We start from the raw sequence: 1,153,433 nt of genomic DNA, 5'->3' as shown, positions 1-1,153,433 counted from the left end.
CATTTACATTTTGGCTTAAATCAATACATTAATAAATGAGCTATAACTTTAGAAAAAAAGAGGTATTTGCTCCTTTGAAGCTAACTGCCAAGATTTGTTGACTCTTACACAAATACTAGGTTTTGCCCCAACTGACCTTATTTCAGACCCTAACCAGTTGGATGCTGAGTGGATGCAATCTTGGTAACAGCTCTACCTGACTTGCATTATCCCTTTGTTTCTAAAGTTTTGCTGAACCTCTTCTTTACTATATATTTCTTTGAAGCCAGGAAATATAGACCAAAGCTATAGAGAAGTGTCTAATTTACTACCTAGGATCCTAGTCCCAAGTAACACAGGGACCTAGACAGAGATACTCTCCTCCTCCTGACCCATGTCTGGCATGGAGTTCACCAGACCACTCACGGAGGGGGAACTGAGTGCACCCATACTCAGCCTTTCCCCGTTGTCAGCTAGTTCTGGCGCCCCAGCTGTGACCCAGAAGTATGAACAGAACACAGTTAGATCTTCATCTCTGCGTTTCCCCCTCCACTTGCTGATGCTTAAAAAAATTGCCAGAATACAGTCATTAATGGTTTTACATAATCATGTGTGTTACTATATTAAGCTTAGCCAATAGGGAGGGAGAAGAAATAAAAGCGTGTGCTAATTAACACACTCTGCACAATAGCCTTGGCAACTAATTGCCTAGAACACTGCCCTGATTTGTTGATTATACTGATTCATTCTCTCAAAGAGGTTTCTCTTAATGCAGGGGGCAGGTTGAGTCCAAATCCTCCATATTTCGACTCTGCAGCCTCCCAGCATCCATGTCTCCTCATTGTCTCAGGCTGTGTACAATAATATCTTTCATCTAAAACCAAGTTGTCTCTGCCAACTTGTCACTTTCCACCTCTCGTTGGTGAGCCAGGCCCCCCACCCCCACCCCCAACAGCCATGATGTGTGCTTAGAGAACCAACATGCTGTCTCCTTCATAGCCTCCAGGGCAGCAGGTGAGCCACTGGGACTGTTAGTAACCAGATATCTTCATCATTTATTTGGAGATGTCCTCTCACTCTGCTCAGTAACATGGAGAGGCAGAGAGAATACGTTGATAATTAAGTTTTATTTTTAGCATTTGTCTATACTATCAGATTGTCCTTCCATGAGCAACACAACTACTGAACAGGAACAATAGAGGAAAAAAAATCTAAGTAGTTTTAGATGAAAATATTTTAAATTATTTCAAGACAAGATACAGTTGATGAGGTGGGCAGAGGCACCAAATCTTTTGGGCAAAAGCTGCAGCTAGAACAACACACACACACACACACACACAGAAGAGTGTTGTGACGGCCTGGCAAATGCTTCTAGGAAAACTCAAGAGTCTGCTGTGTGTGTGGGTGACACACACAGGAGTGCTGAGACAGAAGTGTAGCATAAAAGTTAATACTCTCAGGATCTGACCCAATAAGCACAACCAAGGACACAGTTTCAGGACTGGCTTTTATCCCCAGTCCCACACTGATCTGCAGCTCCCTGCATCTAGCTTGATCATTATCAACCTCCTACCACTCACCTTTCAAGGCCCAGAATGGATCTAGTTTCTAATTTCTTTCCTCAATGTACCCAGACTTCAGTTACCACCAACTCATCTGAGGTCCCAGAGAGTCCATCATTCTTAACTGCACATTTGGTTCTTCTCTGTGTCTGGTGTTCCTCATGTGTGTCCGTGCACACACGTGTGTGCACGCACACATGAGAGCACATGCTTACACCTGTACATTTCCTATCCATGCATTTATTTCACCTGCAAATATTTTTAATATCTATCATGTGCAATGCAGAACACACAATAGAAAATAAGAAGGGCTTGGCCTTGATAGGAGAAGCATAAAAGGAAATACATGCTTTCAATACAGTATTATAAACTATCTGACAAGATACAGACAACATTCTGTGACAAACACAAGTCAAAGATCTAGTGCCTCTCTGGCTTAGTCAGAGAAGCATGTGACTCTTGATCTCGGGGATTGTGAGTTCCAACCTCATGCTCAGTGTAGAGATTACTCTTAAAAAAAAAAAAAAAAAAGATCTACTCTAAAAGGATAAGACTGTTTTCTGGGAAAAGTGAAATTTATGCTGAAATGTGCATTATCCAAAGGAAAAAAAAATTCTCCATACTGAACTGATATGTGATTTTGACTTACTGTGGACTCTCTGACCAATGAAAGAATAAGCATCTTTTTTAGATTCAGCTATTCCTTTCCTGAGCCCAGCCATCAGCATACGGTGAAAAGTTTCTATATAAGTGATAGGTTTTTGCTAGGAAACCCTCAAACTAGCACATTTAATTCTCCTCCATCAGTTTGTTACATTAAATAGTTTATAGCCATAAAACTAACTTTCTGTGTGTTCAGCATGTTTTAAAATTACGTAGTTTTGCTTCTGTCCATATGTATTAAGATGAAAACTCTGGCTATACCTCCATTTATTTGCTTCCTATGGTTTTAAAATAAAGATTTGGATACATAAAATGTGAAGCCCAATCAATAGGCTCTTGGATCCCTTCCAGTAAAAAAGCTTTCAACAGTTCCTCCCACTCTATGGGCTCATGTTCAAAGTAAAGCGAGATCACCAGAATCTTTAGTTTTGTTTCCAGTTCATAAATTTGGAATTGAACCCCAACACAGCATCTCCCAATTTTTAAAATGCTTTCCAAAATTTGATCTTTGAATAAAATCCTGATACAAATATACAGTGAATCAAAATGGATTAATCAAGAACACATTTATGTTTTACTCCCCTAGATAAAGTACATATGGGCTATAGTTAAACCCAAGCGGGGTTTGCCTCGTGGTAGGCCCATGTTCAAATTCTCTAGCACATATATGCTACTTCATACGTAGACTGATTCTTCCTCTAGGAATGGATTCTGAGAATCAATAGTAACTTTAAAAGGACAACAGGGTAATACAACATGCACAAATCCATCTGATTATAAGTGTCTAAAAAAGGCCATACACTGGATAGTGTAATTAGTATACATGAATGAATCTACATATCAGCATTCTGGTCTAAACATCAGAAAACCACAATGTAAACAGGGTGGTCCTGCTCAGCAGCTTTGTGACCTAGCCAAATTACTGCACTGTGCTAAGCCTCAGATTATTTGCCTGTAGGAAGCCACTGGAATGAGAGAGCTGACTCTGACTACTTAATTTTAAAGCTTTGGACAAAAACGAAGCTACTGTGTTATGGCCTTTTTCTCTGATTTACTGACCATGTTAGCTCTACTCCATGTCTTCCATGGTAAGAGAAACAAACAAACAAATTACATGAAGAGATCAATGATTTTGAAATTTATTTTTTAAAGATTTATTTTATTTTATTTATTTTAGAGAGTGTGTGTGAATGATGGAAGGGGCAAAGGAAGAGGGAGAGAGAGAGAGAATCTTGAGCAGACTCCATGCTGAGTGCAGAGCCCAACTTGGGGCTCAATCCCATGACCCTGAGATCATAACTTGAACCACAATCAAGAGTCAGATGCTTAACCTACTGAGCCACTCAGATGCCCCAATGATTTTGAAATTTAACAGAAATATCATCCCATGAGTTATTTGCTGTCTGGCCTTTTGCTTTGAGTGAAGAAATGTGGTCAAATGTCATAGTCTTTCAGGCTACAACAGGCTCAGGAAGAGGTGAAGGGATTTGACCTCAAGACTTTTATTCAGCAAATATTTATAGCCACAGGTGTTCTGTGTACCAGGCACTCTTCTGGAAGAGAACAAAACAAACCCAAAACTCTCCTCTCATGAAGCTGACCATCTGATAGAGGAGGAATTGACAAGTAAGAAAAATAAATTAGAGGTTAGATAGTAGTAAGTGATAAAGCCAACCACGTGATGGATCCAATACGAAAGACAAAGGAAGGAAGGAATAAAAGATGATCCATCCCTTTGTTTGCCTGACTTGTATGTATGTATGTTTTGGGCTTGAGTGAGTGGTGAGATGATAGCTACTGAGTGAGAGAAAAAGAAGTGGGGGCAGAGGGAGTACAAAGTAGTGGAGGGCAGAATTCATTTTTCTGTTTGTGGAATACTGAGTTTGAAATACCTATTGAACATCCACATGTTGATATCAAGTAAGCAGTTGAACATGAGTCTGGAGTTTTGGGGGAGAAGTGAGGAATTGGGAATCATTGCCCTCCAAGTGGTTTTTAAGGCACTAAATCTGGAGAGAGAGAAGGTATAAGCAGCCTAGAGGACTGGGGATTGAACTGTGAGGCTACCCACCATTTAGAAGTTAGGTGGAGGAGATAGAGTCAGCACAGAAGACTAAGAATCATCAGCCAAAATTGTAGGAAGAGAATTAAGAAAATGTGGTGATTCGAAGCCAACCAAAAAGAGTTCCTCAAAAAGAAGCAAATATTGGCATGTGTAAAATACTACTGAAGAGGGTGGGTAGATAAGGACAGGTAAGTGTCCCCTGGATTTGGCACCAGGAGAATCACGGGAGACTTCCCAAACACAGCGTTAGCTGAATGGTGGGAAGAGAAACCAGATTGGAATGAGCTGAAAGAATGAGTAGAGGGTAATGAAACAGAGACAGTCTCGTCTACTTAAAGGAGTTTTGTTGAGGTCAGCAGGAAAAATGACTCAGTAGATGACAAAGTAAGTGAGGCCAAGGCAGACAGTGGATGGTATTCATGTACTAAAAGGGCAATCCAGCAGAAGGACTGGTTGCATAGAGAAACTTAAAACTCATGATCAAAGACTCTTCAGAGATCACAGAGCATAAAAGTGGAGAAATCTTCCACAGTAAGGTTATGGGAGAGAAAGGCATGTACACACCTGGATATTCTGCATACTTGGAGGGGTGGAAAGATAGTTGTAATGTCTTTTGTCTTATTAGTGAAGCAGAAAGCAAATTGTCAACAGGGAGTTGGGGCAGGAGTGGAAGAGAAGGGATGCGGGAGGTGTGAGGTGAGATTATCAGTTATGAGAACACATCTCTGGAGATGAGAGAGGGAACTACCAAGGGCAACAGCAGGACGCAGGACACAGCTGCTCGAGTGCTCAAGCTTGGGCTGCATCTTCACACCAGCAGCAGCTCTTGACTCAGTGCGCTAGAAGAAGTGCTCATCAGAGCAGGCACCTGGCATTGAGCACACACCCAGTGATGACCACTGAGTAAAGGAACGGATGCTCGGTCTGGAATGGAGCCAATCCAGAGCCTGACAAACTGAAGTCATCTAATGTGGGGGTCCACCTCACCACAATGGTGGAGGACATGGGTATGGAGAGGGCCTTGAAGCAGAAGGCCAGGAAATCAGAAGGCCACAGTGATAAGTGGTAGGTTCATGGGGCCCTTGGATACTGAGGGTTTTGGAAGAGGGGGAAGATTATACACGGGTATGAGGTATAAAAAGCAAAATGGCCTCCAGTTGAGAAAGCAGCAGGTAAAGGGGAGTCATAGAGGCTATCTCATGCAAGGAGTTTGAGGGAATGTTCTGGTCACACAGCTGGACATGGTGGCTGCAGGCCCCGAGTTCAGGTCTTTTTACTGAATTCTGTTTGCTATTGGTAAATAGATGTACTCTCTCTTTTTGGCCTTTAGATTTCATGTTTTTGCGATATTCCTGGAGATAAGTGGGAAATTATTAAGGTTGGTTCTGAAAAATTTCTAAGGTATATATGAGATTTAGATTTTAATTGCTTTCTGATAATATATACATTTATGTTCTTTTATTAGCACTATAAGTAGAAATAAGTCTAAATTGGATAGTTAATTTCATTTTGACTAATCTAATTTTGATTTAATGAAAAGTGTCTGGAAGGTCAAATATTTGTACCTTCCCCTCTATTTCTTTTCATCTTTTAATCAGGTTAACCCTCTACTTAGTCACTGATAGTGAATCCTTCTGACATCATCAGCAGTTCTGGGTCATTTTACCTATCCTAACATCATCATTTTTCTTAAGTCCATATCTTAATCCTTTTTAGAACATCTGGAACAAATTCTCCCAATATGATACAGTGTTAAGGGTTTAACAGGCTAAAGTATTGGAAATATACGTTCACACACACAGACTCCCACATTTGCCACTTACTGGCGGTGTGACCGTGGCCTGATTTCTTACCTGCTCAACTGTTTCGTAAAATGAAGACAACAAAAGTTCCCAAACCATAGGATAGTTGTGGGAACTAATTAGGAAAATGCATATGTAGAGGTTAGCACACAGTTTGAGTCACGGTAAGAACTCAGGAAATGCTATTTCTGATGTGTACTACATATGTACTGCCCAGTAAGTTCATGCGTGCATATACACCTAAGAAGGATAAACTTCTCTGGAATTACAGATGTATAGGTGAATGTTCTTTCTGAGAACCTCTCTGTCTTCCTTCAAAATGCTCTTCACAGGGCATCTGGGTGGCTCAGCTGGTGAAGCGTCTGCTGTCTTCTGCTCAGGTCATGATCCCAGGGTCCTGGAATCCAGCCCTATGTTGGGCTCTCTGCTCAACGGGGAGTCTGCTTTTCCCTCTCCCTCTGCTGCTCCCTCTGCTCCATCTCTCTCTCTCTCTCTCTCTCTCTCTCTCTCAGTCAAATAAACAGAATCTTCAAAAAATAGTGGTTTCCTACATTCAGAATATCAGCTCTTTGATGTCTCATCTTTTCTCAGATTTTATCAAACCTCTTTTTCTTTCTTTCCTCTAGTCCCTAGGATTCTTGTCCTTTGACTTTTAACCATTTCAAAACTGAAATAAAATACTGTTGGAACTAACATGATCCCAAAAAGCAGTGTTTAACACTAATATTGTTTCTTTTAAATGAACCACTTAATGCCTCAGCTGAGGTTGACAATCAGTTTCTCTGTTTTCCCCGACACTCCTTGGTGACAACGGTCACCTAATTAAGTGTCTTTCTTTGTCATGTGTCTTACACAGCAGCTCAGACAGGAAATGAATGATTCTGGGGAAAAGAAAGCTGGACTCTAAGATCCTCTCAAAGGCGATGTGACCACATGAGAGATCCCCTCACCAGAATGTGCCAACCTGAGATTAAACTTCAAACTCGCTGTTCTGACATTTCCTTCTATGAGAACATCATCTTACCTGGATCCTGTCAATGGTGAGCAGATAAAAGTATTCCCTTAAATTATGGGCATTTGCAAGTAATTGGAAAAGGAAAGGCGGAGTGAAGAGAACTTACTTAGGACATGACACTGAGCTCTATTTTCAGCTGGTAAAAGTAAGGTGACTCCAAGTATTGCTATTTCAGAAGGAATTGGGATTCTTTTCACTTTAGCCTCTGCTGAGGGTCCCTTGCCACAGTCAGCAAAAGTCTGTACATGAAGAATTCCTGTGCTGTGAGCTGTCAGGTAGGAAGGGTACTGGACTAGGGACAGACTTCTGATTTAGATGAGGTGAAGTAAAGCAGAGGGGAAGGAAAGGCCCACTGTTTGGCCTCCTAGATTTTTCCCCCCTAAATCCAAATCAGATTAAAAGGAATTTGATTATTCAAATTCAAAATAATTTAGATGATTCAAATGCAAAATTCCTTTTGATTCAAAATCAAAAGGAAAATGATTATTTCTGTTTTGGCATCTATTTATAATGCTAAAAAGAAAGAGAAGGAGCGAGTGAGCATAAGTATCTATTTTATCAAAAAGCAGTTAAGATACTATTAACTTTATGAGGAAAGGAATGTTATGGAGATCCAGTGTTATTTTCTATAACATTAGTAGGGAGAACTAGATATCATGAAAAATCCTAAAATTGCCCTTCTTTATGAAAAATTGGGATAATAAGACCTGCCTTGACAATAGAATCAGTGGAATAATGTGTGTGAAGACAAAACTGGAAACTATTGGTCAAATGTGAATTCCTCTTATTATTCTCACTGTACCACAGTGAGGTTAAGTGAAGGTTAAGTGAATTGTCTTAGATAACACCACTAGTACAAGGTATTTCCCAAAAAGAGCTTAACTCATAATAGAAACTAAGAATATATTTAATGTATAAATGCATGAGCTGGGGTTCAAACCCCAGCTGTCTGGCCCAGGACCTGGGAGCTTAATGACTACACTCTGCTGTGCTGCATTTGCAACCAAAGATAAATTCAAAGTTAACTGTGGAGAAGAGATGGAGATTTTCCGTGAGATTAGTACTAATTAAATCTAGAATAAGGGAAACAGAGAGCATTCTGCTAAGTAAGCTGTGAGGAGCTATCCTACTGGAGAAATGTTTGGAATGATATAATTTTCATGTGTTGAATACTTTTGAGAAGCTGGATAATTCCAAAATTTTCCCATGCTTCACATATTGTGGTACAGCGAATGCTCCTCCTTGCCCTAGAAAAGGGAGCGAGGGGGACCAAATCAAACTACAGTTATTTTCTACAAATACAGTAACCTATCCCTGAGGGGGTAATACATTTACAAGATGGAAAACAATGCCAGGGGCTGTGCCCAGACAGGAGAGACCAAGGTAATGGCATAGACGATAAAGAACAATTAAAGGAAGTTTCATTTCATCTGACTCCCAAAGCTCATACCAAACTTGCTGAAAAGACCAATATGATCTTTCTTCTCCCTCCACAGTGCTTACACACACAGTCTGTTCCCATGCCAGGGGCATAAGATCCTGAAAGCTGACCTCTCCCCAGGGAATCAGCCAATTGCTTTGAACCCAGTCCAAATTAAACCCTTTCTGGCCTCAGGTTCTTCTGAGAATAAAAACGTCTAACAGCTTAACTTTCTGTTAGCCTGTTAACTATACTTTGCTAAACATTTATTTTTAAAACAACAGGTCTTTTGCTTACTGCCAAAGTAAAGTACTGCAGAACATTTGGAAACTATTGAAAAGTAAGTATAATGTCATTACTTGAAATCAACTACCATGGTGTATTTCTTTCACATGTGTATCTATGTGTATAATACCAATTTTATATTTAATATATGTCTATCATGTCTATATCATTTGTTTCATAAATTTAAAAAACAAGGAATGTGTAAGTGGCTCAGTCACTTGAGCTTCCAACCCGTAATTTGGCTCAGGTTATGATCTCATGGGTCATGAGATCAGGCCCCATGGCTGGGTTTTGCACTCAGCAGGGAGTCTGTTAGAGATTCTCTCCCTCTGCCCCCCCCATTCACACTCATGCTCTCTCTCTCTCTAATATAAATAAATCTTTAAAAAAATTTTAAATTTCTGTTTAATATAATATCTTCTAAATTTAGTATGATACTGGAAGTACATTCCTATGTGATGAAATAGCTTAAAACATGGATTTCTTCAGGCTAATGGAATAGACCATATCAAATCAACCTTTATCAGAAAGCAATTATAGAAACTGGATAAAATATCAGAAATACATCTAGACAGAGCATTGGAGAAGGACCTAGAGGGACCGGAATCCTAGAGAGAAGGGAACTGCATTGTTGTAAGATCAATGTTTCCCCTGTGTTCCCCCTTAAAGTGTCTATCTCTATTCCTAAGCACTTCAGGAGACATAGGCCAAACAGACAAGGGGTTGAGGGGTGGCAAAAATGACTATGCTCCAGAATTCAAAGGGTCAAGAAAAAAGAAAGATGAGAAAAGAAAAATGTACTCTGCATTTTGGCCTCTGAGTGAGAGGCCAAAGGGTCAATATGGAGGTAGCTGATAAAAACACCCAAGCTAAGAACACTTGGGTTTCCAATATTGTTAGGAGAAATAAAAAGAAAGAGTTCAGAAACCCCTAAGGAGGATTCCCAGTAAACACACGAGCCTCCATTGAGACAAAGGAATAGCTTCATCTCAAGGGAAAAAAGCAAACCAGTAAAAGATCAGCCATCACCAAAACTACAAGCCAGTCTCAAACCATCCAAATGTCCGATATTGCCAAGGTCTTCTGGCCTTACTCAGACTGCTTACCAGGAGAAAATTAATTTCTACACCAAGAAGAAGGTAGCCAGAATCTCTGAAATTGTGTTATGATTGTGTTAAAATATGTTACAACCTTGAAAAATTACCAGTTTACCAGATTGGACTAAATAGATAAAAATGATGAAAAGTGACAACCATGGAATTATCAGAAACAGACTTTAAAATAATTTTAATGAATATGTTTGACAAATTAGATGACAAGAAATGAAGTTTTGGAAGATAATTAGAAACTATAAAAAAGGATTCAGTGGAAATTCTATATCAGAAAAGCATAACATTGTAATTAGGAACACAACAAATACATTTAAAAGTAACTAGACACAGTGGGAAGGAGGATTAGTTATCTGGAAAATAGCACAGAGAAGAGCAAGATGGAAAGTACAGAGAATAGCATACCAGGAACATGAGACAATAGGAAAAGATAATATGCATGAAACTAGAGTCCTGAAATGTGAGTAGGAGAATGGGTGAAGCAACATTCTAAGAGAAAATGGCCAGAAATTCTTATAAATGGATGAAATACATCAGATTTAGGAAGTGTTACAAAAACTGAATAGTATACATAAAAAGAAAACTAGACCAGGGCACTTTTTACTAACACTGCTGAAACTAAAGAAAAGAAAAAAATTTTAAGCCAGCCAGAAAAAAACCCACATAATTTTACAAAGAACAATAATATTGAAGCTGAATTCTCAAAACAAAATTATGGAATCAAAGAAAACTGAGTAATATCTTTAAAATCCCAGAAGAAAGACATTGCCTTCCTGGAATTTAATATCCAGAGGAAATATCCTGGATAAATTAAAGTAAAATAATGACATTTAAGACAGACAAAAACTGGGACACCTTGGTGGCTCAGTGGTTGGCATCTGCCTTTGGCTCAGGGCGCGATACCAGGGTCTTGGGATCAAATCCCACATCAGGCTCCCTGCTGAGAGCCTGCTTCTCCCTCTGCCTATGTCTCTGCCTCTCTCTGTGTCTCTCATGAATACATAAATAAAATATTTTAAAAAATTCTCTTTGTCTTTAAAAAAAACAAAAACTGAAAAAAAGATGTGTTGTGAGTGAACGTATATTTGAAGAGATACTAAAGAGAAGTTTTTGGGAAGACGTAAAAATTGATCCTTTAAACACAAAAATTCAGAAGGGAATAAAAATCAAAGATGTAAAATGTGAGTAAGTATGGATTAACAATGACTGTAAAAAGGATTAATAATGCTTTGTAGGATTCTAAATGTATATATAATTTAAATGATGACAAAAATAGTGAAAAAAGAAAAAGGAGGATAAATAAAATTATAAGGTTTTCCATTGGAAAATGGTAAAAATGCTAATTGACAGTGGATTAAATTAAGAGGAAGCTACATGTTTTAATATTTAGGATTACCACTAAAACAAAATGCAATGATAATTTTAAAAATTATTAACACCAAGTAATTTTTAAAAAGAAAGGAGTAAAAGGGAAAGCACAACAGATCAGGCAAGTAGAAAACAAATAGTGATTTGTTAGCTATAAATACAACTACGTAAGGAATTGCATAAAATATTAAATGTTCTACCTATGGTAAGTAAAAAACCATCAGACTGAATCAAAGCAAAGCAAAGTCTGTGCTGCTTATAAGAGATACATCTTAAACGTAAGACACATAGAAGTTAAAAGTAAAGGAATAGAAAAAATATACCACACAAACACTAACCAAAAGAAAATTGGGGTATAGCTATATTAATATTGAGCAAAGAAGACTTTGGACAAGAGCATTATAGGAAATAATAGGAGCATTTTGCAATGATAAAAAGTTAATTACACCAATAGTAACATATAATGATTCTATATTTTATGCATCTAATAACATTGCCTCAAAATACATAAATGAAACCCCCCCTAGTAAAAGGAGAATTAAACAAATCCACAGAGAGATTTTATAAGAGATTTATCTTGTTAATAGATCAGAAGACTCAATATTATTAAGATGTCATTTCTTTTCACATTGATTTATAGATTCAATACAATCCTAGGCAAAATCCCAGTGAGGCTTTTTGGGTGGAACTGAGAAGCAATGTTAAACTGAATAGGAAAAATCAAAACAGTGGAAATACCCAAAAACAACTTTGGAAAAATAAAAATCCAAAAAAGAAGTTTAGAAAGATTGCTTTAGTTTAATTAAAGACTTTCTGTAATCTAAGTAAATACGACAATAGATATTGCCTAAAGATAGACATAAACAATCAATGGAACACAACAGAGACCCCAGAAATGAGCCCCACCCCATTTCCTCATACCATATATAAAAATAAACTTGAAATCAATTGTAGACCTAACTATAAAATTTCTAAGTATAAAATATCTACTGGAAATCACTGGATAAAATCTTTGTGACCTCAAGTTAGGCAAAGATCTCTTAGGAAAGACAGAAAGCACAGTTCATAAAAGGGAAGTATCTTTGAAAAATACTATTAAGGGGGTGCCTGGTGGCTCAGTGTGTTAAGTGTCTGTCTTTGGCTCAGTCATGATCCCAGATTCCCAGGATTGAGCCCCACATCAGGCTCCCCACTCAGCAGGGAGTCTGCTTCTCCCTCTGACCCTACCCCGACACACACTCTCTCTCTCCCTCAAATAAATAAATCAAATCTTTAAAAAAAAAGAAAAGAAATAAAGATACTATTAAGAAAATAAAAAGGCAAGCCACAGATCAAGTCCCACCTCAGGCACCCACAGGGAGCCTGCTTCTCCTGCTTATGTCTCTGCCTCTCTCTGTGTGTCTCTCATGAATAAATAAATAAAATATTTAAGAAAAAGATATGTATTGAAAATAAAGAAATCTTACATTAATTAGTCAAACAACAGTAAAAATAGTTCAAAATACCAAATAGGCACTACAATAAAGAAGGCAGGCAGGTAACAAAGCATACTAAGATGCATACGTATTTATTAGTTATGAAAGACATACGAAGCAAATCCACTGTGAGATGCTAAAAGCTGTCTAGAACAAGCATGTTTTACCCCTGTATGAATAAGAAAATCCATAAAATAAATAGGAACAAACTACTGATACTTGGAGTAATATGAATCAATCCCCAAAAGCATTATGCTTAGTGTAAAAAGTAATACACAAAAGGTCACACATTGTATGATCCCATTTACATAACATACTGAAAAGGCAAAAAATACACAAAGATGAGTGGTTGAGAAGTGTTGGATGGGAGACAAGCTACAGAGGGCAGGAAGGAACTTTCTGGGGTGATGGAAATATTTTACACATTGGTTTTGGTGGTGGTTAGGGTAGTTACATAACTGTATATATTTGTCAAAACTCATCAAATGGCACACATAAAGTGTGAATTTTACTGCATGTAAATTATTATACACTTTTCTTTTAAAAAAAAAAGTAGCTTATGGGATACAGATATAGACAAAATTGTGCCTAGAGGGATATTTATAGTTTGAGATCCACATATTAGAGGAGAAATTAAGTTCTAGAAACTTCTCTCAAGAAACTAGAAAAAGTGAGCAGATTAAATCCCAAGATGTAGAAGGAAGGACAGTGTAACATAACATTGAGTACAGTGCTAGACAATGGGCCCTGGTAGAGCTCAGAGTCCAGAAACGGCCCCCAAACCGAAGAGTGCCTGAGACAGGCCATGGTAAAGAAAGTATCTTCTATTTGATTGTTGGTGTCTGGTCAGCTGGATAAACAGAAATTTTTTCAATGATTTTTGGTCTCTATCTCACACTATTTACAAATATTATGGGAAGATTATAGATCCATAGAAGATTCAAGATAAAACAAAGTCTCTAGAAAATGAGAGAATATCTTCATGACCTTGGAGTGGGCAAATATTAAACAGGAAAAGTATGCTCACTATAAAAATATTGAGAAATTGGACTTTATTAAAATTAAAAACTTGGATTTATCAAGACACACAATTAAGACAGTGAAAAGGAAGCCCACAAAATTGGAGGAAACACTTGCTACACACACACAGACACACACACACACACACACGATAGAATAATCATTTCCAGGATGTGCACAGAACTCTTACAATTCAATAAGAGAAAGAGAAACAACCTAATAAAGATGGCAAGAGACCTGGACAGGAGATTTAGTGAAAAATGCTAAAATGGTCAATAAATATAAGGAAATTGCTTAACCTCAATAGTCATCCAGAAATACAAAATAAAACCACAGGGGACACCACCATTATGCACCAGAATTTCTATAATTAAAAAGGCTGACAATACCAATTGTTGACAAGAATATAATATAACTGAAATTACAGTACACTGCTTAAGGACGCCTACCTTTAGATAATTTGACACTAGCAGCTAAAGCTTAACACAGACATACCCTACAGCTAAACAATTTTACTCCTAGGTATACACCAGCAGATATAAATACATACAGGCACCAAAGACACATAGGGGAATATCCATAGCATTGTTTGCAATAATTTACAAACTGGAAACAATCCAAATGTCCATCAATGATATAATGGATAGATAAATTGGGACATATTTATATCAGGGGATGAACAGCAGCTATGAACTGTTGTAATATTGCTACAACATGGAAAAAGCTCATGAATACAGTTTCTTTGAGCAAGAGAAGACATACAATAGAGTACATACCAGATAATTCCATATATGCAAAGTTTAAGAATATGCAAAACTAATCTATGATGACAGGAGGCAGAGGAGAGGTCACCTTTGGAGAGGTAATGACCAAGTGGGCACATGAGATAGACTTCTAGGATGCTGATACTGTTCTATTTTTTGATCTGCGTGGTGGTTACATGGTGTTCACTTTGTAAAAATTCATGGAACAGTACACTTCTGATTTATGCACTTTTCTCATCTCATAATGTTATATTTCTATTTTTAAAATTTTACTTAAAAACATGGTTTTTTAGGACTATAGTCATTTGAACATATCAATATTCCTTGTTTGTGTAACCCACTCCCTCTGGTGATTCTTTTTAGATGTTTGTTATATACTTACTTATTATAAAAAATACTTTTTTTTTTACAATAATCATGCTTTACTTTTCTTATTCAGATCTTTGACTCCTTTCTAAAGATAAAGTCCTAGAAGTAGAAGAGCTGGGTCAATGGATACATCCTTTTAATGACACTGAATACATATTGCCAAATTGCCCTTAAGAAGATCTCACTATCAAAACATTGAAGGTCAGTCTTACCAAGATAGATTTAAATGTTCCTAGCCTTGATCCTGCTTGACCTTTACAACATTAGACACTATCTATCAGCTCTTCTGTAAAATTCTATTTTGCTTTGGCTTTCTTGGCACCACTCTGCCTGTTCCATTCTCCTCTTCCTTCTGCTTGACTTTGCATGTACCCCTGGCTCAGTTTTTGTCCTTTTTCTCTCTCCTCTCTTCTAGAAGAATGTGTCTCTTACATGTTTACTTTTCCCTATATGTTTATGGTTTCCTATTTTCAACCTCTTATCTTGTTCTGTGGTTCCAACAGCCAAGCATTGGCTATTTTCCTTTTGCTGTCACTATCTTAAATGGAATTAAGTAATGTGACCAATGGCTAATGAACTAATAAATATTTGAAAAGACAGAAAGAATGAATGGTATTATTCTGATGATCAAAGATCCCAGGACTTGCAGGACGTGCCTCCAACCAGCATTCCCTCTGGCTCCCGACTCCGCTCTCTTGCCCCTCCTTCTTCTCCACCTCTCCCTGCCTTCCTCAAGCCTCTTCCTCTCTTGTGCTCACACCATCTTCACGTTTTCCTTTTTGTTCTATTTTATCTTCTCTCCATTCTAAATTATACAAAATACGTCTGACTAGCTTTCCATTTAATTTACATTTTGAATAAAGTTTCATGATCCTGTTTTTACAATTAGAGCCATTAAAATTAAAAACAGATGAGCTAAATGTCTTGTTTTCTAAGAGAAAATGCTTCATTTGCTGTTTTGAATGTGGCCTATCCTTAATTGGAAAAAAAGTGTTCATTGATTACTTTGCATTACTTAAAGTATAGCACTAATGCTATTAGTTATTGCAGGTTTACTACCTATGTGATTGCCATATAATTTGCTTATTCTTTAGAATATTGCTTTGACATGGATTTATATTTTCTCCAGTGAGAAACTGAGGCATAGGCAGGGCATTTGTCCAGGTCACATATCTGGCAGGCTGCAGAGCTGGGATTCGAACCCATGTTTTTGTGACTCCTGAGTCTGCACTTGGAACCTCTCTACTGGGAGCTTAGTGAATGCTGTTAACTTAAGCAGTAATAATCTCTCTGGAGGAAAGAACAGACAGGCACCACTCAGAATGATCTTTATGATGCCTGTCACCTGGCCCCTCCCCCACTATAATCTACTTTGAACATGATAAGAGAGATTAATAAAATTAATAGTCCTATTTTACACATGGGGCAGGTACAGGATCACGAGCATGAGGCCTTGTGGTGTGTCCAAGAGCTCTGCTCAGAGTGGAAGGTGGCATGGAGGTCGTGGCTAGGACACTTTGAAGCAAACCGACAATATCCTTTGCAATACTCTATCTACGATTGATTTCTCATCTTCACTTCTAAATCCATGAGGTAAAGAAGAGAGAAACACCTTCCAATTCCTTCTTGTTTATAAACTGCAAGAATTAAAGTGCATAACAGGAAGCGACCAGCTGAAATCATGTTTTTTATTATGTAAGCCAGGGCCATCTGATTTGTCATTGGTGCTTGGACCACTGTGAGTTCCTGTCGTCTGTATGTCTGGCTCCCTGTAATTTTAGAGCTTTGTTAGCCTGATGTTTAGAAGCTCCCACAAGACCCTTCTTGAAACTCTTCCTCTCCTTTATTTGTTTGTTTTATTTTGCTATAAAGATAACAGGTCATCAATTTTGTTTGCCTAAATTCTACACTGGATAATAGAACACCCACATTAATTTACTGACACCTGTTCTCACAGAATGCAGAATTGCTTCTTTTCTTTTCTTTCTTTCTTTCTTTCTTTCTTTCTTTCTTTCTTTCTCTTTCTTTCTTTCTCTTTCTCTTTCTCTTTCTCTTTCTTTCTTTCTTTCTTTCTTTCTTTCTCTTTCTTTCTTTTTAAAGATTTTATTTATTTATTCATGATAGACATAGAGAGAGAGAGGCAGAGACACAGGCAGAGGGAGAAGCAGGCTCCATGCTGGGACCCCGAGGCGGGACTTGATCCCGGGACTCCAGGATCGCGCCAGGGGCCAAAGGTAGGCACCAAACCGCTGAGCCACCCAGGGATCTCCTGTTTCTTTTCTTTAACACACACACACACACACACACACACACACACAACCTTTATCACATCTCCATTCCCAGAGTACCACTCAAGAAATGCTGTGAAATGACACAGTAATGAGGCATTCGTAGGAGAGAAAGCTTTATTTGCAGCTGAGAAGCCAGGGTATGAAGGACTGCTGGTCCGAACCACCAGGTCTGCAGAAAGAGTGGCGATGCGTCGCTGTGTGAAGAATGGGGTCTGTGCTTCTCAGGCACAGCATTTGACATTTGCAAAGCTCTTATTGCTTCTTCAAGACTCAGATCAGTTGTTATTCTGTGTGAAGCCTTCGTGATCTGTGAGAGGAGTGAATCACGCTCTTTCCTTTCCTGGTACGCACATTTGAATCCAAGTGAACAACAGGCCCACACTTTCTGAAGGCCTGGGTATCAGCTGGCTTCCAAACCACAGAAAATGTGGCAGGGCTTGTTGGCCTACAGCCAGGAGGAGGATTTGTTGGAGACTCTGAAGAGAGAAGGAGCACTTTGGGGGTACATGTAGTATGGAACTGGAGAAACAGGGAACGTGATGAGCTAATACCCCCACCCCCAGATCACCAATACTTAGAGAGGACCATCTAACTCCAGATCATAGGATAGCCATCACTGCATTTAAGTGGTATTTTAATTAATGGGTTACATTTCTGTGTCTCATTCTAACAAGTGATGGCCCTAAAGGCAGGAACTTTGTCTTTGCCCTGTCACCCTAAAGACAGCTGGAACAAAACAGATGCTGATGACTGCAGAACAAATATGTATGTAGAAAATGACAGTCCAGCCAGTTAAAAATACTGATTGACAGACAATGAGGCAAGCCAAGCACATTGGCACTTGCCCTACAGAAATGGTGACCATTAGCTATTCATGGATGTCTCCACACTCTTTCCAATCAGGGTTTCTTTTACCCCATTTGGAGAGTTTGCAACATTGCACAAAGTTCCCTGGGCAGTCCCGTTACTATACATCCCAGCCAGGACCCCGTGGATTGTAGCATGTGCCTGGCAAGCCATTAGCACTGTGAAAACCCTCAAGGATCTAATCCCCAGAGGAAGATTATATATATATATATATATATATATATATATATATATATATCTCAAATCCAGATCACATTTTTGTTAGCAGCTCTCAAACCTAAACACTTTGAGATTATTGGGAAATTTCTTTCAAATCTTATAGTAGACCAAAGCAAAGCTGAAAGCAAAGCCACTATTCACCTGTCTGGGCCATGAAGCTGAACTGGAGCCAACACCCTCAGCTGGCTGGGGCCCCTCATATCCTGCTATTGATCACAAATGCTTCTCATAGGGAAGGCAAAAGGAGACTGGGCAGGAACATTTACACATAATTCTCTTAAGAGTGCTCTTTCATAATCAAAGACTATAATTGCTTTGCTCTGAAGCTACTGTTCCTGCAGAGAAGTTTCCCTTCTTGCTTATTTTTTACATTTCAAGCTAAAAAGCAGTTTCTGGACTGAAGGGAAAGTAGCGAGGACATGGGCAGGGGAATCTGCAAGACTCTGGGCAATCATGGAACTGCAGACACAAAAGTCACACACTTGAGAGCATCATGAAGCCAAAGGCAGGGTCCTGGGTCTGTGGCCTGGCCCACTCCTCCAGGTGAAGAGCAGTAGAACCAGTACTGATCCTTTCATCCCAATAGACACAACCGGAAGCTGTTAATTCCTGAGCAGACTTAACACTTCTTATGGAGCAAAACTGGAGCCCAATAGTGGGACAATAGAGTGGTTAAAAATGTAAAAGGATGTCAGAACACAGGGAGGATCTATGCCAGTGCTGAAAGCTGGTGAAGCCACAACCATCCTTTATGCCTACAACGTTCCTTTCTCCCCACACACCCCACCGCACCCCACCAATGTCCTAGCCACTTCCCTTGCAGAGCAAACTTAACCCAGAGCCTTTCCTCTGCAGGGGTCAATTACTTTGGAAACCCTCAATCTAACTGCAATTATGACTGATCTCTTAATAAAGGGATGTAAAGTGTCAGGGAGCCAGTGAGGGAGATTCCTATGGTGCCACCTTCCCCCGGCCACGGTAGGTAATGTTCATTCCTATTCTGCTAGCTCTGCCATGGGACTGTCTTCATGGGACAACTTCACCTTTTCTCTTTGTCTAATCTGATACGTCTGGCAGGATGAGCTCTTCCACAGAATCACAGGAAAGTACCTTCCAAAGATTCTTATGATTTAAAAACAATGTATACGAGGTCAGATACTCTGAATTTTCTGTGACTTTTTTGACTATGAGTTATTCACCAAACTCTATGTGGAAATGTTTCATTTATGGATTACTAAGTGTTTTCTGAGGACATGAACTGTATGCTGGGTACGGGGTAGATGCTGGAAACAAATACTTGCCATCACTCAGAGATTTTGTTACTTCACTTTTGAGTAGACTACAAAAAGTATAATATAAATGAAGTATAGTTTTGTCTGGTTTGCTCTTATACTGTCATATTGCTTTATTTATTCATTCAGATACTTATGTTCCAGCTGTTATTAAACCTCAGGTGTCTCATCTTTAAATTGGGCATCATAAAGGCATTTGTTTCATAGGGCTGTAGTAAGAATGTAATGGGAAAATCCAATAGAATTCTTGGCACACGAGAAGCATTCAATAAACATGAGCTACTTGGCTGGATATAAGAAATGATGTTGGTAGTCACTCAGAAGAACTCTGGAGTTCAGTTTATAGAACAGATCTAAAAAGATACATCTCAGGATGAATATAGCCATCAGAGGCCCATGCACCTAGAGAAATGAAAGTCAACTCCAGTGAGTGTAGTGGACTCTATACTATCGGGCATGATGAGTCCTCAAGGGAACTAAGCAACAGCACCAGTGACACTGCACCTGAAAGTGATGATTACCACCTGTGCTACCATGACCTCCATCACCACCTGAACTTGCACCATCTCAACACCACCAGTACCACTTGTACTACTCCCAAACAATAGCGTCACCTCGACTGCCAGCACCAGCAAGACCAAGGCCACCATTCCTACCTCTATATGCAACCAATACCTTCATCTCCACCACCATCATCACTGCTACCATCTGCCATTACCACTTCCACTAATCTCAAGATAGCTCCATCACCACCACCACCACCTATATCATCCCAATGATATAATAATTATTAACATGCATGCCATTGTTTCCCAAAGAATAGCCCATTGCTACCTGATTCAGAATCCTCTGGGCATTGTATTAAAATTAAATTTAAATTTAAAATAACTTGAAACATACTGAATCTAAATCTGTGGATATTCTCTAGAAAACACATTTTAACAAGCTCCCAGGTGATTCATTTGTAAGGAGCTATAATAGGAAAATCACTGAATTTGAGGACGTGTGTATCCATCCACAAACTAGGATTCCTTATATTTCTTTTTTAAAAAAAAGGTTTATTTATTTTTAAGTAGAGAGAGAGAGCCAGTAAGCAGGGGGAGGGGCAGAGGAAGAGAGAAAGAGAGAATCTCAAATAGACTCCGTGCAGAGCACAGAGCCCAGTGTGGGGGCTCAATCCCAGGACCTGAGGCGAAACCAAGAGTCTGCACACTTTACTGGCTGAGTCACCTGGGTGCCCCCCCTTATCTTTCTATTGAAGCCTCTACTGGGTGTTTACTTGATTAGGGCCCATGGGGTGTTAGAGAGTAGAGTTTACAAGCATCAATGTGTGATGAAAATTAGGATAAAATTAAATGTATGAATAAAGGCTAAGTTGTGCCCAGACCAAGCATTTACATGTTCTAGGCAGATACAGCTGAACTCATCTCACTGGTCCTGGGATCTCTAATCTATAAAATGAAGACATGCCTGAAGTCACATGGTTACTAATAGCAGAGCCAGGACAAAACAAACATGTCTTTTGACTCTCAGTCTGGTTTGGTTGGTTTTCCAAGGAGCTGGTCCAGGAGAGGGAGGCAGAGGAAAACACCAACAAGAGCAGACTGACTGGGAGCCAGCTCTGACTCAGCCCACAGACGAGATGAGTGTGTAACATTATGGGAGATGATGATGTGTAGCCAGAGACCAGGCCTGGATAGAGAAATATGAGAGAGGAGAGACTGGTCTTTGGACACTTTGATTTCTTCCCATCATTTCTGCTTTTCCTTGTAAAACAACCTTCTCTTCACCCCTCTATCTATTGCCAACTGGCAGGTGGCCTCAGGGTCCATGCTCCTGTGCAGATCTGCTGATGCATTTTCCTTCATGATCTCCTGTCTACATCTGTCCTTTGTCCGCAGCTACTCTTTCTAGGACCTCTCCAAACCGGCCACACTGGACTCATCACCACATCGCTGCATTGCACCCAGAGCCCCTCCCACCCTGGGGCCCTGGCTCTCCCCATCCTTCTGCTCAGGCTATAGCTGGTCTCATCCCCTTTCAGCCCTTGTTTAAGTGCTCCCTTATTAAAAAGCTCTTCCCTGATAGCCCCGTGCAAAGGAGGCATGGCTCACCCCACCCCTCTGTCCTGACTTCTTTCTCACTATCTGACACATGAGATAAATATTTCTTAGTCTGTGTGTCTCTCTCCTCTAACCAGAATGGAAGTTCTTGAGAGAGGGAATATATGTCTGTTTTATTCAAACAGTGCCTGATACATACAGGCTCTCAATAGATCATTCAAACAAATGAATCACCTATGAACAAACCGATGAATCTCCCACTCTGTTGCAAAGCTAAGCTCTGCTAGCACAAGTAATGGTTAATATCTTACCCTTTTCCAGATGACACATTTACATCTGACAAGGACGTTCAAGAGAAAATGTTCTAGTTCCCAGAATTGCCCCGACGGCATAGATATGGCATGTGTGTCAGGCCCCTGAAGCTGACATTGTGAAGCACCCGCTCAGCCACCCCATGGTTACCCAACAATCACCATCTACCACTGAAAATCCGGCACCCCGTGCAGGGCCTGGCAATGATGGCGTGGGAGGCTCTATTTTGCCCACATGGATGGCCTGCTCTGCGTATAATCATTTCATCAACATTTCCATGAGGCTTTCAATTCATTGCTATCACCACCTTTGCTTATAAAACTGTAACTTCACAGCCAGCCTGATAGCCAGACACAAATTCAGGTCTTGCTAATCGTTTTGCTGATGACCCTGTGATCTCTTGTGGTTTTGCTACACGTGATGAACAGAAAACATAAGGTGGTCACACAAGAAAGCCAGACTTTCTTCAGAAGGTAAATGATTGCTGAAGTTTATGAGCAATTAAGAAGTTTGAGATCCTGGGAGCGCCTGGGTAGCTCAGTTGATTAAGCATCCAACTCTTGATTTCAGCTCAGATCCTAATCTCAGAGTCATGAGATGGAGCCCCACATCGGGCTCTGTGCTCAGCAGGGAGTCTGCTTGAGATTCTCTCTCCTTCTCTCCCTCCCTTTGCCCCTCCCCCCACTCATGCTCTAAAATAATTAATTAATTAATTAATTTAAAAAACCTTTAAAAAGAAAAAAAGAAGCTTGAGATCTGATTGTATGTTTTGCATCAGGCTTCCCTAGGAAGTCACTTTCCTAAGTGGGGAAGAAAATAGTTGTGTGAAGTGATCTCACCGTTTGAGGATTCAGTTTTTAATCAGTGCTAAATTAATCAGAGTTTGCCTGGATTTGCAATAAAACAGCTGCTAAACAAACTGTGAAGGAACATAATGTGTCAATATTCTGCTAAAACCAGCAACGAAATCATTCCTAATCAAATCCTGCAGCTACTATCAAAACTAGCAAACCCTGAATGACTACCACTGGCAAACGAGATGCCACATATGACAGCTTCCACAAAACACCCTGAACACATGTGCATGAGCAACCTTTCCTCTAAAAAATTCCCATGCTTGGGACACCTGGGTGGCTCAGTGATTTAGAGCCTGCCTTCAGCCCAGGGCCTAATTCTGGAGTCCTGGGATCGAGTCCCACATGGGGCTCTCTGTGTGGAGCCTTCTTCTCCCTCTGCCTGTGTCTCTGACTCTCTCTCTCTTTTTTCTCTCTCTTTCTGTCTCTCATGAATAAATAAATAAAATCTTTAAAAAAATTGGGGCACCTGGGTGGCTCAGTTGGTGAAGTGTCTGCTTTTGGCTCAGGTCATGATCTCAGCATCCTGGAATCAAATCCCACGTTGGGCTCCCTACTCAGTGGAGAATCTGCTTCTCACTCTCCTGTTCCCCTTGCTCATGCTCTCTGGCTCTATGTCAAATAAATGAAGATCTTAAAAAAAAAAAAAAAGAAGAACTTTCATGCTTTGGACAAACATGCTGACACAGGAAATCCATGTTTAAATGCATCTTAAGTCATTTTAATGGTTACCTTACGACTGCCTGTACATATTTTACCCACTAAAAGATCTTGATTTCAAGGTATTGTTCATTTTACCATTTGCCCCATTTCATAAATATAATTTGATGACTTCTTAAATAGTATCTTTCTTAATTCTACCCGAGGTCGGTATTTTTTTCAAATTCAGATAAAATATTGTGGTTCTTACTTTATTTTTTAAATACTTATTTATTTATTTTAAAGAGAGAGTGCAAAGGGGAGGGGCAGGGGGAAAGGGAGAGAGAATCTCAAGCAGACCCTGCCCTGAGCACAGAGCCTGACATGAGGCTTGATCTCACTACCTGAGCTGAAACCAAGAGTCCAATGCGTAAACACCTGTGCCCCTGTAGTTCTCACTTTAATGGGGAACTCCGCTGGCCCCATTTATATGTTTAACCCCTCCCCCATGCTCTCTATTATCCTTTCCTCTTCAGAGCACTTACCACTCACATACTACTTCTTGCTTACTTATCCACTGACTGTATCCCATCCACCAACTCCCCCCAGCTAAAGGGTCAGCTCCACAGGGGCAGGGGTTTTATCTGTTTTGCTTACAGACAGCATGCCTGACCTATAGAGGGTGCTCAATAAAGAACTGCTGAGCATAGGAATCAAAGAACAATGGTTAAGAATGTTGGCCTCAGAGTCAGACTCTCCAGAGTTAAATCCAGGCTCTGCCACTTGGGGAAGATGTTTAGACATTTTAAGCCTCGGTTTCTCTTCTGCAGAATGGGAATGATAATACTGATAATTGCAGCTAATAATAATAATACACGTCACGGTGTTACAAATAGCAAAGGAATGCTGTACGTAAAAAGTTAGTAACATTTGTACACAGAGCAGTCCCTTGGTGTAGAGGTGGGCACTGTTTATGCCTTTGTGCTCCACTGAACGTCCCAGAAGCTCTCAAGAGCCAAGGACGTGTGCTTGGAGGCGTTGGGGGCTGGGATCCAAGCTCCACTCAGAAATCCCTTCAACCAGAATAGCACCTCGGCTTGCTTAAAATTCTTATTTCTTTTTAATTTGTCTACCATATAGGTAAGGTTTCATTTGAGAAAAAAAAAAGTGTTCTACATTTTTAAATGGTCAGAGGTTCACTATCATTAGAAGAGAAACATTAAGGTCTGCTCTTCCAAGACTGGGCATTTGTGCTCTAGATTACAGCTTTGCACCTGTCGCATGGATACTATTGTCCCTTCCAGTCGAGGGCACAAAGGGCCTGGCAAGTAGACTGCTACAGAAAGAAGAGACCAGAGTGAGTCAGGTTACGTTGTTCACCAAGTACAACTCCTAGGACACAGCAGGTCCTTGGGGAACAGCAGATCCCACATCTTTCCTCGTGGGGGCCTAAGGCAGCCAATAGCCACATCCCAAAGAGCAGCAAGTTTCAGTGCTCATGACATGAGGATCACCAGTCATTTGGGATCAGGTACAGCATAGACCCCATGCATAGTTGGAGCTAAGAAGGCACTGTGAATTCTTGAAAAGGTTTCAGGAACTTAAGCCTAGTCTATTTCTACTTGCTTTTTCTGCAGAGAAACCACTGCTCATCTGCCAGCCTCACAGCCAGAGCCACTTCAGCTACCATCCCAGAAAAGCCCACCTATCAGGATTCTGGACATTTTCCTCAGAGACCCTTGGGCTTCCTTTCTAAATAAATGGTTCATTCACCACAAAGAAAAACCACAAGGATGTGCATGCTTGCTACAGAGGGTCCCTCTCCTGGAATCAACAGCCCCAGCCACATGTTCACTGGCGCGACTACACTCGGCCACCTATGGACACTGTTTCCAGGCCCCCAGGCTGAACGCCCTCCCTGCCTGCCTCCTCACTGATATATTTTGAGATTCTAGTGACAGGCCTCTGACAAAAGACAGGAGGCAGCTTGAGGACTAGAAGCAGGGTTTGGAGAGACTGACCCCCACTTGGCTTTGGGAAAATGAGTCCTATGTCTGATTGACAAAGAATGTGATTTGGGAAATAACTCCGTACTCCTTCCCACCACTGGTCCTAAATCAGGCTTGGCTTGGCAAGACAGGGACATGGACAGGGAGCCTTCAGATGGGAGGGAAGGAAGGGATGGGGGGGGAGGGAGCCGAGCCAGAGGGCTGTGTGATCTCTGGGATGAGGTACAGTCAGAGGCAATAAGGCAAGGGGGCACCCAGGTGGCTCAGTTGGTTAAGCATCTCCCTTTGGCTCAGGTCATGACCCCAGGGTCCTGGGATCGAGCCTCAGGTCAGGCTCCCTGCTCAGCAGGGGTGTGCTTCTCCCTCTCCCTCTGCTCCTTCCCCCTACTCCTGTGCTCTCTCTCTCTCTCTCTCTCTCGCTTTCATTCTCTTGCTCTGCTCTCTCTCAAAGAAATAAATAAAATCTAAAAAAATAAATAAATAAACCAAGGCAGAACATGAGTCCTGAAACCCAACCACCTGTTTTGCCTTCCTCAAGGCCTCTGCCACATTTGAGCCTCTGGACCCCAAGCCCGGCCTGACCAACCTTGACTTCACCCTCAGAGCTCACTGTGAACACTGGTTAGCCTATCTGTATCCACCGGCCCCCATCATGAACACCACCACCACCAGTCTCCATACTTGGTCTTGGAGTCATGCTTACCTGGGCTGGGCTTACGGGCAAAAGTTCTGGTTCTGAGCCCTGCTGACAGCCTGCCCGCCCTCCTCTGGCCTCCGTCATGTGGCTGAGGTGGCGAACACACCGAGTTGGCAAGAGCCCCAAAGGCTGGCCTCTTGTGGAAAGCACACAGTTGGGTGTGAGGAGAGCTCAGAGCCACCGAGAGGGAGGAGCTCTACCCCCGGATCCCTGGGAGAACCTGCACAGAGTTTTAAGTGGATTGAATCTACGTTTTAAGAAACTCCATGTAGAAAAGAAAACACATTCCCTGGCCACCTACAATTTGGAGGCCCGATTATTCAGTCTGCAGTAGGTTTTTAATAGCAGGGGAGAGAAAAAAAGAACTGGAACTACACACAGTAGTGAAATGTCAGCTTCTCTTTCCTTCACAGTCAGGTTCCTGGAACAGAAAGAATTTCAAAGCAGGAGTCCTCTCAGAATCCCCCTGAGAGAGCTGAGGGCGGATGGAAACTGACCGAGTCCAGGTCACCTGGCTAAGTGACACCCAGGAGGCATCAAAGAGCAGGCGTTTTCATTTCTAAATGTGTCACTTCGGATTTGTGTTGTGATGTGGTAGTCACTGGATCCTGTGGCCATTTATATTTAAAGTTAACGTAAATTAATTTTTAAATAATCAGTTCCATGGTCATACCAGCCACATTTCAAGAGCTGCACAGCCATATGTATGGTAGTGATTAGCGTGGTGGACATTTGTACTGCCACAGAAAGTTCTATAGGACAGTGTGGCTTTCGACTGGACACTATGCTCAATCATGTGTAAGGTCATTCTTCATATCTCACTCTTGCATATTCTGAAAGAAATTTGTGACAACAGAGCCATTCTTGGAGAGTAGCATAGCCTCTGCTTCACCCCAAACTGCTTCTAGTTATTTCTTTTTTTTTTTTTTTTTTTAATTAATTTTTATTGGTGTTCAATTTACCAACATACAGAAAAACACCCAGTGCTCATCCCGTCAAGTGTCCACCTCAGTGCCCGTCACCCATTCCCCTCCAACACCCGCCCTCCTCCCCCCTTCCACCACCCTTAGTTCGTTTCCCCGAGTTAGGAGTCTTTATGTTCTGTCTCCCTTCCTGATATTTCCCAACATTTCTTCTCCCTTCCTTTATTCCCTTTCACTATTATTTATATTCCCCAAATGAATGAGAACATACACTGCTTGTCCTTCTCCGATTGACTTATTTCACTCAGCATAATACCCTCCAGTTCCATCCACGTTGAAGCAAATGGTGGGTATTTGTCGTTTCTAATCGCTGAGTAATATTCCATTGTATACATAAACCACATCTTCTTTATCCATTCATCTTTCGATGGACACCGAGGCTCCTTCCACAGTTTGGCTATTGTGGCCATTGCTGATAGAAACATCGGGGTGCAGGTGTCCCGACGTTTCATTGCATCTGAATCTTTGGGGTAAATCCCCAACAGTGCAATTGCTGGGTCGTAGGGCAGGTCTATTTTTAACTCTTTGAGGAACCTCCACACAGTTTTCCAGAGTGGCTGCACCAGTTCACATTCCCACCAACAGTGTAAGAGGGTTCCCTTTTCTCCGCATCCTCTCCAACATTTGTTGTTTCCTACCTTGTTAATTTTCCCCATTCTCACTGGTGTGAGGTGGTATCTCATTGTGGTTTTGATTTGTATTTCCCTGATGGCAAGTGATGCAGAGCATTTTCTCATGTGCATGTTGGCCATGTCCATGTCTTCCTCTGTGAGATTTCTCTTCATGTCTTTTGCCCATTTCATGATTGGATTGTTTGTTTCTTTGGTGTTGAGTTTAATAAGTTCTTTATAGATTTTGGAAACTAGCCCTTTATCTGATATGTCGTTTGCAAATATCCTCTCCCATTCTGTAGGTTGTCTTTTAGTTTTTTTGACTGTATCCTTTGCTGTGCAAAAGCTTCTTATCTTGATGAAGTCCCAATAGTTCATTTTTGCTTTTGTTTCTTTTGCCTTTGTGGATGTATCTTGCAAGAAGTTACTGTGGCCGAGTTCAAAAAGGGTGTTGCCTGTGTTCTCCTCTAGGATTTTGATGGAATCTTGTCTCACATTTAGATCTCTCATCCATTTTGAGTTTATCTTTGTGTATGGTGAAAGAGAGTGGTCCAGTTTCATTCTTCTGCATGTGGATGTCCAATTTTCCCAACACCATTTATTGAAGAGACTGTCTTTCTTCCAATGGATAGTCTTTCCTCCTTTATCGAATATTAGATGACCATACATTTCAGGGTCCACTTCTGGGTTCTCTATTCTGTTCCATTGATCTATGTGTCTATTTTTGTGCCAGTACCACACTAGTTATTTCTGATGATCTTTTGTTTAAGCCCAGGCCGGAGAGTGGGCCCCGCTCAAGGCTGGTTCATTCTCTGTCTCTATCTCTCATGCTCACACCACAAATACACACATTCACAAACACACAAATAATCTTTGTCTTTTAACTTGAAAAATTTTCCCTGTGGAAAAAAATATATGCTCAGTTATAACCCAGGCCATATTAGTAGGATTATTATTATTTCCCCTCCCCAACAATTAGTACAGGTAAAATCAAATTATCATGACAATTCAGGGCAACTTTGATCAAGTGGACTTTCAGAGATTAAACACCAGAAACAATAATTGTCACAAAGACATGTTACAGATGACTAGAATCCCACAAGGAGCCAAAAGGAGCAGAGGGCTGCTTCGTTTTTTTTTTTTTCTTTTTTTTTTTTTAATTTTTATTTATTTATGATAGTCACACAAAGCGAGAGAGAGAGAGAGGCAGAGACACAGGCAGAAGGAGAAGCAGGCTCCATGCACCGGGAGCCCGATGTGGGACTTGATCCCGGGTCTCCAGGATCACGCCCTGGGCCAAAGGGAGGTGCTAAACCGCTGCGCCACCCAGGGATCCCCAGAGGGCTGCTTCTAATTACCCTTTGCATGCCTATAATTAGCAGGCTCTCCTCAAAGCTTGCTCAGAGGCTGGCCTGACACAGGTCAGCGGGGAAGGCTCATGAGCCCCCAGAGAGCCTCCCACCCCGCAGCTAGCATGGTGCTTTTCTCAGGGAGTAGCACAACATTTCAGATTTTGTGAAATCCTACAAATTTATTAGTTTTGGAGGGACTATTTCCTATGATTATTAGAAGCAGGAAATACGTCATGAAGGCTGCAAGAGAAGAAAAAGTTTACAACCTTAATGCTATAGCTACGGTTCTGAGCTACATGCGCAATAGGATCTCCACAATAGCTTTCACCTAAGGGGTGAAGCGAGATTGCACTGTGTTTCTGGGCACTTCTGGGTAGAAGGCTAGAAGCCTTGATTGTGCTTTCTGTTCATGAGCAGAACTGCGGGCCGACACGCAGTAAGTGGGTTTGCCTCCAGAGCGCATTTCAGGTGCACAAAGCCCTTCAGGGCGCTCTGGTAACTTCATTCTGCCCAGCAACTGTCCCAGGGCCATCTAACGAGGTTATGGAGATTGCCTGCTGGCGGCTGTGGGTGCTTTACGGGCCTCTGCAGAACAGGAGAACCCACTCCTGCCAGCCTTAGTCACTGCTCCTAAAACAAACAAACAAAACCCTTTGGTGTTGAAGGGCAGGACCCTGAGGAGAACCAACACTACTTGTGTTTCCTCAGCAAAGGGAGGTTGGGACATCATCTGTCCTCACTGTGGATGGGGTCTCACTGTGTTCATGGTCTGGTTTCTCATTACCATCTCCTTGCTCTGTGCAAGCTGTGTACATCTCTTCAAAGTACATACAAGTTTTGGTCATTTCCAAGACATGAGAATGATTTTTACTTTGTCCAGTTACTGTTTCAAGGAAGTAAATAAGACCGACGCATTATTTATCTTCTGGATGGACAGACAGGAGGCCAAAGGACACACTGGTGCTGTGGCTTCAGCCCACCGCTGGGGAAGGATGGGAAAGCCCAGGAGGGAGTCCAAGGCTTCCTTCCATCCCTGGTCCTCCTCCCCAGAACTGACTGCAGCCAGGCTTGATTTCAGTTTTCCACAGACCTTTACCTTCTGGACTTCCTTTGCAGATGGAAAATTGAAGCAACAAAAGCAAAAGCATTTAACTGCTTCCCAGAACTTTTGAGCTCACTGTTGATGTCTGCATGAAAGTACGTGAAATATTTCCCACTCATTGAAACGGTCAGGAAGACTGGCATGCTGTTGAGGGAGCAATATTTAATGCAACAGTTTTCAGGCTCTTATGTGTCCATCTGCTGCTGGTCTACAGAGGCACAGATCTAAAGCAACTTCCATTTCACGGTGACCCGAGGTCTCCCTGGACTCCCCACAATTTAAATCCCTGCACTGAAGGGAGAAAATCAATCACATCCGTTCTAACAGAGCCAATTAGCTTTGTGTAAACATAAGGGGCTCACTGTTCTGCAAAAACAGTGTAGTCAGAGGGTCAGAGAAGCTGAACTTCCAAAAGGCAAGAAGAGATGCTTCACTGCTTGCCTTGCCCATCGAACCTTGTGATGTAATCAAGCAGGCTGTTCAGACCCTCCATAAGGTGAGGGGCAGTGCGGGTGGGGGAGCTGCTCCAGTGGGGAGAACGGGAGGGGGTTGGGGAGCAGTCATGCTCCTGCCCACTCCACTTCTGCGTTCAGCAAAAATCAGTCTTTCAGGTGCTCGATGGGAATCAATCACTACACTGATCTGAAACTGTAATGGTGCAGGACTTCCAATCATTCCTTCCCCTCATCTTTTTAAGCATGAGAACTCTCTTTCCAAACAATTCACGCAGCTTCTTTTTTCAGCACTCACTCCACGATTTAGTATAGGTGGCTGCTGGAGAATTTCAGTCTGCCTCCGGTTTGCTCTTCTAGGCTCAGTCCTCAGCCACACGATAGTTTTCTCCCCTAAAAGCTTCACCTAAGGAGCCCAGGGTACAGAGGCACTGGAGACAGAGGTACTTCTGAGCTGTGTGTTCTATGGAAGAGCCCTAAAAAGACAACAGATTTACAAGAAAGAAAGGAGAGAGAAAGGAAGGAAGGAAGTAGAAAAGAAAGAAAGAAAGAAAGAAAGAAAGAAAGAAAGAAAGAAAGAAAAAGCAAGCAGTCGTTTGGTCTACAGACTCTTGATTTCAGCTCAGGTCATGATCTCAGGGTCATCAGTTCAAGCACTGCGTTAGGCTTCATGCTCAGTGCAGAGTCTGCCTGGGATTCTTTCCCTGTCTCTTTCCCCTAAAATAAACAAACAAACAAACAAATAAATAAAACCTTTAGAAAGAGAAAGAAAAGAAGAAAAAGGATACCAAAGGGATATACTTATACTAAAAATTACTCATCGTTTATCTTAAATCCAAATTTAGCTGGCATCCTATATTTTACCTGGAAATTGTAAACTTAAATCTCCTTTCTCTCTGCCCTCACACTGAAGCAGCCCTACCACTATCCATTTCATAAATTAAGGTTCTACATAAAATTGCTTTAAAAAGAGGTTCTGATGCTTTAAAATATTAAAATGTGCAAATAGTTGAAAATCACCACTACACTGTACAAAGAGGCTGTAGAAAGAGGTCTGGGTATATTGAATGAGAAAAGGGTGTACACAAGCTATAACTTCAAGGTAAGAAAATTTAGAATTTATTCTATTATAATTTGATGTACTCCAAAAAAAAAATCTCCATTGCGGGCAGATTGAATTCCTAGCTCTACTTCTTCACCCTTTCCTTATTCACACCTGTTGCCTTGTGTTTTTATAGTCCCTCCTACTAGAGGCAGAATGTATTTGCCTGTCCCTCGGCTTTGGGCTGAGCAGAATGTCTGCGTTAGCCAACAAGGTATTATCTGATGCACCTGCATAGTCTCATCCTCTTGCCCTCTGCCATCACCTGGAGAAGAACATGCTTTGGGGGTTAGTCCACTTATCCTGGAGAAATGAGATTCTTGGAGCAGACTTAAATTAAACCCATGGCCTGGAGTCAAACCCAGCTGAGCCCAGAGAAGTTGACTCACATATTCATAAGCTAGAATGATAGATGTTTTCTTGTACTTTGGAGTGGTCTGTTATGCAGCATTTCTGTGGCAAAAACTGACTGATGCACTCTACCTCGTCATTCTCAGGGTATCTGTCTAGGTTGCCAGTTTCTTCAGCAGCCCAGATTCACAATAGCATGCATGACACAGACTTTTCTATATAGATAAGAAATTTTTGAGCAGAAAGTTTAGGGGCAATGAATTCTCAGGATTTCCCGAGATTCATAGAGAAGTCACCCACTAAAGAAAAGTTACTATCCAGATCACTAATAAGATTATCTTGTATCTTCTGAATTTAAAACCTCAATGTTCATTGCAGGATTTTTAAAATGTACTTTAAAGATAGAAATTAGGACCAGATGCCATGAGAAATTATAACCGAACATCTGCGCAGGCAACTCATTTGTTAGAGTGGGCATTTACCTGGGCAGAAGTTGGTAACTGGTATTCCCTCTTCAATGTATTTTACATTCAGGATTTTATGTTTCAGGAGAAATGCAGTGTGCAGCAGATGGAAAAGCTATAGAATGAGTTTTTATTTTAGTCAGCATGTTCTCCAGAGATGCCTGCCACCAAACCTTCTCCCTTTAGCCCTTTCTTTAAAAAGCACATCAAAACTTCACTTTAATTTTTATGCTATTTGCTGCCCACAACAACACCTTTCAGTGTGATAAAGCCAAATATTTGGACTAATATTTCTAAACATTGCTAGAGGGGTGTTTAGAGACTCTTCAAAAATCACACTATAAACTGTGTTATGCAACAGTTTATAAATGAAAATAAAGATAAAATGTGTCCAAAAAAATTCCTGCATTAAAAGTCTAGACAATCTTTTCAAACAAAGGAGAAGGGTGGAAATCAAGGGACATGAAAATATGCCAGTACTTAATGGGTGAAAGACAAAGATGCTAATTTTTTCATATAATTTTTGAGCTATAATTCACAAACATAAAAGTCACCCTTTCAAAGTGTACAATTCCAGTGGTTATCTTTTCCCCACTATCTTTTTCCAGATTATTTTCATCATTCTCTAAAGAAACCCATATCCATTAGCAGCCACTCTCTATACCTTCCTCCCACAGTCCCTGGAAACCATTAATGTAGTTTCTGTCTCTATGAATTTCCTATCCTGTACATTTCATCTGAATGGAATCATACAATATGTGACCTCTTTGGTCTGGCTGCTTTCACTTAGCCTTATGTTTTCAAAGTTCATCCATGTTACAGCATGTATTAGTACTCCATCCCTTTTTATGGCTGAATAATATTGCATTGTATGGATATACCACTTTTTGCTAACCTATTCATCAATTAATTGACATCTGAGTTTTCCCCACTTTTTGACTACTATTAAACTATGAACATTTGCATACAAATTTTTATATGGACATGTTTTCAGTTCTCTTGGGTATATAACTAGGCATGGAATTGCTAATTATTTTCAGCTTTATGAAAAAACTGCCAGTTTCCCATAGTGGCTGAACCACTTCAAAATTCCCAATGACAATGTGTAAGTGTTACAATTTCTCCACATCCTTGTTAACACTTACTGTCTTTTTGATGATAGCCATCCTAGTGGGTGTGAGATGTATCTCCCTGTGGTTCTGATTTGCATTTCCCCAATGGCTAATGATATTGAACATTCTTTTATGTGCTTATTGGTTATTCGTATATATTCCTTAAAGAAATATCTATTCAAATCCTTTGTCCATTTTAAAATTGGGTTTTCATTTTATAGTTGAGTTGTTCTTCATATCCTCTCAATACTAAGTCCTTATCAGATTTGATTTGCAAATATTTTCTCCCAGTCTGTGCATCGCATATTGTCTTCACTTTCTTGATGATGTCCTTTGAAGTATAAAAGTTTAAAATTTTGGTGAAGTCCAGTTTATCTATTTTTTCTTTTGTGTGTGTGTGTGTGTGTGTGTGTGTGTGTGTGCCTGTAGTAAAATACCTAAAAGACAGTTGCCTGATCCAAGATGTCAAAGATTTATATATCTTTTCTTTTAAGATTTATTAGTTTTAGCTCTTATTTAGATTTTTATCCAAATTGAGTTAGTTTTTAAACATAGTATGAAGAGGCCCCAAACCATTCTTTTATATTAAAGATTCAATTGTTCCAGTATAATTTATTTAAAAACTATTGCTTCCTCAATTATCTTGGCACCCTTGTTGAAGATCAATTAACCATAGATGTATGGGTTTATTTTTGAACTCTCCATACTATGCCACTGAACTCAATGTCTACCCTTACACCAGTGACACACAGCCTTGATCACTGGAGCTTTGCAGGAAATTATGGTATCAGGAAGTGTGAGTTTTTCAACTTTGTTCTTTCCCAAGATTTCTTTTGGCAGTTTTGAATTCCTTGCATTTTCACATAACTCTTAGAATCAGCTTGTCAATTCTCTAAGTCACAGCTGAGATTCTGATAGACCTTATGTTGAATCTACAAGTCATTTGGGGGCATATTACAATCTTAACAATATTCATAAACAAAATCCATAAACATGAGACGTCTTTCCATTCATTGAGGTCCCTTGCAATTTCTTTCAAAGATGTCTTACAGTTTCTTGTTCAAATACTTTTACTTTCATTAAATTTATTCTTACATATTTTATTATTTTGATACTATCGCATGTTGAATTATTTTTTAATTTTTAGATTGTTCTTTTCTTATGTATAGAAACACGACTTATCTTTGTGTATTGATCTTGTATCCTGCAACCTTGCTGAACATGTTTATGTGCTGTAATAGCTTTTAGTGGTTCTCTTATGATTTTCTATATACATGATTATGTCTTCTGCAAACAGATATTTTCTCCTTTCAGATATGGAGGCCTTTCTCTTCCTCCTGCCCTATTTTATTGCCAAGATGTGCATGCTAGTACCTCCATTAAAATGTTGAATAGAAATGGCAACAATGTATATCCTTGTCTTGTTCCTGATGTTAGAGGGAAAGCTTTAGGTCTTTCACCATTAAGTATGATGTTAGCTATGGGTTTTTCTTAGATACTTTTTATCAGGTGAGAAAGTTCTCCTCTATTTTTAGTATTTTGAGTGTTTTTGTCATAAAAGGGTGTTGGACTTTGTCAAATGCTTTTTTTATGTCTATTAAGATGAGTATGTGGCTTTCATCCTTTTTTTCTGTTAATATTGTGTATTATAGTGATTGATTTCAGAAGTTGAAACAATGTTATATCACTAGTTAAATTCTACCTGGTCATTATATATATAATTCTTTTTATGTATTGTTGGACTTAGTTTGCTAGTATTCTGTTGAGGATCTTTGCATGTATAGTCATAAGGAATATTGGTCTCTAGCTTTCTTGCAATGTCTTTGTCTTGTTTCAGTATCAGGGTAATGCTAGAATGAGTAATATTCTTTGTAAATAATTAATGTATAATAATGAATGAATAATACTCATAAGATGAGATGGGATTTGTTCTCACCTATTTTTCTGAAAGAATAAAAATTAATTTCAAAAGTTAGCTGATGTGTTTTTCTATATTCCTTCTGCTAAGTACAACTGGAAGCCTTAGATATTATATATAAATCCAAACATAAGAAGATTCTGAGACAGACTGGTTAGAGACTTCACTATCCAAGGAATGGCACAGTGGTGGGTTCCCTGGATTTTCTTTTTGCCTCAAACATCCCATTTTGGAGCTGAAAAAAACCTGAAAAACTGGATATACTAATGGACACAGACAATACAGCCCCAATGAAAGCCTGCTTTCTCTAGCTAAAAGATGAGAAAAGGTACAATCTATCAAGACAAAAACTTTATTTTTTTAAAGATTGTATTTATTCTTGAGAGAGAGAGAGAGAGAGAGGCAGAGACACAGGCAGAGGGAGGAGCAGACTACATGCAGGGAGCCTGACGTGGGACTTGATCCCGGGACTCCAGGATCATGCCCTGGGCCAAAGGCAGGCGCTAAGCCACTGAGCCACCAGGGCTGCCCAAGACAAAAGCTTTAGACAGTAAATTCTCCTTTCCAGCCAAAAGACACAAAAACTATGCCCCATCCTCACCCATGCCAGTAAAGGCAAGGTGAGAAACCTAGACTTCTACTTTCATGAGGCTGTAACAAGACCTCCTCTAGGGTAGTGTCAGAGAAGGACAATTATGGATTTAGAACTTTCATCCTCTCTAAGGAGTAACAAATCCCTCCACCATGATGGCAATGGAGAACAAGTGAGGAAGCTGAACTTCCATGCCCATCTTCCTATAATGAGGTGACCTTGTCCCTCCCTGCTGGAGTGGTGTTGAAAAAGACCTGGTTGGAAGGTGGAAGTCCCAGCCCATAAGAAACATCACCCTGAGGACATCCATGAAGACTGAGTGGAACCTGAGATCATGACCCGAGCTGAGTCAGTCACTCAACTGACTACACCCCCTAGGCACATCTTTGTGACAAGGATTTTAAGGCAGCCATCATAAAAATGCCTTAGCAAGCAATTACAGAAATTCCTGAAACAAATGCGAAAAATTAAAAATCTCAACTTTTATAACAATATAAGATATAAAGAAGAATCAAAAGGCTATTTTAAAAAATGGTGGAATGCCATAACCAAAATAAAAAGCCCAGTGCTTGGCTTCAATAGTAGAATGGAAGGGAGAAAGGATAGAGTCAGAGAACTTGAAGATAGAACTATAGACATTACCCAATTAGAATTAAAGAGTGGAAAAAAAGAGAAAGAAAAAAAAAAGAATAGAGCCTTAGAAACCCATGGGAATATAACAAAAGATATAATATTTGTGTTAGCAGTGTCTCAGAAAGAGAGAAGAAAGGAGAGCAGGACTTGGAAAAGTGCTCAAAGAAATAATGACTATATACTTCCCAAAATGTACCAAAACAACAACAATAACAAAAAGCATAAATCCACTGAGATCCCAGCAAAATGTTTTGTAGCTAAAACAAGATTATTCTAAAACTTATATGGAAAGGCAGGGCAATTAGAATGGCTATAATCATTTTTGAAAAATGAGAAGAATAGAAGAAAGTGGAAAGAAGGAATGTACACAATTTCAAGACATTATGTAGCTAACTTCATTAAGACTGGTGGTGTTGGCAGGGGTATGGACACATATATCAATGGAACTGAATGCTGAATCCAGAGATACAGACTTTTAGTGGAAGGAGAGAATGTTTTCAGCAAATGGTGCTGGAGCAAGTGAATATCCATTAGGGGGAGAAAAAGAACTTTAATCTAAACCCCCCAACCTAAACAAAAGGTATCTCAAAGATTATGAACTCAAACGAAAAACAACCTTTAGAAAAACAAACCTTTAGAAAAATCAATGAGAAAACTTCAGGATCTAGGTCTACAGAAAGAGTTCTTAGACTTGATGTCAAAAGCATGATCCACAAAAGGAAAAGTTGAGAACTCTTACTTCAGGAAAACTTTTGTTCTGCAGAGGATCCTGTTAAAATGATAAAAGAATAACTATACATAGGAGAAAATATTTTCAAACCACATATCTGATAGATGGCTAATATTTAAGATGCATAAAGACCTCTTAAAATAGGAGTAAAAAGAGAAACAATCCAATGAGGAAACGGGCAAAATAGAAGGTTCTTAGTAATTCTGAAATGATTAATTAAAAAAACAAGTAAGTACCCAGAAGACTATATGAAGCATAAAAACCTTTTTATAATTTTTACAACCAATTAAAACCAATAATGTACTTTAGATATGTATATGTATTTTTTTTAAAGCAGAGAATCAACACAAAGTTCAGGTTGTTGAGGAAGAAGCAAAGCAATGAAAGAAAAGGCAGATGTATGTCATTATTAATGTTCTAGTTCTTGGGTTGGGTGGTGAGTTTACAGGTATTCATCATATTATTATAAAATATTTTAAAATAAATAATACAAAGGTGCTTTATGAATAAATTAAAGATGATAGTATGACATGAAACTGGCTTATGATTCACCTGTATTATACTCCGGAGGTTCATTTAGAAAAAATAAATTCTGACAAACACTTCTGGTTGACTAAGCCAGCTTACATCTGTGCAAACAGCAAGCTAACTTTCAAAGACATTTCTGGTTTCCTGACAAATTTATTTTAAAAAGATGAGAGTTCTAAGCAATCGTTTTTGTAGAAAAGTCAAATTTTAGGTCCCCCACTCTCATTGAACACACTATGAAAGTGACATATTTTCTGAGGTGAGGTGTCTTGGTAAAAAAATCTAGTGGATGCTGGTCTTTTCCTGGGTGTACTAACAGCCTTGGTTGGAGACATTCCTCATTTCAGCTCTGCTTTTGCAGATTTAGCTCCATCCGTGCACATGGCCATGCATTTTTTTCTATAATTGATAGAGTGCCTGCTAAATTCCTCATACATCTTGTTGAGAAGGTCTTCTCCAGTGATTTTTGCCAAAACTCCTTTTTAAGTTGATACCTTCATAGACAACATCATTATAAATGTGGTAACCAATGCCAATAAAACAAGCATTTTACTTCTGCTCATACTGTCAGCCATCTGCAATGAAAAGAACCAGATCAACCCTAGTGTCTCAGCCAGTTGTTTAAATAGTCTGTTGAGCACATCATATAATGGTGTCACTTAATAATTGCCTCCTTTAAGCTCGGGAGGCATTTTCCACTCAAAGAGATTCAAGGTTTCATCCAACGATCTCCTTTTGGGTGAGTAGAACCTAGAGAGAAATACTGCAACAGATTTTATCGGAGGCTTCAATACACTTTTAAAAAATGATTTATTTAAGGGTACTTCTCATCGTGTGCTCTAATCAAGATCTGTCTCTTTTAGTTAGAGTATTTTATTCTAAATTAACATTACTAATTTTTAAATTATGGGTTTCGTGCTGTTAGTACAGTAAGCTCTGACATGGCTTAATATTCTTTGCATTTCCACTGAAATTACACAGTTTTGATCAACTCACCAGGATCCTTGATTCTCTAGGAGTGGGAGAGTGTCACTCTCACCTGCACTGTCAAGTGAACCTCTACTGCTTTCTGACCTAGTATGATCTTGAGTATTTCCTCTGGGTTCAAGCAAAGATCTCTAACTTCCTTGGTTTTTTTGCCATAGTTTTATGTCCCCATCTGAAAATAAAATTTTGAAAATCATTACTCTTTTAGAAGATAAAAATTTACACTGATTTATGAAAAAATAAAATTTGGGGAGAGGCAACCTGACGGTATTAGCAAAATCAGTGAATAGGAAGTAGATTGAAGTACAGTTGCAAGCTTGTCAACTAATGCCTTTTTGCAATGAAGACAAGAAAGTTGGATTGATTTATGGTAGCTAATGGCTTTTTGGTCTAATTATATGCTTTTAAAAAATCACTTGATTATATGGTAAAAAGTGCATTAAACAAACAACCAACCTCAAACCAAACCCTACTTTGCCAGCCTCCAATGTGTCTGGAACACTGCTATCACAGCACCTCCTCTCTGGCATGTCTCAGCAGCCTGTCTTAGCCAGACTCATTTGTCCGCATAGTTCTTTTATTACCAGCAGGGCTGGAGAGCAGATTTCCTAGGAATTCAGAACAACCAAATTTCCCATTTACTGGCTCCTCATGAATTGTGTAATATGTTTAAGTTGCAATCTGCTGAGTTTACTTGCACATTGATATTATAAAACATTTTAATGTCATAAGAATTCAAAAATTATTTCTCCAGGATTCTATACCACAACCACTTTGGTGTCTTTAATTACCTTTGACTGAACCAGTGTGAGATATGCCAGATTAACAAACCAGGCTTATGGATCTAGACACCCTTTCTAGAAAGAACCTTGAAAAGACGAATAAAATAGAAATTACAAAAAAAAAAAAAAAACCTTTATACTTTTAAAACCTCTACAAGTGCTAGCATTTTGACCTTAAGGCTAGTATACCTCATCTTATGCTATTCTGATAAACTTTGACTTTAATTTTGATAAATAAAAAATCAAACCAATCACAACACATTCTTATTGTCTCAGTTATGTACCTCTGGGTAACAATATTGCCACAAATCTGGCATCTTAAAACAACACAATTTCTTATTTCAGAGTTTCTGTGGGTCTGGATACTGGGCATCCTTTAGCTGGGTCTCCTGCTGCCAGGTTCCACAAGGCTGCCACCAAGAGTCACCAGGGCCTCTGTGTCATCAGAAAGATGGACAGTGGCAGGTCATTTAGTTATGTGTACCTGGAATAAACAGCTGAGATTGAACTTTTCACCACCCCCTTCAATAAACTACTCTTTTTACATCTTCTGTTACAGTTAACGGCAACTGGATTCTTCCAATTACTCAGATCAAGAAATGCTGGAGTCGTTCTTGACTCTTTCCTTTCTCTTTTACCCCTCATCAAATCTGTCAGCAAATCCTGATATCTCCATCTTCAAAATGGACCCAGCATCTGACCACTTCTCACCACCTCCCCTGCTGCTGCCTGTGTCCAAGCCATTGGCATCTCTCAGAACACTTACTGCAAGTCTTCTAACCTTGGACCCTTCAGTTTCTTCTTAATATAGAGGTCCCACAGTGATCCTCTTAAAATGTTAGTCATTTGGGGGCATCTGGGCGGCTCAGTTGGTTAAGCATCTGACTCTTGGTTTCAGCTCAAGTCATGATCTCAGGATTGTGAGATCGAGCCTCACATGGGACTCCACACTTAGTGGGGAGTCTGCTTGAGATTCTCTCCCTCTTCCTCTGCTTCTTCCCACCACTATCTCTCTAAAATAAATAAATCTTTTAAAAATATTAGTTATTTCTGCTCAAAACCTTCTAATATTTTCCCATCTCACTCAGACCAAAAGCCAGTGTTCTCAATATGACCAATAAGGTGCCACATTTTCTATCTCCCACTCCTCCTTTGCTTGGTTAGCACTCTGACTTCTCTCCTACAACTGCCCTCTTCTTGGAGAACACCAGTCTCCTAGCCATTTCTTGACCCCCTCACAAGCCCATTCCCACATCAGAACCCTCTCATTGAATGTCCCTCTGTCTAGAGCTCTCTTTCCCTCACACAACCCCATGGCTCTCCCCTTTCCTTGTTTGGGTCTTTTCCAGATGTTACCTTCCACCTTCTCAGGGAGGGCCTCGTCTACCACAGCACCACTATATTCCTGAAATCTCTTCCCCTCTCCCCCCGACTTTTATTTTTTTCCAGAGCACATATCATTATCTGATAGCCCATATAGCTAATTTTGTTAATTTTTTATTACCTATCTTCTCTATTAGAATGTCAGCCTCACAAGGGAAAGATTTTAATTTTGTTCTGTAATATTCTCTCAATACCTGAAATAGTATCTGGCTCATAGATACTCAATACATTTTCAAAAATGACAAGTAAATGCAGAACCATACAGAACATGGTAAAGTGTTTGTATTCTTAACTCATTGAAAGAGTAAGCTAACAATGGATTTTAACTAAGCAGGGCATTGACAGTGTTAGGTTTGTGCTTTTTAGCAAGGTTGCAGTGAGTGCTTTGTGGAGAATGACTTGAAGGGCTCATATCTAGAGGAAACAGGTCAGTTGTTGGGTATGAAGAAAAGAATGGCTTCAAAGATAACCCCTAGATTTTTGGCAAGGAAACTAATGAGGAACAATCTGTGGCAGATGGAAAACTAGAAAACTGTAGAGTCTAGAGAAGAAGATACTTTAGAGAAGATTAGTGTGATCAACAGTTAAAGCCAAATCAAATTAGATGCTGAGTAAGGGGAAGCACAGAGATTTGGCACTGGGATCTGTTAGATGGAACCTACCAGGACCTCATTAAATGATGTTTCAGTGAAATGGTGACTGGGATTGACAGCTCTGTTAGAATAGAACAAGACCGGACCATGAAAAAGACAAGATAGCTGTCAGTCAGATCTTACAGGAAGTTTTGCTATAAGATGAGCAGAAAATGGGTAGGAAGTAGAGAGAAAAAATGGGATCAAAGAAGTCTTTTATAAATAGAAGATATGAAAGCATGTTTTTCCACTGATAGAAATGATCAGGGAGAGAAAAACATAATTATGCAGAAAGGAGACGGGGGAAAATTGTAGAAATGCAATTCTTGAGGAATAGAGGGTAAATGGGGTGCAAAGTATAAGGGGAGGGTCTGGCTTTGGACAGAAACAGGACACATCTGTCAGCATAGCCAGTGTGGAAGCAAGGCATGAGGGTGCAGATGAAGGTGGGCTGTTGCACTTTTCAGTGGCAGGGTGAAGGATTGTCTATGTGAATGCTTCATTTTGAGACTTAAGGAAGAAGCTTAGAGACTTACAGTGAGGACAAAAGGGTGTGAAATAGGAAAGTGGGGAAGGGATGCTAGAATTTTTTTAAGAGCACCAAATATCTGTGTGAAATGTATCATAACTTAAAATTTGACCAGACGGCTTAGTTTGTGGTTTCCTTCTGAAATATTTAGCTGGTTCAAGTACAGGCAGGATAGGAAGATGGTTAGACAAAAACCGAATTAGAATTTTCTAAGAAAGTTGCATGGAGGGAGAGAGAGAGAGAGAGAGGAAGGAATAGAGAAGAGAGGTCAGGAATTGATGTTGCTGAGTCTTGGTAGCTAGTAAGGTTAGAAGCAAAGACATGAGCAGAGAGAGGGATGGGGCAAAAGCACTGGGGCCAGTGGATCCGATAGATCTCTGTGCTTGAAAGATGTCTGGGGAAGAGATTCTAGAGGATGGGAGTAGAGTGGTTAAGAAGGAGCTGTCAAAAAACAGGATGCTTGATTTAAAAATAACTCACCCAGAGAGTCCATTAAAAATACAAATTCTTGGGCCATTCATTCCTTAGAGAATCTGATTCTGTAGATCTCAAATGTGACCTGATGAGCTGCAGTTGTCCTAAGTGACCAAGGTGATTCTGACACAGTCTGTCCAAAGAAAAACCTCTGGGGGGCACCTGAATAACTAAGTCAGTTGAGCCTCTGACTCTTGATTTTGGCTCAGGTCATGATCTCAGGATTGTGAGACTGAGCTCTGCATCAGGCTCTGCACTCAGCACAGAATCTGCTTCTCCCGCCCCCCACCCCAAATAAATAAATAAAATATTTTTTAAAAAAGAACATTTGGAAACCATTGGGAGGAAGTGAATATGAGGGTGCCCATAGAATAGGACCATTTAGAGCTCAGGTTGTGAAAAGGCATTCCAAGAACAGGGTGACCAGAAAACACTGGCAAACTTGTTGACCAGCTCATTTATTTCACAGCAAACTCCAGTTTCTCTGGAAATGGGATTTTTTAAAAAGATTTTATTTATTTTTTCATGAGAGAGACACAGAGAGAGAGAGAGAGAAAGAGAGGCAGAGACACAGACAGAGGGAGAAGCAGCCTCCACGCAGGGACCCCGATATGGGACTCAATCCCGGGTCTCCAGGATCACGCCCTGGGCCAAAGGCAGTCACTAAACTGCTGAGCCACCCAGGGATCCCCTTGGAAATAAGATCTATGATTATTGGGGCACACAAACTTCTCCGGGGCTAGAGAAAAAATATTGAGAACAATACCTAGAAAGGCTAAGAAAGATGACCAAATTTCTATAAATGAGAAAATATTAAATCATTCACCCAGACACCTTGACAGAGAGGAAAAGCACCACTGCAAAATTACTTAAAAGATATTAATCAGGAACCCAAATGTCTCAGGTGGGCACTGGAATTTTGTCTAGCCTGAGATTTTGCTGAGAGTTAAAGACAAATGCTTTCCTCTTCATAAAGCAATTTCTTCCCTCCATATTCAAATGTCATGAAATCGTTACCAGGCCTGTGCCTCTCCTGCCTTACACTGGGCTTATTGTTGGCAGTGAATGCCATTGAGAAAAAAGAAGATAAGCAGCTTTTCACTCTCTGCCGGTTGAAATTGGGAAATATTTTTTTCTGACTCTAAGTATACACTTAAAAAAACTGCCAGGTTTATCAGAAGGGCCAGGTCAATTTGAGAAAATTGTTTGGTGCAGAGTGCTGACTTAATAGTGTCTAAAAGGGGAAAGCAGCATGCCAGCAAGACTGGAAAGAAAGAAACAGGTGTTGTCACCGCAGGAATGCATTAACCCTGGAGTTATCAATATTGGCCACTTCGGGCTATTATGAACGAGTGTGAAAAATTCTAGAGGGGTTAGATCATAGGAAAGACACACTAAAGAGTGAATAATTCATTTGGAGATGGGTCTACACCTAAATCGTCAGTAGCTGTGTCTAGTACACAAATTTCTCCAATGATCATAAGGGCAGGTTATAACACGGGAGGGAGTAGAATGTGCTGAACTCACTTTCTGAGTTCATTTCAGATTCTGTCACTTACTAGTTTTATGGCTTTGGTCAAATTACCTGACCACTGTATGTCTCATTTTCCTCATCTAAGGAAGGTTAATAGTAATAGTTTCTAGCTCACACAATTGTTTTCAGAATGAAATGATGTGAGAAAAGTAAAGAAATGTAGACAAATATTTAATCTAAGGCTCTTGAAGAAAAACATTCAGGGGCACCTGGGTGGTGTAATAGGTTAACCCTTGATTTTGGTTCAGGTCATGATCTCAGGGTTGTGAGATCAAGTCCCATATTGGGCTCATGCTCAGTGCAGAGTCTGCTTGAGATTCTCTCTCTCTCTCTCTCTCTCTCTCTGTCTCTCAAATAAATAAATCTTAAGAAAAAGGAAAAACATCTGGGCTGGAAGACTGAGCTAGGAAGGTAAACAACATGCAGTAAAGGAAAGAGAAGAATTTTTTAATAAGATGAAGTGAGAACAAAATATCCTTCAGACTTTTTTGATTCAGCAAATGTCCATATCATGAACTATATCTTGGTGACTCAGAGTTCTCACAAAACAGTTGCCCATCTTATCTTCTAATTGAATTGAATTTAGGATGGGTGTTCCTCCTGAGCTATTGCATCAAAAATTGCAGAGAACAGCCCAACAAAGAGGGAGATGTGGATATGAACAGAAGAGTGCAACAGAATGTAGTGGTCAAGAGCATGTGTGGTAGGTTCTAGATATACTAGAACTGGACAACTGCTCCTCTCTAAGTCTGTTTCTTCATCTACAAAATGGAGGTAATAATATTTATCTCTGTATAATTGTTACAATGATTAAATGAATGATAAATAAAATGCATTTGCTACAGTGGTGGTCATAATTGTTAATAATAATCAATGCCCACTCCCAGCCCACCTGTTAGGGTGAATGTAGCTGGAGGATTAATGATACAGAGAGCCAGCACACAGCTGGCTACATCATTAAGTCATCCAACAAACATTACTGTGCCAGGAGCTAATGATGTGGTGGTAAATGAAAAAGGTCCTGACGTAGCCTAAAGACTAGGGAGGAAGACATATAGGAAAATGAGACAAACAATGTAATGGGGCTGGCATGGGGTACTTAGGGAGCATTTGGGAGGAGTCCCTAACCAGATATTAAGTAAGTCTAAATAAGGATCAAATTAAAGCTGGAAGGCAGGAGAAAGAGAAGGTACCCACTAGAGTCTGAAAGACTACAATTAAAGCTTTAAAACAAGAAAAAGCTTTTACATAACTATGGGAAGTTAACGGACAATCAACAATCACTACTAATGAAACATTTTAATAAATTGGTCATATGATGATATCATCTCCTGATTAAACAATATCAATATCCAAACATGAGGTAACACCACAATTAACAGTGTGAGACCAAAGGAGTGCCTATTAAAATGAGGAAGCAAGCAAAAATGTCCACCATCATATTCCTCTAGAAGGTTCTTCCCCCCCCCCCCCCCCAGAAGGTTCTGTCTGGGCAGGAAACAGAAGAGAGAAAGTGATCAACTGATTATTTGCAGAGTTGATAGTGGTATGCATTTGGGAAATCCAGAAAGAGCACAGAACAGTTAACTGAATCTGATAAGATTAATAAAGAGAGGCCTGTTACCTCACCCACAGAAATCCACTTTCTCCATGATGACCAGTTTATATACTTGCCTTCCTCCTCAGACTTGTCTGAGAGCACAGGGACAGCCTTATGTTCTCACTCTCATGAGAACGCAGTGATGAACTCATGTTCATCACTCTCAACAGGCCCAGCAGGCCACCCTCTATGGCCCATACTCTGCTCCTGTCCCAAGCTGCAGATGCCTGGCCCTGCCCAGGCCAATTCCCTCCATGTGTACTGCACACGCACCTCCAGATGCCCAGGATTCTGCTCTTACAAACCTCCCTCTCTTTGCCTGCACCCTTGGTTTCTTCTTGTCCACTGGGTCAATCTCACTAGATGTGAACTGCCTGCATATTGCCCATCTTCAAAAAAAAGAAGCCCTCTGTGGACCCCACAGGCTCCCCTGGCTTCCACTCCATTTGTCTGCACTCTCTCAGGGGAAAACCCCTAGACATCCTTGTCTATGCTTGTGCTCCTTATCTCCCATTCTCTCCCCAACTCAGTCCAATTCTCTGATTGAACTTTCACAGCCCCCTTTTGTCCCACTGCTCCCCAGATTGAAACAGCATTCCTGAGTTGCCCCAAGCTCCATCTGAACGAAGTCCCTGGTCAGTCAGGCTTCCGGGGGCAGCTCACTGCACTTGGTCCAAACAGGCATGACTGATGACTCCCTCCTCATTGAACACTGTCTTCTCCAGCCTCCAGGACTTCATTCTCCCTGTTTTCTTCCTGGCTCACTGGCTGTTCCTTCACCTTCTCCTTTGCTGGGTATTTTCTTCCTGGGTTCTCTGTCCTCATTCCTTTCTTGATGACTCATTCAAACCCATGCAGTGGAGTCCCGAAGGGTCCAGGACTGGTGTGAGGCAAGTGAGTTTGCTTTTCAAGGCTCAAGCTTAAATATAAGGGTATCAAAAACTCATCACTAGTATACCATATTTTAATGCAAAATTTCTAAAAATTAATGCCCCCAAATGCATCAGGAATGGAATAGCAACATGTTACAGAAAGATCAGTATTACTTATTTTTCCTCTTGCCTCAGGACCCAGTATGGCTCAGCACAGCACTGTGCTCTGACCTCAGTTCTGAGCTACAGAATTGCATAGCAACTGTCTTAGACCACCCAGGCTGCTAGAACAATGACCATAGACTGGGCTTATGAACAACAGAAATTTATTCTCATGGCTCTGGAAGCTGGGAAACCAAAATCAAGGTATCAGTGTGGTTGTTTTCTTTAGGAGGTCCTCCTCCTGATTTATAGCCCACACCATCACCACTCCTTCCCCAACCCCACCCCCATACATGTAACTTCTAGACTTCCAGTCATTTTCTATCTCACCATCACTCATACTCTAACTACACCCAGAATCCCCCTTGGCTCCCCCTCTCCTTCACATCCCACATCAGTCTTCCAGCAAGTTCTGCCAACACCAATTCCAAAATTTATCTTGAATTGACTGCTCACAGCTCCATTCCCACATATTCAACCCCAGCCACTGTCATGTCTGCTCTCAGCCCTCTGTGATGACATCCTAATTGAATCCCCACTCCCACTCTGACCCCTCATGCAGAAGCCAGAATGAGGTGGTCAGAGGTCAACCCACACATGGAATACAAATGGCTTCTCACCATGATAAGACATAAAACCCAACCCTGGTTGCATCTTCTACCACTCTCCCCATTCCCGAAAGTCCACAAAACTGGTCTTTCTTCTGTGCCTTAACCAGGAAGGAGCACTGAGCAGCCTACTGTTCCATGGCAGGTGTACCCACTGTTCCTTCTACCTGGAATGCTTATCCCTACATATCCCCACGGCTCACTCCCTGCTCATTGAGATCTCTGTCTGAATATCGTGTCCCAGGAGAGGCCTTCTTTCCTCCTTCTTTTAAAATAGCATCTTCTTCTCTCCACCTCACTTTGTTCGCTCATTTTCTTTCACAGCACTTGTCACTTCCTGATATGTTATATATTTTACTGGTATTTTTGGCAATTTTATATCTCCTCTATTAACTGTCTGAGGGTAGAGACATTGCTGTTTTCACTGTTGTAGCTCCAGGGCATATAATAGTGACTGTCATATACATGAATACCAAAAATGGAATAAAAGCAACATTTTTATTAAAGCTGTAACAAAAAATTGGAAACAAGTTAAACAAAAGTTTGGTTCAATATCAGGCTTTGTCTAGGTGGGATAGATATTAAAAAATATAAACTAGTATATACATCTATATACTATTTAAGTATTTTTAAAGACTTGAAGTAAATTAAAAACCAGTGTCAACGGTGGCTATCCCTGAAGAAGAGAATTGAAGACCACCACTTTCTTTTCTTTCCATTTCCATGTATTTTCCATTTCTCTTTATTACTTTTAGATTTTCTTTAGTAAATAATTTATCACTTTAAGGCTTTAGAATAGAAAAATGTTTCTGATAATGAGCAATGTTAGTAAAGCTTTGAGAGCAGAGTCACTTATGCATAACTGAGTAGAAGTAGCTAGGTAATTATGAAACAGATCTATAATTTATAGTCACTAGTCACTCGTGGTATGTAGTTTTAATCAATCAAAACAGTAGAGTAAATTAAGCTAGTGACTGAAAAGAGTGACAGTGTAATAACATGCACAGACTTTGCTTAATGCCAACATTTTTAGACTCTCAGGGAAAAGGGGGCAGGGACTAATCTGGAGCAGTGGATCAGTATCAGGAACCATAGGTTTCTCCCAAGCAAATCCCATGTCGACTTGTCAGACAATATACAAGCTGACCAGATAAATTTAAATTTCAAATAAAAAATAAGTAATTCTTTATTAGATATGTGCCCCCAAAATTTTATGGAACATACTTTAAAAATTTTCTGTGGTCTATCCAAAATTCAAATTTAATAGGTTTTCTATATTTTTGTTTATTTAATCTGGCAACTCTATCACCAAGCTGATTTTGGAAGGAAAAAAAAAGCATGTCACATTAGAAGAGTAGTTGCAGAGGGAGAATATAACTCCAGAATCCAGGGCTTCCCCTTTCCCCAAATCCTTCATATTGGGATCAGAGAGAGATATAGCAAAGATTTATTCATTAAAAAATTGAGGACCTGCTCTAAGTGCAGCATGTATGGATAACACGGAGAATATGAAGAATATGGCCCTGCCCTTAAGGAGCTAATAACCTAAGCAAGAAAAAGCAAGAAAAAAGGCTCTGGAGTTCAATCGCGAATTCAGATTTGCACTGCACCACTTCCTGTCCATGGGATCATAGCTAAATTATGTAACTGCTCTGTATGAGTTTCCTCATATATGAAGAATAATAATAAGTTGAACATAGCTCATTTGTGTAGAATAAAAACATAATTCACAACAAACATTTAGAATAGTACTAAATAAAACTTTGTGAGAAATGCTAAATTAGAAATGCATAGGTTGCTGAAATAGACATTGGTGGTGGAGGGAGTTACATATAACATAAACCCGCAGACATTTTTAAATGGAATTTAAAAAAAATCACTATCAATTCAAATGAGAGCAAAAAACATCGAATAGAAAAAGCTTAACTAATAGAAAACAAAAGGCAGGATGATGAACATAAAGCCAAAATAACATCATTAAAATAATTGTAAATGGATAACAAAACCCAGAAAAATCATGTCTAAAAGTGTCAACCCTAAAACATAATAATATACAAGAAATAAAATAGGAAAATACATATCAGAACAAAGCATACAAAAGCAGGAGTTGAAATCTTTCACAAGGATGCAATTATCAAAATCTATTATATGGGAAAGTCTACTGGACAAATGCAATTTTCAATAAATAAACTGCATGAAAAGAAGATGTAAGTTGAGAGTAAACATGAATAGGTTAAAAGAGATATGAGAAACATATTAACCTATTGCAATGTGAGGATCTTATCTGGATCTGAGTTTGAAATAAGAATTTAACAAATGAGACAAACAGAAGTATTTAAGCAATGACTGGATATTTGATGACATTAAGGAAATAAAGTTAAATTTTTAAGTATAGTAATAATAGTGTTATTATTTCCTTAAAAGTATCCATATTTTTAAAGAATACACATTGAATATTTATAAAAGAAATGACAAGATGTCTGAGATTTGCTTCAAAATAGTCTAGGGGAAGGGAGACAGGGAAGGAGTGGATGGTGTTTTAGATGAAACAATACGGTCATAACTGGACAGCCATTGAGGCTGGCTGAAAGAGAGCTAGGATATACATTCAAACGTATACGTGTAATATACATTAAAAATGAAAGAAAGGAATACCAAGCCAAAGAGAAGGAGATAGCTATGTTAATTTCAAATAAGATAAATTTTAAGGCAGAAGTCATTAGTATGGATAGAGATTCATGTGACAGAAGGATTAATTCTTCAGGAAAATATAACTATCCTACAATACTATGCAATTAATAATATGGTTCCAAAACATATAAAACAAAAATTGACAGAATAAGAGAAACCAACAAATTCACCATCGAAGTGGATAATTTTAACACAACTCTAGATATTTGATAGGTTAAGCAAAGAAAAAAAATTGATGAGTAAGTGAAAATATATTACTGAATTAATAAATATATATAGAATCCTGACTCAAAGACATGAATAATACACTTCCTTCAAGTGTACATGTAACATTCATGAACATTAATTGTATACCAAGCTTTTATAAAAGATTCCCGGGCAGCCCAGGTGGCTCAGCGGTTTAGCCCCGCCTTCAGCCCAGGGCCTGATCCTGGAGACCCGATAGAGTCCCACGTCAGGCTCCCTGCATGGAGCCTGCTTCTCCCTCTGCTTGTGTCTCTGCCTCTGTGTGTGTGTGTGTGTGTGTGTGTGTGTGTGTGTGTGTGTGTCTCATGAATAAATAAATAAAATCTTTAAAATAAATAAATAAAAAATAAAAGATTCTCAAGATATTTCTTAAAGTTGGCATAATATAGACTAATTTGTGAAGATACAGAAAAACTGAATTGTCCTATAACCCAAAATTAATCGAATTGATAATTTAAAGCATTCCCACAATGAAAATATTAGGTTTACAATAATTTTATGGGAGAATCCTATCAATTGGTTGGCAAAGAGAATATTCCAATATTTCATAAACTCTATCTGATGATAGAAAAAGGAGTAAGCCCCAACTAATTTAATGAGACTAGCAAAACTTTCACCAAAACAAACACACACACTATGTACACACAAAACACACAGGGTTCTGCACATGTCCAAGGAATGCTAAGGAGTCACCTGCTCTAACCACAGGGAGTATAATATAATCCCTCACCGTAGTGTGACATAGAAATATTCCATTTTCTTTAAGTACTGGGATGACAGCTGCAAAAATCAAAATGGATAAATCTCACAAACACAGTGTTGAATGAAAAAAGTGAGGGATGCCTGGGTGGCTCAGGGGTTGAGCGGCTGGCTGCCTCCGGCTCAGGGCGTGATCCTGGGATCAAGTCCCACATCGGGCTCCCTGCTTCTCCCTCTGCCTATGTCTCTGCTTGTCTCTCATGAATAAATATATAAAATCTTAAAAAGAGAGAGAGAGAAAGAAAAAAAGAAAAAGTGAGTTGCTGAAGGGAAGAAACAGTTCAGTGTCATTTACATAAAGTTCAAAACCCGGCAAAATGAATGATGTCCCTTGGTAGAATTGCATGCTAGTATCACAGAGAAATGAAAGTGAGAATAAACATAACATCCAGGAGATAGATACCTGTGGAAAGGCAGAGAAAGGGGCACATTCATGCAGAAGGAAGGGGCCTTCCACAGCATTAATAAGGTGCTATATCAAGTTGGGTGATGGGAAATAGAATTTTGTGTTTATCATGATTTACAATTGAAATAGTTATTATATTCTAATTTGTTAGATATGATTTACATATAGTGAAGTATATAAACCTCAAATCCTAAGTGTACAGACTGGTAAATTTTAATGTGTGTTCATATCCACATCACATTCCCTTTGTCTCAGATATGTCATAACACAATGAAAAGAAAATTGATTCTTAAGTTTACTTGTGATTTGGGCTTTTTTTTTTTACTGTGTTCATTAACAATAAACCACTGCTATTTTAATATTTGCTCTAAGGATGTAGCTACTCTAAAAAGAAATCCAATATTTATGATAAAATTCCAATGTTGCCTGAGGGTTATGAGCTCAAGAGGGATTTTCTCAGAAAGGAAAACTTTTTCACCCTAAAATAAAATTTGTTTACAAAATACATCTTTATCAAATGTTCTCATTCCGAGGCTGGCATGGGAGGGCTATTCAGCAGTGGGCATGAGGAAAAGAGCTGGAACAGCAGAGCCCAGTGGTTCTCCAAGGACTGTTGAGTTCCAGCTTCCTCCCACGTGCAGCACACACCCTCCCTGGATGGGTAGGCAGGCTCTTCAAGTCTCACATGCTTTTTTTTTTTTTTTTAAGATTTATTTATTTTGAGAAAGAGAGAGTGGGGGGGGGGAGAGAATCCCAAGTCGACTCCCTGCTCACCCTGAGCCTGATGCAGGGCTCAATCTCAGGACCCTCATATCATGACCTGAGCCAAAATCAAAAGTCAGACCCTAATCAACTGCACCACCCAGGCATCCCTCACATGCACTGTTAATCAAATAACTGTTTTTTTTAATTACCTACCTATTTAAAATATGCTGAATTTAGCATTACCTTATTTCTTAATATTATAATCTATTTGTTTCCTGAAGAAAAGTTTACTAAACTTTACCCCAAATCTTCCATCCATATTAAAGTCATATTACATAATTATCACAATTTTACCAGCTCACTAGAAAAACAGACCATAACTTAAGTAATGTTATCACCAGCCAGACTTGGAAGGAAGGCATGGAATGCCCTCTGCAGAGGTACTTGGTAGCTACTGGAAGCCATATGAAGTACAGACGCAGGAGGAAAAATGACTGTGTAATTCATTTTTCCAGTAAAATTGTCCCATATACCAATTGATTCTACATATACATAAGCCTACCCAACCTTGGAAATTTTTATCATGGAGGATATTTTTGTCTAAATGCAGAAGAATAAAGCATATCTCATTTACCTTGCCACAATGGGACAAAGCCCTGGAGCTTTAAGACCTTGTGCTGTTCATCCCTTTAATTTAGAGAATTTTTATATATAGCATCATCCTGTGCAACTGAACAGTTTCATACATGTACATAGTAATGTGCAAATACCTTGAGTTCAAGCTCATGTTTCCTGTAACCCCCACATCATACAGAAAATGGCTTTTTCTGTCATGTGTGCTTAATGCATATTTTGTTAATCCACTGGAAGTAGCAGTTTTAAAAGGTGCATGCTGAGGAATAAAATGCTGATTCCACTTAGTCTCAAGGAAAAAGGATAGGACAAAAGTGTTCAGATGAGCTCAGTCAGGAACAGGCACTGTTATCAGACAGTCATATTCCCGGCAATTAATTCACACAAATGCAATACAGAGTGGGAATTAGCCCATTTGCTGTCATTGCTGTGATGCTTGTTCTTGCTCTTGATGAGGACACAGACATTCAGGAAGATTAAGTTAATTATCCAAGGCCACATAACTACTAAACTAACAGAATTTAAATCATGGATTTCTGGCTCCAAACCTCATGGCTTTGTTTTGTTTTGTTTTTCCCATTAAAATGTTGACTATTTGTTGTCTAATGATATCAAAGAGTCTGCACCTGACAATTAAAATCAATTCCTATTCCATGGTTTCACTTAGATAGGTTAAGGGTAGGAGATGGTATAGTTCTATTGTCGGGCTTTATAATTACCGTATTATAATAAGGCCCTCCATAACCAACTGTAAATAAGGACTTCATACAACTCCAACTAGGCAGGACTCAGAGAATTGATTCCAAAGCCCATTCTGTCTGGGAGAGCACCTAGTTTTTGGATGGCATTCAGATCCTAGACAATGGATTTTGCTTTTGGATGGGTTTCAACTCCTGGATGATGGATTTCACCAAGATAATAAGAACAGCTATTAAGACAGAGGATTCATTTTATCTGCCTCTTTGCCAGGGTTGAAGATATTTGTTGATCATTCAAACATGAGTCAAAAGCAGGGAAAGACATTGACCTGGGATCACAAAATCTTATCCATGACAGTTGATCTGCTTAGTAATACATCTGGCTTATGTGAACTCTTCAGAAATGTCAGAAAAGTCCTTGGAAGCAGTGGATGGTCTAATAAATTTGCTCAAAGACTAAGCTACATGTTATTAGATCCAAAGAGCAGAGCCAGCCTGAGGCAGGTCAAATAGTCTTACTTAGAAAGAAAAGATTGCTGGGAGCCCTACCCTGCCCTTCCTATCCCATGTATGAAATTACAGCATTAGAGTTTCATTTGTGTTGGAGTCTATCTTTTCCTATTAAGTCTATTTTAAAATATAATTATCTTTGGAGAGACTGTACAGTAAGTTCCTTATAACATAATAAGCATGAGTTTGTCAAGACCTTTTCCCTGATTGGAGGGACAGTTCTCAATCCTGGGTTATAAAGTGAAGAAAGTAACTGAAGAAGCAATGCCTGCAGGTAAAATAACTAATTTCCCTGACTTTGCAATTTCATTTAGGGTAGGACCAAGTAATAGGTCCTTGGTGGTTGTTTTTGTTGCCAATGAAGTAAACAGCCTATCAGAGCCCTCCCCGATGTAGTGCGTGATACCTGTGGAGTATAGATTCTCCTGGGGTAGGGCTGAGAAGAAATGCTTCCAGTCAAAGAGGCATTTTAGCGGGGTCCCCATCACCCTGGGAGCCAGATCTTGTGGACTTCAAAGGACCTTTCTGCTGCCAAGTGGCAGATTTGTATCTAGGTCCCATTAGTGAGGATAAAAATGGCCACACTAGGCTCCTATCTCCTATACCTTTGTGACTGCTGCTTTTCTCCAGAAAGTGGTGTATTCTATTATGTTGCTTGGAAAATCTAAAGATCATTCAAGGTCACCCTAAATTAAATTAACCTTGGATACATTTTATGGAAATTGCATTTTTTCAATAACAAAATTGCATAATTTTAGAGCAGAAAAGAACCTCCAAGATTACTTGGTCCAATTGTTCTCATTTTGCAAATGAGGTAACCAGCAAAGTATTTTAGATCTGTAACAAGTTCCTGACCTTTCAACAAACACACACAAGTTTTTTCATCCTGTTTCAAATTTCTTACAGAGAAAACAGACAGGAAAGGTAAAAGTTCTGCATATTCTAAGAAAAAATTAATTAAAAAAAAAAGGCATTGTGCCTCTCACCAGCATTTATTTTTAAAGGGAAATCTTAATAAAAAAGGACTATCCACACTTATAGAATCCATGGCATAGAGATTGAGATTTCTGGATTAACATGGTAGCAAATAAGTTTGCTCACAACTTCCTATTTATACACCAAAGATGATCAAGTTAAGTAGCAAAAGTGAATATGAAACTGTATGAAAAGGATGGGTCTAATTATGTCATAAAACAAAATTACGTGTGTGGCCATCAAAGCTGCAGTCAAGTCATGATGATACATTATATATGATAAAAAAAAATAACTTCAAAATCCCATTGGTTTCACACAGGAAAGATTTATTTCTTGCTCACAGAAGAAATATGTAGATTGCCCAGTCTGCTTTTGTGGCTATACCACCTGGGACACACAGCCTCCAAGATTTCAGTAGTGAAGGAAGAAAACAGAAATCAACACACAACTGTAAACTGCCTTAGCCCAAAACCTGTGTCACTCACACATTGATCATTAGTTAGAATCAGTCAGGACAGAATCTGCTGCAAGAAGACTCAAAAGTGAGGGGAACACATGGATATATGGTGAGCTTACCATAACTGTCACTAACCTTTTAACCACAAACCTGGAAGCCCAGAGATTATGATTCACCCCATTGACTATCCCATATTCTGTATTCATGAGCACCACTGACCAACAAAACATGTAGTTATTTTGTGATTCATCTTGTTATTTGTTGCTTATAAACTTAATTATAAAGTAAATCATCACAACATAATCTGCATTTAAACCATGGGGGAATAATATAGGAAAGAATAATAAAACTAGCTAAAGGTCTAGAATATATACATGACACAGAAAGAGATAAATATACATAAATGTTATATTTCTATCTCTGCAGCTATTCACAAGGCTATAGTTGGTTTAATGATTTTCCTTCTTTAAGTTCCCATTGCCCTCAGCCAGCATCAATGAAAGCTAGGGTTCTCTACCTGGTAGGGAGACCCAACACTTCATTCCCAGAATTTCTGAGACTCTTGGTAGTCCTGTCAGTATGTTGTTATAGACTTCAATTAACTTTTCCTCTGGACATGACAACACCAAGAATGGCTCCAGAGAATCACTCCTCCTGACATGTTCTCCTTGTTCCTATTGTGTAGGAACAACCCTATTTTCCCTTGATAACTGAGATGAATCAATGCAATCAGTATGATAACCCTCTCTGTTCCATATTCATGCTATGGCTTAAGGAGCTCTGAATGGATGGGCAGCAGTTTGCAATACTGAACTTAATGGAATTTTTGTGATAACCAATAGTGATACTATTTATCCATTATAAACTAAGATCTAAACCAGCAGAACACCAGATTGCAGAGAAAAAGGAAATGACCTTTCAACAATTCCTTTCAGGAATACTATGAGGTGCCTCATAATTTTCATCCCTTGGTTGAATAACCCTTCTATTTTGACTTTGGAAGAAATCAGACACTATATTGACCACTGAAACTGAGCATACTACATAGAACCTGCAGGATATTTCCCTAACCTTAAAGAGAGTCTCTTGTCCATCATTGCTTACTGATATTTCAATAATATTTTCACTAAGAACAGTTGCTTCTAAGAAACAGGTACATGGTAAGATGCACAAAAACTGTGTGCTCATTGCATTACTTATTTTTCTGCAAAATTGTTCCATAAATTAGAGGATTTATGAGTTCTGGTTGGGGTGTAAAGAATTGGAAAGAATGTTGCTTCTATGCTTACAACAAAAACAAAACAAAAAACCTGGCAAACTATAATTTCATGACTTTTCTTTAATCCATCAGGAACCTGAGATTGCATGGTGATCAAGGGGCTGAACTCTAGAGACAGGTGACCCCATGGAGACAGATGAAACAAAGGAAAGAATTACAACAGAACTTATCTGAAACCATGAGACATGGAGTAGCATTATTAAAGTGATAAAAGGAAAAATAAAACTATCAACCCAAAATTCAGTATGTAGGGAGAATACCTTTCAAAAAAATAAAGGAGAAATAGGTATTTTTTCCCCCAGGCCAATAATGGAGAGAATCTACTGCTGTCAGACATATACTACAAAAAAATCTTTAAAAGAAGTTTTTTTATGTGGATGCTACCAGATAGAAACTTATATTTATGGAAATAAATAAAGAGTATCAGAAATAAAATGAAGATAAAATTTATTTTTCATACTTTTAATTGCTTCAAAAAATAACTGACTATCTAAAGCAATAATAGTAGCAATAGATTGTATTTTTATAAAGGTAGTACTAGTAGTACTATCTAAAGGTAGATTTATATTAACTAAAGATGTAGGTTGCAAACACTAAAAATATTTTAAAATATTTTAAAAATATTTAAAATAAATTTATTTTAAATGTAATCTTAAATGTATTTATGATTTTAAATGTAATCTTAAAGAATGCTTAATTAACTGAAGAAAAAACTGAAAAGGATAAAGCATAAAATAATAGATGGAACAAATAAAGATTTTAATCCAGCCATATAAATAATTACATTAAATGTAAACAGTCTAAACACAGCAAACTTAGAAACACCAATTAAAAGATTGTCGAATTGATTTTTTAAAAAAAGGATGGCTCAACTGATGGCTGTCTATAAGAAACTCACTTGAAATATATGCATCAACAGGTTAAAAGTAAAAAGAGAGAAAAAATAATGCTAAAGAAATTGTAATCAAATAAAGTTGGAGTAACTATCTTAATATTTTTATATTTATATTAATAAAAAGTAAGCTTCAGGGCAAGAAATATTACCAGGGATAAAGAACTTCATTACATAATAGTAAAGAGGTCAATCCTCTAAGAATATGCATCAATCCTCAATGTATATACACCTAATGACAGAGCATCAAAATACATAGAAAGAAAACTAATTGGACTGAAAGTGGAAATAGATTCACACTTATACTTGGAGAGTTCATATACTTTTCTCAGTAACTGACAGAATAAACAGACATAAAATCAGTAAGGACAAAGAAGACTAGCACAGTATTATCAACTAGCTTGACCTAATTGACATTTATAGAACTTCTACCCAAGAAGAGTAGAATACGTATTTTAAACCTTAGCAAATTAAAGGTATTGAAATTATTCAAGGTATGATCTCAAAGGGCACCTGGGTGGTTCAGTCATTAAACATCTGTCTTCAGTTCAGGTCATGATTTCAGGGTCCTGGGATCAAGCCCCACATCAGGCTCCCTGCTCAGCAGGGATCTGTTTCTCCTCCTCCTGTGTGCCCTCTCTCTCTCTCTCTCTCTCTCCCTCTCATTCTCTCTCTCTCTCTCTCTCTCTCTCAAGTAAATAAATAAAATTTTAACACCCCCCCAAAAAATATGATATCGGGCTAGAACAAAATTAAACTAGAAATTAATAGGAGAAAGATATCTGGAAAATCCCCCAAATATTTGCAATGGAAAAGAGAATACTGCTACAGACCCCACTGACATTTAAAGGAAAGTGCTACTAACAAATATGCTCATAAATTCAACAATTTAAATGATATGGATCAATTCTTTGAAAGACAAAAACTGCTGAAATTCACTCAAAAAGAAATAAATGACTTTAAGAGTTCTAAATCTATTTTTACAATGAATTTGTGACTTAAAATCTACTAACAAAATTCCAGGTTCAATCAGTTTCACTGGTAAATTCTACAAACATTTAAGGAAAAAAATATATATACCCATTATAAATAGTCTCTTTCAGAAATTAGACATAGGAATGCCCCAACTCATTTCATGAGGTCAGCATTACCTTAATACTAAGTCAGACAAAGATATTGTGTCTTTGATGGCTACAGAATAACATTTATAACCAATGTAGAGAAAAATTTCTAACAGGGATGCCTGGGTCGTTCAGTGGTTGAGCATCTGCCTTCGACTGGGGTGTGATCCCAGGGTCCTGAGATCGGGCCCCACATGGGGCTCCCTGCATAGAGCCTGCTTCTCCCTCTTCCTGTGTCTCTGCCTCTCTTTCTGTGACTCTCATGAATAAATAAAATCTTTTAAGAAATAATAAAAAAATAATAAAAGTAAATATTCCCAACAAAATTTTAGGAAATCAAATTCAATAACATATAAAAAGATAACACATCACAACCAAATGGGTTTACCCCAGAAACACAAAGTTGGCTTTATACTTAAAATTAGTCAATGTTATCCACTATTTTAACTAACGTTTTTACAAGAAAAAAAAACCATTATAGGGCAATTGCAAAAGAAATAGAGAAGCATTTGACAAAATTCAACATCCGTTAATAATAAAAACTATCCACAATCCAGAAATAGAAGAGGATGTTTTTAACCTGATAAAAGACATTTAAAAACCCTACAGCTAATATCATTGTTAATGGTAAAAGATTGAATGCTTTCACTGCTAGATCAGGAGCAAGGCAAAAATATCCTTTCTCACCACTCCTATTCACCATCATAGTGGAAATGCAATAAGGCAAGACAAATAAATAAAACACACAGATTGGAAAGGAAGAAACAAAAATGTCTGAATTCATAAACAAATTGGCTAGTAGAACAACCCAAGTCATGTATAAAATTATCTCAGAGTCAGTACTGAGCTCATTAGGTAAGTTCACTAATGTTACAGGATGCAAGAGCAATACAAAAAGTCAACAATATTCCTATTTACCAAAAATTAATGATAAGAGTCTGAAAAAAATTAAGTACCATTTTCAATAGCACCAAAAGGAAGGAAAAAGAGAAGTTGGTGAGGAGGAAAAAGAGGAGAAGGAGGAACATGAAGAGGAAGAAAGGAGGAGGAGGAGAACCACCACCACTACCAATACCACCATCACTATCACCACCTCCAACTTAGGAAGCAATGAAGACCCAGATAAATGGACACAAATATCACATAAACAATTGGAAGATTCACTTTCTCCCCACATTTCTCCCTGCAGATATTATGCAAATTCAATAAAAATCCCAGAAGGATTTATCATAGATATCAACAAGCTGATTCTAAAATTTGTATGGGGAGACAAAAGACCTAGAATTCCTAGGAATTTTGTATTTGACAAACATATATAAGCAAATTCCCGAAGCATCTCATTATCCTACAAGGTTAGGAATGAGACTGCGCTTCTAAAAAAGACTGAAGCAATTTACATCTTAGAACAGCAGGTCCCAAGGTGTGGTCCATGCCCATCTGGTGATCCCCACCATCCTTCAGGAGGTCTCTGGCTTTGAAACTATTTTCATAGGATGCCTGGGTGGCCCAGTGGTTGAGCGTCTGCCTTTGACTCAGGGCATGATCCTGGAGTCCCAGGATCGAGTCCCACATTGGGCTTCCTGCATGGAGCCTGCTTCTTCCTCTGCCTATGTCACTGCCTCTCTCTGTGTGTGTCTTTCATGAATAAATAAATAAAATATTAAAAAAGAAACTATTTTCATAGTAATACTAAAACACTATTTGCTTTTTTGCATCGGGTTGAGATTTGCATTGCTGGTGTCTTTGCAGGAACCTAGGCAGGGCACCAGACTTTATTAGTAATCACTGTATTCTTCACTACCACACACTCACAGAAAGAGGAAGGTCAGTTTCCCTTAAATAGATCCACAGAGAAGCAATAAAAACTGTTCACCGTACAAATTCATGAGAACACGTCTTTTTAGTACCCTTTGTAGGAACTACATCCTAGGGTCTTCTACGACACACTTAAGTGCCTCACAGAAAAGCACTAGTGCAACTGTTCACGTTGTAAGCTGATCTACCCACTTTCCACAGGGAATACTGTTTACTTGAATGAAAAACTGATGACAACTAGGAAACTGTGGTTGTTCAGACTTGAATACTTGACAGACATCTTCTTGAAAATAAATGAGCCAGAGACTTCTAAGAAAACAACTGATAGTGATTATTGCCAATGATCAAATATTCATGTTCTCAGGCTATAGCACCGTCATTGGTCATTCTCTATTTTGCCATGGATACAGATCTGTATGTTAAAGAGCTAAGAGGGAGCATCAAGATGACAATACCTTTACCTCTGAAAAAGTAAAAATCCAATATATGATTTTTGTTGTTAAAACTTGAAGACTGTGGAAAAGCCACTTGAAGGCATTTAATACTAAGAGTCTTAAAGATCTTGAAGGTCACTTCCAGGGCCTGAGCATGCCCTAGAGAAAGATTTTAAGCAGAAAAATTCAAGGTAAGTTATTTTCTCTCAAATATGGCAGTAAAACCATCAGCAAATGAAGAATGTTGGTATTTTGGTTGGCTTCCCACTTAATTTCAATTCTTTTTCTACTGCCTTTCCTTGGCTGAGACAATGATTTTGTGCAAGCGGACTATGGAGGTTTGCTGATAATGAAAAGTGTCAACTGGCAGCTCCAGCGTATTTCCTGACAGAGGCGTTTCCTTGGCCCTGGGCTCATGAGTAAGAGAGAGAATTGTGGAGAACCCTGGTCCTGGGTATCATCCAAATTTGCAAAGTGGCAGCAAGCATCACAGGCCTCCAACTGTGTGAAGAACTGGTACAAGGTGTTATTTCTTAGATCTTCTATTAGTTCAACTTCAGTGGGATTTTGGCAGGGCAAGATTAGCTAGGATGGAAGAAATTCAGTTTGTCAAAAGTAATTACAGTTGGTCCTTGAACAATGTGGGGCTTAGAGGTGTCAAGCCCAAACAATTGAAAATCACATCTACCTTTTGACTCCTTGAAACTTAACTACTAGTAGCCTACCATTGACCAGAAGCCTTGCCAATAACATAAGCAGTGCATTAACACATATTTTCTATGTTATATGTATTAAATATTACAATATCACAGTATATTGAGCTAGAAAAAAGAAAGTGTTATTAGGAAAATTATATGGTAGAGAAAATACATTTACAGTACTGGGCTATAAAAATTGCATATAGGCGGTGTGCCCAATCCCCCAGATCTACCTCTTGCTTTCAGCAGTGTTTGGCTGGAACAGACTCACAGATGTCCCTTCTAACATTTGATGTCTGATTTTCTGACAGAAGGTAATCACAGGAAGGTAAGGACATTGTCTTATTTACTACTGAATTCAAATATCTTGCATATAATGTCAAAAATATTTAGTAGAATCTTGAATGTGAATCCAACCTCTTAGTGAAATTAAATACTGTGCATAAAACATTTAGCCCACAGACTGAAATATAGTGAATCCTTAAAAAATGTTTACTTACTGCATCTTTGAGCCTTACATCAACCCTGAGAAGGTAGAGAAGATATATCATAAGATTCTGAATTTTCAAATAAGGAAATATACTCAGAGGGCATGTGACTTACCCAAGATACATTACTTGTAACAACTGGGGGCAAATGGAGATTGATCCCTGGCCCATGTTCTTTCAAATGAACCAAGCTCTAAAGAAACTATACCTGGGATTTGGAAGAAGCCCATGCTTCTGGGACATCTACTAAATGGAGAAAATCCATCCCAAGTGTCCTCAGTGTCTCATCCAAAAACAACTTATTGATGCAACTTCATTTCTTCATCATTATAACAGAGGCTGCTATTTCTCCCCTACCATCCAATCTCCTGTCTTCAAGATAGGTCTACAATTTTTATTCAGACATCAATACACTCCTATAGAACATATATTTATCTCAGTCCCCTTGCACCAAGATGAAGCTATTAAGCTCTGATAATGAGATATAGATGTAAATGATCTGTGTGATTTCCAGGAAGGCTACTTATAGAGAGCTTCTTACTAAGGAAGACTGCTCTTTTGTCCCAAGGTGCAAGCACGATGACCAGTGCCCCCACAGCCTTTTTGAACAGTGAGGTGACTTTGAGGTTGGAGATGATGTGCTGAAGGTGATGACTGTTGATGAGTCATCCCTGACTTTGGAGCCACAATACCAGACTGAACTTGAATTACCTGCAGCAGGATTTCTTTTGCATATGAGACAAATACACTTGTAGCTTATTTAAATTTCTATTATATTTTATGCAGCCAAATATAATCTTAAGTGATACAATTTATAAATTGTAGGAAAAATTGGAGGAAAAAGTGGATATTGTACTCATTGCTATATTTTGATCCTCCAAGCAAGAACCAGAGAAAATGCATATTTTATGAAATGTATTTGTCTCAGCTTTACTGAGGTATAACCAACAACTCATAAGATATTTAAGATATTTAAGGTATACATCATGATGATCTGAGATGTATATATATGTATATATTATGAAAGGATCCCCCATCTAGTAATTATGATATCTATTACCTTATATATTTCTTTGTTTTTTATTTTTTTGAGGGGGGAGAATATTTAAATTCTACTCTTTTGGTAAATTTCAATTATACAATATAGTGTTATCAACCACTGTCACCATGTTATACATTAGATCCTCAGATTTTATTCTTCTTATAACTGAAAATTTGTGCACTTTTACCAACTTTGCCCTGTTTACTTAATCCCCAACCCTGTGCAACCACTTTGTTATTCTTTTTTCTATGAGCTTGGTGTATATATCCTTTTAGATTCCACATATAAGTGATACTATAATTATTTGCCTTTCTCTGTCTGGCTTGTTTCAGTTAACATAATGCCCTTTTTTTTTTTAAAGCTTTTATTCACTTATTCATGAGAGACACGGAGAGAGAGGCAGAGACACAGGCAGAGGGAGAAGCAAGCTCCATGCAGGGAGCCCTATGTGGGACTCGATCCTAGAACTCCAGGATCACAACCTGAGCCCTAGAACTCCAGGATCACAACCTGAGCTGCAGGCAGACGCTCAACCACTGAGCCACCCAGGCGTCCCAACATAATGCCCTTAAAGGGGCATGCATATTGTCACACATAGAAGGATCTTCTTTCTCATAGCTGAAAAATATTCATTTGTGTCTGCACATGTGTGTGTGCATGTGTGTATAAAATATTTTTAACCATACATACACTGATACCCCCTTCGGTTGTTTCCATATCTTGGTTGTAAATAATGGGGCAGTGAACATGGGAAGGCAGATATCTCTTCAATACCCTGTTTTCATTTCCTTTGGATATATACCCAGAGGTGGGATTGCTGAATCATAGGGTAGTTCTATTTTTAATGTTCTGAGAAACCTCCCTACTGTTTTCCAGAGTGCCTGCACCAATTTACATTCCCACCTAGAGTGCACAAGTATTCCCTTTTCTCTACATCCCTGCTAACACTTGTTATTTCATATGTTTTTGATGACAGCCATTCTAATGTGTGTGAGGTAATATCTCATTGTGGTTTTCATTTTCATTTCCCTGATGATGAGCAATGCTGAACACCTTTTTTTATATTTGTTAGCCATCTGTGTGTCTTCTCTGGAAAAATCTCTACTCAGATCCTCTCCCATTATCCTATTTTGTTCAGTCTGGGTTTTGTGTGTGTGTGTGTGTGTGTGTGTGTGTCCTGTTTTGTTTTGCTATTGAGTTGTATGAGTTCTTTATATATTTTGGATATTAATCCTTTATCAGATCTATGATTTGTAAATATTCCATCCCACTCAAAAGGTTGCCTTTTCATTTTGTTAGTAGTTTTATTAGTTGCACAGAAATATTTTAGTTTGATACAGCCCTGCTTGTTCATTTTTGGCTTTTGATGCTTTTGCTTTTGATATCAAATCCAAAAAATCACTGCCAAGATGGATGTCAAAAAGCTTAACATCTATGTTTTCTTCTAAGAGTTTTATAGTTTCAGACTCTAGATTCAAGTTGTTAATATATTTTGAGTTAGTTTGTGAGTGTGATATATGAGAGTGGTCTAGTTTCATTCTCTTGCATATGTAGCTTCTGGTTTTCCCAGCACCATTTATTAGACTATCCCCATTTTATATTTTTGGCTCCTTTGTCACAAATTGACCCTGAAGGCTCTGGGCTCTCTATTATGTTCCATCGATCTATGTGTCTCTTTTAATGCAAATACCACTGATTACCATAGTTTTGTGCTATAGTTTGAAATCAGGAAGTGCAATGTCTCCAACTTTGTTCTTTCTCAAGATTGCCTTGGCTATTCAGGGTCTCTTTTGGCTCCATTTAAATATGAGAATTATCTTTTTTATTTCTGTGAAAAATAGCACTGAAATTTTGATAGGGATTAGTTGTTTGAGTCCTCTCTCTTTTTTTCTTGGTAAGTCTAGCTACAGTTTGTATATTTTATTTATAATTTCAAAAATCAGCCTAGTTTATTAAAAAATATTTTTATTTATTTATGAGAGACAGAGAGAGCAGAGTGAGGGTGAGAGCACGAGTGGTGGGGAGGGGCAGAGGGAGAAGAAGAAGCAGGCTCCTGTCAAGAATGAGTTTGATCGGGGTTTGATCTCAGGACTCTGAGACCATGACCTGAGCCAAAGGCAGAGACTTAACCTACTGAGTTACCGAGTACCCCTAGCTTTTAATTTCATTGATCTTTTCCATTGTCCCTTTAGTCTCTATTTCATTTATTTCTGCTCTGAGCTTTGTTATTTCATTTCTTTGCTAACTTTGGGCTTAGTTTGTTCTTGTTTTTCTAGTTCCTTGCGGTGTAAATTTCGGTTGTCTATTTGATATCTTTCATTTTTCTTACTGTAGGCCTTCTCACTATAAATTGATTCTTTTTTTCACAGGATCTAGTTTGCTGTTAAACCCCTCTATTGAATTTTTCAGTGCAATTATTGTATTTTTCAGCTCTATGGTTTCTGTTTGCTACTTTCTGGTATATTCTCTTTGTTAAAATCCACATTTGTTCATGCATTGTTCTCCTGACCTTGGTGAGCATCTTTATGATCATTAGTTTGAACTCTTTATCAGATATATTACTTATCTCTGTTTCATTGAGATATGTTTCTGAAGTTCTACCTTTTTCTTTTAAAAAAAATTACTTTATTTTAGAGCTAGAGAGAGCACAGATGTGAGAAGCAGAGGGAAAAGGAGAGAGAATCTCAAGCAGATTCTGTGCCAATCATGGAGCCTGATGCAGGGCTCAGTCCCACAAAAACTGAGATCACAACCTGAGCCGAAACCAAGAGTTGGAAGCCCAACTGACTGCAACACCCAGATGCCCCTCTATCTTGTTCTTTTGTTTGAAACATATTTCTCTACTTCTTCATTTTCCTTGCCTCTCTGTGTTGATTTCTGTGCGCTAGATAAAACAGGCACCTCTCCCAATCTTTCATGTAGGGGATGAGCCTTACTCACCAACCTTGCCCAAGCTCTTGTTTGGCTCTTAAACCTTTGTGATTGTTTAAGATGCCTCCTTTGTTCTCAGTCATTCCCAATTATTAAGGGTGTACCAAGACCTGCCAGTGTCGCAAAGGGAAGGATCACAGTCAGAACCTAGGTGCAGAATGATCAGAAGCCAGACCCTCAGGCAACAGCTAGGAGAGTATGAGTTAGAGTCCTTTTAGGGAGAAACTGGAGATGGGTATTTTTACCTGCTTCCTCCATACTAGATATAGTTGTATAGCCACGGGGTGGGGGTGGGGGGTGTTCCTGTACTTGTTTAGAACTGATTCTGTGTTTGCTGCAGTCCTTTGAGACTTGTGAACACAAGTGCTGTTTGCTCTCAGAACCAGGAGATACAGAGACCCATTCCTTTAGTGGCAGCTACAAAAGTTGAGGTGCCAAATATGTGTACAAGCTCCTTCTAGGGCAGCCCCGGTGGCGCAGCGGTTTAGCGCCGCCTGCAGCCCAGGGCGTGATCCTGGAGAACCTGGATCGAGGCCCACGTCAGGCTCTCTGCATGAAGCCTGCTTCTCCCTCTGCCTGTGTCTCTGCCTCTCATTCTCTCTCTGTGTCTCTATGAATAAATAAATAAAATCTTTAAAAAAAAAAAAAAGCTCCTTCTAGAGAGACATTATTGCAATTTGCAGTGGGCTAGAGGAAGAAGGCTGAACTGATATCTGTTGGCTTTCCCTTTCTCTGAGGAAGATTACAGTCAACCCCTAGATGTGTGCTAAATTAGAAATTTGACTCAGGTGGTACCTTTCAAAGTTTGTCAAATGGTATCTTTCAAGGAAAGACTGAGAGATTGCTGTTTTTTGCCTCCCCCTTCTATGTTGAGTCCTGGGGCATGGCCATAGCATGATCTCATAAGCCAGTTAAAAACTAGTTTTGTTTATTTGTTTGCTATAGTTTTGTGGGTCTTATGAATGCACTCCCTGCTGTATTTCAGTGCTAGATGTTTGGGGTCCATCCCTTAGGTGGGAGTTTGGATGCTATATGTGCATTTCCAAATCTTTGCTCATAAGGGAGAAACTGGGAGTGGGAGTTCCCTCCTGATTCTATGGCATTCTGTGGGATGGGATTTATGATGAAGGTATGTCCCAGTATTTTCTAAGTTTTTCTATGTGGATATTTTTTCATTTGCCTGATGTGTAGGAGCCAATGTGTAGTTTCTGAATTTCTTTCACAGGAAATCACTCTCTGGGTAGTTGTAGATTCAGTGTGTCCACGGGAGCAGGGGAGTTAAAGAGTTTCTAATGTCACCATCTTGGACTGGAACCATAAGATGTATTTAAATCAATATCTTGATATTTTGAATTGCAAATATTTCAACATGTCAGCATCACTAAGTCTGTGTGAAGTATGCTATTTCAGAACTCATTATAGTAAGATTTATGAGATAATTTGGGGTCATATTTGTCTGTTTCAAGCTTTTAATCAGCTGCATTTTTAGAAAAGATTCTTTAGCAGAACAGTAAGGATTTTGAAGCAGTGTCTTCATCTCTAAAAGTTACGAATATAGAATTTGAAAACAAGTAGGTGCCTTAGAAATCATGTAGTTCATCTTTATTTTACAGATTAAAAAACTGGGGAATAATTATTATAAAGAACTTTCTACTACTTTCTCCCTGCTTTACTTTGCCCTCCTCCCAACCTACAGATTCACATAGAAGGAAAAGCTGCTAATTTAGCTGATCAAGAATCCAAGTCATTGATATGGCCTCTTCACTAGAGGCTGATATCACTGGCATTAATTGGCCACTGTGAACTCTGACCCAGTGGGGCATGTCAAGTGGCTATATCTTCCGTTATCTTCTTTGAACTTCTTTTTCCAGTGAGGCTGTCTGTTACTAAACGTGGAACCTGCTCTTAACTTTTGGGTGGTATGGTCTGCGTGCATTCTGACTGGTGGTTGTGTGATGTCTTTCTCTTCCATGGGAACTTGAAGGTAGTAAGATCCCAAAATTTCCATTCAGGCTTAGGGTAATCAGATAGTGCCCACATAGGCTAGAGCTTAAACTTTATCCTCTAACCCACCTTTTATCAGTCAGCATCAGAAGTTTGGGCATCAGTTTATCACCTTGACTCTCATTTGGCTGCTGTTCCTGGGCGGTAGCTCCAAAGGTAGAGAGTTGCAGCTGAGGAGGATCAGATGGCACAGGGATAGGGTCATGTAGTAAAAATTACTAGCTGGCCAATGTTTGGGCCTTTCAGGGTTTCTAATCACAATATCATGAACATTTTCAACACTCTAACAACCTCCAGAATTATGGTCAACTCATCTGACTGCATGATGTTGATCATATGAACATGTCAGTCTAAACCAATATGACTGAAATAGTCATCTTCCTAAACATTGCATATTTTCTTCTTTCTGCTCTACCCCTTTTTCACCAATGATGCAGATCTGAGTTAGAAAACTTAGCCAGTCTCAGTGACTCCCTTCAATATTCACCTCTTTTCTCCCTCATCTCACACTTGTCTCCCATTTGCTTTTCTTTCTCCTGATCTTTTTCCTCCCTGTTCATGCTCTAAGCCTTCCATAGCACTCCAGCTAAAGTCTTCAGAGCTAATCTCATTGCTGGGCCTCAACAGACACTCAAGAAGCTTCAGAACTGACTACCTATGGTCCCTGCCTTGCCACCTTCCTGGTCCCTTCTCTGAATCAAGCACCTGAGTCCTGACTGCCATGTTGCTGTCATCCCCATCACAGTGACTCAGAACACAGTTAAGCTGTTACAGAGATGGGCAGGGATCAAATGGTCATCCAGGGCACCCTTCCTCTTAGCCTTCCACATGCAGAAGGTAGTTCTAAGTCATCTTCATCAGAGTTCAGCAAACTTTCATTTATAAAGAACCAGACAGTAAATATTTCAGGCTCTGCATGCCATTCAGTCTCTCACATTCTCAACTCTGGCATTTTAACAAGAGAGCAGCTGTAGACAATATGTAAATGGTTGAATATGGCTGTGTTCCAACAAAACTTTGTTTATAGACACTGAAGTTTGACTTTCATATAATTTACACAAATGATATAGAATGTTCTTCTTTTGTTTGTTTGGGTTTCTTTTTTAATTTAAAACCATTAAAAAATATCAAAACGTTTCTTACCTTGCCTGCTATAATAAACAAGGCCAGACTCAGCACATGGGCCATAGTTTGCCAACCTGAAATATGTGATCTCTTCTAGTAGTCTCTTTGAATGCATTTTTCCTTTTTTTTTGCTTTTAAGCATACTTTTAAAAAGTCACCCATATTGTTGCTACCTTTTTACTAGAACTGTATTATCAAATCATTAAATAGCCTTATAAGTCAGCTCAAATCAATTCTAAAATAAAAGGGAGTATAAATAAAATAATACATAGATTGATTTTGTAAAGAAGAGTTACTACATTTAAAGTTTCCTTCATGTAAATTTTGGGCACAAATATTTATCTTGAGATTTCCACCAACAGAACCGAGGCACACATTGGTCAAAGCACTCTACTGGCTTGCTCCCTTCTAATGCTAATCCAGGTATTATTCTTTTTGTTTCCTATTAAAATGCTATTTGATTTTTGACATGTCAAAATGTTTATAGGCTTCAATATATATCTCCCTTTCACCTTCTTCCTAGCAATAAGGAAATACTAAAGCAATGTTTGGAGCTTTTTGGGAAAAATGCCCTTGAAAACATCATATGGTAACCATTGGTATTCGTTAGGAATATTTCTCAAGGTCTTCAAATATCCCAAGTACATAAATACCACTAGAGCATACATTTTCCCATAAAATTTAATAACAAATAGCTTAAATATCTGACTGCTTTCAGTTCTTTATAAATAATAAATACAGGACCAAAGTCATTTATTCAACTATTTACTCCTTTCAGGAGAGTTACTGTGAACATAAAAAGGAGAAAAAAATAAAAAAGTGAATGCTGACTCTCTAGATGGGTCACTTGCCAGCCAAGTGACTCAATTCTACAGACCAGCCTAGCAGAAAACATTACTCAAGTAAATGTCCTAACAAAATTATGAGTTAGGTCATTTCATGAAACTTTGAAGATTGTGGTGAAATTGCTGATGTTAAATCTGTGAATGCTAAGGTTCTTCTTTATTTGAGTAACCAGAAAAGAAGCAGTTCCTGTAATTGGTTAAGTTATAGAGCTGTACATAGGATGTCAAATCAATATAAAGTTATTATGAGGTCATACAAAGATGAAATAGGCTGCCAAGAGGAGCATGTGAGCTCCTCCTCATGGCAATGACCACCTGATGGAAGGATGGAGGGAGGATCCAGGAACCAGAGGGTTTGGGTTAGACCAAGAGCTTCTCAAATATTCTTAGGACAGCAAAACCCTGCACCTAAAACCTTCTCAGTGAAATCCTAGGCATAGACCAGGGTTTATAAAATAACAGACTAGGTGGCCTATAAAAGCCTTTCCAAATCTAAGATTTTATGACATATTATTTAGCTGTAAGTAGAAGAACTATAGTAGGTGAATTCAAATAGTTCTGGAGATGCTTGGGCTGCTCCTAATTTTCCCACTTATTTCTAGACTTTGGTGTAAGATATAGATATTAAAAATAGTCAAAGCATGGTTGATCCTTGGCAAAACTTTGAAATAGGCTTAGTAAAGCTCAGAAGTTAACTCCTGGGGATATTGTCCTTTATTTCTAAGAAAAATGTGGCTTAAAGCCAGCATTCCCTCCAGTATCTATGAGATTTGGGGAAGATAGAAGACTAAGTGGGTGATGTTGCTCACATATACCTCTATATACCACAGAACACCAAAAAGAAGAGTAAACATCACCAAGAATTTTACATCCTCTTCTGGGGAAAGGGAAAGTGCATTTTCAGTTAAATGTAGAATTGTTGTATCATGTTAAGGGGAAGTATGGCCTTGCTATCATCTTTGTTTGGAGACTAAGTATGATGTAAGGAGATATGGATGCCAAGTTGACAAGGGGTAGACTAATGATGGTTAATTTTATGACAAGTTGGCTAGACCATGGTACTCAATGGTTGGCCAGACACTAATCTAGGTGTTTCTATGGAAGTATGTTTTAGGTGAGATTAACATTTAAATCAGACTTTGAGTAAAGCAGATTATCCTCCATGGTGTGGGTGGGTCTCATTCAGCCAACTGAAGGTCTTAAGAGAAAAAATTCTGAAGTCCCTTGAAGAAAAGGGAATTCTGCCTCCAGATGGCCCTTGGACTTGAGCTGCAATATGAACTCTTCCATGAGTCCCCAGCCTGCCAACATGCCCTGCAGATTTCAGACTTACCAGCCCCCCACATCTATGTGAGTCAACTTCTTAAAACAAATCTTTCTGTGAATGTACACATCATATTGGTTCTGTTTCTCTGGAGAACCCTGGTTGATATACCACCCTCCCCACTCTCTCTACCTGCTTTATGCCTCCTCATAGAGTGCCTCCTACATGTACAGTTTCTCTTCTGTACTGCATGGATATACCACCACAGACTATTGCCCCCATCACTTCATGTCATCAAATCTGTGTGTGTGTGTGTGTGTGTGTGTAGTTCACTCTACAGAAGACTTGAGTTAATGGGCTGAGGCAGGGGTGAGCACAATTGCACAGCCCAGCAAATACATAAACAAAAAAACAAACAACAAAAATCTTAATGTTAGACATACCTTTCATCAAAGTCCTTCAGCCATAATGACTGTGGTTATGTTTTGGCTGCCCCTGTTGTGTTATTTGGTTACTCTTTTTACCCCAATATACATATCTCAATAAATTTTCAAAAAGTAGAAAGAGCATAGGCCAGATTCTCTGACTGCTGTACAATAACACTCAGATTCAATAATAGAAAAAAAAACTTCAGGGGAAAAAAACCTATTCACTTAGAAGTTTTAAAATGCTGCCTAAATAAAATAAGAAATAAAAATATAAATTATGAACTATTTAGAAAAATCCTATGAAAAGCAGCCAAAGAAGTATTCATAGAAATAATTAATGACCATAAAACGAATTTTTTTCATAAAATGAATTTTTTTTTAGGAAATGTGATAAAAATGAATAAATTGGCATTCAACTAAAGAAGCTAGGAAGTGAACAACAAAATAACATGTAAGGAAGTAGGAGGGGGGTCAGTGAAGATAACAGAAGAGATAAATTAATTCATTTAATTAAAAAATACAGGACAAAAGCAAGAGCAGATGTTTTTAAATCCAATAAGTTAAAAAGCTCATGACAGATCTGTTTAGAAAGATAAGGAAGAAATCAATAAGCAGGATTAAGAATAGGTAAAATGCCTAAACCACAAGAAGAAAGCACTGTTTTAAGTATGAGAAAATATTAGATACAAATTTGCAACACTATATATTTTGATAGTCTATATGAAATGAACAATTTTCTATGAAAGTATAACTAGTCACAGGTGGTCTGGGTGGCTCAGCGGTATAGATCCTGCCTTCCGCCCAGGGCCTGATCCTGGAGACCCTGGATGGAGTCCCACATTGGGGTCCCTACATGGGGCCTGTTTCTCCCTCTACCTGTGTCTCTGCCAATCTCTCTCTGTGTCTCTCCTGAATAAATAAATAAAATCTTAAAAAAAAAAGATTCACATTAATAAAAAAAGTATAACTAGTCAGAACTTAAGAAAGAAAACCTAAAAATACCATTATTCATGGTATAATTATAATACTATAATTATATATTCATGGTATCATTAACTAATGATAATCATATGCCAGATCTAGGAAAATTCTATCAAGCTAGAAAAAAGTTTTCTATTAATTAATTTTTTTCAAAATATACCCCCAAAAGGATAGAAAACTTCAAACAGCCCAAAAAAATAAAATGGATTCAACCCCAGAGATTCAAATGTATATGCACAATATGGATTATTTTTAAAATTGGGAGTCCAATCCAGCATGTATTATGGTTATCAGTATTTTTCCTGATTACCACATCTATTTCTTATCATGAACCACTAATCTTTTGGTAACAGTGCCACTTCTCTAAGGAGTTACTCTGCCCCCATTCCAAAAGAGCACACACTATTCCTTCTCGACAGTGGAGTGGACATGTGCCCTAAGCCTGAGCAATCAGATTCTCTCTGCTTAAAATCTGCTTCTTGAAGTGTCACAAAGCAACAAAAACAGTTAGGGTCAATTATACAATAGTTCCATAGTAGCAAAATGGTCCACTGGTTTCCGCCACTCTGCTCCTTGGAGCAATCCTGATTCCTGTCTTTCTTCAGCTGTAATCATTCAGGTTTTACTTTGCTTCTGCAAAATACCTACACTATATTTCTAATGCACTTTTTCTTCATTGTTATTCAAGGATTATTGTTCATTGTTAGCCACCAGAGAAATTCAACCAGAACAGTTAGAGTATCTAGAAATATAGTTTAGTTACATAAAGCTTTCAATAGAAGCACCCTCTCCAAAAGCACTTACTAAAATACAATGCTTATAGGTATTTACCCCCAAAATACAAAAATGCTAATTCAAAGGGATACATGCACCCCTACATTTATGGCATTTATACATGTGTATATGTGTGTGTATGTATATTTGTGTATATATATATGTATATATACATACACACACTGGAATATTAATCAGTCATAAAAACAAATGAAATCTTGCCATTTGCAAAAACAGGAACAGCATGGATGAATCTAAAGAGTATAATGCTAAGTGAAATAAATTAGTCAAAGAAAGACAAATACTTCATGATTTCCCTGGATGTGGAATTTAAGAAACAAAATAAATGATCAAAGAAAAAGAGAGACAAATAGAAAAATAGACTCTTAACTATAGAAAACACACTGATGGTCACCAGAGGGGAGGTAGTTGGAGGGATGGGTGAAATAGGTAATGGGGATTAAGAGTCTACTTACCATGATGAGTGCTAAGTAATGTATAGAAATGTTGAATCATTATATTGTACACCTGGAACTAATATAACACTGTATGTTAATTATACTGGGACTAAAAAAATAAAATCCAGTGCTTATTCCTAATTTTTAAAAAAAATTCATAGTCAACTAAAAATAGAAGGGCATTTTCTCAACTTAAGCATATCTGCCAGAAGACGTCATAACATGATTGTGAAATATTAAAAGTAACATCATAAAAGTCAGGTTTAGGTATCTCTTCTATCAATCCTATCACTCTACATTGTCCTAGAGCCCCTTCTTGGTGCACTAAGAAGAATACAAACAAAATGATTTGCAATTATTATGATGACCTTAAAATAGGGCAATATTTGAAAATCATTTAGAACATATTTGTGTGCCTAATTGGTGAAGGGCAAGTAGAGATAGAGATTATAATTTCATCTTACAAAATGAAAGAATCCAGTAATATTTGGCTTCTAACATGCAAGTAGGATTTGTGTTCTTTGGAGCAGAAAAGATAACCATGTCTTCCTATGATTGCCAAGCCATGACAGAAAAAGAAAAGTAGTAAAAGTAGTAGAGGGCAAATTTCAAAGAAATCTTTTCTTTTTCTGGGCTGGGAAAGGAAAGGGATTCAAGAGAGAAAAGCAGGCCAACTGTCCCAGTGTTCGTCTCTGGACAAGGAAAGAAAGATGTGAAAGATAGATCAGATGAAACAGAGGGCAGGCGGGTTCTCTTGTCTCTGCTCCCCGCCTGGGACTCAGGGACTCCACCTCATAGGTTGTCCCCGTACTATGAAGGGACTCGAATCAACGCGGAGAGAAGTTTGATGTGCAGCTTTCACAGGCTACCACCTTCAGTTCCCATCTCTGTGGAGAGCCTGGAGGCTTGTGCCATGGGAGCAGAGGCTGGGAGGGACCCTCAAGCCAGAGGGCCGGAGAGGAAGAGGCAGAGACTCAGGGATGCAGCAGCAAGAACTGGGGGAAGTCTATATAATAGTGTGGGGGCTTAGGGAGGAGGGCCAGTAAGAGTATAATCACTGCATCCAGGAGCATTGGTGAAGTAAAACAGAGTGAACTGTAAATCACAGCCACAAATTACAATACTGAGCCCAGGAGAGCAGAAAAAGAGGTGATGGAGAAGACAGAACAAGAAAATTGCATGCAGTGGAATCCTCCCTCCCAGTGCCACCCTGAAGACAGATCGGGTTTCTTCCTATATCCAGACCCCATCCTGGGGAAATGAAGGGCAAAGGGGCAGATCACCAAACGACCGTGCTTTTTCCTGGAGAGACTGGCAATGCTCTATAGAGAATACAGTTAAATTACTAGATTGGACTAAATTAGAACTTTAAGTTAAATGTTCTTGCTGTTAACTAACAAGTAGGAAGACCAAGGCAACTATGGGCAAAGGAAAGAAACTACGTTTTCTCTTAAACGTAAGTTGTAGGGGGCGCCTGGGTGGCTCAGACAGTTGAGTGTCTGACTCTTGGTTTTGGCTTGGGTCATGATCTCAGGGTCCTGGGATGGATCACTGGGTCGGGCTCTGCACTCAGCACTGAGTCAGCTTGTCCCTCGCCCTCTGCATCTCTTCTCTATCTCTGGAATAAATAAAATCTTTAAAAAAAAAAATGTAAGTTGCAGGATGACATAAATTTTGTAACTCCATGCCAGTCTACCAAAAAACTGTAAGATAATCAACTGGAAAATTATTAGAATAAAGAAGAGAGTCAAGTAAAGTGGCCAGATAGAAGATCTACATATAAAAATTAAAAGGTGGGCTATATGCTAATAATAACTAGCTACAAGTATAATTTTTAGAAAGATCTCATTTATAATAAAACAAAAACTCTCCTTAGGAGATGAGCCAGATTAGCATAAAGAAAACTATAAAATTTCACTTGAAAGCACGAAGTAAATAAAGAGACAGAGCATGATCATACATATGAAGAGTCCATTTTTAATGTCAAACAAATTTCCACAGTGATATTTTTGTTGAAATTGACAATATCTAGGTTGCTGGACTAAAAAGAATTTAGTACAATCACTTAAGTTCAGTATCTAGTGAGATCTCTGACAAATAGCAGGTACTAAATAAACAGATACAGCAGCTATAAGAATTATTACTGCTATTCTCTTTGCTACCACTCTTAGTTGGCCAATATTGTTAAATCTTGCAATAGAGAGGGAATTAACTAAGAATGAGGCCAAAAGTAGAATCCATAAAAGACAAAATTTGTAGATTTAATTATAAAAAATTAAAAACTTTCTATGCAGCAGAGAGCACCATAAACAAGATTAATACTCAAATAGAAAAACATCCATAACATACACAAAATATAAAGGTTACTATCTTTCATATATATTTTTAAACTCTTGCAAATCAACAGAAAAAAAAACTAAAAGAAGAGAGAAATTAGTTAACTGGAAATTCGCAATAAAATAATGGGGAAAGGAAAAGAAAAGAAAAAAAAAAATATCACATCTTTATCCATTCGTCTGTTGATGGAATCTGGGTTCTTTCCATATTTTGGCTATTGTGAGCATTGCTGCTATAAACATTGGTGTGCATGTGCCCCTTTGAATCACCTGGTGAGGATGCAGAGAAAGAGGAACCCCCTTGCAATGTTGGTAGGCATGCAAAATGGTGCAGCCACTCTGGAAAATAGTATGGATCTTCCTCAAAAAGTTAAAAATGGGGCTACCCTATGACATAGCAATTGCACTACTAGGTATTATCCAAAGGATACAAAGGATAAAAGCAAATAGTGGTTCAATTTGCTTTTGGTAAAAAATATTTATGTACTTTGCAGTTCACTTTCATGTACAGGTAGGTTTTCTTGCTAAACCTTATTTGATGTTGTTACTTCCCAGGGATACTCCTAAAGTGCTTGGGACAACTCACCCACATCTTGCCAAGAATAGCTTGATACCTAGTCACTGAGTGTCACCAATTTAGAGCGTGTAGGGGCAGTTATCGAACAAGAGAACTGAAAGTCCCTGAAATCTCACTGCTCATATATGAAAGTAATTTTGTATGATTTTTCCAAATTTGACAATAACTCTAAAAAATTAGCAAGACATTGCCAGCAGCAAGTTGTGAAGCTGAAAGAAAATTTTATAAACTACAAATGTGATTTAAATTTTTTTTTTTTTACTTAGACATCCAAGAGGAAAGACTGGTCTATCTATTCTCTGGTGAAAGCAATACTATAAGATTGTCCTATAAAGAGGTGATCATAGATAATGCAGATTTAAAATATAGGAAAGCTTCTTGGTATATCAGTCATTCACTGATCATGTTTATCAAATATTTGAAGCATCTCTGAATACTAGAACAGGAAAATGCAGAGTGGGGTGTTCAAAAAATGCTACTTTGGGCAAGGATTTCTAGTCTTCTTTTCTCAAACCTTACTCATTTTTCTGCACAGTGTGCTAACATTTGGATCTCCATGACTAGTATATGGTTCCGTGAAAAGTGAGCCAAGAACTTAGATTCCTTGAGTTGGTTTTAAATCACAGGAGTAAAGGGAGCCCCAGACCTCATCATCCTAGGAGACCACCAATGATGCAGAGCCAAATACCTAACAAAGTGGATAAAGTATATTTCCTTGGACTGTCACTGGCGTTGGTCCCTTAGAATTCAGAAAATCTGATCGTGCTGTTCCTCTGTGCATCTCAACATATTTAGTAGTCTTAAAAGCAATTTCTCAAGGATAAGAAATAGAAATTCAGCTCCTATTTTCTGTTTAGCCAAGTTACTTTGGTAGCCATGACAGTTTGTCAATGGGGATGCAGGAAATCAAAGAGAGCTCACTTCCACACATCAGAGTGAAAATGCTATTTGCTGCCCAACTGCCAGCAGGTGAGGGGCATTCAGGACTTTAACAGAACAGGATGAGAAGCTTGCCACATACAATTTATCTTTGCCAATTGTCTTTATTGCATTGCCCCACAGTTGAGAGAATTGTACCTACCCTCTTCAAGCCCTTGTAGCTCAATGAATAACATATAAACCACAAAGGCAGAGAATGCATTTCATTCCCAGATTACCTGGGGATGCCTGTATTCTTGTGTTTTTACAAGTATGGTAGGTAGCAGAGGATATAATTTTGAAACTTTTTCTTCAGAAATATTTACAGACTCAGAGGACATTGCAAAAAAAAAAGTTCATGGCATCCACATCTTCAACCAGTTTCCTGTAATGGTGACATTGAAAATAATTGCAGTCCAACTAGGATTGCCAGATAAAATACAGGATATTCAGTTAAATTTGAATTTCAGATAAAAACAATTTTTTTGTAGAAGGATGTCCCCATAAAGTTTGTTGTTTATCTGAAATTAAAATTCAACTCAATGTCCTATATTTTTATTTGTAAAATTTAGCAACCCTCAGTATAGTGTCAAAACCAGGAAATCAATGCTGGTACAATATAGAAAATTTTACTCCAGACCATATTCAGTTTTTACCATTTTTATATGCAATCATTTGTATGTGTAGATATAGTTTGCTTTTTATTTTTTAGCAATAGAAACAAGAACCAGAAACATCTGGCAACTGAGTAGAGTCCTTCCACGACTGGTGTAGAGCCTACCCCAGCTGCCCCTGATCACCTCCTGGTATGCCATGGAACTGGTACATTCTCCTCCCCCGGCACCTGGCTAAATTCACAGGCTGTGGGCATCAGGTCTGGTGGAAAGCAGTAGGTTTGCTCTCATCTAGAAGACTCAATTAGCTTTCCACCTGTCTCAGGAAGGTCTTCATTTGAATTTCCTTTGTTTTTGTTTCCCCTAGACCATGATTTCCTGAGTGAATAACCACTTTCATGCTTTATAACAAGAGGAAAGGCCAAATTCCTTCTCTTGGGCTATAATTTATATTCTGCAACCAGCAATTCAATATTCAATCTTCTGGACAATTTTCTTTATTTTCTTTGTGAACAGTGATGCTAAAAATAAGAAAGAGAAGTAAGGTGGAGAAAATAAATCAAACATCACACTGCCTAATCCATGCAGATCTGGTGGTTCTCCTTGAGGACGGCTGGTCACAGATCCTGGGCGTGGGCACCCAGAACCACAGAATGAAACAAAGAAAGCATTTGCTCCACTCAGGACACCTCATGAAGGACCTCACCTGGCTATTTACATACATCCTCATGTCTCAGAAACAGCATGCTTTAAATGCAAGGGTGTCACTTGCCTTTTTGAAGAGTTAAATAGAGATTTTTATGAAAGTCATTATAGCAAAATGGTATCCTGAGATACAGGAAAAGAAATATGCAGGAACTGTAACTCATACATAGCTGGAGAGCCCAGGAGTTATTCTGGGGGATCCCCAACTAGACCCTTCTCTCTGCGTAGAGGCTATAGTTATTCCCAGACTGCTACAAGCCAATGATGACATTTTCACAGTTCCCATTTAAAAAAATGAAGAAAATGAAAAGTCATTAATGTGTTCTTCATAGAGTTAAATACTTTAGTTTGAAGGAAAATCCTTTATTCTAAATTTTGTTCTTTCCTTCCAGGTTTCAGTAATAAGATGTTGTTTAATATGAAATGATGGTAATTATAATGAGAACTTTTGCCCTTTGCTATTCTTGCTTGGCAAATCAAATAAAATGTTGAGTAGGTCTATCAGTTATAGCCACAACAATTCTATATAACACCCAGAGCTCAATGGCATATAAGAATAAACATTTATTTCTTGGTCACTCTTATGGATTGGTGGCACAGCTTTATTTCTTGGGCCTCTCCCTCTGGGCCACTAGGACAGCTGGGACACGTTATTCCCATGACAATGGCAGAGAAGCAAGAGAGAAAACCCAAACATTCCACAGGGCAAACTGAATCCCACAGCCGAGCCCAAAGTCAAGAGTGAAGTACTTTCCATTCTCTGTGGGGTCAAGGTTGTAAAGGTAGAAACACACTACAGGGAGACGGGAATGTGACTACTGGTTCACTCTACCACATGGTGGCAATTACATCAACCCCCATTTTGTCCTGACATTTGCTAACCTTAGGAACACAACAGATTGAGAACCTCAGCTTCAAAGGGCACCTTTGACCGGGGCGGGGGGGGGGGGGGGGTTGCAAAAAACAAAAAAACAACCTAACACACAATAAATAGTTCAGAAAAACCGGAAGTGGGAGTTCTGTGATTTGAACCAGGACCATGGGTCCTCACTAGGCCTTAACTGTCACAACTGCCACCACTCTTACCCATTTTATGAAACACGATCCAAATCTAGGGCAATTTACAGTGACTATACTATTGCCTGGCACATTTGTGAGGCATCTTTGACAGAGCACTTAGGGGTTTTATTTTGCTATGACTACTGGAAAGAAATATACTAATCAGAATTCTGTGTGAAATCCTAAGTAACTGATTAATTCTCCTCATCCAGCTTTCCCTGTGCACATGCAATGGACCCAATTTCTGTCCTAGGAACTTAATATCATTATTCCATTATTAATTCATCATCCAAATCTTCCCTTCATGAAAGATTATACTCTAACTTTCCAGCCTATGCAGGCTCAGCTTTACCAACAAAATGTTCAGTGTCTTTTTAACATTTTTATGTTTTAATTTTAAAAATATTCTGGGAATCCATCACCATGGCCTCAGGTCAGAAAGTTTAATCAACAAACATTGAAAATTCCAAGAAATGGTTAGAGCATTTTGAAAATTATCTGCACTCTTCCCATAATCTCCCGGGAAAAATTAGAGTCTCTGGAGGAGTCAGCTAAGGCACACAGCCTGAACTCTGTACCAGCACCCACCTCTGATGTGGAGTTGCAGTGAATATGTTTGGCATCTCTATTCCTCTGGTTCCATAGCTACAAAGTGGGTGTTGGGTGGGATTTAAATGTGTTTTTGTGTTGCAAAGCTCCTTGGGAGAAAAATGATACAGATCTGGAAATCATGTTATAGTCCAAGGCAGGATCAGGCTAGACTACCCTTGACACAAGGTCAGGGATAACCGCCTTCCTCCTAGCAGGGACCTAAATATGGCACGTCTGCCCTCTCAGAAGGAAGCACCGAACATACACAGCCACCTGTTTCCAGTTAGAATGCCAGGTGCAATCATTCAGGCAGGAGACAAAGGCCTTTGTTTTCTGACCAGCTGCATCCACCCACAGGTCTGCTGGAGAGTTCTACGAAGCAGTGGGTGTCTCGCAGCTTCTTGCTGCACAGCTGGGCTCTCAAATTAAGAGTCCATGAGCTTTGAGAAAAGCTCACAGACATAATTACGTTCTCCACCAATAGCCAGGCTCAATCCAGAGAGGTGTTGGCTCAGTTTGCATCAGGTAAGACTCCTTCGTGGGGCCAGGAAGGAGGTGGAGGAGGGAAGGTGGACAAAAAGGGGGTGGGGGCCCTGGGCCTGGCCCGCCTCTGGGACACAAGCTGTCTTTTGTTCTGTGTGTCATCATAGACGGGTGAGTTGAATTCCTCTAAATGTGGTGGCATCTCACATACGTGCCAGGTAGCTCAGGGGCCAGCCAGGAAGGCTAGTGAAGCCTCAGCCTGAAGGCCTCCTCTTTGAGGGAAGCTGAAACAGCTTTTCTCCGAGAAAGCCTGGTAGTGGGAGCTCTAAGTCTCTAGTCCCACAGCAAGATGTAGAAAAGAAGTGAGTGCCCTTAAACTCTGGAAGCAAGAAAGTAAATAGATCAAGAGACGATCTCCAAGACCTGAAGAAGGACTGCTTTAAACAAATTCAAAATCAGCATCACAGGCAAAATGTTTGTTAAATGATGACTTAGAAGTCACAAGAAAGCTGAATTCTAGCCTGAAGGGCCTCAAGCCAAGAAGCCAAAGGTTTACTTCCTCAACTCCACGGAGTCCCTGAGGATGTCTAGAGTGTGGGGATAGAGGTGCTAAAATGAGGGGACTGAGCCCAGTCTCTCTGCAAAAATCTAGAACCACGTACATGCCCCCCAAATCTGGTTAGCTAGCCCAGTGCCCCTATCTGAACCCAGAAAGAGGACTTGAACATTTATTCTCCAATAGTGTGAACTGAAAGTCTCTGGGCTTATAGACACGCAGGTGTGGTGTAAGTCAGGGGGTGCCCACCCCCAAAACCAGAGGGCTTGTATAAAACAGTTGTATACTCTAGTCTGAAAACCTCCCTCAACACTATCCCTTCCCCCAGGTCTTGCCTTACCTTTTCTAAAAGCCAGCAGCTCCATGATATCCTCTGCAGGATAGGAGAAGACTCTTCTTGGGGGAATCTGCCCCTTGAGCTGAAGAGACTTTGAGGCACTAACCAGCAGATACCCCACCAGGGGCCTATGAGCAGGAGGTCCTCCTGCACAAACAGAGCTTCCAGTCAGCTTGTCCGTGTGACCGTTGTAAAGCGTACAAACACACAGTTAGGGACTCACCAGACATTTGAGTAAAAACTTTGAATGAGAAAGACAGAAGCCAAAACATACTAAGAACAAAAAGGCAACCTGGAGAAAACAATGATGCGAGGAGGATACTAGCAATTATTTTTTTACGAATTGATGGGGAAAGTTAAACTGTGTAGCAGACTGTGTTGGGAAAATTGATTTACCATTTGGAGAATTTAAAGCTGGATCACTACCTAATGCTGCAAACAAGGGTAGATGCTGGATGGCTTAATGGCCTAACATTATAAATTTAATATAATAAAACGTAAGAGAAGATCTCCATGACCTGGAAGAGGACTGCTTTAAACAAAATTCAAAATCAGCATCACAGGCAATATGTTTGTTAAATTGATAACATCAAAAATAGGAATGTCTATTCAATGAAGAATGATGCTAAGGAGAGTTGACAGACCAGGAAAAGGCACCTTCAATATCTAAAACCAATACTGGGTTTATATGTAGACTATAAAAGGAACTCCATCAATGGACAGGTGGCGGGCTGCACCCTGCAAACTGTCTCTCCTACTCAAGGATGAGCCTGCAGAATGCTCACCCTGCCCCCCTGCACCACCAATGCGGCCCCCCAGTTGAGCATTCCCAGCAGCATACAGCCCTTCATTATTATTGTTATTCAATTTTTTAAAACACCCTCTCCTTACTCCACTTAACCCAGTTTCTCTGCTCCTCTTTGCAGAAGCACTCCTCAAAACAATTGTCTAGAATCCCTGTTTCCAATTCCTCTCATTCTGTTTTAATATTTTTGTCATGTAATATCCGATTGATACAACAGAATATATGTAAGTTATGAAACATAATGAAATCAACACCAGTGAATATTCTCATCCACTTAAAACATGGAACATCACCAGTTTCATGGCATCAACTTATGGTTCCTTCCCAATGCCAACACTCTGCCCTTTCTTCCCCCAGTGGAGAAGCTACTACCTTAAATTTTGTGATTGTCACTCCCTTCTATTTTACAAACTTTTATCACACATGTCTGTCTTCCTGGACAATACATATTAAAGTCCGAGGGAGTAAACACTTTGTCTTCCCTCCACACTTTGAAACATTCCAAATCTAATGGTTCAGACAGAAACTCCCAACCTGTCCCCTGAACTGTCCACAGGCTCCCAATTTCCAGTGTCACCCTGCTAGGTGCTCAGATGACTATTTTCATAATTTATGTTGCTTTTTCATATCCAGTCTATCAGTAAGTCCCGTTGGTTCTACCTTCAGAATCTCCTCTAAATCCAATAGCTGTTTACCTCTGCTCTTTTTTCCCAGGTTCAAGCATCTCCATTCCATATCTCAATGACTGCAAGATGTCCATCTCTGACTCCTTGCTTTCACCTTATCCCCACCCACACCCTGTTCTCCACACAGCACCCAAAGTGATTATTTAAAATCCACATCAGGTCACAGTACCCTTTAGCTTAATGCTCTGCAGTGGCTTCTATCTCTGGCAAAGTGAGAATCCACAAGGCACTATGTGCTCTGGATAGCCCCAACTCGCACACCGTCTTGGAGACTTCTCTCCTAGGCTCATTTTCTTCCATCCATCTGCTTCCATGAATGAGCCAGAATCCTTTTGTCCTAGGGCCCTTCCTCATGCTATTTGTCCTCTATCTGAAAGGCTCTTGCCTGTGAGTATCCCCTCTTCCCAACTGACTTGGTCTCCATCCTCTCCTTCACTCCTTAAATGTCATCTTAGCAGCAAGACCTTGCCCTGTGGTCTATTTAAAATAGCCTCTGGATCCCCATCAGCACATCTTCCTTCCCTGCTTTATTTTTCTCCACAACAATTATCACATTCTGACATGCTAGATCTTTTGCTTGCTTATTTGTTTATTATCTGGCCTCCTTCACTACAGTATAAGCTCCGTGAAGACAGGAGTTTCGGTCTATAGCGTTCACTGCTCTCTTCCCAGCAGTGTGTACTATGTGTCAACAAATATTTATTGAATGAATGTCTGGCTGGATGAATAAATGAATTAATGAATATAAATAATCTTCTCGTTTCCACCGCTTTTACCAACTACCAAAATCCCATGTCCAGCTCAATGTGCCACATTACCCACCCCAACCAAACGTCAGGCCAGATCAAAATGGTGGTTAGCCCCTAACCCAGTGACTTCCAGATAGTAATGACAGGTTCTCTCTCTGCCTCCTTGCAGAGCCTCAGGAGATGTGCCTCACAATTTTTACTTCCTCCTTTTGCATCTTTACAGGCTGTGTCATGGCACCACAGATTTAAATTGTGTTCTTCCACAACAGAAGGTAAGTCAAAAGCTATTTCTCGAGAAGTCATTATCCATTTGTCTTCTATCACTGACATAAGCCCATTGTCAATTTTGAGGATATTAAAGCATAAGCCTGGTTGGCTCTGAGCAAAACATCCCATATTTTAGTTCTAAGAGTCTGTGTGGCATCTTCGGGTTTACTATGACACTCAGAAAAATAAAAAGAAGAAGAGAAGATTCTTATTTACTCTGTATCCTTCCTCTTTCTTGGAAAATCTTACATCAGATCAGAAAAACCTAAATTACATGAAGTTTACAAAATTAGTTGCCTCATGAATAAATGGATTTATTATTCAAGATGCTGGGAAGCACATTTTATTATTCCATATCCTTGGAACAAAGTATTTGAAATGTGGGATGAAATATTTTCAAGCTGCTTCACTAAAGTCAGACAGACCAAAAAGAACATTTGCACATTAACATAAAACATTCATCAGGAGGTCTGCTGGCAATGCAGAGGGAAATGGTTGCATTTTTTATTGCTAATCATTCCCATTAAATGTGTGGTTTGTGACCATTTTTCCTGTACCGTATTCTGGAACTTACCTCAGATAATGGAGGTTATATCCACAGATCTCATAAACGATCCACTACAAAGAACTAAACCTTTCAGAAGTGTTCTTAATGATTAAAAAGATATGAATGACCAAACAGCCTAAAAATCGATTGGTTTCATTACATGTTTTGCTCAAAAACTGAAGTTCAATCTTTCTATAACCCACAAGCTTGTAACAAATACAGCAAGCGAGGAGGAAAACTGTTCTCAATTTTTAATTATCTTGCTCAATTCAAATTTCCTGACTTATCTCTGAGCTCTCCTCACCTCCTCCCTCTGGGTCTGTTTATGATGCACTGTTTCAAGGTCAAATTCCAAAGCCAAGTCCTCTGCCTCAGCACACGGCTCATCACGTTCTCAATAAATGTTGGACCCTTAGGGTCCTAAAGGCCATGCACAATATATTTTTCTAGGTTTACTTTAGAGAAAAATTTTAGCAGTTTCATGTATCATTGGTTTTAGAACCAAGTATGATAAAGCGGGGGTGGGGGTGGGGGGTAGGGGGCGGGGAGCTTAGAATAATGGAATCTTTAAACAGGGAAGAAACTTTTGATTTTCTAGTTAACCCCTTCCTTCTACAAGTAAACTCAGCGGGGGAAGTGGTTGTCCTGGTGTCCATCACCAATTCACTGCAGCACTGATAGAGCCAAGGTCCCTACTGCCAGCCGGTGTTTATCACCATGGTGTGAAGTCCTGATCTGCTTTAACTCACCAGGCTTCCTCATGTCTGTATCCAGCCAGGGCCCCCAATCCCAGCCTTCAGCTCTGGAAACATCTATTTTCTTGCCTCTCTCCACCCCATCCCTGTTGTTACTCACTTGATCCAGCCTCTCACTGTGCCCTGCTGGGGCTGCAGGCTCCTTCTGTACAAGTCCTGCCACGGGACTCGCCTGACATCAGCTCATTCTCTGTGAGGCTGCAAAGCTACCCTGTCCAAAATAACCACTCAGGTCATACTGAGTCCTGCTTTACAACTTCACTGATGTCTTGTCTCTAATATCTCCCCGCATGGGTACGAAGTTGTGTGCAATTGTCTGGAGCCCCAGCTCCTCCATTCTTGGTGCCAGAGACCATTCCATGTCACTTTTCTCTACCCCAGAAGACTTGTGACATTCCTTATCCACCATGCACTGAATCTTGCACGCTTGATTACTGGGAACCCTTAGTTATCCTCCAGCAGCAATTCAAATGTCATTTCCTCTCAGTGAAAGCTTGGAACCCACCTTGATCTTCAGGTCTCCAGTTTGCCCCAGGGCAGAGCCACTCTGTCTATCTTGGAGATTCCAGGTGTGGCCCACTCCTCTCCTCCTGCTTCTGCCCTTCTCCAACACTTGGACCTTTTGATTTCTGGATTCCCACAACTGTCTTTTCTTTCTAGCATAGGTTCTTCACAGACTAATGAATCGCATTATGACCTGTCCCTTATTTTCCTCTCTGGCCACCTGTACCTTGCAGGGACTTCTCACCCCAGATTTCTGCCCTAAAAGGCAGCTCACAGAAGGACGACTCAGTCTCCTCAGGGGACCAAACAGTGGAAAGATTTGTGTAGAAATGCTCACACTGCCATGACAGGAAGAGTTTACATCCTTGAATACCTCTTCAGATTGTGAATAAAGTCATATGAGGAACTGTGACTTTTTTATCTTTAGTTGTCATTACCTGATATATAGCTCTCATTCACTAAATGTATGAGTGAGTGCAAGCAGTCCTAATAGCAATAGAGTCCAAAGCATTGAGCAGACAATTGGATTGGGGAGTCATTACACTCATAGATCCCTTTCAGTCTGAAGAATAAAGGGTTTGTGGGACATTAGAAATTAAATTCAAGTATTTATTTCTTTATTTTTTTAAAGATTTTATTTATTTGAAAGAGAGAGAGAGAGAGAGAGAGAGAGAATGAGCAGGGGGGAGGAGACAGAGAGGGAGAAGCAGACTCCCCGCTGAGCAGGGAGCCTGAAATGGGGCTTGATCTCAGGATTCTGGGATCATGACCTGAGTTGAAGGCAGATGCTTAACCAACTGAGGCAAACCTATTCACTTGAGCCAGTAACATGGTTGTGCCTGACTTCAAAGAGACATGGAGGGACCATCCTAATGGAAAGCTGGAAGGAGAGGGAACTGCAGATCCATGGAGGTGGTGATATCTGCCACATTCCACTCCTCTGGTTACATAATCATTTCCTCTTTGTCCCTCATGCAGAATACATGCACCTGCCATGGCCCTGTCCCAGCTCTGTAATTGTGCCGTGGAGAAAAGGGAGAGCAAAACCCTATCTTTTTAGATCATGGGTTTTATTTTATTTTTTTTTTATAATTTTTTTAAATTTGTATTTATTTATGATAGTCACACAGAGAGAGAGAGAGAGAGGCAGAGACACAGGCAGAGGGAGAAGCAGGCTCCATGCACCGGGAGCCCGACGTGGGATTCGATCCCGGGTCTCCAGGATCGCGCCCTGGGCCAAAGGCAGGCGCCAAACCGCTGCGCCACCCAGGGATCCCTAGATCATGGGTTTTAAATTCAAGAGGAATTATGCTGGACCTAACATAGAGACAAATGTTTATGATCTAGCTGTATTAGTTTGCTGGGGCTGCCCTAACAGAATACCACACACTGAGTGGCTCAGAACAACCAAAATTTACTGTCTCACAGTTGGATACTAGATGTCTGAAATCAGGATGGCAGAAAGTCATGCTCCCACTGAAACCCATAAGGGGGAATCCTTCCTTGTCTCCTTCTAGCTTCTGGTGGTTTGCCAATAATCCAGAACATTCCTTGGCTGGCAGCAGCAGCACTTTAAGCTCCACTTCTGTTGTCACAAGACCTTCTCTTCTCTCATCTCTTCTTTTGTTACAAGGACACCAGTCATACTGGATTAGAGCCCTCCCCCCTCCCTTAATCCAGCATGACCTCACCTTAAATTCATTATATCTGCACAGATTTCAATTCCAAATAAGTTCACATTCACAGGTACCAGCTTGTAATAGGACTTCAACCTATTTTTTAAGGGTGACAATTCAATCATAAATCTTACCTCTGAAAACTCTCATTTAAGCACTGTTGCCCATCACCCAAAGGTCATGAACTTTGAGCTCAATGCCATGACTGGATAGGGCTATCTGTACTGACACCCCTGAGAAAGGTGTTTATATGTTCTGCATTGGTGAAAAGAATAAACCAAATATTTGGGGTCCAGAACGGTAGACTATGGCAGTTGTTAGAGGTCCTGACCAATATTCCTAGTTGTCTTTCATCCAGTGGGAAAGATAGTACCTTACCTGCTCCCATGAAACCGGGTGTGACCATGTAACCTGCTTGAAGCCAATGAAATAAATGTGAGCAGAAGTGATATGTATTATTTTTTATATGTATTATTTTTAAATAGTAGAATTTAAGAGGCAAAGCATAATTTTCCACCTTTCTTCTATGTTCCAGGTTGTCTGTAAATTCCCACTGGGTAAAAGTTCTGGAATAAAGACAACATATTCATATGTAGTTGACCTGTAGCTTGAGTCAGCTACATCTCATTTAGACATTAAGACACTAGGGTGAATGTATGCATATTCTAGGACACAGCAATTTCACTTATATCAGAAAAATTCAAAAAAAAGAGAAAGAAAAAATTTTGCACATATTCATCAGGGAAACATATACAAGTATTTTTAGGGGAATTATTTGCAGCAAAAAAAAATGGGAATCAATCCAAATTGTAGGTTGAAGCAAATAAATAACTTCTACTACATCTCTGAACTGAATAATATATAACAACAAAAATGATTTACAGCTCCAAAAATCCATATGGATAAAATTTTTAAAATAATTTTAAGCAGTCATAGAAGAATGTATAGATATGATTCCAATTCCATAATACACTCAGAATTAATCAGTATATTATGTAAGGATATAAAAATGTCTAGTAACAACAGTGAAGAAAAACCAAGGATTCAGCTAAGTGATTACTTTTGGCAGATATATTGTGTAATGTGATTGGAAAAGTCACACAGAAAACTTCCAGGTTATGATAATTCATTTTCTGGCATGGTTGTTGGCACATGCTGCTCATTTTATTATTGGTCTTTAAACTCTACATATATATTCTTTATGTACTCTCTTTACAATCTATATTTTACAACTATTTTTAAAAAATAGATCTAGGGTAAAAATACATGAAGGGCATGTGTTGTAGAAATAATTCTATGGGTTTTTTTAATATAAAATGAAGAACAATTTCTTGTATAAATAATGATTCTCCACCTGTAACTCTCTACATCTATTGGTTTTTTTGGTTTGTTTGTTTGTTTTGAGAGAAAGAGAGAAAGAGAACACATGTACGCATGAGCAGCAGGAAGGTGTAGAGAGGGGCAGAGGCAGAGAGGAAGAATCTTAAGCAGACTCCATGCTCAGTTCAGAGTCCAACACAGAGCTTGATGTCATGACCTTGAAATCATGACCTGAGCCTAAATCAAGAGTCAGATGTTTAACTGACTGAGCCACCCAGGTGCCTTTCTTTTGGCTTTATTAAAGAAGAACTGGTCTTTCATTTTTAAAATTTATCTCCCTTTATCTTTGTGTGATTAGATAGGAGAAAATAGTAAATCACAAGTATATAAAGGGTATTTTGGGAGAAGGGGAATTTTCTTCCTGTGCTAGTGAAACAGCAACTCTATCACTATATTTCCATTTCCTCCCGCTGTTTGTTTTTGCTATTTTAATGGTTTTCTTTAAAAAATTTTTTACCGTACTTTCCTTAACAAAACAAAAATTAATATCTCACACCTTCATAACAATGACTTTAGAATGACTTTAGAATTTCTTAATTTTCATACCCTCCCTGCTCTTTTTCAGAAGTATTTTGGTTTCAGTAAACTCAGCACATCTTTCCTTTTTTGAAAATGTCTTTATTTTAACCCCAAAGAGATTCTTCTGGGCATACAATTCTAGATTGATAGTTATCTTCCCTTGGTGTGAACGAGATGTGATTCTGCTCTCCTCAGGACCCCATGTTGCTGTACACGACTCTGCGGTCATCTACATGCCCTTGTATTTAGGTCATATCTATCCTTCTCCCTGTCTGCTTCTATGCTCTTCTCTTTGCTGTTCCACTACAAATTATGGTTTCTTTTATTTGTTCTTCTGAGAAAACGTGGTTGTGGAAATTGGTCAGCTGTTACCTCCTCAGATATGTTCTCCATCATTCTCATCATTTCCTTCTCTGGGTCATTAATTAGCCCTTTCTTAGATACTCCCACTCTGTCTTCCATAGCTCTTGCCCCTATTTTATATTTTTTATTTCTTTTTTCACTCCCTGTTACATTCTGGGCAAGTTCCTCAGAGCTGCCTTTCATTCCACAATTTTCTTCAGCTGTATCTAATCTAATATTGAACTTATTTCAATACCTATATTTTCATTTTGTTATTTTTTTCCAGTCTGCCTGTTCATTTTGTAAAGGCATTTGTTTCTTATTTTTATAATCCTATATTTTATCTCTTTAAACATTGTATACATAATTATTTTGTATTCCCTATTTGTTAGTTCTAGTATCCCCCAAAATCTTTGGGATCTAAATGTTTTGCATTCTGCTTACTCTGTTTCCTTGTATATTTGTCAATGAATGATTGTGAGCTACTATATTTGATTAATTTCTATCCACAGGCATCTTAGAAGTCTTTTCTCCAGAAGGATTTGTGTTTTCTTCTGCACAGGATCCAGGGAGACACAACTGACCTATAGACTATTTCAAGCCCCTGTAGGGGTCCAAGATTATGTAGGACTCTGGACAAGTTCTCTCATTTTGCTGCTGGCCCAAAGATTAGGGCTACTACTGAACAAATCACAGGGCTAATATTGAAATTTGACCCTCAAAAACTCTGTCATTTATATTATGTTGTACAATTGGAATTAATGGACCGTTGAATGTCAACTATTGGATTTTTTACCTATTTAATACCTGTCCTTTGACCTCAGGGATATCTGTGTGCTACACACTTCTCTTAGGGGCACAACATTGGCAGCAACCTGAGATCCACTGATGTCAGATAAATATAATAATGTGGTTTAAAATAATAGCTATTTTTAACATCATGACTACCTGTTTTTCTGTAACAACCTATGGATATTCAGGCCTAAACAATAAAACAGTTTAAAACTTTTCTTGCCTGCCCTTCCTGCTATAATTTTTCTGTCCAATATCACCTTGACAAACCCAAGTTATAACTACAAAGCAAGATTTTAGATATGCAGATAACAAAGAAATAAAACTGAAATTATTTACAGATCAGATGATTTATGGCAAAAACCCAAAATCAACAACGAAATCAATAGTTAATGATAGAATTTAGTCAGAGGTTGGGATAAAGATGAATATAAAAAATGTATTGCAGTTCTATGTCACATTAATAATCACTTAGAAAATGTAATTTTTTAGGAGCATCTCAGTGGCTCAGTCAGTTAAGCATCTGCCTTTGCTCAGATCGTGATCTCAGGGTCCAGGGATCGAGCCCTGCATTGGGCTTCCTGCCCAGCAGAAAGTCTGCTTCTCCCTCTGTGCTTTCTCTCTCTCTCTCTCTCTCAAGTAAACAAATAAAATCTTAAAAAAGAAATGCAATTTTTAGCATACTATCTGGCAACATAAAAGTAATTTAGGGTAAACCCTACCAAATATGGGTAAAACATCTATTGAAAACATTTTAAACTTTATAATATTATTAATTCATTCTTTACATACACATTTTAAAGATTCTTCAATGAAATAGTTCACAATACAAAAAATTAAAAACTATGTTTTGAAATTATTATAAAATTACCATGAGTAAAACTTTCTATTGTAAACTCACCAAAACATACAAGTGAGAAAATGTTATTTGGAAATAAGCCTATTCATTTAAAAATGTGTCTGTGTAAATTGTATCCATGTGTACATAGAAAAAAGTCTGGAATGATATAAGCAAAAAATTGTAACAGTTGTTTTTCTGACTATCTCATTTATTTAACAAAATATGTCATTCACTATGTGGCAGACACTATTTGATAAGTACTTTTTAAATATTAATTCCTATAATCTTCATAAAAACCCTCTGAAAGATGCAGCATGACCTTCATTTTACAGATGATGCCGTTGAGGCATGAGTGGAGTAAGTGATTTGCATAAGGTCACACGCAGTGATGATAGAATGCAGATTTGAACACAGGCAGTTTGATACCAGTCTAGGCTCTCAGGGACTACATTAGGCTAGGGGTTTATGTACTCATTTTAATTTTTTCTTTATATTTTTTGAACTGCATGTTCTACAATGAACACATTTTACAATAAAATCCAATATTAAGTCAATCTATTTTGGAAAGCAGAGTAATGTATTTTTAGCCTTGATGTGGGATATGAAATTCACATAAACATAAGGGGAAGAATAAAGAGTTTTTAAGAAGACAACATACACTCACTCTGCCTCATATAATTTACACTTTAGTATTAGGTTCTGTGTGTTTAAAAGTCTCAAATAATGCTGCTTCCTCAGGAGAAAAATGTGGGCTGATATTAGCTCTTAACTCCTTTTTTCTTTTTTTTCATAATTCCACCTTGGTTCTTCCTGAGAAAACAGTTGGGACAAGGAACCTGTTTAAACTTTTTACTGTGCATAATCTTTTATTCTACTCACGTGGGTGACTTTCCAACAATACTGTCATATTTCTTTCCAAAGTACAAGTAAATTAAATACAACAACAATTGGCTTTCAGTTTGTTCAATTCTTCTAAATTTCCCTTAATGCCAAGTGGAGGTTTTGGTAATTTCAAGTCCTAACTAAACAGCTCTACAGATGAGTCTGTCTCAAGAGTCGGACCTTAAGCCAATGCATGTGAGAGACATAGATGCCTCCTGTTGCCCCATTTTAACTCACTTTGTGCCTTTAATATGTTTTAATGAGTATCTACCAGGGGCTGGAGCCTGACTGTGTCAGACACCAAGAGCCTGGCAGCAAATGGCCATCATCCCTGTCCCCAACACAAGGAGGTGATTTTATCCTCCAATTCCAATATCCTAAGCTCAAGTGCCTGGAGGCATGCAGATGGCACAAGAAGGGCACTGGGGGAGGAGAGGCTGGAGAGAGAAAGCCAGCAGGTGGTTGTCATTATTCATCTCCAGCAAACTGTGTTTCTGTTAAAGGGTGATATTAGTGTTTGTATCTCTACTTTTTCAAAGGAAGCCAAATACTCATTTTATAAGTAATAGCCCCATTCTTATATGATGGCAAGCTAGTCAAAGCTTATTTTTTAACTCAATAAAATACATCTTCGAAGTAGCTAGACCCGACTGGTGATCAATTTGTAACCTTTGTCCTACTTAGTTCTGTGGTTTTTGATCAAAGAATTTTCTGTGTTTCCCTGTGTTCAAATATGAAAGACCTCTCCAAAATAAGTTGGGTTAAACTACCAGGATTCTGGGCCACCAGGCTGAGATTCTGATAGCTTCATGCTACCACCTCTTCCTTATACCAAAGTGCAAAGTACACACACACACACGCATGCGCACACACACAGAATCCCTCACCTGTTGATAAGATCCTGTGTGATCCAGCCATCCCACTGGCCTTGACTTCTGACATCTTCCCTATTCATGCTTTGCCTTGAAGCCAAAGACTCCCTGCTCCTTCTCGTCTCAGAGCCTCTGCATAAAACAATTTTCTCTCTGGACAATTTCCTTTCCCTTGAACCTGATTAATTCCTCCCCATTCCTCAAACTTCAGCTTAAGTGTCCACTCTTTAAGAAAGCCTTTCTTGCTCCCCAGCTCCCTCAGCAGGACAGCAGGGAGTCTCTGGGTCAGTGGACAGTAGCAGCTTAGGGCTCTATCTTACTAATGGCCAGCAGATGCTGGATGAGGTTTCATAGGGTATGCAAAGCAGGCAGACTCTAAACAGCTAAAAATCTACTCATTTGGGTTATTTTTTAAAAACTGGATATGTAAAAATTTGAGTGTGGCACCAGCAAGCTTGTCAGCTAACAGGTCTCCTCTACCTGCCATGAAGAAATAACAACCTAGGGACAAGAGAGCCATCATTGTCTCACTGATTTCATGTGAGGCAGGGGCCTCCATATACTGATGCTCCCAGTAGTGCTAGTTGTGGTTAAAGAATTTGAATACCAAAAAAAAAAAAAGAATTTGAATACCTTTCTTTGTATGTGATACATGAAGAGTTCAGATCCTGATCTCCGTGGAGTCATTTTCCTGAAGGCAGGCAGATGGGTATAGTCCCAAAAAAACCATGAGACTCTAAAGCCAAAGGCCATTCAGGAATTTAGCCATGGTGACCATTTCTGTTAAAGGTAAAAACAGTTTTACCTCATCTAGTCCTGACTCTTATTTTACAGCTCTTCCAGACAGATATTTAGAGAAAATCCTATTAAAAGCAGAAAGTTGCTACAAAGACAAGGGCCACACTTCTGTTTGTCACAGATGGCTATTCCAAGGAGACCAGGGAAAAGACTAGTGCTCTGCTTAGATTGTAGAATGAAACACACTAGAAAAGTTCTAGCGCTAAGATTGGAGAGTGAAAAGTGAAGAGAATCTGAAGACACTTTGGCTGCTTGAAAAAACAAAACTAACCTGAACAGTTGACGTACACATATACATACCAAAGACTTGTATTCTCCTTTTGCTTTGGCCCACTTTGTCATTTACTGTCTCCGCCAGCTCGGGCTGTTACAACAAAACACACAGAGTGTGGGGCTGGAACAACAGAAATTTATTTCTCACAGTTCTGGAGGCTGTGATGTCTAAGATCAGGGTGCCAACGTGACTGGGTTCTGGGAGAGCTCACTTCCTGTTTCCAGATGACTGCTTTCATTGTGTCCTCATATGGTAGAGAGGGAGTTCATTTCTCTCCTGGTTCTTCCTATAAAAGCACTAATCTCATCATGAGGGCTCCATCCTCAGGACCTAATGACCTCCAAAGGCCATACATCCAAATATCATCATATTGAGAATTAGGACTTCAACATATAAATTTTGGCGGAATACAAATATGTACTTTATAGCATTTACTAAATCTTAGCTTCAGGTATACACACCTGGGGCAATCTAAGAAAAAACAACACAGACTCACCAGGATGCAGAGAGTAGAACTCAGGGCCTGTAGAAGGAGTAGCTAATACCCACAAGTTTCAAACATGCTAGGGGTAGATGGCCATCTCTTCTGGACCATTCATAATCTCTGACAACTTGCTTTTTCACTGAAGCTACAGTTCTCAAAATATAATGTGCACCAAGTATCATACAGGGAGCTTGTAAGATTTGTCACTTCCAAGGCTCATGAACTCTGAGGCAGGAGGTTTGAGAACCCAGCTTGTGAAGCACTATCAAATCATAATTTGGTCAACCCTTCTCCTTCAAGGTTGACATGATCAGACTCAGGATCCAGTGTGGGATCATCTCTAAAGGAAGAGCCTATAGGATGAGAAACCAAGGTAGATCACAACCTTAAGTGCAACTGTGAGAGCAAAATGTTGCACCAAATGTAAAAGCTTGTGTGATAGCAGGTGCAAATATCTATCTTTTACTTTGTGTCAGTAGAGTGCCACTGACTGAGCTCCACTCAGTAATAATGTGAGCTCATGAATCCCAGCTGATCTCAAAGAGTCTAAACTATCTCTTCCATGATATGATCATAAGGGTTAGAGAGGTAATTTTACTTGTTCCCTATTAAAACTTGCTTTTGAATTCTTTAAAATAAAGAAAAAGGAGGAACACCTGAGTGGTATAGTCAGTTAAGTGTCCAAATCTTGGTTTCAGCTTAGGCCAGGACCCCAGGGTCCTGAAATCAAGCCCCGCATTGGGCTCCATGCTCAGCATGGAGTTTTCTTCATAGTCTCTCTTCTTCTCCCTCTTGCTCATGCTCTCTCTCTCTTTCAAATAAATAAATCTTTTTAAAAATTAAGAGTGAAAAATAATTTAGTAAACAGATAAGTCAAAAGACCATGGTCACACTTTGCCCATATAGCTTACATATTATGCAAGTATTGATCATTTCCTATCCTGTTACACTCTATATTGAGCAAGATCATTTTGATGGCAATAAAAATAATAATACATTATCAATTGGCAAATGATGTGTTTCATTCATCAAACTAAATCATTCACTCACTTCATTTCCTATAGACTTCTAACATAAACAATGAGGAAGAAGCTACTTTTTTAGGCAGGTCAGGCACGGCTCAATTCATAGCACTATTTCTTGACTTTTTTGTTTTCTTCTGCCCTGAGCTAGGTCTTTAGGCATGTATCCTCAAAATGCTGAATCATTAATTTTAAAACTATATTTGAGGGCACCTGGGTGCCTCAGTGGTTGAGCATCTGCGTTCAGCTCAAGTCGTGATCCTGGGGTCCTTGGATGGTGTCCCACATCAGGCTTCTTGCAGGGATCCTGCTTCTCCCTCTGCCTATGTCTCTGCTGCTTTCTCTGTATCTCTCATAAATAAATAAATAAATAAATAAATAAATAAATAAACAAACAAACAAATAAATAAATAAAATCTGTAAAAAAACAAGCTGTAAATCTGATATTCTTCTTTCTACTTCATCAAAAGAAGTGAGGAGACATAAACATTAAAAATGGTAATATAAATAATAACAAATGCTTGCTTTCTTTGTTATTATTTTATTCACTCAGACTGAGAGGAAAAATTAAATGGAGTTGAGCACAAGCAAAATGAGGTGGACACATAGCAAACCTGCTATGGGACCCATTAGGTACAGGAAAAATAAGCCTGTACTTGGAGCTCGTTAGCAAAATCTTAAGAGGAAAAATAAGAATAAATCAGTTCTCTAATCACCTAATGTTTTTTCAATTTCACTACAGGTTTTCATTCAACGCCTTTTTTCTAAGGTACAGTTCACTAAAGAATGTGATATGAATGCCACACAAGTGATAGACCAGAGAGTGTGTTTCCATTCCCTCTACATCAAACAAGTCCTAGCTCCTGTGGGCAACTACAACATATCATTAGCTTCATCATCTTAGCAAATCAGTTCTGGTTGATAGTTGAAAATTGGTTAAATGGGATGTTCTATGACATGCAGCCCTGGGAGTGATGGGAAGATAATGGGTCTCTCTTTAGGCAAAAGAATAATTAGCAATAAGGAGTTGACCAAGTTCAATTATTTAATGATTTGCCAATGCAGTGAGTGTCACATTAGAACAGAGAGAGTCTAGTTCAAGATTTATCTAAATCAAAATGAATAAGCAAACTCAAACAAAAGGATACCCATTAGCTGTCCCTTCTTCCTCTTTAGTGCAACCTCAAGGAATTTATTAATCAAAAAACTGACCTTCGGGGATCCCTGGGTGGCGCAGCAGTTTAGCGCCTGCCTTTGGCCCAGGGTGCAATCCTGGAGACCCGGGATCAAATCCCACGTCAGGCTCCCGGTGCATGGAGCCTGCTTCTCCCTCTGCCTATGTCTCTGCCTCTCTCTCTCTCTCTCTCTCTCTGTGTGTGACTATCATAAATAAATAAATAAATAAATATTTTAAAAAATAATAAAAAAATAATTTAAAAAAAACTGACCTTCTTTAGAGAACAATCATGAAACATTTCTTCTGTTTAAAGAGGTAAGTCTTGAGACAACACCTCAGGACCTGGCAGAGTTTGCAGATTTTGTAGATATATTACTAATCCCCAAAATATTGTATCAATATAGTCCACCCTATAAATACTGGATCAAGAGGCATTCTAACTAATCTAGACAGTTAAAGAATTTTAGACGTGGGTTAACTGGTAAATAGGCTGATTCCCCTCAACATATCCCAGTTAAGGATATTCATTTCACCAAGATCATGAGAGCTAACCTCCTGGAATGTAAGACCAGAGACACCTGATCACACTCCAACTGAGCAGCCAACTCTGTATACATGTAGATATGGTGACTTTATTTTCTACAGGATAGAGAAGTTGGCAAAATAAACTGCTCTGAAGATTAAGATTGACAGAATGTATGCCAACTATTGGAGGTTTTTTTTTAAAAAAAAATGTTAAATTTGAGTATAGTTGGTGCACAATGTTACGTTAATTTCAGATATACAACATAGTGATTCAACAGTCCTACATGTTACCCTGTGCTCACCACAAGTATAGTTGTCATCCGTCAGCCGTCATACTCTATTATAGTATCCTTGACTACACTCCCTGTGCTGTGCCTTCTATTCCCATGACTGATTCATTACATAATTGGAAGCCTGGACCTCCCACTCCCCTTCACCCATTTTGCCTATCCCCCTACCCATACCTTTCCGAAAGCCAGTAGTATGTTGTCTGTACTTATAAGTCTGATTCTTATGCTAACTGTTTGAACTTCCCAGAAGAAAATGCTGTAGGCCCTTCTTCCCTATGGTTGGTTCATTGTTAGAAGCACCTGGGAAGCTTCATACAAATAAATTCCGCATCCCAGTGTTATCAAACTTCAAAGTGCATAATAATTCCCAGGGTTTGGGTTGAAGCCTCAGATTCTGCACTTCCCACAAGCTCCCATGTGACAATGATGATGCGGGTCCATGGCTGGGGAATTATTACTCGAAGCTCCGTTTTTAAATGGGGTAATTTTCTTGTGAACGTGCTTTGTAAATGACGAAGCATCTCTACATTGAAATATTATGATAAACAGAGATTGTGTTATTAAAATAACCATGTCACAGTCCATTTTAGATGTAATATGGGCCTCAAACTGTTTACTTTGATTTTATAATTACTGAGTACTTCTAAATCCAATCTATTAGCTAATGCTGTCAGGACTGGTGGGACCTGCTCCTTTCCTTCAACATCAACTTTGTAAGATTCATTTGCATCATATGTAGCTACAGCTCATTAGGGGAAAATTGTATTTCAATATAAAAACATGAATTCAAGTCTCCAAATATTATACCCTACTCAAAAATAAACTGTAGGTTGATTTTTAAAAACTAATGGAAAATGACTATTAGTGGAAGACACAGCAGGATGTATTTATTACTCCATAATATGGAAAGGTTTCTTAAACAAGAAGAAGAATCACAAATCACAAAGATAAATACTTGATTGAATTGATAATATAACAACTTAAATGGTCAACTATGATTAAAAAACTAGGGGTGGCTGGCTGGCTCAGCCAGGAGGGTATGACTCTTGATCTCTGGATCATGAGTTCAAGCTCCACATTGGGCATAGAGCCTACTTTTAAAAAAAATGTTTTAAAAAAAGTGGATACATGACAATAGATACAGCCTATATGGTAAAAAATTAATATAGGAAGTCATAAAGAACTCTCACAAAATTCATAAGAAAATGACAAATGATACAACAGAAAAATGGTTTAAGAAGGAGCAATTGACACAGCAAAAAAACCTAAATGGCTAATAAACAGCCAAAGGAGTTCAAGCACAATTGAGTAACCAAGGAACATAAATTAATACATTAAGTTACCATAGTCATCAGGCTGGCAAAAATTTAAAGTCTGATGACACAAAATGTTGGTGAGAATAACACTATTCATGGTGTGGCTCTAAATTATTAATACCATTTTGGAGAGCAATCTCCCAATTTCTAGTAAAGCTATTGTTCCCTTCTGTCTTACATCTAGATAAAAAAACAGGGAAATGATTGTTTATTGAAGTACTGTTTATATAAAGGATAATGACCATTGTAGTGAGTAATACAGAGTTTGTTTGCTTGTCTGGAAAGAGAAGACATGCAAGTCAAGTAATTCACTGAGTAGTCCTATAATGGGGAGGGTAGGGGAGGTGGCCCATGGAAACCACATTAATTATAGACTGGAGCTTGCATTTGGGATAGAGTTAAATATTTTATATACTCTAGAGCCATGCACAGTTGATTAAAAAATATCAACAGTAAATGTTGAAAAAGAAAAATATCACACAATGTCTGAAACCAAGAGCCCAAACTTACTGCCTGCTTAAGAGAGGGGGGGGTTATGCTGGTCAGGTATACAGTCATTTAGCAAATCAAGCCGCTCGTTAGGTTCTTCAGAATCTTACTTTGGGCAGTGATGATTACAGATGCAGAAGTAGGTTGGCCTTAGTTTCAGAAGCATGGATTGTGTTACCTACAGAGCATGTTTTGGGTTAGTTATGCAGTGGGAGTGACTTGTCATCAGTCTTAGAAGCTTAACTGGAGTGAGTCTGATGCTGATTGGCTGCCTTTCAAAGCATGAGGTTCTCATTGACTGGTTGGCTATGATTTAACAAAGGATTTAAAAAGCCAATTTTGGGGGCCCCTGGGTGGCTCAGTGGTTGAGCATCTGCCTTTGGCTCAGGTCATGATCCTGGGGTCCTGGGATCGAGTCTGGCATTGGGCTCCCTGCTGGGAGCCTGCTTCTTCCTCTGCCTATGTCTCTGCATCTGTCTCTGTGTCTCTCATGGATAAATAAATAAAATCTTAAAAAAAAAAAAAAGCCAATTCTGATGTTTACTCGTTATCGTGACTACTGGCCTATCATTGATTAAATAAATACACTTAAAACCAGTTCTAATATTCATTTATTACTTCTAAGACTAAAGGTTCTATTGTTTTTCTTATTATCAAGAAAGAGATTTAGGTCACTGAGGATCGCTCAAAGCATCTAGTTGCCAATCAGTTTCTGTTAGAACCAGTTGTACTGAAACACAACTCTTGGTTTGATTAGCGTTTAAGCAAGCACTGCTGCAAGTGTCAAGTTCTTGCTTTACATTTGCGTTAGGAAAAAATTGGAGATCACATATATTCCATAAATAGAAGAATAGGCAAGTTATGGTATATCCGTATTGCAAAATACAATTGTAACGATCAACCTGATGCACATATGTCAACAGAATCAGTATCTAAAACAATGTTGGGTACAGAAAAAAAAGCTTGCAGAATATTACATATAGTATACTACGTGTGTAATTACAAAAATAATAATATATGTTGTGTATATTAAAATTTAAAAATACATGGACTGGAGAAACACTAAATTCATAATTATACCTAACTCTGGGAAGGATGAGAATATATAGAATTGGGGAAGGAAACTCAAAGAACTTTGAAAAAATGTTAATATTTGTTTATTTGGGGATTTATTTTGTATGTTTATGCATATTGCACATTTTAAAAATAAAACATGAAGCTACAGTGTTATGGCACAAACAATAATCTAAAGAAAAGTTTTCTAAAACAACAACTTGTTCTGCTTATATTATAAACAATACTGGGGTTAAATTTGCACCACAATCTAAAACCACAGATACAGTAAGATCTAAGTAGAAGGATAACCTCCTCTTCTAGTACTACATTCTAGCTCAAATTCTGACTGGTGCCATTCTCCTCAGCTTTTGTGACTTTTAATTTAAGGCAGAGAAATAGTCTTCTTTGCAAATTTCTTGAAGAAAAGTAGAAGTCGCTAGAGGAAAAATATAAGGGATAGAAATAAGCCCTCCCTCCTTTTGTTGACAGTTTTATTGACATAATTAGAATATAGAATAGATTTTCATGCAGTCAAACAAAATAATACGTAGAGATCCCATAGACACATTTACCAGTTTCCCCCACTGGTAATATTTTGCAAAACTATAGGATAACATCACAACTATGATATTGACATTGACAATCCATTGATCTTACTCAAATTTCCCTAGTTTTACTTGTGCTCATGAATCTCTCTGTGTGTGTGTGTGTGTGTGTGTGTGTGTGTGTGTGAGTATGTATTAGGTATCATCCACTTTTTTTAATTCTTTTTTTTATAAATTTATTTTTTATTGGTGTTCAATTTGCCAACATATAGAATAACACCCAGTGCGCATCCCATCAAGTGCCCCCCTCAGTGTCCATCACCCAGTCACCCCCACCTCCCGCCCACCTCCCCTTCCACCACCCCTAGTTCATTTCCCAGAGTTAGGAGTCTCTCATGTTCTGTCTCCCTTTCTGATATTTCCCACTCATTTTTTCTCCTTTCCCCTTTATTCTCTTTCACTATTTTTTATATTCCCCAAATGAATGAGACCATATAATGTTTGTCCTTCTCTGATTGACTTACTTCACTCAGCATAATACCCTCCAGTTCCATCCACGTCGAAGCAAATGGTGGGTATTTGTCGTTTCTGATGGCTGAGTAATATTCCATTGTATACATAAACCACATCTTCTTTATCCATTCATCTTTCGATGGACACCGAGGCTCCTTCCACAGTTTGGCTATTGTGGACATGGCTGCTATAAACATCGGGGTGCAGATGTCCCGGCGTTTCACTGCATCTGTATCTTTGGGGTAAATCCCCAACAGTGCAATTGCTGGGTCTTAGGGTAGCTCTATTTTTAACTCTTTGAGGAACCTCCACACAGTTTTCCAGAGTGGCTGCACCAGTTCACATTCCTACCAACAGTGCAGGGGGGTTCCCCTTTCTCCACATCCTCTCCAACATTTGTGGTTTCCTGCCTTGTTAATTTTCCCCATTCTCATGGTGTGAGGTGGTGTCTCATTGTGGTTTTGACTTGTATTTCTGGTATCATCCACTTTTATCACGTGTGTCGATTCATGTGTTCACCATCATATAGTCAAGATACTGAACAGTTCTCACCCCAAAGCATCCCTTGTGTTGATCCTTTATGACCAAATCCAACTCCTTCTAAGCACCCCTCCCATCCATAACTCCTGGAAACTACTAATCTGTTCTCCATTTCTAATGTTCTCATTTTTTAAATGTCATGCAAATGGAATCATACAGCATGTAACCTTGCAGAATTGGCTTTTTTCACTCAGCATAACTGTAGATTCATTCAAGTTGATAGAGTATGTCAGTAGTGTGTTCCTGTCTGTTGCTAAGTTATTCCAAGGATCACACAACAGTTTGTATAGCCATTTTTCCCATTGAAGGACCTCTGAGCTATTTCCCGGTTTGGGCTTATTATGCATAAAGCTGTTATGAACATTTGTGTAAAAGTTTTGATGTGAGCAAAAATGTTTATTTCTCTGGGATAGATGCACACGTGTTCTATTGCTGGGTCATAGAATAATTGCATTTATAATTGCTGCCAAAATTGCCATTATAAGAAGCTGCCAAAACATTTTCCAGAGTGGTGGTACCATTTGGCATTTCCACCAGAAATGCAAGAGCTCCTTTCTCTGTATCCTTATCAGGTGTTATCACTATTCTTACATTAGCCTTTCTAATAGGTGTAGCTAAACATAGCTCATTGTGGTTTTAATTTGCATTTCCATGATGGCTAATGATATTAAACTTTTCCTGTGCTAATTTTCTTAAGTAAGCTCTACACCCAATGTGGGGTGCAAACTCACAACCCCAAGATCAAGAGTCCCATGCTGTACTGCCTGAGCCAGCCAAGAGCTCTGTTGTATGCTATTTTCTATCTGGCCAATTTATATTTTTTGTCCATTTTTAAACTGGATTCTTTAGTTTTTTAATGTTGATGTTTCCTTATGTATTTTAGATACTAATCGTTTAATAAATATAGGGTTTGGAAATACAGGCATACCTTGGTGATATTTTGGGTTCAGTTCCAGACCACTGCAGTAAAGAGGATACTATATATAAAGCAAATCAAATGGGAACACTTGAGTTGCTCAGTCAGTTAAGCATCAGACTCTTGATTTCAGCTCAGGCCATGATTTCAGGGTTGTGAGATGAAGCCACTCACCTCATTGGGCTCTGCAGTCAGTGTAGAGTCTGCTTGGGATGTTCTCTCTCCTCTAAACTGCCCTCCCCACCCCTGCTTGCACATACACTCTCTCTCTCAAACAAATAAATAAATAAAAATCTTTTTAAAAAAGCAAGTCAAGTGATTTTTTTAGTTTCCAGTTCAAATAAAATTTATGTTTATACTATACTGTAGTCTATTACGTATGCAACAGCATTATATCTAAAACAACAACATACATACTTTAATTTAAAAAGACTTTGTTGAGGGATCCCTGGGTGGCTCAGCAGTTTAGCACCTGCCTTTGGCCCAGGGCACGATCCTGGAGTCCCGGGATTGAGTCCCACGTCAGGCTCCTGGCATGGAGCCTGCTTCTCCCTCCTCCTGTGTCTCTGCCTCTCTCTCTCTCTCTGTCTATGATAAATAAATAAATAAATCTTTTTAAAAAATTAAAAAAAAACAAAAAGACTTTGTTCCTGGGGCACCTGGGTGGCTTAGTTGATTAAGTGTCCAACTCTTGATTTCAGCTCAGGTCATGATCTCAGGGTCATGAGTTTGAGCCCACATAAGGCTCTATGTTCAGTGAAGAGTCTGCTTGGGATTCTCTTTCCCTCTTTCTCTGACCTTCCCCCCTATCCTCTCTCTCTCAAATAAATAAATAAATAAATAAGTAAATATTTTTAAAAAACACGAAGACTTTACTGCTAAAAAATGCTAACCATAATCTGAGCTTTCAATGGCTCATAATCACTGATCACAGATGACCATCAGAAATATAGTAATAGGGATCCCTGGGTGGTGCAGTGGTTTGGCGCCTGCCTTTGGCCCAGGGCGCGATCCTGGAGACCCAGGATCGAATCCCACGTCGGGCTCCTGGTGCATGGAGTCTGCTTCTCCCTCTGCCTGTGTCTCTGCCTCTCTCTCTCTCTGTGTGTGACTATCATAAATAAATAAATAAAAAATTTAAAAAAAAAAGAAATATAGTAATAACGAAAAAGTTTGAAATGTGAAAATTACCAAAATGTGACACAAAGACACAAACCCAGCAAATGCTGTTGGACAAATGGCACAGAAAGACCTGCTCCAGATAGCTTGGCCACAAACCTTCAACTTGTAAAAAATCATATCTGTGAAGTGAAGAGCAATAAAATGAGATGTGCCTGTATTTTCCCCTCGTCTGTAGCTTGTCCTTCCATTTTCCTCACATGGGCTTTCACAGATAACAAGCTTTCATTTTAATGAGGTCAAATTTATCTATTCTTTCCTTTTAGGAAGCCTGTTTTTGCCTATAACTCAGTCAAAGGAGCAAGGAATCCAACAGTTATTTTTCATTATTTACATAAAACTACCAAATTACGACTGGCATTTTTCACTTTCCCTTTAGTTAGTCTTGACATCTTGTAAACACTGCCATGAGGAAAACAGGAAACCTAATAGCAGCATCTTCACCTTCAATTTTCATTTCATACTGAATTAGGTGGTCGTACCCTTTCCCAAATGCCCTCAGGGTTTCCAGTGGTCATTTATTCCTTCCAGAGGAATGTCCTGGAGAGTCCCTCTGGCTGGCCTGTGGTACAGGACAAGCAGAGGACAGACAGGGTGCCCATGTGATTGAAACACAGTGGGCTGTCTGATAGGAGTGAGAGTAAATGCTGAGAGATCCCCAAGAAGGGCATGCCCAGTTCTGCAATGGGGAGCAGAAGTTTTCCAAGAGAGTGACCTTTCAGCTGAGACTTGAAAGCGTGAATGTGTATGCATTGCTGAGAGAAAAAAAAAAAAACAAAAATAGAGAAAATAGATGGCATGGCTGTTTGAAGACTGAAAGATGGTGAGCCAATGGCATTTTAGAGGATGTGGGTGGGAAGGATTATCAACAGAGGTAGATTGGGACAGATGTTGCTGGGTCTCTTCCTGTCTGTCTCTCCCTCATGAATCAACAAAAAGCTAGTCTCACTTTTTAAAAGTTACCTCACTTTTTAAAAGTTATATTCAAGAACTTGTTTAGGTTAAGAAAGAAACACACACAGGAGGAAGGCTAACTCTAGACTGTAATTGTATTTGCCAGGAGTGCCATATTGGAAGGTGGGACACCAGAGCTATCCTCCCAGCTTCACTACTAACCTGAGGAAAATACCATGAGCTCACAGCCTCAGGACAGACAAGTAGTTGTTTACAATTGGAGTTAAAATACCTCTAAGATGTGAATCTTCATTCATCATTAACCAGGGAATGAAAGGAATGAATGGAAGCTTCTGGTTGCTCAGTTACCAAGAATAAATATAAAGCCAATTTCAACAATATGACAATTAAATGAATATTGATTTTACCCTGAAATGGATATACTGAATATTTAAAGTAGTATTTCATTTATTTTTTTAAATATTTATTAATTTATTTTAAAGACAGATAGGTGGGGGGGGGGGCAGGCTGGATGGACAGACAGAGAGGGAGAGAGAATCCATAAGCAGAATCCCTGCTGAGGACAGAGCTAGATGTGGAGCTTGATCCCATGACCCTGAGATCATGACCTGAGTCGAAATCCGGAGCTGGCACTTAACTGATTGAACCACCCAGGTGCCTCTATTTCATTTATTTTTTTTAATCAATGAACACATGTGATTTTGGATGTGTAGCTCAGCCCATGAAACAGTGGGCCCCAAGCTTTGGTTGCTGGTCACTCCAGGGTACAACTTCTCTAATGACTGGTTTTATCATTGTTACTAAATAATAATAAAGTTTGTTTATCTTTAACTTATTATGTTAGTGCCCTTTCGAGTTAATTAGTTGATTCTATATGAAGCAAACAAAGTTGCTTCTAACTCTACAGAAGAAATCATGTAAAAAAAAAAAAGAAAAAAAGAAAAGAAATCATGTAGAAATGTTATTTGAGGCCCTCTGGAAGGTTTTATCTCTCACAAATCTGTCCCCAGGCCTTTGTTTTATCCAATACAGCCTCTATCTTCACCTTGCCCCAGCATGAAAACACTGGATCCCAGGGCAATGTCCTTCCAACGATCCCTAGATCAATATACACCTGATTTAAGCCAGTGTGAGCACATTAAAATATACTGGTGTTCATTAAATCTGAAGAAATTAGTCTCATATATTTTGAGAGGGTTGAGACATTGTATGGAAAATTGGAGCCCTAAAAAACTCCAAAATATATTTTCTTGCTCCAGATTGGGTCTAGAACCAAGCCTCAGGGTCAATTCAGCTTAGAAATGTTTATTAAGCAATAACACCTGCCAGGTAAACACTACTACTTTACAGGTGGCTAGGACATAGGCTCTGCCCTCCACAGAAACCTGGATTCAAACCTCCACTCTGTCACTTGGTTGTATATGCAAATAACTTTACCTCTTGGTATACTTTCCGTATCAGTACAATAAGGAGAGTAGTAGGACCTGCCGCATGGAACTTTGATGAAGATTATATGTGATATTTTAAGTAGAGTTTCTGACACAAAATAGAGTATCAGTATGTGCTCAGATACCAAATGGAAGAATCAAGGGAGATGCCCCAGAGAAAGTAATGCCTGGATTGAGCCTTGGGCTTTGCCACAGATTATGCCCATGAATGGCAGAGGGGATGGTGACAGGCACAGGGAATAGCATAAACTAAGCCTCAGGAGAGAGAGAAACATGGGGAAAATGCAATGTGGGAGGGAAACAGGGAGGGGAAATTGCTCAAGGTGGAGATGCTGAGGGACAAATGACGGGAGATGACAACATGAGTAGCTCATCTCTGGTAGGACTGAGAAATTTGAACTTGGTCCTTAAGGCTTTGTGGGGAGTCACCCAAGGATTTTAAGTAAAGGAGGGAAATAATAAAGCTTGCTTTTAGAATTATTACCTAAGAAGCAGTGTACAAAATGAATGAGAGAGAGGTGTTAATTAATTAGGGGACAGATGGAGTGCTCTGGTGACAGTCCTGCCCCAGCTAAGGTGCTAAATCCATAAGACAGAGACCAATCGAATGTAGCAAGGCAGGTGAAAGCATTAAGGAAAAATCCGGAATGTTGGTTTGGGTAACTGAGGGGGTGGTAGTATGATCAACTGAAACTAGAAACACAAGACAAGCTTGGGGGCAGGGAAAGGGAAAACCAGATCAAATTCAGCTCTCTGTCCCAACCCTGGTATGGACAAGTGCACTTGGCATCTGGTATCTCAATACCTCAAGGTTTAAGATTTATAGATGTCCGTGTTCCTGTCCCAAGAGCACCCTGCTTTATCCATCAAAATCTGGTGGCAGATTAACACAGGGTGAATGATCTATATAGCAAACAGAATCTGAGCTACGAAACAGAAGCAAAAGCAGGGAATAAATTGCCAAATTAGGAAAAGTGTTCAGATGATCTAATATGCTATTCAATACAGCACTGTTGAGAAAAAGGTCTCATTGTTGGTTCATCTTTCTTCTTGTTTTTGAGACACAATACCATGCCTATTGCATATATATGCCTATCACAGATCACTATATTCAAGCAGAAATTTTAGACAAAGCAACAATTTTACGTGTTTCATCCTGACTTCTAAAGTAGTTTTGATCTACTTCCCTGTACGTGAACATATCAGAGTCCATCATTTCCACCATAAAGCTACATATGTTTTTTCGCTCAATTTCAGATGACCTTTTCCAAGTAGTAGTGAGAATTAGAATTAATTCATTTCAAGTCAACAAGTAATTAAAAGTCTGCTACATGACAGCAATGTGCCATATATTCCTGAGACAAAGAAAAAGAAAAACACTGCAGATCACCAGTGTCCTCCACTTTTTTAAGAGATTTTATTTATTTATTCATGAGAGACACAGAGAGAGAGAGGCAGAGACATAGGTAGAGGAAGAAGCAGGCTCCCTGACTCCCTGAGGTGAGTCTGATGTAAGACTTGATCCCAGGGGGATCCCTGGGTGGCTCAGTGGTTTAGTGCCTGCCTTCAGTCCAGGAGGTGATCCTGGAGACCGGGATCAAATCCCATGTCGGGCTTCTGCTTCTCCCTCTGCCTGTGTCTCTCCCTTTCTCTCTCTCTCTCTCTCTGTCTCTCATGAATAAGTAAATAAAATCTTAAAAAAAAAAAAAAAAAGAGAGACTTGATCCCAGGATTCCAGGATCATGCTCTGAGCCAAAGGCAGATGCTCAACCATCGAGCCACCCAGGTGCCCCAGTGTCCCCTTTTCTGAACCATGATGTAAAGACTGGAAGTCCCCATGCAAGGGCCAAAGGGGGGCTGGGGAATTTGGGAATGAGAACAATGCTGAGGAAAATAATCCCCACCAGGGTGCCCTGAGTATGCACTGATCCCAGTCAGATGTGCTGTTGTCTGACTTGGAAAGTTCCATTTCTCTGGGTCAGGGGAAGCAACTCGGTGCCTGAAAAGCCTGGATTCTGTGATTAAATGTAACCCCCTATACATACACTCCCATAAATTTTGTCTGGGGCTTTGTATGGGGATGAGCCTGACAGGCCCTCAGACATTATGAACCTATATTCATAAACCCATATACAATGTTTAGTGAATCATGGTATATGTTCCATGAACTGTGATTTTAATTGCTCAGTTTTCAGAACAATAACTCAAGAAAGCCAATCACTGGAAGACAATAATAAAATCAGTTTTGAACTTGGCACACATGGGCAGGTAATTGTGGGACACCAGGAGGAGATGTCTATTAAGCAGTAGGAAGTCTGTGTCAGGGCAAGGTCTTAACTAGAAGTACTAATTTGGGAATTACCAACTTAGTTGAACACATGGACATGGACAAGAAGAGAAGAGAGCTGAGGTGGAATCCTGGGGGCAATCTGAGGGCAGAGAAGTAAGAGGAGCCCCATTGATGAAGGAACAGAAGGCAGGTTGAGGGCAAAGCACAAGCTGACACCCCACAAACCCCCCACCCTACCCTGCCCCAGGTGGGATATATGTGACATTCCTCAGGCACTTTAGGCTGCCCTAGAATGAAGGAAAGAGAAAAATAAATGGTTAACTGCTAGAGATCACAGTCATGTAGGACATGTATCAGTTTGCAACTGTCTTAATGATTTACAAGAAGAAAACAATCTCTGGAAACCCATAGACTCAATTTCCCGGAGCCCTAACATCACCTTCTCCTCTAGAGGATAGAAAATCTTATATAATCAATCACTCCTCACAACTCTGGTGCAGCTATTTCTGCCTATGGGTCCTGCCCCCGGGCTTTAATAAAAATACCCTTTTTGTGCCAAAGACATATCAAGAATTCTTTCTTGGCCATTGGCTCCAGACCCCACCACTCCAAACCACATCACCATGAAAAAGAATAGAAAGTAGGAAGCAGCAATTCAAATGTGGGAAAATCATGAGAGATTTCTAGTTTGGAAATATGGTGGAGTAGATCATCCAAAAAGCTTGCTTCTACTCAGATAGTCAGATAAGTTGTTTAATACATAACAAAAAGATCTCTCTCTCTCTCTCTCTCTCTCTCTTTTTTTTTTTTTTTTTTTTTTGAGAGAGAGAGAGAATGCAAGCGAGGGGTTGGAAAGGGACAGGGGAGAGGGAGATAGAATCTCAAGCAGACTCCTCCCTGAACATGGAGCCTGCTGTGGGGCTCAATCCCACAACCCTGAGATCATGACCTGAGCCAAAACCAAGAGTCAGGCACTTAACCAACCGCACCACCCAAGAGGCCCCCAAAATATTTCTAAGGCATAGCTGAGTTTCTAATAAATTAAGAAAACCTTAAATATGCAAATGAAGAGGACAATGAACCTCGGAAGGGTGAGCATATTTTATGAAGATATTTTGCTGACCCCAGGGACAAGCAGCTTGGATGGTAGCTGCCCCATGGAGACTGGGTGGAAGGCTGTGGGCATCTTCAAGACTGGGAACTGAGGGGATCCCTGGGTGGCTCAGTGGTTTGGCACCTGCCTTTGGTGCAGAATGTGATCCTGGAGCCCCAGGATTGAGTCCTGCATCGGGCTGCCTGCAGCAAGCCTGCTTCTCCATCTGCTTCTCCCTCTGCCTGTGTCTCTGCCTCTCTCTCTGTCTCTTATGAATAAATAAATAAAATCTTTTTTAAAAAAAGACATGGAATTGAAATTGAGACTCTTATATGAAGCATTAATATTTAATTTCTTTTCTGCGTGTTTAAAATTCTCCACTAAACTAAAAAAAAATTTTTTAAATGGTCACCAGTGATCCCTAATGTAAGCCACAGACTTGGAGTGATAATGTGCCCTATATATGGCTCTCGTGGGTGGCAGTGTCAATAGTGGGGGAAGCAGGAGTGAGGAGGGGCATATAGAAATTTCTGCCCAGTTTTTCTGTGAACGTAAAACTGCTCTAAAAAATAAGATCTGTTAACAGAAGAGACATGGGGTTCTGGGTTTCCTGGCAGAAGTAGATTTAAGATCTCTCTGGAGGACAGATATAGGCAGTAGAGAATTCCCACAGTTCTGTGTTCACGATCACATAGATATAGATATGAAAAGAAAAGCCCACATGAGAATCACCAGGTGCCACTGCAAGTGAGATCAGAGCCTCAGAACTTCAAAAAATAAAACGACTTACTATAGTATAAGGAATAAACAAGCTTCATATTATTCAAAAGTAAAATAAGAAATCAGAGCATAAGAAATTTATTTGCTTTTTAAGGGGAAAAATGTCTTTTAAGAGGAATGAAACTTCCAGAAATAAAACCTCAGTGAGAAAAAATAAAAATCCCATTAACTTAAAAAGTAAATTATACACAGCCAAAAAAAGACAGTTTTTACACCTGAGGAAAGATCTATAGAAATTATCCAGAAAATAGCACAGGGAAATAAAAGATACAGAAATGTCAAAAGGGGGCACCTGGGTGGCTCTGTGATTGGGTGGCTGCCTTTGGTTCAGGTCGTGATCCTGGGATCTGGGATCAAGTCCCGCATCCAGCTCCTGAGAAGAGCCTGCTTCTGCCTCTGCCTGTGTCTCTGCCTCTCTCTGTGGGTCTGTCATGAATAAATAAATAGGCCTTTAAAAAAAAAAAAAAGAAAATGTCAAAAGGGAGAATACTGACAAAAATTCTTATATATTGTTGAAGAGAACAAAACTTTGTACAACCAATTTGAAATACAATTTGGCAAAATCTAGTTAAATTGAAGATGCACACATTCTAACCTAAAATTTTCCTCTTAAAATACTCCTGTGGATGCTGGGTGTAATTATCGGATCCTGCCCCTTAAGACTCAGGCACTAACTTCTTCTCAGGAAAATGCTCTTACTGAAGGGAGCTACCTCACCCAACGATGAGTAGATGCCCTGCTGGGGGCAGCCTATATCCAACACGAGGATGGAGACCAAGCCTCAGCCCAATTTCAAACAGCTTGAATGACCACATCAGTTGCAGACCTGAGGCTTCTTTTGTAAGTACATCTCAGTTTAAATTTTTTCTCTACCCAGTGTTGTTTCAAAGAGCACTGAACAGTAGCATCTTGTATATGTAAACATCAGAGTCTTCTCTAAATCTAGATGATGACCTAGAGTGAAATCCATCCGAAGTGCACCAAGGTTTATTTACATGTTCATTGCAGCAATGCTAGAAACATGGGAACAGGGCACTTGGGTGGTACAGTCAGTTGAGCAACCAACTCTTGGTTTCAATTTAGATCCTGATCTCAGGACCGTGAGATAGATTCCCATGCCTGGCTCCACACTCAGTGCAGAGTCTACTTGGGTTTCTCTCTCCCTCTCCCCCTGCCCCTCCACCCCATGTTCACTCACTCTGTCTCAATAAATAAATAAATCTTTAAAAAAAAAAGAAACATGAGAACAACAAATAGGTCATCCACAAAAAAATAGATAAATGAAAGATATATTTATGAAATGTTATAGTGTAAAGTGTCATCAAGCACCTACTAGGTGTTAACTTATAGGTATGCATCAGTGAACAAAACAAAATTCCCTGTGTTAACAGAACTTAGTTCTTGTCAGGGAGAGGAAAAACTATGGATAGATGGGTGATAGATACATAACTAGTTAGCTAGATAAAATGTTAAAAGTTTCTAAGTGCTTGTGAGAAAAAAAAAGATAATAGTGGGGGGGTCTTGTTTTTATTTTTTAAAGTTTTATTTATTTATTATGGTTTTTTTATTTTTTAAGGGGGCAGAGGGGTAGAGGTAGGAGAGTGAGAATCTCAAGCAGACTTTCCGCTGAACACAGAGTCCATCTCACAACCCCAAGATCATGACCTCAGCCAAAATAAAGAGTCATATGGTTAACTGATTAAGCCACCCAGGTGCCCCTATTTATTTATTTTTTAAATAATCTCTCTATGTGCAGGGTGAGGGGAGCAGCTTGAACTCGTAAGTACAAGATCAAGAGTCACATGTTCTTCAAACTGAGCCAGCCAGGAGCTCCATTTTTAAAATTTGTTTGGGGAGGGGGTATATCTTTTAAAAGTGTAATCAGAGTAGGCCTCACTAAGAAGATGGTATTTGAGTAAAACTTGACAAAAGTAAAACATTTGTTATAAGGCTATACATGGAGAAAGCATTCTGGGCAGAGGGAATATCATGTGCAAAGGTCCTGAGGAAGGACTCTTGCTGGCTTGTTAGAGGAACAGTAAGGAAGCCAGAGTGGCTAGAAAGTAGTAAGAGGGGTAACTGGAAGACAGGAGAGGATTAAATCATGTGAGGATTTCTTTGACTCTGAGTGAGGTGCCATTTTGCTGAAAATGGACTGCAAGGGACAGTGGGAATCGGGGGCAACAATCCGGAAGCTATCACAACAACCTAGGCAGCAGATGATGGTGGTTTGGACCAAGCCAGTAGCAGTGGAAGTGTTGAGAAGTGGCTGGTTCTGTATGTACATTGAAGGTGGAACCATGGGATTCACTGGTTGCCTGATGTGAGATGTGAGTTCAGGAATGACATCGAGGTGGTCATCCTGATCAACTAGAAGTATGGGCTGCCATGAACAGAAGTGGCAACTACCATGGGAGACACAGACTTATAAGATAAAGAATCAGAAGTTTGACTTTAACATGGTAAATTTGAGATACCTATTGACAGAGGGTCTCGATGCCCAATGGTCAAGAAAGAGGTCTTGAGACAGCTTTGGTGCAAAAAGGGTGAGTTTATTAAAGCATGAGGATAGGACCTGTAGGCAGAAAGAGCTGCATTATAAGTGTGAGGAATGACTGATTATAAAGAGTTATTCATCCTATGGAAGGGGAAGGCGACATTAGGGCTCCAGAAAATCGAGGGTATAGGTTTCTGAAGCTCTGACTATTCTCAAGATTGTGTTTTTCTTGCAAATCATTAAGACAGTTACAAACTGATGGTGACTTGTGTCCTTTGTGCGTGTGATCCTTTGCAGTAAACCATTTGCTTTTTCCTTCCTTTGTTCTTGGGCTGTCATGAGCATCTGAGAAATGTCACATCTATCCCACTCCCACTGTGGGGAGGGGTGTAGCATATGGAGCATCAGTTTGTCTTTTGCCTTCAGCTTGCCTTTTGTTCTCCCATTACCTGGTACACACCCAAAGAGATGTGTCTAACATGCAAGTAGATATATGAGTCTAGAGTTCAGGGAGGAATCTGAGCAAAAGATACAAAAGGAAGCTTCATCAGTATGTGGATGGCATTTAATGTCATGAGACTGGATGAGCTCATGCAGGTAATTAGTTTAGATAGAGAATAGCAAGCAAGTACAAGGGCTGAACCTAGACACAAATATATATATTTGTCACTGTCAGCAAGTAACTGTCTTTCCATAATTACTCTCATTGCCTTGAATGTTGAGGGCCTTTTAAGTAGGTACTCAATAAATATTTAGCCATGAATAAATGGAATGAACAAACAAATGAATAAATAGTGGGTTTCTGCATAAATCTATATTTGAAGAAAATGCTTTATTTCTTTTATAGTTTAAAAATCACTGGACTTAAGAATTATATGTCAAGGGGAACTTGTTTCATTTGAAACATTGACTTAATACAATTTTACTTATGTATTAATTAGAACTAATTAGAACTGAAAATATATTGAAAAGAAAATGGCCATGAGACTATAGAACCAGATCAAAATAAGGAATGAGTAACATTGCCAAATATCACAGAGTTCAAAAGGACTGAAAAATGTTCCCTTGATTAGATAACTGAAAGGTCAGTGATAATGTCAGCAAGAAATGTTTCCAATTTAAATAAATGAGAACACTTGGGAGAAAGTAAAATTGGGAGAATGGTGCCTGTGAGTGGAAAGAGAAGGATCAGTTGATGGCTAGATTTGGAAGATAAGATCACAGTCCCTGTGCTGATGGGAATGAATTAGGAGATAGGAGGCAGCTAGTGCCAAAGGAGGGGGAGTCACTGATATAATTACTGCTTGTTGATGAGGGAGGGATAGAGCCAGGTGAAATTTGCTTTAGCTCAGAAAAAGAAAGAATAACTTAAATGCTCAGGTTATTTTTTTTAATATTTTATTTATTTATTCATGAGAGACACAGAGAGAGGCAGATACATAGGCAGAGGGAGAAGCAGGCTCCCTGTGGGGAACCCGATTCAGAACTCGATCTCAGGACCCTGGGATCATGCCCTGAGCTGAAGGCAGAAGCTCAACCACTGAGCCACTCAGGCATCCCTGAGCAGGTTCTTTAAAGAATTGATCTGGAACTCACAGCATATTTTCTTTACGAAGGAGGAGGTGTGTGACACAAGTCAGAAGGAGGAAGTAGAAGAGATTTGAAAAGAACAGTGAATATTTTGAACAGATTACATAAGGAATTGTCTAGAAACTCCCCTGAGGGTTGCAAGGCATTGTCAGGGGTGTACCTGTGTTCAGAAACAATGACATCACAATAGCAGAAATGTGCTTAATTTTTGACGTTCCTCAGAAATCCTTAGCAACATGGACAGAGGAGCAGAAACAACAAATGGTTGGATTGGTCCTCAGAATTGGAGCTTAGACTGAGGGTAGTGGAAGCTCATGGGGTTAACAGAGTGGTTCAACTGACAAGCCACTGGTCTCAGAAAATGTGAAGACTTAATGTTTACTAACTGGAAGTAAAATGAGGCATCAAAGAACTACAATTTATATTAGATTGAAGAGCAGATAGGATGGGAAATGAGATTTGGAGAACTGGAAATGTGAGAGATTGTCATCTTAAATGTGATATTGCAGATCAGATCTTCGACAATGGAATAGTTCTGTGCAATGATGGAATGAGGGAGTCCTCAGGTGGGCTGGCATGGATTCAAGATGGAGGATAATGATGTCAAAGGTGTCACAAGGATATTTGATGAGGCATTTAGTTCCAACACCCATACCCACATGGGCAGTGGCAGAACATTGTTCCTAGAGAGGGCAATGTTCTCAGAAGGATGAGTCAGGGATCAGGAACCTTCAAGCTCTTTGGGAATGCCTACACAGGAAGGGTGGTTTGCATTGTCCAATGGAGGTGGGAATATAAGCCTATCGGATTAATTGGCCTCAAAGATTAGAAAGGAATCTGATGTCAGGTTTTCAGTATTAGCACATGCTGAGGTCCACACTTCTATCAGAGGCCTACTGCTATCTTCCCAAGCTTCCAAGAGGAAGTTGTCAAAAGAGCTCTTGTGTCCTTGGTAGAGGTCCAACAGCTGGTAGGGCAGCATAGGAGAAAGCAAGTCAAAGCACCTACTACAAACCAAACACTGTGCAGAACACTTTATATAGACTATCTCATTTAATCCAAGCAGTATTGCTTTTTAAAAACATTTTATTTTTATTTATTTGGCAGAGAGAGAAAGAGAGCACAAGCAGGGGCAGCAGCAGGCAGAGGGAGAGGGAGAAGCAGACTTTCCACTGAGCAGGGAGCCCAACGAGGGGCTTGATCCCAGGACCCTGGAATCATGGCCTGAGCCGAAGGCAGATGCTTAACTGACTGAGCCACCCAGATGTCTGCAAGCAGTCTTGCTATAAGATAACTATTATTCTTATCTCCAAGGAACCAAAATGGAAGCTGAAGTTAGTAGACCTGAAACCATTCACAAAGATCATGCAGTTATTAACTGATGGAGCTGAACTTTGAACCAAAGTCTTTGTACTCCATTTCCACTGTACACTTAAGAGTCATGTGACTTAGGGGCACTTAGATGGCCCAGTCAGTTAACTCTTGGTTTCAGCTAAGGCAGTGATCTCAGGATTATGGGATTAGGCCCCGCATCTCTCTCTGCTTTTTTTCAACCTTGTGCACATGCACACACGCTCTTGCTCTCTCTCAAATAAATATATATATATTTTTAAAAAAAGAGTCATGGTATTTAGGGGGTATTGAACAAGCCCATATCCATGAATGGGCCCTAACTAGCTTAGAGTCCTTTCACCTCAACCAAAGTGATTGGCTCAGGAATTGGCATATGATCCAAGGAAGGCCAATCAAGACCATTTAGATTCATGGCCATGATTCAGCTTATACCCCGCTGGACTCCATAAAGAAAGATTATAGCCTAAGATGCCAGGACTGCAGGAGAGTGGATACCTGGAGCCCAGAGAGCACATCAGCAAGTGGCACTGAGAAATGGAGGGAGGAAAAGGAGGTCTTGGCCCATATTTTTTAAGCCATAAATTAAGTCCTGTTTTTGAAATCTACATCTTTTCAGTTTCGTGAGCCAATAAATTCTCTTTTTTGCCTAAGCCAGTTTTAGTAAGGGTTCATAACTGACTCCATACCAAAGTATAAAATATAAGCATTTGCAAGCAAACCAACATCTTAAGAAAATATGTGAAGAACAAACTTAGCTTTGAGGACAGACCTACTTCACTGTCAGTAACTCATTCTTGGTTTCCCATCCCTCTACTCTGAGAACATCTAAAAACTCTATAGACAGTGCTATTCATTCTTCCAAGAAGAGAGAAATCTAAAACCAAGCAGCACCCCTGTCTTCCTCTCCATCTAGACCCTCCTCTCTAGACACTCCTGAAGGTCTCAGAGTCAAACACAGCATGAATTCACAAGGAATTTCTCCTTGGCCCTTTGCTGACTTCCTGGCAACAGACTCATAGCTCTCTGAAAATGTGAATGTATCACACAGGCTTGTTGAAGAGGGCTTATTTAGAATAGGATGGAGCAATAATAAAGCCAATATGTGGGATGGAGGGGGAGGTGCAAATGTTAGCTTCATTTGGTTCAATGTGCCCTTAAATGTACTTTGTTAGTTTTAGATTTAAAGGGGGGAGAGGGAGGAAGGAAAAGGCATGGGCAGGAGAGCCCATTTCTCCTGGAGAGCCCGGAGAAAAAATGTTCTTAATTTTGGACAGTATTTATCTTTTAAATAGATAAAGTTTTCAGATATTCTAACTATATTATCACTTTTGAAAATGTCTATATAGAAATATACAAAATTTGGATTTTCCAAGACGAAAAGATCACAAAGCTGGGTCTGTGTTTGTTAATGATTCTTGTATTACTTGTCAGGCAATCAGTACCTGTGAGTTGTGCCCTGGTTATTTAGTTCATAGGTTAAGAGAGAGCCCTTCTCCTAAACCTGCTTGTGTTATAATGGAGTCATTCCCTAAATGACATAGAACCTTGAGAAATGCAAGAACTATGAAAAGAGAATTTATAGTGGGTCAGAAGTGGTTTGGCAGATGGGAAGCAGGGATAATTTAATTTCAGGGAGGTAAAACTTAAGCGAATACATGAAGGGCAGAGATGCAGCATGTCAAACAAGGCAGATGAGCCATCTGTCACCTTGAGGGTCAATCCAGTAGGTCCTGGAGGTCCTGGAGCAGGAGGCAGAACTAGGGCTCATTACTTTTCCTTTGCAATGTATCTCATACTTAGTGCTCATGTGGCTTCTTCTCCCACTGCCCTGGCCTAGAACATCATTGTCTAAGGCCAGGGTGAGCATCCTGAACTCTGCCTCGACCCTCCTGGCCATGTAATCCATTCCAGCATGCTCATAGGCAGTGCAGCAGCATCACAAAGGTTACAGATTGTCAAGAGCCCAGAGACTCTGACACTTAGTAATATAAATATTTATGCAGCTAATAAGGACCAAGATGTACTGATTTGGATAACGAGGTGCCAGGAGGGAACGTGAGGACCAGTGTTCAAAAATGGGATTCCCGAGGGTCCCTCAAAGCCAGAGATGCACTCAGGCACCTGACAACAGCCTGCAGGATGAGGACACTGGGTATGGAAAGCCTGCTGTTGACATCACCCCATGTCCTTCTCAGGGGGCGATGGTTGGATATTGGTGAGAGTCCTCACTGAGGCAGGTCAACCATACCCCCACTCACAGTTCTGAAACAGACCCTCTGCTACACATCCATTCAGGATGCATTTCATCTGGATTCTGTCATCAGGTGTGTGCTTTGGTTCTTCATTTCTTACAGGCTCAGATCTGGAGTGAGAAGGCCAGGTTTGGTTCCTGGCTCCTCTCCTCTAAAAGATTATAAAAAGAGCTGCTTGTTCCATTTCTCCCTCAATGTGTATCTCACTCAAAAGAGCATCCACAGATCTATAGAAGAGGAGCACACTTCTCTCTTATTACATATATATTTTTTCACTAACTTAAATATTTCTAAATTATATTTATAAATTAAATATATACATATAAATAGACAATATAAATAGATCTAAGTCCAATAAAACATTATTAAACTCTGGCTATGGTCTTTCATGTTCTTGCCTAGAATATATGCTATATGTTTTGAACTTTAATGGAAATTTGGTTAAATTCACAATTAAAGTATTTCTTAAAAGATTTTATTTATTTGAGAGAGAGCACGAATAGGGGGAGGGGCAGAGAGAGAGGAAGAAGCAGACTCCCCATGGAGCAGTAAGCCTCATCCAGAACTCCATCCCAGGATTATGGGATCATAAACTGAGCCCAAGGCCAACCTTAACCTACTAAGCCACGCAACAGCCCCCAATTAAAGTATTTTTTAAGTATACTGATATTTCTTTGTCTTAAAGCTGATTACATGTTTCTTGAGATGCCTATAACCCCCAGAAGATTAGGAAAAATCAACTACTTTTATTTAAATATTTCTTGAACACTTATCATCTTCATAAAATGCATTCAAATCATTCTAAAAGCATTTCAAATACGAGGATTTTATCCTCTTTTTACAGAGAGGATGCCTGTACACAGAGTAGTTGAGATAGGCTGGCTTAGCTTCTATGCCAATTCCTTGACCAAAATCTTCAGGGAGAAAGAAAAAACCCAAACAGATGGAGTTACAGACTCTGTCTATAGAAAATAGATAGTCCTAGCGTCATAGGTAAAGTCTCAGCCTTTAAAAATATCAAGATTTCTCTTTAAATTTTCTGTTTAAAAATGCCAAGAGAACACTTTTGCTTTCTGTGTTTAGGTACAACTGATGTAATTAACATTCATAAAAGTACAAGATGGATCCAGATAGGTAGATAGAGCTGGGAAAATAGATGAGTTTTAGATATAGACATGTATGCACAGAAAAAGGAAAAAATGCAGATGTAGAAAATATCAATCTCTGCATTTGACCAGGGTATCTTTGATTGTTATGATCAGTTTGGGTGTTCCACCTTTGCTTTTTCTGATTTTACATGTTTTCAGCAAATTCTTTTATAATTAAATTTTTTAAAGTGCTTCTTTTTCTTCCCTTCTCAGCCTGTCCAGAACAACCCAGTCCTCAAGCTGTTTGTGAAGGCAGAGCAGGATAGGCTGGTAGGGATGGATGAGCCACTGTGCCTCAAAGCAGAGCATCAGAACCCATGTGGGCAGAGGGCATTACATAGGAGGCATGCCTAGTGTAGGGTGCTGGAGCCCAAGCAAAGAGAGGGTGTTGTCCCGAGGTGGGTGGTGTGATATAAGGAGTCAGAGTCCCAGCAAAGGCAGAAGGGCACTTCCGTAGAAGGCAGCCTCGTATTGGGCATCAGAGCCCAAGGCGGGGGTGAGGGGATGTCCACACTGGGAGGCCAGACCTGTACAGATCAGGAAACCAAGCAGCATCAGTAGGGCATCCTCACAAAGTGGCAGCCTGGTGGGAAGTGTTAGAGTCTGGGCAGAGTGAGAAGGGCATTCATGCCTGGATGCCTCCTGGCATTGTATATGAAGACCAAGGAGGTGAGAAGGGTGTCCACGTGGGTAGGGATTGAGGGTGGGAGAGTTGGCAGCATAAAAACTGGGCATCTGAAAGCAAGTGGGGTGAGGAGGGCTCAATGTAAGTTGTTCTATTGCCCCTAAATCATATAATATCTTGACAATGTTAATATCTTAGCATCTAGATTTTATCTCCCCCAAAAGAGGGAAGGGACATCTGGGTTAGTGTCAGAATGACATTGACACCATTGAAAAAAAGAAAATCTGCCACAAACGTCATATTATGTCATATAATTGTTTTAAGTTGTTTGAAAAACAGGCTGTCATTTTTCATCTGGGTTTATTGGTCACAGGTTCTCGCTCACCTCCCTAGGCTTGGAGCACAAACTTCTCAGCTATGTCTGTGTGAGAAGGGCTGTGAACTCGGTTGTATTACTCTTGGCATTCACACTCAGGCAGAACAGAGGCAATTTTGACGCCTGATTCACCCCCACAGCACTCTGCAATGGGAGTCAGGTCTTAGCAAATGTCAGCAAACACCTGACAAGCACGCTATATCCCGTCTTGATTCTTGTGTCTACCACAGATACTAGTAATTGGGCAAATACTCTTCCCCACCAGGAGCCAATGCCTCAGAATCTTTTACAACACAGGACTCCAATTTTCCATTACCAATCGATAAGAGGTTGACACAAGAGATGAAATTTATTTGCTAACCTTGGTATAACAATAATTGAAGTTCTTGCTTAACATGAGATGTGTCTTATATTTAGGAAAAGAAAGTGCAGCAAGATATCAAAATTTGCTGGAGATCTGGGGGGAAGAGCAACATGGGGACTAACCAGTGTGAAAACATTTAAAACCCTAGAATTTTGGCATATGCCTCTTCCCAAAGTAAGCGTTAACCCTACCCAGGCCTGCAAAAGTTTAAATGACAACTCAGCTTCACTGGAATACAATGATCAGGGGAATCAGAACCATCTGAAAGCTTCATATCATGTCAAGGGTAAAGCCCATACAATTTTCCAAGGAGCACTTTGGCCTTGTAGGGAGGCACAGCAGTATGCAGGAGGTTGGGAGAAAGAAAACATGTAAAATTACATGATGATTCTCTTTGTGAAATACAAGAGTGTGCATATAAATAACATGAATAACATATAAGTCAACTCAATGGCATGTTGAGTACTTATGGTAATTTCTAACATTTATGGAGATCTTCTAATGGTCTGGGTACTCTGCGAAGTACTTTGAGTATTATTTAATACACAAACAACTCTTTGAGGTAGGTAGGTTTTACATTGGAAGCCCAGGTCCTTAACCTTATATAAAATTGCTCCCCCTACACACCACATACAAAAATGCAATGAAGAGCAGGGATACTTCAGAGAAGCAAATGCAGATGACATTCAGGATATTAAAACTCCACTGCTCCCAAAATTGGCTATTGCTCTGGCACGCTTTTATTTGTCATTGAAAATTAAATATTAATTCATGTGAGCCTCTCAGTTGGCAAAAGAAAATGATAAACACTGTCTTCAAGAAGGAAAACATTCTCATGGGGGAAATGGGAAGCATTTGTAGCTAACCGGATCTTCATCAGAAAGGTAAGGAAATGAAGCTAGATTCAGGATTCATAGCAATGTTCTATTGATTCTCTGTCAGCACTGCATAAGCAGAACTCCCCAGAGCCAACACTCACTCTTCAACTGGCTTATAACTAGTCCTGGGAATCAAACAGACAGAGAAGTATGAGGATAAAACTGTGTGTTGAGCAGAACAAAGGAATAAATAGCACAACAAGCCCAATTCAAGTCTTGAAGGATGCAAACCAGGTGCCCAGTCATACTGTGTGACCCGTGACTCCAGTAGAAGTAGAGTTTGAGCCAGATTATGTTACAGGACAGACCGGGATGAGGGTCTCAGAGCAGAAAAGACAAGGATCAGGAGAGGAGTGAGCAAGGCCATGAAGGAGGGAACTGGCCCCCTGGGGGAAGACATCAGTGGTCCAAGATGCACTCTGGAGGGGACTGGGAGAGATAACACTGAAGAATAATGAGGAGGAGATTGAAGACAAGAAGGGACAGGGCTGCTCTGGCTTTGATGCAGCCACAAATTAAGAGAAGCCTGGCAGACTGAAGATGGCAGAGGACCTTTGTGGCAGCACAGCGTCACTTGAAGAATCCCAAGCTACTGGCACCTGGGTGACTCAGTTAAGTGACTAATTCTTGATTTCAGCTCAGATCATGATCTTGGGCTCAGGAGATGGAGCCTCAGCACTCAGCAGGGTGTCTGCTTCCTCCTCCCTCTCCCTCTGCTCCTCCCTGCCCTCTGTCTCTTAAATAAATAAAAACAAAATACATCTTTAAAAAATAATAATCCCAAGACACTGTAAATTCTGCACTTCTTTCAAGAGGTGTTGGAAGTACTTTGCCAATATTAACTTATCTAATACCCACAATAATTCAATGTCATGAATTAGGAAGTATCATTCATTCACACAGGTTGAACACACAGGTGGTGGTGGTAGAGCTGAGAGGCCGTATGGGCACAGGAACCAGAATAACAGTGCTTTTAGCCACACTCCCCAGTTGCCATTCTGCTTTGTGACACATTGGAAGTAGGAATAATCATTTGGTCCCAGGGCGTGACATTTCCAGGTACTACATCATGGGAGGTTTTTTTGTTATTATTTAAAGCCATCCATCAAAATCAAAAAGAATCTGTTGTGGGCTGAAGTGTGTCTCCCCACTCCCAAATTCTTATATTGAAATTTTAACCCCAGTACCACAAAATGTGACTGTACCACAAAATGTGAGATAGAGTCTTTAAAGACCTAATCCCTGGAATTTGTAAATGTTACCATATTTGGAGAAATGGTCTTTGCAGATGCAATTAAGTTAAGGATCCTGAGATAAGATCATCCCTACATGTCATCACAAGTTATGCCATTATGAAAAACAAAGAGCGATAACACAAACAGAAGGTGGGTAGAGACTGGAGGGATGTGGCCACAAGCCAAGAAATGCCAACAGCCACCAGAAAATTGAAGAGCCAAGCATCAGATTCTTCCCAAGAACCTCCAAAGAAGGTGAGAACCTGCCCACACCTTGATTTCAGACTTCAAGCTTCCGGAACTGTGAGTTAACAAATTTCTATTATTTTAAGCCACAAAGTTTGTGGCAATTTTTATGATAACTACAGGAAATTGTTAGAGAAAGTAAAGAATAAACTGCTTTTTCTTGCAAATGATATTATTTTACATGGAAAAATCCAAAAGAATCTACAGCAAAACATACTAGAATGAATAAGTGAACTTAGCAAAGTTGCTAGAAGCAAATTTATTAGATAGTATCTGAATTTTTAGGGGCACCTGGGGGGGATTCAGTTGTTTCAGTTTTTGATTCTTGATTTCAGTTCAGTTCATGATCTCAGGGTCATGAGACAGAGCCCCATGTCAGGCTCTGTGCTTGGCAGGGAGTCTGCTTGGGATTCTCTCTTTCCCTCTGTCCCTCCCCCCACTCTTTCTTTCTCTCCCTAAAATAAACAAGTCTTTTAAGAAAATAAATCATTTGGATTTTTATATATTTTATACACTAGAAAAAAGTAATTGGAAAATTGAATTTTAAAACAGTACTATTTATAATAGAATAAAAATTTATTAAAGTTCTAGAAATAAATCTAAGAAAATATGTGAAAGACCTCTGCACTGAAAACTAAAAACTATGGTTAAGAGAAATTGGAGAAATCTAAAGAGATATACCATCTCTTTATAGATTGGAAGGCTCACTTTCTTTAAGATATTAATCTCCTAAAAAAAAAAGATATTAATCTCCTCACAACTGATTTATACATTCAATGAAGTCTCAATCGAACTTTCAACAGTTTTACTTTTCATTAAAATTGACAAGCTGACTATAAAATCCACTTGGAAATGCAAAAAAAAAAAAAAAAAAAAAAAAAAATCCAGAAAAGCTAAGACCGTATAGAAAAGGATGATCAAATTTGGAAAATTTAAAGGCCAGATTTTAGAACAGACTCTAGAGCTTTAGTAAATAAAGCAATAGAATATTGTTTCAAGATACAAAAACAGAAAAGTGGAGCAGGATAAGAAATATCAACAATAGATCCATATTTAATAACATAATTTGATTTAAAACAAAGGTGTCACTTCAATTCAGTGAAAAAGAATAGTCAATAAGAAAAATCAGTGATGCTAGAGCAATTGGATATCTACCTGGAAGAATAATTTTTTACTCCACCTCACTTTATACAAAAAAATTAAATTGGGAAGGATCATAGACATAAATGTGAAAGCTAAATGAACAAAACTTTTAAAAGAAAACAAAGGAGCATATTTTCATGACCTTGGGTTAAGCAAAGGTTCCTTAAGACACAAAAGCCCTAACCATCACGGGAAATTTTTTGACAAATTGAACTTGGATGAAATAAAGCAAATCTACATATTAAAGACATGATTAAGAAAGCAAATAGGTAAGCCATAGGCTGAGAAACACATGTGTGTATAAAATGAGGATATACATATATATCTACATATATATTTTCATATTATGTCACATTATCTATACCCTTATAGATGGATTATATATATTCTCATACTATATATCTATATTTTTTACACACACAAAGGAGCTTATATCCAGAACGCCTACAACTTAATAAGAAAAAGCCCAATTTTTAAAAATAGGCGATAGGTGCCTGGGTGGCTCAGTTGGCTAAGCATCTGCCTTCAGCTCAGGTCATGATCTTGGGGTCTTGGGATCGAGCTCCACATTGGGCTCTCTGCTTGGTGGGGAGTCTGCTTCTCCCTCTGTCCCTCCCCCACTCGTGCACATGCGCTTGCGCTCTCTCTCTCTCTCTCTCTCAAATAAATAAAAATCTTTTTAAAAATTTTTTAAAAAATAAAAATAGGTGAAAGACTTACCCACTTTACAAAAGAGAATATCCAAATGGTAAATAGGTATAGGAAAATTCCCTAAAATCAGTCCTTATTGGGGAAACGCAAATCAAAATCAAAATGGCATACTACCACCTTCCCATCAGAAGAGCTAAAATGAAAAAGAAAATATCAAATTTGGGAAGAATGTGAAACTGGCAGTCTCTCAAATGTTTCTGTGGTCCACGGAAATTGGTTCAACCACTCTGGAAAATTCTTTGCATTACCTCTATGCTAAACATTTGACTCAGCAGTTGCATTTCTAGATATATACCTGAGAAGATGGTGGATATATCCATGTTCATAAAAACTTAATTCATATGACCAAAAGACTTGAAACAACTGAAAATTGTCCTGAATTGAGATAAGAGGACCAAATATATGTACCCAACATCCACCAACCTTCGGATGGATGTTGACCCATTAGAAGGGTTGTGACCATGGCAAGGAGGCTCTCTTCAGCCATGGGCAAGTCCCTGAGGGAGACAGCCTAGAGCAGTCAACTGCCAAACATCCTATCACCCAGGGAAATAGAGCTTCTGACCTGAAGGGGGAATCTGGGCAGTGGACCACAGCTCTCACTCTTCCCTACCAGGTCAGTATTTATCCAAATGCAGTTCTTTGACTACAGGCTATTCCCAGAAATCGCTGGTAATCCTTCAAGCTGTTTACAGGTGGTTTAGCCATTTGGGAGCAAAAAACTACAAAATAAGTTTCCTTACATTAGAAACATAAAAATTAGTTCTTTAACAAAAATATTCTGTATTTTTGATAATGCTTATATTCTTAAACCATCTGTTTACACTAAAGGAGATGAATGAGGGCAGCCGGGTGGCTCAGCGGTTTAGCACCTTAAGCCCAGGGCCTGATCCTGGAGACCAGGGATGGAGTCCCATGTCGGGCTCCCTGCATAGAGTCTGCTTCTCCCTCTGCCTGTGTCTCTGCCTCTGTGTGTGTGTGTGTGTGTGTGTGTGTGTATGTGTGTGTCTCATGAATAAATAAATAAAATCTTTTTAAAAAAAATTAATTAAATAAAATAAATAAATAAATAAATAAAATGAAGAATTATATTATCTTGATTAACATTCCAAGGTCCAGGACATCTGGGCTAATGTATTTTCATGTCAGTGGCATGTAATATTTTATGTTGTTTAAATTCTACTTTTTCTCATTATTATTTTGATGAATAATATCTCCAAAGTGACAAAAAGGGATGGCTGACTCCAAAACACTGCACTGATGCATGAAAGTAGTGATGAAAATAGAACCTAAACACAGCAATTCAGAATAACACAATAAACATGAAGAGGAATAGGAATTCCAGCACCATGCACTCTCTGAGACAGGTGAGGATTTTGCAGCAGCTGATAAGGACACAAGTGAACAGGAACATAATAATGAAAACACAAAGACTAGCTAGCTGTTACTACTTGCTTCTAGGGCTTCTAGTGTGCTCTGTTGTGATACTTGGTCAAATGTTGTTTGGGAGTCACTGAAGAATGTTTCATCATTTGCAAAGATAGGACCCTAACTTGTAAGCCCCTTAAATTAAAAGAATGCTTTTTAGTACAAAATTAATGATCTTAGTCACAAAAAGCAAAGGAGAAATCAAAATCACAAAGTCATCATTCAAAGTTGTATTCTTTATAGCAAAAATGGGGCAAGCTACAGGATTGCCAAAAGTCTTATAAAACAGGAGGAAAAAAATAAATAAAACAGGAGGAAGGTTTATGAAATGATGCTCAGAGAGAATGCAGAATGTGCTATTAGCACAAGTCCTTTCTGAAATGGAACTCTGAGCAAAGCGATGGCATTTGATGTAGAGGAATAGCCAGCATCACATATGTGTAAGAGAAAATAGTTTGCTTTGGGGATGAACAATACCACTGTTGTACAAAGCATGAATAAGCACTTGGAAAATGTATAGTATGTATAACAGAGGGACTTTTATCTGTTTGGCATTGAAAGTCAATGCCATTAAAAGTAGGAACAATTGTTTATTGGTCTGATTTTTTAAAAAGATTTTATTTATTTATTTGAGGGAGAGAGAGTGCATGTGCATGTGAGCCAGGGGAAACATAGAGAGAGAAGAGAGAATCTCACGCAGACTCTATGCTGAGTGGAGCCTGGTGTGGAGCTTGATCTCACAACCCTGAGATCATAATCTGAGCCAAAATCAAGAGTTAGACGCTTAACTGACTTAGCAGGCACCCCTTGGTCTGATTTTTATATTGAAAAAAATGTGTGTTGGCATGTTTCCTAGCAGGGTACCAGTCCTTAGCTTTATGAATAGAAGTTGTCTCTAAATCCCAATTCAGAAACTTACTGCTTTATTATTAACAGACAGTAGTTGGTGATCAGTAATGAGCCTCTTGATTCAGTGTTGAAGAAAATAATGAAAACAGTTTTTTCCTTAGTGTACATCTTCATACATGCTGGGGAAAGAAATGAACGATAAGGACAAGACCTTGCTAACTATTAAGGGCAAAATGCTCATGTCCATTTCTGAAATGAGGGGAGAAATAAGAAAACATTTTTTTCATGACATGGCAATTGTAGTAAAGATCATTTCTACCACCTCGAGTGGCTCAGCCAAAGAAATTAACTCAACAATGTATGTGGGGGTCATAAGTAACCTGCACAGATTATACTGGGATTTTAATCGGGATTTATAAGAAGTTTAAGCAATGAACTGAATAAGTCAATTGCTAAGAATTCAACTCTGTCCCAATATTTTGATACTTTATGTCACTCATTAGAGGGTGAAATTAATCACCGACTATGAAAAAATGTAAAACCACATCTAATATCTGAACAAAATATCATTTTAATTTCCAGAACAGCATGCAATCAGTGAATTCATTAGTAATCTATTTTCTCCTATCTCCCTAATTATACTTTTGAATTTTCTAGTGTTTCATTGTGACCAGTTCTCAGCACTGACAGCCACCAAATATTTGCAACCTTTCTAAAGGACCTAAAATTGTGAATTTGGCATTTCCAATTTAGTAGAAATAAAAGGTATGAATAAAAAGTAGACATGGAATCTGATCTATGGCTCAAGTTACTTGCCCTCAAGCTCAATAGAGTTACTTTGATGAAAGTTGAAATAATCATCTCACTCACTAATGTGAAATCATAGTTACCATTATTTTAAATAATTTACATATATTTCAAATTCATAATGAATATTTTTTTTAAAGTATATGTTTACCTAAATTGATGTTCGTGTTTTCCTTAAATTGGTTCATGGACACCAAATACTTGAGAGTCACCACTGGGGTTAACTCTGAAACAAAGACCAGCCCTGGCCAAGAATAAAAGCCAGAACTCTGAGTTCCTTCTCTCCCATGTGACTTCAACTCTATAAATTCTTAGGCTAGTGCCTGGTACATAGTAGATGGTAAGAAGAAAATCTGTGTCTATTTCCTCTCATCCCTGGCACCAACTATTTATCTGATTTTATTAGAAGTGAAATAGAGAATACTTTGTTCCTTATTCTAAAGAGATACTTTGCATGATCTATCAAAGTCGGGAAACATGTCACTTCAATAAGGAGATTAGAGACTCTATAGTTGATGAAATATCCAATTTTCATTTCCTTTCTAGTTATACGGAGACTATACCTCCCAGTTCTGATGAAGTTACACAGAGCTGGTTACTGAGATGGGAGCAGAAGTATAAAGTATCAAAGGCCCTGCCTGCATCAATCTCTCATCTTTTTTGTTTTCTTGTGTTTTCTCTCCTCCTGATTACAAAGGCTGTCTGTTGAGATCTCAGTGTATCCATCAGCCTGGGTCCATGAGTCACAAACAAGAAATTACCTTTTGCTCTGTCAAGAAACTGAGATTTCTATGACAACATTGATAGACTTTGAGAGTATTATGCTAAGTGAAGTAACTCAGACAGAGAAAGACAAATACAGGTGATCTTTAAACAACTGGGAGGTTAGGGGAACCAACCCTCGTACAATCAAAAATTCACCATATAAAAAAAAATCCACCGTATATTTTTGACTCTCCAGAAATTTAACTACTAATAGCCTACTGTTGACTGGAAGCTTTACCACATATTTCGTATGTTATATGTATTATATAATGTATTCTTACAATTAAGTAAATTACAGAAAAGAAAATGTTATTAAGAAAATCATGGGGTACCTGGATGGCTCATTTGGTTAAGCATGGGACTCTTGATTTTGGCTTAGATCATGATCTCAGGGTCATGGGTAGAGCCTCATGTCAGGCTCTGTGTTCTGGGAAGTCTGCTTCTTGCTCTCCTTCTGCCCCTCCCCTACTTCTCACACACTCTCTCTAAATAAATTAATATATATATATATATATTAAATACCCTCATATAGGTGGACCTCTACAGTTCAAACCAGTATTGTTCAGGGTCATCTGTACTGTATGATTTCACTTCTATGTGGAGTCATAAAAAAAAAAAAAGTGAACTCATAGATAGAACAGATAAGTGGTTGCCAGAAGTGGGGGGGGGGTTGGCAAATGGGTGAAGGGGGTCAAGAAGTACAGACTCTCAGCAATAAATAAGTCCTGGGGGCTAATTTATGCATGGTGACGTTAGTTCACTATATTTGGAATATTTCAAATATTTCAACTCAGATATTTGAAAGTTGCAAAGAGCGTAGCTCTTCAAAGTTCTTGTCACAAGAAAAAAATGTGTAGATGTGATGGTAGACATTAACTAAACTTCCTGTGGTAATCATATGCCATATCATTACTGTGGTGCACAACATAATGCATAATGCACTATATATACACACACACACACATATATATACACATATATATACATATATATATACACACACATAATGCACTATATATATACCAAACCATTACAGTGTACACCCAAAAGTAATACAGTGTTATATATCAATTACATTTCAATCTTTTTACAAAAGATAATAAATAAATAAATAAATATTTATTTAATAGATAAAGGGTTTTTTGGAAAAGAAAGTGAAATTGGAGTTTATTTTGTTACTAGAGCATAATCTTGCTTATTCCATTTGTTTGTTTGTCTGTTTGAGAGAGAGTGAGCACAAACCAGGGGTGGGGGTGAGGCAGGAGCAGAGGAAGAGGGACAAGCAGATTCCCTGCTGAGTTTGAAGCCCTACAAAAGGCCCAATCCTACCACCCTGAGATCATGACCTGAGCTGAAATCCAGAGTCAGATATTTAACCAACTGAGCCACCCAGGTGCCCCAATCTTGCCTATTCTGACTTTTATGTGACTAGTTGCTATCACTTAGGGAGAAGATTTATAAGCATACCGAACAAAAAATAAAACAAAAACAAAACTTCTAATAACAGTCTTCCAACCTCCTTTTGATCCCAACATTAAAATCAGACTCCAGGGCTCTGATGTGTAAGCTTAGAGACAAACTTTGTTTCTTCTGGAAAAAAAAGATTGATTCATACTAACTTATAACTAATAAATCTACAGATCTGACAAAAGCCTGTCTTTCCCAAATCATCTGTTTTAATCTGCCATGAAATCGGTCTTTTCTCCTGCTTATGCTTGAAATTTGATGAATTTTAGTTTCCTCATCTATAATAAAGAGATAGAAATATTATATGATTACTATCTGAAGCAGCCTGACAGAGAAAAGAGCTTGACTCTTGGCATCAGACAGACTGCTTTTAATACCTGTTCCTAAGTTCACTCATGTTTATTTAACCACTATTCCCTTTCAGAATGTGCCAGGTTCAAGGTTAGACTCTGGATTGGAAGACATGAGGCAAAATGGCATGGTCCTTACTGCTTTCCAGATGTTCATAGACTGAGATCTCAGTCTTTTTACCTCCATCCTCTTATTCTACTTTTGAAGACCCATCTCTATTTGTGCCTCAAGTCTCAGCCCAGCCTTATTTCCAGAAAGAACCTTTATGTGATCTCTTAAGACAGAACAGATGGCTGTCTTATGTGCTTCCTCAGAAGAGTAGTGGGAACTCCCATTAATTTACCCACAAAGTCTGGCCACTTGACCCACTTCCATCACCAGCACTCTGATCCACAAGTGTCATCTCTGGCCTGGCCTTCTGCAGGCCTACCTCTTCTCCTCAAGTCTACGTTGACTACACTACAGCCAGAAAGATCTTTCCAAAAAATCAAATCTGATCAAATTCCTGTTATTCAATATTCCACAATACACTCACCCATACAACCTTTCAGTGTGTTCCTACTGCTCTTAGGATAGAGATCCAAAGCCTTCACATTACCCCCTCCGAGTCTGCATCAGACACTTGGACTTTTCTTTCCTCAACAGGCCTTGCTCCCTCATGCAAGAGACTGACTCATCCACTTTCTACCTCTCTACCTGGGTTAATCCACACCTTTCAATCATCACTTTCTGGAGGAATCTTTCCCCAGTAGGATTAGTTCCTCTGATAAAAGTTTTTATAGCCCATGCACCTCTCCTTAGCATGTATCACTACAATCATTTTACCTTTATAAAAAGTTATATAATTTTTTTGGTTAATAGTTTTCCTCCCCCACCCCACACCCCTTCCAGGCTAAGCTTGATAAGGGAAAAAACTATGTCTTTGCCTATATTTGTGTCAGAGCAAGAAGAGATGAAAGGAGGTCAGTCAGGAGGTTATTACCACCCTGCAAGTGAGAGGTCATGATGGCTTGTTGGGGTGTGGCCGTCCTGAGGGGAGCATGGATTTATAGATATTTATAGATATTCCAAAATGATAGCACTTGGAAATGGCTTGGCTACAAGAGAGCAAGGGAGGGAGACATCAAGGATGACTCTTAGGACTCAGAGCAATTCAGTGGATGAGATGTTGATCATTAAGGCAGAAAAGCTTAGAAGAGGTCCAATGTGGAGATATTTGTTTTTTAGGAAGAGGACCTAGAGCAGGCTGCTTGGGTCTGAATGTGCTGGAGGACTCTGAGAGATGGGCTTGGCATTGTGCCAGCCATGATCTTTGAGCCCCAGCCTAAGGAAGCTAAAAATTCTTTGTGAGGTAACCTATTGAGGTGGGTAACCTATTGGTTGCAAACTCCTGATTACTTGCAAAACTGCCAAGAATCTTAGAAAACAATGCAAATAAGTCTCCAGTTTATTACAAGGCAGCAGCTACTGCCTTAACTACATTTGCATGGAAATTGGCAATTAGAAACCTATTAATCTTGCACCAACTTATTTGAACTGCTTGTTGTCAAGGTCTGTTTTGCCAACTCATTCCCCAATTTAAGAGTATATACTAGATAATTAAGAAGTCCCTGACCCTCCTATTCCCTTGACTTTTTGGCAATAATAATAATAATAATAATAAATCTACTTCTGAAAAGAATAAGTTAAGATGACCTTATTTATAGTACAAACCTTATAGTACGAACCCACTATGAGCCAGCTCTTTTTTTCTAAAAAGCCTTGATTCCTTGATTTTCTCATTGATTCTCTCACTTCTGAATTTTAGAGACCAAAAAGAACCCCAGTATATGATGTTTTGTTGATACAAGGAAGAATTTATGAGATATGTGCCCTGTATCCCCTAAGTAAGAATTTGTAATTAAGGCTGCCAGCAAAGTGAAGCAAATGAACAATCACCCCAATGAATGAGATTATCTAGAGGTGAAAATAGTCCTGGAGATGAGCTGTCAAAGTACAATTGACAAGGTCTGGGCTTGTCAGAGCTATTCTATAGAATAGCTATACTAGAGCTATTCTAGTGGAGCTATTCTATAGAATAGCTATACAAGAGCTATTCTAGTGGAACCCTGAAAATTCCAATCTCAGTGGCCTGGAAGCTCAGAGCTGAAATGTGGGCTTCCATAGATTTCTATGGCTGTCATAACAAAGGGCCACCAACTGGGTTGTTTAAAAGCAGAAACTTACCGTCTCACTGTTCTGGAGCTAGAAGTCTGAGATCAGATCAGTGTTAGCAGATCTGTTCCAGGCCTCTTGCCTAGCTTCTGGTAGTTTGCCGGCAATCTCTGCCTTGCAGATGCATCATCTTCACATAAACGTTCTCTCCGTATGCATGTCTGTCCCTGGGTCCAAATGTCCTCCCCTTTTAAAAGGACACAGTCATACTGCATCGGGAGGATCATCTAACCTCCAATCTGCCAATGCCCTATTTCTAAGAAAGGTCACATTCCAGGGGCACCAGGAATTAGGACTTTTGTGGTAATACAATTCAATCCATAGCAGGAAGTAAAGTTTAATAAATCAAAATGTAATTGGTTGTATCCTCAGTGGCTGTCTAGAGAAGAGTTCTGTAAACACAACAGGATTCAGCCTGGAGCATCTATGAAAGACCAGCCAGAGAGTAAACATGTCAGTATGTCAGGGAGGAGTGGTGGGTCAGTGGATAACACAGAGGATTTTCTAACTTTGTGAATAATAGAACCATTTTTTTTCCCTAATGAAATTTTAAACAAAACCCCAATGAATAAAGCAAATATAAATAGAGCTATTCTAGTGGAACCTTGAGTGAAAGGCTGTGTTCCATCCAGTGAGCCTTCCCCTCACCCATCAAGAGTATCTTGTCCCTAAGAAATATTTTGGGAAAATGATACCAAATTAAAGTTGTGGCTATATACAAGTCAACAAGTGCCTCTAGAGAGAAAGAGGGTCATTATATAATGATCAAAGAGTCAATTCAACAGGAAGATATAAAAATTATAAATATATACATACCCATCATCAAACACCTACATATATAAAGCAAATGTCGGCAGATCTGAAGGGAGAAATTCACAGCAATACATTGATGGTAGGAAACTTTAATACTCCACTTTCAATAATGAAAGAACATCCAGACAGGAAATCAATAAAGAAAGAACTATCTTGAGCAACACTCTAGACCAAATGAACCAAATAGATGAATTTAGAACTTTCCACGCAACAGCAGCAGAATACACATTCTTCTCAAGCACACACAGAATATTCTCCAGAATATATCACATGTTGGGTCACAAGACAAGTCTTAAATTTTTTAATAAGACTTAAATTATCACAGGTATCTTTTTAGACCACAATGGGATGAAACTAGAAATCAACACTGAGAAAATGAGAAAATTCACCAATACATAGAAGCCAAAAACACACTCTTGAATAACCATGACTCAAGTAATCAAGAGAATTTTCAAAATATTTTGAGACAAATAAAAATAAAAATATGACATGCCAAAACTTATGAGATATAGCAAAAGCAGTATGAGTAAGGAAGTTTATAGCAATAAATGCTTATACTGAAAAAAGGGGGGTGTGCCTGGGTGGCTTAGTGACATAAGCAACTTACTCTTGGTTTTGGCTCAGGTTATGGTCTTAGGGTCATGGGATTGAGCCCGCCCCACTTAGGGCTCTCCACTTAGTGTTGAGACTGCTTGAGATTCTTTCTCTCTCTTCCTCAGCCCCTCTCCCTGCTTGTACTCTCCCTCTCTAAAATAAATAAATGAAATCTTAAAAAAAAAAAAAAGAAGAAGAAGATCTCAAATAAAGAATTTAACTTTACACCTCAAGGAATCAGAAAGAGGAATAAAGCCTAAAGTTAGCAGAAGAAAAGAAATAATAAAGATCAGAGCAGAAATAAATAAGAGAATAGAAAAACAAAACCACAACCAAACTAATTAAAAAGGAGAGAAGACTCAAATAAATAAAATCAGAAATGAAAGGAAATATTGTAAGGAATGCATTAGAAATAAAAAGAATAATAAGGAACTTTCATGAACAATTATATACCAACAAATTGGATAACCTAAAAGATATGGATAAATTCCTGGAAGCATATAATGTAACCAAAATGGAACCAAGGAAGATTAGAAAGCCTTAACAGACCACTAAAAATTAAGAGACTGAAGTAGTAATTAAAAACCTCCCAAGACAGGGTGCCTGGCTGGCTCGCTTGCTAGAGCAAGTGACTCTCAAACTGGGATTTGGCAGTTCGAGCCCCACAGTGGGCATAGAGATTAAAAACCTCCCAAGAAAGAAAAGCCCAGGACCAGATGGCTTTACAGGAGAATTCTAACAAATATTCAAAGAAGAATTAATGCCAATCCTTGTTAAACTCTTCCAGAAACAGAAGAGGGAATGCTTCTGAATTCATTATATGAGGTCGGTATAACCCTAATACCAAAACCAGAGATGCTAAAAGAAAAGAAAGCTATAAGACCAATATCTCTGATGAATCTAGATGCAAAAATACTCAATAAAATCCTAGAAAACTGAATTCAACAATGCATCAAAAAGATTACACACCATGACCAAGTGGGATTCATCTCTGGGATGCAATATTGGTTCAACTTACCCCAATCAATCAATGTGATATAGTACATTAACATAATAAAAAATTAAAACCACATGGTAATCTCAATAAACATAGAAAAAGTATTTAACAAGTTCAGCTTTCATTTATGATAAAAAATCTCAACAAAACCAATAAAAAGGAACTTACCATAATCAGGCCGTTTATGAAAATCCCACAACTAACATAATTTTGGGAGAAAAACAGAGCTTTAAACTCTTTAAAAAAATAAAAAATAAACCCTTACCACTTCTATTCAACATAATATTGGAATTCCTAGAGCAACTAGATAAGGTAAAGAAACGAAAGGCATCAAAATCAGAAAGAAAGAAGTAAAATTATTTCTATTTGCAGATGACATGATCCTATATGTAGAAAGCTCCAGAAAGGTTCCATTAAAAAGAAAACTGTTGAAACTAATAAATGAATTCAGTTAAGTTGCAGGTCATGAAGTTAACATTAAAAAACCAGTAGTATTTCTTTATATCAACAAGGAATTCTCCAAAAAGGAAATCAAGAGAACAGTCCCATTTATGATAATATCACAAAGAATGAAATACTTGGGAATAAATTTAACCAAGGAGGTAAAAGATCTGGATACTGAAAACTAAAAAATATTGAGGAGAGAAACTGAAGATGACACAGATACTCTTCAACAGGGTACAAAGAACACATGATGGGGAAAAGACAGTCTCTTCAATGATGATGCTGGAAAAGCTAGATAATCACATACAAAAAAATTAAATTTGACCCTTACACAATACACAAAAACAACTCCAAATGGTTTAAAGACTTAAACAGAAGACCCAAGACCACAAAACTCCCAGAATACATTACAGGGAAAATTATACATATACAAATTATGCCTAAAATTACACATATATGAAAAGGTTCTCAACATCACTAACTGTCAAGGACAGGCGAATCAAAGCATAGTGAAGGGGGTGTGGTAAGTGGGTTGAACATCGGGTTCTTGATTTCAGCTCAGGTCATGATCTCAGGGTCCTGGGATGGAGCCCCACGTCAGGCTCTATGCTCGGTGGAGAGTATGCTTACAGTTCTTTCCCTCTGCCTCTCCCCTCACTTCCACTTTCTCTCTCTCTCTCTCTCTCTCTCAGTCTCTCTCATAGATAAATAAGTCTTTAAAAAATAAAACAAAACCACAACACAATGTCATATCACACCTGTTAGAATGGCTACTATCAAAAGGGTGAGAACAAGATAAGTGCTGGAAAGGGTGCAGACAGAAGAAAAGAGAGAAGAGAACAGAACAGAACAGTAGAGAAAAGTAAAGGGCTCCTGGCCAGCTCAGTTGGTGGAGCATGTGACTCTTGATTTCAGGGTTGTGAGTTTGAGCCCCATGTTGGTTGTAGAGATTACTTAAAAATAAAATCTTAAAAAAAGAAAAGAAGGAAATCCTCCCATTAGTGATGACATGGATGAACCTGGAGGACATGATATCAAGTGAAATAAGCCAGACATGGAAAGAAAAATAGCCTATGATGTCACTTTTATGTAGAATCCAAAAAACTCAAATCCATAGAAGCAGAGAGCAGAATGGGGCTACCAGGGGTGGGGTCGGAGGGTATGAAACTTCAGTTATGTATAATGAGTAAGTTCAGGAGATCTAATGCACCTCATAGTGGCTATAGTTAATGCTGTACCATAGGCTTGAAATCTAATAGAGTAGATCTTAAGTTCCTCTCTCGCCCACATACACAAGTGGTAGCCTTGTGAAATGTTGGATATGTTCAATATCTTGATTGTAGTGATCTAATCCATCTGCAATGTGTGTGTATGACAAAACATCACATTGTACACCTTATACACATATAATTTTTTAACTTTTTTTAAATAGAAAATTATGGATAAAAAAGTATCTTGCCCATTTAACAAGTGCGTTAACAGTGGTCTCGGAGACAAAAAGCTCTCATAGGATATGTCACTGGTCCAGCCAACTCCCCTTTCTCCGAGTGTATGTTTACCAAGAAATCTTCTGCTTCTATGTTTGTCCCTATAAATTTCCCTGCAGGGAGAGATTATCCTGATAAGATGATTCAAGTGTCTGTTCACAAATTATATTTCTAGTTATATGGTAGTATATTGACTGGGTTTATACATCAATTTCACATGAGTTTGTCAACAGTGGAGTCAGTGCCCCATAGCACTTTGACCTTACAGTGTCTGGCCACATAAGGGAATCAGGCTCTGCAAACAGAAAAACAGACTGAAGCCTTCCTAGGAAGAATCCTTAACATGCCCTGTCTCCACCGCTCCCCATAGCTCACCTCAATTATTAAGACGTTTATGATTGAGGCCACCCAATATCTGTTCCTGAATGCTCTCATTTGAAACCCTTGCTATTGTTCTAAATCAGGTTTCTCAACCTTAGTACTATTGACATTTTGAATGAGATAATTCTTTACAGAGTCTATTCATTGTAGGGTGTCTAGCAACATCCTTGACTTCTCTGCCCTAGATACCAGTAGCATCTCCTAAACTTTCACAACCAAAGCTGTCTCCAGACATTGCTCAAGGCAGGGAGTCATCTGCCATCGAAAGCCACCAATCTAAGTGAGGACTCTAGAACCAAGTCAATTCTTCCTTGTACACTATCCAAGGGAGGTGGTAGGCTGGAAGGAGAATTGACAATTTCTGCCACAGATTACTCCATAGCTAGACATTTCTCACATGTAGCTTTAATCCTGTGAGAAGTTTCATCACATTTACTAAAGGGTAAATAATCCCTGAGAAGTGTCATGACATTTATGAGAACTAATCCTTACTGGAATTAGAAGACTATTCTGGGGTTGGGGTTGGGTTTCTTTTAGAGGTTTAATTTACATGAACTTTATACTAATACTTCAGGTGTACAACATAATTATTTGATATCTGCATACATTGCAAAAGGTTCACCACAAAAAATCTAGTTACCATCTGTCACCAAACATAATTGCAAAAATTTTTTTCTTCTTCTTTTTCTTGTGAAACAACTTTTAAGATACACTCTCTTAGCAACTTTCAAATAGTACAGTATTATTAACTATAGTCACCATGTTGTACATTATCTCCCCATGATTTATTTTATAACTGCAAGTATGTGTCTTTCAACCTGTTCGAACCATTTTACCCTCACCTCTGCCCCCACCTGTCTAACAACCACCAATCTGTTCTCTAATCTAGGAGTTTAATTTTTTGTGTTTTGTTGGTTTCATTTTTTAGATTTCACATATAAGTGAGATCATATGGTATTTGTCTTTCTCTATCTAACTTATTCACTCTGTATAATGCCCTCAAGTTCTATCCATGTTGTCCCAAATGGCAAGATTCCATTCCTTTTTGCTGAACACAATTCCACTGTATGTATGTATGTGTGTGTGTGTGTGTGTGTGTGTGTATACACATACCATATCTTTTTCCATCCATCCATTGGTGGACACTCAGGTTTCCATATCTTGGCTACTGTAAATAATGCTGCACTGAACATAAGGGTATGGATATCTTTTTGAATTAGTGTTTTTGTTTTCTTAAAATAAATACCCAGAAGCAAAACTGCTAGATCATATGATAGTAATATTTTAAATTTTTTGAGGAACCTCCATGCTATTTTCCATAGTGGCTATTCTAACTTAGATTCCCTCCATTAGTGCACAAGAGTTTTCTTCACAGCATCTCCAACATTTGTTATTTCTTGTCTTTTTGATAATAGTCATTCTGATAGGTATGAGGTGATGCCTTTCTATGGTTTTTTTAAACTCCAATAGAGTTAAAAATATATAGTGTTATATGAGTTTCAAATGTACAATATAGTGATTCAACACTTTATACATCATTGGTATAAAGATAAGTTCACTCCTTAATTCCCGTCATCTGTTTCTCCTCATCCCCCTGCCCACCGCCCCTCTGGTAACAGCATTTTATTCTCTATAGTTCAGAGTCTGTTTCTCGGCTTATCACTTTGATTTAGTATTTTTGTATTTGGGGGGCAAATACCCAATAGTGTGATTACTGGATTATAAGGTAGCTCTATTTTTAACTTTTGAGAAATTTCCACTCTATTTTTCAGAGTGGTTATATCAGCTTGTATTCCTACCAACAGTGCATAAGGATTCTTTTTTCTCAGCATTATCGCCAACACCTTTTGTTTCTTGTGTTTTTGATTTTGGACATTGTGACAGGTATAAGATGATATCTCATTGTGATTTGGATTTACATTTCCTTGATGATGAGTGATGTTGAACAACCTTTCATGTGTCTGTTGGCCATCTGGATATCTTCTTTGGAGAAATCTCTGTTCAGGGGCACCTGGGAGGTTCAGTCAGTTAAGCATCTGACTCTTGATTTCAGCTCAGGCCATGATCTGAGGGTTGTGAGATTGAGCCCCATGTCAGGCTCCACACTGGGCATAGAGTCTGCTTAAGATTGTCTCTTCCCTAGGGACGCCTGGATGGCTCAGTGGTTGAGCTCCTGCCTTTGGCTCAGGGTGTGCTCCCAGAGTCCCGGGATTGACTTCCGCATTGGGATTCCGGCATGGAGCCTGCTTCTCCCTCTGCCTATCTCTCTCTCTCTCTCTCTCCCTCTCCCTCTATCTCTATCTCTCATGAACAAATAAATAAAATCTCAGAAAAAAAAAAAAAAGATTCTCTCTTCCCTCTCCCCCTCACTCTCCCTTCCTCTCTCCTTCTATCTCTCCTCTTAAAAAAAAAAAAAAAAGTCTCTTCATGTCTTCTGTTCATTTTTCAATCAGATTTTTGGGTTTTTTTGTGATTGAACTGCATGAGTACTTTATATATTTTAGACATTAAACCCTTATCTGGTATATGACTTGCAAATATTTTCTCCCATTCACCAGGTTGTCTTTTCCTTTAGGTTTTGTTTATTTGTTTGCTGTGCAGAAGCATTTTTTGACGTAGTTCCACTTGTTTATTTTTTATTTTGGTGCCTTTGCTTTTGGAGTCAGATCCAAAAAATCATTACCCAACAAATGTCAAGGGGCTTACTGCCTATGTTTTCTTCTAGGAGTATTATAGTTCCAGGTTTTTGGGTCAAGACTTTGATCTCTTTTTAGTAAGTGTTTGTGTATAGTCTAAGATACCAGTCTAGTTTAATTCTTTTGCATATGGCTGTCCAGTTATCCCAACACATTTACTGTCCTTTCCCCCACTGTATATTCTTTTAAAAAAAAAAAGACTTATTTATTTATGATAGAGAGAGAGAGAGGCAGAGACACAGGAGGAGGAAGAAGCAGGCTCCATGCCAGGAGCCCCAGGCAGGACTTGATCCCAGGACTCCAGGATCGCGCCCAGGGCCAAAGGCTGGTGCTAAACCACTGAGCCACTCAGGGATCCTCCCCCATTTTATATTCTCATCTCCTTTGTGGTAGATTGATTATATATGTGTATATATTCTCCACAGTGTCCCCAACATTTGTTATTTCTTATCTTTTTGATAATAGTCATTCTGATAGGTATGAGGTGATGCCTTTTTGTGGTTTTTTTAAATTTCAATAGAGTTAAAATATAGTGTTATATGAGTTTCAAATGTACAACATGGAAGAAAGAAGAGGTTACAAATGAGAAGCTATTATTGATGCTGTGACTGTAAATACCAACCCATCTCCATAGATGAGATTTGTCCCACTATTATTATTGCTTCTATTCCTTGGTACTCAGAAGGAAACATTTTTAATAGCTTTATTAATGCTGACTAAGTTTTCTCCCCTAATCCAACTGTCCTTGCTGCTTATTAAAAGTATTCAAAAGTACTTATTGTGATCCTGGATTGGTATAAAAGAATCTCATTACCTTTTTGCAATAAAAATCTTGGGGAAAATTAGTTTTCCCCTGCAGTTCTAATAAGACAGAAAAAAAAAATAGCTGGTTTCTGCAATAAAGTTTGCTTCGGAAGCTGGCAATGAAAATGGGACCTCAGATACTGGCTATGACATAGGCTGTGTGCCAGGAGTCCTGCACATGCACTGTCTTGTCATAAACTCCCTGTTCGGAGCTGGAAAGAACTGGGGCTCTTCCCCAGACTGTAGCTCCAGAGCACACATCAGAAACAATAGCTAATAATCCCAGAGACTGGTGTGGTGATCCAGTGATGGCTTTTCCCTCTATGCTGGTGGCCCTGTGCTGCCCAGCACCCAGGGAGCAGGATTTGACTCCATAGACTTGGGTGCCAGTTCACAAAGCTGAGCTCCAATGCCATCCTTGAGGCCACTGTGAATCTACATGAGAGGCACCCACCTTAATATTCAGGATGGAGAAGAAAAAGCAGGGAAGATGTCTGGGAACCAGACCAGTTATGAAATTTATCTTTTCTTGCCCTATTGCATATCAGAAAGATGAGTGGGAGCTTGAAGGACAAATTTATTCAGGCATTCAGGGCTTTTGAGCACATCATTCTTGTGAACTATATATGCATATTCTTGATTTTTCTGGCCCAGCACTTTTCTAGGAGCAGAAAGAGCCCAAATGCTGTAGTTTGACACTCCAAAGCAATTACTCTCTTTAACTTTATATCTGAGCTTAATAAAAACTTTATGGACTCCGTATCTTTCATAAAATAACTAATGTTTAATTTAGTAGAATCTTTTAAAAGAAAACATAAAACCCAAGGTTTGGTATTATTTAATGAAAACCTTAGAAGAAAAGTGATGTTGGCTCAACATCTTTTGATGATGCAGCAATGAAGCAGTCATAACTTTTTCTCTCCAGGCTAAGAAATAAGATTAGAGAGTTCATGCTCATAGAGAACTCAAATGTGTAGAAGCTCTGCATGAGCAGCAGAGAGAAGCCCAATCACAGCTGTAAGATATGATCTCTGTCCAGGTTGAGGCATAAAGCTATGTTGTACATAACCAGCACCAGCACACTGATTTAAATCAAACATGGAAAGTGTCCAGTAGATTGTTGCATTCCTTGCAAACAAGGTAACTAGCTCACCGAATTTTTCATATTAGCTAGTAGCACATACAGTGTGCTATACTTTGCTCCTTGGTGAATTTGTTAATGATCATGATGTCACCTAGTTTACTTTCTTTTATGCCCTTTGGAATCTTCTTTAATGATAAAGACTTTTCCAACATTCAGCGCCTGACAGATTGTTCTCAGGTTTCAAATTCAGGACACAACACATCCTGCTTTGAATCCCACTGTGCATCCAAATGCAATCCAAATGTAAATCCAATTCAATGTAAATCCAATTCAGCACCTCTCTTCCACTAAAAATTTAACCAATCCAGATGCTCTAGAGTATTTTGGCTAATTAAATGTTCTGATTCACTCTGGATTAAACAGAGAATTCCTTTTGTTTCTATCTGTGATGTTAAAAAAAAACATTGCTAAACTGTGTTAGTTCACATTCTTGCTTAAATACCAAGACTCGTAAAATCTCTACCCCAAAAAGAGAAGAACTCTTCTTTTCCATATTCCAGAAAGTTCCAATTCAGGTTTCACAAAGGATCACTCCCTTTCTAAAGTCTATGTTGAGTAGGAGTGCTGTCTGGTGCTGAAATTTTGAAAGCTGTCACCCAAGACTACGTCCGGTTTTAAATATAAACTTAGAATTTATTAATTCAATCTCCCCACCACTATGCTAAAATTATACTCTGGTCACCTTTTTGTTCTTGTCTTTTCTGGATTTTTTTTTAAGATTTCATTTATTCATTCGTGAGAAACAGAGTGAGACAGGCAGAGGGAGAAGCAGGCTCCATGTGGGGAGCCAGACATAGGACTAGGACTGGATCCCGTGTCTCCAGGATCATGCCCTGGGCTGAAGGTGGCACTAAACCACTGAGCCACCCAGGCTGCACCTTTTCTGGATGTATTTTTGTAGTGAAATTGCCTGAGACAAGGAAAGATCAAGTCAGAAAAATATAGCCTTTTGAGTTTTTGCCTTTTATCCTGTCCATAAGCCCAAGCTTAGATTTATCAGGCCATGTGTAAAAAAGGAAGTAGATTTTGCTGAAGTTCATGTGGAGACAGATTATCCCATTTTAATTAGGCTGTCAGGTAAAAGAGTTAATTTCTTGTCCCAGCTACTTCTTAGTTTTGAGATTTGGGACAAGTTATTTACCCTTGATCTGTAAGTTTCCTGACTTATAAAAACGAAGATGTTTATGATTATTTTCAAGGTTCTTTTTTGCTCTACTCTTATAAACCCATGAAGTTCTTCAGCAGTGTTCAGCGGAGTGGAAAAATATTGATTGCTGATTAAGACAATTTTCCAGGAATGATTTCAATCATTTCAAACCAGCGTCTTATCTGACATATAGAACACATTGTGATTTGTATTTTTCTCTTCTAAACTTACATCAGCCAATGGCATCTTGTCAACAAACCTTTATGGGAAGCCATTCCATAAATTCTAGTGATCAGAGATAATTTTTTCTATAAAGTAAAAGTTGGATCATTTCATCATTCATGTATGAAACATTCTATAAATTTGACAGAAGCATAATTGCATTTGAAAGGAGCCTATTTGGCAGATTCCACTGAGTGCTGAACTGAGAATCTGGAATCATTTATACCCCTATCTGCCACTGGAATCTGGAAGAACCTATAGACAAATGGAAGCTCCATTTTTAAGCTCCTGATAAGCAAAGATTATTAGAAATTACCCTGGAGCAAAGATATGAAGTTGTTATATTTTAGTCCATCCCACAAGTTTAGAAAAATCATAAATCAGAAGAAAATAAGAAATAACATAATTGTACACTCACTGCACATAATGAATGATTCACTTCCATTATCATTTCATTGCTTGGAAGCATAATTTTTAGTTACTTTCATCTCCTATATTCTTGGATCTGATTCTAAATTTGTGATTTGTTATTGGTTCATAGTAATCATAAAGACATCAAGAGAATATCTTTATTATACAGAGCAAAATGACTAAATGTTAGAAAGTCCACATCTTTGAGATCACCATGGTTTTTCTGGTTAGCATCTTCGGTGTTTTTGGCTTTCATCCACAATTTAATAATGCTTTGGGGTGTGGTTATGTTCACAATCGCATACAATGATTTGTTGGCCAGAATTTAACATCATACTTTTCTGAAGGCTATTAACATTTTTTCAAAGAAGATTCCTAAAAATAAAATCTCACTCCAATCCTCAGTCACTCACACACAAACACACACACATACACACACACACACAAATTGAATCACTCTTGTAGCTACCCTTCTACATCTGAGTAAAGATGACTTTTACTTCAGTGAAAATATTACTGGACCATGATTTCAACTCACTCTAGCAAGGAGAAACAAGGACAAAAAAAACACGCAATGTCTTTCCGCTGACTTTCGTTTATATTCAGCTTTCTTCTTATAACACTACACATCCTCTCATTGTGTTTTTGCAATTCCCTTAATATATTTGGAAAGAAGCAGCTCAGATCTCCTTTTTCCATTAATAGATATTTCTTCATTTAGATATCTGTTTCTTTCTTTACCCTCAAACATGATCTTTTATATAAAAGTGGGTCACAGAAAATTGTTAATGTCAAACCATTCAAGATCTATTAATCCACCTTCCAGGGCTTAGGAAGCAATAGCTGACATTACCAGGAAGCAATTTCAGGTGAGGTCTACTAGCATTTCTAGTATTCTTCCCTAAGGAAATTTTGTCTTTAACAGAAGAAAATGGGTAATTTTAAATATTGCACTTGGTTTCAATGGCTTAAAAGTCCCAAAGCTTTAGTCTCAGAAGATGAAACAGAAATCAAGCTATATTATATTACATGTTATCTGATTAACAATTTTGCAAACTACTTTTTAAAATTTCTTCAGTCCAAGGGCAACATGAGGAAACACAATGAACACTGGGCTTGGGGTCAGAAAATCTAGGTGTGATACTTGATCTGCCACCAACAAGCTGTGGCAGATTGCACACTCTCTATTGTCTGCACTTCTTTCTCTGCAAAATGTGGATTTAAATTAGAAGAACTTTGAGGTCCTATATGACTCTATGACATTTCTACAACTCTCCCCAGTTCATGTAGTCCTTACATATTTGTTTAATCGAGCTTGTGCCAGGTTCTTAGAGGGGGTAGACTTGGGACTGGGTAAGGCTAAGGGCTATGGACAATGCAGCCGAGAGAGAGCCAGAGATGGTCTCTATAGGCAGAGTCATAGCAAGCAAGACTCCATAATACAGCACTTGTGAAACATTAATACAGAAGTACTGGGCAGGGGAACATAAATCTTGAAGCCAGGGGAAGGGCCAGTAATAGGGAGCTTTAACACAGAGTGAACATGTGCAAAATGGAGTTTGAGTGTGGCACTCAGCATATTTCTGGGGGCACCTAGACGGCTTGGTCAGTTGAGTGCCTCTTGATTTTGGCTGGAGTCATGATCTTGGGGTTGTGAGATCAAGCCTGGTGTCAGGCTCCACATTCAGTGGGAAGTATGCTTGAGATTCTCTCTCCCTCTCCCTTTGCCCCTCCTGCCCTGCTCAAGCCGTGTGTGTGTGCCCCCACGCTCTCTCTCTAAATAAATCTTCTAAAGAAAAAGATATTTTTGAAGACACTAGAATGTTTTTCTAGAAAGCTATAAAGAGGGCCAAGTCCAGAGAGAAAGACAGGAAGGAGAGACAAAATCAGGGAGGAAGGACAGATTGGCCCCAAACTTATGAGAACGTCTTGAAAATGAGTTAGAAAAAAATTTAATGGCCTTGAGCTCTTTTGAAGGAGATGAAAAATATCAGCAAAGTCTTCCTTTTAGCCATCAGTTGATTCAGTGCCCAAATTGTATTGCCTTCTAATGAAAAGTGCAAGAGAAACATTTGCTTTGGTCTTATTTCTAACCAGTGCTAGATCTTTACCTTCCATGTGTGTCCCCAGATGATATAGACAAGATGGTGACATAGAGTTTAGAGATTAACAGAACTAAATTAGTAAAATGGCATTTTCTTAGCAACATCTAATATCTCAGCAGCTAAGTCCAGCCTTTCTGGGGCTGGACCCTTTTTCTGTTCCCCAAGACTGCCCCCTTAGGCCCTGGTACCATGCTCATTAGATGTCATGGCCAGTGCTGTTTCATCTGAATTTGCGCCTAGAAAATGTTTTCTGAGGACAGGGATCTTTCTGTCTGACCTAGTGAATCCCCTGTGCCATCTAGAATTGGAGACATTGCAGGTTCCTTCATATATATTTGTTGAATAAATTAATGAAAGGATCAATTAATTGATTCAGCTCATTTTATAGATCAACCACCCAGATTTGAAAATACTCCTTTTCTTTGATCTATAAAAAATAATGGCCCAAATTTCTCCAAAAGCAGGCCTTGTTCTGAATTTGCTTTGCCTAGATTAAGTACAAGTCCAGGAAAAGGGCATTTGCTTACTCAAAGCTCTCTGGGGGGATGCCTGGGTGACTAGGTTGGTTAAGTGTCCCACTCTTGGTTTTGGCTCAGGCTATGATCTCAGGGTTGTGGGATCAAGCCCCATGTTGAGCTCTGCCCATTGCATGAAGTCAGCTTGAGATTCTTACTCTCTCTGCTCTCCCACCCCTCATGCTCATTCTCTCTCTCTCTCAAATAAATAAAATCTTAAAAAAAAAAAAAAAAAAAAAGCTCTTTGGGGCTAGAAACACATGTCCAGTTTGAGGGCCTTTCAGTGTGAACCAGATGCTTTCTTTGCTAGACAATAATTTCTTTTTTTCCTGCCCTCCATAAGCACTCTGCTTCTCAAATCATTTTCTATTCACAGTCCTTTACATCTTAGAATGCAGATTTATAAAGGTGAAAAAGATAAGGAAACAGAGGTCTAGAAAGATTAGGATTCAGCACTTCTGCCCTAGATTTTAACTGCTCAGATAGAAACACACACTTCTACAGAGAAGTGTTAAGCTAACCTACAGAGCAGGTTAAACTCTGCTTAGAAATTTCAGCTCATTAAGTCCCTTAAAAACAAAGGGACCCTAAAGGAAATGATGTAAAATAGGCCTGGGGAAATGAGTTATACAGGAAATGAATGTTTTCTCTGAATGATGTCCCTTGGAGATAGACTTGGTTATTTTCTAATGTAATTTAGAAAGATTCCAATAAAAATGTTTTTAAATTATTTTATGGTTTGGTAGTGTACAGTGTCAAATTCTCAGCCATCCTGGAAAACCCACCATTCAGAACAACCTAATCCTCAGGGGTTGCAGACAGTAAGCATGCCACCTAATTCTATCCGTTCCTCCTCTTCCTTTCACAAGAATACTGACGTGAGCCACACCAAGAGAGAATTACAGAAGGGAAGAAACACAGCCTTCATTACACAGATATTATGTAGCCCTAGTAAGTTAGAAGCAGAGTTCCCAGAGCTCTAGTGCAGTGCTCATGGAGGCAGAGGAGCCAGAAAGTAGGTTCCCTGGCATGCGGAGATAGGAGGCATAGAAAGCCATGTAACCAGCAATGCCATAGATTAGGCAGTAGTGATTCCACTGGTGCTTCAGTTTTCCCCCAACATGATCTGTCCTGTTGGACATAGCATCTTTCCTGACAATCTCTGGGGGAAATCCAAAGTTATCAAGGTCCCATGTGAGAGTGGAGGTCTGTAGAGGGCAGATGATGAGGGGGTTCCTGGTTTGGGGCCATTTCCTCAGTTTCCAAATGCATAGCAATGTGAAGGATGGACACGTTTTGCATACAGTACAATCCTCATTTTAGCTCCTTAATCTGTGAAGTGAGAGCCATCATTAAGAAAAGCTAAGAAGAAGCCCTTGAAACTGGTCCTCCCACTCTCCCACCAAGATCGCAAGCAAAAAGTAACAATATCTCTTGCATGGAATGGCACAGATTAGTGTCACTCTCAAAGACTTCAAGCTTGCAGAAGTGGGGAACCTCATCATACCCCCGCTTAATTCTACAGTCTGGCCACTGAAGTAAACAGATGGGTCATAATGGTTGATGGTAGACTACCACAAACCAAGATGTGGCCTAATTGTAGTTTCTGGGCAATTTTATCCTTATTAGAGCAGATCAACACAGCATCTTATACAGAATGTGACTGTAGATCTGATAATTTCATTCTTGTCAATAACCCATCAGGGAAGAGGGTGAGAAGTAGTTCACATTAAATGGGGATGGACAACAACATAAATTCAATCTTTTCCCAGGGCCGTTAACACTTCTGTTCTCTTTATAATTTTCTCTAAAGAGAACTTTATTGTTTAGGCATTCCACAGAGTAGCATCCTGGCCCATAATGTTGATGACATTGTGTTAATTGGACCTGACTGGCAGGAAGAGGCAGGTCTCCTGGTTGTCCTGATGAGACACATCAGAGTGTGTCCAGAGAGTGGTAGAAAACCCCTACAAAGATTCATAGACCTACCACATTGGTGAATTTTGGGGAGTCTAGAGATCTAGGATATGCTAGGATCTCTCTTCCAAGTTAAAAAATAAGTATCACATCTTGCAGCTTCTGTCACTAAGAAATACTGCTCTGAATAGACCTCTTCAGACTATAAGGTAGCATGCACCAAACTTAAGAACACTGCTCAACTCATAGATCAGTAGGCTCAGAAGTCTGGCAGTTTTGAATGAATCCTACAGATCCCATGGGCCAGCAGATCCCATGGTGCTAATGTTATTTGTAGTAGATAGACAGAAATTGGGTATCTGGAAAGCTCCAACAGGAGACTTTCAGGGCAAGCTCCTAGGATTCTGGAGTAAGACGATTTGAAAGCATCTTGTAGTAGAGTACTGTGCCCTCCTAGAGACTGAGCTCTGACCATAGATTAAGTGACCATGAAACTGGAGCTTCCCATCACAAGCTGGGTGCTATCAGACCAACCAAGTCATAAAGTCATCTGAGTACAGCAATAACCCATTATACAGTGGAAGAGGTACATCGTAGACTGGGCACAAGCAGGATCATCAGGCACAATTAAGGCACATGAACCAGTAGCCAGGCTCCAGCATTCCCCACCTTGTTGCCCTAATGTCTGTCCTTTGCCTCACATCTCTGGCCTCCTACTGCAAGTCTCTACACCAAGCTGGAAGAGGTGGAAAAATCCTGGGGCTGGTTTCCAGAGGGGTCAGCTCAATATGGTGGTATGAGCTGAAACAAAGATTGCTGCTGGACTACAGATTCATTCAAACATGAGCCTGAAACACGATAAAAGCAAGCCCTCCCAGTGGGCGAGGCTTCAGGAGATACATCTGGCCATCCAGTTCATTGAGAGAAAGAAGGGGTATGCACACATTCGTGCCTTTGGGGAAGTGCTTTGATGATTTGTCATAGGGTTGTACTGAGCAAAACAGCAACATCAAAGATAAGGGGTCTGCAGAAGAGGCATATGGAAGAAGCATGTGGGAGTGGGCACCAAGTGAGCAATTCTTTGTGCTAAACATTAGTGTTCACCAGACAGTATCCACTGCAGGACAGGCACTAAACAACCAGTGGACAGAATGAGTCATCCACTAAATGTTGGCAAGCCTCAGTCTTTGGCAATCCTAGTGCTTGCAAAATGGGCCAGTGCAGAGTATAGTCACAGTATAATAGATGAAGGCCATGCGTGGGCCTCAAACCAAAAGCTCTCTCTCATCAAAGCCAATGTAGCCACTGCCACCGCTGCATATCCAACCTGTGGTGGCACCAGTCAACAGTAATTGGGTATTACAATGTCCAATGACCAGAATAGGATCTCATGTAATATTGCCCTGGACCAAGAGACCTGCTTGTCAGCAAAGGACATGCAAATGATCGTTGCCTATGACCACTAGTCAGTGGTCCTATGCCATGCTGTACTGCACCACACAGAAGCTGCCAGCCTGGAAGATGGGGAAAGTCACTTGAAGGTGCAGCTGAGGCACAAGCCTGGAGATGACACCCTTCTATGTTGATGCACTGTCCTTCAGAATGCAGTACATACCCTGAGCCAGTGGTCCTTATATGGTTCTGTGTTCTACATGTGTAGAATATGAAAGTCTAGCAACCAAGGGATGGAAATAGAAGTGGTTCCACTCACCATCACTGCTAATGTCCCACTAGAGACAAACAGGTACTGAAGGTCTAGGGTACCTTGTTCCCAGAAAAGGAACACGTCTAACAATGTAAAGTTCCTCCATACCTAAAGTCACAGCACCTGTCTGGTGATTTTAGGTTATGCTTGTAGACCAGCAGGCAAAGAAATTTTATCAGCAGGGATAATAGAACAGTGGTAGAGCTGTTGCTACATAATAGGGGTGGAGAGGAATATATTTAAAACACGGTTACCCGCCAGGAAATACCTTGGTGTTTTCATGCCCATGTTTTAATTGTGAAGAGATCATTAAAATGACCATGGCTTGACAAGGACTCTGATCCTTCAGGGATGAAAATCTGGGCCAGGTAACCAGACAAGCTGTCTAGACTGGCACAAGTGTTAGCCGTGGAGCATGGAATCTGGAATGCATGGTAGATCAGTCCTGCACTGTGAACAACCTTACCAGATGAATTGTGGTAGCTTGTCCCCTACTATGTCTTTATGTGCCCCCTCCCCTCCTGCTTTGTTTCCACCACTCACACCCTTAGCAGTCCTTGGAGGACTGCCCTCATCACTCTGCTTACACTTGCAGAGAACTGGAGACTTTCTCCTCCAGCCCCACACCTTGTGGTTTACAGCATGGTTACTCGGGACTACAGGCAAACTCTATGCCTATGGTACAAAACAGGGAGACTCTGGGACAGAAGCTTCTGTCCACACATTGAAACCATCGAACTCTGGTCCCCTTAACACTGATTATCCACCTAAATATGTTAGCAGTCCAAGAAAGGGAAGTGCAAGTTATATCCTTAAAAATTACATGCCTAAAAAAGCAGAAGCTTTCACCACAGAAGTTATTTATCAATACAACTCTAATTTCTGCCAAAAGGGATAATTAGCCCCAAAATATCCTTTCTTCAGAGACTTTTTAAGAGATAATGAAGTGAATGCAGAGTATACACAAACAGATCTTTTGCTCAACTGCTTTAAAAAAAACAGGGCAAGAAAAAAAATAAAAAATCAAAATAAATTTAAAAACAGGGCAGGACATGGGTACCCTTTGTGTCAGATGGACCTGGCAGTTCTTCGTTGCAGCGACCACTCTGGCAGAGGCTGTGTGTTTTAAAATTTCTTTCTTGGTGCTAAGAGCCTGTGTGCTCTCTGTAAAACTGGATTTCATTCTGTGGAAGGCCCAGCAGTTATCTACAACTTGGTCACATCAAAACCTTTCCACTTACTTATCTTTAAACTATGATGGCTATATTCTATTTTGGAGGTAGGAAGAGAAAAGATGGGTTATCTTTATTTACTTAAAGACATATAGACTGTGTACTTCCAGAAGGACCTGGGGCCAGCTCATGGTTTTGACATGTAGCTCACAGGCACAGTAGACATTGAAACATAGAGCAAAAAGGAGCCCACAGAAAGGGAAAGAGCTCAGGCTAGTAGATGCCACAGCTGAATAAACTTCTACTCATGGAAAATTATTGTGGACCTCACCTTCCCAGCCACTGAAGGAAAAAGAGAAACATATTGTGGTTACTTGGCTTTGGTTTCATAAATTTATCTTCAGAAATGCAATTATTCTTAAAACAACAGAATGGAAACTACCTCTGGAAACAAGTTACAATGACACAGAGGGCCCAAGATTTTTAAAGTCATTTCTTTAGAGCTAAAGAGGGGATGTCAGTGGTTTTACCTGCCCTCTGTTTACTGACCTGGAAGAGTCCAGTCACCCAGGAACAGAGGAATAAAACCCAGCACTTCACATGTGTGGCCACCAGATCATGGGGAAGTGATGTCCCTAGGCTTCAAAAGAGCCAAGAGGACTATGGCCCAGCACCCCAAAAACCAAGAAAGGAAGAGAGTGGCAGAGCTATGATAGAGAAGAAACAACAAAAGGCCTCACCTTCCTATATTTTTTCAACTCTGCTAACAAAGTTTCTAACAGCCAAGTGTGTCTTTGAAACTCACCTCATTCATTGATTTATTACAAAAGCAATAAATATTTCTTGAAATAGATGCCACAATGACTTCCCCTCCTGTGGGAGCAGCCCCTTCTCAGCTAAGGGACTCCTAGGGTCTCCCTCTGTATCCCCTAATGAAGCAGACAGAGGCTGTTCGATCATATAAGAAGTCTGGAATGGAACATTGTAATGGTGGAAGCGGTGCTGATAGCAGTACTTGGCCAGGGAAGGAGACCTCTGAACTCTTGCTCTTAGATGCTTTAGAGCTCCCATGGGATTGCTCCTTCCCTGGATCCAGATAAATCATGTTTTTCTTGGATTCTGTGGGCTCTACCATCGTCTTTCAATTTTCCTCTCCTTCTCTTCCCTCTAGTTGCCCAGAATTTATTTTTATTTCTTAACTTTTAAAACAAATGAATCCTTCTATAAGAGTCTTACAAATGACACTAAGAGACATGGGGGGAGACAGCCAATGGTTATTATGAGTAAGAAATACAATCATATACGATAATATTAGAAAGCACGTAACAAAAATGGAGGACAGGTGGTGAATGGAATCAGCCAGTGTCATGGCTCCAAACGGAAAGAAATAAGGTGCTGTTACGGGCTGAGTTATCTAGAAGCAAATGCTGAGAAGGTTGGGGTACAAAATGTTTATAGAGGATGAACATCTGTGAACAGAAGGGACAGGATCCAGGACTGTGCGGAGAGTGAAGTCAAATCGTGAAGCCCATCCAGAAAATCCTCTCAGCCAGGAGCCCTGGAGCACCAACACTGAGGCAGACCGTGAAACGGATGGACAACTAGAGGCTGACTTCTGGTCACCCCACAGTTAAGCAGCAAATCCTCCCCTGCAGGGAGACATAGGTAGTGCATCTCTGTGTCCATTTGGATTCACTTCTTCCTATATACTCAGGGATCGTCCCCTCCTAGTTTCCTGTGGACTTTTCCTCAGGAGAAACTTAGAAGACAGTGGCTAGTTAGGGGGAAGATTTGTTCCTCCTCCACTGTAGTTGACCTCAGGGCTGCAATGGATACTCCTTGTCTCCCTCCTGTACTATCCATTCTCAATTACCCTCATCATTTGCTCCATCTCTGTTGGTCTCATCGGCTTACTTGGGCCACAAACCAGACCATCACCTCTGAAACATGTCTTTCACAGGGGAAAGTTGCTGTCTCTGTCCATTTGCAATCACAGTTGTGAAAGACAGTCCCAAGAAGCATCCAAGTGGATCATCTTGGTTTCCTACATATCCCTCCCTACCCCATAGCACAATAACAGCCCTGCCTCTTCTGGAAGCTCAGGGCCAATGACCCATGCTGTGACAATGACACCTCTTCTTGTCTGTCCTTGACACGAGTTGCCTAAACTGCTCAGGTGGCAGCCATCCTTCAAAATTCACTGGGAACTTCACTGTGGCCTTTGGCAATAGTATGTCCCCTCTGGGGACCAGCATCTCCCACCTCACAGAATCCAGATTGCAGAGATAGAAAGCAGTCATTCTGTGGATTTCTGGGAGTAATGTAAATTTTCATTCCAAACAATGGCCAAAACCCCAGCACTGAGCAGAGAAGCAGCAGCACCCAGGCCTGGGGAACCTGTTAGGAACCAGGCACCTGTGCGTGAGTTATTCTATCTGATGCTCAAGACACCTAATGACATGAGTCCCCTCATTATCTCCAAGCTGCACAGGAGGGCAGTGAGGCTTACAAATGGGAAATTACTTGCTCAGGGTTGTGCAGCTAATACAGGTGAAGCTGGGACACCTTTGCTCTTACGATTTTGTGGCATCATATAAAATAATTAAAATTTAGCTACAAGACCTAAAATAAGCGAACAAATGCAAGTTGATATAAGAAATAACTTCATAGTGCTTTGTACATGCTTGCTCCTTGATAAGTGAAGAACCAGTTTGGCTTTATCCTTTCCATTATCAGTTAATTATTCTTCCTACTTTCATGTCTCAGAATGGCCCTGCATCTCTTCTTGTTATCATTATTCAATTAGAACTATGCCCCAGTTTCTATCCTGCAGTAAATCCTGGAGTGGTGTCTGTTGAGTATAAGTGTAAGCGAATGATAAGACAGTCTCTTATTCTAAAAATACAGTGAAGCAGGAGAAATAGGCTGTACGTTAATTTTTTTTTCCCAAAGAAGCTCAAAATGGTATCTCTCTCAGCTCATTAATTCTAGAAGCATCCCTGTGAAGATGGCTACCAAAGGAGTCTTCTTATGTTTCAGAATGAAGGGCAGGTAGTAAGTGGATGGAAAGGAGAACTCAAAACTCTAGATAGAGCCATTTTATTAGAAACTAAGTGTCTACAGGTGAAGGAGCTAAAATCAGATTGAATTCAAAGCCGTAGTCAGAAGACAACTTCTCTCTTTTGGGAGCAGGTAGGAAAGGGTACAGGTAAAGTGTTTTTAGAGATAACTTTTTAATCTAGGAAGAAGAATTTGTGGATAAGGAGTATTAATTACATTACTATTCCTACATCTCTGTTTTTTTTTTTTTCAAGCTTTTTAATACAAAAATCTTTTTAAAGAAATCTGAAAAGGAGAGAAAGATAAAGAAGACAAGATTTATTTTTCCACACACAGATATCTCTTCTTCCTAAAAGGAAAAAATACCTTTCAGAATCAATTTATGAAAATAACCACCCTAGCTTTTCTTCCTCTCCTACCCTCCAAATTTAAAAACAAACATGAAAGCAGCACCTGGGTGGTTCAGTCAGTTAAGCGGCTGCCTTTGGGTCAGGTCATGATCTCAGGGACCTGGGTTTGAGCCCTGCATCCAGCAGGGAACCTGCTTCTCCCTCTCCCTCTGCCACTCCCCCTGCCCCCTTCCTCTCAAAGAAATAAAATCATTTTTTTAAAAAAAGAATTTTTCAGGTTTAATTTCTAATATGGTAAGAATCAGTAGCTATAATCCATATAAACAAAAACTCTTCAAGGTCCACAATTAATTTTGAAGGTGTAAGAGATCCTGATACCAGAAAAATTAAGAATCACTTCCTTAGCCCTAGAAGTCCAGAAACCTCAAGTTTTCTCTGCCGAGATGGTTCCACCTCTAGGGGAGCCTCTGTTACAGGATGTGAAATGAAGTCATGCTAACTTGCATGACTACCTCCAGTCCATTACTACAACTTTTCCTCAAGCAATCAACCATGTGGGTCACACTCACCCAGCTTCTCTTCTGCAGCCATAGAGGAGCCAGCCTGCCTCAGTTTGGGCCTGTTTCACCTCCTCGGGGTAAGTTGGAAGCTCACAATCCCTCAGACTGCCTGGGACGTACATCAGGCTCAGAGCTTGAAGGAGAGAGCATCTGCAAACTTCCCCACAGGTGAGTGGTGGTGACTTAATCCAACAGTGCTCCCCACCAATTCTCTCCCCTCCAAGCCTTCAGGCCCACAAGGTGGGTAAAGGTTTCAGAGTACTGCAAATTCCGAATTTTAAAATCTGCCTCTTCTGAACCCCTATAATATTCCTCTTGAGGTTTTGAAAGTTGCTTAACAGTTGTTGGCAGTCAAGTACACACCAACTGGACCAACCAGAATGTAAGCTACTTGAGTCTCATTTATTCATTATTTAATCCTTAACACTTACAAGAGTAACGCTGATCATGTATAGGTGGAATTCACAGTGGCCAACTCTGACCTCCTGAGAGATCATCAGAAGAGAGGACTGCTCTTAGACTGAATTCTTGCCTATCTTTCTAGCATCTGTTCTTCTAGATCTCGTCCACGTTATTGGTAAGAAAAACTACATCAGGGATGGCCTGGATGGAAGCTTAGTCTTTATGGACTCTTTGGGGCTCTTCAGTGAGGCAGTGTAGAGTTCGAAACATGAGCCGGTTCTCAGAAGAGGTGGCCTCAAGCTCGAGGTGCACTATTGATTGTAACATTGATGCCATCCTTCAAAGCACCCCGCAGCAGGACACCATTTTCTCTCTCCTTGCGTGCAGATGTAGGCAGTTGGTAGAACCATGAGCATCTGTGCAAATAAGAACTTCAGACATATTCTTGCCCACCCACTCATCTGCAAACAATCATGTGTGTTGCTCACATCACTGGGCTGACCGACAGTGGAGCTCTCATCAGGTACGACCCTGTCAACTCCACTGATTCTGAGTGTATGTGGCTGTACTACAGTCACCTAGCATGACAGAAACAGGGACCAGTCTGACTAGGAAGGGACACTCCAAAGGAAGATTTGTGGAGGGAGGAAGAGAAACAAAGAAAGGAGGGAAGTAAGAAATACAGGCATGATGTAAAATCATAGCTAAAGCTATGATTACTGCTTTAAAAGAAACAAAACAAAACAAAACAAACTGCCCCCCGACCACCATAACTTCCCCTTTGTTCTTCTACTCAAACACTGTGGATTTCATTTTCTATTTCTATACTGCAAATTACCACAAACAGCAGCTTGGGACAATTCTCATTGATTCTCTCTGTTCTGTAGGTCAGAAGTCCCAGCAGGGCTTGGCCAGCCTCTCAGCTCAGGTGTCACAGGGCCTTAATCTTGTGTCTATTTGTCATTTGGATTGTGTTCTGAATTGGAATTCAGGGTCCTTTACCACACTCACTCAGACCGTTGGTAGAATTCAGTTCACTGTGTTGTGGAATTCATAGAAGCTTGTCTCTTCAAAGCCTGCAAGAAAAATATCTATACTGCTTTGACTCTTTCTGGCTTCAAGAAATGCCCAGTACCACCCTTTCTAAGGATTCACCTGGTTAGGCCAGGCCCACCCAGAATGTTTTGAAATTAATCCAGCCAAGTGGCCAGGAACCTAATCATGTGAATAATATCCCATTATATTCACTAGCTCCACCTATCCTCACTCAAGGAGAGAGGACTACACAGGCTGCACATGCCAGGAGGCAGGAATTTGAGAGGCCACAGTAAAATCCTGCGTACCATAGTCTGCCCTCTAGCCCAAGTACTTTTCTTTCTATCAAGTACAAAATATATGCACCTGCTCCAAAGCTTTCTGAGACTCTCATCCCACTATCGTACCTGTTTAAAGCCTAATATCTAGCCTTATTTTTCCACTTAGTTATTTTCAAAAAATGAAAGTGACAGTTCTAACCACCTATAAGTTAAACAAAAGTAGATTTGTTACTTTTTCAAAAGATTTTATTTATTTATTCTAGAGGGAGAAAGAGAGAGCACAGGGGGTGGAGCAGAGGGATAAGGACAAGCAGACTTCATGCTGAGCATGGAGCCCAAGGTGGGGCTCAATCTCAGGACCCGGAGACCATGATCTGAGCTGAAACCAGGAGTCGGACACTTAATCAACTGTGGCACCCAGGAGCCCTGATTTGTTACTTTTAATAAGAAGATATTTGTGACATGGGAATAACATGCCTGTCCTCAAAGATTGCTTCTGGTTTACACACCAGAAGTGCTTTATTAATTCTTCACAGTCATTAGAGACTTGGATTCCCCAGAGTCCCAAAACAATAGGGACTTCACAATAGGCTGTTGTCTGAGTGGCACACACATCCAGTCTCTGGCTGCATGATTTCACCAGCTGCTTCAGGTCACTACAAATGGTCTCTGCCCCTTATTCACTGTTAAAAATAACTTCCTCCAGTTCCTATTATGTAGGGAAGTGAGCTGGCCAACAGACACACCTGAGGCAGCAGAGAGAGGCTGGACAAGCTGCTGCCATTTGCAACCAGTATTTAGATTCAAAGCAGGCATGGGAGGGAATGCTGAGTTAATGATAAAATACCTCCTGGTCTTTATGTTTTCCAGACACCTATCCCTTATATGTGTCTGCACTTCACCAGTACTCTTTTCTTTTTAAAAAATCTTTAGTAGTATACTTGACATAGGACATCATATTAGTTCCAGGTGGGCAACAGAATGTTTCAGTATTTGTACATGTTGCCAAATGATCATCACAATAAATCTAGTTATCATCTGCCACTGCACACAGTTACAAAGTTCTTTTCTTTAATGAGAACTTTAAAGATTTCCTCTCTTAGCAACTTTCAAATATGCAAGACTATTAATACCTATAGTCACCATGCTGTACATTACATCTCCATGACTTACTTATTTTATGACTGGAAGTTTGTACTATTTGACACCTTGACCCGTTTTGCCCACCCTGCACCTCTGGCAACCACCCTTCTGTTCTCTGCATGTTCTGTTGTCTATGAGCATGGATTTTTTTCATTTGCTTGTTTTGTTTAGGATCCACATATAAGTGAAGTCATATGATACTTCTTTCTCTGTCTTATTTCACTTAACATAATACCTTCTAGGTCCATCCATGTTGTGGCAAATAGCAATATTACATTTTTTAATGGTAGTTTAAAGTTCCATTATCTATCATCTATCTATCTATCTATCTATCTATCTATCTATCTATCTATCTATTATCTATCACCTCACATCTTCTTTATCTAGTTACCCATTGATGGGCACTTGACTTGTTTCTATATCTTGATTATTGTAGCTAATGCTTCAATGAATATGGGGGTGTGGATATTTTTGTTTTCTTTAAATAAATACCCAGTAGTGGAATTGTTGGATTGTATGATAGTTTTATTTGTAACTTTTTGAGGAATCTCCATACTGTCATCCACAGTGGCTGTGCCAATTTGTACTCCCCATCAACAGTGCACATGAGTTCCCTTTTCTCCACATCCTTGCCAACACTTGTATTTCTTGTCTTTTTTTAAAAAGTTTTATTAACTATTTAAGAAAGAGAGAGCATGAGTGGGGACGAAGGTAGAGAGAGAAGGAGAGAGAATTTCAAGCAGATTCCCCACTGAGCACAGAGTGCAACACTTGGCTCCATACCCAGGTCCCTGAGATCATGACCTGAGCAGAAGTCAGATGCTTATCCATGAGCCACCCAGGTACCCATCTTGTCTTTTTGATATTAGCCATTCTCAAATCTTCATGACCATTACTCTAAACTCTTTGTTAGGTAAATTACTTAAGTCTGTCTCATTAAAGGTTTTTTTCCTGAGGTTTCATCTTGTTCTTTTGTTTGGAACATATTCCTCTTTTTATTCACTTTGCTTGCCTGTGTGTATGTTTCCATGTGCGAGGTGAAAGAGCTACCACTCCCAGTCTTGACAGAGTGACCTCACATAGATGAACCTTATGGCTCAACCTTGCCGTAGCTCTTGGTTGTCTCTAGAACTTTTGTGATTATCTAAATAGCCTGATTTATTTTTATTAGCTCCAGTTGTTGAGGGTATGCCAAGACACACCAGTGTTCCCAAGGGAAGGATCTCAGCACCTAGATTCAGGCTGACTGGAAACCACACACTCAGGTAGCAGCTTCTAAATTATACAAATATATACAGTGGGCTACAAATGTAAATGTTGCTGGCCTCCAGAATAGGAGATCTGGAGGTGTCCCCTGTGCAACAGATGCAAAGATCCAGGCTCAAGACATGTAGAATCTCCTTTCTGAGAGATACTGGTGAGCTGAAGTGAGGCAGAGGGGTGGCACAAAGATGGCATCCCCTGGCCTATGTTCCCTGAGAGCACCTCTGTAGCCCTTGGTTATGGGGCAGATCTTCAACCTGCCTCTTAGCCTGAAGGTCCAGGACAAGAAAGAATGACTCCTTCACAGAAAGCCTGGGGATGTGTTTCAGTCTGCTCTCTGTGCAATGTCCTGGGGGTGGGAGCCTACCAAAGACTGTCTCTCCAACCATTACAATTTCACAGGACCCAGAAGCATGAGCCACCCCCCTATCCTGACCCTGGTCACCAGAGCCAGATGTTCAAAACTGGAGCACCAGATATGAGTAAAAGCCCCCCACCATCAGACACAAGCACTTTGGGGCATGACAGAGAAAGGGCACAAGGACAGTAGCCCCAGGCCTTCTTGAGAGTCAAGCTTCAGATGGTGAGGCCCTCCTGACTGTGTGTTAGGTGACTGGAGTGGGGTTTTTGGTGATACTGTGTCTCAGCCTCTTGGAGGCTGGATGTGGGCTTCTTATTTGAGGTGAAGCAGCTGCTTGGCTGGTTTTCAGATCTTTTTCAAACAATATTGTTCCATATGTAGACTGAGTGTGTCCATGGAGGGCATGAATCAGGATCTCCCTATGCCACATCTTGGACTGCTCTCCCAGTGCTTCCTTCTTAAATGTACAGCACCAAGGAAGTTATGGAAGTCTCAACCTAATTTATTTTCAAGCAGTAACATTCTGATATTTTGGTTGTTTTAATTTTCATGGCTGCTATTATATATTTATTCTTCAAGATGAATGTTACAACCACTTTTTTAAGAGTGTCAAAAGAAATACTATTAGAGTTGACATCAAGATTGAAGGAGTTTATCAAGATTTATTAGATTCATTTGTGGAGAATAGGCACCATGAAAATATTGAGTTCATCTCTTCAAATAGAAGATGTGTCTATTTATTGAAATCTTTGTTTAAATTCCTGGAAGGAGTTTGTTTTCTTCATATAGATATCATTTCTTATTTAAGTTTATTCACAGATATTTTTTATTTAGTTATTATTTCAAATGAAGTCATTTCTTAAATTTCTAACTAGTTATTGTTGCTGGAAACTGGAAACACTGACTTCTTTGTATGCATTTTTAACCAATTACATTATCAACCTCCCCTATAGTTGATACTAAAATTCTAGTTGGCTCCCTGAGTTCTTCCTGGTATCTAGTCATACCATCTGGCAAATAACAATACTAAAATTCATTTACAATATGTGTTTCTTTTATCTAACTATAGTAGCCAATACTTCCAGAATCAGTGAAAAAAATAGCTAAAAAAGAGTCATATGGTGACAGGTCTTGTCTCATTAATAATCTGAGATGTTCATTTTTAACTGAGTTGAGAAAATACTTTCTTAATATATCTTGAAATTATAAATTATCAAATATTATTTTGCTATTGGAGTAATACAGGTTTTCCTTCCATTGAACTATTAATAGTGACATATAGTGATTCATTTCTTTTTTTTTAAGATTTTATTTATTTATTCACGAGAGACACACAGAGAGAGGCAGAGACATAGGCAGAGGGAGAAGCAGGCTCCCCACAGGGGCCAAACGCAGGACTCAATCCCAGGACCCCAGGATCACAACCTGAGCCAAAGGCAGACGCTCAACCACTGAGCCACCCTGATGTCCCTAGTGATTCATTTCTTTAAGTTGGATGCTTAACTGACTGTGCCACTCAGGTGCCCTGTGATTCCTTTCTAACTACTGAACCATACTTGGATTCCTGGAATGAATTCCATGTGTCACAGTGTATTAATCTTTTAGTGCACCGTAAGATTCTACTGATTGACATTTTGTTTAGGGTTTTTGCATCAATATCAAAGGTGTGATTCATTTGTAGTTTTCTGTGCTATCATTTGTTTTTGATAGTATGTTTCCATGTTGAAATTATACAAATAAGGGGATCCTTGGGTGGCTCAGCAGTTTAGTGCCTGCCTTCAGCCCAGGGTGTGATCCTGGAGTCCCGGGATTGAGTCCCATGTCGGGCTCCCTGCATGGAGCCTGCTTCTCCCTCTGCCTGTGTCTCTGCCTCTCTCTCTCTCTCTCTCTGTGTCTATCATGAATAAATTAATTAATTAATTTTAAAAAGAAATTATACAAATAATAACAAGGAATTTTTTTCTTCCTATAAACTCTGGAAAGGGTTGAATCACACTGCAATTATCTGTTCTTTTAAAGTTTGAAGGAATTTAGGGCAACTCAGGGGCTAAGTGGGCTAAGCCTCTGACTCCTGATTATAGCTCAAGTCATGATCTCAGAGTTGTTGGATCAAGTTCCATGTCAGGATCTGTGCTCAGCACAGAGTCTGCTTGTCCCTTCCTACCCTCCCCTTGCTCGCTCTCTCTCTCTCTTTCTCTCTCTCATTCTCGAACATAAATAAATAAAATATTTTTAAAAATAAAGTAAGTCTGAAGGAATTTAATTATGAAGCTATAGAAGTCTCATGCTTTCTAGAATGTTAGATTTTTTTTTAAGATTTTATTTATTTCTTTGAAAGAGAAAGAAGAGGGAGGAGCAGAAGGAAAGAGACAGACTACACACTGAGCAGAGAGCCTGATTCAGGGCTGGATCTCATGACTCTGAAATCATGATCTGAGCCAAAATCAAGAGTCAGACACTCCACCCACTGAGCCACCCAGGTGCCCCCTGGCATGGTAGATCTTGACAATTTTGAAATGTTTTTTACAATAACTGGTTTATTTGTGTGCAGTAAAGAATGTACTCATTCCAATGGTCTTCAAGCCAATGCTAGACCAGCTCCTGGGACATAACCTCTAAGCCCTTTGAATATCCTGGGCTTGAATATCCTCCGTAAAAAGAGTACGTCTGGACACCTGAGGCCTCAGGCTATGCCAGAGAGTCTATGCTAGCAATGCAATTTAAGGTGAATGCCTATTTTTGTTCATGTGGGGTCCTGGACCATGCTGTGTCAGTTTGACCCCCAAAGGGGCTAGAACCTATGTATGAAAGTCACTCCCAGGAGTACTTCAGGCCTACATGACCGAGTCTCCATGAAAACCAGAGTTTTCAAGTAAATATCTCTAGTTGGCAACACTCTGCCTTTGTGGTCCCACACAGCTGCTGTCCATGGGAGTCCCCGGGAGAGGACAAGCTTGCAGATGCTTTCTCCTAGACTCCATCCTATTCACCTCCTTCCTGTGATTTTAATCTGTGTCTTTTCACTGCAATAAACAGTGTTTCTGAGTTCTGTGAGTTCTTCCACACATCATCAGTCTGAAGCTGGTCTTACAGACACCTGACACATTTGGTTTTGAATTTCTTCAGTCAGTTTTGCTTATTTCTCATTTCCTTAAACATCTTCCTTCTCATTCAGTTACAAACTTAAGAGCGGAGCATTTCTTATAATTATTGTAATTTCTTTTGTGATGACTACAATATTTCTTCCCTTAATCCTACTTGTATATATTTGTGTTTTCTGTTTTATTTTTAAGATTAGGATAGGTAGTATTTTAACTACTTTTATGGTTGCTTTATATTGTTCTTGAGATTACTTCTTAAAACTGTAGGCTTGTTTATTTTGTAATTCATTAATTTCTACGTTTATCTACATTATTTTCTTACTTCTACTCTACTAATGATTGTTAGTCTTTTTCTTAATTTGTGAATTCAGAGCTTAATAAACTACTTTTACTTCTTTTTTACAAACAGGCTTCAAGGCTTTCTATCCATAGGTTTTGATATTCAACATTCTAATTATTTTTTAGCTCTTTGGGAATTGCAATTTTTATGTCTTCTTTGATTCATGAGTTATTTAGGAAATGGTATTTAAATTTGTGTTGGGGTTGGGATGCCTGTGTGGCTTAGCAGTTGAGTGTCTGCCTTCAGCTCAGGGTGTGATCCCAGAGTCCTGAGATCGATTCCCACATCGGGCTCCCTCTGGCAGTGTCTCTGTGTGTGTGTGTGTGTATGTGTGTGTGTGTGTGTGTGTGTCTTTCATGAATAAATAAATAAAATCTTTAAAAAATGATAAAATAAAATAAATTTATGATGGAGCATGTAAACTCTACTTTTACTGTTTGTTTCTAATTCCAGTTAATTCAGTTCAGAGTGTGTAGCCTGTACTGTTTTACTCTGAGGAACTTACTTGTTTTATGTCATATATGATCAGTGTTTATAAACATTTCATCAGTAGTAGAAAAGAATTTGTATTTTCTGTTTGCAACACATAAGGTTTGATGTATAGCTTTAAAGGTGGCATCAAGACTAGTACCATTCATATACTGTTATTTTCCTTTGTCTGCATGCTTTACCAAGGCCTGGGATAGGGGCTGTTAAGAGCCTGGTGCTGCTAGCAGTTTTCACTTACATTTCCAAAGATATTTGCTCTTTATATTTCAAAACTCTTTTTTTTTTCTAGAATTGCATAATTTTAATAGCTTCATTGAGGACTGAAACCTCATTGTTGATGACCCTCCAAATATTTAATATTTTCATATTTTTCTGGCAAACTTTTGTTCACTGTTTTCCTTCTAAAGTTTCTGAATCACTTCATTTTACCTATGTCTCTTTTAGACAACAGATTGCTGGATAATTGTTTTTAAGTTCATTCTCAGAGCCTTTGTCTTTCAAGTTCTTTCAAATTTCTTTCAAGAGCTAAGTTGCCTCCTTCACTGTTAAAACAAGTTAAGTAAAAAAAAAAAAAAAAATATATATATATATATATATATATATATAAACAGGTTAAGTTTAGTTTTATTATTCATTTCATTTTATATCATATTTTATATCTCTTTTATACCTTTCCTCTCTATTGTTTTTTTTTCTTTATATTCCATTTTGTTTTTATTATTTAATGTTTTCTTTGATTTCCTCTTGAGATTTTTGAAAGTTATCTAGTCTGGGTTGGGTTCTACATGGGTTTAGCTTTAAGTTATATGCCTGAAGCTATGTTACTACATACCTCAACTATTTTTTTAAGATTTATTTATATATTTGAAAGAGAGAAAGAGAATGTGGGAGCAGTGGGAGGGGCAGAGGGAGAGAATCTCAAATAGAGCCCCTGTCCTGACCCTGAGATCATGACCTGAGTTGGAATCAAGAGTTGGAAGAACTCACAGATGCAAATGATGGATACTTGTTCAAGATTCTGTGTTGAGTGGTGGATTCCAGGCATTCATTGTATTCTTATGCTTTGTAGCTTACATATATATCATTTATATTGTCATGCACATACCAACTGTTATTTAAAACCTAAATGTCTAATTACCAAAAAAAAAATTTGCAATGACTTCCTCTACTCTCTTCCCTGGTAGTTCCATCAGTTCTGCCTCTCCCCAAATTCTTAGCAAACCATTTTCTATTGTTATCCTCTTGATTTCTTATCCTATTTCTTTTAGGAAAACTTTTTGAGACTATATAACTTATAGTTAAAAAATACCAACAAAGTGGCACCTATACAATGATTACAACATGACTAAAAGAAATACTTATAAATTATATAAACAAATTCTAAAGGATAAAACACAAAAATGAGACAATTTTATGTTAGTGTTGTGGGATTAGGTAAAACAATTTTCCCCTGAAATTGTTTTTTGCTACCTCATCATTTGACTTAAAATGTCAAAAAGAAACAATAGATGTAAGTATAGTCTTCTTACAAAAGCAGTGATGAAGTATCATACTACAAAATATTTTTTACATTTTTGTATATTGTATTATACTCAGCAGTTTTCAATTTCAGAAGAAAATAATAAACAGTCCCTTTACATGAATGGCTCTAGTAGATTACAAAAGTCTAAAATTGTTGGCAAACCTGAACCTACAGAAGTAATTTGATGCTAATTAGTTATTTAAATATGCAAAAGATAGGTGAAGTGAGAGAAAGGTACAGAAGACAAAGTCAGAGCTGTACAAGTAGTAACAACTTACAAGAATGCAGATACTTCAGAGCTGCAGGGTTAAAATATCTCCTAACAGAACAAAGGGGAAAAATCACTTTGAAGTCTTTGTTCTTAGAAGTATGGAAAACCCATATGTGAAAGAGCCTATCTAGCAAAAAATTGCATTTTTAAAAATGTAGTTCACGTTTTACCAATCAACTTCAAATTAGCATCAGAGTGTTCCTACCTAGAGTGGAAATAATTCCAGTCTAGAGTAAAAACATTTGACATTTTAGTTGGCCTGAGTGGCCTGCCATGGGTAAACATGTAAGTTCCTTTGGGATTACTGAGGTATGAAAAACAGACCTGGACTCTGGAGTCCCAGGTTGGAACCACAGCTGACAGAGGACTTTGCAAATCAAACTTCTATCAGCAACAGCAAATGTTACACAGACCCAGACCACCGGGAGAGCTGAGTGCATGTGGCTGGCGTTATTTTTACCTGAACCTACTGTCCAAATACCAATGGGTCCCTGAGGGTTGCCAAAATAACCTAAAGGCTCCTTATAGAAAAAGCTTAGGTCATTCTGTCAATGTGTTCAATGTAAGAAAGGTAAAAGTCTCCGTCTGCTGGGCTTCTTCACCTTCCTTGAGACTCAGTCACATTCTTTTTCTTCCCAAAATAACTGTTCCAGAACAGGGCAGAAGAGAGCAGGACATCAGTTCAGTTTGGCTCTTTATTGCATCTCTCTTTGCCTCCCAAAGGGCAAGAATACATCAAAGCCCTGAAGTTTCTAATGCAGCTTTTGACTTGGCATCTGGTCTTCCATGCCTCAGTTGTGAAAATGCTGCCACGTTCTGATATCTCTCATACTTCTGCACCCCCTTGGGCCCAGCTGTCTGTCCTCTGCTGAGTATCTCCTGGTGCTCTCCATGGCATTCTACAACACTGATTCTTGGAGCACCTATCAGACACAAGGCAGGTGCTGGGCACAGACAAGGGGTTTTAAGGTGCACAATAAACAAAGTCAAATCACCTCAACATAAAGTAGATAACAAGGAGAGGACTGAAGACAGTGCTTTGAGGCTTTACAGAAGCAAGAAGAGATTACTCTTTGGGAATATGGTGAAGCTCCACATAGCGACCTGTATTCTTGACTGGGAAGAACTCAGCCAAATTGGACAGTAATGGATATTTTCCAAGGAGAGGCAACCAAAGAGGGGATTTAAAAGCACAGAGATGCTCAAGAGATGACTAGGAAAGAATGAGTAGTCCAACTGAGCTAAAGCATAGTGAGCTCAATGGGAAAAATTGAAGAGGGACGTAGCATTGAGTTTGTAGGGCCTATGTTTTCTGGATCTTCCAAGGAATACATGTAGGGAGTTTGTCCCATGGAAATTCAAAGCTGCTTTCCCCTGTCATCTAGACTGCCACCTCTCTAGGGTCCAATTTTGGTTGTCCCCTCCAAAAGAAACAACTGTGGAAATGACTGGTCAGCTTATAGGGGTACTGCATGTCTCTCTCTCTCAAAGGACTTCACCTAATCTGACTTAGTACTCTTTCCTCTGGTCTTTCTCCAGCTCTGATGGCTTACATAGACCTCTTTAGTGCAATATGAAGGGCTATACTCCAGAATTATTATATTATGAATATTATATTATTCACAGTAAAAATCAGAAGACAGCTCAGTCATAAGGAAGGGCAATGGTGCAAGTCGATCTGTGGAAACATTCAACAAATACAAGAACAGAATGTCATTCGATGTGATAGAAATTTGGGTCCTGGAAGAACCACCAGTTTGGCATTGACCTAAGGCTTCCCTCAGTGAAAGAAAAAATAACTTCTGTTCTGGGGTCTACACTTGGTGACAGGAGTCTGGGAAGGAGATATGAATGGGAAACAATAAAAGTAGATGCTTAAGCAATGACAGGAAGGGAGGAATAGTTGAATAAGAGTCATGTGAATGGGCACAAGTGTACAAGCATCCAAGTGAGAGAAAAAAAAATGGTTTGTGTTTATTGTCCTAAAGAAATCAAAGAAGAGGAGCTCCTGGTTGGCGCAATTGGTTAAGCATCTGACTCTTGATTTTGGCTCACATCATGATCTCAGGGTCATAAGATCAAGCCTTGCATCAGGCTCCATGCTCAGTGGGGAGTCTGCTTGAGATTCTCTCTTCTTCTCCCTCTGCCCCTCCCCCTACTCATGCTCTCTCTCTCTTTCTCTCTCTCTCTTTATCTCAAAAAGAAAAATCAAAGAATAAATTTTTTACATAAAAAATTCTTTCAATATTTTTTTATAAAAAAGTATTGAAAAAATCTATTCATAGAACATTAATCCCATTTCTTTCTCCTGAAAGATACAGAAACTAGCCAGACTCTTCCCATATATCCTTCTATTGGATAAAGTATTACTAATAGAGTAATTTTTTTTTTATTTTCTCTAAAGAACGATAAGAAGGATGCTGACAGCCTTCTAAAAACACTTTCCTACATAAGGATGGTGGGGAATCATTCACTTATCCATTCCACGAGGATTTATAGGGCCTACATTTTGCTAGGCATTAAATACATAAAATCAAATAAAAATGTCCCTTCCCTACTATACGGTGGGAAAGCACTTTCACAGACAGAAGGTTGTATGAGGCAGAGAGCTAAGTGGTGTGATGAAAGCATGTACAAAATGCTCTGGGAGTATGAAAAATACTTTATCTGTGCTGGAGAGAAAATGGTGTGATGAGGCTCCCAGATGAAGTATGTCTTAGGCCAAGGGTTAAGTGGTGAGTGGAAATGATCCAAGTAAAGAGCAAAAGAAAGTACTTTTTGGGCAAATGGTTACAAAATATGCCCACAACACTGTCATGAAATGCCAGTGGCTGAGTGAGCCTGAAAAACTGGGGCAAAGACAGAGGGGAGTGGTAGGCTGGAGGCCCCTGTGCCAACAGGCCTTATAGGTCAAGGCCAGGAGTCTGGATTGGCTAAAAGCAAGGAGGAACCAACAAACAACTTCAAAAAGTGAACCTCTTGTTCATAATTGCCTCTGATCAGTCAAACTTGTGAAACATGGAAAGCATATCAGGGAAAGGCAAAAAGCATGCTTGGAAAAACATGGTTGGAAGCAAATTGTAATCCTAACAAGAACTGGTGAACTAAAGTCATGAGGATAGAGAGGAAGATACATTCGAGAACTGGGGGGAGCACAGCTGGAGGTTTTAGTTTGAATATGGAGAGTAAAGGTTTTGGGACTGGGGAAATCGATGACAGTGACGTGACTTGTTACATGAAAGGATCCTCCATACGATTATTGGTGGGTTTCTCAGTAGAGTCTTTCAGCCCAAAGGCAGTGAGGATGATCCACTTAAAAGGCCAAAGAAAAGAACTGTCATGCAAGAACTCCATATCTGCAAAGCCATCTTTTAAAATAAGAATGGAATTGAGACATTCTCACTCAAACAAAAGCTGAGGGAATCTGTTATCATGAAACCAGGCCTACAAGAAAGGCTATTAGAGACCTTCAGGTTGGGGCAAATGGCAAGTTATTATTTAGTGAATACAGTTTCTATTTCAGATGATGAACAAGTTCTGGAAATGGACAGTGGTGATGATTGCACAACTGTATCTGTACTCAATGCCACTAACTTGTACATTTAAAGACGGTTACACAGCAAGTTTAGTATGTATATTTTACCACAATAAAATGAAGTAAAGGGAAAAAGCATAGAATGGTGCTTACTTTTAAAAAGGTTTATTTATTTATCTTAGAGAGAGAGTGAGGGGGATGGAAAGAGAGAGAGAAAGAATCTCCAGAAGACTCCCCACTGAGCAAAGAACCCAACATGGTGCTTGAGCCCAGAACTCCAAAATTATGACATGAGCTGAAATCAAGAGTCAGTTGCTTAACTGACTGAGCCACTCAGGTGCCTCTAGATCAGTACTTATTACCTGCACCAAAACCATGACTGATATACAAGTCAAACAGTAGATTTTCTTAATTCAATCAAATAAGCCATCATTTTATTTTTTAAAAAATTTATCAATGGACTGATAATCAACTAAGTCAAAATACCCCATCCAGTATTTCTGTGTGCACAAAGCCTGCAGGTGGCAATAACATGCCACCAATATCAAGGAACAAAAGTCTTCAAATAAGACTACACTCAAGAATCCATAGCTCTGCAGGATTTATATCTCCAAATCAGCCACATCCTACTTTTAATCAGTTTCTACAGCACCACTGACAAATGACAGCCCACTGTGAGAGCTACAAATGTCAGTTCTTGTGATGTGACTTTCGGAGTCTTCCATAGGGCTGTTCCTCCTGTTCACCTCATTTTCAATACTTGTGAGGTAATGTGAAGTCATGGGCATCTTTAGTTCCTTTAAGGCCTCATGCTCCCTCCATGGATATAGCTTGTTTTATGAAGTCATAGTTATCAACTATCACATGGCACCAAGTAGGCATCTAAGGACTCAAGCAAGTAAAATGTGTTTCCCAGGGCAAGGAGCAGGAACCCCACTGGAGGGCCCACTGGGAAAGGCATTGGTGAAAAAGGACATGAAAACTAGCTATTACGAACTGCCTGAGATACCAGACACGTAACCAGGACTATAGATGCTGGTTCTTACACCTACTGCTCTGAACATGAGAACATCTTCAAATTTGGGATAAAAATAACCCTAAAGGTCACACTCATTCACCCTCAACTTCACTGCAGATGGGTCCTCCCAGCACTCCCGACAGGAATGAACCTGTTCTCAAACATTGGGTGCCTACTGAAACCACGCACTGGTCCAGGGGCTGAGGATTCAATGATGATCAAAAGAAAGTTCCTGTTGGTGCAGCTTATAGTCTAGGGGAGACCAAGGAAACTAGCAAATAAATACATAACATGTCAGGTGGTGATGAGCACAGGGAGATAAAGAAGGATAAAGTACCAGAGGATGATAGGAAGAGGTAAGAAGAGCAGACAGGAAAATGCATGGAGCCACACAGATACACTGGAATGGTTACTGAGGAGGTAACTGTTTAGAAGAAGGTACACTTCTAAATTCTCTACACAGGTTAACTCTTTTAATCCTCATCAAAATCATATGCTAGGGGTGCTATGATTAGCCTCCTTTTGCAGATGGGGAAACTGCAAACACGCAAGAGATAAATGACTTGCAAGTGGCAGGGGTGAGATTTGAACCCAGGCACACTGGCCTGAGTCGGTGTATCTACCCCCCATATCACATCCACCTGAGGCTGGAGGGTCTCAGGTGGAGGACAATTCAGGCAAAGGCCCAATGATAAGGAGAGGACTTACCCTGTCTAAGGAGCAGCCACAAAGAGAGATGGAAAAGACTTATGAGCAAAGGTCCAAGAGGTAGCAGAGTTCAATTTTGTAGGGTCTTGAGGACAGTTGTGGGACTTGGGAGCACTCACAGCAAGTTGGACACAGTAGAGGTCCACAGCAGAAAAGAAACATGATCTGTCCAAAGTTCTCAAAAGTTCCCTCTGGCTATTGGGTGGAGAGTAATCCTTAAAGTGAGCAGATTAGTTTCCCATTGCTGCTATAACAAATTACCAACAATTTAGTGGCTTTAAGAAAAAATGATTTTATTTATTTTTTCCTGAGAAACCCAGAGAGAGACACACACAAGTAGAGGGAGAAGCAGGCTTCTTTCACAAAGCCTGATGCAGGACTCAATCCCTGGACCCCCAGATCACGACCTGAGCCAAAGGCAGATGCTCAACCACTGAGCCACCCAGGTGCTCAATTCAAATTTATTGTCTTACAGTTCTATAGGTTAAAAGCTTGACACTGGTCTTGCTGGGCTAAAATCAGGGTGTGCACAGTTCTGTATTCCTTATGAAAAGCTCTAGGGGGCAATAAATTTTCTTGCCTCTTCTGGCTTCTAGGGGCCACTTGGATTTCTGAGCTACTGATGCTCTTCTTCCATCTTCAAATATAGCAATGGTGGGTGCAGTCCCCACATCTCATTATTCCCACCCTTCTTCTGTCTCCCTCTTCCACCATTTTTTTAGAGAGAGAGTGCACGTGTGTGAGCAGGTGGGGAGGGCAGAAGGAGAGAGAGAATCCCAAGCAGGCTCTTCACCCAACATGGAACCTGATCGGTGGCTCAATCTCACACCCTGAGATCATGACCTGAGCTGATATCAAGAGTCAGACGCTCAACCAACTGAGCTACCAAGGTGCTCCTCCCTCTTCCATTTTTAAGGACCCATGTGACTACACTGGACCCACCCAAAAAGTCTAGGATGATCTTCCCATCTCAAGGCCCCCAACTTAATCACATCTGCAAGATCTCTTTGGTCACATAGGGTAATGTATCCACAAGTTCTAGGGATTGCAAGCTATCGAAATAGTACCAGTAATTATGCCTGAATAATTATCTTGGACATTCATTCTTAAACAGTGCACATTCTGCATTTTACATTTATTATTTCACTGAAATCTTATAACAACAGTCCAAGTAGATATTGTCATCATCCCTGCTTTACAGCTAAAGAAATCAAGAGTTACACCTTGTCTTAAAAACACAAGACTCATATTGGAGAAAGCAGAACTCTGCATACAGGCCTGCTTCATGCTTCATCCCCATGCCTTCCCTACTGCACTATTCCACTGCACTAACAGAAGCAAGGACAAAATAACACTATAAACAATCATTTTTAAAAGTTTTTGAAACCTGTTATGAGAGAGGAAGAAGGAAGGTATGCATAGAGGGAAAAGCAGGACGCCAAAAGTCTTCACGAGGAGTCGTTTTCTAAAAAGGCAAGAATTTGAAGGGCAACCTAAGGATTCCCACAAGGAGACACCAGCCTGGGTCCCAGCACACTATATTTCTAAACTATTTTGCCATGTTGAAACCACGATATAAAGATATCGTTACTTGTGTTAATGCTCTAATGGTAATAGACCACAGAACAAAAGATTTCTGGACAGCAACTTGGACACAAAGGATAGAGAGAGTGTGAATATATAAATATATTTTTTCCCTTGGCCTATTTCTAACAAGCCATTCATCAGTTATTTCAATAGAAAACTCATTAAGGATTTTCTTCCCCAATAGACCTTTTACACTTCTTTCTCTCTGCCTACCCTGCCCGGTGCTCTAATTCATAGCTGTTTAATGTGTTCTGGCTTCAGACTGTAGTGATGTGCAAATCAGATCCAATAATGCCTCAATCACTCATTTTTGAAGACTTCCTAATTAGGACACTTATCTCCTCTCCACAGAAATGCACCATTAGGGCTCCTGGAAGCAACACAGGAGTGTTTGTGCCCTAGAGCCCCTGCAGCCATGGCCCCCTGGGTGCATGGCCAAGCAACTGTGTGTGCACATGCATGTGTGTATGTGTGTATATGTGTGTACTATTGCAGAGGAGGACTGGGGGGCCGGGGTCAGAGGCATTTTGCTTGGAGCAGGGAGTGTCACAACTCAGTGTCCTCCCTTGTGTTCTCTTGGGAGGACTCCTTGTAAAGTCTTTGGGTCACAGCCAGAGAGAGAACAAAGTGCTCCCAGAGCTAGCACCCAGCTAGCACCCTGGGCAGCCTCCTTCCTCCGAAGCTCAGGGTGGGTGGGAATGTGGAAACTCACTCCCTTCTCCCCACGGTAATCTCATAATCTCAACGTTGGGAGCAAGTTCCCTCTTCCAAGGCTGGCTCAAACCAAAGTATAAACAAACCTTCCAAAAGATGTCTGCTTTCAGATCTAAGAAAATCAAACTACAACTCACAGAAAGCTGAGAGCTGTGCAGCTCATCTGTGCGTCTTCAGAGAAGCCTGAGCTCCTGCCCTTCCCTCATTGGGATACAAGGGACTGGGCTGGTGTTCTCTTGTTGGCTGGCCTGGAAGGGTGAAAAGAAGTGATCACTTCACCAGACAAGCCTGTGCTTGAAAGGACAGAGCTTTGTCACTAGGATGGCAGGAGCCAGCCGCAGGCTACATCCATTAACATAATTCAGTTAAGGGAGATCCTTCCCTAAAGCAGAGCCAGCAGAAAGGTGTTTTAACTTTTCATTGTTAATACTTCCCCAGTTTCCATGGAGACCAAGGTAAAGCTCCAGCACAGATTTTCCTTGTGAAAGGCAGAGTGACATCATCCTGCCTGAGGAGACACTGGAGCCTCTGGGGGCCCCCTTGCTGCGCTGCCCTTCCTGCCTTTCGTAGGGAACGTGGCTATGCTGGAAGCTCCACAGAGAAAGCTCTATCCTCCCTCCATGGTCCCTCTCACCTTGCAAGTGAAGGCTGCTCCAAGGAAAGCAAAATTAAAATTTTACATTAATAGGATAACTTTTACCACTTACCTTTATGTTGTTCATTTTCAGAACGCCCCCTTTGAAATGCAAACATAAGGAACACCAGTAAGAAAGGAAAAGATAGGGTTCCTTGGTCACATGGGTTTCTTAAATGACATTTCCTTCCTGTATTGGAAGTAAATTGTGGTTCGAGGGGGAAGCATGTCCTTTTGGGCTCTCAGTGCCCAGTTCACTCAGCCTTTGGGCCTCACACCATATACGCCCCTGGAGTCTCCCAAACTGCTGTGTACCTGCCACATGGGACCCCTCGGTTCTGCAGGGAGTGTGGGGCCAGTGAATTTGTGTGCATGCTTCATTGCCCCACCAGCCTTCACTCACAAAACACACATTCACAGATAAAATTACTCCAAATTTCAAAATGATGACAACAGAACATTAAACCCCGCAGGTAGAGCCCTTTAATGTGCAGGGGTGCAGGAGGGCACAAGCCCATGAAACCAGCCCTGAGTTGGCCATCTGGGCTCTCCCTCCGATGCTCCATGTGGGCAAGGCAAGTTCCCAGGGAAGCTTCTGCTTCCTCCTCCATAAATTGAGCATCAGCTCCAAGGTGGCTTCCAATATACAGACTGGTGCTTCTAGCCTTAGGTCTAAGCCTGGCCCTGAATGCTGGTGTGGATGACCCAGAGCAGAGGATTTGAAGCAGGGGCTGCCCACAAATAACCTTGAGTCATTTTACCATCCCACTGCAGCTTGGCTTGACTGACTTGCCTGCCTTAAGACCCCCTGGAATATTTGTTTAAAATGAGATCCTGAGTCCTCCTCCAACACATATGGTACAAAAGAAGGCAGCTCAGTGAAGCATAGGCACAGTGGTGGGAACTGAGGGAAGCCTGTCAGCGGGACAGTAAGGAGACTGCCTGCCCAAGGAAGAGGTCACAGTGACCTCACCGTGGGTCATGAAGAAAACAACAAACCACTTAGTCACCTAGACAAGCCTGAAGCAACCTCAGAGTCTCAAAGGTGTTTTACTTTCAATTAAAACAAAACCCAGGGGATGCCTGGGTGGCTCAGTGATTGAGCGTCTGCTTTGGCTCAGGATGATCCGGGGGTCCTGGTTTTGAGACCTGCATCAGGCTCCCCAAAGGGGGCCTCCTTCTCCTTCCTCCTATGTCTCTGCTTCTCTCTGTATCTCTCATGAATACATAAATAAAATCTTTAAAAAAAGACACAAAAAACGCAGGTAAAGTTTCTTCCAGGTAAACCTGCTACTTGATCTAATCGCTCAATTTCTTTTCTCCCCCGTTGTTTTGTAACGTAGGCAAAAGGTGCTCAGTCTTAAATGGACTAGTCAATCTGGGCAAAATTTTCCTTCTTCAGTGGAGCAAAGTCAGTAAGATGGGTCATTTGTTTCCTTCATCTAAAGATAAAGGCTGATTGACCGAATGTGTCGCTTTGAAACCAATCATAGAGACTCATGTAGACACAGCTTAAGACTGTTCTTTGCTAATGTCCCTTCTCAACTGGTAATGCCTCCAGAGGACTGACTGGAACCTATTTCCAAGAAATCAATACCAAAAAATGAAAGAACAGAAATAGAGCAGAACGCACCCTCCTGCCCCTGCATAGCTCCGCCATCAAGTACAGAGGGACATGATTCCATCCAGCGCCTGTCCCAGGATCCGCAGCACCCTGCTTCCCCAAATAATGACTCTTTCTGAACTCGTGTGGCAGAAACCACTGTCAGAAAACACTTCATACCAATTTGGCAACAGAGATTGTGTTTGTTCCTTAAATTGAAAAAGAGCTCTGCAGTTCTTCCCAAGTATGTATTATAGGAGTTAAAGAAGGCGTCAGTGAGTTGTAGAAATTTTGTGGGTAGGGGAAAAAAGCAAATCCGCACATCAACTTCTTTGTAAGCATTTTGATGACAAAATTCTTATGGAAAACTGAAGATAAAATTCATCCATGAAACCTTATTTATATTATTATTAGCACAAATTTCCCTTTTGCATGGAATGGTAACTCTCTATGCACCTCTATACTTTCTCTTGGAGGAGAGAAAATCAGAAGTCAGCTGTCAAGATTACAGCTATAATTTTGCTCATTCACGTACTTGGACCTTCAGTCACCTACTTACTGACTTAGAGCTGAAATTTATTGGAAACAGAAACTCACAATAAAAGAGAAGCTTGTTTTTATAGCTCAATTTTATCATATTCCCCAAAGAATGAAAGTTATTATCTCAGTAAATTTCTGCTCTTTGGTTTCAGTATTAAATATTAAATAAAAATTGTGAATTTACAAATACTGACTTTGGCAGAAACCTCCACAGCCTCATACTTAGCATATATTCAAATCTGCTAACTTTGCTATGAATTGGTTCTTTTGGAGAATAATGTTACATAACTGCATTTACTCTGTGTCTGGGCTTATAGTAGCAGCTTAAGTCCTTAAAATAATTCAGGTTTAAGATACCTTGCCAACAGCTGTTGGATTACTTCACCCCAAATCCTAACCCAGTTTCTTATTCTTACATTGCTTCCTAAGTAATAAAGAGGAGCCATTCGTTCAACAAATAAATATTGAGCACTTACTATGTGACAGGTGTTATTTTAAGCATTGTAGGATATATAGGGATGAACAGATTAAAGTCTGTTCCATTCTAGTGAGAAGAGGTGAAATAAGTAAATGAAGTTGTTAATTTCAGATAGTCATAAGTGTTTTGAAGAAAATAATACAGGGTGATTCCAGCTTTGATTCTCAAATATGTTTTCATGATGATATCATAAAACTGGATATCATCATAGGAAAAGAGCATCCCAGCCAATGGAAACAGCCCATATCAAAGCCCTGAGGCCAAAAAGCATTGGCAAGTTTAGGAAACAAAGACCAAAGAGCTGGGGGTTGGTGAGCAAGAGAAAGAATGGAAGGCCAAGGCCAGAGAAGTAGCCAGAGGTCAGCTCACCCAGGAGCCTATAAGCCATTCCAAGGGCTTTAGACTGAGGGGTTGCAATGGGGAGCTGCTGGAGGGTTTCCAGCAAGAGAGTGACATGCTTTGACCCACACTTTCAAAGATCACTCTTGCTGCTGTGTGGAAACCAGGCTATGGAAGGACAAAAAGGAAACTGGGAGACCAGCTAGCGAACAAGAATAATACTCCAGTGACAGTATGAGGATTTTAATGCCATCTCCTCTATAAAACTTGCCCAAGACTACCAGGTGTGTGTTTTACAATCTATAAAATGGAGATGCAACAATAAACATATATCTGCAAGAGGTATTGTGAGAATCAAGTAAAATCTTGTAAATAAGAGGACTTTGAAAAGTATAAAGCATTTCATGCACTTAAGGATTAAACCACCCAGTTCTAGTCTCCACAAACTCCCTGAAACACCACACTGGATGCTACTTTTTATAGTATAAAGTATCGTGCTAGAAATACATAACCATGGAACGCAGTCTCAATTTGCATTGCTTGAAAAATATGTCTTTATCTGGAAGCTTAGTGTATTTTGGCTCACCACACAGAAACTGCTTGGATGACACCAAAACACCAGTCTCCACCATAAAATATGGGAAACACACATACATCCCATACATACACCCACTATATGTGCATAAATTTCTTAAAGATCCAGAAAAGTAAGCATTTCAAATGAGAACTCAGATGACTGCTGTCTTATCAGCCAAAATTCTAAGTGTGTAAAAAGAAACAATTCAACAATCAGAAAAAAATTCACAATGACTTGTCTTAATTCTGTCCTTCAGTCAAGCTCAAGGCTCACTCATCCATATGTTTATTTATGCCACCAACACATACTTTGGTGCCCGTTTCCTGCACTATGTTCTCTCTTTTAACTTGTACATAACCCTGTGTTATGACATGATGGCCACTTTTCCAATTTATTGATGACAACACTAAAGCTTTGAAGAGACAAACGGCTTACCAAAAGTGTCCTACTAGTTAGTATACCACTGGTTAATGGTAATGTGAGATTCAGTCTCAGGTACCCAAAACCCAGCTCCAGTGTTTGATCCTCTCTGTGGTCTGGACCATTACACCTGCTGCTTCAAACTGCTGCTGAGCCAGGAAAGGAGCCAATGGAAAGAAATTCAAAAATCAATTGCAAAACAAAGGAAGACTCCAGACCAGAGGAAAGCTAAGAAAAAAAGACATAATCTTTGAAAAACTATGGCATCTATTTCTCTTGCAATGTGCAGAGGTAACTGTAAGAATATGAAAACAAGTCCAACATACTCAGCTATGAAGGAAATGTAATTTGCTTCATATTTCCTGCTTTCTCCTTTCCAAGTGAGTGGACACAGGAATAAATAGCTGAGTGAACCAATCCTCACGCTTTCAGTTCAAATTGTGGGTGGATATTAACAAAGCCTCAGAGGACAGAGGAGACGCCAACACAACCCACACCTCTTGCCCACTGCTCACATCAACCCTGCCTCATCTTCTTCCAATATCCAAGGTGAGAAGCCCGCAGGCACAGAGCCAAATCAGGAAGTACCCTTCAACTTCCACACCGATGCTGTCGTTGCAGTCACCTGTGCATCCCTCCCCTGGGGTGCAGTGGGATGTAGCAGGAGAGGGCTGGACATTCATTCAAAAGAAACTTCAGTGATGCATTAATGCTGCAAACAGGAGGCCTCAGTAAAGCTCCTTTCTTAAGGTCTTCTGCTGTCTCAGGAATTGTAATCTCAAGGCAATATCCTGCTTGGCCAGTGAAAAAGAGAAAGGTTGCTGGACTTGGCTGAATGCTGACAAGAGCCTGGAATGGGTGTTAGGTGGCTGCTCCTGACAGCACCACAGTTCTTCCCCTTTCCATGGGGGATGCACTCCAAGACCCCCAGTGGATGCCTGAAACGCTGGATAAGGGAGGGACTGCTGTACTCCATAAACCAGTCCTGCTGGAGACGCCCATCTGGGGAGGCAGTGCCAGGACTCCTAACACCTGCCTCCACCTGCCTGGATACTTCTCTCCCTGGTCCTGTGGGGAAACTGAGAACCGCACCTCCCTTCCCTTCTCTGTTGTCACTTCACTTTCTTGCATTCTCTCTCCCCCTCCCCTTCTCCCCCTTCCTCCCTATAAAATCGGAGACACTAGATGTGTTTCAAGACCCTCGGTCTATCTTTCTCCAAGTCTGAGACAACTAATTTAATTTCTCCAAAGAAGAGGAGAAACAGCCATCCCCACCTGGCTTCCCTGCCCCTAGATCACACACAGACTCTTCCCTCCTGCGTGCCCTGGCGGACAGCAGGCATCACTCCGGGCCTGAGAGGTTATTTCGGCCTCTCAGAAGGCTAGGTCAAAGCTCTCATCCAAAACTCGCTGCACTAAGTTCTCATTTCTGACTTACCCTTTCACACTAGCACTTAAAAAGGCAATAAAAGTAAAAATAACTCCAAAGACTCTAGAGATTGATAGCTTGGCTATTTTCTGGCAAACACTTTGGACTGGAACTAAATGTCTGTGTTTCCTGTCCAGGTCTCTTAGAGAGGTGCATCTTTCAGTGAGATAATTATGTGAGGGCAGTTGGTCCCGAGTATGTGTGCCACTCCTGTGACACGCGTGTCTGGATAATGGATATGAAGCCTAGTATCCCTTCCTGCCCTCTTGAATTCTTCTATTCCAGCATAAAATAAGGTCATGTCCAACACATCCACAGAAGAACTCTTGGGTGTAATGTGCTTTTAAGTTGCTTTCACTCACTTTCATTGGCACATAACAGCCATTTGCTTGTAGGTGCTTTCCCCTCTCCTCTCAATTCAAAGACACCATTTTTTAAGATGAAGTTTTAACCAGAACAATATACCCATATTGTTGGACCCTGTTGCTTCCAGCCCTCCAATGACCTACACCTTCCACCCTCCGCTCAGCTAACGCTTCCATTCATTAGCCAGTTGTTCCAAGAAGCATATCCTGAGAACCTAATGTGCGGTAGGAGACACTGGATGGTCCCTGGGTCATGAGGATGAATCATCTCTGCCCACCCAAACTCAGAGCCCTGCTGGGGAAACAGGTATGAATCTGTCCAAATAAAGCAATACCATCTGAAAGGGGGAGGAATGATGGGATGCCATGTGAACACAAAGGAGAAATCAGCTCGGCTGGGTGAGTCAAGGAAGACCCCCTCAGACAAGGAGGTAAAAGAAGATGATATTTACTCTGGGCCTGAGGAAAGTGTAGATGTTAACCTGGAGGGGATATGGAGGGGAAAGGGAGCCAACACTGATTAGTAGCCGTAAGACTCACTCTCACCCCTTCCATCCTGGCATCAGACCAAGCTCCAGGTGGTCCTTGCCAAGAGTCTACACCTGGCTTAGTCTCTGTACCCTGAGAATCATGGATCTGCCCTTGCAGGAGTACCCACCCCACCCCGAATCACCACCAATTTATACAGGAAAGCACCTCACCTGGAAGCCCACCAGCACACTTAGGTTTTGTTCTCTCCCATTCCACCTCAAAATAAAACGCTTTCTGGGAGCATCCTGATTCTTCACTTTAAAGTTTCCTTGCTAAAAGCAAAAGCACTCAAATATCAAAGATTTGTCAGAAACAAGAGAAATATCATCTTGCCAGTAATGTGTGCCAGTCACTGCTGGCTCCCATAGCTCTAATCACACAGGCAAAGGCAGAAGTAAGTAAAAGTTAAATGTAATAAATCTGTTGCTTTTGGTTATTCAGAATCATGAGGACATCTTTAGTAGCCAACGAATTATCATTTAGAAGACCACACATAGAAACCTGATGATTTACAAAACTATTGTCTGAGTCATGGGGGGTAGCTTGGAGAGACCTACTTTATAAATCATCAAGAATCCTTTACAGAGGGGTGCCTGGGTGGCTCAGTCGGTTAAGGGTCTGATCCTGGAGTCCTGATCCAGGTCCTGATCCTGGAGTCCTAGGATTGAGCTCTGCATCAGGCTTCCTGCTCAGTGGGGAGTCTGCTTCTCCCTCCTACCCTCCCTGCTCTCATGCTCGCGTGTGTTCTCTCTCTCTCAAATAAATAAATAAAATCCTTTAGAAAAAGAATACTTTATAGAAAAGGGAAAACATAAATTAGCAGCAAAGCTTTAGGCTGTATTTTGGGTTTGGGGGACATGAGCCGGTAGGTTGCTGTTTCTAGCAGTTGTTTACTTCAAACATCTTGGAAGGAAATGGTTCGCTAATGAAATGACCAGCACAGTGGAGCCTGTTTGTGGGGAAGAGTTACTGACTTCAGGTTCATCTGTTAATGTAGAGTGTGCCCATAGGGAAACTACGCCAGGAAGCTGGACAGACAGGCTGCAGCTTGAGAAAGATTAGGGCCAGCTATAGACTGGAGCAATATCTGTGTGCAGCTTGGATAGGCTGCTGCTTGTAACCCACAGTCCGCCCCTCAAATGTCTTCGAAGGCTGCCTGTGATAGTTAGGAAAGGTGCTTGGAGTTTCCATCTGATGTGCTCTGGGAAACCCAGGAAGCTCACTGCGTCTGTAGATTCCCAAGCATGGTAGGTGCACATACCATCTTGACTACAACTTTTCCTTTCATTGAATTTTCTAAGATCCTCCTAATTGGTTCATTTTGACTCCTCAAAGCACCCCTAACACGGTGTTCCACACCTCTGCATATGGCAATAGGGAGGAAAATAAAGCCAAGCCCAGAACTAGCTTCACCTTGAAAGCTGGACCTCCCACTCTCCCACACAGCAGAGCATTTCTCCCCCAGGGATTGCTCTCATGGGCTCAGCTGGCTCCTGGTTCACTGTACCTGAACCCCCACTCCCACCCCGCTAGCCACATCTCCACCCTCACCCCCACCACCACTTCCATACCACCCCCACCCTGCTGGCCACATCTCTACCCCCAACTCCCAGGGTTGTTCCAATCCTGCTGGTTTTTCACTCCTCCTTTCTGGATTGCCTTCAAATCACAAAATTCTTCTCCTTTTACTGTGCCAGTGAATTCATTTCCATCTCGTACTTAATGTTGTCCAACAGGCTGTATCGAGGGGGCTTTGCTTTTCCACCCACACGAGGCCCCTCAGACTCCACCAAGGTGTGTTCTTAACTGCTGGGAAAACCCACCCCTGAGACAAATGGCGCTCCTTCTGTAGCGACAAAAGGAGCATCAGACAGCAGATATCCCTAGAAAGACATGCTGACTTCTTCCTACCAGAGAAAGCAGAGAAGGCTGGAATTGTTTAAGGATTATTTTAGCCAGCATTCTAGAGCCCATTCCACAGGCTGAGCTAAGAATTGTGATGTATCTTATATGCATTGCACTGATTGAATCTCACAACACTCCCACTTTACAGATGAGGAGACTAACACTCAGGCATCTCACCTCAGGTGACCAGCCATTGACAGAACTCAGAATGAGCTACATCATTCTTCTGCTGCTCTATCTACCCCACCTCACTGTACTCAGCGGTATGCTGGTCAATGTTAACAAGAGGCCTCATAGAAGAACAATCCCTGCTTTGTTCTGTTTGCTAATTTGCATGGTGGAAACACTCCCACCAAGGCCTATTTCAAGCTGCCAAAATGACATCACTGAACACAGAGTGGGGAAGAAATGGACAGTAAGTACCATTATATCATAATCCCACCAATGGACCAGTAACCCCAAGAGCATACATAATAGCAAAATGTAGTAAAATAATTAGTAATACATTTTACATATTTATTACCTTTTTAAATGTTACTTAAGTAATTTTTTTAAAGATTTTATTTATTTATTTATTTGCTAGAGAGGAGGAGCACGAGCTGTGGGGAGGGGCAGAGGGAGAGGGAGAAGCAGACTCCCAGCTGAGCAGGGAGCCCCATGTGGGGCTACACCCCAGGACCCTGAGATCATGACCTGAGCTAAAGGCAGATGCTTCACCACCTGAGCCACCCAGGTGCTGCGAAGCTTAAGTAATTTTAAGTTTTAATAATGGCTGAGGTGAATGATCAGCTTGCAAAATTCCTGAAAATTTACCAATTGTCTCTAGCAAGCCAATATGAGCTCCCTCTAGAACATACAACTGCTTCTTCAGTGTACCTTAAATATAATCCAGACTTAGAGGAATTAGGGAAGGATATAACATGAAGATGGAAAGAAAACCAGGAATGTGTTCTATAATGAAAGTAGAAAATTTCAGGAAGCTAGACTGGAATTGGGGAGGCCAGACATTGGCTGCTAAATGATATGAAAATGCTTGGAGTTAGGACATATTTGCCATGAGTTTCAGAATTTGTTTCAGTAGATAAAATGATTGGGGGAACCATGTGGTTGCTTGTTTATTGATCACAGTGAAGTTACAAACAAATTATGATCCTGTTGACTACTCATAAAGGAAAGAAAATATAAATGATGATAAATGTCATCACTGTGGATGTAGGAAGTATTTGGCTTGGTTTGAGAAAATAAAATGATATCAAATCAACTCTAAATATCTATTAATTCATTATCAATTTTGAAATATTTTCATATGGAAACATTCACACAAGGATCTTATAGCAACTAAAGACAATAATTCTCCAAAACTTCTCACATCCGTTCCTGCCGCATATGGAACTCCTGCTGTCCCAGCTGGAGAAACCGACCTCAGGTTCACACAGACAAGCTCAGAGGCCGGAGCCCAGGGCCAGCCTCTGCTTTTCCACTCATTGGCTTTTTAACTTTGGGACAGGTAACTTGACTTTTTCCTGCCTCATTTTACATGTCTCCAAGATACTTATAATCCTATCTGCTCTATCCTGCTACTCCTTTGTATGTAGTGATTACAATGGTAATAGAAGCCAAAGTCCTTGGAATCCTTCCCCTTGGGAAAGATCAATTGGGCATACAACTTTCTGCCAGGCCGTGGGAGTACAATAATGAGCAAGCCAGACAAGGTCCCTGTCCATGAGGAGCATTCAGTCTACTGGTAAAGCAAAGAGTGTCTAGAGAAGGAAAATTTATAAGCAGTATTCTACATTCCTATTGTCATTTTTTGTTTAAGAACATACATTGGCAAGGTTGAGAATTTTATTTTTTTTTTAAGATTTTATTTATTTATTCATGAGAGACAGAGAGAGACAGAGACATAGGCAGAGGGAGAGGCAGGCTCCATACAGGGAGCCCGACGTGGGACTGGATCCCAGGACCCCAGGATCATGCCCTGCGCCGAAGGTAAATGCTCAACCGCTGAGCCACCCAGGCATCCCAAGGTTGAGAATTTTAAAAAGAATCACCAACACCCAGAACTTGCAGAATGTTCTACACAGCTTCCTGAAATCCATTCAGTGTAAACCAGCAGGTTGGATGGGTTGTGTTGGTGTAATTAAAAGAAAGGGACCATGGTTCTTGTAATAAGAAGACCCACCATCAGTACCAGCTCCAAAACCAAGATAAGTTCTATTTCTTGACAATGGTTTTCAAAAAAGTCCTTTCATTTTAAGAAAGTCCTTTCATTACAGATAGAAAGCATTTAGAAGATAAGCATGCGGTGAAAACAAGTCAGGATAAATGCCTAAAAAAGCCTTTTCCCTAAGCAAAGCCAGTGTTGGTGACAAGGTTAGTTTTAAGCTGGAATCAAGGTATTTGACCTTGAAAGGCTGGTTTTTCATTTGCACAACAATAAGTTCTGGCTCTTGTGCAGTCTGTCCAAATATCTAAAAATCTATTACTACTTGGCTTAATGGCCTGTGTAACCTAATTTAAAATGGAAGGGTGAACCTCAGGTTGTCTCTCGTCAGTTTGCTGTGAAGTCAGTATTAACATATTACTGTGTTCTTGTGGTTATTTATCCCAGATGGTTCCTTCCAGTAGGAAGAACCTGCCACATCATGGTTTTGGCTCAAAGGTAGGTGGTTACACCTGCCCAGACTGGCACAGGGGTGGGAATGGAGGCAGGTAAGGTAACATAGTAGACAGTACATGAAGAGATTGTAGTCTTTAAAAGGCATAGAAATTTACATTTTATTTTTTTAGAGAGCAGGATGGGCAGAGAGAGAGAATCTTAAGCAGGCCCCATGCTCAGTGCAGAGCGCCACATGAACCTGACATCATGACCTGAGTTGAAATCAAGAGTCTGGACACTAAACCAATTGAGCCACCCCGGGGCCCCAGAAATTTACATTTTAATCTAAGTTCTACATCTCACTGATGACAATGGGCCCTTGAGAATGTAATATGCCCTATCTGAATTTTAGTTGCCTCCTCTGTACAGTGGGAATAGTGACTCGGCAAACAGCTTCTGGGAGAGCTGCCATCTCTGCAAACAGTGCTGTGAGTCCCCAGAGCCATGTCTGTACCAAACCATCTTTCCACCTGTGCCTCTACTGATTCATCCAAGGTGACACCTGACTCAATATAAGGCAACTCACTTCTCTTTTCTGGAAGTTTATGTTTGCACAAAGACAGACACATGAAGTCTCTGGTGCTAACAAAAACAACAGCAATAATAATTAAAAAAAATAAAAATAAAGCAAACACGGAGAGCATTTCCTGGGTGCCAGACACCATTCTAAGCTCTATGACTGTTTACATCTTCAGAACCAATTCACGTAGATGTACCATTACCTTTGTCATCTCCATTTAACAGATAAGGAAACAGACCCAGCTATGGGTCTGTTGGTGGAAGATGCAAGAAGTACTGCCTCTCAGACTCCTAGAGATGCTTAGCTCTGACCTCCTCCATGTCTTCACGGTCCAACAATTTGGAATTCATGGGGAATGTCCATGCACCTTCCTCTTTTTGCTACACTTGCCCAGAAAGCAGTTGTTTGCAAACAAAAAAACTAAAATCTTGATGAATGCAATATTTTCCATAGGATTGTTAGAAATAGCTTAACTAGAGCAGCTAACAAAGAGTCTAGCACAATTATGAGAGAGATTCTAGGAGAATTTACCACTGAAGCATCTCAACTATCCAAGGCCCTCTAGCCCTCAGGATATAGCTACAATACTACTACTACTGATAATGGTTGTTGAAAGATTATTCTGTGGCTGGCACTGTGCCATGGGCTTTGCTTGCATTATTGCTATTTAAATTTGAGGAGTTGCCTGTGAGGCAAGTCCTTTCACTGCTTCTCTTTGGCCTGTGGAAAAACGTAGCTCTGGTCCTTTTCATCCCTCCCCCTTCCTCCCTTTCCTCCAGTGGGTGGAAAGAAGGTCTGACTTAGTATAAATAGAGACTCTGTGCTTGTCATGTCTCTGAGGATTTGACCAACATCAGTGAGAAACAAGTTGGCTTGTTTTACAGATGCTATAATTTACAGAATGTGAAAGCCATAAGGCCACTCACACCTAGAATAACCTGAGGCCAGAAATGCTGCTCTCTCAGAGACTGGGGGCACCTACCAGATGGGCTGGGACACAGAGAAGATAGGACATGAGAGGCAGAGCCAGGGAAAGAAGAGGCTCCCCAACACTGCCCACACCCAGCCCTGAGGCCTGATGAGGAAAGAAGGGCCATAATCTGGGTGCTAGAGTACCCACCATCTGTCAAAGCCATGATGGCATCCTAGCTGGTCATGAACAGCAAGACCCACACAACACTGTGAGCAATGCTGAGAGTTACCATAGAAATGAGTATATTTCCATAGTAATGAGGTATCCATATAGTATGGATTCTGCTTGGCCTGGAGCTGGGTAGGCATGTCCAGTCTCCCTAGCTAACTGTGGTTCTCAGGTGCAGAGGTATTTAATATGTCTTAGGCTTTCTCCCACACCAGTCCAATGCACACACCATACCGCCACCACCGGGACATTGCCTTGCAGTTGGCATACAAGAAATACATATTATAAATAAGTCCTGGGAGCTAATGTACAACAAGGAGAGATTGTAGGTAACATACCATATTGTGTACTTGAAATTTGCTAAATGTAAATGTTAAGTGTGCTCACCACAAAAAAAAAACAAAACAGGAAATGATGACTGTGTGGGTGATGGATGTGTTAATTGACTTGACTATGGTAATCATTTCACAAAATATATGCAGATCAAATCATCTTATTGTACACCTGAAATGCACACAATTTTTATTTTATTTAAAATTATTTTATTTTATACCTCAATAAAGCTGAGGTGAAAAAGCAATACAATTTGAAGGAGGCAAGCATTCAGAGGACTCAAACAACACACATATCACAGCCTCAGAGAAAATGCCAGAAGTGAGCCTGTGCTCCAGCTCCATCCATCAGGCTGGAAGGGCAGCTTGAATCCCCTGAATCAACCAGTTGCAGGAAGCTTCTTCTGAGGACAAGGATATAGCATCTTATGAATAAGTCATCTGCTGACTCACTACATAAGAATAGAATAATTTGTTATCTAATTTAAGTGCACAAAAAAGAAACCTGGGGGCACCTGGGTGGCTCAATTGGTTAAGCAACTGCTTTTGGTTCAGGTCATGATCCCAGGGTTGGTCCTGGGTTAGAGCCTCCCATTGGCCTCCCTGCTCCAAGGGGAGCCTGATTCTCCCTCTCCCTCTGTCTGCCACCACCTGTTCTGCTCTCTCTGTCAAATAAATAAATAAAATTTTTTTTAAATCACCCCAAAGCCCAGAAACGGACTTCCACCTCCCTGAAAGAGCATTTTTTATAGCCCACTTCCAGCATCATCCAGAAACCATCACCCAAACACAGGATTGGCTGTTTGCCACAATCCTAAGTAATCACTCTAATATACAAGTATAACTGCATTGCATATCTACCTCACCTCTAGTCCTCTGGGAAGGAGAAAGAAGGCAAACCAAATGCAAGTTCAAGCCAGCCACAAGGAAGCACTGGTCACAGGCTCCGGGACCTGCAGAACTCAGACAAAAAAGGGACACATGGACAGCAAACTGAACTTGAGCTAGAACTAGAACAGAGAGGCTGGGGGAAGACCATTCTAGAAGAGAGGAAAGCATCAAGATGGGAACAAGCCCAGTGAGCTTGTGAGGCTATGAGGAACAGCTCAAGGAGAGCTGAGATGAATGTCTCTTTGTCCTAGGAACAGGTTCTAAAAAAGAAGCAAGAGCTCAGAGGTCTTGACAGGCTCTTGAGAGCATGCAAGGGTGATTTCAAATTGCCATGGAGGCTCTTCCAAGATTCCTCACCTCTCCATCCAAGGGGGCCAGCTCCTTTTTACATTTTTAGATGTATTTTTCACTTAAGTACGTGACCCCTCACTAGAGCTTCCACAAACATTTGGTGAGTGTTGGCTGTGCCAGGTCATCATGGATCAAAGTCCTGGTCTCGTGGAGAGGGTACCACCCAGTCACAAGCAGTGGTTATCATGCTTGTTTCCACCTCAGGGCTTCTTTGTACTTACTATTCTCTCTGTTGGAAAGGCTATTTTCTCAGGTCTTCTGTTACCTCCTGAGAAAGACCTTCCTGGACTACCAATCTAGAAGAGCCATTCAGCCACTTACCATCACGCCACTTTGTTTGAATTCTGTGGGGATCACAGCCTTGATCATTATTTGATATCTTTCATGTGCACTTATTTGTTTCCTTTGTGTCTTACTCAACAAGAATGTAAGATCTGTGATACCAGGGCCTTATTTTCTTGCTTACCACTTTATCTCAGGGCCTATAACAAGGCTGTATTAGCTGGGGTTTTCCAGAGAAACAGAACCAATAGGAACTATACTCTTATCTCTTCTGGGTCAGAACTTCTCAGCTTCTGGAATGGTGTGAGCTGATTCCTTATAATGAACACATCCCATTGGTTCTGTTTCTCTGGAGAAACTGAGAAGGAGGAGAGCTGATGATGTAAATTCTACTCCAAGTCCAAGTCCAAAAGCAAGAGAAGACCAATGTCTCAACTTGAAAACAATCAGGCAAAGAGAATTCTCTCTACCTTGCCTTTTATTCTATTCTGGACTTTAGGGGACAAGGCCACATTAGGGAGGCCAATCTGCTTTACCCAGTCTACCTACCCAAATGCTCATCACATCCAGAAATGAGACTCACTCAGAAACAAAGCTCAACCAATCCATAGCCCCGTCAGGTTGACACATAAAATTAACCATCTCAATGCCTGACATTGTTCAACAAATATTTGTTAAAGGAGCAAATAAAGAAATTATCTGACCTTAACAGAGTCAGACACTGTTCAGATGTATTTGAAAGTGAGTAGAGACAGTCCCTTTGTGTTCCCCCAACCCTACCCACTGACAGGATGCTTCTACCCAGTTTTCCCCACTGCTTACAAAATTTGTTCTAGCCCTCTGCTCAGTATCAGTGTAAGACTGCTCTTCTTCCAGGCTCATAGCCTCTGCCTTGGCACTGCCAGCAGGGTAAGCTCTTGAGAACCTGCCCTAGAGCCTGCCAGTTTCAATTTAGTGATTCCCCTGCCCATGCTTGGCACAGCCCACAGCTCTAGAGAACATATGGTAAGAGAGTTTGGTACCTCTGTGTTTCAGAGGGAGCCTTCTGGAGGGATGGAAGGAAAGTTTCTGAACATGGCAGATTTAGAATGGCTGAAAATACTGCCTTCATGCTACTCTGGACTACAGTGTGACCTTGGTAAGCCCACCCCCATGGCCCTTCCCAAAACTGCTACCAAATGATCTCCCCTCCAGAATCGATGGGTAAGAGTACTTCAAGAGAAGCCTCTGATTGATGGAGCAACTCTCAATCATAGTGCTTTCCAACTGATGTGCCACAATATCAGTGCCTTTCTTCCAGCATCTGTTTACAGAACTCTAATTCCTAAGGCTGTGTGACCACTGATCAAAGCAGTGCTGTTTCAGGTACTACTGGGGAGGAAATAAAACATCCCCTCCAGCTGCAAGATCAAAACTCTTCTGTTTGCAGGATATAATCCATCACTAATGCAGTGGTGGACTATGCTCCTAGTATTTAACTTAGCTCACTGTTGCTGGGTTGGGGAGGATGGAAGATCTGTAGTAGGGCCAGGACCCTTTGCATATGACTAAGTGCATGTAAGAGACATGTATCTAAATAATCCTGAAATCTGAGTCTTTAAGGTAGCCCTTTATGATGAAGCTAGTGTTGTAGCATTACATTCTATGCTGTAGAAATATTCTTCCCTAATGACCCAGGCATTCCTGCATGGCCATTTCCTGCAGAAAATACCAGTCCTTTAAGTCCAGGAAAAAGGGTTGCAGGGAAGCACCTCCTTTGTGCTTTACTTTTTTAAAAAAAAATATTTTACTTATTTATTCATGAGAGACACAGAGAGGCAGAGACATTGGGAGAAGGAGAAGCAGGCTCCCTACAGGGAGCCCAACGAGGGACTTGATCCCAGGACCCCAGGATCACGACCTGAGCCAAAGGAAGACGCTCAACGACTGAGCCACTCAGGTGCCCCTCCTTTGTGATTTTTACCTTTAATAGACCTTCATTCCCACCCTAATACAGCATTTACTCCAGGATTTTATGACAGGTTGTCTATTTCTTTGCCTCCCTCGCTAGACTACGAGCTCCTAAGGACACAGGCTGTGCTTACTCATTGTAATATCCCAAATAAATGTTTAAGATTTCATTAATAATCAATTGCGACAGTGAACCCAGGCAAAAACTGTAATAAAACCAAGTATAATAAAATTTTGGGCAGTCTATAAATAAAATAATATACATAAGCAGCTATTAAGCAGCCTTAGCGGTCACTACTTGGCACAGAATGGAAAATTGTAACAGTATCTGTAAAAACAGTCCACTTTATTACAATTGCTTTAGAACATAAAAGAAGTGCTGGTGGTTGTGGGAATGGAAACAAACTGGGGTAGTCATGATCACAGTGAGGTTTTGCTTTGTGGTTTCAGCCTCCCCACACACAGACACACTTGAACCACAGTAAACAGCCACGCATTTGGAAGGCCACCAATCATTTCATTACCACTTCCTCCCTTCTCCCATGTCCCAACGCACACACTAATTAGAAGGGCTACCCCTTGCCTTGCCAACACAACATAGCACCAGTCACTTCATGATGATGGTGTTGCTGCCATTGCACTGATGCTGAAGAGATACCTGTGCACCTCTCCCAGACAACCCTAATTCACAGCACCCCGTGTTCAGTTGCCAGAAAGGCAAAGTGCTTTTTATTTTTAAAATTTAAGAGCCCTCTTCTTTCAGAATCTTCACATTTCACAGCGAAATTAAGGATGACCATTCAAAAAGAATGACCCGGCACCTTATTTCCTACAGCATCTACTTGTTCAGATCAGAGGACTCCGTGTCTTTCATGAGTTAGATGCATAGCCAACCGAGCTCCAAATTGAAGTCAGACTTCTCAGTCTAGAATCCTATTAGCGCTTTTCTTTATCCACAGACGAAAAACATAGAAGTCGTGGATACTTTTCACAAAATTCTGGCCCCTGTTTCAAGTCACAGCCCCCGGCACTGCTTCACCTGAGTATTACTGAGGGAGATTTGCTCTTCTTTCTCTTTCCCTTACCCTGTATCTCATCATGCCAACTAGTTGAAAAAATAACCAAAAGGTGGGCTGGTAGAAGAAAATGAAGGAAAAAAAGAGTTCAAATGAAAGAAACTAGTTCCTTGACCCTCTAAAGAGTTACTCCCTTGATGTGTGTAAATACCAATGGTCTGACTCATTTGCAGACTGCACCTTATCCAGCATCTCCCCTCCGAGAACTCACGTTTCAAACAGTGATACCCCATCTGTGCAGGATTCCTGATGTTGCCCCTTTTCAGAGAAAGATGCCAAGATGGAACGATTTCAACATAAGTAGAGAGATGGCAGGTCAGAAAATCATCTTTAATCAAGTGAACCATCTAAAGTTAGCCAAGGCTGTGCTGGTGTGGATTTCAACTCTGAAATGTTCTCCAGCTCACAGGACAACAGGCAGGGGAGCCAGGGAGAAGTCTCTATTTCTGTGAGATTAAAGCACAGACCTCTGACTCCCCGGCAGGAGTTCGTTTGCAGAGAAAGATATACTTACTTTGGCAGAAGGGTGAGGAAGGTTCTCTTTGCAGCACTTGTAATTTAAAGGCTAACATGGAGCTGGATACACAGAGGACAATCATTCAGTAAGTGCTATTGACTGGCAAATAACTTGAAAAGCGGTCTGAATGCTCCTGGAATTGGTGATTTCTTAATCCCTGTCATCCCTATCTTCAGATTGGCATTTAAAACATGCCCTTTGGGGCCTCTGTTTTAAAGCTTTGGATCATTGTGAATTCTTTTAGATCCTTAAGATGAGAAAGTGAATGTTAGGATCAAGCCTTCTAAAATTTAAAACCATTTTACTTCAAATTGGGTTGACAGTCACTGAACACACAGAAAACTAAACCCCCTTTCTCTGCTTCCAGCTGATGTTCTGGCTGCCTTGGTAAGAAGATTCCAGAAAGTACAGAGTGGGACCAACTTCCTCCTGCCACAACTCTTAACCTATCACCTCTAATTTTTAGATGTGTTGGGCAATGTGACCAGAAAAGTAGCACTGTAGCTTCTTCCCTACTTTTGCCTCCTGGAGGGCGCTCTGCCTTCGGGACCTTCTTGGGAAGGTCCTAGGGATCTGGTAACGGGTGAGAGGGAGATTAAAAGTCATCAAAATGAACTGGATTGGTTTACACTGGAAATGACAGGTAATCATCGACCAGTGAATATAGACTACACGTAGAGGATGGAATGGGAGAAAGAAGAAAAGCCTCAAGGGCAGAATTGGAATGAGTTTGAGGGAGAGGAAGGGGTGAAAGATAAGGGAGGGGAAGCTTCTTTGGGTAGCTGTCAGGTCAGGAGTTGCTGAGAAACAGAGGGAAATGTCAGAGAGATGTTAATAAGCTTGCTCAGTGTTAAGAATGGCTTGGAGGGGCACCTGGGTGGGTCATTTGGTTAAGCATCTGCCTCTGGCTCAGGTCATGATGCCAAGGGCCCTGGGATTGAGCCCCGTGCCAGGCTCTGTGCTCAAGGGGAGTCTGCTTCTCCCTCTGCCTCTGCCCCTCCCCGTGCTCACTCGTGCTCGGTCTCTCTTTCTCTGTTTTTTTTTTTTTTTTCAAGAGATGGGGGTTTATTGCAAACAGGCACACATGCTCACTCTGTCTCTCAAATAAATAAAATCTTAAAGAAAAAAAATAATGGTTTGGAATTATTCATAACATTGAAATTGCTTTTCAAATACTCTTGCTGGCCATCAGCAGGGCGCTCCTGCCAATGCCACACTGCACTGAGCCTGGGCCCCCAGGGAGCTCAAGTTAGCAGTTAAGTAGGCTGTCCCTCTTGGGTCCAAGTCTATGGTGCCCCTTGGAAATGTCTTGAAATACATCATGTTGTTTTACTTATCTCAACATTGGCGAAGAAGAAGCTCCTCCTCAAAATTTATTCTATGGAGTCTGAATGTTGGGCAGGAAACCTAATCCAACCCAAAGATTAATATTTTTTTAATGTAGAAGAAACCAAGATCCCTGGGTGGCTCAGCGGTTTGGTGCCTGCCTTCAACCCAGGGTGTGATCCTGGAGTCCTGGGATCGAGTCCTGCATTGGGCTCCCTGCATGGAGCCTGCCTCCCCTCTGCCTGTGTCTCTGCCTCTCTCTCTGTGTGTCTCTCATGAATAAATAAATAAAATCCTTTAAAAAAATTAAAATAAAATAATGTAGAAGAAACCTGTGATTTCTAAAGGTTTTGCTGATTAATTTTAGAACTTGGGTATATAGTTTATGTATTTATTTCTTTATATAATAGGCTCTAATCAAAACTCTCAACTTATTAACTGATTCTTTTTTTTTTTTTTGATAACAGCTTTATAGAGATACAATGCACTTACCATATAGTCCATAGCCATTTAGAGGGTACAGTTAAATGGTTTTTATTTATTTTTATTTTTTTAAAGATTTTATTCATTTATGCATGAGAACATAGAGAGACAGAGACAGAGAGGCAGAGACACAGGCAGAGGGAGAAGCAGGCTCCATGCAGGGAGCCTGACGTGGGACTCGATCCCTGGTCTCCAGGATCACACCCTGGGCGGAAAGCAGTGATAAACCAGGCTGCCCCTAAATGGTTTTGGTGTATTCACAGAGTTGTGCAAATATCACCACAATCAACTTTAGAACATTTTTATCACTCCAGAAAAAAAACCTGTACCTCTTAGCTATCACTCCAAATCAAGCCCCAAACCCCCACATCATGCCAATCCACAGGCAATGACTATCTACTTATGGTCTCTCATAGATTTGCCTATTCTAGACATTTCTTATAAATAGAATCATCATTTGTGGTTCTGATGACTGACATCTTTCACTTAGCATATGTTTCATGTTGTAACATCAGTAATTGTTATGAAATTTTCTTAGCAAAATAATATCTATTGTATGAATATACTACATTTTGTCTATTCCTTTGTCAGCTGATGGACATTTGGGTTGTTCTCACTTTTGGTTATTTCAGCTATTATGGGTAATGATGCTATGAACATTCATGTATGTGTTTCTATGTAGATACATGTTTCATTTCTCATGAGTATATACCTAGAACTAGAATTGCAGGGTCATATGGTAACTCTAGGTTTAACGTTTTAAGGAACTATACTAATGTTTTCCAAAGTGCTGCAGCATTTCACATTCCTAACAGCAGTGTATGAGAGTTTCAATTTGTCCACATCCTCACCAACACTTGTTTTTACCTGACTTTTTGGTTAGAGCTACCCTTGTTAGTATGAAAGTGCTATTTCATTGTAATTTTGATTTGTATCTCCAGGATAACCAATGGTGTCAAGCATTTTTTCATGTTCTATTAGATATTTGTATGTCTTCTTTGGAGAAATGTCTATACAAATTCTTTGCCCATCTTTTAATTGGGATGTTTGTTTTCTTACTCTTGAGTTATAAGAAGTTATTTTTTAACATATTCTAGATTCATATTTAGATATTTAGACATGATATTCATAGACACTTAGACATCTAGATTATGATTTGCAAAAATTTTTTCCCATTTTATGGATTTTATTTTCAGTTTCTTGATAGAATTCTTTGGAACACAAAGGTTTTTAATTTCAATGAAGTTAAATTTGTCTATTTTTTTCCTTGGTTATTTGTGCTTTTAATCTATCTAAGAAACTATTGCCAAATCCAAGACTATGAAGATTTTCCTCTGTTTTTTTTTTTTCAAAGAGTTTTATACATTTAGCTCTTACATTTAGGTTGATCCATTTTGAATTAATTTATATATGGTGTGAGGTAGAGGTCCAACTTCATTTTTTGACATGTGGATATCTAATAGTCCCACCACCATGTGTTGAGGATTATTCACTTAAATGGTCTTGATACCCTTGTTGAAAATCGACTGACCATAGATGCATGGGTTTGTTTCTGGACACTCGGTCTATTTCATCAATCCATATGCCCATAATTATGCCACATATCCTTGGTAACCATTAGTTTGTAATAAGTTCTGAAATTAAAAGGTATGAATTCTACTTTGTTGTTTTCAAGACTATTTTGGATAGTCCCTTGCAATTTCATATGAAGGCTTAAATCAGCTTGTCTGTTTCTACCAAGAAACCAGTGAGGACACTAATAAGGATTGCAATGAATCTGTAGATCAATTTGCCATCTTAGTAATATTTCAATTCATGAAAATGTACTTTCGGTTTATTAATATCATCTTTCTTTCTTTCAAAGATATTTTGCAGTTTTCAGAACATAAGCTTTGCACTTTTTTGTTTTTTTCTAAGTGTTTTATTCTATTGTAAATATAATTGTTTTCATTTTCTTTCATTTTCAGATTGTTCATTGCAAATATGTAAGAATATAATTAATATTTACACATTGATCTTATATTCTGAAACATTGCTGGATTCATTTGTTAGTTCTACTAGTTTTTTAGTGGATTCCTTTAAATTTTCTGCATACTAAATCAGATTGTCTGTTAATACAGATAGTTTTACTTCTTTTCCAATCAGAATGCCCTTTTTTTTTTTTCAGTTTCTTGCCAAATTGTCATTAGCTAGAACCTCCAGTACAATGTTAAATAGAAATGGTGAGAATAGATAACCTTGACATTTTTTCCTAGAGGAAACTCACCCAGTCTTTCATTATTAGATATGATGTAGGTTTTTTATAGATGCCTTTTATTAGGTTGAGGAAGTTTCCTTTATCCCTTGTTTGTTGAGTGCTTTTATCATGGAAGAGTAATGGTTTCTCTACTGAGATGATCATATACATTCTGATTTTTTTTCTATTGATATAGTATATTACATTAATCAATTTCAAATTTTAAGGCAGCTCTGTATTCCCAAGGTAAATACTACTTCTTCATGGCATATCCTCCTTTGTATATGTTACTAGATTTGATTCACAAGTACTTTGTTGAGGATTCTTGCATCTATACTCATAAGAGATATTGGTCTATAGTCTTCTTAGGATGTCCATGGTTTGGCATCAGAATGATACTAGCCTCACAAAATGTGTTGGGAAATGTTCCCCCTACCCCCATTTTGTTTTATGGAAGAGTTTGTAAGGAGTTAGTTTTTAATTCTTCTGAAATGTTGGGTGGTGTTCAATTCATATTTTTACTTTCGAATATTTGTTCAGGGACCACTGGGTTCAAGGCACTGTCCTAGGCACTGGGGATACCATGATAAATACCTGCCAATTTTTTGTTTAGCTAACCAAAATGTGAATATTCAGTTTATTTGTGCTCTTCTTCATATTCACAAGATTTAACAACAAAAAAAGTATGAAGTAAGAACATAATTAAATTTAGTGTTCCAATTTCTGTGGTTTCCATTTAGCATTTAACATAGAGTGACCTCTGTCTCCCTCTCTCTCTCTCTCTCTCTCACACACACACACACACACACTCCTTTTCTTCTTCCTGCTCTTCCTTTCTCTCCTCCTTTCCCTCTCTTAATACTAAGCTCTGTCCCTAATCCCTACCCTACTTCCCTATTGACATCTACTCTTGCAATCTAATACAGGATTCTAAAAAATTTGAGTACATTACCTACAATAATTTGAAAACTAGCAAATGTGTCATCTTAAACTTCTCATTCTTTGAGAAGTGTGCTCTGTGGTACAAGAGAGGTAGACTAGGCTGTGTGGGGATTGTCAACAGCTTTCTTCATCACTCTATTCACAGCATTTCAGCAGTTTCTACTACAAACATGGCTTGTTCTGGCCTTGGCTGTAAAGATTTCCCCCAGAGGTTGCAGGATCTTATTTATATGCAAAGCCAGACAGCTGGGTCCCTGCCACAGATTCTGAGGATGGCCAAGACTACCCAAAACCACCGAGGCAGTGAGGGACCTTTCCAACTGCATCCCCAGTGAAAGAACAGGACTTGTCCCCCATCCAAGAAAGAGAAGGGATTTCAACCCCAAGCAGCCACATGACCCCTTTGGCAGATTGATTTACTTAATGATCTAAGTTGATACCCTTCTGGATAATATCATTATCAGTGGCCAAAAAGAGCACCAGCAAATTAATCTTTAGACATTGACCCAGGGCAGGAAGCAAATCTCTACAAAGTTGACCATTCACTGCTCTAGTGATCACAGCCATGGAATCAGTGATGTATTCTTTTTCTGCAATCCACAAACATGTTGGCCACTTACTATGTGCCAAGGACTGTGCTAAATAATTATGAAGATAACTAAGAAGAGATTCTGTGCTCCCAGTATCTAGACTTAGTGAGGAACTCCAGTTCCAGTGGAACTCCAGTCCAGGACAGAGTACACTTCATGCCACCAGAGGATCTAGACAAGACCTTATGATAGCCTGAAGTAATGAGATGCATTTAACGCAATGTAGCCAGCATAAAGATATAAACAGAAACATTTCCAGGAAGCAACTACATGCCCTAAAATCCCATAATAATGTAAATAAATATCTGTGAGTGCCTCTATGTTCCAGGCACTGTGCCGAGTGTTGGAACGCAAAGTTGAATAAGACAATCCTTTTCCTTAGAATGGACTAAATGTAATTTAGCAACTCAAAAAAGACAGCAACTCTGTCAAAAGTGATGAATTTCTAAAAAAGCCAAAGAAAACTATGACCCAAATCATTTACTGTTACAAAACATGCTAAACCCCATGCCAGGTACAACTTGCATATTAACAGTGTTCTATAAAGACTAATGGTCTTGGGCAGCTTCGGTGGCACAGTGGTTTAGCGCCGCCTGCAGCCCGGGGCCTGATCCTGGAGACCCATGTCAGGCTCTCTGCGTGGAGCCTGCTTCTCCCTCTGCCTTTGTCTCTGCCTCTCTCTCTCTCTCTCTGCATCTCTATGAATAAATAAATAAAATCTTAAAAAAAAAAAAAAGACTAATGGTCTCTGTCATTCCTCCAACCAAGTGTCACATTACTTCCTTAATTGATCTGTTTCTTTTTAATTCTTTTTTTTAAAGGTTTTATTTATTTATTTATTAATGAGAGACACACAGAGAGAAAGAGACAGGCAGAGACAGGGGCAGAGGAGAAGCAGGCTCCATGCAGGGAGCCCGACAGGGGACTTGATCCCAGGTCTCCAGGATCACACCTGGGGCTGAAGGCAGCACTAAACCGCTGAGCCACCCGGGCTGCCCAATCTGTTTCTTTTTAAACCAAAAACATGACTGGAAAGACATCTTCCCCAGATCCCTGTAGCACAAGCCATTCCATATCTCATAATAAAGCAGAAAATATGGTAAAATAAAGCCCCTCAAATTCAAAATATGTGCTAAACATACTTGAGTTGTGTGTTTTTTTGAGGGGGTTGTTAAACTAAGACCATTTGTCCCAACTGCTTGCCTTATGCCCACTCTGGCGGTACAGCAGGGCTGAGTGCTTGAAAAGAGCGAGAGAAACTGGTGATGACATCTCAGTTTGGAGGGAATTTCTGTGTCAGGTGTGCAGAATGATTCAGTCCTGGATCCTGCCCCAGGAAGGTTGCAATCTGGGATGAGAGTGAAGGTATAGCCATGAATATTATTTCAGGTAGAAAGCAAGTCCTGGTTAAACTCTGTTAGGGCAGTGAATAAAAGCTGTAGTCAAACCATAAAATTGAATTTTTTATTGTTGTAAATGGACTCTTATTGGTTGAGAATCCCATCTCATATATGTGAAAGCTACACACACACACACACACACACACGCACACGCGCACACACACACGCACACGCGCACACACACACACACAAGATACTAGAACATACAAGAGTAGCTACTCAGGGATATACACACGAACTCCTAGGGCAGCTGGAAGATGGCACCACTTTTGAGCTTGAGCCAGGCACAAGCTTGACAGGAGATGGAGTCAGAAAAGACTCCTGGACCAGAAAATATACCCTCTAACAAAGAATAGGTACAATTCTTAGAGAATACCCAAGGGAGAAAAAAAGTGTACAATGCTAGTGATAATTTCAAATGTATAAACCCTCATGGCTCACCACCAGCCTTGAGCAATCCTACACTTTCCCAATCCCCCAGCCACGTGGGCCTTCTGGTTCCTGGATGTGACCAGCTTCCACCACACATATTAGTCCCTTTGGTGGAATATTCTTTTCCCTTCTCTCCCTCTGGCTAATGGGTTCTCTCTTCAAACGTCACCTTTCTAAACTCCTTTCTCAGAGTCTTATTCTAAACAGGATGCCTTTGTTGGTCTTTCTCAGATATTACATATTTGCTTCCTCACATTTATCACAGTCTTTGGCTACATATTTGTAAAGATATATCATATATATATTTGTATATCATCTATCCTCACAACCAGACTACCTAAGTGAGGGCAGGAATTCACCGCTATCTACCACTACCCACTCTACTGCAGGGAGCCAAATAATAAGTGAATGTACAAAAGAGATTTATTTTCATAGGTCAGGGTCCCTGGGTGGCTCAGACGGGTAAGCATCTGCCTTTGGCTCAGGTTGTGATCTCCAGGTCCTGGGATCCAGCCCTGCATTGGGATCCCCCATCAGTAAGGAGTGCCTTCCTCCTTCTCCTTTTGTCACTACCCCTGCTTATGTTCACATGCTCTCTCTCTCTTTCAAATAAATAAATAAAATATTTTTATAAGTTATTTTGATAGTCAGAGTAAAGACTAATAGAAAGGAGATTGTCCCAAGACTATAAATAAAAACTTTTTGGGACGCCTGAGTGGCTCAGTGGTTGAGCATCTGCCTTCGGCTGGGTCATGGTCCTGGAGTCCCAGGATCAAGCCCCACATCAGGCTCCCCGCAGGGAGCCTGCTTCTCCCTCTGCCTATGTCTCTGCCTCTCTCTCTCTGTGTCTCTCATGAATGGATAAATAAAATCTATTTAAAAAAAATTTAAATTTAAATCCTTTTTCTTTCTTATAATTTGAACCGATATTGTACTCATAATGTAAGTTAATTATAATGTGCTAAATTATATGCCCGAATCATTATGCTAAGTAGGGATATGCTATGTCAATAAGTTATGAGCTGTCAGTCACCAAAAGCAAGGTGATCACCTTGCTTGTGAAAACAAAGTTTGTTGCACATCCCTTATGTGCCAGGCACTTCATTAAATATTGAGGATGGGGCAGCCCCATTAGTGCAGCGATTTAGCGCCGCCTGCAGCCCAGGGTGTGATCCTGGAGACCCAGGATCAAGTCCCACATGGGGCTTCCTGCATGGAGCCTGCTTCTCCCTCTGCCTATCTCTGCCTCTCTCTCACTCTAAATAAATAAATAAATAAATAAATAAATAAATAAATAAATAAATCTTTATAAATAAATAAATTAAAAGCTACTTTTTGAAAAAGATATTGAAGACCCAGAATAAATAATATTCCTGATTTCAAGGAATACCTAGTTGAGGAGAGCTCTTGGAGAAGGCATTTAGACTAGAAGGCCATAATAATCCAGATGGGAATTGGTTGATCAGCTCCTGGTTCACCTAGCAGACTCCAGTGGGACCAGCCTAGAGAGAGGTCAACCAAGAGGGTGCTGTGGGAAACTTGAAACAGCATCTTCTCTGCCACCCCAAACAGGCAACAGCCTCTGTTACATGGGTGGGAGTCGACAGATGATCTCAGAATTGAATCAAAGACATCTATCTAGATCTTGGAGTCCTGCCGGGTAGAGATGGCCTCCAAGGAGGGAGTTCTGCTGGTGAGACCTGGAGGATAGAGAGAGCCAGATGCCCCTGGCTGGGGAAGCTGAAGAGCATATGTTAGTTTGCTAGGGCTGCTGTAATGAAGTATTGCATGCTGGGTGGCTTAAGCAACAGAAATTTATTTTCTCATGATTCTGGAGTCTAAAACTCCAAGACCAAGATTTTGGCTAGTTTTGTTTCTCCCAAAGCCTCTCTCCTTGCCTTGTGGATGGCCACTTTCTCTCTGTGTCCTCAATTGGCTTTCTCTTTGAATGTGTGCATGTCCTAATATCCTCTTTTTATTAGAACACCAGTGAGATTGAGTTAAGACCCAACCTAATGACCTCATTTTACCTCTTTAAAGACCCTATCCCCGCATATAGTCATATGCTGAGGTGCTGGGTGTTAGGACTTCAACATACAAATTGGGGGTGGGAGGAATGGGGGGAGAAAGACAGCTCAGCCCATAACACAGAGAATGTAGAATATTGGATACAAACCCAATTTTCACTTTAAAATCAACATTGTTCTTACCCTTAGCCCTATCCATATCAAAATGGTGCCACTGCCCAGAAAAAAGCACAGAAATCAGCAGTACTGAGCCCACACTCACATTCATTAGGCAGGTGGAACATGTCGGCCCAGTACTTCCCAACACCTAGCTCACCAACAGAATATAATTGGGTAGGTTGTTGGATTTTTAAAAATCCAGATAATTAGGACCCATCCTAAATCAATGATTTAAGAATATCTACAAGTTTTAAGGAATCTATGCTTTTAAATCTCCCCAGCTGTTTCGGGTGATTAGTTAAGTCTGAGAACCAATGCTTTTGACCTTCTGGCAAAACTACAGCTTATTTTCATAGAAAAAGGGTGCATGTTGGATACCTGGGTGGCTCAGTTGGTTAAGTGGCCAGCTCTTGATTTTGGTTCAGGACATGATCTCAGGGCCCTGCGATTGAGCCCTACATCAGGCTCCTGCTCAGCAGGGAGTCTACTTGTCCTCTCCTTCCCCTCTGCCCCTCCCTCTGCTTGTGTGCTCTGTGTCTCTCTCAAATAAATGAATAAATCTTTAAAAAAAAAAAAAAAGAAAGAAAGCAAGAAAGAAAGAAAGACAGTAAAAGGGTATCGTGACTTTCCCATTTTATGCCTCATTTTTGCCTTTACTCTCAAGGAAACCTTACAGATAAGTATATATAAGATAATGATGTGGATTGAACTTTATCATTAAGCTTGCAAATTACCTTGACAGTAAATCTTAAGGAATTTGAATTCATTTATCCCATCATTTATTTTAGTCATTAGATATATATTAATTATATATATATATAGTCATTAGATATAGATATTTTAGTCATTAGATATATATATATATATATATCTGCCTTTGGCTCAGGTTGTGATCTCCAGGTCCTGGGATCCAGCCCTGCATTGGGATCCCCCATCAGTGAGGAGTGCCTTCCTCCTTCTCCTTCTGCCACTACCCCTGCTATGTTCACATGCTCTCTCTCTCTTTCAAATAAATAAATAAAATATTTTTATAAGTTATTTTGATAGGTCAGAGTAAAGACTAATAGAAAGGAGATTGTCCCAAGACTATAAATAAAAACTTTTTGGGACGCCTGAGTGGCTCCCAATACATACATACATACATACATATGTATTATATATATATCAATTTATTGATAAATAAATTATTGTGGAGTGTTTGCTATACACCAGGTTTGATGCTGGGGATGGAGTAGTAAACACATTGTGATCCTTGCTTTCCATCCTGGCCCCTGTATATTTCTGTGAACAGAGTATCATCGGCTGAGAAAAGGCACTGGAACTTTTTAGCTTCTGGCCACTACCTGACATTAAAACTGGTTTTAGAACCCTTAAGGCAAAGAATGTATTTGTTGCCAGGGTGGAGTGGGGATTTCTCAAGGTTACAGCCCAGCTGAAAAGCCAGCCACAAATCATGCTCAGGTTGATAGCACTGTTAAGAAATAAATTATATCCCAATCTTATTGGGTGGATGGGTTTGTCAAAAGGGCATTAATTCTATCCTTCCTTTAATTACATACCAGGACTATAGACAAATCAATTAGAACAATAAAGGTAACTATGCAGCTGGATATACCAAATTGTCTTAATGACAGCTTTTCTGGGATTTTTCCAATGCTCATTGGCATCTATGAATCCATGTCCAACTCAGTTCTCAGGGTGACCACCAGGCCAGATCTGCTGGCCACAGGTCGGTAGCAGTGGCGTGGCATCTCACCCAATGCCATTCCCCCAGCAGGTTTCTGCCTCCAGAGCCCACATTACAGCTCTCCTTGCTCCTTCCCAAATGATTGGCAGGTTAAGTACAGTCCTGTCAACAGCCAAGGTCTCTAAGATATTTTAGATCTTTAGAGACACCAAGCAAAGAGTTGCCTGCGTAGCACAGTAGGTTAAACATCCAACTCTTGATTTCAGCTCAGGTCATGCCCCATATTGGGCTCAGCACAGAGTCTACTGGAGATCCTCTCTCCCCCTGCTCTTGAGTGCACTCTCTCTCAGTAAATAAATAAATAAATATTTAAAAAGAAATAAAGACACACAACAATTACTGAAAGAATGGATGAAAAGGAAAGTAGCCTCATCTGGGATATTGCTTTTTAGGCAAGCCTTTGTATTAAGGAGTTGAGTGAGTACAGATTGCCTCATGGTTTGAGACTTGTTATCCTAGTCTCACTGGTGCCCACAAATGAGGAGAATCTTCAGCACTAAACAAATAGGAGTCCCTCTTATCTGGGCCCCATGTTTAACACACAGCTTTTCCTTTGCCTTTGAAGTAGATCCTATTTTTCTAGGACTGTATCCCAAACTGCCTCTGCTTCAGAACTTGCTAGGAGTGTACTCTTTCCCCCTCCACTCTTTGCAACATTGACTTTTTTTTTTTTTTGACTTTTTTTTTTTTTAATCTCTCTCTCCCTCTTTCTCTAACATATATATCCCTTCCATTGTATGACTGGACAACCAAACAAAAACAAAGAACAAAACAAAACAAACCTATTTAACTTTAACCCAATGACTCTACAGGATCAGAAATGAACACCAGCAAGCTAAATAAGCTATGTCCTTGCCTTGGCCAAGAACTCTTTTATTTTGGGACCCTCCATGGGCTGGAGTAAAATGGATTTCCATTGGAGCCTGGAAGAATATGAATATGACTATAGTTCATCAGCGATTTGGTCTCACTGCTTTGTCAACGATGGGTTCGGTCTCTCTCTGACCCTAATTTGATTCAAATACTTTCATACTCTAGTTCAGATTGAATGCATGCTAGTTCCCAACACCTGGAGAGAGCATTGGATCCTTGAGAGAAGCTGAGACATTCACTCTCTACTTGTCCCCATGAGCTCTGACAATGGTAACCATCAGATGGAAACCACTTCAAAGTCCCACTTACACTCTGAAGATCCTGACTCTCAACAGTGAATTATAAGAATAAAGATCTGTCCTTTTAAGATATAAGATGTGAGACCAATAACACATCCAGAGCACAATTACTAGTTAAATGCATTTATTTCTAATCTCAATGCTTCTCTCATTATCAGTGTTTGAGCTCAGGAGAATAATGAGATCAAAGAGGTAAGAATACATGGGGCTGAGATTATATAATACCATTCTAATAAGGTAATAAACCACTGTAATAAACTCCCTGGCCTTTAATATTTGGAAGGACAACTAGCAATCTCCAAGATTTAAAATTTAGAAATTTCACTTGGCGATGATGAGCACACCTGTGGATTTGGGTACCCATTTGCATTTCATTATGATGTAGGAAGGTTTGCTTACAAATTGAAAAAATAAACTATATCCATGTGGGCCAGCTGCAGGGTACATTGGGAAAATAAGCTCACTTATATTTGCTTTTTTGAGTGGGATAGAATCTTTCAGTAGAGTGGCTGATTCATTCAGAGTTTTGTTTTGTTTGTGCTTCTTTGTTTCATCTCGAAGAGAAAGGGAAAGAAAGGCAAAGAAGCAAAGCCTACTGCTCCTTGACAGATCACAGACCCTCAGGACCATCTTTTTCTTGGACATATCCATTTTTATACAACTAAGCATGCCTGGGTTTGGACTTTACTAGGAAATGTGTCCGACAACCTACTTCACTAGCCAGAAAGCACAGACTGACCCATATATTTTAAAGGTGTTTTTAAAAGAGTCTCTTTAAAGATACTCAGTTCTCATGGCGATTCAGCTGTGAAGGCAATGGTCTGATTCAACCGTCTACTATCTTTTTTGCATGAACCATGTCTCAGCAGCAGTCGGGGGGCGGGGGGGCAAGGGTAGCATCAACAGTGTTAAAGGAGCCCAACAGGAATTCCTCTCTGGCTTAGGATATAAAATCATGAGAGAACGTCATTCTCACCCCAGCAAGACACAGTCTACAAAAGAATAACATTTTTCAGCCTCTTGGAGAGCAGACATTGTACCAAGGAGAGAGAACCATACATACAACTCTTTCACTTCCACTAGCAGGCCAGCAATGGACACAATAGTCAAAGAACCAGGACAGAAGTAACATTGATACGTTTAGTCAACATTTCTAAACTTCCCATCAAGCTAATACACCTTTTTAAAAGTCCATTGCTTATGTGACAGTTGTGCATTGATAATAGTGGCTAGTGTTCAGCATGTTATGTGTCAAACTTTGCATACTGTGCACCTTTCAGTTCTTGAATCAACCACTGCAGTGGGTAAAACTGTTTTATAGCTAAGGAAGGCAAAGCTTAGTAAAGGGAAATGATTTCCTCAGAGGAATCTGGGTCTACGAGTCCACAAAGCCTTTAGTCTTGGATCATATCACTCATTCCTTCCTGCTGCTTTTAAGACCTTGAAAATCAAGGAGTTGCTTATATTGCTACAATATTCTGAATACCTGGGGCAGATTTTCTTCCTTCTTTTCTTTCTCTTTTTCTTCTTTCTTTCTTTTTCTTTCTTTCTTTCTTCCTTTCTTTCTTTCTTTCTTTCCTTTTCTTTCTCTTTCTTTCTTTCTTTCTTTCTTTCTTTCTTCTTTCTTTCTTCCTTCCTTCCTTTCTTTCTTTCCTCTTCTTTCTCTTTCTTTCTTTCTTTCTTTCTTTCTTTCTTTCTTTCTTTCTTTCTTTTTCTTTCTTTTTTTACAGAGATTGTGGGTGGGGAGGGACAGAAGGAAAGGGATAGTCTCAAGCAGACTACATGCTGAGTAGGGAGCCCAATGCTCGGCTCTATTCCAGGACCCTGAGATCATGACCTGAGCCAAAATCAAGAGTTTGATACTCAACCAACTGAGTCAGCCAGCTGTCACATCCTTCTTTTTTAGAGAAGATTTTCCTTTAAATTCTAAGAAATTGCTGTGTCAATTCCAGGGGAATGAAAAACACAATTCTTTTAAACATGTGCATGCATTAACTTTCCAAAAGCAACTGAAATGAGTATTTGAATTCTTGAAGAGATTGTGCAGGGAATTTGAGGCACACGAAGACCACGTGCACCTTGAAAGAAATACCAGGATGCCTAAGCCCCTCAATGCAACATCACTTTTGATTGTTTTTCCTGAGATGATATATCTCTGAAATCATGATGAAAGTTATTATTAAAGGTAGTAGAATTCAAAATGTGAATATTCACTCCACATATGCCTTTTTCAGGAGTGTTACAAACATTTAAAGCAAGAATAATCTACATTAGCAATGATGTAACATGCCACTGACCAACTTTATATTTCAAATTTAACCCAATTTCTACATCAATAAGTTGGTGTAGGATGATATTGTCTGCCCTCCTCAACCAGACAATGAAGACTGCTCAAAAAGAGAACATATATTTCATAATGTTGGTACAACAGTAAGTATTTTGCACCTTTTAAAAATGATCGTGTTTGCTTGGCAGGTACATGTTTCCATTGCTTTCATAACTGCTGCCCATTCTTTGTCAGGGCACAGGGCTCAGGGGACCTTGCCTAGCTACCCAGCCACTGATGAGCCAGCAAGATGGTGTTGATGGGATGATGATGATGATGGATCGTTGCGATCATTGCAAAGCCAGTGCTGATCTGATCATATCAGATCATCTGATTTAATCATCACAATGGCTTTATGAAGAAGATATTATTATTATTCCAATTCAGAGCAGCATCTGTATTCCATTGTATCTCGGAGCCTCTGGAGAACACTATGATGAAGACAGTCTCTGGAACTCCTGGATGAAACTTGTTAAATCAGATCTTAAGCCTACTATCTTAAGACTGTAGGATCCTAGCAAGCCCCACCCATGGAAATCAGGGGTGTGGATAAGCTAAATGCATTGCAGTTAGGATGCTTGCTCCTCTGGCTAAACCACCAAGTCAGTGCATTGATTAGCAGGTGTTTATTTCAGGATGGCAGCTGGAGCCAGGTACTGGGTAGTGCTCCTAGGTCAGGTCTTTAGCATCTGCTTAGAAATAATCATTTTACAACTGCTCTGTAAATTATAAATTACTTGGAGACACTTTCTGAAGCCAGCTCATCCTATCAAAACAGCAACCAGGCACTCGGGTCTCCAATATTAGAAAAGAATTTTTTTTAAGATTTATTTATTCAATTTAGAGCACAAGTGAGTGGAAGGAGAGAGAGGGAGAAGGAGAGAGAATCTCAACCAGATTCCCTGCCGAGTATGGAACCCAAGGTGGGGCTCTATCCCATGGCCCATGAGATTATGATCTGAGCCAAAAAAAATGCTTGAACAATTTCAACTGCTGTCGGTTCACGAAACCACCTATTACAAGCTACTCCACTCTGGATCATTTTGAAGCAAACCTCAGATACCAAGTCAGTCATTTGTTAACGTTTAAGCAGGTAATAAAGGAGTCAGGAAAAAACAACAACAACAACGCAGAACTGAATCTCATTAATATCATTAATCTCATTAATCATGAATCCTAATACAATTAAAAATTAATAATAGCTCATTAATATCATCAAATATTCAATCAGCATTCAAATTGCTCTGATTGTCTCCTACTTATTCTTATAGTTTGTCTGAATATGATGTTCTTTTTTTACCTTCTTTATAGGTACTATAGGTCATCAAAATGTCTTCCCTGAGATGTTAACTGAAGTTTATGCAATTTAAAAATAAATCTCAGGGCGCCTAGATGGCGCTCAGTCAGTTAAGCATCTGTCTTTGGCTCAGATCATGATCCCAGAGTCCTGGGATCAAGTCCTACAGTGGGCTCCCTGCTCATAAGGGAGTCTGCTTCTCCCTCTTCCTCTGCCTTTTCCTCTGCTTGTGCTCTCTCACTCACTCTCTCTCTCTCATGAATAATCAAAATCTTTAAAAAATAAAAATAAATCTCATAGGGCAATAAATTTAGCAAACGCTGAATTAACGTTAAACAGATTTCTTTACTGAGGGGTTTTCCTAAAACTTCAATATGTTAATCTGCATTGAAACTCTCTGAGAAAGGGATCTGGTGTACAGTTTTACCAAATCTGTGGGAACACAGTTTTTTCTCTGATATAAGCCCAAACCTTGGGATCCCTGGGTGGCGCAGCAGTTTGGCACCTGCCTTTGGCCCAGGGCGCGATCCTGGAGACCCGGGATCGAATCCCACATCGGGCTCCCGGTGCATGGAGCCTGCTTCTCCCTCTGCCTATGTCTCTGCCTCTCTCTCTCTCTCTCTCTCTCTCTGTGACTATCATAAATAAATAAAAAAATTTAAAAAAAAAAAAAAAGCCCAAACCTTAAGAAATACTACCAGAGGTAAGTCACTTATTGTATCAGTTTTCTTTCCCCTGTGTAAAACGTAATGGGATTGGTTTTGTCTAGAAGTCTTCATGATGATCAATATGGTCTCTGCATTCTGTTATTAACTGAATTCAAGGAGTGTAGTTACTAATAAAGGTAACATGTGGGCAGACCAATGACCACCATGTGTCTGTAAACAAAAGTTTAATATATGTAAGATCAATACAGTGCCTGGATACATGGCTACAGAGGGGCAGAATGTTGAAATCAGTGCTGCCCTTGGAGCTCAGAGCACAAGGTCAGATTTCCTGTGCAGATGAAGCTGTCATCTATCAGGGAAACAATCTACAGTGTTTCAACATCCATGGTGACCATAATTCCCCAAAACCAATAAGACTCAATGTACTAAAAAATGAATTTTGTATCACAAGGGTTGGAGATAAGTCATCTGAGAAATATAGATTCAATTTCAAAACAAAAGTATATCCAGGACATCTTATCAGTTTATAGGAATAACAAGGTGGAACATTTGAAATTAGAAATCTCCAAAAGATTTGCAATGTACTATTTTTGAATGAAGAATGGCCACGTAGACCTATTGAGTTCAAGCACTTACTTTTCCATTTCTCTTGAGGTCCATGTTGTATTTCTAACATTCACTCATAATCCTAAAAGTAGTACTGTAGGAAAAAGTGATACAACTTGTGTTTTTAAAATGAAGGAAAATGCATTCTTTTCTACCACCTGGCAGTGGAAGTCAGGGAAAGAATGGAAGACTGACAATAATATTAGCTTAGATAGTTCTTATTTGGTCCAGGTGACCCTGATGTTTTTATAAAATTCCCAAGAACCCATCCTCCGCCAAGGCTGCTTGTGGAAATGACCCCATGCAATGGAATAGTGCATATCTGCCAAGAATCTTTCCAAAAATCTCTATATTTTAGGACTAATAGAGTCCAGAACCCCAGGGGTTATATTTTATTTCAAGATCTTACTTTGCTGACTAGCTTCACCTAAAAGCAGTAATCAAAATGAGTGATGCTAATTGGGATGCTCGTTGATTTCTGTTTTCTTTTGCGTTCACTGCTCTGGGAGCAAAGTTAGAAAAGTTTGTTTTTGCTGGCAGGCATTGAGAAACAGGACTCCAATTACCACCTACTCATCTTCCAATCTAGGGCTATAAAAAGTGAAGGATGTCAGTGTCTCCTTTCACTCCAATGACACTTGGAATTGCTAGTCTGTTAACCTTTTTCTCTTGCCTCCTGGTTAATGACTAGACATCTGTATTGAGGCATGATGGCTGGAGACATTTGAAGTGTTGGGCACTGGGCTTGTTACAGCGGCTATAATAGGTAGGTACAAAGCAGGCCCCAGACCTCCAGGGTTTGCAGTCTAATTGAGAGATAAAGCTAAAAAATCATGGCACTTGTAATCTTCTTTCTTTCCAACTTTTTGTTATGAAAAATGTTAGTCTCAAAAGCTAGAGGATAGTGTATACTATGCACTCGTGTTCATCACCTCTATTAAAGATCTAACATCTGCTGATACTTGCTTTATCACTGTGTGTGTGTGTGTGTGTGAGAGAGAGAGAGAGAGAGAGAGAGAGAGAGAAAGAGAGAGAGAGAAAGGAGAGAGAGAGAGATTGAGATTGCTGAACAATTTGAAAATAAGCTGCAGGGACACCTGGGTGGCTCAGCGGTTGAGTGCCTGCCTTCCACCCAGAGCCTGATCCTGGAGTCCCAGGATCTAGTCCCATATCGGGGATCCCTGTGTGGAGCCTGCTTCTCCCTCTGCCTGTGTCTCTGCCTCTCTGTGTGTGTATCTCTCATGAATAAATAAATAAAATCTTTAAAAAAAAATGAAGAAGCTGCAGATATCACAACACTAGAAGCCCCTAAATAATTCAGCTACCTCTCTTAGAAGAACATTCTCCTCCCATTTAACCACAATATTACTGTCATATTTAAGATATTTTATAATAATTTCATAATACCATCTAAAATCCAGTGTATATCCAAATATCCCAACCGGTCCCAAAATATGAGTTTTTTTGGAACTGTTTTGTTTTGTTCTCACCAGGATCCAATTGAAATTGACATATTAGAGTCAGTTGTTACTTTTTTGAGGGAGGATCTTCTAACCATCACCCCTCTTTTCTTCAGGACATTGACCTATTGACTTTTTTTAAAAAAAAAAAATATTTATTTATTTATTTGACAGAGAGAGAGAGAGCATAAGCAGGGGAAGCAGCAGGCAGAGGGAGAGGGAGAAGCAGGCTTCCTGCTGAGTAGGGAGCCCAATGCAGGACTCTGTCCAAGGACCCTGGGATCATGATCTGAGCCAAAGGCAGAGACTTACCTGACTGAGTCACCCAGGTGCCCCCTTATTGACTCCTTAAAGAAGCCAGTTATAGATTATATCATTTTTTGATTATCTGATTTTTCTGATTGCTTCCTCAGTGCCCGTTAAATGTTTTCCTGTTAATGTTTCCCATAATCTGAAAGTTAGGCCTAATGTCTTGATTAAACATGTTTGCCAAGAAAACTTTCATACATTGCTAATGGGAATGAAGAATGATACAGACACTTTGGAAAACAGTCTGGCAATTCCTCAAAATATTAAAAATATTGGGAATGAGGCAAGGATGTTCCCTCTCACCACTTCTTTCAACATTAGGCAGGAAGTACTAGCCATTGCAGTAAGACAAGAAAAGGAAATAAAGATTCATATTGAGAAGAAAAAAAGTTAAACTGTCTTTGTTTGCAGATGACATGATCATCTATATAGAAAAATCCAAAAGAATCAATAAAAACTCCTCAAACTAATAACCAAGGTTGTGGAACACAAAGAAGTAAGTCTCTTTCCTATATACCAGCAGTGAACAAGTGGAATTTGAAATCTGAAACACAATACCAAAAAAGTCTGGGTGGCTCAATTGGTTAAGCATCTGCCTTCAGCTCAGGTCATGATGTCAGGGTCCTGGGATCAAGCTCCACATCAGGCTTCCCGCTCAGTGCAGAGTCTGCTTCTCCTCCCTCTGCCCTTCCCCCTACTTGTACTGGCTCGTTCTCTCTCTGTGTGTGTGTGTGTCTCTCAAATAAATAAAATCTTAAAAAAAAAAGAAAAGAAAGAAAGAAAGCACAAGGCCATTCACATTAGTACCCTCTCCCCAAAAGAAATACTCAGGTAAAAATTTAACAAAATATGAAGAAAATTACAAAACTATATGAGGAAAACTACAAAACTCTAATAAACACAATCAAAGAAGAACTAAATAATGGAGAGATGTTCCATGTTCATGGATAGGAAGATTCAATATTGTCAAGATGTCAGTTCTTCCTAACTTGATCTATAGATTCAATGCAATCTCAATCAAAATCTCAGCAAGTTATTTTGTGGATATCAATAAATTGATTCTAAAATTTATATGGAGAGGCAAAAGACCCAGAATAGCTACCATAATATTGAGAAAGAAGAACAGATTTTGAGGACTAATGCTACTGAACTTCAAGACCCACTATAAATCTACAATAACCAAGGCATTGTGGTGTTGGTGAAAGAATAGTCAATTAGATCAATGGAACAGAATAGAGATTCCAGAAATAGGCCCACATAAATCTTGTCAATTGATCCTCAACAAAGGAGCAAAGGCAACACAATGGAGAAAAGACAAATTTTCAACAAGTCGTACTAGGACAACTGGACATCCACATGCCAAATCATCATCATCATCACCATCATCATCATCATCTAAACACAGACCTTACATCCTTCACAAAAATGAACTCAAAATGGATCACAGATCTAAATGTAAAATGCAAAACCATAAAACTCCTGGCAGATAACATAGGAGAATACCTACATCACCTTAGGTCAGATGGTAATAACACTGAAGGCATAACGCATGAAAGAAATAATTGATAAACTAAATTTCATTAGAACTTAAGACTTCTCTATAAAACAAAACAAAACAACAACAATAAAAAAAACCCAGAAGAATGAGAAGACAAGCCAAAAACTGGAAGAAAATATTTCCAAAAGACATATTGGATAAAGGACTGTTGTCCAAAATATATAAAGAACTTCTATGACTCAACAATAAGAAAACAGCCCAATTTAAAAATAAGCCAAAGACCTTAACAGACACCTTACCAAAGAAGAGATACAGATGACAAATAAGCATATGAAAAGATACTCCACATCATATTATCACCAGGGAAATGCTAATTAAAATAATGAGATACTACTGTACACCTATTAAAATGACCACAACCCAGAACACTGACAACACCAAAGGTGGTTGAAGATGTGGAACAACAGGGGGAATATATAATTGTACAGCTACTTCTGGGAAACAGCTTGGTGGGGTTTTTTATTTTTGTTTTTACAAAAGTAAACATATTCTTAATATATATTTGAGCAATTATGCTTTTTGGTATTTACCCAAAGAAATAGAAAACTTATATCCACACAAAAACCTGCAAACAGATGTTTATGAGTGATTTATTCCTAACTGCCAATCTTAGACACAACCAAAATGTTCTTTAGTAGGTGAATTGATAACTGTGGTCCATCCAGACAATGGAATGTTATTCAGCACTAAAAAGAAATGAGCTATGAAGTCACAAAAAGACATAGAGGAACTTTAACTCACATTACTAAGTGAAAAAAGCCAATCTGAAAGGGGCATATGCTATATGATTACAATTATAGGACATTCTGGAAAAAGCAAAACCACGAAGACAGTAAAATGATCAGTGGTTTAAGGGGTTGGAGTGAGAGGGAAGGATGAATAGGATAAGCACAGAGGATTTTTAGGGCAGTGAACCTGAGTGGCTGAGTGGGTTAAGCACCTGACTCTTGATTTCATCTCAGGGTTCAGAGATTGAGCCCTGAGTCAGCTCCATGCTGAACATGGAGCCTGCTTGAGATTCTCTCTCTCTCTCTCTCCCTCTGCCCTCCTGCCTCATCCTTCCTCCACTTGCTTGGGGCATGCATGCACACACTCACAATTTCTCTCTAAAAAAAACGGGGTGGGGGAAGCTCTGTATGCTACTATAATGATGCATACATACCATTATATAACACCAAGAGTAAACCCTAATTAAATGACAAGCTTGAATGATTATGATGTGTCAATGTAGGTTTAGCAATTGTAACAAATGTACCACTCTGGTGGGGATGGGGGGGTGGCGCAGAGGATATATGGAAAAATCTCTGAACTTTGCACTCAATTTTGCTGTAAACCCAAAAGTACTATTAAAAAAAAGGCTTAAGTAAACATTGTAAGAATACACAATATTAACAGAGAAAAGGAAGAAAAATTTTTGATTTTATTCAAAATAAAAAATATACATATTAAACATAGAGTTAGCATATGATCCAGCATATCTGCTTTAAGGAATATACCCAAGAGAGAAATGGAACAACATATCTGCACAAAAACCTGTACATGAGTATTAAGCATGGCATTATTCATAATAGCTACAAAGTAGAAAAAAACAAGTGTTCATCAACTGAGGACTGAATAAAATGTGGTACATTCCATTCCATACAGTTGGATATTATTAGGCTATAATAATATCAAATTCTTCAATAATTCTTCAAAAAAGAATGAAGCACTGACAAGCAGATAAACCTTGAAAACACACTAGGTAAAATTAGCCAGTCATACAAGACTGCATATTACATGACTTCATTGATATGAAGTATCCAGAAAATGTAAATCTATAGAAACACAAAGCAGATTAGCAGTTACCCAGAGCTGCTGGGCAGTGGGAGGGGGCGATGGGAGTGACAGCTAATGGGTCTGGAGCTTCTTTTTGGGGTGGTGAAAATACTCTGAAATTAGATTCTGGCAATGGTTATACAACTCCATGAATATAAAAAGCCACCAAATTGGGGCACCTGGGTGGCTCAGTCTGTTAAGCACTTGACTCTTGATTTCAGTTCAGGTCCTGATCTCAGGTGGTAGATAGAACCCCACATGTGGTTCTGCATTCAGCAGGGAGTCTGCATAGGATTCTCTCTCCCTCTGCCCCCCTCTCAGTGTACTCGTGCTCTCTCTCTACAGTAAATAAATAAATTTTTTTAAATTTTAATTTTCATTTTTTTAAGATTTTATTTATATATTTATTCATGAGAAACACACAGAGAGAGAGGCAGAGGGAGAAGCATGCTCCATGCAGGAAGCCCAATGGGGGCCTCGATCCCGGGACTCCGGGATCACTACCTGAGCCAAAGGCAGACGTTCAACTGCTGAGCCACCCAGGCATCCCTAAAAAAAATTTTTAAACCACTGAATTATACACGTTTTAAGTGGGTGAATTGTACGGTGTGTGAATTGTACCTCTGTAAAGCTGTCAGAGATGGTGCGGTGCATTCTCTCTATTACATCACATCTAAGGACCCATAATTTCAGGTTGTCCCTCCACTAATGATGCTCATTTGACTGCCTGGGTAAAATGGTGACCCCAGATCTCTCCAGAGTAGAGGCATGCTTTCCCTTTGCAAATAGTGAGTAATGTGTGGCATGATGGATTAAAAACACACAAACACCTGCTCCCCGACACCTGCTTTCCTAATGTTCTAACGTATACTGATGAGCCTTGCCTGTCTCAACCATTTCACTGAGCACTGCAGAATAACCAGCACCACTTCTGCAGATTCAAAATCTCAGATGGCTTGACGGGGTTTCCAGGGTCACTACACATTGCTGGCACAATGGAAACTCATACCCTGGCCTTCTTGTTCTAGGACCCTGCTTGTGCCATTGTCTTATCTACAGCTGTCATTTATCTGTGTAGAAAGATAGCTTCTGCTACAGTGCAGGCCAGAAAAGTGTTGCAAGGATCCAGGAGCAAAGTTACTGCCTGACAACCAGGAAAGAATCCAGGAAGGCTTCTCAAAAGAGGCCAGACCTGTGGGTTGTAAAGGAGCAAATTAGGAGTACACAGGAGGACTCCAGCAAAGCACAAAGACCACCCCCACCTAGGAACAGAATAGCACTGAGAGGAAAGCATTGTTGGTTAAAAGAATTACCATTAGTATCAGCCTGGTCCAAACAGGCATGAGCTCTAGAGCCAGATTGCTCAGATTTGAACACCAGCTCTGCTACTTACCACCTATGCGACCTTGAGCAAGTTACATAACTTCTCTGTGCCTGGATTCCCTGGCTGTAAAAAGAGGATCGAAGTAATAACTTCATTGGGGTAAAATTAAATGAATTTGGGAACAGTTCCTGGCAAAAGAGTCCTCAAAAACATTGGCTATCATCACATTTTACAAAATATTTGGATAACAATTTGCAAAGAGTAGGATGCACAGAGGCCAACAGCCACCTGCCTTTCCCTCTGAAAACATAGCATTGCCCCTGCTCGTGGACATCCACAGGGACTGCTCCCGCAAGAGGCAGAGTAGGCTCCAGAGAGAGAAGTCAGGATCGGACCCAGGAAATCTGGATTGTCATCTCACATCTGCCACCAACCACCACATGATCCAAAGTGATCTGTAAGCCTCAGTCTCTATAATGATAAGTGGAGAAGTTGAACTAGTTTATGTCCCAGGGCGCTTTCCACCTCTGCCTGTGTGATTCTAGGAGTCGAGTGGGGGCCCCAGCCAGTGCATTCTGCTCCACGCTGTGAGGGTGTAGAGGGCAGGATGGAGAGCTGCCTCTTCTAATGGTAAGGCATGGCTTCTCTGAAGTCAGAGCTGGCACAGGTCAGAGCACCCAAGGTTACTAACGTAACCTCCATTTACTCATTTATCAGAAGAAAAGCTGCAAAGGGAGCTGTGTGAGTTAATTGATCTCACAGGTGAGTATGTAATTGTTTAGGTACTTATTATCATTATTATGAGCCATTTATGGCTCACTGTGATGATATCACAAAAGTTATGGTAATTTTGTTTGGTTTGTTTTCTACTTCTTACTCTGTCTGCAACTTACCAGCAAGAACATTTGGCCAGAAAACAGAATTTGTGGGGAAAAACTGTCAATCTTTGGTTGTATTAAGGTCTCTTTGATGTTCATCAGTACATAATATGAAGCATATCTAAATATGTATGCTATATTTATGATTGAGAAACTCCAGGCAGAAAACAAAAATTTGGTGTGTATTCAACTAGACTTTCCATATATAATATGTTCCTTCTTTGCACTGTCCAAGACATGGTAGGCACTCAGTCACCAAAGACCACTGGTAGACTGAGGTATTACAGCATACCATGGGGAAAAGTGGTGGAAAAAATATCTCCAAGCTGATTCGTTGACATTGATTACTAAAGTTTATGAGCAATATGCTGTTTAAATATTCATTATTTCCTTTACTCCCAGATCTTCAGCTCCTTGACTGGTGCCTGGTACAAAGAAGGTAATATATCAATATTGGAGGTTTTAAATGCACCCACAAATTCTCTGACGCTCTTTCTTGAAAGAAGTGGGATTTAATTCCTCTCCCTTTCTTTTCTTTTTTTTAAAAGATATTTATTTATTTATTTATTTATTTATTTATTTATTTAAGAGAGAGAGTGCATGTGTGCAAGCGCATGAGCAGGGGGAGGGGCAGAAGCAGAGGGAGAAGCAGACACCCTGCTGAGCAGGAAGCCTGATGCAGGGGCTCAATCCCAGGACCTGGGACTGTGACCTGAGCTGAAAGCAGATGCTTAACCGACTGAGCCACCCAGGTGCCCTAATTCCTCTCCCTTTGAGTGTGGGCTGGCTTTAGTGACTCACTTCTAATGAAAAGAAAAAAGCAGACAGGGTGATGTATGGTTTGGGGGGCTAGATCACAAAAGGCACTGTGGCCTCACTCACTCATCCTCTCTGAAATTGCTCACTCCGGGTGGGGTGAACTGACGTGTAATGAGTGGCCTTATGATACGGCCCACCTAATGGAAAACTGAGTAATGAAGAATGGAGGCCTCCAGCCAACAGCCAAAACCAGTGAGCCATCTGGAATGGACTTGTCCAGTCCCCTACAACTCCATGAGACACCCTGACCCAGAATCATCTAGTAAGCTGTCCCCAGATTCTTGACCTTCAGAAACTTTGTGAGTTAATGAATGACATATTGTAAGCCACCAAGTTGTAGAATTACTTTGTCAGCAGTAGGTAACTAAAACAGATGCACAAACGAATAAACAGAAAACACGTTGCCTATCTCAGTACCAGAGGAATGTCAATAACCAGACATCTTTCTTTTTTTCTTATGAATTCTCTAATTTATTCCTTACTTGATTGTGTCCTTATTAAACTTATTTCTTATTTGATTGAAGCCCATGGACCATTTTGTGGCAGACCTGTCAAAAGTAATAACAAAACTATAATGAAATATGACACAATCTGATTAAGTTGAAGTTAAAGATATGGAAGGCCTGGCTGGTTAACTGGAGGGAAAGCCCAGAAAAATCTCACTGACAAGAAGCAAAATACCCTTCATTCTTTGTCTTTTCCACACTCATACATGAGCTGCCAAGCCTCTTCCCTTCCCTTTATAGGGAGTAATGTTGCTTTCTGCTCCTTCCTTTTGGCTTAGAAAAAAAAAAGCAAGCAAGCTGTAGATTTTTAGCAGCAGCAACCAGCAATAGAGTAAGCCATGTTATCTATGAGAAACAGGAACATTTCAATCAGGGCTAAGATGATTTCTTTAGGGATAAGGGCCCAAATACATCTCAAATAGAATTTTCCAGGACGAGAGCATGTTGTGAGTCCAGCTCCCATTGGCTCATTATCTCGTAGACTAAGAAGCCAGGATTACCGCTGCGTCTCTTTCCGACTGGCTTAGCTAGTCTGGCTGGTTTCAACACTGTGTAAATCAATTTCAGCTTCAGGTTTACTAAGTGCAGTAGTGGTGGTGACCCTAGGTGCTCCAACAACAACAAATTAACCCCACAAGTGTAAGGATTTAAACAGAAGAGAAGTTTATTTCTCACATCCACAAAGTCTGAGACACATGTTCCTGGTCAGCAGGAGGCTCTCTCTTCTAAGCCAGGGACCTGGTCCCTTCCTTCCATCTTGTGGCTCCACCTTCTGCAGCCTGTGACTTCCAGTCACCGTCCTTGTCTGCATCCAGCCTGTAGTTGGAGAGAACATACAAAGAATCACAGGTTAGGTAATTTGCAGGCCCTGCCTAGAAGCCTTCATGGCTTCTGCTCACATTTTATTGGCTACAATGCTGTCATGTGGCCTCCCGAGCACGAGGGATGCTGTCATGCCCAGCAAGAAGGGGAGACAGAGTTCTGAACAACTAGCCAGTGTCTGTCATGGTAATGGCACCACTTACCTCCCTATGGCTGCAGATGACCTCTGCACCTGGCACCTCCTTCCCCTGTGTTCTAGACAGCCAAACATCTGTCCCCACTCTACTATCACCCAGTTTGTTGATCCATCCTTCCACTTCTCCATGAGCATCTGGGGAGCAGATAGTAGTTTTCTGTGTGTACATCCACAGTATGTGGCTAAGAGGAGGGACTCATTTTGAGCAACAAATGGATGAACTGAAGGATGACCAAGATGTTACAGTAAGGCCAGGTATGAGAAAACCTGGTGGTCAGGTGTGGTGAGCACAGGGAATACAGGAGCTAGCTCAGTCAGGCCATGGGAGAAAGGGCAGCTTTTCTGGCTCTGAACCTATCTGTGGACTACTTACAAGTGCCAAGAAAAAGACGACAATTTGAGTATTTCTTAAAGTCCAATAATGGACAGTGTGAAATCAAACTTTGACACTCACATTTTAAAAGGATCCAGTATTTCTTGCCAGGGCCCATGACAAGAGGAATGCTGAACCCATAGGGAGACTATTACACAGAGGCCGGCTTTGACACAATGTAAGGAAAGGACACTGGAGTGGGTCAGGAGCTCATGTCTTACATTCTAAGATTCCTTGAATGAGCTACTCTGGGAGGTAGTTAGCTTTCCATTCCTGAGGGCATTTGAGCAAAGATGAGATGGCCTTCATTGACCACAGTGGGCACATTTACTGAATGCTCACTCTGTTCCTGGTCGCATGCTGATGACTTCTCTGCATATTTCCTCATAAGGACAGTGAGAGGTAGGGGGTACCTGCTGGCTCAGTTAGTTGAGTGTGCAACTCTTGATCTCCAGGTTGTGAGTTTGAGCTCCATGTCGGTCTAGAGATTAGTTTAAAAAGCAATCTTTAAAAAAAGAACAGTGAGAGGTAGTTACTAATATTATCCTTATTTTTTAGATGAGGAAACCGATGCTTATGGAAGTGAAATCACTTCCTGGAAGTCCTCCTGCTGCCCAGTGGTGGTGCCAGGAATGGGCCAGGTGCACACTCTTGCTCCATGAACTGAATTAGAAATCTTCCTTGGGTCAGAAATCTGTGTAGACAGCCTTGGGGTAATGCTTCCTCCTTGAATATTTTCTATCTTATCACTGTGTTTCAGTTATCAGGAAGGGCTATGATGGGCCTAGGAAAGCTTTCTCAGCTGGAAAGAGTTGACCACAGTAAACCACAAGGGCTTTGGAAAGTTCTCTGCTCAACAACAGTGTGTGGAGCAACCAAGACTCTGTGTAACTGATGGGAAAGACTTGATGGCTCGATTTCAGTGGTTTGTTTGTTTTTTAATGAATGAAATTGCCTTTTGAGGGTGCTATGGAAAGGTGACATAGCAACATAACCCATGAAGCATCCTTGGTCCTGTGCCTCCAAAGGTCCCAGGCACAGATAAGCAACTGCTCCAGAGAGAGGCAGTGGCAGCCTTCCTGGCACAGAGCCCAGGTTCAGGTACTCTGCTGCACTCATCTTGACCCTGTGCTTGGGGACAACGACCCCACCCTCTCAATAGCTCACTCCATTAACTGCAAAGCACAAAAAGTGACAGGCTCAGTCTCGAGGGAGTTGCCAGGAGGACAGTAAGAGGGAAAACATTCCAGGTGCCAACCATATGGTTGGTACACAATGGATACTAACACAGCCATTCCCTTCAGTTTCAAGTTGGCAACGGCTATCTTATTTTTTCACAATTTGGGACCAAGGATTTGGGAAAAAAGAGTCATCTCAAAGTCATAAAACAGTGGTAGAAGTGGACAGGCAAGAACTAACTCAGCAGCCAGGACCACTCCAGAGTAACCAGAGCTGGGTTTCACAGGTACCACCAACCTGGCCAATCCATCCCTGATCATCACGCCCTCATACCACAGAGGCCCTTCCAAACAGCCTCTACCTCATGAAACAGTTTACCGTTCAGCAGAAAGAGTTTTGTTTTGTTTTGTTTTGTTTTGTTTGAGATATGTCCGGATGGATATATAGGATCACCGTTGAAACTGTTTTCATCACCTTATGGAACTTAAGAAAGCATGAGGGGTGCATTAATAAATTCGGTGTTGATAGGCACATAACTATAAAGCAATGTCAGGCATCATTTCTATATGTTAATGGAAGCTGGATTCCAGGGACGGGAGAACATTCCCAGAGGGAACTGACCCACTTTATTATTTTTATGTAGGTTCAGAAGTGATTTATTTCACAGGTATGATATGGAATGATGCTTTATTCCATCAACCATAATGCAGACACCCACAGTCATCCCATTTCCCAAAGCAATACAAGCAAATAAACCTGTAGGCAACAAATGGAAATATGTCCTCTCTTCCCTCGCAGACTTCTTTCATGGAGCAGAATCAGTAGATCTTCCTGAGAGGAGGCTCTGCTCTCCCAGACCACATCGTCAGTCCCCAAGGGGTCAAATATCCCCCCAGATATTTCAAAGTCAGAGGACTTGGAATTCATTAAGATTATATAAGAAAACTCAGCAAAGGCTGTGCTGATGACCTCAAACGCGAAGACTGAGTGCAAATGACTATTTTGCATGATGGAAGTCAAACATCTTGGTGGCTGAGTTAATTACTTCGATGTCAATCTCTATGTGTACTTTTGATGCTCTAAGCCACTTACACTCCAGCGGAAGCACTCCTCATTTCTGAGCTCTTGGAACAAGCAAGGTTCCTGGGGGTAGCCTGCACATTTTGTACCTCAGTTGAGAGGACACACCAGCAACTACCTGACACTTATGGAAATGTTCTTGGGTTCTGGCCTCGTTGGAATTCATTCAGTTTGTTTTATAAAATCCATTTGATCCTATTGATTAAAAACAAAGCCTTACAATGAGTTCAAGGAAACAAATTCTTTCCCAAACAGGCAGTGTTGGTCAGGACTGAGAGTAAACACGAATGTCAAGCTCTTGCTCATCTTGTCGTCCAACCAAAAGTAAAAACAAGCAGAAACCAACCCTGACAGCTGCGTCATGCACTGTGCTCATACAAGGATGCAAAGTTTAGCCTATGCTCCTTATGTGTGCTTTTTGCACTGGAGCAGACATTCGGATGTCTGAGTCTGATAGGCATCCTCTGCTAATGCACTTGACGTGATTGAATCAATACTTTGATGTGCTGCTTTCTGTAAGATGCCAAGACACTCCTGGAAACACTATTTTAAAAATCTTATTTCTGTACCTCAGATGTGGCCCTTTTGCTCACAACCGACATTAGTTCTCTGGCAAGAAGACCAAAGGCAGCCCCGTAGGATACTGAGGATGTTCTAATATGTTTCAACAGCTTTAGACCTGTCAGTATGAAGCAAATCTGTGGCCCTGCACCCAAGACCTGGACGCTATGAAGGGCCACTGTCGGTCGTCCCTTGGGCACCATGTGAGATCAACCCCAATGTGGGATCGAGGGAGGCTAGCCAGAACCACGGTCCTCTATCCTCACCCCTCCTCTCTCCATGCTTCTGGCTCTGCTGAATTGGGCCTTCAAATGGGGCTGGTTTCTCCCACACAAAGAAAACCGGTAAATTCCCAGAATCCAGAGCTGAAAGAACACTCTTCCACTGTTCTGCTGTCATTCTAGAAATCCCTGGGCAAGCTCTGCTGGATGTTGAGAGATTCCCCCCATCTGGAGTGAAGGTAGAACAGCAGTCAACCACTGGTGATAATCCCTTTGGATCTTAAAGTGTAGCAGAAACATCCATATTTTGTCCTCTTCCTGTCATTCTAGCACATGGGTTACGTGAAACAATCCAATTTCAGGCATCCACAGACCTTCTTCCTTGGACACATGGAAAGCAAATTCCAGAGTGCAGACTCCACAGCTGTTGAACGTAAGGAGGTTCTAGAACAGCCATGGAGTCTGTGGTGCTGATGAGGAACTGGAGGGCTAGCTGAGGTCAAATCACAGTTGATATTCCACAACCCCACCCCTGCCCAGGGTGGGATCTATGTGACATTTCTTAGGAAACTTCCAATTGTCTTAATGTTAATGTCTTGCTAGATGGAAAACAATCTTTAACTTGACAATGACAAGGCCTCCTCCTTAGCATATGAAAATCATTAGAAACCTCCCTTTTCCTTAACCTCCCCCAACTCCACCGGTATATAATCAGCCACCCATCCCAACCCCTGGGCAGCAGCTCTCTCTGCCCACGGGTCCTGTCTGCAGGCTTTAATAAAACCACCATTTTGCACCAAAGACCTCTCAAGAATTCTTTCTTGGTTGTCGGCCCTGGACCTCACCTATATTCCAAAACTGCATCAGTGCAGCTCCCACTCCTGGCACAAGCTCCACCTAGACCCCACAGGGAAGACCCGGCAGGACCACTGCAGCCCTGACTCCTGGTGGTTCACCTGTATGAATTGGATCATTAGTCAGGGCTTGGCATCTAATTAGGGTTTCAGAGTTTTTTGTTTTTTGGGGTATTTTGGTTTTGGGGGTTTTGTTTTGTTTTGTTTTGTTTTTTGTTTTTTGGTTTTGTTTTTGGCATCTAGTCTCATTACATTTGCCCTGTTGGGAATATCCATCCTCATCCATGCTCTCCGTGGACATTCATCTCAGCGCAAAGGTGAGAGAAGGTGAGCAGCTAATCTCTCATATGCTGAAAGGCAGACAATATGACTCCTGCTGGAATCCCCTCCTGAACCCAGAGCACTGGCTGCTGGGTCTGTTCCAGCTCCAGCGTGTGGCCCAGAGAACAAAGGCAGTCAGTCCCTGGCCAAGGCTCCTTCTTTGCTCACTCCTTTTCATTAAGTCTAACCAGCAGGGTGGGGAGCGGACTCCCAACCCCGGCTTCTCCCCCGGGGACAAAATGCAGTCTCTTATCTTGCAATCAACTCAGGCCCACCAGCCATTCCCTTTGAGTGCAGCCTGGTGGGGGGTGAATTATCCTGAGCTTTTAAGAGTTTGAGTGAAATCACCTCTGATGGAAGGAAAGGCTTTTAATAAAAGAGGTTTCTTCACCCTTCGTTTTGTCTGAATGCAGCTGCTCATCTACCACTCTGGATCTCAAAAGAAATTTGTTGTGCTTCTGGGTCTGGATATGGGTAATATAGTGAACCTTTCGACTACCTAGTTGGAGGACGCTGAGCCTATTGAAAAAGCTGGACACTCAGGGGGCTTGACACTCAGAGGGCAGGGCGGATATGGCCTGAGTGGGACCACAGGAGCTGGGTGCCCATCCCAGGCAGGAGCTGACCCACAGGGTCACAACCTAACACAAAGCCCTCCTGGCCTCAGTCACAACAGTCTTGAAGAGTCCAGACAGCCTTCACAAAAGAGATAAATGGACATTCACTCCCTGGAATCACTTAACACTCACATACTCTACTTTTGGGAAAAACCCGCAACTTTCATCCGGGAATGCGCTACAAACACCTTAGTCTGTATGCTTATAAAAATTGATCACCACCACACTCTGATAAATCGGAAGTACTCGTCCTTCTGAGCTCTGTGACAGGCTCAGGGATGCACAGGTAACCCCATCAAAGCCAGAGTCTATAAGACTTTGATGGGAATTCTGGACTTGAATTTTCTACCAGACTAGAATCTGAGAAGGTATGAGATCTGAAGCCCCTGCAGCCATTCTGTTGCCACAGAGTCCATGTTTTTGAAGAATGGAGCCAACACAGTAAGTGAAGAGGCAGAGGAAGACTGCCTCCTAATAATAGAGTGTGTGCCTAGATCAAGCCATGCCTGAAAGCAGTATATTCCTGAACTTTTACAATAAATTCTCTTTTTGCTTAAATCATTTGGGACTGGGTTCTGTTCATCTGTAAGTAAAAGTGTACTAATAATACAAGGGAGTGCATGATAAATATTTAAGACCTAGAAATGAACAGGGTCCAGCAAGTGAGTCCAGGTCAGCTAGGGAAGCAAAGAGGCAGACAGCATCTGAGAGGCCTATGCTCTGTATTCAAGCCCTGGATTGGTGGTGATCAAACTTCATATGCAGGAGAACCCACGGAGAATGTAATGACAGCACAGATTCCCAGCAACCCCAGACCAACGCTCCGGTTTCCAGTCCCGAGGTAGAGCAGGGGGAAGAGCCACATAAGAGAGAAGAACCCTAGGCCAGAGCTTAGCACAGTACTGCAGGGAGACAAGTGTGGCCATAGCAGCTCAGCTGGTAACTTGTGTGCATGGTGAGCCTGCAGGTCATGAGCAACGATTCTAGAGTTGAAACACCACAAAGTAGTTCAGAGAAGCAGAAAACAAGGTCTGGTCAGAAATGCCATGTGAAGGGGTGCCTTCCACTCAGGTCATGATCCTCATGTCCTGGGCTGGAGCTTCACATTGGGCTCCCGCTCAGGGTGGAGTCTGCTTCTCCCTCTCCTGCCCACCCCCTACTCGTGTGTTCTCTCTCTCTCTCTCTCTCTGTCTGTCTCTTTGTCTCTCAAATAAATAAAATCTTTTTTTAAAAAAAGTTCTCAATCTGAGCTATTCTAATCGACTGACGAGTTTGGCAACTAGAGATTAGGAAACCAAAACCTGGAGCATGTCCATCATCAGGCCACACAGCTAACTGGTCAGCCTAGACCTGGGCCCTGGTCTGCATTATGCTTAACTCCACACCTTGTAATCATTTCGAATTCAGCAGAGGGCAGACCTCCTCCAGCTCCATGAGAAAGAGAAGGGGTGCAGAGGATGGTGATCAGTGAGAGGACCCAGTTCTGGCAGGACTCAGCTGGCAAGGGGCTGCTCCACCTGACCACACCAGAAGGCAGGATGTGCTCGTGGTGGGTTTCAGCAAGTCGTTTTGTTCAAAAAATCCTGGTCCAGCTGAAAATGGAAAGTTCAGTGGGCCAAATGGCCAGCCATTGGGAGAAACGGAGATAATCCTTTTATCTCTCTGATTCAGCCCCTGGCGCCAGGAGGAGCCCCATTTCTGCTCTGGTCTCTTCCCCTGGCACAAGAGAAATGGATGGCGCTCTCAGGAAGATTGCAAGCCACCTCGGCCCTCAACAACACTGGCACTTCTAATAGACTTACCTAAATTTTCTTTTTAAATGAAAACTATGTTTAAAAGTAATACAGAGTCAACATAAGAAAAAAATTATATTTTCCAAAATTTCATCACCTGCAATTAACTACTGTCACTGTTTTGGTGCAAGTCTTTTAGGTGTCTTTAGAAATAAGTGCAGGGGAGCCCAGGTGGCTCAGTCAGTTAAGCCTCTGACTCTTAATTTTTGGGTTAGGTCATGATCTCAGGGTCATGACATCCAGCCCCGAGTCTGGCTTCACCTGCTCAAGATTCTCTCTCTCTTCCTCTCCCTCTGCCTCTCACTTCCACTTGCATGCTTGGTCTCTGTCTCTCTCTAAAAATAAATACATAAATAAAATAAAAATAAGGGCAAACATATTATACATATCATTTTTATGCACTGCCTTTTATACAATTTACTATAAGTCTCTTTCCATGTGAAATATTTAAATGCAAAAGAATGCTAATGTTTGAATAATACCTTATTTATCATTAGACAATCCTTTATTGTTACAAATTTAGATTGTTTCCAATTTTGTACTACTATAATCTTAGTTCATGTCCTTAATTAAATCCTTAAGAGAAATCCCTAGAAATGTTATCTTGGGGTCAAAGAGCCTGGATATTTTTTACACATCTTATATACATTGGGAAATTGCCTTTCAGGAAGGTTATGACAATTTACTCAGTCCCAGCAGCGGCAGACCTGGAAAGTACATAGTATCTAATATTTAACTCTGATAGATGTGACTTTCTGACTTCTGTTTCACTCAAAATATTTCTCCCACTCCCTTATCAGTGTCACACTGATAAGACAGGTGGCAAATGCTAACACTTCACAGTTTGCAAAGCACTTTTACACACTTTTAATCCTTGTAACAACTGTGAAAGGATTTACCATTATTATCTCCCTCAGCACATGAGGCTCAGCATGATTTCTCTAAGGTCCTGTGGCCAAGAGAAGAAAAACCAAGGTCACTTATATTCCAAGCCCACTGTTTCTTGTACAACGATGGTTCTCCACCCAGGCTGCCCAAGAGAATATACTACCCCCAGCAGTTCTGATTTAATTCTTCTGGTGTGGATGTCTGATGGGTGAACACCCTTTTGAGAATCCAATGAAAATACATGCATGCACAAAAATTGTAAGGACAGTTTCAGGAGCAAATCAAAAAGACCAGTACCCATAAACAGTCCCAGAATCCATCTCCTCAGAGACAGAGACCTGGAACGGGGACACTTCAGAGCATTTTCAGGAAATGGCAATTAGACCCAACCTGCAGAAGCCCAAGGTGGGTGAGTGGAAATAAGATGACAAAGGGAGGCACCTGGGAAACTCAGTGGTTGAGCATCTGCCTTTGGCTCAAGTCGTGATCCCAGAGTCCTGAGATCGAGTTCCACATCACAAAAAGAAGGAGGAGAAGGAGAAGGAGAAAGAGAAAGAGAAGAAGACCAGAAAGGTAGGGAAAGATTGAATTGGAGAGGAGTTTGGAGTTGAGTGAAGGCTCTGAACAACACTCTATGCAGTGGGAAGTCACGGAAGACTCTCTGCTGGAGTAGTTTTTGCAGAGGTGGGATTGAGGATGATTGCAGCTAAGAGGGTAGGAGAGGCCATTCCAGAATCAAAGCATGTTGGGACAGACCAACACATGAACAGCCTTCTTGTTGGTTTGTCCTTATGGTCTTATTTGCCTGAGGAAGTGGGACATGCTGAGTAAGGCAGCTGTGTGGAGCTGTGCTCCTTCCCCACCTAACTCCCACTATCACATCCATGTTCACCCATCCATAGTACGATCCCTAGAAGAAACATGCTGTCTGACCCTAACCCACTCCAGGGGTCAGGGCATGGCCTGGTGCTTCCTTCCTCTGCCTGAGGGAGCCATGCCCTAGTCAGCACTCTTGAACTACTACACTTCAGCACTACTGGGTCTCATGAAGAGCCCCACACTGTCCCACCACCATCAGCCCTAGGAGAAACATCCCACTCCCCAACACAACTTGTGTGCCACCCTCTGTCCTCCCCTTTCTCTCCATCCCCAGGGCACCCTTCTTGGCTAAACGGGAAGAGCCCTTCTCAGGGTTCAACAGCTGATTTACTCTTCACAATGGCTCAGTGAGCGCTGGGTTCAGCCATAGCACACGTGGTAACTTTCTAAAGCGTTACCATGTCTTGGGCGGCTCCATGTGTCTGATGCCAAACCATCAATAACCATCAGAGTCAACAGATGGAGGGAAGGCTTTGCCCATCAGACGGAGAGTTTGCAACTAACATGGGTCAGTTCCAGAGCTGAGAGAACCAATGCAACTGGATTTAAGGTTGGAAGTTAGTTCTTTGAAATGGAAATTTGGTGCAAAAGCTCTACTCTGTTCACTCTAAGGGCTACCCATTTACAGAGCCAGAGTGAAATTTGTGCTGGTCTCCCCTCTGCTCTAGGGATGGCATAGACGCCTCCGTGCCATGCACACCGGTAATGCCCCTTCCAGTTGGGTGCCCTGGGGGTTTTTACCTAACCTCTGTGCCTCAATTTCCTCTGTAAAATGGGAATAAGGGCTTGGCTCAGAACACGGCTGCCTCATGCTATGCCACATGAGTTCTCTATCCACTGAGAACACCATGCTATTTGCCCGTCCTGCGTGAGGCTTGTGTTCACTGTACAGAAACAAAGGCACACACACCTTGTGCACTCGTGACCCCTTGGGCTGTGTTTTCCTCTGTGTTCGTGGGCTTGTGAGACCACCTCACTTTCATGATCCTCAGGACAGTGGTTCTCCAAACTTGTCTGAGCTTTAGAATCCTGTTTAAAATTACTGATCCCTGGCCCCATGACATTCTGAGTTCATTGGTCTGGGATGCAGCCTGGTCATCTGTGTTTTTTAGATCTCTCCTGGTGATTCCAATGTGCAGGCAAGTTTGAGAATACACAGAGCCAGGGCTAGCAGTGCTGCCAGGGGCTATGCGCCCCGTGGTAACTGGCCTCATTGAATCGGTGACCATGGCCTCATCAGCATCTACTGTGAGGGCCCCACCAACCCCACGCAAGGAAGAAGAGCTGAGTTAGGTGACATCACTGGGGACCTGAGGCCATGAGGAAAGAGGACCCTAAGCCCAAGGCTGTCCGCACACAGCCTTCCACCCGAATGCACCACCCTTGGGTTAGCAATCCCTGGCCTCTCCACCTTCACACTCGGAATCAGGAGGAATTCCTGGAAGCAATTAAAATACAAAGTTGCTATTTAGAGGACCCAGTAATGTAACAATAAACCAAAAAAAAAAAAATTTTTTTTTAAGTCAACAACCTTAAAGAAGAAAAAAAAAAAAAAAGCAGTGCTTTCCTGGCACAGCCTCCAAAGTGTCTGTGTTCCAAAAGTTTCTGGAAACCTATCTTTTCTGAGATGTTATGGTCTCTCTGTTGTTTATGGTGATGCATTGCAACCGGAAGTCCTGTGAACAGGTGCAGCAGCTCTGCAGAGCGGGCTAATTATTCAGGTTTGACGCCTGTTTTAATCACTGTCATGCTCTCTCCGCTGAGATCCTGACTTAATAGAAATGCTTTCTTAGCATGAATTTTAACTCAGCTACTGATCATGCTAGGATTGCTCCCGACCCCTCAGAGGGGGTGAAACTTTCGAGAATCTGCAGTTGCTACTCTGAGGCTGCTCGGTGAGGGAGGAGCAGGCAGGTGAGCGTGACTCTGCCCCCGAGGGATCTGCTGCCCGCCACCTCCCTCCACACAGCCCACACCCCGGCTTCCAAACGGGTGCTTCAGCCTTTGGCTGCCCGCAGCCCGCTGCTTCGCTGAGACTGCTTCTCTCTACCAAAGGCCCCCACACAAGGAGACTGCAGGTGTTTCTCTGAAGTGCTCCCGATTCTCCGGGCCACAGTATAAGCTCCACGCAAGGGTGGGGGATGTAGCATGGGATAAAAGCACTGTTGATGGCAGAAAACAAAGAAATGTGCCATCACAGGAGATTTTATATTATTATTATTGTTATTATTATTATTATTATTATTATTATTATTATTATTATTTTCTGTGTTGTAAACTCCCTGAGAGCAAGGACTTTGTTTCCCACTGTCTCCCAAGAGCCTAGCACAGTGCCGGGCACCTGGTAGGTCCTCAGGAATGTTAGGGAAGGAGGGAGAGAGGGAATAAGAAGAGGAGAGGCAGGGGTGAGCACATGGACTGTGGAATTAGATCAACTTAGGTTTAAGTCCTTTCTATAAAATTCTAACTGTGCAAAAACATGGGTGTGTCACTGACTTTCTTCAAGTCCTCTGGTCCTTCATATCACCAATTGCCAGGGCCATGGTGAAGATCAGCAGTACTGTACATAAAGCTGCTAGCGCTAGTAGGCAATCAAAACATAGGAGCTCTTAACTGTAGAGCAAACTGCTGGTCACCAGAGGGGAGGTGAGAGGTGTGGAAGTGAAAGAGGTGATGGGGATTAAGAAGTGCACTTGTCATGGGGCATCTGCGTGACTCAGTGGGTTGGGCATCCAACTCTTGATTTTTGGCTCAGACCATGATCTCAGGGTGATGAGATCAAGCCTTACCAGGGGCTCTGCCCTGGGCATAGAGATTCTCTCCCTTTCCCTCTGCCCCTCCCACAGATGCACAAGAGCGCTCACTCTGTCTCTCTCTCTCAAAAAAAAAAAAAAAAGGGGAGTGCACTTATGATGAGCACCAGGTGTTGTATGAAAGTGCTGAATCACTCTATCTTACACCTGAAGCTAGTATTATACTGTATGTTAACTAACTAGAATTTTTTTTTAAGATTTTATTTATTCATGAGAGACACTGAGAGAGAGGCAGAGACATAGAGGGAGAAGCAGGCTCCATGCAGGGAGCCCGATGAGGGACTCAATCCCGGGTCCCCAGGATAGTGCCCTGGGGGGAAGGCAGGCGCTAAACTCCTGAACCACCCAGGCTGTTCAACTAACCAGAATTTAAATAAAAAGTTTTTTAAAAGCTGAAGCAAATTATAGACTTAGAGTACATGTAAAATTATTACTACTAGAAGTAAAGTTCTGAACACTAGTAAAGATAGGAGTATTGGCACCTAGTCAGAGCTTTCCAGACAAGGGATATTCCCAGTTTGTCTCTGCTCATTGTGTGAAGGTTTTCTGTTTATCCAGCAATACATTTGTCTGTTTTCCCAATTTAATGAGAAGCTTAATCTCTTGTCTTCACTATCATCCTTCCTGCTTTGTCCTACTATGGGCCCTATTTTTCCTCACCATGTGGGTATCCCGGCCATAGAGCTCACCTCACTCCCAATCTGACCCCAGACCAGGATACTCAGATCTGGGAATAAACCTCAAGTCAACCAGGATAAAGAATAACCTGGCTCTGCCCTGTTACTTCTAACCAGGTAGCTGGTCTAACAAGTCTCAAAAGATTTTCCCCAGCCTATTTGGTTGAGTCGTCCAAGTATAATTTTCAAAAAAAATTAAACATATTATTATATAAGCACATAGTAAATGTGTATCAAAGACTTATTTCATAAACTAGAGAATCAGAAAATGGTAAAGCTATTTTCATGTAGAATTTGGAGGCCAAAGACTTAGATTGACTGTTAGGAATGGCATGTTGAAATAAATGTGATAATTTGGGGCCAAAATTGGTTGATAAGCCAATCAAATCTTTACACAGGAAAGAAATCATTTGCACCTCTACCAGACAAAAAAAAAAAAAAACGAAACGTAACTTTGCAGAGTCTGGGCTCCCATTATAGTAAATCATGCAGGAGAGGAAAAAGTTTTCCCTCTACCCTTCTAGGTTCCTGACTGAGACCTCCCTCCCCCCACCCCCCAATAATGAAAGACAGGTTAACAGGAGAAAAACAAAACAAAAAAAAAGTCAAATAACATGTATACTTCCAGTTTACAAGGGAGAGACCAAAGAAAACTGAGTAACTCCCTCAAGTGGCCCAAACCACCACTTTAAAAACCATTTTCAGCTAAAGACAAATGTTGGGGAAGAGGGGGAGCTGGTTATGGAAGGTTTCTAGGCAAAGTACAGTGAGAGAGTCAGCTTTTTATGTAGATTTAGGCCTTTGCTTTCTCCATTGATAAGAGTTTCTAGAAATGTAGTTATCATTCCCTTCCTGGTATAGAGAGGGAGATATCCTTTCAAATAGTGATTTGCCTTAAAAATTGTGTCTCAAAATCCCTCTAGCCTGCACCAGATGGCTAAAATTACTGCCTTCCATATTTCTATGTGTTATATGTATCTTTTAAAAAATATTCATTTTTTTTTATTTTTTAAAATAGTCATTATTTAAGGTAACCTTAAAGACACTTTTTCTTACAGCCAGTGGAGCCTCGGTCACATGAAGAGTGGCTCCTAATCCAGAAGCCATGTGGCCTAGATTCATACACACGTGACTATTTTTGAGGACACTATTCATTTGAGTTTGGGGATCAAACCAGAGCAGAACCCAATGTCTCATTCAGAGACCATTCAAAAACCAAAAACCCACTCAAAGCAGCTCAAGGAAAGATCTGTAGAATGGGTACAGAGCTCTTATAGAACGTGTTTAGAATCCAAGGTGTCACCACGCAGCTTCTCCCTCCATCTCACCACCTGGGTCTTTAAATCTCTTATCTCTGCAACTTTCTGTGCTTCATATTCATTCTTTTCTTTCTTTTTTTCTTAAGTTTTTATTTAAATTTCAGTGAGTTAATATACAATGTTATATTCGTTTCAGGTGTACAATACAGTGATTCAATACTTCCCTACATCACCTGCCCCTCATCACAATAGGTGTACTCCTTAATCCCCATCATCTATTTGACCCATCCCCCCCCACCTCCCCTCTGCTCTCAGTTTGTTCTCTAGGGTTAAGAGTGTTCTTGGTTTGTTTCTCTTTTTCCTCTTTGCTCATTTGTTCTGTTTCTTAAATTCCACAAATGAGTGAAATCATAGCATTTGTCTTTCTTTAGCTTAGCATAATACTCTAGTTCCATCTATATCATTACAAATGGCAAGATTTCATTTTTTAAAATTTATTCATGAGAGACACAGAGAGGCAGATACATAGGTGGAGGGAAAAGCAGGCTCCCAGTGGGGAGCCTGATGTGGAACTTGATCCCAGGACCCCAGGATCATGACCTGAGCCAAAGGAAGACAGATGTTCAACCACTGAGCCACCCAGATGTCCTGCAAGATTTCATTCCAATCATACCATTTGTCTTTCTCTGAATTAGCATAATACTCTAGCTCCATGCAAGTCATCACAAATGGCTATATTTCATCCTTATTTATGGCTGAGTAATATTCCATTGTGTGTATCTGTGTGTATGTGTGTGTGTGTATGTAACATCTTCTTTATCCCTTCATCATACTTGGGATTTCCATAATTTGACTATTAGAGACAATGCTGCTATAACCATCAGGGTACCTGTATTCCTCGATATTTTTGTATTCTTTGGGTAGATACCTAGTAGTTCCATTGTTGGTTCATAGGGTAGTTCTATTTTTAACTTTTTGAGAAGAACCCCTACTGCTCTCTGGAGCGGCTGCACCAGTTTGCATTCCCACCAACAGTGCAAGAGGATTCCCCTTTATCCACAACCTTTCCAAAATCTGTTGTTTCTGGTGTGACTGATTTTAGCCATTCTGACAGGTGTGAGATGATATCTCATTATAGTTTTGATTTGCATTTCCCTGATGACCAGGGATGTTGAACATCTTTTCATGTGTCAGTTGGCCATCTGTATGTCTTCTTTGGGAAAAATGTCTATTCATGTCCTCTGCCCATTTCTTTTTTTTATTTTTTATTTTTTTGTTTATTTAGTTTTTGTTTTGTTTTGTTTTGTTTTGTTTTCCTCTGCCCATTTCTTAATTGGATTATTCATTCTTGGGGTGTTGAGTTTTATAAGTTCTTCATGTATTTTGGATACTAATCCTTTATCCAATATGCCATCTGCAAATATCTTCTACTTTATAGGTTGTTTTTTAGTTTTATTGATTGTTTCCTTTGCTATGCAGAAGTTTTTTTTATTTTGATGCAGTCCCAACTGTTTATTTTTGCTTTGGTTTCCCTTGCTTCAGGAGACATATCTAGAAAGAAGTTGCTATGGTTGATGCCAAAGAGGTTACTCTTTTGTTCTCTTCTGGGATTTACATGGTTTCAGGTCTTACATTTAGCTCTTTAATCCATTTTTTATTTATTTTTGTGTATGGTATAAGAAAGTGATCCAGTTTCATTCTTTTGCATGTGACTGTCCAGTTTTCCCAACACTATTTGTTGAAGGGACTATTTCCCATTGGATATCCTTTTCTGCTTTGTCGAAGACTAGTTGACTATATAATTGTGGGTTCATTTCTGGGTTTTCTATTCTGTTCCATTGATATATATGTCTATTTTTGTGCAAGTACTATACTGTTTTGATTCCTGGAACTTTGTCATATAATTGAAGTCCAGAAGTGTGATGCCTCCAGCTTTGCTTTTCTTTCTCAAGGTTGCTTTGTCTATTCAGAGTCTTTCATGGTTCCATATAAATGTTAGAATTGTTTGTTCTAGCTCTGTGAAAAATACTGTTGGTATTTTGATAAGAATTGCATTAAATGTGAGATTGCTTTGAATAGTATGGATATTTTAATGATATTTGTTCTTCCATCCCATAAGCATGGAATATCTTTCCATTTCTTTGTATAGTCTTCGATCTCTTTCATCAATATTTCATAGTTTTCAGAGTATAGGTTTTTCACCTGCTTGGTTAGGTTTTTTCCTAGGTATCTTATTGGTTTTTTTTATTTTTATTTATTATTTATGATAGTCACAGAGAGAGAGAGAGAGAGAGAAAGAGGCAGAGACACAGGCAGAGGGAGAAGCAGGCTCCATGCACCGGGAGCCCGACGTGGGATTCGATCCCGGGTCCCCAGGATCACGCCCTGGGCCAAAGGCAGGCACTAAACCGCTGCACCACCCAGGGATCCCCTATCTTATTGTTTTTGATGCAGTTGTAAATGGGATTGATTCCTTAATTTCTCTCTCTGCTCCTTCATTATTGATGTATAGAAATGCAACAGATTTCTGTACATCAATTCTGTATCTTGCAAATTTACTGAATTTGCTTGTCAGTTCTAGCAGCTTTTTGGTGGAGTCTTGCAGGTTTTCTTTTTCCTTCTTTTTTCAAAAGATTTTATTTATTTATTTGAGAGAGAGTGTGTGTGTATGAGTGGGAGGGAAGGGCAGAGGGAGAAGGAAAGGAGACTCCCCACTGAGCAGGGAACCTGATGCAGGGCTCAATCTTAGGGCCCTGGGATCATGACCTGAGCCAAAGGCAGATTCTTAACCAACTCAGCTACCCAGGTGCCCTCAGGTTTTCTATATAGAGTATCATGTCATCTACGAATTGAAAGTTTTATTTCTTACTTGTCAATTTGGATGCCTTTTATTTATTAGTGTTGTCTGACTGCTGTGGCTAGAACTTCCAGTACTATGTTGAATAAAAGTAGTGAGAGTGGACATCTTTGTCTTATTCCCAACCATAGAGGAAAAGTTCTCAGTTTTTCCCCATTGAGGATGATGTTAGCTGTGGGCCTTTCATATGTAGCCTTTATTATATTGAGACATGTTCCCTCTAAACCTATTTGTTCAGGGTTTTTACCATGAATGGATGCTATACTTTGTCAAATGTTTTTTCTTCATCTATTGAAAGGATCATATGGTTCTTATCTTTTATTGATTGGCTGTGTCATGTTGATTGAATTATGAATATTAAACCAACCTTGCAACCCAGGAGTAAATCCCATTTGACTATGGTGAATGACTTTTTTAATGTATTATTTCATTTGTTTTGCTAGTATTTTGTTGAGGATTTTTGCATCTGTGTTCATCATAGATACTGTAGTTCTTTTATTGTGTTGTCTTTATATGGTTTTAGTATCAAGGTAATGCTGGCTTCATAGAATGAATTTGGAAGTTCTCCTTCTTTTTCTATTTTTTGTAATAGTTTGCAAAGAATAGGCATTAGCTCTTCTTTAAATTTTGGTAGAATTCACCTTGGAAGCCATCTGGTCCAGGACTCTGGTGTGTTGGGAATTTTTTTTTTCTACTTGTAGCAAGAATTACTATCAAACTCCACTCATTGGGCCAGAGGAAATTTTTTTATTACTGATTCAACTTCTTTGCTGGGTATTGGTCTGTTCAAGTTGTCAGCCCTGCAAGTATAGTGGTCATGAACTTCTTTAGTTTTTGTTGACTGGGAAGCTCTTCATCTCTTTCTATTCTGAATTTTAGCCTTTCTGAATAGAGTATTCTCAGCTGCAGATTTTCCCATTCAGCACTTTGGATATATCATGCCACCCTCTTCTGGCTTGCCAAGTTTCTGTTAAAAAGTCTCCTACCAGCCTTATGTGGTTTGCCCTGTACATTACTGACTTCTTTTGTCTTGCTGGGTTTTTTTGTTTATTTGTTTGTTTGTTTTTGTTTTTAACTGCTGGGGAAAAGTTTAAAAACATGAGAACTTATATCAACTTTTTTTACATTACACTTCCATTTAAAATCTTTAATCAAATTTTATCAGATTACTAGCCATATTACATGCTTTCTATAAACATGATTAGCTTTCTATAAACATCTTTACTTTCTATGTACAAATCAGTGTCAATGTAATAAAAAATAAAACTGTATACTAGGCAAAGAACTTCATTAACCTTGTTTCAAACTTTATTCCCAGCCTTCTTCAGCTTAATTAGCTGCAAAGAATGAATTGTGTCTAAGCAAAAGAATTGCACTGAAAAGAATTGCAATGACCAAGGAGCTTGGGCTTTAAAATATTAGAGATCTAGCTTTTATCAGATCCATGAACAAAATTTTTAAAAGCAACCACTATAAAATAGCAACTCCCAGTAACTTCCCTTCAAGTTTTATCTTCTTTAGTTGACTCGATTCAGTTTACTTCATTCTTGGAAGCTTCATCAAAATTTTCCACAAGATATGGAACTTCATCATCATTATCCTCTCTGGTAGCAAAAGGGTGCTCTTCCATCCACAGGTTGTGTGGACAGAGCTTCAGCCAGGCTTCTAGAACTAGTATGACTATCTGTACCACATTACTTTAAGATACTGGGTAGCATTTCTGTTGGCTTCTTTTCTCAGTGTGGCCTAGAATGGTGAAAGTGTTTGATGCCAGAGATGTCTGAACTTTAAGGCTGTTAAAGCGGATCATGGATATTTGTGAACATATTCACCTCTTCAATACCAAGGATATTGCTTACCCCTAACTCCTTTAAGGAGAACTGAAGGGTTTTTTTCGTTTTGTTTTGTTTTGTTTGTTTTTTATCATATGCTGTAGCCATTCTATGAACTGTCTTCTTCTTTTGGTGAGCAGTTCCTTTCCCACCAATGTGCACCTGTGCTTACAGTTTAGCAAGTTTCTCCTGGTTCATAATGGTTTCTTTAATCTTGTCAGTGCAGAAATATGACTGTGCAAGGGACTGGGTCGGTGCTCAGAGAGTCTCAGGTGAACCACCTGAGATTGTCTTACTGCTTTTAAGATTTTTTTCTTATTACTGTATTTTGCAAATTTGATTACAATATATTTTGCTGTTGGCCTGTTTTTGTTTATTTTGATGGGAGTTCTTTGTGTCTCCTGGATCTGGATATCTGTTTCCTTCCCCAGATTAGGGAAGTTTTCAGTTGTTATTTCTTTAAATAGATTTTCTGCCCCCTTTCTCTCTTCCTCTTCTTCTGGGATTCCTATAATACAAATGTTATTACATCTAATGGAGTCACTAAATTCCCTAAATCTATTCTCATTTTGCATAATTCTTCTTTCTCTCTTTTGTTCAGCTTAATTGCTTCCCATTACTTTGTCTCCTAGGTCGTTAATTCATTCCTTTGCTTCTTCCAGCCTGCTGTTCATTCCATCAGAGGTGTTTCTAATCTCGTCTTTCTGCACTCCTCATCTATAATTGATTCTTTTTTAAGCTTTTTATCTTTGTGGTGCCTCACTGATGTCTTCCAACCTTTTCTCAAGTATAGTGAGAATCCTTATGATCATTGCTTTAAATTCTCCATCAGGCATGTTACTTATATCTGGTTTTCTTAGATCTCTGGTCATAGCCTTATCTTGTTCTTTCATTTGGGATAAATTCCTCTGTCTTCTCATTTTGTTTAGGTCTCTGCCTTCTTCTCTATGTTAGGAAAGCCAGTTATGTCTCCTGCTCCTGAAAGTAATGGCCTTGAGTAATGGCCTCAAGAAGAGGTCTAGTAGTTCCCGGGGCCTCATGCTTCAGGGAGAGTCTCCAATGTGTGCTGCATATGCTCTGCTATTATGTTCTAATTACTCTCTCCTTTAGATGAGCCATGTTCCAAAGTTCTCCTTGTCTGCTGTGGGCAGTGCTTCATCCCTGGCATGAATGTGGTGATTTTTAACAAGGTGTGCTCTGATATGCTTGTGAGATGAGATCTGTCACCACTTCCACTGGAACTGAGGCCCTGCAAAACCCTCTGGTTAGGAGACTTGATGTGGGCAGGGGTTTGTGCTGGTCTTCTGGAGGAGGGACCTGCCACACTGGAACTGAGGCAAACATGACTGAAAAGGGCAGTTCCACCAGAGTGCACAGGGGTGGGCTTAGTGTAAGTAAATTAGGCAACAGTGTGGGCATTGGGCTACTTCCCAAGTTGGCTCTATATTTATGCTGTGGGACAGGGGAGGGAAATAGTTCTGGTCAGCTCCTTTGTTCCCAAAGAGATGTCTCCATGAACACTGCCTCTCAGGGACAGGCTCCAAGAAGAGCAAATAATCTCCCCACTCTGTGCACCAGGCACTTGTCAGGTCACTGCTTCCATCCCATTTGCTCCCACCCCCACCCCAAGGTTATTTGTCTGCCTTCTTTCCAAGAGTACAGCTCAGTATCCTCAGGGCGCTATCCCAGCCAAACCCTATGACCTTTAAAATTCCAGGCTTTAGGGCAGACTGGGTGGCTCAGTGGTTTAGTGCTGCCTTCAGCCCAGGGTATGATCCTGGGGACCTGGGATCAAGTCCCATGTTGAACTCCCTGTGTGGAGCCTGCTTCTCCCTCTGCCTGTGTCTCTGCCTCTCTCTCTCTCTCTCTCTCTCTCTCTCTCTCTGTGTGTGTGTGTGTGTGTGTGTGTCATGAATAAATAAACAAAAAATCTTTCTAAAAAAATGAAAAAAATAAATAATTAAAATAAAATAAAATAAAATTCCAGGCTTTAGAGATGCCTGGGTGGCTCAGTCAGTTAAGCAACTACCTTCAGCTCAGGTCATGATCCCAGGGTCATAGGATCAAGCCTCACATTGTGCTCTCTGCTCAGCCGAGAACTTGTTTCTCCCTCTACCTCTGCCCTTCCCCCCATTTGTGCTTGCTCTCTAACACTCTGTCACAAATAAATAAATAAATAAATAATCTTTAATTTTAAAAAATTTCCAAAAAAAATCCAGGCTTTAAGTACTACTCTCTCATTGCAAGAACTCATGAAATTCAGCCCCTCTTGTTTTCCAAGCCAGTGGCTATGGGGAAATGTTCTTGTGTATTCTCCTGTGTGCTCTTTTCTCTCTCATCCTTCTCAACAACCATAGCTCCTTTCCCTCTGCAGCAGCTGGGATTTGTTTCTCCCTTAAACCATGTCTCCACATTTCTTACCTTTTTCAAGGTGTCTTCCTCTCCCCCCTTTCATTGTGAAGTTTGTTCTTTAAAAAAAAAGATTTTATTTATTTATTCATGAGAGATACAGATAGAGGCAGAGACATAGACAGAGGAAGAAGCAAGCTCTCACAGGGAGCCCAATGTGGTACTCAATCCCCAGACTGGGATCACACCGTCAGCCAAAGGCAGACACTCAACCACTGAGCCACCCAGGTGTCCCTATGGAGTTTGTTCTATCAGCCTTAGGGTCAATTTCTAAGTATTTAGGATTATTTGTTAGTTATTTAGTTGTATTCATGGGACAAGGCAGGCCTAGAGTCCTCTTACTCTGCCACCCACCGTCTTGCTCTATCCTTTTCTTTCTGCAGATTAATTTCTCTCTTCACTCATCCATTTCTGGGCCTGTCAAAGTTCCTACAAAATGGCAGTCTAATCATTAAAGTCAGCAAAACCTTCCAGCTCAATCCCCACCATCTCCCAATCCCCACTTGCCAGACAAGGGCATCTACCCCAGGTGTCCATCCCTGGTCCCATCAGCTGTGCCCAGGCACACATTCTTTGCTGTTACTAGAACAGTTTCTCCAAGAAGGGGAATATGCTGGAATAGGAGAGTGCAATGAAGGGGTAAATAAACTACAATTGAAAGAGAACCAGGCACTCCAATCTCCAAGGGCAGGAAAAGATAGATGTCCCAGCTCAAGAAGAAAGAGAAAATTTGCTCTTCCTTCATCTTTTTGTTCAGTTGAGGCCCTCAGCGGTGCCCACCCACATTGATTAGGGTGGATCTCTTTACTCAACCTACTAAATCAAATGCTAATATTTTCCAGAAATATTACAGACACACCCAGAAATGATGTATGACCTGAGCATCCCTTAGTCCAGTTGAGTTGACACATAAAACTATCACAAGACTTAGGATTTGGAGTCTGACAAACCTGAGCTCAAATTCTACCATATTACTGGTTTGGGGGGAAAAAAAATCTCTTGATTACTTTGAATCTCACCTTTCCTTATTCATAAAAAAGTGTCTTTGTCGTGGTGTTATCATGTAGATTCAAAAAAATTAAACAACATAATATATCCAAAAGACTTAGCAAGAGCCCAATGGGTAATAAACAGTCAATAAATGCTAGTAAGCACTACAACCAGACTCCAAGAGGAAAGCAAGTGTTCATTCCCAAGAAAAATTTTGCAGAAAGGTCCCTTTTTAGTCTACCCTCTTCCCAAATTTGGAATCATGATCTGAGAGAAGGAGAATATAAGTGACAAGAAAAAGGAAGGAGAGTGAGCACAAAATACTATAGACACACTAATAATAAAGTCTCTGAGTCTGTGTTTGCCCATATCAAAAGTTGAGACTTGAAGACTTGAACCATCACTCTGAACATGCCATTTGCAGCATTCATTGGATGCACTGTGTTTATTGCCATGCATCTATTTCATCCTAATAGCCTGAGAACCCCCAGAGTACAGAGACAGAGTTTTATTCATCTTAACTCTCTAGCTCCTTGCTTAGTATCTAATAATACTTACTGTTGGATAATAAGTTTCTGTTGAATAAATGGATGAAGAAAGATAGGAAATGTATGAAAGAGATGTGGTTCAGACCAGTAGCAATCTTGGCCACTCTGCTTGGGCCCCAAGTCATCACTCTGAGGTCAGACCCACCATTGCATAAACTCAGTCTCCTACAGAGGGCCAGGCTTCCTTCGGGCTCTGCAGACCAGACACAATAGAAGGCTGGACAGCTTCTCTGGACTCTCCAGGAGCCAGCCCCAGGCAAAGCAGGATTGAGTTCTGAGTGAGCAGGCCCAGGAGCTGCTGGCTCAGCTGCCAGAGCCCCCTTACTTCCAAAAGTGGTTGGCTTCTGCCCCAAAATTACCATTTAATTTTCAGACATGAGTTGCTAGAACTATTCCAAAGAGGCCTAAGTGCCCCTGAGGGGCAGTGCAGGTTGGGATCATATTCCTCCTGCCAACACACCTTGCCTCTTCAGGGCCAGCGCCTTCTACATCCTGCATCACAAATTCTGGTCATTCACCTCTGATTTCATTGGGAAAAGAGTGCTGATATTTTCATTGTATATTGAACTATTGCACTAGAGGAATGTCACCTCACATTCTCTCCAGGAGACAGGACACAGCCACAGGGATGCACTGAATGACAACAGAACCACTAACAGCACTCTCTGTCCCTCTGTTCTCATCACCCTCTGAGGCAGACATAAATACTGCCCCCCACCAAAAAAATTTTCAAGTGAGAAAGCCAAGGCTAAAATTTCAGACTCAGTGGTGCTTCAGAGAGATTGTGGCCCATGGAGCGAGCATTTGAACCCAGGTCTGGAACAAATAGAATGAGGGGGAGAGGCAAGAGGAACAGAAATTCTCAAAGAGTAATGATTTTTTGCAGCTGGCACTTATTTAAAATCTTTTGTGCCTACTGACATAATCTTTGAATTCACTTTGTTTCTCAGTGAATGAATTGGAAGCCATTTCATAAAGGAAGACCTCAGATGAATACAAGGAGGTGATCTTTGACTAACTGTGCATGTACTTTCTGGGCCAAATGGATTTGCAAATAAGAACATTAGAGAGACTTCAGCTTGAGAAGAGTGATAGGCATTCGAACCTCACTTGCTGGCTGATGACCTCTATGCAATTTCAACAATGGTTTCCAATATTTCACTTAAAATCAGTGTGGCTTAGGTATGAAATTGCTTCTGCCTAAAGCAACCCTGAGGTCTAAACAGTAACTGTGACCATAACCATGACAGGGAGGCTCTTGAATTTAAAATATATTGACCGTTCACAGCACACCTTACAAATTCATCTCAGGATTTCTCAGCTATGGAAGTGCACTTAATCTTATATTCCCTTCACTCCTGACCCCCCAGATGGGACTCTGAGCCACCCTGCTGGCTGGATATGGATCATTCAAAATGGCCATTTCCCTTCAGTCCCACAACCTGACCTAAAGTCTGTGAGCAATGAGATTATCTTCTTGGATAGGACTTGATTGCTTAATATAATAAGATGCCAGATATTTCCCCTGAAGCAGAACTTAGTCCTTTTCTTTTCTCAGCAGTATTTCTCAAAATTCTTTCCATGGAACATGAGTTCTATTAAGGTCTCCACTAAAAGCAGAGTCTGGGATGTGCAGGTAAATAAGGAACACTCGTCTGAGATAGTTGGCAAGCTCTGAAGGGGAAGCTTCACACATGATGACTTGGCGCAGCTGGTAACCAGCCAGAAGAAGGGAGACAGAGCTCTTTGCACAAGGGAGGGTACTTTTCACATAGGACTTTCTGCATTTAAGAGAAGGAAGGAAGATCCCTTGCAGCCCCAGCAACAATGTACTAATCACCATTTGCAGCCAATGAGAGACCACCACAACCTTACATTCTCCTTCTCAGGTAAACTCCTGTCCAGATCAACCCTCCCCAGGCTCCTCCTAAAACCAAATAAAAGCTTGTCTTCCCTTTGTCTCTTTAGACTCTTTGCCTGTAGCTCATCATAGCTTGCTTGTCTCAAAGTGCCATTCTTCTGCTATTCCTAAATAAACTCTTTTTTTTTTTAACTTAAATAAAGTTGCTCTTTGCTCTTTTGGAAGTTAACCATGATCTAATGAATTTAGTAAGTTGGGAAATACTGCTTTTGATATTTGTAGCAGCCATGGCTTCTACCAAATACGCAACATTTGTGTTCTACAATATTTGCCTACTTTTGAGTGATACCTATTACCATCCCTCTGATGAATATTCCATGGGATGCACTTTGGAAATCCTGTTGTTTAAGAAAATTCTGGACTATGGGGGTGCTTGGGTGGTGCAGTCAGTTGAGCTTCTGACCCCTGGTTTTAGCACAAGTCTGGATCTCAGATTGGGCCCCATGTGGGGTCTGTGCTCAGCACTGATTCTGCTGTAGATTCTCTCTCCCTCCCTCTACTGCTCATGCTCTCTCTCTCTCAAATAAATAAATCAATCTTTTTTAAAAAAGAGAGAAAGAAAACATTGGAGCATGAAAATTATTTACAATAAGCCTACTCACAAAATCCCATAAATATCTGAAATCATACCAAAAATCTCCTGGAAAAAGGTCGAGTTGCCCATTTCAGAAATAAGGTGATTCTTTTTGTAATAATGACTACTATTTAAAGCATCGGTTGTCTCATTGAATCCAAAGAATTACCTCACAAAATAAGTATAGTTCTTAAACTGATAAGAAAAAAGGTTCAGAGAAGCTAAGCAACAAATAGTACTGGGAAGAGACAGGACCTGAGTTTTTCAGTTAAGTTCAAAACACAAGTCCTTAAAGACTCTATTATTGTTGAACTTTCTGTGTTGGGGCAGAGAATGTCCCCTCCTCAGACATCCCGGTGTCTTGTACACACCAAATGTACACACCAGACTGCAGCCCTCATGGGTGCCCAGGCTGAGCAGAGCCTACAGGAACTACAGCCTCCCTCCCTCAGCCAAGACCAGCTCAGCAGCTTCCCAGTAAGAAGCCAGTGATGAAAGCTTCAAGCCAGTCCCCATGGCATGATGGAGATCAAATCAGCAACCCAAGGAATTTATTCTCAGCTTAGGATTGGGGCCTCGAGACCCCACAACCCAAGCTGGCTCAGGGCTCTGCTCTGAGGGACTAAATTCTCTTATGGGCACCATATTTATGCTCAAGCATAAGCGAGGCCCAGCTCAGCACCTTTCATCACACACAAGATATTTAATGAGCCCCTACTATGTGTCAGTCAGTATGATAGAATAGACTCTGGAGCTCCAAGAGCACATGGCAGGAGAAATCCCTTTCCTCACCGAGCCTCTTTTCAAATAGGGGGATGGTTAGTATAATATGATGGTAGGTAACAATAAGGACTTTAAGGAAAAAGAAAGCAGGGTGTGAGGGTGGCAGTTGCCATAAAAAGCTCAGGGCAGGACTCCATAAGAAGGCTCCTTGCTTGGGCAGAGACCTGAAGAGAGGGAGGGAAGGTCTGGGGGAAGACCAACCCCTCTGGCCCTGGCCTGTGCTGCCTGCCCAGGAGGTGTGACTGGGGGCAGCCCTGTGGGGGCTGGCAGAGCCTGCTACCCAATCTGGGGAGGGGGCCAGCCTGGAGGGCAGAGGGGAGGGCCCAGTTGGGACTGCTTCCTAATCTGCTCTAATTTGTTTGGGAGCGAGGCCAGAATGTGGGAGGGAATCTTGCAGTGGAATTCAGTAGCTGAGGCTGAGCTCCACTTGGCCCTTTGCAGTTTCCCACAGGGTTGCCAATACCCACACTCTCTGGTGGGATGGTGTGGGAACCAGCTGCACTGATCCCCAGCTTGGCAACCTTGAGCGAGTTAGTTACCCTCTCTGTACCTCACAATCTCTCATTCGTAGGACAAAAGGGAATAGAAATAGCATACACTTAACGGGGTTTTGAGGATTAAATACGTTAATATATGTGAAATATTTAGAAAAGCAGTGCCTCCTACATAAGAAGTTCTCAACACGTAGTAGGTATATCACTATTGTTTGTGTCTGCATCAGAGTGGTGTGTGTGGGGGTGGGTGGGGGTGTCAGAGAGTGTGAGTCGGAGGGAGGACAGGTGAACAATCTCTAAGGTCTCTTCTGGCACTAAAAAAGAAATTGATACATATCTGTAAAATATATAATAATATAATTAACATTGCATAAAATATTACACATTTTGTCTGATATCTCATGTTAGTAGCTGTCGCAGAGGCTATCAACAAGACCTGTTAGCAACTCTTACCTCCATTTCCCTATCCAATCTCATAGGAGAGAAACTGAGGCAAAGTGTGAACTTGTACTCAGGAAATTAATAATGAGGTTGGTAATTGCACAATCGTTGGGACAACAGCATCAGGACAAATCTAAAGTCATTTGATGTATAGAAGAGCGATTTCCCACAGTAAAACGAAGCTCTCTTTATTTGCTTCTGCTAATTAAAAAATCAGAGCTAAAGATATTTAAACACTACAGTTAAAATGGCATGGCTCTGTATCGGCTTAATGAATTCCCTCATGAAATCAACTCTAAAATGTTACCTCTTCTACGTAAATCACCAAATGCAAGCTTGTTCACTTACAAGCTTTATGGTTAATTTTTATACTCAGTGTTTACACTTTTTTCTATAGGTTACACAATAACCTTTGGCCAGAAGAAGTAAATTTCTGGCTTTCTGACTTAACACAGGCACTTCTTTTAACCAGAAAGAAAAATAATTTTTTATTTAAAATTGACGATTACTGGTGGTTTTGATCTTACTGTGAGTTCACCATGGATCTCATTAGAAGCAAGACTCTATATGAAGCTCATCATCATTCTCTGGTGGAATGCCTCCTCCACGAACAGTGCTTACAAACACTAAACTCATCACCTGTCCTTCCCAGCATCCTCCCCTGATGAGGGGCCTCCACCTGGGGTGGCACCACCCTCCACTCAGCTTACTCCGCCAATCAACCAGTCCCATCAATTTCCCACTTTCAATACCTCTCAAATCTTCAAATCTGCTTTGTTTTCTCCAACACCTGCCCCACTCCTCAGCCTACATCAATTCTTAAATAGATTGTAATAGCTTCCCAGTGGCCTTCCTGCCTCCAGCCTCTGTACCTGCTAATTCATTCTCTGTATGGATGGGTTTACAACAGTGATGTTCTAAAAGGAAAATCTGGGGGTGCCTGGGGGGCTCAGTGTGGTAAGCATCCTCCCCTCAAGTCATGATCTCTGGGTCTGGGGAATCTGAGCTCAGTGGGGAGCCTGCTTGGGATTCTCTCTCCCTCTCCCTCTGCCCCTCCCCCTGCTTGTATTCTCTCTCTCAAATAAACAAATAAATATTTTTTAAAAATACATAAACAAAGTAAAAAATCTGACCATCTTACTCTCTTGCCTAAACCTTTCTACGGCTGCTTTTTAGGTCTGAACTCCTGGTTGTGGGACAAAAGGCCTTGTGTTCTGGCCACTGCTTATTTACCTGACCTGCAATCAGTGCCACTCCCACAACGGTACCATGAACAGAATTTGGTGCTTCCATCTCTGAAAGGCATTGGGCTTCTCAATTATCTATTGCTGTGTAATCACCATCCCCAAACTAACCACATGATTTATTGTTTGCCTGTGCTCCTTCATTTGACTGTGTTCGGTGGAAAGGTCTAGGGGCTGGCAGGTCGAAGATGGTTTCATTCACATGACTGGCAGTTGACTGAGAGCCTTCATGCTCTTCTACTGACCTCTCATCCTCTGGTGGGCTAGGCCATCTTATTTACAGTACTCTCAGGGCAGCATTTGAAGACAGTAAGTAAATGCAGAAAATCCAAAGCCTTTTACAGCCTAGCCTTGAAAGTCACATAACATTGCTTCCTCTATATTTTACTGGCAAAACAATTTCCAAGGCCTGCCCAGAGTCCATAAATAGTCTCCTTCTCTTGATGGGAAGAGTGACAAAGTCACATGTGCACACCCATGCAAAGGGACATGTGGACCAAGTTAGGAATATGTGATTGCATTTTGCAATCTGTGACACTAGCATAAACTAAATGCTTTCTGAAGGTTATGGGGAGAAACCAAGGGACATGACCAGTCTGTTGGCCCTGATGATATCTGGGAAGCTAAGGAGTGTGGCTAGTCTGAGGCAGAGAGAAGATCTGACACTAGGTAAGATGGACTGAATGGTCCTCTTAAAGAAGGCACCACGATTTTCTTTTATAATCACCATTTTCAACTTGCTGTGAGCCAGGGCAGCCACTAGGAGGGATAGAAAGGAGGCAACCAGGATACCTTTTTACGCTCTAAACCTATTGATCACACAGAACACTTTGTGTTTAAAATTTCTAGGGAGAGGGATGCCTGGGTGGCTCAGCAGTTAAGTGTCTGACTTTGGCTCAGGGTGTGATCCCAGAGTCCAGGGATCAAGTCCCACATCAGGCTCCCTGCATGGAGCCTGCTTCTCCTTCTGCCTATGTCTCTGCTTCTCTCTCTCTCTCTGTAGCTCTCATGAATAAAAAAATAAAATCTTTTTAAAAAGAGCTTTAAAAAATTTCTAAGGAGAAGAAATAGGGACACTTACCAGAGTAAATACCAGTTACATTGCCTGGAATGTCCATCCTGGATGTCTGTCTATCAGAAACAACAGGGGTGCCTGGGTGGCTCAGTTGGTTAAGCATCAGACTCTCAGGGTTGTTAGATCAAGCCCCACATCAGGCTCTGCACTCAGTTCAGAGTCTACTTAAGAGTCTCTCCCCCCACCCCTTTCCCTTCACTGACCCCCGCAGGTGTGCTCTCTCTTTCTCTTTCTCTAAAAAGAAAGAGAGAGAGAGAAAGAGAACAACAGCACCATGACAATGGTGAACAGACAATTTCTGAACAGCATCATGTATTTTACTGATGCGCAGAAAATGCAGGCAAATCTAAGGAAAAAAAGTAAATGTCTCCCATAATCCCACAGCCCAGAGTTAACCATTATAAAGAGTTGGGCATGATTTTAACCAGTAGTCCAAAAGATGCATTCACTTAGAGGTTCCCTCCTTCCTGAGTCCCAAAGCAAAACGTCAGCATCTCAGGTTTTGCCAGGTTTGCAGATTTCTTGGGCCTCTAGCATCTGCTCTAACTCAGGGTCAGAGTCAACTTGGGAGGCAAAGCCAGGAGTCAGAACACCCAAGCCACACTGGACACGAGAGAGCAATTCCATCCAAGGACATTCAAGGACAAACCAAGCAAATGAATTCAGGAGAGACATGAACACCAGTCACAGTTCTGACAGGTGGCTCAATGTGACAGAGAAAAGCAGTAGGATATCATCCATATGGCTGGAGGGCCTCCCCCCCAGAACTTGAGAACTTCCCCCTGCTCAAAAGCTGGTGGGAGAGACAGCTGGAATTAGCCACACCTCCTGGCTGCATTGTGAGGCCCCTCAGTCTTGGGCAGATAACAGGCAGCTTCACAAATAAGCCTACATCAAACCAGGAAGTTTGATAAATACTAGAAGATTTTAAACCCCAGAAAAATGCAAACTGTCAACGAGGGGAAAAAAAAACCCTCACAACGATCTTATCTTTTGAATGAATCCTTTGCTGCCTGTAAGTTGAGATTTCCTGGGGGATGATATGGACACTGGCTTGATGAAGGGCAAAGGTAGGTGGCCTCTGAAGGCAAGCCTCTGCACACCCCGAGACAGGACATGAGGCAGGTGTCTATGTGCGCTGGCAGGTGGATGCTAGACTTCAAAATGTTCCCATTTTGTCCTCATTAGGTAACAATGAACGTGTAATTTCTCTGGTCACTTAGAGTATGAGAAATCTACAAAGGCAATTTCTCAATACCCTTTGCAGGAGAGTGGGAGAGACAGGAGGTACAACTGCAGTGAGTTATAAAAAAAAACTGCTTTTCCGTTTGAGCCATAAATTAGTTCGGGCAGACATCCTGAAGGGCAGATAGGGACTCTCCACTTCAGAGCTGCAGCCAACACTTTTTGTCGCCACTGGGCTGAGAATAACTCACCAAAGCCTCTAGTAGTCACCACTCCAGGCTCAGAGCATACGCTTCAAAAGATTAGCACTAAACTTCCTCAGGAGTAAATGAGCTTGTTTTATTGGTTACTTCTTTTATTAGTTTTTAACGTGACAGGGACAGTTACAGGATTCATCAGGCTAAGTGGATAAAATGAGTTTGGGGTTTCTTTCAGTCTCCCTAAAGAGAAAGTCGTTTGGAAGACTAATTCCTAATATAAGCAAAGTTGCCCAAATGAATGAAATTGCATGAGTTGTGTGTGTGTGTGTGTGTGTGTGTGTGTGTGTGTGTGTGTGTTTATGTGCGTGTGCCCATGTGCATGTGTGTTTCAGGACCAGGTGGTAGGATAATGGGAAATGAAGAATAGGGATGTTCAGTCCAAGGGCTTCCATGTAACAGATGATAAGCTATAAGAAATACTAGTGCCATCTTGAGCCAAAACTATATTTTAGCCCAAGGTTATACTTTTTTTTAAGATTGGTTGACTTATTTGAGAGACAGAGAGGGCACACAATCATGCCCACGCATGTGTGTGTGGTAGGGAGGGAGGGGTCAGAGGGAGAGGGCGAGAGAGTATTTAAAAAATTTTTTTTATTTATGGAAAACAGAGAAAGAGAGAGAGAGAGAGAGAGGCAGAGACATAGGCAGAGGGAGAAGCAGGCTCCATGCAGGGAGCCCGACGTGGGACTTGATCCCAGGTTTCCAGGATCATGCCCCAGGCCCAAGGTGGCACTAAACCGCTGAGCCACCAGGGCTGCCCAGGGTGAGAGAGTCTTAAACAGACTCAGCACTGAGCACAGAGTCCAATGTGGGGCTTGATCTCACAACCCAAGATCACAACCTGAGCTGAAACCAAGAGTCAGGCAATTAACCAACTGCACCACCCAGGTGCTCCCCAGAGGCTATACTTTCATAATCAAACCCTGTGCTTGTTGTTTTGTCACTTTTTAGGTACTTCTAGACAACCTGACAACCTACAAGAGCTATACACATGTTGCAGTTTTCAGTAATAATGCTACCAGCAAATTCTGTTTTCTGAAGGAACAAAGGCTACGCTTATGTGATACTTGAAGTATTTATTACACTTTAATATGGCAATATAGCAAAAATCAGACCAATTCTGGTTTAGTGATGGCTATCAACTTGTTCTCCCTATTTTGCAAATTATGTAATACGTAGTTAAAATGAATTGTATTGATATCACAGTTGTTTTTGTCTCAATTACTTAAAAGGCCATTTAAAGTTTTCCATTGGTCTATGTTATTAAAATTTGAACCTCATTTTGGGCAGCCCCGATGGCACAGCGGTTTGGCGCCGCCTGCAGCCCAGGGTGTGATCCTGGAGACCCAGGATCGAGTCCCATGTCAGGGACTCGCCCCTCTCTCTCTCTCTCTCTCTGTCACTCATAAATAAATAAATAAAATCTTTAAAAATAATAATAATAAAATAAAATACAATTTGAACCTCATTTCTCAATATTTCAACTTATTGAGGAGATTGGGCCCATCAGTAAGAACTCCACAAGTCCACCATGCCAGAGTTGCAAAATAGACATTTTAAAGGAAATTTAAAATTATTTCTTCCCATTAAGAATTTCCTTCCTAATTGAGCATGTAGAAAATTTGCACAACCAAAACACAGTAAATTCTGTAAGAAGGGCTATAAACATGTACTGCAGTGGTGATTGGGAACATGTTAGGAATGCACTTCCATACCATTCTTGACGTTTGGTAGGGCCACATGATTTGTTTGGTCAATGCAATGTGAACAAAAGTGATGTGTCATTTCTAGTAGAAGCTTTAAGAGCTAGAGAGTGATTCACACATTTTCCACCTACTGTAGCCTGACACCCAGCAGCCTGGGTCCCAAGTGACCATGAGGAGTAGAGCTCCCTATGGGGGATATTTGTTAACACAGCATAACCTAGTCTATCCTGACTTATTCAGTACAAAAATGTGTAATAAATAAGTCAATGAATGCTGAGAGAAGGCACATTTAGTCAAGGTCCTAGGTTGAAAGTCTCAAAATCTGTTCTGAGTGTTCTGGATAGATTTAAAAATAAGGGATTGAGGGGCACCCTAGCTGGCTCAGTAGGTAAAGCATGAGACTCTTGGTTTCAGGGTCATGAGGTCGAGCCCCACATTGTGCATAGAAATTACTTAAATAAATCTTTTAAAAAATAAATAAAAATAAAGGATTTATTTGAAAGTATGGGTGAGAGACTCACAGAAGTGATGAAGAACAAGGCTTGAAGAACAGGTCAGAACAAAGGGATTCCCCCACTGGGCTGAGTAGCAGAAAATACAGGCTGCCAGGGGAACATTTGAATCCATTTGTCTCTGTGTGGCAAGATTGCCCTCTCACTCATTCACTGTTCAAAATCCCATTGAGAATGTCCCAGCAGCCAAAGCTAAGTCACCTGTCCTCACCCACACCAACAAAACCACCCAGAGTGCAGAATTCCTGATGAAAGGAGATCACTGTGCTAACAGGAAATGTGTGGACGTTTCAGGGCCAAACAGTGGCAGATATCCTTTACAGTGGCAGAAGTAGAAATCCTTGAAATAAGGTTCTTCATTTGCACTAAAGCTGAGGCAAGAAGTTAGGGAGCTAAACCTCAGTATTCCCTCAGTATTCCCAATCTCCTACCATCCCTAATGCAATAGAAGCGTCTCCTGAGCTGCTTTTTAAACCAGGGGTTTCCCACAGAACCCTGAGCTGCCAGATGGCTTCTTGGAGAGACCACACTTGCTTTCTCCTTCTGCTATTGCTGCTGACTCATTCCAGCTTTTAAAATACCTCATTATCCAAGAATTTCCTTTCTATAAAGGTCATACAAGTAGTCTCAGGAGGCTACCTGTATTCCTCTAGCCACATCAGGAGACCAACTGCAATGGAGAAAAGTAGCCTCAGAATTATGACATGGCAGGTTAGGATACTGAGGTGAAGGTCTTTGTAAATGCGATTTTCTGTTGGTATTCACTTCTCCTCTAGTGGCATTTAGTAAATATCATTGACTGAAATTGACTAAACATAGCCATTTGACTTCATAAAGAAAGAGTCTCCTTAAAACTAAGGAGTGCCCTTTTCCTGGCATTTAATATGTAAGAAAAATGCCTTAAAAAGAAAGCAGAGCCGCTTTAATTACTATTAGCATAGGAGAAATGCATTGATGGGCCTTCTTAGTAATGGGTTTCTTTTTTTAAAAAAAAGTCAAATATAAATGATTTTCGGTATATTCATGTGTGTGTGACACATAAGAACAAAGCCTATTGTACTATATTCAGGAAAAATGCTCCCAGGGCCCAAACAAATGAGTGTGTCACTGTGACAATCTTTGTAGCCTCAGGATTGCCCTTATAGCCCATTGTGGACACAATATCATTTAGTCCTTGGGAGTAATCTGGGCAGAGTCTGGGAAATAGTGACAAATATTCAACCAATGTTCTCAGTTAAGAATAGCAAAAACAAATTCATGAATTTCTTGCTTACTTGTCTTTAGTCAAATATAAACACTTGTTAAAAGATATTTTTCTTTAAAATTTTTCTCCCAGGAAATAAACAGGTGTTTGATATCCACATTGTTGTTTGACCCTCATACCATTTCATCATGCCAGGCACCCAGATTCAGTTACAGGGTTTCATGTGATAGTGAGTGTTGGTAATAAGTCCATGTGATTTTGAAGGGGGGGGGGGTGGTAGACTGTCATGGGGCTCTCCTTCTGATCACATATGGTCCATGATTTTATTGGAAAGTGTACGGTGATGTCAAAGTGCCCCCAAAAGGGAGCCATTTGGCAGATCACCATCACAGGCAATGTCTTGGAGAATTCATAAAGTTTTAAGCTCTGATTCTAACCTCGTAGGTGCAAAGCTGATTTATCCACATCTAAGAAAGGATGAGTATTTCTGGAAGTGAAATCATCACACTAACTAAGAACATAGAGAATATTGTATAAAATTAAGATGCCAAGTTATCAAATTATACTGTGATTCTTATAGTACAGGGGCTGAAATGTTAGCATTGTCAAGCCTAGTACATTCTCTCCCTGTACATGGAGTTATAGGAGTTGCTGAATTATAATCAGAATAGTGTTTGGTGAGCAAAGAATCACAACAAGGGAAGTTATTGGATAAATTTTTAGAAATGTGCCTTGGTCAAAATAGCTTAAGGCGGTCCCAGGGGTATATTAATCTTGCCTAGGGGGTATATTAATTGAAGATACTAGGAATGGCCTCTTGACTTTGGACAGTTTCTGGGCTGGAACAGTCTATTGGCGGTTTTATAAGTCTTATGCAAGACCAGAAATAAATGTGTCATCCCAAGGGGACTCTCCATATCTGTTCTTTAACTCTGTGATTCAGTGTTCAAGACATTGAAGTAGGGTAACCGAAATGTTTCCTGGAGCAGGGAGCTGTCCCTGGTTCTGAACAACTATCAGCAACCCTGATATCTGGCTGAATCTTAACTAAATTTCTCCCTAGAACTTAAAACCTATGCTGTTAACAACACTCAGCCAGATTTAAGGGAGGGAGGTGGGCAAAAATGCCATTTAAAGATGAAATCCAAATATTATGCGCAAAAGTTATATGCATGATTTTTTATGTATACAAGTTTTGTAAAGATGAAACTTAGAATGCAAGAGATACAGAAAGAAAAATATCAATTAGTGAGGCTTTTTTGCTCACTCTCTAATTTCATGATAGTCAAGAAAGGCAACAAAGAAAATATACAGGGGCCTTAATACACATATATAATATTATAGAGCAAAACTTGTAATGAGAAAACAGAAACACTGAATTTATATATATATACATAACATATTTATAAAATTGAACATATTAGACATTCCCCCCACCGAAAAAAAAAACTGAGCAAAGTAGAGAAGGTAGAATTGCTTCAGATGACATTATTTGATCATAATGCAATAAAGCTAGAAATTACAACATGAGAATTTATAAGCTCTCTCAATTCTTATGTCAAAAAGAAATCAAAATAAAATTTGCAAAATATCTATCTAGAAAATTGTGGCAATAAAATATTACATATGAAAATAGTTATAATATAATGAAAATAAATAATTATCAAATTTAAAAATTAGGAAAAGATTAGTACTCCTAGGAAAGCAGAAATAATGCATTAATATACATGAAAGTAGAGATCAATACATAAAGAACAAAAACATAGAATTAGTTAATAAATTAAAGTATTCTATCTTGGCAGGAGGGAGGAAAAATTTGAATTAGGGGAGGGAAGGGATGATTGGGGCAGAGAAGAAAGTAGACAGCTCAATGAATAAACACAGCTGGAGAAGAAAGCCAGAGGTATATATATATATATATATATATATATATATATATATATATATATATATGTATATATATATATATATTCGAATTACCATCTTTTCAAATGACTGCAGTGCCCTATAAAATTATTTTGCTCTCCATGGAAGCTTGAGGGGAGTTCACTTTTCTACTCCCCTTCCCTCACACACACACACACTCAGACTCATACACTCACACATACACACACACACACACAGGCAGAGAGAGAGAGGGAGAATTCATACCCCTCTCATTCTATATTTACATCTCAAATGGTATTCTTATTTCCTTTATTTCTTTTTTAGGATAGCTCACATTTCTCTCCTGTATACAAAACTACAAATTACCAGATGCTTATCATGGGCCAAGTGGGACGTTACAGCTTTTCAGATATTTTTGCTAGCTAAACTTACACCAAAATTTTCAGACATTACGATTATCTTATAGATGAAGAAATTGAAACTCATAAAGTGTAAGTAATTTTTCCAAAGTCACATAGTAATTCAAACCTAACTCGATCTACTCCAAAGTCAATTTTTCGTGATGATACTATACTGCCTCTCCATGGATAGAGGTAGAGATCACATATCACATACTAATGAAATTTGTACGCGGTTAGAAAATTGTTGAGAAGGGAGGTTAAGAGGATCAATAAAATCAGTATCTAAATGATCTCAGCAATCTGAAATGATTGACACTAACATGAAAGGCTCTCACAGCTAGGTTCAAAGTACTATATTTGGGGAGTTAAAAAATAGTTTTACACATACAGAATCAGGAAGACCTGATCTGGTGCTATTCATTTGAAAAATTCCTCAGCATTTTAGTGCCTGTATGCTCCTTATACCCAGTGCATGTCCCAGCAGGAAATGGTACTGTCAAAGAGTTTAACTAAAAAGTTTAATGGAAGGAGTGTCATGGCAGTTAACTAGTAATGGTGAATCACCCAGGGACTGGCACCTAGACTTCCCAACAGGAGCTAAGGTCATAGGTAGATGGACGACCTCCTCCCCACTCCCCTTTTTTAATAGTTCAATACTTTTTTGCTCTTACCTTCAGAATTTGTGCTGGAGCCTCCCACTGGCCAACCCAAACCAAAGCTAGAGAGCAAGGCAACCCAAGTGAGAAATACGTTCCTTAGAGATTAGGCTCCTAATCTTTTAGGGAGGGCAAAGCTGGGGAACCTATCTGGCAGGGAAAGCAAACAGAAAATAATCAGCACATTGATTCTCATCCAACAGAATTACTCAGATACTAAAAATAAACAAAGCTAATCCAGTCTCAGGTCTATTGATATATATTCTAGGTCTTGATCATCAAAGATCTCAGTCCTACGGTCCTCTGCACAGAATGTACCTGGAACTCATACTCAATCTGAGCGCTTCACAGAGAAAGAAATGTACACAAGAAGTGCATCCCAAGAAAGCCACCTGGTATGTCAACCCTTACAAAACCTAGGGCATTTACTCTAGCATAGAAAGGCTCCAGAATGACAAATATAAAGGCTTGTGCAGAAAGAGACTAACTTACGGTGGTCCAGAAAGCAGATGTTAGACACACGCAAGAGAGTTATCGGGAGGCAGAAATTAGTTCAACATAAGCAATTACATCTTTACTTTTTAGATCTATCAGTGATGTGGATTGCAATCAGAAGAGTAACCCTCCCTCCCCCATCACCTATGGAACTCAATCATAGGCTAGGCTGCCACCTGCTGTCAGGGCTACTGCAAAAGATATTCCTGTTCTTGGCAGAATATTTCCCTCACACCTCTAAGACTCACTCAGACTCAGCAATCTGATGCTGGTACTGAACCCACTACGCAGTCTTACTTAAACAAATGATTGTCCTTCCCACAAAGGATCACATAGGCAAGACCCAAGATCCTGAATTTCTTCGGATCTTTCCTGTTACTGATGTAGGCATTAAAATATTAATCCTTCCACAAGCCATCTGAGTTTTGCCACTTCCAAAAAGAGCCTAATGGGTGGTGGCCAAATAGCCTGAAGCTCAGAATGCTTCTACATCCTGTCTAAACAATAAAATATTCATCAAAAAAGAGTAGTTCTGCACTTAATTTTAGGCCTCATCTTATACCTCCTTTCTTGGCCATAACTACAGCCAGAATAGCTCTTTCTAACAGACAGAATGCGAGCCTGTTGAAAGTATGGGGTCTCTAGATAGAGGAGCAAATGCTTGATTCTGGAAAACCTTCAAGAAAAAGTCTGTCATAATAACATAAACAACTGTTCATAATCTATTCAGTGAGAAAAGATTGTGAAACAGTATATATATATATATATACATATATGTATATATGTATAAATATATTAATGTATACACACACACACACACACACACACACACACACACTGTGCATATACGGTCTAGAGAGTTAAAAGTATACATACACCCAAAGAAATTATAGTTATCTCTAAGTAGTGGAATTAGAGTTGCCTTCTGTTTTCTTCTTTCTGCTTACTATATTCTCTAATAAGCATGGATTTTTAGCTAGGAAAAAGTATTTAGTTGTGTGATATTTTTTCTTTCAGAGAGAGAAGGTCTACAAAACTAGGTAGCTAGGTAGATTTTTCGAAAGCTTGACTACTTTGGAAGGTTGACATACCTGTATTCCTTCCATAGTCTGAATTCTGACCTAGAGGGGACATAAAAATCTGCTTTGAACCCTGGTTTGGGTGTGCCATTTCAGTGTGAAAGCAATTTTATGGATCATGAACCACAAAAGTGACTTCAACAATACAGAGCCCAAAAACCAGAAAGTACAAGTGATCCAAACAGATGACAGAAAACAAAGAGTCCGTCAGGAAAAGCAATGGCCTTTAAAAAGCTCCCAAATAATTAACATTTGAGATTAAGCTGAATTTCATGCTGCCCCCCCCCCAAACTCCCTCATGTAATTGTAACTTAAAATGACTTGTTTCATGAAGCCCAAAGGTCCTCAGTGATGTACCAAGGGCAGGGTAGAGGGAATGGTCAGCTCCCATGGAAGCAAATAGGCATTGTCTGTAGAGAATTTAAAAACAGTAATAAAATTGGGTAAAAATGTGTCTGCTTTTTAAAAATCACTATGCACCAGCAATGCCAACCTGTCCTTGGCATGTTGCTGAGGACTTTGTAAGTGCTCCAGTGAAGGATTCACTGATGGGAGGGGGACTTTCTTCCCCTGCCTTGAAGAAAGTAAGGGAGGTATGCACTTCCCTTCCCCTCTTGCTTCCTTTCTTGACTTCTTTTCTTTCTTTTTGTTTTGGCAGGGGATGGGGGCACAGAGAGGATGGGGGGAAGAGTTGGGAAAATACGTATTCCTTTAAATAGAAATAGTGTCAATGAGTCACCTGTGTCCCAAAATGCTGACAAGGGACAGATGTCAAGATTGGATGATTTCCATTGATTTTCTACTAAGAACAACATTCCATCTTTTTTTAAAAAGATTTTATTTATTTGTTTGTTTGTTTGTTTGAGAGAGAGAGAGAGAGAGCAGGAGCAAGAGTAGGTGGAAAGGGAGAAGCAGGCTCCCTGCTGAGGAGGGGAGGAAAAGAGTGGGCTGCTCTTCAGCACCCACCTGCTGTGCCCATTAACTCGGGCATCAGGCAGCACTTTTATCCACTCCCTCTTCCCCTTTGACCTTTCTCACCCCGAAATATAGATTCTAAGCAGCTACTGTAATGTATGAAATTAAAAGAAGACATCGTCAGTGAACAGAAAAGGACAAATCCTATTCTCCAAAGGATGAATGACCAAGGTGGTTGTAGAAGATTGAATTGAATGGCACGTCTCAGGTTTCCACCATACAGAATCAATGGGGTTATGGGATAACAGTGCCTTCTGTTGTACAGGAATTATCTGAAAAAAATTTTTGGAGTGTATTGTAATTTTTTTAAAGCATAGAACATATTTCTAGATATAATGTAAACCTTGGCTATATGTTGACTTATTCTGCATTTTACCATGTGAATTTACTATTAGGCAGTTAGCTACAAGTCACTCTGGTTTCAAAAACATCCCCTAGCTGCTCCCCTAGCTCCTCCTGCTGCAGGGAGCTGGCTTCAGAAAAAAAAAAGTCTTGGGCTTGATCTCAGGTCCCCAGGATCCTGACCTGAGCCAAAGGTAGACGTTCCACCAACTGAGCCACCCAGGTGCCCCTAGAACAACGTTCCATCATAACTAGATTGTAGGGTCGTATTGTCTTTTCTCTGTTTAGTGGCAACATTTACTCCCAAATTTCCTCAGTTCTTTGAAGAACTAATTTTCTTTTCTTCTTTTATTCACTCCTATAGTTATATACAGCTTTTCTGCAAGTGTTAGGGCTTGTTCTGCCAATGACATCTTTTAGATGAATTTTATTTCTTTTTTTAAATATTTTATTTATTTATTCATGAGAGACACAGAGAGAGAGAGAGGCAGAGACACAGGCAGAGGGAGAAACAGAAGCAGGCTCCACACAGGGAGCCCGATGTGGGACTCAGTCCCAGGACCCCAGGATCACCCCTGGGCAGAAGGCAGGCGCTAAACCTCTGAGTCACCCAGGGATCCCCTAGATGAATTTTATTTTCTTATATGCTGTATATTATTTTCAAGGTGTGTTATAATATTCTTATGCCATGTGCTATTAGAATTACTACCTTAGTCTTTGCAATACCAAGCATTTTCTGTATTATATCTCCAATTGTGTGAGGTTAACATACTTAAAATCCACGGGGATTGAAATACCTTTAAAAAATGTACTCTCCATTTTTATTCATATGATATTTTTAGTCTTGAAATTCCTTTCAGGTAAGGTCAAATCCCAAGTACTGAGGAAACACCCAAAAGAGCAATTCTATTCTTATAATCTTATTGTTCTAGTTCAACTGGATTTATCTCATTCTAACCACAATGCAATTGAGACAGAGAAGAATAATTTTGATTTATAGGCTTGTATCAACTCCAGAATTCTGACAATATATACAAATAGCAGTGGGAAAGACCAAGACATTGGAAAATGCTGGAACATGAGGTCTATTTTCACCTGGTTTTAACTTACTTTAAAAATAAACTTTTATAGCATCATTTTTCCCAGTATTCCTTGTAGATAATAAACTAGGGTCTCCCCAGGATCCATGTATAATAGGGTAGTCAAGGAAAGTACTGCAGGGAGGTATAGTCATGTCAACTCCAAGGGCTCTGCTACGCCTCTTCCAAATGAGCTGATTTAATAACACCAGTAGTACAGTGGGGCCTTATGTTTTCAACAAAGTTATTTAGTGCACTTTTAATTTTTGTGAATTTTTATCAGAGTACTAAAGCACAATGTATATAACCAAAACCACAAAGTTATCACAGAAACTAAGAGAGCTTCAAAAATAATCTCCCTTTTGGGATCCCTGGGTGGCGCAGCGGTTTGGCGCCTGCCTTTGGCCCAGGGCGCGATCCTGGAGACCCGGGATCGAATCCCACATCAGGCTCCCAGTGCATGGAGCCTGCTTCTCCCTCCGCCTGTGTCTCTGCCTCTCTCTCTCTCTCTGTGACTATCATAAATTAAAAATAATAATAATAATAATAATAATCTCCCTTTTGACACTACTCTATTCCTTTACATACACATCTACCATCTAATAATAAAAATATTGTTATTATAAATTAACCAATACCATTTATTGGGCACATATTATGTGCTAAGTAGTGTATTGAACACATTTTATATGCTGTCATATTTATTTGTGACAGCACAATAATAATTCTGGGAGATAAGCATTATTGAGCCATTTAATGAATAAGGAAAATGAGCTATTTTTATCCATGGGAATATAGTTCAATAATGACAGGCCTTCTTTTATTCACTTTCTACACTTAATAATACCTCCTTATAAAAGCATACTTTCATTATCAATAAAGAGACAACCATGCAGACATTTCAAGTGACATTTCAAGTGACTTTCCCAAATGTTACAAAGTAGCATCTCTTCTGTGACATCCCTGCCAACAGTGTAGTCTGTGAGTCTAATGATGAGGGAACATTAGACAAATCCAAACAGAAGGACAGGCTACAAAATAATGCCTATAATATACAAAACTGTCAAAGTCGTGAAATCCAAGAACAAAATGGAATAGACAGAAAGTGGCCCTAGACTAAAAGAGAGTAAAAGGACATGGAATTTAAATGCATGATTCCTCACCTTTCTTTATGGAGGACATCACTGGGACTGTTGATAAAACCTGAACAGAATCTGAAGATTAGATGGTAAATAATAAGCTAAAGCTCTTTCCCTGCTGTTAATGGTTACACTATGGTTTTGCAGAATGTTCTTTATGTGGGTGATGTATACTAAACTATTCAAGGGTTATAGGACATCATGTCAGCTACCCCAAATAGTTCCAAAAAAAGTTCTTTGTATTGTAAATTGAGACTGTTTCTCAAAAAAGTGAATTTTCAAAGTAAATGAAAGATATCATGCCACAGACTCAAAAAGGTGCTATAATACTCAAGCATGGTGAGGACATAAAAAACTATGCAGGTACATTATAGTAAAACCTAATCTCATGGTTCCTTTCTAGCTCTCAACAGCAGAGCCCACCCTCATCAGTCCCACCACAACCAACAGGAACTTCCAAACATCTTTTCACCTTGGAGGTGTAAATCCAATGACATTTCACTCTATTGAGAGGAAAAGATCCTTCCCCTTTCCTTCCAAAGCTTTCCTCCTTTGCAGCTCCAAACATGATGAACAGGACATCCATATTATTCAGAGTACTTCCAAGCCCACAGCCAAGGGGCCCAGACAACTCAATCACAAAAATGCATAGTAGATGTCCAAAGACTGGAGAGTACAGTCTGCGATATTTCTACCTTTAGAACTCCCAGTGATATAGAGCCACACCAAATCCGATTCCATTCCTCATCAAGGGTTTTATCCCTCACCTTGAGTAAAAGAATATATCAGGCTCTTACAACTCTGTTGCTATAGTTCAGCATGTTGTTGTACCCATGAGTAAATTCTGAGGTAGGACAAAGATGCACTCTCAAAGGCAAGTAATAATTTTTCAGATATAGGTAGGGCAATCATTTATCTTGGTTTGCCCAGGACAGTCCTCATTTACAGTTGTCCCAGCACCCGCTTTCAGTCTCAAAGTGGCCCCAGTTTGGACTGTAAGTTACATGGCCACTAGGGACAGTGTAGATTAAAACAAAACTTGGAGGGATAATTCTATATTTGGTAGATACTTAATATTTGAAGTTCTTTGTTTAGTTGGTTGGCTAGTTGTTGTTATCTTGATTTCCCAGGATCTAAAACCCATTCTATGTTTGGGAAACCCACCACTGTGTGGGTCTTGAAGCAAGATAGGGCATAGTGCTCATGCTCTAAGCTTGGTAAGTTACAGAGTCTTTGCCAGAACTTAGAATCAGAAGCAAGTGACAAGGCAGCATTATTAGACCTTATCCTGGTACAAGAGGGGCAACCTCCAATGACTACCATCTAGAGCAATGGGGGCAGCTTGCAGTCGCCAGGTCCTCTGGTGACCATGGCTTCTTAAGCAGAGTCTTCTTGTGTCATGACCTGTCTGTGGTGTCAACTACATAACTTTCCTTAGTTCTTAGATACTTATTTTTCAACCCTGATTCTCCAACTTTTCCATTAATTCCATGAGCTAGTTACTTGAGCTAGCTAGCTTCTATTTCCTTTTCTCCTGATGCTCACAATGTTACACATACTTGGCTTCTACTATTTGTAACCACAGACGTGAATACATTCAGCTTATAATGCTAAACAGAATTCATACCTTTTTTAAGGAAATCTGTCTCAAAAGTGAATCAAATTCCCTGTTTTGGCTCAGAACACTGATAGAAACTTTTAAATGGCAGTCATCTGGATTTTTGTTTTTTAAATGGGGAGTGGGGGACGAAGGGAGAGAGAGAATCTTAAGCAGACTCCATGCACAGCCTGGAGTCCAACTCAGGACTTGATCTCATAACCTTGAGATCATGACATGAGACGAAATCAAGAGTCAGAATTTAACCGACTGAGCCAAGTGCCCCTGCAATCACCTGGATTTTTAAAAATATCTCATTCTCAGTGAAGCACCTGATTTCACAAATAACATTCTGAATATTGCTAGTGGTTGCAATGTATCAGCCACAGAGAGGTTGTCTACATCAGGATACATACATCAACTTGCTTTGTTATTTGATTTCATAAATTTGCATGCTTGAGTTTTCCAAAAACATCCATAGAAAGAAGGAGCAAATCTTTCACTTTAAGGGGATAAAAAAGCACAATCCTCTTCCCCAACCCACATACATATGCACATACACACACATGCATGTGCACAGGAAATTTTTTAAAAGATATTTTGGCTTAAGTACAGTTAGTTCATTTGCTCAGGCAGATTTTGATATTTCTTTGAGCTAAAGTTATTTTCCAAGGCAACTGTACACTGTCCCCACGGAACATCGAAGTGTCAAAAGTGCAAAGGACTTTGCCTCAAAACAAAAATTGACACCACTCTACCAAGAAATTCTCTCTGAGTCCAGGAAAAGGCATTCTTTATGACCTCACACTGCTTTCCTGCCAAAGACTTAACCCGATAACTCTTTCTAAATTAATGTTCTAAGACCAATTGGCCGGCCTAGCTCACTTGATTAATCAAATTCCTCTCACCATTTGCATTTGTTCTGGACCTACTGAAGATACTCTGAGCATTTTCTCACTTGCCAATTACTGAGGAAATCTCAATTCACTTTGAAATAAGGAACCCTGCCATGTTTGGATGTTGCTGACATTCCAGGAACTCTGAAGACCATACCATTTCTCCACATTTTATTTAGGTTTATCTTCCTGCCTGTCCCCAGGTCTTCCCCATTGGCAGTGCATTAAGGCCCATTTGCAGGCCTTTGTCTCACCATCCTTCAAACAGCCCAGTGGGGTTACACTGTCTCCTGCCTATCACATTAATTGAGGATGGAATTTCTTCTTAGATCTGGATCCCAGAATACATATGGAACATTTTCTTCCTCCCTTCCACTGTTCTATCACCTCCAGTCTAATCAAAAGATATCAAACTGAGGGTTGAGGACAAAGGAATGTAATTCATACCCTTCAGACTTTACTAGATGTCAGATTTCTTATGGCCATTATGACCATATATAACAATATTACATTTATTTAGCAACTGGTCCATGCCAAGCACTTTGTAAAAGTGCTTTGTGGGTGCTATGAGATATAATTTAATCCTTGTAACAGTTCTGCAAAATAAATATCATTTCATAAATATCATTGCTATCATCCCCATTTTGCAAACGAGGAAATGGATAGAGAGAAGTTAAATAATTTTCACATTTTCATAAAAGGCAGTTAAGTCCCTGAAATTCTTGTTCTAACCATCCCTGGGCTCCTCAGCAGGACCACCATACCATGTGATAAGCACTATAAGTGAGTTGATACAAAGTGCCATGGAGAATTAAGGACCCTGAGATATGCAGAAAAATGCCCCCTCCCTGTCTACATCCTAATTCCCAGAACTGTGAACATGTTAGGTCACATGGTGAAAGGAAATTAAGGTGGCAGATGGATATAAGTTTGATAGCCAGCTGATCTTCAAGAAGGGAGGTGATCCCAGGTTTTCTGAGCAGGTCTCATCTAATCACAATGGTCCTCTAAAGGGGGAGAAGAGAAGCAGAAGTTCAGAGTCAGAGAAAGATTTTAAGATGTTACCTGACTGGCTTTGCAGATAAAGGAAGGGAGCCATGAGGCAAGGGATATAGGTAAGCAGCCTCTAGATGCTGACACAGTCAGGAAATAGATTCTCTCCTAGAGCCTCCAGAAGGAATACTGCCTGCCAACAACTTGCTTTTAGCTCAGTGAGACTTATTTTGACTTGTGACCTCCAGCACCATAAGATAATAAATGTGTATTGTTTCAAGCCACTAAATCTGTGATAATTTATTATGGTCGTGATAGGAAACCAATACAGATGCCTTGTTCTGGATGGTCAACAGCAGACAGGATATGGTATCTGAGCAAAGTTGGCAAGAATGTGTAGCAGCTCTCTGGGCAAGAAAGAAGTGTGGAGAAGGGGATTCTCAGTAGAGAGAAAGACAAACACCAAGGCTCAGAGCATGACAGAGCATGTGGGCAGGGGACAGGGGGTGTCCTAGTGAGACTGGCACAGGGCACAAATTCAGAAAGCAGAGAGGACTCCAGATGGACCTGATATCCCAGAATAAAGAATAAAGATTTTTTTCTTGCAGAAAAGGATGACTGTTAAAGGATTTCAAATAAAGACAAGTTTTCATTTTAAAAAAAACCACTCTGATTGCATTATTTGACAACAACACTCATCAGATATTTGATGAATATGGAGAATGGGCTCAAGGGCGGTAGCCTAGAGACTAGGAGAAAAACTTGTTATCTAAGCAGGAGATGATAAAGCCCAGAGACAGCAAGGTTGGAGGACATAACAGATTTGAAAGATACTTAGAAGGTACAATTAATAAGATCTGGTAACTTGTTTGAAGTCATCAAGCTTCATGGCTTCAGAGATTAAGAGGATGCTGCTGTTAGCCAAGACAAAAAAAGAAGAAAGGACAGCATATATTGGAAAGTGGGGAGCTATTTTGTTTTCAAACAAATAATAATGACAATTACAATTTATTACGTGCTTATTATGTGTCAGTTTTTATGTATATTATTACCCTTCTAATACACTAACACTGTTCTTATTATTTTCATTTGTCAGATGGAGAAAATGAGGCTCAGACTGGTTAGAAATAACTTTTCCATGGTCACAGAGCTGACTCTGAACCATGACTCTGCTCTGGTGTAGGAACAAAGATTTTCTTACAATAAACCAAAATTTTCTCTGTCCACTCCACTGCTCTGGTACGTGGCATGTGACATGCTATTGGGCAAACGTGCTTTATGATGATGTCCAATAAACAATTCAAAATTCAAGTCTGAAAGTGAGACTTGGACTAGGCATTTAAAGAAGTTGGCTCTCATCCGCACACAGGCTGAGCATGGCTGAAATCACTTAGATTAAGAAGAAACCAGAACTGGGGCAGGAGACTGGGAGGACACATTATTGAAGGAATGGGCCAAGGAAGGTAAGACAGCATAAGAGGCCAAAGTGTGCCAGAATCTAGGACAAAATAAAGAGTGGAATGATGTCATAGAGCCAAATGGGGGTGTCAGCTATGGCAAGCCCCCATGAGTATGTGCTGGTCAAATACAATTAAATTCAAAATCCTTCCCAGTCCAGTAATCCTCTTCTCAAGGGTAGCTGAGAAGGAGAATGGGTTTTCATTGCATAAGCACTAAGCCAGAATGTGAGGCAGTCTGCTCAGAGATTGCCAAAACAGAAAGAAATCTCACCCTCTTATACAGTCAGGCAGATACAACCTGTTGCATCATGGCTTAATAGAAGCAATAACTAGCCCCCAAGTAAGAGGATCTGAGGGCATCATTTGTCATACACAGTTCCTCCTAGCTTTACCCAATAGTTGAGGGGACCATCTGTATTAGCAAATTGGCTTTATAGGAAGGAAAACAACCTTTTCACTTTATGGCAGGAGGTAGTTTTGCAGCTTGGAGCAAGGCACCCACCACCACATGAGTTAGGCTCTTAACCCCCACAGAAACTAGAGACAGGGGCACTCTCTCCCTTGATGTTTATATTCCAAAGAGATGATTTTGTGTCCTTGAAAAGACATTCTTGGGGAAAGATCTGACAAAAGGCTTATGAAGCCTTCACAAGGATTTATAAACATGTCTCAGAGAGGAGAAAATTTACAGTTGTAAGTTTTCTGAAGTAAATGTTCTAAGAAGAAGAGAGGAGTCTCGTCTCTTATTTTCAACAGGAAGAATTAAACCTCTTATTTTTAGCTCATGTCTGTCCTTACATGTGAATGGGGGACCTCCAAGCATTCAAGTAAGATTTTGTCTGATGTGGATGAAACTTGAGGGAAATAAGTCAGTCAGAGAAAGACAAATACCATATGATTTCACTCATATGTGGAATTTAAGAAAACAGGATCATAGAGGAAGGGGGGGAAAAATAAAATAAGACAAAATCAGAAGGGAGCCAAACCGTAAGAGACTCCTAACTCGAGGAAACAAACAAGGTCACTGGAGGGGAGGGGTGAAAGAATGGGGTAACTGGGTGATGAGCATTAAGGAAGGCACATGATGTGATGAGGATTGGGTGTTATATGCAACTGATAAATCACTGAGCCCTACCTCTGAAACTAATAATACACTACATGTTAATTAATTGAATGTAAATCAAATAAAATTTTAAAAAGATATTGTCTGAAATAGGATTTTTGTTTTGTTTTGTTTCTGAAGATTTGGCAGTTAGAAATTTCAAGATTGTAAAGGGTTAAGAAGTGAGGATGGAGAGGTAATGAGGACAAAGAGCTGCAGTGCTTTGCAAGAAGTTTGGCCAGAAAGGAAAATAAAGAAATAGAGCTTCTGCTAGATGGTCAAGTTTGAGACAGAGATCCAACAGAGCTTATTTATTCAGGGCAAGGAGGCAGTACAAAGGACCAGTTTTTGGAACCAGGAGACAGAAGATATGAATGATGGTGCAGTTTTGGAACAAGTAAGTAGAGAGATGGTAAAGAAGCAGGAGGAGAGAGAGAACATAGCCTTCTTCCACATCCAGAGCATGGGAATTAGGAAAGAGAGGATGGGTAGAACATGCAAGTTTGAAGCAAAGAGCAAAGGAAGTTGTATATATTGACCCTTAGCCTTCCTTACAGTCTCTAGGAAAATGAAGACAAAAACATCCATAGTTTAACAAATTTAAGTGACGGTAGTGTGGTGCCTTTGGCTTAAGAGCCAGAGATGAGAATAGGAGTCCCAGATTGATGTCATAGAGTTGTTGTCACAGGCTCATCAGAGACAGAAACAAGATGATGCTTATTATGAATACCCAGCATAGCACCCAGTAAAGCCTAGATGGTTGGTACCTCCTAATGTTTAACATCAGCCAAGGTCAGAAAAGCAAGTGCTAGAGCCCAAACTGGAATCTGCACTCACTGCCCTGTCCTCTGCTCCATGCTACCTTTTGCCATCAAGGTGAGCTGGACTCCCTGTTAACTTTTCTGGGTCTCAGTTCATTGCAAAATGAAAGGATTGACTTTATTGATCTAAATCTCTTAATCCAGGCAGCCTGGGTGGCTCAGCAGTTTAGCACTGCTTTTGGCCCAGGGCCTGATCCTAGAGACCCGGATCGAGTCCCACGTCAGGCTCCCTGCATGGAGCCTGCTTCTCCCTCTGCCTCTCTCTCTCTCCTCTCTGTGTATTCTCATGAATAAATAAATAAAATCTTTTAAAAAAATAAATCTCTTAATCCCACTGAGTTCATTAGCACTGGGATAGGAATCCATCATCAAATCATCATCTGGGAACACTATAAGAAGGCACATGATGAGGCTCATAGTCCTGAGAACATAGTAAGGCACAAGGAGACCCTGGAACTTGGTACACATTATCTCATTCAGTTCCCGTAGGCACTTGGATTTTTATTATACTCATTTAAGATGAGACTCAGAAATTATGTGACCATCCTAAAGTCACATAGCTAGTGTGAGAGGGCCAGGATTCAAACCCAGATATGATTCCAGAATTCATGATATTTTCACCACTTCTGTTTCTTATGTGATGTGTCTCTGAGGAAGAAAAAATTCAGTCACATATAAGGTCAAGTAGGGCCAGTAGGTGACACTAAAAGGCGAGAAAACACCTGTAATAGGGTAGTGTTTATAATATATTACACGGTCAGAAGAAAAATTGAGAAAGACTTTAAATTTTTTTGGTTATCTTTAGTTTATCCATCTGGTTTATGGATAAACACTTTCATGGTATTTGACCAGGCTATCTTACAACTTTGTGGAAATGAAAATTGGCTGTAGAAAACTAAAAGTAATCAAATAATTCCTGCTATAGAAATGCAAATTTTGTCCCAAGGAAGTTCAATTCCCCCCCATTGTGGAGGAAGCCAGTTCACTTTGCTTTTAATTTGTTTAATGCAAATATATTTCTACATTCTAAAAGGCTTATAATTGTGTCTGCTTTTTGGATTCCTCCTTTGAATCATTTGTAACAACTTTCTGGTTCCCTCATTAATTAATGAGTTAAGTAAAATCTTTGATGTTTGTTCATTTTATATTTGTATGAAAGTCATGATTTATCCTCTTTTAAAACAATGTATTTTTACCTTTGGTTGTCCCCAGTTTCAAATCGCTCCATAATAAGAGATACACCCAGCCTCCCCAGGTCATCGTTCATTTCCAGCATCATGGAAAGTAGCCACTCCATGAAGACTTAGGCTGTATGTTTGAAGCTTGTGTCCCTGAGAAGAAGATGGAATACGGAAAGTAAGCCTGGCCCCTGTGGAAGGAAAAGGGAGGTGGATTGAGCCTAATGTGGTGATTGGACGGAGGAGGAAGTGAAGTAGGTATGAAAACACCCAAGAAAACCATTCAGGTTCCTTGGTTGCAGGTTGGAGAGAGACCACAAGCCTCTCCTGGAAACCCCATGTTCAACTTCACACAGGTGCTAGGCAATGTTACTGGGAAGGTGAGAATGGATCTATCTGTGCATATTGAACAGAGGATCTGAAAGTTCCTTTGCACCCTTGGGAAGAAATTCAGAAGTGCTGTGGGGTTGCCACATAAAATACAGGATGCCTAATTAAGCTTGAATTTCAGATAAACAATGAATAATTTTAATTTATTGTTAGTTCCATACTTATACTAAACACTATTTGTTATTTTTCTTTGAGATTTTATTTATTTATTCATGAGAGACACAGAAAGACAGAGGCAGAGACATAGGCAGAGGGAGAAGCAAGCTCCATACAAGGAGCCTGATGTGGGACTTGATCCCGGATCTTGGGATCACACCCTGGGCCAAACGCTCAACCACTGAGCCACCCAGGTGTCCCTGGTTGTTTATTTTACTTCAAGTTTAACTGGTTGTTCCATATTTTATTTGCTGAGCCTGACAACCTCAGCTGAGAGATCACACTCAATAGTCAGAAGGCCAGAGAATATAACAGAGCATCTCCTCAAGGCAGAGAACAGCAAGGGTCCAGTGGCTTTCCAGAGCCTCTAGACCCAGAGGCTCCTTCCACATGACCATCATGGATATCTAGAAACATATACCCAGACACTGGATTGGGTAGGGACAACTGGAAGCAGAAGTCTGAAAGCCAGAGTGACTGAACAAGATAATCTAAAAGGGATAAGATTTTATTACCTTCAATTACCAGGTTTAAAGTTGTTTCCATCCTTGCAGATTAGGAACTTGTAGGGGAGGAAAATTTTTTTGTTCTATATTTATAGGTTCTTTTGGTTGGTCAATTAATCAATTTGCCATAAGACAGATTAACAGGAGAAAATCAAATTTAGTTATGTTAGGGACCCCATAAAAAATATGACACCAAACAAGTTGATCAGTTGAGGCTTATGTGCCATCCTGAGCTAAGGATGGGATAGGGGCCTGGGCTTCAAAAGAGAGGGGGGCAATTCACAGGACAACAAAAAGCAGCTGTTTGGTAATTAGCTATAGGCCCTGCCATACAAATAGTTCTCTCAGATAAAAAGTCATCTCTGGTCATAGCTCTCGTTCTAGGGCAGGCCTGTGTTAAAGAACAAAAATGAATAAATTTGAAGATCTAATTGTCTTTATTAAGTAATTTAAAAATCAGGCAGCATCCTATTTAGCAAGCAGAGAGATGCTCTGAGGAGTTGTACAAAATGGAAGGTTTTTATAGGAAGGAGAGCAGGGTAAGGAAGTTATTAGCAAAAGAAAAGATTGTTTCAGGCAAGGTCACCTGCCAAGGTCACTCTTGGGGGAAAAGCATGGACTCTTATCATGTAGATGAACTCATCTTCCTTTGGGGGATGGAAGGAGCACATGCAACAGATTACCTCATTAGTGCTGACCCAAAAATTCCTGACTGACCAGTGAAAACCACATTTCTGGGGAAAGTTGAAACTCCAATTTAATAGGTATTAAGCCTTATTGATTATGTGACCTAGCATTAAGGACTCCATTTTGGACTGGGGCTTTCTTTTTGATGCCCTGTAACTACATTCTTTAATTACAGTTAAGGAAGAGGTAAAAGTTTTCTTGAGTCTCCTGGGTCTTGATTGCCTTCAGCTCAAAATAATTCACATGCCAAAGTGACAATATTTTGGAGTCATGTATTTTGCTTCCTCTCAGATTCCTGGAAAAGATTAGTCACATTAGTTATAAAGAAATAAAGAAATGTGGGGGAGGAAAAAATAATTTTCCCTCTACCTTTCTAGGTTCTTGACCAAGACACTACCACCCCCACCCCCATACTGAAAGACAGGTTAACAGAAAAACAAGAAGCTAAATAACATGTATACCTCCTGTATACCTGAGACACCAAGGAAAACTGAGTAACTCCCTGAAATGGCCCAAGGGACCACCCAATATACTATCTCCAATTAAAAACAAAAGATGTTGGGGGTAGGAAGGGTTGTGGAGTCAGTTGTGGGAGCTTTCCAGGAAAAGCACAGTAAGAGAGGTTGTGGCTGTTATGTAGATTTAAGTCTCTGCTTTCTTCATTGATAAGAGTTTCTAAAGATTTTGAGTCATCTTTCTTTTTTTGGTAAAGACATCTTTATAAACAGAAATTCCCCTTCTAAATGTAAATGTCTCTTACAAAGTGTAACTTTTACTCTGTTTTCAGAGTTTCTCTTGTGTCTGCAGTTTCTTAAAAATAACCAGCTTAAAATAATCCTATGCCAAAGAGGCATGTTTTGGGGTGACCAATTCCACTCCCCTTTCAGAAGTTATGTTTTGCTTGGAAATACATCTATGTGTTGACTCTGCTATGCTGACTGAACTGATATTGGGCATATGAACAATTCCTAACAACAAAGGCCAAGCAGAGCACCTAGTCCCCTACTGAGAGTAGTGTTCAAAGTTCAAGTTACACCCCAAAATGAGGGGCAAATGCCTCATGCCCATCTCTACTTGTATCTGTTAGGATACCCAGAAAACATAGGTTTCTCCCACTTCCTATCATGAAATGGTGACGATTTGGTCTCTGGTTTTGTATATCCTTTGCTTTTGCATATGGCACATTCAGAGGACCACAGGGAGCTTTTACAAATGACTAATGGAGCGTTTAAGTTAAATCCAGCAGATCCTCTCTCCAGGAAGGAATTATGCTTAGTACTTCACAAAGCTTTTATGAAGATTAATAAATTGCTGTTTTCAAAGGTGTTTGAGAACTCTGGATAATAATGTCTACATTGCATGCTTTAGAAATTTATGAAGACTTGCATTAATAAGGTATTTATTTTGTACCTAAAAAAAACAATAAGAGCAGCCCTTTCCTTTGGCAGCTACCTGCCACATGTGGCTTTTTTAGCACTTAAAATGTGACCAGTATGACTGAGGAGCTGAATTTTAAATTGTATTTAATTTTAATTAATTTAAATTTAAATAGCCATATGTGGCTAACCACTTCTTATGCGAAGCAACACTAGAACAATAAAATAGGAAAATTTAAGATTTAAAGTAAACTCCTAATGGGAAGGATAATTATATAATGGCACTTTCTATTATTATAAAAATTTTTAACATCTACATCAGAACTTCCCAAATTCGTTTTGCAAATAACACTTTTCCTACAGGGAATAAAATGTTCCATTAAACAAAATGAAACAGGACTTGTTAGATCCTTTAATGTTAATAGGAAGTGGAATTGGTCACCCCAAAACATATCTCTTTGGCATAGGATTATTTATTCCTGCAGATTGTGCATATCCAGGAATAGGACATTGTATTCAGGCTTTTTCAATGTTTCTCCCAAACTTATTTCCTCCTGGAACCACTTTTGCCCACAAAGTACCTATTCACATCTGAAACTTGTGTTTGAGAAATCTCCTGGAATACAGTTAAAGAAAGCCTGGTGTGGAGAAACGGGACACAGCAAAATTACAATCTTGAATGTACACATATTGCTTTTGAAATGAGCCCATGTCCACACAAAGCATTAGGACTTGATACTATTCACTATTTTGGGTTGACACCTTTTTCTATTGTTGTGCCCAAGATTGCGTATCTGAGAAACCACCAAGGAGAGCTGACATCGATGCAAGAGCACGAGGGTTTATTTGCAAGCTGGAGCTTGGGTCCAAGTATACCTGACACAGAGGAGCAGGGACTTGGGCTCCGAGGTTAAGAGGCGTAGCAGCTTTATAGGGGCCAGTGGCCAATGGGATTGTAACACACAGAAAGTTGTATAGTCATGTCGTCCGCAGACAGGTGGCCAATTGAATTACAATTTACCCTATAGTGACCATTTGAATTAGCCTATCACTCTGGTCAGAAGGGGCGCTCAGGTTTGGTAGGGGGCGGGGTTTACATTCTTTGGCGGTTAGGGGTTCCGCATTCCTATATGAGCCGGTTTCCAGTAAGGGTGTGCTCTGCGGCTTGACTAGGGTGGGGCAGCGCCTTAAGCAGGTCATGTGGGGGTGATACATGAGATGGCGGGTGTAGCACAAAATTAAGTTAGTCCTGCTCTGCTTGTCCAGGGGTAGGGGATTTTTGTTAAATTCCTTGGGTCCCACACTATAACTATGTGTACCTCATTTCTGACCTTCAACTGTGCACCTTATGTACTTTAACAACAGCAGCTACAGAACAATTTACAGAACAGTTTACATGACAGCCTAAAACACTTGTTTTTTGACTTTTTTAAAGAATAGGAACACACTTTAAAAATGAATTCTTAGAGATGAAGAAATAACCCCCCACCCCCCCCCCCCATCCCCCACCCCCCGTGAGTAGGACCAGCCCTAATCCAGAGGCAGCCCATCCAGGCGCCTTCCTGGAATTTAAGCAACAAAAAACATTCTGTTTGTCCGAGATAAGAAAACCATTCCCCCCCACGCCCTGACTGAAATGTCCCTGAACAGGTTCATGTTGACCCGAGAAATCAATAACCTGGATGCTATGCTACTCCCGCATTTTTTTTTGCCTTTAAAAGATGCCTGTAATTGCTAATCAGGGCTCTCTGCCACCTCTGAGGCCGAGAGCCCGTTTGCGCAAACGTTCAATAAACCCTCTTGCTAATTGCATCTGCCTGTCTGGGGTCTGAGTCTCTGGGGCGTCCACCGGGACACGTTGGCACCCGTGAGCCAGGGTCCAACAGAGAAAGTGCTACAATCTCTACATATAACAGATAAAAAGAGCGTCTCATTACTATAAATGTGTTTTAGACATATATGTTTACATTAATTTGTAAATAGTAAAGTAGTAATATAAATAACAAATACATTTCTTATTGGGAGCTATGGACATTAATAAGCATCTTACATCACTCTCAGCATGTAACTGGTTTTTGTGTTTTGTTTTGGTTATTGATGTAGTTTTGGAATATAGGTGAGGTTTGCTGGGGTGAGGTCCAGGGTCGACAACCAAGAAATAATTCTTGAGATGTCTTTCTTCTTGAGATTCTTGAGATGTTCAAAATGTTGGTTTTATTAAAGCATAGGCACAGGACCCATGGACAGAAAGGGCTGCTGCCCAGAACTTGGGATGGGTGGCTGATTATATACCTGCAGAGTTGGGGTAGGTAAGGAAAAGCGAGGTTTTAAAGGGACTTTCTTTTTTTTTTTAAAGATTTTATTTATTTATTCATGAGAGATGCAGAGAGAGAGGCAGAGACACAGGCAGAGGGAGAAGCAGGCTCCATGCAGGGAGCCCGATGTGGGACTCGATCCCAGGTTTCCAGGATCACGCCCTGGGCTGAAGTCAGCACTAAACTACTGAGGCACTCGGGTTGCTCTCAAAAGGACTTTCATATGCTAAAGAGGACCTACAGGATACTGGAGGCCTTGCCATTGTCGATTTAAAGGTTGTTTTTCCCTCTAGCAAGGTATTAAGACAGTTGGGAATTTCCTGAGGAATGTCACACTTACCCTACCCTGGGGAGGGGAATTCTTTGTCGGGTGTCAGCTTGTGCTTTGCCCTCAGCCAACCCTTGTTCCTCATCAGTTATAAACAAATATATTTTAAAGACATGACTTACACATATAAGTAATTGTATGTGGTAACAGAGCTTTTTATGTATTTCATTTTATTTTTTTAGTAGCTGACTTGCAATTACAGGACCCTCTACAGCAGACAGCGCAGGAAAAATTTCATCTCAAAATTAGTTTATGTAAATTGAGATTTCCACTTCCAGTCAATATGCAGTAAAAGGGACCAGATTTATTCTTCCTACACAACTAAAAACACAGAATATAGGAAACAAAGGTTTTCAGTCATTGGATGTCAGGCGCACAAAAGAGGGAAGCATACAACTTGGTACCCCAAGAGAGTTTCTAGACTGCAGCTCAGAGAGGGGGATCCCAGGTGGGTCCTAGCAGTCTCTCAGGTGCAAAGAGACAGACCTGTGTGTCCAGGCAGGCAAGTAGCTAAAGGTCACAGACCAGGGTACTAAGGAAGAGAGAGCTGAACAGAGAAAGAGTAGAGGAAATCTGTGGAGGGTCACCTTTGCTTCTTTAAGAGAGCACTGACCAGCACGGATGTAGGACAAACAACCCAAGGAGCTCACATAAGGCTGGAAATAGAGGCATATCTTATTTTACTTCACTTTGCTTTATGGTGTTTTCTGGGGGATTTTCTTTTTCTTTTTTCTTGTTTTCTTTCCTTCTTTTTTCTTTTTTCTTTTTTTTTTCTTTTTTTTTTTTTTGCAAATTGAGGGTTTGTGGCAACCCTGTGATGAGCACATCTATCAGTGCTATTTTTCGAACAGCATTTGCTCACTTTATGTGTTTTGTGTTACATTTTGGTAATTCTCACAGTATTTCAAACTTTTTTTTAATATTCTATTTGTTATGATGGTTTGTGATCAGTGATTATGACTCATTGAAAGCTCAGGTTATGGTTAAAACTTTTCAGCAATGAAGTCTTTCAAAATTAAGGTATATACATTGTTTTTATAGATATAATGCTATTGCCACTTAATTGACTATAGTATAGTGTAAACATAACTTGAACATGTTCATTTGACTTGTTTTGTTGTGATTTTTCACTTTATTACAATGGTCTGGAACTGAGCTTGCAATATCTCTGAGGTATGCCTATAGTTTGTGTTTCCCCCAGGCAGAATAGAAAAAATTCCTAACTCATAGAACATTGGGTAAATCAATAAAAGGATTTTTCCTAAGTAAAGGAGCAAAATTGGTCCAAACCTAAAGGCTGTTCTGATTCCACCTAACAAGAGCAAGCCTCAGAATAATCAATTTGTTTCCAAGTAACTAACTACATCCCAGAATAAAGATCAAGAATATTTATAGGAAAACAAAAATACCTAGCATTCAAAAAGGTAAAGTTCAAAATATTTAGTAACCAAACATTACCAGGCATACAAAGAAGCAGGCAAGTATGAGCTGTAATGAAGAGAAATATAATCAATAGAAACAGACCCCAAGATGACAATGATGAAAGAAGTTATAGACAAAGAGCATAGAGCTGTTATTAAAACTATGTTGCATATATTCCAGACAGTAGAGGAAAGATGGAGCATGTTAAGTAGTCATGAAAAATATAAAAAGATTTTTTTTTTTTTATAAAAAGATATTTTTAAAAAGACCTAGATCATATTTCTAAAGATGAAAACTATATAATCTGAGATAAAAAATACACTGGAAGGATTCATGGAAGATTAGATGTTGCAGAAGGAATGATTAGTCAACCCAAAGAAATAGAAACTAGCTAAAATGAAACAAAAAAAAATCAAAGAAATGTACAGAGCATCAGAACAATTTTAATCAGCCTAATTTCCATGTAATTAGAATCTCAGAATAAGAAATGAGAGAGCTGGAGTAACAGAATTGCCATATGAAGAAATAATAATAAATTGGCTAGTTTGATGGAAGCTATAAACCCAAGACCAAAATCTCCAACTACTAGAAACAGGAAAAAGACTACACTAAGGCATGTCAAAATCAAATTGCTTAAATTCAGTTTTTTAATTAATTTTTAAAAAGATTTTATTTACTTATTTTGAAGAACCCCTGCCCCCCTTGTGAGTAGGACCAGCCCTAATCCAGAGGCAGCCCATCCCTGCACCTCCCTGGAATTTAAGCAACAAAAAAATATTCTGGTTGTCCGAGATAAGAAAGCCATTCCCCCCGCCATGCCCTGACTGAAATGTCCCTGAACAGGTTCATGCTGAGAAATCAATAACCTGGATGCTATGCTACTCCCCCGGTTTCTTTGCCTTTAAGCGGTCTTTTTGCCTTTAAAGGATACCTGTAATTGCTAATCCGGGCTCCCTTCCTCCTCGGAGGTGGAGAGCCCGTTTGCGCAAACGTCCAATAAACCCTCTTGCTAATTGCATCTGCCTGTCTGGGGTCTGAGTCTCTGGGGCATCCGCCAGGACACGTTGGCACCCGTGAGCCAGGGTCCAACAATTTGAGAGAGAGTACAAGCAGGGTGAAGGGCAGAGGGAGAGGGACAAGCAGACACCTGGCTGAGGAGGGAGCCAACACAAGGTTCCATCCCAGGACCCTGAGATCATAATCTAAGCCCAAGCCAGACACAACTTACTGAGCCATCCAGGTGCGCCTTAAATCCAGTTTTATTTTATTTTATTTTTTTTAAAGATTTTATTTATTTATTCATGAGAGACACAGAGAAAGAGGCAGAGACACAGGCAGAGGGAGAAGCGGGCTTCATGCAGGAAGCCTGATGTGGGACTCGATCCCAGGACTCTGGGATCATGCACTGAGCCAAAGGCAGATGCTCAACCGCTGAGCCACCCAGGCATCCCTTAAATCCAGTTTTAAGGAGAAAAAATCTTAAAAAGCAGCCGGAGAACCAGCAAGTGGAAGAAGATCCAGTCCAATCTCAGGGAAGGGCACTCAGCATCCCATCACCTGCCAAGGGCCCTTGCCCTTATCCAGATTTTAATGTGTTCCAAAATATGACCTTTTGCTTTTCGCCTTCAATACTTTTCTTCTGTTCGACTGCTGCTCTGGTTTGGAGACATTTGACCAAATTCACTATTAGTCAAGGTCAATCAGAGAAGCAGAACCACTAGATTTTATAGAAGATATAAATATATATAGTTCCTTAAGGCAGGCAGCTGGGAAGGGAAGACAAACTTGAAGGTGGGGAGAGTAAAGAAAAACCAAATTGCATGAGCTCAAACCCACAAAAATGGATGGGAATCCTTACCAGTTCTTGCTGCATATGACCCTGGTAATGGGGATGTCCTTCAGAAGCCAACACCCTTCATCATCAAACTAAACACAGCACCCAGGTGTGGGAGAAGCTGAAAGAGAATCCAGAGGATGGTAGAACAACTTTGGGCCTGACTCCTGCCTCATGCTAACAAGCTGAACCAGAAGAGAGTCAAGGTGTGTGAGCTACAAAGTGGCTGCCACTTCACTCCCCAAAATCTCCCATAAGAATCTGTCTAGTGGTCCATCTTAACCAGAAGCCAATAGGAAAGAGATTTCTAGGAAATGTAATCCAACACATTGACACATTAAAAACCACCACAGCAACTAAAACAGCATCTGTGGGATAGCAGAGAATTTTAATTATCCATGCTCTTTCTGGTCCTAATTAAAACTGATAATCAAAAATGTGTTCATTGGGATGCCTGGGTGGTTCAGCAGTTGAGCATCTACCTTTGGCTCAGGGTGTGATCCTGTAGTTCCAAGATCAAATCCCACATCGGGCTCCCTGCATGGAGCTTGCTTCTCCCTCTGCCTGTGTCTCTGCCTCTGTGTGTGTGTGTGTCTCTCATGAATAAATAAATGAAATCTTTAAAAAGAAAATGTGTCCATGGATGGTCTATCTAAGCTTATTGCATAATAAATTGTTCTATAGTCACCTTTCTTTGTATTTAGAAATCCTGCCAGAACATTGTGATGAATTCACCAGGTATAAGTGGCTCAATTGCTTTTTCAGTGGATAGACCACACAGTGTATAAAAAGATTTACAAGAATACAAACCTACGAAGTAATGCTAAAGAAAGACTCCATCTTGAGAAATCCCTCCATAATACTTGAAGTCACAGGAAAGAGGTGAAGGTATCTGCTCTCAGGAAGGAAGACGTTGGCAAACTACAGAAAAAGCCAGAATGAAATTAGGTAGTTAATGAACTTGAATCTTGACTGTCCCTAAAGGATGATTTTCCAAGCATGAATTCTTGAGGTTAATTTAGTGTGATGCTGAAAAGAGCTCAATGGTGACAAAGTAAGAGGCAACAAAATCTTTCCTGAGGGTGGCCTAGAGATCATTTTCTCTGGTGAAGGGAAAATCTGGAAACAGCTTATTTAGAACCTCGAGTATTTCCATAGTACTAAAAACCAATGGAAATGGCAGCCAGAGTTCTTCACAGACAGGGGGAAAGGGGCTTCATTTATGAGAGCCAGACAAACTTCAAATAGTATCCAATACAGACTAATGTAGAGCAATCCTTAGTGGTCTGAGAGGAACAATACAGAATCTGGTAAAGGAAAGGTGCTGAGGATCCCTACATGGTGGAGTAGCCCCAGGTCATCAACCAGCATCAATCAAGAAGCACAGGCATTCTGCCTCTTAAACACCATTATGGATTGAAGACCTATACTTAAGGTGTGAAATGAGTTCTGTCTGTTGACATAATTGCCTTTGACCAGAAACCACTAATGATTTCTCAGGATGAGAAAACTGTAGTAAGATGCAAGATGCCTGTTGATGGATAATTGAAGATTAATGAGATTTTGGTGACATTCATCAAGTGTCAAATCACAGACAGATCATTTTAGGCATAACTACAACAGCGCTCGGATTTCAATTCTCCAGAGGAAAGGTGTGATTATGGATAGCCATGGCTGTTTAGGCAAATCCCAGAGGGCTGCAAAATATGTGAACTAAGAGTATATTTTTTTGTCCTCTGTGCTTAAAACTATGATTGGTTCTTGACATTCTTACATTTGGCTTTTTAAAAAATGTCAAATGTTATGAATTACCTAACAGTCTTCATCAAGCCAACAGAGACCGTAATTAGTCTTACATTAGGTTTCCTAATTAATCTGGAACATAAGTAATTCACTGTCACATTGAAACTGTCTTGTCTCCCCATTTCCACAATTCTGCACTCCGGCAAGTATAAAACTATGCTTTTTTCATGTTCACTAACTGGTAGATTTAGTTATTGGCCCCAAATGTCCATCCTTCCCCAGATCTATACTTTTTGCCATGTAAATATGCAGTTCTTTTCACTAAAAATGTAAACTTTCCCCAATCCATAATTTTGGGCTTGCTCATGTAATTTCCTTTGCCTAACTGAATGGGAGCAAGGTGATAGTTTGCTAATTCTATGCATAAATAATAAGAGGTTACATGTGTTTTCCTTTTCCTTGTTAGGCTTCTACCATTGCCATGAGGGGAACATGCCCCACATCACTGACTAGTCAAAGGACGATGAGAGAAATGGGGAGCAGAGCTGAGCCCCACCTGTGGCCAATAGCCAAACTCAGCTGAGCCAAAAGCCCACCCCCAGCTGGCCCACAGATTCCAAACAAGATGTTTGTTTTAAACCATTGAATTTGAGGATGGTTAGTTAAGCAGCAAAAGCAAACCAGTCAACCATTTACTGACTCCCTATATATTCCAGAGATGGGTTAAGAACCGGGCAGTTAGAGATATGCAAAATGGAAGGCCTTGCCCTCAAGGGAAGTCTAGACACTTGGCAACAAGATACTACTCTGACTGGGAGTTGGTTACAGACCCTCAAGCTCCCGGATTCCAGCTTCAAGTCTTGTCTTATTTCATGCACCCAGAAGTACTAATGTAAATAGTAAGAGCAACAGTGCCAATAGAGAAATCTAGCAAAAGAGTTAAGGGAATTATTATTGAATTGTGGGCTTTAGTTCAAACTTTAGGAGCCACTTTTCAAAGACTGTTTATAGATTGATTAGATAGATAGATGATAGATTTTTTTTTATTTACAAAATATGTTCACCAAAAAGATCTCTTTAAAACTATGGTTTTCAAAAAGCTGCATAAGATTTATGATTGGTGCTGGCTGAGTTGGTCAATTGATGCTTGGTTTTGGCTCAGATCATGATCTCAAGATCATGAGATCAAGCCCCAGGTCAGGCTCTGCACTGAGCATGGAGCCTGCTTGGGGTTCTCTCTTTCCCTCTGCACCCTGCCATTTCCCCAAAGGCTCACGATTAGTAGTGAGTCATTTTATTTTCTTTGTGAATTCAGAAGCCTCAGGGATTCCAATTCAGTAGGTCTGGTATGGGACACCTGAGTCTGCATTTATCATTCCCCTCCTTTTTGCTCCTCCAATTATGATACTATGAGTCTACAGACCACTATTTGAGGATTTCTTGCCATTTCAAAATGGCAAGATTCTTGGGACATTCAAAACATACTTTGACATAAATTTACATGGACCCTGTCTCAAGTTTCTCATTGGCGGAGCTCTGGCCAGTTCCTAAACTTCTGGAAGCCTCTTTGCTCCATTCTTCCCACCATCTCATGTTATCTCCTGATCCCTACCTCTTGGCTTGGTCAGCCTGGGCTCTGGATATAGCTCTGTACTTAGTAGGTGCTCAACTAACATTTTATGAATGAACCATATACTTGTCACTTGCCTGGACCCAGATTCCTGCCAGTTCCTCCTTGCCCAGCTGACTCCTATAGATCTATCACTGATCTGATGATGTGAGTTGTCCTGTCTCTTACCTATTTAACCATATGTATGTTGTTTCTGAATCCTCTTCATTCCATTAAGGACCCCAACAATTTGTCTTCTTGGACCACTAATGCTCAGGGCTGACAATCTCTGAGCTTTATGGGTTTTTTTGTTTATTTGTTTTGTTTTCTTTTTAAGATTTTATTAATTAATTAATTTGTTTGTTTAGAGCATATAAGCCAGGAAGGGAGAGGGAGGGGGAAAGACAATCTCAAGCATACTTCATGCTAAGTGTACAGAGCCTGACACAGGGCTCAAACTCACAACCCTGAAATCATTACCTGACCTTGAGATCATGACCTGAAACTAGAGTCCAACACTTAACCAATGGAATCACCCAGGCACCCCTGAACTTTATGTTTATTGGGACCTAGTGCACCTGGGAGGTCAGACCTCAGACAAGACCTTTTGCTGTCATTAACACTGGCCTGAGCTCCCACAGCTTCAGCACATCTTAAGGAGGAAGAAAGATGAAGGAAGCAGAAAACTGGTTTATGTCTATAAATATCAACTGGTCTCCTGGGAACAGGCCAAGGCAAAACAGAATCAAATGCCATTCCAGAAATGTCAACAGTCCCAGAGAAGCAGGCATGTTTACAATGCAGATCTAAGTCATTTAGAATCACTGAAGTACAGCCCAGAATATGGGCTGCTGGCTGTTCAATAGGTATCAATAAATAATCCCAGAACACAGTAAAATTACAACTCTGCACTGCCATCTGGAACTTGATGTTCATGCGCTGATTAGAAACCAGCCACCTGATGTCATTGTATTTCTCCCTTGCCTATTTTAAGAGAATTTTACAATATCCCAGAGCATGAAAGAAGTTGACAAAACACACAAGGGATAATGAGGTTCCGGTTTGGTCTGCATGTTTAGGAGTTGCTCTCAGACATAGAACAGGAATTTGGTTTGGTTTGGTAAATAGAATTCTTTATTTAATGGCCCTGCAACCCTGGGATTATACCTGGTTAGATGCTGCTTTACATTAATTATTAAATTCAATGCAATTTGAGAACAAATATAAGGAGCTGATGGAGTAACATCTTTTAGCCAGTAAATACGTGGCTGAAGAGTTGCACATAAATTGAATTGTGGCCAAACAAATGACAGTTTGAATTCAAACAGAATGCTGCCATTTGGGACCCTGGGTGGCTCAGTGGTTGAGCATCTGCCTTCAGCTTGGGGCATGGTCCTGGGGTCCTGAGATTGAGTCCTGCATCAGGCTCCCTGCATGGAGTCTGTTTCTCTCTCTGCCTGTGTCTCTGCCTCTCTCCCTGTCTCTCATGACTAAAAAAAAAAAAAATGCTGCCATTTAGAGGAATGCTATAACAAATTCTTTTGTAAAACCAAAGATATTCTTAAAATATATAAATGATAATTATCCTTTGTATTTTTTTGATAAATACAAATTTCATATGAATGCACAAAACACTTTTCCATACCTCTCTGTAGGCACATGTTGCCTTCTATCTGCTCTGGCCCTTGCATTAGCTTTATTGTATGCTGGCTAGACTTTTCATTCCCTGGTCATGGGCCTTTCCGATATTTGAGTTCTGGGACCATCTACCTCATGCTCTGAGCAAAGCAAGCACCTGTATTTGTTACCTGAGTGAATATCTGGAGAGTACAATTTATGTTTATTACAGCAGCCAGCACAAATACCTCTCTTTACTACCAAGAGGCAAAAACACTGAAAACATAAATCAACCTTGAAAAGGTTTTCTGGATCCAATGATGGTATTATCAGAATGACTTTGCCCTGAATTTTAGAGGACAGCTAACGTTTTCTCTTGTAAAATCTTCCTGTGTTATTGTCAGAAAAGTAATCTGACATTATGCAGAACAAGAGCTTAAAAATTTGGTGTTCTTTGCCTTATTAGGTCCTCAAAGCAATTTACCATTTCATTAGCTATAAGCACAAATAACTTATAACTGTTTCCTGCATCTGGTAAACCTGCTTTTCCTCACAAACCTTTATTGTCCTATCATCGGATAGCATATGACTGCAAGAGTGAAATGAAATGGGATGGTTTATGTCAGGGGGTTTTAAAATGGAGCTGGGAGGCCATTAAGGAGAGGGGCCTTATGCATATCCTCACAGGAGAAGCCATGAACTTTTGACCTGAGTCAACCACAAATTTCTAAGGACTCAGCCCAAACACCTGCAATCTGCTATAATGAGGATTTGCTTTGTGACAGCCTTAACAACCAATTATCTTCAGCCAAGATTATTGTTCTGCCATGAACAGCAATCAAAGTCCTTTGTAAACAACATATCCAAGCATCCCCTTTTGTTTTTAAAACCTTTGACTTTTTTTTGAGAAGGGAGCAAGGAGCACAAGTTGGGCTCCTGCCTAAATCTGTGTTCTCCAAATTGCAATTCTGAGACCCAGATAAATGCTTTTGTTTTCATTTAACTTAGCCTCTTTTGTTGGTTAATGTCACATACTGTGGCACCTCCTTTATGGAACCAAAATTGTTTTTAACTACTTGAAGTCATGGACTATCTTAGGCTTTGTTTTTTTAGGAATTTTGTGTTTTATTACATGGACTATCATGATTCTGTGTGAAAAGGAGACATTCAAGTAGTACATCTATGCGTTTTGTTGAAAATAGACTGTGATGAAACCACACCTATGGATGAGATTTTTTATTTAATTGTTGCAAGCCATCTGGATGACTTTTTCAGCACTACAGATAACAGACACATATTCTAGCTATTGGTCTTGTTATAAAATATTTTTGCATAGTAAGGAAGATATATTAGAGAGCAATCCATAAATGGCATCATTATAAAGCTAATGTTGGAGCAAATATGTCTGTGGTGATAGTCATGAGGCAGTTAGTGCTGGAAGATAATTCTCCATGGATCTCTCACATTTCCACATGTGTTGTGAGCAGAGACCTTTCTTCTGGATTACCTTTTCCAGAGTATGTGTGGGGCAAACAGCCTTAGAAAAGAGGATAGCGTTGGGACACCTGAGTGGCTCAGTGGTTGAGCATCTGCCTTTGGCTCAGGGCGTGACCCTGCAGTCCCAAGATCAAGTCCCACATTGAGCTCCCTGCATGGAGCCTGCTTCTCCCTCTGCCTGTGTCTCTGCCTCTCTGTGTGTCTCTCATTAATAAATAAATAAAATCTTTTTTTAAAAAAATAGAATGTCTCAAGCTAGAATACTGACAAAATTAAGTGTTGGTGAGGATGTGGACCAAATGGAATCCTCACATATTGCTGGTAGGAATGTAAAATGGTGCAGCCACTTTAGGAAACAGTGTAACAGTATCTTGTGAAATTAAACATATGCTTTTCATGTGATCCACCAATCCAACTCCTAGGTATCTCCCAAGAGAAATGAAATATGTCCATGTAAATATTTGAACATGTAGGTTCATATCAGCATTATTCAAACCAAAACAGCCAAAAACTATAACCCAAAACAAGGATGCCTGCTTTCACCACTTAGTGAAGTTAGTATTAGAAGTTCTTGCTAGAGAAACTAGGCAAGAAAAGGAAGTAAAAGGCATTTAAATTGGAAAAGAAGAAATAAACTTATCTCTGATTACAGACGATATGATGTGTAGAAAAGCTGAAAGATTACACACACACACACACACACACACACACAGATCTATTAGAGTTAATAAATGAATTCAGTAAAGTTGCAGGACACAAAATTAACACAGAATAATCTGTTGTATCTCCATACACTGACAAAGAACAACCCAAAAAAGAAATTGAGAAAACAATCTCATTTATAATATCTAAAAGAAATAAAATAGGAATAATTATAATCAAGGAGGCAAAAGACTTGTGTACCAAAATTACAAAGCATTGCTAAAAGACATTAAAGAAGACATAAGTAAGGAGAAAAACATCCCATGTTCATGGATTGGAAGACAATATTATTAAGGTCACAAGACTACTTAAAATGATATACAGTTTTCATAGAATTTATTGCAACCCTTATCAAAATCTCAATAGTGCTTTTTTTTTTCCCCCAGAAATAGTAAAAGATATCCTAAAATTCTTATGGAACTTCAAGGGACTCTGAAGGGCTAAGACATTCCTTACAAGGAATGAAGTTAGAGAACTCACACTTCCTGGTTTCAAAACTAACTATAAAACTACAGTAATTAAAACAGTGCGATACTTATATAGGACACATATAAACCAATGGAATAGAATCCAGCAATAAACCCAAATATATGGTCAACTTGTCCCTGATAAGGTGCCAAAACTATTCAATGGGGAAAGAGCAGTCTTTTCAACAAATTGTGCTAGTCTTTTCAACAAATTGTGCTAGGATATTGAGAACTCAATATCCATGTGCAAAAGAATGAAGTTGGATTCTTACTTTATACCAGATATAAAAATTAACTCAAAATGGATTAAAGACTTAAATATAAGACCTGAAACTGTAAAACTCCTAGAACAAAACATAAATCTTTATGGCATTAGATTTGTCGTGATTCTTGGACACCTAAGCAGAGGCAACCAAAGAAAAAATAGATTAAATTGGACTTTATCAAAATTTAAAACTTTCATATATCAAAGGACACTATCAAGACTATCACTTGACACTATCAGTATCAAGGGAGTGGAAAGACACCCCAAAGGATGGGAAAACAATTGGCAAATCATACATTATAAGGGTTTAATATCCCGAAAGAACTATTACAACAAATAGATAAATAATCCACCTAAAAAAAACTTTCATATATCAAAGGACACTATCAAGACTATCACTTGACACTATCAGTATCAAGGGAGTGGAAAGACACCCCAAAGAATGGGAAAACAATTGGCAAATCATACATTATAAGGGTTTAATATCCCGAAAGAACTATTACAACAAATAGATAAATAATCCACCTAAAAAAATGGGCTAAAGAAGACAAGCAAATGGCCAGTAAGCACTTGAAAAGATGCTCAATCTCACTAGCTTTTAGGGAAATGCAAATCAAATCACAACCATAAATTACGCACCCATTAGAATGCTAATATAAAAAGTTAAAAAGTAGAATGCTAATATAAAATGTTAAAAAGTAAAATTAGAATGCTAATATAAAATGCTAATATAAAAAGTTAAAAAGTAAAAGAACAAAACCCAAAAACAGAAAATAAAAATTGTTGTTGAGGATGTGGAGAAATCAGAGCCCTTAGGAGTGGGAATATAAAATGGTGCAGCCCTTGTGGAAACCAGTTTGGTGGTTCTCTAGGAAGTTAAACATAAAATTGCCATATGATCTAGCAACTCCATTTCAACTGCTATCCCCAATAAAATTGAAAGCAGGGGGTCAAACAGATCCTTGTACATCAAGATTCACAGCAGTATTATTCATAATAGCCAAGAAGTGGAAACAATCCAATGTCAATCAACAGATGAACAGGTAAATAAAATATGATGGATACAATCTTCCAGCCTTAAAAAATGAGAATCTGAGACATGATACCACATAGGTGAACACTAAATGCATTATGGCAACATGAAATAAATGAATCAGTCACAGACGGTCAAATTCTAAATAATTCCACTTATTTGAGATACCTAGAGTAGTAACATTCATACATACAGGCTCAAAGATGGGAAGAATGGAGAGTTAGCATCTTACAGGTAAAAGTTTCTTTTGGTGGATAATGGAAACCTTCTAGAAATGGATGGTGGTGTTGCACCGCATTATGAATCTACTTAATGCCATTAAATAGTAGTCTTAAAAATAGTTGAAATGGTAGATTTTATTTATGTATATTTTAATGCAATAAGATAATTAAACAAAAACTATCTACAACTCAAATGTTTATCAGCTTGGGAATGAATAAACAAATTGTGACAATCCATTCCTTGGAATACTATTCAGCAATCAAAGTACAAAATATTACTTAGTCAAGAACATGGATGAACTCAAAAACATTATCACCAAATGAAAGAAGTAAAACACAGAAATTCTCAAATCATGGTATTCCATTCATATTAATTTCTAGAAAAGGCAAAAATATAGACACAGAAGATCAGTGGTGGCCATTGGCTGGGGACTGGGAAAGAGGTCTGATGGTAGAGTCATGGTGAAACTTGATGTAGGGATGGAACTCTTCTATATCTTGACTGCGGTAGAGGTCTGTCGTTGCATAAGCATATCAAAAATCACCAAACTAGACACTTAAACTTAGTGGATCTTTCAATGCAAATATACCTCAGTTAAGCTATTTTAAAGGTATAATCCTAAAAAATGGTGTTAGTGATAACAGAAGTTCAATGGTCCAAAATAGATCACTTGTGTCATAATGATTTTAGAAACATATGTCTAATTCTTCCATGGTCCAGCTTCTAGAACAAGGGTTATTCAATGACATGGGTTATTGGACAATGGATGGCTGACTCTTTAGTCCTTTTTCCAATTATTCTAGATGCTTGTGATACACTGATTGGCAGAAGAGACATATGTATCAGTTAGGATAGACAAACTATTCCAAAATCTCAATGGCTTCCACCACAAAGTTTCATTGATGACTCACTCTACCTGGCCATTGCTGGCTAGCTGCAGCTCTGTCACATGCTGCCTTCCCTCTGGGACCCAGTCTGTTGGAACAGCCATTATCTGTTTTGTTTGTATAAACAAATTGTGGTATAGTGACTCTTTTGAATATTATTCAGCAATGAAAAAGCACAGCATGTTATAAATTCAGAAGAAAAAAGGATGAACTCAAAAATATCGCTATGTGAAAGAATTCAAATATGAAAGACATCATGGCAGAGTGGTAAATACTGTAGACCGTATGCTGGCCCTAAATCTTCTGCAAAGAAGTAAGATCACCTCCTCTTACATGTCATCAATCAGAGCAAGTCCTACAGCAATGTTGCAAGTCAATGAAGTGGAGGAGGTATAATCTTCTCCCAGAGAGTGTCAGAGAATATATTTGAATAATAACAGAGCTTATCTGTTACCTGCTATAATATTATATAATAATAATAAAGCAGAAGGAAGTAAGAACAGAGGAAGGAGGCCATACAGAATGGTATGGAGCAGAACGTAGTATCAAAGAGCTCTCAGGGCAGCCCTTAGTGGGAAACAAAGTGGTCATGGAGGGGAGGGGTTTGGCCAAACAGAATCTGGGAAATAGCACTCTCAGGAGAGGCAGCATCTAGAGCAAAGGCCTTGAAGTCAGAATGTGCCTGGGATTTTGGAGGAACAGTAAGGAAATCAGTGACGTTGGAGTGGAACAGGAGCACATAGGTGATCAAGGCAATGGGCAGGGGAGCGGGGGGAGTAGGAGCAAACAGACAGAACTTTGTAGTCATTGCAAGAACTTTAGCTTTTTATTCTGGGTGAAATGAGAAGCCAGTGCAGGGTTTGCAGCAGAGAAACAGTCTATCTGGCTTATGTGCTATGTCCTATTTATAAAGATCACCATGGCTATTATCTTGGAAACAAAGGTGAGAAGCAGAGAGATCAGTTGCAAGAATTGCAAGAATCCATGCTGGCGACAAGGGTAACTCAGACCAGTGGGACAGCTATGGAAGGGGTGAGAAGCCATCAGATCCTGGATATTTTTCAAGGTAAAGTCAGGAGGATTTTGTGGGTGTGAGAAAACAAGGAGGATGAGGATGCCTCCAAGGATTTTGCTTGTTTGCAGGTTCCATGTAAAATGAGAGATTAGGTGTTTAATTTAAAACATGTCAAATCTGTAAAGTCTGTGGGCATTTGAGCAGATTTCCACTTCACCCCGGGGTGACACAGGTCTCACTTTTCCATTGTCTGGTGTCTTGGAAGACCGACTGGAGCCAGAGCCAACAGAAGCAGATGGCAATGCTGGCCTTACCACTTGGGAGCTCTTTGACCTTGGGCAGGTCACTAGCACACTCATCTCTCCTCATCTGTGCCCTGGGACAATACAACACGCCCACGGGGATGTCGTGAGCATTCAGTGGCATGTGTGTATGGCCATAAACTCTAACGTAGGATCAAAAATGGCCACACTCTTGCTGCAGCTGCTGACTTACTGGGGTGGTCTCGTCAAAGGTGCCCATTGTTTGCTTTGGTATGAAACACAGCAAATAAATTAAACCAGAGTCTCAAGATCCCCGATATCTAAAACCACAATTTGGAAATGCTAAAGTCACTGAATCTTTTTCTTCTTTTGATAGGCTTCCTTTTCATTCCTGCCTAGTCCATTCTGGGATAAATCCCTGTAGAATTCCTTGAACAACATAAGATCTTTATGTTCTCATAAAATCAGAAATTACATAAAGCCCCATGATGTGCCTGGAAGCCGTCCCACACCAGCTAGCTGCTGAGGCTGGGTCCCAGAGCCTCAGGACCAGACAACACTGGGGCTCAGCTACCACTGAGCTCCCCACTCCCTGCTCTGGACTGCAGTGGAGCACAGATGGGGGCCAGCCCTGGTGTGGTCTGAAGGGGCCGGAAGACACTTTGAGACAGATGGGCTTGGAAGGGAGGAACACACTTAGCCACGTGACCTGGGCAAGCTGCTCATCTTCAGGAAGTTCGGCTTCTGCTTCTGCGAAATGACAGCGATGAACTCACCTGACCCGGGTTGAGGAGGAAGGATGATGTGAAACACGGTGGGTGTTCCGCAAAGTTTAGTCCTGCCCCCTAGCTCAGGCACCTGGCCTACCCATTGCTGCCTCCGTGTTTAGGATGATGGGAGGACATGTGGGGACAGCACCCAATCACCTTCCCCGTGTCAACTTAACTTGCCCCAAAGCATTTTCTGTCTCTCTAAAAGCCATTACAACTTGATCATCCATGGAAAAATCTGAATTCTTTAACTATTAAATAGGTTATAGCTCCATTCCATATGTTCCCTTAGTGAAACAAAGCCCCTACATTTCCTGTTTAAGCATAAAATAATCCCCCCAGCTGTTTTGTTTGAAAACTACCTCACTCAAAGCCTCCAAGAGTTTCTCTTCATCCTGTTAATCTGGAGTTTGGTGAACTTGCTCAGGTTCCCCAAATGTTGGAAGATGCGCTTTGGGAAGTGTCCTTCCATGGTCTTTCCAAGGAGCCAACAGTTATAACAAGCAGACATGCGCACACGTGCCTAGGGCATTGACATTTCTGGTAGGTTATCTCAGCAATTTGTATGACAGGCTTAACTTAAATTCTTCATTAGGGTCTTGGGGTCCAGGAGAAAAAAAATATCTTCAGATATTTAGTTTTTTTTTCCTCCAAACCCAACAAGGGTGAATCTTTGCTACTCAAAGAACCCAAAGTTGAATATAGAGATTAATAGTGTGATTTAAGCAATACATTGCCCCGAGGGAGCTTTGTGATGTTAGTATTCTTTTTTTTTTTTAAAGAGTTATTTATTTATTTATTTATTTATTTATTTATTTATTTATTTATGATAGACATAGAGAGAGAGAGGCAGAGACATAGGAGGATGGAGAAGCAGGCTCCATGTCGGGAGCCCGACGTGGGACTCGATCCTGGGACTCCAGGATCACGCCCTGGGCCAAAGGCCACCCAGGGATCCCCGACGTTAGTATTCTTATGATACACTCTTATTACATAAAATGTGAACGTGAAAAATACCTTTTTTTTCGTATTACTTTAAGAATGAGATAACCCCAATAGCATTTAGTGAATGGCATCTCCAAATGCACATAAGCATACTTCTGAGGGATTCTAGAATGGATTTACTGCTTTCTCTGAAAACTAGGACATGACCTGTTTCATACAATATTGTTTTGATTCAAACACATAGGAATGAAGGACACCTGGGTGGCTCAGTGGTGGAGCATCTGCCTTTGGCTCAGGTCATAATCCTGGGGTCCTGGGATCAAGTCCCACAGCAGGGTCCCCGCAGGAAACCTGCTTCTCCCTCTGCTTATCTCTGCCTCTCTGTGACTCTCATAAATGAATGAATGAATGAATGAATTAATTAATTAATAAAATCTTTTTTAAAAAAACCAGATGCATAGGAATGAAGAATAATTTCCAATACTAAAAGCCAGCAACTGGGCAGCCCGGGTGGCTTAGCAGTTTTAGCACCGCCTTTGGCCCAGGGAGTGATCCTGGAGACCTGGGATCAAGTCCCAGGTCAGGCTCCCTGCATGGAGCCTGCTTCTCCCTCTGCCCCCCTCTCTCTCTGTGTCTCTCATGAATAAATAAATAAAATATTAAAAACAAAAGCCAGCAACTTTTTTTTTTTTTTTAAATCTTTTATTTATTTATGATAGTCACAGAGAGAGAGAGGCAGAGACATAGGCAGAGGGAGAAGCAGGCTCCATGCACCGGGAGCCCGACGTGGGATTCGATCCCAGGTCTCCAGGATCACGCCCTGGGCCAAAGGCAGGTGCCAAACCGCTGCGCCACCCAGGGATCCCAAGCCAGCAACTTTGATGTACACTTTTGTTCCCTGAATGTTAAGATGGAAACAACACATGGATTCATCCAGTATTGTCTCTTGAATGATTGGAAAAGGGTAGATAAGTGGGTTTGTATTTATCTCCCAACCCAGGAGATTACCATTTTTGGAGTGACTACCTGTATGGGATGAAATGGGTGCCCTGCCTCACATCATCTTTGTCCTTCTCTTAGTCCAGCCACTGCTACCACAACCACAGCTTCAAACAGGTGGAACCTGGGGACTCCTCCCAACTGTCTGTCGATAACACAGCAGGGGACATCTGCAGGAGCCAGACCAGCACTCATACAGGCATGCACGAGGGACTCAGTGCCCCAAGAGGCAATCCTTACAATGGGAGGTGGGAGCTGGTGAACAAAGGCTCCTCCCTGTCTATTCTGAAGCACAGTCTACACAGCTCCTTAGGTGGCTCTGCTAGGATCAAGCCTAGGTAGCCTGTAGAGATGACCTGAGAAGACATCATTGGCTTTCCTGTTTCACTCTCCCCAATTCCTCACCCCCCAAATGAGAAAACTCTGGAAGCCAATTAAAACAATAAGCTAGGGGATCCCTGGGTGGCTCAGTGGTTTGGCGCCTGCCTTTGACCCAGGGCGTGATCCTGGAATCCCGAGATCGAGCCCCTTGTTGGGCTCCTGGCATGGAGCCTGCTTCTCCCTCTGCCTGTGTCTCTGCCTCTCTCTCTCTCTCTCTATGTCTGTCACGAATAAATAAATAATAAATAAATCTTAAAATAAAATAAAACAATAAGCTAGACACATATATTAAGTACTCCATGATGGATTATCAAGGGACTCTTGGAGGAATAGACCCCCTGGATTTAGCTGAGACGACAACTAAGTCACTGATTTAAAAAAAAAAAAAAAAAAAAAAAAGCACAACTCTCTGAAAAAAGAAATCCTTGAAATCTTCTCTAGTAAATTCATTAGGTATTCAGATCTTCATTGAGCATAAATTTTCCTAAAGAGGAGGCAAAATAACAGAGGTCTGAATGTGGGCTGTAGGCTCTAGTGTCTATAACTTCATGAGCCAAAGAATGAGCTTAGTGGACTTCACTGTTTTTCTGCAATGTTAGTTCAGTTTCGGAAGTTCAGTGCCAGTTGAGGTCTTTTTACATTTTATCTCCTTCAAATGAGTGACAAGTGGGTCTGATAAATTACTCTCCTTGTTAAACATGCCAGAAGTTCAGTACCAATTTTTCTCTTAACTGATTGATGTTCTGTGATCACATGTCAAGAGAGGGAAAGGAAATACATCTTAAAACACTTTTTTAAAAAAAAAACCTGACACAACTCAGGCATACAAAAATCACGGAAAGTAACAAGTTTCTAAGGTATACCATCAAATGAGACAGTTATTAATACTTTGGCTTATTTGCTTTAAACCATCATTTCAGTAAACAAAATGCTATTTTTTAACACACACAACATTATGACCCAACTAAGACTCACCCAGTGCCCACCTCCTTCTTCTCTCCATCTCTAGGAATAACTCATTTCAGGTATAGTGTGAGTCATTCCCATACATGCTTTTGTACTTCTGCATGCATCTGTACCCAGAAATAATATGGCAGTCCCCTGCATTCTAGCTATTGCTGCTGTTGGGAAGTCTAGTTGGAGCTCTTGGTGAAAAAAGTCTCTTCTCTCTTTGATTAATTTTAAGATTTTATCTTTGACTTTGGTGTTCTGCAATTTCTCTACAACATAACCAGGTATTTCAGAAAAATATATCAGGCTTGAGACTTACTATTATTTATAAGTCTGAGGATCTGTGTCATTTCTGGGAAAAGATCCTCTATTTTCTCCTCGAATAATGCCTCATTCTCATACCAGGTCCCCCTCTCCTTGAGGTGGCTCATGTGAAAATCTCCATTCTGATTGCCTTGCATGCACGCACATGAGGCTCATGTCTTTCCCTGCACCCAAGCCTCTGGTCACCAGGAACCAGCCACCAGCAATCTCTCTGCCAGATGCAGAATCAGCTCTGTATTTTGGTTTCCTTCTTAATCCTTGACACTGGGAAATTTAGAATTAAGGTATGCTACTAAAACTGTTTTTGTTATACTTTACCCAGTGTTTTTAGGTGTTAAGAGGGAGAGAGATTTTATATCTGGTTTATTTTGCTGGAATTAGAAGGCCAGGACGACACATGTTAAAAATATATCTTCTGGCAGATTTCTCCCTTCCTCAGGATATACTGATGACTCTCCCAGGGTCTTAATAGAACACAGTAGCTGGAAAGTCATAAGTTAAGTTTAGGAGTACTTTGCTGATCACTGCAATGAGCTTATGAATATAAAATGCCGGCATTTCAAGTCAAGGCATCTATCGCTCACCTCCTGAAGATTTTCAGAGGACCTTCCTTGATGCCTGCAGTAAACTTAAGATAGTGCCTCCGGGTGATAATGATGTTTGATTCCAGAAATCTCTAAGTGATTGGCTGGGGGTAGGGAACAAAGGGGCCTCAGCAAGCAGAAGCTTCTCTCCAGCTCACAAATCTTCCCCGCTCCCCAAACTGCTTTGTGAGTCGGAAGACTTTGTATCAGGATTGATGCCAAGTGAGGAAACCAGCTTTAATGTGTGGCAGCCCAGAAAGTTCCAGGTCAGGAAGTTTTCTGACATCCTTGCCACACTCCAGTGCTAATCACAGTGCCTAGGGTAAAGAGATGTTCAAAATGTAGTTCCTGAATGAATAAGTGATCTAGTACATTTCCAGAGGGTTGAAGCCAAGCGCTCTGGCTGGAGAGGCAGGGGGCAGGGAAGACAAGGGCAAGTTCCAGACAGGCTTTTAATTTGCAATTGTTAAAGCTATTGTCTCTTCCATTTTCAACTTCCCTCCCGCATACTTCCCCAGTGTCAGGTGACAACAGAAAGGGTCATGACTGGGGCAACTGGGTGGCTTACTCAATTAAGTATCTGAGTTTTGATTTCAGCTCCAGTCATGATCTCAGGGTCATGAGATTGAGCCCTGGGTCAGGCTCCACACTGGGTGTGGAGTCTGCTTGAGATTCTCCCTCTCCCTTTGTCCCACATATATGGTGAAAACTAAGAGCACAGGCAGGAAGGCAGGGAGGCAGGGAGGCCAAGCCCCGTGCACTGTGCATGCCCACCTCCTCATTGAGATTGAGGCTGCGCATGGAAGGGGTTACTGTTAATAATTTGCCAGGAATGCCCCGGGAAAAGTGACCTGGGCACGAACCCTGCTTGTACTGCTACTACATATGTACATATAAAAGAAATGGTCATGGCATGGATAAGAGGAGTTGAGGATATATTATGTTTGAGTTTAGGATAGAATTATGTGGTTCCCTGTCTCTTCTCAGCATAGCTAAGGTGTTGCTGCTACCTTTCCAAGGTAGGAATGGTCTCCAGAAACTCTCTTGCCAGCCACTGGTGCCAACTCCACCGGCAGGCATGACAGGATGGTGCAGACACAGTATGAACATGCTCAGCAGCGACCCATACAGGCAACATGTGGGTAGTGGGAAAAAACCAGGTGGGCAATGTGTGGAGCTGGACGCTGGTTTGTGGAACAGTGTAACAGAGATCCGATGTGTAACAGGGTAGGGGGAGCAAAGACATCACAGGGAATGCATTCCCAAAATACAGGGAAAAAATATGGTAGAGGTTTCTTTTTCTGGGTTTGGTGATGCTGTGGTAGTGTCAAAACTTGTAATTAGTTGTCATTTCTTGTCTCACTCTAAATAAATCTTCACTTCAGTGCCACATTTTGTATTTATAATTTTCTATTCCTTGCCCTTAAAATGGCTCTCTCAGCAGCACAGGCTTGGGGTGCACACCCTGGCTGGGCCTCGGGGACTGTCCCTCCCCACGAGCGCAGTGGGGAGGCAGGGAGACAGGGAGGCCAAGCCCCCTGCGCTGTGCATGCTCATCTCCTCACTGCTACCTGTCTCCAGGGCTCCCTGAGAGTGAGGCTGCTCATAGAAGGGGGCACTGTTTATAATTTGCCAAGAATGTCCCAGGTGAAGTGATGTATATGCAAACCCCATCTGTGCTGTTATTACCTATGTGTTTTAAAATTAAGGTGTGTTTGTTTGTTTTAGACATCATGCTAATGCGTGCTTAACAGACTAGAGTGTAAGCATGACTTTTATATGTCCTGGGAAACCAAACGATTCATTTGACTCACTTTATTGTGCAATTCACCTTGTAAAAGCAGTCGTCTGGAACCCAACCTGTAATATCTCAACCTGCCCCCTCATTACCGATATTGTGTACTGGTATGGCTGGATACACATGCATACTATATGCCTATGAGGAGAGCATGTTGTGTAGACAGATCTGTATCTCTAGATACCTACATAGATGTGGATGTATAGATAGATATTTACATACAGATTGGTCCATAATCCACACACTTGGATATGTACACCATGTTTTCTCTAAACCAGCTTAATTTTCATTTCAGGCACCCCATCACTGCAGCTGGGAGGATACTGGACTTCTTTTTGAGATATCCCACCCCACATCGGGGCATGCTACAGAACTCCACACTGTGTCTAGCTGTCCACAGAAGTTACTTCTGAGAGGCCTACCATCTCTTGCTTCCTGGTGGAGACCAGGTCATGCGGAACTTCCCACACTACCAATAGCCCACATGCCAGATACACTGTGCCATGGCTTCCCTTGGGAATGTTGCCCATTCCCTGGGTGGCACTGCAGTAAAGCTAGAGCAACTGTTCTCCCCTTCCCCCTGCTCCCAGGACTTGGGGGTCCTCATTTTTCTGCTAGAGAAGGTATCCTTCTCTCTTTAAATTCCAGCTAAGGCATTCTCTCGAAGCCTGAGAATCTACTTTCATTTCATTTCTCTGAAAGTCATATCACTTCCCCCAAGGGCTTTGGTCTTCAAAATCTCAAAACCAGAGAGTTCATTACAGGTGAATTTTGCTTTCTATCCTACCACATTCCTCCTCAGAGGTTAGGAGCAATTGGTTGGCCATAGAGAGAAATATGAGGGAAAACAAATTCTCAAAATACAGCCGTGGTCAAGTAGTGCCTGCCATATAGAAGAGGTTCAGTAACTGCTAGGCCCTTTCTCTTTGAAGTGGTGTCATCATCACTAGGACATCCTGGTTCGGCCCAAACCACCGACACTCTTCAAGTGGGCCAAAGGGAAAGGAGTCAACTATTATGGTGGAGCCATAGAACTGGAAGATTTCTGGGAGAAGCAGTTTAAGAATAACAATGAGGGAGAGTGCCTGGTGAGTCATTTGCTAAAGGGGATGAGAAGAGAGGCAGAATTACCATGAGGGTAACAAGGTAGGTTTCTGCCACAAATCTGGGGAAGAGAGCCAAAAGTACACTATCTGAAGGTCAGAGATTAAACACTAATATAGCAGGAAGATACCTCAGAGACCAGCTAGCTAGTCAACCAATCACCTGCCCCCTCATTACCGATTAACAGGCTAGGGTTGAAATCACTTGCCTGAAGCCAAAAATACATTTAACTTAGTTGCAGGATTTTTAACACCACTGAGTGGCTTTCTACTACCACCCTGCTCTATTGTCTCTTCATGACTTAGAATAAAGGCGATAGAAGACAGTTAGACCCAGGTCCAAATCTTGACTCCCAGAGCCTCTTACTTAACTCAAGCCTCTACTCCTTTATAAGATGGGACTAATAATCCTCATCTATTATAATTCTGGGTGGTTGTGAATTTTATTTTTTTAATTCTTTTTCAAGATTTTATTTATTCATGAGAGACATACACAGAGAGAGGCAGAGACACAGACAGAGGGAGAAGCAGGCTCCATGCAGGGAGCCTGATGTGGGACTCCGTCCTGGGTCTCCAGGATCACACCCTGGCTGTAGGTGGCGCTAAACTGCTGAGCCACCCGGGCTGCCCTGTTGTGAATTTTATATTAAGTGCTAAAGAACCTAGCACAGTGTCAGCAATAGCAGTTGCTCACTTTAGACTGATATTCAAATTTTTTGGTAGGAACACAGTCTTGACTCTTCTCTTGGCTTCCAGTTCTCCCAGTACAACACATTTTTTATTTTATTTTTTAGATTTTTATTTATTTATTCATGAGAGACAAGGAGAGAGGCAGAGACACAGGCAGAGGGAGAAGCAGGCTTTGTGCAGGGAGCCCGATATGGGGCTCGATCCCAGGACCCCTCAGATCACGACCTGAGCCAAAGGCAGACGCTCAACCACTGAGCCACCCAGGCGTCCTGCAATACAACACATTTTGATACAAAAATCTTCACATATTCTATTTTCTCTGTTTAAAAAAGAACACATGGCAAAGATTTTATTTAAATAATCAGCTATTGGGGGAAACAGTAAGATGTGAAACTCAATACAAAGCCAACTGCAGAGGACAGACATATATAAGCTCAAGCAGAATGCTAACAGGTGCAAGCTGGCACTTCTAGGCACAGTGATGAGCGGCCATCTCCACCTGATGTTGCACTTCTCTCCCCACTTCCCCCTCCTTCTACTACTTTTCTTACTCATTTTTCTTGGAACGAGCTTTATTGAGATCTCATTCACATACCTAATTTATATAGATATACAGTATTATAATTCAACTACTTATAATGCACAGTTCAACAACTTTCAGTATATTTAGAATTGTGCAACCATGACCACAATCAATTTTAAACATTTTAATCACCCCAAAAGCAACCTTGTATCCCTGACCTATAACCCCCTAAACCTCCCCATCCCCTGCCCTGACACAGCCATTGGCAGCACTTAGTCCACTTTCTGTATGTATTTATCCATTCTGGACCTTTCATATAGATGAGATCATATAAGTGGCCTTTTGTGATTGGCTACTTCCATTTGTCAGAATGTTTTCAAGGTTCATCCATATTGTAGCATGCATCGGTACTTCCTTTCTTTTTATGGCCAAATAACTTTCCATTGCAGAGCCCACTTTTATCTTATAGTGCCTGTGCTCCTAGTGTGCTTTTTCTCTTAAGATGTAAAACATGGAGAACTTGTGAGGTCTAATGGGTTAGAATGTTCCATTTCTCTTGAGAATGGATCCTTGATGCTGTCAGTTTCCCCATCCAAGCCACAGGCTCCCAACAAGCTTGGATTCTGGTTGTTTTCCTGAAATTTCTATCTGCTTCCAAATGGGTTAGCACAACCTGGTGAGAAGGATTTCTCACCTGACCCCTGGCCCAGTCACCACTATGGCAGCCACAGAACACTTTCGTGAACACCAGCTCTACAAAAACCTAAAAAAGGAGTTACCAGAGACTACCAGCCAAATGTTAGGGTCAGATGTGGTAGCCAGAGGGATCTGGTCTGGGAGTATGAGCTTAGAAATGTAATGAGAAAATCAGGTAGTTTTCCCTCTTCTAACCCTCTTGGCTGTGCTGAGCTGGCTGTCGGAGTGAAGTCTGCCTCTGTAGGTCCAGCCCTTCCTGGCCCTTTCCCCCAGCACTGCAGCACCCCGTGATCTGCAGGGATGTTGTTTCTCCTTCAGAGAAGGGAGAATCTTAGTAGACCACTTACTTCTCACTGCCAGTAACCCAGTCCCAATAGGTGTTAGGCACTTAGTACATATTGTTGAATAGACCTATAATCGGGGCTATCACAAAGGACAAGGTGTTAGAATACAGTGAAGAGAAAGTTCCAAAACAAAGAATCAGAGAAGGCTTTCTGGAGAAAAAGAGGAAGGGGAGTCATTTCACGGCTACAGATCACATGGACTGGACTCCACTTGGGATGCAGAGAATGGCAACGATGCTCTCATTCTGCAGATTGGAAGACAGAGACACATATTTTAGCTATTGAGGGATGTGTCTGGAACCCAAGCTTCCAAGTCTAGTTCCCTTGTCAAAAGTTCAGGTCCTGACAGGCAGAGAGATCACAAGCAAGCCAAGGGCAGAGTTGGGAAGCAAAATGCCACAGATGTTTGAAAGTATAGGATCTGTTCAGGAAATAAAGATTATCTTAGTGATTTAGAAGGAAGAAATATGTGTATATGCAGTGGGGAAAGGGAAGAGAAAGATGCAAGGGCCTGGCAGTACCCTGTACGGGGGCCCAGTCAAGTGGTTGGTAGGCCTCTGAAGAAGGGAGGGGAGGGGACAGTGCGTCAGCAGGAAGGAAGGAGCAAGAGAGGCAGCGAGAAGCTCCAGACTGTAAGGCACTCGTGGGACAGTCTGTATCAGGTATACACAGACACATAAGGACCAGATTATGAAAAGCCTCCAAGGGTCAAGATAAGGAACAGAATGTTGAACAGTAATAGGGAGACATTCAAGGCTCTAGGGTGTGGGTGACACAATGAAAGAAAATGAATCCAAATGGATGGTTCTCAAGTTCAGGATGTCCAAGATATTTTAAATTTCTTCTTTGTTCCCTAAATATATCACTGTCATAAAGCCTTCTAATGATTCCAGGACAGCTAGAAATAAAGGCCTTGTGTGCACATATTACATTAAGCTAAGAGAATGAGATTTACAAAAATCTGCTAAGAAAATGTTTTCTTCTTGAGTCAAAATACCGTGAAGTCTCACGATTAACACATATTAATTAGAACTGAAGGAATTCCTTGTTTTGCTAAGCCTTGGAAAATGGTGTATAAATAGTTACTTGGTAAACTGATGGAGTATTAGCAGTCCAGATGGTAGAATAAAATGTACAATCATTGTATAAAGTTCCAGAAACACTTTATTTAAAAATGGAGTTGTAAATGCATAACAAAATAACATAAGTAATAAATGTAACAAAAATAAATAAGGAGGAAATGTATTCATACAAAATAAAAATAACATAGTAAAAGGCCAAATGTTTATAATTGAACAAAACGGTGTAAACACTTAAAGGATAATGTAAGTAGAGTAGATGCTAATATTTTCCTAAACAACTCCTTACCTTCTACTTCCATGGGGATATAATCAGTACCCAAACATTAAATAAAAGAGAGAGCAATGGTGATTATTTTTGTTTGACTTTTTCTTCAAATGGACTGACCCTGTTTTAATGTTTCACTTACTCCTTCAAAGCATTTTTGTATCATTCCATTCATGTTCTTTAAAACTTTTTTTCAGTCTTCCTTTATTAGATAGAATGGAAAAGTTAGCTTTACAAGGAGAATAGTTCATTTACCTTTTTTTTAATTTAAAGAAAAATATGAGATTCATTATACAACAGTCTTTTGTTTTTTACATCTCTACAAAAAGGGTTTTTTTGTGGGTTTTCTTTTTTTTCTTTTTTTTTTTTTTTTTTGCATCTCTATTAACTGGCCCAACATTACAGGAGTTTTTAAACCTTGTAAAGTTTTGATATGTCCAGAGTTAGTCTCTTGCAACCAATGTAGTACAGGATTATTGCTGAAATACTAAAGACCATTCATAAAAGTTGCAAAAACTGCAGTATTAATCTTTATAGACTGATAGGGTCAAGGGGGAAATCCAAGTCTACTAAGTAATATTTAAAGGAATTAAGATTCGCCCAAATTATAGTGTTCTGGAAACACAAAGATAATTACTTTCTTTTAAAACTTATCCAAATGTGAACTTACTGGAAGGAGAAAACACAAGTTTACAGAAGGTACTTTTCCACAGGCTTCCTGTTTAGTGGCATAGGCCCGAGCCTTCATCATTACAGTCTCGCAGGGTCCTTCTAAATGTGTAAGACGGACAGGATTTACTACTGGGTCCTACTGGGGAACACACAGAAGCAGTTCATTGCTTGGGAGTGAAACTATCCACTAATCTTATGACTACTGGTTCTCCAAGTCTCCTAAAGAAGCAAATCTTAACCTCATGATCATCTCAAGGGGATTTTTTTTCAACTGTCACATATAAACTTGGTAACACAGGACCAATATACATGTTCTCAGTTTAAAAAATATACTCCACCTAAACAGTCTAATCTGTCTACTTATCATCTGCCCTAAAATGAGACAAAAATCTTACTTCCGTTAAAAAAAATTTTTGAAAAAAGTGCCAAATTGAGCATTTTGAAAGTGGAGTAAAACACCGAGGGGTTAAAACAAATACAGTATTATCAATATCCTATATACAAAAAAGACGGTTAGTCCTTCCTTATTGATATACAGCTATGTCCACCTACCACTCCCGGCAAATCTTAGTGCAAACATAATAGTTCATCTCCATAAAACCCAAGACAATTTACGTAGCAACAAAGTTATATAAATCACATATATGCTGGAAAATTTCAGAACACAAGAACGACTGTTTTGAAAGGTCAGGACTGTGGAGAGTAATATGTCACTGTATCCAATGGTAATGAATACTAATATAAATCCTATTATTAAGAAGTAAATATAAGCGTTTAACAAATCTGTACAGATGAAGAGGAAGTCCATTTCGGGAGCAGCTTGGCACAGAAGACATGGGGGTCAGAAATGTTGGGTATTTAATTTGCTTGTAGGTCACAGCATGGCTTAAAGAAAAAAAACAAAGATCTATGAAGGGAAAGGATGCAATGAGAGAATTCAATTTGAAAATCATAAAACCACAAAAGGCGAAACTGCCACAATCTGCTTTTTCCTATATGTGCATCACGTAGTTTTCTAATGGTCTGAAGGATTAATAGGATACCACATTATAGGTAAAAAATAAATAAATAAAATTAAGAAGACAGAGAGAACAAGATTGTAGCTGATCAAGCGGTCTTGTTTTGTTAAGTCAACACTATGCTGCTTCCAGTATTCCTAGTCATCCACAGGTACTGGTTTTTAACCATCGAGAGAAAGTCACTCATGTACTGTAACGTCTTCCTCTTCCCCATCAGGGTTGAACCTATTGAAATGGATACTGAAATCAGCCTCAGACTCGGCATTCTCAAATTCAGCTGACACTGAGATAGCAGCAGGATGGGGAACCCTAGCTTCTGGCGGGCAAAGTGTCGGTGTCTGACCCGGGCTGCTGTGGTTATTCACGGGAGACTTCTGTTTTGGTGGAGATGGCAAGATAGCACTGGGGAATCCCATGTTGTTCAAAGCCTCCAGAGTTCCATCTGGGTCAATCATCGCATTGATTGCTGAAGGGAAAACAAGAATATGGGGGAAAAAAGATAATTGTAGATGTAGTTAAATTTGGATGTAAACACTGCTTATGACTTGGATAATATTTCAACTACTGATGCTTGTATGAGCTTAAATTTGGCTAATCTTTTTTTAAAGATTTTATTTATTTATTCATGACAGAGAGAGAGAGAGAGAGAGAGAGAGGCAGAGGCACAAGCAGAGGGAGAAGCAGGCTCTATGCAGGGAGCCCAACGTGGGACTCGATCCCGGGGCTCTAGGATCACGCCCTGAGCCGAAGGCGGCGCTAAACCGCTGAGCCGTCCGGGCTGCCCCTGGATAATCCTTTTTATTTACTGTATTTAAAACTCATTTTTAATACTGTATTTAAAACTGTATTTAAAACTCATTTTTAATAATTCTGGGCCTGACCTCTATTGTAGATTATATGGACCTGAATGCTTTCTCTGGTGCCCTGAATAGGCTCACATATAGGCCTTTTGGAGTCTGCTGAAAGACTAAGATTTGAAGATGTAGAATTTGAGAAACATCTTTTTGAAATTTGCTTTCATCATTGTAAGATAGGGAAAACACCAGGTGGACTTTAATGAGACTCATAGCTGTAATTACCACTCAGATAACTGGAGATTCACTGCTAAGATGGGGTTCAGAGTAACTGGAAGTTTGGGGAGGCTTGGAGAACATCAACACGCTTTGAAGGCTACCACAAAATGTTCATCCTGGTAAGAGTGTGGGGTCATCAGCCGTGTGTGTGTGTGTGTGCCACTGAGCCACAGGGATGCCCTCAAAACCTAGATACAAATACCCCATGGTGGCTCCAGAAGGCCATACAGACCTGCTATTCCACGGGAGGAGCCAGTGAAAGCACAGCTTTCAATCCAAAAGATCCTTGAGAAACTGGACAAGCAAAAATCTTAGGCAGTGATTTTCAACTTGGCATCAGATAGAGTGGGGAGATGGCAGAAGGAAGTGTCTTTGATACAGGAATCACTCAAGTTTACTCCCGCTCTACCAGCTAATACTCACTGTGTTATTAGCAAGACACTTTTTCCCATTGGGGTAAAACATAACCCTTCAGTGTATGGAGGCTGACCAGATATTAAGAATCACTTAGCTAGGGCCCACTTATTAAGCCTTTGATAATTCAAGCAACAAAGACTGAGTAGTTGACTCTGGAAGCTGCTTTTGTACCACTGCAGACTTTTAGTTCAAGACACACACAGGCATTAATGCCTGAGTAAGATCTGCCACATATAGAAATAATGGCCCTGTCAAAGTACAGGAAGGAGGCAAACATAGTCTCTTTTTTTTTTTTCTCCTTCCTTTTCTGCTCCCTTTGGCCAATATACACTCTTTTCTGTGGTTTACCCAAACAACTGTTATTTGTATCAGAATACAAGTTCATTTGGATTACATCATAAATGTAACTTGAGATGTCAAATCGAATAAATAATGCCAGCTGTTAATAAGCATCCTGAGCTGCATACATACATTTTAATACATTATTTTATGTATTTTTCATATATTAGAGAATGAGAGAGAGAGAGAGTGCACAAGCAGGGGGAAGGGCAGAGAAGAAGCTCTCAAGCAGACTAAGTGCTCAGTGCAGAGCTTGACATAAGGCTCGACTCCACGACCCTGAGGTTGTGACCTGAGCTAAAATTAAGTGTTGAACACTTAACGGACTGGGCCACTCAGGCACTCCTATTCAAACTGGGTTTTAAAACTTCCTCCTTATGAGTGATTTGAATATGTAGAACTTATTTTTATCCACATGTTGTTATATTTAACCAATCACTCTGTAGTAATGAGAATATTTTAAGAGATACCACTTAGAATGAATGTACTTGTCTGAAATCATTAGCTCTTCCTACTTAATTCAGTAGTAAATGTACCTTGTAGCTGCTTTTCAACTCTTTTTAGCTCCTGTAATATAGAAGAAATCTCCTGTAGGGAAAGCAATGACAAAAATTAGTTTACTGTAAATAAGGCACTTTTATTTGATAAGCAGTGAATCTCCCACTCCTCTTATTTGGAATACTTAATATCAATTTTATCTCAATGATGAGATTCAAAATATAAAATCTTTATTTTTTCAATGAGATAATGATAAAAGATGAAAGGTTTAAGATAATACTATCGTATAAGCAAAGATTTTGAAAAACTTGCATTGATCAACCCTATAACAATTTGGAAAGTGCGTAAAGATTTTCTTTGAAAAATACATGAACTGTGATCTCAGGATAACTCCCTGAGCCACGAAAACCTATACAGATTCTTAAGAAGGAGTTGAGCAATCTACTGAGTTAAAGGAAATGATCCATGTCCACTTCTCTTTGAGTTCAGCTTTTATTTCAAACTATTTATAGTGTGTAATTATTATAAGAATAATGTATTAGTGAGAAACATAAAGTTCCTCCTTCATATTGTCTGCAACTTTGAAGCAATCATTTTAAACCCCTGTGAGAGACAGCTGAAGGCATAAAACTTGCCAAATCTGTGCCAAATCTTTTTAAAATCTAAATCAACAAACACTTCAAAAATAAGCACACTGTTCCTTTAAAATAAACCTGTCTATTAAAATGTTTTAATGTTCAAGATAAATTATCATACCATGCTTGAGGTTTTCACAATAGGGACTTCACTCTCAGCTCTTAACTTGCTTTCTATTTCATCCCAGTTCCGATCCTTATCTTTAAATAATATTCTAGAAATCAGAAAACATAAGCATTTTAACTCTCCATGTTTTAAAAACCTGTCATATGTTTAACAATGATACCAAAACAATGTATTTTTTTCCAAGCTACACACGGATAAAGAAACCACTAAACATTACACAAATGAAAATAAAGTACTGAACCAATATTACCAATAAACTCATTTATGTGAGAAATCTGTATTAAAAAATCTGTATTATGTGAGTGGTTATGAATACACACATAAATCCTTTCATACTTATTCCATCTATTACTGAAACCCAAATATAAAACAAATGTAGATGAGATAGCCCCCACATTTTATCTAATATTTGTAATTAACCATAAAATAAGCACTTACTAAAACACAACTTTGTTCAGATGGAGCATATGCAGTATAAACATAAGATGAAAATAGACTGAATTAGGTATGATCAATTATTGATTAAAAGGCGAAAATTGGAGTGCTCACTGTGCTTTTCCTTAAAAATCTTAACTCACGTTAGAATATTTGTGTTATAATATCCAATAGGAGTTAAGACACTATCCTTTTGATAAAAACAACTGCCAATAAAAATAATTATCCTTACATTAGAAGCTAAACTCAAATCTCTTAACTTATAAAAAAGTATTACAAAGTTTTGATCTGTCTTCCAAAAGTAGTTATCCTCGATATGACTTGGCAGTTTGAGAGATATAAATAATAGGCATCTTTCTGGTTTCTTTTAAAATTTCTTTATTGAGCCTTAAATAGCCTGGAAATTAATTAATTAATTAATTAATTATTTAATTTATTCTTTCTTTCTTTATTTATTAAAGATTTTATTTATTTATTCATGATAGTCACACATACACAGAGAGAGTGGCAGAGACAGGCAGAGGGAGAAGCAGGCTCCATATAGGGAGCCTGACGTGGGACTCGATCCCGGGTCTCCAGGATCGCGCCCTGGGCCAAAGGCAGGCGCTAAACCGCTGCGCCACCCAGGGATCCCAATAGCCTGGAAATTTAATTCAATTGCCTTATATAAACATCAACACTATACAGGTAAGTAAATTTTTACTACTAGAAGCTGATCAGTTTTTAAGTAATACACTATATTATTTGTATTTCTTTAAAGATCAAAATGCCTTACTTTTAACTTAAGTTTGAAAAACATGAAATTCATCAACATCAAATTAAGTCCAGAACATCTGCAATTATACATCTCCATTCCTTAAAAGGCAATAATAATTCTAGAAACTGATATAAGAATATTCTGTGAAATTTTTGAAACAGGAAAAGCTAGTAAACCTCCTTGCCAGCTGTCTAAGAGCTGTTACTGTTATGACCATGACACGAAGGCATGTAAGTAAATTATGTGGTTTGTAAAAGTCCCTGGCAGCATCAGACTGTCATCATAGTTCTCAAATGAGAATGGACTTGTATATAATACAGCAAGTCTGCGCTAAAAACCCAGTGAAGTCTGCCAGAATTTGGCTACTGGAATGCTTAAGGCTTCTCAAACTGTTAAAGGATATATAAATCACCTTTGCTGAAAATGGCTCAGGATGGTCACCTAGGTTCCTGACTCACTTGAAAAGCCCCCCAGACCTCCAAGCCACTGAACAGATAAGAAACTTACTTTAAAAAGACGATGTGTGAGTATTGTGCTATGGATTTAAGAAACCAAATTTAGCATTTTGACTTTAGGAAGTAGGCTCAAATATACTATTTAAATACTAAGGAAGCAGAAAACTACATCAAGGTCATGACTTTAGACCAGGCCATAATGGCTAGAACTTAGCTGTCTTTGTTTAAAGGTCACTATAGATCTTTCAGAAAAAAAATTCATGGCTTTTGAGTGATCTTATCACATTATGGATTCAAAATAGTAGTCAGACAAAATGTTAACATGGAAAACACAGCACAAATGCTAAGGATAACTTTTTTCAGTTATTTAACTATTTAGCTAAATACTCTTTTCGATAAAGCAATTGGTTTTAGAATAAAGTCTCCAGTTCATATTTTAAGACCTTCACTATCTATTCTCTGGCCCATCCCTCAACACATGCAAATCAGGGTTACAAACTGGTAGTGCATATAGAGAGGGCCGTGCTACACAGCTTCAGAGGGTCACGTTCACATAGAATACCATGAGAATGCTGTAAAACAGTTTTTGTATAAATATTTCCAATTGTGCCCATAGAAACTATGGGGGCAATTTAAATAGGCGCATACTGTTAGGATCAGCTAGGCATCTGAGTTTGTAACTCCTGGCACAAAACTTAAGGACCAGTCATTTCCCAAACTACCCTGATACTCCATCCAAAGTGCTCAGGCTCTCTTCCTTAGATGTGCTGATTAAAATACCCATCTTTGAATGAAACCCTCTATACAGCCTACCCTCACTGTCCTAGGTGAAAGTGACCCTTCGTCTGCCTTTACCTCTAACTAACTGGGCACCGATCTAGCACACACTACCTTGTACAGTAATTGCCTATATGCTTCGCCTTGCTGGCCAGATTGTAAACCTTTGGCATGATGTTCTATCTTCCTGGTTATCTTCCAGAGAGCCTGTTATAGTGCTTTACAAATAGTAAAATTTAATGCTCACACTGTCAAATTTCTGAGACAGTAGAGTTAACCAATGAATGTGTTCTTTGGTCTCAATTTTAATTAAATGTCAAAGGGACAAAGTATTTTTTTTGGAGAAAACTAGGGATGAGTTCAGTGTGGACTGAGGAATAGTCAACAGGATGAGAGAATGGTATCAGTCAGATGTGCTATGAAAATGTACTGGATGAATAAATGAACAGATGGGGACCCAGTTAGTGTGGGAGGAGGACTTGTATTTCAGTAGGTAGTAGGTGAGGAGATGTCAAAGTTTTCCAGCTGGCAGGTCACATGACCATATGATGAGACTTACAGGTACTTCTATGGATAACATCGGGATATCAAGGGAGCCCATATTTAACATATTAGCCTTCCACAGCTTTTTAGATAAAGTGCAAACTCTTGAGTAACGGGCCTCCTTACCTCTCCAGTGTCAACTCTTATCACCTCCTAGCCCTCTTACTTTAACCCAGCTTTTGACTATCTAATATCATGCTAAATCTAGCTATATGGGAACTGGAAGATAAAAAGCAAACTGCTTTTATGTAGTGTATTTATTTTTTAATAGTAGTTTAAAACACTTTTATGCGGGTTTTTTTTTTTAAAGAACACCTTAAACAATATTTTTAAAAGATACTTTTGAAATAGTTTTGGAAAAAAATTATCTAAATGATTTCTCTTAAATAGACAGCCATACAATTAAATATGTTCAATTCAATGTGTTTTTACCATGATTAGATCCTCATCAAACACTAATGACCAATTATTTCAACATATAAGCAATATAAAATTGTACTGGATTCTTTCTAAATTAAAAAATGTGTACATTTTGGGACACCTGGGTGGCTCAGTGGTTGAGCACCTGCCTTTGCTCAGGGCATGATCCTGGGGACCTGAGATTGAGTCCTGCATGGGGCTCCCCACATGGAGCCTGCTTCTCCCTCTGCCTATGTCTCTGCCTCTCTCTGTGTCTCTTATGAATAATAAATACAATCTTTTTTAAAAATGTGTGCATTTTAAGGTTTGCATTTGATTTTAAAGAAACTAAATTAGTTGCATGCTATTTATGAATATCACATTCTGTAGTTTCTGATTGGGCTTATAAGTGAGCCTACTGTTGATGTTTTTAAGATTTTACTTATTTATTCATGAGAGACAGAGAGGCAGAGACATAGGCAGAGGGAGAAGCAGGCTCCCTGCGGGAAGCCTGATGTGGGACTCGATCCCAGGACCCCAGGATCATGACCTGAGCCAAAGGCAGATGCTCAACCACTGAGCCACCCATGTGCCCTGAGCCTACTGTTTTTATTTTCATCATACTTGGTGATTAAGCAATCAGCACTCTACTATCATCTTAGGTGTGTTCCCCAGCAACTACAAAACTTCCAAGTCTGCTGATCCTACCTTCTTCTCTCATAGGTCACAGAGTTCCCCTTTGCCATGACAACCCGTCCTCCTATGAGTTGCCAATATAGCATGTAGCCAGAAAATGAAGTCCATCCAATGAAATTTGTAGGAAAAAAAAACCCTAAGCCTAACTAATAAGTCATTATACAATAACTAACAAATGTATAGGGTCTAATCACATGCCTACTTACTAATACCAAAAATCACGCATGCCTGAAGTTTGCTTCAAGTACGCAATGCAGTTGAAGTTGATGAAATTGTTATTTTGAATATAATTCCACTAAAATTATATTCTAAAACCAGGACATACTGGAAGGATTATTACCTAAAGGAATAAATACATGAAATAATGCTAATTAAAAGACTCTTATATGGGAATGAAGTCTTCAAATTTCATCGGGTTGAATGATTTTTGACTGCATATTATTTGTCCATCACAGTTCTGATGCCCTCACGATTGAGTGCACAAGGCAGGCGAGTGAGCAGGTATTCTGAGTCTGACAGGATTATGTACCGTCTTCTTTACTGATGAGGAAGATGAAAACTAGCCTTAAGTTTCACGTCTTATAAAAGAAGCCCAAAAGGTCTGTTAATTTAAAATACTTCACTATTATTTTGTGGAGGAGTAAATTATATCTGGTTATTAACAAAACTAATCTAAGTAATTATAGCTGTTAACTCTCCATTATAAAGGGGTGATTACTTAGGACATTTATTTCCCTTTCTGCCCCCTTCATGTGGTCTAGCTTCTGGCTATTACTTATACCTGAAAAAGAGAAGGAACATGACAGTGGCAGCGGTAAGCTCAGTGCCACTGCCTTCACTCGTTCCTCTTAGCTGTAGGTGGTAGCAAGTGAGCACAGCATGGAACAGGTGTCTCCTAACAATATAAGCCAGGAGGTTTGAGTAACAGAACAGTACCTGATCTTTCCAGCTGTTTTATCTATAGACTGTCTTATCTTCCTAGAAAACTGAAAGACGGATGACAGCAGCAGATTATCTCCCATGACCTGAAACATCCAAAGAAATTAAATTAAAATATTATCACTGTATTGTATAAACACCAAGAACACTACTCACAGCTACTATATTTAGAGGGATTTAGTATTTATGCTAATTTTAATTAAAAAAAATCAATGAGGAATATCATTTGAGTTATGTATAACTAAATTGAGAAAGAGAAATAAATACTGATAAAGGAGTTCCTTTTCAAAAAATAACTCATCTGGTTTCCATATTATTTTGGTCATATCATTTAAAAAAAATAATCCATATAATCCTATCTTCAATTACTATCATGATCCCACCTCTCTAGCCTCCAAATCAAATAATCATAAAAAGGAAAATACAAATAATTTAGAATACTCAGCTTATTATTTATACTTTCACCAAATAATATGAATATAGAGATCAAGAAGATTACGATCCTTGCTCTTTTGCCAGAGTCTAGTGGGAGAGATTCTTTTTAAAGATTTACTCTAAAAAGTAAGTTTTTATGATGGCAGTTGATACCACCCTAGTTGAAATTTATGGGCAAAAATAGGGGTTGGCAAACTTCTTCTGTAAAGGCCCAGAGAGTAAAGATTTTAGGTTATCTGGTCTCTGTCACAACTACTAAATTCATTGTTGTGAAAGCAGCTATAGATAACATGTAAGTAAGTGGACCGGGCTGTGTTGAGATAAAGCTTTATTTACAAAAACAGGTGGCAGGCTGGATTTGGTCTGCAGAAGCTAGAAAAGAAAACTTGGGGTTGGTGTGGGCTGCCAAATCACCTCTTTGTATTTCAGAACTGTATCTAGACTCTGCAAGACAATCCAGAAAATAGGATATGACCTTGCAGGTTTCAAGATCAGTGCCGGAGTTAAAAGTATATAGGAAACAGTATTAAATTTGTTTTTTTCAAAGAACATAACTAAATTTTGTGATTCAGTGTTACATGAATTCTAATGAAAAGGAGTTCAGTGAAGGGTAGTGTAAATAAGGAAGGTGCCATGGAAAACTAGAACCTAAGAATAACTCCTACTGTGTGGAGTTAGCGAGGGATAAAAAGTTACTTAGGATGTGATCAGCAACACACAGGGAATGAAAGGCTAAACAAACATAATGGTATATTGTGAGCCTTGAGGAAACAAGCCAAAGCAGGAGTGGAAGACATCTATTACTTAGGCAAAGACAGAGTGTGTTTTAAAACTATCCAGGATATTGCAGTGGCAACTATGGAGCTGGCTTCATGCTTTGCCATTGGACATTTTTTTCCTACTCAGTAGTATACTGCAAACATACACATTCTTACATACTAACTTTTAGCTCCTGTTGCATAAATCTAGGGATTAACAGGATGCCAACCTATGACTAAACCCTTCTTGTCCACTGCTACTTCCTAATTTCTCCTTCTACCCACATCCTAATAAGCCTTTACCTATACTACCACTGCATGTCATTCCTCAATCAGCTCTTCCCATGGTGCTATTTGAAATAACCATTCTTTGGTGAATAAATTCCATATCCTTGAATTTTTCCCAAACTCATTTCATCTAATTTCCATTATCATAAATCTTCTCAATAAACCTCTCTATACCTGATTCTCACAGCCATATTTAGGTACACAGAATTAATCGTAATTCTTCATTCATGACATAAATCACAAGTTCAATTTAGACTACTTTTTCTTTCTCTTTAATATAATAATAATAATCTAACAGCCAAAACAAAAGCTAGAATACAGCAACGACCAGGTGACAGAAAAGATGGCCAAAATACTCATTCCTTATCCCAAAGGAAGAGGTTACTTGTCTTTGACCTCCACTATATGACTTGGTTTCACCAATGGGATATGAGCAGACATGAATGACATGAACATGAAATGTGCCTGCATGGTGGGGCTTGCTCTCTTCTGCTTCTGATATAAGTAAGACAAGAACAAGCTTTGGCTAGCCCACTTGTCCAAGCAATATGACAGACATGTGGGCAGACCTGGACTCAACCTACAACTTTTAATTGTCCAGCTGAGCTATACCAGGTAACCCGCAGGTGTGTGATACATACTTACCACTCTATATCCCTGAGATTTTTGTGGTTATGCAGAAGTAGCTGACTGATATAATCTACCACTGGTCCTCTGGTTTCCTCCATCCCATCTCCCTGCTACCTTCCACCCAGGTTAAACAATATACTGAATTCCATTCATCATTCCCTTGCTTTCCTTTTCATATCATTTGTTGTATCTATTTCTGTCCTAAGCATATGTTTTCACTTTTAAAAACGTATGACAAAGAATCATATTATATGTAATCTTTTGGGAATTATTTCCTTCATTTAATGTTATATTGCTAAAATTCATACATATTGTGGCACACTGCTGTAGTTCATTTATTTTGATTATTCTGTAACTATTCAATTTGTGAACATACCAGTTTATACATTCGTTTTTCTGCTGATAAAAACTGTTACATTGTTTCCAAGTTTTCGTTAGCATCCACAGTGGTACTATAGATATCCTTTTGCATGATGACTTTTGTTAATAGGAAAGGGTTTCTCTTGAGTATTTTACTAGCATTAAAACTGTGTCATATGATCATGGGATATGTTTATGTTCAACTTTGGAAATAATGTCAAATCATTTTCCCAAGTGACTGCAGCAATTTAACCTCCATCGGCAACACATGAGAGTCCACGTACCCACGTTCTCTATTACTTAATATTTTAAGGCTTTTAGTTTGTTGTAAATTGAACAAGAATCACCCTGTAGCCTTGAAATGTATTTCTCTAAATACTCAGGAAGTTGAACATCTCTGTATTTTGAAGATCTTAGGTAATTTCTCTTCAGTAAAATGCTGTTTATGTCTTTTGGAAATTTTGCGGGGGGGGGGGGTTGTTTTTGTCTTTTTAAATTGATTGGTAGAACTTCTTTATGTATCCTGTATACTAATCCTTTGCTGACTCTGTTTCATAAAAGTCCTTTAATATACTCTAATTTATCAATCTTTTATTTTATAGCTGAAGCTTTTTGTGTCTTTTAAGAAATCATTCCTTGCAATAATGTGGAAAGATATTTAACTATATTTTTTTTACAAAAAGTTTTGCTTTTGTACCCTTTAGAAATTTAATTCATTTATAGTTAATTATGTATACACGATGTGATGTCAGATGAAATTTCATTCTACTCAAAAGAACAAGTTATTTTTTGCCCTAGCCTCATTTATCGAACAGTTCCCTCCTTTTCTCACAAGACATGCCTCCTCTGACATTTGCTAAAGTTAATGATTTACTTACTTCATCTCTACTCCAGGTTCTCCGTCTTGTAATTGTTAAGTGATCAGGAGGCTCTGTTGGCTGAGGTCTTGGATCACCAGATCTACAGTTGTTTCCTTCTGGAGTTTTAGAATGAACTAATGGAGGGATCTTTCGGAAGTTGAGGCTTTCATCAAAAACACGATCAACCAACTAATAAGACAAAAGCAGATCCTTATGAGAATAATTTGGAAAAGTCCCGATATTGGCATTATAATTTTATTAGACAGAAGTTATTCCATTGTCATGTAGTAACAGAAGCATGATATCTTCAATAAACCAATTACTCTTTCTTTTTATAAGTACTTTAAGGTACCTGTTTAATAAAATAGATGTTCACCTACATAGATTTTATTTTTAAAATCCAAAATACATAACTATGTTAAATTCAATTCTTCCATGGATAAGATTTCCCCAAAATGGAAAACAGATTTAAGTAGAAAGGGCTGAGCCATCTAGATGGACATGTTCATTTTACTCACATTGTATTACCAATGTAAAATAATGTTTTTCTTTTAGTTTCCTATCTGTTTTTTTCTTTTTTCTCCCCAAATCCAGGTGCCAAATTTCTTCACAGATACATAAACTGCAAATTCCAATTAAGTGTACGAAAGGAAAAAAAATTAAATGAAGTATTTTGGTCTTAGGTAAATTTTGAACAATGCTACAAAAATTACATATTTTAGTAAAAATGACATACTGCCACCTACAGTGCAAATTATACAAATACAATACAAAGTAACTCAGGTTTACTGAAGAAGGAATAAACTTTAGTACATTATTCAGAAATAAAATAAAAAAGAAAAATTAAAGTCTATTCAATGAAATGTTGAGTAATTTTACTGGGTCTGAGTGAATGCATAATCATGTTAGATAAAATTTAGTTAGTTGAGAAAATAATATCTTATCATTTAAAATGTACCAGAAGAATTGTGTATGTCTTGCCACCAAGAAGATTCTTTTGTTTTTCAACGAGGATGATTTTATATACATTTACAATTGATCAATGTGGTAACAAAACTCTACACAGATTCATGAAAGCTCATTTACCAAATCTGACAACACATGAAGGAGAAAAAACAAAACAAAACAATGATCATCAAAGAATTAGATTATAAAAGGAATGTGACAAAAAGCAAAGTAAGAAAATATTAACACAGTTTATTAGAATCAAATCTGTCAAAAAGGCTAGCCATTTTGGGCTACTATTGAGAACATTATCTTATAAAATTGAGAAGCTATTAGAGGCTGACATATTTTTTTTTCTGCAAAAGGCTAGATAATAAATATTTTAGACTTTGCAGCCATTCAGTGTCCATCTAACTATTAATTTCTGATATTACAATACAAAACAGCCAGATGATAATTAAATAAAAGAATGTGGCTTTGTCCTAATAAAACTTTTAATTAATTCTCTCAAATGCCAATCTTTTGCTTGTACCAGATCAAGAGACCAAACATGGCAGAGTACCATTAATTTTATATTATCTGTTAAAGGCATCTTCTGGAGCAGTGTTGTGCAAATATTGGGCCCTGAAGCCAGAGAATAGGAGGCCCTGGTTTTGGAAGAGCAATAATCTATATATGCTACCTTACATTCCAGAATTTGCAAGAATGTTTCAAAACTGAATATATCTGTATTTGTGTGTGTGTGTGTATAAATGTATAAATACATACATTTCAGTTTTCAAAGTGTATCCTTGAGTATATATGCGTGTGTATTCTTCAAAAGAATTATTTAAAGTAGTGAAAACTGTAGAATTTTCTCTTTATTTGGTAGTAGAGATATCGACCAGCTAAGCAGGTATAAAAATACCCTTTAATCGAAGTATTTTCATAGCCAGACTTTATAGAAACATTACACAATCATCTATCAAGTTTTAGTTTGCTATTCAGATGCCATTTATACTCCTATTTTTATACTCATATTTTTAAGTAAAACTATACACCAATAATTGGCAAAGTGCTTGTTTTAAGTACTTTTACAGCTTCATGTTAATAGCAGACCAAATGTTAGCCTTTACTAGTTTTGCTATAAAAACATAAAAAGAAATTTTTTAAACCAAAGTTGGAAAATGCAGTGCTTCATGCAAACAGGGAGGGTGGATGTAACTAAAATAAACTAAGCAAAAAGCTAAAAGCAAAAGAAATAAAGAAAAGAAAGAACCTTATGCATTTCTCCATGAAGATCTCCTACCTCTTCTCTAGTGTCTATGGCAGAGCCAGGGGTGGTGGCAGCAGTGCTTACTGTGGTACTAGGGGCAGTGCCTGATGAAGTCACTGAATCTATCTCTCCTGCTACATCGTTGATTTCCCGAGCAATGAGAGCAAGATCTTGGCTGATCCTGGTAATAATTTCAGAAAAGAAGTTTAATCCCTTTTAAATAACAGTTCTAGAAACAATCATTTGTGAAAGAATCAGTTATAGAAGTTGTGTATCTAATTAAAGATTTGCACCAAAAACTTAGGATTTTTTGGAAATCCTATTAACTATTTTGATTCTAACGGTCTTAAACTTTAATTCCAAAAGTTAATAAAACTAAATTTCACATAAACTGTCACTTTGAAAAATATGTTAACACCCAGAAGTAGTGCTATGTCTTTTAAAACCCACTGTTAGTATCAATGACTAGCATTAATAGAGGACAATGGCAAACAGAATCCAAGGAGTCGCTGCACCTGGATAAGAAAGTAATTACAACTTCATTTTCACTAACCTTTGTCAAATGAAGCTTAGCATTTCTTTTGATTTTAAGTACAAGTAACAAACAATTGGTATTAGTAATATTGGGTTGTCATTTTTTTTCACCAACAGAAATCACATTATGGTTGCTATAGGTATCTTAAAACAACTAGTCATTACTACTTCAAAATTAAATCTACAGCAGTCATTAAACCCACAGCAATTATGTTCCAGTAAGTATTTTAACAAAGAACTAATTATTGCTCTGTCACTTTAAAAATATTTTGATACTATTATAAAGAAATGCAGTCCTATTGAAACACAACTAAGTATTTTATGTTGATGCATTTAGAAACACTATTCTGAGAGGAGCTCCATAAACTTCCCCAGATGGCCAAAGAGGTCAGTAACTCCAACACATGACTTTGACTTCATGCGACACACAGCACTTCATAGTACACGATGTTATATCATTTGCGAGTCACAAGGTTCTTGTGAGGTAGGACTTCTCTAACTGAATGTGAATAAGGACACATTCTCAGATAAAGTGAGTGGCTTGGTTGTGACAATATAATTTACTAATAGCTAAGGCAAGGCCAGATCCCAAGTGTAGAGCTCATTTTCACAGAGCCATTTATTTGTGTTATCAGCCATGCGGACTGAAGAACTAAATAAGTATTACCAGTGATAAGCAAAAGAAAAAACTGATTTTTTTTCCAATGCTGCTATTTTTAAGCGGAAGAAAACTTAATAATCTACCAGTGATAATCTTGCTTTTCTCAAAAATATCTCAATTCAATGAGACATGAAAATTCTAAGTAATGCACCTACTGAAGTCAATTTGGCTACTTCCACAGGGAAGGTATCTGAATTACAGAACATTCTTAAAACAAGTGAAAGCTTCTGCAACTTTAAAACTGAAAGCAGGTACAAATTATCATTTTTTTAACTTGGGCAAAATGTAAGCTTGAAAGACTTTTAAGGAATGCAGTAACTGCATAACAATTTAACTAACAGATTTAAAAAGAGAAGCTAAATGGAAGCTTATGGCCTAACAGACACGATCTGTGGTCAATTCCTTTATTTACCAATACAAAACGGTAGGAAGTACACTGATAAATATATTTTGGTCTCTTATCACGTTCCAGGCACCATGCTATATATACCCTAAGGGCTATAATGATGAGGAAGCAGATAGAGTCCCTGCTCTTATAAGCTTAGAATAAATATAATGAGCACATTATGTATAATTATGTAATGTATATTATAATATGACCAAAACCACTATATGATAATAAGCACCCCTAGAAAGAAGCTTTATACTCAACTCACTTCATTCTCACAGCCACCTTGTAGGAGAGGTACTCATCATCTTGTTTTACAGATAAGGAAAATAAGGCTTAAGAGAAGTTATTTGAACACTTTTTGGTTAAAGTCACAAATACTTAAATGGTGTAACTAGATCTTTTTATTAGGTCATGCTATATCTCACATTATCATTCCATGTGTAATTTTGAAAAACTTGTAAAAACTTGTTATTTTATAACTGTTGATACAATTCTTCTGGGGAAGAGTTTACCGTGTTTTCTTAGATACTACATTCAATTCTTGCATTTCTGAAATAAATGAACTAAAATTCAGAGAAACCGAATAACCAAGCTTAAAAGAGACAACACACAGATAAGCATGAGCTTATCCAAAAATCTATTTTTGCTTTTAAGTTTTTTTATGCAGACATTTGTACAATGAAGCTTCTGATCTTTGCAGATAGCAATCTGAGTTAATTAGAAAAAATGAATTAAATAAACAGACAATAGCAATCTCAACAGGTTATGCAGTAAAAACTATGCTAATATGAACAACTCTAATGTATACATGACATAAACTGGTTAGTCAGTAAGCACCTTAAAAGCCGTCTTTTAATTTGCAAGTTTATCATGTACATGCCAGCTGTTTCTTTATGTGACAACGATTCCTATCTTAAAGTTGACTCAGTAATACAGACCATTAAATTGGTTTAAATCCACACTGCTTAAAAGTCTCAGCACCTACTAAAAACCAGCATTAGGAATTCTAAAAAGCAAAATTATCTAGAAAACCAAAGTAATAAATATCTTCAAGCAGAAATAACAGATTTATAATTCAATATAGAGTATGGACCTATTTATATAGCTGTTAATTCTAAGCTGACTTATTCCTTAATGCTTCTAGGTTACACTCATTGGAATATTTTATAATAATGTATTTCTTGACATCTCTTGATCTGTGTGCTTTTTTTTTTAAGTTGAAGCTCATAATCGTTGTTCATATTCTGTCTCCATTCCTATCAAAACTGCTAGAGGACGAAATTCTAAAATGATACAAATGTTTTATTTGGAGTTTTGCAATCCATCTGTTTCCTTGCTTTCAGATACATGGCTGAAAAACACACCTTAAAAAATAAAATCCCAAAGGCAAGTTTTATAACCACAGTGCTACTAACAAACTAGAAGGAAAAGGAATAAAGTCATTAGAAGTTAAATGATAGGCAGTTTTGCAGTCCTGCTGGTATACCTAACGAGACACATGCAGACGGTGGTGATAAAATGCATGTAGTAACAAGGTAGAGCCAAGTGAAAAATGTCACCTTGAGCTCCTGTGCACTGTCTCCTCTGTGGTAGCTTTCCTGGGTGGAGGCAGGGAAGGGGTTTGGCCCAGAAGAAGGGGTCTGAGTTTCGGGGGGGGGGGGGGTGCCCCTCAAAGGGAAGCAGACACACCCACTATTCCCTCAAGGTACTTCTTGAGTTGGTGTAGGTGGACCTCTCCTCCTCAGGAAGGGGAAAGGATGAGCGAAGGCAAAGTCTGCTGTTGCCAGCTGCACCCACAAGAATAAAACATGAGTTTTATAAGAATAAAACATAAAACATGAGGGAGATTCTCTCCCTGCAGGCATCCTGTGGGTTTATGACAATTAATGGATCCTGAAGCACAGACAGGCCTGTTCCCTAACTGGAACTGGCTCACAATGCCTCAATAATTTGTCTCACAAAAAGCTATTTATACGGTAAAATAAAATGTTTAAGCAGTACAATGAGATTAAAAGGGCAGGTCTAAAAGAATTGAAAGCAATTACAAGTAAATAGTCATTAAAGACCCCAAAACATAAACATTACATTAAAGTAATGAGCCAGAAAAAAAAACATAATTCATAGAAGTCAACAAAGAAAAACAAGATAAACACTATTAAATTATGTTAAGGGACAGCCCGGGTGGCTCAGGGGTTTAGCACCGCCTTCAGCCCAGGGCATAATCCTGGAGATCCGGGATCGAGTAGCATGTTGGGGCTCCCTGCATGGAGCCTGCTTCTCCCTCTGCCTGTGTCTCTGCCCCTCTCCTCTCCGTTTCTCATGAATAAATAAATTTAAAAAAATATGTTAAGAGTTTATTTTTTAAGCATCTATGGATTATTACATATTATGCTCTTTAATTATAATAATATTGCCTAATATAAAACTTGAAGATTAGAGCCTTAAACTGAAGGCGGAAATAACTGTAGCACATAAACATGAAAATGTTTTAGGTGACATAGGGTATAAAACACTGCAGTAAAATTTAGTATCTTACAAACTTAAAAATATACTTTAACTACAGTTAGCATCTGTTTGAGTATAGCCTCTCTTCAATGTTTAGCCATGATAAGGTACTAATTAAAAATCACTTCTGGAGCATGAATTTTACATTTTAGGATACAACTTTTAGTTACACTAAGCAAATTTATTTAATATTCTTTTTTCAAAAGAAGATTTTATTTATTTATTCATGAGAAACACAAAGAGAAAGGCAGAGACAGAGGCAGAGGGAGAAGTAGGCTCCCTGCAGGGAACCCGATGTGGGACGGGATCAGGCCCTGAGCCAAAGGCAGATGCTCAACCACTGAGCCACCCAGGCGTCCTACAAATTTATTTAATACTCAAAATAATTAATAAAGGATTGAATTAAACTAGTATCTAATGAACTCATAAACTGTGAGTAAAAATCCATCTCCTCTAAGTCTCCCCAGAGAACATGAGCAAAATATCTCCAACAAGTGTGCTTATTACCTCTTTGGAAGATAAAAGGAAAGTAATAAAAAACTGAGCTGCACAACTCTTAATTATATAAAGCTGACACTACCTTTCAAGAATGATATTAACTCATCAGTATCTTCACCAGAAACAAGAAAGGGGGGCTGCAACCAAAATAAATCAGTTGTACAATATGTTAGTAGCACTGGTGTTAAAAACATGAACCGGGAGAAACTGCATGGAGAGGAACACTTTGGAGGAAACTAAGTTCATAGCTACCTGTGGATTTCATTTCTTGGACTAATTTACACAAATCAGATACAAGCTAAACTTTGTTATCAAGTTGAAACACTGACAAAAAATTTCAGCTCTTAAAGATGATCCATTAAAACCAACCTGGCTATCTCTTCTCGATGGGCTGTCCAGTCTCGGATGTAGTCTTCCTGCTCTTTGATCCGGTGCTTGAACGAAGAACTAGTAGGCATTGCTGCTGACCCAGAGCTCTGCAACCGAGTGGTTTTCAGGGCTGGAGAAGTACGTAGACGAGTATGTTTAGGGGAATTACGGTTTGATCCAAATTCATCTTCTGAGGTGGAAGCATAATCAGTAGGAAAGCGCCTCCATCTTGAATTTACTAAATTAGTTTAATTATTAAAAAAAGAATTATTATGTTACCTTTTAAAGGAGATAAAAATCATGATTTCAAAAACACCATGAGACAAACACAGCACAATTTTCAAAAACTGACATACACATACCTAACAAAAATCATGTCTACTACTTCTTAAAGATAGAAACAATACATTTTGGTGAATTAAAAACAATGAGTAATTAAAGACAATTGAAAGACCATGTTTTCCGTAGTATGGTGAATAAAACACTCAGATGAAAAATTCACTAATGGTAAACAACTAAGCAAGCTCTATTCATAAATGTTTAATTCGGATACTTTTTAGTTGCAAATATATATCATTTGAGTGAAGGTATGGATTTTTTAAAATGACAGTAACAACAACAAAAATAAAAATATGGGAAAAGATTTCCTCATGCCACATGGACTTTCAACATGGAGATGGTAATCTCTCTTTTCCCAACATACAAATGTGCATAATTCCTGCTGTGGAAATTATGCTTTTATGGCAGAAAAAAAACATTACCTCTGTCATTCAACATCCTGTTATGCTATGATTGGAAAAAATCTTTTTACATGGTAAAAACACAACAAAGCATCTTCAGTACAACTCTGCTTTGACACTGAAAGCATATGGCGAAAATAGACAATGGCATAAGACCTACAAGGAGCGAAGCTCTACAAAGCTATTCTCACAACCAATGACATTCAAGGCACAGAAGATACTGTGATATTCACATTAAAGAAAGTGGCAATCACTTTCTTATTTAAGGTTAGTAAAGACATTTAAGAGATGGTATTGCTGACACATCTGAAAAATCAGAAGACAAATTAATTTCACAACTACTGTTAATGTAAGAACGAAACAAACAATTTGTGAGGCATAAGATAGAGGTCACAAATAGGGCAATAATGACTGATTCACAGTAAACCTCACAAGGGCAGGAGCCACATCTGTTTAATCTACTACTGCATATCTAGCACTTAGCAGAGTGTCTGGCTAGCAAATGTTTTAAAAATATTTTTGAATAAATGAATGAATTCCTAGATACTGACCACCTGCTTTTCACAGATTAGGTAAAACCCAGTGAAAAGCATGAAATATTTTTAGTGGCTAAAGTGACAAAAACTCAGCATCTGCTATAAATTCCAATTGCCATTAATATTAGAAGAGTTTTCTTTCTCTCTCTCTCTCACTCCCCCTCTTTTTTTTTTTTGCTCCCCCTCTTTTAAAACAGAAACTGACCCTAGGCTGTAAAGATTGGTCAAGTCTACAATTCCGTCATCCTGCTTCACTGGAATTTTGTACCTCTCCTGTCTTTTCCTCCCCAAACCACAGTTTTGCCTAGCATGGCTCAGGTGGCTGTCAAATAAAACTGATATACAATGCCACCAGAGTTGGTTTAAGAAGCAGAGAAATCTATAAACAGGAATGTGTCTTGAACCAGAGCCTACCAATTCATCCTGATTCACACTCCCATTTGAAGCTCCTAGAGCTTGGAACGAGATTCACGGGTATAAGAAGATATGCAGAAACTTCATGGCCTTCTGGAAAAGTGTATGCAAACACATATACACAACTCTAGGTAATTATTCATAATGTCTTTTGGAGGTAGTGGTCAATAAATTTTCCAGTTTTGCCATTACAAGATAATTCATTAACATAAAAATACTTTTACCACTAAAAATTACTAGTTTTTAGACATCTGAAAAGTCCTACGATTTGAACTAACCCCAAGACTTGAAAACAATTTCAGAAACACTTTAGGAATAAGAGCAAAAAGACTCTAGAAAAAAAAATAGAAGTATTGCAATGTTTATACTTTTTAATAAAGGCATGCCATTAAACATCAATGTTTAGAATATATCATTCATAGAAAACAAGTTCACAAATAAGAAAAGGACCATTCATAGATTTGATTTCCTGATTTTTGATTTGGAAACTATGGAAACCATAATTATAACAACTGAAAGTTGTTTGGAGTGAAAATAAAATCAATAGCAAAGAGTTTTAATAAATTGCAGGAGATGTGAAAACATACGTAGGGATGATGGAGCTAGGTCATTGACTTAGAGGTAGCTGACAAAGGATGCCATCATTGGCTACTATATTTTATGAGTAGCACAATATATGAAAGCAGAATGAGAAACTGAGAACCAAGTGCTAAATGTCAGGTGATGGCATGTAAATAGAGCCACATTAGAATGAACTTTGAGTCTCAAGATCAGAAAATAATTACATTTTGGGGGGAAAAAGAGAAAAACTTCTTTTCAAATGACATTCATAGAGTTTCCACTTATTTTTATAGGTCTATCTAGAGGCCAGCAAGATTACTGAAGAATATCTTTCCAGAGAAAAGCAACCATAAGGGACCATAAGGATATTTTAAAAATGGAAAGGTAACATATTTAGGCCTGTTCTCTTAAAATTGAGGGCAAAATGAGAGATAAAATAAACATGGGATAGCCAAGAAATGAAAATATGGCTAGTAAATCTTTAAATGATTAAGGGTTATCTTTATTAATGGCACACCTATCATATGGGGAGTACTAGGAAGCAGAGCTCAAGTATGATGTAGACACCACTTGGCTTGTGTAACAGCCAAGAGGAGAGCGGAGACCAGTGGGATGATCACTACTGGCAGAAGAGAGACCAGGAGAGGGGCTTTAATGCCAGGGCCTGTTATTTCCCAAAGAACTTATCTGAAGAAAAAAATCCCTACCATCGACTAGTTACTGCAGAGTAAACTTCAAATTAGAATGTTTTTAACTTTCCCTATTGACTACTTATTTCATAGAATTTTAGAATATAAGAATCTCTATTTAACATTAGCATAAATTCTTCAATTTATAGAGAGAAAAACAGGCCCAGAAAGGTCTTGCCTTACTTAAATCAAAGTTTAAGCCAAGTTTACCAACTCCCAGAGTTCATAGCTCATTTGTTGCTATTCCAAATACTTCACAGTTACATGTTAGAAAATGTTTATTTAAAAAAAATTTAAAAAAAAAAAAAAAAATAAAAAATAAAAAAAATTTTTTATGATTCCAGTTAGGCTAATTCTTTGAAAAGATATCCTCAATTTCTCATAGAATGATAGTTTCTGTGATTTCTACCTGTGAAGAATTTTACTTCTTCCTCTTGGATTTTATTGTCTAAGTAAAATCCTGTATAGAGTTAAAATGCAGCATTAGGCCTATTTGATATATTATTGGTACCAGGAAGGCATTTCAGATAAATCATTAAATTGAATATTATAACAAAAGTATTTGCAATGCCAGGTCCTAGGGAGGCTTCCTTGGTTAGTGAGATACTAGATAGCACATATAATAAAATCAAAGTTCTAAGATCAGCTTAATTAATTTTGTAGCTAACCTGAAAATTATTTTAGTTACATTAATATAATGCTTAGTTACAAAATTATGCAACACTCCCTCTTATGGAAGTAATAAACTACTATATTCACTATGAAAACATACTATTGAGAATTTAAATATGAAGAAATAATTATCAGGATTATTTATTTGTGAATGCTCTGATTTCTTTCATTGCTAACTAAAACTTTGTTGGCCTTAAAACACATCCACATCTATAGATGTAACAAATACATTTCAGGAAACAAACACTGCATTTTCACACTTTATATCAGAATATTTTTGTGGGAAATGAACCACAAACATACTTTACGGGTATATTTATAAGCATGTAGCAATTAAGATCATTTGGGGAAAAAGATCCCTGACAATGTTCTGTATTGGTCTTTGACCTTGAGGAAGAAATAACTGAAGCCATGCGTGCCCAACATCTAATTCCTACCATCTATAAAATTTGAGGTTTGGAATAAAAATAAGAAAGCAAAAAATCTAAGGATGTGTACCTAATGAAAACCAACTGCTTTACTTTGAAAACCTTGCACACTTAGTTTTAGATATATCTTATCAAAATAAATCTGGATATTTTAACATAACTTGATATTAAAGGATTACTGAAGGAATGGGGTGGGTAGTGGAGACTAGACTTTCCTAAAAGCAAATTACTACAGAATTAAAGAAGCATCAAAGAACTTTTAATGTTTCTAAGCCAGAGATTTCCATTCTTCTATTTTTATCATATACATTTCTTTGGAAAACTTTTTTTAGACATGGCCTAAATTATGAAATCTGAAACATTACAGAATTATTTTCACATATGCCAATCTGGACATATCAAGGCTCTAGGTTCAGAGACCTCTAAGTCCTTTAAGTTTACAGTTTGTACAACAACACTGACCAGTATGATTTTACATTCTCTTAAATCATATTTCAAAATCTAAGAATTTTTATTTTCTTTTCCAGTCAAGATATTGTAATTGTCTTAAGTAGAAATGCCGTAACATAAAGACAACCCATTTAGCAACTAGATCAAGTGTCTGCTTTTCTTGTTTTTTTTTTATTGCCTACCCATATAACTATGTTAGTGTGTGACCACTAACTATGAGATGCTAGCCATTGTCCTTGTAATAGGATAGAATACTATAAACAGGCATCTTGAGAGAATCCAAACATACAATCCTGGATCACAATGTGGCTTCATGAATTTAGTAACACATCAGAATTACATAGGTTATAGTGGACAACATACCAAATATATTGTATGTTGGCCTTGTATATACTTCTGGAAATAATCCAATAAATTCCAGGCATTGCCCAGAAGCTTGTAAGCAGAGTATTTCTGAGAGCCAGACAGGATGTGGTAGAAGCAGCAAGAGGCTGGGAATGAAAAGGTCTCATCCTGTCCCTGCCTCTGCTATGTGACCAGGGCAGGGCAGGTTGTTGCATCTCTTGGCCTAAGTTACATAAACTGAATAATCCTTCCAGTTTTTAAATTCTATGGTTATTTAATATACTACTATTAAGTATGAAGAAGGCCCAAAGGGTACTAGGGAATATCGTTAAGCAACTGAAGGTACTTTTTGGATATAGAAAACTGCATGTTTATCAAGTTCTGTATTCAAAGGAGAAAACAAAATTTATCTTTGAAGACATAGCATCTTATAGCAGTTTCTTAGATTTGCTTAAGTAGTCCTCTTTGGCTTGCACCTCACAGAAGCCCTTCATGTTAAACAGATCACTCATGTGTCACAGACCAGAGAACCAGTATAGAAGGAACTGTTCCATGCTACTTGGTGACATATGGCTTGCATTACAGCTTACAGTGAGACAGGAGAAAACTGGAACATTTCTATGTACTGAAATAGAGATGAGGTGATCAAACAAGCCATGTGAGAGAAGAAATTCTATCACAGTACACACCATAGAATGCAGCACAAAGGAAATGTGAATTGAAGAGGTAGAGCCATAAGGAACAGAAGAACACCAATACTGGGTAAACACAAACCGACAGACAGCAGTCAGTTTTAAAATGCTTGCAATAACTGCATGAACCAGCAACAAGAGCTCCCAGTGCAGAAGCAGGGACGATGGGGCATGAAGGAAAATCAGCTATTCTTCTGGAGTCCTGATTACGTAATCCCTATTTCCCACCTACTTGCACTCCCACCACAGATCTGACCAGGAGAGAGGGAGCTGTGAGTGCAGGGGAGGGAATAGCAGTGAAGACAAGAGAGGAGGAATTAAAAGTGAAAACAGAACATGAGGAGCACTGTTAGTTTTGAGTCTTGAGGACTCCACCGTGGTAGACATAAAAGTCAGAACACAGGATTGTATACCAACCTTCCCTCACTCTTCCCTCAAGACTTAGGCTCACTTGGATGCTTGCTAATAAGAGATCTCTAAGTCTTTGACCAGCTGGCTTCCCCTCACTGGCCCTTGTAGCCCCACCCAGGGGTGAGGCTGATTATGAAGTAAGAGTCCATGAGTACAGGGTACACACAAGCATCTGTGTTAGTACTATGGTCACACACTCGTACTCTCCTGGGCTACAGCTGTGAATATGAAGTACACCAACAGACAAGTATCCCAGAGGCCGTTCAATTTGCATGGGAAGGAAATAGCTTTTGGAATGATTATATTCATTGACAGCTAATTTCTATAGTTAAGTGACAGAACAGTGTTTTATGAGATAGTGCTCGTAATCAGGTTTCTGTAGCCCAGTTTGACCCATATATACTTAGGGATTATCTCATGAATCCATCTTCTTCCACTGAAATAAATTAAGGATTAGTTTTCACCTGTCCTAACTATAAACAGATTTAACTTCAAAAAATATAAGACATTTCTACATAAATGGGAAAGCAAGGATAAAACAGCAATTATTTCACTTAGCTCTGCTAAGCATACTACTTTTCTTCAGATAAAGGGCTTCTGCAAAGGGCTTTGAAGTATGTGAGGATATTTAAGAATCCCTATTCCTGTTAATTCCTATTATTTAAACCAGATACTATTCCTCCTCTAATTCGACACATGAATGCAGATATCTCGTCAACCAGACAATTAAAATTCCTAAACAGATACTAATTTTGAAGTCACTATTTTGTCCCAGGGTATTAATTGGAAGTGTGTGTAACTTCTGAATCTTCCATTTACTAATGAGCTAAAATAATTTTATAGAAAATATCCGCTTACAGCATAACCTTTCTGTTGAATATTTTTAGAAGTAACACTAGACATCTAATTCTTTTTAAAAAGGGAGTCCCAAAACATGAAATAAATATGCTAATATTATAAAAAGTCTGGATCCAAATTACCTGAAGGAGAGCCATGTGCTGAGGTCATACTTTTGACCTTGGAGTCTGATAGTCGAGAGATACTGTTAGCTCTAATTCTAGGAGAAAATTTATCTGAAGGTACTAATCTGGCTCCACTTCTAATGATGGCTTCTGCAGTCCTCGAAGAGGCACTACTTCTAGAGATCGTTGCCTCAGAGTCACTGCGAGCTGATAATGAGCCAAGCCTTGTTCGACGAGGCTGAGCCAATAAATCAATCCTAGAGATGTTACGCCTTCCTGTGGGGGGCTTTGACGTGGAACTGGTTGTGGACACTTCAGAAGCAACGGATGCTTTGTCAGCATCAGCCAGTTCACTGTCGGACACTTCGCCAAGTCGTGCTCTGCGCAAGAGGGAAGTCCTGGTAGGTCGCGGCCTTGGAAGAGTGGTTGATTTACTGGATGATCCAGGTGCTACAGGAGAAGTCTTAGATTTAGTTACTTTACTTCCTTCCAGTTTGGAATGTGCGTGCTCATCAGTTGAGGTAAGTGGAGTCCTGGCATGAGATTTACAAGAATAAGTTTCCTGATCAGATGACATAATATCAGAGATAGCAGAATGAGGTACACTAGAGGTTTGGTCATCATCTGTCAAATCTACTGAAGGTTGTCTCATTCTTCCACTGGACTGTACAAATTTACGGCCATCCGCTCTTGAGCCTACATCTGACGAACGACTTTTTGTTTTCTTCTCAATTTTCTCCCTAGCACCTGAAGATGATGATTTTGTAGCATCTTTGGAAGGAGAACCTGTGGAACATCTATCTTTATAGAGACTTGTGAAACTCTTTCGCTTTTGGGTTGACTTTCTTTCAGTCTCTCCTGTGACCAGACTGATTGTACTAGCTGTGTCCACATCAGATTCTGGTGAGATAGAGTTGTCTCTATTATAACTGGGAGTATCTGGGCCTTCATCAGTTTTATTATCTTCACGCAGTTTGGCTTCCAGAAAAGCCATCACTGCTTCTGTGTCTTTCAGAATAAGAGTTGTGTCCATACTGGAATCAGTATCCATAGAGTCACTTCTTTCTCGTATCCTACTGGCAGCTGTCAATGCCAGAGAAGGGGGTGTGGATGAAGTCTGCTTGTTTATATGGGGAATAAGTTCTATGGGTATGTTGGGACTAGGTTTCTCTATGGTGAAGCTTCCTTGTCGCACTAAGGACTTTGAGGATTCCTTCTTGTCTCCGCCTTTTGAACTCTGACCTTTGAGAACATCCTCAGCTTTTCTTCGCTTGCCCTCATTTTGTGTCACCCTTTCTCCTTTGCTGGTAGAGTGTCCTGAAACTTTTTCTTGAGGTTGTGACTCTTGTTTAAAAGATTCCTCCCGGCACCTATCTATCTGACCTGAAACATTTTTGGAAGCAGACAACTTGCTAGGTGTCCACTGTGCCTGTTCCTTTTGTTCCTGTTGTTGAATTTTGGCCAATGTCTGCTTTACCACAGAAGCTTCCTTATCAGTATCACTTTTGTCCTTTCCAGAAGAGCTGCCCAAGTGAAGAAGGGTTTTATTATCTCCGCCAGGCCTAACAGCTTCGCCGTTCACTGCCCTGCTCATCTTACTCAGGGGTCGGTCAGCATCTTGTTTATCCTTCTGATATGCCTGTGTAGGAGCTTCTTTCTCCTGAAGTTCTGTGTCTTGTTTTTCTCCGATCTCTGACCTCTGTGTTATAACCTTGGCTCTGGAGCTCTCAAGAGATTTTTCTTCATTTGGAAGCTGGGGAAGGGTGCGTCTCCTTCTCTCTCCCTGACTAGCCAGGGAAGTTGCCGAGCCAGTACTTCGTACTGAAATGCCAGACTCGCTGATATCTGTATCTATACAATAAAACCACAAAAAAAGAAATGTATTAGAGCAAAAAAGTACAAATAAAAAGAATATCATATTACATTAGATTTTGCAGTGGAAGCTAAGAAATGGCTTAGTGTACAAGAAAACTCTGAATAAACATGCCAGCATTGTGATAGAGCCATTTCAAGAGCAAGTACAATGCCACGATATACAAACAGGCAGATTACTAACAGGGGTAGTCAAAAAAGGCAGTTTTATGACATGAAAATTAGGGTCATTTGTTGCTCTTTCTCTTTCAATATACTTTATGGCAGAGAAGGTCACTGTGTTCATTCTTGTTTTTATAAGGTCCATGAAATGTTGCTCAAGAAAATGTTTTGTAGAATTGCACAGAGAATGCCTAATAAACACTTTCAATCACATAGTATAGAAGAAGAATATATCTAGGGGCATCTAGGTCACTCAGTGGGTTAAGCATCTGACTCTTGATCTCAGAGTCATGAGTTCAAGTTCCACATTGTTTTTTAATGAGCATTGTAATCTATCTGAAAGAATGACAAGTTTGGATTTCCTAAGTAAAACAGAAAATGTAAGACTTTAGAAGGTTTTCTAAAAAAAAAAAAATTAACTCTGTTAAAAGGATTGTTTTTAAAGATTTTATTTATTAGATAGCTCGGAAGAGGGGTAGGAGCAGAGGAACAAGCAGACTCCCTCCTTAGCGCAGAGCCTACTGTGGAGCATCTGATCCTAAGACCCTGAGACCATGACCTTGGGCTGAATTAAGAGTCAGATGCTTCGTCAACTGAGCCTCCCAGGTACCCCAAGATTTTGAAAAATTTTAAGCGTGAAACAAAGTAACAGAACTTGTTGTACTTTTATAAACTGAGGGATTTTAAAATTATGGTGTTCTGGTATATTAACACCTCATATAGAAACACATGATCACTCTTTCTTTTCACAGTTACATAGAAAACAGTGAGAATATATACACTTTGATATTTCTATGTGAGAGGATTTGAGAATACCTGAGCATTTTGCTGACTACTATACTTGGAATATATTTCTGAGAAAAGGGACGTCTGTTTAGGGAAATAAAAATTAACATATACAGTATTCTCAGGGATCCCTGGGTGGCGCAGCGGTTTGGTGCCTGCCTTTGGCCCGGGGCACGATCCTGGAGACCCGGGATCAAATCCCACATCGGGCTCCCGGTGCATGGAGCCTGCTTCTCCCTCCGCCTGTGTCTATGCCTCTCTCTCTCTCTGTGACTATCATAAATAAATAAAAAAAAATTAAAAAAAATATTAAAAAAAAAATAAAACAAAAAATAAAGTATTCTCATTTTTGAGGGTAAGTGGAGGCAAGACACCAAGACCTAACTAACTTCTGTGGGTCTTTTCTCCCTTTATAATTCAGAAAGTTGAACATTTAAATTTCACAGCAATATAATAGTTATGATGCAGGAAAACAGCTACTAAACTTCCTGATTCAACTTTAGCAATTAGTCAGGACATTACTGTATTATGTCTCATCTCTATAGTGCTACTATAAGTACCTAAATTGTACTGGCTATTTTATCTTTTTGTATTTTTCTAGCATTTCTCAAATTGTCCTGCTTCTAAGGCACATGCGATGAATGTTTAACAAGAATATTTTAGTATTGGAGTGCATTTATCAGCTTATCTAAATAAATTAATTTAGAAGATGATGAAACATTTTGAAACAAGATAATGGGTCAGCTTGTTATATTTTTGTTTTTGTTTTTTTGTTTTGTTTGTTTGTTATATTTTATAACGGGTAGAATTTTGCTTTCTTCAGCTAAACTGACTAATTTCACAATGCATTCTTTGGTAAACTTACCTCTGACCCTCTGACCCCTCTGTTTGGGTTCCTTGTTCCCCAAACAGTGACCAGTTTGTGTCAATCAATCTGCACAAATCACTCAGTCTTCTCGAGAAGCTTTTGGTAATACTATTGATTACTTCTAGTTTCTATTGTAAATCAGTGATATAAGAATATAGATAAAAAGCCACATGCAAATTCTTCTTGAGGGTTTTATTTCTAATTAAGAATCTAATTAATTCAACCTAATAAAATCATTAGAGGCATAAAATTTCATTTTTTAAAGAAAACTTTTATTTCAATTCACAGAATTATTATTAGAAGGCAATAAAAGTCTATTACATAGCCTTGCAAAAGATATTAAGTAAATTAAGTATTCTTTTTTATTGAATTTTATTGAATTGTATTAAATATTGAATTTTATTGAATTGTACATTTACTTAAATGCACAAAGTAGCATTAAAATACTTGTTGTATTTATGATATTAATGAATATTGTAATTTGGAACTGTTGTTTTACTTTAAAATTATCTTACTTTAAAATTTCCAGGGCAGCCCCAGTGGCGCAGCAGTTTAGCGCTGCCTGTAGCTCGGGGTGTGATCCTGGAGACCTGGGATCGAGTCCCACGTCAGGCTCCCTGCATGGAGCCTGCTTCTCCCTCTGCCTGTGTCTCTGCCTCTGTGTGTGTGTGTGTCTATGAATAAATAAAATCTTAAAAAAATAATAAAATTTCCATTTTTATATTTTTACCATATATATAAATTTGTATACATGTACGTGTTTTTCACCTACATATTAGCTCTTCAGTTAGTTATATTTTAATGGTATCTGCATTAGTGCAAATAAAATCATATATGTAGTATAAACATGAGAATATGTGATTATGTTTATTTAGGTTTAGTTTACTTCTCACTATACAGATTTAGTTTGTTTTTAAAAAAACTGATGTAGGAGTCACAAAAAAGAAAAGGGGGGGGGGGAAATACCATTCTCTAAAGGAACAGGTACAGACAATTCCATTATTCTTTCTTCTTGATCATGCCTTGTATGATTTGCAGCCAAACTAGCCCACTGTGAAACCCAGCGTTTGTTTCCAGATGAAGATGCACCTTCCTAAAGGAGAAAGATAAAGGAAAGAAATCAGTCTATTTAGTCAGAGTTCTATAGAGTCACATTATCTTATCATACAAAGCCATGTTTAAACCTCACATTGCCATATTATCATTTATTAAATTTCTTTATATATAGAATGAAGATTCTCTAGGTACTCCTTTTAACTGTATCGTATTATTACTTTAAGTGTAGCATAATTTTCTCTACTTATGAAATACTAATGATGGCACTAAAATAAACACTTAGAGCTTAAAATTTACTGTGGCTGAACAAACGTGGGTGAATTATCACAGCCTTATGGCTAAGACAGTGGAGTTGATTCTACTTCATTCTATGGAACAGGAGTCTAGTGGTTCTCTGGCCCTCTAGATGCTTCTAGGAATCAGACTGGTTCCAGAGTCTCAAGGAGTACTAAACGTTCCAGATCATGTCTTTCGGGATTTCAAAAACAAACCCAAAGCTTCAGACCTCTTTTTAGAACATTTTGCTGTTTCCAGAAACAGCTAGAAATCACTTAACCCTTAAGAATTTTTCGATAACTGGGGATCCCTGGGTGGCTCAGTGGTTTAGTGCCTGCCTTTGGCCCAGGGCGCGATCCTGGAGTCCCGGGATCGAGTCCCACATTGGGCTCCCGGCATGGCGCCCGCTTCCCCCTCCTCCTGTGTCTCTGCCTCTCTATGTCTATCATAAATAAATAAATCTTAAAAAAAAAAAAGAATTTTTCGATAACTAGTCTGAATCTAGACTTGTGCACGTATAGATCTGGCCTTAAGGCGAGTGCTCTTTGAATCTTTATAGTCAAGTGTGAAACAATTTGATTCATGATATGGTTCCACAGATTTATGGACATATACTGATAATTTTTAACATCAGGACAATCTAGGCATTTAATATGGAAGATCTAGGGAATACAGAAAAAAATATGTTCCTTCACAAAAAATCTAAGTCAAAGCTTAATTTTGAGACTGTAATGACAACTACGGAATGGAAGGCTATTAACCAAAATTGTATTATGAATTATTCAAAACAATATCTTAAGTATCATATTTACTGTATTAAGGATGATATGCTAAAAACTGATGAGGTACATATTCCATACAGACTATATATATGGTTTTAAGAATAGATTAAAATAGTAAGTATACATAGTGACATACATACAATGAAGATTAAGGATTCCAAAGCCTGCTGAATCCTTTAATTCCCTTTCAAGATTCTGTGCTAATAACTGCCCAAAGTTCTCAGCATGAAGGAAGTCCCAGAGCTACTCACACCTTCACTGGTAGTAGAACTATTCTGTAAAGAGGTTCTCATGGCCTGTTTAGGTGATTCCTTCAAAGGCAGGTGCATATTGGGGCTACATATAGAATCCACTTGGCAGGGGTAGAGGGGATAAAGAAGGGAAGAGGGAGTCTTTTAAAGTTCATGTTTGTCAGAATCATTACTGGACCAATTAGAATACTGTAACAATAATTTCAACAAATTTTTAAAAAGGTGGATTTACCTGTCTATTGAAATATTTTACATTTCATACAAATATAACATTTTATTTGAAATTGTTTTATTTATATTTTAAGATTTTATTTACCATTTGTATATCTATTTACCATTTGTGTATTTTAAATTAGCTCATTTCTTGAGAGGGAGCATGGCATAGTAAGAGAAGGAATCAAAAAAACATGGCTGCTTACTACAGTTCAAATTCTGGCTCCCTAAGGTACTCGGTTTTATGACCTTCATCAACTTAATTTCTACATATTTCAGTTTCCTTATTCGTAGAAGGGCACAAGAAATGTGAGATGACATTCTAATATTATTTCCAATAAGGGAATAACCACTTGTTAAGGGCATAAATCTTGGGCAATTACTATGCTGAGTGCTTCATATACATCACTGAACTCCCTGTAAATAGGCTTTGTCAACAATTCGCTTTGTAAAGAGGAGAACACTACAGCTAAAGGGGAAGTGCCCAACACAGATGCAGCCGCTCCGGGATTCGCATTCAGGTCTTCCAGGCTCTACGGTACCAGGCTGACCACCTAACTTTTGAGCCAAGCCATCCTTGATTAACTTTAGGTTATCCAAATCACATCCAGGGCTGCTCTGTACCTGCACTTACTTAGGTATGTAAATTTTATCTGTCTGGCTCTACCTGGCAAACGCTTCCTGGCATGACAGACGACCTGTTCATGCTAAATAGTATAAGCAGTGTATATTTTTTGTTTCATCTCATAATGCCAATCAGAGAGTGAGCATATAGCTCATCAAACTGCTTTCTGAAATTCACATTTTCCCCTCACTGAACATAACAATTTAAAAGAACATAACAAAACCTGAAATAATTACTACAAAATTGCTTTAGGTTTTTATTAGAAATAAATTTGTATGGATTTAGTTTTTAGAAGAACTCTCAAGAGGATATATCAATATAATAAATTACAAATTTACATTTTATGTGTAAAAGTTACATATGAGGAAGGGATGTATACCTCTGAGTTGTGAAATCCAGGTGTACTCAGTGGCTTTCTTTCTTCCATTACTATTGCAGCAGAACTGAGAGCCCAATCTTTTATCAGATCTTTATGCTTTTCATTGATAATAGGCCTATTATAATCCTGATTGTCATCTACTCCAAATACCTAGGAGGAGAAATTATTTTATAAATGAAAAGTCTGAGCACCAGATTAATATATTATCAGTAACTTCAGAGGCAAATAAAAATATTCTAAATTAATTTTGATGGGTAATTCAATAGTGAGGGCAATGTGTTTCAGGACAGAATTACATCCAAATGCAGTGACCACTGGAAAGAAAAATTGGGCCCTGGCAACTTACTATATTGTAAATATAGCTATCTTATTTAATATTTAGCCAAGTACTATTTGATAATAAATAAGAAATATCCAGAATATTACTCTTTGATTTGTGAAAAGATGTTAAATATTATAATAATGCAGAGTTAGGGAAGAATAGCACTTCAGCTTGTTTTCAGCTTCTCCCTTTGCTCTATTATTTTTGAGAAGCATGTTGCAGAACTATAAACATACGGCTAATTTTACTGGCTCCTTCTCTAATAAATGTGTAACATTTACATACATGAATTAAAATTATACTTGAAATTTTCTAAGGTCCCAAAAAAACAGATTTTATTGTATGATCTCTGTATAGAGTACAGCATGATCTTCACACTTTATTTGCCTAAAAATTAATTGAAAGGCCTCTGAAATGCAGATCCTGAGTCTCCCCCCACAGATGAGCATTTACAACAAGCAGGCTGACTATGGTCAACACCTGTTATTTAAATACAAGGACCAAAAACCATGTGCTCAATCAAGGGCAGGATCTGAGTCTTGCTCATTTCCTGGCATCTAACAGGCTGGAGGAAGGTTATAACTACATAAACTTTAACATTCCACTTTACTATTTAAGTTTCTTTGTTCCCAGTGCTTATTATTTATAGATTTTATTGGTGGCTCCAATGATTACATTCAAGAAAAATATTACATGTTTGAATGAGTGTTTTGTAGAAAGGATTTTTAGAATATAATGAAATGGGGCAGCCTGGGTGGTTCAGTGGTTTGGCGCCGCCTTCAGTCAAAGGCGTGATCCTGGAGACCCAGGATGGAGTCCCACATTGGGCTCCCTGCATGGAGCCTCTCTTCTCCCTCTGCCTGTCTCTCTCTCTCTCTCTCTCTCTCTCTCTCTCTCTGTGTGTGTGTGTCTCTCATGAGTAAATAAATAAAATCTTAAAAAAAAAAGTTTCTAAAAAAATATAAAACAAACAAACAAACATATAACGGAAGGGCCTTCTTTGCTATAAAAAGGGACAAATAACTTAGGTTAAACTATTTTCTAGAAAGACTTTTTAATAATCATACAATACACCTGATACAATTCTGAAGCTCACATTTGGTAAAGAAGACATCAGATTTTCAAATTCACTAAAACTTGGAAATTTTACCACTAGATGGCCTTCTTACTTAATATTAATTCAAATATAACCATTGCTTTCAAGAACTGTGATTTAATATCTAGTGAACCATTCAATATTTGAATATCTTTGCTTTCAAAGTAAATTGTAGCTTGCTAATTTTAAATCAAATATGGATTTTAATAATACCAATTATGCACAGAAGGGGAAAAATAAACCTGTTTCATTTTGTTAACCATCAGAATTGGTAAGTTTAACAATAACAGTAAAAAATGCTGTGTATATATACCATTCCATGCATTCTGCCTCTAGTCCCACTTGTAAAGAAGGCAAATTAGAGCTACTTGTGACTGTCTTAAAATAAAAACTTAAAATTATTTGTAACTCAAGTTACTGACCTCCAAATTTACTAGAATTTATTTCCTTATTTTTATAATTATTGGGGAAAAATCAACTCCAGTTTGTAAGTAAAAGATAAAACCACTCACACATAAGTACTTGCACATGGTATCTGGCAAGTTAATTTACAAACAATCTCAGGTGATTTTCAAATTTGGTGACATTTACTTCTATGTCATTCCAAAACTTCTTTGCCTCAAACATTTAAGCACTGCCAGTTTCAAGTAAAATAATAAATCTCTCTAAATCACTCTGACACTATTTTGAAATGATAACAAAATATAGGCAAAGAAGTGATGTTTCTGGGGAAATAGGGCTGAAACTGTACAGAAAGAACACTCGGATGACTTTCTACAGATTCCTGGTAAAGCATCAGAGATAGCTCTGCATACACCTGTCAGAATAGTTAAATCATCATCTGTTTTCCAAACACGCGATAGGACCTAAGGCACTATGTGAGGAAAGAAGTCTTCAAAGTTCCTGTTTGTTTTTTTTTTTTTTTTTTTTAGTGTTTTGAAAAACTGATAGTAATGCCTACCCCAGCTTGAAGTCCTTATCATCCTTTTTGTGTCTCACTACAAAAACATCCACTTGCAAGAACTTTCATGTGAAAACAAAGAGGATGTAATAAACATCTTACACAGTGTCTGTGTACCTTAAAGCTATTAGAGTTTTCACATTTTATAAAGCACATGTAATTTGACATATGATCCAATAGCTGGACAAAACTTGAGACCAAGTTTGCTAGATTTTCTCATCTTTTCATTGTAGGCTTTGTCCCTAGGTGATTTCATCCACATCCAAGGCTTCCCTTAACCACAGACAGCTGCTCACTGGCATCTCCCCTCACAGATGGCTCAAAGGTATTTCAGATGCAGTGTTATGTTAACCAGGGCCCATACTTCTCTTCCCTTCCCTGGGCTCAATCACACCCCCAACCTGATATATTACAAGATTGGGTTCTCATTCAGCTAGGGACTTTTTTAAGCTATAAAGTCTAGACTGAGGAAGGGAGAGAGATCAGATACCCAAATGTTCATGCTTCCTCTCTAAAAGACCTAAGTTTGTCAGTCAGTTTCTAATTCTTCCAGGAGGGAGCAAAAAAAAAAAAAAAAAAAGGAGTGGTTGGGAACAGAAAATCTCTTTTTGAACCTGCACTGTCTGAGCTCTCTGTGCCTAGCAGATGCTTAAAGATAATTCATTCATCTTAGGGGTGGAGATTGCTTGTGCCTCTAGGTCCCTTGATCAAAGGAGATGCATCTCTATTTTGGGTGACCTGTGACCCCTCCTGTGGCCTCAAGATTTAGGGTAGGAAAACAGCACTTCCCTCACCATCCTACTCCAATAATTAGGGAACAGCAATGTCTTCTTTTTCCTTTGGATGTGTGCATATGATATCTGGCCTCTTACTTTGGGATTTCACATCCGTATCTCAGTGGCTACTCTAAACAATTTTAACCACCTGTTCCTTAAGTATGGTACTTACTATTTTTTCAGGCTACTGAGTGAGCCAACAAAGAGGCCTCAAAAATATATACAACTTAATCCTTGCTCTCAGAGAGCTGAAGTGTAATACAAGGATGCTTATTAAAACATTTTTTAAGAACCAGACTCTATTTTTAGATTTCAGCTTTAAATTTATAAAAATGAAACATTCTCCAGATATAAAGGTCTAGTATGTGCAGTACATGTGAAAAGTTTGACCTTGGTTTTTTCACCACTGTATCATCATCCTTGGCACTATTATTTAAAAGCTCAGACTGAGTAACATCCACAGTTTCTAATTCTAAAACTGGAGAGTTGGGGAGGGGGGGTATACCAAACCAAAGAATACAGGGTCAATTTTCATGGGGGTAAATACCCCACCTACTAAATTCTTGTAAAGAAAGGTCAAGTTCTATTTGGTGACATCAGATAAGGAGTTTTGCTTATTGTGACAAAGTAGGGACAGTGTAAGAAGGTGTGGAGAAAGGGGAAGAAGACTTACTTAAGCATATGAATTTAGTATAGGTATATATGTAGAGCAAAATGGTAATTCAACAGCCATAGTCCTTAATTTATTAGTTAAAAAAATTTCCAAATCAACTGAATTCAGATTTCATCTTTCCATAGAAATGAGAAACATAATGGTGAGTTGAACATCAAGCTTTTGTGGGCTTATTTTGAATTAGTAACTGAAGATCAGTACTGCATTTACTGTATCAATCATATCAAACTTTCCATGTAAATATGCACTCAAGTTTCAACTTCAGATGACCAGAAGAACTCTCTCCTCAATGAGCAAGGACCTCTCCTGGGTAGAGAGCAGGGTCTTTACCAATTCAAATCAATAGCAAAGGTTCCCATGGCCTATGAAAATCATTTGACACGGGATCCCTGGGTGGCGCAGCGGTTTGGCGCCGGCCTTTGGCCCAGGGCGCGATCCTGGAGACCCCGGATCGAATCCCACATCGGGCTCCCGGTGCATGGAGCCTGCCTTCTCCCTCTGCCTGTGTCTCTGCCCCCCTCTCTCTCTCTCTCTCTCTCTCTGTGACTATCATAAATAAATAAAAATTAAAAAAATATATATATTTAAAAATCTAACTTCATTTTTAAAAAGAAAAATCCCTTAAAAGTCAATAGAATAAGTGATCCTAAGTGTTTAACAATGGGATTTTTATAACATATTTATAATCAACATTTAAATGTAAAATTCAGATAAAATTATTAGAATAAAGAATGGGGTTAAGGGAGACATTTAATAATTTATCATGGTATGTACATGCATATTCATAGGAACATTATTCAGAAGAGTCAAAAGACAGAAGGAGCCCAAATGTCCATCAACAAGAAAGGTAAGAAAGAAGTGGTTTATCCACACAGTAGTCATAAAAAGGAATGAAGTACTGACACATTCTGTATCATGGATGAACCTTGAAAACATGCTGTGCGAAAGCAGCCAGTCACAAAAGGCCACATACTATATGATTTATGTGAAAAGCCCAGAAGCAGCAAATCCATAGACATGGGAAAGTAGATTAGTGGTTGCCAGAAGCTGGAGGAAAGGGTATCTCTTTTTGGGGTGAAGAAAATGCCCTGGGATTAGACAGTGCTGATGGTTTCACAACTTGTGAATGTAACTGGAAGTCAATGAATTATACACTTTAAATGGCTAAATGGTGAAGGTCTTGTGAATTTTACCTCATTTTTTTTTTTAAAGGCACCATTTAGTTTGATCTTCCTTTTTACTTCTGCCTGTGAAAAACCATGCTCAGATCTTTGCCCTCTCTCTGGATCTACCCTGTGGTCCCTGATTCTTCCCACTCCTTAGGAGTATTATATCCATGCCTCTTCCCTTTCCAGCATTGCTTAGCATTCTTTTTCTATTAGCTTCTCCTTTTGTATTTTCGAATTATGTTCAGGTCTAATCTCATGTTTCTACAGTTAAAGTATCCGATTTCTCTTTTTATGGCTCATTTCCTTGACATGCATTCCTTCCTTTCATGCCTAAAATCTGGCTGCTCATCAATGACCATTATACCTTTTCCTTGCCAAGCAGATTTTTAAGCACTAAGCTGTTAGCTGGGTATTGCTAGAAACTCAAAGGCATCTCCATTCTTCTACTAGTCAAGGTAATTCCCCTGAAACTTATACATGTATCTCTTCTGATACAACCTATACTCTTATGCAGCTTTCATACTTTACTTACAAAGTAAAGCTTTTAACACATACAAGGTTCTAAACTAGACATTTTAACAAGTTATGTTAGGATCAAGATACAAACTAGTTTTAGCAAATAAAAAATATAGGAAAATCTGTGGAGGCATGGTGGAATCTGACCAATCTATAAATTATTAAATTAATAATCTACAATTAAATTAATCTATAATTAATATAAATTAATCAAGATACAAACTAGTTTCAGCAAATAAAAAATATAGGAAAATCTGTTTGTGGAGGCATTGTGGAATCTGACCAATCTATAAATTAATTAAAAATAATTTATAAATTATAAATCTGACCAATCTATAAATTATAAATTAATCTATAATCTAATTAATAAATTAGCTAATAAATTAGCGGATATATAGCTATCAGTATGTGTGTATAACATGTTATACACATACACACATACTGATAAAAATGAAAAAGCATATCACAAAGTCTTCTTATTCATTCTTTAAAAAGAGACTGAGTGTCTACCATATGCCAGCCACTGTTCTAAGCACAAGAAATACAGAAGTGATAAAGACAAGTAAGGTCATTCTAGAAAGAACTGGCAGAAAAGAAACTAGCTAGAGGGGAGTTCTACAAGGAAAATAAGACATAGTAATGTGATGGAAAGAGAAGAGATGAACAGCAGGGCTACCTGAGACAGGGAGAGGACAGAAAGCCTTTGAAGGTGGACTAGGAGAAGAAGGAGCAATGCATGCAAAAACGCAAGGACGAGCTTATGGGCTGAAGGCATGGTTACTGCCAAGTCCGATAAGAGGAAAAATAAGTAAGATTTCATATAATAACACAGGAAGGAAGCGGGGGGCTCATAAATGTTAAGCTTCTGACTAAAGACAGGAAGGAAGGTGTGGATGTGAAGCTTTGGGAAGGAGCACAGAAGAGGGTTTCCCGTACCTGAGAAGTTCTAAGAGGAGGAGCTGAGAAGTGGAGAGGAGCAGTCATCAGAGGGACCCAGAGTGAATGCTCTTGCTAAAGATTTTTTTAAAAAATTGTTTAGTGAAGAGAGGGCAAGAAAGATTAGTGGAAGAGGAAGAAACATGAAGGCCTCTGAATTCGCCAGCTAAGAGCTGCTATTTGCTTTGGCCCATTAACTCAAATGGTTTCTGGACTGGCAAGAAGTTGAAGGAAATATTAAGTCCAAATCAAAATGCTTCCCATGAACAAGGTCCTCTCCCCCTGCTCCAGGCTCTTCAGTTCTCACACATATCTGACTCTGTGGTTGAGTGGACCTGGGACAGGCTGCCTTTTGTGTTCGATCTGGCACTGTCACCTAGAGTTTGACTCTAGTTTATCAGGGGTCCCCTGGCTCCAACTTGGATCTAATCTAAAATCTTGCTGTGAGCTTCAAGATTTGGAATATCCCCAATTCCAAACTGCTGACAGATGATCCAGGGCATCAGCACTGACTTTCTTCATTTTGTATTTCCAGTGTTGTTATAGTTTTCCTGGTTCTGGATTCCTCCCTACCACCTGCTGCCTGAAGAACAGCACTGGTAGACCCAAGGCCCATGAGAGAAGAGAATATGCTAATAGGAGGCATTTTGGGAGACATATATGTTGCCATGGACACATGAACAGGCATCAACACTCAGGGCAGAATTGGTCTATGGTATGAAATTCATGGAAAGCACTTTTTTCAAAAGACAGAGCCCTCAAGCCCTCTACCTTTTTTTTTTCATTAATTTAGTATTTAGCTTTCTATTCTCAGTATAAGTTTTTCTCCCTTAGCTTGGAAGGACAGGAAATAGCCCTAAAGAATGTCTTCCTCTTCCCTCACAGCAGTGTCTGTTTTGATGGAGTGGGAAGAGGAAGCTGGCACTATGATGGGTTCTCTAGCACCACAGGGAAGCCGAAGGAGGGAGGGGGCTGGGGAGGCTATGATGACTACTAAGACAGTTACCTTTACTCCAGGCAGTCAACAGCACTTTCTTATTAGAGCACATCTCCATGTAAGCTTAGACATAAAACTCAAGAGGTCTTCATAAATAACAAGCATCTGTATTAATATTATAAGTGAATTTAGGGACAATACGTAAAATAAGAGTACCTACTGACAAACACATAGCACAAAAATACGAACCAAAATACTGTAATCCCATAACTCGGGGTCTGGGGAAGGGGCATTTCAGTACCTTTTAACTACAACCAGCACCAAAAAACAAAGAGATGGTACTTCAGCTTGATAATTTTTTTTAAAGAGATCCTATTTTAAGCACATGTAACTTTTCCTAAGATGCAAATACCTGTTCTAATTATCTTCTTTAGGCCCAGGAGTACAATGTATTTTGGGGAAAAACTGAAAAGGCATTCAGGGCTGTATCATGTGACACTGTGGCTTACTCACTTCCTTTTGATTCTGTTTTTGATTCCAACATGCTATTTTCTCTTAGTTTTCTGTCTCCTCTGTGTGATTCTTTTCAGCCCCCTTTGCTCACTCTTTGTCCACCAATGTTCGTGTTGCTAAGAACTTCATTTTTTGGTCTCCTCTCCCTCTATACGTTCTTCCTAAGTAATCTCATCTATTATTTTGCATCTAGCTACTCTCTAATATTTCCCAAATTATGATGTTAGCCCAGATCTCTTACCTAAGATCCAGATGTTTCTATACCTTTCTATCCAGCTGACTACTGGACACATCAGCAGCTTTTTAATTGCCTTCTCTGCTTCTACTGCTTCTGGCCTTTCCAATTTTCAATCCATTCTTTACGCTTCTGACAGTGATTAGCTGTCACTGCGCTATTTAAAAGTTTTCAGGGATTTCCCGCCGAGTTTGAAAACTCTACGGTCCTTTATCTGATACACAAAGGCCTTTAATATCTAGTCTGACCTCATCTCTCTAAATAACTGTGGTCCTGTGAACAAGTCCTTCATATTCCCATGCTCTGTATCTGGGACAGGTTGCTCCATATTTTTGGAAAACCCGACTTTACCACCCTCGTTATGGGATTGATTCTACCTGCTTAAATATGAGTTCAGTTGGCAAATAAATTCAATATTTATTGACATATACAATGCCAGGCACTAGATTCCCATAGTCATGGAGTTTACACTGGTGTGTGTCCATGCGTGCATACCTTCCAGGGGAGTGGGGAGGTGACTAAACAAATAGGAAACTATCTGTAGAAATATCTTTAGGGAACTACTGGCACCCTTCCTCCAATAGCTTATGTCTAACAAAGCACTCATCGTATTTTGAGTTCATATGTTTTTACTTGTGTATTTCCATTCCTCTAACAGACTCATGTTTTGAGAGGAACAATTCTGTCTTTTCAATTTGAATCTCTCTCTTCTACCACAAAAGGTTGGCATACAGTTGATGTTGAATAAAAGCTGTTAAATGAATAAGTCAATGAAATAAATCAGTTTTCAAATGATGGTGTGAAAAAGGAAGAGACCACACAGGCATTTTCAGGGCCGAACAACAATTAAATTTAGATGTATAGCAGCTGAAGGCCCCAACTTCTGTCCATATACCCTAAATCATCCAAACAATTGGATATGATACTTGTATTACTTCTGCCCTCCCAGAGTGCTTCTTATGCCTTGATTATGGCTAGTCTTGGTCTTTGTTTTCTCTATGCCACAGTTACTTCATCTTCTTCAGACATTTGACTCCTGCTTCTCTGCTTTTGTTTCCCAGTGCCTGATTTTAGCCTGAATTTGGCTTCTGGCTATAACCACAACTAGTGACTCTTAGCTCTTTTTCTTTGTATCCACAAGATAATGCAGTGAATTCTTCCTATAGTTATAGGCAGCTTCGTTTTGTGGTTTATACAAACTAGGAATGATTCTGAATTACCCACTCATTCACACACTACCATTACTCCCTTAAATGAATCCTGCTTTAAAATCTTCATTTTTTCTATCCATAGTGGCACTGTATAATTTGCCACTGAAAAAGGATGCTTGTGGTAATTATAGACAGCAGGTATGCACCAGGGTTTGTGGTCACCCTCCTCTCTATCCAGCAGTTTCCTATGAGTCTCATGTGTAACAGTGACTTCTTTCTTGGTTTTCTGCTGTTTTGGATGCTCCCTGGCACTGTCACTTCTCCTTGGGTTTTAGATTTGACTCTTTCAGGCTAAAAGAACTTCCTAGGATTTATCAGTACCTTGTGTAGAGATCCACACGTGGAGACCTCTAGTAATGGTCATAACATAGCTAAAATTTTTAGACGTCTTATTACAAAACAGGCATTGTGATACTCATTTTATATATTTCATCTGAATTCTTTTTATAAGACCTGGTGAACTTTCTCCCATTTTAGAGAAAATAGAAACAGAGTTTTAAAGAGGTTAGTTTACTCTAGGGCAAAGGCACCTATCCAATTCATTTAGAGTTTATACTCAATTCCAGATCTGCCTGCAAGTGTTCATGTTCTTCAATCCCAAAAGAATCCCTCACTGTAAAATAACCTAATGGAAAAAACACCAATCACTATGAATATAATATCCATAAACCAAACAAAGGCATAATAGGATAAATTTAATATTAATCTAAAATTTTAAAACTTCTATTTTCCTTTTCAAAACCAATTCTTTTACTTTGTATTTTATAGTATTTTAGATAGCAATATTCTTATTCTCAGTAACCAGAGGAAAATTTGGAACTTTAAGACAATCTGAAAGAAGTATCATTATCAATTCCCAATGATGAAAATAATTCAAAATCACCAAGAGTCATTTTCTGTGCTAACACTGTGTCCTTGTACTTCTTTTAATGTAACCAGGAAACTCACTTTATTCATCTTTTCTTTCTTGCTTTGTTTTTCTTATTAACAACTGCTATAACACTGTTCATCATGCAGCATCTACTTCCTAGGCTAATGGGTCTCTGAAAGTTTGAAGGTGCACACTCCAACAGTAAAGAATTTTGAGCATGTGCTCCTCAAATTATATACGTATACCAATGTAATAATAGATTGCATCCACTATAGAATATATCCCAAAATGTAAATAAGAACTATGAAATTAAAAGCAAACAGAAGTCCTAATAATTTTCCCAGGTCCCTAAGGTTTATCTTGTTTAATTTTCTGATGCCCTGGCCCGTAAACTCATCATCTAAACTATAGCACCTCAAATGTTTAGGGTTATGTGAATCACCCTGGAGATCTCGCTTTTAAAGTGGATTCTGATTCAATGTATTTAGATGAAGGCTAAGATTTTTCAGTATTTCTAATAAGCTCCTAAACTGATGCTCACTCTCTGAGTAACAAGAACTTAAACAAGAAGTTATTGTTTAGCCAAACTTAAGCTGCTGTTTTCTAACAGCTGATTCTAAAGTCAATTTTACATTACTATGGGCAAAACTGATAAAAACTGCTTTTAAAACCATACAACGGGGGATCCCTGGGTGGCGCAGCGGTTTGGCGCCTGCCTTTGGCCCAGGGCGCGATCCTGGAGACCCGGGATCGAATCCCGTATCGGGCTCCCGGTGCATGGAGCCTGCTTCTCCCTCTGCCTGTGTCTCTGCCTCTCTCTCTCTCTCTCTGTGACTATCATAAATAAATAAAAATTAAAAAAATAAAATAAAAAAAATAAAACCATACAACGATCATTATATGTATTAATCAGTAACATCAAGGAACCAATCTAAAATGTAAATAACCATCATGGCTGAGCATACACTTCAGTGGCTGAATTCAGAGTATAATAAGAAAACTGATTCTGTTTTCACACACTTCTACCTCCAAAGGCAGCAGTGAACAGAAAGAAAAGAAAATAAGGACAAAGAACAAAACTGACTAAAACATACACACTTTCATCTGTTTCTAACATGATTATTAGTAGGCAGGAAACCTGTGGTTAATATTATCAGCTGACATTTATGTTTATATCAACAGAGGTATAGCAGCCTGGCTTTGTCTTGTAGTTTTTATATAAATGCAGAGTGAGGATGGTTACACAAAGCACACAGTTTTAAAATTCTATCTTAAATTTACACAACTTTAAAAGGTCCACAGAACTTAAATGTACAGGACTTTACATAAGAAACTCAGGCAAAAGTTCAGAATATAAGCAGAATAAAATCGGAAGGCACTTTGGTTTTATCCTTAGTCTTGCAGTTCCCTCACAAAATCCTGAAGTTCCAATACTACTGATTGCATGAGAACATACCAAGCTTGACCCTCCAATAATTTCCAACAGTCAAATATACCAAAAGAAAACGTCCACCATCCCCAAATTTCAATTATTTACCTTGTCAATCATTTTTCTTGCTTCCACTTCCTCACTGTTGGGATTCTCTAACTCAATGGTATAAGTACCCTTGTCACTTTGGTCATCATCATTATCCTTTTCAGAAGTGGCAGAAGTAGGTTGATTTTTTAACATTTTATCCATCTCCTGGCTTGGTCTGTGCCCAAGACTCCCTGAACTTCTTAACAATGCAGTTTGTAGGAAGGGAATTGACACCGATGGCTCCTCTGATTTCTGTTTTAACAATTTCCCATGTGGAACACCATGCCCCCCTCTGTGATGCGTAGAGCTTGTCTGTAAAGACAAAGAAACCACTTTGGCATCTGCTGTTGGAGATTTTGTTTTTTCAAGTTTTGTATGTGGTGTTGAGTAAGTAGTTTCCTGACACAAGATTCCCGCACTCTGAGTAAAAGAGTATGACCTTCTTTTTCTGGGATTGTCTTCATCAAAGAATGCAATCATAAAAGCAGTTTGACTTACAACAGCTTGGTCTTGATGCTTTTCAGCAGACTGGGCCTTCTGTAGCTTTTTCTGTTCGGAATGGTGGCGCCTTAAGTGTTCCTCAAGAGCTGCACGTTTGCTACAGCGCCTGTGAGCCCCAGCATTTTCTGAATCGCTTTGTGTACCATCATCATGTTTATTTCCTGCACAAAAAAAGAAACCACATAATACAGAAGGAAAAAAATCCCATGTAGAAAATTAGACACATACACAAAAGTGCTATTTGTTTTTTGCCCCCTCCCCCTTTTCAATCCAAGTCATATGTTCTTTTCAGTAACAGGCTCTGCAAACTTCCCTCAACTGCAATGCTCACATTCAAATTTTATCAACCAACAATGAGGTCCTTTATAAACAATTGAATGGGATTGCTTTTCTTTCTCCAAATTTTAACTTTATAATGATTCATCAATGCCGTAACAGATAAGCCACGCTATATCATCATGATAGTCTGTACTTTTAACATTAATAAACATTAATCCTGCCTCCAAACCTTATACTTTCTTTAAGCAATCAAAAATTTGCTTTTAGCAGGAGAGGCAAAAAGAAAAAATGGTGATTCTCCTGAAATGCTTATCATGACACAGTAAAAGAAAATGCAAGTGCCACAAAAACGTGATGAATTTTAACTTTCAACGATGTTCAATACTTCTGAAAGTATAGCATACTTTCAATAAAAAGTATGCAAAATGTTTATAAGAAGATACACATTTGTAGTTTTCTCCAATTAACTATACACTTCTTTACAAGTGTCTTTCTAGCTATGAGAATTTTTGTAAACTTAAATTTGTGATCTAAACTCTGGTGGCTTTAAAAGTTAAATAAAGAATGCTAAAAAAAAAAAAAAAAAGATTGCTAAAGGCCTATCACAGAAAAGCATAGTCTATGAAATCCTATATAAATGTAACCACCTTCTGGGCAAATGGCAGGGTGCTAAATATAACCAGCTAAAAATCTGTCTTCTCTATAAAGCACACAGAGTCAAGTTAGAATACATTTGAATTTTGAAACATCAGGTTCCTAAAAGAGGTTTTCTGTTACCCTTCATAAGTCTACTAGGGATCTGATGTGAAACTTTATGGAAATTGTTTTTCAATGATTTAGAATTCTCAGTATTTAAATAGGTACATTAGAAGAAATAATCAAATGGTAATTACATTATTACAGCATAAATTTACTGGAAAGTCAAGAATTACTCTATGCATGTTTTAGCCTGAATCACAAATGAGGGCTTAAATGAGGGCTTCTGTAGAAGAAAAATGTAAATGAGCCTAGTCAACTAGGTGCAGTCAGTCTGTGGCTTCCAGGGCTGAGTTTAAGCTTTTTCTGGGTTACAAATCTGAATCTGAATATCTGCTTAATAACATAGTTAACAAGACAATGACCAGAACTGAAGACTTGTTGGCTGGGTGGGGGCAAAGGGCATTCATCCAATGGAAAAAAGTTGAGTTTTAATACTCGTGGGTTTGTTTCTAATGAATTAACAGGTTACCAGTTGGTGCCAATGGTTTAACACAAGAGGACTGGTTGTCAAAATGTGGTACCTAAAAGGTGTGAGAAGATTCAGAGAGAAAAAGCACACACACAAAGGGTAGTGTTTCAAAAAAGTAATAGGCTAGGGAAACAAAGGGAGAGAAATAAACCAAAATGAAGGCGATTGGGGAAGCACTCCCAGCAGAGTAAAACTGATGAATGTTATAAATATCAGCTAGGACAACAGATCTGAAAATCTTTTTTTAAATTAGTAACTATTAAAAATGCAATCTGAAAAGAACAAAACAAAACAAATGTTCAATTAATGGAATCCCTCAGGTAATTACCTAAGAATCAGGGATAGCAGATGGAATGTAAAACCAAACTAAACCACTAACTCAAACAGAAAACTCGTTAAAAACATGCAATTTTACAACATAGTTAGTTGTTGCATTGGATAAACTGAAAAGAAATCAGTTTGTAAGAGCCAGGAATAACTAAACTCTAATATTTCCTGTATGATAAGACCAAATAACCCATATTGCACATACACACGATGTGAAAACACCATCTTTACAGAATTCAATTCTTGTACTTGTACCAACACACAAAATTTGGCACTTATATGGTGTCAGATCTTTTCAGTATCTTTTTCTTTAAACTATAGTTTAAAAACTTCTCTTTATGGGTTAGCCATTTTCTTTTTTGGAAGATTGTTATTCCTTTTTGTATTTCTCTGTGTTACAGGAGGTGAGATATCTGATCAGAATTGCAAACTCTCTTTGTACTCAACAACAAACAAATCACTAGGAAACTCTCTTCACCAAGTTTCTGGTCTTGTCTACCATTAATCATGCCTAAATAGGCTGAAGTCGGTTTAGTATTTTCTAGGGTAGGTTGGCTATACCAAGTCAGGAGCTGTGGTCAAAGAAGTTGCAACTCTCCTAAAGGGTAAAAGTGTATGGGCTTTGTGAACATTATTTTCTTCACTGTCCCAAAGCGCGTGCACTTTACTCTTGTAGGAGCAAAGGTTTTGCTTTTATTTTACTTACTTTCAAGTCTTTGAGATTGATTCAAAAAAACTGCTGAAGTCTAATTACTGTAAAATTGTTACTGTTTGCCATAATTACCTTTATTTAAAATTTATGTATATACTTTCAAGATTCTATATTGTGGAAAAATTTTATCTAATGATGGAATATTTAACTTTGGGGAAAAGTCAAATGTCATTTATAAATATGCCTGGGGAAATAAAATGGATCTTGAACCAAAAAGGAGTTATATTCACATTTTCTTGGATGGTTTGTAAAAAACAGTCTGAAGGCAAATCCAAAAGGAGGGTTCTGAGCAATGGCAATATCCTAAAATATATATCTAAATCAACTTTGAGGGACAACAGTATTTTGATTGTATTATTTCTGGTAAAGTTTAAAAATATCTAATCATTAATGCATAGATAGTGTGAAGAATATGAACACTAATGTCTCTGTTTGGAATCAGGCTTACAATGGGCCTTGTTAAAGAAGAGAATGTCTAAAAATGATGGCTTAAAAATAATAGCTAATACAGATATTTATAGATGACTAAAGAAGCAGCTATAATAAAGGGATAAAGGTTCTGTAAAATAGTAGCTTTTTAAGGAATCTTTTAGCTCATTTTTTTGACATTTATTAAGAGTAGTTTAAGAAAGACCACATCAATTCTAAATTTTCAAGGTTTATGCTACCTTTTATATTTTACTAGGATAGAAGTACTGTTTATAAATTCATAAAAATGGTCAGTTTCCAAATGGGTAGCTTTTATTTGTGAGCTTTAACCTATACACATATATATAGTTCTTAGTTATGTATTTAATATTACCTGATAGAAGAAAAGGGAACAATCACATGTGAAAAATATATATTCTAGGTAACTGCTTATGATTATAATTAGATATAGTAATAGGCCCCAACAAAGAATTAAGTAATCACACCACTTCACTATCCTGAAATGTCTTAGAAGCAAATCAGAACAGGCATTTCCTCATGACTTGACCAAACAAAATCCCAGGGCATAAAGTACTGGTTAGGCCAGGGTTAGTCCTATCACTGATAATGAAGTCATTCATTGTGTATTCAAATTACCGAGTACTTGTCACATAATTAAGTCCCCAGGCAAAATGTTAGGGATACAATGACCTCAATGAGCATTTTTCTTAAGCTTATTAACTCCTTGCAGAGAAACAGAATGGCCAGATTAGCATGCAATCATTTCTTTTAAAGATAGCTAATTAAATAAAATTAAGATAGGGTAATTAAAATATACTTAATTAGCAAAACAATGGAAAAATTATTCAGTTGATACTCTGATATATAGGTATAGATATTTGCCTAATTTTGGTCAAGTGTTACACTAAAAAGCATATATTGACTATTTCACAAATAAACATTAGATTGTGATTTCATAAATTTTAATATCAAAAACATTTTTAACTCAATTAATTCCTAGTATCTCTAGACCACAAGTTTTTTTGTTTCATGAGTAACTGCTGAGAAAAGCTGAAACACTCTATCAACAATGTCACTATATTACTAATGTAGAACTTTTGGCCCATTATCAAATGGCTTAAAATTTCTTTCAAAATCTAGATTTTGACATTTACGGGAAGCATCACAATAGAGAAGAACAGAATTGAATATAGTTTTTCCTGAAGTCAAGAAAATGATGAGAACTGTCTTCTAGGGAATTCCATTGGTGAACAGAATTAATATTTTATTTCCACAGGAAAAAGAAACATTTTTAATGGCATAAATATAAATTCACAAAACCAATTTGGTTTTGGCAAGAAAATGAAGGCAGACTATTTTTCATGAGTAAGGTGGACATGGGTAGTATGGCTTGCTTTTGAGCTTCAAAATCAAATATAAAGGTTTGAAAAAGCTGAAGTTTCCTATCATATAATTATTTATCTAGGAGTAGTCTGGTTAACTGTGAAGACTGAATTTTCTTTATCACAAAACAGGAAGTTCTGAAATGATCAATTCACTTTACCTTTCAACCTTTTCAAGTAAACTGGAACATCACTTTTAATACTTTTGGAATCCTCTTCTGTTCTTTCCCATACCATTTGAGGAGGGTTGTTCTGTGCTAGCCAGTCAGCTACTTTATTTTCTGGTGCCATCATTCCTGTTTGAATCCCCGGCAGGTCTTGAGTTCCAGGAGAAGACTTCTTGGACTTGTGGCGCTGATCAGAAGTAAATTTTGTCACATGGTCTCTAATAGTTACCTTCCCTGGAGTACTGTCATCAAATTCAATGGTAAATGAAGCATGCCCTGCACCTGCTGTATGGGAACTTGGTGTGTCTTTTGTTGGGATTTCATGAATAGTGCTCTCTGTTATTTGTGATGGCTGCTGAAATTCTTTTGTAGGGATTTCAAAGTAACTTGGTTCCCTACAGAAAGGAAAAAGTACTTCTTCATTTGCAGCTGCAGACTGTTCCTCAACTTGCTTGGCATCTATGCTGCACCCTAATGAAAAAAATAAGAGAAAATTCAAAATATTTGGGAGCTTCTAAAACTTGAAGGAGAATAAATATGGCCATTTGTATTATGCCATGAGACTCGGAAGGCAGATCACAGCCTGGATGAAAATCTGGCAAATGTCACAGAGAAAGAATAATTTTGATTATAAATAGCATTCAGTAACAGAAGATGCAAGATAAGCAGCAGCAGTGACAAAGAACAAAGCAGTTAAGAGACAGACCCTGGCATGGCTAGATCCGTATTTTTTCCAATTTGGATCTAGAAATCAAGGTGCAAAAGAACTGAAATCAAGTGGAGATGAAGATGCACATTCAACATATACATCTAGAGACAGAGAAAAAATATGAATTTCCTTATCAAGTCAGGAGGATAAATTATCTATGAACACAAAGTAGAGCTCTGAAGGAGAACAGGTGCTCATATGAAGAAATAAACATGAAGTCAATATGCAAGTGATGTTCTAGGGGCAATGATTCCACTTACCATTCTTCACCATCACATTTAGAGACATTACTTTTAGAATTATAAAAATAACATTACTGATGTGTGATCACTGCAAGAAGATGGATACATTCTATAAAGAATAAAAGGACTAGAGATAAAACATGTGGTTTGCTTGCAGCATTGCAATCGAAGCAGCAATGTGAAAGAAATAAGGTAAAAATAGAAAATTTAGTTGCCAGCCAAAAATTCTAGAAGAAAATTCATGTGTATGTCTATATAGCAGAATATGCACAAGTGTCAAAAATTCTTGGGAGGAAAGCTGAATTATAAATCTCAGATCAAAACAACCAGAGTTGGCAGAAAAAGTGAGCAATTGCTATCTCAGAAATAAAATAAATATAAAGGTATAAAAATATATGCATAGTATATGTCAATAAAATAGGTAAATAAAATATATAAACAAATGATTATTGAAATGTTTTCTTGTAAGTATGTGTTATTAGTACAAATGCAAGCAATAACTAAATAGATAAATTAAAAAGACTAAACGGCCTTGTTTTTCAGGAAGCAAGAGAACTATGTCCATTATGAAGATCGTAAAGAGTTCAAATGAAAAATATTTCCCTTAAGCTCTCAGAAGATTTCCATTTTTAAACAGACTGATGGAAATACCATGTGCAGATAATTTATTAGGAAGAAAGGCAGTACAGGGAGACTAGGTTGTTTCCAATCATTCCCTAATTAAGTGAAGCAGTATTTGTGGTCTCTTGAAGCATCTTTTCAAATATTGAATCTTGATGGGATTCTTCAGGTGTTGTAATTGATTTCTTGGTAGTACTCTCTGAACATAAACATAAAACTATTTGCTTTTAGGTTATAAGAATGGGACAACAGCACTGCTGTAATCAATGTATGGAACAGGGTATATAGAAAATATCAAGCTCCAGTTCCAAAAAAAAAAAGCCCAACATACAGAAGGTAAACAGAATAACAAAAATGTTTTTCAATGTAAAAAATTATTCTTTACAAAATATACTTAATTTTTCATATAACTAAAAATGTGAAATGTGTTTCAGAAAACAGTCATTAAAGCAAAAATTTAACATGCTATTTGGGAGAAGAAATTATACAATAAGACTAAATAACCTAAAGTCATGTTTTAAATTTCTGTAAGAGTTAATTTATCTTGGGACGCTTGGGTGGCTCAGTGGTTGCGTGCCTCCCTTCGGCCCAGGGCGTGATCCTGGGATCGAGTCCTACATTAGGCTCTGTGTGGAGCCTGCTTCTCCCTCTGCCTGTGTCTCTGCCTCTCTCTGTGTCTCTCATGAATTAAATAAAATCTTTTTTTTTTTAAAGTTAATTTATCTTAATAATAAAATGCCTACTTGCACTCTTTACTCTGAAGGCCTGTCATTTAAAATTCCCATGAGAGGGCAGCCCTGGTGGCGCAGCGGTTTAGCACTGCCTGCAGCCTGGGGTGTGATCCTGGAGACCCAGGATCAAGTCCCACATCGGGCTTCCTGCATGGAGCCTGCTTCTCCCTCTGCCTGTGTCTCTGCCTCTCTCTTGCTCTCTCTGAATGGATAGATAAATCTTAAAAAAAAAAATTCCCATGAGAGTAAACTGCATTAGTCACTCCCATATATTAGTAAACTCATTAATGTTATTTTTAATTTTTCATACACTGGCTTATTTACTATTTATTACAATGTCCATATAGTACAACTGGCTTTTAAGCCTAGCCTATCAGCGAAATGACATTCACTGAGTCATTTATTCTGCTTTGTTCATCCTTCTGGTAACAGGATAATGCTGGCTGGAGATAAAGGGTGGTATAGTTTCTTTCTACCACCCCTTGTATACCCAAATAAAATGAGGTGGCTGAACTACAAAGCAAAACCCACAAAAAGCTGCTCGAGGTGTATAACATTTATCTTCTACTTATCATTCATAATTTAAAGGAATATTTTCCTTCCTTGTGAAGGAAAAGCTCACCGTTAATACTGACATACTTTCAGCATGTTTTCACACTGTAACACATAAATACAGCAGAGATCAAGAGTTGTTGTGCGTCACTATTCTTAAGGTTATCATTCACTGGTCCTACTTCAAAGTCACCTTTATTTACTCCAAGGACTAGAAAAAAAAAGACTTACTAGATAATTTCCCCCAAAATCAGTTATCTAACAACATCAGGTGGCACATGCAGCATTTTAGGACCTGATGACTGTAACGAGGCAGGAAAGTAGCAAAGAGATCTGCAATCAGATAAATCCTGTTTCTGTCGGTCTTCAATTCTCATTTTCCTCATCAAAAATGATGCCATGTATCCATCAGATTGTGATGATGATCCAAGGAGGTTAAGTATTAAGGGGATCCCTGGGTGGCGCAGTGGTTTAGCGCCTGCCTTTGGCCCAGGGCGTGATCCTGGAGACCTGGGATCAAGTCCCACATCGGGCTCCTGGTGCATGGAGCCTGCTTCTCCCTCTGCCTATGTCTCTGCCTCTCTCTCTCTCTCTGTGTGACTATCATAAATAAATTAAAAAAAAAATTAAAAAAAAAAGTATTAAGTGAGATAATCTGTTACCCAGAACAAGGCCCGGCACAAATAAACATCTCCCTCTTTTCCTCAATTCTCCAACATAGCTAAGAGTCAGGAAAATAACTAAACAAAAAATTCTAACTCTTAAAAACTTAAGAGAGATTCAACGGCACCTATACTTCCATGTTCATGACCTTTACTAATTGGGAGGTCACTTAAGAGCGTTTTTACTATCTGCTCAGATACATGAAGCAAACCTGCAATAAGATTAAGGTAAGACATACAGCACTGGGAAATAAGAATCAGATGGCAGAGGTGAGACAAAAAGTAAGAGCTCATAATATGGGTCAGAACCACAGCTGTCCAGAACCCTTCAATATATAGAGCCAACAGTCCCACATCCCTCAGTGGCCACCAAGGACATCACTGTAATGTATCACATCAGGAACTGATACTCATCATGATGATTGGGTCATTAACCAGAAACTTAAATTATAGTTAGCCTTCTCCACTTAAGAAAGCAGTGATATGGATAATTCATTTAATAGAAATTTAGAGAATGATTAAACTCTTAAAAGAAACTGTCAATTGTAAAAAAGTTCAGTCATCTGAAAAATTCATTATGTGAAGGAATTCATTTCTCTGAAGATGATCAAAACAGATCACATGCGGACCTACTATACTTGGGAAGTGTAGGCCTACTAGAAAAATCATTGGGAGTCTTCTAAATTAATATTGAAAATTATTATTATTATTTTTATTTTTAATATTGAAAATTAAATAGCTCTCCTGTCTCAGAACACTAACAGACCAGATTCTGGAAATTTGTGAATTTAATATCCGTTCATCTTCAAAATCTATTTTTTATACTAAATTAATACACTACATATCATAATATTTTGTGTATACTGATATTTTGTTATAATCTCAACTGCTAGATATTTAAAGCTAACTGGTTATACTAGAATTAATTATGTTTATCTGAATCAGAACAGCAACTGGTGATAATATCCTCAAGTTCTTAGGGTACTTTATGATTGTGCCCCACCTTGTGGGAAACCTTATAATATACATAATCCAGAAAAACTATACCTTTCATTCTTCTGTACTAAATTAAGTAAAATATTCAATTAATTCAAGATGATAAAGGCTATAATGATAATAAGGCATTCATCCAGCTTACAACATATATCCAACCTGGCATATTCGAGTACCTCAAATAACAAAAACCAGGAAACATCTCTTGCGAAAAAGGATTCACAACTGGAAAGTTTCCATATTTAGTGTGATTTGATTAAAATCAATGTAAAAGAGCCAGAAATCTATTCCTCACATTTGCAACACTTTAAAGACCTTTACCTGTTACCTAAATAAATGTTTAAACCATGTCAGCAGATAGAAGAGCACACCGATAGCAAAATATGAGGACAAAATTTCCTAATAGGACTAAAAATATTCATACAATTTCAGGAGAATTTGGTAGCTCCAGCATACATATTTGCTTCCAGGGTTTTTTAAGCTATAAGAGTAAGTCTGTAGGAGATTCTAGATACATGTGGACCCACTGAGAGGGACAAAGGAAATCAGTAAGTAGCACATACTCTATTACCCTTTCTGAAATGTTCACCTCTCCTAATAATTACTAATATTTTACATTCTAAAAATTGGTGACCAAGAAGCAAATCACTTTGTTTTTACAAGCACATGCTTAGAGTATAAACGAATCACTTATATTTCATAATTTGAAACATTTGATAAAAACAATTTTGAAATGATCAAATTAAATAAGATTTAGTATATATCTTCATACTGATCTATGATCTCTATTAATATCATAAGTTAATTCAGGTCAGTAAACTGTTCCCTTTATCCTAGATTTTAAGAAACTGCAAGTAATAAATGTGACATAAGGATATCCTCACATTAATGTAAGAAAGCAGAAAAGACCTTCACAAGGCCCTTAACCTGCTGAATCTGGCTGAGTTCTTTGAGCTACTTAACACAAGACATAAATCACTTAATTCCTGCTCACTCAAAAATAACCCCAAGATTATGAGACAGCGTTTGTCATGGGGCAAAAATGACACTGAGACAGGCCATATGAGCTGATAATCATAAGAATTCAGTTTCATTCACTCAGATGATGATAAGGGCAAACAGTCTGAGACAGAGGGCTGAGAAAGGGGGAGAAACTGACTCCAGTGATGCCAGTGCAGAGGTGCACAAACCAGCCCCAAATGGCCACAGTTATTTTAGCCAGAAAATTTCCTTCCTGCTTAGTCTCAGGGAACATTTCTGTTATTTGCATCTGACAGTATGCTAAATTATACTAAGTATTAATATTTCGTATTTCTAAGCTTGGACATGAAGAAAACTGCTGGTGGACAGCACCAAGGAAGCAATGATAGGAATTTATCTGCAAAGTTGACAACTTCAGTTTGCGGCACTTGTAAAATCGAGTCCATAAAGCCAGCTTTCTTAGACTTGTATCCTGGCAAAATCAGAGCATATTTTAAAGAACAGTGTTCTTGGGCAGCCTGGGTGGCACAGCAGTTTAGAGCCGCCTTTGGCCCAGGCATATCCTGGAGGCCTGGGATGGAGTCCCACGTGGGGCTCCCTGCATGGAGCCTGCTTCTCCCTCTGCCTGTGTCTCTACCTCTCTCTCTCTGTTTCTCATGAATAAATAAATAAAATCTTAAAAAAAAAAAGTCTTACTTATCTTGTACAACTAGGGTCAAAGGCAGAAAACTGAGAAGAGTTCTGAAGGAATCTATCTTTGACTCAGAGTCAGACTTGGTTTTCCATACTGCTAGGTTTCCTGGTACCCATATTTGATTTCTCCTGTTCTGGATCCTTATCTGCCATTATCATGGAAACTGGCTGTTTGACCCCTCGGTATTGATGTCTTTGCCAAAGTCCTTATGTAACAACTGATACCTCCGTTTATTTCCTAGAAATCTTGATTTTCTGGCTTATGGGACACTTAGTTCATCACTAAATCCCTATAGCAACAAAAGAATATGTTCCTTGACTATTAATGTGACCCAGAACGATTTTTTCATTCTAGCTGCTGAATTCAGCTAATCATGTTGCTACCCTATCCCAACAAATAAAGCACATTGAGGTCTTAAAAAAGTTTGAATTTCATATATCCCATTTCTGAACATAACAGAAACTCTTGATTTAAAGATATGATTACATGCCTGTAAATCTAATGAAACACACAAAATTAGTTTGTGCCTACTATTTTGGTCTAATTGAAACATTTTAATAATTATTTTAAAATACTTTAAATGCCCAGTTATATTATTCATCTATTTTCCTTGTTTTAATCTCATAAGCTGGAAAAATATTTTAAATAAAAATGATATGGAATTCATACTTTAAGTGAGAAATACTCATAACAAACTTACAATGACAATATTATTAAGATACTCACAACATTTTTTATTAAAGAATAGTAGATATAGATCTCTTTTCAGGGTTGCCAGATTTTTGCTTAGATTACAAATTCTTCCCAAAATACCCAATGAATGTAAGCCTGAGCTTTTCCTTACCTGCTGTTCCAGTTTCATGACTTTTTTCTTCGGCTTTGCCATTTGACTTGAAAGCCCTCTGATCCTCCACTTCATCATCTCCCCACCATGATGGCTGCCCGTATAAGGGAGTGCCCCGGGGCATGGCAGAAATGTCTGGAAAGAGGTTAAAAAAAAAAAAAAAAAGGAATCTGTCTAAAGCATATAAAACACACAAAAAAAACCCACAAAAAACAAACATGCTTTTGCAGAATGCTAGAACTGCCTGGTTAATTTATTAAATAAAAAAAAAAAAAAGTACAGTCTATATAGTTGAAAAGTACTGTAAGTTGAAAAATTTGTTATTTGTGTAAGACCTTATTCAGTGTTGGACATGACTAAATAAATTACATTTTGCATTGGCTAATACCTAAGTAATGCAAACTGCGTTAGCCTAATAGCTTTTTGTTAAGGCGCAATCAGGTTTTTGGTATACAGAAATGGCTCATCAAGTAAGTCTAAATAAAAAGACAAAACTAAAGTAAATTTTGGTGTGAATGACCATTAAAAATATTTTTTAAAGCCCAATGGCAATACAGAGTAACTACATTTAAACCAGCTGTGTAACATGATTAGATTTATATCTGAGCAAATCTGGTAATACCTATTAATTTAAAAAATTGTTTTTTGCACGAATGGGATTATTTATGTAGAGCGGTTCCTGGAACACGATAAATATGCTAATTATTATGACATAACGTCACTGGATATTTCCTTTTAATTCATGTCAGTTATTATAACATAAAAAAGCACATAACATGAGATAATAGTAATACTGTAAACTAGATTTACCTCCCTCAAATATTTAAACATATTAAACACACCTACATATAACTGCCATATATAATTATGTGTTATATAATGCTTTCTACTGAAAGCATTGCCTGTATTAAATTCCACTCTAAAACTGTCATTATTTTTATAATCAATATGGACCTGGCCAAGTTTTTTAGAACAAAGCATGCACTTTCTTCATAATCAAGTATGTTATTTTCAAAGAGGTTAACTTACCCATGGCTTTTTCCTCAGATTTTAGTACTTCTGTGGCTTTGTGCTGCACTTCAGTTGAAGTATCTGCCACCTTTGAATCTATGCTTTTGGCACATGCAGATTTTGATAATTCTGATTCTGAAGATTTTTGGGACAACTGAAGCTGAATGGTAAATTTCTCGTGCTATAAAACATTTAAGAATGAAAGAGAAACATGTAGGAGTGAAATCAACTCTAGCAAATGACAGGCTTACAAAAGAAATAAGTAATAATTTTTACCTTTAGAGCTTCTTCAGGGACCCTCATTTCTCCTCGGACTACAGTGAAAAGATTTGTATGTAGACAGAGCTAAGGAAGAATATAATTTCCAAATTCTGATAATCAAGCTTAAAGTGATCAAAAATACTTTCGAAACTGTCCTATTTTCAACAGGTAATTACAACAGAAGCATTATATTCTCTTTAAGAGTTAAATGCTACAATATGCCCATAACCATGAGACTTTAATTTTTAAATACTAGAGAAAATCTTAAAATCTAGCAAGTAATTCTAAACTTCAGCAATAATGGCCTTGGTGAAGCAAATAACTGGGTAATTACAGCACAAAAGATATTTTCAATTCTAAAAAAAACAAATACTATGACTGCAAAGAAAAAGTACCTGGATCAAATTATATTGATAGTTAATCACAAAAATGTGAAAGGAAGTATCTCATCAGTGATTACCCAAAAGTAAATCCTGAAAGAATTTGATTACTCAGACTTCACAAGCATTGATAAAAATGAAGTTCATTTTCAAAGTGCAGAAGAAATGCTATAATAAGGGTCCTTACAACAACCACAATCGCCCCTTTCCTGAGGCATTGCAATCAAGGTCGTATTACATTAACAAACAACTGATTCTATAAAGATTAGAACCAAGTGCTAGATATAATGAATGCTTTCATTATTATGCCAAAAAGAACAATGCCTCTGTATATTAAAGAACATCTTTCACTACACAGTAGAGGTCATATTTCCCACCATTTCTTAACCCTGTACTGAAAGGACTTTTATAACCATGTACTAAAATTCTATAATCCTTTACCAATTCATAGCACCCTATGACTTCAAGGGTAGAAAGCTATAATTATCACAACCGTTTGGAGTAAAAATAGTTCCCACACATAAGGAGCAACAAACTTGCAAATGAGTATTTAACTTTTATTTCTACTCATTAGAATAATTAAAACTCAGAATTTGAGGGGAGTTGTAAAGAGCTTTGGGGAATATATGGTTTAATTCCATGAACTGGTCCTCCTATTTTATATAGGGAACTTGAGGACTGTAGGGGCAGAACCTAAAACAACCTAGTCAGCTGAATCCCAGTTCAGGGTTCCTGTAGCTGTGAAATATTAGAATTTTCCTTTTTTGTTAGGTACACACGCAGATACATGTTTTCTGATATAGTTAAAATATATATATTTTGTAATAATTTCATACTTAATGAAAAACAGGTCCAATAACTTTGTTTTACCCCCAAGAAACACATTAACCCCTGAAGAATATTCATAGCATTCCTACATTTCCAATGGAAAACAATGTCTCAAAAAGAGTAAAAGCCATTTCCATTTCCATTTTTGCAGTAGGAAACACAATAACTGTACCCTGAGGATTTTCTGGTACTTCAAGTTTATTCCTAAGAGTATTCTAGGTTATTCCCCAAGGCTAGTCTGGGGTATTGTCTTTAGACTTTAGACTCTTAAAAGATCAGGAAAAGCTTCAGAGAGGCCACATTTCTTGGCATCAAACACTTTACCTTCCAAAACAGTTTGTGTGTGTGGAACCAAAAATATCAAGGATCCTCTTGTTTGGGTCATGAATTTACCTAAGAACCTGGTAGCATGAGATTTTGAGACTGCCCTAGTCCCTACTTTTATCTCCAAAGCTATCATCTTTCTAATGGTATAGACTCCGGTTAACTGTTAATCTAAAAAAATGACTAAGTAAGATACAATTACTCCTGTTGTCAGTTAAAAATATACGATATGGTATAACAGTCACGTTGATTATATCTGAATAAAAAAGTTACAAAAACTTTAAATTCTTGCTTATTAAAAATCATTTGAAGACACCTGGGTGGTTCAGCAGTTGAGCATCTGCCTTCAGCTCAGGGCATGATCCTGGGATCCAGGATCCAGTCCCGTATTAGGCTCCCTGCATGGAGCCTGCTCTTCCCTCTATGTATCTGCCTCTCTCTCTTTCCAGGATCCAGTCCCGCATTGGGCTCACTGCATGAAGCCTGCTTTTCCCTCTGCCTAGATTTCTGCCTCTCTCTCTCTGTCTCTCATGAATAAATAAAATCTAAAAAAAAATATTTGTAGGTTATTTCCCTATTGCTATTCTAAAAGTCTTCCCTGAACTCAATTTATTCAACAAATGTTTATCTAAAAGTGGGGTCAAAGAAACTCATCAACATACTAGCAAAGTGCTCTATGACATCCTCCTTTATCTAAATGACAAAGCGAACTAAAAGGAGAACAAAAATTTCAACAGTTTTGGTTACTCCTAGGACCTTAAAAATACCAGGTGTCAGATATTCACTGTGAACTCATCTTTCAAAAATCATTTTAAAAATTAAGTCACTAAGTTGTTTCACTGAGGCAATTCCAAGCACTTACATAAGAAATTCAGTATTACTTATGAGCTTTAGTTGCTTGGGACAAGATTTTCGTTTTTTAAGTTTCAAAAAGTGCTGTATTCTCAAACAATTTAATTACAATATTCTCTGAAAAACTATATACTAAAAAGAATGTGACTCTCATGAAGACACTAGATGTCACAATATATGAGAATATTTGAATACAATTACTTTATACAGTGGAAGAATGGGGGGGGAAAGCATTCTTTTTGGATCTTCTCCTTAGAAATATGGGACATTTGACTATATTCAATACTGAAATACAGTATTTTATGTTAAAATAGACTGCACACTATATTAACAATGCAGGTCCTAGGAGATGCTAAAGCTTTTTTAAAAAGTTCATGACAGAAAGCCTCCCAAGTGGAAAATTTTATTTCTACTAGTTTACATTTGTCTACATCATCAGAAAGATGCATCATTGGGCAGCCCCGGTGGCTCAGCAGTTTAGTGCCGCCTTCAGCCCAGGGCATGATCCTGGAGATGGGGGATCAAGTCCCACATCAGGCTCTCTGCACGGAGCCTGCTTCTCCCTCTGCCTGTGTCTCTGTCTCTCTCTCATGAATAAATAAAATCTTAAAAAAAAAAAGTATTTTATTTTAGTAGGTGAATACCTTGACCAACTTTTAGAAAACCTTGTTTTATAAGAACACAATTTTTAAACAAATGCTTTTAACTTTTCTTCTGTGACATTATTCCTTATTTACTAGCTCACCTCAATTTCTTAAAAATTTAGTTCTTTCAAGCTTTGAGAAACGTCCTCCATTTTTGAAATCTGGAGAGTGGGTTCATGTTTTCTTGCAGATATCAATCACATTAATCAGGAAGGATTTTAACTCCTCTAAATGAAGATAAAATCCTTGATTTTTAGTTCTGTTTTATCCCCCTCTTAATCATTTTAGCAGTCACAATTGGGACCTAAGCACCCAGTGCCACATGTAATATTCCAAGTACATAAATAAATAAATCATGATCTTGAGAGCTATGATAATGATCTTTACTTTGCTTCTAATATGATTAATCAATCATTTTGTGGCCCATTGTTATGGGAATAGACTTCTTTGGGAAAAAGAACCTCATTAAAAAAAATCAAGGTCCTAGATTCTTATACTGACTCACATGACTGGGATGGTGAGGATTTTGAGATTTATGGTATATAAGTAATATTTAAATAATTTTCCATTGAACATGGAAACCATACCATATTCTAGTTTTCCTCCTAGTTCACCAGTGATTCTGTTAATCCTTTTTAACTGGTTCCTATCTTTCCCACCTCTTCATATTGGAATGTACCAAGTTTCAGTCCTTGGACATCTAACCTATCTATTTTCACTCCTGTGGCTGATATCATTTAGTCTTAAGATATTAAGTATTATTTAGACTATGGATATGCCCAAATTTTTGTCTCTAGCCTATACCTCATCCCTTGGATTTAATCTGTATATTCAGAATGGCCAAAATCAAATTCTTAGACTCCTGTTTCTGGCCAAGACAGAGAAAAAGGAACCAGATTTACTCTCTCACCTGAAGCAACCAAAAAAATCGACAAAATATTATAAAACAATGTTTTCCAAGATAACCAACATCAGGTAACAAAAGAGTGATTCCTGAGTGAGGAGAAACAAATCGAGGGGAGTCCAATCACTGTTACCAGCTCATTACCTTAAGGGAGCTTCCAGATCACATTGTAAGAAGAGGTAATCTGGGCAAAGCCCGGCAGGTTCTCTGAGCTGTGAAGGAAACAGGGTTGAGAGTCTGGGGAGACCAAGGTGACTAGAGTTCATGGGACTGAGTAGTGAAGAGAAGAGAGCTGCACAGAAAAAAGAATTTCAGATATTCTGAGGATCTTGCCCAAGTATTCAGTTGAGTACTGATTAGTAATGGATGTGAGAAAGCTACCTAGGTCTGGGGCAAAAACTATCTAACAGTATTATAGGTAATAGTGCCCAGTGCTCAAGTACGGCCAGGAAGAGTGTCTGTTCCTAAAAGCCAGGTGGGAAAATATCATGAATAATGAGTCATTGGATGAAGGAGAGGTCACAATTTTTTTCTGTAAAGTGCCACAGAGTAAACATTTTAGGTCTTTGGGACCATATGATCTCTGCTGCAACTATTTAACTCTACTGTGATAGTCCAAAAGAAATATGTGAATGAGTGGGCATGGCTGTGCTCCACTAATCCTTATTTACAAACATGGGCTGGGGGCCAGATTTGTCACTGGGTTTGCTGACCTCCACAGTAGAGTATACAGAAAGGTCTTACCTCCATAGTGGGGAATAATTAGTCTCAAACTAAGCTTAGAAGTAAAAACAGATCTTAAAAGCAAGACCCAAAGTGATAAAACTTTCCAAGTAACCTTGTCCCAGAACAAAGCTTAAAATATGTATAGGAATACAAAAATATACATGCAATACTCAACAAACTTGCAATGCCATTCAATCAAAAATTACTTTGCATGCAAATTAAATCAATTAAAACCGATATAGAACTGACCAAGTGTCAACAAAAAGTTATAACCATATTCTGTATGTTCCAAAAGTAGTACCTTGGGAGGTATCAAATACGAAATCCAAACTGAACTTCTAGAGATGAAAGCTATACTGCACGGATTAATGGCAGATTAGACACTGCCAAAGATAAGATCAGTGAACTTAAAGACAGAGTAGTAATAACAATCCAAACTGGAATACAGCAATGATTAAAAAATAATAAATAAACAGAATATCAGTAAGCTGAGCAACATTAAGTACCCTAACAATATTTAATTAAAGTCCTTGAAGGAAGTGAGGAAGGCAAAATAGTATCAGGAAAAATAATGGTTGAAACTTTCTAAATTTGATTAAAACTATAAACCTACAGATCCAAGAAACTTAACAAACTTCAAACAGGGAAAACATGAAAAAACTACACCAAGGCAGATGATAGTTGAATTGCTCAAAACCAGGGATAAAGGGAAATAATCCAAGTGAGAATACAGCAAAGCAACAACTTTAACATACTGAAAAAAGAAATGCCACCTACAATTCAACACCCAGCAATAACTGTTTTCAATAGATAAGGTGAAATACTTTTCCAAACACATGAAAGCAGAAAGAATTCATCACCAGCAAAACCATACTACAAAGAATGTTAAAGAAGTCCTGAGCAGAAAGAAAATGATACCAGATGAAAACATGGATCTATAAGGAGGAATGAAGAGCAGGAGAAATGATATTTATATTGGTTTAAGATGTGAGTACAATGCACATAAAGATAGAATATATTTTTCTTATTTAAATCTCTAAAAGATAATGGACCTTTTGCTCATGACGATGTAGTAAGCTGTAATATATCTAAAAATAAAAATTTGACAATCATAGCACAAAGGTCAGGACAGAAGAAATGGGAAGTATACTATATATTATAAGGCTCTTACACTGTATGTGAATAGATTTAATGTCACTTGAAAATACAGCTTAAAAGATGTAATTACAAATCTTGAAGCAACCACTAAAATAGAAAAAGTTATAGCCAATAAGCCAACAAAAGACAGAAATGGAATCCTATAATATGTTCGAATAAGCCAAAAGAAATTAGGAGAAAAAAGAAAACAAAAAACCGATGACTCAAACAGAATGTAAGTATCAAGATAATAAATTTAAATCTATCATCTTGAGCCTGGATGGCTCAGTCATTTAGGCATCTGACTGCTGTTTTAGGCTCAGGTCATGATCTCAGGGTCGTAAAATCAAGTCCCACCTCATGCTCCACACTCAGTGTGGAGCCTGCTTGAGATTCTTTTCCCTTCCTTCTCCCTCCAGCTCTGCTCCTCCTGCTGTGTGCACTCATTCTCACTCTAAAATAAAATCTTACAAAACAAATAAAAAAAAAAACCCTCTAACTACATCATTAATTACATTAAATGTGAATGACCTAAATTCCCAAATGAAGGCAGAAATTCTCAGACTGAATTAAAAAAGTTAGACCAACTATAGGATGCCCACTTTAAATGTAAAGATACAAATAGGTTAAAAGTAAAAGAATGTAAAATATTCCATGCTAACACTAATTTAAATAAATAAATAAAGCTGGAACAAAGATATCAATGTCCAAACAAGTCATATTTTGGAGCATAGAACACTGTCTTGAATAAAGCAGGTCATTTTATAGTAATAAGTGAGATCAATTCATCAAGAAGGTATTTTAATCCTACATGTTTATATACTTAAAAACTAGATTTCAAATTACATGAAACAAAAACTTCTGCAAAAAGAAATAACAAAGACTAATCCATAATTACAGGCTGAAATGTTAATACCTCTCTCTCAATAACTGACAAGTAGACAACTAAATTGGAAAATATTGAGGATGTGAACCAAGTTGGCCTGACAACAGAACATTTCACCCAAAAACAACAGAATGTACATTCTTTTCAAGTACATACAGAACACTTATCAAGACAGATGAGGTATATTCCAGGTCTATTCTAGATCACAGAACAAGTCTCAGTAAATTTGGAAGGATTTGAGACATATAAAGTATGTTCTCTGACCACTATGGAATTAAATTAGAAATCAGTAACAGAAAAGCTCCGGGAAAATCTCCAAATTATTTTAACAAACTTACAACCTACATTTAAAAATCAGGAGAAATTAGAAAGTATTTTGAATGTTAAAGCAGTACTTAGGAGAAAATTTATAGAACTAAAAGCCTATAAAAGAAAAAAAAAAAGACCTCAGCTTTCACATCTAGAAAAAATAAGGGATGAAACCAAAGAGAAAACAGTAACAGATAAAATTCAGTTAAACCAAAAGCTTGAGAAGATTCTCCCTATTTTCTCCACAAAATCTGCTCTACCCACAGAATTAACTGTTGGTTAATGGTGACTTGCTTTTTTTCTAATTGCTAAAATGAACTGTGAAATCTTGGGATTCAACCTTGAACTTTGTTTTATTCTACTTCCAGTCTAATCAAGAATGTTACTGGATTCATCTTCAAAATATTTCCAGAATCCAAACATTTGTAACTACTTCTTCTTCTGTCACCCAGCTGCAAACCTCTATGATTGTTCCCTTGGGACTACTGCCACATCCTCCTAACTGGTCTCCCTCTTTTTGCCCCTGCTCACTTCTATCCATCCTTAGTCTTTTTTTGAACAAGAGTAGCCAGAGGATCTTTTTACATATGTAAGTCATTATCATGTCACTCTTCTGATCAAACTCCTCCCTCTAAATGGCTCCCCATTTCACTTAGAATAAAAGTCAAAATCCATAGAATGGCATATTAGGGCTGTTAGGTCCCCCTACTCATATTTTCCTACTCTTTACTGGTCCCAGCAACAAAGACTCTTATGGCCATTCCTCAAACATACCAGACAAATGTGTTCCTGTTTCAAGTTCTTTGCATTCAACTCTTTTGCCTGAAGAGCAGATATTTCTCCAGATATCCATATAACCAGCTTCTTTACTTTCTCCATATCTTTGAATGTGGGCTTCATAAATATCCTTTTTTAAAATTATAACTTCTTACTTGCCACCACTAGCTCTCTGTATCCCCCCATTCACACTTTTTCTCCTTAGAACTTACCATCCTCTTTTATTCTTTTTGTGTGTGCTGCTGTCAGCTCCCTCCAACCCCATTAAAATATAAATTTCATGAGGACACAGACAGGTGGGTCTGTTTCACTAACCAACCATATTTTCAGACCATGGGGACAGGGGTCTCCTGGCACACAGGAGACATTTAATAGCTGTGAAGTGAATGATCTTACACTTGTCTGCTACATTTCAGGCCACCTGGAGCCTTATTAGCTCTTTCTGAAGTTTATCTTGATTACTGCAGTGTTTTATTATCTCTCATGAATTTACAGTCATTTCTTAAACTTGGGCATTTCACTACTGGCTTCCCCAAATCACTTAAATCTCTTTAGTTAGAAAAAATACTTGCAGCAGATAAATTTTGTTTCCTCGTTCTACCTCAATTCATGGTAAAATGTTCTTTCTGCTGCTGTGACATTTTAATAATATGTGGAGTTTTCCACTCCAAGGTTTAGCAGTTTGTAGAATGGTTAACTATTAAGCTTAATTTTAATATGAATAAAGCACAATAATTACTTCAGTCTGGTACAGCCAAATATAAAACAAGTATAACATATAAAATTTGTTTTAAAAATGTCATCCCATATAATAAAATTTCTGCCATGGTAACAGCCCAAAGTTTGCTATGTATAGTACTTAAAAATCATAAGCAATGTGAGATGCTATTTTAAAATAATAAAGTTAAGTAGGCCTACCCTGAGGATCTGGAATACCAGCTCTGGTTCAACTCTGACTTAGAACTCTGAAACAGTCCTTTGGAACAAAACATTTGTCCCAGCAATTTCAGAAAGACATATTATGAGTCAATACATAAAAAGGAGATACTAGTTCGCTAATAAAAAATCACTATACAAAGTGTAAAAGCAAGAGTTACTTCTCAGTAGTTTCTTCTTGATTTCAAATTCAAAGTAAATGGTAGAGAGTTTATTGAAACTCAGATTTCTTGCTATTTTCTTATGTTTTGAAACAGCTATGGTCAAATGGCTTAAGGATGTATTAAATTCAAAATATATTTATATTTACTGTTTGATGTAACATCTTAGGTGAAAAATGGCCCATGAATCAAAGCTTTAATGTTCATTCGTAGTCATTTAATGTGGTTGGTATTTCTAAAAGGATTTAAAACATACAACTCACAAGTATTAATATTTAATGGTTTCACTCTTCACATGTTCCTTCGCTCCACAAGTATAAGGTTTATATGATATGCTACAAAAACACTTTTCACCAATTTTAAGTTAAATAAAAAAACCAGTTATGCTTTAATAACAATTTTAAAGTGTTAGTACATTTACTTTATCTAAGCATCAAGTCCAGATAACTGAGACTACATTTTCTATGCTACAGTAATAAAGTCCATCTAGGCTGCCAATACACATTTAACACATTCTTCAATACTGAAATCCATATAAATGTAGTAACTGAAAAAATGAAAACAGAAGAAAAGCATTCAGTATAATATGGAATATTTGTATTTTAATAAAATTTAGTCCTTTACTACAGAGTTTTTTGCCTTGCATGAACAGAAATGTTTTATGCTTCTTCAATCAATCTTGTCCCTTCTCTTTGCTAGTGGTTCTTTACCCTACTGTAGGAAGGACAAAGTCATGTCCTTGTCCGGTTCTTAGGATCCTATTTTTATTTATTTATTTTTTTAAACATTTTAAGTAATCTCTACAACCAACATGGGGCTCGAACTAACAACTCCAAAATCAAGAGTTGCATGTTCTACTGACTGCGCCAGCCAGATGCCCCTAGAATCCTATTTTTAAACAGAAGAACCTGAAATACACACTAACTGCATAATTAACCTAAGCAGGGAGTGCAGGTCTCAGATTTAGGATACAGGAAAATCTGAATTAAATAGGTAATAGAGATAGAACTCATAAAACAGAGTAAAGGTATGAATGGAAAAAAGGGTAGGGATAAGTTCTTACACCCCTCTGAGGAGATCGATCTGTGCCATGACCATCCAAACAACAACAACAAAATCCCTGGTCTGGGCTAATATTAAACATCCCCTGTCCTCTCCCTGTTACATTCTCCTATACCGAAATTATATATGTAATACCACTTCAGGGAAATCTCTACTGAAAGTAAATGGGGCGGGAAGGGGGGAAGAAGGCTGAGTCTATCAACTTTTCTAGGATTACTTTTAGGAATAGACAGACTGACCAAAAATATGTATGTATTATTTTTAAACATGTATTTCAGTTTGGGAGAGCAAAGAGACTTCTAGTACGCCTCCACTACAAATTTTTACATCTCAAGAAATGTTAATTTACACCAGAAAAGATTTTTGAATAAATTTAATAAATGCACAAAATCATACAAGGATATCATAACCAAATCTCAGCTTATCTTCAAGTTTCAAGGTGATATAAGTCTGTTCTGGAATCCTTACATCATTCACAAAAGTCTACAAAGAGAGAAAAAGATGTTAAGTTATAAAAAGATGTTAAGTTATATATGGAATATTAATTATTACCTTTCACACAAATACTCAAACCATATTATACTTAAAAGTACATTAGATATGGTGGCTAACACAGCTTGTGTATCATAAAATGTGTGCAATGCATCTTATAAGCTGATAAATGATTTCATACCAAGCCTTTTATTAATTACTGTAACACACAAAGAACCAGATTGCAGTCCCTCTAAGTCTACCATGCTGCCAAGACAAATTCAGGCACCCAAAAATGATGCTAAGAAAAGCTCCTAATTTGAAGCTAGCAAATTGTAAAGGGTAAAGTACTAAACTCTTGATAGATCATCAGGATTCACTGGACTCAATTTTAGTTTTTTTGGACAATTCTAACTATTTGTGAGGCTTGATAATAATTTTATTTCTTTAATTCTTAGAATTCTTCCAAAGAACAAAAAGTTTACTTTAAAAAATGGAATAAAACTCGTATTTTCTATTTTACAATTGCCATGAGTCCTTTTGACCCTTTTATGACTCTAATACACTATGGGATTTTACTGACCTTACTTTTCCCTTTTTCTTAAAACACTGGTATTTCATCATCCCCTCATCATTTTGTCACTACTCATCAGTGATTTCTAACTGTGCCAAATATGACCAAAATAATAAGAAAACAGAATAATGGAATTACCTAAAACCCTACTATCCAACAGAAATACACTGCAAACCCCAAATGCAAACCACACATATACTCTTAAGTTTTCTTTCTTTCTTTTTTTAAAGATTTTATTTATTTATTCATGAGAGACCCAGAGAAAGAGGCAGACTCAGACAGAGGGAGAAGCAGGCTCCACACGCAGGGAGCCCGATGTGGGACTCGATCCCAGGACCCTGGGATCACACCCTGAGCCGAAGGCAGACGCTCAACCGCTGAGCCACCCAGGTGTCCCAATCTTAAGTTTTCTAGTAGGCACAATAAAACAGAAAATAAAAAAGATGAAAATAATTTTAATACTATATTTTAACCTAACCCATATATCCAAAATAGTACTATTTCAACAAATAATCAATATAAAAAGTAATAAGATATTTCATGGTTTTTAAAAAATTTTTTAAAAGATTTTATTTATTCATGAGACACAGAGAGAGAGAGAGGCAGAGACATAGGCAGAGGGAGAAGCAGGCTCCATGCAGGGAGCCTGATGTAGGACTTAATCCCGGGTCTCCAGGATCAGGCCCTGGGCTGAAGGTGGCACTAAACCACTGAGCCACCAGCGCTGCCCTTTTTTTTTGTTTGTTTTGACTAGCCACTTTTGAGTGCTTTCAAGGGCTAGTGGCTACTGTAGTGGGAAGCCCAGGACTAGAAGGACAATGTAGTAAACCACTCCTGCTGCTTCGACCTTCACTTTATTTCCTGTGTTGCCTACAAAACTGTATCATCTCTCCAAGAAAATGTGATACACATCTGGCAACACTGTCTTTGTCCTTCTCTTTTATAAGTTACTAAAGAGCACTACTGAGGATTCAGAATTTCTCACTTAACAATCCATAAAGGCAAAGAGAAGAAACAGGATGGTATTTCACAATTATAAGATGAACACAATGACAGCAGAGCTCTAGACTATATTAATAGTGATAAAACTGATAATAATGTAGCAGAATATCAGACCATGAGTCTTCAGATAAAGCTAATCCTAGATGAATTTTGTCTAATGTAAGTAGTAGTAAAAGAAGATTGTTTTCAAGGAGAAAAAGGAAATAGGGTATTTTTCATTTAGTTAGCCTTTCACTAAGAAGAATCATGCAATTATTTCTCAATAAGAAATTGAATTATTCTGTATTTTAAATTTTCACAGCATTCTTTTGTCTTTGATGTTTGTTTTTCAATAATTATTTAAGTTTCTAAGTGGACAAATGCCCAAGGCAGATATCTACACAAAGGTAACTAGAAGAAAAGATATCAATAGAAATAAACTTACTAATAATCTTCTGTTAATAAGGCTAAAACTAAAAAATGTTTTACAGTTATGGAAGATAGCTATCATCTTAATCAAATTTTAAGCTGTCAAAGTCTTTAAAATAATGCATTTTGACAATACAATGTAAGAAGAACCAGAAATAATAAGCTAGAACATCTATTATGTACTTGAAATCTGAAACAAACGTTTATAAAATGGATATATATCCCAGGTATCCCTGGACAACCGATGAACATACCCATTTTATATATTATGTACTTTTCAAAAGAAAAATAATGAAAATGTGAGTTTGTCAGGATTAATTTTTTATTAAAATTTCTATTGTTTTTCATTATCCTTTTATCCTTACTTCTGCAAACTATTTGTAAAAAGACTTACAGAGTCGACTAGACACAGATAGTAAACGGTGATGATTATTTTTCCTGACACACTAGAAGTTAAAGACTTGGAATTTGCTAGATTCATAGAACACAGAATACTGTTATACTTAATTGCCCAGAATGAAAATATATGAATATCCAGGTTTTCTTCTGATCAGCTGAAACTTTAAAAATTACTTTTTCCTTTTGAGTTCCATTTTTTAAATCTTATATTTTATTGGATTTGAGATGGCCAGGATACCCTGGTTTGGGAAAGCTCCCTCCATCATGAGGAAGTTTAGAAGGGTCCTGAATGACACATAGTAAAATATATAAGGAAATTATGTTGTTATGGTCAAATACTCAAATTCCTACGCATAACAGGCACTTTGTAATATGTCATGGAATACCAGTTTGTAAATCTACAGAAAAAATCAGAAGAAGTTATGATCATAATTCCAGGCATAGATATACAGAGACAACAGAATACTGCTAAAACTTGGCATCACACCTTAATATGATTTATGAGTAATCCTAAACACAAGCTTCCAACATTCCTGACAGAAAGGCTGAAGTGTTAATACAAGGAAAATTCAAAGGCTTCAGGCATGTATAAACTTCATAGTCCTGGGATCCCTGGGTGGCACAGCGGTTTGGTGCCTGCCTTTGGCCCAGGGCACGATCCTGGAGACCCGGGATCGAGTCCCACATCGGGCTCCTGGTGCATGGAGCCTGCTTCTCCCTCTGCCTGTGTCTCTGCCTCTCTCTCTCTCTCTGTGTGTGACTACCATAAATAAAAAATAAAAAAATTTTAAAAAATTAAAAAAAAAACTTCATAGTCCTTTTCAAAATGAACATTTTCGAGTGTTTTAAAAGTTACACCTTCAGTTTACCAAAATATTCTAAGTATTATTACAAAACAGAAGAATTGAGGAAAATTATGGAAAAGAGAAGAATAAAAGAAAACATTAATTCACTGATGTTTGTTATGCAGAAGACAAGCAATGTGGTACACTGTGTCAGAGGTATGCCACAGTTCTAATTTCACTTAAAACTGTCTCAACCTAAATATCATTCTTACTCAAAAGGCCTAAGATAACCAATCAGATCCACATAAAGCTTAATACTGCTCAACTTTCTTAATTAATTAAGCACCTACTGTGTGTTTATCATATATATTAGGTAGGTATTTGCAAAACTCAAGAAACATATAATTTTAACATACTGGCACTTCAGGCAGAAATACTCCCTAAGGTCTAAAAAGGCTTAGGAAATATGAATCAGATACAAAGTTTCAACTCACAGAAATACAAGTGAAAATATCTGATGGGAAAAACTCTCCTGAAGTTCTAAAATAATAAGAGAAAATTTCAAAGAGCAACAGGCCAAAAAAAAAAAAAAAAAAAGACAAATCATTTAAATGAATCAATTATAGGGGTGCCTGGGTGGCTCAGTCAGTTGAGTGTCTGCCTTTGGCTCAGGTCATGATCCCAGAGCTCCAGGACTGAGCCCCCCATCAGGCTCCCGGCTCAGTGAAGAGCCGGCTTCTCCCTCTGCCCTTCACCTTGCTTGTGCTCTTTTCTCTCCCTGAAATAAATCTAAAAAAAATCAATTACGAAGCATTTTAATAAATTAAATATGGGGAAATATAGGTTTTGTTTCTATGTCAACATTGTTTCATCACACCTCTGCCTTGCAGGTAGAATAGGTAAGGACAATGAGGCACCGAGAAAGTAACAAACAAGATTTCAGAGTTCAGAAGTAGAACTGATGGGATTCAAATTCAGGTCTCTCTAGCTACAAATCTCATGTTCTCTCCATCTGAAGGAAGCCTGGGTGCCTAAGCCAGGCCAGCTCTTCCAATTCCCTCTTCTGAACCACTAAGTCACAGAAGTGAAACAAACTAGATAAACATCTTATTTAATTTACATACAACTGCAGAATTGATTTATAAAGCCATATAACCACTGTGTATTATATTAATGCTCTAAGTAATCTGAACACAGTGAGTGGCCAGGAGCACAGCCTCCTCAATCACACTGCCAGTGACAAAAGTCATCTCATTTTCCCTAGACCTTCTCTGATCTATGCCACACTGATCTGATGCTGACAGAAACTCCAGTGTGAAAAGGGGGTAGAACAGAAAGCTGGAACACAGTGAGCTAAGGGGCCAGCTTAGTAACAGAAGCCAGAGGTGGAATGGGATAGGAGTGATATGGCAGAGGCTCTCAGAGGGGCAAGTGCTCCAGTAGAGGAAGGAGGGAGGAAGAAGTGACAGCAAACAAGGGATTTCATAAAAAGAGAAGCTTCAAGGGGCTTGCAGGGAAATGGGCCATGATAAGATCAACTACAAAACTAGTTCCAGGTTCCTCAAGCAGAGCAGTCTCATTTCTGGTAGCAATAACATCAAGTAGAGATCTAGGGCCCTTGGGAGCATATTTTAGGATGGGATAAAAGGGAGGAGTGAAAGTGATCACAGCCAGAGTTATTTATAAGTTGGGTTTAGCTGGTAAGTGCTTTAAAAAAAACATATAGCAGTGGATTCATTGAAAAGTATATAGGCCACAGGGTGCTAAATTTAAGTGCTTTTCTTAACATACCACCACCACCACTTATTGAATGCTAACTATGTGTCATTTTAATCATTTACAATTATGAACTCATTATAGCTTCACAACAACCTGAGAGGAGTATCATTTTGCTACGAACACTGAAAAAAATTGAGGCACAGAAAAATTAAGTACCTGTCTATGGTTACATCACCAGTAAGAATTCAAGCTGGGCTCATAACCACCACATTGTGTCCCCTTACTTCCTAAAATTATTACTTTTAGGGACGCTTGGGTGGCTCAGCGGTTGAATCTGTCTTTGGTCCAGGGTGTAATCCTGGAGTCCCAGGATGGAGTCCTGCATCGGGCTCCCTGCATGGAGCCTGCTTCTCTGTCTGCCTATGTCTCTGCCTCTCTCTGCCTTTCTCTGTGTCTCTCATGAATAAATAAATAAAATCTTTAAAAAATAAAATAAAATAAAATTACTACTTTTAACTTCATGCTCAAATTTCTAGAATTATATGAATATTAAGAGTAAACAGGTTGTGGGATCCCTGGGTGGCGCAGCGGTTTGGCGCCTGCCTTTGGCCCAGGGCGCGATCCTGGAGACCCGGGATCGAATCCCACGTCGGGCTCCCGGTGCATGGAGCCTGCTTCTCCCTCTGCCTGTGTCTCTGCCTCTCTCTCTCTCTCTGTATGACTATCAAAAATAAATAATTAAAAAAAAAAAAAAAAGAGTAAACAGGTTGTAATAGTCTACTTATGAATAAAGTGCATGACAGTCAGTAGTTCACAATTTTGTCCTGGCATATTTCCTACGCCATCATTTAGGTAACAGCACAGCTATCTGTCGTTCATGTGAAGATTTCAAGCTCCATACCAGGCACATACCTACATGTACTGTCACATGTTATCCTCATTAACACTACAGAGCAGGAAATGTCATTTCATTATTTTAAATCTAAAGCAAGGTAACTGAATTTTTCAGTCTTCAAATTAACAAACTCTTTACATTTTCCCACAACTCTGGGAACTAATGTGAAGATGTATGAGAAAACTACATTGCAGAGAGTACATGATTTTCCCTGGTTACACCACTGGTACATTACAGACAGAAATTCAAATCACGGTCCCGATTTTGAGTTCAGATTGCAAATGTTGCTCTCTAGGAGTAATTATCTTCCATAGAACTACTGAATATAATCAAATTAAGAGAGAGGTGAACCCAGAGAAACTTGGAAGTTGGTATTTCACCTGATTTTTTAATAACACCAAGTAACTTTTATATCTGATCACAATCTTTTAAAAGAATAAAACACTGTGATGTAATTTGTACTTATTATCCAAGATAATAACATAAAAACACCTACAAACAGCACTGTAGTGAAGATGAAAATTTCTAGGCTTAACACCAGAATGTAACATTTTAGTTAAAAGAGTCCACATATGCAAATAGATTAAATTTTCCTCTATGAATTTTTACATATAGAAAATAAAATTAAATTCCATTCAATAAAGATTTACTGTAAAAAAAAAAAAAGATTTACTGTGTTCATGCATCATACAGAGCTCTAAACAAAGGCTCATGAGCTGTTCTGGATCCAGTACAGTGACAGGTAAGTAAAAGTAGATCTAATACAAGGCTGACAAAGCATCCCAAAATACGATTAAAACAGAAGTTTACAGGTGCGGAGAAGGAAGAAAGTAATTCTGCAAATTAGAAGCTGGGAATCAAAATAGCTTACTTACCGGTCTCATGTTAAAATGGTTTCTACCTAATCTTTCTCTCTTTCTGCTTTAATCCACTTGACAGGTTAACAACATCAGCAAGTTAATATTCCTAAATACCTCTCCTTAGTTCCTACCCTTCAGGAAGATGTGGAATTTGGGTTTAAGTACAACTTTTATAAATAACAAGGCAGATGGGAGAAGCACTAGGCTCAAGAAAATCTAACAAATTATTTTGAGAAGGAGACAGATAACAGGAGAATCACTACTGGGGATGTACGGAAAGGGAAAGTGTGATGGAGCAGGAATCTGGAAAAGTTTGGTATTAATACCTGAAGTATTAATTCTGCATGCCATGAGAAACAAATAAAGGCTTGAAAAAAACTAACAGAAAAACAAAGTATTTCAAAGATTAAATATCAGTCTTTCAGTAGCAGGCCAATTCAGAAGAAGAAAAAATGTTTCACAGTAATTGCCAAATTTCTGCATATGTTTTTCCATATAATGTTTAATGTATACTTTGAAAAGCAATAGCAGTAAGAAGCATTTGCATCCATTTAGTTTCTGTTAAATTCATTTTAACAATTTCAACAGCTCATATATGGGAAAATGCTGCATTTGCTTATGTTAGCAGGGCCATTAAGAAAATTGAAGAAATAAGAAATTATTCAATACTTTGGCATTCTCTTATTCTGTGGCTCCTTATATTCTGACAATGTGGAAAGACCAAATGAAGAATTAGGGAAAAACCTCATTGCAGTAACACAAAAATACCTCTGAAGTAGGAATACAAAAAAGCAGTAACGAAAAATCACATGCTACATTTTTAAGGTAAATGAATGTGTTTCACGTCTTTTTTACTCTAGTATAGAAAGTCCTCCACCATCTGGCATCAAACCATGTTTTCACCTTTATTTTCTAAGTTTCTGTATATTTATCTCCCAAGAGTGCTTTTACTCATATTAACGGCCATGACTTTCTACTGTTTTCCACATATAAATTCAAGCATCCAGTGAGGTCAACTTTCATCTCATCTCCTTAAAGAAAAAAAAATTTTTTAACCATTACAGGTAATGACAACCAATAACCATCTGAATTCCTGTATTTATTATTAGTTTCTGGGGAACAAGGACTAGTTTCATATTCTTCTGTATGGTCCCCAAAGTACTATGTACCTACTAAGCCTTTAAAAGTAAAATGCAAACTAAAGAAAAGGAACAGAGCACAAACAGGAAATGTAGCTGGATCTATCTTCTTACAATATTAAGAAAATATTGCAATAAGACAAAAAAGAAAATCTTTTACTTACCCCATTTAGGCTGCCCAAATCTTTCACCAAATGTTCATCCACAGAGGCATCATAATTGATTACAGCATGTTGCTTGTCCACACTACGAGACTGAAAGGAATTTTTCTGAGTTAGTATATATAAGAAAATACTAGAAAAAATAATAAACACAATGTTTTTGGCTAGATACTTTATATTAATAGGATAGTAGATAAATATAGAGAAATATCAAAGTAAAGTGGATTAAATGAGATTTAAACTGTATTACTATACAACACAAATTCGGCATCATTCCCCAAAGAAAAAAGCAGCCAAAATTTGAAGACGTTCTTTTCAACTAAATTTATATGTCCTTTTTAAAGAATTTAAATCAGGTGACTTTGCTGAATGTATCAAATGACAATTTTTTAAAATAAGACTGTAACATGGAAGTCATGCGAATTATAATTTCGTAATGTTTTATGTGTCTTACTGTATAAAAAGAACTAACCCTACAGGATTTTCTTCTTTCTATATTGAAAATTACAATGTAAATTATATAAGGAATCCAAAGATTTAGAGAAAAGGAATAATGATGTGATACATCCTTGAACAAAATTATCCTCACTTAAAATACGGGTTCTAACACTGGAATTCATAGAAGGCACCTGGGGGGCTCAGGCGGTGAAGCATTTGCCTTCAGTTCAGGTCATGACCCCAGGGTCCTGGGATTGAGCATCAGGCTCATGCTCAGTGGGGAGCCTGCTTCCCCTCCCCCTGCTTGTACTCTCTCTCTCTCTCTCACGCAAATATATAAATAAAATTTAAAAAAACAAACAAACTAGAATTCATGGGAGAGTGCTAAGAGGGAAAGAGAAAGTTTAAGAAAAGGAAATTAAAATGGCAAAGTGATTACTGAAAATTGTTCTTCAGTCTCTCTTAAAAGTCCACACACTCTTGTGTGCACACAGCTCCAGAGCTTAGTAGCTGTCTGCAGATAAAAGCACCTGAGAGGTGAACTATACAAAAGCCTGTGGAAACTTTTATTGAAAGAAACCATTGGTACGGTAACAGGAAGAAACAGTCTGAGAACCACAGTGAAGCTGAATTCAGTACCATGGGGCCACTACAGGAACCTGGGTAAATGAAAAGCAAACAAAGTATCCCAAATGGGGAGAGATATCACTTCCAGTTTCCAATCTAACATGTAAAGAGCTTAGAAGTCATCAGTCCCGACTCTCTGCTCCTCCCCGTTCGACAGGCAGCCGCATCTTCTGGTGCAGTGCCAGCTGCATCCCCGAGACATGATGGTGAGGTCGGAGTGAACAGATTTGGCCGTATTGGGTGCCTGGTCACCAGGGCTGCTTTTAACTCTGGCAAAGTGGATATTGTCGCCATCAATGACCCCTTCATCGATCTTAACTACATGGTGTACATGTTCCAGTATGATTCTACCCATGGCAAATTCCACGGCACGGTCAAGGCTGAGAATGGGAAACTTGTCATCAACGCGAAGTCCATCTCCATCTTCCAGGAGTGAGATCCCGCCAACATCAAATGGGGTGATGCTGGTGCTGAGTATGTTGTGGAGTCCACTGGGGTCTTCACCACCATGGAGTAGGCTGGGGCTCACTTGAAAGGTGGGGCCAAAAGGGTCATCATCTCTGCTCCTTCTGCTGATGCCCCCATGTTTGTGATGGGTGTGAAGCACGAGAAGTATGACAACTCCCTCAAGATTGTCAGCAATGCCTCCTGCACCACCAACTGCTTGGCTCCTCTAGCCACCAAAGTCATCCATGACCACTTCAGCATCGTGGAGGGCCTCATGACCACCGTCCATGCCATCACTGCCACCCAGAAGACCATGGACAGCCCCTCTGGGAAGCTGTGGCGTGACGGCCGAGGGGCTGCCCAGAACAACATCCCTGCTTCCACTGGCGCCGCCAAGGCTGTGGGCAAGGTCATCCCTGAGCTGAACGGGAAGCTCACTGGCATGGCCTTCCGTGTCCCCACCCCCAACGTGTCAGTTGTGGATCTGACCTGCCACCTGGAGAATGCTGCCAAATATGACATCAAGAAGGTAGTGAAGCAGGCATTGGAGGGCCCCCTCAAGGGCATCCTGGGCTACACTGAGGACCAGGTTGTCTCCTGTGACTTCAACAGTGACACCCACTCTTCTACCTTTGACGCCGGGGCTGGCATTGCCCTCAATGACCACTTCGTCAAGCTCATTTCCTGGTATGACAATGAATTCGGCTACAGCAACTGGGTGGTGGACCTCATGGTCCACATGGCCTCCAAGGAGTAAGAGCCTCCTGGACCACCAGCCCCAGCAAGAACAAGAGGAAGAGAGAGGCCCTCAGCTGCTGGGGAGTTCCTGCCCCAACTTAATGCCCCAACACACTGAGAATCTCCTGACCTTCAATTTACATCCTAGACCCCGAGGAAGGGGAAGGGCTTGGGGAGCCCTACCTTGTCATATACCATCAATAAAGTATACTGTACCCAGTCAAAAAAATAAAAATAAAAAAGTCATCAGTCCCATCCTGACAACAAGAAAAAAGATGCACAAATGGAAAATCAAAAACCAGTCTTAGTTTTATCAGAGAATTGAGGTCCACCCTGAAAAATGGAGAGAGGTGAATACAGAGAATCCCAGCTTCCTGAGAACAGAAACCATGGCTGCAGCCAGCAAGGCAGGAAAACTCAAGGGTAAGGTAACTGTGAGACATGAATATCAACTAGCTTGCAAGATAAAGTTCCTAGGGGCACAGCCGTGGGGGATACTCCTCTTTGAGGAGTTTTCTGAGTTTTACCTCCAGAAGCCCCACCAGGATGTCAGGGTGAAGACTGGAGAAGTCTTCTGGTATCCCCTCAGCCTGGGAGTAGAAGTAGCCATTCTGAAATACACCCAGAGCATTCTGCTGTCGCAGACAGACAATGGCCTGTCTTCAAAGAAGACTATTTTACCAGTGTTCCACCATAAGGGTTTTACCAGAGCCTAACTGACATGGGGGAATGGGAATACTGAGCTCCAGTGTCCTCGAGTGTCCTCTAGCCTTCCTGTCTTACCTAAAGAGGGGGACAAAGAAGAGCTAAGATGCACTTGTGAAGTCCCACCAAAAGACAGAACTAATCACAGCATTATAGAATGCCTCTTCTCCCTCCAAATCTTATCACCACACCCACAAGAGATATTACAATGGGAAAAACTGCTAAATTCTGATTATTGAATAAAGGGTCTTTAAAGAAACTCCAAAATCAACTGGAGAGACGAAAACAGGGACACTATAGGAAATATTAGCCCTGATACTTTTACTACAGCCAAGAGTGAACACGGCCTGACTCCTAGATACAGCAACAAAATGAGAAGGTCAGCAACTAGTAAAACAACAATACAGAGCATATCCTAGTTGAAATCAACCTTTCCAAATAACTATCACTAAAGTGAAAAGTTCCTTCCTCAGTTAGCTTCAATTCCATATTGAAAAAGTTTTGGTCTTTCCTTCTAACATTTGGAAGAAACAGTGTATGACTTCAAACAATTTTTCAACAAAACTTAAACATTCATCATACATACACTCTTGTTCTTTTTGAAAGTTTTAAAAGTTGTTTTTTGTTTTAGTTTTCTCTGAAACCTCAATTTCTCTAGGAAAAATTACAAGCCTCAGACTTAAGAACAACTTTCTGTATTGTAGGATTACCGCTACTCCTCTACAGCTTACCTGTCAAATTACAACAATTAGCACTACGAAACATCTGCATTAAATCTGTAAGTTACTTAAACTTCATTCTGGTTTTTATTTTTGCGTTTTAAATTGCTGCTCTGTTTAAATTAATGAAGTATGAAATTCAGTTATTTAGGTGACAAAAAGCACATGTAGCAACTTTTAGGAAAATAACTCCTCCTTATTGTGGATTTATCAAGTTGCACTAGTCTGAGGAATAAAAATCTCTGCATGCTGTAAGACACGTGCGATTGCAGGTATATGTAGGCACTTAATAAACATGAATGAATGGTCATAAATAATCTCTCTGTGACAAAGGAAACAGAGAAAGAGTTCAAGTCCTTAGAATGGCAAACTGAAATTCAAGGGGAAAAGCTGAGAACACAAAAATCACACAGAAAAGGGAGTTACTGTAAGCTTTGGAAAATAAGCCAAGTGGCTCCTTCTGGAGTCAGGGAACCAAAGCTTTTGAGGGAAGTGGTCAACATGCACCAGAGAAGGTGGTAAAGAAAAGGAAAAAAATGGTCTAAGGAGGAAACAATTAGGAGAGGACACTTGAACTTGCTAGAAACCAGAAAATCCTGAACCTGATATACACTTTGCCCTCAAATTGTTTGGGGATAGGTAAGTACAAGAATGCCTCCCATGGAATGCAGAGCAAACGTTAAGACACCAGAAGACAATATAGTCTGAGTTGAGATGCCTTTCCAACACTAGGGACTGGGGAATGAACTGAGGATGTTATGTAGGGTCAGAAAAAGCATCTTGTTTAAGATTTATTTATTTGAGAGAGAGCACACATCATGTGTGGGTGGGCAAGCGGCAGAGAGAATCTTCAAGTAGACTTCGTGCTGAGCACAGAGCCTGATATGGGGCTTGATCTCAGGGTTAACCAACTGAGCCACCCAGGAGCCCCTGATGGTTTGTTTGTTTTTTTTTTTAATAAATAAACCTTATTTATTTATTCATGAGAGACAGAGAGAGACAGAGAGAGAGAGAGAGAGAGAGAGAGAGGCAGAGACACAGGCAGAGGGACAAACAGGCTCCATGAAGGGAGCCCAATGTGGGACTCGATCCCGGGTCTCCAGGACCACACCTCGGGTTGAAGGCGGTACTACACCGCTTCTGGGGCTGCCCACAATCTACTATTTTCAAGGTGGCAGGCAGTGTTTCAGCATCCATCAAAGAAATTTAGCAGAAAACCAAGATTTTAGAGCATAATATATCTAGTGGGTGCTCAGGAAAAAAATGAAGTTATGAATAAGGAAAGTTCCCTACTTACATCTAACCATATAAGCACTAATTAATGCATTTTCATTTCCAGATAATCAAATCCACATTTTCTCTAGATTACACAAGCCAGGAGAAGGTGTACTACACCTTAATTTTCACAACCCATTTGGACATTTCAATGCAAATCTAATAATTTCTCAAACATCTAATTTAAATCCTGACAAAGGCTGCTAACTTCATCAAGCTTGTGGTCCTAAAGGGAAAACCTTAGCTGATTGGGTGTAAACTATAAAGATTGTCAATATTTACTAGTTCTCTTATTCTTGTCACTTTAAGACTCCAGTAAGAATGCAAGTCTCCTAAAGTCCTCATCATAAGAAAAGCCATTTTTTCCTGTAGCTTTGTATGGGGACAGACATTATACTTATTAGGGTGATCACTTCTCAACATATACAAACAGTCAATCATTGCCCACTAGAAACTAATACAATATTATAAGTTAATTCTATCTCAACTTAAAAAAAATGCCAGACTCTCTAGTTACTGCCTCCTTATAGAAAATACCCAGAAGAATGTACCTCCTTCTTTGTGATTTTTTACTTTCTAGAAAGATTCTCTTCCCATGGCTTTGCATTGCACTCTCAAGAATCCACCTTACCCGAAACTCCTCTTCATTCTCAAGCTCTCACAGATGGCTACCTCTTACTTCCTTCAACTGAAATCTGGCTTTCCCCTGAGAACACTATTTCTGCTGCATTCCTTTAAAGTAGATGCCGACCTCCTAAATCCAACATTCTGCTGAGTTCAGAAACACAGAATAAATCCACAGTGTACTATTGTGACTTTTGGATCATTACTTTCCCCTTCAAGGAAAAGCCTTTTACTTTTTTTTCAAGTTCTTGTTATCCACCTATACATAAATATAAATACAAGTATAAACAAATATATATACACTATATACTTCCACACACATACACACCCCTCTAAGATTGCTGCAATCGTCTGTGGTTATTTTAACTTTTTTTTTTCCCCCTGAGTAAACTCTACCCCCCAGTCTGGGGCTTGAACTCATGCCCCAAGATCTAAGTCACAGGCTCTAACTGATTAAACCACCCAGCAGCCTTCATTTTAACTTTCTGACTAAAGTTTGGAGTTATGGTTCATAGTCTTCATTTTCATTCAAATTCCTACTTCATCATGACTGATTTTGAACATCTATATAGGGAGCACCTGAGTGGCTCAGATGGTCGAGTGTCTGACTCTTGGTTTCAGCTCAGGTCATGAACACGGGGCCCTGAGATCAAGCCCTATGTCAGGCTCTACGCTCAGCAGGGAATCTACTTGAAGATTCTCTTCCTCTGCCCCTCCCCTCCATTCATGTGCTCTCTCTCAAATAAATAAAATCTTAAAAAAAAAAAATCTATGTAGACAACCATGTCTAGCCTTCCTGACCTCCACAACCAAACTCCATACCCTATCTTGGCATACCACTCCCAATGCTAGATCTTATGTGAACAGATTCTACACCTGGAATCTAAAATAGTATTTTCTCTATGACTACTTTTCTCCTTTCTTCCAGTTCTCTCACTTATTTACAATTATTTACTATTATGCAACCTCAGTGCTCTGACTGTAGTAGGTCATCTCATACTCTGACCCCTTCCTGTTCTCCCAAGCAACCATACTCTATCACTCCTTTACTTCCTTCCCTGTAATCCAGCTCCCTCTGGCTCTCTCTATCCCTTCATGCTCCCAACTCCCAAATGTCTACCTTCTGCTCAGACTACTCTGCTCAGCTTCACATATTTATTTCCTATTTTCTACTGATTATCTCAATCTGGATGTCCCTTCAAAACCTCAAACTCACTACCTGGTTCCTCAAAGTACACCTCCTGAAACGTTATTTCATTCATTTCTATGCCAAAGATGCTAGGTCTGAGGCTCTTTTTCTCTCTGGCCCTCATTAACTAGAAAGTACATCCTAACTTTTCAATCCCTCTCATACTTTTGTCTTCATTTTAGAACCTCACCTCACCTCCTAAGTGCTTATACAATTCTGTGCTCCAATTTCTGAGCAGCAATATAGATTAACAGTTTAAAGTGCAAGTGCTGGAGTCCAAAAGAACTGGTCGAGACATCTGGCAACTGTGTGGCCTTAGTAAAATAACTAATCTTTGTCTTATCATTTATAAAAAAGACCTATCTCAGAGGTTTGTTTGTGAGGATTAAATGACATAAGGCATGGGAAGCATTTATAAAAGGCAATATTGCCCTGTGTAAAAACTCAGCATACTTACTGGCTAAGGTAAAATACAATCTTTAATCTAGCACACAAGGCCCTCCAAGATCTCATCTCTTCTAACTTCCAAGTCTTAATCTCTCAAAATGTTTGCCTTCACATCCTACATATAAATCACAAGGGACTATTTAAATTGCCTAATAGACACGGAATGCCAATGCTTTCTTTAATACTATGTACTGAGTCACACACTAAACCTTCCAGAAACCATGATTCATCTTTTAAGATTATTCAGCAGAAGCCATCTCCTCTGTGAAATTTTTCCAGACTTCTCATCTCCACATTTCCTTGCTGGAAGGACTGATCAATCTGTCTTTTGTGCACCTCACATCAAACATATCACTGTTCTGTGCTGTAATGTCTATTCTTGTTTATACGCACACTTCCTTTTAGTGGACACTTCCTTTTAGTTTAATGGACAAGGACAGGGAGGCCTTACCTGTATATGCATTGATCCCTCAGTGGCCAGCATGGGGCCTATTTGTAGATGCTTAACAAAGGTTCTTTGGATAGAAAACAGATGTTATTTAGCCAATCTCATTTCTTGAAGAATGAAGATAGAAAAATTTTCTTAAGAGAATAAAATATCGAAAGTACTGAACTTACAAAGTTCAGACCAAATTTTAAGACACCTACAAACTGGATGGCTTAAAATAGAACCAAACCCAAACAAAAAAATTTTGGACCTCAGACAAGATAATTATAAAACCAGAAAACTGTGGAAAATAAGAGTATTAAAATGAAGCAACAACACTGCTACATTTAAGAAATACTTCCTTTTCTGAAACAAACAAAACAAAGAAACAACAAAAAGTCTGATATCAATTAAGTCATAATAAAAAAAATAATTCTAGGCCAGGCACAATGCAAAGCTAATTTTAACTAAAAGCTAACACATGAAATGGTGCAAATGACTACCTTATATGTGTCATATGTGCTTTTGGTATGAAATGGCTACTTCTTAACATTATTATTTCTTCTCCTATTACTTCTTTTTCCTACTAAAACACAGACATACATGGAACATAGGATTAAAAAAAAAAACCTAATGAGAAAAAGAAAGATTGACATTGTGCATCATCACTCTTTTAAAATCTTTTTTAAAGACCCTGTGGCTGACTCTTTAAAAGCTCAACTGCATTTTTGCAGAATATACACATATTCTTTGCTATATGCCCCCCAAGGACAGAAGAAAATAAGTTACCTATGATCTTCAAAACATATTCCATTATCCTCCTGAGGACTGTTCTTATACCAGTGTGAAAGTTAAAATATTTTTTTTGAAAGTTAAAATATTAAAATAGTAAGTCAAATATAACTTGGTTACAGTCTTTATTATGCACTAGGGGGAAAAAACCATGTGTCAGTACGATGACATTTCTCAAAAGAGAGCAAAATTCAACTATTTGGTGCAATAAAAAATTTTATGAAGATAAAATTAGATTTAGATAATGAACCTTTCAAAGTGCAATTCTATTTGTACTTAGAAGTATCCCATATATTGCAATAAAAGTTTGAATATATTTACTAGCAGAAGTAAATTATCAAACCAGTTTAAGATTATATATATGCAGTAGCAGCTTAGTGGTAGAAGAGAAAGGTCATTTGATTTTGAGCCAGTATGACCAAGACTCTAATACTAGCTTTCATGACTTAATGCTTATGTGATACTGGTCCTCTAAGTCTTTCTAATCTTAATTTTACCATCTGTAAAATGGGGATGATTCTATCTTTAAGGAAAATGGTGAGAGGAACAACCAAAATAACATAAATGAACACGGAGAAATAAAAAGTACTATCAAGGTACTTGTAATAGTTGTATTAACGTGTGTTACTCCAGACAAAAGTGTAATTTCCATCTAATAATTATACTTTATAGCTTTCATCTTTGGCTAAGATTTATTTTGCATAATATGTCTTATGGAACATAGCACAGTCATCTTTCTACAGCAAGACAAACAGGCATAGCAAGCCTAAATAATTTGCTGGAGGCTTCCAGGGTAAGTGGGAGAACTAATTCCAGAACCCTTTGTTTAACCATCTACTCTTTAATATCCAGGTACATTTTCTTCTTAATCATCACATTCTTTAGACTACCTTTTTGGGAATGAGATGAAATTAAAAAAACATAAAACTCAAAAAATTTACTTTTTGTCATAAAACAACAAAAAATTTTAATTGTAATCAAACAGGTCATATAACCTTATAGATCATTTATTTCCCTTCGGCTTTGGGTTTAAGCCATATTATCACCAAAGACCAGTTAATCTGTTTGTAGTTGAAATCTTTACAGGTAAGAAACTACTTAAAATTATTCAGAGGCAGAGATTCTAAAACCTAACAAGTGATTTCCTGTACATTAAAAATTGAAGATTTTAAGCCATAAATGCAGATTTAGATCAACCAAAATTTTAAAGATCTTCTATTTACTCATTAAAAAGCAATCAAATACTAGCTATTTGCACTTCTAACAATTTTAATTGTCACACTGACTAACCTAGCCAATGCAGAACCACTGAAGCTGTGTAAAGGCTTTAAAATGAAAACACAATTGCAATAGCTCTAGAGCACTAATCTTTCAAAATAAATACCTTTTGCATTTATAAACACAAAATTCTTCACTTTTCTAACACTATAATTTGTACATAAGCTTAGTTCATTTTTCAAAAATGATATAAAAGGAGTAAGTTTTAATGATCCATTTATTTTACTACTATAGAAAAGACTAACATTAAACCACTTAAAAACTAAAAAAAATTTGCAAATATTTGTTCTTACTTCCGTAGATAAGATGTCCTTTAGTGCTACGAAGAGTGCTATTAATTTGTTGCATTAATTCAAACTACCAGATTACCAGTATGCCAATCTACTCATCGATCTCTTTCAGAGAAATATACTGTGTCTAGAGGAGGGCTATAAAGTGTGGTATCATCAGATAAAGGGCAGAAGTATCTTTAAGGGTGGAGATTGAGGAACAGATCAAAATTGTTCTTTTTCTTGCCTGTTCATGGAGTTCCCTTATCTCCTTTACATTCTATTTAAAAAACAAAGCAGAAAAAAAAAAATAAAAAAAAAATAAAAAAATAAAAAACAAAGCAGAAATAAAAACAGTCATAGATAGGATGGATATTCATACCACAAACATTAATGAAATTTAAATTAAAATCTTATTTTAAGTTTTGACTTTTTACAGCACTGTAATATTGGTTCCTGCTCATTAAAATAATAATTTTTCCTCTAAGTTTGTAATAAAGGCACTATGAATCACCTGACTCAATTCAAAGATACTTTAAAATTCTAAAGCCATTTATTTCCATTTTCTACATTGTGGTGATATATATATTTATAGCATAATGCCTGCCATTGTAAGCATTTGTAAGTATACAGATCTATGGCATTATTTAAATTCACAATGTTGTGCACTAACACAACGTGCACTAACACAATGCTGTACACTAACACTATTTCCAAAAAATTTTTTTAATCACTCCAAACAGAAACTCTGTAACTCTTAACCAGTAACTCCCCAAACCTCTTTCTCCCAGCCACTGGTAGCTACTAACCCTCTTTATGTCCATGAATTTGCCAATTCTAGCTATTTCCAAAGAAATGAAATTATGTAGCATTTGTCCTTTGTGTCTGGTTTATTTCACTTAGCATAATGTTTTCAAAGTTAATTTATGTTGCAGCATGTATGAGAACTTCATTCCTTTTTACAAGTCAGTAATAATCCATTATACGTATATACATTGCATTTTGTTTATACAATTCATTTGTGGCTAAGCCTGGGGCTGTTTCCACCTTTTGGTTATGTGAATAATGAATGCTGTAATGAACAATGACACACAAGCATGTGTTCCAGACCTTGCACACAATTACTGGATATATACCTGAAAGTGGAATTGCTGGTCTATGTCCATTTTGAGGAACCACTAAAAACTATTTTCTACAGCAGTGACACCATTTTACAATCCCACCAGCAACATACAAGAATTTCAATTTCTCCACATCTTCACTGACATTTATTTTCCTGTTTTAAAAAAATAATAGCCATCTTAGTAGACGTGAAGTGCTGTCTCACTATGGTTTTGAGTAGCATTTCTTAATGATGATGTTGTTCATGATCTTTTTCATGTGCTTACTGAGCATTTTTGTATCTTCTTTGGAGAAATGTCTAGTCAAGTCTCTTGTCCATTTTTTAATTCGGCTGCTTGTCTTTTTGTTGTTGAGTTGTAGGAATTCTTCATATACTCTGGATTTTTTAAAAAAATTTTTAACTGGAGTTCAATTTGCCAACATATAGCGTTAACACCCAGTGCTCATCCCGTCAAGTGTCCCCCTCAGTGCCCGTCACCCAGTCACCTCAACCCCCTGCCCACCTCCCTTTCCACTACCCCTTGCTTGTTTCCCAGAGTTAGGTGTCTCTCATGCTTTGTTACCCTCACTGATATTTTCATTCATTTTCTCTCCTTTCCCCTTTATTCCCTTTCACTAATTTTTATATTCCTCAAATGAATGAGACCATATGATGTTTGTCCTTCTCCAATTGACTTACTTCACTCAGCAAAATACCCTCCAGTTCCATCTACGTTGAAGCAAATGGTGGGTATTTGTCATTTCTAATTGCTGAGTAATATTCCATTGTATACATAAACCACATCTTCTTTATCCATTCATCTTTCGATGGACACCGAAGCTCCTTCCACACTTTGGCTATTGTGGACATTGCTGCTAGAAACATCGGAGTGCAGGTGTCCTGCCGTTTCACTGCATCTGAATCTTTGGGGTAAATCCCCACCAGTGCAATTGCTGGTTGTAGGGCAGATCTATTTTTAACTCTTTGAGGAACCTCCACACAGTTTTCCAGAGTGGCTGTACCGGCTCCATTCCCATCAATAGTGCAAGAGGGTTCCCCTTTCTCCACATCCTCTCCAACATTTGCTGTTTCCTGTCTTGTAAATTTTCCCCATTCTCACTGGTGTGAGGTGGTATCTCATTGTGGTTTTGATTTCTATTTCCCTGATGGCCAGTGATGCAGAGGATTTTCTCATGTGCTTGTTGGCCATGTCTATGTCTGTGTGTTCCTCTGTGAAATTTCTGTTCATGTCTTTTGCCCATTTCATGATTGGACTGTTTGTTTCTTTGCTGTTAAATTTAATAAGTTCTTTATAGATCTTGGATACTAGCCCTTCATCTGATAGGTCATTTGCAAATATCTTCTCCCATTCTGTAGGTTGTCTTTTAGTTTTGTTGACTGTTTCTTTTGCTGTGCAGAAGCTTTTTATCTTGAAGTCCCAATAATTCATTTTGGCTTTTGTGTCACTTGCCTTCATGGATGTTATCTTGCAAGAAGTTGCTGTGGCCAAGTTAAAAAAGGGTGTTGCCTGTGTTCTCCTCTAGGATTTTGATGGATTCTTGTTTCACATTTAGAACTTTCATCCATTTTGAGTATATCTTTGTATATAATGTAAGAGAACGGTCTAGTTTCATTCTTTTGCATGTGGCTTTCCGATTTTTCCCAGCACCATTTATTGAAGAGACTGTCTTTTTTCCAGTGGATATTCTTTCCTGCTTTGTCGAGTATTAGTTGACCATAAAGTTGAGGGTCCACTTCTGAGTTCTCTATTCTGTTCCACTGATCTATGTGTCTGTTTTTGTGCCAGTACCACACTGTCTTGATGACCACAGCTTTGTAGTACAACCTGAAAGCTGGCATTGTGATGCCTCCAGCTCTGGTTTTCTTTTTTAATATTCCCCTGGCTACTCGTGGTCTTTTTTGATTCCACACAAATCTTAAGATGATTTGTTCCAACTCTCTGAAGAAAGTCCATGGTATTTTGATAGGGATTGCATTAAATGTGTAAATTGCCCTGGGTAACATTGACATTTTCACTATATTAATTCTTACAATCCATGAGCATGGAATATTTTTCCATCTCTTTGTGTCTTCCTAAATTTCTTTCAGAAGTGTTCTGTAGTTTTTAGAGTATAGATCCTTTACCTCTTTGGTTAGGTTTATTCCTAGGTATCTTATGCTTTTGGGTGCAATTGTAAATGGGATTGACTCCTTAATTTCTCCTTCTTCAGTCTCATTGTTAGTGTATAGAAATGCCACTGATTTCTGGGCATTGATTTTGTATCCTGCCACACTCTCGAATTTCTGTATGAGTTCTAGCAATCTTTGGGTGGAGGCTTTTGGGTTTTCTATGTACAGTATCATGTCATCTGCAAAGATGGAGAATTTGACTTCTTTGCCAATCTGCATGCCTTTTCTTTTTGTTGCCTGATTGCTGAGGTGAACACTTGTAGTACTATGTTGAATAGCAGTGGTGAGAATGGACATCCCCTGTCGTGTTCCTGATCTTAGGGGAAAGGCTCCCAGTGTTTCCCCATTGAGAATGGTATTTGCTGTGGGATTTTTGTAGATGGCTTTGGAGATGCTGAGGAATGTTCCCTCTATCCCTACACTCTGAAGAGCTTTGATCAAGAATGGATGATGTATTTTGTCAAATGCTTTCTCTGCATCTATTGAGAGGATCACATGGTTCTTGTTTTCTCTTGTTGATATGATCTATCACATTGACTACTTTACGAGTGTTGAACCAGCCTTGCATCCCAGGGATTAATCCCACTTGGTCATGGTGAATAATCTTCTTAATGTACTGTTGGATCCTACTGGCTAGTATCTTGTTGAGAATTTTTGCATCTGTGTTCATCAGGGATACTGGTCTATAATTTTCCTTTTTGGTGGGGTCTTTGTATGGTTTTGGAATTAAGGTGATGCTGGCCTCATAGAATGAATTTGGAAGTACTCCATCTCTTTCTATCCTTCCAAACAACTGTAGTAGAATAGGTATGATTTCTTCTTTAAACGTTTGATAGAATTCCCCTGGGAAGCCATCTGGCCCTGGACTTTTGTGTCTTGGGAGGTTTTTGATGACTGCTTCAATTTCCTCCCTGGTTATTGGCCTCTTCAGGTTTTCTATTTCTTCCTGTTCCAGTTTTGGTAGTTTGTGACTTTCCAGAAATGCATCCATTTCTTCTAGATTGCCTAATTTATTGGCATACAGCTGTTCATAATATGTTTTTAAAATAGTTTGTATTTTCTTGGTGTCAGTAAGTGATCTCTCCTTTCTCATTCATGATTTTATTAATTTGAGTCTTCTCTCTCTTCTTTTTAATAAGGCTGGCTAATGGTTCATCTATCTTATTAATTCTTTCAAAGAACCAACTCCTGGTTTTGTTGATCTGTTCCACAGTTCTTCTGGTCTCAATTTCATTGAGTTTTGCTTGAATCTTTATTAACTCTCTTTTTCTGCTGGATGTAGGATCTATTTGCTGTTTTTTCTCTAGCTCCTTTATGTGTAAGGTTAGCTTTTGTATTTGAGTTCTTTCCAGTTTTTGAATGGATGCTTGTATTGTGATGTATTTCCCCCTCAGGACTGCTTTTGCTGCATCCCAAAGATTTTGAACGGTTGTATCTTCATTCTCATTAGTTTCCATGAATCTTTTCAATTCTTCCTTAATTTCTTGGTTGACCCTTTCATCTTTTAGCAGGATGGTCCTTAACTTCCACGTGTTTGAAGTCCTTCCAAACTTCTTGTTGTGATTTAGTTCTAATTTCAAGGCATTATGGTCTGAGAATATGCAGGGGACGATCCCAATCTTTTGGTATCGGTTCAGACCCAATTTGTGACCCAGGATGTGGTCTATTCTGGAGAAAGTTCCATGTGCACTTGAGAAGAATGTGTATTCAGTTGAGTTTGGATGTAAAGTTCTGTAGACATCTGTGAAATCCATCTGGTCCAGTGTATCATTTAAAGCTCTCGTTTCCTTGGAGATGTTGTGCTTAGAAGACCTATCGAGTGTTAGAAAGCGCTAGATTGAAGTCACCAAGTATAAGTGTATTATTATCTAAGTATGTCTTAACTTTGGTTATTAATTGATTGATATATTTGGCAGCTCCCACATTCGGGGCATATATATTGAGGATTGTTAAGTCCTCTTGTTGGATAGATCCTTTAAGTATGATATAGTGTCCCTCTTCATCTCTCACTACAGTCTTCGGGGTAAATTTTAGTTTATCTGATATGAGGATGGCTACCCCTGCTTTCTTTTGAGGACCATTTGAATGGTAAATGGTTCTCCAACCTTTTATTTTCAGGCTGTAGGAGTCCTTACGTCTAAAATGAGTCTTTGTAGACAGCAAAGAGATGGGTCTTCCTTTTTTATCCAGTCTGAAACCCTGTGCCTTTTAATGGGATCATTTAGCCCATTCACGTTCAGTTACTATTGAAAGATAGGAATTTAGTGTTATCATAATACCTATTTAGTCCCTGTTTTTGTGATTGTTTCTTTGGACTTCCTCTTTCTTTTACAGAGTCCCCCTTAATATTTCTTGTAGAGCTGGTTTGGTGGTCACATATTCTTTCAGTTTCTGCCTATCTTGGAAGCTCTTTATCTCTCCTTCTATTCTGAATGAGAGCCTTGCTGGATAAAGTACTCTTGGCTGCAGGTTCTTCTCATTTAGGACCCTGAATATATCTTGCCAGCCCTTTCTGGCCTGCCAGGTCTCTGTGGAGAGGTCTGCTGTTAACCTAAGACTTCTCCCCATAAAGGTTAGGGATTTTTTGTCCCTTGATGCTTTAAGGATCTTGTCTGTATCTTTGGAATCTGCAAGTTTCACTATTAAATGTTGGGATGTTAAACGGTTTTTATTGATTTTAGGTGGGGGATCTCTCTATCTCCTGGATCTGAATGCCTGTTTCCCTCCCCAGGTTAGGGAAGTTCTCAGCTATGATTTGTTCAAATATACTTTCTGATCCTCTGTCCCTTTCAGTGCCGTCTAGAACCCCAATTAAACGTAGATTTTTCCTTCTGAGGCTGCCATTTATTTCCCTTAACCTTTCCTCATGATCTTTTAATTGTTTTCCTCTTTTTTCCTCAGCCTCCTTCCTTGACATCAACTTGTCTTCTATGTCACTCACCCGTTCTTCTACCTCATTAACCCTCGTCGTTAGGACCTCCAGTTTGGATTGCAACTCATTTAACTGATTTTTAATTTTGGCCTGATTAGATCTAAATTTTGCAGTCATGAAGCCTCTTGATTCCTTTATGCTTTTTTCCAGAGCCACCAGTAGCTTTATAATTGTTCTTCTGAATTGGCTTTCTGACATTGAATTGTAATCCAAATTCTGTAACTCTGTGGGAGAGAGTACTGTTTCTGTTTCTTTTGTAGTGAGTTCTTCCTTTTCTTTTTTTTCACTATGAAAATGCTTTAATGGTGGCATCTGTACAGCATGTGACGTCCAGACAGGAAAAAGAGTGAGTGCACACAGAGACACGGCTATCAGAGAACAGGTTGTGAGCGAATAAAGAGTTCACACAGCTTCCACGCTTTCTAGTCATTTTGCTCAGTGCAGAGGGGCTAAAAGCAAGTCATACTGGAAAAAGGAAGGAAAAAAAAAGGGGGAGGGAACAAACAACAAACAAAAGACAAGGAGGGGTATTCTCTGATTCTATAAACTGTAAGTCCCTCGACTTCCCCTGGAACTTTCCAGTGCTGCTTGGTCAAGAACTTGCTCTTCCCCTGTCCTTCCAGCTGGTCTTCTGGGGAAGGGGCCTGCTGTGCTGATTCTCAGGTGTGTGCACCTGGGGGAGCTGCCCCACCCTCTGTTGGGTGCCAGGCTCTGTGGGAGCTGTTTATCCTATGAGGCCCCTGCTCCCTGGCGCCCTGCTCAGTCCCAGGCACAAGGCGACACCAGGAGGAACAACAACAGTGGCGGTGGTCAGCTCTCCAGCTCTGGAGTCAGCTCTACCAGCAACTACTGCTGTCTCCCAGTCCACAGGGGCCTGGATGCTCTGGGGGTTGGGGGGCACTGATCTGCACAGCTCAGGGTCGATGGTGGCAGGAGCGTCCTTATTATCCTGTGTCCTCCCAGCCTCTGCCTGTCCCAAGGGGAGCGCCGGATCCTGGGCTATGTCCCCTGGCGCCCCGGGCTCCAGGGTCTGCGCCGCTGGAATCGTGCTCCCAGGCTGCACAGCCCCCTCTGCATAGAGCTGCTGCCTGAGCGGCCCCCGGGGCCCCACCGGGCACACTCCAGCCCTTTTTGTAGCTCCGCCCGTGGTGTGTGGCGCCCTCTCCCCTGGGCCACACTTCATCTGTTAGTAGCCCTGGGAACCTGGGGGCTCCTGCCCCTCCTGGGATCCTGCCCGAGTTCCCTGTGAGTGCCTTTCCGTCAGGGAAGATTGGTAAAGTTCCTGTTTCTCCGGGACTGGACTTCCCTGTCCTGGAGGCACTCGCTACCTGGCCTTAGCCCAGCTCCTCGTGGGGTGGGATGGGGGGAGGGCCTCCCTCTTGGATGCTGTTTTATTTATTTATTTTTTTCCGTCTTCCTACCTTGATAGAAGTGCAAACTCTTCTCACTGTAGCATTCCAGCTGTTCTCTCTTTAAATCTCAGGCCAAATTCGTAGGTTTTCAGGATGATTTGAAAGTTATCTAGGTAAGTTGGTGGAGATAGGTGACTTGGGGATCCTACTCTTCCGCCATCTTATATACTCTGGATTTAAACCTTTATAAGATATATATAATTTTGCAAATATTTTCTCCCACTCTAGGTGTTGTCTTTTCATTTGAGGGGTAATGTCCTTAGATATCCAAGTTTTTTATTTTAATGAAATCTCATTTACCTACTTTTTCCTTTGGGGCTGGTGCTATTGGTGTCATATCTAAGAATCCACTGCCAAATCTAAGGTTATGATGGCTTATCCCTATGTTTTCTTCTCAGAGCTTTATGGCTTTAGCTCTTAAATTTAGGTCATTGGTCCATTTTAAGTTAATTTTTATATGATGTGTGGCAGGGATCCAACTTCATTCTTTTGTATATGGAAATCCAGTTATCCCAAGCCTCATCTGTGAAAGAGTCTATTCTTTCCTACACTGAATGAACTTAACACTCTCAAAAAAATAAGTTGTCCATTGTAATAGTTTCCTAACAAAGTATCACAAGATGGCTTAAAACAACACAAATTTATCCTCTCATAGTCTGGACTCTAAAAATCCAAAATCAAGGAAATAAGATAGGGCCTTATTTCCTCTAACACTTGTGGAGAGGATCTTTTCTTTCCTTGCCTCTTCCAGGTTCTGGTGGACTCAGGTGTTCTTTGGTTTCTGGCAGCCTGTCATCTCCACTTTTGTTTTTACATAGCTGTTTTTCCTCTGGGTCTGTCTTTTCCTTTCCTTATGAGGACATCGAGTCAGATTAGATTAGTGTCCATCCTAATGACTTTATCTTGACTATTTCCAAATAAGGGCACATTTGCAGGTATGGAAGATTAATGCTTCAATACGTTTTTTAGGGGGACACAATTCAAACCAGATACAGCCACAGATATATATATATATATATATACAGAGGCTTATTTCTACACTCTATTCTATTCCACTTGTCTATATAGAGTCTGCCTTTATACAAGTCAGTATCACCAGCTTTGTAGTGTTTTGAAATCCTTTTCAGGATTGTTTTACCCTTTTTTTTTTAATTTTGCCAGACTTTGACAAGTTTTTACTTTGCCGAATTTAGCCAAACTCTTCAGAAACAAAACATCTTTTATTATCAGTCTTTATTATGGGTCACATTTTTCTGCTTCTTTACAAGACTGAATTTTTATTATATACCAGACACTGTAAATTTTGCCTTTTGGGAATGTTGGATATTTCTGTATTTCTATAAATATTCTTGAACTTTGTTATGGGACATAGTTAAGTTACTTGAAAAGAGTGTGACCCTTGGGTACTGCTTTTCAGATTTAGATGAAGGCAGAACTCAGTCTATGGTAAATTACTCGCTACTACTGAGGGGGTAGAGATCAATGCCTCATGAATTACGAAGTTTTGCAGTCTTGCTGTTAAGAGAGGCACCATTCCTGACCATGCTACTGCCCCGCACTGTCAACTCTATCCTTTTCTTTGCTTTTTTTCCCCCCTCTCTGGGTTATTTTCTTCACATATCTGTGCTAAACAATACTCTACAGAATACTGAAGGATTACCCCTGCCAAGTTCTTTTTCTGTGTACCTCTTTCCTCTCTGATGTCCTGTGAACTGGAACTACCTTGTTCTCCTTAGACTCACAGCTTTCTCCCTCCTCCTCAGAAATTGTCAGACAACTTCCATTTGTTATACATAGTCCAGGAATAGACACCATAACAGTCATGTCTCTTAATATTCTTATTTCCATCTAAGACGAGACTTATCCTGCAAGCTCCTTAACAATCATTCTCACATTTCTTGGCTGGTTGATTCAAATGCCACATAGAAAGCACCTCTTCACTCTCTGGTAAATGAGCTCCCCCTATTTGTGCCTAAGATAGGGTCTAATTCTATGAGGCCTTTATCCAAACATAATCAGTACTGCCTTTTTGTCAGTTGGCACTCTCAACACCTTATCTCACTGAGAACCACAAAAAATATCTGTACTACTCTATTCCTAGCACTTATGTTGTTTAATTAAGGTGTCATTGTATGCAACTTACTCATACACTACACTTAGTACATTCATATACTATACTCACATAGCTATATAGTGGCTTCAGTTTTATTGCCCCAGAACTGTAAAATAAGTTCCCTAATTTTAAAGTAAACATGTATAACTAACATATGTAAATTTGATTTTTCTAGGGATAACTCAGGGTTTCTCAATCTCAGCACTATAGATATTTAGGGCCAGATACCTCCTTGTTGTGTGTGTTTAGGGTGGGGAGAGAAATATGCTGTACACTATAGGATGCTTAATAGCACACGTGGCCTCTTGGCCTCTACCTACTAAATGTCAGCTGTGACCACATCCAACCTCCCACCACATTTAACAATCCGATATTGCCAAATGTCCTTTGGGGAGGTGGCAAGATCGTCCCAGCTGAGAACTACTAGGCTAACAGAATGAACATTTCTATCCTTAAGTATTTGTTTACAGTTTTTAACAACAGAAAAAGGAGGAAGAGTAAGGGGATAAGACTTAATTCCAAACTGACAGGAACCTGTTAAAATAACTAATTCTCAAAAAATCTGGAGATCCATTTTTCTGCTAATTACCTTACTCAAATACATTGTAAATGTTTTAAAAATAACTTCTTTTACATAATACAGTAAATACCATCAATCTTTAATTATGCTCAATCTACTGAAAGGTATCATAATGAACACCTTGAAAAGAAGCAGAGAAACTAATTTCCCTATCATTGAAGCATTCATGATTAAAATTCAGTTTTACTTCATGCTATGCTAATTTTATGAATTATTTACAAGTCTTAAAGTACATAATGTGAAACTTCTTACTTGAAAATAAACTTCTCTACTCTGAAATCTCATTTTTCAAAATATATTCTCCAAGACTTAAAGCTTATTTTTAGGCGATTCAAGAGGAAGAAAATTAATTAAACTGGTAGCTAGAGTTAAAAGAAGGAGAGCCAGAAAGTTCACATCTATGTAGTGTTATTCTCCAAAGGAACAGAAGAATATTTTATACCAGTTCCCGGTTTTGAGTAGACACATCTAGAAGTCTAATGCAATTACCTGCAACATGAGCTCACAGTCATCTCTTCCAACAAAAATCATTTCTCGTGGCAGCCTGTGGCGAGTGCCTCCACTGCTCACCAAAAACCAGGATGTTAAGCTCATTTTCTGCTTAGCTTCTAAGTCTCTGGCAAAACTACGTCATCCTGCAGAGATATTGAAGAAAAACATACATTCAGATATTTTTAGCTTTAGTATCTATTCACCAAACTTTTTAAAGTAGGCTTAAGAATAGAACTGCATTAATCATCTACTCCTAGCTAAGTAAACAGTCCAGAGGTCCTACAACATAATAGATTTACCAAATTCTCAGGAGTGTATTAAGTCCAAAGACTCAATATTAAGAGTTCAATTAAAAAGGAAGATATTAAATTAAATAGTCAACCAATTCACACTTATCACACTTCTGAAAGGCTTTGAGTACAGCTTATAAAGGTCTACAATTCTCAAGTAAATGATCATGATATTATGTTAACCTGAGTAAAAACGAACATTATACAAATAAATGTCTGATTTATAAATAATTTGAGAAAGACTAAGTTCAAATGTATATCTTTGATATCTGATTAAGAACTGTAAGTAAAAACCAAAGAAATTGTCAACGAAGCATAGACCACTGAAAGAACTTTTAAAAATATGCAATTGCAATTTCTCTGTCCTCACATGTCGCTTTCTTAGGACATTTTTCTAGAGGAGCAATTTTTTTCGTTTTTTGTTCTTGGAACCCATTACACTCTTTTGTTTTATTTTTTAAAAAATTTATTTGAGAGACAGAGAGCAAGAGCGAGAGAGAGCATGAATGGGGGAAAGGCAGAGAAAGGGAGAAGCAGACTACCCAGTGACCAGGGAGCCCATGCAGGGCTCGATCCCAGGACCCCAGGACCATGACCTGAAGGCAGATGCTTAACTGAGTCAACCACACACACCCCTCATTTCACTATTTTTTTAAAAAAAGAACCCCAAAGAGCATTTTGTTTATATGGGTTACATATGTCATTTACCATAAAAAGAAATGAAAACTGAGAAACGAAGATTTATTCATTTAAAAAAGAAGGCCTGCCTTCATTCAGATAATTAGAAAAGAGAAATTTAATAGTTTTCTCAAAGAACTGTAGTTTTTTCTTTGAAACTAGATCAAAACTTTGAAAGTTTCTTGAAGTTTACTTATAATAAGATATCTGAAACGTTTTATAGTATGCTACATGAAAATTCATCTTCAACTCTGAAGGAATCTTGTATTATAAATTCATCATTTGGAAAATATTGGTTCCCTGAGTTACACAGATCTTCCAAATGATGACACATTCATTTTATTATTTAAAAACATCCCATTCATTAATTTCACCACTCATCTCCTCAAAAAAGCCTTTAAGTGCTAGGTAGCTGTTAGGATCATGGTGGCAGAATCAAGTTTTCTAAAATCCTAATTTTCTCTTGAAACCTCAAATTTTATTGACAACAAAATACTACCATTTCTTTTTTTTTTTTTTTTTTTTTGAGATGACAGGCTTTGTTTGCAAAATACTCAAGTCTACAAAACCATAAATTTGTCCATCAGTCATTGTTTCAAGTAACAAGGTGCTCCATGAAACAAGTGGGTAGTGCAGTTCACAACTCAATGATACATATGCTTCCCATTGGGACAACCAGGTTCTTTGGTATACAACATAAGTGCTTTATATGTCCTTCCAATTACTTGTACAGAATATTAAAAAGATGTGACTCATTTTTACCACTTCATCAAAGACATTCTTAAGTGAAACTGGATTTTTTTTTTTTTTTAACTGCAGGTACATGGCAGTGAAGGATACAATTACTATTAGTATAGTTCGGCCTAGATCTATGCCAAGCAACGAGCAGCTTTACCCACTTTTCTTTTTATACTAGAAGTTCAAAAAAGGTAAATAATGTTTTGATGTTATTATGAAAATACTTTTAACCTCTTGAACCTTTGAAATGGTTTCAGAACTCCCAGAGGCCTGTGGATTGAGCTTTGAGAACCACTGTGCTACAGAAGGTGGCTATGTCATTTAGAACTTAAACTTTGGAGTCAGACTGACAGATCAAGAATCTGTCTTGTCTCTTGATTCCAACACTTTACTTTTTATTCAACATGACCTGGGGCAAGTTACTTCTCTCCTGCTCATTAGTTTATTCTTTCCTAAAATGGGGTAATGATAGTTAGTATCTACTCAATACTTTTTTCTTAGGAATCAAAAAACTATTTGTAAATATTTTTTCCAAGAAATGGCACATTGTGTTACAATTTAAATAGAAGCAAACTATACTACAGTGAACTGAAACATTCTGCAATAAGAACTGTATCTATACATTAAAGCAAAATCCTACAAAATGTAGAATTTTATGTCAAGGTAAAAATATTATGGATTATAAATTTATCAGCACATACAAGAAACACTGGGTTTCACTAAAACAGGCAAATAATATTCTGTAAAATCCAAACAATAGGGACTACTGGATGGCTCAGCAGTTGAGCGTCTGCTTTTGGCAGCTCAGGGCATGACTCGATCTGGAGATCGAGTCCCATGTCAGGCTCCCTGTGAGGAGCCTGCTTTCCCTCTGAACTATGTATCTGCCTCTTCTCTCTCTCTCCATGTCTCTCATGAATAAACAGACAAAATCTTAAAAAAAAAAAAAAAAAAAAAAAGCCTAAACAATCAAGTCTTGCTCCACTCTCAGCTTACCAATTGATATGGTCAATTTATTTGGATTTTTAAATCTTTCATCCACCTAACTCGGTGCTGGAAATGTTGTTAATCTTCCAACTGTCTAGTCTCTATCAAATTGGCTTTTAGCATTTCACATGTACATCCTGGCCAAGTCAACACAGAATCAAAAAAATTTTATGAAAGAAAAACCCTCCAATCTAAATACAGCATTTAAGTTGCATACTGTTTATAAACCAACTAAAGAACAATTTTGAAACATGATATTAATAAGCTATTATTTATATATTTATTTAAAGGGACTGGAAAACAAAAAACTACAATAAGACATGTTAAAAGGAAATGAAGTTAGTCTAAACACTGAAAACTAAAACAGCACAGCCAAACATGGTAATGGGAATACAACATTTTCAAAATCAAATTTTATGTGAACATTGTTTGTATGGTACAAAAACACTGTTTTAAGTATTTAGACAACATCAAATAGAATTATATTAATACACAAATATGTAATCTGTAATTCTATAATATGAATATACAAACAATAATTATAGTTTATCTCTGAACAACAGTTCGAACTGCATGAACCTGCTTATATGTGGATTTTTTGATACAGTATGATTACAATTTCTCTTCCTTATGATTTTCCTAATAACATTTTTCTTTTCTCTAGCTTACCTAATTCTAAGATTATAACACATAATACATGTAACATAACAATATGTGTTAACAGTTTGTTATTGGTAAGGCCTCTGGTCAACAGTAGGCTATCAGGAGTTACATTTTAGGGGAGTCAAAAGTTATACATGGATTTGCAACTGTGTAGGGCTTGGAACTCCTCTAACACCTGTATTGTTCAGGGGTCAACTACATATAATTACATAAAATATGAAAATAATGGATTTTAATATATTTTTTTGACTTTCACTGACACTTGAGATAAATAAGCGGATACATAATTTCTGAAACAAAATAAAAGTTATCTTCAAGATGAGGGGTATTTATTTACTGGAGTGGTACAACGGCCTTGAGACCTCTTCTAGCTTCTCAACAGCAGGTGGGAATGAGATATCACAAAAAAAGCTACTGCTTTTCCATTTTTACATAGGGCTCTCTCCTTATCTAAGACAGCTTTCTCACTGGTCCTTCAATTCCAATGATCTTTTTCTACTCATTGAGTAATATAAACACTCACACACAGATAAAACTGAAACCTGGTTGAGAGCTTCCTCAAAGATCAAGCTAGGTTTCAGCTCAGGATCCTCTAAGGGTTGGGGGAATAAGAAGCCTTTGGGTTTAACAATTGTAGAGAAATGCCCGAGGTGTTGACCAGATGTGATAGCAGTTACATTTCCTTGTACAGTTTCTGGATGAGCCAAGAAAACATGTGTTTTGGAGTAGACTTTCTGAATTAAAACCCCAGTCCCTCGTGCTAAGTGACTCAAAACCCCAAAAATGACAAAAATAACAACAAATGCTTCTCAATTTTTTTTTTAAATTTTTTTTTTATTTATTATTTATGTATTATAGTCACAGAGAGAGAGAGAGGCAGAGACACAGGCAGAGGGAGAAGCAGGCTCCATGCACCGGGAACCCGACGTGGGATTCGATCCCGAGTCTCCAGGATCGCGCCCTGGGCCAAAGGCAGGCGCCAAACCGCTGCGCCACCCAGGGATCCCAATGCTTCTCAATTTTAGATATATCTGTACAAAGAAAAAAAAACCCAAAGAGAGAATATCTAAAGACAAAATGAAACACAGATATGGTATCTTATAATACATGGCATATGGAAGGTACCCAATTAATGTTCATCTCCTTCTCTCCCTCTCCTCCTAATCTTTTCTGCCAAATAATACCCTAAAGTTGTAACTTGAGACTAGAACAGTATCAACCAAACAAGTAACATTTATTGAGTATTTTCTATGTCAATTCTCTAAAGTATTCACTTAAAGGACACTTCAGGATAAAAATTGTGACAATATAATGTAGCTCATGGATTAATCATAAAATTAAAAATGTTAGTCTTTATATTTCATTCATATTTCAATTCTAGAGAAGTAAGTTTAATGGATCATTTATTAAAATTCCTACAACACTTTCTCAAAGCATGAGCAGTCTTCATTGGGATCTAAAGTCTGATTGTACAGAGGATCATTGAGTTTTTTGAAGACTGCAGGCCCAGGCCCTCTTACATATTCAAATTATACCACAAACTATAACCTTTGCCCTGTGATTCTGCATTCTTCCAATCAGAGGTGGGGTATAATCTCCCACTCCTTAACTCTAGGCTCTGCCTTATAATTTGTTTTGGCCAACAGGATGACATCAGTATACGTGATCCAAATAGAGCCTAAAATGTGCTTGGGCAATTGGCTTGCCCTCTTGCACCTCTGCCATCACCAAAAACAAACAAACAAACAAACAAACAAACATGCCCTGGCTAGCCTATTTGTCCAAGATGAATGAGAGATATGTCAAACAGACATAGATCTAACATGTAACTTGAAATAGGGTGGTCAGTATATCATCCAACCTCCAGCTAAACAACAGATATACGAGCAAAAAATGAAAATGTTGTTTGAAGTCCCTAACAGATGTGAGCTGATTTGCTTCACCACTGACTATAATGCACATGGAATATAATTTACTAAAATACAGTATCTTTCCGTAAGTACATTCAGTCCAATACTTTCACTTGAGTATCTTTAGAATTTACAAATGAAATGTTTTCATTGTCTCTTTTCCCAATTTACTCTTTTCTTGATGGTAACATTTATTTGTATAATTAAATATAAGGCTGCTATATATATCACAGAACTAAAAATTAGAGGTAAAGCTCTCAGCTTATTGTAACAAAGAACCAATAATTGGAAAATCCAGCAGTGGTAGAAAATGCAAGCTCCCTTTCTTTGGGTGGGGAGGCAATATCCTTAGTTTACTTTTTTCCCCTATGGAGTTCAGTTTACTACAGGAGACTACTCCCATATCCCTCACTAATGGGCAATAAACACACTGCTGATATTGTAAGAGCTAAACAAAGAAGTGGTTTAGGGGGTTTCACTGCTCTAGTTGCAGTTTCTACATATTAATCTCCTTGGCTAAGCAAAGCACTTCTACTCTAGTAAGCAATTTAATTCCTAAGCTTAGGAATATCAAAAAAATGTGTTAACAGGAAGCTCCAGGAATCCACTTCTCCACATAAACGACTATTGAACTCCTAATAACTATATGAAGTAACTGTTTGGGGGCTCTGGTGTCTAGCCAAACAACTGCTAAACTTCAGTATTTTGCATGGTAGCACGTACCATCCCCATTTCCTATTCCAAAAGCTCCAAGAAGTAGCTTGTGGATATCCTCCTGAATTTCTAGCATGACTCACTGGAGAGGATATATAATAAAGACTTTCTCATCAAAATATTGGATTGTGTGCTCTGGCTGCTGATTGATACTTTTTATCATGAGCCTTCGTGCTGGCCATCATTGCTTCAACTCCTAAAAGCTGAAGCATCTTTTAAGGAATTTGGAGAGTCAAGTGTGCATGTTTCTTTGTTTCTTTCCCTTTTGGGAATCAGGTATTTAAGGAAATCCTTATGAAGTCACTGGCTGACCACAGAGATAACAAAAAAGAAATTTTAGTGACCACACACAACAAGGAATACACACCTTGCAAACACAGTTTCAAAGAGTAACATACAGTTGGCTTCAGCATTCAACAAGGGATATTCAGCAATCCCTAAGTAGTGGGATAATTAAATTTCCAGATTTATCACAATATAATACTTTAATATCCAGTCTGGTTCTCAAACTATAGAGAGAGCAAGCAACAGGAAAACTCACTTGTGGGGGGGGGGGGGGGGGGAATGGACAGAAACCATCCCTGGGGAAGCCCAGACATTTTAATTATTAGTCAAAGGTAATAAATCAACTGCCTTACATGTGTTATGTGACAAAGAACTAAGGGAAATCAGCAAAATGATCTATGAGAAAGCCAAGATCATAATAGGAAGATACAAATAATATAAAATGAAAGGTCACTACGGAAGTTCAATAGCAGATTTCAGCAAAAAGAAGAAATGATCAGCAAATCTGAAGGTAAGAAAACTTGAAATATCTAGTGCGACAGAAAAAAAAAAGAGTAATATAAACAGAGCCTGAGGGATCTGTAGTATATTGTCAAATGTAGCCACACATACATTATAGGAGTCCCAGAAGAAGAAGAGACAGAGAAAGGGGAAGAAATGACAAAAAACTTGCCAAGTCTGAGGAAAGATATAAACACATCCAAGAAGCTCAACAAACTCCAAGCAGGATAAATTCACTCAGATCCAGACTCAGCCATATTATACTCAAACTGCCAAAACTGAAAGAAAAAGACCATTTTGAAAACATCAAGAGAAGACACTTGTCATGTATCCCTAATAAGATTAATGGCTGATTTCTCCTCATAAGCCATGGAAGTGAGAAAGCAGTGGGATGGCATATTTATAAAGTCTAAGGTTAAAAACTGTCAACCAAGAATTCTGTATCTAATAAAACTAAATCTTATAAATGAATCACAATTAAGACTTTCCAGTTAAGCAAAAGCTGACAGTTCATTACCAGTATACTGACCTACAGAAAAATGCAAAAGAAAGACTTTCAGGCTGATATGAAAAGACACTAGACAGTAACTAGAAGCCATGAGAAAAATTAAAGACAACAAAAGTAAAATAAATATGTAGGTAAATATAAATCCAAGATGATTGTTCTTCTGATATGATTTGCAGCTTTTCTCTTTTTCCAGTATGATTTAATAGGCAAATACATACAACAAAACTTATAAAGCGGGATGCCTGAGTGGCTCAGTGGTTGAGCATCTGCTTTTGGCTCAGGGCGTGATCCTGGGGTCCTGGGATCGAGTCCTGCATCGGGTTCTCTGCAGGGAGCCTGCTTCTCCCTCTGCCTGTGTCTCTGCCTCTCTCTCTCTCTCTCTCTCTCTCTCTGTTTCTCATGAATAAATAAATAAAATCTTACAAAAAGAAAACTTATAAAGCTATGTCAATAGGAATACAATATATGAAATGTAATCTGTGACAAATATAAAATAACACAGGAGGGAGGGAGATGTACAGAAGCAAAGTGTTTGTATACTCTTAAAATTAAGTTGGTACTACTGAAATTAGGTTATTATAAATTTAAGATGTTATTTGTAATCCTCAAGGTAACCACTAAGAAAATAACTAAAAAAACACACAGGAAAGGAAATCTAATGACACATTAGCAAAAAATCAACTAAGTACAAAAAACATGCAGTAGTGGAGAAATGGAGGAATAACAACAACAAAAAACTTAAAAGAATGTAAAAAATAGGTGACAGAAGTAAATTCTTCAGAAATCATATTAAACACATATGTATTAAACTCTCCTATAAAAAGGCAGAAAAAGGAGGTCAGATACAATTGCAAGATCTGTTGGGGTGCCTGGGTAGCAGCTGGTTGAGCATCCGACTTTTGGTTTCAGTTCAGGTCATGATCACAGCGTTGAGATGGAGTTCTCAGTTGAGCTCTACACTCAGCAGGAAGTCTGCTTGAGATTCTCTCCTTCTCCCTCTGTCCCTCCCCTCCCTCCAGCTTGCCCTCACTTTGAATCTTCAAAACAAATAAGATCTCTCTATACACTGCCTACAAGAGTTTCTATAGATACAAGGACACAAAGAGGTTAAAACGTTGAAAAAAGATATTCCATGCAAATTTTAACTCCCCAAAAAGTAGAAGTGGCTGTATTACTATCAGAAAAAATAAATTTCAAAGAAAGATTATAAGAAACAAAAGAGGACATTACATATTGATAGAAGATTCAACATAGCAACACATAAAAAATGTAAACATATATGTACCTAACAACAGAGGCTCAAAAGATACAAAGCAAAAATGAACAGAATTTTAAAAGTGGACAGTTGAACAATAATAGTAAGAAACTTCAACACCCCATTTTTAACAATGAAACAAAAACTAGACAGAAGATCAATAAACAGAGGACTTGACAGCACTACAAACCAATATACCTAACAGACATATATAAAATGCTCAATTCAACTACAGCAGAATCCTATTTTTTTCAAGTACACAAAGCACATTCTCCAGGACAGCCCATTATGTTAGACCAGAAACAACTTAATTTCAAGAGTGAAAAGTGCAAAACTACTTTTCCAATCACAATAGAAGGAAATCAGAAATCAGTAACAGAAATGAAAACAGGAATATTCTCAATAGGTGGAACTTAACACACTGTCAACAAGAACATAACATACCAAAACTTATAGGACTGTACAAAAGCAGTATTAAGAGGGAAATTTACTGCTGTGAATGTATATATTTAAAAAGAAATATCTTAGACTAAGAACTTGTTATTAACTATTAATCATCTGTAATTCTTAACACCTTAAGGAATGAGAAAAGAGGAAACGAAACACAAAGCTACCTGAAGGAAGAAAATCATAAAGAATAAAAATAAATGAAATAAGAGCATTAAAAAATAAAAGAAAAATCAATAAAAGTTATTTCTTTGAAAGAAGACTCAAATCTCAAATCCCTAAAATCTGAAATAAAAATGGTGACATTGCTAATTTTGATACATAAAAAAGGATTGTAAGAACATTACAAACTGGTGTAAGCAAAAAACTGGATAACCTAAATGAAATTGACTAATTCTAGAAACACACAACCAAACCAAGTTAAATCATGAAAATACAGAAAAATAGAATGGACTTATAGTATGAAGACTGAATCAGTAATAAATGCCCAACAAAGAACAGTCAAGGACCAGATGTCTTCACTGGTAAGTTCTACCTAACAGGTAAAAAGGAATTAACACCAATCCTTGTCAAAGTCTTCCAAAAACTTGAAAAGATATCCTAATTCATTCTATGAAATCAGTATTACCTGATACCACAGACATAAAAACTTACTAGTAAAGTTTCAGGGATTAGACCAATTATGTATTTCATGATTGATGGGTCAGCACACACCCATGTTCTTATATTCACTTGTCTCATTGGATTTTTTCATTCTCTTATGACTGCTTCTTTTACCCATTGGTTGTTTCAACAAATGATGCTGGGAAAACTGGATATTTACCTGCAAAAGAATGGAGTTGGCCTCTCACTTGACCACATGTGAAAGTTAACTCAAAATGGATCAAAGACCCAAACATAGGAGCTAACACTGTATAAAATTCTAACAAGAAAAAAAGAAGGGGATTTGCATGACCCTTGTATTAGGTAATGGTTTCTTACAGATGACACTGAAGCACAGGGTACAAAAGAAAAAACAGATAAATCAAACTTTATCAACATTTAAAACTTTTGTGCATCAAAAGACACTACCAAAAAACAGTGAAAGGAATGGAAGAAATATTTGAAAATCGTTTATCTGATAAGGGATTAGTGCCCAGAATATTAATCATTAGAAAAATGCAAATGAAAACCACAATGACATACCATTTCACATCCATTAGGATGTATGATCTATTATCAAAAAATGAAAACTAGTGTTGATGAGGATGTGGAGAAACTGGAACACTTGTGTGTTGCTGGTAGGGATATAAGTGCAGCTGCTGTGGTTTCTTGAAAAGTCAAACAGAGGGGCACTTGGGTGGCTCAGTCAGTTTAGCATCTGACTCTTGGTTTTGGCTCTGGTAGTGGCTCAGTGATGGGATGGAGCTCTCATCTGTCTCCTTGCTCAGCGCGGAACCCTGCTTTTTTCCTCTCCCTCTGCTTTGCGCTACCCGCCCCCCGTCTCTCATTAAAAACAAAACTAAACAAAACAAATTATGATTTTCCATATCATCCAGCAGTTTCACTCCTAGGTATATACTTAAAAGAATGGAAATGTATGGAGTAACAGATACCTATATACCAGTGTTCACTGCAGCATTGTTCACAAAAGCTAAAAAGGAGAAATAACTCAAGTGCCCATCAGGATGAGTAAATAAAATACGATTTGCACATTCAATGAAATATTATTCCATCATAAAAAGAAATCAAATCTTAACATGTTACAACATGGATGAACTTCATCACATTATGCTCAGTGAAATAAGCCAGACACAAAGGGCAAATATCATATGATCCACTATCATGAGGTACCTAAAACAGGCAAATTCATGTAGATATAAGGTAGAACTGAGGTTACAAGAACTGGGGAAAGAAGGAGTTACTGTTTAACAGGTGCAGAGTTTTTGTTTAGAATGACGAGAAAGTTCTAGAAACAGACAGTAGTATGTTATACACTGTGAATGGCAATTAATGTCACTGAATTTTATGCCTAAAAATGGTAAATTTTATATATATTTTTGAAGATTTTATTTATTTATTCATGAGAGACACAGAGAGAGAGGCAGAGACACAGGTAGAGGGAGAAGCAGGCTCCCTGCAGGGAGCCCAACATGGGGCTCGATCCCAGAACCTGGGATCACACCTGAGCTGAAGGCAGATGTTCAACCGCTGAGCCACCCAGGTATCTCGGTAAATTTTATATTCTGTGTATTTAACCACAATATTTTAAAAATGTAATTGGAGGGGAAAAAAGCCACTTGAGCCCTCTCTCTGCCTTGAATCACTGTTTTTAAATTGGAGACATAGTGAATCCTTATTTTGCTTAGTTTTGTACTTGTTTCTGATTGCCTTTAGAACAAGTTGTTCTGGACATTCAAGTTTTCCCTTAAAGCAAGGATTGGCTAACTTTGGCCTTCTGCTATTTTTGTGAAGAAAGTCTTTTTTTTTTTTTTAAGATACTTTTAACTTATTATCTGAGAGAAAGCACACATGTGCATGTGAGTGGGGCGGGGGGGGGGGGGGAGGAACAGAGGGAAGGGTAGAGAATCTCAAGCAGACTCCACACTAAGCATGAATCCTGACATGGGGCTCAATCTCATGACCCTGAGATCATGACCTGAGCCAAAATCAGGAGTCGGACACTTAACCAAATGAGCCACTCTGTGAATAAAGATTTGTAGGAACATAGACGTTTGCATTTAAACAGCCAAGCTGAGATGTGATACAGATCATATGACCTATAAAGCCTAAAATATTTACTTTTTGGCCCTTCACAGTAAAGGTTTGCCACCCCTGCCTTAAAGGACTAATACTAGTTTTTAGCTTTCCCATGTTGGATGAAAACACTTTATTTTACTTTATTTTTTAAGTAGGCTCCACTGGGTGTGGGGCCCACTGCAGTACTTGAACTCACAATCCTGAGATCAAGACCTGGGCTGAAATCAAGAGTCATACACTTAACTGATTTGAGCTACTCAGGTACCCCCAAAATACTTTAAATTATATTTCACATTTATCTATTTCTTACAACTGAAAACTGAACACTGTATTTAGTGGGTCGTGATTATTACTATTATTAACAGTTACCAAACTATCCTGCAAAATAGTGAGTTTCTCAGAAATTATTAATATGCATGTATCAGTCCTAATACTATATACTGTTCTACATTTCTGAAACTCTGTACTCACATAATTTGTTTTTTCTGTTTTCTCCCTTATCAATCATTTTTCATTCTTAGCCCTACTCCTTCCTGCAAAACGATAAAAATAATGTAAGTATGTTGGAACTAGGCTCAAACAAATAGAATCTACACAAGAGCTCCTGTGAATAAATTAGGTGGTTTTGTACATAAATTTTTGTCACTCTGGAGGCTTTAGTTATGTTTAGATTTTTAGTTGGTAAGCAGAAGAACTCTACAAGCAGAATACTATTGTAAAACCAAGTATCATCCTTCCAAATTAAAGATCAAATTAAATAAAAATCCTGGTGTTCTTTGAATTCAAATAAAGAAATATGATACTACCAAAGTACTACTAATTTACTCTCTAGTATAACACTAGAATTGTACATAACAAGAACTTTAAAAACCAAAAGATTAGCACAAAAACTTACTAGTAAAGTTTCAGGGATTAGACCATGGGTGTATGCTGACCCATCAATCATGAAATACATAATTAGCACAGGTACGGCTTAGATTTAGATTAAAAACCTAAACAGATTCAGAGTCCTAACAGTTTTATATCTAATTATGAAAAATCAACAAAAACTGTAAATATGTATGTTTTGGATAGAAGAAACAGCTAAGAGCTTTAATTACAAACAGTAAAAATTCCAGGAAATTTCACTTAAGAATTACAAATATAAAAGCCTATTTATTAATGAAAAGTCGATACAATTTTCTGTGCTTCATTTAAAATGATTAACAATAAAACTAAAATGCAACTCAAAACTCTATTTCCCATACCAGCAAACCTCAATGACTTTTCTAACACCATAACAACTTAATTTTAAAAGCCTACAGCCTTAGAAATGCAGACTAGGAGATCCCTGGGTGGCTCAGCGGTTTCGTGCCTGCCTTTGGCCCAGGGCGCAATCCTGGAGTCCCGGGATCCAGTCATGTGTCAGGCTCCCGGCATGGAGCCTGCTTCTCCCTCTGCCTGTGTCTCTGCCTCTCTCTCTCTCTATGTCTATCATAAATAAATAAATAAAAATAAATCTTAAAAAAAAAAAAAAAGAAATGCAGACTAGATTTGATACAAAATTATATTAGTCTGTATCTTCTGTGCTTAATTTTAGCACTGAAGAAATCTCAGAGTATGACAATGTACAAAACTAACAGATGCCTTTCTGTAAGTCTATTCCCATGGCAGAGTAAGCCCGTCTTTTCTCTGTAGTTCTATGATACTTTTTCAAACATCTTTCATGCTATCACTTAAACTACAATTTATGGCATTAATGTTGCTGCACTATTATATGATAATGTGTCTAGCTGGTGATCTCTTTGAAAGCAAGAAAAATCTATCTTCTTCCATCCCCAGTTGTTTCATTAAATATTTATAGAGAAACCTACCAAATCCAAGTACTCTGGGCATTTAGGGTGCATGAAGACAAAACAAAACAAAACAAAACAAAACAAAACAAAACAAAAGCTTTCCACAAGGAACTTAGTCATTGGGGAATGTTGGCCAGTAGATGCCATGATGGAGATAAACCTAAAGTGATACTTGAACAAACAGGAGGATGTCATTACTCCACTGTGGAATGCTAACACTGGGGGTAGTATCCTTTCAAGTCCATGCACAGCTGAACCAGACGTTTATCTCTGTATCCCCAGAGCCTAACATAGCGTTCCGCCTCTAGTATCTGACAAGCTATTTTTAATGAATGAATGAGTAGTTCTGGAGCTGTGGCAAATCTTGAAGGGGATAATGGGAATCTTCAGGGACAGAAGGTGAGAATTTAATCATTTAACCTTTGCTACATATAAAGCCCTTAAATCCTCATTTCCACCTTTGCCTTCAGTTGTCTCCCCCATATTCTTTATGTTGTCACACAGTATGCAGCAGCTAACTGACAAAAGTTTAAAGCTCTGACCTTTGAAGGTCAGATGGAAGTAAACACTGGCCCAGAATCACAGTCCAGTTTCCCTGTTCCTGATAGCTATAACTAGCTTTAAAAATGGACTCTCCTGTTAGATCCTAGCTTATTTCAGAATTGAATGTACTAAAAATTTAATATTTAAGATTTAAATTAAAAAATAAAACAAAAGATGCATATGTTCAGCAGAGGACACTGCTTCAACTACACTTCTAAGTTTCAACCTCACCTATATTTTTCTGGTTTTGTTTATTTATATTTAAAAAATGTTGCTTCAAGTCACTTATAATTAAAATTGAGGACTAGTGGCAAGAAGCCAAGTGAGATTAATTACTAGAATGCTGTGAGACAATAGTGTACTCGGTATGTAGTAACACTGTAACAGTTCTCTGAAACGATGCATAACATAACCAATGGCAAAGGCCAGTTTAACTCATATTATTAGGTTTGAGGAACAAAAACTATTCTATAAATGATCCTCAGCGTATGCAATTACTTGAGCTAAAATACATGCTAAGGGCAATATATCCTCTGCTTCTGGCAATCAGCTGGCTGATTCATCACCAGATGGCTTTATAGAGAATGAACTTCCTCCTATTCCACAAGTCCTGCTATCGCAGAGTAAGAAATAACTGGAGTAGCATTAGGACTATAATCCATGCAGCTGAAAATGCTTTCCTCTAATGTATGTAATTCTTATTTTAACACAATATTATCTGTTGATGAATCCAATTGTTTTCTGGTACCAGGAGGCATGAAAGGGTGAAAAGGATCTTCATGGGCTTGGCCCAGTACCTACCTACTTCTGTTTCCTGAATGAACAATAGTAGTAGAAGAAAGAAAATGTGATTTTCTTAACAAAATAAATGAAAACCTAAAAGGAAAAAAAAAGTGATAAATTTCAATTCCTGAAACTGTCATTTAAACCAGCAGTACAACTACCCAAAGGTTAGAAAAATATTGCAAAGGGGCACATGCATCCCAATATTTATAGCACCATTAACTGCAATAGCCAAATTATGGAAGCAGCCCAAGTGTCCATTGACTGATGAATGGATAAAGGAGTTGTGGTACACACACACACACACACACACACACACACACACACTGGAACATTACTCAGCCATCAAAAAAAATTTGAAATCTTGCCATTTGCAGTGACACAGAGCTAGAGAGTATTATGCTAAATGAACTAAGTTGGTCAGAGAAAGACAAATACTGTATGATTTTGCTCGTAAGTGGAATTTAAGAAACAAAACAGATGAACATGGGCGGTGTGTGTGGGGTTGGGGGGGGGGGAGACAGAGGCAAACCAGGAAACAGATTATTAACTATAGAGAGCAAACAGGGTTACTAGAGGGAGATGGGTGGGGGATGGATTAGGTAGGTGATGGGGATTAAGAAGGGCACTTGTAATGAGCACTGGGTGTTATATGTAGGTGATGGCTCACTAAATTCTACACCTAAAACTAATTATTACACTGTATGTTCACTAACTGGAATTTCAATAAAAACTTGAAGAAAAAAAACCTAATAGTAAAGCTTATACGTTAAAGTGAACTAAGTTGCTGCATCAACTGCCATAAGGCTGTTAGAACTTGTACCAGGCCCTTAAAAATTTTTTTAATTAAAATTTCATTTGTTTAAAGCAGTTTAAGTAAGGTTCACAGCGAAATTCAGGGAGAAGGTACAGAGATTTCCCAATACTCTAACCTCTACACAAGCATAGCCTCCTCCAGTGTCAACATCCCCCACCAGTGATGTATTTTTTACAGCTGAGGAACTCACACTGACACATCACTATTAACCAAAGTCCACAGTTTACATTATGATTCACCCCCGGTGTGGCACTTTCTATGGATCTAGACAGATGTATGGTGACACATATCCATCATTATGGAATCACAGAATATTTTCACTGCCCCCAAAATCCTGTGGTCTCTGCATACTCATCACTCCCCTATAACCCCTGAACTTTTTCTTGTCACCAATTTTGCCTTTTCCAGAATGTCATATAAATTGGAATCATAAAGTTCGTATGTGGCCTTCTCAGATTGACTTCTTTTGCTTACTAATATACATTCCAAGTTCCTCCATGTCTTTTCTTGACTTCATAGCTCATTTCTTCTTGGCGCCAAATCCCATTGTCTGGGTCTACCATAGTTTTTATGTACCCATCTACTTGCTGAAGGACATCTTGGTTGTTTCCAAGGTTTAGCAATTAGAAATCAAACTCCTACTAATACCATATCTTTTTATCCCATCACACCAAGTACCCAAAAGATAACTGAAAAAATGTTAAACAAATGTATATATTCAAAATTCTTATTTCACATTTTCCCCATACTAAAATCCCTGTAGAAAATATTCTTAACATTAAAGCTTCTGCCTTTTGGGGAAAAAAAAATTAGGGTTGCATTTTAGCTAAAGACTCAGACTCAATGAAGGTATAGATATAATTGATCATATGTTATAAAAGCAAACAGATATAATTATCTGTAATCTTTTATTTATAATAAGTAGCATTTACTGAGCATGTACCATTCTAAGAACTTCATTCATATACGTATGATCACAAAATTGATTTTAACTACAAAAATTATGTAAGTTCTAGAAAATGGACAAACAGTATGCACCAATTTATAAATGAGGACTCAATTTTATGAAACATTCTAAAATGAATTAATCTATTTTTTTTCATTCACAAGTATTTAATCACTAAGTACTATAGGTAAGAGGGAAAAGAGTGATAATCAGTGTAGAAAAAGTTCTTTATTCCACAGAACACAGAAGTAAAAATAGACAAAAAAGCTAAGTAAAAGAAGACAAGTTTAGTGACAATGGGAAGGCAGGAATGTGAAAAGACAAAGAAAACAGCATAATGTAACAGTTTTAGGGTGTTGGTATTTTAGATTGGGTGGTGTGGGGAAACATCTCTGAGAAAGTAACATGCACTTAAATCATATTCACAAATTCAGCTCTGCTATATAACTTGACCAGACCAATAATGAAAAATATATCTTGGGAAAAATTTTCTTTTAAAGCCTTTCCCCCACTTGAAATGTACAGTTAATCCAAAACAATAAATCCACAGCTGTGCTGTTTTTGGATACTTACCAAAATACTTGTTCTATGCTCATGTGAACAAACTCGGTACTGAGAAAATTTTTGTTTTCATATGCTCCTGATTATTTTGAAATAAGTGCTTCAAATTTTAACTTTACCATATAATTAATTAAATGTTTCAAAAAACAAAGCAAATACTGAGAAAAAAGTATTGAGAAAAAATGTAATTTACAACTTTCACCTAAAATGGCATTAAACTGTGAAAAATTTTTTCACAAAAAATGAAGATGACATTCTAGTATCAATAGCCATATATTCTGTATGAGTTTATCACATATTTCCAAAAGAAGACTTAATTTGGATAGGAAAAGCCAGTGATTTAATAAGACCTGATTTTGGGGATCTCTGGGTGGCTCAGCGGTTTAGCGCCTGCCTCTGGCCCAGGGCGCAACCCTGGAGTCCCGGGATCGAGCCCCACATCGGGATCCTGGCATGGAGCCTGCTTTTCCCTCCTCCTGTGTCACTGCCCCTCTCTCTCTCTCTCTCTCTCTCTCTCTCTCTCTCTCTACCATAAATAAACAAATAAATAAATAAATAAATAAATAAACAAATCTTAAAAAAAAAAAGACCTGATTTCTTCATAAAAATCATTTTATAAAGTGTTAAAGAAAATGCTTGAGAAAATAAGTTATATATTTCCATAAATTATCTAGGCATTAAAATTTCCTGCCAAGTTTCCTCTGCCAGTTTATGAAAAATGTAAAGTCTGACTTGCTTTCTTTGGTAGAAGTGCACAACTTTGTTAAAACCTAACTGCTGTTTTACAAGAAATCATTCAAGACTTAGATTCAAACATTTACCAAGTACCTTCTTTGTGCCAACAAATGTGCTAAGTGCTTAAACTCTCAGCCTTCACTTAACTCCCAGAAGTGCATGGGAGTCATTTTTGCCTTCAAGAAAGCTAAAGTTAGGGCAGCCCTGGTGGCGCAGCAGTTTAGCGCCGCCTGCAGCCTGGGGTGTGATCCTGGGGACCCTGGATTGAGTCCCACATCGGGCTCCCAGCCTGGAGCCTGCTTCTCCCCCTGCCTGTTCCTCTGCCCCCCCCCCCCCCCGTGTCTCTATGAATAAATAAATAAAATTAAAAAAAAAAAAAAAGCTAAAGTTAAATGACTTACAGGGTCACAAATCTAGTAGTAGTAAACAGGAGCCATCTGGATTCAAACCGGGGCTTTCACACCAAGTTCTGGGCTACTCCCACAATCACAGTCTCCATCATATTTTTCTCAAGTATCTTAAAATGATGCTAGTGATGCCAACTCCTACAAACTCAGACTTGGCTTAAGAATTTGAATATGACTGAAAAGAAACTTTTACCTGGTAACATTCTCTGACACTATCTTTTTAAGCCATAAACACTGAAGATTCATGCAAGACTCAGCCTATTTTTAATCTACCTCTTACCCTCCTGCTTGGCCACCAGCAGGCTCCAAGACTGCCTCTCTGAGAAGTCTGTAGACAAATAAGAATCAATCAGTTTATATTAAAGTCAGATCAAAAATAAGCTGACTCATCTGGAGGAATGAGGCGAATTTAGTAAAGAGGGTTAAGCATGGATCAGAAACTCAGAATCTGAAAGAAGAGCAAACTATCCCTAGGCTCACTGAACAACAATGATCTGAAAAACTGTCGGGTCACATATCAGTAGGAGCAGGAAACATCTACAGAAGGGGCTGACAGTAGGAAGAAAGCAGTATAAACTAAGAGTCTGTAAGACCTTGAAAGCCAAATGTCTTTGATTCACCTTCCCTAGTTCAACAATTCCGTAGCTGACAATTTCCCTTAGCTCTGTCACCTGTCTGTAACTCACTGTTTAACAGTGATTGTTAGAAAATATTTCAATAGCACATCTAAAAAACTTAAAAGTGAAATAGTTTCAAATGATTTAAGAGCCTTTTTCTTGGGACGCCTGGGTGGCTCAGTGGTTGAGCGTGCATCTGCCTTTGGCTCAGGGCGTGATCCTGGAGTACCAGGATCGAGTCCCACACTGGGCTCCCTGTGTGGAGCCTGCTTCTCCCTCTGTGTCTGCCTCTCTCTCTGTGTCTCTGCCTCTCTCGGTGTCTCTCATGAATAAATAAATACAATCTTAAAAATAAAAAAAGAGCCCTTTTCTTACATGCACACATTCATGTCTGCAGTTTACTTTGAAATGCTTCAAAATGTAAAATGCACTGATGAACAGACAATGGATATATGTGTGTGATGTGTGATAAAACTAATATAATGTTGGAGTGTTTGGGGGGCTCAGTTGGTTAAGCATCTGCCTTAGGCTCAGGTCATGATCTCAGGGTCCTGAGATCCAGCCCCATGTGCTGGGCTCCCTGCTCAGTGGGTCAGCTTCTCCCTCTCCCACCTCCTGCATTCTCACTCTTTCTGCCTCTCTCAAATATATAAATAAAGTCTTTAAAAAACAAAAACCCTAATATAATGTTAATGGTACAAATGGTGAGGTTGAGTATTCACTATGAAATTCTTCCAATTTCCCTGTATATTTGAGATAAACCACATACACACAGACCTTTGTATTCAAACAACCCATCTCATCAATTAACACTAGTGAAAGAATAAGATAGTTTAAAAAGTCAAATCTCTGGAAACATTATTTATATAAAATCTAAGGAATGCACCCAAAGCTGAAGTGAGAAAAACTTTAAAGCCTTAGATGTATTTTCTACTAAACTAGAAAAAATAAACTTATCCAACAAATTAATAAAGGATTAAAAATTGAAAAAGAAATTAATGAATTAAAAACACAAAAATAAGAAGGCTAAATCAGAAGTTACTTCTTAAAAAAAAGTACTAAAATTCCTGACAGATTTTTTGCTTCGTTCATCATAAACATTTGGCTCTGTAATTAAAAGACATAGGCACACATGTGATTTTTTTTTAAATTTAAGAACTATAACTTTATACTTCTAAATTTGAAAATCTCAAATGAATAAACTTCTAGGAAAATGAGAATGACATAACTGACTAAAAAAAATAGGTAGGAACTTGAATAGATCTGAAAACACTATCAAAAACTAAGACCCCAAATACCCAATGGACTATTACTCAGCCATAAAAAAAGAATGAAATCTTGCCATCTTCAAGAAAATGGATGGATCTAGAGGGTATAATGCTAAGTGAAATCAGTCAGAGAAAGACAAATACCCTAATATTTCTCATAAAGGGGGGGGACACCCAGGTGGCTCAGCGGTTGAGTGTTTGCCTTTGGCTCAGGGCGTGATCCCAGAATCCTGAGTCAAGTCCCACATCGGGCTCACAGGCAGGGAGCCTACTTCTCCCTCTGCCTATGTCTCTGCCTCTCTCTTTCTGTGTCTCTCATGAATAAATAAATAAAATCTTTTAAAAAGAAAAAAAAAAGAAGACACACCAAAATCAGACTCTTAACTATTGAGAACAAACAGGTGGTTACCAGAGGGGAGGTTGGTGGGAGATGAGTATAACAGGTGAAGGGGATTAAGAGTACACTTATTGCCATGAGCACTGAGCAATGTATAGAATTACTGAATCACTATATTGTACACCTGAAACTAATATAACCTGTAGGTTAGTTTAGACTACACTACACTAGACTAGAAATTAAAAGAAACAAAAATAAGGCCCCAAAATCTACCCCCTTGTCATCTTTCAGATCATTTTAAAAAAACCAATAAACTCAGTTTAAGCTCAATCAAAACCTCAAAAGGATTTTTTCAAATGAGCCTGACAAAATAATGCTTAAACACATCTGAAAAAAAAAAAAAAAGCATACAAGGAAAACTAAGTAAATTCTGTTAAAGCAAATGTAGTATAAGGAGAACAGTCTGTCCCATTTATTTATTTATTTTTAAAGATTTTATTTATTCATGAGACACAGAGAGAGAGAGAGAGAGAGAGAGGCAGAGAGACAGTCGTAGGGAGAAGCAGGCTCCACGCAAGGAGCCCGATGTGGGACTCCATCCCGGGTCTCCAGGATCACACCCTGGGCCGCAGGGGGCGCCAAACCACTGCGCCAATGGGGCTGCCCCAGTCTGTCCCATTTATAAACAGATGTTATAAACTTATGTTATACAACACAGTAATAATATAGCAGTGCAGAAATAGGTAGATGGAATAAAAAGATCCAGAAATAAAGCTAAGCATATTAATAGAACATTATCCAACTGTATCAACTAATGAAAAGTAATGCAATAAGTGGTCCGTGTATGGAAAGCTATATACGTAGGTCTAAATACATTTTAGAAAAACTAACACATTTGCACATATTAAAATCATAAAATCCATGAGAATTAATACAGGTATATATTTAATAAAACTGCGCAGTGGTATTACTTCATAAAGGAAAAGAGGAAATTGGGCTACACACAAGTTAAAAATCTTTGTTGGGTAAAAATAAAAAAGATAATGACAATCTGGGAAAAAATTTTACAACGTATATGACAAAGGAGTTGTAACAAGTATATACAGTAATAACATTCCTTCAGAAAAAATTAACAAAGGGCACACACAAGCAATTCAGATTAGAAATACAGTGGCCAATAAACATATATATGTTTATTTATATATACACATATATATAAATATACATATATTTGCCAACAAACTTTTTATTTTTTAAAAAGTTCTTCAGATATATTACTGATAAGAGAAATCTAAATAAGGTTTTCAATTTCACCTTGGCAAAATTTTTTAAAAGTATGTAATATCCAGCATTGGTGTAGGGTTGAAGCAACAATCTCATACGCCAATGATGGAAGTGTATACTGGAAAAGACCAGGGAGAGGAGATTGACTTCATCAGAAAATTAGATAAGGCATTCAAATTCAAATTTTCTTTAATACATTTAATTTCTTAAAATACTGGCAAATAAAAATAGTAATTTGCACAGAAATTCACAGTTGTTCACAATTTTTAAAATATTCTTAATTTCCATAAATTCTAAGTAAATTACAAGTTTGATAACACAGACTCCTATACCGTCATAAAAAAATTAGTCAGAAAGTTTAATCTTATGATAAAATGTTACAAATTAAGCCAAAACAGACAAGAAAACCTAACAGTGGCATCACTGGCTAGCGGGATTACGAGAAGTGTTCTTCCTGATGTAATGGTATCTTCTAAATATTCTGCAATAGACAAGGATTAGATTTGTAATATGAAAAAAAAAAATAGCCTGAAGGAATATGGTGGGCTTCAATTTGCAATGCATTGTTTATCCGATGAGAAGTGTTTACTGAGCAACCAAAGCAAATAATAATACATGGGGTCCTCAAGACAGGTATTCTGAAGTGATAGTCCTTTGCAGACTTATTGCTCAAAGTCCTCTATTTGCAATGTTCCTTTTTCACCAAAATAAGTATTTTATACTTTACACCTCTGTATCAAGTATGCTCATTTCCTGTCTCCTCAAATCAGTTTCTAGCTGGCTGCCCTGAGTTCAAGACTCCGTACAACCCCTCAGCTTTGAATTTGTACTTTACTATTCCATGTAAGATGTGACAAACCCTTACCTGGTAAAAACACCTTCCACACACACACAAAAAAAAGCCAGTTAAAAAGAGGAAAAATTTCCTTTTGGCCTGGAAAAAAAGTAAGCTGGACTCCTTACTTTTTTCTGACTTCATTCTCATTTAGACATTATGCTTGGAATTAAGGATGAATTTAGGATTGGAGAAAGTAATAATCTCAAAGCCTCTTGCTCACATCATGTCTTTTTCTCCACTCCCAAGAACACTAAAATTATGTGTAAAATGCCTTATGGGGACAAAAATGCAGAAGAAACAGGAAACTATTCCTACAGTGTCAGATTGAAAAAAATATTTCTATTCATCACTCCAAACAAAACATTTCTTCAGGTGTAACACTATTAAGTTACACTGCCACATCTAGGGCTATGGGAGGAGATCCGTCTTTTACACCTACATCTTTTGCTTTTCAACATAAACTTCTGAAGTAAATGGACTATCACTAGCTTATTTTATAGATGAAGAAACTGAATTTCTGAAATTAAGTGACATGTTTAAGATCACACGAGTAGTGGCTCTGAATCAATTCCCAATAGTAACACCACCACCTCTCCTGTTCAGTACTCAGCAACAGCAGCAGCCATAACCCATCTACCTAAGAAACAGCAGGGGCCTATTTACAAAGAAAACTTTGTTCAGGGCTTTGTTGAGATTTAGTAGTTTCTGGAGGAGAATGATTGTGAACATCCCCATCAAAAAACTAGAAGAGATGTCTAACAAAATGTTCTCATCCACAGTTTAAAGCAATATTCAGGTTATTAAAGGTAGTATAACCTGACTAAACATTCCCTCTCTCTAAAAATAGTATCTTTACTCAGCTTTTGTGACAGCAGACTCTTACCTCACTAGCCACTTCTTTTCAATCCTTCTGGATAGCTCTTTCTCCCTTGCTAAGCTTTCACTGTTGAAGAGTATCAGGTCTCAACTCTTGGACTTCTTCTCATCCTAATTAACCAACTCTCAAACTAAGTGATCTCTTCCAGGTCTATGGCTTTAATTAAATATGTTCTACTGGTGATGCTTAAGAATTAAATATCTTCAGGCCTGAACTACTCCTCTGAATTCCAGACTAGTGTACTCCACTGCCTACTTGCTAGCTCCACTCCGATGTTGAACAGACATTTTAAACTTAACATTTCCAAAACTCTTTTATTTTTTAAAACCAGAACCTTGTAACTTTCATTATCTCCACCATTATTCTGGTGGAAACCATTGACAACTTAGTATAGATCACTCCAGTTGTCTTCTTAGTTCAGCCGGATGTTCCTATTCTTTTCCCCACCAGTCTGTTCTTCACAAAAGACCTAGAACTACGTTTTTAAAATATGATACAATTCTTTTGTCATTCCTTTGATCAAAACCCTCCAATGAACTCTGAAAGCACTTGAAATTAAAAGCCCTACAATCTCTATCCAACCTCATTTCTTCCAATTCTTTTTTCCTCTTGCTCATTCACCTTCAGCCAGTGGTCTCTTTATTCTCTGAAGTCACTCATCCCATTCCTATCTCAGGACCACTGCACAGTCCAACCACACATCTCCATGGCTTACTTCCTTACCTAATACAATTCTCTGCTAAATGCCACCTCCTTACAGAGCAGTATTCCCTAATTGCTCCTAAAATGGTAACTCTCTTAAGGTGCAGAATATTGTCTTAAGAGGTTATCTTCTGTGTAAAAGAGGAGAGGTGGGTTAAGAATACATATTTGTTTAACTTGAAAAAATTCACTGGAATGATACAGAAGAAATAATAAAAAGGTAGCTATTGGATTAGAGAAGGTGCTAACCCAGCAGACAAGGTGAAGGGTAGGAGGATTTTTCACAGTATTTGTTTTTAAAATAGTTTGATTTCTTTGAACCATGTGAATGTTCTGGGGGACTACTTAAAAACAAATGAAAAATAGCAGCCCAATATCACAGTCCACCCCCTTATTCTGCATGTTCTTCATAGCATCTCCATTACCTACTTTACTCTCCATTTTATAATTATCCATATCACCCAACAGACTTTAAGCTTTAACCAACTCCTTTAGTACTGGAGAATATAATAATTTTCTCCTTAATTAAAAACAAAAAAAACATTCAAATGGTTTTCATTATCTTTGTATCATCTCAAGTATATTTTATTTATGTTACATTTACTCTATTTATAAATCTGCATGGCTTTGTCCTTGTCTATATCTAGTACATGGCCAGGACGAAGACATAAAAGGGCTGGCTTGTTAAATCTATAAATGTCTATAAGACAGGAAGGAAAGAGAATCCCTTGGATGACAGTATCATGATTTGTGAAGACTTCAACAAGTTTTAACTATAGGTATATTCAAGGAGATACTATCTGAAAGGGATAAAGTTAAACAGTGCTTCAAAAAAATCATGACAGTATCATGATTTGTGAAGACTTCAACAAGTTTTAACTATAGGTATATTCAAGGAGATACTATCTGAAAGGGATAAAGTTAAACAGTGCTTCAAAAAAATCATCTATGTGTACTTACAGAATAGGAAAAATCTTAAGACAGACACTAGCTTATGTTGACTATATCAGTGGTTTCTAAACAGATTTTTAAAAAAATGAAAAACAACATAAATTTGCCAACCTTTTACTGTTCATCTAAGAACCAAACCAATACAAAAAAAAAAAAAAAACAAAGCAAATATTACAAGAAATTACTACATACTAACACTATCATTTCATAAAGAGGTCATTTTAACATTAGAAAAGTAGAAATACAGACACTCAAGTCCCTTGAATTGCATGCCTGTAACCTGAAAAGCCATATAACTTTTTCTCATTTCTTTTTTGCTTAGAACTAGCAAAGATATCACCGCTGTTAAAGAGTTAACACAATTTTAGACTGTAAACACAAGTGTATAGCTTGAATTAAGGAAAGGGATAATTTCACTACACTGCATTCAGACCATAATTATAGAATTAAATATAAAAACTAGATTAGAACAAAAAGAGCAACACTGACAAAACAAGAGTTGACAAGAGATGAGAAAGGTAAAGGAAACAATATCAAATGAAGTTGTAAAAGTTATATATTTAATTTAGGAAAGAGAAAACCTAGCAAAGAAATACTTTACTGAATCTTACTCTTAAGACAGAATTGTAACCAATGGGGAGAAGTAAGGCAGACAGTAGCTCAACTTAATTAAGATCTTTCTATCATACTTTCCAAAAGCTAAATGAGACATCCTATGCCTCTTTGTTTATGGAAGTGCTGTTCTTGGAAAAGCTGGACTTGATAAGATCTCAAGGATATGAGTAGTAGTAGAAGGCACACTATACCAGATGACTCTAAATAAAGTCTCCTGTAGTTCTAAAATTTTGTGAATCAGAAAAGAGTACATTTTGCTTTTTTAATTTACCAAAAATGATGAGTGGAAAGAATTTGGGGTTTTGTCAAAAAAGACAAAGATTTAGTTATAGGCTCCACTACTTAGTAATGTCTGACACAGAAGTAAAATTATTCACGAACTCTGGGCTTCAAATATTCTCAAATTTAAATGTGCAAATTTATACCTATGTACAAGACTGTTGCATTTATACCTTATACACAAGACTGTTACACACACACATGCTGCCTGACACATAGTAGGTTTCAACATGTGGTACGTATTAGTCATTGATTCAATAAATATTATGTCCCAAAGGGTAATATGTTCCATAATACTTAGCACTTATAGATATATTCAAATAATGAGTTATTCTCTATGTCTCATATCGTTTCTCAAACCTAAGCAATGCATGCTTGAGATTCTTTTCCACTTTTATGTTTTGTATAATCCCTATTTGTATGTAAGTAATTTTTGTAAGGTTTTCTTTAACCTTGCTTTTGTTTCCTTTCTACCTTTGTTTGACATAAAAGAGGGCTTTCTTTACCTTCAGTATATACAGACTATGTCATTTATTTTGGCCAAAAAAGCCCAAATTATAATATAGATATACTGTTGCATAATCATTCAACTAAACTAGACTATATGTCTAATATAATCAACTCTACCACCAGACAGATGTCTTCTTACTCTTTTGTATTGTCCACACTAACTCACTGCTGAGCACTTCCCTCAAAAAATATTTAAGAAAATAAATTAAATCCCATCTCACCAAGGGTAGTTGATTATTGGAAATCTCAGTTACTAACAAAAGTTTATAAAATGAGGATGGTCTGAAGTTTCTCCCCATAAGAACAAATTCATTTCTTACTGAAACACAGCAACACTTAACATTCTCCTCCATATTATCTATCCACCAAGGATTTTTCAGATGATATCTAATTGCTCTTTTGTTATACTTCCATAATAATTTGCAACTATACAGATATTTTAGTTGGCAATTTAGTACAATGCTGTTAGATATTTATTAAAAATGGGAAAACTTAAAACCCCATTGTTCACGACAGAGAACAGAAATCAATCATTACAGATTAATTAAAATAGTAAAAATTATTTTATAGGAATATAATTTTGTTGCAATAAAAAAACATTAACAAGTTTAAACATACACAGTATTCAGTACTAGATGAATGATACCTGGTTACAAATGCAACAATAAAACTAGGTTTTTCTTCAGTGATAAAAGGAAATAAACCAATACTTAGAATAAATAAATCACTAACCATAGAGTTTTAAAAAACATTTTGATATTTGCATTAATGGGCATAATGTATGATGACTTTATAGCATAAATTTCATTATTCTAATGCTAGGACAGAAAACATGCAGATGGCTATTTATTTCCATACAAAGTAAATGCGAACAGCAAAATTAACCAGTAAAATACATTTAACGTTTGGTTTAATATAATTTCACAGGCTGAAGTTAGCTAGATTATTTTTAAGTAAGCTAAGATTTAGAAGGGGCTATTAATAAATTTTTAAAAACTCTATTAAAATGCAATGTAGAATTAAAGGGTAAGATTATAAAGCAATAAAAAAAGCACTTTATGTCCAAAGCAACTCAATGAAAAAAAAGGTAAATTTTGATAAAAAGTTCAACAGATTTTTTTTCCCAAAAGCTAAGCTGAAAACAATTCATTAATTGAAGAAAAATGAACTTCACAGCTTCCTGTTACATGGCAATTTTATTTTTAACCAAGCTTATAGAATTCATACTATAAAATACTACTGAATATCAGGAAATATTAAAATATGCTTACTAATAGGGAAAAACTTCCAAGAGTTTGTTTTTATGAAAAGCTCATTTTAGGGCATCTTTCCTTATAAGTTAATTTATAAAACTAAAACTCCACTTCAGGAGAATTATTTTTGCATCACAAGGAAAAAGGACTAGATTAATACAACTAGAGTATCAATGAACTTGATCGCTAAAGAAACTCAAGGAGCACGTAGAGAAGCTTTCCTTAAGTTTTCTCAGGCTAGGAGGACTAAGTGAAAAAACCAAAAGAGCGCACTGCAAGAACAGATCTTGGTTTTATTTGCCTCTGCCTTTCCATTAGCATTTAGGCTTGGACAGACAATTCGGTTAACTTCCCAAGTTTTAGCGTCTTCCTCCGTGTCAAGTGCACTTTGATTCTTGACTTTTAAAACACCAAAATTCTACAATATCTACAAAGTTGGGAAGGACAAAAACAGCCCTGGTTTTACTTTTTAAGACAAAATAACGGCAGAAAAAAAAAAAACACCCAAAATTATTTGTACTTGCAATGTAGTATTTCCAGAACTGAATCACTAAATTTTTGAAGCATATCCAGCTAGGATTGCATCAGTGAAGCTCTAGATGCAGTATTCACAATGTAACTCCCTCCTCTCCCATTATTCCTCCACCTGCTCCTCCCCATCCTGCTTATTCTTTCTTCCGCTTGTTTTAGTGCCAGCAAACGGTTTTAAGCATTGAAAGCTTAAGATGAAATCATTTTTAAAAGATGCATTTCGAATCAACGATCATCTGCACCACCACATTTCTCTCAAATAGGGTGGGATTTCACTAAGAGAATGAAAGTAAGAAAAAATCAAATCAGGAATAGAAATGTACCAGGCCTGTTTTTTTTGTTGTTGTTGCTTTGACTGCTAAAAAAAAAAAAAAAAAAAAAAAAACCACCGGAAAGATGTAGCCCCATCTATTCCCTCAGGAACGTGAAAGCGTTACCCACCCAATGAAAAAACAATTCTGCTGGTTCATTTCCCTGCTACAGAACAGCCTCGTCGTCGGGCCCTTTCTAAGGACGATCTTCGTCGCTATCCAGTAATTTCATAGGCTCGCCTTGGCAGTGCTTGGACAGGCGCTGTACCTGTCTTCCAGGGCCTCACATCCTTCAAGCAAACACCTAAAGCTCGACTAAAACACCACCCTCCCTCCCTCCCAGCCCCCCGCCCCCCGCCCCCAGCCCCGGCGGTTCTCTTAACTTAGGACACAAATCCCACGTCTTCCCGCCTAGTGTCAGGCACGGAACCAAGGCAAGCATACCCAAACCCCACATTTGAATCTTCGGACAATGAAGCCGACAGGAAGCCGCTCTCTCCTCCCCTGGGTTTACTACGGAGCCGGAGCCTGCGCGGGTGCAGTCGCCTGGCACAGTGCGTGACACCACGTCTTCCACGCCCTCCAACCGCGTCCAGAGGGCGCCCGGCCTGACCTCCCCCAAGCCACCCCACATCCGCAAACCAACCTCACAAAAAGGCCCGGCACGGTTAGCTGCTCCGACCCGGGGGAAAAAAAAAAAATCCCTTCCCAGCGCCAGCGCAGCCATTCCGTCCAATGCTCCGCCCGCACCCCCTCGCGAGCTGCTACAGCGCAGGGGGGAGGGCTGCACAAAGCCGAGAGGGCTGAAAAGCATTCAAGAAGTCCTCGGGAAGAGGCAGCGACCACGGGCCCGGAGGGGCAGCGAGGAGGGGGCGGGGAGGGGCGGGGGCCGAGTGGGGGAGGGGAGGGGAGGCCCCGACGAGCCCCGGCTGGGGTGCGGGGGGGGGGGGCGCCGCGCGGAGCCGCCTGGAAGCGCCCCCTCCGCCGCCCGGCCCGGCACTCCCGGCCCCGGCAGGCCGCGCCCTGAGCCCCCGCTGCAAACCCCGGAGGATGTGGGGAAGCGGCGGCGGCGGCGGCGCCTAACCCGACCGAGCAGCTGAGCGCATCACTTACCCCTCACCGCTGAGAGAGGGACCGGACGGGGGAGGCGGGGCGCGTCGCGTCCCGTGAGTCTCTCGCACGCCGTCCTGCCCCCACCTCGTCGTCGTCGCCGCTGTCGTCGTCGTCGCTGCCGCCGCGGTCGAGCTCCCGGCCCTGTGCTCCGCTGGGCAATAACGTTATTCCACACACGCCCCGCACATAGCGGTAACGGCAAAGAGCGGCCGCCCAGTGCGCAGGCGCCTGAGGAATGGGCGAGGAGCCGGGCCCTATCCCCTCGGTCGGCCCAGTCCCAACGATCTCCAACTGCGCAGGCGCCAAACGCAGACAATGAAAAGGGGCTGTGCGGAGGGTCTCACCCAAACGCTTCTCCAGCTGCCTATTGCGCAGGCGTGCTCCAAAGACCGCTGGAACAATAAAGAGGGCTCTGGCGTTAGTCGGGACCGCAACTAAAACGGACTACGCTTCCCAGAGGGCAGCGCGCCAAATGCAAGCGGACGTTGGGTTGCTGGGCATGCTAGGATTTGTAGTGTAGGACGCCTTCACAGTTAGGCTGTTTGGTAGATTTCAACCTTCTTGAGAATGTATTTGGCCGTTTTGGCAAATGTCGCGGCTGGCGGGTGGAGAGCTTGTTATTTGTGTTCTTGAGAAGACCCAAGGACCAACCGAAAACTAGCAAACTTGGAAAAGAGTCAAGGCCTCCGTCAGTTGGGTGGTCCAAACCGCAGGGTGGGATAAAGGCAGGACTCAGCCAGCCTGGGCTCGAGAAAGAGGGCGGAGCCTCCGAGCAGTCTCTTGGCAACCGGATCTGGCCGCCAAACCGCCAAAGCTTTTAGCGCGATGTCCTCCGGGAATTGTAGTACAGTCGGAGGGGTAGTTTAGGAGCCTCGTGAGGGCAGGCCAGCAGTCTGCGAACTACAATTCCCGGCGTCCACCAAGAGGGCCACTGGGTGGGAAGGGCCCCCTGCGAGCTCCGTCCGGGGTTCCCTGCTCCCCCAGTGACAGCAGCCGCCGGAAGCAGGCGGGTGCTTCTCCGCCGCCAAGGCCTCTTGCTCCCCGAGGGGCGACACTGGACACTTCCCTACGTAACTCCCATCCCTGGGCCCCGAGTCTGTGCATGGCGAAGTCCCCGGAGAACTCTACCCTGGAGGAGATTCTGGGGCTGTATCAACGGAGTCTCCGGGGTGAGTTGCGCCGAACCTCTGCGTGGGCGGGGGCTGCCCAGGTGCGTTTCCTCACACCCTGGTTCAGCCCCCGCCAGGACACAGAGGAAGAAGATGGATGGTGCTGTGAACCTTGACGAAAGATGAAGTAGTTTGTGTTTGTCTTTACGGTTAAGCAGTGTTGTTTCCCTTGATTCCCATAGTGACCTACCTGAACCGACTCCCCGCGCTCAACTGAAGCATCTTTGTCGCCCGAGGCCGGCAGAAACTCGTGGGTGGCTCTCCCCCACTCCTGCCCACTTCCTGTCCAGTAAATTCCTGACTCACGCTTTTTACACATGCGGATTGTGGTGTAGTGGGCTGAATGTGACCTAGCGGACCAGGAAAAAGAAAATACTAATTATTTTAATCACAGCAGCTTCAACTTAGTGGTCTAAGCTATTTACATACATCAAGATAAGTTAAAACTTACAGCAACGTTATGAATATCCCTCTTTTACACGTGGAGAAATCAAGGTGCAAGGATGTTAAGTTGGGCCAGAGTCCGCACAGCTGGTTAGGGGCACAGCCGGGTATTAAATTCAGGGCTGACAGCCTTAAAAGCCTATTTTTTTTTCTTTTTTAAAAAAATTGAAAAAGATTTTTTTCTTTATTAATCATGTCGCAATTATTATTACCGAAACCTTATTTAGTTAATTCACATTTTCTTAATATGGCTCCTTATGAGTGAGACTTTATAGAAGTGATGGTCGTACTTAGAGATCTGTCATCTTGGACATCATATATGCCATCTGGAAACCTCAGTCTTGTTATTTTTAAATAGGAAGTTATGTCAGCTACAGGGTTATTATGAGGAGCAAATGAAATAATCCATGTAAAGCTTTCCAGCTTTTTTTTTTTTTTTTTTTTCTGTTACCCATTGGTAAGAAATACTTTTTTTTTTTTTTTAAGAAATACATTTTATATGGGACATATACATGTAAAAATTTCACTGAAGAATATTCTACTAAATAAAATACACTCTATTCTTTTGCATTTTGTTAGCCCTCTAGATCATTGACCAACCATTTTTAAACAATTATCTAAAGTGTTTGGAACAATGAATCATTTAAACATGTGGTGCCTACTATGTGTAAGGCATGCGAGGTGTTGGGGGATGCAATGAAGTAGAGTCCCTGTCCCCATGGAGCCTCTGGATTAGTTAGGAGGAGAAAGATGATAAAATAATTACAGATTACTATGATAGAGAATGAGGGTAAAGATCAGTGCTTGGCACATAAGAAGCACTCAAATGTCAGCTGCTATTTATAATTGGTACTTAAAGATTTTTCAAAGAGATTAGAAAGTTTATCTTTTAGAGACTCTAGATTTTGTAAGCATTATTCTGTATTGTTTCCATCTGTCAACAGTGTTCTAAACTGTCAACATTCTCAATACTCAAACTGCAAGAGTAAAATAATTGATCTTGATGAATACTTTCATCAGCCTACTGATACTTCAAGAGCTGTTAGATACAGAAATAACCATTTCTAACTTTTCATTTGAAAGCAAGATAAACGCTGTGCACAATGATAATGAGTGATTTTCAAGGCTGGTAAAAATTTGTTTTCTGTCATAAGTTTTTGCTAATGCTTCTCCTCTTTTACCTTATTTTGAACCTTTATGTAAGCAGTGAGGCTTAATATTGGGCTTTTTACTACAATAAAGTGGTTAATTTCAAGAAAATGCTGCTTTCAATAATTATATAGAGTGGAGAGTTTTCGTTAAAAGATGATACATTTTAAAATAAATTTTAAGTCTAGCATAATATAGGATTGTAAAAACATAATCAAAAGCAAACATGAAGCAGAGAAAAAAAAGGTTTGGTTTTTTTTTATTGATGGTTTTAACAATGAATAAGGAAATGGAACCTGAAATTTTTTATGGGTTTTCAGGACTTATTTATTTAGTAGCATTCTAACTTTTATGTTTATTTAGTTTATATAACAGCTTATGGAAGGAAACAGCTAATCTTGAATGAAAGCACAATCAGAAGTTCTTTGCTTCACATGTATAAATTAGCCCTTTTAATTAACATAATTCCCTTTAGAGTTAAAAAAATTTGTGTTTCTTAATAACAAAGTATGGTGGCATTATTTTACATGTATAACTTCATTATTTTAAGTGTTTGCGCCTAATGACTTGAGAATTGTGTTACGATACAATCAGATAAAACGTAATTTGAGGTTCTTTTGTTTTGGTTTTGTCTATCTGCCATTATGTCCCCAAAATGTTTTGCCTAGTTCATGCTTAAAGAAAGGCTAGTAAGTATTCTTGGTCTTTCCTCATGTGTTACTCCTCTGGTTCCTAAATAACTGTACGTGTGATTATTATTAATATCCCTTCATTTATATTTAGCCAGGAAGTACAGTATAAAAATGCAAGATGCTTTCACAATTTTCTTTGCTAGTCCCTCATTTTTGTAGGTTTTCCTCATTATTTTATTTTTTAAAAAAGGTTTTATTTATTTATTCATGAGAGACAGAGAGAGAGAGAGAGGCAGAGACACAGGCAGAGGGAGAAGCAGGTTCTATGCAGGGAGCCCAATGTGGGACTTGATCCCGGGACTCCAGGATCATACCCTGGGCTGAAGGCAGACACTAAACCGCTGAGCCACCCAGGTGTCCCTTCCTCATTACTTTAAATGTAATTTTAGGTAATGTTATATAGTATTTTAGAATTTGAAGCTCTGATTGGAAAGGCAGAATCAAAGCTGCTTTTTTTTGTTCTTTTTAAAGATTTATTTATTTGAGAGGTTGGCGGGGCAGAGGGAGGGAATTTCAAGCAGACTCTGTGCTGGGTGCAGAGCCTGATAAGGGGCTCAGTCTCATGACCCTGAGATCATGACCTTGAAATCACAACCTGGGCTGTAACCAAGAGTTGGAAGCTTAACCAACCCAGGCACCCTGCTTGCTTTATTTTTTTTTAAGATTTTATTTATTTATTCATCAGAGACAAAGAGAGAGAGAGAGAGAAAGAGGCAGAGACACAGGCAGAGGCAGAAGCAGGCTCCATGCAGGGAGCCTGACATGGGACTCGATCTGGGGTCTCCAAGATCAGGCCCTGGGCTGAAGGCGGAGATAAACTGCTGAGCCACCCTGGCTGCCTCTTGCTTTCCTTTAAAACTGGAGTAGGAATCTTGTCTCTTCTTGACTTGTGATCCTAGAACAGCCATGCTCCCAGAACAGCCGTGGAAAGAGGGAGCCCATTGACAGACTCCACATTCTCCTGTCGTCCTTTCCTTCCTCACACTTTCCAGATGTATTCACTCTATCCCCTCTAAGGGTCTCTCTTGCTTTGGATTGTTTGTGCCCTCATTGCAAGAAATTAGATTTACTGACTGTCCTTCAAAGTAAGTATAATGACAAAAAGAGAAGGCTTCATTGCCCCACAGATCTGTAATATTATTGCTTCCCAATAGATGATCTGAAAGTTTCCAGTGTGGAGAAAGTATCCCAAGTACCCTGGGAATCACGAAATTTCATCTAGAAGTAGAAGTGACTTGGGACGTCTCCTGGCAGTATGATTAGGTGTTCATTCTCTTTGTGGTGAATGTAGGCAGCTAGCATTCAAGACCCACAGAATGACTGAGAACAATCTTGGGAACTGGAGAGTGTAGCAAATACCTTTCTCGCATTTAAATCCAACACATCATCGTACAGAGGCCATGAGGTATATGCTAGTATATAGCCAAGAAAGGGTCAGAAAAGCCATTGTAGAAGGGAATCGGGGCTTTTTAAAGATCTGTGCCCTGAACATAGAGATGTGATAATAGAAAGAAGAGAACTTGTTAGAAAAGCAGTGTTCCATTCTTAATACCAGAATCATGTCCAGTGTCTTGCTGCAGTGTTGGCTGTGGATACAGTTGTATCAACAACACTGTGTCCATGACTCCCCTATTCACCTAGTTCCTAGCCACCCTTGGCTAAGTGGGCATAAAGAAATCTGGAACAAACTTAGATTGGGACAAGAATACATCATTCTTTTCTAGACACATTTTGTAAGCTAGTTCCTCTTTTTCTTTCAACATTTTTGTGTTCTGAGCTCTAGACTGAATTTGCAAAAGAGTTTGGTGGAGTCCAAGTGGAAGATGTAGAACTAGGAGCCCGGTCCCTGAAACCCTACTGTGGCTTTGCTGATAACCATTGGTGTCACCTTAAGTGAGTTAGTAAACTGTTCTTAGATTCATGTTCCCTCGTCTGTAAAAGGAACAGTTTGCAGGAGGTGACAGAATTACTGCCTTTAGGACCCAAGCGGGTGACAAAACATGTGGTGGAGTCTACGGAAGACACAAGGCTTATGGCCAAACTGGGCAGTTTATGCTTTTTGTAAAAACATTCCAATTTCTGGGGCGCCTGGGTGCTCAGTCGGTGAAACTTCTGATTCTTGGTTTCAACGCAGGTCATGATCTCAGGGTTGTGAGATTGAACCCCATGTTGGCTCCATGCTTAGCGGGGAGTCAGCTTGAGATCCTCCTTCCTTCTCCTCATGCCCATAGGCCCACTCACATGCGTTCTCTCTCAAATAAACAAATCTTAAAAAAACTAAAACATTCAAATTTCTTTTTCTTCTCTCTTCCTCCCATACTTGGTTAGCAAAAGATATCTGAGAACCTCATTCCCCCTGCAGGCATTTTTCTCAGACCCCTGCATCTCTAATATCCCTTCTGCCAACGCTGATTGGACCATGTGAATGATAAAAGTTACATTTCTGGGGCTCCTGGGTGGCTCAGTTGATTAAGCATCTGCCTCTGGCTCAGGTCATGATCAAGTGCTGGGATCAAGTGCTGCATTGGGCTCACTGCTCAGGGGGGAGTCTGATTCTCCCTCTCACTGTCCCTCTCTCTCTCTCTCTTTAAAAAAAAAAATTATGTTTCTACCTTATAAAAATGAGAGGAAGGAGTGGAAGTAGGTTCACAGAAGCCGAGAGCTTGAATATGGGAGAAAATATATAATTTGGGGGTGATTCTTTCCTTTGTAAATTGATCTAGTTTGAGAAAACTGATAATAATGTTGATATGTTTTACTTATATATGATTGACACATCTCCCCAGATCCTACAGAGTGTTTTTTTTTTTTCCCCTTCCAGGGAAGGGGTCACATCTGTAGATGGCCTGTGTTAATCTTACTTGCCAACACCTTGGTCACTGAATCAGCCAGTAGAGCTATCATCTGGACCTTTCATAAACTTAAGAAAACATATGTGCAACTTGTAAGAAGTAAAGTTCTTCTTTTTCTCAGTTTTACACATCAAACTTGTATTTCTCCTTTTTATTTTTGCTTTTGAGTGTTTTCCGAATGTTTTGCCATGTACACTATAAAGGTGTAAACACACATGCTCCCACACACACATTCTCCACAGTGAGTGAGTGCTTGTTTGTTTTACTCTCAGCCTCATTGATAACAAGATAGACAGCAATGTAATAAAACCCCTGGAAGCATTTGTCATGAAATGAGAAAATTATTTTGGTATTTCAGTGTGGACTGAAACAGTCTGCTCTCTTTTCTCAAAATTAAAGAAATGGAATGGTTTAGCTATTAATAAATAAGGATTGGCAATGCAAATGAAATTTGTAAACACATTTGAGTTTTTTTTTGCTGATAAAATTTAGAGTACATATATTCTTTTTATGTGTGTGTTTTATCTGCTCTAAATGGTTTTTAGATTGTTATAACCATTTCTTTTACCAGAATAACAAAGCTAGTAGAATCCCATTTTTTTCTTTCTCACTACTGAAGGATCAAATTTAACAGCCAGAAAAGAAAAGCCAGTAAAAATTTATTTTACAAGTAGTCATCCCTGGAATAATTTAGTGCCAAAACAATGGTTCACTGTTATGAAATTTCAAGAGCATTTTCACATGTTCTTGGGCAGAAAAAGAGATTAAATTGTTCTCAAGCTAATGAGATACTGAGAATAATTACATTTTCTCTTGAGATGTTTACAAATGTATGCTCTGATCACTTACCCAGTGTGGGTTAAGGTTTCCCACCTTTTCACTTAGTGATACTCCTCTCGGGCTCAAAAGATAGAGAAAGTAGCTGAACTGAGCTAAAGCAATCTTGATGGACAGGGGTGGGTGGGGTCAGGGGTGTTCTTCATCAAGACTCACTAGAGTATTTATAGGAAGATCACCTAAGCTGGCTCTGAAAGATGGCTTTGAAGTGTAACTTACTTCACATGTTAGGCCTTGAAACAACATGAAGCTAAATATGAATTTCTAGTTCCTGATTACAGTAGGAACAGCTGGGTCAGTAGTACCCATCACGGCAGTGATGGTTGGGGCTTATGCACTGTCCATCACCACTGCTGTGGCTGAATAGCTCACTGTCCTGCCCACTTTTCATTAAGACATGGCTGTAGTTACAACATGGTAATGTGAGAGGTCTCTCCTCAAAATTCAACATTGTTGATGACGCTGCTATAAACATCAGGGAGCATGTAACCCTTCAAATCTGTATTTTTGTATCCTTTGGGTAAATACCTAGTAGTGCAATTAATTGCTGGAAGAGACTCTTAAAGGTAGAGAACAAACTGAGGGTTGATGGGGGAAGGTGGGTTGGAGGGATGGGCTAGATAGGGGATGGGATAGGTTATGATGAGCCCTGGGTGTTGTATGTAAGTGATGAATCACTGCACTGTGTTCCTGAAACCAATATTGCACTGTATGTTAACTAACTAGAAGTTAAATAAAAATTTGAAGAAAAAAAAAAACCCAACTCACCAAAAACTTGAACACTAACTATCCTGTTTTATTGATCTAAAACACTGGTTCTCAACCGGGGGTGATTTTTCCACCAAGGGGACATTTGGTAATGTACAGATATATTTTCAATTATCACAGCTGGTGGTGGTGGTGGTAGGAGATTTGATGCTAAACATGCACAACACAGCTCCTTACAGTAAAGAATTATCAGGTGCAAGTATCAATAGTGCTAGGTTGAAAAACTGTGACCTAGAAGTAGCAAGGCCTTGCTCATAGCCTTTGTTCTACGGAATCATCCTTGAGTGTAATTACCATTAAAGATACAGATTGTACTTGGCTGGTGATTTTACCTGTGTTCTACCACCCTGATTAGAATTACTTCTTTATCAGTGGAAAGTGACAGGTGCATAAATCCTCTCAGTTGGTGCTAAACACACACCTGGTGTATCCCTCATAACATATATATATAGTCAGTCTCCTTGATTTGTCAACATCCACATATCTTAATGATCTTCCAGCCACTGCTTGCTTGCTTGCTTTCTTTCTTTCTTTCTTTTTTTTTTTCTTTCCAGCCACTGCTTTCTTAAGATGTTGACATTCTTGTTCAGATTATCTTCCACTCCTGGCACCAACCACTTCACATTTTTCAGCTATTAGTGTCTTTTCTTTTATGATAGAATTTTCTTCTAAATTTTTCTTAGTTTCTACATGTTACTTTTAATCCATTTCACTGTTGTCATTGCCATTTCCAAGGCTGGCTTTGTCTGGCTTTGGATTAGGCCATTTTTATCTTGGTTGTCCTACCTAGCAGTCCTCTAATAGACAGCAACAGCAATCTTCCGAACTAGCTGAGGCCCGGTCAAGTGTGGACAGATACATGTATCTCTTATCTCACTGTGGTTTCATTTTTCTGCTTGTCTGCCCTGGCCCCAGCTTGGTTTGAGAACTGCAGTGCATTTTGTGTCTCAGCCTCGGGGAGGTATGGTTCATGGCCTGGTTTCTCAGAGATAGCTGGGTGCTGCCTGGGGTGTGGTTTCCTCACCCTGTCGCCAGGGTTATTCTCATTCGCATCTCCATGTGCAGATGGAGAACGTAGGCATGAATAATTCACGTGTGTATATAAGTGATGATCCTTCCTAGACTGGGACATATTTATCTTCTGTTCAAAAACACCTTCATTAAGCGAGGCCTGATGGTAAGCTGGGAGAAAGAATGGGGGGGAACTGGACTACAAAAATGATTAAGAGAGAATGAAATTGGCCAACGATTTCGGTGCTTATTGTACCGATTGATGTTTGGATAACGGACCACCAGAAATATGATTTACTTACCTTTATGTTCTTGTGATGCTGCAGGACTCAGAGGACCTACTTGTGTTTGTATTGTATTCTATTGATAATTGAGTTTATTTCCAGGCCATGGTTGATGCTGGGAGAAGAAATCAGGATACATTGTGAAATACTTTTACTGTCCTCTCTGGAGAGAAGGGGAAATGAGTATTCTTTCTGTCTCTTGGTTACGGACAGATAAAGCTGTGCCCAGTTGCAGTGGGATAGGAAATGATAACTAGAACCTCCTGTGTAATCTAGTTTGTAGCAGATAACTGCATGTGGGGAGTAGTGTTCTTTAAAAGGACTACAAGGGGGATCCCTGGGTGACTCAGCAGTTTAGCTCCTGCCTTCAGCTCAGGGCATGATCCTGGAGACCGGGATCGAGTCCCACATCAGACTCCCTGCACGGAGCCTGCTTCTGTCTCTGCTTCTCTGTGTGTGTCTCATGAATAAATAAATAAAATCTTAAAAAATAAATAAAATAAAAGGACTATGGGGCCTTCAGTTGCAGTGGTTCCAGCTGAAGAGCAATAGAGTTTCCTCTGTTTTGAATCATCTAAGCATTATTCCTCAGGATTAACTGTTTGTTACAGTGTATAATTATGTTGCTATGTATATACTTGAAGAGCATTTAGTGTGTTCTGAAATGTACTATTGAAATGACTTAAAAATATCACTTGACCTCTTTAGTTTTAGTTTTAGAACACAGTTCTTGCAAATTCCTTCCCTTCCTCTCTGATCCTGGTAACTGAAGTCAGGGATCAAAAAAAACAAAAACAAAAACAAAAAACCCATGTCTTAGATATCACTTTTCCTGGGGATGGTTGTTTCAGTAGCTCACTATTTCACATAACTGTTTTCATAGTGTGATTTTAACACGTAGTCTTTGAATATCATAAATTCTAAAGGAGTAAAGAAGAATATTGGAAAAGGTATTAAATGGGCTCATGAAACTCTGCCATCATTGTAATCTGATAAAAGTACTCTATAGACGTTTTCAACTGCGACATTTTTCCAGATTTCCTCCCTTTTTCCTAATATAGCGTATTAGCTTTTAGTCAGATTAGGTATAAATAAATGATTATCCTTTGCTTAGAAGTGAAATCATTTCATAGCTCTATCGAGCACACTTTTAACGTTAGTCAAACCCTCTGATTCCTAATGGACGCAATAAAGATAAGTGCTTTATTCATACATTTATGTCTGTAAATTTAAAGCTCTGTGAACTAAATTGCTAATCATGTAACACTTTGATTTTCCTTTTCCATTAACAAATCTCTTTAGAAAATACTAAGTTATTGGAAAACTACTGCTCCTTTTTATTTTGTTAAAACCAGGAATGTGTCTTATCTGGGTCTTTCTTAAACTCATGATGAGTAAAAAAGAAAAAAAAAACACCCCCAAAAACAAAACTCATGATGAGTAAGGGGTTAGTATTCAGTACCAAATGCCTGTCAGAGAAAGGTCTGTGTGGAAATAGGATTAGTGTGTGGAGAAAAATATAGCAATAAATTCAGTGGGTCTCTTGTGTAGTTAGTAATAAAATGTCATTGTTGAACCCTGACCTGAAAGACCTGTTTTCTTTCGTTTAATCAAGAAATAAAATGAGCTGCTGTAAGTGAAGAACCTATGTTAGATATTTTGTAGCATGGAGTATTTATTTTTATTTTTTATTTTTTTTACTGAGTTACACTTTTTCTGCTCTAAACTTTGAAATTAATGAGCTTGGGGCAGCCTCGGTGATGCAGCAGTTTGGCACAGCAGTTTAGCGCTGCCTTCAGCCAAGGTTGTGATCCTGGAGACCTGGGATCGAGTCCCATGTTGGGCTCCCTGCATGCAGCCTGCTTCTCCCTCTGCCTGTGTCTCTGCCTCTTTCTCTCTCTGTGTCTATGAATAAATAAATAAAAATCTTAAAAAAAAAAAAAAGATTTGAAATTAATGAGCTTGGAGAAAGTAAAATCTATTTCTCAAGGTCCTGTAAACCTTGATGTATATTTGTAAATATATTTTCATCCATGAATGGTAATGAAAAAAGATGGTTGTTTTGTAGCTTTCTTAGAGTTCCCAAATAGGTAGCAAAGATGAGGAGCTTTTCTCCTGAGGACATAAGAAGAAATAGACCTGAGTTGTCAAAGAAGAGCAAGAATGACGTTGGTCATCATTGTTATGAGTTGTTCCTTCTTAGGGAAAGTAACATCTCCCTTTGAGGATCTTAAGGATTGTTTCCGTGGAGTCCATTTGAAATAGATAATAGGATGCCTGAATGGCTTAGTCAGTTCAGTATCTGTCTTTGGCTCAAGTCATGATCTTGGGGTCCTGGAATTGAGGCCCTTGTCAGGCTCCCTGCTTATCAGGAGAATCTGCTTCTCTCTCTCTCCCCCTGCACCCTTTCCCCCAACCATTTAGTATGCACACATGCTCTTTCTCTCTCAAATAAATAAAATCTTCAAGGAAACAGATAATAGATGTAGATGAATTTGAATGGGAATTCATTCTTTTCTAACAAATTTCCATGTTAGATATATGGGTATGTTTGGTAAATTAATCAGTGGGCTAAAAAATAAGTTTCAAATATAGATGTCAAAATTCAAACAGGGTTACTGAAATCTGGGTCCCAGATCTAACGTACAAGGAAAACTTTTTGTTATAATGTTTTCTAGATTGGAACCAGTGAATTTAATCATAAGAGACTAGCAGAAAAAAAAAATAAGAGACTAACAGAAACAAGAAGTTTAAATGGAAAAAATAAGTGGACCTTAATTAATGAAATTACCAGTTAATTGCCTGATTCTCCAGTTGTTAGACATGTAAAAAATATCCGTAAAGTAAGGTAGATATCTTAGTAGTACCATCACTAGTATCATTGGTTTAGTTCTGTTTTTAATTTAAGATTTGGATCCTTTACTGAAAACGTTTTTGGATATTTCACTGAATAATTATTTCAGTTCCCTATTGCTGCATAACAAACCACTGTAAAGCCTGATGGCTGACAGCAACAACTAACGGCATTTGGGTTGACTGGACTCAGCTGGGCAGTTCTTTGGGTTTCTTTCATGCCATTGCAGTGAGATGGCCTCTGGCGAGTCCTCTCAAAACTCCACTGGGCTGTCGCAGGGCTGGGCTTCTCTCCTTTCCCATGAAGTCTCAGGGCCTCTTGTTTCCACATGGCCCTCCACAATCTCTCCAGCAGGGTAGGCAGGCTTCCTACTTAGTGGCTTAAGGATCATAAAAACAAACATTCCAGGAAGGAGGAAGCAGAAGCTTTTAAAAAATGAAGCCCGGGGGCTCCTGAGTAGCTCAGTCAGTTAAGCTCCCTACTCTTGGTTTCAGCTCAGGTCACAATCTCAGGGTCATGGGATTAATCCCTGAGTGGGCTCCACAACCAGCAGGACATCTGCTTGTCCCTCTCCCTCCCCTGCTACCCCACTTCCTTCCCCCCTTCTTGTGTGCACAGCGGGTGCTTATGAGTTTGCACATGCTCTCTGTCTCTTTAAAATTAAATTAAATGGTCTAAAAAAACAAACGAAGCCTGGTCTGGCATACTGTAACTTCTGCATTCTGTCAGTGAGTGCAAGTTACTGACTTAGTTTCAACTTGGGAGGGGACAAGGGGAGAAGCTGGGGTTTTTTTTGGGTGGGGGGAGGAGGCTATTTATAGAAATGAACTACTATAGTATAATAAACCTTAAGATACTTCATTTTAGGCTGCAATGTTAAGTATGTGCTAGTAAGTTGAAGCTTCAATCCTACGGGGGCTAACTAAGAATTTCTAAAAGTATGTAGTGAGCCTACAGGACACAGGAAGGACTACATTACAGAGGCTAGCTTTGTAAGCACTTCATTTGGCTCTTCCAGCCTTAATCAGAACTAGCCCAGCAGTTGGCAGTCCTCAGTGGGGAGAGATATCTGGTTCACAGGGGCAAGTAGGCTTCCCTGGGTGGGAACTTGGTGTAGTGGAGTCCCTCCTGCTGGTTCTGTGTCGCAAGGAGGGGAAGGGGATCACCTTCTGGGGGTGAGGTTAGTGTTGAGAGGGTGAGGTGGGGAGGATATTCTGTCCTCCTTGGCAGTAGAGCTATAAATTGTGAATATCTACCTCTGGCACGTTGGGAACCTTAGAGATCATCAGGTCTCACCTCTGACCCATGAACTCTATCTCTCTCTTCTTCTAGCACAGTCCTCAGTGAGCTAGAACCAAAATTCTGCTTTTTTCCCATAAAGTATGAGAAAAAATTGCTTTTCCTTTAGAAACTGCCTGTTGGAATAAGTGTTTTTGTGGATGTGCAGACTTCACAGGCCCTGATTTTCATCACGTTATGGTTGCAGAACGTCAGAATAGAAGCATTCACCAACTGAAGTATACCCTGAAAGAAGGTGATGTCACTGTGGGAGAAGATGCACTGGATCCCGCATTTAGTACCAGTGTGGGAGATGAGGATCCTGGCACTGCCTGGTATGAACTGCAGCACAGCCATGCTGGTGAGTGTGAGTGGAGGTCAGCCCTAGTCTGAATGACACACATTGAATATATTGAACTCTGAACAGTAAAGACTCCAAGCCATTCTCTACTCGGCAGGTAGGATTTTCTTCCTAACACACAAATCAGCTGATACAATTCCCTTGCTTAATATTTTATCTTTGACTCATGAAGCCTTACACTGAACTCCAAAATCCTTTGTATGTCCTAGCAGTATTTTCTCAAGATGGCTCCAAGCTACCTCTCCAGCCTTGTATTCCTATCCTCCTCCCAACTGTCCATCTGGTAAACCATGTTCTAGTCACATCAACCTATTGGCCCTGCTTTTATGCTTCTGCATATGCCATCCATCCCTCCTGACTGGGATTTTTCTTACTCTTTTCTGCTTGGTAATCTTCTGTTTCTCCTTACAATGTTAACTCCTCCGTAAAAACAGGCATGATTAGGTGCTTCCTTTTCTGATAGCACCATATACACCTGCACATCTACATGCAAACTTCTTATATCTGTCAGTGGATCTCTTCTGTTTGGTGGATTCTTAGCTTTTAAGTGGTAGAGATTTTCTCATGTTTGCCTTTGGATCCTCAGTCCATTGCACAGTTGTTGACGCCTACAATATGTTTAAAATATATTTGTTAGGTGGTTAGAAGCATGGATAGGTGATGAGAAGCCATGGATCTGCAGTAAGGCTAACGAAATCCCTTGTGTTTGCTCTGCAGTCAATCAACTCAAAGCTTTGTTGCACCAACAAAAAAGTAAGGAAAGTGAGGTGTCTCCATCAAGAAAACACAATGTGTCTGCTCTGGTACGTATCAGCATTTGCAACCTGACAAGAGCATTGTCTTTCTATGTTTTTTTATTCAAAAGAATTTATTTGTTTGTTTGTTTGTTTGTTTGTTTATAGAGAGCATGAATGGTGGGAGGGGCAAAAGGAGAGGAGAGAGAATCTTAAGCAGCCTCCCCACTCAGCATAGAGCCCAACATGGGGCTCAATCTCATAACCATGAGATCATGACCTGAGCTGAAATCCAGTCAGATGCTTACCCAATTGAGCCACCCAGGTGCCCCTCTATGTTTTAACTCTCCAAAGTTGCTTTAGTAGTACATGTTCTCAACAAATTCTGAGAAGGACATTCTAATAGCGTAAAGCATCAAAAGAAATGATCTCCCCTCTGATTATTATTATTTTGGCTGAAGAAGAGAGACTTCCATGGCAAAGGGAATCCTGAGTTTTAAATTTATCATTTACTTGAAAAATATAAATGAGGAAACAGATTGGAGAAATTACTTTGCAATTGTTGGCAAATATATATAAAAAAGGAACAATATATGGAAAAGAAGAGCCATTTCTTTTTGGTATCCTATCTATATCCTATTCATATTGATATCCTATCATTTTTAGAATTTACTTAATTGTATTTCTAGCTGTTCTTGTTTGTTTTGAATGTGAAAGCCAAAGTATGTAATCTTGTTCTGCATCTTAAAATACATGGTTATAAAATTGTATGAAATGAGGAGCTGTATTCTGTTTTTTTCTGAAATTGTTTTTTATTACTATTGCTTTGACAGAGTGAATTATTCCTGATTGAAGCAATGTGATACGCTAAAGCCTAAGATAGATGTGAGGGAGGGATAGGTATGAGGGAAGGATTTGGCCAGGTTTAAATGGTCAAAATAACAGTCTAGGTCTGTCTAGGGCTTATTATGTACTTTCTAGAAGGATATTATACCTCATAGGATTTCTGTAATAATAAGAGTATATACTTCAAATTCTTAGAAACTTACGAAGCTTGACACAAATCTAACATGTCATAGTAGCAATAACTAACTTACATTTTCAGTGTGCGTGACAGTTGGATAGCCAAGCTATATTCTAGAAACTGTGGAGACACATCACTTTCCTTAATTCACAACTGAAATGTCATAGCCCTAATCCCATATTAACACTTCAGCCTGACACAAACCTTCATGCTTAATTCCCACTTTAGAGAAAAGTACTACAGGCCCCTATTCAATATTTATGGCTATCAATTATAATTTTAATATACTTCACCATTCAGTGAATGTATTTCTGTTGACACCTGGCTTCTAGAGTGCTCTTAAGCACACAGTGGGTGGAGTACTTTCAAGTGGAGTAGATGAGGTTGCTGAATCTGTTGAATGCTCAGACGTGCTCTTTAGCATTTTAAGATATAACAGCGCAGTGATATTACAGGCTGGTTGAATTTAGGGTAGCAGGAGGAGCCTCACCAGGAACATCATCTGTTCAGTATATGCAGTATACACTTTACAGATACACCGGTCTGTTTATATGGAGCTATTGGAAGGATGCAACTTAGACTCTGAATGTATATAGTTCATGTGGTGTGATAACAAGCTGTAAGGATAATAACCGGCATTTGAAGGTTTAGAAGCACTTTAAATGCACTTTCTTTCATCTTTTTAAAAAAGATTTTATTTATTTGAGAAAGAGAGAGAGTGTGTGTGAGTGTGACAGGGGAAGGGGAGCAACAGAGTGGGGCAGAGAGGGATGGGGAAAGAATCTGAAGTAGACTCTGTACTTGGTACAGAGCCTGATGCTCTGTTGATACAAAGCTCAATGTCACAACCCTGAGATCAAGACCTAAGCCGAGACCGAGAGTCAGATGCTTAACTGACTCAGCCACCCAGGTGCCCCTTAGATGTGCTTTCATAGCCAGTATGACATACCAGAGATATGTGGGCTCTATTGACAGTAATTGAGGTACTGTTGAGATGGAAAATATATCCACATAGTATTACTTAAATTTTTGAAATGTGGATATCCAGTACCAGCTCTTATGGCAGAATAATTCAGGAGAGTTTTGCTGGTACTTTGTTGTTAGAAATTCCTACCAGGGGCAGCCTCGGTGGCTCAGCGGTTTAGTGCCGCCTTCAGCCTAGGGCCTGATCCTGGAGACCCGGGATCGAGTCCCACATTGGGCTCCCTGCATGGAGCCTGCTTCTCCCTCTGCCTGTGTCTCTGACTCTCTCTCTCTCTCTCTCTCTCTCTCTCTGTCTCTCATGAATAAATAAATAAAATCTTAAGAAAAAAGAAATTCCTACCAGACTGAGAAACAATGATTGGGTGTCTCATCTTGAGCTTTCTCCAGATTCATTGAACTGTTGACACTCATTTTCCCTTCCTGGTTTCCTCTTTTCTTTAAAAAAATATCATGGAATGATAAATGATTCTAGAAACCATGTTACAGTCATTTTAGGAGAAAGTCGGGTGTACATTAAAGTCAATGCAGGGAGATCCCTGGGTGGCTCAGCGGTTTAGCACCTGCCTTTGGCCCAGGGCATGATCCTGGAGACCCAGGATCAAGTCCCATATCGGGCTCCCTGCAGGGAGCCTGCTTGTCCCTCTGCCTGTGTCTCTGCCCCTCTCTCTCTCTCTCTCTCTCTCTCTTTCTCTCTCTGTGTCTCTCATGAATGAATAAATAAAATATTTTAAAAAATAAAATCAATGCAGGAATGCTGCCAAAGTGTAGGATTAACACTTTTTCTGAGGTCTGTTTGCTGGGCTCCTGGTCCAGGGTGACTGTCAGACAAAGAAATACTATTGGCCACAGTGTGTCCATATTTATATAACATCAATACTAAGTTGAATATGGAGGTGATATTACTTGATTCTTTTCTAAATCCCAACATGCTTAATTTGTTTTTGTTTTTTGCCTTAGAAGTCATCAGAATGTGAGGAAGCCAATATGCCTACCGTATACAATCTTGTTCCTATCATCAATGACCAGTCTCAATACATTCATCATTTAGAAGCAGAAGTCAAATTCTGCAAGGTAAGTTTCTCGTTAAAAATTTAAACATAATTAAATGAAAGCCTGTTTTAATGATACCTTATATGAAAGTTTGCTATTATTAATCTTCATGGGGATTACAATATGTTAAACTGTCATGCTTACATGTTGGTAAAGACATATTTTCAGGGGCTTCCTCAGCTGAGGAATGATACTCCTGTCCTTGCTATTTCTGAATGCTTAATTTCCCAGTGGCTCATAACTGTCTAATATCCTGATAATGTGCTCTCATGTTCCAGAGTTTTTGCTTTCCATTCCTTGTTCTGTAGCCCAGCTGATGGCAAATGCTTTGGAATGGTAATGCCGGTCACTCTCCCACACTTGTCAACCTAGGGAAGCTCTGGTGCAGCAACCAGGGATTCTAAGCTACCAGGCTAGGTCTACTCCGTTGTCAGCATACGGGTTCTTGCCTTAGCTTTGAGTAAGAATGGCTCATGGGGGTATGAATAACAATAACCAAGAAACCAAATGTGTCTGCTACAGCTTGTAACACCAGATGGTTATATTGCTCAACTGTATGCAGTTCAGTAATGTCATTAATGCCATCAGAGCCTTTCTGCCTTAGCTTGCTATGTGTTCTTAGTTTTTCTTCCTTTTTTATTTTTTATTCAATATCAATGAATTCCTTTATTTTTTATATTTTATATATTTTTAAAAATAATTCCTTTATTTTTTATTCAATATCAGTGAATTATATTTTTACATTTTAGTTACTCTTCCAAGGTCCAGGTCTAATATGTGACTTCTGAAACCTTAGACATTTCTTTTTTTTTTTTTTTAAAAAAAAAAAGATCTTATGTATTTATTAGAAAGAGAGAGAGAGTGGGAAGGAGAGAGCGTATGTGCACACAAGCAGGGGAAGGGGCAAAGGGAGAGGGAGAAGCAGACTCCCTGCTGAGGAGGGAGCCTGACATAGGGCTCTTGGATCATGACCTGAGCCAAAGACAGAAGCTTAACCAACTGAGCCACCCAGACACCCCACCTTTTGACATTTAATTGTCTTGACTTTTCAAAGAAGTTCCTGATCTTAAAATGTCACTTTGTCTTTGTTCTTGGAGGATACAATTATTATTGCAAAAGTATTCTTGGATTACCAAAGAGACTAAAACAATATCCTAGGACTCATTTTCTTAACAAGCTCCTGCTAATCCCTAAGATGCTACGGGTAAAACTTAAAAGACGTTGTAGGGGAGTTTTATCTCTCCTTCTTAGGGTTTTCTGCTGGGATTTATAATTAAGTTTACATAAAACAGATTAACAGGATGAAAGTATACACATTTGTTTTATTATTGAAGTATAATTGACATACAATATATTATTTTTAGATGTACAATATATTGATTGAACAAGTCCATATATTACTTAGTGCTCACTACAATAAGTGTAGTTACCATCTGTCAGAATACAATGTTACTGCTCTACTACTATATTCCCTGTGCTCTACTTTTCATTTCTGTGATTTATTTATTTTATAACTGAAAGTTTGTATTTCTTAATCCATTTCATCTATTTTACCCATCATCTCCTTCCCACCTCCCAACTGACAACCACCAGTTCTCTATATTTAAGAGTCTGTTTGTTCCTTTATTTTGTTTTTAGATTCCACATATAAGTAAAATCATACAATACTTGTCTTCCTCTGTCTGATTTCTTTCACTTAGCATGATATCCTCTAGATCCACCTATGTTGTTACAAATGCAAGATCTCATTCTTTGTTATGGCTGAGTAATATTCTATTCCATATATACATGTACATATATGTGTATGTACACAAACACAGACACAGACACACACACACAACTCACATCTTCTTTACCCATTCATCTATCAATGCACATTGGTTGCTTCCATATCTTGGCCATTTTAAAGACTGCTGCTGTAAACAGGGAGGTGCATAAATCTTTTTGGAGTTGTGTCAGTTTTGGGGGGTAGATACCCAGTAGTGAAATTACTAGATCATATGGTATTTCTGTTTTTAATTTTTCTGAGGAAACTCCATAATGTTTTCCACAGTGGCTGCACCAGTTTATATTCCTACTAACAGTGATTGAGGATTGCCTTTTCACCACATCCTCATCAACATTCATAATTCTTGGCATTTTGATAGTAGCCATTCTGACTGGTGTGAGGTTGTATCTCATTGTGGTTTTGATTTTTTTTTTCCCTGATGATTAGTGATGTTGAGCATCATTTCATGTATCTGTAGGCCATGTGTATGTCTTCTTTGGAAAAATGTCTATTCAGGGCTCTTGCCTATTTTTAAATCAGATTATTTCCTTTCTCTGGTGTTGAGTAGTATAAGTTCTTTTTATATTTTTGGATATTACCCCCTTATCAGATATATCATTGGCAAATCTCTTCTCCCATTCACTAAGTTACCTTTCTGTTTTTTGGTGATTTCTTTTGCTATGTAAAATCATTTTTATTTCAGTGTTTCCTTTGCCTGAGGAGACCTTTTTATAAACATGCTGCTAATCCAAGAGATTACTGCCTATGTTTTTTCTTTTAGAAGCTTTATGATCTCACATGTAGGTCTTCAATCCATTTTGAGTTTATTTTTGTATATGGTATAAGAATATGGTCCAATTTCATTCTTTTACGTGTAGCTATCCAATTTTCCCAATACCATTTATTAAAAAGACTGTCTTTTCCCCATTGTATATTCTTGCCTCCTTTGTCATAGATTAACTGACCATTATAGGTGTGTTTATTTTTGGACTCTATTCTGTTCCATTGATCTATGTGTCTATTTTTGTGCCAGTACCATACTGTTTTGATTACTATAGCTGTATAATCTTGAAATTTGGGATTGTGATATCTCCAGTTTTGTTCTTCTTTCTCAAGATTTGCTTTGGCTATTCAGAGTCTGTTGTGGTTCCACACAAATGTTAGGATTATTGATTCTAGTTCTGTGGAAAATGCTATTAGTATCTTGATAGAAATTGCATTGAATCTGTAGATTGCCTTGGGTAGAATGGACATTTTAATGATATTTGTTCTTCCGATCCATGAACATGGTATATCTTTTAATTTGTCTATATCTTTTTCAGTTTCTTTCATTAGTGTCCTAGAGTTTTCAGAATGTAGATCTTTAACTTCCTTGGTTAAATGTATTCCTAGGGATTTATTCCTTTTGGTGCAACTGTAAATGGGTTGTTTTAATATAAGTTTTATGTGACATGAGAACCCTCAAAAGGAGATGATGATCCAAAGAAATGGTGAAACTTAAATGCTTTTATGTTGAACAAAGAAGGAAATGTATAAACATAACTAAAATATATGAGAAGGCTAAAGGAAAGATGAGTTATTTTAATGATATCTGTTTGCACAGATTCCTCTTAGCCTCCATTCCCTATGTCTGGTGATAAGAATGTTTCTTTCTTCCTGATATGAGGAGGACATGTTTCATATGAGAGTTTTATCTCCTTCTTTCAGGAAGAAGGGAGAGGTCAGAGCACTCTTTTTGTATCTGCTGTTTTTCAAGTGCTTTTAGTTTAAAATAGTTCTTATTCCAAAGTGGTATATTTTGGGGTGTCAGATTCTATCACGATATAAATTGTAATAAACTTACCATCAAGTTGAGAAAAATACTAAAACCTATGAGCACCACAGTAACACTATAGAGTATAATGTAGTCTGCGTTCTATAGTATAAACTGTAATTATAATAAGAGTAGCAAGGTACTAAAAGCTAGAGTTTGGGGGGATGTTTTTCTGGGACAGGAAAATCTTAAAGGAGTAGGATCATTTAGATCAGCAGGAGGATGAAAGCATTCCATAGTGAAAACAGCAGCACTGAAAGGATATATTCAGGGTGAATATGGTTTATTTATGGGGGCCACAAGGCATCTATTCTAAATTCCTGTAGTAGAAGATGTCTGTTAGAAATTATTAAAACAATGCTGAACTAGGGAAATGGAAGATTACAAAAGCCTTGAAAGGTAGACAGAGTATGACTTGATACATTTTAACAAAGGAATAGAATAAAAGTAACATTTAAGGGCTTAGAAGTGTTTTTTAATTTTTTTTAGTATTTTTAGCATATTTTTTTAGTATTTTTAGTATTTTAAATATTTTATTTAATTTTAATAATTTTTATTTTTATATCCTTTTTAAAATTTATTTTTGAAAGTTTTTATTTTCTTATTAAACATTTAAAAAATTTTAAGTAAACTCCATGCCACACATGGGGCTCGAACTCACAATCCAGAGATCAAGAGTCACATGCTCTACCAACTGAGCTAGCCAGACTTACCTAAGTTTTTATTTAAATTCCAGTTAGGGCAGCCCGGATGGCTTGGTGGTTTAGTGCCACCTTCAGCCAGGGTGTGATCCTGGAGACCCGGGATTGAGTCCCACATTGGGCTCTCTGCATGGAGCCTGCTTCTCCCTCTGCCTGTGTCTCTGCTTCTCTCTCTCTCTCTCTCTCTCTCTGTATGTGTCTCTCATGAATAAATAAATGGAATCTTAAAAAAAAATTCCAGTTAGTTTACATACAGTGTATTAGTTTCAGGTGTACAGTGTAGCAATTCATCACTTTCATACAACACCCAGTGCTCATCAGGACAAGTGCACTCCTTAATCCCTATCACCTATTTCACCCATCCCCCATCCACCTCCCTTCTGGTGACCATCGGTGTGTTCTCTATACTTCAGAGTCTGTTTCTTGGTTTGCCTCTCTCTTTCTCTTTTTCCTTTGCTCATTTGTTCTGTTTCTTAAATTCTACATATGACTGAACTCATATGATACTTGTCTTTCTCTGCCTTACTTCCCTTGGCACAATTTTCTGTAGCTCTGTCTGTGAAGAAGAAGACTTCATTCTTCTTAATGGCTGAATAATATTCCGTTATATATATATGTATATATATATATATACACATATATACACACACACACATATACACGTATGTATACATATATATATGTACCACATCTTCTTTATCCATTCATCAGTTGATGGACAGTTAGGCTCTTTCTATACTTTGGCTATTGTGGATAATGCTACTATAAACAGGGTGGATGTAGCCCTTTGAATTACTATTTTTGTATTCTTTGGGCAAATGGCTACTAGTGCAATTGCTGGATTGTAGGGTAGTTCTGTTTTTAACTTTTTGAAGAGCCTCCATTCTATTTTCCAGAGTGGCTGCACCAGTTAGCATTCCTACCAACAATGAAAGAGGGTTCCTCTTTCTCCACATCCTTGTCAAAACCTATTTTGTGTTGCTGATTTTAGCCATTCTGAAAGGTATGAGGTGATAGCTCATTTTAGTTTTGTATTATAGGTTTAATGTGTATTTCCCTGATGATCAATGATGTGGAGCATCTTTTCATGCATCTGTTGGTCATCTCTATGTCTTCTTTGGAAAAATGTCTATTTATGTCTTCTACCCACTTTTAATCAGATTATTTTTTATAAGACTTTATTTATTTATTTATTTATTTATTTATTTATTTATTTATTTATTTATTTATTTAAGAGAGAGAGCATGAATGGAGGATAAGGGGAGAGGGAGAGGGAGAAGCCAGGGAGCCTGACACAGGGTTCAATCCTAGGACCCTTAGATCATGACCTGAGCTGAAGGTAGATGCTTAACCACCTGAGCCACCCAGACATCCTGGGATTATTTGTTTTTTTGAGTATTGAGTCTTATACGTTCTTTATATATTTTGGATACTAACCCTTTATCAGATATATCATTTACAAATATCTTTCCCATTCCATAGTTTACCTTTTAGTTTTGTTGATTGTTTCTCTCACTGTGCAGAAGCTTTTTATTTTGATACAGTCTCAATAGTTTATTTTTGCTTTTGTTCCCGTTGCCTCAGAAGACATATCTAGAAAGAAACTTGCTGCAGCTGATGTCAAAGAAGTTACTGCCTATGTTCTCATCTAGGATTTTTATGATTTAGGTCTTACATTTAGATCTTTAATCCATTTTGAATTTATTTTTGTACTTGGTGTAAGAAAGTGGTCCAGTTCCATTCTTTTGCATGTTGTCCTATTTTCCCAATACTATTTGTTGAAGAGATTGTCTTTTCCCCATTAGATATTCTTTCCTGCTTTGTCAAAGATTAATTGATCATATACTTGTGGGTTCATTTCTGTGTTTTCTATTCTGTTCCATTCATCTATGTGTCTATTTTTATGCTAATATCATACTATTTTGATCACTACAGCTTTGTAATATAATGTGAAGTCTGGAATTTTGATGCCTTCAGCTTTGCTTTTTGTTTTCAAGGTTGCTTTGGCTATTTGGGGTCTTTTGTGGTTACATACAGATTTTAGGATTATTCTAGCTCACTGAAAAATGCTGTTGGTATTTTGATAGGGATTGCATTAAATGTGTAGATTGTTTTAGATAGTATAGACATTTTAACAATATTTATTCTTCTAATCCATGGGCATGGAATGTTTTTCCATTTCTTTGTGTCCCCTTCAATTTACTTCATAGGTGTTCTATAGTTTTCAGAGTATAGATCTTTTACCTCTTTGGTTAGGTTTATTCCTAACTATCTTATTATTTTTAGTGCAATTGTAAATGGGATTTATTCCTTAATTTCTCTTTCTTGCTGCTTCATTACTGGTGTACAGCAATGCAACAGATTTCTATACATTGATTTTGTATTCTGGGACTTTACTGAATTTGTGTATCAGTTCTAGCAGTTTTTTGGTGGCGTTTTTCAGGTTTTCCATATAGAGTATCATATCATCTGCAAATAGTGAAAGTTTTACTTCTTCCTTGACAATTTGTATGCCCTTTATTTCTTTTTCTTGTCTGTTTGCTGTGGCTAAGATTTCTAGTACTATGTTAAATAACAGGGGTGAGAGTGGACATCTCTATCTTGTTCTTGACCATAGAGGAAAAACTCTCAGTTTTTTCCCATTGAGGATATTAGTTGTGGGGTTTTGATATATGACTTTTATTATGTTGAGGCATGTTCCCTCTAAACCTTTGTTTAGAGTTTTTGCCATGAATGGGTGTCAGACTTTGTCAAATGCTTTTTCTGCATCTGTTGAAATGTTCATATGATTCTTATCCTTTCTTGCATTAATGTAGTGTATCATGTTGATTGATTTGCAAATATTGAACTACCCTTGCAACCCAGGAATAAATCCCACTTGATTGGAGTGAATGATTTTTTTTAATGTATTGTTGGATTTGGTTTGCAAGTATTTTATTGAGAATTTTTGCATCTGTGTTCATCAGGGATATTGGCCCAGAGTTCTCTTTTTTTTGTGGTGTCTTTATCTGGTTTTGGCATCAGGGTAATACTGGCCTTAGAGTCAGTTTGGAAGTTTTCCTTCCTTTCCTATTTGTTGGGAATAGTTTGAGAAGAATAAGTATTAACTCTTCTTTAAATGTTTGGTAGAATTATCTTACTAGTTTTTTTAATTAATAGACTTTATTTTTTAGATCGGTTTTAGGTTTACAGAAAAATTGAGTGGAAAGTACCTAGAGTTCCCCTTCATACCTCCCCAGCAGTTTCTGCTATTCTTAACACCATGTATCAATGTGTGGCACATTTGTTTCAATTGATGAGCCAATATTATTACATTATTATTTGCTAAATTCCACATTTTACCTAATGCTTACTCTTTGTATCAGACATTCTGTAGCTTTTGAAAAAAAGGAATGACATGTATCCATCACTACTGTAGCAAAGAGAATAGTTTTGCTGCTTTCACAGATGAAAGATCATCTGTCCCCCATTTACTCATCTCTCCTTCCCTACCCACCAAACCCTGGCAACCACTTATATCTTTACTGTCTCCACAGCTTTGCTTTTTCAGAATGTTATGTAATTGGAATCATACAGGCCACAGCCTTTTCAGACTGGTTTCACTGAGTAATATGCATTTAAGATTCCTCCAGGTCTTTTTATGGCTTGTATATAGCTTTTTTTTTATGGTTATAACATAGTCTATTTATCCATTCCTACTTTGAAGGACATCTTGCTTGCTTCCAAGTTTTGGCAACTATGAACAAAGCTGGTATAAATATTCATGTGCAGGTTTTCGTGGATATAAATTTTTAACTCATTTGAGTAAATACCAAGAAGCTCAATTGCTGGATCACATGGTAAGTGTATGTTTAGTTTTGTAAGAAGCTGTCAAACTGTCTTCCAAAGTGGCTGTACCATTTTGCTTTTTCAGCAGTAATGAATGAGAGTTCTTAATGCTCCACACCCTTGCCAGCTTTTGGTGTCATCAGTGTTTTGGATTTTTAATGTATTCCAGGTGTGTAGTGGTACCTATTGTTTTAATTTCAATTCCCTGAGGATATATATATATATATATATATATATATATATATATATACACACACTTTCCATTTACATACTTTCTTTGATGTGGTGTCTGTTCTTTTGCCTGTTTTTAAAATTGTGTTGTTTATTTTCTTAATGAGTTCTAAGAGTTCTTTATATATTTTGGGTACGAGTCATTTAACAGCTATGTCTTTTGCAATTCTTTTATCCTAGTCTGTGGCTAGTCTTTGATTCTCTTAACAGTGTCTTTTATAGAGCAGAAGGTTTTAATTTCAGTAAAGTCCAACTTACCAATTTTTTCTTTCCTAGATTTTGCTTTTGATATTCTATCTAAAAATCATTGCCAAACTCAAAGTCAACAGTATTTTCCCCATTCTTCTTCTAGACATTTTATGATTTTGTGTTTTACTTTGAGATATCCTCCATTTTGAGTTAATTTTTGTGTAAGGTATAAGATCTCTGTCTAGATTTTTTTCTTTCTCCTCCTCTTCTTCTTCTTCTTCTTCTTCTTCTTCTCCCTCTTCCTCTTCCTCTTCTTCCTCTTCTTCTCCTCTCTCTCTCTCTCTCTGTATGTGGATATCCAGTTATTTCAGCACCACTTGTTGAAGACTGTTTCCATTGAATTGCCTTTACTTCTTTATAAAGACCAATTGACTATATTTGTTTGAATCTACTTTGGGGCTCACTTTTCTGTTCCATTGACCTATTGGTCTGTTCTTTTGCAAATACCACACTGTCTTGATTATTGGAACTTTATAATTCTTGAAGTTGGGTAGTGTCAGTCTTCCAATTTTGTTCTTCTCCTTGTTGTGGTGTTAGCTATTTGGGTCTTTTGCCCCTCTCTATAAATTAAAATTGGTTGGTAAATATCCAGAATTCTGGTTATCCCCAGAATAACATGCTGGGATTTTGATTGGGATTGTGTTGTATATATAGATCAGGTTGGGGACTGACATGTTGACAATACTGAGTCTTACTATGCATGCACATGGAATGTCTTTCCAGTTATTTAGGTATTCCTTGATTTCCTTTTCAGGGTTTTACAGTTTTCCTTGTATAGATCTAGTACATATTTTGTGAGATTTATACTCAGACTTCATGTTTAGTGTTGGTATGAATGATAATGTGTTCTTATTTCAAATTCTAATTATTTATTGCTAATATATAAGAACAATCTTTTTTGTATATTGACCTTGTAATCTGCAGCCTCGCTATAATCACTTATTCTAGCTGTTTTGATTCTTTGAGATTTTTTGTAGAGAATTGTGTCATTTTTTAACAAAAACTCATATGTCTTTTTAAGAATTTATTTCTTCCTTTTCAATATGTGTGATTTTTATTTCTTTTTCATATCTTGTTCATTATCTAGAATTTTTAGTAGGAGGTTGAATAGGAGTGATGAGAAGGGACATCCTTCCCTTGTTCTTATTCTTATTCTTAGTGGGAAATCAGTTATAATCTCACCATTGAGTATGATATTAGCTATATCTTATTCATAGATGCTGATTATCAATTTGAGAATGTTTTCCTTTATTTCCTGTCTGCTGAGAGTTTTTCTCTTGAATGGCTACTGGATTTTGTCATTTGCTTTTTCTATCTATTGATATGATCATAATGATTTTTCTTGCTTGTTGATGTGATGGATTACATTAATTCATTTTCAAATATTGAACCAATCTTGTATATCTGGAATAAATCCATTTGGTCCTGTTGTATAATTCTTTTTATACATCATTGCATTTGATTTGCTAATATTTTGATGAGGCTTTTTGCATTTATGTTCTTGAGATATACTATTGGTCTGTAGTTTTTTATTCCCATAGTGTCTTCACCTGCTTTGGGTATTAGGGGAATGCTTGTCTCATAGAATGAGTCAGAAAGTGTTCTCTTGGATAGTGTAGAGAATTGGTATAATTTATTCCTTAAAGTTTTGGTGTAATTCACCAGTGAACCAATGGCAGGCCTGGTGCTTTTTGTTTTGAAAGGTTATTAGCAATTGATTCAATTGCTTTTATAAATAGAGGACTTATTCAGACTGTTTCTCCTTCCACGAGTTTTGGAGAATTGTGTCTTTTAAGGAATTAGTCCATTTCATCTAAATTATAAAATTTATGGGCATAGAGTTGTTCATGGTGTTCCTTTGTTATCCTTTTAAGAATCTGTAGTGATGACCCCCCTTTCATTTCTGATATTAGTAATTGTGTCTCCTTCCTTTTTTCTTAGTTAGCCAGACTAGAGCCTAGAATTGTACCAGTTTTATTGATCATTTCAAAGACCCAGCTTTTGATTTTGTTGCTTTTCTCTATTGATTTACTATTTTTAATTTCTTTGATCTCTATTCTAATTTTTATTTTATTTTCTGCTTACTTTGGATTTAGTTTACTCCCCTTTAAAGTTTCCTAGATGGAAGCTTAGATTATTGATTTGGAATCTTTCTTCTTTTCTAATATTTTTCACTGATTTTGTTGGATCTCACAAATATTGAAAGGTTGTATTTTCATTTTTGTTTAGTTCAAAGTTTTTTAAAATTTTTCTTGAGATTTTTCCCTTGACCTGCATGTTATTTAGAAGTGTTTTTTAATCACCAGGTATATTGGGAGTGTTCCAGCCATCTTTCTGTTACTGATCTCTAGTTTAATTACACTATTGTCTGAGAACATACTTTTTATGATTTCTATTCTTTTTAATTTGTTAAGGTGTGTTTTTAGGTCCAAGATATGGTATGTCTTGGTGAATGTTCTGTGTTAGCTTCAGAAGAATGTGTATTCACTTGTTGGATGAGGTATTCTATAAATGAGAATTAGATCCAGTTGATGGCTGGTGCCGTTCAGTTCAACTATGTACTTACCAACGTTTTGCCAATCTGCAAGATCTGTTGGATCTGTCAATTACTGACAGAGGGACTTTGAAATCTCCAACTGAAATGACGGATTCATCTGTTTCTCTGTACAATTCTATCAGTCTTTGCATCATGTATTTTGATGTTCTATCATTAGGCACATACACATTAAAGATTAATATGTCTGCAAGGAGAATTTATCCCTTTATCATTATGTGATGCTCTCTTTTATTTTTTGTGTATATATGAGCTTATAGTCTGTTTCATTTTTCTTCTTTCGAGAGAGAGAAAGAGAGAGGGGCAGAGACACAGACAGATGGAGAAGCAGGCTCCATGCAAGGAGCTTGATGTGGGACTCGATCCCGGGACTCCAGGATCACGCCCTGAGCCAAAGACAGACGCTCAACTGCTGAGCCACCCAGGGGTCCCTATTTACCTTACTTTATCTGTGTCTTTATATTTAAGATGGGCTTCTTATAGACAGCATATACTTGCATCATGTTCTTTATTCACTATTATAGTCTCTGTCTTTTATTGGTGTATTTAGACCATGGACGTTTAAAGTTATTATTGATATACTTGGATATCAGTATAGTTGGATAACATCTACCATATTTGTTACTGTTTTTTACTCATTGCCCTTGTTTGCCTGCCTGTCTGTCCATCCTTCCATCCTCTCTTTTTCTGCCATATCTGGTTTAAATGAGCCTGTTCTGTGATTGCAGTTTTCTTCCTCTCTTAGCGTATCAGTTGAAATTTTATTTTTACTTTTTGTAAGTCCTTGAGTTTGCAGTTACATTGATCAGAAATCTAAGTCTACTTCTAAATAGCTCTATATCACTGCCTGGGTAGGGCAAGCTCCCTATAAGAGAATGTTTCCAATCCCTCCCTCCTGTCCTCTATAACATTGCTATCATTCAGTTCAATTATTCATAAGCTATAATCACTATATATAGTGCTACTACTGTGATATTGAGCAAACTGTTATATGTTAGGTAAGATTAAGAAAAAGAAAATATTTTGTTTTATCACCATATATTCCTTTCCTAATTTATTTTTTGCGTACATATGAACTTATAAAATTTAACATCTCTTATAAAGTCTACTGGAGACAAATAGCCTCAATTTTTGTTTATCTAAGAAAGTATTTATTTTCCCCTCACCTTTGAAGGTTCATTTGCCTGATACAGAATTCTAGGTTGGTGAATTTTTTTTCTTTCAATACTTTAAATATTCCATTGTCTTCTTGCTTACATGGCTTCTGAAGAGAACTCTTGAGTTCTGATTTCCTTAGAGATTTTCTGTTTGTCTTTGACTTTCTGCAGTTTGAATATGATATGCTAAGGTATAGATTTTTTGCTTATTTTATACTGCCTGGTGTTCTCTGAGCTTCCTGGATTTGTGGTTTGGTGGTTATCATTTCAGAAAATTCTAGGTCATTATTTCTTCAAATATTTCTTCTTGTCCTTTCTTTTGTCACCTTTTATAATTGTCTCATGTTTCTTGGATATTCTGTTCTTTTTCATTATTTTTTCTCTTTGCATTTTAGTTTGGGAAATTTCTATTGGCAGTTCTCCAAGTTCCTGATTATTTTCTTGGTGGTGTCCAGTCTATTAATGACCCTATCAAAAGCATTCTTCATTTCTATTATAGTGTTTTAGATTTCCAGCACTTTGATTCTTTCTTAGAGTTTCCATCTCTGCTTATATTTCCCATCTGTCCTTTCATGTAGTCCACTTTTTCCATTAAACCCTTTAACATATTAATCATAATTATTTTAAGCTTCCAATCTGTTAAGTCCAACATTGCTGCCATATTCAAGTCTGGTTCTGTGCTTGCTTAGTTTATTAAACTGTGCTTTAAGTCTTTTAGTGTGCTAATTTTTTGTTGAATGCTGGCCGTGATGTAGTGGTTTAAAGGAACTGAGGGAATAAGCTTTTAGTGTGAGATACTGTGTTTGACATGGTAGGAGTTAGGCTGTGTTTACTGTTTGGTGTTGCTACAGGTGTCAGAGGCTAAATTTCCTCCAGTGTCCTCCTTTACATCCCCCCTGTTGTGCTTGAGCTTCCCTTGAGAACTCTTCTATAGTCTGAGATGTGCAGCTATTTTAGTGTATTCCCTTGTTATTTTATAGGCACTCTTCTGACGTGGTGGAGGCTGTAGGAGTAGAGGAAGCATTTTTTAGCCCTGTGATTAGGTCTCAGTCTTTTGGTGAGTCTGTGCCCTTTTAGCTTTGACCATCACAAGTGCTTCTCAGTCACTCTGTCACCGTGAGATGGGAAGGCTAGAAGGAGCTGGAGTTAGGTATTTCTCTTCCCGCAGGTCAGTTAGGTTGTGAAAAAGGCCAGCTATTTAGGCTCTGGTAAAATACGTTCTCTTGAAGCAGGCCTTTTTAAGAATAGAGATGCTTTGGGCATATTTCAAAATGGCAACTTTTCCTCTCCTACTAGAGGAAGCTTGGAGGGATTTTTCTATAGTCTTTGCTTGTAAGAATCTGTTCTAGAGATAAAATTCACAGAAGTGTAGGAATCCCCTTCAGATGGTCCTTCTGAAGTTTTTAATCCTCAAACTTGTCTATCCTGAGCTTCCAATTTTTCTTGACATTTTCCTTCCTAGCCCTACTTCCCCTGGAAGTTTCTGCTCAGGTAGATTGTGATTTTTAGGAACACCTGTCTGTCTGTCCAATTTGGGGGATGGTGGCTTTCCCTGGGACCCCAATTCTCTAATGGATTTAAGAAGAGTGGCTAATTTTTGGTTTGTTCAGCTTTGCTCTTGTTGTGAATGATGTCTTCCAAGCTCATTAAGTGCCAGACCAAAAACTGGAATTCTGCAATGTTTTTTTCAGTTAGAACTTTCAAATATGGACTGAGGTTTTGGCTTTATACTGAATAAAATAATTGAACTGGAATTTGCCTATATTGTTTAATAGCTTTTTATTACATCGGTAATAAAGTATTGTGCCATCAATGTATTGATATTTTTAACCTCTTTTTAGAGAGTGAAATGCCACTCAATAGCTATTTTAATTGTAATTCCTTGTATTGCCTGGAAGGCCAGGGATAATCTCTTTTAGAACTCTCCACCAAACTATCTCATTCATAATTTCCCTCCATTAGGTTATGAGTGGTCGATAACTAGTCTCACTTTCCATGCCTATCCCTTTTATCCTCCATTAGGTTCAACAAGTTGTCAACATTTGAACATGAGTAATCATATATCTTACCTTATTGTTTGAAAGTCTACCATATTCTTAAAAGTCTTTTAGATAACCCTTTTAATTAAAGTCTTTCTGGAAGCCTACAAAATAACTCTCAGAAAGGACACATTTCTGTGATACGACCATGAGCAGGCCTTTTGCTGTATTTCCCAGGCTTCTTTTTGTTTGTTAACTGAATGTTGCCTTATTTGTCTAAATATAATTACAATATTTCAGAAATGGGTAGAGAGCATGTTTTCCACGCTTTATGTCATGTTGGTTCATTTAGTGATCAGTAATTAACACTGCTTAAAAATACTTAATATATTTGGTATTTTTGTTTCTACTTTTTACAGGATGAACTCTCTGGAATGAAAAATAGGATACAAGTAGCTGAGCTAGAAAATGAAAAGCTCCAAGAAGAGCTGAAATCTCAGAGACAAAAGGAAGCAATGAGGGAACAAACACTTCTGGATATATCTGTGAGCATTTCTTAAAGCCATAAATTATATCCGGTTTGAATGTTCCTTCCTACTCTCTCCCACAGCCTACTGAACTGCTGAAATTCTCAACTTGAATTTTGGCAGGTGTACTGTGCTGTTACTCACTCATTAAGATTCATCATGGTGGAGTGGATCCTCAAGTGAAATGATGTAGTGATGCCGAATCTCTGTACTGCTTTCCTCTCCAAGCATACCATGTATGCTTTTCCCACAGGGAAAGAGTAGGTCTGAAGCAGGAAGCAGGTCATATAGGAAGGACTTTGTTAAATCCAGAAACTTTCCAACTGCAGCTTGTATTTCTCTATACTTTCCTTGTGCTCTGAATAAGTCTAATTGGCAGCATGATGTAGCAGAGAGAACACCAGCCTGAGGGTGTCAGGATCAGCATGTTAGTTTTCCTGAAAAGCTGGGTGTTTCACAAGTAGTTTTACGGGGCTTTCAAACATGATTTGACCTCATGTATCTTCTGTTTATTGGCAGTTTGAGAAGGTTCACATATATTAACTGTTCTGAATCTTATGTGAGTAACAATCACTTGGGACACTTGTTGACAGTGTAGATTCCTGAGCTGCCTCCCCTGAGAGTCTGATTCAGTGCATTTGAGTTGAATCCTTGAGTTAAAAATATGAATTTTTAACAAGTTGCCTAAGTAATTCCAGTACCAGTGCACCACATTTTGAAGAACAGTGGATTTGATGATCTCTATAATTGTATGACACAAAATTCTTGTGATGATATTTAAGTAGTTTTTAAACTTAGTATCTCCTTATGACTTGTCAGAGATACTGTTGCCTTAAAAATGTTATTTACTCTTTTGCTGTAGGACATAATCACAGCTTGTTCTGCTTTTTGAAACAAATTCAGTGTTCCATGGGGAAGTTTTAATACCGCCTGTTGCAACCTTACTTTACAGTGGATTTTGGTGGTTTTGACTTAGTTGTCATAGGTAAAACGGTTCTGATTAAGAAAAAATATGAGTGTCTTAATGTTTTACCTAGGTGTCCTCTAATTTTTTATTTTGAAATTTTTTTGTCAACCTGACCCGATGTCTCATTTGTAATCTTTGAGTTCTGTGTTAGAATTTCCTATTTAGAAGTAGCTGACTGTGCTAAGTTTATTTTTCTGCAGTATATTTCAGTTTGTGTCCAGCTGTTTTCCCTCCACCAGAAGACTTTTTTCTGAGTATATATTATTTGTTATCAATGTTATTAGTTAAAAATTCCATCTCAGTTGCTTATTGTAATGTCAATTTGAAGATGATGTAGCCATATGAAAAATATTTTGAAGTAGCTCCTTTTAAAAATAAATATATTCTTTTGCTTTTCTTCCAAATACATAGTCACTTAGCAAACAGTGACTCGCTTATTCATAGACTTCAGTATTTGTACAATGGCAAAGAAGTGGAAGAAGGGGAAGTGAAATGAGAAAGGAAATTAGGCAGACAAGTGAACCAGAGGGCAAGAGAAGTGAGTAACACTGAAGGGGAAGGAAACAATGTAAAAGCACACATGCTTTGCTATATGAACAAAGGAAACTTGCTAAAGAAAAATACAGCCATAATTATGGCAAAAACAAAGTTGTAGAGTGGTTTTTAAAAACAAAAATTCACGTGAATGAAAATGTAATGCAAACAATCAAAATGATTGTTGCAGATGTGTCAGATATCAGATGTGACCTTGATATATATTTTAATGTTAGTCTTCTACGTTATTTTGTTGTTACAGAATTAGTACCCCTACTGCTTTTGGCTTGTGTAGGTGAATTGGGGCATTTCAGCAATGTATACATGGTACTGTGTTCAGAGTTTTCATGTAAATGAAACTTCTTAGAATATCTTAAATATAAACATATCAAGAGACATCTTTTTTTGCCCCTGAACTCTTTTTACTAAGCCTGTTAGCATGCTGATGGTTAGATCTTGCCAAAGCTATTGGCAGATTTGAATATAGACATTCAGTATTTCTTAATGCCTTCTTTTGAAAAATAATTAAAATAGTTATATAGTAATGATTAGTAACTGATGACTACATGTTATGTAGCAGGCACTACATCAAGCACTTTATTTACATTCAATTATTTTAGGTTTATAGTAGTGAAGGAAGGCAGGTGTTAGGTCTGTTTTCAGATGAGTAAATTAACGTACAGGGCAGTTAAATAAACAAAGCAACTCTACTAATGTCACAAAGCTAGAAAATGGGAAAACAAGGACTCAAACATGGGACTGTCTAACTCACCAGATCCATCTGCCTAGCCTTGAGTTGTACTGTCTTTCTGTATAAGTTAGGAATAGCTTGTCAGTATTGAACCCAACTGTCTTTGTTTGCTATGGGGTAGAAGATTCTCCCCAGAGGAGAGGGACATCCTTTATTGTTCCTGAGTTTTAGTCATGGACTTGGATGGCAGGCTACATGACTTTTAGCTCTTAGCCCACTTTATGACCCAAAGGTTGAAGAAACAAGCAGGTTATGTTTTTAAAATGAAAAATCATTATTTTTAAAAAATAAAAACCATTTCCATCTTCATTTTTCATCATTTTTAAGTGAAATTTCTTTCCATGCAGAGTTTTTCTCCAGAGTTCAAAAAATTATAATATTAAAATATGCTATTTATTAGAAATTTGGGGGGCAGCTGGTTGGCACAGTTGGTTCATCATCCAGCTTTTGGTTTTGACTCAGGTCATGATCTCAGAGTCGTGGGATCAAGCCCCACATTGGGCTCTGTGCTCTGCAGAGAGTCTGCTTGGGACTTGCATTGCCCCTCCCCACCCTCAAAAAATAAATAAATCTTTTAAAAAAAAAAAAAGAAAGAAAGAAAGACATTTGGCATATGTACTCATTCTAAGATTTCGATTTTTTTAAAAGATTTTATTTCTTCATGAGAGAGAGAGAGAGAGAGAGAGAGAGAGAGAGAGAGGCAGAGACACAGGCAGAGGGAGAAAGAGGCTCCATGCAGGGAGCCTGACATGGGACTCAATCCCAGATCTCCAGGATCACTCCCTGGGCTGAAGACAGGCACTAAACCACTGAGCCACCCGGGCTGCCCAAGATTTAATTTTTTTTTAAAGCAGAAAATTTCTGAGCCATTTCTTTTTATGCCTACTTTTATTCCCTCGCTACCACTCCTCTTCTCAATTAAGAAATCAAAGGTTTTCAGTGATGTCCAAAGATGTAAATGTAATTAAGTTTTAAAAATTTTGGTCAAGGGACGCCTGGGTGGCTCAGCAGTTTAGCACCTGCCTTTGGCTCAAGGCATGATCCTGGAGTCCCTGGATCAAGTCCCACATCGGGCTCCCTGCGTGGAGCCTGCTTCTCCCTCTGCCTATCTGCCTCTCTCTCTCTCTCTCTCTCTCTCATGAATAAATAATAAAAAAATAAAATAAAATTTTGGTCAAATACCATTCAAGTTCTTAAATGTTATCTATGAAAGGACAAAGTGTCAATTAGGCTAGCACTTCTTTCCAAAGAATGACAATATTTTATATCATGAGTCAGTGATCTGTGAGTTACATACTTTTTCCAGTTTCTCTATGAGAAATTAGTGCTGCCATTCTTCATAGTTCTCTAAGGCAACTTTGGATGCACTCACATCTTGAGAGATTTGTCCTTACCTACAAAATCGAGTTCAAGCTTGTTATACCATACTTTCCAGACCCTTACTTGAATCTCTAGCTCGACATTTGGATGTCCATTGTTTTGTGCTTCGATCTCTAGTAATTCTGAGTTGTGTGAGTCTCCTGGAGGTACCAGACTTTTTCACACCTCTTTGACTTTCCCCATGTGTTTTTTTTCCTGGCATGCTCTTCTCATCTAGCTCACTCTTTTTCATCTGAGATATCCCACCAATGTCAACATTTCCCCAGAAAACCTTCCTTGAATCTCTGGTTGTTCTTAGTACCCCTCCTCTGTTTTGGCATCATCCCCTATACACTCCCCTGGCCTAGCACTTACTGGTTAAATTGAAATTATCTGCTTAGGGGTTTGTGTTGAGGGTAAGATTGGTCTTGCTCATTTTTACCCTCCAAGCTCTTAGTGCAGTGTCTGAATGTAGGAGGTATCATACCCAATGTTTGCATAAACTGGACTTCCAGAAGAATATAGGATAGCCCCTCAGAATACTAATTGGGATGAATGCAGCTTACCTCATTCTAGCATGATATGACACTGCAGTATAGTTTAGTTTGGGACCTGTCCTCTCTTGTGAGTACTACTATATACTTTGGCCCTTAGAAGAGTTCAATAATTATTTATTGAATTGAATTAATATTTCAATCCTTATTGTACACATAAATTACTCAGATCTTTGGGCTGTATATTTCATTGAATGTTGAGAGGGTACTGGAGGTGGCAAACTTAATGGGTATACACCAAATTCAATCTGTAGGTATGTTTTATATGTTTGACAAACCATAAACCAGTATGTAACAGTGTTTCAAATGAAAAGTCAGATCTCTGGGTTAGCTTTTAAAAAATCAAAAGATTTTTTTTGTAATGGGAGTTTGCATTCACACATGGCAGCAATTGCCTGGAACTGAGTAGTGGCTGCCTCTTTTGAATGGTTGATCTTTGTCCCCACCACTCTTTTGTGAGTTCCTGACATGCAAGTTACATGTCATTTCTGTTTTTGTCTCCGTGCACTATTTTTCTTATTGAAGATAAATATTTTTCTGGAAATGCAGGACAGCGTAGCGGTTCAGGGCATGGACTAGGGAACTAGATTCCCAGGGTTCAGATCCTAGCTCTGCTGTTTATTAGCTACTTCCTACCTCTGTGACTCTTACATGTTACTCACTGTGACTCAGTTTCCTCTTCTTATTTTATTTTTTTAAAAGATTTTATTTATTTATTAATGAGAGACACAGAGAGAAACAGAGAGAGGCAGAGACACAGGCAGAGGGAGAAGCAGGCTCCATGCAGGGAGTCCAACAAGGGACTTGATCCCAGGTTTCCAGGATCACACCCTGGGCCAAAGACGGCGCTAAACCGCTGAACCACCCAGGCTGCTCTCCTCTTCTTTTTTTATTTTTTATTTATTTATTTATTTTTTATGTCTACAAATTATACATTTAATAGTTCCACAAATTTGGCAAAGTTCATGATGACATCTAGGATTTTTTAAAAACAGATTTGTTTATTTTAGAGATAGAGAAAGAGAGCAGCATGGTGGGAGAGAAAGACTCTCAAACAGACTTCCCGCTGAGCATGGAGCCTGACATAGGGCTCCATCTCACGACCCTGAAATTATAACCTGAACCAAAATCAAGAGTCAGACACTTAACTGACTGAGCCATCCAGGCACCCCAGTTTCCTCTTCTATAAAATGGAGATAACAATGGAACTTATTTCTTGGGGGTTGTTATTAGTGATTAAATGAGTTAATATATGTGAAGCACATAAACAGTGTCTGGTACATAGTAAACACTGTAAGTATTAACATTATTATTAGTCATGCCTTTATGAAAGGTGGAAAATGAAATCAAAGAGGGCTGTGTGTTTTAAGAATATATGTCTTCAAAAAAAAAAAAAAAAGAATATATGTCTTCAGAGAATAAGAAACAAGTTCATTTGTTGAAACACTGGCAGCCAGTCCTCTTTGCTCATTTATGTTATTGCCTGGACCCATAGGAATTTGACTTTGTAACACTTGTGGACTATGACCCTAATAGCCTGAAAATGTAAAATCATGCTTGATGTGTAGTTTAGAAGCAATCTGCTTTTGTATTCCTTTCATCACAGATGAGAATCAGTGTTCCATTCGTAAAACTGGCATATTGATTAACAATTAAATGCAGGTTGTAATTACTCATACATTTTATTTTAGGGAAACCTGAAGAATTCTTGGATTACAACAGGTGAAGACTCTGGGATGGATGAAGCTGCCACGAAACAATTCTCCCATGGCAATGTAGATACTGTCAAGGGTCCATCTGCCAGTGAGACTGAGAAATGGAAGCTAGAACTGGTAAGAATTTGGGTGTTTTTCTCTTATGCATCTACTTTTTTTGTACCTCTTTTTGTTTTTTAATCATGGTAGATATACATACTATTAAATTTAGTGTTTTCGTCATTTTAAAATTTACCATTTAACCATGATAAGTGTACAACTTATTTGCATTAAATACAATCATGGTGTACAACACTCTCCATTTCCAGAACTTGTATCATCCTAAACAAAAACTCTGTACCCATGAAATAATAACTTCCATCCCCCTCTCTCCCAACCCTTGGCAATCTCTTCTACTTTCCAATCTCTATAAATTTGCCTAGTCTAGGTACCTGACATATGTGGAATCAAACAATATTTGTCCTTTTATGTCTGACATGTTTCATCTAGCATAATGTTTTCAAGGTTCATCTGTGGTGTAGCACATATTAGAATTTTGTGCCTTTTTAAGAGTAATATTCCAGTTACATATACACCATACTTTGTTTATCCATTCATTTGCTCATGAACATTTTAGTTTGTTACCACCTTTTGGCTCTTATGAATAAAGCTACCATGGACATCAATGTACAAGTCTGTTTTTTCCCTACTTTCACTTCCCTTGGGCATATAATCAGAATGATTGGATCATGTGATAATTCATTCTTTTCTTTTTCTGCTCCTCAGACTCAGTCATTTGAACTGTCCTATATTAAAGTTTGCTGATTCTTTGTTCTGCTACTCATATCTGCTCTTCTATGCCTTTAGGAATTTTTTATTTCATTTGTTGTACTTTTCAGCTCCAGATCTGTTTAGTTCCTTCTATAATTTGCTTTCTTTAAGTTTTTATCTTAATTCCAGTTAGCATAGAGTATTATATTAGTTTCAGGTGTACAGTTGTTTTCCTTATTTCTTTTAGTCCTTTGGTCATATTTTCTCTTAGCTCTTTGAGCATATTTAAGATTATTGTTCTAAAGAGTTGTCTAGTAGGTCTGGTATCTATAGATTTTTTTTTAATGGTGGTTCATGTAGATTTATTTTGTACCTCTAAGTGGGCCATATTTTCCTGTTTCTTTGTATGTTTTGTGATTTTTTTTGATTGAAAAGTAGACATTGAAATGAACTATTAAACTGTGATAACTCTGGAAATCCAATATCCCAGTTCCCTATGGTTCTGTCTCTTTTATTATTGAAGGTTATATTGTCCCTTTTGTTTTGATACTTTTCCAGATTATTTCTGTAGACTATTCTTTGTTGTGTGTGATTACTGAAGTCTCTTTCATTAGCTCATGTTTAGGTAATGTTTGACAGAGATTCCCATGAATGCCAGGAGCTAAAACAAGTAAACAAACAACCACCAAAAAAATATGCATAGAAAAATCAAAAAAAAAAAAAAAAAAAGAAAAAGAAAAATAGCCACCTCTGCCAGTGTTTGCAGGTGTGCTCAGTGCTGGGGCATTCCTTCACCATGTAGCTGGGCTTGCTCTGAGCCTAGAGATTAGCTTGAGCTGAAAGCTTTAAGGTCTTCTCAGGACTGAGCATGTGTCTTTCCTGGACATGCTCCTGGTTTTCTGAATTTCCCTCATATAACACAGCTGGTTTTAAATATACTCACTTCCCAGAGTCAAAAATAATTTTATTTTCAGATAAATGATACTTTCCAATCTTTTGATCTGTGTAACAGGCCTTTCTTCTTCCTCCTGTTTGAAGTTTTCCTTGTATTAAATTTGACGTGGTAGAATTGATCAGCAATGATGAAAATGTAAAAACGATACTGTAAATGGAGGGTTTCAGGGGAAGATAGAATGGATGATAGTTCAGCTCTCATCATCTCTCAGTGTTATTTTTATAGTTTTCTAAAGTCTCTTTCTGGCCCCAGCCTCCCTCCTTTCTCTGTCCCTAACTCAAGCTTTATTCTGCTATTTTGGAAAGAGTTCCTTTAAAAAAAAAAAGAAAGAAAGACTAAGTCGTATTGTTTTTCCAGCTGAATAATCTCTGATAACTACTTAATACCCACCCATGGGATAAAGATCAATCTCCTGAACCATCCACAATTTGCCTCAAACAACCTTTCTGGCCTCATTTCTGTCAGTTTCTCCAATATTACTGTAGACACAGATCACTCACTACTTAACTACTTCATAAACTTATTACCTACCTCCATTCCTTTTTGCATTGCTGACTGTGATTTATGCAGACATCCTGGCCTAAAATGTTTCCTTATCTTCTGCCCCAAAAAGGTTTCCATCCTGTAAGACTTCATTCAAATGCCCCCTCTGATTCTGCCTTCCCTGATTACATTCTTCTGCTCTTCTGTTTCTCACATTAGAATTAATTTCTCTTTTATGTCTCCGCTTAGTGTTGTATTTATAACTGTTATGGATTCATTTGTATCCAGTTTGTGTCAGAGGTCCATCCTTGCATCTCTGTGTCCTATGTCCTAAATCTTTCTCAGTGTTTGAGAATATTGTGAATATTGCTGCTATAGACATTCTTTAATATACCTGGTGATGTGCATGGCACACATTTATGTTGGGTATGTACCTTGAAGTGGAATTGTTGGTCTTGGGATCCGTATGTGTTCACAATGAGTAGTTAGGGTAAACTTTCTGAGTGGTTTTTATCAGTTTACACTTCTATAGCAGCATAGGAGTGATATCATTTCTTCATATTCCCAACACATTATATTGTCAGTTTTTTTCTGATGGACCTATAATGCTATCTCATTGTGATTTTCATTTGCATTTCTCTAATTACTCAGGAGATTGAATATCTTTTCATGTATTTATCAGTGTCCTTCTTTGTGAGGCACATGTTCAAATATCCTATTCATTATTTTAAGGTAACTGACATTGTTTTTTTTTTTTAACTACTTTATATATTTTGGATATAAGCTCTTTAAGGATTATTGTAAATATATTTTCTGACTTTTTCTTTTCTTTTTTTTTCTTTCTTCATGACTAATCTAAAAATTTCTTAATTTTATTATAAACTAATTTATCAGATTTTTCCCTTTATTGTTTAATGCTTTCTGTATCCTATATAAAAGACTTTTTCCGGGCCCAGGTCATAAAGATATCCTGTTATATTATCTTCTAGAAACTTTATAGTCTTACTTTTAACATTTAAATCTATAATCCACCTGTCTTTATTTTTTTATGTGATGTATAGGGGGTCATTCTTGTTCTTTTCCCATATGGAAAAGATATGGAAAAAGATATATCTATATATATCTATATCTATAGATATATCTATATATATCTATATATAGATATAGATATAGATATAGATATAGATATAGATATAGATATCCCAGTACCATTTGTCAGAAGGACAGTCCTTTGTCTGATATCTTTGTCATAAATCAGGTGTACATATATGTTTGGACTCTGTGTTTTATTTCTTTAGCTTTTATGCTACTATCATCCTCTCTTGATTGTTATAGCTCTATGCCTGATAGACCACATACCACTTCTTCCAACATTATACTTTGTCCTCAAGAGTTTTTTATTTCTGGGGTGCCTGGGTGGTGTAGTCGGTTGAGCATCTGATTCTTGGTTTCGGCTCAAATCCTAATCTCAGGGTTGTGAGATCGAGACCTGAGTTAGGCAATTAGGCTCCACGCTCAGCACAGAGTCTCTTAAGATTCTCTCTCCCTCTTCTGCCCCTCTGCTCACGCTCACTCTCTCAAATAAATAAATAAATAAATAAATAAATAAATAAATAAAATAAAGAGTGCATCTTCTTTCTGGCTCTTTATATTTCCAAATACAATATAGAATCATTTTGTCAGATTCCAAAAAGCCCTTATGAGGCTTTGACTCAGTTTATCTTTAAGCTATAGGTCACTTAGGGGAGAAGACATCTTTATGGTATTATATCATCTAATCCTTTAAACTTATGGATCACTCTATTTACTTAGGTCACCTTTAATTTTTGTCCATAATCTTTTACAGTTTTCTGAGTAAAGGTCTTCATATCATTCAGTAGAATTATTTCTATATTAGTTATCTTTGATATTATCATAAATGACATAAATATTTTAAAATTTTCATTGCTGAGTCCTCCTTGGTGGGATGGGGCAGACACATGGTTTTTGTATTTTGGCCAACTCCTACTTTCTTTTGAGTAGGTATATTTTTTATCCTTTTACATTTTTTTTAAAGATTTTATTTATTCATGAGAGACCCAGAGAGAGAGAGGCAGAGAGAGAACCAGGCTCCCCGCAGGAAGCCTGATGTGGGACTCGATCCCAGTACTCCAGGATCATGCCCTGATCCAAAGGCAGACATTCAAACCACTGAGCCACCCAGGCATACCTATCCTTTTACTTTTAATAAATTTGTATCTTCGTATTTAATCTGGGTCTCTTGTAGGTAACCTATAGCTGAGTTTTGCTTTCTTATTCAATCTAACAATATCTGCCTTTTAAATGCAATTATTTATGTACTTGAGTTTAAGTCCACTATCCTGCTATTTGGCTTCGTTTTTTTATGATCTTTTTTTCTCTTACCTCCCCCTCCTTTTTTTTTTTTTTTTTTTTTTTTGCCTTCTTTTGAATCAGTTGAATATTTTTATGGTTCCATTTTGCCTTCTTTTACCAGTCTGAAAAAATTTTTAGCACCAGCATTCCCCCAATTGCTCAATTGCAGAAACTTAGGACTTTTTAAAAAAATTTTATTTATTTATTCATAGAGACACACAGACAGAGAAAGAAAGGCAGAGACACCGGCAGAGGGAGAAGCAGGCTCCATGCAGAGAGCCTGACATGGGACTCCATCCAGAGTCTCCAGGATCACACCCCGGGCTGCGGGTGGCGCTAAACCGCTGTGCCACCGGGGCTGCCCTAGGATTATTTTTAATATATTTTTCTCCCCCATTATCTATTAAATTACAAAATTCTGTCAATTTTGGTCTTATGTAGCTCCCTACTAAATTCTTTCTTTTCCTTCCTTACTGTTTGATTATGTTTATTCACGTGCCTATCTCTTCCCTCTGTAGTTGCAGTGCACTTCTTCATTGGTCTTCCCTTTTCCATACTTCAGAGTGACTTAAGGTTCAAATCTGATAAAGTTTTCAATGTTCACCCAGTGCCTCTACTACATGGAGATTACATGAATTGTCTGGGTAAAGGTCTTATGTATTTAGTTTTCCATGGCCCATTCTCACCTGTCCCACCCATCTCTATCCACTCTTCCATCTAGCTTTTTATCTGTGGGGATACAGATCCACTCACTGGCCAGACATGTTTTCTCTAGCCTCTATGCCTTTTTCTCTATTGGAAGTTAATCCTTTAAGTATTAGTGCTTCTTCCATGAAGTCTTCTTTAGTTCTCTTAAGCTGAATTACAAGTTCCTGCATCTCTGATTTCAGTTTACCTTCTATATACCTCCCTGGAGTGAATTATATATAATTGAAATTGTCCTCATGTTTTTCTTTTATTTTTTTTAAAGATTTTATTTATTTATTTATTTATTTATTTATTCATTCATTCATTCATTCATTCATTCATTCATTCATGAGAGACACACACACACACACAGAGAGAGAGAGGCAGAGACACAGGCAGAGGGAGAAGCAGGCTCCATGCAGGGAGCCCGATGCAGGACTTGATCCTGGGTCTCCAGGATCAGGACCTGGACTGAAGGTGGTGCTAAACCGCTGAGCCACCCGGGCTGCCCTGTCCTCATGTTTTTCTGTTCCTTCTGAGAATATAAGCTCCTTGGGGTTAAAGTCATCTCCATATTAGATACCCAATAAATATTTGCTGAATGAAAGAACAGGAGAATACTAGCAACTCTTGTAATTAGTATATCAGTTTGGTCTGTCATTTACTGTGATTTATAACTTTCCTTTTATCATTCATCCAGGACTCATTTATTGTTTGTCATTACACAGCATTCACAGTGTGGGATCCTTGCCCTCATGGACCTTATAGGTTAAAATTGGTTTTTCCCAGAGTCACACTTTTAAAAGTAAGAACTGCTGTATGCATTTTTTTAAAGATTTATTTATTTGTTTATTTATTTATTTATTTATTTATTTATTTATTTATTTATTTATTTATTTATTCATGATAGACACAGAGATTGAGAGAGAGGCAGAGACACAGGAGGAGGGAGAAGCGGGCTCCATGCCGGGAGCCTGATGCAGGACTCGATCCTGGGACCCCAGGATCGTGCCCTGGGCCAAAGGCAGGGGCCAAACCGCTGAGCCACCCAGGGATCCCCTGCTGTATGCATTTTTTAAAGAAATGGGGAGAGGGCAGCAAATAACCATTTCATGACTAAGTACTGCTTTGTGGGTATACACTCAATAAAAGTGAGTTACAGAAAGTGTTTCTGGAGAGGACACATTATTTTTCCTCTTTGGTAAAAGGAAGGAAATTGAGTTTAATATTAGTAATTAAAATTTGCTAATAAAGCACAGAACATGGAGAAAAGGCACACTTTTTGTTTTCTTTTCTAAAGGAGAGGCTAAAGCTTACTTATGAAGAAAAGACTGGTATCCTGGAATCTCAATTGAAGTTTTTAAGGTAAAGTATCTTCATCCATTTAAAAATCATAGCAAAAGCATAATGATGGTAAAATATATTCAAATGTTTGCTGACATGCTAGGTTTACTCAATATAAGAATGACTTGATGACATTTTATGTTCAATATAAGAAATATCCTCAGGTATTAAAGGAACAGGAGCATAAAATTGTGAAGTCTCATCTCAGAGAACTGTGATCTGAATTATAAATTTTGTCCCTTTATCAGTTATGAAATATTTGTGTTTTCTCATGGAATTAAGAATCACTAGCTGCTCTGGTATAAATTACGCTTTTAAAATAAAATACTGAAAATAAAGCATTGTGGTTTTCAAATTAGAAGCAAGTATTTTTTCTTTTTTTTTTTTTTTTTGTATTTTTTCTTTATAGGTATTTTTATCTAATTTTAAAAATTTTAACAATAATAGTTTGAGCATTTTTCTATATATTATGAATATGAGTATACTAGTCCCCTCTTTTCTGTAGGAAATACATTCAAAGACCCTCAAGAGATGCCTGAAACTGTGGATAGTACTGAACCCTATATATATATTGTTTTCCATGTACATACATATCTATGATAAAGTTTAATTTATAAGAGATTAGGCACAGTAAGAGACAAACAGCTAACTAATAATAGAATAGTTATAGCAATATACTGTATTAAGAGTTATGGGAAAAAAAGAGTTATGGGAATATGGTCTCTCAAAATAGCTTATTGTCCTGCATTGATGCTTGGGATGATATGAGATCTAAAATTCCCCATGTAGGGGATCCCTGGGTGGCGCAGTGGTTTAGTGCCTGCTTTTGGCCCAGGGCGCGATCCTGAAGACCCGGGATCGAATCCCACGTCAGGCTCTCGGTGCATGGAGCCTGCTTCTCCCTCTGCCTGTGTCTCTGCCTCTCTCTCTCTCTCTCTCTGTGACTATCATAAATAATAAATAAAAATAAATAAACAAACAAACAAATAAATAAATAAAATTCCCCGTGTAATGAGATAAAGTGAGGGGAATGACATATGCGTTGTGACCTAGACGATTAGGCTACCACTGACCTTCTGATCATCCATCAGAGGGTCGATCATCTGCTTCTGAACCTTGGTTGACCTCAGTAACTCAAATCATGGGAAGTGAAACTGGGGGGGTACTTTTATATACACAGTAAGTTTTCAAGTATTTTTTGACCTTTTTAAAAGAAATCTCAATAAAACCTATATATTATAGATTAACGATTAGTATGTATTATGGGCAGAAAATGATATCAGGAGTTGATTTTGGGAGGTGTTAAAGCTTATTTTAAATAGTGACAATGAAATATTTTTCAATCAAACAAACTTTAAAATAATCTTTATAACTTTAATAAGTCTAATTTGAAATAAAATTTAAAATCTTCAGGCCACATATTATTTGAGACATAAGCACAATAATGTTAAGTACCAGAACTCTTGGCTTTCATGCACACTACCATTTGTTTTAATTTGCTTTTATGCACTTTATACCTTATCCTGATTAGTTTTAGGGTTTCTGCAGAGACTTTTATTTTTTCATGAAGAAACCTAGCATTTATAAAATGGCCTACTTTTTGCTTTCTTGCTTTTATTATATTGTGATTTCCATTGGGTTTTGATTCTTCAGTTTTTTTTTATTTTTTATTTTTTATTTTTTTTAAAAATTTTTATTTATGATAGTCACACACACAGAGAGAGAGAGAGAGAGAGAGAGAGAGAGGCAGAGGGAGAAGCAGGCTCCATGCACCGGGAGCCCAACGTGGGATTCAATCCCGGGTCTCCAGGATCGCGCCCTGGGCCAAAGGCAGGAGCCAAACCGCTGCGCCACCCAGGGATCCCTGATTCTTCAGTTTTTAAAGTAATATATTTCTAGGTCACTGTGGTAATTTGACTTATTTTGTCTCATTCATAAGTCAAATGTGCCATCTTTAATTACACTAAAATACTACTTTAGAATGAACTAGACTTTGTTCCCTGCAGCTTCTATTTCTTTCTTTTTCTTTTAGTATAACTTAAGATTATTTGGAGTCATTTTCTTTAAGAAAGAGATAAAACCACCACTCTCAGAAACTCTGGCTTTCTGGTATTTATTTCTTTTTAATTTTTTTGGCATTTCAAATAATCACATCTGTCTGAGTGTTATGAATTTGAAACTGACAGAAATAGTAATGGAGACCCTTTGATTTTGGAATGTGCTTCCAAATTTCCTTTTACAAAGACTTTGAAAGTCAGACTTTTTCTACATGATATTTTAGAAAAAAAACATATTATGCTGAAGATATCTTGGGCAAAGGGCAAAAACAGCTTTTTTTTCACCTCAGACTGTCATTAGATTAGCTTTTTTTTTTCTTAAGATTTTATTTATTTATTCATAGAGATGCAGAGAGAGAGGCAGAGACACAGGCAGAGGGAGAAGCAGGCTCCATGCAGAGAGCCTGACGCGGGACTTGATCCCGGGACTCCAGGATCACACCCTGGGCCGCAGGCGGCACTAAACCGCTGTGCCACCGCCACCGGGGCTGCCCTAGATTAGCTTTTTTAACCCTTAGATTGCCTGCGGATCTTTCCTACCTCCTCAGTGCTGCCTGAAAGCTCCCCCGCCTCCACCTCCATTCCAGAGTGGAGGTATTGTGTGACTCGATTATTGGTTTCTCTTCTGTGATAGCTGGTTAGGAGAGCTATAGCTCCCTGAGTATAATAGAAACTGATTGAGCTGGAGATAAAGTACATGCTTTCAGTAGTCCAAGTATTTAAGGGCTATTTTCTCCTTTGTAAACTAGGACGTTTTATTCACACACACACACACACACACACATACACAATAGGAAAGGAATATCTGTGCAAGGAAGCTCAATTGTCCCAGTTGACTTTACCAAAGCTTTATGGAGAAAGGATGGGGGTGAAAATACAACCCATACATTGGTTGTTTTATCCTTAAAAGGTCAGCATGGAGAAGAACTCATCCAAGGATGATCTCCTATAATAAAACAAATAGACACACACACATAGACACACACATAATACACACTTCTTCAACACTTTCTTTTAGCAAGCTGCTTATTTCCAGCTAATAGCTGCTACTTTATAAATCTCCATGGGCTGGTAAATTCTATATAGCTTCTTTCTAGAAGAAGAGAGCAGCCCACTTTCTTATGAAATAGCTTTTTATAGAACTTTGTGGTTAGAGAATTTTTTAAAGTTTTTTTTCTCCTAAAGAAAAATGAGCAATAGTAAGTTACTCCTGGATAAAACTCATGAGCTTTATGTAATTTTCTAAGGGTTAACACTTGGAATAGGGCATTTCCCTCAATTCAAGGATGTTACATTGCCTCACTTCTTTTTTGAGAGAATTTATTTAGGATTTGTATTTGGAGTTTTATTCTTGATCAGTGGGTAATATAATGTAATGGAGATGGGATCCTTTGAACAGAGAGCCAGTTATCAAGAGGCAGACTAATCTGTGTTAAAATCTTACAAGAACTTGGGCTAATTATTTAATATATTCAAGTCTCACTTTATTCAAAGTGTCAATTAGGATAATCACACTTACGTTTTAGGGTTGTGGTAAGAATTAATTAGATATTGTATACAGAGCACCTCATAAGGTAAGCACCCATAAGTGATAGTAGCAGTTATCTCTGGGATAATATGTGAAAGTAATGTACCTAGTACTTACTAGAACTTTCTTTTCCTTCTTTTCAGGAAAGACCTAGCTGAATATCAGAAAAATTGTGAAGATCTTAAAGAGCAACTAAAGCATAAAGAGTCTCTTCTTGCTACTAATATTTCTAATCGAGTTGGTGGCCTTTGTTTGAAATGTGCTCAGCATGAAGCTGTTCTCTCCCAAACCCATAATAATGTTCATGTGCAGACCATTGAAAGACTGACTAAGTAAGTATGCTTCTCCACACGGAGATTTTGCAACATGGAAAATTGTGTCTTTAAAGGAGCATTGTGCTCTTTCATCCCCATGCTGTCTCTTGTGGGATTGATGCTGAGCTTCAAATAAAATGGATTTTATTTTATTTCATTGGAGTTTTCTTTTTTTTTTTTTTTTTTTCATTGGAGTTTTCTTAAAGACAGAACAGGTGAGTTCTGCCAGCTGTGTGTGACCAGGTCCTTGGGACAAGTGATTTTACCTCTCTTGGCCTCGGTCTCATCTTGAAGTGAGAGGATTAAAGTAAATAATCTTTTCAATTCTGCTCATGTCTATGAGTCTATAATTGCAAATCCGGCACTTTTTGTAACAAAAATGAATTTGAAAGGAATTCTTTTTTTTTTTTTTTTTTAAGATTTTTTATTTATTTGAGAAAGAGGGAGAACACAAGAGTGTGCAAGCACTGGCAGATTGAGGGAGGCAAAGGCAGAGGGAGATGCAGGCTTCCCACTGAGCAGGGAGCCTGACTTGGGGCTTGATCCCAGAACTCTGGGATCCTGACCTGAGCTGAAGGCAGACGCTCAACTGAGCCACTCAGGTACCTCCTGGACTTCTCTTGTTTGGAGGAATAATACCTACATGTTGGGATTTTACTGGGACACTTAGCCTTGTGATTAGAGCAAAATTGCCTGAGGATTCATTTTCTGGTTCTACTACTAACTGCCTATATAACCTCATGAAAGTTACTTAACTTCTCATACCTCAATTTCCCCATTTTAAAAATGGAGATAGAAGTACCTAATAGTGTTATTTTGAGGGTTCTTTGAAAGAGTACCTATACAGTGCTTAAAAGAGTTCCTGACAAATAATAAATGCCCCATAAATATTAAAACTCCTCTGTACCTCTCACTCCAAAAGCAATCAAAATGTCTAGTAGCAATGGTTTCCATAAGTGACTAACCTTTTGGTTGTTACATAAAAACTGAAATTCTGGGATCCCTGGGTGGCTCAGTGGTTTAGCGCCTGCCTTCAGCCCAGGGTGTGATCGTGGAGACCCAGGACCAAGTCCCACATCGGGCTCCCTGCATGGAGCCTGCTTCTCCCTCTGCCTGTGTCTCTGCCTCTCTCTCTCTCTCTTTCTCTCTCTCTCTGTGTCTTTCATGAATAAATAAATAAATCTTTAAAAAAAAAAACCCTGAATTTCTCTAGTATGGACTAAAGAATAGTTTCTATAATCTGAGCTGATGGTCCTATTTTTTGTTAAATATTATATTAAATTATTCTTATATTTTTTAAATATATTATTAAATTATTGTTATTTATTTCACGTAACTTTAAAATTTAGTAAGTATATATTAAATATATTTTCAGATCCAACTACCGTGTGGCAAACATTTATTACATACCAAGGATTCTGCCAGGCATTTTTTTTTTTTTAAGATTTATTTATTTATTTATTCATGAGAGACAGAGAAAAAGGCAGAGACACAGGCAGAGGGAGAAGCAGGCAGGGAGCCCGACGTGGGACTCGGTCCTGGGTCTCCAGGATCACGCCCTGGGCCGAAGGCAGGCGCTAAACCACTGAGCCACCTGGGCTGCCCTGCCAGGCAGTTTTTAAAAAAATAATCTTTTTTAGCATTTATGAGGTAAATATTATTACCCTCATTTTTGCAGCTAGGGAAACTGAGGCTCAGAGAAATTAAAAATTTACATGTTTACATTAGAAACAAAAAGAATAGAACCATACTTCACAAAAACAAATTCAAGATGGTTTAAAGACCCAGATATAATTCAGACTATAAAAGCATTAAAAGAAAATATAGGAAATTATCTTTATGGCTTCTGGCTAGGTCAAATCTTGAACATGGTATGGAAAATGAATGCTATAAAGGAAGAAATTATACATTTAGCTTCATTAAAAAGAAACTTATGATATAATGATACAAATGAAATTAAAAGACTGGGGAAAATATTTGCATGTTGCATAACAAAAAATTGGTATATTATCTAAAGAACATCCTTTGTTTCAAACACAAAGGACAAACTGTACAGTTGCAATGTGGATAAAGAATAGGAATTGGTGAGCAGGGGCACCTAGATGGCTCAGTCAGTTGAGTGTCTGTCTTTGGCTCAGGTCATGATCTCAGGGTCCTGGGATTGAGCCTGCCCATCAGGTTCCCTGCTCTGCAGGAAGTCTGTTGCTCACCTCTGCTGCTCCACCTGTTTGTGTGCTGTCTCCCTCCCTCTCTGTCAAATAAATAAATAATAAAATCTTTAAAAAAAAAAAAAGGAATTGGTGAGCAATTAAATAGGGGAGATGTCAATATAAGAGAAGGTATTCACTCTGTTATTATTCAGGGAAATGCAGATTTTCAAAAAACCAACCCCTCAAATTGGTGAAAGTTAAAGAGATTGATAGTGACAATAATTGGGGAGCTGTGAGTGAGCGAGTATTTTCACACCCTGCTTGTGGGAACTGTAAGTCAATAACTGTTTTGTCGGGTAATTTAGCATTACCCATTAATAGTTAAAGTATATTTCAAAATCTAACCCAAAGAACATATGTATGTATACAACGGAATCATTCTAGGGAATGTTTTTGCAACATTATTTGTAATTGGTGACATTGTGATATGTTAAGAAATATGTATTTTGGTCTTCATCTTTAATTCTTGGCACAGAGCTCCTAACCTATAATTTCCTAAATGATAAAAACAATAGAAATATCCTTTGTTATACTTGGTTTCTATTTCCTGCTCCTGAAATAGCTCTTGAACATCAAGGTGAAAGGAACATCTTTTGTTATTCTTAACAAGCTCCTCTGAGTAATACCTGAGTTCACCTTAATTAGATGACTTTTGGAAACCCACTAAGGATGGGTATGGGGCTGGTTCCCAGGGCAACCAGCCATGTGATTAGAGCATTGGAACTTTCAGGCCCTCCTCCCTAATCTCTGTGGAGTGGGCGGGGACTGGAGATTGAGTTCAGTCACCAAAGCCTAATGATTTTATCAATCATGCCTATAGAACCTCCATAAAAACCCTAAACAATGGAATTTGGAGGGCTTCTAGGCTGGTGAACATATCAAGATGCTGGGAGGGTGGCATGCCCAGAGGTGGCACAGAAACTCCACCCCCCTTCCCACACACTTTGCTCTGTGCATCTCTTCCATTTAACTGTTTGTGAATTGTGTCCTTTATAATAGGGGAATAGTAAGTAAAGCACTTTCCTGAGTTCTGAGCTGTCAGCAAATTATCAAAACTGAGGTACAGGTCATGAGAGCCCTTGATTTCTGGCCAATTGTTCAGAAGTACAGGTGACAATCTGGGACTTGCAATTGGTACCTGAAGTGGGAGACAGTCTTGTGGGACTGAGCCTTAACCTGAGGGGTCTGTGCTAACTCCAGGAAATTAATGTCCCAATTGAGTGAATATCAACTGAGAATTGGAGAATTGCTTGGTGTTGAAAACACACATAAGGTGTCAGAAGTGTGAATACAGAAACTGTGGAGGAAAACAAGAAGTTTTTCTTTTAGGTGTGAACAACCTAAATATCCTTCAAAGGTTTAGATAAATTGTTATGCACAGTAAAAGAAAAAAAGAATGAGGTAGATTTATGTGTACTAATGTGAGACTTAAGCTCCACAATGTATTGTTGAAGGAAAAAAATAAAAATGAAAAAGACACATCTGAAATGAAACTCATTTGTATTTTTATTTTTTAAAAAGGTCCATACCTGACCATACTATGTATTTTCTTCAGGTTCATACATAGGCATAGAAAAAGATTTGAAAGGATAAGCACCCAGTATTTAACAGTGATTGTCACTGAGTGGTGGAATATGGTACCAAAGTCAAACTATGTGTCAAATGGGTCTTTAGCTGTGTTGGTAATTATGTTTAGAAGGAGAATGTAATGAAAACTTCATTTAAAAAGGGCAAAAAGCATATTCAAAGTCACATTGATGAAGAGATACAGAGTTTAACTAAATGGTCTGGTATAACTAAACCAACAAATAGGTTTTTTTCCCCCCTTGCCTTTCATATTATCCTTATAGTTCATGAGAGTAATATTTTAAGAGGAAACTACAATGTTTGCATTGATTTCAGGGCTGACAGTCATTTAGAAATTGGATTCTTATTTAGTTATCTATTCCTTTGTCTCCATCCTAAATTTTAGCTCTTAGTCTTTTAAAGTAAATATCAACCTTCTCTGTTCAGTTTTCTGCTTTGTCAGCATATCATGAACTCATGTTCTACTTTCATAACAGAGTATAGTGGAAGGCTCCTGATTTTATTGTCAATGAAACCTTTGTCTATAAGATTCCTTTGGCCTAAGCTGGTGTTCAACTTCTTTCAACTTATTAATTCAGAATGCTGTATATTGAAAGTTATGCTGAGTTTGAAGGGTGGCCAGCACTTTTTAGGTCTGAATTTCTAGTTTTATGCATAATTAGAAGCCTAAACCCTCAGTGCCCTCTATCATAGAATTTCCTGCAGGATTCTAAGAGGGAATTTAAAAAAACTACATCCCAAATGTGATGCCTCAAAAGAGTGTCCCAGCCTTTGCTTGAAATGTGGCATTGTGACACGAGCTGTAAGTTCCTTTGTTGAACTTTTAGCATGGAATGTATTGAATATATGACAAGAGTAACTGGAGCACTTGAGAAGGACAGGATCAGGCAGACCACCAGTATGTTTGTGGCCCTGTGTTAGGAGAGTATACTTAACAACTGTTGATGACACTGGATATATTTTAAAAGTTGATTTGAAGGCCTTATAGTGTTTCTGAACTTCTGACTTCCACTCAGGCCTCATTATGTCATAGGGTGGGTAAGAGCGACAGTAACCTACGTAATGATCAAGCACCTTCAAATCAATAATCAGGATGGAACTTTTATATTAGATCCTTTTCCGTAGCTCCTCATGCCTTGGAGAAGTTTCTGTGTACCGTTCAGAAAAGAGAAGTGATTACTACTGTACTCTCCTGGGACTTTAGACCAGCTTGTGAATTTCGAGTGGGTCTTGGCAATGTTGTGTGTAGTTGGCTTTGAAAAACTATGCAGGAACTTCCCAGAAATGAGGAACAAGGAAATGTTGTAGTCAGCCTCCTAGACTTGCTTTTAAAAGACAGGGATAGTACTTACTAATTCTGCTTGAAACTGCTACTCCCTGTGGAATAACCAGAATTTCAGGCATTTCTTAGGCACCTTATCTTTCAAGATGAAGCTCATGCATACATGTATATCATACCAGCTCTCTCTTCCTTATTTTATACATTTGACCCAGGAGTGCCCCAGTGGCTCAGTCAGTTAAGCATCTACTTTTGGTTTAGGTTATGATACTGGAGTCCTGGGATTGAGCCCCATGTCAGGCTCTCTACTTGTCTGGGAATCTGCTTCTCCCTCTCCCTCTGTCCTTCCCCCTGCTTGTTCTCCTCACCCCACCCCACCCCCGCCGCCACCAAATAAATAAATGGAAAAAAAAAAAAAAAAAGATAGACATTTGACCCAGATTATTCAGGGACTTTCTCAGTGCTTGTTGCTCTGATTGTTGCACTAAATTCCTTAAGTACTCAATGCTCCTTATTAGCTGGTTCATCCCAGAACTTGCACCCACCTCCTTGCCTCCACTTCTGTGTTAGCTGCACTTCCATGGATCATTTGGTCATGGAATGTGACAGTGTTGATGCTGTCTTTCTTGCTCTGCTTCAGAAGACTCCTTGATGACACATGGTGTTCTTGAAGTACTCACAGACCTCTGGCCATTGCAGATGGTAATTTGGATAACTGCCACTTTGCAATCATATTGGTAGGTCATCTGTATTTGTACAGCTTCCCACTGGGAGAGGCATGCTCAGGCCTGGGCTCTGGGCTGGGCCTGTGAACTGGGAGCTCTGGAGCAGACCTGTAGCTGCCTGGATGGTTCTCCTCAGTGGCTGGAATTGACTGCTTCTGAAGGACGGATGATGCAGAATGGCATGGGGCCAGAAGAGGGGGAGCTAAATCACAAAGGTGACCTTGATTTGAGACTGGAGGCAAAGCCTTGTAGGAAGACAGGCCAACATGCCCAGAGCTGGTTTGTTTTCAGGGCTTGCTTTTAGGAAGGGCTGAATGAGTTGAAATAAAGCAAAACAAAAATGTAGCAACTGAGTAGATAATCCTAAAATAGCAAGATGGCTTCCTGTACCTATAAGTATGTATGCAATTTAGGCATCTCTCTAGAGCCTCCCAGGTGGTCTGAAGGCCATCTTACAGCATGCAGTACATTTCTCTACTGGAAAATTGGGAGTGTGTCAGTCAGGTGGCCATACAGATTTTTAGTGTAATCATTTCATGGGCTCACTGTTGAATGATGAGCTTTACAAGACATCAGTATTTGGGGGTGTTTATCTTTGATGATTGTCTGTGGTCTGAACTTGATGAGTTGATCGTCTGAAAACCTTCCTACCAGAACAACTAAACTCTTTAGTCTCCAACTCTAGGTAGCCTAGTGACTTTTAAAATCTAGATCCTGGGATCCCTGGGTGGCGCAACGGTTTGGCGCCTGCCTTTGGCCCAGGGCGCGATCCTGGACCCAGGATCGAATCCCATGTCGGGCTCCCGGTGCATGGAGCCTGCTTCTCCCTCTGCCTGTGTCTCTGCCTCTCTCTCTCTCTTTGTGTGACTATCATAAATAAATAAAAATTAAAAAATAAAAAAAGGATCCTTTAAAAAAAAGATGCATAAAAAATTAAATTAAAAAAAAATCTAGATCCTAGGATACTAGAACTAGAACTTTACCTCTTTTGATGCCCTTCTGTAGCAGAGTCACTACTCATTCATTGGGTCTTTTGTCCTCTGTTCCACTGATTATCTGCTACTGTGGCATATTCCTCTCTGCAAGAAGACATACTGAAAAAAGATTAAATAATACTAAGTGTTAAATCTCCCGTAAGAAGCAAATTGGTTGGATTTTGTTCCCTTTGTGATCTGTCTGCATACTATCAACACTGAGCTTTTCTGTTAATTCTTTTTAGTTGGAACTTTGGCTTCAGTTGAGGGCATGGCATCACAAACAGATCCAAGCATCACTGAGTGCTTTCTCAGTGGCTTTCACTTTGGCCTTCAAATAATCTGTTTTTTCTTACCTAGAATGATTTCACCTTGCTTTGATTCTTCTATTCTTTACATAACCATTGTGTTTGTATTTGATCAAAATAATTAACTCCCTTTTTTCATTTCCTTTAGAACAAAATAAGAGTAAATTATTTTTCTCAATTTAAAACATACCAAGAAATTCTTAAATTAAGATCACTGTGCTCTCATGAATTTTATGATAGTTGAAGCAATTATTTTTCTTTTTTTAACAAAACAGGCTTTTATGAAACTGCTAATAATTGTAACTTTGTTCAGTATTGCATATTTCTTAAAATATGAGAGCTTTCCAAATACCACAAATAGTTTAAATTATTTTATCGTTAAGAGATTTTTTTAAATGGAATCACTGGTTAATTCTGAAAGCAACTCAAACTCAGAGATTATAACCTTTGAAATTATTATTCCTTAAGGGTTGCTAAACTTAAGAAGAAAAAAATCAGAGCTGGCTCTTTCCTGATAGTTTAGAACTTGGCAAAAAAAAAAAAAAAAAACAGGAAACTGCAAGCAGTTACTTGAACTGAATCTGAAACCACAGTTTAGAGCTTGAGCTCTTTAATAAAGCATGGAATAGCAGGCAGAGCTGTCCAACTTACTTTTTTTTTTTTTTTTTTTTGCTTTGTGTGTATAGAAAGTTTCCCACCACATTTTTTCTTCAGTCTACTGGTCATTTTTATCCAGTGGATAAAACCCAAATATCCTAAAATCTTATGCATGATTTATTTAACCCATGAGATTGACTCTTTGCTATTTTACACACCAAAGTGTTTTGGCATCTGGTTGCATCAATCCCCAAGAAATGATTAGCTCAGAGGACTTCTGAGAATTGCTGACAAGGGTGTGGGGCCAGGCAGTGATCGAAGCCAGCGGGATGAGATTTTGTTAAATCGTGAATGTTCTCTGCGTGACCAGGGTATTTGAGGGTTTCATCAGTCCTACCCATTGAAAGAAGAAATGTGTTCATAAGTTGGTGAAAGATTTTAATTGAAAGGGAAGGGTGGAAAAGAGGGTTGTGGAGGAAAACAAACAGGAAAGAACCTATTTGTTCAGACAAACGAGAGGTGAGTCAGCAGTGTTGGTAGGACCTTAGTAGGCCCTGAATATATAAGTAAATATGTTCTCTTTTGACATACAGTCCCCACCTTCTCTGCCTTATTCCTTTTTCCCCTGCCCCACCCCCTGCCCTTCAAATTTTTAAACTGACTTCCTCTTTTCTGGGCTTTAATCTGCAGCCTAGAGTTGGGCAGTCCTCCCCACAATAAGTTATTGTGCCCCACAGATGCAGTCCTGCCATGAATGCTCAGCCTTTCCTGGCTGCCCTGCCTGCCCCTGGCCAAGGGAGGACAGAGGGTCTTTCTCTGGGGGTGCTTTACAGAGTGCAGAGCCAGCCCACCCCACCCCGGCTCTCCTTCCACTACGTGTTAATGCCTTGTTCTTCCTGACTTACGAATACAAGATCGTCTGACCACTGCTTGTTTCGAATGTTCTTTTTGCGCTGACAGGGAAAGGGATGATTTAATGTCTGCGCTGGTTTCCGTCAGGAGCAGCTTGACAGATGTGCAGCAGAGAGAAGCCAATGCTTATGAGCAGGTGAAACAAGCCGTGCAAATGACGGAGGAGGCCAATTTTGAGAAAACCAAGGCAAGTCTCAAAAGACCAAAATAAAGCCACACCAGAATTGCCCTCTTTTCTTTTCCAATTATTTCTGTGGTTACTCTTCCATAACTAAACTCTTTTTTTTTTCCAAACACGCAAAGTGAATCCCAATCTGTTAATGTTGACTTTGCAAAATTAAACAGATTTACCGGCAGAATTCTTATTCCTCTGCAAATCTCCTTGTTCTGTCACTAGTCAGAGAATATAGCACAATGTGGGAGAGTGCTTGGAGAGACCTGCCTGCTTAATCTTCTCATTTGCTGATCAAGTTTGAATGCTGTGAAGACCATAACGCCATTTGTACATTTTCATGTATGACCACTGATAAATGCTTTTCCCTTGTGCATGGGAAATTTTGAGGACATGCAACACGCCACAGTTAATAAATAATATATGTGTATTGAATAGCATCTCTGGCTAAGAATGGGTCTGGATCCACAGATGCTAAATCAAACACATCGAATGATAGTGACAGTAATAGTTACCACTTCATGATCAAGCAGTGTTGTAAGCACTTTAAGTCATAGGAGGCTATTGTTGACTCACTGGTGTCTTTGGGGAGCTATACCTCAGTGCACTGAAGCTGCTGTGTGTTTTCCACAGACACACTAGCCACACTCCAAGTAGCTAGTGATCACTGTATTGGGCAGTGCACATACAGAACATTTCCAGCATCACAGGGAGTTCCTTTGCATAGCTTTGGTCTAAGCCCTACATTAGCATCAATATTTTATTAAGGTATGAGGCACTTCACCTCTGTATTCAGCTCCTCAGTCACTCCTTTGTCCATTGTCTCTATCCAGTACATCCCTGGCTCTTCCCAGACCATTGACCATCATAGCTTCCATTACTAACACCCTGGTGCCTTTACGTCCATTCTGACCAAACTCCCTAACAGGCTTTGTCTCCTTAAATATTCCTAGTTCTTCATTTGTAGTGAACTCTAGCAGTCTCTTGATGATACCATGACCCTCAAGCCCTTTGCCGCTCATTCCTTTCATCTGGCTGTGATGAGGCCTCTTTGAAATCATCATTGTCTCTCCTCTCCCTAATTTTAATCAGTATAAACTGTCAATCTAGATGTTACTATTTGACACTTTTTTTAAAAAAACAAAACAAAACAAAACCTCCTCCATTTTACTACTTGAGTTTATAAAATAGTTGTTAGCTATTTGACACTTTTTAAGAGTGTTAGCATCTGGCCCTGTCTTTGTCTGCTCAGGCTGCTATAACAAAAACACCATAGCCTGACTACCTTCAACAGCACACATTTATTTCTCACAGTTCTGGGGTCTGGAGAGTCCAAGATCCAAGGTGCCAGCAGATCTGGTGTCTAGAGAGGGTTTGCTTCCTGGTTCATGGATAGCTGTCTTCTTGCTGTGTGGCCTCACAAGGGGGTGAGGGAGCTCTCTGGGACCTCTTTTATTAAGGCCACTACCCTATTCATGCAGGCTTCATCCTAAGGACCTAATCAGCTTCCAAAAGCCAGACATCGTAATACCATCATGTTGGGGGTGAGGTTTCAACACATGAATTTTGGAGGGTCACAAACCTTCAGTCCACAGCACCCTCTGCCTTCCTCCTTTGATTATCCTGAAAGGTTTCTAATCTATCTTGTTAATACACACAACACCATAGTCCCAACATACTTCGGCTTGCTTGCCTCTAACATTTTCCCTGTTCTATAGTGACTGTCACCTGAACTGATGTGTCCATGGCATCTCCAACTCTGCATCTGCTCCCTTTGACCAGTGCCTCTCTGCCTCCCTGTCCCCATTAAACATGCTCAATGTCCTCATTCCTGCCTCTGCTGCTTCAGTCGCCTCTCCTGTCTTACATTATCTATTGTCTCTAGGCTGGTCTTTTTCCCCTTCCATTTATTTATTTTAGTATTTTTTTTAAAGATTGATTTATCTGAGAGAGAAAGAATACAAACGGGAGGGCCAGAATCTCAAGGAGACTCCTTGCTAAGAGCAGAGCCCGACTAACCCTAAGACCCAAGTTGAAATAAAGAGTTGGATCCTTAACCAACTGTGCCACCCAGGTATCGTCCCCCCCCCATTTAAATATGAATTTTACATCCCCAACTGAACTCATTACATTTGCTCCCCTAATGCTGCTGTGTTCTGTATGCCTTGAATGGCAAACTCTGTCTACTACCATGCCTTGACCAGAAACCTGGTTGTCATCCTCTCTTTCATGCTTGACTTCCAGCAAATCACTAAGTATAAATCTTAGTTTCTGAACTCTTCTTGACTTCTTTTCTCACTGTCACCTTTCTTGTTCAGGATACCATAATCTATGGATTTGTGAATTACAACATCCTCTTCCTTCACCCTGTTCCCTACACTGCAGCCAGAAGTGACCTTTCTTCAAGGCAGATTTGATCCTGTGATTCTTTGATTTCTGATCTGTCTGGGATTGCCCACTGCTTCAGGACAGTCTTTAAGCCCTTTGGCATTACTTCTGAGGTCTGTCGTGTGCTTCCTGATTACTCTCTTCCAACAGACTCAGCCAGTGTCAGCTTGAAAGGGCAGTCGACTTTAGGGGTTGGTCAGGGTATTGTTAGTTAGCAAACCTTGAATCAGCTCTCCAGCCACACCATTCACCGACTACATGACCTAGGACAGCTTACTTCATTCCCTGAACCATAGTTGTTCCTCATCTGTAAAATGGAAATAATATCTGACTCAGAGGACTGCATCCTAAAATGCGTATCTGTTACCTTGTAGATCTCTGGCACAATGTATTTCCTCAACAGTGGTGCCACTGATGCTCCTGGCTACTATTCCCCGTTTATGCACTGTTATTTTTACCCCCTAGATTTTTGTACACACCATGTAAATTCTTCGCCACTCCCTACCTAGATATCTTCTCCATCTCTAGAGAGGTCTTCTGCTGTCTATAGAAAATCTCTAGTTTGATGTTCCTCTTATGTGCCTTCATAGCAGGATTTCTCAACCTTAGCACTATTGACATTTTGGACTGCATAATTCTTTGTTTTAGAGGTTGTCCTGCCTGCACATCATAGGATATTTAGCAGTATTCTTGGCCTCTATTCACTAAATTCCAGTAGCATACCTCCTCTTACCCAAGTTCTGACAACCAGAAATATCTCCATACATTGCTAAAGGTTCCCACAGATACGTGCTCATGCATGCATGTGTGTATGTGCGTATACATGCAGAATTGCTCCCAGCTGAGAACTACTTCCCATTATGTACAGCACTCATCAAAGTATATTATTATGCCTTGTCTTTATCTTTAATTAAACTTTATTCTTATATATTTATTTAGAGAGTCTACACATGTGGGGATGAGTGACAGAGGGAGGAAGAATCCCAAGCAGGCTTTATACTCAGCACAGAGCCTGCACAGGACTCGATCTCATGACCTTGAGATCATGACCTGAGCTAAAATCAAGAGTCACACACTTAACCGACTGAATCACCCCGGCGCCCCTTCCATTAAACTTTAAAATCTCTGACAGGAATGCATCTTGATCACTAGTAACTCTTTAGCATCTTGCATACTGCTTGGCATGTAATCGGTTCTCAGAAAATTTCCACTAAGTAAGGGAATTGTAATCTGTTTTCAGTAACACTCTAAAATCTTTTTATTCTTATCTTCCCAGTTTATCCCCACTGCCAGTACCCAGCAGAGGCTCAATCACACATTTTTTTCCTATCACTGCTTTCAGCCTATCAAGTGTTGGCTGAAGAAGGCCACAGAATGAATTCCACAGGAGAGTGATACTGGTCACCTTCAATGATTTTAAGTACTATTGAGCAGTTCTCTTCTTTGCAGTTGACCACTTTCTGTATGGTAGGCAGAAATGCCACTTTGTGTACATACACAACTCTGCTATTAGATCCCCACTTGGTAGCTGACCTGCGGTACTGACATCATGGCCAACTGACAAGAACCTCATCAACATCTTCTCATCCCTCTTCCTTCCCAAGGTGAAATCTCTTACTCTAAGTTACTGAAGTCTCCTACTCGTAGGGACCCTGAGTCATTTGCCATCATATCTTCGTGTATCTTCAATCCCTCTCTCCCCTCTGTCACTCCCGTCCTATCTCCAGCCATAATTCTTGTTCAAACAAAAAACAGGCAGCCTTTCCTTGATCAGCTTCCACTCTATTGACTAACTTCTCATCACCACATCACCCACAGACCTTTCAAAATGAGTGTCCACTGTTGCAGCTCTCTGTTCACTTCTGAACACACTGCAGTCAGGCTGATGACAAACTAATCTGACTTCCTGCTGCTGAATTGCTCACTTAATGGTCACCAGTCACTTCCTGATTACTAAGCCCAGTGACCTCATCTCCATCTTCATTTGACTCCCAACTCTGCAGTCTTGGAAGTTATTGGGTGTCCTATCATAACATGTCATCTTTCCCCCTTGATATATCTGACATTTACTCCTGTGGGTCCTCTTTTTATTGCTCGTCTACTCTTCTCCATCTCTCTTCACTTGTTTTCCACAAGCCTTCAACTCAGGCATTACTTGGTCAGTAGTTCCTAGTCTTCCACTGCATTGTCCTAATTTCCAGGAATTTGTTTCTCCTGCCATGTCTAAAACATTCCCTTCATTTGAACACCCCTGCCTTGTACCTTTAGCTCTAATGGCTCTCTTGAGCACCATACCTACATTTCTTGCCGTATATGTATGACATTCTGTTGGCATCTGAAAATCTATGTGACCAAGTTTATACTCCTCTCTATTTTCCTTTCCACCTCTCCTCCTTCTACTATTGTCTGTATTTTCTTTCTCAGATAATGGCATCCTCATCTTACCAGCATCCCTGGCTCAGAGCCTTTAAAATATCTTGGCCCCTCCCCATCCCATACTCTCAACATCCAATCAGTTGCCAAACCCTCACTGTCTTTGGGACTTTGGAGTTCCATCCTAAGCTATGCCCACCCTTTCCATCCTGGTTCAAGTCTATGTAGACAATTGCAATAGACTTCTGTTGGTCTTGCTCAAGCCTCTTCCAGTTCCAGGGTATCTTTCCTATTGCTACCAAAGTCCTCCTCAGTTGTAACTCTCCCTGTCTGGTAACTCCTCTCTTGCAGTAGAATAAAAGCATGATCTCCCAGATCTTTTACAATGTGGCCACCCTAACTTTTCTACCCGTATTTTTCACTATACTCTTTCATACGACCTGGGCTGTTTCCTGAATGTGACTTACAAGGTCAGGAATGTGACCTTCCTGAATGTGACCATGGATTTGCTCATGTTATAATTTATAGCACTGTATTGATATATATCTGTTCAACCTTGGGGCTCAATCCAGGTGGCAATTTTCCTCAAAGTTTTCCCCAGCTCTTTCTTGTTTGAATTAATCTCTTTTTCCTCCATATTCCAAATGAGCTGTGTATAATTTTGGTAGCTGTTTAATAGCTCTCACCACCGAAAGACCTTAAAAGCTTAAAAAGCAGGTCTCTGGCATCTACCATTGTATTTCCTCTTGTGTCCATTTAAATATTAATTGTACAATGTTTGTTGAATTGAATCAAAGTCAATTGTTAGCTTTAACTATGAATATGAATGTTTATAATTAGTGCTTTTAAAAATTTAACAGTTGACAAAAGAAGCTATTGTGTATTGTGAATCTAAAGCATTTTTCCTTGAATTACTAATAATATAAGAACTGATTTCTATGCAGTCTACAAAATACAATACACTTCTACTAGTGTTTATCTCAGGTATGTTAAAATATAATAGAAATTTTGCTTTCTGAGAGTAAAACATAAAATGGCATCTGTATTTTAATTTTGAAACAAACTACTTGATTGTTGAGCTTATGAATTGTGTACTTTATTCTTACATTTTCTTGACATTTGTTGCCATCTAGTGTTCCAGTTTGCATATTGCATGCTAAGTAAGGGCACAGAAGAAATTATTTCATGTTCTATATTAACACTGATGATGGCAGTGAAGACACCTGAGGATTTTATTTATTTATTTATTTATTTATTTATTTATTTATTTGAGAGAGAGTAAGCATGAATGGGGGAGGGGCAGAGGGAGAAGCAGATTCCCCGCTGAGAAGGGAGCCCAATATGGAGCTTGGACCCAGGACTCTGGGATCATGACCCCAGCAGAAAGCAGATGCTTAATCCACCGAGCCAGCCAAGCACCTCACTTGGAAATTTTATAAGCAAATAAGTCTATAACACAGGGAACCTGTAATGCTGTGCATAGTTCAATTATGGAACCACGCTGGCTCAGATCTCGCTACTCTGCCACTTTGTAGGTCTGTGATCCTGGGCAAGTTACTTAATGTCTCAGAGGTGCACAGTTTCCTTAGCTGAGTAGTAAGAACTACTTAAAATTGAGCAAGAGTGTTAAATATGTTAATCAATGGAAGCCATTTAGCAAAGTGTCTGACTCATGGTGAGTGGTCAATAAATTGTTTTGGTTTTCTTTGAAAATTGCAAGCCATTACAACCAGGGGTAATTTTAAAAGAGTGGAAAAAAAAATATCCTCAGAAGAAATGAGGAAGAAAAGTAGAGGTTTTGCAGTGATGCTTTGGTAAAGCTACAGAGATGAAAAGGTTTAATAGGCCTCAGATCTGCTTGCTTCTATTTGAAGGGAAATTGTTGGCTTTCACATGAAGTTATCATGAGCTTATCTATAATGAGATAACACTCCAAGGGAAGATTTAAAAAAAAAAGAAAACAAAAACCTGAGAGGTTGAATAAATGTCCCCAACCCTTTTTCTTTTCCTTTCCAAATTATTTTTCTTATACTACAGCAGAATCAAAAAGATGAAAATTTAGAAACCTAAACTTAAAAAGATCAAAACAATTGATCATTTGATTGCAAGCACAGGCAGAGAATATAATGCCCCCCCCCCCTTTTTTTTTTGACAGAGATTGAGCAAGTAGGGTGAAGGGGTGGGTTGGGAGGGGGCAGAAGGAGAGGGAGAGAGAATCTTAAGCAAGCTTCATGCTCAGCGGGGAGCCCACCATGGGGCTTGAACTCAGGACCCAGAGATCATGACTTAAGTCAAAATTGACACTTAAGTGACTGAGCTTCCCGGCTGCTCCATTGCTTCTTGATATGTGCATGATCTGCCACAAAAAAAATAATAGACATCTTGAAAAGGGGAGACAGTTTTCTAGCAAAGAAGAGTTTATAAGTTAAAAAATCAATAGTTGTCATTGTTCATAAGTTAAATGCTTAAAACATATTGATGATCATTTTAGTTTTGTGGGCTATAGTTCATAAAAATGAAAATACTTTTGCAAGTTTTTATTTTAAATTTTAAATATTTTAAAATTAATTGAATTTTAAATTTAATTTTTGAAGTGTGAATTTTGTTGTTTTTCATGAGTCTTTAATTATTGGGTTGTGACTAGTCCGATTACAAAGATTTCTAGAAACCTAACCCTCACACTTGGGAAGGACTTTCATAGGTCCTAAAATAGGTTTCCTATTTTAAAAAGTTGAGCTGACTAGATACAAATTTGTTTCAGAAAACGTTTTGACCTCATTAAAATAGTAACCCATACTCGGTTTAATAGAACTAAAGAGGGGAATATCAAGTCCAATAAATTATGTTTTGAAAACTGTGTTAATGTGGCCAGCATAGAATAACCACAAATAAAGAAACTTCCCAGAAAAGATCCCTTAACAATTGAGTTGACTGGGTGGGAGGAATAGTGTAATTCATTTAACTCCCCAAGAGCTGCAGCCTTTTGCCCCAAAACAGGGCTGTGCTCAGGGAAAGAAAGAAGCTACCCCCTTGGGAGCCACTGGGAGAAATGGCAGCTACAGACCCCAAATCCACTTGGTCCCCTCTGAAGATCTATCAGTTAGCTGTAACCAACCACTTACTGACCTCACTTGTGAGAATTCAGTTATTATGCCTTTATGGAATGGGTAGATGAGCAGAATCAGGGAGTCCTGGATCAGCTGGGATTCTGGACACTGGAAAAGGGAGCCCTGGAATGAAAAGGTAAAGCTTTAATGCAAAGAGTGTATAAATACTTTTTTAGTTTGCTATGATCTTCTAATATGTGAGGTCCATGGTAAGAGAGATATCTCTAGAAAGATTAAATCACTTTTCTAAATTCAAGTGTTATTGATCCTCAATATTTTCTTCATTGGGACCAGGCATATATATTAAAATCAAGAGAAAAGTTCTGCCTTCATACTTCCTTATCATCACCACTATGTGGTGGCCAGTCCAAATAGGGAGAAGGCTTCAGCAATGGTGTTGAATGATTTACAACTTCTTGCTGTTGTGCTTTGTACTTTTTGTTTATATCATCTTACCTTGGCATTAGACTTCTTATCCTATCAGGATAGTTACTGGTCCTTGTTCCCGAACTAATTGAATTCTTGGAATTGATTCTTTAGTTGATCTTCATGTCAGCCTGATATTTAGATCTTCAGCCATCCCTTCCACTGCTTCTGTGCTGGATTAATGTTGACTCTTGAGTTTTTGTGCAATGAAAAAAGCTTCTGATTGGAAATATTGGTTTATCATCAATAATCATTTTGTTCTTTCGTGGTACTGGTATTGGATCAGTGAAAGTTATAAACACTTTTATTAGGTTCATATAAAATATTTCTCACAACAGCAATTGTGTTCTGAAATACAAAAATCTCAAATTCATAATATATCAAATTCCAAGGGCTTAAATTATAGAAAAACTATGCTTTTTCATTTCTTTTACAATCTAATGGAAGTTTTCCAGACCTTCTCGACTAAGATCATACTTGGGACTGAGTCCTGGGAGAATCAATTGTCAGTCACTATATGTGCTTGTCAGTTAACCTGAGACAATTGAGTTTTACCCTTATATTTTCTGCCTAGGAGTGCAGAAACTTCCCAGAAGAATTTGAAAGAGATTAGGGTTTAATGCTTTCCAGATGAAGAGAAACAAATTCACATACCCTAGATTATTTATTGTCTGTGTTTATTATCACTTTCACCAGAGGGAAGCATAGCTATGTATAAAACTTGCAGTGCTTACTGAGACCACTTCCTCACCATGAACAACAAATGTAGCTATCACGTATAGAACTCAGTACACACTTACACAGTTCATAGGTCATATGAGACTTGCTTCCTTGGGTTTCCAATTCAGAGTAACATAGTGGTTGAATGAGGTGAATATTGTATAAGAGCCACTGGAATAAGGTTAAGAAACAATAGAATGGTTTAGATTCTCTAGGTCGAGTACCTTACCTGTATTGTTTTTTTTTTTTAACTGAGATTTTGAAGTAAGTTAATTATTAGGTATTTTACATGAAGATACTGTGACTGTAGTTAAAAGGAAGTTAAGAAGTTTTTACTTCTAGAAATTCAGAATGGGAAATCAAGACTAAAAAACAATTGTAAACTTGTGAATTACGAGGAGTGAAAGATGGCACTTCTCATTTTATGAAACTAGATAGTAAATGTTTTGAGTCTTTCTTTATTGAAACTTTTTTTTAAAGATTTTCTTTTCTTTTTTTAAGATTTTATTTATTCTTGAGAGACAGACAGAGAGAGAGAGAGAGAGAGAGAGAGAGAGAGAGGCAGAGACACAGGCAGAGGGAGAAGCAGGCTCCATGCAGGGAGCCCGATGTGGGACTTAATCCCAGGACTCCAGGATCATGCCCTGGGCCAAAGGCAGGCGCTAAACCGCCCAGCCACCCAGGGATCCCCCGAAACTTTTTATTATTACCTGATTTTTACTTTAGTTATGTTTATAAGAAGAGTGAACTAAATCTTATCTTACTGTATTTAGGGAAACTTGATCATTTGATAATGTCAAAAATAGATTCCTGTATATAATAACAAATGCGTCTCATTTTAAATTTTGAAGGATTTTACTAATTTTTAACAGTGAGCAAATGAAAAGTCAGTTAAATTGAATACTTATCTATTTCATTTAGTATAAACATGACATTTAATTGAAAAATATTAGGATATTTGATTTTTCTGATGCTCTTTTGCAAAATTTGGACCCATCTGTGGCTTCATCAGCGTCCATTAACCATTTTCTTATTGCTTAGTTAATACGGACTTAATTGTGAAAATTGAAATAGGTGAATAAATGTAACATGTGAATTGTGGTTTAGATCTGTAATTGATATTGACAAACATAAAATTATTCTAATGGGCTTTACAGTGGGTTGTGATGATTTTAAATAAAACTAAAGCTTAATTGTCTCATTGCCCTCTTATTTTTTCAAATTCTAAGGTCCCATTTCCTCTGTCTTACTCTGGCAGGCTTTAATCCAGTGTGAACAGTTGAAGAATGAACTGGAGAGGCAGACGGAAAGACTTGAAAAAGAACTCACGGCTCAGCAAGAGAAAAGAGCCTCTGAGAAAGAGATGATGAGAAAGGAAATAACAAAAGAAAGGGAGGACATGGGATCAAAGGTACTTGGGATTCAATTTCTTCCTTGCTGTGGCAGAGATGTTTGTGGTGATGTCACTGATGATGCTGTGTACTGCAACTCTTAAATTGAACACTCAATTTTAAAAACCCCTTAGTAGTCAATTGCTTATAATTTAGAGTTCATAAAAATTTTCCATTTTTCCATGTTTTGTCATATTCTCAGACCTCTCCAAATAAAATAATCAGTTCAATTCCATGGTAGGAAGTTGTGAAATTATACTTTGATCCCGCCATTCTGTTTGATGCCCTCTCTCATGTTTGTCATAGAAAAGTAGGTGCTCTGTGGATATCCAGATTTTATTTCAACCTGGTCTAAATCCAGGAGAGATGACTCCCCCACCATATCCCCCGCTCTCGAATTAGACTTACAGAAAATGAAACACATGTAGGACCAAGTAACCAAGAAAAAGTAATTATATACACCATACAAAGTAGGTTCTGACAAATTGCATAATGGATAATGAACATAACCAGATGAACACATGGATGGGAGAAATGAAAGGCAAAAGTAACAACTAATGTGAAATGGGCACTGTTTGGAAAACAGTAACAAACTGGAATATAGAATTGAAACCTATCTTTAATATTGCTGCAATGGGGGCACCTGGGTGATTCAGTCTGTTAAGTGTCTGACTTTTGTTTTCGATCAGGTCATGATCTCAGGGTCATGAGATTGTGCCCGAAGTTGGGCTCCTCATTCAGTGTGGAGTCTGCTTGAGATTCTTCCTCTACTTTTCCCTCTCCTTCCCCCAGCTCACCCGCTATCTCACTCTCTCTAAAATAAATAAATCTTTAAAGTTGCTAAGGTAGAGGAAAATTGAGTAAGATGGTCCATAAAATAACCAAAAGGGCTATAACATGTTTTTTTTTTTTTAAGATTTATTTATTTATTCATGAGAGACACAGACTGAGAGAAAGGCAGAGACATAGGCAGAGGGAAAAGCAGGCTCCCCACAGGGATCCTGATGCAGGACTTGATCCCGGATGCCAGGACCACGACCTGAGCCGAAGGCAGGCGCCCAACCACTGAGCCACCCAGGCGTCCCAACATGTTTTGTTTTATTTTTAAAGCAACTCACAGCTTGTACCCTTAATGCTTTTTTATTATAATGTTCCAGGGTGTGAGAATTACGTTACTGAGCACATATTTACTGAGTATCTGTCATGTGCAAGGCAGTGTGTAATCCTGAGGATATAGAAAAGAGAAACATCACAAATTCTGTCCAGGAGATTTTAAGTCTTATGGATTCTGAAGCATTTACTGTAAACCCCCTTGTCTCAGCCTTTAGAAAGATGGTGCCTGTCAGAACCTTACTCTATCAATCTAATCATCTACCTTCTCTGACCTGGATGGGCCATCTGAGCCTGGCAGATGGCACCATGGTGCATCATGGCCTTTACATCCATGATGCTCTTGCTGCTTTCCAGCAGTTTGCCACACATTCCTCTCATCCGTTATTCCGCATTCAACAGATAGTAACTGGAGGGCCTGGGACTATGGATGTCCCAGGACCAGTGCAGTCCTGCTTACAGAGGAAGAGAGAGGAAGACATTAAACACATACTTCCATAAGTGAGTTTGTAATTACCACCACGGTAAAGGCAAGAAAGTACAGTATAGAGTACCATAAGAATATGTAACAGGCACACCTGACCCAGTCTGGACAGTTGTGTAAGACTTTCCTAAGAAATAAATTTTGAAAGACTCAACAGGGTTGAGTAGGAATAGTCAGGTGAAGAGTTGAAGGAAAGTTTCAGACCCAGGGAAATGACACCCCCCAGACTTTGAAGCTAAAAAGCATCATACTTTTTAGAAATTTAAAGACCCAGGTGACTGGAACACAGGAAGTAGGGACAATAGTGGGAGATGAGTTTGGAGTAGTATGCAGGGACCAAAGCATAAATGGCCTTAAAGTCCATGTGAAAGATTTAAACATTTTTAAAACTAATGGAAAACCTTTGAACGGCTTTAAATTGGGCAGCATCATGATGCCATTTATATTTGAGAAGTACCATCTGTCCATAGATTGGAAGGAGGATGGGAACAAATGCCTGGAGATCAGGTGGGAGGTAATTATCGTAGTCCAGGTGGCCATGATGGTATCCTGGGCCCTTTTTCAAAGACTATTTAAATTACTTTTATTCTTCTCAATTTATCTACTCTACCATCGTTCCCCTCATTCTCAGTGGAAAGCCTTACCTAACAAAGAAAACTGAAAACTTCAACTACTTATTTTCCCCCTCACCTGGGCCTTCCAATAAGATCTCACTGGCATACCAACCCTGTCAGAACAGGAGAGGCCTTATGCTAATTAATTCCCCTTGCTCTGAGTTCCATTCTCTTCCTCCACCTCAGGGAGGTCATTTCTTTTTCTTTTTCTTTTTCTTTTTTCTTTTCTTTTTTTTTTTTTAAGATTTTATTTACTTATTGAGAGAGGGCAGGGACAGAAGGAGAGGGAGAGCAAAAGCACACTCTGAAGGGAGCATGGAGCCTGACAGGGGGTTTAGTCCCACGACCCTGAGATCATGCCCTGAGCCAAAACCAAAAGTTGGAAACTCAACTGACTGAGCCACCCAGCCCCTCATAGCTGTCATTCCTCTTCCTCTCCCCCACTGACTCCTGTCTTTCCTTCACAGCAGCCTCTTTGTTATGACCTCAGGGTCGGGTTGAACAGAGGAGAATCTGTTCAAGTTTCTCTCATCCATTAAAATAAACACTCTTTTAATCCAGTGGTTCTCAATCTTGGCTCCACAGAAGCTCCAAAAATCTCATTGCCCAGTCTGCATCCCAAACCAACATGTGTGCATAACTGTGGGTCGGATTTAAGTGTCAGCAGTTTTTAAAGCTGTTCAGGTGATTCCAGTGTAAGGTTGGAAGCCACCTCAGTAAATTCCATGTTCTTCCTAACTCTTCCCCTTAATGGGCAAATTTCTTGAAAGGTTTGTCTGTATGTGTTGTCTTCATTCTCTTACCTCTCATTATGTTCACCGAAGCCCTCCTTGTACTATTTTTAGTGAATATTTTTTAGTTCTTATTCTCTTTAAAAGATTTTTTCTTGATTTGGGAGAATGATGGTGTGTGCCTTTCAGTTTGCTCTGAGTTTAAAGTGCCTTTGAGACAAGAAAGGAAACATATCCAGAAAGCAACTTGATGGAAAGTTCTAGAGTTTAACAGAGAACTTTATATTTTGGAATCTTTGGCATTACAGTGTCTCCCAGTTTCACGTATATGGAATTGATTCCTAAATCCTCAGCTCTCTGGTGAGCTCCCATCCTCACCTGGAAGTGAGCCAGCTTCACTTCCCATCCTCCCTCTCCCAGAGGAGCCACTATTCATCCAGTTGCCAACCCCCAAATCTTGTTGGCATTCTTGTGTCCTTTCTCTCCTTCACCCTGCTCATTATTAGGTCACCGAATTCTAGAGATTCAGGCACCTAGGAATTTTCATTGCCCTCTCTCTACCCTACTGCTATCCATACCTCACCCCTGGATTATTTCTATAGCCCCAAAACCTCTCCTTGCTTCCAGTCTCACCTTCTCATCTGAGCCACAGCCAGGATGATCTTTCTAAAATGAACATGTCAATACGCCAGTCTCTTGCTTTAAAATCCTTTCGTGTCTCCCTGTAACCCCTTGAATAAAATTTAGGATTCTTCAGCATTGCCTGAAAATTCTACATTTCTCTTCCTCTCTTCAGCTCTCCTATCTCATCTCCCTTCACTTTTCTTCCTTGCACTGCCACCATCACCATACTGACCTACCACACTAACTCCACTGCAAACATACCAATCTGCCATACTGTTTTTTCATTTCAGGATTTTGTATGTGCTTTGTCCCTTGCCTAGAGGAATCCTCTGCCCTGTGCCCTTTATAACTGATCCTTCAGGGTTCTTGATACAACCTGCTCCCAGAGATGAATTGAGAGCCCCCTCCTATGGGCTCCTATAACTCAATTAATTGCAAATTCTTACTGCATCATTTTTCTCTCCCAATTTACTGTGAGTCCTTTGAATATGTGGTTGGTTAACATTGTCATCATTTGGCACATCTCACTCATATAAAATGTGCTCCACATATATTTGTTGAATGAAAAAATGACAAATATATATAGAAAAAGACCCTGTGCCATTGGAAAGGTCTGGCTAAGATTTTGTGAATTCAGAGGATCAGGATGGCCTATGTCTGCAAGAGATCATGGATGATTTTGTGAGGAAGTGTTTTAACTGAGGGTCAAAGTGCAGGTAGGACTCAGAAATGTAAAGCATGGGGTGAGGAATGCTGGCTACAACAAGAGTATGGCATGGAGTAGAGGTAACTTTGTGAATTGAGTGTTGTGTGTGTGACAGAGAATAGGACCAATAGCAAAGACCAGCTATTATTCATGTGTGGGAGACTCTTCTGGGTTGGAAGAGTGGAAACTTTTTGCCTTGCTGAATAGTTCTACTATATACAAACATGGAGCTGAGAATTGCTGATAAGGGAGGACAAAAAAAGGCTGGAAGTGCCGCTATATTCCAGGTGCTCTCGTGTAACAGCACCACTTTCTTACACTGATAATTATTTCACGAATAAAAGCGGCAACAGAAGTAAAATATATGTCTGAGTCTGATTCATTTTGAGTTTTGCCCGGAATAAGCCTTGGCTAGCATTTAATCTCAAGGTCCTACCCTAAATAAAGTATCTGAATAAAGAGCTGAAAGTGGTCCTAGGGGCAGCCCAGGTGGCTCAGCGGTTTAGCGCCGCCTTCAGCCCAGGGCCTGATTCTGGAGTCCCGGGATCAAGTCCCACGTCAGGCTCCCTGTGTGGAGCCTGCTTCTCCCTCTGCCTGTGTCTCTGCCTCTCTCTATCTCTCATCTCTTTTTTTTTTTTTTAATTTTTTTTTAATTTTTATTTATTTATGATAGTCACAGAGAGAGAGAGAGAGAGAGAGAGAGAGAGAGAGAAAGAGGCAGAGACATAGGCAGAGAGAGAAGCAGGCTCCATGCACCCGAAGCCCGATGTGGGATTCGATCCCGGGTCTCTAGGATCGCGCCCTGGGCCAAAGGCAGGCGCTAAACCGCTGCGCCACCCAGGGATCCCCTCTCTCTCTCATCTCTATCTGTATCTGTATCTCTATCTCTATCTCTATCTCTTTCTCTGTGTGTGTGTGTGTTTCTCATGAATAAATAAGATCTTTAAAAAAAAAAAAAAAAAAGACATTCATTGAAAGTGGTCCTAGCACTCAGGCAAGTGCTGTCACCAGGATATGGCAGTAAGAGTCGAAGGGTTTAGAGTTGAATCCAGTTCGACCTTCCTGTGACCTTGAACAATTCTTTTAACCTCTCAGATTTCAGAGGAGTAAGTAATAGAGTTAATCTACTCAAGGAATTGGTAAGATTAAGTACAAATGTTTCGAAAGGACCTAATATACCTGGCTTAGAGTGGACATTTAATAACTTTTAGCTCAAGGCTACTATCATTCTTACTCTGGAGAAAGAGAAACAGGGTAATGGGATAGGTTTCTTAGACCTTTCTATTAGCAAAGCAGACATTTTTGAATATAAAGCCCGGCTTTACTTTTTATTCATTAGCTTTTGAATGAATTTAGGCAGATTCCTTAATTTTCTGGATCTCATTTTTTCAACTGAAAATTAATTCAATATAATTCATCCTTCAAGGTGATGAAAGAGAGAATGTACATCACACTGCCGGGCTTAGGAAGTAATTCTAAGAGGGAGACTGAACAATTCATCCTAACATTGTGAGAGCTCTGTAGTTAGGGTAAAGCAAGCATCCCCTGACCCCACTTTCTGAGCAGTCAGGAATGCTTGTGAGACTTTTAGACTTTTTTTCTCTTTTTATTATTTTTCTTCTTTTTTTTTCTTCTGACTCGTTCTCATTAATTTCTGTGTGTGTGTGGGAAGCTCAAAGAGAGCAGATGTCTTCTACCTAGACAGATTTTGAATCATCCCCCCATGAACAGTACTTGCTGTGAGTTTGTTTGTTGTCTTCAGTGATGGTCCTTGGCTGCGCTGAGCCCCTGGGTTTGTTAGTTCAGTCATTTATCATATTAGTGAGCGCCCCCTTTGGTCTATACATTTTTTCATAGAATCCTTCATTCTTGCACCTGTTATATAGGGAGGACCACATTATACCATGTTCAGGACACTAGGGACTGCTGTAGTCTAGAGAGTTCTATCAAGCTCTCCCAGCCTGGGTGTCCTTGTCTCTTGCTTGCCCCTGTCAAAGTTTAAAGGACTTACCTGATGTCAACGCCCTGGACATCCAGCAGTGTTGCAGCTGTCTGCGGTACTTCTGTCTCCGCAACAGATGTGGATGGAGAAGCTCCTGCAGTGTAATGTTGACTTCCAGATGGTGGGCGTGGGGAAAAAGAAGGTGTGACAACAGGAGCGGAGGCCTCAGGAAGTGGGTGACAGGAGGGAGCAGACAGGTAGTGGGCAGAGGAAAGAAGTGATGGGTGGCAGAGGGAGGGAATCAGATGGAAGGAGTGTGATTTGTTACATGCTTATAATAGAAACTGACTTGGAATTTACAATTAGCAAGTAAATGTCTGCATATTTACTTCAAAAACCACCAATGTTAATATATTTACCATAAGATACATCTTCACATAAGTATGATTTTTTAGTAGCTGGTAATTAAAGTTCGCTGCTGTTGTATGGTTCCAGAAAAGCTATAATTATATTCATAATATGGATACTCATAAACTTGAATTTTAAATTAAGGATATAAAGTAATCTCTTTATTTGTTACATTTAACGTCTTTTGACTTTCAATTTAGGGTTCAGATTGCAGTGTGTATTAGCATAGTTTGTAACTTCGTATTAATAATTTTATGTGCAAATTATATTTTTAACCAGACTTTTAATGATAAGAAGGACATGTAAACAGCCATAAGTCAAACATACGATTCTCCACAATCTCCAGGAAAGTTAATGAATACATCTACCATTTAATTAGAAAAATCACTACCAGGGCTCATTATTTTCACGTGTCAACTTTAGCTTGTTACATAATTCAAAGGCAATCTTGATTTTTATCACAAACTTTGTGTTATTGAATTCAGTTGTAAAACTGAATTCCCACCCTTGTCAGTGTACAACAGTAGATTTAAAATATTTCAATTTTGTTACAAGCTCTTTTTTAACAGATTAAAAACTGGTAGGTATCTCTATGTGTTTCCCTCTCAAGGAAAGTCGCATTTCTTCTTTGCTTTAAAACTGCTAATACAAATAAGAAATTAAGAGTCCAGGAAATTTTGACTTCCTGGAGCAGAGTAAAATGTAATTGCAAATGAAAAAAATTATAAAGGTTAAATCTAAGATCTAGAAAGCATTACTCACCCTTGGAAGAAAAGGTAAGGACCTGACATCCATAGAGTGCATGGCTCCTTAGGAAAGTTGTTTATTCCAATGATCTACTCATTCATCAATCGTTCAGTCTCTCTTGAGGAACATGCCCTTGAGGAACTTGTAGTCTAAGGAGGAAATAGACAACTAAACAGTTGTCTAAACAGATAAGTACAGGCTGGAAGTATGCGGACTTTGCAGGTTGCAGTGTGATGGAAATATATAGAGGTGGTTGTGGCAGCGCATGCCAGAGTGAAAGTCAAGATATTAAACCACCAGCCTACATGGGCAGCAATCCATGAGAATGGATGCCAGCTGCAAACAGCAGACATGGCTGTCCCAGTACACAATAGCTGAATAGCAACCCTCTGTGTGTGAAGGGGCTCCTATTTTGTGCTGGGAGCAAGAGGTCAAAGAAACCTTCCGAAGGAGAGGGGGTAATGGCTGAGAGGAGGAATAGCAGTAGCTAGATAACAGGAGGGCTAGTGGAGTTTTATAGCAAGGAAAGTGCACAGAGCCTTCTTTATTGGTGCTGGAGTGATGGTAGTAGGATCCACTGAACCTCTGTTCTCTCTAAAGATATCTGCCTCTCCAGGTCTCCCAACTAGTCTTTATGTCCTTAAGGGTTTAAGACTTCTCTGATTGGGATGCCTGGATTGCTCAGTGGTTGAGCATCTGCCTTTAGCTCAGGGAGTGATCCCGGAGTCCGGGAATCGAGTCCATATCAGGCTCCTTGGATGGAGCCTGCTTCTGTCTCTGCCTCTCTCTGTATCTCTCATGAATAAATAAATAAAATCTTAAAAAAAAAGACATCTCTGATTTTTAAAAAAGATTTATTCATTTTCTTTCTCTTTTTTAAAAAGATTTTTAATGTATTTATTCATGAGAAACAGAGAGAGAGAGAGAGAGGCAGAGGCATAGGCAGAAGGAGAAGCAGGCTCCACGCAGGGAGCCTGATGTGGGACTCGATCCCAGGACTCCAGGATCACTCCCTGGGCCAAAGGCAGGTGCTAAACCGCTGAGCCACCCAGGGATCCCTGATTTATTCGTTTTCTAAAAGATTTATTTGAGAGAGAGAGAGTGGGGGGAGGGGCAGATGGAGAGGGAGAAGAGAAAATCTTAAGCAGGCTCCCCGCTGAGCATGAAGCTCAACTGGGGGAGGGGCGTGTTGATCTCATGATCCTGAGATCAGGACCTGAGCTAAAATCAAGAGTCCAACACTTAACTGACTGAGCCATCCAGTCTCCCCAAAAGATTTATTTGTTCATTTGAGAAAGAGAGAGCAAGCAAGGGGAAGGATAGAGGGAGGGAGAGAGAGAGAGAGAATCCTCAAGCAGACTCCCTGTTGAGCAGGGAGCCCAATGTGGGGCTCCATCCCAGGACCTTGAGATCATGACCTGAGCCAAAACCAAGAGTCCAATGCCCAATTGACTGAGCCACCCAGGTTCCCCAAGACTTCTTTGATTTCTTGACCTCACCTCTGAAATTTATTCATATTAATCCCCTCTACAATTTATAGGATTATAACCTTAAAGTTTCAACCCAAATTTTGATTTTATCATCTTGTTACATGTTCTCAAAATGAGGGTAGAGACCAGAGAATGAATGAAAAGGAAATACATATTTAAGTCATAGGGGAATGGGTGAGTTGAGGAAGTGGAAAAAATGACATACCCAATCCACAGAGAAATGACTTAAGTGAAGTGGCCATGCAGAGACTCCCATTAATTCAAGATTTTTTTTTTTACATAGTATATTAGTCTCAGGTATATAAAATAATGATTCAGCAGTTCTATACATTGCTCAGTGCTCATCCAGATAAGTATACCCTTAATCCCCTTCATCTGTGTCACCCATCCTCTATCCACCTCCCCTCTGGGAACCACCTGTTCTCTGTATTTAAAAGTATGTCTTTCTCTTTTTTTTTTTTCTTTATTTTATTTCTTAAATTCCAGAAATGAGTGAAATCATATGGTATTTGTCTTTCTCTGACTTATTCCACTTAGCATTATACTCTCAAGTCCATCCATGTTGTTGCACAGGCAAAATCTCATTCTTTTTTATGGCTGAGAAATCAATGTTCTTAATATTTATTTTGTCAAATGACATTATTGTTTAGGACTTTTATTTCCTCTTATAGATGTTGTCCCTGTCTCAAAATATTGCACAACTGGAGGCCCAGGTTGAAAAGGTTACAAGAGAGAAGATTTCAGCTATTAATCAACTAGAGGGAATTCAAAACCATCTTGCTTCCAAGGAAATGGAGGCCACAAAGGTACAAAGTGAGATTTTAGTTTCTAATTTTTTTGTAATGTACGAGGCCCAGAAAGCAGTTTGAAATAGAAAATTTTTGTTACTTAAGATAGTAAAAGTCCACATGAAGTTCATTAAGCAAGCGTTTACTTATTATGGGCAAGCCCTCTGATGGGTGTTGCAAATACAAAAGATGAATTAGACACAAATAATATCCTTGAACCCAAGGATAAATTGCTGAGACGGACTTGTCAAAAAGCAAGTTTCATTACTTTAATAGTTAGTATTTGATAAAACTTACATTTCTGTATTAAACAGGAGAAATGTTTGCTAGCATTGGTTTGGCCTCCACAATTGTAGAAAAAGAGATTTATTCACCACACGAAGAGTGTGTTTAACATAAAAAATTCTCCATGTCCCATTCCTCTCAGACCTGGGCTCTAAAATCAAGGTTCCAATACTGAGTGTCTTATTTTATTGGTCCCTAAATTTATACTTTAAAATATCACAGTGTCTGTGCTATTGGCATCACAAACTTGTGAACCAAAAACTAAAATGTTTAGTAGTCTTGGCTGATTACTGTAAGGTACACATTTAGGAAATGCTAGAAGTCCATGTAGATTTCAGTGATCAGTTGCTTTAAAACTAAGAAACTAAATACAGGCATGCATAATGTAATAAATTAAACCAATTGATTTTTTTTATCAATATACACAGGTCAAAATGACACAGGTAATTTTGTTTGAAATGTGTGCCCTTTTCATACTGCATTTTACTTATCAATGTATTTTCCTAAATGTTGACACATATGTAATGCCTTTGTTACTTTATAATTTAGTAATTAAAATTATCTTTAATATATAGAAGAAACAAAGCCTATTTTTTCTTTTCGACTTGAATTTCTATAATTCTCCATTTACTTTCTAAAATTCAAGCTAGCTAATGTAAAAGTTTAAAAATACCTTATTTGCCAATATCATCAATATGTTTATGTGGAGGTAGGGGTAGAAGTATGGGAATGTGTGTAAAGGGCTAGCAGTGGCTAATCCAGATATATGGGGGAAAGCTGGGGGTGAGAGCATTCAATCCATGTAGGGAGAGAACTTTCTGTTGGAATGTGTACAGTAAAGATGGCTCCTCTGGCAATTTACACGTTTAATGCAATCCCTATAAAAATACCATGGACTTTCTTCAGAGAGTTGGAACAAATTATTTTAAGATTTGTGTGGAATCAGAAAAGACCCCAAATAGCCAGGGGAATTTTAAAAAAGAAAACCATAGCTGGGGGCATCACAATGCCAGATTTCAGGTTGTACTACAAAGCTGTGGTCATCAAGACAGTGTGGTACTGGCACAAAAACAGACACATAGATCAATGGAATAGAATAGAGAACCCAGAAGTGGACCCTCAACTTTATGGCCAACTAATATTCGACAAAGGAGGGAAGACTATCCACTGGAAAAAAGACAGTCTCTTCAATAAATGGTGCTGGGAAAATTGGACATCCACATGCAGAAGAATGAAACTAGACCACTCTCTTTCATCATACACAAAGATAAACTCAAAATGGATGAAAGATCTAAATGTGAGACAAGAATCCATCAAAATCCTAGAGGAGAACACAGGCAACACCCTTTTTGAACTTGGCCACAGTAACTTCTTGCAAGATACATCCACAAAGGCAAAAGAAACAAAAGCAAAAATGAACTATTGGGACTTCATCAAGATAAGAAGCTTTTGCACAGCAAAGGATACAGTCAACAAAACTAAAAGACAACCTACAGAATGGGAAAAGATATTTGCAAATGACGTATCAGATAAAGGGCTAGTTTCCAAGATCTATAAAGAACTTATTAAACTCAACACCAAAGAAACAAACAATCCAATCATGAAATGGGCAAAGGCATGAAGAGAAATCTCACAGAGGAAGACATGGACATGGCCAACATGCACATGAGGAAATGCTCTGCATCTCTTGCCATCAGGGAAATACAAATCAAAACCACAATGAGATACCACTTCACACCAGTGAGAATGGGGATAATTAACAAGGCAGGAAACCACAAATGTTGGAGAGGTTGTGGAGAAAGGGGAACCCTCTTGCACTGTTGGTGGGAATGTGAACTGGTGCAGCCACTCTGGAAAACTGTGTGGAGGTTCCTAAAGAGTTAAAAATAGATCTGCCCTACGACCCAGCAATTGCACTGCTGGGGATTTACCCCAAAGATACAGATGCAATGAAATGCCGGGACACCGGCACCCCAATGTTTATAGCAGCCATGTCCACAATAGCCAAACTGTGGAAGGAGCCTCAGTGTCCATCGAAAGATGAATGGATAAAGAAGATGTGGTCTATGTACAATGGAATATTACTCAGCCATTAGAAATGACAAATACCCATTATTTGCTTCGATGTGGATGGAACTGGAGGGTATTATGCTGAGTGAAATAAGTCAGTTGGAGAAGGACAAACATTATATGCTGTCATTCATTTGGGGAATATAAAAAATAGTGAAAGGCAATAAAGGGGAAAGGAGAAAAAATAAGTGGGAAATATTAGAAAGGGAGACAACATGAAAGACTCCTAACTCTGGGAAACGAACTAGGGGTGGTGGAAGGGGAGGTGGGCGGGGGGTGGGGGTGACTGGGTGACGGGCACTGAGGTGGGCACTTGATGGGATGAGGACTGGGTGTTATTCTATATGTTGGCAAGTTGAACACCAATAAAAAATAAATTCATATAAAAAAAGATGGTTCCTTTGTCTTTATAACTGTCCAGAAAGACTCAAGCATCAGAAGCATGCCTTGAAGTGGCTCCAACCATGAGGTATCATTTTACTTCGATTTAATTTGTCAGTTTATTTTAGGTAAACTTAAGGGTTATGGATAAACTTAGCAGATGCTAAAGTGAAAGTAGGAAGGCAAGGGAACCTTTAAAATAAAATTAAGGGATAAGATGATTTTAAATAAAACTTAATGCCTAGATATATAATAATATACAATAATTATGTATTAGTATTAGGTTTGAAAAACACCAGGGCTGTGTAATTATTATTTTTTGATGTTATTGATTTGGGTTTTTTCATTTCATTCATGTCTTTAAATCAAATAGATTGTGATAAGAATAAGGTAGCAAGCAAATTAGGGCCCCTCTAATTTTTTTCTGTCATCTAAATTTTAAACTTTATCTAGCTTTAAAATTAATAACTTTCTGTAAATTACTAGTTTTTTTCTTTACAATGAGAGGGATCAGCTCTGACACATTAAGGGCATTTGAATTTCAAATCAAATTTTTTGTAATTTTATTCTTTTTCCAGCATTTTGAGGGCCAATGGGGAGAAACTATCTCCTCTGTCTTGTCACTATAACCTTTAGACACAGATTTGTTTATTTTTCAAAGGTTTTTTTTTTATTTGAACATGGGACATAGATAGAGGTTTTATAAGATTCTAATATCTCAATAATGATAAAACTAATTTCTGAAGTTCCAATCATCAGTTTTGGAGAAATACCAAAATTGAAAATTTTCAAGCAACTATAACCATTGGATGATACATGATTTTTTATAACTTATATTTGTAAGTCAGAGCCTGAATTGGAAGACTTGTGTATTAACCTTTCTGTAGGTTCTCAATTGTCTCAAAGACTCATAATTTGTTTTTTATTTTTTTTAGATTTATCTGCTAATTGCATTTTCCACATATATTTACCTGTCTGTAGAGACCCTGGGTTGAAAAAGAAATCATATGAAGGATGATATATAACACTTTTAAGATGCTCTGTGTATTCATTATTTAATGATATATTAAAATAATTTCACCTAAATGTGTATTTCCTTTTATGTTGAATGCTACAGTTATAAATGTAGAGTGCATGGTTCCAGTCCATGACTTTTACTGGACAGGGTTTATTAACTTACATATATCACACTGTGCATAAGATTGACATTATCTACAAAGATCACAATAAATACTGTGTTCTACTATGCACCTAAATACCATATAGCCTCTTAGCAGAGAGAAAAATTCCTTTATTTTTGAAGGAAATAAAGCACCCAAAAGTTTAAATAAAGCCTAACTCATCAAATCTTTAAAGGAGAAGTTTATTATATAGAATGTATATTTAACCATAACAATTTGAATGAATATTCACATAGCTTAATATTTTAATTAATGATTTTATCTACGTAAGATGGAGATGGTAGTGCATTTTGGATGATAATATGCAATTGAAGCTGTTATATTACACAAAAGTCTTGGGAACATTCATTAAGTTTCATTTATTTATAATAATTTGAAATTGTTAAACTTGGTAATACCTGATACTACCTTCACATCTTAACAGAATACATTGAATATTCTAACAGAAAATCCTCTTCTTAGGAAAGTTCTATTGTATTTTATTTATATGACCTCTAGGGGGCACCAAAAGATCTAATTGCAGGCATTGCCTGGTAGAATCCTGCAGCTATTGATCTAGTTTTTACAATCTAACAGGTGTGCGGGGAAATGCGCTATCAGTTGAATAAAACCAAAATGGAGAAAGATGAGGCAGAGAAGGAGCACAGAGAGTACAGAACAAAAACTAAAAGGGATCTTGAAATTAAAGATGAGGTAAGAGATGACAAGTATAACTGCAATAATTAAAGACATAATTAAAGACGTAAGTTATTTATTTCTATTATATTGCTTCTAACTAATGGAACAATCCAGTGTATACTATTAAAAGAATTTCATTTATAGTTGCCTAAAATTATCACCTTTCACATGAGATGGTGAGAATACAACTGCCTGCATATAAAATCCCAATCTGACAGGTCATAAATATACATTTGGATATGTGTATCTATTACTTACAAAAGTAAAAAAAAAAAATGTTCTAATGCACGGTTTGAACCTAAAATATACGTACATAAAGTTCTTGAAAGATGCCAACTTGAATCCAATTTTAAGTGAAAAAGTTTAAAATTTGTAAGATGAGATGAGTTGATATGTAAATATGTCAATCAAATTGATTGTTGGCAGAGTGAAACCAGTTTTAACTAAGATAACCATGAATACTTTTGCTCAAGAAGCCTTAAATACAGGGAAATTAAAAATGTTAGGAAAAAGTGCTGCTTACTTCATTTCAGTTGAACAGATGTTTTATGTTATATCTGTGTTAAGATCGTGTAGATACTCCAATTTTAATTGACGACATGGATAAAGTTTTGAGAGGCAGTTCTAATGGACTTACTTTGGATTTTCTATTTTTGTGTTACAGTACAGAACATCAAAGGCTTTCATTCTCTATATTCAATGAAAGCAGATTGATAAATCTATTCAATTAAAATGAATTCTCAGTGTCAATATTTTTTAAAAATCACAATTTAAAAGTAGGTAAATGTAAAAGTAAATTTTTCAAGTATATTTCTAGTTCATAGCTTTTTTATCATACTTTCCAGCATCTTTTCCCTTTCAACCCGCTCAACTCTTCATTCAGATGATGAGAAGACAATTGGGAAAAGTATTAAAAATTAAAGTGATAATGAAATTTAGTACTTGAAATAGTTTTTCAAGTCATAACTGAAATTCCTAGCACTAAATAAACATCTGAACAACCAAAATCAGATTCTGCTTTAGTACCACTATATTCAGAGTGTTAGGAGTTTTAATTTTCAGAATTTTCATTATTAACACATACAGATATTTAAACTCTTTTATTGCATCCAGTTGGGGGCGTGCCTGATAGTGGAATTGTAAATTCTCTCTATCGGCGACTAAAGGTTTAGCACTACCAAACCAAATAGAACTTTCCTTTCCTTTCCTGATATATTATGACTTAAAAAAAACTATCATCTTGGTATGCTACCTAGCATTGTTATATACTTTTGCATTATTCTATAGTATCTGCCCAATATACCGACTTGGACTAACTGGAAAAAAAATCGGAAGAGTGAGTTATTTAAAATTAGAAGATAATGTTCTAGGGAAAAAACACTGTTGGAATAGTAAGATTATCATATCACTTGTAAATAATGTGTAGAAATATTTGCAATATTTGTCTTTCAGAGATATAGCTCATTGCAATTAACCAGTAATGATCTGAAGTTACAGGATTTTAAAAGGAGCTGTTTTCATTTGTAAACATTTCCTGCTAAATAGTGAAACACTAGCAGTTTTCATAATGATTTCTAGTGTTGTTTTAGATAAAGATGTGCCTTCTTAGGAGGTCAGAGGGTTAGAAATAAACCCTCAGAATGATTACAAGATGTTTGTGATGTGATGTGCTTGTTATCATTTTCTCTTGGACAGAATGTGAGGAAATCTTATAGGTACTCTTTGTAACTATTTTGTATTGAACAGACAGTTTCAGAAAAGAAAGTGGTGGTGTCTCATTCCATGGATGATCTGGAGGAGCAAAGCAGCAATTGTTCTTTGGTCTTTCAGCCATGACCTGACCTTCTGTCTGTAAGACCAAAGAGCTACTTTGCTTGGCCACCATCTGCACTCAAGAGAGAAATTTACATTCAACTTTTAAAAGCTGGGTATGTTGAACATTTATCAGAAATACTTACAATAATATAAAGTGTATTTAACTTTTAAAGTGTTACACATCATACAATTCAGTATCACAAGAAGGCCATCTCTCAGTTTACAAACAAAGCGTTCCTTGTGATCTAGTCATTTTATTCATATTTTTGTTAATCTGGCCTCTTGATATATCTTTAAAGTAGGTGGGAAACTGTGAGATTGGAATGTGGTAAGAACAAGGGCTTTTTTGATGTAGACAAAATAGGGCAAATGGTTGACCACCAAAATCATTTTCTTTGTGACCCGAGCCTTGACTCTGGCATAATTAGAAGGAAGGGTTAGGGGAATAACAATAGCGATCTCTTCCTCCCACTTTCTCTTTTTCTTCTTTATATTGTGTCAGGAACTCATGGGCGAATTATCCTTCCCATCAACTCCTTTGTATCTCTTCAGTGTAGAGCACTCCTGTCAGCCTGAGAGGATACTTCTCGCACCAGAAAAAAAAAAAAAAAGACATTTGGTATGGAGGAAAATGAAAAATCTGTGCCCCAGTTTTTATTTGAAAATTTTTCTAGGCAACAGGTACACACGTACATGCACACACAGAATCCATTATGGGAATTGAAAAACATATGAAAAGGAGGTTATAATGAATTCCCGTATTTCCATCACCTCAGTTCATCATTTTGCCAATCCTATTCCATCTATCTCATGTTTTTTTCCTCTCCTTCTCATTTTGTCATTGTCTGTTTCTTCATCTTCTCTTCCACATTCTCTTCTGTCTCCTTCCTCTGTTGCTCCTTTTGCTGAAGTATTTGAGGAAGATCTCAGACATGATATTATTTCACCAATGAATCCCTTAATGTGTGTCTATGAGGGATTTTTTTCATAATCACTATGTCATCATCTCACTTGACAACACTAACAATAATTCTTTAATATCTTGTAATGCCCAGCCCATACTCAGACTTCTCTGACCATCTCCACAATCTCTGCTTTATAGCTGGTTTATTCAAACCAGACATCCAGGTGTGTTTTTATATGTCAGAATGTTATGGTTTTTATCTTCTTTAATCGGAAATAAAGGGATATCTTAGAAAAACTTCAACTTTCTTTATCTACCGTTGTCATATTAAATTTCCTACATATGTTTTGATTGTGCTCTATATTTATAATGTGCCACATCATCATTCTAAAGAAACATGAATTTATCCTATAGCAAACTATATAAGGGAAGTGGCCACCATGCAGCAACCCCAATCATCATATCCTTTTACCTTCTGAAACCCAAAATTCATAATTAATTTCAGAGTCTTACATTTAAGATTGGAGAATGCTGCAGGAAGCCCTGTTATTCTGGCATTGCAAAGGTTCACTTACAAAGGTTATGGCCAATGCAGAAGTAGAATTTTCCTTGCCACCTTCTATTCTGGTAGATGAATCTCAGAAGGTGGTTCTTTAGAGCTCACAGGGTTGATCAGGGCATGGTAGAAAAGAAGAACGCAGGACTCTGTTCAAAATGCAGGAAAAAAGTGATGCTAGAGGTAGCATTATATTATATTTTATATTTATAATATAAACTATTTATAATATAAAATATTTATAATATAAAACATTGTCCTTTTATAGTCTTAATCTCTCTCTCTATCTCTCTCTCTCTCTCACCTAGTTATGGTATTTTTTATTTGCTATTTAACTTTGGACTACCTTCAGCACAGTCATACTCATGGGGGAGTGTAGACATATGGGTATCTGGATTAGGATGAGCAGAGACTCCACATTGGTCTACTGAGTGTGCAATAGTGCTGGCAGTTGGGCAGGGATGATCACCTCCATATCCTGGGATGGAAAGGTGATACACTCAACCTAATCTTCCCTAGGCTCAATCTGGGTTCCTGCCAGAGGCAGAGGGCAATAGTAGAACACAACCCCACCCACACCCACACCCACCCTTACACTGCTATGACCAGGTTCCACCTAAGGCAGGTGGCTGCGAAATCCCAAAGTATGGTCCAGAAGAGGAAACTGCAGGGGACATGTCTGAGTAACACCTCGAGGCTGCTGGGAGGCAGTGGAGAGACAGAACCACAGATAGGAGTGGGTGGCCACTGTCCCATCAGACTTCTCTGACGCAAATGCCAATACATAATCATTAAAAATTTCAAGATGTTGACCACAGAGCATTAAACAGCAAGGCTCAACACCCTTCTAAACAGCAACCTTCTAAGCCCTGTATTACTGCACTGACCACTGGCTCATAATGCTACCAAGTCTGTGAGGATAGGCAGGCAGACATTTGGTGTACTACTACAAATAGAAACACCCCACTTGCACATACAGACATGCACGAGTGTTTAACATGCCCATGTCCTTGTACCCCTAAGACAGGGCTGCCCAACTACAACTCATGGGCCAATCTGACCTATTGCCTGTTTTTACAAATAAGGTTATGTTAGAACACAGCCACATATGTTTGTTTATATATTGTTGATGGCCATTTTCCTGCTATGCAGAGTGGAGTTGTGGCAGAGACTCTGTCCCTGTAGCCCACAAGGACTAAGATATTTACTATCTGAGCCTTTGTAGAAGTTTGTCACCTTCTACCCTAGGTATAGAAATAGAACTGCATGGCTTAAGTTTCTCCTGCCTTACTAAAAAGTGGAGCTTTGAGTTTAAAGACTAATCAACCTTAGATGATAACTTAATAGTTTAGAGTATTTTGCAGTATGGCACATGGCCTCATCCCTGGTCTCTTAGTCATCTCGTAGCATTGCCAAATGAGGGTATGATAGGTTTTAATGTTGTTATCTTAGCAGTGGTACATGCCTTAATAATGGCTCATATGAGAGGGGCCCCTGGGTGGCTCAATCAGTTAAGCGTCTGCCTTCGGCTCAGGTCATGATCTCAGGATCCTGGGATCGAGCCCCAAGTTTGGCTCCCTGCTCAGCGGAGACTCTACTCCTATCCCCTACCCATATTCTCTCTCTCTCTCTCTCTCTCTCTCTCTCTCGCAAATAAATAAATAAATAGATCTTTTTAAAAATAATGACTTAGATGAGAGTGTAAACATAGATATAAAACTTGTTTTACAGTTAGAGTTTCTTTTACATTGGTAAAATTTTTTTCAAGAGACAAGAAGACTTTTTTTTTTTTTTGCATGAGTTATAACTTTGGAATTGTGGTTGCAATTAAACAGGAAACATTGAGGTTCAAAATTACTTGATCAAATATTTTAGGGTAGGGCATATAAAAAAAGAAGTAGATCAGAAAATTTTGGCTACAAGAATTAGGGCAAGAAAGAATTTGAGCTCCTATCTCCAGCAGTACGATTCAGCACTTTAGTACTGACATTACATGTGGATTGTATCAACACGGGAATTATCTCTAAAGTTCAGTTGAATTAATTAGATTGTTGGAATAAGCGCATCTATTTTGTATGGGTTTGTGTAAAGATGTGAGGAAACCCTGCAAGTCCTAAAAAGAGGTCTTACTTAAGCCCAGAGAAATTAAAACAATTAAGAAAAATAGAAGAATTGTGCCTTTTTACTTAGAGAAGCCTAAAACATTGCTTCATTGCCGACAAGGACTTGACAGATTCTTTCAAGGAAGAAGTTAAACACCTGTGCTTGATCCTCAGTATGGAAGGAATAAGAACAAAGCAATTTAATCACAGCAATTGGTAATCACAATAGCCTGACATAAGAACTTTCAGACAGTAGGAAGGTTGAAGTAGATCACAGTAACAGGTCACAGAACTTTGTTCCCTGAAATTGCCAGTTTCAAACAGAACTGGCAGTTTGCCAAAGGCCCAGCTCATGGACCTCTAAGGTCCGATGTCTCTTAGTGGATTGTAAAAGCATCCTCGGAATATTTCACTCTGCCTGCTAAAGTGGCTAGTAGTGGTAGCCGTCTTTTCTACTTGGAACTTAGCACCTACACATTAAAGTGAAATCCTCCTCAGCTCTGTTCTCCACTTTGTGTCTGTAACGCCATGTACGCCCGTCAGAAGGCTTGGGGGGGGGATATATTGAGATAATGGATAGCTTCTGGAGAGCCAGACTTGAGAGACTTTCCAACTACCACCTGCAGTCTCACTTCTGCCTCTAAAAACTGACTGGGAGAGGGGCCACTTGGGCATGCCGCTAGCACATGTAATCACTCGGTCCTGGTGATGACAGAGTTGCTCTCCACTGTTCTTCACACCCGCTTCCACTACTGGAGGCTTAGCACCTCCCTCTCTCTGCTCCTGACTCTCCCTGCTCCTGACCCAGACCAGTGGAACTGTGGGGGTGGTAGCTGGAAGACCCAGGTCCTGCCCTGAGGGAGTTTATATTCTAGTTGAGGAGACAGGGTACACATTTGAACATGCCTACAAAATACTTGCAAAGCAGCATATCGACAAGTGCAAATTAATGTAGTGTGAACTTCATGCTGGCTCCAGCCCATGAGAGTCAGAATCTGGTTCCATGTGTATGATGCAATAAAGCTTTTTTTTTTAAAGCATCTTCCCTAAGTACGCCCTAAAGCATTGTTCAGATAAATCTCTGTTCTTATCACAGCCTAACCAAGAATTCTGAGAAAATTCTTCAGCCTGGCGTGTGTCTAATAAATCAGCCTCTTTTGTTCTTGCGTGGCACGATGCTAAATGGGATAAATGGGATTATGTAAATAAAAAATATCTTCCTTTAATAGAAGATTATTGAACTTCTAAATTTCTCAAACACCAAAGTCTGTTTCTTCATTTTAAACCATAAATATATCAAGAAAGTCACAAAATTAGCAGTGAAAAGGTAACTTTCTTTTTTTTTCCCCCCACAAAGGAACAGTTCCAAATCAACCCAGTGAATAATACCTAATTGGAGTAGTTGGGGGCATTTAGCATTTGGTAACTTTGTTAATGATTTGGGCAGAGGTTTTAGGTGGTAGTACATGTGTATGTCTTTCATGAAAACACAGTAGAAATTCATACACTCAAAAAAGAGTCATTTGATTCTCCAGGAAAGATGGTAATGCTATTCACTATAATAATGTATTTTTTAAAAATAAAATGTATAAGCAGAAACAATATATATGAAGATAGCAATTTAGGGCTATTTAGAGATGAGGGTACAAATTGGACATAAAACAAGCCTGTTTTAGAAAGCATGGGGTAAACATTTAGAAATAAATGTTTGTCTTTGGATAGGAATATAAAACTAAACTGAACTCAAGGAATTTTTGCTACATTTTCTATTTCACTGGATGATTTACAGTTTGGTTCTTAAAAAAAACTTTTTTGCATGCTTCTTTTGACTTTAATAGTTGAACTCACAGACCTACCTGCCCCTCTTGCGGAGCATCTTCTCAGGTACCAGCTCTGCAATTGTGGTAGCTGCCAGGTGGCCTGAAACTCCTTGTGTGTCCATATGGGCCAGGGAGCTAGAAAGCACTAGACAAAGGACAGCTATGTGTGCCTTTTTTTTTTTAACAGTCCAGAAATATTAGTACTGATATTCAGTATAAATATTACTAATTACCACAGATGTATACATTTTAAACAATATTTATTATATAAACATAAGCACATTCACAGAAGCCAATAAATCCATCACCCAATAGAGCAAATTGTTTTCATTTTTCTGTTTTACCTTCTACTTTTTGTCCATATGCATATATGATATTTTCAAGTAATAAACAAAGCCTAGGTATAATTTTGGTTTTTGCATATTTCATGTAACAATACCTCCAGCATTTTTATGTGTTGCTGCTTGTTCTCTTCAGAGTGATCACTTTAATAGGGCCATTTACATGTACTTTCAAAGGAAAGAATAATAAGTCAGATTTGGAATAGAACAGACACTTACAAATTCAGAATTTTTTGCCCTCAACTTCACTTTAATTCAACAACCATATACTGCATGTGCCATACTGGCCTAGAATGAGCTTCTGTTTTTCTGTTCATAAAGAAGGGAAGGTGTAAGACAGGTATGCAAATATGTAAATGTTCAAGAGATCCCAGTAACTATAATTAGCAAACTATACAAGTGTATGGGGATTTAGAAGAGGGAGAGCTGGCATCCTTGAAGAATGGGTAGGCTGTTGCCCAGCGTGGATGAGAGGAAGGCATTTTGGTTGGGAGGTCCAATGTGTCAGCTTGAGCAAAAGAATGGGGATGGGGCAAAAGCGGGAGTGGGATTGGCATGTGGGAAAGGAAGATGCATTGAAGGAATGTATGTGTCTTTTGATTCCAAGGCTCACTAATATAACTGACCTCAATATCTCCAGTGCCACGTCTCCATTATAAAAGATTGCCCATAGAGAATGGGCTTCTTTCTATAAGGTTCAGAATCCCAGTGTAATTGCCTATTATATAACATACTGCACACTCTGCAGTCAAGCACAGAAATCATACTGTGTTTGGGGAATGTTTGCATAGGTTTTTCATTTCCTTTGTAATATTTTCTATATAATGGAATAATTTCAAGATGTTCAAATTTCAGATAATATACAATAAAATGTCATTTTGTAAATAATGTTGGAATCAAGTAGGATTAGTTTTTAGAAATAAAGAATTCACAATTACCTTAATGATTTGTAGAAGATTTCTACATGACTAACGATGGAAGGTAAAATACAGAGTACAGAGTTTTATTTGACTTCTTGATTTGGCTTTTTGGCTAATTTCCTGAGCAAACCTCTCAGAGCTTCACCTTTTTTCCCAGGGGAGTGAAAAGCTTGGAGAAATGATAGCTAAGGTTTTTCTCTAGCTCAAAATTCCTTTGTTTCCAAAAACATAGGCAATACTTCTCTACCCCTCTTAATTATTAATTAAGTATTAATAAAATCAATATAAATTACATGGAGTCTCAAGTGTCATTTCAGATTTTCCAGTTATTCACCTGATTTTATAAAGATGAAATTTTACTGTCATCAATTTTAGATCATATTCTTTTCATTATGATTCATAATAGAACAATAAAATGTCTAGTCTTTTAAGCAGTTGAATTTAATTACAAGATAGACCTTAATTTGCAATAAGGATTAAAGCCCTCTTCTGAATTAAGAATGAAGTTCTGTTGGAAACATTTCAGGCAAAAGCAAACTGTCCAAGGAAGTATTTTAGAGGAGTAGCCAGCCTTCCCAAAACCCGTGGAATTAAATATCCTCAGCCAGAGTTTCCTTGTGAACCCATGATCCACAGGATGACAGGAGTGTTCTCCTGTTAGAGAATGATACTAATAGTTAATGCTTTCCCTTAATGCTTCCACTTGGTGCTTGCCTAAATGCTTCCGTGGAATGAAATCCTGTGGTTAGAATATGATTATGTTAAGTCTCTGCATTTTGATTTTTTTAAATCATCAGAATGAAAATAATTTTTTTAACCTCTCAGAGATCTCACATATTCCTGGAATATTTCCCTGACCCTCATTGGAGTGCGGTGTGAAAGACTACCTGAGACAAAGATTCTAGATAGAGCTGACTATTAATAAATTGCATAGTGTCTAGGTTTTCCTATTATTCTCGTTAACAGGCTGTCAAAGTAATTTAACCCTTTTGCTGTTAACATCTGTTTTTAAGTGGATCAGCTGCAGTAACATTTAGTTTTTAGGGAAAAGACAAGAAAGCACCAGTGTCCTTACATCTGGCTTGCCTTCTGTCCTCTCTATGAGGAATGGAAAATTGTTCTTTGTATCAAATCTCTCTACTTAACAGCTGAAGTTCTGATATTCATTCTGTGTCTGATCTGTCTCTCTCCATGGTAATAAATCATGCAACTGATAGCATTAGCCTGGCTTAGGAAATCATAAGTCAAACTCGTTGTTGAAAGTTCCCATTAAAGTGTAAGGAAGTGCTCTGGTCTTCTTAGAATAGTAGCCAAGGGAAAAAGGGAGGTAAAACTTCTATGGGTATCTTAAGGAGATAGGCTAGAAAGAATTGTTCCACTTAAAAGACTATCCCATAATTGCACATACTGCATTTTCTTTTGGACCCCTTTTAATTTGCTCAGGATTTCATGCACAGAAATCTGAATTCACTCAGGGCCACCTAGGTGGCTCAGTTGGTTGAGCATCTGACACTTGGCTTTGACTCATGGGTCATGGAATCGAGCTCCATGTTGGGCTCTGCACTCAGCTTGGGATTCTCTTCCTCTCTCTCTCTCTCTCTGCCTCTCTTCTCCACTTGCTGTCTCTCTCTCTCTCTCTCAATTTTTAAAAAATAAAAAAAAAAGAAAGACATCTGAATTTACTCATACTAAGAGATAATTGTCCTGTCCTAATTTGAGTCTCTGCACTTAAGTTTAATATTGAATCATAGGGCTGGATCATTGTTTCTTTCCTGCTTACTGGAGGTCTACTATATGTAAGGTGTATAGTGATTAAAGTGATTGAAGGAATAGAAAGGTTTCTGTAACAAGAACCAGATATGTTTTAATCTGAAGGAGGAGTTAGAACAATGAATCTGATATCTATTTGTGTCTATATTTGAAAATCTGCATGTGGATATTTATCTTTGTGTGTATCTTACTAATATGTCATACAAGACGTTATGACTAGCTAACGATTTTTCTTGATCAGAGCCTGAAGTCTTAAGTCTCTAAATGCTGAATTTAGGGTACCTTAGATTTACCTCATCAGCCAGAAGAGACGAGAGGATCCTAGAGTTACTGTCTCAGTTATAAAAATAAGAGGAGTAAAGAAGAGTGGAGGGTAAGGGGGTAGGGAAGTGGAGGAGAAAATGAGAAAGATTTTTTTATTTTTATTTTTTTAAAGATTTTTATTCATAGAGACACAGGGAGAGAAAGAGAGAGAGAGAGAGAGAGAGGCAGAGACACAGGGAGAGGGAGAAGCAGGCCCCCTACAGGAAGCCTGACATAGGACTCGATCCCGGGTCCCCAGGATCACACCCCAGGCCGCAGGTGGCGCTACCGGGGCTGCCCTGAGAAAGATTTTAGAATGCATTCTAGAGACATTTACACAGAGAATAACCAGCCTTTTACCTCTACATATTCTGCTTCCGATTAGACTCTAGCTCAGAGAAGGCAAACATGACCACAGATCCATCATTATCTTCTATCCAGTATTTTGAGGAGGGATCTATAATAATAACTATAAGATTTTTTTAAACTATAATAGCTATTATAACCTCCTTCTCTCCACATCCTCACCCTAAACCATTACTGGTTGTTGAGAGTAACTTGATATAGCTTGGCATTTTTCAGAAGATGCTTTCTAATCACATAGCAATATAATTCATGGAGGTGATTTTTTTCTTTAGTCTCTCTCCTTTCATTGGTCACATGAAAAATCAAAAGGAGGGCCTTGGGTTGTCAGAAGCAGTGGTATGATGGGTACTGAGAACCAGAAAGCTTTTAATGACTGTCCCCTTCATATTGTAGATAATTAGACAGCAGGTGAGCAGAGAATGATCACTTCATTTTTAGGCACTAATTTGTTTAATTAATAGTTGTTGGTAAACTATTATATGGTACTCACAAATAAGTATTGGGGTTACAATGAGATATGTTTAAAATAAAATATGTGTATTGCTTACACAACTCATATAGTCTGGTGAGGAGGTAAAATGTGGTAAGATGGGGGCTCAGTGCAAGGGGTGGCTTCCTGTGGTGGGAGAGAGTTCAAAAAGATCCTACTCAACAGCCAGTTTTCCACAAGGATAATAAGAAAATTCATTGGAGGAAAGGATGGTGTTTCAACAAATGGTGCTGGGCAAACTGGATATCTATTTGTGAAAGAATGAACCTGCTACCTTGTACCATTTACAAAAATTAACTCAAAGTGAAGACCTAAACATAAGCACTAAACTTCTAAAGCTCTTGGAAGACAACATAGGCATAAAATCACTGTGACCTTGGTCTAGGCAGTGGTTTCTTAGATATGACACCAAAAGCACAAGGAGCAGGAAAAAAATAGATAAGTTGGGCATCATCAAAATTGGAAACTTTTGTGCTTTAAAGGACACCATCAAGAAAGTGGAAAGACAGCCCCCACAGTGAGAGAACTTGTTTACAAATCATGTTGCTGTTAAGAGATTTATGACTAGGACTTTCAAAGTATGCTTACAATTTGGGGATCCCTGGGTGGCTCAGTGGTTTGGCGCCTGCCTTTGGCCCAGGTCACGATCCTGGAGTCCCGGGATTGAGTCCCACGTCGGGCTCCCGGCATGGGGCCTGCTTCTCCCTCCTCCTGTGTCTCTGCCTCTTTCTCTCTCTCTCTGTGTCTATCATAAATAAAAATAAATAAATAAATCTTAAAAAAAAGTATGCTTACAATTTAACAAAAAAGACAACCCAATTAAAAACAGGCAAAGATTCTTATCTTTTTTTAAAAAAAAAAAGATTTTATTTATTTATTTGAGTTGTGGGGGGAGAGAAGGGCAGAGGGAGAGGGAGAAACAGACTCCCCACTGAGCAGGGAGCCTGACATGGGGCTTAATTCCAGGACCCCAAGATCAGGACCTGAGCCGAAGGCAGATGCTTAACTGACTGAGCCACCAAGGCACTCCCAGGCATAGAATCTTAATAGATATTTCTCCAAAGAAGATATACAGCTGGCAGAAAAAGCATGTGAAAAGTTGCTCATCATCGTTAGCTATCAGAGAAATGCAAATCCAAATCAAAATGAGATACTATTTCACACCTACTAGAATGGCTATAATCAAAAAGACAGATAGTAACCAGTGTTGGCAAGGATGTGGAGAAATTGGAGCCTCATGCATTGCTAGTAGGATTGTAAAGTAGTGCAGCTGCTTTGGAAAAAAGTCTGGCAGTTTCTCCAAAGGTTCAACATAACCCAGCAATTCCACTACAATGTATATACCCAAGAGAAATGAAACATGTCCCCACAAAACTATGTTCATCAATGTTCATAGCAGCATTAGTCATAATAGCTCCCAACTGGCAACAACTTAAATGGTCATCAACTAATAAATGGCTAAATAAAATGTTATTATCTCTCTATCTCTGTCTATATGTTGACAGTAAAATCAAAAGACATACTGGTACTTTCTATAAGATGGTAGAAGCCTGAAAAGAGTATGCTGAGTGAAAGAAGCCTGGCATGAAAGACAACATATTGTATGATTTCACTTGTGGGAAGTGTCCAGAATAGGCAAACCTATAGGACAGAAGGATTAGTGGTCACTAAGGGCTGAGGAGGTTGGGGATACATGAGGAGGACTGCTAGTGAGCATAGGGTTTCTTTGGAGGTCATAAAGTGTTCTAAAATTGACCAATATCATGGTTGTACAACTCTGAAGAGTTGTACACATTCAGACTAAAACACATTCAGTTGTATACTTTAATGAGAGAATTGTACGTGAACTGTATCAATGACACTGTTGCTTAAAAAATGATCCTACCATACAAGTCATACTTCATCCTAGTCTGGAGCAAAGAGACAGGAAGGGGAGGCCATTCAGGCAAAAGGGACAGAATATGCAGAGGCACTCTTCGGTGTATACCTGCAGGATGAAAGAGGGCTCAAGAGATGAGGATGGAAGACTGAGCCCCAGAAAACTGAAATCACTTGCCAGCAATAGTGATAAAGCATTTGCAGTCAGAGTCTGTATTCTTACCCATCCTGTGTCCCCAGGACCCAGCACAGAGAAGGCTTACAATAAGTTTTATCTGTCAGTTGAATGAATGAGTAAATGAATGCATAGGTGAGCTGAAGGATGAACTTCAGTAATAAATGATAATGCCTCGACTAGAGGACACATCCTCTAACTCCTAGTTCATCTTTATTTTGCTATGGCAGGCAAAAAGTTGTAGGCAGAATCAAGATGAAAGTAACTTCTTTTGGGGCACCTGGGGGGCTCAGTCAGTTAAGTGTCTGACTCGATTTCAGCTTACGTCATGATGTCAGGGTCATGAAATCGAACCCCATGTCAGGGCTCTGCACTAGGTATGGAATCTGCTTAAGATTCTCACTCTGCCTCTGCCCCTCTCTTTCTCTAAGAGAATCCAAAAAACAACCCCAAAAGCCCTTCTTTTATAATAATGTTCTTTTTTTCTTTTATAGCAGTTAATTAGTATAAAATGTTTGACTTTTTTTTTTATTTTGCCACTCTAATAAGTGTGAAATGGTATCTCATTGTGGTTCTCATTTGCATTTCCCTGATCATTAATGATATTAGACCTCTTTTTGGGTACCTCCTTGCCATCCATATACTCCCACCAGTTATATCCACTCCTATACTGTAGTCCAAGACACTCTCTCTTCGTCAGTGTGATTGCAAGAATGTCCTAACTGATTTCCCTTCCCTCTGTTTCTCCCCATATTAGTCCCTTTGCAGCCAGAGGGACCCTGTTAAAACTTATGCCAGATCTTGTCACTCTTCTGATTACAACCCTCTAGTGGTTCCCTATCTCAGTTCTGGTAGAAGGCAAAGTCCTTACAGAGATGTACAAGGTGAAAGTGCTACACAATTTGATCCTGTTCCTCTCTGTCTTCATCTCCTACTTTTCTCCCCCATCTCTCTGCTCTGGCTACACTGGCTTCCATGGTGTAGACACATCAGATAAACTCCCACTTCAAGGTCTTGGTACTTGATGTTCCCTTTGTCTGAACACTGTTCCCCACAATGACTGTGTGGATCACCAGCCTTTAAGTCATTGTTCTAATATCTCTAGTGCTTCAGTGTCTTGCATGCAGTTAGGATCCCATAACTGGATGGCTGGGTAGGTAGAGTGGTAGCCAAGAGGTTAGGCCCTGAAGTAGATGTCTGAAGTCAAATTCTTACTTTACTACCTACTACTTGGTGAATTTGGGCAAATCACTTAAGATGTCCAAGCCTCAGTTTTCTTATCTGTAAATGAGGATAGATAAAATTAACAGTTTTTTTTTAAGATTTTATTTATTTACTCCTGAGAGACAGAGAGAGAGAGAGAGAGAGAGAGAGGCAGAGATACAGGCAGAGGGAGAAGCAGGCTCCCTGTGGGGAACTCGATGTGGGACTCAGTCCCGGAACTCTGAGATCATGCCCTGAGCCAAAGGCAGGTACTCAACCACTGAACCACCCAGGCATCTTAAAATTAACAGTTTTAAAAAACTTTTTTTTAGTAAAGACTTTTTTTTTTTAAAATTTTTATTTATTTATGATAGTCACACACAGAGAGAGAGAGAGGCAGAGATACAGGCAGAGGGAGAAGCAGGCTCCATGCACCGGGAGCCTGACGTGGGATTCGATCCCGGGTCTCCAGGATCGCGCCCTGGGCCAAAGGCAGGCGCCAAACTGCTGCGCCACCCAGGGATCCCAAGACTTATTTTTTATTTTGGAGTAAAAGCATGTATGAGTAGGAGGAGGGGCAGAGAGAGGGAGAGGGAGGGAAATTTCAAGCAGACTCCCCACTGAGTGTGGACCCTGATGTCAGGTTGATTACATGGCCCTGAAATCATGACCTTAGCTGAAATCAACTGACTGAGCCACTCAGGTGCCCCTAAAATCACTACATTACAAGGTTTTGTAAAATTTGAGATAATCTATGTTAACCTCATGACACAGTACACGACAAATAACTGGTTTATTAATGTTAATAACTTATTTTTTCTAATGTCTTGATGACTGCTATTCTCCACCCTTATCTCTTTCTCCTGATCGTGTTTTATTTTATCTAGTTGCTTTCCAGAACCACAATAAATGAATATGATTTTTTTGGTATGACCTGACCAGTCATCTGAGCTTACATTAATCTAACAGCAGAGCCAGTTATCATTTTGCGTTATGTGTTTATCAAACATTTCTCACTGTGAATTCTTATTGAGCTTCAGTTCAGTTAAAACTCCAAATGGCATGTGTCTGCTGCCTGACATCGGACAGTAAATATAAGTATCTGCATTTGTCTCCCTGATAGTTGATAATTTTTTTTGGACCTATTGTGTCAGCTGGTCTGAACCACTTTGGATTCTGTTTTTGACATCTCTACATAATTAATTAGACTCTCACATCTATGTCACAGGCAGATTTGATCAGCACATCATTGGTATCCTTAGTAAAGTCAGTGGTTTAAACAGTTTAGCACACATGACAGTGCAGAATCTGGTGACCTCCCTATAGCTGGATATTTTCATTCTGTCTTCCATATGTTTTCTTAAACTGCTGGTTTATTTTCTTGTTTGAGAACCAGACCATATTCCTTCCTCAGAATAATTTTAGTCAAATCAAAGCATATTGACTTTTTTACCTACTATGTACTAGCAGTGCATGCAGGCACCAATAAGCCAAGTGACAGATTAGATTGATGGCAAATACTGAAGAAATTAGGCAGAGATCGCTAAGAACTCAAAGTGCCTTTGTACATAGGGATCAGATGTATAGTTGGCAGGATTTAAACCTGTGTTGGTAAACTCCCCATGGAAAAGGGATGGGCCTGCCTGACATTCCAATTTCTTCATCTAAATAATCTGGATAAATAGACTACATTGGAAATTTGAGGAATTTGACTCTGTAAAATCAGTTTTTCAGATTTCTTTAAGTCCATTGACCTACTCTCCTTTGAAAAGCATGTTCATGTACATTTATCAAATCATTATGCTGTATACCTAAAAGTACAGTTGACCCTAGAACAACATGGGTTTGAACTACTAGGGCCCATTTATGCATCGATTTTTTTTCAATAAGTAGTGTCCTATACGTGTATTTTATCTTCCTTATGACTTTCTTAATAACCTTTTTTCTTTAGCTTACTGTGTTGTAAGAATGGTATATAATACATAGAATATACAAAATATGTGTTAATCAACTATATTATTGATAAGACTTCTGGTCAGCATTAGGCTTTTATTTTTTTATTTTATTTTTTATTGTTTTCGTTTTCTTTTGTTTTTTTTTTTTTTTTTAAGCATTAGGCTTTTAATAGTGAAGTTTTGGGGGAATCAAAAATTATATGTGGATCTTCAGCTTTGTCAGGAGCCCGCACTCCTAACACTCATGTTGTTCAAGGTCAGCAGTAAAACCCTGTTATATATCAATTTTATCTTGATAAAAAAAAAACATTCCATCCTAATCATTACCCAATATTTCTCTGTTCTTTGCCTCCTTCATTTTTCTTTTTGAAAGTGAATGAAGGCAAGAGTTATGTTATTTTTCTAATTGTCATAGCATATAAGTTTAGTACTTTATATGCAAGTGTCTTCTAAACTATGAAAAGCTGTATATATATATATATGTATATATATATACATATATATACATATATATATATATACAGCCGTCATGATTGAATACATGGTCAATAAATTGAATAGATAAATTTACTTCTTTGTATGTGGATGCTGCTAATGTAAAAGAGTCATACTCAAAATATTTATTAACTAAAACATCTACTTTACATTAGAAGCTTCTTGCCAAATTAGTCAGAAAATATAGGTTATTTTTGAGTTAAAGCAAAGTACAATAAATTCTTAAGTTCCCCAAATAGATTTTACAGAAATATTTCTATAACTCACAGCTAAAGTGAATTTTCTAAAAACTCCCCATAAGGTGAGATCACGTACACCATGTCTCAGTACAGAAGGATTTTTTTTTCAATCAGTTATGTCTCTAAAAATAAACCCAGTTTTGTTGTTAAAATTTGCTGTTTCCTCTTCACATAAGACCGTCTCATTAATTTCAGTGAAAACCGTCCAACAAGATAAGGTTACATTGTCCAATTTTCCAGTGGAAGAGAATCCATTTTGTGTCACGAGCAGAGTAGCAGCTAAGAGGTGAGTTGAAGACAGACATGCGGTTTCAGTGGTCAGAGTATTTTGAATCCAAGCATAAGTGTTCAGAGAAGAGGTTTGGGTGCTCTAGGTGTAGTAAAACTCTACCTCTCTTACTCTCTTTAGAGTTTTATAGCCAGAGCATTGCTGTGGATGTTCTCTGTCATTGGGTACACCAAGGAGTAACAGAAAGTGGGGAGGTGGTAAAAGGGGGTGACCTCTTGGAGGTCCAGTATACTTATATGGGGCAGAAGGGGGGCTAAATTCCATCGTCTGTACCGTTAAGTGGTCTAGACACCTTAGGGGAGGGTTTCCTTTTTCTCAGTCTTTTCAAACTGATTTTGTGAACAATTAAAATATGATTTCTTATAAAATCATTCTGTTTCAAGTGAAAGGCTGAGAGATTTTAAATAGGTCTAAATGTTTGAGCTTTTCTTGGTTTGAGAGAAAAGAAATATGTTATTTGGCTCCAGCACCTATACTAAACAGTAAAATTGATAAAAAATAAAATCCTATAAAATATATTTTTTAAATTAAGAAATGATATATACGGTCTTATAAACCTAGTTTTAAGAAGGGGATCTGAGTCTTAAATTTGTTCTGGTTGTCAGAGATTGACAGAATTTAACTAATAAGAGAATACACAGAGCACAGAGAAAAACTTCTTGTTGAATAACAGTTGTCAGAAAAGAAACAGATGATGTGTCTTCTTTATTGCATTAAAAAAAAATTAATTATTGCCAATAGAAGCTTGTTGATGCTCGTTAACTGAGTTAGCATTGTGGTTTGGCATGATTCCACATTTGAATGGAAATGGAGTTTGGTGAAGAGTCCAAAACCTGGGTTCTAGTCCAGCTGAGAGAACTTCAATCGATTGTTTGATTTGATCCCACCGGACCCCAATTTTCGCATTTGTAAAGGGACAAGATAGACAAAGATGATAATTGAATATCTTCTATCTCTCACTGTACCCTTTTTTTTTTAAGGCCTGTATTTTTATTTAAAGTCTTGATGTAAACAGGGAAGTTAACACCCAAATGCTTTAGGATCCTCCCAAATGTTTTAGGGCCCTTTTGGTAGGAGCACATTTTAGATAAAATATAATCAATTAGCACAATACTTAAGGAAGAGAAATTTTATTTGACAAATTAAAGAATGCACATCAAGGTCTTGAAAGTTAGGTGCAAAATAATCCTAAAGCTTTCTTGTGTTTTCCTTTTAGGAATCAGAATATTTAACTGATACTTTTCTGACAACTCCTAAAAAAGTAACATTGAATATAATAGTTTTAATTTGTTCTAGTTGAAAAATAATAAAAAATGCATGCATTATCTAAGAGATAAAATAGTTTTGCCACAACTGCCTGCTTTTTTTTTCTAAGAATAAGTGGGCAGTTTATTTTCACACAATTTTTAATAGCTGAACCATAACTGAGAAACCATGCTTACTGTTGGAATAGCAGCAGACTTACTAACTCATTTTCTTTGGAAATTGTCATTTAGTAATTGTCTGTACTTTTATGTCTACTCAAAAAAATTTTTGGTTTTGAAAGATATACTTGAATATTGGTATTCCTGTAATTACAGTATTTGAAAAGCATTACATTTGAAGCAGAAATAGAAAATATAGAAAACCATTGGAATTCTGTATTGCTTTGTCAATAGAAGCCAATAGAATAGAAATCTTTATGCTGTAATTCATGTAAGGTAGTTGTCAATTTTGAAAAAAAATTCAGAAATTAACTATTTAATTTAGGATGAGAAATTATATCCTTGATGTTTTTTAAGTATTTTTAATCTTATCATGAGAACCTGAAGGTATTATAAATACATTTAATAATAAAAAGATGTTTTCTAAACTATAAAAACTTCACACATTTAAATTTACATATAATTTTTCCTGTAGCAAAATCAGATAAAACTTTTAGAATAGCAGTAGTTTCAGTTCTTTCAATTTATTTATCTTTATAGATGGTGAAATATCTTTATCTTACTTGACAATGCCTTTCATTCTCGTTTTTTAAAATTGTTTTAGCATGGTTTTATATTTAATCGTGTTTTTTTATTTGTGTTTGGTTCCGTTTCTACCAGTGGGGAATACTGCAGTAGCAACAACACTGTAATTAGTAGTGGGCAATATGACCAAAGTTATTTTAATCTTTTATTTCAGTATATTTTCAATTATTTTATCATAAAATATTAATAGCTTTAGTATTCAAAGATACACAGAATAAGATAGCCCAAAATATAGAAATGTAATGTGAAAATTGTGGTTAGACTTCATTTAACATGAATCCTGGAGCCTTAATATTAATACTTACAAGATATTTTCTGCTATAAATTTTTACAAGAACTGAATAAGAATGTTGCAATAATTTCTGTTATTTACTGTAGCCCAGATGCTTGTAAATTTGAGGAGGTAATGATATGAAAAATTAGAAGTATCATTTTGTTTTTCTTTTTTTACCAGAATGATAGGAAATTAGTTTACATTTTAATAGTTATAAAGGACAAGAAAGAGTGAGATGAGTGGACAGATTGGAGATGTATACATGTATGTAATTATCTGGTCATCTGGATTATATACATATAAAAAATATATATATACTATACAATGTCCAGCACATAGTAGGCACTCAAAAATACTTCTGTTGAATTGAGGACTTGGGAAGAAATTATTTACAAGAATTAACAGTTTGTTTTCCTAAACTGGAATTATTTTATTTTTGCTGTGGGTGATTTTCTCAATTGGTGATAAAATAATTTTCAAATGGTGACAAAAGTCAACAATTGTAATGAACATTTGAGAGTAGCCATTTATAGATACTTTTCTTGAGTAATTCTTTTATCTCTCAGCATTTGTACTAGTTGAGTAGTGCCTCTTTCGTAAGAGAAAAAAACATATGAAATAATTTTTTGCCCTTAGAAGAGACCTACCTTTTAATATAAGGATGTCCCATCAGAAAAAGGATCTTCCTGTTTTTATTATAGCTTATTATGAGAGAAACAATTCCAGGTTTATTTTTCTTTTGGGTGTACTTACTGTAGCAAGTAAAATACTTTTAAAGTTCCTTAAAGAATTGACTTACAGTTAGTCTAACATTTTTAATATGAATCACATAGGAAGTCAATATAAAAGAGAATTGCATTATTTATTAGGAACTACGGGTCCAAGAGTCCTTTGTGTTGGTGACTCACATCCCAGAAACTGGAGTTGTCTTCACTTGCCACCCTCCTGCCTCTTGGTCTACATGACCCCATTTCAGGGAAGAATGGAAGGAGGCACAGTTTCTTCTTGGCCATTTTTTTTTTACTAATATCCCTTGTTATTTTATTAAATTAGCATTTGAAGTTAATTTGAATATATTACATATACTTAAAACATACACATATAATAGATTATAATGTATAACATATACATATTTAAATGTGTATGTATTTAAATATATGTAAATTATTAAATAATACATTCATGTAATACATATAAGTTCCCATTTTATTAAGATACAATTAACATTTAATACTATGTTAGTTTTTGGGGTGCCTGGGTGGATCAGTTGGTTAAGTGTCTGTCTTCAGCTCAGGTCATGATCCCAGGGTCCTGGGATCGAGTCCCACGTCAGGCTCCCTGCTCAGTGAGGTGTTGGCTTGTCTCTCTCTCTCTCTCTCTCTCTCTCTCTCTCAGTCTGCCCCTCCCTCCTACTCTTGCATGCTTGCTCTCCTCTCTCTCAAATAAATAAATTTAATTAAATATTAGTTTTATGTGTACAATATGATGATTTGATATATGTATATATTGTGAAATGATGACCACAATAAATTTAGTTAACATCCATCACTTCACATAGCTACACATTTTTTTCCTGTAAGGAGCACTCCTGAGATATATTCTCTTAGTAACCTTCAAATATACAGTACAGTAATGTTAACTTTAGTCATCATAGTGTACTGCATCCCCAGATATCTTATAACTGAAAGTTTGTACCTTTTGACCCCTTTCAACAGTTTGGCCCACCCCTCAGTTCTATGAGTTCAGTTTGGATTTTTTTTTTTTTTTTTTTTTTTTTAGGTTCCACATATAAAGTGACATGGTATTTGTCTCTTTGTCTGACTTGTTTTACTTAGCATAATGCCCTCAAAGTCTATCCACTTTGTCACGGATTTCCATCTTTTTTTATGACTAAATATCTAAAATCACCTTTTCTTGATCTATTCATTCATCCATGGACTCATAGTTTGTGCCCCTATCTTAACTACTCTGAATAAAGCTGAATTGAACATGGGGAATGCAGATATCTTTTTGAGATGGTGATTTTGATTTTGTTTCCTTCAGATAAATTCCCAGAAGTGGAATGGCTGGATCATCTGTTAGTTCTACTTATAATTTTTTGAGGACTTTCCATTACTGTTTTTCCATTACTGTTTGCACCAATTTACTTTCCCATAAGTTAATTTTATATATTCACATTTTAAATGTAAAATGGATCCTCCTTTTATTAAATTGGAATGTTAAGCACCTTGCCAACATAAATTTCCTTCTAGAAAATAGGAAGCCAAACTGTTACCTCTTTAAAGCCTTCCTTTTAAAAAAAAAAAAAATGCTATAACATTGGGGGAGGATACGCCTGGGTGGCTCAGTTGGTTAAGTGTCTGCCTTCGGCTCACATCATAATCCTGGGGTCCTGGAACCAGTGCCACATCAGGCTTCCTACTCAGCAAGGAGTCTCCTTCTCCCTCTCCCTCTGCCCCTCCTCCTGCTCATGCTTTCTCTTTCTCTCAAACAAATAAATGAAGTCTTAAAAAAAATAGAGTTATAACATGGGATGGTTACAAGATACTAAAGGATTTTCTTATTATGTACACAGGAACATAGACCTGCACCGGTCTTTTTAGTTATATTTTCTCCACAAACAATATTACAAGACCTGTCACATTTCAATGTCCCAATATAGCATTTTATGGTATGTGCAGTAGAATAGATGCCATGGCATGACCAGCTGTGTAAAGCAGGGGATTGCCAAAGATCTGAAGTGTTTTAAGTTTATTAAAATTACTCCACTAACATAGCTCTCGTGATACAGCTATGAACAAAACAGAAATATTCTCTTGGATGATAATTCAATTAGGTTGATTTGTAAGAGATCAAACATTCCTAGGAGGTTTTTACTTCTAGAGATATTTAAACCTAGTAGTTCCCCAGTCATTTAGTCAACTCACAGTTGAGGGGACAAGGGAGCCACAGGGGGCAGTGTTAGGAAGCCATTTTCAAATGTTTGAAGTTAGAGCAGACCCTTGATTATTTGTAGGGACAAATCCCAAAGTCTTCACCAATAATAGCAAAAGCAATTAATTCCTCCAATTAAATACAGTAAAATATAAATGACCCCTTCAACTTCTAGAATGTTTATAAATATAGGAATAAAATTATTTGTGAAGCTATTGAAATAATTCTATTACTAAAATGAAATTCACTCTATTTCATTAGAGTGAAGTGACATATCAGGAGAAGGTTATGTCTAAATTCAGTTTGAAAGGGAAATATTCTATATGGTCATAATTACTTTTGAAAATCTCATATATTGTTCATAATGAGCATAGTCTACAGGGATTTGTATGCATTAATTTTATATGCGTTTATAGTATTATAGTCCTCCCACATTGGAGACATTCATACCCTTTCTCAGAAATTCTAATTCATGTTATTTTATTTCCATTGTTGGGACAGATTGCCATTTATTCAGACAGGGATCAGATAAAAACAAATCGGCTTATGTTTGGGGGCCCATTTGTATGAAAAATACATCTGTCTCTTAGATGAAATTGCATTTAATGTGGTGGGATGCTTGTAATGTAAGAGGTATACATGGCTATGATTGACCAAAGGCTCAGTATATTCATGTCTCAATCTTCATATTCATTCCAAGATGTTCACTCACTGAGTTAAATGGTAGACAGAGTTATGTACATTTCTTCCATGTCTCTCTTGGTGTTTTGCATTGTGGCTCTACTATGTATTCCTGTTGCTGTTAACATTAACTGTAAACCATCTGATTCTGTGATCATGATGAATGAAGACAGGATAAAAAGTACCACACAGCAGGGTGATGTGAGATCTTACACATGGGGAGCCCTTGGCATCAAATTACAGAGTAGAAGAACAGGGACCTTCAAGGTAGAAAATGAAGGATTCAGTTTCCCACAGGAAGCAGGTGTGTCTCTCAAGGTGGTAGATTCTTAACATCATGATTGATAGCTGTCTTTTTTAGTGCAGCTCTCAATACTTTCCTGGTGTTGAACCAAAGTTATTCTCAGATAATTTTCAAACTTCACATCATTGGTACATCTATCAGTAACTGGTATGGTCAACAATTAGCAGATTTATGTATTTGACTATTTCATTAATTTAAGAATCTAACATTGATTTTAGCATTGTGTTCCTTAACTCTTTTTACTCACAGTGTGGGGTCTTCATTATCCCTTGTAATTTGTGATTTGCAGCTAACTCACCCAGCCATTCTTAGCCATGTTCTTGTACCTTAACAACTCTTTTGCAATGGATCATTAGAAAAGATTGTTACCTCTTTTTTTTTATGGCTTTCCAACATTGCCTCTTATTTCAAATTTTACCTCACCCAGGGCCATCTTAATGCTGCTTTATATTTCCAGCAATATTATACTTCTAACATAAGTAGACGTAAAAGGTCAAGATCTCTCTCTCTCCATGGTGTTTACAATGTGAATGTGTGAGCATATGAGTATTTGAACAATGTTAATATTTTACCCTTTTATTTATTTATTTTTTAAATATCTTACTTAGCTATTTAGTTTGAGAGAGAGAGAGAGCAGGGGCAGAGGCAGAGGCAGAGGGAAAGAGAGAGTCTCAAGCAGGCTCCACATGAGCGTGGAGCCCAACACAGGGTTTGATCTCACAACCCTGAGATCATGATTAGAGATCATCATGAGTTGGATGCTTAGCTAACTGAGCTACACAGGCACACCAATAATTTACCTTTTTATAATTTTTTTTAAGATTTTATTTATTTATTCACAAGAGACACACAGAGAGAGGCAGAGACATAGGCAGAGGGAGAAGCAGGCTCCATGCAGGGAGCCTGATGTGGGATTCGATCCTAGATCCCAGGATCATGCCCTGAGCGAAAGGCAGATGCTCAACCTCTGAGCCACTCAGGCATCCCTAATTTACCTTTTTAGAACACAGAAAGAGCATGAGAGAATTCAGGGCAAAATAAGGCACCTCCATATTTTCAAGAAAAATATTAGACTCTATGAATGACTTAATATTTTTTTATCTGTGATAGGTAGAAATTTTCACTCATGAGAATACAAAGCAAGCCATTTCTCTACTTCTCACAAGAATAAAGCATTTATTAAAGCAGTCCAAAAGAGTAGAGCTATCACCTGGGCTCTTTTTGGTAAACTGACTCCAGAGCTAAAGGGATTCTTCTTTTTGCCTTTGAATCTCCTGGCATCACAGAACAGTGGTATAAGCTTGGCTTCACCAAAATGTCTGCTGTATTGTCACAGTGTAACAGAACCCGTTTTATTTTAGATGTCTTAAATTTTTCTTTTCTTTGGTTACGTACTTCTAGAAAGACACTTCTTTTCTGCCATGGTCCCTTCTCATCTGTTTTAAACACTTATTTTGGCTGAGAGTTACTTTAGCTCCAGGGAAGTGCCTCTGAATATAAGTGATTAGTTCATACCACTTCCCTTAATGTTAAGAAAAGGCAAACAAACAAACAAACAAACAAACAAAAAACCCTTTTGTTAAAATTTTTTAAAGAACATTTGCTTAGGGGGATCCCTGGGTGGCTCAGTGGTTTGGCGCCTGCCTTGGGCCCAGGGCGTGATCCTGGAGTCCCAGGATCGATTCTCGCATTGGGCTCCCTGTGTGAAGCCTGCTTCTCCCTCTGCCTGTGTCTCTGCCTCTCTCTCTCTCTCTCTCTCTTCTCTCTTCTCTCTTCTCTCTTTCTGTGTCTCTCATGAATGAATAAATAAAACCTTTAAAAAAATAAAAGGAACATTTGCTTAGAATAAGGATGGATTTAGTAGTCACATTAGAAACAATTAGAAAACTGAAAAGTTTCATGAAAAAGTTACATACTGTATTGGGAAGGCTAAAGTAAAAGGTCAATGCCACATTGGTTCTTATGCTAGTGTGGAGTCACTGTGTTGTAAGCAATGGAAACTGTGACCTGAGGCTAAACACACCTCACTCCACTTCTTGAGATCAGCACCACTAAATTCTCAAAGAGAAATGCTTCTTCAAAGTGAATTTTGGCTGGGGCTTTGCAAATCCCAGTTGTCGTACTTGCTGGTGTGATGTTTGATCAAGGCCATCTGAGTTACACTTCTTCCAATATCTGTTTTCCATTCTGAATTGTAGGTCAAGAGGTTTTTGTTTTTGTTTTTTGTTTTTTTTTTTGGTCAAGAGGTTTTAGAAAGCATATTACATCATTTCCTCTTTGTCTTCTCTTAAGACCTAAGAGAGGGAGACCTATGTAGTTTAGTAGAAAGACTGGAGAACTTGAAATCAGACTAACCCACTTTTGGATTTTTTTTTTTTAACATCTCATTTATTCATAAGACGCAGAGAGAGAGAGACAGACAGACAGACAAACAGACAGGCAGACAGGCAGAGGGAAAAGGAGGCTCCACGTAGGGAACCCGATGTGGGACTCAACCCTGGGACTCCAGGATCATGCCCTGGGCCAAAGGCAGGCACCAAACCGCTGAGCCACCCAGGCATCCCAATACTAACCCACTTTTGAATCCCAGCTCTGCAACTATAGAATCTTGTATAAGTTGCTAAACATCTGAGCACTTCAGCTCTCCCATCTGTAAAACAGGAATAGGATGCTGATTTTGATAAGGTTGTCACAAACACAAAATGAGATTAAAAATACAGAGTGCTACCTGTAGCAATACAAAGACAATGTCTTACACGGGGTAAGCCCTCAAAAATGATGATTGCTGATCACTAATACTATTAGACCTACAATAAAAACATATTAAATCAAAGTTGTGTGCCCTCAACAATGATAACCACGAACAGAACTTCTAGAATGGTAGCAACAGCCTTCCATATCAACTACACTAAGAAGGATAACCAGTTTTGTCCATTTCTAAATGACTTTTTTACCTCCTTTAATATCCTTTTATTCATATAGGCTGGTTTTCTAAGAGTCTAGTTTGGAGAGTGAGTCTTAGAAATACATATTGCTATATTCTAGAGCAGTGTTATCCAATAGAATTTTCTGTGATGATGAAAATATTTTATACCTGCACTGTCCAGTATGGCAGATATAATCCATATTGAGCACTTAACATGTGATTAATGCAAATGAGGAACTAAACTTTTTATTTTAACTGACTTAAAAATTTTTTAAAGATTTTATTTATTTGTTCATGAGAGACAGAGAGATAGAGGCGCAGAGACACAGGCAGAGGGAGAAGCAGTCTCCATGCAGGGAGCCCGATGTGGGACTCAATCCAGGGTCTCCAGGATCAGGCCCTGGGGTGAAGGCAGTGCTAAACCACTGAGCCACCTGGGCTGCCCCTAATTGACTTAAATTTAAATAGCCAAAAATAATAATAATAATAAATAAATAAATAAATAAATAGCCACAGGTAGCTCGGGTAGCTCCAGACAAAACCTTATTAGTGATTTGGTAAAATCATCCTTAACATTTGTAAGTTAATAGAAATGTCAACCAGCACATACTAAATTTCCAGTAAGTACATTGTTTTTACCCATACAGAACTTGACAGAAACTATTATTCCTCTCCCAAGTTATGTATTGATGTGTTTTGTTTGTTAGTATCATATACAATTTTATTTTCTAAATATATTCTTTGAATTCATCCATTGGTTTTTGAGTGATAAGTTCACATTGTTAAGTCTTGTCATCTTCAAAACCACAAGTTCTTCTCACTCTGCAAGAACTTTGGGTTCTGATCTTCTTACTGTTCTGTTTTTTTTCCCCTTTTCTCCTTATTCTCTTCCTCACATATACAACGAAGTTATCCTATATTAAAAATTATTAAATGATTTTTAAGTCACATAATGTTTAGTAGCAGGGATAAATCACAACCATTGGATTAAAATCATTCATGCATGCTACTTTCTTTTCAGGTAAAGTTTCTTTTAGAATTAAGATGACATGTAATTTTTCAGATGGGTTTTATGTTCATTTTTCCAGATATTTTTTCTGAATGAGGAAATCAGGAGAAATGTATCATAGAGCTTCTCTTAGTAAGACTCTTTATTTGATTCTACTTAATTTATGTTTAAAAAGTATTTTTTATTTATCAGAAATACACAATGCTTTTCAAATTGCAAGGTTGAGAAAACAATATTATAGTTTGCAACCAAAAGTTTTTTTTAAAGAAGCGTATGGAACAAGAAGGACTAGGACATAGCTGAGCACTTCACACAAAGTAAGGATTAATACTGTCTTATTAAGTGCTAGTTCTATTCAAATGTGTGTGTGTGAGGGGCACCTGGGAAGCTCAGTGGTTGAGCGTCTGCCCTTGGCTCAGATCGTGATCCCAAGGTCCTAGGATCAAGTCCCACATCGGGCTCCCCGCAGGGAGCCTGCTTCTCCCTCTGCCTATGTCTCTGCCTCTCTCTCTCCGTGTCTCTCATGAATAAATAAATAAAATCTTTTAAAAAAATTTTAGAAGTGTGTATGTGAAATGTACATGTTTCTGAATTGTGATGTAAAATGGGTTTCTTACCATGGTCTTGTTTAAAAAGAAAAGAAAACAAATAAGATTGAAAGTCATTGTTTAACTAATGGTATGGTGTGGAGGCAGTAATGTCAGATGATCTGGGTTAAGGCTGAGATTTACTTCTATGGACAATCATTCAATGTCTTTGATCCTCAACTTTTTTTTTTGTATAAACAGGGACAACCACCCTATGTGCTTCATGCAGCTGTTTTAAAGATCAAATAAAATCCTAAGGGAATAGACAGTTTTCATACTCCATATTCCTTTAGAGTGGTTTGTCAATCATTTTCTACTGAAAAAACTCATGGCTTATGATAGCAATCATTTATGCTCATATTATGAATCTTAAGGTCAACTGAGATTTGGCTAATCTAGGCTTCATTTGACTAGGTGGCTCTGCTTCAGGTTATGGGTTGTAGGTTGTCTGGGCTGTGGCTTGGGTTTGGTTCTGCTCCACACGTATTTATTCTTCAGTCCAGGCAAAAGGGGTAGTAGCTGTCCAGGGCATGCTTTTCTAATAGAGAATCACCACAATACAAGAGCAAAGCCAAAACACATAAACATATGTATGACTTCTGCTTACCTGATAGCCGCAAAAATCCCATTGGCAAAGTGCAATCACATGGCCAAGTCCAAAGTCATTAGGAAGAGATAGTGTATTCCATTTCCAGTGGAAGGGAGATAAAAGTAAAAATTTTCTGAACAATAATGTAAACTATTACATTATCCAAAAAACTTTTTTTTTTTTTTGTTTACAGCTTCATTCTGGGTTTAAAATAACATTATTTGAAGAAAGCCTTTAGCACAAGGGATTGTCTTAAAATAAACAAGCAGAAAAAAAGGAAATTGAGGCAATATATAATGAGTAGAAGAGAACACTTAAATACTATAATGTTCTAATAGGTAAGATATTGTATCCATAAGATAAAAATAGCATGCTATGTGAAATAGTGAAAGCAAGAAATATCTCATGGAAATGAAAAATGTGGTAGAAATCTTTTCCCAAATTCTGTAGAAACTTTGCAAGATGAAGTCAAGAGAATCTTCCAGAAGTTAGAATAAAAAGATAATGAGACAATGGAAGAAAATTAGATGATAAATGCAATGGAGACAAAATCCATGTCCAGGAGCTTCAAGAGGAGGAAATATTAAAATGTATACATCAAAATATTTTAAAATAATAATAGAAGAGAAATTCCCCAAACTGAAGAGAACAAACCTCTAGATTGAAAAGACCTACTGAAAAGCCAGCACAAAGCATGAAAAAACGTTCATTCCAAGGTCCAATAGTGCAAAATTTCAAAATGGCAGGAGAAAAGAAATTATTATAAAAACTTTCAGAGACAAGCAAATCACAGACCAAGTATTAGGAATCAGAATGGCATAGGACTTTTCAATTGTAATATTGCAATCTTTAAGACAATGGAGTAGCCCCTTAAAAATGCTGAGTAAAAATTAATTTCAACATAGATTTTTATGCCTAGCCAAACTGTCAAGTGTATACATAGAAAAATGATATTTTCAGGCATACAAATACTTTTAAAATATATTATTCATATATTCTTTCTTATGAAAGTTATCTGGAAAACATACTTTAACTAAAACAGGAAGTAAACTGAAAAACAGGATAACTTAACCAGCCAGAAAGCAGGAACCTCTAATAGGATCATGTCTAAGGGTTGACCCAAGACAGAGATCAATGAGGACAGACACAGGCACCAAGAAGGATATATCTAGGAGGAAAATTTTAAAGGAACTGGAAATTTGTCTGATGTGTTTTATTGTTGGAAAAAAATATATTGCTGATGGGTAGTTGACAGATCTGTTTGAACATTGGGGGAAAAAATGTCAGTAACCTAAAACATAAGCTATTAAAAAGTAGGCAATTAATTCCAGAAATAATAAAATCTTGTATAAAAAATTAAAATAAGACTTGTCTCAGGAGTGAATAATATTTCTATAATCATTATAATGTAAATGAACTGCTGACTAATGATTTAACCAGAATTGTTAGATGGGAGGATGAGATAGGTCTATTGAGTGACTTAAATTGTTACTTCTTTACTGTAGGACATCAATGATAATGTCTAATATTACAAAATGAAGAAATAGCATTATAAGTATGTCCTATAAAATATGAAGATAAATGGGACACCTGGGTGGCTCAGTGGTTAAGTGTCTGCCTTTGGCTCAGGGTGTGATCCTCGGATCTGGGATCAAGTCCCACATCGGGCTCCTTGCATGGAGCCTGCTTCTCCCTTCATCTAGGTCTTTGTCTCTCTCTCTCTCTTTCTGTGTCTCTCATGAATAAATAAATAAATAAATAGAATCTTTTAAAAAATAAATAAAATAAAATATGAAGATAAGTATCAGAAGAGTGCATAGGGTGGGCCATTGAGGATCAGGCTTAGAGATGGGTGCAGGGTGTAGAGTATGGGCACTGCCCTTTTTTGTTATGAGCAGTTGAGTACTATTTGACTTAAATCAGGAAATTACCCTGATACGAAAATGTCATAAATAATAAAGTTATGTATGTCCATGTTTAGGAAAAAAAAAACTTACTATGGTATAGAAGACTGTAAATAAATAGTAAAAAAGTCTCTCTTTTTCCCTGTCCTGTGGTTGGTGCGCTTCTCCTAAGAAAGCCACTTTTAACAAGTTTCTACTTTTAGTTGTTCTGGTGGTTACATTCATGACTTGAAGTATATCTTTTGGTAAAGTGTAAAGCTATCTGGACTTGTCTTTGCCTAGTTAGCCAAAAGATGGCCACATCAAACTGCATTGTAGACACTGCAGGTTAATGGAGTACTTTGGGATTAATGTACAACTGGCCTCTGAGTGTTGTTGGTCTTTCATCCCAGAACCACTATATACAGCCAAGGGAGTAGTGCTGACCTAGTTGGGTGAGGCAAAGGGTTATCCTGCCAGTGGGAGCATGGCATTTCTGGCAATAGATTCCTCTTCTAACTGTTGGAGTTGGTGCCATGGCAGATTTTCCTGACTCAGGGAGTAAGTGTTGAGCCCTGGTCCAGCTGGTTAGACTATTTGTTGATTTTGATGATCTGCACCAATAAGCTCTTTTTCTGGCCCAGATAATCAGAAGCAGGCAGTAATTTTCCATCTTCTAAGAAAAATGCTTTTTGCATTTTGAAACTATAATAAAGTTTTATTCAGTTTTCATCAAAATTCTGGGGGAAATTTTATTGAACTAAATCAAGAACTGTTTAGTCCTCAATGTAGCCATATATCCTCCTGCAGTCAGTTTTTCTACTTACTGCTCTGCTGTTCTTGAAAGATCAGTAGAGAAAATAATCAGTAATAATAACACTAGCTGTGTTTTATTCAGCTCTGACTATGTGCTGGACACTCTGCTAAGTACTCAGCACCTCATTTAATCTTCCTGATAGCTTTGGGAGCTTGCCACAGCCACCAGTCTCATGTTAGGCTGAAGAATCTTTAACAGTTGAGTGACTTGTCCAAGGTAACAGGGCTGGAAGGTGTTAGAGCTGTGTCTGAAACCCTGATTTGTGTTGACTCTGGGGCCCATGTGTGTTTTGTTTTTCAAGTTTTTATTTAAATTCTAGTTAATGTGGTTTCAAGTGTAGAATTTAGTGATTCATCACTTAGGTATAACACCAGTGCTCATCATAGTAAGCAGAGTCCATGTTTTTATTTCTGTGTTTGACTGGCTTTCAGTGCGGCCTCTGACTTTTTATTACATGAGAACAAGAAAGAAAACAGCTGATTTATATTCAAAACCTAATTACCAATAGAAGGTTGTATGTCTCATTATTGTCACATAGTGCTCATAAAAATAGTCACATCTTTTCTTTTTAAGAAATTTTGGGATTTTACACATTTTTCTGTCTTTTTTTGCTATTCTCTTAGTTCGTAATTCTTTGATGTCTCCTGATATCTCTCCTTTTATTTCCATATATTCACCATGTTCCTTTTACATTTATTTGAGGTGTCTCTATTCTCACGTCTGAAATACTGCAACTCTCTTCGTGGTCTCCCTTCTGCCAGTCTCTGCCATCTTAAATTGATCATAAACATGACTCCAGTTATTTTAAAGCTGAGCTACTCTCATTTGGAATATCTGTTTAACCATTAATCTCTCTCCATTATCTATAAAAAAATACAGCTTTATTAATCTGGAAGTCAAGACCTTTCACAATGAGGTCCCACCTGTTATTCTATGAGTTAGCATGTCCTTACGTTCTTTCCCTCCTTTCTTGCCCATGCTAATAAATCCCTAATCTGACCTATTGAAACACAGATTTTCTCTACTACTCACTTGTTTCTTAAGTGCTTTGTATTTTGATAGTTTTATGTGTGTATGTGTGTGTATGTCTCATTTACCCATCTGAAATGTTAACTCCTAAGTGTAGAGATGAAAGCTTTCTGAGCCCACCATAATACTCAAGTAGTATGGTTTTTTGCATAGAGCAAGCACTGTGTACAAAATTAATGAGTGAATTTTTGAAATTTTAAAGTCAACATATAATTCCAATTCTATGTATATCTGCTTTTGTAAATTTCATAAATGTTAGGTGAATAAAACTTAATAGACTTTTATATTTTTTCATATCTTTAATTATATTAAATAATGGGATTAGAAATAAATTGGTATAACTATCAGTTTGAAATATTTTACAAAAACAGATCAGTTTCATTTAATATTCTGATCTGAAAGATATAGAAAATCTACTCTGAATGAAAGTGATAGGCTCATTATTACATAAGTTTTTAAAAATGAAACCATATTTGAGAACTTGTTATAAGTTGTTTTATTAAATTGTGGATAATGCACAGTTTTGATGGAGATAAACTGAATATAGTGTAATAAATGTCAAAAAACAAATAATTGCTTATCTTGCCTAATGTATTAAATGTACTTGGAGAGTGTTCAGCATATTGAGTAATGACAAGAGGAAATTTGAAATGTACTTGATTACTAAGTTTAAAACTCTTTATTAGACATGATTTTGTTTTCCAAAAGGAGATTGCTTTTTTTGTGAATTAAAATTACTTCTTGCTTTCTGTTGAATTTGAAAATGTTTCTACCTTTTACTTTCCCTTTTATTTGCTTTTCTGGTTTTAACAGTCTGATTATTTATCTTTTATTTTTTTAAAAAATTATATATGTTATACGATAAATATTTGTACTTTAGTGTATAAATTATTAAAAACTGTGTTCTATATAAGCTATTTTTGCTTTGGAATATTGAGTTTCAGTAAGATAAGGATAATTTTATCCTGAGACCAAGGAATAAACTATCACAAATTTTCATAGATTTTAGATATTTATATTTATTAATCTTAGAGTGCTTTTGTTACCTTTTTTAGTGCCATTTTAGTGTAAATATTATTTTAGCTCAGAAATCTCATGTACTCTAAAGCTTAAAGGGTCTCGTGCTATGTTTTTTCCTAAAGTATTTTTTTCCAAATAATGTTGAACATCATAATCATGCCTTCTCTTACAACTCACATTTTTCTAAAAGATGTATTATTTTACCCTTTAATTTGGCTTTCAAAACATCACAATGAAACCATAAATATACCTTTCAGAATAGAATCACATATTGATATAAATCACTACATGGATCTGATCGGATCTCACAAACGAAAATGTTCTATTTTAAAGTGGTGACATTTTTAAGTTCACATTGTTTTTTAAAGGGACTGAAGCTTAAGGATGAAAGTGCAGATTCTCCATTTGACCACTGTCATTTAATCATTTCATTTCTGAAATTAGACGATCCAAAAAACCTCACTAATGTGCATTTTTGGCTGTGTTAATTCCCTTTGTCATAAAATGGAAGCTAGCCTAAATTTTCTAATAATTTTTCATCACAGTAAAACTCATGACAAACCTAAAAATGAGAGCATTTTGAACTCCAGTGCATAGAGTTTACATGGGTGCTTTTTCCCTCTCCTCTCTACCTAAGGAAATCGAGAAATTGAGATTAGAAGTGAGTGAAAGCAAGCAGCACTTGGAACAGGAGCAGCAGAAGGCAGCCCGGGCCAGAGAGGAAAGCCTGAAATTGACAGAACTGCTGAGCGAATCCGAGCACCAACTGCACCTCACCAGGTACTCCCTAATCCCATTACGCGCCAGAGCACCAATTCCATTCCGCTGATTTTTGCCACCGGCTTCCAAACAGTTGTTAGAGTTCGTCTTAGTCATTCAATTCACACACAGCTTTCAGGCATATTAAGAAAAGTGGAGATGTGGTAAGCAAAACACCCAGACATGTGAATGATAAGTGTGGCAGGGAATTACTGATATATTACAAAACCTTCCATCTACAAGGCTCAAATATTTAGGTGGTTCTCTACCAATATAAGCAACACGACATATTTCTCCTACCATCACCACTACCTCTCCTGTTAATTCTGTGTCTAATAAAAATGTTGAACTGAAAGATCCGAGGGATATATTTAGGAAGAGAATCAGATGCTGTCAGTGGTGAAAGAGACAAAGTAAAAGACTTCCTGAAATGCCCGCTGAGATGGGACTAATGGGAGGTAAGGACGCTGAGACCTAAGGAGCTATGAAATTGGGAGAGGAAATTGATTGACACCGTTCATGTTCAGACCATGATTGTAACCGTGCGTTTGTGGTTTCAGATTACATGGATTCTGTCACCAAGATACTGCAATGTAATTATTAATGTCGTAGAAATTTAGGGATCATGTAGCTCAGCCCTAGGTTACAAGGAGACATTTTAGATAGCAAGCACTCTATAATTTACTCTGTGGAAAAGACACACAGACGCGCATACACACAAATGTACAAACACAGAGAAAAATTCAAATAGAGGTTGCAGATATTTTACACTCCCATATAAGTGGTTTCTTCTCACTTCGGGTTTTAGTACAGTTTTTCATATTTCAGATCAAGCGTTTGGGTTTGTTCAGTTCTGAGAGTTTTTCAGTTTTTACAGAGAACTTCATCTAAATACACATGTAAGTTTATGAGCTTTGGTTTGGTTCATAAATTAGAAAAATACTGGTCTTCTAATCATAGTAATATGTTGCATTTAAACTATGAAAGGGGACTGATCCCTTTTACATTAAATATGACAATGTAATTCTGAGCACGGTATGATAACAGATGGAGAAAAGCACCACTTGAACAGCCTGCATTTGGAGAAAAAAAATATTTTAGAGGTTGGTGAACCTCCCAAAGTTTTGGGTTAGTGTTAAGATGCCTCCAGTTCTGTTAAAAATCAAACTTTGTTAAAAACATTTTGTTATGATAATATCCCAAATGGTTTGCCAACTTCCCTTTTAAACAGTGAAAGAGGACCAGAAGAAAGAAAAAGGGAAAAAGCAAGCAAGAAAAATCATTTATACACATGTGATATATCTGGAAAAATCCCAAGAGATAAAACACTTTTATGAGAAGAAACTCCTTAATACTGTAGAATGATAACCGTTCTTTTAACACCCATTCAAAGTATTGTCTTATAGAACTAAGAACGTCATGTTAACATAGTTCCTATGGCTTATTTCATCTCAGAAGTTTCAAAATTTAGCTTTATCATGATAGTTAATAGTTTTTCTTCTGTCAGACTTCTGTTGGGAGACAACCATTTGTGTGCTCAGCACTTATTAAACCACAAAAATAGGACAGCTTTCAGAGTCTCAGTGTGGCTGAGCCTCAGAAAATAAATATTAATGCTGGTTTTGTCCCCTCTGCCATCCTGTCTCATTCAGAGAGTTAATTTCTGAAGTCAGAGTCCTACAGGGAGTTTTTCTGTGCAGTATCAATTTGTACTGTCTGACAAGACCAGTTTCTTGCAAATAGAGCATATTTAAGGTACAGCAACTGCTGAAAATGGGCTAGTGGTAACTAATTCCTTTGTTCTTGAGAAAAACGGTTTTGCTTGGTTCCATAGAAAGCTCTTTCTGTTGAGCTTTATTTACAGCAAGTCTACAAAAATTGAAAACTAGTTTTACGGAAAATAAAACTTAATTACCCATTTTCTGAGTGCAGCACTCTTTTGTAAGCATTTTACATTTAGTCTGTGTTTGTGTTTTATAAAATCCACATTCATAAATTTAAAGATGACAATTAAAAATGCAAAGAACTGCATGTATCTCTCTTTTGTACTGAAAATGTATGTTTGCTGTTGGGCTAAATATTTCTGATATATCTATATATATATATAGATATTTTTTTAAGAGTTTGCATTTCCTAGACAGTCTTTATTGATTCGGTATACTCAAGTATGTGGCTGAGATACATTATGTCTTTCTTTCCCTGTGTAGACCAGCCAAAATAAGTAAATACCACACAGGTAGCTTAGTCTTCACTTAAACATTTCGAATGACATAGTCTAAACAAAGTTTAACATCAAATATGAAAACCACGTTATAAGTAATGATGAAATAAGAATGCAGATCTTCCAGGGCAAAGAAAATTGAAAAACTGGAGTATTAATCTATAGATCATCTGTATCTGAAAGATACATCAGCTATCACTCATCTGTCTTTTCCTCTTTGTTGTCTAATTAGACTTAAAATAGAAGATAGAGGGGCTCCTGGCTGGCTCAGTTGGTAGAACATGTAACTCTTGATCTTGGGGTTGGGAATTTGAGCCCCACGTTGGGCAGAGAGGTTACTTTAAAAAATGGAAAAAACCCAACTGAAAGACCCAACTGGTAAGTTTAACAGTCATTCATTCAACAAATATTTATTGAGCACCTACTATATTTCAAGAACATTACTAGGTTCTTGGGTCGAGAGAAAAAAAAATCATCAAATTCAGTTCTTCCCCTTAGGCTGCTCACACTCTGCTACTGCAGTTACAATCAAGTATCATAATAATGCAGTAATAGAAATAAAGTTACCACAGGAGCACATAGGAAGAAGAATTGGCTCACTGTGCATTGGAGGTGAAGATGACGGGGAAAGCTTTCTGGAAGAGGAGACGTTTGAAGCTGTTTTGATTAATGAGCTCTTCAATAGCAATTCGCAAAATGGAAGAAGATGGGGTGGGTAACCTGGGTGGATGGAGCAATATATACAAAGGCATAAAGATGGGACACACTCAGGTTAGGTATTTGGCAGGGGGTAAGCCTGGAAAGGCAAACAGGGACCAGAGGCAGGGCCTTGTGGTCCATATTCTGGAGTTTTGGCCATTCTGACAGTAATGGGTTACTCTTGATATATTTTAAGCAAGGCTGTTGACATGATCACTTGTTTGGGTCGATGTTCTGACTCAGCAGTGTGGAGAGTAAGTTTGGAGAGCTGATGTAAGAAATAGGAAGACCCGTTAGGGCAGAGTCAGCAACTACAGTCTATAAATATGGCTTGTTGTCTTTTTTTGTCCATGAGCTAAAAATGGTTTTTATATTTTTAAATAGCTGGGGAAGAAAAACACAAAAGAAAAATAATGTTTTGTGACACATAAAAATTATATACCCATAAATAAAGTTTTATAGGACACAGCCATGATTATCCTTTATGCATTATGTATTGGGACTATCATGGCAGAATTGAGTATGGTCCTCAAAGCCTTAAAATATCATCTGGCCCTTTACAGAAACAATTTATCAACCCTTCAGTTAGGAGGCTATGTAATTCAAGTAAGAAAGCAAGAGAGCTTGAACTTTAAGGTGTTCAAATATGGATTTAAGGAAGGTAAATGTAGGGTAATTGAAGACAGATTGCCTGAGAAAGAGATCATTGACTGAGGGACCCCGATCAGAGTATAAGCCCCAGTCCAGGAGCTAGTCATGAAGTCCTGGGCATGGCTTTGCCATTAAAATGGAACGGAAATATCATCTTTAAGAGGCATTTAGAGTAGCAAATGAGAGAGGCCAGAATTAAAGGTGATTCCAGACTTTCTAGCCTGTGTTAACTGAATGAGCCATTAATTCCATTAGGGGACTTAAAAGGAATAACAGAGGAAAATAATACACTGTATTTTGGGAATCAGGTGGAGATGTGCAGAGTAGGCCCAGTGTGAGGAGAAAGGTCAAGGCGTGAGGCACTTTACTAGATGCTTTTACGTAAAGCTACTGGTAGTAGCCATAGTAGCCAAGGAAATAGGTGAAAACATAAGAGGGTCATGCTCTTAGAATACGAGAGTGGAGCACCACCAGCCAAGGAGACTAAAGGGATCATCAGTCCTAAGAAAAGAATACAGAATGATGTAACAGTCACCTGCTTTTCTTAGGGGAGTCCCCGGGCCTCTGAGCATTGAGGAAGCCGAGTTTTAGAATCTTCTCCTGGGCATTCTCCATCTTTGCAACTTTTGACACATAGCTTAATTCTTTGAACCTGCTTGCTTACCTATAAAATGAGGCTATAACCTGATATCTAAGTTTCCATCTAGCTCTAATCATCAGTGATCCTAATGGTGACTGAAGACCCCCCATGACGAAGTGCCCATTTCCCAGTGTTAGGCATTTAATTTGCTTGAAATATTCTTTGTTTAGGATGTTTCCTTAGGGAGCTTCTTGGTGGTTCAGCTGGTTCAGCATCTGTCTCTTGATTTTGGCTTAGGTCATGATCTCAGGGTCCTGAGATTAAGTCCCACATCAGGCTCCATGTTCAGCTGGGAGTCTGCTTGAGATTCTCTTTCCTTCCTCTGCCTTTCCCCTACCCACCCCCTCTAAAATAAATAAATAATTTTTCTTTTTTAAAGGTGTTTTCTTAGTTTGAACTTCAGAGAGATTTTCTGGAGGTATCCTTCAGAGACCTACCATTTACATTCATCATAACTTAGGCTCTGCTAACCTCTCACAAGGGTCATGGACCCTTCTGGTCTTTCTCACCAGGCACTGCCAATTGAATATTCATAAGCACTGTCTTGACTCTGTCACCTGCTCCTGAAACCTTCCCTGGTGTTACACTATTACAGGAGGTTTAGACCACTCATGGGTAACGTTCCAGGACAGGGTCCCAGCCTTCCAGTTTTATCATCATTCTCATGGGCTCATGTCACAAGCCAAATTGCACTTTGGAGCTTTTCTCCCCTTTTGCTATTCCCTACACCTAGTATACCCCTTTGACCTTCTCTAGCCCTATTGTAATCTTACCTTCTTTTCAGGTCTCTCTGAAATCCTGATTTTTCCACTGTAGCCCTCCCAGATGGCCCCACTACCAGAGGAGTGTGTCTCCCTTTGAATCCTCCTTTCCACTCAGAGCTGAAGGCTTAATATCCTGAGTGAATTACTCAAAACAGGGACAATGAAAATCTGAAAAAAATGAGTTAATACTCTGAAGGGTTTTATGTACTTGCTTTTCTTACGTTCTGGAATGTGTTATTCTTCAAATGAGGGATGAGAGGTCTTATTAATGTTCTATTTTTCAGAGCATCTGGCTCAGCCCTTTGCAAAGAATTAGAGCTCAGTAAGTCATTATAGGGATGGCCAATGTACTACAAGTTTATGACTGTTCTTTCAAAGCCCAGTATTAATTAACAAATATATACATATATATGTATATATATATTCTCAAATATATCAGAGTAAAAAGTGTAAGATGGAGAAAAGATAGAAATAGCTTTTTTCATTTTTAACTTTGTATGCATATACATATTTAAGTATAGCAGAATCAAATGATAGTCATTCTAACAATTCAAGTAGAGTTGGTAAAATATACCATACTCTCACTTAAATATGCTTGCATAAAAACCACACACACACATGCACACACATGCACATGCACACACAGTTCCAAGTTAGCATTCTCAATAATTAAAAGGTGATGCCTCTGATAGAAACTTACAGGGTGGTAGGGAAGAAAAGAAAATACACAAAAAGCTGGTAAGATAAATGAAAAGATCCAGAAGGGAGATTCCAGATGAAGTATTACAGGAGCAGAGAGACAGGTAGCCTCTTATTTACAACCTGTCTTCTAAATACCTAAAAGCATCAGTCTCTGAGATTAAGAATGTATCCATCTTAAGATCCGCCTGGTTACCATGCTCATGCAGTACCTCTTTAAAAAAATAAGAACAGAAGTAATGGCTCAGGGCTGTGGCTGTCACTTACGAATCCCTTCTGTGTTCCAAGACTTGAGCTCATTGCTTTTCATTTAGTGTCCCCCACCCCACCCAGAGCTCAAGAGGGTACAGGTTGTTACCTTCCCTGTCTTACAGCTGAGCTAACCAAGGTACAGAGAAGTAAAATGATCCTCTAAGGTCATTTACACAGCTGCCATCTTATAGAAGCAGGTTTTCAACCCCAGCAGCTCGCCTACCAGGCCTATACCATTATCTATCACTCTGGAACTCTGTGTAAATTCCAAGGAAAATGATTAAGACAGTTGTTCCTGAAAGTACAGTTGGAGAAATCAGTAGCATAAATTTATAATTGAAATAAGTGTTAGCTGCCGCCTCATACACTGATATAAATACGTGTCAGTGTGTTTTAGTCCTGGTTTGGGCTTTTCCTAAGAAACTGTGTTGGAGTCAGTTGCCTTAGTCACGTTTTAACATACTACTATCTTACCTTCTTCACTTCATTTTCACTCAAGATGAAAGAGAGGTCTTTCCGACAAAGTGGAAATTCCTTCACATATTTGTTTCTGACATGTCCAAACATTTTTAAAGAGCTACCGGTTTTGACCCCTCTCGTGAGATTACCACTTACATCAATGGGGATAGATTACTTCATGATACAATATATTGGAACAACATATAAACATTTCAAAATGTTTATATGATTGTTGTTGACTACTTATGGAGGCAAACACTCTTCTCCATACCTGCTGTATCTGTATTGAAACATATTCTTACATCCTTTCCTCAGGTCTGAGGAGGTAGAATTACCGCAGGAAGCCTTCTGTTTACTTTAGAGAGAATTTAGAACTTGAGTGGCTCTCAGTGCAAAACAGAAGGGAGACCAACCTGCCATTAAACCTGCAGGTTCCAGCTTACTTCAGCTGAGTTGCCTTTCAAATGTTTATTTTTTCTCTTCCAGAAACTATGTTTTCAGTGATAGGTACTTCAAAGAATCAGCAGGAATCTCAACAAGGCCCAGAGAGTGGATTCTCTGCTCTTCCCTATGGTTGCAATCCACATGGTGGGAAGGTCTAACCTTTGACCTAGAGAGATAATAACCTGAACTGTAGTATTTGTATCTTTCTGAAAGTGAGAAAGGGGGGCACCTAGGTGGGTCAGTCGTTGAAGCATCTGCCTTTGGATCAGGTCATGATGGGATCAAGCCCCACCTTGGGCTCCCCGCTCAGCAGGGAGCCTGCTTCTCCCTCTCCTCCCTGCTCCTGCTATCTCTGTCACTGTCTTCCTCTCTCTCTCAAATAAATAAATAAAATCTTTTTTTAAAAAAAGTGAGAAAGGGTATAACAGAGAGGTCACTGTGTTATCCTGTTATGATGGGTGATTTACTTGGAGAGAGGTGATGAAGTCTTTCTTTGTGCAGCATTGCAGAGTGTTTAGCCTCTGGTACTAAGGACTATAAATGCTTTCTTGAATGTAGTTGTTACCAGTAGGAGTCAGGACTCTGGTTGAGGTAACAGAAACCCAGAACAGAGGAACTGATTAGCCTGATAACCAGACCATGTAAAATCCAGACACAGCTGGCCTCAGGCTCTCCTGGAGCAGGGACATGGGGCCGCACCAGGATGCTGTCCTTTTCTGCTGATCCCAGGCTTGACTTTTGTCTGAATGTTGGCTCATTCCTTCAGGTTCTTCCGTACCATGGAGTCACATCCCTCAGTCTGAAATGAAGGTAAAGTCACGATGCCCGTGACTTCAGACTGTAAGAATATGACTCCCTGGCTCCCCTACTTCTGATCACACAGCCACCCCTTGGGTACACACAGTCCTATGCACTGGAGTAAAGGATGAGAGTTACACTGAGCAAAAGAAAGTGCTTTTATTAGGGGAAAAGGGGCCAGGGACTCCTGGGATAATAAACAACAGGCATCCCTTCTCGTCTTTAAAAATATAATCTCGGGATCCCTGGGTGGCGCAGTGGTTTGGCGCCTGCCTTTGGCCCGGGGCGCGATCCTGGAGACCCGGGATCGAGTCCCACATCAGGCTCCCAGTGCATGGAGCCTGCTTCTCCCTCTGCCTGTGTCTCTGCCTCTCTCTCTTTCTCTCTGTGTGTGTGACTATCATAAATAAATAAAGAAAAAAATATTTTAAAAAAATAATAAAAAAAAATAAAAATATAATCTCTGATTTTTTTCCCTTGACTAGGAACAAAGTGCAAGGGGGGGCGGGAAGAAGAGTACATTTCTGTTCATGTTGGATTGTGAGTGATATTCTCCATTGTCATAATGCTGTAAGGCCAAGGAGGCAGGGTTATTTCTTCACAGGGTGACTTTGTGGTTCTCTTTAGAGAACTCTTAGAATGCAAAAAGAGAGATGTGCAAAAGATGCATTAATGAGCCCCTAGCACTAGCCAAACACCATGCCTGATTCCCAGCAGCAGTGTGATGTGAAATGTGGCCTGTGATGGACTATAAATGATAAGTCTACCATAAATACAAAGATTGAGTGCTTAGAAACTTTTATTTTAAAATGCCATAATATCCAACCAAGTGCATGATCAGTGGACTTTTTCCTTTTTTTTTTCTGTGTCTTTTAATATTTAAAAAAAATTCTTGTAACTCATTTTGTTCCTATTTTATAAACTCATGCTTTTCAAAAAAATTTTTGAGAAAATAAACTTTTACACAAGAAGTTTGAACTCCCTGCCTTCTCAGTCCTTACAGCAAGCCCAGGGAAGCTGAGGCTTGAAATCATGCAACTGGGAAGGAGGTAAGGCGCCAAGCTGAAGAAGCAGGCTTTGAACCAGGTCTGTCAGAGTCCAGAGCCTCTGCTCTTGAGCTCCTGTTCACAGATAGATGCAAAAATGCATTTCAAAGCTAAGTAGAAATACTCTTTTGATTGCAGAATCTCAGTTCATAGTCCAGGAAACAGGTCTCTTGAACCACGTTTGACATCAGGCTACGTCTAGCAAATTCTCTATAAGCATTGCACAACTTTGCCTCTGCTCTTTATTAGTAGGGGCAAATTAAGAAGAAACTGCACTTATTTTCAGATGACAGTTGGCTTAGGTCAAAGAACCAAACTTCCAATCTCTCTTCATTTGGAAAGGGGAGTACAGCATTGACATGTAATTTTGCTATTCCTTGGTGAACTTTTTTTTTTTCCCTCCTGAGTTTTATTGAAGAATTTTTAGCTTCAAGTTTCCATTTAAAAGTTAAGCTTATTTTTTTCTTGTACTCCTTTCATGAATAAATTAAGCAGAGAACGTGTCAAAAATACTTTTAAATGGATATATGTGCAACCAACATCTTCAAGTCTTGAAATAGATGGCCTTGGTACTGTTTTAAATTGCGTCCTCTTTTCTTTCCCCCACCCGGTACCCGAGAGAACGGGCTGTCAGAGAGCCAGGAAGGCAAAGGCGTTTCATTTTGCTCTGGTGGACACCGGGTTGCCTGAGTGCCCTTGCCTCCACCTGTTTGATGGGCTAAGAACCCTGGTCTCGGTGCAGCCCCGGGCGAGAAAGGTCAGAGTCGAGGCTGCCAGAGCATGTGTCTCTGCGGGTGGGCTCTGCCTAACTTTCCCTGGCTCGCTTCTCTCTCGGTTCTGTGAAGCTCAAATGTGTGCGCAATGAAAATCGACACCGGGGATGTCTCTTCTCCCCTGCCACACAGGCCCACAGCCTGGAGCATGGTGGTGGTGGCAGCCAACTCATTTTCTGAAGAAGCCCAGAGGAAACCGAGAAAGGATTGCCCACAGCATTTGCCCGACTCAACAACAATGAACATCAAGTTCAATGCAAATAGAAGGAGAAAAAAAGCAAAAACATAGAACTGTTGTTTTGGTAGCTCTAAGTAAGAATATTTTTTATAAAAGGAAGCTCTGATCTCCAATATTAATTTAAGGTAAATTTAAAAAAAACTTGATGTTTAATTTCTTTTTAAACACCTCTCCCTAATTGGAAGTGTTGGCTAGACCGATTATTGGGTATGACTCACTTGTTATTTGATGTTTCCCTGATACCCACAAGGAGATTATACAGTGATTCATTGATGTGAAATGTTGGAATCAAAGCTCATTTTTAGGGTCCCAGGAAATAAAGAGGTTTGGGGGAATATCCAGTTTCCTCAGGGTCCACCCCAGGGCCATCCATGTCCCACCAGGGACTAGGGTCCAATGCAACTAAACACATTTTTAATAAAGCTACTCCTCTGTTAGATTGGCTTAGCAGACAGTACAATTACCTGAATTCAGGAACTCAGAGTGGGCACCAAATGGGTCAGGAAACATTTGGAAACAGCCTGTGACACTGACGTCCAGCTGAGGGAAAAACTGCTCCACCTTGGCTCTGCATGACCTCTCCACAGCAGGCACTGGTCACCTGAGGGAGAGCTGAGCATCTCCTGCCCTGGCCAAGGTGGTTGGGGGGAGAGCCAAGCAGAGTATGAAGGGATCCCTTTATCAAAAGAATCCACCCTATGTTGAGAGTACAGTTATTCTAATTATTCTAATGTAGCTATAGCAACAAAAGAAGTATATAAAATAGAGTGAGAAGTCACTATTGGAATATATGCAAGGGGTAAGGGGAAGAGGGAGTTCAAGATGAGGCATTAAAAGTGGGTTTTAGCAGGTACGAGGGTTGCTGGTTTTCCAGTAGCTGATCTGAAGTGTGGTTCACCAGGCTGGGCATAGCTTGCTTTTGACACCAGTCCTGGTTCTCTTTCTGAGGACCTTCTGTCACCTTGGGAAAAGTCTCCTACTGCATTTTATTTCCTGCAGATCTTAACTGTAATTTTATGAAGATATATGTGAATATGAAAATCACAAAACTCATTCAGGGTTCTGTAAATCTGAGGGGTTCCTCATCTGTTCAGGGATGATGCTACTAATGAGAATTTGTGTAAAATATATTAATTAGCAGTCACAGTGCATTGCTCAATCTAGAAAACTTTAGGGCAATTGCAGCAAGATCAGATTACTCAATTTTTTTTTTGGCAAGGTGGTGATGGTGACAAGTCAGGGACATGAAGAGAATATATCGTTAAATATATGACTTCCCACTTTCTAACTCTTAGATGGCCCTCTTTGTCTTCGGAGGAAAACCACCTTGGTACTCCTGATATTAGCAGTTCGTCAAGCGAGAAATAATGGGAGTAGCTCTGCAACCTTGGGGCTCTTTAAGCTCTGCCTTGCTGCACTAATGGCAGTTCTGGATTCTTCCCCTATTTCTGAAATAAGGCGTTTATTCAGGATCAGTCACTATTGAATTAGTCGACAATGTTCGGTGAGGAAAGATGATAATTACATTTAGGACTTAGATAAAATCCATCCCCGGTGAAAAGAGAGCCCATGTCAGAAATGTAAGAGGAGCCCAAATTCAGGTCCCGCGCTCAGATTGATTTGCACAAAGGCTTGTCTGTCTGTTAAAAGTGGAAGAAAGAAGGACAGCATGAGACAACTCATGTAACTAATCAACTTTTGAGATGCTGTTTCATATGTTTGCTTTTCATTAAATTCAGGAATGGTTGCGACTTTGTTGTTGTGATTCAGTCAACATTTATTCCTATCTGTTTTTCATATACAAAGGCTTGGGGATGCCAGAAAATAAACTGTTAACGGAGAATTAACTTCTTTGGCATGCTTTCATACTTATCTTCCAAATTAAAGAAAATGAAATGGGCAGAAACAGAGTGTAGATTACCTCCTTTTTGTCAAAAATGGTGGGAATTTGAAAATTAATAATAAAAAAGGGAACAGATGCAGTAACATGCCAGAGGGAGATTAATGTGGAGAGTAAAATCTGTGAGCAACAAAACTGAAGCAAACTGAATCAGTGGGAGGTGGTTGTACAATCAAAATCAGGATAAAAGAGAAATTACAAACAACCCTGCACTTGTCAAAGTAGTAGTAATGAAATCCTGACTCTGCCAGCAGTGAGAACCTGTGTTAGCACTTTGGGGTAAGGATGGTAGCCGGGTGCCAGGTAGGAGGGCAGTGTTAGGTTGCTGGGCAGCAGCCATCTTGCGTAGAACAGATGGCATCGAAAGCTGGCAGGGGAGGGGCTCCTTAGCAGAACTAATCAGACAGTAACAGATAGGGCAGCTGGGAAGACTGACCACAGAGAGGGAGTCTGCGGGGTAGCCGAGTGCCATGATGTTTGCAGTGGTGTGCCCATTGGTCTGAGATAAGACCTTGCAATGTCTTTCCCATCCACGGAAGAACGGAAACTTTTGTTTCAAAAGAAAAATTGAGTTGAATTTGTAGCACGGTTGGGGGTGGGGGCGGGCATCAGGGTAGAGAGCGAGGAAGGAAGAATTGTCCATCTCGAAAGTCGGGGCATGCATTTTCATCCCTGGCTCCCACAGAACTTTGGTTTTTGCTGTTTGTGTGGTTCTGCCGTCCTCATGTGTATGATGTGGCACAGGGAAGGATCGCTTTATGTATTTTATGCATCAGAGAGTTTCTGATATTGAGGCTATGGTTAAAATTAGAAGAGACTTTTTGATATGATTTCTACCACATATGTCTTTAACAAATGAAAGCCCAGACCAACAGATGATATGTGCATTTATGCCTAATAATTTCTCATAACCTAATTGGAGCCATGTTGATCCAGAGCCACTTGACCTTCTTTTCTCTACCGTAAAACTGCGATTGAACATCAGAATGCTAAGCCTAATTCAGAACTCAACCTTAAAACAAAAATAAGAGCAAGTCATTCTGAAAGAAATGAAAGAGAAAATGACCTATTAAATTTAATAACTCATTAAGGAATCGTGTTTTTTAAATATAGAGTTGGGACATTGATGCTAAAACTATTATTTTAACAAAGAAATCCAGATCTCCTACATCTGTTTTTGAACTAGTATATTTCTCTCTCTCTCTCTTTTTTTTGCAGAAGCTTTGTAGCTTGGCTCAATTTATTCATTTTGGAGGGGGAGGGGGAAACATTACCAGGATTTGAAATAGGTGGTATAACATAGCCATATGCTATTTATGCAGCAGTTTCTGCAATAAATCTAATTTGGTGCTGTCAAAAAATTAGACTTATTTGATATAACAGCACATTAGTAAATGATTGTGGCAGATTTAAAGTTGTCATTTAGTTTCTCCTTACTCTTAACAGAATCTCACAAATTTGTCTTCTCCCCCTTGCTCAACTCTGTGAAAATGTCTCAGTTCTTTGTCCTGAAGTCCTGCAAATATTTTCACATCTGAAACAAGGTCTTGCCTTGAGGTAACTGAGGAAGGGGGTGGAAGAAGGAGTACCCTCTGTTGTTAAAAGGCTGCAGGGATAGATAGGCAGAAAAATACATACACCAGGGAAAAATCGTTGTATTCTCATCGTTTTAAATTCTTGGAAAAGCAAAACTGCTAGTCTCATTCAGAATGTCGATAAATGAGGCCGGTCAGTTCTCTATTAAGGAGCTGAAATATTTTTACCTTCCAGCCTACGTACATATGCTGCTTCAGAAAAACTGGTATGAACGAATGTGAGTGACATCAGCTCTTCCTCCTCACCTAGCAGGGCCCTTGGAAATGGTTTCCCTGTTCTCTAGTTCAACCTGGCAACATTGCTTCAATGCCACCTTATTTTATTTTATTTTATTTTTATTTATCTTTATTCTTCTGTGAAATTTGTCTTTCAGGTGCTGGTATCAAAGTATCTAAAACTTTTTCCTAGTTTTTCTGCTTAAAAGATAAAACAAGCACCTTACACCTGAGGCAGATAACTGTAACAGTATTCTCTGAATTCCTTAAATCGGTCCATTTGGAAGAGTAATCGTGATATTATTTCCCTTTTCTTTTTCTTACGTATTTATGGAGGGGAAGAGTAGATGTGTGTGCACACCCCATGCATCCGTGTGTGAGTGTAAGTGCTGTTCAACTGAGCGGTTTTTCATTTGTTTATGTTCTTGTCATATACATTTTCTAAAACAAGCCTACTAGTGGGTTTCTGAAATGCAATTTGCTAAGAATGGAGCGTTCCTTCACGGTGATTTAAGCAGCCCCTGTGAAACTAGCATTTTGCTAATACTTCTTTCTTTTATATAGCAAATCAGACCACGGAAGTGATCAGATTACCAGTACCCTTTCTATGCTATTCAGAAGCAGGGATCCAGGTAACCAAGCTACCGTCAGGCACAGATTACACTAAAGGGGATAAAATACCGAGAAAAATACTAAACAAACTTGCTGGGTAAATTAGATACTACTTCTGAAATTTTCTCCACATGAATAGAAATTATTTAGAAGTCATGTTTTGGGAAGCTGGAAGAGGAAGCACCTCTTAGAATTCATATTTTGTGTTCAAAAGCCACACCTTCAATTACATTATATGTGTTTCATAAGAATGATTTATAGGACATAGGGAATTTTGGAGATTAGGAATAGAGTTGAAATTCAAGCTAAAAAAGAATGTCTCTGCACTTGGATTTGAAGCTGTCTTTGTCGGGTTTTGTTTTTGCTTTTATATTTAGCATCACAATAATTTTCTCTAACACATCTGAAGAATTGTTCTGGAAAAGTCTTTTTTTTTTTTTTTTGTAAATTATAAATATTTAATCAACCAAACCCTTAAGATTCAAATTTTAGATTGCAGGTTTTTAAGCTGCTTTTATTAATAAAACCTGCCTGCAATTTTATGTCAATGAGAAAAGCTTTCATTTTTGCCTTTTCTACAAAGGATTTAGAAAATTTTCCTGGCTCAATTAATTGTGCTTATTAATAAAAACATATGCAATAGGATCAAATCTTGGGGTAATTCCTCCAAATATAAAAGCAGCATTATGAATGAAGTACCACTTAGGTTTACATTTAGCTTCACATTTCTAACAGTGCTTTGGTTAAAATTCGTGTCATCTCTTTTCTCCTAGAAAAGTGATCTCCCTTTTTCTTAAAAGAAAACTGAACTGAGTCATTGGTTTACCTTTTTCTTAGAGAATATAGTTGTCTGAAATACTGGGAAATAATTCAACATAAAGTGATTTCATGTCCGATTTCTGAAGGGAGGGTAAATACTTGATAGCAGTGGATGACACAGAATAAATTCACTTGAGAGTATAATTTTTACCTAATTTTTATGAGTTAATTTTTTTTCACAGAACTGTCCTATTGGTACAATTTCTATTTCTTTAGCTAGATGATGATGTGCTTGTTGGGCAACATATATTTGAATATTATTGAAGCAGAATTGTTTATTTTTTTAAATGATGGAATTTAAAATATACTCAATTTGTATATTATGGGTTCAGTCTTTCAAAGCAGTAATGGAGCTGTGTGTTAATATATAGCTTATAATTGAAATGGTACATATTTGTACATTTTAAGCATTTCAGTGTAAAATTTCTTAATTGGAATACTCTTTCCCTTGGCTAATTCATTAGTGAAAATATTTATTCCTCAAGTTAATGCTGTATAGTATGAAGCAATTTTTACATAGTGTAAACTTGTTTATGATATTTTGATTTCACTTTAAAACTTTTATTTTGCTTCTTATACATATAGTTCATACTTGATATAATAAGAAGTGCAGACACACATGAAGGAAATACATATCAGCTGTCTGGTTTTACAAATGATCATGAAAATACCATGTCTTACTACTTTTGACTCCAAATTATTGTCTTCCCGAACCCAAAAGTAATTTTCACAAGTACATTACACAACAGAACTTCATCTTCTGCTGGTTAGCAGTAGAGGATTTAAATCCATGCCGACAGTTCATTTGACAATGACCTTGAGGGGCTTTGCTTCTTGAAGAAGAAAGCAGAAGCTTGCGGTAAACAAAGTTCACTTCTGACAGATGGATTGAATGACAGAAAGGTTGCGAGTGCCAGAATAGCCCTGGCAGAGGAGGAAATGTTCAGTGGAATCCAACAGGAGAGGAGGTGTGAACAGGTGCAGGGTTGCTGACGGAAGGGGAACCAGATGGAAGGAGCCAGAGCCAGTTTATTTAAAGGAAAAGGCAGAAAACATTGAAAGGCTGTGCGATCAGTGGCTAAAAGTGTTCATAGAGGAAGGTAAAAATTCACAAAGCAAAACTGCACAGTGGGGTAGCTAACACTTAGCATAATGGTAGTAATTTGTGAGTTTAGTTTGGAAGTTGCAATTGAAATACATTCATCTTGGCTCTTGACACCATCAAGGATAGATATTTGAAAGTTGTTTATTTTTTTTAAGTTTCTAAGCTTTTTTTAATCCATCCATTAATTTAATTTTTTCCAGCCAGAAGCTCCGTTGTGATAATACTAAAATTGTGTCATCAGCTAGGAAAAGAAAAAAAAATTTAAGTGAAGGTTAACATTCCATTCAAATTTATCTTGTGATGCCTCAGTTTTGTTCACATATGGGAAGCAAATGCACGCACTGTTGGGTGACATCTGTAATATCTAAGAAATTTGCAATGTTGGAATGGATGCTGTTGGTTGCTTTTGTTGTTTTGAGTCTCTGTTCATTTCGTGAAGTCCAGTTTGATAGCTCCAGTAAGATTAATGCTCCCTAAAATGTGTATCTGCCTGCCAGATCTGCAGGTTAATTTCTGTTGCTGAGGTGTCCTGGTTGTCATTGACTTTCCATGACCTGTCTTTAAGGAGACACCTGCAAACTCAAGAGGCATTTACAATAGGAACAGTGTATACAGTAGGGCAAGGCAGGGAGGACTTTCTTATTTTCTTAGACTTATTAAAATTAAACTTTCTGCAAACCAAAGACATCCTTGGTAATCATCTGCCTGGTCACATCACACATGCCATTTATGTGGACCCTCGTCTACCACTGTTGTCCTTGAAATTTTCCTACGTTACATTACTGATAAAGAGCTGCCAATTGAGGAGGAGCTGCTAGGAAGCAATCCCCAAGAAAAATGATGAAAATGCACAATTATTTTGAGGTGTTAAAGATCTAGTAATTTATCCACAAGAGTTGCTGCACACTTTTCACAAAGATTAAATACCCAGGATATACTCAGCAAGCACTGTGTTCACATTCCCCATCTCAGAGCAGCCTGGATCGGATAGTTTACCATTGGATTCGGGCGGATATTCGGAACATTCTGATTTTAGAGATCACATCTACGATCCCTGGCATGTTTTTGTCAGTGAAAAGAGAGAATTGCAATTTGATTAGCAGTTATAGAAGACGTTGATTCATGCCTGTGTTGTTCTTGGAGAGCCGAGCTCTTGGTCATTTTTTTTTTTTAAGACTGGGTGAGGCTATACACAACTGTATATTTGAAGGAAAACGAGTAAATGATTTGTTCCAAAAGAAGGAATTTGATCATCTGTATTTACAATCAGGTCCAAAATGTGCCTCTTTCTCCTCACTTGTTAAGAAGTTTTCATTTAATATATATTCTTATTAACCTAAAATTTTACATAAAGTTGGTTGGAGCTTACTTGCTCTAATTGTAATGTACTGAGTTTGCCACCTCTTCCATCATAGTTCCTGAGTACCTTTATAAAATCCTTCTAAAAACAATAATGAGCCTTTTAATAATAATATAAAAAACTAGCATGGTGCTGCCATATAAAATAATACCATAAAACTCACCTGAATTACGGGATGCAAATTGAAAGGTTGTAAAAAGAAACCACAACAATTAGTCATCATTTGGTGCCTCACAAATTAAGCTGCAAGCTCTTTATAGGTGGAACTAATAACTTCCCAGAAATATGTAAACTTAGCTATATTCAGCATAATGTCTTATGTCCTAGGGGTTTTGAAATTTTTTTGAATGAAGGGATAATGGGTTGACATAAACAGGCGTTCATTCAACATTAGCTATACTAGGTGCTGAAGATGTTTTAAATGAAGAGAGCATGATCCCTCTCCACAGGTAACTTACAACCTAGTGGATAAGGTGTACATAATAACTACCTATGTGTGTGTGTGTGCGTGCGTGCGTGCATGCGTGCGTGTGTGTTTGTGTTAAATCTGGAACAGTATTAAATATAGTAAAACATAAAACAGTATATTTATAAATGTTCTTTATCATTGTGAGTGAATGAATTAGTGGAACAAGCCTCGTCCGTCTAGCCCTCGTTATATGTGAGGACTGAGGTGAGGGAGGTTAAGTGACTTGCCCAAGGTCAGCAGTTCTTCAGTGGACACTGAAAAGTACAATCTCCATTTCCTTACTCTTAGTCTAGTGCTCTTCCTGGTACTCTGCATTATATAACCCTGATATTCAGTGATAATATGACTTGTCTGAATAAGCCTATTAAAAATCTTTCTGTCAGAGTCCTGCACAACCTGTTGCTGAAAGGAAAAGCAGCTTTCTTTTTGGTCTTTTCCACATGGTTACAAGTTCTTGAAACAAACAAAACACTGTAACTTGAGCAGCTGGGTGGCTCAGCGGTTTAGCGCCACCTTCGGCCCAGGGCATGATCCCGGAGACCGGGATCGAGTCCTGCGTCCAGCCTGCTTTACCCTCTGATTGTGAAGGGATAATGGGTTGATTGTGTGTGTGTGAAAAAGCAGTCCCAGCCTGCTTTTCCCTCTGCCTGTGTCTCTGCCTCTCTTCCCCTCTCTGTGTGTCTCTCATAATAAATAAATGAAATTAAAAACAAAAACGCTGTAACTTAAAAGCACCAATTACTACTTCTTGGAACACTGTTCCTGGGGGCAATGGTCAAGATAGCTCCCCTGACACCCTACTTACTCTCTGATAAGCTCGTTACTCACATTAACTCACTTAGTCTCCACCTGACCCTTTTGGATAGATTCATTCAACATTAGCTATACTAGGTGCTGAAGATGTTTTAAATGAAGAGAGCATGATCCGTGAGCCCATTTTACAGATAAGAAAACTGAGGTGCATGGGGTCACAGCACTGGCAATGAGGTAGAGTCGGGATTCAAGCCTCAGCAATTAGGCTCCAGTATATGTTTATTTATTACACTTAGTATATTGCCTCTGATGGTGGGTGTTCTGAGAAAATTGATTATGTGATCAATTCCTTTTGGAAAGTTGAATTGAATAGGGCTTTTGCCAGTAGGGCTTCTCAGAGCCTTGGAAATGCTAACTAGTGCACATTGTGACTCTCTTGCAAAGGGATTTAGTTTTCAGCATTTTCCAAATCTATATTACTTATGGAAACTCTTTTATTAAATCTCTACATGTCTCCCAGGAATCAGGTTTTTAGGAATACGCTTGGGGAAGAATTAATCGAAATTAATATGTGGTAGGATAACTGAATTTTCACGTGGCAAGTTTTTATTTTCTTATCAGTACTTCTGGAACTTCTCTCCCCAGCCCTGCTCCGTGCTGCACTTCGATTCATGCAGAGAGTAGGTGGGTGGCACCTTTCAATTTAAGTGGAGTCTGTCCTCTAAAGTGGGGTGAGCATGGGGGAGCATCTCTGGCCATTACTTGAATAGTTAGCTGTGCCAGTGTCACATTACAATGGGGTCCTCCAGATCCACCATTTCAACTTGGCCCTTTATATGATAATAGTTCTTGAAAATAAATTTAGCAAATAACTAGATGCCAGTCAGTTGATCAGATTTAGGTATCTCTCTCAAAGCTTGACCCTTAGAATAAGATTTTATAGAGTAAGATTTAATGGATACTTTTGGACATAAATCCTTCCCAAAAAAAACCCTCTGCCAGGAATTATTGGCACAGATTCAAAGTCTGGGCCCCTAAATCAGACTCTGCAGTAGACCTTATTCTCCTTCAATTCTTGCTATCCTAATATTCCTTCCTCCCTTCCAAGTATATCCCTTCCTATATCCTGAAGAAATGGAGTAACTAACTCATGGATAGTAAGCTCTAGAAGTTGAGAAGTTGAGAACTCATAATGTGTTAATTTTTTTGTAAATACACTTGGAGGTGCCTATAATTTATCATTTTTTCCAGCAGCTCCCATTGGTAAGATTTTTCTGTAAATAATGATGTTGCAGTGATAATGATGACTGGAACTGTGACTCTCATGAGGGCTTACTATGTGTGGTCCTGGCTTCCCCACCCACCCCTCCCCTTTCTGGGTTCTTGAATTCTATTTCTTCCAACAAACAAATTCCAGCAATTTTTGTAGAGTTGAAACCATTCATTGGCTTATCTGAATTCCACAAAGTGCAGATTATGTTTTGCAGTAAGTGAGAACTACAAAGGCAACAGATTAGCTCACCAGGCGGTGGGATAGTTTATTAAACTGGCTGACACACTAACTCATATGAGTATTTGGTCCTCTTGACAGACTATGGAAATGCTAGATTTTTACTAGAAACAAGTAATGAATTATACAAGATTGATGACTAGAGATTCAAAAATCTTTGGGAAAAAAAGGGAAATCCGTGGGGAAAAATCTCTTGGAGAATTTGTTATTTCCATTTAACAATTACAGAAAGACTATGAAATGCTAAAGATTTTCCAACCCTATGCACATTACCTTATTAGGAGTCTTAATGCATGTTCATAACTGGATATTTTTCTATAATTTGCCAGCTTGACTATGTGGAATAATTTTTAATATGCTTTATAATTTAATTTTAATTATGAATATGTATTTTGGGAGGTGCTTCAAACCAGATCTGATTTTTTTTAAAAGGTTTTATTGCTTCCATTTGTATAATATGGTAACTGCTTCAGCTTTAGCTAATTCTTTATTTTCTGTCAGAAATCTCCTTCCATTCTCCTTTCAAGCAATGGTGACAGACCGATTTAAATGAGAAATTTGTCAAAGTAAAAAAAAAAAATGTTATTTTAATAGCTTTTGCTTCTTATAAAAATTATGAGATTTGATATCTTCATGAGGCATTTAAAGTTAGCAGGTTTTGGCAACATGGTTATTTTGATTTGTGGCCCATCAGGATTAAAAATGATTCTTTGCTCTGGGGAAGTAGACAAAGGAGTTATGCTCAAACCCACACTGTCCAATGGAAATACAAGGAGAGCCACAAAATGCAAGCCACATATTTAATTAAAATTTCCAAATAACCATATTTTAAAAGGTAAAAAGAAACAGGTGAATTAATTCTAATAATTTAGTTAACCTAATAAAGAAAATGGCATCATTTCAACATGCAGTATAAATTAATGAGGTTTTTCACTTTTTTTTTCTAGTTCTTCACAGCCCAGTGCGCATTATTTACCCCTATAGGGCATCTCCCTTCAGCCTAGCCACGCATCAGGTGCATGGCAGCCACATGCGGCCAGTAGCTACAGTACAAACCATGGCATCCCTAGGCTCTTGTTTTCACTTTTCCCAGCTTCTTCTCAATGCCTGGTCAGGTTGCAGTTGGTTTCTCATGAGTGTAAAATCTGAATTCTGTTTCTACAAGAACTGGAATCATTCTATAAAACAAGAAAATCGTGTCAGGTTCTTCTGTAATTTTGGGGTCAGTAGCCAGGCCTGTCTTTTTTTTTGTACTTTTTTGAAGAATTGCCACTTTGAGCAAGAGAGGGAGAGGAAGCTGCCATTCCCTGCCGTTCTTTGAAGAGCAGCTCAACTTCCGGCTGTACCAGCAGCCCAAGAGAGTAAGTTCTTCCTGTCTTATGGGCCCATCTTTGCCTTTACACCTTACAGCTGTGGCAGATAAATTTGACAATGAGCTCACCAGATGAGTTTAGACCTTTTTCAAAGGGTGGTCGGGGCCAGATGTTGCTGGCTGCTTTATATAGATTGTCTCATGTATCCTGATAATATCATTTCATTAAAGGAGAAAAATGGCTTTAGACTGAGGTCCCGTCTAATGGCACATAACTGGTGCCTGGTGGGGCCAGGGCCCAAATCTGCTCTGTGTGCATACAAAGCCCAAACTCACATTTGCTCTACAATACCACTCCTCCCATATTGCTTTTATCAGTAAACTAAGGAAATTCTTTATTATTTCTTTGAGCTTGTGAGTCTTTGAAGTAATGGTATTGATTGTTACACTTTCAATAGTCATCTTCTAGGAAATAATAATAACAATAATAATGGTATTGATTAATATTTTTGATCACAGGATATGACCATGTTGTACTAAGCACATTTTACATACAGTGTTATGGTATTCCTGAAGAGAGGTATATTATTAACCCCATTTCATATTTGCAAAAACTGAGACATCAGGTAAGTGAATTGCTTAGGGTGCACAGCTAATAAGTCGACACGTTGGGACTCTGATGCCGCATCCAGCTTACACCAAGGTCTGAGCTCTTAACCTCTGGCTCCTGTGTGCAAATTCATGACCCAGCCCTGCTGGCAGTGGGCTTACATGCTGAGGCCTCAAGTCCAGGGGCCCAATGTTGTTTTTAGAGGCCCTTTAGGATTTTAATTCTTTATATTCCTCAGGGCATGATTCCCCTGTTTGGGGTAAGCTCAGAACAGACTACTCTGTAGAAATGAATTTGAATATAGATTTAGAATAAAGGAAGAAGGAGGTCTTCAGGAACAGAACGGGCAGCTCTGTAGCCATAGGAATGCTGAGCATCATGGCCTTTTGAAGAAAACCCAACACACTTATGTTTCTGTAGAGAAGGAACCTTTCAGAAGGTAGGAAAGACTAATGATAAGCATGTGTTCCAAGTCAAATAGAAATCATGTTAAATCATAAAAATGACTACAAGGAAAAATGTTTTCTTGAGAAAAATGACCTCAGTACCGTGGCAAGAACATGCTTCTCTTATTTGGAAAAGTGAGGATAACACTGGGATGGGAATCTAAACACTTGAGCTCCGGTCAGTTTTTTTTTCTGTAAATATAATTGTGCTTTTCAGCTCCAGAATCCTGTGCAAAAATGGAAAGTTTACAGATATCTCAATCAAGATTTAAAAATGAACTAGCTATATTTTTGTTATCAAGCCAAGATTAGTCAATAGAACACAATCCTAATTCCTAGGTACAGACATACTGAATGTTTGACCAGAAGCTCACCACTTCAGCAACAATGTAAACTCCACTGTCTTTTTTACAGCATTTCCCCCACTTAAACTCAGACTTCTGGTAAATTCAGCCGTTTGACACATAGCTATAAACTGAGATATAAATTAAAAAGTACTTTTAAGAAGCAAAACAAGGGACACCTGAATGACTCGGTGGTTGAGCATCTGCCTTCGGCTCAGGACCCTGGGGTCCTGGGATTGAGTCCCACATCAGGCTCCCAGTAGGGAGCCTGCTTCTCCCTCTGCCTATGTCTCTGCCTCTCTCTCTGTGTCTCTCATAAATAAATAAATAAAATCTTAAAAAAAAAAAAAAGGAGGGAAAACAAAACATAGCAGCAACTCATAAACAACTGACACAAAAAATTTTAAGAAGTAGGTCAGTATACTTCGATTTGCTTTCTGGCTCTTTAGAACAGCATCTGAGACTTTTCATGCAGCAACTGTTATAAACGGCCTTCTGTTTGCAGTCACTGGTAGTAGGCACCTGAAGGTACAATGGTGAGCCCTGATCCCTAAGAGCATCCCAGCAGTGGTGATGGTAGTAGCAAGCAGACATTCCTCATTTGACATTATGACCTTGATTATCAAGTGGAGTTGATTATAATTGCTCACAGAAACAAAGCCATAATAAATATATATTTTAGACATATTTCTACTGTAAACAGATTTCTGTGGGTCTTATGCCTGGAAAGTTCTCTCATGTGGAACACCTCACCTCTCAACATCCCAGATAAATGAAGGATTATTCTATTGTGCTTGAGAAATGAGATGCTATAAAGTAGATTTAAAAATTTTTGCTATTATGACCTATCTCTTAAGAAATTTAGTAGCCACAAAGCAACCAACACATTCCCCATTTAATAATCAATCTGAGAAATTTCAAAAACAAAAAAATTTTCAAAAACATTTTATTTTTATTTATTTTATTTATTTTTTTAAAGATTTTTATTTATTTATTCATGATAGACATAGAGAGAGAGAGAGGAAGAGACACAGTCAGAGGAAGAAGCAGGCTCCATGCCGGGAGCCCGATGTGGGACTCAATCCCGGGTCTCCAGGACTGCACCCTGGGCCAAAGACAGGCGCTAAACCGCTGAGCCACCCAGGGATCCCCTCAAAAACATTTTTTTTTTAATTTTATTTATTTATTCATGATAGACACAGAGAGAGAGGCAGAGACACAGGCAGAGGGAGAAGCAGGCTCCAAGCAGGGAGTCCGATGCGGGACTCGATCCTGGGACTCCAGGATCATGCATGCCCTGGGCTAAAGGCAGGCACCAAACCACTGAGCCACCCAGGGATGCCCCCTCAAAAACATTTTAATAAAATAGAAACTTTTTTCAATTGGTAGTATCACAACTTGACAATGATGCATATCCATTGACAGGTTACAGAAATTCCATTATAGTATATATCGATCCTACTGATGTCTGATCTGAAGTGACTCAACAGAAGGATGAATTATGAGGACTAGTAGATAAGCTGACATCTTTCAGAGAGGACTGGCAAGAATGGACCAAAGTGATCAATTTATATAGAAGGGTTAGAGATAGAAAATATGGATATTTTGACAATAGGAAGATACATAGGCAAAATCATGATCTAATTTATTTTATGCGATAGCGTATTCTCATTCTTTGCTCTGGTGAAGTGGGCCCATGATGTCATAAAATAGAATAGACTAACAATCACTTACGCATCAGAGACCTCTGAGCTCTCAATAAATGTTCAGGGTGAAAATCGTTGAAATGTGCATTTGGTGGTTGTTCAGTCTCAGTATCTACCTATGGCAGCTACCATCTCTCCGAAACAAATTCAGAAATTGCTCTTGCTATTGCTGTAGTAATAAGTGCTCTCCCTCCTTCTGATGTTGTCCCTCCCCATCTGTTCCCGACACTGCAGCCAGAGTGATCTTTCTGAAGCATGAGTGTGATCACAACACTCCCCTGCTTAAAGCCCTGCGTTGGCTCCCTATTTCCCTCAGGATGGAGTCCTTAAAAATAACTTCATGTTCTGGCTCCTGCCTACATCTTCAGTCTCTTCCTTCTCCAATCTCCCTCTACCAGCAGCTCGCTTCTACCCTGCAACGTGTGTATCCACCCTTCAGTCTTGCCAAGGCTGTTTGCAATTTTCCAAAGGCACCTGGGTTATCCCTCCTCCCTGAATCTTTGGGCATGCTGTCCACTTAGCTTGTCACAATATTCTTCTCATTCTTTGCATGGCTATTTACAGCTCATTTTCAGCCTCTAATTATTTTTTTTTAAGAATATTTATTTATTTATTTATTTATTTATTTATTTATTTATTTGAGAGAAAAAGAGAGCACGAGCAGGGGTACAGACAGAGAGGGACAGGAAGACTCCCTGCTGAGCAGGGAGTGTGACTTGATCCCAGGACCCCGAAATCATGACCTGAGCTGAAGGCAGACGCTTAACCAGCTGAGCCACCCAGGCACCCTCAGGCTGTAATTTTTTAAACTTCCTAAAAACCCTCCCTGACTGTATGCACCTTGCCACTCTCCAACTCCTGTCCCGTCTTCCTGTATGATAGCAGGCATTTAGCCCTATTTTCATATTTACCATTCTGTCTTAGTTGTTCTTTCTTCTCTGTCTTCTTCACCATGAGTTCTGAAGGCACTGTCACGGTCTGTGTCTTGTACACTGATGCATCCCCACACTTCTGTGTGTGGCACAAAGTAGGTGTTTGAGTATTTGTCGAATGGATGAGCAGTAGGAGTCTGACGAAATCACTCATGTGAGGCGATGCCATGAAATGGAAGTATATTGAACTGGAAGCAAAAAGATAGATGTCAGTTCTAGCTCTGCCACTTCATACTGGCTGTGCACCGTTGAGCAAATATCTTAATTCTCTGGGCTTGAGATGTCTCTCATGTCAAGCAGGGTTAACTGTTCCATCTTCCTGGCTTCCAGAATTGTTATAAGAGTAGAGAGGTCAATTCATTTTGAATGTTCTTTACAAAACAGAAAGCACGAGTGTGGGGAGACACTGAGTTGGTTAAGATTGCGTGGTTTTGTCTGCTGTGAATGCAAGTGGCGCACAAGATATCTCATCAAGCACGGCCTCCTTTGCTTGACAGTTAGCATTTCCAAATTATTTTGGAGATACTGTAAGAACACTTTTGGAGAGCCACTTATTTTTAGGGATGTTTTTGTTAATTATTTCCTTTCTTTTGTGTTTATTCCTTTGAAAGATGTTGATCTCCTTTCTGTTTCTGCTTCCTTTCCTAGAAGTGACTCATGTTCTAATCTGATAACTCATGTTTCAACATTGTACTTAAAATTCTGACACACTTTGCAGTGAAGAAAATAGAATAATTTACTCTAGGAAATATGAGTGATGCCATTAGGGTTTTTTTTTTTTTTTTTGCGTACTTGAGGAAGTAGGGGTTGCTGAAAGCTACTCCTCTTGTATTTTTTTATCCCTCTTGTATTTTTTTTAATTTGTTTATGTATTTATTCAAATACAAGAACCTAGCCCTTGTAAACAAGTATAGGATTTTTTTTGTTCTTGTCAAACATGGAAGACATCATGTTGTCCACTAATTTTACTGTTGTTTTTATTTTGTTGTTATTGTCCATAACAATATAAAACTTAATTAGATGTTGGCCAAAATAGGGACTATCTTATCCTGTTCTCTTCCAATCAGTAGATAGGAGGACCTTTAAACCTTGTGGAGACTTAGTACTTTACATCTCTTAACAGTTGTTTATTCGTTCATTCATTCATTTATTTGTCCATCAAATATTTGTTGACCACATAGCGATGTCCCAGGCCACTCCAGGCTCTTGGGATAAATTAGTGAGCAAAACCAAGGACTCTATTTTTTAGGTACTTACATTCTACATAAGATGTACGTGTCTTATCTTCTGAGGCCAGAGATGTAGTTGTGTGCCTTTTAACGTTTTTGTAAAGCTCAGTGTATTTCTTTAAGGAGGATATGACTAATTGATAGTGTCATTGTAGGAGGAAGTGATCCAATAACATATGGGACAAATGGAGAAGGAGAACTATCTGGGAATTCAGCTATCAAGGTGGATGATATAACTCTTAAAAGACACACACGGATAATTGAATTATTTCAGTTATCTTTTTAACCTTCTCTCATTTCTCTGTACCCCTGACAAACTAAGAGATTGAAACATAGGGATTCATACTGTGGACTTTAGAGTCAGGTTGGCCTGGATTTCCTGGCTATGCCCCTTAATAACTAGGAGATTTCGATCAAGTAATAAAACCTTTCTAGGCCTCAGTTTCCTAGTTTATAAAGTAAGGATAAGAATCTACCTCAGGAAAAAAAAAAAAAAAAAAGAATCTACCTCAGAGGCTTGGTATGAGAATTAAATAAAAGGAAAAATGTAAAGAGTTTAGCATACAGTAAACATTAATAAGTAATACCTTACCAAAATTATTCATCCTTTAAAGTAGGATCTTTTTTCTGCCCTATTTGAATGAAGAACCCCGGGATTAAAAGAATTAAGTTACTGGTCCATGGCCACATAAGTAACAAGAAGGTGAATGCCATGATTTGACACTGTAGCTGTGTGAGTTTTCTACTGTTTTCTGTTGCCTCTCAAGATAATAATTTTTCCAGAACACAAAGAAAATAAACTGAAAGTGGAACGTATACATTTGTGTAAAAAAAATAAATAAAAATTTTAAAAGCCACAAAGCCACTAAAACTGTCAGCAAATATTTAATTCTAGTTAATAGTAGATATGCTTTCTATAGCAGATTAGCAATTTTCTGTGTATACAATATAAGTTTGAACAAATGAGTAAATATGTTGAAGATAATGGGAGCCAAGTTTCTCACTGTTGAGGAAGAAAATTATAGTGATGGAAAGAAGGGAGACTAGGTTTTATCTATGCTGTTGGGTTGGAATTAGAAAGATTAGTGTGAAAGTACATGTATAATTAATATGCACTTATGTGGAAAAAATAATTATATATTTCTACCTTTGTATGTATATTCTTATCCTGGTACTGTCTACTAAGGTTATTTAGAAGCAGACTTCCTAGTAGCAGTGTGCACCACCTGATGACAAATCTTGGTTCTAAATACCATTCTCCACTAAAAGGCAGAAGAGTTCCTTGGACAAATGATGATTGCAAGACTGGTACAAGGATAGTACCAGATGAGCCTGGAACATCTTGGTGGGGATAGAAGGCCAAGGCATTCATAGGAGTACGAGAGAGATATAGGAAACAGCTTGAAGGGGTTCTCACTGGCCAAATCTAAGATGAGTTAAACAAAAAAATAAATAATGGCCGAAATAGATTATAGCCCACTGAGTAAAATAGAAATCTATGACTCCATGCTGATATCAATGAATTAATAAAGGGAGAGAAGGGAAGACCCTTTTTTTTTTATGATAGAGAGAGAGAGAGGCAGAGACACAGGCAGAGGGAGAAGCAGGCTCCATGCACCGGGAGCCCGACATGGGACTCGATCCTGGGTCTCCAGGATCGTGCCCTGGGCCAAAGGCAGGCGCCAAACCGCTGCGCCACCCAGGGATCCCAGGAAGACCCTTTCTTGCAGCACAATGTTAACTAACAAATAAGGAAGAATGTTAGGATAGAAGAGTCACCATTGGATGTAAAATTAGTGGATTAGAATTTAATGAGGAATAGGGTATTTAAGTGGTCTTAGCATCTCCCAACAAATTACCTATCAATTACAAAGAAGGAGGTAGTACCTTTATAGTGGAGAAGCCTGGGAGAGCCCACCTAACCAGTGGTATACCAGGGCTGCCTCATGCCAGCCTAGGAAAGCCAACCATGTATATTTTGTCCCAAATGTGTGTTCAGTGATGTTACTTTGGTAGCCTAAAACAGGCCATGGTAGAAGCATTTACATTGGAAATTGGTAAACACTACAAATAAACAGTTCTGTCCCTCTGGAGACCAGTTATTAAACATTTTATAGCATACCAATGACATTAAACAAGTGTTCAAAGATAATATTGCTAATGTTGGGACAAATAAACATCATGTGTCTTAACTCATAATAACACCCATACCTCTTTGCTGCTTTTCTATATAATTCCATCAGGAATGGCTCTTGGCTAGAAAGCATGTTAGAAAGGGTCTGATAGGGCAACCTGGGTGGCTCAGCAGTTTAGCACCGCCTTCAGCCTAGGGCATGATCCTGGAGACCCAGGATTGAGTCTCATGTCAGGCTCCCTGCATGGAGCCTGCTTCTCCCTCTGCCTGTGTCTCTGCCTGTGTGTGTGTGTGTGTATGTCTCATGAATAAATAAATAAAATCTTTAAAAAAATTTTTTTTAAAAAGGGTCTGATAACTTTGTCTTACCAATACTGTCACAAAGCTCTCTATATTGACAGGACTGGTGCCTCAAATCACTGCCACTATAGGCCTCATTCTCGGGTTAGACTTGACGCTTTCATCATTTCTGTCCCAGACTCATTGATGAACTTTAGGATCATCAGAAACTTTTAGTTCTTCAATGTAGCTATAAAATTTTAAATGTCCTTTAAAAAACCTAATAAGTCATTTTTTCTCTTCAACATGAATATTTGTTAAATAGCAGGATTTAAAATAATGATACAGAAATGTTGGGGATCAGAACAGTTCCTCAGTCTGTTTCTTTAATGGGATGGTATGTATCATTGCAGACATTCTTAGAAAATATAATCAACCACAACTATAATTGGAAAAAAGGAGTGGCAAAACCTCTGTGTGTACATAGTCTGTGTTTTAAGTCTATCCAGTACTTTTGACTTTAACTCTTGTCATCAAGAAAACATTGACATGGCCACGCATGCATTTGTGGCCACTGATGATTGTGAATAATTTGGGGAAGAAGAAAGATGTTCCTATTGTAGTCCATTTGCTCCTTTTTAAATTAGCTCTATGGAGGTAAATTTAAATATAAAAATCACCAACTTTAGGTGTGCAATGAAATATATTTAGGCAAATGTATACAGAGGTGGAACCATCATAATCCTAATACAGAATATTTCTGTCAACTCCAAATTTTCCTCATGCCTATTTGTTGCCTCACACTCATCCCCTGTCCTCAGTTCCTGGTGGCACTCATGTGTCACTCTAGTGTTTACTTTTCTAGAACATCATGTAAATGAAATCATACAATATGTTTTTGGTGCCTGGCTTCTTTAACTAAGCATACTGCTTTTGAGGCTCACTTGTGAGTTATACTTACAGTACCTTGTTCCTTTTTATTCCTACTATTCCTAGTATCCCTGTAAGGCTATAACACAATTCGTTTATCCACTTGGCAGTTAATAGACATTTAGATTGTTTCTAGTTTTTAGCTATTATAAATACATCTTTCAGCCTCATTTTAATCACAACCAAGAAATTCTTCTTTACTGACATTGCTTTTATTCCAGTTTATAAAATATGGCTAGCTACAAATCTGATTAAGTGAAATCATCAGTGTTCTGAGTGAGAACGGAAAGAAACCCAGTTGGGGAAGACCAGCTCAGCTACCCTTCAGGGCGCTCTCACACTCCACTGGGACTGACCTCTCATTTTTCTTAGCTTTGGTAGTTTACCCCTTATAGCTTTCTTATCATGTATTCCACCTTCTACTTCCTATTTTAGCCATTTTTAATTCCCTGTCAGGAGCAAGGACTATGCCATATTTGTCATTATTTGACTCCGTGCCTAGCAGAGTGTCTTTCACATAATACAGTTATGATAAATATTAAATGAATTGATTTGAATTCTTCCCTAATCCCTCCCTTGGATACATAAGTGGTTTTTATTAATTCTTTCATCCATGATTACATTACCTCTGGAGTGTCATAAAATAGGTTTCCCTAGATCAGAATATTTCAAATACCACCTCTGCCTTCACATCACTTACAATGTAACCTTGAGCAGATTTCTTTTTTCAGCTGTAATGTGAAAGGATGTGATTAAACAGATCTGAGATTCCCTTTCAGTTCTAACATTGTAAGGTTTTATAAAAAGCCTACTAAGTCGGGGCAGCCCCGGTGGCCCAGTGGTTTAGCACCGGCTGCAGCCCAGGGCGTGATCCTGGAGACCCTGGATCGAGTCCCCCGTCAGGCTCTCTGCATGGAGCCTGCTTCTCCCTCTGCCTGTGTCTCTGCCTCTCTCTCTCTCTGCATCTCTATGAATAAATAAATAAAATCTTTAAAAAAAAAAAAAGCCTACTAAGTCAGAAAGAACCTACAGGAGGAGAACGCAACACGGGAGTAATGGGGGCTGAAGGGAGGAAATAGGAAAGTACGGGTATGCCATGTTTTTATCCATTAAAAAAAATGTGAACTGGACTTGTGATCATTTCGTACCACAGATATTGAATCATTATGTTGTACACCTGAAACTATTATGTCAATTATACCTCAATTAAAATTATAAAATAATATGTAGTTTCTTAAATACAGTAAAAATTGGAGAAGGATTCAAGAAACAAGACAAGACATGGTGTATAACTCAACATTTGTTGGTAGAGCTTTTTTTTTTTTTTTAATTTCATTTATTTATTTGCGAGAGCAAAGAGAGTGCACATATGAGAGGCAGGGAGGGGCAGAGGGAGAAGCAATCTCCCTGCTGAACAGAGAGCCTGACCTGGTGCTCGATCCCAGGACCCTGGGATCATGACCTGAGCCGAAGGCAGATGCTTAACTGACTGAGCCACCCAGGCACTTTGGTCGAGCATTCTTTTAAATTGTCTTATTTTATAAGGAGAGGTACAATAACAATAGTTATTTTTTCTATTATAAATTTAGAATATCAGTTATTAGGCAGCTTCTCATGCTAAAAATTGATGTTGAGACCCTTATGTAGAAGAACCATAGCCACAGTTTACCAAGGGTAGCCCCAGTTATCACTATTGTCCTGGTATGATTATCAATAGCTCTCCTTTTCACTCTCAAATGCATATTGGTTTTGTATCCATTTGTATTGGTGCATTGTATGGCTACCCGGTTTTTAGTGATCTCAGAGCCCCACATCTCCCTGCCTATAACCAGGGGTCTGACCTAAATGTGGTTACTCAGTGGAAGAGTTCACAGTGTTCTTTTTTAGGCTCATTCCTTCGGGAGCATGATCTCCAGCTGACAGAGGCACCAGAGCCACTATCATCCAGGCACTCTTCTTTTTAACGTGTATGAGAAGTTTTTGCCCCCTCATTACCAGCTTGAGCAGATTCTCCAGCCTCACTAAAGACTGCACCCTCCCGTCCCCCATGGTAAGGGTATAAGAACCATCTATTCATTAAGCATTCACTGCTGACTTCTTATGTGCCAATCCTAAGGCGGGCTCAGGATTTAGAGACAGAAAGATGACAAGAAGCAATAATTCAAGTGTGATAAATGCTATCTTAGTAGGATGTATCCATTTACAACATATATTAAGGTCGCTGAGGAAAGAATACTTGATTTAGGAGAGAATGGAAGGAGAGGGGAGAATTTTGAGCAGACTTCAAAGGACCAGGGTACATTGAGTAGAAGGGCAGGGGTGGGGGTGGAACTGGATGGTGGGGGAGACATCCCAGGAAAACAGAGACATAATCAGTGATCCACAGGCAGAAGATGCATGAAGTGACTGGGGAGGCAAAAAGTGGCCTAGTGTATCTATTTGTTGCAATATACCAGTTTGGAACTTAGTGTGAGGGAAGACCTTGGAGCAAGTCCAGGGGGGTGTTGTTATTAGAAGCACCAGAAGGGACCTTATTTCACGTTTAACGTGGACTCCTGATGATTCCATTTGAGTGAGGTATGGGTATAGTTTCCTTCTGAAATTTTACACCACAACATTACTGCATGCATTGACCAATTTCAATACAGACTTTCCTTATGTTGCTTTATAATTAGAAGCCAATGAATCGAAGCTCCACAGCGGTATGTAGACTACTAGTGATAGCTTTATGGAATTGTTTATTTTTAGTTTGGCAAAGGCAAGGCAGTAAATATCTCAATTAGTAAACTAAAACAGCACGGATGAGAAATGCCCACAAGGAGATAAGGAGTTAGAAATAACTAAGTCAGTTAATTAAAGGAAACCCTCATTTCACTTACCCATATTTAGAGTATGAGGAACAAACCTAATGTGTGTGTGTGTGTGTGGTGTCAGTATCTATACTGCTGCCAGCAATGTGATCCTGTACATTCTTCAGCTTCTAATTGTTTAGGCAGTTTCTTTCTTTAGGAACCACTGTGATAGGATATTGACCTGGTGGGATGACCCATCTCAAGGAGTCAATATCCCATCACCCAGGGGTGGGATATTGTCTTGGACTGTGGCATATTCTTATCTTGCAAATTCTCTCAAGTGACCCAAAAGGGGTCTTATTATGAAATGCTGGGGGAAGTTATTCGTTTTCATATTCATATTTATATTCCCATTATGTGGCCTAATGTGTGAAGATGTATACTGAAAACATGCACGTGGCAGAAGCATTTATTTGCTTCTAGATAGGATCTCCTACATTCTATCTGAGATTCCATTTTAAGTTGGAGAGGAAAAGCAGAGTGGTCTACAAAGCTTAGTTTCAAGAATTTAAGTTTTGGTGTATTGAATCATGCCTTTTGTAGAACCACAAGATCCGTAGGAAATCTGACCATTCAAAAGCTAAAACAACAATTGGTGGCACAGAACGTTGACAGTCTTAACCAAAAAGGGGGTATGTGTTTTAAAGTTACAAAATATTCAGAGGTCATGATGTTTTGATTTTTAAAGTTGTATACTTTAGTCCCTTTCAATGTATGGCATGTATTGAATACGGTATGAAAGGACCTTTGGCTCTTCCCCCACAGGGGGCGGGGAGGGATTGCGGGAGAGTCTGGCAATGATTGTTGTCTTCTTCTGCTTCACAATTTACAATGTATCAGCTCTCTGTGGTCTGTAGGGGAAATGGTGGGCCTTGATGCATCTGTAGATTACATTTCTGTCTGTCTCCTCTCTGCTTTGTAGACTGGAAAAAGATAGCATTCAGCAGAGCTTTAGCAACGAAGCAAAGGCTCAAGCCCTTCAGGCCCAGCAAAGAGAGCAGGAGCTGACACAGAAGATACAGCAAATGGAGACCCAGCATGACAAAACTGGTAGGTGGTAGGGAAAGATTAGAGCCTGGGCACTGGCTCACAAGCCAGGCCCACGCCTTACTGTGAAATGACATCAGGAACACCTGTAACCTTTGGCTGGCCGAAGGGAGCAGATGCTAACTACACCGGAGATTCCGAATTACATATTAGTTAGCGTTTAAAAGAGAAAATGGAAAGTATTGCCCACTGTCTGTTGATTTCAGAGTGCTGCTCTCACATCTGTTGCACCATCTGGATTATGAGTTTATTTACCTGTGTTCAAGAAACGTAAAGCTGAGAGAGACCACAACAAAGTAGAAAAACAAAGGGCTTGTTTTTGGCTGGGTTTTCAGGCACACATGTTATATAAAAAAATAGCATCAGAAGCTCTGCGGGAAATGCTCTGAGCTTACAGTTAGAGTCTCCTGAATAGCATTGAACAGTTCCCACAGTACACACATTATAGCTACTCTAAAAGCCTAATGAGTTTGCTTCAGCATCCAAACTGGAGAAAAGCTTTAGCCATTAATCGGTTCTTAATTCACTGTCGCAGCTGGATGTAATTCAGTGGCTCCAAATTGATATGTTCCTTTATTTAATCTTTGCAGCTTCGAACATTTTTAGCATTTGTATGATTTCCCCACCTCCCCCAGCCCAATCTAGAGTGATGTTTAATCCTTTGCATTCTTCAAGTTCTCAAACTGCTGTGAAAATTCACTAATACAAGGCATTGACCACAGCTGGCAGCTTGGCTAAAAATTGCCATCTTTCATCACATCGGTGCTATTTTGCAGACTGAGTTGGCCAGTAACTCTTTACCTTTAATTTGAAAGTAAAATGCACTTTTGTTCAAAGCAGGCAGTTTGATGTGTTCAGTCGGAGCATTCTGTGGTTCCTTTCACTTTTGAGTTGTGTGTTCACAGACAGTGTTAGTCAAAACAAGACCATGTCAGTCATTATAATTCCACACCACATACTCCAAGCTGATTGTACTATTAAAACAAAAGTTTAATTGATCCTGTCTCTTCCAGAAAAGTGTTGCTTAATTTTTAGTGCCTTGATTTATTTTGCTTTGTAGATTATATGCTTTTTGCCAATAAATAGCTAAAATCAGAAAGAAATAAACGGATTTGTTAAACCTTACACTTAAAGATAATTTTCACATGATCTCCTGTGCACCTTTTTGATGACATGGTAAAAAAAAATTATTGTTATCCTATAGGTGAAAAATTGTAGGATAAAATTCATTAAATCATTTATTTGCTTCTAAAAGGCAAATGTCATATTGACTCACATGATTCCCTCTAGCGTTTTTCCAGAATCAGTAGTTGTTTGTCCAGTAAGAATAAGAGGAGGAAATCCTAGGAAAAATTAGTGTTTACCCCTCCTGCTCGCAAGATTCTAGTAATCAAGGAGTGTTGAGCAGAATCTCTGATTCTAAATACTCCGTGAGAATATTTAACTGTTAAGAGCTCCTTAAGGACACTTCCTTTTTTTTGTACAAATATATCACACTCTCTTCAGTTCCTTTGACCACATCTTCAGTGAAACTCATACTGTTGACAATGAAATCCAAATTTGAAGGAAAATCATGTATTTTACCTTCATAATTAAAGAAGTATATGCAAGGGGTTGGAACAGTGAGATACGTGGGTGAATATGAAACATAAAGTATGAATTACAGTATAGAAGAGAGTTCCTCCATTATTTTAGTTGTGAATTATCTAATTGTGATCATTTTTGACAGTTTATAGTAAAATTGTTAAAATAAAAATATAATATCTTGCATATTACAAAGATACAGGCATCTATGGCTTCAATTGAGATATCTGACAGTTTATCAACACCTTAAAACATTACCCCAAGCTAGAGTGATCAAAAATGTTTTTGGTGTGTAATTATTAGACAAATTAATGCCTCCCAAGATTCAGTGTCTTTCCGGGTGAGTGGTCCTTTGACTTAGGACCTTGAAATTGACCAAGTGGCTTACCAGAAATGGGTAGCAGTCTTAGCACTTTTACCAATCTACATATGGAAGCCCTGCAGAATTACAACCATAAATATCTTATATTGGTGGGGGGGTTTATTGTTATTTCTAGAAAATGAACAGTATTCATTGCTGACCTCCCAGAATACATTTTTGACAAAGTTAAAGGAAGAGTGCTGTGCATTAGCCAAGAAACTGGAGCAAATCTCTCAAAAAAGCAGGTAGGTAATGTTACACAATACTTTCAGAGCACTGTTTGTGTGAATACTGTCATTTTTTTTCTTAAAAAACAGTATTTCCACTATTTGAAGCTAATGTCAAAATTAGATATGTGTTGACATATTTCCTGTGAAAATATTTTCTCTGTATGACAGTTTCTTAATTATCCATACAGACACCTAGGTGTTTTTTCATGATTATGTGTATGTACTATTATTTGACTTTTTTAATGTTCAGAATTGATAATTATAAAACTTCAGAACACAAAGTTCAAGATGGCAAGTATTTTAATAAAGGATTCAGATAAATCAATCAAGCAGTTTTAAAGTCTTACGTTGGTACAGTTAACATTTTAATCTGTTATCACAGTGCTCCACGAACACCCAGAAGCTGTTTCTAGGTCAAATGATAATAGATGAAATGTATATCTATAAAAATGAAAGTAGGTGATACTTGAAAATAAATAAACCCAAACCATCCTTTTGTTCTCCTAAAATTGACTTGTTTTACAGTAACAGCTATCATTCATTTTGTAGATACACTGTTCTTTTATGAGATACATTGATTGGGATCTTCATAAATTATTTTCTGCACATTTTCTAATCATATTACTTCCCATGGATGGATGATTTTATACTCTAAATGACAAGAAGCCTGAATTCTCATCTCAGCTCTGAGAGTGTGTAATCTTAGGCAAATTTACTTGACCTGCTTATGCTTAAACTGTGCTTTCCTCTTGTAAATGAATGATATTGGATAGAATCACTTTGAACTGAACTATAAAAGGCATCATTCATGTAGCTAACTAGACATCAGATGTCCCATTAAAATACAACCTAATGGAAAAATAACCTGTAGATGTCTTCAATTTTTTTCTGAAGCTCACTAAGATCTGCACAGAGCAAGTGATAGAGTTCAACAAACAAACTTCTGACTTAGGTATCTCATTCAGAAAGAATTTCCAAGAGAATCAGAGCAAATCTGATCAACCTGAGCCCTATCTTGGGGTCCTGCATCAATGAGGTGGCTTAGCTGATGGAATCCCCATCCCTGAATCATGTAGGAAACCAGAATGCTTATGAATCCAGTTCGTTCTGCTCATAGGAAGACAGAGCCTCCTAAAAAGCACTGGAATATGCTCTGACGTGTGCACCTCCTTAGCAATTACTAATTATTATTTTTTAAAGATTTTATTTATCTATTCATGAGAGAAACAGAGAGAGAGAGAGAGAGAGAGAGACAGAGACAGGCAGAGACAGAAGCAGGCTCCATGCAGGGAGCCCAACGTGGGACTTGATCCCGGGACTCCAGGATCACACCCTGGGCTGAAGGCAGGTGCTAAACCGCTGAGCCACCCAGAGATCCCCAGAAATTACTAATTAAATATCTTGTTTGGGTAGAGAACAAGCTCAGGGTGCCAAAATCCCAGATATTTTCAGGAAGTTTGACAGGGAAACCCAAATGATTTTTTCATGGAAGAGACCCTTATATCAATAGTAGCTATTGCTAATTAGAAATATTTAATTTGCCTCACATAAACTCCAAAGTAAAGGATTTGTTAGAAATAAACAAAAAAAACTATCATATAATTTAAGAAAAAGTTATATTGGTCTGGGACTTAAAGGATTGTGCTATCTTAAGATTGCTTTGTGATCAATTATTAATTACCTTGCTCTCTAAGGAGATGTAATTCTGGAGATCACAGCATATAAAGAGAAGGACGTGTACTATGCTTGGTATATGTTATTTAATTCTTACAACTTGAGACAGGAATTATTATCTTCTTTTACATGTGAGGGAGCCAATACTCAGAGTATTTAAATAGCTGGAAAGTGGGAGAGCTAGAGTCTATCATAGATATTTCTAGTTCCAAGGCCTATAATCTTTCTTGTAATAAGTATAATATTTTATATCTACTACCAAAGAAAATCGAGGCCAAAGTAGTGATGATGAAAAAGTTTGGGAAAGAAAAATTCTTATTTAAATTCCCCTGGAGAAGTAGGCATGCTTGTCATGGGAGGGGAGCCTGTGAGCCTGGGTCAACCTGTGCCCTGTGCCCCGGGCCCTCTTTTTGCTGATCTAAATCTATTCATTTACCCTGTACAGACTGAACCTCAGGCCCTCTCTACCTCCTCTTGCTTTGGATCCCTCCAGTGTCTGACCACTACTGTGTTGATTGAGTGTGTTCCTCTATGTGTGACACACACATGGCACTCAGTACATATTTACTGACTAAATGAATGAAACAGGTATGGTTTTACACCCTCATATCTTGCCTGATTCTGGTCCCAACCTATTCCTTTGTTGATGACAGGCAAGGTGCAGTAAAAGCCATTTCAGAATTCAGGAAGAACTAGGTTTGACTCTCACTTGGCTGCGTGACCTTGGGTACATTGCCTAATATCTCTAAACTTCAGCTTCTCCATCTACAATATATATATATTTTTAAATTATTGATTGATTAATGGATTGAGAACATGAAGGGGGTCAGGAGGGGCAGAGGGAGAAGAGAGAGAGAATCTCAAATAGGTTCCACACTCAGTGTGGAGCTTGACCCTGAGATCATGACCTGAGCTGAAACCAAGAGTCAGATGCTTAAGTGACTGAGCCACCCAGGTGCCCCAAAACATTTCTAAAACTACGTTGCAAGATTGTTGTGGGAATTAGAAATATAGAGAGATACATGGATCCACACATATACATACATGTGTATGTAAATCACCTAGCATGGTGCTTGATAGCACTGTTTTAAGGTCTTGACTAGAGCAGTTTGGATTTGACTTTGATCTAGCCATTACTGTCTTTGCCAGGGAGGGTCTGAGTGCTATTCTGACAGACATAAACTCTGTACCACAAGGAAAACCTTTTTTAAAGGCTAAGTAGGGGGATCCCTGGGTGGCGCAGAGGTTTGGCGCCTGCCTTTGGCCCAGGGCGCGATCCTGAAGACCCGGGATCGAATCCCATGTCCCGGGATCGAATCCCATGTCGGGCTCCCGGTGCATGGAGCCTGCTTCTCCCTCTGCCTGTGTCTCTGCCTCTCTCTCTCTCTCTGTATGACTATCATAAATAAATAATAAAAAATTAAAAAAAAAAAAGGCTAAGTAGGATCAGGAAAATGTGGATCTGATTGTGTTTCAAGTCCTGCTCTGATGGCTGGTTTTGTAAATCTGAAGAATTCAAATAGGCATCTACTATAATTTTACATGTTTATCCAAAACTAAGGCCTGGCAATCGTAAACATTCAAGAAACCATTACTTATATTTGTTAAAACTTTTAAGAGCCCCCAAAGTTTTTTAAATATTCATTTTGTGTGTCTCACAAGAAAGTGGTACATATGATAAAGATTGTTTTTTACTCTTAATTTCTTGTCCACTGAGTCTCTTTTCTTTCTGGCTCCCTCCATGAAAACTATGACATTTTCAAAATGCATACAACATTTATCATTTGATTTTGACATTACCTTTTGCTTTGAATTCACCTATATAACTTGAAGGGATCAGAGTATTTCTTTTTAAATAAAGATTATAAACTTAGGAAGCCCTATAGATACTCTCCAGGAGCTCTGTATACCCTATACTAAACTTTGGATAAATGATTTTTCCTGCATTTTGAGGTAAGTAAAATCTTGGAGTTTTTGGAGCTTTCTAAAGTGTTGTCATTGTGGAACTTCAGTCTCCAAAATAATTAAATCACATGGTAATTTTGATCCCGCTTTTCCTCAGAGTACTACAGTAATATTTTTTTAAAGTAGGTATATTTATTCTGTATTGATCAACAATTGAAACCAATTTTTTGACTCTCTTTTTCTTAAACGTGACATTTCTCTAAGCGTTCCATGTTATTTATAATCCCATATTAACCAAATGGAGTCACACCATTTATAATAAGCTTTATTTTTTTTTACTCACAGATCCAGCCCTTTAACCAGAGCCCATGCAGTCCCTAGGAAAGCTGACAGTCTGGGCTCACCATTCCGTAGGCTCTAACTCGTTACCCCAGCCTCATGTTAGGCTGCTCTGTGGAAGTGTTTAGAAATGGGTCCTCCGTGTGTGTCCATTTACATGTTTTTTCCCCAAGTAACGTAGGTCGTCTTGTGGCAGCGCCTTGTCCTCCCATTGTCTGGAAGCCCTCCGCAGTGATTAGCACGCTACTTTGTGCACCGCGCATTCCACACCGCTTGGGTGGTGTCTTTAACTCTCGGGTTTGTGAATGGCACATCCCATTTTCAGACTAAAAATGAACTGCCGATTCTGTGCATTTTATATAGCTTGTTTCTGACCATGAGACGAAGAGAATTAGTTCCATTTTGTTTTTAATTGGCACCAGGCAGACACTCTGACTAATTTTAGTTGATGCTCCCATAAACTTTAGCTACCCTTTCGTCTTTATTCTCCAGAACCCTGGGAGCTTATTACAGCTATAGGGTTGTTTTTGAGGGTGGTTAAGTGGAGCTTTTAAAATATTTTTGGGGCAACTGTGATTTCTGTTTATCAGAGTGAGGGAAGTGTTCCCTCTCTGCAGGCGCTTGGATGAATCAGCAGTAAAATGTTCACAGTGCAGTTTGTAGTGCTCAGACCGTGGCCTGGGAAGAGCTGAGAAGTGTTGGGCGCTGGGAGGCATGAGCCTCTGCCAGCTGCAGGGTGAAGATCCAGCCTGCTCTCCGTTGCAGCCCCTGGGCACTTGCATGTTGGAGAGACAGGCTAGCAGCGAGCACAGAACCCCGGTCTACATGATGGTTTTGCTTCTCTTCTTTCTCTCCCGTCATTGTCACTTTCTGGGTTGCTAGGCTTATGGATTGATGTCTAACACTGCCCATTGTGTATTTGTGATTTGCGTTTTGTAATTAAGAGGAACAATGGGAGTCCATTGGGTCTCGTTATATATAATGGTTGGTTTAATTTGTTTCACTTCTATCTTGTTAATTGTAAATTGATCATTAAGATTTGAATTCTAATCTGTCACCAGGGTTGTGGGTATTGAGGCTAGAGCAATGATCCTGGTTTTAATCACTGATGATGAGAAACAAATTTTATAATTTTGGTACATATTGCAGTTCATATATTTTAACACTGTATTTTATGGTGTTATAAATATTGTTAAATGACTTTTAGTGTAGTTTTACTGTGTGGACTATAATGTATAAATTATATTACTGTTTTGGCAACACTCAGTATCCAACTGTGTGAGTTTAATTGAAGTAAAGAACACACACCCGGTTGAACTATTTTTTCCCCCCGCATATTTAGATGATGTTAGGTTGGGATGCTGCACAAATTATGTTCTGCAAGGAGAGACTCATACTGGCTTCTGCTAATTGTCACCAAAAGTTAAGTGAGAATCTAAAGGAATAAAAAATTAAGGGGTCAGGTTTTCCCTTAAAAAGCAATTATCATTGTAATCGTAATTGTAGTAGTAAAATATAATACTTCATGCAAGTGCCACTATACAATATAACTGATATATAAAAATGCAGGGAAAAGTTCATGCTTCTGTGAAGCCAGGAATTAACCTAAATTTTCTATAAAAATGGATTAGAGTCAATTATTCTTTTATATGACATTGGGATAATCATGCCACAAGTGTAATCTTGAATCAACACAGAAACTTGTGCTGGAAGTTTACTCTCTGAAGTTTGCAAACTACTAGTTCTTTCAATATATCATGGGCCCTAGACAGACAAATGATGATGTCCATATGTATTTGCCAAATTTTTATCAAACATTGCAAATTGTAAGGCAAATTACCATTATAAACAAAGGGAGGGGAGAAACCCCAAAATATGCAAAGCAGAAAAAAATATAGCAGTAAAATACCTGATAGTAATGTGCACTTTACAAAATAACATTTATCTTTTTATGGTCATGCAAGAAATCCTCAATATAGGACATTTGGCTATAACTACAAAGAAAAATTAAGAAAAAATTTTCCTTTGACATTACCATCCAGTGAAGTATATTGTTCAGCTGTGAAGTATCTCCTTTCAGTGAGTTTGTGTGTGAATGTATATTCACCTGGTGAGTGAGTTCTGTATATACAGTTTGTATCCTGCTTTTCACTTACTGTCATCTGGTGAACATTTGTCTACATCACTACTCTGGAAACTATTTTAATTGAATCATTCATATGCATGATACTTCATTAGACATTTAAGATGTTTCCAGTTTTTAACTGTTATGAAGAATACAATAATAATTTTGTCCATAACTCTGAATTTTTTTTTTGCTGATTCCCTTAGGCAAGATGCCTAACAGGGGATTGCTGGTCCAAAGACCCTGAACTTGTCTCTTTTTTTGTTGCAATAATTTGGACCCTTTTTAAGGCTGTTGAGGTGGATGACTTTGATCAGGTGCTACATTAAATTCTCAGTATACATGTACCCGTATCAATATGTAACACAAACAGGTGAGGTTTAAAAAAGAAAAAGTGAGAGGCAGTATTGTACAGTGGGTGGGACAACCCCTTTAGAGTTGGACAGGCCAGTGTTTGTATCTGGGCCGGGCTAATCACCATTTAGGTGACCTCCTACTTATCTCAAAGAGAAAAGGAAATAAGCACGTACCTTGAAGAATTAATTGTGATCATTAATAAAAAGGATGCATTCAGCTATCTGGCAGAGAGTAGGCATGCACTAAATATTCAACTGGAATCTGGCTTTGTTATGCATTTTAAAAATAATAGTAGAAATTGAGTATTTTATAAATGTTTATTGACCTCTGTGAATATTTTTCATATTCCTCATATTTGTTTTTAATTGGAATTTTGCTGGAGAGTGGAATAGCACTTTATTAAATGAGGCTTCTAATACTCGTTTGTCTCATTTTTTATGTGTTCCCAGTTCTTGTTTTAATTTGAAATTTTTATTCCCAGTTCCTTTTGGTTTTCATGAATTGTTTTCAAAATCAAAATGACTTTCAGTTTTTTTTTGTTCAGGTTTATTGAGAAATAATTGACATACATCACCATCTAGGTTTAAGATGTAGAGCCTGATGGTGAGGTTTATATGTATTATGACATGATGGCCACAGTAGAATTCAGCTAAAGTGACTTTATTTTTTGTCTTAAATCTATGTCCATTGTAAAAACTCAAAAAACATGGAAAAGGAAAATAAATTTTTAAAAATTCCTAATTCTGACACTAGAAAGAATCAATATTAAAATGTAATATACACATCAAAATATTTTAAGGGAGGGGGGAAAAGGTATTTTTAATTATAAAATGGTATCACTTTTATAGATGCTGATTTTTCAGTATTTTCCTTTCTTACCAGTATATCATATTTTTAGGCCAATAAATCATATTTCTTAGTTAATAAATAGTGCTGCCAACAGATAGCTCTCACTGTCAGTATAGCCTCTTGATATTCCTTTGTATAAGTAATGTAACCAATCTTCTGTTGACACATTTCTAGATTCAGTTTCCATATATTGGGTTGCAGAGCAAGGCTGCTTCTAGAAAGAATTGCTACTGTGAACATTATGATTTTTTTGTATGTAAAGGTTTTTTATTTTTATATTGTAAAATCTATGTTTCGTTTGTGATTGTTCTTTTAAAAAGTGACTTTTTTTTTTTTCCCCTGGGGAAATAACTGAGAACAGATAAATATTCCTCTGCATGTTTTCCTAATCCAGGTTAAGGATATCTGTTGTCTTTTTGGAGTTTATTTTAGTACATAGTACATGTTGTGGCAGGAGATACTAATCTTGGAAGAACACTAACTTAACAATTTCTTATAACTCCCTTAAATTACCAGATATTGTATGTGATTTTGAAAGGAGAAGCATAAATCATTATTAACTGATTTGGACTATTTCAAATATAGGTAAATTCTTATTAAGAGAAGCAAACGTAGATTAAGTGCTTGATCTGAGCTTGAAAAAGAGATAATCCCTGATCTCATGTATAATCTAGTAAGAAAGATGAGGCATCAAGCCACAGTTCAGAGGAATAAATTATAAGCTAATACATGCATAAAAGCTGGGGGTAGTTTTAAAAAATGTGCTGACATATTGAGAACTGCAAAGTATTGATCAGAGCAAGCTTCCTTTGAGATGAACCTGGAACCAAAATGAAACAAAATGAGGAATGAGGTGACTGGAAAGTGGGAAATTGCTTCATACAATGAGGCCACTTGGTCCTTGGGATGAATTCCAAGCAAATCCACATCTCTTCTTGACCAAGAAGAAAAGGCTCTCTCACCTAATGGAAGAATCCTTTCATTGGGGAGACATCATTCTGCTTCAAATGTCTTACTTAAACTTTAAGAAACAACCAGTAGTTAACTGTAAGCAAGAGCTTTAAACTTTCAGTACCTGTGAGGCAGTGGGGAAGGGGGGGGGGTGGTGGCCACAGGGACCATGTTGAACCAAAAACAAGGACAGGGATATGGTTTTTCTCAGATAGGTATCTTTCTGATCTTTAAATTTTGAGACTTGAGATAATCCTCCAAGATACTGAAGAGGTAGCATATTTCCTGAGAGACGTGAATCATCACCTAAGGAGCCCTCTGTGATCCCAAATGAGATGTGTGAAGGCAGAAAGAAGATTGGATAAATAGAACCTGATGTGGCAAAATGGAGGAAGGCAAATCTTATGTGTCTCCAGAGGAGCCACTTGCAAATGAAAGAAACTGATCTGCTCTCGGGATACCAGAAAAATTCGGAAGGCAGAAGTGGAGCATAGGACTGAAACCAAAATCAACAGTTCTACTCCCCACCCTACCCAGCCATGACTATCCTCCTCCACCCAGCAAATTGGGGGCTTCCTCTCTGAAGACATTAAACAAACCAGCAGGCTCTGCTTAAAATAGAGGCACTGAAGGCAGCATAGAGAAATTAATATTGACATCTGCATACTGAAAGGTGAGATCCCTACCTCTCTATTTCCGACCAGCTCCTAGACCACTGCTGGCAAGGGTCAGACAGAACAAGCAGGGAGCTGGAGGATTCTGCTCTTGAGAAGCAAAAGAGCCACAGAGGAAAGAATTGTACACACTGGTATTAGGAATCTCCCACTGAAAAGGGTGGCTTCACATTCTGTCAATCTACACTAAATCCCACTCATCTGGGGACAATAAATGTATACCAGTGCATATGTGATCATAATCAAGTACTTAGCCAGCAAAGACCAATATTGAGATAATCACATGATATAAATGTGGCTATTGCTTTAACTACACATTGAAATACTAGTAATTGACAAGCTGGAGATGGGGCCAGGGGAGGTGGTGGGGTAGGGGAATGTCATTTTTCATTATTATGCTTTTTGGAACTATATGATTTTAATCATGTGCCATTACATTAGCTATGTTAATTAAAGGAAGCAATGCTCCATCCTAGAGATTAGGCCTGGGGTTGCTTCTGTAGCAGCATGGTGGCTGGCCTATAATAGGCACTCAATAAATATTGGGTATGAATATGAATCATTATCATTTTTGTGTTGTTCCTGGAAGAAGCCATCTCTTTTAGAGTAAATCATTTCCTTTCTCTGTCTCCCACTTGAATGCCTGCAATGCATATATTCCTCCACTAGATATTTTGCAATTTCTGAAATATTCTGTTTTACATAAAATATTTACACCATCATTTTTAACCATGAGACTTAAGAGAATGCCAAGGTTATGCAGTAAAAACATGCTCTGTAATAAATACTTTAACATCCGTCATTTCTGTGTTTTTACCTCTCTAGATCTGAAATAGCTCAGCTCAGTCAAGAGAAAAAGTATACATACGACAAACTGGAAAAGTTACAGAGAAGAAATGATGAATTGGAGGAACAGTGTGTCCAACATGGAAGACTACATGAGATAATGAAGCAAAGGTAATATGGCTTAAGTAATCAACTGACATGCCGTATCTTAAAGGTGTTGCGTTCAAAATCAGAATGGAAATTGATGTGGAATAAATAGAATTCATGGCCACCATGGCACTCAAGAGACATGTTCAAAATCTAATGCTCTTAAATATTTATGCTTTCTCAATTTAGATTGTTCTTATAATACAAAGGGGAGAGCATATCTCCTCTTTATTATTCTCTAGACATAGATTTAACAGAGGGCATTGTAGGAGAACCATCTGACTTTAAGGTGTAAAGTCGGTAATGTAATATGAAGGGATTTCATAGTTTCATGTGTTTTTTGTAAGATAAAATAAGTAAGAAGGTCAGTTATCTCTCTCTTTTTTTTTTTAAGATTTATTCATTTACTTAAGAGAGCGAGTGTGCACACTTGAGTGGGGGGATGGAGAGAAAATCCCCAAGCAGACTCTCTGCTGAGCAAGGAGCCTGACATGGGGCTGGATCCCTCCACCCTGAGATCATGACCTGAGCTGAAACCAAGAGTTGGATGCCCAACTAACCAACGGTATTGCTCGAGTCAGGATTGACTCCAAACCCTCTGATTCTTCCTAGTGGTGTGCCTTGGAGCAAGCTACTTGACCTCCCTCAGCAAGTGTCTTCATCTGTGTACTGGGGCTAATAGTGACCACTTTGCAGTTTGAGATCAAGATCAAATGTATGTCAAGTACCTGGCTCCTAACAGCCACCTTCCAAATGGCACCAATGATATTTGCACCCTTTTTCTGGATGAAGAAACATAAGCTCAGAGAGACTAATGGATTTGCCCCAAGGGACAGATTGAGGAGGTGGTAGAGTTCACACGTGGATCTTGATCATTCAACTCCAAATTCCTTTCCTGTTTAGTGCAGTTCTTTTGTAATAAACACAGCCTCTTCTTGATTTCTATAAATGTGTCATATAAAATTTCTGTACAATGGTGGATTCCCGAGGGGCAAAAAGTCAGTATTTACACCCTGCAATGAATTGATTGCGGTAGATTTCGACTCCACGTGGCGATCACATGTACAGCTCCACAGCGGGTTTGCAGTAGTTTTCTTGGTCCGCAGCCCCCCATTCCTATCCCATTCACCAGACATTCCACACCTCTGTTTCAGAAGCACTTGATAAAATTGAGAGGAAAATGAAAATGCATATAGACTCCTTTTATTTTGTTTCTATTTTTTTATTTTAAGGATTTTATTTATTTATTCATGAGAGACAGAGAGAGAGAGAGAGGCAGAGACACAGGCAGAGGGAGAAGCAGGTTCCATGCAGGGAGCCCGACATGGGACTTGATCCCGGAACTCCAGGATCACTACCTGAGCCAAAGGCAGATGCCCAACCACTGAGTCACCCAGGCGTCCCTATTTTAAAATTTAAAGTCAACATAGAGTCCTTGGGGAGGGGGTAAATATTTTATAATTTTGATCACTTGCTCTATTGAGAAGAAAGGCAGTCAGAGAATGGCACTGCTTTTCAGTCACTAAAATATTAAAATATGGGTGCATTTGGGAGGTATTAATCATTCATTTATTTACTCATTAAAAGATTTACTTAAACTCAGAAATACTGTTTTAGGCCAGACTAAAATATTTTAGGTTTTATGGGCCATATGTGATTTCTGTCAGAAAGTCCTTTTTGTTTTGTTTTTGTATTTTATAACCTTTAGGAAAGCCAAACCATTCATAGCTAGAGGGCCAACAAAACGAGCCAGAGGATTTGGCCTGGCCCTTGGGCTGTAATTTGCCATACTAGGCAACCAAAGCTTCTTTGTAATATTTATTTTTCTTAAATTTGTATTAGAGTCCACAAAACGCACTCACCCATGTTATCTTACTGGAAAGTAGCTGTAACTGTCCTCCATTTCCAGATATATAATGGAAGCTTGGAAAGCTACATTTGCCAACTGAAGGTTAGGCACCAAATTCATTCATTCATTCATTCTGCAGGTATTTATTGATCACTCTCATGTGTCATGTTCTCCACCACACGCTGGAGATAAAAGAGCAAAGTAAATGTAATCCCAAGTGTCATGGAATTTACAGCCTTATAGGGAAGATAGAGATTAAATAATTTCATAAATATCTAAGTAATTGTAGTAATAATTAGTTCTGTGAAAGACAAATATACTTTGTGGTAAAAGCGAATTTAATAAAGTGACTTCCCTGCTCAGTAAGTTTCAGTGAGAAAAGTGATGCTTGAAATGAATCTGTAAGCATGGGGATAGAGGTGGCTGGCTTTTTAGGGCAGATGCTGGCAGACTGCCCCAGCCCAAAGCCCACAGTGCATGGCTCATCTGTCCATGTACTACTGTCTGTGGTTCCTTTTGTGCTGCAGTGCCTGAGCTGAGTGTTTGAGTCAGAGTCTGTGACCTGGTGGCCTGTGAGTCCTAAAATACTTACTATCTGGCCCTCTCCTAAAGAAGTTGACCAGCTTCCATTCTAGAGAAAAGAATTTTGACTGTGAAATTGAAGATTATGAGTTTAGGACTTTTGAGGAAGAAGAGAAACTTGTGTGTTTAACATCAAGAATAAGGGAAAGAATGATACATGATGAGGTTGGAGAGGTAAGGAGAACCAGACCTAAAGACAGGGCGTTTAGGTTTTTATTATAGACCTTTTACTTTATCCTTTTTCTTAAGAGAAGAAATAATTTAAAAAAAATTTTTTTAAGAATGTGATCAAATTTGCAATTTAAAAATAGCATTCCAGGGCTACCTGTGTGGCACAGTTGGTTGGGCATCTGACTCTTGGTTTTGGCTCAGGTCATGATCTTAGGGTTGTGAGATCGAGACCCACATCAGGCTCTCACTCAGCACAGAGTCTGCTAGAGATTCTCTCACTCTCCCTCTGCCCCTCCTGCTTATGCTCTCTCTCTCTCTCTCTAAAATAAATAAATTAATATTTTTTAAAAATAGCATTCCAGTTCCAGAGTAGATCATGTATTAGAGCAGAGCCACAGTGTTTGCACAAGCTGCAGTTAGGGAGCTCCTGGAGTAGTTAGTCAGGTGATGATGATGGCTTGGACTTGAAGTGATGATAATAATGATAGTTGTAAATAGATGGGAGAAATACGTAGGAGGCAAAATCAGTGGGACTTAATAATTGTTTGGCTGTGTTGGATAGAGGGTATGCCAAGGATAATACCCATATTTCTGACTTGAAAAAGAGTGCCACTTAGAGAACTAGAGGATATACAAAGAATCAGGTTTGTGGTCGAGATGGCTTGAGTTTGGGATGACCAAGTGTTCATTTTGGCCCTGTTAAATTTAATGTGCCAATGCCTTGTACAAATGGAAATGTCAAATAAACAGGTGGACATGACATAGGGACTCCTCTTAAGAGACAGGTCTGGGCTGGAGATAAAAATCTCCATTGGCCTATAGAGTATATTTGAAACCTTGAGAGTAAATGAGATAGATCACCTAGAGGAAAAACACAGTAAGAAGCAAAAAGGGCTTCAACATGTAAAGAACATCAACATTTTTTTAAAGTTTTTTTTAAAGATTTATTTATTTGAGAGGGACAGAGAGAAAGCACGAGCAGGAGGGGCAGAGGCAGAGGGAGACAGGGAGAATCTGAAACAGACCCCATACCAAGCGAGGAGCCCAACCCAGGGCTCAGTCTCACAATCCTGAGATCACAAACAGAGCTGAAACCAAGAATGGGATGCCTAACTGACTGTGCACCCAGGTACCCCTAGAACATCAACCTTTTTAAAGGTAAGGTAGAGGTTGGCAAAAGACATTAAGACAAGTAACCTGGGAAATAAATGGAAACCAGAAGAGTGTGCTGTCGTGCATGCTTCAGGAAAGAGGAGATGATCAACCAGATGCTACTGAATGATTAAGTGACTGTGAGTATCCACTGGACTTAGTGACAATAGACAGCACTGGTTATGTTAACAAAAATATTGTTAGTAGAAGAGTACAGCAACCATATTAGAGTAGATGGAAAAGTTAGTGTGAATAGAAAAAGTGACATAGCAATTTTAAAGTACTTTTTCATGAGATTTACTGGCCAAGGAAAGTGGGAACCATTAAAGAATAGGAGAGATAGACCAAGCATCTGGTGGTGAGAAAATGTATTAGGAGGGGCATTGTAAAACAGAGAATTTTTTGTTTTATGTTGGAGTAGATGTGAATGTATTAAATTCTGATAGTCAAGATCATTAAAGTTGTGGAGTCAGAGAAGTTACATTTTCCAGCTGGTGATTTGGAATCCCTGGCGTCCAGAAAGGCAGTCCAGGGGATTCATGTTGAAGATAGCAATGACATTTTTTCTGGTAATGTTTTAAGAAGGTATTTATTCGGGGGGAGGGGCAAGGTGGCGGCAGAGTAGGGTCTCCAAATCACGTGTCCCCAACAAATTACCTAGAAAATCTTCAAATCATCCTGAAAATCTACGAATTCGGCCTGAGATTTAAAGAGAGACCAGCTGGAATGCTACAGTGAGAAGAGTTCGCGCTTCTATCAAGGTAGGAAGACGGGGAAAAAGAAATAAACAGAAGGCCTCCAAGGGGGAGGGGCCCGCGAGGAGCCGGGCTGAGGCCGGGGCGAGTGTCCCCAGGACAGGAGAGCCCCGTCCCGGAGGAGCAGGAGCTGCACCAACCTTCCCGGGTGGAAAGGCCTCCCGGGGAATTGGAGCAGGATCCCCAGAAAGGCGGGGATGCCCTCGGGCTCCCTGGGACAGTAACAGAGGAACTGCGCCCCGGAGAGTGCGCCGAGCTCCCTAAGGGCTGCAGCGCTCGGCGGGACCCGGAGCAGCTCGGAGGGGCTCGGGCGGCGGCTCCACGGAGGGGGCTGCGGGGCTCCGGGAGCAGCTCAGCGGCGGCGGCTCGGGCAGAGGAAGAAGCTCCGCGCGGAGGGGGCGGCGCAGCTCCGGGAACAGCTCCGAGGGGCTCGGGCTGCGGCTCCGCGGAGGGGGCTGCACGGCTCCGAGAGCAGCTCGGCGGCGGCTCGGGCAGAGGAAGAAGCTCTGCGCGGAGGGGGCGGCGCGGCTCCGGGAGCAGCTCCGCGGCGTCTCCGCGAAGGGGGCTGCGGGGCGGGAGCGCGAATCCGACAGCGCAGGCCCCGGAGCACAGGGCGCCGGGACACAGCCCAGGATCCGGCCTCCGCCCGGGACAGGCAGAGGCCGGGAGGGCCCAGGACAGCGAGGACGCTCCTGCCTGGAACTGAGCAGATCAGCGGCCCCGCCCCGGAGCCCCCAGGCCCTGCAGACGGAGAGCCCCGGAGCTACTGCGGGAGCTGACTCCAGGGTCCCAGAGCTGCCCCCGCCACTGTGGCTTCCTCCCGGGGCCTCACGGGGTAAACAGCCCCCACTGAGCCCTGCACCAGGCAGGGGCAGAGCAGCTCCCCCAAGTGCTAACACCTGAAAATCAGCACAGCAGGCCCCTCCCCCAGAAGACCAACTAGACGGACCAGTTCCAGGGGAAATCAAGGGACTTAAAGTATACAGAATCGGAAGAGACTCCCCCGTGGTTTTTTGTTTTTGTTTTTGTTTTTGTTTTTGTTTTGTTTTGTGCTTTTTTTTCTTTCTTTCTCCTTGATTTCTGATTGCTTCCCCCACCCCACCCCCTTTTTTTTCTCCTTTCATTCTTTTTCTTTCTCTTTTTCTTCTCTTTTTCCCCTTTTTTTTCTTCTTTCTCTTTTTTCTTATTCTCTTTTCTTTCCTTCTCTCTCTTTTTCTCCTTTTCCCAATACAACTTGTTTTTGGCCACTCTGCACTGAGCAAAATGACTAGAAGGAAAACCTCACCTCAAAAAAAAGAATCAGAAACAGCTCTCTCTCCCACAGAGTTACAAAATCTGGATTACAATTCAATGTCAGAAAGCCAATTCAGAAGCACTATTATACAGCTACTGGTGGCTCTAGAAAAAAACCATAAAGGACTCAAGAGACTTCATGACTGCAGAATTTAGATCCAATCAGGCAGAAATTAAAAATCAATTAAATGAGATGCAATCCAAGCTAGAAGTCCTAACGACGAGGCTTAACGAGGTGGAAGAACGAGTGAGTGACATAGAAGACAAGTTGATGGCAAAGAGGGAAACTGAGGAAAAAAGAGGCAATTAAAAGACCATGAGGATAGATTAACGGAAATAAATGACAGCCTGAGGAAGAAAAACCTACGTTTAATTGGGGTTCCCGAGGGCGCCGAAAGGGACAGAGGGCCAGAATATGTATTTGAACAAATCCTAGCTGAAAACTTTCCTAATCTGGGAAGGGAAACAGGCATTCAGATCCAGGAAATAGAGAGATCCCCCCCTAAAATCAACAAAAACCGTTCAACACCTCGACATTAATAGTGAAGCTTGCAAATTCCAAAGATAAGGAGAAGATCCTTAAAGCAGCAAGAGAAAAAAGTCACTGACATTTATGGGGAGGAATATTAGGGTAACAGCAGACCTCTCCACAAAGACCTGGCAGGCCAGAAAGGGCTGGCAGGATATATTCAGGGTCCTAAATGAGAAGAACATGCAACCAAGAATACTTTATCCAGCAAGGCTCTCATTCAAAATGGAAGGAGAGATAAAGAGCTTCCAAGACAGGCAGGAACTGAAAGAATATGTAACCTCCAAACCAGCTCTGCAAGAAATTTTAAGGGGGACTCCTAAAATTCCCCTTTAAGAAGAAGTTCAGTGGAACAATCCACAAAAACAAGGACTGAATAGATATGATGACACTAAACTCATATCTGTCAATAGTAACTCTGAACATAAACGGGCTTAATGACCCCATCAAAAGGCGCAGGGTTTCAGACTGGATAAAAAAGCAGGACCCATCTATTTGCTGTCTACAAGAGACTCATTTTAGACAGAAGGACACCTACAACCTGATAATAAAAGGTTGGAGAACCATTTACCATTCAAATGGTCCTCAAAAGAAAGCAAGGGTAGCCATCCTCATATCAGATAAATTAAAATTTACCCCGAAGACTATAGTGAGAGATGAAGAGGGACACTATCTCATACTCAAAGGATCTATCCAACAAGAGGACTTAACAATCCTCAATATATGTGCCCCGAATGTGGGAGCTGCCAAATATTTAAACCAATTAATAACCAAACTGAAGAAATACTTTGATAATAATACACTTATACTTGGTGACTTCAATCTAGCTCTTTCTATACTAGATAGGTCTTCTAAGCACAACATCTCCAAAGAAACAAGAGCTTTAAATGATACACTGGACCAGATGGATTTCACAGATATCTACAGAACTTTACATCCAAACTCAACTGAATACACATTCTTCTCAAGTGCACATGGAACTTCCTCCAGAATAGACCACATACTGGGTCACAAATCTGGTCTGAACCGATACCAGAAGATCGGGATAGTCCCCTGTGTATTCTCAGACCATAATGCCTTGAAATTAGAACTTAATCACAACAAGAAGTTTGGAAGGACCACAAACACGTAGAGGTTAAGGACCATCCTGCTAAAAGATGAAAAGGTCAACCAGGAAATTAAGGAAGAATTAAAAAGATTCATGGAAACTAATGAGAATGAAGATACGACCGTTCAAAATCTTTGGGATGCAGCAAAAGCAGTCCTGAGGGGGAAATACATCGCAATACAAGCATCCATTCAAAAACTGGAAAGAACTCAAATTCAGAAGCTCACCTTACACATAAAGGAACTAGAGAAAAAGCAACAAATGGACCCCACCCCCAGCAGAAGAAGACAGTTAATTAAAATTCGAGCAGAACTAAATGAAATCGAGACCAAAAAACGGTGGAACAGATCAACAGAACCAGGAGTTGGTTCTTTGAAAGAATTAATAAGATAGATAAACCATTAGCCAACCTTATTAAAAAGAAGAGAGAGAAGACTCAAATTAATAAAATCATGAATGAGAAAGGAGAGATCACTACCAACACCAAGGAAATACAAACGATTTTAAAAACATATTATGAACAGCTCTACGCCAATAAATTAGGAAATCTAGAAGAAATGGATGCATTCCTGGAAAGCCACAAACTACCAAAACTGGAGCAGGAAGAAATAGAAAACCTGAACAGGCCAATAACCAGGGAGGAAATTGAAGCAGTCATCAAAAACCTCCCAAGACACAAGAGTCCAGGGCCAGATGGCTTCCCAGGGGAATTCTATCAAACGTTTAAAGAAGAAATCATACCTATTCTACTAAAGTTGTTTGGAAAGACAGAAAGAGATGGAGTACTTCCAAATTCATTCTGTGAGGCCAGCATCACCTTAATTCCGAAACCAGACAAAGATCCCACCAAAAAGGAGAATTACAGACCAGTATCCCTGATGAACATGGATGCAAAAATTCTCAACAAGATACTAGCCAATAGGATCCAACAACACATTAAGAAAATTATTCACCATGACCAAGTAGGATTTATCCCCGGGACACAAGGCTGGTTCAACACTCGTAAAACCATCAATGTGATTCATCATATCAGCAAGAGAAAAACCAAGAACCATATGATCCTCTCATTAGATGCAGAGAAAGCATTTGACAAAATACAGCATCCATTCCTGATCAAAACCCTTCAGAGTGTTGGGATAGAGGGAACTTTCCTCAACATCTTAAAAGCCATTTACGAAAAGCCCACAGCAAATATCATTCTCAATGGGGAAGCACTGGGAGCCTTTCCCCTAAGATCAGGAACAAGACAGGGATGTCCACTCTCACCACTGCTGTTCAACATAGTTCTGGAAGTCCTCGCCTCAGCAATCAGACAACAAAAAGACATTAAAGGCATTCAAATTGGCAAAGAAGAAGTCAAACTCTCCCTCTTCGCCGATGACATGATACTCTACATAGAAAACCCAAAAGCCTCCACCCCAAGATTGCTAGAACTCATACAGCAGTTTGGTAGCGTGGCAGGATACAAAATCAATGCCCAGAAATCAATGGCATTTCTATACACTAACAATGAGACTGAAGAAAGAGAAATTAAGGAGTCAATCCCATTTACAATTGCACCCAAAAGCATAAGATACCTAGGAATAAACCTAACCAAAGAGGTAAAAGATCTATACCCTAAAAACTATAGAACACTTCTGAAAGAAATTGAGGAAGACACAAAGAGATGGAAAAATATTCCATGCTCATGGATTGGCAGAATTAATATTGTAAAAATGTCAATGTTACCCAGGGCAATTTACACGTTTAATGCAATCCCTATCAAAATACCATGGACTTTCTTCAGAGAGTTAGAACAAATTATTTTAAGATTTGTGTGGAATCAGAAAAGACCCCGAATAGCCAGGGGAATTTTAAAAAAGAAAACCATAGCTGGGGGCATCACAATGCCAGATTTCAGGTTGTACTACAAAGCTGTGGTCATGAAGACAGTATGGTACTGGCACAAAAACAGACACATAGATCAATGGAACAGAATAGAGAACCCAGAAGTGGACCCTGAAATGTATGGTCATCTAATATTCGATAAAGGAGGAAAGACTATCCATTGGAAGAAAGACAGTCTCTTCAATAAATGGTGTTGGGAAAATTGGACATCCACATGCAGAAGAATGAAACTGGACCACTCTCTTTCACCATACACAAAGATAAACTCAAAATGGATGAGAGATCTAAATGTGAGACAAGATTCCATCAAAATCCTAGAGGAGAACACAGGCAACACCCTTTTTGAACTTGGCCACAGTAACTTCTTGCAAGATACATCCACAAAGGCAAAAGAAACAAAAGCAAAAATGAACTATTGGGACTTCATCAAGATAAGAAGCTTTTGCACAGCAAAGGATACAGTCAACAAAACTAAAAGACAACCTACAGAATGGGAGAAGATATTTGCAAATGACATATCAGCTAAAGGGCTAGTTTCCAAAATCTATAAAGAACTTATTAAACTCAACACCAAAGAAACAAACAATCCAATCATGAAATGGGCAAAAGACATGAAGAGAAATCTCACCGAGGAAGACATGGACATGGCCAACATGCACATGAGAAAATGCTCTGCATCACTTGCCATCAGGGAAATACAAATCAAAACCACAATGAGATACCACCTCACACCAGTGAGAATGGGGAAAATTAACAAGGCAGGAAACAACAAATGTTGGAGAGGATGCGGAGAACAGGGAACCTTCTTACACTGTTGGTGGGAATGTGAACTGGTGCAGCCACTCTGGAAAACTGTGTGGAGGTTCCTCAAAGAGTTAAAAATAGACCTGCCCTACGACCCAGTAATTGCACTGTTGGGGATTTACCCCAAAGATTCAGATGCAATGAAACGTCGGGACACCTGCACCCCGATGTTTCTAGCAGCCATGTCCACAATAGCCAAACTGTGGAAGGAACCTCGGTGTCCATCGAAAGATGAATGGATAAAGAAGATGTGGTTTATGTATACAATGGAATATTACTCAGCAATTAGAAACGACAAATACCCACCATTTGCTTCAACGTGGATGGAACTGGAGGGTATTATGCTGAGTGAAATAAGTCAATCGGAGAAGGACAAACAGTGTATGTTCTTATTCATTTGGGGAATATAAATAATAGTGAAAGGGAATATAAAGGAAGGGAAAAGAAATGTTGGGACATATCAGGAAGGGAGACAGAACATAAAGACTCCTAACTCGGGGAAACGAACTAGGGGTGGTGGAAGGGGAGGAGGGCGGGTGTTGGAGGGGAATGGGTGACGGGCACTGAGGTGGACACTTGACGGGATGAGCACTGGGTGTTTTTCTGTATGTTGGTAAATTGAACACCAATAAAAATTAATTTAAAAAAAAAAGAAGGTATTTATTCATGTATTTTGTCATAGAAAATAGAACCATGTGAGAGCTCCACAGTGTCTGCAGAGGGAACAAGCCCTAGAGCTAGTAGAGGCCCACTGAGTGCACTTACGTGCTGTCAAGAGGTCAAGTATTGGGTTACCAACCCCCAGCGATCGTCACTGCTTTGTCAGTTATACATTCTTACATGGTTTTGTTTTCTTTCCTGTGGTAATGTATCATTTAAATTATACACATAGGGATCCCTGGGTGGCGCAGCGGTTTGGCGCCTGCCTTTGGCCCAGGGCGCGATCCTGGAGACCCGGGATCGAATCCCACGTCGGGCTCCCGGTGCATGGAGCCTGCTTCTCCCTCTGCCTGTGTCTCTGCCTCTCTCTCTCTCTCTGTATGACTATCATAAATAAATAATAAAATAAAAAAATTTAATTAAATTATACACATAAAAATCATTAAAGAAGATGTGCAGCTGCTGATTGAAATATAGCAAGTTAGTGAGTTTAAAATTGGTAATTCTTCTATAAACTACCACAGTATGATTTTTACCAAATCTATTAAGTTGTATTTTTCTAATAGAAAATTTATTCCTTTAAAACCAGTGTTAAGAATAGGAAATAGGAGCACCCAACTGGTTCAGTCGATAGAGCATGTGACTCTTGACCTTTGGGTCCTGAGTTTAAACCCCATGTTGGACCTAGAACTTACTTAGAAAAAGAGGGAAATAAAATATTGATTTTAATCTAATGTGACATTCCATTTTGGGGAAATTAAGACTATTCATTGTTTTCAGAGAAGTACCTGAAAATAGAAGCCTGAAATCTTAACCTTTATTTCATCATTTAAAGACAAAACATTGGCAGAGAGAATCCAACAATATTTTGAAAGAATTACACACTACAACCAAGTAGGATTTATCCGAGGTATGTAAGATCAGTTCAACATTCAAAACTCAATTAATGTAACCCATCACATCAATAGGCTAAGAAAGAAAAATCACATGGTCATATCAGTACATGCAGAAAAAGCATTTGACAAAATCCAACACCTACTCATGGTAAAAACTCTCAGTAATCTAAAAGTAGAGAGGAACTCCGTTAACTTAATTCAGAACATCTACAAAAAATCTAGTGCTAATATCATACTTGATGGTGAGAAATTCAAAAGCTTTCCCACAAAATGAGATATAAAGCAAGAATGTTCTCTTTTGCTTCTCTTTTTCAATATCATACTGGGAGTTCTAGCTAATGCAATAAGACAAAAAAGTAAATAAAAGATATAAAGATTGGGAAGAATGATATAAAACTGTCTTTTTTGTAGATGACATGATCATATATGTAAAAAAAATCTCCTGGAACTAATAAGCAGTTATAGCAAGGTTGAAGGATACAGGTTAATATATGAAAATTAATCACTGTCCTATATATCAGCAATGAACAATTGAAATTTGAAATTAAAAACACAACACCACTTATATTGGCACCCCAGAAACGAAATGCTTAGGTATAACTAATGAAATAGATACAAGATCTATATGAGGAAAATTACAAAATTCTGATGAATGAAACCAAAGAATTAATAAATGGAGAGATATTCTATGTTCAGAGATAAGAAGACTCAATATTTCCAAAATGTCTATTCTTCCCAACTTGACCTATAGATTTAATGTAGTTCCAGTTAAAATTCCAGTAAGTTATTTTGTGGATAGTGACAAACTGCTTCTGAAGTATATGGAGAGGAAAAGACCCAGTATAGCCAACATAGTTTCAATATGATGAGGGAGAAGAAAGAAAGCAGAGGGCTAGAACTATAGTACTTCCAAATTACTAAGAAGCCATAGTAATCCAGATGATGTGGTATTTGAGTAAGAATCAACAAGTAGATCAATAGAATGGAACAGAGAACCCAAAAGTAGGCCCAAATCAAAGATCAAATGATCTTTGATGAAGGAGAAAAGGCAATACAATGGAGCAAAGATAATCTTTCAACAAATGGTGCTGGAATAACTGGATATCCATATGCAAAAAAGAAAGAAAGAAAAAATCTAGACATAGATCTTATGCCTTACAAAAAATCAACTCAAAATGGATCACAGACAAAAATATAAAATACAAAACTTTGAAACTCCTGGAAGTTAACTAGATGACCTTGGGAATGATGATGACTTTTTAGACACAACACCAAAGGCAAAATCCAGGAAAGAAGTAATTGATAAGATAGACTTTATTCAAGTATAAAAGCTCTGCTTTGAGAATGACCATGTCAAGAGAATGAGAAGACAGGCCACAGACTAGAAGAAAGTATTATACATCTGATAAAGGCCTATTGTCCACAATACTCAAAGAACTCTTAAAACCCAACAATAAGAAAACAAAGAACCCAATTAAAATTAGGTCAAAGACCTTAACAGACACCTCATCAAAGAAGAGCTACATATTGGCAAATAAGCATATGAAAAATGCTCCACATCATATGTCATCAGGGAAAGGCAAACTAAAACTAACTACGATGAGATACCTGTTAGAGTGGTCAAAATCCAGAACACCGACACCATCAGGCGCTAGCAAGGATGTGGAGCAATAGGAGCTCTCATTCACTGCTGGTGGGAATGCAAAATGGTACACTTTGGGAGACAGTTTGGCAGTTTCTTACAAAACTTAAATGTATGATCCAGAAATCATGCTCCTTAGTATTTACCCAAAGGAGCTGAAAACTTATATCCACCCAAAAACCTGTACAGCGATGTCTATAGCAACTTTATTCATAATTGTCAAAACTTGAAAACAACCAAGATATATCTCTTCAATAGGTGAATGGATTAATTGTGGTACGACCAGACAGTGGGATGATATATATAGTATTAAAAAGAAATGAGCTACCAGGCCTTGAAAAGACATGGAGGAACCTTAAATGTTTATTATGAAGTGAAAGAAGCCAGTCTAAAAAGGCTACAAACTGTACAATTCCAACTCTATGACATTTTGGAAAAGGCAAATGGTGGAGGCAGTAAAAAGGTCTGTGGTTGCCAAAGGTGTGGGGGGGAGGAGAATAGAGGATTCCTTGGGCAGTGCAAAATATTTTGTATGATACCATAATAGTGTCTACAAGTCACTATACATTTGTCTAAACCCATAAAATGAATAACTCCAGAAATGAAGCCTAACTTAAACTATGAACTTTGGGTGATTGTGATGTGTCCACATAGTTTCATGACTTGTAACAAACGAATCACTCTGGTGGAGGATGTGGATAATGAGGGTTGGTTTGTACCTGTGTGGAGACAGGGCATATGAGAAGTTTCTGAGCTTTTCCTTCATTTTTGCTGAGTCCTCCCTTCAGTCTTAAATTAGTATGAAAAAAGTTAATTTAAAAAATGAAGCAATAAATTGAATTTTACATTAAACAAGAATTCCAAAAAAAATCATGAAGCTATTTTTGTAGGTTTTTTTTATTCTTACACATTAATTTAATTTCAAATCTACATGATAGAGCACATTTTATTACTAAAACATGTTATTGGCCAATTGTGCCTTTTTTCTTATATAGTTAATTCATTAAAGATTTAATTTATATAAGTGAAGTAGCTGGCATTGTTCATTACTTCGGAAAATTACTTTTATTTAGCTTTTTATTTTGAAATAATTTGATTTCTAAAAAGTTACAGAAATAATGGGTGAGTTCCCATATGCCCTTTGCCCAACCCTGCACAATGTGAGCATCTTACATAACCACAATACAGTGATCTGGCCTAGAAAATTAGCTTCAGTGCAATACTAGGAATGCACTCTAGACTTTCTTAGATTTTCACTAGCTTTCCCCTAATATTCTTTAGTTCTGGTCCAAGATTCTATGTTGCATTTAGTTCTCATTTCTCTTTAGTTGTCCTTAGACACTCAGTAATTTCTCTCGGGGGAAACCTGCTCTTTGACAGTTCCTCACTTATTGTGAGAAACTGCTCCATTGTTTGTAGAATGGCTCTCAATGTGGGTTTGTCTGAGGCTTCTTCATGCGTAAGCTGAGGTTGGGCATTTTGGGCAGGAATCCAACAGTATTGTGTCCCTCTGAGTGCACGATGCTGAGGAGGACGGGCTTTCATTGTGTCCTGTCACTAGTGGTGGTGACTTTGGTCACTTGCTCAAGGTGGTGCCTGCCAGATCTCTCCACTTGAGAGAAGTTCTTCAGGGCCTTTGGGGAGGTAGAGACCATGCAAATACCCTGTTTCTCCTCATATATATATTTTTCAAGATTTATTTATTTTAGAGAGGCGGGGAGAGGGAGAGAGAAGGAGGAGGGGCAGAGGGAGAGGGAGAGAATCTCAAGCAGACTCTATGCTGAATTCAGAGCCTGGTGCAGGGCTCGATCTCATGACCCTGAGACCACGACCTGAGCCAAAACCAAGACCCAGCCACTCAACTGACTGTACTACCCAGGAGCCCCTCTCATCATATTTTTAAATAGACTTTATCTTTTAGAATAGTTTCAGGTTTAGGAAAATTGCTTAAAATAAACTTTTGTGGGACCCAGGAAATTGAACAAAATCCCCTACCCCTGGACAAGCAGAGCAGGACTGACTCTATTTTGGGCCGCACCCGCCGTGTGCTGACCTGCTTATTACTTAGGGCACTGCTCCGCCCTAATCAAAGACCAGGACACACCCTAACCGGAAATCCGGCTCAGCAGACCAGCATGACTGTGCAACTTTCTGCGTATCCCATTGGCCACTGGCCCCTATAAAGTTGCTAAGCCTCTTAGTCTGAGAGTCCAAGTCCCAGCTCCGCTGCATCGGGTATACTAGGGCTCAGGCTTGAGCTTGTAAATAAACCCTCGTGTGATTGCATCGGTGTCGGCTCCTTGGCAGTTTCTCCAATTCGCGATCATGGGCACAACACTTTATATTATAAAATTTAAAGATATACCTATTTAAAATAAAATTTGTTATTTTAAAAATCCCTCCAAGTCATATCATGTAAAAACTATAAAATAATTTAACTGATCACTAAGGGGATTCCTAAAGATATGTATTTCTGTGGAAGGCTTTGAGAATCAGATAAATTTGGAGACGCTGAGGTAGACAGAGGAGAGGAGATATGGGACACCAATCTCAACTGTGGCTTGAAAGGAAGATAGGAGCTTATAATGTGGCTTTCCAGATCAGGTGCTGGCAAAGTGAGCTGATGCCAGAATTGGTTTATTCTGTTTATTGTGCATCTGTTTGGTACCAGCCACCACACTAGGCCAGGGGGTACAGAGATGAATAAGGTCCACACTCCTTATCCCCTGTTTGCAGGTTTTCTCTCTGTTTGGGCTGATGGGGATCCAGAGTAGCTGTGACATCACTCACTGTCCCTTGGGGTACTCTTGTGCCTCCAGAAACCCTATGGACAAGAAGGAGGAGGGTTCTGGGGGACTCGCCTCCATAGGCAGCCTGAGCAAGAGTTGGTTGCCTTGGAGTAGAGTGTTTATTTGATCTTTTGTTCTCTCTGATTTGTATAAACCAGAAGTCTGTTGATACTAGATTTGAGTTTATAGTCATAAAACTTTTCCCTGTCCCTGAGGTAATGTTTTGAGTTGATCTTTCCTCATTTAGAAGAGTAATCAAAGTATCAACCAAAGTGCTCTGGGTCATGATTTACTGAGAATCAGGAAATCAGTAATTTACTGAGGATGCTATTGCAGCATTCCACTGGCTTCTACCCCTTGCCAGTCTCCCCTGATCCTGCCCAAGCTCCACCGGTTTGACTTCCCATGATTTGGGGGCAAAAGGACTTTTACTGAGGTCATCTGGGTTTTTAATGTTGCTATTCTTGCTTTTAATTATAAAATGCTCTTAATTTAGTGTCATGGTAATTAAAATCATTTGTCCTATGTTGTTCCTTAACCTCTTAGGAGTACAAAATTGCATATTTGTTTCAGCAATGTATCGGTTTCTCAATAACTATGTTTCAAGTCCTATATGAATTGTAATTCACCAGTGAATCATCCGCATCTCTTTTGCTAAAGCAAATGTGTATATAATCCCCACCTCCCATCTCCCCCTGCCCCTACCAGTATGCTGTAGAGAGGCACTCCTTTGGTAATGTGCTGCTTGGCAATTTGGGATGTGTTGTTGTTGTTGGGAGAGGGAGAGTGTGTGTGTGCATGCAGACATACATGTGTGTGGGAGTAGTTCAGGGGAGGGGTAGGGGCAGCGGGAGAGAGACAGGCTCCATGCCCACCCACAGAAGAGCCCCACGTGGGGCTCAGTTTCACAACCTTGAGATCATGATCTGAGCTAAATCAAGAGTCAGACTTAACCAACTGAGCCACCCAGGAGCCCTGGATAACTGACAACATACTATTAAATATAAATTAGCATAATTGCTATGTTATTTTAGATTTCTGTGCCATTATTTTATAATATAAAATTATAGAAGATGATAAATAACCCATATTTGCTAGGAAAGAATCTCATTGCTTCTTGTTAATTTTGAAATGTTTCTTGGTAATCTCTAGCTTTCATGTTCCTAGACCATGGAAATGTGGGGATTAGGTAGACTGCCTCTCCTAAGGGCTCAAAGGACAAATGATCTGCGAATATTTTATATTAGAAAGGAGGAAGCTGCAAAAACCAAGAACAGCTTAGAAAATTTGACCCTTTCCCCCCAAATTATGCCAAAATTATAAGCCAATTGGGGTTAACAGCAACCTCCTTAAAATCCAATTATCCCATGTATTATTGACAAGTCCCCAAGAGGACTGGACGACAGGTTCGATTATATTTTAATAGGAAGACCTGAAGTCAGATTGCTTTCCTCCCAATAACAGAGGAGGTTCTAACAGCAGGGATTAGAATTTTTATCTGGGAGCAGGTAATAAGCTATTAAAGCAGTCTGTCTAGACACTGCAGTTGGAATAAGTCAAGCACTATCACGACTGCTTACCCAAGAGTAGGTTACATGGAAAGATATCCAACAAAAGAGAGTAAGGAAAATGCGAAGGCATTTTAGTATAATTCACACTTCTTTATAGAATAGGCCCAATACCCAAGAAAAGAAGAAAACTCCCTCTCACTTATTCATCAGATATTTATTATATAGCATCAATGTGCTTTGGATAAATGGCTGGACAAGCAGACAGACATCCCTGCCCTTTTGTAATGCTTTAAGCTGCCTTCAGGTTCTAGTTGTTGGTGAGTTGACCTACAACCCAAAGTAAAGAGACTTTGTACAGTAGTTAGGAGCATGAACCCTAGAACCAGATTCTCTGGGTTCTCCTCATTTACCAATTCCTAGCCAGGTTGTCATGAGCAAATTCCTTAAGTCTTATATTTCATCATCCTCACTTCTTCCCTTTCTCTATCTGAAAAATGCAACCCTAGAAGGACATGATAATTACCTAAAATAATTCATGAAAACTCTTAGAATAGTACCTAGCACAGACTTAGTGCTTGACAAATGTTTGACACTGTTATGCCTTCATTCAACATACTTATCAGCCCATTAACACACAACAGGCTCTGTTCTAGATTCTGGAGGTACAACAGGACCTTCAGAGGCTAATATTCTAGAAGGAGGTTTATTTACTTCATGGGTTACATTGGCTCTCCTGAGCAGGTCTGTGAAACCAAAACACTGTGTTTATACAATGTGATTTCTAGGGACACCTGGGTTGCTCAGCGGTTGAGTGTCTGCCTTTGGCTCAGGGCGTGATCCTGGGGTCCTGGGATCGAGTCCCACATCAGGCTCCCTGTAGGGAGCCTGCTTCTCCCTCTGGCTGTGTCTCTGCCTCTCTCTCTGTGACTCTCATGAATAAATAATCTTACAAATCTTTTTAAAGATAATGTGATTTCTATGGGAACATCCCTTTTGAATTTTCAACAGCTGATTTATGGAACCATAAATCATTTTGGATCATACTTGGGAAATGCCTGAAGTATTCTAAGTATCTGTGAATATTTGTGTGTGTGTGTGTGTTTATGTGTGTACGTCCTCTATTTGGTGGTGAAAGTTTTCAATTCAAGCCCCAAATAAAATTTCAATGGGAATACATTTTACCTAGTTATTTTAAAAAGTCATAGTTTCAGCATAATAGACAGTGAGGAGCACAAACAAAAGCTAACAGATTTTAACTTCTGTTCCTGGGAGGGAAGTTGTTACAATATTTAAAATTTTAAAAAGAAAAAACTCTCAGAACATAAAGTAATAGTAAATAGGTAATACATTTTTGGAGGCAAATATTTTAGCAAATCAACTATTACCAACAAATTTTAACATTTTTATAATGTTTATTTTTTATTTTTCGACAATTAAGTCTGGACAATAAAAATATTCAATTAAAAATAAGTACTAAACATATGTTCAAATTGTACAAAGGACCACTAAAGGTTATGAGCATTAAACAATCCTTGGGCAGAACTTTTGCTTAAAAGAGAAGGCAAATTTCTGTTCTTAGAGGACAGAAAGTATAATTCCATGCTTAAAATGCCTAAACATTTTTTCCATAAATCTAACATAAACCACTTTGAGTGAGTTCATCCTTTAAAGCCAAATTTCTCTCTCTGTTTTTATTGTTTAAGTAGATCGAGAACTTCTGGTTAGCATTTTCACTTTCTTAACCCTTATGATTTAAAATTTAATTTAGCGTTTTTAAGTAATCTTCACAGAGATAAAGAAGTACATGTTTGAAGGTCCTAGGGGTCAAGGAGAACATGGTCTCTTCAAGAATGACACCATGGCTTTTAAATCTAATGGGGCAGGGAGAGTAGATGAGATGGAGATGGTAAGCAGCCCCCTCCCCCCTTACACATTGGTTAGACCATCTGAGGCTGTCCCATGGCTCTTAGGTGCACTGTTCCAGGCACTGTCCCCGACCTGAACTCCTTTCTTTCTTCTTGTATTTCACTTTGGATCATGTCTGTCGGCCAGTCTTCAGACTGAATGATTTTCCCCTTCTGTTGAGTTCATTCTGGCAATAACCCATCAAATATATTCTTTATTTCTGATACTTTTTTGTTTGTTTATTTGACTGTGATCATGGCTTATGTTGGGGATGGGGAATAGGACCTCCTACTGCTTCCTCAGGGTCAGATGCAGTTATATTTTGGAGCTGATTTATTAAGTTTTTAGAAACATATGGGGCATTCAACATCATCTTGATAGTTTTAAATTGACCATGGCAGAAGTATTCACATCAGCTAAATTGGCAGACATCATGAAACAGGACCTCTTTGCCCCAAGAGAACTGTATTTCAAACATTTGCAATCATACCACCGATGGATTTTGCTTCTACCCCTCCCTTAGTAACAATGTATCTGTTTCTCAGGTCAGGTGCACAAAGTGTCCACCCATTTGGCTTTTCACCTTTCCCCAGAAACTATCTGGGAAGGTTTCTTGCCTTTCCTCCAGAAGCTTGAGGCATTTGTTTCAGATGAAAAAGGAGTCTGGTGAGGTGGCAGGGTTTTGTGCTTGTGCCCCACCTGGTGGGGTGCCAGGGGATATCTCTAGTTTCCTCTCCTGCCACCATCTTTCTTATGAGTATCTAGTAGAAGGAAGCCTGTGGAAAAGTGCTTGAGAATGAGTGCAAATCCTCTTATCCTTCTGTGTCTGGGGCTTCCAGGGATTCTGGAGGGTCAACTAGCCCACACTCTAAGAATCCAGGAAAATTTTGCCTCCTTCCCTCTTTACACATCTATAGGAGCTATCACTCTTTGCCATGCTCTATCAAAGAACACTGAAAGGGTTCAGTCTCACCTCAGAGAGGCAAAAGGCATTCAAACCCTTTTGAATGATTTCACCTGATTATCTTGCAACCTCAGCTCTGATTAGCTCAAGAAAAATTATGGTTTTGTTGATTGTCTAACTTTTTTTTCTCCTGTTGGGTAAGAGTTATGTTCATTTGTGGCTCCCTGCATCCTAAGAAGAAGTAGAACGCTCAGCTGTTAGGTCTGGAAGAGTCTTTCCCTTGCATCATGTAAAACATAAATCTGGAGTTTATTCTGAGCACTGCGAAGGAGGGGGAAGGCCTTTGAAGGCTTTTCAGCAGGGTGAGACAGTTATGTGATGTTAATCTCTTAAACACGGTGATGTCTACCTCCTACTTGCTCAACCAGAGTGGCCCACTGATCACTTTCTGCTCAGCATTTCCCATCTTTAATCTGGTAGCTTGCTTCTAGTTCTTGAGCTCCTTGATTCTTTTCACTAGTTATTTTGCCTGCATTATCAGACTACTTCCATTTCTATGACTTATTCCTCTGGTATATATCTTTCTCTGTCCAGTTTTAGATATGTTAACTACCCAAGGGGATGGTATCTGTGAAGATTTTGCCAATCTCTTCATTTCCATTGTTTCAGTACCTGAGCAAGAATTAAGGGTGAGTGTTTTGGCTGCAGTCTCAGGGCATCAAGAGCGAGGGAAAGGAACGTGAAGCACGGAAGAATGCAGAACAATGTAAGACAATGTGTTATCCTGTACTGACTGTTTCATGATAACCCACAGAGACATAACCACACAGATGTTTCTGCATCAGCCTGTTACAAAGAAACTGCCTCCAAATGGCCCACCAGAGAGAGGAAAAGAGAAGGGATTCTATCTGCCCAGATTCTATCTCCTATCTCCCATGGGTCCAGAATTTTCCCCATGGGAAAGAATTCACCTGCTCTTTAGACTTTATTAATCAGTCCTTTTAGCAGCTGCTTCAGAAACCAAATCCTAAATTCTTGTCTTTGGCATGGCATTTGACTCCCAAGTGGTAGGAGGGAACCTTGACTCAAGGTGTGGGTAGCATGACTCGAGTGGCAGACCAAGAGGGTCACCACGGGATCAATGAGCTCAAGGGCAGCAGCGAGGGATTGAGAGCCCAGGAGAGGGTGGCCCTGAGAGATGCTGACATACCTATCAGGGATGATAACATTAAACAGTGTCAGCCTCAAGGCCAGCCCTGGAGAGAAACTCAGTTATGTGCATGCCCTGTTCTCTCTCCTGCTGCTTCTCTTCCAGAGTCATCCACTAGTCTTGGCTTATGCGCATATCTGCAAATGTGTTCTTTGGCTAGGTGGGTTTCATTTTCTATTTTTCATTCTCCTCTGGAATCTCTAGCTTGGCTTCTTTTCCTGCACTCTCTGGATGCCTAAGACCATCCCTCAGTACAAACTGCATGACACACCCCAGCCAGACAGCTTTTCCTTTCCTCTAGGACCCTTCATCAGTCCGTACTTACTTCTATCTTTCATAGTCTTTCACTTTCTCCATCAATTTGTAAGCTAATTGACGCTGACGCCAAAAGGCGTCATTCATGTTTTCTGTGGAAACAACAAATTGTAATAAGGAAAGACCACTGGCTAGGGAGCAGAAGCTCAGGATTGATGTCACCTGCTACTCTATGATTTTGGACAGGCCACATAAACTCTTCCAGGCTCAACTTCCTTATCCATGGAATGGGGATTAAAGACCGCAGAATAGTTATGAGGATCATATCAGATCCTGTGTATGAAATTGGTGGGGGGAGGGAATCACTCTGCACTGTATAAATATAGTGTAGTATGATTAAATCGACCGTCTTACAGCATGACATCACATTTGTTAGGGATCTGGGACTTGGTGATCTCTGACACAAGACTGCGGCTTTATAATTAAAGAATCTGAAGCAGAGAGGCCATATGGAATTTGACTATTAGACCAGTACCATTAGATAGTATTCTTGTCTTCTGTGTTTTAGAGAGGAAGCAGGCTCTAAGAGGTTATGTGACTTACCATGGTCACCATTTTCACTTAGCTGATACATGGTGATAGGGCCAGTCTGGGGAATGCAGGGCCATCTGATGCCGGAGCCCACCCTTCACTGGGTACACTGCAGTGCCTCCCCAAGTGTCCCCAGCCAGCCAACATCTGAGCTGGGCCTGGAATCCAGGATCCCCAGGGTCCTGAGCTCCAAAGCTCCCTGGCAGATTTTCCCATTCCAACCAAAGAGTGACAGCGTGGCATCTAAGAGTCAAATTCTCTGCTAGGGGCTCTTTGGGCTAACGTGCCTTAGAGACCCCCCAACCCCCCACCCATTACAGCCAGACTAAATGAGCTTTTGAAAAGATTTTTTAATTACTAACACAGCATATGGTGCATAGTAGTTAAGAACATGCAGTTTCTGAAGCCTTCTGCCCCGGTTCTAATCCCAGCCCCACCACTGAACAGACTGTCACTCCTCTCCTGGGCAAGTGACTTCTCTCTCAATGACTCAGCCTCCTCATCCATAACAGAAGAGAAGAAAGATTCCCACTGCCTCAACTTCGAGTCTGCGGCTGTGATATGTGTTTTCATTAAATAAAATAATTCATTCCAGGGTCTTATTTTGTAATTCAGATTAAATCGTGTATCATCACTAAATAAAAAAACAAATCAGAGGGAAAGAAAAACACAAAATAGCAGGTCTCACTTTGAAACTACATAGGCTCTGTCGGTAGAATGGCCAGACCTCACTTTTTCTCAGGAAATACTATTTGAGGCTCTTTTGTGGGGTTTGTTCCGAGGCAGCTGACTTAGGGAGGGCAATTCAGTTGGCCTGTCCAGAGTGCACTGGGCAGCTCCAGGAAGAACAGGCACTCTCAGCCTGGCAAGTGGGAACTTAAGCAGAGCAAGCAGTGTGCCTGGGCCTTTGGGCACTATGCTTTTGTGCCTATGTAGCTCTTTGCATTGCACAAAAGACTGAAATCTAGAGTCAATCGAATATAATGAATGGATTCCTTTGTGGAATTCCATGTTGTTTTTAACATTTCTTTGGTAATTTTGAGCAAAATAACTTCTGAGGTGATTATACCAGGAACAATGCCTTTAGACCTTTTAAATTGTTTTCCTTTGTATAGTTGAACATGTACTTTTTAGGGGAAAGGGCGAAGCAATTTGATGCATTGGTCTCTCTATGTATAACATGCAGGCTGCTGGCAATGGAAATTTAACAGATTAAAGAGAATGTTTAGTTTGGGAACGATATCCTGATGATATACAGTGATATTTTCTGGGCTTTCATTTTCTAGAAACTAATTGGTGTAAAAAATTACTACTGTCCTTGAAATATTTTGTGTGTGTGTGTGTGTGTGTGTGTGAACATGAGCAGAGCCATTTTCACATCATCCGTGAAAAGCATACAACAGGTTTTTAAAAAGATTTTATTTATTTATTCATGAGAGACACAGAGAGAGAGGCAGAAACATAGGCAGAGGGAGAAGCAGGCTCCCTGGAGGGAACCCGATGTGGGACTTGATCCCAGGACCCCGAGATCACGCCCTGAGCTGAAGGCACTCAACCATTGGGCCACCCAGGCATCCCTAGCATGCAACAATTTAAAGAGCAGGTATTTTAATGATTTTTTTATTTATTTGAGAGAGAGCACAAGTGGGAGGAAGGGCAGACGGAGAGGGAGAAGCAGACTCCCCATTGAGCAGAAAGGCCAATGCAGGGCTCAATCCCAGAACCCTGAGATCATGACCTGAGCCAAAGGCAGATGCTTAAAAAAACAAAAAATAATAATTAAAAAAATTTTTAAATAAAAAAAAGACAGATGCTTACCTGACTGAGCACCCAGGCACCCCAAAAGAGCAGGTATTTTTAAAGGCACTTTGTAGAAATATAGAAAAGCAGCATTAAAGTGACTTGAGTCATTCTTTCCCACTAAATATAAATTTTAATTTTTATATGCTAGACAAAAGAGAAAGTAGACATCCTTCTAGCTGATGCGTTACTGACTCTGGCTGCTAAATGAATAAATTTGCAGCCAGGCCTCTGCAAATGTGGAGATGGGGAGAGGATGGGTATCAAAGATGCCAAATCCACAACTGCTTTCCAGTCAGCCAGGGCTACTCACCTGCCACATCCCCTCCTTCCCCTTCTTTGTCTCGTTCTCTCCTCACTTTTACATTATTTTTCCTCTCCCTTGTGATGGTTCTGTTGCTTTGCTTTGGCTCTTTATTTTTAGATACCCATTTGTGGCCAGATTTCATACTCATACAGTGAAATGGTGTACCTTGGGTGTGGCATTTAATTAAAATTCATACTGTTAGGTTGTGTTATCCAAAATCTGAGACTTACTAAGAAACACAGAATTTTTTTTAAAGTGAGTTCCATGCCTGGCATGGAACCCAGTGTGGGCCTTGGACTCATGACCTTGAGATCAAGACCTGATCTGAGATCAAGATTCAGAGGTTTAACCAACTAAACCACCCAGGAGCGCCTGAAATGTGGCGTTTTAATCAAACATCTAGTTGCCAGGGAATTCTGTATTCATAGAGAAAAGAAAAGTTATAAGACATGTAAAGATTGAACTATCTTTTTTTTTGTTGAAGATTTTGTAATTTGTGGGACACCTAGTTGGCTCAGTGGTTGAGCACCTGCCTTCGGCCCAGGGTGTGATCCCAGAGTCCCAGAATCGAGTCCCACATCGGGCTCCCTGCATGGAGCCTGCTTTTCTCTGTGTGTGTGTGTCTCTCATGAGTAAATAAATAAAATCTTAAAAAAAAAATTTTTTTTATTATTTGACAGAGAGAGAGCACGGCAGAAGTTGAGGGAGAAGCAGGCTCCCCACTGAGCAAAGAGCCTGATGCAGGGCTCAATCCTAGGACCCTGAGATCATGGCCTGAGCCAAAGGCAGATGCTTAACCAACTGAGCCACCTAAGCACCCCAGATTGAACTATCTTAATGAGGTTGCTTTTTACAAGCCAGATCAGCTTTTAGGAAGAAGTCAGTCAAAACTATAGTTGGCCATAATTTATTGCTCTTTCTGGAGTCTGTTATAAAAAGAAATGCCTTATATTCAGCTTGATTCTTTAACATCATAGACATTCATTCAGGAGAGTTTGATGAATAGGAAAAGAAATTTTTACTCCCAAATCTTAACCTGTACTCTGCACATAACATCTGCATATACGTCTAGCTTAATACTTTTCCATTGCAAAAAAGGCTCTTTCAAGAGTAAAATGATTAAAACTTCGTATATGCAGTTCCTAAAATATCTCAAATAGCAGTTAAAGTAAATTCCTGATGGTTTATAGCTGAGATAGAAGGTTGGCTGTGTAGTTCATCATGCTATGACCAGAGGTGATTTTTGCACCTCTATCAGCAGTGCTTCTTGAGGCTGAGGCTTTGAGAAAAAGATTGTAGGAAACTAGCAGTTTTGGGCAGATGTGTATCTATACCTCGGGCATCACTGGTTGTAATTTAACTGTAGCTATGTTGCAACCATCTGGGTAGCCAAACAGCTGAGGTCTGCTCTTGCACATGATTGTAAGTGTGGAGGAGATTTCCTTGACTTCCTAGACGCTGGATTTATAAAAAAGGAGATATGTCAAGCAGTAACTATGGTGGCATGCTGCTGGGATGGATATGTCTGCAGCCAGATTCCTGGGGTGGCTTCCCTTGGACATTTAAGTGTGTCCTAGCTCTTGGGTGACACGGTGCTGCTGGATTTTTTTTTTTTAAGATATTTTTTATTTATTCATGAGAGACACACAGAGAGAGGCAGAGACATAGGCAGAGGGAGAAGCAGGCTTTCCGCGGGGAGCCTGAGGTGGAACTTGATCCCAGGACCCTGAGATCACGACCTGTGCCAAAGGCACTCAACCACTGAGCCACCCAGGTGCCCCAAGTGCTGCTGGATTTTATGTCAGTTCTACCTTCAGGGTAAATCCCTGATTTCCATAGATAACCTAATCTGTAGAAAGAAAGAACATTAAAATATGGTAGAGTTTACCATTTTTTCAGAGTGAGAAACCAAATTACAGGCTCACTGATACAGAATCTTTCAACATTGAAAGTTAATGGCTGATTTCTTGTTCGGGGAGAAAAGCTTACTAACCATTTCCGGACCACTTTAGGATCGATTCTAGAACCCACCATCTTTCCTGATTTATATGACTGTTCGGCTGTGTACCTCCACAGTTAGAGCTATTAGAGTTTTTGCTGATTTGCTTGGCACATCTCCAGCAAAATAGTCCATTAAAATTCAAATCCTTTCCCAATAATTGAGACAATCAATTTACATTAAACAAGGCACAATTATACTTTCATGTACAATTTAAATTCTATAGAAAATAATGAGTGTGCAATAAAGAGGGACACTTATTTTGATGCAAAGGGATGTTTTTATAGTCTGCATAAACAAATCTTTCATATTTTCAAAATAGTTCCCTCATTATCTTTGGTGTAGGAGAACTCTATTGTGTGTTATTTTGATGTAGGGACAAATGTGTGTCCGTGGCTGCATGTTTAATAAGCAATGTGACTTTCTCTCAAAGGCATTTAAATTGCAAGGGCTGAGATAGAATCAGGTAGGTCCTTGCTTGCTGTTCGACATGAATCATTCTTATAAAAAGAGCAAACAAAGAGGATGCAGATTGAGTGATTTTGTTGCCTTTGTGCCTGCCTTAGTGAAATAGGCACCAGGCATCCATCTCTACCTTTGTGCAGCAGACCAGGGATCAAGTGCTCCAGCCTCAGAAAGCCATTCAGAGGAATTTGGGAGGATGCAGTTGCGGTGGCTGCATGCCTTTATGCTGAGGGGTTCCTGGGAGAGCCGCAAACCACAGGGACTCAGCTCACCAGGCAGCCAGGCTCGGGGAGTGTGCCCACCCCTCTCCAGCTCTCCTGCACAAGCTCTGAGTAAGACTGGGATTGTCGGTCAGGAAATCTAGAACACTGGAGAAACAGTATTAGGAAGAATATAGTACAAATAATGACAAGCTAGAAAACAAATCCTGTCAGAGCCCGAGAATATATTTGGCTTCCGCTTGCTGTGTCTGTCTGTTTCTATAAACGGTCCAGAATAGAAACCGGATGTTTAAAATCTCTCTCCCTTTCACATGCTTGCCTCCCCCCTCCTGTCTTCCTTCCTCTTCAGTATTAGTAGACTTACTATTTTTATTAGTTTGTATTTATATTCCCATTTTTCAATATTTGCCATTTGTGTGGATAACACATTAATTTTTAATGAAACATTTTCAAACTCTTAGAATAGCTGCATCATAAAAGAAAAACTTGAAATTGATATAGACTCTAAGGCAGCATGTAAACTGAATATTACAATTGTTTTTCCCTCTTACAGGTGGCAAATGCTTATTTTAAAAGATGGTGGATGCTCAACTTAAATCTTATCTTTGTATAGGAGCCTAGGTTTTGTGTCTCATATTTGTGGCACAAAGTGTAACTCAGGTGCCATTCTGATTAAAGTGAAAGAAATATCAAAACAATGTTAGTGCTCTCTAATAATTTTTCTTCCTGTCTACAAGTACGTTTTTTTTTGACAAGCCTCACTGCTGTTAAAGAAAGTCAGTCATGGCTTAAATTGAATCTTGAGCATAATTTTTCATTGTCGTTCTGTTGCAGAACTACAATTTTAACAAAGGCAGCATTAGTTTCTTTGAGTAGTTTATTTTCTCCAGTCAGGAATTGTTTGTAATTTTGTGCTTGTGAAATTGAAATTAATCCTGGAAAATATTTAAACAGTTTCATATTACATGCTGTTCTCAGAACTAAAGCTCTGCAGTCTACTTTGGAACTGCAAATTAATAAGTATAGCTTCTTCCAGAAGTTTCTTATAGGAAGCATGGACATTGAAGATGTGGCATCTTAGAGACTTTTTCTCACTCACAAGTCAGAAGGAAACAAATAATCAATTTTATGTGGGTAACTTAAATTGTATTTGAATCATTATATAAATATGCACATACACGCACATATGGTATGCTTATATATCTAAGCTTGTATTTTTGCCTTAGAAGAATATATATCACTTCACATTTTATTCTCTAAAGTAAAAATTTTTAAATAGTATTTACCTTTCTCAAGTACATTTACTTATTCTAAACATTAACAAAAAATATATATATATTTTCTAAATATTTATATTTTGTATCCTAAATAAAGATGACTAAATGTTTTGGGGAACACAGTGTGTATTCTATGAGCTGAACTGCACAGAATGGCATTTTAAAGAGTCAGAGACACCTGAAAGATTAGTGACCCCCCTGTCCTAGCATCTACTTCTCACCCTCCATCCTCTACCCCAGCAGACACTTTCTAGGTAAGGAAACAGACCTGACGACATAGGGTGACTCCTAAGATACGGTTCAGGTATTGACCAGAGTCTGTGATTTCTGACTGCTGCTCTAGTGTTTTCTACTGAACTCATTCAATAATGTGTATGTTTCAAGAAGGAGGGAGGAAAATATTAAGTGCAGGTAAATAGATGTTTAGTAAAGCCGGCTGATCCAGTAAGCTTGAGACCAGAAGTTGGATGGTTAATTCAAAGGTCAGGAAATCAAAACAAGTGATCGATATGTTGAACGAAGACATTTTCTTTGTGTATGGATCACCCAATTTGGAGTGTCACATCAGTTTTTCTGGGTGCACCACACCAAAGCTGCATCTTCCGGTGCCTCCAGTTTGGGTTTCTTTAAAGCAGCCGAGGACATAAAGACACTTGGGGAGAAACTTCCCTGCAGAATTAACTGTTTCAATGACCCCCTCCCACCATGTCTTTTACAGTTATTTCACACACACTTAATTTGACAGACTTTGTAAAAAACAAAAACAAACCCTCTGCTTTGTTGATTCTTTCTAAATCACTCCACTTTGTTTTCATTGAATCAGCAGTCATATTTCTGAGTTCATGAAACATTAAGTTATGCTTGTGTAAGCAGCAGAACCAGGCTTGGAAAGAGACACAACTGCCTGGAAAGCACTGCATGACTGGTGGGAGCAGTGGTGAGCAATCGTACTGGGAACTGGCAGCCAGTGGCCACAGGTACTGAGTGTGTCCTGGACTTTACTCAGTACCTTTTATGGAGAGCAAAGGAGGGTGTTGGTTCATTAGATGGTCAGGGTAAGTGGCCATCAGTTCAGGGAGCTTCAGCTCTACTTTGGAGGGAACCAGTGGAGTCAGACAAATGAAAATAGGCAGAATGCTAACTCATTTTATAAGAGGAATCTGCAGAGCACGCTCCATGGACATTTATCCCCTTTGTACCAGAGAGGAGACAGCCAACCTGCAGGCAGAAGAAAGGGAGCTTTCCCTGTTCCCTTTGCCCTGTTCCCTTCTCTTCCCCTGGGTCAAGAAGATGAGGCTCACACCACCCAAAAGTTGGGCCAATGGAGCAATCTTTTTTTTTTTTTAAGATTTATTTATTTATTTATTTATTTATTTATTTATTTATTTATGAGAGACAGAGAGAGAGAGACACAGGCAGAGGGAGAAGCAGGCTCCAGGCAGGGAGCCTGACATTGGACTCAATCCAGGGTCTCCAGGATATCACACCCTGGGCCGAAGGCAGTGCTAAACTGGAGAGCCCCCCAGGCTACCCTGGAGCATTCTTATACCAAGCGAACTTTCCACAGCTGCTTGGCAGTCAAAGCAGTGGCCATTATTCAGCCTAGAGAGTCACTGCTCATGTATGGATTTGTGAGTGACCTGCTACTCATTTGGGGAAGATAGGGGTTGTAGCCCTGCATTCTTTAGGGAGCTGATCTATTCCTTGCATCAGGTGTCCTAGAAGGAATGCTTTCTTAGGTGGTTGGGCTGCTGAAAATGCAAATGGTTTCCAAATGGGTTTAGATAAATTCTTGGATTGAGAACCTATGCCTGGGTACTATAAATGCATAAAGTCCCTTTCCTAGAATGATGATGAACAAAGAAACCAACAAGTAATGAACAACTAACCTCTGTCTAAATTGGGTGAATGTAATTTTTCTACCTATCTTTTTTATCTTTTTTTTTTTTGTCCAAGCATCCATTTTTCCTTTTTTAGATCATAGTATTTGCCAAAATGGTGATTATAGCACACAGCTGCTTCACACACACAAAAAATTATACAATATAGCTGCCTCTTTACTGCCTTGCTACCTTTGTTGTGGCCCAAAGGGATGGGACAGATTTTTCCCTATGTATTTTATGAATAATCAGTTCCACAAAATGGTCTTTGAGAAAAGCCATACAGGATTTAATTTGGGACATAGTGTGTAAACTCTACCCACTCTTTGGAGCCGCAAGATATACATTAGTATATTAAAATTGCCTTGATAAATCTTAGAAATCATTAGATATTTTTAAAGTTTAAGTTAGCTTTCATTGAAATAATAATATAAATAAGAATATCTGTAATACTTTAAAACTTTACAGCCAAGGGTGTACAGATAGGGCATGAAGGGCTACAGGCTGCCCTGCATGAGACAGATCGCCTGTCTAAGCAGAGAAGTGACCATGTGGCACCTCCCAGAGGACCACATGGTTTCTCATGGCTTTGTGATCATCGTTCATCCCTTCACCACTGTGTTCCAGCTCTGGGCTTTACTTTCACTGCATTTTCTTTGTACTCTATGGTGTGGTATGATCACCAGGTCCATGCTCTCTCTCTCACAGGCAGGAAGAACTGCTCATGGCTACAGCATACACAGGCACTGCCAAACAGCAGGTCTGTTAGCTGCAGGTGAACTTTGAGGTGTGATGACCCAAGACTGTGTTGTGGAATGGATTTCATGAGAAATAGGAGGACTTGCGTATCTCCATCACTGCCGATGCGGCTGTGATGAGCAAGAAGAGTAAACATCTTTTTCTCAGTCCAAAGGCTTTCAAAAAGGACTTTTTGTTTATGTTCTTCCTTCTCAGGGATCTAGAATCATTTCTGAGAATCTGCAGAAAGATTTGTGTTCATTTCATTATTAATTTGTTCATTCGGTGTTTATATATACACACTTAGGATAATTCCTGATTGTCAACTGTGGTAGCAGGGACCTGTGGCAGGCTTCAGGGTGAAAGATGCAGGGGGCTGAACCCTGGTCTTGGAGAACACACAGGCCAGATGTTCTTGCCTATGTTTCTTGAAGTCTGGAATACCTTTTCTTTCTCGGCCTAGAGACTTCTTGTTTCTGAAGAGTCAGGTCAGCTGTCATCTCAGGGAAGCCTTCCTTAACTCACTGTCCACATTCTTCAACACTTGTTCAAACCACACTTTGATCAAGGGCACAGGACGTCATAGTTATTCTTTGAATGTCTGACTTGTTAGACAGGAGTTCCTTGAGAGCAGGGCCTATATCCTGATCATTTTTGTTTCTTATGCATGCCAGGCACTTACAGGATACTCACTTAGTGAATTGTTAATGGTTTTTATCTTCAAGTTCGCCTTTTTCAGTCTGCCAGAACTGTAGAAGGGGGAAAAAATAATGAGTTAAAAGCAGAATTTATGTGTATGTGCAACTTTTAAAAAATACTTTATAACCTCTTATCTATATCCTCACATTTGGAAAAAATCTTCAATATCTGTGTTTTAAATGACTATCATTAAGTAATACAAATCTAAATTTTTATTGTGTAATGATGGGTATCCAGTAAACACTTGATAAATATCAATCACAAGCATTTAATATGCTTTGGTCTCATTAAAACTAGAAGAGCTCCCTCACTCTATTCAAGCCATTGAACTACTCGTTGTGTTATTAGTTGCTTCTTAAGGTTTGGAGGTCATGTTTAATGGAGCTGCTGGTTAGGGTTGTTAGCAGTTACGTAAATGTCTTTGACTTTACAAATTTTATGACAGTCGTTTGCAATGAGTTATATATTTTCCAAGCCTTTGGTTTCCCCAGTGGCCTGATATATTAAAGAATGATTGTTAACTTGCAAATCTGGTGAGAGGTTTTTTTTTTAATCAGCCAAATTTGACGTTTTACATAATGCTAGTGATTGCTGTATCACAGGCGATGTAGATAATATAGAATCGAGGGGAAGGAAAATTTTTCTTGTTTTACATGGCCAGGCAGAACAACCCTTGGAAAGATGATCCTTGGAAAGAGATTATCATTTCTTGCTCCAACTGAATATACTCAACTTCTGTTATGTCTCCCACTTTAAAATAATCATTTCTGTGACCTGTGTCTGGAGCGCTCCAGTTTTCCACATGGCCCTTAAAAGATAGGGCCATCATAGTTATTTTGAATTATGCCACCATGTTCAGCTTCAGGGTTGTCTCCTGCAGGGCCTGGCTAGATCAGAGAGTCCTGGGCTCCTCTAGCTTTTTGCTAGAACAGGAAGGCCTGAGCAAGTGTAGGTGAGCAGCCCAGGCAGGGCCCTTCCTCCCTCCCGCACTTCACCCCCTGCTGGGTTACATGCTCCCATTTTGGCTCCAGATCTCCCTCTCTTGAGCATGAAGAGTAAATGACCCCAAGGAAAGGCTGCAAAATGTGTTTGGGCTTGCTCTCTTGATATCTCACATGAGAACTACTACATGGAAGGTTGGGTTGGTGAGGCTAATGGAAACTCTGAGCTCTCTCTGGGGACCATTCTTGCTTAATCCTCCCAAGTTAGGCACCTCCTCCTCTTCTCTCCCATGCTTCTGTTTTCCAGCACTTGGAGCACTGCATTCATGGCATTGTACATCCTCTCCTGTTGTCAGATTGTGAAGTCTCCAATCTTGGACATTCAAGTGTATAAAACTATGTGAATTAATGAATAATCCTCCAGGAACTGCAACTCTTTTAACTTAAAAGCTGTTAGCTGATGCTTAGTATTAATATATACTGATTGCATATGTGCCCTCATTTCTTTCCATTAGCCTTTTAGGATTGGAACTCACTTGGCTTTTATTAGGCAGTTTTTCAACCTTTTAAGTTTTTCAACCTTTAAGCTATAATATGATTTGGTCCATCCAAAGCAGCAACAGCAATAGCAACAACAAAAACCAGACAAAGGAATGTGAATACCTGTTACATGATAGGAACTACAGGCCATGGAGATCTACAAAATAAATTAAACGATCCCTGACTTCTGTTCTCTGGAGAAAGAGGTATGAAGTCCTACTCTAGCTCCATAGGCCTCATGTAGTAAAGACTTTGGTAGAGATGACTGTGTACCTGCATAGGAACACTGAAGAGAGATACAAATCTGGTCTGGGAGATGTTGGAAGACTTTCTGAAAGAAGGAACACCAAAACTTAAATTTATTTTTTTAAAGACTTATTTATTTATTTTAGAGAGAGAGAACGAGCTCAGGGGGGCACAGACGGAGAGGCAAAGAAAGTCTTAAGCAGACTCCGTGTTGAGTTCAGAGCCCCATGTGGGGCTGGATCTCATGACCCTGAGTTCATGACCTGAGCGGAAACCAAGAGTTGGACGCTTAACTGACTGTGCCTCCTAGGCACCCCCCACAACTTAACTTTAGAGGGAAGTCTCATGCCAGGCAGAGAGGAAACCTGGAGAGAGAAGTGATGTCATATGGAATAGCAACAACACACAGGGCCATGTTGGAAGGTGGGAAGAAGCAGGAATGCACTGGAGATCCATGCCAGAGACCTACCTGTCTCTGCTTCCCATAGGTGTTAGGGAACCAATGAAGAGTGTTAAATAGGGCACAATAGTGGGTTTGCATTTCAAATAGTTCACACTGGTGGTAGTCTGAAGGGTGGATTTCAGGGAGCCCAGTAGGGAAACAAGACAGGAAATGATTGGTGCCTGTGATAGAGATGAAGAGGAGGGATAGATTAGAGAAATATTTAGGAGGTAAAGTAGCTGTTGATGGGATATGAGAAGTGTAGAGAAATCAAGAATCAAATAATATTGCTCATGACTATTACTGTTAGTACCTATTTCTTTGGTCTAAATCCCAGTGGGTTTTTAAAAATGAATTAATTTTTATTTGAGAGAGTATGTGTGCATGTACACGACTGGGGGAAGGGCAGAGGGAGAGAGAATCCTAAACAGGTTCCACACACAACATGGGGCCTGATCTCATGACCTGAGCTAAAATCAGGAGTCAGACGTTTAACAAACTGAGCCACCCAAGTGCCCCCCCAGTAACATTTTTTTATTTCTCTGGGAATGAACCTACAGGAGGCCTGAAAAGCTAATGACTTTTAAAATGACAGTTGTTGGTCATATTTCCATTTGGCTTAAATTTTCCCTAACCCAAGTCTAATTTTTATTTTCAGATTTACGTATATTTCTATGACTATTCACACTAGATTTGTAGTTTTTACAGGAAGCACTTTAAATCCCAAGAAATGAGTGTCAAGAATTGTATCAGAAGAGAGATTGTAGCTGATTTACTAATTCCCAACATTTCAAATATATAGTCGTCCTTCACCTCCCAGCCAGGCTGCTCCCTGCTCCCTGCAGTACACCCACCGTACACCTGGTACTGTCCTTGGTGCTTGGTAAAAGGGTCCTCCTTTATAGGACAGACACCTAAATAGATAATAAAGTATATATACTGTAATAAACATAGATACTTTTCTTTGGCTAGCCCTACTGATTATGACTCTAAGCAGTATATTATTTCTAGGAGAAGAGCATTAAAATAATCAAATCAAAATATTAAGTAATCAAAATGTCCAATATTAGAAGATTAGTTACATAAACGGCTTACATAAATTCCCTACAATGGAACTCTAAAATGCCAATAAAGTCACTTATTCATAGAAAAGTGCTTATTGACATGACAGATGTTCAAAATATCTCCATATCTGCAAGGGGAAATAGGATAAAAGTAGTATATCTTATATGATTTCATTTTTGCCAAAAAAAATAGATACAGATATATACCCAAAATATCTTCTTCACACTCTAGCTTTTATATCCCACACATGTGGACTCAATTTTTGCTCTGTGCCAACTCATATGTGGAACTCGGCATCTCTCTGAGTTCCCCAAAAGGCTTCATATGCACAAAGCACTGCTGATCAGCATGGGTGTTACTGTAGAGGATATTATAAGAAAGAAGATGATGGGCATTCATACCACACATCCCGTAGAAGCAACCTATCAGTCTCCATTGATATGGTTCTCTCTTTCAAAGTCCTTTCAAGACTGTATTTCCACTCAGGCACCTGTGTCTTCTCTCTGGCTTTTTCTCTCCTTATCACTCTCAGTCTTTGCTTTGTCACGCCCTGAGAATGCAATTCCTTACCCCTCTGTTATGGAGAATAATCCAAATTGGCCCCAGCACATACATTCAAGGAGCCTGCATCTGGAGTAAAAACCTCATACCCATACACATACAGCAAAAGAAAGTTTAATAAAATAGTACTTACCTTCACTGTAGACTGCAATCCATATTTTTTTTTATTTTATGATCTACTAGTGTCTCATGACCCAGAGTCTAAGAAACTGCATAGGAGGCCAGCTCATGAGTACAAAACTTCAGCAGTACCTCTGGAATCTTCTCAGATTATCAAATTGTTTCACCCAAACACCCAGTAAATACATTGTTGCCCATCCTGTTACACAAACACACACACAGGCACATACATGTGCACACCTAGGAGTGTCATAGTTTACTTAGCTGTTTCTAAGCCCTGGGGTTATTGGTGTATTTTCTTCAGTTTTCCAAGAATTTGTAAGTTTCCTGCACTGAGCACGTGTTACTTTGTAAAAGGAAATGGAAACAGTAGAAAAAATTTTAAAGACAAGGCTCTGCTCCTTTTTCTCAGAAACCCTCTCTGACTAACCCCTTCCAAGCATGGTTAGCTTCCTCCCTGTTTGTTCATTTTGCCCTTTTGATTTCTTGTCCAGCACTTGTATATTTGCCTTATAATGATCTGTTTTCATCATGTTTTCCTCCTGGTTCTGGGCCCTTCCCCGCCCCTGGCTTCATCACCATCATAAACCTCTTCTCCCTTACCTCTGTAACAAGAGTCTTTTTTTTTTTTTAAGTTATTATTTATTCATTTGAGAGAGATGAGAGAGCGATCATACAAGTGGAGGGGCAGGGGCAGAGGGAGAAGTGGGCTCTCGAGGCTGGATCCAAGGACCCCAGGACCATGATCTGAGCCCAAGGCAGACGCCCAATCGACTGAGTCACCCAGGCACCCCTGCAATGAAATTCTTAAGCTGAAATCCAAAGATTAAGTGAATCTTCCAAAAATGGATGCAAAAATCTAATGTTTATGCATTTCTTTTCTGGGAATCAGATCCAGTTAGTTTTTGAGTGCCTGCATTATGCCAGGCAAGGTTCTAGGTCTGATCCTCAGTCAGACTCTCAAAAACATCAAAGAATTCCTGACCTCCCCCCATTCTCCATACTTACTCTGTTTAGTTTCCTTGCCTAGAATGTCGGTGCCATGAGTTGAGACTTGTCTGTCTTGCTCATCACCAGTCTCCTACTGCCTAGAACAGTGCCTGAAACATAGTGGGGCACTCAGAAAGTGAAACATTACCAGTGATTCAACATTATGAGGTAGAAAAGACCTTTCTTTTACTATCCCCATTTTTCAGAGTTGAATAAATGTCATGATGTTACTTAAAAAAAGAGGTTAAGGTAATCACAAGCATCAGGAGACTCTGGAAAGTCAACCTGGGCTTTATGCTCAATGCTGTCACAGAATTGACTGTGGAACAGCATTCCATCAGCACCTGCATTGGGGTCTGTCTCCTTGTCTCTCAGGCTGGACCCTGTGGTTGCCTAGGTTCTTTCTGTCTCTAAATTCCACTCCTGTTGGTAGGCTCAGGGCCCCAGGCCAAGTCTATAGGATTAGCACAGCAGGAACACCCAGACCTCCTGACTCCTAACTCTTAGGTTACAGAAGGTACAAGGCTTTTGAGTTTTGCTTTCCCTTTGGCTTCATGTAATATGGTTCATTTTGTGTTTGAAGGTAGTTCATTCTATAGAAACCAGACTGGGTATTGTTTAAACAGTGGGCTGAAGTCTCAAGGTGACATACTGGCCCACCAAGATCTACAAAAACATGAGTCCCAAACTCACCCTTGTGCAATTACTGATGTGATATGAATGTCTGATACTGCGGATGTACGTTCTAAACCTAAGGAACTCCTGCAGAGAATGATCAGATTATCTCATTTTGCCGTCAATTATATTTTGAGATGTTAAGTGGGTAGAATAACTGCTGTTTCTGGTTAAGCAGATTCTCTCAACTACTTCGAAATATTTTTAAAATCAGGCAATTCCATCTCTAATCCGAATTGTATTTTGTTTATTTTCTTCAGACATTTTTTTTGTGTGTGTGACTAGGACTGTGTTTAAAGTTCAGCTTTGTGTGTGGTATTCCTGTGATAATTTCAGTACATAAAATAAGATGTTTACAAAAGCCAACCTGAGACCGATACTATACAGCAGTTTAGCAGCAAATTTCTACTCTGGGTATTTAACAATAATTGGGATCTTTCTATTGGCTTTATATAAACTCAGATTAGTAGTAAAATCTAAGCACCAGCCCATTTGGCAAACTCCTGCACTTCAAGCTCACAAATTTGCTTCTGATTGTGCTTTTCATTCGCACCTAGCTCAGATTTTTGCTTGGTGCTTTTTTAAATCCTCTCATTTACATACTGTGGTAAATTTAAAATGAGAACAGATGAATGCTGCTAAACTTTCCTATTTCACTGATGAATATGGTATTTTGCTTCAACTATCTAGCTGTTATATATTCAATGACCTTTAAAACATGAAATAGATACTTCTTTTTCATATACGCTGTGCAAGATGGATTATTAGTATTGTCTTCCCTTTGAGACAATGGGTCTGAGACATACAGCCTGAGCAGAACACCTGAGAACTAATTGTCACAGGATAAAAATTAAGTTTTCTGTTGACAGGCTACACTGTCATTGGCGTGGAAAGGCCTCCTTAACATGGGGTCATCTTGGGACTGTGCAGGTGATGCATCTGCTCCAAGTGCATATCTTACTGCCCTGAAGTCCAGGACATTATGGTCTATGTATCCCATTCGGGGTATTAGGAAGCATAGCTGAAGTATGAATAAGAAAAGAGGTAGCGTTTTAGGGGGTGGCTAATATGGATTTGGCTCTAGCTAAGCATAATATATTATTATCTCATTTATTATTACTATTGATAGTCATGGGCTTGTTCTTCATAGGAGCAGAGTGTGGCTTGGGGAGGTGTCAAGGAAAAATCAGAGCCTGACAGGAGTTAAGGCAGTAAGAACAATTGTATTCAGGACCTATTGCAAATTGGGGGCAGGAGGAGAGACCATAATATAGAAGTAGCCTCAATTTCAAATAGGAAGAAAGAGTGGGGTTCTGTAGGTGAGGAGCAGGATGGAGTGGGTGCAGGGGAATCCGTGGATGGAAAGATGGCAAAAGGGGGTTCTGGCTAAAGCAGCCCGAGAGGACTCTTCCTGAAAGCAGGCAGGGTGAACATATACCAGCTGGAGAATGGTAAGAGGAGGAGGAATTCTGATCAGATGTCAAAGTTGATCAGATATCAGACAATATTCTGGGCAATGCAGGCCTGACAAGGGCAGACCCTGAAGCCCAAAGTCAAAGCCGAGTTGAGAAGGAGGCTCAGAGAAACCCGACCAGGTTTGGTCAAAAATTTTTATCAGAGGTCACATTATGAAATCATTGAGGTTTCTAAAAGCATGCTCCACCTGTAACCTGCACTGTCTCCCGGTTACATCGGCCTGTCTCCACTGGGTGCTGAGCAGCTGGAGAGAAGAGCTCACTACTGGCTCCCGTGTCTTGCACAGTGAGCGACACAGCAGCCGGATGAGACCATCTGTGTGGTTAGGATTTCAGTAAGTGCACCAGATGTGCCGCTCACAGCGCGGGTGTCTGCTGGTCCGAGAAAATTTCCTGGGGGAGGTAGAATAGATTAACTTTGTAACGGCGTTCATTTTAGTTTCCATAACCCAAATCAGTATTAATTTTAAGGTTATGTATACTGCTTTTAATAAAAATGTTATAATGCATAAAATAAGAAAAACTGAGGGCACAATTTTAAAGAAAAGTACAACAGTATTAAAAGAAGGGAATCTTTGTATTTCAGAATGAAGGAATATAAGGTTTTAAAAGCTGCAACAAAAACTTTCCTAGGCAATTTTGCAGTCTTTTTCTCTCCTAATGTGGAAAAGTGGGCCAACTGCTAAACATATAATTGCTTTGCTTCAATCTATCTTGATCACATTCAATTGGGCTAAGAAACCGGAGGCTCTGGAATTTAATAAATGACCCTAAATCAAAATGTCTACTCCAAATTCAGCTTGATAGAAAGCCAAGCTGGTGTCACTATATCTCGCTCTAGGCAAACCCGATATATTAAATCCAAATTTCCAAAATGGATTAGTTAAGTGGTCATTCCTCACTTAGCAACAGAATCCTTGTAGTAAATTTTCCTCGTAATGCTTATAAACTGTGATTCAGTTGGTTAGAACCCTCTGTGCCACATTTCAAGGGCAGAGTACATTTGAGGATGTGACCCAACAAACCAGCCATTTCATGTTTCTCCCAGGATTTGTTGGGGCACTTATTCTGGGCCCTAAGGGAACAAACATGGGTCACAATGGGCTCTGCGCCCAAGGTATGCATTTTCAGAGACTGGAGGAGTGGAATGATTACCTTCCCCTGGCGGGGAAGGGGGCATGCAGGGGGAGCTCGGAGCACTAGCCTCCACTCTGGTCTTCACCAGCCAAGTTTTGTGTGTCCTCCAACTCATCCAGGGCATGCAGCAGCTTGTAGAGTTTGTCTTGATGGAAAGTCTTGTCTCTCCTTCCTCTTCTTGTGTTGGTCAACTGAAAGGAAAAGCCTGGTGTAATTAGGTGTGAGAAGATGGGTTAGGTTCTGTCTTCATCCTTGATCCTGCCCTTGCCAGTGAGGAAATTCCTTCCCTTACAGTTCTGGAGCTGGTCTGGGTCATGCAGGTGTAGGTCGTGTGTTCACTGGGCCATTCGGGTTATTGAAAGCTAAAAGATGTGTGGGGGGAGGTGCATCTTAGGGGTTCACAGAGCCCGCAGTAGAGTCAGGACAAATTTGGGCAGACAGTGGCAAAAGAAAAAGTATTTTTAAAAAATGGATGCCTCAGTTATAATGAAGGCAGTGTGTTAGAATCTGCTTTGGAAAAAGATTTCTTAGAAGACATTAGAGTGAGCTGTTAGCTGTGTCTGTGATTCTTTTCATGCAAACACATAAGGAAAATCAGTCTTTTCGCCTTTATTTTTATTCTAATATACCTAGGTCAGAGTGGGTCACTCCCAGCATTAAAAAGGGGAGGTGGGGCCAGGGAAAGTAGTTTACCTTTTGTTTTTGGTGAGAGGGAGGTTCTTTCTTTCTTTTCTTTTTATTTTGAGGGGGCAGTCTTCCATCTTTATTCCCTCTTTCTCATTGTGCTTTTTCCTGGACCTTTTATTATGCTTCTATTTAACTTCCTATTGTGGGATTGGCCTGGGGGAGGGGTGTGGCCAGAGCTCAGCCTGAAGGTCTTTTGGTGGATGCTGTATTTTTAATAAATGTGAAATACCCTCATCGTGCTGTCTTCTAAAGAACATTTGTTTTTTAAGGGTCTTTGTGCATTCATCTGGGGAAAAAAAAAGCAACCAAATCTGCTCTATTCAAATTCCAAATTCTAGGGGAGCAGATTGTCACAGAATATACAGAGATGAACTTCCAAAAATGAAAATGGATGCAGGAATTAGAGGTATTCATCTCCCATGCTAGAAACATTAGTGCTTGGAGTAATAAATGGGTGTCCTGCTTTATCACAATTGGCTTATTGATTATTTCCTAATTTTTCTTTATGCAAAGAATCCTGTGGATATTCAGTTTAGCCTGTGTCTCCTGTGTTGATCCTGGAGAAACGAAGGAAGTTTCATTCTCTCTGTCCAATCACAATGAAAATTATCACAAAACTAGAGATAACTCATTGTTTCAGAGTTGGTTTTGCATCCAAGGCACAGTTCTTTCTTTTTAAATGTAATAAAGCAGCCATGCAGAAAATAGAGGGAAAGAATCTACCCTTTAAGTAGAAATGCCTTGGCTTTGCCTGGTGCATCAGTCTCCATTTTCATAATGGCTTCCCACCATTGTTGACTGACATTGTGCATTGAGAAATGTTTTTTTTAAATGCAGTATATTTATTTCCAAACTTTTTGCTGGTGGCAGTCCTTGTGCAAACACGACATTTGTACTGTTGGTGGTTGATGTCAAAGTACAGTATCTTAAGTTTAATGTTTCATTAGTTTTAGAAAGCTTTTGTCATTAACGTATTGATTGAAGCCACTCAAAATTGATTCTTGAAAGATCATTTCTGTGTTTGTATGATTGCAACCTCATGCATGCTTTATGAATTTCATTTGGCACTCTCCATCCCCTCAGTTAAGTGGTTATCAAGGGTGGTTATCATCACTTACAACATGAGGAAAGCAAGAGACAGAGACTTTGTTGACTTGCACTGAGCCAGCATTGCTGCTGGACTGGCATGTGCTTTCTTCTCTTTTTGGCTGCAATATCTACCGTATCTCTCTGTGTCAGAAATATAATTAAGCATCCTGGTATGGATAGAGATATCTCTGTAGGAACCTTCAGGATCCATCCTGATATGAGGTCTCAAGAGGTACAAGACACAGTTCAATTTGATCTTGACTTTGTGTCTGAGCAAGTCACTAATTCTAGGAGCATACTTCTTACAAAGAAATCTGGTCATTCAAGATGATGATCTTATGATCTTTGCTATAAGAGTAATTCATCCACACCTTCAGCCTTATGGGCCCAGGACCCTGTCTGTACTCTCATTCCATGCCTTAAGGGTTCTTGGTTCCAGACTTCTTGACTCCCAGTTTTTGTGGTTTGATAGCCATTATACATTGTACTAAACCTGTTGCTACCATGTACAAATTTTCTGACACACCTCACAGTAATGATAATTATTACATACTACATAATTATGTAACACATAATAAATATGTAGTAAATTATCATTACAATTATTATCATTATTATAGCAGCAGCTGGGGCACCTGAGTGGCTCAGTCACTTGAGTGTCCAACTCTTGATTTTGGCTCAGGTTATGATCTCAGGGTCATGGAATCAGGCCCTGTGTCAGGCTCCACACTCAGCGTAGAGTCTGCTTGTCCCTCTCCTTATGCTCCTCCCCCTGCTTGCTCTCTCTCTCTCTTCCTCAAATAAATAAATAAAATTTTTAAAAAAAGAATTATTATAGCGGCAGCTAACTTTAGATAGTATTGTCTTTGTTTTAAGTACTTACCTTTATTAACATGTCTAATTCTTACATCAACCCTATGAGGCAAGTACTACTGAGGAACCTGAGGCACAGTGGAGTCACACAGCTACTACAGGACAGAGGTGGAAGCTGAACCCATGCAGCATTGCTCCCATGTCTATGAAGAAGGGATGCAGATGTGAAGAATCTTAGGAATATTTTAGCTCCCATCATACCAATATTTATTTATCTATTGACTGATTGATTTTTAAAGATTTATTTACTTATTTGATAGAGCAAACCTGCAGGGAGGGGCAGAGGGAGAGGGAGAGAGGGAATCTTAAGCAGACTCCCCAGTGAATATGGGGCTCGATCTCACGACTCTGAGATTATGACCTGAGTAAATGAAAAATCAGATGCTTAACTGACTAAGCCACCCAGGTGCTCTGCATGCTACCAATTTTTAAAGAGTTCTTGCTGTGGTACCAGTCAAATATGGTATTATTTTATGTTTTCTGAGCTGCTATCCTGGCACTAAACCATGACTGTGGTCCCACAGCAGCATCCAATCAGTATTTGGAGTCCCAACATACATGACGTAAGTGATGTACACATATCTTACACCTGAGTATCCTGTGTCTCCATGTGAAAACCTGACATGCTGATCAGTGGGATAAAATGTGGGTAGAAAGCCTAAAATAGTCACCCTCTCAAATATGTTTCTGTTACCTTAATTTGAGATTGATGAATAGTGAGAAGGAAATGAGAAGTAATGATAATTTAAAATAAAGGAATGGCAGGAAGAGCTATTTAGTAAAATCTTTTCTCCCCATAATAAAAAACGTCGTTGCTAAGTATGACAATTTACTGTGACATGACACTCAGTGCCCTACAAGAGGTTTGCCTGACTCCAGAGCCTGCGTGCTCGCTACACTTCACTGTCTTTCTTCCTCTAAAGGGAATGATGGTACCAGTGGACCTAGGGAAGCAGTGACTCTTGGGGGACTTGTCAAGACACAGTCAGGTAGATTCTGAGAAGTGTTGCCAGGAACAAAAGTCACTGGAAAAGTGGAGGAACCTTACAAAAAGGCTACCTGGGGACAATAGGTGTATGTCAAAGAAAAAAAAAAGGACAACCCCTTGCCCAAGTGTGAATAGAAGGCAATGCTGATATATTCGGGAAGGCAGTGAGTTTCTCATCTGTTCGCACATGTTTTTGAACATGTTAATGCTTTCCACATCTTACCACTCAGGGAGAGTATTGCCTATCTGTTGCAGTATGTTTGTTCCATTTTTAGGCTGTGTGTGGCTCCTTTCTGTTATAGTGGAGTATTAATGTTATGGATCTGGGTGGAGCAGAAGGGTGTTATTCATCAGCAAGACCCAAACTAGATTTATAAAAAAAACTTTAATTGAGCAGTTTATCAGGTGTTAATCATGTATATAAATGTATATATGTTTTCTCTTTTTTGTTCATCCAATAGAGGCCTCTACTTAAGGCAAAATAGATAACAATTTTTTTTTTTCACAAAATGCATGGTTTCTTCCTTTAAATGCAGAGTTTGTGCAGTGAGCACTATTGAATAAGAGTGTCTCTATGATTTGCAGCAGCACAGCTATCAGTTTTCCCTGAGGGTACACGTGAGGTTGGAATCAGTAGCAGCCAGGAATGGTCCACCAGAGCGCTTAACGGCAAAGTAACTGATCACCACCTCACCACTGTGAAGCCTGGAAATTTCCTCTTCTCTGACAGTTGACACAGCCCAGTCTTGGAGAACATCTAATTGGATATTTTAACACAGACAAAGATGTTTTGGAGGATAAGCAGCCCAAACCTCCATTTCCACAAGCTTGAGGAATCGTGGGTCCAGTGGGGGCAAAGTGCCAAGGGCGCATGTTGATCATTAAGAGTGGGGGGACAAGGCTGGGGGTGAGTTCCTAACTTTCTCTCAGTGATGTCACCGTCACGCTGATAAGCTCCCAACGTCCAGTCTTGCCTGGGAGTTCTTACTCCTGTCTCCCATTTGTGTGCACTTCTGCCAGCCATTTGTGGGGCTTGCTGCATCTCTCAGGTGGTTGAAGTCAGCGGCCGTTTGCCTGCACCTTCCAGCTCACCTGAGGGGAACCATGATTCCCAGTAGGGCACTGCCTGTTGTATCTTATTGCTTAATTATTATACCTATTTAGTGCCGCTTAGAACATTGTCAGCTGTTGAGAAAGGGTAATTATCACTAGTCAAATGAAAAACACTTTTTTGGCTGCCTTACGGATACACATTTTACTGGTACCTTGATACATAATGAAGCCTGATAGCAAAACTTTTGCTTGTCTCTTCTTCAAGCCACAGCTGTTTCCCTGCTAAATTCATCCCATCTGTCTTCCCTTCCGTAAAGCTGTAGGCAGTATAGCATAAGTACAGAAGCAGTTCAGTGCTATTTTGGATAAACATAGCTGAAATTTGAATCTTTGCCATTTGCGATGCACACATTTTGTTTTACTGCTGTAAAGAGAGCTGTCAAAATACAACTACATGGATAATTTACTAAAATACAGTCAAATATAAGGTTGATCAAAGAGAAAGTACAGTGGGTCAGCATGCCAGTTCCTGTATGCACTCTGAACGGTGTCCCTGGCCTCGCCATCCCGTGCATGCTGGTTGGGGAAAGCAGCATCTCTGCAGTCTTTGTTTTAATCCTGCAGCGTGGCTTCAGGAGTTAGCAGTTCCTTCTGTCTGTGGCATGACTAGCAGAGTCCTTGAGAGGCTTTAGAAGTCCATTTTCTTAGTCTCCAAAAAATCTGCATCGATGGGAAACATTTTCTCTCTTGGCACATCCAGTCAGATTTGCACTACATTACTATTCTGCGGTGTTTTGAAACTGATTGCACTGAAACCTTTGTTATCAGTTAGTCCATTTTATTTCCCTCCTATTCTATTTCAGGGTTATTGGTGCCTGTAAATGTACTGTGGTGCCTTTTTGTTACTGTTGTTTATCAGTAACACACAATGCTGTGGAATTAATGGAGAAACTTTCTTGAATGAATTTGTCTTCTGAAGTCGAAGACTACTCACCTGCCCCTGGGCCCTCAGCTCGCACACCTGTTTGTTGTCTTCCTTACCCATGTGCAAAGGTCTTTGTAGAGGTGCGGGGACCTCTGTGAGGGGAGGGGCCGGTATCCAATGTATTTGGGTAGCCACTGTAACTGGAGCTCAAAAAATGCATTTGAATTCTGTTTAAACAAATCTAACTGAATCACGTCACCTCAATGACATCACTCTATGATTTCTTAATCTCAATCAGAGGAGGTTAGATTTAACTTCCCTCCTTTCCACCAGTGAGGTTTTTCTCCTAGCACTTTCCCAGAAGCATCTTTGCAAAATTCCCACAAATATGGATCTTGTTAACAACCACATGACTTCCTTGGAGTGAAATCCTGTGGGTCCTGTTCTCCCCCATTTCTCAGTACCCAGTAGAGAGGACATTGGAAGTGTTTGGTAAATGTATGTTAAACAGATGAATGTTGTGGTCTTTTCTTCACGTTGTGGTAAAGTCCCTGCCTCTTGGTCAGCTAGAAAACACGAGCATCTATAGTGTGTATGGTATTTAAACAGCTTTAGCGAAATCATAGTGCTGCTGAATCTCCAGCTGCTGCCAATGAAATTGTTTTCCTAGAAAGTCCCCAAGGCCTTCTCTGCACCAAGGCATTGCCCTTTCTTTCATCTGGTTTTCTTTTAGGGGGAAAAAAAACCCCACATTCTTCAGAAAGCAAAAGCAACATGACTTCCACAGATGCAACTAACTCTACTTCAACTGAATGTGGAAATGGTAGCTTTTGCTGAGGTTTCTTTGAAAGCTCTCTATGTAGAGCAAATCTTTGAATTTATACTGTGGTTCTGATTTCAGGCCAGTAGGTGCTTTATAAGCACAATCTATGATGCCAGCATTGCAATTCCTTCTTTTGTTCAACACCTACCTTTGGTAGGCTCTGTGCTGGACATTGTGGATACCCATAAGAACCAGCCTCTTAGTGCTGGAGACAGTTACGATGCTCTGCAGTAAAAGCCATAAAGAGGAACTCAGAAGAAGGAACAGGTAGGGGGAGATCAGATAAGGTTTTGTAGAGGAGTGATTCTTGATTCCTAAAGAGAACGCAGTGCATGCAGAGAGAAAAACAAAACAAAAAAAGACCCCACTTTTTCTAACCATATTCTTTGGATTCCACACTTTGAAAGATCATTTTATTTATTTTATTTTTTTAAATTATTTTATTTGAGAGAGAGAGAGAGTGGAAGGAGGAGCAGAGGGAGATGGACAAGCAGACTCTGCACTGAGCATGGAGCCCTACATGGGGCTCAATCCCACAACCCCAAGATCACTACCTGAACCAATACCAAGGGTTGGATGCCTAAACTACTGAGCCACCCAGGCGCCCCTAGAAGATAATTTTAGAGTTAAGACCCAAGATAAGAAGCAGCACGTGATTTCTGTCTGACCTCTTTATGTTCCCAATGTTGAGGCATGGTTCTATGCTTCCTGGTGGCTCAGTCAGCAGGGAGTGTTCCCATGGCTGTCCAGCCAAGACTCAAGCACTTCATATAATGCCCTATAGCAAAATCCAATCACAGTGTGGGTCTCTGAGCAGATTTTTAACTTGGGAGGGAGAAAATAATATACATAACAAAACATGTTCTCTATGGTAACATTACTCATTTAACTCAGCATATGATGAGTTTTGTGAGTTTTTCAGTAATTCATTGACACCTTCTCCCCATCTTTATGATAATTCTAGAGCCTGTGCTTTTGACTCCATTTGCATGGGAGGTACTCTCTGCCATCTGTGATGGGGAAGATAATGAGACCACTCTGCCACATGGGCACATGCCCACACAAGATATTTAAAAAGCAGTATCTCCTGGAAATACCTGTCTGTATAATCGTGTGAACTCTCAGTGTTCCTATGAGATTGAGTAGGTGTAGGTGGCTGTTGTCTAGAGAGAAGGATGGAAATAACCCTTTATTCAGAACCTTGTAAAGCAAGTTGGGTTGCCATGGTCAGATCCTCTTGACCCAACATTGCTGACCTGGTTGGACACAATGATATTCATGGAGGGCAACAAAAGTGGCTAGCAAGAGTTAACATGGCCCTGACAAACACTTGATCTTCTGAATAATATTTATTTTTGGAAATTTCATTTTAAAGGGGTAGTGGTATTGGTGGTACTTAAACTATTTTTTTTCTGAATATTGTACACTTGGGCTTTTTGGTCATATTAATTGTTTACAGGGAACTTGCACACACATTCCCATTCTCTGGATAGAGCTGGTGGCTCAGTTGTGAACCTGCCTCTTTATTTCCACGGGAGGTCACAACGTAGTGATTCGGTCTTCAGGTAAACAATTACAAGCACTGAATAGATATTCACTTCACTAGAATTTGCTTTGAGTGGGACAAAGACCAGTGGATAGTTATCTGAGACTATACTTAATAGTTGACTGTACAAGTGAGCCTGCTACAACTTAGTTAACTGGGATGCCAGGGAATTACTAAAAAAATCTAATTAATACACATTATTAAACATATTTACACACACTGAACTATTTCAAACCAGTAATGCTGGAATAAAGACAAAATAATACTGTGTATTTACATAACACCATAACACCTCTCGTTCGAGGAATCTCAAGCCTTCGCTAACTCACTAAGCTGTACAGCACCCCACGAGGTGCGTCAGAAGTAAGGTAGAACAAAACAAGACACTGGAGGAAGGAGAGACGCAACTGTGCTCACACAGGGTGATGAAGATAGTGGGTGGCCCCTTGGCACTGGAGTTCAAGTCACCCCGAGGTAAGGGAGCATGAGACTGAAGAGCATCACAGGCAGTTGTGGATTTTGCCTCCTAATCTGGCCACGTGGTCCACTGTACAACATTCCCTAGACCCAAGTAAATATAATTTTTTTTCTCTCTCTCTTAACCAGAATTTTTTACCAGGGTGTGACAGTCTACTTTCCAGAGATGCCCCCAGGTGGTCAGACACAGCTAGTCAGTGGGAAAGGTGTTGGTGAGCCTTGGGAGGGTCAGAGTTGATGCCACATCTAGCAGCTCCCATAACAGGACTGGCCTAGCACTGTGAGCATGTTCCAGGGAACATTCCAGGACTTCTGTGGAGCACCTGGGGCAGGGCTGGAACTGGGAGCAGCCGAGTGCCAGGAGAACCCTTGTGAACACAAGAATATGAACAGACCACTGGGAATAGTGAACTACACATTTAGATTTTTAAATAGCATATATTAGCATCTTGGAATGAAGTTTGAATTTGATATTCTATTGGATTTCCAGAAAGTTTGGTGCTGGGATTCAGTACTCCTTTGGTTCTGCTACACACTGAATTTATTCACCTGCTCCTTTGAGGAAAAAAAGGAACTTTCTCTCTGTGTGTCTTTCTCACAGTAAAGCCTTTATTGTGGCTTAACCTTTCAGATTTTGGGATAATTTAGGTGTCACATATACTCATGATAAGATAGCTTTCAGACACTATAATTTAAGTGTCTCTGAAATGTAATAAATAGAGCTTTGTCTGGGTTTGGGAAATAATGTTTTCTTCCCAAACAGCTGTTCATTTGTATTAACAATTTTCTCTCTCTGGAAAGGCAGTATTTCTGTTTTATATCTAATCTTGTCTCCCATCACGTTAGCTGCCTTCACTCCCTTGCTGTGGTAGTATTTTTTGTATCCCCTGAGTGCCATGGGCAGAAGACAAGGCTGACCTCAGGGGCTTCCAGGAGAGAAGACACCACATGTTTTTTTTATTCCAGGTCAGAGTCCCTGTATACTTAGTGGGGCTGGCTGGCTGATTTCACTGCCTTTTCATTTTATCTGAGATCATTCAGGAAAGGCATTTAAACAGTAAATACAGGCTGAACTAATCTATGCCTGCTTCTTAAACTGCAAAGCAAGAGATCCTTGGTTTTTCATTTTAGGGCCCCTAAGCACACCCAAAGAGGCCATTTCTGAGGCAGTGATGAAGGCAGTCACAGCCAACCGTGAGCCCTGGCCACAGGGGCTACCTAGATATATCAGATGCTGGCCCTCCCTTCAAAAAGGTCACAATTTGGGCCTACCCAAGACTTGTGCACAAAGGGAAAAGGAAGCAGAGAATCACATGCGTGAGAATATGAATATCAGATGAAGTCTCCCAATAATCTTGTGAAACAGGTGGGACAAGTATGGGGAAAACGAGAGTTTACTTTGAAGAAATTTGGGCACAGAGAGGCTAAGTAGCACCAAATTCCCATGGCTGGTAGGCTAAGAATCATATCCTTTCCTACTAAATGTCCCTGAGAGTCATCGTAGGGAAGGGGCATTCAGGGTGTGCATTCTGAACCCAGATGGCATGGTTTCCAGTACTGGCTCTGCCCACCCCTGGGCTCTGTGATGTGGGGCAAGCTACTTAACATGGGCCTAAACGTCTCCATCTGTAAGATTATGACAGTGGTGTTATGGATCTCGTGGGGTTCTTAGGAGGATTGCGTGAATTATTACAGAGAAATGTTCAGAGCAGCGCCTGGCGCATGGTAAGTAACTCAATCAACATTAGCTTTGTGAGTTGCTAAAGTGCTTGGCCCAGAGACCAAGGCATAATCAGAGCTGGTACTTTTCCCCAGGAGGGGTGGGTATTAAATAGGTCCTCCCCACACCTTTAGCTAAATTAGAATAAAACAGCATTTTTGTTCTCATGCTGTAATCCAGAGCTATTCCAGCCTTGAAATGAATGAAGGACAAACAATTCACAGTGTCTGCCTCTGGGGCACTGGGTCTCACCTTCAGGGGTATGGTTAATAGCCCTACATTGACAGATCAGAATGCTCCCATTCCAGAATACTCTCAAGAACCTTAAATCCTTTAAATTTGAAATCCTTGGGGCACTTTGTATTTCTACAGCACTCATTCCAAGCATCACATCTCTGTTCACAAATCTCTTATGCTCAGACCCTTCTGGAAGCTATTGACTGTTGATTGAAAACGTGACTAAAGATTTATGAATCTGGAAGCATTGAAGTGATAGCAAAGTTGGTTGGTTGGTTGGTTGGTTGGTTAAAATCCTACTCTGTTCTGAAACGGGTTGAAGTCAGTGGTGAAATTAGGAATCTAGAAGCAGTGGGGGAACTGGGGATTTTGGAAATCAGTCCGAGTGCAATCAGATGGAGAGGCAGAGAGGGAAAGAGCAAAGGTCAGATAAAAACTCACCTGAGATGACAGCCCCTGGGGTCCCCTGCCCCAGACGCCAGAAGAGAGAGGCACAGGGAGGGGTCGGGGCTTTGTCTGGGGAGAGCTGTCTGCTTAGGCACATATGTGCATCACAGCTCCCAGGGCCCCACGTCAGCATGTAAGCAGCAGCCTCCAAATGTTCTAGCATCCCGAGCAGATAATTTGGATTTAGAAGCCTTCTATTGATAGTTAATTTGTATTGAAAAACTATTCTCTTGATAAGAAATTTCTAACAATATCAGTGATGTTAAACTAGATTTCAAATACATAATGACAGCTCTGTCGGTGTGTGTTTCTGTGTGCAGTGCATTCAAATGCACATGCCATGTCCTGCTTTAATTTCTCACTGTGCTGTGTGTGTGTAGGGAGCACCCAGCATTTAGGCTCTGTGTGAATGTACATGGTTGGAATCACGGACCCTATAGAATCTACTAAGCATGTGTGGACATTTGGTAGACAAAGATTTTTATGCTAGGAAACTTCCTTATCAAACGTCCAGTAGTAGCTTTACTTAAGTTCCATCCAAGGACAGCGTGGTATAGACAAAGGAGCACCAGATTTTTAACAGAGACATCTGGCCTGCCTTCACTATTTTATAACTATTGTTAGGATCATAGGTTCAGAGGATAGACTTGGAATTGCTTTCTAGCTCTCCACTTACTGTGTGAGGTAGGCAAGATATTGGTGGCATCTCTGATAAAATGAGAATCACAATAGTATCAATAGTACCTTCTTTAAGAGAAGGTTAATGATTAAAAATGGCTGGGGAATCACTTAGCATAGTAACTGCACAGAGAAAAGGCTCAATAAATAGTAATAATAGTTCATATTGTTTATTGCTTTAGTTTATTATTATCATTTTATTTATATTTTTATTATTATTTTTAAAAGATTTTATTTATTTATTTATTTGAGAGAGAGAGGAAGAAAGGAAGCATGAGCAGGGGGAGGGCAGAGGGAGAAGTATGCCCTCCGCTAAGCAGGGAGCCCACAACATGGGGCTCAGTCCCAGGACCCTGAGATCATGACCTGAACCAAAAGCAGATGCTTACCAGACTGAGCCACCAGGTGCCCCAATGTTATTTTATTATTGAATCTTTCTTCATTTGATAGAAGAAGCACTTCTGCATTCCAGGGCTGTTTTCAGAGTTAGGTAAGTGCATGAATGTGGAAGCACCTCGCATATGCTCTGAAGCACTTCATTGAAAATATTAATAACAATGATTGTGTTTTCACTTACTGAGAATCTACAGTGCCTGGCACTTTACACATTGTCTCTAATTCTCCAAATAGTCCCGAGAGATAGTAGAATCATTTTATATTGAAAATGAAACAGGCTTAGAAGAATTTGCCTGGGATCATGCTCAGATTTCAACCTAGATTTTGTTTTTGTTTTTTTTAAGATTCAAAATCATCATTCTACATAGCCACATCTCAATGGTAACAACAGAATTGTCAATAATAGTTTATTGTTCCTGTTGATAATAGAATTGGGCTTCCAGCATCTAATCTGAGCAGTTGTGTCTTCAATGAGTGGTATAATATCCTCTGCGTGTATTTTATATTAAAACATATGATTTTGAGGAAATGAGTTTATTATACTCTTGAGTGTGTGTCTGTCTATAAAGCCTGAGGCTATGGAGGGAGTTCCAGAAAGAAGGAACATGTCCCCCAAGACCTAGGCAGTGGTAGTGTGGTCCGAAGACTTGTGCCATCCTCACGGGGGATATCTAAAGGACAGACTTTTTGAATGGCTGCATTCTCATACTTTCATCATAACATTCAATGCTTTTTTAGTCGCTCCTCATGTTTTTACATTTTACATTTCACTTACATGAATTTTCATTCATAGTGTAGATTTCAAGTAAACGGAATTTACAGCTTGGTGCTCTCGCCTGCATATGAGTTTGAACTAGCCTATTGGTCGCCAGCTGACAGTGGTCTGCTCAGGTGGGCATCCTGGACCCAGGGCAGATCCTAGGAGGTGTGTCTGTGCAGCAGTGTCCCTGCAAACCTGACGGGAGGTTGGTGTGGCTTGTGGGGTTGGCAGTTCCTAGCTGCACAGCTTTGCTGAAGTTCTGCTTCTTCTTTTATCCTCATTAAGCCTCAGCCTCCACATCTATTAAATCAAAATAATAATAACTGTCCCTTAGTTTCCAGGCAGATGAAGGGATATTTCATTTAACTTGCTCAGCACTCAAACTGCGGAGCTTCCTTTCCACCCTTTGACTTATGAAGGAAAAAAAAGGTCTTTGCAACAGTAGAATATTTGGTTTGCTTTTTTACCATCTCTCATTTCCACAGACTTGGAAAACCATGCGTGGGCAACCAACACACGGTTCAGACAAATTTACAAGATCAAAAACTTAGCTTTTCACCTGTAGCCGAATGGTGCCACCAGTGGGGCTGTCCCATCTGCAGAGGGCTCTCTGCCAGGGTGCGGAGGGAATGTCCCAGCTGTCCCCAAGTCCCAGAGGCTACAGCAACTGCCCCTCACCTCCACTTTCAGATTTTTGCTCCCGAAAGCCAGAGTCCTGGCCCGCATCATTCACAGGCGTCCACCGTCTTTAAGTTCTTAGTTTGGGAGAAGCGCATCACTGTCACCTGTGTCTTTCTGATTCCTGGCCTGATAAAATATTTTAGAATATTTTTCCCAATCCCGCTCCCCCACCCCCAACTGTTCTAAGTTACAAATGGCCAGATTTCAGTCATCAGGAGAGTAGAATGTATTATTTTTTTGCAGCCTGTCTTTCTGGGGGCCGGATTCCAAGGAGGCAGCCCGTGCGCTCACAGGCCAGGAGAGCCAGGATTTCAACAGTGTCAACAATCTTTGCTCATCATACCGAAAAGCAGTGGGTCGGTGCCGGCTCATTAGCATACAGCCGCGCCGTGCTTGCTAACAAAGCAGGCTCTGAGTATCTGCTAGTTTCGCAGCTTGTCTGTCTTCCTTGACCAAAAAGGAGGAGAAATAGCTTCAGGCAAGGGTGCCGTCCCTTTCCTGTGGCAAGAAAGCATCCCAAGGATTCCCAGAGGGAGAGCTTTGAAGTGGTTTGCAAGTAATCAGGCTTTGGAAAAAGGAGACCAGCCATCCTTTGTTTTTCTAATCTTGTTTTAAATCATGACTAGCAAATAAATCGCCATGTTGTCAAGTTAAAAAAAAAAAAAACGAGCGAGCGAGTCCTGAATAATATTCGATCATCCGATCATCCCCTTTAATAGTTTTGTTTCGTTAGCCAGCTTCCAAAGAAATAACTATTCTGTGGGCAGAGGTAACATGCATGCCCTCCTCTCGGTCTGTCTCTCTACCCCTCTTTTGTTAGGGGGATGGAGGGGAAGAAGAAACATACAAGCAGATGTGCTGCTAGATCTACAGGCTTCTGCCAACCATATGGCATCTTAAAGAAAGATGGTTGGAGCGTCTGGATTAGCAAAGAGTCGGGATGGGAAGCCATGTGTCGTGTTGGTACAGGCAGTTGTTTGAGCTCTCTCTAAATGGCTTCAGGAGATTGTGTAATAGAACAAATGGTCCTGCGAGCCCAGGAACAGCCTTGCCGCTGCTGGAGAGGCAATCGGCCCTCCGGCGGGTACTGCTTCCCTTTTTTCTCCCCCAGTGTTATGTATTCTTCTTTTAGTGTTCTTCAAACTCGGAGAATTGACTCTGAACTTTGCAACTTAGAATGACGCTCCCGGCTCTCCCTGCCTGGATGTCTGCCTGAACTTTCCTTTCTCTCTGACCTGGAAATTAATGATCCTTGGGTCCTCTCCCGTGGCCCTCTGCGGGGGGTCTGGGCGCCGCGCCCCCCTCCTTCTGGTGCCTCCTGACAAAGGCCTTTCCCAGGGAGCTTGCCTGGCTATTGGGGGTGTGTGTACTCCCACCAGAATTTCCAGAAACCCCAAGAGATGGAAACTCTTCTCATTCCTTAGTGGGTCATCTCAGAGTTTTATGCAGCCCCAGGTGTTCTTATGCACATAAGAAATGTGTCCCTTCACTATTCTGGATCTTGTGTGTGGCATTAAAAAAAAAAAGTACTAATTCCATAGCAGCGAATTCTTTGGACTTTTAGGTCACATGAGCCGTTTACCGAGAAGTTTTGGTGACCTCAGGACTCTATTCCGTGATACAAAATGTTTAAGAGGTGGCTCTGTGATTCAACGCTTTGACAGTATTTTATCCATGGCCAAATTCTCTGTCCGTTCTTGTTTTGAGAGATGGAGGCAGAAAGACCCAGGAGCCCTTCTGGCGAGGGCAGATCTTTGGAGTTGTTCTCTTGAGCAAGCTCTTTGGACATTTTGGCTGCATTCTAGGGCAAACAGATCTTATTTTGTTGTCATTTCAGAGCCACTAAAGCATTCAGTGCAGCATCTTTAGCCACTAGAAAGTTGGGTGTGCCTCTCCATTGAGATGGATGACCATCTCTGAGGCACCATGGTGTATCATACATTGTGGTTCACGGAAGGTGCGATGAGTAGCTGATTCAGTGAAAGAACTGGTTGAGGTATCTGACCAAATGATCAAACCAGTTTTATGATGCTGCCAGTCTCGTGGGAGTCTCTGATTGGTGCCTAGTATGTGCCTCATACCTGAATTACAGTAACACCTCCTTCAGGCTCTGAGCCCCCCCACCATGACAAGTGGGGAGGCCAACTGTACAAGCCCCAGAGAATGGTAGCAAGTAAGGAGTGAGCACCCAGGTTACAGAAAATGCAAGCTCTGGTCAACTGTGGGAAATGTCTACTACAACTTCTATCTAAAGTACTCTGAGCAATGAAAATAGTTTATTTTGCTGCATAATGATGCAAAGGCTCCCCTCGCCCCCAAAAGAAATGAAACCTAGAGCATTTGCGACTGGGCTCCAGTAGGAGGAAAGGGCACAGTGTCTAGAAATCTGCACGTCTTCACACTGTCGTCGTTTTTGTGTACTTGTGTCTGAGGCAAATGATTTTTACTGTCTTGACACAGGGTCATCTGAAAATTAACTCTGGAGATTGTTACCAATTTCTTTCATAAATAACTATTTTCTTTAAGAATACCAATATCACCCAGAAATTTCAGATTGAGTGCTATTTCATTTTGTGAATTCTTTGTATTAAAAAATCATTCCTATCTCATCTACACAGGTTATAAACACATTCCTTTGTGCCCCCCGCCCCCGGGGCTCATTTCATGTTGAACACCTCAAGTGTTAGGCTATTCTCACTTTGTCTTCAGAAGGTAGGATCTGGGGAGATGAAGGAGGGGCGCAGAGGGGGAAGTATAATTTTAATTGTTACCTACCAATTGGAAGAAATTACCACTTTAATCCCTTTTACCATCCAAGTGTACATGGGCCCAAATTTGTCAGCATTAGAATTTCTTGAAACAATGCAATTAAACTGCAACATATTTCCTAACATTCTTAATTAAGACAGTAACTGAAAAATGTAGATTAACAGAAGTTACTGTTTTTATCAACACATTTTCTTTCTTTCCCGCCACCATCACATCCCCCTCCCCCCATCCCTTTTTGCTTTAAATGTCTGATGTCAGTTTCGTCCACATGTACATTATGCACATGGCACGAAGAAACAAAGTAAAAAATTCTCTTTTAATTCTGAGCTGCATGCCCAGCGCCACATGCACTGTCTGTTACATGTCGCTTCTTATGAGGTTCATGCTGGGAGTTTCTTTTTAAAGGCAAAGTGTTTCTGAAGGAAAGAGTTCAGGTTGCGCAGATTGTGTTAGAAAAACCTCACTCTCTCCGAGTGGAATTAATATACTGATTATTCTGTGCAGGCTCAAACTGGCAGCGTGTGCAAAAGTTCAAGAGTATCTGGGAATTGAAATATGGAGGGGAATTGGAGTGAGTGGAGACAAAGCAATGGGAAGTTTTATCTAGAAGTGAAACTAAGGGTAACTTTGAAAGGATAGGGAGGGAATTCAAGTAGGAACAACTGTGTCCTAAAGCCGCTTAAATTATTTTCTACGAAGTCCTGTTTCTCATGGCACATTTTAGGACAGATCATAAAAAACAGTTGGGTTATTGGACCATAACGGGGGATCTGATAAAGCAATGTCATGCTCAGCACCTTTTAACTTTGATGTGCTCGAGTTCTTCAGATGTTTGACACTTTGAGTTAAGTAACAGGAGAAGCCTAATCACTACCAGAAATTAAAGCGGGCTGTAATATTTCTTCGGCCTCTTAGCCAGGATGTTTTTCCTGTTCTAATCCGAGTCTTCCGCGATCAAGAACAAACGATTAATGTTTGGTTTACAAATAAGGACTTGAAAGGGAAGAAAAGCAAAGACGGTCACGCTGCACCTTTCCCATCACCAGGAAACCAAACTTTTTTTCACTTCGGGGAAAGAAGTGGGGACGTGAGCCTGGAGTTAATGAGGCTTTCGCCCATCTCCTTCCACCACTGCCACTTCGGCCTCAGCCTCTCCTGCCGCCGCAGCTCAGAGCCCCGCGCGACCCGCCTCGCAGCCCCGGCCTCGCAGCAGGTGCGGGCGCCGCCCCGGCTCCCCGACTCCGCCCCGCCCCCCCCCGCCCCCCCGCCGGCGTGGCCCGGAGGTCGGGGCGGGCGCGGCCCGGGCGGGGGCCGTCTGCGGGGCGCAGGGAGCGGGAGCCGGCCGCCCCCCGCCCCCCGCCCCCCGCCCCCCTGCGGGAGGGGCCGCCCCCGGGCCCGGCGCTCGAGACGGCCTGAGAGCAGGTGCAGGTGCGCAGCGGGCGCAGGGGGAGGTGGCCAGCGCGCGGTGGGAGGCCGGCTGCGAGCTCCAGGCGCTCCCATCTCGGTCCACGGGATCTCACTGCAACTCTCAGTTGAAGCTTCTCTTTGGCAGCATCTAGAATATGGGGGGAGGGTGCGCATATGACAGCTTCTACCTTCTGTTTAGCAGTTGCTCTTTTGTAAAGCAGGAACTTATCCCTGGGGATGATTTAGTGCAGGGTCCTCCCATTGCCGCGAGGATCAGGGCTGGAGGGATGGCCGTATTCTGCACCCACACGTCTTAAAATGCCAATATGCAGCTTGTGGGGAGAGGCAATGGCAAGGTAAGTCTGTCCCCAGCCTGCCACCACTGTCCCCCGAAACAGGCCCAGCCGCCTGTCCTCCAGCCCCTCACTGCCTGGTAATTGGCCATCAGGGCTCTTGTTCCCACTGCTGCTCTATCACAACCACCAAGGAACTGACCTGTAGAGGTTAAATGTTGTATGAATGATTTAGCATACCTGGGGTTTCTTCTTCTTAAAACCTGGGCACTGCTGCCCACAGGGGATTCCTAGTCGACCCAGCAGGAGCTCACCAGGGGGCCTGTGCCATCAGGGCCTAGGGCACAACACTGAGCCCCGGCTGCGGCCTGCAGTGTGCTGCCTATTGTTGTGGCTGAGGTAGTCCCCAGGAAGCCCCTTCTTTCCCTTTCCTTCCTGTTCCTCTCATTCAGGAAATCTTGACTTAAGATACATATTTTGCTCTGTTAGGAACATGGCCCCACTGCCATACAGAGAAAACCCCTGACCTCCTCAACCATCCTGTCATGAGGCTCCCAGCACTCTGAACTGAAGCCTGTCTGTCTCTCCTGCTGTCTCAAGGACTGCATGCCTTGGACACGTAGCTGGCTTCTGCTTGGAGCATCTAAAAGTTGATTGATGACAGGGAGGTGGTGGTAGCCTTCCTCATTCTAGAGCAATCTTAATATTCCATCTCCCTGCCACCTCCCTCAGGGCCACAATGGTTTCCTGAGCTACCTGGGGCATTTTGTGTACTGGTTCTATTTTTTTTTTTTTTTTTTTAATAGAGGAAGGAGAGTTGGAAGCCTAGACTGGTTCTCTTGCCACTTTTAAAATTCAAAATTTTCTAGCCCAAACATTAAACCGTTGATGTAATTGGTTCCTTCTCCCTGACGATGGCATGCAACTGGGCAGGATCAGACTCTTCCTTCTGCTGCCGGAGCCCACTGGAAACCAAACAAGCGGCCGGCCCTTCTAGCTGGAAGAGCTCTGCCACCACATTATCCCAACACTCATCACTGTGCAGAGGACCCCCTTTTACTAAATGATTTATTACTCTTAGCAGAATTCCTTTGGCTGCAGATTTTATTTCTGAGTCACTCTCTTCAGCTCAATTGGTCGCCTTCAGTTACCGTGGCAACCAGCAGATGGGGTTCTTTGACAAGGGTCAGCAGGGAGGCTGCCTGGGTATAGACTATAGATGGAAGAGGAGCTAAATAAAAAGCTTTCAGCATTGACAGTTCTGTAGTGGCTTGGCCAGGAGTACTTATCAAATTACTTGCATTAAAACCTAATTAAGATATGTGCCAATCCATGTACCGTAGTGATTGGATCTGGTTACTTAGCTGCTGTGGGCTCACTTTTACTGGATCACACCTCTGTGACCAATTGGCCTATCCCAAGGATGGTCAAACATGAAGGAATAGAGAGCAAGCTCGCGACATTGTGAACCTGGTATGCTCCAGGACTGCTCCCAGATGGTTTGAGTGTCCGGGAGCACCAGGGGGACCTCATTGGAAATGAATCTTCACGCAGACACCACACTGCTCCGAAAACTCCAGAGGGTCAAGGCACCTGGGGGGCACGGTTGCTTAAGCATCTGACTCTTGGTTTCAGCTCAGGTCATGATCTTGCAGTCATGGGATGGAGCCCTGCATTGGGTTGCATGTTCCGTGTGGAGTCAGCTTGAGAGTCTCATTCCATCCCCCTGTGCTCCTCCCCCTATTCTCTCTAAGTAAGTAAGTAAATAAATAAATAAATAAAATCTCTTTTTAAAAAAAGCTCCAAGGGATGCCTGGGTGACTCAGCGGTTGAGTGTCTGCCTTTGGCTCAGGGCATGATCCTGGGGTCCTGGGATCCAGTCCCACATCGGGATCCCGGCATGGAGTCTGCTTCTCCCTCTGTCTGTATCTCTGCCTTTCCCTGTGTGTCTCTCATGAATAAATAAATAAAATCTTTAACATAAATAAAATATTTTTTAAAATTTATTTTAAAAAAAGCTCCAAGAGGGCAACTGGGCAGGAGACTCATATGTTCTGATAGTTTCACATCTGGTTTTAAGATGATTTAATTGTGTTGCCAATAGTCCTCAAAATAAAACTGATCTTTTAATTGTGCCAGATAAAGACATGGTTATCTAAGTGCAAAGGATCTTTTCGGTAGGGAGGAAAGAGCACATTTTGGGATCAGGTGACAAAATTGGAAATCGGTAGTTTGGAAAAAGATATTATATCCCTGTTCCAGTTACTGCACTTGAAAATATACTATGGTATATTGAAGTGTCTTTATCATTAGGATGTACACTGAGGTCTAGTATATTCGATTTACTGTCCAATGACTCAGAAAGCAATAAAAAAAATATACATGTATGTGTGTGTTAGAAGGGGTGGACAGAGAGAGCGAGCAGAATAATAAATGGGTTTAAACGATAACAACAAAAAAACCCTGATCACAGTAGGTAAATTTGGATAAAGGGTATGTGGGTATTCTTTGTACAATTCTTGCAACTTTTTATAAGCATGTTACTATTTCCAAATAGTTTTTAAAAAGAGGATGCTTAAGTTTAAGTTTAGTAGGGAACAGTATGAGACACAGTCTGAGTTTTTCTGCTAGGATTTCTAAATGGCCACGAGCCAGATGTGGCCTGGATTCTACTCTGCAAACACTGTGATTTTCAACCATTCTCACTCCTCTGTCCCATTTGGTTTTGCACAGTGGAGCTGTGCTCTTCCTGACTGCTGCTGCCTTAAAAAGAGCTGGCTAAAGGTAACTGAGGCTTACGGCAAGTGGTGTCCTGGTTCTGGAGAGTCTAAGATTCTTGACGCATCAGCTCCAGTCCCTACTGTTCCACAGTGCAGGAAGGATCCTTTCTTCCTGCCAGGCCCTGCAAGGGGATCACAAGATCAGCTTGTGTCACCTAGCACTTGCTCTTTAGGATGACAAGGCAGTGATGCAGCAGATGTTCTTGGAGTTCTGTGATGAAGCTGAGGCTCATTTCCAGTGGATGCTCTGTTTTAAGCAGTTGGTCTGTGAGAGAGCATGGTGGCACTGTCAGAGCCCTCAGGGTGCTAGGACATGGGGAGCCAGCCCACAGCAAGCTCTCCAAATGGGTCTCTGGAGCCTGGGGCCTCTAGTTTGTGCATCCTTCATGCCCACACCAGTCTGGACTAGTCGGTGTGGTGTCCAGACTGAGGAGGCCACAAACTGGTTGGTGACAAGATAAGAACAGAAGCAGTGTTTAGAAATGTTTATGGCCATCAGTGCCCCAGTGTTTTTATGGTACTTCCCAAAACTCTAAGTTGGCAGCAGAGTGGAAATTTAAAAAGGAATAAAAAGCAAACCTCAAACTGTCCCTCCCCTGGGCCAGGTGGAAGAGAGCTGGTGTGGGGTTCCCCAACCCCCAGGCCTTGGAGAATGACTCTGTTCTGTTGGCTCCCACTGGGTCACCCAGTGGTCACCTTTCTCATGGTCTTTGCCGAAAATCCTTATTATTTTTAGTGTGGAAAAGAAGTCAGGCCTTTTTCTAAAGGATTCAGACAAGCTTTCCAGAGCACTGGATTTAGGGTCAGGAGACATGGGTTGCGGTCCTAGATTTCCTGCACACAGGCTATGTGACTATGGGCCTTGAATGACCCACACATCTGAATGACCTCACATCTTATGTGACCTTGTGATCTGATCCTTCTGAAGAGGAGAACCCAAGTCTTTCTCCCTAATTGCTCCCCTGAGCAGCCGCCTGCCCCACTTCCACAGGCAGCCAAGGCCGATTGGAAATTCAAGGCAGTGAAAAACTAAAGGGGTGCCACAAGAACATAAATCTCTTTGCTGGGAATATAGATTCTCCCCAGATTTGCAGCATCTTCAGAATGAATGACTCTCTGACAATCACCTGGAGTGGGGTGGATTTGAACAAAGGAAACTGGAATGGCAGAGCAGCCATTGGAAACTGCTTTCACCATCTAAGTGAGGGTGATGGGCTAGCATGTGTTCCAGATTCCTCAGGTGGCTGCTTCTCGCTGACTCTGTGCAGCCGCGGTAACTGAAACAGAACTATGTAAATTGTGGCAAGTGATTTTCAAGTATGAGAACCAAATGTACAACTTTTTTTTTTAAGATTTTATTTAATTATTCATGAGAGACACACAGAGAGAGAGAGGGAGAAGCAGGCTCCATGCAGGGATCCTGACGTGGGACTCGATCCCAGGTCTCCAGGATCACGCTCTGGGCTGAAGGTGGTGCTAAACCGCTGAGCCACCCTGGCTGCCCCCAAATGTACAACTTTATATGAATGTGGCTTATGCACCACAGCTAATTACCTGGAGCCATAAGTTGGGAGTACATAGGTTTTCAAGCTTGAAGTTGGGCAGTGGGGGTTGTTGGGACCAGAGCTGGCCACAGGGTTGGAGGATGAAGACACATCAAGGTTTTGTAGGGTCAGGGCACTGTGGATGTGTGCACCGGCTGAGAACTCAGTTGTCCTCGAGCCCAGCAGCCCTAAGGTTCAAAGCATCAACATTTTAAGCTCAGTGAGAGCCTCTCACCTTGGCTGTTCCAGGGCAGAGCAGTCATAGCACCCATGTGCACAAAGAGCCTAGTGTTTGAGTGACAGTTTATTTCAGGGAACGAAAGCTGCGTTTCATGGAATGTTTGCGCCACAAAACATTATTTTTCTTATGATTTTTTTTAGATTAGTCATTTAAAAATGTAAAACCATCCTTAACTTGAAGCCAGTACAAAAACAGGCAGTGGATTGGCCCTGGGCTGTGAAGTTTACTGACCCCTATTCTAGTTCATTCTCTCATTTCCCAGGGGAGGAAACAACATGATCGTGTGCTTTGCTTAACTTATCATGACCAACATCCAAGCTTGGGAGTAGACTACAGCAGTTTTCATTCGGACAGTTGGCTGTTTGATGATCAAAGTAGGAGCCGCGGAAGAAAATCATTCTTCACAAAAACTTATTTTGTATGCATGAATAATATTGTGAAGTATGGCATGCCAGTGGTTCCCGTACTTGAGAATGCATAGGAATCACCCAGAGGGCCTATAAAAACATATACTGCTGGGCCCCACCCCAGTGTAGCTGATTTGGGAGGTCTGGAGGTATTCCCTTCTCAGTTGTAGAAATGAAGAATGTGAGGTTGCCTAAGACTGAGATCAAGCCTCTTGCCCAAGCAGAATAGGTAGTTCATGGTGGGATTTTGAATTCGTGTCTCTGCATGCACATGCAGCAGACACTCACCTGTTCTAGGATCCTCTTAAGTTAGGGGTGAATTTCAGTAGCATACTACAAATGATTTAATGTATACGTTATGTTTTTTTCAAAGTTATTACATATGAAAGCATCCTGATACCATAGATGAAATCACGGGTCTTCTCTTTGGTGTAAATATTATCCATTGGTAGGTAGTTTGTTCATCCTGACACATTTATCCAGCACAGTCTAAATGGCAGGCACCTCACTAAGTGCTGGAGATGGAGAGCTGAATGAGACCCCATTTCTGTCCTTAGGGAACCTGAGTGAGTTCAGTGGGAGTGGCCACGATTATAGTAAGTAGATGGGAACACGGTGGGATGGTTGGGATGATGGGCTGCAGAAAGCTGGGGAGAGGTCAGGGCCCTGTCTTCAGAGCCAGGAGTCGGAGCCGTGTGGACTGGAAGGGCGAGGGAGGAAGTAGCATGGAGGACTCAGAGCCAGGCCATTGGAGATGGTCCCACCCACAACAGAGAGACACCGAGTGAGAAGCCATTTGTGGCTTGGTCATTCTAGCTAGTTGTCTGAGTGTGGGCAAGTGACTAACTTCTGTGCCTGGCTTTTCTCAAGCAAGAAATGATGAAGATGATAGTAATACCTACCCTTTGGTATTGTTAGGAGGATTAAATTGGTTAATGAATGTAAAATGCTTATTACCGGGAATAACAGAGAAGTAAGTGTATATTTTACAGTCAAATATTTGTACCTTCTAAGTCTGTATGTTGGTTGAAAAATGCTCTTCATTTCCTTGAGGAGGCCCCCTGTCCCAGTGAATTTTTGGTCTGAGCATTTGAGAACACTTATCAAAGAAGGGTAGGGCAAATCTTTTCTATAACCAGAGTGACCAAACAGAGGGGCTCCAGTCTGAAAACATTCTTGGATAAAGGACATTTGACCACCACCAAAACCGAAACCAAAACAATACAAAAACAGAAAGAAAAAACAAACCCCAAAGTAAACTGGTAGGAAGCTCCTGGGTGAAATTACTGAGTGAAACTAAAGCCTCTCATCTAAAAAATGTATATTTATGGGGATATTGGCCACCTCTGGAGGAAGAAGGAGGCGGGCTTGGGGATGAGGACATGGAGGGTTGCCCTGGGTGCTGATACCAGCTTCACAAGTGTTCATTTGATTATTATACCTCATCACTTATTTATACACTGCATATATTTTGTATGTATCACATACAACATAAAAAAATTTAAATATATGTATTCACTTGCTTTCACAGTATTCATAGCAAATGAGTGTCTGAAGCATAGGACCAGAGCTGGCAGCTTGTACCGCTTCTGTTTTGCATAAGATATTTTACCCAGCCCACTCAGCTCTATAAAGTTGTTTTGTATTGCGCCACTTGCTCCATCTTATCCTGAAATCTTGCATATTTTAAAAAAAAATGTTGGTTCTGATCATGCCTGCGGGGTGTGGCAGGGAGGATCACTGTTGGATCAGTAGAGCTGTGTCCAGGTCCAGTGCACACACCAGCCCCTTCACATCTGATCTGCATCCTGGGTTTTGAAAACCCAGGTGCTAATTCCCATGGTAACCATTACTCCCCCCACCCCGCCTGTAATCCCCGGGGAGCCTTTGCACAGGCCAGCCCTACTGACCCCTCTGCCCCAGCCTGGGCATGGCTGCTCTTCTCCCCTACAGGCCCCACTTCTACTGAGTGGTGGTGGTTGTACACCCACAGGTCTGTAAGGAAATGGGCTCTGCACCTGCAGTCAGGATGGTGAGCCCAGCCTACTGGGCGAGCCCTCGGCACCCTCAAGGGCAGGGGAGCACCAGCTGCCTCATGGAGAGGACTGGCCTCCTGCCCCTGGCCAGCCTGGCCTGGCGATGGCTTCACTGGGTACTGCAACAGCACAGTGCAGATGCCAAGTCTGTCCTAGAGGCATCTGGAAGGGACAGGGTAGCTACCTGTTCCAGAGATGGGGTACATGTAGGCCTTGGGGAAGAAGGTCCAGGTTAGGGATTGAGCTCTGAAATCTGAGGATTCCACCTGTCTCTCCTGCCATGTGCTTTGCAGGCTGTCGGGGGCTCCTTCTCGCGGGGGGGGGGGGGGGGGGGGGCTGGTGCCCAGAGAGACTCCAAAGCGCACCTGGGGAGGGCAGCCCCACTCTCCTTTAATTCCTTCGTGCCATGTGGAAGAAACGGCTCAAACAAGGGACCCAGACAGAACAAGAAATTAGCTCTCAGAATGACACACTGACAGCTGAACCTTGAAGATAGGAGGGGGTCCCACTCCAGGCCGAGGGACCGTCCAGTGCCAAGAACATATGTGGGAGAGCAGAGGGGCGTCTGGGCCGCTGGAGAGCAGGGTTCCTTGCAGGGCCGAGACAGATCGTCCAAAGGATGAGTCAGGGTGCCCTCATGCACATGAGAAGGCTCTCCAGTGGCTTGGCCCTGATGTCCCTGCCCTTGGCCAGTGCCCACATCCTTCATAGCAGCTCCCTGGCCACCACCCTGTCACCTCACTGCCTTTCTCAACCAATACCTATGCCCTGTAACTGGGACAGAATAGGAAGGCTGCTGAATGGGGGCTTCCCCTCACTCACCCTGCCGGCATTCCCCCCTGCGTCTGGGAGGAAGGTCCTGGGCTCTGCTGCGGGTTCCCTCCTGCCTTGGGAAGCCTGGCACCCTTTGCCTTGAGGAATTCTCTTCTCTCCTGCGGGCCTCCTGCCCACCCTCTCAAGCTTCTTCCATCTTCTACCCCCCTCTTGCTTCCCTTCGCTCAGCCAAGCCCCTCTCCAGAACGGTCTCCCCTCTAACATCCTACCATCAGGCTTCCATGACCATCCTGCTGGAAGGGCAGGCCACTTTGGCCAGGTATGTCCACAGCATGTTCCACCACCAAGTAGCATCTCACACAAAGGCCCCCTCTTCCTTCTGGAAATCTTCTCTTCCCTTGAGCTCCAGGTTCTTTTCTCCTGGATTTCCTCTTTCCTTCTGGGCAGCTGTTTCCGTGGCTCCCTGTCCCCTACTAGCCTGTAAATGTGGCTGATCCCTGAGGCCCTGTCCTGACCCTGTTTCCTCTCACAGTGGCAGACATGCATAGCTAATAGCTTATAGGGAACATATATTTTGGGGGGAACATATATTTTTGATATTCATTTATTTATTTATTTATTTGAGACAGAGAAATATTTCAAAAACAAGCACTGGGAGGAGCAGAAGAAGAGGGACAAGCTGACTGCCTCTGAGCATGGAGTCTGACTCAGAGCTCCATCACAAGACTATGAAATCATGAGGAGCCTAAACCAAGAGTCGGATGCTTAACTGACTAAGCTACCTAGGTGCCCCCAACAATACCTGTATTATTAACAGGCTTAAAAAGCTCTTCCAAGCTTTCCTGGGTGAATCTTGCTTTGCATTCAATGGCCTCACCTCTCAGCAGGTTTAGCTGGCACAACCAGATGTCCAGCCAGACCTGTCCTAGGCACCAGGCCACAAAACTGCTCAGTTCTTCCCCCTAACCCCAGAACTTCTGTCCCAGGCCTGTCCCTTCTCCCATCTTCTCCTTCCTGGTGAAGGGCACCACCATTGCCCTGGAGGGCAAGATCCACATCTGTAAGTTCGGCTACAAAGCTCGGCTGGGGCCCGCATCACCTCTGTGAGCATCCTGCTGACTGTCTAGCCGGACCGCCCAAGTTTCAGTTAGCAGACAGCATTGCCTTTGCAGCACCCCTTCTCCTGTGGGGAACCCCTGTCCCGCCCCTTCCAGACAACACCAATTCCTCTTTCACATCCTGACTTGCCAGTTCAGTGGCCCCAACCAGCCATTTACCTTGTCTGTGCCTGGGCTTCCCTGGTTCTCAAAGTGAGAGTAAGACTAGTTCTTGCCTTGTGGGGTGGTTGTCTGCACTTAGAGCAGTGCCTGGCACACAGCGTTCCAGAGATGTGGTCTGTTTCCTTGGTAGGTGCCAGCCTCCTGGACCCCGCACCTGCCCAGTGCCCCCTGGCTTTCCTGCTTTTACCTGGTCCAGTTTCAGGGTCCTACCATTTCCTTTTCCAGCTGTTTTCTCCCTAATTGGCTGGAAGTCCCCCTCACGCCCCCCATCCCCAAAGGCAGGGACCAGTTGTAATTCCTGATGTATTCCAAGTATCTACCGTATAGTACTTGACCCATGAAGGAGAGGTGCTCACCAAGGGTTAACCGTTTGGTTGGCTGAATTAACTCAATGAATAAACCATCTATTAACAATAGTTAAGAACACCTGTGCACTGTTGCCATGTGCCTCTGGGCTGGACAGCTTCTTGGATGACTTTGTGCAAGTTAATTGAACCTCCCAGCTTCTCATCTATAAAATGGGATGCTAGCACCCACCTTTTAATTAGATAACCTATACAGAGGACTCAGCACAGGGCTCAGTAAATATTAGCTGCTCGCAGTGGCGGTAGTTGCAGCTGTGGTTGGCTGAGCACACAAATTTAGAAGGACAAAAATGAGAGCAAAAAGGAGCATGGAAAATGAAGGATGACATTAGTGTCATAGGACACCCCAAGATATCTCTTCTAACCGACAGTAATGAAACATCCAAGAACAGAGCATGCGTAGGGTTTGCAGTGTTTAGGGAAGGCTGTTCCAAAAAATAGCTTGTTAATTAAAAAAAAGAAAAGAAAAATGTCTTCCCAATATAAATAAAAGGCCTCAAGAGAGCGGCTGTTGAAATCAATTTCCTTAACCAAGTCCCTTTTATCTAAAATCTGGGTTTCTTTCTTTGTTTCTGTCTTTTAACAAATGTGGCTTTGGGTTTGTTGTTTTTACCTTTTCTGAGCTTGTGATTGACTTTGTTGCTGCACGTGGAGCGACATAATAGACAGTGACAAACAAGGAGGGAGCATGTCTTGTAAAGGGAGAAAAGCTCCCCAAGATAGACTGCCCAGAGTGTTCAGGTTAGTTCCGGCTGTGAAGCTAGGGGTGGCAGGGGAGGCAGGGCTCTCCTGAGGTCCTTACTCCTTATGCCTGGGTGGTGCTCTGCTGGATGACACCCAGGGACTTGATTCAGCCAGTCCGGGTGGGGCCTGGGTGCACTCTGGTAATCACCACAGGGATCTGAAGCCTTCAGTTTGCAGAACATCGCCAAGAGACCCTCATCATTTTAGGGGCTCCAAGGGAGGAGGGTCTAGGCAGGAACTGGCTCCATTTCTGGCTGTAAGCCCATGTGGACATTTTGTGCTGAGAGAGCAGGTTTTGGCTCAGCCCATAGCTCTGGACCAGGCATCCACCTCTTTCCAGGAGCCCAGAAACACATACTAAAGCCATCAGTCCATAGGACTGTGATCCCATTTGATCAAAGCACAGGGCAAGGGACCACATGGAGAAAGGCCACTCCTGGCACCTTGTTACCTTGAAGCCTTAATGGGGGTCATCTATTTATCACATGTTTCTGTTGCATTTGTTTCCAGCAAGCGTGAAGCCAATGGGCTACTACCTGGCTAGAGCTCTTAGCCTGTGGCCATCTCCACACCGAGGACTTGATTGAAGAGGGAAAGCCACCCAAGGATTTAGACAGCTCCACTGCTAATGATGATGATTTTGGCCAGTCTGATTCAAATATCCATGTGTTAGGTTGTCTGCTTCTCAAGGAAAAAGGCTCTTCTCAACTCTGCATCTTCTAGAGGACCCGATCCAATGCTGACAGCACAGTACCCACTCAGATGAGTGGTGGCTGCCTGCATCTATCCGAGGGTCAGCCCGGGCAGATGCCCCTGCTCCATGCCCTCCAAGCCCACTGGCTGGGCTTCTCTGCTGCCCTGGGATGTCCTTTCCCCTCCCTGCTGTGCTCTGTCCTGGAGGTGGTGCAGGAAAAGTGTTCGGTCTGACACCCGTGGGGTGGTTTTGAGACCGCTCTCAGGAAAAACTGTCCCCATGTGACAGTGTGATGGGTGGTGGTGGGGACAGAGGAGGCTTCCCAAAGCTGCAGTGCCCTGGCTTCACCGAGATCAGAAGCAGGGCCCCAGGGGCAAGGAAGCATTACGGTGCCGAAGGAGGGAGCGCTCGAACTCGGGTGGTAGATCCTTGTGTTCGGTTCTGTCCCACTGTGATCCGGGGCCCCTGACCCTGGCCCTGGCCGGCCACACACACAAGTGGAAGAACAAAGCCATGCCCTTGCTCTTTCTCCAAACCCAGCAGGAGGCAGGAGGCCAGGGGGCGGGGCCAGGGCCGGTGGGCGGGGCCAGGGGGCGGGGCGGCAGGTCTGAGCGCGTGCCCTGCTGCCTGGGCACCTGCCGCGCTCGGGGTCTCCCGCTCCTCGCGCTTGCGGCTGTCGGAGGTAGCAGGAGGCCTGGCGTGCTTGAAAAGCCGGAGCCCGCGGTGCGTGAGGAGGAGGAGACCTGGGTGGGGACCCCAGCGGCGGCAAGTGTGCCTTCGGGGGCAGCTTGAACAAAGATCCTTCCCAAGTTGGGAAGGGCGGGCAGGGCCTGGGGTCGATGCCGTCTCGGAAATGGACGGGGTTGCAGGTAGCACGAGAATCTGGGCGGGCGGGAGTTAATGCTAGAAGATCATTAGGTTTCCCAGAATGCAGTTTGGCCTGCCCGCAGGTGCCGGCTCCCTATTATGTGGGGAGAGGAGCGCGCCCACCCCAGGCCCAGTCTCTGCCTTGGCGGTGCTTGGTTGTGCCGGGAGCGCTGCAAGCGCGGCCGGAAGGCTTCACTGCCGAAGGCCCAGCCCCAGCGTCTGGAGGTCCCCTCGGGGCCTTGGGCCCAGTGAGTGTTGCATGCGTAGCCTGGAGTTTGAAATACATCTCAGCTTTTAAAATCCTTTCTGTGTGAAAGTAGGGATGCCTGGGTGGCTCAGTGGTGAAGTGTGTGCCCTCGGCTCAGGTCATGATCTCAGGGTCCTGGGATCCAGCCCCCTATTGGGCTCCCTACTCAGCCGGGAGTCGGCCTCTCTCTCTGCGCGCCCCACCACCCGCTCATGCTCTCTCTCTCTCCCTCTTGCTCACTCTCTCAAATAAATAAAATCTTTTAAAAAAACAAGAAAATACAAGTTAATTTTACCAACGGTGCCTTTGGTCAGTGAGGAAGGGTGCCTGACACATTCAACTTCTTTCCAGAACAGTTCTGGGTAGTTGTGCAACTCTAAATTTAATCCAAAGCCTACATTTCCAGGGGTGAGTGTGCTGTAGGAAGCCGTCTGTGGACAAATGAGGATAATAGTTTGAGCGAATTAGCAAGTCTGGAGAGGAGGGCCCATCAGCAGAATGACAAATTTAGGATCTTTAAAGACATCTGGTCAGCGATGCCGGAGCTCATGATTGACTGAGTGATTAATAATGGAAACCCCTTAGTTCAGTGTTTCTGCTATCCCTCGCCCACTTCCCCAGCCAGGGCGGGCTGTCTGCTCCAGCCTGCCAGAGACGTTTCCAGCTGAACAATGGAGCCATTGAGGCCCCTAGTCCTCCACCTCTGTGAGCTTAAGGTTTCAGTTGTCTTCTTCTTATCCAGCTTATCTGTGTGTTTCCTATTTGACAAGTCATGGAGAAAGCTCCTGATTCCCTTTCACGTCTGATGCGATTCCATTCGGTGTCATCAATGCTGCATTCCAAGAGCCTCCAGCCAGCCAGAGCCTCACATCTCAGGGTCACGTGGATTTAGGGCTCCTGGCTCACTATCCAGAGCTGCCCGCAGACACAGACAGCAGTGGAGCACATTGAAGGCCTTAGGTTGGCCATTGTCTCCCTTGCTCTCTAAAGCTTGTTGCCCCCATGTGTCGGGATCCATCCCTAACTCTGTGGTGGATTTCTCTGCAGGCTAAAGCAGCTGGACAAGCACAGCCAGGCCACGGCCCAGCAGCTGGTACAGCTTCTCAACAAGCAGAACCAGCTTCTGCTGGAGAGACAGAGTCTGTCAGAAGAGGTGGGGCGTCTGAGATCCCAGGTACTGTGTAAACCTAATGCAGGGGTGGGGATCTTCAGGGCCAGCTCACCTACCAGGGAACCCAGCAGGGGTCTGCATATGGGTCTTATTCTTGTTCCTTTTTTCAGAGCTGTATCTTCGCAGGTGAAACCCCCAAGTGATCACGTGGCTCAGCTAGTAAGCCGGCAGGGGGATCCTGAAGACAGTGCTGGGCATTGTGGGGGACATGGGTTGCGTGGGCCACCAGCCTGCTGTCTTTAGGGAGCTAAAGTTTGTGTGCAAGAACAACCCACGATCGAACAGGCCACGCTGAGTGCTGAGCTGTGTGTGGGCACGGTTCCCTCGTGGCACAGCCAGTGGAAAGATGAGGAGGGCTGTAGTGGTGAGCAGGCTTTCTGCAGGAGGCAGACTCAGAACTGCCACCCAGGATGTGTATGGTTTGAATTGGTTAAGGAAAGAGGTGCTGCCAGTTGGGGGAGCCACTGTGAGTGGAATGCAGAGGTCTTGTCTGAAGTCAGCTGTGGGATAACCGAGCTGAGCTTCCGAGTGCTTGTGGAAGGTCTGGCAGCACTGCACGGACTCTTGTTACCCTTGAACGAGCCCACAAGATGGATTATTGTCTCCACTTTGCAGATAGGGAAACTGAGGCACAAACAGCCTGTACAGCTAGCAAGTAGGGACACTACCAGTGGCACCTAAGTCTGATGCAACAGCCCAGGCCTTCACCATTGAGGTTCTATCTGGGGCTGCCAGAAGAGGTAATGGAGGAAAGAGAATATCCAGGGGAGTCTGGAGTGTGCAATGAGACTTCTTTCCCCAAAGTTGCTTCTCTTCCTGTCAGAGAAGCTGTACTTTGTGCCCCATCAAGCAGTTGTCAGGATAATGGGATGGTCCAGGGCCTGGCCATGGTCTCCGCTTTGGATTAGGATGGCACCCAGACGCCTTGTGAGCACCTGGGGATGCCACACAGCGAGTGCTTGGAATGATTAATGGGAAAAATGACTCTCGAAATGAAAAGGATGGGAAACTGTCTCTCATTCTTTCAAATGTGCCAAACGGATACTGGGGAGCTGCTGTCCTCTGAGTGAATTTTCATATTCAGTGAACCAAATCCCCCACCATATACTACTCATTTTTCCATGTATAGTAAGAGGATGCTCCCAGAGCCAGTCACTGAATTAAGGCCTGGGGTTGGGGACCCACCTATACTCTGCGCCCTGGTGATACTCACGCCACGCAGCACAGTCATCCGGCAGGCTTGTAAATGGGCAATCTTGAGGAACATGGATTCCGGGGCCTGTGTTCACACAGGCCAGGAATCTGCATTTTAACAAGCTGGTTGGATAATTCTGAGGGACATGGAGGTTTAAGAACCTCTGAAATATTTGGAGGCAGAAAGAGTGGAGCATGATTCCAGACTGTTCCGCTGTTGTGAGGCTCGGAATAAGTCAACTGAAGTCTAACCCCAAGGGATACTGGAATTGTCATGAGTATAGCCCTCAGGTGCTGCGCAGAATCACTTGTACATGGTAGGCCCAGGAAATGTCAGGGCTTTCCCTTGCCTCTCCCTGCCCAAGACCTGAGGAGGCCCAGCAGAAGCGCGAGAAGGCAGAGGCCTCTGGGGCCAGCAGCACTGTGCCCACTGCTCCCCTGCTCTTCTTCGACGCCCTCAGGCCCCTCCCATGGCCCCTGTGGGGCCGACGCGGGCCACACTCTAAATGCCTGGGCAGGTCCTACAGGAGGCCCTGGTGGTCCCTGCCAAGGATTGGGGGCCACCGGACCACCGGCTCTCTAGGCAGGTGACTGGGCTCCTGTCACACGTGGTGGAACAGAGGCTCATAGCATGAGCAAATCCTTTGGCTCTAGGAGCCAAGAACCACTTCAGAATGACTTGTGGGGAGTCTTCTGTACGGGCTCCGAGCACATGGCAGTTTCCTGTCCATTCTGGACCAGATCATTATCATGTAGGGTTTCCCTTTTAACTCCCCATCTGCCTACCTTACAATCACTCAGATCTTAACATGGACCATCAATGCTTAGAAACCTCTTCCAGGGCTTTAAAAACTTGATAATTGCCAAATGGATTGCGAAATTTTCATAAAATGCATTAAAAAAAAAAAACCCAAAACCTCAAAAAATCCTTAGAAAAATGAGCAGGTCTTTCTTCTCTTGCCTGAAGCAACAGAGATGATTTGACCATCCTGAGTTATCTGATACCAGCCCATCTGGCTCATCTCTAAAGGGATCTTTCAGATTCAAATAGTACATTTGGAGTTATTTTAATATGAACACGACAAAAGAAATTTCATAGAGGGACTGTTGGCTTTCAATAGCAAATACTACTGTTCAAAGGAGAGGCAGGGATCCAGTTTTGCAAGTTCTCTGCTGAATATCTAAACCACAGCCCTGCTCTTTCTACCCAAGTGTGGTGTTACACCTGCTTTGGCCATGGAATACCCTGGAACTGTGACTTTAGCTTCCAGCCCCTGAAGTGAACAAGGCCACTGTGCGCCCTTAGCAGGGATGTCAGAGGACACTGCCTGCTGCAAGCTCCCAAGTGATCAACTGTGCTCCCTGTTTTCCTGGAGGGACACTGGTTCATCTCTGCCTAGGGATGGCTTCCGTTTTCTCAGTCTGGGTGGATTAGGCATAATGACTTAATTGTGTATGTCAAACTATATGTCTCTCTGCCCACCCACCACCCAACAGAAAGTGGAGATTTCCTGGCCTGGGCAGCTGCTCTGCGGCTGAGTCCCATGCCTCTGGTTTGCTCCTGTGTCCTGAGTCCTGGGCCCTGGAGCAGATGACAGACCTCGGGTTGGCTTGTGGTTTCTGACAGGAAGCAGCTATGTCTATTCAGAAGGCTTATTATTCTAAATGGTTTCTGCTTAAATTCTGAAAGGCACACAACAGCATGTCTGGCAGAGGGAGATGGTCATCGTTGTAACTGGGCCACAGTGACATTTTTAACCATGAGGATTCCCGGCTTGGCCTCACATTGCTCTCGTGCAGGGAGCCAGTCAGGTGCATGGTGCAGGGTGCCCACCACTCATCAGAGCTTCTTGTCTGACTTATTATATGTGTGACTGGAAACTGGCCTTGTCACTCTCCTACCTCATGCTGCAGACAGGTGACTTCCAGAAAATGGCTTTTAAAACGTCCTCCGATGGCTCTGCTGGTCACTGTGGAGAAACAGAAGAGCCTGAAGACACCCACCCAGGCTGACTGCAAACACAGTCCCCCAGGCCGTCCCCGGGCACAGCAGGCAGCTCTTTCACAGGCAGGGCTGGGCACTTGCCCTGTCACCTCTTCTTGGGGGGACAGAGAGACTCTGGCCATGGTGGCATGGGGCTGGTGTCCGAGGCGACAGGGGAGTGCAGGCAGGGCCTGGCAGCTGGCAGCAGGGGTGCTGCTCTGAACGACCCAGCACCCTGGGGCTCTAACATCTGGCCAGGAAGGGAGGTGCCAGCTGCTGAGGAAATCAGCCTTTTCTTGGGGAGAAAAGCATCTGAGAGATGGGAAGGAACAGAAATTGGCCATTTCGAGGATGGCTTTATACAGCTGAGACTCTGCCTGTGTACTGCTACTCACTGGGCGATGACTCGGGGTTCAGCAGATTGGCATTTGGTGATAGCCACCTTCTCCACAGGCCTGGGGCTCTGTGGTCAGTGCTCCGTCTGGGGAGGGGCTCCCTTTCCTCCCTGCGGAGGAAACATTTCTACAGGCAGGAAGCAGCTCCAGAGGCTGACTTATCAGTGATGAATCAGTTGGCCCTGTGACTTTTGAGCATTCTTGGCAGTGAATGGACTTTCTAATTTGATTCAAACTCCTGCGTGGATCCAGCAACCATATGTGATTATATTCAAAATCATGGACATTATCTTATTACTCTGAAGGGCCCGTGCAAGAGAGCCCAAATGAGCACAAGAAATGGGCACAGAGGAGCAGGGAAGGCAGGACCCATTTGTGACCTGAAGCTTCAGAAATGCCAACTCACGTGAGGGCCACCAGGCAGGGGTCCTGCTGAGGAGAGGGCGCCAGCAGCTCCTCCAGGGTGGGCCCTGGAGGTGTACACAGGTTTGCAGGGGTCCTTCCTGTGCCCTGGGGGCCTCGCCCGGCCCCCGTGGGCGCTTCCACGAAGTTAGCTACCTGCAGGACAGATGGTGCTTGAATAGAACAGCAAATACACTGAATAAAATAAATTAGAAAGCCTCCTCCTGAACCAAGATTTTTTGGAAAGAATTCTAAATAGATGAAAACAAACAATTTGATTTCAACCAAATTGTTGTTTTTTTGTTTTTATCCTGATTTTCACCCGAATTGTCAGTCTCAAAAATAAACACTGATACATTCCCAGAAAATATTTTTCAAATAAAAACTGACTCTGTTAAAGTTTGCCCTGATTCTTTCAAAACTGTGTACAAGACACTGTCAACCAAAGTGACTTGCATATTTTTTTAAATACACTTGAACATATGCAGCTAAAATGTCATTAACTCCCTGCTGCCTGAATGTTTTTAAAGAGTGACACGAGACCCCTGGTGCTGCGTTTCTAACATAAGGGTCTCATGACCCTCAGACTAACTTCCCTGAGCAACTCAAATAGCATAGTTTAACTTTTTTTTTTTTCCCTCTTCATGGAAGGCCCTGTGTGTAATTAATATTGAAAAGCACATACGGCTCTATTGAAGCCACACTTGCTCTCCCGTTAACAGTTCACTTTGTCCAAGAGTGAATAATTTCAGAATGAGACTCATGGAAGAAAAATAAATGGGATTTTCTGTTGCTTCAGATACATACTTGCTGCACTTATTGCTTCCTGAGTCAGACATTACATTTTGCAATATAAATTCACAATCAAGATTTTAAAGGGAGCTAAATATTTTAATCCAATTAGACAAGTGAACAAAACACTGAATATTGCATGGAGTGTAGAGAAGTGGTTCTTGCCTTTAAAAGACTGTGATTCCGTCACATTACAACCCCAAATGTCAGTGTTGTCTTTATTCTTAACGCTTTCAAACATGAGGCAGCCAGAGGCTCCTCTCTCTGCTGTTGGTGACACTGTCTGTCCTTTGGGAATTCTTAAAAAATCTATTTACCATGGAAACATGGTCCCTATAAAACGCAGACACCTGCCCATGTGCAGAGAAAGTTCGCAGGACTCGCGGGATTCCAGAAAGCTGGAAGACTACACAGCCGCATGGCACGAGGTGTAGGACTCTTGTGTCTGCAGAGCTCTGGGGAGGAGCGGCGCCCTGGCACTCCGACCCGGGCCCTGGGCGCACAGGCCTCCCGCCTCCCCGCGGGGCTGAGGGTCCCCGGTCCAGCCGCAGCTTGTTTTCCAGAAAGCTGAGGAATCATTGGCCTGCCTTCGTTCTGCAAGGCTTTCCTGCCTCTACCTTTCCTTTCTCTGGCTTCTATGGCCCCTTCCCTCTTGGGGAGCCCAGAGGCAGGGAGCCAGGCCCATGGTCCCCGTGGTCTAGGGCACCCGGGGCCCTGACCTGTGGTCATCAGAGGCCGGGCCGGGCAGCCCGAGGGGAGAAGGGACCCCCGGGTGTGCCAACAGCTGGATTCCAGGAAGGTCAGGAGCATGTGGGTCACTCCCCTGGGCGCAAGGCAGGCCTCCCTCTACTGACTTGGGGGCACCCGCTGTGTGCCTTGCGGCATCTGGCACGTCTCAGTCCCCCCTACAGGCCACATTACGCGAAGTCTGCAGAAGACTGGTAAGGACAACTTCCTCCAGAGCCAGTCGGCGACCACTCAGTCCACGAGGCCCGTGTATGCAGCTGCCCTTCGGGCTCTGGCCTTCCAGATCACCCTTGGTGGCTTGTGTGCTCTTTCGCATGAAAGAGCCAGGATTTGGAGGTCGCACTGCCGGGGTTCAGATCTCCACTCTGTACCACTCCTGGCAAATTGTGTAGCTTTCCTATCACTCAGGTCCTGGTCAAAATTGAACCCCAAACCCAAAGAAAAACCCTTAAAACTAAAACAAAACCCCAAAACAACAACAACAAAAACACAAAAAAACAAACCCTTAAAACTAGAGCCAGCCTCCCTCAAGAGGGACCCCCCGCATGACCCTGCCTCCAGCACAGGTGACCATGAGGCTGGCCGGTTGGCGGGGAGATCATGGGCGTCAAGGGGCCACTGCATCAGTCATTTGATGTCCTTTCCCAGCAGGCAGGACAAATGAGGCCTAGAGATGAAGCGAGCAGAACTGGAAAGTGAATGGCAGGGAGGTGAACTTCTTGACAACGTGGTGTTCAGTCCCCCGGGGCGCGGGCTGTGTGGACGGGTGGGCGTCCACCTGTGCTCTCGGAGCAGCCAGCTCTGGCTCCCCGACAGTCGGTTCTGGTGGCTTCCCCGGAGCTCTGCTCCCTCGGGACAAGCTTCAGAAGCCCCAGCAGAGGTGGGGGCCGGACTCTTGTTTCTGGTTAAAAATAGAGGCTTTCTGGCCAGAGGCACAGGAACAGGGCCATTTTTTGACCTGGCCACACAGAGACAGGAAATGTGCAGATGAGCAAGGTGGTGGGGGTCCCGGCTCTGGGGGGACCAGTGCGTGGGGGTCCGCAGAGAGGAGCCGCGGGTGGTGGGAATGCGGGTGAGGCTGAGGCTGAGCACGCGGGGCCAGGCCAGGCCAGGCCAGGCGTAGCGGCCGCCCGGGGGCAGAGAGGGCTCAGCGGACCCCAGTGTGTTGGCTGGGGCGCAGTTCGCAGCACCCGCGGAGACTCCGTTTTTCGGCTCCGAATTTCAAGTCAAACCCCAGGAAGAGACCCAGAAGTGAGGGTTTGTGGAGAGAAGGCTGTTGGGGGCGGAGCAGCGGGCGCTAGGAGGGGCGCCTTTCTGGCGTGGGAGCCTCTCAGACGGGCCGCCGGCCCCGGGGCCTTCCTGCCGGACGGTGGCGCCCGCTTGGCTCCCGGGCCGGGCAGGCTGGTCCCGAAGCTCCGGCAACACGAGACCCCAACCGCGGCGTGGCGCGGGGAGCGGCCCCCGACGGGCCTGGCATCACCGCCAAGCCCAGGGTCAGGCCGGCAGGGAGCGCAGGCTGGGGCTGCGGGGCTCGCACCTGCACGCCCGGGCCGGGCCCGGGGAGGGGGAGGGGGAGGGGGAGGCGGCGCCCGACCGCAGGCCCCGCGCACCCGGCAGAGGCCCGCGCCCTCACGCTCGGGTTACAGTCTGAGACGCCTCTGGACCTCACCTCTGCCCTGTGCGGGGCCCGGGGGCGGGGGGCTTCTACCTGGGGTCCGGTCCCGTCCTCCTCTTGCCTGTCCCGTTTCTGCGTCTCCTCGGACTCCGCACGCGCATCCGCGGGTTCTCACGATGCGCGGCCCCTGCGCCCTGGTTGCCTTCCCACTCACAGATCCGGCACCAGGGAGAGGCGGGAGAGGCCTGCCCGGATGTAAACATTACCTTTCTGCATTTTTCAAAAGAGGCAACAGACTGAATTCCCTGTTTCTCTTGCGTGAATTCTGATCCCTCCCTCACTGTCCTGTGTTGGAAATCCTCAAGTAATCGTAGCTTAGCCTGGGTTCCCAGAGGGCCCGGCCCCCCTGCCGATTCTAGCTCAGGAATCTGCATTGGGGTGTGTGCAAAGGCCCACGCATCTTTCTGGAAGATGGTTGCGAGCCAGCCAGAGGGGACTGCGCACCATCTTACGACCTCCCGCTCCTCGAGGGCAAGGACTGTGCCTTATTCATCTTCCCATGTGGTACAGGGTAGGTAGACAGTAGGGGCCTTGTGTGGAGTGCAGCTGTTTGCAGTGGTTTCTGGCACCGCTTCTGGCCGTGGCTTGAGCTAACCTGAGCAGCCACGTGGACCAGGGCAGACAATGGTATTCTCAACTCCACTGATCTGTCACTCCTTCAACCCAGTTTTCACGACCTAGTCTTGAAACATTTATTCTTGTTTATTTTTCTATTTTTATTTTTAAAAAGAATTTATTTATTTGAGAGAGATAGTGAGCACAAGCCGGGAGAGGGGCAGAGAGGGAGAAGCAACTCCCCGCTGAGCAGAGAGCCTGATGTGGGGCTCGATCCCAAGACCTGAGATCGTGACCAGTCGAAGGTAGATGGTTCGGCTCCTGAGAGCCCCCCCAGGCGCCCCAGATTTATTCCTGTTTAAAATGAAGAGGCCAGATACACAAAATTCCCTCTTCCAGCATGCAGGAGGTGGTTTCCATGTGAAAAAAATGCCTTTATAGATGTTATAATAAAGTGACTCTAAAAATTTGGGAGGTTTTAGCTCATTTTGATTTCACTAGGAATTTCTGAGAGACACACGGCCTACATCCTGTTTTTGTTCTAGCTTCAGCAGCTGTAATCTGTAAACACACCCTGGCATGGATCGAGGTCTGCTTCCCAGGACAGGGAAGTGGTGGCTCACCAGCCTTGCCCTGTCACTGGACTGCCCTTCCTCAAGAGGCAGACACACGTCTGGAGTCCAGGTGGTTTTTAGATTTAAAGCCTTTAAACAAAATAGTTCACTTCACCCTTCTATCTGACAAGGCCTTTGATCCATGGTTGGGGGGAGCACAAGCTTTTCCTGCGTCTGCTTACATACACTCTCTGCATTTTTAGCAAGAGTTGTTTTTCTCTGTAAACATGGAAGGGGTACCTCTCAACCAGCCGAAGACAAATCACAGGGAAGAACAGGATCTATTTAAATTCACTTTTTATTTTCATTTTTTTTTTCCAGTTACCCAGCATGCAACAATCTGATTGCTGACCTGGACGAAACAGAGTGAAAGAAATGGTTTACAAAGAGATATTTACATTCATCTGATTTGTTCGTGAGATGCCACAACGCACCACGACCTTGCCAGCGGCCAGAGCCTTGGAGGGCAGCGGGCTGCTGGGTCCGCTCCCTGTCCACTGCCTGGAGACACCTGCGAGCCGGGCGGGCTGCAGCTCAGCTCTGGTGCCGGACAAGGAGCCCTCCTGCAGGATGTTTCCAGAAATGGCTTGAAGTGATTATGTTTTTAGATATGCTCATTTGTAATGCTGTTACACATATGGATTTCAATAAATGAACTTTTTAAAGACCTGAATTGTAATGTTTCCTTTTTACCTTGTAGTGATGAATGAAACACACCAAAAAGGCACATATTTTAACTAGGCCAAAGGGTACGAAGGACCAGACTTTCTTCCTGCCATTCACGTTTCCTTCCCTCTTCAGGAGCTAGGGATCATCCTCCCACTGCTTATGCTTTGAATCAACATCTCGGAAGTCTCCCATTATTTATCATCCTGCTACTCTTTGCACAGTCAGGAGGCATCAGGAAGCACTCTGTATCCTGTCCACTGTTCACAACGAAAACAGACAAGAAAGTGTCTTTGGCTTGGTGGTCGGGTCTCTTCTCCAATGTGCGGTATCTGAGAGAAGCCTACAAATGTACTTCGTGGAATTACAAAATTGACTTCGAGGTCTAGCAGGTATCTGTACACAGATCATTAGTTTAAGAGAGTATTTCTACTACACACAGTTAAGCCCTCAGATGCTTAAAAGTAATAGAAACGGGCACTGAAAGTGTCGTGTTGTCTCTGAGAAGGACAGTGAAGCAGTAAAGGCAAGGCTGCGGGCGGAGGCCCAGACCTCAGGCAGGTCTCCTGGCTAGCCGGCAGGCATGAGGCCTCCCCCCCTCCCCGCCCTCCCCGGCCCCCCTCCCTGGGCCCCCTGTGGCCTCTCGGGAAGGGCCGCGATTAGGCTTTGGAGGCGCTGGGATGATACACACGCAAAGACCTGTTCTCAAGTCTCTGGAGCATGGAAAAGGTTCCAGCCTGAGAGAGCAGAACTTCTATCTGGACTCAGTGTTTGATTTGCTCTAACGTGCTAGACATCAAGGTTGTCACGTAAGAGCGGTTAGTCGTCCCTAATTCTGTTTTAGGACTACAGTAAATAAATCACACGATATTCTACAAATAGCACCCTTAAAGAATTATAGAGGTCACTTTATGTCAGCCTCCTGGATCTGTCCATGCCGGTGGTTGTGCGGTAAGAGCACACGGAAGAATGCCCTCGGATTCGGCGTGCGCCACACGCCTGCGTGCCTGCCTGACTTTGGTCCCAAAGCCAATTAGTCACGTGAGCAAAGCCAAGTCTGTACAAGAGTAGGTTTATGAGGTAAAATCAGAAAAAGGCCCCATCCAAAACAAGTCTAGATGGTCAGGCTGTAGGCCAGCCGCCCTACCCACCTCTCACCCACGACTAAGTTTGTTCGTTTGCCAACACACACTCTGAGGAAGAAGTTTGCAGAGCCGCATGGGTAACGTCCTCAGGAAGACTCAACTACCGAGGAGCGACACTCCTGAAGCGTCCTGGGCCCGAGCGCCCGGTGGGAAGCTAGAAGGAGACCTTCTTCCTGCCCCAGAACTGTCGCGGAGCGGTCGGCACCTCCCCGTCAGAGGTGGGGCCCCTCGTCCGCCTTGGCACAACCGCACTGCTGCCATCTTAGTGAAGTAGGAGCACGGCCATCCTGTGTGTGACCTGGGCTATGAGAGACGGACGTCATTCTCCTGCACGCTTTAGGGGGGGGGGGGGGGGGGTAATACCAGCTGGAGCTATTAAGAATCCTTTTTTTTTTCCAGAAAAGAATAATGTTCCATTTTCTGAGACTACAGAACCACGTCCAACAACAATAAACAGAGAAGTAGCAGATTGACATAGTGCTTTATTTAAGCCGTCTGTACGAAGGAAAATAATGTGCATCCCTATCATATACGTGTAAAAATACTAAGGATGTACAGTGTACAAAAACAGTTTCTTGTAGTTATTTCACATCCTTGTGGGTCATATGCTTAAAGAAATGAACAGTTTTAGTATGACCGACAATAATAGTAATACAGTTTTTCTTGGGTTCATAGTTGCGTCTGCTTAAAATCCTTAACCAGATGACTAGATCTTGCGCGGATCTAATGAAAGAACTAGCAAGGTCAAGAAATGTCACAAACTATAAAGCTACAGGGAGGTAATTCAATTACCAATTTAGAGGTTTTCTTTTTATTTAAATAAATACTTTACATTTCATGCTTGCCTGTAACGCACTACCAGGAGCAAGATAAGGAGATTCTACTGTAGACAGTACGAACAGTAGCAGCAAAGTGTGTACGTTGAGGTGTAATACAGAGACCCTGCAGTTAGTAGGGCGGCCCTCCCTCCTGCCCTCGAGGAGAAGCGAGGCGCCCCTGCAAGAACAGTCAGCTGGAGGGAGCCGGAACCAGGACCGGGCGCTGCAAACAATACTGGACTGACGCTACGGAGTGAGTGTAGAAAGCAAAGCTGTGAGCAGCCTGCCAGCGACCGAGCAGACGCGGCCCGTCCCCCCCCCACCATGGCGGCGCGGAGGCGAGAGGGCAGGCGCCAGGGGAGTCGGGCGGGGCGGCGCGGGACCTCCACGCACGCGCGCGCACGGACACGCACACGCACGCACGCACCCTCACGCACGCGTCCGCTTTCCCGCCCTCCCTTCCCCCCGGGGGCGAGCGTGAAGCGGAGGAGGCTGCGCCTGGAAGCCACGGAGACGCCTGCGGCCCGAGGGAGCGAGCCCGGCTCGCGGCCTGGCCAGCGGTCACCCGTCCTCAGGAGGTGTCCTTGGCCAAGGTCACGGAAGTCCCCTGAGGGGGGGGGCAGCTACGGAAGTGCTTGGTGTACGGGGTCGCCTCCCCCTCGAAGGGCCGAGAGGCTCCGCGGCTCCGCGGGACGGGGCGCCTCAGCCGCCCGCTCGGCCTCGCACCCGCGCCCCTCGGCCCTGACGATGCGAGACGACTTACAGGACACACCTTCTAGGCTACTCTCTGGTCCAGGTGAGACAGTCAACAGAATTCCAAGGGGGAAGAAGTGAAGCTACATGTGTAAGTAAGAATGAACTACCATTTCCTGTAACTTCCTACTCCATGCTAAGGATGAACTTCACTCAGGTAGGAAGATGAAAAATTAGGATAAAACCTATGTCTGAATATGTCTTAGCTGCCTTAGTAAAATGCCCTTTGACCCCCGTCAGTCCCAGTGGCCTGCCCACCGCCAGCAGTGGTGTCTCGTCTACAGATCCACACTCCAGCGTCCGAGGCTAAGACATCTGCATATGAATGGGATTCATCCTCCTCAGAAAGTCACTTGCTCCTCTGACAACAGTGATCCCACGTCACGCTGCCGTCCTCCACGGGGAGCTGTCAGATCGGGTGACCACATCCTTCTCCAGGATCGCAGCCACGGCCCCGGCCCCTGGACTTCATAGGCTGCTTTGGAAAATGTCAGCTCCTAGCACCAAAGGGTTTAATCTGAAGATCATCATTAATGAAGGAGAAAGATGAGGTTTGCATACATGTCCCCTTTCAGTGAGAAATGTTGGAATCTGGGGACATGAGTATATACAGAAAAAGAAAAGTTGGAGGTGTTCTTTTTGTGTGTTGTTTTGTTTTCTCCCTGATGGCTTAATTCAGTGATAAATGTACCATGATCGGAATAAACACACCAGGTTCTTATCCCTTACTGTCTACTCTGAATACTCGAGATGTGTGCATTTTGCCAAGTACGGTGCATTTGTCACGGTCACGCAGATTCTGTTTCCTTCACGGCCCCATGTCACCAGGCCGTCAGAGCATTTCCATCTCAAACGAGCAACAGCAACATCCTTCCATCTCCTTAACCCCTCAGCACGGAGACCTGGGGATTTTCTCACTTTGAGCACCAAGGGGTTCAGTGCCAGCATCTCTTCTCCCAGAGCCCAATTCTAACCAATATGTACAATTTCAGAGCCTCATCAGATTTTGTTACAAAGGAGAAAAAGTGCATGATTCTCATTGGCGTGTACATTCCTTGCACATGGGTCAAAATAAACTGCAGTGAGTCTAGTTCATGTAAGTTGGAGCTGCATTTGCTAACATGACACACAATTTTTCTTCACTAAGAAATAAATACTACTGCAATATAAACAAAATCATAAAAGGACATTCAAAGGTTTAACATCCGAGAAAAAGCTAATCCACGAAGAACTGAAAGTCAAAACTTAAAACAAATAAGGCAAACACCTGTTTACCTTGGTGTACAAATTTTGGTGAAAAGCAGGATCATTATACCTGTCTACATTCTTCAGCCATCAGAGGTGATAAATATCAAGAAGGGAAAAAGGTTTTCAAGCACGGGGGGGGGGGGGGGGGGGAATGCTCTCTGGTGCAAATCGTGTCATAGAGCCTGTAAGCGACCTTGCCTCTGCTGTGCATATGCCTCCTTCCCTGGAAGAACAGTGTTCATCTTGCCAACGACCGCCCGTGAAATCTGGATGTCCAGGTGGAATAGCGGGCTTCCTCAGCAGTGTCCAACAGGGACTACGTGTGTATCTATCGCTCTAGCTCAACAGTTGTTCGGTCCTTCTCTCAGATGCTTCCCTATGGATTCCGGCCAGGTCTGGGTGCGAGATCCCCATGGTACGCACTGATCTCCTGTGCCTTCCTAAAATTCTGCATATGCACATCACCACCCTGCCACAATTGTTTGTTCTGAATTATAAACTAAATCTTCTTAGTCTAATTAGTTTTTGATTTATCTTCTAGAAAGTTAAAAAATGTACCTAGAATCAGTGTATCTCATTTAGCCTTCACTGTTAGGGAAAAACAAAAACTAAAAGATCAAAAGATGACAACTGGTGCACAAATGAACAATGGTGGGCTCATGACTTCCAAAGATTGTAAAATTACCTCTTAAAGTTGCTAGAATAGTAAGACAGTAGCAGCAGCAGCATGAGACCGTAGACGGAGATACAATTTCATGCAAAAACAAACAAGTGTGTTTGCGTACATGTGTGTTCTTGTGGGGGTGAGAGTGGGCTGGGGTGTCTGGAGGCGCTCCTGCTTTGTAAGAGCTACGACTGCTGTGATGTCCAGGAATCGTCTTCAGGAAGAAATCTGGGATGACAGTGAAGGAGCAGAACGAGGGCCTTACTCCCGGCCGCTGGCGGAGTAGGAGAACTGAGGGAAGTGCGGCCGCCGCTCGTTGTCCACGCAGTCCATACCGTCCTCGTCATCTGCGGGCAGAGAGTGGCCACTTAACGTCATGGTTACTCTTTGCAATGGTATCACTGGTCTATGTGGTTCTAACTTCTAGCACAATGAACATCAACAACGGCAAGTTCCTACAAACTCATGGCTCTTAACACAACACGGAGGAATTAAACTAACTCCCCAAACGATCTCCCTTTTAAGCACACCATCTGTGAAGAAATACCACCATCACATCGTCTCCTTCAAGCCATGAACATCTTAAGGTTCAAGACACTATAAGGAACTACTATCGAAGAAAACCAGATTTTTAAAAATAAGATGGAGCGAACAATCTTCAGTAATCTTCAATTTCATGAAACTACACGTCAACATTTACAGAAGCCAGTCTGTCCTAAGGCACCAGAAATATCCGTCTGGCATCTGGTCCCAACACCTTCAAATGTGTGGTTTATTTATTTATTTTTTTGGTTGGGGGGATGCTTTAGGTGTGACTGTGAAATCAAGCTTTGTATGCATCCTTGATCTGACACTGTTGACATTATTTACTCTCCATCTCATACCTGCCTTTGGTCACCATTCCCAGGTTCCCTAAGATGCAACATAATTTTTTTTTTTTAAGATTTTATTTATTTATGTGAGACGTAGAGAGAGGGGGGAGAGAGAAAGAAAGTGCGTGCACACAAGCAGGGGAAGGGCAGAGGGAGAAGTAGACTCCCTGCTGAGCAGGGAGCCTGACACGGGACTGGGACTTGCTCCCAGGACCTTGATATCATGACCTGAGCCAAAGGTAGACACTTCACTGCCTGAGCCACCCAGGTGTCCTGTAAGATGCAACTTTAAACCAGACTGAAGAGAGTAAGACAAAGAGGGTGAGATGTCAGCATCTAACACTAGCTCTGCAGGAAACCAAAAGTAGGCAGAGACATGAAGGCCTGGAAGGAAGCCGCTTTCACTTGGGCTGCCCCTTTCACCTTCCCTGCCTTCCTGTATTTGAAAGATCTCAGATGATCCCCATCCCGAAGCCCTTCTTGTAATGTTCCTAGTGATTAAAGTCCTGCACGGCCAGGAAGCTCTTCCTTGTATGTGGTCACATATTTGGTCACCCTGGCCATACCATCTCCTGTGTACCTGCTCCAGGCACTGGGCCAAGTCCGGCCACCCTCAGGGCTCCCCATCTATGCAGGAGGTGCCTACGAAGCCTCTCCTGCTTTCCTCCAGTTGTATGGGGTCAGATGCTGTCCCACGGGGGAAGCACCAGAAGAGGGGTTCAAACACCTAACCTTTTCCTCAAGCAAAATAATTCTACTTCCTCAGATCCCTATAGGGAGCACAGTGTCAATTCTTTAAACTTTCTAGCCTCTCCAGGAGCATGGATGTCACATCAGCACACAGGCCTTTGTATGGGGGGCACCAACCCTATCACACAAGGATAATACTCTATACTCCCTGAGGACATGCATTCCTCTGGAGAGCAAATGTTTGCACTCTTTTCTCACTGTCCTTCTCTTCAGTATTCTATTCTGAATACAGAAGATTCTAGAAATGGGGTCAAGCTGCTAACCAAAATTTGTGGCCCCGAATGTACTAGAAAATATCACTGGATTAGGTGGGAACCAATCCATGAAGAGGATTTGGGAATCCCTGCTCCGTGTAGACCACTGATCTCTGCCTCCTTATCAAATACTGGTTAGGTTCCCAAGCAAACCACATGCATCACTCAGATCAAATACCTTCCACAGTATTTTTGGCTGCACGAAAGGCAGTATGCACTTTCTGGTGTTGAGTCACAAAGAATAAAAACTAGAGAAAAGGCAGCTGAAAGCTTCATGTTCACATTCTGACATATGCCAATCACATTTCAAAGAAACAGTTTCCCCACTAACAGCTTTGTTTGGCTGCATGTTTCTGCGCAGTGAATGTGCACAGGGCCCCCAGACTGCCCGTGTGGGAGGCTGGGGCCCACATAGCCCTGGCTCCCTGGGTGGCCCCAGGCCTGGCCCTGGTCAGCAGGCCTTTCACATTCCACGGGAGGCACCGGGCTTCCAGTCCAAGGAGGAGCATCTAGTGCTCTAGGCTGCACGTCAGCTGAGAATTAAGAGAGTCTTCATTCTGTCACTCTGGTAACAAACAAATCACGTTTCCAAACATAAAGAAATCTCAACCTCACAGATGAGCAAGCAAGAGCCCACACCCTGAGGTTCTTTAAAGCCTGATTACACCACTCGCTTCGGCTTCCTCCTGCTCAGTCACAGCAAGGGGCCAGTATCTGATCCTGTTGGGGGGGTGCCCTGTGCCCACAGGTGGGGGGCTGTGGAGGGAGGGGCAGCAAACTGCCCCAGTCAGAGACTGTCACACCCCCCAACAGCTACAAACGTGTTCCTGCGATGCTGATGACATACAGGAGCCATGCTAAAAACACAAGACACGTCTGAAACCAGAAAGCAGGGATCGACTCCCCATCCCAAATCAGAATCCACGGCCCAAGGAGCCTAATTTCCTTACAGTGTTCAGCAAATGTAATTACATGCATTCAGAGCTACTCGATCTCAAAGAAATCCTCTTTTCTCGTAAGAGGAAGGCAGAGGACCATTAAGGGACAGAATGCAAGACGACACATTCCAAAATCTGTTCAATTAACACCAGGGAGAACAATCTGGCATGTGACCGCAGCTGTTTGTAGGCAAGAAACACTTGGCCGTCTAACTGCTGATTTGTCCTAAAAAGTAACTCTACTCTGTCCTAAAAGCCAGGTGGCAAGTGGGAAAACAGCAGTCACTAAGAGTACCACGGAGGGCTCTGATGAACAAACCTTCATGCTCTAGCGGCTGCAGGGCCACTCGCCAGCAACACCCCTCAAAGCTGCGAGAAGATTTTGTTACAAGTAATCATAGGCTGAGGTTTCCTTGAATCCCCTTTGATCTACCTCTTGAGGAGATCTAGGATCCTTCCAGCGACCATCCCACTGAAGACCTGGCCCCTGTGCCCGGGGCAACCCAGGAGCTACAGCTCTCCAACCTTGCCCAAGGCACCCCTAGGGGTGGGTGGGTGGGGGGGGTCCTTCCAGGTGCTGTCACCTGCTCCCCCTGCCGAGGCCCTGAGCCGGGAAATCCAACAGACGTAGGGTGCTGCTGCTGGACTCGAGTTTCCGGGGTCAGGTGCCTGCAACAGCCACAGGTTCACAGGCTTCCACAGCAGGTGGATTCTGGAACCCATGATGTGAGGGACTCCAATGTGTGAGCCTCCTGCTGATCCCTGTCTCAGTCCAGAACCCGGAGTCACTGGGCATATAGAGTGCTCCCTGAGTCTACAATGATGTAGAGTCTCTCAAGAACAGCCTGCTGTTAGTGATGAAACATTCTATCATGATGTGCCATTCTTTTACTGATAGAGAAGCTGAAACGCCAGGTTCAGGTGATATTCTAGAAACCCTGCTGGGTGACTTAAGACACTTTCAACATCTCTGTCTCATTTTATAAGTTCTGGAAACAAAGCCACAGTGTGCCTGTTAATGACATATTCTCAGGGGGACAAGTGCTGTGGGAGTCTGGAGTGAGGGGAAGGCAGGCAAGGTGACCCTTGAAGGGATCTGGATCTTGACAGCCAGGGCTCTGGAATCCAGTGAGTCCTGACGGCCAGGGCAGCAGACACTGCAGAGCTTTAGACTGAACTCATCCATAGTTACGGACGTGGGTGCTGCTCTACCGGTATCTATCAGTTGTCCCCTGACCCCAGATTTGCACCCACCCTCATCTGTAGGGTGTTCGTCATTCTGGACTCAGCCTCACGCTTCAGGCAGTGTGTCCAGAACAAAGAATGCTCCAGACTGGTTCACCCGGCACTTCAATAAAACCAAAACTAGGGTTCTTCGAAGCTGTCCAACTCCGGGTACTTTCTCAGGGGGATGGCTTCCCAGGCACAGCTAGGTCTCGGGGACACTACCCAGCCTTGCACCCCCTTTCCAGGGAGGGAGTGGCAGGGCCAGGTGTGACATAGTCACTCCACCGGGCTCTCTTCACCTCTTCAGCTCCTTTTCCTTGAGATTCAGCCTCTAGGCTCTCTTCCACATGAGGATGGGACTCCTACCCTTCTCAAGCAACTACGCGCTCTGGCTCTGCATTTGTGGAGCCTTCCTATCCCTGTGACTCCAGAGACCACATGTTTAGGTGTCTTAAACGACTCCACAAATGTCATAGCTCTACTACCAAAGAGAGCAGCCTCCAAGAGGCCGAGGCTGAGGGACCTTACCCTCTCAGTGCCACTGTGGCGTCATGCAGGGAGGGAAGTCGAAGCACAAAATCCCGGCAAGAGTGCCATCTGTAAAGACTGGGCCTCCTCCCGGCCGGGAAACCACAGGCCCTTGCCATAACGTGTTTATTCCTTCGCTTCCTACATATTTGCTGACTACCGACGCCAGGCCAGATACCCAGCAAGGAGCTGGGGCCAGCAGCGAATGGGAAAGCAAGCCCCTCTCCTCAGGGTTATGGCCTCTGAGTTGCACAGACAGTAAACAAAGAAACAAACACGTTAACCAGAAGATCAGCAAGTTGTCAATGTACAGAATCAAGGGGTGGGGGAGGCGTTGGCCAATGGGCTGCACAGTTCTTTAGATGCTGGGAGGTTAAAGAAAGCTCTCTGGCGAAGTGACATTTAAGCTGAGATCTGAGGGAGTAAGAGCTGTTCATGCAAATGTCAGGGAAAAGAGCACCACAGGCAGAGACAATGGGCGACACGCATCCCGAGGCAAGGCAAGGCACGGCGCCTTCAAGGGGTGGCCCATCACAGGTGGGGTAGGGGGGTGGGGTGCATGGCAAGGTGGAGCAGGAGCAGGGACCTGACAGGGCTGTGCACTTCAGTGTGAGCAGTTTGGATTGAGAGTGCAGAGTTTGAGCCACTGGAGGCTGGTGGGCAGGGGAATGGTGGGGTCTGATTACAGTTAAGGTCCTATCCCAGTGATGAGGCCGAGCAAATGCTCTTAAGTGGAAAGCCTCAGGGGCCATTCCAACACCTCCCTGGTCTGCCTTGCACTTGAGACAATGAGACCCCCCACAGTCTACCTGGGGCCAGGGGAGACTGTGCAGAGGCCTGAGCCCCCTGTAGCCCTGAGCTACTTGCCCGCCAATCTACAGGCTTTCCAACACTGTCTTCTACTCTGATGGATGCTAAAATATCAGCAATGGCACACAACACAGCATGGGGGCCCATCGTCCCACTGGGGATACGCCATGAGCAGCTCTTCCACGTTAACAGTTCACAGCTTGGCCATGTTGGGGAATCCCACCCCAGCTACTGCTGATGCTAACTGTGCGACCTGGGAAGCTCAGTGTCTCTCTGGGTTTCAATTTCTTCTCTTCCAAAATGAAAGTTAAGAGGTCCTTAACTTCTGGAAAGTCTAAGGAAAGAAAAGTGCACACATGCGGACATAATCATATTTCTCATCTCGGTGCGTTCACGGGCCTTTGCTGTCAGGCCACGGGTTGAAAACTCTAGACCAGGATGGCTCCTGGTTTGTCTTTCCACATCCAATCAGGTGACTGTATCCGTGGTTGGAAGGACATCGTGAGTCAACCTTCCCTCTTGTGGATACTCGCTGTGTACACCAGTACTTCTAGCTACTCTGGAAGTACTGGTGTACTTCGACAAAGGGGAGAAGGGAGAAGAAAAGTAGGAGGGGATCTAAAGAAAAGAAAAAAAGAGCTAACACAATGGGATTGGGAGCCAAAAGATGTATGACCTGAAGGAATCTTTGGCTTTCCAAATATGACCCTGAAAATTGATTTTATCCTCATTGCTAAGCTAATGATAACAGATTCATAGTTCTCTATCAGTACGAGAGTGTTTATTAGTTAAATCTGATACCTTATTTAGGATATTTATCGAACACTAGTATACGTGGAACAAAAGTGGTACATGAATGTACTGTTTTAATAGACATGTAATTTAATTTATATGTTTCAACAAATTACTGGCACACTATGTCTTCACAAATATTATTAAGACAAAGCTAAATTTTAAAAAAGGGTGATTCAATTTAATGTAATTTTTAAAAACTATTAAGTAAGCACGAGACCAGAAGGGGGCACGTGGGTAAACTGTAGGGCAAACACGGGAAGAGTCAGTTTCTGGTCCTTCTGGCTGATGGTGGAAGAATGTATTAGAACAGTAAGGAAGGGCTATGTTGTCTACAAGCTAGTCTGTAATTCCCAGTCTACAATTTTTCTTACTCCCCAAAACTTCTCTCTCAGCTACCTGTCTCTGACCCCTCCACATTCCTAACTCCATATTCTTAAGTGGAACGGAGTAAGCCACTGTGGAATTTGATATTGAAAAGATCCAACCAAAAAAGTGGCTGTTGTCTTCTGTTCTATCAGAATATTATCAACAGCCCATTCAATTTACTTACACTTTTCAGGTGGTGTTATTGTAATAGTCTGCGCTGTAAATTCTTCATCGAAATATCTGGTATCTGTCTCAGATGTTACTTGAGGCTTAAAAGGAGGTACAAGCTGCAAGCAGAACAAAGAAAGTACTGTTAACAGATTTCAGTTTAGGAAAATTCATTTCTAGGATAAAATTAGAGAGCAAATAATGAACTCAGCAGTGCCAGAGACCAGACCGCTGAGTCATTGCGTACAGGAGACATGGCGTTTGGCTTCCCAGTCAACAGTCTGAGCACAGAACAGGAGGTACTTGGTTGTTCTGTATAAAATTTGAGGGATTATGTGAAATAGAACAAATGAGAACCAAAGAATAGGGTGGAAAGAGGATACTGCAAAGTCCTAATTTCCCCCCAATCACACACATACACACAAAGCATGTGGATGCAAACCCTGGTGACAAAATGTAGGCTCTCCCCCATGCAGTGAAAGCATGACTCATCCCATCTTCCTTCCTGACGCCTGGTCCAACAGTTTATTATGAAGAACACAACTTAATGATAGTTATTCTCTAGGTCACAAAGTGCTGGACTTGAAAAGAACCACACCCGCTTACTTGAGATGGGCATTAATGCCTGCCCTGCTCTGGGACAGGGGTCTTGGGAGCCCCTGAAGCCACAGGTGAACATTTTGTCCCAAGGCTGCATCTAATTCTCAAAGGGGACTAGGATCCAAAAGAGGGTCAGAGTAACTGCTCTGAGGACTGAACAGGGCTGGACGCATTTGCCTCAGAGTTGTACCCGGCATGGGGGTACGGGGCAGGGGATGTCTGGGGCTGCTGAAAGCCACAGAAGCCCAAGCCTCTGTGACCTTCACTAGCAGGGATGAGCAGAAGCAGGGATGGGACTCCTAGATCTCATGGCTCTGGCCAGAGAGTCTATGGTTCAATGTTCACAGAGGGGGTCCTGTCCCAGGGCCTGGCGTCCCAGTCCATGCTCTCATGAGTACCCTGCTGACCAGGAGATGCTGCTTGTAGAAAGAAACTCCCAAGCAGACAGAAATACAGAAAACAGAGAGACAGAAATCTGTATGTTTTATAAAAATTTTACTGAAACAAACAGAAACACACAACTGGCTTTGGCTCAATACATTTTCCCACTCTTGTCACCAAATTTATGTTAAATAATAAGGCAAAAATCTTTACATTATTCTCTAGACAGACTATGTTTTAAAAAACCAGGGAGTGAGCAGAAGGAAAAGCATGTTTTAGAATAAAGGACCATGCATCTCGGTTTATGGCACATGTAACAAGGCATTTTTTAATCTCTGGGCCTCTTATCATCCTTTCTTTCTGCCCAAGGACACAGCTCTTCTAAAGTCTCTGTTAGGAGCAGGCACTTTTTTGGGGGATGACCCTATTTAGGGTCCACTTCTGATGGGCAGTGGCTTCAACAAAACAACATGGCTCTCCTTCCACTCCCCTGATCTCACCTGGGCCAAGCTCCTGTCCTGTGGACCCTGCTCTGTGACACTGCCTGGGCCATGCAAACATTCACTCTGCTGATGGCAATCTTCCCTCTTCCACTCAAGACACAAGGGCATGCATTTCACGTGTGCCACACACAAGCATACAAGAACAGCAAAGGTGATCAGGACCAGACAACTTGGGGATTTCCTCTTTGGAAACAGAGAGGTCACTGGTTCTACCTACAGGAGACTGGAGGCTGGGGTCCCCATCCTACAAATGCCCCCCAAATGGTTCTTCCTCATCCTTCTGGTCAAAACTTCACCACAAGAAATGTTTTTTTTTTTTTTTTTTTTTTTTTTTTTTAGCAGAGGTGGGCTTCTGGGCATGTGGAGTAGGCTGTGCTTACCTCTGCCCACTCGTCCCATCTGCTTCCTTCTGAGGGCAAAACCAGAAATCTGCCTCAGGTTTGGGGGAAAGGTGCTAACCTTTAAGTGAGAGAGAGTAGCTGACACTCAACAAAAGCTGGAATAGATCTTGAAAGTTTCCAGTGGTTACAGGGGGCTTAAGCTAGCCTCTGTTCAGGAGCCCCCATGCACCAGAAGGCTTCCCTGACCCCACTCTCCGACAGTCACCCTCCCGCCACCTCTCATCCTCACTTTGCCTCCCTTTACCTTCACAGGAGTTTCAACATCTGACTCAACACACCTACATGTGCACACACAGACATGCGCAAAACATACATATATTTGTTCCTTGCTACCACCATTATACCTTCTTCCAACAAAACCTAAGCTCTGTGATGGTGAGGACTTATAAGAACAGTTTTACTGAGGTATGACTGATATGCAACAAACTGTACATGCTAAGAGTGTACAATTTGACACATTTTGACATATGTATACACCCATGAAACCATCACCCAAACCAGGATGGTGAAGTGTCTGTTTTCTCATGAGCCTATTGTGGGCTGTCCTCCCTCCTATGCCCTGGCAGGCAACGCCTGACATGTTTTCTGCCACGATGGATCTGTTTGTATTTTCTGGATTTTTATGTACATGGAATCATATAGCATGTATCCTTTGATTTTTGGTATTTAGCATGATTACTTTAACGTCCATCCCTGTCACTTCAAGTGTCACTGGCTCACCCACTGTATTGCTGGGGAACACTCCATACAGGTGTGCCACCATCTGTTTATCCATGACCTGTCAACGGACACCTGGGTTGCCTCTAGTTTGGGGCTATTGCAAATAAAGCTGCTAGGACTCTTGGGTGTCCCAAGTCTTTGAACAGAGATGAGATTTCATTTATTTTGGACAAATACCAAGGAGTGGACTGGCTGGATCACATGCTAGATGTACACTGAACTGTTTAAGAAGCTGCCAGACTGTTTCCCAAGGCAGTCACTTCATTTGACATTACTACCACCGTGTACAAAATTTCCAGTCGCTCCATGATCTTGCCAGTGCTGGTTTGGTCAGTCTTTTCACTAACAGACATTCCAGTGTGTGTTGGTGTTTCACTATGGGTGGAATTTACATTTCCCTAATGAATAATCATCTTTTTTGTTGAGTTCACTTCTTTGGTGAAGGGTCAGTTCAAATATTTGCCTATCTTTTTTTTTGGTCAATTAGTTTCAAGAGTTCTTTACATAATATGCACGCAGGTCTTTAATCAGATTTGTGATGTGCAACTGTTCTACCAGTCTGTGGCTTTTCCTTTCATTCTCTTGACAGTGCCTTCTGAAGAACACACATTCTTAATTACACATAGTCTGATTTATCAGTTTTTCTTTATGGGTCATGTACTGCCTTCATCTACAGAATTTCTGCATAACCTAACACCACAAAGGTTTTTCTCCTGTGTCTTCTTCCAGAAGCCTCTACACTTAAGGGCTGTGATCAGTTTTGAGATAACTTTGGATATGCTGCAAATTAAAAAAAAAAAACAAAACAAAAAAAATGGGATTTCCAATTGTTTCATCACAATTTATTGAACTGAACTATCTTTGCACTTCTATTTTAAGTCAATCATACATAAGGGTCTAGATTTTTAGGTTATTTGTGGGTAAATAAAAGATGTTATCTGTCCAGGGGCCACCTTGGTGGCTCAGTTGGTTAAGTGTCCAATTCTGGATTTTGGCTCAGGTCATGATCTCGGGGTTGGACTGAGCCTTGCTTCGGACTCCACACTCAGTGGGGAGTCTGCTTAAGATTCTCTCCCTCTGCCTCAACCTGCACGTGTGTGTGCGTACACTATCAAATAAATAAAATTTTTAAAAGATTTTACTTATTCATGAAAGACACAGAGAGGCAGAGACACAGGCAGAGGGAGAAGCAGGCTCCCCATGGAGAGCCGGGTATGGGACTCGATCCCAGGACCCCAGAATCATGCCCTGAGCCAAAGGCAGATGCTCAACCCCTGAGCCACCCAGGTGTCCCCAAATGAATCTTTTTTTTTTTAAAGATGGGGGTGCCTGAGTGGCTCAGTCAGTTAAACGTCTGCCTTCAGCTCAGGTCATGATCTCAGGGTCCTGGGGTCAAGCCCCATGTCAGGCTCCCTGCTTATTAGCAGGGAGTCTGTTTCTCCCTCTCCCTCTGCACTCCCCCTGCTTATGCCTGCTCTCTTTCTCTCAAATAAATAAATAAATAAAATCTAAAAAAAAAAAAAAAAATAGATGCCACCAGTCCATAACAAGCTGTCCTGATTACTGTAACTTACTCTTAAAATTGGGTGGTGCAGGTTCTCCAACTTTGTTTTCTGTCAAAGTTGTTTTGGCTACCCTAACTTCCTGGCATTCCATTCCATATGAATTCTAGAATCAGCCTAACAATTTCTACAAAATAGCCTGTTGGCATCTTGATTAGGATTGTGTTCAATTATGTATTCATTTTGAGAGAACTATCATCTAAAAAATATTGAGTCTTCTAAATCATGAACACATTAGATCTCTCCATTGCTTTACGCTGTCTTTAATTTCTCTACAATATTTTTTAGTTTTCAGTGTGAAGGCCTTTCACATCTTTTCTCCATCCCTAAGTACTTCATATTTCTGTTGCTATCATAAGTGATATTCTTATTCATCTCTATTTTGGATTGTCTGTTGCTGCTGTATAAATTATTTTTGTGTGGTGTAATCTTTTACATATTTACTTTGTATCAAATAACTAATGGGTTAAACTTTCTTAGTTTTTTTTGTAGATTCCATCTGATTTTCTATAGATAACCACATTGTCCATGAAAAGACAGATTTACTTCTTTCTTTCCAATCTGATACATTTACTTTCATTTTCTTGCCTTACTGCATTGGCCAGAACCTCCAGTACAATGTTGAATAGCAAACGTCTTCACCTTATAAAATCACTCAGTCTTTCCACAGTAGGATGTTAGTGGTAAGTTTTCCCCAGATGTCCTTTATCAGGGTAGAGATGTTTCCCATTTCTAGTTTAGGGGGAGTCTTTTTGTTTGCTTGCTTTTGTTTAAATCAGATGGGTGTTGGATTTTCTTGAATGCTTTTCTGCATCCAATGAGATAACCATGTATATTTATTATTGATATGATAAATCATAATGATTGACTTTTGAATATTAAACCAATATTGCATTTCTAGAATCAACCCCACTTGTTAATGATGTGCTTTCCTTGTATTTATTGATTTACTTTGCTAAAATTATGTGAAGTATTTTTACATATATGTCAATTAAGGAAATTAGTCTCTAGTTTTCTTGTATTATCTTTGCTTGATTTGGTATCAGGTTAAGTGAGCCTCATAGAATGAAATGGACATACTGCTTTTATCTTCAATTCTCTGTGTAGAACCAATACTATTCTTCATTTAAATGTTTGGGAAAAGTCACTGGTGAAGCCATAGGAGTCTTTTTTGTGAGAAACATTTTAACTACAAATATAATTTCTTTAACACATACCAGGCTACTCATGATATCTAGTTCTTCTTGGTAATTTGCATTTTTCTTTCTTTCTTTCTTTCTTTTTTTTAATTTGCATTTTTCTTTCTTTCTTTCTTTCTTTTTTTTAATTTGCATTTTTCAAGGGATTTGTCCATTCAGCAAGATTGTTGACTTTTTTTTTTTAAGATTTTATTTATTTATTCATGAGAGACAGAGAGAGAGAGAGAGAGAGAGAGGCAGATACACAGGGAGAGGGAGAAGCAGGCTCCATGTAAGGAGCCCAATGTGGGACTCAATCCCAGATCCTGGGATCACACCCTGAGCCAAAGGCAGATGCTCAACCACTGAGCCACCCAGGCGTCTCAGATTGTTGACTTTATGGGCATGAAGATTTTCATACTATTTCCTATTATCCACTTAATATCCATAAAATCTGTAGCGACATTACCCCTCTCATTCGTGATATTAATAACTTGTCTTCTTGCTTTTCTGTTCACTTTGGTTAGAAATTTATCAATTTTGTTAATCTTCTCAAAGAACCACCTTTCATCAATTTTCTCGATAATTTTACAGTTTTTATTTCACTGACTGCTGCCCCAATCTTTATTAATTCCTTTCTTCTGTTTACATTGACTTTAAATCATTCTTCTTTTTCCAGTTTCTCAGGATGGAAGATAAGGTCACTGATCTCAGATCTTTCTTCATTTTGAATATTGTCCTCTGGTACCACCCATCGCCCTTGAAGTATTACATTAGCTGTATCCCACAGAAAAACATGTTTTATTTTCATTTTTAGGCAGTCCAAAACACTTTCTACTTTCCCTTTTGATTTTTTTCTTTGACCCATGGATTATTTAAAATTGTACTTAGTTTCCAAATACTTGAAGAGTTTCCTTGTATTTATTATTTGACTTGCTAAAATTATGCAAAGTATAATTTTATATATAACTATATATACTATTATATATTATATAATATAAATGTTATATTTACATATAATATATATCTTTGTTTTGATTTCTAATTTTATTCCTTTTTCATTCAAAAGAACATGCTTTAAATTATTTGAATCCTTCAAAATCTACAGAGTTGTTTAGCTCAAAATATGGTATAACATGGCAAATGTTCCGTGTGATCTTGAGAAGAATGAATGTTCTTCTGTTGTCGGGTAGTGTTCTATAAATGTCAACTAAACTACTAATGTCTTCTATAACCTTAATGACTTTCTCTCTGTTTCTTCTATCAGTTACTTAGAGATAGGCATTGACATATCAAACTATAATGTGGATTTGTCTATATTTTCTTGCATTCCTATTATGTAGCCCTACCCTTTAAGAAATGAGGACACTTGGTAAAATGACTTGCTAAAGATGATACAAGCAGCAACAAGAGTAGCCAACCCTCCACCTCTAAATCCCAAGCTCTCTCTAGTGTGGTGCCTGGACAGACATGGTGTGAAAATGCTTTTGCTTTTGAGTGCTTCTCCAGGCATAAGTCAAAGTCAAGCCATGCATGCTGGGGGCATATTTTCTCTCCTCAACTCACACATAGAAGCAGAGGACAACACAGTAAAGTATAAAAATCTAACAGGGAAGCTAGAACCCTAATTATGTACATGGGGAAAAGTGTGAGAGAGAACATGCAAAGAACTGCCACAGGTCCCAAAAGAGGTGCTACCACACACCATCCTGGGTATGCCTAGCCACGGGTTTTCCCAGAGCATACATTCACTTTAAACAACACATTTCAAATATTCATACTTATGGGCTGCATTGTGCCTCCTCCCTCAAATCCACATTATTGGGAGTCCTAACCCCCCAGTGACTATATCAGCAGAGAGGGTCTTTTAAAAAGTGATTACATTAAAACAAGGTGTTACTGTGGGCCTTAGTCCAACCTGACAGATGTCCTTGTAAGAAGAGGAAATACGGACACACAGAGAGACTCCAGATGCTCGATGCTCACACACATGGAGGAAAGGCCATGTGAGGAGGAATAGATAAGGTGGCCATCCATAAGCCAAGCAGAGGCTTCAGAAGAAACCAGACTTGCCAGTACCTTGATCCTGAATGTCCAGTTCCCAGAACCATGGGGAAACAAATTTCTGTTAAGTTGCACCAGACTGTGGTGCTATGTAATGTTAATTTTCTATTTTGCCTTTAAACCAGTATCATCTTAATTTTCCCTCGCTTGCTCTGGACATCTCTCTCAAAACACTCCTGTACCAACTGACACACTGCAGACTCTCATTTAGGAATGTACAAGTACTGGCAGAGTCAGAAGCACGCAACTGGAAATCTCAGCTACCTTTATATGTTAACTCAATGGATGCCATTAACTGTGAATCTGACAATGAATGCATTAAACCTTGAATGTATCTGTCTTTAAAAGCTCGTTGGTTTTCAGGAAATGTAGTTCCAGACGATGTAAACAGGAAGATCACAGTGCTGGGTTCAGGACTTCCAGTTTACCGAAGAGGCATTTATAGGATTGTGTTTCCTTGTGCAGCCTCAAGACCACAGAGTGGTAGCAACAATGCAGCCCCTGAAATCCTTCCATGCTGACCCTCTACCAGATTTGACATGGTACCCAGTCACTCTGTGTTTCTTCATAGTGTAAGTGAAAGAACAGAGAAAACATGCCCCTGAACTTGTTCAAGTAGGTCACAGTCCCCATTCGTGGTGTGGCTACAATGACCGCAGAGGAATATGGACACAAAGTCTCTGAGGGTCAGTCTTCCCCCAACCTTCCTCAGCAACAAATCAATTGTTATTGTCCGGTCTCTATGTTCTTCTGTTTTCAGTGTTGGTGTTCTAAAAAAATAGCAGGGCTTGAAACTTATAGGGAAAGCTGATACAGACAGTGACTACAGAACCTTAATGGTCATCCTGTTTGAATGTCCACCACTCTAATATGGATCAAAAAGCCTGGGAACACACACACTGCCAACACTACTGAATGCTTAGATTTACTATGGATGATAATTTACTGCTGTAATCCTGCCTTATTAAAACAATTCAAGAGAGTAACTGAGCTTAGATAGCGATTCTAGTTTATTTAATCTCTGTTCCTCTGAAAACCCATTTTTGCTTTTGTTTTTCTTTTGACAGAGAGTGCAAGTGAAAGGTGGGAGTATAGAGGGAGAGAATCTCAAGCAGGCTCCATGCCCAGCACAAAGCCTGACACATGGGGCTTGATCTCACAACCCTGAGATCACGACCCAAGCTGAAATCAAGAGTTAGATGCTCAACCAAGTCACCCAGGTGCTCCTCCTGAAAAACTGGCTTTATGGTGCTTTGTATGTGTGTATATATATGTATATGCATGCACGCATGTACACACACACACACACACACACACACACAGGAAAAATGAGAATATGGAAAGAGGATTTATTTCTACCAAAACTAATAAATCTATGGCAAACATTACTTAAGTATATTATCTGCTAAGCTTTATAATACCAATTAACATTTGAAGATGATCAGAAACTCAAATAACTATACTTCATTTTCACAAAACCACACAATAGCAATTCAGGTCCATAATGTTGACCTTGATCCCATAAAAAAATGCACCAAGGTTCCCACAGAATGTATCACACTAATATACCAATATTATATCATAAGTTGAACTCAGCAAAGTGAATATTTTAGCTATAACAAACATTAAATGTTTAATTAATACATCTGTTTTCCCTGCTGGAATTTAGAAGGTTTTTTTTAACACACAGTATGCATGGTTTGCACTGCTTTGAAAGTAATCCCCCAAAATCTGAACTCATGCTTTCTTTTCCTTGATCAATTTCCTCATTTATTTTTTTTAAAAGGTTGTATTTATTTATTCATGAGAGAGAGAGAGAGAGAGGCAGAGAGACACAGGCAGTGGGAGAAGCAGGCTCCAAGCAGGCTCCAATCCAAGCAGGGAAACTGATGTGGGACTTGATCCCAGGTCTCCAGGATCAGGCCCTGGGCTGAAGATGGTGCTAAACTGCTGAGCAACCCGGGCTGCCCTCAATTTCCTCAGTTAAAAAGAGCTTCACAAACATTCTGCTGGCTGTGGGTCTATGGACAGGTGATGCTGCTCACAAACATCCACAGGCACATCATATCATTTGAGCATCTCAGTTATACTTGGAGAAGAGTTGCTTATGGAGGTAAAATAACTTTCATCAGTGAAACAGAGCCCTTTCTGAAAGGCAGGGGATGTTAGTAAAAAGACTCTGCTGCTATGGCAGTGATGATGGGCAAGCCGCATCCCTTACAAGCCTCAGGATTTCACTAAGAACCTGCTGTAATAGTCCACTGTTCATCCTCCCTCCAGCTGACTGCACAGGCGTGGCCCAGCATCAGCAGTGTGGCAGCCACTCGTCAGTATTTCTGATTAGAAATGTTCATGAACATGGGCACAAATGAGGAAGTAAACTGGGGAGAAATGGTGTAAGCTGGAAAAAACTCAAGACCCTGTATCAATAGACAAAAACCAAACCAAAGCAAACAAAAACCCTGTAAAATATGAGTAGACTCCCAGGCAGTCACAGTACTGCCTTGTACAGACTTGTACAGACTTAGTCAAAGTCTAAACCTAAAATACAGAAAAAGATACAGTAATAATAAAGCTCCCAACGAGATTTATAGTATTTTTCCAGAGACATCCATATCATATTTCCATGAAGATGACCAAGAACCTATCCCTGTGCCCACCTTCCCACCACCACCACAGCCACTCTCTCATGATTACATCAGACCAACATCTACAAAGGACCCAGTGATCTGAGTGCCTCTGGGCTTGGGGATAAGATTTTGGTGGCAAAGGAAGAAGGAAAGTAGGGAATTTAAAAGCTGAGCAGGAAAATGTGGAGGTTCAATTTGAGGGCAGAAAGAATCTGGATTTGTGAGGAGCTCCTATGGCCCTGTCACAGTGTTCATTCATGGATTTGTGGAAACTAACCAGAATTGGATGAAGAATCCAAAAGGCAGGAGCTAAGCTGTGCTGGCCCCCAACAAGGGTAAAAGGAGGGAGGTAAGGCATAAGAGGACCTAAACACACACACATATTTCCTAAGTTGATTATGCATGCAAGGACCCCTGCAGGTGTGCACAGGCCAGCTAGGCTGCAGAACCACAGGATGGGAGCTATAACAAGCAGCACTACCTGCTAATCCTGGCACCTCTCAGTGAAGCTATAGCTTAAGTGATTCAACATACCCAAATCCTTATGAAGAACAAAGAAGTGGGGTTTTGAGTACCTCTTCTTTTCAACACATTTTTAACTGAATTATAAAATATTTCCATTGAAAAATCTTGTAGATCTAATCCAATCCCCTCATTTTAAAATGAAAAAAATGAGGCCCCAAATTTTCATACTAGTCGGTTATCCAAAAGCATAAGAATATAAATAAAATTCCAATTACTTTTTTTTAAAAAAAGATTTGTATTTGTTTGAGAGAGAGCAAGTGAGAAAGAGCATGAGCCATGGGAGAAGCAGAGGGAGCAGACTCTCCGCTAAGCAGGGAGCCCAACGTGGGGCTCAATCCCAGGACTCTGAGATCATGACCTGAGCCGAAGGCAGATGCTTCGCCTACTGAGCCACGCAGGTGCCTCTAATTCCAATTACTTGTAATTCAGCCCTGAGGTCACACAAATGCAATAGTCTAATTTGTGCCTCCTTTACTAAACTGTGAGCAACTTGGGGACATGGATCTTCCCTTTAGATGCTCAGCACACTCCTAACCCTTGCTACAAATTGGATGAGCAGTAAATGGTGAGTTACCAGTGTAAAACAGTCATATGAGGTCCTCTGGTCTTGCAGTGATTGTGGCCCACTCAAGACAAAAGGTGATGCAAACTGCACATTTTCTAGGAGAGTCTGAGTCTGTTACTAAGAGGTGGCACAAGCAAACAAGGGAAGAGCCGAGTTATCTTTGGGAGGTGCACTGAAATAACCACACATTCACTGCTAATTCATAGCATCTAAAAAAGCTCTTTAACCTACACACATTCTTTGGAAGGCTGCACAAATGTGAATTTGGGGGGTACTTCTTTGCATGAATAAAAAGTGTCACCAGAAGCAAGGCTATGTTTGACTTGCAATAATGCATAATCAAAAATAAATACTAAGTTTTGCTTCTGTTAATAGCCAAGCAGCTCCTGTTGGATCCACCCTCCTGCAGATAATTATAAACTCAGGAAAAAATCAGAACGTTCTGGGAAGCAACTGGAAACAGGTATGTATTGGAAGGAAGTTGAAAGTAGGAAGAAGGGAATGGTCCTGAATGAATTCCCCACTTTTGTGGCTCTTAGCTCCAGTCTATACCACACAGGGTTAAAATCTGGATGAGACATCTACAGTCTTACATCACAAAGAATGAAGGTTTGGGAGAAGCACAGCAGCTTCAAGTAGGGGAGCAAAGGAGGGAGAATGCCACATTCTGAATACAGTCTGCCCAGGTCTCTGGCTGACTCCCTGAGCCATGCACACTCAGGGCAGACTGAGCTCTCTAGGGATGTCTGAAGAAACCAACTTCAAATTTTAACTGACACTCACTGGGGAGGACAAAGAGGCTGCAGTTTGACTTAAGCCATCATAAACTGTCCATAAATACAAAGAAAAAAAAATCAATATTCTTGTTGTAATCTAATAGATTTCAGAGGCCCTATTGTGTCTCAGTCACAATGCCCAGGACATATTCCAAAATGACTCAACATAAAAACAAACAGCAGAAGATGGCCCACGTACCACAAAGAGACAATGAGGGAGGCTGATGTGAACCAGGCCTGGACTTTGGGATTAGCAGACAAAAATTCAAAAGCAGATTTTATAATTGCACTCAATGATGTGAAGTAAAATATGTTCCTAATGCTTAAAGAGATGTAGAAATGGAGACTATTAAAAAAGGAGAATCAAATGGAAAATCTAAAATGGAAAAATACATTTGAAATAAGAAATTCACCATATGGGCTTACAGCAGTTTAAAGATTACAGCAGAGTCAGTAAACTGGATTTATCAATAGAAACAATTCAATCTGATGACCACAGGCAAAAACTGGGAAAAAATGACCAGAAATTCAAAGATCTGTGGGATCATGTCAAAGGGTCAAAGGTATTGTAATGGGAATTATAAAGGAAGGAGACAATAAGACAAAAAGTATATTTCAAGAAATAATAGCTAAAATTCTTCCAAAGTTAGTGAAAGGTAAGAGATTCAAAAGGCTCAGAGAACTCCAAGTAGGATAAATACAAAGAAAACCTCAGCTACAAACAGTCTAGTTTGAAAACCAAATCTCAGTCAGGATTCAAACAGAGAAGCAGAAACACTGTGTGTGCGTGTGTGTGTGTGTGTGTGTGTGTGTGCGTGTGTGCGTGTGCGTGAAAGAGAGACAGAGACTGAGAGGGAGAGAGAGGGAGAGTGAAGGAGGAAGAAGAGGGAGGAAGAAAAAGAGAGGGCAGAGAAGGGGATTAGGGGGCTCTGAACTCAATCAACTTAGGGAGGAGGCTGGCCACACAGTCTCTGTGAGGCTGCTGTCTTCATGTTTAAGGACATGTGGAGCTTGGCATCCATGGGACAGGAGGTGGGAGGGGAGGATGCATGTAAAGCAGGGAGAAGAGCTATGTGAAACCCAGAAGCATGAACTGGAGCCCACAGGATGGCTGAAATCCATGTCATGGTCACCACCTTGGACCTCAATGGTGTGGCACTCCTGCACAAGCTGGGGACCTGCATCATGAGGCTGAACATGCACGCTGGCCCAGTAGTAGCAGAGGTGACCGGGCTCACAGGGGGACCAGGAGCAGATGCAGGCCTCACCCCTGCCTCAGGGTCAGCCCTGGGGAAGTGAGCTAACAGACAACCCACAAGAGCAGGAGCTACCAGTGGCTGTTGCTTCACTTCTGCTCTTGGAATCTTACAGGAGAATTCTGGAAAATGTAGCTCAGCCTACTCAGTGATTTATTCTAAAGCCATCACACAAACGAAAATATCTTGAAAGCAGCAGGAGAAATGATGACACATAATTTACAAAGGGACACATAATTGAATAAGCACTCACTAAACTATCAGCTTACGACTTTATATTCAGTGAAAATATCCCTCAAAAGTGAGGGCAAAATAAAGACACCATCAGATAAAGAAAACAAGTTCCTTGGCAGCATACGTGCACTATTGAGAAATCCTCATTTCGCAGTTTCTTGGACTGAAGGGGAGTGTACCAGAAAGGAACTGGGTCTTCAAGAAGGAATGATGAGAGAGGAGCACTTGCTCTGCTTCCCACAGCAGCACCAGGGACCCCGGGTCAATAACAACATCCACTTATGTGTACACTTTATAGAGTGAATCAGAGCTCAGCAAAAACAATTTTTGTTTTTTAATTAAGAAAAAAAAAAAGAGTATTTGAAAGGGTGAACATGGAAAAAGATAACAAATACTTAAAGTTCTAATTTAGCATCCGGACAGAGGTGAAGGTTAATATTCAAACTGGAACACAGAAGCGTAAGGAAGGAGCCAAAGACTTAAACTCATATAATAAGGTGTGGAAGATCCTGGTGACCCTTCCTCCCCACCCCCCTCAAGCATTATTTCATTCAGGCCCGGCTCTGTTCCTCCCACTAGGGACTAGAATATAATTGCCCATTTAAACAGTTGCCATTTCACTGAAATGAGTATCAAATGAGTGACCAAAATAAATTATGAAGTACCTAAATTACTCTCTAAAAGCTGTGGAGGCCGAGAAAAATTAAGGCCATCCCACCTAAAGTTTAGTATTAGCACAAGTACAGCCATCTTAGGCCCCTGTGAATAAGAGCTGAACTTTACAGGAAAAACTGCAGAATGTCCTCGGCAGGGAATCCCATATCAGAAAGACAACAGAGCCCATGCCTGTGGTAGAAATTCACATATTAGAATGAGAACAGAGCTCAATGCCCTTGAAAGCCCCATATCAGAATGTAAACAGAACTTGAGAAATTCCTCCACTCCTTCTAAAAATCCCCTAGACCAGCCTATAAAAAACCCAGCTGTAACCCACTTCAGGGTCCAAGTCCCTGCTGGGCTGTGTCGGGTATACTTGGACCCAAGCTCGAGCTTGCTAATAAACCCTCATGCGCTTGCATCGGTGTTGGCTCCTTGGTGGTTTCTCGGATTCGCAATCTTGGGCACAATAAAAGCAAGTTTTCTTTTCTGCAGGGAATCTCTGGCAAGTACATACAATTGTGATAAGTAAAAGGTAGATCAAAATGAGGTAAGATTCTCGTAAGATCACAATGAACCAAAGATTCCAAATCTATCTTCCCTAAAAGCCCCTTTCGTGGTTTTCATGTTTTATAGTAGTTTGTTTTTTCCTTACAAAGACTAGAGCTTCAGCAGTCTCCATGAACTTCTGTAATATTCTGCCTCGGCTGGTCCCTCCCCCCACCACACACTGGCTGGCGCCCCTGCCCTGGCCCTGATGAGGGTCCCCCAGTACCCCCTCCTCAGGCAGTTAACGTGGGCCTCATATTTTCTTCTCACTCTAAGAAGGCAGGACTCCTGGAAAGAAGGCAGGGCCTTCAGGCAGGAACTACTACCTCAGCTTCAGGACCAAATAGTTATAAAAACATTTGCCTCAGAGGGCGTTTCCCTTTCTTTCCCATCAGTGTCACCAAGAAGGCACCCCACCTCTTCTGTGAAGACTAAGCCCTCTGGCAAGGCCTCACAGTCTTGCTTGTTCTTATCTCACTTTCCCCATGTTTATCAGTCTCGCACCTACAATCTCTATATTACAATACATCTTGCTGTCTGCATAGAAACTTACCTTGTTCCATGCACCTCCACTTCCAGAGTCCTGATTGGATTTTCCCCCAGGGACAGACCAACACAAGAGCAAGGCCAAATCTAAAATCTAATCCCTTCTGTAGGCTGTTTCCCCGTTCACCCCTACTCCTTCCTTCATTATTCTTCCATTTTCTTGAGGAGACTACGCTTGGTGCTTCCATTTCTTTTACCTCCCGCTGCACTTACAAAATTTAAAAAGAACTATTTTGAACATAAAGGAAAGAATAGAAAATAATATAAAACAACTAAATCTGACTGATGTTATGTTCAGTCATAGATAGTTTCACACTTCTGGATATTTTTAAGATATAAAACATGGAGATGCAGCTGCATACCTATTGCTTTCTATTTCTATTTCTATTGCTTTCTCCTCATTAATGTTCACCCATTAAAAAAAAAAAAGATTTATTTATTCATGAGAGACACACAGAGAGAGACAGAGACATAGGCAGAGGGAGAAGCAGGCTCTGTGCAGAGAACCAGATGTGGGACTCAATCCCAGGCCCCGGGATCATGCTCTGAGCCGAAGGCCGATGTTCAACCACTAAGCCACCCAGGCATCCCTGTTGACCCATTTTTAATCCCCCAAAACTACAATTACATATATTTCAGGTAAATATTGTGGTGCTCTATATCATTGCATGTACTTTTCTCCCATAGATAGGCTATGAGAGAGATAATTTTCTTTAGTTTATTTTCAGTTTTTACAATAATGGTATCATTCCCTAAATATCTTATGTAACTTGATTTTTTATATTTACGTCTTTTTGAGATTTACCAATAAATACTTAAATAAATCAATTTACCAATTGATACTTATAAATCCAACCTATTCATTTTTTTATTCAGTATAGTATTCCACTGTTAAAATAAGACAAAATGCAATTATTACATATTCCACTATCAAAGATCTATTAAGGTTTTTTTTTCCTTTAAAAATCAAATACCCCTTATTTCTTTTTCTTATTTTTTTTATCATCTTATCTTATTAGAATCTATGATAAAAGCTGCCTAGGGGCACCTTGGTGGCTGGCATAGTTGTTGGTTAAGCACCTGACTCTTGGTTTTGGCTCAGATCATGATCTCAGGGTCCTGGGATCAAGCCCTGTGAGGGGACCCACTCTCAGCTGGGAGTCTGCTTGAGATTCTCCCTTTCCCTCTGCCCTTCTCTCTCTCTCCAAAAAAAAAAAAAAAAAAAAAAAGCATTTTGACAAAATCCAGCATCCAAAAATGTTCAGAAAATAAAAATAGTGGAAAATTTTGTCAATCTGAGAGATGATGCACATAAAAAAAACCCTACAACTAATACCTTAGTTAGTAGGGGCTATGTGAATGCTATTTCCCTCGTATTAGTAATACTTAAATGTCTGCTCTCACCATTTCTATATGACATTGTTCTGGCGATCCTAGTTAGTGCAATAATGAAGAAAAAAGAAAAGGCATACAAATTGAAGTATCTCCTAAAAGGGACTAGCACTAGCAAATCAGTTTAACCTGATTAACTACTAAGGTTAGCCTGATAAACTAGCCTGAAAAACTCATAAGACCTCAACTCAAAACCTGTTTACCTCCATTTCTTCAGTTTCTTTTATCCAGTACATGTCTGGCTTTCAACAGAAAATTACAAGGCATATTAAAGATAAAAAAAAATACAGTTTCACAATAAGAAGCAAGCACCAGAACCAGCCTCAGATATGGAAGAGATACTGGGATTATCAGACTGGAATTTAATTCCTCTATGAAAATACAGCAAGGGTTTTTTTTAAAAAAAAAAAACATTTTATTTATTATTCATGAGAGACACAGGGAGAGAGAGAGAGAGAGAGAGGCAGAGACACAGGCAGAGGGAGAAGCAGGCTCCATGCAGGGAGCCCGATGTGGGACTTGATCCCAGGACTCTGGGATCATGCCCATGGCTGAAGGCAAGTGCTAAACTACTGGGCTACCCAGGGATCCCACAGCAAGGGTTTTTTAATGGAAAACTGCACTACATGTAAGGACATATGGGTACTATAAGTAAAGTAATTAATTCTCTAAGAAAGAATAAAAAGGAAATGCTATAAATAAAGAAACACCATCAGAGAAATCAAGAATGCCTTTGATGGGCTCATTAATAAACAGAGCATGGTCAAGGAAAGATTCAGTGAGCTTGAAGAAATGTTAATAGAAACTTCAAAAACTGAAATGGAAAAAGAATATATGAAAATGGACTATTCAAAAATCATTAAGCAATTATAAAAGGTATTATAAATGGGAATATGACAGGGAGAGAAAGGAGAAGAAATACTGAAGCAATAATGACTACGCATTTTCCAAAAGTAGTGCTACCCACCAAGACACATATCTTCTAAGTTCAGAAAATAGCACTCAAGATAAAGATCCCCAAATCTACACCATATCATATTTAAATGACAGGAAAATGAGATACCTGATTGGCTCAGTGGTTCAGCATCTGCCTTTGGCTCGGGGTGTGATCCCAGGGTCCTGGGATCAAGTCCCATATCAGGCTCACTACGGGGAGCCTGCTTCTTCCTCTGCCTATGTCTTTACCTCTCTGTGTGTCTCTCATGAATAAGTAAATAAAATCTTCAAATTGCAGGAAATCAAAGACAAGGACAAAATTTTGAGAAGCCAGAAACATACACATGTGCACACCAAAAATCTTTTCTATAGAGGTTCAAAGACAAGAATTATACTGAATTCTCTTCAGTAACCATGTAAGTGAGAAAAAAAAATACAGTAAAATACATAATATTGAAAGATAAAAACAATGACCTAGAATTCTGTATCCAGGAAGATTAGCTTTCAAAAATAAGGAATAATGAAGACTTTCCTAGACAAACAAAAATTGAGGCAATTTTTCACCAGCAGACCTACCTTGCAAAAACTGTTAAAAAAAAAAAAAAAAGCCATCAGAAAAAAAGAGAATGATACAGGACAGAAGCTTAGTTCTATAGAAAGGAAGAAAGCTAGAAAAGGAACCAACAGAGGTAAAATATTTTTTTTTCTTTTTCTTTTTTTTTTTTTTTTTTTTTTTTGAGAGAGAAGGACAGGGGTGGGTAGAGGAGGCACAGAGGGAGAGGCTCCATGCTCAGTGCAGGGCCAAGTGTGAGGCTTGAGCTCACAACAATGAGATCATGATCTGAGCCAAAATCAAGAGTCAGACACTTAACTTTTGACAAGCCACCAAGGTGCCCCCCTTTTCTTATTCTTAATTAATCTACCAGGTAACAGTTTGTTTGAAATAATAATACAATAATATATACAACAATTATAGCTTATGGATGAGTGAAATTAATGAGTAATGTTACTTGGGACAGGAAGGAGGAATTAGAAATACTGCTTTAAGGTACTTACACTATGAAATGGTGTGGTATTATTTGAAAAAGGACTTCAGTTAATTATAAATATATATTGAAAACTTAAAGAAAAGCACTAAAACAATGTAAAAAAAATATGAGATGCTAAAAGAGGAGAAAAAATAGTCTTAGAAAATGCTCAGTTAAAACCAGAGAAGTCAGAAAAAGAGTACAACACACAAGAAGATACAAAGAACAGGACAATGACTAGAAAGCAGTAACAGTTATAGCAGATATTAATCCAACTGTGGTAATAATCACTTTAAATTTCAATGGTCTTGGGCAGCCCAGGTGGCTCAGCGGTTTAGCACCGCCTTCAGCCCAGGGCCTGATCCTGGGGACCTGGGATCAGTCCCACATCAGGCTCCCTGCATGGAGCCTACTTTTCCCACTGCCTGTGTCTCTGCCTCTCTCTCTCTCTCTGTGTCTCTCATGAATAAATAAAATCTTTAAAAAAATATATAAATTTCAATGGCCTAAAAACACCAACAAAAACAATGACTGTAAGGTGTATAAAAACCAAAGAATCGATTATGTATTATTTACAAGAAATCCACTTTAAATGTAAAGACACTAAGAGATTAAAAGGGGATGGAGGAAGACTTGCCATGCTAATGGCAAAAGAAAGCTGGAGTAGTTGCACTATTTTCAAACAAAGCAGATTTTTTTTTTTTCAAAGCAGATTTCTGAGTAAGGAAAATTATCACAGATAAAGAGGGATATTACATAATGATAACTTGGCCAATTCTCCAATAAGACATAAGAATTGCTAATGTGTATGCATAGAAAAACAGAGTATCAAAACACAATAGACAAAAACTGATAGAGCTACAAGAAGAAACAGATTAACTCACTATCATACTTGGTGACTTTACCACCCCTTTATAAGGGTCTGACATATCCAGCAGGAAGAATATTAGCAAGGGCATCATTGGACTGAAAGACACTATCAGCCAACTGGATCCAACTGACATTTACAGACCACTTCATCCACAACAGCAGAATACACATTCTTCCCAAGCTCATAGACCACTGACCAGGATAGGTCACATCCTAGGCTAAAAAACATACCTTAAAAAATTTAAAAGAACAGACATTCAAGGGAATGCTCTCAGAGCATAGTGGAATTAAACTAGAAATTAGTAAGAGACAGATAGCTCAAAACCCCCAAATACTTAAGAGATTAAATAATACACTTCTAAGTAATGTATGAGTCAAGTAGGAAGTCCCAGGAGAAGTATTTTCAACTAAATGAAAACGAAAGTACAACTTATCAAGACTCATGGGGTAACAGAACTTAATGGAGAATTTATTGCACTTGAATGTATTTATTTGAAAGGAAAGATCTAAAGTAATTATCTAAGGTTCCAGCTTAGGAAACTAGAAATAAAAGAGCAAATAAAATCTGTGATAAGAAAAGAAATAAGTTCCAGAGCAGAAATCAATGAAACTGAAAAAAAAAAAATTGACGAAGAAAATCAACAAAACCACAAGCTAGATCTTGTCAGCTAAAACCTCTGCCACATTGAGCAATAAATTGTTTTTCTACCAAGTCCTCTGGCATTTCTGATAGTGCTTTGTGCTTGTAGATGCTACTATTTGGAGAATATTGTACATTATGCCAAAATGACCTTTCACATTTCATACTTATATACTGAAATCAACTTCGCCCAAAGTTACTATTGTTGTTTATAATATTTGACTGTTAAATCTCCAATCATCCTCTTATTTTTTCTACTTTTCTGTGTAATTTTGTTTTAGGAGACATTCTTATAAGGAACATCTTGTTATATTTTGTTTTTAATCCAATTTGAGGGATTTTAAAACTTTGGCCATTCACATTTTGCACTCTAACATTTGGACAGCTGTCTGTGTTCTTTTGTATCCGCAGTGCAACATCCCATGATCAATGAAAGGGTAGTTTATTTTATTTTTTTAAAAGATTTTACTTATTTATTCATGAGAGATAGAGAGAGAGGCAGAGGCATAGTCAGAGGGAGAAGCAGGCACCCTGTGGGGAGCAGATGCGGGACTCTATCCCAGGACCCTGGATCATCACCTGAACCAAAGGCAGACGCTCAACCACTGAGCCACCCAGGCATACCAGAAGTAGTTTTAACATTAAACCATAAGAGTGTCTGGTAGATATTTGGAGCTTATCTTTATTTGATCCAAAGCTTAAAAATGGGCCATCATTAGAGCAGGTAAGGAGTGTTATCAGTGTGAATGTCCGGGAAGTATATTTGTAGCTATGATCTGTCTTCTCTGCTAGTGTTTGTGTTATACTGGAACCTTGCTTCACTGACGGAAACCACAGTGATCACTAACATCTGCATAACTGCCATCAATCACCAAACTCCTCAAGATGAATTTTTCAGCCAGAAAATAGAGTCATGATTTAGTCAGAAAGGTGTCCCTACAACTATTGCATGATTCTTCACAAGGGATTTGGATACACCTTGTAAAAACATGTCCTCAAACCAACTTCCCTTCCCGACTGGACATTTTCTAACACACCCGTGGCTCTCAAGTGTCCTTACACCGTCCTCCCTCCCCAACTTTCTTTCCCATCGATTTTCGCATCCCTCTCCTGCTCACAGAAGAAATACACTCCCACAGCCCTCGGTAACAGAGTTCCCAGATAGCCATATCCATTCCTGTTCTCACTTCCAGTGCTAGTCCTGTATTTCTAGCCCTTGGGTAACTGCATTCAGAATCAAACATTACTATCACTGTGCAGTCTCTTGATTTTCCGAGGTTTTCTTTTCCGAGCTCTCTTGCCTAAAAGTCTATACGAACAAAAGCTGAAAGGGTCCAATCATGTTATAGCATTTCCCTACTGGAGGAGATACTGTCCTGGTAAGCAGGTGCATCAAGCAAACAGGAGGAGCTAACCTTGCAGGAACTACCCCAAATCAACAGGCGCCCTGCTCCATTTTTTGCACCCAGTCTCAATCCACCCTGAACTGTAGGTTCTTCACAGTCAGCAGATCTTCACGGACTTAATTTCTCACTGCCTGATTTATTCTCACGTTGGCCTCCACTTCTGAAACGTCACATTCCCATCATATCCTATCCCCTGTTTCCTTCAAATACCCTCTTTTTCCAGGAATCTTTCCAAGCCCAGGGAGTCATGTCTGAGAAGTGAAGCTACATAAATGAGCCTTTGAATAAAGGTTAAAGAAAAGCAACAAAGAAAAAGCCCAAAACCAGATACCAGATGGAAGCAAGGATCTACATAAAGGAATGGAGAATGATAAAAGTTTAAATACATAGTTTTAGTCTTATTAAAACATAACTCTTGAGAGCAAAATAAAGGTCTCTTATGCTATGATGTTTATAACATGTGAAAGTAAAATGATAGCATAAAGAATGGGAGACAAAACTAATGTGCTGTTGAATGTGATGTGGTTCTAGTATCCATTGAAAGCAATCTGTCAGAAGTTAAATATGTTTATAGCAAACTCTAGAAACAACCTCAAGACAATAAAAAGAAGAGATAGCTAGTAAGATAGGAGCCAAGACAAAAGAGAATCATAAAATATTCAATAAATCCAAGAGAAGGCAGACAAAGAAAAAGAAAGGAACAGATAAAAAATGAAACCAAAAACAAATCCCAAAATGGCAGGTATAAACCCAACTCTGTGAATACTTACATTAAATAAAAATGGGCTTCAGAACCCATTTAAAAATCATATATTACCTAATGAATAAGAAAAAAGGCACAGAATGGTGGCTAGGGAGGCCCATGTCTTCCTCCTCCTCCTCCTGCTATGGGACCAGATCTCTTGATGGTGTCCAGCTAAGCTTTAAGTCTGGCTGGTGCCACCTGTCTCTACAATGCCCTCCAAGAAACAGAGTCAGGCTGTTGGCAGCAAAAAGATGGAGCAAAAAAAGAGAAAATTACGGAACATAAATTATTTATTTTTTTTTACAAAGAGGGAGGGAGAGCATGGGAGGGGGGCAGAGAGAGAATCTCCAGCAGACTTCACACTCAGTGCAGAGCCTGACATGAAGCTCAATCTCATGACCCTCAGATCATGACCTGAGTCAAAATCAAGAGTTGAACACTCAACCAACTGAGCCACCCTAGTGCCCCTAAAGTATTTGATCTAAAGAATAATAAGGGCGCAAAAAAAAAATAAGTTTATCAAAGCTATCAGTCATCAAGTTCAATTTAGTCAACAAAATCCATGTCAGATAGCATAAAGTGAAGCTGAAAAGAAACCGAAGACAACAAGAAGGAATTGCAAGAGCTAAATGAGCTATTTAAATCTATACTTGTTCCTCAAAAAAACAAGCAAAGGTGCAGATTCAAATCGCGGTATGTGTCCTCTTTGAGCAAAGGCAGTAAACAAAGGGAGGTAATTGTACGTTGTCCCATAATTGACTCTGGGGAGAAAATGTGATGCAAGACATAAAGAGCTTGAAAAAGATACTATGGATAAGTGAGATGAGATAAAACTGTAAACAGTGAACAAAAAGCTGGAAAAGAGGAAAAAACCCTTAAATAGTGTGCAAACATTTCTTGAAGCTTTTGAAAACAACAAATATGGCTGGCCTGAGGCGATGATACTTATATGTTTCACTGTGCATTTCCTCCTGGATTTGTGTGAAAGAAAGATATAAAGAAGGAAGAGAAAGAAAATGAAATTGCATGAGATCTAATTGCGAGTGTTTTGCCTAGGTTCAAATATTACCAAAATCACCCTTGAACCTTTTCCTGCATGAAAAGAAAGGAAAAGACAAGAAAACACTGATGGAACTTGAACAAGATATGGAAGGAAGGCAAGCATACATCAAAGCAGGGAAAGCACTGGTGATCAGTGGGCATGAAGAGCTGGAATTTCATCCTGCTTTGGTGGGTGATAATGAGGATGCAGATAGTATCTGTGACATCCAGGCAAAAGGTGGGGAGGTGGGGGAGTGGGGGTGGGGTGGGGGGTGAGATATGATTCAGTGCACACAAACAATGGAGAATTAAACCTGTACATTCCAAGAGATGTAGATGAGAGAGGCAGAAAAGTAACCAGTCCTGAAAGATTCAGTACGTGTACTTCAGAAAACAATGAAGTGAGCCTTCCAGAGGTAGGGCTGAAGTGGTGAAGGAAGTGATCTGGAAATAGCACAACAAAGGGAAGAGGCAGGAACTTGGAGTCAGGGCTGTTGTTCCTATCAATGAAAATCTCTGTATTGTTGAAGATTTGGATCAACTAGAAGAGTTAAACACAGTAGATTTTTATCTTTTTTTATTATTTTTTTTAACACAGTATATTTTTTAAATGACACTAAACATGTCAATGAAAACAGTAAGCCAGTTCAGCAGGAGTGGAGAAGGACTACATTAATTTTTCCATGCGGAATCCTTCAACAAGATATTTCCCATGCCAGTTCTGAAAGGCTTAACCTCCAAAAAAGAAGTCCTCTCCCTAAGTCTTGTCTTCTGACATTGTCCACATCTCATGGTAAATTCAAAGTAGCTAATGATAAATTAAAAATATAAAGGTCATTGCATAAAATGATTGATTGTTGTAACTGTCCACTCAGATAGGAAGTGCAGCTGCTTTTCCAGCTTTTGATTTTCATTGGGCATGTGTTATTAGGAGGACAATATAAATTTAAATTTAAAACACCCTTAATTTATGTAGTTTTAAGGAGTTTTAGAATTTTTATGTTTAAAAGATGCCTAAAATATGAACACTGCACTTCATAAAGGAAACTGCATATGTAGATTCATTATTGTTTACCTTTGGGCAATGGGATGGGCATTTAAAATGGAATTTCTCCTCTGCCTCTCTCTGTGTCTCTCATGAATAAATAAAATGTTTTAAAAATAAATAAATAAATAAAATACAATGGAATTTCTCTAATCTGACAAGATCAGTTGGAATGCCCTGTTTTAAACTTTTCCCTACTCTTTTTTTGCTATAAAGTTGTAAATAAAGAGTGTTATACACACGGAAACACACACACACACATACACACACACATAATATATGATGCTTAAAAGAAAACTCACTCAAATGTACTGACATAGGTTAAAACTAACACGATGGACATGATAAATAAAATCGAAAGAAAGCTGGAGTACTCATATTAATTATATCGGACAAAGTAGATTTCAAAACAAAGGTTACGGTTATGGATATAGAGGAACACTTCATAATGATAAAGGTGTGAACTCACCAAGAAGATATAACAAACCTAAATGTGTACACAACCAACAATGAAGCTTCAAAATACATGAAACAAAACTAAAAAGAGAAACAAATCCACAATCATAGCCCTAGATTTCAATAATCCTTTTCCAGTAACTGACAAAACAAGTAGACAGCAAATCGGTAAGAATTCAGGAAAGATAAGCACCACCAACCATCTTGACTAATGGCTACTGGTAGAACACTTTGTGCAATAAAAGTGGAATATACATTCAAGTGTACATAGAATATACACCAAAAGAAACCATTTTCTGGGCCATAAAACAAGTCTCAAATTTAAAAGGACTATACTATATATACTATATATATATATACTATGTTTTCCAAACACAGGAGAGTTTAGTTAGGAATCAGTAAAAGAAAAATCTGAAAAATCCATATATTTGGAAAGCAACACATTTCTAAATAATCTCAGAGTTAAGAAGGAATCACAAGGGGAATTAAAACTATTTTGAAATGAAAACATAACAAATCAAAACTTGCAAAACAAAGGTAATAGCCCTTCTATGGAAACTCACAGCATTCCTTGAGTGCTATGCTACAAAAAGAGAATGGTCCCCAAACAGTAATCTTAGCTTCTCTCAAAGAAAATAGGGAAAGAAGAGCAAAGCAAACTCAAAAGAAGCAGAATAGAGAAGTAATAAATAGCAGAATTAATTAGTGAATAATGAGCAGAAAAACAATACAGAAAATCAGTGAAACCAAAAGCTGATTCTTTGAAAAAAAAAAAAAAATCAGTAGTATTGATGGATCTCTCACCACATTTATCAAGAAAAAGTGGAGAGAACACACAAATTACCAATATTAGGATTAAAAGAGAGATCATCATCACATATATAACAAACACTGTAAAGACAATAAGGGAATATTATAAATATTTTTAAGCCAATAAATTAGAAAGCTTAGAAGACAAAAGGTCCGGAAACATTTAAGAAGCAACAGACAACCAGAATAGCCTCACAACTATGAAAGAACATGAGCTCATAGCTAAAAACCTCCCAACAAATACAAAACCCCAAGCCCAAGTGGCTTTGCTGGTAAATTCTATCAAAGATTTTAAGAACAGATAATACGAATTCTAAACAAACAATCCCATACAATTGAAGAAGAGGAAATACTTCTTCATTTTAAAAAATCAAACATGATCCTGAATGAAAATCAAACAAAGACATTTTAGGAAAAGAAGATGACGCCCCAGCCGCAGTATCACTTGTGATTTAGGGATGCAAAAATCCTTAAAAAAATACATTGTATCAAATCTAGGCATACATAATAAGGACATCACAAATAGGTGAGTTTTTCCCTGGGAATGTAAGGTTCACTTAACATTTGAAAACCAATCAGTGCAATTCACCATCTTAATAGAATATAAAGGAGAAAAACTAGAGGGTCATTACAACAAATGCAGAAAAACTTGTAATGAAATTCAACAGTTCTTCGAGATAAAAACTATTAGCATACTAGGAACAGAAGGGAACTTCCTCATCCTAATAAAGGAGGTATAGAAAGCTTACACTAACATATTTTTAGAACTTGTTATACTGAAATAATTTTAGGCTTAAAGAAGACTTCTACAAGTAGTTACAAAAGATCTCCTATCTCATTATCACACCTGCCCCTAAGGCTATATAAAGCCAAAGCACAATGCTCAAAACTAAGAAATCAGCGCTAGTACAGAACTGTCATCTGGACGTCACCACCTTCCCACTGTGCCCCTCTTCTCCATCTCCACTGTCCCTGGTTCCACAGCCACTCCTGGCCTTTCCTGAAGTGGATGCTTTTGAGGCCACATGGCCAGTGATTTTGAGGAGTGTCCCCTCCAGGTGGTTCCAAGATTACGCTGAGGTCATGCATTTTGAGAAAGAATACCACAGCAGTGATACAGCCTTCCCACAGTCTCCGGTCACAGGCTACATGGCAGCAGTCGGTCTTACTACCGGTGATCTGAATCTTGGTCAGCTGGCTTAACACATGGTAGGCCAAGTTATTCTACCCTAAAGTTACTCTCTAAAGCTTTGTAAATAACAAATGTTTGAGAGGAAATACATTAAGGCTATGCAAATATTCTTTCTCAAACTTTTGCCCACTGATTTTAACACTCATTGGTAGATCCTACATGTAGTTAAGTCCCACCCTGGGGGTCTTATGGTGATCTCCTAGTTACCTCATTCCTTCTACTTTTGTTTTGTTCTATTTTGACATTCATGGGATTCTTTAAATGTTTATAGACTTTTTTTTTTTTTTTTTACAGATTTTATTTATTTATCCATGAGAGACAGAGAAAGAGAGGCAGAGACACAGGCAGAGGGAGAAGCAGGCTCCATGAAGGGAGCCCAAAGTGGAAACTTGATCCCGGGTCCCCAGGATCACGCCCTGGAGTGAAGGCAGCACTAAACCACTGAGCCACCGGGGCTGCCCTAAATATTGATAGATTTTTAATTTTTTTGTCTTCTTAAAGTTTTAATGTTACTTATGTCTATATAATATATCTACATAGTTGAAAATTCAAAAGTTGCAAAAGCACATGTAATGAAAAGTTGAACACACACCACAGGGATCATTAACTTAGCTCCCTCTCCTAAGGCAACCAATGTTACCAGGATCTTAATATATTTCCAGCAATATAATGCATAAGAAGTATATACACACATTTTCCTTTAGGTAACTTCATTCTACATTTATTAATTGCAATTCATCTATCAAGAAGACATGTCCCTTCTCAACATTTATTTGTTCAATCATTTATTTTTGTAGTGTGGACTTACAGATATATATTTTATTCTTTGAGTCATGATAGAGTAAGATATAATTATAAATAAGCTTTATTTATTTTGTTATTGAAATTATTCCAGCTTTCACCACTGGGACTTAAGGGTTGCCTCCTGCATCCTACTAATGTACTTCTATTTATTTATCTAACCTTGTTTTTTTACTTTTTTGGCACCTGTAAATTCCTTGGCCTTGTCTTTTATCTTCTTCATCCCAGTGCTGAAGTCACTACTTCTCCAAGTAACCTTGGTTCTTTTTATTGAAGAATGATATTTAAAAACTAAGACTCAGGATGCCTGGGTGGCTCAGTGGTTGAGTGTCTGCTTTCAGCTCAGGGCGTGATCCCAGAATCCGGGATTGAGTCCCACATCGGGCTCCCTGCAAGGAGCCTGCTTCTCCCTCTGCCTATGTCTCTGCCTCTCTCTCTCTCTCTCTGTGTCTCTCATGAATAAATAAATAAATATTTTTAAAAAATTAAGATCTCTGCACTGTGATAATTAACACCATACTTAATGATAAAAGATGTTTTCTCCATAAGATCAAGAACAAAATCAGGATGTTCACTCCATCACTTCTACTCAACATTATAGTGAGGTCCTAGCCAATATACCGAGGCAAAAAAAAGAAAGAAAATACATACCAGTTGAAAATGAAGTAAAAACTTATTTACAAAAATATAATCACCTATGCAGACTCCATCTACCAAAAAAAAAAAAAAAAAAAAAGAGAGCTACTAACGCTAATGAGTGAGTTTTGCAAATCTGCAGGACATAAGGTACATATACAAAATCAATTGTATTTCTATATAATCATAGCAGACAATATGAAAATAAAAATTAAAAATACCATTTATACTAGAAGACATAAAACACTTAAAGACAAGTAACAAAATACCGGTAAGACTTGAACACAGAAAATTATGAAACTTTACAGAGAGACATTAAAGAAAAGCTAAATAAATGGAAAGGTATATGATGTTCATGTATCTGAAGCCTCAATCCTGTTCAAATGTCAATTCTGCCCCAAACTGATCCTTAGATTCAACACAGTATCACACAAAATCCCAGCAAATTTTTTGTATAAGACGACAAACTGAGTGCAAAGTCTACAGAGAAATTTATCTGGATAAATTCATCTTATAAAATATCCTCTTAAATCTTAAAGCTTAAAGGCACTTCGGAGATCCTGATTTTGTGTGAGTAAAATGACTTGTCCATTTCCCCATAGGAAGGAAGAAGCAAATCTAGGACATGGATTTCCACACTTCAGTTCTGTGCTCTTCATTACATTCACAATTAAGATTAATTCTTTTTTTTTTACTTAACCTAGGAAGAGATCTAGATTTCCCTTAAGGATACTAGCCTCTCTCTATGTCTTCTCTCTAGTTTTGCCACAATATATTGAAAAGTGGCCAATAATTATGTGATAATAAATCTACAAAAGAGTAAAGCTCCCAAAGAATATTAATAAAATTGTAATTAAAAAAACACCTCATCTTAGAAGTAAATTAACCTCTTATGAAACAGTTACATATTTTAAAGACATATGAGTCCCATAAAAGTGTTTCATTTTCTAAATTATTTCCTAATTTATACTGTCTGAAGAGTAGAATTATAATTGGATTCATTACAAAAGTTACTGGCATCAACATTCCCATAATTCTGTTTCTTAGTGATATAATACAAATCCAGACAGACCCGATCACATTTCCAAAGCCTTTTAGAGACAGACTCAAAACGTGAGGGTGCTATTATAATGCTGCTGTAGTGTCCTTCAAGCATGTAAGGTGGTTAAAACACCAGAGCCTCATCGGACATCCATCCAAGTAAACCTGCAGAAGAGGTCAGCTCCTGATGAATTCTGTTCACAGAAACTTCGTAATTTTTGTGGTTGTGCTTCTTTACATAAGACACTTAACATCTTTGCTCAGATTAAGTAGCATCTATTTTTATCAATTTTAACAATTGAAACCCATGTCTCCACAATACATCATTTAAAGCTATGTTTTGGCAGCTTCTTCTCCCTGCTTGCTAGCCCCCTCCAAGCCCATTCACCTCAAGGGAGCTGGCCAGTGTCTTACTGTCACTGCTCTGGGCATGTCGAGCTCCATGGCAGGTCAGAGCTTTCCCTGAGTAATGCCAAACTCCCACTTAACATGGAGAGCCAAAAACTGATGAAGAAATCTTTGTGGTATATTTTAGTCTCCTGACAGGACTGAAGAAAGTACATGTTTTGCTTCCTATTGAAGTTAGCAGTGACACAATTGGGACTCACAGTTGTCTCAAGGAATGTTTTCTCTCCTTCCTTCTCTTCCTCTTTCCCCCCTTTTTTACTGAGTTATCCTTGGTGATGGTATGTAAAAGGGATTTCTGTTTGTGGCTTACAGCTTTGTATGCCAAAGAAAACCTCTGACCATGTATTATTTCTGGGAGAGAGAAGAAAACTCTGATCCTTCTCTTTTACAAGGGTCTTTTGTAGTGAACTGATCTATTAAAAATAGCACACAGCCATCATTAGGGTCTAAATAGGGATGCAACCCATAAAGAACACCATCACTATTATAAAGTAGATGTCTAGTTTTCTACATGAAATTAATAAACATTTAAAAATGGTTACATGCTTCTCATAAGAGTTGAGAAGGATCCAACATCTACCCCAGTGCTTGGTACATGGTGGGAGTCTAAACTTTGAGAAGTATTTAATATCATACAACTATTTCACAAGAAATGCTTAGAAAACCACCATACTCTCTATTCCCATAACGTAATGCAGAAATTCAGTACTTGTCTTTTTCCTTGTAAGTCATAATGATTTCATTCTATCTTTACTTTAGGGATTAATAAAGAAGGATATTTGGCACAAAACAGACATTTTTTTAAATTTTTTTTTTAAGATTTTATTTATTTATTGAGACACAGAGAGAAAGAGAGAGGCAGAGACACAGGCAGAGGGAGAAGCAGGCTCCATGCAGGGAGCCCGACGTGGGACCCGATCCCAGGCCTCCAGGATCACACCCCAGGCTGCAGGTGGTGCTACGCACTGCGCCATAGGGGCTGCCCAAAACAGACATTTTCTAAATGATGTTGATTATGTATGTTTCTGAGAAAACAGGGAAAACTGGAATAAAATGAAATAGGACTAACTACACAAAAGAACTAAAGATTCTAAGCAATTATGGTATTACATAAAAATTTCATAGTAAAATTTTTACATGAGCATTTAAAAATCAAAATCAGTGAAATCAGTGCCTGTACTAATAATACCTAAAATAGTAGAAATAAAATAGACAAAGATTACAACAAAGGACTAGACACAATAATTTCCTGTCCTAAGGAAAAATTACAGTATTAAACACAAGTAATAAGCAGATTATAATAAAAATAAAGTTATAAAATCAGTAGCATCCATTTTGTGGACATTAAAATTCCATTTCAAATAACAGAGAAACCCCAACTAAGAAAAATATCCATTCCTTTGTTAAATATTAAATACTAAATTGCTTTTAATTCCCTTTCAAGTAAGTTTTGTAGAAATACATTTGTAGAGTTCACTTTAAAATTAAAGACATGAAGATAAGGAAAAACATTCTGATTTCGTTTTGCTAGTTTTCTTAAAGAATAACATAACATCAAGGTTTTTATTTTTTCTCCTAATATTTAGGAAACAATGAGAAGCAAACATTTTTTACTGGGATAAAAGAAAAATCAACTGACCACACTGAGTAACATTTCAACCTGCATTTTGGGAGTCAGAATCATCGATGAATTTTTGGGCTAAGAAGTTCAATATTATATTCAAATATGTAGAATAAAAATGAAGAATATCATTATATCATTAAATTTTATTCACTTAAAAATTTTTTTTGGCTGTAAATTCATCTTAGACAAAATATATAAGGATTGTTCCATGAAAATAACTTACCTTTTTATCGTATACATCTTGCCAGTTGACTCCAGAGAAGAAACTGTGCCTCATAATTTCTTTTGCATCATCTGGGCCCCCACCAAGGCTAAGAGACAGAAACAAGAGTGAGAGAACATTAAGAGAGAACATTAAGATATCTATATAAGCCCAAAAGGAAACAAGAAAGTGTCCATGAAATGTAATTCTCTGTGGTATACATAGTTCCTGAGATCAAGAGCTGTACCAATAAAAAGCTTTTACTGTCAGATCTGATTTCCCTAACTTGCTATTAGTAAGAGGTAGCCTCGGGGCGCCTGGCTGATTCAGTCAGTTGAACACCGGACTCTTGATTTTGACTCAGGTCACAATCTCAGGGTCATGGGATTGAGCCCCACATTGTGCTCTGCACTCAGCGTGAAGTCTGCTGGAGATTCTCTCTCCCTCGCCTCTCCCCTAATTTTCTACCCCTGCATGCATGCTCTCTCTCAAATAAATCTTCAAAAAGGAATAAAAGGGACACCTGGTTGGCTCAGTGGTTGAGCATCTGCCTTCAGCTCAGGTCATGATCCCTGGGTCCAGGATTGAATCCCACATCAGGCTACTTGCAGGGCGCCTGCTTCCCCCTCTGCCTATGTCTATCCCTCTCTCTCTGTCTCTCATGAATAAATAAATAAAATCTTAAAAAAAAAAAAAGAAAAGAAAAAGGAAAAAAAAGGAGTAGCCTCAGGACAATGTGGTACCTGAAAAGAGTACAGGCTTTGGGGACAAAACTGAAACAGGCAACCAGCTCTGGAACTTATGAATATGTGACAATGAACAAGCTGCTTACTCCCAGTGTCTCCACTGTGTGTGTGTGTGTGGGCACAACGATACCAGCCTGGTGGGCCACCATGAGGGTTAGCCGTAACACAGATAAGTGCACCTAGCACAACAAATGGTAGCAATTACCACAGTCAATTCTATAAACCAGATTTTTTTTTCTTAAAAGATTTTATTTATTTATTCATGAGAGACACACAGAGAGAGGCAGAGACACAGGTAGAGAGAGAAGTAGGCTCCTGCAGGGACCCCAATGTGGCATTCGATCCCAGGACCCCGGGATCATGACCCGAGCTGAAGGCATATGCTCAACCATTGAGTCATTCACCTGCCTCTATAAAGCATATTTATTTTGGTTAAGATTCAGATTAAACTGCATCCTTGCTACCATAAATTCCGAAATAACTAAGTAATTAGTTAGAAAAAGCAACTTGTACAGTAATTGTTAATAGATAGAAACGCGAGGGCTATTTTCATACCTCAAATTAATTTCCACAGAAATGACATCACAAATCTAGGAAATACCACTGCTACATAATTTATTATGCAAAGCACAATACACACTATGAATTTAAAGATGTTCCCCCCAGCTTTGCAGGTATTCTTACTTAACAGAGAGTGGGCACAGTGTGAAATTCAGGTGCTTTCTGGCTTCCTAAGCTTCCTATAGTTCATACTAGTTACTACGAAGAAGGAATGAAAAAAGAAAAAAATAACCCACAGAGGGAAGCAAGGAGGGAGTGAAAGAGAGAAGGGAGGAAAAAAAGAATGTGGAAAGAACAAGAAAAAGAAAGGAAAAGAAATCCATTTAAATCTGGATCAATACAGCAAGCTTTCTCTGGTCTTGCTCATGGCTACTAGGGACAGTGTGTGCCCATAAATGTTTAAGAGCCAGCAATCCAGGCAAAATGATGCATGTGCAATATTACATGTGATTATATACTGGTCAATATTACTATAGATTATATCGATATGTTTGTTATAATTTTACAGATAGAAAGGACACAAGGCACAAAATTTATTAAGAATAATAAAATATAGAATGTTCTTTTCTCTAAAGTAGCCAAGTGATGCTCACAGAAAACATTTGTTAATTTTGCTAAACTTGAAAGCCACTAACTTAGGAGGAGCTCCAACACAAATACTGGCTGTTCTTGTCATTTGTGGTGAGAGTGAAACAACAAAGACACACAGTCAGACTTTCCCTGGCTTGTCAGTTATAGGAGTGACTTCTTTGATGAATGGTGAATCATCTTGGAACAGTGGAAGAATAATCTCATTTTGGAGTGTTATTCACAGTGTTATGCATACAGACAAAACAAAGTTTAAAATGTAATCTGTGGGGCACCTGGAGGGGCTCAGTCAGTTAAGTGTCTTATTCAATTTCAGCTCAGGTCATGATCTCCGGGTCATGAGCTCTGGGCTGAGCATGGAGCATGCTTAAGGTTCTCTCTCCTCCCTCCCCCTTCACCTCTCTCCCCTGCATTCTCGGTTCTAAAAAACAAACAAACAAACAAAAAAACAGAAATAAAAATGTAATCTGTTATTAAACATCTTCTCTATTAGTTTCTAAAATCTAAACAATCAACAAAACAATAAAGCAAGCCCTGACTTACAAAGTTTGCCAACTTTGGTGATATAAATACTCCCCCATGGCTAATCTCAAGTTAGTAACCTGATGTCACTGACGCAGAAGTGGGAAAAGGTGCACAGAAGCAGGTTGTTACATAGTATTTCTGTACAGACACACGGATAAAAGCAACCTCAAAAACACTGAAAAGAGTAAAATTTAACAAAATTATTAAAGATTGATGAATTGAGTATTTATTACTTTTGTTTTTAATGTACTTGATTTGATTTGTATGTTTATAAAATTTGATTTTTAACAATGACTGTATTAAACAATCAGCTCACAAAATCCTTGAAGTTTAACATCTGGCTTTCATGAGTTGGTACATGCCAACTCCCACACAACACTGGGTAGGAAGAAACACAAATAGGTCACAATAAACAAGCAATACTATAATCCAACAGTGCTAGCTATTATTAGGTATAAGGAATACACGAACTGGGGAAGAATCCAGGATTCCCTGACACACAGTCAGATGGGAAAATACAACCAACTTATATCTGAGTATCTGTAGTCATGATCCATGGTTCCCACAATCTAGGTCTCCTGTCCTCAGATCATACAGAACGAACCACAGCACTTACAGGGAACTTCTAGACTGGACCAGATGGTACTAGCAGCGTTCGGTGTTGTATGCAGGACTTTCCGACTGGCGGCTCTGTATTTAGTTAACGCCAGCGCTCCACCCCCCTGGCCTGGCTCTTTCTTTCTCTATTCCAAGTTGTATGTGTCCCTCCCTGGCTGGGCTGCAAATTCTTCTGACGGCAGAGACTGGTACTGGATGATCCAAAAAGCATTCTGAGCTTCTACTTAGGAAGCCAGAAAAACAGAGACACCAAAATATGCGCTGAAAAGAATTTAACGTCCCAAAGTATGCATCAAAGTGGTCTGCCTGAGCTCTTGGTATTCTCTTACCCTTACGCTATTGTTTTCATTTTGAATGACAAATGAGATGATGGGGGAGGTGGGAGCTGGGCATAGAGAACCATAATCATTTTGTAAATAGAAGGTTTTAATCCAGCTTCAGTTATTCATTTTATGTCACCCCTCTGTTCTCTAGCAATAGCTTGGCTTTGGACATTGCCAGCATTTAATCTATATTTATCAAATACATAAAAAACTAAAGTATCAGCCATGAGTACTATGCGAGGTCTAAGAATATAATCTTAGACTGCCATTTTAGAAGCTGGGAGAGATTCTTTAACACGAACTTCCTCCAAGTGTGAAACTGTCAAAAATTTCAATGTCAATGACTCCCTAATACACAATTTAAGACTTCAAAATAATATCAAAATATGATTTGCAATAAGATATTTATGTCTAAGAATAGTAAACTCCAATATCAGAATGCCAAACTAAATCCTCAGCTACTATGGGTTCTTCATTATTAGGAACATCATGGAATGTGTATTTTCCTGGGGCTACTGATTGCACTGTGAGGTCATGTTTTCCCCATAAACTGCATAGAGGGACCAAGGAGATTCTAACAGAATGAACATAAAGTAATGGAGAGTAAGAAATAAAGGCAAAATGACAAGTGACCCTTTGGGAGAACTGACAGAAATTCAGTAAAGAGTATCAGAAAAATTCGTCAGTATTTCAAACTTTGAATAGGAAGAATAATGAGATCTGCCATAACACTACCTTATTACACTTCTAAAGACTTCAGGGTCCAGTCCTTTAGTGGCTCTTGCTTATCTTTTTTTCTACCTTTTAAATTCTGATGTTTCCCCGGATTCTGTCCTCCGGACTCTTCCCATTGTATAAGTCTGTCCCAACTATTCTCATGGCTCCAGCTGTCTCTGAGACGTCGGTGGGTCCCCAAACCACATAGCCAGCCACTGTGTGTCTACTAAACACTGGCAGGATTTTTGACTGCCAGCTTCACGTTTTCATCCAGGTTTTCTTATAGATCTGACTTGGAACAGCCAAAGTGAGTAGCAGCATCCTTCCCACATGCCTCCTTTGCCTGTGTTCCCTGTCTGTTAATAACACTCCATTCTCCAAACGGGTCACCTGAGTTAGGCATCCCTCCACCCACCACCTCCACTCCTTCCCCTTCCTCACCATTTCTACTTAATTGTTCACAAAATCCGAATGATTGCTCCTTTACCGTGGCCCCTGGAAGGACCCCATCCTTTATCTGGACAATCCCCTGCACATTCTCAAGGGCTCTGCCTACCTGCCCCGGGCCCTTCCGTGTTTTAATTCATCCAAGACAAAGCTGCCAGTTACCTTTCGTAACACAAATCCAATTACACTATTGCTTACTTTTAATAATTCAGTGGCTTTTTATCCCCTTCTGAATAAAGGGTAAATATTTTCTAAGAATCATAAAGTCTTTGCAACCTACCATTCCAGCTTCCTCTCCCAGTGTTACCCAACTCAGTCTACACTCTAGTCACTGAACTTCTCAAATGGCACGTTCACTTGCAATTCTAGATTCCTTCCCACATCAGTTTCTCTGCATGAACACCTTAGCAGACAACAACCCTTCCCATCACCACCCCCAGCTAATAATTTCAACAGGCCTGAGCATCTGTGAATACCCGTTCTGTGTCCCACATTATTCTATGAACACTGACAGCAGAGCTTCTTTGTCTTGCTTATCCTTACATTCCTGATACTTTAATGCGACATTTGCCCTAAATGAAAACAGCAAATCATTGAAAATACTCGGCCTTTCCTTTAGATTAATCCCAACCTCTACGTGGCCAAACCTTCAGGGGTTGTCCTACACATGGGCCACTATCATTCTAGAAATTTTCCTCATGTTTCCTCAACAATTATCTAGTATCTGCTACGTGTTTCCCCCTCCCTGCCCTGGGGATAGGGGGAGGGGTGGGGAGTCGAGATAGGAAAAGGAATGAGAGACACAGACAGGAGAAAACACAAATATAAGTGTGTTTTACCAGCTCCTTACAGAAGGGGCCATCAAGTTACCTGAAGGAGTCTGGAAAGGATGGCTAAAAATCAATTGCCTTGAAATCCAAGCAAATATTAGATCCCCAAATCAAGTAGATAAAATGGAAATCCTAGCTCTGTTTAAAGATCACCTATCACCAAGTGCTGTCCCTTACATTACTTGTGAAGTAATCACACTAAATGGAACACGTTTCAAAACTTGAACCAACTATAAAATGGATGCACAGCAAATAAGACACAAGAGAAATACCAAGTAGGCACCAAGAAAGTTGATTACTCTGGTTCCACAGAAATTTGCTGTAGGGTAAATCACTTAACCTCTCCAGGCCTCACTTTTGTCCTCAATCAAATGTAAATGAAAATAAACTCTACCTATCAACTGCAAGGCTACCAAAACAGCAAAAAGCACAAAACAGATGCAAATGCCCTGAAAAAGACAACCTGAAATCACTCTACAAATACTAGGTAAACTCTCCATTACCAGGATCACAAAACACAGTTTTGAGAGGTTCTTCACGAAGCAAAAGGATGGTGTTCTCTTTTATTATGTTTGCTTATTTCTGCCAAAGGTAAAATCATGATCCTCGTGAACTTAGAAGCTAGAAGTATGTGATGGAAACCATCTAGAACAAAACCCACATTTGAGGATTCATTTACTCCTTCCTTCATTAATTCAGTCTGTCAATAAATAGAAAATGGGCAGCAACCAAAAATAGAACTTTGTAAAAACATATTATGTGAGGGAAGATTTGGCATTAAAATATTGAAATCTATCCTCAAGATGCTTAATAGCTAAGTGATTTTCAGGGCAATGCTGATATGCCTATAAATTGACAGGAAAGGATGGCTCCATACATATATGTATACACAAACACAGATTATAGGACATTTTTACAGTAATAGTCATTTCATATATGACTTACAAATTGTATGTGTAAATGAACATACAAATATGAACAAAGAATACTACAGTTCGCTAATTAAACAAAGGGCTGTAGGATTCTTTAGGTCACAGTTGTAGCTACAAAAGAAAAACAAGTCTTGTAAAGATATTTTGCCATTAATCCTCTCAGTCACACAGGGAAAAGAGTATCTTCAAATGGCAAACAAAAAAAGTAGTAGGGCATGTTAACACAGGTTGGAACTAGAAGAGAGTAGAGAGCATGGCTATCCTTTTTATTATGCAAATAAGCATAAATATAAAGGCCCAGAGACTGAAAGGAAAGAAAAAAGGGAGGGATACTTCCTACCCCCACAATAGCAGGTATCAGGGCAATTAAGAAATTGTTCGCTCACAATATGGATAAACCCCTCAAAATCCTTATTTGGTAAAATGTGAATAAATTTCCAAGTTAGGAAAGAGTTACAGAAATTTAAAAAATCTTCTCTATAATGCAGTTAAAAATAAGTCAGTATTTCCATGGAAAGATGTCTCCACCAAATACACTGCTCCTTGGAGTTATATTTGAATTAATTTACACATCAGAATCTCTATAACCACATTCATCAGTAACCCATTGAGTGTCATTTGTGGCTTACCGTTTATTTGGATCCTTTATCAAGAGCCCCGAAAGCAATGATTTTGCATCTGAAGAGAGTGTTCGAGGGAATTTAATGTCTTCCATTAGTATTAGTTCAAAAAGCTTCTCATGATCCTGATTGTAGAAAGGTAACCTCCCACACATCATTTCATACATGACGACCCCCAGTCCCCACCAATCCACGGCTCGGCCATAGTCATTGTCTTCTAACACCTAAGAGGGAAACCAGTGAAAAGATTCGTTATTGCACATTAACTTTTAGAGCAGCATTTACAAAACGTACGAATTTTACATCAAAGTGAATCCTAACCTGCAAAGCCTAGGTAGGTTATTCTGATATCTTCACATTTAAACTAGAAAGCATCCCACAAAAGACAAGAATTACATCAGAGATGTGAAGTGTTCAATACATGTCCTGAAGTGGCCAGTGTATGAGAAAGGGGACAGGCCATGCAGCAAATTCCAAGTAAATGACAATGCAGGGTCACATGAAAATTGTTTGCATATTTGTTTTCTCTGAGGCCTACTGAACTTTTCACTCTGGTTCCAATAATGTGGACTTCAAGTAATTCAAGTCATGCTGACTGAGCATACGAGGAACCTTATACTCTCTTGCATGGAGAACTAAGTAACTCCGATCAAACTGTGAAAGACAGAAGTCATGTAGGAGGAGTCCTACAGACAGACTGAGTTCAGGGAAAGGCAAACAAGATGATCAAGCTGAAAACTTCTGGAGGCCCCTATGTGTTTAAACTCTTTAAGGAAATAGTCAACAAAGTGGATATAAAGATTTACCATTTGGAGTGTGTCCAAAACTTTAGTACCTCACATAAAATTTCTGTTAAACACAAACAACAAAAATCACGGATGCAGTTTCTCTCTGGTATATGCCCTTAAACTTATTTTCCAAAATACATTCCACGCAAAATAAATTTAGAAAGAAAGAATAGAACAGTATCAGGGTATGTTAGAGCCACTATTCAAATTGAGGCATAATAATTTGCCATTTGTCTCAGGAAAGTGTTGGTTTTTACCTTTTTTATTAGGTATGTTCCTTGTCTAATGCAATTTTTTTCATCTATTTGAATCTATTAATATATTTTTTAAAAGATTTTATTTATTTGAGAGAGAAAGAGGGAGAGCATGCAAGCGGGTATTGAGGCAGAAGAAGAGAGAGAATCTCAAGCAGACTCTCCATTGAGCAGGAAGCCTGACTCGAGGCTCAATCCCAGGACCCCGAGATCATGACCTGAGCCAAAGGCAGACACTTAACTAAATGAGCCACTGAGGTGCCCCAGGGTCTTTCAATATTTTGTTTTAAATTACTGTATCTGAATAACCTTAAACCCTACTTTTATTTGATTCTCTTAACTTTGGGATAAATAGAGCAAGAAAACCATACCCGTGAAATTTATCAATTAAAAACATCTTATAACTGATTACATAAGAATTTGATACAGAACAAACTAGTGCACATGTTCTAAACTTTCTTGGTTTGAGTTAAGTAAGTTGTTGAAGATTACCCCATGTGACCTTTATTTAAAATTTACCAACAACTTCATAGAATTGTACATGGTATGTTTGACAGTTATACTATGATTACCTATGGATACTACAAAAGGCTTGGTAGACAGTGTATTTATATGCATGGAGAATGTAATTTTGAGAAAAAAAACTATGTTACTTAAAGATTAATTCAGCAATATTTTTCAAATGTTATGATGAGAAGATTTTTAATTCAGTTGTATTACAGTTCCAAGACAACACAGGAACTGCATTTGCAAGATATGAACAGGAGTCTAGTTCCTGTGTCTTTTCCGAAAATCTTCTGTAGAGTAACAATCTAAGCAAAATATTTTGGGGAAGAATAACAAATTGTAGTTTTCCCCTTTGGCTAAAAATATTTCAAATTTCTACTTGTTTGAGATGAATAAAGTAAAAACACACAGAAAAGAAGAAATAAGCTAAAGAAGCAGAAAAAATTCAGCTTGTATACTTAACTTCAGTGAAAGGAAATGTTGTACGCATGATTTTTAAATACCAGTGACTTTTGATTATTCAAGTATCTATCTCCTGTCCAATTAGTAGAATGTACTGTTTGTGGGCCTGAATCGAAGAGATCAGGATTTTACCTAATGACAAACAATTTTAAAATCTAAGTAACCTTTCACTGAATTCCTACAACACCAACAAAACAGTGGCACATGCGAAAAAGAGCCAAATGTGGTTTTTAACCTCTTTTTTCATAAAACCATAAAAAGCATAAAAGCTGGATTAACTGCTTCCCGAACCCACATTTCACCAGCCGGGTTCTCATCCCCAGCTGGCAAAACTGGCAATCCTTTATTTTTGTTTAAATACCTGGTTTGCAGCCAGAAGGGAAAGTGAGCACATAAAAAAGGGGTTTTATTTTTGAAGAGAAAAAAGCAACTGAAAAATAAAACTGTATTGTAAAAAAATCTGTTTGATAAAATAAAATATATTTTATTTAGCTTTGTAAAATGACCACTGATTCTCAAAATAAGTGGTTTTGCTTCTGAACATACGGGGGTTAATGAATATATATATACATAACGCCACAATGAGGACTGTGTGCTCTATTACTTTGAACTGAACAAGTCTGATGTAATATATTCTCCTATCGACATGTGAAACCCAGCAATGTTGAGGAGAAAAAAAACCCTAAAAACTCAGCCAGCCCTCTTTATCTAAGAGTCTTTGTTATCAATTATAAAGAAAGATTTCTCCAAACAGCTGGAAGATGAAATACACAAGGAATAAAAATAAAAGTGATAATATTTTACATGTGGATACAGTATATAAAACATGTAACACCACTATTCAGACATCTTTTCTCTCTCCCTAAATCTAAATTATCTCAGAAGACAGTACTTCAAAATGCTCTAGAAATTTGAGTGAAATTAAAATCCATAGCCTCCTTTATATTATTTCTTAAAGAGATTTTTTTCTCCCTTACTCAAAGCACATATTTTTCCCCAAATTACAGTAACATAAAATATTCACATTCTTTAACCTAAGAGTTGCAATTCCTTCTGGCTACCTCTGATGATTTTTCCCCCCTAGAAAAAAGGCCAATATACTTCCTGGTTATCAGGAAAGCAGATCCAAAAGGTAGGATAATTGGTAACACGGAGGCCCAACAATGGCAAAGTGGATTTCAACTCCATTGCCATGCCACTGATCATATAATTTGGATATAAATGCAAATCAAAGCCTGCTCCTAGAGAAACAACCCACTGAAAGACTTGTCTTGAAGGATTAATCTAAAGAAAGTGTCCCTTTTCCACAAAATCATTGATTTTGCACATTTTTTATTTTTTTATTTTGTACATTTTAAACTGAACTCAAGGTTTCAATATGAATGCAGACATTTGGTATTTCCTTTTAACCCTATTATCTCTGTCACCACAGAGGTAGATTTACTTTGTAACTATATTTAATGCAAAAGATAGACATAAAGAACAAGAGGTGATTTGGAACCCTAAAAGCAATGTAAATATTAAACAATGATAAGAGGTCACATCGAATCAGCATCCAAACAGAACCCAAAGGCTAGGAAACAAGGCTGAGTTTCCATTTTTCTACCAGGAGCCAGAGACTGCTTCACTTTCTGATATAATAAAACTGGTTTCAAAGAGGTCATAGCAGGTATCCATTACTATAAATTATTCTGGTAATATCTGATGAATATTTGGTAATATTTGAGGTAGATGCTTCCACTTCTAAAAACAGCCAGATGAGTTAAACAGAAATCAGCAAGAGTAGCTCTTGAATGGTTACAAATTTCAAGAATGACATCAAATTATAAACTATGTATTTTAAAACGGTACCATTGGTTAAAGTTCCCAACGTTGAATACTTATTTGGCTGATGGGCACGTTCAAAAACAATACTCCCTCCAGTATTCTTTTACCAACCAGGACTTACTGGAAGACTGGAGGCCACCAGGCCACACAATGCACCTAAGGCAAGCGATTATAAGGAGGGGATGCATGCCCCGAAGTGGCTTGCTGCTCAATCAATAATCCAGACAGAACAGATGGGGGAAAAAATTAAACATCCAAACAAACTGTCTGTACACCTATGTTGTGAAAGTAAACTGCGAGCTTGCATGAACCAATTTACCACTAATTCAAAAACGAGTTTTTCTCCCGGTAACCTTGTATTTCAGGTAATGGGTATGCATGTATTTTCTATATAAACATACACTTCTATACTTTGTCATTTGTGGAAATCCATTACGTATTCTTATCATCATAGGAATCTGCTTTAAAAAAAACAGAAAAGGGGCACCTGGGTGGCTCAGCAATTGAGCCTCTGCCTTTGGCTCAGGGCATAGTCCTGGGGTCCTGGAATCGAGTCCCACATTGGGCTCCCCGCAGGGAGCCTGCTTCTTCCTCTACCTATGTCTCTGCCTCTCATGAATAAATAAAATCTTTAAAAAAAAAAAAAAAAAAGGGAGGGCTGTTAAGTCTTCTGATCCAGATTCTAAAATGTACGAAAGCTTCAGGGGAAGTATGTATTTCATGAGAATTATGAATTCCAAGGTTTCTCAGTATTTTCTTCATAAATACAGGTTTTCTGCCTGGAGCTTCACTGCTCTGTTAATTCTCAAGAGACTGAAACTGTACAGGCCACTAGCTCTTGTAAGCTGTATGCTCTGTCCTAGCACATACACCTCAGTACAGCTGACCGCACGCTCTCTAAAGCAATCTCTGGCTAGCACAGGCAACACGTTTGAACAAGATGCAACGCTAGTGGCCGAATCACTCTTATGCACAGCTTCCCAGAAATTTCTCAACTTCCCTGGTATCCCAGAACAACAGACATCAAGGGGTTTTAGGAAACTGGGCCTTTGCCACTGAAGTTAAAACAGCTGATGTAACATACTACAGGCAATCACCAGCATGCAGCCAGTTGGGGTGGATTTTGTCTCTGTTCTTGTGCTTCAGAGAATCTACAATTACACTTTATACTTAACCTAGAATCATCCTAAAGCACTGAATGCAAATATTCATACTGTTAAAGCCAAAACACTGTACATAGCTGAGAAGAACTTTAGGTGAAAACTAGCCGCCACAGGAACTGACTGGCCTCTGGGGAAGGAGCCCCAACTTACTGACACCAAGAGACCGTCAAAGTTGAACTAGAAATATTATTTTCATTTATATTTAAATAATATCCAATTTGGGGAGAAAGTGGGATGATTTTTTTCTTTTCTTTATTTATTTATTTATTCATAAGAGACACAGAGAGAGAGAGAGAGAGAGACAGAGAGACAGACAGACAGACAGACACAGACACAGACACAGACACAGACACAGACACAGATAGAGGAGAAGCAGGCTCCATGCAGGAAGCCCGACGCAGGACTCGATCCCGGGACTCCAGGATCATGCCCTGGGCTGAAGGCAGGAGCCAAACCACTGAGCAACCCAGGGATCCCCTGGGATGATTTTTAATATTATCCAGAAACAATATAAGCAGTAAGCCGACTCACGACAGTTTCAAGTCCTTAACTATGCTTATACGAGAGCAGACAATGATCTACCTGAACTAATGACCATGCTCCTTCACTTCATTTCTGCCTTAATATTGATGAATCCTTTCTGGAGCCATTCAGGAGGATGAAGGTTTTCAAAAAGGCCTTAAGAGGATGAGTGTTGCATGAATTATAAATACATAAAGTAAGGATGCACACAGTATAAAGTTTTAGGCTACTAAAACTTTGTATTTTTACAAAATGCTTAGGCATTTCAGGACTTAGTTTCATAATCTGTTAGATGTAGTAGAATTTCATCCAAGGGATCAGCAAACTGCAACTGTGTGCTACTATTTTGACCTATGGATTAAATGTGTAAACACATGTTAACTTGGACTCATTCATCTCTCTTAAAATCTCCAAGAGACAATACTGACAAGAACCCATGTAATGATGTCTTTTACATCTATTCTTTGTTGCATTTAAGATAAATACATACAAATTCCATTTCATACCTTTAAATCAAGTTGGAGATCTAACTGCTCCCCCCATCTATACCACTCTGTGCCAGCAACTACCTTTATTCTTAATTTATGGATGCTCCCAGTTCAATCTGAACAAGTGACTGTGTATCTATGGCTTTAAATTTCTAAGAAATTTAACATCCATTTGTGCTACTACCTCTATAGCATCATGATAACTTCAAGCAAAATCTTTTTCTTAAAATCATCAGCAAAATATTCTGTTCTCTTTCAGATATTTTCAAATTATACATCATACGAAAGATAGAAAAGGTGATAGGCTTCAAAAGACAAGGGAATAAAATGACAGCAAGTGAACGTTTTCTATAAATGAGGTTCTGAAAACTAAGAACGCATCAAACAATGCATCTTTAGACATTGGAAAAAAATATTTTACACTTACATGAAATCAAATTATGTATATATTTTTTCTGAATATCAACCACAACTCGATACTACGTATTTTCCAACAGCCAAGCCATTTTTCTGCAATCTTTTTGTTAGTTCTAACTTGATTATCAAATAATTTTTATTTTTACACTATTACAGAAGTGCATTTCTCTAGGTTTCCAAAACCACCTTATTCAACCTTCCCCATCTGTCACCATCTGCTTCTTTTTAGCATGTACTTTTTTGTGTGATCACATAAGCATGTGAAAAATAACTAACATTCAGATGATTATCTGCTGGTACATTTGAGGACTGGGCATAATAAAAGTGAACTGCCAAAACGTACTTAACACTTTTAATTTTGTTGGGTCTTGCATGTAAGCTACATTTGATTTTCAAACTGTTTTACAGTTGGAAAGTTGATCAGGTACTGCTAACTCAAGAGCAAAGCTGAGACTAAATAATTAGCACTGCATAAAATGGTTTGGATTCACTGAGAGCCAAATCAAATAATAAAATTTAACAGTAAGATTTTATATGTGATTTCCAGTTTCTTTTATGATTTCTCGGTTGAAAATACAGTATCAATCACAAAAACAAAATCTCCTCAAAATATATTATTGTCCATAATGTATGGCAGGTGAAGTTTCTTTCTTTCTAATATAGGAAAGAGCAAAAACATGCTCATTTACAACCACAGACAGTAATGCATTTTTAGAGATGTGGGACACTAAATGCATACTTTATACATCTGTTAGGACTTTATTTCTTCAACCTCTTAAAAAAAGATGATTTTTTTCCCTTAACAATAAATATCTCTAATTCTTCATCAAAAGAGGTAAGAGAACAAATACTTGTAAATACTTTTTCCCAGAAATGGCATTTTTATATCGTAAGAGTCATCTTTCCTGGTGTTCTCTGGAGCAAGAAAAAGCTTAAGTTTACTTAAAATTTGTTTTTAACATCAGCTATGACTAACATCTCAGACAGCTAACAATTGGTTTTGACTTGACTGCTAAGTCTTTTTTGAAGTATATTTTCATATATCCTTAAGTAGCAAAGCATTTCTGCCAGATTAGATTAAGACAATGGAAAAGGCAGAGGGTGACCACCACTAGATGAAGCACAGGTGACACTGAGACCTCTCCATAATGTGTAAACAAGTCTTGTGTAGGAAGAGAAAACGCTGACAGTGAACCAGGGAAGCAGTGATCAGGAACGTATTCCAGGTCTGAGAAGCAACTACAACTTAGACACCATGAAGAAAGTCTGGCACTGATGATGGAATGTACTAGAAATTTCAAGGTTCAAGAAAAGTGAGAGACACCATCTGAAGGGAAGAGGCTGGTTTCAGCTCTTGCCCACCCCTCTAACTCTGATCATGTTGATCTGATGACATTATTGCCTGGCTCTCAATTCAAAAGTGACTTTTCTTTATCCAAGAGATCAAACCTCAACCCCTTTGCATTCCAGTCCCCATCTCTCTGCCCAGTCTCCTGTCCTCCTGCTTCCCGTTCAGTTCACTGCCACTGGACCCTCCCTGCAGGCCTACCCACCCTCCCACTACACTTCTCCTTCCACTATGGTGGGCATAACTCTAGTAAAGCAATTATTTTCTTGCACAGTAATGATTGTTTTCTGTCTCTCTCTTTTTAAAAAGATTTTATTTATTCATGAGACACACACACACACACACACACACACACACAGAGGCAGAGACACAGGTAGAGGAAGGTAGAGGGAGGTAGAGGGAGAGAGAAACTCAATGCAGGGAGCCTGATGTGGAACTCCTGATGTGGGTCTCCAGGATCAGGCCCTGGGCTGAAGGCGGCACTAAACCACTGCTGCATGTTATCTGTCTCTTATCACCCGAGTAAACAGCAAGCTACTCGAGGACAAAACCCATTTCTTACTATCTTTGTATTCCCAGCCCCTAACGTAACATATGACACCTAATAAATACTCTGCAAATATCTCTTTAACGAAGGAGAATGTTCTTCAGTGAAATGGCCCCTATCAGAGACCAGAGAAAAGAACTTAAAATTCTTGTTCTTAAAAGTAAGAGTAAATACATTCAAAGTTACCTCTATTTAACAAAAATGCAATGATTGACATAAATGCTTAAAATGTAAGAATTTAAATTGCATGAGAAGTTAGTTGTTTCAGGAACTGTCATCCCCAAATGGTAATGATAGTAAACGGAAAAAAAAGGGGTCGAGACTGTAATTATAGATCAATACACATCAGCCATGGGTACAGAAATGGCTGTTAAAGACCAGACATCTGCAATATTAAAAAAAAGAAAAGAAAAAGGTACACAGAAATTTCTTACTTGTTTTTAAAAATAAAATGATAATTTCTTGGGAATTATAAAGTTTCAATTTAGAAACAACTGGACTCTTCTTGCATGAAATTCTTGGTTTTGTTCTTCAGCTGATGATATAAGCACGTAAAAAAGTACCTTTGCCTCTTAGATCAACTGCTTCTGTATGAAATGTGTTTATCTTCTTCAGAAATAATTTCCCCTGATTGTGACACAACTAGTTTTGTTATTCTCAATACACGATAGTATTATCTATGGCGCAGGGATAGCAGGGATACTTGAACTCCAGAGAAACAAAGAGTGTGTTCTTCATGATATTCACAAAACAACCCTATTCTAGAAAATATGATCTCATATTTGAATAAATAAGGAAAAGTGTTCCGAAAATTTTACCTAATTCACCACAAAAATGGAGGATCTTAAGCTCCAGATTTTATAACAGAGAAAAATAATATTGTTGGCAGCCTGCAAGGAAATAATATTTGGAAATGTACTGTACTTCAAACTATTAGCACTTATTTATAATAGTGCAACATTCTTGAAATGTAAATTTACTAATTGAAGAAGACTGTTATAATAACAAACTGCTATGAGTTAGGTACAGGTATCCCAGGGAATGCTAGTGTTCTCTATGTATTCCTACTTCTTAATTTCTTTTAATTACCTTTTCCTTTTGAGCATTTATAAAGCATTTATTTTATTTTATTTTATTTTATTTTATTTTATTTTATTTTATTTTTAATTTATTTATTTATGATAGACATAGAGAGAGAGAGAGGCAGAGACACAGGAGGAGGGAGAAACAGGCTCCATGCCGGGAGCCCGACGTGGGACTCGATCCCGGGACTCCAGGATCGAGTCCTGGGCCAAAGGCAGGCGCTAAACCACTGAGCCACCCAGGGATCCCCTAAAGCATTCATTTTAAAAATGACAATTATTCATGTTTATTAAGTGGTCTTGAAATTGTGACTTTGGGGGCCATCATATATGTAGTTAAAATAGGAAGAGTGGCCTTTATGAGATGGACCTAGTTAGAACCCTGATCCTCTTGCTGACAAATCCCTGCTGTGTACAGACTCCATTAAAAAGAAGTTCTGATCCTCAGTGCTCTCACCTTTAAAAAAAACCATCAGGGATGCTATCACCAAAGGTCATTCCAAACATGCAACACACATATATAGCAGATGTTCAATAAACTAATATCCATCCACCAAAGATCACTGCCTCCCTGTTTGGCTCCAGCCACACCAATCTTCTTAGAGTTTGAGGGAAGAACTGAGCACGTTAATGTCTCAGGGTTTTACACTAGCTGCTCTATGGGTCTGGAAAGCTTGTCTCCTTTACTTCCACAAGAGCTTTTGCCTTCTTAGCATTCAGGTGTCTGGTCAACCATCACTTCCTTGAGCAGCCTGTCATTAGAAGATTGCATCTTCCAAAGACAACTGCAACAGTGCCTTCTGTGCTCTTCTACAATGGGGACGTGGAGATCGATGTCACCACCCCTTCAAAAGGTGTCGGCTCAGACTGCTCAAGCAGTCAGCCTATGACAGAGATAACACATGATTTCCGAAACCAGGCCATAAAAGGAGAAGCAATGTACAAATGTTCACAACAGCATTATAGCCCCAAACTGGAAGCAAACCAAATGTCCACTGATTGAACGGATAAACAAGATGTGGCATGTCCATTCAATGGAATATTAGTTGGCTGTTAAAAGGAACAAAGTACCAAGAAAATGCTAAAAACATGGATGAATCTTGAAAACACACTATATGAAAGAAGCCAGGACACAGAACGCAGTAAGAGTAAATACATTCAAAGTATGTATTTACTTAGCCTACAAAGGCTCCCCTATTGTAGAATTCCCCTGATATGAAATATCCAGAATAATGACATCTACAGAGACAAAGTAGACTATAGCTCCCTGCAGGGGAGGGGGGCTAACTGGTCTGGGTTCTGTTGTCAATGATGAAAATACTGTGGAATCTGACAGTGGTAACAGTTACACACCTGTGTGAATGTAGTAAAAAACCACTGCTGGATTTTATGGTATGTGGCCTGTACTCTAATAAAATTATTACAAATATACCGTGAAAAAGAATTTGCAAAAAACCAACAAAACATTTCTAAATGGTTTACTAGGGGAACAAAAAAGCAAAAACAATGGGAAGCAGCTGGTGACTTGTTCCCTGGGACTTCCACTTTTAGAATCCAAAGCCAGAGAAGTCCAGACCCATGGTGAGGCTGAGGCTCTAGGTCACTGCTCCAGTTGATAGCATGTCATGGTACCAGCAGACTGGAGCATCAACTGCCGGATGAGTGAGGATGCTTCCACGTTCCAGCCTCCAGCCACATGGTCCCAACACTGCTGTAAAGTCCTTCTGGCTGAGGCCCCACATGCTGTGGAGCAGAGATAAGCCATCCTTGCTGTCCCCTGATTATCCCTGACTCTGAATCAGAGATCACATAAAATGCTTGTTTTTCACTATTACGATTTGGAATGGTTTGTTACAAGGCAATAGTAATTTGAATTCTATCTAAAATAGCTACCATACCACACCCTTCCCTTTATCTAGCTTTATTTCTCTTCCTGACCCTTATATTCATTAGATGACATTATGGTACTTACTTATTTTTATTGTTTTGCTCCAGAGAGCAGGGTCTTTTATGTCTTCTGTAACCACATCACCCAGGCAAATACTTAATACGTAGTTGACACACGATATATATTTATTGAATAAACAAATTAACAAATTATTATGGAACCCTCAGCATGGGGAGGTCACTGTTTGGAACCTCCTTTGGCATGAATTCCAAGATGTAGCTACTGTCATTTAATTAACTTTCCCTATAAAATACTTTCCAATAATGAAGTATGGAAATCCACAATACTATGAATATAAACTGTCTTTGTTTTGATGGAAAATCCAAGATGGCTTATAAAACCGTAAACATTCTTGCTGATGTCATTTGATTATTTGATTTTAATGAATGGATCAAAATGGGCATAATCTAGAAATAAAATGTATATGGCCAAAAATAAGAAGTGACTTACTCTACTGAAGCTATTAGTACCTTTGTGTTCAAAACATTTAACTGCTACATATTCTTGCTCTATAATACCATGCTAAACGAGTCAGAGCAAAATAGTTCTGATTCACATTGGTGGAATTTAAGAAACAAAATAAATGAGCAAAGGGAAAGAGACAAATCAAGAAACAGACTCTTTGTAGTTAAGAACACACTGATGGTCACCAGAGGGGAGGTGGTGGGAGGATGGATGACATAGGTGATGGTGATTAATAAGAACCCACTTATCATGAACCGTGAGTCATGTACAGATATGCTGAATCACTATATTGCATGCCTGAAACTGATAAAACACTGTATGTTAACTATACCGGAATTAAAAATTTTTAAAAAGTAGTAGGTACTGCAGTGTTTTTTTAAAGCTATATGGTTTACTTCATAAAACATTATGGCCATGTTAGTTTTTCCTATGAATGGAAGCATAGCCTACCTCTGGTGCCAGATACTCTGGTGTGCCACAGAATGTCTTCATGGTGGCTGCATCTGTAATCCCTTCTTTGCAAAGTCCAAAATCTGTAATTTTTATGTGGCCATCTTTATCCAGCATCAAATTCTCCAACTGTGTAGTAAGAAAAATGACATAATTTGTTTTATAGTTTTCAAAAATAGGAAAATACTGCTTTGCAAAATTATTGAATGCTGCGTTAAGTTATTTTGGAAAGAGGACATTGCTGTAGTTAATAGAACTTCCAGCACTTACAAACCCTACAGCTTCCTAAGTCATGTGTAAAAAGAAGCATGTTTTATCAAATACTTCATGATGATAAAATTATTGATTTTTTAAACCAATGGCAGTTAAGAACCATTATTGTGTAAGTTCTGAGTACTAAAACCTAAGTAACTTCTCAAAGATAACAGCGATCCTTTTTTTTTTCTTAATAAATTGTGATCTAAACAACCCCAAAGAGACGAGCATCTTCTTCTAGATATATACAGATGGTTTTCAATAATTGCTCTTGGGAATCTATTGCTATTATAAAATATTCACTTACAGAAATGTTTTTTGGTGGTTGTTGTAAATCAAACCTAAATCTTATTTTGTAAGGTAAGGCGATATCCTCTTTTTGAAGATCTTTGTAATAAAGAAATACCAACCCTTTTAAACATAAAAAGAAAAAGAATATCAAAGTCAAACATTCAACAGTTAGTGAAAATATATAGCACAAATATTATAAAACTGGAATCTCTTTGAACCCATTAATTCAAAAACACCAAAGAGAATCATAAAGACTTAACTAAAGAACCAAAGAGCAAGATCATTGACCTCAAGTGGAAATTATAAATGTCGGGAGTGGAGGTGGGGAGTGGAGGGAGGAGTTTGTGCAAAATCAATGCAATTAAAAATAGCAAAAAATAACTGATCTTTTCCTTCCAATTTGAACCCAAATTTAGGATTATCGTCACACAAGTACACATATGAGTTCTAACTTGTGATCCTGCAGCGTTATATAGACAAGGCTTCTAAGCTTCCTCAGTCATATAGATATAACCTAAAGGTACACACAAGAAAATACATACACAAGAAACACGTGACAAATGTATTAGCAGGATAAATGACATTTAGCTTAGTTAAGGAGTAGATACTGATTCTCCTCCTTTATGTGATGACATATAACAGTGCTTACCTGAACTTCTGAAGTCAATATCAATTTCAAAACAGAACTCCATATAAGAATATAAATAGATATCAATCATATAAAATGTGATATTGTACTTTGTCATATTATCCAAGGTCTTACAAATGAAAAACCAAAGTTAAGGAAGCTATATTCACTAAAGAAAACATGAGAAGAGACCTAAGTCCTTGAATATAGTACTTAGATGTGGTTCTGGCTGAACTAAATGCTCAGTGCATGTTTCATGTACTGTACAGACTTCAGGGACATAAGTATGTCTTTCCTTGGTCTACAGGAAGATGAACGAACCCTAAATATATTGTTGACTCTTTCAAAAATATAAGTTCTTTAATTTTATCTAAATTCAGATATCTTGCATCTTCCTTCTGCTCCTCCACTAACTGGAACCTAAAAACCAAGCCTAATTTGCACAGTGGCAACAGGTCCTGAATACTGAAACCAGCCAAAAACATCCAGAAAGAGTCTCTCTGTCTATGTCCCTTTCTTCAGATCACCACTGCCTGGCTCTGGTCTTTCTCTTCTTCATGCCTCTTATTTTCTATCCCTTTTCCTTCTCTTTCAAAAACACCCTCTTCTACTCTTTCCCATCTCGCCCTACTGAGAAGTATATGCCAGAGAGTCTGTCTGTTGAATAAAAAATAAAAACTCAAATTAAATCATAAAATGCTGAAAGGTCTTCTGAAAATATTTAATAAATCTCTTTTCATTAACATTATAAAAATTCCTGCTTGTTTTATAAATCAGCTTTTTAAAAAGTGATTATAATAAATAGTAAGAAATAAGGCCAGCCTAAGGGATGACAGTGAGAGGTGGAGCGAGGTAGCACACTGCAGGGGAGGCAGAAGAGGGCAAAATGGTCATATATGGAGTCAGAGGACACATATTAAGTTCAAGCTTTGTCCTTTCTAACTGTGCAACCTTGAGCATGCTATTGAGTTCTATGTCCCTCAACTTCATCTATGAAACAGAGGTAAGTAACAGGAGCATCCAAGGTGGTTGCTTTGAGAATTAGATATGGAGTGCAGAACTTTACACACCATAAGCATTCGATAGATGTATTGATCATTTATTAACAGTGGAGAGCTTAATGATGAATTAAAAGTTATCACAACGGTGTGTGCTCTTCAAGACAACACAGGAAAGTTCTGGAACAGAACCCAATAAAACACTTTGGTCAGCTCATGACATTGTTAAAAACATAGTCGATATTCCTACTGAATAAAACAACAAAACATAAATACTTCATTGTTTTTGAGCCTTTTTTTTTTTAAGATTTTATTCATTTATTCATGAGAGGCACACAGAGAGAGAAAGAGGCAGAGAAAGAGGGAGAACCAGGCTCCATGCAGGGAGCCCAACATGGGACTCGATCCTGGGTCTCCAGGATCATGCTCTGGGCCGAAGGCGGCGCTAAAGCCGCTGGGCCACTGGGACTGCCCTGAGCCCGTTTTTTAATGGTGTCCACCTCCTCCCACCAACTATTTTTGCTTTCTCACCATCTTAAAATATCATTTTTTTGAGAACGACTGCCAAAAAAAACAACTTATCCATCAAAAGTATCAACAATAGAGATGCATCCCCTTGCAGAAAGGATATCTCCAAATCTACTCTTGTATAAAGATAAATTGGGGGAAACCAAGTATCCAATCTTGTTTAAAAATACATAATAATTTGATGCAGATGCCTAGCAAAGTTTCTTCAAAATGTTAAAAACCATCAGTGTTGTGATTAACGAATGTGAAGGATGCACAGAATCACCTGGAAATCTTTTCAAAGCAGATCAATGGCTTAAGTATAATAAAAATCACCTGGAAATCACTTCCTTCGTGCATTTAACACTAAAGGGGACTTACTTAATCACACATTCTGTGTAAAGGAGAAATAAAAATAAAAATATTTACAAATGATCTCTTTGGTTCTTTCCTAAATCTCATGGCTAACCTTCTTCCTTTGGCTGGCTGGAAAGCACACAATGCACAGTGTCGCTTACTGTTCAGGTCTCTCTGCTTGTAAATTTCAAATCCATTTGTTTTTACCTCCAATCAGTCTAGTTTCCAAGACTGAACATAGGCATTATGTTTTTGCCCCCATGGGTCCCTCCACTGGCAAAAACAATGACAAAGTCAAATAGGAGGTTTGAGAGAAAAAATTATAATTATTAACAATCTGAGTGATGATTATCTGTCCAGTTAGAGAGGGTTGCTTTCTAACATTTCGTTCTTTGAGGAGAGAAAAAAAATGTTTAGACCTTACCTCACAGGGTTCCCATAAAAAAAATGGTAACATTTTTACCCAACAGGAGTGGACAGCCTCTACCTGACAAAAGGTCTTGATTCAGTGTATATAAAAAAATATATACTAGATTTGACATCTTTTTTCCTCTATGCTTTGTGGACAAGAAATCATTGCAAGAAAGTACTATGCTCTTTCTTGTTCTTGCTGGTGTCTAGCATAAAATAAGACCCTAAAAATCCTTGCTGTCCTTAATATAGTGCTTCTCAACACTTCATAGTACAATTACAAATGAAATCTGTAGGGCGTATCAGGATCAGTGGACAGGCTGCCTGAGGCCAGAGCTGACTGACCCAGAGGCTCCCTGAGCCACCTGCGCACTGCGGGAGGCCATGGCTTGGGCACACTTGTGACCCATCTATGGTGCACAGGCTGGGAAGCTCTGATACACGCCAGGCTGGCTAAATTTTTGTACACTCCCTAATATTCTAATATAGATACACATTCTAATATCTAAGTATCATACTTATCTCTGAGGTATCATTTTATTTAAATGGATGACACTGTGATTAAAAGAAGGAATGAGAACAGCAGTTCCCAAGGGCTCTGACAGCTGTTGGACAGTATAAGCAATCCCCCTCACTTACTCTTAGGCTCCATCATGGCACCATTATGTCAAACCCAATGTTCCATACCAAGCTGCCTTCGGGCCCAAGAATGGCGTAAGGAATGTCCTCTGCATACTGCCCTCTCAGGTTTAGGGGTATCAGAGTGTCAACATGTCATACAAGTTGACCTGTAGGAACTTAATGACCACAGAGTTAAGACTGTGTGTTGAAATACTGAAGGAAAAACGTCTCTGCTTCGACCTGCCTGAGCTAGTACAGGATTCCTGAAGTATAACAGCAGAGAACCCACCTGTGCGGCCAGGCTGCTTAAGAACCTGCCTACACATAAGGAATGTAGCCCAACAGCACAATTTGATTTTTGAGGGTGAAGGGGTTCTTAATAGCAGTGGCTTAAAATTTTTATAGAAGAGGGAATCCAGAGTGACTGACAAGAGTCAGAAGTAGGAGCTGGAGGATGGGTCTCGAGACTCGTAGGTAAAGCCAGCACACTGCTCCGGTTTAGCCTGCGGGTTTATCTGGGGCAAGTGTCACGAGCTGAAGAAGACCGAGAAGACTCTCGGACTATCCTTTTGCACCAGCATCGAGCCTTGGAACCTACCTAATCTATTTGTTGGTTTCTCATGCTAATAATGTAAATGGTCACATTAACCATGAAATGCTGTAATTAGGTAGAGAACCAGATCAGATGAACTACCGATAGAATGTGGTAGCAATTGATGTATGATTTTCTGCCCTTTGCCCTCTTATATAAAGTCTAGAGAAATTAATTCTTAAAGAATTCCAGTATCCTTATATGCACCTTTGCATATGTCCCTACTCAGCTCATTCTGTACTTGGATGGCATGGACTTTGAAAACTTTCACTTGCAAAATAAGAACAAGCAGAAAGGAAGATTTAATATAATTCGCATCACTGATAAAATCTCAAAAGAGACTTCTTCAAATTTTTACACTATCATGAAGATATGCCAGTTTTTCCTAAGTAATCACAAAAGATTTGAGTCCTCACTAAAAGAAAATTTCATATTATGATGTGTATTGATAAACTAAGCAAACTTACTTTGAAAAGTGCAACAAAAGTTGTAATAATTTATCTGCTGCTATGAATACCAACTTCATTAGGAACTATGAACTAATAAAATATCTTAAATTAACTTGCACATGAAATAAGGTTTTCCCTCCAATGATCAATCGGGCATCAGCAAATAGGTACGGATTTCCTTGAGAGGCGCAGTTATGATAGGCATTGCAAATGGATTTGCATTTCAATAAACATAAGGTCATTAGTAAGGAGATGATCAAGACAAATCTGAGGCTGATCAGTTAAAGTGGGTACCTAAATCAGTATTTGATGATGCTGTTTTCAATGTATCTGGTGAAAATATATTTAAAAAACCCATTTTCCTATTTTTGGCAGCTTTATTCAAATTTTAGATTTACAAAGATGTCCTCTAGTTAATCCAATGCATTCCTTCCCCCATGCAGATTTCATTTCAACTCTAGACAGGCAGAAGGGTGTAAGGAGCAGGATACCGGGCCTGGATCTAGGATTCATGATTTTCATAATCTTGACCAAGTCACCACCTTAGTCCCTGACTTCAAGTAAGTCACTTGCTAGGCTTCCAGCTTCAATGACACCACCTGTCAAGTACGGACCAACTTGAAATATCAATGATCCCACCTAAAGGATCTCATTCTGTTATGCACAAACCTGTGCACTACAGATACCAATAACACTTGTATAAATTTGAATGCTAGGCTTTTAATGTCACATGTATTCTTCTCAGTGTGTATTCATGTGGCTTCTGTCCTGTGTTCTATATTTACTCAGACCTTTAAGCTAATACTATATTTTAAGAAAATAAACTTCAGAGAGCAGAGACCACCTAACTGTCTAGTAAACTTAGTGGTTTATAAATAAGTAACTACATGGACTGGTATATATGTATATATATTGCTGTTTAATGATCTTGGTCTAATTCCAACACCAGAAAGGACAGGGCAATGAAACTCTTATTAAATGCACTTTAATATACCAACATGTTGATTCATTTTATAAGAAATGATTAACAAAGACTATTGACCAAGACCATCCCGATGATATCATTCACTGCTCAATACTGGCAATCAGATGAGCATTCTTTTCCCATTTGTTTAGGTTGATAGTTCCTGCTTCCAGCAGAAGTATTCTGAATAGGTTACTGAGTACTTACAAATTATTCTCATCTCCCTGAATCGAGGAAGCTCCCCCTTCCCCTATAACTAAGATCCAGAGAAGATGACACTTCATGAATGGGGAGAACAGCCTCAGAGAAGAGCTACTTCTAAGTCATTCTGGAAATGCTACATAACTATACATTTCAGCATGTCATATAACTAACTTTCAAAAAATATCTAGATTCAAGACATGTAAACATCACTGGATTATTTGGCCATGCAGACATCAAACAGGGAGGCTTCATTTTGTCACATTCCTGATTACAAAGACTTCAGGCTAAATACAATCACACTATTGATTTGGGTTCATTTCTGGTGCACTTTGGCATCCCTGATCTAAATGGTTTACAGTCGTATAGTTCATTTTTCCTAAATATAGTATTTATAGCTTCTTTTAAACTTTAACGCATAATAGGTTATACATATACTCTAAACTTCATTGTCAGTGTACCAAATACTTTGCGAGAGGATCAGCCTTAGGGTCATTCACAGGGTAAATGTACATGATAAGAACATCTTAAAAGAACCCAGACAAGTGCTTAGAAAACTTAGGAACCCCAGGTGTTTAAAAGGAGTAAGGTGGGCAGGTGGGAAGAATTGTGATTTCTGTTACAGTATGTAAATGTATACCTCATTTCATACAGACTGGATTTCATAAAAGACTCCTATTTCTACAAATCATACTTGAAATGAATTAATATTTAATAAATCGAGCAACTCTATATCAAATCTTAAACCAAGATTACTAAATGATTTACTTTTTTACGAAGTAAGACAGTCACATTTAGAATGTGTTCAAAATGTGTCATGGTACACATTTCCTTAACGTGGCCAATCTAATTCAAAAGAGTGTCATGAGCATTGCTACTATCTTTTATGGGCAACTCCAGGGTTCGACAAAGGATGGCCTGTGAGCGAAATTTAGCCTACCACTTGGTTTTGCAAATCCAGTTTGACCAGAACATAGCCAGCCATGTTCATGCACCTACTGCTCTACAGGCACAGAGGGAAGCAGTTGCAGAGGCGACTATGGGCAGCAGAGCCTATCTAGTTTTTACAGAAGGTCTGCCAATCCCTGAGCTGTTCCGAGAGTCTTGTCAGGAAAAAGTCAGAGAAGCCAAGTCACTACTGTCCATAAAACAATCTAGTACTTTTTAAAATGGAAACTAAACAAATTAATCAAAGGCCTTATTAAAATGCTTCAGGTATTTAAACCCATCACAAAGTGAATACCAAAATCAAATTAAGTATTTCCTCCCAATAAATATCTTATGTATTATAAACGTTTCTTCATAACACATCATAGGATGGTAGAATGTAATAGTGAAACTTAATTTAGAATGTCTCTGGCAAAGTCACTTGACACTTTGTCGGATGTTTAACGTTACTCATAAATTTCCAGAAAAAGGAAACTATTATTGGTAGGTCATATTTGATCAGAGCAGTCAAGCAGAAACTATGGCGCACGTGAAAGACTCGGACATAAAGGAACTATGTACGTATCAGTGAATGGAATTCCTGTCAAATGCAATGAACTACGTTCTTAAACAGAGTGCTTTTTTTCCCAACTAAATCTGCTTTTCTCCAAACTGTGTAACTTTGTAATTACTTTGTGTTTGTCCCTGTAGTCTCTGCAAAAACAAATTTTGATTACTTTTTTTTTTTTTTACCTTGAGATCACGGTACACAATCTTTCCGGAATGTAGATAGTCCAAGGCAGAGACAATTTCTGCACCATAGAAACGTGTGCGGTCCTCGGAGAACACCCGCTCTCTCGACAAATGGAAAAACAGCTGCAGGGTAAACAGCAGGGACAGGATTGTAATAATTACTGATTTAGTGGGGGAAATTAACACAAACATAAAACACCTCTCATCACCATATTGTGATGATAGATAGTGTACTCTCAGTGGACACTGAGCACTCTTACACAGCAGCTGGCTTATCTTCTCCAGGTTTCCAAGGGGAGACTGCGAGCTGTTAAATCAGCGTTTTAATCAATATACCAATCTTGTTTAAGGCATTCTGCTTGCTACCCATTTAACCTTCAGTTACCAGAGGAAAAAAGTATACATCATCAGATTGCATTTCCTCCTCACTATACTGTTGCTTCCCTCTTTCAAGGATTAGGTGTTGCGTTGAGACATGATTAAAATAAATGTAGAGAACAGAGATGTAATATTTCTACTTAATTATTTGATTTACATTTGATTTCAGAGAAAGGATCGTTGATGTGCTAAAACTGATGGATGTGAACTTGTGATATTCTACAACTGTTGTTGCTTCATCAAATCTCTAGAAATGTTTTCAAAGTCCAAATCAATGTTTTCTACAATGACAAACTGTAAGGCTTCATTTTGTTAATGGCCAAAAGGGACTGAGACGCTCTTGTTATTCCCCTTATGGTTCTATGTCCAAAATAACTGCCACACCAACCTCCCCTCATATAATTACCTAAAACCATAAGCTCATTCACTTCCTACTCATCATCTACAGGACAGACCACTGCAGTCAACAGGTATTTCCTTTCTGGCTGCTCACTGTGGCCACACACTCAGTTCCCCTCTAAAGCCTAAGCCAGCTCCTTATTTAGAAAACTGCCCATCTTGTTTCTCAGTTCAAAAATGCATCTAGGGAAGGAGCAGGTTCCAGGCACTATGAATGGACTTCCAATGCACTATTTCACTGTATTAAGAAATCTGCTAAGAACAATGAAAGTTTGTTGACAGTGCTGAGTACACTGCCAGGTATCACGGTAGGTACTTAATACACATCTGTGATTAAAGAAATGAACCAATCAATCAGTGTCTCCTTGACTATAAGATCACAAACTAACTACACCTTCCCATGGATTACGGACTCTTAGCACTTCTACAAATGTGTAAGAATTACAGTTAACCAAGATTTGTTCCTCACACACCAAATCCTAATTTAAGCAACATAAAAAAGACTCCTTCTGACAGATTTCTTTCCTTTTTCCACCTCCACTGAAGAGTCTATCATTATTTTAAGATAATTTTTACACATACCCATTGTCACAGTAGAGTGGGAGGGAATATGAAATAACAATTGCCAAAAAAAGACTGGCTTAACATTAGTTATAGTAAAACTAAAATATCTGACTAACAGTCTCTAAACTCTAATGCTCTCTACTATCTTGTCATATTTTATCAGGTCTATGATGTTCTTGATTGGAATTCCATCATCATTTTAAGTAATAGCCAGAAACAAAGAAGTTGCCAATTAAAGCTATAACCAACCATCAAGTGTAAAAGGCATTCTGACTGCAAAAATGTTAAAATACGTCTTACAAATGATCCAATATAGTATGCCAAAAATCAAACCAATGCATACAATTGTTCAGGAATATTTTTTCAATTTACTCATTTTATATAGGCAGATAATATATATTATTAATGTGTTACCATTCAAATGGGGATGAGAGGAGAAAGAAGTATCTATCACCAGTAAAGCCATTCTGAAAAATTTCTGGGTCAAAATAATTTCTGCCATGCTTTATTCAAAATATCACTAACTTGGATGAAGGAACTCCTATGATCTCTGTGTAAATTTATGGCAATCTTCTAGTGGGATGAAAATATTGTTTACATTTCCGAATTTTTAGAAAAATAATGTAAAGCCTACTACTTCATCTACTGTATTAAAGATATAGATCCTCCCTAAATCAATATAATACATGCAGGCTTCTAGATCTTTATTTAGACCATATTCTTCAATTTGTCTCCCAGCCAATTTCTATAAAAATATCAGCTAAAAAAATGATACTTAAGGAGAAAACTCTATTTCTCAATCTGCTGTCCTCTGATGTCTACCCGTTTTACCTTATGGGACTTATTTTTGCAAAGATAACCAAGAATCTCTTGATTGCCAAATTCAATGATCTATTTATAGTCTGTACTTCTTCCTGTTCTGGACCTGAGCACATCGGCTGTTGGCCTCTCTTTGGCTTTGGTGATACAGCTCTCTCCTGCTTTTCTACCTAATTCTCTATATCCTCAGTTTTCTACCTTGGCTTTGAACCAACTTTCCATTTAATGAGCATTAATTATTTTAAAGTCACTGTGTTGAGCACCAGAGAGAGACAAAGATGGCATACAGACATAAAGAAATCATATGAAAACAATAAAAGACCAAAGCACAAAGAAAAAAATGGAAGGGACACAGACAATTAAAATGAGCGGAACACAAATGAATACAGTTTATGAAAACATATCACTTATAATAATCAATGAAATTGAGATAAAAACAAAAATGAGAGAATTTAGTGTATCCAGAAATAGCATTGTCAGTGAAAGTGCTGGGAGATAAGTATCTTTATACACTGGTAGCTGGGATGTAAGCAGATAGCAACTTTTCACAGGGCAATTGGCAATAGATACTAAGATGATTTTTAAAATACCATAGTTCCTCTTTAAAAAAAAAAGGAAAGGTAGAAGTCTACAAAAGGATATTCTCTGTAGTAGTACATATAATGGTAAAAATGCAAAAACAGCCTTCGTGCCATGTGGAAAAATAAAATTAGATTTTCATCTAGTATCACACAAAATAAAATTCTGATGTAATTCATAGTTAAATATAAAATATTAAGCTAATTAAAAACTAGAAAATAAGAATGAAAAGCCCACAGGGCCAGATTTACCCCCTTGCTCTATACAACTGGGCAAAAATACATAAAACGGAAAAATGACAATTGGGAAAAAATTTATAACAGAATCCTCCTTAGATGCTGGACAACAGGCAGTGCAGGACTAAGATCTTTGTGGAGAGAAACAAATGAGTGAGACCTAAAACCACTAGTCTTCTGTCTGACGGCACTTTGTGGAACATGACCAGCAGGAAAGGAGATCCCAAGCATAACTCAGAGGTCTCACTATTGGAAAGTGAAAAGCAGATTTTGAGGAGGGTAAGGTGGATAGCATTTGCAGGTCAGAATGAATATCAATGAGGAAGACGCTATACAAAATCCGCACATTGAGTCTGCTGCTGAACATATAACAATGCGTGGGTCAGGTTAAGCTCTATGAGAACAAGCAGAGAAGGAATGGACATCTGTATGCCAAATAATTCCTGGAGGTCACTCAGAGCTGAGATGTTCAATTTCTAACCAGTCAGAACAGTGTCATTACCCAACAGCCTGGCATTCAGTAGACATTTTAAAACAGCCAAAGTTAAACACACAAAAGCTAACAAGTATGAAGAAGAGAACAAAATCCAGACATCCATGTAAAATTCCAGTGATCTGGTACTCTGATTAACAATTACGAGACAGAGAGATGCAGAAAATGTGACCTATAACCAAGAGAAAAATCAGTCATTAGACATAGACCTTAAAAATAGCAGAAATAATGGAACAGTTTGACTTCAAAATTGAGTAGAAAGACGAGATAAAGGAAAATAAAAGTAAAAGTAAATGTGACTTCTAGAGACTAAACCTATAATATCTGAAATAAAAAATCCACAAGATGGGATTTACAACAAATAGACATTGTAAGAGGAAAAAAAAACTCCAATCAATGTAAAATCAGAGTAAAAGACACTATATAAGCTGCAACTAAAAAAAAAAAAAAAAGCCTCAGGAACCTGTCGACAGTGTCAAAGAGGCTGATATATGTATTAAAGGCAGTTCCTAAAACGGGGAGGGAGACACTTGCAAAATCATGCCTGAAATTCTCCCAACTTGGATAAAAATGATAAACACATAGATAAGTGTATTTCAATGAACCCCAACATGATGAAAGTTTACAAGCATGCACAAACAATCAGAACCTAAGAAGTCAGACCATATGCAAATCACAGAAAAACCAAGGATAGAAAATCTTAAAAAAATTCTATGTGTGTGTGTGGGGAAACATTACATATCAAGGAACAAATAGGAGGATAATCCTAGACTTCTCAGAGGCTATATGAGTAAAAAGGTAATGGAGCAACACACCCAAACGGCTAAATAAAAAACAAAAAAGTATCTTAAAAATTCTGCATCCAGTGGGAATAATCCATAAAATAGGAAGCACATGTATGTGAGAAAAATACTAAGGCCAGGGAAAAAAAAACAATGGAAAAGATCAAGTGACATGACCACAGGCTCACAAAGAGCCCAAAGTACTTTGCATCCTCTCCAGGAAGGATGGAAAGGCTTCCTAAGAAATGTGGCACCTGGGGGTGTCTGTGAGGTTATGGCCTCCGTAGCACAGCAATATTAGTGTTAGAGCAAAGGCTAGTGTGACCAGGCTCAGCTTAAAAGCAAGCCTGGAAAAGATCACTGTTTATAAGTAAGAACAATTTCATCCAATAAAAAGTTATCAGGCACAAAAAGAAAGGGAAATAGAACCCATTACTAGGAAAAAATATGAATAAGTAGAAACTGACTCAGAAAGTGACACAGATGAATGAAATAGAACACTGTGATAAAACAGCTATTAAGATATAGTCTAAAAGTTCAAAAAGTAGAAAGAGAAGCATAATAAGGAAATAAAATGGGAAATATAAAAGGAAAAGTCACAAATTAAACTCCAAGAAATAAAGTCTGAGATGTCCTAGATGAAAAATGAAAAACTGGATTGAAAGAACACAGTGTGCTAGACACTGGAGGAAAACCATGATAACAGACTTCAAGACACAGGAACCAAATCTAAAATTAAATACAGGAAAAGATATGAAAAAGATGGACTGAGCATTAATGAACCGTGGGGACAGTATCCCACAGTCTAACAAGTGTGTAAGTGAACTCTCAGGACAGGACTAGAGAAACGGAAAGAACAGAAAAATATACTTGAATCATGTCCAGAAAGCTTTCAAATTTGATGAAAACTCTAAGCCCAGATTGACAGTCTTAAAAAAAATGGAAAGAAATGTGAAGAAAATCCTACAAGGCGCATCAGAATTAAATAGCTGAAAGCAAGTGGTAAAAGGAAACCATGACAGGCCAGGGCGTGGTGGTAATGAGATACAGTAACCACAAGGAACAAAGAATGAGAGCAGATTTCTTGTCAGAAATGGTGCAAACCAGGAGAAAGAGGAGAGGCAGCTTCATAGTAATTAAATATAGAACTGGCAAACCACAATTTTATACATAGCTAAAATATCTTTCCAAAAATGACAGCAAAAGAAAGTCTTCTGGGGACATTCAAAAGGTTAGAGAAATCATCCTCAGAAACACTGCACTATAAATGCTCAAGGTAATGCTTCAGGCTGATGCAAAACGGTACCAGATGTAAAACTGGGTCTACACAAAGTAAAGAAGAGACTGAAAATCATAACTGTGTGGGTAAATACACGTTGGACTTTTCTTATGTTTTTAATCTCTTTAAAAGACAGTGCTGATTTTAAACAAAAATAATGCATTGTGGCATTCATAGCATATGTAAAGGTAAAATGTATTAACAATAGCACAAAGCCTGAAGGGGGAAAATGAAGGTGTACTGGTGGAAGGGTCTTACAATAGTTAAAAATGGTACAGCCTAACTTGAATATAAAATGGGGTAAGTTTGGGGTGCCTCAGTGGCTCTGTTGGTTGAGTGGCTCTTATTTTTGACTTAGATCATGATCTCAGGATCATGAGATTGAGCGCTGTGTCCAGCTCCACACTTAGCAGAGAATCTGCTTGAGATTCTCTTTCCCTCTCCCACTGCCCCTCCCCATGTTCACACCCATTCTCACTCACTCGACTCTCTCAAATAAATCAATAAACCTTTTTAAAAAATGGAGTAAGTTAAACATGAATTTGTACTTAAAAACCAGCCTCCCCCAAATTGCAGTCCCCCCCCCTAATTTGTAAACAATGTGTTAGTGAATTCTACCAAACTCCTGAAGAAGAGTTAATAACAATTTCATGCTCCAGAAGACAGGAGGAAGAAACACTTCTCAACACATTACACCAGGCAAGCATCACTTTAATACAAAACCAGACAAAGATATTATATGAAACAGTGCTTATATCCCTCAAAATCATAGATGTAAAAACTTAACAAAACTTTACCAAATCATATCCAACAAAAGATGATAATATGTCATGACTAGTGATGGTTAATTCCAAGAATGAAAGATTGGTTTAACATTTGAAACCAATATAATTTGTCATATTAACAAACAAAAAAAGGGAAGACCATATGATCACTGCAAACAATGCAGAAGCAGCTTTTAAGACAACTCAATGGCCACTCATACTAAAATCTCTTAAAAAACTGAGGAACCAAGAGAGAACTTCCTCAACCTGATAAAAGGAATTTAAAAATGTATAGCTAACATCACACTTATTAATAATGACAGACTGAATCTCTTTTCCCCGAGACCAGGAACAAGGATGTTCACTCCTTTCATTTAGTGTACACCGGAGTTCCTAGCCAAGTGAAATAAGGATAGACAGACAGACAAATATATAAATGTCATACAGATTGGAATAGAAGTAAAACTGCCTTTATTCACAAAGAGCAAATCTATCTACATAGAAATTCCAAAGAAATTTACCCCCCAAATTATAAAACTAGTTAAGTGAGCTACAAAAGGCCATGGGATACAAGGTCAGTACACAAAAAATCAACTGTATTATATGCTAGCAACAAACAACTGGTAATGAAAAAAATACAAAAGAAGGATGTAAGGAAAAACTTAAAAAGTTATACAAGACCTATATACTGAAAATTACAAGACATTTCAATAGAAATTATAGAAGACATAAGTAAACAGATACACCGAGTACTGCTGGATCAGAACAGTGCTATTGCTGACATGTCCATTCTCCCCAAACTAATCTATAGACTCAAAGCAATCCCATCACAGTCCCAGCAGACTTTTTTATAAAGATTAAGAAGCTGATACTAAACTGATACGGAAATGCATGGGATCTAGAAGGAACACCACAATTCTGAGAAACAACAGTGTTCTTCCTGATTTTAAGATACACTTTAAAGCTATAGTAATCAAGTCAGTATGGTACTGGTGTAGAGAAAAATACATCAATTGATGGAACATAATAGGGAATACAGAAACAAATATCTGGCATCAATTTTTGACAAAGGTGTCACAGTCCTTCAATGGGGCAGAGTATAGCCTTTCCAACAAAAGATGCTGGAGTAACTAGATATTTATGTGGGAAAAAAAATGACCCTCAAGCCTTACCTTACCATATACATAAAAATCAACTTAAAATAGGTCATAGACCTAAATGTCATAGGTACAACTATAAAAGCTCTAGAAGGAAATATTTGTGACTTAGAATAGACAAAGATTTCTTAGATAGCAGCCCAAAAAATAAAAGCCAGAAAAGACTAGAATTGATAAATTGGGATTTCAAAGTTAAAAACTACTGATGTCAAAAAATATCAGGGAGATGATGATAAGACAAGGTACAATATGGAAGAAATTATCTGTGAAACATTTGGCAAACTACTTGTAATCAGAACATATAAAGAACTCTTATAACACAATAAGAAAACAATCCAATCAGTAAGTAGGCAAAATATTTAGACAGGTCACAAAAAATGTATTTGAACAGCCAAGAAGTCTGTGAAAAGACACTTATTATCATTAATCATCAGACAAATGCAACTTAAAACCATAATACACTTCTATACACTGACTAGAAGAACTAAATTAAAATACTGACCAAACCAAGTGCTGGTGAGGATGTGGAATAACAAGAATTCTCATAAAATCAGTATTGGAAATGTCAAATGACACCACTACTTTAGAAAACAGTTTTGCAATTTCTAAAAAAAACATAAACATATGCTTACTATAAACTCGGCAATGGTACTCCTCAGTATTTATCCAAGAGAAAAGAAAACTTGTACATGAATGTGCATATCCCCTTTAATAATAAGCAGTAAGTGGAACTAATCCAAATGTACATCAAGAGCAGGGTAGATTAACAAGCCTTCCTATAGCCAGGATTTGCATCAAGACTCAGCAAGAAAAGGCACAAGGCTAGGGAGAAATGCAAAAAATGGATAAACTCAAAAACAGTAGGTTGAGGAAAAGAAACGCACAGAATGGAAAATATCGTATGAATCCATTTCAAAGAAATTTCAGACACGGTAAATCAAATCTTTAGTGTCAGAAGGCAGGTCAGTGGCTGCCTAGGGCCAGGTGTGGGTGCAGGATGGAATGAGACATGGCATGACAGGCTGTGGCAGAACTTTCTGAGGCCATGGACACAGTCCACCTCTCTATTATAATGGGGACTCCATGCATATACATGTTTGTCAAAATTCATGTACCTGTATATTTAAAGTGAGGATGTCTTATTGTATGTAGATTATACCTATGCAAAGTTGATTAGGTAATGGAAAAATCTAAATGTTCAAAAATTTGGTTAGGACTTAATAAATTACAGTATATCTATATAATCAATCACTAGACAATTAGGATATATTTTAAAATAGTGAATAAAATGGAAAATATGTGTACGGTATAAAACCAGGAAAATACACCAACATGCTAAGAGCAATTATTGCTAAAGATGGTGAGATTTAGAGTGGTTTTTCTGTTTTATACATTGAAAATTACTTGTGATTATTTGTTTAATATTAATTCCCCAAAACACCATGCATTCCTTAAATACAGAGACCATCTGTCTTGTTCACATCACATACTAGGTACACAGCACAGTGATTAGCTTATAGAAAGCAGTCAAATTTTTCAACTGAACTGAAATAGCTTTGGCTTTTTGATGTTCTGCAACGAACATGCAGTTGTTACATTTATCATCAGTAAAAAATGTACAAAGCTTTCAAATACATGTACCATTAACCCTTGTGACAAATTTAATACTCTATTATAACTGTCTTCTTGGCAGATACACAAGGAAAAGAGAAAGACTAGGCAAGTACCCTATAGTTTTGCTTTCTTGGCACCACACCTAGTATTATGCACACATGTATTATGTGCTTAATATGTCAAGAATAAAGGGAAATTCAAAAATACTTTTCAAATAATTATTTAGAGGGAAAATAGAGTTTACAGTTTTAAAGATAAAGTGTTTTTATTAGAATCATAATAAAATCATATAAAATAACTGAACGTCCCTTTGTTCAAAAATAATAATGCATTACTTGGTGTTCAGGCAAAAAGTGTATGTTTAGAAATTTAGGCTCCTTTAAGGGAAAGACTACATATTTTTTTGTGTATTGTACTTAGTCATGCTGTAGGAAAACACTAATGTAAATAGATTGACTTACAAAAAAAAAATAGATTGACTTACTAAATAAACAAGACTGTACTTCATTACAAAACCAATAATAATGTTTTTTTGAAAATAAATTGCTGTATTTTGAAAAAGTTCTATTCTTTTTTTTAACTCAAGAAAAATTGACATATTATGTCCTACTAGTTTTAGGAATACATCATAGTGATAGTGACTTGGTATTTTTATATATTATGAAATGATCTCCACAGTAATTCTAGTTATGATCTGTCACCAGACACCATGTAAACCCTATGCTGTACACCACATCCCCATGACTTATTTATTTTATAACCAAAATTTTGTATCTCTTAGTCCCCTTCACCTATTTTACTCGCCCTCCTCCCTCTGGTAACCCACAGCTTATTTCCTGTATTTATCAATAGATTTGTTTTGTTTTGTCGTTTTTTAGATTCTACATATAAGTAAAATCATACGGTATTTGTCTTTCTCTGACTCACTTCACTTAGCATAATGTTCTCCAGATCCATCCATGTTGTCATGAATGGGAAGACTTCTTTCTTTTTTTATGGCTCAGTAAGATTCCATTGTATATGTGTATATTTGTATATATACACGGGTGTATATACAAAGTAATAAAAGTAAGTTATATGTGTATGTGTGTGTATGTATATATGACATCTTCTTTATCCAATCATCTACCAGTAGACACTTAGGTTGCTTTCAAATATCCTAGCTATTGTAAATAATGCTGCAATGAGCATAGAGATGCATATATCTTTTCAGATTACTGTTTTCATTTTCTTTGAGTAAATATCCAGAAGTGGAATTTGTTGGGTCATTCTATTTTTAATTTAAGAAACTTCCATGTCATTCACCATGGTGGCTGCACCAGTTTGAATTCCCACTAATTGTGCACAAAGGTTCCCTTTTCTCTACATTGTCACCAATGCTTGTTAATTTTTCTGCTTTTATTAACAATCTAATGGGTGTGAGGCGATATCCTATCGTCACTGTTAGTTGCATTTTCTGACAACGAGTGATGTTGAGCATCTTTTCATGTGTCTGATGGCCATCTGCATGTCTTCTTTAGAAAAATGTTTATTCAAGTCATATGCCCATTTTTAACAGAGTTTTTTTTTATATTAAGTTGTGTAAATTTTTAATATATTTTGGATATTAACCCTTTATCAGATGTATTATTTACAAATATGTTCTTCCATTCAGTAGGTTGCCTTTTCATTTCATTGGTGGTTTCCTTCACTTTGCAAAAGTTTACTTTTTAATGCAACAAACTTTGCAAAAAACAAAAAAATCTAGAAATAGAAAATTTCTAAGAATTATCACTGCAAGGGATCCCTGGGTGGCACAGCGGTTTAGCCCCTGCCTTTGGCCCAGGGTGTGATCCTGGAGACCCAGGATCTGTCCCATGTCAGGTTCCCTGCGTGGAGCCTGCTTCTCCCTCTGCCTGTGTCTCTGCCTCTCTCTCTATGTCTATCATGAATAAATAAATAAAATCTTAAAAAAAAAAAAAGAATTATTAAGATTTTAAATTCAGTTTTTTTCTTGCAAATACTACTTTTATATTTTTCAGTCATTCCTTGGTAATATATATATATATATAAAGGTGAACTAGAGAGTAACAAAATATGCTTATTTCCAATGATGACATTATTATAATATCCACTGAGCTTAAAACCTGAATATCCTGAAGATGACTAATTAATTAAGCAACAAGACATGTCAGTCTGCATCATGTGCAGATCAAGAGGTCCCTTGGGTTTACAAAAAGACTTAAGAGAATGGCTCTGGCTCACCCACAGAGAAACAATGCAATGACACTTACTGAGCCTGTTTAGGCTGCTATAACAAAATACTTAAGATTGGGCAGGTTTATAAAAAAGAGAAATTTAGTTCTCATAGTACTGGTAAATCTAAGATCAAGGCACTGGCAGACTAAGTGTCAGGTGACAACCTCCTTCCCAGTTCACCAATGGTTGTCTTTTTGCTGCATTCTCATATGGAGGAAGGGCAAGTAAACTCTCTGGGATCTCTTTTATAAGGGGACTAATTCCTCCCACAAGGGCTTTACCCTCATGACTAATCAATCATCTCCCAAAGGCCCCACTTCCTGGTACCATCACACTGGGGGTTAGGCTTCAACACATGAGTTTTCTGGTGAGAAGGGGACAAATACACAGTCTACCGAAAATACAACACAATTGGAATATTATTAATTACATTATGAAATAAACACCTCAATACTTAATTTTATAGGATCAAATGGAAGTATTCTTACATTTAACAGGCAATTCTTCATATAATTATCTTCCAGATAATGTCTATCCTTTTCACAAGCTAAGCTCATAGTTTGCATTTATTTCAACAGAAAAATTAATGCAAAGTAATCTATGTTTGTAGTTTTTAAGTAAGGTTCTTTCAGAAATGACTGTGATACAGACATAAGTATAAAAATGTCATATTCTAATAACATAGTTCAGGGCACCTGGGTGGCTCAATGGTTGAGCATCTGCCTTTGGCTCAGGTCATGATCCTGGGGTCCTAGGGTGGACTCCAACATCAGGCTCCTCACAGAGAACTGCTTCTCCCACTGCCTATGTCTCTGCCTCTCTCTGTGTCTCTCATAAATAAATAAATAAAATCTTAAAACATAGTTTAATTTGTATTTCAAGAAATACATCCTTTAGGATGCCATAGAAAATTGAAAGGATCTAAAGTCAGAGCTGCTGGACAGTGGAACAGTTGTTTGATGGCAACTGTGTTAGCCATAAATTATTAGCTAAGGCCTCAAGTCCTATTTGTCTACTTCTTGGCCTCTTTCTTACAAGTCTGAAAAAATAAGAATTCTAGTTTACCAACTAGGTGCCTGATATCTGAAAGAGTAGCTCGTACATTGGCAATTTTTAAAGAAGTAATGCAATACAAGTTAAGACAATTTTCTGGAAGAAAAAAAAAGAAAATTTTCTGGGATTAAAAAAATCACCTACTAAAAATACTTAATAATATGAAAAGTACAAAAAATAGTTTCCTTTAAAAAATAATTTTAAATTCCCAATCCAATATTGTAATTAAAATAAATTAAAATATCTTATTAAAACCATATTATCAAGATTAAAGAAGAAACTGCTCAGTTCTAATCACATTAAATATTAATAGATTTCTTCATTTGGAAAATATACTTTTAAGAAGGTAAAAAGTTCTCAAGGTAATTATTCTAAAATATTTATATTTATTAGGATATATGTGAAATATCTGGGCTATTTGTGAAATATATCCAATACCAGTACAATAAAAATAATAAACATTATCATTTTTGAGCATTAATAGCAGTACATTCTAGCAACAATCATAAAAGCTACATGTCACCTCCAAATTACAGATGACTAAATGTAATAAGTGATTATTCCCATTACTATCTATCACAATAGGCATTAATTTTTAATAGATTTATTCACTTTACAGAGAGACAGAGTGTATGTGGGGAAGGGCAGAGGGACAGAATCTCAAGCAGACTCCTGGTTGAGCACGGAGCCCTTACACGGGGCTGTATCCCATGACCTTGAGATTACTACCTGAGCTAAAACCAAGAGTTGGATGCTTTACTGACTACACCACCCAGGCGCCCCTCGAGAAGCACTATTTTTGAGTACTGCTGCTTGTTGGGTACTGTACCAAGTGACTTACATGCATAGTCCTCAAAACACTCTTATAAAATAGATAAAATCATTATCTGCATTCAGAAATGAGAAAACTAAGGCTTAGAGATGTTATAAAATTTGCCCAGCATCATATAGCTTATATTAAGTGGTAAAGCTGAGATTCAAACTTAGGTTGTCTCTAAAGCATATCATCTATTTATCATACTAAAATTATAGTTTCTATTAATTTGAGATGATACATGTATAAATTATTCTAGTAAGAAGAAATTTCATAAATTTCCTTCATAATTGCATAATATGAACTACGTAAGAGAAATAACTTATCATAGAACACAGCTTCTCAAAGTATAGAACAAGAACAGGAATACAGCACATCTCTGTTGAAAGATCAGTACAGCTATAACTGTGACCTACACAGGGTCTCACTCTCAAAAAGCTGCCCTCACCACAGCCTCTGTGCAGGCAGTTCTTCCCCAGTTTCTGCTTCCCCAAATATTTTGCTATCAAGCCTCAGTCTAAGTGCTACTTCCTCAAACGAGTAACTCAAATTATAGTTACGTAGGTTCTCCATTATTCTCTCTCATACCACAGGGTTCTGTTCATTGCTATTATAATACATTTATTGAGTTTATTTCATAATATGGCTGTTTTAATCATCCCAGTGCACCCTAAGACCAGAACACAATAAGCACTCAATAAACATTTCTGAATGATAAACAAACCTTATTGGGAAAACATACACCTTTAAATAGACCATTGGTCAATGAAAACATGACATGAGAAATTAGTAAATTTAGGAAAAGAACAGATCTAACAAATAAAAAACATGAGAATACATATGCAAAAGATGCTATATTCATATGTAAGTACAATATAAAATTGGTTTCTACAGGTTAGTTTATACATTAAAATTTTATATTAGTAAAGAAAAAAGGTTTAAATAAATGCTTTAAGTTTCCATATTATGAAACAAGGGTAAGAAAAGCAAATTAAATCAAAGTAGCCAGAAGGAAAGAAATAATAAAGAGGAAAAATCAATGAATAGACAACCCCAAAATAATAGAAAACCAATCGAACCTACAGCTGAAAATATCCATAAAAATTATTAACCTTTAGGAAGAATGATCAGAAATAAAAAGAGAGAAGACACATACTGCAATATTAAAAGAGAGACACTAACCATTGCTCCCTACAGACACTAATGCAGTAACAACAGAATGTTATTAACAATATTAAGCAAATACCTTAAAAATTTAGATGAACAAATTCTTAGAAAAACATAAACTATCAAAGCTCACTCAAGAAAAAATAAAATGCATGGCTATACACACACACACACACACACACACACACACACATATATATTCTTTTTTCTTTCAATTCATTGTTAAAAACCTTCCTACAAAGAAAATTCTTGGTCCAAAAATTTCAGTGATGAAATCTACCAGAAAACAGAAGAGGCAGCAATGCCTCCCAACTCACTTCAAGAGTTCAGCATTAACTTAAATCCAAACCCTGAGACATTACATGGGATAGGGAAAAGAGAGACCTAAAGAATATTACTAAGGAACAAATATTTAAAATTTTTAATAAGATTTTAGTAAATTGGATCCAACAAAACATCAAAGGGATAATACCTCATAACCAAGTTGGGTTTATATAAGAAATGCAAAATTGGTTTAACATTAAAAAAATCAACCAACACAATTCAAGATATTAGCAGAATAAAGAAGAAAATTATATGTCCATCAAAATAGATACAGGAAAATCATTTGACAAAATATTATACCTTATCAGGATTTCTTAAAAATCTCAGCAAACTAGGAATAATAATAAATAAATTAAAAAAAAAAAAAGGTCTCCAACTTGATGGAGGCAGCATCTATGAAAAACCTATAGCTAACAATATACTTTTTTGGTGAAAATATGGATGCTTTCACCCTAAAATCATGTATAAGGCAAGAATGTCTGCTCTCACTATGCTGTTTAACACTGTTCTAGAGGTCCTAGGCAATAACAGAAGAAAAATGCATGAGATTAGAAAGAAGTAAAATTGTGCCTCTTCTCACATGATGATCATCTACACAGAGAATCTCAACATATCTCAAAACTTTTTTTAGCAAGAATGCAAAATTCAAGGACAATAAATATCAATGGCATTTCTATATATTATCAACCAACAAATCAAATTTGGAAGACCAATCACTTACAATAACATCAAAAACATAAAACAGTTCAGGATAAATTTAACAAAAAATGTTCAAGACCTATACACTAAAAACTATATAATATTGTTGAAAAAAATTTAGAAAATCTAAATAATTGGAAAGATATACCATGTTCATGGATCAGAACACAATGTTGTTAATCTGTCAATTCTCTCTAAATTGATCAATAGTTTAATACAACCTCAGTTAAAAAGTAGGAGACATTTACATAGAAATCAACAAGCTAATTCTATAATTTATGTGGAAATATTAAGGAAATAAGGTTGTCAAAAACAATTTTTTTAAAAAAGAGCAAAAGTGGAAGACTTTTAACTTATTGTCATGAAAGTGTTAAAATCAAGTGTGGTAGGTATAAGAATGGATAGATATATAGATTAATGCAACAATACAGAGTCCAGATATCGACCCTCATGTACATGGTCAAATGATTTTTGACCAAGATGTCAAGGTAATTTAATGAAAAATATACTGTTTTCAACAAATATGCTGGAACAATTAAATATCTAAATCTAAAACAAAACGAAAAAACCCACTGACTCTAATATAGCGCCATATACAAAAATTAACTTGAAATGGATCACAGACCTAAATGTTAGTGTTAAAACTATTCACCCTTTTAGAAGAAAACATGGGAGAAAAATCTTAAATTTGGGTGAGGAAAACATGTTGCAAATTAAACACAAAACGCACAAACCACACACACAATGTACGAAATGTATTTCATCTAATTTTGAAGATTTCACCTTCAAAAGATACTTCTAAAAAAGCCTATCAAAAGAAGATATCCAGGGACACCTGGGTGGCTCGGTGGTTTAGCATCTACTTTAGGCTCAGGTTGTGATCCCGGGGAACTGGAATTGAGTCCTGCATTGGGCTTCCCGCGGGGAGCCTACTTTGCCCTCTGCATATATATCTGCCTCTCTCTGTCTCTCATAAATAAATAATAAAATCTTTATGAAAAGAAAGAAGAAATAAAGAAAGAAAGAAAGAAAGAAAGAAAGAAAGAAAGAAAGAAAGAAAGAAAGAAGAAAAAAGAAAGAAAGAATCTCCAAGTGGCAAATCAACACAGGAAAAGATGATCAATATCATTAGTTGTCCAGGAAGTTCAAAAAACTACAAGATACCACTACACACCCAACAAAAGGGGTAAAATGTAAGGATTAACCATGTCAAGTGTGGTGACGACATTAAGTAACATACTAAAAACGCAAAATGCAATTTGGCAGTCTCTTAAGAAGTTGAACAAACATACCAAATGATACAGAAATTGCATTCCTAGATATTTACCCAAGATAACTGAAAATGTATGTCCATATGAAGTTTTGTACCAGAATATTCAGTTTTTTTCATAATAGCCCAAACTGCAAAGAACCCAAATGTCTATCTACTAATGATTGCATAAGCATATTATGATACTACCATGTAATGAAGTAAATCCATAAAAAGAAACAAGCTACTGATATATACAACCATTTTGTGACTTTTTAAAGTATTATGCTAAGTGAAAGATGCAGAACACAAATGACTAAATACTGTGCTTGGAAATTATACTCGGGGGGGGGGGGGTAACGCAGTTATAATTCTTAATATTTAGGTATCATGTTGAAATGACCTGTGTTTTTTTCTTCAAGGTCACCAATTGTACATATATTGTGTCTTTGGTTTTCTCTCTTTTGTATGCTCACTCTGGATAATCCAACCTTTGTGTGAGAAGCTTAATTATCCTGAAAATGTGGTGCTGTACAATAACCTGGTCAGCTCCTACAGTTCAGTCACCTCATCTGAGATTCCAGAAATAAAAGTAAATAAGCCTCTTAGATGTTGAGGCTAGTCAAGGCTTTGAATTGTTACCTTAGATGGAGTGATATATTGGTTTAAAGATTTATTTTAGAAAACTAGTCTTGAAATTTATTATAAAAGTATACTAAAATACAGTATATACTAAAGTATATACTAAAAATATTCCCAAATTTATTTTGCCTTCAACTTTATATGTTAAAGTGAATATTATAATGTAACTTTCTTGGCTTAGGAATTTCTGAAAAAGCTTTATTTTTTATTTATTTATTTTTTTAAAGTTAGTTTTTTTAAAGTTATTTTTTTTTAATTTTTTTTATTTATTTATGATAGTCATACAGAAAGAAAGAGAGAGAGGCAGAGACACAGGCAGAGGGAGAAGCAGGCTCCATGCCCTGGGAGCCTGATGTGGGATTCGATCCCGGGTCTCCAGGATCGCGCCCCGGGCCAAAGGCAGGCGCCAAACCGCTGCGCCACCCAGGGATCCCTGAAAAAGCTTTAGATGAAAGCTATAGAATTCTGATATAACCTACATAATATATTAATAACTAAAACAGCTAAAAAATGAACTCATCAGACTACTGACAATAAAGATATTTATATACATATAAATTTAGTAAAACTTTCAAAATCATCATTGTGAATATAAGATGATACTTTTAATTTAAAAATCACCCAAATCACACCTCCATAAATTAGTAAGTAGAATTAGAATGATGACTGTCGGCACTTCTGCCTCATGTGAATTTAAAATGAGATGATTTTGGTTCAATGAAGACAAAAATGCCAGCCAAATAATGAAAATCTGAAACAAATATGAGAAGATCTCAAGATTGGCATGAAATTGAAAGGCAAATGAAAAAAATGAAGTGAATTTTATCAACATAATTAATATAGTGTACCATGGGCTAAGTATAGGCAAGAATAGCGAATAACTGAAAGTGTCAGTTTCATCCATATCGTATCCACATAGGTAGAGGACTGTGAAGAATTTAATCAGACAAGTATACATTTCTACACAGTGATTTTCATTTATGCCCTAATGGATATCTTAACTTCCAATTTCAGCCTGGAGAGAGGTTTATAGAGGTCCAGAAAGAAACAGGGCTGGGTAAGATCTGGGGGAAGAGTCCTAAGTAGAGGTATTTTTGTTTTTTATTATTATTAGTTTTTAAAGAATTTTACTTTTAAGTAATCTCTACTCCCAATGTGGGGCTCAAACTCACAATCCCAAGATCAAGAGTCACACTCTACCAACTGAGCCAGTCACATGTCCCCTATGTAGAGGCATTTTAAACCACCACCATCTTAGTCAGTTTTCACTTTACTTTTTCTTTTTTTCCCAGAATATTTTTCTCATGTAATTTTTTTAAATGATTTTATTTATTCATGAGAGAGAGAGAGAGAGAGAGAGAGAGGCAGAGATACAGGCAGATGGAGAAGCAGGCTCCATGCAGGGAGTCCTATGTGGGATCATGACCTGAGGCAAAGGCAGAAGCTTAACTGTGAGGGCAAGCTTAACTACAGGTGTCCCTTCTTATGTAAATTTGTAAATTTAATACCTAAGCTGCCAAAAGAGAGTTGATCTAGGTATGTTAGGAGCAGTGTTACTGCTTATGTAAATTTGTAAATTTAATACCTAAGCTACCAAAAGAGAGTTGATCTGGGTATGTTAGGAGCAGTGTTACTGGTCACATTACTCAGGTGCTTTTATAATTTGTTCTTCAGATGCTGGATGACTGTTTATCCAAGGCTGCTCTGAATTCATTGTCAAACCTTGAGATCCAAACCAAGTGTTGTACATTCCATTCTATTGCCAAGGTTCACACCTTGCATCAACCCAAGAAAAAGGAAAAATCCATGCTTCTGATTAGGAGCTAGTATTTGTCAAATCCAATGCACTTTTTTCAATTGTTATCTTGCAGGATTCACTCTACAAAGTAATACTTAATATACCATACTCAGCTTCACAGGCTTCTCTTGCCTGGGTCCTTTTGCCAAGAAGCTCCTTAGGCTTCTTTCAACACCAACAACCCTACTGTTGGTATCTCCAGGCACCATTCTTGGCCACTAATGTTCTAGCTTTACATACTTTTCTCACATTGGACATTTCTTCCCTTCTTTGGTTTTAGCACTCCTGATTAAGCCTATTTGTATATCTGACCTAACTCTACCTCCCTGTTAGCCCCACTAGGTACCTCAAATATAAGATAATCACACTAGAATTCATTCTTAATCCTGTGTTTCCTGATTTTTTGAACAGTCCAGTATCCACACAATTACCCCCAAGCAGTAAACAGGAAACTGTGACATTTTTCTCTTTCCATTTAGTCATTAAATCCTGGAAATTCTAGGGGCACTTGGTGGCTCAGTCACTTGAGCATCTGACTTGGTTTTAGCTCACGTCATGATCTCATGGGTTGTGGAATCAAGCCCCATGTTGGGCTCCATGCTCAGCACAGCGTTTGCTTGGGATTCTCTCTCTTCTCCCTCTGCCCACCCCCCTACCACTCCTCAACATGCATACTATCTCTTCTCTCTAAAATAAATAAGTAAATCTTTAAAAATCAATCAATCCTGGAAATTCTAGTACCTAAACATGATTAGAATTTTATTCCTTCTAATATTGCTTCAATTAATGACCCTATAAGTTTATAAATGGATTACTAAAAACCTAAATACAGTATCCTCTCAAGTATTTTCCTGGTTTCCAATTCTGTTTTCTTCAATCCAAGTTTCATATTGCTACAAAATATTCTGAAAGATTTTCTTACAGAAATCCTTCCATGATGCTCCACTGTCTTCAGGATAAAATCTAAATTACTTGGGAGAGAAAATCTGTCCTAATACGAAGCTATTTGTTCAGAATCTTCTGGCTTTCTTCTGCAGGACTTTATGCATCACCAATACACTGTATTATATAGCTAGGCAGGTGGGGGAGGATTGGCATATTCCTGCACATTCCACATATTTTGTTTCCTCTGTACAGAAATGTGCTCCTTTTCATTCATAGTGATCGAACTTATAGTTAAGCTAAAGTCTTAGCTTAGCAATCACTTGAGGAAGGATTTCATTTCCTACCTGGCATCTTCCCCCTTTCTCTTCTCTCTTCCTTTTTGGATTGATTCCAGTGCCCATTCTCTGTATCCCACAACAAGCAGTGTTATCATAGCAATAATGACACTATAAAGTACATGCATATTCTCTTGTCTATAACCCCAATTAGATAGTTATCTTTTAAAAGAGAGTACTATGTTTTCCTTATTTCTGCATCTGCTGAGGTCCAGTCGATGGTACGTACTCGTTAAATATTTAATAGGCAAATGGACTATAATGGAATAGGTTCTAAAGTTCATACATAAATTATCAAGTATAATCAAAATCATTCTTGAAAATTCCTGAGGAAGGTATTACACTGCAGACCCAACATATTGTCTCAATATAGTTAAGCCCAGCAATTCTTCCTCCAGTGCTGAAATACCACAGTTTCTTTAGACGGATATCTGTAGTTACAATGTGCTTAATGACAATGATTTATGAAAACTATGTATTTTTAAACATCAGAGTTTATGTCCCATGAAACTCAGTGGGTGGCAAGTATAAACTGACATAGCGTAAAATAGCAAATTTATTTCTCATCTTAAGGTGACTCTGTGAACACAGTTATTGAGAAGAACGGCAGAATCACCATTTCCTTCTTTCCTTCCTCCATTCCTTTCTAACTGTATCTATCTATTTATCGATTTTTTACATCAATATCCTCTCTCAATCCACTTCCATCAAGATTATTTAGTGCTTTAAGCAACACTGGCAAACACAGGGACAATAAAAAGCATGGCCATGAGCATGCTACATTCCATGCAGTCTCGTACTCTGTTTTATGTATATTTCATGATAAACATTCCAGAACATAGGCTAAAAGGAGACTATTGCTAATTAAAAATCAAGACAAGCATGAATTAAGTAAAAATTGGGCTAGATATAATTACTTCAATAGGCCCACTGAATAAGCCCACCTCAGGGCAGTGGTTGGATATAAAGAGATTTGAGGATGCTGCCCTTTTGGTGAGCAACATTTTATCAGAGCTTCGTTTTCTTTCCTTCTTTCTTTCTTTCTTTTTTTAAGAAAACGTTTTATTTATTTATTTGAGAGACACAGAGAGAGAGAGGAGGAACACAGGGAGAAAGACAAGCAGACTCTCCGTTGAGCATAGAGCCCAACACACAGGGCTCGATCCCACACTGCAATATCATGACTTGAGCCGAAATCCAGAGTTGGAAATTTAAGTGACTGAGCCACCTAGGCACTCCCAGAGCTTCTTTTTCAACAGGCTGGGCATCTCCTACCCACAGTTCTTAGATGCCACCCAGAGTTTCCCCACAGGGTAACTTATGGAGTGTCTGTGTGAGCTTATGGCTTCCCTTACTTTACCTCTATTTCAACCTTATTTCCAAACATAAGTACCATTTTTAGTGGGTTTTTTCTATAGCAATGGAGTTTTCTAAATTTCTAGGAAGCATCCCTGGGCAGAATAAATGTCACAATGAACCTAAAGCAAAATCAAAATCAAGTAAGTCACAAGAAAGATATAGTGAACATAGGTTTCCTTTGCAGAAATGATACATTTAAGAACAGAAATAATCACATTAAGTTTCAAGAACTAAATAACTGTTAGTATTCATAAAGTACATTCAAAAGTACATCTAAACTGTATTTAAAAGTGTATCTGATAATTAAAAAGTGTATCTGATAATTTTTTAAAAGAAAGAAAAATTGGGAAATTATATATATAAAACTTTCATTTTTACTAATATACATATTTCTTATATACATATACATATATATATGGCAATGCTGTGATTATGATCCAAGCACTTGAAAATTACAGACCACATACAGAATCAGTTCACCTGCTGCAATCCATTAAATAATTTAGTCTTTATAACACATTCTCAAAACAGAAATTCTGAAAAAAGAGAGAAATAATGTAGGAGTTTCAGTGCTAAAGAAAACCATCTGGCTAGTCTGAAAATCTGCTTTTGTGTGTAAAATTTTTTCAACAATTATCATTTAATTAATCTCAGAAGTACTCTAGGTATAGAATGAGAGTATGGGTGCAGCGGGCCCCCCCAGGAGGCTTCCCACCACACAGACCCTCTTCCCTCCTGTGAAGTCCTGTGTTTCTTCATATGTAGTTCTGATAAAAGCAATAATTATCACTTTACACTTAGTGTGGGCTTTGTACCTTATCTCCCCCACCTGACTATAAACTCTTTGAGGGTAAGATCCAGGTTTAATTCAGATTTTATATCCCATATTACCTACTAGAGTGACTTGCACAAAGCCTCAAAAAAATGCCTATTTTATAAAGACACTCAAAGAAACTCCCTCCTGAAAAAAACATTTTCAAGTTTTTTCCCAAAATAAACTATGTAGTACATTACTTTCTATTTTTCTTCCTACTTGTCAGCAGTTTCTAGTTTAAACATCCCTGTTGATCCTTGCTCCAGAGAGAATTTATTCATCTATTCACTTAATTTATTCACTCAAACAACCCAATAAATTATTTGTCTAGTTCCTACTTTGCCAGGTAGTGTGTAAGGTGCTGGGGTTATACCAGCAAAAAAGCCCTTAAGGAGCACACAGAGTCCAGCAGGAAGGATACACAAGTAAATAGGTAATTTTAAAACAAAGTGATAATTGTTATTAACAGGTGTAAATTTATGACACTGTGTAAGACTATTTCTATAATTTAAGAGTATTTCTCCAGGTTTTTGTTTGTAATTTATCATTTTCCTGATATTATGGTCTTCCCTGGTCATGTATCTATCCATCCGTCCACATTGGTCCATCTAACTTCCTTCCTTCATTTTTTAAATATATAATATATATCTGTGGTACAAAATACACAAACTGCTCAAGAACACATAATTTAAAAAGTTGTCTTTCTCACACTGTACCCAGCCATTTGGCTTATCTTCCCAAAGGTACACACTAATGCTCAGTGCATACCTGCAGAGACAGTCAACGCATACACAGAAACATGTATCACACGCACATGGTCCTAGTTTCTTTTAACTATTACAATGGTGGCATGCTTTATCCTCTTCATCTTGTCTCTTTCACTTCAGAATGTATCTTAGAAGTCATTCCCTATTAGCCCACATTGGGCTACCTTCATTCTTTTTAATGGATATAAAGTATTCCACTGCGTGGATACAACATAATTAATTTAAGCAGTCTCCTTACGGAATGCTTATCTAGGGTTCTACAAATGCTGCAATGAATCTATTTATCCATATATCATTCTGTGGTGTATCTCTGAATACGTCTGTAGAATAAATTCCTGGAAGTGAAATTGCTGGCTCCAAAAATAATGAGCACTTTTTACGTCGATAGATACTAATGTAGAGGATTCAACCATTTAATTCCCCATAAAATGGGAAATATCCACCTTCATAACATAAATTATAATCCCTATTAAAAAAATGGCTCCCTAATCTGTACCCACAGTTCTGACTCCCCACTTACTCTCTCTGATATTCTCACGTTCTTTCCACATACACATTTCCTAGGAACCTTAGGGAAAACCACCACATTTATAATCTTACCCTCAACATATTCTTTGTTTAAGTACACTGTATTTGTTATCCCCAATTCCAACCCAAAGCCACTTTTAATCCTTCTCTCTTTCTACCCATACCCAATTCACTGGTCATGAATATGGACCAATCCTGTGCCATTCTATGATGTTCACCTTCTCTGTATTTTCTCAGACACCTCTGAGTCCAATGCCTGGATTATTCTCCTCCAACCACTCAAGTGCCTCCAGTCCTGTGCTCACCCTGGTGATTCTGTTCACGTGATCCTCTCTCTGCCTGAAGTATCTCAAATCAGTTCCCCTACTGAGATCTCAGTAAGAATCAAAGGTCTACCCTTAATGCCAAATCACCCACAAAGCATCTTCTTTTTTTTATTTTCATAAAGTACTTTCTAATATGAATTTATAAACACTTAGATCTTTCACTATATATGTTCTAATTTATAGTACACTTACAACATAAATTACAAACTCCTTCATAGAAAGGATCATGTCTTAGCACATTCTGATAAACCCACACTGCCTTGGCATTTAAAATGTGATTATCAAATGAATGAATGCATTTTTGCAATTAATTCCTACAAGTCATATAATTCTACAGGAGAAAATATTCCATAGGGGATATTTAATCCACTTATTTTTGAAAAATAAGACTATTTTAAAGTCTGTGACATACAATCAATCCCCTACTTAATAATTATATTTATTTCAGAAAACCCACAATGTGAAATATTTCCAGTTAAGTGTGCCAGTAAATTATAAATTTCCCTCACAATCCAAAATGGGGAGGAGAAAGGACAGGGAACAAAGAGGTGAGATGTACCACTACGCTGACTGCATTTCTCTTCAAAGCTACAAAAACCTTTCAAATCTCTTAAATATAGTCAAAGTTACTCTAACTACTATGTAAAAGAAGAGAGAACTAGCCATGACGTGCCTATGGACTATTGCTCAAGTGAGTTTAAAATGGGATAAATCTTTTACCAATTTCACAAACACTTGAAAAGAACTTTTCAAAGCATCATAAATCCTGTATTTCCAGGTTTCAAAGTTAAATAACACGATTTCCAAAAGCACATTTGTGATAAAATATTTTACATTTAAAAAACATAGGGAAAAAAAGAATATAATTATGCTTTCCAATATGTAAAAGCAGTCATAAAAAAAATTAGTGATCAGTATGTTTCATTATAAAGGATTCAGCTCCCATCTACCCACAAATCCTTGCCAGGAAGAAGAGAACTGTTACATTATAACTTATATCTTCAATAATTAAAGAAATGATGACAATACTACCATGCATATTCAAGTGGCGGATTTACTTCTTGACTCACCTCTCCCCCATTAACATATTCCATCACAAAACACAAACGGTCTTTTGTCTGGAAGGAATATTTCAAGGACTTGAAATGAAAAAGAAAAAATGTTACATTATAATCCAGAATTCTTATAACGATACCAAAATAGAATACTTAGAAACAGTAAGCTCCAGGGATGAAATGAATTGTTCTTGTCCTGACGAGTCTATTTAACTCCTTAAAAGTGTTGAAGACTTTGGAAGAACACAAAACAAATTTTGTTTAGATCAGCACTGGCTATTGTTAGGGAAAAAGTTAAAATTAAAATTTTAAGTAAAAATACACTTAGTAATTGTGATGAGCACCTGTCAATATATTGTGCTATTTGCAACTGTATTAGTTCCTGAGGTCCCCACCCTCAGGATCTTCAAAAGAGGAAGTCTAAGGAATACAGCTGGAGTAGCTATGCTCCTGCTCCTAATACAGTTTCAACACTGCTTTTTGCATACTGGGTGCAGAACTTGAGTGAATTCAACAAAGCTGTTTCATTTAACTGTATAAGTTATAAAGGTATCAGAACTTTAGAGCTATCTTAATACACTGGACAACAGACTGACAGCAATGTAACAAAGTAAGCCTAGGTATGTAACTATTTTTCTGAAAAAACTCCTACTACATAATCCTAAATCTCTAAAAGGCTCCTCCTTTGGAACATCTACCTGTTACTTCTTTTTCCTCTTTCTTTTCTACGAGTTATTTTTCATCTTAATATACTTCTTTAGAACCAGAACAAATTATGTCTCTATTATAAGCAATCTAAGTATAGGCCTAAAAAAATTAGTTTCTTTCAAAACAAGTAATATGCATGTAAGTCACTGTTTACACTTTGTCCAGTCAAGAAAACATATCATGACTTATCCTATCTTTAATTTTTGTATTCAGGAGTCCTGTGTTTCTTCAAGTATTCTCTACCTATAGGAGGTTTCAATTTCTATGAAAAATATTCAGTAAAGATTTTCTGCCTTTCACATCTGGAGACAATGCTGCTTGATCACTGAAATATGTATCAGAAGCCATTAAGCAGAGGAAACACAAAATCCTTACATTTGATACTAAGAATTTCTTGTAAGTCTACCATTTTCTCAGTGGTCTCTGTATATTTGCTCTATGGTTTTTTGTTTTTTAAGGCAGTGACATTCATGGGGGGAAAAACTTTCAGAAAAGTAATGGCCATGTAAGAGGAGGATCACAAACACACACATATTGTAAACTTCAGCCATACACTGCAATCATTCGAAAGAAATACGACCTAGAGTCTGTCTACGAAGAAAATGGCATACGTAGACAAATGAGATTTTTCATGGCTTAGTTTTGCAATAACACTCTTGTGAATGTAAGTATCAGATGAGTACACCTGCCCTCCCTTGAACGTAAAGGTCAGGTGAGCACACCTGGCCTCAGTCACTTACTGTTAAAAAGGGGTGTCGAGTATTCTTTAACACTCTGCTTTCCGTTAGAGTATGTGCCACTTCATCCTACAAAAGAAAAAGGTAAACCTTTAATATATGGACTAAGCACCAGCAATAGAAAATATTCACTATTTCTCTAAGACCAGAAGAGGTTAAACCCAGAGACAAAAATATCAGATGCCTGTGAGGTGTAATAAACACATATACACTCATAGTTAATCAAAGTATATTGATAATCATATAAAAGTCACCAAATAGTTATCAGGGACACCGGTGATTGAATAGTGAACCTTTCTCCTTTGAGGCAATGCCTTAACAGCTAACATTCAGGCATGGAGTAGTTAATATTCCCATGTTTGTAGTATATTTTATTCAGGAGGATATAAAGGATGTATTTCAGTAAAGAACATAGAATTTCTAAGTCTCCTACTTAAAAGAAAAAATCAGTTCCTGAAAATAGGAACACAGAATATACAGATAAGATTTAATTATCAACTATACATTTTACAAATAGCAACAGAATATAAAATTTGTATGTTTTTTGTTTGTGGCTTCTTAAAAAAAAAAGTCACAACCTACTTAGGTGACAATTTTAAAAATCTGGGTTTATTTCAAACCAAAAATAAGTGTATTTCCCCAATCTTGTAAATAAATCTCATCTTGACATCAAAAATGAACTAGGAGAGATTTTCTTCAACATATGGAAAACTGGAAGAATGTTTCATATTTCAAAAATAACAGCCTCTTAAAGAAGAAAGGAAAGGAAGACACTGCTGAAATTAATACAGCTGGTCTCTCTGGTCTCTGCCTCCAGCAAGAGCCTAAAGGCTCTTGCTGGATTAATGTCTCCACCCTGTCAGCAAATCACAATTAAATTATAAGTAAGATGTGGAGAGCAAAACATTGGGTCATTGCATTATATTTATCATCTGACCTTAATCAGACCTAGAAGATAAATGAGAAATAGATTGATCAAAAATGCTAAGCCCCGGAAGCCATTCCAAGAGGGCAGGACCAGCTTCATCTGAACAAGCCAAGTGTTATTTACAACACAGAGTTTAAAACTAATAGTGAAACAAAGCATGGGTATGAAACCACTCCTGAATTATCTGTTTAATAAAAATTAGGCTTACGTGCTCAAACAATTCAAAAGCCTCTGTCAGTCACATCATACTACAGTTTCTAAACTAATTAGAACAGCACACATCTTAATGCAAACTAAATCAGAAGCAGAAATGAGAGCATGACTTACTGATTTCTAACACCCACAGTGCCTAGCATCGTGGTTAGCACACAATAGACAATAAATGTTTGTTGAACTGAACTGTTTATCACAGGAATAAATTCCAGATGTCAGGAGTGTATGATTCCATTAAATCAATCACCCATTCCCTCCACAAATATGCAACCAAACCTACTGGGTGCAAATAGGTCCCTGAACAACAACAACTACAAAAAAAACAAGGATCTCTGCCCTCAGGGAACTTTCTGTCTCCCTACACAGATGGTGATCAATGATAAGGGTAAGGGGAGGAAAAATGGAGCCAGGGCTACTGCAGTTTAGGAGCATCTTGTAATGAACATGAAATACATACGGCATTACACAAGTGGCTACTTTGTGACAAATACAACCAAATTCATTAAAAGCCAAAACCCTTGATGGGCACTTAAATGCTAATGACAGTGCAGGTATAAAGTGGTAAAAAAAAAAAAAAAAAAAAAAGACATAATCTCTCTGCTCATGGAGTCACAGGCTAGTGGAGAAGACATAACAGATGGGTAAATATCCAACTTCAAATAAATTACTAATTCTGATGACTGATATTAAGAAAAATGGGGGAATCTATGATCATAAATGACATAATGAAAGAAAACTAACATTATTGAAAGACTATATAGGGTGGGTAATGTGATGATGTGGGAGGCAAGGGTGTGACATAATCTAATTTCTATTTTTAAAAGTTTACGCAGGCTCCTCTGAGTAGAAGGACAACAAAAATAGCAAGGATCAAGCAGAAACAACAAGGAGTCCAAGAGAGAAACCAGGATAGGTTAGACTACTGTGGTATCAGTAGGAGCAGGAAAAAAAGGGGGACCATTTTGAAATCTTTTTGAGATATAAAACTAACAGTCATAATTCAAAAGTTACCTGCCTCTACCACGAGCGAGCGTGACTCAAAAGAAACATCTCTTTGCAGGCAGTCAGAAGAAGATACACAGAAGAGATAACATTTCTGCAGGTTATGCTTGAGGATGCTAAGTGGCTGGAAGCAGCCAGCCAGGAAAAGACTACAGAAAGGTAAGTGTGAAACCCATCTGAAACCAGAAAAGATATTCTAATACTTCAGAAAATATTTCCAGAGGGTAGTTCATTCTGTTTTTTATTTTTAAGGATTTATTTACTTATTTGAGTCAGAGAGAGTGAGTGAGTGAGTGAGTGGGGCGGGGGAGAGAGGGAGAAGCAGACTCCGCTAAGTACAGTCTTACAGGACGGGTGTTCAATCCCATGTCCCTGAGATCTCGACCTGAGCCAAAATCAAGAGTTCAAAGCTTAACCACTTAACCGACTAAGTCACCAGGTGCCCCATTCTATTTTTTAAAATAAGCCTACCACATACAATAGTTATTTTTATAAATCACTTTGTAAGTTTCAGGATAGAAGATTAGTTTTTTCCTAAATTCTGCAATCTGCCTAACCACAGGGAAGAAGCCAAGGCAAGATATATGGCAACAAATGCTAAACCAATATTTATCATAAGAATGTGAACAGAATTAATACCATGTACATATCTTTCAAATGTTAAAATGTATTTTTTACCATATTTTACATATGATCAGATTAGAATTCTTCCCCCTTAATGCAGATTTAATAGTACTATACTTCACATACTAATTAGTTTCTGCTATGAAGATAAGGTATGCATCAGCTAAAAAGTAAACACAGATGCCAATAATTTTTAATTACAGTTAAAAGCAATATGTCAAAACAAAAAGTTAAAAATAACAGTGATAAAACTTAGTGGCTAAAACAATGTGATGCCTTTCAAAAAATCCACTCGTTGATCAGGACTATAAATGAAGGGGGCTAAAAATGCTTGAGTGTGCAATAGAAGTCTAATGTTTTAATGAAAAAGCTTCTGAAAATCAGTTTCATTTATATTCACCCACGGCAAAATAGTAACTAATGAATTTTAAATCTAATTTCTCTCATAGGAATAGGATTTTATTTCTTGAGGACATGAGGCAGAGAAAAGTTCTTCTCACATTTATTTTCCCAATCATCTCCAATTTACCACTCCCTTCTACTGCAGATGGTCTAAAATTCTGCCTTCATTTGCCTCCTCCTGCCCCATCCTGTCGAGCAGTTGTTGGGTATTTCATGAGGGGTCAGGAATAGGACATGGCAGAGAACTGAACGAAGAGATCTCTAACGCGCTGGTCAGGGACAAGGGATTCAGGTCCTTTCACCCCTATACCAATTCAGCAAGGTAGGCTTTCTTATTCCCATTCTGCAAAAAGAAACTGAGGTGCCGAGAAATTAACCTGTTCAGGCTGCAGTTAAAGAGTCAGTTCTGATTCCACATCTAAGGCTCATGTTAGGGTCACTTCTGCTCCACACCACTGCCTCCCATTCAAATGCTCAGTATCTCCTTAACTGGGCACAATCACTCTGTTCACAGTATTTTCTCCAACTTGAATGCAAGACTTTAATGACCTGCTCTATCAGAAGCCAGTTGAAATCAAGATATGGCAAGTTCAAAGCACTTCCTTCCTCCCTCCATCAGAGCAATAACAAAGACCCAGAAGGGGAGGAGGCAGGTGGGAAATAACCAGAATAGGGCAGAGAGGTCTGTGCTCCATTTCACTTACTCTCAACTAAACCATGGGCACTCCCACGTTATGTACTTCTTCTGTCTTGACACCATAGGTTAGCAATCTATACATTTTTTTCCCCATAGGAAAGATGTAACACATTTAAGCTCTAAATTTGGGGTCCTAACTTCCTCTTTTCAAAACTAGGGCACTGCCCAGATCAGCCCTGTCCTGCTCTCCCACTATCCAGGCACCACACTGTCTTCTCACTGTTCCTTAACTACTATTTCTCTTTTCTTTATGATTTTTTTCACTTTGATGCAGAGAATGAAAGCACAGTTGTCCTCGGTTGTCTATGAACACTACATTATCTTTCTCAAGGATAGTCATTTGATACTTTGTTCTTGATCCTCTTGTTCCAAATATTGCTTGGATGGAGGGCTACGTGGGCTCCTCTGACTTTGATAATGATATAATCACTTGGGAACCTAGTCTTTCTTAAATTGTACATTATGCTGCTTGTTTATCCTGCCCCCTATTTGCACTGCATTCTTTCCTTCTACCCCTTCAAATTCCCAATATTGGAATAAACCAGTCTCTACCTTCTCACCTTTCTATCCCACATCTAAAGGGGTAAGAAATCACATAAACATACTGACTAGAACCATTACAATTCCCTCTTCAATCTCAGCTGAATCTTCAGAGGATTCTTTTACTCGTCACTCTTCCAGTACTTATTATAGTGCTCTTAAAACGTTCCCAGGGCTACTACCATGCCTGGTACGTCTGCTACTTACACCTGTCAAGCTACTGAGCTGGGACAGAGGCCCAGGTCGTCACTTTCAAGTCTAGAAGTTTTTCTCTCTATCTCAATTTTGCTCCCACATACTTTCAAAATGTGATCTACTTTCTTTGCAGAGTATTAGTCATTAATAACATTTGATACGTTTGATGACGCATTCCTCCTGAAGACCTCTTCTCTTGGTTTCTTTCTTTCTTTCTTTCTTTCTTTTTTTTTTTTAAAGATTTTTATTTATTTATTCATGAGAAACACAGAGAGCGAGAGGCAGAGATAGAGGCAGAGGGAGAAGCAGGCTCCATGTAGGGAGCCCGATGTGGAACTCGATCCCGGGACTCCAGGATCACTCCCTGGGCCGAAGGCAGGCGCCAAACCACTGAGCCACCCAGGGATCCCTTCTCTTGGTTTCTAGAACATCACAATCTCTTACTTCCCTCATCAGTAGTTCCATTTTCTCAAACTTTTACTGTTTCCTTATCTCTGAATCCTTATTCTAGGAGTACCCTCCCAAGAACTCAGTCCTCAGATGTCTTGCCTTCACTATGATTCCAAACAGTCTCTATGGTGATGGACTTCCAAACAGATCCTTCCCTCCCCAAAACGCCTGTTTGCCATCGATGTCTAGTAGAGGACTTAAACTTGGATGTGTAACAGAAACATCATATTTGGCATCCAAAACCTAATTTCTAGGGGTGCCTGGGTTGCTCAGTCGTTAAGCATCTGCCTTTTGCTCAGGTCATGATCTTGAGGGCCTGGGATCCACCCTGCATCAGGCTCCCTGCTCAGCAGGGAGTCTGCTTCTCCCTCTGCCCCTCCCCTGCTCATGCTCTCTCTCCCTCAAAATAAATAAATGAAATATATTTAAAAACCCACAAAAAGACAAACCTAATTTCTAATCTGCCATCAAAAAGCTTTGTTTCTCTCACAGAACAAAACAAAGCAAATAAAAATCTCCATTGCTGAGAATGGCAATACCATCCTTGCAGTTGCTCAGGCCAAAACCAGGCACTGATCCTCAACCCCTTTCTCTCACACCCTACATTCAACCTGTCAGGAATCTGTTGGCTCGGCATCAAAATACAACCAGGATCTGAATGTGTCTTTCCACCTCTATTGATATTACCCTGATGCATGCCACGAGTATCATTTATCGAGATTATTGCAATTAACTCCTAGCAAACTCCGTGCTTCCTACCCACCATCTATTTTCAACTCTACAACAGAAGAAATGCTCTTAAAATGAAAACCAGATGATGTTACACTACTTAAAAATTTCCAGTGGCTTCCTACTTATCTAAAGTAAAACCTAATATTCTTATGACAGCTGCAAGTACCTACACAATCCTATCCTCTTCTTACCCATGCAAGCCACGGTAGACTCCTAGCTTAGTCTGAGAACATATTACTTAGGCTGCTTGTTTGGGGCCTTTTCAACTGTGAAGCCCTCCGTCTGCAGCAACTCTCTCCTCCAAAATACCTCAAGGGCTTGCTTTCTCAACCCCGTCAAATGCTCACTGAAATTTTACCGTAATGGTGAGGCCTTCTGTGATTACTCTATTTAAAACTGCAAAACCCACAAACATCACTCCTCATTTCCCTGCCTTATTTTATTGTTCTCCATTAGTATGTATTAGCTTCTTACATACAGTGTGACTTACTCATTTAATGTGTATTTATTGTCCATCTTCAGACTAGAGTGTAGTTTCCAATGGGGGAGGTGGAGTTTGGTCAGGTTTATTCATTCACAAAGTCCCAGTGTCTAGAGCATGCATGTTAAATAATTTGGGGCTCAATTTATATTTATTGAAAGAATGAGTGAATGAATCAATAAATAATGATTCTTTAGCATATGTTACTGAAGAAAGACAAGCTTCATAAATTCCAAGAAGCAAACCAGAACACAAATGAATGAACTAATTCCTCCAAGAGCACAATGAGCAGATAAAGATACAGCAGATCAAACCAAATCCATTCACTATCTGTCTCCCACAGTAAACCACAATCACTGGCACAATGTTTAATACAGAGGTTCAAGAGAATCTCAAAGAGTGGATCAGAGAAGCTGGCAGATGATGTTAAGAAGTTCTTTTTAAGGTCTACCAGCAATAACTGAAGATCCAAGGACACAGAGATATTAGTGGTCAAGCCAAACCACTGGGTTTATATTTTAGTGGGCAAGTGTGCAGGAAAAGGATTCATGGAGCAGGCTTGGGCTGCTAGACTCTGCATTCATAAGAATGGCCAATCTTCAGGACTGGCACTTGGCCAGCTCCTGGGAAATAAACTCTGACCCCTTTCAATATTCTGTATGATAGTTGTTTTTATCAGAGATCTTGGACCACACAGTACCAGTCTGACTGGATAGTTTATACAAACAACTCTAAGAATGGTGAGGGCTACACTCCTGATTTTGCTCGGAATGGCTAGAATCTGAGCAGCTAAGGGAAGTCAAGCAGTGCTGCTTGCCTATGTGACTGACCTCCACAAAAATCCTGGACGTCAAGGCTTTGGTGAGCTTCCTAGGTTAGACAACATTCTGTACATGCTATCACACACTGATGCTGGGAGGATGAAGCATGGCCATGTGAGACCATTGGGATAGAACACCTGGAAGCTTAGACTTGGTTTCTCCTGGACTCTGTCCCATGTGCCTTTCCCTTTGCTGATTTCAGTCTGTATCTCTTGGGTATAATGAACCATAACCGTAAGTACATCAGCTTTTCTGAATCCTGTGGTCCTAACAAAATAGTTAGCCTGAGGTGGGTCTTAAGGACAATGGACACAGCATCAGCTATGGGATTTATGAGGGGTGACATCAGCAAGACAGAGGGCTGGAGGCCCAGTGTTAGGCTCCTCCACAAAACCAAAACCAAAAAAAAAAAAAAAAAAAAAAAAGAACAATGAACAAATACAGATTGATGAATATAGCTTTGGAAAACTTCTGGACTACAGTGAAGTCAGCAGAAAACAATAAAGCAGCAGAAATCTTATAAAGCTGAACAAACAAACAAGGATGGCTAATAGGAAAGCATAGGAAACATTTTGCAGCACTCCATCCTCAAATCCAGAGCAGCCAGGCACCAAGAGGGATCTTCTCAGTAGGATTTTATGGGAAAATTAGAGCAAGAGAACCCAGCAAGCTTTATCACCACCACATATGTTTGCATCCTTGGCTACCAAGGCTGCCCACAGTCTTCACTAACATTGAACTCAGCTGACAGCGCTGCCCAAAGTCCCCACCACTGCATCTCCTCCCTGGGACTAGAATGTCATTGCAGTGAAACCCACTCCTGGGGACCCAAGTTGCTGCTGGGCCCACTCTCTAGGATCAGGATGCCACAAAACTTGGCCATCCACAGGGCCAAGCTGCAGTTGCTCTAGGCCTTACCACTGAGTTGTAAGTCAGGGATCTGACCTACCCTATAAAGGTCACACTACTGCTGCCACCGCTCTGCATCCTCCTATGTTCAAAACTAGGACTCTAATTTGCTATAACCAGGACTGTGCAGCTGCTGCCCACCCCAGCCTGCCTCCAGCACCCAGTTGCAGCTTTTATTTGCCATAAATGGGGCTGTGCCAATAATGTTCTGTACCCAACGTTGGGTCTCAAGTTGTAGGTCTGACCATTCATAACTGGGGCTGAGTTACCCAGAACCTAATTTGGGGCTCTGACCTACAATCACCAGGGCCACACTGCTGTGGCTCTGCACCCTGCCTTTGGTGTCCCAAGCAGGGGCTTTGACCGCACATAACTGGACTGGTGCTGTGAATGCTCTGTACACTGCCACTGGGTCCTAAGGCACCACTGCACTGTTATCCTGCCACTGGTGCATCTGTCTCCACCCCAAGTCCTGAACACTGTGGTGATCCCCAGAGACCCAGGCCCAGTTCCAGAGGAAACCTGCATATACCTGCCTCTCAGATACCAGCACCCCCCCAAATACACTTGTGCTCCAGGGCTCAGGTGCCATGGTAGCTCTGTGTGTACTAGATCCCATGACACCAGCTCTGCGGACACTGTCAGCACATCACATCTGGTACCAAAAGGGATTCCCCCAGCTAGAACTTCCTTTTACAGGCAAAAAAAGAACAGAGGAACCCCAGCAAACTTCATCTCTGAGGACCTGAGTAGCCCTAGACACCACTGCCATCCACAGAATCTCTACAGGCTTAGCCATAGAAGACCCTGACCACCCCCAGTCTTCATGATGTTGGTCTCAGCTGACAGAGCTGCATTCTGTACCCTCCCAGGAACCAGACACTGGGCCACAGCCAGCTGGTGTGCCTACAATCACCTTCAGGCAAAAGTCTCTCTCTAAAGAAGTCAGTTCAGAAAGGCAAGAAGAGATGACCACTCCTTCATATGCTCAGACATCAACACAAAGACATTAGAAACACAAAAAGGGAAGGAAACATGACATCTTCAAAGGTACACAGTAATTTTCTAGTAACTGACACCAAAGAAATGGACTTGAGAGTTACCTAAGAATTAAAAATAATTAAAGAAGTTCTCCAAGACTCAAGGAAACACACAGTAATAATTCAATAGAACTCAGAACAAGCAAAAATATAGAAATCATATAAAAGAACCAAACCCGAAATTCTAGAGCTGGAAAAAACAGGGAACAAAATGAAAAAATGCATCAGAGGGCTTCAAATCAAGCTCAGTCAAGTAAAAGAAAGAATGTACAAACTTGAAGATAGAGACCTCTTGATATTATCCAGTTAGAGGGAAAAAAAGATGTGAGAATGAAACAGAGTGAAGAAAGCCTATTGATTTATGGGATACCACCAAGTGAAACAATATTCACATGTGAAAGTCCCAGCAGGAGAAGACAAAGAGGGAGGAAGGAATAGGAAATTTATTTAAAGAAATAACAAAGAAATATTTCTTATTAAAGAAATAACAACTGAAAATGTCCCAAATTTGGGGAGAGATATGACCATTCAGGTACACAAAGCTCAAAGATACCAAAGGAGATTCTACGAAAAGATACCTCTATTGAGATCAAGCCCTCAAAAATCAAAGACACAGAGAATTTTGAAAGCAGCAAGAAAAAATATATTCATCAAATACAAGGAAAGCCCAACAAGGTGGTCAGTGAATTTTTCAGCAAAACCTTGCAAGCCAAGAGACAGTAAGATGATATATTCTATGATGAAAGAAAAAAGTGCACCCTAGGAATATTTTACCCAGCAATGTGGTCCCTCAAAAATGAAGGAGAAATAAAGACTTTCCCAGAAAAACAAAAGGTGAGAGAATTTATCACAACCAGACCTGCCTTACATGAAATGCTAAGTGAAGTTCTTCAAGCTGAGATAAAAGATGCTAAGCAGGAACATGAAAACATATAAAAGAATAGAATTTACTACAAAAGGTAAAAATATAGTCAAATTCCATATTGTTGAAATAATAGCATGTAAATCACTTTGACCTCAAGTATACAGGCTTAAGGACAAATGTGTTAAAAATAATAACAATAAAAAATAACAATAGCTACAGTATTTTGCTACAACATCACACACAAGTAAATGTGGACATCAATAACAGAAAATGTAAAAAAAATAATAATAACAGAAAATGCTGGGGGGAACAAGTAAATGTGTAGAATATTCTCAATCAACTGAAGCTGTTAGCAGCTTGAAATAAGACTTATTACAGTAAGATGTACTATGAACATCCTGGTAATCATAAAGCAAAAGCTTACAATAGATTCACAAATAAAAATAGAATCAGAGTATACCACTACAAAAAAATAATTCATAAAAGAGCAAGAGAAGCAGAAAGAACAAAGGAACTACAAAACAATTAGAAAGCAATAAACAAAATAATAATGGCAAGTCTTTATTACTATTTTAAATGCAAATGGTTTAAATTCTCCAATTAAAAGAGAATGGCTAAGTAAATTAAAAAACAAAACAAAACAAAACAAAAAAACAAGATCCAACTATATGCTGCCCAAAAGATACTTAAGCTTTAGGAACACTCATAGGCTGAAAGTGAAAAGATGAAAAAAGATGTTGCAGGTAAAACGAGCAGGGGTAAGTAACTATACTTATCTCAGACAAAAGAAACTAACTCAAAAGCTATAATAAGAGGCAAAGAAAGTCTTTATATGATGACATAAGGGTCTGCTCACCAAGAGACTATAACAATTGTAAATATATATAATAGTTAACAAATCTGCAGATTAAAACAGACAGCAATATCACAGTAGTAGGGAACTCAAATATGCCACTTTCATCATCACATCACCCCATCCATCAGTAAGGAACTAATGTACTTAAACTACACGTTAGCCAAATGGAGCTAACAGAAACAAAACATTCTATCCAATAATAATATACATTCTTCTCGAGTACACATGAAACATTCCCAGGATAAATCAAATATTAGGTCACAGGGCAGCCTGGGTGGCTCAGCGATTTAGCGCCTGCCTTTGGCTCAGGGCATGACCCTGGAAGACCTGGGATGGAGTTCCGTATCAGGCTACCTGCATGGGGCCTGCTTCTCCTTCTACCTGTATCTCTCTCTCTCTCTCTCTCTCTCTCTCTCTCTCTCTCTCTCTGTGTGTGTGTGTGTCTCATGAATAAATAAATAAAAAATCTTAAAAAAAAATTAGGTCACAACTTTTAATAAATTTAAGAAGTTTAATCCATATCAAGTATCTTTTCCAACCAATACAGTATGAAACTAAAAATGAATTACAGGAGGAAAGCTGGAAATTTCACATATATATGGAAATTAAAATACTGTGGAATAAGCAATGGTTCAAAGAAAAAATCAGGAGGGAAATTTTAAAAATCTTGAGACAAATAAAATAGAAATACAACATACCAAAACTTATGGAACAAGCAAAAGCAGTTCTAAGTGAGAAGTTTACAGTCATAAAAAGGAAGTTTCTTACATTAAGAATAAAGAAAGATCTCAAATAACCTGAATTTACACCTTAAGGAACTAAAAAAAGAACACTCTACACTAAGTTAGTAGAAGGAAAGAAATAATTAAGATTAGAAAAGAAATAAATGCAATAGAGACTAGAAATACAATGGAAAAACAACAAAACTAAGAATTGGTTCAATAAAATTGACAAATCTTTAGTGATACAAAGATTTAAAAAAAAGATTCAAATTAATAAAATTACCAGTGAAAGAGATGACATTACAACTGATACTACAAAAATACAAGAATCCTAAGAGACCACCGTAAACAATTATCACCAAAATTTTAGGTAACTCAGAAGAAATGGATAAATCCTAGAAACATACAATTTGAAGTTACAGAAAATCTGAACAGAATAAAGAGCAAGAGTTTAAATTAGTAATCAAAAAACTCCCTAGAAATAAAAGCTCAAAAGCAGATGGTTTCATGGGTGAATTCTAACATTTAAAGAATATCAATCTTCCTCAAACTCTTCAAAAATTGAAGAGAAAGGAACATGTTCAAATTTGTTTTACAAGGCTAATATTTCTCATACCCAAGCCAGACAAAAACACCTTACAAGGAAAGAAATTAATAGGCCAACATTTCTGATGAATTTAGAAGCAAAAACCCTCAACAAAGAATCAACAAACCTAATGCAAGAGCACATTAAAAGGATTATATACCATGATCACATGGGATTTATCCCTAAGATGCAAAGATGATTCAACACAATTCAGTAAGTGATATACCACATTAACAGATTAAAGGATAAAAAGCACATGATTATTTCCATAGATCCCTAAACATATTTGACAAAAATAAACACTCTTTCATGATAAAAACTCTCAATAAACTAGGTATAGAAGGAATTGTACCTCAACATAACAAAGGCCATGTATGACAAGCCCACAGTTAATATCATACGCAGTGGTGAGAAGTTAAAAGCCTTTCCTCTAACATCAGGAACAAGAGGGATGCCCACTATTAGCACTTTTACTCAGCACAATACTGGAGTTACTAGCCACAGCAATTAGGAAGAGAAAATGAGAGAGAGAGAGACAGAGAGAGAGAGAAAGACATACAAATGAAAAAAGAAAAAGTAAAATTATCTTTTGCAGATGATATGATCTTACATACATATAAAGAAAACCCTAAAGACTCCAGCAAAAAACTGTTAGAATTAATACATGAATTCAGTAAAGTTACAGGATACCAAACCAACACACAAAAATCCGTTGCACTTCTATATACTGACAATAAAATACCTGAACGAGAAATGAAGAAAGCAATCCTATTTCCAACTGCATCAAAAAGAATAAAATACTTTGGAATAGATTTAACCAAGGGGGTGAAAGACCTATGCACTAAAAACTACTGGAATTGCTGAAAGAAACTGAAGAACACAGACAAATGGAAATATGCCCCATGTTTTTGGGTTGGAAACATTAACATTGTGAAAATGTCAGTGATACATACAGATTCAATTCAATCCCTATCAAAATTCCAAAGGCCTTTTTCACTTCAGAAGAAAAAACTACACTAAAATTGGTGTGTAGCCAAAGAAAACCCCAAAAGTCAAAGCAATCTAAAAAAAGAACAAAGCTGGAGGCAAACACTTCTGTATTTCAAACTATATTCCAAAAGCTATATTCCAAAGCTATAATAAGAGAAACCATACAGTAAGCAAGACAATATGGTTTAAAACAGTGAAACTGGACCTCTATCTTACACTACTCACAAAAATTAACTCAATATGTTAAAAACTTAACTGTGAGACCTGAAAATGTAAAGTTCTTAGAAGAAAACATAAGGAAAAGTTCCTTGACGTTGGTCTTGCCAATGATTTTTGTGTAGACACAAAAACCAAAGGCAACAAAAGGTAAAATAAATAAGTGAGGCTACATCAGGCTAAAATGCTTCTGCACAAAACCATCAATAAATTGAAAAGGTACAGAACAAGAGAAAATATTTGCAAGCCATGTATTTGATAAGGGGCTCATTTCCAAAAATATAAAAAATTCATATAACTCAATAGCAAGAAAGCAAATAATCTGATTAAAAAGGGGGGCAGCCCGGGTGGCTCAGCGGTTTAGCGTTGCCTTCAGCCCACGGCCTGATCCTGCAGACCCGGGATCGAGTCAGGCTCCCATGTCAGGCTCCCTGCATGGAGCCTGCTTCTCTCTCTGCCTGTGTCTCTGCCTCTCTCTCTGTGTGTGTCTCTCATGAATAAATAAATAACATCTTAAAAAAAAAGGGAGGCGGCAGAAGACTTAAAGACTTAAAAGACGTCTTTTTCCAAAAAGACAAATTGCCAACAGGTATATGAAAAGGTACTCAGTATCACTAATCATCTGGGAAATGCACATCAAAACTACAATGAGATGTCCTTCATACCTGTTAGAATGGCTACTATCAAAAAAAGAAGAACAAATATTGGCAAGAAAGTGGAGAAAAGGAAAGCCTTACACATTGTGGGTGGGAATGTAAATTGATGTAGCCACTGAGGAAAACAGTATGGTGGTTCTTCAAAATATTAATTGAACCACCATATGATCCAACAATCCTATCCTTATATATATCAGAAGGAAATGAATTCAGGATGTCAAAGAGACATCTATACTCCCATGTTCATTGTAGTGTTTTCACAATAGCTAAGATACGGAAACAACCTAAATGTCCTTGAAGAAACTTTGGTATATATACACAATGGAGTATTATTCAGCCATAAAAAAGAAGGAAATTCTGACATTTTTGACAGCATGGATGAAACTGGAGAGCATAATGCCAAGTGAAATAAGCCAGACAGAGAAAGTTGAATATAGTATGGCTTCACTTACATTTGGAGTCTTAAAAAAAAAAAAGCTGAAAAAAGTTGATTTCATAGAAACAGAGGAGAGAGTGATTGTATGGCCAGGGGCTGGAGAGGGGAAAATGGGGAGGTATAAGACATAGGGCACAAATGTTCAGTTACAAGAAAAGTAAGTTCTGAGGATCTAATGTGCAGCATGGTGACTCTAGTTAATACCACCATATGTTATACTTGAAAGCTGTTCAGAGTAGATCTTAGGAATTCTCATCGCACACACATGAAACGTCAACTATGATGTTCTGACTGATATTTTAACCATCTGAATCTTGGTAATCACTCCATGATTCCAAATAATCATGTTGTATACTTTTAAATACATTTGCATTGGTCAATTACACCTCAAAGTTTGGAGAAAAAAAAAAAAGGTAGTAAAACTTTTTAGAACAACTCTGACTTGCTAAAATGTGGCCAGAATGGGATGCCTGGGTGACTCAGTGGTTGAGTGTCTGCCTTTGGCTCAGGGCATGATCCCAGGGTCCTGGGATCGAGTCTTGCATCAGGCTCCCAATAGGGAGCCTGCTTCTCCCTCTACCTATGCCTCTGCCTCTCTGTGTTTCTCATGAATAAATAAATAAAATCCTTAAAAAAGAAATGTGGCCAGAACTTTGTTAGGGAAAAGGAAAAATGACAAAGCAGGTGATGATGCATGGGCAGTGGCCATTTGCCTGGCCTTGTGGTCAGTGTGATGGGCAGTGCAGAGTTAGACTACTGGAGGGATGGACTACCAAGAAGGCACAGTACTACGGAAATCATAATGGGAATTTAAGAGGTTCATCAAAGTAGGGCAAGTTGATGCTCATAGAAGTACCTTCTTCCGAGATCAGCAGGTGATTGGAACCAACAAGTGGACATCCTCCTATGCTTGAGGTGGCCACCCGAGTTCATAAAATGAGTAGATATAGGAGAGCTGTGGCAATGCAGAGTTAGGTTGACCATCAACATATTCCTCTGCACCCCCTAAGACACAAAATATCAGTAAGAACTATCTAGTCTGCCAGAGAGAGAGAGAGAGTAGATGCCTAGGCGGCAGATTCCCCAAGAGGAAGACCTCCCTGCTGCACACAGTTGGCAAGTGCACTATAGCGGTCCCCACCAGCATTCCTCAAGGCTATACATGGGACCTGACAGGGATAGAAACTTACTCTGGACTGAGCTTTGCATACTCAGTGGTAGATAAAAATTCAAAATACTATAAAAAGACTAGAACAGAAGATAACATACCAGTTTGGACCTTGGTGGTCATCAGACCAAGAAACATCCTTTATAGCCCATAGCAACCAATAACAGGCAAAGAGGTAGCACATCAAATGGACAGGGTATCTAAGAGTCTGATAAAGAATTGGAATGGGAAATTGTAACATCTGTTATCTAAAATGAGAGAAGATAAAGACATGCAGGAGCCCTTCATGGAGTCCATGCCTTCAGAGGTGTGCTCATACTGAACACGAGGAAAGCTGAAGGGGCTGGGTCCCTGCTTGATAGAGTCCTCCATTTTCCTGGAGGACATGGGAAAGAGGGGGTAGCAGAAGATTGTGTTATGACTCTGAAATTCTTCGCCACATCACCACAATTTTCCTTCTTCCTACCTGATGGATGTTGTAATCCTTGGACCAGGGCTACCACTATGGGTGCTTGAAGGAGGGCTCATTCCTTAGCAAGAAATTGTAACTATACCTGTCAGTATTATGCTGGAATTCCTAAGGGCCTGATGGGATGGACTGTGTCTTCCCTCCCTCCAGGAAAAGCAGGGTTGACAGTGAATGTGGCTGTGTTGCTTAATTGTCAAGAGAGCTCACTGGTTCTGTAACTCACCCTATGAGTGAGACTGGACTGCAGGAAAGGTATGTGGTAGACCTCCGGTACTGCAGGCAATTTGCTTCAGCACATACTTACCCTAAATGGGAAGTTCATATCTCTAGGTACTTGTCTGTATTCATTTCATGTGACTGTTGTCACAAATTATCACAAACTTGGTGGCTTGAAACAACAAAAATTTACTCTTTTACAGTTCTGGAGACCAGAAGTCCAAAATCAAGATTGGGAGCTAATAAGCTCCCTTCAGAGGGTCGGGTGCCGGGGGGGTTGGGGAATCCATTCCATGATGTTGTTCTGGCCTCTGGGGGCTGCCAGGAGCTTCTCGCCTTGAAGCTCCAGGACTCTAATCTCTGCTCACCATGTGAATCAAACCTGCCTCTGCCTTAATGACAACTGTCACTGGATACCACTCAGATAATTGAGAACCATCTCCTTATCTCAAGATCCTTCATTTAACTGTATCTGAGAAAAGGGCTTTTCCAAACAAGGTCCCATTAATATGTTCCAGAAATTAAGATGTGGAAATACCGTTTTGGGGTTCAATATTCAACCATTACAGTTCAATCCTGGTGCACCAAATTCACTTTTGTCTCACAGGCAAACATATTTACGCATTCCAACATCTCCAAAAGTCTTGACTCACACTATCAACTTTAAGGCTAAAACCTCATTTAATGAACAGCAGCTCAAAAGTCTCAAATCTCATCATCTAAATAGTGAAGTTAGGTATGGGAGAGATGCAGGGATGGCCCATCCTGGGGCAAAATTCATCGACATCTGTTGCCCTATTAAACCAGAAAACAAGATACTCGCTTCCAAAATACAATGGTGTGACAGGCATAGGACAGATATTCCCATTCTGAAAGAGAGGAATTGGAAAGAATAAAGAGATCACCCATCTCAAGTTCAGCAGAGGAGATTCCTTTAGATCCCTAGGTCTGAGAAATCCTTGGTATTTGCATTTCTGCTCTCTAGGCCCATGGAGGGCCTTGTAGCCTCTGCATCTGTGCCTCTCTGTGGCTCTGGCTTCAGAGTCACACTTCCTGTTTCAGAGTAGCATGTTTTCAGCTGCATCCACCAATTGTATCATTTCTTTTACACTGCCTGGGCTTGTAACAGTTTCAGTCTATCCTATAACTCTAAATAAGTCTTGTGCACTTTGTCTATTGATTTATTCTGAAAACTGAACACCAATGTGGTGTTTGTAATATTATAAAAATAGGTAAATATCATTTACAGCAGAATCACCTAGTATGGGTAATCAGTAAAAAAGGAAAGGTTACTGTTCATCAATAATCCTAAGCTCCTCCAGGGACAATTTTCCATGTGTCCAGGCCAAACTGTCTCTGATGCTACATCCATTGGTCATGATCATTCCATATTTCACTCTGCTTCACATTTGGACTACATCTTTCTCGAGGAAATATTTACTTTTCCTTGTAGGGTCCTACATCCTTTTTTCTCCTCCTTCTTTATTCTACCATTAGAATCGACCTTAGTCAAATGATCTACGATGGAATGACCGGCTATTTATACTATGTCACCTTGAGATTTCTTATGCACACTGAACGTAAGTTCTCTTGCCTCATGGACTCCATCTCTGACTATGACATTTCCTTCTAAATTTTGCTAAAATAAGTACGACACAATTTTGTTTTTATTCCTTAATGGAAGGTAGTCTGTTCCTTGCTTTCTGAAAACTTTTAGAGGATCTTTTTAGCTTTAAGATTCAAAACTTTCCTAATGATTTAAGAAGGTGTCTATTGTCCATTTTCTTTTCTTTCTTTTTTCCCCCCAGACTTCATTTTTATGTAGTCTCTATACCCAATGTGCAGCTCAAACTCACAATCCTGAGATCAAGAGTCACAAACTCCACTGACTCAGCCAGCCAGGGGCCCAGTTTTCTTTTCTTTGGGCTCAGCGCTCAGTAGATACTTTCAATCTGAAGACTCCTTCAGCTACAATCAATTTTATTTTCTTTGATTACTTCTAAACTCTTTCCTTCTCCCTTAAATTCTTACACATGCTGAGTGCCCTTTATTAAGCCTTCATGTCCTAACTATTCTTTCAGTATTTTCTATTGCTGTATTTTTGGCTCTTCATTCTTAGATATTACCCCAAAATTTGTTTACAATCCTTGTATTAAATGTTTTATTTTAGCAATCACGCATTAGATTTATAATTACTTTCTTGTGCTCTATTTTTCAGCCTATTTTTGTTTTGTAATACAACATTTTTTCCTACTTCTCTGCAAATACTAATTAGAGACTGTGAATGTATCTTCAGTTCTCTGTTTTGTCTGTTTTCATGAGGATCAACTATTCCTTTGTTCTTCTTCATTCTATTTTATTCTGTCTTTAGATTTTTCTCATCTGTTTGGTGATCCTCAGTCCTCTGTTCATATTCTTGAGTGACTAACGAGGTAGAGTAATAGAACATGGGTTCTCTTGTTGAATGGGAAAGCTGAAAATAGATTCTACTATGTGAATTAGGAAGCGAGCTGGCACACTTTAAGACTCTGATGAGGTAGAAAACAGAAAAGCAATTTGACCACTCCATTCTGACCCCAGAAATGTCCAAGAAAAGAGGGTGCCAGCTGCCAGAACTGGGAACCTAGCCTACCTAAGTCAGACAACTCAGTAACATTGTAAGAAGGTCAATTCTATTTTTATCCTGATGACATAAACATTATACCCAATCACTGTGTATGGCTGAGGATATGAGCAGGATTAGATTGACTCAGCTCATCTAATCAAAGTGAGTTTAAAATGCTGTACAGGCATACCTTTTATTTTTTTTTGCTTCACTTTATTACACTTTGCAGATAATGCATTTTTTACAAATTGAAGGTGGCAATGCTGCATCAAGAGTCTATTAGTGCCATTTTTTCAATAGCATTTGCTGCTCACTTTGTGTCTCTGTGCCATATTTTGGCATTTCTTACAGTATTTCAAACTTTTTCATTACTATTGGATTTTTTTTAAAGATTTTATTTATTTATTCATGAGACACACAGAGAGAGGCAAAGACATAGGCAGAGGGAGAAGCACGCTCCCTGGGGGATCCCGATTGGAACTCAATTTCAGGACCCCGGGATCATGACCTGAGCCAAAGGCAGACACTCAACCCCTGAGCCATCTAGGTATCCCACTACTATTAGATTTTTTTAATGGAGATATCTGATCAGTGATCTTTGATATTATTATTGTAATTATTTTGTAATGCCACGAACCCTGCCTATATAAGAAAGCAAATTTAATCAATGAATGTTGTGTGTGTGTGTTCAGAATCTTCTTCTGATTGTCTATTCCCGAGTCTCCCTCCCTCTGAGGCTTCCTATTCCTTGAGACACACAATATTGAAATTAATATTTAAACCAATTAATAATCTTGTAATGGCCTCTAAGTGTTCAAGAGAAGATGTATAATCTCTCACTTTAAATCAAAAGCTAGATGTGATGAAGCCGAGTGAGGAAGGTAGGTCAAAGCTGAGAGGCTGGAAGCTAGGCCACGCTGTGAAAGCAAAGGGAAAGTTCTTGAAGGAAATTGCAAGTGTTATACTCCAGTGAACACATGAATGATAAGGAAGCAAAACAGCATTACTGCTCATATGGAGAATGTTTCAGTGGTCTGGATAGAGGATCAAATAGCCATGACATTCCCTTAGGCCAAAGTCTAACCCAGAGGAAGGCTCTGACTTTCATCAATTCTGTGAAGGCTCAGAGAGGTGAGGGAGCCACAGAAGAAAAGTCTGAAGCTGGCAGAGGTTGGCTCACAAGGTTTAAAGAAGTCATCTCCATAATATAAAAGTACAAGATGAAAAACCAACTACTGTTGCAGAAGCTGCAGCAAGTTATCCAGAAGATCCAGCTAAGAGAATTCATAAAGGAGGCCACATTAAACATCAGATTTCAATACAGACAAAATAGCCTTATACTGGAAGAAGATACCATCTAGAACTTTCATAGCTAGAGAGGAGAAGCCAATGGCTGGCTTCAAAGCTTCAAAAGACAGGCGGACTCTTTTTTTTTTTAAAGGTGATAATGCAACTGGCGACTTTTAGTTGAAGCCAATGCTCATGGGCCATTCCAAAAGTCCTAGGACCCTTAAGAATTATGCTAAATCTACCCTGCCTATGCTCTTTGACCAGAACAACAAAGCCCAGATGAGACAGTACATCTATTTACAACACGGTTTACTGAATATTTTAAGCCTACCACTGAGTAGCTCAGAAAAAAAAACTCCTTTCAAAATATTACTGCTTACTAACAACAAACCTGACTGCCCAAGAACTCTAATGGAAATGGACAACAGGATTAGTGTTGTTTTCATGCCCACTAATACAACATCCATTCTGTAGTCCATGGATCAAGGGGTACTTTTGACTTTTGAGTTGTATTTAGAAGTACGTTTCAAGGGGTGGTTGGGAAGATGGCAGAGCAGGAGGATCCTGAGTTCACCTGGTCCATGGACATACCTAGACAACAGTTACATCTGTGCAACTAACCGAAGACAATCTGCAGACACGTAGAACAGATATTCCATAGTTCACTGTAAAGAGAAAGCCATGTGGAAAAAGGTAGGAGGGGCAGAGGCACAGCTGAGAACCAAACTCTTGGCAAGACTCACCACAAACAGGAGAGACACCACAACCACAGAGACATGAGAGCCATCAGATGCTGGGTCCCTGCATCAGGAAGACAAAATCCTGCTAACAGCTGGCTCTGAAAACCAATGGGCTTAACTTTAGGAGCTTTTCAAGTCAATGGAGCTTAACTCCAGGTACATTAAAAATCAGTGGCTTACCCATCCTTAAAGGGCCAGCAAGTAACTCACTGAGACACAGCACAGAAGCAGTAGTTAAAAAAGCACCTGGGGTATACATGAAGATTTATTTATTCATCTCAGAACATGTGCTGGAGAGGTGGGCATCTTCAGGACACATCTCCAAGAAGAAAAGTGCTATGGGCACAATTTCTCTTCCCCTCCCCCAGTCTGGAGAGCTAGACACTTGTGGGAGCCAGCACTAGCACCCTCCTCCTACCTTGCTAACAATGCTGTTCTGCCCTGGTGTTCCCTTGAAGACCAGTCCCATTCAACCCTCCAAAGTGACTCCTGCCCTGCCACATCCCACAAGCAGCCCCATGAGGGATCGGTGACATTCCAAAGTGACTTTTGTCATGGAGAGAGGTAGGGAGATAACCCACACACTTGTATGCCTAGTTTGAGCAGCAGAACCTTTTGGCTGGGTGCGCAGAAAGAAAAGTCCTGCCACGTGGTGGGCTTACCACTGTGGCAGAAAGAGAGACTATGTGCTGACACTCAGCCTAATTGCTAATCCCACCCAACGCTGAGATCCCACTAGCCTCTGGCAGGCACCCCAACAGCACAGGGACCAAATCCTGCCCCGTGCTCCCGCAGTAGGCCAAGCAGGTCAGGGCAGCCGACTGGGCTGAAGGCAAACATTGCTCAACCACAACAGTAGGGCACACACAGCCCACATAGCAGACACCCCTGGAGCACCTTGATTTAGTGACCAGGGAGGGGTATGGCATTACAGGGTACCACAGGACCTCTTTTACATGAGGCCACTGTTTTTAGAACCAGGAGATGTGGCTGACCTCCCTAATACACAAAACAGAGACTACAGAGACACCTAGGTGGCTCAGTGGTTGAGTGTCTGCTCAGGGCATGATCCCAGGGTCCAGGGATCAAGTACTGCATCAGGCTCCCTTTGGAGAGCCTGCTTCTCCTTCTGCTTATGTCTCTGCCTCTCTTTTTCATGAATAAATAAATAAAATCTTTAAAAAAAAAAGACTGTAGCAAGAGACAAAAAAGGGCATTGCATAATGATAGAGGGATCGGTCCAACAAGATGATATCACAATTGTAAATTACATAAACTATAACTATACATTTATATAAAGCAATTTACTAACAGACATAAATTGAGAGTAATACAACAGGAAGGGACTTTAACACCCCACTTACATCAATGGTGAGATAATGCAGATGGAAAAACAGCCAGCAAACAGTGGCTTTCAATGACATATTAGACCAGATGGACCTAACAGTCATATATAGAACATTTCAGCCAAAAGCAGCAGAATACATATTCTATTCATGTGCTTATGGAACATTCTCCAGGATGGATCACATCTTAGGCCATAAAACAAGTCTCAATAAACTTAAGACTGAATTATATCATGCAATTTTTCTGACCACAGAGATGTAATACTACAAATCAACTACAAGAAGAAATCTGGGAACAACAAGTAGAGACTAAGCAACATGCTACTAAACAATGAATGGACAAGCCAAAAAATCAAAGAGAAAATTTTAAAATACATGGAGATAAATGAAAACACATGGTACAAAATTTGGCGACACAACAAAAGCAATTATAAGAGGGAATTTTATAGTAATACAAACCTACCTTAAGAGACAAAAAAATCTCAAACTAATAATCTAATTTTATACCTAAAAGGGCTAGAAAAAGAAAAACCTAAAGCTAGTAGAAGGAATGAAATAATCATTATTAGAGCAGAAATAAATGAAATAGAGACCAAAAAATATATATAAAAAATCAATTAAGTTAGCAGTTGGTTCCCTGAAAACATCAACAAAAATGATAAACTTTTAGCTAGATTCATCAGGAAGGAAAAAAAAAAGACAGGACTCAAATAAATAAAATCAGAAATGAAGGAGAAATAACAACTAACACCATAGAAATACAAAGGATTATAAAAGAATTTTATAAAAAATTATATGCCAACAAACTGGACAACCAAGAAGAAATGGATAAATTCCTAGAAACATAATCTTCCAACTAAATCAGGAAAAAATAGAGAATCTGAACTGATGAACTACTAGAAATGAAACTGAGTCAGTAACCAAGACACTTAACAAACAGAAGTCCAGGATCAGACGGCTTCACAGATGACTTCTGGCAAACATTTAAATAATCAATACCTATTACTCTCAACTACTCCAAAATACAGAAGAGGAAGGAAAACTTCCCAATTCATTCTATAAGGCTACCACTACCCTGACACTAAGACCAGATTAAGATACTACAAAAAATAAATAAATAAAAATTACAGACCAATATCTTTGATGAACATGGATACAAAAATCCTCAACAAAGTATCAGCAAACCAAATTCAACAATACATTTTTAAAAAATCATTCACCACAGTCAAGTAAGATTTAGTCCAGGGAGGTAAAGATGGTTCCATATTCACAAATCAGTAAATGTAATATATCACACTAGTAAGAGGATAGAAACCATATGATCATATCAATAGATGCAGAAAAAGCATTTGATAAACTACAACATTCATTCACTGTAGAATTCTCAAGTAGGGCTAGAGGAAACATACCTCAACATAGTAAAGGCCATATATGAAATACCCATAGCTAACATCATAATGGTAAAAACTGACAGCCTTTCTTCTAAGATCAAGAACAAGACAAGGATGTCTTACCCTCACCACTTTTAATCAGCAGAGTACTGGAAGTCTGGGCCACAGTAATAAAACAAGAAAAAGAAATAAAAGGTATTGGTAAGAAAGAATTAAAACTGTCACTATTTGCAGTGACATGGTACTATATATAGAAAACCCAGAAACACCAAAAAACCACCAGAACTAATAAATGAATTCAGTGAAGTTGCAGGATACTAAATTAATATACAGAAATCTCTTGGATTTCTAAACAGTAATAACAAAGTAGTAGAAAAAGAAATTAAGTAAACAATCCCATTTATAATTGCACCAAAAAGAATAAAGATGTCATTTTTAACATAAATAACTTAAAAGGGTTGAGTAGAGTAGCATAGCAGCAGAGAAGCAGTTTTTGTATGTTACTGAAGTTAAGGTGGTATAAATTCAAATTAGAATGTTATAATTTTAGGTTGTTAAATGTAATCCCCATGGTAACCATACAGAAAATAGCTACAGAATACATAGAGAAGGAAATGAGAAGGGAATTAAAATGTTTCACTATAAAAAGATCAACTAAACATAAGACAGTTGCAGACAATGAGGACAAAGAAAGTATAAAGCATATTGAAAAAAAATAGCAAAGTGACAGAATTCCCTCCTTATAAGTATTTATTTTAATGTGAATGGATTAAACCCTCCAATCAGAAGATAAGAGATGATCAAAATATGCATTGTCTACAAAAGACTTATTTTAGAGGCAAAGACACATATATGCTGAAACTGAAAGGATGAAATATTACATACAAAGGTAACCAAAAGAGAGCAGGGGTGGCTATTTCATTATCAGACCAAAAAAAAAAATTTTTTTTTAAGTTACAAAAGACAAGAATTGACATTATATATTTACCAAAAGCTCAAATCCAGCAACAAATAACAGTTATAAAATTTTTGTACCTAATAGCAAACCATCAAGATGCAGGAAGCAAAAATAAGACAATTAAAATGAGAAATAGTTTTACAATAATGTTGGAGACTTCAATATCTTACTTGCAATAATGAGACAGAACAACTAGAGAGAAGTAAGAAAATGGAAAACTTAACACTATAAACCAACTAGATCTAACAAAGACACACAGAATGTTTCACCCAACAACAGATTACACATTCTTTTCAAGTGCAGGTGGAAAATTCTCCAGCATACACCATATGTTAGGCCACAAATTAAGTCTCAACAGATTTAAAAAGACAGATATCATACCAAGTACCTTCTCTAACAGCAATGAGATAAAGTCTGAAATCAGAAACAAAAAGTAAACTGGAAAATTTATAAGTTTGTAGAAATTAAGAGTCTTTATCAATGGATCAAAGGAGAAATCATAAGGGAAATTAGAAAACACTGAGAGGTGAATGAAAAGAAATACCTACATACCAAAATTTATGGGAAATATCAAAAGCAATGCTAAGTGGAAAATTATAGCCTTAAGATGCTTATGCTTAAAAAGAAAACAGATCTTGAGGTACCTGGGTAGCTCAGTTGGTTAAGTGATTAACTCCTGATTTCAGCTCAGGTCATGATCTCAGGGTCCAGGGGCAAGCCCTGTGTCAGGCTCTTGCTGAAGTTGGAGCCTGCTTAAGATTCTCTGTCTCCCTCTGCCCCTCAGCCCCAAATTCCATATGCATGCACTCTCTTTCTCAAAGACGATGACAATGACAATGACAATGACAACGAAGAAGACGACAACGATAGATCTCCAATCCACAACCACTTTACAACTTCAGGGAGTGAGAAAAGAATAAACTAAAGCTAAAACTAGCAGAAGGAAGGAAATGATAATGATTAGAGCAGAGATAAAACAGAGAATAGAAAAATAGAGAAAAATAAATGAAAGTAAAAGTTCACTTTTTGAAAAGATAAAATTATCAAACCTTTATTCAGTTAGACTGAATACAATAAATGCATAAAGAATGAAGGAAATAGAAAATACCATTAGAACCCACAGTGATAACTGTTATAGACAAGATCCACTGATGGAAGTTAAAATGAGTGGGCAAAAATTTAAGAAGAAAAAAAATACCTGTATAGTGTCAGATATCCCTCCAAAGATAGTTAATAATTACAATAGGAAAAATGCCTACAGTAGAGAAACCTGGGGAACAATGCTTTAATCAAGTGGTTAGTGTTAACATCAACAGTAATAAGGCCCGTGGACATCATTTATTCCTTGATATGAGGCTCTGCAATGGGAACATCATGATTCAAATCCCAGGTCTTATAAGACAGACTCTGAAATATTATATTGTTAATCATTTTACTATAAGCAGACATATTTTGTTTCAAGAAATGGATAAATGGATTTATGGTGAAAATATATCAAGGATAGTACACCACGCTGGATATGCTATCACTTGTAAAATATACCCAGTTCTATAGAGTTATTCAGAAAAGTATAATTAATAGTTAGGGAAAATAGGCTTCAAGTGAGGCTAATGCATAAAAGAAAAACCAAATAGAAATGATTTACTGATGCTTCACACAGGGTAGGTGGTAAGAGTAATAATAATCATAGCAAATACTTAGAGTGATAATGTATTTATTTTCGTTTAATACTATTTTAATCTTAGTTCAATTTTATTTTCAGCAAATGCAATTATACTTCTTCATTCATTTAATCCTGACGACAACTCTATGAGATACGCATTATATTATTCTCATCTTACAACTGAGGAAATGAAGGCATAAAGAGTAATTTATTTGGGTTCATTAAGTAAGTAGCACTATACTAGCTCCCAGAAAATATCAGTTTAATGAACAGTGTCAGGTATGATGCCAAACATTCTGCCTATCCTAATCCTTAATATCCCTGTCCAGAAATACCTTTTTAAAAAATTTCTTCAATTTAGATTTAGTTAACATGCACTGTATTAATAGTTTCAAAGGTAGAATTCAGTGATTCATCAGTTGCATACAACACTAGTGCTCCTTACTTCAAATGACTTTTTTTCTTTTAACAAGTGAAATTTTGCAAATAAAAAATGCAAGGCTGTGCTGGGCTGCTCAACACATTGCAGGACATTCAGCATGCATGGCCTTATTAGCCTTATGATGGTCAGCAGTTTCTTTTTAACTGATTCACTGTGATAAGCAAATATGCTTGTGATAAGCAAATATGCTCCCCCAAAACACTGCAAATGTCTCTAAGAGAGCTGTACTGCCCCAAAAAATGGGTTGTTAAAGGTTATGAAATCGTAAGATGCAAAGCTGGTTGTGAATCCAGGCCTATAGGACTCCAAGGTCAGTGTTATTTCCAATACCAGACACAGACTTGTGTAAGAGTTGAAATGAAAACAAATGTTAGAGACAGGAGGAGCACAGCTTCACAGTGTGTAGAGCAATATGCTCCAGATGAGGAAACTATACAGTTGACCCTCAAACAACATGTGTTTGAACTGCAGGGGTCCACTTAAATACAATACAGTCATGTAAATATATTTTATGTCCCTTATGATTGTCTAAATTATAGTTTCTTTTCTCTAACTTACTTCATTGTACAAATACACTATATAAGACGTGACTGTTCATGATATTGCTAAGGTTGTCCGTCAATAGTAGACTATTAGTTAAATTTGGGGGGAGTCCAAAGTGACACTGGACTTTCAACTGAGCAGGGAGTCACCCTTAGCCGCCAAGTTGTCCAAGGGTCAACTGTGGTTTGAAAGTTAAAGTAGTCCATTAAGTACACCAATAATATTATGTATCATTTGTTCAATCAAACAAAACATAAGGCATGGACCAATTTCTAAAGTACATTGAATTTGTTTATTGAGGGTATTAGGATTCAGTTCAGAACTCTGGGTGAGAATTGGCATCATTAACATGTTAGTTATTTGTGTATGTCTAAGCTGAATAAAGTTATGAAAGTGGGAGTTAAAGGTTCCTGAAAAAAATACAGAGACTATTATTTCTTTTAATTTTAGGATTCTCATATTTTCAAATCTATTAAGGATGCTTTCCCATTCATTGTTATATGAGCTGTGTAACTTATGGATGCAATATAAGCTGTGTAAACTTATGGGTGCAAATCATTTATGCTATTTGAATTACTTTTTTAATTTAATAATAAAAAATTCAGAATATTGAGGAAAAATATCAAAAAGCAACACCAGTGGATTAGTGATATAGGTCAAAACAGTCAAAACATTCCCCCAAACACAAAAACATAGAATAAATATTTTTATCTCCTCAAGGGAATAAAATAGCTTCAGTATACAATGTTCAGATAATATTATAAATTTTTGAAATATATAATGTTATAAATAAATCCTGATATACAGATACTACTGCAATAACAGCCTACAATCAACGTTTTGGTTTTTTAATGGAATTTCTACACCTAAGACATGTGTATGCCATGAGTGCATACCATAAAGCAAAATTTAGTAATTAACTCTAGTAATCAATTACCTTTGCAATAATCACTTCTTTCTTCAGAATCTTCATAGCATAGTATTTCCCACTTGCCTTCTCTCGAACCAAAATAACTTTCCCAAAAGTGCCTTTACCTAGTAGTTTCAAATAGTCAAAATCATTCATTGTCTGAAAAATACAAATTAAAAATATAGTATGAAATATTTGATGCAATTTATTTATAAACATATAGGTATATGTTTGCAACATCTACTCAAAAGCAAATTTAACCAATTTCTAAACACACTTAAATGAGTAAGAATCAGATTGGCAATGGCTGCCTCACCAGCAAGCATGGATACTAGAAATAATTTAAGCAATTCTCAGATACTGGAGACAATAATTTTGAACCTCAAATCTCTCAGCCACTCAAGCTATCAGTCAAGTGTAGGGGCAAACGGAAAATAGAATCATTTTCATTTACTTTCGAGGACGCAAGCCTTTTTTGGATTGATTGAAGTATAATTAACATATAGTGTTATACTAGTTTCAGGTGTACAATATAATGATTCACCAGTCCTACACATTTCTCAGTGTTCATCAAGTTAACTGTATTTTTAATCCCTTTTATTTCACCCATCCCTCCCACCTGCCTTCTCTCTGGCAACCACCAATGTGTTCTCTTGTATTTAAGAGTCTGGTTTCTTTGGTCTCTTTTTCTTTGTTCATTTGTTTTGTTTCTTAAATTCCACATATGAGTGGAATCATATGGTATTTGCCTTTCTCTGACTGATATTTTGTTTAGCGTTTTACTCTCTAGCTCCATCCATGTTGTTGCAAATGGCAGGGTTCATTCTCTTTTATGGCTGAGTAATATTCCATTGTGTATACATACCATGTCTTCTTTACCCATTCATCTATCAGTGAACACTTGGGTTGTTTCCACCTCTTGGCTATTGTAAATAATGCTGCAATAAACATAGGGATGTGCATGTATATTTCAAATTAGTGTTTTTATTTACTTTAGGTAAGTATCCAATAGTGGAATTATTGGATCATATGGTAATTCTACTTTTAATTTTTTGAGGAACTTCCATACTGTCTTCCAAGGACTCAGGTTTTTTGGGGTTTAGTAGTGCAACTATCCCCAAACAACACGGTCATCAAAAATGCCCCCACAAACTTTTCCAAATACATCTAAGGGAGCAGTACCTTTCAGGGAAGCTATTTGAGAATGTACTCTAGCAAAATTAGGATGAAATCCTCAGAAGTGAAAGATAGGTGTGTAAGAAATGTTGAAAATAACCCTGGAGCTCAGTAAGAAGAAATCTCAAAAGCAGCAGTACTATATCTGAAAAAGCAATTGGTGCAATTCAGAATAGAAAAGTTAGGGACGTCTAAGAATGCCCTTAATTAATCTGTTTTCAGGTTCATTTCTCACTCCTAAGTTAGCTGTTTCCCAGGATTTTGCCAAGCAGATCTGCTATTTGTTCTCTACAGCCCCCTTTATGCATGCTTTTCTTGCTCTATTAGTGTTCTTCCACAAATTTCCATAATTTTGATATGGATGTCCACTAATGCCTTTCCTCTACCCAGCTTTTCATTTGCGTGGACTTGTCTCTTTTTTAATGCCTTTACTATCATTTTAATGGGCTTTTAAATAGAAGGAGAGACAACCGGGTATGCTCAGTTTATCATCCTAAATTTATTTATTTTTATTTTTTTAAAGATTTATTTATTTATTCATTCAGAGAGAGCGAGAGAGAGGCAGAGACACAGGCAGAGAGAGAAGCAGGCTCCATGCAGAAAGCCCGATGTGGGACTCGATCCCAGGTCTCCAGGATCACACCCCGGGCTGCAGGCAGCACTAAACTGCTGCGCCACCGGGGCTGCCCTATCATCATAAATTTAAATTCAGTTCAGGGCTCTATGAATAACAAGTTAAGAATCTGGGTTTTATCCTATAGATAATGAGAAGTTATTGAAGACTTTTCTGCCATTTTATAACTGTATTTTTTTTCCTTTCTACCATTCATCTGAAGTAAATGTCAAGAATGTCTCAAGTCAGTGACCTCAGCTTCCACATTAAGAAGCTGAACAAGAGCAAATTCAACTCAAGAGAAAGCGAATAAAGAAAATAATAAAGATAAAAGCAGAAATCAATTACATTTTTTAAAAAAGTAGAGAATATCAATGAAACCAAAAGCTGGTTCTTTGAGAAGATCAATGAAATTGATAAACCTCTAACCAGATTGCTCAGGAAAATAAAAGCAGAAGACATAAATTGACCAACATCAGGAATAAAAGAGCTGACATTACTACAGACTCTATAGACACTAAAAGGATCATGTGGGAGTATTACAAACAGCTTTATGCCCATAAAATCAACAATATACATGAAATGAACAAATTCCCTGAAAGCCTCACACAATCAAAGCTCACTCAAACAGAAACAGATAACTTAAATAGCCCTATGGCTACTAAGAAAATTGAATTTGCAGCCAAAAACTTCTCAAAAAGGAAACCTGAGAGCCAAATGGTTTCACTGCTGAATTCTATAAACATTTAAGGAATAAATGATACCAATTCTATATAAACTCTTACAGAAAGATGAAAAAAAGAGAATACTTCCCTATTCATTCTATGAGGCCATTATTACCCTGATTATCAAAACCAGACAAAAACATTTCAAGAAAACTACAGACTAAATATTCCTCATACGCATTATTTGTAAAAATTCTAAAAATTTTAGAAACAAATGCTTACATTCACTTTCAACATTATCTGCTACCTGTAAATTTGAAAATTTTTCCAAATGTCAAGTTGTAATGTCTTAACCAGTCAGTAATATCTCCAGTTCACAAAAGAAGCAGCGAAATGTATCAGGGAAGAAAGGAAAATACATTTATTAATTCAACTAAAAATCAAACATGTGGCACTAAATATACAGAATATACTTAACAAGGTTAGTGTCATTTGAATAGTACATAGTGCTAAGAAATTTTGTTTCTATTAATAGATTTTTAAAAATCAAGGAAAACCATATAACTACAAAGCTATCTGTGCTAGGTAGTCTCCAACACTGGTTGCCACTAGTGCCCTGACTTCCTGGATGCACATGCCATCCTTCCCTTGAAGAGGTAGACTCAACTTTCTCTCTCCCTGAGCTAGCCTTGTGTCCTGCTTTAAACACAGAATAGGATCAAAGTGATAGTATGCCAGTTCCAGAAGAAGCCTTTAAATCTGGCGGCTTATGCTTTCACCCTTTTGGAAAGTCATAATTCAAAGCAGCCTTTCATGCTGTAAAGAAAGATACTATGTAGAAAGGGCCTAAATGATGAGATACCACATACCAAGAGATCACATGGAGGAGAAACCAAGAATCCAGAAACGTGAGAAAGGCTTTCTGGGATCTTCCAGACCAGCCTGTGTGCTAACTGAATGCAAATGCTTGAGAGATCCACATGAGACCAGTAGAAGTACTCACACAACCACAAAATCTGAGAAGAAATACAGTGTTACTGTTTTAAGACATTGAACTTGGGTAGTTTATTCCATGTCGATAACTGAGAGACATCATTCTCCTAACTAGGCCATGATATTTTTTGCTCAAAGCTTCATTTGAGCAGTACTCTCTTCAATGTTTATTTAAGTACACTGAAAAATGATCTTTGCTATGTCCCATTATTAAATATCATAGAAATGGAAACTGAATTCTTAGTGATAAAAATCAGAAAGGAATTTATAAATTGTCTTATGACATTTTCAGATGAAAAGCAATATGTAATAAAATATTATTATACTGCTTAAGGATTGCACTTCTGAGAGAAAAGGAGGTTTTAAAAAATATAATGGCCTTATCTTTATATTTCACAGCTTTATCAGTTTGACTGTCAACCTTTAAAAAAAGAGAATTTGCATGGAAATTAATATTAGTAAAAGCATCGTATGTGAAAAAAATCAGAAACAGATTTTGTATCTATTTTGACAAAACTTCAGAAAAATTTAAAAGTATTTTTGATACCAAATGCTCACGTTAGCATGATATACACAATAATTATCTAGTCTTTACAAATGAAATGCAACCTATTACAAAATATTTCCCTCTTTTAGATGATGTTAAAGGAAAAAATACACTAAGAATTTAATAAAAGATGAGAGCATGGATCCCCTGCAGAAAAATTAATCTTCTAAAACCCAACTCCCAAAATTTATTAAGTAAATATTTTACATTTTCCTTCACATAATCTCCAGCACATCAATGTAGCTGTTTTAGGTTAAGAGATGCATGGGCATATATAACAAATGCTTAATAAATGTACTCAATTCAAATACACACTAGAATATAAGAAAAAGACTAATTATGTAGTATAAAATTTAGGTTAAGAATATGAACATATAACTGAAGACGAATATGAGAAACCTCTCGGAAAAGAATACAGGGGTTTTAGCACCTTTGGTTAAGGTTAAGAACTAAACCAAACAAAGCCCCATGGGGTACTAAGTAAAAAACGGGGCTTTCAAGAAATTCACCTTTGTCCAGCCAACCTCTCCACCATTGATTAGGCAGCTGCTCCTTCTTTGGACAGGCAGTGAGAGAGCACATGATTTCTGCAGGTTCCATGGAAACTTCTTCACTCTTTCTCCACATGCCAGCCATTGCTTTGAGTTAGTGTACCCAGGCATTAAATAACAACACTCCAAGAACTGGAGCCAGACATAATGGGAAAGTAGTACATACTGCTTACACTTTACACCAAGTCAGGAGATGATAAGCAGCTACTACTCTCAGAGAGGTCTACACTGGTCACTTTAAAATTAGGCAGAACTTTGACTCCTATTGGCTATTGATCCTTCTATGCTGTGCTCCTTCACAGACCTGACAGTATAGAGAATGGTTGCTTGGCAGACCAAGAGTAGGCACTTCCGAGTCCTCTAATCAAATTCCTTTGAAAGATCATCTTTTAGTTAAAACACAGAACAGCACATAAATCTGGTTAGGAGGCCTCTGCCTCTTTTCCACCACCCAGTATCTTTCCCTAAAAGATTTTTCACCCTGTGCATCAGATACTGGGTAATACTCTATCACTAAGAGAAGTAACCATTTATCTGCTTGAGGCAAGAGAAAACAGCTAAGACAATTCTTAGCAAAGCTAACACAATTAGGAGCTATCATCTTCATCCTATTGCTCATTTTTCAAAAAAGTGAACAAAGAAGAAAATGTGCGCTGTAAATTATAAGAAAGGCATTCTTATTTCAGAGTATGCAGTCTGATATTAAAAATAATAAAAACTTCTGCAATTCTTTTTAGGATACCTGATATACACAAAGGATGTAGTACTAGAGACCCAGGAAAGTGATATGACTATCTTAGCCTTTTTAACCAAGTTGTTAGGGCCACATGAAAGAGTGCTACAGAGGTTCTTTTTTTACACTCCTTGTCATTTAAAACAGTTTTATACTATCTCACTAAAAATGAAATGAAATAACAGGCGCCCAGGGTGGCTTGGTCGGTTGAGTGTCTGATTCTGGATTTTGGCTCAGGTCATGATCTCATCTAGAGATTATGAGATCGAGTCTCACACTGGGCTCTATGCTCAACACTGGAGTCTGCTTGAGATTCTCCCTCTCCCTCTGTCCCTTCCTCTGTCTACATACTCTCTCTAAATTAATTAAATCTTAAAAAACATTTTTTTTGGAATGGACCGAAATAAAAAAGGACAATAGAAATCAGATATAGATCAAATAAAACAATGAATCCCTCCATTTTTGGCTTTTGAGATCCAGTTTCAGTGAAAGATTTCTTAGAGAATCTACTTTAAAAACCTCACTTCCTATCACTATTCTGTGATATTCAAATTCTACTGATTTTCCCAACAGTACACCAATAAAAAATGAAATTAACAAAAACACTAAGTACAATAGCTTGACATAAATATTTGAGAAACCAAGTACAATCACAGGAGAGGGTATCTGTATAATTCTGTTCTCTAATACAACTTGGTCATATAATGAGTATAATAATTATAGTGATTATAAAGGCTTATGATACATCAATTATAAGAAATAAGTTGCACACTGAAGGTATCCAGTATATAATTAAAAGTCCTTACATGTTTGAACAAGATTATTTAATCTCTGAATGTCAGATGAATCACCTGCAAAGTGAGATAATAATGATACCTAACCTCATATGATTTTTGTGAGGATTAAATGAGATAATAGATATAAAAGTACTCCTGAGAGCAGAGCACAAAATAAATGTTTACAAGTGATAGTTAGTGAAGGTGATGATTTCTAGGATAATCCACATTGGTAACTGTGAAAAGAGGAAATCACATTATGCTTTTATGATTTATAACCAGTCTTACCAGAAAAATAATAAAATCCTCCATATTTTTGCATTTTTACATCTTTGAAAATGTCTTTCTTCATTCAAAGTTTTTCTGGTAAATAATTTCTATATTCATTTCCAAATTCTCTCATTCATAGTAAGAGTACTTCTACTTAGGGCATTTTAAACTCCCCACTTTTAACTTACAACCACCTCAATAGCAGCTTATTACTGTCAGTTAGTAAGCAGAGTTTTAGGAGGTCCACAGACTTAGAGTATAGCTGGTATAGCTTGTTTATGAATGTGGTAGCATAGAATTCAAAGGCAAGATTAATTGGGACCTGTTTTTAAATTTATGAGCATAATCAAATTTTGTATTTATTCTGTGCATGTGCACATACATATCCAAAAGAAGCTTTCTTATCTCTGATTGTTTCTTTGTTTTTTGCAATGACTACAGAGCAAGCTGGTGTTACACTGACTTAAAAGAGGGATTCATTTCAACTAACAAATAAAGGGTAAGTCTTTAATGAATACACAAGGAGTTCTCAGACACTGGATCAAAATCACTCACAGAATATTATTATAATTAGAATAGAAATTTTAGATAAGGAGAAAGTAATTAATAAGCTCTAGGTTGTGACAGTATAACTTCATCAAGTTCATGTTTAGCACTTGGAAAAAGGAGGATTTGAACAAGCAGTCTAACTCCAAAGAGTTCTTAATCATTATGCTAATATCAAATTACATGGGTAATTACATTAAAAGTTAGTGTTTTCCTACATGGAGATTAAATTTACAATTCATTATAACAAATATATTCTAACATGATAATGGCACGTTCATTTACTTTGAACACTTAGATCTTTAATCTTAAAATACCATTTTCATACAAGGAAGTTGGTTTTTAATTTTTTTTAACGACTTATTTATTTAATTGAGAGAGAGAGAAAGAGCACATGTGCATGCGTACAGTGGGAATGGGAGGAGAGAGAACCTAAAGCAGACTCCCCACTGAGTGCAGAGCCCAATGTGGGGCTCAATTCCCGGACCTTGAGATCATGACCTGAGCCAAAATCAAGAGTTAAATGCTTAAGTGACTGAGCCACTCAGGCACCCAGCTTTTTAATTTTCTATATCAATAAAAACCATAATTTAAAATTCTATCAATATATAACTTGACATTTACTAATCTGGAACACTTGAGGGAGGAAAGTCTTTTCTCTCACTAGCTCAGAAGCAGACATTAAAATAAAAAGCTATTATTTCCAAGACTATTCACTTTTCTGCTGATATCAGTGAAGCTGGGGTGCCAGGTGGGAAGCACATGAGAACCACTTCTGCTTTCAGAGCAAACAAAACACCAAATGGAAAAGGGTCAAATCATTAGGGAAAACATTATTTCCAAGTTCTAAAATGATATGATATTAAAAACAAGAGAAAAATGCAAATTATAAATCAGCATGATGGCACTTTAGTTAACAAGTACCTCAGAAGTCCTACCAGCAGTGGTAAGCGCTAAGCAGTGAAAACGAGGTGACTTTTATATTATTTGGTTTTAAACAATGACAGGTATTTCAGATTTACCAGGATAAATAACACCCACATCTCTATATTTGCGTATTTGCATAACGTAAGATCATTGGCCAATACTTCATGCAACACTGTGCATATTTCTTCCATACACATAATAAGTGCTATACTAAGTAGGGAATAAATTACTATTCTCTACCTTTCTTTTATGATGGGTTGTGGAAGCATCCATCTCTTCCTCCCCTATATTATCAATTTGTGAAGTTGGACTACAATTCATTCTCTCTTCTTCTTGTCTCTGAAGTCTGTCTGCTACCGCCTGAATAGCTTCTGTCCACTCTTCCCTATAAAACAAGTACAGTTTCCTGTTAATAAAGAATGGTAAATGATTCAAATATTTCCCTTGTGTAAAATATGACATCAATACAAATAAAGTCTACTCCAGGATAATACACACACATACATGTAAACATACCCTCCCACCCTTACTCAAAAGTTAATCCCCAAAGCATTTAACATTACAGACCTTATGATTGTTGGAACATTTATTTAAATGTATGTCAAAGAAAAAAAAAAGGAAAGGACTATACAAAAATTCAGTTGTCCTTTAAAAGTACAGTTAAATTTTATTGCATATATACAACTTACCTATAAAGTAAACTGGCCCCCAAAAGCTGGCTGCCCCTTAAAATCCTTCTTTGTCTAGTCATTGTTAAGTTCATCATTGACATGGTCAAGGTCTTAACTGTGGTCCAACAGAAGTTCCAAGAAAAGGTTTTCAAAGCTAAAGCCTTTCACTGTTCCCATGGTTTGTAGGTAAAATAGTCTCAGGAGCACTGTTCCCATAGTTTGTAGGTAAAATAAGTCTCAGGAGCACTGGTTGAAATTTGTGTTATAGATCAAGAATTATTCATTTTCATATAAATGCTTAAATCAGCATCTGTTTCTTAAAGTCTGTTAGAATTTTGAGTGGAATTGTATTAAATCTACAGATCAATTTGGGGGAAATTGCTATCTTAAAAAATTAAATTTTTCACTCCATAAACATAGTATTGTCTCCATTTATTTAATTTCCCAGTGCAATCTTTTATGACTTTCTGTGAAAATGTTTTGCATATCTTAAATTGAATTTATTCTGAAATATTTTATTTTTTAAAGTATTGACTTTTCATTGAAGTACAGTTGACATACAGTATTATATTAGTTTCAGGTGTACAACATAGTCATTATATGCACTATTAAATGCTCACCACGTAAGTGTAACTACCATCTGTCACCACATAAAGTTATTACAATATTATTGACCATATCTGCGATGCCGTATTGTATTACATCCCTGTGACTTATTTATTTTAGAACCAGAAATTTGTATTTCCTAATCCTCTTCATGTATTTCACCCATCACCTCATACCTTTCCCTTCTGGCAACCAGTTTGTTCTCTGTATTTATGAGTCTGTTTGCAGTTTGTTTGTTCATTTGTGTTGGTTTTGAGGTGATTATCTCATTGTAGTTTTCATTTGCATTTCTCTGGTGATGAGTGATGTTGAGCATCATTTCATGTGCCTGTTGGCTATCTGTATGTCTTCTTTGGAAAAATGTCTATTCAAGACTTCTCCCATTTTTTAATCAGATTATTGGTTTTTTTGGCATTGATTTGTATGAGTTCTTTGTAGATCTTGGATATTAACCCTTTATCAGATGTCATTTACAAATATGTCCTCTCATTCAGTAAGCTGCCTTTTCATTTTGCTGATTATTTCCTTTGCAAAAGCATTTTAGTTTGATGCAGTTCCAACTGTTTATTTTTGCTTTTGTTGCCCTTGCCTTAGAAGACAGATCCAAAAAATACTACTGAAACCATTGTCCAAAAGGTTACCACTTATGTATTCTTTTAGGGGCTTTATAATTCCAGGTCTTATATTTAGGTATTTATTCCAGTTAGTTTATATTTGTATATGATGTAAAAAAAGAAAAAAAGTAATCCAATTTCATTCTTATGCTTTAGCTGTTCAGTTTTCCTAACACAATTTACTAAAGAAACTGTCTTTCCCTACTGTATATTCTAGAATACTTTGTTACAGATGAAATGACAAAATAAGTGTGGGTTTATTTCTGGGCTGTTGTGTTCCATTGATCTGTGTGTCTATTTTTGTGCCAGTACCATACTGTTTTGACTACCATAGATTTGTACTGTATCTTAAAATCTGGGATTGTGATACCACCAGCTTTGTTCTTCTTTCTCAAGGTTGCTTTTACTATTCAGGTTCTTTTGTGGTTCCATACAAATTTTAGTTCTATTAAAAAATTGATATTTTGATAGAGTTTGCATTGAATCTGTAGATTGCTTTAGGTGGTATGGACATTTTAACAATACTAATTATTTTAATCCATGAAAGTGGTTTATCTTTCCAATTATTTGCGTCACCTTCAATTTCTTTCCTCAGTGTCTTATAGTTTTCAGAGTGCAGGTTTTCATTTCCTAGATTACATTTATTCGTTTTGAATCAATTGCAAATGAGACTGTTTTCTTAATTTCTCTGATAGTTCTGTAAGCGTGTAGAAATGCAAAAGATTTCTGTATGTTACTTTTGTATCCTGCAACCTTACTGAATTCATTTACTAATTCCAATAGTTTTCTTGGTCAAGTTTTAGGGTTTTTGATATATAGTATCATTCACCTACATACAAATAGTGACAATTTTACTTCTTCCTTGCCTAGATGAATGCCTTTTATTTCTTTTTCTTGTCTGACTGCTGGGGCTAATATTTCCAGTATTTTGTTGATTAAAAGGGGTGAGAATGGACCTTCTTGTCTTTCTCCTGACCTTAAAGGAAAAGCCAGCAAATTTTCACCATTAAGTACGATGTTAGCTGTGAGTCTGACTTATGTTGAAGTACAATCCCTCTCTACCCATTTTGTTGCAAGTGAATGTATATAACATTTTGTCAAATGCTTTATCTACATCTATGGAGATGATCATACAATTTTTATCCTGCATTTTGTTAATGTGCTGTATCACATTTAGTGACTGATTTGTGGATATGAAACCATCCTTGCACGCATGGAATAAATCATATTTGACCGCGGGGAATGATCCTTTCAATGTACTTTGAGTCTAGTTTGCTAACATTTGGTGACTATTTTACATCTACATTGATCAGAGATATTGGCCTATAATTTTCTTTTTATAGTGTATTTGTCTAGTTTTGGAATCACAGTAATGCTGGCCTCATGTATTTAGAAGAAATCCTTCAATTTCTAGAACGGTTTGATAAGCATAGCTATTAACTCTTCTTTAAATGTTTGGTAGAATTTACCTGTAGAGTCATGTGGTCTTGCACCATTTACTTACTGGGAGTTGATTACTGATTCAATTTGATTACTACTAATTGGTCTGGTTAGATTTTCTATTTCTTCTTCTTTCAGTCTTGGAAGATTGTATGTTTCTAGGAATTTATCCATTTCTTTTAAGTTGCGTAATTTGTTGGCATATAATTTTTCATAGTTAGTCACTTTTAACCCTTTGTATTTCGTGATGTCAGCTATAACTTTTGCTTCATTTCTAATTTTGAGTCCTGTCTTTTTTTGTGAAGAGTCTGGCTAAAGGTTTATCAATTTTGTTTTGCTTTTCAACAAACCAGCTCTTAGTTTCACCGATATTTTCTATTGTTTTTTAAAGTCTCCATTTTATTTATTTCCACTGGAGTCTTATTTCCTTCCCTCTACTAACATTGGGCTTTGTTCTTCTTTTTCTAGTTTCTAAAGAGTAAGGTTAGAATGAGATTTTTGTTTTGTTGTTGTTTGTTGCTAGGCCTGTATCACTGGACATGGGTAGCAAAGATTTTGAACTACTGTGTTTTCATTTTCATTCATCTGCAACCAATTTTTATTTTCTCTGCATTTTCTTCATTGACCCATTGGTTGTCTGGTAGCATATTGAGTTGAGACTCCAAAAGTTTCTGGGTTTTTTCCAGTGTTTTTCTCATAATTGATTTCTAGCTTCATATTTTTGTGGTTAGGAAAGCTGGCTGATACGATTTCAATTTTCTTAAATTTTTTAAGACTTGTTATGTGGCATAATATGTGATCTGTCCTGGAGAATGTTCCATGGGTACTTGAAAATAATGTGTATCCTGCTGTTTTTGGATGGAATGTTCTGTATATATCTGTTAGGTCTGTCTGGCCTAATGTGTCATTCAAGCACTGTTTCCTTCTTTGATTTTTTTCTAGATAATTTATCCACTGATGTAAATGGGGTGCCAAAATCCCCTCTTATTATGTTAATATCTCCTTTTAGTCTGTTAATTTGCTTTATATATTTAGGTGATCCTATGTTGTGTGCATAGAAATATACAACCATTATTATCTTCTTGTTGGACTGATCCCTTCATCATTATGTAACTCCAATCTAGGTCTCTTGTTACAGACTTTGCTTGAAAGTCTATTTTGTCTGATAAGAGTATTGTTACCCCAGCTGTTTTTCTTTCACTTCCAGTTGCATAGTATATGCTCTTCCAGCCCTTCCCTTGCAGGCTATAGGTATCTTAAGGTCTAAAATGAGGCTCTTGGAGATGGCATATTGGGTCTTGTTTTGTTTCTTCCCCATTGGGTTGGTCACCCTTAATCTTTTGATTGGAACTTTAGACCATTTATGTAAAAAAGTAATTATTGATAGGTATGTATTGCCATTTGTTGGCATATACAACTGGCATGTAACATTTTCTGGTTGTTTTAGTCTTCCTGGTTCCTTTCTTCTTCTCTTCTTGTCCTCTCCCTTGTGATTTTATATTTTCCTGAGGGCTAGGCTTGGATTCTTTTCTCTTCAGGTTTTTTATCTATTAAAGGGTTTTGGTTTGTGGTTCATATGACGTTCATATATAAAACCCTACTTATGTATCAGCCTATTAAAGTTGAGGTTCAATTGAATTTAACACATTCTAAAAGCACCATATTTTTACTACCACTCTCCACATTTTATGTATTTGACTTCACAATTTACATCTTTATTTTGTATATCCATTAACTAATTATTTTAGATATAATTGATTTTACTACTTTCATCTCTTTGTCTTCCTACTAGCTTTGTAAGTGATTGATCTACTACCATTACTGTGTGTTTGTTTTTACTAGTGAAATTTTTTAGTAATTTTCTTAGTTCTCATTATGGCCTTTCTTTTCTTCTTAAAAAAAGTCCCTTTAACATTTCTTATAAGGCCAGTTGAGTTGTAACAAACCTTACTTTTATTTATCTGGGAAGCTCTTTTTTCTTTCCTTCATTGTGAATGACAACCTTGCTGCATATATTATTCTTGGTTGTAGGTTTCTTCCTTTCATCACTTAGATTATATCATGCCACTCCCTTCTGGCCTGCAAAGTCTCTGCTGAAAAACCAGCCAATAGCTTTATGGCATTTCCCTTTTATATAACTTGCTACTTTTAAGATTATTTTTATCTTTAATTTTTGACATTCTAATTATTATGTGTCTTAAATATGGATCTCTTTGGTTTTATTTTTTTTCTTTAGGATTCTGTACTTCCTGGACCTGGCTGTCTGTTTCCTTCTCCAGGTTAGGGAAGTTTTCAACTAGTAGTTCTTCAAAGAAGTTTTCTTCCCCCTTTTCTCTCTTCTTTGAGAATGCTATAACGCAAATGTCACTAAGTCTGATGTTGTCCCTTACACATCTTCATATTTTTAGATTCCTCTTACTTTTTGCTGTTCACTTGGTGTCTTCAGATTGTTGATCTGTTCATCTTTATCCTTTAGTCTGCTGTCAATTTCCTCCTATTGATTCCTGCTGGGTGTGGAGGGGTAGGAGTGGCTTTGGAGGGGCACCTGCCAGCACAGGTCCACAGGGCAGGGGTACGCAGTGCTAGCAAGGTAGAAGGAGTATGTCAGAACTGGTGCCTGCCAGCATCAGGCCAACTATGTTGAAGGAAGTCAAGAGAGATGGCACTGGCAGTTCTTCCATTCCCAAAGTGCCTACAGATCCCTGATCCTCCAGCACAACCCTACAATTGGTTAATAAAACTCCTTCATATGAGCCCAGAAGCTTTCAAACTACTGCCTCTGTAGTGGGTCTCAGAGTGAGTGATATTGTGCACAGAACCTTTAAGAGCACTGTCTGCTATATATAGCTCTCCACCTCTCCTGGAGTTAAGATCCACTAATGTTCAAAGCTCTTGAGTTAAGCCTCACTGATTTTCAAAGCCACAGGCTATGGAGGCTTGCCTTCCCAGTGCAAATGCCCAGGGCTGGGGGTGCCCAAGAGCTCCTCCCAGAGGACCTCTGCACCTGTGATAGCTTTCCTGCTTATGGATCAATGTGTCTGGGGTCTGGTTCCCAAGTTTGTCTCTTTATCTCCTACTCTTCTTGCTGTGATTGTTAAAATATATCTTTAGCCATGGAAGAGCTGTTCAGTAGTCTTCAGGTTTTTCTTTTTTTTTTTTTTTTCTCTTCAGGTTTTTCTGAAAGTGAGTTGTACTATATATAGTTGCAGCAATGGTGTGTCCATGAGAGGCGGTGGTCTCAAGATGTTCCTACTCTGCCATCTCCCTTGAACAAAATCAGCTGATTTTTTTTTTAAAGATTTTATTTCTTTATTCATGAAAGACAGCGAGAGAGAGAGGAAGAGGGAGAGAGGGAGAGGGGGAGAGAAAAAGAGAGAGAGAGGCAGAGATATAGGCAGAGGAACTCAATCACGGAACCTGGGATCACACCCTGAGCTGAAGACAGATGCTCAACTGCTGAGTCACCCAGGCATCCCAATTCATTGTTTTCTTAGGATGTTCCTTTCTTTGGCAGCATTCCTCACTTTCTTAGAGATCCCTTTCTGAGTTACCTATTGCTAACTATATTTTATGCTATTGGAATATGCTTTTAAAAATTTGTAATTTTCTAATTTTTCATAGTAGTTCTTAAAGTTGGTATTTATGTTGACCTTGTACTGAAGCCTTACTAAGAAGTTGATGTACCAATTCTAATACCTTTTATTTTTCTGGATTTTCTATACATGCAAACATGTCTACAAATAAGAGCAATTTTACCTCTTTTTCTTACCTTATAATGCCCTATATCAGATCATTAGAATAATGTTAAATAAAAGTGGTGAGAGAAGACATTCTTACTGTTCCAGATCTCAGAAATAAAGCACTAAGGCTTTTACTTTTGATTATCATATAAGCTGTAGGTTTTTTATAGATAGAAGTTGAGTAAGTTCCCTTCTTTTCCTTGTCAGCTGAGTGTTCTAGTTGAAAGGATACTGAATTTTGGCAAATGCTTTTTCTGCATTTGTTGAGATGACCATTTTGTTTTTCTACTTTATCCTCTGAATATAGTGAATTTAGTTTAATGATTTCACATGATAATGCAACTGAACTCTTAGATATACTCTATTTGGTCATGATGTATTATTCTTTTTCCATTTTTTTTTGAATTTGTCAAAACTTTGTTCAATTTTGCACTGACAGGGCAGCCCCGGTGGCCCAGTGGTTTAGCGCCGCCTTCAGCCCCGGGGTATGATCCTGGAGACCTGGGATCGAGTCCCACGTTGGGCTCCCTTCATGGAGCCTGCTTCTCCCTCTGCCTGTGTCTCTGCCTCTCTCTCTGTGTCTGCCATGAGTAAATAAATAAAATCTTTAAAAAAAATTTTTTTTTGCACTGACATTCACAAGTATATTGGACTATAGTTCCATCTTCTTATGATAGCTTTGCCTGGTTTTTGAAACAAGAGTGCCCTTTTAAGTTGGAAAGTGTTCTCTTCCCCCATTATTCTCTCAAATAGATTGTGTAGGACTGGTAATATTTCTTTGACAGAACTCATCAGTGAGGACATGTGGACTTGGGAGTTTTTATTGAGGAAAAATATTTAAATCATTAACTCAATTCTGCTCATTGACATTGGCTGTTCAAATTTTCTAATGTTTTCTAGGGTTGATATTGGTAATTCATGTCTTATCATTTTAACAATCTTCCATGATGTTTTCTATTCTTTTTTTTTTTTTCAAAGAATTAGCTCAGGTTTATTATTATTTTTGTTTCCTATTTCATTGATTTCTGAGCTCTACTGTTTCCTCTTGATGTTTGCTTTGCGTTTACTTTTCTAGTTTCTGAAAAAGAAAGCTTAGGTTATTGATTTAACTTCTTCAAGTACAGGCATTACTGTTATAAATTTCCCTCTCAGCACTCACAAATTTTTATATGCTTTATTTTCATTATAATTCATTTTAAAATGATTTTCTAATGGCTCATGTGAATTTTGTTTTTGACCCAATGATTTTTAAGAGGTATGTTGTTTAACTTCCAAATAGTTGGGGAGTTTTTCAGGTTCTTATTCTTATTGATTTCTAAGCAATTCTACTGAGGCTGGAAAGCATATTTTATGTAACTTCAATCTTGCTAAATATATTAAAAATTGCTTATGATCCAGAATATGACCTATCCTGGTGAATGTACCATATGCATTCTCTCACTTTTGAGTGTAGTATTCTGTAAATATCAAGTACATCAAGGTGATTGATAGTGTTATTCTATGATTTAGTTGTTTTTTTTTATCCATCACTTGCTGGAAAGAATTTAAAAACCTACATATATGGGTGTGGAATTGTCTACTTTTCTTTAATTCTGTTATTGCATGCATACATATTCATGACTGTTATAACATCCATGTCAACATATCCCCTTCTATCATTATCAAGTGTTCTGGAACTCTCTAGAATATTATTTTGAAATCTGATTTATCTTCTTTATGGCTGTTTGTATGATATATTTTTACCAATCCATTTACTTTCAACTTAGTATGTTTTTATACTTAAAGTACATTTCTTATAGACAGCACATAAGTGGACCTTGTATTTTTAATTCTGTAACTCTACCCTTTAACTGCAGTTTTAACCTATTAATATTTAATGCAATTATTTATATGGTTGTACATAAGTCTACCATTTTTTCTACTTTTCTTTCTTCCTGCCTGTTTTTTTTTTCATTATTTTAAAGTTTTTCAGAATTCCATTTCAATTTTCCTGTTGGCTTCTCAGTCTTTTTTTTTCCCATATTTTTATTTTTTATTTATTTACTTATTTTTAAAGATTTTATTTATTTGACAGAGCAGAGGGAGCAGGAGGCAGAAGAAGAGGGAGAAGCAGACTCCCCACTGAGCAAGAAGCCCAATGCAGGATTTGATCCTAGGACCCTGGAATCATGACTTGAGCCAAAGGCACTTAACCAACTGAGCCACTCAAGTGCCCCTGCATATTTTTATATATAGCATTAACTTCATACAGTCAACTTACATAATGTACTCTGGGTTAATTAATTTTTTATGATTCTATTTCTCCTCGTATCAGCATTGTAGTCATTATGTACTTGCTTTCCTTTTAGCAATTTTCCTTGAAATCACGACATTCATCCTCAACTTAGCAAAGTCTAATATTATATGTCTATACTTTTAAGCCTTCTAAGAAAATGTAGAAATGTCATACAACACTAACTCCCATTTTTCCCTCAACCTTAGTTTACATATTATTACTTCAGTAATAGTATAATCTTCATATAATTAAACCATAAAATGTTATTATTATTCATCAGATCAATATTCTTTTGGTTTTATCAACTTATTTACCATTTTGTTTTTCATTCCTTCCTATATCTCTTCTCCCACCTGGGATTATTTTATTCTGTCTGAAGAATACTGTTTGTATTCCTCTTCTGCAAGTCTGCTGGTGAGAAATTCTATCAATTCTTAACTGAAGTTATTGAAATTTTTGACTGAAATATTTTCATTTTACTTTCATTCTTGAAAAGTATTTTTGCTCATTAGCACTTATTTTCTTTCAGCACTTTGAGAATATCATTCCATTATCTCCAATTATCATTCCATCCCATATATTCCATGTTAACTGTTTTTAATGATATCATCTTTTCATCTAATTGGTGATCCTTTGAAAGCAACTTATTTTTTCTATCTGCTTTTCTCTAGAGAGCCTATGAATCTGATTCAGTTGTTTTGTCTCTGTGGTTTTTGAATCTTTGAATCTTTATGTACTTGTTTATTTCTTAATGCTTATCAAATAATGTACATTAAAAATGTAAATAGTTTGAGATTACTTATATTTGCTTTTAACAGGTTCCAAAGAGACTAGCAAAAGTGGTTCACATTAACCAAATTTAAGATCTGAAATAATTTAAAGCTAGACTTTAATCCTTTAAAGGTCAGTCTAAATCTAGTTTATCCTTAGGTACCAACTTAAAATGTATTGATGTACAATGACCACTCTCTGGTAGGCCCTGGGTTCCAGAATAAGATTCCTAGATTTGATAGTTATTCCAAATGTCAACATATCCCCTTCTATTATTATCTAGAATTGGCAGGCACCCCTGGTAAAAGAGTGAGCTCATCTCTCTGGGTTTCACCCTTCCATTAAATTTTAGTCCCTTAATTCTTTGCAGTCAATTGCCTCATGTATGCCTTTTTTTTTTCCCTAACATTTTGTCCATCTTTACTAAGAGTTCTTAGGTGGATTACTGACATAAATTACCTCATTCACCATAACCAAAATATGTATATATGCTCTGCAAACAAGTATTGGGCCCAAATATCTCACTAATGAAAGCATGTAATTTCTCATTCCTAACTAATGTTGGCAAATGTATTCAATTCAGAAAACAGAATGGAGATCCCTATGAAGCAAGTAAATTTAACTTTAAAATATATATAGTACTGAAAAAAAAAAAATAAAATAAAATATATATAGTACTTATAGGAAACTGAAACAATTTTTGTAAGCTGATCATTTATTTAAAATAAACATTAATTAAAATGTCTAACATATGTATCCTACTAAAGTTCAATAAGCCATAGTATAATATAGGTAAATTTGATATTGTAAACAAATATAACAAAATTTTATAGGTAAAAATGATAACAAGTTTGCACTGAGAACAGTGGTGTTCTAGGAAAAACAATGTTAAGCTTGAAGTGGGGACCAAAGGAGAAGAATGATTTGTAAATGAGATGTACAAGATGAGGTGGTATAGGAAGAAGCAAGCAAGGGGAAATATTTCTGGCATAGGGGAGAAAAGAGCCAAAAAGAGCCACAAGTGATGTGAGAGTCACTATAGAATTAGTACTCGGGAAACTACATGTAGTACATTGTAGTCGTAACATAAGAGGGCACATATTCATGCACATGAACATGTGGTTGTGATTGCAGCAGGGCCATAGTGATGATAATGAAAGTGATAGCTCTAAGAAAGGAAAATTATCTGGGTCTGTAAAGTGGTTCCACTATAACAAAATAAACTATACATGAAAAATCATATTTGACAGTGAATAATTTGAAGTACATTCATTAAAACTAGAGAAAAATACAAACGTATAAGCTATCATGAAAATTATGATGCATTACTTAAAAACAAAAAACAACAGACCATCCTACCTGAAAGAAAGAGATAAAATTATTAATATCTGCAGATGCTATGCCTGCAAAAGCTAAGAACATTTTTGGGGGGGAAAAAAAACCAGTAATAACTGAAGTTCTCCTTTACTACATGTTTGCTTTTACCTGAAATTTTTTCTTTTCTCCATTTTCTTACTTCTAAGTTCTTTTCTTTCCCTCAGAAGTTAAAAACTTTATAAGGACTCTCTAATTAAAACGATGTGGTGGTCTTAGTGCTAGAATGACAAGGAAATCAAAAGGAAAAAAAAAAAAACTAAAAATACAAATATTTGTGTATGTACCATCCGTAATCAGTGAGGACAGAATGGATTATTCAATGAAAAGAAATGAAGAACAGGGATCCCTGGGTGGCGCAGCGGTTTAGCGCCTGCCTTTGGCCCAGGGCGCAATCCTGGAGACCTGGGATCGAATCCCACGTCGGACTCCCGGTGTATGGAGCCTGCTTCTCCCTCTGCCTGTGTCTCTGCCTCCCTCTCTCTCTCTCTCTCTCTCTCTCTGTGACTATCATAAATAAATTTAAAAAAAAATTAAAAAGAAAAAAAAGAAATGAAGAACAGAGCTAATACAACGGTCTCATCCTTTGGGAAAAAATAGTTTCCAAACTTGTATCATGCAATAAAACAAATAGAAGATTTTTTTTTAAAGATAGGGATACATATTTCATTTACAACAAGAATGGATTTTTAGACTGGCAGAGAGAACACAGAAAATACACAGCTTTTCTAGTTCTCGCTACATTTTTCTAAGTCTTCATTACCATTAAAGTCATATTAAATCTCTAAACACCAGATTCTAGATGAATGTAGAAAAACAGACTCCAATGGTAAATACAAAGATGCTGTTTTTTCATTTTTACTAAAACTGCTTTCTTCTAGTCATAAATGCAAATAAAAACTGTTCAGAAAAGTAAAGTAGTGATATAAGTACAGGAACTAATTTTAAAGTCTTAAGGTATGACATAAATCCAGCTTTGCAAACATAAAATGGCAAAATTAATCATGCTTCGATGGGATATTGTAAATCTACTAAGAATAATATTTTCAAAGAATATACGATGGGAACAATTCCATTCATTCAGCCAGTAAACAAATACTATGCTGGGTCCTAGACTATCCTGTACAGATAGAATATTGAGCAAGAATCGTATCTTCCTTGCTAGTCAAGAATCTCATAGTCTAGTGAGAAAGGCAAACAAAGATACCTGGTCTACAGGGGTGAGAGAAGGTTTTGTACAAAATGTGGTATTTTTAAGCTCAGAACTGAAAAATAGGAATTAGCCCAGTCACAATTATGGGTAGAAGTATAAGCAAACTGAGGACTTAGCATATAGAAATGCCCAAGGAAGACAGGGGTAGACAGGGAAAAGACCTATCAAATTGTATGTATATTCAAGACCTAAATATATCTGCACAGAATAAGACTGGAAGTACATAAAAGAAAATATTATCTGTCCTTAACTCTGACTATAAAATTATGAGTATTTCATATATATTTCAAAGTACTCATAATTTTATTTCTAGTTCTATTTTTCTTTCTAAAGTAATCACACATTACCTTTTTGCTTACTGATCAAAAAAGCATTATTAAAAGAATATTTATTTACTAGGTTTTATGGGAGGTTATTTTTGTTTTTTGGTTTTAAATCTGAGACAAGTCTCCTAAGACCTACTGTATTCCCTTGGAAAATAAGGCTAAGAACATTTAACTTCACAAAGTTGCTGATTTGGATCAAACATGACAACATCCGTGCAGGAAAATGGTTTTGTGGTTGTGGTTGTTGGACCTAACTCAGTTAGCAGCAGATAAGAGGGTATTAACATAGAACTGGGGGTTGAGGCAGGGGTTGCAGGAATGCATAGATCAGGAGGATGACAATATGGCCTTGACGAAGATGCCACTCCCCTCTTTGGCAATGAGGACAAGTAGATGCCTATCAATCTTGGTACTGTTTTTCACACGGAGCTTGGCCCCAATATCAGAATCCTTTTCAATGTAATACTCCGGGCAGCCACCTACATGATGGTATACTACTTGAAACATTTTGCTATCACTAGCCTCAAGATTGCAAATATGAACACAATCAATTCAATCATTTTTTAAAGGTAGCTTAGTTATAAAAATGTCCCAATTTGTATTTTAATTTTTAAATGTCCTGTTTTTTTTTTCTTAAGAAGTATCTTACAGCAGTTCTAGAAGTTTTGATTTAATATGTTGCAAGCCTTGATTATTCATCTAGTAGACCAGAAACAGAATTATTAACGGACTATAGGATTTTACAAATATGTTCATATATATTTACAAATGGTGAAGTCAGATACACATATATCTTTGTACCGATTGTGGCTTTTTCGCAAGATAGGAAAAAAAAAATTTCTTACCTTTCCTCTGGAGTATCTACATGAAATGTTCTCTCTATAACAGTGGTCCACTGGAGACATCTGATAATAAATGTGTTTGGCTTTGGTCGTTCTGTTTTCATTAACTGGCATTCTAGAAATAACATAAAATGTCTCTTTGAATACACTTACATTTAAACCAAGAAGTAAATAGTTGAGAACCATAGAGTTCAGTCCCAGGCAAAAGCACTGCAATCTCACAGCTTTCCATGGACCTACACTCAGGTTCTTCACAACCTGACCTCAGTATTCATTTCCAATCCAACACCCATTCTGGCCACATGCTCCGTTAACCAACCAAACTGGACCATCTAAATTTCCCCAAATACATCTTGCCCCATCCTGAATCTACGCCCTTGCTCCAGCTGCTCTGACTACCTAGAACAGTGTCCACTGATTTCACCCCTACCCATATGTAATTACCTACAGTCTAAAGAATATCTATCCATTAAGGCCTAGAACCAATCCTACCTTTCCATGAAGCTTTACCTATCAATCTGGTCCTAAACCAAACATCCCCCCTCCATATTCTCATTACTTATTATTGTATCCCTTATTTTATGCTATTTTGTATTATTAGGTATCATTTACAAAGGTATTCTTATCCCTTACCTCAATTATACACCTTTTAGACCGTATATACCTAAACTCTTAGTAATCATAACCCATAGAGCCAGTTGGTCAAAAGGAATAGATTATGTCAGGGAATATCTCGGAATACTTCAAAGAAAAGTAGCATTTTGTAGTGGGTGTGGATTCTAATAGTATGGGTTATAACACCAGTATTCCTGGGTTCAACTTCTTTTCCTGCCATTATGAAACCTTGGACAAGTTAATTAACCTCTCTGGTGTTCAAATATTAGAGGAAAAACAAGTACCTACATCATAGAATTGATGTGGGGATTAATAATAAATAGGTACAATACTCAGCATAGTGTGTGACACTTCATAAATTAAAAAAAAATGTTAGCTAATATTATTAGGTGTATACCTGAACTGGACTTTAAGGATACATGGTACTGGACAATAAGACAAAGTGGGGTAGGGTTGTTTACTGACACTGCTCTTTGGAAGAAACAATTTCCCTGCAGTTGACAAAATTTTGTTTCCTCAGCGTTTGCATGTTCTATCATCCTACTTCCATCATTAGCAATGATGAACTACTATCTCTAAGTCTTTGCAGGACCCAGTCATTAGCCACACTGGACTAGTTCACTGACTTCCTTATACCAAAAAAGATTATTCACCCAAGGGTCCATGCTTATTTTTCTTCTCTTTTCTAACAAGATTTAGGGTTTCAGCTATCATCTCTTGGTTGACCAATATAAAAATCCAAACTTCTTTCCATCTTGGATCTTTATTTTGTGATACCCATGATTAACTAGACAGTGGATATATCTACCTGGTTAAATTACTTGTTTCTAAAATCTACTATCTTTCCTCCTGATTCTGTTCCTCTTTCTGGCTTTGATAATTTTTCTACCATCCAAACTGAAAACGTGGGGGTACTCCTGTTTGATACTGGTAGTATCTGCCATTACCTGGCTTTTCCAAGGATGCAGATTTACTTCAGACTCTCACTGCCAAATGCCTCAACTTCCCCGTAAAACCAAGTTCTTCCTAACTCAGAAACATGGAAGGGCTAGATCCATTACTTAAAGCTAGAAACTGTATCCTAAAATACATTGGGACTCAGCACTTGTTGTGATGAGCATCAGGCGATGCATGGAATTGCTGGATCACTATATTGTAGACCGGAAACTAATATCACACTGCCATGTTAACTGGAATTTAAATAAAAACTTAAAAAAGACACCTGAACTCATCTAAAAGTGAACCAATCTCTTCTACCCTTGGTCCCCTGCCAACTTCCCCTATAGCTGCATCTCAGACAGCAGCATCTCCATCCTCTCAAGTGCTCAGGTTAGAAGCCCTGGACTCACCCTTAAGTCCTCCTCCTTTTTCTCGTATCTCATTCTCGAAATCCTGTTGGCTCTGCTTTCAAAATATATCCAGTATCACCTCTCACTTCTTTCACTATTATTGGAACAAGGCATCATTATCTCTCACACTGACCACTCTGAAAATTCTAGAATAGCTCTCCAAGCCCCTCACTGCAGTCTGTTAACAATACATGCAGCCAGAAATCTCCTTAACATGATCAACTGAAAAATAATCTGTAGTGTTTCCATTTCATGAAGAATAGAAAACAAAGGTCTTTCAATGATGAACAAGGGTCCCACGTGACCTGAGCCTCCCACCCACCCCACTTTATTTTCTGACCTCCTCATCTAGTTAAGTATTCTCTCTCAGGCTACTCTGGCTTCCATGCATTCCCTCAGACACATGCTGCACCCTCTCTCCTAGCATTCTGCCCCTCACACAGCCCATAGCTACTCCCTCACCACCTTCAAAACTCTGAGCAGATCTCACCTTCTTACAGACACCTACTCTGACCACACTCCTAAACACTGATCTGCACCCCTCATCCAGGACTCCCTAGCCCCTCTTACCTGATCTACTTTTTATTTCACACCATCATCTTCAAACATCTGAAATGACTTAGTATCTTTTTTGCTTATTGTCTGTTTCCTCAATAGGAATGTAAGTTCCATTGATAAATTCTTAGCACCAAGAACTGTGCCCACCTGTGCCTAGGCAGTGTATATTTTTTCCCCCTAGCTGACACTTAATGAATGAATGTTGTCCATCTGGATGAATTCTGATAGTACTAAACCAACAAGAAGGTAATTTTGATGACATAAAAAAGAGGGGTAAATTTCTGGAGCAACTTCCTTATATAGTCAAGAAGGGATGGGATTTGCTCGACAAGTAGAGGGCTGGTTCTATTCAGTATAGACAGTTTAGTGGCATAACAAGACATGGAGTCAAAAGGTTCCCAAATGCAGTCAAGGGTGTACATAGCAAGTATGAGCTGCCAGAAATGATTTTCTTGTTGCTTCTACTTTTTCAAGGCATGAGGATATAAAACCATCTTTAAGAATGAAGTTGGAAGAAGATGGGCTGGTGCTTTGAGAAGATATCTAACAGCCCTCTAGGAGAATGGAACAGCACACAGACTAGGGAAATATAGCAAGACAACTGGGCTGCATCAGGGGCCTGCTGAAATTTAACGATCAAGAATTCAAGCGAATGCCAGGAATCATGGTTGTGTATTTTCCCCCAGATATATTCAGCTACATGGGTGCAGCAGGTAGGTCACAGAGGACTGGATTTCCGCCATGCTGTAATTTCACCAAGTAAGTTTGGCAAAGCAAGAAAGAGAAGAGAGGATGCAAGACATGGTGGTTTAGAGAATCAGCTGATGAATTTAAAACGGGTAAGAAGGAAAGTGAGAAGCTGATAGTGGGTAAAATAATGAAAAGGTGGGAGAACCGACAACATAAAATCTCGTTTCACAGTTAAATATTGTACAGCAATGTTACATATCTTCTGAAATATGAATGCTAAAAAATACCAAATACAGAATGCCTATTTCTCTTTTTGTTTTAAATACGAAAGTTTTAAGATACCAACACTATAAACCAGAAGGGTTTACATGTAGATCTATAAAGCAGAGACCCAACCTGACTCTCTCTGAAGACCACTGTTCTTCCTATTTCCTTCTTCAAGAAACCCCTATTACACTTCTACTCAGTGTTTAATACAGGCTGACGTGATGTCTTAGTAAGAAGTTACTGAGAAGGTAGGAATTATGTGCACAACTCCCCACATAGCACCTAGGATATGACAGCACATAAGGGGGACACCGTAAATACCTTGTGACTGAAGTGATTCAGTGGCTTTTAATGTAAAAAGCAGAGGATAGGGGGTACCTGGGGGGCTCAGTTGGTTAAGTATCTGCCTTCAGCTCAGGTCATGATCTCAGGGTCCTGGGATGGAGCCTTGTGTCGGGCTCCCTGCTCAGTGGAGAGTCTACTTCTCCCTCTCCCTTTGCCCCTTCCTCCCACTCATGTACTCCCCATCCCCTCCCAATCAATCAATCAAGGAATGGAGGACAGACACTTCAAAGATGGGCAGGCCCAACAGAAATATTAAAAAATGGACTCTATAAAGCAGAGAGGAGAGAAATGCCCTATTAAGTCCACCTACTCTTCAGTTTTACCACTGTTGTGCTGATGTCAGGGTGACTAAGACAACAGACTTTAATATCAGAACACCAGATCCAAATCTAGTCTCTCTCACACAAGCAGCAGGGTGATCCTAGGCAAGGCACACCTCCAAGCCCCCAGGTTTTTCATCTTTAACAGAGCTATGAGAAATTTAAGATTTTTTAAAGGCAACGTATTTTCAACACTATACGTAAATGAAGTTTAAGTGGTATGATCTTAATAACTTCTCCATGCTATAATCTAACAAGCTATTTAAATTATTATGTATGGGATTCTAAGTAATTATCAATTACTGTAATTTACAAAAATAATACCAAAAGTGATTAATTACCATTCTCACACAGACCCCTGAAAAGGAATTGTTTAGAAATGAACAAAATGCTTGTATTTACAAAAAGGATGGTTTTAGAAAAATAATAAAATAATAATATAACGATCTAAATAGTTACACACAACTTGGCTATTTTGAGTAAATATGTGAAATATTCATGGACTCAACGACATATGCCAATTAAGGGCCAAGCACTATGGATGATTCTGAGCATAGAAAGAAAAATGAGTAAGAAACTCTACATACTTACAACATATACTAAACTCTGTTATTAATCATTCTAACACACGTCATTAAAAAGTAGTATCTCACAAGTGGTATAAAGGTTTCAACCAGGTCTTTCTGAAGCCTAGTTGAACAAAAATGTTATTATGAACAAGTAGTAAAACATAAATAAGCCTATATTTTATATGTTTCAATATGAAATACTCTATAAATGAATCCTATTTCTTTTTTTTTTTTTTAAGATTTTATTTATTTATTCTTGAGAGATAGAAGGAGAGACAGAGCCAGAGACACAGGCAGAGGGAGGAGCAGGCTCCATGCACCGGGAGCCTGACGTGGGATTCGATCCTGGGTCTCCAGGATCGCGCCCTGGGCCAAAGGCAGGCGCCAAACCGATGCGCCACCCAGGGATCCCCATGAATCCTATTTCTAAACAATACTCACTAGATTGAGATGGTAAAAGAAAGAAGCAGCTACCAAAAGCTAGCTCAACATAATTCAAGTGGAACTTGGATCAGTACCAAGAGAAGAGGACACTCTACCACCAAATCCCAAGGTTTACTGCTGTACATAAACAAATGTAGTTAAAGAGCTGAATCTGACATCAAAACACTTGACATTTTAAATTATCATGTTTAAACATGTGGGCTAATTTAAACCCGAAAACTTTAGTTCTTTCTTCCTAGCCATAATACAGAATCATGAACACATCTTAGTTTTCAGTAAAATGAAGAAAAATATGGACGTTTTCAGAACATGGTTCAAGTCTGAAAACTCTCAAAAGGGATTCTTATTCTTAAATTGACTCTTATTTTTAAAGGCAATAGTGGTTAATAAATAGATTAGCCAACACTTCATTAGAAGGATATCTTCCTTTTAATTATGTAAATGTTCCCAATTCAAGCTGAGCCATGTTAAAATTTTAAAATCCAAAGTGGAAGCTTCGAATAGCAATTCTAAAAAGCTATTACCCAGATGATTAGCTATGATTCCTGCATACAAGAAAAAAGCATGTGTTCTAATATAAAATGCCAGGTAGCTAACTTTTATAGTATCACAGCCCATGACACTTACCAGCAAAGTGTTTGTTACACTGGTACTTGAATTAGTTATACTAAACTCACCTGAGCATGTTAAACTACAAGCCAAATTTCAAGTGTTCTGCTTATTTTTACACATTCTGGACCACAGACAACCAAGTTTATTTGAAGTTGTAATTACTCTAAACATGGAGGCCAATTAGAGGAATGGGAATATGTCAAAAAATGTATGCCTAAAAGAATTTTTTATGTCATCTGATCAGAATCTATGAAAATTAGATCTTATTTCAACTTCTATAACCCTTTAAATACTAATTTTTTCTTTTAAAAATAAGTTGTACTAATATTTAACATGAAAAACAATAGATAATAGATTCCATTTATAATTAAATCACATTATGTGTCAACAATGCTGTCAATTATAATGACCATAAAGAGTGTATTTTAAGCCCTCAGATATAGGGCTTATTGTGGATATTCTTTAAAGGGGACAGAAAGCATTTCTTCCTTTTAAGTTTTTTCTGTCTGGGAGTCAAAATGCATAGGGCGCAAGTAAGACTCAACACATTAGTCCTAAAAAAGATTCCTTCAATCCACAGAAAGAGATGAGTCGTGGGTGTGGCAGGTGCACTGGTCAAGAGCAAGTCTAGTAGAGGCTACCTGTTCTGTGCCATTATGTGCCAAGTACTGCAGGCACTGCTGGTCCCTCAGTGTTTCCTGTTTCATCCAAGCCTATAAGGTGTTCTTGTCCTCCATTCCATAAATGAACGAATAGAAACTAGCTAAATAGCTTGCCCCAAGACACACAGTTTGTAAGAAACGGTAGAGAGATTTACCCTCAGGTCTAGCTGAATCCAAATTGGATGCTCTTCAGGAGAGCTAGGAAAAGTGCCTTAAAGGATCAGTGGCCATCTGTCCAAGCACGGGGCAGTGCACTCCATCTTCTACACTCCCCATCCCTTCCCAGTGCATGGTGCTCCTCTTTTCTATGACATCTCTTCTCCTACAAAGAAATCCAGGACATTTTCCACCTGCTAACAATATTTGAGGAGGGGAGAGGGCCCTGATGCATTTGCTCCTGGCTCTGAACAGGGCATAAGGATGGACAAGCACGAGGATTATGCCCTAGAGAATCCGGACCCTGGCACTTCTTGTTTTTCCAAGGAGGTGGGTAGAGGGAAGGTGACTGAGAATGAGGAGCAGAGGCAGGTAGTAAGGAGGCAGCAGAATCTCTGGGTCCTCTCACTGCAGAGTCTCACATCCCGCAATACCAATAAAGCTAGTAAGATTTTTCAATTACTGAGAATGAATAAGCAATTGCCAAACTCGCACTGATCCAGCTCCATGTTTGTAGCTGTTTGTGTCTGAAGTATCTACCTATGATCCAGAGTTAACACAGCCTTCTCCATAGAAGGAAAAAAGGGAGAAATAATACAAAAAGTTCTATAAAAGAGGGGAGTAGGATTGGGTTTCTAACACTATATTGCACTCTAGAAGATGTTTTTCACTTTAAGATACACATTTCAAATTCTGACATTTTAATTATCATAAACTTCATTACTCTGGTTTTAACATGGGATACTATTTGTGGACTGAAATCATGACATGTTAAAGTTACGTACATTCACGATGTTGTGTGACCAAGCTGTTTTATTTACTCTCACTGTATAAATCAGCTATGCTTACTGTAGAAAAATTCATGAACAGGTACAGCTAAAATGAAAAGAAAAGTAATCATCATTCTATATTCTACTACACAGGTCTGACCAGTGTTTATGTTTTAATGTATATTCTTTCAGATCTTCTCTAAGCATTTTTTAAAAATAACAATGACATCAAAGGCTCCTGGACGGGGCAGCTGGTTAAGCATCCAATTCTTAGTTTTGGCTCAAGTCATGATCTTAGGTCCTGCGATGGAGCCCGATATTGGGCTCCATGCTCAGCGGGGAGTCTGCTTCAGATTCTCTCTCCTCCTCCTCTGCCCCACCCACTCATGCATGTGCTCTCTCTCTCTCTCTTGCTCTCTCTCAAATAAATACATCTTTTTAAAAAAAGACTAGCATATGGGACATATTACATAAGTGCTCTGCTCATTTAATGTTGCAAATTTTTCATTTCAATAAATGAAGGTCTACATTATCCTACTGAACAGTGGCAAAAGAGCCCACTATACTCAGATATCACAGTAGGCAGATTATAATAATCCAAAAAACAAATAGAAGTGGACCATTCAGATGTAAACAGGATGACATCTAAGCATTTTAACATAGTTTACATAGGTACTGTGTTAAAATCTGAAAAATTATCAAAAGCACCAGTTGTTTCAACTAAATAAGAAAAAAACTACTTTATATTTGAAATATGATGAAACTAGAATTTGATAGCAAAATTTTAAAAGAATCTGACAAGAATGTATGTTAGATTCCAAATTCTCTAAGGACAAGATCAATGCTCTTTGATTACCAAGTATTGTGCCTAACAACACAGCCAATCTGTGTTAGGCACAATGTGTGTCAAATGTGTTAAATGAATAAACGTAAGGAGAGAATGTAGGACAAATTTAGTCATGTAACTTGTTAAATGACACTTCAATAAAGCAATCAGCAGAGATTTCCAGAAGAGGGGACTTTCCACAGGTCAAAGAGCTTCGTCTCTTTACTAAGTGAATGTAACTGAAGTGGGGGTGATGGTAGAGGACACAGCTCTCTTCCAGACCAGTAGAGGCTTAAGAAACATGCCCATTAGATATACTGTGAGGTCCTTCATGTATTCTGCTTTAAACCAGACAGTTGCAGGGGTACCTGGGTGGCTCAGTGGTTGAGTGTCTTGCCTTTGGTTCAGGGCGTGATCCCTAGGGTCCTGGGATTGAGTCCCACATTGGGCTCCTTGCAAGGAGCCTGCTTCTCCCTCTGCTTATGTCTCTGCCTCTCTTTCTGTGTCTCTCATGAATAAATGAATAAAATCTTTATTTTTTTAAAGATAAATAAATTAATTAATATAAATAAAATAAACAAACCAATTGTTAAAGGTATTTTAGGTGACAACTGGGGAAATCTGAATATGAATTTTTTATTAGATTTCTAATAAAAATGGTGGTACTGTAATTATGTGGGGAAATTCCTTATTGTTTACACAGATCTGTACTCAGGAATTTAGGGATAGATGTTATAATTTCCTAATTTACATTAAATGTTTTAACAAAATGATAATGCAAGTCTGGTAAAATGGTAAATGTTAAGTCTAGTAATGGATAAGAGAGTCCAAGAAGCTATTTATCTATATGTCTGACATTTCCCATCATAAAAAGTCAAAAATAGAAACCCTCTCCAAGATAATATTAGATTCTTTCCTCAAAGTACGTCCCAAAATAAACTACCCACAGCTTAAATGGCTGACAGTGGGAAAGAAACTATTTTTAAAATATAAAATATACAGGAGAATATCTAAAAGCCACTTCTACTTAATTAAACTCATTTAATGCAATTTACACTTCAGAATATTTCACTGGGCATTTATGTTTATAGGAATCACTGCTGGAATAATCCTCTTATTTAGTACAGACTCTATAACTTAAATCCTTTGCACTTCTATTTATATCAGTGGGACAATTTCTAGTCACACATGCTCAACACCACTTTGTGTTGCTTTGTGCAGGCGCACAGCAAGGTGAGCGAACCATACACATACAGACCAAGCTGGCTGTGCACTGAGTGCACCTTCCTTCCCCTAACTACTCCTACTACTCAAAACCACGAGCTATAGTCATGGCCCTTTGTCACCTCTCCATCAGCCTTGGTGATGGTTAGGGTCCCTCCTAAAATCCCCTCATTAGGTATCTTTTACTTGTTCTCGTTTTCATTTCTTTGCTGTACCTGATATTCTTGGCCCCCACTGCACCCCCACTGTGGTCCCCAGGACACTGACCTGCCCAGTTTTGCTGCCATCTCTCTGACCACTCTCGAGCATTTTTTCTTTGGTTCTCTTCCTCCCAGCTGCGCTGCTCCCTTAGGCTTAGTGTTTTCTGTTAAACTTTTTTTTTTTTAATGATAATTTCATCCTTAGTACATTTAGATATTTGTTAAGTAAATATTTACTGTGTGCCCACATTTTGCCAGGGAACAAGCTAGGCACTGAGGGTAGAGCAGTGAACAAAACGAGGTCCCTCGTTTTTATAACACTTGTACTTTACTAAGCGGAGGAATGGTCAAGCAATAACCAAGTAGAACAGTTAATTTATAACACAGAAGGTACTCAAAAGGATTACAAAGAGAAATGAGGGAGGGCAACAAGTTAAAATGACAGGGAGGTGGTATTACTTTAGAAAGAAGGGTTGTTAAAAGGGCATCTCTCAGGAAAATGAGGCACCAAGCAGCCATCTGTGGGAAGAGGGACGCAGGTGGAAGGAACAGTAAGTGCAGAGACCCACCGCTAGAAGGAGCCCACAGATGTGTCTGAGAAACAACAAGGAGTCCAGAGTGGCTGGAGTAAAAAGTAGGTTCAGGACACTGCAGGAAATGAGGTTGGGAAGATCTTCAATGACCTGGTAAGGGGTACAGATGGGGAGGCTCACTGGTGGCTTTGCCTCAAATGTCACCTGATGTCTGACGACTCTCAAACTTGAACCTTCCATCTGGCATGTCTCTCATGAGGCCCTATTATTACTTCATTCTCAACAAACCTAAATGGGGTTCATTTTTTTGTTTTTGTTTTGGATACTTCAAACTGAAAATGACCACATCCAACAGTGCTTCTACTTACCTTATTTTTGTTTCATTTTCCTAATCACCCAAGAAACACATCGTCAGACATCCTTGACTCTCAACCCATAGCTGAGGCAGGAACATTCACCTTAACAATTCTTTCATGCCTCTTTCCACTGGTAACAGCCAACCAGAAACTTACCACCAAAATCTGGATCCCTGAAGTGGTCTCCTGGATGGTCTCCCCATGCCCACCTTTCTCCCTGTCCAACGCATCCCATATATTACTGGCCTCATTGGTCTTACTCAAACTCGTATTCCATAGATCATTCTCCTCAAAAATCTACTAGTCTCTGCAAGAGAAAGCTCAATCCCATTAGTCTGACTTTCAATTTCATAAGCAAGCCAGAATCTTTTTAAAACTTTATTCCCTACTATAAAAACAATGCATATCCCACCAAAAAAACTAATAGAATTCACTAAAGTCATAGGATACGAAATTAATATCCAGAAATGTTACATTTCTGCACACCAATAATGAAGTAGCAGGGGTGGTTGGGTGGTAGAGTGGGTTAAGTATCTGACTCTTGGTTTTAGCTTAGGTCATGATCTTAGGGTCATGAAATCAAGCCCCACGTTGGCTCCACACTCAGCATGGAGTCTGCTTCAGATTCTCTCTCACTCCCTGCCTCTGCCCCTTTCACTTGTGCTCCCTCTCTTTTTCTCTCAAATACATAAATCCTTTAAAAAGATGAAGTAGCAGAAAGAGAGATTAACAAAAAATCCACCAAGGAGGTGAAAGACCTGTACTCCAAAAACCATAAAATTTTGATGAAAGAAATTGGAGACAACACAAATGAATGAAAAAAAAAAGTCTATATTCATGGATTAGAAGAGCAAATATTATAGCTGGAGTCATCACAATCCCAGGTTTCAAGCTATACCACAAAGCTCTAGTGATCAAAACAGTATGGTACTGGCACAAAAACGGACCATATGTCAATGAAACAGAACAGAGAGTTCAGAAATAAACCATACTTATTTTGTCATTTTATCTGTAACAAAGGATGCTAGAATGTCCAATGGAGAAAAGACAGTCTCTTCAACAATGCTGTTGGGAAGACTGGACAGCTACACAAAAAAGAATGAAACTGGACCATACACAAAAATAAACTCAAAACAGATTAAAGACGTAAACATGAGACCTGAAACCATAAAACTCCTATAAGAGAGCACAGCAGTAATTTCTCTGACATCAACAGTAGAAACATTTTTTTAGATATGTCTCCAGAGGCAAAGGAAACAACAAGAGTAAAATTAACCTAATGAGACTACACTAAGATTAAAAGCTTCTATATAGCAAAACCATCCATAAGACAAAAAAGGCAACCTACTGAATGGGAGATGATATTTATGAATAACATATCCAATAAGGGGTTAATATCCAAAATATATAAAGATCTTACCCAACTCCATACCAAATAATAATAATAATAATAATCTGACTAAAAAACAGGCAGAAGAGCTGAATAAATATTTTTCCAAAGAAAACATACAGATGGCCAACAGAGACATGAAAAGATGCTCAACATCACTAATCTTTCAGGGGAATGAAAACCAAAACCAACCTGTCAGAATGACTAGAATCAAGAAGACAAGAAATAACAAATGTTGCCAAGGTTGTGGAGAAAAGTGAACTTTTATACACTATTGCTGGGAAGAGAAACTGGTACAGCCATTATGGACAACTGTATGATGGTTTCTAAAAAAAAAAATTAAAAACTGCACTACCATTATGAACCAGGAATCTCATTCCTGGGTATACCTCCAAAACTGTAATGTGTTCATTACAGCATGATTTACAATAGCCAACTTATGGAAACAACCTAACTTCCCTATGACGGATAAATAGATAATGAACATGTGATGTAAGAAAAAACAACACATGCAATTTCATGGATGAACATGGATGACATCTGAGGGCATTACATTAAGTGAAATGAACCAGGGAAAGACAAATTCTGTGTGGCATCACATGTAGAGTCTAAAAACAACAATGACTCTCTCTGTGTGTCTCTTATGAATAAATAAATCTTTAAAAAAAGTAAAAATAAATAAATAAATAAATAAAATAAAAACAACAATGAATATACTTTCTGCTGATTCTTTTTCTTTCTTTTTCTTTCTACCTGCCTACCTACCTACCTTCACTGACTCTTAAACATTCCCTGACTCCTCTTTTCTTTCAGGTGTACAACACAGTGATTCATCAACTCTGTACATTATGCTGGGTTCACCACAAGTGTAGCTGCCATCTGTCACCATTCACCGCCATTACAATACCACTGATTATATTCCCTATGCTGTGCTTTTTAGTCTGTGACTTACTCATTCTACAACTAGAAGCCTGTACCCCATCTTCTCCCAGTGTGTCCATCACCCCCACCCCTCCCCTCTGGCAGCCATCAGTTTGTGCGCTCTGTACTTATGGGTCTGCTTCTGCTTGTTTGATTTTTTAAAATGTCCCTGAGTATCCTTTTTGTTTTTTTTGTCCCTGAGCATTCTTAACTTCAGGATCTAATTCACACAGATTCCCTCATCTGAAACACTTTCAATCCCTTCTACCTAGATTCTAGTCCCTGAAAATCTCTCCTGATTCCAGTCCTCATTCTCAATTCCTGCAGATCTAGTGCACTTAACATTTACATTCCACATGCCGGTACCTGATCACACACTGTTACATGCAGGCTGTTGTTTCATGCACGTCTCCTTAACTATATTTTAAGTTTCAGGGGATCTGGTATTTCTAATTGTTCTGTTTTATTCATCACAGCCAGAATTCAAACAAACAAAAAAAAGCTTCAGAAAACATTTCTGATGTAAGAGTTTATCACAAATAATCTTCTTTCTCTTGTGTAACAATCTCAATATTTTAAAGTTCACATGCCCTTAGAAACACAATTTACTTTATGATCTCTCCCAACTCAATCTTACTTATATCTTCAAAATTTAATTGTACAGTTTAGTTTACATATATGTATAAATAAATCCTGAAAACATCAATTTGAAAAAAAAGTATTTAAAGCCTAATCAAATCCTTGATTGCACAGTTATAGCTCTAACACTTAAGAGATAACTTTCCTTCCCTCATAGAAAGGATTAGAGTTATAGAATAGTTAAAGGATTTTTCCCTTGGAGAAAAATTAAAAGATGGGCCTATCTATTCAGAGTAAGACAGGGAACAGTCCAAAGAAACAATGAGTTTTGGAAGATTATAAACCAACAAGCCTATTAATTTCATGAAAAACATATATAAAGATAACCAGAGTCATTGTCACAATCTGACCTATCTGGAAAACTCTCTAACAACTTCTGACTTTAAGGAGAAGACAGAGATGTCTCATTTTCCATTTGGGAATACTGACTCCAGATAAGCTATCCTGACTTTAAAAAGTTTCGATCACTACCATAAAGAGGCCTCTGGGCTTTCACTATAGAACCAAAATACTTCATGTCAAAATCGGTGTAAGTGATACATTGCACTGCAAAAGAAGAGCATACTTTGGAATAAGCAGTTCGCCAGGTCCAGCAGAATTTACCAAATCAAAAACAAAAACAAAAACAAAAAACCCAAAAAAAACAAACAAAAAAAACTCATCTTCAATCTTTTTTCCCAATTTAAATCAGTAGGGAGACCTTGATTTCCACTACACATTTCTCCAAAATTCTTTTTGAAGAGTGAAGTACCAAGTCATTATTTTGGCGTATTATCTGCTGCCTCACCACATTAAGATTTTACATGCATTATTTTTCCCTTCATCTCCCCAATAATGTTTTAGAGCATCTTTATCATTTCTACTCCACAAATAAAAGAATGGAAGAGTCTGGTTTTTAAGTCACTTAATCAAAACCATCAAGTTGTTAGGGTTGTAAAACAGAGTCTCAAATCTACGTTTTCTAGCCCTAAATCCATGGTTCCTCTTCGTATGTCACATTCTGTTTTAGGAATGTCAGCTACTTACGAGAGAAGAAGTGAAGTTTTCTTTCTTTCTAATGAACATTGTATACTACACTTATGGGTTTTCTGCAGTTGAATTGACAGAAACAGGTGACATATAGACAGTACTGAAATCTTTTCCCCAAAGAAAACTGTCCAAATTTGTTGTTTAGTTTTTGTGCCCTCAAAAAAACTGCCATCTATTGAGAAAATTACACTGAAAATCAGCACCAATAGACTTGGATCACATGATCATAAGACAAGGGAAGCTCTAAGCTCCGAGTGGAAGATCAACTGTCAAGGAATAATACTGTTTCAGAATTTCTACATAGAAATTACATTTGAAAAATGTCTCTCTGTCAGTATTAAATTATTGGTACAAGGCTGAGAGCACATTTAGAATATTTATTGGCCAAAATGTTAAAAACTGAACAGGGGGATCCCTGGGTGGCGCAGCGGTTTGGCGCCTGCCTTTGGCCCAGGGCGCGATCCTGGAGACCCGGGATTGAATCCCACATCGGGCTCCCGGTGCACGGAGCCTGCTTCTCCCTCCGCCTGTGTCTCTGCCTCTCTCTCTCTCTCTGTGACTATCATAAATTTAAAAAAAAAAAAAAAATTAAAAACTGAACAGGAATTGACATGTAACATGTACCACGTGCCTGGAATCTGATAGCCAGAATTTGTTTGGGCTTGTCAATCTAAGCCAACCCTACAGATTTGCAGATTTCTTAAAATAATAATAATCTATAAAAATCAAGAGCCAGGGGTACCTGGGTGGCTCAGTGGTTGTCTTCCTTTGGCTCAGGTCACAATCCTGGGGTCCTGAGATCGAGTCCCACATCAGGCTCCCCATAGGGAGCCTGCTTCTCCCTCTGCCTATGTCTCTGCCTCTCTCTCTGGTGTCTCTCATGAATAAATAAAATCTTTAAAAAAAAAAAAAAAGAATCAAGAGCCATTGGTGGGAAAGCAATAAAAATGTAACTTCCTACAGGCACAGATACTCCTAAGAATCTTTGAGTTCCATCAATAATACTGTTTAACAAAATATCCTACATCCACAGGACGAGGATGAAGCTCAAAGGACATGATGCTCATGAAATAATGCTATAAAGAGAGTACTGCATGTTTATTTTCAATTACTTTATAAGAATATCCTATAGAGACAGAAACTTTAAACTTCATCAGTGTGCTTTTGGAAGCAGTAACTGTTGCTGGTTGGATGATTCAATTATCATAAACTATTCTGGCATGTTTCAAAAGCATTGCCATTTTAAAACATAAAAAATGTCTAAAAATGCAACCATAGTAATAGATTCTGAGAGCATGGGTTGGGGGGTGAGGGAGAAAGACAATGACAAATTGGTCCAAAAGGACACAGAGACTTCATAGTTGGAAGACTATTGTGCTGACAATTAGTAACAGGAAGCAGAGCACAAAACAAGTGAATGAAAAAAGCTGAACCAGCAATGAAAGACCTTATTATAGGGCAGAAACATTATTGTAATAAAGGGGCAATGTCCTCTCCTCCATGAAACTCTCACACAGCCACCCTAGCCTCTTTTCTCTCTCCCTGCATTTCATTTTTCCATTAGCATCTGCTCGATTGTGTATTATTTCCACCCCAAAAGAACTCCTCCACAGCGGTCCCAAATTCCAAGGCTTCAAGGTCCTTCCCTGCACCCCAGCCTTGGGCCTCATTTAACATTACTCAAATAAACAAATAAATAAATAAATGCATTTAAATTAACATAAAGATAGGACGGGGGGAAAAAACAGAAAGGCAGTGATTTAGCATACAACTGCAGAGAGGTCCACAAAACACGTGTCCTTCAAGTTCAATTTGTGAAAATACAATGATCATGAGTCATACTAAATATCCAGATGATTCTGCTTCTAAAAGTTAGTGTTTCTCCTCTGACTTCTCTAACATAATTAGAAGTCGGAAATGTTCACACATTAGTAGATCCTCTGCCTTGAGCTTGTTTCCTTAAAGAGAAGTAGCCAAAAGCTCTGATACAAATCTTCCCATACTGGTTGAAAATCACAAGATTTGATCCCTGATACTGACATACAAACTCATCTAGAAGCATGGAGAGCCCGTAGCTTCTGAACTGCCCATGCTAGAAAATCTCGTACACCTGAGGTGGCCTGAGATGCTTTCTTTAGTCAAGCCGTGGTATAGAAAAATCACTGACCTTGAAACCTGAAAGCTGTGGGTCTGGTTTCCAGCTCTATCACCTGACATGACCATTGGCAAACTCCAAGAGCCTAGTTTTCCGGCTATCAGGAAGAGATATTACATATCCCAGAAACCTTTAGTAGGATTAACAACAAATATATAAAGTCCAGAGCACACAAGTGGTAATTATACTATTATTGTACTTCTCAGTAGACTGAATGTCTCAAGGAATGACTATGTGTTGCTGACAGGCAAATCACTGCATGTTCCCAGGAAGGACTACAAAGATCCTTCATCCTATTTCCCTCACCACACATGACATGAGTCCCGGGTGGTTGCAGGACCAACAAATATTACATAATAAACTCCTATCAAATGATTGGCCACCTAGGTATCACCTGCATACCTGTCCCCTTGCTACAGCATAAATAGAATCACTATGGCATAAAATACAGTTCTGGAGAACACTGAGAGTCTATTAAACCTACTGTGTATAATCCTGGGCACAGCACAGAGTTTCTGGGGGCACTGACTAGACCCTACTTGAAGAGGGCTGTCAGCTCTGAGCTCCACATATGATTCAATGCACTATAGCCAGATGTCAGATGGACCAGAGCCCAAATCACAGCTCTGCCCTCTATCTGCTTTGAGGCTTGGAAAGGTTCTTAATCTCTCCAGGTTTGGGTTACATAATCTCATTTGGGGTTTTTAAGGTAATTTTATTTCATATTCTTCTTGTCAAGACAAAACGTGATCACATAAATAAAGAACCTGGTACAGAGCAGGCTCCTTATAAATACCAATTCTCTTTCCTTGCTTCCTTAGGTCCCTCTTTTCTTTTTTTAAGATTTTATTTATTTATTCATGAGAGACACAGAGAGAGAGAGAGGCAGAGACACAGGCAGAGGGAGAAGCAGGCTCCCCATGGGGAGCCTGATGCGGGACTCGGTCCTGGGACTCTAGGATCACACCCTGGGCCGAAGGCAGGCGCTAAACCATTGAGCCACCCAGGCATCCCTTCCTTGGATCCCTCTTAATTTCCTATGTATTAATTATAAAGTGGCATAAAGCACCAAATATGATGGGCATATAATCAGTTTTTACTCTACAATTTAAAAAAATTACACAAACATCTCCTTCCTGGAAATTAAACAAATAAATCAGGTAGATATCCACATTCAGTTCAACCCAAAACGATCTATAAACCTAATCAGGTCATAAATGAGTATAGTCAGAATGGTGTGCAAAAAGAATTATTTTTACCCTTCAGAGATGGAAGGGTATCATGGAGGAAAATGCTAGGATCAGTAATAGAGATAAAACAACAGTATAGGGATCCTTAGCATCACAGGCTGGCTCATGTTATGAGGTGTTACATATTCAGTAAGTTTTTACTTGAAACAATGAGCTATATTGGCCCATTAATAATTAACTTAATGTAAAAGAGTACACAAGTGTATGGATAAATCCACATACCTGCTTCTTATACACAGTCTGCAGGTGGAGAGCCTCCCACCCAGTACCCATCGTCTATGTCACCTTAGCTTTCCTTTATTTAAGAGGTCAGGGGTTTATGTTTTTTTAAATAAACAGATAAAAAGATAATGTACCCTTTTCCAAGAGAAAAGCTATCATTTAAAACCTTTTTAGCTGAAGAAAACACACTGGCTTCAGGAGGGGATTTTAAAAAGGAATAGTATTTCTTTGCATCAGTAAAATTCTTTGATACCCTAATAGGAAAGACAATGGACAGCAATGTTACTACATGAGCTGCACATGCCACGCCAGGTAAGCTAACAGGAAGGCTCGTGCCTAACTCTGACCCTGAGAAAACAAAGTGTCTGGTACTATCACAGCATTCTGCTACAGATTTCAAGTGCCATATTCATTCCTATCATTTATCCTCCTTCCTCCTTTGATATTTTTCACTCTATACAGGGATAAAAAAAATAACATACCATCTGGAGCTTTCATTCATATCTGAGGAGCTCATACTCATTTAAATCAACAATAAGAGATTCAGCTGAACTTTCTCAGAAATAACATTTCAAATTAAGGCTATTCCTGTTACCTGGAATGTGCTTCATCTTTGGAAATCTTACTATTTCTCTAAACAATCTCAATTTCTAAGAACGTCTTCTTAATGATCCTCCCTTCTCCCAAGCTCTTCTCAATGTGTTAATTGTAAAACTTACTTCAGGACTGAAGCAGGAGACATCTCAGAATACCAATCCCAATGGTCTGGGGCAGAGTTTTGCTACTGTGTTATAAACTCTCTGAAACCGAGGGCTAACCCAGACCTGTGGATTATGAAAAAAACAGAGGCTTCAAGGTTAGCCCCTTGGGATACATGGACTAAAATCTTGGCCCAGTTATCTTCCAGATAAGTGACTTCAACCAAGTCACATCACCTTCCTCGGTCTCTAAAGGAGAGAACACGATACTCTCCTCAGAGCGCTGTGAGGATTAGATGGGAGAACACATGTGAGAGGGCCTGGCATAGTGCAGTGCCCAAAAGAAGGCTGGTTTCTTTCCTTCCTTGGTTCTGTTTTCCCCCAGTACCTAGTACAATGTTGAGACCACCAGAGACTCTCACTAAAAATTTCCTGAATATTCATTAGAAGTTGGGTTTCCTAAAACTACGTTTCAATATTCATTGTGAAACTCTCATGTTTCCAAGTTGTGTTACTTTATTTTTTTTTAAGATTTTATTTATTTATTCATGAGAGATGCAGAGAGAGAGAAAGAAAGAGAGAGAGAGAGAGAGAGAGAGAGAGAGAGGCAGAGGCACAGGCAGGGAGAAGCAGGCTCCATACAGGGAGCCTGATGTGGAACTCGATCCCAGGACCGTGGGATCACACCCTGAGCCGAAGGCAGAAGCTCAACCGCTGAGCCACCCAGGCGTCCCCAAGTTGTGTTACTTTAAGTCATACACACACAAGGTGGAGGATTTCAAAAACAGAATTCAGCCTGTGACACTGTTAGGTGGGGCATCTAGGAAAGAGAGTCAAGGAAAGAGTCCGAGGCAGAATGTTTTAAGAATAATTCAGTGAAAATAATTACATGTAGGTTGTTCTTTTATGGAAATATCTTTGAATAAATGGCAGTTAACTGTTAACCTCAGGACAGGTTCAGAGAGGGGAGGAGGGAAAGAGGAGAGGATGAAGAGGAGGAGGGAGGGAGGAGAAGAGGGAGGGATGGAAGGTAGTGCAGGGGAGGAGAGAGTGAAGAGGAGGAAGAGGGAGGGAGGAATGTTGGCTCTGCCAGGGTACCTTCACATCATTTAAGGTAAGCTACTGAAGCTCACCTTCCCCTAAGAACAAGCCCCACTGCATCCTCCATCTTTCAAAAAAGTCATCATCTAATGGAAAAACCAAATTATTTTAAAAATTTCCCCCAATGGATTGTAACCAAGGGATCCTCTTAAGACAGTCAGAAAGATACTGGATAATTTTATTACTTTTATTAAAAACCAAAAACCACTTGTGATTAAAATAAGGCATAAAAACAGTCACTCGGATCATTCCCCTGTGGAAACTCTGACCTTCAAGCTTGAAAGTTTGAAGAATCTGGTCTGCACCCAGGTCCTCGGAGGCCAGAGCCACGGAGCTGCCCCTGCACCAGCCCTGATCCTCCCTCCCCTGGCCAGAGGAGGCTACAAGTGTGGTTTGGGGGTCTAGCTCATGTGGTTTAGTCACAAGACCTCACCCTTACAGATCAAAGTTCTTGGCATTAAATGAAATTGAGATTCCCGCCCCACCCATCCAAGCAATAGCATCTGTCCTCAACTCCAAGAGTGCTGCAAATACTTTCTACCTCAAACTTCTAGTGATCTTTAAAAAAAAAAAAAAAAAGAACTATCAAGCAGTTTCCTTCCCATTCCAATGTAATTTAGCTGGAGAGGGAGAAATGGCTGCCATTTAACTCAACCGAGCAAAATTTTACTGAGTATCTCCCATCCTACAGTAATAGTTTTATTTGTATAGCATTTCACAATTTATAAAGTGTGTTCACATACAGCATTTCGGGTTTTTAAATATTTTTTTTACAGCATCTCATTTAATCCTCACCATAATCCTGAGAAGTAGGTATTTATTAACCTTCATATTTAAGGATGACAAAAATGAAGATCAGAGAAGTTATGTGATTTGCCCAAGATCACACAATAGCAAAGGAGCAGAACCAAGACTCAAACTCAGGTCTTTTGACTCCAAGTCAGATGACCTTCTGGCATACAGATCCTGTAATAAATGTTATAGGAAATGTTTTAAATGAGTATACACAGGCATTGTGCTCTAGAAATTTATCATTCCCTTGGGTTCTACATAAGCCGCCCCTGCCCCTTCCACTAATTTATATTCCGACAAATGAGGTTTTGAAGGTAAAGGCCCAACTATTGATTAGATTCAAGTCAATCAGGGAAGGGGGTAAGAGAGCGCTCAGGGAAGCCTCTAGGGAGGCGATGACACTAGACATTAGAAGACAATATTCCAATGAAGGAAGTGTTACAACAGTGAGATTAACTAATAGGACACTCACATAAGTCATGTGTACATTTATGCTTATAAAAGACATGGAATTGATGAAATATTTCAGAGATGCAGAGGGTTGCTCTCACACCTAGGAGCTGGATTTGAAACTCTGGATTCCACAGCCATATCCATGAAAACAGGATTCTACTTTTTCTTTTTGCACATTTGTTGTTTATTACAGAAAAAAAGAAGAGAAATTCTGTGGAAATTTTTTTCTTGTGGTATTAGATGAGAGGAAGAAAATATGTGACTAATTAGGGCATTATTACTCGTTGTCATTTTCCAAACATGATTTTTTTTTATTTTTTAAAGATTTTATTTATTTATTCATGAGAGACAGAGAGAGAGGCAGAGATACAGGCAGAGGGAGAAGCAGGCTCCATGCAGGGAGCCTGATGTGGGACTCAATCCCGATCTCTATGATCACGCCCTGGGCTGAAGGCAGTGCTAAACTGCTGAGCCACCCAGGCTGCCCTATGATCTCCTTTTAAAGTGTTTTTTAAAAAGGTTTTCTCTGGGACGCCTGGGTGGCTCAGTGGTTGAGCATCTACCTTGGGCTCAGGGTGTGATCCCAGGTCCTGGGATGGAGTCCCACATTGGTCTCCCTGCATGGAGCCTGCTTCTCCCTCTGACTGTGTCTCTGCCTCTCTGTGTCTCTCATGAATGAATAAATAAAATATTAAAAAATAGGGTTTCTCCATTCCCCATTCTAAACTTTGATTATGGATTAAAATTTGCAAATAAATGAATATAGTACCACCTATAAAAATGACAGGAGGAAAGCTGATTACAGTTGCACTCATTCACTGTATGATCAGTTTTTAAGTAAGGCATCTATTCCATACAGTGAGATGCTACTATTATCAGATATAACTTTTTGTTTGCCTAAAAATCTGATCACATTTAGTAGGGGGAAAAAAGCACCAAATCTTCAAATAGTCAAGTACATAAAATTGTTTAAAAATCACTAAAAACAAAAATGAGGTTAAGAACTTCATATGTAACTCAACCTAATAGAAGTAGCAATGTATGTCAAAAAGAAAACATATGGAATATTAAGAAGGAAAAAGGAATCCTGAAACTATATAGAGTATAAACACAGTTTTGACTTGGGCAAGTGTTTAACTGTTGATATATAATACATTTAAAAATAGGGGCATCTGGGTGGCTCAGTTGGTTAAGCATCTGACTGTTGATTTTGGCTCAGGTCAAAATCTCAGGGTCATGGGATTGAGGGGAGTCTGCTTGAGATTTTTCTCTCTCTCACTCTCCCTCCGCTCCTGTGTGCTCTGAATAAATAAAACCTTTTTTAAAAAACACATTAAAAAATCACAATGATCATCTTCCTCCCATGACAAAGGGAGAAATTTGGGATTTTTCTGAGGAAGGAGATGATACTTGAAAAAGAATTTTTTTGGAAGCAGAATCTATCCTATGCATTGCTTCAAATACTCCAGAGAGAAGAATATATAGAAGGCAAGAGATCCATTAGTAGACTATCCAAATAGTCCAGGGAGGAACTGATGAAGAATTGAACTAGGATGATAGCAGTGAGATGGCAAAGTAAGGAAACCAAGACAATGCCTTGGTGACCAATGGACTCACAGAGGGAAGAGCATGGTTTGCCTTCCATTGTCACCAGGTAGATTCCTTTTTTTTTTTTAATCAAATACTGATTTGGACACCTAACGCTTAAAAGTCTCCAATGGTTTCCAACTGGTTTCCACTAAAAACATCATACTGGCATTCAAGACCTTTTACAATCTGATTACAATGTATCTAATCTTGTTTTCTCTCCAACAGAAATTCTCTACCTATAATATTGCCTATTCTATTCACAAAATAAGCTACTCATTAATTCCAGACTTCATATGCTTGCCTATGTATGTTGTTAACTTCACCGTGAATATCCTTCTTCCAAAATCTGTTATGATCTATCCTTCAGAGCTCCTGTTAAAATTGTTACCTAGTCACCCTTGTTTACCTTTACCTAGTCTCTCAACTTCTATAGCCACTTATTTTCTATAAAATTTATTCTGGCAACCAGCGTCCTCTCTCCTCCCATTGTTATGTGTGTCCATGACTTCCAGAATCACTGACAAATTCCTACATTCAAAAACTGCACCTTATATTCCGGTTAGTGCTAGTATGGTTCTGATGATCATTCTGATGATCCCCTGCAATGATTCTATACCTATATGGTATAGAGTTATTCTAGATTTATAGGTTGATATTCCAGGTTGTATTATATGTTATGTAAGACTAAGGATCAAGCCATAAGCAATTTCTCTATTGCCATAAATAACCACAGTGAAAGCAGTAGTAGAAATCAACTGATTTTTCTACATATTTAAAATCTCTGTGTCTAATATTTATTCAGAGGTAAAGATGTTTTTTGGCAGGTTTAAGCCCCATAATTTCCTTATCTTCTTATAAGAGAAGAAGAAAAACAGGTTAGTGAGTAAATATTTCATTTCGATTTTAAAACTGGCCTAAGCAATTCAGACTGATCTATTTTTTGAAAAAAGGAAGAAAGGTTTCAGAGAGGAAAGAGATAGTGTCAGAATGCACCAAAAGTTGCAACATGGAAGAAGGTAGTATTCTAGGAGGTGGTGCTAGGGACACAGGGACACCTCTCTGTTCCCCCCACTGAGAGTAAAGGGAGGAGATTAAAAGTAGGATGAGCCCAAAGACATGGACAGATGTTCCAACTCTCCACTGAGGAACTGCTTTACTTTACCAGTTGGGCTGGTAACTTTACCAGTTGGGCTGGTAACTGTCAACATGTTATTCATGACCATGAATACTGGGTAGCCCAGCTATTGCACTCAAAGTATGTGTGAGCACGGCTTTGCAGCAGTGCTGGTGTGTATGTGCCCGTATCCTCCTTCGGTCATGATGTAATGTTTCCTGTGCAAGGGTAATCTCATTCTACAATGAGCAATTGACCAAATCATAATTCTGATTAAGATACACTTTGCTTGAAAACAATTTTTTACTGACGTTTCATTTCCATAACACTCTCTTTAAATTTTTTTTTTTTAATTTATGATAGTCACAGAGAGAGAGAGAGAGAGAGAGAGAGAGAGGCAGAGACATAGGCAGAGGGAGAAGCAGGCTCCATGCACTGGGAGCCCGACGTGGGATTTGATCCCTGGTCTCCAGGATCCTGCCCTGGGCCAAAGGCAGGCGCTAAACCGCTGCACCACCCAGGGATCCCTCCACAACACTATCTTTAAGAAGGAACCTTCACATAAAGTTCATATGTGATCCTCCCAAAGAAGGATGAAAGTCAAATGTTTTTATCCATATCTCAGGGGGCATGGAGTCTACATTCTGCATGCCAAAGGACACCTAGCAATTTGAAGTGTTGGAACTCTAACCCCAAATCAGATCTCAAGGCTCTTAACCTAGAGAAAATGGTACAAGGGAGTGGGGGAGGGAAATAAAATGTAAATGAGGGGAGAGAAATCTGAATTCTAACCTTGATACTTGGCTACCACTACCCTAGTTCAACAACCTAAAACAGATCACTCAATTTCTAAAAGCCTCTTTCTTCTCATCTAAAACAGGAAAAATCCGGATTAGTTGTTTTCAGACAGTCATTCAAAAATGGTTATTAGGCCCTAATATATAAGCCCTAGGAGATATAAGGAGGTATATTATTTAATGCTAGGCTCTTTATCCTAAAATAACTCAGATAAGTAGATGAGACATAACATATGAACACATAACACCAAAACAATGCAATAACAACAAAAGAGAACAGTTTTGTGAAGAGCAGGGAAGACTAATTCAGCAAGGAATGAGGCTGTGAATTTAAGTCTAAATTACATCTTTTTAAAAAAGATTTTATTTATTAATATGAAATAGAACATGAGCGAGGAGTGGGGGGCAGAAGGAAAAGAAGCAGACTCCCCACTGAGCAGGGAGCTCCAACATGGGGCTCCATGCCAGGACCCCAGGATCATGGCCTGAGTCAAAGGCAGACACTTAACCAACTGCCCCTAAATCTTTTTTCTTTTTAATTTAAATTCAATTTGCCTACATATAGCATAACACCCAGTGCTCATTCCATTAAGTACCCTCCTTAGTGCCCATCACCCAATTACTCCATTCCCCCTTCTGCAACCCTTTGTTTCCCAGAATTAGGAGTCTCTCATGGTTAGTCCCCCTCTAATTTTTCACACTCAGTTCCCCTCCTTTCCCTTATAATCCCTTTCACTATTTCTTATATTCCACAGATGAGTGAAACCATATGATGATTGTCCTTCTCCGACTATATTATTTCATTCAACATTAATACCCTCCAGTTCCATCCATGTCGAAGCAAATGGTGGGTATTTGTCATTTCTAATGGCTGAGTAATATTCCATAATGTGTGTATATATATATGTGTGTGTGTGTGTGTGTATATATATGTATGCATACACACACATATATATACATACATATATACCACATCTTCTTTATCCATTCATCTGCCAAAGGACACCATGATTCCTTTCACAGTTTGGCTATTGTGGACATTGCTGCTATGAATATTGGGGTACAGGTATCCCAGCATTTCACTACATCAGTATCTTTGGGGTAAATACCCAGTGGTGCATTTGCTGGGTTGAATTAAAGCTTACAGGATAAAAAAAAAAAAAATTATCCACACAAATAGAGGAGAGAAAGCCAGTCCAGTCAGAGGGAAGAGCATAAACAAATTCTCAGAGCAGAAGAGCCGTGGAGTTAGTTAGCACAGGGAATCACACACATGCTTCAGTGCTGTTGAAGTGTGACTGGCCAGCAGGAGACACAGAAAGCAGAGGTCCAAAGCAGAGGTCAGACTGAGGACATGCCCACAGGATATATTAAGGAAGCTGGATTTTGTCCAGCAGGCAATGAGGATCTAGGGCAGGGCTCTCACAGTGGAATGGCATAGTCAGCACTTACCTGTGGAAAGGTCACTGTCATGAGAAGTCATGAAAAGGAAGAATGTAAGTGGTCGAATCTAGAGGCAGAATGCCTAGTTAAGAACCTAGAGTAGAGGGACACCTGGGTGGCTCAGTGGTCTAGCATCTGCCTTTGGCTCAGTGTGTGATCCTGAGGTTCCAGGATTGAGTCCCACACAGGGCTCCCTGTAGGGAGCCTGCTTCTCCCTCTGCCTCTGTCTCTGCCTCTCTCTCTCTCATGAATAAATAAATAAAATCTTAAAAAAAAAAAAAAAAGAACTTAGAGTAGAGATGGTGAGCACATGTTCTAGGGTGATTATAGGAAAGGATGGACAGAAGTTCAAACAATAAGCTGCAAAATCAGTAGAAACAAATGAATTGGGAATGGGGTGAAGATGTGAAAGGTGGGAGGGAAAGCATGGAATGGACCCAAGTTTCTGGAGGGGGTATAATTGACAAGATTATCTTGAATCCAGCTTAGGACAGGCTGAGTCCCAGAAATACGTGGGGAGAGATGTCCAACAATTGCTTGAATACAACAACCTGTCGCTCAGGAGAGAGGCCTGCCCCAAAGATATGTATTGTGGGAATAAGATATATCCAGCAGGTAACAGAAACCTTCTAAGTGAAGGTGATCACCCAGGGAGCAGGAACAAAATGAGAAGTATCCTTGGCCAGAACCAGTGATATACCATGATGCAAGCAACAGGCAAAGGAAAACCAGGAAGACAGCCTCCCAGGACACAACAGGAGAGGTTATGCCAAGAGAGAAGGGTGAACAGAGGTACGAAATGCAGTCTAAGGTGTCAATCCAAGAAAAGTAGGATGGCAGGATTTCTGCTTGGCTGAGCAGGTAAGTGGTCGCTGGAGAACCTACTGAGATTGGTTTCAATCATGTGACAGAGAGAGAAAGCTAGGCAGTGGTGGATTAAGAAAGAGAAACAATGAGCATATGCCATCTCTGGGGGAATTTTAAATCAGAAAGGAAGGAATGTGGAATTTAGTGAAGATTGGGAATAGGGATTCCAAGTCCCTGCTAGTTCTCATACTTCACTTTTTCAGATGGATAAGAAGCCTATTTTGGTAAAATTCCAAGAAAACCCACGTCTTAAATTTAAATTAAAATTAAGTAACATTTTTAATTATCAGGAAAAATAGAGGACTCGTGTAGCTATCAGCAAAATGTACACGAATATGTCTCCCAACACACTTTAGAAATACCTGGTAAAAATTGTCTCTTTTCTCACATGCTCAAGGGGGCCAGGGCCAGAGGGAAACCATTAGCCAAGTAAACACTCCCTTCATCCAACTGTTCCCTCTCTTAATGTCTCATAAAAACAGTCTTTGTCCCCCTTGGCCCAAAATACCGCTCTCCCCTACATGACTGAATTCCTAGTCCCTCTTTCAAGGGCTACTCAAACCACCCCTAGCAGAACCACAGCAGGGAGGAGACAAGTGTTCCTATCACGCCCAGAGCTTCAGAGAATCACCCATCCCAGGTCACACTAGTTCCCGTGGCAAAGCTGACCCTGGTACCTCTTTGCCAGCCAGCGTCCATCTCATTGCTTGTTGTTCTGCATGGCAGTTTAAGATGGCAGGAAGTCCAATTTTAAGAACCATCAGTTTTACCCAGTTTATCTGGTGTAAGACACATGTTAACGCCCTGCTGAAAATGAAGGAGCTGCTCCACAACCTCTCTTGTTCGCTGGAGTCAATCACCTACGACTACTTGGTTTTACCAGTGAAGATTCCAGATGTCGACTAATATTTATTTCGTGGGTAGACTGACAGTCAGTCACTAAACAGGATCTCTCCCCAAGAGTGCAGCATTTATCGTCGCCTCTGCCAGTGGAAGTGTTGGAGCAGATGTTGGCAGACTGTGACATACAGTATGTCTTTAAAACTTGTTGGGGTGTGAAATTTCATAAGGTCAAAAAATGCTGCATTTTGATCAGCAGATACAGGAGTTCTGTACTTTTATAAATTATTGCAGGCAAACCAATACCATTTGCTAGTAAAATAGAGAAACTAAGAAACTGGACTTGTTTCATGTAGGAGATAATATGTGTAGTTAGTGTTTTAAAAGCCAATTTCTATCACTTTAAAGCAAATGCTCACCCAAAAGATCTATAGAATGAAAACATACTCTTAAGTCAATACAAAATACAAGATATTATTTTCAATTGACAACAGGATTTTAAAAATCATTCTCTATTAAAAGAAAGCCATAAATACCTAACAAGCATTCTAGTTAGGGGAAAAATGGTTTCCTTAACTAATACATACAGATTAACAGAGTTGTCACTTCTTAAAAAATGAAATCCCTACATAAGAATCCATTTATAGAAATGGAGAGGTGTCTGGGTTTTTTTTTTTTTTTTAAGTTAGTATTCTTGCCACTCAACTGATTTCACAAACCCTTTGGTTTATGGCTTTACCTTATTTTAAAAAATTAAAAAATAGTATCCATAAAACGGGCTGGGGCTCTATCCAATTTTAAAATGACTTTTATAACATTCAAGGACTTTTGTTATCTTGGGTTTTTTGTTGCTATTTGATGCTATTTTTCATTTTATTTTTTTGCTTCAATCTTTACCTCCTATCTTTCTCAAATGAAACTAACACAAAACAACATACAACCAAAATCAAAATTAAGAATGGTGTCTGGCTAAAGATTTTCTCTCAAGGGTACAGACTTTAGCTCTTATGCAAGAGGCTGCTTGGTGCCTCATTTTCCTGAGAGATGCCCTTTTAACAACCCTTCTTTCTAAAGTAATACCACCTCCCTGTCATTTTAACCTAACATGAGTTTTCAAATATATTTCTGAATTGATGTAGAAAAACTCTTCCATTGATTAATCAGTAATACCATCAGCCTTAAGAGCCTGGTTATAACACAGCAATGATACCTTGCCAGTGTCACCAGCAGCAGAATCTTTCCATTTATTTTGTGCTATGTTCATGAAAATATATAATTAAATCAATTTTCATTACAAACATTTTTCTGAAGTATTTGTAAGGAAGAAAAATTGAACTTCAAACATAAAATCTCCCCAGAAAATAATTTCTAAAGTAGATCATTTGTTTTTCATCATATGATCAACAAAAAGAGCTAAGGTCATTACAGGAAACTGATTAAAAATGTACCAGGTACTGCAACATCTTACAACCAATGTCACTTAGCAACCGAGTTCAAAGGTCTCTATTTATATTTTATAAAGAAAAACTTGAGGTACATATTTGGTGAATTGTATTTATCACATTTAAGTTCTATATTCAACAATATTGAATTATATAAGACCAAATACTATCAATAACCCCTATACTAAGAAACTGAAATTCTATCAAAGCTGAAAATTTCCCAGCACTTAAATACAAACCTAAACTTTTGCATAGGCTTCTCCTGTAATGCAGTATATCTGATACATGAGGTCACACAGATAAATAAATGCAAGGTGAATCAATAATCATAATGAACTTACTTGCCACTGAAAAGTTGTTGAGGGGATAAGGTAAATCCACATCTTGAGGTTTCTCTTTATATCCTATGAATGAGCCATCTGTCTTCAAAAGGAAATATCTTGGCCTCCAGTTTTTTATATATTCTCCTACATGAGGAAAGCATGCATGTTAATGCTGGGGAAAAAAATGAACAGCAGCTTTTATGTGAAAAATAAATTATGGTACAATATATGTCCTACAACACTGGCCTCCAAAAATTTAGTTAGGCAATTTTCTTTTAACTTAGCTTACAAAAGAAAATACATAAGCCTGCAATTAAGATTCAATAAAAACTCAAACATGTTTTGTTTTTAATGATTTCACACTTTGATAATTCATTTGCACTATTATTTCTTCAGAGAATCATTCATCTGAGTACACATTTTATTCAGTTTTTCATTTTATCAGATGGTTGTTAGAGCATATTTCAACCATTTTAAAAAGCCTTGGTAAATCACCCACACACAGTATCAAGGAATTTTGATGAAAAACACTTATCATAAGGAGGAACATGAAATAGATGTTTGTTTTCCATGTACTAACTGACTAATTGTGTCATTTTTTAAGAAGAAAGGGGGAAAAGTCTGTTTTCATTGTTAAATCTTGATCAGAACTTGTTTAAACAACATTTTATTGTTCTGAATAGAGAAATTACCTTCTGTGCAACGCTGTAAATAAGTCAAGGAAATAAAAGACTGAAAGACCATGAGTTACCGGAGCTTAAAAACCACACACATGCTCACACAAACCGTAATAACTGTAAGAACACATGGTACAATGCCAAGCACATAATAATCAATAAGTGCATATGTATCAAATTTTGATATAAACTATCACCTAACTACCAAAATAGACCTTTATAGCAACCAGATCCCAAGATGCTTGCCTAAGGAGGGACTCATCTTAATTTTAAGAAACAGAGGTACTCTGTGACATCAAAAGACACAGAAGGCCAGCTGGTCTCAAAATTGTCAGTTCTCTCCTGGATATTTCTACTTGGTTCTTCAATCTCAAAATGCTGAATCACAGTCCCACAAAAAACTGAACAGAGCTCCACTTTCCCTACAGGTCAGCTTCTTCCCTGGACCGCAGCTACGCAAGCTTTAGCTAACAACACAGGGCTATTCCCTGTGCTGAGGCTAGGTCAGCGCTGCCTTGGCAAGTCTCTCATCCAGGCCAACCTAAAGGGGGCTCTCACACCTCACCCTTCTGCTGCTGTGCTGTGCCTGGGCCCAGTCCTGCTCAACCCCCTTTCATCCTCACGCATTTATCCCCCTCCAGATTAATCCTGATGTGTGTACCACTTTGATTTATATAACTTTTCTGCTCAAAAATTTCTGACTCCTTCTTGTTTAGCACTAGTCTCTTAGCATCAAACGTAAGCTCCTTCATAATCTCACCCTAACATATATTTCAGATGTAAATCAGCAGTTCTCAAAGCTCCTTACCTCACACCTCTTTACAGCTTTAACTCTGACAACTCCAAGAGTCTATGTAGGTAGACTTCATAGGTTTACTGTATCAGGAACCAAAATGAAAATTTAAATTCTTTTATTACTTCCTTTAAAAATAATAAACTCATTATGTGTAATGTAACTCATACATTTTTATGAAAATAGTTACATTTTCTAAAACAAAAAAAAAATCAGAGAAAGAGCATAACTTCTTTCCACTTAAAAAAACTCTTTGATGTTTGGCTTCACAGAAGATAGCCAGGTTCTCATACCTGCTTCTGTATTCAATCTACTGTGGTATGTTGTTTCAGTTTAAAATACAGAAAGCAATCTGGTTCAACAGGTATGTAACCAGGAAGGGCAGGAGTATTCAGATAGTTATGGTTTTCTTTGAAGTTTTCTGAAAGGCTAACTGCAGCATAGAATTTGAAACCATGTCAAGGAAACTGTTGTACCCCGTTAAGTGAAAATCCACTGGTCTATATTACACACTGAGTGAATCTTTTATACTATGCATGGTTCTGCAACACCACACTTTGGCTATTTAGGAGACACTGGTCCACTGAGATATACTAATCTTTCAAGTATTGACACATTTTATTAGCGAAGTATCATCAGAAAAGTAGGCACTGGGAAGCCATCAAGCTCACAATGGCAGATATATTCTATTTTTTCTTCAGAACTTGATTTTCACCATTAGTCCTAAGTACTGTGAGTTCTTTCTCCTTACAGTGATGTATTCCAAGCACCCACTCCAGTGCTCACCACGTGATAGGTGCTGAATAATAATCTACCAAATGAATGAATAAATGAAAGAGATGTATACAAATACCATCCCAGCACATAAAAGGCACTTAAAGGGAAAGAAAAAGAAACCCTAACTTCCCTTCCAAAGGGAAAGAAAAAGAAACCCTAACTTCCCTCCCTCATTTTGCTTTACTGAAAAAACATGGCCTTGGTATTAATAAACACATGCTAAATTTGCAAAACAAGAATGCTATCTATACTCAGGGGATCCCTGGGTGGCTTAGCTGTTTAGTGCCTGCCTTTGGCCCAGGGTGTGATCTTGGAGCCCCGGGATTGAGTCCCACATCGGGCTCCCTGTGTGGAGCCTGCTTCTGCTTTTCCCTCTGCCTGTGTCTCTGCCTCTCTCTGTGTATGTCTCTCATGAATAAATAAATAATATCTTAAAGGAAAAAAAAAAAGAATGCCACACTCACAGTTCCCATTACAAAGATGAAGCAAGTTCCTTTCTTGATTGCACTTATTATTTACTTATTGTATTTTTTTACTTATGGATTCCTATATAAAATCTAAAATCATTAGACATTAAACCTCTAATTAGTAATATCATATTTAGATTTCAAATGCTCCTATAAAACAACAGATTCATACTAGTATAAGATCCTCTAAGTCTATCAGGCTAAAAACTAAGCAATAGCTTAATAGTTACACAAAAGACAAAATAAATTCGTCTAAAAATTTTGTAAGAAAAATGGGACAGCACTACTCTTTATTTAAGCAAAGTACTGAAAACACTTATTCAAGAAATACGAAACTAAAAGAAACAAACATCAAATTTTCATTTCTAAGAATAATTTCCTGTCAGCCACTAATGCTGTCATGCTCAGTCAAAAGACACAAAACACCATCACATAAATCTTCTATCTTTTTGGTTAAACAAATCTTGGGAAATTTAGAATATTTTATGTGGTCTCCAGCAAGACTTCCGGTTGCCAAAAAGTTCTTTTAAAAATCAATCTGTTATGTCTTCCTGACACATAATACATTACACCAAGACAGTGCAGTAGTCATTCACACAGGAGTAAAATTGAAAAGTCAAAATTTACACTCTTAATAAAATAAAAAATATTATTATTTGTCACAAATTTTGGTTAACAATTTTGAGTTGATTTCAGTTCAATAAAGTCAACAATTGTACTGTCACGTGGGGCTAACTGGATCTCAAACTTTAAGACTCCTGATTTTTGATTGTTGTTTATAATATGAACGGACTTCCTGAGAAGATGTTTAGAGTACATTTACTTATTTATTTGTTCTGGGTCCTGGAGACATAGTGGTGGACAAAAAAAATAAAAAAGACAAGGACTCTAATTCTTGGATTTTGTATTCTAGTACTATACCAGGTTTCAGATACCCCTTAAAATTCAGAGGCTTCTGAATACTTCCTGAAAGCAGATCCTTTTTTATAGGTTCCCATTAACATTCTCAAGTCAAGTTCATACAATTGCATGATGTGCTGGCCTAATTAAATATTTATTTTCTAGTTCCAAAGGAGGAACTGAAAAGGGATTCTTTTTCTGCCACAGAAATGGGCCTTAGTAAGGACACAAATTCACAAGGTAGAAATTTAAAAAAAAAAAAAAAAAAAAAAACAAGCTTTACTGCCACCTACTAGGCCTAAAACAAAAGAACATTCCTGGCTCAAGAGTATAAAAAGTCATAGCTTTCCATGTTACCACAGCAGGACACCATGTCCACTGATGGAAAAGTAGAACTGTTCCTGCAGCCTTGAGGTTCTTGTCCAGCTGGTCTTGACAAAGGATCTGAACACTCTCCTCACTGACTCGGTAGTTGAAGCAGTGAGAGTCTGGATAAGGGACATATTCTCAGGCTGTTCTAAAAATACAGCCAGATAGTCGTTGCTTTTATGGGGCTAAATGCCCAGAACAAAGGTGCTCTCTCTGCCACCAGTCCTTTTAAGATAGACTGCTAAAAGTCAACCACATCTTGTATTTTAAACATAGCATTTACACCTAAATTTATACATGCTGTATTAAAACCAAGCTGTATCATACTTTTATATTTATAGCCCATAGGCTTCAACTAATTTAAGACACACAGCTTGGTTGTAACAGGGCGGAAGTCTTGTTTTAAAAAGCAGCAGCATTTATGGGGTATCAATTCAACATTTACATGCATTGTCATGATAAACCTGCAGAAAGCGCCACAGCCACACCTGGACAGGATTCCCAGCACAATCTCTTCCCAACTTTCTATCTACCTTAATGAAGGGTGCTTGCAACTCTTTCTCACACTCCCTGGCTGGAGGTTTTATGTATTTTGAAGAAGGCCCTTTTCAATATCAAAACACATACACTTCCCAATAAGAATCCTGATAGTTTGGTTTCTGTAGTGAGCTGAATGGTGACCCCTCAGAAGATATGTATCCACCCTAATCCCTGGGACCTGGGAACACCACCTAAAATGGCAAAAGATGGGATTAAGTGAAGGATTTTGAGAAGAAGGGCTTATCCTGGATTATCTGAGTGAGCCCTAAATCCAATCACAAATATCCCTGCAGGAGGGTAGAAGTGTAAGGCAGAGGGGGTTTTTGACACACTAAGAGGAGAAGGCCATGTGATCCAGCGCCATACCATTAGCCAACAAACACCTAGAGACCCCAGGAGCTGGAAAGGCAAGGAACAGATTCTCTTCCGAAGCCTCCAGATGGGGTATGGCCTTGCCTGACCCCTGGATCTCTAACTTTCAGTGTCCAGAACTACGAGAGATTTTGCCATTGTCTTTTGTTTTGAACCACCCATTTGTTGTAATTTGTTAGGGCAGCCCTAGAAAACTTACTGCGGTTTCTTAGCACTTTAACCAGCTTGTTTCTAGAACCAAAAAAACCCCTATTGATTAAGCTCTTGGCATCACTAATACAGAGACATAGTTAATAGTTAATACCTTATAAACGCAAAGGAAAAAAATCTTACCTTGCTCTTATCAATAGGAAAGAATGCTATTTGTCAAATGTGGGGTTAGAGGAGGTTGTCTACTAGAGTTCAGTTTTACTTGGTTATAATGCTTTCAGGTTCTGGACTTTTGCCAGCTTTCTTAATTTATTTCCTGTAGGCTCTTAAAACAAATAAATAAAAAACCTCAGTGTTTTTCAGTGAATGTTGGCCACAGAGAACATTCTTGATTTCCCCAGCTGAGTACAAATAATATTTTGGCTTTCAGGCTTAATCTTTAATAACCATCTCAGATGGGAGATGGTAGGAGTTTAAATTCATCCTCACTCGGCACCTCAATATTTTGATAGTGTATTCAAGTGGATCATCTTTATTAGCAAGATGCGTTCAACTCAAGGTTATCTGATGAAGCAGACAGGTTCATTTCCCACTACTCACCTAACTTCAAATTACATTTTTATTTGATAATAAATGAATCAACCTAAATTAATCCTCACATACTACAGATTATTTCATTAATACTTCAATAAGAATCACATTTGCATTTTTTAGAAGCTGAAATCATCAAAAAAGTGCCAAAGCAGGAGCTAGGAATGTACGTCTAAAAACTAAAAGAGATTGATGAAAACATTCAAGTGGTCTTACATCTAGAATAACCAGGAACTGACTAGATTTGTTCAGACTTACAGATGGAAAAAAGACCCTTAGAAATGAATCAGCTGGTATCCTCATAAATGAACTGTGTCAATAAATATTTGGTTCATGCATTCATTCGTTTGTAAGGCTAGGCTGTGTTCTAGAACCTGGTCCTAACTCTAATTTCGCAAGAAGCAGAAAATCAGATGTGCAGTCAATTCTGCACTAGCTGAGAACAGTGCAGAAATACTCATTCATCTATTGGAGGCCTAGCCTCCACAATCATGGGCTATGCTAAAAACACAATTAGGTAGATGAACTAAGATGTCATTAAGATAGATACAGATAGAATCCAATTGAAAAGAAGCCTATACAAGTGTAGCACTGTTTTTCACAAATCCTAAACACATGATCATTTAGAACTTAATTAGACAAAACACTGAAGCATCATTTTCAAAATAAGCTACTTTCCTAGGATAAAATATGAAGAAAATGAAAGATGCTGGTTACCAACAGTTGTACTGCAAACAAATCAGGAGTTCTGATTTCTGTACAAGACAGGTGACATGGCTTTTGAAATGACTAACAGCCACTCACAGGTGAGATCACATAGGCTTCCCAAGCTAATCGCTCCCTGAAGAAGAGGGTGAGGATATGCTCGTGGGCGTGTCGGACAGAGGCACCACTGTATCATCACAAAGCTGAAACAACTATAAGCTCAGCTCTCCTGATAATACATATTTTTTGAATTTCCATGTTTAATCACAATCCACATTTTTAAGATACATTATTATTTATCTCTGACATCTCAAAGGGGGAATATGAATGATATCCACACTCGCTACATCTGTTAATAAAAAATAACTTCTTTACACCTTCTTTATTAATAGAGGGGGAGAGCTAATAGTATTTATACAAAAAAGCAGCTGGCCATGTTACCACTGCAGCTTAAGGCACATGGGTCACATTTTCAGACCAAAGAAACTTTACTTAAGACAAATGCCATATTGTATAATAAAAGTCACAACAAATAGTCCTTGTCAATATAGGATCAAGAAATTTCTGCAGTGAGGCCTCAGTTCCTTCCCCGCTCTGCCTCACCCTTGGAATGCTCTAGGCAGGATAACACAATGCTTCAGAGGCAAGGACTTCGCAGCCTCCCAGCCTCCCAGTATGGGTCTGATTCCTGGCTCTTCCACATCTCAGCTTTAGGAACTTTAAGCTCTCTACTCCCAAACTCAGATCTGAAATCAGAGAAACACAACTGTGCCCACCTAAAGGACAAGATGTGCAAGCGCCCACCTGAGCGCAGCATGAGTTAGATTTTGTTATTAATTATATCATTGTCATTTATGGCAATATCATTTACAACTCATCTCCAACCTTACATTATATATTCCACTAATGATTATATATTCCACGTAATATATTACCATAGTACACTTATTCAGGAATATTGTCATAAGTGAGGCAACAAGTCTCACTTGGGTAATAAATGTATTCTACTGTCCCAAAAAACAAAGTCTCTTTAGCTGGTGTCGGGTATATAAAACTTGAATTCTCTGAAGAAATGAAAGGGCTATCCCACAACAAAACACAGCACTGATTTAATACTTCTTTTTCTTTTCTTTTTTTTTTAATACTTCTTTTTCAAGACAGGGGTAGGATATCAGAGTTTTTTTGTTTTTGTTTTTGTTTTTTAAAGAGCTAAAGTCTTAGATCTCTCTGAATTATTTTTATTAAATGATACAGGGCACAGTATTGTGAAAATCAAATAATTAAAAATTTCCCAAGAATAGCTTTTAAATCCAGAGATGGCAGCTTTCAGTTAAATTAATTTATAGGACTTTAAGAAAGCATTAGTCTTAAATGAAAGTCATGGGACAATTTTTACCTAAGACAAAAAAAGAGGTTTAATATTAATAGCAGCGTCAAGTCGATTTTCATGATTCACAATATAGTTAAGTATTTAGTTGCTTGTTGACCGATGCCAACCAAATTTACACATGTGAACTATCTAAAAGAAAATAGAGCACAATCTTTTTTCGATTAGGAGATTTTTGCAAGTAATTATTAGCACTACAAACAAAAACTGAATATATAATTCACAATAGTGTGCTATGTCTTAAATATCATAAATATAGTAAAGCCAGATATAGTTACTGCAGAAATGTATGATGATAAACATAACAAAACATTTGCAATCTCTGAAATTGTCTGTTCCATTTTTATATAGTGGATTGCAAGTGTTCCATTCCAATTAGTTCTAAGTAAAAGCCCTATGAATGTTTCTCAGGGAAAAAAGAAGTACAATCTCTCACTGAAATTATCATCGTTCTCTCTTACAAGTGTCTTGAAAATAACCCTAAGAATTTTTTTTGTTGGTATTTTCTACACTGCAATGAGCTAGCATAGTAACAATTTTTCAACTCACAGGGACCATCTGAAACATAATTTTTTAAAAATGGAAGTACTTTTCTACATTCTACAAGCTTACTAAATATATGTTGATCAGGTATTCCAGCTCCTACAAACCCAAAGGTCTGGGTTGTCATTCCCCTTTTTTAAGTCCTTTCAAGCATGTTCTTACCTTGCCCTTGGGCAAATTAAAAGTGTCACACTCTGAGGTGTCATCTGTGCAATCTCCTTGACCGTCATCAACCAGTGCTGGCTGTGTTTCAATAGTCTGAAATTCAATGGGGTCTACAACACCACCCAAAGCACTACAGGCTCCTGCCCCGCTCCCTCATTTTCAGGTACTGCTCATAGCTCAAAGAATCACAACCCAAAGAACAAGCTTCTTGAAACACTTTCATTTAGAACTGGGGGAAATGGGCTTCTAATAGATATATTCATTCCAAAGTATATATTGAGCATCAAAATACACACGCGCACTGAGAATGCAGGATCCAGCCACAGGACCTGCCTCACAGAGCTTTAAGTGTAGAGGGCAGCTGCAAGAAGAGAGAACTGAAAAAAGTGGATGCTTTGAGCAATTAAAATGCTAGATGAAAAACTCTCCCATGTCTTTTGTCATTCTTCGTGATATAAGAAGTCACATGGAGGAGTAGGAAGATGTTCCATGCTTGGCATTTCCCAATGGGACCCTTGGGCCTTGTGGAAATGGTGCTCAGTAACACTGCGGTCTGATGCCTTCCTGTGGGGAAAGGGGAGGCAGAAGTTACTAGCACATGATCCTTCAACATTTCATGGAAGAGCTAGCTGGTTTGCTGCTGTGTTGGTTCCGGGATCAGGCACTGTACCCATTCCTCTTTGAAGCCTCATGACAGTATAAGCAGAGGCATGGTAATAGTTTAGGACGCTTCTTTCACCTAACAGAACGTAGAACACACCTGAGCCTTTCAAGTTTCAAGATCCCGCCTGTGCAGTCTTTTTCTCTCATGGTTTTCTGCACAGTATTGATTAATGAGGTCATATTGCAAAACACTCAAATGTTTAGGATGATTTCACCCTGCTTGTCTGCCTGTCACATAAGGTCACTGAGAGATTTGTCTGCTCTTGTACTGGTCAATGTTACCACTACAACTGACCAGATGGAAGGTGTTTACAATTTTGGTGATTTTGCACTGTGCTTCCAAGATGCCTTAAAAGCTTTCCAGATGTACCCACATTCCTCTGCTTTCCCACATATGCTCCTTCATGATTATTTTGAAAAGTATATTATAGTCAAGAAATTGTGCTTCCACTGCATAATGCATGAACTTGTCATTTTTATATTAGGTATAGTTTTCATATCTCCTTACTAAAGAAGGCTGGGGTCCATGTTTTGCTTTGAAGCTGAAGCAAGTGATGAGAAAAGGACTCCCACACTGAACACCACAGATGTTCCAGTGCAGCCTTTCCTAAGGTCAGAACGGCTGGCCCACTGGTACTTTACCTACTTTCTCATCTTCTGTTTTCCAGAAAACTGCACAATGATCACTCACCTTTAAGCACTATGGTATTTGTTTCCAGGTATTCTATAAATCAGTTAATCAAACAACTCTGGTTCCCTTTGTTTTTCGAAAACATTACACTTCAAACCTAAAATGTGACAGTTACCAATTATTCTTATAAATATAAGAACATCTTAATGGAATTACAGCATTAAGTTTTACTTTGAGAGAAAAGCAAGGTGAATGGAGAGAGAGAGAGAATGAGAGAGAACAAAAAGCATCCACAGAAACTAGCCAACAGAAAAATAGCATCTTGGCAATTTAATGAAGAACAAACCATGAGATTAGTTTACATAGCAGTAGATATGTTGTGGAGAATTACTCAATCTGCACTCAGCTTCCTGCTGGGTTAAATGTGAGCTAAATTATTATTTTGCTTACATTTACGCCCTTGTAGATTGTGAAAGCAGAGCTTTCTTTTTAATCTGCTTTCTGCATGATAGCAAAAAGTCTCCAACTCCACACACTGCATTAAACACTCAGTCATTCTTGCACTATTTTAACAAAGTAGAAAGGGCCACAGAACGTTAAACAATTTTGAAGAAATGGACAAATTTTAAAAGATGACATTTTCCAACTTCTTCACTTTGCCACACCATATTCTCTAAATGTCTAAATTAATGTAATTTCCTACATTATATATGTGCTGCAATAAATAGCCTCAATGAGTATCAGATACGGAAGCAGGGAGTCCATAACGCAACCTACTCACCACGTATCTCTAGCACCTACCACAGAGCAGGCTGGTATTTATCCATTAATTGAATAAATAAACCTACCTCTATGCAAACCACATTCATGTCAGAAAAGCTCTCTCAAACAGAAATCTCAGTCCAACACAACCTAGCACAACTCAGCCCATTTGTTATAACAAACCGATGGATGGACAGCATATACAGCCATCACAGTGGGTCCCTGGGGCAGCTGGCAGGAGTGGCAGTAGCGCCTCGGGAGGAGGCCTGTGCCATCTGAAAAAACCCTCAGGTGATTCAACCCTCCCAGCCCTATATTCTAATTGCTGCCTCGTAAAATAAAGCCCAACAAAACAGAATAGGGTTTTCTCTTAGACCATCACCGATGGGAGTATCTCCTGTAATAAATCTCCAGTAGCACAAGACCCCAAAATGACACATCAAGCCACAAACCCTACAATTCTGGGTCTGAATCCATGGCCTTCCCAACACCTATGTTTTTTCCTAGGCAGTGGCTGACCGTGACTTGTCTCACAGCAAAGTGGTGAACAGAAGTGCTAATAGGCGGGATAAAGGAGACATGCTCAGGCTTTACTCCTGAGACCTCCACTCAGTGACACGGAGAGACAGGGGCCAGGGTGTCCTCACCCTGCACAGCCATGCTGAGGCCCTGAGACACTGCTGACAGGCAAAGGACAAAGTTGAGATCTGAATAAGATCTCCTGAAGTAAACAAAATCCTGCTCTGCCATACTGTTCAAGCCCTTGGAAGGAGGCAGCGTATCACAGTGGTGGGGAGTACATCCTCTGAAGTCCAAAGTTCAGACGCCAACTCTACCACTAACTAGCTGTGTGTCTCTGGGCATACTGCTTACTAGCTGTGCCTTAGTTTCCCCTTCTGGAAAATGGGGACAATAGTTCAGAAGAAATGAATTAATATTTATGAAGTACACAGAACATCTGGCTAATATGGAACATTACACAGCATTTGCTAAATGAATAAAGTATGGTTACACAAAAAAGATGCAGTGAGTGCTTAATACATGTAAACATATTAAACAAAGTGGGACACCTGGGTGGACTCAGCAGTTAAGTGTCAGTCTTTGGCTCAGGGTGTGATCCTGGAGTCAAGGGATCAAGTCCCGCATCAGGCTCCCCGTAGGGAGCCTGCTTCTCCCTCTGCCTATGTCTCTGCCTCTCTCTGTGTCTCTCATGAATAACTAAATAAAATCTTTAAAATAAAAAATAAACTAACAAAAGTAAGTGTAGTATTTAAAATAAGGTGGAATTTATAATCTCATTTGGCGGGACCACTATTCCACATTAGTTGAGCAGAATAGGTGCTGGGTCTTTGTGAATGAAATATCAATTTTTGTTACCCACTTTGCTTATATCCTATTTTCATCCCATGTTATTACCGATAACAATGAGTTATGTATCATTTATGCTCAACCAATTGAAATCTGTTGTTACAATTGATAATGCTGCTGTCACAGAAACAGTCTTTCTTGATTCAGTATCTATTAACTATGGGGGAAAAAATCAAGCACTCCACTGGATCTACTACAAAACATCTCAATGTTTCTTTCAAGTTAATTATCTCATAAAACATTAGCACATACAAAAAGCAAACACAAGAGTATACAACTCATTACTTTGACACCAGTCAAAAGTGCAAGTTTTTTATTGTGCAATTATTTAACCTCAAACCACTCTGAATCTGGATATGCCTTAAACCATACACTCATGTTAGGCTTTCATAAATACTTAGGAATGATACTGTATTTCAACTGGTAGTGCATTTTATATTTACATGTAATGGCTACATGTGCAGTGAAGTTAATTATTCTTGATTTGTATTGTAAAGATGTGATTATGTTTAAGTTTATAAAACGGAAGGGAATATAATGTTTCCACTTCAATGAATGTGGCTAGATATTCAAAAGTGTGGTTCAAATAATTTCGAACATCAGAGCATCTGTTCTCCAAGAGACAGAAAGCAAAAGATACTCAAGTAAAATCATCTCAACTTTCCTAGGTAATTTTCTTAGCCTCTTTGTAAACTGATCTAATGTAGCAATCTGGGGCCAGTCCCCTGCCTTCATGTTTTTAGAAAAGGACTGAATGGGCTTGATGTGCTCAGCACCCCAAGTATGGAGACAGCTAACATTTTCAAAAGAACAGACCAAATCAAACACTATTCAATTATTCAAAGGAGTCCATTCCTCTCCCCACAGTAAGCTTATCTATCAAATAAAGAGCAGAAGAGCTGCTCCTTAATGTTAAAAATGAATTTACTTACCTTGGCCCTCTGAGGGCAGTATTACCTAACACATAGACAGGATATTTCAGAAAACAATCTACCTATCCTTCCAATAAAAATAATCTTCTAAAAAAACCTGAAATGGGTATATTTCTCATTATACATGAATATTTCTTTCCTCATCATTATCTGTACCTCTACAGGCATAGGAGTGTGTTCTCAAGTGTTTCTAGTAACTTTGAAAGGAAAGATCTTAAAATCAAGGCATCATCAAGGAAAATTACTTGAGGTATGTCATGAAAGTCATTCAAAATCCAATGAAATGAAAAATGATATAAATGATTCTGCATTATATAAATACTAAGTTCTATTACATTTCTGTCATAATGATCTCTGTAATTTGTTATTTAAAAACTGTAGGACAGGGGGATCCCTGGGTGGCTCAGTGGCGCCTGCCTTTAGCCCAGGGCGCGATCCTGGAGTCCCAGGATTGAGTCCCGTGTCGGGCTCCCCGCATGGAGCCTGCTTCTCCCTCTGCCTGTGTCTCTGCCTCTCTCTCTCTCTCTCTCTCTCTCTGTCTAGCATGAATAAATAAATAAATAAATCTTAAAAAAACAAAAAAAAAATAAAAAAATAAAAAACTGTAGGACACCAGAACATATGAACCTTTTAGTAAAGATAGAGTAATTCAAAGAGATTAATATTCAGCACCAAACCAGAGGTGATCAGGTATCTTCTTACAAGCAGCCAATAGCCAAAAGGCTTTTATTACAAATCCCTCGTTGATTAATAAAATATAAGACAAATGACAAATGGGTAGGACCTCATTTTCATACTGCTCCTAAAACTGTAAATTTCTCCACAGGCCATGAAGAAATTTCCTAGACCTAATGCAACGTGCACTGGGTGATTTCTGCCTTTTCCTCATAAAGTACCTATTTCACCCAAAGTAGGAAAAAACTTCTCTGGCATTCACTCATCAAAGATTTTTTTTTAGGCTGTTCAAAACACTAACTAGCCCTACATAATACAGTGACCATCCAACTGCACACCACCAATGTCCCACAATAAACCCAGCCCAAACCACAGAGCTATCTTATGGTGAGTGACCTCCTGAGGGGAGATAAAAATTATTATATGCAGTTAAGTACCAAGCTTTCCTTTTACATGGTAAGATCTACTGACATATGGTTTCCATTTAGTGAAAATACACTCTTACATAGAATTTGTATTTACTTTTAAGAAAAGCCTTTTCTTCCCCAGGTTAAGGGATGATTCTCCTCTCAGGAACTATACCAGTACCTGGCATAACTTTGAGTAAACCAGGTTCTTAAAATATGTGCTACTGGAATTAAACAGTTTTATTCTTTTTAAATTATACTATACTACATTACAGAAAGTTTAAGGTCAAAGAAAAAAAATTCTTACATTCCATAACCTAGTTTACTAAAACAAAAAGTACCAAGAATTAGCTTAAGAGTCAGTGGAACATAATGTAAATGCAGAGAAGGGAAAGAAGGTCACTTCATAAAATTCTTTTCTGTAATAAATATATATACTTAAGTTTAAATATCTCCTCAGAGAGATGCCAGGAAACAACAGCTGCTGTTCTATGCGCTTTCACTTAAAAGTATAAAATTATGAACTTTGATGCTGTGTCCCAGTCTCAAGCAAATAAGTGACTTGCCCAGCCAAAAAACTACACGAACTTCACGGTTTCTGCCTTTGTATCTTAATCATCTTCTGTTCTAAAAAGTGCTACCAAGTTTACCAACATTTTTAATCAGATTTTCTTGAAACTAAAACACATTAAAAAATTTAAGCCAAAACATTTAGCAAGATGCCTTAAAGAATATGTCAGACAGAGAAATACTCTTCTGTTTTCAACATACTGGCCAATATTTTTAAAAATTACTATTCATGCAGGATTTTTCTGAGGCACAATTCAAATGCATCTATATATCATTAACGCTAGAAGCTCCTCCAGGTTTTTTGGATTATCCTGAAAATACACCAAGTACCGGTTTCCCTCATAGGTCTTCACTGTGGGAGTCTCCTCCTAATCTGTGACGCTACATTTCATGGACTCTGGAATATTTCTGCTTCTCTGGTCCTGGAAGTTGTTTGTGGTAAACATGCCATTATTAAAAAATAAAAAAAATTAAACGATAACAATTAACTATTTGTATATGAACACTGGCATTTATCACCATGTGTTACAACACGTGAAAATCTCCTTCTGAGAAGCCAGCATCGTGTTTATAGCATTTAGATTGAGGGTTTTTTCTTTTTTCTTTCTTTTTTTTTTTTTTTTAGTGTAACCAATTTATTCTTCAAAACCAAAACAGAAGTCCTTAGTCACTATACCCAGTCCTATTAACCACTTCAATAGCTAAATCAGGCAAGCACTCCCAGGTGCAGCATTCCTGGACTCTTCACCTAAAATTAGGGAGGAAAACTTAGTAAAGAAAAACACTGTTTTTAAAGGGAAAACTTTGCGGAACCACCTACACACATGTGGGTACTAACCAGGCTATGCTGATCTGACCGACACTGTGGCCAGCCCTGGCCACCCTCTTCCCCTCCAGAAAACGCTGTGCCACCCCAGCACCCAGCACTACGTGAGTCTCATCAGTGTCTCCATCTGCAAAATCAAGAGCTGGGACGATCACATCATGTTTTAAAACTCCACAAGGGGATAAAACATTATTTTTAGTGTTGTTTGTTCACTACGATCATTAAATTTAGTCACTGTGATGTGTCTGAAAATCTAATTTTAAAAATAATCATAACCCAAATACAGCTTAAGTGTTGGCCATAGCAGAGAAAAATGGTAGTTTGAAAATAATGAGATTAATACTGAATTAAAGGAATAAATACAATTTATCTATTTTGCTGAATTTTTAAGTAGAAAAAGGATTTTACAAGATACAGTATGAAATCATGCCTGAATACTCTCATACCACACTCCAAAAGTAGTTACATTCAAAAGTTTTCTTACATTCTCTTTAAACAGTCAACTTCCCTTCAGATTTATGAAACAATCATAAATAACTAGACATAGGTTCTATGAAAGCACCTTACATTTCTTACACAACCTTGAGGACAGTGCATGCTCACCAGGAACACTCAGAGCACAGTGAGGTGCCCCACTCACAACAGTTACAGACCTGCAAACCTACATATGCATCACACCTCCCAAAACCAAAATACTAACAGCTACAATGGCACAGGGTCCAGACATTCTAAATATATCAGCATCTCATTTAGTCCTCACGAGATCTCTGCGTAGTGGTTCTTGTGGCATTCAGCTAGCACGTGAAGAGACTGACCCTAAAGTAGGGAAAGTACTTCCATAAAGTCACTCAGCTAAGGGATGTGATATTTAAATCTGGTCTGTGTTAAGTTCAAAGATGCTCTGCCTTAAATGTTTTAATCACCTTAGCATGTATACTTGTCCACACCGCTCAGATTTTGTCAATGGGTCTGAAGAAATGAGAATAAGACATGATGAATAAAGCCCAAAACTGCAAGTTTGCTCTTATACAAGCTTGCTTTGGTTCAGCCACTCAGTGGCATCCTGACTGTCACATCACACTTGCTCGGTTTAATAATGCCCCTACCTAGAAAACTTAGCAGGGATGTCAGCACTGACCATGCAACTACAAATATTTATACATAATTCCACATACAAAAACAAGGGCATATCTGTGGCCTTCTAAATAAAAGAGAAAACTAACACAACAAGACAAAGGCAAGGTCCAGTGTGGCTGTTGAGTCTCTAAGCCTTTCCAGCAAACACAGATTAGAGTTCACTTGAAGAGAAATTGACAGTGAGCTCAAAAGTTTTTCTAAATAGACCTGACCTCTATTTCTTTACAAAGAGTGGAAAATAACAGATAATCTTCCTTCCGTCCTTTCAGAAAGACGTTACTCTGGACACAAAGCTCTGTCCGTTATGTTTCCCTTTCAACCACACGTTAGGCATTTCTGCTTAATAACTATGCAACAAAACCCTAAACATTTTAGGAAAACGGGAGTTTACCAAAAGTCAAAGTAAAAACTCTTTATAATTACACCACACACATTTTTTGGTAATATAAATCCAAACGAGGAAAAAGGGGGAAAGAGAAGTCAAGGCTTCTCTTTTTGTTCTGTTAATTCTACTCATATACTTATTGATTTTAAGATTTACAAACATTTTAAAAAATAAATAAAATAAAATTTTACAAAAATTTAGTGTCCTGGAAGAGAAACTCCTTTGAGAAACCAGAGTTCACATCCCTGTTTCTTCTCAAGTGTTTAAAGTCAAAAGGGATTAAACAGGTATTTGGTAAACATTCCGCTTAAGTGTGACCGTAGCATTTAAAAAAAATTACAGCAATACCACATCTCTGATACTTAATGACAAGAATGGCTCAGAAGGAAACCTGCCGCCAAGCCAGTACTCCATGATGACAATGCACGCCTGTCATTTACAGAATCAAAGACGATCGAGAGAGAGAAAAAGAGTATTAACCAAGAAGGCCTGGTTCCCATGCAACTCTGCTTCACGGCTAGTCCCATCTGAGTTCAAAGTAGGACAGAATTACTTGGTAAAATAAACTCGGGACTCTCTATCTCACCCCTAGTGGTCGGCCATAAAATAAATCAATTCAGTCCCAAGTAATGGTTAAAGGGACTGTTAAACTGCTCGTGTACACAACTAGAAGCATGGCAATTTACCGGCCCGACTTCCTAACCAAAATCTCCCACTAGCAGTTAACAATTCACACCCAGTATTAAGCAACTAGATTAGCTGTCGTCTCTACAGGGCAGCCAGAAAGTCTGCGTTGCCATTTAGTGGAGAAGCTGCTTTCCGAAACTATACGTGCATAAGAGAAGGAAGAGGAAGTATTAAGTCCCTAAACTAATTAACAAAATAAGGGGGAGGGGGGAGGCAGGAAAACAATGATAATTAGTATGTACCCTTGGTTAACCAAATCCACACATACATTCATTCTGTATATGCACAAACATCAGCAGCATCATAAACCGTCTCAAGTTCTAGCCATTATTCAGTTCGACATCTGCACATGTTTATGCGTCTCTCCAAACAACCTCTTGAACACCCTGCTGGAGCTGTCATTTTTTTTCTTCTCCCTATCTGGCAGATGGCAAGTCAACAATCGGCATCAACAGCAGCCGAATATCTCCCCCTCCGTCCCTACCCCCCTAAACAGACACAATAATAACTTCTTTGTGCTTTCCTACAATGCAGCTGCTTAAACCATTTCGCTACAAGGCTGCTTTGCCTTAATAAAAAAAAAAAAAAATCCCTTCTGTCAAGTCTAAAAAGCAGCATAATGTTAAGCAAGCTAAAGCCACAGCACAGCTGCAAACGGGCAGACACATTGACAGCTCCTCCCTTAACAAAGCCCTGTGAATTGAAGGGGGTTCATCTGAGGCTCACACAGTAATTAGTATAAAAAAGTCCGACAGCCTCTATTATGCTAAGGGAAAAAAAAAACTGGACAGAACTGGGCTGCTGTTTTGCGTCAAGAGTTCTGCTGCAGAGTAGATAAATCATGTTGGGTTTTTTCCTCTCTTTTTAAAGACAGTAATAAGGAGGATGAGAGAAGCTAATTTGAAAACTTGGACACAGTAATTGTACCATATGGTGAGCATTTATCCTTTCTGAAATGCACGCTAACAGTCACTTACATGCACACTGCTTTGTTTTACAGTTGTTATTCTCCCTACCATATTCATAAAATGGATTTGAATATCTGATACTCAAGAGAAGTTGTGTGTAATTAGCAACAGAACTGCCTGGCTTTAATTTATTGGCCTCGCACTGCAATCTAGTAAATGCAAAACAAAATTAAACAATGTGTCCACTTGGTAAAATGTTTTTTCCTTAACTCAATAAAAAAGAAGAACGACCAGGACAGGTTCAGAGTGTTGCTAAGTTAAGGTATGGTATATTTTAAAAATTCCAAAACAAGAAGCTATAGCTATTGAAAACATTTCTACAGACCCATTTCAAAGATACCAGATCACCAAAATGACCTTTCATTAAGACCATCTGGTTCAATTCTGTATTTCACTGAAGCAGATGTAACTCTTCTCCATACATATCAGTAAATCTAGACCTAAAAGAATTTCCTTGTATGTGTCCTAAATTTTTTTCCAAGAAAATCTGTCAATTATTAAATACTTGATTCAGTACTATGTGCCAAGCACCCTGCTAGGCACAGGGAGGAGGATATAATGTCAAAAAGTCTTCACATATCTAAAATAAAGTCTGAATATAAACTCACTTAATATTTTTGTCTACTTCAAAACCCTATAAAAATCCACCTACTATTTGAAAAAAGTCTTCAATAACATCATTGCTTATCAAGCATCATTGCTTATCAATAACAGCATTGCTTATCAAGGTCCAATATACATCAAAGTGACATTTTTCTGACAAAATATTGTGTAAAAAACAACTGTAAGAGTTTTTCTCTAATCAGAAGTAAATTCATTTCAATGCCAGCTGTGTGCCTCTAAAGATCAAAATATAAAGTGTTTATTTATCTTCGATAAACTACACTCTAAAACCGAAATACTCGACTAGAACACATAGGATCATTGAAACTTCAAGGGGAATGAAATCATAGGTCTGAATTTCTATGATTTACATGTACCCAAGAGTATTGCCCTGATCACTATTTTGGGGATATGAAAAAGTAAAATACTTTACTGAATTATTACGTCAACATAGAAATAAAGAGTCCCCACTCAAGCTTGAAGTCATCTGTGATTTTAAAAATACATATGTCAATGGTTAGTATACTAGAAGACTGATCCTACTGAAGAAGGCAGGTGTAGTTAAATTGAGAAGGAACAGCCTTATTGAACAAGCTCCCCCAATGTCCAGGATCTATCTCTATGTTGGCTTAGAAGATACAAACTTTATCATCCATTACCAGTATAGTGGCTTCTCTTCATGGTACCAATCAGGCCAAAGGACCAATTTACCTTAAGATAAAAATATCTCATTTTTGTATGCTGCTTTACAATTTATGGAATATTTTCAAATATTAAAATGATCTCAAAAGCTCATTCTGACAGATAATTTGATTTGACATATACACGGATGCTTTGTTTGGGGAATTATCTGGCCAGTAATACATGTCTGAGTCTGTAAACTTTCAAACTAGGTGAATCCTATTATGTAAATAAGGTCATCATACTGTCTGGTGTCAAAAAAAAAAAAAAAGAATCTACACAATGAGAAAAATAAATGTTTTTCTAAAACTGTGCAGAAATATATATATAGTACAGTAACTATCCTGGTTAGCGAAAGAAATAAGAGAATAAAATCATTTGGACAATAGGGTCAAAGACGTGGCATCAAATGACTGGCCTCTTTATTACGCCACAGTAAAAAGCCATTCTTTGGATAAATAGGTACTTGGTTCCATTTAGGGAAATCAGGTTGAGGAAGTGTTTGTAAGCTTAAAGCTCCATTCAGTTACAATACTTAGGATGTTGGATATGAATATAAGATCTGAAAACTGAAGGGAAAGATGAGCTTGACTTCTTTATCTGATCATTAGTGCTTCCTAGCAAAATCCATCAACAGTGTCTAAACTACCTGAAACCATTTCTCACTATCTCAATAACAGTGCAAAAAATCTAATTGTACACAAAGACAAATTAAGACTATTTTAAAAGTCCTTTCTAATATGAAGAATTTGTCAAGAGTACAAATGATAGCTCTGAAAGACTGTTTTCTTTGTGTAATCACAATTCTGAGGACTATCCTTTCCCTAAGCGGGAGACGGAGAGGGAGAGAAGGAAAATCAGGTAGAAGCAGAGGTTAAGAAAATGTGCGTAAGTTAGACCTGCACAACCAAAGGATACCAGCAAGTCCAGTAGGCATCATCACTTTGATTTACCCACCATGAATCTCTTTAAGGGCTCATGCCTAACCCCCAATCACAGAAGTTGGGAGGTCCTCTTGTTAAATGTCCCCCTAAGGGTTTAAAGGTACCCAACACAATTTATAGTGGATGGCGTATTCCTAAATACTTGTGAACAGTTAGTCAAAAGCTGTGACACAGCACTGGGCAAACAGTGCAGCGGGCTACTGGTGCCCTCACTTTGAGGGCAAACAGGATCCAAGCCTTCAAGATTCAAGACTAACCCAAGCACGTGGACTTCCTCAGCAGAAATACAAGCAATGCCACAGTTTACAATACATTTCTCATTTCTGTAACAAAAGCAAAGCAATTAATAATAATCCCTATCGTAGAATTTAAAATTAAGAGGACCTACAAGTTAAAAATGATTACTTAATATATCATTATGATGATGTAGAAATGGAAGAACAGTATTTCCAGAATCATATTCAGTAGGAAGCTTCAAAGATACACCTCGATATTTTGTCTTTAGCCTCAGTGCGCTTTCAGGGCTCTTCCAGATGCCAGGAGAAAAAACCCACTGAAGCTAATACAAGCAGAGGGTTATTTATTATAAGGGTATAAACAAAAATATATATATAAGAGTATAAACACCTCATCCAAAGAAAAGAGCTAGCACAGGTAGAACTTCTGCAAAGAGATCTGTGAAATTGCAAACACCACTTCCCTTTGGTCTTGTTCAAGGACTGTGCACGGTGTGGTCAGGGTCTCTATCTGTTCTCTCTTCCCCCCTGTCCCCAGCCCTCTCCTCTCCCCCGCAGAATGTCTGCTGCATCTGTCATATTGTCTCTACCTGCTAGTTCCTCAGCTTGCTAACAGGGGCTGTTCCCTCCTAAACTCAGACTGTGGGCAGCCCATAATGGCCACTCCAACTGCAACATGAGCTAGGGCTTCACCTCCCTGTTGCTTTGCTGCTTCGGTCTTTGGCCTCTCCAATCACCTGAAGAAGCTCCTGGGTCAGATGCCCACTTATCAACCTGACTGGGACAGGGGTGTTTACCTCCCAGACAACAGGAGGTGACAGTGAGCTTCCCTCAGAAAGGGCTGTGGATAAAGCAACAGATCACTGGCATCTCCAGCACACTTGGCCAGGCTAAGTGTGTGTGTATACATGTGTATGTTTTCAGAAAGAGATTTCTAGCTTAGCAGATTAAATAACTGGAAAAATTACTAATAATTAAAGGCCTTATGGAATAAGTCACTGAATATGTTATATATATAAAAGAAACTTACCCCAAAACTGCTTTGTGTTTTGATAACCACCAAACAGAACTATTAAGGCATAGGCAGAAGTCACTTGAATCCATCATTTACTGTTAGCACATGAAAAAGTTATGTTTTTACCCCAATGAATAGTTTTATACACTATATTCAAGAAGAACACAAACTGCGGAGCAGAAGCATGCAGTGTCCCCCCTGATCTGCAGGAGGTACATTCCAAGACCCCCCATGGGGGCCTGAGACTGCAGAGACTGTCCTGCAGACAGGACTGAACCCTGTATGTACAATGTTTTTTCCCTAAAATCCCTAATACAGCTAGTAAATCTTTATATCCATGATAAAGTTTAATTTGTAAGTTAGGCAGACTACAAGAGTAATAATCCACCAGGGTGGGGGAGAGGCAGGAACTACTGTGTAAATAAATGACTTCTATGTAACCATATGACAGGTCCTGTTTGTATCACAATCTTTAGTTACAATAGGAACTGTATTCCCACCACCGCCCCCCCAACAAGGATCTAAATGTCTACTCAAAAAAAGTCTTGTTCTGTAGTTTTTAAACTGTGCATGAGGATCATTCATTTTCAAAGATGAGGCAGTATCAAAAATACTAGAAGCACTGGCCAAACCACAGACAAGCCTCCAAAGGTTATTTGTCAGACGTTTCAGGCTCAGTTGACCACAGGAAAAATGTTACTAATATAAATGGTAGTCCATTCCTCCATAAAGCCCTTAGTTGAAAAACCACTACCCAGTAGATGTAATCCCAAGACTTCATGTTTTTACAACACATCATTTTGTTCTCAATCTCATTTCACATGATCCCCCCCTCAACCTGGGAGACAGGTTGGGTATTAATATTCCCATTACTATTCTCTGCCCTAGGAGACAGCAGAGAATGGGGAGATAATTTTGTTCAGTCATTTCCAAACTGCATGTATCTGAGAGAAGAGATAAGAAATTGAGCCTCTTCTTGTTAGATGACCATGTATCAAAGACAAAAAAGAAATCGGAGTGTAAGCTTGTGCCAGATTGTTCCTTAGGTCACTAGTAACACTCAGATTCTAGAATGTTATGATTTTACAGATTAGGAAACCAAGACTATGGGCTGGCAAGGGAAATGTGCATGGACTGGTTCTTTTGACTGCAAGTCCAGTACAGTTCTAGCTAACCTATATGCCATAGAGCATACATTCTATGCTATATTTGTTAGAAATCCTGGAAACATAAATCACCTTTAGCACTTCTATTTTGAAGATGAATTATAATGAGTTCAAGACATTGAACATACAACATATCTATGGTCTTCTACACGCATGGGAGGAAGTATATGGTAAAAGAAGACTGCCATATTCTTTTTCTTTTTCTTTCTTTCTTTTTTCTTTTTTTTTTTTTTGAAAGATTTGAGAGAGAGAGAATGTGCAGGGGGGAGGGGGAGAGGGGGAGAGAGAGAATCACAGGCAGACTCCATGCTGGGTATGGAGCCCAAAGTGGTATTTGATCCCAGGACCAAAATCATGACCTGAGCCAAAGGCCAAGAATCGGACACTTAACTGACTGAACCACCCAAGCACCCTGAGAACTATATTCTTTTTATGACGCATGGTATGCATAGAAAGAAAGAAAACTTTCTATCAGACGTAGCTACTGCTTCCAAACCAATGATGCCCAAGGCCCAGGTCACATAGTTTCTTAGCACTTAGCACATGTGCAGCTAAAGCAGCTGTGGACAGTGATTAAAAACCTTTATCTCTCTCTTTTTTTTTTTTTTTTTTAAAACCTTTATCTCTTAAAGCCACTGCCACCACTGGCAAGACTAAGGACATGGGTATTCCTAAGTTAACAACAACACATATTCTCTTTACTATCATTTACAAAGGATACGAAAATCGGAAATATCAGGTCAGTCATGTAGTATATTTCTAACTAACATATTATTAGCTCTTCATTTTTAAAGCTTTTTTGAAAAGCTGTCTAAGCCACAAATATTTTACCATTTGCTTTCTTTATTGGGTGATAAAATCCAGTTGTGAGGCACAAAAGGTTAAAAGCTAACAACTGAAAATATAAAGTGTAAATGTTGGTAAAATGAGTTGTTGAATGTTTTCCTCTTTAAATATTCTATCCAATATTTTAATGTCTGAAACACAAGGTAAATTTACCTATATTTAGGCATTGTATAATATGATATACTGTATTTAAGATATGCATAAAACACGGCCATAATTCAATTATCTTCATGTACCAAAAAAGAATGACTCATTCAGGAAATATTTCAAGTAATGAATCTAAATCACAGCACACAAGATATATAGGTTGGCAACTCCTCTGTTCACTTAAATATGTCACATTTTCTGAATATCATTGTTGTGTCAAGATATTCATTAACCTACAATAAGCAACCAAAAAAAAAATGCACAGAGAATGAGGAGGCAAAAATTCTCTTTTAAACAACTAATCGTGTTTTTAAAATCCTCTCCAAGGGGCGCCTAGGTGGCTCAGTCAGTTAAGTGTCCAACTCTGATTCCAGTTCGGGTCACAGTCTCAGGGTCATGAAACTGAGTCCCACATCAGGCTCTGCACTGGGTGTGAAGTCTGCTTGAGATTCTTGCTCTCCCCCTCCTTTTGCACCTCCTCTCCTCACTCATTCTCTCTCTCTCAAAATAAATAAGTAAATTCTTAAAAAAAAAACAAAACCTCTCCAACTCTCAGAGTTGATTTTCTTATTCACAACATCTCCTATATCTCCAACTCCCAAGGACGGCCTCTTAATTTGCTTATATTACAATTCCAGGCTCTAAATTGTTCCTACCAATTTCCTAACACAGCACCCCTAATTTTCCTTGTGGCCTCCACTTGCTTCCCCTCACTGAGTTCCATGCAGACTCCTCCCTCCAAGTGGGGTCACACTCAACTTCTCACTCCTCAGTTCCACTTCCCTTTCTTGACTCCCACCTCTAGTTACTAACAAATGAGAATTAAATTTTAAATAAATGAAATCATTCACTCTAACCAGTGTCGAATGTATTAGTGAGCTACTGAAAGAGCTAAACCCCAAGATCTTAGTGGCAAACACAACCAAAATTGACTTGAGGCTCACATAAAGTCAAACAAATGCACCTTCTCCATAGGTGGTTCTTTTCCAGGCAGTGATTTAGGGACCCAGACTCCTTCCTTCTATAGGCCTAACCAACTCCTTGGCCTTATGATTGCCAGGAGAAGGGACAAGAGGAACTGACACAGGAGATGTTTATGAGGCATGGCTGGAAGTGACATATCTTAATGCTGCTAACAATTCAGAGGCCAGAAGGGGGCCTGTTGGCCACTCCAGCCATTAAGTCAGCTGGGAAATATGGTCTAACTCCTGCTGGTGTGCTGGTGATGGCATGCACAGAGACTGAGTGACTATGTAGCCAATCTCTGCTATATGGAACTTATTCTAAGTAAATTCTTACTTTACTGCCTTGTACTGTGAAGGACACATAAAGAATGAAAGCAACTGTTTAGCTATAAATGGTACCATGCTGAAGGCAGGCAGGCAGGCAGGCAGGCAGTCTCAACCACTAAGGAACTTAAAATCTTTTTGTAAGATACCCCAATCCCACATACACACACACACACAAAACAGTCAAAAAACACGTTTCATTAGTAAAAAGTACTAAATCACATATAAGCAAGTGTCCAATATCACTAAAACACAATAAGTGCAATCTTCCTTTGCTTTTTACTATTTTCTTAAGAGTTCTGAGATTTTTATCCTGTATCGGGTCTCAACCTGATGTGGCCTACTTGTGCTGATCTAAAAGATGTGAGGAGAGAAAAATAGACTTGGTAACATCACAATATTGCCTTAAAAGTTTAGCCAGTTAAAGAGATACTCTCCTCAAATACAAGTATCTTTTAAAATTATAATAGGCAATGAGTGTTAATGCAGTTTGGGACAACACAAAATGCAATCACAACTTGTCTTTTTATTTTTTTAACATCTTCCTAGCTCACGGTATATCTTTCAGAAAAAATAAGCATACAAACCATTCTTTCAAAGTAGATGCTGTAACACATTCCACTGGCAAAGAGGGCTGCCAAGGATAAATAACTAGCACTCTTACAATTCTTATATCTTCTCACTGTTTTTTATATCATGGAAGGAAAAAGAAATTAACAAACCTATAAAATTTATTATTTCACTATAACCCTATTCTATCCTGCCTTCTTAAAGAAGGTATCCGCATAATATAGGCATAGAATCAACGGCTGTCAGTGCTAAAAGGAAACATTATTAGTGCAGTATTGGATAATGCTTGCTATCTGTTGCTCCTGGACAAGGAACATCAGAGGTGAGATTACCCTATAAATAACATTTTTTAAAAGATAAAACAAATACAGGCATGATGATATGCTTCCATTTTTATACTAGATTTGAATCTCTTCATATTACATAATAAAAATCTCTAAAAGAGCCAAGCATAAGACATTCCAAATAATTTCCAAACACATTTTGGAAATGAATACATTTTAATTTTGCAGTCGCTGAAATTTATACAGCTTAAAAGGTCATAGCAGGTGTTATGTCATTCTCATGAACAAAACGTTTAACATTAAGAACAATGCATACGTTTTGACATATCTGCTGAAATCATGTTGCACGTATGCTTACATTTGAACTTGTTATCATAAAAGAAACACACTATAATATGAAACTTTAAGAAAAAAAGATATATAGGTTGAAGGAGAAAGAACCTATATTTACAATTCCATCAAAGCAGCTCCATCTAATTTCTTTATTTTTCTAAAATATATTCCATGCACGCCTTTGAGTTCATGCACATGAATAAAATGCTAAAGGAGAAAAACAATATAATTACCAGAATTTGTTTTACAAAAGGCACTCCCCAATCACAAGACATCTTTTCCAGTGACCCTCGTACTCCCAGACCAAAAAGCCTTTAAATAAAGTCAGAGGATCCTCACATTACACATAGAGAGTCAACACATTCTTTCAAATGAACAAGATGAGCAAATTCCAAGCTGGAGCAAACCTGGATGAGAACGCCCAGTCTAATCCCCACCTAAAAAGGAATAATTCTTCCTAAATGCAGAAAAATGATGTGAAGATTCATGTCTTCAATAAAGTTATCAATCAACTCAGAAAAAGAAATTTCATGACAAATCCTACCACAAATATGTAACATAAAAACAAATCACTATAAATACTTTGTCTAGGAAGTAATTTATCTTTCTCTAGAAATAGATGAAAGAAATCTGGGTACTTTTTTTTTTTTTCCAAAATTATCAAAGCTACTTTTCATTTAACATTTCCAATTTTTATTTAAAATATTCAAAATGAAACTGTTGGTGTCTATCTGTTGTCCTTTTTTTTTAATACATCATTTTACAAGTAGTAATACGGTCTGAAAGACAATTTATAAAATCAACTAGGTGTTATTATAGTCAAAATAAGCAAATCATAAATATCTGACCAGCTCAAGAAGCATTATTGTAAAGCAGCTAAAAACTCAATCCTGATATAAGGAAAACAAAGTTGGCTGGCATAGGAGAGTATTTTGAAGTGCTTTCTGAATACCTCAGTCTCACACTCAAATCAGAAGCATCTGTCCGCCAACTGTCAAGATAATGTCTAGCCTAGGAGCTTTCCTGAATTCATCACTATTCATAGATGCCTGTCACTACTCAAAAAAAAAAAAAAGAAGAAGAAGAAGAAGAAGAAAAAAAGGAAAAGAAAGCCAGCCTTTCAAAGCTATTTTCTTTTTCTATATGTCACAGTAGAGGTAAATACAGAATTTATCACTTTGAACCTAGTTGATTTTGACTCAACTGCCCTTCCATCTCCAGATCTGAGACTACAAGTTAAATGTTCTTCAGAATTCTAGACAAGCCACTGGGTCACATTAATACTTCCCACTTTATGTAGTTACTGAATTCAAGGATCTGATCCCTACACTCAAAGCCTCCACACCTCACCATTACTTTCAGAACCTGATAGAAGATAAAAGCATAACCCAACCTCCAGCCCCTAAGGAAAATGGTACAACAATGCATCAAATATTTTCACTGGCTTCTTGTTCGATGACACTACAAAATTCCATTTAAATACAGTTGTCTCTCTCAAGAACCTTCATCTGAAACTGATTCCTACAAAATCTACATCCTTTTTTTTTTTCCAAGTCAGATACAACAAATCATACATATACATCGTCCTCAAATGATTCAGAAATGCTTTTCTGGGCCATTGTCCCAATGTTGTGTGAGACAGGAGGTCCTGAAATGAAAAAGTCTACATATACCCAAAAATAATGGAGACAAGATGCAACAGGGCAAAATCAGGGGAAAATGAGGGGAAAAAAACCAGTAGAATTCAAAGAACAGTTGAGACTATTCCTCACCGAGTACTACTCAGTTGTCCTATTTTCTACTTTACATGGTAACAGAACCAGTTGGCTACATCTCTATTTTTAGTTATACATAAACCCACATACATCAGTGAGCTATTGTATGAACAAATCAGTAATCAAAATCAAAAACAGAATCAATAAGGAAGTTCATTTCCTTCCAAAGACATAATTTTTTAAACACAAAACTGAGGGAAAATTTTTACATTATAAAACTTACTGAATCTTAGAGTTAGTTATATTTTGACATAATTATGTATTAAGAAATACCCTAGGGATCTCTGGGTGGCGCAGCAGTTTAGTGCCTGCCTTTGGCCCAGGGCGCGATCCTGGAGACCTGGGATCGAATCTCACGTCGGGCTCCCGGTGCATGGAGCCTACTTCTCCCTCTGCCTATGTCTCTGCCTCTCTCTCTGTGTGTGTGACTATCATAAATAAATAAAAATTAAAAAAAAAGAAAAAGAAAAAGAAAGAAATACCCTAGGCAGCCCCGGTGGCTCAGCGGTTTAGCGCCGCCTTCAGCCCAGGGCGTGATCCTGGAGACCCGGGATCAAGTCCCAAGTCAGGCTTCCTGCATGGAGCCTGCTTCTCCCTCTGCCTGTGTCCTCTATCTCTCTCTCTCTCTGTGTGTCTCTCATGAATAAATAAATAAAATCTTAAAAAAAAAAAATACCCTAAACTGAACTAGATTTTCCTACTGATTTCCTTCATAATTTAAGCAAATAAGGCCTACACTTTAGTGTAAATATGAATTACCAGAGTACTTAATGCACACATAACCATCTTGCAGGATATCGAACCTAAAAATCTGAATTCCAGTTTCTGAAAAATTGCATTTTTAATAAGCATCCTACAGGATTCAAAAGCAGGTGGAGGGGCACCTGGATGGCTCAGTCGGTTGGGCATCTAACTGTTGGTTTCTGCTCAGGTCATGATCTCAGGGTCATGAGATCAAGCCCTACCTCAGGTTCTACACTCCACATGGAGTCTGCCTGAGATTCTCTCCCCCTCTCCCTCAGCCCTCTCTCTCAAATAAATAATTCTTTAAAAATAAATAAAAATACAGCACACAGACTACAGCTCATCCTAAAAAAATATTAACTTGTGTTAAATTCCTATGGGGAGATGATAGATACTTAAATTTTAAAATAAAATCTATCCCTCAACAAATCACAAGTCAGCAAAAACTCACAAGGTGATGGAGAAAAATAAATAAAAGGCAACTACTGTGCTAATCTGCCCTCATATATGGACGGAGAAATCAAGTACACAAGGTGTTCCCCTACCATGGTAATTACAACTACATAAGAAAAGTCTTGACAAGGGATTGGCAGAGTTCCAGGAAGGAGAATTCACTTTCACTGGGGCCCAAAGGGGAACCTCGGCCAAGTGTTGACAGGGGAGCTAACCCTGAAGGACTACCGGGCAGGATCTCAGCACCTAACCGGAATGAGGAAAATACAGGAGGCCCCCCCGTGGCAGGGGATACCTGCTGGGCCCCCCAATGATACCTGAACCTCGGGAGGTGCTGAGTGCTCTATACACTGTGTTTTTCCCTCTGCACACACCTATGATAAAGTTTAATTCACAAATGCCTAAGAGATTAACCACAATAACTAATAATGAAGCAGTAACAATAAACTGTAACGAAAGTTCTATGAATAGAACAATAAACTATAGCAAAAGTTCTATGAATGCAGTCTCTCCCTGGCTTTCAAACTATCTTGCTGCTTCTGTGTTGATGTGTGAGGTGACTTGCGATGATAAAATGCCTGTGGGATGGGAGGAACAGTCCAATGCTGTGATACAACGCAAGGCTACTGCTGAGCTGACAGAGGTTCAGGAGGAGGATCATCTGCTTCACCACTGCAGGTACTGAAACCATGGCGAGCAGAACCGCAGATAAGGGGGTGCTGCTGTACCCCTGGAGGGAAAAGTGCTCTCTCTCTCTGCAAAGGTGCAGGGAAGAGAAATTACATGTGCTTTCCTGGCTGGAACACAGTGCAGCAGATCTCAGCTGTTCTTCTGTCTCTACTTCAAAGATGAGAGTCATATATATAATCGAGCAAAAATGTCACTTGCTGCACACAGGGATCGGTGAGGGTTGGAAGCAGGGACATGAAGCACAGAAATTAGGTCCTGAATGGCAAATAAGTAAAAGAAAATAACACTTGTCTTTCCTTTTAAAGGCCACTTTGGCTCTTTCAAAATACAGCTCAAATATATGTTAATTCTTCCAAAACAACACTGCCAAGAAAAATTAGCGAAAATGGTAATGTCTTATGAGATTTGAGAGTATTAATGAAAAGGATACATATGCCAAATGTATGTGGCTAAAAGATGTCATAATATTCAAAATGAATAAGCAACACACCAGTACATTTCTCACAGTAGTAGCTACAAGTACACACAGAACTGATTACATGGATTCCACTCATTTACCAAGCACTTAGTAGAAGACCAGAAGCTACTGCCTTTTTTTGTAGTAAAAGTTACTACTGCTCATAAAGGCCTAATACAGGGCAGATTTGGAGTTTAACACCTCTAACATTAATATGTTATTATGCTGGTGGGTGCTAATGGTCCTCTTAGGTCTGTCCTGACTCTTCTATTTCTGAGCGCTATAATGGATCTTAACTTTGATCCATCTATAGCTCCAAAAGCAAGATAACATTCTCCCCAGTATCAAGACCAAATCCACTTTAATAATTTATGAAAGGTACAAGACTTGATTAAATATGTGTTTAAGGACACTTTAGTGAATCCTGGCAATAACACCTGAAAAAACTCCCTGGATCAAGTCAGTTTTTTTTAAATCTACCAGAAAAAGCAGGGTCAGTACCGTTTGACCTACCTACCAGATGGAAAACTATTTTAACATATAAGGTGAACTCAAGTAATGGAGAAAATAACCTAAAAATATAGTAAATATTTAATATGGTCCTTGACCAATATCTAAGCTTGGCTTTTATGATAACTTATAACTGTAATTTCTCAAAATAACAATTTTCATGAAAAACTTCATAGTTACTCAATATATCAAACCAATATCCTCTCAACATAGAGAAAGTTCTTCATCTAGGGACAAGTATTCAGTCCCACAGCCATACAAGAGTTGTCAAAACAACATAAGAAAATAGATAGGAAATTCTAAATGGATCAGAATGCACAAACTGAGAGTCAAATGTGTCTTCTTCTATGGTTTGCACAGCCCTTAAAGACCAAAGCATCATCATGAAAAGAGCTGGGGACAGAGTGCAAAGAGGAACTTGTTTTACCCAAACACCTGGCATCCTACATGAATCTATCCATACAAAGCCAAAATAAGGCGTATAAAATTCTGCCAACCCCATCCTCTGCAAGCAGGTGTATAGGTAAGTGAGCCCCAGCTCCCTGCCTGAGCCAAGTGGAGCGAGGTCAGTACTGTGGGAAAACCTGCCTCTAGCCCTGGGCCCCACTGGGTCCTTCAACAGATTCCTTCCACATCTCCAGGTTAGGGTAAAAAATAAGCAATTCACATAAGTCTAAGTGTTTCTGGTGAATGTGTACACATTAACATTTAAAAGCCCAACCTACATAATAGATTCTGGGGCTAAATACACACTACCAGTCAAAATCAGGACAAGGCAGCTCAACTTGACATCTGTTAAGGAAGGAAAAATAAAGGGCAGACAACAGACAACATTTCATCCTAGGGTCAGTCTTCATAAATCAACTTCAAAGGTTTATTATTATAAGGATTCTTGCCCTTACTTGCAATTTCTAGGTTGAATTATGCAAAGCTGAAAAGTCTAGTCTTCTTCAAAAAATACTTTAGGGGTTTATGACCACATCCTCTTGGTCCACAGAAAAGGAACCTCTACCCTCATACTTCAAAATATTTCTAATAAAAAAAAAAAGACCCAAGAAAATGAAACATCACAAACATTCTATCAATATCAACTCTAAAATTAAATAGACCTGAACCTGACTGGAGTTATAATAATAATAATAATAACAACAACAACAACAAGAGAACTGTAACACTGGTTTGATAGTTACTTGTAAGGGAATGTTGACATTTTATAAGAATTGACCTGTGCGGCATTTAGCTCCATCTCTCTAAACCAAGTGAAAAACCACCAGTATAAAAGCTTAATGCAAAATGTTGTGATCCTATGACATTAATAGCCTAACAGAAACCCCATACAACTTAGATACTGAAGACTGGAACTACTGCATCCCTAAGACAACTTACCATCTACACTAAAAGGATTTAGGAGACCTGGCTCAAGCACAGAATCAGACTGTTCATTATTCCACTTTCTGAAACACCCATCAATTATTCAATGGGAAGTATCAAGTGTTTGGTCTCTTTAAGATTCTTTCAATTCTTTACTGTTGTATATTTATCTCTTTTTTTTTTAAGATTTTATTTATTTATTCATGAGACACACAGAGAGAGAGAGAGAGAGAGAGAGTGAGAGAGAGAAGGCAGAGACACAGGCCAGGCAGAGGGAGAAGGAGGCCCCATGCAGGGAGCCAGATGTAGGACTTGATCCCAGGTCTCCAGGATCAGGCCCTAGGCTGAAGGCGGCACTAAACCGCTGAGTCACCCGGGCTGCCCGTATATTGATCTTTATATAAAATACACACACATACATACACACATACACCCCTGGATGAACTCATCTTAAGCCAAACATTGGTCCTCAATACATACCAACCTTGCCTTCTTCCTTTTAAGACATGCCAAGGTTCTGTCCAGGTGGTGGAAGCAATAAACCGCAGGAAGCAATAAACCTAGTTTTGTCTTAATGCATTGGGAGGAAGATATTCAGAAAGCCAGCATTTGATACTATGTCAATTATATATTTTAATTATTCCAGATAAAAAATTTAAAGAGTTTTTGAGAACTTTTAGCTTGCCAATGCAACACAGGACCATTGTGAATTTGGATTACAAAACTTATTTTACCTAAAACTTGACAAGAACAGTTAGGACTAGACAGGCAATCACAATATTCTTTTAGAAAACAGTTTGGGGGGGGATCCCTGGGTGGTGCAGCGGTTTGGTGCCTGCCTTTGGCCCAGGGCGCGATCCTGGAGACCCGGGATCGAGTCCCACGTCGGGCTCCCAGTGCATGGAGCCTGCTTCTTCCTCTGCCTGTGTCTCTGCCTCTCTCTCTCTCTGTGACTATCATAAATAAAAAATAAATTAAATAAATAAAAATTAAAATTAAAAAAAAAAAGAAAACAGTTTTGGTCATGCTGTCAGTTCTTTAATGTTCAAAGGATAACCAGTTGAAAGAAAACCTCAGAAAACTAAAATCTTAGAATTTTCTAAGATTGAGTTTAAAGCACATAGCCTTAAAATTACAAACCCATTAACAGTCCACAGACTTTAAGGCAGGAATCAAATGCCAGACTTCCTAGGAGAAGAAGGAGGTTCTTAGGGAAAAAAGCACCTAAGGAGTTCTAGCTGTCTTTAGGGAAAGAGCCCTAGGTTGAGGCACAAGCCTTCTGATTATCTAGGCCTCAGCCAGAGTTTCAAAAGCCAATAAAAAGGGAATGGCCAATGAGTTAGAAGAAGCAAAGATAAGAAAGTGCTTCAACAAGGAGCAGTTGCTAACTGTGCTGAATGATAGTAAGAAGTAAAAGAGGAGCAAAAAAAAAAACGTCCAATGGATGAGAACCATAGATGTCATGTGTGATTCTGACAAGAGCTTTTCCAGCGAAGTGGTAAGAAATATAACTAGCCTGGAGTGGGCTAGAAAGTAGAACGGTAACCACGAGGTAAGAGAGTCTAGGCTGGGGATATAGACAAAGTATTCAAGAAATTGTATTAAAAGGGGAAGCAGTAATAGAGGAGGGAGCTGGAATGGGTAGCACGTGTCCAGGGAGAGGGCATTTGTTTTTCAGATGGAAGGTACAAGGTCATGTTCAGATGCTGGTGTGGATGATTACAGAAGGTAGTGAGGGAGGGTCCTGCACTTCGAGAGAGGGATGACATAATTGAGAGGCTTAGAGAAAATGAAGACGGATGGCATCCAAACTACACAGGAAAAGAAAAGAACAGTAAACGCGCTGTTCTAAACATTAGTACATGGCAGGAATACAAACTGGTACGACCTTTCCAGATCAAGCACTTTATACATTACAAAGAAATATAAAAATTACTATCATTGAGCCAGTAATTTCATTTGCAAAACTCTATCTAAAAAAAAAAATACAGGAATGATCTTAACTATGCAATGATAAAGGAGAACTATTACAATATGATATAAAATGCTTATGAAAAGTCCTTAACAACATGGGGAAATGTTTATAGTGTTAAAAGAAAAAAGCAGGGTATAAAATTCCACATGTTGAATTTCAAATACATATAAATACATGTATAGACAAAAAATGAAAAAAACACAAAATATAAAAACTTAACTCTGGGGATAGGAGGATTATAAAAGATTATAATTTTCTTCTTTATAGACTTTTTTTTAAAGATTTTATTTATTTATTCATAAGAGACACAGAGAGAGAGAGGCACAGACACAGGCAGAGGGAGAAGCAGGCTCCATGCAGGGAGCTCAATGTGGGACTTGATCCTGGGACTCCAGGATCACACCCAGGCTGAAGGCAGGCACTAAACTGCTGAGCCACCCAGGGATTCCCTCTTCTTTATAGATATTTTTAAAAATTTCCCCCCAATGAATGGGTCATTTTATTTATTTTTATTTTTTTAAAAGACTTAGAGAGAGAGAGAGAGCGCGCGCGCACAAGGGTCCTGTGCTTCACTGACTGAGCCACCTGAGCACCCCTGAACGGGTCATTTTAAATACCAGAATAAAACAATTTGTTTTCACATGTTTTCAGTGCCTGCCTCTGTACTTACTCCCTCCTAACATGATTAAATACTTATGTTTCAAAACCATCCTTGGGTTATTTTTTATATAAGTAAAAAACCAGTATGTCCGTATCTGGGGCATTAAAAGCAATTCATCACAATCTAGAGTGAAAGCAAAGGAGTGCAACGCCTGCTGCAACTAGATACGGTGGTGGAAGGGTTCATTCATGTTTCCCACAACCCACACTTTTAAGTTAAATGGCATAACGGCATCACTCATGATAAAGGCCACAGTGAAGTCTCCGAGGATGCAGAGAATATTTGCTTTAATATATAGCAGCAAGAACTGAGGGGGCAAGAGAAGAGGTAAAGGGCAAGACCCACATGACTTCTTGAATGATCTCAAAGCAGAGGTGACAACCATGAGCAAAAGCATCCTCTAAGGCACGCGGCAAGGCCAGCCTCAAACAAGGAGCATGGAGCCATAGCACTGAAGACTAACAGCCACAGACATTTAAAAATTGTGAGAAAGAAATTATGATTTAGACCCGCTTCAGGCAAAAAGAGTGTTCTGTGAAGAAAAAGAGAAAACAGAAGGCCCCAGAAGTGGAAAACTGAAAGGTAATTTTTACACAGCCAGTATCTCGGTTCATGGAAGGGTTCATTCCTCCTTTTCGACCAATGTCTTTGAACTCAAGAAGCTTTAGTTTATCATTTCAGCCCCTCTGTTTATTATCTGTGCAACCCTGGACCATTTGCTTCACATTTTACCTCAAATTTCAGGATCCTCATATCTCATTTCAAGGGTGTAATATTCTACCTATAGAGTGATTAAGAGGATGAAATGAAATAAAACACAGAAACCATTTAGTGAAAAGCCTAATACATAATTATAGTCTTCCAATTTTTAGTTTTCTTCTCCAATTTCATTTACCACCTTCAAAATTTTTGCCATGTCCAAATGCCATCTGTATTATCTATTTAATATGCTTCTTTATATAGGTGTACATATATTTTCCCTAAATAGATTTAGTTTCACCTTGCAATACTAGCTACTAAGGGGCTATGAACACAGACAGTGGCCAGATTATATGTGACAACAAAACTCTGCCCCCCAACCCCTACAACCAGCCTGGGGAGACAAAAATCACAAGCTCTGCAGCAATCTGCCCAGAACAGTAAAGACTTGGCCCATTCCCAAATCTCTGCCCCTGCGTCCAGCTGCGACCAACCAGTAAAAGCTAAACAGGCTTCCCAAACCAATCATGTAAGATGCCCATCTCCTCATGCTAACAATAGCCCATCAGGGCACACCTGGAGCCTTCCCTATTCTTGCTATGAAGCTTTCCTACTCTTCTACCTGCCTTTGAGTCAGAGACAGGTTAAAGGTGGCTGACTCCTTATGCTATACAAACTCTGAGGAAACTATTTCTGCTCTAATTTGGGGGCAGACTGTTGATTTCCACACAGGGAAGGACAGGTCTGATAGACTAATTTTATTCTAATATGTAAAAATAAAGATTGAATAAAATGTAAAAGTCCCCCTAGGTACCACCTAAAATAATTTTTAAATGTCATACTTTGGGAAATGTTGCACTGGGTTGTAGACAGCTCTGCCAACCACCTGTAGAATTCTCACATAGGTCAACACTACAACCTCCTGGGGACATAAAGTTAAAAAGCTTCCTTTCTAATCTATATAAAAAGCATCTTCTTTATTAATACTTCTAAATTAGAACTTCTGAAGTCTGATGGCACTACCAGAATATTTTTTAAAAGGTTTTATTTATTCATTCATGAAAGACATAGAGAGGCAGAGATACAGGCAGAGGGAGAAGCAGGCTCTATTGCAGGAAGCCTGATGTGGGACTCAATCCCGGGACTCTGGGATCATGCCCTGAGCCAAAGGCAGATGCTCAACCACTGAGCCATGCAGGCGTCCCGCTACCAGAATATTTTATAATACAGGGAGGAAAGTCTCAGACCTCTAGAATGCTAACTTAGTGACTGACCACCTGTCCACTATTTAAAGGGATCAGGAAGGGAAGGCTGCATGGATTTGAATGTGGGAGGGAGCAGGAAAAGAAAACTATTACCACAGACTAACAGCTTCCATAGAAGGCTATTTGCAAAGCCAGTGACCCTGTCTGCACCCATGTATAGTTCAAGATGCAAAACTTGAGGTCTAAATAATTCCTACAATAATGGGATGCTAAGCTAGAACACTAGAAAGAGAACATATTCGCTTACAGGAAAGATCCATTATTCATCTTAAACTTACCTTTTTTTCTAATAGGTTTAAAAATGCTCCAATGTGGAATGAGCTTATTTACCCAACAAGCTTAAGTATTTCTCAATCTCTGGAATTACTAAATACATCAAATTTGTCTTTAAATAATAACTCTAAACCCTAATTGGTCTAGAAATTTGCCACATTACTGCTCCAAGGTGACTTTAAAGAACTATTGTGTAACTGACACTGGTTCGTTGAAAAAGAACAAGAAGAGCCTGTGTACTGAGAAATACGCTCAAATTCAGAAAAATAATAAATACCAATGAACAAACAAGTATCCTCAAAGCTAGATGGTAACACAACTATTGTGATATGCTCTTGCCAATCAGCATTGTTACGGTTTGACAAAGAATCCAGTGCACCAGACTGTAGCTAATTATGTATATTCAAGTGATTAGCAAGCACTTGTTGCCTCTTTCACACCACCCTCCAAACAGCAGCCTTTGAGAGGAGAATAGACTGCAAATTTATTGAGAGAACACTGTTAATCCTTTGGGGAGACCGTAAATGTAAACAGGACTACTCTACATCAAGGTGCTTTGACAACAACAATCATCTGCATAAACACATGCTCAACAACAAACAGGTGTTCTATTTCACAACTCGCACCCATTTGATGCTTTCAAGTAAGCATTATGCACAAACTGTTAGAAGTACTTTGAAACCAGCTGCAATTACTATAATTAGCTGCTTTCCTACATTTTGTTTCCTTTTACCTGTTCGCCACTATGCTATGCCAGCTTATGCACCCTAAGTGACCAACATTTCACGGCTTTCACTTTGAAGATATAAAAAGGAGAGAATAGGGTCAACTTAAACTAATTAAACCAGAGCCTCCTGTAGAACACCCCACCCAAAAATACTAAAGCACAACTCAAACTTTTGTTTTAAAGCTACATTAATAAGAGAGAGTTCTTTTTCGAAAGCTATTCATGTTTTTGACTCAGAGAAGACCAAAATTACTATAGTAGTGAAAAACAGAAGTTTTTGGAAGAGGAAGTATTCTAAAGTCCATCAATTAAAGAATAAGTAAAATGCAAAAAGGAAAGAAAGAAAACAGAAAGAAAAGAAAGAAAAGAAAAGAAAAGAGAAGAAAAAAGAAAAGAAAGAAAAGAAAAGAAAAGAAAAGAAAAGAAAAGAAAAGAAAAAAGAAAAGGAAGAAAGTTAGGACAGCCTGGGTGGCTCAGCGGTTTAGCATCTGCCTTCAGCCCAGGGCATGATCCTGGGGTCCCAGGATCGAGTCCCACGTCGAGCTCCCTGCATGGCGCCTGCTTCTCCCTCTGCCTGTGTCTCTGCATTTCTCTCTCTGTGTCTCTCATGAATAAATAAATAAAATATTTTTTTAAAAAAGAATAAGTAAAATGCAGAGCCATCTATTCAAATGGCATATGACACAGCAGTTAAAAGTCAGGACCTAAGAGGGCCATGTGATAACTACATGGTATGAATAGAGCGCACAAATGCAAAAGAGTGAAAAGAAGGAAAATTCAGAATGCCAAGAACAAAAGCCTAACCATCACAAAAAGTATGGAGTAACCAAATTGTTATCTACAGAGCTACAAGCATCCATCTAAAATCAGGTTTCAGACACTTATGTGGCTCAGTAGGTTAAGCATCTGCCTTCAGTTCAGGTCATGATCCCAGGGTCCTGGGATCGAGCCCGACGTCAGGCTCCCTACTCAGTGTATTGTCTGCTTCTCCCTCTTCCTCTGCCCTGCTGTACTCTCACTCGCTCTCTCGTGTTTCCTTAAATAAATAAAATCTTTTTTAAATAATCAAGATTTCCCAACCTTAATACAAAAAACCCCAAAACATGAAAGTCATACATGGCAGGGCTTCTCAATAAGAAAACTTGGGGAGGGCTGATGCTCCTAAACTTCAAACCAGAGACAGATACGCTATCAAGTCTATGTAGGTGGAGACTGTTCAGCCCTGCGTGTCAGTGTATCTCCTGGGCCTACCCAGTGTTTCCAGAGAACAGTAAAGACTGACCAATAAATAACTCATGAATGAATGAATGTGTGAGTGAGTAAATGAGAGCATAACTGAAGGCTTAAATTACATCATACATATAAAGCAAGAAGCACAGTGCCTGGCACATACTGTGGTGAGTGATAAATATGTGTTAGAAATGGCAATCCCCAATTAGTATCAGCTATAATGATCAACATTCAAATTCCTAAGAACTGCGATCAAGGAAAAAGCAAAAAGCCTCAAATGTCTGCACTTGATGCCCAATGTAAACAAAAATCCACCAGAAAAGAAAGGTTCTAATAATAAAGGAGGCTGAAGGAAGCACAGCCCTGAAAAAAAAAAAAACAAAACAGAATGAAGAACAAGGAAGGGAGGGCATGCACAACTGGTAAAAGTGTGAGTGTCAGGAAAATACTGGCCTAGAGCAGATTGGGTCTAAAGATACTTCTTCAAAGGCAAAGCAAAACAAGAATGACGAATACAGTCATAGGACAATCTTAAAGAAACTGGGACCCATGGAAAGTGCTCAGAGTTAAGAGAAAGAAGTAGAATCCTGACTCCTAAATGAGACCATCGAGGTACCTTAGAACAAAACAGAACAGAGAGCTACGAAGACTCTGCTCAAGATTTACCTCCTTTAAAAACCCTCAAAGTCCACCTGATTCCATTCAGCCCAGTGCCCGCCACATCCTGCTACCTTCTTTCCACCTGTTCAATGAACAGTGCCTACAGGGCCAGCACTTCATGATACTTCATAGCACTTCATGGCCACGTATGGCAAACTTCAAGAGCATTTGTACAACATGATGTAAATGGAGAGCAGCTATCTCCTAAGCACCCTCTCCTACCCATCCCTTCCTCAGGAACTCTCCCCAGTCCTTACAGATTGCCTTTTCCTTCCAGAAAGGTCTGGATCCCATCCTGTCACACTGGCTAGGCCACTTCCAACAACCTGCTTCCCTTCACACAGTCACTCTTCCACTTCCTTCAGTCTGGGCTGTTCCTTCTTCATGGCCTCTAGGACGCCCTTCTTGATCCTGCTGCACACAAGCTACACGAGCTTGGACAAGTCACTTTGTTCTTCTGGGCCTCAGCACACCCACCTGCAAGACAAGGCTTCTGATGGTGCTCACTTCACAAGATTGCTAAGAAAATTAAAGGACAGTGGTCACGCGAGGTGTGGGACACAGAGCTGGGCAAGTAGTCACCACTTTTAAAAGTGCAGCTCTCTTCGTTGCTCCCTGACCTCAACTCTAGGCAGAGGACCCTTCATGTATTATTACAGTCATACCTCTTTTCCTCCCACAGCACTTACCCAAGTATGGACTCCACTGTACTCTGCTAAGGAAGCTGAAAAGTACAGAGAAAAAGCAGGAGAAAGAAAGAGCAGGCAAGAGAAAAAAAAAATGGACACTTAAGACAGGGATGAAGGGAGCAAGAGAGACTGGGAAAAGGTACATTTCCGTAATGAGACCATATAAAATAAAGCTGAACTCTTGTTGTCAGGCCTTCCACATGTTTTTCTTGAGCCCACAGAGACTCCATGCTAACTAGGAGGACAACTGCGTCCACTGGGGCAAATGACTGGGTGGCAGCAATGAGGATAAGACTTCGCTATGAATCAAAAGAAACGAAATCAAGAGTCAAAATGATTCCACGTCCGAATATGAGAATCAAAGTCACAAACAAATACCAGTCTAGGCTAAAGTAGGACACACTTGTAAATGACGAAGATTCCAAAACACTGTAGTACTTTGGTCCCTTCATACAAATTAGCTGCTCCTTTTAAAATAACATAGTAGCGTTAGGACCAGAGATTGAGGTAAACACGCCCAAATTCCATCAACTGCATCTACAGACCAGGGAAGTTAAACAGCAGAAAGCAACAAAGAACAGACTCTTCACCAAAAAAGAAATGTTTGTTTTTGCAGGTTAGCGCCACCATTTTTTTCACATTTGCATCCTACTAGTCCTACTTGGCCTCCCTATTATGCAACAGTTCTTTACAATACAGCCAGCTACCCTGACAACTGGGTTCCTCTGCCAGAGTGGCTTTGTCTAAATCCTAAAGCTGCGCTTGGCTTTGCACTGAGCCCAGTGGCTGCCTGTGATCTGAATGCCAATGAAGAGTCAGCCCTGGTTGTCTAACAAGCCAGAGACTAAAAGGTCTCTTTGGGGTCAACAAACTGTCTCGACTACTTTCATAAGCTTAAGAGACTGGAAAATGAAGCTAGAAATGCATCCTATTTCTTAGGAGGACAATAGGAGAAAGTATTAAGCATCTAACATCCATCAGATATTTTTTAGGACTTCAACTTCAAATTAGAGGGGGTCTAGTAAGCCTTCAAATGTAAATAAAGTCCTGCTTCTTCTAATAGGAATAAACTTAATCTTAAAGAGAAGTGTAAATAAGTTTCAATTATCACATCAGAGGGTGTCTAGAGAACTTATCTACTCAAAACTACATAAAAAAACCCGTGTCCCAGTCCCCACTTGGTAACTGATCGAAGGAGATGACAAATATAAAGATGGTAAATCATTACACTGTAAAATTTAGTCTGGCTACAATCTAAGAAAACCAAAATTGGTTCTCTAAAGAACCAATTCCTAGCTAGAACCTACTTAGCTACATATATTAAAATGCTTTAAAAAATCCAGTAGAAGCAGAAAAATCATTTCAACTTACATCGTTTTTGTTCACCTGTCAATGAAAAATAACACACACTATTGTTTGCTTAGTTTGCCATTCAGTTACTAGTATATATTTCCTTATATTTTTAGTACTCGGAGGCTTCCTGTTTCTTCCTTACAATTAAATCTTACTTAATCGATGCCAAATTCTGTTTTACTTCCTGGACAGCTCTCAAATTTCTGCATCTTACTCTGCTGCCACAACCCTAACTCTAGATCACCACAATGGCTCACCTGGATTCCTGCAAGAGTCTCCAAACTGGTCCCTGGCTAGAGCAGTCCAACAGATATATACTGCAACCCATATGCATAATTTTAAATGTTCTCAAAGCCACATTTAAAAATGTAGAAACAAACAGGTGGAATTATTTTAAATAATATATCTTTACTTAACCAAATATATCCAAGATATTATAATTTCAAAAAATAATTAATAAAAAGAATTGAGATATTTTACATTCTGTTTCTTCCAGAGCATGAATTCAAAATCCAGCATGTACTTCACACCTACAGTACGTCTCAATATAGATGTTGCATTTCAACAGCTTAAGTGAAATGTAATCCTACCAAAACAATAAAGTGGAAGGGAAAAGATTTTATACTGCTTCTGCTTTTAATTAGAGTTAAATGAAATTTCCAGTCTAGCTCCTCAGCCACATGGGCCACATTTCCAGTGCTGAACAGCCACCTGTGGCTCAGTTATAGGGTTTCAATCTTGGTCTCTTCCAGTCCAGACTTCATATATTCAAATGTGCAAACCATTCCCATCATCTACTAGCGTAAAGCCCTTCGTCCACTTCTCAGTGATCTTCTGACAAAACCCAACCTTTCTAGCCTGCCTACAACATGAGATTGTCCTTCTCTCCAGCCTCATCTGTACCCACTTCCCTGCACTTCCCCCTTCCCCAAGGTGGTCAACAGGCTCTGGTAGGGAACATGCTGAGCTGACACTCCTCTTCCCCACTCCCTGTCTACTGGCCACCTCCAGCTTATCCTTCAGGGTTCAACTGAGACATCACTGTCTTTTCTCAGATCCCTTCCTATCATGCAACACAAGGTCTCGGGGGGTGGGGGGAGGAGGATCACATCACTCTTGTTCACTGCTGCATACCTAGCATCTATCAAAATGCCTGGCACTTTAGAAGCACCCAATAAACATGATTTAATCAACAGTGATCAGAGCTTACCTTATGCATGCCCTCACTCAACACAGGTGGTGGCAGGAAGATAAGTGTCCTGTGCATTCATTAACGTGGTTTTACTACCACCGACCAGAAACAGACTGACCATGAGACTATGCCAAAATGAATTCTGAAGCCCCAAGACTCTCAAAGTTGGAATCTTTAGTATGAACTAGCCCTCTGTGCCTAACAGATTCTTGTGTGTCTACTAGAAGGACAGTGAAGGTCAGAGGAACATTTCCCTCACTTCTTATAAGGGGAGTTCATTAGCATAGTCCCAGGTTTCTTTCTCTCCCTTTATTCACTCTATTCTGGTGAGATGGAGTCATTTTCCTGGTGGAGAGATGTGGGGAAAACATCCTGGCATGTGGAATTCAGTCTAATCCTCTTCCTTCCTTTTGAAGTTAGTCTGCTGTAGAAAATGCAAATTTGTCTTTGTTCCTACATGAGACCAGCAAACTAACCACACAAGGCCTGCAGCCTGTTTCTCTAAATAAAGCTTTATTGGAACACAGCCCCACCCATTACTCTAGATAGTGTCTATGGCTGCTTTCCTGCAGAGTTGAGTAGCTACGGTTGTGAAGGAACTGTAGGGCCTACAGAGATACTTTAGTATCTGGCACTGTGCAGAAACAGACCCATGCTCTATGGCACCATCTTCCTTGTGCTGGCTGAAATGCACTTGGAAAGTCTGCCTGATTCTGTAATTCAATCGGCAAGTCCTTTGCCTCTCACACTAAGGTGTCCAGTTTAATCTTTATCGGTGATCTGCTGTGGCCTCTATCTTTGCTCTGTATTTCAAATACTGTATACAGGCTGGATAATGAGTAATTATTTACCCTATGGCCTCTAGAAACCTCCACACTTTGTCTCTGGAAGTCTTATAGGCATAGTTATTAAGCTCCAGAGTACAAAAACATGAGGGGAGGAGTCACAGCTAAGTACCTGTTGAGGCTACCAAGTACCTGGAAACATATCTTCTGAGAGGAACGTTGGCCCTACATCTGGGAAGCATACCTCATGGACGTTAACTTCATCACACACATAATCGTTTATCTTTCCATTTTCAGTGAAAAAAAACTGGCCCTCTAAATGCCAGCCTAGGTCACTGAAGACTGACAGAGTTGCAGGCCATGCCTGGCTCCCTCCCTCATGGCCACTGCAGGCCGCAGGGCACCACAGAGGCCAGGCAGGGCGCCAGGTGACACTGAGCCTCAAAATAACTGAACATGGGCAAAGGAGAGCCTAAGAAGCAAGAGGCAAAATGTCATCGTGTGCATTCTCTGTGCCAACTTGCCAGGAGGGGCACAGGAAGAAGCAGCCAGAGAAATGGAAGACCACATCTGCCAAAAAGAAAGGACAACCTAAAGACACACCAAAGGCGGATGAGGCCCATGACCAAAGAGAAATGAAGATTTATCTTCGTCCTACAGGGGAAACCAAAAAAGAAATTCAAGGATCCCAGGAGGCCTCCTTCATTCTGAGCATGGCCCCAAATCAAAGGAGAACATCTTGGCCTATGCAATGGTGATGTCACAGAGAAACAGGAAGAGATATGAATGACTCTGCATGGTGATGAGTGAGTGGCCTTATGAAGAGATGGTTGCCAAGCTGAAGGAAAAATACGAAAAAGATGTTGCTGCATGCCAGGCTCAAGGAAGGCTTGATGAGGCAAAAACGGGAGTCACCACCAAGGCTGAAAAAGCACCCCCCCCTCCAAAAAAAGGAAAGAAGGTGGGGAGGGAAAGGAAGATGACAATGATGACTAAACTGGTTCTAGGGCAGGTTTCCTCCTGACCAGTAAAGCATCTCAACCCCCTGCAGCCAACTCACTCCTTTTAAAGAAAAAAAAAGGCACGGCTGTGTAAGATTTGTTGTTAAACTGCACAGTGTCTTGTTTTGTATAGTTCACATACTACCTACTGTGTCTTTAGACGGCCCTGGCCTGGTGGCATTTCTGACAGCCACTGACCTTGCCGGCGACAGTTGAGAGCAGGCTCCTGCTCCAGCTCGTTGTTTATGGGAACCAGAGTTTTCTTGTCTTCAGCTGCCTCTGATGCAGCTTGTATGAAGTAACTGTCACTCTGGTAACTGAATACCCCTCTGTAGACTGCACACACGCACATGCACACACACACACAAGTTGCCACTGTTTTGTTGACATTCTAAATGCTACTAAGCAAATAGTTTTTTGTATCTAAAAAAAAAAAAGACTTATAGTGTTAAGTTTTCATTTATGCCCTTTGTTTTAGGAAAACATGTATAATACCTGTATTCTTTCTGCAACAAAACAGTCTTTGGACAGTATTGATTTTTGTTTCCTTGAATGTTTCTTTCTCTTGAAAGAAATCAGTATTACTCAAAAAGTAGCCTCAGAGCACCTATTTCCAGGAATGCCAGTAAAAAACTATTCTCATAATTTATTAAAGAGCATTTATCTTTTTATCCCATACTGATGCTGTTTAACTACAACCCTTCAGAGACGATTCTATCACACATACTTGTGAAAATTTACATGCAAGATTATTAATCTTGACAATAACCATAAGGACGTTAAACGGAGGGAAAGAAGGTTTTCCCTTTACAAGTTTATAGAACACAGTCCAACAATAATCTTTCACAAAATATTTAAATAGGTCAATCAGAGAGTTGCATATTTTTATCACATGCTTTTTATTCATTTCAAGTTTGTCCTATCATTTCCCTGGAGCTACGCATCTCACATTTCCAGTTTTCTACTCATGTTGCTTAAGTAGTTTAATAGAAGAATGTTAGCAGACACATGATGATATGCAAAATACTTCTGACCTCTGTACTAACTCAGGTTTATATTTGGTTGCTGGGAATACTTCCTAAAACAAAGCCAAGGGTAAGAAATAAGCAAATGAGAGCTTTTCAAAGAAATTGCTTTTGTGCAAAAATAAATAAAATAAAATAAAATAAAATAAAATAAAATAAATAAAATAAAATAAAATAAAATAAAATAAAATAAAATAAAATAAAATAAAATAAAATAAAATGATAGCTGAAGATGAAAGGACCTTCATTGTTTTTAAATAAAGTATTTGTCATCTCAGGCCATGAGTTCTTTGTATTCACAATATTCAGTACTTAAGAGACTACAATACTACTTTCACAATCCTTCAATATATTGACATGTGTCTCCTAGGAGAGCTGTCACCTTCCTAAGTTGAAAATTAAGAAATTTAAAAGAAGAACCAGTTAGAATCATACAAAAATGATGAGATTCCATGTAAATGATAAATATGTCTCTCAGGGAATTCAAAACAAACATTTGTTTTTATGTGGTCTTCTCTTTTGGTAGCATAGCAAAACAAATGTTCTAGTCTTCCTTACTTTCTCATCAGAAACCTACCTCCCCTTATAAACATCTCTGAATTCCATAAAGTCTTGAGAAAGACAGCACTCTGCTCACAGAAACATTGCACATAAAAGTACTTTCAGGGATCTCAGAGTATCTTTTTCAAAAAGTGTGTAGAACATTCACTGAAACAAAACTGTATTAGGTTAGGGAACGCAGACCAGTGCTGGCCAGCTAGATGCATGACCCTGGAGGGCACAGCCTCCATGGTCACCAGGGCAAGAGAATGGATCAGGGAAGCAAGAACAGTGCCTCAGTCCACAGTGACACACAAGATTTTCACTCTCAGGCCACTGGCTAAAAATTAGTCACCTGGATCCAACATAACTGCATGGAAAGCTGGAAAACGTAGGAACACAGGGAAAAGTTGGTCTCTACTTCTGAAACACAGCTCTAAAAAATAATGCTGAAGGAAATGTCAAATTCCCTGTTAAGAGATAAGGGTGTAACTGATCTTCAATAAAACTAAAGTTAGATCAACATTAAGTTGCATCCTCTACCATGTTGAGTATTTTTATCCTGGTGGGGGGAAAAATGTATGCTATTTATTTAAACTATTTCATCTTGACAGTCTTTTAAAATGGTATCAACAGTCTTAAGAACACTTAAAAAGATAAGCATTTAAAATTAATTTTATGGTCTGAAATACAAAAAGCAGTTTTATTAAGTTAGAAAAGACTTCCAATGAATTTCACAATTCATCACAGTATTAGAGCAAGTGATTACACCAAATGTTTTAGATAATATCTAATTTACAATGTCTCATACCTAACATAAGAAAGTTTAATTATTTTTAAATGCAGTGTCTAAAATTATTTTAGGACTGCAAGTGAATAGCAAACATAAAAAAAAAAAACAACTGCTCAACTTCAGCAGTCATCAGGGAAATAAAACTGAAACCACAAAGCTATATCACCAACCAATGACTAAAATAAGAAAGACAATCTCAAGTGCTGACAAAGAAACAGATTCAATGTAACTGTTGTAAAATGCCAATGGGATTATGAAGAACCAACATTTCAATGTCAACCATGCTTCAATGGAAAAAGAAAAAAAAACAAACCAACATTTCTGGAAACTGTTTGGCAGTATCTACAGAATAAGCTGAACACATGCACATCCTGTGATCCTGCAGTCCTACCTGTAGAACTGAAAATACCCAACAAAAATATGAGCAGAACACACCAGAAGACATATGGCCAAAAAGTACAAACAACCCAAATATCCAACAGTAGAACAGACAAACTGTGGCATAGTCACACAATGGAAACATTATGTAACAAAAGGCAGGAATGAACAATATATTGTTACATGCAACAAATCCAGTGAATCTCATGAATATGACATTGGGGAAATAAAGCCAATAGATTCCATATTCAAAAGCAGGCAAAACTAATCTACGATGTAAAAGCCACTCTATTAGCTTGGTGGAGGATACTGACAATGAAGAGGTAGAAGGGAAAGGTTTAGAACATAGTGGTAATGCTCTGCTTCTTTCTATGGGTGTGTTACATGGTGTACTCACTTGGGTGAAAATTCACAGAAGGGTATTCTTGGGACTTTTAACTTTACCATATCTTATACTTTAAGAATAAGTTTACCTTAAAAATTATTACTGGCAACAGAAATAAAATCTCTTCATTTTGTTACATTTTGCAACATCATCTATTAGTTCCAATATTCTTTACTATGGCCAATGGTAATTTTTGAAATGGCTCTTCTAGTCATCATGTAGGAATCATATTTGCAATAATTATTACTCATTAAGGTCCATGTGCATTAAAAAAATTTATTTATTTTTTTTTTACAGAGAGAGAAGAATAGAGAATGCGCCTATGCACATAAGTGCGGAGGGAGGATGACAGAGGCAGAGAGACAGAATCTTAAACAAGCTCCACACCTAGCAGGGAGTCTGATGTGGGGTTTGATCTCAAGACCCTGAGATCATGACCTGAGCCGAAATCAAGAGTCAGATGTTTAACCAACAGAGAGCCATCCAGGCACTCATAAAAATATTTTTTATTAACTTCTCAAAATAGGTTTCTTGAATATGTGATGCAGAAGATTTTTAAATTATTTGTAATGAACCTGTTGAATATTTCAGTTCTAAAATAAAAGTATGAGGTAGGTGTGTGTATATATGTATGATACCAAATATGATACCAAAGACATAGATATCACCATGCTAAATATATAGGGATTTTAGAGATAATTTAGATAATAATTCCTCTTATTTTACAAAAATAGGTAAAATGATTACCAAATATGATACCAAAGACATGGATATCACCATGCTAAATATATAGGGATTTTAGATAATAATTCCTCTTATTTTACAAAAACAGGTAAAATGATTACCCCAACGTCACAAAAATAAGTGGTAACAGATGAAATTAGTACTCAGCTCTCCAGAATGAAAGTTTATTATTCTTACCTCTAGACTATTCTTCTGCCCATTTAATCACTGACACGGGGAATGAAAATTTTACTACACAAGGGGTTTTCCTACAGAAGGTCTTTGAAGTTGGATTTAGTGACTTCAACGCATATAGCAGCTATATAAACTGCAGAGAGCATCTGCAGTAGTATTATTCATGAAAATAGCTGTTAAGACAGTGCTTCAGACTCACATGGTGATCATTTCACAATATATACAAATACCGAATTAGTATGATGTATACTTGGAATTAATGTTAGTTACATAAGGTCAATAAAACTATGTTAGGTAGACCCTCAAAAAAATAAGCAAAATCTGCACTGACTCTAGAACATAACTTTAATACAAGTGTCAACACATTGCAGAAACACAAATTTCCAAAGTGGAACCAAAATGAAAAGATCTTCCAGATTCACTGATGATTTTTTACTCTGCTTTGTTTCTACTTCCAGTTAGCCCTAGTTGGATACTTTCTTCCCTAAATTCAAAATACAAGTAGCACTTCTAGTCAAACATGTTTCTCTGTGTATTTTGTAGTAGTTTAACATCCATGCCTAACTTGGCATGTGAGTCCCCTATCTTCTCAGATCATCTCAGTGTATTATATATATATTTATGTAAATCATATTCTATTTAATTATTCAGTTAAAATGTATTCCATCTTTATATACCAGTGAAGTAAACCTGATTTGTCTTAAATAATATTTTCCCTGTAAATAATACCAATATAAGCCTATATTTGATAAAGCTAGTTAAACAAAACAAAAAAATTTGACTCTTTTGCTAACCAGTATGTCACTGAGTTAACAAGGCATTAATTGTCACTTGCTTGGGATATTTGTACCACCATTGTTTTAGAGAACATAGAGAGAGATGAAGAAACTTCAAAGTTTGATAACTAGGCCACAATCAGAAATGCAGATTGAACATCTAATCCCAGGTCTGTCTCATATTAACACTCTATAGAAAAGGAGAGTCACCCCATTACCTCTGAATATATAGTGCTGCCAGTATTTTTTTAATTTATCAAAGAAATTAGTTTATTAAAGACAGTGAGCATCAGAGATGACACAGAGACAGAGATACAGGGATAGAGGAGGGAAGTAGTGAGACCGTTCCCTTAAAAATCTCCAATAAACTGTATTAATATACTTATGGAAAAGAATCAGGAAGAATAGAGAATAAAGAAACCATCAGAGATTTTCGGCCCTGGATTTTATCTCTGGAGAAGGCTTATTGTCTTGAAGAACATGAACATAGGGGTGAGGTGGGGTGTGTGTTGGTGGGGGCGGGGGGGAGTACCAGGACAGGAAAGAAACAACTGCAAGCTGCCATGCTGAGCTTAAAAACAATCACCAAAAGGGGCTTTGGGAGCTCACCAGCTGCAAAGGTTTTGTATTAGGCTGTGGCTCCACTGGGAGGATGGGCGCCCCTAAATAATGATGTCAAAAGAGTTTTTACATGCCCAGGAAGCTATTCCAAGCAAACAAAAATCTACAGTTGTTTCTAATGGAGGTTAAGACCTTGGGGGATTAGAGATAGAGAGTATAGATGGCTATTATCTAAGTAAACGTATTGTTCCTAGCCCAACAAAAGAATATATTCCTGAAAAAGAATATGTGATATTTTCACTATGAAGCTCCAAACGAACAAAACAAAAAAATGAAATGAACAATCACTCTCTCCATGCACCAACAAAAATGTCAGAAGTTTCATTTTGAAAATTACATGGCAAAGTGAATTTAAAAATAAAGAAGTAATTACAGAATAACTTTCAGGAGAATTTCATTCATGGAGCATTTTTGCATCCCACTTCATTCCTTTATAACACAGAGGCAGTAACTCATAATGATTGGCTCAACATAATATTGAGGAAGCAGAATTCTGATGGTGCTGCTGGGAAGTTCTCACTGGCCTCCTCTCTCGCTAGCATTCCACTCATTACACCTCAGTAAATATAATGTATTTGTGATTTGTGGTCATTTGTCCAAAAAAACAAAATATATTTTTTTTCTTTTTTGCAAAAGACATGAAAAGATTCAAAGAAGCCATCCTCACAGACCAAGATATCACCTAATAACATCTGGTCTTAAAAACCAATGAAAAAGTACCTTTTTTTCCCCAACCATACAAGTCTCAAAGCAAGCTGCAGTGGCATCTCTGCCTATTTCCAGTTATTCCAAATAATTGTTTCTTTCTTTGTAGTTTACCAAGTTTGTGCCACTTGATGTAAAGGGCTTTCCTTTTTTTTTTTTTTTAAGATTTTATTTATTTATTCATGAGAGACATTATGGAGAGAGAGGGAGGCAGAGACACAGGCAGAGGGAGAAGCAGGCTCCATACAGGAAGCCCTATGTGGGACTCGATGCTGAGAGTCCAGGATCACGCCCTGAGCCGGAGGCAAGGGCTTAACCGCTGAGCCACCCAGGCGTCCTGTAAAGGGCTTTCCTGATTAATCCTGGTTGATTATATGATGACCAAACAGGCACCTTTCCAAACGAAAGGGTCAATATTACATGGGAAGTACTACAGAAAACCAACCTTAAAATATAAACTGACTTTGTCCACAAACTTCAAAAAGGGATAAATTAAAGACAATTTACTTCAGACACTGTATAAGCTTTTTGCAGAACGATTTAAGGTCATAAGAAATCACAAGCTAACTAGAGGTCATCAGTGAAGAGGGGTAGGCAAAAAGCACAGGGATATATATGGTCAGAATATCACACACACAAAAATGTGACACTACTATGCCTTTTCTACCATTATGATCTTCAAATTGTTTTATACTGAGACCCAATAGTTCTAGCAGAATCTCTCCTCCGTCAAATGAAGAAAAAAATTTAACATAAACCCTAACCCTAGCCCCAAGGTACACAGATTAAAAAAAATCAAAACACCCAGATCTTATAAAATACATAATGTGCTAGAGAATTGTTTATCTATGTTGTTGAGGAAGTCAACATGGTTGTTACTTTGTCTGTTTTCACAGGCTTATTTAATAATTATATTTCACAGCTGTCCAAAATAGTTCAGAGGTTTTAAAAGAACCAAGTTGGAAAATCTTGTGGGCAGGCAGGAAGTCGGACAAGCTCCCTAAACACAGCTCCTTTATCTGAGCAAGGAAGATAAAGAAGCAAAACTACACTTGATGATCCTATCTGCTTGAAACAGAAAACAAGAATGGGATTTAAAAAAAAAAAAAAAAAAGCTGGATAGATACCATGTTCTTCCTTAACAGCTGAGGGGAGAGGAGAAAGGTCACATAAAGTAAAACTTTACACTTACGGTGTGGAAAGGCACAATCATGATAACTTAGAAATAAGTGGTTTACTAGTGTGCTTATAAAAATTCGTTAGTCCCTATAAAAGCAGAACCAATCTAGCAGACAAATAACTGAAACAGTATTCAAAGGAGAGAAAACAATTTCACAAACTTTGATGTAGTGTGATTAATTTAGTAAAAATAGGGGCGCTTGTGTGGCTTAGTAGGTTAAGCATCTGCCTTCTGCTCAGGTCATGATCTCGAGGTCCTGGGACTGAGCCCCACATGGGACTCCCCGCTCAGGGCTCAGAGTCTGCCTCTCCTCCCCACCGCTTGTGCTCTCTCTTGCTCTCTGTCTCTCAAACAAATAAATACAATATATTTTTTTAATTTAGTAAAAAGTTTTTACCTGCAAAAACTCCTAAAGATTGCCTGTTTATATACATCAGGCTTTCAAAGCCTTGCATTTTGAAGAGTAATGTGTCAAGGCTAGCCCTGCCATATGATTCAGAGTGACATCTAGTGGCAACTCCGTTGAACAGTACATGTTTGGTATTCCCATTTCCTGTAACTACAAACGAACAGTCCCCAGCACATGGTAGGCACTCAAACACTACTGCATCAATCAGCTACTCTACCATTAATACTTTACCCTAATATCCTAATTTCCCCATTCCTACTGAAATTCCTCCTTCCTTTCCCACCATTCCAGGCCTTCATTCTGCCTGTTTTCCCAGTCTACAAGTTCCCCTCCACACTTGCTCACTTGTCTCATTCTCTATGGAGTCCTTGGTCAGTCCTCTATTTTTCCCATCTACTTTCCTTCACTGTACACATCTTTTAAAAAATATTTTATTTATTTATTTGATAGAGATCATTAGCAGGGCAGAGGAAGAGGAAGAGGCAGCAAGGAGCCTGATGCAGGGCTCCATCCCAGGACATCCCAGCTCATCTCAGGTGAGCTGAGACTAAGGCAGACGCTTGCTTAACCCACCGAGTCACCCACGTGTCCTCACTGTACATATTTTATCAATCTCTACCCTATGTCTTTTATAAAATCCATTTTCTGTGGAATTGCTCTGAGCATGGCAATATTAAATCATGAAACTAAGCCAAATGCATCAACCATAATTCATGCAACCCTGGGCAATTACTTAATTCATCTCCAGTTGACTTGAACATCTATCAAGTCAAACTGATAGATGATTATTTACCAAAAGCAATCATGTCACATCTTCTTTATCCTTATTCAAACTCCTCTCCCCAAACTCCATCTCTCTCATCCTCTAATAAGCTCACCTCCTAGAAAACATGGAAACCATTGAAAGTAAGTAACCTCAACTTCCCGACTCTGCATTTTGAAGCAGATGCTTTATTTAGAACACCCTCTATTTCTCTTCCTCCAAGGAGGATACGGACATCCTCTTTGTCAAGGGATAGCCCTTACTCTTGTGCTCCATTTTTGTTGTTATATGTAAGATCTGGTTACATCAATGATTATACCTCTCTTGAATCTTCAAAATTCCCCTCTGTATTTTGACACCTTCCCTACAACCTATGAACATGCCCACCCCATCCAAATAGCATCTTTCTTTGACCTGTTGTAATCTATTTTCTTTCATTTTATATTAAAAAAAAACTCAAAAGAATAACCTAGTGACTCTCTTCATTTCTATATCCATTCACCACCCAATCAAAACTCCACTGGGTCCAGGGAATGGTGGGAGAACCTACCTTACAGAAGTCTGGCCAGCTAATCACAACCAGCTGCTAAGCCAGGGCTAATACTGTGTACAGAGTTCTAATCAGGGCTGGTTGGCAGGCCTCTGTTTTATTATTTAACATAACTGGAAGTTTCTTTATTTTTGATACAAAATCAAAAATCACTAAATGAGAGAATATTTTCAACTAAGAAAAAAATCTACTCAATACTGGAAAGTACCAAAAAGAAAAAAAAAAGTGATATGTATTCAAAAGCATATAAGCATATAAAGCATATAAGCATATAAGCACCTGAAAGGTGCTTGGCATAAAGCACCTTTATGGCAAAAGTGACATGGCATAGCATCTTAAGTAGCCCTGAAATGTTGACTTAATTATAGTTAACCACCAGCAGTGCTTTCTGAACAGCTCTGATTCTGAAATGAACATTCTTTGTATTTGATGATACTAATTCAGCCTTTTTTGTGGTCGATGCTATAAATGTTACGGAAATTATGTACTGCCCATGTTCATTACCTAAATTTCACATAATAATAGGTTTGTTAAATTAATTTTTCCCTAAAATAGATAAAACAATTATTCTTTATTAAGGATTAATCACTTGCCAAAATTAATTGTCTAAAACAACCTCATTTCAATTACACACTAGTCTTAGATCTGGTGTTTGCAACTTTTTATTTTTTCAAACTTAACTACACTTTAAATTTTTAAATAACAGAAACCCTTTGCAGGTTTATAAGTGGTCTGCACCCTTTATGTTCATCAGTAGCTTCTGGGTACTCAGAGTGTTTTGTTCCAGAGAATAATGCTATAAATAGAAAATGCTATAAACTGGAGGATGTCATCCTAGGTCTATTTAATTCAGTAAAATAGTACTAATCAGTACCAGCTAACCCAACCTTAAATCTAGGTCCTTGGAATGGAAAGGTGAGGAAAAGGAAGTTAAAGTTTTTATCACTCCTTCTAGGCACAGAATTCACTGTAATCAAGTACTTGAAATGGGAAAGTGTACCTTGGGCATAATTTCTACATCTTTTCCAATACAAACTTTTCTCCCACACCCTGCTGTTATTTCTACCAGTTTCAAGGTTCTCATGCTTTCTTATATTATGTCATACCATCTTGATCTGCCTTCACTTTCCCAAATGCCCCAGATTTCAAAATATACTTCTTCCCTCTACCAAACTCTGATCTCACCAGGTTACAACGCAACCTGATTCGGAATAAGTAAAAAGGAATAAGTAAAAAGATATGCCTAAACCTTTTAAAAGATAATTTTACAAAATAATAGTAACAAAAGGGAAAGAGTACCGTTACAGTGTCGAAAACTAGCAGTCACTACTTTAATCAAGTGATCAAAGCTAACATCACTAGCAATGGAATAAATCGAAACTCAACACCACCCCAGAGGATACAGGGACACAGCATCTCTTCTGTGATAGCGCCAAAAATGTATAACCTGAATCTAACAGTGGAAAAAAAAAATCAGACAATCCCAATTTGAGGGACATGCTACAAAATAACTTGCACGTAATCTTCAAAAGCATCAAGACCATAAAAGTAAAGACTGTGGAGCCATTCCAGGCTAAATGAAAATAAAGACAACCGAATGCAATGCAAGATCTCAGATTAGAATTTCTTAATAAAAAAAAAACATTATTGAAAGAACTGATAAAATCTGAACAGGGCCTGATGATTAGAGGGTAGTGACAGTTTTATCAATATCAATTTCTCAACTTAATAGTTATACTCTCCTCATACAGAAGAATGTCCTCCTTTTTTAAGAAAAATCCATCAAAGTATTTGAGAGTCTTAGAACATCTTACACTCAAATAGATCAGGAAAGAAAAGCTTCTGAGTTATTCTTACAACTTCTCTATAAGTCTGAAATTATCTCAAAATGTAGATTAAGAGTAAATAAAATGAAAAAAAAATTTAAAAAAAATTAAAAAAAAGAGTAAATAAAATGTAAAGGTTTTTACATTTGCATTCCTTATTTGCATTTTGACATAGCTTTATCTAACAATTAAAGCTCTTAACTAATAGGTTCTATAGATAGATTTCATTCATTCATTCATTCATTCATTCATTCATTCATTATTCACTCAACAAACACTGTGTCCCTTACTCTCTGACAGGCAAGGGGAGCACAACAGGAGCAAGTGGAGAAAAATCACTGCTTTCATGGAGTTTGTATTTGATGGGAGAGACACAAGTAGAGTGTACAGTTATGTGTAGAGTGTATGTTAAATACTGATAAGTTCCAAGGAGAAAAACACAAAACAGGGAGAGGACTAAAGTTTTAGATGAGGTAGCCAAGGACATCACTGAGAAATAACTTTTAAGAAAAACTGAAGAGATGTGAGGAAATTAGGCACAAGTACCTGGAGGCGAGGGAGAGGGAAGAAGGGGAGAGATTTCTTGACATGGAGAACACCGAGGCTTTGAGCTGGGAACATGCCTGCCATCCCCCTGGAACAGCCAGAGAATGAAGAACAAGGAAGGAATCAGTAGGAAAAAGTCAGAGAGGTAATGAGGAGCTCCCCATCATCTAAAGCCTTGTAGATCCCACGGAAGATTCTGGCTTTGACCATGGGTGAAGTGGAAGCTATGGGAGATGTCTGAGTAGAGAAGCCAGATCATCTGACTCAAGTTTTTGTTTTTTAAAGATTTTGTTGGGGATCCCTTGGGTGGCCCAGCGGTTTAGCGGCCTGCCTTTGGCCCAGGGAGCGATGCTGGAGTCCCGGGATCGAGTCCCACATCGGGCTCCCGGCATGGAGCCTGCTTCTCCCTCCTCCTGTGTCTCTGCCTCTCTTTCTCTCTCTCTATGTCTATCATAAATAAATGAATCTTAGATAGATAGATAGATAGATAGATAGATAGATAGATAGATAGATAGATAGATAAAGATTTTATTTATTTGAGAGAAAGAGAGAGAGCGCAAGAGCGAGGAAAAGGAGAGGGAGAAGCAGATTCCCTGCTGAGTAGGGAGCCCAACGAGGGATCCCAGGTCCGTGCCAGGACCCTGAGATTATGACCTGAGCCAAAGGCAGATGCTCAACCGACTAAGCCATCCAGGCACCCTAACTCAAGTTCTTGTAAGATCACATGGAAGGTACTCCTGGAAAACAGAATAAAGGGGGACAAGGACAGTTTGGATGAGCATTAACAATCAAAACTAACTTCTCCACAGTGCCAGCCCCATGTTATAAAATACAATAAAGCAGGATGTAAGATTATAAAGTGAACTTGCCTTTGGTCAGCAGGTGAACAGAACACTGCCAGTACCCAAGAGCCATCCAAATGTCCCCTCCTGCTTGCATCCTCTTATCCTTCCCCTGGACGTATAAACATTCTCCTGACTTTTACCTAGTTTTATTATAGTATTAGCACCTAGTTATGTCTCCCAAAATACAGAATGTTTGCTGCATTTGAAGGTCATCTACATTAGAAGAAAACCTTATGCATCATCTGTACCTTACTTCTTTCACTCAATATCAGGGGTGTGCAATTCATACGTGTCTAGTGTAGCATTAGTCCATTCATTTTCTTTGTTGTACAGTACACCACTGTGCGTACCACAACTTCTTTATCTATTCCATCATACACAGGCATGTTCCCAGTTTCTTGTCATTGCAAGCCATGCTACTGTGTACATTCCCATACGGGTTTCCTGGTGAAAACATATACACATTACTCTAAGTCAAATTCTATTACTGAGTCAGAAGGTATGCTTATTCTCAACTTTACTAGATAATACCAAACTGTTCTAGTTGGGCCAGTGTTTGTTTTGGCCAACATTTCCAACCTTTGGTATTATCAAGATTTCTAGTCTTTACCAATATGGTGTTTGTGTAGAAACTATCGTATGGTGATTTTTATTTACAAACCTCTGGTTTTGGGATGCTTGAGTGGCTCAGCAGTTGAGTATCTGCCTTTGGTTCAGGGCGTGATCCCAGAGTCCCAGGATTGAGTCCCATATCAGGCTTCTTGCATGGGGCCTGCTTCTCCTGTCTCTGCCTCTCTCAAATACGTAAATAAAATCTTTAAAAAACAACAACAACAAATCTCTGGTTTCTAATGAGGTTGCACATTTTGTGTTTCACTTTTGTCATTCTTTCATCTCTTCCTGGAACTATGAATTGAGTGCATGCACATTCTGCAAACCATTACCACCATGACTCCATAGTTCCTTTCATCTTGTAAAACTGAAACTTTGTACCCATTAAACAGTAACTCCCCAACCCCACACTCTGAGCCCCTGGCAACCAGCATTCTACCTACTATCTTTATGAATTTGGCTTCTCTGGGTACTTCATATAAGAGGATGGGATCATACAGTATTTGTCTTCTGAGGCCAGTTCTGTGCTACACTTCCTGCCTAACCACCTGCACAAAGCAAAGCAGTGTATCACCCCGGTACTGAAAGACTAGATTCTGGTCACTGGTAAGACCCCTATCACAGGAGGCGCACCTCACCAAGCGGAATCTCTCCTATTACCTAAGTATTCAATCAGAACAGACAGAGGAGGGGATCCCTGGGTGGCGTAGCGGTTTGGCACCTGCCTTTGGCCCAGGGCGCGATCCTGGAGACCCCGGGATCGAATCCCACGTCGGGCTCCCGGTGCATGGAGCCTGCTTCTCCCTCTGCCTATGTCTCTGCCCCCCTCTCTCTCTCTCTCTATCTCTCTCTGTGACTATCATAAATAAATAAAAATTAAAAAAAAGGACAGAGGACAGCTGGCTGAGGCCAGACTCTGCTCCCATGCAGCCAAGCCTGTTTACCTTACCCTTGCTTCAAGTACTTACTGAATCCCAAATATTAAGTTTAAAGCTGAGATGCTGACAGAACATCCTCCCCTGGCTCCTGAAAATTTGGTCAGTCAAGGAACAATAGTTTAGAAAGATTTCTCCAATCCCTGGGATCATGTGACAGTTAGCTACATCATAGATATGCACCAGTGAAGGCTCTGTCCCAGTTACCTAGATGTCTGGGCCAAATAAGACAATGACCATCCTCCCATGACTGTATGCAGAGATCTAAGGATCTTTCTCTGCTTAATCATCAGCCACATATACATAGGAAGTGATCTACAAAGCCCACAGGACTGCCTGATAAGGATTCAATGTTAGGTAGAAAAAAATACCAGTTAACTTAAAGACAATCTTTTCAAAGACAATTATATGAATGTATTTCAAGAAATATAATATATAAGCATTTTAAGAACTGTATGAAATGCTTATTTTATTGTTAAAGACAAAATATCCAGAGTTTTGGTTCTTTCATCCAGGAATCTTTGTTGACTGAACTCCTGATACTAATCCAAATCCCATATCTCATAAGAAATTACGAGATGGGGCTCCTGAGTGGCTCAGCTGGCTCAGGTCACGATCAACAGGTTGTGAGATCAAGCCCCATGTCAGGCTTCACCCTGGGTATGGAACCTGCTTAAGATTCTCTCTCTCCCTCTGCCCCACTCCGCCCCCTGATGCCCACATGTGAATTCCCTCTCTCTAAAATAAAGAAATCTTTAAAAAAGAAATTATGTTGCTAGAGCAGTTTCTTAAAGTCAAAATAATAGGGTTTTATCAGCATACCTGGTAATTTTAAATGAAGAAAGCATCTACAGTACCCCCCTAAATTTCTGAAAAAAAGCTTAACACTGTCATGGTAATTCTGAGTTTCTGAGAAGTTCTGGCATGGACTAAACAATGTGAAATGGATAAATTTAAAATATGTTTATTAAAATTAATTTTTCATTTCTAGAGGCAAAAAAAAATCATTTATTCTCAGGCTAGATTGCTGATCATCTGTTCTCAAAATTTTTCATGTCAACAGAAAATACTAAAATAAAATCATAACAATGAATTTACTATATATTTTTTTAACTGCCAAATTTGAGACTCTGTAATGATTTGATCAACCTAACACACCATTTCCCAGAAACAACTTTTTTAGGGAAGGAAAGATAGTGTCAAAATTATCTTTTTTATCTGACTTATGTATAATCAATGATCCACCCTCTACAGATGGCTATGAAAGCATCCAAAAAAAAATGTTGCTTTGTGACAGAGTGCATCATGCTCCACAAAATGGACTGTTTTCCATACTATTAATAAGGCTATTAACAGACTTCCTCTCAAACCCTACTTTTCAATAAGTCCCTTCAAGACTTCTTCATCTTGAAATTCAAGTAATTTCAGGAAAAAAGTAAGATATGTGAATGGTTAAGACTGACCTGAGCACATCTGGCAATTGCCAATTATGCATGGCAAAGTAAGGACTGTTGACACTATGTTTAAAATGTAAATCTCCTAATCTTCCAAAATCATTCACTCTCTTGGTTCCAGAAATATTTCTAGAACTAACCATAGCTTTCCAGATTGGGGCCAAGTATTTTATAGTGAATTTTAATGTTGGCTTATAGATCTGGTATTTGTCATTTACTTACTTTATGACATAAAGACAGCCTTATCTGAACAGAAAATATTTTAACAACTTATGAAAGCAAAAAAAAAAAAAAAAGCTATTTCTAAGTGTAATTCCTCAATTATGAAATCAAATATCAGATTTTCCTACTGAATGAAAAATTATCATCTTTCTATTCTTCATTAAATACTGTCTACTAGCTACAGAGAATTATATGGATTATTTTCATAAAGAAATATTATCTGATTTAAAGTTTGTTATTGTTGATAATTAATAAAACCAATCAACTTATAAATCATCATTTTACTCTAACTAAAACTCCTATAAGTTTTAAATAGTAAATAAACAGCCTACCCACCAGCATTTTGTTTCTGGAGAGTCTAATCATTATAACAATCACACCAATTAAATTATTTAAAGTTTATTACTCCCAGAATAAATCCCTACTCATTTTTTATACTGGTAAGCTGTATTTCAAGGAACTTTGCTACCTTTAAAACTGAGTATTCACAGATTTTATACATTTCATTAAATGACTGAACAGCTAGTGCTTTCCAGTGAATTTCCAGTGAAGGTGCAAGTTCACCTTCATTATCTACCTTAAGGCTTGAGGTCAGAGCCTACCTAGGACAAAATATTCTAGCAGTCCCCTCAGGGATATATGTCATTATTCCCATTGGCTAAAAGCACACCAATTAACAAGAAAAGTTTTACAACAGATTTAGAACAAGAAAGAATTCATAGAACAGATGCCCATACCAAAATTCTTCATAGAATACTCAAATGTAAATGAAGACAATTATGGTGATATCAAAAAAGTTTAGTAAATCAATTTGGAAGGTTTCTAGTCAAGCTACACCCCCTAGCTGCATGACAATTTTTAAAGTAAGTATATCCCAAACCACAGCATCTGGAGTAGAGGCCAGAAGAGTGTTAAAGTTATCTCCTTAATCATTCTAGAATTTACATACCTCTTTCCCTTAAGGTTTAAAATTAAATTCTGTTCCAGTTTATTACCTTTTAGACATAAATATGGCTTTTGCTTTAATGTCAAAAGATCTGGAAACGCACAGCCTTCACTACCTTTTCCACTCCATCTATGTCCTCAGCACAACATTAAGACAGGGAGGCGTTCCCTTGAACACCCTCCAGTGGCTGGCTCTGCAGCACAACAGAAGCACTGTCATCATGAGCTCTCAATTCACTGTGGACCACTCTGAAGGACGGTTACAAAACCATCAACTTAAGACACCTGATTACAATCCTTTCAACTGTAGTAAAAACTCAACTTTTAACAAATGAAAACTGTACATCATTACCTAAAATTGCCTCTATTTGCAAAATTCTTAACTCAAGATCTCCTCTATCAATTGTGTTAGATGCTGTAAATAACAGAATGGTTGATTTCTTTTTAATCTGTTGTCATAATCAAGCAATATTCAGAAAGTAAAAGTGGAAAGAAGGAAGGAAATTAGTCGAAATGCAAACAGTGAATCCTCCTGAAAGAAAAGTACAGATAAATGTTTAAAATAAATGCCTGTATGTGCTACCCGCCAAACGTAACTATCTAACATTTTTTTCTTGGCCCTCATTCAAGGGCAATTGGAGTTAAACAACATATACAATGAGACTATGCTTCCCCAAACAGGGAGTTTACTTATTAGTCAGATAAGCAGCGTGTGCCTGTTGAGAGAAAAAAATTATTGGCTACAGTTTTAAGAAAACCTTTCACTAAAATTTATGCCAACTTAGAATAGAATTACATATTCATGTTAACATTTAAATATAAAGCATTAAATCCTGAGCACTGACCTCTAGAAAATAAGATTGGTTTAAAAATACACTGTAACAAAGAACGGTAATGAAAGAAAAACACCAAAAAAGTCTATATTTAACTGGCTGCTCTGTCATTAGAAAGGTGCCCCATTACTACCATATGTTACTCAAATATGTTATCACACCTACAATTCATCATATGTCTCCCAAGAAATTAATTAGTTCTAACTTTTTCAACTTTGACAAAAACGTCTGCATCAGTCAGATTTCTAGTTATTGCAAACATTTCAAAATTCAAAGCTTTCTTCAGCTTATATTTAACCTTTTAATTACTATTAATGATTTAGCAACATTTAGAACAGCATTCATTAGACAGATGTCTAGTTCTAGAATTTTGAATAATGTAAAGTCATTTACACATACATTTACTTGTGGTGCACATTTACTACGTTAATTTTTCAAAATAAAGTTAATAGAACATCCAGAACCATTTACTGATACATCACTTCACAGCTGCATTTAGGTCAAAGAACACTTAAAATTTTCATTTTCTCCAGATATCTAAAACATCGTAAGAACTGAGATCAGAGAACTTACAGTAATAAAATTCTATAATTATAAAACTAATATAAATTACAAGAAAGATACATAAGAGGACATGTTCATTTGAAAGAGATTTTACATGCTATCATCAGTAAAAAAGAAACAAAAGTAACCAAGCACACAATTTTCATGAATATTCTCTTTACCAAACTTTTTAAGAGGGGCAAGAAGAGTCCTGTTTGATTTGATTTCAAATTACCAGCTGAGGCTATCCTCAACCATGTAAACCTGCTTCCATCTCCACTATTGTTTTTAAGACTTCTTTTTTTTTTTTTTTTTTTTAATTTACTCATGAGAGACACAGAGAGAGAGGCAGAGACACAGGCAGAGGGAGAAGCAGGCTCCATGCAGGGAGCCCAACGTGGGACTTGATCCCAGGTCTCCAGGATCACAACTTAGGCTGAAGGCAGCGCTAAACAGCTGAGCCACCCACGCTGCCCCATTTCCACTATTTAAACTACTCTGTCAAGGCTACCAACCACTTCCTAAGTATTCATTCATTAAGTATCTGTTGAGCGATGGATGACACAATAGACAAGATCCTGCTCTCACAGAGCTTACAATCTAATGGGAATGAAAGGGAAAATAAACGTAGTAAATTAGTAAATAAGAGGTAGAAAGGAGTCTGGTGAGTAAACAGTACTTCAGTAGTGCCAAGAACTAACGTCTCCCGATTCCCTAAACCCAACAAAAATCCAATAAACCACAAACAACAAAAGCTTGCAGTAGCTTCAGTAAAGCCATGGAAGACACTAGTGGATTCTCCTTCAGTTATCTAAACTAACAAAACAAGGGGTAATCTAACAATCATCTCTATCTAGTAAAGAACTAGATTTCCATTCTCAAGTTACTCCTTAGGTTGAAGGAACTGTCCAGCTTAATCAGAAGGAGGGCGGCCACTGGAACCTGCTGGAACTGCCAGGAACACCTGCTGGTAGCTCTCACTCTTCTCTTTGCAGGGCCCCAGGCTCCAGCCTCCTGCAAAGGAGAATGGCACCTGCTGACTATGTAATTATTGAGCTGGAGAAAAACTTGAGAGATATCAGATGTCCTTTAGGAAGCTTTCCTTGACCTCCTCCTCAAGGAGGCTTAAGTATGTCTACCTCTTTACTCCTATATTCCATAAAAAGCAGAAATGACATTCTTACTTATGTTTGTATTCTCAGAACCTATCTTAAGTCTGGCCCAGGAGTTTAAAGGGACTTTTCATTAATAAAAGTACCATTTTAGAAAGATTATTCTGCAACACACTATATGTTAACTAAATTTAATTTAAATAAAAGATTAAAAAAATAAAGATCATTCTGATAACAATAAAACAAAAGATTCAAAGACTGAGGTTTATAACTGCTGTGAAATTATCTGTATTGTGTATAAGTGCACTGCTCTCTACTGGGGTGGAGGGGAGAGTACCCATTCATATTCAATAGATATTTATTAGGGTCTTACCATATATAAGGTTATATTACAGGACACAAAAATGTAAAAGACTGATATGGGTTTGTACCGTCACAGAGGGTTTTTCCAGGGGTGGAAAAACCCATAATTAAAAAGAAAATAAATAATAATTTTAGACTGCAAGAAGTTCTGTGATGGAAATTTACAAGGCTGACTTACACTGATATTTTATTGCTTTCTTAGACACTCAAAGGTTTCAGAGTACTTTACATAGGACGTACTGCAAGGGAAAAGATAAGACCTTAGGTAGATATTGCAGAAATACAGATAAAGAGATTAGAAGTTCAAGTCAAATCAATTAGCCTTTAATAAATATCACAGTGCCTCATGTGCCACAATGTGAGCATGAATGAAATCCCATCTTAGTCCTGAAGAGCTTGATTTCTAATGAGGGAGAGACATGTACATAGATCATCTTGACTAGATAATGCATGAGGCTTATAGAGTCATAGAGAAGAGCACTTGGCTAATCTAAAAGTAGTTAGGAAGTTTCCTAAATGGAAAAAAAAAAAGGCCCATAATAATAATTTAAAAATGCAAATAGCTTACATCTTTTGAAGGAAGAATTACTAGGACAAGATAATAGCATGTACAGAGGAAACTAAAGGAAGTGGAAGATAGAAACATTTCTAGCCCAGCGATTTGAAGAAACGTAGCAATTTGTCAGTAAAGATCAGGGGAATAAGTGTTAACAAAAAAAAAAAAAAAAAAAAAAAGATGGGCTCAGTTTTGAAGATCTAAATTCATGAAGACATTGAGATATCCATGGGAAATTTCAAAATCTTCAAAGAGAGGCACCTGTGTGGCTTGGCTGGTTAAGCAACTGACTCTTGGTTTTGACACAGGTCATGATCTCAGGGTCTTGGGATTGAGCCCTGCATCTGGCTCTACTGCTCAGTGGGGAGTCTGCTTGTCCCTCTCCCTTTGTTCCTCTCCACACTCACACACACACTCTCTCTCTTTCTTTCTCTCAAATAAATAAATAAAATCTTTTTTAAAAAATAAAAATAAATATTCAACTAGAACATGAAAAAGAGGTTCTTTCATTCACTGGCAACAAATATTGTGGATTCACTAACACAGTTAATATATCAAACAGTCATGAGAGCAGAACTAAGAGTTTGCAGAGAGGTTGGAAGAAGCTCAAGAACAGAGTAAGGATGGGATATAATAACATTCTGTGAGTATCAAAAGAAAATGTGTCAGTGAAAGAGTGCTCTGACACAGGGATGAACTAAGAAAGTCAGATGTCAAGGAAGCCAAGAGAGATGTTGTGTCCAATAAGTAGTGGGTAGTAAATGATATTACATGATACAAATGCTCCTAGAAGCCCAAATGGTGAAGGCCACTGACTATGGTAAACACAGGTAATGACTAGCTTTAGAGAATAGTTTTATCAGGCATAAGTCCTAGTTAATCACTAAGAGGAACATAAGGACCAATATATGAACCATATTTTTGTAACAGCAATTTATTATTTTATAAACACATCTAATATTATTAGAAGATGTGAATATATAAACAAATTTTTTAAATTGTGTAAGAGTAACAGTAACAATTTCCAGTAACAGATTAACTTTTCAAATTTGTTTTCATAAGAAAAAATTTCCAAGTTAAAAAATACTCAATAATATGTTTCTTTTTTTATCATTTAGAGATAAATGAAAGATATGTATGAAACAATGTGACATTTGAGATTTGCTTCCAAATAATCCAAGAGGTAAAGGAGTAAGTAGATGTACAGTTGGTATTAATTACATGGTGTTTTGATTATACTGTTCTCTCTACTGTTGTACATGTTTGAAAATTTTCTAAAAGACAGCTTATTACCTAAAAGAAAACAAAAATAAATATTTGTATTTATTCTAACTCAACAGTAAATCATGCTTACAAGGATCAGAAATTAACCTCAAAGTGTCAAAAGGAATGAAAACAGTAGAATTTCTATAAACTGAACTTATCAAACATATAAATAGAAGAAAATAAGCATTAAGCAAATTCTAGAAGCTAGCTTTGGTTTCATGAACATTGTAAATTATAAAATGTCATAAGACTAAAATTTTACAGTCAAATCATGAAATATAAATGCTATGTTTTTCCCAAGAAGGTGAGATATATACATACATACATATAACTCATAATAAACATTATGGGGTAAAATTAAATTACTTAAGGCGAAAGGTCTCCGACAGTCTTACACAGTGACAGAGGTAGGAGCTATCTGTTACAGCTGACACTGGCAGGAAGCTGTTAATTCTCACATATTCTTCCTCATTTCTGTTTCTAGATGTTTTTTCACCTGAATAATTCCAATTCATCCTTCAGGTCACCACATTACTTATTTCAGGAGTCTGACCCCAGCTAAACATACTGGGAGACAATATCACACCATATCCTCCCATGGAACCCTTATCCCTATTACAGAAACAGTTCACTGTAGCACCAAGAAGGAAAGGGCACGTCTTCTAAAAAATCTTATTGAGATCTACTTCATATATCACAAAAATCACATTTTAAAGTATAAAATTTGTGGGTTTCAGGTTGTTCAGAGGTTGTGCAACCATCACCACTAATTCCAGAACTTTTCATCACCCTAGAAAGAAACACCGAATCCATCGGCAGTCTCTCCCCATCCCCGCCTCCTCTCAGCTCCTGGCAACCTCTACACTGCTGTCCACCTCTGGATTTGCCTATCCCGGACATTTTATGTAAGTGGAATCATACAATATGCGATCTTTTGTCTAACTTTTTCCACTTAGCAGAAAGTTTTCAAGGTACATCCACTTTGGAGCATGTAACAGTACTTCTTCATTCCTTTTCTGGATGAGTGATACTCCATTTTATGGATTACATCATATTTTGTTTATCCACAATCAGTTACTGGACATTTGGATGACTTTCACTTTGGGGCTATTATGAATAACGCTAGTATGAACATTCATACACAAGATTTTATGGAAACACAGGATTTCGATTCTCTTGGATATATACACTCAATTCTCTAGCTGTGGAACTACTGGCAACTCTATGTGTAAGGTTTTTAGGAACTGCCAAACTGCTTTCCAAAGCAGCTTCACCAGGTCACAATCCCAGCAGCCTGTCTGAGAGACCCCATCTCTGTAACCTCACCAATACTTTCAATGATCTTTTTAATTATAGATATCCTACGAGTGTAAAGTGGTATCTCATGAGATTTTGATTTCCATTTCTCTGATGGCTAATAACACCGAACATATCTTTTCATGTATTATTGGCCATTTGTATATTTTCTCTGGAGAAATGTCAATTCGGATTCTGCCCATTTTTATTTGTCATCTTTTACAATTGAGTTAGAAAAAATCTTGATATATTCTGGGTACCTCGACCTTTATTAGATATATAAGTTATGGATACTTTTTCCCATTCTGTGAGTCATCTTTTCACTTTCTTAACAGTGTCCTTTGACCCAGAAAAGGTTTTAATTTTGATGAATTCCAATTTATCAGCTTTTCATTGGTTGCTTGTGCTTTTGATGTCAAACCTAAAAAACTATCACCCAACTGAAGGTCACAAAGATTTACCCATTTTCTTCTAAGAGATACATAGTTTTAGTTCTCATGTTTAAGTCTATTTTCAGTTACTTTTTACATATATAATGTGAGGTAGGGGTTCAAAATTCATTCTGGCACATGTGGAAATCCAGTTGTCCCAGTACCATTTGTTGAAAACTATTCTTCCCCCCTGAATGGTCTTGCCACCCCAGTCAAAAATCAATTGCCCACAGATGTATGGGTATATTTCTGGACTCTCAATTTTCTTCCATCACCAACAGGCCTACATCCTCCATGTCTTCTTTTCACAGCACAAAATGTGGGAGGCACTCAACAAAAGATTTTATAGTTAAAGAAATAATGAAAGGATGAAAGTTTTGAGCCAAGTAATACCTCAGAGAGCATTATCCTAAGCCCATCATTTACAAAGCAAAAAACTAAGACCTAAAAAAGTTGACTAACTCAAAGGCAAAGAACAAGAGACTGAGGTAGATCCAAAATTCATCTCTCCTAACTTCTGGTGCAGGGCTCTTTCCACAATGTCATGCAGCTTCTCAAGCACACCAAATTGCTTTGACATCTGCCAGTGTGCCTCTGAAAACTACATGATAGACAACTGTGCACGAGAATACTTAATCAAAGGGGAACCCTTCATAAGGGTAATTCACCAAATAGCCTTACAACCAAAATGGGCCAGAAAATAATACACCACTGAATACAATGTTCCCCTCCAGCCAACTGTCCTCCCACTACATTTTCGGCTCAAGAACACAGCTAGTCACACTTTCAGTCCTGAGGTTAATTCTAAATGGAAGGAAATCATTTATGCCACAGTCAAAATGATAAAGTGACCAGGTGCCTGGTCGCCTCCATTACCCTCATCTCTTCATTTCCTACCACCACTGTGACCCTTCACGCACTACAGAGTGTTGCAAAGAATGAAGAAATAGACAATTGACATTTGTTTTAAAGATTTATTTCTTTATTTTATTGGCAATCAACATTAATCTGATTTTGCTTGACCACCCAGAAATTTATCTGCTTGCTTCCAAAAACCAGAGAAATCTAAGAGTGGAAAGCAGAAACGTAAGGGGTAACAAGTGAACAGCTAGCTCTAAGACAAGCTTTCAAAAAGATATGGGGAGAAAAAGAAGATACATGACCATGATAACTGGGGGAAAGGGAAGAGGCTAAGCATTCAAGTTTCACTGCTGCAGTTACGTGTCCACATGAGGGAACCGCTGTGGGCGCAAATGCTCCACACACAGTATGTGTAAGCTAACTAGACAGCTTCTTGTAGGTGAGGACATATTCCAACTTCAGTGAAACGACACTCTCTTCCCTGAACTCCTCCATGAGTCCCCCTGAGCAGCTAGCTATTCCTTCCAGAGTGCCCCCACTTCTTCTGTGCACCCGCATTATCATATGAGGATAGTGTGTGCTAGTAGGGACCTCCCTTATTTGTCTCCCTTCTAAATTACCACCCGACCGAGGCCAGAACCAGGTGTTTTCAAGTGTTGGGTTCAGTGAAAAATCTAACATTGCCTGGCACACAGTACGCACTTGATAGCTCTTTGCTGAATGAATATTTTCAAACTGTTTGTGATAGTGAACACAACTGTTCAAAAATGTCAAGAACAACAAATTCATCAGTTCTTACTGTGATCATTCCCAAACATCACGATTCTCATGTAACTCATCCATATTTCCTTACTCAAGTACAAGGATCGGGGTTGGCCAATCTGCTAAAAAACAACCTGAGTATGTTTAGAACTCAATGTTGCAGTTGTTGGCCATCTCTTTTACTAATGGACCACAAGTCGCAGGGTATGTATGGTGATTTACACAGGACCTGGGAACTCATCTCTATAGAACCAGGGAAAGGAATTCCTGAGGGTGAGATGCTGTACATCCACCACAGAGGTTTGGGTAAAAAGAAGACGACAATGACTATTAAAGGCTGGCCTGGAAGCGAAGGTAAAAGCTTTGGAGTCTGGAAGTCCTGATCTTGAGATGTGCTTCCACTGTGACCTCCTTAGAAAGGTTATTTCATCTCCCTGTGCCTCTTGCAGGTGCTCTTCTGTAAAAGGTAAGAATGCCCATCTTACCGTTGGGATCAAATGGTCAATGGGGGCCTAGCCCAGACACCCACACACCAGCATGTTGACAGGCCTCCCCCAACAGATGTCAATGTTTGAGGGTTTTTTTTTTTTTTTTAAGATTTATTTATTTATTCAGAGAGAGCGAAAGAGAGGCAGAGACACAGGCAGAGAGAGAAGCAGGCTCCACGCAGGGAGCCCGACGCGGGACCCGATCCCGGGTCCCCAGGATCACACCCCGGGCCGCAAGTGGCGCTAAACCACTGAGCCACTGAGGCTGCCCAATGTTTGAGGTTTTACCATAAGGAAATTCTGTTTGGATTTTCAAAAGCCCCAGTTCAGTGTAAAATACCTGCCATTAACCGTGTCTACTCATCTATCAAAGATAGCCTATCAAGGCCCAAAAGTACTGGCATCCCCTCAACCATGATAAAACAGGGTGAGGCCTATGGCGGGTGATCCCAAATGAAGTTAAAGGAGTAAGAAAAAGAAAAAGCAGTAAGAGTCCCAAAGATGAAGCTTTTCCTATATATATTACATGCAGTCTCATCTAACTGTGCCACTACATACATTCTTAGAAAACTCATAAATTGACCAATAAACCAATACAACCAATTTAAGGTTATTTTTTTTTAAGGTTATTTTTATATTTTGTAAAATGTATAAGCCCTTTTTTAATGGCTCCACTTTTACTGGCTCCATATCTTTTCTGATGTCAATTTACTGACTTTTTCCCTTTGTTTGTATCACTGCTACAATACTGATTATGTTATATGAAATCATCACAGCTTTGAGGTTACATACAATATAATAATAAAGTTAATCTTGGGCACACATCATTTTTCTTCTGAATGAAAATGTTCTTCACCTGATAATTATTTTATCTTAATATTAATTGCATACCACCTCCCTGTAAGTTTTCTTACTTTCTTTCAAGTTTGATTTCTATAGCTCCAGAAGCATATTTGTCTGGTAATTACAACTAAAATAGTATTTATTAAGAGTGTAATTTTTATTATTAAAACAAAAAGCCCCAAACTGCATCTTAATGATGCACTTTTGACCACTATCACCAAAGAAATGACATACCCTAGGATCAACTATTTGCCGTTTTCCAAACCGTCAATTGTGTGCTGAGTCACAGTGTGAATTTTGATAAAATCTTAGTACAGATGGCATGATAACTAAACCATACTAATTATTAGTAAGATTTACATAAGAAAAAGCCCATCACATTGTCTACAGATCTCACAAGACAATGTAATGTCCAAACTTACACTTCATGTGTTATTTCTGTTATTAAGGGGCAATCACTACCACTTTTTCCAAATTCCAGCCCAAATTCTCAGTCACTCACCCGCCCGCCATCTTACGAATCCTGTGCTTCCTCTCCGCCTGTGGACTCCACCAAAGAGGACTCTATAAAGTAAATGTGGAGACAATTATTGCCAAAAGTGAAAGACCTAGAGATTCTTAATAGTTCTAGAAAGGCTCATAAATTAAGTCCTTGATTCAGTAAGTTTGAGAGGAGAAAGTCAAAATCCAAAAGCCAGCGAGTAAGAATAGATTACACTCCAAATCTAAAACATCAAAACAAGTCTAATGTTTGAAATACAACTTTTTAAAATCCAGCAAAATGAATTTAATATTATTTGTGAAGAAAGATCTAAAAGGCACTTCTGTTTTCCTGGGCTCACAAAAGAACTCAATCTATCAATGAAATCAGAGAAAATAAAAGAAATATTTGAATATAAATAAATCAGGAAGTACATTTAAGGTCACACACATGAATAGAATGTGAAAGTTCTCTTTCCTTCTACTGTTAGCATAGTTAGGCTCCGTCTCTAAACTGGACAATCTCATCTACCTTCTTCTCCCCTGCAGGTAGAGTAAAAGCAGCATCTCTGCCCATATGACAGAAATCCCACCCTTCTTCCCACATCCCTTCTTAATTAATATTATCACATGTTCCCTATCAATGAAGAGCAAAACCATCAGATCATTTTGAACTTTCCACCATTACGCATGTAAAATTTATGCCAAGTCAAAATAATGATAACAAGAGGTTAAATAAACACAACACTTGCTATGTTAGAGGCACAGTGCTAAACACTTTCCATAAATTACTTAATTCTAACAACCACTATATAAGACAGTGTTATAGACGGGAAGTTTACGTCCCCCTCACCACTGCAACCAAAGTCATATGTGGAAGCCTCAACTCCCCCACGTGATGGGGTCTAGAGAAGGGCCCGTTGGTAGGTAATTACATTTAGATAAGGTAATAAGGGGGGACCCTTATGATGGGATCAGTGCCCATAAAGAGATATACCAGAGAGCTTGATCTGTCTCTCTCTACCATGTGAGGATACAAGAAAGTGCTGCCCACAAGCCAAAAAGAGAGTCCTCACCAGAACCCACCCGTGCCGGCACCATGATCTCAGACTTCCCACTCTTCAGAACTGTGAGAAAGAACTTTCTGCTGTTTAAGCTGCTCAGTCTCTGGTATTTTGTTATGGTGGCCCACGCTAATTCCCTATTTTACAGATGAAACAATTATGGCTCAGACAGGCTTAAATAACTTCTCTGTAGTGAACCCAGGCTACAGTGGCTGAGCCAGGGTTTAAACCTGGTTTTAACCAATACCATTGCACTGATGTCTCTAACTATTGGTGTCTAACATGTATTGCCAGCTGTGCTCGGTGTAAGAGATCAAAATAAGGTCTCCTCAAGAACTCACACATCTAATCATACATTATAGGGATCGCCAAGGTTTCCTTAAGGTTTGATACCCAAGAAATAGTTATTGAAATAAACAGAAAAACCATCAAACAACAATGTAATTTGTTAAGTGTTAAATGAATGGGTCACATAAAACAACACAGGTTCCTAGGACAAAGCAACTAATAACTCCAAGGGTGATTAAAACAATTACTGTAAGATACATAAAGTATAAAAAAGATTACAAAAGAAATAAATGAAACACAGTCAGAAGGGGGCACGAATAATCACTTTTGGAGGGAATTAACCAGGGATTACAAACAGAAGTAACACAAACCATCTCTTCAAAGATGAACAGACTCTCACCGCTGGAATAACACGTGATACTAGGGTGAATGGACAGTACAGAAAAAACACGGAGTCTGAAAATGACTGGCTACTCCTTTTCTGATCCCATATTCAACACTGTAGCTTATAGTATAAAGTATCTTCAAGGGTGCCCTGCTGTCACATTCCTTCCTTTTCAAACCACCCTACACAAAGCATAAAAGTAATCATCCTAAAACAGATCAGATTGACTCCCTGTTCAGAAACATTCTACAGTCCTACTCTGCCCACAAGATACTATTTAAATTCCTTAGACTAGAATGTTAGACCTCTCACAATCTGTGTCTGTTTTTCCTTTTCTTCCCAATTCACCTTGAGTCATGATTCCTCTCTGCTGAAGCTCCACCAGATTATGTGCTGCTCCTCAATGGGCTGTGGAAATGTCTCCATCTGGACTCTGGCCCACCTTCAAGACCCTGTAAAAGACCTTCTGTGAAGTATAACTTTGCCTACTATCTCACTTAGGAGACCTGTCTTATGTTCATTACATTCCTGCATGTCCATCTCCAGGAACAACTAGATCAGCTGCTTGAGGGATGGCCCTGGCCCTACAGGCCAAGATCTTAAAAAAAAAAAAAAAAAAATTACAACAAATCTTTTGAGCATCTGTGTCCATGTATGATAAAGGACCAGATCCTTACGATGTGATAAGAGCAGTAAGAGACAAATATACAGAGCATTGTGAGAGAACCGCCTAACTCAGCCTGCAGAGAAGATAAACTGGTTTTTAAACAAGGAATATGAAGAAGACATAAGTAAAACAGGCACAAATATGAAACAGCACCATGTATGAAAAGAACCAGAAGAAATTCAATCTTGCTAGAATGTGAAATATAGCGCCAAAAATGACAAAGTAAACACCTAACAAGACCAAAGGCTTTATATAAAGTGTGTTAAGGAACATTATGCTGTGGGCTAGTGGCTTAGAACTACAAAGTAGAAGTCTGTGCTGTATCAAAACTAGCTTTAAGCTATTCTAGAAACATTTATAAAAAGTAGTATCCTTCATATGTGACAAATCAAACAGATTTTTTAAAGATTTATTTATTTATTTGAGACAGAGAAAAAGCATGAGCAGGAGGGTGGAGCAGACGGGGCAAGAGAACCCATAAGCAAATTCCCCACTGAGCAGGTAGCCCAACACAGGGCTCAATCCTAGGACCCGGGATCATGACCTGAGCCAAAGGCAGACACTTAACTGACTAAGCCACCCAGGCACCCCCCAAATCCACTATTAATAGACATTTGGGCTTTTTCCTATTCTGTTGCACTAGGTTGTTTTGGGTCACACATGTAAAAAAAAATCTAGCCTCATGCAGATATGGGGAGAAAAAGCTAATAAACTTTTCAAATTTGTATGAATAATCTTTTACTATTATATACAATGTTCATATAGATAATTCTGCACATGTCTTTATGAAATATGCAGCGATACTAGTAAGACACTTTCCCAGAAGTAGGAGCATATACTTGCATTTTGATATATATTATCAAATTGTCCCAGAGGGATGGAACCAGTGCAGACTAAGCATTGACAGTATCTAGATCCCCAGAGAAAGGACAGAATCTTAGGAAACTCTATCCTTTAAAAATTTAATCAAGGAAGAATAATCCAGAAGAAGAATGAGATAAGCAAAGAAGCTAATCAAAGAGCAACTATGAGCTTCTAGAAAATAAGAAAAGATGACTGCTCACAGTGTCAAATATATAGCAAAGGGATCTACTAAAATAATAGTTAACTAAAATATAAAATTTAATTATTAAAGCAGCATGGTACTCATGAAAAAACAGAATGGATCAAGATAGGGTAAAAAAATACACTAAGGAAGAATAAGGGTAATTGAAAATAGAAGAATAAAAGAAAGCTAATACTATCATCCACTAGAAGGAACCAGAACTCTGGAGAAATGGCTGATTCTAAAACTGGAAAAGGGAAAGGATATGATAAGCCTGGAATACCTTACCATGTCAGAATGTCAGAAAAGCTTTACAAACTGATGGGACATGCCAAAGGAATACAGGAGATATAGAAGCAACCCAAGCATCTATTAACACATGAACAGATAAAGAAGAAGCAGTGTGCATATACAATAGATTATTATTTAGTCATAAAAAAAACATTTGTAGGGCAGCCCCAGTGGCTTAGCGGTTTAGCGCCGTCTTCAGCCTGTGGTGTGATCCTGGAGACCCAGGATCGAGTCCCACGTCGGGCTCCCTGCATGAAGCCTGCTTCTGCCTCTGCCTGTGTCTCTGCCTCTCTCTTTCTCTCTCTCTCTCTCTGTCTCATGAATAAATAAAATAAAATAAAATTGCAATAACATGGATGGATGTAAAGAGTATAATGCTAAGTGAAATAAGTCAGAGAAAGACAAATGCCATATGATTTCACTCATATGTAGAATTTAAGAAACAGAACAATGAGGAAAAAAAAGAGAGAGAGAGAGAGACCCTTAGGGACGTCTGGGTGGCTCAGTGGTTGAGCATCTGCCTTTGGCTCAGGTCATGATCCCAGGGTCCTGGAATCAAGTCCTGCATCGGGCTCCCTGCAGGGAGCTTGCTTCTGCCTCTCCCTATGTTTCTGTCTCTCTCTGTGTGTCTCTTCTGAACAAATAAATAAAATATTAAAAGAGAGAGAGAGAGACTCTTAAATATAAAGAAATGATGGTTGCTAGAGAGGAGGTGGAGGGATAGGTGAAATAGACACACTATTTACGTTGAACACTGAGTAATGTATAGAATTGTTGAATATTGTACACCTGACACTAATATAATATAGATAATTATAATGGTATTTTAAAAAGAAATATTTTAAAGAAAAATAAACTTTTAAAAAGTTAATAATGATAGTAAAAGATTATTATCCACTGAATAAAACCAGAATTCACGAGGGAAAATGAAATTTCTTCTTTCTCATAAAAAGTCAATTAAAATGAAAAAGGTACAAGAGAACTGGAAAATCACCATGAATCCTTAATAACTGATTCAAACAAGAACCATAACAGATGCCAAAACTGGCAGGTCAATGTCTGAGGAGTAACCAGACATTACACAGTCACAAAGTATCAAACACACAGAGACAGCACTGTAACCAGTGATCAAGGTTTCCATCACCAGGACTGGGACAGTCAAGATCATCTTGTGCCTCCTGATTAAAGGAAACAGAAGAGACAGGACAACCCATGTCTCTGCCGCAGGATGAGACATCATGATGTCACATAATGAGATGTGTAAGATGACCTAAGGTGGTTTTTTTGGCGGGGGGAGGCGGGGGATAAAGTTTATTATTGGCAATATTGAAATAATAGTATTACGCTGATTATTATTTCCTTGATTTTGATAACTACACATTATGTAACATAATGTCGTTTTAGGAAACAGACTGACATATATAAGGCCACAAAGTACATTATACCTCAAATTTTCTTTCAAATGGTTCAGAAAAAAACTTATACATTTGAACATAAATGCATTTAAACATCTAAATATTTTTAAATTTATCTACATAATTTCCCTATAAATATATTCAAAATATCATATATAAAGGACAAAGAAGGCGACAGAGAGAAACGGAGATGAGAAGAAAAAACACAAATGTAGAAAAATACTATCATCTGAGGAATGGGTATATATGCACTTCTTTGTACATCCTCCTCTGTCAAATCCCTGTTGGTGTTTTTTGCCCATTCTTCCATTGGGTCCTTTATTCTTTTTTTTCAATAATTTATGGAAGCACACTGTATAGTAAGAATGTTAGGGGCGCCTGGGGGGCTCAGTGGGTTGAACATCCAACTCCTGATCTCTGATCTCAGCTCAGGTCTTGCTCTCAGGGTCATCAGTTTGAGCCCCATCATTAGCCCCACAGGCATGAGCTCCATGCCTAGCATGGAGCCTACTATGAAAAGAAAGGAAAGGAAAGAGAAGTTAATCCCTTACTTTTTCCCAATACATCATGCCCTTTGTTACAGAGCAGATTTAACTTTTACAAAATCAAATCTTTAAGGATTCCTAATGTGTATTCCTAATCACAATAATGGTGATGTTTGGGTGATGAGGTCATGGGTCTTCTTTTTTTAAGTTTCTTTTTATCTATATTTTACAAATCTTTATGGAGCGCTATTTTTTTTTTTTAATGAAAAAAAAAAAGGTCATATCTTTGTATTCCTTAAAATGAGCAAAATCCAATCAGGACTTTATATGGAGCCTAGAAGACTGATCCTAAAACTCAAATAGATTTATCTAACAAGTTCTCTCTTATTGGCCCTCGGGAGACAAGAGGAGCTAAGGCAACCATGAAGAACAAAAGGAGTTTGAGGCTTGCGTTATAGAGATCAGTGCTTATTGTAAAGTGGTATGGGCAGAGGAAGGGAAAGAGAAGCTAAAGAAGTACAAAGAGTCCAGAAACAAACCCACATACAAACAGAACAATAATGATGGGATTATTTAATAAATGGGATTGGGACAAATTATACTTGTAGAGAACAGTGAAGTTAGATCCCCTTCCTAACACCACATGCACATGCAATATAAAACCCTCAAAGTGGAGGAAAGGAAATCAAAATGTGAAAGAACTTTTAGGTACTTAAAAGAAAAGAGAAGACACTCCAGTAGCTAGCCTCCAGGTCAGCCTGCAATGATATGTATACCTCGCAGTGATTTGCACACCCAGCTCCTGCAGCCCCCATAGGATCTCCTCCCCAGTGAGCAGGGCTGTGACTTCAAATACTAGATCATAAAACACATCAAATTTCCACCTCACTCTGCTGTCTGCCTCCCTCACTGAGGGGAAGCCAGCCTCCACCTTATGAGGATACTCAAGTGACTCTGGTAAAGGACCAAAGAACTGAGGCCCCCTCCCGATAGCCCACACCCAGTGCCAGCCATGTGAACAGACTCTCTTTAAAAGCAGGTCCTCCAGCTCTAGACAAACCTTCAGATGATGGCAGACTAACTGCCATCTCACCTGCAAACAGAGACAGAGAGGAGAACCACCCTGCCACACTGTTCCCAAGGGCAGGGAGAGATCATAATGCTTACTGTTTGTTTTAAACTAAGTAGGCTTGAGTGGCAATTTGCTAGCATTAACAGATAATTAATAAACAGACTTCTGTTACAACCTCAATGTAGGCAAAAAGGTTCTTAACTATGATACCAGAAGCTAAAACTATAAAGAAAAAGATTGATAAGTGTATCTGTATCAAAATGAAAAAGTCTGACACAACAAAAGTTAGTACAAGTGCAACTAAAAGGACAAGCCACAAATTGAAAGAAGATATCTGTGATTTAGATAAATTATTACTACCAATAGCTAAACAATTCCTACTAATCAATAGGAAAAAGACAAATAATCCAATACAAAAAACTTTGGGGAGAAAAGACAAGAAAGAACAATTTACAAAAGAAATTAAATAGCAACAGACACATAAAAAATTTTGAAACCCCGCTGGTAACTGGAGAAATGCAAATTTTAAACACACAATACCGCTGTCACACATCAGAATGATTACATTTGACAAACCCAAGTGATGGCAAGGAGATGACGCCTCTCCTGAACTGCTGGTGGAAGACTGGTGACAACCATTTAGGTAAGGTGAAAGATGAGCATCCTTACAACTTGGCAATTTCTACTCGCAATAATATATCCCAGAAAAAAATTTCAAATAAACATTACAAAAAACCTCTTCACACCATGGTTTGTGATAGGGAAAAAAAATAGCAACCACTTAAAGCCCCTCAATGGAACAGTTCAGTAAAGTGTGATTTATTCATGCAAAACCTCACAGCAAAGCAAATGAAGAAATAAGAAGACTCTGTGTATCAATATAAAAACATCTTTAAAACATAATGTTTAAAAAAAGGTGCAGGAGATAATGTGCAATATGGTACCATTATGTAAAACTTAAAAACATACTAGTTCTATTGTTAAACATATCTATTGTTTATATATGCATTTACACATAAGAAAAAACTTAAAATACAAATGCATGAGAATGCTAAACACTGAACTCAGTATACCCCTGTATTAAGTAGAGTAGGATGTGAGGGAGGGATGCATAAATCATAATCATTGCATAAATCATAATCATATCTAATAACATGCCAAAAACAATTAACAAAATAAGAAACTGAACTAGCAAATACTCAGCAAAATGTACATGCGCAAGCTTATTCGTAACTTTTCCTGCAATGGATATCCACTGAGTGCCTGATAAGGTCCAGGCACTCTTCAACATGGCAGTGAACAAGTTCTCACACGCTGAGCTTCTGTCCCAAAAGGTAGAGGCAGTCCATAAAAACACCAACAGAAGGTCTGGTGTTGGCAAACGCTATGAAAATCAAGCAGGTGATGTGTCAGAGATGAGGGAGGAAGAAAAGGATACTATAGAATGGGTGGTCAAAGATGCTCTGAGAAGACACCTGTTCTGAGAAGTCAATGAAAAGTTCTCTGAAAAGCCAAGAGTGTCCTGGGCAGGTGTGTAAAGTCTGCGGCGGGAACAAAGCTAATTTACCTGAGGAACAACAGGAGGAGTAAGCCTGGACTCCAGTGAGTGGGAATGTGCGGACATGACATGAGGTGGAAAAGAGGCAGACGAGGAAACCCAGGTTTCAATGGAGCTTGAAGCTTATGCAACTGGGGGAAGAGCTCTCTCAAGAAAAGGAATATACAGCTATGAAAACAAAATGAGGTCCTAATTGGGCATTTCTTTGGATTGAGAAAGGAAGCTACATCAAATTATAATTCTTGAAGAGTTGTCGACCACATCAAAACATCCTAAACTATAACATGATATTTTTAATAATTAACTCACTGGTGCACTTCTATATTAATTTTAGAGACGACAGTTTAGTCTTTTATCTGAAATAAAGGGTAAAAATTTGTTTTTTATTACTGATTGTTTAGAAAGGTTTCTTGCACCTTCACAACTATTGGTGATACCATGTAAATATTTCAAATTATTGAACTGGTGAAAACCTCTTTTATGTTTCTTTCACACTTGAGCAAGAAGATTGGAATATTCAACACACTTGCAAATGGTCTGTCCTGGCTTCTCCTCCATTGCCCATGTTCTTCCAGTATGGGATGGGTGCCACAGGACAAGTTCCAATCCCCATTCATCCTGGGCCCAACACCATCGTGAGCAGATATCAGCCGGGAGGTGTTACACTGGGTCAGCTTGCAATCACTAAACTACCCATGACAGTGACTGTCAAATCACAGTATTGCATCTCACACCCCTCTCCTTGAAGTTCCCAAACTGCCAGTGTCCACTCCAGCACAGTCTGCAAGGACAGGAAATATGACAGCAAGAAAGGCACAGTGGAAAGCTATAGCGGCCTCAAGCGATTTTGGTCCAGCCTAGGAAATGGCCACTCCAGCAAGAGGCTGTAAACATTATTAGTTCTGTGGTAAGCTCACCTCTGTCCAGGGCAGTCTGAGCCTTAAAAACTATCAAAAGCAGTTTGGATTTTTGCTTCTACGTGAGACGAGAAACCAGGGGAGGGTTTTGGTCAAAGGATCTGAATTCCATTTTAGCCAGAACACACCCAGAAATGCACTGACCTAAGGCTAGCCTCTAACTCTCCTCAAAAAGGAGTACTTGAGTACAAAATAGACCAAAATTAGGCTTTTACCTCCTGAAAAACTGTATTTCCTCTTTCTCCAATCTCTGGATTTAAAATCCTAGGAACTGGGGTGCCTGGGTGGCTCAGTTGGCTAAGCATGTGCCTTTGCCACAGGTCATGATTCCGGAGTCCTGGAATGGAGCCATGTGCTGGGCTCCCTGCTCAGCAGGGGGTCTGCTTCTCTGTCCCCTCTACTTGTGGGTGTGCTCACTCTCTCTAATAAACATCTTTTTTTTAAATAAATAAATAAAATCCCAGTAACTACAAATCCAGTCATCATCACTAGCCCCACTATGACCTGTACCTGAAAAGGAATAATTTCTCAGTTTACAAGTTTTTAAGAGCTACATTAATGTGATAGAGAATGGTAACCTTCAAACACAGGATTTTCAGTTACCGAGTGTCCTTCCACAGCTATCTTAGGAACAGAGGCACTGCTCCCAGCTACATGGCCCCATCTTGAGATCCCAATCCTAGCCTTTCCACTGGCTCAGGGAAACCTTCAATAGTGCTAAGAAATCCCCTTTCTACATATATTAGCAAAACTTAATTAGTAACTTCGTTTTTACAAACAATTAAGAACTCTGAATTGAAGAGGTAAGTATGCAAGAAGCAGGTAATAGTAAACCAATCGTCAAGAACTGTGAAGTTGTAGAAAGAGCCGGGATGGAGATGGCAAAATGATCAGAAGCTGCTGAACCAGAAATGCTGCCGGGTGATACCCTCCTCTTCTGGGGCTACTCACCGTAGCCCCGCTGTTCCACCCGCCACCCGAGCTTTGGGAAAAGGGGTCAGAAGAGCACAGAGCTCCGTACTACACAAGCATTCATGCTACTTAAATGCTACAAAGAAATAAGATATCAGCAAAGGCCCAAAAGGGGTGCTAAGCGAGGAGTCTATGTAAGAATTGACCCCGCTTAACCTAACACCCAGAAGAACCTAACACAGATGGAATAGTTATTCTAGGTCTAAGAGACTGAGCAGAACCACTACAGGAAGAGGGGATTTGGGAAACACTGGTCCTACAGCAGCTGATGTGGATAGACTCCCAGGCAACACCTTATTCATACATAAAATCTAAATAATGAAGACAACAACAAGAAGGATTTACGCATTTCAAATCCAATATATACTACAGAAAATTTAACTGAATCTAACATTTAAGTGAGAAACTGAAGCACTTGAAAAGCTTGTGATCTAGGAAAAAAACCACTAAAGTTAATGGCTTCTCTAAAATCCAGAGTTTCAGATATAAACGTTGCGACCCATAGAGTTTCTTAAGAATCAACTAGATCTATAAGATTTGTTAAGAAACACTAGCCTCTGGTCCCTATCTTGCCAATATTTTCTTTCCACCAAAACTTTCTCTGGTTAGTTGTTCTGGAATTTACCTCCACATCTCTAAGTAACACAGTATATTTGTGTCACTGCTTCTTAAACGGCCAGGGTGGAGTATTCTCTAGTGACTGAGCTGTTTCCTAGTCTTGTCACTCTCCACACTCCCCGCCCCCACTGTTTCAATACTCCGGTTATTAGATCAATTCTGGAGGCTTGTATCATGACTACATAGGGCATTCAGAACTGAGCCAAGGAGTAAAAAAAAAAAATTACCCTTCTTTTCCTGTGTAACATTTTGTCTTCCCTGGAGTTAATAATTGCCTGGCTTCTCATTTACTTAGTTTACTGCATTACTTATCCCTATATATGTATCTACTATATGTTTATCTCTTATTAACCTGAGACTCTTCAGTCTGACAAATCCCCTTTGAATATATTCATTCACGTCAGATTTCTATCAATTTCATCTCCTTGAAAAAGTACCTCCCTTCCTTCTGACTTGCTCTGGTCTGGACAGGTTCCCCTGGGCCTGCTGTGCAGCCACCACCCTAGGGGCCCTTTCACCCTCTCCTGGGTCCAAACCCATCTCTCGGCTCTCCTGGATCCTCCTCTTTCTTGACATATTCCCTCCTTCTCACGGGATCTGTCCTTCTCAAAATATCTTTATTTTACTCTTAATATTGATTAATCATGGGAATCCCTGGGTGGCTCAGCGGTTTAGCACCTGCCTTCATCCCAGGGCATGATCCTGGAGTCCCGGGATCGAGTCCCATGTCAGGCTCCCTGCATGGAGCCTGCTTCTCCCTCTGCCTGTGTCTCTGCCCCTCTCTCCGTGACTTTCATGAATAAATAAATAAAATCTTTAAAAATATATACTGATTAATCATTTACACTACTTAGACTAGTTTTGGATATCATTTTTCTTCAGAATTTGAAAGGCACTGCTGCTCCATTATCTTTCTGCTCTTGCTACTGCTGAGACCTCTAAAGGCCCTGATTCCTGGTTCTTCCCATGTGCCTTAATGTGGGGTCACCATTAACTGTTGTGCAGGGTATCCAACAGGCCCTTTCAATCTGAAAATCATGTCCTTTTTCTAGAATATGTTCTTGATTTATCTCATGATTATCCCCCTCCCCCATTTCTTCTGATTTCTTTCTGAAAGTAATTCTGATGTTAGAAACTTCTGGACCAGTTTTCTGATTTTCCTAGCTTTTTCCCTCCTATTTTCCAATTTTTTTCTTTTACTGTACTTTCTGGGAGATTTTCCTACTTTATCTTCTGACGTCTACAAAAACATTGTTCATTCTTCTTTTCAAAGTATCTTTATGAAATCCTCAATTGGTAGGAATAATATAATTTAGTACAGGTAAACTTTGGAGATATTGTAGGTTGGGTTCCAGGCCACTACAATAAAGCTAATATTGCAACAGTGAGTCAAGTACGTATTTCAGTTTTCCAGTGCATAGAAAAGTTCTGTTTCCAATATACCACAGTCTATTAAATATGCAATAGCATTATGTCTAAAAAAAAATGTACATACCTTAACTTAAAAATACTTTATTGCTAAAAAAAAAAAAAGATGCTATCACATAAGCTCTCAAGCAAGTCGTAATCACTGCTCACAGATCATCACAACAAATAATGAAAAAAGTTTGAATATTGTGAAAATTACCAAAATGTAACACAGAGACATGAAGGAGTAAATGCTATTGGAAAAATGGCACCAACAGATGTGCTCCTTGCAAAGTTGCCACAAGCCTTCAATTTGTAAAATTTCGTAAAATTTGTAAAAAATGCAGTATCTGCAAAGTGCAATAGAACTAGGTATGCTGTGTAGCATAGCATAATGTGTAAGTTCTGGTATAGATATATCTCTTGATAGATCTCACCAAAATACTATTAATGAAAGAAAAGAGTGACAACACAGATAGCTCCTAAAACCAGCCATGCTTAAAGTCATTTACCATTTATTTAATAAGCACCTACGCAACAAAGGTACAAGATATGTTGCTAAGGATGCGCTAAAATTTATTGAATAATTAAATATGCCAAGTACTTTATCTGCAGTATTGCTTAAATCTTACAGATGAAAAGAGAAGTAACTTGGTCCAAAATCACATGAGCTGATTAAGTGACACAGCTAGAATTAAAATCCTAGTTTGGAGGTACCTGGGTGGCTCAGTCAGTTAAGTGTCTGCCTTCAGCTCAGGTCATGATCCCAGGGTCTGGCTCCCTGCTCAGCAGGGAGTCTGCTCCTCCCTCTCCCTCTGTCTCTCCCCGTTCATGCTTTCTCTAAAATAAATTAAAATAAAATCCTGGTTTGTCTGACTTCAGAAACCAGGCTTGCTTTGTCAGCACACTGACAAACTGCCTCATATTAACAAAAAACTCTTCTCTTCCCAGGCACATGCTTCCTCAGAAGTCTCCCTTGCAGTCAAATGTGGCCACTCAACTGAGTTCTAGCTAATGAATTATGAAAAATGAGGAGTGCTACTCCTAGGCTTAGTCCACCGAAAACCTCCCCAGAGTGATCTTTCTGTGTTCTTTCCCTCTCCGGCTTCATGCAGATGAGCACATGTTGAACCACTTGCTGATGACAGTGCAGTCACAAGACAGAAGGAGCAAAAAGCAGGAGCATCGTACTTGTTTTGGACTTTGCCAAGCAAGACACAAAATTCAAGTGATATTAATCCACAGAGATTTGAGGTTTATCTGTTTCAGCAGTCAAACTCAATGTCGTATTGCCTGGAGAAACGCATACCTTCAGAGGCAATAAGCTGGGCATATTATTATCTACCACAATATATACAGACAGCACCAAGAGTGGACAAACTTGTATTTACAGAGAAAAGCTGTGTGTGCAGATGAACAATAGCTCTCACAGCTGGAGAGATTGTGGAAGCATCAGCTTTTAACATGAGTTTGTTGATGGCTAAGATTTAGGTATTAAATATGTGGTCCAAAAACAGGCACTCCAAGAAAAAAAAAAGTGACACATGCCACCAGGTGAAACCTGGAAAGGTTAAGAACCTCATGACAAATAGAAATGGTGAGCAATAGTACAGGGGAAAGAGTACATATCAAAAAGTAGTGAGGGCCAGGTTGGAATGACCTGTGCCCCAGGTAATGACAAGGCCCCCAGACAAGGGCCCCAGGTAATGACATTTGGGCCACCTTCCCCACATCAATGAGCTACTGAGATATCAGAGCAGAAATCCAGCGTAAGAGTGTACCAAGAACAAAGTGCTTCAGAATTAAAGACTAAGGAGTGCCTGAGACCCATCTGTCACTGGAGGACATTAGTCGTCCAGATTCCATCATTCGACAAATATTTACTAATTACTTACTTTGTGTGAACCATGGCAGTGGGAAAGGGAGAAAACACCAGTGAATGCTAAGGAAAAATCAGGCAGTGTTTGGTTACAGGCACTGGGGCTCTGGTTGAGTACGACAAAGCAAAGATTCAATGATGACTGTGGTCTCCTGTCTGCCTAGAAAAGGTGCAAAACAGTCTAATCGAACAGAAAAGGTGGGAAGTGTACCTGTTTTGGAAGAAATGGTTAGTATACTTAAAGACAGTCTGAATTTGAGAAAAGAGGCACCATTTCTCATAGTGATTACTAATCCCCACATCCAACTGATCTATTCAATCAAAAGACCCAAGTCCCTTATCTGACCTAAATGGGGGGAAGAAGCATGAACAGCCCCTTGCAGCAAATGCTAGCCGTTTGAGGCAGAATTTAGAGGCATGGGCTCCATAAGAAGATAACATCAGTCCCATGTTTCCCAAAGAGGGTTCCATGAGTCCTCAATCATCCTCTTCCTGCACAAATCACTGCCAATATCTCTCCCCCTCCTTCCCCTCAGATCCCACCGCAGAAGGTTCATGAGAAAAAGAAACGGTGTTGAGGAACTCTGAACAATCTTACAAAGCATAAGTACTTTTTGGAATTCCACAATGTACACTCATACTAAAGAAACCTTTTACTTTCTTTAGTCCAGGTATTTCCAAAACTTATTCAACGACAGAAATCTATTTTTGAGGAAAATTCACCTACTAATGATGTATGCTTTGGGAAATGGTACACTGATGGTAAGCTACTGGAAGGCAGCTAGGACTTTTTATTAATCTTTGCAAATCTGAAACACCTGGGACACAATATATGCTGAAAGAAACAATTACAGGGTTTTTAAAACAGTACAAGCCACATATTTGTGGTCATTTCCTAACTACTATTCCAAAATACCAAGGCTCCTCCTCAAGTTCTTAGAAAAGTTCTTTAGATACCTGATAAAAGCTCTGCATGGATTCATTGTATGTGAGTCCATCTATGATCCCACCACCACTACATTAGCATACTTCTTTTTGCTTTCAAAACGAAGTCCATCCTCAAAATGAATCTCACCTGACTCACAATAGATTAATTACCCAAAATAGAGCAGTAAAAACTGTCAAATGACACGTCACAGTGACTACACAAAATAGCCCTTATACTATGAGTGCTGGATGAGAAGCCTGTGCCATAAATTAAAGATAAGAACAAGGCAAGGGAAAGGAGAAGTAAATGGTGAGCCAATCTTTTTCCCTTCCCTTCTAAACAATTCAGGTAAGGGAGGGTCACTAATTCCAGGCCCCTGCCCTCCAAAGGGCAGAGAGGAAGAAAAACACTGTGCCGCTGGGTGGGGGAGAACAACCTGTGCCCCTCAGGCTTCATTCAGTAGCTTTGGGTCAAATGAATCAACATGTTTATCTGCGAATACAGCTGAGCTCATTTGAACGTTATGCACTTGAAAGGAAACAAACTTTTTTCAAATGGAACCAGTAAAATTCAGAAAGTGTTTGTTTTCCGTTTCAGCAACTTTAGTTAAGCTCTTTGTTTAGGAAGACCAAAAATTATGTTAAATCAATCTTTCATTGTGTCAAGATGTTTATCCCAAACTGAAGAAGAGTTAAGGAAACTCAGCTCGAAGACATTTGATCTAAGGGTCAAGGACACTCGGACTTCGTAAGTTCTGCCAGCAGTTTTTAAAAGTTGCTTCCTGTACTAGGGAATGTTCACTGTTCTCGCACAAACAATAATAAAAGTCATTTATACAACCACCTTCATTAGTCTTTTCCTTTTAAATTCACTGTTCAGTAACAGCAAAGGCTACAGTCATTAACTCTGGTAAGTGCTTTGAGCTCTTAATTACCATTATATTTCTACTCGCTTAATATTTGTCAAGGAACAATTTTTTTATTCACTTATTCAAAAAATATGTCCCGAATGTCAATTACGTGCCAGATCCTTGTAGATGAAAGTCAGCAAAAGAGATGTATGTGGTCGCTGTCCTCAATAGCTTTCAATCCAGCTGAGAAGAAAACTATTATGAAAGTAGACGTGTATATAACCCAAACAATGAAAAGGGAAAAAAAAAAAACCAAACATGTAAACGTACAACACGATCTAGCCCAGGGGTCAGAAAAGGATTCCTTTGGTAATGACAGCTGAGCTGAGATTAGCATAACAAACATTAAAGATAATTTCAAACACAAACACACACACCACTCCCCAAAATCATCTGAGGAATAAGAATATCCATAACCATTGGAAGCAAAGGGGTTTGTAAGCGCAATGGTAAAATCCACAGGACTCTGAAAATACTGGTGATAGCTTCATGGGAACAGCACCAAAGAGCACTTAAATCTATAGGAAGAAAAGCAATGGCCACTTCTGGCATATTTCCATGCAAAAATAGGTTTCACAGCTAGAACTATTGTCCAATGAAAAACCAAACATCAGCTATTAGTCTAGTAACATCCAATTGCCTCAAGTCCTCCAAATACATAAAATGAGTTATATTAATAAATGTATCCCAAACCTCAACACCCCATAAAACCCAGCTCGCAAAAAGATATCTAAGTTTCATGGGTCTCAGAATCACATTAGAGCAGAAGCAAACTGTGAGAAATCATCTTGCAATAGAACACTTTCATTTTGCAAATCAGGAAGGAGACCCAAAGTGGGGAAGTAACACACAGAAATGACATCACTCATCTAGTCAGTAGTAGAAAAGGAGGCTAACTAGACCCTGAATCTCCTAAGTCCCCTTCCCATGCTCCTTCCACAGCATTACAAGAGCAAATCTATCAGACTACCAGGAACACATGGGTTGCAAATAAATAAGGCCAATTTTAAAACAGGGGAATCCCATTTTGAAAATGTTACACACCTTCAATTTAATGTCTGCACTTCCCTTAAGTCCTAGAAAAATAATGTTCCCTCTTATCACATTCCACAGAAAGGTGAAGTGAAGGAAACTTAACAGACCCTACCGCATCCAGGAGGCAGGCTGAGTGCTTTATCTACTTTAATTTCACTTAATCATCATAACTGCCCTCTGAGTTAGACATTATTCATCCCATTCTGCTGAGATTCAAAAACATTAAATAACTTCTCCAAGGTTACACATACGCGGCAGAAAAATGGTAGAGGCAGGATTTGAATTCAACTTTGTGGGACTCCAAATCCAGAGACACTGTACCACAAAAAAGTCTTTTTTTTCTTAGGAAGATGTTTACAAAAGCAGTGAGGTCTCCCAGAGAACCCACCGATGGCCACTTAATTGCTGATGGACAGTCTTTTAAGTGTAGTCTGGGAATCCAAGAATCATTTTTTACATTACTCCAAAAGGAAGTACCAAGTTTTAAACAACTACTTTAAAACAAAATGTAGAACATACTTTTAGGTTAAATATTTTGTCTATTTTCTTTTTGGCAGTGTTATCAAACTCACTGTCTCTAGCACCCGGAAAAGCATCAGCTATCTACTTCTGTGAAACACTGGCGCACAAGCAGTAAGGAGAAGGATGTAGTAAAGCACAATCATTTAAGAGAACTGTAAGAAATTTAGTAATTCTAATTTCTCCACCAATAGCTCATTCATAGCTTCAAGTGGGAAAGAGCATACTACTAAAAAATTAAGAACCAGTAGTCCAAATAGAGCGATGCACATCAAAATTAAAGGAAGATCAATATTGGCTTGCACACCACCCACCCATATCCTTGGAGTATGTTTCCACTGTCTGGGCTCTGCTAAGTCTGTTACCAATCATGGTCAGGTTCTCAGCCTCATAGCTGAGAATGCAGCTGGTGCCTCTGGTCTGCTATCATCTCCCATCCAGTTCTCTTTACCCTCATGGAAATATGCTTTTGTTTTCTCCTTCTTTTTAGGGGGAAGAAAAAACATATTTTCTCTGATACTACTATTAGAGGGCTGGATTTTGGGGGGTTTTCTCTTGACCCTTACAGTGTCTGTTTTCTCCCAATACTCCCAAGTACCGTTCCATCCTCCACCCCTTTGTTTCTGTTTGCTTATTTTGACCTTTTTATAGAGGCTTTCCCCCAAATGTTCAATGGTCTTGGAATGTTAACTCCTATCTAGAAATGAGGCTCTGAAAAAAATTGACTTCAAAGGTCTGTGTGGGGAAATGGGGCTTTTAAGTATCCATTTAAGGGTTCTGTGGTAGTGAGCCTATCCATATCTGAAGATATTTGTCTTCTGCAGGGGATCAGCAGGATAGGCTTCACAGTGTTATGGAAGGAGAGCAGAGAAAACAGGCTAAGTTCCACAATTCAGGTGTAGATTTCCCTTAATCTTCCTGTTCTGAATCAATCAGCCACCTACTGCCCCTGGTTCAGAAAGCAGACACTTCTTCAATTTTATATTTTATCATTTAAATTTTATAAAGAATAAGTCTTGGGGGCACCTGGATGGCTCAGTCGGGTAAGTGGCTGACTCTTGGTTTCTGCTCAGGTCATGATTCTCAGGGTCCTGAGCCTGAGCCCCTAGTGGACTTTATGCTCAGTGGGGAGTCTCCTTGAAGATTCTCTACCTCTGCCCCCAATGCCCCTCTACCCGTGCATGCCCAAAAGCTCTCTCAAATAATTTTTTAAAAATCATCAATCAATCAATCTTGGCCTCCTGAGGCCAGGAGTGGTGGTAGTGGTTACCTATCCTACACCAAGTGTACAGGGAGAGAACCTAAGGATCCAATCAACTCATTTTCAGCTCCACTTCTGATGCCTGCCTTCCTTAGTGTCTGGTACCTCCCAAAGCCGAGCCTCTGGGGAACTTCAGGTCACAGTCCTGTAGTTCTTGCAAGTATTATGCGCTTACAGTCTTTTCCTCCCTGCTAAATCCAATGCTATGTATCCATCTGCTTCCCTATTTCAAAAGAAGTATAGCAATTTCCATCTCCTGTTGTAATCCCATTCAAAGGGGAATGAATAGAGAGTTTTTTTAAAGCTTTAGAGATTTTCAATTTTGCAAGATGAAAAAAGTTCTGGAGCTGGATGGCTGGCTGCACAACACTGGGAACGGACTTAATACCACCAAACTGTGTATGTTTAAAAGTGGTTAAAATGGTAAATTTCCTGACATATATTTTATTTTGTATATGTTACCATGATTTAAAAAAAAAAAAAAAACACCTTTTTTTAAAGCAAGGTTTAAAAAAGCTACCTCCTCAAAACTTCCAAGATTACCCTATGCAAAATTATCTTTCTCCCTGGATAGGGTAAGTCTCTAGTATATCCCACAGTTTACTTTCTTTGTAGCACTTACTGTTATATGAAATTATCCTATTTAATTATTTCTGTCCTCCAATTACAGTAGGCACCTGGGCCACCTTCTAACCTCACTTATGTATTATTATGGTATTATTATTATTATTATGGTAATCAGAATATGGTAGGAAAGCACTTGATAAACATTTGGTAGATAAATGTATTAATTGGTTTCTGGGTCCCACCTAGACCTATTGAATAAGATTCCGGAATTCTCAAGCTCTGATTTATAAAAAGAGAAAATTTGCTATTTATGACCCAATTAGCACCCCTCCTTCTAGCTAGTCAAAACAAGTTGACACATCTGACCCTTAAAACAGATATTCTATTCTCAGCAAAAACCCATTTGCTTTTGATTAGAGGACCGAGCAATGGGGAAGGTGAGATAAAAGAGTTTGTCATTATTTCCAAATAGGAATTCTTGATAACATGGAAGTATTTTTCCTTTAATATAATTCTTTTAAAATGTTAGCACATATGCCTTGTGAGAAAAGCTTCCACATCATAAAGATGTTTAATGATCTATTTTACCATGTAATTTGAATTCTGAGTTAGAAAAAACAAAACTGTTTTCCATTTATGCTCTTGAGAAATATAATTTCCTACAGGATTCTATTATCTTCTTTCTCCTGTCTTTAAATTTCCCCTTCCATTTCTATTGCTCCCTCCTCAGCAGCAAATATACCTACTGTTCTCTATAAAAAAAACACTCATTTGATCTTACTACACACTCAACCTACAATCTTATCTATTCCCCCTTTACCACATCAAGCTTCTTGCAAGAGTGCTTTCTCACTTCCCGTTGATTCCTCAACCCTCAACTCGTGGTAACTAACATGGCTGTCGACCCCTTAACACAGCAACAGTCCTCCCTGGCCAGCACCTTGAGCCCCTCTGATACCATGGATTTCCCACGACTGTTCCAGTTCCACTCCTTCCTCCACATGACTTAGATTCTGGTCATCCCATTTTAATCTGGGTGTGAACCCAGTCCAACACTGACCACACTTTACTGAGCTGATTCAGGAGCTAGTGTGTCTCCCAAAGGACAAGTTACTTGAAGGCAGGCACTACTTACTCCTCTTAAGTAAGCAGACACACAGCAAAGGTTTGTGGGAGGTTGAGAAGGAAGGACTGGACCCTGGGAGGTGGATAGGGATGAAGGGAGGGAGCGGGAGATACAGGCAACAGGTTTACTCATCTTTTTATTCCTAAGTACAAAGCGGGAAAGTGAACTATAAGAGAATCTGAGTTAATGTTTGTTCAATCTAACTGAATGCACAGATACCACTTATTTAATGGTTTGGTTTGGCTCAATTTCCCTGAATACTCACATTTAACATTCTGAGAATTATACATTTACAAGTCTGGTTATAAAAATCATACTGTTAACTACTGTTGTCCAGTTTTAGAAATTACCAGTCAACAAAGTAATAACACACTTTAGCATTCTTCAACTTCCAGATGGCACAGTTCAGTTGGGAGTCCCTGTGAGATGAGGGGCAAGTCAAATGTTATCACTGAAGTCTAGAGAGAGGGTAGTACAGAAACTCCATATATTTCCTAGAATTAACTTTTAGATCTCAGAAGAACCTGTCATAAATCAATTGGGATAGTTTTTAAAGGGCTTTTCCAAAAGTGTGATTTCTGTTACCAAAGGAAAAAGAAGATATCCCTATATTTAAAAACAAAATACATATAAATTGCTTTAAATAACACTCTTTTGTTAGGTTTCAAGGGAAAACTAGGACTTCTGGACACTAATTAAAAGTGAAAAGGAAAACATCTCTTCACAGTTAGGAGGGCAATTCCTTAAGGAAATAAGGAAACCAAATTCTACATTATGTAGCCAGAAGCAGCATTGCTCTTGGCTCCTGCTCTCCACCTGTTCCCGATTTCAAACCCCTTTCCCAGGGGTTCCCGTCTTCCCCTTCCTGGGCTCTACCCTGGCCTATCAAAGCAGCTCACTGAACATGCGCGGATGCATATACAGGCTCCGCAGTCAGGAGCACACCCTTCAGGACCAGATGCGCCTACCTGTGCTTGAGTCCTGACCCCACTACCTATTGGGTGGTGTGGAATCCCAAGATTCAACCTCTCTATACCTCAGTTTACTCACATGCTAAAAAAAAGAAAAGGGCAAAAGAGTACCGACCTCACAAGAGTGTTGCGAGAACTAAGTTTCTAGATACCCGAGCCTTAGATGCTGGGTGGCACATATGTGATCCCAAAGTGTTCGCTAAGCAAGGGACCACCTCATTTATCATCCAAACCAGGGCACTTCTGAGATTTAAAGGAGAGACTATTAATCACTGGAGCAACAGGCATCAACCAGAACTGTCCTTGGCAAACCAGGACGGAGTCACCCAATTAGTGTAAGATGAACCATAAAATATTCTTGGTAGGCAGTAGTTTCTGTCCTACAAATTTCACAGAATAACCTAATATTGTTCACTTCCAGTTAAACAAACCTACTTTAGACTATAATTCTGAAAGTGGGTTCAGTGGATGGGGTGAAAGAGTAGGATAGGTCAAAAAAGTTTCAGAAATACCAAATTAAACAAATTTCTTTACCATCTAGGTTCTACCCGAAAGTCACTGGTATACTACTAGGGTGACTTATTTGATTTTAGAGCTTCGATTAATTTTATTTTGCAAATACAAAGTTATTATGATATGAAATTTAAGTGAGAACCTGGCTTTTTTCTAATACAAAGTATGTTACCTATCTGTGGTCACTGCTCTTTTCCTTGGTACCTAGACCCTTGTCTAGGTATGTGTAGGAATGAGTCCTACACATTCGCTGAATGAATGAATGAATGAATGAATAATAAAAAAATTTCTCATTGAAAATTGTCTCAGAAACTAAAGCTAGATCAGAAAGTAAATTTTAATTTGGGGTTTTAGTTGAGCTTCTTCAGTTTTTTCTGATACACGGTTCCAGTAGAGCCCTCGGGTAAGAATGGCACTGGGTGGTCCCCTGGATTTGCCCATGACTGAATGTGTTGGTGATCCAAGAGGAAAAAATATCCCTGAAAGATAAAAATAACAATACTAGTAGCCAATGTATATGGAAAATATTATGTTCAAGGGCTTACATACATTATTTCCTTTGACCTTCACAATAATCTTTAAGTGATATCTGGCTTGGTCATGGGAACCTTAGTAGATCCCATGTCCACAACTTGAGATTTTCTTTTTTGTACGTTTATACACCTCTTTTTTGCTGGCACAATTTTATAGCGGAAATTCCAACACACTCCACCACTAAGCCTAACTACCTAACTACTTGGTAAGGTAGCTAACTAGTAAGTGCTCAAATCCTGTTATGAAATGGTCCATATGAACAATCTACATCACGTGGTCTCAAAGGGCAGCATGTTTAGGTCTCAAAGGGCACAAATGCTACTGTGCCAAAGGTCACCTATATAACCATACATTTATAACCATACACTTATAATAATCATGACTTACAATAATCTTCCTAGCTGGAATTTACCAGAAAAGATGGAATATTCATATAATACAAATAATTCCACATATCAAATTTTGGAGCTGGAAGGAACTTTACAGATTCTTATAAAGTAAAATGATTTGGGGTGCCTGGATGATTCAGTCAGTTAAGCATCTGCCTTCAGCTCAGGTCATGATCCCAGGGTCCTGGAACTGAACCCCACTCCTGGCTACCTGCTCAGGTGGGAGTCTGCTTCTCACTCCGCCACTCATGCTCACTAGGCTCTACCTCTCAGTCTCACTCTCTCAAATAAATAATCTTAAAAAAAAAAAAGTAAAATGTTATTGAAGATAAATCCAATGCATTTCTGAATTTCTTTCCTTAAACTATGTAGAGCAGGTATTATTACTAATTATTGCCATTCTTTACATGAGGGGACAAGGTTTAGCAATTTGTCTAGGTGTGCACAGCTGGTGAGCAGAGGACTTGAAGTTCAAACCCAAATCTGTCTAACACCAAAACTAGGATCATTTATTTTCTTTACGGTATACAAAGATTCTTCCTACTTAACATCTTTCTGTGACCCAAATCATTCTAGTGAAAATAATAGAACTTTAGAGCTTGACAAGATCTCCCCCACCTCTCTGTTTTACAGACCCAGTGTTGTTGAGTAGCTTGATATGCTGGGTGCACACAGTTGGTCACGGAAAGAGCTGACATAAAAATCCCAGGACTTCTCCTAGAGTCACACAGAGCTCTCTGTAGCATCACAAAAGATCAATGCTTATTAATAAAAATTATACTGATACCTATCACTTGTTAAGCACCTTTCAGAAGCCTTGAACTACACTAGGTATCCTGTGTTATTATCTTAAATCCCCCCACAATTTCTCTAAAAGCCCAGAACTGCTGACTCCAAAGGCAGCTATGCTTGTGTTATCATCATTACCACTTTCAAAATCTCAACTAGAAACCCAGGTTGTGTGCGTGTTGTGATGGTTGTTTTGTTTCTCTGTGTTTGTGTTTGCTGCTACTAAAATCGACCCACGTACAGCTGCTCCATTTTTGTGAAGACATAAAAATATTGTGATATGTGGCACGGAAAACACTTTTACTTATAAAAAAGGAAAGGCTTCTAGAGTATCTTTATGAAATCATAAACTAAAGAAGCTGTTAAGGCTCATTTATATAAGCAATCAAAGGCTGATTCTTTCCTCAGGAATTTGATTTCAACACAAGACTTTCACTAGACAACCTGGTTTGTTATAGAACAAATACATACACACACATACATACATATATGCATAAGACAGGAAAGGAACATGCCAAAATTTTAGAGCCCCCACTCCTCCCACAATCATGGTGACCTCCCTCAACCCAGGCTTTCCACTATCAGCGTATGCTGTACTCCTGGCTACAACGATAACTGGGGATGGCAAAATTACACAAACAGAATCTACTCTAATAGTTACCACATGGCTGGTGGGAAAGTCTATCTTCTTTTTGGATAGTGAGCCATGATGCTGCTGCCCTGGGGCTGCCAGTAACCACATGCATGCTACTGAGCAGAAGCCTGCTCGACGAGACCATCACAGATGGAAACAGAATAGAATAGAACCAAAGAGAGAACGTTTGACATCATCAGGCATACCTGAAATCAGTTTGTTCTCATTTACATAATCTATTAAATACATCCCCTTTTAATTTTTCTTTCATTGCTCAAGCTTGTGTTGGTTCTTGTCGCTTAAAATGTTTAAAGTCTTGATGCATTACCCTCATAGAGAAAATCCTCAGTTAAAAAAAAAAAAATGACATGATGGGGATCCCTGGGTGGCTCGGCGGTTTGGCGCCTGCCTTTGGCCCAGGGCGCGATCCTGGAGTCCTGGGATCGAGTCCCGCGTCGGGTTCCCAGCATGGAGCCTGCTTCTCCCTCCTCCTGTGTCTCTGCCTCTCTCTCTCTCTCTGTGTCTATCATAAATAAATAAATAAATAAATAAATAAATAAATAAATAAATAAATCTTTAAAAAAAATGACATGCTGCAAAATTCTAAACATTCAAAAATTCAACCATTTTTTACACCGAAGACATGCTTTTAAATGTAAATACTAGCAAAACTTTTAAAATTAAGTCCTGTAATGCTTTTTGTTTCTAAGCAGGTGATTTTAAATCTTTATGTATTAATAATAATCACATTTTAAAATACTATTAGATTTGGTTTTTGTTTTTTTTTTTTAGATTTTTATTTATTTATTCATGAGAGAGGGAGAGAGAGAGAGAGAGAGGCAGAGACACAGGCAGAGGGAGAAGCAGGCTTCATGCATTGAGCCCGACGTGGCACTCCATCCCAGGTCACCAGGATCACACCCTGGGCTGAAGGCTGCGCTAAACCGCTGGGCCACCGGGGCTGCCCAGATTTGGTGTTTATTTTCTTTTTTGTATTAATATTTTTCTCAGGGTAGAAAATACCATGTGACTACTGTCCTGCCCTTTAGCCTTCCGCCATGCAGCTCTCCACCTGCAGAGGGTGCAGGCAGAGGGGACCTCCTCCCTAAGAGCACCTGGGGGCATGAACAGAGAAGGGAGGGCTAAAACCAAATTCACATAGCTCATGTGCCCATCACATGCAAGTCCCTTCTTTTCCTCTTCTCTGCCTTAAGATTCCTTCCTTGTCTCTGCTCTTCTCTCATCCTTCCTTCCTTCCCTCTGCACTGAGGTTCGCCTCTCCTCCTTTCCAAGAGCAACCCCCTGCTCTCATCTCTTCCCACCCTCTGCCTGCTAACAACCCACATTCCCCTCTGCCATTCCCCTCTGTGCTGACAACAAGGGGTTGTCTTTTAAAAACACTTTCCCTTGACCAAGCAGTACCGTTTTATTTCACCTCTACTTTTGCTGCCAAATTTTACCCCAAAAATGGCTTCAATTTGGTATTTAAGCATCTGACTCTCCCTTTTCCCCAGAAATCTGGCTACCACACCGCTCTCCCCCCAAAACCACTGAAAATGAATTCAGAGCATCCTCTTACTGTGGAACCCAAAGGCCTTTCAGTTTTCACTCCCTATGTACACTGCTGTATGTGACATTAACTATCTGCTTGTAAAACCTCTCCTCTATTAGCTCTGACCTTACTATTTTGCGCTCTTCTTAATAACTCCTTTTGTGCTTGCCTAAAGAGTCTCTTCTTCCTCCCACTCCCCACTTGCTACTAGAGTGTTTCCTGAGTTCCTTCCTCAGTCCGCTGCTCATCTTTCCATGTTTTCTGAAAAATTATACCTACCATTAAAATCTCAACTGTGTTCTTTTCCTATATGAGAAAAAATTTTACAGGTATACATACACGAACACACTGCTGTCACCCTCTCAAATCAGGACCACTCTTGAGCCAGCTGAAAATGGCATCACTAGCACCCCTAAAACCATGACACGTACAGTCACACCCCTGACATGTGGGCCCACCTTCCACTGCCTAGGATATTCTTCCATTCTCAATCTAAACGCTGCCTATCAGACTCACATGCCACTTCCCCCATGAAGCCTTTCCACCCACACCCATCTCCAAAGCAGTATGAAGTCATAGCTCTCTCCTCCATACAGCCACGGCACTAAAGAGATAATTATATTACAGCATTTTTATGATCATAGGGAGGATATATTCCCATGTGTTTCATCTCACTCAATAATTGTTTCAGGGGTAAGGGACAAATTTCATTCTTTTTCTAGTTGCTGGAACATGGTAGGCACATGATATTTGCTAGAAAGCATGCTTAAAAGGCCTAGGTTCAGGATGTCGCTGATATCTTAAAACATTTCATATACCTACATTGCTTTGCACACGTCGAAGTTCAGTGATTGCTCTCTGAACACTGAAAGCATTTATTGACTACACCAGTAACTTCGCATTTATGATCTTCTGCTGTGACTATTATTCTATTTGTATATGCATGTGTCTTATCTTCTCAACTGGCTAAGTATTTGAGAGGTACGATTTTTAATATTAAGCATATTAAACTATCTAGTGTGATTCCTTACACCCCACCGGGCATTAAGTATTACATGATTGTTCGATGAGCCTCACTGTTAGCAATTCTAAGAACCATCTGACTGATCTGTATTGACTTATTGTTTTAAATTAAACCACGGTCTTTCCAAATCCATCATTAAGGGAAAAAACCATGCGTGGAACTCAGACAATAAATATCTTTAAATCCTAGCCCAAATATTTTTAAAAGAAAAAGCAACAGTGGGTTCTTTCCTTGCAAATATGAATCTATTATACATGGACATTAAAAAGCAATTTCTCTACAATTCACAATGTAAAAATTGATTTAGGCAAGTATCATCAGTGGAAGTTTAAATCAAAGTGAAGTGTTGTTAGGAACTATGACCCTACAGATTTATAAGTGGGGAAAATAGTCTTTATACGTAAGAGACCCAGAAGTCAGCTTCTTGATCATGTATGTATCATCTATGCAATATTCTCACCAAAAAAGGTTCACCATGAATGTAATAGGAAAAATCAGACAAATCCAGAATGTGGGACATTCTATAAGACAACTGAAGACATAAAATCCACCCCTCCTCAAATTTAGAATTTCTCAGAAAGAACTATGTCATAATTTTATTATTCCAAAATAATATGGGCCAGAGACACAACCAAATTAACAGTATGGACCCTCAATTTTTAAAAATGTGCTTTTTTGGACTACCATATTAGTTGCAATTACTGAATGTATTGATTTTCTTAGGTGTGTTAATGGTACCTTATTCCTGGGGATTTAGGCTAAAAGGACATACAGACAGAGCAATACCTGCAACTTTCTTCCAATGGTTCAACCCCACCTTCCCCACACCAAAAAAAAAGTACAAGGAAAACTGTAACTGAGAAGTTAAATAGTTAAATAGAAGTTAAATAGCTTGGTATTGTAACTGTCTCAGTGTATAATCGTATCAAAACGTCACACCACACACCTTAAACATACAATTTTTATTTGTCAAGCGCATCTCAATAAGGCTGGGAAAAAAATAAATGTAGCAAAACATTAAGGCTGTTTACATACTCATTAACACTATATACTTTCAATTTTTCTGTATATTTAAAATTTCCAAAATAAAAAGTCAGGAGTGAAGGTAATTTCTTCTTCTTTCCAGTCACTTTACAGATGAGCGGAAGTAAGAGCTGAGAATATGGAGCCCCACTGTATCTAACATTTATTCATCTTATATACACGCATATGAAATGGAACCCCTGGATGGCTCAGTGGATTTGAGCAACCAGCTCTTGGTTTGGGCTCAGGTCATGGTCTCAGGCTCGTGAGATCAAGCCCCGTGTCAGGCTCTGTGCTGAGTGGGAAGTCTTCTTGGGATTTTCTCTCTTCCCCTGCCCCTCCCTTGGCTCACACAAATGCTCTCTCTCAAATAAATAAAATCTTTAACATAAATAAGTATGTTTATGAAATACATAAGTTAACCTTTGAGAAGATATACTATGTAGACATTACTTACTAACAAACAAGACTAAATGATTAAATGTAATTAAGCAGAAAAATGTTTTTCTCATTTCACACATAAAATTCTGTAGTTCTTAGTAATGATTATTGGTCAGATAATTTCCTTCTCCAATATTTCATAAAACATCCATTTGCGAACATTCCTGAGTTTGCATGCTCTTCAAGTGAGTCAACTGGCTCCTGGCCCCTGTGTGGGAGGCCTTCCTCACCCTTGCGTTTAGTATCCCCTGCCCCTACTGCCTGCCACCCGTGCACATCTGCCTTCCCAGTCTTGCAATTTCAATTTAAGTGTCTCTTCATTTGCCTTCTATCAGTGCACGGCAGATTGCCACAAGACTTCGTACTTTAACAAACCTTATCATCTCATGGTTTCTGGGAGTAAGGAACTCAGGACCAATAATGCAGGAGGCATTGCTGCTCAAAAAGGAGTAAGGAAGATAAAGAACTATTGGGGTACCTGGGTGGCTCAGTCGGTTAAGCATCTGTCTTTGGCTCAGGTCATGATCTTAGGGTCCTGCGATCCAGTCCCATTTGGCTCCCTGCTCAGTGGGGAGTCTGCTTCACCCTCTTCCTCTGTACCCCCTCCTGCTTGTGCTCCCTCTCACTCTCTCTCAAATAAATAAATAATTTTAAATGGGGCGGCGGGTAAGGAAGGAGGTGGATGGCCATCAGTGGCTCACAGCATTTCTGAAATCCAGTGGGGCCCAGGCAATTCCTGCTGAGGGTCTGCACTCCCACTGCTTGGTTCTATTTTTGGAGCCATCCTTCTCTTCCCAAGAGGGGAGCCCAGCTGTGAAACCATGTGGTTTTATTTTCTCAGTGTGCTTCCTGACCACAGGGACTCAGGGATCCAAATACTGCCTGTCATATGCACTGGCTCTGGCCCTATCAGTCCAATCCAAGCCAACAGTGTTTCTGGCAACTCAACAGTCTTTAAAAGAGAGAAAGAGGGACATAAGGAACCATTCTGTGGGTCCCCGGTGCATTTGCTCATGGTTTACTCCATTAGGAGACAAAGGCCACACCCACAACTCTCCTGAAGACAAGCCCCTCCTCAGGAAGTGCTGAGGCCAGCTCTCTTCTTGTCCTCAGAACCCCAAATGGGGGACTGAACAGTCTCCAATGGAACACCTGGGATCTTTCTGAGATCCCAGAGGATTTTCAAGTCACATCTTCAGCTTCACTGGCAGACCACCTTTTCCTGAAAGTGTCTCATATTGGATCTTCCCCAAAACATACTACTTAATGTGAGCGATACTGGTCACACAGAGGCCAGGAATTTTCAAACTCAACCATTCCTTGCTCCTTTTTGTTAACAATATTTCCCTTAGGTTATTTCTCTCCTTCTACATTTTAGCAACTGAACTGCTAAGCTTCCTGCTGTTGCAGAACAAGGATTTCCTTCCTCAAGTTTCCACAAACATTTTTCTCACTGTTCTTTAAGCTCTCCCGCAGCTTTCCCAGAGGCCACCAAACTCACCATCAACAGTCTACCAAGGATCTTCAGGCTTTCACTAAATGCCTCAAATCTTTCCAGCTTGTATCCACCACTAAGTTCCAAAAACAGTCCTCCATTGTAAATTTTTATTTTGGCAAAACAAAACCACCAGTACAAAATCTGTAATAGCAATCGCTATGTAACAAACTACCCCAAAAGTCAGCACTTTAAATACAATGAGCTTTCACTGCAGTTTCAGGGGAGCAAGAGTGGCTTGGCCTGAAACAGGATCTCTGATGACACTACAGCAATGACAATGACCATGGCTGTGATCATCAAAAGGCTCTACTTGAACTGGATCTTCTTCCAAGATGGCTTACTCAAGTGGCTGACAAATTCATAATACCTTGTGGCCTGTAATTGCATATTCTTCTTTTAAAAAAAGATTTTATTTATTTATGAGGGAGTGGTGAGCAAAGGGAGAGGGACAAGCAGACTCCCCACTGAGTGCAAAGCCCCAACATGCGGCTCAATCTCATGACCCTGAGATCATGATCTGATCTAAGCATCCTAGTTTTGGATGCTTAATCGACTGTGCCACCATCCCTTCCACATTCTTGATAAGAAAAGTAGTTCAGCGGCCACTCTATCTTTACATGAATAATGCTTTTCCAAGTTAAGCACTAGGTTGAATTGTTTTCTAAACTAGTCTAATAACATCTTATTTTACATGTTTTAAATCACAAAATTTGGGTAATTCATAATTTCACTGGAGTTTTATGGGTAACCTGCTAAAATCATTTTCATAACCACTTTTAGGTAAAAGCATAAAAAGTGACTAGCAAAAGCTGAAGACTGTCTCAAGGCAAAGGGGCAATCTGGTCATGTTTCACTAGATCGCTAAACCAAAGATTCGGGCTCCTCATGCCACTAACACAGTATCATAGACACCACCCCAGTGTTTCTGATACTGCCTCTAGTCCAACTACCATACCTATCTATGATGTATGTTATGACTAAAAGCTTTTAATAGACTGTATAAAATTAAAGTTAAAAAAGTAAAGCAAAGGGAGATAGCTAAAATATAGAATACATTAACATAAAACTAGAAAAACATATAGCCCAAACAAAACCAGCAGGGCAGAACTAAGATCCACACTGTGGAAAAATAAGTTTGTATCAAAAGAACAGAAGCTTGAGTCACTTAAACAGTCTGAAGACAAACTATGAAAGTTCACGGAGAATGAAAGGAAAGAGGAAAAGAGATAAAACATAAAGGAAGAAATAATAAATATGGAAGATAAATATCCAATCAAAAATAGTAAGGCCCCAAGGCTTCTATCATGGATTAAAGAGGACCACAAGTTTTTTGCCATTCTTCCCATCAAGAAATTGAGTCTATTTCTCCTCCCCTTGAATCTAGGTTGGCCTTGTAACTTGTTTGACCAGCAAAACAGAATTAAAACAAATGCTGTGCTAGCTTTGGAACTGGCCTTGGGAAGGGTCAGTGGCTTTCACCCTCAGATGGGGGCAACTATATGCTCTCAAGCAGCTTAGGCTGCTCTGTGGGGGAAGGGAGGCATGGAGGAATACAAAGGCACTCCCAGCCAACAATGAACCCAGGACCCAAATTTGGGGGCAAGGCTTTCTTGGATCTCCCAGTTCAGCCTTCCCATGCAGCCATAGGAGTAACCCCAAGTGAGACCACCAGGGTAGCTTCCAAGTCAAATCATAAAATCATGAAAAATAATAAACCACTGGTTTTAGCCACTAAGTGTTGGGTTGTCTGTTCTGCAATAGTAGGTAACGGATGTCACTAAACAGATCTAAAACAACACAATACTGCCAAAATCTATGGACAGAGGTGTAGTCTGCAGTAGAGTTGCATCCCAAGTCCTTGCTAGAAAATATTATGTCCTAATTTGTCTGAAAACCCAGCTTGTTTCAAAAGCCCGGTTGAAAGTAATAGCTCTTCTATTTCTTAAATTATCTTCTACTATTTACTTACTTGAAAAAAAATACTCTAAATTCTATCCCAGGATTAAATCAGGCATATAAGATCAGTAAGTTTTAATATTACATCTTCAAATTTTACAAATTTTAAATCTACTTAAAGATACTTTTAAGAAAACTCCACTTGGGTTTTCTCCTTCTTGGGTGTATTCTCATTCTCTGATTAATTCATTCATCTACAGTTTTTGAGGGCTTACTAAGCAGTCGGCATTAGAGTGGCAAAGATGAACATGGAATTAAGGGCAGGTAAAAATTTAACACTCCTCTAGCTTTTCCACAAAGTTAATCCCTGCCTCGTCTGTGCTTGCAAAGCATTCTGTGCAAATCTCTGTTTTGTGATAATAATAATAGTAACAGCGAACATTTACGGAACATTTACTATGTGCCTGGCCTAATTCTAAGCCTCACATGATTTCACTCACTCAGTCCTCATGACAACCATCACGAGGTAGGTAAGAAGTATCACTACCCCCACTTCACAGATGGGGAAACTGACTCATGCAGAGTCTCTTCCCCTACTTAAGACTCTAGACTCCATTTGGGCAGGTGAGCTGTTTCTTCATCTTCATATCCTCCCCAGTCTCCAGCACGTATTTCTCTATAACTAAATAAATTTTTCAAATACTAGAAATGAGTATGATTATTTCCTTTTTTTGTTGTTGTTTTTGATCATTTCCTTTACAAGGACAATTTTTCACTCCTCAAAAGCAAAAGGTGGGTACACCTGAGTGGCTCAGTGGTTGAGCATCTGCCTTTGGCTCAGGGCATAATTCTGGAGTCCCGAGATCGAGTCCCATACCGGGCTCTCTGCATGTAGCCTGCTTCTCCCTCTGCCTATATCTCTGCCTCTCCCTCTGTGTGTCTCTCATAAAAAAATAAATAAAATCTGGGGATCCCTGGGTGGCGCAGCGGCTTGGCGCCTGCCTTTGGCTCAGGGCGCTATCCTGGAGACCCGGGATTGAATCCCACATCGGGCTCCCGGCGCATGGAGCCTGCTTCTCCCTCTGCCTGTGTCTCTGCCTCTCTCTCTCTCTGTGACTATCATAAATAAATAAAAATAAAAAAAAAACAAAAAACAAAAAACAAAAAATAAATAAAATCTTAAAAAAAAAACCTTTTAGGATTAAGGAAAAATAGGCTAGGACTAAACAAATATCTCTGATTTACAGTAAAACAAACGTAAAATTAAAGTTTGACAATTCATCGTAAACTCATAAACAAGTCTAATTTGATGGTACCATATTTTACTTAGCACCATTTTAATGCTGAAACCCACAAACATCACAATGGCAACTGCATATATGGCCAACATGCACATGAGAAAATGCTCTGCATCACCTGCCATCAGGGAAATACAAATCAAAACCACAATGAGATACCACCTCATACCAGTGAGAATGGGGAAAATTAACAAGGCAGGAAACAACAAATGTTGGAGAGGATGCAGAGAAAAGGGAACCCTCTTACACTGTTGGTGGGAATATGAACTGGTCCAGCCACTCTGGAAAACTGTGTGGAGGGTCCTCAAGGAGTTAAAAATAGACCTGCCCTACGACCCAGCAATTGCACTGTTGGGGATTTACCCCAAAGATTCAGATGCAATGAAACGCCGAGACACCTGCACCCCGATGTTTCTAGCAGCAATGTCCACAATAGCCAAACTGTGGAAGGAGCCTCGGTGTCCATCGAAAGATGAATGGATAAAGAAGATGTGGTTTATGTATACAATGGAATATTACTCAGCCATTAGAAACGACAAATACCCACCATTTGCTTCAACGTGGATGGAACTGGAGGGTATTATGCTGAGTGCAGTAAGTCAACCGGAGAAGGACAAACAGTGTATGTCCTCATTCATTTGGGGAATATAAATAATAGTGAAAGGGAATATAGAGGAAGGGAGAAGAAATGTGTGGGAAATATCAGGAAGGGAGACAGAACATAAAGACTCCTAACTCTGGGAAACGAACTAGGGGTGGTGGAAGGGGAGGAGGGCGGGGGGTAGGGGGGAATGGGTGACGGGCACTGAGGGGGACACTTGACGGGATGAGCACTGGGTGTTTTTCTGTATGTTGGTAAATTGAACACCAATAAAAATTAATTTATTAAAAAAAAAAGTTTTTTAAAGAAGTCCATGACAAAGGAATAAGAAAATAAGGGGTAATATCCATTAAAATAGGTGCATGAAAAAATCCATGTAAATATAAGACCTCATACTCTGAACAAAGTCATCTGGGTACTTTGGCTAACCCCGTACTATCTGGGTTGGTAGAGTTGGAATCATCAGCTATAAAACTTGTGACTACCATTTTCATTGCATACTCTAACTGAAAAACAAAAATGAAAATCTTTATATATAATTTACCTGACACCCTTTAAAAACTCACAATCCTTTGAATACTGGATAGAAACTGAAATTTGGATTTTATAAGAGGAATAAAGTCAAATAGGGAGTATTTTACAGACATAACCCCTAACTCACTATCACCTCAAAATATGAAAGGGAGCACAAGCCTAGTACTCCTACAACCAGACAAAATGGCAACATTTTGGAGTAATCACCACAGTAGTATATTCTAGAAATGCCCGTGCAGTAAGGGCATTCTCAACCTAACCTCTAGAAAGGCTGTTGTATCTCCTGGAAATGTGACTGGCAACCAAAGTACAAACATTATAATTGTATACATCAAAACTTTTCACAGGGGACACTGTTGGTTGGCTAACATAGTATCAACTTCCAGTCCCCGCTACCCTTGCCACTTCCCCCTACAGAGGCTGAAAGACAAATATTCACTTTCTTGGAGCCGTGGGGAGACGTAACCCAGTTCTGGGCAACATGACATAAAAGGAAGTCTGATAGTGAGCTCTGAGAAAGCTGCTAGTTTCCTAATAAAAGGGACAGTGTAGCTAACACTAGCCATCTTCCATCCATCTGCCTTGAACAGAAATGTCATGCTTATTAGCACAGCCATCTTGAAACCTTAGAGCAACAAGTGCAAGACAAAAAGCCAACAAGCTACAGGCAATGCGGTAGAGAGAGTCTGATTCTCCTATAATTTTATCTTTATTTGCTAAACAGCTAGCAACTGCTCACCTTTACCCTTCTTAAAGTGAAAAAAATAACCAGTCTTTGTTTTGTTACTGTTGGCTGTGTTTTCTGTTATTTTTAGCAGAATGCCTGCCTTACAAATAGACTTACAAACATTTAGAGAATATGGTGTACAATTCTTTTAGTTAAAAAAAAAAAAAGTTATAGTACTTATATAAATAAAAAAGTCCTCTTGATGCCAAGTAAGTATGACAAATTAAATCCAGGACACATATTTTTCTTTAATAACATCTCTTCTAACTATAAAAGTCACAATATTCACTTTAGAAATTTTACAAAATACCGAAAAATATAATGGCGGGAAAAAACTCACTACCTAGAGATAATCACTTTTTATATTTGGTATATTTCCTTCCAAACAATTTTTAAAGACATCAATACACAAAAGTGTACTTTTTTATTTTTATAAACTGGGATCATGCAGGATAGGACTTATTTTTAAATAATTTATTTGAGAGAGACAGTATGAGAGAGAGAATATGAGCAAGGGGAGAAGCACAGGGAGAAGCAGACTCCCCACTGAGCGGGGAGCCCATGCGGGGCCTGATCCCAGGACTCCAGGATCATGACCTAAGCCAAAGGTAGATGCTCAACTGACTGAGCCACCCAGGCACCACAGGATTTATTATTATAAACGGATACATGTACCAATTAACAATATTTCGAAAGCATATGAAAGAATAGAAAACTGAAAAACAAAAGCGTCTCTTCCACCATTCCCCACCCCATGTGCTTGCACACACACACACACTACGCGCAGCCGATCTCTTTTCCACTTCTGAAAAACAGACACTTTTAATGTTTTTGGTATTATGCCTCTGTCTCTTGATTTATCACCTGTAACCACATCAACTGACTTCCCATTCTGAAGGTGAAAACCTGGGTTCTCCCTCACCCTTCTTCCCAATTCTTACTACTTTTATTTTCATTTTTGGTTTCTCTCTTGCTTAATATTATAAAGTTAAAAAAATACACTTAACCTCTACTTCTAGGCCAATGAATATTGAATAGAATGTCTTTGCTTCCAATTATGCAAGGTAAGGAAATTAGTATTCTTTATGGCAAATAGTTTTAGTCATAAAATTCAACCACAAGATTAAAATGTGCCTATCATTTGACCTTACCCAACCCTTAATGGAAGAAAAAAAGTATGTATTTGTTGCTTGAAGCACTAGTTCATTTAACATAGGAAAAAGTGTTAGGAAAGAAATGTAACGAAGAACAGATACAGAGACCTAGAATAAGTAAGTCTATAATCTGTAAGCCCCATTGAGGATCTTTAAGTCCTCAATGAATTGAGAAAAACAAGTTATGGACCAACATGAATTTCAAAGTTTTAAAAGATGAAGCCAGAGGAAGAGAGCACAGCATTCAGGCCCAGACAATAGGAAAGGAATACTGATTAACTCCTCTTTTACACTTATCTTCTCAAAAGAGAATCATCATAATGCAAACATTGATGCCCAAAGGTGCTGAGAAGACAGTAAGTGACTTATCGCTGAGTTCCAGTTAGCATCAATAATCTCTGAGAAATGCAGAGCAACAAAAGGGATTAAAAAAAAAACTGAAAAGGGCAAGTATCCTTATTATTTTTATTGAGGAATACAATGGATGAGTCTAAACATTAAATACTAGTAAACCTGATGGGAAATTTAGCAATATCCTATAAGAGATTATTAAATAATAGCTATTGTGTATTAATGATTTAGTATGTCCCATGCACTGTGATAAGAACTAATCAAGAGTCTTGTTATCATCACCATTTTCCAGATGAGAAATTTAAGGCATATTAAGTATTTTGCCCACAGTCACTAATAAATGGCAAAGCCAAGATCTGAAGTTAAATTCCATCTTCTTAACCAGTGGACTAAACTGACAGTACACGAATACTTAAAAATGCAAAAAGCAGACAGATAAGAATAGATTGTCTAAAGCAAGCTGTATCAAGTTAGACACTATTTTCAAAATTTCTGAGTGACCATGTTACAATGGCATAGACAGATCTCTAAGATACACTGTTAAATGATTATGATGCCATTTATGAAAAGTGAGATAAAACAAACAATCCAAATGTGTATACAGAATAAAGTGTAAAGTCCCATTTCTTTAATTATCCCTCTTCCTGCCCCTCACCTAATCTCTTGGATTCTAATCTCTTGACAAGAGACAAATATTACTTGATACATATTGTTTGGTATGTATCCTTCTGGTTCTTACCTATTTTAAGAAAAACGTTGGCTTTATAGTAGTACATTCCACTTGACAGTGGTTATTTCTGAGAAGGAAATTGGGAATGGAGAAATCTTATCATACTCTATTTATTTATACACTGCTTGGATCTTTTACAAAAGGGAGTAACATATTATGTAGATAATACAAATTGTTTTAATCATAACGCTGCTCAAAGAAAATGGCAAAAGTTTCTAAATGTGACCTCAATGGCCTTCTTGGAAGGGAAAAGTCTTATATATTAAACTACAGAACAATTAAAAACTTTTACATGACAAAAACATAAAGTTAAAAGATCTATTCGAGCCAGGAAAATATCTGTAACAACAAAATGATTAATAAAGTATTGGTATTCTACATATACAAAAAGCTCTTACAAATAAATAAAAACATGTAAAATTTATAAAACTAAAGACATAGGGCCACATATATAAAAATCAACTAAGGAAACAAACAAGCAATTCATTCAAAGAAAAAAATGGCTAAAAGCATTAACAACAAAGTTAAACCTCAGTAACAAATAAACGTAAAACAAAACAGCAATATGATGGTAGGAACTAAAAACAGTAACACCCAGTGATAATTATGGCATGAAAAAGCAGAAACTTTTACATACTAGTGATAGGAATGTAAACTGGTAACATGTGGACAACAAATTGGCATATGCAAATTATCTGCATAAACAAAACAAAACAAAACAAAACATCATAAAAGTTCCTTTGAAAGGTAAAATAGAGAAAACTGACTGCAGCCTTGGAGGACAGTGGCAGCCCTACTGTGATGTACTATAGGAACAAATAGTCCTGCTATGCTCTTCCCTACACTGACCACACCTGCAGGATCATGTTCACTTCTGGGTACCACATTTTAAGAAAAACATCGACAAACTGAGATATTTCCACAGTAGGACACCAAAATCATGTATGAGGGCTAGAAACCATGTCACACAATGAACAAATTAAAGAGAACATTTTGCTTAAAAAGAAGATTTTAGGGAAAATATCATAGCACTCCTAAAGTGCTATGGCCTAATAGTCCAAAGGCCTATTACATGGAAAATAGCACTTGTTTCATATTGCTCAGGAGGGCAAAAGAAAGACCACTAGTACTCAGAGCTATTAAATAATGAAACACTTAGGTCTTACATAGTGAGATTTTAGTTACCCATTAATACCTGAGATAACGATCCATCAGAAATGTAGTAGAAAAGATTCTTCTAGGCTGGAAAAGTTAGGTGTCATGAACTCACAAGTACTTTGTAGTTCTAAGAGAAAATGTGGATAAATATTCCAGGACTATGACCACTAACTCTATTCTTACTGTAGTGTCCAGGTTGCACCTATCAGATTTAGATACTTTAGGTACTAATCTATTCTGGGTCGATCGGAGTCCTGCACAGCCACCTCTGCCAGAAATAACCATTCAGTCATTACTACCAATTCCTAATTCTGTTTTCCTACACACAAAAACTTGACAGATACACACCGTGATCTAGAATCCCAGCATTTCCCTTACCAAAAGTCTATCCTAGATACAGGCTGCTTTCATAATTGAGATCTATTTTGTGTTCCCTGCCTTGCCTCAGCTGTCCCAATTCTAGTTCCTTGCCCTGAAATCTGTGACATACTGTTATTTGACCTTCTAAAACTGTTTCTTCCTCATTCATTCAAAGACTGAGAGCCTACTATGTTCAAAGTACTGGTAGATCCTAGATGCAAAATACAGTTGTATTAGACACAGTTCCTGCCCTTGGGGAGTTGAAAACGGATAAAAAGAAATAATGGATCTCTGTAACAGCCAATATAAAGCCAAGAGGAAGCAAAGTGATGTAATATTGCAGACAAGAGAAATCTCATCCTAACTTTCTAAGCCTGTGTAATCTGGGAAAAAACTGAGATTATATCAGAATGTATATTTAAAGGACACAAAGGGTTTGCATTGACAAAGACACAAGAAAAAAAATATGCCAAGTAGAAAAACTGGCATAGGCAACAACATACATAAAAGAATATTTGGTGGTAGGTACATGGTTAATCACATCAGGAAGATAATGTGATTGATTACAGAATGTGAACAGATTATTAAAGAAAGTTTCTCTCTGTCAAAGAGTATAAAAACAGTTTCTTCAAGAGAGGTAACAGAATAAGTTCTAGAGGTACAGCTTCCTTGCATTCCCCACTGGGACATACATCAATAAGTGATACTACTCAAATAGTGTAAGGATTCCACCAGATGGAAGATACTCCCCTTTTTCCATTCTCACAGGGTTTTTACACTCTCCTCCTGTCAACAGTTCTGAGCCCCTCTCTCACCAGGTCCTAATAAGAGACTTTTTAAAAAAAGAACTCCAATATATGTCTGAGTGTCCGAAAGAAACAAAATATGAAGCAGCATAAAATTGACAATAAAGAAATCTCAGCTACTGGTCCAGGCTAAGCCCCTAACTCCAAAAATGACCTGTTTTCTAATCTGGAAGATAAATGGGTCTAAGACAAGATGACTTCTAATGTCTCTCCTTGCTTCAAATTCCATAAATTCACTTGGAAAAAAGGTTCAGCTATTTCCAGGTGACTGGAACTCAGCCAGTTGAAACCATCAGTTTCCTCAAATCTAAATCCTGCTTCTCCCTCTGCCTACATCTCTGCCTCTCTTTCTCTATCTCTCAGGAATAAATAAATAAAATCTTTCAAAAAAAAATTCTACTTCACATGACTTGTTATGAGCAACTAAATAACAAAATTAAGCGAATTATAAAACTTAAACCAATTTTTATGTCCATACATTAAAGCCTATACCTATTAGAATTTCACTTCCAGTAGTTGTAGGGTGATTTTCATTAGACTAATCTTCCCATACATAAAATTACAAACTCTATATAAAAATATAAAAAACAACTATTTTAAGCCAGTAGAAAGCACCAAAAGTAAGCAGGAACTGGAAAGAAGTTGGTACCTGAAACAAGGAAGTGCATTGGGTGAGATTTGCAATTACCCGGCTTTCTGCTTGAGAGGGCTCCCCCATTCCTTTCAAATAAGGTGGATAAAATTTAGACCAAAAACTATATAGTCTTGTTGGCTTAAAGAGTCAAATGCTGGAGTCAGATGCCAAAATGGCTAGAAAGAGAGAGAAATCCCACAAAAATGATAATGGGGCAGCCTAAAAACCTACATGTAAACTCAACCCAAATTCTAGCTAAACCGTGAGTTGTGCATGAATAGAAAAAACTCCAGTGAGCCTGACAGCAGAAATCAAAAAGTGGACAGAAAAGCTGAGATTTCAACTTGCTCTTCACAATAGGTGAAACAAAGTGTTGAATTTGAACAGAAGGACAATACCAGTTAGCAGAAATACCAAAAGTTTCTGGAGAAAACAACAGACACAAGTCTGCAAATATATCATCACAATGAACTATATGGCTGAAAATTACTAGACATATGAAGAAATGAGAAAGTGAGCAAAGAAAGAAAAGTCAACAGAAAACAACTCTGAGAAAATCCTAATGCTGGAGTCAGCAGGCAAGGACTTCAAAGCAACTATTATAAAAATAGTTAATAAATACAGTCCACAGTAAATAATGAAGAGAGATGGCAGAAGAGTCAGTGAACTTTAATAGCTTACTAGCAATTATTCTACCTCTAGAACTGAGAGAAAAAATACTGAAAAAACTCAGCCTAATTGAAAAAGACAGCCTAATTGACCTGTGAGACATTGTCAAGTATCTTCACAGGTATAACCAGAGTCCCAGAAGCAGAGGAGATAACAAAGTAGAAAATGTTCTTTGAACTAATGGTCAATACAATTTCCCAAGTTTGGTAAAAAAAGACATAAATTTATATATCATACAAACAATCCCAGTAAATTCAAAATAGGATATGTAAAAAGTAAATAACATGTAGGCACATCACATTCAAACTGCTGAAATCAAAGCTAGAAAAATCTTGAAAGCAGTCAAGAAAACTGACATGTTGTACATAGGTAACAACACAAAATAACAGCTTACTTCTCATCAAAAACAAGGAAAAGCAGAAGAAAATGAAATAACATCTTTAAAGTGAAAGAAACTAACAATCATAATTCTATATACAATTAAAAAATCCCTCAAAAATAAAGATAAAATGAAAACATTTTAAGATAAACCAAAAATATGAGTGTACTAGTCACCAACAGGTCTGCTCTAAAAGGCTAAAGAAAGCTCTTCAGGCTGCAAGAAAACAGTATCAGAAACTCAAAATCTATAAGAAGAAATAAGTAGAAACACTGTAGGTAAGTATACATAAAAGACTATATTTGTCCTACTATTCTTTAAAAGCCATAAAAATGACATAAAACAAAAATTAAAATATCCAGAGTTTTATAACATAATTTGTATCTAATATATATGAGAACTGCAGCACAAGGCACTCAGAAGAGGGGTAAATAGAACTATAGTATTTCAAGTTATATTTTACAGGAAGTAGTAAAATATTAACCCAGTATAGAATGTGATAAATGAAGGATGCACATTATAATCGCAACCTCAACCTCAGCACTAGTGACGTTTTGAAGTAAAAATTGTTTGGGAAGAACTATTTTGTACATTGTAGAATATTTAGCAGCATCCTCAGCCTACTAGATGCCAATAGTACACCCACCCCAAGTCATAACAACCAAAAATGTCTCTAGACATTGACAAATCCCCCAGGCTGGTTGAAAACTACTGCCCTATAACAACCATTAAGTAATGCAAGATTATAGAGCAGTTCAGTTTTTTTTCCATTATGGCTCAGCTAACAAGACTAGACTTTTTTTTCTAATAGCTCTAGCCTCCTACATGAAATTTTAATACCACGGATATATGTATATGTTTACACATTTATATAATGTGTCCTATTGGAAAGGCACAAACGACTGTAATATCTATGTTTTTTGCCTCTCCTAGAACCAACTATTGCCCCCTTGGGGGAAATATCCTCTCCTCCACTGAGAATGCACACTGACAGAGGAATTTAGATGAAATACTAAAAAAATTTCAATTAACCCAATAAAATATCTATATATATACATACACACATATGTATATACATATACAATATATACATACACATGAACAGAGAAATTTTTTTAAATAAGACAAATAGAAAATAAATAACAAAACAGTAGACCTAAAGTCAATCAAATCAACAACATTAACTACAGATTTGTTTTATATTTTAATGAGGCATAACTAACAAGCCAATAGCAGAGATAAAATGAGAAAGTAAAAAAAAAAAAAAAAAAATTCTAAATCCAAAAAGTAGGTATATGGAAAAAAGGAAAGCCAACCATATTACTAATTACCTTGTTATTATTAAATATGAATGGTTTCAATATGAATGATCCAAATTAAAGGGTAAAGACTGTCAAATGAGATTAAGAAAAAAAACAGAACCAGACCCAAAAATTGCTGTCTACAAGAGAGGCAGTTTAAATATAAAACACAGATAAGCTAAATGTAAGATAACATTTAAAAAGAAAGAAGATGTAAACATTAATCAGAAAAAGTCTGGAGTGGTTACATTAATAACAGACACACAGAATTTCAAGACAAAGAGTACTACCAAAGAAAAATAAGAACACTTCATATGCATAAAAGACATAATGCATCAAGAAGATATAATCAGGGATCCCTAGGTGGCGCAGCGGTTTGGCGCCTGCCTTTGGCCCAGGGTGCGATCCTGGAGACCCGGGATCGAATCCCACATCAGGCTCCCGGTGCATGGAGCCTGCTTCTCCCTCTGCCTGTGTCTCTGCCTCTCTCTCTCTCTCTCTCTCTCTCTCTCTCTCTCTCTCTGTGACTATCATAAATAAATAAAAATTTTTTTAAAAAAAAGATATAATCATTATAAATGTGGACACAGTCAATAACAGAGCTTCAAAACATATAAAGCAAAACACAGAAAAAAGAAGCATAAATTCACAATCATAGCTAGAGATTTACCTCTCTCTCAGTAATTGATAGAACTAAAGAAAAAAAATCAGTAAAGTTAGATATGGCTCATCATCACCCATCCTGACCAGACATTTATGAAAAACTACACCCACAACAGCAGAAAATTCAAGAGAGACCATATGGTGAACCATAAAAAAAAAAAAAAAAAAAAAAATTTAAATAACAAAAAATTCCATGACTGAAATTTTACATATTATTTTCTATACAATCAAATAAAAAGCTGAAATCAAAACACTGAGATATCTAAAAACCCCTATATGTTTTCCAATTAAGCAATATTTTTCTAAATAACCCATGATTCAAAGAAGAAATCACAAGAGAAGTTAGAAAACACTTTACACTAAATAATAAATAATAATGAAAACACATTTCATCAAAACTTATGGAACTTACTTAATCAGTGAAGTAAGATAAATCCATAGATTTAAATGCTTATATTCAAAAAAAGAAAGGTTTAATATCAATGATGTAATATTTTACCATAATCCAGAAAAAAATACAAGTAAATTAAAATAATAATGAGCAAAAGCAATAAAATAGATAAAAAGGACAAAGAAAACAAAGTAAAAAGCTGGCTCCTTCAAAAGATTAATGAGATGTATAAATTCCTAGAAAAACTGATCAGGGACGCCTGGTTGGCTCAGTGGTTAAGGGTCTGCCTTTGGCTCAGGGCATGATCCTGGAATCCAGGATCTAGTCCCACAATCCGGTTCCCCGCAGGGAGCCTGCTTCTCCCTCTACCTATGTCTCCGCCTCTCTCCCTCTGTGTCTCTCATGATAAATAAATAAAATCTTTAAGCAAAAAAAAGAAAAAAGAAAAAAACTGATCAAAGAGAAAAAAAAGAAAGTGGGAGGACACAATTTACCAATATCAGAATTTAATAAGGAGATTATCATTACTTAAAGAATAAGTAAATTTAAAAACTTCATGGCAAATATATCAACTTAGACAAAATGGACAAATTCCTTAAAAAAACACAATTTGTCCAAACTGACACAAGATGAAACAAAAAATCTGAATAGTCCTATATCTATCTATTAATGAACCTGGATTTGTTATCAGAAATCTCACCAAAAGTGCTCCAACCTGAATGGTTTCACTGATGCATTTTACCGAACATGTTAAGTTAGAAATAAATTCCATCTTATCCAAATTCCTTCAAAAATTAAGGAGAAGGAAATACTTCCCAACATATTTTAGGAGTCTAGCATACCCATTATACCAAAACCTGAAATGAAAATGACAGACCAAAAAAAAAAAAAAAAGAAAAAGAAAAAGAAAAAAGAAAATGACAGACCAATGTAAATACCAAAAAAAAAAAAAAAAAGATCCTTAACAACATATTAGTATATCAAAACTGGTAAATTAAATATATCATGACCAAATGGGATCTTTCCAGCCATGAAAGTAATACACCATTGTCAATAGTAATGGGAAAAATCATATAGCCATTTCAACAGACATGGGAAAACTTTTTGAAAAAAGTGAACACCCACTCATGATAAAAATTCTCAGCAAACTACAACAGAAGAGAACTTTCTCAACGTGATCAAAGGCAGCAACAGAAAACCCACAACTAATACAATACTGATTATTATAGAATATTATGATAATGGTAAAATAAATGCTTTCCCAATAACCCAAGAAATAAGGCCAAAAGTCCACTCTCACCACTTTTACTCAAAATTGCACCAAATTCCTAACCAGCAAAACAAGACCAGAAAAATCAATTAAAGGCATAAGGATTGCAAAGGAAGCAGAACTGTGGCTCTTTTCAAATGACCTGACCACCTACACAGAAAATCATAAAACTAACATGAATAAGTGAATTTAATGAGGCTGCAGGATACAAAGTCAATACACAAAACTCAAAGGCTGATTGGGAAGCAGAGTGTATGAGTATGTGTATGCATCACAGCAGCTCTACAATTCTTGTTTTTATGCATTTATTTTAAGAGAGTCGGAGACTTAACCAACTGTGCTACCCTAGCAGCTCTACAATTCTGTAACTCTAGAATGCATATGAAAGCCTTATCATTTGATGGTTCTCTTCATTTGGTTTTCCTGGTTAAAATTTTCAAAATAAATGTATTCAAATTATGAGAAAAATAAATTTCACATTTTTTAAGGGGGAGGTGGTGTGGTAGAGAGGTTGGTAGAGAGAATCTTAAGCAGGCTCCATGCCCAGCACTGAGCCCAACTTGAGATTCAATCTCACAATCCTGAAATCATGACCTGAGCTGAAATCAAGAGTCAGACACTTAACTGAGTCACCCAAGCTCCCCAAATTTCACATTATAGTAAATACATTAAATCTCAGAGTTCCAACACCATTAGAAAATAAACTTAATTTTTTAAAGTTTATGCTCCATTTGTAACATCAATAGTTGAAATAAACTTCTCTAATCTATCATGTGATTTATTCGCTTGCTATCACAGCTCTTTACTTTCTATGGAAAAATGCTGCTGAGTAGTAAACAAAGTCATACTGTCATTTTCTATCTCCATAATCACTTCATAATTTATTTCAAAACATTTTGTGAATGAAACATGAACAAAAGGTATGCAAGTATGTACAAAGGAAAAGAGAAGGCCCTTGGACTTGGACAAGCAGCCAAAAAATAGTGCATTTTGCTTTCCATAATAGCTTATAATTGGCCAGATCACAACAATCACACGTTAAACATAGACCAGCTTACACTCTTCACATTACTAAAATATTCTGCATAGTGGCATTAAGCTATTTTGAGAGAAAACTCATACACTTATTAAGTTTTAGCTTGGAGTTACCAAATACTAACATTCTAGTTTCTCTAAACAAATCATTTCAAAGAATATAAAACAAATATCATTCCAAGGACATGGTTTATGGATATCCTTGAACCACAAACTGTTTAGTACGAGGCAAAATAAAGGAACAATTTCTTGAAAGCACAAACTGGTTACATACACAGAACACAATGTGAAAGTTCAATTTGTTAGATTTTAAGGCAACAAAAAGTTTAAGAAATTATCACATGCATGCAGCACCATCTCTTGGATTTGTACCAATTTCAAAACAATAAGATTATGAGTTGACTAACAACACACTACAGATTTTAACTTATCAAGAAACTGGCTCTCCACATGTATAAGAGACCACTTACCTTTTTAAGAAACAGTACTATTAAGCAAATGAAATTTTATAAATTACAATCAGCCCTGGTTAAGAGTATTGCAGTCTACTTAATTCTATAATTTAGACTTTTTAGGCTGGTTAAATTTACCACTTTATTAATGGGGTTAAGTTTCTTTGCAGCAAATATCACCACTAGCTGGAATGGGATTAAAAAACCAACAAAGCAAAACTTTTGTTTTTTGGGGTTTTTTAAAAAGATTTTGTTTGTTTGTTTGTTTGTTTATGACACAGAGAGAGAGAAAGAGAGAGGCAGAGACATAGGCAGAGGGAGAAGCAGGCTCCATGCAGGAAGCCCAAGGCGGAACTCCATCCAGTTCCAGGATCATGCTCTGAACCAAAGGCAGACGCTCAACCACTCAGCCACCCAGGCATCCCAGAGAGAGCAAAACTTTTGATATCAACTTTAGAAATCTGTAGTTACCAACAGTATAGCCATAGGCTGGTCTATGAAGGAGATCATGTTAACAAGCGCTTAACATATATGCAGATGTCTCCTAGGCTAACCATCAGGGAGGAAAATGCAAGTGGCACTTTATTCCATGTGTGCTACATGATGTTTTCTTGACTGTCCTCTCTAACATCAACAATACCATGTTACTGTGTTATCTCAATTAATACTTACCATTCTGTAACTGCTCCAACAATGTACAGAAAAAAAATTTCAATATTATGTTACCAGAACCAAAGTTAGGAAAGCATTTGTCCCACATAGTACCATTAATTATCCTTAAGCCTGCTTTTTTCCTTTTCTGGGATGATATTTACTGAAGAACAACTTATTTACATTAAAAATAAAAATAAAATGAGATTATATCTGGGCAGCAGCTAATAAGAACTGATTCATAAATACAAGTTTGAGGAAAAGGACTTAATACTCAAAGTTAAGGGCTATTATAACTCTTTTTGTCAATACTTTTATTAATAGTTTAGAAATACTCTATACATATTAGCTCATAATGCTCATCACCACACTCTGAGGTAAAAAAGGCAGATGTTATTGAATATATTTTCAAACCAGTATACCCAAGTTCAGGTGATGATCATCTATTTGCCCAGGGTAAACAGGCAGCAAATAATAATGCATAATGCTCTTTAGAAGAAATTCTCTGAACCAAAATATGGCCAAACAACAATAGACTACCTAATGAAATGCTTGACTAAAACACAAGGTTATTATTAAAATCATACTGAAAATCTCTGAAGGAATAAATTAAGAACGGTGGAAAGAAAGAATGCCCAGTTTGGCTTCCCCTAATATTTCAACTAATGTTTCCAAAGTACAGTTAAAACTACTATCATAAATCTTCAATTCAGTGAATCTAACTTGTCATAAGTATAGGGAAAATCCATAAATTGTACAAATAGAAGACACAACCAGCAACCTCAGTCTTTCCTTCACAAGTATAAACACACCAACAAGACCACCAGATACTTGAGGAATACAACACTACCAAAAAAGAACCAGAATAAATAAACTGAAAAAGTTATTCAGAGGAGAGAAAAAACTTAAAGTCTAGTTAGTGTCCTAAGATTAAAGATTCTATCTGTAAAATAAGAGCAGGTGGTTATGAACTACAAAGAATTCCCAGAATTATAAAGTAACAGCTGAAATAACTCAGTAAAGGGCTCAAAGAAAAAGTCAAGGAATCTTCCAGAACAAGGCAGGAAAATGAAGACATGGAAGTGAAAGAAAAATTGTAAAACCAGAGCAATGATATAGATGTTCTAGTGGAAAAAAGCTGTAAAAGAATACAGGGAAGAAAGGAAGGGAAGAAATAATGAAAGAAATACAGAAGATTCCCCAGAACTGAGGACATATAAAAAAGGGTCCACCAAATCTTTATAGGATAAGTTAAAAAGAACTACATTTCATAATGTCAAGGATAAAAAGGCATGGACAGAACAAGCTTCCAGATAACAGAAACAGGTTACCTAGAAAGAAATTATTCCTATCAGCATTAAGCCTCTTTCTTTTTTGTTAATTTTATTTATTTATTCATGAGAGACAGAGAGAGAGAGAGAGAGAGAGAGAGAGAGAGGCAGAGACACAGGCAGAGGGAGAAGCAGGCTCCATGCAGGGAGCCCAACATGGGACTCGATCGGGGGTCTCCAGGATCACGCCCAGGATCATGCCCTGGGCTGAAGGTGGCGCTAAACCGCTGAGCCACCCGGGCTGCCCCAGCATTAAGCCTCTTATCAGTGAAACTGGTTCTTAAAAGGTAATGCAAAGAAAACTGTTTCACAACTGAATTCTATATCCAGTCAAGGTATGTACCGGGTGTGAAAGTGAAAAGCACATTTTTGAATACTCTGTTAATACTCCCACATATTTTCTCTGAGAAAGTACTCCAGGAAATTTTTAAAAATTAAAAAATTAAAAAACTTCTATAACATTGTAAAATAAATCCAAAACAAATAGTGGAAAGACAGGAGATCTAAGAAAGCACAGACTGTGCCCAAGAATGCAATTAAATAACATGCTATTAGCTGAGCATCTTACCCAGAAAAAAGTCAGTTTACAATAGAATATCAACAAATACCATGATAAAAAGCTAGATATGCAAGTGATAAAATGAAGAAGGTGGACAATGGGGGCAATGTGGCAACTAGAAAACCCATGAAAAACAGTTACAGCCCAAACTAGAAGCCAAACTAAAGTACATCCTGATCTTGAATACCAACATGGCAGAAGGAGTTCATTTGTTCTCCATGGCTCCCATTGTACCCATCACACTACTTTTTGCTCAGCACTGGATGGTAGTGTTTACTTATCACAAAATTGATTATTGCTTCTCCGAATCAAAGTGTTACTATTACAAACCTTGACAACATAAAATAAATGTCCCCCCCTGGTAGGGAACCATGAGGAATTCAGGGAAAAACTGTGAAGGGTACTGATTTTTCTCAACTCATAAAGTGGCAAGTTCAGAGATGATGCCTAAGTATTTTCTAGAATTAAGAGTGTAAGTATTGAAAGTATAACCATAAAGCCTTATCAATCTCCTTCAGGGAAGTAAGAAAAGAATAGGTATTACACATTAAATTCTGCATTTTTCACAATGGTGATACACTCAATTATGTGAGATTACTCTATAAAGTTTAGCATATAATACATAAAATTGAAATAATAATCACCAAAAAATTAAAAATAAAAAAAGGTCTAAAATGGCTATCTTTGAGGAGAGAAACCAGTTTGAAGAGGTAAAAGGTAGAAAAGACTTATATTTATCATTTTATACCTTTGTGTCCTATTAACCAATGCAGGAAAAAACACAGAGAAACCTTTGTCCATTTTTTTCTTGTTTCTGTATCCCATGCACTATATATACCAACCTTCTCTTATGGTATTTCTTCAAGACACAATTAATCAAACAAACTCAAGAACCACCCTAAATCTCTGACAAAATGCAGTGACAGCAATAGTTTACACTGGTGTTAAAACTCAAAACAAGTCCACATCCATTATCCCCATAACGGTCTTATTTTTAGAGATTAATAAGTATTACCCCAAAAGGTTTAAGTGATTTGCCATGACAAAGAAACTAGGAAAGGTAGTATAAATGTAATAGACAAGCTAAAAAATAAAGGAAAAAATGCCTTCATACAGTAGTGAAATCTGAAAATCCCTTCTAAATTTAAAATAGAACATACAACAAATAAAACTTAACAATAGTTGGCTGAAACAGTTTTTTATCATGAAACACACTTACCATATGAGCAGCAATCTCATTCCTATGTTATTCCCCAAGAAAAAATGAAAATACATCACACCAAAACATGCACTCTCTTGCTCATAGCAGCTTTATTCATAATAGCCAGAAACTAGAAACAACCCAAATAGCCATCAGCTGGTAAACAGGTGAATCGTGGTATGGCCAGACTACGGAATATGCCTCAACAATAAAGGAACAAACTAATGATATACACAACATGGATGAAACCCTGAAGTATTATGCTATGTAAAAGTAACCAAACACAAAGGGCCATATGACTCCACTTATAAGAAATATTAGAAAAGGAAGATTCCAGTGGTAGTACGTCAGTAGGCTATCAGGGTTGAGGAAAGAAGACATAGGGGAAAGGGCACTTTGGGGGTGATGGACATGTTTGAAGTCATAACCAAGGTGCTTGTTACACTACCATATAAACGTAGCAAAATTCATCAAAATGTACACTTAAGACTGGTGTATTTTGTTATGGAAATTATAACTCCATAAGGATAATTTTTTAAAACTCAGTCATACATAATCCCATTTAACTACTGACGACAGCTTTTCAAGCATAGGAATTACTACAGATCCATAAGGGACATTGAGATCGCTATTTAAAAGGCAACTTTTAATCAGAAAATAGACACAGTACACAGGAACTTAAAAGTCCTGAGAATGAAATAGTCCTTGTTCTACTCAATTTGGCCACGTGGATAAACACTAGTTGCCTGGCAACCAGTCTACATCCAGATTTCTTAAAAAACACATTGACCACATTAGCAGGTAATCTCAAAGAGGATAAACTAAGCTTTACGTTGAAGAGTTCTTCAGTGTTAAAAAAGAATAATAACACATATGAATTATTTATCTAAAGTAGCAGTGAACAAGAAATACTAAAACTAGATCATGAAAAATAAAAACATGAAATGAAACATAAACACACACACAACACGAAAGGCCTTTCTTCTTTTGGTCTTTCACTTTAGGACTTTCCTTAGCTAACTTACAGGACTGCCAAAGCCATGAGTTTGTGGGTGAACTCTTTCCCCTTTTAAGCCTATAAGCCCCTCCCCTGCTACCACCCAAACTGGCTTAATATAAATGTACATGTCTTTAAATGCATACAAGTCAGACACTTTTTTAGATACTAAATCACCCAAAAGACACCTCTGTGGATGGCTTGAAAACACAAAACACGAACTTTCCACAACATGCAGCACCCAACATACCAGAAGGCCAAGTTTTCGTTAATGCTGATGATAAATGATCAAAATCAAGAATTACAAAGAATCCCTAAATAACAAGCAAATCCTAACACATATGTTAAATATCATTTCTCTCTTACTGGACATAGTATGTCTGTTAACCTGGTGAACAGCTTCAGAACAATTATCAACTCCAAGGACACCGCTGTTAGCACACTTACCAAGCATACAACTTTTTGGCTTTGGTGAGTACTTACCCCTCTTCTGAACCCAGCCTTCTTTCACAACGGTAACATCGCTCATGATGGCTCCCCTCTGAGCCCCCAACTTGGAGAAATGCTACTTTGTGGTATCAGCTTTGGGGTTTGGATTCTCTGCTGCTGCTGCTGCCCTTCCCACTCTCTAGTGATGACTCAGCCTGGAAGGAAGTATTGAAGAAAGAATTTCTTTTTTTTCCATTCTTGCAACTCACATAGCAATAACAAACAACTAATTCTTTGTAAATGTCTTCAACTGGCCTGACCTCACATAAAACTCTACCTCCTCAAACTGGGGAACTTATTTATTCAATAGTTCGGTCTATAATGAAAGCGCTTCCCTGGTCTTGTGACAGATTTCAAGTGATAGTGAAACTTTTAACCTAAGAGGTTGTAACAAAAAATGTCTTAAAGAAAACCAATGTCACACCTATACAAATAATACAGAAAATCTGTTTGGTGCTATGTGTTTGAGGTGAAAAGGGAAGAAAATGAAAGTTAAGTGAACTAAAAGTACATTATCACATATGTCTAGTTTCAAAATCTCTGTGGATTTAGGAATATTTATGGCAAAGCAACTGTGAATGTTTTTAATAGCTGTATTTTATGTATAACACAATGTGCTAAGAAACCAACACATGTATACTTACTCTGCCTTATTCCAAGAAATATTTTAGACAATAGATGAATTAGAGTACAACAAATTTTTAGATTACAATAAACATTATAAATGACACAAAATTGATTATTTTTTTAAAATACAGGAAATGAAACAAAGGGAATATGAAAGTGGAAAAAATATGGAGTCTCCAAGATGTGTCAAGAACAAGTGCTTACATCTATTATCCTCAGGTAATCCTCAAAATAAACCTATGAGAGTACCATTAACTTCATTTCAGAGATGAGTAAATTGAGGTTCACAGAGATTAAGCAGCTTGCCTGGGTTCAACACAACTACTGAATGATGGAGCCCAGATCTGAAAAAAAGGCTCTCTGACTCCAGAGCCTGCAGTCCTAACTCTAAAACTAGACTGCCTTCAGATAAAAAAAAAATTAAAAAAATAAAAAAAAGCCAGAGTAAAAGTCTACATATTTGTAAAAGTGGGGCCACAAATTTAGCAGGAAAGCTTTCAGGAAGCAATGCAAATAAGAAAACACAATGGGTCTCGGTATTTACAGCATCCATAAATATTAAAAAAAAAAAAAGTTGCTGCTTCAGAAGGAATCCATTTTTTCTAGAATAAAAATCTAAAATTTATCCCATGGGTCTTTGTAAGATACCTTGTAGTGTAACAAAGTCCTCAAAAATGTCCCTATATATACAGTAATGAGTTTTATAGGGCTATTTCTCATTGTCCCTCTCAACCTAAAAAGGAAAAATGCCAAGATAAAACAGAGTTAAAAATATTTCCACAGAAAGGGACCAAAACATGTGGTCCAGGGTACACTGGCATTATGTGGTCCAAAAACACAGGCAAAGAGTTTAGATAACCAAAAGAATGGATGGAGGGACTGCAGAATTATACTGTTTTCTCAGATCGGGTTTTGACAAATAGTCCATAGTGGCAAGTTCAAGGTCAGACTTCTGAGCGACTATCGAACTAAATTATGGCTCATTTTCCAATGCAAATTAAGTAGAAAGCCTAATTCACTTAGCAGTGAGGAATCAGGACTAACACTCTTAAGAAAGCCTGACAAAGTCTGTGTGGCTGAATAGCAAACCAGCCCCATATGTGCCTTTGGCACTTACAGGTAAGGCCAAGACTATCCGCAGAATCACTGGTGTCTGCTAGTGCAGAGAGTCTAAAGGGATATTAAAACCTGGGTCTATTTTCCCAAAATATGTTTGAAAGAATTCCAAGAAAAATTCCAGAAAAATACGAGAAAAATGATGAAAAAAGAAAAAAAATTCTTTGGTCAAATAGTTCAGAAAAATTCCAAAAACCATATCTTTCTCTTAGAACATCACAATTAACATATTAAAGATATAAGATGCGTATAACCTCATGTAACTCAGTAAATCTTAAGCTTACTGAACCCACAGGGCTCTTTTTTTTTTTTTTTTTTAGTCATATGTACTGATATCTAGGGGAACATGCTTTGAAAAATGGCCACATAATTCAAGACAAGATTTATTACACCGTTAAAAAAGAGCAAGAAACCTTCAGTAAAGAATCGAAACATCATTTTAGTTTGATTTAGGTAACTTTCTGAAAACTGGCTACCTACAGAACAAGGTAACTAAAAAGGTTAGCTCCTTACACCACATAATTATAAAGACATTAAATATTGGGAGCCTAAGTGCAAACTGATGACTTTAGAAGGCCTCTTTGGTAGCACCTGTAGCAAAGAGCCTCATCTCATTCAAGCCATTATTGGTTTGACTATAAAATTACATTATCTGGGTAAAAAAAAAAATTCCTATCTTAATATTCTTGGTATTGGAAATGGAAGAGATCAGGGACCAACATTTATTAAGAACCAAAAAACAATACAAATTCAAGAAACATAGATAAAACATATCCCTTTCTATTAAAATAATCTGCATTACAACACACGTTCTAAAGAACACTAAAAAAATACTTTCAAAATTTATTCCATTGTTTTAAGCTGACATTTCATTGCTGGGATCTCAAACAGGTAAGGACCTTCATTTTACAGTTGAGGAAACAAGAGTCCAGATGGATGAAGAGACTTGCCCAAGGTCACACAGCTGCTTTCTGAGGAAACCAAGACCAGACAACCAGGCACATGTTCTTTCTACTAGCACTACCCCTTCACTACAAAACAAAACAGTGAAATATGCAGATCAACCCAAATCAATGAATTTTCTTTTAAAATGGAACTGTTTTGGGGTGCCTGGGTGGTGCAGTCCGTTTAGCATCTGACTCTTGGTTTCTGCTCAGGTTGCCATCTCGGTGTGCACGGAGCCGGCTTCAGATTCATTCTCTTCCCCCCGCCCCCCCCCCCATCCTGCCATTCCCCCCCTCAAATAAATAAGCCTTAAAAAAAAATAAAGAAAATGAAACTTTAAAAAAACTTTTTACATAAAAATGTTTATCTGGTACTTATATATTTAGATTAGACTGCTAAACGGATGTTAAATCAACAGGACAAAATTTACAATCATCATCAGGACCACTAAAGCCACTCATTATAGAAATGGCTTTATCCACTTGCATCTTAAGATGTTACCAAATTCTACACATAATATCCAGCTTTAAAGTTGCTCCTGGGACTCTCAGCTAAAATGATATTCTTTGAAAATAGCTTAAAAGACATTTAAAAGTATACTACTCCAGAATTATGACCAATAGGCTAGAAATAAATGCTATCTTGTGTGCATAAACTGACTCTTAAGCAATGCACCATATTCTTTGGTTTAATTTCCCTATAGTGGCAAACCTCTTGCACTAAGTCATCTATGCTCTCCCACTCAGTGTTCCATGTTGCTAAAAACACTAATCTGCAAAATGATGAGCTGGACATGAACTTCACCTCCTCCTACAGTCCCAACTTCTTCAGAAGTATGTTTCTATCCAATGAGCTAACAGGCAAAAATTTGGTTTCTTTTTCTTTTAAGCCTATTGCATTAAATATTTCATTGCTGAATAATCTAATTTTGTCTATTCTTAAAAAAAATGTCATACAAAATTCTTGGCAGATTCAATTTAGAATTTAAACAAAGCAGTTACACTAAAGGTACTTTCATTCAAAACTATTTGAGAATTTGATAACAGCATTTGAATATCACTTCACAATTTACAAAACATTTTCACATCTTGTACCTCATTCAATAGCATTACTATTTAGTAAAGCAATTTGACAGTGCCTGGCACAGAAGATATACCCAACAAATACAGAGTAAATGAATGAGTGGATGAATGAAAGAGCGAAGATGTAGCTTTACATAACTAATGAAGGACAGACAAGACAAACCAATATTGTAAGTCAACAGAGAGAGGGGTATTAAGTCATCTTGAAGACAAACCTGAACTCAAATGTTACGAAAGCACCTACACAGAAATAACTTAAATTATAATAAACATTCTTCCTTATTCATTAAAGTAGATTTACCATAGACCTGCACTAATTGTGAGGACTAGCACACATTAAAATTATCTTCCTTTTCTCTGTGTTTGATACTTTTTGTTGAGATGAGGTCAAGTTTCAAGTCCGAAACAATTAAGCATCAACGATGCTCAAAGTTATCTATTGTGGAAGGAAAAAAGAGAAAGAATGACGTATTTTCTTAATGATATTTATAAAAAAATTTTTAAAGATGTTTGTTTACTCATGGCAACAAACCACTCAGTTCTAAGCACTAAAGTTCTTCAAACATCTTTCTAAAATATCACTCAAGAAACATGTAATGTACATATATGTAGTCAGTAAAAAAGTACTGATTGCCTACTCTGTGAGAAGGACCACACTGAGTATATAGAGAGGCAAGCAAAACAAACTTTTTAAAAAATCTTTTCCATGTAATAATTTGTTATCAAAGTGCTTTTACGTTATTTGCGAATTTGACTAAAAACAAATCTGTACAGTAGCTACTGCAGCTACAATTCTGAACCTAGAAAACCTGTGACCAACCAAAAATGACATTATTTCTTCGCTGTTACCATAACCAGATAGTGACAAGTAAGAAGAATGACTGCCTACAATCCATGTCTTCTATCAGTTTGGTATGCTTTCTACCAAATAACCCAATATGAACTCTCAGATGTATAATAACATTTGTGAATCACTTAAAACACTTTTTTGTATTGAAATATTTTTCCAAAGTCCAGTAAACACAATGTTTTCAAATAAATTAAAAATCAAATATAACCGTGGCATCATAAAGGAAATTATACCAACAGAAGACTAGAAGGTTGACAAAGTTGAAAGGCACAACAGCAATTTTCTTTTTTACAACCTAGAACAAGATTCACAGGTTGGCAATTTCCTACATGTTAATTCTTAAGTTTAAAGCCACTATACTATCTATAATACAACTTGCTCTAAACTATATACTTCGGGGATCCCTGGGTGGCGCAGTGGTTTGGCGCTTGCCTTTGGCCCAGGGCGCGATCCTGGAGACCCGGGATCGAATCCCACATCAGGCTCCCGGTGCATGGAGCCTGCTTCTCCCTCTGCCTATGTCTCTGCCTCTCTCTCTCTCTCTCTGTGACTATCATAAATAAATAAAAATTAAAAAAAAATTTTTTAACTATATACTTCGCTGTAATTAATGCTATGTAGAGTATACTTGCCCTGCACCACAATTTTTTACATTCTTTAGATATGCCTAGTCCAATTAAATTCGTAAAGGACAACTAATGTGCAAAGACAATAGAATCTTGCTTCTTTGAAACACAAATGACTATCAAGGGTAACCAAAATACAATTCTATGGTATCTCCCAATTTCATGAAATAAGTGAAACTAACATATGCCATAATAAATACATAAGGTTATATAAAAATTTTTAAAGGGTTTGAGGGAAAGGAAAAATACTGAAATGAAACGGAAATTCAAGGCAACTTGCTCTGTACTTCAAATAACCCTCAGCCAGCCTGTCCTTCTTAAGAGTTGTTATCCTGTTCATAAACTTGTCCTATGGGAAAGTGAGCCAAACAAACGATATATTTTGGATCCTCTCTTCAAAGTACAATAACAGATTCTGTGGACTTTCTTAAAACTAATAGATATCTTCACTGTTCCACACTATAGGAAAATATTTGAATAGGCACATAAGCAAGATTTCCAACTTTCAAGGAAAATTTCAGTCCTTTCAAACTGCCAACTCTCAAAAATCAACTTTGCAAACTTTTAAGTATGTATACAAAAACGGAGAGTATTTCCCCCTTCTCCCTACCTCAGTTTAGGACATCTAAATGCCATTTCAACCAACACATCCATTATCAACCAAATAAAAAAAACAACTTGTGCTGGGTGCTATATTTAATATTCTAATTTGAAACAACTAGGAAAATGCCTATTGGATTCCCTTGTTTCACCGAAAGCCCTGAACAAGCTACAGACAAACAATCCCCTACATTTCTCATATGAAGTGTGGCTTGTCTCTGTCTCTATGTGAAGGCACCTGTAATGTAACAGCAACAGGTTGAAGGTTGCCACTCAAAGAATTTTGGTTACACAGCTAGCCATATTCTTCCAACACACATTTAAAATCCTTCTATAATCTGCCTTGGGGACCTCCTCGACAATAAAATGAAACAAAATCTGCACATATACACAAAATACAATTGGTATAAGATCCATTAAGTGTCAGGAATCGGCTTGATGGATTTTTACCCCGGGGTTAAACCGAGAGTTAACCCATAGTTATGATATCCTATAACAAAGCTTATTTACCACAACAGTTCATCAGAAAGAACACTGGGCAGGCCCAGAAACTGGGGTCCCTGTTCCCAACTCTGCCCCACCGGAGTGATGCTACTTAAGGTCCTTTAATTCTCTGTGCTTCAATCTTCTCAGCCATAGAAATTAAAGTGTAGCACTAGACAAACTTAAATAGCTTCACAGCTCTTCCAGAGCTAATATTTAGGATTCTTCGAGTTCAAATCTACCACGGGTCTACTTCACTTATAGATGGCATTTCAGGGGACACTATCATGATTATGCAGTTCCTGTCCTCAGAAGTTTAATATGTGGTTTGGAAGATAAAACATCCAAACATCAATTCCACTAACACAAAACCTGGACTGAACTCCAATACTGGCAAAACAGCATCCTCCTCCCCTTCCCATCCCCCAGACTCACGAACAGAGTCAGAGGCTTTCTTAGTTAACATAGGAGAGAAAATTTCTGACTTGAAAGTCTTCTAGGGATTTCTTCTGGTAAATCATTTGGCCTTTTCCTCTGAACATCAGCAAAATAGACCCATTTACAAAAAGTGAAATCACTGCAGTTGGTGATAAATATAAAGAGAGTACTGAAAAGCCAATCTCCAGGTCAAGAAACATACATTAATTTGTCTATCAACTACCATTTGAAGGCTACCTGGCAAAAGAAACGCGTTTACATCTAAACACCAAAAGGCTATATACCACTACAATAACATATGTAAACATCTGAGGCATTTAACCTGGCCTCTGAAACAACTGAAATGAAAAAAGAATGTTATGGACCTGTCGATATATAATTATTTTACCATATTAATGTGACTTCTGTGGAAATTATTGCACTACATTACCAAAACTGGTATGTCACTGGGAAATCTAATGGTAGGTACCAGCAACATAGGAGAAATGCTAAGGAAAAAAGTGTTTCAGAACAAGGAAAGTGGGACACCCGCGTGGCTCAGGGGTTGAGCGTCTGCCTTCGGCTCAGGTCGTGATCCCAAGGTCCTGGGTTCAAGTTCCGCATCAGGCTCCCCAAGCCTGCTTCACCCTCTGCCTAGGTCTCTGCCTCTCTCTGTATATCTCTCATGAATAAATTTTTTTTTTAAATCTTTAAAAAAAATAACGAGGAAAGTTCTACAGAAATGGGAGTTTATAATTCTGCATTAATAAGTGTCTTCTCTTGTGAAAACCACCTCAAAAGTAGCAGGGGCTGTTGTGAAGATTAAACCAATTGACACACGTTAAACACACACAACAGTGCCTGGCACATGGCAAGTGCTCATCAGGCCCTGGCTGGCACTGACTCTAAAGCTGACCTAGCGCTGCCATAAGTGAAAGACCATAATAAAATTGTCTGTCAGTTTACATCAGAAGATTCAGGGCTATCCTTTCCAGGTGACTACATAAGAGTATATGCTGTATAAAACCAGGATTCAGAATACCAATGCACACTCCTGAAACCTGGATTTAAAAACAGGGCAATTCCAAATGATTTAAATATTCTAACACAAATCTACAAAAATTCATTATGTGCAAATTTATGTCAAGAAAATAAAAAATGCAAGTCAAATTATAAAACCGATTTGGTCAAAACAAATTAAATGGTTTCTTTTTCTGCCTTGTCTTTTACGGTATTCAAATATAAATTATTGTAAGTTAAGTATCTTTTAATGCTTAAAGCGTAATCACACTATTAAGACAAGATTCTATCAAATCATGCTAAAAATGCGATTAACACGAGTTAACAATAATTGCGTTATCTTCCCAAGGATGAATTATTTGAACTAAAAAGTGTAACAACAAAAGAAAGTGTAGCTATCTTTTCACAAAAATATGCAAAGTTCATCAAGTAAACTCTAAACTTCCACAATATCAATTTGTAAAACAGGTTCCTCTTTTTCAAGAAACCCAAATTGTTGGAAATTTCCATTGAATTTTTAAGAAATAAAATCTCTTATATGTTTAAGTCAAAAGCCAGAGTTTAAAGAATCTTAAATCCCTACTTTGCACAAGAGTCTATTATGCTAAGTACATCTGTCCTATGATATGTCTAACCAGAACATATTTAGATTTACCATGATTCTAAAAACAAATTCTCATATCTAACAGTAGTAATCTTGTGAATGAAATGTAAATAAGAAAAGTTTTTTAATCAAACTAGCTCCTGGCACACAGTTCACACTCTAATACTTGCTGGAATGAATGAAATCTTATTTAAAATATTTTTACTGCTATAAAATTACATAAACTGAAAGTCCAAAGCTGAACCCCCTTAAGTACCTTTACATACACAACTTAGAGTTGTCAAACTAAAAATTAATTTTAAGTTGGAAAACTCACTAAAGTAATCATTACAGAAGTAATCATTACAGAAAGACTAAGTATAGAGGGCAAAATGAATAGAAATAATAGTTTCCTAAGTTTTTTGGTAGAAATACTTTGGACTAGGTATTTTTTTAATTCTGTAGGAAAACCTACTACTGAAAACACATACCGCAAACATACAACAGAACGCTACAGCTGTACATTCATCTAAATTCCAGTGCTGTCTCATTCATGTGATATATGCACTCCCTCACTTTAAAATTAGAAGCTCAAGCCAATCAAAGATATTAGGGTCAGCCCTAGTGAGACAAACAAGAAGCAGATCTTCAAATACAACCTCCTCGGTAAACTTTCAAAATCAAGATTGTGTGTTGGCAAAAGAAAAAAAGAATAAAAAAAACCCAACAGTCCCAATGTATATACTCCAAATTATTATGCATTCACCTTAAAAAGCTAATAGTTTACTAAAAACTAGACTTCGTGATTAAAAAAAAAACAAAAAAAAAACCACGTTCACGTTTTACACAACCACTTCCTGGATGTGTGTATTGGTTTTGGACCACCACCTCCTGGAATATTCATATTCATTTATACATATTTTGCAAGGATATTTAAGTTCTGAAAACAAACTTTCCTAAACCATGTTTATTAGACTCATCTAGCTTTGGCTTTTTCAACTATTTCCTAACAATGTATAACCTAATTTAATGAGCTTCCACCAAAAACCAAACCCCAGGGGTTGGCTAGTAATTTACAGCCTACTAAAAGATATAAAATGACCATGCCTTTACAAATATGGAACATATGTCTAACTTGATGATTTGAAGCAGTTGGCAAGGTATTATTAACTGCAAGAAGTCATCATCTCACATGTTTTTGCTACGAGATGAACTAGAAAAGTGTGAACATTTTCTTAATGGTACTACTTAATACAGATACATAGGTTTCGCTGCAAATTTCTACTTGAAAACGTAATCAATTACAAACTACTGGGCTCTCGACCAATTACCACACTGGTGAAATGGGTTGGTTTTATTTTCACAACGTTCCCTTGATGCAAGAAATGGGAGCATCCTACCCTTGGCTTATGGGTAAGCCTTTCCCCCTGCTTTCAGAAAATATACAGTAAATACCGGTTTTGAAACCCTGGCCCCAAAGAGACTCAATTCAGCCTAAGTGAAGATCCCCGGGTAATCCCAAACAAGGAATGACCCCGCCTGGAAGTCAGGGTGTACACGGCGACCAGCCAGGCTTCAACTTTGGGCTCTTAGGGCCCAGCAAGCATCATGGCTGATGCAGACCGATGCGCAGGAGGAGGAGGAGGAGGTGGACGAGGAAGAGGCTGGTTTGTTTACTTGCAGCCTGAGCCGCCGCCGCGCCAGCAGCGACAGCATCACTGGATCCGCCAAACCCAGCATCTTCCGCACATTTCTATTCTTAGCACACAACTCCCAAGCGGATTAAAACCCCACTACTATTAAAAACACAGACGAGCACGTTACCCACCTCCCACACACACACACACACACCGCCCCCCCCCCCCGGGCCGTCTTTTCCTGCGCGCCGGCAGCAGGGGAGGGTGGGGAGGAAGGAGACCCCGGGGGACGCCGGTGCATCCTCGCCTGCACCCCACCCCGCGCGCGCAGACAGCCCCCGCGCCGGGGAGCGCGGCAGACGGCCCCCTCCCCCCAACCCAAACACGCCGGCACGGGCCGTCCCCGCGTTATATAAGCCCGCCGCCGCCCCCGCCGCCGCCCCCGCCCCCGCCCCCGCCCGGCCGGGACCCCTCCCCACGCCGCGCCGCCCGGGCCGGCGGGCAGCGGGCGCTGCGCAGGGGCCGGAGGCGCCAGGGCCGGGGCAGCGCAGACGCGGCCGGTACCGCTAGGCCGGGAACACCCTCCCCGGCCCCCCGCGCGCCGCCGCCCCCCAGCTTCCCCCGGAAAGTGAGGGGGTGCCGGTGTCAGCGGCGCCGGGCATCCCCCGGCCTCCCCACCCACACCCACGCCCGCGCCTCCGGTGACCCAGCCCCCGCCCACGCCCCCGGCGCGGTGACAACCCAGACGCCCCCGCCTCCCCCCACACCCACCCCCCCGCCCTAGGGAGGCCCGGGGCCGGGGGCCCGGAGGGAGAGGAGGCCCGGCGGGGAGGGGGCGAGCGGGGGGCGGTGGCTGTTACCTGCAAAGGCGGCGGCGGCGGCGGCCCCGCAGCTGCTCGGGCGGCGGCGGAGGATGGAGCCGGGGGGGCGGGGGGAGGAGAGGGGGCGACTCGGGGGTCCCCCCTCCCTCCTCCTCCCCTCCTGTCCTCCCCCCACCCCGCAGAGCCTCTGGCCCCCCTGGAGCCCGGTGCGGCCGGCGGGAGGGCAGGCGAAGGCTGCAGGGGAGGGAGGAGGGAGCCGGCCGGGCCGGGCCGCGGAGCTGGAGCGGGAGGCGGCGGCGGCGGCGGGAGGGGAGGGCGGAGGGAGGGCGGGCGGGCGGCGGCGGGGGGAGGAGGAGGCGGAGACTCTACATGGGAATCGGATATCGGCTACAAATTCAATTCATCACCAGAAAACACCGCTCGGGCGGGGGTCGGGTCACGCCGGCGAGGCGGCGGCGGGCGGAGGCTGCGGGGCCGGGGGCGCGCCCGGCGCGGGTCGGGGGCCCGCGGCCTCCTCTGGGGGGGAGGGGGGCCGCGCCTCGCCCGGGGGACCCCGCCGCCGCCGCCGCCGCCGCCGCCGCCCCGCCCCCTCCTTCCTCCCTCCCGGGCCCCGCCGCTGATCGCTGCTCGTCGCCGCCGCCGCCGCCGCCGCCGCCGCCGCCGCCGCCGCGGGGCTTGTTGTTGACTTTGAGGAAAACTCCTGACGTCAGGGGCTGGCTCTCGGCGACTGGCGGGAGCGGCTTCCCCGCGTCCCCGGCCCTGCCGCCGCCTCGGCTCCCCTCCCTGCCGCGCCCTCGTCCGCAGGCTTCCCCGCGCCCCCCAACCCGCGGCGCCCCGCGCCCCCTCTCCTCTCGCGAGAACATCCCCCCCAGCCCGCCGGAGCCGGCAGCGGGGGCAGGCGCTCCTGGGCGGGAAGTTCTGGCGGTGCCCGCGCCCTCGTGGCCCGCGGCGGCCCCCCGAGGCCCGGCGGCGCCCCCGGGGAGGTGGGCGGGCCGCGGCCGCCGCGCCCCCCGCGCCCCCGCGGCCCCGCGCCCCCCGGGCTCGGCCCCGAGCGCGGAGCCTCCTCGGCTGTCGGCGGAGACCTGGCGGCGCGGCCCGAGCACGCCTCTCCGGGGAGCCGCGGCCGCGCGGGACCGGCGGGACTCTCGGAACGACACCCTTCCTGGGGATACTAGTTTGCGTGGACTTGGGGGAAGCCATGATGCACGGCATTCACTGCGGAGGAGAGAGCCATCTCTTTCCTGTGAAGTTCACGGCTCCTGGGACTGTTTGCAGTGGAGACGCGGCTTGTGCAAATGGCCCTGCTCTCCTGTCCATCACGGTCCGTAAAGTTACCAAAGAAGTGGTTGGGTTTGTTTTGGTTTTTGTTTTGTTTTTTTCCTGACACCATGTTGTGTCGCTTCTGGAACACTTTGCAAAGACCTGTATTGTCTCACCACGTGGCTGTCGCTGTTGGGGTACCTGTTATTTCTCCCAACGCCAGGTTCCTGGTGGTGCCCTGGCTCCTCCCGGACAAGGCGCTTCCCCGCTTCCCCGCGGCCTGCCCACCTGTGACAGCAGCCGAGCTCCCCTCCTGTGGGTGCACCACAGCATGAAACCTAAGAGGTTTGAAAAAGGGGGAGGAACAGGGGCTAAGTCCATTTTCCCCACTTGTCGGGGACGATGCCACAACAGAATCTGCCTTCTTGAAGACACACAAGTCTCCCTGGTGGAAAAGTCCTCAATTGCTGCTTTTCCTCTTTCCCCATAGTTCCCAACAAACACATCAAGAACTGATTAGGGAACATAGACCGTTTCCTGATACAGTGTATCGGTGTATAAACGTACACACAGTTTATTCCCATAATCATCAGACCTCTAACAGTCCCTATTGGCAAAGCCATCCGGTTACAGATTTCTTGCTGTAAAACACAGTAATGGGTCACATTTTTATTCTATGATAATCCAATCCACTGATCTTTAAGAAAATAGCGCCTATGACACCAGAGCTTAAAAGTGTCTCCAAAGCTCTTGTAAAATATTCGACTCCGATAGGTGCGGTGTTCTGAATTACTAGAATCTCTTATTAATTTTAATTTTCATTTGTTTCCAATTTGAACGTCAACATCTTTGTGAGAACCAAATCTGTCCTATACGCCATACTGCCCCAAAATATTTCTCCTGGTCTCACCATATTGTATTATATATCTTTGCTGATTAAATCCTAAAATTAAGTATTATATAAACTACAGTGGATTATATACTCCGAGCTTCATGTATTTGAAAAATGATAAACTTACTTCTGTTCTACTTTGCTCTTCTATAGTAGTTTCATAAATCTCTATAATAAAAGCAAGTCAGCTTTTATTACAGAATTATTATTATTTATTATGGAACTACTATTTATTTAAATAGCATTATTCTTTCCCTTAGACCATGCTATCATGAATTTGGCAGAATCTGACCATTATGGCATAATGGTACTCCATTCGGAGCATATGCTAGATTTCTCCTCTTCATTGTCAACACATCACAGTCACACAGGGAGCAGAGCACGTTTAGCCATGAGAATGTCCCTCCTGAACTTCAGGGAGAAAGCCCTCATTCTTTCTTAAGCCGGATATTCTTGGCTAACATCTCTCAGTTGTAGTAATTTATGCATCTTAAGAAAACTCTTCACTCTTCTTGACTACCAATGACTAAATTAGATACTGAGAGCTATTTCTAAGTACTTCTACCATTTGGGGGGAGTTACTTAAACTGGAAGATACATTTAAAATTTCAGGACAGGGCAACCCGGGTGGCTCAGCGGTATAGCGCCGCCTTCAGCCTGGGGTGTGAACCTGGGGATCCCAGATCGAGTCCCCTATGGGGCTCCCACCTGCATGGATTCTGCTTTTCCCTCTGCCTGTGTCTCTGCTTCTCTCTCTCTCTCTCTCTCTCTCTCTCTCATGAATAAATAAATAAATAGAATCTTTAAAAAAATAAAATAAAATTTCAGGACAGTGCCACTTCTCTGCCTTAATAAAAAGTTTATCTTGTCTCTGGTGTCTAGGACAGGACATGGCACAAAGCATACACAGAGTGTTTGTTGAATAAATTAATGAGTGAAAAAATGAAAAAATCTGTACCCTGTGTACAGTTTATACAATACTTTTCTCTTGAGATGGCTTATTGGCAAGATCATAAATGCACTTTGGAGACTTGCAGACCTGAGTTCAAATCCTCTCTCAGCAGAATTTATATGTCAGGCAAGTTACTTAACTTTTCTAAGCCTTAATTTTCTCCTTTGTGAACTGACAGTTACAACTACTCAACGGCTTATTATGAGAATTAAATGTAGTGAAATATTAGACAGTATCTAAAACGTAGTAAGTGCACACCAAGCTGAAATTCCTTTATCCTAAATGTGAATGTATTCATTAACATAACACTAGCTGCTACGATAAATCAACACAAAAATCTATCCATGCACACAATAACAGAGGTGTAGCTCTCATCCATGTAAAGTCCTGAATACAGGCAAGGCTCCTCCAAACATTTATTTTTATAAATACTTAGGGCCCATGTTTCTTCCGTGTCAGAGCTCTGACACGTTCAGAGCATAACTGTGACATCAAGCAGGCAGAAAAGGGGAAAGCATGGAGATCTCTCAAGTAAGGTTTCCGCACCTCACTTCCACTCACGTTCCATTGGCCAGAATTCTCCTCCAGATCCACCTAAGTGCAAGGCAGGCCATGAAATGGAGTCTAGCCCTGGAAAGGAAAAAAAAAATTAGTTTTGATGAACAGCCAGGGAGTCTCTGTCACAGTTGGTTTCTGAAATAACCACATAAAGGCCATTTTCAAAAGACCAGAAGAGTAAGTAGCAGAAGGGTCGATGGCAATAATTATTAGTACAAATTGTCTTTTTTGAGGATGTCTTTTTTAAGGTATAGGTCAAATGTCTGTGTTAGTAACACATGAGAATACCTGAAGACAGATATGCCACCAATCTGATGCCACCAATCTGGGATGCTTAAAGCCCTCTGGAAACCTCCCTCTTATTTCGTCATCAAATTTTCTCTCCCAGCTATGTTACTTCGTTTGCATGAACATTATTTTTCCATTCATATTGTCCTTCTTTGTCTTGGACAACTAAGTCTGATAGCAAGCAAAGCAATCTCTGGACATTATATGCAGTCTTTCAGGACACTTGAGTCACAGAAATTACTGTCCACAGTTAAATAATTGCTCAGAGCTAGAATTCATGATCTAATTCCAAAGCAACCAGCATACATAATTATTATTCCTGGCTGTGCAGGAGAATCAAGGTAAGCAATAAAATTAACACATTCATATTATATTCCCAGAACATCATTTGAGGATATAATTTTTAACTTCGCAAGGTGGTGTATGCATTTAGGTGTTTCAGAACCTGCTCTGTGGGGACTGAACTTCTCAACAGGACAACTTGCAGTAAAGTCATGACAATGATTTTCCAACCGTCCCCTGGATAATTACCCCAACCCTTCTTCAGTTGTCTCAGATAAGTACAGTACATGAAGGTCAGATAGATTTTTTTTTAATAGCATACGACTGCCTTGAGTTTTCTTTGATGTCTGTGATTGCCAAAGAGGAGTTGCCTTGCTTTGTTTTATATCAAAGTATAAACAATCTAGAAAATGATGGTCTTTGCGATAAAGGATTGGTATCCAAAATATATAACGAACTGATGCAACTCAACACCCAGAAAATAAATAATCCAATTTAAAAAAGGGGAGAAGACTTGAACAGATATTTCTCCAAAGACGACATCCAGATGATCAACAGACACATGAGAAGATGCTCAACATCACTAATTGCAAGGAAATGCATAACAAAACTACAATGAGATACCACCTCACAGCTGTCAGAATGGCTAAAATTAACAACACAAGACACAACAGGTATTGGTGAGGATGGGGAGAAAGGAACACTCGTGCACTGTTGGTAGGAAGGCAAGCTGGTGCAGTCATTGTGGAAAACAGTATAAAGGTTTCTCAAAAATTTAAAACTAGAACTACCCTACAATCCAGTAATCACACTACTCGGTATTTCCCCAAAAAATTCAAAAACACTAATGCAAAGGGATACATGTGCCCCTATGTTTATACAGCAGTGTATGCAATGGCCAAGATATGGAAACAGCCTAAGTGTCCAACAATTAATGAATGCATAAAGATATGGTATATATATATATATATGAATATTTTGCAGCCATAAAAAAGAATGAAATCTTGCCATTTGCAATGGCATGGATGGAGCTAAAGAATATAATGCTAAGGGAAATAAGTCAGTCAGAGAAAGACAAATACCATATGATTTCACTCATACACACAATTTAAGAAACAAGACAAAGAGCAAAGGAAAAAAAGAAACCTTACTCTTAACTATAGAGAACAAACTGACAGGAGGTGAGAGGGGGATAGCTGAGATAGGTGATGGGGATTAAGAGTACACATAACCATGAGGAGCAATGAGTAATGTAGAGAATGTTGAATTACTCTATTGCACACCTGAAACTAACGTGACACTGTATATTAACTCTACTGGAATTAAAATTATAAACTTAATTTTTAAAAAATATGATAGACTTTGGAATGGACTTTGGTGTCTAGTGTAACCTTCTTGACTTTATCTTGCTCCACTGAAAGTGCTCCTGTGGGAGTACCAGAATGATTCAGTCAGTTGAGCATCCAACTCTTGATTTTAGCTCATGTTAAATCAAGTAAGATTTATTTTTTTATTTTTAAATAATATGAAAATTTTTATATTTTTAATAATTTTTTATTTTTAAATAATATAAAAAGTATATTTTTTTATTTTTAAATAATATAAAAAGTATATTTTTCAAGACTCACGTGGGGTATGATCTCCTTATTCAAGTTGAGTGTCTGCACCTCCCTCCAGCAGACCAACTGTTAGGCAAGTGTGGGGCACTTATTATACGTCTTGCTTTTTATGGAAGATTCTGAAGTCACTGAATGGTGCATCTCTGCTCAGTAGTCTCAGGGCACTTCTCATACATTTTCTGTTCCTTTTCCATGTTGATAGAAGTGCAGGGTCTGCTTGGGATTCTCTACCTCTCCCTCTCCCGCTGCCCCTCCCCCATTCTTACACACTCACACTTTCTCTCTCTCTCTCTCTCAAATAAATAAATAAATAAATAAATAAATAAATAAATAAATAAAATATGGGAAAAAAAGAAAAAGTGTTACTGTGAGCCTGGAGTATACAAGTCAGAGAATAATAATTTATAAACATGCCATGCTTGCCTATAGTAGGCCTCCTACTACCTCTCATCTTCTGAAAAGTTCTTCCCTTATAGATGTCTTTTTCAAAATACCTGAGAAAATCCTTGAGCTGCATGACATCTACAAGTCTTATCTATGAGCCAAAGCTTCTTTAAATGACTCATAAGAAAAAAACTCATAAAGAGTAAGGATAAAGGCACACTCCCCACTTTTGTTACTCTTCCTGCACTTCCTCCTTAAAGTGAAAGATGGATTATCGTAACCTCTTTTTCTTAAATCTCCAGAATTCCCAAAAGCTTGTCTGCACATTTGCTTGTCCAGTTGTCTTTGCTGATAAAATGTTTTACACCCGAGATCAGGATAGTCCATGTTTGAACATTCACCTCAACTTAGTTCCATAAAAACTTGTTAACCCTATACAGATGAAGGTCTAGAGGCAGACACAAGTACAAACCAGCACCTACTTTCAAGAGGTTCCATCTATTGGGAGACCAAATGTAAATAAGCAATGATATACCAAATACGTGTGACAACAGAAATATGTATAAAGGGATAAGAGAAGACACCATGGGAGCATTAAAAATTAATGAGAGGGGAATAAGTCTGGCAACCTAAAGAGAACTTAATGACATTTTAGCTGAGCTTTAAAATGAGATCAAAAGTTGATGGGACAGTAGGAGACATTTCAGGCAGTGAAAGAAACACAAAGAAAACTAACATCAAGGACTCCAAGGGAAAAAAATGGGTGCAGAAAAAGTTTTAGGAACATGAAAAAATTTGAGCTGGTTCTGAAGAATTATCATGAGAGGAAATATGAGTGTACATTTATGCAAGAGCAGTTGAGAAGGAAAAGAAGGAAGGCTCTTCAGAGAACTTATGATGCAGAGTCAGGAGGACCAAGTGACCAGATGGTGGGCAGGATGATGCCCAGAATTCTGTCCTCCTACCGCTCGCTGGGAGGAAGGATCGTGTGTGTGCGTGTGTGTGTGTGTGTGTGTGTGTGTGAGAGAGAGAGAGAGAGAGAGAGAGAGAGAGCATGCATACACAACTTGTTATCTAATTTGGGGAGGAGGGTTGTCAAGAGGCAGGGTTATGAAGGAGAAAAGAGAGCGTGAGCCATTTTGGACATATTAAAACTGATGGACACCTGTGAGACATCCAGGTAGATATAGTAATAAACACTGTTACTAACGTGATTGAGTACTTACCCTGTACCAAGCCCTGTGCTAAGCCCTCTATAGGAATTAACTGACTTAGTATCTGCAGCATTTGGGAATGTGAAAATATGGAGATTTAAAGACTTGGCCTGAAATTCTAGGTCTGCATCAGAGCACAGGGTGAATGACACCATGCAGCAGTGTGACACAAGAACTGAATCTTGAGACATACTCATACTTGAGGGTAGATGGAGAAAAAAAATAGCCAAATGAGTAAGTAGAAAAACAGGAGAGGCTATGGGAGCCAACGTAGGAAAGAGTCTCAGAAAGGAAGCTTTAGGGACTCCTGGATGGCTTAGTGGTTGAGCATCTGCCCTTGGCTCAGGTTGTGATCCTGGGGTCCTGGGATCGAGTCCTGCATCAGGCTCCCCACAGGAAGCCTGCTTCTCCCTCTGCCTATGTCTCTGTATCTCTCATGAATAAATAAATCAATGTTAAAACAAACAAACAAACAAACAAACAAACAAACAAAGGAGGCTGTATTATCCAGTGGAAATGCTGTAGGGAAAGTCAAGTAAAGGAGAAAATCAAGTGAATCCCTTCTGACTTTTACAACCGAGGAGTCACTGGTTAGCGTCGTGGAAGTGATCTCATCATAATGGGGACTGAAAGCTTCGCCGAACTGAGTTCAAGAGAATTCGACTGATTGAGGAGGAGAGGGTAGTGCAGTGGTGTGATAGGAACAAATATTTAATGAGACCTACTACGGGCTCAGCTTTGTGCTGGCACTTTGCTGAAGTGTGGCAGGATGAGGTTTTGAAGTATTGACTGTTGCTTTCTGGTTTCCAATTCCCCTAGCTCTTTCCCACCATTTAGAGAGCCAGAAGATAATTGCCTCATGAAAGATGACAGAGTAGATTGATAAGGAAAGGAGTCCTCTCCTGGCTTTTTAGTTTCAAAAGCCTGACCCTGGGCAGGGGGCAGGGGTGGGGGGTGGAAATGATTCTAGAACTTAAAACAGGTAGTTTGGGAGAATCTTGAGGCCAAGAACAAGGCTTCACACCACCACCACCACCACCACTGCTAAAACAGTCCTCTAGCTAGCTGAAGGAAGAGAATACACGGGTCGAGAGGTGGGTCTCTGGGGAAGGGCTGGCCCTGTACCCTGGCCCACGGGGCCAGCCTGAGTGGGAAAAATGAGTAAATAACCTGATGGCTTTCACAATTCCAAAACGAGGGAAGTTGTGTTTCTTTCCTTGTAAGAGACTGGGTGGAGGGAAGAAGAACCAGAGGGTGACTTGTCCCTGTGGTTAATGTGGGCATTTGGAGAGCTTCCTGGGGTTCAGCATGACAAGAGCACCAATTGGATTCCCATGTGAGTAAGATTTCTGAGATTGCATGGGGCTCTAAGCAGACACCTGAGAGCCCCAAACTCAACTGTTATGAAGGATCAGCATTGCAGTTCTAACACATCAGCAAATGACAGTGAAGAGACCAAGGGACAGCTCAGCAGTAACTCTGAAGGACCAAGACCAAGGGGCAATTGAGGTGATTGATATCTCAGAGGATGCCAGTATGCACACAACCAAGACCAAGAGCCCTTTCTCTCCATGACTTGGTACCAGAGAAGCCATTCTTCCCACCACCTTCCCTCCAGAACTCCATCATGACCCCAGACAGAAAGGAAGCTTCTAACCACCCAGCAAAATAGAGACTCCAAAAATAAATAAAGTTGAGTTCTAGAAATTAAGTTATATTTCCTAAATACTTGAATTGGGGGAATTAAATTCATGCCTACCGTATGTATTCTGACACTTCCTCCTCATTACAATAGCACAAATAGGAAATGTCCTTTCCACATTACAGAAAATGAACTAGGTTCAGAGAGTTAAAGGAACTTTCTAGGCCAGCAAGCAAGGGACAAACCCCAGGACTTACCCCAAGGTTCTTCTTACCCCACAGCCAATGTTCTCCCCGCTAGACCACTTTGCTCTTGGAAAAAATTTGGCAAAGAAGAGGAGTGATAGCCAAAAGGGGATTTGGGGTGACGGAACTTTTTTTTAAAGAATGAGAGAAATTAGACAATATAAATGGGAAAAGGGAGGAAAAGCCAGGGAGAGGAAAGATACTGAAAATGAAGGAAAAAGATTATTTCTCAAGAAATGTTCTAAAGGATGTGAAAAGAGAAGAAATATAAAAGGATAAACCTTGAATGAAAGGTGGATGCTTCCCAGAGATAGGAGAGAACATGGAAAGGCTGGGCTTGGGTAGAATTTCATAGATGGTTGGGAGAAATTTGGCAGCGCTGGAGTTTGGTGGCATGGAGGAGGAAAAGCAGGGTGGTGATACTTGGAGGGTGCATGCATGGTGAAGGCTGGACCACGGCTCCTTGTGTTCAGCACCTTGAATGTCAGATGGTATATGCCATGCGTTTGGTTGAGTTCCTTCAACACTGCAGTAACTGGGAATTCAACCTGGGAGGAAACAAGCCAACATGCCTTGGGGAAATCCAAGGTTCTGTGAATGAACAGCTCTGTGGAGGGCAACAAACTCCTTCTTCCCAGCCCTCTTTTTCCCATGCAGTTTAAAGTTACACTCCTGACCTCTCTCACTCTTACACCCTTGTCCCCAGAGATTTATCTGATTGGGGAGTTTGGAAGGAAGTAACTGGGCACTTAGCCCATTCTGGGGTCCGTCTGGGAGACAAGTCGGCTCCCCCCATGCCAATAGAGACTTCTCTACCAGGCATGGCCTGTGGTTTTCTGGTCCTGGGATGAAGTGTTAGTGACCTTACCTGGATGCAGGCCTAAATTCACATTCTCCAACCCGACCTGTACCGGGCTATTTTCTGATCTGATGCCTATCTTTTGTATTCTGTCTCTCTGTTGGGATCCAAATTCACAGAAAGGAAAGGGGACAGTTGTTTTACTCTCTGAAAACGTCACCCCTGTGGTACTTTTGGAGGGGAGGAAAGAAAACACTATTTAGTGTTTGGGTGGCTTTGAGGGGGGCAAGAAATGGCCAGAGTGACAAGGAATGTGAAAAATAAACGTGATGTGGAATATAAGATAAAGAAAAATATAGTGGTTGCAACGTTTGGAAAATATCCATGATCTCTACTCCTATATGCAAAGCAGTTCCCGCCTAAGAGAAGAGAATCACAAACAGAATCTACCCAGGCTCCCAGTCGTTAGATTTAAATCATTGTTCTTTTATTCTCCAGATTTTTGGCTTAATTCAAAAGATTCATAAAGAACCAAGAGTGTTTGGCTCTGTTACAGAGAACTGCATCAGCTTTTTGCTGAAATCAGTTTTACCATTAACTTAATTACATTTTATTACCAAAAGATAAGTATGCTAAATGGATCCATGTATCAAAACATCTATTATAGATTTGCAGAAGTGATGGTAAGGGTGACACTATTTTTATTAATGCCTATTTTTAAATTACTTTAATTTGACCTCATTTTACCCCAAATTACCCTCCAAATGAATTTTTCAGGCTTACTCCCAAGTTAAAGATGACTCTGAAACTTTGTCCACAGCCAGAAATTAGGCAAGATTTTGTTTTGAGAATAAAAAAGATTAAGGAACATTTATATTTTAGACCAGTTGAGTGTTTCAGGTACCATATTTTGCAGATTCCACATGTAATGTAATTCTACATCTGATGCTCATTTTTGTTATTCTATAAATGAACCAGGAAGAACAAGGTTACAAGAGCTAGAAAGCGTGTATTTGGCCCTTCTCATCTGTTTGGGTCAATGTTAGGATTTCTAAGGTACCATTAAGTATTGATGAGATGAATCTATAAATCATTTGTTGCTTGCCAATTGTATCACTTTTCAATAATGATATTATCAGGGGTGCCTGGGTGGCTCAGCCAGTTGAGCACCCGACTCTTGGTTTCGGTTCAGGTCATGATCTCACAGGTTGTGAGATGGAGCCCCATGTGGGGCTCTGCACTCATCAGGGAGTCTGCTTGAGGACTCTCTCCCTCTGCCCCCACCCCACTCACTAAATAAATAAATAAATCCTAAAAATATAATGGTATTATCAGTTTTCTCAAAGGCATTCCGATTTGCTAAAAGAACGAAAACAAGGCAAGTGTAATTATCCCACTGCTTATAATAAGATTACAAGGGGCAGGAACTGGGGGAAGGGGGGGAGATAAAGCCTTCAAGTTCTCATCTTACTGTAATCTTCCTAGCCCTCTATGAGATGAGGAATGTATGAGCTACCAGAATGACTCGGCTCTCAGAGGTGATGATGGGTTTGCTCTGAGCTATCGACACTCATACCTGGGCCTCTTGTGATCAATGACACACAATTTGGAGACGGCTGACTGGGGTTAATGGTGCAATCTGTGGCTTTGGAACAGAGTTCTTCTCTATGTGAAACTAATTGGCCCATATGGGGATTAAACTGGTAACAGTGTCCTCATTTGTCAACCCTTCTATTCAGTGTTTGAATCTGGTTGCACTAGAGCAATGCCCTCAATTCAGACAGTGTGTTTTCAAATCATAATATCATAACTTTAGACTGAAGAAGAGGTAATTTTTTAAATATACAGGCAATTTATCAACCCAAATCACTGTAAGGAAATCATTAAAAATGAAATAATAATTATCCTATTGCCAATTATTCTTCAGTGAATATTCCCAAGCTGTGGGAAACAGAAGAGGAGGCAAATCAGCTTCCCATTAGGAAGCTTATTCCATTGCAAATTCTAGAATTACTTTTGAAATTGTCAAGACATGCCTTCAGAGCACCCTCCTGCCTGCCCAGTGACTGCTGAGAGTTACCACCCCAACAATCTCAGCTCTCCCAAACCATTGGGTTTCAATCGAACCTGACCTTCTTCCTCACTTTATTTTTCTTTGTTTTGATGTTCATCAGAAGACTTTCTTTACTCCTAATCCCAGAGTATTTTTAAAATATATTTACCATTTACACAATTAATATCCTGACTTTGGAAAAACAACCAACCAACCAATCCACAGTCTGCCACAAAAAAGAAGTCCAATAGTCCAGCCTTCTAAATAGACTTGAATTTGGACTTCAACTCAACTGAATACATACCTCAACAATACAGCATATTTAAAATCAAAACTTCTTTATAAATTTTTCTTTCATTTTCATCTTGATTAATCTGATGACTTCCTCCAATTCAACTGATTTTTAATGAGTGCATATAAAAACAAGACCCAGGTTGTCAATTTAATGTGCTATGGCTGCACCTATATCATAGTAGAAAAGAAGAAGCCAAAGTCGTAAAAAAAAAAAACCCGAGACTAACAGGGTACCAGGGGTGGGGGGATAAGACTGACATTGGAGGTTTTGAACCTGCAATGAGTTGTGAATAAGCCACAGAGATCTTTTTTAGAAATATTTATTTATTTATTTTAGAGAGAGAGCATGCAGACACTAACGGGGAGAGGAGCAGAGAGAGAGAGGCAGAAGGATTCTCAAGCAGAATCTTGCTGAGGGCGGAGCTAAGTGTGGGGGGCAGGGCACTGAATCTCATGACTTGAGCCAAAATGGGGAGTTGGGTGCTTAACCCACTGATCCATCCGGGTTCCCCAAGCCATAGAGTTCTAATGTATAGTATAATGAATGTAGACAATATTACACTATAATCATGTAATATGATAAATATTGCTACAACAGCAATCATATTACAGTACGTAAATGTATCAAAGTGTACATTGTACACCTTAAATATACACAATGCTGCACCACAAATTCACTCAATTAAAAAAATAAATGGGGAAAATCCAGGAAATTGGGGAGGTAGGGAAGATTAATAGGAAGACAAGAGGGGATGGATAAGGATGAGGGAAGGTACCAAGGTGACCATATTTACATGCAATGGAAAAGCATTTTCTTTACTCTCAGAGGCTATTTTTTCCTGTCAATTTTTTTTAAATAAGTGAATTTTACACAGTTACAGAAACAGTGAGCATTTCCCACAAGTAGCAATAAATACCCACACACAGGAAATTGACAGGACGATGTAGACCAATAGGCATGTGACTTGGAAGAAACTTGAAAAGGCATAAAGTTCTGTGGACTGACTCTAAGCAAAGTTTCATTTTAGTCCTACTGGCAGAGTTTTCACAGCTCCTTAGTGAATAGAAATTGGAATTTAACATCAAAAGTCTAATGTTTGTAATTTGTGGGAATATTTGTATCTGCTTAAACCCGCATTTGATTCTCTTGTCTTCATAAATTCTTTATTAAAAGAACTGCTTTCAATAAATATGTGTAGGATACACACTACCTTATTATGGTAATCCAAATTCTAATTCCAAGATGACTCAAAATCAGCTCAACTGCTTTCCTGCGAAAAGAGTGCTTTATTTAGTTACAGTATGCAGTATATTATATTTGCATGAGGGAGAGGGAAGGAGAGAGAGAGAGAGAGAGAGACGTTGAACCAATATGTATGGAATGAAGAATGCATGTAGACTTTAAGTCCTGTATTGATTTATCTTCCATTTTTAATTGTAAACTACAATACTTGTGCAGGAAGTGTGTAAAACAGGTATAGAGGCTGGCCAAAAATGTCAAAATAGACATCTACCATCCAGGTCCAAAAACCAGAACATAAGCAACACTCTTGAATCCAGTGTACTTCTGCCTTCAAGAGTAACCACTGCCCTTTCTCCTGTAATAGTAATCCCCTTGGTTTTCATTATAGTGTTTCCTCTAATTTGTCAGTCCATAAGTTCTCAGTTTGTTTTTGTTTGACTTTCTCCTTGTTCTGAATATTATGGATTTAAGATTTATCCATATTGTTGTGAGGAACTGGATTTACCCCCCTTTTTTGATGCTATATAATATTCTGTTGTATAAATAAATATATCATGATTTTTAAAGGAGTTTATCTCTTCTAACTCTCAAATTTAATGACAAAGTTTAAAAAATAGTATCTCATTTTTATTAATATCTGAAGAATCTGTAATGTCCTCTTTTTCATTCTTAATACCATTTATGGATATGCCCTGTCCCCCACCCCCTCTCTCCCGCTCTCCCCCTCTCCCTCTCATCCTCTCCCCCTTCCCCTGTCTCTCCTTCCCTGTTCATCTCTCTCACCCTCTCCTGGTTGATTCTCACTAGGAGTTTGCCAACTTCAACAACGCTTTGAAAAATACAACTTTTGGTTACTTGACTATTTTATACCTGTTTTGTAATTCATTAATTGCTGCTATCTTTATTGCTTTCTATCTTCTAACTTTCTTTAGTTTTATTTTGCTGTTCTTTTTCTAACTTCTTGAGATGGATGATGAGCCTATTTATTTTAGTCTTTCTCTTTTTTCAGTGTATGTATGCAAGGCTATACATTTTTCTCTAACCACTTCTTTTTTAAAAAGATTTTATTGGGACACCTGGGTGGCTCAGTGGTTGAGCATCTGGCTTCGGCAGGGGTCATGATCCCGCGATCCTGGGATCAAGTCCTGCATCGGGCTCCTTGTGGGGTGCCTGCTTTTCCCTCTGCTTCTGTCTCTGCCTCTCTCTCTCTCTGTGTGTCTTTCATGAAAAAATAAAAAAATCTTAAAAAAAAAGAAAATAAATGTGTTAAAAAAATAAAAGATTTTATTTATTTATTCATGAGAGACACAGAGAAAAGCAGAGACATAGGCAGAGGGAGAAGAAGGCTCCCTACAGGGAGCCCGATGAGGGACCACAACCTGAGCCAAAGGCAGATGTTCAAACACTGAGCCACCCAGGTGCCCCTTTCTAATGACTTCTTTAGCAAAGCTTCTATGCTTGAGATAACATATTTTTATTATCTTTTAGTTCAAAATAATTTTTATTTATGTCTGATTTTTTCCTAGGATTATGAGTATTTCTTAATTCCCCCAAAGATTAATTTGTATGGCTTCAATCCTTTAAAATTTATTGAGACTTATTTTGTGTGCTAGCCTTTGCTCAATTTTTGTAAATATTCTACATGTGCACTTGAAAAAAATATGTATTCTGTAGTTGTTGGCTGTTGTGTGCTATATATCTACATATGCCCATATGTAAATCTTTAAAAATCATATTGTTAAAATCTTTTATATCTTTACTGATTCCTTTGTCTCCAGAGTCTCAGTTATTGAGAGAGGTATATTAAAATCTCTCATTATGATGTGGATTTATCTACTTTTCTTGAAGTTTTGTCAATTTTTGATTTACATGTTTTAAGGAAACACACAAATTTAGAATTCTTATATCTTCCTGGTGAATTGTGCCTTTTATCATTGTGAAGAGATACTCTTTATCACTAATAATTTTTTTGACCATTATATACATAATGAGAGAAAGAGGGCTACTGAGCTATATAGACACAAGTTTGATTGTATGTATGTGTATGTGTATGTATGTGTATTTTTATATACTTATCATACATGCATATAGTAATATTTGTGTGTGCATAAAGCTATATCAGCCTTCTTTTGGTTAATATTTACATGATTTTTTTCATCCTTTTACTTGAAATCTTTCTTTAAACATTTCTGTATACTTAACACTTTGCAAGGATTTAAGAAAATGGAATCTGACATTCTTCTCCTTTGACCAAAGCATTTAGTTCATGTACATTTCGTGTAACAATCAACAAAATTGTGTTTTAAAAAAATTGGGTTAAAAAAAAATCTTCGGACACCTGGGTGGCTCAGTGGTTGAGCATCTGCCTTTGGCTCAGGGCGTGATCCTGGAGTCCTGGGATTGAGTTCCACATCGGGCTTCCTGCATGGAGCCAGCTTCTCCCTATGTCTGTCTCTGCCTCTCTCTCTCTCTGTGTGTCTCTCATGAATAAATAAATAAAATCTTAAAAAAAAAATTTCCTCTCTTATTTGATGGTTTCTGTTGGTACTGCTACTTTCTGTAGCTTAATCAGAAGCTCGCTCAGCAGATCCCAGCTCAGTGCTAGAGTATAAAGCACTAAGGTCCAGTGGCTCCCTTTTAATAAAGTTGGTTTCTTGCCTGCCCAGGAAGGTCCCACTGCTACAGAGCTGAATCAGTGCTCCTGCCTTCCTCCACGTCCCTTGTGAACACAGATCAGATAGGACCTCCCTTCTTCAAGTTTGCCTCTGTCCAGGATACTGAGCAATGGAGGCCTGGCTGGTATCCTCGAACTGCTCTAGGCTTCCAGTTTCCCTAATAAACCCGAATTTGCATTTATATCCTGTCATGCCCTTGGTACATGTGTGTATGGCCCTTTGCCCAATACCTTTCTTGCTTCTTTTTCACTAATTTCTTTCTCTATATAATATTTTTGGTTCTATATTGGTTTGGCAATTACTTTTGTCTATTATTATAGTAATTACAACATAGAAAATCAAGATACCAATGTATAAAGCTAATACCTTTTATTTTCCTCCTGAAATGATGGGGCAGGAACAAAAAAGACAATTAAATAATGTTCAACCCTTATTCCCTCCATAAATATAAAATTAATATATTTTTGCATTTGTGCGTCTTCATCAAATATCTTTCTTTAAAAATCCCTATGGTGTATTATTAATAATATTTATACAATCAGGGATTATTTTCTTTATCCATATATTTACCATTTCTTTTCTTTCCATTCTTTTTTTGCATCTTGAATTGTCCTCCTTCTAGGAGCACATCCTTTAGCTCAATAAATGATCACAAAGCAGACCTACCCATGGCATTGCCAATAGGTGTAGATATATAACATTACCAGCACTCCTGGAACATCCTCCTACCCCTCCAAGTCATCACCCTTACCTGTGTCCCCAAAGGTAATTACTATCCTAACTACTAATATCATACATGAGTTTTGGCTGGTTTTGGATTTATTTAAGTGGAATCATATTATATGAAATTTTTTAATTAATCTGGCTTATTTCTGTCAATATTTTGTTTGTGAGATACACAGGTTGTTGCTCGTAGCAATATTTCGTACATTACCATTGCTGTATGGTATTCCATTGTATGAATATGTCGCATTGAGAAATAAAATCCATTCCATCATCAATGGACATTTAGACTATTTTCAGTTTGCTGCTGTTATCAATAATGTTTCCATGAACATTCTTGTATATCACTTGGTATGTATATATATGCAGGTCATTTAGGTAGATCCCTAGGAAGAAACATTGAATCATAAGATATGTATGCTAGGCTTTGCTGTCAAAGAAGTGCCTCATATGAAAACTCACTTTTACCAGAAATTAGAACTTCTGTTGCTGCATTTCTATTTTGTAGCAAGAGAATATTTATTTTTTTCTATGTTGGCTAATAATTCTTACTTAGAATTATATTCACAACTTTGATATAAATTTTATTAAGTTCCAAATTTGTTTGGAGTACAGTAACTCTGCAGCACATATGTGTATGCATATTTATGAGCATAACAATTTACAGATAAATTGTTATATTTGTCTTACGTCTCACTAATGAGTCTTATTTTGCATTATCTTGCCATTTGATAAGTAACTCCTTTTCCAGCTACCCACCTTCATTGGTATAGTATGGAGAAAGTGTGTTTTTCCTGAACATAAAATAATTATATAACATTTCATGCTTCTTTATTCTTCAGTTAGATCATGGAGGTGAGAACCTTGGCTGCCATGTTATACTTGTTAATAGTATGTGATATAAAAGGAAATAAGACTATAATCCTGTGGGTACAAAATGAGGAAAATCACTAAGAAATTCCCAAGGCCAGAAACTTGGATTGGGAAGAGGTTAACGTGAGGAACTATTACAAACTCTGTAAATATAAAGTTGACAGAAGCACACTGATACCAAGTACAATTTTAAGACTATTTCTGTCTAATAAAAAGAAAAAAGGAAATAAGTATAGTTTGAGGTCATTGCTCATTAATTTTTTCAGAGTGCTAAGAAAGAAGTGGCTTAGGATTATTAATATGTTTTCAAGAAAAGATTGTGAATAAATATATAATAAAGCAAAGCAGATAAAGGATTAAAGACTCGGGACTTTGGTTTGAGACCTAGCTTTGCCATATATCAGCTATGGGAAATTGGGCAAATACATAACGAGACTTCAGTTTTGTCATATGTAAAATGGAGATGGATAATATTGGTACTTAGATCGATGGTCATTTCTAGTTGACATTGAGAGACTTGTCAGTTTAGTAAACTATCGAGTAGAATTCTAAGTCACAGATATATTGCCTTAGTCTCCTGTGGGTGTTTTATTCCTAAAAGTTTTAACTAGCCATCATATTTTTAAAATGTAGATTTCCAACTTCTTTTTCTTAAATGAACTTTATCAAGCATTACTTACATAAATACAGGTGCCTATTTTACCTGTAGAGTTTTAAATTTGTACAAATGTATAGATCTCTGGAAGTACCACCACAGTCAAAATAAAGAACATTTCTATGACCATACAAGTTCCTCTGTGCCTCTTGGCATCAATCACCTCTTGGCATTATCACCAACAAGTTCCTCTGTGCCTCTTGGCACCTCCCTACTCCACTTCCACATCCCAGATAACTATTCATCTGCTTTCAGGAACTGTTGCGTTCTCCGCTTTTTAGAACGTCATATAAAAGGAGTCATACAATATATACTCTTGTATCTGGCTTTGTTTGCTCACCATACTGTGTTCCAGTCACCAGTGTTGTGTATACCAGTTGTTCATTCCGTAATACTGCTGGATAATTACTCCTTCTATGGATATAGTATGATTTATTGATTCATCCATTGAAGGACATTGTGATTGTTTCCAGCTTTTGGCTTTTATGAACACAAATGCTCTGTACATTCCTGTATAGGACTTCAGGTAGACCTATGTTTTCATTTCTCTTGGGTAAACACCAAGGAGTGTAGTAGTTGGGTCATATGCATCATACGCTTAACTTTATAAGAAACTCCAGGGGCGCCTGGGTGGCTCAGTCATTTGAGCACTTAACTCTTAGTTTTGGCTCAGTTCATGATCTCAGGGTTGTGAGATCGAACCCTGTGTAGGGCCTCATGCTTGGCACAATCTACTTGGGTTTCTCTTTCTCTCTCTGCCCTCCCCTCACCCCCCCCCACACACATTCTCTCTCTAAAATAAATAATAATAAAAAAATAAACTCCAAATTTTTTTCCAACGTGGATGCACCATTTCACATTGCCATCAGCAGTGCCTGAGAGTTCCAGGGGCTCCCCATATCCACCAATACTTAAGTCATCCATCACTCTTGTTTTCATCATTCTAGTAAGTGTGTTATGTTGTTTCATTGAGGTTTTCATTTCATTTTAATGACATTGAGCATTTTTTCATATGAAATGTCTTTGTAAATAATTTATCTGCCTTTTATAAGAATGTTTGTCTTGTTATTAAGCTGCCAGGCATATTACATGTTCTGGATGCAAGTCCTTTGTTAGATATGTGAATTGCTAATATTGTTTCCCAGTTGGTGGCCTGCCTTTTATTTTGGTAATGATGTTTTTTGAAGTGTAGAAGTTCTTAATTTTTTTTGAAGTTCTTAATTTTAATGAGATTCAATTTATCAATATTTCCTTTATGCTTTTTTGCATCATATCTAAGAAATCTTTGCATGAAGATTTACCCCCATTTTTTTCTAAACATTTCATAATTTTGCTTATTGCAATTAGGTCTATGAGCCATTTTAGGCTGATTTTTTGTATATAATGTGAGGCAAGGATTGAGGTTCGTTTTTTCTACCATGAAAAACATGTCCGTGTGGTTCTATTTCTGAAATCTTTATTTTATTCCGTTGATTTATATGTGTGTGCTTATGCTAAGAGCACATACCATGATTTAGTAGTTTAATAGTAAGTTTCAAAATCAAGTAGTTTAATTTAAAGTCCTCCAACATTGCTCCTTTTTAAATAATTGCTTTGTTATTACAATTTACATAAAAATTTAAATGTCAGCTTGTCAATTCCTTCCAAAAATTTTTTTTTTCTGGGGTCTTGATAGGAATTGTGCAGAATCTCTAGATCAATGTGTGGAGAACTAGCATCTTACAATTATTGAATTTTCCAATTCATGAATGTGGCATATCTCACCACTGATTTAGGTATTTAAATCTTTTCTTGGGATGCCCGGGTGGCAAAAGCCACCAACTCTTGGTTTCAGCTTAGGTCATGATCTCAGAGTCCTAAGATTGAGCCCTGAATCTGGCTCCAGGCTCTGCATAGAGTCTGCTGAAGACTCTCTCTCCTTCTCCCTTCACCTCTCCCCAGCCCCCCCACCCCTGTGCTCTTTCTCTCTCAAATAAACAAATCCTTAAATTTTTTTTCTCAATGTTTTTTAGTTACATACATTTGTCAATTTTTATGGTCTTTGAAGCTATTATAAATGGTACTTTTCATAAATTTGATTCTCTGATCATTTGTTGCTAGCAATACAAATACAACTGATATTTGTATTTTGACCTTGTATCACAAGATTTTGCCAAATTAGCTTATTGACTTCTAGTTACTTTTGTATAAATTCCATATGTATATGATCATCTTCAAGTAAAGAGAGTTTTACTTTTTCTTTCAAATCTGTTTACTTTTTATTCCTTTTCTTTACTTTATTATACTGGCTAGGACTTCCAATATAACACCAAATAGAAGTGGGGGGACTGTGGGAAGCATTCAGTATTTCACCATTAAGTAAAATGTTATAGGTTACAGATTTTTTAATTGCTGTTCTTTATAAGATTGAAAACATTTCCTTCTATTCTTTGTTTGCTAAGAATTTTTGTTATAAACTTTTTTTTTTAGATTTTATTTATTTATTCATGAGAGATACACAGAGAGAGGCAGAGACATAGGTAGAGGGAGAAGCAGGCTCCATGAAGCAAGCCCGATGTAGGACTCGATCCAGGACTCTGGGATCACTCCCTGAGCTGAAGGCAGATGCTCAACCACTGAGCCACCCAGGCGTCCCATGTTATAAACTTATATTAACTTTGTTAAAAGCTTTTTCTGTATCTATTGGAATACTTATTTGTTGTTTTCTCCTTTGTTCTGTTAACATGGTGAATTTTATTAGTTGGGTTTTGAATTTTAAACCAACCTTGCATCTCTTGGTTAAATCCCATTAGATTGCGATGTAGGAATTTTGTAGGAATTTTATTTGCTAATTTTAAACAAGATTTTGTATCTGTTCATAAAGGATATTGGTCTGTAAGATTTTTTTTAAAAAATTTTATTTATTATTCATGAGAGACACACACAGAGACAGAGAGGCAGAGACACAGGCAGAGGGAGAAGCAGGCTCCATACAGGGAGCCTGATGTGGGACTCCATTCCAGGTCTCTAGGATCAGGCCCTGGGCCAAAGGCGGCACTAAACCGCTGAGCCACCCAGGCTGCCCAGATTTTTTTTAAAAAGTAGGCTCCACATCCAATGCGGAGCTTGAACTCACAGGGTTTAAACTCACAACCCTGAAATCAAGACCTGAGCAGAAATCAGCAGACACTTAACTGACTGAACCATCCAGGTACCCTGTCTGTAAGTATTCTTGTAATGTCTTATGTGTGTGTGTGTGTGTGTGTGTGTGTGTGTGTGTGTGTGTGTTTTAAGATTTTATTTATTTATGAGAGAGAGAGAGGGGAGCCAGACGCGGGACTTGATCCCGGGTCTCCAGGATTGTGTCCTGGGCCAAAGGCAGGCGCTAAACCGCTGAGCCACCCAGGGATCCCTGTCTTATCATGTTTTGGTAGCAGTGTTATATGGTCCTCCTAAAATGAATTAGTAAGTATTTTCTTTACCTCTTTTGGCTGAAAGAGCTTCTGTAGAATTAGCATTCTTTCTACCTTGCTTGATAGAATTCCACAGTGAAGCTATGTCTTGGAGCATTCTCTATGAGAATGTGTGTTGTTTTTTTTTTAATTCAATTTGTGTACTGGAGATGGGAGTATTCATATTTTCAGTTTCATCTTGTGTCAGTTTTGGCATTTCATGTCTTTTATTTATTTATTTTTATTTTTAAAAAAAGATTTTATTTATTTATTCATGAGAGACAGAGATAGACAGAGAGAGAGAGGTAGAGACACAGGTAGAGGGAGAAGCAGACTCCATGCAGGAAGCCCGACCTGGGACTCGATCCCGGGTCTCCAGGATCACATCCCTGACCGAAGGCGGCACTAAACCGCTGAGGCACCCGGGCTGCCCTTCATGTCTTTTAATGAATTTTTCAATTTAATGTAAGTTGTTGAATTAATTGGCATAAAGTCAATCATAAAATTAGTTACTCCCCTCTTAATGTCTAAAGCTTTATAGTGATAGCCCTTCTTTCATTCCTGATATTGATAATTTGAGTCTTATTTATATTTTAGTCAAGCTAGAGATTTATTAATATTACTTTTTATAAAACTGGCTTTTGATTCCAGTAATTTTTCTCTATTGTATATATGTTTCTGTTTTGTTGATTTCTGATCTTATCTTTATTACTTACTTCCTTATAATTGCTTTGGGTTTATTTTAGTTTAAGCCTAAGATGCAGCTTAAGTCATTGATTTAAACTGTCATTTTTTTCTAAAATAAGTATTTACATTTCTCTGTAAATACTGTCTTGGTGGCATCATACACATTTTGGTGTGTTATGTTTTCATTATCAGTCAGTTAGAATATTTTATAATTTCTGTTATGTCTTCTTTGTGGACCATAGTTTCTTCAGATGTGTATTGTTTAATTTCCATATGTTTTGGTATTTTTCAGATATCTTATAATTGATTTATAATTTAAATTCACTATGAGTAGAGATCATACTCCATGATTTCAATCCTTTTAAATGTATTGACAATTGTTTTATGATTTGGTATACCTTCTATCTTCTTGAATGTTCCATATGTACTTGAAAAGAATGTAATTTTGCTGTTGTTAGATATAGTGCTTTATAAATGTCAACTAGGTCATGTTTGTTGCTAAGGTTCAAGTCTTCTAAATCCTTAAAGATTTTCTGTCTACTTGTTTTATCGATATGTTCTCAAGCTCAGAGATTTTTTTCTCAGTCATGTCTAGTCTACTGATAAGCCCAGCATGAGCATTATTCATTTTTATTACAGTGATTTTTTTTTTTAATCTCCAGTGTTCTTTCTTGGTTCTTACTAGGGTTTCCAACTCGCTGCTTACATTGCCCAACTGTTCTTGGATGCTGTATACTTTATCCATTTGAGCCTTTGACATATTAATCATCATTGTTTAAAATTCCCAGTCTGGGATCCCTGGGTGGCTCAGCGGTTTGGCGCCTGCCTTTGGCCCAGGGCGCAATCCTGGAGTTCCGGCATCGGGTCCCACGTTGGGCTCCCTGCATGGAGCCTGCTTCTCCCTCCTCCTGTGTCTCTGCCTCTCTCTCTCTCTCTCTCTTTCATAAATAAGTAAATAAATAAATAAATAAATAAATCTTAAAAAAAATAAAAATAAGGGATCCCTGGGTGGCGCAGCGGTTTAGCGCCTGCCTTTGGCCCAGGGCCGGTCCTGGAGACCCGGGATCGAATCCTATGTCAGGCTCCCGGTGCATGGAGCCTGCTTTTCCCTCTGCCTGTGTCTCTGCCTCTCTCTCTCTCTCTCTCTCTCTGTGCGACTATCATAAATAAAAATAAAATAAAATAAAAAAATAAAAATAAAAATAAAATTCCCAGTCTGATAATTTCAAGATCTTTGCCATGTCTTCCAAGGGTTTTACAGTTCTACATTTTATATTGGAACCTATGATTCATTTTGAGTTAATTTTTATATAAGGTATGAGGTTTAGCTTCAGGATCCTTTTATTTATTTATTTTTTGCATATGGATATCTAATTGTTCCAGTGATTTGTTGAAAGACTATCTTCATTCTTTGAGTTGTCTTTTCACCCTTATTAAAAATCAGTTTTCTTTACTTGTGTGGGGTTATTTTTGGCTTCTTTATTCTCTTCCATTAATCTCTGTGTCTATATCTCCACACAGGTTTCTTGAATTAAGTATAGTGATTCCTCCCTCCATATTCTTCTGTTTCAAAATTATTCTTAGCTATTCTAGTTCCTTTGCTTTTCCAGAAAAATTTTGAAATAATCTTGTCTATAGCTTTAAAAAGTCTTCCTACACCTTGATAAGAATTGCATTAAAGTTATATATCAATTTGGAGGGACACCTGGCTGGCTCAGTTTGTTAAGCATCTGACTCTTGATCTCAGCTCAGGTCTTGATTGCAGGGTTATGAGTTCAAGCCTATTTAACAACAAAAAATTTATGTATCAATTTGGAGAGAATTGATCTCTTTACCATATGTTAAGTCTTCCAATCCATGAGAACAATTTATATTTCCATTTAGATTTTCTATTTCTTTTATCAGTTTTAGGGTTTTGTTTTTGTTTTTGTTTTTTTAGTTCTTGGTAGAGATGTCTTGTACATGTTTTGTTAGGCTTGCAACTAAGTATTTCATATATTTTTAACAATTCTTTTTTTAAAAGATTTATTTATTTATTCATGAGAGACAGAGAGAGAGAGAGAAAGAGAGAGAGAGAGAGAGAGAGGCAGAGTCATAGGCAGAGGGAGAAGCAGGCTCCATGCAGGGAGTCTGATGTGGGACTGGATCCCAGGACTCCAGGATCATGCCCTGAGCCAAAGGCAGATGCTTAACCGCTGAGCCTTCCAGGTGTCCCTATTTCATATTTTTAGAGAGCTTCCAAAATGATATTGCATTTTTAATTTCAGTGCCACATATTCATTGTCAATACCTAGAAATACAATTGACTTTTGTATGTTGATCTTGTATCCTGCAACCTTGCTGAACTCCCTTGAGTTCTAGAAGTTTTTCCTTTTTTTTTTTTTTGATTGAGATATAATTGACACATAACATTATATTATTTTTAGGTATAAAACATAATGATTCAATATTTTTATATATTATAAAATGACCACACACAATAAATCTAGTAAATATCCATCACCACACAGTTACAATATTTTTTTTTCTTGTGGAGAGGTGTTAAGATTCTTAGCAACTTTCAAATAAATGGTATAGTATTAACTATAGTTACCATATGGTGTGTTATGTCCACATGGCTTCTTTATTTTATAACTGAGAGCTTGTACCTTTTGATCATCTTCACCTGTTTTGCCCACCCTCCAATCTATTTTCTATCTGTGAATTTGTTTGTTTGTTCCATATATAAGTGACATCATATGGCATTGATCTTTCTCTGTCTGCCTTATTTCACATAGCATAATGCCCTCAAGGTCTATCCATGTTGTTGCAACTGGCAAAATTTCCTCTTCTTTATGGCTCAATAATATTTCATTGTGTATATATACATACCACATTTTCTTTATCCATTCATCTATCAATGGACACTAGGTTGCTTTTATGTCCTGGCTTCTGTAAATAATGCTGCAATGAACATGGGGTGTAGATATCTTTTTGAGATAGTGATTTCATTTCCCTTGGAAAAATGCCCAGAAGTTGAATTGCTAGATCATATGGTAGTTCTATTTTTAATTTTTTGAGGAACCTCCATACTGTTTTCTATAGTGGCTGCACTATACTAATTTACATTCCCACAACAGTGAACAAGAGAGAATTCTCCACATTCTCACCAACACTTGTAATTTCCTGTCTTTTTGATAATAGCCAATGTTCTAAAAATTTTGTTTATTTTTTTGTTGATTCCTTGGGAATTTCTACATAGACTACCATCTCAATGCAAATAGGGACAGTTTTTCTTTCTTTTCCAATCTGTATGCCTTTTATTTCCTTTCTTGCCTTATTATGCTTACTAGAGCTTCTAGTACTAATTACGTTGAATAGCAATAGCAAAGTGGTAATCTTTACTTTATTCCTGATCTCAGGGGGAAAGCATTCAGTCTTTCACCATTAAGTATGATGTTACCTGTGGGTTTCTTGTAGACATTCTTTATCAAGTTGAGAAGTTTCCCTCTATTCCTAATATTCTGAGAGTTCTTATCATGAATGGCTGTTTAATTTTGTCAAGTGCTTTTTCTTCATTGATTTATATATAATGTCATATTTTTTCTTCTTTAATCTTAACATGGATTACATTTAATGATTTCAAGTATTGAATTAGCTTTGAGTATATGGAACAAATCTTGGTCATGTACAATTCTTTCTATATATTGCTGAATTCTATTTGATAGTTTTTTGTTTGCTAAGGATTTTTACGTCTGTATTTATGAGAGATACTGGTTTGTAGTTCTCTTATTTTTTTCTGGTTTTGGTACCAGAGTTATACTGACTTTATAAATGATCTGACAAGTGTTCACTTCTTTTCAATTTTCTGAAAGAGATTATATAGAATAGGTGTTAATAAATGTTAAACATTTGGTAGAATTCACTAGTGAAATAATTTGGAGATTTCTTTTTATCAGAGTTTTAAAATTACAAATTCAATTTCCTTAATAGTTGTAGGGATATTCAAAGTATCTATCTTATTTTGGGTGAGTAATGATAACATGTACTTTTCAAAGTATCAATCCATTCCATTTTAGCTTGTCAAAGTTATGTGTGTAGACTTATTATTCTTTTGATGTCTGCAGGGTCAGTGGTTATATTCAATGTTTCACTCCTGATATTGGTAAATTGTATCTTCTCTCTTTTTTTCTTTGTCAATCTTGCTAGAAGTTTTTTACTTTATCGATCTTTTTTTTAATGGATTTTTATTTCCTTAATTTTCTCTATTGTTCTTCTGCTCTGAGTATCATTGATTTCTGCTGCTATATTTATAATTTCCTTCATTCTGCCTACTTTGGGTTTATTTTGCTCTTCTGTTTCTAGTTTCTTAAGATGGAAACTTAAATTTTTGATTTGAGACTTCTTGCCTTGTCTAAGATAAGCATTTTGTGTTATTGTCATAAATTTTCCTCTCAGTACTGTTCTAGCTGAGTCCATCCTAAATTTTGATATTTTGTATTTTCATTTTCATTCAATTATTTGTAATTTTTAAAAAATTCCATTGAAAAAAAAAATTCCATTGAAAGTTCCTCTTTGGCCCACAGAATTTTTTAGATGTGTATTATTTAACTTCCAAGTATTTGGTAATTTTCCTGTTATCTTTCTGTTAGTGATTTCCACTTTTATTCCACTGTAGTCAGAGAACATATAGTGCATGATTTCAATTCTTTAAAAATTTTCAGGTTTGTTTTATAGCCCAGGATAGGGCCTATTTTGGTATTTACTTTGGGGGTGCTTGGAAAGAATGTATTTTGCTATTGTTGGTGCAATATTCTGTGTGCGGCCAATAGATACATGAAAAGATGCTCAACATCACTCATCCTCAGGGAAATGCAAATTAAAACTACAAAGAGACATTGCCTCACACCCATCAGAATGGCCAAAATAAAAAAACACAAGAACAACAGGTGTTGGCAAGGATGTGGAGAAATGGGAACCTTCTTGCCCTATTGGTGGGAAAGCAAACTGGTGCAACCACTGTGGAAAACAGTATGGAGGTTCCTCAAAAAGTTAAAAGAATGATCCAACAATCACACTACTGGATATTTTCCTAAATAATACAGACACTAATTCAAAGGGATTCATGCACCCTGATGTTTAGCAGCATGATCTGCAATAGCCAAATTATGGAAAGAGCCCAAATGTCCTTTGACTAATGAATGGATAAAGAACTTGTGTTATACATATACAATGGAATATTATTTAGCCATAGAAAGAATGAAATCTTGCCATTTGCAATGACATGGTGGAGCTAGAGAGTATTATGCTAAGCAAAATAAGTCAGAGAAAGCCAAATACCGTATGATTTCACTCATATGTGGAATTTAAGAAACCAAACAAATGAGCACAGGGGAAAAAATAGAGAGAGAGAGAGGCAAACCAAGAAACAGACTCTTAACTATAGAGAACAAACTGATGGTTATCAGAGGGGAGGTGGGTGGGGGATGGGGGAAATAGATGATGAGGATTAAGGAGTGCACTGGGTGTTGTATGAAAGCGTTGGATCATTATATTGTACACCTGAAACTAATATTACATTATATGTTAACTAATTGGAATTTAAATAAAAACTTAAAAGTAAATAAAATACACGTTTTTGTAAAAAAAGAAAAAGTTAGCTAAATCCTATTGGTTGATGGTGTTGTTGAATTCTTTTATATTCCTGATGATTTTCTGTGTAGTTATTTTATCAGTTTTTAAAAGAAGTGTGTTAATGTCTCCAACCACAATTGTGGATTTGTTTATACATATTTAAGTTTTATAAAATATATATTTTGCTGTTCTGTTGTTTGGTGCACACATATTTCAGGTTGAATTGACTCTTTTATCATTATGTAATATCCCTCTCTATTCCTGATAATTTTCTTTGCTCTGAAGTTGACTTCAATAGACTTCATAGGTAACTTTTTCTGAAGTCTACTTTACCTGATATTAATGTAGCCATCCCTGTCTTCTTTTGATTAATGTTTGCATGGTATATCTTTTCCCATCATTTTGCTTTCTACCTACCTACATTATCATATTTGAAGTGTTTTACTTATAGACAGCATTTTTCATCCACTTGGCCAATCTCTGTCTTTAATTGGTATATTTAGACAATTTGCACTTAAGGTAATTATTGATATTTAAGGCATTAGCCTACAATTTAATTTTTTGATATATATTCCCTCTGTCTTATTTTTCTCTTTTTCCTTCCTTCATGTGGTTACTTGAAGATTTTTAGAATTCCATTTTGTTTTATCAATGGAATTTTTTAGTGTATTTCTTTGTATAGCTCTTGTAGTGGTTGCTTATGTATTACATTATATATATAATTATATATAGTATGCATATAAAATATACATATACATTATATATACAAATAATCACAGCCTACTGGTCTTGACATTTTACTTGTCTGAGTGAAGTGTAGAAATCTTACATCCCTTACACAATAACCATGTCAAATATTTCCTTCACATACACAGAATCAAGTCACACGGTGTTATAATTTTTGCTTCAACCATCAACCACCATTTAGAGAACTCAAAAGGATAAGGAAAACTTACTGAACTTATCATATTTTTACTCTTTCCAATGTTCCAAAGTTCTAGTATCATGTGTCCTCTGTTTAAAAGACTTACTTACCTCAGTCATGCTTATCGGGCAGGCCTCGAGGTGATGATTCTTTTATTTTCCTTATTATGAAAATGTCTTGATTTTACCTTCATTCTTGGAGGATATTTTTACTGAATATAGGATTTGGGGTCTTATATTTTAGTGCTCAAAAAATGTGCCATTTTTTTACAGTCTCAAAGTTTTCTGAAGGAAAATCTCTGTCCTTTGAAGTATTTTTCTCTCATATATAAGATGATGCTTTTCTCTTGGTGCTTTCAAGAATTTTTCTTTCCTTTTAGTTTTCAGAAGCTTGACTATGATGTGTCTTGGCAATGATTTCTTTGGGTTTCTTTTGCTTGGGGCTTCCTCAGCATCTTGAATCTGTAGGTTTATGTCTTTTGCCAAATTCTGAAACTATTCCATCCAGCATTATTGCCTTGAATATTTTTCAGCCTCAACTTCTTTCTCTTTTTTCAGAATGCCAATGACTACTGTCTCTTGTTATAATCTCACAGATCTCTGAGCCTCAGTTTTCTTTCAAAAATTTTTTTCAGTATATTTTCTCTTCATTGTTCAGATTGGTCCATTATTTTCTTCTACATTCGAGTTGACTAATTCTTTCATCTGTCCTTTTCTATTTTGTTGTTGCACACTACTTAAGTCTTTTATTTCAGCTATTGTATCTTTTAGTTGAGAAATCTCCATTTGTTTCTTCTTTATATTTTCAATTTCTTCACTGAGATTTTCAATTTCTTTGCCGAAACGGTTTTATTTTGTTTGAAGGGGGAGGACTCCTCATTGCAGTTGAGTAGGCGTGGGGTTCCTGCCACCACGCTGGGCCTTCATTGATACAACAGAGCTAAGTGGGGCAGGGGTGTCTCATTATTGCTGCCCACATGGCCTGTGCTGACATGAATGTGTCCTAGTCTGCTTAGGTGGCCATAATAAAATACTATGGGCTGGGCAGCTTAAATGGTAGGTATTTATGTTCTCACAGTTCTGGAGCCTAGAAGTCCAAGCTCAAGGTTCCAGTGAGATTTGAAACCTTCCTGGTTGCAGATGGCTTCCTTTTTACTGAGTCCTCACATGGGAGAGTGAGAGGGATTGAGAAAGAAAGAAAGAAAGAAAGAAAGAAAGAAAGAAAGAAAGAAAGAAAGAAAGAAAGAAAGAGAGTGAGAGAGAGAGAGAGAGAGAGAGAGCAGTCTCTGAGTCCATTCTTATAAGGACACAAATTATATCAGGGCCCTACTCTTGTGATCCCATTTAACCTTAATTACCTCCTTATCAACCCTACCCCTAAATACAATCACATCTGGGGGTTAGGGTTTCAACGTCACAATTTGAGGGGGATGAAATCCAGTCCATAGCAGGATGGATGGTCATGGGACTCCTGTATCTGTTGGAGGCCTCCTCTGACACAACCCCAGAGGGGTGAGAGAGGAGTGGCTCATTACTACCATCTGGCACAGTGTCACAAAGGTGTTGGGGATAATTACTCTTGTTATTACCTTAGGTTACATAGGGCTCTGCCCTGTCAGAATGACGTGAGGCTCTCTTGCTACCCTGGAAGAGGTGTGTCGTCATGTGAGGCGGCCTGTGAGGGGACGCATGGTCTTTCGGAGTCAGGAGCAGCCCTGCTGACAGCCCACAGAGAATGGGGGACCTCAGTCCTATAGCTACCAGCACCACAAGAACTTGGAGGAGCACCCTGAGCTCCAGAAAAGAAGTGGCCCAGCTGACATCCTGACTGAAGCCTTGTGAGACCCAGGAAGGCCAGGCCGAGCTGAGCCAGACCCCTAACCTGCAGAAACTGTGAGGATAGGAGCATATGTCCATGTCAATTCAAGCTGCTGAATATATGGAAGTTTGTTACAGGGCAATGGATACCTAGTCCAGCACTTCAATTTCTGAGTCTTTCCTTTCTATGTGTGATCTCTTCTCCCTGAGCCCTACACATTGCATCAATGACATAAACAAGTAGAAAGTGTAAATATTCAGGGGCATGTTTAATGACTTGCCTGCAGTGAACACTGATGAAAACCTAGATACACTTCTTGTCATGTGAAGTAAGTGGGCTTAGCAGAGAATAGGCTCTTCTGGGATGCCTGGGTGGCTCAGTGGTTGAGCGCCTGCCTTGGGCCTAGGGCATGATCCTGGAGACCCGGGATCGAGTCCCACGTTGGGCTCCCTGCATGGAGCCTGCTTCTCTCTGTGTCTCTCATGAATAAATAAATAACATTTTTTTAAAATGATAGGCTCTTCTGCCAAAAGTTGGAGGAAACAACAAAGGGTAATAAAATTTAATATCAGAGAAGCTGGTAACAGATGGACTGTAGGCTTTAAAAAAATGAATGTTGGAACCTCTAAGGTGAATGAATGCTTGATGACTAAAAAACGGAAGACAGGTTTTACAAGTATACAGTGAAAAGAATAAGCAAAGTTGAACTATCATGAAAAAGATTGAAAATAAAAAGTTAAAAGGAACAAATCTATGATTAGCATCAAAAAGTACATCTGTGCCAAGAAGTTAATCAAAGAATAAAACAAAACAACTTTAATAACAAGGGAGATTCTGGTAGCATAATGTCGCCTGTGAAGAAACACGAAAGTCAAGACAAAATCGCCGCAGAGCAAATGCTGCTGCTGCTCAATGAGTGCTAAAGTGTCACCAAAGAAACAAGATTTCGACCCAGGAGCATCAACTTCAGTCCAGAAGCACAAATATGTCAGTCATTTCTTGCCCATTTCAAAATTCCAAAGGAATTTGGGTCCAAGATACAGCATGAGTCTCATGCTAGCCAAACATTATATTATTTTCTCCTCAATTAAATTTTCTCGGTGAGCTACAAATGTTTCCTTTGTCGCTAACCACTCCAGGTGGGCCTTGTTAGCTCTGGGTTTATTGCCAGATTGTGAAGCCCACTGCTCAAGCGAGTGCTGTCATTTCCTGCTCTTCCCACATTTGCTGCCTCCCCCCTCTTAAATCACAACTGCTTACCACTCCCACTCTCCCCTTACACTTGCACCTCCTCGTGAGCTTCCACATGGCCCTACATGGTGGAAGCAGAGTTCTCTCCTCCGTCTGACATCACCTCTCTCCTACGTACTCCTCCAATGAAGCTCACCTCTTCTGGGAAAGCAGTTCTGAGATGATCTTCATGACAAATTTCAGTAGCACAGAATCTATTAATTGAAATCATCTATCTTCAATCTGAAAGAGGTCCATGCTTCCCTCCCTGCCTTAAACACCATCCCTTCCTTTCCATATTTCCCTGAGTCTTGACTGCGGAGCAAATAACGAATTACCAGCTCAACAGGCAGAGACTGAACCCAGGAAAGTAGGTTATATGTAGTGTCTCTCCTTTTAAAGAATAACAGACATAATTCTTAGCTAACTGGTAAAAAAAAAAAAAAACGTTCGTGAGAATTTAGCCTCCAGTTCTGAAAATAATATAATTTCATTGCGTAATTTAATTATTAATTTAAGAAATGCTTCTTGCTAGTTATGTGCTAGGCAGTGCTCTGTGCTGTGTGCACACTTGGGGGAGGACAGACTTTTTGGTGTGTGTAGGTAGTCAGGATTAAACATAAAGGGAAAGTACAGGGGCACCCGGATGGCTCAGTGGGTGAAGCATCGACCTTCTGCTCAGGTCATGATCCTGGGGTCCTGAGTTCGAGTCCCATGCTGGGCTCCCTGCTCAGTGGGGAGTCTGCTTCTCCCTCTGCCTCTGCTCTTATGCTCTTGCTCTCTCTCTTTCTATCTCTCTCGCTCAAATAAATAAATAAAATCTTAAAAAATTAAAGGGAAAATATGGATTGTGAAAAGTGTTTTGCAGGAAACAAGGAGAATTTGGTGATAAGGACAGAGAGAAGAGAGCAAGTGAGGTGGTTGGAAGTCCTCCCTGGAATTGTTTTTTGGTGGTAACATTTTTGCTCTTTTCTTTTCTTGGTTTCCACTCTTTTTTCTTCACGGGCTCCATTCCTGTTGTGTTTCCATACCCCTACCCTGTCTTTTTCACTCAGAAGCCAGTAACCCCCTGCTGCTTCTACCTCAAGAAAGGAGCCGAGTTTGCACTGTGTGGGTTCTGGAGTCAGAGTGTGTCTGGCCTGAAATTCTGGCTTCTCCACCTGCTAACTGTGCAAACTTGTGCAAATATCTTCCCACTTTCCTTATGAATAAGGTGGTGATAATTATGGTTCCTGGATTATAAGGTAGTTGCGAAAATTAATTAAAATACAACATGCAAACTAATTAATACAGTGCCTGGCATATAGCAAAAATCAGCAGATGTTAGTGATTCCTGTAACTTCATCCTGCCACATTTAAGATAAGCTGCTTTATAGGTGTGTGGAGGGGTTGCTGATTTAGCCATCTATGGCTCCCAAAGATCCAAGCAGCCCCTAAGTATAATTAACTTAAAAAGGTTGAGTTGGAAAGTTTACTATCTATCCCACGCCCAATTTTCCTTCAGAATGCAACAGTAACCCATCGAAGGAAGGAGCTCACACTCACCCTGCATGTCTCCGGGTGAGGTCACTTCTCTGAGGCTCTGAGACTTCAAGCCCGGTTGGCTTTAAAAGGTACTGGGCTACAATACTCAGGTGCCCTTATTAAAAGGGAACTCTATGATTCTCTCCGACTCTGTTCTGCTCATCTCCTTAGGTTTGTGTTAAATATACTTGGACTTCGATGCAACTCCTGAACCTTGGTGTCAGAGTCCCCGGAAGACTCCACCATGGCACTCTTCTCCTCTCTCATTCTCTGCTTAGTTACTGAAGTGAGTCTCTGAGTGTTTTTGACATCTTTCCCTTCGGAATTCAACTTTTCCAGAAAAGACTGTGGCCATACCACTGATCTCCATGTGTTGGTCACAAGAATATTAGTGCTTTTTTTTGCCTTTTTTTTTTTTTAAATTTAAAGGACATTCATCATCAGACCAATTGCTTCTCTTTTTAAAAAGATTTATTTGAGAGAGAAAGTGAGCACGAGTGAGCACGGGGAGAGGCTGAGGGAGAGGGAGAGAGAATCTCAAGCAGACTCCTCGCTGAGCTCGAAGCCCAACACAGGACTCTATCTCATGATCCTAAAATCATGATCTGAGCCAAAACCAAGAGTCAGATGCTTAACTGGCTAAGCTACCCAGGCACCCCCTCTCAATTGCTTCTTTAAGTCTCGCTCTTGGCTCTGTGAAACCACAGCCTTATAATTTCCATCTGTGCACAATGTACTCAGTGCTCATTTCCTTATACTTTTGGAAAGCATATTATAACGCTCCTATGTCACATCTGTTTACGTGGCCACTGCTATGCTGGGTGCACTTCCTTGAACACAGAGACTGTGCCTTTTTCTTTGGTACCATGCACTCAGAATAGTGTCAGACATGGAGTAGGTGCCCAAGAATGTTTGCTGATTGAACAATGCTTAAGTATGTTCCTACACTTACTGCAACCTACAATAAGACTGTTTCTTTCCACGCAGCAAGGCCTGCTACACAAGCAAGTCTAATTACATGTAAAATTTGACAAGGTGTAAAAAAGACACATCAATGGTTTCATCACTGTTTTTATATTTTAGTAGGTGGCATTTAGATTAGCTGTGCAGAGCTATTTTCCTGCCGTAAAGGTTGTGTTAAATATTGAAATAGTTCCCACGTGTGGTGACAGGAAGTGGTAGCTGGCCTGTACTTGTGAGTGAATTGGAATATACGGTATGATTTGTACATGTGTATCATGTGCCGGGGTCCAGCCCATGCCTAACTCAGTATTAGATTTGTGCAGGTACAAACAATAACACGCCAAAGACTTGAAATGTACATGGGGAAATGATACTTAACAAAATTATGGCACAAACCTAATAAGCCTTACTAAGTATTTAAAAAAAATAAAATACAGTCCATCTGAGAGAAGCATACATTTTATTTTCATTCATTAGGGTGATCCACTCACTGACTCATAGTTCTAACTTCCTTGACTAATTTGAAAAATTAGTCATTCTATGTGGTGATGTGAACATTGCAACTAATGGTCTATTATATTTTTGATTTGCATAACTTGTGAATACTATCTATAAATACTAGTATTTTCCTCAAAATTGGAAATCATATAATGGCAAAAGAAAACTCAAACCGACTATTAGTGTGACGCATACAAATTGACTTTCAAAGATCTCATATGCAGAGCTTTAGCTGCAATGAACACAAGAAGCAGCAGCAACTTTTTGACTAAACAGTCTTTCTCTTTTTTCTTTTTTTAAAGATTTTATTAGCTGACAGAGAGAGAGCATAAGTAGCAGGAGCAACAGAGGGAAAGGGAGAAGCAGACTCCCTGCTGAGCAGGGAGCCCAATATGGGGCTCGATCCCAGGACCCGATGATCATGACCTGAGCCAAAGCCAGATGCCCAACTGACTGAGCCACCCAGAAGCCTCTAAGCAAAGTTTTTCTTAACATTTTGTATCAATATCCACTCTTGCTGTAAATCCTTTAGATTTCCCTATCTTCCCTATCTCCTACTTGCCTATCTCCTACTTGCCTTCCCCAAAGCAGATTTAGTAGAGAAAGGGTATTCTAGAAAAACCTTGCTTTTTTTTTTTTTTTGAGAGGGAGAGAGGGGGTCGAAGGAGGGGCAGAGGAAGAGGAAAATGAAGACTCTCCACCTAGTGTGGAGCCCGTACATGGGGCTTGATCCCAGGACCCTGAGATCATGACCTAAACCAAACCAACAGTTGGATGCTTAAATTATTGAGTCACCCAGGCACCCCAAACCTTGCCCTTTTCAAACTTTCAAATCTTATGCAAACAGCCAGTGATTATTCCTTTTTTTTTTTTTTCAGCCAGTGATTATTCCAAACATATTCTTATTTCCCTTCTGAACAGGTTTTCCTCTGTAACTGCAGCTTCACGTGGAGTGAGTTGGGGTGGGGTCCGGTTAAAGTCTTCCATATAAGAAGTGTTAATGGTTGAAATGGTTTTTCCTAAACTTTCTACCACAGAGGTTCCAGAATCCTCTTCTTGAAAAATGTACTATAGCGGTTCAATGCTATTGGCTCTCAGAAGTACACACTATCCAGAATGTCACCATGGAAGGGAACAGTGGGAGAAATGATAGGGGGCAAGTCTCACTGCGTAACTGGGGACCAGGAGATTGGATTTCCTGCAGAAAAAGGAACAGATGGAAATCATAGGCTCAGCATGGCCTTGTGTCTGACGATTTGGTTCAACATCTAAAAGGCTGCCTGATGCCTACTCTGTTCTCTCCACTGGGTCTGACAAGATCATGCTTTTTTTGTTTTTTCATTTTTTGCATGTGCAGTCATGGTATTGTGGAATCTGCAGCAAAGGACTTACTGGCAAATTTCCTCTGTGGATGTGGAACCAAACGGAGCTCATTCTTTAATGCAAACTGCCTTCCTCTGTGCGGAGCCACTGCATGAATTACAGTAGCTGGAAAGTCAATTGCCAAAAGGCAACCTGCTCCAGATTCGCTGGTTTCAGATTTAAGGATAGAGAGGAATGCTTGAGAACATCTGAGTCATGATGTACTCTCAGTTATTTTGCTAGAACATTGGGGACAAGGTGCTTGGTGTTATATACTACTTGCATCTGGGTGGGGTTACAGCTTCCCGTGTTTCCTTGAGAAGGCTTATTAATAGCAGAGGACTAAAGCGATAAGTGTGTGCCATGGATAGCAGTTGAGGAAATGACCAATGCCAGCCAACGTTTATCAGGACTTGCTGTTTGTTCTTCCTCCAGCCCTGGGGAAGCAGATGTATTGATCAGATTTTTAGAGAAAAACAGCCTGCAGTCGGTTTACTGTGCTGAGATGTGATAGCCCAGGAAACAGGCTGCCAGAAAGACTCAGAGGTTGGCTACCCTGAGCATCAAAGGGAAGGCTGTAACACAGAGGGGAGGGACAAGATGTCACTGTTGATTTCTGGTCTGACTTCTCTTAGCCTCTTAAGGTAACATCGCTGACTTTGAATGTATCATATCCAGAATCATCATATTCCAAATTTAAGGAGTCACTGATGAAAATAGTCTTGAAGATTAAGCACTTTCTCCTTCCTACCCCCACCACTAAATCTTCAGCACTATAAAGCAGACCAGAAATTAAAAGCACTTTGTGTAGCTATGAAATTGAAAAAGGAAATATACATGACCAAAGACGTCAAACTAAAACTTAATGACAAATAAACGGGCACAGCATAAGCCACGCTGTGTTTGTCTATGTGTATGCTGTGACATTTCCTGTTGGCTTTTTTCTCCTTGACTGAACCATTATGTAGGGAAACACACTTAAGTGTGTGTAAATTTTAGAAAAGGAATTTTTTGGCTTTTATAACTGAAAAGCTCAGGGATCTAACTTCAGGCAGAGCTGGATCTAGCTACTCAAATTATGTCATCAGGGTTCTTTTTCTCCATCTTTCAGCTCTGCCTTACTCTGCATTGGCTTCATCCTCAGGATGGTCTTCCCATATGAGGTTCTTAGCAATTACAGTCTCTTCCCTCTCACTTTATTTAAGCTTAATAACCCCCAAAGAATGCAAGTTTCTCTTCCCAGTTTCAGCCGAAGTCATGAAATGGATGCTCAAGCTTGGGTCTGGGGCCCATCTCTGAACCAATTACTGTAGCCTTGGTGATGGGATACACTCAATTGGTCAGGTGTCATTAGTGCTCCACCTTCCCCAGGAGCTACTGGCCTGAAGGTGGGTGAGGGGCTCATTCCCAAAGGAAACCCATGTCCTCTCATTGGAAGAGGGAAGGGTAAGTGCTGAGCAGACAAAGCGGCAGGTTTATGCTTCCACTGGTAAATATGTTGAATTTATCTAAGGACACGAGAATTTTTTCTAAACAAGTCTATCAGTTTTTTCCACCCAAGCAGTAGAGCCCCTTCAGGGAGCTATATGCTTATTCAAATCATGTCACCTTTTACTTACCATGGTTTTGTTTTTGTCTGAAAACTCCATTTTTGAACTGCCTCCTGAGTCAGTTCATGAACTGTAAAATAAAAATTTTCTCATTAGTTTATAGATACATAGCATTTTTACATGAAATAGTCAACCATATGAAAGAGATTCAGATTCTTTCCCACTGTTTGAGAATGAATATGCAACAAAAAATTCCAAAAATGAAACTTAAAAAATATCACAGTGGAAGAATTATCGGATTTAGCCTAGAACCTCCTGGTACCTATTTAGAACGGGGCAAAACTTGCTTGGGTAGGTAAGCCATTTTTGACTGGGTCCTTGCCCTTAAAAAAAGCTTGGCCTCACACTGGAGGTAGCACACTCATGTGCTTATCCCAAAGACTGAGTCTCTTCATGAGCATTTGAAAGATGGAATGGTTAAATACTAAGGACCAACTCATCTACTAGTACAAGCACCGAAAGTGCTGTGTTCCCCCATACTCAATAATGCCAAGACTGGAGAAGGGTGCTCCTGAGCAGATGGCTGGACAGACTAAAGCATTAGTTTGCTGAGCCTCTGTGCTTGCTAATTAATTCTTCAGTTTACTAGGATTTACAATGATTGTTCAAAACAAGACATCCCTTAAAGTAAATGCTAGGTGAAAGTCTCAACATGGTATTGATTACAAGGTGGTTATTTCAGACAGCTGAGGTGTTGTCATTCAATAACAGAATTGCCTTACCTGCCCTGTTGGTTTAATTAAGTTGTTTTCAATGTGTAGAAAGATTATCTACAGTTTTAATTTTGGTGTTCTCCTGGATGGTGTTTTCCAATTTTCTGGTTAAAATGGTAAATGGGATTCTATAGCAGATTTCATTTTACAATTCAGATATATAATATGGTTGGCATTTATTGCTGGGAAAGCAGAATATGCAGGACTGTGGTTTGCATACCCTTTCATTGAGAATTAAAAGTTGTAAATTCTAGTTTTGACACAGCTGCTTACTATATTATCACATGTCACATAACTCCTGAGTATTCCAACCTCCCTGGGAAATATGAAAGCTCAACACTGGCCTATCTCATGCAGAGCAATGAGACTGAACTTAGTATCTATTATGAAAGATATTGAGAGCAAGGTGGTATTTTTACCCTATAAAAGATTATGGAAGGGACGCCTGGGTTGCCAGCAGTTGAGCGTCTGCCTTCAGCCCAGGGCGTGATCCTGGAGTTCTGGGATCAAGTCCCATATTGGGCTCCCTGCATGGAGCCTGCTTCTCCCTCTGCCTGTGTCTCTGCCTCTCTCTCTTTCTCTCTGCGTGTCTCTCATGAATAAATAAATAAAATCTTTAAAACAAAACAAAAAGCCCTAAGCCTAAGATTTTTATTGTATGGAATTCTTTAAATTTATTAAAAGAGTTTTGGGCTGATCCTTTTTTTTTTTTTTTAAGATTTTATTTATTTATTTGAGAGAGAGAGAGAGAAAGAGAGAGAGAGAGAGAGGAAGGGGCAGAAGGAACAGGACAAGCAGACTCTCCGGCTGAGCGTGGAGCCTGATCCCAACCAAGACCTTGAGATCATGACCTAAGCCTAAATCACATGCTTAACTGACTGAGCCACTAAGGCGCTCCTAGGGCTGATTCTTTTTATATTGGAATTCTGATATTGACAGCGGTTATATGCAAATGCAAGCCATGCAACTCTATTTAGAGCAGTAAAGGAAACCTCAAGAGCATTTTTATAATGAGACAGGCTCTCCAAGTGTATATTATTCCTTCAGAATAACAAGCACATTTTGAAAGATGTAATAACTTGGACAGGTTGCTAGGCTATTGTTGTCATTTGAAAAAGGAGCACTATAATCCAAAAACCTGAAATCTAAAGTAATTCAAGGCACAATAGTTTTTTTTAAATCAGACACTTATGACAAAAATAGGTTAGTGGGTGTAAATGAAGCAAGACACAAAATCTTCTTTTCTTAGTCCATTTGCCTATTAGCATGAGCATCTCTTTTTGGGAGGGAACTTTAGAGGATACTTGTGAAAGCAAATTCTTGTGTTCTCTAAATCTGGTGAAGTGGGAGGGAGAATGTGATGAGACTATCAAAGGTATAACTGGAACTAGAGAGAAGGATATTAGATTTTAAAAATATGAAAGTTGATACAATTTTTGTAGGTTAATAAAATGTGTAAGTTATGAAAATTATCAGTAAGTTGGGTTATCAATAAGCAACTAGCAAACTAAGTTCTCTTGCTATGATCTAAAACACTAAATTAGCTTCTCAACTACTCAATATTAAAAAATGATCACTATGAAAAAAATGATCACTATATACTAAGAGGAAAAATTAATTACGGTTATGTAAGATTGTGATACCTAGGAATAAAACTAACCAAAGAGGTGAAAGACCTGTACTTTGAAAACTATAAAACATCAACGAAAGAAACTGAAGACAAGACAAAGAAAAGGAAAGACATCCCATGCTTATGGATTGGAAAAACAAATATTGTTAAAGTATCTATACTACCCAAAGTAGTCTATACATCCAGTGCAATCCCTGTCAAAGTGCCAACAGGATTTTTTCACAGAACTAGAGCAAACATCCTAAAATTTATATGGAACCACAAAAGATCCTGAATAGCCAAAGCAATTTTGAAAAGCAAAGCAAAGCAGGAGGCATCACAACTCCGGACTTCAAGTTATACTACAAAGTTATAGTGATCAAAAGAGTATGGTTCTGGCACAAAATAGACACAGATCAATCGGACAAAATAGAAAATACAGAAGTAAACCCACAATTATATGGTCAATTAATCTTTGACAAAGCAGAAAGAATATTTAGTAGCATAAAAACAGTCTCTTCAACAAATGGTGTTGGGAAAGCTGGGCAGCCACATGCAGAAGAATGAAACTGGACGACTTTCTTACACCATGCACAGAAATAAATTCAAAATGGATGAAAGACCTATATGTGAGACCTGAAACTATAAAATCTTAAAGGAAAACACAGGCAGTAATCTCTTTGACATCAGCTGTAGCTGATGACTCAGCTGTAGCTGAGACTTCCTTCTACATATGTCTCCAGAGGCAAGGGGAAACAAAAGCAAAAATGAACTATTGGGACTACATCAAAATAAAAATCTGCACAGCAAAGGAAACAATCATCAAAACTAAAAGGCAACCTACTGAATGGGAGGAGATATTTGCATATAACATATCTGATAAAGGGTTAATATCCAAACTATATAAAGAACTGATAGGGGATCCCTGGGTGGCTCAATGGTTTTTGCGCCTGCCTTTGGCCCAGGGCACGATCCTGGAGTCCCAGGATCGAGTCCCGTGTCGGGCTCCCTGCATGGAGCCTGCTTCTTCTTCTGCCTGTGTCTCTGCCTCTCTCTCTCTCTGTCTATCATGAATAGATAAATAAATCTTTAAAAAAAAAAAAAAAGAACTGATACAACTAAAAAAATATACCTGATATGTCTCAACACCCAAAAACCAAATTAAATCCAAATAAAAAATGAATGGAAAACATGAACAGACATTTCTTTAAAGAAGGCATACAGATGGCCAACAGACACATAAAGAGATGCTCAAAAATCACTCATCATCAGGCACATACAAACCAAAACCACAGGGAGATATCATCTCACACCTGCCAGAATGGTTAAAGTAAATAACACAAGAAATAATAAGTGTTGGAGAGGATGCAGAGAAAAAGGAAACCTTGTGTACTGTTGGTGGGAATGCAAACTGGTGCAGCCACTTAGAAAACAGCATGGGGATTCCTCAAAAAGTTAAAAATAGAACGACCTATGATCCAATAATTGCACTATTGGATATTTACACCCAAAATATGAAAACACAAATTCCGAGAAATACATGCACCCCTATGTTTATTGCAGAATTATTTACAATAGTCAAGATATGGAGGCAGCCCAAGTGTCCACTGGCCAATGAGTAAGTAAAGAATATGTGGAATATATACAACCAAATATCATTCAGCCATAAAAGAAGAAAGAAATCTTGGCATTTGCAACAGCATGGATGAAGATAGTATAATGTTAAATAAAATAAATCAGAGAAGGACAAATACCAAGTGATTTCCCCTGATTTGTGGAAATTGAGAAACAACAAATGGGCAAAGGAAAAAAGAGAGAGACAAACCAAGAAACTTGTAATGATGGAGAACACACTTTTGGTTGCTAGAAGGGAGGTGGGTGGGGAGGTTGAGTGAAACAGGTGATGAGGATTAAGGAGTGCACTTGTGATGAGCTCCAGGTATTGTAGGGTTAAATCACTGTGTTGTACACCTGAAACTTATATAACACTGCATGTGAAACTATACTGGAATTAAAATTTAAAATAATCACAATAAACTTTATAATACTGAAATAAGAAAAAACTAAGATTTTTATTATATAGAATTCTTAAAATTTGTTAAAGAGTTTTTGGTGAACCTCTTTTTATGTTGAAATTTTGTTATTGCAAGTGGCCACTTGATGCTTTTTGCCCAAGTCTCGAGCTTGGAGCTTCCCTGTTTATCCATTGAAGGGAATGTTTGCAAGTACCTTAAACTCATTATGTCCAAAACAGAATTCTTTACTCCTCAAACATGTTCTTTGCCCAGGGGTCCTATTTCTATAAATAACTTCACCATCCATCCAGTCAGCCCAAGCTTCAGCCTAGCTGGATTCTTGATTCCCATCTCTCCTTCAATGCCTCCTGTATTAAGGAGAGCTCAGAGAAAAGAGCCATCAGGAGATATTTGTACACTACACTTGCTTTTTTTTTTTTTTTAAAGATTTTATTTATGCATTTGAGAGAGAGAGAGAGAGAGAGAGAGAATGAGCCAGGGGGAGGGGCAGGGGGAGAGAGAGAAGAAGGTTCGCCACTGAGCAGGGAGCCCCACGTAGGGCTCCATCCCAGGACCCCAGGATCATGACTTGAGCCAAAGGCAGATGCTTAACTGACTGGGTCACCCAGGCCCCCACACTGCACCTGTTTATCTATAGATAGATACAAGCAGATAGGCATACAGATTCATGCAGGCGTGTCTTAGGGACTTGATCTCACACAGGGTGGGCACCAGTTATGAATCTCTGGAGAGCTATTCTCTTTGCAGGAGGTGTTGGAGCTTAAAGCCCACAGGATGGGAAGATGGATGAAAAGAGAGGGAGAAGAGGATCTGGATTCATAGCACAAGCTGGCTCCCCTCAGGGCAGCTGACCCCTACGCCAGGTCGCCAGGTCGTGTGCCCCAGCCCCTGGAGGGGTGGGTGCCTTCCGGGGGCCAGGGCTCTGCGCGCCCCCCCAACCCCCGCCAGGGCGGGACCTCAGAGTAGGTGCAGTACCCAGGCAGAGGGCTCCTGTGAGCAGCCGCGGGGGCGGGGGGCAGCTACAGGCCGCTGGCTGCTTGCCTTTGTTAGAGGGTGAAGGGAGGCGCCTCCACCCTCCCGACCAGCATCTCCCTCCAGGCGCACCTTCATGGGAAAGGCGCAGGAGAGGAATTCCAGGAGGACACGCTCAGCCCGGCCAGGGCCACGCGTCCCAAAGCCACGGCAGCTCCGCCGAATCAGCCACCAGGTCCTGCTCATTGGACCTCTGGATGTCCCGCTGCAGAGCCCTTCTGTCCCCGCCACGGCCGCCGTGGTCCCTCCGCCGTGGGCTGGGCCGCTGACGCACCTCCCTGCCCGCCTCCCTCCTCAAAGTGATTGATCCTCAAGCTGGCGGATCACGACCACGGACGAGAAAACCTGCTGAAGGCTGTCCGTGCCCTGAGCAGAAAAGAGCAGGTCAGCAGTAGCCCCCGCGCCCACCTGCCTCTCCCGCCCCCCAAGGCTCTGCGCTCCACGCGCCAGGGAGCTTACATTTCCCGGGAACTTCCTACCCCGCCTCTGACCTTAACGCCCTCACAGATCCTGCTTTCTCTGCTGCTAACGTTTTCTTTCCTCTTGCCCCCTTGACTCTTTCCTACTAAGCTCTGCCCCTGACTTGGGTCTCATGTAAATATGGCCAGACCAGAGGGCCTTTCCCAGTTGGTGCTGAGGCCTCGGTGGCCCCTGATCCACCCTGGACACACACACCACTCCCATTGGATGGTTTGATCTCTGCTGCGCTCTGGGAGGACAAAGACTATGCCGGTCCTGTTTATTGCTGTATTTTCAGAAGCTGGTGCATAGTAGGTGTTCAGTAGGCATTTGCTCAATCAGGGGGAGACTGCTAGAAATTGCAAAGCAAAGCCTAAAAGCCTACCTTCCCATCCTAGCCTGAGACAGGCTAGACATAGATTTCCCAATGTGTGCAATGCATATAATGATTGTTTCATGGCATCTTATACAAGGCACTGTACTGTCTGGGAGACAGAAAAGGCACTGCTGAGGAAAAAGTGTTTAAGCTGAGACTTGGTAGATGTGTAAGTCTATCCAGGACCCCAGGGTGGGAGTGAGGCAGAGGGAAGAGGATCACAGCAGAGGCTGGAGCTCACCTGAGCAGGTGGGCAGAGGTCCAGCCCCAGGAGAAAAGACCAACCCACTAGTATGCTCAGACTTGAAATTTTTTTCCTTCTGTCTGGAGGGGGAAGCCTTAAAGAACCATGAGACAGAGGGGCTTTCCACATTTGTATTTTTGGAAGTCATCTGCAGCCATACAGCAGGTGGATTGAAAAGGTGAGCAGTGCTAGGCTTCTTCAAGTTTTCAGGGATAGAAGCTTGCTTTGTTCATGGGACGCTAATGAAAGGATTCATAGGGAAAGTGGGGAAGACTTGTAGCCACATCATCTACTGGCCGGTCCGGCCTCAAGAAACTCAGAACGACGTTGTAACTCGTTCTGCACAGGTCCTCAAGCTGTGCTGTCCTGTTGCCCATTCTGCTTTAGGCAATCCCTGCTTCTTTCTGGAACCAGGATGTATCTGTTCTCTGCAGCTTCTCTGCATGGCTTGGCTCCCCAAGAGGGAGGATTTGATTGGCAGCCGGTTTTAATCTAGTGTAGAGCATGCTCACCCCTACCCTACATTTGAGCAGGTCTAGACCTCCTTCCAGGCCTGTGATTGGCTGCCTTTGAGTCAGAGTCTTCCAAAAGCTTCAGCCAGTGGTTGCGGGGCTGACGGTATAACACATAAGCAAATTGACTTGGGAAACCCCTGGGTAGGGGGCTGGGCTCTAAGCTTCTCAAGAAAGAGGAGAGTGGAAAGAGCCCTCCCGGGGCCTGTTCATTGCAGGGGCTGGTCCAGAGACAGCATCTCAGCTGAGAGGCTTCTGCACCAGTGAGCCGTGGTGAGGGCTGACCAAGGACAGGGACAATGTGTACGACAAAGCAGTGGTGATTGAAAACAGAGCAAGGACATAAAATTGGCAGAACTTGATGACTTGGTTGATTGGCTTTGGGACATGAGACAGCATGACTTCTACCTAGAAATGGGGGGCTGTATCTACTTAGTAATGATTAATGTATTAGGAAGCATAGGGAAAGAAAAAGCTGATTTATCATGGGGGAAGGGAGTTTGGCTTCAGATGTGTTTGCTCTTTAGACATCTATAGGCCTCCTAGACTGATGGGCTCAACAGGAATGAGTGTATATGGAGGAGACTCTGGATTGGCCATGCAGTTGGCGCATTCAGGAGAAAGTTCAAGGAGATGGATGGATCACCCAAAGAGACTGTGCTGAATGAAGGCAAAGCACACTGCAGGGGGTTGGGGGGGAATGGGGTGCTGCCAAGGCAGACAATCCAGTGGAGGCTGAGGTGACAAAATGAGATGTGACCAAAGCACTAGTATTTTAAGCATTTGTAATGTATCAGTTTGTCTCAAATGTCTTTAATAATTATTATATTTCTGTCTCCAATTTCTCCCTACTGCTTCTTGCAAGATTTGGATATATGTCTGAAAACTAATTATATCGGATGTTTGCATCACCTTCATATTTCCTTTAGACCATAAAAGATGTCGGTGCAAGTGCGTTGAATGGATATAGAACAGGAGGTTACATTATGGGTGATTTTTAGCTTCATTTCCCCCCATATTTACCCTCGCTTGTAATATAACCAAGTCCCAGAATTCTCTACCCTTTGGTTAGCGCTGCTTGGGAAGCGGTACTCAATTTATTAGATCCAAGCTTATCATATTCATATCAAAGAAGGGAAGTTAATATCATTCTTACCTGTGGTTAATATCTTTCTTAAGGTACATCAGCCTAAATACTCTAAAATTATTTAGCAATGCCTTTTGTCTTTATTTCCAATATGTTTCTTGACAATTTTCTTGATATTTTTAGCTGCATACTGACCTACCCAGACTGCTCTCTTTCAAACTGCAAGTTATGACAGTGGACTCTGAAATCACTTTAGACAGTCATGTCAGCCTTTTAAAAAATTAAATGAACAGGACAGAAAATACTGCAGTGTATCACATACATAAAGGGTAAGTTTGATTTGTGAAAATTGTGTTTCAGTAGAGCTTTGGTTGTATGTTGTTTGTGCATGAAGCTATATATGTGTGCTTTACAGGTGCTGAGTTGGGATATAAAGTTTATTTCTTACTGTGGATCATAGTAAAAAAAATGGGGGGCACATTGGCAGCTCAGTCAGTTAAACATATGCATGGGCTTAGGTCATGATCCCAGGGTCCTGGGATCGAGCCTGGTGTTGGGCTCTCTGCTCAGTGGGATACTCTGCTTCTCCCTCTCCCTCTGCCTCCTCCCCCTGCATGTGTGCATGCGCTTTCTCTCAAATATATAAACAAATAAATACATAAATAAATAAAGGCTTAAAAAATTCTTTTTTTAGAGAAACACCATTCTGACCACTTTGGGGATTGATGCATGCTAACTCAGATTCCATCATATAGTGAACTCTTTTTCATGTTGGGAATCCCAGAAATTAGTACAAATGCCTTACATGGAGTAGGACATTAAGCAAATACTTGTAGAATAAATGAGCGAGTGAATGAATGTGTGAGCATTAGTGTAGTATGGGTTAATTTCCCCTGAACTCATTATCCTACATTTTCTGATGTTCAGGATAGGCTGTGATACAGAGAGAAAATAAGGACAAGAAATCAACTGAGTCCCTTCAGGAGCTTTAAAAAAAGAAGCCTGATTTTGACAGAAACAATTATTATGCATTGCAGCCACTCCGCTGGGCAGAGAATGCCTGAAACACTAAATGGAAGTGCTATGTATAGCACATTTATAAAGTTTTGAAATATTATCACACGGCCACAATCTTGTTCATTCCATTTATAGGAAATACATCACTTGTTTTAAAAAATTCTTTGTTCTGAAACAACTTATCCTGATTCTTGAGCTTCCGTATAAAACCCAAAATGGTCCAGACTAGTGCATATTTCATTACTGCTAGGAAAATTAAAGACAGATATTTTTATATATTTTTGTCTCCTTCACAATGAACAAAATCGTGGTGATCTGGCTTTCTCAGGTACCTAGGTCATGAGACTTTCTCCAGCGACACCTTCCCAATGGGAGCTGTTCTCTCTGGGATGAGCTAAGTTTAGTCAGGTTCTCAGATGGAACTTGAATGCAGAGAGACTCACAGCTAAAAGAAACAGAAAACACACGACTGGCAGAGAGCAACTGAAGTCAGTGGTGTGATATCCTGAGAAATTGAACCTCACACCTCTTTCCACCCGGGGAGAATGTTGAACGTCCTCTTTGGCAATATCTGAACAGCTCATGCAATTTTATCAATAGAGGAAATCTGCAATCAACTTTTTTCTAGTTCGTTTTCCTCTTCTTATTTTTTCTGTTAGCTATTTAAGTGAATTCATTGTTTGATAGAGAGCAACCAGAATTCCTTGATGAAAATATTAAACATTTTTCATCGAAACTCTGATGGCAGAGGCTCTACAAATTTGAAATTATTCATAGCCTTCCATATAGCTGCTCACACACGCTGCCCAAAAAGTATTATTTTGTGCTGCAAGAATAGTAAATCATTTTGTTTCAACACATTTTTGTGATCATAGTATCTCAGAGTTGGGAGGAGTAGTAGACAAATATTGGCCACATATTGGCTCAACAACTGGTGCCGGCATGAGAGGAAGCTTTTCTGGTTTGCACCAAAAGAAGAACCTAAGGATAATGTAGTGATTTACTCCCAATAAGTTAAATGATTATATTTGTAGGACTGTTCTTTATTTTGTGATTTTGTAGCTATCCACTCTCTTCATGTGAAGATAACCCTTTAAAAAAATGACATGATTATGATAGTTAATTTTTTTTTTTTAACTTGGGAGGAAAGACTGATGACTCAACACTGGGAAGGGATAGTCTAGTCCAAATCTCCACCTAGTTTTTGAATTCTCTCCTTGCTTCTTCTGTGATAACTTCATTTAGCCTCTGCCAAATTACTGCCAGAAGTAAAGGAAGGTACCATCTCATGGGGAACATGCATCTGAAGAGGATGTTCCCAGAATGCTCTCGAATACCTCATAGGACTCTCTTCATTGAGGGTGTACCTCTCTGGAAATCCCCCTAATGGTCCCATTCTACACTTGATGCCTGAGAGGAGATAACTAATCATAAAATGTGTAAAGCTGCTTCATTTGTCGGTGAGATACTTTAAGATATATTATAGTTTATTTTAATGATACCCTTTACAGTATATGCACTGTAAAGAATACTGTTAAGACAAAAAGAGTTTTGTAGAACCAAATTACTTCCAGCCCCAACTAATGACTTTTTAGCTTTAGTTCATCCAATGGAATGAAACACCAGACGGAGAAAATTGAAGCATATTTTGAATTGATTATAAGAGTATTAATTTGCACTTGGGGAAAATGGATTGACAATTTAAAGTGACCATGCTCTGACCCATGATCCTTAATTCTGACAGTTTGTACATTTTACAGTCACTGTGTCACATTATTATCACAATTTCTAACCCCTTTCTAACTGTATTTTATAGTTTGCAAAGCTGGTTCACATCCCCATCTCACTTAATCCTTATGATGAGCCTGTGATATAGTCAGGGGAGGATTTCTACCTTTATTTTAGAGGAAGTAGACTAGAGCTGAAAAACAATAAGTTGCTTGCATAAGCCCAAGTAACAGGGCCAGGGGTTGATCGTGGGTCTCCTGACTCCAAATCCATAGTTCTCCCACCAAACCAGGAAAACTTCCATCCAGGTATAAGAATGAATACTTCCCTTCTTACCTTCAAATTTGATGACATCTGATGTTAAATCTACTAAGAGAACATCAAAGAATACGTGATCAATGGTGAATCTCTGGTAAACAGACTTTTAGATCAATTTGTTCTATCTAAATAGAGTCAAACAAGCAGTAAGATCAGCCTTCTACTGTTCTGTGTACACATGAGTGGTCGGTAAATATTGTTGACAGGCTGCTGCGACAAAGTGAGCACACAAAACGTAAATGATAACTCGAGAGTCATGATACTTCTCACTGGGTGCAAATCCAAAGGCATTTCGGCAGAAAATCTGGAGAGATATATATCTGGTACATAGATTTCCTCCCAAGTCAGCTTATGGTTTTGAGTGGCCAACCCCCAAATAAGCTTTTCTCTCAGATTTTTTTCTTTCACAAGACAGACCAGTGCAGAATAGTAATAGCAATTAGTATTCTGTAAGCAGCAACCCATTTTCAGCTGCAATGGCAGGGTCCAAAGAGCCTAAGCCAGAATCCATATGACAGGAGCTCAGTTCTTTTTATTTATTTATTCTAAACACATGTGGTCTCTGTAACTCATGGCTGGGGATTGTGATTATAAGGGCAAGATGATAATTTTTTTGCAAAGGAAAATGGTTATTTGCTTAGCTAGAGTTGAAGGCTGCCAAACAGACCTCTATGAAATATAGAATTAGCTTATACTTTTACCTGCTGGTCCCAGCAAGTCAGCTACGTTCAACAGTTTCTCAAGGACAAGAGAGAATTCGTGCTGGCTTTATATCAAGAAGCTAACTCCAAACAGACAAGAGAAACAAAAGCCAGAGCAGGACCGATAGATAAAAGAGCCCTTGTTAGTGGACTAAAGCGGTTGCTACAAATAGGACAGCGGAAGGAGGGTTGGGAGGGGGAAGAGTAAAGCAAGGTCAAAGAAGGATGATATCAATAGAATATCTCCAAATAGCACAGAATGCAGCAAGAAGTAGCAGCAGATGTCAGTCCAGCCCCAATGTCAACCCCCGTGGAGCTATGTAGAAAGACTTGGAAAGAAACAGCATCACTGCAGTTGGTATTAGGAGTAAAGAGAGCGCAGATGATACCTTTCTCCCCATGAATTGAAAGCCACGACTCGCCACTGGCCACAGCCTCATCTCCTTTCGGACTGGCCCCATTCAAGCTTTTAGGTTTTTTTCTCTCTATTTCAGATCTTTACTCCCCTCCTTTCCTTTTGATTTCCTTTCTTCTTCCAGACTCTTGCTGCCAATTCTAACTCTGATCCTCACCCCACTGGCTGTTTCTTGCCTATGCCACCAGGTACTCTGGTTCCAGATGCTTACTCTGGCCTCAGCAACGTTCCAGGAGTGATGATGCATAACCAGGAGAATGGATTTACTGCAGCACTCAGAAAATTCCCATCGTGATTTTAGACATTACTGGCATGGATTGACTTTCATAACTGTGGAGGAAAGCCAAAAATGTATAAAGGAAGTCTGTTTTCAGAGTTCATATTCCTTAATTTTAGTGAATGGATGTGGGTGTTTTGAAAACTTAGTTTCTTAAGAACTGCCTAAATTTCATAATTATTTCATTTTCATCCGCTCACAGATGGCTTTGCCCTGGGTGTAAAAATTGAAGAGCCAATATAAAATGATGCTACCTTTACTCTGGCAGTTAAATTTTAAATTTCAAACATTGGTTTTCAGAACCTTGGAGAGCATCAAACGCAGCCCTCCATTTCCCTCATTGGAGCCAGCTCAAGTGTAGGCTGATTTCTTCTGTAAAAATGTAAAATGAAAAATAATGGGATGAGTTGACAGTGAAACTAGATTTCGTAAAAGAAATGCCTTCCACAATAACCTATTTTTGTAGTTTAAGTTGCTGTTGTAGTGTTGCATAGCTCTTGAGAGGTGGATTTGGAGTCAATAAGACTTGGATTCAAAACCAAGTTCTGCCAATTCCTAGTTATGTAACCTTCAGCAATCTCCCCAGGCTTTAGCTCTTCTCTTCCATAAAATAGAGCTACAAATAGTAGCTACTTCGCAGGGTTGTTTTGATGGTTATGTGAGATAATCCATGTAAAACCTTTGGCACATAGCAAGCACTCATTGCTTTCTGCGTACTTTCAAATGGGTTGTTTCTGACCCAGTTGACAACAGCTGTACTGACCCGTACTGAGGCTTTGGGGCTCTTTGTGGGCTCTCTCTTTCAGGGGAAGGACACGCCCAGGAAGTAAGAAAGCAACCGACTCCCAGCCTTGACAGTTTTAGTTTCAGGTTCTAGAGTAGAGGCTCCAGCTCAATGCGTTCACTACCCAGACCTTTCAGCCAAGTAGGGTTTACTTGTTTGCCCATTTCAGTAGTGTTATCAGCTACTGATACTATTTTCTTGCTTTTCTCTATGCCCACCCCCCCCAGATAAAACCAAATCATACATCCATTTGTTGATCTCATGTATCTATATAGGACATCTATGTAGTGTCAGTATTGTGCTAAGTGCTTGAGATGAGCAAAAAGAAATATGCTTTTTGTCTGGGTGGAAATTTCTTACAATGGGAATCTTGATCCAAGTTAGAGCTCACCTCTCTCTGTTGAAGCTAAAGGGGCCAGACTCATCCTTTCTCAGTCTTCCTTTCAGTTAGGGAGCCCAGGCACAGTCTAGACCTATACTCATTCACTTAGACTCACCTGCCCCAGACCTCTGATAGGGATCTGGTGATTCAAAAATGCAGGTAGAGTGAAAGATTCTTCCTGGTGGCAGCAGTGGTAGCCCCAACACCCAATTTCTAGGGCTACAGGGATGGTGGTGCTGGCACTGGTGTCTCGTGCCTAGTGATGGCACTCTTGGGGCTGTGACTCGTTACTCTGACTCGTGTTTAACATGACTGACCATACAGTGAAATCAGCCAGACTAGTGTAGTGGCATGATATGGGCTGTGGTTCTGCCTTTGTAGCCTCTTTTTGCTCCTGACCATTTTTTTCTGTGGCAGTTAATGTAGCCCTCTTGGAAATTCTATAAATGATCTATTATCCTTTTAATAATCCTTTCCTTTTTGCTAAAACCAGCTGGTCAGTTTCTATCGTTGCAGTGAAGAATCTTGACTGTCTCAGCAGAGACTCAAATCCCAGATCCATACTTGAAAGCTGGGTGACTTATTCTCCCTAAACCCCAAGCTTCTTATTTATAAAATGGAATCTACAGCAGGTGAAAGAATATACATAAAGCACTTATAATATCATATCTAGGACATAGTAGATGTATAATATATGTTAGCTCCTACGAACATATTGAATAATAATAAATGAGGACATGAGACAGGTGGCAAAACTGTGAAGCTCTCAGCTGTAACGTATGCTTCTCAGACATGAAAGAAAAGGACCACATTTATTTTAAATTATTGCAGTCACTGAGAATATGATTAAACTGAAGGAGGTAGGCAAGCTTTAAGTCAGTCAACTTCAATTTCTTTCTGTGTCAGAGCATTAAATGAGATTGCCAGATATCTATATTAAAAAAAAACTCAAATAGAGAATACATCAGAATGATTGATTGAATTTTAAATTTCACCTTGATAATTAAGTGACACATATATACAGAAATAGAATCCTTAAGTATAGGGGTCCTCAAATAAATCATTACAGGTTCTGAGAAGTTATTACAGGCTCTTGCAACCAGCAGGTATAGTTTTTAAACACTCAAAATTCATGCTTACCTTCCCTGCTTGTGAATGCCTCCACTTATGATCCTCAAACCATTCCTCCAAGAATGCAGTGACTCATTTTGGATCCTTACTGTTCCAGGGGCTCTGCACTAGTCTCTGTCATCACACTTGTGCCTGTAGCATCAAGAACTTGTGTCATGTCCAAAAGCTAATGGAACCAATGTGCTTTTTTAATGCTTATGGTCAAAATTGGCTTGGACCAATAAGCATTAGTTTTCTGGAATATTTCTTCACGAGGACCATGACAGACATAGAGATAGAATTAATATGACCATCTTTCACTTGAAACCAGATCCTTCAATATTCTTTTAAAAACATTCAAAATTTCAGTGCAAATTATTGCTTTATGGTTTGACATGGCTGTTGTTTTTTCTCTATTACTGGATGCTACAATGTGTATGGCAGTCATAAATTGTGCATAGGTATTCATTATCTAAGTAGTTCTGCTAAAGTATTTGGACGTTTTATAAATGCCTTGACTTCAGGCAAAATAACTGAAGTTGTCATCACCCTGAAACATCCAGAAAGATTGCATTCTTCGTGGGTACCCACTAGTCTTCGTTCCATTATCCTCCTTTCCATAACTAACCACCAAACTGAAACAACTTGACTAGTAAAAGCCCTAATATATATAAACAAACTCAGAGCGTGAAGATTTACACAGCTCCAGGAATGGGTGGCCTGGACTGAAAGTCCTAGCTTATTGCCACGTGAAGGTATCTCTAACAGGCAAGATAATTTATATTTTAGGACAAGGAGATGGGATGTGGAGCAGTATTAACAAACCAACATTAAAGAATGGAATGGCAAGTGATTCAAAATTAAAAAGTTAAGTATGGAAGAAATTTACAGAAATTATGAAGCTTTGCTAAGAAACAAGTTCTTGGAGAAAAGAGTTTTCAACCTAATTAAGAAGCTGGTTTTGAGGGCTTTGGTCAATAAGAAACTCCCTTCTAAAGTCAAAATCTGGGGTAGATTCTCTTTTTAAAAACATTATTATCGTGAAAACAAACAAACAAAACAAAAGCTGCAGGTCAAAATTGTGTAGTAATAATTGTGGTGGGGCTTAGAGATTTTACCTTCGAGCACTAGCAAATTATTTGGTACCTAGCAGAGCAGAATATTATGGTGATTCATATTTTCACATAGTTAAGGATTAGATTACAATTTAATTTCTTATCTCTATGTGAAGTTTTAATTTTTATTAAAATTACTGATGGAAAATCACCTAATGAAGGACTTATATCTGTGTATTAACTCTAGCAATTGGGTCTCATTATCCTGAAAATCTAAAAAAAAAAAAAAAGAGACAAGTTTTCAAAGGATAAGTCCATTGGTTTGAAATATCATTTTTCCTGTTTCATTAATGTTGTCATGTCACTTAAAAGTCTCTCAGCTGGATTCTAAGAGTGCAGTTACACTTTCATTTCCCACCTCCAATACATGTTTAGATTCCTATTTTCCTTTTGTGCTAGCTCTTGATCTTTTTATTCTTTTTATTTTGTGATTTCTTTTATTTAAGAGCTGTCTCTTTTACTCCAGAGCTCATTTTTTCCTTTATTCCCATTATTTGACATTTTTTGGAAGTGTCGTTTGAAAATACCCTCTTCCCTTAGACAAATTACTTTTCTTAAACATAAAAACTTCTTCAGGGTGGTGATCTGTCAAAATAGTATGCAGGAAGTAAAAGCACCGAGGCTGTTATTTATCAATGGGAACTGCGTGTCGACTGGTGTAGAAAGATTTGAAAATTACCTCTAAAGAACAGTGGGAGTCTAAGCTGAATACAGATATGAGACCATGTTGGCATGATTACTGGGGAAGAGATTCATTCAAATGCAATGCTGGCAAGGAAGGAAAAATTTTTTACGACATAAAGAAATACTTGGTAAATTTTTGTTTGCAACAGCCTATTACAGTGTGTGGATTTAAATAAACCTTATTACGTTTGACATTAAATATCAAAAATGAGACAAAACAGGAGCTCTGTCAGGTTCCTTGAAACTCTTAGTGCTTGCTTTCAAAGAGAATTTGCTATAGTGGCAAACAGAAATGATGCTTTAGGGAGGGTCTGCTATGTGTTGAGTACTCTTGGTCTGTGATGCCACTTGTTTCTCACAACCTGCAAGTAGATATTGTGATCCTTCTGTATAAGGACACTGAGGCTCAGAGAGCTTGAATTTCCAACATGCAAACTGGGGAAGGAAATGAACAGGGACTTGAATGCAAGACCTCTTCCTTCCAAAATTTATACTCTTTCTGGCCTGCATTTATTTGAATAAATTGGCCCTACATTTATGTTAGTTTGCCTAAAGGTATTTTTATCTGTATACACTGTCTTTTCCTCTGTGATTTAAATTGAATTCCAGCTTTATGTTTGTGTCATCAGGGGAACTAATTTGTCAGGCTACCCTTAGGTCATCCCCACCGTGCTGTCACTAGGAGAAAGTGAACACTCAGTGGAGGAAAGTGATTGAGGACTCCCTGTGCAGTCAGGCTGTGCTGAGGGATGAACTCTCACTATTTTTTAATTTATCTGCAAAATAGCAACATACTGATTAGTTGCTTTAGTTAATTTATCTGCAAAATAGCAACATACTGATTAGTTGCTTAAGCATTTATTCATGCAGTACATTTTTATTAATCTGATTAATCTACATTTTTATTAATCTGTTCATATCTAGGCTCTGGGGATACAGCAGTGAACAGGACAGACAAAATCACAGCCCTCATGGAGCTTCCTTTCTAGAGGGGAGACAGGAAACAAGCAAGATACACAAAAGCATATTTACAGTTGTGAAATATACTGTTGATGACGTTTCAGCTGAGGCCTGAAAGCCACATGAGGATCTGGAGATGCAAATGGAGGTAATAGTGAGTACAAACAAAATGCACACCTGAAGTGTTCAGGGTTCAGAGAGAAGTTCTGTGAGGCTGAGTGTGGTGATGAGGAGAGCAGGATGTGGGGGTGAACGAGGAGTTTTGGCAGGTGTGACTTATAGAACTTGGTAATGGGGACTGAGTATAAGAGGAGAATAAAGAAGGATTCCTAGGGTTTAGTGTGAACAGCTGAGTGGATGGAAAAGCCATCTGTGGAGATGGAGGTGACTAAAGGAAGCAACAAGTTTGGGGAGGAAAATCAAGAGCTCTGTTTTGGACATATTAACTTAGAGATATCTAGTAGATGCTCAACCAGAGGTGATGGGAGGCAGTTGGCTCTGAGTTTGGAGCTTGGGAGAGAGGTTTGATAGTAACTATAGTTTGAAAAAAGACAAGTTTATTATGTAGTAATATGTGTGCTTATCTGGTAACATGTTACATCACAAGATCTAGCAGTGGGTATAATAACGACTGTATTTTGAGTCATGATGAAGCAGAAATGCTATTTGGAGATGTCTGCAAAACTATAGTGTAATATCAAAATGTCTGATTTCTATTGCGGATAAAGATGAAAAGTCTTGCTAATATAACTGTGCCTTGATCAACAAATGAAAATAGAGATGTCATAGATGTCATGTTTTTTTCCCATATAAGTTCACAGAACTGAATTTCTCCATGGACTCCTTTTGGGTCTATGGACACTTCTTCCATTAAAACCAAGGTGGTAGCAAAGATGAGTATGGATGAATTCTGGTTTGTGGATTTGGTGGCTTTTATTTTCTAAGGAAGGCAAGGTGATCAGCTGAGAGTGGGGAGGCAGGAAAGGGGTAAGAAGGTATGAGGAATACAATACTCAGTTCTGATAGAGGAGGCAAACTTTTAGGGAAAGGAGGAGGCTAGCTGGGCTATATAGTACTACCATTAACCATGTGGGCTCAGAAGGCAGTCTTCTCTGGTTTGGAGCCAAGTTCTGACACTTCCCTACTGTGTGACCTTGAGAATGTTGCCTCATCTCTGTGTGCCTCATTTCCTCATCTCTAAAATCAGGATATTAATTGTACCTACCACATAGTGTTGTAGTCAGAGTTAAAAGTTAATACAAATTAAGAGTTTAAATTATGCCTGAGATAAATTAGGTACTCAGTAAATGCTAATCTTTATTTTTATTTATTTATTATTTTAAAAATGTAATTTAATTTAACAATTTTTAATTTAAATTCAATTAGCCAACATAAAGTACAAACTTAGTTGAGTACTAATATCTTTATTTTTGTTTTTTTTTTTAAGATTTTATTTATTTACTCCTGAGAGACACAGAGAGAGAGAGGCAGAGACACAGGCAGAGGGAGAAGCAGGCTCCATGCAAGGAGCCTGACACGGGACTCGATCCCGGGACCCCAGGATCAGGCCCTGGGCTGAAGGCAGGTGCCAAACTGCTAAGCCACCCAGGGATCCCCAATATCTTTATTTTTAAAACTAGATTTATAGCAGCAGTTATGGAAATGAATGCATGGATTCAGAAGATACTTGCAAGGTAGATTTGCCAGACCTTGGAGATTAATTTGAGAGGAGTGATGGAGAGAGAGGAGTCAAGACTGATTTGTACGTTTGAGTAACCTAGGAGGTGACAATGCTACTTCCTGTCCAAGAGAATAGTGGAAGAGCAGGTCTGTGGTAGAGGATGGGGAAGAAGACAAATATAATCACTTTGCCCAGTGAGTGGTCATATAGACAGACCATTTGTGGACCCAGAATGATGGGCTAACGATCCTGAGGATTGCTCCACCCCTATGTTCATAGTTATGGCTTGGGCGTTGGTTTTAATGGATTGGTTGGAGGCACTCTCCATTTGTTATTTCTATTTCTAGTTCATCTTTGTCTAGGCTAGTGGTAAGCTGACCACTGATTTTTAAAGATCAACAGTTCTAGGATGCCAAATATTGTTTACCAACAATCCCTTATTGAATTGTTCCCACTTTTCATAATCCTGTATGTTTCTCTCTTATCACCTCCTTATGTGTTAATTTATCCACTTCTAAAGAGAATTAAAGGCAATTTTCAATATAAATAATGGAGACTCTATAGGAGCAGAAAGCATGTCTGTTTAATTCACTGCTCTTTTCCTTGTGTCTAGCAAGTACTTTTGTATATATAATAGGCATCCATAAATAGGGTTCCAAAAAAAAAAAAAAAAAGCTTAAGAAGTAAAAATCAGGTAGAATGGGAAGAAACTATATACCAAGATCCTAAGGCAAGAGTCCAGGATTATTCTTACACTTAGGAAAAAAATTGGCATTCTTTTTCAAGTGAAGTACCACCTGGCAACTCAAAGTATTTTATATATTAAAGGATCTTATGTATGTAAAATAGAATATTAATTTAGAACATGTGCTTTTTCAACTTTCAAATATTAAGAAATAATTTTATTCAAACCTTTTAAATGAATTTTTAACATTGGTGTGTACTAGTCAGAGTTCTCCAGAGAACAGAACCAAAAAGATATTTATAGATATTTATATAATGTATATATTTATATTATATATGTTTATATATGTATATATAAAAGGAGATTTATTATGAGGAATTGGCTCACGATTATGGGGGCTGAGAAGTCCCACCATCTGCTATGTGCGACTGGAAATAGGGGAAAACCAGTGGTAAAATCCAGTCAGAGTCTGAAGGCTTGAAAACTGGGGTTTCCAATGGTGTAAATCCTAGTCTGAGGGTAGGAGAAGGATGAGATGTCTTGACTCTAGCAGCAAGGCAAAAAAATAGGGCAAATTTCCCTTCCTGTGCTTTTTATTCTGCTTAGGTCCTTAGTGGCTTGAATGGTGCCCACTCCCCCTGGGGAGGGCAATCTACCTTTTGAGTCTACCAATTCAAATGCTAATCTCATCCAGAAATCCTATAGATACACATGATGTTTAATCTGGGTATACCATGGCCAGTCAAGTCAGTTCATAAAATTATCACATAGTGTCGTCATCAACAGGAGCTGCCTTGGGAGTCATTTACAACATTTTGAGGGGGGGAGTGGAGAATATTATCTTTTCATGTAATTATTTGGGAGACAGCAGCTTTTGAATCCATGTAAGATGAGGTCATTGAATTTGATCTCAAGACACAAATATCATTTGCACAAGACCAGAGAGTTGGTTTAAAACATTTTGTTCTGTAGATGTATGTAATAGGTTGGATTGTGTCCTCCAAGAAGTCATGTTGAGGTCCTAACCACTGGGGTCTCAAAATGTGACCTTATTTGAAAATAGGGTACTCATAGGTAGATGTAGTTAGTTAAGGTGAGGGCATCCTGGAATAAGATGGGCCTCTAATCTGATATCCAGCAAGAAGAGCAGACAGACATACAGGGGGAAGATGGGCATGTGATGATTCAGGCAGAGATCACAAAGAGGCACCTACAAGCCAAGGGAGGCCAAGGGTTGCCAACAAACACCAGACGCTGGGAGAGACAAGGAAGGTTTTTCCCTGACAGGTTCAGGAGGGGCATATGCCTTATCGACACCTTAACTTTAGACTTCCAGGGTTCAGAATTTTGAGACAAGAAATTTCTGTTGTTTTAAGTTACTCAGTTTGTCATACACTGTATGACAGTCCTAGCAAACAAATACAGCATATATTTGTGATCTTTACTACCTAATGACTTATTTTAGTGCTTGTTAAAAAATGATTCATGTAGATAAGCAAATCCTGGAGACCTAACACATTTTACAGCGATTATAACAACAAAACTATATTATAAAATTAAACTTGCTAAGTGACCAGACCTTAATTGTTCCTCAAATGGGAAGAAATGGTAATTATGTGACAAAATAGAGGTATTAGCTAACACTACAGTGGCAATCCTATTGCAATATAAATATATCAGGTCAGTATGTTATGTACCTTAAACTTATGCACAATGCTGTATGTCAAGTATATCTCAATTTAAAAATTTTGCTCATATCTCTTAGTAGGATTTCCCCCTGCCCAATTGTAAGGTCATATGTCCAGAAATAGCCATTTAAATCTGTGATAAATTTCTTCGCCTTCTTTTAAAGTATTCAAGACTAGCATTTTTTTTTTTTAAAGATTTTGTTTATTTGAGAGAAAGCATGAATTGTGTGTGTGTGTGTGTGTGTGTGTGTGGCAGGGGTTGTTCAGAGGAAGAGAAGAAGCAGACTCCTTGCTGAGTGGGGAGCTTGACCCAGAACTCGATCCCAGGACCCTGATATCATGACCCGAGCTGAAGGTAGATGCTTAAAGTGACTGAGCCCCCCATGCACCCTTCAAGACTAACTTTCATTGAGATGATATCAGGCTTTCCTAAATAATACTTTGTGGTAAAAAATAATTAGTTCAGCACCTTGTAATATGAAAAAGTTTTTAAGGGCTCAAGTATAAGAGGAATTCCTCTTGTCTGAGGGTTAATTTTGCAGGAGGGTGAAATTGCCATGTATTTGGCATCTGTTGCAGAACAAGTAAAAGTAGAGTCCCTTAGCAATAGAGGGGTTTGGTCTCCCAGTCTCCTTACCTGCCCTTGGGAGCTCAGTTTAAACTCTGCTGCTCTGAAGGGATTTTATCAGGAGAGTCAATACCTAGAGCTATTATACAGCATAAAAATAACATCTGTAGCAAAGGGTTTCTAGAAAATGGCTTTTTCCTATGGCTATTTCATTTTAAGCCCAGATAGAGGCCAACAGTATAATATAACATACAAATGGGCAAAGGCATATTTGGGGAATCCTAATTTAATGAGGTCTGTGAGCAAAGCTTATGATCTAGCCAGTGTGGACTAGTACTGTGCTAAGCTCCCTAAGGAGGGGTAGACCATAAGCCCCTAGACTACCTTCTTTGAATCTCACTTCCTTTGGATGGGCATATGCCAGGCCTTGGACCACAACACTCTCCAGTTAAATTTCCCAGTGAGAGCCTAAGACCTGTGTCCGTACTCTGTGTTGTTGATTGAAGGACATTCGTATGCTTGGGTACCAGACATCCGTGTGACAAGATTCACATGGGGTGTTCTTGCCCAGTGGGAGGGCTGTCTCAACTTTGACTGTCAGAGGCTGCTCTCATTTCATCATTACAGGGAGAAACAGAGAAATTTATTTTTCCCTGAAAAAAAAAAGCTTTGTTTTTCTTCATTACTCATATGATTCTTATTTGTTTTTTTTTTAATTTTTATTTATTTATGATAGTCACACACACAGAGAGAGAGAGAGGCAGAGACATAGGCAGAGGGAGAAGCAGGCTCCATGCACCGGGAGCCCGATGTGGGATTCGATCCGGGGTCTCCAGGATCACGCCCTGGGCCAAAGGCAGGCGCTAAACCGCTGCGCCACCCAGGGATCCCTGATTCTTATTTGTTGAAGATAAATGAGAAAATATAGAAAAACAGAAAGAAGAAAGCAAAACTCACAATCCTTGGACAGTAACATTTTGTATGCCCCTCCAGATGCAGTTCTATAGACTTTTTTTTTTTTTTCTAAAAAAAGGTACTATGAATATGTATACTCTTCTAAAATGAGCTTTTTTCCTGTTATCAACATGCGGTAAGTTGTTTCCTTTGCCTGGACTGCTGTAACTTACTTAAGCAGGCCCCCATTGGGGGACGCCTAGATCTGTTTCCACTCTACTGGTGTTATTGACTCTTCTTCTAGCCAAAGACAGTAGAACGACTGCATCAAAAATGTGCACATTTCAAGGCTTCTCATAAGTGTTTCCCAATCATCTCTTAAAGATTGGCTCCAACTGGCACTCCCACTGGCAGCATATGAGATGGCAAACTACCTTCTTCCATTTTGTTTGTATTGTTTGGCCAAAGTAAAATTTGGTATCTCTTTTTGATGTTTCCTTTCATTGCTTTAATCACTAGTGAAGGTAAAACTACCGTCCTCTCTCACACACACACAAACTGCCCACTCCCTTCCTCTTACACAAATTCAGGCATTTTCTGACCAATATGCTCCAAACCTTAACAAATCTGCCTGAACTCTAAAATTTTGTTTACTGCCTTGTTTTCTGAATTATCCACATATTCCCAGGTACATAGCACAGGATTTCCAGCATTTTCCAGAACACGAAGGAGATCACTTGTCGCCAGTTAGGAAAGCCGTGTAGACCACCTGCCTTTCAGCCATCATGCTGGCAATGGCTAGGACACACGTTTGTGGTTTCCCACCTTGGTTTTTAAACCCCTCCTCTGAACCGGAGACCTTTCCTTAATCCCTGTAATGGGGAAACAAGCTGGTGGAGGGTGGCTGTTCATTGAACCCAAGGCCTTCAAGAAGCAAGGGAACTCCCACAGGGCCAGGCTTTGCAGCTGCCAGATTGTGAACAGCCGCCTGCCTCTTCCATGGGTCTTCTGCATTGGCCTGGCGTGTGACCTTGACAATGGCGGGCTCTCTCCAAATGAGACAGAGGAGATGGAAACGTAGATGCTTTTCCGTCAGGGCGATTCCCGGTGCAGGTTACGTTAAAGTTCTGGGCCCGTGACAGGTGCAGCCTAGCGGTGAAGAAGGTGCACTCTGCAAGCCTGGATCCACGTGCGGTGCCCCAAGGCCAGTCTGTGCCTCGGTTTCTGCACCTGTAGAATGCACCTGCTTCACGGGGCTGTGATGACCCGGGCCGGGGTGGGGGGGTGGGGGGAATCGCCCACTCCCTTTGCGGGGCTCTCAGGGCCTGGAGCATTCAAAGAGCTACCTGAGCGAGAGAATGGCCAAAGGAGAGGGGAACAGAGGGCGGAGGGGTTCAAAGTGGGGGCGAGGGAACCCCAGGCAGCACAGAGGAGCTGGTTTGAGGCAGAAGGCCAGGCTGCGTGCGGGTCTGCAAAGCCTGGGAGCAGCGAGACCTGAGTCACAGCCAGCCGGGTGTCCCCGCAGCGCAGCGGGGCGGCGCCCACACGTGGAGGCACAGCTGAGCGCCGCTGGGCCAGGGTGGGGCGGGCCGGGGTGCCGGGCTGGGAGCCCGGGTGCTGGGGGCCGGGGCGGGGGGAGGGGCGACCCTGGGGGCCGGAGGGCCGAGGGCGGGGAGTGGGGGGCCGGGGCCCCGGGGCCCCACGCGGGGAGCCAGCCAGCGCTTTGTGCGACGCTGCTGAATGGAGCTGGTCTGTGTGCGCGCTGGCTTGCACGGATTAGTCGTGCTTTCCCATGAACTACAAAAGAACGCCCGAATCTGGGACATTTGTCATCAAGGGGCAGGCTGCTCAGGATGCAAGGTAACCGGAGCTTTTCCCGGACTGCTTCAGTCTTTTGGGACGTGGGGTCACTCTAATCCTTCCTGTTTATATTGTGAACGCGTATGCAGCGAGGCTTAGCCCCGCAACGGTAAATAAGCCTCGGGATGCCGCATTCCTAAACAGCTACGTCCTCTGGCTGCTTTCTACATTTTGTTTGGAAGGGGCACTGTTCCCTCCCGTTTATTCAGTCCGGTCACAGACGGCAGCGCGGCCGAGGCGCGACCAACTCCATTTAACTCTTGTAGAGTTTGATGCTCTTGTTTGCACATTTATTTCTGTTTTGTTTCTTCTCTCCGTGCCACCACTTTGCCTTCCTATTGCTGGGAGGGCTTCAGAAGACTGTAGCAGGTAACTGTCCACACACCTCTCCCTTAACAGCTGATGCTCAGCAAATGACAGCGGTGTGATGGTGCTTGTGGAAGCCAGGGGAGAAATCCCAAGGGTAGGAACGAGTTACTCAGAATTCTCCCCCAAACGGCACATGTTTCTCTCTTATTCAAGTTTGATATATGTCAGTACCTGGGAATCCCAAAGTCTGCAATTACTCATCCGTTGTTGATGAAGTTTAAATCTTGCAACCCCATTCTTGGTCAAGAGGGGAGGAAACCACCCTGGCAGCGAAGCCTGAAGTCAGGGCTTCCAGAAGAAGGTACCTGCTGCTGAAATTGAGAGCCCACCTGAAAGGGGAGGGGGCACAGAGGGTATCGGCGGATACCCCTGAGTGCCCAAGGTCCTGGCCCCATCTTAACCTTTCCATCTTCAAGGATACTGAGCCATTTTTCCTGATTCCTTCCTTTACTAGTTCATTCCACAGAGATGTACAGGAATTACAGTGTTGCGAGACTTGTGCTAAGACTAGGAAGAGCACTATGGTGGAGATCCTGCCTTATGTATGTTACAGAATTATATGATAGGTTTATATTTACATATAGTTTGGGAAAAGAGCGGGGAAGTGAGAAGATTAGCAAAGCTTCCAGGAGGAAGTGGTACTTGAGGAGTGTGTTAGCAGTGGTTCCCCAGCTAGCCCTTCTTTGGAATGACTTAAGGAGGTGACCAAAATCCTTATTCCCTGGCTTCTTCCTCCACCCACAGAGTTGGGATTTGTAAGGGCAGGGCAGGGAACCTACATTTAACAGGCAGATGAGCTGACTGTGTGGTGGGCAGCTGAGCTCTTGGTCCCATTGAAAGCAGGGTGACAGTGGGGCTAATGGAGCAGAGGTGACAAACACCTGATGTGGTGGACAGTGAGTAGCTGCACCATTTGTTCCAAAAGCATATACTTGGTATTTCTGCAATAACTATGTAGGAAGCCTTTACTTCTAGAATTTATTTATTCCTTTAGCTTGACATTTTTATTACACTAGTAGAAATCAGTAGCGGAAAACACATATTATATAGTACTTGATTTAGGGCTCCTCTCTCTCCAACAACACACACACACACACACACACACACACTGCTGGGATGCATCTAGTTAATATGAGAGAGACCCATTTTTCTGGAAGTTATGAAATATCTTAGGTAAAAGGTAAAGTCTTATTTTTTTTTAAAAAAACTAGACTAACACATGAATGTATTTTATAAGTAAAGATACTTATTTTGCAGATACTTTATAAATACATGTAGTCATAAAGGTTTTTCCTATAATCAGTGGTGACAGAAAAAACCTTCAAGGTAATTGTGGAGAAAAGTTATCGTACAGAGCTGAATTGTAAGCAACAGACCCTCTCTATTTTATTTTTATAATTTAATTTACATTTTTTTTAGAGAGTGTGTGAGTGTAGGCCAACAGGGTGTGGGGAGGGACATCGGGAAAGCGGAGAATCTTAAGCAGACTCTGCGCTCAGCCTGGAGCCCCATCCAGGGCTCATTCTCACGACCCTGAGATCATGATGTGAGCCCAAATCAAGGTCTGATGCTCAACTAACTGAGCCATCCAGGTGCCCTGACCCTCTATTTTAAGACTTGTAATTAGTCAATGATATCAAAGTATAACAATGGAGAGATTTATTAATTTTTTTCAATTAAGGGGATATTCAAGCTTGATTTTGTTTTGTAATTAAAGCTGCAAACATTTTGATAAATACTCCACGACACACATCACCTCTGGTTATTTTCCTTCTCAATTCCCCCTGAAAGTTGTAAAGAAGCTATTTCTTCCATCTGCATGAATGTCGAACTGTTGTATGCAGTTCATGAGCACCTGCATGCAAAGATTTCTTTAAACCTAACCTTCCAGTGGAAAGTTTTTCTAAGTCAAGGGAGCTTATTCTCCCTCTTCAGCTCTGAGGTTAAGTACACCTTCCCCAGGATAGCCTTTTTGGATACCTGGGTTAGGTGGGTTCCTTCATCCTGGCCCCCATTAGCTTTGCAAAGCTTCTCCTGAATTCCCCATCAAGATAGTTTTTATCTGTTTAATGCTTGTCTCTTCCACTCTCTTATTCTCCTTGAGGACAAGAAGCCATATATGTCAAGCTCAAGATTGCCAGGATCTAGTATGTGCTAATTGTTCAATAATATTTGTCAGATTGGTGACTGGGTATGAATTTTTAGAAAGTAAAATACCATCTTTTCACTGATCAGTAACTTTCAGCATTAAAATTTCCAGATTTTTTCCATGTGATTGATATAGAAAATGATCCAATCATCTTATTATTTCCTGTGTTAGATCATCTCCTTTCAAGAAGCCAGGAGACATGCTTTTGTGTGTTCTTCCAAAGAGTGTCAGGGAAGCCTTGCTAGCTGTGGCAAGCAGGGATATATCTATGCTTTTGCAATCTTTTATACCAGAGTCTTTTGCTTTTGTTTTATTCTGCACATAGCTATTTTGACTGAGCAGTTGTCTATTGAGCATATATTAAGTGTTCAGTGTTCTGCAAGGCCAAAAAAAAAAAAAAAAAAGCAGCATTAGACTAGGTTCTTGTCCACAAGGAGCTTACGACTTACTTGAAAAGATGAAAATGGATGTAGGAGACAAGCAGTGGAAAATTGAATAATAAGTGCATGGGACTTCATTAGTGGGACAGGAGGGAATGATATAAAGAGGTATAGAATGAGGAAAGATGGTTGGGGTGGGACATCAATGAGGCCACCATTTCACAACTGGAGAGTCTGGGAGAGGGGGTGTAGTCTGGGTGGGAGGCATTGCATTTGGACACTTGATTTCAAGAAGGCCTAAAGAAAAGGCAAGGGACACTTGCTCAAAACAGCAGGCTCAGAATTACGGTTACTGAAAAGAGTGAAAACATCACAAAACTTGATAAAATAAAAATATTATCACCAAGAGAAATGTAAGGGTAGAGACGGGAGGAGGCTAATTGCCCTACCTATTGATCCTTACTATCTAACACTTCAACCTCTATGTAAAAGGTAAAAATGCTCTAACTTCTTAAGCAACAGATTTGCTTCTTTTTAAAAAACTTGAGTGTTTTAGGAAAACAGTATCTCTCCTGGCCAAGAAATATGTGTCTAAGAATTCCATGATACTTTTCAGTTTCACTTCAAGGTATTTTTCCTGCCGATTAGAATCAAGTCACATTAAAAAAAATAAAATAAAATAAAGTCACTTAAAAGTGAATACTTTTAATTAATAAGAGAATATATAGCATGCCATCCTTATTAAATTATTTCTGTAGTTCTCCTTTTCCAGATCTGTCTCATGTGCAGAGTAAGGTCTACGATCATGCTCATCAGTGTTAACATCAGTTAGTTCTCAGCAGTGGGATTTGGTTGATTTGTTGTCCCCGCCTTTGTACTTCTCTATGTTGCTCATTTAAAAAATGAGTATATATCATTTTGATAAATACAATGAAGTCATTATTTTTTAAAAAATGTGTATCTGTCCAAAGGAGACAGAAACTTAGGGAGAAGGGCTATCCAAAAAAGAAACAAAGGAAACTAACTTTCCTGATGGCCAGCTTGCTGGTAGAAACTCCAAGCTCCTGTCTTTCCACCCCATTGTTATATATTATAAAGCTAGATCTTTATTTACCAAGCATGGGGGAATAGAATTGATGGGGCTCTCACAATGTCTTAGTCTGGAGATATTTGGAGTGGTCTAACAACCACAATTATTTTTCTACTCATTCTTCATTATCTTTGTACTCGGGGAGGAGGTCCTAGTCCCTCCTGGGGTGAAACTTGATTGGTCCAAGTCATTCCTAGTGGTCTCATGTCCCATTGCCAGTGACTGGTGAAACAATAGCATCTGATACAATTCTGGCCAATTAGATGCGCAAGGAAGATTCCTGAATAGGAATTTTCTGTGAAAGGTTTAAGAATGTCCTCATTTTCCTACCACTTTGCATTATCGCAGAAGGATGAAATGCTTGGAGCTGGGGATCCCTGGGTGGCTCAGCAGTTTGGTGCCTGCCTTCAGCCCAGGGCATGATCCTGGAGTCCTGGGATCGAGTCCCACATCGGGCTCCCTGCATGGAGCCTGCTTCTCCATCCTCCTGTGTCTCTGCCTCTCTCTCTCTCTCTCTGTCTATCATAAATAAAAATAAATAAATAAATCTTAAAAAAAAAAAAAAAAAAGAAATGCTTGGAGCTACCACTGCCATCTTAAGACTCCAAGAAAGGACAAAGGCCACAACACAACAGACACAAGGGTGGAAGGGCAGGGGTGGAGAACGGAAAGAGAGCTTCTTGATGACACAGATTTGGTTACCAAATAACCCTAGAACTGTTCCGCTTATAGTCTTGCTATGTGAGATAATCAATGCTCTATATGTTAAAAGGTACATTTAGTTTGGTTCTCCATTCTTTTTTTTTAAGTTTTTTTTTTTAATTTTTATTTATTTATGATAGTCACACACACACACACAGAGAGAGAGAGAGAGAGAGACAGAGAGAGAGAGGCAGAGACATAGGCAGAGGGAGAAGCAGGCTCCATGCACCGGGAGCCCGACGTGGGATTCGATCCCGGGTCTCCAGGATCGCGCCCTGGGCCAAAGGCAGGCGCTAAACCGCTGCGCCACCCAGGGATCCCCTGGTTCTCCATTCTTGTAACTGAAAGCACCCTAGCAGATATATACAACCTGGGAAGCACTGTGACATGCTCATTAGTCTGGCAATAGGAGCAGCAAGAGTCTCATAAGTTTTTCCTTTAATAAAAGCCCAGGCAGAGTGAGAGAACGGTTCTACATTGCAAATGTCTGGTCCCAGTTTGGGCCATGCCCACATGCCCGGAAGGCTGCCGTTTCTTGAAATCTTACTCTGTGCTAAATGCTTTATCTTAATAATCTGCACAACAACTGTAAAACCACTTTACAGGTAACAAATCTTGAAGCACAAGAGCAAGGCTCTGTCAGGATTTGAATCTAGATCAAAGCTCTCTTTTGATAACTGGTGTTAATTCCCAGTCATCAGATTGTTAATATTTTTTTTGTGAGGTGTATTCACAAGTAATTACTGATAACCAAGCACCACAATTAAAAAGAAATACAGAGGGGCAGATTCAAAGCTATCCCCACACGAAGCGCTGTCATGATGCTGCGTTCTAGTGAGTTCACTTTCTGTGGTGGGAACTGTGCCCATCCTAACGCCTACCTTGGCTCCGTCATCCCCCCTGGATTTCTAGCAATCCATCCCTGCACTGGGTTATGACTGTTCCTCCAAAGGATCCTTGTAGATGGGGTCTTTTTTTAAAAGATGTTATTTATTTATTTATTTATTTATTTATTTATTTATTTATTTATTTGAGAGAGAGAGTATGTAAGGGATAGAGAGAGGGAGAAAAGCTGTGGGAGGAGCAGAGGAGGAGGAAGAGGGAGGGAAAAGAGTCTTCGGCAGACACCGCCCTGATACCGCCTGAGAGAGAGAGCTTGATGCAGGGCTCAATCCTCTGACCTTGAGTGGAAACCAAGAGTCAGACAAACACTCCCTTCCCCTCCCAAGAGCCACAGAGATCAGCAATGACAATCCATTAGAAAATACAATCTTTAGCCCCTGTTCATCCTTCCTTATGCTCCTCCAGAGGGGTGATGCGCTAATGTGGCAGAACCAGAGTCACAACCTCGCATGTCTCCTGCTAGGGTTGGCTGAAGCACAAGGGCAAGGGTAGGTTTTCTCACCCACAGCACTTTTGGCCCTTTGGACCAGGTGATTCAATGCTAAGAGGCCTACCCTGTATCACAGACCGTTCAGCAGTTCTGGCCTCTACTTATTACAGGTCAATAGTGTCCCCCGAGCTGTGACAACAAAAAATGTCTCCAGATGTCACCAAATGTCCCCGGGGGTCAAAATCACCCTGGGCTGAGAGTCTCCGGAGTTCTGTATTGCTGCCAGCCTCTGGCCCTCTAGAGAGCCCGTGCTTTGTCATTCTGTTGCAGGTGGCTTCTGATATCAGAAGGTGAGCCTAGAGCCTTGCTGCAAGCAGACCCCCAAAAAGACAATAAAGAAACCACATTTGTAGTAAGCTAAATCATCTGGCTGGAATCCTTTCTGTTTATCTCCTTCCTCTTGCCTCTTTAGAAAAGCCGTTTTGATGTTTTGTAACCTCACCTCCACGCTAGCACAGACATCAAGAGGAAATCAGAGGTGGCGACAGCGGGGTCATGGAGAGCGTGAGTGCAGCTAGCTCCTTGCCCCCGCCTTGCCCCAGTGAGGCCAGCGTGGGTGGAGGTGAGGCTGATCATCGAGAGCATTCACCGAGAGCCACACTCTGGGCTTTGGGATCCCGCTGCTCTTCCTGCAGAGAGAATCTCCCTTTGCTGCCAACCCACCCAGGCAGATCAGATCAGATTCCCTTCTCTCTTTTCCTTTTTCTTTTATTAGGACACCAAAAGTTTTCTGATCACATCCTATTAGGATTGGATAAGCGGTAAGAGCGCAGAGTGTGGGAGCGTGTCCCCCTCCTTAGGTTGGGCTTGATCTGGAAACCTGGTGAAGAGCTGGGCCCTGCTGAGGGCGGGGGTAATGCAGGAAGCCACTGCTGGGGACTGGCCAGTCTGTCAGGAAATCTTTCTTCCAAAGAAGATTGCTTTTTCCAACCAAATGCATCTAATAGATACTCACAGAGGGTAAATGAGTGAGGAACACTTGTGGCCAAGTGGGCTACAGGCTGTAGGGCACAGTCACAAGAGCCCCCGGGGAGTCCCCTCTCTGCCCTCTGCCCTTGTGTCTGCTGCCATAGAGGGAACCTGCCCTCTCTGATCCCAGACTCACAGCTTCAGCAAGCAAACACACCTGTGTTGTTGTTGTTGTTGTTGTTGTTGTTGTTTTTCTTAGCGAAATGGAAGATGTAGAAGGGCAAGGTTGCGCAAATACCGGAAGGCAACAGGAGTGGAGGCTCAGCAACCCTAAGAGCCACCTGCTGCCAGAGGAAAAGTTCTATGGCCAAAAGCAGAATGGAAAACAGTAGAAAAGTGCCTGGAAAGCCAGGAAGGAAAGAGATTTTGATTATAACCTATTTGGTGGGCAGCTGGTTTCCATAGGCCGTTCTTGAGAAGGCCCAAGGAAACTTCTATGTGATGGTAGAGGTTTGGAGAATGGGATGGAGGCCAGGATGTGGCCCCTTGGGGTGGGTTGCATTTCTCGCCTTTCCCAATAACCACCTGCCCATATCTTCCCCCCTGACCAGTATCAGGCAGAGATTCATTCCAGGAGTCAATCGTTTTCACTAGTGATTGGCCTACCGAAAGGCAAGAGATCCAAGTCTGCCAATAAGATCCACAGGGAAATCTACACAGGGCCGCCCTTCCTGAATAAGAGGGAGCCCAGTCAGGCTGAAACTTGTGTATCTGCCCTTTCTTCCTTGCTGGGATGCCAGTGAGAGAATATGATACCTAAAGCTTTGTCAGCCAGCTTTGGATTGCGAGCTGACAGATACTAGAATAAAAAGCCTATACACAAAAGATGATGGTGGAAAACAAGAATGGAGAGTTGAGGCCCTTTGAGCTGCTGAACTGCCCGAAGCCACCCAATCCCTCCAGACTCTTGTGAGGAGGACAATAAACCGTCCTTACAGCTTAAGCCACGGCCAATTGTTTTTCCCTCATGCTCTAATTCATGCTAAGGGACACACCAACAACTCTCATGTTTCCTATTTCTTTAAATGAACTACTGAAGCAAGTTCTTAGGAAATGACTTACATTTTTTTTAAACTTTTTTTTTTTTTTTTTAATCCCGAGAGCTAAGTAAAAGGTTATGGAAAAATGGAATTCTTTTACAAAAATAACACACTGCATACATATTTGCTTGATATTGTGAGAACCACTCAGGCTTAAAGAAACATTTTATAATGTCTGGTTTTGTTGATCTTGGACATGGTTATTTTACTCCCTGTCAAATGATGGATTCCCACTGAGAAGCAGGCACTTACTTTCCACCACCCCCCCCTTTTTGTTCTGATGATGCTAACAATCCCTTGTATGACAGACACAGGAAAGAATGCAGGAGACAAATGGGGGAATGCATTCAATTCACATAAGGATTTAATGAGTCAATCTAGATTACAAACCCCTCACTGGCAAGGTTGTATCTTAGCACTGACTTGCTCTCACCTTCTCTATCATTGTTTACATTCTCTCTGCCAACAACAGTAGTCACAGAGTTTAGAGTGGCTTGCTGTTTGTCAAGAGAGATTTAGTGGCTCAAGGCTTTGAGCTGTGCCTTTAGTTCCAGCTAGATGTTTCTATGTAGTTTAGATTAATAAAACATGAAGGAATTTCCGGTATAATGCATGAGCTCTGCTTTGCTTTTTGATTGCATATTAATTATATGCATACATCTTCCTTCTAAGAAAATAGGATCACACCTCTCTAAGCTTTAACTTGTTATCCAGGTTCCAGTTGATTCTTTCTCTGTTTGTTTTTGTGTGTGTGCGTGTGTGTTTTAGGAGAAAATATGTAACAAAACCAGAGACAAGTGTTTTGGCTTTTGTGGTTACTAATGACAGAAAATTATTAAAGCACCTATTTCTCTCATCCTTCATGGGCAAGAGCCATGTTAGCAACGCCTGGGACTGAAGGTCATGCTGCCTGGCTTTGTGGGGACAGATGGCCATTGCTCATCATGTTAGCAAGAAGCTCGATGCTGACTTCTGGACATCAGCTGCTCACTGTGTATATTAACTGATAATTTAGCTTCAGGTGGCATCAGGCCTTGTGCCGTCTGATCTCCTGCCACCGTAACAGAAAATATTTGGACAGCAATACCTTACTGTCCTATACTCCATGATGAGACAAAAGCAGACTCATTAATACACCTAATAATGATCATAATAAACACTCTCGCCTCTGATCGTTTGGATTTTGCTTTGCCAAGTAGATATTCTGAATTTAGGATCCCAGGGGGCAATTTTCTAAGTTATGCATGGGGGTGGGGGTGGGAAAGAAAACTCTCCCTAAAACCCTTGTGAAAAGAATACAGCAGAAGCAGTGAAGCTGGGATTAGAGAGGGGGAAGCAGGGCAGGTTTTAGGGGAGGCAACAAGAGCTGCAGTGTTATTTGGTTTCAGAATATTAACTTCCTTGTCAGTTGTGGCTTTATTGACAAATTCTCTGCTTCTGAAGTAGCTTAAAGTTCTTCAGAGCAGCTCTATCATTAATTCTCATTGAATTCCTGTAAGTCACTGTCTCCATGGGTAAATAGAAGAGCCAGGCACACAGCACAGGCAGTTCTTCCTTAGGTGCTATTATCACTGGCCCCAGGTAGAGGGTTGTAGAATTTATTAATTTATAGTCCTTATCATGTTCCACAATGGGTTGGATGTAGTATCTAGAAGATATTTTGTCTGATAATAGAGAAAGTATAAATATAGAATCAGGGCTAGGGAAAACATGGATAGGATTGGAAGACCATAATCTAGTATGGCATGGAGACACACAGGTCATAAAATCTTACGTGGTCACCAAGACTTACCAACCAATTTGGATCTGAGTTTCCTGGTTACCAGAGCAAAAAAAGGAAATATGGTAAATTGCTAAATAGTCTCAGTTTCCAAATTCACATTTTTCCTGGAGAAGAGCATGCTAATTTCATAGGCAACAGGCAACAGCCTTAACTAATAAAGGCTATGATGGCAGGCTTCATAAGTGCATAGAGCTGAAGTATATCCCTGTGCCTGCGCCACAGCACACCTGGCTGATGGCCTTTCCTCCAGTGCTCCAAAAGTGCTCCTTTGTACTGAGTCCGATCTTTATGTGCTGGTTAGACTTTGAGATTCCAGGACTATGAGCAAATAACATTCTATTGCTTAAGCCACTCAGCCTCGGGACATTGGTATGCCAGCTCTAACAAACTGATACACCAGCCATGTGCAGAATCTTGCATGTTCCTTTGCTCTCTCCTGAAGAGTCACCACTGAGCTTTCCTGACTGATTTTCCCAGAGGCTCCCTCACACAGCATTTAAGGGGGTGGGGGAGCCTGAAAACCATCCCTGCCCTCCAGTGGAGTCATGACCTAGGCAGCCAGGAAGGAGGTAGTTGGTGGTTTCCCCAGCTCAGTCCCCATGCTTAAAAAAAGAAACTGGACTTTATTCCCCCAGGCTGGGATATTAACCATAGAACCAACACTGATGTCTAGTCATTTGTTTCTAAGTTACAAGGAAATACCTGGGGGAAGCAACCTAAATTCAGTAGTATATTCAACATACTGAACAAAGAATTCTGTTAAAGGGGAAGGAGGCCTACTTGGAACAGGGGTTTTTTTTCAACGTGTATAACAAATAGCACAGTAGGAAGTAGAAGTATCTCTGAGGGCTAATGAGTGTCCATGGATGCCCTTCTCCGGAGATCTTTTTTGAGGCTCCCACTCTAGGGAAAGACTAGAACAATATGAAATTATTTTATATTTGGTAAGTGCCTTCCCTTCTACTTTGCAAACTGCGTGCACATTACATTATTGCACTTGATTTTCACAGCATTCCTGAAAAGTCAACAATCACTGTCCTCATTGCTGAGAAAGAAACTGGGACTCAGAGATTAAGTGGCTCGTCTAAACAGTGGAGCTAGAATTTACCTAAAACCAGGTAAGTTCCCAAAGGCCTGCCACCTAGCCTGGTTTTTTTACAAGATAGAAAAGGAGCAGTACCAAAGGGAGCTCCTCCCAGCTCTGACCTCTGTTCAATGGCAGGTTGGTTCAATACCTCTGTGCTTTGGTGTCCTCATCTGCAAAATGGGTATAATAACTTGGTCTTCCTCACACTCCTAGAATTGCCCTGAGAGTGAATGATACATTGTGCTCGAGCAATTTAAACGTTCCCTGGCTTACTGATGGTGTTAGGGTGACAGTTTATCATTTTCGCTGACTGGCTGCTTTTCTCCACCTGCCTCAGAACTTCCTTGTCTCTCCTATAGTACAGCGCCCCCCCCCCCTTTTAAATAAAGATTTTTACTTATGTATTTATTAGAGAGAGAGAGAGAGAGTGCGCGTGCGGCGGGGGGGGGGGGGGGGGGGGGGAGGGGTAAGGTAGGGGGTAGGGCCAGAGAGAGAGGGAGACAGTCTCAAGGAGAATCTCACTGAGCGTTCAGCCTGATGCATCTCCAGACCCTGAGCTCATGATCTGAGCCCAACCAAGAGTCCCCCCATCAACCCCTGAGCCACCCAGGGCCCCACAGGGCCCTTCTTAGTCTAAATTTTGCCCTGCGGCATCCTGCAGCACATTACAGACCCGCAGTCCTCTCGGGGTAGAGTCCAATCCCAGCTCCCCGTCCCACTCCCACCCCCACCCCTGGAATTTTGGTTCAGTGCTTGGCCCTGTGCGCAGTAAGTCGGTCTGAAAGAGCCCCTAACCCTGAATCCTTCCCCCCTGGGACCTCTTAGCTGGGATTCAGTTTTTTTTGTTGTTGTTGTTCTGTTTTGTTTTGTTTCAGCGCAGCCTCTTTCCCTTTCAAGGAATCCTGTTTTCCCGGGAAGGGTCAGGGAGGACGGGCACAGGACCTCCGGGGCGCCAGGACCCCCGCCGCCAGCAGGAGCCCCGCCGCCCCCGGGTCGGGTGTGCGGGAGAGCTGCGGGGGGGGGGGGCTGCGGGGGCGGCCGCTGGGGGGACCCCTCCACCTCCGCCGGGCCGGAGAGGGCTCGGGCGGGCGGCAGCAGGTGTGGGAGCAGCTCTCTGCACCTGGCGCAGGAGGGGGACCACCCCGGGCTCGGTGCCTGCCGGGGCTCAGGGAAGGGCTTCCCGCCCGGGGGCGAAAGCGCCGTGGGCGCGGGGAGGGGGCGCCGAGAGGGCTCATTCCTGCGGCTCCTTCGAAGGTTCCCGAGGCGCACGCAGCGCGGGGCTTGGCCGGATCCGGGGCACCTGCCGCAGCTCCCCCCCCCCCCACCCCTTGCCCCGCGGGGCAAAGCCAGGCCCGGGCTGGGTTCCGCTTCCCTCTGAACGCGCACCGCTGAGCGTCCGGGGAGGCCGCATCTGGTGTAAAAGGTAGAGGAAGACGTGCGAAGCCGAAGGCTCCAGCGGATGTGGGAAGGCCCTGACAACCCCACTGCGGAGCTGGCCGCGGCTTCGGGCATCTGGGCAGGGGCGCTGCGCTCGCGGCTGCGCCCGGCCTGGACCTCGTCCTTGCGCAGACGAGGGGCCGAGGGTGAGCAAACAGTTCCAAGCACGACCGGGATCCTAGTGGGGTCTCTGGCTTTCTCTTCCACCTGCGGGGACACTGAGTGGCTTTGGGCTGCTGGGAGCCACAGGAGCTCAGGTCACCCGTGGCCTCCGTCAGTGTAGCCTCCGGTTACCCAGAAAGCTGGGATCAGCGCCTGGCCCCGGGTGGGTGGGAGAGAGGGAAAGTGTGTGCGCGTGTGCGCATGTGTAAGGAATGAGGCGTTCGCTTAACGTTTTCAATGCCTGCGAGTGGTGAGAGGAGAGAGACGAGTTGGTAGTTTGGTAACGTCCTCCCCTGGCTGGAGAGGCTCACAAGCCCTCCCACCTGGCCCTCCTCACCCAGGCATGTGTGCTCCCCGCGGGCAGGTAAGGCGCAAAGCAGTCCTACTGAAAGGTGGGGGAGGTGGGGTGGGGAGCAGGGTTCTGTGATTTGATTTCCAACAAACCAGTGGAGGTCATTGTGCCCAATTGCTTACTGTGGCAGCAGGTGACTTACAAAAGCACTGTGGGAAGGTAAAGCAGCTAAGTTGGTTGTTCATATTTGCTGCCTTTCAATAAAACATGCATGGGTGGCCCACGACGTGTCAGGCAGTTTCTTCTAGTGCACGCTTCGTGGAAGGCTTTTTGGAAGAATTGAACTCTGCTCTGGGCTTTGATGTTAGTGGGGCAAAACTCCAAGATGCTAAGGATTTAGCATTTTCATGTTTCCATCCTCACTATAATCTTTTGCTTCATTTATTGAGTATCTTTACAGGGTCACACCTGTTTAAGAATGAGTTGCGAACATCTTAGTCTTTGGTGCTGCTGGACGAAATGGGTATTTTGCTCTACACTAAAATCGATTTGTAAAAGAATTTAGCACCCCAAGCAGAAAACTCATGGTCTTACCACACACCACCTACCCACACACTGCCTTGGGCAGTACTACAAAAAACTGGGAGGACAAGAATGTTCCAGGACAGGAGGAGAGAGTGATGCTGCTTTTTCTCACGCACTCCTTCTATTTTGTAAGAAGTCTCTCTCGGCACTTGTTTTACATTTCACAATAACATTGTCATCACCTATATCAATTATTTACGGTAACCTCTACAGGTTGCTTCCTTCTTTCTAGAAATGTTTGTGATTTAATTTTTGTTTTGCTAGAGTACCTCCTTGAGTGAGCTTTTCAGAAAGAACAAAATGGAATACATTTAGAATCCTTCCATAACAGAAAAATGCTTTTAGTTTGCTCTTATGTCTGAATAATTTGTTGTCAGGTATAGAAATCTTGATCAGACAGCTTTTTTTTTTTTTTTTTTTCCTGGAAAGCTGGAAAACATCACTCATTGTCTTCTGATTTTAGGGTTGACTATGAGATGGTGCCAGAATGATTCTATTTGCTTTAAAAGAAGTTAAAGCAGATAGAGTTGCTTTGGTTTGTCAGAGAGTTGTAAGATATTCCTTAGAAAGGAAAAATTGTCCCAAACCTGGTCTGGATAGAACTGATGTATTTCTCACGATGTATTTCTCAACTTCCTTCTGGGAAGAAATTAATATTCCTGATAAAATGCTTAAGTAATTTAAAAATAAACTTTAATGAGCTTAAAGAGAGCCTGCCTCTGGGAGATTAGCTTCCTACTCAGTGGACTGTCAGTCAAGAATCTAATGATCTTTCACCAGAATTTCCTACAAATGTGTCCACCAAGAGAGAAATTTTTATGTTGGTTTGTTTCTGGACTCTCCCTTTGAAGCAAATGCTCATAATTCAATTTTCTGAAGTTTTTTTTTTTTTTTTTTAAATCTTCATTTGAAGTTCAGAAATCACCCAGGGTCATGTCTAAATGTGAAGTATGACACTGCTCTGGACAAATCACAAGAAGGGAGGGCAGAAGAAAGCCACAAACTTGTTCCAGGATTTTAACCTGCCAACGATGGACAGTCATTTCGGAGAGGAGAGGGCTTTGGGAAGATGGTTCTGGTGGTAGTGTGCAGAGACAAAAGCATGGACCTGCTCCTCCTCAGAAAAGCACCTGCTGGCCGCTTATCAAACTTGAGTGGACTCAAAGAGCAAGTAGATAGAGTTGATCGAACAGTGCTTTCACCTCCACCCCACCTCATCCCACCCTGTGGTTCCAAACTTAAATCCTGCCCCAGATGAGCCAAATCAAAATTTCTTGGGGTGGGGCTCAAGCCTCATGACTGTTATTTTTAATCTCCTTTGGTGATCATAAGTTGCAACTAGTGTTGAGAACCACTAGTACTAATATTCTCTGGCTGCACCAGATCCCTGTCCATTAGTCTTCTCAGGCACAGTCCCAACAACTCCTACTTTTGTTCAATTTCCCTGATACCTTGATGCCATAAAGCATCTTCATTGGTTTAGATGTATTTTTATGCACTTTAGTCATCAATGCAGCAACTATTTGTAGAATTTCATTTTGTGCCAGGATGATGCTAAAATCTGGGAATCCTAGAAAGTGTAAATAAGCATCCTATTCCCTTCCTGACTTGGGTCCCAAAGGCACTGCTCCAAGCTCTCACTGTGGCCTGTTACCTGGAACATAGAAGGCCTTTTCCCCCTGCATCCTGCTTTCACCCCCAGATCATCTGCCACTCAGTTACTTGCACTCTAGATTCCTTCACCTCATCCCTGTCTTGTTGGAGGGGCAGCAAGCCTTCCCCCCAACCTCTGTGTATGGGAGTTTGCTTCATGTCTTCTCAAACCTTCTTTTTTTATTGCCTTGGCAACTCTATGCCTTCAGCTTGAACTAGTTTGAACTAATCTCGGTGGTTTACCTACTTAATATGACACTTGTCTGGGGCAAAACTACTCTGAGTGGAGACAGTCTTTGGTCTTTGCAATCAGCTGGAGACTCAGTAGGAACAAAATGTCCTCTAGAATGTAGAAGGGAAAAGGAAAATGGCATTGAGGTTGACTCTCAGAGCCCCTTGCCTCAAACGGTATTCCTTCTTTCTCCCATCATTCTAGTGCTTTCTGCTATTATTTGCTCATGAATAAGGCATCAGGTCCTTTTTTCCTTATCTTTTTGGCCGTGTCAGAGCCGAGAGGCACAACAGAGTGGCTGGGAAGAGCGTCTGTTTGGCTGAGTGTAAAAGGGAACGTACGATTTTGTGGTCAATTTATTTTCACCTCATTCATTCTCAGGGGTACATGGTTTTCGCCTCATTGATTTTCTGTGTTCATTGACTTGAAGCCTGCTGTGTATGGGAGTTTGCTTCACGTCTTCTCAAACCTTCTTTTTTTATTGCCTTGGCAACTCTATGCCTTCAGCTTGAACTAGTTTGAACTAATCTCAGTGGTTTACCTACTTAATATGACACTTGTCTTTTGAGTAGAAGTATTATACTATTTAATCTTTGTACCACAAATGTTACAGTTTGAAGGGTTCTTACAAATCATCCTAGTCCAGCTCTTTCATTAAATATGAAAGACACTGAAAACCAGGGAGGTGAAAGGATTTGCCTAAGTTCACACGGCTAGAAAAGCAGCAGAGCTGCCTCCTTAGGAAGGAAGGAAGGAAAAGGAAGGATCGGAAAGAGAGAGAAATGAAAAAACTTTGCCTCAGATCTATCAGTGAAGGTACTTCCGGTCATAAGTCACAGAACATTTGTCAGGCTTAGGAAATATGGGCATTCCTCATCTCCCATATCAAGAAGTCTTGAGGTGAGGTTGGCTCTAGGTGTAGTATGATTAGAACTCCGGCCCCACTTCTTGGTGATTTTAGATCTCACCAATCTCCGTGTTAGCTTTTTTTTCTCAGAATGGCTCCCCTCTTGGTGCTAAGGTGACTACCAGCAACAGTAGGAGTGGTATGTTTCCTTGTTCATGCCCAGATGAGAAAGACAGAGGGAGAGGGAGGAAGGGAGGCAGGGAGAGAGAAAGAATGGATCAGAAGTTCTCCCTTACAGGTTGGTTGACCAACTTAGGTGACATACCCACCCCTAAACAGATGCCAGAGGAAGGCCATGAGCTTATCTGCATTCCTCAGCCAATCTCTGGCAAGGGGAATGAGTTCACTATGATTCACTTAGACCCATAAGCATCTACCTCCAGAGTTGAGAATGGGGTCAATTTGTTGTGTGTTGCTTGGGCTTCATGGGGAAAAGTTTGATCAGGGTGGAGTGGTAAGGTTGGGTAGGTACCAGACAGATCTCCTACACCAGAAACCATTATGTAGTAACTTTTATATAAATAGCACGTAGTAAACAGTAAGTGGCCAACAGTTAGTACTGTTCTTATTACTATGTATTCAAGCCTGGTGACTTCGGAGGTGAACCATACATTTCGAACTTCACCTGTGTTGGTAGGGGAGGTGATAAAGTCAGGAGAGGGCTGGCCACGATTCCTCCTGCCCATAGAAACTCTGTCCTGTGATTTGAATGGCCGGAGGGGAAAAAAATTGGTTTTCCTTCATGCTTTAGGAGGCTACCCCATCTGATTTGTAGGGTTGTGCCTGAATCAGTGTTCTACTCAAAGGTGACTTCCTTAGCATGGGGGCCATGGGGAAACATTGGTCTGAGTAAGGATCCTACTGCCTCAAAAGGATTTGATCCAACACAGAACAGAAAGAGGATTGGGGCTGCACCTGAACATTTCCTCTGGAAGAAACTATAATCCTCTCTTGCCAAAATGCGATCCTTTTCAGGGGGGGTTGGCAGTGTGACCCATCAGAGTCATAACGAGGCTCCCGACCAGCCATGTGCTTGCCCTATTCCTGGCTCAGCAGGCTTTTTCCTTCTTTCTGAAGTTTTTATTTATTACCATCCATGAATGCGAGTCTTGGGGCAGAACTCCCTCCCCACTTCGAGGCATTGTTTCGACTTTTGGCCATTCCTAGAACTTTTTACTATTCTGAACACTAGTCATCTCAATTTATTGTCCGGGCCTTTCGCGGCTGCTCCCTTGGGTGTGTTTGATGAAGAGTGCTTTGAGGTTTGTGAAAGGCATTTTTTGAGACACTTGCAGTTAGATAACATCCCTGGGTCTCAGAGATCCCTTTTTAAGCAACACCATCATCGACATTAATCATCCTGTTTTTGATGCAGAGACAAAGGATGTGGAACTGTTTCTGCCGGGGGGGGGGGGGGGGGCTGTTTCTAGGAGCTGTTTCTTCCAGTGTGGAGAGGCAGCTCCAGCCTGAGTTGTGGGGGCGGTGTGGAAAAGCTTTTGGCTCCTGAATTACAATAAGGATCTGAATCAAGGGAGCCCACAAAGATTTTGCCCATAAAACTGTTCCACCCTTACTTTCTGCTTTGGAAGTGAGGCCCTGAGTATTAATGTTTCCCCACTGAATGCAATTACGCATGAAGAGTGCAAACAGAGGGGACACTAAGGGATGAGTCCTTGTCTCTCTCTTCTTCTGTCCTAAATAACATCCTTGAGTTCTTAGAATCTTGAGAAGCATGTGCTAGTGTGTTTCAGGTCTGGGTGAGGAGGTTTCATGAGGCTGGGCTGTTCTGTCCTTCTCTCAGGCCGGTGGGTAGAGGCTTCTTGCCTCTGAAGCTGCTGTCTAGTTCCTCTCACAGAATGTTCTGACGCCCCCACTGGCAGACTCATTTTGGCCCCAGGTCCTGAATCAGTCCTGAGAATAGAAGGATGCCTGCCATCCCTGCCCTATCCACCACCCGGCAGCTCTGAGAGCTAAACCAAATGCCCAGCAGACTTAAGATGTCATGGCTGTGCCACATCTGTTAAGTGCCCCCCACCTGATGTCCTCTGCTGTCAACCAGCCCCAGAGGTAAGCGCGCATCTCTTATATGTCCCTAAAGTATTGTGTCCCACCATGACCTGTGCTGCTCCATCCATCCTCCACCTGCCTTGTTCTAGCACTTCTACCTTTAATGGCCTTTACTGAGCAGAGTCCTGCTTTGAGACGAGCCTACTGGACAGATTTCTTTATACTATATGTGGCATTTGCTAGCCCTCCTCTGTGGAGCTGATTATTGCTCTATTCCTCCCACTCCTGGATCTGTTGTCTCAGCATCCACCAGACTTCTGATTCCTGAGGGCATGGTTACTACCTGCGTTTGTCACCCCATGGAGCAAACCTGTTGATGGCCATCTGCATCATGCCTGGGGGCTAGTCCTTCGACATTTTATCTTAGAGTGATGATTAGAACCTGAAGGCTATGATGCCTGCACAGGACCAAGACATTTTGAATGGTCCAGGTTCCCATATGTCTACCAGAGGCTGAAAGTAGAGTGGATGTATTCTCCTCCTAAAATATGTGTAGGTGCTTCTGTATCTAATTAGATATAAGTCCATTTAATGGCATTATTGAATTCATAGCATCTTTTGTCATTATTTATCTTCTCAATCAGTGGATACCAAAAATACAAGTACAACACAATACCATGTTGATATCTCAAAAGGCTCTTTTACGGTCACTCTCTGAACTAACCTGCTCTCACCGATGTGCCACCTTCTCTGGGTAGCAGTACTCTGACAGTCATGCAAAACTCCTGAGAAGCAGTTCATTTTGCATCAAATGTGAACCTTTGCTGGCCATTTTCCCTGCTAGCTATTGCAGGGACAGGAGCATCAGGGTGGCCACCTTCTGAGTCACCTCCACACCTGGCTCCAGGCACATTGGCTGTGAGTTGTGCCGGCTTCAGCACTGCCCTGGAGTGAAAGTTTTGGGGAACATGTTTCTGAGCTTTATTTGGACTGCAACTCTTTTAGAATGTCCATATTCCTCAAGGCTAATGGAAGACTTGAGTCCTAGAAATTCCCAGTACGTTGGAAGACCCAACTTTGTTGCCATTAATCATCGAGACAACCTCTAGCTTCCGAGATCTTCTAAGCAAGCGTCCATATAAACATCTGATTCTGTAGGAATTGATAGAAGGAAAAAGGCAGCCAGAATCGATAACTTCCAACTTAATGTTTTGCCAAGACTAACTGACTTGTCCTGACAGTAAATTCCTGATAGAAGAAGCTGAAAGTGCTCCCCACTCCCAGCCCTGTTACGTTCCCAATACAGTGAGGCATAGGTCGGAGACACTGGATTCCAAAGTAAAGTCTCTGAGCTCTGGGGGTGAGTGAAGCCTGACCTTGAACCCAATATACTCTTCTACTGGCTTTCTGAATGTCTGAAGTTATTACAGAGGAGGAATGGCTCTAAGCTGTAATAAAGGAGCTGGTGGGCAGAGGACACCAGAACCCCCCTGCCTTCTCAGGCCCAGAGGAGCTGTCCTTGGTGGATTTTTGCCCCATCTCTGCTCTGGGGGGAAAGCTATGTAAGTAATGCCTTTGTCTCCTGAAACTCCATTGTCCCAAGTGGAGGGGAGCCCTAGCTAGAACTAGGCAAGACCAGTCAGTCCCATATGGTGTCTGTTGTCCCTGGCCCACCCTTTCCAAGGCAGTAAGTGAGCCCTGCTGGGGAAATCACGGGTAGAGAGAAGATGGAAACCCTGGACAAGCCATGCCATTACCAGTAACACCCCAAAGGAAATCTCATGAACTTTGAAAGAGACAATGCTAATAACAGAGTTCCCTCATTCTTGCCCATTTAGGAAGAGCTCTCCCGGAGGCCTGGGACAACATCCTATGCTTCCCTTGTCAGGACTATGAGAAAAGCCAAGGCTAATAAGGTGATTCAGTGTGTTCTCATGGCAATGACAATCTTTCCTCAGACCATACCTTGTGCTGTAGGTATAATGGAGAAAAGGATGGGTGTGGCCCTGACCTTCCTGGAGCTTATGTTTTGAAGGAAGACACAGGAAAAGAAATATATATATATATATATATATATATATATATATATATATATATATTTACATATTAGGATAAGAAAACCAAATGAGCGAAGAAAGAATGCCAGTGGAATTCCTTTATTTTTTTTTTTAAGATTTATTTATCTGTTTTAGAGAAAGAGAGAGAGCACACCGGAGTAAGCAGACTCTGAGCTGAGTGGGGAACCCAATGAGGGATCCAATCCTAGGATGCTGGGATCATGACCTGAACCAAAATCAAGAGTCAGATGCTTAACCAACTGCACACCCCCCAGGGATTCCAAGAATGACAGTGGGCCTCCTTTAGATAGGGAAGATCTCATAAAAAGCAATGTTTATTGCTGGGTTATGAAGGGTGAGGAGGAGCCAGTCAGCTCCTGAGTTAGGTAAGAGTGCCTTGGGCTATGGGAAGAGTGAGTTCAAACATCCTGGGGCAGGAAAGAGCTCACTCCTTTTATGAACTTAAAGGTTTCTATGAGATGAGGTCATAAAACCTGCTTCCCTGCCATCACCTAAGGGCTGGGAGAAATGCCTGAGTGAAGATGAAGTAACTGAATAACTGAGGTTAACTAGTAATCCAGAATTTAATTCAAGTTATTTCAAAGGGAGGTAAAAAAATGCTCGGAATCTGCCTTATCAGACTGACCTTGAATTCTGCTGCCTAGTTTTACATTAAGACTTCAGTAGTGCTGTGATTTTTCCTACCAAATAAAATTCTATTTTGTACCATGACATGTGCCTTTAAAAGCAGGAGAGAACTGTATTCTCAGTGGGGGGGAAATGACTAGAAAGAGGAAATCTTAGCGAAAACAAAGAAGCAAGCCAAGACAGAGACAAAGCTCTTATCTGCACAACCCCAGAGTCTGGTCAAGAAACACTCAGAGAGATCAGAGACAAGTGGTAATCTGTGATAAACAGATGGGGAGACGTGGGGGATGTGGGTGGAGGGGCCTAGGAAGAGCCTAAGGGATGGGATTTGGGGAATGGAGTTTTCTGGGCCAGGTCAGGCTGCCTACAGCCTAGTTAGTCTGAGAAGGACAATGGTGTGTAGGGCTTATATGTGAGATCAGGAACTGATCCTCGTGTGCTGGCCCAAATTTATAGAATGGAAGCCCATGTGTATGTGTGTACGTGTGCCCACACATGGAGAACATTTCACAGGGACCAAGGCAAGAATGCCAAGGACCCTCCCTGAGCCTCAGAATCCTGGGCAAGAGAAAGGCCTGCATCTCACACTCCATTCACTTCATGGCACCTCTGACTGTGTGCAAGTCATCTCATACACATTATGACTTAACCTTACCCAACACAGGAAAGAGGCACCAAACTTGGATCATGTGTTGAGTCCTTGCTGTAGTGGAGGGGAAAGTGGCCACCAGGGCAAACCTGGAAAAAGGTTGGAGCCACGGAGTGAAAGGGTGAAGATAGAACAAAGCCAGACAAGTGGTGGGTCTTCTATCTCCTCTGGTGAATGGCTGCAGGGATGCTTTCTTGGCTCAGGGACTTTGCTCAACTTCCCCCATGAGACAGAATCGTCCTCACTGTTGGTAACTAGCCTGTGACAGGTAAACCTTTGGCGACACGAGTGCAGTGCACTTTACATCCCTGTATGCTGGAACCAGCCAGATCTGCTGAGAAGAGCGGGAGGAGAAACAGCCTGAAGTCGCTCATCAGCCCTTAGTGGTCACATACCCCCATTCCAATGTTGATTCCTCCCCTTTGTTGATTGGAAGCTGCTGACAACGTATATTTTTCCTAAATAGATCCCTACCTCTAAGCTCCATTTTTCCTGCTGTCCCTGTGGAAAAAAATGCACCCACGTCACACCTCACTCCCCAAATAGCTTGTGAGATAGACTCAGTAGGATGAATTTATACTCAGATTGTAAAGGCAGGCCTTATGTACTGTCCTTTCTAGAAATATTTTTTCATTGAACAAAAACTCTGGGTGTTTACCGTGCATCAGACACTGAGGTATGGCCTGGGGTGGTGGGTGAGGGGAGGAGGCATCCATCTCTTGGTGGGAAAAGCAGACACACAGTGGAGTGGATGCCTATGGAGAGTGGTCAGAATTTTTGGAAAGAGGACCCGGGAGAAAACAAGGAACTACGGTCAAACGTTGAGAATATCAACTGCTGGTTGCAGCCAGCAAAGGAAATAGGACAGAGCAATCTTAGTATGTCCCTCCCGTGATGGCCTGGGAAAATTCTCCTATGCACCTGACCAGTCGAGGTGATGACCAGTACTTGGGAGGCTTGGCTCACAAGTTTTCTGCCCTGAACCAGGCAATCTCTGAAGTGTCTGTCGGCTCTCAATCAGGTGGAAACTAGGTTGGAACTATTTCACACGAGCCCAGGTGGATGGCAAAAAGACCGACTGCTCATTTATTCTTGAGTCCTACCTTGGCAGAGAGCAGTGTACAGTGAGCCTGATTTTGAGAAAGCCAAATGTAGAGTGACTTAATATTGTCCGAGTTTTGCTCTCTGACGATCTGATTGCCCTTTATATCTACAATGATTCGTAGGTATTAGCTGGATTGCTAGAGTGTATCTGCAATTTTAGAGCGGCTATAAATCCATTTGTTCAAGATTCCAGTATCCTGGGGCTAATCCTTACCCTTTTAGTTCCATGAGAAAATTATGATTGTCCAAGTGACTATCCAGGCAGGATGTGGTCCTGAGAAGCAAAATGTTGCTTCTCGGGACCAAAATTGCTTTGAAAACATTTATCTGCGATGACCTGAATTGAAAGGTGATAGAGCAATTTGGTTTCACTGAAAGAGATGATTGTATAAAAGCGTAACATCTACGGTAATTCTTTCTGAAGCCGTGTGGAATGCTGCCCTCGCTGATTTAGACCACAAGCCTGGGCGGCACATCCATGCCCAGTGTGAAGTTATATGGGGCACTTATCGCATTCCTCATGCTTGACACGGGGTTAGTTTACTGGATTGCACATGTGTGTAGACCCTTGATCGTCTGACCCTATGTGCCATGTTTCTGCAATGGGAGTCTTAAATGTTGGAAATGGCTTGTAGTCTCTGGAGGTGCTAAAAGCATATATCTAGTCTTTGGGGTCCCAAAGAGTTCTTTCCACTTTCCTGTTTGCACAGTGATCACCCAGACACTGCCCCCAGACATTGCTTCTGTCTCTGTAAGTGTCCATCAGTCCTATCAGTGTATTTGACTCTCATGATAAAAGCTCAAAATAAAATCAAACCATGCTAATAGTATTTTCAGATTTTTATATCTTTTAATTTTTAGGATTTATTTAAATCTTTAAAAAGATTTTATTTATTTATTTATTTATTTATTTATTTATTTATTTATGGAGTGAGCTCAAGCGTGCATACATTTAAGCAGGGTGGGGGAGGGGAAGAGGGAGAGAGAGCATCTCAAGCAGACTCCTCACTGACCTGGGGCTCTGTCTCATGGCGCTGAGATCACTACCTGAGCTGAAATCAAGAGTCAGATGTTCAACTGACTGAGCCACCCAAGCACCCCTAGGATATATGTTTAAATTATAATGCAAATCTATTTCATATAACTTTAAAACTTTCTTTTAAACTTTGTAGCATCTTGACTGTTAAAAACTATTTCTGTCCCTCCGTTTATTACTTTTTTTTATTAAAGAAGAAAGGCTAAAACCCTATAGGTTTTTGTTTTTTTCCTGTCGTGTGTCCAATTTTGTCCTCCCAAAAGATGTATTCAAACCCTTATACCTGGTAACCTGTGAATGTGACCTTATTTAGAAATTGGGTCTTTGCAAATGTATTCAATTTCATACTAGGTCAGACTAGGCTCTAACCCAGTGATGGTGTCCTTATAGAAGAGAGATGTTTGGATGTAGCCACAGACACATGGAAAATGCCATGTGACGTCAGAGATTGGTGGTATGCGGCTACAAGCTGCTACAATGAGGATTGCTGGCAACCATCAGAAGCTAGAAAGGCAACGAGAGATCCTGCCCTAGAGCCTTATGAGCTTGCGTGGCACTATAGACATCTTGAATTAGGACTTCAAGCTTCCAAAACTGTGATAGAACGTTTCTGTTGTCTTTTTTTTCCTTCCCCATTTCTGTTGTCTTTAAAAAAAATTTTTTTTTATTGGAGTTCAATTTGCCAACATTTAGCGTAACACCCAGTGCTCATCCCACCAAGTGCCCCCTCAGTGCCCATCACCCAGTCAACCCAACCCCCTGCCCACCTCCCTTTCCACTACCCCTTGTTCATTTCCCAGAGTTAGGAATCTCTCATGTTTTGCCATTTCTGTCGTCTTAAGCCACATTTTGGGGTAGTTTTTTGTGGCAGCCCTGGGAAACAAACACAGCTTCAAAGGAATCCTTCAATTCAAATTATTAGATGTTGGGCCTCTAATACAGTGTTTGCCCTGTGAAGGGTTTATGAACACCTGTGCTTATGTCTGAGATCTTACAAATGACTTTTTATCTTATGGGATGCACAGAACTCCAGAGGAATGTCAGCAGCCAAGGCAAGGTCCTGCTTTACTGGAGTTCTGTGCAACAGGGGATGGGCCAGAGAAGCTTGCACTGTTGTTTGCTACCAGAGGTGAGAACTTGGTCTCCCTGGGGATCTGATCATTGTGCGATACCTGCCAAGGATGTGAGTTCAATTAAGTGACAATTAAGTGACATCAGCAAAACAACCTGGTGTATCTTCCACAAATGTATCTCCTTGGTTTGGCTATTGGTTTGATGAGTTCTATCAAGGAGACAATGACATCTGATCTAATTTTATTGTTTGACGATCGGTGACCTGCAGGTGGGAAGTTAGGATAAGCTTTCACAAGAGGGCTGGTGGTGCCTGGTCTCACAGATGAAATCACAAACTGTGGTTTTGTCCATAATCTAGATTACAAACACACTTCATTGTATTGTATTGTTTTTGTTTTTTGCAAAATTAGCCATTATTAAAACAGAGGAATGTACTGGCTATAACATGGTAGAGTGGATAATCTTATAGCAAGAAATAGGAAAAGAAACTCCTCTGTACAATCTGATCTTTTTGTTTGAAAGATTCCTAAGCGTTGTACATTTTTTAGGCCTTAATCTTGTACCCAGACTCGGTTTTCAGTTTGTTATTCACCTGTGAGGAACAACTGGCTTCGAGACTCAGGCTGGGATAGTAGGAAAACTCTAGAATTCAGAATGTAATTCCATCAACCATAATAGAAAGATGCAGGATTTCTCGTAACATGGGGAATGGGGCAGATCGACAATTCCTGAGTATGCTAAATGAATATAGTGTAACCCAGCTAAGGAGCCAGCGTGTTCACTGAAAGGATATAGTCAAAGGGAAATAGGCTTTGAAGAATCAGAATTTGCCCAGAGAGGAACACGGATGATTTCCCAGCAGAGATCTCTGTTCTCAGCACTCTTCCAAGCTTGATTCATGTTTAAATCCAGTTAAAGCATCATCTCCTCTGGGTGGTTTAATGACACCTCAAAATCAATACGTTCAAGACTAGTAACAGGCCCCTGCACACAGTAGGTGCTAAAGAAAAGTATTTTTGAAAGATAAATGAATAAATGGCTCATCTGCCCCACCCCAAACCTAGGCTTTCAGAATTTCGCTGCATGAATGATGCCATTTGGATTGCGTGCTTGAGCTAGAAACCTCCGTCAGTTGATTCTTTCCTCTGATCCTGCCCTATCTCACTGATCACCATCTCAAGCCTACCTACCATATCTACCTCTGCTTCCTGAGAAAAACACATGCCCTTTGTTCTGCCTCCAGCAGAACCGCCTCCCTCTGTGGCTTCCACCCTCATGGCCTGACCACTGATTGCAGGCAGCTTGAGTCACTCCCTCCAGTGAGACTCCTACAACCTTCTGTGTCACTGTGTGTGTGTGTGTGTGTGTGTAAATATACACACACATTCACTATATCCCCAGACTGATGATTATCTCCCCAAACTGAAGCCCCTCCTTACTTCTCTCTGTGTCCACACTGCTCAGCCTCCGTTGAGCTAGAGCGGGGATGAGAACTCAGTGACCAAATCAACGGAAAGACACTGTGCTGGGCCTCGGGGAGTCCAGGGACACACAGTGCAGTCTCTGCCATCCCTGGCTGAACTGAGTTGGAGCAGCAGCCCCCGAGGAGGCTGAAGACACGCAGTGAGTTCAGAAATGGCCCAGAGCAGATGCCAGGGCAGTTGGCTGGAAGTGGAGTAACCTAGGTGAGAAGTGTCTGTTTTTGTAAGCCTTGGGCAAGACTTTTTCAAAAGCAGGTGAGTGTCCACTTAAAATAAATTGGCATCTGCCCTGTGACACTTGGGCGTGCACTGCCCTGTGTTGTGCTTTGTAGTGCATCCCCATCACTGAGGTGGGGGGGTGCGCAGCTGGTGGACCAACAAGCCATTATAGGGAGGCAGCCCTTCTTTCTTCCCTCGCTGCTAATGTGCCTTGTTAGGGTGGAGAGAAAGCATGTGATGGGAAGAAGGTAGCCCCCCTCCGCATCCCTGCCAAAGGCTCTCTTCCTCCCCATGGATGGAGAACACTTGGCACCCCACAAAGACTGCTGGGTGGATCTGGAGAACCATTACGCCAGAGAGGAAGCAGTGGTCCTGCCTGGAGTCTGTCCCTGGCCTGGACTCTGTGGTCACGTGCCATAATCCAAATCAGCATAACTAAGGAAGTCCCTTGGTGGAAGTCAGGGTACCATGATAGAACTTTGTGCTCACGCTCGAGTGTGTTTCTGTTTTATTGTCTACCACTGAAAAGCTCTGCAATAAATAGGGCATGTGATAATTAGGACATTGCTGGCACCGAGCAAGTTCACAAAGCAGGCAGGTGGTTGATGTAGCATCGTGAGCCTCTCTACCCTGCTTTATCTACAAGCCTGGCTCCGGTCTTCCAAGTTCCAACAGCGGTAAGCATGGGGCTCTCAGCAAGTCAGCAGGGACCAAATTCTATTTCTTTTTATCAACTGTGAGTGGATCTTGAGCCCTACCACATTTTACTTTGATCTGAGACAATATCCAGGGTAAGATAAGGCCCTTTCAGCCTAACAAATTTATCGAAATGAGTAACTGCCCTAGAACCTGTGAGTGAACCTTGGCAGAAGTTAGGTCAGTCTTCTGAAGACCTGGCATCTTTTTCAGGGGTACCGTTTGTCAATGTATTTATTTGCGAGAGAGAGAGAAAGAGAAAGAGAGAGAGAGAGAGAGAGAGAGAGCAAGGGGTGGGGGAGCAGAGGAAGAGGGACAAGCAGACTCCCTGCTGAGTGTGTAGCCTGATGCGAGGCTGGATCCCAAGACCCTGAAATCAGGACCTGAGCAGAAATTAAGAGACCCTTAACCAAATGAGCTATCCAGGTGCCCCGAAATCATTTTTATTCTACTGAATGGTGGATACCTAAAGCTTGCCTGTGCAAAAGGACCATTTTGTGACTAAGTTATTGACACTCCATAGGAAGTAAAATAAAAACTAGGGAGAGAATCTCTCCATTAAGTTCAGTGTACTCACTTAGTCTCAATTATGTTTTTGCTATATATTCAGGAGTTTGAAAATGCCCTTTCTACCTGAATCAAAGCATGAGTCAATGGACAAATCCAGAATGTAGAACATTCTACAAGATAGCTTGCCTGGATTGTTCAAAAGAGTCAATGTCATGAGAAACAAATGATTTTTAAAAAACACATGGGGGTACTATTTTAGATCAAAAGCTACTGAAGAGATATAACAACCAAATACAGTGTATGGTACTGGATTAAATCTCAAATGGGAAAAAATCTATAAAGGAGATTTTTTAAAACAACTGACAAAATTTAAATATGAATTAGGTGACATTGAATTCATGTTGATTTTCATGCGACAACAGTACTGTGGTTGTTTTGGAGAATTTGTTTTCTTAGAGATGCAGGACAAAGTCCTTAGGGGTGAAGTGACATGACATCATAATCTTCAAATGGCTCTATAGAAAGAAAAGCTAGCAATAAAGCAAATGTGAACAAATGTCTAGAATTTAGGGGATGAATATTCATTGTGATGTTATTTCAGCTTTTCAATAGGATTGAAAAATTATAAAATAAAAAGTGGGAAGAAAAGATTCAATACTCTTGATAAAATGTTTTATTGACCCCATGTGTTTGGCCAGTATGCTCTTGCATGATGTGAGCTACTTTAAAATAAAAGCATTTTAGAAATAAACGGTTCCACCATCCCCTTTCTTTTACAAAATGGTAGCTGCAGGTAATAGTTGCTTTGTATTAACATCTAAAATAACAACTTTGCAACTCCACATTGGTTCTTCTATTTTTTTTCTTCTTAATGTTACTGGTCCATGAGTCTAGATGTCTAGAGAGTGCCACACCAGTGCTTGGCTCGTGCTGTTCGGTTCCACAACATTATTTATGTCGTGGCACATACAGAAAGTAGTAATATGTGTATGGCCAATGGGGTGAGGCTGCTAATGTCTGAAGGTGACTAGCCCAGAATTTCTGCCTGCCCCCTGGATGAAGGGGTCACCATCTTGGTGCACTGGTGAGCCATCTGGGCCACACAAGTGTGCCATTGTCATAGGTGGGACTCAACTTCCATGCATAAAAGTGCTATGAACTGCTTTACACAAAATTTGAAATGTTTGCTTGAAAAAAACCATCTAGTGTATGTCCAACTGTTGTGGATTCAGGCTTTGCTTTCAATGAAGGGATATAGGTATCTTCGTGTGTCTGCAGTTGTACTAAACACCAGTGCAGTGTCCTGTCTCTCTGACATGCTTCCATCTGATCATCACTCATCTCAACACTTGTTATGATGGATCTTGAGTTGTAATGAGGTTAACTGCAAAGCAAACTCCTACAGGAGCATATGGAGGAAGCTCAGGAGCTAATGTTCTATCTCTGGCTTTTGTGATTCAGTCCAACTTGAATGTACTGAGATGAGACAAGAAATGACTCTGAAGACTGAAGCCAAAAAAGGACAAGTTAACCCAGTTTGATCCAAACCTTTTTCACAAAGTAGCATTTGGTGTTTAAAGCTTAGTGTCCTGAAGTTCTACATAATTAATTTAAATGTATTTAAATTCTCTGTTAGGAACCTGCTCTAATGAGGAAAGAGCACTGATTGGGCTTACAAAATCCCAGTGCATCCCGATAGCCTGGTGAATCTCTTAAAAGCATATGCTCCTGGTCCTTATTCCTGAGAGATTCTGATTCAGTTGTCTAGAGATCTCCCACCCTGGTGATTCTAACGCGCCATCCAATACTGAAGCCTAGAATCAGAAATCAGAGGCTAATAGTAAGAACTGGAAGTCTAAAGTGCTTTACAAATAGGAGACATTCGTTTTATTATGTAGCTACTATAATTTTCTTCCTGTCTTCCCCTCCTAATTTCCCAACATGGTTGACTGATTCTATTTGGAATGGAGTTTTTCTTGTGGAACCTCTGTAGTCTTATTCTTTCTATTACTTAGCAAGGACCCGTATGCCTGTGGTTAGCCCCAGAGAGGTAACAGGAAAGTACCTGCATGAGGACGTGTGAGTGTGCTAACAGCTGAGAGTGTGCTTTCTTTCTGAAGCCAAATAGTACTGTTGTTGTGACCTTTATTGGTCTAGATTAATCATGCCTTCACTTCCTTCCATTAACATGGGCACCTCAGCATTCTCTGTCTTGATTGTCTTCACTGTGTGCCAGGTATGATACTGAAAACAGCTGGACTGTTGCTTAATTTTAGACCTATTCCAACTTCCTTTTTCATGGTACAAATATGATGGTCAAACTATAGACATGGCAATAAGATGATTTATAGCTGAGGATAAGAGTGTGACTTTAAATTGATGCTGAGATTTGCCAGATACAGTTCATATGGTCCAAGGAAAGTAAAAATCGAGTATCCTAATGATGATGATGGTGAGAGCCAACCCACAGTGTTTACCACCTGTCAGACACTGTTCTCAGTGCTTGGTTCTCATTGATACACTCAACCTGCACAACTCTACCTGTTCTATACTCTATCATCTTTATTTTACAGAAGAGGAACCTGAGGATAGGTTGGTTCTACACTTGAGTTTGCCATTAATAAGCTGTGTGAGCTTGGATATGTCACTTAAACTCTGAGGACCTGCTTTCTTTTTTTCTTTTTAAGATTTTTTATTTATTTATGAGAGAGAGAGAGAGAGGCAGAGACACAGGCAGAAGGAGAAGCAGGCTCCGTGCAGGGAGCCTGACGTGGGACTTGATCCTGGGTCTCCAGGATCACACCCTGGACCGAAGGTGGCGCTAAACCGCTGGGCCACTGGGGCTGCCTGAGGACCTGCTTTCTGATTGGAGTTGTGAGTCTGCTAATGATCTCTGTTCTCCTTGATTCTAACCAAGGCAGCCCACTTCTGTCCGTTTCTCATATTGATTTGGTGCAGTGATTTATTATTTTCTACTCTTGCCCTACTTTGTTTTCCATTAACCTCTTTTCCTACTTCCTCAAACTCTTCTGCATTTCGACAGACTTCACTTGTAAGTATAAACAGCTCCTCTACATATATTGACCCTGGGTTTGGGGACTTTTTAGGAGACAAACATAAGGCTTGGAACATTAATGAGTCAAGCAATAGCATTTCCCTGAAAATAAGTAAGTGAATGGTGAAAATGACAGCAATAGTACTGGTGGAGCCATAGCTCCTCGGGGTATTATTGCCATCTTGTGTAGCACTTTCCTAAATATTGATCACATAACTGCTGGCGTAGTTGTGATTTAAAGAATCAGAGTATACTGATACACCTAATAATGAGGCAACTACCTTAGGATTTGTTATCCTTCCAAACTGAAAGTGTGGACCATGAGATTGAGGAAGTAGTAGAAAATACTCAAGAAACTTAAGAGGACTGAGGTACTCTGTTTACTCTAAGTGGCTAAGGGATCAAGGAACAGTATTGCTCTCCATGGTGACTTACTCATTTCAGAGAAGCAACTATCTAAAGGAGAAGCTAAGAGTCATGAGAGCAAACTTCAAAATCATTTGGATCTTTTGATCCACCATGTCATTGGAACCTTGAAGTGTGTGGTTTCCTATCCCTTACCTATAGATCTGAGTGTTCTCGTGGTCACTGTATTAAAAACTTCTGTAAAAAAAGGCCTGATAGGTGATGAAATGTATTCTCCACTGTGTATGCCTACCTGGCACTTGTAACATTCAATTGTGTATTTCACATGAGACCATGGAGTTTATGGATTCCTCCAAGTATTCAAATGACTCACATCAATGAAGGCGGTAAATATGTTGGGCCAAAACACCATCGGAAATGTCTTTGTCAGCAGGGAGCAGAAGTTATATTAATTAAAATGTTCTGAGAAGGTACAGGGTGCATTCCCAAAGAGTCATCAAACTATTTTAATCCTAATTAAGGATGTTCCCTCTTGGCATCTTGGAACATAGGGGATTAGAATTGAAAAAGTCTGTTGCATTTCTAGAAGTAAGGTCATCAGACTCAGACCAGATCCCTCAAGCTAGGAACTGAGCATATCTTGATAGAGGACCACTACTTTAGTCAATCGATATTTGTTCAGTGCCCTCCCATGTTCAGAAAAGATTATGAAAAGGTATGAGGTGAAAAGATCAGAGACAGCTCAAATTTGTGTAGTGGAGCAAAGGACTCAGGACAGTGACAAAATAATCACTGACCTTTTAAGGCAAAAGTGTGACTGAATGGAGGGTATTCTTTCTGTATATGAGTACTGGCATATCCTGAGACCATGGCCCATGTGGGGCTGGATCGTCAGCATGTCCACCTTTATCTGGGAAGAAATGATGTCACCAGGATTTTTAGCCTAGGACCTAGACAAATTCATTTGTTTTATGGTAACCTGGTGATGCATTGTGTTACAGCTTAGTGTTTTCTGTGTGGATTTGGAAGCCTCATAAAGTTGTTGAGGCATTTCCTCACTGTAGCTTGTCACTTGTATAGACTGAGTACAAATCTTTGGACGTGACTGCAAGCCATTTTATCTGTTGTCAGGAACGTCATTATCAATGCTTTGAAGCATAGTGAATAGATGCAACTCTCATCATTGGAAAGGTCAGGTTAAATAATCCAAGCTGAAAAAAAAGGAGGTAGATGCTGTCCTCTGGACGTCACATTCCTGGTAGAGCATCAGTTTTCAAATGACAAACTCTGGCTCATCCTCTGCCTCCGAAAACCATTTTGGAGGAAGGAACCTGGTTTAATGTTTGGAGATTCAATGTTGGTGCTCCTTAAAAAAAGTCTTTCCTAAATGAGAAAAGAGAAAAGAAAAAAGTTCTCTCTCTCTCTCTCTCTCTCTCTATATATATATATATATATATTTTTTTTTTTTTTGCATTGCAGTGATGTTGAATATTGAGGTTGAGACTATGAAAATACTTTTTTTTTTTCAACTTTAAAGATGAAAGCTCATTGTTACCCAAGGAACGGTTTGTGTTGGCACTGGTAAAATTGACATTTGAGAGAGGAAAGAGAGTTAGCTTCTGGCCGGAGGGCACGCTTCTGACCTTGCTTAGCTCTACTGGGAAAGGGCCAGGGCCAAAGGCCTGGCCTTACCACCCGGGTGCACCCTTGGCTAATACTCTGCAGAGCAGAACGCAGAGAATGGGAGTGTATGACACACACATCAATCCACATGTGTAACTCTGTCAATTAAAAGACCAATAAACAGGCAGCTTAATAGAATATTATGCCACAGATTACTCTAATCAGCTCGACATATTGATTTTTGAGCATTTTCAATTTGGTTATCAGAACAAAGTTATTCTTTTTTTAATTACTTTGCCAATTTATTGTTGTGTTCAGGGGCTTCTGCAGTATTTTCCTCTTTATCGTTTCATGTTGTAGGAGATGCCCTACCACAATTAATGTTGAATGGGTTCTTGAGAATGGGTTTCATACGATCAAGACAGCATTGACCAACTTTATTCTGTTAGGTAAAGTTGGGGTGGCAAAAAGATAGATAGAGAGATGTGAAATTGTTGTGAAGGGGATTTTTGCCTGGATTCAATCTAAATACATCTCAAAAAATTGTAAAATAGAATCTACCAGCTAAGACTAATGAGCACAGAACTGCATTGATTTGGCCCAGGGTGGACAAATAGAACATCTGGCATATTTGGCACCAATGACACAGCTGGCATTGTTGGAAACGTTTCTGCAGAAGGTACAGATGCAGAAATGGGAGAATTGGTACAAACAGTGCAGATGGAACAGTTGGAACAGATGACAGTGGGCAGAGCTGGCGATGCTGGCACAGGTGTCATAACCTCAACAGCTGGCACAAGTTGTGACAATCCTGGGATTTCTTCGTACAAGGCACATGTTCATTTTGGCTTTGGCTGCAAAGCGATAAGAGCATTTTATAATTAGTAAATGTGCCATTTAAAAAAGAACTTTTTTCCCCTCCATCCTTAAGGACATCTACCTCCAACTGTTAAAGCTTGGAATATAGAGCATTTTTGCAAATTAGAATTTCCCTGAGAAAGCCATAATTGATAAATACAGATTTCATAGGAGAAGCAATTAGATATTTTTGTTCAGACATAGATAAAATTCATGAATGGAATTTCTTCATAGGAGTTTTGTGGGAAATAAAGGTCAGATTTTTGGAAATAAAAGTACACTTTGCATTTAAAGTGAAATTTGTTATCAAATTAGCTGCGATGTGTTTCTGAAATACAGGGACTATTCCCCAATTATGTGAAATTTCCTGTGGAATCACGCTTGAAGACATGGTACAGAATTGGAAACCGGTCTACAGAACAGGTTGGGAAAACAGAAAAAAAAAAAAATGCTGGAATACATAATATGGAGAAATCATGAATTGCCACTTTCAAATACCAATGGGACTTGGCTCTAATTTCATTTAAAATGCTATAATTTGGGCTTGAATTAAAAATACAATATAGTATAATCTTTTGGGCAATGACATTTAATACCAGATGAAAAGTTGAAAGAACAAAGCCACTTGTTTGTTAGTGGCTAGAAATATCATCGTTTTCTTCTTCTATTTTTGTCATAACAGCCTATTCATATTATGGGAAAGCTAAATAGTATTACCTAACTATAAAATAATAAAAACATAAGAAAAGATTAGGTAATGGGCTTTTAAATTTATGTGCACATTCTCTTGAAGATAGTGAGTGCTCCATAAATTCCTGATGAGTAAATGAACCTAGGGTCTAAGAAATACCAATATTCCGAATTTTTAAAAATCACTAATTACCTTCTCTATTGAGGACAAACCTTCCATTAGAAAGAAACGAAATGGATTAGGTCTCAGCCCTCCTTAAAGCCTCAAACTCGACACATACATGTTAGCCAGCTTCCTTCCCCCAGGGAAATCATAGATGCGAAAGATTAGTTGGATGTTATATACTCCTTATCCTCAAGTAAACCCACAATTTCTTTAGGTTTTCCGGCTTATATTAAACTAAAACCGGCATAATAAACCACCTTCTAGTTATTATCAGTGCAACACTGTGAATGTTTTATATGTGTTCTGAGACTTTTGGGAAACTACTACAGTAATAGTTAATTATTTCAAACTGGACGTCAGGTTCTTGGTCATTAAAAACATACTGTCTTTGTTTCCGGATGACCCTTGCATGTTGTTACCTATGGTTAATTTAAACAAGAAACCCACAACTGTGTAAAGTTATTTAGGCATATTTGATTTCAATTTTTCCATTACTTCTGCTTTGTTATAACCTCATGTTGAACCCAGCTAAACTATTCTTATTATTCAGAACTTGAATTCTATCACTTAACGTTAGTTCATTTCTTGACTGAGATGACAAAAAATGTTTCTGCTTCAAACAGATAAAATACCTTAATTTTCTAACTGTACTTTTGTGACATAGAGAAACTAAGAGAGGAGGAGGCAAGAGGGCTTACTGTTCTCTCCGGGCACAAAGATGATGACAGATGAATCCCTAGCCAAACAGGCTGGAAATGTCCACCTTGTACCTCCTCGCTTGGTTTGAAACACTGCTTCATGGCTGAACCTCAGATGAATATTGCTTCTAATCAATAAATGCCGTATGAAAAACGATCAATTCAGGAGCGTAACAGATAGGGGTATTTCCAGGATTTGGCGTCCGTTGGGTCGGCAGGAGTGTTTCTGAAGGAAGAGGATGAGGGTGAGTCATTCCTCTGAGCCTCTGCCTTCCTCAGGAATTAAACGAAAATTAAACATGAAAGATGCAATCTGCTGTAGCAATGTGATTCCTTTATCATTGTCCCAGCCACTATCTATTTCTAAGCACATTGAACTTTCCAATTTATTGGCATCTCATCTTATGTAAATATCCTTTTCCTTCTCTTAGCTCCAAGACATCAGGATGTGCTTTCATTCCTCCCTTCAAACAGTTGCTCCACATTATGCCTCTCCACCGTCCCTGGGGTAGCTTCTCTTCTCTGCACGTGGCAACGTGGAATACAGTTTTTGGCTAGACTTAGGGTAGGGAGGTGGTAAACAAAAATTAAGCATATTATTTAAAACAAAGCCACTTATAAATGTGAACAAAAATCCAGGGGAAATTTACATATTAATTTCAAGCACTGAGGAACTATTATATTCAGACGTGATCTCCTTCCACCTTCCCTGCATGGTCCCGATGGTCCCTAAATACACATCAGCCCCAGCTCCTCTTTGGGGTCATGAGCATCCACTAGCACACTGGGTGGGGCACCAAGCTTGTTTGTGTGAAGGCAGAGCTTTCCTGCCCCAGCCCTGCAGAAGACTGTGTTCTGATTGATGAGATGCAAAAACATGCTATAAAATGACCTATTCTTGTTACTCTGTCAGAGACGGGAAAGGAGGGAAGGAGAGGCAGGTAAGAATTAGGTGGGGTGGTTTTTTTTTTTTCCTTATGGAAACAGAGTAGTCCTGTATGGACGTTAGTGGGCTATTATTGGCGACCTGTAATGTAGAACCAGCCAGATTTAAGCCATGATTGATTCTCCAAAATGATTATGCTGATAACTATCATTGTGTTATGTGAATAAACAACTAATTGAAGTGTAGATACATTTACTCATGTTTTAAATATGTTTCAGTAGAAGAATATTAAAAACTTAAAAAATAAGTAGATAGACTAGGATAATGAGCTCTCGGGTGTCCATCACCAATTATTACTATTCTGCCAATTTTGTTGCTTCTTTCTCCTTGTCATCCACTCACACTTCCCCCTTCCCTTTCCTGGAGTATTTTCAAGAAAATTCAGGATGTTATTTCACCCTGAAATACTTTGCTGTTCATCCCTAAGAGACAGGCACAACTTTTTGAAACACAGTGGCCAAAAATAACAATATTTCTTTGACCTCATCCCACCTAGTCCATCTTCAGAGTCTCCTACTTATCTCAGAGGTGTGTTTATACCATTAGCTTGCTTGAAGTAGGTCCCAAATAGACTCCTGATTATGTGTCTCTCTTTTTTTTTAAAGATTTTATTTATTTATTCATGAGAGACACATACAGAGAGAGAGAGAGACAGAGACACAGGCAGAGGGAGAAGCAGGCTCCATGCAGGGAGCCCGACGTGGGACTCGATCCCAGGTCACTCGATCCCAGGTCTCCAGCATCACGCCCTGGGCTGAAGGCGGTGCTAAATCACTGGGCCACCTGGGCGTCCCTGATTATGTCTCTTATGCTTATTTTAATCCCTCTCTTTTCATTTCATTGATAGTTGGATAAACCAGGTTATTTGTCCTTAGTATGCCTTCACTCTGAATTTGATTAGTTGCTTCCCTGTAAAGACTTTTGATCTAGCCCTATCTCTGTATTTCCCCCATGTCAGTATTTGGAGCTGTGGGCTTGATTAGATTCATGGTCCAGCTTAGGCAGGAATATTTTATCATTGATGCTGTGTCATTACTCCCTATTGCACCATGGAGCATACAGTGTCTGGTTGTCCACTCTCAGTGATACTGAGACTGGTCGGTGAGTTCAGGTGCATATACTCTTGATCCCTAAGACTATATTAATCAATTCTCAAGCTTCTTTTCACATATGGATGTCTCAGTGTCTTTGTATAATCATCAGGGAGTCTTTCAATTGTTAACAAAAAATCTTTGATATTAATTTTATTAGGGAAATGCCAAGGGGCAACATCAAGTTTCCATCAACACAAGTGCACACACACCCCTGGAATTTTTTCCATAACATACATATATATTGTGGGAGTCTAAATCTAGATTATAACCTGCTTTTTATGTCCAAATGCATAGGCCAGTTGCAGGCTGACCAATGAATAATTGTAGATCAGATCACTGATCAGTTAGCAGTTCTACAACTGCTGCTAAATATTTGTAGTCTGGTTAATTTCAGCCATATTTGTGACCAAATTGGGTCCACTGTTCATTGATATGTAATCAGTCTACAAGTGATTGGCCCAGTGGTTTCAGGAATGCTGATGGCTAAATGAATATAACTATTCTATTATTCATTATTTGGAAATTCATCATTGTTATTGTCAAATAATCGATAATTTCAATGTGGTATGATTTGTTTTTTTTATTGTAGATCATTGGTAAAGAATAAATAGAAATATAGCAAAATATGTAGAGACACCTGAGTCCAAACTATAAACATTCAGGTTGAAAGCCTATGATAAACCACATACTAAATTTGATTGTTTTAATAGATTGTTAAAGATAAATACAATTAGAGGTATATGCAATTACATATTTAACAGACATCTCCAATGTTTTAGTATTTTTAATTCTTATGTTTCCTGATTTACTTGAAAATGGAAGTGTTAATGCCACTGGTCTAGGATTAATGAATATAAAATCAGTGTTTTTCCAGTGGTGATTCATAGTATCTATAAACACTCTCAGCAACAGGCAACAGTGGAACATTTCAAGTTTTTCTAAAACCTTAATTATGAAAAATGTCTTATTTCTGCGTGAAGTTTAAGTGGCTACTGCCCTGTGGGATGAGATGGTGGCTACTGCCCTGTGGGAGAGAGCATTTGAACAGATGAGAGAGCTGAGCTGGGGGAGGTCACATGTCGTAAGCAAGGCCACATCAGCAATAAAGGACAAAGACTTTCATCAGGATCACTGCTAAATCCAGTTTGAACTTACTGCATTCTGTCTAGAAAGAAAGAATTTCACTTACTGCTGCCCGCAGAGCTTTGATTATTCTGAAGCCTAGGCCTGTCCGAAGTGCTGAAGAAGCTTCCAGTTTGAACGTGCTCCGCCTGCTTCTAGGTTCCAGTGATCTTTGGTCAAAAGCTTTGTACAGTCTGTTTCCTGTTTACCTGGAGGAGGACGTTTGACTGCCATGATTCTCATCCCTCTTGCATCTCTCAACTAAAAACCTTTTCCTCCTTTTAATGCTCGCAGGGGTGCTGGACTTTTATATGTTCTTCTTTTCTCTTCCTTTCTTTTATGAAAATAGAATAAAGTTGGAGAGGAATAAGGTACAGGCTTTTATAGAATACCTGTAAGATCCTTGGTTTCTCGATCTAAGATTTTTACTTCCTCAAATATGAAAAAGTTTGCCCTGGCAACCACCCCTTTAGTTTATGTACTTTGTCCTTCCTGATAAATGCCAAAACTGTGTTGGGAGGAATTTCCTTATGAAGCTCCACTAGTCTTCAATGTGACTTCTGCCGTTGACCCAATTTTTTAGAAGAATTGCCTTTCTTATTCTCTGGCTTCCATACTTAAAAAAAAAAATTGAATTAGAAATCTTCCTAATTAAATACATGTTTAAATAGAGGTACATATTACTTTTCTTAGGATATTTTTCTAATCTTCTAATAAGACTATGGCCATTAAAATTTCTTTTAAGGTTTTATTCATTTATTTATTTATTAGAGAGAGAGATTGAGAGAGGAGTCATGTGTGTCCATGCATATATGAGCCCCTGGAGGGATGGAGGGAGAGAATACCAAGCAGACTCTGCACTGAGCATGGATCGACCTGAGATCATGACCTGAGTGGGAATCAAGAGTCAGTGGTTTAACATACTGAGCCACCGAGGTACCCCTATGACCATTAAAATTGAGAAATAATGTTTTCTCCCTGATTAGGACCCCAACTTTTGGTCTTTTCACTGGATATGGAGAAAAACATATGGTGCTTTTGAGACAGTTGCTTAAGCAAATTGAGGGAAAGATCAAGAACTTGAAATTTCTGAGCCTGAAGGGGAAGCAATGAAGGGATAAAGCTCTATGGTTTGTGGTCATTGTCAAGAAGATCTCAACAGTCATTATATTCACTTTAAAAAGCAAAGTGAAGTATATTTAGATTATAACCAAAAAATAGCAGCAAAGACAAGGATAACCTTAAGAGTAACTTTTTAATATCAGAGCAGGATTCTAAAGAACTCTTGGAATCTTTAAGAACAACAAGAATGAAAAACAATCCTTAATCTTTGATTCCTGAGAGGCTAGGTGCCGAACTGGAGGCTTGCTGGAAAATCAGTGTTTTCACCTACTTGAAGCTAGGACTCTCTTTGCTTTGCAGAAGCCTCCTGTACAGTAGGGCTGAGATCTTTTTTTTTTTTTTTTTTTAATCATCTGAGTCTAAACTTGGGCCATTTCTTCTTTCCTCTTCCTCCTCCCAGCCTCCATCTTCACAATGACAGACTGCATTCGGTAATTGCTGTCTTTTATAATTGTTCTATCTCCAAATTGGCTGATTAGGGGAGAGACCCAGCTGTCCATCAAAATGGTGTAAAGTGGCTGAAGCAGCCATCCCCTGAGCTGAAGAAAGTTAATTGCACTTTCTGAGGCTGTCCCAGTAGGAGAGGTGCTGAGAAGAGCCCTGGGAATCCCTGTTAGTGCTATTTTTTTTCTGAGCATGTCCATTTGTAACCTGGAAAAAATGTAGTAAACAGCATGTTAATTAGATTTACAGATGAAATTAAATCAAGAAGAGTTGGGAACACACCAGTGAATAAAGAAAAATGCTGCATGGGCTTTCTGAGGTTAAAAATATGGAAAGAATCAAACAGAATGAGAATTAAGGTAGACAGTTGTAACCCCAATGCTTGGGAGGGGGAAAAAACAAGCTATAAAAGTAAGCAGCAAGAGGGAAAAATCCAGAAAGCAGTGATGCCAGAGAGACCAAGGGAGAGTGGACAACAAATTAGATGTGTTTGCAATATGCCATGGAAGCTAATGTGATTTGGGGCTGTATGTGTAGAGACATCACATCATGAGGGAGAGGTGGAGTAATTTAGTGCATTTGGCAGAAACACACCTGGAATATCCTGTTCAGGTCTGTGTATCTTGGGAACACACAGATATAGAAGAACTAGGGGGGAAATTAGCATAAAGCAACAAAAGTGATTAACAGGTGATGGACTGATTTTTAGAAAAATGGACTGTGTGATTTGGCTTAAGAGTCTCAAGATTGGAGCATTTAAGTTTCAGGCTGTTTTCCTGATCTTTAACCTATGAATCAGGAATTATTAAAGCGGAATTAGTATAAAAGTATAGACCCTAGCTTAACTGGACCGAAATTGACAAGAAGGAAAATAGGAAAATTTCCTGTGAATAAAAACTATGAGATTATCTCTTTAGGGGAGTAAGAGGAGCGCCAGTCTGGAAAAATATGAGTTTACATTGTTATCATACTTGTCATTCCAAAGCCATTCTATTCACCCTGGCCTTGACCCCTCAACACCGAAGAATTCAGTGGAACTGCTCATCTTTCAGGACCCAAGAACCCTCCCCGGATGCCCATTCCTCTGCAAAGTTCTGCCCAGAGGTGCCCATTTAAAAACTTCCCCTTATAAGTGCTTGTGGCAGATGGCTTATCTTTCCAGTCCTTTTGGATGCTTCTGGTATCTGCAAAGGCAGTGACCAAAAGCAACAATTGATCTGCCGTGTCATCTCGATGTGTGGCTGGAGGCTGTCGTTTAATCCAAGGGTTGGCTTCTGATGGCAAAGGAAAGATGAATCTAATTTTAAGAAAAATCTCAAAATGATAGCTGGAGGAACAGCATTTTGTACTAGCTAATGAGGCTAATTTGTTCTTAAAATACAAGTTGCTGTGTTTCCTAAATTTAAATTCCCTTCTGATGTAAATACAGAAGATATAAATACAGAGAAGAGATGTATGCTGTATTTTTTTATTTTGCAATTTGGAGCCCATTCTAAAAGGATCTGTCAGAGAAGTGATTTTATTCTCTAACTTCGGGGAGACCTTTATTTCCTGGCTTCAAATACATGGAAGGACAATATTAGCATGAGTTTTACAAGAAGGAGAAGAAGGTGAGATGATTTCCTCCTGGCTAGAGATTGTAAAATGCGTTGTCCTACAGATTATTTCCTAAACCGATGTGATTCTCAACTTCCTCATCTGGAAAATGAACATCGGGGAGTGTACTGCTTTCAAAGTAATTAAATAATCCACTGACAAATGCTTTATTAACATTTAGGTATTTAATTAAATCTGCTGGAGAGAAAGTTCTTATCCCTAAATCAGGAGGTTTCCCTGCCTTCTATTCACTGTGGTGGGGAAAAGTAATTCTCGGGTGGTGTTGCTATAGAAGATTGTCTTATTCTTTTCATTTTGAATGATACAAAGAACAGAGCAGAGTCTTTGGATAAATTAAAGCAAACAATAAAATGGAAGACCTTAACAATAAATGCCATTAATTTTCTAAAGACTGTTTGATCAGCTATTTAAGAGTTCGGACCACATCCTAGGAGAAATAGATACTCTCTGAACAGAGCAATAGCATTTAATGCATAAACTAACACAGAGCAAGGATCTAAGGTATCTTTTCATATCTAGTTTATCTAAAGGATCTCTTCAATCCTTTCACTCTATATTTTGCTTCTGAACACTGGACTCTGATTTTTTTCCTTTTTTTTTTTTTTTTTTGCATGTGACAGAGAAATGAGCTGCCCCAGCCTTATCTCATTTTAAGTGCAGATCTAGAAGTGGAAAAAGTTATGTTATTTATATGAATTAATTGGTCAATTATGTCTGAGATTTTGGATGCATCTCTAACAGATAAACTTTGCCATTCTTGACACCTATAATTCACTTTAAAGCAGTTAAAACTGTTACTCAAAGGAACTTAAATTGCTCCTCACTGACCCATCTATGTCTTCACAAGAGACCATATGAGAGCTACCTCAGCTGTAAAAATCAGTGCTCAGACTAAAGATTTCCTTTTTTCCCTTTCTATCTGGATTTGGCAGAGTTTCTCTAAAACTTGCTCCTCCCTATGTATTTTCTTCTTTACTGTAGTACTGCTGAAAAATGTGAAGGAAGAGCACGCCAGGTCAAAGGAAGGAAGGATCTCTGTGTGGAGCCAGGAGGCCTCGATGCAAGTTGCTAACATGCTAAACATGCTTTTGCCATCACGTGTGAACTTGTTGCCGCGGTGGCAAGACCCTGCCTCATCCGGCTGCTATCGGCATCTCCAGTCTCGTGCTGTGCCACTCCCCTAGCCTCAGCCACAAAGGCATGCTCTCTCTGGCTTGAATATCCTGTCTTTGCTGCCTCTGGGCCTTTGCACTTGCTGTGCTTTCTGGCAGAAGACTCTTCCCCTAACTCTCTCTAGCTGGCTTTCTCCTCTTTTGGGTCTCAACGTAAATGTCACCGCTTCAGAAAGGACTTTCCCACTTACTCAGTCTCCATTAGCCCTGGTGCTGTTACCTTTTCTTTCTTTCTTTTTTTTTTTTCTGTTACCTTTTCTATAACATACTCTCTATCATATCACCCTATTGTCTCTGCCCACCCTCTTCCTCCTCCTCTCCCTCTTCCTCCTTTTCTTTCCTAGTACTTAACACAAATTATCTTGCCTTTTTGCCTGTTTGTTGACTATTTCCTCCCCTAAAACGCATGTTCCCTGAGAGCAGAGGATGTGCCTACTTGCTCTTCACATTTTCTTCAGTGCTGAGAACAATACTAGACCCACAAAGGTGAACCAATATCTGTTAAATGTTGGACATGATTTTATAGAAATATTGAATCGCGCATTTTCCAAATATTTTTACTTGTAGAAATGGAGGAGGAAAGGAACATTAAAAATCATTGTTTTAGAATACACTCATGCATGTTTCTTAAGTACGACTATATCAAGCTATCAGGATATTATAAACGTTGCCAACTTCAGCAAGCTCATCTGAATATACACACGGATGCCAGGGTAGTACCATCAGAAAAACAACAAATCGATAAGTTAGATTCTTGCAGATGAAGAAGAAATTTAAGCACTAACGAAAAGATACAGACTGGAAGGTCCTTCAGGTCAAGAGCCTTCATTTCAATAATTCTTTTGGATCCTGTAAAACAATTGTAGAACATGGAATGCACCCACAGCCTACAGAAGGGCTGAAATAGAATGGAATGTTGTCATGGTAGACGTCAGGGAAAAGCCAGTGGGGAGGATGTGAAGTAGGTTCCATTCTCATTCAAAGAGCATTAGCAGTACAAGGCATCTAGCACTGCTCCCTTGCGTTTCCCAAATTACAGAGGCCTAAAATGAGGAATAAATCCATAGAAAGGAAGGCACCTAGGCCTGCTTCCAGAGCACATGATACAGAAAACAAAAATTGCATTTCTCAAGCCCTTGTGAATCTAAGTACTCATAAAGACTCCTGGTCAGCCATGCCCTGGGTCTAGGAGAAGCAAGGAAATCTCTACCAGGGTCACTGCTACAAGTGCAAAGGGAAAATTTGCCCACAAGGTGGCAATAGCTAAAGGCCCCTTCTAAGGGTCAGGGTCAAGGCCAGGTATCATGTAAGTGCTATGCATATTCATTAAATTCCCATCACAACCCTGTGAAATACATACTATTGTCATTAACATTTTTATGGATGAAGAAACCAAGATACAGAAAAGGGAAGTGATTTATTTGCCCAAGATCAGTCTGCTAGCAAGTGACAGAGCCATACTAGAACCAGGAGAGGTTGGCTCCAGAACCTGCAGAGGCTGAAAATGCTCATGCTTTTTACTGTGAGATCTTGGTTTTGAGGATATCCTCAGTATTTTCTCTTATCTGTGTAAGCAGGAAATTGGGTGGTAATTTAAGGCCAACAGTGCCTTACCATGCCTGAGCAACATACTAGAGAGAGTGTGTAGTGATCCCTCTGTAGTCAGCCTCCTCCAAAGGGGTTGATGGAAAGAGGCCTGCTTCTTTCTGCAAGCACCACAGCATTATGCAGGGGGCAGTAAGGAAAGCATTCATGGCTTCCTGAACAGGGTCCACCTGGCTTTCTGCTGCACTCCAAATGATGCTTGGTGGCAACACTTGTCCCAAGGTCCCACACACCTTAGGAGAGGCAACACAGCAGAGAGAAAGGGACCAATGGGGACACTGGAAAGAGGCAGTCCTGGATTTTAATCCTGGCTCTGCTGCTTAATTACCAGCATGGCTGTTGGCAAATTATTTAACTCCTTTATGCCTCAGTTTTTTCTTCCACAAGATGAGATCGGTCATACTCACTTCCAGAGCTGTTGTTGGCATAATTAATGAAATAAGACCTGTGAAAATGTCTATCACATAGAAGGCACTCAGTAAACACTAGCTCAGTCTCCTGAAACCAGACCAAATCCTCACCTGGAGATAGTTGAAATTATGTTTGAGGTCTTGCATGGTGTCAGAGTATGTTTCTCAGCATGGGGCATGGAACACACAAAATTGGATTAGCAGTTTGCATTTGTGTGATAGAAATGGAGACCACTAGCACCATGTCAATTCTAAGTCACTGAAATCCACATCAGTTTTATTATTGAAGGTGTAGACCCAAGTTTAGCAATATAGGCATGTGATGAAGGGTGATGGAGAGCAATGTTTGCCCTGATGGCAACAAGAGAGTTAAGGCAATTAAACTAGATTTTACCCTCCAGAGTCCAACACTGTTTCTCCAAGTACAGTGAGTTACAGAGATAGCACATCATGTACCAATAATGAAAATAACTCTGTGAACAGCACGGAAGTAAGTAAGTTGGGGCTACTTCCACCCACACAGAGATGAATTTTATGTGCAGAAGCCCAGTGGAATATAAATGAATTGCTGTATATGAGAAATAAGGAACAAAAGGCTGAGACTCTGGGCTATATTTCAAGAAGAACCTGCATATTATTTCCCCTATCTCCCCACAGCAAGATCATGGACTTCCTTTCCTCAAGGCTGTAGCTAGTTGTAATAAAATGTCATGCACAGTGTGAGTGAAAGCCTGCATTTGGAGGCACTCTGTCTCAAGAGCCCCTGGTTCTCATCATAAACTCTCTAGATGCTCTTCTATGTGTCCTTATTCAGGGCACACTTCACTGGCAGCAGGTGTTTGTTCATTTTGATAAATGTCAGCTTCTTAACATTCACTTTGGAGAGGGAAGGGTGACAGACACCATCCTGCCCTTGCTGAACTGATGGCCCTTCCACACTGTGTGCTGGAGGGAAGAAGCATATAAGTGTTAGAGCCACATGGCTGGAGCTGGCCCTGCCTCTCTTCCCCTTGTCAATGTAGGGCGACCCAGCATCCGAAGACATGCTCCAGATGTCCTGCCATCATCTGACTGATGTAGACTCTGGGGAGCCCCCAGCCTCCCGTGATATACAAGGAGACAGGAAGCCCAGGGCTTCCAAGTGGTGCCCTAGGGGTTTCTGAAGTGCACTAATGCACTAATTGAATATCACTGTCCTGCTGCTCCTGTCCCTGCCTGTTCCTCTTTTCTTCGTTGTTTGCTTTCTGAAGGCTCACTTAATCAAATATGCCACTCAGTCCGTTGATGCTGAGGCGCTGTCCAAGGTACCAACCCTACAGTTAGTTGCTGCAAATTGCTGTTTACTACCAGAGGGTATGCTCCATTTCTGCCTCTGTGAAATCTTCTCTTTACAAATATAGTGGGTAATTATGGGTAAAGTATAAAGTGGCTAAATAATATTAATTGAGATTTTTGAGATAAAATGCAATGATGTGTAACTTTGCAAGTAGTGGTCTTTCCACTATTTATTTAGAATTTTAAGGGAAGCATCAAACTGAGGTGTGTCCAACTAAATCCTTCTTTATGGATCAATAATTATTGACTTATTATCTGCTGTGTCACAGCACTGTTATAAGTCTTGAAAAGGACTTAGGAAGGTTTAGACATGGTTTAAGCTTTCACGAAGCTTACAATCAATCTAGTTAGGAAGATATAATAAATAATGTACATGTCTGAAGTAGCTCAAGCAATATGCAATTATACAGTTAAAATTTTTAAGGGAGCAATTATATAAATGCTTTATTTTAAGCTCTTTAGACTTATACATGGCCTTGGTTAGCATAAACTCATACTTTTCCTAATTTTTAAGAAAGATTTATTTATTTGAGAGAGAGAGTGTATGTTGGTGGGGTAGGGGCAAAGGAAGAGGGAGAGACAATCTTTTTTTTTTTAAAGATTTTATTTATTTATTCATGAGACACAAACACACAAACACACACACACACACACACACACACACACACACAGAGGCAGAGACACAGGCCTGCCTGTGGAGAAGCAGGCTCCATGCAGGGAGCCCGACATGGGCTCAATCCTGGGTCTCCAGGATCACACCCTGGGCTAAAGGCAGCACTAAAGTGCTAAGCCACCTGGGCTGCCCAGGGAGAGACAGTCTTAAGCAGACTCCAAGTTGAGCATGGAGTCTGATGCAGGGCTCAAGCTCATGACCCTGAGATTATGTGACCTGAGCTGAAACAAAGAGTTAAGCACTTAACAAATTGTGCCACCCAGGTGGCACCCCTAATTTTTTGACATAGCAAATACACATATGATATTTACCATTTTTAAGATGACAGTTCTGTGATACCATGGTAAATTTTATAGCATGAACTCAACTGGTCGGAGAAATTGAGAAAGGTGGAAGACTTGAGAAATATGATGCTCTCAAAAGAGATATGACTTGAGCTCTTGTTCAAAGAAGACAGCTAGGACTGGGACAGATAGCAGGGGAGAGCAGAGATGTGTCTTTGGCAAACCAGTGAGATTTACCGAAGTGTTCACATCTGGGTTGGAATCTATGCAAAGTACTTACTCATTTTTTTTGTGACTGCTTAAGTGTGAAATAATAAGCTATACAATAATAATTCTGATAAATGTAGAGTTTTAGAATCAGTAATTTTATCTTAAACAAATTAAGAACTTGAGGGTCATTTTGCAATCTGGTTACAGCTTTTGTTTGAATACATTCAATAAAAAATTTCCCCAGAGGCTAAGTCTCAAAGAATAGCTCATTAAACATTGCTATTATTTAAAAATGGTTTCAATCTTTCTATTTTTTTTTGGAACTTTTTTTTTTAAATTTTTTATTATTTATTTATGATAGTCACAGAGAGAGAGAGAGAGAGGCAGAGACACAGGCAGAGGGAGAAGCAGGCTCCATGCACCGGGAGCCCAATGTGGGATTCGATCCTGGGTCTCCAGGATCGTGCCCTGGGCCAAAGGCAGGCGCCAAACCTCTGCGCCACCCAGGGATCCCTCTTTCTATTTTTCTATGTAATAAATGGCCCACTTCTATAAAGGTGACAATTGCTATCTCATCTGTTTGCAATTGACATGGCTATTGGAAACTTCTGATTTTTTTTCAAAACTAAAATTTTCTATAGGGCTTGTCTTTCTAACAGTAAGAATAACCGGCTGAAGATGCTATGATACTTCAAAGGATACACAGGTATCATATTACATAGGAAAATGCAAAGCAAAATGAAGTAGAACAGAAATAAATCAAATTCCATGACACATAAGGAACTCCTGGTTGGAATTTACTACAAAGAGTCCTAGGGTAAAGCACAAAGAAGGAGTCATAACACCTGGGTCACACCCAAGTTTTGGCACCTTGGTCACCTTAGTAAAAAAGCACTAGTGAGCTTCAGTGTCCTCCAAGCCAGCCATTAGCCAAGCCAACAGCACCTTCCTCTTCATTAAATGTCTAATTAGCTTATATAAGCTGGAGGTAATGCCTGTTTTTTTCTAATTTTCGTATTTTTGTTAAGTATCAACATGATCATGGTATACTAAAAGAATGTAAGATGTTTTTATCAGCACAGAAGCCATCCAGAGTAACTGGGACAGGTGGATCCAACAAGCTCCATTTTAAGAGGTATTCTTGAGGCACATTTGGATTACATAGTGAAAACTGGACTGTTTGCAGTAATTCTGAGCATGATTTAAAAACTTCCACCCAGGACGCCTGGGTGGTGCAGCGGTTTGGTGACTACCTTCGGCTCAGGTCGTGATCCCAGGATCACGATCCCAGGATTGAGTCCCGCATCGGGTTCCCTGCATGGAGCCTGTTTCTCTCTCTGCCTGTATCTCTGCCTCTCTCTCTCTCTGTCTGTGTCTCTCATGAATAAATAAATAAATCTTTAAAAAAATTTTAAAAATAAAAACTTCCACCCGTATGACTTTGGACTTATCTTGTGTTTACTAGAAAGCTTGTTTATTTTTAAAAAAACTTTTTAAAGATTTTATTTGTTTATTCATGAGACACACACACACACACACACACACAGAGAGAAAGAGAGAGAGAGAGAGAGATACAGGCAGAGAGAGAAGCAGGCTCCATGCAGGGAGCCCAAAGTGGGACTCTATCCCAGGTCTCCAGGATCAGGCCCTGGGCTAAAGGTGGCGCTGAACCGCTGAGCCACCCAGGCTGCCCCGAAAGCTTGTTTATATATATGTTTTCACCATGGCTCTGACTTTGGGCTTATTCTGGTATTTATTAGAAAGCTTGTTTATATGTATGTTTTAACCATGGCTCTCCCATTATCTTTCTCTGTGCGAGGCCCCTTAGGTGGCATTTGCATTGAGGGTGTGATTTTTGTTTTCAAAGAGGGAAATTTTACAAATTGTGCTTCACTTTTATTTCAGCTTGAGCTGTTTTCTCCTGGGAAAACAGCTTTTTGCTTGGCAAAAATGGATGTGAAGCATTGGCGAAAACGAAAGGCCGTTTTTATTGCAAAGAAAACTGCCTTTTGCTTTTGCCAAAAAAAAGCAAAACATATGAGACAAAACCACAAATATTTCCCTGTTTGCAAACCCTGTGAAAACGTGATTTTTCACCAGTGGTGAGAATATTTTCCCACACTACTCTTCCCATTTCTAAAAATCATGGTTTCGATGGTAAAAGTCATGTTTTACACCTATAACACCTTATTGCTATAATCAAATATTGGGAGTATTGTTATTAAACATGTGGAATATATTTCTGCTGGATGTAATATTGGAAGAACTACAGCTCGTACCAAATAAGACTATGTTTCCAACAAAGTAAAATGAAAAGGGTACTAAGCAATTGTGGGCTGTGGACACTGAGCAGGGAAGATTGCAAAGGGAAGGGGTCTGGGGTTCAATTTGGATTTAATATAGAGAATGTAGCTGAATGAATTAAGACTTCAGAGAACAGTAATGCAAGAGCATAAAAGGGTGGTAATACTATCACCCAATGCTGTAGAAACTGCATTGAAATGGTGTTTTAGAGAATTGCATCCAGTCCTGAATGAATGGTTAACTGGCAGCACAACCTTTGGAAAATCAGTTCAGCCTCCTGGGGTCTCATATTCCACTTGTGAAATGCTAAGATTCAATTAAATGACCATTCATATTCCCTTCTGATCTAAAAGTTTGCAATAACGAAATCGGAAGTACATTTGTAAAATATAGAAATTGTGAATATCAAGGGATCTCCCCTAATTGGCTCTCTTGATTCCAAAATAGCCCACTAAAGTCAGAGGGTTATTTGGTATCTTTAAAAATTTATGTGAAGAGGTGTGCATAACAAATTTAATAGGGAATTTTTGTCTCCATGGTTGTCCTTAATATCAATGTGTTTTTCCTCATGCCTGCCCTAAGTCCTTCCTGCTGTAATTAGGCTATTTTTTTATTTCCCCCAGTGAAGTAGTAAGCATTTAATCACATATTCCATATTATTAAAATATTAATACAGATGTGATTCAATCAAAGTAAAAAATTTGCTCAGGAAAGTGACATGTAAATAAATTTGTGATATGTGAAATGCTATTTTGAAAAAGGTTTAGTTTTTAATGCAAATGTATGGTGAATGTTTTATCAAGCAAGAAATCACTTTATCAAAGGAATATGTTTCCCCAAAATGAATTTATTTTATACACATCTATTTTCATAAATATTGTAGAGAACCCTCAGAAGTTCCTTGCTGTTCCTGACCCTCATCTTTCAGATCTGGGTCTTCTGTTTCTCTCTCTCCCTAAGAGCTACCTATAATTGAATGACAGCCGTGAGTCAGGCACTGGAGTAGGCATTCATTCTTCTTCTATGTATCAGGTGTTTATTGACTGCTGATGGTGTAACCCTTAGACATCTGAAATTTTTTTCATTCATTCCCTAGAGCAAGCTCTAGGAAGGAGTTCTCATCCTGTGTAACGAGAGTGGCCTTCTTTATGGCATGGGTTGCTGAGAAAGTATTGCAGGCAGTCCTCAGAGTCCCTTCTTCCCTCTGCTGGTCTGTCTCCAAAGCTCTATCATTCTCAGCAGGGTTTTGACAGGATTTTTGTGGCTAGGATGAGATGACAGTCGGGGACTCTTCATGTGCTGCCTCTACAGAAGAACAATGCCTACTGGCAGAGGCTGCATCCAAATGCAAAGCCAGTGAAGCCCACAGCTCCTTCAGTGCCCCTTGTTCCAAAGAGGTTTCCTCCACATTGGTTAAGTGTTTAGAGGGGCTCCTTTCTTGTTATAGTTGGTGGAAGGTCTCTGGCCACAGTGCCAGGGCTCTTTGAAATCCTCCCATCCTTATTTTGTGGGGACTCAGAGCTGAACTGGCCTGGCTCTTTGGGAGAAGCCACTTCTGGTTGGTTCTGCATGGGCCAGTAACATGGGCAGACAGACGTGATTCATGAGTGGCCCACGTGCCCAGACGTTCTGGGCATGCAGGATAGGTCTGGTCACAAGCAGGCTGTGGCCTAGCTCTCATGGAAACTGCACTCCAGTGATGAGAAACCAACAAATAAACAGTAAATGGAGAAGTAAATGAGAAAAATATCAGGTAGCGGGGTGATATGCCAAGATGGTTTTGAGCAGTTAATCCTCAGCTGCATCAAACACAAAGGTCTTCAGAAAAGTTTCTAACACTCCATTTACTACCTTGACATGAAAGTAACAGATCTGTAAGTGTAATTTTAAAAATATACACTATAATAGTGTATAATGCATTTATATATAAATATAATGCATTTGTATATAATGCATTTATATACAATGCATATAATATATAATGCATTTATATATAAATATAGTGCATTATAAATATATTTTCTATAAAAATATACATAGAAAATAAACAGAAAATATTTTAGTTTATGATAAATACGAAATAGATTTTTACTTGTATATATTTACTAAATATGAAAAGGAAATAAGAGGAAAGCAATTTGTCAAAAATAATATATATATGTATTATATATATATATATATATGCTTGATCTCAACCAGACTTGATAATGCCGTTTCTCTGGTGGTTACTCCAGTTTTATTTAGATTTTTACTTATGTTTATTTTTCACTATCAATGCTTAAAGCTTTTGTATATTTATGTCTTCCTCTTGAATGAAAAAAAGCTCTTAGTAGGCTTTTTGTTTCTTCCTCCACTCTCTCCTCCTGGCACATTGCTATTGTCTGGAGTTTTAAATCTGAAATGTTAGAGATATTTTTTGGGAGAAGGGAGGGGTAGATTATTGCTTTTTTTGTTTTAACTCGACTTTCTTAATGTATTTCTGAGTTTATTTAAAGTTTATTTTGCAAGAGTACAATTTGGTGGTTTTTGGTATAGTCACCAAGTCGTGTACTCATCACCACTGTTTAATTCCAGAACATTTTTTATTGCCTCCTCAAAAGAAACCTTGTACCCATTAGCATTCACTACTTGCCTTCCCTGCTTAGCGCTTGGCCCTCACTAAGCTACTCACTGTCTCTGGATTTCCTATTCGACATTTCATATAAATAGAATCATATAATATGTGGCCCTTTAGCTTATTTAGACTAATATTTTCTTTTCTTTTCTTTCTTTTTCTGATTCCTGTTTCTTTAGGGTGATCTGCTCTTTCCCTCTGTAAGCTTTTAGAATGAATGTTGTTTTAGCTTTGATGTTCCTCAATTTCACTGTGGTGAAAAAACACACAATTATGTTTTTTTCCCCCACCCTCTTTGATCTTGTCTAGCACTGTATGAGACCTTTCAATGTAAACATTCTCCCTTTAATTCTGGGAAATTATCTCTCCAGATTTTTTTCTTCTAATTTATTTTTTTCACTCCTTAGAGACCCTACTATGCAGACAGTGATGGTTTTACTTCCTCTTTCTATGCCTCTTTGCTCTCAGTCTCCTTTTCTTTATCTAATCTTCCAGATCACCAAATCTTTCTTCAGCCATATCCATTCTGATATTTAATTTACCCATGGAATCCTTCACTTGGAAAATTATGTTTTTCTGTATATAGTATTTCTAATAGCTTTACCTCCATAGCTACTTGATGATTCCCCTTTATGTTAGAGGCTACTAATTATGCCTGTATAAAATTATTGTTCTTTCTTTCCTGTTGCTTTTGCTCTGTCTGGAACAATTGTTTTGGTATTTTCTCTATGAGTTCATCTTTTCTTCTTTGGGACTCCCAGCTATGTTGACTACCAATGTTTGCTGAGGCAAAGGGAGAAAACTTTCGTTGTGCTTTTCAGCCTAAAATAGGTTTGGAGAGTGAGGCTTCTCCTCGAAGTATACAGAATCTCCTATTGCTGACTTGCTCAATCACTCCCTGTGTTCCCTCCTATAGACATCATCTGTTCCTTAGGGAACCTTCCCCCACCCCCAGTACTTCTGTCCTAGGAGAGGTGGTTGCAGGTGAGTAGCAAGGAGAAGATGCTCAGTATCCTGCCAGCCTGCCTGCCTCTCTCCCATGTTTCCTATTCTGACGGGCACTGATGTTGCCCTCATGTGGCCTTTTCAGCTCCACTTTCCCAAGGTGATGGGCTAATGTTGCTGCATAAAATAATTTCCACCGATAAATGCGATGCAGGGGAAGAGAACCATAGGGAGGAAGGAATCCAGTGGCTCAGGCCCTCTCCAACTCCAGACCACACTGCTCCAATCCTAGTTGTGGAGCTCAGCTCTGGAGTCCTCCAGCTGTGGCCTCTCAATCACTTCTGTGGGGTCTCCACCCAGAGTTAGATTTAGAGGAAGGTGTCAGGATTCTATGCTACTTTGTTGTTATTCAGTCTTAACATATCATCATTTGTCTTTCCCAATACGAAAGAAATATTTATTTGATTTCAACCGAAGCTATTCCAGTGTTCAATTGGTAAGACATTTGGAGTAAAATGTGCAAGCCATTGGATTTTAAGTGCACTTTAATACCGTATATATACAAAAAGAGACCTTTTCCAAACTCAGTCAATGGTCTGATTAATATTTCATCTCAGAAGCCTAGACACGAGCCCAGCCAGCAACTCCATTCTGAGGCAGATAGGATTCAGTTTGTTTGGTGCCTGGCTCTCAACTTCCAAATTCAGAAAATGGGAACATGCTTGTGAGGACATCCATCTGTATAATTGCCAGCTCTGATTTCAAAAGGCAATCCAGTAATACAACTTTTGGAGAGGGTGGTTTTTAGTAAGGGGGAGTGCAATTGAATTATTTCTTCACTCAAAAAATATTTTTTGAGCACTCATACTGCACCAACTCTATGCTAATATATACATAAGACTTTCTTTTATGTCAGTGATAACTGGAGTTTTAAAGTATAAACTGACCATGGGATGCCTAGGTGGCTCAGTTGGTTAAGTGTATGACAGGATATGATCTTAGGGCCATGAGATCAAGCCCTGCATCAGGCTCTGTGCTCAGTGAGGAGTCTGCTTAAGAATCTCTCCCTCCCCCTCCCCCCCAACTCTCTCAAATAAATAAATAAATATTTTAAAAAATAAAGTATAAAATGACCATGTATTTCTGACAATACATGGTATAGCCTGAAGAATGAGTCTTATTGTCTACTTGTTCTTTTTTTTTTTAAGATTTTATTTATTTATTTATGAGAGACAGAGAGAGAGAGAGAGAAAGGTAGAGACACAGGCAGAGGGAGAAGCAGGCTCCATGCAGAGAACCTGATGTGGGACTCTATCCTGGAACTCCAGGATCACACCCTGGGCTGAAGGCGGCTCTAAACCGCTAAGCCACCCAGGGATCCCCGCCTACTTGTTCTATTAAAATTCTGACCTTTGCTAAAATTTGGCCTATGTTATCCATGAAACTTTGCTCAACAACATTTTGATGGCTCAAGAAATACTGTATCAGACAGACAGCTATTTCCTTAGACTATCTAATTAGACTAGAAAAAGTTAGCATCCTGGCTTGCAGATGCACAGCTGAAAGCAGAGAACCAGCAGATGGACTCCTGGAAGGTATGAAGTAGGTGCTGTAGCCCAGATGCAGCACAGTACATTATCTGGAGAGCTAGTGAAAATACCAAGTCCGGGATCTTTCCAAAAGATATTGAACTAGTGTCTATGCGGTTGGTGGGGCCTTAGCTGTATGTGGGTCTGTCCAATGCTGGTCTGTCCTGTGGCTGTAGGGCAGACTAGATGGCAGACACCCACATGGGAAGAAGGAAAGGAGGCCCAGGGAATAGACAACATTGGAGGGTGTAGGGGCAATGAGAGAGTGACAATGTATTCAGAAGACTGCTCAGTTATTAAGTCCTGATAAATAAGATTGTGTGTCAAGATAAATGCATGAGATGATAGAATCCTTGCCAGGATGGGTTGTGAAAAGGAAGCCAAGAGTTAGATGTAAAATGAGAGAAGCAAATTGAGATCCAGAATACTGGACCACAGTAAAACCTAATTTTTAAGTAGAGCCTTGTGTCTGTGGTCATGGCATGAAGACCCCTGTAAGACTCTGTTGGTGGATAGAGATTCTTCTTCAAAGGGGAAGGTAGCTACTCATTTTTCTATTCATGTATTAATTAATTTATTCATTTGACCAGCAGCTAGATGTGGCATATTTATTCCTCAACAAATATTAAGGGTTTCCTACATACCGGCACTCTGTAAGTGGTAAAACAGGAGAGTAGGCAGAGATCAGACTGTCTAGGGCCAGGGGAAGTTCTGTCTTTGTCCTAAAAGTTAATCTGGGAAGTCACTGAACAATTCTTTTTTGGGGGGAGGGGATTTTATTTATTTATTTGAAAGAGAGAGAGAGCATGAGAGGCTGGGAGGGGCAGGGGGAGAGGAAGAAACAGACTGTACTAAGCAGGGAGCCCGACATAGGACTTGATCCGAGGACCCTGAAGTCATGACCTGAGCTAAAGGCAGATACTTAAGTGACTGAGCCACCCAGGTGCCCCTCATTGAGCAATTCTAAGAAGAGATATAACACAGATCACATGTTGAGAGGCCACTCTGCGGGATTGAGGAGGAAGGATTGTAGGCCATGGGCATGGCTGCAGGGCAGATCGTTGTAATTGGTACTGGCTGAATATGGGCAAGGTCTGAGGGAGAGGGATATGCCAGGAGTCCCTCCTGGATTTCTGGCTTGATCAACAGGATGGATGGTGGTGTTATTCACCGAGAGGAAATGCTGGAAGAAGGTAGGCTATGAGATCCTATTAAGGTCCTTAAAGTCCAGCTATGTCCTCTACTTCTGTTAGCCCTAATGGCCTAATGGCCACTTGGGTTACCTCCACAGAGCATTGACTTGTTGCACTGGAAAAAACGTTTTCTAAACTAGTTGGTGACTGGTAGGAGAAGGCCATAAGGTAAAATAACTGGGCAGAGATGTAAAAGTACCGGGTCCCACCCCAGTGACCGTGGGGAGGGAAGAACAGGATGGGTTAATCTTGGAAATTCTTCACTGTAGTTATGAAGCCACTGATATCCACCCTTCTGGATTTCTGCCCCAATATTGATCAGGGTTGGCTAACAAGTACTACCTGTTAGAATGTCCTTCCCTTTAGTTTTCTCCGACTCCTCTGGAGCTTACAAACAGACACATGTCAAAAAGATAGGCAGAAGATATCATTCAGTCAGATAATGATATTTATCGAGCTCCCTGTTTACAAAACACTCTACTAGTTTTTCTACGAGGTTAAAAAAAAAAAAAATGCCTCCTCCCCGCCCTGCCCCCCCCCCCCCCCCCCCCCCCCGACCATGGCAAGATAAAACCTGGGCAGGGCTCTGTGTTCCAGCCCCCTTTCTGGCAGGGAGGTTGGCACTGTGGGGCAAGCAAGCTGCTCTGGAGAGAGGTCCTCCAGGCTGCCACTGGGAGGGGATCAGGGCCTCTAATTTGAAGGTATTGTGACCCTACGCTTGGGGTAGCTGTGCACTTGCTGAGAAACAGGTAGGGGCCAACGATGGTGAGCTGGGAAAGAGGCTTGGAGCAGACACCAGCGTGGAGAAACACAGATGCAGGTGTGAAATGGGAGCCTAAGGGGCTAGGACCCAAGGGGAACAAACACCTGGGAGCAGTATTATGCTCCAGAATCATCTGGATAAAATGATAGCTGTTTCAGCCCTTCCAAGTTTTGTAAAAGCCCCTTGGCAGCCTGATTCTGACAAAGCTGATCCATAGGCCTTTATTTGGAAACTATTGCTGACTTTCAAGATATGATGAGAGTCTACTCTGTGTAATGGCCAGAAGTAGGGTGGGCCACTTGGGATCTGTGAGCACTTTCATCATGCTTAGGGCCTGAGCTTTGTCTTTATTAGTTAGTACATTGGCTTGGCTGTTTTTACAGAGATGAAAAACAGAGGGCTAAACCAAATAGAAGATTCCTTTCTCTTTTGTAAAAAAGTCTGAGCCGGCAAGGCATCCAGGATAGTACCTTGGCTCTGCTCCGTGATGTTATCCGAGAGCCCCAGACTCCTTCCTTCTTGCTGCCTGCCTTCCCTTGGGGTGCTTTTTCCCATCCATTTGATCAAAACCTGCTCACGAGCACTATGTCAGTGTTCCAGCCCTCAGGAAGAGAAGAAAAGGAAGCACGGGCATTAGTGAACATGGGCTGCTATAACTGTAGACTGGAAGTCTGAGATCAGGATGCCAGCAGGATCAGGTGCCACTGAGAGCCCTCTTTCTGGCCTGTACATAACCACCTTCTTGCTGTGTCTTCACATGACAGCTCTGGTTTCTTCCTCTGCTCATAAAACCCTTAATTCCATTGTGGGGTCTCCACTGATAAGATCTCATCTAAACATAATACCCTCCCAAAGGCCACATCTCTAAAACCAGCACATGGAGTTAGGCCTTCAACATATGAGTTTCATGGGGACACAATCATTCAGTCCACCACCTGCAGCAAATGGCTCCCTTTTAACAATGTAACACAAAAGGTGCAGATGCCCCTCTCATTCACAGCCTGTTGGCCAGAATATGTTCATGTGGCCTTATCTGCTGCCAGTGAGGTGGCGGAAAGAAAATCTTTCACTGGGTAGCTATTGCCCAATGTTGGCAATGGTGTTGGGAGTTTGGTCATTAGAAGGTAAAGGGGAAGATGATACTGAGAGTTAATCAGATGTCTTTCTAAATGACTAGGAGTCACTATACCTCTCTTTCCCAAGCTATTACTTTCTATCATTATGCTCTGTCCTTCCCTTGTATGCCACCTTCCTTTGTTTATGGACCATGGCCTTAGACACTATGGAGGTCACTTGAAGGCTGTGACCAGGTCTGTGTCTGTCATATGGGATGTCCTATTTTTTTTTTTTTTTGATGTCCTACTTTAAGTTGCCTGGGTTTTCCTAAGGTTGGGTGGAAGCAGGAGGAGGGACAAGGCTCAATAAATGGATGGTCTGGTGGTCCTGAGCTCACTCCTAGGAGCCGCTTACATATTGATTTAAGACACTTCCTTCAATGCTTAAGATGGGGATTCCCAGTTTTGCTTGTTTGTTGGATCTCATTGGATTAGTGCACATTAACCTGTACTTTCTACATCATATGCATCTATGTCACTACATAATAAAATCCAATATTTAGCCTACAGCATCTTACCCATCAGATATCCCTTATTCATCAAAAATTCTCAAATTTAATAGGAAAAATATTTTTTAAAAAATGTAGGGGTGTCTGGGTGGCTCAGTCGGTTAAGCATGTCCAAGAGCACTCTGAGAGTCTTCTGGGCTTTGATGCCACCTTGTCCCACCATGGTATACCGGCTTCCCAGTGTCAGAGGGGGCATCATCCATCCACTGGGTCAGTCCACTTATCTCCTTGCAGACATTGCCAAATGTCACCTGGAAGGCAAAATCACCTGCAGTTGAGTACTGCTGTGGAGAACTATCAGATATCTCCCCTACAAGGCACACTGCTCACACTGAGATTGAGGATGAGTACTTACAGAAGAGTCAGGGACTCTTCTCTCAGGACACTGGTTCTTCCCAAAGCTTCCACTGATGTGGGAAATTGGACTTCAGTCTGGGTGAAAATATATATCATATTATTTTATTTATATATCATTCATATACTTATTTGAGAGAGAGAGAGAGAGGGAAAACAGTATGGGGAGGCAGGGAGAGAGGGAGAGAATTTCAAGCAGACTCTGTGCTGAGTATGGAGCCTAACATGGGGCTTGATCCCACCATCCTAAGATCATGATCTAAGCTGAAACCAAGAATCCTTAACTGACTGAGCCACCCAGGCACCCCACACATCTTATTCTTAAACTTTCCACAACAGAATGATAACTGTTTCCTCACATCTGATTTTAAGGCATATTGTTCTTGCTCTAACCAAAACACCAAATCTTTGCACTGAGGCAGTGGTTAGACATTCATTTCACTCATATGTGGAATTTAAAAAACAAAACAAAAAAAGAAAAAGAGAGACAAACACAAAAACCAGACCCTTAAATACAGAGAGCAAGTTGGTGGTTGCCAGAGGGGAGGTGGATAGGGGATGGAGGAAGTAGGTGAAGGAGAAGAAAGTGAAGGAAGTAGGTGAAGAGCACACTTGGTGTGATGAACATTGATAATGTACAGAACTGTTCTTTAAAAAAAAAAAAAGATTTTATTTATTTATTCATGAGAGACAGAGAGAGAGAGGTAGAGACATAGGCAGAGGAGCCTATGCATCTCCCCACAGGGAGCCCGATGTGGGACTCCATCCCAGGACCACAGGATCATGCCCTGAACCAAAGGCAGACACTCAACCACTGAGCCACCCAGGCAACCCTAGAATTGTTCAGTCACTGTATTGCACGCCTGAAACTAATATGACACTGTATGCCAATTACACCTAGATTAAAAACAAAAAAAGAATGATACCCAGGGATGTCCAGGGTATACTACAGACATCTGATATTTGAGAGGCAGGCTAATCAACATGTTTATGTTCTTGTGCATGTTGTCATGCACAAACCTTACTGTGCATCACAGTCTCTGGGGATTTTGTTTAAATGCATGCATAGGTCCTATTTCCACATATTTTGATTCAGTAGTTTTGAAGTAAAGTTCAGGAAGTTACCTTTTCTGAAAAGCCCTTCCAGGTTCATGGGCTCTACTTTGAGAAATTGTATTTATTTTTCCAAGTGCTGTTTCTGTGTGAAATTAGTCAATAAGAGGAGCTCTTGCAGTAAATTAATTAATTAATTAATTAATCTCATCCATAAATAAATAAATAAATACATGTTAATCACACCCAGAAACACCCTCACACACATTCACAATTAATATTTAACCAAATGTCTGGGCACCCTGTGGCCCAGTCAAGTTGACACGTAAAATTAACCATCATGCTCTGATACTTTTAGATGATCTGTTTTTCTGATTGCCTTATTTGCCAGTTTATTAAATTTTGTAAGGCACTGAAATTTTTTCATTCATTCTGGACAAATATTTATTGAATAATTATTTAATGCAGGCAGTGAAGATATAATAATGGTGAAGAAGAAGAATACAATCCTGCCCTTGAGGAGCTTTTAACTAAAAGGGAAAGCAATTTGAGTTTCCCTAAATGTGACAAGGTAGGGGAGGAGAGACAAAAGTTCAGAGGTACCACTAATCTTGTCTGAGGATGGGGAAAGGAGGGCTAAGATTTGAGATAACTAGGGAAGATAATGGAGCAACATTTAGGGAAATGTTGAGAACACAAGATGTGCAAGGGGTAAAGGTAAGATATACCATAGCATATTCTAAAAACTGAGACATGACCAGCATGGTGGGAGAGGAGATGTGCCACAACATACAGGCAAGAGCCAGATGGTGGGTACCCTTGTAATCATATTGGGTAGTCATTGGGTAATCATTGTCACCTTAAGGACAATCAGAAGCTACTAAAGGGTTTAAGAAGAGGAGTTTTTCACAGAATCAGATCACTCTGGATTCTGTATATACAAGTCCTAAATAAAAAATGAAAACACACTCATTATGTACCAAAGTCCAGTTTAACTGTATTTTATTGTACAATAACTTTACCTTTCTGCTATGCAGTGCATTATACTAGCCAGAGTACCAAACTGGTATTCCATTGTAATAATTTTTCATTAACTTTCAGAATATGGGAGTGATTTAATTAGCCTAATGAAACACGGAGTGAGGGTTTATAAAGGGTAAGCCATATAGACCACCTCTGACAGAAATGCAGATTCACCAAGATGGCAGTATTGCACCTAATGTGTATTTTTGTCTCTTTCTCTCAACCTGACTATTCATTTCTCTCTTCTTGTCTGGCACTGTTTCCTGAATCACTGCTAGTGATAAGTATAATCAATTCTTATCTTGAATCACTCTACAGATTGAAGATAAGTATTAGTTAGGACTCTTCAAGTTGCAAGTGAATGAAATCCCAGCTCAAAATGCTTCAGGTATGAGGCCCAGAGATCAGCTGATGAGCTCCTGCTTATCTTTGCTGTGGGTCAGTTTGGTTCTAGGGAAGCACTCAGCTCATGGTGGCAAATGGCTGTCAGTAGCTACCCTCTTACTGAGTCTTTCCTTCTCAAGACACCCAGTAGAAAGAATTCCCCTTCCTCGACAGTCTCAACAAAAGTCTTGGATTGAGTTCCATTTGTTCTAGTTGGCCTCGGTCACATGTCCACCTGGAGCCAGGGGTGGGGCCTGTCCCACAAAAAGCCAGGGGGACTGAGTGTGGGGAGGAGGTCAATACAGGGCAGAAAAGGCTATAAATGTCCACATGAGCACCAAAGGGGGCCTGAGTGGCAGCCTTTCAAATGTCAAGCCTGAGAAGATATCCTGATGGGTCCCCTCAGTGCTATGTTTGCCAGAGCTCACCTGAACCCTTTGGAAACATCTGGTGTTGCCCTACTGGCTCCAGACCTTTGGTTTTGATAGTTCTCTTCCATTTGCCCCTTGCTGTGGCCTTCGGTGTCCTCCTGCTCTCCTTTCCAACTGTGGCTCCGGCAGCGACTCCACCATTCACTTGTCATCCTTTAAGTTTTTCATATACTGTCCCAACCTGGTACCTACAGTTTCAAATGTAGCCACACAACACATGGGCTGAGCATGTAAAAAGTGTGAATTCTGGACGCAACTCCACTTGTATCCAAATGCCATCCACTGGATTCATTAAATGTTGCCACGCATGTCCACATGACACGGAAACAAGGCAGAGACTTGGAGATTTCAGGAGAACCTTACCCAACTCGCCCCTTTCTCTTTGGGCCCAATGTAGGCACATCCTGTCTTTGGAGTGCCATAGTGGGAAGTGTTGTCTCAATGGCCATGACCTTCCATTATTTTTAAATGGCTGTAGCCAAACAAAAGACAAATGAAAACTTTCTCTGCTTGACATTGAAAAAATTACTGGCATGTCATATGGTAATTCATTAAAGAATTCTCATTCATCAAAACAATTCATTTTTGTTTGAAGAGGCTGAATAAGCAGTTTCTTGCTGATTTCACTGTCAGCCTCTCTGGCCACATGTGGCTCCAGTTCATTTGCAGCGATTTTATTCCTAATATGAAGAGCTTCGGGGGCATATGCAGAATATTTTAAATCAAATTAGGCTATTTTACTCAGATATCTCCATATAAGCTGGTCTCTCCCTTTTACATTTTTTTCTTTTTTTTTTTTAATTTTTTTTCATTCTTTCTTTTACAATTCTAACACCTGGGACTTGAATGTAATCACATTTTTTTTTTCTTTTTTGTTTCGTTTTGTTTTTTTGATGGAGAAATTCACACCAAGTAGATTCTTTTTTTTTCAGAAATTGAAATATACCTGATTGATTTTAATCCACTGCTGAACTGAGCACAGGAAATTGTTCTCAGGCAATTTTAGAATATTTGTTATCATGGTATCCTAAGTGAGGGGGAATTGTTTTAGTAGTTTTCAGAGTTCTGAGCCCTTAACTAGGTTTTGTAAATGTGTGTTTCACAAAATTCTTCATGATAAAGCACACCTGGTTCGTACTCTATGTTAGCTATGTTTAAGCACAGAAAGATAGCTGCTGTGTTCTCTTTAATCTTTTCTCAAAAATCTTTAGTCAGGAGTATTTCCCAATATCAAATGCGTATTATTTATCCAGTGGATTTTATCTTTGAAAACACTGTTTCCCTTTCTTTAACCTTTCAGCTGATCCTGCTGTGAACCTGGTTCCCTTCTCTTTGACTTTATCTTACCTCTCCTCATGGCTTCTTCCCCTCCTGCAAATAACAGGGTTGTAAAGCTCAAAATGCTAACCGAGGTCACACAGGTATTTTAAATGGGTGAATAGGTTGGGAACAATAAAAGGTGTATGGGGACTCTGGGAAACCAGACTCTCTGGCCAAGGACAAGGCTGCCACCATTCAGCTCCAGCTGAGTCCCCAGGAGAGAAGTCAGCATCAGATTTGCCAGATCTCACACTTTCATGAGAAGCCAGAAATGTAGGTTTTTTGTGAAGTGTTCCAATTTTAGAAATAGACAATTACTTTAAAAATTTACAGTCATTTGTCCCCAAAGTCTGCAAATGTCCCATAGGCCAATAGAAATTGTTTTTTTCCCCCCCGTGCTTTAACCATATTTGCATCCATCGTAATCTGATTATGCCAGACGCATCTTGCCCCTCCTCCACTCCCTCAGTTTTTGGCACAGTTTTGCAGTAACTTGGCAAATACCTAGTGAGGGAGAGCCCTTCTCCTAATGGCCATTCCAGGCATTGCAACTAGAGCTCTTCCAATAGTGAGTTCTTCTAGGCCTCACACTTGCCACTGGTCTAGACAGTGATTTGGGATGTGATTGGTTAGGGAAGAGGTGGCTACGTCCCTTGATGCCAGAAAAGAATAGAGCAGCTGAATTTTATTCTCGACCTGCCCACTTCCTTCTTATCGCTTGTCATCATCCCCTCAACAACGCCTTAGTCTGCACACAGCCGTACATTCTGCTGCCATTTTGTGACTTGTTTTCCCTTTTTCACCTGCTCTTGATGTTCATTTTGTTCAAACATTGTGTTGAATCTGATATTTCCAGTGCTATAAAAGGACTAAAGAAGTGGTATGTACTAGGGGCACAAGGGTGGCTCAGTGGTTGAGCATCTGCCTTTGGCTCAGGTCGTGATCCCAGGGTCCCGGGATGAGTCCTGCATGGGGCTCCCCACAGACAGTCTGTTGCTACCTCTGCCTATGTCTCTGTCTGTCTCTGTCTCTCTCATGAATAAATAAATAAAAGCTTAAAAACAGAAAGAAGTGGTATGTGCTCAGTTATACCAATACTCTATTTAGCCCATAAATTTAGATAATTGGGAGTTCACTTTATTGTAATAATGATACCTTAGATTTGTATAGTACTTAAATTTTTAAAAGCATTTTCACAGTTATTTCATTTTTATCTTTACAAAGAAACCCTGTAGCTCAGTACTGAGACATGTCATCCTCTTTTCATAGATTGGGAAACTGCTGTCAGAAAGGTCCAGAGACTAGCCTGATGCTGGGGTCAGACACATGAGGCTCTCCAAAGAAATTCTCAGGGCAAATATTAAAATAGAATATTGGCTGACATGTATTTTCAGTGAGTTGTTTCTCTTTTCCTGTGATTTCACTATTTTTAGCAAAAGTAATTTAATTACCAATGGGATCTATACATGAGTGAATATTTGTAGAATAGGTGACTGTAGTGTCCCAATTTTTGGTCTGGTTAATCTGATTGCTGTATTTATGAGCCACCCGGCTAGTTAGTAGGAGGTCAAAGACCAGTATTCATTTCCTGAGTAGGATGATTTGCTTTTTTTTTTTCTAATTAGAACAGGCAAAGTAATATAGAAAGAAGGGGAAATGTGAGGTTTTAAGGCAATGTGCCTTGTACATTGTACATACCTTGTACATACCTTGTACATACCTTGCTAAAGTTTTTATTTTTTTTTTTTTTAAACATTTTTTTTAATCTTTATTTATTTATGATAGTCACAGAGAGAGAGAAAGAGAGAGGCAGAGACATAGGCAGAGGGAGAAGCAGGCTCCATGCACCGGGAGCCCGATGTGGGATTCGATCCCGGGTCTCCAGGATCACGCCCTGGGCCAAAGGCAGGCGCCAAACCGCTGCGCCACCCAGGGATCCCCAAGTTTTTAAAAGCACTACACAACTAACTCATTACTATCTTATGCTCTAGCAAGATCTTTGGGGAAAATATATTAAGTAGGATTTTTTTGGTAACAAACAAAAGAAAACAAAAAGGAAAACCCAACTGATTATAGCTTTATTTTTATTTATTTTTTTAATTTTTTTTGATCATAGCTTTAAAAAACATATTCTCTCCCCCAACTGCCAAAGTTGGAATGATATGAGCAACAAAATAAATAAAGTAGTATTGGGTCATAACATGAAATATAAAATAAATACCCATAAGTCCACACTGATATGAATAAATTATTGAATAAGTAAATAGGTAAATAAATGAGGTCATAAAGACAAATCTCCTGCATGTAGGAATTCTAAATTGATGTACTTGTTCCACCCTCAAGAAGTGGGGAGTGTAACTTTCCACGCCTTAAGTGTAGGCTGCTCATAATGATGTCCCTCCAAAGAGGATAGTGTGGAAAGGGAGGAAAAGTCAATCTACAGTGGAGATACTGGACAAACACTATACCAGGCAGGTGGTCAAGGTTAGTATCAACTGGCCATACTGCTTTATGATAAAAGCAAAGCTAATTACTTTCCTATGTGGATGTGTGAGGTTGGCTTCCCCAGCTTGAATACAGCACTCTGGTACCTACTAAACTTCACCCTCTTAGTGTGTCCATTTCTCCAAGTTGTGTGAATCATTTTGAAAGTTAACCCTTAAAGATTCTATATTAAGTGTAGGCATTTACTTTTCTCCTCTCTGGTCAGTGGCTGCTGACTGGCTTGACCATTCACTGTAGTCATCTCTCAAACTGACCAGGGAAGGCTGCTTGGCTCTGTTCTCTTCGTTGGGCTAGTTTGGAGGCACTTACTTGCAGTGTTCCCTGATAAGCTCTGATAAGGCAAAAATATTTTGGCAAATACCTAGTGAGGGAGATGATGTGTGCATATAACAGATGCTCCGCCAAAGTCCCTAAACATCTCTCCAATTCTTCAGTCCTATTACAATACTGCATCCTGTCAATTTCAGCTTCTCCAACTGGTGTAAAGGTTAGATTTCCTGTTTGTAGTAACATGATTTCTAATAGGTTATGCAATAATTATTTGTAAATAATTACTACCAGTAAATGTGATCTCACAATCTTTCTTCAGATGTGAGGTAGGAAGAAATCCTAAAATAGGTAAAGTTTTATGTGTCCAAATGATGACAAATGTTGACACAAATCAGTTTACATTTGTCCTAAAACCAAGAAAAGGCAAGAAATCAGAGTGAACATAGGAGGGAATCTGAAGATTGAGGTCCAAAAGTGTAGTTTGTTCAAGAGGCACAAACAAACAAATAAACAAAGGAAGACCTTGAAAACCACATATTTTCTGGCAAAGAGAGTGTAAGCCGACTGTGGTAAATGTGTACTCGAGGAAACCACTGGAGTAAAATTGTTGCTCCCCTCTTACTTCTCCCCTTTATCTGTCAATGTAGACAAAAGCAAAGAATAAAACCAATAACAAACAATTGTCTAATGATCATTTCTGAACCTTCTACACCCCCTCTCTCTTACCAAAATCCCCAAGAGGCAATGATATGGGCACGAGTCTTATGATAGCTGAGGGTCTGAGTAGAACAAAAAGGCAAGAGGAACAGCAAATTAGCTCTCTTTGCTTGAACTAAAGCATCCATCTCTTCCCATCCCTGGACTTTGGTGCTCCTACTTCTTGGCTTTTGGATTTAGACTCATGCCATTGGCTCCTTTGATTCTGAGACCCTGAGACTCAGACTGAATTATACTACCACCTTTCCTGGTTCTCCAGTTTGCAGGTTGTGGCAGACTCTGGGACTTGTGAGCCTCCACAATTGTGTGAACCAATTCCTATAATAAATCTCATGTATATATCTGTATACATACATCCTATTGGTTTTATGAAATACTCTGGGGAGTTATGAGTAATACAGATTTTAGTACCGAGAGTGGTTTTAGAGAAACAGAATTTTAAGGATGAACTTCCTGAATTAGTTCTGTTGTTTCTGCAAGTGGCTCTCTAATCTGATTAAAGATGCAAATGACTCTATCTCCAATAGTATGACTCTATCTCCAATAGAGAGCACAGAACTGTTTATAAAAATATGCAAAATGTTTGCATTGGATAATCCTAATTGGCCACTTATAAGAAACAAGGGGCTAAGTAACTCCGTTTATGATCCTTTGGAACATTTCTGGAAAACTAAGGAATGACTTCAGTTGGTTGCTTTTAATGTTGCTGAACAGAATAGTGAGGGAAAAGGATGAACTCAAGCATTCAGATTCCCAGCTCGAGAAGCACCACAGAGGTGACCCAAGAGCCTGTCTGCATCCTGAAGGAGGGCTTTATCTCCTATAGCAGCGAGGCTCAGTTGCTGAAAATCAAATGCAAGACCTCCTCCCATAACCACTGAATTTACAATGCAAGATGAACTCTCAGCCTTGCAGCATTCCTACAGTTAAAGTGAGGGCTTGGTTGGGAAAGAGTGGGACCTATGCATTGGTGTGGGGATATGGGAGGACTCTGGTGAAGCTGGGGACAGTGAGCCCCTAAATCTTGTTGAATCTCCTTGCCAGCAAAGAGTTCTCCTTAATCACAGACGAAGTGGCTTTCCCACAGTGAGTTCCCTGATCAGAAGCAATGCTTTGTGTATAATCAGAAGTAATGGAACAAAATGTGAAGATATTTGTGTGCCATGTGAATGCTCACTAAAAGATAACCTCAGCAGAGGAGGATTTTAATAACCAGGTAGATGATTTGACCCACTCTGTGGATACTGGTCAATCTCTTTCCCTAGCCTCACCTATCATTGCCCAATAAGATCATGAACAAAGTGGCCCCCACGATAGCAGGGATGGAGGCTATTCATGGGCTCAGCACAATGGACTACCACTCATCGAGGCTGACCTGGCTAATGCCACTGCTGAGTGCCCAGTCTGTCAGCAGCAGAAGCCAATACTGAGCCTTCAATATGACATCAATCCCTGGGGTGATTAGCCAGCTACTTGGTGGCAGGTTGATTACATTGACTGTTTCTATCATGAAGGAGCCAGTGTTTTCTTCCTACTGGAATAGACACTTATTCTGGATATACATTTACATCCTTCCATACAGTGTTTCTGCCAAAACTACCATTTGTGTACTTATAGAATACCTTATCCTCTATCATAGTTTTCCATGCAGCATTGCTTCTGATCAAGGATAGATATATGGCACCATAAACCTAAAACATGGAGAGGAGTAAAGGAAAGGTTCAAACTTAAACAACCATCAACAATACAGGCTGCTATATGCAGAAGATGTTACACATAAACTTAGTGGTAACTACAAATCAAAAACTACTAATAAATATGCAAAGAATAAAGAGAAAGAAATCAAAATATATCACTAAAGAAAACCGGCAAACCACGAAAGAGAGAAAGAAAAGAAAGAATCAGAGAAAACCTTCAGAAACAAAAACAAGTATTAAAATGGCAATAAATACATACCTATCAGTAATTACTTTGAATTTAAATGGTTTAAATGCTCCAATCAAAAGGCAGAGGATGACAGAATGGATTAAAAAAAAAAGGTCCATCTATATGCTGCCTACAAGAGACCCATGAGACCTAAAGATACCTACAGATTGAAAGTGAGTGGATGGAGAAACATTTATCATGTAAATGGAGGTCAAAAAGAAAGCCAGAGTAACAATACTTTTATCAGACAAAATAGACTTTAAAATAAAGACTGTAACAACAGACAAAGGGCACTATATAGTAATAAAGGTGTCAATCCAATAAGAAGATACAATCGTAAATATTTATGCACCCAACAAAGGAGCACCCAAATACATAAAACAGTAACAAACATAAAGGAACTAATCGATAATAACACAATAATAGTAGGAGACTTCAACACTCCACTTACATCAATGGAGAGATAATCCAAACAGAAAATCAACAAGGAAACAATGGCTTTGAATGACACACTGAGTCACATGGACTTACCAGATATATTCAGAATATCCACCCTAAAATAGTATGGTGAATAATCTTTCTCATGTGCACATGGAACATTCCCCAGAATAGATCACATATTAGACCACAAAACAAATCTCAACAAATTCAAGAAGATTTAAGTCATATCATGCATCTTTTCTGACCACAGTGCAATGAAACTAGAAATCAACTACAAGAAAAAATCTGGAAAGAATTGAATCTCCATTCAAGAAATGGAGGTTAAACAACATGTTACCAAAAAATTGATTGAGTCAATGAGAAAGTAAAAAAAGAAATAAAAAATTACATGGAAACAAATGAAAGTGAAAACACAATAGTCCAAAACCTTTGGGTTGCAACAAATCTAGTTCTAAGAGGGATATTTATAGCAATATAGGCCTACCTCAAGAAGTAAGAAAAATCTCAAATAAATGGCCTAAATTTATACCTAAAGGAGCTAGAAAAAGAGCACACAAAACCCAAATCCACCAGAAGGAAAGAAATAATAAAGATTAGAGCAGAAATAAATGATCTAGAAACCAAACCAAACCACCACAACAAAAAACAACAACAGTAGATCAATGAAACTAGGAGTTGGATCCCTGAAAAGTTCAACAAAATTGATAAATCTCTAGCCAGACTCCTCAAAGAAACAAAATCAGACATGAAAGCAGAGAGTAACAACTGAAACTACAGAAATATAAAGGATTGTAAGAGAATATTATGAAAATTATACACCAAAAATTGGACAACCTAAAGGAAATGGATAAATTCCTAGAAACATATAAGCTACCAAAACTAAAGCCCAAAGAAATAGAAAATTTGAACAGATCAATGACCAGCAATGAAACTGAATCATCAATCAAAATCTCCCAATGAACAAAAAAGTCCAGGATCAGGTGGCTTCACAGGTGAATTCTACCAAACATTTTAAGAAGAGTTAACACCTATTCTTTTCAAACTATCAGAAAAAATTTTTAAAAACTTCCAAATTCATTCTAGAAGGCGCAGCATTGCCCTGATACCAAAACCAGATAAAGATACCACAAAAAAAGAGAACTACAGGCCAATATCTCTGATGAACATAGATGCAAAAATCCTTGACAAAATACTAGCAAACTGAATCCAATGATAAGTTAAAAAAAATCATTCATCATGATCAAGTGGTATTTATCCCAGGGTTGCAAACTTGGTTCAATATTCACAAATCAATCGTGACACATCCCATCCATAAGAAAAAGATAAGAACCAGATGATCATTTCAATAGATGCAGAAAAGCATTTGACAAAGTTCAGCATGCGTTCATGGTAAAACCCTTCAACAAAATAAGTTTAGAGGGAATCATAAACCATATATGGCTTTAATAAAAACCACATATGAAAAACCCATAGCTAACACCATGCTCAATGGGGAAAAACTGAGAGCTTATCCCCTAGGATCAGGAATAATACAAGGATATTGACTCTTACCACTTTTATTCAACATAGTATTGGAAGTCCTAGCCACAGCAATCAGACAACAAAAAGAAATAAAAAAGGGCACCTGGGTGGCTTAGTCAGTTAAGTGTCAACTCTTGGTTTTGGCTCAGTCATGATATCGGGGTCGTGGGATGGAGCCCCAGGTCAGGCTCCATGCTTGGCAGAGCAGGGAGTCTGCTTGAGGATTTCTCTCCCTCCCCCTTTCCCTCTCCCCCTGCTCTTATACACACACTCTCTCAAGTAAATAAATACATTTTTTAAAAAAGAAGTAAATGCACTCAAATCAGTAGGGAAGAAGTAAAACTTTCACTCTTTGCAGATGCCATGACCCAATCTGCATCATCATGCTCCTATTAGAATAAGGCATATGGGAGCCAGGTAATAAATGGAGGCCTTGACCTGGACTGATTCACAGTAGGTCCACTGGGTCAATGAACTCTCCAAATGGTCATTTCCTCAATATCATAATATGTAATTGGAATGGGCTTACTTGGTCATTGATGGAACTTCACGTTCTCTTTGGTTTGTGAGTTTTTGGAGCAATAACTACTATAATAGAGAAGTCTAAGCAGGGAGCTCTGCATCTGCTTCCATCTCCCCAGCAAAAATACTAAATGAAAATGATATTGCAGCCTACAGAGAGTAGTAGAACATTAGTGCCGCCCATAAAGACCTAAAGTATCTGGGGAGTAGTGGTTCTAATCATAGCCCACATTTAGTCCATCAGTCTGAGCCCTATGAAGACCCAGTAGATTCTGGAAGCTGTAAACTACTGTGGACCCAACCAAGGAACAGTACCAATACCTCCTGTCATTCCAGATTTGTTGTCATCGTCATCACTGTTAGAGGAGAGAAACACAACCTCGGGTACATGGTATGTGTCCCTGATCTTGTCTGATTCTTTTCCATTTCTATCAGAGGAGAGTTCTAGAAGCAGTTACATTCATATGGAGTAGACAACAGAATATACTTACGAACTTGCCCTCAACCTGTTAACTCTTATGCTCTTGGCAATAATTTAATCCAAAGGGAACATGGACTGTCAGACCATCACATTGGTCTGCTAATCTGATGACACCAAGGTAATAGGTCTACATGAGCAGGATATGGCAAGTAATTGGAGACCTTGATGACACATGTGCTCCAGAGGCTAGGCAATAAAAAACCCTACAGGGATTCAAGAGCTCATCTTATCTGTGGACATTTAGTAAATGACAAGATAATGCACTGGGTACTTCTCCTCACTAAGAAGGAAACACACAACTTGTAAGCCTTTTTGGGTTCTGAAGGCCGCATTTACCATGTGGGAATACTACCCTGATACATTTACAGGGTAATATAACATGTAAAGTGACATGAAGGGCTGTCAACTTTGGGTGGAGCCCCTATCAGGAAAGAGCTCTGCATCAGATCTAGGCTGAGAAGCAAGCAGCCCTGCTTCTTGGACCATATGACTGACTAGCAGACTCTCTGTTATTAGAGGTATCCGTGGTGGGAAAAGATGCCATGTGGAGTTTATGGCAAGCCCGATAGGAGATTGACAACATGGACCCCTCGGGTTCTGGAACAAGGCCATGCCATCTGCAGCAGAGAATTATACACCATTGAAAAAATAGCTCCTGGCATGCTAATGGATCCTGGTTGAGATGGAGTGCCTAACCATGGGACATTGAGTGACCATGTGGCTAGAACTGCCTGTGATAATCTGGGTTCTGTCCGACCCACCAAGTCATAAGGTCAGGCAGGCCTAGGAGCAATCCATCACAAGACAGAAGCAGTACATCCAGGATGAGGCATGAACAGGGAAAGTGGACAAAAGGAAACTCCATGACCCGGTGGTCCAGACATTCATGCCACCCATCACTGTCACACCAACTCTCCCCCATCAGCTCACATCTATTATGGTCACATGTATGCTCATGAGGTCTCTTATTGATCAACTGACAAAGAAGAAGGCCAAGCTTAGCATAGGAAGAGTTAGATTAGCTTCACGTGCAAGCCAAAATAGGTCATGACTGTATTATAGCCCCTCCTAGGAGTGGCCTTGAAAGACAGAAGTAAGGGGAAATCCTCCTCCATTGTGGATCTTTGGACTATGTACTTGATCATTTACTTTCAAGAAAAATGAAGTGGCCCATGCAGAGACTCAAGAGAAAGGCAGAGTCTAGGCCATAGGCTAGGAAGGAACAAACTGGAAATATCAGGGATGAGGACTCTGGGGGAGATACACAGGGCTCTAACTATGGTAGTACCTGTTAAATGCCCGCCAAAGGGCACCTGCTATGGAAGAGGCACCTACCCACCCAGATACAAAATGACTCGCCAGTGGATGCCAACCAGCTTCTACCATTAGTCACCCAAGGGCTGGTGCATTGGTGCATAGACCTTAGGGATAGAAGCTGCCTATAGGCTCACCAGGCTTGGGTTCTGCTCACCACAAGCTGGTGGAAGGAATTACCACCTTGGCGGAAATAATTGATCATCAGAGGGCTGGGTAGGGCTGCTGACATACAATAAGGCAGGGGAGAATTTGCTGGCCTCCAGGTGATCTATGGTGACATCTATTGGTGCTGCCCTGGCAAATTGTGTTGATAGACAAGTGCAGCATGCACAGCCTGAGAAGCACAGGGTGGCCAAGAGCCAAGGGATGAGGCTTGGGTTCACCCTACCAGGTAAGCCATCTGTGTAAGAAGAGGTACTGAGAGTGAGGAGGATAGAGAATGGGTGGAGGCGGCAGGTGGAGATGACAAGCAGTTGCAGTCCAGGCCACCCACAGCCGCAGGGGTCATAATTTGTCCCACTACCCTTCCTCTTGAAGTTTCTCCAGGGAAAGAGACCAGGGAGACTTGTAGAGGCCTGGTTTCCCAGTTGGTGTGAAGTTACCACATGAAGTAAGTGGACCTGAGTGTGCAGAACAGGACTGGAGTGGATGTGGTGCATGGCTGAGATCCCCCATCCTGATCCAGGTGGTCATCACCTCACCTCCAGCAGCTCTGGCTGCAGAACCCCTCTAGCTGCACCCCCACATCTGGGGCCAAAGGGAGCTGCCCTCTCAGGCCAGGGTCCTGCCTTGGGAGCCCCTGCATCTAATGTCTCCTTGATGTGGGGCTGAAAAGACCTGGAGCCTTTGCCTCATCCCGTCCAGCTCTGAAAAGAGACACTAGCCCTGGAGCACCTGTGCGGGTGGCCGAAGCCCTGTGGTAACAGCACCGAGGGTGCCCAGTCCTGCTCCCCTCTCTCCCTCGTGGGCGGGTCCTCGGCACCCCCATCCCTCACCCCTCCAGCTTTGTAAACTTCCTGCCAGTGTAGCTCTGCCTCCCAATCTGTTTCCCAGGAACCTTAACCCAAAATGGTCTGAGACTGGATCTGCAATAGAGAACCAACAGAAACCGCACACGTCTCATTCAATCGGAACACGGACCGCATGCTTTTAAGGATGTTTCAGCCTAAATAGGAGCATTCAGGTGAACGATGGAAACATGAGATTTGCAGTTTAGAGTTTTACAAAATTCTTTCAACTCAGGCACAAACATCTCCATCCTGCCGTCCACCCCCTCCATTCCCCCCTCTCCCCTCCTGTGTGTACCCGAGGCGTTTACTAGAACAAACAGCTCTGGTTCGGCAATGCATTTATTTGTGCTGCACCCAAAAAAGGCAGAAGGCAACACAGAAAAACAAAACCCAAAGGCAAACACTGAGAAAGTGTTGTTACCTTTCCAGCCAATCATGTAAACACCCGTGACTAACTCGTCTCTTTTTGGAGAAGCGATGAATGTTTATATTTAAACACTGATCGCAAGAAGTGTCTAGTGAAAGCCCTGAAACCTTGAGGAAAAGCTCAAGTTCCATCTTATTTGAATTTCCGTCCAATTCAATTTTTCTGTGATTTTGACCGAAATGAAATGTTTGTGGAGAACGGAGAAAAAGGGTATCTTTAGGTTTACATGGTGGGCTCCATGCGAACAGGTGCTTAAAATTCACTGCTAGATAAACTAGACTCAGATTCAAAACTTCACTTTTGTCGGGTGATGCATATTTCAAACTTTTACTTTTTTTGCTGACAGAACCTTGTTTTTTTTACCCCCCCCCTTTTTTTTCCAGCAGGAAGGCACAATCATTCTACAATACTGCCAAATATAACAAACATCTACAGATGGGTTGGTCTGCAGCTGGAGGCTTTAACTTTGTAGTATTTATTTGAAATATCCAAGCCAGCAGAGCAGGGCTAAAGCACAGTGGGTACAATTCACAATGTTTTGGCTCTGGAGCAAATAGCAGTTGAACTTAGTTTTTCCAGCTAAAATGGAATTTATGCAGATGTGCTTTGCACTAAATTCATTAAACAATTACATCCTGGTGCAGTTTTCACATTTTTGTAAAGGATCTGCATAAGCACTAATTAGATCTAAAACAATGTTACTGAGCAAATTACAGTTCCGATTGTTTGCCTCGTCTTTGCGTTCCGCATCTGCTTTGCAGTGATGATGATAATTTAGGTGCAAGCAATACAAATGCTGGTTTTTGTTACATTTAATAGAAATATTTATTTAAAACATACTATAGATTAATTGATAATGTAACCGGCTTTACAGAGCCTCCAAATGTTTTCTCATGGACATTGAGCAGTGTAAAAGCGGAATATATGGAATTACAGTAGCTGAAACTTCTCACGCTTGTAAACTGGCATTTCTCCTCGAGGTTTGCTATTGAAAAGCAACTTTGCATTTCATTTGGCTGCAAGTACAAGCTGGGTTAGCTGAATTGCAGCAGTGCCTTTCAGAGTGCGGCATTGGACGCAGAGGCATAAAGACTCCCATAAACGGCTCCCAGCCACCACTCCCCACGCCACCCCTTCTTCGGGCACTGGTTTAAAAGGATAACTTAGTATTGGAAAACCACTCGATGCTCAAGTATTTCAGACATCAGAGCCTGCTTTCTTCCTTCCATGTTTCTCTGCTTTTTATTTCACATATCATTAAGTGTAAGAAGGCATATTAACATTTAAACATCAAATCAATCCTGCAGAAGTGAGGACATTCAGTGAAGGTTTCTATGGCAACTTTGAATGTACCAACTTAATGCAGGGCTTGCTGCAGCCCGGTTACCTCCATTAGTGCTCTGGTCCTAGACATATTCTCTAACCCGCCTGCCCAGCCATGCAGTTGCGAATCCTGGGTATCATCGTCCTGCTCTCACTCGGGATAACGGCTACTACAACTACCTAGCATTATTTTTATTCCTGGGAAGGGGGCCAGCTTGGTGAATCAGTTTGGCTGCTAGTCTCTTAAAAACTACTCCTGTTATTTGACTTTTCAAATGGTTACTTTTATTGTTCACTGGAGCCAGCCATAAAAAGAACAAACTCTGTGCCAGCCCCAACAGAGATTAAGAGGCAAAATGACACTCCAGATTTAATCAATGCAAAGTCCAAGTTTGGAAATATCTCCTCTCCAAGCAGGAATACTAATTATGAATGCAAAGCACAGCAGCTATTAATGGTGCTTTCAAAATTTAGCATCCAGTTTCCTTTACTCTGGTAGATTGCCTCCCCAACCTTTCTATGGGCCCTTCCATTTCATTCTGCAGTTCCTGCGAGGCAAGAAAGATCATAACTAGAGGAATGATAATTCCTTCTACAGACCTGATTGGTAAGCCTGAAATTGCTGTGCTGGTTGAATGTGAAATTATATCCTCCTTGAAGGAAAACATAATTTAGCACTGGAGCTTTGGGTTGTTTCAAGGTAAAATGTCACTATGCCTATGTATAAAGGCAAAGTAAAACTTGTATCAGAAATGTTATTTTGGGGGGGCGCCTGGGTGGCTCAGTTGGTTAAGCATCCGACTCTTCAGTTCAGGTCATGATCTCAGAGGGGTGAGACTGATCCCCCCATGGGGTTCCACACTCAGCAGGGAGTCTGCTTGAGATTCTCTCTCTCTTCCTCTCCCCTCTGACCCTTCCCCCACCACTGCTTTTGCACATGCTTTCTCTCGCTCTCAAATAAATAAATAAATCTTTAAAACAATGTTATTTTTTATTAGAAAAAGAGACTAATCAGTATTTCCTAACTTGAACTCCAAATTCTTATTGTTTTACCTTGAGAAGATACTTGGTTCTGTATATTACTCTTATTTTGTGTGTTACCATAAGGGGGAAATGAGGAGAATTTAATTTTTATCAAATTAGAAATAATGTGAGTTTTTTCCTCCAGCTTCCAAAAGTTACGTTTGGACTGATAGCAAATAGAGAAAGCACTGAAATAGCCCAAACACTGAAATTTTAGAAAGCTATGAACAATTGGGAAAGGGTTAGTATGACAACTTTCAAGATTATTACAGTGTTACTTGCTCCTATAGCTGATAAAATACATGCTAGTCTATGTAACTGGTAAAGAGATGGTCAAATTGAAGAACAGGGCTCTTGGTAAAACTGAGTTAATTCAACTATTGTGCTTTTGGCCGTAGGGGACTCCATTTATAGTTGGTTGGCATGAAAGAGACCATTTACTCTTCCTAAGTGTCTCTGGAAGTCCCTAGGTAATGGCTATCTCTGGGCCCTATGGGGCCTGGGACCATTCTTTGTTCCATTTTATTCCTCTCCTTCTTTTTTTCCTGGCCTTCCTCCTTCTCCCGCTCAACAAGAAGTTCTGGGTTCTTTCTCTGGGCCAAGCACCATATTAGTCATTATAGATCCAGAGCTGAATGAGCCTGAGGAGTGTGATGGGGAACAATCATGCATCTTTATCCAACATGGCCCATGCTTGTCGTTCCTGACTATCTTATGCTGTATATTGGGAAAACCCCAGAGGTTGGGTGCCATGTAGCTGTAGTTATTATGAAGTAACCTTAACAATCTGTGGGGCCAAACTCCTGAATTGTCTTCATCAGAATACATGATCCAATATAATATTAGATATTACTCATCCGATACAGTATTACATATAAACTGACCCACTGATGTCCATCCTGGAAAAATATGAATTTCTGTAATCAGAGGATGCTAAAGGTTCCAGGGGCCCCAGAATGTCTCTCCATACAGCTTTGTCTTTCTGTATAGCTGGCAATTTCTATTTCCAGCATTAAAGTGTCCCCTTAAATGAACCTTCTCTAAGAAGCTTATCTCTTTAACCAGTTTCACTTTATATTACCCAGATTGACTTTAAATACCAGGACTCTTAAGTACTTCTGGTAGAAATTTGCTAGTCTAGATGGTATTACTGCACTGGACAAGGGGCTAATTCTCTACTTGTCGTAGTGTCCCCTACGTGTTCAGACAGGACAGCAAGAGCTCCTTGTTCCTTATATGAGAGGAGACTTTTGCATGTGGACTTCTGTATCAGAAAGACTGGTGCTATAGGAAAAGGAGCATAGGCTAAACTTTAGGCTATTGACTGTTAAATGAGTTTTTGTTTAATCTGAAAGGAATTAATCAAACCTCTTCTATCCAGTGCTTTACAACAGGAGAGAGGAAACAGTATTAGTGTTTTCTACTTGTTGATGGAGACAGACACCTAACCAGATAATTTCAAAATAAAACAGCAGGTGGGGAAGGAATGAGTACACCAGAGTCTCCTAACCCACTGTCTTTGAGGCTTAAAGAATCAGCACATGGGGGGGGGGGGGTATACAATAGAATACAAAGTCTTCTATAAGAAGACTATAGAGGGCTTCCAGGCAGAAGGAATGGTGAACAAGTCATGGAAATCTAAAATGGCATAGTTTCTGGAAAAACTACAGGCTGCATGGTGTTAATAAAGCTGAGAATCCCAGGTGAACCTCTGAGAGAGAAAACTTGAGTGGAAAATACAGACCAGACTTGTGCCCTTTGGGAACAAAGGAGAGAACCTTGGGTTTCACTCTATAAGCAATGAGAAGTCATTTCAAGGGTTTTAAGTACAAACTAATCTCCTCTACAATATTGTCTCACTATCTAGGAATAATAATAACTAATAGGTATGTAGCACCGGCTATTTGCTAGATGCACATCTAAGTGCTTTAAATGCTTTTTCTCATTTTACAGAAGAGAGAAACTCGACACAGGTTAAGTAGCTTGCCCAAGGTAACACCTGTAAGTGTAGAGTTTGAACTTGAGCACAGGTCTCAATCACTGTAGCCAGAGGCAAAGAGAATCTGCAAAGTTTCATAGAGAAGTGTTGAAACACCATGGTTTTTGACTCGAAACTGTTTTTCTTTAAAATTAACACTAGGTTTGCAAAATCATAATTCTCTGGAATATAAACTCCTTTTTGTTTTCTCTGTTCACATTTTTGCTTTCCTTTTTTTTTTTACATTAGAAAAACTTTATTTTTTATACAATAAATTTATTTTTTATTGGTGTTCAATTTACCAACATACAGAATAACACCCAGTACTCATCCCATCAAGTGCCCCCCTCAGTGCCCGTCACCCATTCACCCCCACCCCCCGCCCTCCTCCTCCCACTACCCCTAGTTCATTTCCCAGAGTTATGAGTCTTTATGTTCAGTCTCCCTTTCTGATATTTCCCACACATTTCTTCTCCCTTCCCTTATATTCCCTTTCACTATTATTTATATTCCCCAAATGAATGAGAACATACAATGTTTGTCCTTCTCCGATTGACTTACTGCACTCAGCATAATACCCTCCAGTTCCATCCATGTTGAAGCAAATGGTGGGTATTTGTCATTTCTAATGGCTGAGTAATATTCCATTGTATACATAAACCACATCTTCTTTATCCATTCATCTTTCGATGGACACCAAGGCTCCTTCCACAGTTTGGCTATTGTGGACATTGCTGCTATAAACATTGGGGTGCCGGTGTCCTGGCATTTCATTGCATCTGAATCTTTGAGGTGAATCCCCAACAGTGCAATTGCTGGGTCGTAGGGCAGGTCTATTTTTAACTCTTTGAGGAACCTCCACACAGTTTTCCAGAGTGGCTGCACCAGTTCACATTCCCACCAACAGTGTAAGAGAGTTCCCTTTTCTCCACAACCTCTCCAACATTTGTGGTTTCCTGCCTTGTTAATTTTCCCCATTCTCACTGGTGTGAGGTGGTATCTCATTGTGGTTTTGATTTGAATTTCCCTGATAGCAAGTGATGCAGAGCATTTTCTCATGTGCATATCTTCCTCTGTGAGATTTCTCTTCATGTCTTTTGCCCATTTCATGATTGGATTGTTTGTTTCTTTGCTGTTGAGTTTAATAAGTTCTTTATAGATCTTGGAAACTAGCCCTTTATCTGATACGTCATTTGCAAATATCTTCTCCCATTCTGTAGGTTGTCTTTTAGTTTTGTTGACTGTATCCTTTGCTGTGCAAAAGCTTCTTATCTTGATGAAGTCCCAATGGTTCATTTTTGCTTTTGTTTCTTTTGCCTTCATGGATGTATCTTGCAAGAAGTTACTGTGGCTGAGTTCAAAAAGGGTGTTGCCTGTGTTCTCCTCTAGGATTTTGATGGAATCTTGTCTCACATTTAGATCTCTCATCCATTTTGAGTTTATCTTTGTGTATGGTGAAAGAGAGTGGTCTAGTTTCATTCTTCTGCATGTGGACTATCCATTGGAAGAAAGACAGTCTCTTCAACATTTTTGCTTTTCTTAAAGAGCACAGGGCAGAGCATTATTTGCAAATCTCCTTTTCTTCTAATATCTCTGTAAGAGTTATAGATCACCTAGTATACTGAATTGGCTCTTTTTGTGAATCACTGAAGAATGAAAATACCATTTCCTCCTCTCATGTCCCTCCAACCCAGTGGTTTCTTTCCTGGAGACTTAAGAGCAGAATTATCTGATGAAACTATGTGTACTGATGGAAATATTCTATATCTGTGCTACCTAATACCATATGTATGGCCAATGAGCACTTGAAATGTGGCCAGTGTGACTGTGGTATGGAAATTTAAATTTTATTTAGGGACGCCTGGGTGGCTCAGCGGTTGAGCACCTGCCTTCAGCCCCGGGCGTGATCCTGCAATCCTAGGATCGAGTCCCACATCAGGCTCTCTGCATGGAGCCTGCCTCTCCCTCTGCCTAAGTCTCTGCCTCTCTATCTCTGTGTCTCTCATGAATAAATAAAATCTTTAAAAATAATAATAAAATTTATTTAAATTATTATTACTTTAAAATTATTATTATTATTTTAAATTCAATTTTTATTTAATTTTAATTACTTTAAACTTAAATATCTACATGTGGCCAGGAGCTACTGTTTTGGACAATACAGACATAATACATTTCCATCACTGAAAGCTGTATTGGATCGTCTTGCTCTGAAGCATTTTCCTTTGCTAACCAACTTCATCTGTAATCCTAATATTACTGAAAATGAGAGACTCCACCATAATGGCCTATTAACTTCTACCTTAGAATTCTTGTTGGTGGTTTTCAGATTTTTTTTCACTTTCTTAATTTGATTTTGGATCTCATCTATGGTCTACTGAGGTAATAATTATTCTCTGAAAGCAAATCTCATGAGATTAGTGTTTCTTACACAAAATCAAGAAGTTTTAAAGCTCTCATCCTGAAGATTCCACTTTAAAAAATCCTGTTAGGACTAGTGAATGAGTTCAACAAGGTTGCAGGATACAAGTTCAATGCACAAAATGCAATTACATACATATATACTTGTACTAAACAAAATAGTCCAAAAATGCAATTAAGAGAACAATTTAATTCAGAATAACATTAAAAAGAATAAAATACTTAGGGAGAAGTTTAACAGAAGAAGTGAGAAACTTATGCTCTGAAAGTTACAAAACATTATCAAAAGAAGTTAAAGATCTAAATAAATAGAAAACACCTCATGTCCATGGATGGGAGGACTTACTGTTATTGATGATGACAATACTCCTCAAGCTAATCTGTAGATTCAAAGCCATCTCTCTCCAAATCCCAGCCGTCTTTGTAAAAAGCAATAAGCTGATCCTAAAATTTATAGGAAATTCCAAGAGACCCACCACAGTCAAAAACAATCCTGGAAAGGAAGAACAAAGTAAAAAGACTCATACTTCCTGATTTCAAAGTTTACTACAAAGCAACAGAAATCAAGACAGTGTGGTATTGGTACAAATATAGACATATGGATCAACAGAATAGAATCAAGAATACAGAGATAGTCCATGTATCTATGGTCAGCTGATATTAAACAAGGATATCAAGTCCATTCAATGGGGAAAAAACAATCTTTTCAACAAATGGTGTGGGGAGAGGCAAAATGCAAAAGAAGTTGGACTTTTACTTCACACCATATACAAAAATTAAACTGAACTGGATCAAAGACCTATATGTAAGAGCTAAACCATAAAGTTCTTAAAGTAAGTCTTTATGACCTTGGATTTGGCAAAAAATTCTTATTTATGACACCAAAAGAAAAAATAGGTAAGTTGGACTTCATCAAAATTAAAAACTTTTATGCTTCAGATGACACCATCAAGAAATGAAAAGATAATCCCTAGAATGGAAGAAGATATCTGAAAATTATACATCTGATAAGGGAGTTGTATCTAGAATATGTAAATAGCTCATAACTCAATAATAAAAAGGCAAATAACTCAATTTAAGAATGGGCAAAGATCTGAATAGACATTTCTTTAAGATCTACAAATTGTTAATAAGCATAAGAAAATATGCTCAACATCATTAGTCATCAGAGAAATGCAAATCATCACCATGAAATCCTGCTTCAGACCGCATAGGCTGACTAGAATTAAAAATTCAGATAACAACAAGTGCTGGCAAGGATTAGGAAAAACAGAAGCCTTATATACTGCTAGTGGGAATATAAAATGTTTCAGCTGCTTTAGAAAACAGTCTGACAATTCTCCAAGTGATTAAATATAGAGTTACCATATAATCCAGCAATTCCACTCCTAGGTATATATTCAAGAGAAATGAAAAAGTATGTCTGCACAAAAATCTATACACAAATGTTTATAGCAGCATTATTTGTAATAGCCAAAAGGTAGATGAAAGTCAGTGAACAAATGGATAAACAAAATGTGGTGTATTCATAAATGGAATTTTATTTGGCCATAAAAAAATGAAGCATTGCTACATGCTACAGCATGGATAAACCTTGAAAACATTAGGCCTATGTGCAATCAACCAGTCACAGAAGACCATGTGGTGTATGATCTTATCCATTTGGAAATCCAGAATAGAAAAATAGAGACAATAGAGTAGTGAGTGCTTGCTTAGGGCTGGGGTGGAAAGTGGGATGGAGATCAGGGATAAGAGGTGATGGCTAAAGAGAATAAACATTTTTTTCCCTTAAATTCAGATATAACTGACATAAAATGTCTTCTTAGTTTCAAGTGGACATCACGGTATTCAATGCTTTTATATATTCTGAAATGATCCCCATAATAAAGTCTGGTTATCATATGTCATCGTACAAAGATTACAGTATTATTGACTATATCTTCCCCATGTTGTACATCAGATCCCCAAAACTTGTTTATTTTATAGTTGGAAGTTTGCACTTCTTAATCTCCTTCACCTATTTCACCCCCCACAACCCATCCCCTTCTGGTCACCAACAGTTTGGTTTCTGTATCTGTGAGTCTGTTTTTTTGGTATTACTGGTTTGTTTTGTTTTGTTTTTTATTTAGTTGTTTTTAAAAGCACACACAAACAGGGGTGGGGGCAGGGCAGAGGGAGAGGGAGAGAATCTTAAGTTCTACACTCAGCACTGAGCCCAATGTGACATTCATCTCATGATCAAGATTATGACCTGAGCCGAAACCAAGAGGCAGACCCTTAACTGACTGAGCCACTCAGAAGCCCCTGACTTGTTTTTTAGATTCCACATATAATTGAAATCATATAGTATTTATCTTTCTCTATCTGACTTATTTCACTTAGCATAAAGCCCTCTAGGTCCAAATATGTTGTCACAAATGGCAAGATTTCATTCTTTTTTATGGCTGATTAATATTATATGTAAGTAAAAATAAATAAACAAATAAACAAACTAATAAATATAAACACACACACACCACATCTTCTTTATCCACACGTCTATCAATGGACGTTTAGCTTGCTTCCATGAATAATTCTGCAATGAACATGGGGTCCATTTGTCTTGTCAAATTGGTGTTTTTGTTTTCCTCAGATAAATACCCAGAAGTGGGACTGCTGGATGATCTGATAGCTCTATTTTTAATTTTTTTAGGAATCTCCATACTATTTTCCACAGTGGCTGTAACAATTTACATTCCCACTAACAGTGCACAAGGGCTCCCTTTTCTCCACATCCTCACCAACACTTGTTATTTTCTTGTTTTTTTGATAACAGCTGATCTGACAGGTGTGAGGTGATAGATATCTTATTGTGGTTTTGATTTTGATTTGTATTTCTCAGATAATCAGTGATGCTGAGCATCTTTTCTTCTGGCTGTTGGCCATCTGTATGTCTTCTTTGGGAAAAAAATGTCTGTTTCAGTGCTCGGCCCATTTTTTAATTAGGTTGTTTGTTTTTTCGATATTACAGTATATACATTCGTTATATATTTTGAGTATTAACCACTTATCAGGTGTGTGCCTTCTCCTATTCAGTAGGTTGCCTTTTTGTTTTATCAAAGCTTTCCTTTGCTATGCAAAAGTTTTTTAGCTTGATGTGGTCTCATTTGTTTATTTTAGCTTTTGTTGCCCTTGCCTGAAAAGACACAAAAAAGTGTTACTAAGATGTCAAAGAGCTTATTTACTTGTGTTTGCTTCTAGGGGTTTTATGGATTTAATTTTTTAAAAAAGATTTTATTTATTTATTCATGAGAATACACACACACACACACAGAGAGAGAGAGAGAGAGAGAGAGAGGCAGAGACACAGGTAGAGGGAGAAGCAGGCTCCATGCAGGGAGCCTGACGTGGGACTTGATCTTGGGTCTCCAAGATCTTGCCCTGGGCTGAAGGTGGTGGTAAACCGCTGAGCCACTGGGCTGCCCTGGATTTAATTTTTACATTCAAGTCTTTAATCACTTTGAATTTATTTTTGTAAATGGTGTAAGATGGTGGCCCAGTTTTATTCTTTTGCATCTAAGTGCTTAGTTTTCCCAGCAGCATTTTTCTAGTTCCTTTAGGTATAAAGTTAGATTGTTTATTTGAGATTTTTCTTGTTTCTTTAGGTGGACATGTATGGCTATGGACTTTCCTCTTAGAAATGCTTTGGCCAGGGGCATCTGGCTGGAACATTCAGTTAAATGTCCGACTCTTGGTTTTGGCTCAGGTCATGATGATGGGGACATGGGTTTGGGCCTCCTGTTGGGCTCCATGCTGAGACTTTCTTTCTCCCTTTGCCCCCTTGCCCAGGATAAATAAAACAAATCTTAATGCTTTGGCTGTTTCCCATAGTTTTTGGAAAATTGTTTTTCTATTTTCATTTGTCTTGAGATTTCTTTTACTTTCTTCTTTGATTTCTTTATTGACCCATTGATGTTTACTGGCATCTCATTTTGTCTCCATGTGCTCATGTTTTTTCCAGTTATCTCCTTGGAATTGATTTCTATTTTCATAACTTTGTGGTAAAAAATGATGCTAAATATGATTGCAATCTTCTTGAATGTATCAAAACTTGTTTTGTGGCCTAATGTGTGATCTGCCCTGGACAATGTTCTGAGCACACTTGAAAAGAATATGTAGTCAGCAGTTTTTGGATGGAATGCTCTGTATGTATCTGTTATGACCATCTGGTCTAATGTGTCATTCAAAACCATTGTTTCCTCATTGATTTTCTGTCTGGATGATCTATCTATAAGTGGGGTATTTAAATCCCCTACTATTATTGTATTATTGTCCTCTTCTCCTTTTATGTCTGTTATTATTTTCTTTATTTATTTAGGTGCACTTTTGTTGGGTATTTAAATACTCACAAATGTTATATCTCTTCTTGGATTGACCCTTTATCATTATACAATGTCTTTTTGTCTTTTGTTAAGTGTTTGTTTTAAAGGCTATTTTGTCTGAGTATTCCTACTCCAGCTTTCTTTTCATTTCTATTTGCATGGAAATCTTTTTCCATACCTCCACTTTCAGGCTGTGTGTGTCTTTAGATGTGAAATGAATCTCCTATAGGTAACATATAAATGGGTCTTTAAAAAATTGTTTAAATGTATTTATTCATGAGACACAGAGGGAGAGAGAGAGAGGCAGAGACATAGGCAGAGGGAGAAGCAGGCTCCATGCAGGGAGCCTGACATGGGACTCAATCCCCGGTCTCCAGGACCACACCCTGGGCCAAAGGTGGCGCTAAACCGCTGAGCCACCCAGGCTGCCGGGTCTTATTTTTTTTAACCCATTCAGCTGACTTGTATCTTTTGATTGGAGCATTTTGTACATTTACATTTAAAGTGATTATTGATAGGTATGTGCTTATTTTTACTTTGTTAAATGTGTTCTGGTTGCCTTGTACAGCTTCTCTGTTCCTTTCTTCTTCTTTCAGTATTGTCCTTTGTGGTTTGATGGTTCTCTTTAGTGTTATATTCAGGTTCCTCTCTATTTTTGTGTACTTTTTGTAAGTTTTGGTTTGTGGTTACCGTTAGGTTCATATACTGACCTATATGTACATAACAATCTATTTTAAGCTAATAATAATGTAAGTTTGAATGCATTCTAAAAGCACTACATTATTACTCCACCCCACCCCACCTTTTGTTTTCTGTCATATTTTACATCTTTTTATGTTATGTATTCCTTAACCACTTTTCATAGATAAAGTTAATTTTATTATGTTTGTCTTTTAACCTTCATTACTAGCTGTTTAAGTGACAGATCCACTGTCTTTAGTATATATTTGTCTTTATCGATAACATTTTTTTCTTTCACATATTTTCTTATCTCTAGGTATGACTTTTTTCCCACTTAAAGAAGATGCTTTAACACTTCTTGTAAGGCCAATTTAGTGATGATGAACTCCTTTAGGTTTTGCTTGTCTGGGGAATTCTTTATCTTGCCTTTAATTCTTAATGATAACTTTGTCAAGTAGAGAATTCTTGGTTGTAAGCTTTTCCCTTTTTTGGCACTTTAAATAAATGTATCTTTGCCACTCTCTTCTGGCCTGCAAAATTTCTACTGAAGTTGGCTAATAGTTTTATGGGATTTCTCTTGTTTGTACTATTTGAGATTCTCTTTGTGACTATGTAAGTTTCTTTCTAATTTTTGCCATGCTAATTATAATAAGTCTTGGTGTAGATCTCTTTGGGTTAATCTTGTTTGAGACTGATTCCTGGACCTGAATGTCTGTTTTCTTTCCTCATTAGGGAAAATTTCAGCCATTATTTCTTCAAGTAATGTTTTCTGCCCCTTTGTCTTTTTCTTCTCCTTCTGGAACCCTTAAATGTTAGTATGTTTGATATTCCACGGGCCCCTTAAACCATTCTCACATTTTAAGTTCTTTTTCCTTTTTGATATTCTGGTTGGTTGATTTCTACTGTTCTGTCTTCTAGAATGCTGATCCATTCTTTTGTATCATCTAAGCTTCTGTTGATTCCCTACAGTGTATTTTTCATTTCAGTATTGGATTCTTCAGCGCTGATTGACTCTTTCTTATGTTTTATAACCCTTTGTTGAAGTTCTTACTGTGTTTTTCCATTCTTCTCCTAAATTTAGTGACATCTTCATAATTGTTATTTTGAATTTGTCATGTAAATTACTTATTTCCATTTCATTAGAGTTTGTTCCTGGGTTTTATTTTGTCCTTTCATTTGGAGCATATTCTTCTGTCTCCTTCTCCTCCTCCTCCTTCTTCTTCTTTGGCTTTCTGTATTTGTTTCTATTAATTAGATGGGACATCTACTTCTCTGGGTCTTAAAGGAGTGACCTTGTGTAGGAGCACCTCTTGTTTAGACTGCATGTGCCTGGCAGCTTTAGCAGGCCATCTGGAGCTAGAGCAGATGTGAGCTAGAGGGTCCCTGGTCATGTTGTGTCAGGGTTGCCTTGGCAGGATAACTGGGGTTGGAGCAGGCACAAGCCAGGGGCTCCCAGGGCCACCTTGGCAATTTGGCTGGAGCTGGTATAAGCATGGTCTAGGGAGTCTGGGGTTGCCTGGTGGGATGGTTAGAGCAAGGGCAAGCACAGAACAAGCAGTCCCAGGGCATGCCACACCAGAGCCATGCTGATAGGATGGCTGGAGCCGGAGCAGGTGTGGGCGATGGGATCCTAGGGCAGGAAATGCCTCACTGGGCCACCTGGGGGGATGGTTAGAGGTGGTGTGACCAGATAGGGCAGCCTTAGCAGGCTGGTGAGAGTGTCTGGACTCTGCTTCCACCTTGTGCTATCAATGTAGAGGGGAAATGTAAAAAATGGTACTCATGGGCACTTCCAACCTTGGAGAGAGTCCCAGCAGTTCCCAACCTATCTGGTTGACACTCTGGGGTTAGTAAATAGATTTCCTTCACTTATACTCTGGTTACTTTTTAGCTGCTGTTTTTCATTGTGCCTGAGGCAGGGGAAGTCTGAGCCTCTGAGCCCCTCATTGATATCCCTCCTTATTGCAGATCACCATGTTGAGGGTGGGCTTTCCTTAGAATGTCTCCCTCTCTCCTACCCTTCTCTATGTAGTTTTGCTCTATTTGTTGTGCAGAAGCAGTTAAATCAGTTCTTCTTTAGGAAGAATTGCTCTATATGTGGGTGTACATTCAGTCTTTCCATGGAAGGAGGTGAGTTCAGGGTCTTCCTATGCTGCCATCTTGGATTATGTCCCCCAATGTTTCTTCTTGAGGTGATAAAAGTGTTCTAAAATTGACTGTGATGATGGTTCCCTAAATCTATGAACACACTAAAAACCATTGAGTTGTACACTTTAAATGGGTGAATTTTATGGTAGGTGAATTATATCTCAATAAAGATTTTTTTAAAAGAAGCTTTAAAGTATTTTGAAGTGTCCTATTTAAAAATCACAAGATTCAAGAAATTTAAAAAAATTGATGTATTTATTTATTTGATAGAGTGTGTATGTATGCACACGTGTGTGAGCACAAGTGGGAGTGAGCAGAGAGAGAGGGAAGGAGACAAGCAGACTTTGAGCTGAGTGCCACGTGGGGCTCAACCTCACAATCCTGAGGTCCTGACCTGAGCCTAAACCAAGAGTCAGACATTCAGCTGACTGAATCACCCAGGTGCCCCAACAAAATTTTAATTTTCCCTCAAATAGGTCCATTTGATTTGGAAGATGTTTTTCTTCTCAAGATCCACCAAAAGATAGGGGCATAAGTAGGAGTCAGATTACCTGGGTTTATGAGCTTTGAAAGCTTTATAACATTGGACAAGACACTTAACCTTTCTCTAAGCATCTTTTTCTCACTTGTCAGATGGGAACAATAAAAAAAGTATCCACTTTGTGGTGGTGGTGTGAGGCCTGGACAAGCGAGTGGTTGTGTAGCACTCAGGCAATTCCTGCTTCCAGCAGGTGCTCAGTGCATACCAGTCATTATTATCAATAAGTAACTGATGTTAGCATTAATTATGGCAGCAAAGAGAGTAACTTGGTAAAACAGCCTGCAGATTTCAATGAAATAATTAAATCAGTAAAAAAAAATAAATCGAACTATAATAGTTTTTATTTGGCTTTATCATGGTTATAAAAAGCAGTGATTCCTCACATTCTCTATAATAGCTACTACCAAAAACAAACAAACAAAAAAACTCCAGAAAATAAGTGACATTGAGGATGTGGAGAAATTGGGACTCTTGCACACTCTTGGTGGGAATGTCAAATGGTGCAACAGCTGTGAAAAACACTATGGCAGTTCCTCAAAATTAAAATAGAACTACCATATGATTCAGCAGTTTCACTTCTGAGTATATACCCCCAAAGAATTGAAAACAAGGTCTCAAACAGATACTTGTACACACCCATGTTAATAAAAGCATTTGTTGGAAGCAAAGTGTTCCCTGACAAACGAAAAGATAAATAAAATGTATAGGCATACAATGGAATCTTATACAGCCTTAAAAAGGACACAAATTCTGATACCTGCTACAACATGGAGGAACTGTGGGGACATCATGCTAGGTGAAATAAACCAGTCATAAATAGATAAATACTGCATGACTCTGCTTATATGAGCGAACTAGAACAGTAATCTTCATGGAGACAAAGTAGACTGGTGGCTGCCAGGGGCTGTGGGAGGGGGAATAGGGAGTCGTTTCATGGGTACAGAGTTTTCATTTTGCAAGATAAAAAGAATTCTGAACTTCAGTTGCATGACAATATGAACGTATTCAACACAACTCAACTGCACCCTAAACATAGGTAAGATGATAAATTTTACATTGTGTGTATTTTACCAAGATAATAATAAGAGTAAAAGCAATGGTTGCCTGTGTTATCAACTCAGAGTTTGAGAGGTGATGCAGGGTCATGATGAAGAGCAGGCTTTAGACTCCTGCAGACCCAGGTCTGGATCCTAGCTCCGCTGCATATGGAAAGGGGTGACCCTGGGCAAATTCCTCCATTTCTCTAGGATAAAAGCTATAAGGTTGGGAACGTTCTCTTTATCCAAGTATGAAATGGTAGCTAGAGAAGACTATGCCTATAATACATGTTTGTTATTTTTTTTTTATTAATGCTAATTCAAAAAATATATATTATTAGGTGTACATCTAAGCCCAGTGGCCATACAGCTAGGAATGCCAGATAAGGTATAGGACACCCTATTAAATTTGAATTTAATGTAAACAATGAAAATTTAAAAATAATTTTTTAGTATGCCCTAAATGTCGCATTATATCCCATGCAGTATTTAGAATATACTTCTCTACTAGATGGCTATTTATTTTTTATCTGAAATTCGAGTTTTTCTAAGTGTCCCATATTTTATTTGTGACACTGGACAACCCTACATAGGACATTATTGTTTTTAATTCAGATAAGTGACAAGGGTTAGCTGGATGGAGGAAGAAACTGCTTTTCCTCCAAACCAAGCCAATTCATTCTTGTCCTAATTCCTGAGTCTGGCTATTTGCAAAAAGGCAGGACAGGCAGAGGAGTAAAATGACAACTGGTTCTTATCTACTGATCTTCTATTTTGTCTCCTAATTATAGTTGCTCTGAAACAAACAAACACAAGGGTTAATGGCTCTCCTGTTTTGTTTTCTCTTCTCCATCCTTTTCCAGTAAACATCTGTGAAATACCCTTTCCTCCGCATCATAACCACCATTCTCCTCAAAAGCAGAGCTTCATCTGTGAAGGAGCTGGTGGTCCTGAATTGCTATAGAGAAGCTGTGCTTTGATAAAAATTAATACTGGTTATTAACATGATCAACTAACAAAACCTTCACTCCTACCATCCTGGAGTGTCTATGATGTTATGAGGCCTAAAGTTATTTTAATACTGTGGGCCCTACTTACACTCACCAGATAGTCTCCTGCTGGGGACAGGGCTGTGTCATTAAAATGGAATCCACTGAGAGAGACGGTAGTCACATTCACTGAATAGAGGCACTAAAGCCATGACCAGTATGTTCTGGACCTTATCTCAGCATATCCACAGACTATATGCTTGTGGCTTTGTTCAGTTTGCTAGGTGGGATCTTTCTGCTCCATGAAAGTTTGTATTTGCATAGACATTGTGTTTGATATTTACAGATGGTGGATGTGCAGGCATTAGAAAGGGCAGCTAGGCACAGATCTGTGTTTCTGTCACCCTTGTCCTGGGACTTGAGTGTGCCTTATAGACTGAATGTTTACATCCTTCGGAAATTCATCTGTTGAAACCTAATCCCCAGTGTGATAGTTTGAGGAAGTGGGGCCTTTCAGAGGTCATGAGTCATGAGGGTGGAGCCCCTCTGCGTGGGATTGATGCCTTTATAAAAGAGACCCCAGAAAGTTCTTTTGCCCCATCTACTATGTGCCACAGCAAGAAGATGGCCATCTATGAACCAGAGAGCATACCTCACCAGATATCAAATCTGCCAATACTGTGATCTTGTACTTCCCACACTCCAGAACTGTGTGAAATAATTTTTTGTTGTTTAAGTCCCCCAGGCTATGGTATTTTTGCTATGGCAGCTCAAAGGGGCTAAGAGAGCATGTCACTGAATCTCATAGAACCTTGGTTGGCACCACTGTACAACTGGAGCTAATGCGTGTCCTTGAGAGCAGAGACGGATCCACTCACAAAGGAACTCTGAGGACATCGCCAAGACTTGGTGTATGTGGAAAGGGCACTTTTGACAAAAGTCTCTTTCCATTCTCTGCACTCTAGACCCCCTCAAGGTTGAGGGGGTCGGGTTGGGTGGCCAATCTTCCTGTGCTCCACCCTCAACTCTGCTCATTGGCCCCACCCCTTGCCTTCCTGAGCCATCACCAAGCTCGTGCTGGAAACTTCTTGACCATGGCCATCTTGGAGAAACTCAGCCATGTAGAGACCCTATGGGGGCCATCATGGATGCTGAAGTGTTAAGAAGCTGCCCACTCCCTTTTGAGGAACACAACACACCTGGGGTTTTAATGAATATTTGGTCATTAAAATTACACATGTAAAAGCCCAGTTTCCCAAAGCCTTCACGTTTATGTTACAATTCTTTATAAATTTAGTACATTTTATATAAAATAAGAGGAAACAACTTTGATTAGTTTTCGATCGACTCAACTTGAAAGGACTAAATACCCCTTGAGCCATTAGTGTCATTTACATTAATTATTCGTTTCTCTTAAATTGCAGTGATAAATTTAGCACATTTAATTTTCTTCCTAAGCGACCTCAAATGCTTGATCCAGCAAGCTAATGATTCTGGCACACAAAATCTTCCAATGGATGATCTTAAAGTTTTGTAAATCTAGTACATTGGAAGTCATAAATATTGCAACTCTTTTAGTTCTCTCAGACTTTCAAACAGTGTTTACCAACTTAGGAGAATTATCATGTAACATTCAACTTCTGATTGTAAAGTCTTGAAATTGCATTTTTAAACTCGTACAGAGGGGAGTGTGGTGACTGGCAGGATGTGGGCCTGGGAGGTCTAGGACCAAAAGTGCCTGGGGTTAATAGAGATAATGACTTCAGAGGAGCTAGTATGTGTTCTGGGCGGAGATCCAGGCTGTGGAGAGGAAGGTGGATTCAAGCAGGTGCTGGTGTTGCAGGCAAAAGGCCCAAGTAAAGGTTCAAGCACCAGAGTGTGTAGGGAAAGAGAAGAGAAAAGGCGAGACAGAGCCTAGAACTTCGGGGGGCCTGGTAGAAGCTGACGATCGACCCAGAGAAGAATTCAGGAGAATAAGTCAGCAGTCTCAGCAGTCGGGGGCTCTGGGTCCTGTGCTCTTAACTTTTGGAGCCAAAAGGAGACCCTTCAGGAGTCATGGGCTCACCCTGTGCTGTGTGAATGTGATAAATCTTTAACTTTTAGAGTTAAGTCTCCCAACCTGTCAGATCATGAAGGCATCATGATAAAAATGATAAATAACAATCATGATAAATAATAATTTCTGATGTAAGTGGAGAAACAAAAAAAAAATTCTAATGAATGTCCAATTTCTAAATAAATAGGCTTTTTTAAAATGGAAATTGACCAAGAAGAAGTAGGCTGTGATACAGGAGCAGAAACTAGGGAAGGGTTTCCTAGAAATAAGAGGGATTGAGTGTCCTCTAAGACTATTGAGGGTGGTGAGGAAGAGGCTGGGGAGACAGGTAGCCCTGGAGGGAGTACCAGGTCACAGGGTGGCCACAGCTACATGTGGCAAGTCTGAATGGAGGTGTGCTTTAAGTGTAAAATGCACACTGTGTGGAAGGCCTTATGGAAGAGACGATGTCAAAGATTTAATTAATACTTTAAAAATTTTGATTACATCAACTCTATACTCTAGATATTGAATCTATAATCTAGAAATTCTAATATACTGAATAATAATATTGAGTTAAATAAAATGTATTAAAATTAACAAAATAATATTTATTTATTTATTTATTCATTTATTTAAAGAGAGGGAGTGCACGAACAGAGGGAAAGGGGTAGGGGCAGAGGGAGGGGGAGAGAGGGACTCTCAAGCAGGCTTCACATTCAGCACAGAGCCTGATGCGGGGCTCCATCTCACAACTCTGAGATCATGACCTGAGCTAAAATCAAGAGTTGGACACTTAAATGACAGAGCCACCCAGGTGCCCCAACATACTAATTTTTAAATGTGGCCATTAGAAGGTATTCAGTTGTTTATGTGAATTATTTTTCTGTTTGGCAGTGCTGGGTTAGAGTCCTGAGCTGGATGAGAAAGGATCAGGGAAGTATATCCCTACAATCGATTTTTTTTTTTTACACTGTGGTGTCTAATCCTTGGTTGAACTTGTTTAAATTGTTGGGTTCCCCCTTTCCTCCTTCCAGGTCTTTACAAGGTCTGCTGCATACTTAACTTTCTCTATGTGAGGTTTTTTTCTGTGAGTAGAAATTGTGTTGCACATGTGGGTCACTGGAAGAGGGCAGACAGTTCTAGGGGAAGAGGTTATCACGACAACAATAAGCCTGCTCCACCAGGAATATATAGACACTATGGGAGGGGTTTTGATTTCTACAAGGTGTGGCTTCAGGGCTCTGAGTCTCAGTCATGTCAGGTCTCATGAAGTAGCAGTGTCCCTAGGGCCACTGGGGTTACATCAATTTGTAGGGATTGCGAGTTTATAGGTAAAAAGCCTACGCTTAAATGTGATCAGTGATGACAGGGTGCAAATCCCCATGATAAGCAGGAGGAATTGACTGCCCACTGCTTTAACTATCTGGCTGCTTTCCAGAATGTTTCCAGTAAGCGAGGTGGATGAGCTTGGAGGAGAACCTAGTGATCAGGTGCAGACACAAACATGCGTTGAATGGCAGCAGACCCTTTCTGTTAGACCTCTGTGTGGCCGAGTCTAGCCAGTGTTCTCACACTCCTCCTGGGACTGCTCTCTTACTCACAGCCCAGGTTTACTGAGGACAGAACATTCCTGCTGCTGAGCCTCCTGGGTTTGACTACCCACGCCTTCTGTGACCTGGTTCCCATCCAGCCACCCCTTGTAAATCTTCACAGCAGCCCTCTTGGAACCAGTTTCTGGGAGAAAAGACTCTAGTATTTTGTTAAAGACTCTAGTATTTTGTTAAAGACTCTCTCTGTCATCAGAGGCTCCCTTCCTGTTCCCACCTTTTGGCCTTGAGGAAGTGAGAGAAAAGATTCCATGGAGCTCACATCTCAACACCGGAGACAGCAGAGTTGTCAATGACCTTCCCATCTGACACCTAAGAAAGTCAAGGTCCACAATCCCCAAACTGAAATCCTTTGTGTCAGATGGGATTTTGAATTCAGGCTTTTTCAGATTTTAAGAAGGTAATATGGTACATAAAACGTGGAACACATAAAACATATATGAAGCATATAACATTCCACCAAGTTCTGGGGAAGCACCCATAAACAAAGGCATTATTGTTTCTGTAGCAAAGCAAGAGAAGAATCACACTAAGAAAAATAAAGTCTTCAAATAGCCTCATCTCCATTCAGGACAAGTTTTAATGACAGGTGAGTTTGCTCTTCACTTACTAAAGACAAACAAATAAACTTCTGGTTTTCAGAGCTTTCTGAATTCTGTAACCACAATGAGCAAGTGTGGACCTAGACTCTCAGTGGGCACCTGTGCTGTGCTCGCTGGTGTGGGCTTCACTGCCACCGTCAGGGCCCCAGGAGACCTTGGTAGCCCTAGAAAACCTGGGGCAACTTTGGCATATTTAGGGGTTAATTCACCATTTGTGATTAACCAAAGTCTGAGAATTCCCTGAATGGGAGTTCCCCAAACAGCCTATTTCTGTTCCCATTGCTTTTTGGGGAGCCATAATGAGGGATGGCAGGGGAAATTTTTTTTCTGCATTATTCAATTCTGAAGCCTCACTGAGAATCAAAGACAGGTATTTTATTTTTTGCCATTTTTCTACTTCATGTCTAGTGTATAATTTTATTTTTAATCAACAAGCATTTTCATTGCATGTATATATCAGGTACTGCTGTAAGATAGGGACTATTAGGAGCTTCGGTTTACAGGTAGGATGAGGCTCAGGAGGATCAAAGAGCGTGGTCAAGGTCACACAGCTAGCAAAATGGCAGAGGAAGAATTAAAACCCACAAGTCTAACTTCAAAGTCTATGCTCTTAACCACTATACCACACCCCTTATGAAACATTGGGTTTATGGGAGGTTAAAACACATAGTACACACAAGAAGAAAAGCACTTAATTTTTTTTTAACAAGAAATAAATGTGATTTACTTCTTCCAGGGAGTTAAGCCATGCCCTGAAAGCATTAACTTTCCATCTGTGGTCACTTATCTCTCACCCAAAGTAAGATTCAGTATGGTATTTTTTTTTTGGAAGAATTGGCAGTTAAATATGGAGCTTGTTGCCCCAACAATTATATATTTTAATAGAAGAATTTAAAATTAAGTAATGTTTGTAAGTGTAAATTGAATTTCTAGAGCTTAGGAATAATTTACATTATAAAGAACTTCCTAACTCTCTTCTGTGCATGAATAGGCTTAAAATATGATGATGACTATTATTGTTCATGATACTATAGTTATGACTTTGAACATGCAAAGTGCTTTAAAAATCACAAATTATTAATGAGAATATTGCTGTTGAAGATTTTTATGGTTAATAAGGAATATAATTATTCTATAGAAAGAAATGTTTCATACATTGTCATAATTTGGGGTGAATAAACAAAGCTAGCATAGGGCCACATCATTAGGCATTTAAAGAAGGTTACCCTTCACTGAATAGATTCAGAATTCAAGGATCAAAAATATCCTGCCAATGTTTTGGAAGATGAGGCTCAAATACACTTTGATTAGAAATCTATACCCAGCAAATCCATCTGTTTCTATACATTTGTACTCACTTTACCTTCATTTCTTAAGTAGGAGATTTCACTTGGCAAAATCCCCATATTGCCTCCAGTAGACCGAGAAGAAAAGTGATATGGATACACTGGAGGTCCCTGGGTTCCCCCCAAGAAGCCAGGCATGAGGAAGCCCACCATCTGGGGAAGAGTTGGTGTGGCTGGGGTTGACTGAAAGGAAAGAACACAGGGGAAAAGCTGATTTTTTTTTTTCCACTGGGAGATTTATTTGCACTGGGTGAGTTGATTATTAATCCATAAAGTTCCTTCCATATCTACCGAGGCAGTGATTTCTCATCTCCTCTAAAAGTCCTAAGCAAAACAAACATTTATTAATGGTATGAGGCAGGATAAGTTATGCTGCAGTGCAGTAATGTCTCGGTAACTTCATACCACAAAGGGCTATTTCTCACTTAAGAAGTCCACTGTGGGCTGGGTGATTTCCCGGGCGTCTGTCCACTAAGCTGTAACTCGACAATCCAGGCCAATCTTGCAGGTCTGCCACATTGCCGTGAGCCCTCCTTAACTGTCCAGGCAAATGAAGGGAAGACACAGCTGGAAGGTTGAGCATTGCCCCTTCTGAGTTTCGACCTGTAAGATTCACTGGTTCATAGCCCGACGGACAGAACTAGTTTCATGGCTCCACCCAAGGGAATGTGGCCAGTAACCTGGTTTCTGTTGCACTGTTTGAAATGAGAATCATCATCCCAAACTGAGTATCAGTGACAATTATAGACATCTCAGCCTCCTTCTCTTAAGGAAAACTCAGGGAGCTGTATTTGTTGTGTGGAGTATTTGCTGACGTGATGACGATGGGGGATGATGATGATGATGATGTGGGATAATGATGGATGATGATGATGATGATGATGATGATGATGGAGTATGATGGGGATGACAATGATGACGAAGGTATGAATGAAGGCTCCCAGAAGGCAGGGACAGTGTTTATGTGTCTTGGTATCCCTCACCCGGGCATGTACATGCGTCGGGAAAAGGATTCAACAAAGCCTTATGGGGGAAAGAAATGAAGGAATGAGGCACTCTGTATTCATAACTTCCCGAGGCATTTCTTACTGCCATTCTTTTCCCGCAGACCCCAGTTATATCACATCCAAAGGCATTCTACAAGCCTGAAATAGCTTCCTGCTTGCCATCATTCATCTTGATGAGAACTGGAAACCATGGTCTTGCTGCTCTGGTAGCAGTTAGAAAACAATAGGAAGCAAGTAAATTGCCTTTCAGATGTAGACCATGTTTGCCCCTTACCTAAATCTCTTTCCAAGGAAGCATATTAGCCTTCAGATACATTTTGCATGTTAGACCCCTTGGCCATGTCTTTATCCAAACCATTCCTTACACCGTTCTCTCAATATGAAACGCTCCCACCACTATCAGCATTCCTGCTCGTGGTTATTTTTCTCATCACAGTAATGGGCCCGTATTAACCACATGTTGTCTCTCATCTAGTTTCCTGTGCGGTCGATGACACTCCCCTTGTGAGGCGGTTTGGCCCTGCAGCCACTGCCCAGATAATGGCCCGTCTTGATGTTTTGGCTTTGGCCTTCTTAGAACCCACTCATGAATGACCAAATGGCCCTTGGCTGGACTCCTAAAAATAACTTGTTTTGCCTGTTGCCTTGACATCTGACTGCAAAGTTGGTGATATGTATTATTAAGTAAATGGGAATTTAAAAAAATTTTGCTGTGGTTTATGTACTGTTGATCTCATGCTGTGGTTTGAAACAATGTCAGGATTGCTACAGACTCTTTTGAGTTTATGGATGAATGTAGGTACGCCCGAGTACAGGGTTCTTCTACTTCTTGGAGTGAAATCCTTTATGCAGGCTTTGGTTTTCTCCTCTAGGCCTGGTGTCATGCAACGAAACTCTGTATGTACACGGTCATATTTTCATCTGTGTGCAGGCTGCCCCCTTGGGGTTTGAATATTAGCATTTACTGATTTTTCCTGCCATATACATTTAAGCGCAAAGAGTTTCATTTAGATGCAGAAAGGCCTGGAGGTTTGAGGGGGCGTAAGTTTTCAATAACGAGCTTAGTATGTACAAAAAGGTAATGGGCAGTTTTATATGGACTATTTATAAACTATTGAAGGGGAAAAAAAGCACACTTCATTCTTGTTATGAGGATAAGGCACACTGGATGAGAAGACTGTGTTCATTCAAGTTTAACTGCTCTCTATCAAAAGGCTTGGAACGGGTGGAAATCAGTATATCAAAAAGACAGCAGGCCAACTAAAAACACCATACAATATTAATCCCAAGTAGTCCTATTTATCTTCCTCTCTGCAATTTATTAAAGCCCTGGCAATACTAAGAGAAGCCTGAAAAATGAGGAAGGGAATGATCCCACTTTTTAGTTATTTGATAGTCTCATAATTGTAATCCAATACTTTGACTTTGGCCTCTTGTTTGAACATGTCTTTGGTTGTAGACCAGGTTGTTCTTAACTGGCTATAATCTACTTTCTGGATTTTCTAATTGAAAAAAAAAAAAAACACATAAACACACATTAATCGCATGTCCTCGTGCTCTAGCCTCTTATTTACTAAGAAATGCATTAATTCTTTTAATAGTATTAAATGAGTGTCCAGACTGTCGGTTATGGTTTTCTAATTGCTAACAGTCCACCTGCACTTTTTCAAACTTTCTTTTTTTCTAGTGCTCATATGTTCACAGGAACGCAGTCCAAATGGTTAGGGGTTATAGCTAAGTTGCAAGTGTTTGACACAGGGGTGTATTATAAAAATGCCCAGACTATACCCTGCCTCCTAGAGGTGAGGACAGAGACTGCAGGGATCATGCAATCATTTTTGAGCAAGAACATGATCCTGTCCTTTTATACCTAGCTGGTGGCCAAAAGCTATGACAAGTGCATTCGAAACCCCAGCTAAGGCTGTGTTTCATTCACCTGCAGAGGTGAGGCATTTCTCAATCTTTGACAAGTAATGGATTCAACAGGGAGGCTTTTCAGACACACATTCCTGGATTCCATGGCCAGACCTTCCCCTTGGAGACAAGGCTTCAGTAAGGCTCAAGTGGGATCCTGACAACAATAGTTTGTGAAAAATCCCCAGGTGATTCTAATGAGCACTTAAAGTTGTTGAAGTTGCAACCAATGCCTGTGGTCAGACCCCCAAGCCTGAATACATGGAGAAAGATTCAAGGGAATCAGGGGATTAGCCCAGCTCCGGTTCTTTCCCAAAATGCACTGGGATCCTGGAAAATTCCTGATAGTTCTCCCAAACTTCAGAGCCATAGAGAGCTGAAAAATCTCTCCTTTTCTAGGCCACAAAATTCTGGCAGGTGGTTGGTGATTTCTTTGTAATAGATAAGAATGGAATGGTTACTTTATACAGATTGGGAACCTTACCTTCTTTCAAAAACTATTTGAGTGCTGCACTGTGTGCCAGACTTGTTAGATGTGTAACAAGTAATCCTAACATGTGGCACAAGTAATCTTAAACCCAATCATTCTAAATTGGGGCTTCCTTAAGACTTACAAAAACCAATTAGGGGCACCTGGGTGGCTCAGTGATTGAGCGTCTGCCTTTGGCTCAGGTTGTGATCCTGAGGCCCTAGAATCGAGTCCTGCCTCAGGATCCCTACGGAGAGCCTACTTCTCCCTCTGCCTATGTCTCTGCTTCTTTCTCTGTGTCTCTTATGAATAAATAAATAAAATCTTAAAAACAAAACAAAACAAAACACCAATTAGAAGCCTTTCCATTTTCAACTTAAAACTCATCTTGGTTTTACAAATGTATTTTTTATAATTTCCTCTTTCTCCTATGTGAACATCAATACTTCAGATTTCTTTTATTAATATAGTAATTTTTTAATGCATTCTTACATTTCAACTGAACAATCCAAAACATTAAAGCTTGCTTTGATTTTCACATGAGAAATAGACAAATACTCTAAAATCTACTTTCTGCATATTAGATGCCTCAAATCTCTGGAAGACAGCTAAACTTCAAAACCAAACCATGAAAGGAAATAATAGCTAATAGTAACAACATCTTCTGGACAGCTCTGAAAATGGAGGTTGCAAACTTTTTATTCAAATGAAGGAAGGATTCTCAGGATAAAGGTGATGGGCAATATCGTGTCCTATTTGCAGGCTACAAACTAGGAATTCAGTTTGAAATGGAATCTCGGACTTGAGTACTCTTGACTCTATTATTCTTTATCTCAATCATGTTTCCTCAAATGGATTGTCTTTGATAGTTGCCTAGAATTCAAGGGAAATAGTGGTTAAATAAAACCATCATGATTGATTTTCTAGGGAAAAATAGGGTTTTATCTATCTACCCACCCACCCATTTATCTGTCCTCTATCTCTGTCATTTCTTGCTTTCTCTTATCCTTCCCCCATCTGTTTTTGGAGGGTCTAAAACTTAAAAATATCCTAAATGACCTTATATCTCACAAGTGTCAGCACATAATCACAAAGCCTATTAAATATTCAACAGAAGTATAAGGAAAAAAAATGGAAAAATCTCTATCTACCTTGGTGACCCTTTGTTACCCTGTCTGGTATATTCCAGGCCACCACTTAAACACATTTTAAACTGTTTTTCTCAGCAATATGTAGACTTATGGAAACTTTTCTTAATGTCATCCATATATGCTAAAGAGTTACCTCTCATCATGGAAAAAGCACATGGACAAGGAGAAAGAACAATAGTGGGAACGAAAAGAAAAGTAGTTGGCCAAAAAAGGGAGGGAATATCGTCATTTATGACAACATGGATGGACCTCAAGGACATCATGCTAAGTGAAAAAAGTCAGACAGAGAAAGACAAATAGTATATGATTTCACTTACACAAGGAAGCTAAAAAATAAAACAAAACCTCAAAACTAAAAAAGAACAGAATGGTGGTTGCCAGAGATGATGGGTAGAGGGTGGGAGAAACAGGTAAAGGGAGTCAAAAGGTAAAAAGGGAAAACAAAAATGAAAACATCATGTTGCCTACCTTAAGTATATATAGTTTTTATTTGTCAAGTAGACCACTACAAACTAGAAAAAAAAAAACTAAAACAAAAGTCTTCATGTTGGAGGAATGTTCTGTTTTACCTATAAGAAAAAAACTAGCTATGAAATTATTTCGGAGTTTCATTAAAGAGCATTGATAAAAAATGTAAAGTATATTGAACTAAGTATATTACAGGAAAAGTTTGTGCATACTGCTTAGAGCAGTTGGACTCGGTCCTTTTTAACCATAACCAGTCTATAAGGTTTTGCTATAAATATCATGCAAAATAATTTAAGGGTGTTCAGTATCTAAATACATATACATAATATGTTATGAGAAGGAACAAGGGTAGTTGGCCAGATCTTGAGACTGAAGTCACACTCTTTAGGGAACCCATCTTCCATGATCAGAAACATTGAGAGTCTTAGATGTTTCCCTACAAAATGACCTAAAAAGAATTATTTTGCCACACGATAAGCTGTCTCCTTGAGCATGTGGTACTTGTTGAATTTAGCCTTTGGAACAGGAGGTAGAAACAGGGATACTAGAAACTCTACTTTCTGTTTATTTCTTTGGGAAAGAACTAATGCTCCTATTCCTTCTCTTCTTCCTGAAACACAGGGAAACTATGCTTCCCAGGCTCTCTAGCAATTGTTCTGGGGCCACATGGCTGAGTTCTGTCTGCTAAAATGTGGTCAGAAGTGTCAAAAGTCACTCTAGGCTCGGACCATTAAAAATCTCCCATGGATGATCCTACGCACGCTCTCTTTTGTTGAGGCATGGGCGGCCCAAGTGTCTGATGGCTGAGATAGAAAACCTTGATCTTGGAATAGCTGCAAGGAACAGAGGCCTTCAGGTTCTTCCGCTGTCTCAAGGAGTCCACATCAGACTGTTACATCAGAAAGACACTTTTCATGAGGCCACTGGAGGAGAGGGTGGTTGTTCTAACAGCTAGCATTATTTCCCCTACCTAATATTTTTTACATATACTAAATATGCAAGTATATTAGAATCTAATATTTAAAGATAGCCTTTGTCATGTTGGCATATTTATAAGATACTGTATTTCATTTAAAGGTGTAAACTTCAGTGGTAACATAAACTGTACTGTTCACTGTGCTTTAGGGAAAGGCATAGATAAAGCATGAGTTAGGATTTGGTTCAGCTATATGTGAAGAAACTCTAAATGACCAGGCTCTAAACAAGATAGACAGGATTTTTCTCTTATAGAAACAAAGTCTAGAAGCAGTCAAGAAGCAGGCTGGGCTGGTATGTTCACTTTAGGAACTCATTAAATTCAGAAGCTTCTTCTACGTCACCTGTCCAGCCTCTCTACAGTGTGGCTCTCATTCTCATGGTCCATGATGACAGCCCAAGCTCCAGCCATCACATCCATATCCCAGGGAGTAGAAAAGGACAAAGAGGAAAGGGATCACAGGGCATTTTAACAGTTTTTTTAAAGGGAGGCTTCCTATAAAGTGCCATAGAACGTTTCTACTTATATATCATTGTCCAAAGCTTATCATTTAAGTATACCTATCTGCAAAGGAAGCCAGGAAAGGTAGTTTTTAATTGTAGCAGCAATGTACCTAGTGAAAATGGAGTGTTTTACTGCTGACAAAGAAAGGGATAGACTTCCAGGAGCCTCTACTACATTTGGTAAGAACGAACTTCTTACTGTGAGGGGATCATTTTGGACATGGAATTTTGGACATACATCTGTGTATATACATATAAATTTTTGTTTATATTAGATATATGTAGTGCATATAGCTTCTCATTTCCATCCTCATCTCAGCCCATCAGAATTCCTCTAGAGTCAATGAATGAAGTACTGTCCAGTGTTTGGGACATAAACAGAAGGATGGCAGATGACAAGAGATGGGCAAAGATACTTTCCGTGTTGTATATCAGGATGCACAAAAGAATTAGTTACAGGGCCTACAATTGTTTCAGTGTAAGGAGGACGAAGATTGTGATTGTGGTATAGCTAGTGTAAGGAGGATGAACATTGTGATTGTGGATTTATGGATAGCTAGTCTCTATTCTGAGTCTGTTTGTGTGCAGTTGTGTGAGTGAATGGTAAGAACTCACTGTACTCCATTTCTACAAGGCGCACTATCATGTAGCATCATGGAGAAACTGGTAGAACAAATAAATATTAAATAGAGAACTGTCTTTCAATTAGGTATGTGGTAGACCCCTTTCTTTATCCTGTTTCCTTCAGGTGTACCATATTTTCCAGGAGTATAACACATACACTGGGTTCCCCTTTACTTCCTACGATGTCAGTAATGCCCTCCTCCTGTGTAATAGAGTATTTTTGGCCTTAAAATTGTATCTATCCTTCTCCCTCATTCTTTATCCACTCATGTAAATTCTAACACTGTATTTGCCCATGTGGCCCCCAAAGACACAGAGGAAATGTTTCATAGATTCAGAGATTTGGGGTTTTGAGTGCCTTTGGACATCAGGTGTTGGCAAAGTCCAAGAAACAAGGCCTTAATGAACTACCTGCCAGCTTTCCAAAGGGCTACTCTTGGATTCCCCACTAATTCTGTAAGGAAGGTACATGCTTGCCCTGTCATCTGTCTTTATAGAGGTAGTGCTTGAGGTCCTGATACACTATGGTAACTTGGGTCCAGTCACAGAGCTAGTGGCAGCCTGAGGCCCCCTGCAAACTGCCTGCCACCAAACCCCACGCCTAACACCACTACATGCCACTGCCTCCACCATGACTCACCACCAGATCCTTGATCCCCTCGCGCTGGTGTCAGCGAAGTGCCCTCTTGGAGCACTGCCTGATGTGGGGCAATCCGTCTCTGGGAAAGCCTATCGTCTAACTGGGAAATAACAAAGTGCTATGAAATGACTGGAATGCCAAATATCCTGTCCAGGGGTGCCTGGGCGGCTCAGTCGTTGAGCGTCTGCCTTCAGCTCAGGGCGTGTTCCAGGGGTCCTGGGATCGCGTCCTGCATCGGGCTCCCTGCATGGAGCCTGCTTCTCCCTTTGCCTCTGTCTCTGCCTCTCTCTGTCTCTCATGAAAAACAAAACAAGAAAAAAAATAAACCCCAATATCCTGTCCACCAGAAGACCCTGGTCTCAAGGCCTGAAACGGCTCAGGGACTGTGCTTGACTCTGTGGCCGCTAACATCCTTTCATGGGCCATCTTGCCTTCCGAGGACAAGAAGCACCCATTGGAGGCACAGATTTGGTGGAGACTTTTCGTCAGGCAGTTCCATCTTGCCATGAATCAACCACTAACCATTTTCATGTGCTCACTTATTTACTGCCCCCTCCTCCTCCCAAAACATTTATTTGCAATCACGTTCATATATTCTGGGCACTGCGAGTCAGTTCAGTTAACAAGGAAGAAGGAAACCGATAAAGATATTGTTAATGGATCTCTTTGTGCATAAAAAGAACTCGAATCTTCCCTCCCACATGCTGTCCTGAATTCCCCTTTTCCTCCTTCTCAAAGTTTTACTTTTTCTCAAATGTCTGTGTATGCCATATGACAGTGATTTTCTCTGGTAATTGCTTTATTCTTTGCTAAGAACCTTTACAATGGTGAACTCCTACAATACTTATGTGTAAATTAGGGCTGTTCCAAGGCAAAAACTGAACCTTTGAATATAAACCTGCGCCATATCTCCCTCGCTGTGAATGTGAGTAGAATTTCTGACTGGTGCAAACCCCCCGCCAAATCCCCTCCTTTAAAAAAAAAAAATCACTCCTTTTTTTTTTTGCATCTATGGTTTCATGCCTTTGGGTTTACAACACAGGATCTCAGAGAGGACAGATCATAAATTCATTTCAAAATAATCGGCTTACTAAGGAAGAGTATATTTCATTCTTTTGTACACAAAAGTTGGGTGGAATTCTATATAAATGGAATTCTAAAATTCAAGCGTTCTCTGGCTAACAAGGCTCATGAGCAGGCTGGCTGTGGGGCAGGGGGTGGCTGTGTCCCCAGGTAGCGGGGCCCAACATAAGAAAAAGCCACACACCTTATCTGAGGGGCCCCCAAAGAGAGGATCTTGCTAGCATAGCTTTATTTTGCTCACTTGCAATAGCAACAACAAAATGATGTCGCAGACGCAAACTGCCATGTCCCACCCACACCATCTGTCCTGCGCTGTGCACCCACAGCCCCCTCATTCTACAAATTAATCTTTCACACATTTTTTAACAAAAAAAGTGTTAATGTTATAAAAGAAAAAAAAAACAAGGAAAACAGAAAGGGCTGTGTAGAAAATAAATTAAATTTAAATTTGATGGCAGTTATGACTTTTTTTATTGACTATAAGAGCAAACAGTCACATCAAATTGGTGCCACTGGCATATCATTAAAACTACAGGGCACCCTTAATGATCTCTGACAATGATTGCGTGTGTGTTTTTTTTTAAATATAGCATGCACATTTTGTCCAATTTGGGCTCTTTTTTCCTGTTGCTTTTGTCCTCTTTCTGAGTGGATATTATTCATGAACTGAGCCTTTATTATCTATTTGGCCATCTGCATAGCATTGGCCATAGTCCCCTGTATTGTAATTTTGAGTGAAAAGGACTATAGGAGATCACAATACTAATACTACTACTACGAATAATATGCTTTAAGAACCCAAAAGTAAAAAATCAAAAACAAAAACCCAAATTATTTGTGATGGAGGTAAGGTTTGAAGACACATATAGCAAGGAGGTGGGGGCACACAGAAATCACTCCATTTGCTCATTTAGGATCATAGAATCTGGATATTCACTCTGACCAAACTGGCACCTACTTGCCTTGGTAACAGGCAGTTTAGAAAGTGATGCTCCTTCGAGGCAGAATGTCTTTGAAAGGGAAAAAAAAAAACATTTTTTCCCCTTACTTGTTTCTCTCTCCTTTTCAGCAGTCTGCACATCTGTTAGTGGAGTGGCAACCCCAAACAGTAGCATGGCCCCGAAGCTATTAAGATTCTAAAATTTGAATATTCATGTTTACGAGGCATTAGTTGCCTTGTTTTAGTCTAGCGAAGGAAGATTTTAAATTAAAATATAAGGACATACTATTTCCAATTAAGAAAATTCTGTGCTAGGAAAAATGAACTGACTGAAAACTTGTATAATTGCTTTATTTCCTAAAACTTTGCCTAGTTTTATTTGGTCTTCATCCTTTCTTCTCCCTCCTCTTTGATCTCTTCTTCTCTTTCTTTCTGAAAGTCTCTTAATCAGTATTAGTTTACCATTTTTTCCCTTTCCACTTGCCAGATCTTTCCTGCAGCCACTAGAAGGCCATCAAGGTCAGCTGACTAAAGATGTATGTGGACTAACCTGGAAACATCTTCCTGAGAAGAGCAAACACACAAGACTGTAATGATTGATGACAGTAACACTTCAGTTTGAAATGAAAATGTGTAATAATCTATTTGGTTTTTAATGTTCCTTGTTTTTTTCTTGTAATTGTTTCCTGTTAAATTTGAGGACTATGCAATGAAAGTGATGCATACACACACACACACACATACACAGGCGTGCACACACGCGCACACCTCACATGCATGTGCCATGGGTTTACTCCCAAAGCAAGATGAAGTCTGTCAGTTATCTCATGATTTGGAAAATGAATTCTTTACTTGCATTCACAAGTGGCTTAAAATAACTTAAAAAATTTTGTCTTCCCTCTCCAAATTGGTTCATGTATGTATATAGTAACAACCTATATGGCATAAAATTTTCATATTTGGAAAGTTTGAGCTAATCACTTTAATATGCATATTGACTTACCTAAAAATAATGAAGAGTTTCTAAGACCAAGAGGGATAACCCAGTTTCAAAATTAACAACTTGTTCATGGTTGGTAAAATTTAGGCCATATGTTTTTATTTATTTTCATATCCATTTAAAATGTATGTTGACGGTCTGTTGGTCATTTAAAAAATGAGTTAATTTATTCCTTCATTTTTAAGACAATTTTAATTATGAGTATAACAATAGCCCAGACATATTAAACACTTCCATCTCATTGAATGGTATGGAACTTTTATTAACATTATAAAATATATGTTTACATATCAATATTGTATATGTTATATATTATCTGTAGAAAATAAAACTATAATGTTATTTCTTACACCTGTCATATGGTTCCATTCCCACTACATTGGTGTGATAATCACTGATATTTTTAAACCTTATCCAGATGTACATTTGATAAAATGGTACAGACTTCTCTGTAACAAACTATATTTCCAGTCTAAATCTTTAAAAAAATAAAAAATAGAAATCTACCCCTCACACAGAAAAATGCCCAGCCTTGAGCATTCTTGTTTGAGAGCCAATGTTTCTACTCTTGCAGCAGAACAAGAATAAAGTGGTTAAAGATCATGAATTCAAATATAATTTCGTAGATATATGCTATAAAATAAGTACTTTTAATAATATTAAAAGACACCATACTTGTATGAAATGGTTTGGGCCAATATCACATGCTTTGACTCTGCTTTATTGCCCTCTTCCAACACACCCCCAACCACCCCCAAGTATTATTTGCATGGAACATCATCCGAATGCTAAACATTAGCTCTTAACCAGGGCTGAGGAGTGTTCTAACGAGGAAGCCGGAGTCAGAACAATGAACAGGGCCAGGAGTACTCACTCATGCTCACCCTCCAGAGGTTATAGGATTGTTTTGAGGAGCACAATTGGAGTAATGAAACACTAGTGTGCTTAGGTAAAGTGGCCTCTTTTTTGGATATTTTTGTAGCTGTTTTAAGTGTTACAGATTGCTAATCTCAGAAGCTGTGTGAGAAGAAAGGATCTCAATCAAATTTCGGACCAGATCCCTCCTTATGGCCATGAGAGTTTGATTTTCATTTACACAACAATAAATGTAGGCATAAGGGTTTGAGATAAATTATGGAAGCCCTTTAGCCATAACCATTACATTCTGCCACCAAATGAGCTGCTGTTCTCACTTTGTTTTATGGACTCTGCGTAGCCTGTGTTATTGTATCTGCCAAATAAAACCCAGCAAACCATGCAAATGAAAATCTAATCTTTTATATTTCATAGTGACAGGATGCACCCATATATACAGTTTTATAGATTCCTCTGCACCAGATTTACTGCTATTAGGACCCTACTGTCTTAGTATGATCTGTAGGATGGGAAAATATCCCTTGCTGGGAGGCTCCTTCCTTTATGTCCACCAGTGGCATTTGTACCCAGTTGGAGCTACACTTGAAAAGTGAGCAATGATTTCTTTCATTCTATGATGTCTAACTTGTCTGTGTGGTTCAGTTGAGATCATGGACTTTGCCCTTAAGGATAAAGACCTGGTAGGTTGTATTTCTTTCAAGGCACAGCAGATTTTAATTTGTTGAAAAACAATGGAGGCTTTTCTTTTAGTTTCAGAGTGGCCTAAATATCTGAAGAACAATGACTTAATGAATCGATGACTAACTCGTTCTGCAACTAACCAATCTCAATCTTGGGCCTTGAACAAGCCACTTAGCCATTCCA

General features: G+C 39.2%; 3 protein-coding genes, 3 long non-coding RNA genes and 2 pseudogenes across 54 annotated transcripts; 5 read left to right on the top strand and 3 right to left on the bottom strand.

The window, feature by feature from the left end:
• Window positions 1-301,203: 301,203 nt before the first annotated feature.
• Window positions 301,204-430,626, bottom strand: CEP170 (centrosomal protein 170). 36 transcript variants are annotated; one of them, XM_026003396.2, is made up of 21 exons: window positions 429,869-430,626; window positions 400,038-400,183; window positions 379,248-379,337; window positions 371,236-371,314; window positions 360,921-360,979; window positions 360,663-360,825; window positions 359,634-359,768; window positions 352,599-353,075; window positions 348,078-348,241; window positions 347,598-347,891; window positions 335,845-335,994; window positions 333,229-333,355; window positions 328,593-330,425; window positions 321,675-321,912; window positions 316,720-316,897; window positions 314,535-314,705; window positions 311,183-311,271; window positions 306,179-306,272; window positions 305,461-305,512; window positions 303,439-303,561; window positions 301,204-302,961 (listed from the first exon to the last, which is right to left on the bottom strand). In XM_026003396.2, the coding sequence occupies exons 2-21, from the start codon at window positions 400,140-400,142 to the stop codon at window positions 302,951-302,953; spliced, it is 4,632 nt and encodes a 1,543-aa protein (XP_025859181.1). In that variant the 5' UTR covers window positions 400,143-400,183; window positions 429,869-430,626; the 3' UTR covers window positions 301,204-302,950. The 36 variants fall into 36 exon arrangements, with proteins under 36 accessions (XP_025859181.1, XP_072588936.1, XP_072588939.1 ...); XM_072732835.1 differs by having other exon boundaries at window positions 316,750-316,897; XM_072732838.1 differs by having other exon boundaries at window positions 316,801-316,897.
• Window positions 380,527-381,607, top strand: LOC112923527 (glyceraldehyde-3-phosphate dehydrogenase-like; annotated as a pseudogene).
• On the top strand, window positions 430,612-672,308 carry SDCCAG8 (SHH signaling and ciliogenesis regulator SDCCAG8). Of its 9 annotated transcripts, none has more exons than XM_026003400.2 (18): window positions 430,612-431,037; window positions 443,415-443,567; window positions 444,285-444,370; window positions 447,267-447,380; window positions 462,059-462,184; window positions 468,023-468,163; window positions 474,595-474,659; window positions 478,367-478,555; window positions 487,178-487,316; window positions 497,574-497,726; window positions 507,234-507,368; window positions 511,844-511,960; window positions 546,266-546,408; window positions 580,107-580,234; window positions 582,313-582,421; window positions 592,106-592,237; window positions 663,160-663,286; window positions 671,963-672,308. In XM_026003400.2, the coding sequence occupies exons 1-18, from the start codon at window positions 430,971-430,973 to the stop codon at window positions 671,990-671,992; spliced, it is 2,154 nt and encodes a 717-aa protein (XP_025859185.1). In that variant the 5' UTR covers window positions 430,612-430,970; the 3' UTR covers window positions 671,993-672,308. The 9 variants fall into 9 exon arrangements, 8 of the variants coding, with proteins under 8 accessions (XP_025859185.1, XP_072588962.1, XP_072588960.1 ...); XM_026003401.2 differs by having other exon boundaries at window positions 430,805-431,037; window positions 447,270-447,380; XR_011996324.1 differs by lacking the exon at window positions 582,313-582,421 and having other exon boundaries at window positions 430,724-431,037.
• A 1,606-nt stretch (window positions 672,309-673,914) lies between these two features.
• On the bottom strand, window positions 673,915-981,878 carry AKT3 (AKT serine/threonine kinase 3). 6 transcript variants are annotated; one of them, XM_072732864.1, is made up of 14 exons: window positions 981,681-981,878; window positions 970,829-970,989; window positions 848,106-848,231; window positions 818,529-818,640; window positions 804,894-805,038; window positions 796,884-797,015; window positions 768,758-768,823; window positions 767,325-767,393; window positions 742,193-742,315; window positions 734,239-734,367; window positions 721,980-722,194; window positions 715,085-715,172; window positions 683,660-683,762; window positions 673,915-677,282 (listed from the first exon to the last, which is right to left on the bottom strand). In XM_072732864.1, the coding sequence occupies exons 2-14, from the start codon at window positions 970,872-970,874 to the stop codon at window positions 677,197-677,199; spliced, it is 1,440 nt and encodes a 479-aa protein (XP_072588965.1). In that variant the 5' UTR covers window positions 970,875-970,989; window positions 981,681-981,878; the 3' UTR covers window positions 673,915-677,196. The 6 variants fall into 6 exon arrangements, with proteins under 6 accessions (XP_072588965.1, XP_072588969.1, XP_072588966.1 ...); XM_072732868.1 differs by lacking the exon at window positions 981,681-981,878 and adding an exon at window positions 849,573-849,640 and having other exon boundaries at window positions 970,829-970,924; XM_072732865.1 differs by lacking the exon at window positions 767,325-767,393.
• On the top strand, window positions 706,017-710,362 carry LOC112923407 (zinc finger CCCH domain-containing protein 15-like; annotated as a pseudogene).
• LOC140594983 (uncharacterized) lies at window positions 770,772-823,134 on the top strand. Its single transcript, XR_011996325.1, has 3 exons — window positions 770,772-771,056; window positions 803,622-803,679; window positions 821,522-823,134. It is a non-coding gene; the product is annotated as an uncharacterized lncRNA (long non-coding RNA).
• A 62,818-nt stretch (window positions 981,879-1,044,696) lies between the features above and the next one.
• LOC112923529 (uncharacterized) lies at window positions 1,044,697-1,152,378 on the top strand. The gene is made up of 3 exons (XR_003235690.2): window positions 1,044,697-1,044,888; window positions 1,055,774-1,055,881; window positions 1,151,181-1,152,378. It is a non-coding gene; the product is annotated as an uncharacterized lncRNA (long non-coding RNA).
• LOC112923530 (uncharacterized) lies at window positions 1,078,065-1,080,568 on the bottom strand. The gene is made up of 2 exons (XR_003235691.2): window positions 1,080,056-1,080,568; window positions 1,078,065-1,078,497 (listed from the first exon to the last, which is right to left on the bottom strand). It is a non-coding gene; the product is annotated as an uncharacterized lncRNA (long non-coding RNA).
• Window positions 1,152,379-1,153,433: the final 1,055 nt, after the last annotated feature.

Source organism: Vulpes vulpes, chromosome 13 (assembly GCF_048418805.1).
Source record: "Vulpes vulpes isolate BD-2025 chromosome 13, VulVul3, whole genome shotgun sequence".
NCBI lineage: Eukaryota > Metazoa > Chordata > Mammalia > Carnivora > Canidae > Vulpes > Vulpes vulpes.
The sequence above is the reverse complement of the archived record's forward strand: the minus strand, read 5'-3'. Positions and strand labels throughout refer to the sequence as shown.

Excerpts from the sequence above, each read along its gene's own strand:
- SDCCAG8 (XM_026003400.2), top strand. The coding sequence starts at position 430,971 with ATGGCGAAGTCCCCGGAGAACTCTACCCTGGAGGAGATTCTGGGGCTG. Across the intron at positions 462,185-468,022 it reads AAACACTTCTGGATATATCT|GGAAACCTGAAGAATTCTTG; the intron begins GTGAGCATTTCT and ends ATTTTATTTTAG. Across the intron at positions 580,235-582,312 it reads GACCCAGCATGACAAAACTG|AAAATGAACAGTATTCATTG; the intron begins GTAGGTGGTAGG and ends TGTTATTTCTAG.
- CEP170 (XM_026003388.2), bottom strand. The coding sequence starts at position 400,142 with ATGAGCTTAACATCCTGGTTTTTGGTGAGCAGTGGAGGCACTCGCCAC. Across the intron at positions 316,898-321,674 it reads CATCGAGAAGAGATAGCCAG|GATCAGCCAAGATCTTGCTC; the intron begins GTTGGTTTTAAT and ends AATTATTACCAG. Across the intron at positions 305,513-306,178 it reads TTGTGAAAACCTCAAGCATG|GAGATTTCTTCTATATTACA; the intron begins GTATGATAATTT and ends CTTTCCCTACAG.
- AKT3 (XM_072732864.1), bottom strand. The coding sequence starts at position 970,874 with ATGAGCGATGTTACCGTTGTGAAAGAAGGCTGGGTTCAGAAGAGGG. Across the intron at positions 818,641-848,105 it reads CAACAACTTTTCAGTGGCAA|AATGCCAGTTAATGAAAACA; the intron begins GTAAGTTCATTA and ends TGTTATTTCTAG. Across the intron at positions 768,824-796,883 it reads AAGAAGTGATTATTGCAAAG|GATGAAGTGGCACATACTCT; the intron begins GTAATTGATTAC and ends TTTCTTTTGTAG.